This window comes from Ursus arctos, unplaced genomic scaffold, assembly GCF_023065955.2.
Source record: "Ursus arctos isolate Adak ecotype North America unplaced genomic scaffold, UrsArc2.0 scaffold_2, whole genome shotgun sequence".
NCBI classification, from domain to species: Eukaryota; Metazoa; Chordata; class Mammalia; order Carnivora; family Ursidae; genus Ursus; species Ursus arctos.
The window spans coordinates 41,738,694-42,892,126 of record NW_026622874.1 but is presented as its reverse complement, the minus strand read 5'-3'; the positions used below and the strand labels follow the sequence as shown (position 1 = coordinate 42,892,126).

The following is a 1,153,433-nucleotide window of genomic DNA, read 5'->3' as shown; positions in this document are numbered from 1 at the left end:
ACTCACACTTCTGCAAGTAATACCCGATTGTTATATAGGATGTGCGTTGGAAGATCTTTTCTGAAGGGTGTTCTGACGTCAGCATAGAGCAGGTTCCTTATGATTTCATACACACTTCGAAACACAGCCCTCTTCATGCAGGTAGATTGGACCTGGAAGGCTGTCTCTAGACAGTGCTCTTTCTCCGTGTTACGCGTATGCCACGTCTCCTGTCATTAAACGCATGTATTTTAGAACGCTGCTCCCTCCATGAATCACGATACCAGAAGTAGCATTTTCTGTACAGAATCTTGGTTTTCAGAATTTCGTGTCATAGTTCCACGTCTCCTCACCCTCGAGCATAGGCTTCCAGCTTCATGAGAGACGGTGAGAGTTTCAGATCGTTTTCCAGGGAGTTCTTTCAGAACGTTAAGCGTGCGTTCATTTCCTTATGCTGATAAACACACTTTTGAGCCTGCTTCCCAACTTCATGAAAGATGGAGTCGGTAGGGCTCTTTCTTAAACACAAGTCTCTGTCACTTTCCTGATGCTTTCAACACAACTTTGCAAAAGTCACTGCCTTCGTGACAGAAGTTTTGAGTTGTGAGATGCCCTCTGTCCAGTGTTCTTACCCGCTGCTATGTTTATGGCGCTTTCCTTAAAGTACAACAAAGGAAGAAAACCCTGGTAACTGTCATGCAGCACGATGTGCGTTGCGACTGCAGTCTACCTACGCAGACTGGGGTCTCTGAATTCAGTGCATGGCACTTCCTTCGCTCCCTCACACCCACTGCTTCAAATGCTTCCCTCTTCACGACAGACGAAGGGAGCTGAGAGACGGTTTCTATGCAGTGTTCGGACATCCTGTTAAGCACGGGGCACTATCTTCCTGCTTTCACGCACACTTCTGAAACGCTTCCGTGATCACAAAAGAAGGTGTGCACTGCAAGACGCTTTCCACAGAGTGTTCCTTCTTTCAGTTAAGTAGACGGCACCGCTCTCATTAGGTTTTCTTACACGGTTCTGCAAATGCTTCCATCTTCAAGGCGGACGATGTGAGTTGGAAGATGGCTTGGACACAATGTTCTTCCTTAAGGATTGGTTAGTGGCCCTTTCCTTCTGCTTTCATTCACACTCCGAGACATGCTTCCTTCATCATGACAGACGATGTGAATTGGAAGACCCTTTCTCCGTATACCCTCTTCTTACTGAGAGGGACGTCTATGGCCGTTTCCTTCAGGTTCTACACACGCACCGGGTAACCCTTGTATCTTCACTGGCTAATGTTGCCGTCTCTCTACCACACAACGTCGCGTCGCTGAATGGAATGATGGCACTGGCTTTTCGTATTCACCCAAGATTTTCGAACGGCCTCCCTCTTCGTGAGAGGTGTGAGTGGAGAGATGCTGTCTCTGTGGTGTTCTTACGTAGTTAAACGAAGGGCATGAACTTGATGCGTGCAGCCACGGTTTTGCCTAAAGCTCCCGGTTCCTGGCACCACGTGTGAGGTGCAAGATGCTTCATTCAGAGTGCTCTCCTAGCGTCAAGTCGGTGACGCGATCGATAGGCATTCATAGACACTCTTTTGAAACATTTGCCATCTTCGCAACAGAAGATGTGAACTGGAAGGTGGTGTCTATTCGGTGTTCTTTCTGCGACTTGTGTATATGGCACCTTCATTAACGGACAGCACATGTATTGGAAAACGCGTGGGTACACAACGGGTCACGGTGTGAGTTCGCTGGGGCCTTCTAGCAACACGGACTACGTCCTCACCACTAAGTAGAGAGACACTCTCCTCCTCCACTTACACTTCTGCAAGTAATTCCAAATTGTTACATAAGATGTGCGTTGGAAGATCTTTTCTGAAGGGTGTTCTGACGTCAGCATAGAGCAGGTTCCTTATGATTTCATACACACTTCAGAAACACAGCCCTCTTCATGGAGGTAGATTGGACCTGGAAGGCTGTCTCTAGACAGTGCTCTTTCTCCGTGTTACGCGTATGGCACGTCTCCTGTCATTAAACGCATGTATTTTAGAACGCTGCTCCCTCCATGAATCACGATACCAGAAGTAGCATTTTCTGTACAGAATCTTGGTTCTCAGAGTTTCGTAAGTGTCATAGCTTTCCACGTCTCCTCACCCTCGAGCATAGGCTTCCAGCTTCATGAGAGACGGTGAGAGTTTCAGATCGTTTTCCAGGGAGTTCTTTCAGAACGTTAAGCGTGCGTTCATTTCCTTATGCTGATAAACACACTTTTGAGCCTGCTTCCCAACTTCATGAAAGATGGAGTCGGTAGGGCTCTTTCTTAAACACAAGTCTCTGTCACTTTCCTGATGCTTTCAACACAACTTTGCAAAAGTCACTGCCTTCGTGACAGAAGTTTTGAATTGTGAGATGCCCTCTGTCCAGTGTTCTTACCCGCTGCTATGTTTATGGCGCTTTCCTTAAAGTACAACAAACAAGGAAGAAAACCCTGGTAACTGTCATGCAGCAGGATGTGCCTTGCGACTGCAGTCTACCTACGCAGACTGGGGTCTCTGAATTCAGTGCATGGCACTTCCTTCGCTCCCTCACACCCACTGCTTCAAATGCTTCCCTCTTCACGACAGACGAAAGGAGCTGAGAGACGGTTTCTATGCAGTGTTCGGACATTGCGTTAAGCTCGGGGCACTATCTTCCTGCTTTCACGCACACTTCTGAAACGCTTCCGTGATCACAAAAGAAGGTTTGCACTGCAAGACGCTTTCCACAGAGTGTTCCTTCTTTCAGTTAAGTAGACGGCACCGCTCTCATTAGGTTTTCTTACACGGTTCTGCAAATGCTTCCATCTTCAAGGCGGACGATGTGAGTTGGAAGATGGCTTGGACACAATGTTCTTCCTTAAGGATTGGTTAGTGGCCCTTTCCTTGTGCTTTCATTCACACTCCGAGACATGCTTCCTTCATCATGACAGACGATGTGAATTGGAAGACCCTTTCTCCGTATACCCTCTTCTTACTGAGAGGGACGTCTATGGCCGTTTCCCTCAGGTTCTACACACGCACCGGGTAACCCTTGTATCTTCACTGGCTAATGTTGCCGTCTCTCTACCACACAACGTGGCGTCGCTGAATGGAATGATGGCACTGGCTTTTCATATTCACAAAAGCTTTTCGAAAAGCCGCCCTCTTCGTGAGAGGTGTGAGTGGAGAGATGCTGTCTCTGTGGTGTTCTTACGTAGTTAAACGAAGGGCATGAACTTGATGCGTGCAGCCACGGTTTTGCCTAATGCTCCCGGTTCCTGGCACCACGTGTGAGGTGCAAGATGCTTCATTCAGAGTGCTCTCCTAGCGTCAAGTCGGTGACGCGATCGATAGGCATTCATAGACACTCTTTTGAAACACTTGCCATCGTCGCAACAGAAGATGTGAACTGGAAGGTGGTGTCTATTCGGTGTTCTTTCTGCGACTTGTGTATATGGCACCTTCATTAAGGGTCAGCACATGTATTGGAAAACGCGTGGGTACACAATGGGTCACGGTGTGAGTTCGCTGGGGCCTTCTAGCAACACGGACTTGGTCCTCACCACTAAGTAGAGAGACCCTCTCCTCCTCCACTCACACTTCTGCAAGTAATTCCAGATTGTTAGAAAGGATGTGCGTTGGAAGATCTTTTCTGAAGGGTGTTCTGACGTCAGCATAGAGCAGGTTCCTTATGATTTCATACACACTTCAGAAACACAGCCCTCTTCATGGAGGTAGATTGGATCTGGAAGGCTGTCTCTAGACAGTGCTCTTTCTCCGTGTTACGCGTATGGCACGTCTCCTGTCATTAAACTCAGGTATTTTAGAACGCTGCTCCCTCCATGAATCACGATATCAGAAGTAGCATTTTCTGTACAGAAGCTTGGTTCTCAGAGTTTCGTAAGTGTCATAGCTTTCCACGTCTCCTCACCCTCGATCATAGGCTTCCAGCTTCATGAGAGACGGTGAGAGTTTCAGATCGTTTTCCAGGGAGTTCTTTCAGAACGTTAAGCGTGCGTTCATTTCCTTATGCTGATAAACACACTTTTGAGCCTGCTTCCCAACTTCATGAAAGATGGAGTCGGTAGGGCTCTTTCTTAAACACAAATCTCTGTCACTTTCCTGATGCTTTCAACACAACTTTGCAAAAGTCACTGCCTTCGTGACAGAAGTTTTGAGTTGTGAGATGCCCTCTGTCCAGTGTTCTTACCCGCTGCTATGTTTATGGCGCTTTCCTTAAAGTACAAGAAACAAGGAAGAAAACCCTGGTAACTGTCATGCAGCACGATGTGCCTTGCGACTGCAGTCTACCTACGCAGACTGGGGTCTCTGAATTCAGTGCATGGCACTTCCTTCGCTCCCTCACACCCACTGCTTCAAATGCTTCCCTCTTCACGACAGACGAAGGGAGCTGAGAGACGGTTTCTATGCAGTGTTCGGACATCCTGTTAAGCACGGGGCACTATCTTCCTGCTTTCACGCACACTTCTGAAACGCTTCCGTGATCACAAAAGAAGGTGTGCACTGCAAGACGCTTTCCACAGAGTGTTCCTTCTTTCAGTTAAGTAGACGGCACCGCTCTCATTAGGTTTTCTTACACGGTTCTGCAAATGCTTCCATCTTCAAGGCGGACGATGTGAGTTGGAAGATGGCTTGGACACAATGTTCTTCCTTAAGGATTGGTTAGTGGCCCTTTCCTTGTGCTTTCATTCACACTCCGAGACATGCTTCCTTCATCATGACAGACGATGTGAATTGGAAGACCCTTTCTCCGTATACCCTCTTCTTACTGAGAGGGACGTCTATGGCCGTTTCCTTCAGGTTCTACACACGCACCGGGTAACCCTTGTATCTTCACTGGCTAATGTTGCCGTCTCTCTACCACACAACGTCGCGTCGCTGAATGGAATGATGGCACTGGCTTTTCGTATTCACACAAGATTTTCGAACGGCCTCCCTCTTCGTGACAGGTGTGAGTGGAGAAAGGCTGTCTCTGTGGTGTTCTTACGTAGTTAAACGAAGGGCATGAACTTGATGCGTGCAGCCACGGTTTTGCCTAATGCTCCCGGTTCCTGGCACCACGTGTGAGGTGCAAGATGCTTAATTCAGAGTGCTCTCCTAGCGTCAAGTCGGTGACGCGATCGATAGGCATTCATAGACACTCTTTTCAAACACTTGCCATCGTCGCAACAGAAGATGTGAACTGGAAGGTGGTGTCTATTCGGTGTTCTTTCTGCGACTTGTGTATATGGCACCTTCATTAAGGGTCAGCACATGTATTGGAAAACGCGTGGGTACACAATGGGTCACGGTGTGAGTTCGCTGGGGCCTTCTAGCAACACGGACTTGGTCCTTACCACTAAGTAGTGAGACCCTCTCCTCCTCCACTCACACTTCTGCAAGTAATACCCGATTGTTATATAGGATGTGCGTTGGAAGATCTTTTCTGAAGGGTGTTCTGACGTCAGCATAGAGCAGGTTCCTTATGATTTCATACACACTTCAGAAACACAGCCCTCTTCATGCAGGTAGATTGGACCTGGAAGGCTGTCTCTAGACAGTGCTCTTTCTCCGTGTTACGCGTATGCCACGTCTCCTGTCATTAAACGCATGTATTTTAGAACGCTGCTCCCTCCATGAATCACGATACCAGAAGTAGCATTTTCTGTACAGAATCTTGGTTCTCAGAATTTCGTGTCATAGTTCCACGTCTCCTCACCCTCGAGCATAGGCTTCCAGCTTCATGAGAGACGGTGAGAGTTTCAGATCGTTTTCCAGGGAGTTCTTTCAGAACGTTAAGCGTGCGTTCATTTCCTTATGCTGATAAACACACTTTTGAGCCTGCTTCCCAACTTCATGAAAGATGGAGTCGGTAGGGCTCTTTCTTAAACACAAGTCTCTGTCACTTTCCTGATGCTTTCAACACAACTTTGCAAAAGTCACTGCCTTCGTGACAGAAGTTTTGAGTTGTGAGATGCCCTCTGTCCAGTGTTCTTACCCGCTGCTATGTTTATGGCGCTTTCCTTAAAGTACAAGAAACAAGGAAGAAAACCCTGGTAACTGTCATGCAGCAGGATGTGCCTTGCGACTGCAGTCTACCTACGCAGACTGGGGTCTCTGAATTCAGTGCATGGCACTTCCTTCGCTCCCTCACACCCACTGCTTCAAATGCTTCCCTCTTCACGACAGACGACGGGAGCTGAGAGACGGTTTCTATGCAGTGTTCGGACATCGCGTTAAGCTCGGGGCACTATCTTCCTGCTTTCACGCACACTTCTGAAACGCTTCCGTGATCACAAAAGAAGGTGTGCACTGCAAGACGCTTTCCACAGAGTGTTCCTTCTTTCAGTTAAGTAGACGGCACCGCTCTCATTAGGTTTTCTTACACGGTTCTGCAAATGCTTCCATCTTCAAGGCGGACGATGTGAGTTGGAAGATGGCTTGGACACAATGTTCTTCCTTAAGGATTGGTTAGTGGCCCTTTCCTTCTGCTTTCATTCACACTCCGAGACATGCTTCCTTCATCATGACAGTCGATGTGAATTGGAAGACCCTTTCTCCGTATACCCTCTTCTTACTGAGAGGGACGTCTATGGCCGTTTCCTTCAGGTTCTACACACGCACCGGGTAACCCTTGTATCTTCACTGGCTAATGTTGCCGTCTCTCTACCACACAACGTCGCGTCGCTGAATGGAATGATGGCACTGGCTTTTCGTATTCACACAAGCTTTTCGAACGGCCTCCCTCTTCGTGACAGGTGTGAGTGGAGAGATGCTGTCTCTGTGGTGTTCTTACGTAGTTAAACGAAGGGCATGAACTTGATGCGTGCAGCCACGGTTTTGCCTAATGCTCCCGGTTCCTGGCACCACGTGTGAGGTGCAAGATGCTTAATTCAGAGTGCTCTCCTAGCGTCAAGTCGGTGACGCGATCGATAGGCATTCATAGACACTCTTTTCAAACACTTGCCATCGTCGCAACAGAAGATGTGAACTGGAAGGTGGTGTCTATTCGGTGTTCTTTCTGCGACTTGTGTATATGGCACCTTCATTAAGGGACAGCACATGTATTGGAAAACGCGTGGGTACACAACGGGTCACGGTGTGAGTTCGCTGGGGCCTTCTAGCAACACGGACTACGTCCTCACCACTAAGTAGAGAGACCCTTTCCTCCTCCACTCACACTTCTGCAAGTAATACCCGATTGTTATATAGGATGTGCGTTGGAAGATTTTTTCTGAAGGGTGTTCTGACGTCAGCATAGGGCAGGTTCCTTATGATTTCATACACACTTCAGAAACACAGCCCTCTTCATGCAGGTAGATTGGACCTGGAAGGCTGTCTCTAGACAGTGCTCTTTCTCCGTGTTATGCGTATGCCACGTCTCCTGTCATTAAACGCATGTATTTTAGAACGCTGGTCCCTCCATGAATCACGATACCAGAAGTAGCATTTTCTGTACAGAAGCTTGGTTCTCAGAGTTTCGTAAGTGTCATAGCTTTCCACGTCTCCTCACCCTCGATCATAGGCTTCCAGCTTCATGAGAGACGGTGAGAGTTTCAGATCGTTTTCCAGGGAGTTCTTTCAGAACGTTAATCGTACGTTCATTTCCTTATGCTGATAAACACACTTTTGAGTCTGCTTCCCAACTTCATGAAAAATGGAGTCGGTAGGACTCTTTCTTAAAGATATGTCTCTGTCACTTTCCTGATGCTTTCAACACAACCTTGCAAAAGTCTCTGCCTTCGTGACAGAAGTTGTGAGATGTGAGATGCCCTCTGTCCAGTATTCTTACCCGCTGCTATGTTTATGGCACTTTCCTTAAAGTTCAACAGACAGGGAAGAAAACCCTGGTAACTGTCATGCAGCAGGATGTGCGTTGCGACTGCAGTCTTCCTACCCAGACAGGGTTCTCTGTATCAGTGCATGGCACTTCCTTCGCTCTTTCACACCCACTGCTGCAAATGCTTCCCTCTTCACGACAGACGAAGGGAGCTCAGAGATGGTTTCTATGCAGTGTTCGGACATTGCGTTAAGCTCGGGGGCACTATCTTCCTGCTTTCACGCACACTTCTGAAACGCTTCCGTGATCAAAAAAGAAGGGGTGCTCTGCAAGACGCTTTTCACAGAGTGTTCCTTCTTTCAGTTAAGTAGACGGCACAGGCTCATTAGGTTTTCTTGCACGGTTCTGCAAATGCTTCCATCTTCAAGGCGGACGATGTGAGTTGAAAGATGGCTTCGACACAATATTCTTCCTTAAGGATTGGTTAGTGGCCCTTTCCTTGTGCTTTCATTCACACTCCGAGACATGCTTCCTTCATCATGACAGACGATGTGAATTGGAAGACCCTTTCTCCGTATACCCTCTTCTTACTGAGAGGGACGTCTATGGCCGTTTCCTTCAGGTTCTACACACGCACCGGGTAACCCTTGTATCTTCACTGGCTAATGTTGCCGTCTCTCTACCACACAACGTCGCGTCGCCGAATGGAATGATGGCACTGGCTTTTCGTATTCACCCAAGATTTTCGAACGGCCTCCCTCTTCGTGAGAGGTGTGAGTGGAGAGATGCTGTCTCTGTGGTGTTCTTACGTAGTTAAACGAAGGGCATGAACTTGATGCGTGCAGCCACGGTTTTGCCTAAAGCTCCCGGTTCCTGGCACCACGTGTGAGGTGCAAGATGTTTCATTCAGAGTGCTCTCCTAGCGTCAAGTCGGTGACGCGATCGATAGGCATTCATAGACACTCTTTTGAAACACTTGCCATCGTCGCAACAGAAGATGTGAACTGGAAGGTGGTGTCTATTCGGTGTTCTTTCTGCGACTTGTGTATATGGCACCTTCATTAAGGGTCAGCACATGTATTGGAAAACGCGTGGGTACACAATGGGTCACGGTGTGAGTTCGCTGGGGCCTTCTAGCAACACGGACTTGGTCCTTACCACTAAGTAGTGAGACCCTCTCCTCCTCCACTCACACTTCTGCAAGTAATACCCGATTGTTATATAGGATGTGCGTTGGAAGATCTTTTCTGAAGGGTGTTCTGACGTCAGCATAGAGCAGGTTCCTTATGATTTCATACACACTTCAGAAACACAGCCCTCTTCATGCAGGTAGATTGGACCTGGAAGGCTGTCTCTAGACAGTGCTCTTTCTCCGTGTTACGCGTATGCCACGTCTCCTGTCATTAAACGCATGTATTTTAGAACGCTGCTCCCTCCATGAATCACGATACCAGAAGTAGCATTTTCTGTACAGAATCTTGGTTCTCAGAATTTCGTGTCATAGTTCCACGTCTCCTCACCCTCGAGCATAGGCTTCCAGCTTCATGAGAGACGGTGAGAGTTTCAGATCGTTTTCCAGGGAGTTCTTTCAGAACGTTAAGCGTGCGTTCATTTCCTTATGCTGATAAACACACTTTTGAGCCTGCTTCCCAACTTCATGAAAGATGGAGTCGGTAGGGCTCTTTCTTAAACACAAGTCTCTGTCACTTTCCTGATGCTTTCAACACAACTTTGCAAAAGTCACTGCCTTCGTGACAGAAGTTTTGAGTTGTGAGATGCCCTCTGTCCAGTGTTCTTACCCGCTGCTATGTTTATGGCGCTTTCCTTAAAGTACAAGAAACAAGGAAGAAAACCGTGGTAACTGTCATGCAGCAGGATGTGCCTTGCGACTGCAGTCTACCTACGCAGACTGGGGTCTCTGAATTCAGTGCATGGCACTTCCTTCGCTCCCTCACACCCACTGCTTCAAATGCTTCCCTCTTCACGACAGACGAAGGGAGCTGAGAGACGGTTTCTATGCAGTGTTCGGACATCCTGTTAAGCACGGGGCACTATCTTCCTGCTTTCACGCACACTTCTGAAACGCTTCCGTGATCACAAAAGAAGGTGTGCACTGCAAGACGCTTTCCACAGAGTGTTCCTTCTTTCAGTTAAGTAGACGGCACCGCTCTCATTAGGTTTTCTTACACGGTTCTGCAAATGCTTCCATCTTCAAGGCGGACGATGTGAGTTGGAAGATGGCTTGGACACAATGTTCTTCCTTAAGGATTGGTTAGTGGCCCTTTCCTTGTGCTTTCATTCACACTCCGAGACATGCTTCCTTCATCATGACAGACGATGTGAATTGGAAGACCCTTTCTCCGTATACCCTCTTCTTACTGAGAGGGACGTCTATGGCCGTTTCCTTCAGGTTCTACACACGCACCGGGTAACCCTTGTATCTTCACTGGCTAATGTTGCCGTCTCTCTACCACAGAACGTCGCGTCGCTGAATGGAATGATGGCACTGGCTTTTCATATTCACACAAGCTTTTCGAAAAGCCTCCCTCTTCGTGAGAGGTGTGAGTGGAGAGATGCTGTCTCTGTGGTGTTCTTACGTAGTTAAACGAAGGGCATGAACTTGATGCGTGCAGCCACGGTTTTGCCTAATGCTCCCGGTTCCTGGCACCACGTGTGAGGTGCAAGATGCTTCATTCAGAGTGCTCTCCTAGCGTCAAGTCGGTGACGCGATCGATAGGCATTCATAGACACTCTTTTGAAACACTTGCCATCGTCGCAACAGAAGATGTGAACTGGAAGGTGGTGTCTATTCGGTGTTCTTTCTGCGACTTGTGTATATGGCACCTTCATTAAGGGTCAGCACATGTATTGGAAAACGCGTGGGTACACAATGGGTCACGGTGTGAGTTCGCTGGGGCCTTCTAGCAACACGGACTTGGTCCTCACCACTAAGTAGAGAGACCCTCTCCTCCTCCACTCACACTTCTGCAAGTAATTCCAGATTGTTAGAAAGGATGTGCGTTGGAAGATCTTTTCTGAAGGGTGTTCTGACGTCAGCATAGAGCAGGTTCCTTATGATTTCATACACACTTCAGAAACACAGCCCTCTTCATGGAGGTAGATTGGATCTGGAAGGCTGTCTCTAGACAGTGCTCTTTCTCCGTGTTACGCGTATGGCACGTCTCCTGTCATTAAACTCAGGTATTTTAGAACGCTGCTCCCTCCATGAATCACGATATCAGAAGTAGCATTTTCTGTACAGAAGCTTGGTTCTCAGAGTTTCGTAAGTGTCATAGCTTTCCACGTCTCCTCACCCTCGATCATAGGCTTCCAGCTTCATGAGAGACGGTGAGAGTTTCAGATCGTTTTCCAGGGAGTTCTTTCAGAACGTTAATCGTACGTTCATTGCCTTATGCTGATAAACACACTTTTGAGTCTGCTTCCCAACTTCATGAAAAATGGAGTCGGTAGGACTCTTTCTTAAAGATATGTCTCTGTCACTTTCCTGATGCTTTCAACACAACCTTGCAAAAGTCTCTGCCTTCGTGACAGAAGTTGTGAGATGTGACATGCCCTCTGTCCAGTATTCTTACCCGCTGCTATGTTTATGGCACTTTCCTTAAAGTTCAACAGACAGGGAAGAAAACCCTGGTAACTGTCATGCAGCAGGATGTGCGTTGCGACTGCAGTCTTCCTACCCAGACAGGGTTCTCTGTATCAGTGCATGGCACTTCCTTCGCTCTTTCACACCCACTGCTGCAAATGCTTCCCTCTTCACGACAGACGAAGGGAGCTCAGAGATGGTTTCTATGCAGTGTTCGGACATTGCGTTAAGCTCGGGGGCACTATCTTCCTGCTTTCACGCACACTTCTGAAACGCTTCCGTGATCAAAAAAGAAGGGGTGCTCTGCAAGACGCTTTTCACAGAGTGTTCCTTCTTTCAGTTAAGTAGACGGCACAGGCTCATTAGGTTTTCTTGCACGGTTCTGCAAATGCTTCCATCTTCAAGGCGGACGATGTGAGTTGAAAGATGGCTTCGACACAATATTCTTCCTTAAGGATTGGCTAGTGGCCCTTTCCTTGTGCTTTCAGTCACACTCCGAAACGTTTCCTTCATCATGACAGACGATGTGAATTGGAAGACCCTTTCTCCGTATACCCTCTTCTTACTGAGAGGGACGTCTATGGCCGTTTCCTTCAGGTTCTACACACGCACCAGGTAACCCTTGTATCTTCACTGGCTAATGTTGCCGTCTCTCTACCACACAACGTCGCGTCGCTGAATGGAATGATGGCACTGGCTTTTCGTATTCACACAAGCTTTTTGAACGGCCTCCCTCTTCGTGACAGGTGTGAGTGGAGAAAGGCTGTCTCTGTGGTGTTCTTACGTAGTTAAACGTAGGGCATGAACTCGATGCGTGCAGCCACGGTTTTTCCTAATGCTCCCGGTTCCTGGCACCATGTGTGAGGTGCAAGATGCTTAATTCAGAGTGCTCTCCTAGAGTCAAGTCGGTGACGCGATCGATAGGCATTCATAGACACTCTTTTGAAACACTTGCCATCTTCGCAACAGAAGATGTGAACTGGAAGGTGGTGTCTATTCGGTGTTCTTTCTGCGACTTGTGTATATGGCACCTTCATTAAGGGTCAGCACATGTATTGGAAAACGCGTGGGTACACAATGGGTCACGGTGTGAGTTCGCTGGGGCCTTCTAGCAACACGGACTTGGTCCTTACCACTAAGTAGTGAGACCCTCTCCTCCTCCACTCACACTTCTGCAAGTAATACCCGATTGTTATATAGGATGTGCGTTGGAAGATCTTTTCTGAAGGGTGTTCTGACGTCAGCATAGAGCAGGTTCCTTATGATTTCATACACACTTCGAAACACAGCCCTCTTCATGCAGGTAGATTGGACCTGGAAGGCTGTCTCTAGACAGTGCTCTTTCTCCGTGTTATGCGTATGCCACGTCTCCTGTCATTAAACGCATGTATTTTAGAACGCTGCTCCCTCCATGAATCATGATACCAGAAGTAGCATTTTCTGTACAGAATCTTGGTTTTCAGAATTTCGTGTCATAGTTCCACGTCTCCTCACCCTCGAGCATAGGCTTCCAGCTTCATGAGAGACGGTGAGAGTTTCAGATCGTTTTCCAGGGAGTTCTTTCAGAACGTTAAGCGTGCGTTCATTTCCTTATGCTGATAAACACACTTTTGAGCCTGCTTCCCAACTTCATGAAAGATGGAGTCGGTAGGGCTCTTTCTTAAACACAAGTCTCTGTCACTTTCCTGATGCTTTCAACACAACTTTGCAAAAGTCACTGCCTTCGTGACAGAAGTTTTGAGTTGTGAGATGCCCTCTGTCCAGTGTTCTTACCCGCTGCTATGTTTATGGCGCTTTCCTTAAAGTACAAGAAACAAGGAAGAAAACCGTGGTAACTGTCATGCAGCAGGATGTGCCTTGCGACTGCAGTCTACCTACGCAGACTGGGGTCTCTGAATTCAGTGCATGGCACTTCCTTCGCTCCCTCACACCCACTGCTTCAAATGCTTCCCTCTTCACGACAGACGAAGGGAGCTGAGAGACGGTTTCTATGCAGTGTTCGGACATCCTGTTAAGCACGGGGCACTATCTTCCTGCTTTCACGCACACTTCTGAAACGCTTCCGTGATCACAAAAGAAGGTGTGCACTGCAAGACGCTTTCCACAGAGTGTTCCTTCTTTCAGTTAAGTAGACGGCACCGCTCTCATTAGGTTTTCTTACACGGTTCTGCAAATGCTTCCATCTTCAAGGCGGACGATGTGAGTTGGAAGATGGCTTGGACACAATGTTCTTCCTTAAGGATTGGTTAGTGGCCCTTTCCTTCTGCTTTCATTCACACTCCGAGACATGCTTCCTTCATCATGACAGACGATGTGAATTGGAAGACCCTTTCTCCGTATACCCTCTTCTTACTGAGAGGGACGTCTATGGCCGTTTCCTTCAGGTTCTACACACGCACCGGGTAACCCTTGTATCTTCACTGGCTAATGTTGCCGTCTCTCTACCACACAACGTCGCGTCGCTGAATGGAATGATGGCACTGGCTTTTCGTATTCACCCAAGATTTTCGAACGGCCTCCCTCTTCGTGAGAGGTGTGAGTGGAGAGATGCTGTCTCTGTGGTGTTCTTACGTAGTTAAACGAAGGGCATGAACTTGATGCGTGCAGCCACGGTTTTGCCTAAAGCTCCCGGTTCCTGGCACCACGTGTGAGGTGCAAGATGCTTCATTCAGAGTGCTCTCCTAGCGTCAAGTCGGTGACGCGATCGATAGGCATTCATAGACACTCTTTTGAAACATTTGCCATCTTCGCAACAGAAGATGTGAACTGGAAGGTGGTGTCTATTCGGTGTTCTTTCTGCGACTTGTGTATATGGCACCTTCATTAACGGACAGCACATGTATTGGAAAACGCGTGGGTACACAACGGGTCACGGTGTGAGTTCGCTGGGGCCTTCTAGCAACACGGACTACGTCCTCACCACTAAGTAGAGAGACACTCTCCTCCTCCACTTACACTTCTGCAAGTAATTCCAAATTGTTACATAAGATGTGCGTTGGAAGATCTTTTCTGAAGGGTGTTCTGACGTCAGCATAGAGCAGGTTCCTTATGATTTCATACACACTTCAGAAACACAGCCCTCTTCATGGAGGTAGATTGGACCTGGAAGGCTGTCTCTAGACAGTGCTCTTTCTCCGTGTTACGCGTATGGCACGTCTCCTGTCATTAAACGCATGTATTTTAGAACGCTGCTCCCTCCATGAATCACGATACCAGAAGTAGCATTTTCTGTACAGAATCTTGGTTCTCAGAGTTTCGTAAGTGTCATAGCTTTCCACGTCTCCTCACCCTCGAGCATAGGCTTCCAGCTTCATGAGAGACGGTGAGAGTTTCAGATCGTTTTCCAGGGAGTTCTTTCAGAACGTTAAGCGTGCGTTCATTTCCTTATGCTGATAAACACACTTTTGAGCCTGCTTCCCAACTTCATGAAAGATGGAGTCGGTAGGGCTCTTTCTTAAACACAAGTCTCTGTCACTTTCCTGATGCTTTCAACACAACTTTGCAAAAGTCACTGCCTTCGTGACAGAAGTTTTGAATTGTGAGATGCCCTCTGTCCAGTGTTCTTACCCGCTGCTATGTTTATGGCGCTTTCCTTAAAGTACAACAAACAAGGAAGAAAACCCTGGTAACTGTCATGCAGCAGGATGTGCCTTGCGACTGCAGTCTACCTACGCAGACTGGGGTCTCTGAATTCAGTGCATGGCACTTCCTTCGCTCCCTCACACCCACTGCTTCAAATGCTTCCCTCTTCACGACAGACGAAAGGAGCTGAGAGACGGTTTCTATGCAGTGTTCGGACATTGCGTTAAGCTCGGGGCACTATCTTCCTGCTTTCACGCACACTTCTGAAACGCTTCCGTGATCACAAAAGAAGGTTTGCACTGCAAGACGCTTTCCACAGAGTGTTCCTTCTTTCAGTTAAGTAGACGGCACCGCTCTCATTAGGTTTTCTTACACGGTTCTGCAAATGCTTCCATCTTCAAGGCGGACGATGTGAGTTGGAAGATGGCTTGGACACAATGTTCTTCCTTAAGGATTGGTTAGTGGCCCTTTCCTTGTGCTTTCATTCACACTCCGAGACATGCTTCCTTCATCATGACAGACGATGTGAATTGGAAGACCCTTTCTCCGTATACCCTCTTCTTACTGAGAGGGACGTCTATGGCCGTTTCCCTCAGGTTCTACACACGCACCGGGTAACCCTTGTATCTTCACTGGCTAATGTTGCCGTCTCTCTACCACACAACGTGGCGTCGCTGAATGGAATGATGGCACTGGCTTTTCATATTCACAAAAGCTTTTCGAAAAGCCGCCCTCTTCGTGAGAGGTGTGAGTGGAGAGATGCTGTCTCTGTGGTGTTCTTACGTAGTTAAACGAAGGGCATGAACTTGATGCGTGCAGCCACGGTTTTGCCTAATGCTCCCGGTTCCTGGCACCACGTGTGAGGTGCAAGATGCTTCATTCAGAGTGCTCTCCTAGCGTCAAGTCGGTGACGCGATCGATAGGCATTCATAGACACTCTTTTGAAACACTTGCCATCGTCGCAACAGAAGATGTGAACTGGAAGGTGGTGTCTATTCGGTGTTCTTTCTGCGACTTGTGTATATGGCACCTTCATTAAGGGTCAGCACATGTATTGGAAAACGCGTGGGTACACAATGGGTCACGGTGTGAGTTCGCTGGGGCCTTCTAGCAACACGGACTTGGTCCTCACCACTAAGTAGAGAGACCCTCTCCTCCTCCACTCACACTTCTGCAAGTAATTCCAGATTGTTAGAAAGGATGTGCGTTGGAAGATCTTTTCTGAAGGGTGTTCTGACGTCAGCATAGAGCAGGTTCCTTATGATTTCATACACACTTCAGAAACACAGCCCTCTTCATGGAGGTAGATTGGATCTGGAAGGCTGTCTCTAGACAGTGCTCTTTCTCCGTGTTACGCGTATGGCACGTCTCCTGTCATTAAACTCAGGTATTTTAGAACGCTGCTCCCTCCATGAATCACGATATCAGAAGTAGCATTTTCTGTACAGAAGCTTGGTTCTCAGAGTTTCGTAAGTGTCATAGCTTTCCACGTCTCCTCACCCTCGATCATAGGCTTCCAGCTTCATGAGAGACGGTGAGAGTTTCAGATCGTTTTCCAGGGAGTTCTTTCAGAACGTTAAGCGTGCGTTCATTTCCTTATGCTGATAAACACACTTTTGAGCCTGCTTCCCAACTTCATGAAAGATGGAGTCGGTAGGGCTCTTTCTTAAACACAAATCTCTGTCACTTTCCTGATGCTTTCAACACAACTTTGCAAAAGTCACTGCCTTCGTGACAGAAGTTTTGAGTTGTGAGATGCCCTCTGTCCAGTGTTCTTACCCGCTGCTATGTTTATGGCGCTTTCCTTAAAGTACAAGAAACAAGGAAGAAAACCCTGGTAACTGTCATGCAGCACGATGTGCCTTGCGACTGCAGTCTACCTACGCAGACTGGGGTCTCTGAATTCAGTGCATGGCACTTCCTTCGCTCCCTCACACCCACTGCTTCAAATGCTTCCCTCTTCACGACAGACGAAGGGAGCTGAGAGACGGTTTCTATGCAGTGTTCGGACATCCTGTTAAGCACGGGGCACTATCTTCCTGCTTTCACGCACACTTCTGAAACGCTTCCGTGATCACAAAAGAAGGTGTGCACTGCAAGACGCTTTCCACAGAGTGTTCCTTCTTTCAGTTAAGTAGACGGCACCGCTCTCATTAGGTTTTCTTACACGGTTCTGCAAATGCTTCCATCTTCAAGGCGGACGATGTGAGTTGGAAGATGGCTTGGACACAATGTTCTTCCTTAAGGATTGGTTAGTGGCCCTTTCCTTGTGCTTTCATTCACACTCCGAGACATGCTTCCTTCATCATGACAGACGATGTGAATTGGAAGACCCTTTCTCCGTATACCCTCTTCTTACTGAGAGGGACGTCTATGGCCGTTTCCTTCAGGTTCTACACACGCACCGGGTAACCCTTGTATCTTCACTGGCTAATGTTGCCGTCTCTCTACCACACAACGTCGCGTCGCTGAATGGAATGATGGCACTGGCTTTTCGTATTCACACAAGATTTTCGAACGGCCTCCCTCTTCGTGACAGGTGTGAGTGGAGAAAGGCTGTCTCTGTGGTGTTCTTACGTAGTTAAACGAAGGGCATGAACTTGATGCGTGCAGCCACGGTTTTGCCTAATGCTCCCGGTTCCTGGCACCACGTGTGAGGTGCAAGATGCTTAATTCAGAGTGCTCTCCTAGCGTCAAGTCGGTGACGCGATCGATAGGCATTCATAGACACTCTTTTCAAACACTTGCCATCGTCGCAACAGAAGATGTGAACTGGAAGGTGGTGTCTATTCGGTGTTCTTTCTGCGACTTGTGTATATGGCACCTTCATTAAGGGTCAGCACATGTATTGGAAAACGCGTGGGTACACAATGGGTCACGGTGTGAGTTCGCTGGGGCCTTCTAGCAACACGGACTTGGTCCTTACCACTAAGTAGTGAGACCCTCTCCTCCTCCACTCACACTTCTGCAAGTAATACCCGATTGTTATATAGGATGTGCGTTGGAAGATCTTTTCTGAAGGGTGTTCTGACGTCAGCATAGAGCAGGTTCCTTATGATTTCATACACACTTCAGAAACACAGCCCTCTTCATGCAGGTAGATTGGACCTGGAAGGCTGTCTCTAGACAGTGCTCTTTCTCCGTGTTACGCGTATGCCACGTCTCCTGTCATTAAACGCATGTATTTTAGAACGCTGCTCCCTCCATGAATCACGATACCAGAAGTAGCATTTTCTGTACAGAATCTTGGTTCTCAGAATTTCGTGTCATAGTTCCACGTCTCCTCACCCTCGAGCATAGGCTTCCAGCTTCATGAGAGACGGTGAGAGTTTCAGATCGTTTTCCAGGGAGTTCTTTCAGAACGTTAAGCGTGCGTTCATTTCCTTATGCTGATAAACACACTTTTGAGCCTGCTTCCCAACTTCATGAAAGATGGAGTCGGTAGGGCTCTTTCTTAAACACAAGTCTCTGTCACTTTCCTGATGCTTTCAACACAACTTTGCAAAAGTCACTGCCTTCGTGACAGAAGTTTTGAGTTGTGAGATGCCCTCTGTCCAGTGTTCTTACCCGCTGCTATGTTTATGGCGCTTTCCTTAAAGTACAAGAAACAAGGAAGAAAACCCTGGTAACTGTCATGCAGCAGGATGTGCCTTGCGACTGCAGTCTACCTACGCAGACTGGGGTCTCTGAATTCAGTGCATGGCACTTCCTTCGCTCCCTCACACCCACTGCTTCAAATGCTTCCCTCTTCACGACAGACGACGGGAGCTGAGAGACGGTTTCTATGCAGTGTTCGGACATCGCGTTAAGCTCGGGGCACTATCTTCCTGCTTTCACGCACACTTCTGAAACGCTTCCGTGATCACAAAAGAAGGTGTGCACTGCAAGACGCTTTCCACAGAGTGTTCCTTCTTTCAGTTAAGTAGACGGCACCGCTCTCATTAGGTTTTCTTACACGGTTCTGCAAATGCTTCCATCTTCAAGGCGGACGATGTGAGTTGGAAGATGGCTTGGACACAATGTTCTTCCTTAAGGATTGGTTAGTGGCCCTTTCCTTCTGCTTTCATTCACACTCCGAGACATGCTTCCTTCATCATGACAGTCGATGTGAATTGGAAGACCCTTTCTCCGTATACCCTCTTCTTACTGAGAGGGACGTCTATGGCCGTTTCCTTCAGGTTCTACACACGCACCGGGTAACCCTTGTATCTTCACTGGCTAATGTTGCCGTCTCTCTACCACACAACGTCGCGTCGCTGAATGGAATGATGGCACTGGCTTTTCGTATTCACACAAGCTTTTCGAACGGCCTCCCTCTTCGTGACAGGTGTGAGTGGAGAGATGCTGTCTCTGTGGTGTTCTTACGTAGTTAAACGAAGGGCATGAACTTGATGCGTGCAGCCACGGTTTTGCCTAATGCTCCCGGTTCCTGGCACCACGTGTGAGGTGCAAGATGCTTAATTCAGAGTGCTCTCCTAGCGTCAAGTCGGTGACGCGATCGATAGGCATTCATAGACACTCTTTTCAAACACTTGCCATCGTCGCAACAGAAGATGTGAACTGGAAGGTGGTGTCTATTCGGTGTTCTTTCTGCGACTTGTGTATATGGCACCTTCATTAAGGGACAGCACATGTATTGGAAAACGCGTGGGTACACAACGGGTCACGGTGTGAGTTCGCTGGGGCCTTCTAGCAACACGGACTACGTCCTCACCACTAAGTAGAGAGACCCTTTCCTCCTCCACTCACACTTCTGCAAGTAATACCCGATTGTTATATAGGATGTGCGTTGGAAGATTTTTTCTGAAGGGTGTTCTGACGTCAGCATAGGGCAGGTTCCTTATGATTTCATACACACTTCAGAAACACAGCCCTCTTCATGCAGGTAGATTGGACCTGGAAGGCTGTCTCTAGACAGTGCTCTTTCTCCGTGTTATGCGTATGCCACGTCTCCTGTCATTAAACGCATGTATTTTAGAACGCTGGTCCCTCCATGAATCACGATACCAGAAGTAGCATTTTCTGTACAGAAGCTTGGTTCTCAGAGTTTCGTAAGTGTCATAGCTTTCCACGTCTCCTCACCCTCGATCATAGGCTTCCAGCTTCATGAGAGACGGTGAGAGTTTCAGATCGTTTTCCAGGGAGTTCTTTCAGAACGTTAATCGTACGTTCATTTCCTTATGCTGATAAACACACTTTTGAGTCTGCTTCCCAACTTCATGAAAAATGGAGTCGGTAGGACTCTTTCTTAAAGATATGTCTCTGTCACTTTCCTGATGCTTTCAACACAACCTTGCAAAAGTCTCTGCCTTCGTGACAGAAGTTGTGAGATGTGAGATGCCCTCTGTCCAGTATTCTTACCCGCTGCTATGTTTATGGCACTTTCCTTAAAGTTCAACAGACAGGGAAGAAAACCCTGGTAACTGTCATGCAGCAGGATGTGCGTTGCGACTGCAGTCTTCCTACCCAGACAGGGTTCTCTGTATCAGTGCATGGCACTTCCTTCGCTCTTTCACACCCACTGCTGCAAATGCTTCCCTCTTCACGACAGACGAAGGGAGCTCAGAGATGGTTTCTATGCAGTGTTCGGACATTGCGTTAAGCTCGGGGGCACTATCTTCCTGCTTTCACGCACACTTCTGAAACGCTTCCGTGATCAAAAAAGAAGGGGTGCTCTGCAAGACGCTTTTCACAGAGTGTTCCTTCTTTCAGTTAAGTAGACGGCACAGGCTCATTAGGTTTTCTTGCACGGTTCTGCAAATGCTTCCATCTTCAAGGCGGACGATGTGAGTTGAAAGATGGCTTCGACACAATATTCTTCCTTAAGGATTGGTTAGTGGCCCTTTCCTTGTGCTTTCATTCACACTCCGAGACATGCTTCCTTCATCATGACAGACGATGTGAATTGGAAGACCCTTTCTCCGTATACCCTCTTCTTACTGAGAGGGACGTCTATGGCCGTTTCCTTCAGGTTCTACACACGCACCGGGTAACCCTTGTATCTTCACTGGCTAATGTTGCCGTCTCTCTACCACACAACGTCGCGTCGCCGAATGGAATGATGGCACTGGCTTTTCGTATTCACCCAAGATTTTCGAACGGCCTCCCTCTTCGTGAGAGGTGTGAGTGGAGAGATGCTGTCTCTGTGGTGTTCTTACGTAGTTAAACGAAGGGCATGAACTTGATGCGTGCAGCCACGGTTTTGCCTAAAGCTCCCGGTTCCTGGCACCACGTGTGAGGTGCAAGATGTTTCATTCAGAGTGCTCTCCTAGCGTCAAGTCGGTGACGCGATCGATAGGCATTCATAGACACTCTTTTGAAACACTTGCCATCGTCGCAACAGAAGATGTGAACTGGAAGGTGGTGTCTATTCGGTGTTCTTTCTGCGACTTGTGTATATGGCACCTTCATTAAGGGTCAGCACATGTATTGGAAAACGCGTGGGTACACAATGGGTCACGGTGTGAGTTCGCTGGGGCCTTCTAGCAACACGGACTTGGTCCTTACCACTAAGTAGTGAGACCCTCTCCTCCTCCACTCACACTTCTGCAAGTAATACCCGATTGTTATATAGGATGTGCGTTGGAAGATCTTTTCTGAAGGGTGTTCTGACGTCAGCATAGAGCAGGTTCCTTATGATTTCATACACACTTCAGAAACACAGCCCTCTTCATGCAGGTAGATTGGACCTGGAAGGCTGTCTCTAGACAGTGCTCTTTCTCCGTGTTACGCGTATGCCACGTCTCCTGTCATTAAACGCATGTATTTTAGAACGCTGCTCCCTCCATGAATCACGATACCAGAAGTAGCATTTTCTGTACAGAATCTTGGTTCTCAGAATTTCGTGTCATAGTTCCACGTCTCCTCACCCTCGAGCATAGGCTTCCAGCTTCATGAGAGACGGTGAGAGTTTCAGATCGTTTTCCAGGGAGTTCTTTCAGAACGTTAAGCGTGCGTTCATTTCCTTATGCTGATAAACACACTTTTGAGCCTGCTTCCCAACTTCATGAAAGATGGAGTCGGTAGGGCTCTTTCTTAAACACAAGTCTCTGTCACTTTCCTGATGCTTTCAACACAACTTTGCAAAAGTCTCTGCCTTCGTGACAGAAGTTTTGAGTTGTGACATGCCCTCTGTCCAGTATTCTTACCCGCTGCTATGTTTATGGCACTTTCCTTAAAGTTCAACAGACAGGGAAGAAAACCCTGGTAACTGTCATGCAGCAGGATGTGCGTTGCGACTGCAGTCTTCCTACCCAGACAGGGTTCTCTGTATCAGTGCATGGCACTTCCTTCGCTCTTTCACACCCACTGCTGCAAATGCTTCCCTCTTCACGACAGACGAAGGGAGCTCAGAGATGGTTTCTATGCAGTGTTCGGACATTGCGTTAAGCTCGGGGGCACTATCTTCCTGCTTTCACGCACACTTCTGAAACGCTTCCGTGATCAAAAAAGAAGGGGTGCTCTGCAAGACGCTTTTCACAGAGTGTTCCTTCTTTCAGTTAAGTAGACGGCACAGGCTCATTAGGTTTTCTTGCACGGTTCTGCAAATGCTTCCATCTTCAAGGCGGACGATGTGAGTTGAAAGATGGCTTCGACACAATATTCTTCCTTAAGGATTGGCTAGTGGCCCTTTCCTTGTGCTTTCAGTCACACTCCGAAACGTTTCCTTCATCATGACAGACGATGTGAATTGGAAGACCCTTTCTCCGTATACCCTCTTCTTACTGAGAGGGACGTCTATGGCCGTTTCCTTCAGGTTCTACACACGCACCAGGTAACCCTTGTATCTTCACTGGCTAATGTTGCCGTCTCTCTACCACACAACGTCGCGTCGCTGAATGGAATGATGGCACTGGCTTTTCGTATTCACACAAGCTTTTTGAACGGCCTCCCTCTTCGTGACAGGTGTGAGTGGAGAAAGGCTGTCTCTGTGGTGTTCTTACGTAGTTAAACGTAGGGCATGAACTCGATGCGTGCAGCCACGGTTTTTCCTAATGCTCCCGGTTCCTGGCACCATGTGTGAGGTGCAAGATGCTTAATTCAGAGTGCTCTCCTAGAGTCAAGTCGGTGACGCGATCGATAGGCATTCATAGACACTCTTTTGAAACACTTGCCATCTTCGCAACAGAAGATGTGAACTGGAAGGTGGTGTCTATTCGGTGTTCTTTCTGCGACTTGTGTATATGGCACCTTCATTAAGGGTCAGCACATGTATTGGAAAACGCGTGGGTACACAATGGGTCACGGTGTGAGTTCGCTGGGGCCTTCTAGCAACACGGACTTGGTCCTTACCACTAAGTAGTGAGACCCTCTCCTCCTCCACTCACACTTCTGCAAGTAATACCCGATTGTTATATAGGATGTGCGTTGGAAGATCTTTTCTGAAGGGTGTTCTGACGTCAGCATAGAGCAGGTTCCTTATGATTTCATACACACTTCGAAACACAGCCCTCTTCATGCAGGTAGATTGGACCTGGAAGGCTGTCTCTAGACAGTGCTCTTTCTCCGTGTTATGCGTATGCCACGTCTCCTGTCATTAAACGCATGTATTTTAGAACGCTGCTCCCTCCATGAATCACGATACCAGAAGTAGCATTTTCTGTACAGAATCTTGGTTTTCAGAATTTCGTGTCATAGTTCCACGTCTCCTCACCCTCGAGCATAGGCTTCCAGCTTCATGAGAGACGGTGAGAGTTTCAGATCGTTTTCCAGGGAGTTCTTTCAGAACGTTAAGCGTGCGTTCATTTCCTTATGCTGATAAACACACTTTTGAGCCTGCTTCCCAACTTCATGAAAGATGGAGTCGGTAGGGCTCTTTCTTAAACACAAGTCTCTGTCACTTTCCTGATGCTTTCAACACAACTTTGCAAAAGTCACTGCCTTCGTGACAGAAGTTTTGAGTTGTGAGATGCCCTCTGTCCAGTGTTCTTACCCGCTGCTATGTTTATGGCGCTTTCCTTAAAGTACAACAAAGGAAGAAAACCCTGGTAACTGTCATGCAGCACGATGTGCGTTGCGACTGCAGTCTACCTACGCAGACTGGGGTCTCTGAATTCAGTGCATGGCACTTCCTTCGCTCCCTCACACCCACTGCTTCAAATGCTTCCCTCTTCACGACAGACGAAGGGAGCTGAGAGACGGTTTCTATGCAGTGTTCGGACATCCTGTTAAGCACGGGGCACTATCTTCCTGCTTTCACGCACACTTCTGAAACGCTTCCGTGATCACAAAAGAAGGTGTGCACTGCAAGACGCTTTCCACAGAGTGTTCCTTCTTTCAGTTAAGTAGACGGCACCGCTCTCATTAGGTTTTCTTACACGGTTCTGCAAATGCTTCCATCTTCAAGGCGGACGATGTGAGTTGGAAGATGGCTTGGACACAATGTTCTTCCTTAAGGATTGGTTAGTGGCCCTTTCCTTCTGCTTTCATTCACACTCCGAGACATGCTTCCTTCATCATAGACCATGTGAATTGGAAGACCCTTTCTCCGTATACCCTCTTCTTACTGAGAGGGACGTCTATGGCCGTTTCCTTCAGGTTCTACACACGCACCGGGTAACCCTTGTATCTTCACTGGCTAATGTTGCCGTCTCTCTACCACACAACGTCGCGTCGCTGAATGGAATGATGGCACTGGCTTTTCGTATTCACCCAAGATTTTCGAACGGCCTCCCTCTTCGTGAGAGGTGTGAGTGGAGAGATGCTGTCTCTGTGGTGTTCTTACGTAGTTAAACGAAGGGCATGAACTTGATGCGTGCAGCCACGGTTTTGCCTAAAGCTCCCGGTTCCTGGCACCACGTGTGAGGTGCAAGATGCTTCATTCAGAGTGCTCTCCTAGCGTCAAGTCGGTGACGCGATCGATAGGCATTCATAGACACTCTTTTGAAACATTTGCCATCGTCGCAACAGAAGATGTGAACTGGAAGGTGGTGTCTATTCGGTGTTCTTTCTGCGACTTGTGTATATGGCACCTTCATTAACGGACAGCACATGTATTGGAAAACGCGTGGGTACACAACGGGTCACGTTGTGAGTTCGCTGGGGCCTTCTAGCAACACGGACTACGTCCTCACCACTAAGTAGAGAGACACTCTCCTCCTCCACTTACACTTCTGCAAGTAATTCCAAATTGTTACATAAGATGTGCGTTGGAAGATCTTTTCTGAAGGGTGTTCTGACGTCAGCATAGAGCAGGTTCCTTATGATTTCATACACACTTCAGAAACACAGCCCTCTTCATGGAGGTAGATTGGACCTGGAAGGCTGTCTCTAGACAGTGCTCTTTCTCCGTGTTACGCGTATGGCACGTCTCCTGTCATTAAACGCATGTATTTTAGAACGCTGCTCCCTCCATGAATCACGATACCAGAAGTAGCATTTTCTGTACAGAATCTTGGTTCTCAGAGTTTCGTAAGTGTCATAGCTTTCCACGTCTCCTCACCCTCGAGCATAGGCTTCCAGCTTCATGAGAGACGGTGAGAGTTTCAGATCGTTTTCCAGGGAGTTCTTTCAGAACGTTAAGCGTGCGTTCATTTCCTTATGCTGATAAACACACTTTTGAGCCTGCTTCCCAACTTCATGAAAGATGGAGTCGGTAGGGCTCTTTCTTAAACACAAGTCTCTGTCACTTTCCTGATGCTTTCAACACAACTTTGCAAAAGTCACTGCCTTCGTGACAGAAGTTTTGAGTTGGAGATGCCCTCTGTCCAGTGTTCTTACCCGCTGCTATGTTTATGGCGCTTTCCTTAAAGTACAAGAAACAAGGAAGAAAACCCTGGTAACTGTCATGCAGCAGGATGTGCCTTGCGACTGCAGTCTACCTACGCAGACTGGGGTCTCTGAATTCAGTGCATGGCACTTCCTTCGCTCCCTCACACCCACTGCTTCAAATGCTTCCCTCTTCACGACAGACGAAGGGAGCTGAGAGACGGTTTCTATGCAGTGTTCGGACATCCTGTTAAGCACGGGGCACTATCTTCCTGCTTTCACGCACACTTCTGAAACGCTTCCGTGATCACAAAAGAAGGTGTGCACTGCAAGACGCTTTCCACAGAGTGTTCCTTCTTTCAGTTAAGTAGACGGCACCGCTCTCATTAGGTTTTCTTACACGGTTCTGCAAATGCTTCCATCTTCAAGGCGGACGATGTGAGTTGGAAGATGGCTTGGACACAATGTTCTTCCTTAAGGATTGGTTAGTGGCCCTTTCCTTCTGCTTTCATTCACACTCCGAGACATGCTTCCTTCATCATGACAGACGATGTGAATTGGAAGACCCTTTCTCCGTATACCCTCTTCTTACTGAGAGGGACGTCTATGGCCGTTTCCTTCAGGTTCTACACACGCACCGGGTAACCCTTGTATCTTCACTGGCTAATGTTGCCGTCTCTCTACCACACAACGTCGCGTCGCTGAATGGAATGATGGCACTGGCTTTTCGTATTCACACAAGATTTTCGAACGGCCTCCATCTTCGTGAGAGGTGTGAGTGGAGAGATGCTGTCTCTGTGGTGTTCTTACGTAGTTAAACGAAGGGCATGAACTTGATGCGTGCAGCCACGGTTTTGCCTAATGCTCCCGGTTCCTGGCACCACGTGTGAGGTGCAAGATGCTTAATTCAGAGTGCTCTCCTAGGGTCAAGTCGGTGACGCGATCGATAGGCATTCATAGACACTCTTTTGAAACACTTGCCATCGTCGCAACAGAAGATGTGAACTGGAAGGTGGTGTCTATTCGGTGTTCTTTCTGCGACTTGTGTATATGGCACCTTCATTAAGGGTCAGCACATGTATTGGAAAACGCGTGGGTACACAATGGGTCACGGTGTGAGTTCGCTGGGGCCTTCTACCAACACGGACATGGTCCTTACCACTAAGTAGTGAGACCCTCTTCTCCTCCACTCACACTTCTGCAAGTAATACCCGATTGTTATATAGGATGTGCGTTGGAAGATTTTTTCTGAAGGGTGTTCTGACGTCAGCATAGGGCAGGTTCCTTATGATTTCATACACACTTCAGAAACACAGCCCTCTTCATGCAGGTAGATTGGACCTGGAAGGCTGTCTCTAGACAGTGCTCTTTCTCCGTGTTACGCGTATGCCACGTCTCCTGTCATTAAACGCATGTATTTTAGAACGCTGCTCCCTCCATGAATCACGATACCAGAAGTAGCATTTTCTGTACAGAATCTTGGTTCTCAGAATTTCGTGTCATAGTTCCACGTCTCCTCACCCTCGAGCATAGGCTTCCATCTTCATGAGAGACGGTGATAGTTTCAGATCGTTTTCCAGGGAGTTCTTTCAGCACGTTAAGCGTGCGTTCATTTCCTTATGCTGATAAACACACTTTTGAGCCTGCTTCCCAACTTCATGAAAGATGGAGTCGGTAGGGCTCTTTCTTAAACACAAGTCTCTGTCACTTTCCTGATGCTTTCAACACAACTTTGCAAAAGTCACTGCCTTCGTGACAGAAGTTTTGAATTGTGAGATGCCCTCTGTCCAGTGTTCTTACCCGCTGCTATGTTTATGGCGCTTTCCTTAAAGTACAAGAAACAAGGAAGAAAACCCTGGTAACTGTCATGCAGCACGATGTGCCTTGCGACTGCAGTCTACCTACGCAGACTGGGGTCTCTGAATTCAGTGCATGGCACTTCCTTCGCTCCCTCACACCCACTGCTTCAAATGCTTCCCTCTTCACGACAGACGAAAGGAGCTGAGAGACGGTTTCTATGCAGTGTTCGGACATTGCGTTAAGCTCGGGGCACTATCTTCCTGCTTTCACGCACACTTCTGAAACGCTTCCGTGATCACAAAAGAAGGTTTGCACTGCAAGACGCTTTCCACAGAGTGTTCCTTCTTTCAGTTAAGTAGACGGCACCGCTCTCATTAGGTTTTCTTACACGGTTCTGCAAATACTTCCATCTTCAAGGAGGACGATGTGAGTTGGAAGATGGCTTGGACACAATGTTCTTCCTTAAGGATTGGTTAGTGGCCCTTTCCTTGTGCTTTCATTCACACTCCGAGACATGCTTCCTTCATCATGACAGACGATGTGAATTGGAAGACCCTTTCTCCGTATACCCTCTTCTTACTGAGAGGGACGTCTATGGCCGTTTCCTTCAGGTTCTACACACGCACCGGGTAACCCTTGTATCTTCACTGGCTAATGTTGCCGTCTCTCTACCACACAACGTCGCGTCGCTGAATGGAATGATGGCACTGGCTTTTCATATTCACACAAGCTTTTCGAAAAGCCTCCCTCTTCGTGAGAGGTGTGAGTGGAGAGATGCTGTCTCTGTGGTGTTCTTACGTAGTTAAACGAAGGGCATGAACTTGATGCGTGCAGCCACGGTTTTGCCTAATGCTCCCGGTTCCTGGCACCACGTGTGAGGTGCAAGATGCTTCATTCAGAGTGCTCTCCTAGCGTCAAGTCGGTGACGCGATCGATAGGCATTCATAGACACTCTTTTGAAACACTTGCCATCGTCGCAACAGAAGATGTGAACTGGAAGGTGGTGTCTATTCGGTGTTCTTTCTGCGACTTGTGTATATGGCACCTTCATTAAGGGTCAGCACATGTATTGGAAAACGCGTGGGTACACAATGGGTCACGGTGTGAGTTCGCTGGGGCCTTCTAGCAACACGGACTTGGTCCTCACCACTAAGTAGAGAGACCCTCTCCTCCTCCACTCACACTTCTGCAAGTAATTCCAGATTGTTAGAAAGGATGTGCGTTGGAAGATCTTTTCTGAAGGGTGTTCTGACGTCAGCATAGAGCAGGTTCCTTATGATTTCATACACACTTCAGAAACACAGCCCTCTTCATGGAGGTAGATTGGATCTGGAAGGCTGTCTCTAGACAGTGCTCTTTCTCCGTGTTACGCGTATGGCACGTCTCCTGTCATTAAACTCAGGTATTTTAGAACGCTGCTCCCTCCATGAATCACGATATCAGAAGTAGCATTTTCTGTACAGAAGCTTGGTTCTCAGAGTTTCGTAAGTGTCATAGCTTTCCACGTCTCCTCACCCTCGATCATAGGCTTCCAGCTTCATGAGAGACGGTGAGAGTTTCAGATCGTTTTCCAGGGAGTTCTTTCAGAACGTTAATCGTACGTTCATTTCCTTATGCTGATAAACACACTTTTGAGTCTGCTTCCCAACTTCATGAAAAATGGAGTCGGTAGGACTCTTTCTTAAAGATATGTCTCTGTCACTTTCCTGATGCTTTCAACACAACCTTGCAAAAGTCTCTGCCTTCGTGACAGAAGTTGTGAGATGTGAGATGCCCTCTGTCCAGTATTCTTACCCGCTGCTATGTTTATGGCACTTTCCTTAAAGTTCAACAGACAGGGAAGAAAACCCTGGTAACTGTCATGCAGCAGGATGTGCGTTGCGACTGCAGTCTTCCTACCCAGACAGGGTTCTCTGTATCAGTGCATGGCACTTCCTTCGCTCTTTCACACCCACTGCTGCAAATGCTTCCCTCTTCACGACAGACGAAGGGAGCTCAGAGATGGTTTCTATGCAGTGTTCGGACATTGCGTTAAGCTCGGGGGCACTATCTTCCTGCTTTCACGCACACTTCTGAAACGCTTCCGTGATCAAAAAAGAAGGGGTGCTCTGCAAGACGCTTTTCACAGAGTGTTCCTTCTTTCAGTTAAGTAGACGGCACAGGCTCATTAGGTTTTCTTGCACGGTTCTGCAAATGCTTCCATCTTCAAGGCGGACGATGTGAGTTGAAAGATGGCTTCGACACAATATTCTTCCTTAAGGATTGGCTAGTGGCCCTTTCCTTGTGCTTTCAGTCACACTCCGAAACATGTTTCCTTCATCATGACAGACGATGTGAATTGGAAGACCCTTTCTCCGTATACCCTCTTCTTACTGAGAGGGACGTCTATGGCCGTTTCCTTCAGGTTCTACACACGCACCAGGTAACCCTTGTATCTTCACTGGCTAATGTTGCCGTCTCTCTACCACACAACGTCGCGTCGCTGAATGGAATGATGGCACTGGCTTTTCGTATTCACACAAGCTTTTTGAACGGCCTCCCTCTTCGTGACAGGTGTGAGTGGAGAAAGGCTGTCTCTGTGGTGTTCTTATGTAGTTAAACGTAGGGCATGAACTCGATGCGTGCAGCCACGGTTTTTCCTAATGCTCCCGGTTCCTGGCACCATGTGTGAGGTGCAAGATGCTTAATTCAGAGTGCTCTCCTAGAGTCAAGTCGGTGACGCGATCGATAGGCATTCATAGACACTCTTTTGAAACACTTGCCATCGTCGCAACAGAAGATGTGAACTGGAAGGTGGTGTCTATTCGGTGTTCTTTCTGCGACTTGTGTATATGGCACCTTCATTAAGGGTCAGCACATGTATTGGAAAACGCGTGGGTACACAATGGGTCACGGTGTGAGTTCGCTGGGGCCTTCTAGCAACACGGACTTGGTCCTTACCACTAAGTAGTGAGACCCTCTCCTCCTCCACTCACACTTCTGCAAGTAATACCCGATTGTTATATAGGATGTGCGTTGGAAGATCTTTTCTGAAGGGTGTTCTGACGTCAGCATAGAGCAGGTTCCTTATGATTTCATACACACTTCGAAACACAGCCCTCTTCATGCAGGTAGATTGGACCTGGAAGGCTGTCTCTAGACAGTGCTCTTTCTCCGTGTTACGCGTATGCCACGTCTCCTGTCATTAAACGCATGTATTTTAGAACGCTGCTCCCTCCATGAATCACGATACCAGAAGTAGCATTTTCTGTACAGAATCTTGGTTTTCAGAATTTCGTGTCATAGTTCCACGTCTCCTCACCCTCGAGCATAGGCTTCCAGCTTCATGAGAGACGGTGAGAGTTTCAGATCGTTTTCCAGGGAGTTCTTTCAGAACGTTAAGCGTGCGTTCATTTCCTTATGCTGATAAACACACTTTTGAGCCTGCTTCCCAACTTCATGAAAGATGGAGTCGGTAGGGCTCTTTCTTAAACACAAGTCTCTGTCACTTTCCTGATGCTTTCAACACAACTTTGCAAAAGTCACTGCCTTCGTGACAGAAGTTTTGAGTTGTGAGATGCCCTCTGTCCAGTGTTCTTACCCGCTGCTATGTTTATGGCGCTTTCCTTAAAGTACAACAAACAAGGAAGAAAACCCTGGTAACTGTCATGCAGCACGATGTGCGTTGCGACTGCAGTCTACCTACGCAGACTGGGGTCTCTGAATTCAGTGCATGGCACTTCCTTCGCTCCCTCACACCCACTGCTTCAAATGCTTCCCTCTTCACGACAGACGAAGGGAGCTGAGAGACGGTTTCTATGCAGTGTTCGGACATCCTGTTAAGCACGGGGCACTATCTTCCTGCTTTCACGCACACTTCTGAAACGCTTCCGTGATCACAAAAGAAGGTGTGCACTGCAAGACGCTTTCCACAGAGTGTTCCTTCTTTCAGTTAAGTAGACGGCACCGCTCTCATTAGGTTTTCTTACACGGTTCTGCAAATGCTTCCATCTTCAAGGCGGACGATGTGAGTTGGAAGATGGCTTGGACACAATGTTCTTCCTTAAGGATTGGTTAGTGGCCCTTTCCTTCTGCTTTCATTCACACTCCGAGACATGCTTCCTTCATCATGACAGACGATGTGAATTGGAAGACCCTTTCTCCGTATACCCTCTTCTTACTGAGAGGGACGTCTATGGCCGTTTCCTTCAGGTTCTACACACGCACCGGGTAACCCTTGTATCTTCACTGGCTAATGTTGCCGTCTCTCTACCACACAACGTCGCGTCGCTGAATGGAATGATGGCACTGGCTTTTCGTATTCACACAAGATTTTCGAACGGCCTCCATCTTCGTGAGAGGTGTGAGTGGAGAGATGCTGTCTCTGTGGTGTTCTTACGTAGTTAAACGAAGGGCATGAACTTGATGCGTGCAGCCACGGTTTTGCCTAATGCTCCCGGTTCCTGGCACCACGTGTGAGGTGCAAGATGCTTAATTCAGAGTGCTCTCCTAGGGTCAAGTCGGTGACGCGATCGATAGGCATTCATAGACACTCTTTTGAAACACTTGCCATCGTCGCAACAGAAGATGTGAACTGGAAGGTGGTGTCTATTCGGTGTTCTTTCTGCGACTTGTGTATATGGCACCTTCATTAAGGGTCAGCACATGTATTGGAAAACGCGTGGGTACACAATGGGTCACGGTGTGAGTTCGCTGGGGCCTTCTACCAACACGGACATGGTCCTTACCACTAAGTAGTGAGACCCTCTTCTCCTCCACTCACACTTCTGCAAGTAATACCCGATTGTTATATAGGATGTGCGTTGGAAGATTTTTTCTGAAGGGTGTTCTGACGTCAGCATAGGGCAGGTTCCTTATGATTTCATACACACTTCAGAAACACAGCCCTCTTCATGCAGGTAGATTGGACCTGGAAGGCTGTCTCTAGACAGTGCTCTTTCTCCGTGTTACGCGTATGCCACGTCTCCTGTCATTAAACACATGTATTTTAGAACGCTGCTCCCTCCATGAATCACGATACCAGAAGTAGCATTTTCTGTACAGAATCTTGGTTCTCAGAATTTCGTGTCATAGTTCCACGTCTCCTCACCCTCGAGCATAGGCTTCCATCTTCATGAGAGACGGTGATAGTTTCAGATCGTTTTCCAGGGAGTTCTTTCAGCACGTTAAGCGTGCGTTCATTTCCTTATGCTGATAAACACACTTTTGAGCCTGCTTCCCAACTTCATGAAAGATGGAGTCGGTAGGGCTCTTTCTTAAACACAAGTCTCTGTCACTTTCCTGATGCTTTCAACACAACTTTGCAAAAGTCACTGCCTTCGTGACAGAAGTTTTGAATTGTGAGATGCCCTCTGTCCAGTGTTCTTACCCGCTGCTATGTTTATGGCGCTTTCCTTAAAGTACAAGAAACAAGGAAGAAAACCCTGGTAACTGTCATGCAGCACGATGTGCCTTGCGACTGCAGTCTACCTACGCAGACTGGGGTCTCTGAATTCAGTGCATGGCACTTCCTTCGCTCCCTCACACCCACTGCTTCAAATGCTTCCCTCTTCACGACAGACGAAAGGAGCTGAGAGACGGTTTCTATGCAGTGTTCGGACATTGCGTTAAGCTCGGGGCACTATCTTCCTGCTTTCACGCACACTTCTGAAACGCTTCCGTGATCACAAAAGAAGGTTTGCACTGCAAGACGCTTTCCACAGAGTGTTCCTTCTTTCAGTTAAGTAGACGGCACCGCTCTCATTAGGTTTTCTTACACGGTTCTGCAAATACTTCCATCTTCAAGGAGGACGATGTGAGTTGGAAGATGGCTTGGACACAATGTTCTTCCTTAAGGATTGGTTAGTGGCCCTTTCCTTGTGCTTTCATTCACACTCCGAGACATGCTTCCTTCATCATGACAGACGATGTGAATTGGAAGACCCTTTCTCCGTATACCCTCTTCTTACTGAGAGGGACGTCTATGGCCGTTTCCTTCAGGTTCTACACACGCACCGGGTAACCCTTGTATCTTCACTGGCTAATGTTGCCGTCTCTCTACCACACAACGTCGCGTCGCTGAATGGAATGATGGCACTGGCTTTTCGTATTCACCCAAGATTTTCGAACGGCCTCCCTCTTCGTGAGAGGTGTGAGTGGAGAGATGCTGTCTCTGTGGTGTTCTTACGTAGTTAAACGAAGGGCATGAACTTGATGCGTGCAGCCACGGTTTTGCCTAAAGCTCCCGGTTCCTGGCACCACGTGTGAGGTGCAAGATGCTTCATTCAGAGTGCTCTCCTAGCGTCAAGTCGGTGACGCGATCGATAGGCATTCATAGACACTCTTTTGAAACATTTGCCATCGTCGCAACAGAAGATGTGAACTGGAAGGTGGTGTCTATTCGGTGTTCTTTCTGCGACTTGTGTATATGGCACCTTCATTAACGGACAGCACATGTATTGGAAAACGCGTGGGTACACAACGGGTCACGGTGTGAGTTCGCTGGGGCCTTCTAGCAACACGGACTACGTCCTCACCACTAAGTAGAGAGACACTCTCCTCCTCCACTTACACTTCTGCAAGTAATTCCAAATTGTTACATAAGATGTGCGTTGGAAGATCTTTTCTGAAGGGTGTTCTGACGTCAGCATAGAGCAGGTTCCTTATGATTTCATACACACTTCAGAAACACAGCCCTCTTCATGGAGGTAGATTGGACCTGGAAGGCTGTCTCTAGACAGTGCTCTTTCTCCGTGTTACGCGTATGGCACGTCTCCTGTCATTAAACGCATGTATTTTAGAACGCTGTTCCTCCATGAATCACGATACCAGAAGTAGCATTTTCTGTACAGAATCTTGGTTCTCAGAGTTTCGTAAGTGTCATAGCTTTCCACGTCTCCTCACCCTCGAGCATAGGCTTCCAGCTTCATGAGAGACGGTGAGAGTTTCAGATCGTTTTCCAGGGAGTTCTTTCAGAACGTTAAGCGTGCGTTCATTTCCTTATGCTGATAAACACACTTTTGAGCCTGCTTCCCAACTTCATGAAAGATGGAGTCGGTAGGGCTCTTTCTTAAACACAAGTCTCTGTCACTTTCCTGATGCTTTCAACACAACTTTGCAAAAGTCACTGCCTTCGTGACAGAAGTTTTGAGTTGTGAGATGCCCTCTGTCCAGTGTTCTTACCCGCTGCTATGTTTATGGCGCTTTCCTTAAAGTACAACAAACAAGGAAGAAAACCCTGGTAACTGTCATGCAGCAGGATGTGCCTTGCGACTGCAGTCTACCTAGGCAGACTGGGGTCTCTGAATTCAGTGCATGGCACTTCCTTCGCTCCCTCACACCCACTGCTTCAAATGCTTCCCTCTTCACGACAGACGAAGGGAGCTGAGAGACGGTTTCTATGCAGTGTTCGGACATCCTGTTAAGCACGGGGCACTATCTTCCTGCTTTCACGCACACTTCTGAAACGCTTCCGTGATCACAAAAGAAGGTGTGCACTGCAAGACGCTTTCCACAGAGTGTTCCTTCTTTCAGTTAAGTAGACGGCACCGCTCTCATTAGGTTTTCTTACACGGTTCTGCAAATGCTTCCATCTTCAAGGCGGACGATGTGAGTTGGAAGATGGCTTGGACACAATGTTCTTCCTTAAGGATTGGTTAGTGGCCCTTTCCTTCTGCTTTCATTCACACTCCGAGACATGCTTCCTTCATCATGACAGACGATGTGAATTGGAAGACCCTTTCTCCGTATACCCTCTTCTTACTGAGAGGGACGTCTATGGCCGTTTCCTTCAGGTTCTACACACGCACCGGGTAACCCTTGTATCTTCACTGGCTAATGTTGCCGTCTCTCTACCACACAACGTCGCGTCGCTGAATGGAATGATGGCACTGGCTTTTCATATTCACACAAGCTTTTTGAAAAGCCTCCCTCTTCGTGAGAGGTGTGAGTGGAGAGATGCTGTCTCTGTGGTGTTCTTACGTAGTTAAACGAAGGGCATGAACTTGATGCGTGCAGCCACGGTTTTGCCTAATGCTCCCGGTTCCTGGCACCACGTGTGAGGTGCAAGATGCTTAATTCAGAGTGCTCTCCTAGGGTCAAGTCGGTGACGCGATCGATAGGCATTCATAGACACTCTTTTGAAACACTTGCCATCGTCGCAACAGAAGATGTGAACTGGAAGGTGGTGTCTATTCGGTGTTCTTTCTGCGACTTGTGTATATGGCACCTTCATTAAGGGTCAGCACATGTATTGGAAAACGCGTGGGTACACAATGGGTCACGGTGTGAGTTCGCTGGGGCCTTCTACCAACACGGACATGGTCCTTACCACTAAGTAGTGAGACCCTCTTCTCCTCCACTCACACTTCTGCAAGTAATACCCGATTGTTATATAGGATGTGCGTTGGAAGATTTTTTCTGAAGGGTGTTCTGACGTCAGCATAGGGCAGGTTCCTTATGATTTCATACACACTTCAGAAACACAGCCCTCTTCATGCAGGTAGATTGGACCTGGAAGGCTGTCTCTAGACAGTGCTCTTTCTCCGTGTTACGCGTATGCCACGTCTCCTGTCATTAAACACATGTATTTTAGAACGCTGCTCCCTCCATGAATCACGATACCAGAAGTAGCATTTTCTGTACAGAATCTTGGTTCTCAGAATTTCGTGTCATAGTTCCACGTCTCCTCACCCTCGAGCATAGGCTTCCATCTTCATGAGAGACGGTGATAGTTTCAGATCGTTTTCCAGGGAGTTCTTTCAGCACGTTAAGCGTGCGTTCATTTCCTTATGCTGATAAACACACTTTTGAGCCTGCTTCCCAACTTCATGAAAGATGGAGTCGGTAGGGCTCTTTCTTAAACACAAGTCTCTGTCACTTTCCTGATGCTTTCAACACAACTTTGCAAAAGTCACTGCCTTCGTGACAGAAGTTTTGAATTGTGAGATGCCCTCTGTCCAGTGTTCTTACCCGCTGCTATGTTTATGGCGCTTTCCTTAAAGTACAAGAAACAAGGAAGAAAACCCTGGTAACTGTCATGCAGCACGATGTGCCTTGCGACTGCAGTCTACCTACGCAGACTGGGGTCTCTGAATTCAGTGCATGGCACTTCCTTCGCTCCCTCACACCCACTGCTTCAAATGCTTCCCTCTTCACGACAGACGAAAGGAGCTGAGAGACGGTTTCTATGCAGTGTTCGGACATTGCGTTAAGCTCGGGGCACTATCTTCCTGCTTTCACGCACACTTCTGAAACGCTTCCGTGATCACAAAAGAAGGTTTGCACTGCAAGACGCTTTCCACAGAGTGTTCCTTCTTTCAGTTAAGTAGACGGCACCGCTCTCATTAGGTTTTCTTACACGGTTCTGCAAATACTTCCATCTTCAAGGAGGACGATGTGAGTTGGAAGATGGCTTGGACACAATGTTCTTCCTTAAGGATTGGTTAGTGGCCCTTTCCTTGTGCTTTCATTCACACTCCGAGACATGCTTCCTTCATCATGACAGACGATGTGAATTGGAAGACCCTTTCTCCGTATACCCTCTTCTTACTGAGAGGGACGTCTATGGCCGTTTCCTTCAGGTTCTACACACGCACCGGGTAACCCTTGTATCTTCACTGGCTAATGTTGCCGTCTCTCTACCACACAACGTCGCGTCGCTGAATGGAATGATGGCACTGGCTTTTCATATTCACACAAGCTTTTCGAAAAGCCTCCCTCTTCGTGAGAGGTGTGAGTGGAGAGATGCTGTCTCTGTGGTGTTCTTACGTAGTTAAACGAAGGGCATGAACTTGATGCGTGCAGCCACGGTTTTGCCTAATGCTCCCGGTTCCTGGCACCACGTGTGAGGTGCAAGATGCTTCATTCAGAGTGCTCTCCTAGCGTCAAGTCGGTGACGCGATCGATAGGCATTCATAGACACTCTTTTGAAACACTTGCCATCGTCGCAACAGAAGATGTGAACTGGAAGGTGGTGTCTATTCGGTGTTCTTTCTGCGACTTGTGTATATGGCACCTTCATTAAGGGTCAGCACATGTATTGGAAAACGCGTGGGTACACAATGGGTCACGGTGTGAGTTCGCTGGGGCCTTCTAGCAACACGGACTTGGTCCTCACCACTAAGTAGAGAGACCCTCTCCTCCTCCACTCACACTTCTGCAAGTAATTCCAGATTGTTAGAAAGGATGTGCGTTGGAAGATCTTTTCTGAAGGGTGTTCTGACGTCAGCATAGAGCAGGTTCCTTATGATTTCATACACACTTCAGAAACACAGCCCTCTTCATGGAGGTAGATTGGATCTGGAAGGCTGTCTCTAGACAGTGCTCTTTCTCCGTGTTACGCGTATGGCACGTCTCCTGTCATTAAACTCAGGTATTTTAGAACGCTGCTCCCTCCATGAATCACGATATCAGAAGTAGCATTTTCTGTACAGAAGCTTGGTTCTCAGAGTTTCGTAAGTGTCATAGCTTTCCACGTCTCCTCACCCTCGATCATAGGCTTCCAGCTTCATGAGAGACGGTGAGAGTTTCAGATCGTTTTCCAGGGAGTTCTTTCAGAACGTTAATCGTACGTTCATTTCCTTATGCTGATAAACACACTTTTGAGTCTGCTTCCCAACTTCATGAAAAATGGAGTCGGTAGGACTCTTTCTTAAAGATATGTCTCTGTCACTTTCCTGATGCTTTCAACACAACCTTGCAAAAGTCTCTGCCTTCGTGACAGAAGTTGTGAGATGTGAGATGCCCTCTGTCCAGTATTCTTACCCGCTGCTATGTTTATGGCACTTTCCTTAAAGTTCAACAGACAGGGAAGAAAACCCTGGTAACTGTCATGCAGCAGGATGTGCGTTGCGACTGCAGTCTTCCTACCCAGACAGGGTTCTCTGTATCAGTGCATGGCACTTCCTTCGCTCTTTCACACCCACTGCTGCAAATGCTTCCCTCTTCACGACAGACGAAGGGAGCTCAGAGATGGTTTCTATGCAGTGTTCGGACATTGCGTTAAGCTCGGGGGCACTATCTTCCTGCTTTCACGCACACTTCTGAAACGCTTCCGTGATCAAAAAAGAAGGGGTGCTCTGCAAGACGCTTTTCACAGAGTGTTCCTTCTTTCAGTTAAGTAGACGGCACAGGCTCATTAGGTTTTCTTGCACGGTTCTGCAAATGCTTCCATCTTCAAGGCGGACGATGTGAGTTGAAAGATGGCTTCGACACAATATTCTTCCTTAAGGATTGGCTAGTGGCCCTTTCCTTGTGCTTTCAGTCACACTCCGAAACATGTTTCCTTCATCATGACAGACGATGTGAATTGGAAGACCCTTTCTCCGTATACCCTCTTCTTACTGAGAGGGACGTCTATGGCCGTTTCCTTCAGGTTCTACACACGCACCAGGTAACCCTTGTATCTTCACTGGCTAATGTTGCCGTCTCTCTACCACACAACGTCGCGTCGCTGAATGGAATGATGGCACTGGCTTTTCGTATTCACACAAGCTTTTTGAACGGCCTCCCTCTTCGTGACAGGTGTGAGTGGAGAAAGGCTGTCTCTGTGGTGTTCTTATGTAGTTAAACGTAGGGCATGAACTCGATGCGTGCAGCCACGGTTTTTCCTAATGCTCCCGGTTCCTGGCACCATGTGTGAGGTGCAAGATGCTTAATTCAGAGTGCTCTCCTAGAGTCAAGTCGGTGACGCGATCGATAGGCATTCATAGACACTCTTTTGAAACATTTGCCATCGTCGCAACAGAAGATGTGAACTGGAAGGTGGTGTCTATTCGGTGTTCTTTCTGCGACTTGTGTATATGGCACCTTCATTAAGGGTCAGCACATGTATTGGAAAACGCGTGGGTACACAATGGGTCACGGTGTGAGTTCGCTGGGGCCTTCTAGCAACACGGACTTGGTCCTTACCACTAAGTAGTGAGACCCTCTCCTCCTCCACTCACACTTCTGCAAGTAATACCCGATTGTTATATAGGATGTGCGTTGGAAGATCTTTTCTGAAGGGTGTTCTGACGTCAGCATAGAGCAGGTTCCTTATGATTTCATACACACTTCGAAACACAGCCCTCTTCATGCAGGTAGATTGGACCTGGAAGGCTGTCTCTAGACAGTGCTCTTTCTCCGTGTTACGCGTATGCCACGTCTCCTGTCATTAAACGCATGTATTTTAGAACGCTGCTCCCTCCATGAATCACGATACCAGAAGTAGCATTTTCTGTACAGAATCTTGGTTTTCAGAATTTCGTGTCATAGTTCCACGTCTCCTCACCCTCGAGCATAGGCTTCCAGCTTCATGAGAGACGGTGAGAGTTTCAGATCGTTTTCCAGGGAGTTCTTTCAGAACGTTAAGCGTGCGTTCATTTCCTTATGCTGATAAACACACTTTTGAGCCTGCTTCCCAACTTCATGAAAGATGGAGTCGGTAGGGCTCTTTCTTAAACACAAGTCTCTGTCACTTTCCTGATGCTTTCAACACAACTTTGCAAAAGTCACTGCCTTCGTGACAGAAGTTTTGAGTTGTGAGATGCCCTCTGTCCAGTGTTCTTACCCGCTGCTATGTTTATGGCGCTTTCCTTAAAGTACAACAAACAAGGAAGAAAACCCTGGTAACTGTCATGCAGCACGATGTGCGTTGCGACTGCAGTCTACCTACGCAGACTGGGGTCTCTGAATTCAGTGCATGGCACTTCCTTCGCTCCCTCACACCCACTGCTTCAAATGCTTCCCTCTTCACGACAGACGAAGGGAGCTGAGAGACGGTTTCTATGCAGTGTTCGGACATCCTGTTAAGCACGGGGCACTATCTTCCTGCTTTCACGCACACTTCTGAAACGCTTCCGTGATCACAAAAGAAGGTGTGCACTGCAAGACGCTTTCCACAGAGTGTTCCTTCTTTCAGTTAAGTAGACGGCACCGCTCTCATTAGGTTTTCTTACACGGTTCTGCAAATGCTTCCATCTTCAAGGCGGACGATGTGAGTTGGAAGATGGCTTGGACACAATGTTCTTCCTTAAGGATTGGTTAGTGGCCCTTTCCTTCTGCTTTCATTCACACTCCGAGACATGCTTCCTTCATCATAGACCATGTGAATTGGAAGACCCTTTCTCCGTATACCCTCTTCTTACTGAGAGGGACGTCTATGGCCGTTTCCTTCAGGTTCTACACACGCACCGGGTAACCCTTGTATCTTCACTGGCTAATGTTGCCGTCTCTCTACCACACAACGTCGCGTCGCTGAATGGAATGATGGCACTGGCTTTTCGTATTCACCCAAGATTTTCGAACGGCCTCCCTCTTCGTGAGAGGTGTGAGTGGAGAGATGCTGTCTCTGTGGTGTTCTTACGTAGTTAAACGAAGGGCATGAACTTGATGCGTGCAGCCACGGTTTTGCCTAAAGCTCCCGGTTCCTGGCACCACGTGTGAGGTGCAAGATGCTTCATTCAGAGTGCTCTCCTAGCGTCAAGTCGGTGACGCGATCGATAGGCATTCATAGACACTCTTTTGAAACATTTGCCATCGTCGCAACAGAAGATGTGAACTGGAAGGTGGTGTCTATTCGGTGTTCTTTCTGCGACTTGTGTATATGGCACCTTCATTAACGGACAGCACATGTATTGGAAAACGCGTGGGTACACAACGGGTCACGGTGTGAGTTCGCTGGGGCCTTCTAGCAACACGGACTACGTCCTCACCACTAAGTAGAGAGACACTCTCCTCCTCCACTTACACTTCTGCAAGTAATTCCAAATTGTTACATAAGATGTGCGTTGGAAGATCTTTTCTGAAGGGTGTTCTGACGTCAGCATAGAGCAGGTTCCTTATGATTTCATACACACTTCAGAAACACAGCCCTCTTCATGGAGGTAGATTGGACCTGGAAGGCTGTCTCTAGACAGTGCTCTTTCTCCGTGTTACGCGTATGGCACGTCTCCTGTCATTAAACGCATGTATTTTAGAACGCTGTTCCTCCATGAATCACGATACCAGAAGTAGCATTTTCTGTACAGAATCTTGGTTCTCAGAGTTTCGTAAGTGTCATAGCTTTCCACGTCTCCTCACCCTCGAGCATAGGCTTCCAGCTTCATGAGAGACGGTGAGAGTTTCAGATCGTTTTCCAGGGAGTTCTTTCAGAACGTTAAGCGTGCGTTCATTTCCTTATGCTGATAAACACACTTTTGAGCCTGCTTCCCAACTTCATGAAAGATGGAGTCGGTAGGGCTCTTTCTTAAACACAAGTCTCTGTCACTTTCCTGATGCTTTCAACACAACTTTGCAAAAGTCACTGCCTTCGTGACAGAAGTTTTGAGTTGTGAGATGCCCTCTGTCCAGTGTTCTTACCCGCTGCTATGTTTATGGCGCTTTCCTTAAAGTACAACAAACAAGGAAGAAAACCCTGGTAACTGTCATGCAGCAGGATGTGCCTTGCGACTGCAGTCTACCTAGGCAGACTGGGGTCTCTGAATTCAGTGCATGGCACTTCCTTCGCTCCCTCACACCCACTGCTTCAAATGCTTCCCTCTTCACGACAGACGAAGGGAGCTGAGAGACGGTTTCTATGCAGTGTTCGGACATCCTGTTAAGCACGGGGCACTATCTTCCTGCTTTCACGCACACTTCTGAAACGCTTCCGTGATCACAAAAGAAGGTGTGCACTGCAAGACGCTTTCCACAGAGTGTTCCTTCTTTCAGTTAAGTAGACGGCACCGCTCTCATTAGGTTTTCTTACACGGTTCTGCAAATGCTTCCATCTTCAAGGCGGACGATGTGAGTTGGAAGATGGCTTGGACACAATGTTCTTCCTTAAGGATTGGTTAGTGGCCCTTTCCTTCTGCTTTCATTCACACTCCGAGACATGCTTCCTTCATCATGACAGACGATGTGAATTGGAAGACCCTTTCTCCGTATACCCTCTTCTTACTGAGAGGGACGTCTATGGCCGTTTCCTTCAGGTTCTACACACGCACCGGGTAACCCTTGTATCTTCACTGGCTAATGTTGCCGTCTCTCTACCACACAACGTCGCGTCGCTGAATGGAATGATGGCACTGGCTTTTCATATTCACACAAGCTTTTTGAAAAGCCTCCCTCTTCGTGAGAGGTGTGAGTGGAGAGATGCTGTCTCTGTGGTGTTCTTACGTAGTTAAACGAAGGGCATGAACTTGATGCGTGCAGCCACGGTTTTGCCTAATGCTCCCGGTTCCTGGCACCACGTGTGAGGTGCAAGATGCTTCATTCAGAGTGCTCTCCTAGCGTCAAGTCGGTGACGCGATCGATAGGCATTCATAGACACTCTTTTGAAACACTTGCCATCGTCGCAACAGAAGATGTGAACTGGAAGGTGGTGTCTATTCGGTGTTCTTTCTGCGACTTGTGTATATGGCACCTTCATTAAGGGTCAGCACATGTATTGGAAAACGCGTGGGTACACAATGGGTCACGGTGTGAGTTCGCTGGGGCCTTCTAGCAACACGGACTACGTCCTCACCACTAAGTAGAGAGACCCTCTCCTCCTCCACTCACACTTCTGCAAGTAATTCCAGATTGTTAGAAAGGATGTGCGTTGGAAGATCTTTTCTGAAGGGTGTTCTGACGTCAGCATAGAGCAGGTTCCTTATGATTTCATACACACTTCAGAAACACAGCCCTCTTCATGGAGGTAGATTGGATCTGGAAGGCTGTCTCTAGACAGTGCTCTTTCTCCGTGTTACGCGTATGGCACGTCTCCTGAAATTAAACTCAGGTATTTTAGAACGCTGCTCCCTCCATGAATCACGATATCAGAAGTAGCATTTTCTGTACAGAAGCTTGGTTCTCAGAGTTTCGTAAGTGTCATAGCTTTCCACGTCTCCTCACCCTCGATCATAGGCTTCCAGCTTCATGAGAGACGGTGAGAGTTTCAGATCGTTTTCCAGGGAGTTCTTTCAGAACGTTAATCGTACGTTCATTTCCTTATGCTGATAAACACACTTTTGAGTCTGCTTCCCAACTTCATGAAAAATGGAGTCGGTAGGACTCTTTCTTAAAGATATGTCTCTGTCACTTTCCTGATGCTTTCAACACAACCTTGCAAAAGTCTCTGCCTTCGTGACAGAAGTTGTGAGATGTGAGATGCCCTCTGTCCAGTATTCTTACCCGCTGCTATGTTTATGGCACTTTCCTTAAAGTTCAACAGACAGGGAAGAAAACCCTGGTAACTGTCATGCAGCAGGATGTGCGTTGCGACTGCAGTCTTCCTACCCAGACAGGGTTCTCTGTATCAGTGCATGGCACTTCCTTCGCTCTTTCACACCCACTGCTGCAAATGCTTCCCTCTTCACGACAGACGAAGGGAGCTCAGAGATGGTTTCTATGCAGTGTTCGGACATTGCGTTAAGCTCGGGGGCACTATCTTCCTGCTTTCACGCACACTTCTGAAACGCTTCCGTGATCAAAAAAGAAGGGGTGCTCTGCAAGACGCTTTTCACAGAGTGTTCCTTCTTTCAGTTAAGTAGACGGCACAGGCTCATTAGGTTTTCTTGCACGGTTCTGCAAATGCTTCCATCTTCAAGGCGGACGATGTGAGTTGAAAGATGGCTTCGACACAATATTCTTCCTTAAGGATTGGCTAGTGGCCCTTTCCTTGTGCTTTCAGTCACACTCCGAAACATGTTTCCTTCATCATGACAGACGATGTGAATTGGAAGACCCTTTCTCCGTATACCCTCTTCTTACTGAGAGGGACGTCTATGGCCGTTTCCTTCAGGTTCTACACACGTACCAGGTAACCCTTGTATCTTCACTGGCTAATGTTGCCGTCTCTCTACCACACAACGTCGCGTCGCTGAATGGAATGATGGCACTGCCTTTTCGTATTCACACAAGCTTTTTGAACGGCCTCCCTCTTCGTGACAGGTGTGAGTGGAGAAAGGCTGTCTCTGTGGTGTTCTTACGTAGTTAAACGTAGGGCATGAACTCGATGCGTGCAGCCACGGTTTTTCCTAATGCTCCCGGTTCCTGGCACCATGTGTGAGGTGCAAGATGCTTAATTCAGAGTGCTCTCCTAGAGTCAAGTCGGTGACGCGATCGATAGGCATTCATAGACACTCTTTTGAAACACTTGCCATCGTCGCAACAGAAGATGTGAACTGGAATGTGGTGTCTATTCGGTGTTCTTTCTGCGACTTGTGTATATGGCACCTTCATTAAGGGTCAGCACATGTATTGGAAAACGCGTGGGTACACAATGGGTCACGGTGTGAGTTCGCTGGGGCCTTCTAGCAACACGGACTTGGTCCTTACCACTAAGTAGTGAGACCCTCTCCTCCTCCACTCACACTTCTGCAAGTAATACCCGATTGTTATATAGGATGTGCGTTGGAAGATCTTTTCTGAAGGGTGTTCTGACGTCAGCATAGAGCAGGTTCCTTATGATTTCATACACACTTCGAAACACAGCCCTCTTCATGCAGGTAGATTGGACCTGGAAGGCTGTCTCTAGACAGTGCTCTTTCTCCGTGTTACGCGTATGCCACGTCTCCTGTCATTAAACGCATGTATTTTAGAACGCTGCTCCCTCCATGAATCACGATACCAGAAGTAGCATTTTCTGTACAGAATCTTGGTTTTCAGAATTTCGTGTCATAGTTCCACGTCTCCTCACCCTCGAGCATAGGCTTCCAGCTTCATGAGAGACGGTGAGAGTTTCAGATCGTTTTCCAGGGAGTTCTTTCAGAACGTTAAGCGTGCGTTCATTTCCTTATGCTGATAAACACACTTTTGAGCCTGCTTCCCAACTTCATGAAAGATGGAGTCGGTAGGGCTCTTTCTTAAACACAAGTCTCTGTCACTTTCCTGATGCTTTCAACACAACTTTGCAAAAGTCACTGCCTTCGTGACAGAAGTTTTGAGTTGTGAGATGCCCTCTGTCCAGTGTTCTTACCCGCTGCTATGTTTATGGCGCTTTCCTTAAAGTACAAGAAACAAGGAAGAAAACCCTGGTAACTGTCATGCAGCACGATGTGCGTTGCGACTGCAGTCTACCTACGCAGACTGGGGTCTCTGAATTCAGTGCATGGCACTTCCTTCGCTCCCTCACACCCACTGCTTCAAATGCTTCCCTCTTCACGACAGACGAAGGGAGCTGAGAGACGGTTTCTATGCAGTGTTCGGACATCCTGTTAAGCACGAGGCACTATCTTCCTGCTTTCACGCACACTTCTGAAACGCTTCCGTGATCACAAAAGAAGGTGTGCACTGCAAGACGCTTTCCACAGAGTGTTCCTTCTTTCAGTTAAGTAGACGGCACCGCTCTCATTAGGTTTTCTTACACGGTTCTGCAAATGCTTCCATCTTCAAGGCGGACGATGTGAGTTGGAAGATGGCTTGGACACAATGTTCTTCCTTAAGGATTGGTTAGTGGCCCTTTCCTTGTGCTTTCATTCACACTCCGAGACATGCTTCCTTCATCATGACAGACGATGTGAATTGGAAGACCCTTTCTCCGTATACCCTCTTCTTACTGAGAGGGACATCTATGGCCGTTTCCTTCAGGTTCTACACACGCACCGGGTAACCCTTGTATCTTCACTGGCTAATGTTGCCGTCTCTCTACCACACAACGTCGCGTCGCTGAATGGAATGATGGCACTGGCTTTTCGTATTCACACAAGCTTTTCAAAAAGCCTCCCTCTTCGTGAGAGGTGTGAGTGGAGAGATGCTGTCTCTGTGGTGTTCTTACGTAGTTAAACGAAGGGCATGAACTTGATGCGTGCAGCCACGGTTTTGCCTAATGCTCCCGGTTCCTGGCACCACGTGTGAGGTGCAAGATGCTTAATTCAGAGTGCTCTCCTAGCGTTAAGTCGGTGACGCGTTCGTCAGGCATTCATAGACACTCTTTTGAAACACTTGCCATCTTCGCAACAGAAGATGTGAACTGGAAGGTGCTGTTTATTCGGTGTTCTTTCTGCGACTTGTGTATATGGCACCTTCATTAAAGGACAGCACATGTATTGGAAAACGCGTGGGTACACAATGGGTCATGGTGTGAGTTCGCTGGGGCCTTCTAGCAACACGGACTACGTCCTCACCACTAAGTAGAGAGACCCTTTCCTCCTCCACTCACACTTCTGCAAGTAATTCCAGATTGTTACATAGGATGTGCGTTGGAAGATCTTTTCTGAAGGGTGTTCTGACGTCAGCATAGAGCAGGTTCCTTATGATTTCATACACACTTCAGAAACACAGCCCTCTTCATGGAGGTAGATTGGATCTGGAAGGCTGTCTCTAGACAGTGCTCTTTCTCCGTGTTACGCGTATGGCACATCTCCTGTAATTAAACACAGGTATTTTAGAACGCTGCTCCCTCCATGAATCACGATATCAGAAGTAGCATTTTCTGTACAGAAGCTTGGTTCTCAGAATTTCGTGTCATAGTTCCACGTCTCCTCACCCTCGAGCATAGGCTTCCAGCTTCATGAGAGACGGTGAGAGTTTCAGATCGTTTTCCAGGGAGTTCTTTCAGAACGTTAAGCGTGCGTTCATTTCCTTATGCTGATAAACACACTTTTGAGCCTGCTTCCCAACTTCATGAAAGATGGAGTCGGTAGGGCTCTTTCTTAAACACAAATCTCTGTCACTTTCCGGATGCTTTCAACACAACTTTGCAAAAGTCTCTGCCTTCGTGACAGAAGTTGTGAGTTGTGAGATGCCCTCTGTCCGGTGTTCTTACCGGCTGCTAAGTTTTTGGCCCTTCCTTAAGGTTCAACACACAGGGAAGAAAACCCTGGTAACTGTCATGCAGCAGGATGTGCGTTGGGACTGCAGTCTACCTACCCAGACTGGGTTCTCTGAATTCAGTGCATGGCACTTCCTTCGCTCCCTCACACCCACTGCTGCAAATGCTTCCCTCTTCACGACAGACGACGGGAGCTGAGAGACGGTTTCTATGCAGTGTTTGGACATCGCGTTAAGCTCGGAGCACTATCTTCCTGCTTTCACGCACACTTCTGAAACGCTTCCGTGATCACAAAAGAAGGTGTGCACTGCAAGACGCTTTCCACAGAGTGTTCCTTCTTTCAGTTAAGTAGACGGCACCACTCTCCTTAGGTTATCGTACAGGGTTCTGCAAATGCTTCCATCTTCAAGGCGGACGATGTGAGTTGGAACATGGCTTGGACACAATGTTCTTCCTTAAGGATTGGTTAGTGGCCCTTTCCTTGTGCTTTCATTCACACTCCGAAACATGCTTCCTTCATCATGACAGACGATGTGAATTGGAAGACCCTTTCTCCGTATACCCTCTTCTTACTGAGAGGGACGTCTATGGCCGTTTCCTTCAGGTTCTACACACGCACCGGGTAACCCTTGTATCTTCACTGGCTAATGTTGCCGTCTCTCTACCACACAACGTCGCGTCGCTGAATGGAATGATGGCACTGGCTTTTCGTATTCACACAAGCTTTTCGAAAAGCCTCCCTCTTCGTGAGAGGTGTGAGTGGAGAGATGCTGTCTCTGTGGTGTTCTTACGTAGTTAAACGAAGGGCATGAACCTGATGCGTGCAGCCACGGTTTTGCCTAATGCTCTCGGTTCCTGGCACCACGTGTGAGGTGCAAGATGCTTAATTCAGAGTGCTCTCCTAGCGTCAAGTCGGTGACGCGTTCGTCAGGCATTCATAGACACTCCTTTGAAGCATGTGCCATCTTCGCAACAGAAGATGTGAACTGGAAGGTGGTGTCTATTCGGTGTTCTTTCTGCGACTTGTGTATATGGCACCTTCATTAAGGGACAGCACATGTATTTTTAAAAACGCGTGGGTACACAACGGGTCACGGTGTGAGTTCGCTGGGGCCTTCTAGCAACACGGACTACGTCCTCACCACTAAGTAGAGAGACCCTTTCCTCCTCCACTCACACTTCTGCAAGTAATTCCAAATTGTTACATAGGATGTGCGTTGGAAGATCTTTTCTGAAGGGTGTTCTGACGTCAACATAGAGCAGGTTCCTTATGATTTCATACACACTTCAGAAACACAGCCCTCTTCATGGAGGTAGATTGGATCTGGAAGGCTGTCTCTAGACAGTGCTCTTTCTCCGTGTTACGCGTATGGCACGTCTCCTGTCATTAAACACAGGTATTTTAGAACGCTGCTCCCTCCATGAATCACGATATCAGAAGTAGCATTTTCTGTACAGAAGCTTGGTTCTCAGAGTTTCGTAAGTGTCATAGTTCCACGTCTCCTCACCCTCGAGCATAGGCTTCCAGCTTCATGAGAGACGGTGAGAGTTTCAGATCGTTTTCCAGGGAGTTCTTTCAGCACGTTAAGCGTGCGTTCATTTCCTTATGCTGATAAACACACTTTTGAGCCTGCTTCCCAACTTCATGAAAGATGGAGTCGGTAGGGCTCTTTCTTAAACACAAGTCTCTGTCACTTTCCTGATGCTTTCAACACAACTTTGCAAAAGTCTCCTCCTTCGTGACAGAAGTTGTGAGTTGTGAGATGCCCTCTGTCCGGTGTTCTTACCGGCTGCTATGTTTATGGCGCTTTCCTTAAAGTACAACAAACAAGGAAGAAAACCCTGGTAACTGTCATGCAGCAGGATGTGCCTTGCGACTGCAGTCTACCTACGCAGACTGGGGTCTCTGAATTCAGTGCATGGCACTTCCTTCGCTCCCTCACACCCACTGCTTCAAATGCTTCCCTCTTCACGACAGACGAAGGGAGCTGAGAGACGGTTTCTATGCAGTGTTCGGACATCCTGTTAAGCACGGGGCACTATCTTCCTGCTTTCACGCACACTTCTGAAACGCTTCCGTGATCACAAAAGATGTGTGCGCTGCAAGACGCTTTCCACAGAGTGTTCCTTCTTTCAGTTAAGTAGATGGCACCGTTTTCCTTAGGTTTTCCTTTTTTTTTAAGATTTTATTTATTTATTTGACAGAGACAGCCAGCGAGAGAGGAAACACCAGCAGGGGGAGTGGGAGAGGAAGAAGCAGGCTCATAGCAGAGGAGCCTGATGTGCGGCTTGATCTCAGAACGCTGGGATCAAGCCCTGAGCAGTAGACAGACGCTTAACCGCTGTGCCACCCAGGCGCCCCATGCCACCCAGGGGCCCCTCCTTAGGTTTTCTAACACGGTTCTGCAAATGCTTCCATCTTCAAGGCGGACGATGTGAGTTGAAAGACGGCTTCGGCACAATGTTCTTCCTTAAGGATTGGCTAGTGGGCCTTTCCTTGTGCTTTCATTCACACTCCAAAACATGCTTCCTTCATCATGACAGACGATGTGAACTGGAAGACCCTTTCTCCGTATACCCTCTTCTTACTGAGAGGGACGTCTATGGCCGTTTCCTTCAGGTTCTACACACGCACCGGGTTACCCTTGTATCTTCACTGGATAATGTTGCACTCTCTCTACCACACAACGTCGGGTCGCTGAATGGAATGATGGCATTGGCTTTTCGTATTCACACAAGCTTTTCGAGCGGCCTCCCTCTTCGTGACAGGTGTGAGTGGAGAGATGCTTTCACTGTGGTGTTCTTACGTAGTTAAACGAAGGGCATGAACTTGATGCGTGCAGCCACTTTTTTGCCTAATGCTCCCGGTTCCTGGCACCACGTGTGAGGTGCACGATGCTTAATTCAGAGTGCTCACCTTAGCATCAAGTCAGTGACGCGTTCGTCAGGCATTCATAGACACTCTTTTGAAACACTTGCCATCTTCGCAACAGAAGATGTGAACTGGAAGGTGGTGTCTATTCGGTGTTCTTTCTGCGACTTGTGTATATGGCACCTTTATTAAGGGTCAGCACATGTATTGGAAAACGCGTGGGTACACAATGGGTCACGGTGTGAGTTCGCTGGGGCCTTCTAGCAACACAGGCTTGGTCCTCACCGCTAAGTAGAGAGACCCTCTCCTCCTCCACTCACACTTCTGCAAGTAATTCCTATTGTTACATAGGATGTCCATTGGAAGATCTTTTCTGAAGGGTGTTCTGACGTCAGCATAGAGCAGGTTCCTTATGATTTCATACACACTTCAGAAACACAGCCCTCTTCATGGAGGTAGATTGGATCTGGAAGGCTGTCTCTAGACAATGCTCTTTCTCCGTGTTACGTGTAGGGCTCGTCTCCTGTCATTAAACACAGGTATTTTAGAACGCTGCTCCCTCCATGAATCACGATATCAGAAGTAGCATTTTCTGTACAGAAGCTTGGTTCTCAGAGTTTCGTAAGTGTCATAGCTTTCCACGTCTCCTCACCCTCGAGCATAGGCTTCCAGCTTCATGAGAGACGGTGAGAGTTTCAGATCGTTTTCCAGGGAGTTCTTTCAGAACGTTAAGCGTGCGTTCATTTCCTTATGCTGATAAACACACTTTTGAGCCTGCTTCCCAACTTCATGAAAGATGGAGTCGGTAGGGCTCTTTCTTAAACACAAGTCTCTGTCACTTTCCTGATGCTTTCAACACAACTTTGCAAAAGTCACTGCCTTCGTGACAGAAGTTTTGAGTTGTGAGATGCCCTCTGTCCAGTGTTCTTACCCGCTGCTATGTTTATGGCGCTTTCCTTAAAGTACAACAAAGGAAGAAAACCCTGGTAACTGTCATGCAGCACGATGTGCCTTGCGACTGCAGTCTACCTACGCAGACTGGGGTCTCTGAATTCAGTGCATGGCACTTCCTTCGCTCCCTCACACCCACTGCTTCAAATGCTTCCCTCTTCACGACAGACGAAGGGAGCTGAGAGACGGTTTCTATGCAGTGTTCGGACATCCTGTTAAGCACGGGGCACTATCTTCCTGCTTTCACGCACACTTCTGAAACGCTTCCGTGATCACAAAAGAAGGTGTGCACTGCAAGACGCTTTCCACAGAGTGTTCCTTCTTTCAGTTAAGTAGACGGCACCGCTCTCATTAGGTTTTCTTACACGGTTCTGCAAATGCTTCCATCTTCAAGGCGGACGATGTGAGTTGGAAGATGGCTTGGACACAATGTTCTTCCTTAAGGATTGGTTAGTGGCCCTTTCCTTGTGCTTTCATTCACACTCCGAGACATGCTTCCTTCATCATGACAGACGATGTGAATTGGAAGACCCTTTCTCCGTATACCCTCTTCTTACTGAGAGGGACATCTATGGCCGTTTCCTTCAGGTTCTACACACGCACCGGGTAACCCTTGTATCTTCACTGGCTAATGTTGCCGTCTCTCTACCACACAACGTCGCGTCGCTGAATGGAATGATGGCACTGGCTTTTCGTATTCACACAAGCTTTTCAAAAAGCCTCCCTCTTCGTGAGAGGTGTGAGTGGAGAGATGCTGTCTCTGTGGTGTTCTTACGTAGTTAAACGAAGGGCATGAACTTGATGCGTGCAGCCACGGTTTTGCCTAATGCTCCCGGTTCCTGGCACCACGTGTGAGGTGCAAGATGCTTAATTCAGAGTGCTCTCCTAGCGTCAAGTCGGTGACGCGTTCGTCAGGCATTCATAGACACTCTTTTGAAACACTTGCCATCGTCGCAACAGAAGATGTGAACTGGAAGGTGGTGTCTATTCGGTGTTCTTTCTGCGACTTGTGTATATGGCACCTTGATTAAAGGACAGCACATGTATTGGAAAACGCGTGGGTACACAATGGGTCATGGTGTGAGTTCGCTGGGGCCTTCTAGCAACACGGACTACGTCCTCACCACTAAGTAGAGAGACCCTTTCCTCCTCCACTCACACTTCTGCAAGTAATTCCAGATTGTTACATAGGATGTGCGTTGGAAGATCTTTTCTGAAGGGTGTTCTGACGTCAGCATAGAGCAGGTTCCTTATGATTTCATACACACTTCAGAAACACAGCCCTCTTCATGGAGGTAGATTGGATCTGGAAGGCTGTCTCTAGACAGTGCTCTTTCTCCGTGTTACGCGTATGGCACGTCTCCTGTCATTAAACACAGGTATTTTAGAACGCTGCTCCCTCCATGAATCACGATATCAGAAGTAGCATTTTCTGTACAGAAGCTTGGTTCTCAGAATTTCGTGTCATAGTTCCACGTCTCCTCACCCTCGAGCATAGGCTTCCAGCTTCATGAGAGACGGTGAGAGTTTCAGATCGTTTTCCAGGGAGTTCTTTCAGAACGTTAAGCGTGCGTTCATTTCCTTATGCTGATAAACACACTTTTGAGCCTGCTTCCCAACTTCATGAAAGATGGAGTCGGTAGGGCTCTTTCTTAAACACAAATCTCTGTCACTTTCCGGATGCTTTCAACACAACTTTGCAAAAGTCTCTGCCTTCGTGACAGAAGTTGTGAGTTGTGAGATGCCCTCTGTCCGGTGTTCTTACCGGCTGCTAAGTTTTTGGCCCTTCCTTAAGGTTCAACACACAGGGAAGAAAACCCTGGTAACTGTCATGCAGCAGGATGTGCGTTGGGACTGCAGTCTACCTACCCAGACTGGGTTCTCTGAATTCAGTGCATGGCACTTCCTTCGCTCCCTCACACCCACTGCTGCAAATGCTTCCCTCTTCACGACAGACGACGGGAGCTGAGAGACGGTTTCTATGCAGTGTTCGGACATCGCGTTAAGCTCGGAGCACTATCTTCCTGCTTTCACGCACACTTCTGAAACGCTTCCGTGATCACAAAAGAAGGTGTGCACTGCAAGACGCTTTCCACAGAGTGTTCCTTCTTTCAGTTAAGTAGACGGCACCACTCTCCTTAGGTTATCGTACAGGGTTCTGCAAATGCTTCCATCTTCAAGGCGGACGATGTGAGTTGGAACATGGCTTGGACACAATGTTCTTCCTTAAGGATTGGTTAGTGGCCCTTTCCTTGTGCTTTCATTCACACTCCGAAACATGCTTCCTTCATCATGACAGACGATGTGAATTGGAAGACCCTTTCTCCGTATACCCTCTTCTTACTGAGAGGGACGTCTATGGCCGTTTCCTTCAGGTTCTACACACGCACCGGGTAACCCTTGTATCTTCACTGGCTAATGTTGCCGTCTCTCTACCACACAACGTCGCGTCGCTGAATGGAATGATGGCACTGGCTTTTCGTATTCACACAAGCTTTTCGAAAAGCCTCCCTCTTCGTGAGAGGTGTGAGTGGAGAGATGCTGTCTCTGTGGTGTTCTTACGTAGTTAAACGAAGGGCATGAACCTGATGCGTGCAGCCACGGTTTTGCCTAATGCTCTCGGTTCCTGGCACCACGTGTGAGGTGCAAGATGCTTAATTCAGAGTGCTCTCCTAGCGTCAAGTCGGTGACGCGTTCGTCAGGCATTCATAGACACTCCTTTGAAGCATGTGCCATCTTCGCAACAGAAGATGTGAACTGGAAGGTGGTGTCTATTCGGTGTTCTTTCTGCGACTTGTGTATATGGCACCTTCATTAAGGGACAGCACATGTATTTTTAAAAACGCGTGGGTACACAACGGGTCACGGTGTGAGTTCGCTGGGGCCTTCTAGCAACACGGACTACGTCCTCACCACTAAGTAGAGAGACCCTTTCCTCCTCCACTCACACTTCTGCAAGTAATTCCAAATTGTTACATAGGATGTGCGTTGGAAGATCTTTTCTGAAGGGTGTTCTGACGTCAACATAGAGCAGGTTCCTTATGATTTCATACACACTTCAGAAACACAGCCCTCTTCATGGAGGTAGATTGGATCTGGAAGGCTGTCTCTAGACAGTGCTCTTTCTCCGTGTTACGCGTATGGCACGTCTCCTGTCATTAAACACAGGTATTTTAGAACGCTGCTCCCTCCATGAATCACGATATCAGAAGTAGCATTTTCTGTACAGAAGCTTGGTTCTCAGAGTTTCGTAAGTGTCATAGTTCCACGTCTCCTCACCCTCGAGCATAGGCTTCCAGCTTCATGAGAGACGGTGAGAGTTTCAGATCGTTTTCCAGGGAGTTCTTTCAGCACGTTAAGCGTGCGTTCATTTCCTTATGCTGATAAACACACTTTTGAGCCTGCTTCCCAACTTCATGAAAGATGGAGTCGGTAGGGCTCTTTCTTAAACACAAGTCTCTGTCACTTTCCTGATGCTTTCAACACAACTTTGCAAAAGTCTCCTCCTTCGTGACAGAAGTTGTGAGTTGTGAGATGCCCTCTGTCCGGTGTTCTTACCGGCTGCTATGTTTATGGCGCTTTCCTTAAAGTACAACAAACAAGGAAGAAAACCCTGGTAACTGTCATGCAGCAGGATGTGCCTTGCGACTGCAGTCTACCTACGCAGACTGGGGTCTCTGAATTCAGTGCATGGCACTTCCTTCGCTCCCTCACACCCACTGCTTCAAATGCTTCCCTCTTCACGACAGACGAAGGGAGCTGAGAGACGGTTTCTATGCAGTGTTCGGACATCCTGTTAAGCACGGGGCACTATCTTCCTGCTTTCACGCACACTTCTGAAACGCTTCCGTGATCACAAAAGATGTGTGCGCTGCAAGACGCTTTCCACAGAGTGTTCCTTCTTTCAGTTAAGTAGATGGCACCGTTTTCCTTAGGTTTTCCTTTTTTTTTAAGATTTTATTTATTTATTTGACAGAGACAGCCAGCGAGAGAGGAAACACCAGCAGGGGGAGTGGGAGAGGAAGAAGCAGGCTCATAGCAGAGGAGCCTGATGTGCGGCTTGATCTCAGAACGCTGGGATCAAGCCCTGAGCAGTAGACAGACGCTTAACCGCTGTGCCACCCAGGCGCCCCATGCCACCCAGGGGCCCCTCCTTAGGTTTTCTAACACGGTTCTGCAAATGCTTCCATCTTCAAGGCGGACGATGTGAGTTGAAAGACGGCTTCGGCACAATGTTCTTCCTTAAGGATTGGCTAGTGGGCCTTTCCTTGTGCTTTCATTCACACTCCAAAACATGCTTCCTTCATCATGACAGACGATGTGAACTGGAAGACCCTTTCTCCGTATACCCTCTTCTTACTGAGAGGGACGTCTATGGCCGTTTCCTTCAGGTTCTACACACGCACCGGGTTACCCTTGTATCTTCACTGGATAATGTTGCAATCTCTCTACCACACAACGTCGGGTCGCTGAATGGAATGATGGCATTGGCTTTTCGTATTCACACAAGCTTTTCGAGCGGCCTCCCTCTTCGTGACAGGTGTGAGTGGAGAGATGCTTTCACTGTGGTGTTCTTACGTAGTTAAACGAAGGGCATGAACTTGATGCGTGCAGCCACTTTTTTGCCTAATGCTCCCGGTTCCTGGCACCACGTGTGAGGTGCACGATGCTTAATTCAGAGTGCTCACCTTAGCATCAAGTCAGTGACGCGTTCGTCAGGCATTCATAGACACTCTTTTGAAACACTTGCCATCTTCGCAACAGAAGATGTGAACTGGAAGGTGGTGTCTATTCGGTGTTCTTTCTGCGACTTGTGTATATGGCACCTTTATTAAGGGTCAGCACATGTATTGGAAAACGCGTGGGTACACAATGGGTCACGGTGTGAGTTCGCTGGGGCCTTCTAGCAACACAGGCTTGGTCCTCACCGCTAAGTAGAGAGACCCTCTCCTCCTCCACTCACACTTCTGCAAGTAATTCCTATTGTTACATAGGATGTCCATTGGAAGATCTTTTCTGAAGGGTGTTCTGACGTCAGCATAGAGCAGGTTCCTTATGATTTCATACACACTTCAGAAACACAGCCCTCTTCATGGAGGTAGATTGGATCTGGAAGGCTGTCTCTAGACAATGCTCTTTCTCCGTGTTACGCGTAGGGCTCGTCTCCTGTCATTAAACACAGGTATTTTAGAACGCTGCTCCCTCCATGAATCACGATATCAGAAGTAGCATTTTCTGTACAGAAGCTTGGTTCTCAGAGTTTCGTAAGTGTCATAGCTTTCCACGTCTCCTCACCCTCGAGCATAGGCTTCCAGCTTCATGAGAGACGGTGAGAGTTTCAGATCGTTTTCCAGGGAGTTCTTTCAGAACGTTAAGCGTGCGTTCATTTCCTTATGCTGATAAACACACTTTTGAGCCTGCTTCCCAACTTCATGAAAGATGGAGTCGGTAGGGCTCTTTCTTAAACACAAGTCTCTGTCACTTTCCTGATGCTTTCAACACAACTTTGCAAAAGTCACTGCCTTCGTGACAGAAGTTTTGAGTTGTGAGATGCCCTCTGTCCAGTGTTCTTACCCGCTGCTATGTTTATGGCGCTTTCCTTAAAGTACAAGAAACAAGGAAGAAAACCCTGGTAACTGTCATGCAGCAGGATGTGCCTTGCGACTGCAGTCTACCTAGGCAGACTGGGGTCTCTGAATTCAGTGCATGGCACTTCCTTCGCTCCCTCACACCCACTGCTTCAAATGCTTCCCTCTTCACGACAGACGAAGGGAGCTGAGAGACGGTTTCTATGCAGTGTTCGGACATCCTGTTAAGCACGGGGCACTATCTTCCTGCTTTCACGCACACTTCTGAAACGCTTCCGTGATCACAAAAGAAGGTGTGCACTGCAAGACGCTTTCCACAGAGTGTTCCTTCTTTCAGTTAAGTAGACGGCACCGCTCTCATTAGGTTTTCTTACACGGTTCTGCAAATGCTTCCATCTTCAAGGCGGACGATGTGAGTTGGAAGATGGCTTGGACACAATGTTCTTCCTTAAGGATTGGTTAGTGGCCCTTTCCTTGTGCTTTCATTCACACTCCGAGACATGCTTCCTTCATCATGACAGACGATGTGAATTGGAAGACCCTTTCTCCGTATACCCTCTTCTTACTGAGAGGGACATCTATGGCCGTTTCCTTCAGGTTCTACACACGCACCGGGTAACCCTTGTATCTTCACTGGCTAATGTTGCCGTCTCTCTACCACACAACGTCGCGTCGCTGAATGGAATGATGGCACTGGCTTTTCGTATTCACACAAGCTTTTCGAAAAGCCTCCCTCTTCGTGAGAGGTGTGAGTGGAGAGATGCTGTCTCTGTGGTGTTCTTACGTAGTTAAACGAAGGGCATGAACTTGATGCGTGCAGCCACGGTTTTGCCTAATGCTCCCGGTTCCTGGCACCACGTGTGAGGTGCAAGATGCTTCATTCAGAGTGCTCTCCTAGCGTCAAGTCGGTGACGCGTTCGTCAGGCATTCATAGACACTCTTTTGAAACACTTGCCATCTTCGCAACAGAAGATGTGAACTGGAAGGTGGTGTCTATTCGGTGTTCTTTCTGCGACTTGTGTATATGGCACCTTGATTAAAGGACAGCACATGTATTGGAAAACGCGTGGGTACACAATGGGTCATGGTGTGAGTTCGCTGGGGCCTTCTAGCAACACGGACTACGTCCTCACCACTAAGTAGAGAGACCCTTTCCTCCTCCACTCACACTTCTGCAAGTAATTCCAGATTGTTACATAGGATGTGCGTTGGAAGATCTTTTCTGAAGGGTGTTCTGACGGCAGCATAGAGCAGGTTCCTTATGATTTCATACACACTTCAGAAACACAGCCCTCTTCATGGAGGTAGATTGGATCTGGAAGGCTGTCTCTAGACAGTGCTCTTTCTCCGTGTTACGCATATGGCACGTCTCCTGTCATTAAACACAGGTATTTTAGAACGCTGCTCCCTCCATGAATCACGATATCAGAAGTAGCATTTTCTGTACAGAAGCTTGGTTCTCAGAATTTCGTGTCATAGTTCCACGTCTCCTCACCCTCGAGCATAGGCTTCCAGCTTCATGAGAGACGGTGAGAGTTTCAGATCATTTTCCAGGGAGTTCTTTCAGAACGTTAAGCGTGCGTTCATTTCCTTATGCTGATAAACACACTTTTGAGCCTGCTTCCCAACTTCATGAAAGATGGAGTCGGTAGGGCTCTTTCTTAAACACAAATCTCTGTCACTTTCCGGATGCTTTCAACACAACTTTGCAAAAGTCTCTGCCTTCGTGACAGAAGTTGTGAGTTGTGAGATGCCCTCTGTCCGGTGTTCTTACCGGCTGCTAAGTTTTTGGCCCTTCCTTAAGGTTCAACACACAGGGAAGAAAACCCTGGTAAATGTCATGCAGCAGGATGTGCGTTGGGACTGCAGTCTACCTACCCAGACTGGGTTCTCTGAATTCAGTGCATGGCACTTCCTTCGCTCCCTCACACCCACTGCTGCAAATGCTTCCCTCTTCACGACAGACGACGGGAGCTGAGAGACGGTTTCTATGCAGTGTTCGGACATCGCGTTAAGCTCGGAGCACTATCTTCCTGCTTTCACGCACACTTCTGAAACGCTTCCGTGATCACAAAAGAAGGTGTGCACTGCAAGACGCTTTCCACAGAGTGTTCCTTCTTTCAGTTAAGTAGACGGCACCACTCTCCTTAGGTTATCGTACAGGGTTCTGCAAATGCTTCCATCTTCAAGGCGGACGATGTGAGTTGGAACATGGCTTGGACACAATGTTCTTCCTTAAGGATTGGTTAGTGGCCCTTTCCTTGTGCTTTCATTCACACTCCGAAACATGCTTCCTTCATCATGACAGACGATGTGAATTGGAAGACCCTTTCTCCGTATACCCTCTTCTTACTGAGAGGGACGTCTCTGGCCGTTTCCTTCAGGTTCTACACACGCACCGGGTTACCCTTGTATCTTCACTGGCTAATGTTGCCGTCTCTCTACCACACAACGTCGCGTCGCTGAATGGAATGATGGCACTGGCTTTTCGTATTCACACAAGCTTTTCGAAAAGCCTCCCTCTTCGTGAGAGGTGTGAGTGGAGAGATGCTGTCTCTGTGGTGTTCTTACGTAGTTAAACGAAGGGCATGAACCTGATGCGTGCAGCCACGGTTTTGCCTAATGCTCTCGGTTCCTGGCACCACGTGTGAGGTGCAAGATGCTTAATTCAGAGTGCTCTCCTAGCGTCAAGTCGGTGACGCGTTCGTCAGGCATTCATAGACACTCCTTTGAAGCATGTGCCATCTTCGCAACAGAAGATGTGAACTGGAAGGTGGTGTCTATTCGGTGTTCTTTCTGCGACTTGTGTATATGGCTCCTTCATTAAGGGACAGCACATGTATTTTTAAAAACGCGTGGGTACACAACGGGTCACGGTGTGAGTTCGCTGGGGCCTTCTAGCAACACGGACTACGTCCTCACCACTAAGTAGAGAGACCCTTTCCTCCTCCACTCACACTTCTGCAAGTAATTCCAAATTGTTACATAGGATGTGCGTTGGAAGATCTTTTCTGAAGGGTGTTCTGACGTCAACATAGAGCAGGTTCCTTATGATTTCATACACACTTCAGAAACACAGCCCTCTTCATGGAGGTAGATTGGATCTGGAAGGCTGTCTCTAGACAGTGCTCTTTCTCCGTGTTACGCGTATGGCACGTCTCCTGTCATTAAACACAGGTATTTTAGAACGCTGCTCCCTCCATGAATCACGATATGAGAAGTAGCATTTTCTGTACAGAAGCTTGGTTCTCAGAGTTTCGTAAGTGTCATAGTTCCACGTCTCCTCACCCTCGAGCATAGGCTTCCAGCTTCATGAGAGACGGTGAGAGTTTCAGATCGTTTTCCAGGGAGTTCTTTCAGCACGTTAAGCGTGCGTTCATTTCCTTATGCTGATAAACACACTTTTGAGCCTGCTTCCCAACTTCATGAAAGATGGAGTCGGTAGGGCTCTTTCTTAAACACAAGTCTCTGTCACTTTCCTGATGCTTTCAACACAACTTTGCAAAAGTCTCCTCCTTCGTGACAGAAGTTGTGAGTTGTGAGATGCCCTCTGTCCGGTGTTCTTACCGGCTGCTATGTTTATGGCGCTTTCCTTAAAGTACAACAAACAAGGAAGAAAACCCTGGTAACTGTCATGCAGCAGGATGTGCCTTGCGACTGCAGTCTACCTACGCAGACTGGGGTCTCTGAATTCAGTGCATGGCACTTCCTTCGCTCCCTCACACCCACTGCTTCAAATGCTTCCCTCTTCACGACAGACGAAGGGAGCTGAGAGACGGTTTCTATGCAGTGTTCGGACATCCTGTTAAGCACGGGGCACTATCTTCCTGCTTTCACGCACACTTCTGAAACGCTTCCGTGATCACAAAAGATGTGTGCGCTGCAAGACGCTTTCCACAGAGTGTTCCTTCTTTCAGTTAAGTAGATGGCACCGTTTTCCTTAGGTTTTCCTTTTTTTTTAAGATTTTATTTATTTATTTGACAGAGACAGCCAGCGAGAGAGGAAACACCAGCAGGGGGAGTGGGAGAGGAAGAAGCAGGCTCATAGCAGAGGAGCCTGATGTGCGGCTTGATCTCAGAACGCTGGGATCAAGCCCTGAGCAGTAGACAGACGCTTAACCGCTGTGCCACCCAGGCGCCCCATGCCACCCAGGGGCCCCTCCTTAGGTTTTCTAACACGGTTCTGCAAATGCTTCCATCTTCAAGGCGGACGATGTGAGTTGAAAGACGGCTTCGGCACAATGTTCTTCCTTAAGGATTGGCTAGTGGGCCTTTCCTTGTGCTTTCATTCACACTCCAAAACATGCTTCCTTCATCATGACAGACGATGTGAACTGGAAGACCCTTTCTCCGTATACCCTCTTCTTACTGAGAGGGACGTCTATGGCCGTTTCCTTCAGGTTCTACACACGCACCGGGTTACCCTTGTATCTTCACTGGATAATGTTGCACTCTCTCTACCACACAACGTCGGGTCGCTGAATGGAATGATGGCATTGGCTTTTCGTATTCACACAAGCTTTTCGAGCGGCCTCCCTCTTCGTGACAGGTGTGAGTGGAGAGATGCTTTCACTGTGGTGTTCTTACGTAGTTAAACGAAGGGCATGAACTTGATGCGTGCAGCCACTTTTTTGCCGAATGCTCCCGGTTCCTGGCACCACGTGTGAGGTGCACGATGCTTAATTCAGAGTGCTCACCTTAGCATCAAGTCAGTGACGCGTTCGTCAGGCATTCATAGACACTCTTTTGAAACACTTGCCATCTTCGCAACAGAAGATGTGAACTGGAAGGTGGTGTCTATTCGGTGTTCTTTCTGCGACTTGTGTATATGGCACCTTTAAGGGTCAGCACATGTATTGGAAAACGCGTGGGTACACAATGGGTCACGGTGTGAGTTCGCTGGGGCCTTCTAGCAACACAGGCTTGGTCCTCACCGCTAAGTAGAGAGACCCTCTCCTCCTCCACTCACACTTCTGCAAGTAATTCCTATTGTTACATAGGATGTCCATTGGAAGATCTTTTCTGAAGGGTGTTCTGACGTCAGCATAGAGCAGGTTCCTTATGATTTCATACACACTTCAGAAACACAGCCCTCTTCATGGAGGTAGATTGGATCTGGAAGGCTGTCTCTAGACAATGCTCTTTCTCCGTGTTACGCGTAGGGCTCGTCTCCTGTCATTAAACACAGGTATTTTAGAACGCTGCTCCCTCCATGAATCACGATATCAGAAGTAGCATTTTCTGTACAGAAGCTTGGTTCTCAGAGTTTCGTAAGTGTCATAGCTTTCCACGTCTCCTCACCCTCGAGCATAGGCTTCCAGCTTCATGAGAGACGGTGAGAGTTTCAGATCGTTTTCCAGGGAGTTCTTTCAGAACGTTAAGCGTACTTTCTTTCCTTATGCTGATAAACACACTTTTGAGCCTGCTTCCCAACTTCATGAAAGATGGAGTCGGTAGGGCTCTTTCTTAAAGACAAGTCTCTGTCACTTTCCTGATGCTTTCAACACAACTTTGCAAAAGTCTCTGCCTTCGTGACAGAAGTTGTGAGATGTGAGATGCCCTCTGTCCAGTGTTCTTACCCGCTGCTATGTTTATGGCGCTTTCCTTAAGGTTCAACACACAGGGAAGAAAACCATGGTAACTGTCATGCAGCAGGATGTGCGTTGCGACTGCAATCTACCTACCCAGACTGGGTTCTCTGAATTCAGTGCATGGCACTTCCTTTGCTCTCTCACACCCACTGCTGCAAATGCTTCCCTCTTCACAACAGACGATGGGAGCTGAGAGACGGTTTCTATGCAGTGTTCGGACATCGTGTTAAGCACGGGGCACTATCTTCCTGCTTTCACGCACACTTCTGAAACGCTTCCGTGATCTCAAAAGACCTGTGCGGTGCAAGACGCTTTCCACAGAGTGTTCCTTCTTTCAGTTAAGTAGATGGCACCGTTTTCCTTAGGTTTTCTTTTTTTTTTAAGATTTTATTTATTTATTTGACAGAGACAGCCAGCGAGAGAGGGAACACAAGCAGGGGGAGTGGGAGAGGAAGAAGCAGGCTCATAACGGAGGAGCCTGATGTTCGGCTCGATCTCAGAAAGCTGGGATCACGCCCTGAGCAGAAGGCAGACGCTTAACGGCTGTGCCTTCCAGGCGGCCCATGCCACCCAGGGGCCCCTCCTTAGGTTTTCTTACACGGTTCTGCAAATGCTTCCATCTTCAAGGCGGACGATGTGAGTTGGAAGACGGCTTGGACACAATGTTCTTCCTTAAGGATTGGTTAGTGGCCCTTTCCTTGTGCTTTCATTCACACTCCGAGACATGCTTCCTTCATCATGACAGACGATGTGAATTGGAAGACCCTTTCTCCGTATACCCTCTTCTTACTGAGAGGGACATCTATGGCCGTTTCCTTCAGGTTCTACACACGCACCGGGTAACCCTTGTATCTTCACTGGCTAATGTTGCCGTCTCTCTACCACACAACGTCGCGTCGCTGAATGGAATGATGGCACTGGCTTTTCGTATTCACACAAGCTTTTCCAAAAGCCTCCCTCTTCGTGAGAGGTGTGAGTGGAGAGATGCTGTCTCTGTGGTGTTCTTACGTAGTTAAACGAAGGGCATGAACTTGATGCGTGCAGCCACGGTTTTGCCTAATGCTCCCGGTTCCTGGCACCACGTGTGAGGTGCAAGATGCTTAATTCAGAGTGCTCTCCTAGCGTCAAGTCGGTGACGCGTTCGTCAGGCATTCATAGACACTCTTTTGAAACACTTGCCATCTTCGCAACAGAAGATGTGAACTGGAAGGTGGTGTCTATTCGGTGTTCTTTCTGCGACTTGTGTATATGGCACCTTCATTAAAGGACAGCACATGTATTGGAAAACGCGTGGGTACACAATGGGTCATGGTTTGAGTTCGCTGGGGCCTTCTAGCAACACGGACTACGTCCTCACCACTAAGTAGAGAGACCCTTTCCTCCTCCACTCACACTTCTGCAAGTAATTCCAGATTGTTACATAGGATGTGCGTTGGAAGATCTTTTCTGAAGGGTGTTCTGACGGCAGCATAGAGCAGGTTCCTTATGATTTCATACACACTTCAGAAACACAGCCCTCTTCATGGAGGTAGATTGGATCTGGAAGGCTGTCTCTAGACAGTGCTCTTTCTCCGTGTTACGCGTATGGCACGTCTCCTGTCATTAAACACAGGTATTTTAGAACGCTGCTCCCCCATGAATCACGATATCAGAAGTAGCATTTTCTGTACAGAAGCTTGGTTCTCAGAATTTCGTGTCATAGTTCCACGTCTCCTCACCCTCGAGCATAGGCTTCCAGCTTCATGAGAGACGGTGAGAGTTTCAGATCGTTTTCCAGGGAGTTCTTTCAGAACGTTAAGCGTGCGTTCATTTCCTTATGCTGATAAACACACTTTTGAGCCTGCTTCCCAACTTCATGAAAGATGGAGTCGGTAGGGCTCTTTCTTAAACACAAATCTCTGTCACTTTCCGGATGCTTTCAACACAACTTTGCAAAAGTCTCTGCCTTCGTGACAGAAGTTGTGAGTTGTGAGATGCCCTCTGTCCGGTGTTCTTACCGGCTGCTAAGTTTTTGGCCCTTCCTTAAGGTTCAACACACAGGGAAGAAAACCCTGGTAACTGTCATGCAGCAGGATGTGCGTTGGGACTGCAGTCTACCTACCCAGACTGGGTTCTCTGAATTCAGTGCATGGCACTTCCTTCGCTCCCTCACACCCACTGCTGCAAATGCTTCCCTCTTCACGACAGACGACGGGAGCTGAGAGACGGTTTCTATGCAGTGTTCGGACATCGCGTTAAGCTCGGAGCACTATCTTCCTGCTTTCACGCACACTTCTGAAACGCTTCCGTGATCACAAAAGAAGGTGTGCACTGCAAGACGCTTTCCACAGAGTGTTCCTTCTTTCAGTTAAGTAGACGGCACCACTCTCCTTAGGTTATCGTACAGGGTTCTGCAAATGCTTCCATCTTCAAGGCGGACGATGTGAGTTGGAACATGGCTTGGACACAATGTTCTTCCTTAAGGATTGGTTAGTGGCCCTTTCCTTGTGCTTTCATTCACACTCCGAAACATGCTTCCTTCATCATGACAGACGATGTGAATTGGAAGACCCTTTCTCCGTATACCCTCTTCTTACTGAGAGGGACGTCTCTGGCCGTTTCCTTCAGGTTCTACACACGCACCGGGTTACCCTTGTATCTTCACTGGCTAATGTTGCCGTCTCTCTACCACACAACGTCGCGTCGCTGAATGGAATGATGGCACTGGCTTTTCGTATTCACACAAGCTTTTCGAAAAGCCTCCCTCTTCGTGAGAGGTGTGAGTGGAGAGATGCTGTCTCTGTGGTGTTCTTACGTAGTTAAACGAAGGGCATGAACCTGATGCGTGCAGCCACGGTTTTGCCTAATGCTCTCGGTTCCTGGCACCACGTGTGAGGTGCAAGATGCTTAATTCAGAGTGCTCTCCTAGCGTCAAGTCGGTGACGCGTTCGTCAGGCATTCATAGACACTCCTTTGAAGCATGTGCCATCTTCGCAACAGAAGATGTGAACTGGAAGGTGGTGTCTATTCGGTGTTCTTTCTGCGACTTGTGTATATGGCACCTTCATTAAGGGACAGCACATGTATTTTTAAAAACGCGTGGGTACACAACGGGTCACGGTGTGAGTTCGCTGGGGCCTTCTAGCAACACGGACTACGTCCTCACCACTAAGTAGAGAGACCCTTTCCTCCTCCACTCACACTTCTGCAAGTAATTCCAAATTGTTACATAGGATGTGCGTTGGAAGATCTTTTCTGAAGGGTGTTCTGACGTCAACATAGAGCAGGTTCCTTATGATTTCATACACACTTCAGAAACACAGCCCTCTTCATGGAGGTAGATTGGATCTGGAAGGCTGTCTCTAGACAGTGCTCTTTCTCCGTGTTACGCGTATGGCACGTCTCCTGTCATTAAACACAGGTATTTTAGAACGCTGCTCCCTCCATGAATCACGATATCAGAAGTAGCATTTTCTGTACAGAAGCTTGGTTCTCAGAGTTTCGTAAGTGTCATAGTTCCACGTCTCCTCACCCTCGAGCATAGGCTTCCAGCTTCATGAGAGACGGTGAGAGTTTCAGATCGTTTTCCAGGGAGTTCTTTCAGCACGTTAAGCGTGCGTTCATTTCCTTATGCTGATAAACACACTTTTGAGCCTGCTTCCCAACTTCATGAAAGATGGAGTCGGTAGGGCTCTTTCTTAAACACAAGTCTCTGTCACTTTCCTGATGCTTTCAACACAACTTTGCAAAAGTCTCCTCCTTCGTGACAGAAGTTGTGAGTTGTGAGATGCCCTCTGTCCGGTGTTCTTACCGGCTGCTATGTTTATGGCGCTTTCCTTAAAGTACAACAAACAAGGAAGAAAACCCTGGTAACTGTCATGCAGCAGGATGTGCCTTGCGACTGCAGTCTACCTACGCAGACTGGGGTCTCTGAATTCAGTGCATGGCACTTCCTTCGCTCCCTCACACCCACTGCTTCAAATGCTTCCCTCTTCACGACAGACGAAGGGAGCTGAGAGACGGTTTCTATGCAGTGTTCGGACATCCTGTTAAGCACGGGGCACTATCTTCCTGCTTTCACGCACACTTCTGAAACGCTTCCGTGATCACAAAAGATGTGTGCGCTGCAAGACGCTTTCCACAGAGTGTTCCTTCTTTCAGTTAAGTAGATGGCACCGTTTTCCTTAGGTTTTCCTTTTTTTTTAAGATTTTATTTATTTATTTGACAGAGACAGCCAGCGAGAGAGGAAACACCAGCAGGGGGAGTGGGAGAGGAAGAAGCAGGCTCATAGCAGAGGAGCCTGATGTGCGGCTTGATCTCAGAACGCTGGGATCAAGCCCTGAGCAGTAGACAGACGCTTAACCGCTGTGCCACCCAGGCGCCCCATGCCACCCAGGGGCCCCTCCTTAGGTTTTCTAACACGGTTCTGCAAATGCTTCCATCTTCAAGGCGGACGATGTGAGTTGAAAGACGGCTTCGGCACAATGTTCTTCCTTAAGGATTGGCTAGTGGGCCTTTCCTTGTGCTTTCATTCACACTCCAAAACATGCTTCCTTCATCATGACAGACGATGTGAACTGGAAGACCCTTTCTCCGTATACCCTCTTCTTACTGAGAGGGACGTCTATGGCCGTTTCCTTCAGGTTCTACACACGCACCGGGTTACCCTTGTATCTTCACTGGATAATGTTGCACTCTCTCTACCACACAACGTCGGGTCGCTGAATGGAATGATGGCATTGGCTTTTCGTATTCACACAAGCTTTTCGAGCGGCCTCCCTCTTCGTGACAGGTGTGAGTGGAGAGATGCTTTCACTGTGGTGTTCTTACGTAGTTAAACGAAGGGCATGAACTTGATGCGTGCAGCCACTTTTTTGCCTAATGCTCCCGGTTCCTGGCACCACGTGTGAGGTGCACGATGCTTAATTCAGAGTGCTCACCTTAGCATCAAGTCAGTGACGCGTTCGTCAGGCATTCATAGACACTCTTTTGAAACACTTGCCATCTTCGCAACAGAAGATGTGAACTGGAAGGTGGTGTCTATTCGGTGTTCTTTCTGCGACTTGTGTATATGGCACCTTTAAGGGTCAGCACATGTATTGGAAAACGCGCGGGTACACAATGGGTCACGGTGTGAGTTCGCTGGGGCCTTCTAGCAACACAGGCTTGGTCCTCACCGCTAAGTAGAGAGACCCTCTCCTCCTCCACTCACACTTCTGCAAGTAATTCCTATTGTTACATAGGATGTCCATTGGAAGATCTTTTCTGAAGGGTGTTCTGACGTCAGCATAGAGCAGGTTCCTTATGATTTCATACACACTTCAGAAACACAGCCCTCTTCATGGAGGTAGATTGGATCTGGAAGGCTGTCTCTAGACAATGCTCTTTCTCCGTGTTACGCGTAGGGCTCGTCTCCTGTCATTAAACACAGGTATTTTAGAACGCTGCTCCCTCCATGAATCACGATATCAGAAGTAGCATTTTCTGTACAGAAGCTTGGTTCTCAGAGTTTCGTAAGTGTCATAGCTTTCCACGTCTCCTCACCCTCGAGCATAGGCTTCCAGCTTCATGAGAGACGGTGAGAGTTTCAGATCGTTTTCCAGGGAGTTCTTTCAGAACGTTAAGCGTACTTTCTTTCCTTATGCTGATAAACACACTTTTGAGCCTGCTTCCCAACTTCATGAAAGATGGAGTCGGTAGGGCTCTTTCTTAAAGACAAGTCTCTGTCACTTTGCTGATGCTTTCAACACAACTTTGCAAAAGTCTCTGCCTTCGTGACAGAAGTTGTGAGATGTGAGATGCCCTCTGTCCAGTGTTCTTACCCGCTGCTATGTTTATGGCGCTTTCCTTAAGGTTCAACACACAGGGAAGAAAACCATGGTAACTGTCATGCAGCAGGATGTGCGTTGCGACTGCAATCTACCTACCCAGACTGGGTTCTCTGAATTCAGTGCATGGCACTTCCTTTGCTCTCTCACACCCACTGCTGCAAATGCTTCCCTCTTCACAACAGACGATGGGAGCTGAGAGACGGTTTCTATGCAGTGTTCGGACATCGTGTTAAGCACGGGGCACTATCTTCCTGCTTTCACGCACACTTCTGAAACGCTTCCGTGATCTCAAAAGACCTGTGCGGTGCAAGACGCTTTCCACAGAGTGTTCCTTCTTTCAGTTAAGTAGATGGCACCGTTTTCCTTAGGTTTTCTTTTTTTTTTAAGATTTTATTTATTTATTTGACAGAGACAGCCAGCGAGAGAGGGAACACAAGCAGGGGGAGTGGGAGAGGAAGAAGCAGGCTCATAACGGAGGAGCCTGATGTTCGGCTCGATCTCAGAAAGCTGGGATCACGCCCTGAGCAGAAGGCAGACGCTTAACGGCTGTGCCTTCCAGGCGGCCCATGCCACCCAGGGGCCCCTCCTTAGGTTTTCTTACACGGTTCTGCAAATGCTTCCATCTTCAAGGCGGACGATGTGAGTTGGAAGACGGCTTGGACACAATGTTCTTCCTTAAGGATTGGTTAGTGGCCCTTTCCTTGTGCTTTCATTCACACTCCGAGACATGCTTCCTTCATCATGACAGACGATGTGAATTGGAAGACCCTTTCTCCGTATACCCTCTTCTTACTGAGAGGGACATCTATGGCCGTTTCCTTCAGGTTCTACACACGCACCGGGTAACCCTTGTATCTTCACTGGCTAATGTTGCCGTCTCTCTACCACACAACGTCGCGTCGCTGAATGGAATGATGGCACTGGCTTTTCGTATTCACACAAGCTTTTCCAAAAGCCTCCCTCTTCGTGAGAGGTGTGAGTGGAGAGATGCTGTCTCTGTGGTGTTCTTACGTAGTTAAACGAAGGGCATGAACTTGATGCGTGCAGCCACGGTTTTGCCTAATGCTCCCGGTTCCTGGCACCACGTGTGAGGTGCAAGATGCTTAATTCAGAGTGCTCTCCTAGCGTCAAGTCGGTGACGCGTTCGTCAGGCATTCATAGACACTCTTTTGAAACACTTGCCATCTTCGCAACAGAAGATGTGAACTGGAAGGTGGTGTCTATTCGGTGTTCTTTCTGCGACTTGTGTATATGGCACCTTCATTAAAGGACAGCACATGTATTGGAAAACGCGTGGGTACACAATGGGTCATGGTTTGAGTTCGCTGGGGCCTTCTAGCAACACGGACTACGTCCTCACCACTAAGTAGAGAGACCCTTTCCTCCTCCACTCACACTTCTGCAAGTAATTCCAGATTGTTACATAGGATGTGCGTTGGAAGATCTTTTCTGAAGGGTGTTCTGACGGCAGCATAGAGCAGGTTCCTTATGATTTCATACACACTTCAGAAACACAGCCCTCTTCATGGAGGTAGATTGGATCTGGAAGGCTGTCTCTAGACAGTGCTCTTTCTCCGTGTTACGCGTATGGCACGTCTCCTGTCATTAAACACAGGTATTTTAGAACGCTGCTCCCCCATGAATCACGATATCAGAAGTAGCATTTTCTGTACAGAAGCTTGGTTCTCAGAATTTCGTGTCATAGTTCCACGTCTCCTCACCCTCGAGCATAGGCTTCCAGCTTCATGAGAGACGGTGAGAGTTTCAGATCGTTTTCCAGGGAGTTCTTTCAGAACGTTAAGCGTGCGTTCATTTCCTTATGCTGATAAACACACTTTTGAGCCTGCTTCCCAACTTCATGAAAGATGGAGTCGGTAGGGCTCTTTCTTAAACACAAATCTCTGTCACTTTCCGGATGCTTTCAACACAACTTTGCAAAAGTCTCTGCCTTCGTGACAGAAGTTGTGAGTTGTGAGATGCCCTCTGTCCGGTGTTCTTACCGGCTGCTAAGTTTTTGGCCCTTCCTTAAGGTTCAACACACAGGGAAGAAAACCCTGGTAACTGTCATGCAGCAGGATGTGCGTTGGGACTGCAGTCTACCTACCCAGACTGGGTTCTCTGAATTCAGTGCATGGCACTTCCTTCGCTCCCTCACACCCACTGCTGCAAATGCTTCCCTCTTCACGACAGACGACGGGAGCTGAGAGACGGTTTCTATGCAGTGTTCGGACATCGCGTTAAGCTCGGAGCACTATCTTCCTGCTTTCACGCACACTTCTGAAACGCTTCCGTGATCACAAAAGAAGGTGTGCACTGCAAGACGCTTTCCACAGAGTGTTCCTTCTTTCAGTTAAGTAGACGGCACCACTCTCCTTAGGTTATCGTACAGGGTTCTGCAAATGCTTCCATCTTCAAGGCGGACGATGTGAGTTGGAACATGGCTTGGACACAATGTTCTTCCTTAAGGATTGGTTAGTGGCCCTTTCCTTGTGCTTTCATTCACACTCCGAAACATGCTTCCTTCATCATGACAGACGATGTGAATTGGAAGACCCTTTCTCCGTATACCCTCTTCTTACTGAGAGGGACGTCTCTGGCCGTTTCCTTCAGGTTCTACACACGCACCGGGTTACCCTTGTATCTTCACTGGCTAATGTTGCCGTCTCTCTACCACACAACGTCGCGTCGCTGAATGGAATGATGGCACTGGCTTTTCGTATTCACACAAGCTTTTCGAAAAGCCTCCCTCTTCGTGAGAAGTGTGAGTGGAGAGATGCTGTCTCTGTGGTGTTCTTACGTAGTTAAACGAAGGGCATGAACCTGATGCGTGCAGCCACGGTTTTGCCTAATGCTCTCGGTTCCTGGCACCACGTGTGAGGTGCAAGATGCTTAATTCAGAGTGCTCTCCTAGCGTCAAGTCGGTGACGCGTTCGTCAGGCATTCATAGACACTCCTTTGAAGCATGTGCCATCTTCGCAACAGAAGATGTGAACTGGAAGGTGGTGTCTATTCGGTGTTCTTTCTGCGACTTGTGTATATGGCACCTTCATTAAGGGACAGCACATGTATTTTTAAAAACGCGTGGGTACACAACGGGTCACGGTGTGAGTTCGCTGGGGCCTTCTAGCAACACGGACTACGTCCTCACCACTAAGTAGAGAGACCCTTTCCTCCTCCACTCACACTTCTGCAAGTAATTCCAAATTGTTACATAGGATGTGCGTTGGAAGATCTTTTCTGAAGGGTGTTCTGACGTCAACATAGAGCAGGTTCCTTATGATTTCATACACACTTCAGAAACACAGCCCTCTTCATGGAGGTAGATTGGATCTGGAAGGCTGTCTCTAGACAGTGCTCTTTCTCCGTGTTACGCGTATGGCACGTCTCCTGTCATTAAACACAGGTATTTTAGAACGCTGCTCCCTCCATGAATCACGATATCAGAAGTAGCATTTTCTGTACAGAAGCTTGGTTCTCAGAGTTTCGTAAGTGTCATAGTTCCACGTCTCCTCACCCTCGAGCATAGGCTTCCAGCTTCATGAGAGACGGTGAGAGTTTCAGATCGTTTTCCAGGGAGTTCTTTCAGCACGTTAAGCGTGCGTTCATTTCCTTATGCTGATAAACACACTTTTGAGCCTGCTTCCCAACTTCATGAAAGATGGAGTCGGTAGGGCTCTTTCTTAAACACAAGTCTCTGTCACTTTCCTGATGCTTTCAACACAACTTTGCAAAAGTCTCCTCCTTCGTGACAGAAGTTGTGAGTTGTGAGATGCCCTCTGTCCGGTGTTCTTACCGGCTGCTATGTTTATGGCGCTTTCCTTAAAGTACAACAAACAAGGAAGAAAACCCTGGTAACTGTCATGCAGCAGGATGTGCCTTGCGACTGCAGTCTACCTACGCAGACTGGGGTCTCTGAATTCAGTGCATGGCACTTCCTTCGCTCCCTCACACCCACTGCTTCAAATGCTTCCCTCTTCACGACAGACGAAGGGAGCTGAGAGACGGTTTCTATGCAGTGTTCGGACATCCTGTTAAGCACGGGGCACTATCTTCCTGCTTTCACGCACACTTCTGAAACGCTTCCGTGATCACAAAAGATGTGTGCGCTGCAAGACGCTTTCCACAGAGTGTTCCTTCTTTCAGTTAAGTAGATGGCACCGTTTTCCTTAGGTTTTCCTTTTTTTTTAAGATTTTATTTATTTATTTGACAGAGACAGCCAGCGAGAGAGGAAACACCAGCAGGGGGAGTGGGAGAGGAAGAAGCAGGCTCATAGCAGAGGAGCCTGATGTGCGGCTTGATCTCAGAACGCTGGGATCAAGCCCTGAGCAGTAGACAGACGCTTAACCGCTGTGCCACCCAGGCGCCCCATGCCACCCAGGGGCCCCTCCTTAGGTTTTCTAACACGGTTCTGCAAATGCTTCCATCTTCAAGGCGGACGATGTGAGTTGAAAGACGGCTTCGGCACAATGTTCTTCCTTAAGGATTGGCTAGTGGGCCTTTCCTTGTGCTTTCATTCACACTCCAAAACATGCTTCCTTCATCATGACAGACGATGTGAACTGGAAGACCCTTTCTCCGTATACCCTCTTCTTACTGAGAGGGACGTCTATGGCCGTTTCCTTCAGGTTCTACACACGCACCGGGTTACCCTTGTATCTTCACTGGATAATGTTGCACTCTCTCTACCACACAACGTCGGGTCGCTGAATGGAATGATGGCATTGGCTTTTCGTATTCACACAAGCTTTTCGAGCGGCCTCCCTTTTCGTGACAGGTGTGAGTGGAGAGATGCTTTCGCTGTGGTGTTCTTACGTAGTTAAACGAAGGGCATGAACTTGATGCGTGCAGCCACGGTTTTGCCTAAGGCTCCCGGTTCCTGGCACCACGTGTGAGGTGCACGATGCTTAATTCAGAGTGCTCACCTTAGCATCAAGTCAGTGACGCGTTCGTCAGGCATTCATAGACACTCTTTTGAAACACTTGCCATCTTCGCAACAGAAGATGTGAACTGGAAGGTGGTGTCTATTCGGTGTTCTTTCTGCGACTTGTGTATATGGCACCTTCATTAAGGGACAGCACATGTATTGGAAAACGCGTGGGTACACAATGGGTCACGGTGTGAGTTCGCTGGGGTCTTCTAGCAACACGGACTTGGTCCTCACCGCTAAGTAGAGAGACCCTCTCCTCCTCCACTCACACTTCTGCAAGTAATTCCTATTGTTACATCGGATGTCCGTTGGAAGATCTTTTCTGAAGGGTGTTCTGACGTCAGCATAGAGCAGGTTCCTTATGATTTCATACACATTTCAGAAACACAGCCCTCTTCATGGAGGTAGATTGGATCTGGAAGGCTGTCTCTAGACAATGCTCTTTCTCCGTGTTACGGGTATGGCTCCTCTCCTGTCATTAAACACAGGTATTTTAGAACGCTGCTCCCTCCATGAATCACGATATCAGAAGTAGCATTTTCTGTACAGAAGCTTGGTTCTCAGAGTTTCGTAAGTGTCATAGCTTTCCACGTCTCCTCACCCTCGAACATAGGCTTCCAGCTTCATGAGAGACGGTAAGAGTTTCAGATCGTTTTCCAGGGAGTTCTTTCAGAACGTTAAGAGTACGTTCATTTCCTTATGCGGATAAACACACTTTTGAGCCTGCTTCCCAACTTCATGAAAGATGGAGTCGGTAGGGCTCTTTCTTAAAGACAAGTCTCTGTCACTTTCCTGATGCTTTCAACACAACTTTGCAAAAGTCTCTGCCTTCGTGACAGAAGTTGTGAGATGTGAGATGCCCTCTGTCCAGTGTTCTTACCCGCTGCTATGTTTATGGCGCTTTCCTTAAGGTTCAACACACAGAGAAGAAAACCATGGTAACTGTCATGGACCAGGATGTGCGTTTCGACTGCAGTCTACCTACCCAGACCGGGTTCTCTGAATTCAGTGCATGGCACTTCCTTCGCTCTCTCACACCCACTGCTGCAAATGCTTCCCTCTTCACGACAGATGAAGGGAGCTGAGAGACGGTTTCTATGCAGTGTTTGGACACCGCGTTAAGCACGGGGCACTATCTTCCTGCTTTCACGCACACTTCTGAAACGCTTCCGTGATCTCAAAAGACGTGTGTGCTGCAAGACGCTTTCCACAGAGTGTTCCTTCTTTCAGTTAAGTAGACGGCACCGTTTTCCTTAGGTTTTCTTTTTTTTTAAAAGATTTTATTTATTTGACAGAGACAGTCAGCGAGAGATGGAACACAAGCAGGGGGAGTGGGAGAGGAAGAAGTAGGCTCATAGCGGAGGAGCCTGATGTGCGGCTGGATCTTAGAACGCTGGGATCGCGGCCTGAGCAGAAGGCAGACGCTTAACGGCTGTGCCACCCAGGCGCCCCATGCCACCCAGGGGCCCCTCCTTAGATTTTATTACACGGTTCTGCAAATGCTTCCATCTTCAAGGCGGACGATGTGAGTTGAAAGACGGCTTCGACACAATGTTCTTCCTTAAGGATTGGCTAGTGGCCCTTTCCTTGTGCTTTCATTCACACTCCAAAACATGCTTCCTTCTTCATGACAGACGATGTGAATTGGAAGACCCTTTTCCGTATACCCTCTTCTTACTGAGAGGGACGTCTATGGCCGTTTCCTTCAGGTTCTACACACGCACCGGGTAACTCTTGTATCTTCACTGGATAAGGTTGCAATCTCTCTACCACACAACGTCGGGTCGCTGAGTGGAATGATGTCACTGTCTTTCGTATTCACACAAGCTTTTCGAACGGCCTCCCTCTTCGTGACAGGTGTGTGTGGAGAGATGCTTTCTCTGTGGTGTTCTTACGTAGTAAAACGAAGGGCATGAACTTGATGCGTGCAGAGACCGTTTTGTCTAATGCTCCCGGCACGTGGCAGCACGTGTGAGGTGCAAGATGCTTTATTCAGAGTGCTCTCCTAGCGTCAAGTCCGTGATGCGTTCGTCAGGCATTCATAGACACTCCTTTGAAGCATGTGCCATCTTCACAACAGAAGATGTGAACTGGAAGGTAGTGTCTATTTGGTGTTCTTTCTGCGACTTGTGTACATGGCCCTTTCCTTAGGGTTCAACCCATGTATTGGGAAACGCGTGGGTACACAATGGGTCGCGTTGTGAGTTCGCTGGGGCCATCTAGCAACACGGCCTTGGGGCTCACCACTAAGTATTGAGACCCTCTCCTTCTTCAACCACACTTCTGAAATTACTTCCAGATTCTTACATACGATGTGCATTGGAAGATCTTTCTGAAGGGTGTTCTGACTTCAGCATAGAGCAGGTTCCTTATGATTTCATGCACACTTCAGAAACACAGCCCTCTTCATGGAGGTAGATTGGATTTGGAAGGCTGTTTCTTGACAGTGCTCTTTCTCCGTGTTACTCGTATGGCACGTCTCCTCTCATTAAACACACGTATTTTATAAAGTTGCTCCCTCCATGAATCACGTTATCAGAAGTAGCATTTTCTGTACAGAAGCTTGGTTCTCAGAGTTTCATGTCATAGCTTTACATGTCTCCTCACCCTCGAGCATAGGCTTCCAGCTTCATGAGAGACGTTGAGTGTTTCAGATCGTTTTCCAGGGAGTTTTTTCAGAACGTTAAGAGTACGTTCATTTCCTTATGCTGATAAACACACTTTTGAGCCTGCTTCCCAACTTCATGAAAGATGGAGTCGGTAGGGCTCTTTCTTAAACACAAGTCTCTGTCACTTTCCTGATGCTTTCAACACAACTTTGCGAACGTCTCCGACTTCGTGACAGAAGTTGTGGGTTGTGAGATGCCTTCTGTCCATTGTTCTTAACCGCTGCTACTTTTATGGTGCTTTCCTTAAGGTTCAACACACAGGGAAGTAAACCCTGGTAACTGTCATGCAGCAGGATGTGCGTTTGCGACTGCAGTCTACCTAGGCAGACTGGGTTCTCTGAATTCAGTGCATGGCACTTCCTTCGCTCTCTCACACCCACTGCTGCAAATGCTTCCCTCTTCATGACAGACGAAGGGAGCTGAGAGACGGTTTCTATGCAGTGTTCGGACATCGCGTTAAGCACGGGGCACTATCTTCCTGCTTTCACGCACACTTCTGAAACGCTTCCGTGATCACAAAAGTGGTGTGCGCTGCAAGACGCTATCCACAGAGTGTTCCTTCTTTCAGTTAAGTAGACGGCACCGTTTTCCTTAGGTTTTCCTTTTTTTTTTTAAAGATTTTATTTATTTATTTGACAGAGACAGCCAGCGAGAGAGGGAACACAAGCAGGGGGAGTGGGAGAGGAAGAAGCAGGCTCATAGCGGAGGAGCCTGATGTGCGGCTCGATCTCAGAAAGCTGGGATCACGCCCTGAGCAGAAGGCAGACGCTTAACCGCTGTGCCACCCAGGCGCCCCATGCCTACCAGGGACCCCTCCTTAGGTTTTCTTACACGGTTCTGCAAATGCTTCCATCTTCAAGGCGGACGATGTGAGTTGAAAGATGGCTTCGACACAATGTTCTTCCTTAAGGATTGGCTAGTGGCCCTTTCCTTGTGCTTTCAGTCACACTCCGAAACATGCTTCCTTCATCATGACAGACGATGTGAACTGGAAGACCCTTTCTCCGTATACCCTCTTCTTACTGAGAGGGACGTCTATGGCCGTTTCCTTCAGGTTCTACACATGCAACGGGTAACCCTTGAATCTTCACTGGCTAATGTTGCCGTCTCTCTACCACACAACGTCGCGTCGCTGAATGGAATGATGGCACTGGCTTTTCGTATTCACACAAGCTTTTCGAATGGCCTCCCTCTTCGTGACAGGTGTGAGTGGAGAGATGCTTTCTCTGTGGTGTTCTTACGTAGTCAAATGAAGGGGATGAACTTGATGCGTGCAGCCACGGTTTCACCTAATGCTCCCGGTTCCTGGCACCTCGTGTGAGGTGCAAGATGCTTAATTCAGAGTGCTCTCCTTAGCATCAAGTCAGTGACGCGTTCGTCAGGCATTCATAGACACTCTTTTGAAACACTTGCAATCTTCACAACAGAAGATGTGAACTGGAAGGTGGTGTGTATTCGGTGTTCTTTCTGCGACTTGTGTATATGGCACCTTCATTAAGGGTCAGCACATGTATTGGAAAACGCGTGGGTACACAATGGGTCACGGTGTGAGTTCGCTGGGGCCTTCTAGCAACACGGACTTGGTCCTCACCACTAAGTAGAGAGACCCTCTCCTCCTCCACTCACAGTTCTGCAAGTAATTCCAGATTGTTACATAGGAAGTGCGTTGGAAGATCTTTTCTGAAGGGTGTTCTGACGTCAGCAGAGAGCAGGTTCCTTATGATTTCATACACACTTCAGAAACACAGCCCTCTTCATGGAGGTAGATTGGATCTGGAAGGCTGTCTCTAGACAATGCTCTTTCTCCGTGTTACGCGTATGGCTCGTCTCCTGTCATTAAACACAGGTATTTTAGAACGCTGCTCCCTCCATGAATCACGATATCAGAAGTAGCATTTTCTGTACAGAAGCTTGGTTCTCAGAGTTTCGTAAGTGTCATAGCTTTCCACGTCTCCTCACCCTCGAGCATAGGCTTCCAGCTTCATGAGAGACGGTGAGAGTTTCAGATCGTTTTCCAGGGAGTTCTTTCAGAACGTTAAGCGTACTTTCTTTCCTTATGCTGATAAACACACTTTTGAGCCTGCTTCCCAACTTCATGAAAGATGGAGTCGGTAGGGCTCTTTCTTAAAGACAAGTCTCTGTCACTTTCCTGATGCTTTCAACACAACTTTGCAAAAGTCTCTGCCTTCGTGACAGAAGTTGTGAGATGTGAGATGCCCTCTGTCCAGTGTTCTTACCCGCTGCTATGTTTATGGCGCTTTCCTTAAGGTTCAACACACAGGGAAGAAAACCCTGGTAACTGTCATGCAGCAGGATGTGCGTTGCGACTGCACTCTACCTACCCAGACTGGGGTCTCTGAATTCAGTGCATGGCACTTCCTTCGCTCTCTCACACCCACTGCTGCAAATGCTTCCCTCTTCACGACAGACGAAGGGAGCTGAGAGACGGTTTCTATGCAGTGTTCGGACATCACGTTAAGCACGGGGCACTATCTTCCTGCTTTCACGCACACTTCTGAAACGCTTCCGTTATCTCAAAAGAGGTGTACGCTGCAAGACGCTTTCCACAGAGTGTTCCTTCTTTCAGTTAAGTAGACGGCACCGTTATCTTTAGGTTTTCCTTTTTTTTTTTAAGATTTTATTTATTTATTTGACAGAGACAGCCAGCGAGAGAGGGAACACCAGCAGGGGGAGTGGGAGAGGAAGAAGCAGGCTCATAGCAGAGGAGCCTGATGTGCGGCTCGATCTCAGAACGCTGGGATCACGGCCTGAGCAGAAGGCAGACGCTTAACCGCTGTGCCACCCAGGCGCCCTATGCCACCCAGGGGCCCCTCCTTAGGTTTTCTTACACGGTTCTGCAAATGCTTCCATCTTCAAGGCGGACGATGGGAGTTCGAAGATGGCTTGGACACAATGTTCTTCCTTAAGGATTGGCTAGTGGCCCTTTCCTTGTGCTTTCATTCACACTCCAAAACATGCTTCCTTCATAATGACAAACGATGTGAACTGGAAGACCCTTTCTCCGTATACCCTCTTCTTACTGAGAGGGACGTCTATGGCCGTTTCCTTCAGGTTCTACACACGCACCGGGTTACCCTTGTATCTTCACTGGATAATGTTGCAATCTCTCTACCACACAACGTCGGGTCGCTGAATGGAATGATGGCATTGGCTTTTCGTATTCACACAAGCTTTTCGAGCGGCCTCCCTCTTCGTGACAGGTGTGAGTGGAGAGATGCTTTCACTGTGGTGTTCTTACGTAGTTAAACGAAGGGCATGAACTTGATGCGTGCAGCCACTTTTTTGCCTAATGCTCCCGGTTCCTGGCACCACGTGTGAGGTGCACGATGCTTAATTCAGAGTGCTCACCTTAGCATCAAGTCAGTGACGCGTTCGTCAGGCATTCATAGACACTCTTTTGAAACACTTGCCATCTTCGCAACAGAAGATGTGAACTGGAAGGTGGTGTCTATTCGGTGTTCTTTCTGCGACTTGTGTATATGGCACCTTTATTAAGGGTCAGCACAGGTATTGGGAAACGCGTGGGTACACAATGGGTCACGGTGTGAGTTCGCTGGGGCCTTCTAGCAACACAGGCTTGGTCCTCACCGCTAAGTAGAGAGACCCTCTCCTCCTCCACTCACACTTCTGCAAGTAATTCCTATTGTTACATAGGATGTCCATTGGAAGATCTTTTCTGAAGGGTGTTCTGACGTCAGCATAGAGCAGGTTCCTTATGATTTCATACACACTTCAGAAACACAGCCCTCTTCATGGAGGTAGATTGGATCTGGAAGGCTGTCTCTAGACAATGCTCTTTCTCCGTGTTACGCGTATGGCTCCTCTCCTGTCATTAAACACAGGTATTTTAGAACGCTGCTCCCTCCATGAATCACGATATCAGAAGTAGCATTTTCTGTACAGAAGCTTGGTTCTCAGAGTTTCGTAAGTGTCATAGCTTTCCACGTCTCCTCACCCTCGAGCATAGGCTTCCAGCTTCATGAGAGACGGTGAGAGTTTCAGATCGTTTTCCAGGGAGTTCTTTCAGAATGTTAAGCGTACGTTCATTTCCTTATGCGGATAAACACACTTTTGAGCCTGCTTCCCAACTTCATGAAAGATGGAGTCGGTAGGGCTCTTTCTTAAAGACAAGTCTCTGTCACTTTCCTGATGCTTTCAACACAACTTTGCAAAAGTCTCTGCCTTCGTGACAGAAGTTGTGAGATGTGAGATGCCCTCTGTCCAGTGTTCTTACCCGCTGCTATGTTTATGGCGCTTTCCTTAAGGTTCAACACACAGGGAAGAAAACCCTGGTAACTGTCATGCAGCAGGATGTGCGTTGCGACTGCACTCTACCTACCCAGACTGGGTTCTCTGAATTCAGTGCATGGCACTTCCTTTGCTCTCTCACACCCACTGCTGCAAATGCTTCCCTCTTCACAACAGACGATGGGAGCTGAGAGACGGTTTCTATGCAGTGTTCGGACATCGTGTTAAGCACGGGGCACTATCTTCCTGCTTTCACGCACACTTCTGAAACGCTTCCGTGATCTCAAAAGACCTGTGCGGTGCAAGACGCTTTCCACAGAGTGTTCCTTCTTTCAGTTAAGTAGATGGCACCGTTTTCCTTAGGTTTTCTTTTTTTTTTAAGATTTTATTTATTTATTTGACAGAGACAGCCAGCGAGAGAGGGAACACAAGCAGGGGGAGTGGGAGAGGAAGAAGCAGGCTCATAACGGAGGAGCCTGATGTTCGGCTCGATCTCAGAAAGCTGGGATCACGCCCTGAGCAGAAGGCAGACGCTTAACGGCTGTGCCTTCCAGGCGGCCCATGCCACCCAGGGGCCCCTCCTTAGGTTTTCTTACACGGTTCTGCAAATGCTTCCATCTTCAAGGCGGACGATGTGAGTTGAAAGATGGCTTGGACACAATGTTCTTCCTTAAGGATTGGCTAGTGGCCCTTTCCTTGTGCTTTCATTCACACTCCAAAACATGCTTCCTTCATCATGACAGACGATGTGAATTGGAAGACCCTTTCTCCGTATACCCTCTTCTTACTGAGAGGGACGTCTATGGCCGTTTCCTTCAGGTTCTACACACGCACCGGGTAACCCTTGTATCTTCACTGGCTAATGTTGCCGTCTCTCTACCACACAACGTCGCGTCGCTGAATGGAATGATGGCACTGGCTTTTCGTATTCACACAAGCTTTTCGAACGACCTCCCTCTTCGTGACAGGTGTGAGTGGAGAGATGCTGTCTCTGTGGTGTTCTTACGTAGTTAAACGAAGGGCATGAACCTGATGCGTGAAGCCACGGTTTTGCCTAATGCTCCTGGTTCCTGGCACCACGTGTGAGGTGCAAGATGCTTAATTCAGAGTGCTCTCCTTAGCGTCAAGTCCGTGACGTGTTCGTCAGGCATTCATAGACACTCCTTTGAAGCATGTGCCATCTTCGCAACAGAAGATGTGAACTGGAAGGTGGTGTCTATTCGGTGTTCTTTCTGCGACTTGTGTACATGGCCCTTTTCTTAGGGTTCAACCCATGTATTGGGAAACGCGTGGGTACACAATGGGTCACGTTGTGAGTTCGCTGGGGCCTTCTAGCAACACGGCCTTGGGCCTCACCACTAAGTATTGAGACCCTCTCCTTAGTCAACCACACTTCTGAAAGTACTTCCAGATTCTTACATACGATGTGCATTGGAAGATCTTTCTGAAGGGTGTTCTGACTTCAGCATAGAGCAGGTTCCTTATGATTTCATGCACACTTCAGAAACACAGCCCTCTTTATGTAGGTAGATTGGATTTGGAAGGCTGTTTCTTGACAGTGCTCTTTCTCCGTGTTACTCGTATGGCACGTCTCCTCTCATTAAACACACGTATTTTATAAAGTTGCTCCCTCCATGAATCACGTTATCAGAAGTAGCATTTTCTGTACAGAAGCTTGGTTCTCAGAGTTTCATGTCATAGCTTTACATGTCTCCTCACCCTCGAGCATAGGCTTCCAGCTTCATGAGAGACGTTGAGTGTTTCAGATCGTTTTCCAGGGAGTTTTTTCAGAACGTTAAGAGTACGTTCATTTCCTTATGCTGATAAACACACTTTTGAGCCTGCTTCCCAACTTCATGAAAGATGGAGTCGGTAGGGCTCTTTCTTAAACACAAGTCTCTGTCACTTTCCTGATGCTTTCAACACAACTTTGCGAACGTCTCCGACTTCGTGACAGAAGTTGTGGGTTGTGAGATGCCTTCTGTCCATTGTTCTTAACCGCTGCTACTTTTATGGTGCTTTCCTTAAGGTTCAACACACAGGGAAGTAAACCCTGGTAACTGTCATGCAGCAGGATGTGCGTTTGCGACTGCAGTCTACCTAGGCAGACTGGGTTCTCTGAATTCAGTGCATGGCACTTCCTTCGCTCTCTCACACCCACTGCTGCAAATGCTTCCCTCTTCATGACAGATGAAGGGAGCTGAGAGACGGTTTCTATGCAGTGTTCGGACATCGCGTTAAGCACGGGGCACTATCTTCCTGCTTTCACGCACACTTCTGAAACGCTTCCGTGATCTCAAAAGTGGTGTGCGCTGCAAGACGCTTTCCACAGAGTGTTCCTTCTTTCAGTTAAGTAGACGGCACCGTTTTCCTTAGGTTTTCCTTTTTTTTTTTAAGATTTTATTTATTTATTTGACAGAGACAGCCAGCGAGAGAGGGAACACAAGCAGGGGGAGTGGGAGAGGAAGAAGCAGGCTCATAGCGGAGGAGCCTGATGTGCGGCTCGATCTCAGAAAGCTGGGATCACGCCCTGAGCAGAAGGCAGACGCTTAACGGCTGTGCCACCCAGGCGCCCCATGCCTACCAGGGACCCCTCCTTAGGTTTTCTTACACGGTTCTGCAAATGCTTCCATCTTCAAGGCGGACGATGTGAGTTGAAAGATGGCTTCGACACAATGTTCTTCCTTAAGGATTGGCTAGTGGCCCTTTCCTTGTGCTTTCAGTCACACTCCGAAACATGCTTCCTTCATCATGACAGACGATGTGAACTGGAAGACCCTTTCTCCGTATACCCTCTTCTTACTGAGAGGGACGTCTATGGCCGTTTCCTTCAGGTTCTACACATGCAACGGGTAACCCTTGAATCTTCACTGGCTAATGTTGCCGTCTCTCTACCACACAACGTCGCTTCGCCAAATGGAATGATGGCACTGGCTTTTCGTATTCACACAAGCTTTTCGAATGGCCTCCCTCTTCGTGACAGGTGTGAGTGGAGAGATGCTTTCTCTGTGGTGTTCTTACGTAGTTAAATGAAGGGGATGAACTTGATGCGTGCAGCCACGGTTTCACCTAATGCTCCCGGTTCCTGGCACCTCGTGTGAGGTGCAAGATGCTTAATTCAGAGTGCTCTCCTTAGCATCAAGTCAGTGACGCGTTCGTCAGGCATTCATAGACACTCTTTTGAAACACTTGCAATCTTCACAACAGAAGATGTGAACTGGAAGGTGGTGTGTATTCGGTGTTCTTTCTGCGACTTGTGTATATGGCACCTTCATTAAGGGTCAGCACATGTATTGGAAAACGCGTGGGTACACAATGGGTCACGGTGTGAGTTCGCTGGGGCCTTCTAGCAACACGGACTTGGTCCTCACCACTAAGTAGAGAGACCCTCTCCTCCTCCACTCACAGTTCTGCAAGTAATTCCAGATTGTTACATAGGAAGTGCGTTGGAAGATCTTTTCTGAAGGGTGTTCTGACGTCAGCAGAGAGCAGGTTCCTTATGATTTCATACACACTTCAGAAACACAGCCCTCTTCATGGAGGTAGATTGGATCTGGAAGGCTGTCTCTAGACAATGCTCTTTCTCCGTGTTACGCGTATGGCTCCTCTCCTGTCATTAAACACAGGTATTTTAGAACGCTGCTCCCTCCATGAATCACGATATCAGAAGTAGCATTTTCTGTACAGAAGCTTGGTTCTCAGAGTTTCGTAAGTGTCATAGCTTTCCACGTCTCCTCACCCTCGAGCATAGGCTTCCAGCTTCATGAGAGACGGTGAGAGTTTCAGATCGTTTTCCAGGGAGTTCTTTCAGAACGTTAAGCGTACTTTCTTTCCTTATGCTGATAAACACACTTTTGAGCCTGCTTCCCAACTTCATGAAAGATGGAGTCGGTAGGGCTCTTTCTTAAAGACAAGTCTCTGTCACTTTCCTGATGCTTTCAACACAACTTTGCAAAAGTCTCTGCCTTCGTGACAGAAGTTGTGAGATGTGAGATGCCCTCTGTCCAGTGTTCTTACCCGCTGCTATGTTTATGGCGCTTTCCTTAAGGTTCAACACACAGGGAAGAAAACCCTGGTAACTGTCATGCAGCAGGATGTGCGTTGCGACTGCAGTCTACCTACCCAGACTGGGGTCTCTGAATTCAGTGCATGGCACTTCCTTCGCTCTCTCACACCCACTGCTGCAAATGCTTCCCTCTTCACGACAGACGAAGGGAGCTGAGAGACGGTTTCTATGCAGTGTTCGGACATCACGTTAAGCACGGGGCACTATCTTCCTGCTTTCACGCACACTTCTGAAACGCTTCCGTTATCTCAAAAGAGGTGTATGCTGCAAGACGCTTTCCACAGAGTGTTCCTTCTTTCAGTTAAGTAGACGGCACCGTTTTCTTTAGGTTTTCCTTTTTTTTTTTAAGATTTTATTTATTTATTTGACAGAGACAGCCAGCGAGAGAGGGAACACCAGCAGGGGGAGTGGGAGAGGAAGAAGCAGGCTCATAGCAGAGGAGCCTGATGTGCGGCTCGATCTCAGAACGCTGGGATCACGGCCTGAGCAGAAGGCAGACGCTTAACCGCTGTGCCACCCAGGCGCCCCATGCCACCCAGGGGCCCCTCCTTAGGTTTTCTTACACGGTTCTGCAAATGCTTCCATCTTCAAGGCGGACGATGGGAGTTCGAAGATGGCTTGGACACAATGTTCTTCCTTAAGGATTGGCTAGTGGCCCTTTCCTTGTGCTTTCATTCACACTCCAAAACATGCTTCCTTCATAATGACAAACGATGTGAACTGGAAGACCCTTTCTCCGTATACCCTCTTCTTACTGAGAGGGACGTCTATGGCCGTTTCCTTCAGGTTCTACACACGCACCGGGTTACCCTTGTATCTTCACTGGATAATGTTGCAATCTCTCTACCACACAACGTCGGGTCGCTGAATGGAATGATGGCATTGGCTTTTCGTATTCACACAAGCTTTTCGAGCGGCCTCCCTCTTCGTGACAGGTGTGAGTGGAGAGATGCTTTCACTGTGGTGTTCTTACGTAGTTAAACGAAGGGCATGAACTTGATGCGTGCAGCCACTTTTTTGCCTAATGCTCCCGGTTCCTGGCACCACGTGTGAGGTGCACGATGCTTAATTCAGAGTGCTCACCTTAGCATCAAGTCAGTGACGCGTTCGTCAGGCATTCATAGACACTCTTTTGAAACACTTGCCATCTTCGCAACAGAAGATGTGAACTGGAAGGTGGTGTCTATTCGGTGTTCTTTCTGCGACTTGTGTATATGGCACCTTCATTAAGGGTCAGCACATGTATTGGAAAACGCGTGGGTACACAATGGGTCACGGTGTGAGTTCGCTGGGGCCTTCTAGCAACACAGGGTTGGTCCTCACCGCTAAGTAGAGAGACCCTCTCCTCCTCCACTCACACTTCTGCAAGTAATTCCTATTGTTACATAGGATGTCCATTGGAAGATCTTTTCTGAAGGGTGTTCTGACGTCAGCATAGAGCAGGTTCCTTATGATTTCATACACACTTCAGAAACACAGCCCTCTTCATGGAGGTAGATTGGATCTGGAAGGCTGTCTCTAGACAATGCTCTTTCTCCGTGTTACGCGTATGGCTCGTCTCCTGTCATTAAACACAGGTATTTTAGAACGCTGGTCCCTCCATGAATCACGATATCAGAAGTAGCATTTTCTGTACAGAAGCTTGGTTCTCAGAGTTTCGTAAGTGTCATAGCTTTCCACGTCTCCTCACCCTCGAGCATAGGCTTCCAGCTTCATGAGAGACGGTAAGAGTTTCAGATCGTTTTCCAGGGAGTTCTTTCAGAATGTTAAGCGTACGTTCATTTCCTTATGCGGATAAACACACTTTTGAGCCTGCTTCCCAACTTCATGAAAGATGGAGTCGGTAGGGCTCTTTCTTAAAGACAAGTCTCTGTCACTTTCCTGATGCTTTCAACACAACTTTGCAAAAGTCACTGCCTTCGTGACAGAAGTTGTGAGATGTGAGATGCCCTCTGTCCAGTGTTCTTACCCGCTGCTATGTTTATGGCGCTTTCCTTAAGGTTCAACACACAGGGAAGAAAACCATGGTAACTGTCATGCAGCAGGATGTGCGTTGCGACTGCAATCTACCTACCCAGACTGGGTTCTCTGAATTCAGTGCATGGCACTTCCTTTGCTCTCTCACACCCACTGCTGCAAATGCTTCCCTCTTCACAACAGACGATGGGAGCTGAGAGACGGTTTCTATGCAGTGTTCGGACATCGTGTAAAGGACGGGGCACTATCTTCCTGCTTTCACGCACACTTCTGAAACGCTTCCGTGATCTCAAAAGACGTGTGCGGTGCAAGACGCTTTCCACAGAGTGTTCCTTCTTTCAGTTAAGTATATGGCACCGTTTTCTTTAGGTTTTCTTTTTTTTTTAAAGATTTTATTTATTTATTTGACAGAGACAGCCAGCGAGAGAGGGAACACAAGCAGGGGGAGTGGGAGAGGAAGAAGCAGGCTCATAACGGAGGAGCCTGATATTCGGCTCGATCTCAGAAAGCTGGGATCACGCCCTGAGCAGAAGGCAGACGCTTAACGGCTGTGCCATCCAGGCGGCCCATGCCACCCAGGGGCCCCTCCTTAGGTTTTCTTACACGGTTCTGCAAATGCTTCCATCTTCAAGGCGGATGATGTGAGTTGAAAGATGGCTTGGACACAATGGTGTTCCTTAAGGATTGGCTAGTGGCCCTTTCCTTGTGCTTTCATTCACACTCCAAAACATGCTTCCTTCATCATGACAGACGATGTGAATTGGAAGACCCTTTCTCCGTATACCCTCTTCTTACTGAGAGGGACGTCTATGGCCGTTTCCTTCAGGTTCTACACACGCACCGGGTAACCCTTGTATCTTCACTGGCTAATGTTGCCGTCTCTCTACCACACAACGTCGCGTCGCTGAATGGAATGATGGCACTGCTTTTTTCGTATTCACACAAGCTTTTCGAAAAGCCTCCCTCTTCGTGAGAGGTGTGAGTGGAGAGATGCTGTCTCTGTGGTGTTCTTACGTAGTTAAACGAAGGGCATGAACCTGATGCGTGCAGCCACGGTTTTGCCTAATGCTCCTGGTTCCTGGCACCACGTGTGAGGTGCAAGATGCTTAATTCAGAGTGCTCTCCTTAGCGTCAAGTCCGTGACGCGTTCGTCAGGCATTCATAGACACTCCTTTGAAGCATGTGCCATCTTCGCAACAGAAGATGTGAACTGGAAGGTGGTGTCTATTCGGTGTTCTTTCTGCGACTTGTGTACATGGCCCTTTTCTTAGGGTTCAACCCATGTATTGGGAAACGCGTGGGTACACAATGGGTCACGGTGTGAGTTCGCTGGGGCCTTCTAGCAACACGCCTTGGGCCTCACCACTAAGTATTGAGACCCTCTCCTTAGACAACCACACTTCTGAAAGTACTTCCAGATTCTTTCATACGATGTGCATTGGAAGATCTTTCTGAAGGGTGTTCTGACTTCTGCATAGAGCAGGTTCCTTATGATTTCATGCACACTTCAGAAACACAGCCCTCTTTATGTAGGTAGATTGGATTTGGAAGGCTGTTTCTTGACAGTGCTCTTTCTCCGTGTTACTCGTATGGCACGTCTCCTCTCATTAAACACACGTATTTTATAAAGTTGCTCCCTCCATGAATCACGTTATCAGAAGTAGCATTTTCTGTACAGAAGCTTGGTTCTCAGAGTTTCATGTCATAGCTTTACATGTCTCCTCACCCTCGAGCATAGGCTTCCAGCTTCATGAGAGACGTTGAGTGTTTCAGATCGTTTTCCAGGGAGTTTTTTCAGAACGTTAAGAGTACGTTCATTTCCTTATGCTGATAAACACACTTTTGAGCCTGCTTCCCAACTTCATGAAAGATGGAGTCGGTAGGGCTCTTTCTTAAACACAAGTCTCTGTCACTTTCCTGATGCTTTCAACACAACTTTGCAAACGTCTCCGACTTCGTGACAGAAGTTGTGGGTTGTGAGATGCCTTCTGTCCATTGTTCTTAACCGCTGCTACTTTTATGGTGCTTTCCTTAAGGTTCAACACACAGGGAAGTAAACCCTGGTAACTGTCATGCAGCAGGATGTGCGTTTGCGACTGCAGTCTACCTAGGCAGACTGGGTTCTCTGAATTCAGTGCATGGCACTTCCTTCGCTCCCTCACACCCACTGTGCAAATGCTTCCCTCTTCACGACAGACGAAGGGAGCTGAGAGACGGTTTCTATGCAGTGTTCGGACATCGCTTTAAGCACGGGGCACTATCTTCCTGCTTTCACGCACACTTCTGAAACGCTTCCGTTATCTCAAAAGAGGTGTACGCTGCAAGACGCTTTCCACAGAGTGTTCCTTCTTTCAGTTAAGTAGACGGCACCGTTTTCCTTAGGTTTTCCTTTTTTTTTTTTTAAGATTTTATTTATTTATTTGACAGAGACAGCCAGCGAGAGAGGGAACACCAGCAGGGGGAGTGGGAGAGGAAGAAGCAGGCTCATAGCAGAGGAGCCTGATGTGCGGCTCGATCTCAGAACGCTGGGATCACGGCCTGAGCAGAAGGCAGACGCTTAACCGCTGTGCCACCCAGGCGCCCCATGCCACCCAGGGGCCCCTCCTTATTTTTTCTTACACGGTTCTGCAAATGCTTCCATCTTCAAGGCGGACGATGTGAGTTGGAAGATGGCTTGGACACAATGTTCTTCCTTAAGGATTGGCTAGTGGCCCTTTCCTTGTGCTTTCATTCACACTCCAAAACATGCTTCCTTCATAATGACAAACGATGTGAACTGGAAGACCCTTTCTCCGTATACCCTCTTCTTACTGAGAGGGACGTCTAGGGCCGTTTCCTTCAGGTTCTACACACGCACCCGGGTTACCCTTGTATCTTCACTGGATAATGTTGCAATCTCTCTACCACACAACGTCGGGTCGCTGAATGGAATGATGGCATTGGCTTTTCGTATTCACACAAGCTTTTCGAGCGGCCTCCCTCTTCGTGACAGGTGTGAGTGGAGAGATGCTTTCACTGTGGTGTTCTTACGTAGTTAAACGAAGGGCATGAACTTGATGCGTGCAGCCACTTTTTTGCCTAAGGCTCCCGGTTCCTGGCACCACGTGTGAGGTGCACGATGCTTAATTCGGAGTGCTCACCTTAGCATCAAGTCAGTGACGCGTTCGTCAGGCATTCATAGACACTCTTTTGAAACACTTGCCATCTTCGAAAGAGAAGATGTGAACTGGAAGGTGGTGTCTATTCGGTGTTCTTTCTGCGACTTGTGTATATGGCACCTTTATTAAGGGTCAGCACATGTATTGGAAAACGCGTGGGTACACAATGGATCACGGTGTGAGTTCGCTGGGGCCTTCTAGCAACACGGACTTGGTCCTCACCGCTAAGTAGAGAGACCCTCTCCTCCTCCACTCACACTTCTGCAAGTAATTCCTATTGTTACATAGGATGTCCATTGGAAGATCTTTTCTGAAGGGTGTTCTGACGTCAGCATAGAGCAGGTTCCTTATGATTTCATACACACTTCAGAAACACAGCCCTCTTCATGGAGGTAGATTGGATCTGGAAGGCTGTCTCTAGACAATGCTCTTTCTCCGTGTTACGCGTATGGCTCGTCTCCTGTCATTAAACACAGGTATTTTAGAACGCTGGTCCCTCCATGAATCACGATATCAGAAGTAGCATTTTCTGTACAGAAGCTTGGTTCTCAGAGTTTCGTAAGTGTCATAGCTTTCCACGTCTCCTCACCCTCGAGCATAGGCTTCCAGCTTCATGAGAGACGGTAAGAGTTTCAGATCGTTTTCCAGGGAGTTCTTTCAGAATGTTAAGCGTACGTTCATTTCCTTATGCGGATAAACACACTTTTGAGCCTGCTTCCCAACTTCATGAAAGATGGAGTCGGTAGGGCTCTTTCTTAAACACAAATCTCTGTCACTTTCCTGATGCTTTCAACACAACTTTGCAAAAGTCTCTGCCTTCGTGACAGAAGTTGTGAGATGTGAGATGCCCTCTGTCCAGTGTTCTTACCCGCTGCTATGTTTATGGCGCTTTCCTTAAGGTTCAACACACAGGGAAGAAAACCATGGTAACTGTCATGCAGCAGGATGTGCGTTGCGACTGCACTCTACCTACCCAGACTGGGTTCTCTGAATTCAGTGCATGGCACTTCCTTTGCTCTCTCACACCCACTGCTGCAAATGCTTCCCTCTTCACAACAGACGATGGGAGCTGAGAGACGGTTTCTATGCAGTGTTCGGACATCGAGTTAAGCACGGGGCACTATCTTCCTGCTTTCACGCACACTTCTGAAACGCTTCCGTGATCTCAAAAGACGTGTGTGGTGCAAGACGCTTTCCACAGAGTGTTCCTTCTTTCAGTTAAGTAGATGGCACCGTTTTCCTTAGGTTTTCTTTTTTTTTTAAGATTTTATTTATTTATTTGACAGAGACAGCCAGCGAGAGAGGGAACACAAGCAGGGGGAGTGGGAGAGGAAGAAGCAGGCTCATAACGGAGGAGCCTGATATTCGGCTCGATCTCAGAAAGCTGGGATCACGCCCTGAGCAGAAGGCAGACGCTTAACGGCTGTGCCATCCAGGCGGCCCATGCCACCCAGGGGCCCCTCCTTAGGTTTTCTTACACGGTTCTGCAAATGCTTCCATCTTCAAGGCGGATGATGTGAGTTGAAAGATGGCTTGGACACAATGGTGTTCCTTAAGGATTGGCTAGTGGCCCTTTCCTTGTGCTTTCATTCACACTCCAAAACATGCTTCCTTCATCATGACAGACGATGTGAATTGGAAGACCCTTTCTCCGTATACCCTCTTCTTACTGAGAGGGACGTCTATGGCCGTTTCCTTCAGGTTCTACACACGCACCGGGTAACCCTTGTATCTTCACTGGCTAATGTTGCCGTCTCTCTACCACACAACGTCGCGTCGCTGAATGGAATGATGGCACTGGCTTTTCGTATTCACACAAGCTTTTCGAACGACCTCCCTCTTCGTGACAGGTGTGAGTGGAGAGATGCTGTCTCTGTGGTGTTCTTACGTAGTTAAACGAAGGGCATGAACCTGATGCGTGCAGCCACGGTTTTGCCTAATGCTCCTGGTTCCTGGCACCACGTGTGAGGTGCAAGATGCTTAATTCAGAGTGCTCTCCTTAGCGTCAAGTCCGTGACGCGTTCGTCAGGCATTCATAGACACTCCTTTGAAGCATGTGCCATCTTCGCAACAGAAGATGTGAACTGGAAGGTGGTGTCTATTCGGTGTTCTTTCTGCGACTTGTGTACATGGCCCTTTTCTTAGGGTTCAACCCATGTATTGGGAAACGCGTGGGTACACAATGGGTCACGGTGTGAGTTCGCTGGGGCCTTCTAGCAACACGGCCTTGGGCCTCACCACTAAGTATTGAGACCCTCTCCTTAGACAACCACACTTCTGAAAGTACTTCCAGATTCTTTCATACGATGTGCATTGGAAGATCTTTCTGAAGGGTGTTCTGACTTCTGCATAGAGCAGGTTCCTTATGATTTCATGCACACTTCAGAAACACAGCCCTCTTTATGTAGGTAGATTGGATTTGGAAGGCTGTTTCTTGACAGTGCTCTTTCTCCGTGTTACTCGTATGGCACGTCTCCTCTCATTAAACACACGTATTTTATAAAGTTGCTCCCTCCATGAATCACGTTATCAGAAGTAGCATTTTCTGTACAGAAGCTTGGTTCTCAGAGTTTCATGTCATAGCTTTACATGTCTCCTCACCCTCGAGCATAGGCTTCCAGCTTCATGAGAGACGTTGAGTGTTTCAGATCGTTTTCCAGGGAGTTTTTTCAGAACGTTAAGAGTACGTTCATTTCCTTATGCTGATAAACACACTTTTGAGCCTGCTTCCCAACTTCATGAAAGATGGAGTCGGTAGGGCTCTTTCTTAAACACAAGTCTCTGTCACTTTCCTGATGCTTTCAACACAACTTTGCAAACGTCTCCGACTTCGTGACAGAAGTTGTGGGTTGTGAGATGCCTTCTGTCCATTGTTCTTAACCGCTGCTACTTTTATGGTGCTTTCCTTAAGGTTCAACACACAGGGAAGTAAACCCTGGTAACTGTCATGCAGCAGGATGTGCGTTTGCGACTGCAGTCTACCTAGGCAGACTGGGTTCTCTGAATTCAGTGCATGGCACTTCCTTCGCTCCCTCACACCCACTGCTGCAAATGCTTCCCTCTTCACGACAGACGAAGGGAGCTGAGAGACGGTTTCTATGCAGTGTTCGGACATCGCTTTAAGCACGGGGCACTATCTTCCTGCTTTCACGCACACTTCTGAAACGCTTCCGTTATCTCAAAAGAGGTGTACGCTGCAAGACGCTTTCCACAGAGTGTTCCTTCTTTCAGTTAAGTAGACGGCACCGTTTTCCTTAGGTTTTCCTTTTTTTTTTTTTAAGATTTTATTTATTTATTTGACAGAGACAGCCAGCGAGAGAGGGAACACCAGCAGGGGGAGTGGGAGAGGAAGAAGCAGGCTCATAGCAGAGGAGCCTGATGTGCGGCTCGATCTCAGAACGCTGGGATCACGGCCTGAGCAGAAGGCAGACGCTTAACCGCTGTGCCACCCAGGCGCCCCATGCCACCCAGGGGCCCCTCCTTATTTTTTCTTACACGGTTCTGCAAATGCTTCCATCTTCAAGGCGGACGATGTGAGTTGGAAGATGGCTTGGACACAATGTTCTTCCTTAAGGATTGGCTAGTGGCCCTTTCCTTGTGCTTTCATTCACACTCCAAAACATGCTTCCTTCATAATGACAAACGATGTGAACTGGAAGACCCTTTCTCCGTATACCCTCTTCTTACTGAGAGGGACGTCTAGGGCCGTTTCCTTCAGGTTCTACACACGCACCGGGTTACCCTTGTATCTTCACTGGATAATGTTGCAATCTCTCTACCACACAACGTCGGGTCGCTGAATGGAATGATGGCATTGGCTTTTCGTATTCACACAAGCTTTTCGAGCGGCCTCCCTCTTCGTGACAGGTGTGAGTGGAGAGATGCTTTCACTGTGGTGTTCTTACGTAGTTAAACGAAGGGCATGAACTTGATGCGTGCAGCCACTTTTTTGCCTAAGGCTCCCGGTTCCTGGCACCACGTGTGAGGTGCACGATGCTTAATTCGGAGTGCTCACCTTAGCATCAAGTCAGTGACGCGTTCGTCAGGCATTCATAGACACTCTTTTGAAACACTTGCCATCTTCGAAAGAGAAGATGTGAACTGGAAGGTGGTGTCTATTCGGTGTTCTTTCTGCGACTTGTGTATATGGCACCTTTATTAAGGGTCAGCACATGTATTGGAAAACGCGTGGGTACACAATGGATCACGGTGTGAGTTCGCTGGGGCCTTCTAGCAACACGGACTTGGTCCTCACCGCTAAGTAGAGAGACCCTCTCCTCCTCCACTCACACTTCTGCAAGTAATTCCTATTGTTACATAGGATGTCCATTGGAAGATCTTTTCTGAAGGGTGTTCTGACGTCAGCATAGAGCAGGTTCCTTATGATTTCATACACACTTCAGAAACACAGCCCTCTTCATGGAGGTAGATTGGATCTGGAAGGCTGTCTCTAGACAATGCTCTTTCTCCGTGTTACGCGTATGGCTCGTCTCCTGTCATTAAACACAGGTATTTTAGAACGCTGGTCCCTCCATGAATCACGATATCAGAAGTAGCATTTTCTGTACAGAAGCTTGGTTCTCAGAGTTTCGTAAGTGTCATAGCTTTCCACGTCTCCTCACCCTCGAGCATAGGCTTCCAGCTTCATGAGAGACGGTAAGAGTTTCAGATCGTTTTCCAGGGAGTTCTTTCAGAATGTTAAGCGTACGTTCATTTCCTTATGCGGATAAACACACTTTTGAGCCTGCTTCCCAACTTCATGAAAGATGGAGTCGGTAGGGCTCTTTCTTAAACACAAATCTCTGTCACTTTCCTGATGCTTTCAACACAACTTTGCAAAAGTCTCTGCCTTCGTGACAGAAGTTGTGAGATGTGAGATGCCCTCTGTCCAGTGTTCTTACCCGCTGCTATGTTTATGGCGCTTTCCTTAAGGTTCAACACACAGGGAAGAAAACCATGGTAACTGTCATGCAGCAGGATGTGCGTTGCGACTGCACTCTACCTACCCAGACTGGGTTCTCTGAATTCAGTGCATGGCACTTCCTTTGCTCTCTCACACCCACTGCTGCAAATGCTTCCCTCTTCACAACAGACGATGGGAGCTGAGAGACGGTTTCTATGCAGTGTTCGGACATCGAGTTAAGCACGGGGCACTATCTTCCTGCTTTCACGCACACTTCTGAAACGCTTCCGTGATCTCAAAAGACGTGTGTGGTGCAAGACGCTTTCCACAGAGTGTTCCTTCTTTCAGTTAAGTAGATGGCACCGTTTTCCTTAGGTTTTCTTTTTTTTTTAAGATTTTATTTATTTATTTGACAGAGACAGCCAGCGAGAGAGGGAACACAAGCAGGGGGAGTGGGAGAGGAAGAAGCAGGCTCATAACGGAGGAGCCTGATATTCGGCTCGATCTCAGAAAGCTGGGATCACGCCCTGAGCAGAAGGCAGACGCTTAACGGCTGTGCCATCCAGGCGGCCCATGCCACCCAGGGGCCCCTCCTTAGGTTTTCTTACACGGTTCTGCAAATGCTTCCATCTTCAAGGCGGATGATGTGAGTTGAAAGATGGCTTGGACACAATGGTGTTCCTTAAGGATTGGCTAGTGGCCCTTTCCTTGTGCTTTCATTCACACTCCAAAACATGCTTCCTTCATCATGACAGACGATGTGAATTGGAAGACCCTTTCTCCGTATACCCTCTTCTTACTGAGAGGGACGTCTATGGCCGTTTCCTTCAGGTTCTACACACGCACCGGGTAACCCTTGTATCTTCACTGGCTAATGTTGCCGTCTCTCTACCACACAACGTCGCGTCGCTGAATGGAATGATGGCACTGGCTTTTCGTATTCACACAAGCTTTTCGAACGACCTCCCTCTTCGTGACAGGTGTGAGTGGAGAGATGCTGTCTCTGTGGTGTTCTTACGTAGTTAAACGAAGGGCATGAACCTGATGCGTGCAGCCACGGTTTTGCCTAATGCTCCTGGTTCCTGGCACCACGTGTGAGGTGCAAGATGCTTAATTCAGAGTGCTCTCCTTAGCGTCAAGTCTGTGACGCGTTCGTCAGGCATTCATAGACACTCCTTTGAAGCATGTGCCATCTTCGCAACAGAAGATGTGAACTGGAAGGTGGTGTCTATTCGGTGTTCTTTCTGCGACTTGTGTACATGGCCCTTTTCTTAGGGTTCAACCCATGTATTGGGAAACGCGTGGGTACACAATGGGTCACGGTGTGAGTTCGCTGGGGCCTTCTAGCAACACGGCCTTGGGCCTCACCACTAAGTATTGAGACCCTCTCCTTAGACAACCACACTTCTGAAAGTACTTCCAGATTCTTTCATACGATGTGCATTGGAAGATCTTTCTGAAGGGTGTTCTGACTTCTGCATAGAGCAGGTTCCTTATGATTTCATGCACACTTCAGAAACACAGCCCTCTTTATGTAGGTAGATTGGATTTGGAAGGCTGTTTCTTGACAGTGCTCTTTCTCCGTGTTACTCGTATGGCACGTCTCCTCTCATTAAACACACGTATTTTATAAAGTTGCTCCCTCCATGAATCACGTTATCAGAAGTAGCATTTTCTGTACAGAAGCTTGGTTCTCAGAGTTTCATGTCATAGCTTTACATGTCTCCTCACCCTCGAGCATAGGCTTCCAGCTTCATGAGAGACGTTGAGTGTTTCAGATCGTTTTCCAGGGAGTTTTTTCAGAACGTTAAGAGTACGTTCATTTCCTTATGCTGATAAACACACTTTTGAGCCTGCTTCCCAACTTCATGAAAGATGGAGTCGGTAGGGCTCTTTCTTAAACACAAGTCTCTGTCACTTTCCTGATGCTTTCAACACAACTTTGCAAACGTCTCCGACTTCGTGACAGAAGTTGTGGGTTGTGAGATGCCTTCTGTCCATTGTTCTTAACCGCTGCTACTTTTATGGTGCTTTCCTTAAGGTTCAACACACAGGGAAGTAAACCCTGGTAACTGTCATGCAGCAGGATGTGCGTTTGCGACTGCAGTCTACCTAGGCAGACTGGGTTCTCTGAATTCAGTGCATGGCACTTCCTTCGCTCCCTCACACCCACTGCTGCAAATGCTTCCCTCTTCACGACAGACGAAGGGAGCTGAGAGACGGTTTCTATGCAGTGTTCGGACATCGCTTTAAGCACGGGGCACTATCTTCCTGCTTTCACGCACACTTCTGAAACGCTTCCGTTATCTCAAAAGAGGTGTACGCTGCAAGACGCTTTCCACAGAGTGTTCCTTCTTTCAGTTAAGTAGACGGCACCGTTTTCCTTAGGTTTTCCTTTTTTTTTTTTTAAGATTTTATTTATTTATTTGACAGAGACAGCCAGCGAGAGAGGGAACACCAGCAGGGGGAGTGGGAGAGGAAGAAGCAGGCTCATAGCAGAGGAGCCTGATGTGCGGCTCGATCTCAGAACGCTGGGATCACGGCCTGAGCAGAAGGCAGACGCTTAACCGCTGTGCCACCCAGGCGCCCCATGCCACCCAGGGGCCCCTCCTTATTTTTTCTTACACGGTTCTGCAAATGCTTCCATCTTCAAGGCGGACGATGTGAGTTGGAAGATGGCTTGGACACAATGTTCTTCCTTAAGGATTGGCTAGTGGCCCTTTCCTTGTGCTTTCATTCACACTCCAAAACATGCTTCCTTCATAATGACAAACGATGTGAACTGGAAGACCCTTTCTCCGTATACCCTCTTCTTACTGAGAGGGACGTCTAGGGCCGTTTCCTTCAGGTTCTACACACGCACCGGGTTACCCTTGTATCTTCACTGGATAATGTTGCAATCTCTCTACCACACAACGTCGGGTCGCTGAATGGAATGATGGCATTGGCTTTTCGTATTCACACAAGCTTTTCGAGCGGCCTCCCTCTTCGTGACAGGTGTGAGTGGAGAGATGCTTTCACTGTGGTGTTCTTACGTAGTTAAACGAAGGGCATGAACTTGATGCGTGCAGCCACTTTTTTGCCTAAGGCTCCCGGTTCCTGGCACCACGTGTGAGGTGCACGATGCTTAATTCGGAGTGCTCACCTTAGCATCAAGTCAGTGACGCGTTCGTCAGGCATTCATAGACACTCTTTTGAAACACTTGCCATCTTCGAAAGAGAAGATGTGAACTGGAAGGTGGTGTCTATTCGGTGTTCTTTCTGCGACTTGTGTATATGGCACCTTTATTAAGGGTCAGCACATGTATTGGAAAACGCGTGGGTACACAATGGATCACGGTGTGAGTTCGCTGGGGCCTTCTAGCAACACGGACTTGGTCCTCACCGCTAAGTAGAGAGACCCTCTCCTCCTCCACTCACACTTCTGCAAGTAATTCCTATTGTTACATAGGATGTCCATTGGAAGATCTTTTCTGAAGGGTGTTCTGACGTCAGCATAGAGCAGGTTCCTTATGATTTCATACACACTTCAGAAACACAGCCCTCTTCATGGAGGTAGATTGGATCTGGAAGGCTGTCTCTAGACAATGCTCTTTCTCCGTGTTACGCGTATGGCTCGTCTCCTGTCATTAAACACAGGTATTTTAGAACGCTGGTCCCTCCATGAATCACGATATCAGAAGTAGCATTTTCTGTACAGAAGCTTGGTTCTCAGAGTTTCGTAAGTGTCATAGCTTTCCACGTCTCCTCACCCTCGAGCATAGGCTTCCAGCTTCATGAGAGACGGTAAGAGTTTCAGATCGTTTTCCAGGGAGTTCTTTCAGAATGTTAAGCGTACGTTCATTTCCTTATGCGGATAAACACACTTTTGAGCCTGCTTCCCAACTTCATGAAAGATGGAGTCGGTAGGGCTCTTTCTTAAACACAAATCTCTGTCACTTTCCTGATGCTTTCAACACAACTTTGCAAAAGTCTCTGCCTTCGTGACAGAAGTTGTGAGATGTGAGATGCCCTCTGTCCAGTGTTCTTACCCGCTGCTATGTTTATGGCGCTTTCCTTAAGGTTCAACACACAGGGAAGAAAACCATGGTAACTGTCATGCAGCAGGATGTGCGTTGCGACTGCACTCTACCTACCCAGACTGGGTTCTCTGAATTCAGTGCATGGCACTTCCTTTGCTCTCTCACACCCACTGCTGCAAATGCTTCCCTCTTCACAACAGACGATGGGAGCTGAGAGACGGTTTCTATGCAGTGTTCGGACATCGAGTTAAGCACGGGGCACTATCTTCCTGCTTTCACGCACACTTCTGAAACGCTTCCGTGATCTCAAAAGACGTGTGTGGTGCAAGACGCTTTCCACAGAGTGTTCCTTCTTTCAGTTAAGTAGATGGCACCGTTTTCCTTAGGTTTTCTTTTTTTTTTAAGATTTTATTTATTTATTTGACAGAGACAGCCAGCGAGAGAGGGAACACAAGCAGGGGGAGTGGGAGAGGAAGAAGCAGGCTCATAACGGAGGAGCCTGATATTCGGCTCGATCTCAGAAAGCTGGGATCACGCCCTGAGCAGAAGGCAGACGCTTAACGGCTGTGCCATCCAGGCGGCCCATGCCACCCAGGGGCCCCTCCTTAGGTTTTCTTACACGGTTCTGCAAATGCTTCCATCTTCAAGGCGGATGATGTGAGTTGAAAGATGGCTTGGACACAATGGTGTTCCTTAAGGATTGGCTAGTGGCCCTTTCCTTGTGCTTTCATTCACACTCCAAAACATGCTTCCTTCATCATGACAGACGATGTGAATTGGAAGACCCTTTCTCCGTATACCCTCTTCTTACTGAGAGGGACGTCTATGGCCGTTTCCTTCAGGTTCTACACACGCACCGGGTAACCCTTGTATCTTCACTGGCTAATGTTGCCGTCTCTCTACCACACAACGTCGCGTCGCTGAATGGAATGATGGCACTGGCTTTTCGTATTCACACAAGCTTTTCGAACGACCTCCCTCTTCGTGACAGGTGTGAGTGGAGAGATGCTGTCTCTGTGGTGTTCTTACGTAGTTAAACGAAGGGCATGAACCTGATGCGTGCAGCCACGGTTTTGCCTAATGCTCCTGGTTCCTGGCACCACGTGTGAGGTGCAAGATGCTTAATTCAGAGTGCTCTCCTTAGCGTCAAGTCTGTGACGCGTTCGTCAGGCATTCATAGACACTCCTTTGAAGCATGTGCCATCTTCGCAACAGAAGATGTGAACTGGAAGGTGGTGTCTATTCGGTGTTCTTTCTGCGACTTGTGTACATGGCCCTTTTCTTAGGGTTCAACCCATGTATTGGGAAACGCGTGGGTACACAATGGGTCACGGTGTGAGTTCGCTGGGGCCTTCTAGCAACACGGCCTTGGGCCTCACCACTAAGTATTGAGACCCTCTCCTTAGACAACCACACTTCTGAAAGTACTTCCAGATTCTTTCATACGATGTGCATTGGAAGATCTTTCTGAAGGGTGTTCTGACTTCTGCATAGAGCAGGTTCCTTATGATTTCATGCACACTTCAGAAACACAGCCCTCTTTATGTAGGTAGATTGGATTTGGAAGGCTGTTTCTTGACAGTGCTCTTTCTCCGTGTTACTCGTATGGCACGTCTCCTCTCATTAAACACACGTATTTTATAAAGTTGCTCCCTCCATGAATCACGTTATCAGAAGTAGCATTTTCTGTACAGAAGCTTGGTTCTCAGAGTTTCATGTCATAGCTTTACATGTCTCCTCACCCTCGAGCATAGGCTTCCAGCTTCATGAGAGACGTTGAGTGTTTCAGATCGTTTTCCAGGGAGTTTTTTCAGAACGTTAAGAGTACGTTCATTTCCTTATGCTGATAAACACACTTTTGAGCCTGCTTCCCAACTTCATGAAAGATGGAGTCGGTAGGGCTCTTTCTTAAACACAAGTCTCTGTCACTTTCCTGATGCTTTCAACACAACTTTGCAAACGTCTCCGACTTCGTGACAGAAGTTGTGGGTTGTGAGATGCCTTCTGTCCATTGTTCTTAACCGCTGCTACTTTTATGGTGCTTTCCTTAAGGTTCAACACACAGGGAAGTAAACCCTGGTAACTGTCATGCAGCAGGATGTGCGTTTGCGACTGCAGTCTACCTAGGCAGACTGGGTTCTCTGAATTCAGTGCATGGCACTTCCTTCGCTCCCTCACACCCACTGCTGCAAATGCTTCCCTCTTCACGACAGACGAAGGGAGCTGAGAGACGGTTTCTATGCAGTGTTCGGACATCGCTTTAAGCACGGGGCACTATCTTCCTGCTTTCACGCACACTTCTGAAACGCTTCCGTTATCTCAAAAGAGGTGTACGCTGCAAGACGCTTTCCACAGAGTGTTCCTTCTTTCAGTTAAGTAGACGGCACCGTTTTCCTTAGGTTTTCCTTTTTTTTTTTTTAAGATTTTATTTATTTATTTGACAGAGACAGCCAGCGAGAGAGGGAACACCAGCAGGGGGAGTGGGAGAGGAAGAAGCAGGCTCATAGCAGAGGAGCCTGATGTGCGGCTCGATCTCAGAACGCTGGGATCACGGCCTGAGCAGAAGGCAGACGCTTAACCGCTGTGCCACCCAGGCGCCCCATGCCACCCAGGGGCCCCTCCTTATTTTTTCTTACACGGTTCTGCAAATGCTTCCATCTTCAAGGCGGACGATGTGAGTTGGAAGATGGCTTGGACACAATGTTCTTCCTTAAGGATTGGCTAGTGGCCCTTTCCTTGTGCTTTCATTCACACTCCAAAACATGCTTCCTTCATAATGACAAACGATGTGAACTGGAAGACCCTTTCTCCGTATACCCTCTTCTTACTGAGAGGGACGTCTAGGGCCGTTTCCTTCAGGTTCTACACACGCACCGGGTTACCCTTGTATCTTCACTGGATAATGTTGCAATCTCTCTACCACACAACGTCGGGTCGCTGAATGGAATGATGGCATTGGCTTTTCGTATTCACACAAGCTTTTCGAGCGGCCTCCCTCTTCGTGACAGGTGTGAGTGGAGAGATGCTTTCACTGTGGTGTTCTTACGTAGTTAAACGAAGGGCATGAACTTGATGCGTGCAGCCACTTTTTTGCCTAAGGCTCCCGGTTCCTGGCACCACGTGTGAGGTGCACGATGCTTAATTCAGAGTGCTCACCTTAGCATCAAGTCAGTGACGCGTTCGTCAGGCATTCATAGACACTCTTTTGAAACACTTGCCATCTTCGAAAGAGAAGATGTGAACTGGAAGGTGGTGTCTATTCGGTGTTCTTTCTGCGACTTGTGTATATGGCACCTTTATTAAGGGTCAGCACATGTATTGGAAAACGCGTGGGTACACAATGGATCACGGTGTGAGTTCGCTGGGGCCTTCTAGCAACACGGACTTGGTCCTCACCGCTAAGTAGAGAGACCCTCTCCTCCTCCACTCACACTTCTGCAAGTAATTCCTATTGTTACATAGGATGTCCATTGGAAGATCTTTTCTGAAGGGTGTTCTGACGTCAGCATAGAGCAGGTTCCTTATGATTTCATACACACTTCAGAAACACAGCCCTCTTCATGGAGGTAGATTGGATCTGGAAGGCTGTCTCTAGACAATGCTCTTTCTCCGTGTTACGCGTATGGCTCGTCTCCTGTCATTAAACACAGGTATTTTAGAACGCTGGTCCCTCCATGAATCACGATATCAGAAGTAGCATTTTCTGTACAGAAGCTTGGTTCTCAGAGTTTCGTAAGTGTCATAGCTTTCCACGTCTCCTCACCCTCGAGCATAGGCTTCCAGCTTCATGAGAGACGGTAAGAGTTTCAGATCGTTTTCCAGGGAGTTCTTTCAGAATGTTAAGCGTACGTTCATTTCCTTATGCGGATAAACACACTTTTGAGCCTGCTTCCCAACTTCATGAAAGATGGAGTCGGTAGGGCTCTTTCTTAAACACAAATCTCTGTCACTTTCCTGATGCTTTCAACACAACTTTGCAAAAGTCTCTGCCTTCGTGACAGAAGTTGTGAGATGTGAGATGCCCTCTGTCCAGTGTTCTTACCCGCTGCTATGTTTATGGCGCTTTCCTTAAGGTTCAACACACAGGGAAGAAAACCATGGTAACTGTCATGCAGCAGGATGTGCGTTGCGACTGCACTCTACCTACCCAGACTGGGTTCTCTGAATTCAGTGCATGGCACTTCCTTTGCTCTCTCACACCCACTGCTGCAAATGCTTCCCTCTTCACAACAGACGATGGGAGCTGAGAGACGGTTTCTATGCAGTGTTCGGACATCGAGTTAAGCACGGGGCACTATCTTCCTGCTTTCACGCACACTTCTGAAACGCTTCCGTGATCTCAAAAGACGTGTGTGGTGCAAGACGCTTTCCACAGAGTGTTCCTTCTTTCAGTTAAGTAGATGGCACCGTTTTCCTTAGGTTTTCTTTTTTTTTTAAGATTTTATTTATTTATTTGACAGAGACAGCCAGCGAGAGAGGGAACACAAGCAGGGGGAGTGGGAGAGGAAGAAGCAGGCTCATAACGGAGGAGCCTGATATTCGGCTCGATCTCAGAAAGCTGGGATCACGCCCTGAGCAGAAGGCAGACGCTTAACGGCTGTGCCATCCAGGCGGCCCATGCCACCCAGGGGCCCCTCCTTAGGTTTTCTTACACGGTTCTGCAAATGCTTCCATCTTCAAGGCGGATGATGTGAGTTGAAAGATGGCTTGGACACAATGGTGTTCCTTAAGGATTGGCTAGTGGCCCTTTCCTTGTGCTTTCATTCACACTCCAAAACATGCTTCCTTCATCATGACAGACGATGTGAATTGGAAGACCCTTTCTCCGTATACCCTCTTCTTACTGAGAGGGACGTCTATGGCCGTTTCCTTCAGGTTCTACACACGCACCGGGTAACCCTTGTATCTTCACTGGCTAATGTTGCCGTCTCTCTACCACACAACGTCGCGTCGCTGAATGGAATGATGGCACTGGCTTTTCGTATTCACACAAGCTTTTCGAACGACCTCCCTCTTCGTGACAGGTGTGAGTGGAGAGATGCTGTCTCTGTGGTGTTCTTACGTAGTTAAACGAAGGGCATGAACCTGATGCGTGCAGCCACGGTTTTGCCTAATGCTCCTGGTTCCTGGCACCACGTGTGAGGTGCAAGATGCTTAATTCAGAGTGCTCTCCTTAGCGTCAAGTCTGTGACGCGTTCGTCAGGCATTCATAGACACTCCTTTGAAGCATGTGCCATCTTCGCAACAGAAGATGTGAACTGGAAGGTGGTGTCTATTCGGTGTTCTTTCTGCGACTTGTGTACATGGCCCTTTTCTTAGGGTTCAACCCATGTATTGGGAAACGCGTGGGTACACAATGGGTCACGGTGTGAGTTCGCTGGGGCCTTCTAGCAACACGGCCTTGGGCCTCACCACTAAGTATTGAGACCCTCTCCTTAGACAACCACACTTCTGAAAGTACTTCCAGATTCTTTCATACGATGTGCATTGGAAGATCTTTCTGAAGGGTGTTCTGACTTCTGCATAGAGCAGGTTCCTTATGATTTCATGCACACTTCAGAAACACAGCCCTCTTTATGTAGGTAGATTGGATTTGGAAGGCTGTTTCTTGACAGTGCTCTTTCTCCGTGTTACTCGTATGGCACGTCTCCTCTCATTAAACACACGTATTTTATAAAGTTGCTCCCTCCATGAATCACGTTATCAGAAGTAGCATTTTCTGTACAGAAGCTTGGTTCTCAGAGTTTCATGTCATAGCTTTACATGTCTCCTCACCCTCGAGCATAGGCTTCCAGCTTCATGAGAGACGTTGAGTGTTTCAGATCGTTTTCCAGGGAGTTTTTTCAGAACGTTAAGAGTACGTTCATTTCCTTATGCTGATAAACACACTTTTGAGCCTGCTTCCCAACTTCATGAAAGATGGAGTCGGTAGGGCTCTTTCTTAAACACAAGTCTCTGTCACTTTCCTGATGCTTTCAACACAACTTTGCAAACGTCTCCGACTTCGTGACAGAAGTTGTGGGTTGTGAGATGCCTTCTGTCCATTGTTCTTAACCGCTGCTACTTTTATGGTGCTTTCCTTAAGGTTCAACACACAGGGAAGTAAACCCTGGTAACTGTCATGCAGCAGGATGTGCGTTTGCGACTGCAGTCTACCTAGGCAGACTGGGTTCTCTGAATTCAGTGCATGGCACTTCCTTCGCTCCCTCACACCCACTGCTGCAAATGCTTCCCTCTTCACGACAGACGAAGGGAGCTGAGAGACGGTTTCTATGCAGTGTTCGGACATCGCTTTAAGCACGGGGCACTATCTTCCTGCTTTCACGCACACTTCTGAAACGCTTCCGTTATCTCAAAAGAGGTGTACGCTGCAAGACGCTTTCCACAGAGTGTTCCTTCTTTCAGTTAAGTAGACGGCACCGTTTTCCTTAGGTTTTCCTTTTTTTTTTTTAAGATTTTATTTATTTATTTGACAGAGACAGCCAGCGAGAGAGGGAACACCAGCAGGGGGAGTGGGAGAGGAAGAAGCAGGCTCATAGCAGAGGAGCCTGATGTGCGGCTCGATCTCAGAACGCTGGGATCACGGCCTGAGCAGAAGGCAGACGCTTAACCGCTGTGCCACCCAGGCGCCCCATGCCACCCAGGGGCCCCTCCTTATTTTTTCTTACACGGTTCTGCAAATGCTTCCATCTTCAAGGCGGACGATGTGAGTTGGAAGATGGCTTGGACACAATGTTCTTCCTTAAGGATTGGCTAGTGGCCCTTTCCTTGTGCTTTCATTCACACTCCAAAACATGCTTCCTTCATAATGACAAACGATGTGAACTGGAAGACCCTTTCTCCGTATACCCTCTTCTTACTGAGAGGGACGTCTAGGGCCGTTTCCTTCAGGTTCTACACACGCACCGGGTTACCCTTGTATCTTCACTGGATAATGTTGCAATCTCTCTACCACACAACGTCGGGTCGCTGAATGGAATGATGGCATTGGCTTTTCGTATTCACACAAGCTTTTCGAGCGGCCTCCCTCTTCGTGACAGGTGTGAGTGGAGAGATGCTTTCACTGTGGTGTTCTTACGTAGTTAAACGAAGGGCATGAACTTGATGCGTGCAGCCACTTTTTTGCCTAAGGCTCCCGGTTCCTGGCACCACGTGTGAGGTGCACGATGCTTAATTCAGAGTGCTCACCTTAGCATCAAGTCAGTGACGCGTTCGTCAGGCATTCATAGACACTCTTTTGAAACACTTGCCATCTTCGAAAGAGAAGATGTGAACTGGAAGGTGGTGTCTATTCGGTGTTCTTTCTGCGACTTGTGTATATGGCACCTTTATTAAGGGTCAGCACATGTATTGGAAAACGCGTGGGTACACAATGGATCACGGTGTGAGTTCGCTGGGGCCTTCTAGCAACACAGGCTTGGTCCTCACCGCTAAGTAGAGAGACCCTCTCCTCCTCCACTCACACTTCTGCAAGTAATTCCTATTGTTACATAGGATGTCCATTGGAAGATCTTTTCTGAAGGGTGTTCTGACGTCAGCATAGAGCAGGTTCCTTATGATTTCATACACACTTCAGAAACACAGCCCTCTTCATGGAGGTAGATTGGATCTGGAAGGCTGTCTCTAGACAATGCTCTTTCTCCGTGTTACGCGTATGGCTCGTCTCCTGTCATTAAACACAGGTATTTTAGAACGCTGGTCCCTCCATGAATCACGATATCAGAAGTAGCATTTTCTGTACAGAAGCTTGGTTCTCAGAGTTTCGTAAGTGTCATAGCTTTCCACGTCTCCTCACCCTCGAGCATAGGCTTCCAGCTTCATGAGAGACGGTAAGAGTTTCAGATCGTTTTCCAGGGAGTTCTTTCAGAATGTTAAGCGTACGTTCATTTCCTTATGCGGATAAACACACTTTTGAGCCTGCTTCCCAACTTCATGAAAGATGGAGTCGGTAGGGCTCTTTCTTAAAGACAAGTCTCTGTCACTTTCCTGATGCTTTCAACACAACTTTGCAAAAGTCTCTGCCTTCGTGACAGAAGTTGTGAGATGTGAGATGCCCTCTGTCCAGTGTTCTTACCCGCTGCTATGTTTATGGCGCTTTCCTTAAGGTTCAACACACAGGGAAGAAAACCATGGTAACTGTCATGCAGCAGGATGTGCGTTGCGACTGCACTCTACCTACCCAGACTGGGTTCTCTGAATTCAGTGCATGGCACTTCCTTTGCTCTCTCACACCCACTGCTGCAAATGCTTCCCTCTTCACAACAGACGATGGGAGCTGAGAGACGGTTTCTATGCAGTGTTCGGACATCGAGTTAAGCACGGGGCACTATCTTCCTGCTTTCACGCACACTTCTGAAACGCTTCCGTGATCTCAAAAGACGTGTGTGGTGCAAGACGCTTTCCACAGAGTGTTCCTTCTTTCAGTTAAGTAGATGGCACCGTTTTCCTTAGGTTTTCTTTTTTTTTTAAGATTTTATTTATTTATTTGACAGAGACAGCCAGCGAGAGAGGGAACACAAGCAGGGGGAGTGGGAGAGGAAGAAGCAGGCTCATAACGGAGGAGCCTGATGTTCGGCTCGATCTCAGAAAGCTGGGATCACGCCCTGAGCAGAAGGCAGACGCTTAACGGCTGTGCCATCCAGGCGGCCCATGCCACCCAGGGGCCCCTCCTTAGGTTTTCTTACACGGTTCTGCAAATGCTTCCATCTTCAAGGCGGACGATGTGAGTTGAAAGATGGCTTGGACACAATGTTCTTCCTTAAGGATTGGCTAGTGGCCCTTTCCTTGTGCTTTCATTCACACTCCAAAACATGCTTCCTTCATCATGACAGACGATGTGAATTGGAAGACCCTTTCTCCGTATACCCTCTTCTTACTGGGAGGGACGTCTATGGCCGTTTCCTTCAGGTTCTACACACGCACCGGGTTACCCTTGTATCTTCACTGGCTAATGTTGCCGTCTCTCTACCACACAACGTCGCGTCGCTGAATGGAATGATGGCACTGGCTTTTCGTATTCACACAAGCTTTTCGAACGGCCTCCCTGTTCGTGACAGGTGTGAGTGGAGAGATGCTGTCTCTGTGGTGTTCTTACGTAGTTAAACGAAGGGCATGAACCTGATGCGTGCAGCCACGGTTTTGCCTAATGCTCCTGGTTCCTGGCACCACGTGTGAGGTGCAAGATGCTTCATTCAGAGTGCTCTCCTAGCGTCAAGTCGGTGACGCGATCGATAGGCATTCATAGACACTCTTTTGAAACACGTGCCATCTTCGCAACAGAAGATGTGAACTGGAAGGTGGTGTCTATTCGGTGTTCTTTCTGCGACTTGTGTATATGGCACCTTCATTAAGGGTCAGCACATGTATTGGAAAACGCGTAGGTACACAATGGGTCACGGTGTGAGTTCGCTGGGGCCTTCTAGCAACACGGACTTGGTCCTCACCGCTAAGTAGAGAGACCCTCTCCTCCTCCACTCACACTTCTGCAAGTAATTCCTATTGTTACATAGGATGTGCGTTGGAAGATCTTTTCTGAAGGGTGTTCTGACGTCAGCATAGAGCAGGTTCCTTATGATTTCATACACACTTCAGAAACACAGCCCTCTTCATGGAGGTAGATTGGATCTGGAAGGCTGTCTCTAGACAATGCTCTTTCTCCGTGTTACGCGTATGGCTCGTCTCCTGTCATTAAACACACGTATTTTATAAAGTTGCTCCCTCCATGAATCACGTTATCAGAAGTAGCATTTTCTGTACAGAAGCTTGGTTCTCAGAGTTTTGTGTCATAGCTTTACATGTCTCCTCACCCCCGAGCATAGGCTTCCAGCTTCATGAGAGACGTTGAGTGTTTCAGATCGTTTTCCAGGGAGTTGTTTCAGAACGTTAAGCGTACGTTCATTTCCTTATGCTGATAAACACACTTTTGAGCCTGCTTCCCAACTTCATGAAAGATGGAGTCGGTAGGGCTCTTTTTTAAAGACAAGTCTCTGTCACTTTCCTGATGCTTTCAATCTAACTTTGCAAACGTCTCCGACTTCGTGACAGAAGTTGTGGGTTGTGAGATGCATTCTGTCCATTGTTCTTAACCGCTGCTACGTTTATGATGCTTTCCTTAAGGTTCAACACACAGGGAAGAAAACCCTGGTAACTGTCATGCAGCAGGATGTGCGTTTGCGACTGCGGTGTATCTACCCAGACTGGGTTCTCTGAATTCAGTGCATGGCACTTCCTTCGCTCTCTCACACCCACTGCTGCAAATGCTTCCCTCTTCACGACAGACTTCGGGAGCCAGAGAAGATTTCTATGCAGTGTTCAGACATCGCGTTAAGCACGGGGCACTATCTTCCTGCTTTTACGCACACTTCTGAAACGCTTCCGTGATCACAAAAGAAGGTGTGCGTTGGAAGACGCTTTCCACAGAGTCTTCCTTCTTTCAGTTAAGTAGACGGCACCGCTTTCCTTAGGTTTTCGTACACGGTTCTGCAAATGCTTCCATCTTCAAGGCACCGGGTAACCCTTGTATCTTCACTGGCTAATGTTGCCCTCTTTCTACCACACAACGTTGGGTCACTGAATGGAATTATGGCACTGGCTTTTCGTATTCACACAAGCTTTTCGTAAGGCCTCCCTCTTTGTGACAGATGTGCGTGGATAGATGCTTTCTCTGTGGTGTTCTTACGTAGTTAAACGAAGGGCATGAACTTGATGCGTGCGGACACCATTTGTCTAATGCTCCCGATTCGTGGTAGCACATGTCTGGTGGAAATGCTTTATTCAGAGTGTTCTCTCCTAGCATCAAGTAGGTGACACTTTCCTCCGGCATTCATAGACACTTTTTTTCAATGATTTTATATTATATTATATTAGTCATCATACAGTACATCTCCAGTTTCCGATGTAAGACTCGATGTTTCATTAGTTGCGTATAACACCCAGTGCATCATGCATTACATTCCGTCCTTACTACCCATCACCAGCTTATCCCATTCCCCTACTCCCGTCCCGTCTGAGGCCCTCAGTTTGTTTCTCATAGTCCATAGTCTCTCATGGTTCATTCCCCCCTTCTGATTACCCCCCCTTTCTTTATCCCTTTTTTCCCCTACTGATCATCCTAGTTCTTATGTTTCATAGATGAGAGGAATCATATGATAGTTGTCTTTCTCTGCTTGGCTTATTTCACTTAGCATTATCTCCTCCAGTGTCGTCCATTTTGCAGCAAATGTTGAGAACTCGTTCTTTCTGATATCTGAGTAATATTCCATTGTATATATGGCCCACAACTTCTTAATCCAGTCGTCTGTTGAAGGGCATCTCGGCTCCTTCCACGATTTAGCTATTGTGGACATTGGTGCTATGAACATTGGGGTGCATATGGCCCTTCTCTTTATTACGTCTGTATCTTTCGTGTAAACACCCAGTAGTGCAATGGCTGGATCATAGGGTAGCTCAATTTTTAACATAATAAGGGACCTCCACACTGTTTTCCAGAGTGGCTGTACCAACTTGCATTCCCATTAACAATGTAGGAGGGATCCCCTTTCTCCACATCCTCTCAAGGAATTGTTGTTTCTTGCCTTGTCTATTTTTGCCATTCTAACTGTCGAGAGGTGGTATCTCAGTGTCGTTTTGATTTGAATTTCCCTGATGGGTAATGAATTTGAACATTTTTTCATGTGTCTGTTAGCCATTTGTATGTCTTCATTGGAAAAGTGTCTGTTCATATCTTCTGCCCATTTTAGGATTTGTTTATTTGTTTGTTGAGTATTGAGTTTGAGAAGTCTTTGTAGATCTTGGATACCAGTCCTTTATTTGTAGTGTCATTTGCAAATATCTTCTCCCATTCCGTGGGCTGCCTCTTAGTTTTTTTGATTGTTTTCTTGGTTCTGCAGAAGCTTTTAATCTTGATGAAGTCCCATAAGTTCATTCTATCTTTTGTTTCTCTTGCCTTTGGGGATGTGTCATTAAAAAGTTTGCTTTGGCCAATGTCGTAGAGGTTGCTGCCTATGTTCTTCTCTAGAATTTTGATGGATTCCTGCCTCACATCGACGTCTTTCATCCATTTGGAGTTTATTTTTGTGTATGGTGTGAGATAGTGGTCAAGTTTCATTCTTTTGTGTGTAGCTGTCCAATTTTCCCAGCACCATTTATTGAAGAGACTGTCTTTTTTCCACTGGATGTTTTTTCCTGCTTTATCAAAGATTTGTTGCCCAAAGAGCTGAGGGTCCATTTCTGGGCCCTCTATTCTGTTCCATTGGTCTATGTGTCTGTTTTTGTGCCAGTACCATGCTGTCTTTGTGATCACAGCTTTGTAGTACAGCTTGAAATCTGGCATTGTGATGCCCCCAGCTTTGTTTGTCCTTTTCAACAGTTCTTTGGAGATTCGGGGCCTTTTCTGTTTCCATACAAATTTAAGGAGTATTTGTTCTAGTTTTTTGAAAAATGTCCTCGGTATTTTGATCGGGATAGCATTGAAAGTGTAGATTGCTCTGGGTAGCATGGACATTTTAATGATGTTAATTCTTCCGATCCATGAGCATGGCATATCTTTCCATCTTTTTATGTCTTCCTCAATGTCTTTCAAGAGTGATTTATAGTTTCTAGAATATAGGTTCTTTACGTCTCTGGTTAAGTTAATTCCAAGGTAACGTATGGGTTTTGGTGCTATTGTAAATGGGATGGATTCCCTAATTTCTCTTTTTTCGGTCTCGTCATTCGTGTACAGAAATGCAACTGATTTCTGAGCATTGATTTTGTATCCTGCCACATTACTGAATTGCTCTATAACTTCTCATAGTTTAGGAGTGGCTTCTTTTGGGTTTTCATATAGAGTATCATGTCATCTGCGAAGAGAGGCATTTTGACTTCTTCTTTGCCGATTTGGATACCTTTGATCCCTTTTTGTCGTCTGATTGCTGTTGCAAGGACTTCTAGTACTATGTTGAATAATAGCGGCGAGAGTGGGCATCCTTGTCGTGTTCCTGATCTTAAGGGAAAGGCTTCCAGCTTTTCCCCATTGAGAATAATATTTGCAGTAGGCTTTTCATAGATGGCTTTTATGAGATTGAGAAATGTACCCTCTATTCCTACACTCTGAAGGGTTTTAATCAGGAAAGGATGCTGTATTTTGTCAAATGCTTTTTCGGCATCAGTTGAGAGGATCATATGGTTCCTGGGTCTTTTCTTGTTGATATGATGTATCACGCTGATTGATTTGCAAATATTGGACTACACTTGCATCCCTGGTATGAATCCCACTTGATCATGATGGATAATCTTTTTAATGTACTGATGGATTCTATTAGCAAGTATCTTGTTGAGGATTTTGGCCTCCATATTCATTAGGGAGATCGGTCTGTAATTCTCCTTTTTGAGGGGGTCTTTGCCTGGTTTGGGGATCAAGGTAATATTGGCCTCATAGAATGAGTTTGGTAGCTTTCCTTGTGTTTCTATTTTTTGAAATAGCTTTAGGAGAATAGGTATTATTTCTTCTTTGAATATTTGGTAGAATTCCCCAGGGAAACCATCCGGGCCTGGAGTTTTGTTATTTGGAAGGTTGTTTATCACTGACTCAATGTCTTCATAATTAATTGGCCTGTTTAATAAATCATTTCTTCTTTTTTCAATCTTTGTAGTTTATAGGTTTCCAGGAAGGATTCCATCTCTTCTAGATTGTTTAGTTTATTGGCATATAGCTGTTGATAAAAATTTCTAGTATTCCTTCCAATTTCAATGTTGTTGGTCGTGACCTCTCCTTTTTCATTCATAATTTTAATAATTTGGGTCCTTTCTCTTTTCCTTTGGATAAGTCTTGCCAGTGGTCTGTCAATTTTATTGATTCTCTCAAAGAACCAGCTTCTAGTCCTGTTGATCTGCTCTACTGTACTTCTGGTTTCTGCTTGATTGATTTCTGCTCTAATTTTGGTCATCTGCTTCCTCGTGAGTTGATTAGGCCTGGTCCTGTGTTGCTGTTCCAGCTTCTTGAGGTGAGAATATAAAAACTGCATTTTAGATTTTTCTATTCTTTTGAGTGAGGCTTGGATGGCTATATTTCCCCCTTAGGACTGCCTTTGCAGTATCCCATAGGTTTTGGACTGTTGTATTTTCATTCTCATTGGTCTCCATAAATTGTTTAATTTGATTTTTGATTTCCTGGTTTATCGAGTCATTCCTGAGCAGGATGGTTCTTAGTGTCCAAGTGTTTGAATTTCTTCCAAATTTTTCCTTGTGGTTGAGTTCCAATTTCAGAGTGTTGTGGTCTGAGAATATGCAGGGGATAATTTCAATCTTTTGGTATCGGTTCAGACCTGTTTTGTGACCCAGAACATGGTCTATTCTTGAGAATGTTGCATGGGCATTAGAATAGAATGAGTATCCTTTGATCTGGGGTGTAGTGTTCTATATATATCTATGAGGTCCAAATCGTTGAGTATGGCATACAAAGCCTTTGATTCTTTGCTTAGTTTTTGCCAGGGTGTTCTGTCTATTTCTGATAGTGGAGTGTTGAGGTCCCCTACTATTAATGTATTTTTATGTATATGTGTCTTTATTCTGGTTAAGAGTTGGCTTGTGTATCTTCCTGCTCCCCTGGTGGGGGCATATATATTTATAATTGTCATATCCACTTGTTGGATACTTCCTTTAAGTATAATATAGTGGCCTTCTGTATCTCTAACTATAGTCTCTAGTTTAAAATCCAATCTGTCTGATATGAGAATTGCTACCCCAGCTTTCTTTTGAGGTCCATTTGTGTGAAAGATGGTACTCCATCCCCTTACTCTCAGTCTGAATGCATCTTTGGGTTTGAAATGAGTCTCTTGTAGACAGCAAATGGATGGGTCATTTCTTTTTATCCAATCTGCAACCCTGTGGTGTTTATGGGACCATTTAAGCCATTCACATTGAGACTGCATACTGAGAGATATGATTTTAATGACGTCACGTTGCCAGTAAAGTCTTTGATTGTATTGGCTGTGACTTTCTGCTCTGTATCACTCTTGGGGCCTTTTTACCTTTATAGAACCCCCCTTAATATGTCCTGTAGTGCTGGTTTCATGTTTACGAAATTGGTTAGTGACTGGCGATTCTGAAATGTCTTTATTTCTCCATCAATTCTGAATGACAGCCTTGCTGGATAAAGGATCCTTGGCTGCATGTTTTTCTCTGAAAGAGCTTTAAAAATACTCCCCCAACCCTTTCTCTCATTTCAGGTCTGTGTAGACAGGTCTGACATAATTCTGATGCCTTTGCCTTGGTATGTGAGAAATTTCTTTGCCCTGGCTGCTTTCAATACTGTATCCTTGGATCTAATTGCGAAATGCACTAAGACGTGACGTGGCGTAGGTTTGTCGTGGTTGAGCTTGGGAGGGGTCCTCTCTGCCTCTTGGACACGAATGTTTGTTTCCCTCGCTAGATTAGGGAAGTTTTCAGCTACAGTTTGTTCAAATATCTCTTCTAGACCTCTGTTTTTCTCCACCCCCTCGGGGATGTCGATGATTCTAACATTGGATCGTTTCATTGAGTCAGTAATCTCCCATAACCTATATTCGTGGGCGTGGATTTTTTTAAGACCATCTTCTACTTTCATTTTTTCCTCTATAAACCCATCCTCCACTTCACTAACACGTTCCTCTGCTTCGGTGACCCTGGCCGTTAGAGCCTCTAGTTTTGCCTGCATTTGCCTCATAGAATTTTTAATTTCTGTCAGATTCGCTCTCATTTCTGTCCTTAGGGATTCTATATTCTCAGTAACCTTTTCGTTAATAGTTTTTTCAATTCTACTCATCATTTTGACCATCGTTACTCTGAATTCCATTTCTGATACTTTGGTTACATCCATATCCATTATTTCTGTGGCAGAGGCCACAGACTCACTGTTTTTTCTTTGATGGGGGGGCTTCTCCTTCTTGTCATTCTGATGAGGAGAGGTTGCGGGGTTGTCCAGTGCCCAAATTATTGACTGGGTCCCAGGCCGTGCCCCTTGTTTTATAGGGATCTTAGCGATGTGGGCTTCTTCCTCAATGATTTTATTTATTTATTTATCTGAGAGAGAGAGACAGTCAGCAAGAATGGGATCAGAGGCAGGGGAGTGGGAGAGGAAGAAGCAGGCTCCCAGCGGAGGAGCCCGATGAGGGACTCTTTTCCGGATCGCCGGGATCACACCCTAAGCCGAAGACAGGCGCTCAATGACTGCACCACCCAGGCGCCCCGGGTTGTGGGCTTCTTGATTTTTCAGCCTGCCTTCTGTGTTCTGGGAGAGGGGCCTGCTGCGCCGATACTCAAGCAACACTGTTTGGGTTGAGTCTCCGTGTCCCCTGCGAGGGGGATGGGGATGGGCACTCTGTGAGCCGCTATTTCCAGGCTTTTGTTCTCTGGCGGCTTTCCCTGGCGGTTTACTGTGCCTCTTCTGAGAGTCAGAGCAGCAGTAGCGAATCCCAGCCTCTGTCTCAGAACAGAGGGATTGCGGCCCATTCTCCACTGATGTTCTGGCCACTTTAACTCCGTTACTGTTAGTGCTGCTCAATCCTGAAGCGTCCCGGGATGTGCACCCCACACTTGGCGTCCCTGCCCTCACTTCCAGGGCCGGCGCGTCTCTGTCCTTTGTTTTTCTTTTTTTTTTCTTTTTTTTTTTTTTTTTAAAGATTTTATTTATTTATTTGACAGAGATAGAGACAGCCAGCGAGAGAGGGAACACAAGCAAGGGGAGTGGGAGAGGAAGAAGCAGGCTCCCAGCGGAGGAGCCTGATGTGGGGCTCGATCCCATAACACCGGGATCACGCCCTGAGCCGAAGGCAGACGCTTAACCGCTGTGCCACCCAGGCGCCCCCTGTCCTTTGTTTTTCTAATGCCACCAGCCGCCAGCCACCCCCATGCACTCCCGCATCTCCGGGTCTCAGTCTATTTCTGGTGAGCACACCGGGATTCCGGAGTTCCATGAGAAGCCTTGTGGCGCACGCACCCGGTTCAGGGTCTCAGTCTGCTGTTTCGCGGGTGCCAACCGCGAGTCCGCCTGCTCCCCCGTGCAGGTGGCTACTGCTTCCTGGCTCCTGAACATGGCGGCTCCCTCCCCCTTCCTTTTATCTTCTGACATCTGTGTGCGGTTTCACAGCTCCCCGCTTCGTAGTTCAATATTCAGCGCTGGAGATGTTCATTTGTAGAGATCCAGGTGTATCTTCCTGTGTCTCGGGCTGATTCCGTGGTTGTTTAGTCTGGTATGGTACCTATCCAGCTCGACTCAGGGGACCGGCTGAAAAAGGGGTCCCCTACTCCTCCGCCATCTTAACTCTCCCCTCCATAGACACTTTTTTGAAACACTTGCCATCTTCGCAACAGAAGATGTGAACTGGAAGGTGGTGTCTATTCAGTGTTCTTTCTGTGACTTGTGTATATGGCCCTTTCCTTAACGTTCAACATATGTATTGGAAAATGCGTGGGTACACATGGGTCACGTTGTGAGTTCGATGGTGCCTTCTGTCCACATGGACTTGGTTCTCATCACTAACTAGAGAGAACCTCTCCGTCTCCTTCACTCACACTTCTGCAGTACTTCCAGATTCTTACGTAAGATGTGCGTTGGAAGATCTTTTCTGAAGGGTGTTCTGACTTCAGCATAGAGCAGGTTCCTTATGATTTCATGCACACTTCAAAAAAACAGCCCTCTTCATGGAGGTAGATTTGATTTGGAAGGCTGTTTCTAGTCGTTGCTCTTTCTTAGTGTTAATAACTTCTCTTGCCGTTCAACACAGGTATTTGAAAAAGCTGCTCTCTTCATGAATCAGGATATCTGAAGTTGCATTTTCTATACAGAGGCTTGGTTCTCAGAGTTTAGTAAATGGCATTTCTTGACATGTGCCCTCACCCTTAAGCATATGCTTCCAGCTCATGAGAGACGGTGCGAGTTTCAGATGGTCTTCTAGGGAGTTCTTTCAGGAAGTGAAGCGTACGATCATTTCCTTATGTTGAGAAACACACTTCTGAGAATGCTTGCAAATTCATGAAAGAAGACGTGACTTGAAGGATGGATTCGGTACGGTCCTTTCTTGAAGCTAAGTCTTTGCCAGTTTCCTTATGCTTTCAACACAACATTGCAATAGTTTCCGTCTTCATGACAGATGTTGTGAGTTGTAAGATGCTATCTATCCAGTGTGTTCACCTACTATTAAGTTTATGGCACTTTCCTTAAGATTCAACACACAGGAAAGAAAACCCTGGTATAAATCATCGTCAGGAGGTGAGTTCGATATTGTATTCTATCTACCTAGACTTGGTTCTCAGAATTAAGTAGACGGCACTTCCTTCACCCTCTCACACCCACTTTTGTAAATCTTCCCTCTTCATGACAGATGATGGGAGCTGAGGGATGATTTCTATACAGTGTTCTTAAACAGTGTTAAGCACGGGGCACTAGCTTTAGGGTTTCATACATACTTTTGAATTGCTTCAATGATTAGGAAAGAGGGTGTGAGATCTAAGATACTTTCTACAGTGTTCTTTTTTTCAGTTAATTATACGGCACCACCCTCCTTTTGTTTTCTTACTTACCTTTGCAAATGCTTCCATCTTCAAGGCAGGTGATGTGAGCTGAATGATGGATTTGATACAAGGTTCTTTTCTTAAAGGCAAGTGTACGACCCTTTCCTGATGCTTTCATACGCATTCTTGAAAATGCTTCATGACAGGAGATGTGAGTTGTAAAATGGTTTCTGCAGGGTGTCCTTGCCGAGAGTTATGTATGTCGCCCTTTCCTGAAGGTTCAACACACATACTGGAAAACGCGTGTCTGTCTTTATGAGTCACGATGTTAGTTCGATGTTGCATTCTAGCTACGAAGACTTGGTGCTCAGAATTAAGTGGCTGGATCTCTTCTTAATGATTTCACTCACACTTTTTCAAAGGTTGCCATCTTCAGGACAGATGTGAGTTTGAAGATGGTTTCCCAAAAGTGTTGTTACTTAAAGTGAAACATACGGATCGTTCCTCAATGCTTTCATGCACACTTTTGCACATGCATCCATCTTCATGAAATTGGGGTTTGGAGCATATAGAAATATGCTCTACAGACGATCTATATTTTTTATTCGTGTTACGTATATGGCGCTTTCCTTATCATTCAACACGGGTGACATGAGCTGAAAGTTGAATTCGATACAGTGTTCTGTCCTCCAAGTAAGTGTATGGCCCTTTCCTTATGCTTTCATACACACTTTTGAAAAGGCTTGCATCTTCATGAGAGAAGATGTGAGTGGGAAGACTTTGTCTAGCTAACATTCTGACTCAGTGCTAAGGATACGGTGCTTTAATTAAGGTTCAACACACATGTTGGATGGCAGAAGATACGAGTTGGATGGTGGTTTCCATAGGGTGTTCTTACTTGAAACTGAAGTATGCAGTACGTTTGTTAAGCTTTCATGCACATTTTGCACAGGCTTCCACCTTCAGGACACAAGATTGGAAGACCTTTTCTCTATGGTGTTCTCCCTGAGAGTTATGTAGATGGCAGTTTCCTGAAGGTTCAACACACATATTGGAAAATGCTTCTCTATTCATGAATCAGTATGCTAATTCTAGGTTGCATTCTCTCTACACAGCCTTGGTTCTCAGAACGATTAAGTAGATGGCACTTTGGGCTTTCACACGGGCTTTTTGAAAGGTTTCCATTTTCATGACAGAGATGTGAGGTGAGAGATGGTTTCTATATGGCATTCTTACATAGAGTTAAGTAAAGGGCATTAGCTTTATGCTTTCGTGCACACTTCTGCAGAAGCTCCCATCTTCATGAGAGAAGATCCATGAGATGCAAGGTGCTTTCTATACTGCAGTCCTCCTTAGCATCAGGCACATGGCCTTTTATTTATTTTTTTATTATTATTTTTAATAATATTTTTTTGTTATGTTAGTCACCATACAGTACATCCCCGGTTTCTGATATAAAGTTTGATGGGTCCTTAGTTGCGTATAACACCCAGTGCACCATGCAATACGTGCCCTCCTTACTACCCATCACCAGCCTATCCCATTCCCCCACCCCCCACCCCTCTGAAGCCCTCAGTTTGTTTCTCAGAGTCCATAGTCTCTCACGCTTCATTCCCCCTTCTGATTACCCCCCTTTCTTTATCCCTTTCTTCTGCTACCGATTTTCCTACTTATGTTCCATAGATGAGTGAAACCATACAACAATTGTCTTTCTCTGCTTGACTTATTTCACTTAGCATTATTTCCTCCAGTGCCGTCCATGTTGCAGCAAATGTTGAGAACTCGTTCTTTTTGATAGCTGAGTAGTATTCCATTGTATATATGGACCACAACTTCTTAATCCAGTCATCTGTTGAAGGGCATCTCGGCTCCTTCCATGATTTAGCTATTGTGGACAATGCTGTTATGAACATCGGGGTGCATATGGCCCTTCTCTTCACTACGTCTGTACCTTTGGGGTAAATACCCAGGAGTGCAATGGCTGGGTCATAGGGTAGCTCAATTTTTAACTTTTTAAGGGACCTCCACACTGTTTTCCACAGTGGTTGTACCAACTTGCATCACCACCAACAATGTAGGAGGGATCCCCTTTCTCCACATCCTCTCCAACAATTGTTTCTTGCCTTGTCAATTTTTGCCATTTTAACTGGTGTAAAGTTGTTTCTCACTGTGGTTATGATTTGAATTTCCCTAATGGCTAATGATTTTGAACATTTTTTCACGTGTCTGTTAGCCATTTGTATGTCATCATTGGAAAAGTGTCTGTTCATATCTTCTGCCCATTTTATGATTTGTTCATTTGTTTCTCATGTATTGAGTTTGAGAAGTTCTTTGTAGATCTTGGATACCAGTCTTTTTTCTGTAGTGTCATTTGCAAATATCTTCTCCCATTCGGTGGGCTGCCTCTTAATTTTTTTTACTGTTTCCTTGGCCGTGCAGAAGATTTTTATCTTGACGAAGTCTCACAATTTCATTTTATCTTTTGTTTCTCTTGCCTTTGGTGATGTGTTATGAAAAAGGTTGCTTTGGCCGATGTCATAGAGGTTGCTGCCTATGCTCTCCTGTAGGATTTTGATGGATTCTTGGCTCACATCGAGGTCTCTCATCCATTTGGAGTTTATCTTTGTGTATGGTGTGAGAGAGTGGTCAAGTTTCATTCTTTTGCATGTAGCTGTCCAATTTTCCCAGCACCATTTATTGAAGAGACTGTCTTTATTCCACTGGATGTTTTTTCCTGAATTATCAAAGACTAGCTGCCCAAAGAGCCGAGGGTCCATTTCTGGGTTCTCTATTCTGTTCCACTGGTCTTTGTGTCTGTTTTTGTGCCAGTACCATGCTGTCTTTGTGATCACAGATTTGTAGTACAGCTTGAAATCCTGCATTGTGATGCCCCCTGCTTTGTTTTTCCTTTTCAACAATTCCTTTGCAATTCGGGGCCTCTTCTGGTTCCATAATAATTTAAGGGCTGTTTGTTCCAGTTCTTTGAAAAGTGTCATTGGTATTTTGATCGGAAGAGCATTGAAAGTGTAGCTTCTCTGGGTAGCAAGGACATTTTAACTATGTTAATTCTTCCGATCCATGAGCATGGAGTATTTTTCCATTTTTTTGTGTCTTCCTCAATGTCTTTCAAGAGTGATTGTAGTTCCTAGAATATAGATTGTTTACGTCGCTGGTTAAGTTAATTCCGAGATAACGTATGATTTTTGGTGCTATTGTACATGGAATGGATGCCCTAATTTCTCTTTCTTCAGTCTCATTGTTCGTGTATAGAAATGCAACTGATTTCTGAGCATTGATTTTGTATCCCACCACATTACTGAATTACTCTATAACTTCTAGTAGTTTGGGGGTGGATTCTTTTGGGTTTTCCATATAGACTATCATGTCATCTGCGAAGAGAGACAGTTTGACTTCTTCTTTGCTGATTTGGATACCTTTTATCCTTTTTTGTTGTCTGATTGCTGTTGCAAGGACTTCTAGTACTATGTTAAATAATAATAATGGTCAGAGTGGGCATCCTTGTCGTGTTCCTAATCTTAAGGGAAAGGCTTCAGCTTTTCCCCATTGAGAATGATATTTGCTGTAGGCTTTTCATAGGTTGTTTCTATGAGATTGAGGAATGTACCCTCTATCCCTACACTCTGAAAGGTTTTAATCAGGAAAGGATGGTGTATTTTATCAAATGCTTTTTCTGCATCTCTTAGAGGATCATATGATTTTTGGCTTTTTTCTTGTTGATATAATCTATCACACTGATCAATTTGTGAATATTGAACCACCCTTGCATCCCAGGGATGAATCCCACTTGGTCATGATGGATAATCTTTTTAATGTACTGTTGGATCCTATTAGCTAGGATCTTGTTGAGAATTTGACACCCATATTCATCAGGGATATCGATCTGTAATTCTCCTTTTTGATGGGGTCTTTGATATAGTCCTTTCCTTATGCTTTCATACACACTTCTGAAAAAACCTTCCATGTTCATGGGCAGAAGAAGAGTTGGGAGATGCTATCTTTCTACTGTTCTGATTCTGTGTGTTAAGAATATGGCCCTTTCCCTGTGCTTTCATACACACTCTTAAAAATCCTTCCATCTTCATGATAGAAGATATGAGGCAGAGGAAGAATTCTATATGATGTTCCTACTGAGAGTTACGTGTGTGGCACTTCCCTTAAGATTCAACACACAGACTGGGGAAACGCGTGTATCTTCAGGAGTCACGGTGTTAGTTAGATGTTGCATTCTATCTACACCACCTTGGCTCATAGCATTAATTAGATAGAACTCTCCACATGCTTTCACCGACACTTGTGCAAATGCCTCCATCTTCATGACAGAAGGTGTGAGTTGGAAGCGGGTTTTGATGTGGTTTTCTTACTTAAGAAGTAAGAGAGCTTAAAGTTGAAATTTTAAATAAAAAGGAATCAAAAAGCAAATAGAACTACAAAAACAAAACAGCAAAACTTAGAACTATAAGAAAACAATACTCATTTTAAAAAGTGTGACCATGAATCCAGTACCTGAATCAAGAGAGGACATAGAGTTGTTGCTATTGTTTTCCCAGATGGTAGAGACTGAACATACTCTTATGCTGATTTTGGTTGAAGATCTAGATGAATAAAGATAAATTTGATAATATAAATTACAGAAGAGGAAAAAAGCAGATGGAATTTAGCTCATGGGGAATGAGGTAGGTCTTTGAAAGGAGAAAGAATATTCCTTTTCAATTAGCAAGGACGAAGAAAACTGATGTTACAGGAATGAAGAGTGGTGTATGGATTTTGATCTAGAAAAGAAACAGAAAAGTGATAGGCTATTTTGAAATATTTGTAGGAGAAAGTACATTTTTCCTTTTGTTGTATAATTTATACATAAACAGCAGCATGTTTTTATAGATACCATAATTGATGGCCCACAGCTAATATTCACTAACAGAAATGTTGTTTATGCCTGAATGAAATAAAAGAAGCCCAAATAAAAACCTGGACTTATGTGTTGTTTTGAAAAATTGCAAGTATTCTTTTGGTTATTCTAAAAGTCCCACAGTAACAATATTTTTGAAAATTACAATCCTAAGACAACTTAAGTTGTTTAATTTTCTTTGGCTAGATCCATTATAAGAAATCTACAGCCCTGTATGGACTACTCCAATCTCTGCTACGTACCACTGCCTTCTACTCTTTAAAATCTTTGACTCCTACCCATAATGTTCATCCATAAAGTACATGGGAAACTCTGAGGTAGGGAAAGAAAAGTGCCTGTTGGTGAGGCAGGGAGGGAATAGCAGTGCTCTCTTCTCATCTCAAGAAATCAAACACCAATGTGTGAGAGTTCGGAGGAAGGAAAAATTACCTACAGTGTTCTTTGATAAGGCCCTTATAGCTCAACACTATAAAACAGAAATAGCTATCATCTCCTGTGAACTCTGTGGGTAGTCAGACTGAAATTTGTAAGGCTGAAGGGTACATTAGCAATAATGGTCATTTGTAGCCCCATGATCATAATACTGTAACAGTGGACTTAAGTTCTAAACCCTGAAAAATTAATGTTAGACTTATTTTCCCATATAGTGACATATTTTCCCTTTTGTTATGGTTTCAATAATATTTTAATGGGTATTTAGAGAGGAGTAGGTCACCAATCAATATGTCAAACTAATGCCATTTTAACCTGAGTATTGACAGTACGACTCCTACCATTTTACCCATTTTTTTTCCTTCTAGGCACTCCATACCCTGTATCTCTCTTCATAGAATACATGTCTAAAGATAAGGCACAGAGAGAAAGAAATGAGGAGGGAAAGAGGAATGGGGGAGAGGGAGAAAGGGAGAGAGAAGTGGGAATGGATTCTTGAAACTCATCATTTAAGAATGAACTTATTACCCTCAGATGATGGATTTGAAAAACAAAGAAACGCAATATTTGCAACAAGAAAACTTCTTCCCCCCCACATACTACTCTTGCTGCAGGCAGGAAAGAGGAATTCTGAGTGGAAGCAATGAAGGAAGGAGGCTGTAGGCTCAGAAGAGTGGGATAGGACTATCAGGGTCTTTGTGGACAGAAATGGAAAGACTATCATCAGATGCCCCAGTTGTTACGTCTGTGAGTCCATCACTACGCCTGAGAGCTCACACGGTTCCCACAGAATCTCCTTATTCATGGTAACACTTAACACTGCCTGAATTTGAGAAGCTACCTGGATTGTCTTACCAACTAGCTGGCTCCAGCTCCAAAGCTGATCATCCATCAACTGCTAAAGTCTAAGATACACACCATGCCCCAGGACCTGAGTCCGTTTCTACCTCCTCCATGTATTAAAGTTTTTCCATCACTGAGGAGATTCATAAGTCCTCGAGAAAAAGAATGGACTCCTAAACATCTACTCTTACACTCAGAATAGTGTCTCTAATTCTCAAGCAGTAATTAAGTCCTCCAAACTCTGTGATATGGAAGGAGAATCCCTGCTGGCATCCCTACTTCCCAAACCAGTATTTGATCAAATTAATTGGCACTAGCCAGAGATCTTTCCCTGAACTAGCACAGGGATAAACTATATTCTTTTTATACAAGTTGAGGAAAATGGATATAATTCTGAGAGCAATTGGCAGCACTTGCTGTATTTCAAACAGGACAGAGAAGCAGGTTTTTTTTTTTTTTAATTTTAGGAATATCACTCTGACTACTGCAGTGTGGAAAATAGAAATGGTAAGTGAGGTTAGGAGACAGTCGAAGTAGTAGAAGGACCTGGGGGAACGTCTCTGTAATTACAATGACAGTATGTAAACTTGAACAAGCTTCTTACCTTCTTGAAAGTTTATTTAACAAATGAAAATAATAATCGACACATAATTATGTTGTGAGATTTCAATTACATTGTTCCTATGACCACCTGACATTGTGCTAGCTGAATATAAGCTTCTGCCATCAAAGTGTTAGTTCCCTAAGGGGAGCATGCACAACTATTTTTTAATATAGATGTCTTCCTTTACATTCATAATAAGTACTTAAATGCTTCTTCAGTCAAGGATGACTACCTATGTGTGTAATATTTATCAATGTATAAATAATACTGTTTAATATAGGCTTAATTACTGTGAGCTTCTAAAGTTTTAAAAATATATTTTGTTTTATGTAATGGCTTTTCGTAAGAACGCACCACCTAGAGTACATACCTGTGTTTATAATTAATAAAATATGTGAGGATGGTATATTTTTAGAAATAGTTTTGGATGCATAAATGTATGACATGTACAGGTCTAAGATCAATGGGAAGATATGTAAATGGAAAACATTGATTCATGAATATATGTAATGCCCAGATATCACAATGCACTGAAGGTTATAATTGTTTAATTCTAATATATAACCATTAATCAAATTTCCCTTATGACATTATTTTTAATACACTTACATAATTAATGGCTTTAGTATCATCCCCTAAACTTCCTTGTTGTAATGCTTAATATTCCAAGCTTAGATGAAAACTTTTGGAAGGAAAAGAAAAAAACTTTTAATTTGAAACTTTGGGAGTATTATTCATTATTGTCTATCATTTGAATAAGTAATTTGTTTAAAAGTATATTTTTAAATAGATTTTAAATAAAGTATTGATGCACCTGCAAAAGAAACTCAATGAATTGCATTGACAATTTAATCCAAAATTCTTTTTTTGCGGAAGGACCAGGCAAACAATAATCATAAATTTAGAAATAGGAGTTAGCTATCAAGATCTATGATGGTTTATTAAAACAAATTTCCCATATATAACATTAGGTTAACTTCTAAGTATAGAAATTTCTTAAGTCTTGGGACACCTGGGTGGCTCGGTTGGTTAAGCATCTGACTCTGGATCTCAGTTCAGGTCTTGATCTCAGGGTTGTGAGTTCAAGCAAGAAATCTTTTAAGGCTAAACTATAGGTGCCTTTTTAAAAACAGTATGGTTTCAATTTAATAAAATAAATTTGTGTACTAGTGGTGTGAAAGAGTATTTTATTCCATACAAGTAAACTATTGTTTCTAATACCAAACAAACCTCATGTATTGTTAATAGAAGGGTTTGAAATATTCATTCTTTAGTTATCATTTGTATGTTTTCTATCTAATAAGAAGGAGTCAACACAGCGGTTTAGAGTAGAATCAAACTGTCCAATTCCACACCTAGCTGAGGGATCCAGGGGAACGAAGAATATCTGTGCCTCAATTTGCTCATTTCTAGGAAGATAATAAAGACACTTATTTCATAAAACTGTTGGAAAGATAAAATAAGTTCATATATATAAAGCCCTTAGAACTGTATCACTCACACACACACACACACACACACACACACAGAACTTTATATTAATAACCTATGATTATTTTTAATGGTCCATGTAATATAGTTAATGATACCACAAAGAGTCTCACAAATCTAGCAATCAAGCTAGAGAAGAGCACATGAAAACAATTTATTTTCACGTCATGTGCCATGAAAATTAAGCAGACATCCTATGGCATACACATGCTAATTATTATCAACATTACTCATTAAACCATCAATATTTTAGCTAATTCACTGTGAAAGGAAAAAAGTTCAGAAGTTTGATCCCATAACACATTTTGACTCCCACAGTGTCAGATGATGGTTTTCAGCTCCAGCTGTGGCATAGCTACTAAGTTGTTTGGCATAAAGTAATTTATGAAGATTTTTAATGGGAAAACAGTAGATTATTGCATGGTTTTTTACCCAATCCAACTAAACTTGCATCTTTTTCATTTTGCACTAATGCACAATCAGATAATCACTCTACTGACCAAAATGACACTGGTAATTATGCAGATTAAACATTTTATTGAAATAGTATTCACTCATACATCCTGAATGTTATACATTACTGTTTTGAAATTAAAACTTTTGGCTCAGGACACAAGAAAAATCCTTTCAAACTGGCTTTCACTAAATAGAAATTCAGAGCCAAGGTGTCTTCAGAGCTGGTTATCTCAGTAGTACAATGATGGCATCAAGGACCCAGATTATTTCTCCTTCTGTTTTGGTATCAGGGTCCCAGCGTTGCCCTCAGTCTGGCTCCTTTCATAGACAAGGTAATTACGGAGATTACATCAAGACATACTAATTACCTGAGGCAGAATAGGAATTAGTTTTCTTAGGTCTCTCCTTAAACAAGAGAAGAAAATCTGACCAGTAATACTGGCAGACTTGTCTAGATAGCTCATTGGCCAGAAGTGGATCCCGTGCTAACCCCTAAACCAATCACTGGCAAAGGGAAGAGGAACATCCTTGCCTTAGAATCAACCACGCTTTACATCTGAACAAAAAGTAGGTGTCATCTTTCCCTCAGACACTTGGTAGAAGGATGAATGAATTATTAAAAAGAGGATTATAGTGCTAAAAGTAAAAGCGAATGAACATTGGTTAGGCAATAGTGCCTGCTTGAATAATCAGGAACATCTTTCTCTTCAAAAGTTATGCACTACCTTGTACACAAACTGCATATATACAGATGAATACTGTTAGGCTTTGCTAAAGCCATTTGTAGTATAATCTATCAAATTGATATAAAAGAATTAGTAAATTTCAGAGAAATGCATAATTTCTTTAATTCATTCTCCATCTTTTTTAACTTGACACAGAAGTGGGTAATTTAGTATATACCAGACCTGAGTCTGGTGATATACCCAAATAAATAAAACACATATGGTAGACATATGATGCTAATAAGCTTAAAGCCATAGGTTGAACATTAAATAAATATACATATAAAGATATAATTGGAGTTAAGATAAATGAAGGATAATGACCAGATACTATCAGAGAGAATATTGTTTGGGGTGGGAAGGGGTGGGAAAGAGATACGTTGGATTGTGTGATCTGGAGGATCTTGAGGGGGTCTAACTGAGAAAATGATACCTGAGTCCTGAAAGATGAGTAGGGATTGACATACATTCTCTTCTTGGCCAAACTCTATAGTCAGGCTCCCCTGAACTTTTCAACAAGGTCTACTTTCATGCTCTTCCAATTTTAGCCAGACTTTTGATAAGTCAGTTTAACCAAAAGCCCCACCTTCAAAATCTGATCAGTTTCCACAGTTTTCACCATCCCTCAGGTGATATCTCATTACTCCTGTCTGCTTTCTGCAAGTCACCCTTAGCCCAGTTTCGCTAGAATCCTCCCTTACCTCTTATGTTTCTTCTTAGTGATTCCACTTAGTAATTCTCCATCAACTGAACCCTGTCTTGCTCCTTGCCTATACATTGCTATTTGCCCATGCTGTGTTTATTCAGAGTTAAACCTGATCTCTCCTACTGCAAAATTCCATTGCAGTGGTCTTTATACCTATCATGACAGCTCTCCCCTTGAATAATATCTGTCTTACTGTGCCCTAATAATGCTGTGGAATACATTTAAAAAATTTTTTAATTTATTTTTTTAATTATAATAATATTTTTTTATTATATTATGTTAGTCACCATACAGTACATCCTCGGTTTTTGATGTAAAGTTCCATGATTCATTAGTTGCGTATAACACCCAGTGCACCATGCAATACATATTTTTTTAACAGTATTCACCATGTAAAAAATGGCAGGCAGCATCCCTACAAGAGACCACTCTCTACAATGACTCATAAGGAAGAATGAACTTATATGTATACAGAGCAAGTAATTAAAAAGAGAAAATTTTACAGTTATCAGAAATCATAGTTTAGAGTTCTTTAGTAAGCTCCTTTTAAATTTTAAATGATTAAATCTTTTGTTTGTTATAAATACATTTATTTGTAACATAATACTATTAAAATATATATAGCTATTTTTTCCTTTTAGCTAGAGAAGCATCAAACTCATGAAAAAGACAAAATTTACAAATAGAAAATATTTGAAGTCTTGTGATTTCAGCAAAATTATGCATGTTGATTATTAGCATTTGAAGAATGCTTTTATATTCAGATTAATATAGCACAATGAAATCTTTCTAAAATTATCAACTGAATGGGATTTACAATGACACTACTTTGAATATTATTCATCTTCGAAAGGCATTCACAGTGATTGCTACTTTTCGTAGAAACCATATATATTCGCCTCAATGCTTACACTGTTTTATCATTTCACAAAAGGAAAAATTAATATGGAGTAGTTAATAACATGCATAATTTTACATTTTATATTTGTGACAGATCAGAAAATGTTACATTGTGACAGACCCAGGACTCCTGATTATTATAACCATGAAAAAAAATTCTTTAATTCTATGATTCATGATGTTTGTCCTAGAAACAACAACAACAAAAATAATACAAGGGAAAAAGAATTCTTTTAACACTCTGTGACTAGAGGTCCATTGGATTAGAATTTCCGCAGTTCTGCTTCTATCTTTTCTGTGACCCTAGGAAAAGTTTGAATTACCAAAAGCCTTGATTTACTCACCATCTTTCTAAAATATAAGCTGTAGATGGACAGGAATGTTCACTTTACTCACTGATATATCCCAAGCACCTAGAGTCCAGCCAGCCCTTTTTAAGATCTCAATACTAAGAAAGTGAAACTCTTTTAAGTTTAAGAAAATGAAACTCTTTTGAGTTTCTATGACTATTAAATAATATTGTGCATTTAAGTGCTTTTGAAAAGTGCTGATAGTAGGTGCTTACTAAATATGGTTTTATCAAATAACACTTCCAAATGTGAAATATCTAGACATTAGCCTTTAGAATTAGAATATGTATTATTATAAATAAATATAGTTTTCCCCCCAGATTAGTAAGGATAGCAATTTTACTCAAAATACTTTAGCATGTATTCACTTCAAAATAGTTTTCAAAGAGAAAAAAAAATGTTCATACAAGAAAAAAATCAGCCATGTGTTTTGCAAACATTAATAACCATGGTAGGCTAGTTTAAGTAACTGAGTCATACATTTTGTTTATTCATAAGGTCATAATCCATCTATTGATAACATTTCCTGAAAACAAAAGGGGTTAAAAGATTCAAGCACAGTCATGAATAATTAAGCTACTGTAATTTAGAGTAAGAAAAGAGATACTATAGGTTGATTCATTGGGGTAAACATGTTGAAGAAAATTAAAACAATGTTAAATGAAGAGCTATCAGTGAAACTAGGGATGGTTATTTTGAACAAAATTTTAAAATGATTCTTGTACCCAATTTCCATGTGTGGGGGATTTCCCCACAATGCCCCACCACCAACAAACAATTCTCTGACACCAGCTGGGTATCCTGTAATTCGACTCAATTCTGACTATCCATCCAGAGATAGCATCAGATCCCACAAGTTAAGGGTTCAGTCTCACAAGACTGTTTCCCCCTTACACACACTTCAGATGCCAGTCACAAGTCTAGGTTGTGACCTGTGCTTCTGAGTGACCGGAGACAAAATTGGAGATTCCAACAATCCCCTTCTCTCTGGTATGATTAATTAATTTACAGAAACACTTCACTTACTAGATTACCAGGTTATAAAATGATATAATTCAGGAATAGCCAAATGGAAGAGAGGCATAGGGCAAGGTATGGGGAAAGGGCATGGAGCTTCCAAGCTCTCATCGGGTGTACCACTTCCCCACAAATCTCCAGGTGTTCACCAAACAACAAGCTCTCCAAACCCAGTCCTCTTGGGTTCTTGATGGAGCCTTCATTACATAGGCATGATTGATTAAATCATTGGCCATTGGTGATTGACTCAAACCCCCTCCCTTGATAATTGCTCTCAGCAAGTTACAGCCTTTTAAGCATCAGTAAACTTCAAGAAAAAAATATATCTTTTTTAGTTTTAAACTCCAGAAAATCATATAGACAGACCATGAGGGGTCATACATAAAATGAGATACATTTCCCCAACACTATCCCCCCCCTTTTTTTGCACACTGCTTCTTCACATCAATCCTTCTGAACATCCTTTGTTCCTTTCCATCTTCTAAGGAAAGACCTCTAAGTCTTGGGATAACTCAAGACTCAGTCTGAGAACCTCTCTTCTTCTCCATTTATTATTACCCCCCAGGTAATCTGACACAAGCTTTAATACCTTCTTGAATAGGTCACCTCTACTGTTATACCCCTACGTTTCCCATAAATTCCAAAATCCCTATTTGTCATCTTCACCTGGATTTCTAACAGACATTTAAAAGCAAGTATACCAAAAACCCTAGATTTTTGCCTCCAAACTGACTTTTCTATTGAAGCTCCTATGAGTTATATCACAATTCCCAAAACTTGGTATTATCCGATTGGTTTCTTTCACATGGACTCCAAAAAAGTCAGCCAAGAAATGCTGGCTACCCTCTCAAGAATTTCACCACTATTAACTGCAGACCAAGCTACTATTATCTCTCATCTTGAACTGGCTTTCTTGTTTCCTTTCTTGCAAGGCAAGTTAATTTCTACTTGGCAGTAGGAATGATACTTTATAGTGTAAGCTGCACCACAATTATGGTCAAAGCTATTATTTATTTCCATAAAAAGTCTCAAAAGTCTTGCCTATGGTCTATGAGTCCCTCCATGATGAACTTCTATCAGATTTCTGACCTTATCTTCTCTGTCCCTCACCCTCTTTCCCTCCCTCTCCCCTTCTATTTGTTCTATATTTTTGGCCTCTTGGCTTTTTACTCAAACAGAGAAAGCATGCTTCCTACTCAAGATTTTTGCAACTGATGTTCTCTCTTCCTTAAAACCTCTTCTTCCAACTATGTCATAAAGAAAAGTGAAATTTTATAAAACAGATAAAAAGGAGTTACTGTTATTTTAGACAGAGTGGTCAAGAGAAAATTAACTGGTTAGTTGAATTTTTAAAGAGACACATTTGAGTGATATTATGTCTATAAATATATCTTTTATATTTACATTGAAAACTTCATCACAGTGCTCATCTAGCTGGCTTCATTTTCATATTTTAAGTTCCCCTTTTTGAAAGTGAGAAACTTTACTCCCATTGTTGTTAATATAAAGTTACTTTTTCTAAAATCAGTCCTACTCTATACAACCAATCCCCTATGCCCATGCAGTTACCTTCTTCACTACACTATGCTCCAACTGTTTACCCTTCCATCTCCATCTCCAGATTACCTGCTTGGGTTCTGACACCCCTGACGGACTTCCTCCCTCCATAATACCCCACTTCACCTTGTATGTACCCATCAGCCCTTTTATCAAGGCTTTCTGGGCTTGCTGAAGCTCCAACACCTGCTCAGGTCTGCCTACCACCGTTCCTCATCCACTATCCTCATGTGGATATTATTTTGCTTGCCTTCTCATTAATGATTTTAATGAGAAGTAGATTTTAAATGCTATCATGCAGAGATGAGAATAATCACCAAATCTGTTAGGGTCAGAACTCTCCTCATTTAAAAAGAGGAATTGCAAATAAAAAACACCATTATAGAACCAGTGAAAGCAGTTTGAAACATGAAGTAATAGAGAATTTTTTACTCAAGATGTAATGAGAAGGATATGGATTATAAACTAGAGATAGCCAAATATAATTTTATTATACTTTTGCACTGTGTTCCCCTAAAAATCTCTTTTTTTAATGTACTTTATGAAATAAGCTGATATGAAAGATAACTGAGACAGATGAAATGAACCAGAAGAGAAATAAAACAAATAAAGAGAATGCTGATTGAAATGGAAAGGATGTAATGAACCTAAAAATCCAATGTTAAAAAAAATCTAACAACTGAAACTCCCCAAATTGAATCAATAAGTGTATTAGGAAAAATTCCTTTTGAGAAAACACCCTCAACCTTGTCAATACCTCTGATGAAGTTGTGAATTTTATTCTCTTACGTGTCTACCACAACATCCCCCCTTCCCATTACTCCAAGGTGGCGAGCATGTGACAGGACTAGTCAATCATAATGCCCTACTCTGACAAAAACCGAATACTATAAGTCATGCAAATATCATCCCATCAGGGGCAATTAAAGGTCTTCTGTGGAATTCTTACTTGGAAGCTTAGGGAAAAAAATTCAACTGCATTTGGAAAGCAAAAAAGCTTATGGTTCTATTGATAGTCATACAAAGGTTCCTCTGCTCTGAGAATAACAATCAAGAATGCATAAGATATAAAAGATGAATTGAAAGAGAGAGTATGTAGTATGTCTTTGTTCCAGCTCCTGAATCCCTGGGTGCTCAGTTACTTTGGGTCTGTTACGCAGCCAATATATGCTGTCCATTGCATACTTCCTCCTCTTTTCCATTCCTCCCCAAAAGCTTTTCTTATTTACTTCTCAGAGTTTATTCCTCACAATGGAGGTTGAAAATGCTAAGTATCTTCTCAGCCTCAATTCAGCTACAAATATGGGCAGAATCCTGGTGTATGGCCCAAGGAGAAATCTGATAAAATAAGAGAAATTTCAAAAGCTCTGCCCTGTTTTAACATGGTTTGAATATTGTCTAAGAATGATTGGATACCGGAAAGAGTGATGAAGAGATCAAAAGAATTATAGAAAAACTAACTCAGCCTTGACATCTTCGAACTCCTGAATACCTCTGAGACCTACAAATCTGGAAATTGTGTTTGGTATAAGAAAATGAAGCCTATATTATTTAAGCACTGCTAAAGAGATATTCTATTACATACAGCCAATTGACTACCAAATGATATGCCAGTTCATTTATTTTAGGCTAAAAACAGAATCCTACCGAAGGGGAGCAGAATTTGTCACCCTAAAATATGACTTTTTGGCATAAGGATTATTATAGGCTGGTTATTTTTAAAAAACAGCAGCATGAGAGAAGCTCTGAAAAGCAAGTTAAAGTTATCAAATTGTAAAAACAACCTTTTAGATTCTTTGGCTGGTCCAATAATTATGTTGATACAAAAACAATAGGAGAAGAACAAATAAAAGTTTAGTAATATGTATACCTCCTGTATTCATTGGAAAACCGAAGAAAATAACTCCCTGAAAGGGCTCGAGCCACCACCTTAAATATCATCTCCAGCTGAAGACAAAAGACATTGGTGGGGACTGAAGGAGGCCGGTCATGGGAGGTGAGGGGGGACCATATTTTGCCACACCAAGATATGCCTGTTTGGCATATGATTAATTTAAACTGGCTGTTTTTAGAGAACTTCTGAAAACTGAGTAGAAGTTACCCTTGGTACTGGTACAAAAACAGACACATAGACCAATGGAACAGAATAGAGAAGCCAGAATAGACCCTCGGCTCTTTGGGCAACTAATCTTTGATAAAGCAGGAAAAAACATCCGGTGCAAAAAGACAGTCTCTTCAATAAAAGGGTGCTGGGAAAATTGGACAGCTACATGCAAAAGAATGAAACTTGACCACTCTCTCACACTATACACAAAGATAAACTCCAAATGGATGAAAGACCTTGATGTGAGACAGGAATCCATCAAAATCCTACAGGAGAACATAGGCAGCAACCTCTATGACACCGGCCAAAGCAACCTTTTTCATGACACATCTCCAAAGGCAAGAGAAACAAAAGATAAAATGAACTTGTGGGACTTCATCAAGATAAAAAGCTTCTGCACAGACAAGGAAACAGTCAAAAAAAAACTTAAGAGGCAGCCCATGGAATGGGAGAAGATATTTGCAAATGATGCTACAGATAAAAGACTGGTATCCAAGATCTACAAAGAACTTCTCAAACTCAATACACAAGAAACAAATAAATCCTAAAATGGGCAGAAGATATGAACAGACACTTTTCCAATAATGACATACAAATGGCTAACAGACACATGAAAAAGTGTTCAAAGTCATTAGCCATCAGGGAAATTCAAATCAAAACCACACTGAGATACCACCTTACACCAGTTAGAATGGCAAAAATTGGCAAGGCAAGAAACAACAATTGCTGGAGAGGATGTGGAGAAAGGGGATCCCTCCTACATTGTTGGTGGGAATGCAAGTTGGTACAGCCACTCTGGAAAACAGTGTGGAGGTCCCTTAAAATGTTAAAAATTGAGCTACCCTATGATCCAGCCATTGCACTCCTGGGTATTTACCCCAAAGATATAGACGTAGTGAAGAGAAGGGCCATATGCACCCCAATGTTCATAGCAGCACTGTCCACAATAGCTAAATCATGGAAGGAACTGAGATGCCCTTCAACAGATGACTGGATTAAGAAGTTGTGGTCCATATATACAATGGAATATTACTCAGCTATCAAAAAGAACGAGTTTTCAACATTTGCTGCAACATGGATGGCACTGGAGGAGATAATGCTAAGTGAAATAAGTCAAGCAGAGAAAGACAATTATCATATGGTTTCTCTCATCTATGGAACATAAAAACTAGGAAGATCGGTAGGGGAAGAAAGGGATAAAGAAAGGGGGGGTAATCAGAAGGGGGAATGAAGCATGAGAGACTATGGACTCTGAGAAACAAACTGAGGGCTTCAGAGGGGAGGGGGGTGGGGGAATGGGATAGGCTGGTGATGGGTAGTAAGGAGGGCACGTATTGCATGGTGCACTGGGTGTTATATGCAACTAATGAATCATCGAACTTTACATCAAAAACCAGGGATGTACTGTATGGTGACTAACATAATATAATAAAAAAAAAAAAGAAAAAAAAAAGAAACAGACATTTAGATTTATAAGGGTACATGAGTACCCAGGACACAGTCTCAGGCTGCATACCTATCAGATATGTGTGCCACTGACACACTTGAGGGCACAGGCACACAATGTCAACTCTCCTTTTCTTAAGAGTTACGCCCCTGTTGGGCGGAGAGTAATGGCAGAATGCAGGCCTTCACATGTTAGCAAAACCCAGGTCATCACCCTGGGATCAGGGCATCGGTATTCTCTGAGCCCCCAGATGAAGGAGGAAGCCAGCTCATGCCCACGGGGACTAGGGCAGGGAGAACGTATCCCTAGAAAAAGAAGGCAGATAGAGGGAATGTGCTTGAGCTTTGTCTCTAAGACCCTAGCACACGCCTCCTTGTCCCATCAAACTTCAACTGGAAAAGATAAACTTATTAAGAAATGTAAGGAAGGCCTTCTGAGTGTGCAGTCAGTGCGACTATGGAGTTCTCATGCCCAGGAGGCCAGTTCTGCCCAGAAGCCAAACTGAACAAACTCCCAGCTGTCAAAGCTGGAACAACTTGAGCAACAAAATAAATATTAAAATACTGGAATATAACACAAAGAATAAAATAAACATTTATGATTCCATGTTGATTTAAATAAGTAAATAGGAACAGAGGACTAATCATCCTTATAGAAAAATCACAAATAATGTATGTAGAGACATTTTCTCCAACCCATCCCCAGGGAGAGTTTAATTCACTTCCCCTTGAGTGTGGGCTGGATTTAGTGACTCAACTTCAAAAAAGAGAGTATGATAAGAAAAAATAGCAAATTTAAAGAGAAATCTGACCATAAAAACAAAAACAAAACAAAAAAACCCCCACAGTAACACTCTAAGCAAGTGATACATGTTAATATCGCTAACAGTAAGTAGAAGGAAAGATAAGTGAATGTATCTTACAGACCAAACGTGAGAAAGAGCTTATTCATGCTAATCTTGAGAAGTACCCTATCGAGTGACTTTTTACAAAGGCAAAGAATATATAAAATTCTCTGTAAGAATAGTAAAGGGAGCATCTCATCTGTGACAGGATCCTCCCTCATTGTAGGTATTTTATCCTACAGAACTTGTTGTGATAAGGCAGAATTCCAAGGTGGTACCCTAAAATCCCAGCTTTTTGTGTTCACATACCTTCTTTTAGTTACTCAATAAAAAATGTATCAAAGTATTGCTGTAAAGGGATTTTGCAGATGTAAAAAATATCCACAATTAGTTGACATTAAAATAGGGAGATGGGCCAGACCTAGTCACATGAACCCTTTAAAAGTAGAAAGTTTTCTACAACCAGTCAGGGAAGAGTAAATGAGAGAGGTGTGTCTAGCAGAAAGTAAACATTCATATTTGAACTGCCTATGGGAGCCACAGGCCAAAGAACTATAGGCAGCCTCTAGTTGCTGAGAAGTGTCTCTGAACAGCAGCTAACCTCAATTCTATAACTACATGCAAATACATTCTTCCAATAACCAGTGAGCCCAGAAGACCATGAGTCCCAGATAGGAACTGCATCCCATCCAACACCCTGAGCAGATCCAGCTACTCCATGCTTGGACTTCTGACCTGCTGAAAAGGTAGGAAAATAAATGTGGGCTGCTTTAAGATAAAGCTTTTAGGAATTTCTTAGACAGCAGTAAAAAAACTAATGTACTCTCTATCCCCTAGGTAAACTTAGGGGAACCCATAAATTCTACACAGGATTGGGATCATGTTATATAATAGTCCACTTTATGTAGTAATCTCCATAGCTTTTAAATCTTTTCTATTAAAAATGTGTAATTTCTATCTTAGAGTTTTTTCGGTTAACTGCATCAGACTGCTATTGGGAAAATTATACAAATAGCAAAGAAAAAGCATCATAAACTATGAATAAAAGGAAAATTTTACAATATGACAAGGAATATTTGTCTCACAATGGAAGCCAAAATCATACCAAAAACTGACAGTAGGAAAACAAGACATTGTGATGGCAAAAATTACCACTTTTGTTTAAAACAGCTTTTATGTTCCAACAATTCAGCTGTAAAGAAAAACAAACACCATATAAATATTGAAAATGAAAACGAGTAACAAAATGGTGATGGCTTGTTCAAAGTAGCTTTGATATTTCAAAAACAATTCAGTTACAGAAGAAAATAATCTTACAAATATTGAAAATAAGAACACGTTATATTTTCTACTGAAGAAATATTTACTTGCCTATAAAATCCAAGAGAATGACATGAAAACTCTTAGAATTAATAAAATAATTCATATACATTTGATTAAAAAATCCTTAAGGACAGAATAAGTTATTTTCTATATATGGCATATTTGACAAGTTAGAAATATAATGGACATAAATCCTATTCATAATAGCAATAAAAATATAAAGTACCTAGGGAAAAAACTTAACATTGCAAGGTTATATGGATAAAGTTATATTGTTATGCAGACAAAAAGAAGGCAAGCATAGGAATGAATACATATTCCTAAATTTCTATAGTAAAGATTTTGATACTTTTTAAATTATTTAGTTTATATGTATGTTTTTTATTTTATTAATTTTTTTTACTTCAGCTATGTCAATTTATCATTGTGAATAGTTTCAGGGCAGGCCACCCAGAATATGCCACTTGAACGTGGGCATTATTTTGACCTAAAGACAATCAAAGCCCTATAGACTCAAGAAGAGCTTTTTACCTCCCCCTTAACTGCCTGAAAGAAATTGGATAGGGGGCTGTTGCAAACATGCTATATAAAGGCACACCCATGAGTTGTGTATTTCCACAAATCTCAGCTTTATTCAATCATAAAACAAAGCATAATTGTAAGGCAGGTTCAGGATTCCAAACTCAATGCCATTTCACTGTGCATCTAACTTGGCTTCATAAAAAAGTCCCACAAAGCAAAGCACAATGCAAATTTACACCCACAAACAAGATATGGAAAGGTAAGAAGTTAAAGAATCAAACATGAAGGCAGTCCATGAGTGCTCTGTTGCTATAAGGCCTCCATCCAGTCCTGGTCAGCTCTTGGTGAGTGCTGCTTATTATGTTCAAGCAGTGGAGCCTCTCTGTTATGTTCGAGATCAGTGGGACAGAGCCTTCAGTAGTAGCTACCTTTTTGATGTGGTCAGATGTGAAAAGGGTCAACAGCTGGAGACTGACAGTTTGCTGCAAAAGTCCTCCGCTTTTAAAGGGTCTCCTGGTTATCAGTTCTGGGCGTTGTCAGTTTGTTCTGGTTTTGGTAATATCTGGTCTTTGCTGCAATGCTCTTGGCTGCTTGACAAGAGTGATTCCATCTTGCTCTCTACAAGTGCTGTACCAGGAAGAGAGCTATTGCCAGGAAAACTTGTATGTATGGCATAGCAAACATTTGTTTACTGAGCATTTGTTCTTCCCATCTTCTGGTGAATTATTTTCCTCTCCTTTGAAGACCCAGACCCCTACATCCTTCTCCTTAGCTAAGAATGGCATGTAAGCCTCAATTGCTTGACTATTTGAGAACCTCTCAGGCCTTATGGGGCTCTGTGTGAACCAGACTAACACCTTCGTGGACAAATCAGCCATGATGACCTCTCTGTGACCTGAAGTCTTCTTAAGCACAGCCTTCTACTTCTCTTTCTTTTTGTTTAACCATACCCTTTGGCATATCCTCAGGGCATAACATCCTTGATCTGCTCTGTTGCTGTGACTGACACACACCTATTCTCAAACATTCTCCCCCAGGTAATCTCCAAGCCCGTGATTTCCAGCCTCAGGGGCTATAACAGCAGGTCTTACTGGAGGTGGGGTTGTGGAGATCTCAACTTGTAGCCAGCCAAGATAGGCATCTATAAATCTCCTTAATAAACTCTTTCCTGTCAAGCTGTACTAGTCATCCTTTTTCTTTGGTCTTATGACTCCTTTGGCCTTTGGAGGTCAATCTGTACATTCCTGTCAGTTCTCCTATAACAATAGACCACCATTATTTTGTGTTAATTATATATGTTTTTATTTATGTATGTTCTAACAAAATGTGTACTTTTATTTTATGGGAACATATTTAATTCTGTTTGTTTTATTTGATTATAGTGGACACACAATGTTACATTAGTTTCAGATATATGACATAGTAATTCAACTTCCGTATACATTATGCTATGCTCACCACGAATGTATCTACTACCTGTCACCATACAGCACTATTACAATACCATTAACTATATTCCCTATGTTGTACCTTTCATCCCTGTGATTTATTTATTCCATACCTGGAAGCCTGTATCTCCCACTCCCTTCGTTTCCTGTTTTTGTTATTCTTTCTCACCTATTTTTTTCCCATAAACACAACTCTATTGCTATGTATACATCTAATTCATTGCTTCTAATTGCTGAATAATAGTTCATGGTACAACCACTATGCTTTATCTATCCATTCTCTGATGATGGAAAGTCATATTGTCTCCAAATCCCTGTGCTGCAAATAATGTTGAATGATCGTACTTTTACATATCCCCTTTGGAACTTTGGGGAATTTTTTTGGGACATACACCCTGTAACAGTATTGCTATATTATAAATATGTCTATACTTAATTTGCCCAAGTATTGGTAGATTGATTTCCAGAATAGCTGTTCTCTACACTCTGGCAAGATAGCAGCACATCAGGCTCTCAATTCCCAGTATCCACCAACGATTAAAGTTTTTACCTTCTAATTTTTACCTGTCTAATATACATTAATGATATCATTTTATTTCAATTTGCAGGTCTGAATATTAATTATTTTGAACAGGTACTTGATTGTTACTATTTAAGGGTTTCCTTTTAAAAATGGCCTATCTTTACCATTTGCCTATTTTCCTCTTGAGTCTTTGTCCTCTTGTTAATTTGCAGAAGTCTTTGTACATTCTAGATATTAACCGTGTTTCAATTTAAACATTGCAAGTATCTTCTTAAATTTGTTATCTTTATATTAACCTTGTGATATGCTTTATTAAATAGAAATATTTTATTTTATTATAACCTTATTAATATTTTGCATTATGTTTTGCCTTTGAAATTTCCTATTTTAAACTGTATTTTACTGCGGTTAGAACACTTAATATGAGATCTGCTCTTTTAACAAATTATTAAGTATATAATACAGTATTGCTATCAGCATAACGTTATTCAGAAGATCTATAAACTTATTCATCTTTCTTAACTGAAATTTTGTGCCTTTGGTTAGTAATTTCTTTTTCCTCTCTCCTCAGCTTCTGGCAACCACCATTCCACAATTCGATTCTATGAACTAATTTGTATACCTCATAGAAGTGGAATCATGCAGTATTTGTCTGTAATTGGCTTATTTCACTGAATTTTTATTTAAGAAATCCTTCCTCACCCTACGTCACTAAGATGTTCTATATTTGTACATATGCACAGAATGTCCAAGTAGGCCAAAGTTCAGTCCAATTAAACAGCTTCACACATAGGAAAGACTTAATACACATTGTTAACATTGTGGAAATGACCACTGTTCAAACAAGTTTTTTAACGATTTCATGCTTGAAAGAATATAAATTTTAGGAATATAGACTGTGTGTAAAAAGTAAGTAAATAAATAAATGTTTTAAAAGGGTAGTTTATATTTCCTATTGCAATATACCAAAAATATTTACATTAAACATAAATCTTTTTCCAAGGCTCCAAGAAGTTTCATGAAGAAGCTATAAATGCTCAAAGCTTGAACTATTATAAACTGTACAGAATACAGAATTTTAATCTGCTAAAATCTATGTTGGGACCCAATGTCTATCTTTACAAACATATACTTTTATAGACATCATATATAAAGTTCCTGAAGTGTATCAGGTGGAAGCATCTATCTCCTCTCTCTGCCTGTCACCCAAGTACAGGACATTATCCACCCCTATAATTCTTCTGAACAAGAGATTCTGTAACCAGTTGCTGCACCAATGCTTATGAAAGAACTGGGAGAATGTCTGTAGCCAGTTCATGTTTAATTTCTGTGTAATAAATGTGGGTAACTAAATCTAAACATTAAAGCTACTAAAGACAGCGTGATGAGACCAAAAGGTTATTTTATATACAAGAAAAAATACTTCTTTATGCATCGTTTAGGGTATTTGATTTTCTCTGTTTCAGGAGGAGTGGACCTTTTTTAATGCATCCCTAGTCTCTTTTAATAAATATATTCCTGAGCAACTTTTGGATGAAATAGTCACTCTTCTGAATTGCATTTTTACGGTTTCAATTTTCTAAAAATCTTCTTCTTTAGGGTAAATGACCATCTAGCAGAACATTAATAACAAAGAATGTCACATGTCACTCTCTTCATTGACTTGCAAATGCAATCATTCATGTTCTTTTTTGAGTGTAAAGCAATACAGTGCATTGCATTACAGACTGCAATTCTCATCAAGCAGTTGTGTGAAGAGCTAGTGCTTTTTCTAATTCATATCTACTATTGAAGACTACTGTTGAAAAATACCATATTTCATAAGCAAGGTTAATCCTATCCTTCAACCAGAAAAAAATAAACTATCTTCCTAACTGAGGTGTAAGTAATAGAAGTAAAGTCAATCACAGAGTCAATATCAGAAAAAGAAGAAAATCTGAATCCAACAGCCAAAGTATGAAAAATCAAATGACTTAAAACAGAGATACACATGAATTTAAAAACAATGGAGAAAGGAAATAGAATTATTTCTAGGTTTTCAAAAAAGATTTAAACACCTTATGATTTTATATATTACTCAGAGGACTACCTCCTCGACAGGATATATTAAGCTGGGAATACATCTGTACATGTGTATCCTAATTTTGTGACATATTTTTCAACTTTTTTGACCATGACTTATCTTAAAAATGAAATAGATCTATTAATAAAAGATAATGGTCAAAATTATAGGAAACAACCAAAATTTTTAGAAAAGAAAAAAATTTGGAGCATTGGACCAAAGCAGTCCAATTCTGGACCAATTAAAGCCCTTTTTCATTGCATAACAGAGAATCAGAAAAACAGGAGATAAAAATGATGAAAGTTATATGTCCAGGACAAGTGATTTTATTATTGCTTGTTGTCATGATTTTTTAGATAAAATCTAGTGCTACTCAACCATCAGTTAAGACCATGGCTATCGCTAATGAAACATGCCCTGCTGGAGAAATAGTTAAAACAATATCATTTCAAAGGTGGCTCCAACTTTTGAGAAAGCTTTAGAGGAAAATAGAAAGGAATTAGAGAATTAAGATTCAAAGAACCAAAGTCTATCAATACAGATTTACCAGTGGGTGTTTTTCCTTCCCAGACATTGCAGGGAAAAATTTCTTTGGTTGAGTGATGATAAAGGATTATTGAAAAGAAATGAGGATGTTTCTGTTTTTGTGCTGGTTTTATGAACTTCTTCTGTCATTTGCTCAATTTGCCACCTCCAAAGGCTTCAAATGATGTCTTAAATTTTAATTTATGAGATGCTGAATTTAGGATTTGGTTGCACTTTTTACTGAGGGATATTTAAGTTTCCAATTTCAACTACTCTTTAGAAAACTCACCTGAAAGAGACGGAGAAACAGTAGTCACAAAATTATACTTTTTTACATAACAGTTCCGTGGCTGGAATTTTGCTGTGAAAAATTCCCATCTCATAATGTCTGCTGGTATTTATGTATCTTCTTTTGTGGCTTGTTTTCTGAACCAGTAAGTGTTACAATTATGTTTTATTTAGGTGTAGCTCTGCAGGAAATAATATCACTTTTAGTATTTAAAATATACATTTTAATAAAAAGCCTTAGCACAGTTGAAATTTTTGAATTAAGCAGCCAGTGTTCCTGATGCTAAATTTGCTTTCTTGAAAGATTAGGAACATTTAGAAGTGCCAGTATTTGTTCAGGTCACAAAGATACCATAAATCTCTTCTAAAGTGTGGCTTAGTACTCTGAAAAAAGCATATATTCTCAAAGCCCAATACTTACTCTCCCAATGAAATTTATATTCTGGTGAGAGCAGAGCTAGTAAGCTTCTCAATTCTTTTTACTGTGCTAAAAAAATAGAAAATGTGACCAAAAGAAAGAATAAACAAAACAGCCTTATGTTCAAGGTACAGATCAGTGAGGTAGAGGTGATGCCTGTCATATAAATAATCTGGCTCCCTGTCCAGGCAGGGCCTTAGCGTTGCAGACTGAGATATGGTTAAATTTGCAGTATTTGCACATGCTTGAAAGAGTGTGACCCTGGTGGGAACAGCTCACAGCCAGATTTACAGGAAACTGACATGTTGACCAAATGACAAATCATTAATATATAAAGAAAAATCTAAAATGACAAATCATTAATGTATGAAGAGAAATGTAATGCTCAAGGAGAGTGTTAAATTCATTTCCCTTAATCTTATCCAGAGACACAGTAAGCAAAGCTTATTTTCAAGATTGTATATACCAAAATAAAGAACATACAGGAATGTTGTTTACTAAAATTTAAATTAGGCACTAGAGGAAACTTTGATAAATAATTTCCAAATTAAGAGAAGGCCTCAAACTTAAACTAAAAAATAGCAAGGTAGCATAAATTGTTAATTGACATTACCAAATAGAAGTAATTTTCATGTCACAAAGAAGCGGAAACAATTTTAAGAAGCTAATTAATGTTTCAATTGCTCCCGATTCAGGACTCTGAAGATATGTTTTGTTTTGGGTGATTTTATATATTTGTTTTGTTTTGTTTTGCACTATCAAAAAAGTTTGTGGTAATTATGCTACTAGAGATGTTATTCTTTAAAAAAATCTTGTTTTATATCCTGTGACCAACTGATAGTTTCCTATTAAAGAAAAATAATTTGGAATTGATTCCACTTCTTCCGAAATAGAATCTCTAAGATTTATTTTTGCCCTGATAAGATAAGATAAGTTCTAATTCAAAGTCTGAAGATTTAATAGCAACTTCTACAACTTTCATGGTTTAAAAAATTTATAAGATATGTTTTTAAAATACATTCCAGTATAATCTATAAATATTCAATACATTTGAGAGGAATGACAACAACATGCTGGACTTGAGAAGACACCCCTAGATTTCTAGTTTCTGTTTAGTATATAGAAAGCTAAAAAGGGCATTGGTCCTACCAATCAAGGAAAAACTCATAATCTGTAAAAGCCATACTTTTCTGGAGCCCATTCAAAAGCTAAGGTCACTCAGCCCGATAAAGACACACTAAAATATCCCTAGCAAGCAAGACACTTAATGGTGGAAGACTGAATGTTTTCCCCTGATACCAATGAGAAGTCAAGTATATTCACTCCCATCACTCTCCTTCAGTATTTTCACTGCAGTTTTAACCAGTGCAATAAGGCAAGAGATTAAAGGATCTCTGAAAAATATCCAACACTATACATCCATCTTGGGTTGGATCTCTAAGGGGAAGGTGGAAAATAAACATTACAGGAAGGTCTAAAGAATTCCAGAGTGGAAGGAATAGTTGCTTGACTTCCGGCGTAGCATAGAAACTATCACTCTTGAAAGAAACCTGAGTTGTACATGACATGTGAGGAGTAGAACCCTAATGGATGAGAACTGTGTCTAAACAGGTGTATTTGTGGGCAGCCTTAGATGACCAGCAAAGCAGTAACTGTTAAGGAATCAAACAAGGTGAGGTACCTCAGAGCTGAGGACAGGGAGGAAAAAAGCACAAGTGGTTATCAATACTGCTGGACTCTTGAGTATTCCAATTCTCCCTTTAGGTTTAGAGTAAGACTGTAGTTCCTCACTACTTGTACCCTGGTGGGGCATGCGACTACTTCTGGCCAATGACTTATGAATGAAAAGGATATGTTCCATGTGTAGAATGAGCACTTAGTTGCCAGTGTGAAGTTTTCCAGAATACTTGTTTTCCCTCTGCCATGGCTAACAACAACATTTGAGAGAGTGACTTCTCTCTTACCCTGGGTACCAGAGAAAGGATAATGACAATGTGAGGCAGAATTATAAGTAGTATAACTATATATAAATATATATTATAAGTATATATAAATATATATTACAGATATATTTATGTAGTATAAACAGAAGTGACACCATTTAGATTGTGAGGGTGTGTGTCACTCCTAGTATCCTGAGTAATCTTGACCCAGATAGCTGCAAAAGCACTAATTTCAGGACAACATGTACTACTACACCTATAATTCATACCTGGGATGTAATAATAGAAAAATCATTCCCAAATTCTGAGTTTAAATGAGAGGAGACTACATTGTTTGGCAGGATGTCACTAAAGTTGTTAGACTTTAGAAATCAAGTACAAGTTTATTTATGAATGTATACTAATTAAAAATAATGAATATAATGAATTAAAAATACCAATTTTGTTATATCAGAAATGACAATGAGTACGTATATATCCTTAGGTCTTAACAAAAAACCGGTTTGGAGTGTGGAGGTCTCTTAAAAAGTTAAAAATTGAACTACCTATGACCCAGCCATTGCACTACTGGGTATTTACCCCAAAGATACAGACATAGTGAAGAGAAGGGCCATATGCACCCCAATGTTCATAGCAGCATTGTCCACAATAGCTAAATCATGAAAGGAACCGAGATGCCCTTCAACAGATGACTGGATTAAGAAGTTGTGATCCATATATACAATGGAATATTACTCAGCTATCAGAAAGAACGAGTTCTCAACATTTGCTGCAACATGGACGGCACTGGAGGAGATAATGCTAAGTGAAATAAGTCAAGCAGTAAAGACAATTATCATATGATTTCTCTCCTTTATGGAACATAAGAACTAGGAAAATCGGTAGGGGAAGAAAGGGATAAAGAAAGGGGGGTAATCCAAAGGGCGAATGAAGCATGAGAGACTATGGACTCTGAGAAACAAACTGAGGGCTTCAGAGGGGAGGGGGGTGGGGGAATGGGATAGGCTGGTGATGGGTAGTAAGGAGGGCACGTATTGCATGGTGCACTGGGTGTTATACGCAACTAATGAATCATCGAACTTTACATAAAAAAAACTAGTTTGGGACAATTCTGAGACTAATATTGGTTGTGTTTATTCTTAACACTCTTATGATACTTCTTGTGACTCTCATACATAGTATCTGAAATCATGTTTACCAAATGCTAATATTCTTGACAGTGAGATTTATTTATTTTTAAAGCTTTATTTATTCATTTTAGAGAGAGAGAGAAAGAGAGAGAGAGAGAGAGAATGGTGGGGGGAGGGGCAGCAGGAGAGGGAAAGAGAATCCAAAGCAGACTCCAAGCTGAGTGCAGAGCCCAATGTGGCATTTAGTCTCACAACCCTGAGATCACGACCTGAGTGGAAACCATGAATTGGAAGCTTAACCAACTGCACCAACCTAGGCACCCCAAGAGTGAGATTTAAAATGATGCTTCATTCTTTGCATTTTTGTCCATCATATGAGTTTATTTTTACCTTTGAAATAAGCATTTATCATTAGTATAAAAATTCTAACATTATAATTAAAAAATGTTACTCATAATCCAATATGAAGAGTGTTTTCCTCTAATAGAAGATTGAATGTCCTTATCCAAAATCCATAATCAGAAAGATCAAGCAAAATTAGTAATTTCATTTGTATTTACAAGATGTTAAACAATTACTCACAAGTAAGGTAATTTTAGCATCTTTGTACATGTTGAGATTAATCCCTTTCTTAAACGTGTTGTGTAGATTGTCAGCTGATTGTGTGATTGAACACTTTAATCACTTCTTATTCGTTATCGAAGGAAGAGCTGGAAATGAGCTTTTGAGAAGTCTAAATTTAGTTTAGAGACTCTAAGTTTTATCTGTAACATCAGAATTTTTCAATTTAAATCATCATACCCCTCTGCACCAAAAACAAGGAGTTTATGTTAATGGACTGAATAAAGCCAAATTAAAACTAACCTATTATCTTCAAAGATGCTAAGAAACTAGATCTCAATTGTTCTTGCCACAAAAAAGACATGTTATTGCATGAGGTGTTAGCTAATCCTGCTATGGTTATGCAAGACATAAATGTATTTAAATGTATTAAATCAACAAGTGGCACGTCTTAAATTTACATGACACTATATGTCAATTATATCTCAATTAGAAAGACCCAGGAAAGGAAGCACACACACACACACAAACACATAGTCCACAATGCTGTTCAGCTTCTAAATAGTTCCAAAACATTGCCATCATGCCAAAATAAAGCCTCATACCCATTAAATAGTTCCCTATTTACCCCTCTCCCTAGTCCCTGACACCATCCATCTGCTTTCTGTCTGTATGTATTTACACATTCTGGATATTTCATATAAATGGAATCTCACAATATGTGACTTTTTTGTCTTGCCTCTTTGACTTCGCATAATGTTTTCTAAGTTCACCTATGTTTTAGCATGAAGCAGTATTTAATTCCTTTTATGACTGAATAATATTCCATTCTATATCCATCCATTCATTGACACATGGGTTGTTTCCACATTGACATTTTGGCTTGTAAATAGTGCTGCCATGAGCATCAATGTACAAGCATTTCTTTGAGCCCTTTTCAGTGCTTTGGGCTGTATTGCTAGGAGTAGATTTTCTGGAATCATATGGTAATTCTATGTTTAACTTTTTGAGGAATCGCAAAACTATTTTTGGTAGCAGCAGAACTACTTTTCCTTCCTGCTAGCAGTGCACAGGGATTCCTATTTTCCTGCACACTTGCCAACACCTGTTATTTTCCATTCTTGTGATTATAACCAACTTAGTGGGTATTTCACCTGAAAATTTCACTTTACAATCTCATCTTTTGTCTCTTATTTTATAAATTCCATCTTTTTTTGAGAGCAAAATGTAGCCACCATGCAAAATCATGTTTCCTATGGTAGTTTTGTTCAAAGTATTTTCTTCCTCTTAGCGTTGTTTAGAATCTTCCTTAAAGTTATTGTTTCCACAGATACTTCTTAAGATGTTTCCAATCACTGATTTATACTCAAGCATAGCATCTGCTGGGGGAAAAAGTCCTGCTTTGTGGACAACTATTGTATTTTTTTTTTTTGAGATATAGTTAATTCCAGAGTTAGCAAATGCAAATTATTTATTCAGGAAATTAATAGGCTGAGGAAACTAGGGAGAGGATATTTGCTATTGGCTGTCCCAGAGGGGCAATTCATACATACATAATTTAGTCAGTGTAGTGAAGCTGACATTTCAAGAATTATCTTCATATATCAATATTTTTTTTCCTTCTGATCAGCCCACTCTAAGGGTATGCAATGACATTGGTATTCACTGCTGAATGCCACATTAGGCATGTGGGAGACTCAGTATCTAGAATAAGCCAGGTCCCTAGAGGCTACCTGGTTTCTGTATTTGCAGTTGCTCTTGTACTCTTTGCATAACTAGTTATGAATGCTTTGGATCTGCAACAGCAGAAGGCAGCCCATGTGCTTCTGTCCCCATTCTTTGATCTATTCTTTGCATTCTTTTTTTTTAAATTTAAATTCCAGTATTGCTAACATACAGTGTTATATTAGTTTCAGGTGTGTGATATAGTGATTCAACACTTCCATACTTTACTCAGTGCTCATCATGATAAGTGTACACTTAATCCCCTTCACCCATTTATTTACAACCCTGCCCTTCCACTTCCCCTCTGGTAACCATCCGTTTGTTCTCTGTAGTTAAGAGTCTGTTTTTGGTTTGTGTGTGTGTGTGTGTGTGTGTGTGTGTGTGTGTTTTGGCTTGTTCATTTGTTTTGTTTCTTAAATTCCACATAGGAGTGAAATCATACGTTTTTGTCTTTTTCTGAGTTATTTTACTTAGCACTATATCCTCTGGATGATCTAGATTGTTGCAAATAGCACGATTTCATTCTTTTTTATAGCTGAATAATGTTCTATTATACATGTATACCACTCTTTATCCATTAACCTTTCAACGAACACTTGGATTACTTCCATTATTTGGCTATTGTAAATAATGCTGCAATAAATGTAAGGGTACATATATCTTTTCAAATTAGTGTTTCTATATTCTTTGGGTAAATACCCAGTAATAGAATTACTGGCTCATATGGTAACTTTATTTTTAATTTTTTGAGGAACCTCCATACTGTTTTGCACAGTGGCTACACCAGGTTGTATTCCCACCAACAGTGCACTGGTATTCCTTTTTCTCCACATACTCACTAACATTTGTTGTTTCTTGTGTTTCTGATTTTAGTCTTTCGGACAGTTGTGAGGTGCTATCTTATTGTGTTTTGGATTTGCATTTCTCTGATGATGAGGAATGTAGACCATCTTGTCATGTGCCTGGTGGCAATCTATGTCTTCTTTGGAGAAATGTCTTTTCATGTCTCCTGCCCATTTTTTAGTTGGATTATTTGGTTTGGGGATGTTGAGCTGTATAAGTTCTTTATATATTTTGGATAGTAACCCTTGATCACATTTGTTCTAATGACTATTAAATATATAACTATTCAAGTATTTGTATGAGAATTGAGGGAGCATAATGTATGTGCAATATTTAGTACAGTATCTAGCACATTATACATACTAAAATAATATTAGTAATAATACTAATGCTCATAATCACTACAGTGCTATAAAATAACTAACCTATAGTTAACATTATCTATATTCCACACTTAAAACATAGCACACGGATTATCACCATAGATGGCTTTAACAATTAGTACAGTACAACATTGTATTCACAAATGTGTGTGTGTCTGTGTGTGTGTCTTGGTGTCTTGCCCACCATGACAGTGATAGAAGGTGTAGAGCACTAAATGGCCTTTAGTTTCCAGATTCCCCTGTTGAATCACAACTTGTTTTCCCAAAATCATATTCAGATAGCTTAGAGCTGTGAAAGTTTTTAAAAAGCTGACAGGTGAGAGGACTGTGAGGGTTTGCAGTTTTATAGTTTTACAAAATGTACTTCACTGATCTATTGGGAACAGTTGCAGCAAGAAGGTGATGAGAGTGGTTGGAATTTGCTTAGGAAGGCTGTATGCATGTTAGGGACAAGAGCACTAGGTTGGTAATCAGGAGGCTCTGGAATGAATCACAAATCTGTCACTTTATAAATCTCAAATTTTGGCAATTATCAGCATCTTAAGCTCCAACTTTCTCACTTTGACTAAAGGGGAAAAAATGCTTGCTTTACAACATTGTTTAACAAAAAGAAAATTAAAAATATGAGACATTTATAAGGAGACACATGATTTTGGTAGTCTACAAATGCCGACTCCATTTTTTAATATCAAAATAGGTCAGAAATTACTGGCTCATATGGTAATTTTATTTTTAATTTTTTGAAGAACCTCCATACTGTTTTCCACAGTGGCTACACCAGGTTGTATTCCTGATAAAATCAGGAACCTGATTTTAGTAGTTGGGTTTCCTTTTTTGCTTCAATTGTTATAAACAATACCTATAACAAATCATTCTTCTTTAAAGATCAATGCCAGTTACTTATAATTACATAAAACACCTACCCCTAAAAAAAATCTATTTCCCCCCTGCTTTTTCTAATATTACCCAGTAATTTAGATAGAGGTTTTTGATTTCTTTTTTGGTCTTTAAATGAGGTATCAGCTTATTTTTTTAATTTTTAAATTTTTTATAATAATATTTTTTATTGTATTATGTTAGCCATCATACAGTACATCCCTGGTTTTTGATGTAAAGTTCGATGATTCATTAGTTGCGTATAACACCCAGTACACCATACAATACGTGCCCTCCTTACTACCCATCACCAGCCTATCCCATTGCCCCACCCCTCTCCCCTCTGAAGCCCTCGGTTTGTTTCTCAGAGTCCATAGTCTCTCATGCTTCATTCCCCCTTCTGATTACCCCCCTTTCTCTATCCCTTTCTTCTCCTACTGATCTTCCTAGTTCTCATATTCCATGGATGAGAGAAACCATATGATAATTGTCTTTCTCTGCTTGACTTATTTCACTTAGCATTATCTCCTCCAGTGCCATCCATGTTGCAGCAAATGTTGAGAACTCGTTCTTTTTGATAGCTGAGTAATATTCCACTGTATGTATGGACCACATCTTCTTAATCTAGTCATCTGTTGAAGGGCATCTCAGCTCCTTCCACAATTTAGCTATTGTGGACAATGCTGCTATGAACATTGGGGTGCATATGGACCTTCTCTTCACTACGTCTGTATCTTTGGGGTAAATACCCAGTAGTGCAATGGCTGGGTCATAGGGTAGCTCAATTTTTAACTTTTTAAGGGACCTCCACACTGTTTTCCAGAGTGGCTGTACCAACTTGCATTCCCACCAATAGGAATGTAGGATGGATCCCCTTTCTCCACATCCTCTCCAGCAATTGCTGTTTCCTGCCTTGTTAATTTTTGCCATTCTAACTGGCATAAGGTGGTATCGTAGTGTGGTTTTGATTTGAATTTCCCTGGTGGCTAATGAATTTGAACATTTTTTCATGTGTCTGTTAGCCATTTGTATGTCTTCATTGGAAAAGTGTCTGTTCATATCTTCTGCCCATTTTAGGATTTGTTTATTTGTTTCTTGTGTATTGAGTTTGAGAAGTTCTTTGTAGATCTTGTATACCAGTCCTTTATCTGTAGTGTCATTTGCAAATATCTTCTCCCATTCCGTGGGCTGCCTCTTAGTTTTTTTGATTGTTTCCTTGGCTCTGCAGAAGCTTTTAATCTTGATGAAGTCCCATAAGTTCATTTTATCTTTTGTTTCTCTTGCCTTTGGAGATGTGTCATTAAAAAGGTTGCTTTGGCCAATGTCGTAGAGGTTGTTGCCTATGTTCTCCTCTAGGATTCTGATGGATTCCTGTCTCACATCGAGGTCTTTCATCCATTGGAGTTTATCTTTGTGTATGGTGTGACAGAGTGGTCAAGTTTCATTCTTTTGCATGTAGCTGTCCAATTTTCCCAGCACCATTTATTGAAGAGACTGTCTTTTTTCCACTGGAAGTTTTTTCCTGCTTTGTCAAATATTAGTTGCCCAAAGAGCCGAGGGTCCATTTCTGGGTTCTCTATTCTGTTCCACTGGTCTATGTGTCTGTTTTTGTACCAATACCATGCTGTCTTTGTGATCACAGCTTTGTAGTACAGTTTGAAATCTGGCATTGTGATGCCCCCAGCTTTGTTTTTCCTTTTCATCAGTTCCTTAGTGATTCGGGGTGTTTTCTGGTTCCATACAAATTTAAGGACTATTTGTTCCAGTTCCTTGAAAAATGTCATTGGTATTTTGATCGGGATAGCATTGAAAGTGTAGATTGTTCTGGGTAGCATGGACATTTTAACTATGTTAATTCTTCCGATCCATGAGCATGGAATATTTTTCCATCTTTTTGTGTCTTCCTCAGTGTCTTTCAAAAATGATTTATAGTGTCTAGAATATAGATCCTTTACGTCTCTGGTTAAGTTAATTCCAAGGAAACGTATGATTTTTGGTGCTATTGTAAATGGGATGGATTTCCTAATTTCTCTTTCTTCAGTCTCATTCTTCGTGTATAGAAATGCAATTGATTTCTGAGCATTGATTTTGTATCCCGCCACATTACTGAATTGCTCTATAACTTCTAATAGTTTGGAGTGGATTCTTTTGGGTTTTCCATAGAGTATCATGTCATCTGCGAAGAGAGGCAGTTTGACTTCTTCTTTGCCAATTTGGATACCTTTTATACTTTTTTGTTATCTGATTGCTGTTGCGAGGACTTCTAGTAATATGTTGAATACTAGTGGTGAGAGTGGGCATCCTTGTCGTGTTCCTGATCTTAAGGGAAAGGCTTTCAGCTTTTCCCCATTGAGAATAATATTTGCTGTAGGTTTTTCATAGATGGCTTTTATGATCTTGAGAAATGTACCATCTATTCCTACACTCTGAAGGGTTTTAATCAGGAAAGGGTGCTGTATTTTGTCAAATGCTTTTTCTGCATCTAATGAGAGCATCATATGATTTCTGAATTTTTGTTTCTGGATAAAATCTAAGACACTGAAAAAATTGTGAATGTTGTACCACCCCTGAATCCCAGGGATCAATCCCACTTGTTCATGATGGATAATCCTTTTAATGTACTGTTGGATTCTATTAGCCAGGATCTTGTTGAGGATTTTGGCGTCCATATTCATTAGGGAAATTGGTCTATAATTCTCCTTTTTGTTGGGGTCTTTGCCTGGTTTGGGGATCAAGGTACTATTGGCCTCATAGAATGAATTTGGTAGCTTTCCTTCTGTTTCTTTTTTTTGAAATAGCTTTAGGAGGATAGGTATTATTTTTTCTGTTTGGTAGAATTCCCCGGGAAACCCATCATTTTGTTTTTTGGAAGGTTTTTAATCTGTTTCAATCTCTTCATAATTAACTGGTCTGTTTAAGAAATCAATTTCTTCCTGTTTCAGTCTTGGTAGTTTATAGGTTTCCAGGAAGGCCTCCATCTCTTCCAGATTGCTTAATTTATTGGCATAAAGTTGTTGATAAAAGTTTCTAGTAATCCTTCCTATTTCATTGGTGTTGGTTGTGACCTCTCCCTTTTCATTCATAATTTTATTAATTTGGGTCCTTTCTCTGTTCTTTTGGATAAGTCTTGCCAGTGGTTTGTCAATTTTATTTATTCTTTCAAAGAAACAGCTTCTAGATCTGTTGATCTGCTCTAGTGTGCTCCTGGTTTCTAATTCATTGATATCTGCTCTAATCTTGATCAACTGCTTTCTCATGCATGGATTAGGCCTGTTCCTCTGTTGCTGTTCCAGCTTCTTGAGGTGAGAATATAAAAACTGTATTTTAGATTTTTCTATTCTTTTGAGTGAGGCTTGGATGGCTATGTATTTTCCCCTTAGGACTGCCTTTGCAGTATCCGATAGGTTTTGGACCATTGTGTTTTCATTCTCATTGGTCTCCATAAATTGTTTAATTTGATTTTTGATTTCCTGGTTTATCGACTCATTCTTGAGCAAGATGGTTCTTAGTCTCCAAGTGTTTGAGTTTCTTCCAAATTTTTCCTTGTGGTTGAGTTCCAATTTCAAAGCATTGTGGTCTGAGAATATGCAGGGAATAATTTCAGTCTTTTGGCATCGGTTGAGACCTGTTTTGTGACCCAGAACATGGTCTATTCTTGAGAATGTTGCATGGGTATTAGAATAGAATGAGTATTCTTTGGTTCTGGGGTGTAGTGTTCTATATATATCTATGAGGTCCAACTCATCTAGCATGGCATCCAAAGCTCTTGTTTCTTTGTCGATTTTCTGCTTACGTGATCTGTCTATTGCTGAGAGTGGAGTGTTGATGTCCCCTGCTATTAACGTATTTTTATCTATATGTCTCTTTATTCTGGTTAAGAGTTGGCTTGTGTGAGAGAGGAGTTAAGATGGCGGAGGAGTAGGGGACCCCTTTTTCAGCCGGTCCCCTGAGTTGAGCTGGATAGGTAACAGACCAGCCTAAATAACCACGGAATCAGCCTGAGATGCAGGAAGATACATCTGGATCTCTACAAATGAACATCTCCAGTGCTGAGTATTGAGGTACCAAGAGGGGAGCCGTAAAACCGCGCACAGATATCGGAAGATAAACGGAAGGGGGAGGGAGCCGCCACATTTGGGTGCCGGGAAGCGGCAGCCACCTGCACGTGGGAGTGGGTGGACTCACGGAGGGCACCCGCAAGAGAGCGGACTGAGACCGTTGAGCCGTGATCGCGCGCCACCAGGCATCTCCCGGAACACCGGAATCCTGGTGTGCTCACGGGATCCAGACTGAGACCGGGAGATCCCGGAGCGTGCGCGGGGTGGCTTGCGGCTGGCGGACCACCTGCACAGGGTAGCGGGCGGACTCGTGGTTGGCACCCGTGAAACAGCAGACTGAGACCCTGAACCGGGTGCGCGCACCACCAGGCTTCTCACGGAATTCCGGAATCGTGGTGTGCTCACCGGGCATAGACTGAGACCGGGAGACACGGGAGTGCGCGGGGCGGCCGGTGGCTGGTGGCATTAGAAACACAAAGGACAGAGATGCGCCGGCCTTGGAAGTGAGGGCAGGGACGCCCGGTGGGGGGCGCACATCCCGGGACGCTGCAGGGTTGAGCATCACCAACAGTAACAGAGTTAAAGTGGCCAGAACATCAATGGAGAACGGGCCGCAATCGCTCTGTTCTGTGACAATGCAGCCTCTGCTGCTCTGATTCTCAGAAGAGGCACAGCAAACCGCCAGGGAAAGCCGCCAGAGAACAAAAGCCTGGAAATACCGGCTCAGAGAGTGCCCATCCCCATCCCCCCTTGCAGGGGACACAGAGACTCTACCCAAACAGGGTTGCCTGAGTATCGGTGCGGCAGGCCCCTCCCCCAGAACACAGAAGGCAGGCTGAAAAATCAAGAAGCCCACAACCTGGGGCGCCTGGGTGGCGCAGTCATTGAGCGCCTGTCTTCGGCTTAGGGCATGATCCCAGCATTCCGGAAAGGAGTCCCTCATCGGGCTCCTCTGATGGGAGCCTGCTTCTTCCTCTCTCACTCCCCTACTTCTGTTCCCGTTCTTGCTGTCTGTCTCCCTCTCTCAGATAAATAAATAAATAAATAAATAAATAAATAAATAAAATCTTTAAAGAAGCAGCCCACATCTCTAAGATCCCTATAAAACAAGGGGCACAGCCTGTGACCAAGTCAATAATTTGGGCTCTGGACAACCCCGCAACCTCTCCTCATCAGAGTGACAAGAAGGAGAAGCCCCCCCCAGCAAAGAAAAGACAGTGAGTCTGTGGCCTCTGCCACAGAAATAACGGATATGGATGTAACCAAATTATCAGAAATGGAATTCAGAGTAACAATGGTCAAGATGATGAGTAGACTTGAAAAAAGTATTAAGGAAAATGTTACTGAGAATATAGAATCCCTAAGGGCGGAAATGAGAGTGAATTTGACAGAAATGAAAAATTCTATGAGCCAAATGCAGGCAAAACTAGAGGTTCTGACTGCCAGGGTCACCGAAGCAGAGGAAAGGGTTAGTGAATTGGAGGATGGGTTAATAGAGGAAAAAATGAAAATAGAAGATGCTTTTAAAAAAATCCACGCCCACAAATGTTGGCTATGGGAGATTACTGACTCAACGAAATGATCCAATGTTAGAATCATCGGCATCCCCGAGGGGGTGGAGAAAAACAGAGGTCTAGAAGAGATATTTGAACAAATTGTAGCTGAAAACTTCCCTAATCTAGCAAGGGAAACAAACATTCGTGTCCAAGAGGCAGAGAGGACCCCTCCCAAGCTCAACCACGACAAACCTATGCCACGTCACGTCATAGTGCAATTCACAAATATTAGATCCAAGCATACAGTATTGAAAGCGGCCAGGGCAAAGAAATTTCTCACGTACCAAGGCAGAGGCATCAGAATTACGCCAGACCTGTCTACACAGACCTGGAATGAGAGAAAGGGTTGGGGGGGGGCATTTTTAAAGCTCTTTCAGAGAAAAACATGCAGCCAAGGATCCTTTATCCAGCAAGGCTGTCATTCAGAATTGATGGAGAAATAAAGACATTTCAGAATCGCCAGTCGCTAACCAATTTCCTTACCAAGAAACCAGCCCTACAGGAGGTATTACAGGGGGTTCTATAAAAGTAAAAAGGTCCCAAGAGTGATACAGAACAGAAAGTCACAGCCAATACAAACAAAGACTTTACTGACAACATGGCATCATTAAAGCATATCTCTCAGTACTCAGTCTTAATATTAATGGCTTAAATTCTTCCTTATATGCCACAGGGTTGCAGATTGGATAAAAAGAAATGACCCATCCATTTGCTGTCTACAAGAGACTCATTTCGAACCCAGAGATGCATTCAGACCGAGAGTAAGGGGATGGAGTACCATCTTTCATGCCAATGGACCTCAAAAGAAAGCTGGGGTAGCAATTCTCATATCAGATAAACTGGATTTTAAACTACAGACTATAGTTAGAGAGGCAGAAGGGCACTATATTATTCTTAAGGGAAGAATTCAACAAGTGGATATGACAATTATAGATATATATGCCCCCAACAGGGGAGCAGCAAGATACACAAGCCAACTCTTAACCAGAATAAAGAGACATATAAATAAAAGTACATTAATAGCAGGGGACCTCAACACTCCACTATCAGAAATAGACAGAACAGGGGCGCCTGGGTGGCACAGCAGTTAAGCGTCTGCCTTCGGCTCAGGGCGTGATCCCGGCGTTATGGGATCGAGCCCCACATCAGGCTCCTCCGCTATGAGCCTGCTTCTTCCTCTCCCACTCCCCCTGCTTGTGTTCCCTCTCTCGCTGGCTGTCTCTGTCTCTGTTGAATAAATAAATAAAAAATCTTTAAAAAAAAAAAAAAGAAAGAAATAGAACACCCTGGCAAAAACTAAGCAAAGAATCGAAGGCTTTGAATGCCATACTCGACGAGTTGGACCTCATAGATATATATAGAACACTACACCCCAGAACCAAAGAGTACTCATTCTATTCTAATGCCCATGGAACATTCTCAAGAATAGACCATGTTCTGGGACACAAAACAGGTCTCAGCCGATACCAAAAGATTGAAATTATCCCCTGCATATTCTCAGACCACAACGCTCTGAAATTGGAACTCAACCACAAGGAAAAATTTGGAAGAAACTCAAACACTTGGAGACTAAGAACCATCCTGCTCAGGAATGACTCGATAAACCAGGAAATCAAAAAACAAATTAAACAATTTATGGAGACCAATAAGAATGAAAATACAACAGTCCAAAACCTATGGGATACTGCAAAGGCAGTCCTAAGGAGGAAATACATAGCCATCCAAGCCTCACTCAAAAGAATAGAAAAATCTAAAATGCAGTTTTTATATTCTCACCTCAAGAAGCTGGAACAGCAAGAGAGGGACAGGCCTAATCCACGCACGAGGAAGCAGTTGACCAAAATTAGAGCTGAAATCAATCAAGCAGAAACCAGAAGTACAGTAGAGCAGATCAACAGGACTAGAAGCTGGTTCTTTGAGAGAATCAATAAAATTGACAGACCACTGGCAAGACTTATCCAAAAGAAAAGAGAAAGGACTCAGATTATTAAAATTATGAATGAAAAAGGAGAGGTCATGACGAACACCATTGAAATTGGAAGGATTATTAGAAATTTTTATCAACAGCTATATGCCAATAAACTAAGCAATCTGGAAGAGATGGAATCCTTCCTGGAAACCTATAAACTACCAAGATTGAAACAGGAAGAAATTGATTTCTTATACAGGCCAATTAATTATGAAGAAATTGAGTCAGTGATAAACAACCTTCCAAATATCAAAACTCCAGGCCTGGATGGTTTTCCTTGGGAATTTTACCAAACATTCAAAGAAGAAATAATACCTATTCTCCTAAAGCTATTTCAAAAAATAGAAACAGAAGGAAAGCTACCAAACTCATTCTATGAGGCCAATATTACCTTGATCCCCAAACCAGGCAAAGACCCCCTCAAAAAGGAGAATTACAGACCAATTTCCCTAATGAATATGGAGGCCAAAATCCTCAACAAGATACTTGCTAATAGAATCCAACAGTTCATTAAAAGGATTATCCACCACGATCAAGTGGGATTCATACCTGGGATGCAAGTGTGGTTCAATATTCGCAAATCAATCAGCGTGATACATCATATCAACAAGAAAAGACTCAGGAACCATATGATCCTCTCAATCGATGCCGAAAAAGCATTTGACAAAATACAGCATCCTTTCCTGATTAAAACCCTTCAGAGTGTAGGAATAGAGGGTACATTTCTCAATCTCATAAAAGCCATCTATGAAAAGCCTACTGCAAATATTATTCTCAATGGGGAAAAGCTGGAAGCCTTTCCCTTAAGATCAGGAACTCAACAAGGATGCCCAATCTCGCCACTATTATTCAACGTAGTACTAGAAGTCCTTGCAACAGCAATCAGACGACAAAAAGGGATCAAAAGTATTCAAATCGGCAAAGAAGAAGTCAAAATGCCTCTCTTCGCAGATGACATGATACCCTATATGGAAAACCCAAAAGAAGCCACTCCCAAACTATTAGAAGTTATAGAGCAATTCAGTAATGTGGCAGGATACAAAATCAATGCTCAGAAATCAGTTGCATTTCTGTACACGAATAATGAGACCGAAGAAAGAGAAATTAGGGAATCCATCCCATTTACAATAGCACCAAAAACCATACTTTACCTTGGAATTAACTTAAACAGAGACGTAAAGGACCTATATTCTAGAAACTATAAATCACTCTTAAAAAACATTGAAGAACACATAAAAAGATGGAAAGATATTCCATGCTCATGGATCGGAAGAATTAACATAGTTAAAATGTCCATGCTACCCAGAGCAATCTACACTTTCAATGCTATCCCGATCAAAATACCGAGGACATTTTTCAAAGAACTGGAACAAATAGTCCTTAAATTTGTATGGAACCAGAAAAGGCCCTGAATCTCCAAAGAACTGTTGAAAAGGATAAACAAAGCTGGGGGCATCACAATGCCAGATTTCGAGCTGTACTACAAAGCTGTGATCACAAAGACAGCATGGTACTGGCACAAAAACAGACACATAGACCAATGGAACAGAATAGAGAGCCCAGAAATGGACCCTCAGCTCTTTGGGCAACAAATCTTTGATAAAGCAGGAAAAAAACATCCGTTGGAAAAAGACAGTCTCTTCAATAAATGGTGCTGGGAAAATTGGACAGCTACATGCAAAAGAATGAAACTTGACCACTCTCTCACACCATACACAAAAATAAACTCCAAATGGATGAAAGACCTCGATGTGAGACAGGAATCCATCAAAATCCTAGAGGAGAACATAGGCAACAACCTCTACGACATCGGGCAAAGCAACCTTTTTCATGATATATCCACAAAGGCAAGAGAAACAAAAGATAAAATGAATTTATGGGACTTCATCAAGATTAAAAGTTGCTGCACAGCCAAGGAACCAGTCAGAAAAACTAAGAGGCAGGCCATGGAATGGGAGAATATATTTGCAAATGACACTACAGATAAAGGACTGGTATCCAAGATCTACAAAGAACTTCTCAAACTCAATACACGAGATACAAATAAATCAAAAATGGGCAGAAGATATGAGCAGACACTTTTCCAATGAAGACATACAAATGGCTAACAGACACATGAAAAAATGTTCAAAATCATTAGCCATCAAGGAAATTCAAATCAAAACCACACTGAGATACCACCTTATGCCAGTCAGAATGGCAAAAATAGACAAGGCAAGAAACAACAATTGTTGGAGAGGATATGGAGAAAGGGGATCCCTCCTACATTGTTGGTGGGAATGCAAGTTGGTACAGCCACTCTGGAAAACAGTGTGGAGGTCCCTTAAAATATTAAAAATTGAGGTACCCTATGATCCAGCCATTGCACTAGTGGGTGTTTACTCCAAAGATACAGACGTAGTAAAGAGAACGGCCATATGCACACCAATGTTTATAGCAGCAATGTCCACAATAGCTAAATCGTGGAAGGAGCCGAGATGCCCTTCAACAGATGACTGGATTAAGAAGTTGTGGCCCATATATACAATGGAATATTACTCAGCTATCAGAAAGAACGAGTTCTCAACATTTGCTACAACATGGAGGGCACTGGAGGAGATAATGCTAAGTGAAATAAGTCAAGCAGAGAAAGACAACTATCATATGATTTCTCTCATCTATGGAACGTAAGAACTAGAATGATCAGTAGGGGAAGAAAGGGATAATGAAAGGGGGGGTAATCAGAAGGGGGAATGAAGCATGAGAGACTATGGACTATGAGAAACAAACTGAGGGCTACAGAGGGGAGAGGGGTGGGGGAATGGGATAGGCCGGTGATGGGTAGTAAGGAGGGCACATATTGCATGGTGCACTGGGTGTTATATGCAACTAATGAATCATCGAGCCTTACATCGGAAACTGGGATGTACTGTATGGTGACATAATATAATAAAAAATCATAATAAAAAAAAAGTTGGCTTGTTTATCTTGCTGCTCCCCTGTTGGGGACATATATATTTATAATTGACATATCCACTTGTTGGATACACCTCTTAAGAATAATATAGTGCCCTTCTGTATCTCTAACTATAGTCTTTAGTTTAAAATATAATCTGTCTGATATGAGAATTGCTACCCCAGCTTTCTTTTGAGGTCCATTGGCATGAAAGATGGCATTTCATCCCTTTACTTTCAGTCTGAACGTATCTTTATGTTCAAAATGAGTCTCTTATAGACAGCAAATGGATGGGTCATGTCTTTTTATCCAATCTGCAATCCTGTGGCGCTTTATGGGAGCATTTAGGCCATTTACATTGAGACTGATTATTGAGAGATATGATTTTAATGATGCCATGTTGCCTGTAAAGTCTTTGTTTCTATAGATTGTGACTTTCTGTTCTGTATCACTCTTGGGGCCTTTTTACTTTTATAGAACCCCCCTTAATATCTCCTGTAGGGCTGTTTTTGTGGTTACGAAATTGGTCAGTGACTGGCGAATCTGGAAGGTCTTTATCTCTCCATGCATTCTGAATGACAGCCTTGCTGGATAAAAGATCCTTGGCTGCATGTTTTTCTCTGAAAGAGCTTTAAAAATGCCCCCCCAATCCTTTCTCTAATTCCAGGTCTGTGTAGAGAGGTTTGACGTAATTCTGATAACTTTACCTTGGTACATGAGAAATTTCTTTGCTCTGGCCTCTTTCAATATTGTATCCTTGGATCTAATATTTGCAAAATGCACTATGACGTGACGTGGCATAGGTTTGTCATGGTTGAGCTTGGGTTGGGTCCTCTCTGCCTCTTGGACATGAATGCTTGTTTCCTTTGCTAGATTAGGGAAGTTTTCAGCTACAATTTGTTCAAATATCTCTTCTAGACCTCTGTTTTTCTCCACTCCTCGGGAATGCTGATGGTTTTGACATTGGAATGTTTCCTTGAGTCAGTAATCTCCCGTAACCTACATTTTTGAGAGTGGATTTTTTTGAGCCAAGTTTCTATTTTAGCTTTCTCTTCTGCTAACCCATCCTCCAATTTGCCGAGACATTCTTCTGCCTCATTCACCCTGGCCATCAGAGCATCTAGTTTTGACTGCATTTGGCTCATAGAATTTTTAATTTCTGCCAGATTCATTCTATTTCCGCCCTTAGAGTTTCTATATTCTCATTAATATGTTTGTTAATATTTTTTTCAAATCTACACATCATCTGGACCATTGTTACTCTGAACTCCATTTCTGATAATTTGGTTATATTCATATCCATTAGTTCTGTGGCAGAGGCCACAGACTCATTGTCTTTTCTTTGCTGGGGAGGATTTCTCCTTCTCATCATTCTGATGAGGAGAGGTTGCAGGGTTGTCCAGAGCCCAGATTATTGACCAGGACCCAGGCAAATCCATAGGGATCTTAGGGATGTGGGCTTCTTGATTTTTCAGCCTACCTTCTGCGGGAGGGGCCTGCCACACTTCTACTCAGGCAACCCTGTTTGGGTAGAGCCTCCCTGTCCCCTGTGAGGGGGGATGGGGATGGGCACACTGTGAGCCGGTCTTTCCAGGCTTTTGTTCTCTGGCAGCTTTCCCTGGAGGTTTCCTGGGCCTCTTCTGAGAGTCAGAGCAGCAGTAGCTGAATCCAGCCTCTGTCGCAGAACAGAGGGATCGTAGACCGCTCTCCACTGGTGTTCTGGCCACTTTAACTCTGTTTCTGTTGGTGCTGTTAAATCCTACAGCATCCCGGGATATGCGCCCAACAGCCAGCATCCCAGCCCTCACTTCCAGGGCTGGCATGTCTGTGTTCTTTGTGTTTCTAACACCGCCAGCTGCCCCTGCGCGCTCTGGAGGTCTGTTTTAGTGTGGTTCGTGTGCACTTCGGAGCTCTGGTTTTCAGACTGGTCACGCATGTTCCCCAGCTCACAGTCTCAGTCTGCTCTCTCGTGGGAGCCGGTCTGTGAGTCTGCCCTCTCCCCAGTGCAGGTGGCTACTGCTTCTCGGTGCCCAAACGTGGTGGCTCCCTCCCCCTTCCGTTTATCTTCTGGCATCTGTGTGGGGCTTCACGGCTCCCTGCTTCATACCTCAATACTCATCACTGGAGATGTTCATTTGTAGAGATCCAGATGTATCTTCCTGCATCTCAGGCTGATTCCGTGGGTGTTCAGGATGGTCTGGTACATATCCAGCTTGACTCAGGGGACCAGTTGAAAAAGGGGACCCGTACTCCTCCGCCATCTTAACTCCTCCCCCCAGATTCCAGATTTTAATGTTAATACTTGAAATTCTAAAACTTCTAGAAGATATCACCAGGAAAGTTTCTTGACACTGGCCATTACAATGATTTCTTTTATATGATGTCAAAAGCACAAGCTATGATAGTAAAAATAGACAAATGGGACTACTCTAAACTGAAAACTTTTGCACAGTAAATGGAACAAGCATCAGAATGAGAAGATAACCCACATAATGGGAGAAAAGATTTGCAAACCATTTATCTGATATGAGCTTAATACTTATATAAGAAACTGCTACAAGGCATTGGCAAAACAAAAACAAAACAAAAATAAAACCCAAAAAACCTAATAAAACATGGGCAAAAGACCTGGATAGATATTAAAAAAAAAAAAGACATACAAATATTTGGCTGCCAAGTATATGAAAAGATGCTCAACATCACTCAGGGACATGCAAATCAAAGCCACAATGAAATATCATCTTACACCTGTTTGAATGGCAATTATAAAAAATCAAAATATAATAAATGTTAGTGAGGATATAGAGAAATTTGAATACTTGTACATTGTTGATGAGAATGTAAAATGGTGCAGTTATTATGGAAAGTATTGTGGAGGTTCCTCAGAAAATTAAAGCTAGAACTGCCATATGACCCAGCAATCCCACTTCTAGGTATTTACTCAAGAGAATTGAAATCAGGATTTCAAAATGGTATCTGCACTCCCTTACTCATTGCAACATTGTTCACAACAACCAAGATGTGGAAACAACCTAAACATCCAATCACAGATGAATGGGCAAAGAAAATGTGATATATACATACAGTTGTCCTGAAAAAAAGGAAAATTCTTTCATTTAAGAAACATGGATGAATTTGGAGGATGTTAAGTGAAACAAGCCTGTCTCAGGAGGACAAATACTGCATGATTTCACTTTTATGAGCTATCTCGTATAGTCACATTGATAAAATTAGAGAATAGAATGGTGGTTGCCAGAGATTGGGGCAGGGGGAGATGGGGAGTTGTGCTCATGGGTAAAGTTTCAGTTATGCAATAAGAATCAGTTCTAGAGATCTGTTGTAGGACATGTGCCTACAGCTAACAACAGTGTTGTGCACTTAAAAAGGAAAGACTACAGATCCCCTGTTAAGTGCTTTTATCTCAAACACACACACAGAAGCGACACAAGGAAATCTTTAGAGATAGATAGCTGGAGGTGATAAACATGTTTCTTACCTTGATTATGGTGATGATTTCATGGATGTATGTAAATGTCCAAATTCATCAAACTTTATTCTTTAAACATGTGCCAGTGTTTTTGTCTTTTTGTTTGTTTGATTGTTGTTGTTGTTGTTTATATATCAATTATCCCTCAATAAAAGTATTTTACAAATCTGAACAAATGGAACTTTGGTGACCAGATAAAATCACAAGTTTAAATCCTTTCAATTTTGTATATAGCACCCAAAAAACCAGGTAAGACCAATTCACTTGCAGTGAAACAGACACATTATATTATACTATATTATATATTATTATATATTATACTACTATACTTTAAGAAAAAAATATAAAATTTAACAGCATAAACAGTGGTTACAGTTTTATGTTTGTAACATTGCTCTCATTTTTTATACTTTAGGTTGCAAGCAAAGAACAAAGAAAATGCTAACTTGTGTGGGAAAAAAAACATATCATGCCAAGGGATGATTATTTTAAGAAAGAGGGATATCATTATTATAGCTTGCATTCTAAACCTCAAACAGTGTTAGAGATCTACAAATCTTTAAGGATCTTGAAGCCAAACCTCACAAAAAGCATCATTTTTAAACAAAAATTGAGGCCTAGGAAGTTGTCTTTACAACTTCAGCAACTACTTAGAAGCAAATTTTGACCACTAATCCAGTGTTTCAGGTTCTATTTCCAGTTCCACAGATTGTATTATCAGCCACCAGAATATACTGAATCCAATAACACTATATTTGTTAATGGTAAAGGAATGTGATCTCTTTACCAAATCAAGAGATTGTAGTACATTGATACCTGTTCCTTTGGTCAAAAAATACCTCTATTAAAAAACCAATTTATAATAGAAACTTATGCAATAACTATTATTTCAATTTATTATTGAGAGCATAAACGCTTCTCATTATTTTGATGTTATTTCTTAGATTTCTGCAACACAGAATGTAATAAAGCATGCAGTGGATTAGCAACATAAAAGCACATGAGGATAGATGTTCATTAGTTTTAATTTTGATGCCATTCCTAAATTTTAATAAGTGCACATTACTGAAATAGCCAGTAGGTAGATTAATTATTCAGAATAACATAATTCCAGATTGTCCCTAAAATAAATCAATCCACCTATGCAAATGTAAAGCTCTATTTTCTGTTTCTTTGAAAAAAATAAAGAAATAGAGGTCTTTCCCCACAGTTATTTGTGATCTACTTGAGAAGATAAATTCATATATGTATAAAACACTTTGAAGCGGGGGCGCCTGGGTAGCGCAGTCATTAAAGCATCTGCCTTCAGCTCAGGGCATGGTCCCGGCGTGCCGGGATCGAGTCCCACATCGGGCTCCTCCGCTATGAGCCTGCTTCTTCCTCTCCCACTCCCCCTGCTGTGTTCCCTCTCTCACTGGCTGTCTCTCTGTCACATAAATAAAAAAAAAAAAACCACTTTGAAGCGGATACAAAGCACTCCAATGAATATACAAAGCATTCCAAGTGTTAGTTAGCATTAAAGAAATAGTGGCTTTTGTTACTATAAAATACAAATACTGAAACTGAATAATATCCGAGGTTTTAATTTCAATCACAATCATTGAGCTCTATCATAGATATTTCTATTGAAAACCATTCGACATTTTATATTAGCGATTAAATTGCCTTAATGTTGTTCAATTTACTCAGAACATGAAATCCCACACTTTAACAAGTATTGAGATGATGTAGAGTGCATGGTACATTTCTTGTTCTCTTTTGATTTTAGCAGAGATAACCAGAATACATAATTGCTGAATAACAGCTCAGTACCCTTTCAGGTACAAAACTACATGTCCAAATTGATGGTGTTTAGGCTACTATTTTGTTTTAGAATAACACCCAATAGCATAAAACTATACATTGTCCATGACAGCCAAATGCGAAAACACACACACATTGTATGCACACACAGTACCTCACAAAACTATCTGACCCATCAGTGGGGAAATGATTTTTTCATATCAAAACAAAATAATAAATAAAAATCTTCAGGTTTATTTGGATTGCCATTTTATCAAAAGTAAATTGTAACCGAGGTCAACAGTAACCAAGGTCTTCCAGAGCAAGATATATATATATATATATATATATATATATATATATATATATATATATATATATATATATATATATATAACTATACTGTTCTAGTACTATATGTATATTACTGTATATTACTGAAATGTAGAGAGGAACTGCATTGTAGTTAATAAATCAAAAGTTGTTCAAAAGTTGTTTACTTTTAAAAGAATGTCAAAAGATAAAAAATTAAATAAAAAAATTAAAAATGTGCCAAAATATTCTGAAGTCAGTGTTCAAGCTCAGAAGAATAAAACGGTAAATTTTTTTTTAAATCTGTAAAATGTAACCTGTCACCATTCTAGTTTTAATTTCATTACAGAATGATAAAGATTTTTTTAAAAAGATTTTATTTATTTATTTATTTGACAGGGAGAGAGACAGCCAGCGAGAGAGGGAACACAAGCAGGGGGAGTGGGAGAGGAAGAAGCAGTCTTCCAGCAGAGGAGCCTGATGTGGGGCTCAATCCCATAACGCCGGGATCATGCCCTGAGCCGAAGGCAGATGCTTAACGACTGAGCCCCCCAGGTGCCCCAGAATGATAAGGATTTTTGGTCAGATGATAGCTCATAGTGTCTAAATGGTCAGGGCACAAAAGGAATTAAACTTCTAATAAATAAGTAAATAAGTACTAAATTCTGAATAGAAAAAACTTTAAGGAATGGAGGTGTAAATTTTAATACATTAATTATCTAGTCTCTCCTGTAGATTTGTGTTAATTTAAAAATGTGAGATTCAATGAAGCTATTATTATATATTTTCTACATTATAAATTTAATTTTTGTTTTATTATACTTGATTGTAAAGGAAAGGTTAGCTTTCAAATGTGTAGACAATCAAATATATAATTTGCCTATAATTTTGCAGAATATGAAATTGTTTTAGTGTGCTGAATTTTTACATAAGCACGGTTAACATAGGATTATTTCATTTCATTTGCTATTCCATGCTTATCAGTACATAAACATGTTTTCATAAATAAATACAAATCTTTTTTTTTAATTCTAAAGATCATATACTCAGGTGAGTATGCCTTTAGAATCTAAATTTGTACATGAATTCCAGGAGAAAGAATTTTCCTGTTATCTCCTTCCTTCCTTTTATAATTATTTTTATTTTTTAAAGATATTTATTTATTTGAGAGAGAGAGACAGCAAGATAGCATAAGCAGGGGAAGTGGCAGAAGGAGAGGGAGAAGCCGGCTCCCCGCTAAGCAGGGAACCCCACATGCGGCTCACCCCAGGATCACGACCTGAGCTAATGGCAGATGCTCAGTTGACTGAGCCACCCGGGAGCTCCTCCTTTTATAATTATTATAAATTCTAAGCTTTTGTCACTCTGGACAAGAAATGAAAACAGTATTAATTGTTCAGATCAGTTGGAAAGCATATAATATTTAGATGGGAAATTAAAAACCTATATTGCATATCTAAAGCAAATATACCTCAAAAATGAATTACACTCTAAAAATGACAGAAGAGCAACTGAAGTAAAATAATTGATATGAAAAACAAAAGATGCTTTCTATATTTACTTTAAATATATTGAGATTTTTTACTTTTTTACCAAAAAATTAGACATGGCTAAAGTTTTTTAATATTATTGAGGTATATATCTCACTTCCTAAATACCTACTCTTTCTTAGAAAACTAATGCATGAAAAATTTAGGGTGTCCATGTCAATCGTCATCGTCATCATCATCATCATCATCATCATCATCATCATCAACAACCATCTATTATAAGCAATGAAGTTGTCTACAGGAAGATGTTGGCAAGTATTTATAGGTAATTTTCTACAAAGCATAAAATAAGTATTTGGATAAATGGGTTGAAATAGAGGAATTCAAAGCAAATGAAAATATTCTTAGTGTTTAATAATTATATATAATCTTCTTTACATGTCAACAATGTAAGTAATTTATAAAGCATAATAATGAAACAAAAACTCATAAGTTCATCAGCAGTTTAAGTAGTAGATCATGATTGAATTACCTATGTGCTTCCTCCTGACCCATCTTCCTGAAACACCTCAAAACTATCACATACATGAATGGTAATGTGTTTATCAGCTTTACGTCTTCTTAGGCTAGTTCTCTACACATGCCTACACACCTAAATTATATTAGTGGTGTTCTAATTGGCTTTTGGATTGTTTTTTATTTAGTTTCTGATTGTTTAGGATATCCGAAGTGATATCCTAAAATGTAATCATCTTTATGTGAGTGTTTATACCTTTCTCAGCTATGTCCCAGGTTGTCACTTACAATGTAGTTCAATACCTTTTCACTCTTGCAGATTATCCTGCTGGTTGACTATTCTAAAATTAATTAATTAATAAATTTGTTCGCTTTTATGAAAACTGCTGCCATCAGCTCTCTTGCACATGTCACCTGCTACATATAAACAGGAGGTTCTTCAGGGTATGCACTTAGGGGAGGAATTGTTAGCTCATGGTAGGTATATTTAAATATAATCACAAATTGTTTTGCAAGATAGTCATCTGATTTATATTCCACAAGCAAGGTATGTATTTATGTTACTCCACAACCTACCAAAATTAATATTGTCTGAATGAGTGTAAAATGCCATCACATTTTGGTGTTAATTTACAGATCTTTGATTATTCATCCTCCATTTAACAGGAAAAATAGTCAACACCATTTACTAATTAGATTCAACAAACATCTTAAATTATCTTTAAAAATATTTTTAAATGATTTTATAAGAAACAAACAACTTTATTAGAATTTTTCATAGAAATTAAAAACAAAACCAGATTTTTGATCTATGTTTTCCTGTTTTTAAAAGCCAACTTCATACAAATGCAGCTAAAATTGCTGTGAATGATTAATCCAATGTTTTTAAATTTCTACACCATCTATTTCCTTTCAATAATCTTTTTGTATTGTTATTCCTAACCTCCTAACTTCAACAGTTGTCTACTTACAAACTGCACCAAGTAAATCATAATCATAAAAAATAAAAGTATCTCATATCTTCAGTAAAATGGGATGATCTAAGTTCTTGTCACAAAAGTTAGGTGGTATAGTCCTTGCTGTTTAGTGACTAACTGTATGAGACACCTTATTTCCCTTTGTCTTTATAAATATTTGTTTACTGGTTAATTCTTGTTTATTTTAATAATATCCAATTAGGTTATCATCAACTGAAGAATCTTATCTACAAAGTCAAATTCAACATCATCATTAGCACCCAGACTGCTACTGTGGGTCTCTTTTCACTCATCTTCTGCTTCATTTCATAATTTTAAAACTTCTTTTAATTTTCTTATTGTCAATATGGGATGAAAATGGAGAAAAAATAAAAATTCCAAAGAGTGTCCCATGAAAGCTAAAATTAAATAAATAACTAAAAAGCTACAAACATAAACTCTGGATTTTTCTCTCAAAATGATGTAATACAGTGAACAACACAATAAGAAAAATGAAAGATGATGTAATAGCAATGATCAGTTTCACTCCTATACATCTGCTTGGTGTTTCCATCATTCTTCCATTTGCTGTTTTTAAAGTCTCTAATAGTGTAAGTTGGGAATAATGATGAGTAGTGAAATAATTTCCAGGTTGATGAAAAAACGAAATGTTTCAAATTACAGAAAAATGAAATCTGAATCTACAGATCAATTTCCAGAAGACTAATATTTTTATTATAATGAGTTTTCCTGATGATAGTTTGTCTCTGATTGGTTATGTTTTCTTAATACTGTTCAATGAAGTTTTATAAACTTCTCTATAAAAGTCTTACATATGTAGTGTTATATTCATCCTTAGGTAAATCATTTTGTAATATTTTCATTATAGTTGTATCAACTATAATTGACGTCTCTTTACAAAGCCATGTTTTTAAATATTTGTGGTTACTGTATAAATATTTAATTTTTAAAATTGCTCTTAATACAAATATACCTAATTAAGCCCTTCTACTTTTTCTAAGCATCCTTATGTGTATTGTATTGGTTTTCATATCTTCTACTTGCTATGTTTTGGTTTTTATATTTTCAATCTGTACATTTCCAATACAATATTATGTAATACATGTGGGTATCAAAAAGAAAGCTATTAATGAGTCAACATTACCAGCACAACATTGGCTAGAGACTTATGATACATAAGGAAATTCCCCACTCTCTCTAGTTGTTAAATACTTCTATCATTATTTAAGGTTTGCTTTTCCTTATATCACTCTTTTCATAATCACTTGAGTTGATCATACTGTTTTTACACCTAGTTTTATTTATGTATTTGTTAATTGTTAACTGACCAGCATTGTTGTCATAAACATAATGTTGTTATGATATATATTTTTTCTTCCTTTGGATCTAGTTTTCCAGTAGGCAATGATTACAGAATCATTCTAAAGCTTTCCCATTCTTCTGCATTTGAGTCTCTGACAAAATGCAAGTGATGGTGGCTTACTCCCTTGCTACAGCAAGGTCTGAATAAATAACCCTTGCTTGTTCTCATTTGGTGGGTCTTCATCTATTTTTCACAAATTACACATTTCCCTTTAAAAATCACTTTCATTGATCCTCACATTTTGATAGGAAGTGTTTTCATTAAAATTCAGCTTTAACTTCATTATTTTTGTTATGATTTCTTCTTTAACACCTGAGGTACTTATATGAGTGTATCTTAAATTTCCAAATTTGTAGGTATTTTTAATCCAGTTGGTTTTTGATATTTATTGCCATTTAAGGCTTCTTACAAATAGTTGCGGAAATACAATTAAAAACAAAATTTCCTCCCAACCCAGGAAATCTCTTTACAAAGGTAGAAGAGAAAAAAAATCAGTTATTAGTGAATAAGCATTTAACAACTGTGATGTGCATCATAAAAAGTCATTAAGAGAATGCAAAGACAGAAAGCAATCTGACCCTTTTATAAGCCAAGCAGACATAACCCATTACATACATGTTCTCAAAGTAAATAACTAGTCCCCAAGTCAGAGAACTTGAGAGCACCAGTTGTCACACATGATTCATCCTAGATTTATCTGGTAACTGGAGAGACCACCTGTATTCATTGATGGACTTTATCCAAAGGAAAAATAAATCTCTCATCTCTTTATGACAGGAGGTAGTTTGGAATAAGGTCTAAGTTAGGCTCCTACCCTCCCACAGACACTGAGAGATAGAGTCACTTTCTTCCTGGATAAATACATCTCAAACAGATAGTTCCCAGCTCCTTGAGAAAGACCTTCCTAGCTCTTAAAGCTGAAAAGAGGCTTATTTAGCCTTGAAGAAGACTTTACATACACAATTAAAATTAAAAAAAAAATAAATGTTCTAAGAAAAGGGAAGGGGGCGGTCTCTTCCCTCATTTTCAACAGGGAGAATTAAGTCTTTTGTTTTTACCTTGTATTTGCCCTTACAACATCAACAATTGAGAAGAGTTTATAGAAACCTCTTACAGTATTGTCATTTTCCATTTATTTTTTCATGGTAAGGTCTATTTATATATATTTTATTTGTGATTTTTTTCTTATGTTCACATCATCTTGGGGTTGTTATATCTTACTGGTGCGTTAAATATTTTGTAAAATGTGCGGTAATAATCTTTGTCACTAAGAAGGTGTTGTTTTTGAAAGCCTATTTTATATGATATATCTATTCCAACTTTTTTATTATAATTTGCAATCTTTATATTTTCCCAACATTATCACTTCAAACCTTACACATTTTTATGTATTGGAGTATATCTTGAAGGAAAACTATGTAACTGAATTTTTTTTTAATGTAGAGATTTTAGTACCATTAATTTGGGATCACTAATATAACTGGACTTGAACTTGTTTCTATTTCTGCCTTCTATGTGTTCTATCTTTGAAATCTTTATTGCAAGATTTAAAAACACGCACAAAAATGAATATCACATAAATATGAAGTATAATCAATCACTATTAATGAGAACATGTGCAACATTAAGTCAAGAAATAGAATATTACCAACACTCCGAAAGCCCCATCCTCACCCCCTAGTTCCATGTTTCCTCTTCAGTCACAGACCTCTCCTTCAAGGCTACAGGACACTTGTATCCTGAGTTTTGTGGTAATCATTTCTTTGCTTGCTTTGCTTTATAATTTTACTTAATAAACATGCATCCCTAAAAGCAGTTTCCTTCATCTTTTTTGAACTTTATACAAATGGAATCAAACCCGTGTATTCTTTTGCATTTGACCATTTTAAAAGATCTTAATTTAAATACCTATTTTTAAAATTTTTTATTATGTTAAGTTAATCACCATACAGTACATCATTAGCTTTTTTTATAATAATATTTTTTTATTATATTATGTTAGTCACCATACAGTACATCCCTGGTTTTTTGATGTAAAGTTCGATGATTCATTAGTTGCATATAACACCCAGTGCACCATGCAATACGTGCCCTCCTTACTACCCATCACCAGCCTATCCCATTCCCCCACCCCCACCCCTCTGAAGCCCTCAGTTTGTTTCTCAGAGTCCATAGTCTCTCATGTTTCATTCCCCCTTCTGATTACCCCCCTTTCTTTATCTCTTTCTTCTCCTGCTGATCTTCCTAGTTCATATGTTCCATAGATGAGAGAAACCGTATGATAATTGTCTTTCTCTGCTTGACTTATTTCACTTAGCATTATCTCCTCCAGTGCTGTCCATGTTACAGGAAATGTTGAGAACTCGTTCTTTTTGATAGCTGAGTAATATTCCATTGTATATATGGACCACAACTTCTTAATCCAGTTATCTGTTGAAGGGCATCTCGGTTCCTCCAACGATTTAGCTATTGTGGACAATGCTGCTATGAACATTGGGGTGCATATGGCCCTTCTCTTCACTACGTCTGTATCTTTGGGGTAAACACCCAGTAGTGCAATGGCTGGATCATAGGGTACCTCAATTTTTAACTTTTTAAGGGACCTCCACACTGTTTTCCAGAGTGGCTGTACCAACTTGCATTCCCACCAACAATGTAGGAGGGATCCCCTTTCTCCACATCCTCTCCAACAATTGTTGTTTCTTGCCTTGTCAATTTTTGCCATTCTAACTGACGAAAGGTGGTATCTCAGTGTGGTTTTGATTTGATTTCCCTGGTAGTTAATGATTTTGAACATTTTTTCACGTGTCTGTTAGCCATTTGTATGTCTTCATTAGAAAAGTGTCTGTTCATATCTTCTGCCCATTTTATGATTTGTTTATTTGTTTCTCGTGTATTGAGTTCGAGAAGTTCTTTGTAGATCATGGATACCAGTTTTTTTTTTAAAGATTTTGTTATTTATTTATTCGACAGAGATAGAGATACCCAGCGAGAGAGGGAACACAAGCAGGGGGAGTGTGAGAGGAAGAAGCAGGCTCATAGTGGAGGAGCCTGATGTGGGGCTTGATCCCATAATGCCAGGATCACGCCCTGAGCTGAAGGCAGACGCTCAACCGCTGTGCCACCCAGGCACCCCAGATACCAGTTTTTTATCTGTAGTGTCATTTGCAAATATATTCTCCCATTCTGTGGGCTGCCTCTTAGTTTTTTTGACTATTTCCTTGGCTGTGCAGAAGATTTTATCTTGATGAAGTCCCACAAGTTCATTTTATCTTTTGTTTCTTTTGCCTTTGGAGATGTGTCATGAAAAAGGTTGTTGTGGCTGATGTCGTAGAGGTTGCTGCCTATGTTCTCCTCTAGGATTTTGATAGATTCCTGTCTCACATTGAGGTCTTTCATCCACTTAGAGTTTATCTTTGTGTATGGTGTGAGAGAGTGGTCAAGTTTCATTCTTTTGCATGTAGCTGTCCAATTTTCCCAGCACCATTTATTGAAGAGGCTGTCTTTATTCCACTGGATGTTTTTTCCTGCTTTATCAAAGATTAGTTGCCCAAAAAGCCAAGGGTCCATTTCTGGGTTCCATCATTAGCTTTTGATGTAGTGTTCCATGATTCATTGTAAATACCTATTTTACCGAGAGATTTTCCTAAACATCAGAACTTGAATGGATACTTATGTGTTCCTGTAACACCTTATTCTTACCTATATCATACACTATACATGACCCAATATATCTTTAATACCACTGTATCCCCAGGCACATATTCAGCATTCAATAAATACCTGTCAACTGAATAAATGAATGAGTTTTTGGTTTGAAATGTTAGAATATCCTACAGAATTATTCATTAACTTTTGCGGCACTCATGGGGTTAGGGAATCACTACGTGAATAATCTGCTGGGGTTTTTTTCTTTCGACATATCTGCATTTCTTTATTTTTCAACCTGACAAATTTTATTAATCATTAAGGACTCCTCCAATAAACCTTACCCAATGCTCCCAAACATATTTTGTCCCTCTTTTATCTCCCCAAAGCGCTTTGCTAAAACTGAGAGCATGAACATCTTACTCTGTGCTCAACACTAAACCAGAAACTGAGGACAAAAGCCTGACAATATTTTCCCTGTAGGAATTTGTAAGTGCATCTCACAAGTGCTTGTTATAGTGGAATTTTGTACCTTTTACAGATTTTGTCACAGTAAGTATTAAACAGCTCCAGAATAATATTTTTCATCTTTGTGATCTATGTATACCTTATTATGTACATGCTTTCAGCATGGTACTTGACATAAACTCCTAGATGAGTTATTTTCCTCAATGGTATATATTTTTATTCAATATTAAAAAAAATTTAATCTTAGTAACAACCTACCTCTCTAAAATAAACCATTTAAAACTTATTTTAACATTTAAATATGTGAGACAGAGTGTTACAAAAAATAGGCTTTGTAGGAATGAAATTATGAAGATAACAGATATGTAGAATTTTGTCTGGAATTTTAGAATGGAAGCAAGCAAAAACCTGAGTAGCCTTATGGAGTGATAAAATGGCTTTAATGGATTTAATTAACTTACCCTATAAGAAATGAAAATTAAGGAATCATTCTTGTCTGAACTGAGCTATTAACATAGTTTTAACTGCATTCTTTATGGCCAAAAAGTCTTAGAGCAGATGGTAAATTTATAGTCCCTTTTCCCCTATGGAGAAGGAAGAAGGAGAAAATGTAGTGCAGGAATTCTATGAGTTTCATGAATAAACTCAGAATGTAAGTGGTTGCAACCATTTCTAAATGGTGTATGAAAGTTACCATCGTTTATTCTAAAGCTATATAAACAACATGTATTTTTATGCTATGATAAACTTTTCCACAAACAAAAGAAAGAAACTTCTCTCAAATACTAGCAATGGTTTAACTGGAATGACTGAAAAAAAGAAATGAATGTGCAACCTTGCTTTCTAACTAATTTAAAAAACATAAGCATTAATGAATATATAAGCATTTTGTGCCTAAGCATGAAATATATTTTCCTGAACTATTATTTCACCACATCCAAATTGAGAACTGTATTTGACTTTATATGTGTCAAGATATTTTCTAAAAGCCATGTATATATATATAATTTGATACTTGGACATTTAAAATTTATATATAACTATATATACATGTTTTCCATATATTACATAAATACTGTATACTACATATATACATATAAATGTACATACAATTGATAACTTATATAAAAATCATGTGTAATGCAACCTATAATATTACCTTTTATGGTTATGTTTATTTTTGAGGCATTAAAAGGATAATATTTTAAGATATTGTAAGTAAACCTAAAGTAGATCAAACAACTATTATTTAATAATTAGAACAAATTCTTATGTGAAATTCTTAATGGTAACTATTAACTTTTTTCTAATAACATTGCTGTTTCATGTTTTCAACATGTCACATAGCTACGAGTTACCTTAGAAATAAAATATGTCAATAACTTATTTAGATATAACCCTGCAAGATAAAATGTGCTTTGATTGTGTTATATAACAGAGACATATGAATACCCTATTTACTACTCCTTGTACATTTTATAATTTCAAGTTCAGGGTTTGGTTGACTATCTTAATATCACATCTGACAAATGAATCATATGGATATAATAATAATAGCTATCAGTAATTTACTATTTACAATGTATCAGCATTTAAAACACTTTTTCTTATTTTCTTATACCATGACCACTAGAACAAAACCAAAATAGGCTAAAATCATAGGGCAATATAATGGTGGGAAAACAGAAACAGAAACAACATTACATATGGTGCTCAAAACGCAATGCATGAACGTAGCAGGTCATATTAAAATTTCTTTTAACATCTCAAGTTTTTATTTAATTTCTAGTCAGTTAACATATAGTGTAATATTAGCTTCAGGAGTAAAATTCAGTGATTCATTACTTACGTATGACACCCAGTGTTCTTCACAACAAAAATTTTAAATAGTACATGGTAGGTCTGTAAAAAGTACTGGCTAAAGGTGGGGGAAGCAAAGCATGGAAAATTCTGTGTGAAAGAGTCTTTATTTTTTTTTCATATTTATAAATGGTTGTACAAGCCACAAGTTGGGGGACTTATTGTTTGCCAGTAACTTACTGCACACTAATCTTTCAAAGTTGATCAATAAAATATAGATTAGTTTACAAGTGAAGTCATAGAGGTCTAAAGAAAGTAGATAACATGACTAGTACATTTCAAAACAAGGATTCAAGTCTCTGTCTCTCAACTCCAAACATTACATTTTTATTTCTAACAAATTAAGCTGTATCACATGAAGCTTAGAAACATTCCATTCTAGCAATTTATGCATGATGATACCCAGAGAATTTTACTTTCTTTCAAAAATGCATTGAAAAATTTCTATATGTAAAATATCATATTGAGATAGATTGAAAGGCAGGGAGGAAAATACAAATTTAATACTATGGTATGTACAAAGCTGGCTACTCTCTTGAATCTATTTCTTTCAGTGTATTGTTTTCCTCCTTTAATTAAGTGCATAATTGAGATAGATGTTATCTATGTATGGAGTATGTCACCTTTAGTCTTTTTATTAAGGATGTTAACCAAGACTCTTTTCACTTAGTTTCAATTTACCACGCTAAATGTGAAAGTTTAAACTCCTTAATATTTCTTGGTTAGTAAACATTAAAGCAATTCAGAACTCCAGGAGGGCAACAGGAAACAAAAGATCCTTGCTCTGATTAAAGAAATGGTTGAGGCCAGCAATTTAATGACCACGAATTACCTTTTAAAAGCTCTATCTGGTCAGTGTGTAAGGTAAACCATTTCTGGAACTTAACATAGACTACCCAGGACTGCATAAGTTGGTTTCTCCAATAGTTTCAGTTGTACCTATATGGTAAAGACCTATAGGATTGGGCCACAAGCCAAGATGACCTGGTACACCCTTATAGATTTGGTTAACACTTATAGAGAGGACAGTTATAGAGATCCTTATGATCTAACTTTTTCTCGATATTAGAAATATCAGAATCTACACACACTGGGACCTTTGGTAGAAATTGGTGGGTGTTTCCGTGTTTTGAACTGGATATTTAGCTGTCTATTGTAGTCTACTTATAAGACAATTTCTTGCTTGTTCCTACTGTACTTTGATACAAACCATCCCTGAAGGACATGATTTTTAAGCTAGGAATTCTGATCCTATCTTAGTGGTGTCAGAGAGACTTTTAAATAGGAAGAGGGTTTTATAACAAGGTTGAATTATAAAATGGAAGGGACATATTCAGGAGTACTCTCCAAGAAGGTTCAGGAGCATCTATATTATTTGTTCATAGTGTCAATAATAGAGGCCTTATAAGACCTTCCTGCACTGATAGCTGTATGGCCTAAACCACTGAATCTCTCCCAGCCACAGCAAAGCAGGCTATGTGATCCATTGATGGGATTTCCTGGATTGAGGGCTGCATTGCTCTTTGGAAACCAGCAAGAATATGCTTTTAATATAGTTAATTCTTGATGGGAAAAGGCAAGGCAAGAGATGAAAGTTGTATATTTTGCCATGGAATTGGAGCTTCTACCCTCTAGGAAATATTTGGATCCTCACATTCTTGATCTGTAGCCCATAGCTTTGCTATGTAGTCAGATAAATTGGCTCTATAGGCCTGGACAATAAAAAAATACCCTTGAATGGATCACTCTGTTATGGTAAAGGATATCCTTTCTCAGAACACTCACTTATGGTTAAAAAGCAAGAACCAAAAAATCCAAACCCAACAATGTATGCAACATTCAGCTATGGAAATATTTTGGGGAATTTAGAGAAGGAATTAAAGTTTATTGTATAGATGTCCACGAAAAGGGAAAAATAAATAGGAGAAGGAGAAGGAGGAGCAGGAGAAAGTAAAGAAGGAGAGAAGTTGCTTCCTCCAGGTGCCAGCTTAGATGGGGACTGAAATCCTATGGTGTAAGCTTCTCTCTACAGTCAGTTTCCTGAGTTCATAAAATGAGCAGGCATGTAAGCATCCAGGTCATGCATCAAAGAGTGATGAAGGATGAAATGACTAACATGACAAAAAATTTCGCCCAGTGACAATGAGAAATAAATGCTATGAAAGCGGTGGTGGAGAAAAATTCTCTGGGGACAAACACTGGAGCGGACCTAGGAAGGGAATTAATTTGACTACCTATAGCCTTAGAACTATCAACTGGGTTTGATTCTTATTCTACTCCAGTGTCACTTACTTCAGTAACAGAAGTAACCTATGAAGGTTTAGAATTCTCTAGCAATTGGACCCACCTCAAAATATGAATTTCACTGTCACAGTGTATAGCAATTGGCAAGGAAAAATAGCGTTACCTACTGATGCCATATTCCTTATCACCCTTGGATCAACGGTCTCATTTAAAATTGAAATAGGCAAGCAAAAAACTTGTTACTCAAAATAAGTGTTAAACAAGGTTTTAAGGTTAAAGAAATGCATCATAACTGAATTCAAGAGGAACTAAGGCAGGAACTTGGCTGGTAAACTCCTAAAGTAGGAAAGTGGAAATTAAGGTTTGGAAGAGGACGCATTACAACTGCTGTATATGTCCTTCCCACTTCAACTACTTTTCTTTCATTTTGTCTAATCCAGTGGTCAGGCCAGGGTTTAAAATTACTTTTATCCAGGAAGATGGTATAGAAGACTCAGTGCTAAGCAAACAAAATATATTAATTCATGAACTACTTTTGAGGGAAAAGATATTTAGCTCTATTTTAGAAGGGCTGTTGAGGATGTCACTGGTTGTTTTACGACACAGATTATTTGCATTACAAAGTCATGGTATGCATCCCACATTATTGTTTTTACAGGAGGAGGAAAAATATTCTCTCCTGAGAGAACAATAATATTAATATGAACCATTTTCTTCTGTTCTACATTCTAGCAAGAGCAGTAATTATTAAGAAGTAGTTCTTTTTTTTTCAGAAGAAACATAAATTTCTTGAATTCTACAAAACACATGATGACCTTAGCATCTGTGCGCGTATCTCTGTGTGTGCGTATCTGTGTGTGTGTGCATGTGCACACATGAGTGCAAATAAGTATATTTTAACATGTATTTTTTATGCACCCTTTGTACCAAGCACTGGGACATCTACTCAGAGACCTCAGATACAAAGTGGGTTCTATACAAAGTGGATAAATCTTTGACCTTGTGGATTCTATAATCTCATGGGGGAAAGCATATATTAAACAAAGAATTAGAGGGAAATCCCTGGGTGCCCTGGGAGCACTCATGCCATTTCAGGCATAGTTATGGTCAAATACAGTAGGTGTTTGGTGGTAGAATGCTTTCAAAAAAGTGGACTTTTTTCTTTCTGAATACCTCAAAGTAAGCATAACTATTGCTTGGAGGAGATGGAAGTGAAAATAAGTTCTTTTTTATTTTCTACCAACATAATGCTCATCTCTCAGTTATCTCTACTAATGGGGAGGTGCAGTAGTGTGGAACATCCAGAATGCCTGATAATCATAAAGTCATGAATGCTTGCAAACAATTTATATGCTATATATTTTAGTAGCTTCACCTTCCTGGTAATATTTTGCTTCAGTGCACATTAAAATTAGTTTGCATTCTCTGTGTACACACTATCTAGATGATAAGAAAGATGTCCAGGAAGTATGCAGTATGGTTAGCAATAGCCCTTTCAATAGATAATACACAGAGCAGACAATTTGTATATACTTAACACACAATTGGCAGTACATGAATCTGTTGATATGATTGCAGGGCTCCAAGAATGTTGTTTCTATTAGTATGGCCTGTATTTTATCTTCCCTTAACCACATTTAAGAGAACCCAAAGCAACTTACATCTGAAAGCATATGGCAAAACTTTATATTTATTGCCAAACAGAAACAAAAAGCATCTACAGACTGATACCAGTCACTAGAGATGAACAGATTACAAAATTAGGTAACTGACTTTTCTCTAAGTTTTCTGGTAGCTGAGGAAAAACAAAAGCAACTTTCACTAAATTTTGGTTAACGCAGTCTACTACTTTTATTGCTGAAGTTAAAAATAATGACTATTTATATTAGAAAATTTCAAAATCCTAATTTAAAAAAAATACAAAAATTAACAGTAACTTCATCAACCAGAGGACAGTGCTGTTAATATCGCATAGACTTTCTTCAAGTCTTAACTATTTTCTTTTATAACAGATTTGGTCATACTGAACATTATGTTTTTCTAATCTAGTTTCACTTTTTCTTTTCTTATATATCCTATTTGAATATATGATTTTTAAATCAGCTGATCTGTTTGGCTAGGCTAGTTAAATATTTTATTTAGGGGCCCCTGGGTGGCTCGGTCAGTTAAGTGTCTGACTTCAGCAAAGGTCATGAACTCAGGGTCCTGGGATAGAGACGCACCTGGGGCTTTGCTGGGAGTCCGTCCCTCTCCTCTGCCCCTCCTCCTGCTCATGCTCTGTCTCCCTCCTCTCTCTCAAATAAATAAAATATTTAAATATATATATATATATATAATGTCATAAAGTGGATTTTTTTGGTAATCAATTGATATAATCAAATAGCTTTATCCTGATATATTTATTTTACAAAGTCATTACTTCAGTAAATATTTGTTATGAACTTACTATGGTTAAAGGCAATAATATATGTGTGATAAGAATATTAACAGTGGATAAAAGTTTAAAAATCCCTGGCCTTATGTTGCTTATATTCTAGGGGAGAGATTTTAGCAATAAGTAAGTCGAATGATAGTAGGTCATATGATACTAAATGCTGTGCAGAAAAAAATAAAAAGAGGAGAGAATTGAAAGTGCTGGGAGTGGTATGTGCTTCATTGTTTTATTTATTTATTTATTTATTTATTTATTTATTTATTTAAAGATTTTATTTATTTATGTGACAGAGAGACAGCCAGCGAGAGAGGGAACACAGCAGGGGGAGTGGGAGAGGAAGAAGCAGGCTCACAGCGGAGGAGCCCGACGTGGGACTCGATCCCGGCAGGCCGGGATCACGCCCTGAGCCGAAGACAGAAGCTTTAACGACTGCGCTACCCAGGCGCCCCTGCTTCATTGTTTTAAACAGAGTGGACAGAGAGACTATGACTGAGAAGGAAATATTTACATGAAGAGGTGCAATAACTGGAAAAGTTGTGTCTCAGGTAGAGACAGTACAGTAGGAAAGGACCTAGTTCATTCTAGAGGCAACTGGGAAGAGTGAAAGGTGAAGTCAAAGGCAATACTTAAGATGGGTGTGGGGGCAAAGTGAGGGGGAAGATTATCAAGTAGGGCCCATTTAAGAAGCTGTATGATTCAAAATCATTGATAGGATTTTGTTTAAAGGAGGGCATTACTTGCATTGTATTTTTAAAAGGTTGCTTGGAAGGAGATGAAAGCGAGGCAAAGGCAAAAGCCATTGGAATGATCCAAGGAAGAGACGATGAGGACTTGGTTGTGGTGGTGGAGTTAGAGATGTTGAGAAGTGGTTAGGATAGAAATACTTTTTTTTTTTTTTGTAAATACAACTGACAGAATTTGCTAAGAGATTGTACTTGTTGCACAAAAGAAAAAAAAGAGAGGAAGTCAAAGAAAACTCTTAAGCTTTTGGCATGAGCAACTAGATAGGATACAGTTGATATTTACATAATAGAAAAAAGGAGGAAGAAAAAGCAAGTTTGTCACAGGTGGGGATCAGTTCAGCTCTAAACAAGTAAGTTTGAGAAACTTCTCATCTAAATGGAGGTGCACAGTGGGCAGCCAGATACAGCTCAAAGAAGAGGACTGAGCAGGAGATTTAAATATGAGAGTCATTACCATATAGACAGTGTTTAAATTTGAAGACATCATCATGGTAGCAGTGTAGGTAGATAAGAGTGATGAATGTTGAAAGAATCTTGTAGGATGTGACAGCCATCTGACTGGGATATCCCTCACCTAACTGATTGCCGAGGTTGATTCAGCTGATCTGTTTGGCTAGGCAGGTGTCCTCTTACTCTCTCATCACTCCATGTGTGTCCCTCCCAAACTTGTGCATTCAGTGGAAGAAGATGGCCTTCCTCCATAGAGGAGGACCATTCTTTGATCAAAGGTGGACAAGAAGCTGTCTTACCCTACTCAAGCATCCAAACAAGCTGGGAAGGTCCATTTGTAGGAAAAGGTAGAAGAGTCAAGCTTCTCAGACTCCAGACACACCCAAATGAGGCCCTGCATGAGGCAGTCTGCCTTTATTTTTTTAAAAAAAAGTCTCCTGGAGGGATAAGCGTGTTTCCTACAAGGCAAGTAGACGTGGTGTTTCAATGAACAGGGACGAATTGTGGCAATTGCAGCAGGTAAGATAAATAAAAATAGGACTGAGAAATGACCATTGGATTTAACAACATGGAAGTTGTTGGTGACCTTTCTCTCTCTCTCTCTCTCTCACACACACACACACACACACACACAGACACACACACACACACACACACACACACACACAGACACACACACACAACTGCTCCCCACCCTTCACTCCCCATAGTGAAGCTAAATGGAGGACAGGAATTAGATACAAGAAGGTACAAACACTGTTAAGAAGTTTTTTGTCAATAGGAGCAGAGCAATGGTGTGTTACCTGAAGACTGTCGTGAGGTAAAGGGAAGAGTATTTGTGTTTATGAGATGGAAGAAATTAATGTCATTTGTCATGCTGTTGTGCATGATCCTTATGGATAGTTCTTACAAAGAGAAAAACTGAATGACCCGGGACAGGGACAGAGACAGTGAACTTTCTGAAGCAACAGCCATGAGCAAAGGGGAGAGATGGAATCTGGAGCACACATGAAAAGTTTTGCCTTTGATCAAAATATAAATAGTTCATCCATAGTAACAGGAGGATAAGAAGGATTAGGGGGACCAGATCATAGTGTCTGGGGGATGTTGGAATAAGCTGGAAGAAATTCTCCTTGGATTGCCTATATTTTTTTCTGTGGCGAATGAGGAAATGAGAAACTATGTCAGATTTAAGGGAAGAGCAGAAATTGTAAAATAATAATGCAGGAGATTGGGAGAGTAGATTGGTAAATGTGGTAGGATTTACCAGTAAGGGTAAGAATAAATTTAAGCCTATTGGTCATGGATTTGATCTGATTTCATGTAGATTTCCCCCAGGAGAGGTAGATTCAATCAGGTTTGCGATTTTTAAGTGAAAGGGGAGTAAGGGAGCTGAAGACAAACATAAGTGAATACTTAGAACAATGGACTGTGGATTCTTCACTGATGAAGTAACATGTAAGCACATAAGTGAGTTGTGGTAAGACTGGTAGGTTGTCAGTTCTGTTTACTTCATTTATTAGTTGGAGTCATTGTGCCGTAACTAGAATACAGCTGGAAATTCAGGAGTTTGGTGTCAGAAACTGGGCTGTTTTACACTGATATTGTTGGAAGCTTGCCTCTGACATGACAAAGGGTGAGTCACTAAGATAATTTAACAAACTGGGGGGGGGGGCAGAGAGACAGGTGGAAGCAAATCTCTCTAGTACTTTGAACTTAAAGCCATTTAATACAGAGAAGACTAAACTTACATCGTGATACGACAGATTGGGGAAGGAAGCATCAAGAAATCAAAAAAGTCAGGAATCGCAGACAATCCTTCCAATGTTCTCAGTCATCTGCAGTATGAAAGTGGGTGTTTTTCAGGAAAATAGCTGGGAGCCACTGGCAAAACCTCACATCCTACAAAATCCACCCATCTGCCTGCTGCAGCCGGAAGCTACGATTGCTTCTGCTTCTCTTCCACGTTCAAATTCCCACGTGATTTCCTTAAATTGGCAGAATGTAGTTCTCAGGCTTCCAGATCTAGCAATAGACAAGAAAGCATAAAGACTAAATGGTGCTAAGTTGCCAACAGAAAAATAGGTGCAGTTTACCCCTTTGGCGATGCTTCCATCATAGCCTTGAACACATATTTAAATGGAAACAACCGCACCAGCAACAGCATGTGTGGGGCACATGGAGCCCTGTTACTCGGGTCCCCTCCACTTCAAAGTCGAACTTTGTTGTTCTGATGTTGTGAATGCCACGAAGCCTTTCAGGGATCACCTCTGCGACAGAGAGTCGTTTCACTCAATATTCTGTCCCCCCGGGGGCAGTGCACACCCAGGGGCTTATCATGGAGAAAGGCCAGGTAATTGTGGGCCAACACCTGACGGTTCTGCTAAGCCATTCCGATCCAGAGCTCACCCTGGGAACTGACCTCTGACCAGTGCAACTCAACTTTTCCCTCTGACTCATCTTGTTTCTTCCCTTTCTCTTCCACAGGGGTTGATCCAAAAAGTATTTCCTAATAAATATCCAGAATACTAAACTTTATAATACTCACCTATACCCAGACTGCAGAATCACGCTTCCACATGGTGGGAATACAGTTATGTTTGCTAAAACAAATCCCTTCACACAGAATAAAAGGAAGAAAAGAATTCCATATATTTAAAAAAAATCCATTTATAACTATTTCTATCTGAGTTATGATTACTCTTCAGGCACAATTAATTTTTTTAATGTTGTATAATTTAAGACAACTGTATGATTGTTCACAAGCAACGTCTTTTATATGAAACAGTTATAATAGGAGAAGAGGAAAATAAATAGACAATTGTGTACAAGTTGATTTCTTATTTGCTAATGAAATAAGAAAAGTAAATATACATAATTACTGCAGTATTCGTAGCTGCAACTGGCCACAGATTGCTGTTGAATTTGATGACTTTATTCTTCTACTGTTCATTCACTCTCTCTTTTGCCTTCAGGACCACAGCTGATTATGTTTTTAAATCACACCACATGTTCATGAAACTTCTGACACATTCTTTACTGGTCCTGTATGTGTTGGGTTGCTATAGGATCTGATTAATAATGAGCACTTGCTATGAAGTAATATTCTGGGCTGAAAACCCTGTTTACCCATATTGTATAAGGGACAATCTGGATAATCATCTCAGCCAGTTCAGTATTACTCTTTTTGGTCTATTTGTTCAGAGGAATGAGAACCATACAACATCCCTATGAAAGCTGGACTTTCCCTCAAATGGAACCATGATGTCCCCAGAGGGAATTATCTTTCTCTCATCGCCCCAAAATATAAACTAGTAGAAAGCAATATTGCAAAATTGGAACACAAAACTTTGTGACCTATTAGTGTAATGGTGAGGGAGCTGCTACTATTCTACCTGTTGGCTTCTAGATCCATAGTCGCGGAAGCAGGAACCTTCTCTGCAGTGTCAGGCAGATACTAGAGCACATCTCACAGGCTAGCCTTCAGTCTGTTTACTCACAACACTTCTGACACCAAACGGGTGTGTTTTTCTCTCACATGAACCAATTCTCCAGTTATCCAGACACCAATTCAGTGTCTAACAATTCCATTTAATTCTGACACTAACTACCCAGAATTAATGCAGACCCTACATAGAAGGGTCTCAGTAAAAGGCTCAGTCTCCCACTTCAGACACCACTCACAACTCTTGAACCTCCTGTACTTCTGAGGGACAGTCTATAAGTTGGGGTTCCCATGATGCCATCTTCCAGTTTGATAATTTGCTAGAATGGAGCACAGGTTTCAGGAACACGCTTTGCTTAGATTTACCAGTGTATTATAAAGGATACAATTCAGGAATGTTATTTATTTCCTGTTAGTTCTCTTGTGTAATGAGAAATTTCAGCCCACCCACAAGTTCTATGGTCATTTCCACAGCAATATTGCATTGCAGAACCCATTGCTCTCCAAAATCCTTGCCTTTAATGACACTTTATTCTGGGTAAATATATCCAATAATTTAATGAGCTATTTTCCCATAACATGTCATGGATTATCAATATTCATTCCTGTCTGATAGTGAGATCATTATTACCTTCAAATATGAATAAGTCAGATGCCTTCTCAAATTGTATTTTATAATCTTTTAGCAAAGATTGCTTCAGGGACAAATAACAGTCAAGAGTGTAACAACGACAAAAAAAACACAAAAAAACAAAACAAACCCCCATCAATCGCTCTGGATATTTTAGGCTGGAAGTGACTTACTACAGAGATTAAGGGGCATACAAAACCATTGGAAAAGCTACACCATTTTAGAAGCCCAGAAGTGCTAGAATCACAGGAAATTTTTACCAAAAACCTCAGTGGTTGCAGCCCTGAAGCAGAGTCACTCCTAAAAACAAAATTTTATGTCTGCCGCTTTCTAAAAGCCTGGCATCTTGTCACCATTGCCAATGGAGTAATAATGGCTCCCGCTTCTTTGCCCCTCAACCTTGCATTTCATTGGCAGAGATGTAGTTACCAGTCTTTTTAGTTCTTGTGATAAAAGAATAGAAGGGGCTATCTTAATTCCCAGAAGACAATTTAACACAGATATTAAAACCCTCCAGTCATGTGAGAAGTCATGTTGGAAAGAGGTACAATGAGCAAAAGGTAAACCTTTAAGGAGTAAATGAGACACAGCAAGCTAGATTAAGTTTTTAGTTTAAAAAATTTTTTCTTAAAGCTTATGCCACTTCTCTTTCCATACGAAATGTTATTTGTTATTTTTCTCTTGTTATGCTCTATCACTGTCACATTTGCTGACTTTATGAAAATCAATTAGAAATTCTCACTTGTCTTATTTGTTTTGATAGAATTTCAACTACAAGTAAATTAACTGTACCTTGAATGTTCAAACCTTGAATATTTTAAAGAAAATTGTTAAAACTAAATCTGCTTAGAGGATTTTTAAGTATAAAGCCGACAGCTTTTTTATTTTCTAGTCTTGCCATACTGTCTTTCTGCCTCTTTTTAAACAATTAGCCATTTCTATTCTATATTCTATACGCAGGTTCTATTTCTATATTCTAGACATATTCTAAAAATCATGAATTTTGGTAATTCATGAAATGAATTAATAATGGAATTTTGTACATTTCTCTATTTGTTAGTGTGGATTTACATGATATGTTTTTAGAGCAATACGGCATAGTTATTGACCCTTTGGCCTCAGGGTGAAAGGGCCCAAATACAAGCATCAGCCCCCACTTGTACTGGTCACGGGCTCTGAGTTTCACTTAATGACTGTGTTTTCTCATTTTTCTCACGTCACCTGAGAATACTCTCAGTAGTTACAGAGTTTACCGTGATGAAAAATCAAACAGTTCCTAGTACATAGTACACGATAAGATCAAAGTTGGCAATTGTTATAATTACTATTCATAACAATAAGCTATGCTGTCTTTGCTCTTAGCTCTAGAGACAGGATTTTAAGATCTACCTTTTAACCCTTTATAAAGAGAAAAAAATGCCCCCCTTTTTTCTCTATTTTTCACCACTTTACAGCTCTTTCTTTTTGTTGGTTTCCTTTGGAGGCTTCTCTTGTTGAGTAACTTGCAAGACAATGAAGTCATACACTATACACCACACCTGCTTGTGCCCAACCTCGTCCTTGGCCTCCAGAAATGAATAAGTGAATCACAAAGCATGTAATGGTGGCAGGATCTGGAATCTCCTAGGAGGCTAACTGATAATCCTGAGACTACATAGCTTTTAAAAAATCTTTTCAGAAAACTATAGATGTGGGAACAAAATATGAAGGTGGCTGGGTTCGACCTTAAGTGTGTATGCAATACATCCTGACCTTCACTTCCAATCTCTTACTCGGACTCTTACTAAAATAGATATGAACATATTAATAATATTAATAACAATTTGCCTACACCTATGTTCTCTTCTTTACCAATTTTTAAGTAACATTGCATCTGTATTGGTAGGGCTTTCTTTGTATTTTAATATTAACTAGTAGGAGTCTATCAACTTCCATACATTCAGCATTTCATAAAGTAAATTAAATCAGATAGACATCTGTTGAGTGATTTCTCTGGTCTCCAGACATGCAACAATATAAGGTTATCTATCCTGCCTTGAAGAAACAGGAAAAAAAAAAGTCATTTATTATGTAACATGTCAACTGCTACAATTTAGGGTAATTTAAAATGTTATGGGCCTGGAAGAAACACAGGAGTGTGGCATAAACATGTGGAAAAAAAAGATTTTAACAAAGTATATGAGCCTGAAGCAAACACTTAGTCTCAAGATTAAAACCTAAAATGGGAGAAAGAAAGATGCTAGCAAAAATGAAGTCCCCCAACAATCTTCCGGCTTATTTTTCCAATGTAACACACAGATGGGCCCATCTTAGCATATCCTAACTGATATCAACTTTAACAACTTTTCCATTAAAGCCAAACAGGACTAGTGCAGTCAATAATGGACTGTCTGTATGCTGTATATCATTGTACACTTATGACTTGCGTACTTATGTCACTGCAAGACTGTGTAATGCCTGAAATTGAGAACAGGAGCAGAAGTATCATAGCCTCTAAGGGCTGCCATGGAACTAGATTTAAACTAGTACCGTGCAGGGGCAAAGGGACGTGTGCAGTTGAAAGGTTGGCACAGAGGGTAACTCAGCACAAGTGTTGCATTGTGGCCACAAGAGCAGGCCCTTAGGTGAAGGATCTGGAATATCCCTGGAGTCCCTATCATGTACATTTCTTCTTCTTTTTTTTTAATAATAATATTTTTTATTATATTTTGTTAGTCACCATACAGTACATCCCTGGTTTTTGATGTAAAGTTCGATGATTCATTAGTTGCGTATAACACCCAGTGCACCATGCAATACGTGCCCTCCTTACTACCCATCACCAGTCTATCCCATTCCCCCACCCCCTTCCCCTCTGAAGCCCTGTTTGTTTCTCAGAGTCCATAGTCTCTCATGCTTTATTCCCCCTTCTGATTACCCCCCCTTTCTTTATCCCTTTCTTCTCCTACCGATCTTCCTAGTTCTTATGTTCCATAGATGAGAGAAACCATATGATAATTGTCTTTCTCTGCTTGACTTATTTCACTTAGCATTATTTCCTCCAGTGCCGTCCATGTTGCAGCAAATGTTGAGAATATCATGTACATTTCTAAACACAGGAACAACATCAAGCAAATGCCAAATGAGAATAGAGCCCCTCTGTTCCAATTCTTCCAAGATAAAGTTGTCTGGCTTCCTTTGGCTGAATTTCTCTTTTACTAGTTCATTCAACATGCTGTAGTGTGAATTATCATTCCAGTCACCCATTTGCTCTGTTATGAGCTAATTGAGTATGGTTAAGTTCACTCACTTTTTGATGCTGTTCTGAAAGGATATTTTGTCTCGTTTGAAATTTTATTGCATCATTTTATAAATCAGATGCTCTGATGATTACTCATATAATCTGACAATCTTTGTTTTCTATTAACCTACTCCACAAATATTTATTCAGTCCATACTATGTACTTAATAAGATATGGTCCTGCCCTCAAGATACTCATTATGTTGGGGAGAGAAGTATGTAAATGAAGAAATACAAGACTCAGGGGAAGGTGATAGATATATAAAGAAGGGAAGAATGATATCTTTCTACTTGATGGGGATGGAGAGGGAGGAAAGGCCAGAGGTGGCAATGTTTGAATTAATGTTTAAAAACGAGTAGGTACTTGGCCAGTAAATGAGGCATAAAAGATGAAGCATAAGAAGCTGTCTGAACAAAGGCACGGAGACATGAGTGTTTCATGGAATAAATGTGCTTGTTCTGTTCAGATAGCCACCAGAAGGTTTTTATGACTAGAAGATAGAAGATAACAGGGGAAAGCAGTCTGTACCCATATCTTAGATTCCAGAGGCAAGAGGGGGGAGGGATGCTAGTATGTACTTGATCTTGAGATCCTTAGGAAGTAATTAAAATCATAAGCAGAGTGGATAAAATGATCAGATTAGAATTTTTAAACATGTAGTAGAAGAATAGACAAATAGATTTCCAAAACAGAATAGAAATTCTATAAACAAACCTATGTATTTATGGTGAATTGGTAAATTACGGAGATGGTATTTTAAATATGTAATACGTGGGAAGAGGAAATTGTATTAGAAGGCTGAATAGTCTACAGTCTGTCCTCAAGGGTTAGAATTCTGAATCTGTCAATTAATATCTATATCAGTTGGTCAAAAACAAGGCCAATAAAGTGGGATTAAATTGCAAAGTAAATGGCACAACTGTTGTTCAGTAAATATCAAAGGCTCATTATACTATTATAATGGTAACTTGGTTACTTATCTAAAAATTATTTAGATTTGTATTTTTCACCATTCATGAGAATATATTTCAAGTGGATCAATAACCTAAACTTTTTTAAAATTCTGTAAGTATTAGGAAAAAACATAGGAAATGTGTTTCTTTTAGACAGAGAGAGCTTTCTTAAATAAGAAGCAGAATGCAAAAACATAAAATAAAAGATTTGTAAGTTTGAAAATGCTACAATTATGGATTTCTGTGCAATGCACCCCACCCAAATGAAGACAAATGAGTGACTAGAAGATTATCCTGTATATAGAACAAGTAATGGCAAGGGTGTGGGGAAACAGGTATTCAGGTGGTGCTCATAGAAGTGCAAACAGATGTAACCATTTTAGACCACAGCTTGGCAGGATCCATTAAAATAAAAATGACAGAAGTTCTTTGAACTCATTTCTGTTTCTCGGTTATATGAAGGCATCCTACAGGTTACTTACTTTAAAATACTTCAGCATGAAGAATGTGTTGCAAATGTGTAAAGAAGCAGTCACACCTATGCACAAGGAAGCATATGGAAGGATGTTTATTGTGCTGCCATTTATAATACAAAAAAATTCAAAACAACCTACATATCCATCAAAAGGGTTTGAACTATGCTATGTCTATACTATGGCATATCATAAGCATTTAAAAAGAATGAGATACAACTATATTATTTACATGAGAATCACTCCAGGAGATATTGTTAGGAGAAAGAAAAATTATAAATTTATAAAAACAGATATAAAACTATATAACTGTTTATCTAGGAATATGCATATATTAATGGTAGAAGAAGTTTTGAAAATGATGCCTTCCTTTTTCTAGTAACAGAATTTCTCCCAGGGAAAATCAATGTCATAGGACTGGATTATGGGTCACTCCTCCCCAACCAATACTGTGGATGGACATATGCTCCTGGTTGGACCAATTAGGATGTGCTTATTCCCTTTGCCATGGTCATTAGTTTTAAGCTTGGTGGTTGAACTCAAGACAATTAATCTTAACCAGAGATTTTACTGGACAGTTGTATTTTCCTGTGGGAGAACTGAGGTAAAATAAGCTTTAAAATTGAGTGACCACATTGGCAAAGTCCACAAGGATTTTGCTTTAATTGTGCAGTCAAACCTAATCCTTACTAATATGGGATGTAAATCTCCTGAACCAACAGAGGAGAAGTGGAAAAGAGAAGTCTAAGTTTTTTTTTTTTTTTTGTTTTGTTTTGTTTTTAAAGCAGAATTTGTCAAAACACACTAAGTTGCAACCAGAGATCTTGGAGATCTGTATATTTCGCTGTATGCAATTATATTTTTAAATTTAAGGAAAAGAAATGCAGCATGGGAGAGGGGAGAGGAAATGACGGTAAACAAAAAACACAAAATAAGATGGTAGGAATAAGCTTAAACACAGTAGTCTCAAGGAATTTGACTAAGTTAAATTCTCTTGTTAAAAGGCAAGTGCTCAGATTTGACATTTTAAAAGTCATGTTGCTCAATAGTATTTATAAGACACACCTAAAACAGAATGGTATAGGATAGTTGGAAGTAAAGAGAAGGAAAACTGAACTCACCATAAGACCAACAATTCCACTCCTAGCTATCTACTCAAAAGAAATGAGGGCATATGTCCACAAAAAGACTACACAAATGCAATGATCTTTATTCATAATAAACAAAATGGATTTGTAAATGGATAAAGATTTGTAAATGGTAAAAAATTGTGGTACATTCATACAATGGAATACTACTTAGCAATAAAAGAAATGAACCACTGATAAGACAACATAGTTGAATTTCAAAGCCATTAAGCTGAGCAAAAAAAGCCAGATGCAAAAGAACACATATGTTTCCATTTACATGAAAGTCTAGAAAAGATAAAGTTAATCTCTATGAAAGAAAATAAGTCAGTGATTGCCTGAGATGGGGTTGAGGGATTACCTGGGTACAGCTATAAGGGAATTTGGTGGGGGGTAATGGAAATGTTCTGTATTTAGTAATTGTGATGGTGACTTGAGTATATTGATTTTTCAAAACTCATGCAAATAGGTGCACTTTATTGTATATAAATCATACCTCAGTAAAAGCAAAATGAAAAGGGGAAAAAATAGGAGGAGCACAAAAGAGGAATACTAGTTCATTTGGTTTTAGAGGCTGAGAGTAGGTTTTTCTGTGCAGAGGAATCAGAGGTTGGTTGGTTGGTTGGTTTTACTTGAGATCTGAAAATAGAAAGGCTGTACAAAGTGGAGCAAGAAAGACGAGTGTTCCAGACAGAGAAAACAATAAGCACAACTCAAAGAAACAGATGAGAAAGACTGTGGCTTGTCAGGGGAAGGAGGGGAGTACAACAGTGCCCAAAAGAGCAGGTGTAACAGAAGACGAATCAAGTGAGCGTCCTTGTTCTATACCTTGCATAAACGAAACTATCTTTGCTTTGCTCTTGAACATGAATGGTATTTTGTTTGGTTAAACAATTCTTGGCTCAGTCTTTTCCCCATTAATATTCTGCAGTTTTGCTTATTGCTTATTATCAGTGGGCACTTAGTGCTTTTGAGAGGTTTGAGGTTGCCTGGTGGCTGTTACCCTGCAGGTAAATAACATTTTGTTCCTCATGGACTATATGTCATCTTTGGTTCTTGTCTCTCTAATATAATTTCTTTCTTGATAGTCAATGAATTGTTTCCTTTTGGCAATCTTATCACCCATACATTGGAACTCCTAGGTCCATCCTCCATGTTTCATCTTTTCTAATAACTTCATAACCTCCATTTCCATTTCTAATGAGTTTTGAGGAAAACTTTAATGCCTGTTCTTCCACCTATTTGATTTTTTGTCCTATTAATAACTCAGTGGTTTTCTTCCTTCATTATTGTTTCATTTTTTTTAAGATTTATTCATTTATTTGAGAGAGAGAGGCAGGGAAGGGGCAGAGGGAGAGGGAGAGAGAGAATGTTGAGCAGACTTCCTGCTGAGTGTGGAGCCTGACACGGGACTCAATCTTACGACCCTGAGAGCATGAGGTGAGCTGAAATCAACAGTCGGACACTCAACCCACTGAGCCACCCAGGCGCACCATTCATTATTGTTTTAAATTCAGAAATTTTTTTGGCCAGCAGGTAGTTTTACCCATTTCATTATTACCAGCTCTCATTTCATAAACACAATGTCTTCTTAAGTTTTATAATTGAATTAATATAAATTTATATTATATATCAGTCAGGGTTCTTCACGGAAACAAACAATGCAACGAGATAATTAGAGAGAGAGGGAGAGATTTTAAGGAATTGCTCACACAACTGTAGGGATAGGCAAGTATGAAATCTATAAGGCAGGCTGGTAGCTGGGAACTCAGGCAGGATTTCTATGTTACGGTCTTAAGTCAGAATTCCTTTTTCTCTGGGAAACCTCAGTTTTTGCTCTAAATGCCTTCAAATTATTGGATAAGGCCCATCTGTATTACTGAGGGGAAGATTCTTAAGGTCAACTGATTGTAAATGTTAATCACATCTACAAAACATTTTCACAGCAACTCTAGACTTGTTTTGACCAGACAACTCAGACCAAAGTCTAACCAATGTGACACATAGAATGAACCATCCCATGTTGTAATTTACATCAGTTACTTTCATACAAAATACTGCCTTTGCTTAGGATATGATGAGTAATCTGGTTTCTTGCACTATTCTACTCTGTATAAAAGCAATTGTTCTGATTCCTCCATATAGTTGCCTTTTATGAAATGCACCATCGTTTCACCTGCCCAAATTTGGTTTGTATTTTGTTTAGTTGTTTAATCAATACAAGAATTTGTGGTGAATGTCCAGATTTGGAGGTTGAAATGAATTCTATCAGATCAGAACATGTTAGATTATCTCAGAGTTTCAATTTACAACCTCTTATAAGTAGTAAAAAGAATCCTTTTAGTGAAAGAAATTTGTTTGTAATAACCCTTTTTTGGGATCTGTCTGGCTGAAACTCATTTCAAGTTAAAAGCGGTAACATTTGGGGAAAATGTTCATACCCTTATTCAGAACCGTTCTATAAAATAAAGGCAAAAAGGCCGTCATAACAGGCAATCAAAATGATTTATTTGGTAAGATAGATATAAGCAATTTTGGAATTTTGTTAAACATAAACTATCAGATACCTTTTAATAAGAGTAAAGGGAGTGGTCAATGGTTATTAATAAAACAAATACTGCCATCTACTGACTTTGCAATTATATTATGAAAGCTGCCATAAACATCAATGTTATACCACATAATTTTCCAATGTGATAGTGCTAGTCATTCATTTGATATTTTGAATTTTCTAAGAATTTGTATTCATTTAAAATGATTACATTTAAATCTCCAGTTCTGCTAACTGAGGTGGAATTTACATGTGCTTAAATCAAATGACTGCTACTTTGCAAAATCCCTGTTATCAGGAAGCAATTTTTTTAGGTGTCCCTTTGTGCTAGAAGCTGCATGATGTAAAAGAAATATGCCTATATTCCTGTCACACACACACACACACACGACTCAGTAAGACTTGCCGAGATCGCAGAAATGTATAATTAGACCCCCACCACACCCAAAAAACCCTACTCAAATGATTAAAGAAATGCACACATCGATGTAAATTATTAACAAAGGAGAAACTGAAGCACATTTCATAATAAATATAGTAAGGAGGATTAGAGTTACCTCCTACCACCTTTTAATTTAGATTTAAATGATTTTATAGAGGAAGTAACATTTAGTTTTAAGGACAATCAAAATAACACAGTAATTGAAGAATAATATGCTAAACTATATTTAAATGGTATGACATACCACATTTAAAATTTAAAAGTGCAGAGAAAAAAATTCTTCCTGTGGCCCACTAGCCACGGGAAGTTTCTGGAAAGCAGAGCAGAAATGGTAGGCCTGTGCTCACAGTGCAAAGTTGCAAAGTATAGAAAAATAATGGCTCCAGAGTCAGGGACATGGAGCCAGAGAGCTTAAACTCCAGGAGACACCTTTCAAGGCTTTTGATGGCCTCAGGATCCCAGGCAGGGTTTGGTGACCACATTACCCTATACCATATATATCTTGTATCTATACACAGGTACCATGTCAAGGCATAAGACTAAAGATCCCACCAAAGTACAAAACGCTAATCTCTTCTGGTAGTAACTCTAAATTCTTGATTCTCTCCCTGAATAATCAAGCTTTTCCTGGAACATTACTAAGCTCTCTTGACAAGAGAGGAATCCTGTGAAAGTCTAATATAAAAATAGCATTAGCAGTACATTCTAAGTTTATTCCTTTGTTCATTCATTTCAGGAGTACTTCAAAGCAGGATGGTTTTGCATAACACATTCATCTGTATAACACTGTATTTATTTGAGTTAGAATAATTTTTGCTTAAAAATGAGTAAATGAAATAACACCATAGGCTCATCAGGAAGGACATGTAGTGCATAGGGTGTAAACCCCAGGATGTCAGCCTTTTAAACCCAAGGCCAACAAAATGTAGTAAAATCTTAAATTCTTCAGTGGGTATGACTCTGGATAAAAAAAATTAAATTGTAGGAGTTTACAAAAACAAGATTGGTTAAATTCATAACTACCAGTTGTATCTATTGAAAGGTTTCCAATAATAACTTGTACTTCACATGCATTTTTTTTTTGCCGGGAAGAGGAGGATTAGAAATAATGGTAATTTGAGATCCTATAAAGCAAAACTTCTCTCTCCATGAATCAGGTTTTTATTAGAACATTATTTAACCCCTTCTATAAGGCAGCAATGCCATGAGATCAACCAAACAAAATTACTGGAAAGTTTGTAGACTGATAGTATCTACCTTAAGGCAAGTAGAATTTCAGATTAGTTGCAACAAAGTAATCTCAATACATTTTTTGGTGAAATTTAGGTTAATTATCTTCTTTTTAAAATTGCATTGATACCCTAAATCCCTAACTCCTTGCGGTAGGCTAAATGATGGCCCCTAAAGATAACAGGCCCTAATGTGTGCAACTTGTAAATGCTACCCTATGTGGATAAAGGATCTTCCAGATGTGATTTAATTGAGGAGTTTGGGAGGAGGGATTGTTCTGGATTATCTGGGTAAGTACAAGAGGGAGGCAGAGGGAGATTTGACACACAGAAAGGAAAAGGCCATGTGAAGACAGATAAGAGAGTTTGGCAGATGGTGGCTTGGAAGACAGGACGGATGCGGCCACAAGCCAATGAATGCCAGCAGCCACAGAAACTGAAAGAGGTTATCTGCTGATTTCAGCCCAGGGACACTGATTCAGGTTTTGGCCAACAGAACGTGAGAAAATAAATTTCTGTTGTTTTAAGCAACCAATCCTATAGTAATTTGTTGTAATAGCCATAGACAACTGGTATACTCTCTATCATCTAACATTTTCGTTCATAATAATGGGTATCATTTAAATACCTTTGGTATCATTAGCACCATGCTAAGCCTTCTGCAAAAAACGTCCCTAATTCTTATATCTCTTTTCTCCCCAATCATACTGCTCTCCTCCCTGCTTATTCTGCTATAGCCATACTGGATCCCTTAATATACAAGACTTCAGGCCTGTGCACCAGCTGTATCCTCTGATTGGACTATTTTTTCTCAGACATCATAATGATAAACTCTTGTCCTCTTCAAGTCTTAGATCAATTTTACCTTCTCATGGGGTCTAGTCTATTCAACATTGCAACCTCCCTTCTCAGCCAGCATAACGGAAGAATTGTACCTTGTTTTCTTTTATTATTTTAATCTCATTTCAATCTCTAAAATGTTATATAGTTTTCTTAATTGTTATGTTTATTTTATATCATCTTCCTACTCCCTCTAGTTATGTGAGCTTCATGAGTAAATGATTTTATCTCTTTTGCTCACTAATGTATTCCCAATGCATAGAACAATATCTAGCATATAATTGGCATTCAGTAATCTTTTCTTGAATGAATAATTAAAGGAAAACATTTTAAAGTCTATTGCAATAAGTTAGAGATGCTGATAGAGATCTTACCAAAGCAAAGTTCAGCTTTTAGTTCAAGGTGATATGTTGTCAAATAATCTTGTGTTTTTATTTTCAGTTTCTGTTCTGTGCCAACTAAAGGCTCAAACTTCATTAATAAGACCACAGAATGGGCAATAACTTACATATATGTGCTGCTGTATCCTGGTTATCAGGCAGGCTGATAGCTTTCAATTTACATAAGTTCTCAATGAGTCTCCACAAAAAACTATCCCTTGGGCAAAGGCAGAAATGCCAGGGACTGAATTTCTACAAGAAGGTTGGATCTTAAAAACTATGCTGGAGTTAAGATGGCGGAGGAGTAGGAGACACTTTTTTCAGCCGGTCCCCGGAGTCGAGCTAGATAGGTACCAGACCAGCCTAAACAACCACGAAACCAGCCTGAGATGCAGGAAGATGCATCTGGATCTCTACAAATGAACATCTCCAGCGCTGAGTATTGAGGTACGAAGTGGGGAGCCATGAAACCATGCACAGATACCGGAAGATAAACGGAAGGGAGAGGGAGCCGCCGCGTTCGGGCGCCGGGAAGTGGTAGCCACTTGCACGGGAGAGCGGGCGGGGCTCGCGGGTTCGCAAACGGCACCCACAAAACAGCAGACTGAGACCGTGAGCCGGGTGCGCGCGCCACCAGGCATCTCGCGGAACACCGGAATCCCGGTGCGCTCACTGGATTCAGACTGAGACCGGGAGCTTCCGGAGTGGGCGCGGGGCGGCTGGCAGCTGGCGGCGTTAGAAACACAAAGGACAGAGACACGCCGGCCCTGGAAGTGAGGGCTGGGACGCGGGGTGTGGGGCGCACATCCTGGGATGCTGCAGGGTTGAGTAGCACCAACAGTAACGGAGTTAAAGTGGCCAGAATATTAGTAGAGAATGGGCCGCAATCCCTCTGTTCTGTGACAGAGGCTGAAATTCGGCCGCTGCGGCTCTGAATCTCAGAAGAGGCACAGCAAACTGCCAGGGAAAACCGCCAGAGAACAAAAGCCTGGAAATACCGGCTCACAGCGTGCCCATCCCCATCCCCCCCTCGCAGGGGACACGGAGACTCTACCCAAACAGGGTTGCCTGAGTATAGGCACGGCAGGCCCCTCCCCCAGAAGGCAGGCTGAAAAATCAAGAAGCCCTCAACCTGGGCGCCTGGGTGGTGCAGTCATTGGGCGCCTGTCTTTGGCTTAGGGCGTGATCCCGGCGGTCCAGAAAGGAGTCCCTCATCGGGCTCTTCTGCTGGGAGCCTGCTTCTTCCTCTCCCACTCCCTGCTTCTGTTCCCTCTCTCGCTGGTTGGCTGCCACATAAATAAATAAATAAAATCTTTAAAGAAGAAGCCCACATCCCTAAGATCCCTATAAAACAAGGGGCACGGCCTGGGACCCAGTCAATAATTTGGGCTCTGGACAACCCCACAACCTCTCCTCATCAGAATGACAAGAAAGAGAAGCCCCCCCCCCACAGCAAAGAAAAGACAGTGAGTCTGTTGCCTCTGCCACAGAAATAATGGATATGGATGTAACCAAAGTATCAGAAATGGAATTCAGAGTAACGATGGTCAAAATGATGAGTAGAATGGAAAAAACTATTAACAAAAAGGTTACTGAGAATATAGAATCCCTAAGGACAGAAATGAGAGTGAATCTGACAGAAATTAAAAATTCTATGAGCCAAATGCAGGCAAAACTAGAGGCTCTGATGGCCAGGGTCACCGAAGCAGAGGAACGGGTTAGTGAATTGGAGGATGGGTTAATAGAGGAAAAAATGAAAATAGAAGATGGTCTTAAAAAAATCCATGCCCATGAATGTAGGTTACGGGAGATTACTGACTCAATGAAATGATCCAATGTCAGAATCATCGGCATCCCCGAGGGGGTGGAGAAAAACAGAGGTCTAGAAGAGATATTTGAACAAATTGTAGCTGAAAACTTCCCTAATCTAGCGAGGGAAACAAACATTCGTGTCCAAGAGGCAGAGAGGACCCCTCCCAAGCTCAACCACGACAAACCTACGCCACGTCACGTCATAGTGCAATTCACAAATATTAGATCCAAGGATACAGTATTGAAAGCGGCCAGGGCAAAGAAATTTCTCACGTACCAAGGCAAAGGCATCAGAATTACGTCAGAACTGTCTACACAGACCTGGAATGAGAGAAAGGGTTGGGGGATCATATTTAAAGCTCTTTCAGAGAAAAACATGCAGCCAAGGATCCTTTATCCAGCAAGGCTGTCATTCAGAATTGATGGAGAAATAAAGACATTTCAGAATCACCAGTCACTAACCAATTTTGTAACCAAGAAACCAGCACTACAGGAGATATTACGGGGCGTTCTATAAAAGTAAAAAGGCCCCAAGAGTGATACAGAACGGAAAGTCACAGTCAATACAAACAAAGACTTTACTGGCAACATGGCATCATTAAAATCATATCTCTCAGTACTCAGTCTTAATGTGAATGGCTTAAATGGTCCCATAAGTGCCACAGGGATGCAGATTGGATAAAAAGAAATGACCCATCCATTTGCTGTCTACAAGAGACTCATTTCGAACCCAAAGATGCATTCAGACTGAGAGCAAGGGGATGGAGTACCATCTTTCAGGCAAATGGACCTCAAACGAAAGCTGTGGTAGCAATTCTCATATCAGATAAATTGGATTTTAAACTACAGACTATAGTTAGAGACGCAGAAGGGCACTCTATTATTCTTAAGGGAAGTATTCAACAAGTGGATATGACAATTATAAATATATATGCCCCCAACAGGGGAGCACCAAGATACACAAGCCAACTCTTAACCAGAATAAAGAGACATATAAATAAAAATACTTTAATAGTAGGGGACCTCAACACTCCACTATCAGAAATAGACAGAACACCCTGGCAAAAACTAAGCAAAGAATCAAAGGCTTTGAATGCCATACTCGACGAGTTGGACCTCATAGATATATATAGAACACTACACCCCAGAACCAAAGAATACTCATTCTATTCTAATGCCCATGGAACATTCTCAAGAATAGACCATGTTCTGGGACACAAAACAGATCTCAAACAATACCAAAAGATTGAAATTATCCAGTGCATATTCTCAGACCACAGCGCTCTGAAATTGGAACTCAACCACAAGGAAAAATTTGGAAGAAACTCAAACACTTGGAGACTAAGAACCATCCTGCTCAGGAATGACTCGATAAACCAGGAAATCAAAAATCAAATTAAACAATTTATGGAGATAAATGAGAATGAAAATACAACAGTCCAAAACCTATGGGATACTGCAAAGGCAGTCCTAAGGGGGAAATACATAGCCATCCAAGCCTCACTCAAAAGAACAGAAAAATCTAAAATGCAGTTTTTATATTCTCACCTCAAGAAGCTGGAACAGCAAGAGAGGGACAGGCCTAATCCACACACGAGGAAGCAGTTGACCAAAATTAGAGCTGAAATCAATCAAGCAGAAACCAGAAGTACAGTAGAGCAGATCAACAGGATTAGAAGCTGGTTCTTTGAGAGAATCAATAAAATTGACAGACCACTGGCAAGACTTATCCAAAAGAAAAGAGAAAGGACCCAGATTATTAAAATTATGAATGAAAAGGGAGAGGTCACGACGAACAACATTGAAATTGGAAGGACTACTAGAAATTTTTATCAACAGCTATATGCCAATAAACTAAGCAATCTGGAAGAGATGGAATTCTTCCTGGAAACCTATAAACTACCAAGATTGAAACAGGAAGAAATTGATTCCTTAAACAGGCCAATTAATTATGAAGAAATTGAGTCAGTGATAAACAACCTTCCAAATAACAAAACTCCAGGCCCGGACGGTTTTCCTGGGGAATTCTACCAAACATTCAAAGAAGAAATAATACCTATTCTCCTAAAGCTATTTCAAAAAATAGAAACACAAGGAAAGCTACCAAACTCATTCTATGTGGCCAATATTACCTTGATCCCCAAACCAGGCAAAGACCCCCTCAAAAAGGAGAATTACAGACCAATTGCCCTAACGAATATGGACGCCAAAATCCTCAACAAGATACTTGCTAATAGAATCCAACAGTACATTAAAAGGATTATCCATCACGATCAAGTGGGATTCATACCTGGGATGCAAGTGTGGCTCAATATTCGCAAATCAATCAGCGTGATACATCATATCAACAAGAAAAGACTCAGGAACCATATGATCCTCTCAATTGATGCCGAAAAAGCATTTGACAAAATACAGCATCCTTTCCTGATTAAAACCCTTCAGAGCGTAGGAATAGAAGGTACATTTCTCAATCTCATAAAAGCCATCTATGAAAAGCCTACTGCAAATATTATTCTCAATGGGGAAAAGCTGGAAGCCTTTCCCTTAAGATCAGGAACTCGACAAGGATGCCCACTCTTGCCACTATTATTCAACATAGTACTAGAAGTTCTTGCAACAGCAATCAGACGACAAAAATGAATCAAAGGTATTCAAATCGGCTAAGAAGAAGTCAAAATGTCTCTCTTCGCAGATGACATGATACTCTATATGGAAAACCCAAAAGAAGCCACTCCCAAACTATTAGAAGTTATAGAGCAATTCAGTAATGTGGCGGGATACAAAATCAATGCTCAGAAATCAGTTGCATTTCTATACACGAATAACGAACCTGAAGAAAGAGAAATCAGGGAATCTATCCCATTTACAATAGCACCAAAAACCATATGTTACCTTGGAATTAACTTAACCAGAGACGTAAAGGATCTATATTCTAGAAACTATAAATCACTCTTGAAAGACATTGAGGAAGACATAAAAAGATGGAAAGATATTCCATGCTTATGGATCGGAAGAATTAGCATAGTTAAAATGTCCATGCTACCCAGAGCAATCTACACTTTCAATGCTATCCCGATCAAAATACCGAGGATATTTTTCAAAGAACTGGAACAAATAGTCCTTAAATTTGTATGGAACCAGAAAAGGCCCTGAATCTCCAAGGAACTGCTGAAAAGGAAAATCAAAGCTGGGGGCATCACAATGCCGGATTTCGAGCTGTACCTCAAAGCTGTGATCACAAAGACAGCATGGTACTGGCACAAAAACAGACACATAGACCAATGGAACAGAATAGAGGCCCAGAAATGGACCCTCGGCTCTTTGGGCAACTAATATTTGATAAAGCAGGAAAAAACATCCAGTGGGAAAAAGACAGTCTCTTCAATAAATGGTGCTGGGAAAATTGGACAGCTACATGCAAAAGAATGAAACTTGACCACTCTCTCACACCATACACAAAAATAAACTCCAAATGGATGAAAGACCTTGATGTGAGACAGGAATCCATCAAAATCCTAGAGGAGAACATAGGCAGCAACCTCTACGACATCGGCCAAAGCAACCTTTTTCATGACACATCCCCAAAGGCAAGAGAAACAAAAGATAAAATGAACTTGTGGGACTTCATCAAGATAAAAAGCTTCTGTACAGCCAAGGAAACAGCCAGAAAAACTATGAGGCAGCCCACGGAATGGGAGAATATATTTGCAAATGACACTACAGATAAAGGACTGGTATCCAAGATCTACAAAGAACTTCTCAAACTCAATACACGAGAAACAAATAAACAAATCAAAAAATGGGCAGAAGATATGAACAGACACTTTTCCAATGAAGACATACAAATGGCTAACAGACACATGAAAAAATGTTCAAAATCATTAGCCATCAAGGAAATTCAAATCAAAACCACACTGAGATACCACCTTACGCCAGTCAGAATGGCAAAAATAGACAAGGCAAGAAACAACAATTGTTGGAGAGGACGTGGAGAAAGGGGATCCTTCCTACATTGTTGGTGGGAATGCAAGTTGGTACAACCACTCTGCAAAACAGTGTGGAGGTCCCTTAAAAAGTTAAAAATTGAGGTACCCTATGATCCAGCCATTGCACTACTGGGTGTTTACCCCAAAGATACAGACGTAGTGAAGAGAAGGGCCATATGCACCCCAATGTTCATAGCAGCAATGTCCACAATAGCTAAATCGTGGAAGGAGCCGAGATGCCCTTCAACAGATGACTGGATAAGGAAGTTGTGGTCCATATATACAATGGAATATTACTCAGCTATCAGAAAGAACGAGTTCTCAACATTTGCTACAACATGGACGGCACTGGAGGAGATAATGCTAAGTGAAATAAGTCAAGCAGAGAATGACAACTATCATATGATTTCTCTCATCTATGGAACATAAGAACTAGGATGATCGGTAGGGGAAGAAAGGGATAAAGAAAGGGGGGGTAATCAGAAGGGGGAATGAAACATGAGAGACTATGGACTATGAGAAACAAACTGAGGCTCAGAGGGGAGGGGGGTGGGGGAATGGGATAGACCAGTGATGGGTATTAAGGAGGGCATGTATTGCATGATGCACTGGGTGTTATACACAACTAATGAATCATCGAGCCTTTCATCGGAAACCGGGGATGTACTGTATGGTGACTAACATAATATAATAAAAAATCATTAAAAAAAAAAACTATGCTGAACCTGTCGGGTAATTTCCTAAATAGTCAGAAACTCACATTGAATGGATATAATGGAAAACTGAGCATTTTCCAGATAAACTGGATAACAGGTCGAGAGGCAAAATTCTTTAAGAGACCACTTAGTTAAAATCTTTCCCAATCTATTAACAAGAGAAATCAAGAGGAACTCCCCATTTCGTGATGGAAAGGGGATGTAATACTGAAATAGTGAGTCACTTTTGATAGTTAGAAAATGATGTGCAGTATGCTAAGAAATTGTAAAGCTGTGTTCTGCAAAAGAAGTTCAGGAAGGGCCACGAAGGTCGGTGCTCTAAAACGGAGGGTGGGAGCAGCATCAATTAGCGTCAAGAGAACAGGAATCAACACGGTATGCAGAGGATACAGGACTTCAGTGAGTGACACAGAGAACATGCCAGGGAAAGAAAATGTGCACTGCCATGAGGTCCTAGACATACAAATACTGAAGGCAGACACGTGCCACTTTAAATACCATTTTAGTTAATATCCATATTTCCTTGGTTATACTTTCCAGGGTTTTTGAAAAACTGACATTTACATTTGATTACATACTGCTTTGGTTTGCTTATCTTTTCTTATTTTTTCACTTTTGTTCTTTAGAAACTCATTTCAACAATAATCAGATCCAATTAAAGGGAATTTGTGTTTTACTTTTTATAAAGGATGATGTAATAATTCACATTGGAAATTAACATCATGTTAACAGGTTTTGAATATTATTTTAGGAGGAAGTTAAATGTGTATCACCTTACTCTAGTTCAAAAAAGTGTTTTAACTTACATATTTGGAATTTAATGGTTAGAGAAGATTCCCTCAGAAAAAGTTATGGGTCATAGAGCCCTAGGACTAGTAAATTGAAGAACTTTGGTATAAAAAATAAAAAAGACAAAATATGAAAAGCCTTTAGTTGCAACTAAATCTGAAAAATTTAAATAACCAAACACAAAAAAAGTTCTTGGAGAGTCTACAATAGTGTGATATCCAAATAATCAGGTAACAGTGAAGATTAGTAAAATGGCAAGATGCCATAATCATGGTGGAAATGTCTATTTGAACCAAATTATTTTAAGTATGGTTATTCAGAATATTCATTTTGCAAAGCATAATTATCAGGTCATTGATACAATCTAGGATTTGGGAATAAAAGAAAATTTTTGTTTCAGAGAAGATGTTAATAAATCTGATTGATTTGATGCATTTGTTCTTAAAACTAATGAATAATAAGAGTTTTTCTAAATACTATATGCTAAAATGCATTCATTCGGGAATTCAGTCTTTGGGTGAGGACTCGCAAATATAAGCACAGGTGAAAAACAGTCCCTGTCCTCAGCTGCTCAGAGTTTCATAGAACAAAGATACATAAATAACATCAGAATAAAATTCAAATTATAAAAATGATGTTGGCATATTGTTTTTGTCTCAGCCTTTTTATACAGTCATAATAATTCTATCTCTCGAGTTTTTCTTTCTTTCTTTTTAACTGCCTTTCTTTTCAAAAAGTACTATCCCATAAGGGTGAGCGTTCTGTTAAAAGGGAACATTCCAGGGTAGGGATCAATGTGCAAAGTCAGGTAAACTAGAGAAGCATAGGTGGACATAGGGTACATACAGGAAGCAGAGATTACACTAGTCCAGGAAGGAGCTCATGAGAACACAAACATATGTACTAGGTGTATATCAATATGTAGAAGCAATGAATATAATAGAAGTATTAAAGGATCACCCTGGTGTATGTCTGGGCAGGGTCTCTTTTGGTTCCAAGTACTGTGTTTGTGTGCTACAGGATTTGTTTGATTGGGATAGGGGAGAAGGGTTGAATATTAAACAAAACCTGCATCCTCCCAGGGTAAAATATGCACATGGTGGAGCTGCAGTCAGTAAATGACCAGTTAGAGATGTGGAGCACAATATCCCCAGGATCCAGGAGTAAGTATTACTAGATTGCCCACCATGCAATATGTAGTCAATAAAATGGAGATTCAGTAAGGATTTACAGCTATGCAATCTATCAGACCTGTGAAATACAATGATAAAGAATCTTGAAATATTGAATATATAAACATTCAGAGTCAGCTGATAAAAATGTTATAATAAGGAATTACGTAGAAAAAAGAATTAATCATATTGAACTACATTCATAAAATTAAGGATTGCCACTACTTTTCAGAAAGAATGAAAAGAATAAGCCAGGGACTTGGTCACTGAAGGGTAAATCAAGGACCTACTTGACAGAATTTGAATATCAGATCTGGACCTGGTCATAGGAATAATGTAGACTTTTCCCACCTTGGTCAAAGACTGTCAAAGGACTTTGCCTAATGATAAATGAAAATGGATATTAGTCATTGAATTATTATATTTCCACAGACCAGATGTACAGTTAGTCTCTATATTTTGTCAGGAGATATCTTGACTAACTTATTGGAGCAGTTGTTTTACATTTTCATTATGCATAGGTATCACCAGAGGTGTTCATTCAGAATTCAGAGTCCTGGCTCCTTTCTTCAGAGCTATAATTCAGTACATTTGGAGTTGGCTCCAGGAAACATCATTGTGGACAAAATAAAAATCCCTGATGATTCTGATAAATATTACCCATGGACCATATTTTGAGAAAAAACAACTAGACAAAATGGGTTGAAGAAAAAAGCTACTATTGAATTGTCTTTATTTCCAGAACTGGATAAGTCACAAGAGTGCACAACTTGAGAATATGCAATATATTGGTGACCAGCATCTTCTGATAGGCTTTCTTCTCACAGTTACCAGGCTCGGGTGGCTTATGTGGTTCATTCATCCCATTTCCCATCCTGGACTCACTATACTCTTTCTCATTGAGCCCAGATGTTATCTCAAACATGAACTGTGTAGTCCCCATATGTCGTTATCAGCAGCTAAATTGTTGTTATTCTAATACGAGATAATAAAATGGATCTCAACTCTGTAGGTAGGGGAAATAATGAACTGAACTGAATCACTACTTAATTTTTGAATAATTGTTTTGTTAAAATGTTTTGAAACTGCTTGACACACAGATAAATGACATATGACCAATAACCATGTCATACTCTTTGCAAGATAATCTTTGCTGATCTACCAAGTCAAGGAGCCATAACTGTTGTGGAATTTTATGTTTAGGGAACATACGAAAGAATACTATATTCTTAGTAAGTCATTTGATAGATGAATTGCATTTTTGGTATTTCAGATTTCTGAAAAAATCCTCAAGTGACCCTAAAAAATAAAAATAGTAATTATGATAGTCCACTATAGTTGTGCTTGAAAAATAATATACAACTGAAAAATTATATACACAATTAGAAATCTAGGTAAATACATAAAACACAAAGAAAACTTCATATTTTAAGAGATCATTTTGCACATGACAATTTGGCTTTAAGAAGCACAGCTTTATGATTTCTCTCATCTATGGAACATAAGAACTAGAATGATCAGTAGGGGAAGAAAGGGATAAAGAAAGGGGGGGTAATCAGAAGGGGGAATGAAACATGAGAGACTATGGACTACGAGAAACAAACTGAGGGCTACAGAGGGGAGGGGGGTGGGGGAATGGGATAGACCGGTGATGGGTAGTAAGGAGGGCACATATTGCATGGTGCACTGGGTGTTATACACAACTAATGAATCATCGAGCCTTACATCGAAAACCGGGGATGTACTGTATGGTGACTAACATAATATAATAAAAAATCATTATTAATAAAAAAAAAAGAAGCACAGCTTTAATATCAGTGATATTTTTAAATACAAATCATATGTAAGTACTTTAAAGCTCATTTTTCTTGAAGCATCATCTGCAAAGTAAGCATGTGAAATATATGACAAGAGAAAGAATACGAAATCAACATATAATTTGTACCCAAGACAATGAAGAAAATAAAATCAAGTAATGAGTCATACTTCAGAATAAGTATTCTTTTCAGTACAATTACCCTTGAGCTCTTTTAGAGGATTAAATATGAGATTTGCATTCAATGTTTCTTTAGGGCTGCATACAAATGGATTTCATCAGTAAGGATTAGTACAATACACAGTTAAATGTTTCTGCCAATCCAAAATTCTACTATCCTCATATTTTAAAATGCAACTACAATTCAAACCCAGATTGGCCCATGTAGGACAAATTTCTTTCTTGTGTTTTTTATTGTTTGTGTCTGTGTGTGAGTCTATGTAAGGTTTAAAAAGGATATATTGAATCTGAATTTACCAATAACATATTTACTTACAGACCTGTTCCTGGCATAGGATTTTTTTTTTCATGTAATCATGCTTTATGTAGGATGTGTATCTAATTTCTTTTTGGATTTTTTTCACCAAAAAAAAAGACAGAATCTTGTCATTCTAATTAGTTTCATTTCCACATTTCAGGCACATAAGAAATATAATAATATTGAAATCTATAAGTCAGATGCTGTCTAAAGAAGCAAAGTTACAATTCACCTGATAAGGAATAAATGCTTTCTGAAAGATTGATATCGCTTTAATGGAACTTAAATTATCCTTCTTTTAAAAACATGAATTTTTACAATGTTATTTAGCAGTTACGTTTTATTTATTTAAAGAATATTTAGGCCTCTTATAAAAATCGGAATTAAGTTGGGACCTTGTCAGGCTGACATCAATCACAATCAGTTTGGGGTCAGTTATGTATAGTTATAGCTTTAAAAACAGTAGCTGGATAGATGGCCCTAATGAAAAAAAAAAGAGAATACAATTAGGTAAAATGTGATTCGAAAGTCAACAAAGATCACACTCAAAGTATTTTGCCCAAAAATGGTTATTGCATAATTACTTCGGCTAATCAAACCTGAAAACCATACAAGTTTCACCCAATGTGCTAAGAAAAACCATGGCATCTGGCTGAGTGTTATGTAATGGAGATTAAATTACCATGGATTAGTTTATCAAGTTAAGTCATAAAGCCATAAAGGAATCTGTGAGTATGCTGTGTTGCTTACAGAGAATATATTAAGAACACTTTAGAGCACTGAGAAGCTACATAACAGAAAAATCCTTGCTCAATCACAAATTTCCCTTTGGAAAAATTGTGGTATACATGGATTTGCCTATGCATACCTTTCTAGAATTTCACTGATGAAAGGAACTTTAAATCATCTAAGTCATTTTTATCACTTTGTATAAATTTAATTCATTTTGTAAATCTTAAAATTTTGGTACGAGAAGCAAATGTATGTCTTATAAAGAGTTCTTAAGTTACATAATATTCAAAACTTCATTCAATGAATACTTTTTAAGAGCCCACTAAAAACAGTCTCTAACAAATGAGAAAGAAAATAAATGTGAAATTATAGCTCTGCTATGAATTTGGGAATGATTTCCAAGTTCTGGGGAGGTGAAAAAAGCTTGGTACCTCGGTGGCTGGACTAAAGAAAGATATGGAAACAAGAAATGCAAGTTCTTCATGTGAGACCAAATTGTTCTCCTAAGGTTGAAGAACAGATAGGATTTAAAGACTTTTCTTGGGAAACAGGTCCAACATTTACATTGCATACATACAGCTTTATACTCTATTGGATATCAAACATGGGTACAGAAAGGTTTTTTTATTACTTGTAATAATTTGCAAAAGGCAAACAAAAAATTTGAGACTGCTGGTGGTTTCTAAAAATGAAATTACAATGAGTGAGAAACAATTATTTGCTTTCCTTCTTTTTTCTGCATTTAAAATAATAAACAGGTTATATTAAAAATCTGTTTCAAGAATCCTAAGGTGACCACTGTTCCATAAAAAACATACTTTGAGTCATTGTCACACACTAGTTGGAAAGGGGATGGATTTTACATATTGACCTAACCAATATATCTGGATTTATAAGATTTAAACATATATATCTAAGAAAAATCGTCAGTACACATTCTCACAGTAGATTACTTTAAATATTTAAGAAGATTAAAGAAGCTTTGTGGATCATTGTTAGAACACGTACTGTTTTCATCCCTTCTCCTTTCGTTAAATCATTTTCCTTTCTAATAAACAATCTGAATAGACCATGGATCACCTTCTCCAATATTTATGCACAGCGAAATCTAAATCCAATCAGCTTAAAAATAAATGTGTAACCGTATTATAAATGTATTTAAACTGGGCAGTGCTTGACTTTACACAGTACATCCAACCAAAAGTATTATGAACAATCTATACAGATATCTACTCACTAGCCTGCCTTATCAGTTCCCCAATCTATGTCATTGGATAAAAAATATCACACTTCTAAGTTTATTCTCTAAGTTGCTTTTTCGTGCCAAGCTATTGTAGCATGCAATCCCATGGCTTCTGAAAAATATTCTAAACTTTCCTACAAAAAGATATTTTAGATTTTGCTTTGAAGTAAAACACAAAAACAAAAAAATTGAAAAACCCGGTTAATTTTTGAAGGAAAACTATTCTCTAAGGCTCCAATCATGACATCCTCAAGAGATTTGACATTACTGTATGAACCCAAAGCATGTGCCTAAAGAGTATTTCTGCAGGGGATTGCCTATATAAAGGTTAGCAAAGGTCAATGGGAGGAAACTCAGTTACTTTAGTGGGAAAAATTAACCTTCAGAAATGTTATCAGCATGAATATATTTTTAAGCACACTGTGTTTTATCCTCATCTAATTGAATAAAATGGGATAATTAGATAAAATATTAGATTACTGTTTTGTGGAAGGTGGGTGCTTTCATTCTAATGCAAATAAACTTTGATAGACATTTAGATTCATTGGTCAGAGAACTGAATATCATTTGTATTGGACTATGTTGTCTGTTGCTTCTAGAAAAGCTTCAAAGTTTAAAGGTAAAAATAAACATGAGCAAAAAAGTAACTCCCTTTAAACTCATGATTTATTTCACTATGTGTCTTGAAACAAATCGAAGTCATTATATTGCACACCTAAGGCAAATAATAATAATCTGTTCCTTGGATTTCATTGTAGCAAATCTCAATGATTTATATCCAATCTTTCTAATGGTGATATGCAGTTCATTATTGGGAACATACAATTCTGAGTGAACATACAGAGCTATTTGTAATTGATCTCTTTATCAAGATTTAATATTCCTCATGGTTGAATAATGACTTTCTTTGGAGAATATATAAAGTTTTCACCTTACTTTTCCAGTGTTTTTTTCATCAATCATAGAGCTGCAAATAATTAGAGTGTCTTTTTGAGAACAGAGAGAATGGGAAAAAGTATAATTGTTAATTATTTGTAAGAGTTTTCATTTTAATTTTAGAACTTTTATTTCACATTAAATTATATTTCAGGGAAAGCATTAAAAGTTCCTAGTTTGAAACTCAATATTTCAATGTATCTGTCTTATATTTCTGAATGTTGTATATCTAAGAAATTATTACCTCTGATGGAAATCAATTCAGCTCAAAAGATTCAGCATTTGAAAACATCCAGCCAGTCTCTTAGATTTCAATGATGTTAAATTATTTAACAAATATTTTATATTTTTGTGTTTCCAAGATGCAGTTGAACCAGTTGAAAAAGATATGTTTTATATAAATATGCTGAAGAAAAGCTGACTTCAATGAAATTATAAATGCCTGCTCCCATCGGTTAAGTAAACAGATTAAGAATAACAAAGAACTTCACAACCATGTTGAAGAAGATACTTTTTTGAGACTAAGCTTGTCTTTGAGACTCCACCTTACTGAGATGGTAGCTAAAACCTTTTTCATTTACACTTTTATTTGTAAAATCAGTTTTTAATGTTTAGTTTACAATCTAATTTTTTTGTCATCCAAATTCTGAGTAATTTTAAATGTGATTAGTTCTGCTGTACTGCAAATGACTTACATGTACAAAAAGTGGGAAAATAAACTTGACTCAATGATCTACAGACGACCTTGAGTATATTAAGTAAATGGGTGTTCAAATACACAAAATATTGTGTTATTTTTTAAGCTTTCCTTTTGTATAACATCTGCTTATGCATTTTTACAACTTTATTTAACATATTTGTCCATAAAAACACTCTAGATTGCTGTATTCAGCAACTCATCACTGAAATATTGCCTTCGATCATATATGGCTACAGAAACTGCAAATTGTCTAATTAACTGCTCTTGGTTTACTATCCCCAAGGTTGAGAAGAGCAGACAGGGTGATGGCAGACATTAAATGTTAGAATATGGTAGTGAAGTCACCTATTGTCATCTAGTTTTCCTGGGACAGGCTCAGTTTATGCCTGCTGACAAGTGGAATTATTAATAATGCCTCTTTCCACTCTTAAAAGTGTCCCGCTTTTGATGATAGATTAAATTGTCAATTCTTAAAAAGGAAAATAGCATATCTTTGTATTAGACATTAAACAAAATCCTATTGACTTAATAGAAATCAATTATTTAGAAAGACCATAGTTTGCATTTTATGTTAACATACAGTCCACCTTTTGGACAAAACATCTGTATGTCTAAACTACACAGAATTACACTTATTCTTACACACACACGCACACACACACACACACATGCACGTATGAAATCCTTACCAGTGAAATTAAAAGTTAGAAATAGAAACATCTAACCATTATTTGTTGTTTCAATTGTAACTGTGTATTAAGTACATTAATGGAATAAAACTACAGCAGACAAAAGAGAATTTTCAAAAGATAAGTATACCAAAGTCTCCACCTTGAGATGGTAAGGTAAAGTTGAGAAAGACAATAAATACACACATATATGGGAGAATCAATATAAAAAAAGAAAAAGAAAAAGTAAAAGTGTGTGATGTTGAAAGTTCATATAGCCTAGAAAGATATTCAATAGAATAGAATAACCCTCATGCAATTTATTCTAAACAGGTGTAGAGAAAAATACAGACATATCTACAGCTATAGTACAACTACAGATAGACATATAGAGTATTATATTTTATGATTATTTTATTTATATAATCCATCACAAAGGGATGGAAAAGTAAGAAATATACTGGGACGTTTATTATTTGAGACAAATTCTCTCATATCATATACCAAGTAAAATCCAGAAAGAATAAATCTAAAATAAAAGAAATTATAAATAAAATGCTTAAACAATCTTTTAATTAAAAAATAATTATAATTATTATAGTTAATTGTAATAAATAATAATTAAGAATCAATTAGGAGTTAATTAGGAATAAATTTCAAATCACAAGTGAAATAAAATTTTCACAAAAGATAAATTTGACTTTTAAGTATTAAAACCTTGGAACTTAAAAAAGAAATCACAAAAATTTTAAAACAAATCCCCAAACAGGATATATCTGCGGCAAGAATGACGTTTATAAAATTACCAGGCATAACTGAAATGTATTTACAAATCATTTAAAAATATCATAAATCCAGTAGAAATAGTGTCAAAGAATATAAACAAAAAATCGTAGACTAGAAACAAAAGCCCACATTAATAAAAAATGTAAATTGTATTTGAAAATAAGTAGATAAAAATAAAAATAAAATCTATCAGGATCAAATTAACAATTTTAAAATCTAATAATATTCACATTTTGTTAGTTTTGTTGAGACCAAAAAAAAAAAAAAAAAAAACACTGCCAGCGGAAGCACAAATTATTTCTCACTTTCTGAAAGACTTTAGCTATATCCAGAAAAAGTCATATTCTTTAAATTGTTAATTTTCCTTTAGGAAATAAGTTAAAAGTAATTACTGGTGTATAAGAAATTTAATATTTTCAAGAATGTTACTCAAACTATAGTGTTAATATAATAAGCTTTTATAGTCTAAAGGTTGGAGGCTAAGTAAATATAAATGCGATTAAAATAATTATATTAGTATGGACTTGGGAAACTGACAGAGTTGTAATACTAAAAGAATAAAAGAAGACAGAAACCCATAAACGACATAATTGCAACCATGTGAAAGTGTATCAGTGCAAAGAAAAAAAATGTTTAGAGGAAAATGCTCTGAATTATTAAATTAATTATTCATCAAAGGTGAGAGTGATTTTTATGTTTTATTTTTAATTTTTAATGCATCAACACTTAACGGTGTTGAATGTATGCAAAGTTGAATTCAGTGGAAATAATTTTTCTATACCCTAAGACCTATCTGAAAATAATGGCTGACTTTCTATTCATTCAACAAGTAATCAATAATATATGCAAATTAATTATTGAGATAAAATTCATATGACAAAATTAACCGCTTTAAAGTTTACAATTCAATGGTATTTAATACATTCACAGTGTCATCCAACCATTATTATACTTTTTAAATATATTAATATAAATTATACTTTTAAAATATATGTATGGCATTCATGTATATCACTAAACACTGAATAGTGTTCAATTCAGAAATAATTGTTTTCCTTCTGTCAATTTTTATGACTCCAGTTTGTCACATGGTTATATGTTGACTTTGTAAGCAGAAATATTTAGGGGTCTCCAGAAAAAGGAGATACAGCTTTTGTGACACAAAAGTCATTTTAGGTCCCTAGCTGCCCTCCCTGCCACCTCTGCGGTACTTGCCCAAGCACACTTCCTGTAGAATTTCCTATGGGGTGTGAGAACTACAAAGAAATGCAAAAACCTCACTAGTTAAGGATTTTAAGGACACAAAGGGAATGCAAAAACTAACAGTCTCTATCCTAATCACATCAGAGACAATAAATCAATGGTAAAAACTCCCAGGGCTGTTTAAAAAGTAAGCAAAGCCTTCCATTCCTTACCTGAGATAAAGAGCCCAAGACCCTATTTGATTAATATTGGCTCAGGAAGCAGCCCATAGGCCATTCTCTTGTCGGACAGTTACCTCTGCCTCATTATAATGTTAGAGTGTCCACCCTAGGAGGACCACGAGGATCATTAACATATTAATATAGGATACGTGTATAGGTTCTAAGTACACCTCATGCCCACTTGTATAGGGGATGACAAAGGTGCCCTTTCTGAATATTCATCCTAACCCTAAAGAAAAGGAACACACTCATCCTTGCTCAGAAAGTCAAGGCTTTGGAAGTTATTTCCTGTGATCCCTTTATTTGCTGCAAATAATGTTTCCTTTGTGTGACCACACCACCTGGTGTAGTCTCTATTTGTAACTCACCAAAGAGCCCACTTAACTTTAGTTAGGTTACAACTTAAGGTGTCTCCTAAATTAATGAAGGCAGGTCTTCCTTTATGTCTTAAGGCAAAATAAAGAACTCAGTTTTGCTTGTTTTTTAAATTCATTTAAAGTTTTTCATAGGGGTTGGTGATTCCCTGGAATGTATCTAGATGCCTTCAGGGGTCAGCATGCGCCCTTTGGAAGGACATTGCTAAAATCAGCTGAACACTGAAGTTTTGTGTGATCATGTAATTTTCCATTATAAATCAAATGCCAACTTGAGCACAGGCATTGTGTAGTAGCAGTGTTCTCTAATAGTAACATAATCTTCCAGGTAGTCTGAATATACATCTGTGGGGAATACATTAGTCACTAAATTAAAAAGAGATAAACTTTTACGAGCCACTTTATTTTGCACTTTTTTGGAAGCAAGGACATTTTGAAGCTCATGAGAAATAATTACTATACACTTTACACAAGAACATTATACATATATATCATTTTACACCAAACAGCATAAAGGTTAAGTACCTGTGAACTGGAGTCAAGCTTACTGGACTCGAATCATAGCTTCATACTTAAAAGCTTCAAGGCCTTGGAGAGATTCCTGAACCTATAAAAATACAGTAAAATGGGAAACATAATAAAATACATATGCCATAGACCAATTATGAGAACTGATTGAGTAACTCTATTTATTTATTTATTTAGTTAGTTATATTTTATTTATTTATTTATTATTTATTTATTTATTTATTTATTTATTTATTTAAGGGACTGCTGTTTTATTTTATTTATTTATTTTTATAATAATATTTTATTATTACATTATGTTAGTCACCATAGAGTACATCCCTGGTTTTTGATGTAAAGTTCGATGATTCATTAGTTGCGTATAACACCCAGTGCACTATGCAATACGTCCCCTCCTTACTACCCATCACCAGCCTATCCCATTCCCCCACCCCGCCTCCCCTCTGAAGCCCTCAGTTTGTTTCTCAGAGTCCATAGTCTCTCGTGCTTCATTCCCCTTTCTGATAACCCCCCTTTCTTTATTCTTTTCTTCTCCTACTGATCTTTCTACTTCCTATGTTCCATAGATGAGAGAAATCATATGATAATTGTCTTTCTCTGTTTGACTTATTTCACTTAGCATTATTTCCTCCAGTGCCATCCATGTTGCAGCAATGTTGAGAAATCGTCTTTTTGATAGCTGAGTAATATTCCATTGTATATATGGACCATCACTTCTTTTTTTTAAATTTTAATGTTTTTTTTTAAATTATATTATGTTAGTCACCATAGAGTACATCCCTGGTTTCTGATGTAAAGTTCGATGATTCATTAGTTGCATATAACACCCAGTGCACCATGCAATACGTGCCCTCCTTACTACCCATCACCAGCCTATCCCATTCCCCCACCCCCCTCTCCTCTGAAGCCCTGTTTGTTTCTCAGAGTCCATAGTCTCTCATGCTTCATTCCCCCTTCTGATTACTCCCCCTTTCTTTATCCCTTTCTTCTCCTACCGATCTTCCTGGTTCTTATGTACCATAGATGAGAGAAATCATATGATAATTGTCTTTCTCTGCTTGACTTATTTCACTTAGCATTATCTCCTCCAGTGCCCTCCATGTTGCAGCAAATGTTGAGAACTCGTTCTTTTTGATAGCTGAGTAATATTCTATTGTATATGTGGACCACAACTGCTTAATCCAGTCATCTGTTGAAGGGCATCTCAGCTCCTTCCATGATTTGGCTATTGTGGACAATGCTGCATTGAACATTGGGGTGCATATGGCCCTTCTCTTCACTACGTCTGTATCTTTGGGGTAAATACCCAGTAGTGCAATGGCTGGAACATAGGGTAGCTCAATTTTTAACTTTTTAAGGGACCTCCACACTGTTTTCCAGAGTGGCTGTACCAACTTGCATTCCCACCAACAATGTAGGAGGGATCCCCTTTCTCCACATCCTCTCGAACAATTGTTGTTTCTTGCCTTGTCAATTTTTGCCATTCTAACTGGCATAGGTGGTATCTCAGTGTGGTTTTGATTTGAATTTCCCTGGTGGCTAATGATTTTGAACATTTTTTCATGTGTCTGTTAGCCATTTGTATGTCTTAACTGGAAAAGTGTCTGTTCATATCTTCTGCCCATTTTTTTGATTTGTTTATTTGTTTCTCATGTATTGAGTTTGAGAAGTTCTTTGTAGATCTTGGATACCAGTCTTTTATCTGTAGCATCATTTGCAAGTATATTCTCCCATTCCGTGGGCTGCCTCTTAGTTTTTTTGACTGTTTCCTTGGCTGTGCAGAAGCTTTTTATCTTGATGAAGTCCCACAAGTTCATTTTATCTTTTGTTTGTCTTGCCTTTGGGGATGTGTCATGAAAAAGGTTGCTTTGGCCAATGTCGTAGAGGTTGCTGCCTATGTTCCTCTAGAATTTTGATGGATTCCTCTCTCACATTGAGGTCTTTCATCCATTTGGAGTTTATCTTTGTGTATAGTGTGAGAGAGTGGTCAAGTTTCATTCTTTTGCATGTAGCTGTCCAATTTTCCCAGCACCATTTATTGAAGAGACTGTCTTTATTCCACTGGATTTTTTTCCCCCTGCTTTATCAAAGATTAGTTGCCCAAAGAGCCGAGGGTCCATTTCTGGGTTCTCTATTCTGTTCCATTGGTCTATGTGTCTGTTTTTGTGCCAGTACCATGCTGTCTTTGTGATCACAGCTTTGTAGTACAGCTCGAAATCCGGCATTCTGATGCCTGCAGCTTTCTTTTTCCTTTTCAACAGTTCCTTGGAGATTCAGGGCCTTTTCTGGTTCCATACAAGTTTAAGGACTATTTGTTCCAGTTCTTTGAAAAATGTCATTGTTATTTTGGTCGGGATAACATTAAAAGTGTAGATTGCCCTTGGTAGCATGGACATTTTAACTATGTTAATTCCTCCGATCCATGAGCATGGAATATTTTTCCATCTTTTTGTGTCTTCCTCAATGTCTTTCAAGAGTGATTTATAGTGTCTAGAATAATGATCCTTTACGTGTCTGGTTAAGTTAATTCCAAGGTAATGTATGGTTTTTGGTGGTATTGTAAATGGGATGGATTCCCTAATTTCACTTCTTCAGTCTCATTATTCGTGTATAGAAATGCAACTGGGGTTGGAGTTAAGATGGTGGAGGATTAGGGGACCCATTTTTCAGCCGGTCCCCTGAGTCGAGCTGGATAGGTACCAAGCCAGCCTGAACATCCACAGAATCAGCCTGAGACGCAGGAAGATAAATCTGGATCTCTACAAATGAACACTCCAGTGCTGAGTATTGAGGTACGAAGCGGGGAGCCATGAAACCGCGCACAGATATCGGAAGATAAACGGAAGGGGGAGGGAGCCGCCGGGTTTGGATGCCGGGAATCAGTAACCACCTGCATGGGTGAGTGGGAGGACTCGCGGACTGGCACCTGTGAGAGAGCAGACTGACCATGAGTGGGGAGCACGCACTACCAGACTGAAATGGAGCCCCGGTGCGCTCACTGGAACCAGACTGAGACCAGGAGCTTCAAAGTGCGTGGGAGCGGCTGGTGGCTGGCAGTGTTAGAAACACAAAGGACAGAGACGCGCCAGCCCTGGAAGTGAGGGCTGGGCGCTGGGTGTGGGGCGCACATCTCGGGATGCTGCAGGGTTGAGCAGCACCAACAGAAACAGAGTTAAAGTGGCCAAAACATCAGTGGAGAATGGTCTACGATCCCTCTGTTCTGAGACAGAGGCTGAGATTTGGCCACTGCTGCTCTGACTCTCAGAAGAGGCTCAGCAAACCACCAGGGAAGGCTGCCAGAGAACAAATGCCTAATAATACCGGCTCACAGTGTGCCCATCCCCATCCCCCCTCACAGGGGACACAGAGACTTTACCCAAACAGGGTTGCCTGAGTATCGGAGCAGCAGGCCCCTCCCTCAGAAGGCAGGCTGAAAAATCAAGAAGCCCACATCCCTAAGATCCCTATAAAACAAGGGCACACGGCCTGGGTCCCGGTCAATAATTTGGAATCTGGACAACAACACAACCTCTCCTCATCTGAATGAGGAGAAGGAGAAGTCCCCCCCAGCAAAGAAAAGACAATGAGTCTGTGGCCTCTGCCACAGAACTAATGGATATGGATATAACCAAATTATCAGAAATGGAATTCAGAGTAACAATGGTCAAGATGATGTGTGGACTTGAAAAAAGTATTAACGAAAATGTTAATGAGAATATAGAAGCTCTAAGGGCAGAAATGAGAGCAAATCTGGCAGAAATTAAAAATTCTATGAGCCAAATGCAGTCAAAACTAGAGGCTATGACAGCCAGAGTGAATGAGGCAGAAGAACAAATCAGCGAATTGCAGGATGGGTTAGTAGAAGAAAAAACTAAAAGAGAATCTGAACTCAAAAAAATCCACACACAGGAATGTAGGTTATGGGATATTACTGACTCAATGAAACGTTCCAATGTCAGAATCATCAGCATCCCCGAAGGGGTGGAGAAAAACAGAGGTCTAGAAGAGATAGTTGAACGAATTGTAGCTGAAAACGTCCCTAATTTAGCAAAGGAAACAAACATTCATGTCCAAGAGGCAGAGAGGACCCCTCCCAAGCTCAACCACGAGAAACCTACACCACGTCACATCATAGCGCAATTCGCAAATATTAGATCCAAGGATACAGTATTGAAAGTGGTCAGGGCAACGAAATTTCTCACGTACCAAGGCAAAGGCATCAGAATTACGTCAGAACTGTCTACACAGACCTGGAATGAGAGAAAGGGTTGGGGTGGGGGCATTTTTAAAGCTCTTTCAGAGAAAAACATGCAGCCAAGGATCTTTTATCCAGCAAGGCTGTCATTCAGAATGCATGGAGACATAAAGAACTCCCAGAATCACCAGTCACTGACCAATTTCGTAATCATGAAACCAGCCCTACAGGAGGTATTACGGGGGGTTCTATAAAAGTAAAAAGGCCCCTAGAGGGATACAGAACAGAAAGTCACAATCTATAGAAACAAAGACTTTACTGGCAACATGGCATCATTAAAATCATATCTCTCAATAATCGGTCTCAATGTAAATGGCCTAAATGCTCCCATATATGCCACAGGGTTGCAGATTGGATAAAAAGACATGACCCATCCATTTGCTGTCTACAAGAGACTCATTTTGAACCTAAAGATACATTCAGACTGTATGATGTATCACGCTAATCGATTTGTGAATGTTGAACCATGCTTGCATCCCAGGGATGAATCCCACTTGGTCATGATGGATAATCCTTTTAATGTACTGTTGGATTCTATTAGCAAGGATCTTGTTGATGATTTTGGCGTCCATATTCATTAGGGAAATCGGTCTGTAATTCTCCTTTTTGAGGGGGTCTTTGCCTGGTTTGGGGATCAAGGTAACATTGGCCTCATAGAATGAGTTTGGTAGCTTTCCTTCTGTTTCTATTTTTTGAAATAGCTTTAGGAGAATAGGTATTATTTCTTCTTTGAATGTTTGGTAGAATTCCCCAAGAAAACCATCCGGGCCTGGAGTTTTGTTTTTTGGAAGGTTGTTTATCACTGACTCAATCTCTTCATAATTAATTGGCCTGTTCAAAAAATCAATTTCTTCCTGTTTCATTCTTGGTAGTTTATAGGTTTCCAAGAAGGCCTCCATCTCTTCCAGATTGCTTAACTTATTGGCATATAGCTGTTGATAAAAGTTTCTAATAATCCTTCCAATTTCATTGGTGTTGGTCGTGACCTCTCCATTTTCTTTCTTTTTTTTTTTTTTAAAGATTTTATTTATTCATTCGACAGAGAGAGAGAGACAACCAGCAAGAGAGGGAACACAAGCAGGGGGAGTGGGAGAGGAAGAAGCAGGCTCACAGCGGAAGAGCCTGACGTGGGGCTCGATCCCATAACGCCGGGATCACGCCCTGAGCCGAATGCAGACGCCTAACCGCTGTGCCACCCAGGCGCCCCTGTGACCTCTCCATTTTCATTCATAATTTTATTAATGTGGGTCCTTTCTCTATTCTTTTGGATAAGTCTTGCCAGTGGTCTGTCAATTTTATTGATTCTCTCAAAGAACAAGCTTCTAGTTCTGTTGATCTGCTCTATTGTCCTTCTGGTTTCTATTTCATTGATTTCTGCTCTAATCTTGGTCAACTGCTTCCTCGTGAGTGGATTAGGCCTGTCCCTCTCTTGCTGTTCCAGCTTCTTGAGGTGCGAATATAAAAACCACATTTTAGATTTTTCTATTCGTTTGAGTGAGGCTGAATGGCTATGTATTTCCCCCTTAGGGCTGCCTTTGCAGTATCTCATAGGTTTTGGACTGTTGTGTTTTCATTCTCATTGGTCTCCACAAATTGTTTAAATTGATTTTTGATTTCCTGGTTTATTGAGTCATTCCTGAGCAGGATGGTTCTTAGTCTCCAAGTGTATGAGTTTCTTCCAAATTTTTCCTTGTGGTTGAGTTCCAATTTCAGAGCGTTGTGGTCTGAGAATATGCAGGGGATAATTTCAGTCTTTTGGTATCGGTTGAGACCTGTTTTGTGTCCCAGAACATGGTCTATTTTTGAGAATGTTGCATGGGCATTAGAATAGAATGAGTATCCTTTGGTTATGGGGTGTAGTGTTCTATATATATCTATGAGGTCCAACTTGTCGAGTATGGCATTCAAAACTCTTGTTTCTTTGCTGATTTCTTGCTTAGGTGATCTGTCTATTGCTGATAGTGGAGTGTTGAGGTCTCCTCCTATTAGTGTATTTTTATCTATATGTGTCTTTATTCTGGTTAAGAATTGGCTTGTGTATCTTGCTGCTCTACTGTTGGAGGCATATATATTTATAATTGTCATATCCACTTGTTGGATACATCCTTTAAGAATAATATAGTGCCCTTCTGTGTCTCTAACTGTAGTCTTTGGTTTAAAACCCATTCTGTCTGATAAGAGAATTGCTACCCCAGCTTTCTTTTGAGGTCCATTGGTGTGAAAGATAGTATTCCATCCCTTTACTTTCAGTCTGAATGTATCTTCAGGTTCAAAATGAGTCTCTTGTAGACAGCAAATGGATGGGTCATGTCTTTTTATCCAATCTGCAACCCTGTGGCATATATGGGAGCATTTAGGCCATTTACATTGAGACCGATTATTGAGAGATATGATTTTAATGATGCCATGTTGCCAGTAAAGTCTTTGTTTCTATAGATTGTGACTTTCTGTTCTGTATCCCTCTAGGGGCCTTTTTACTTTTATAGAACCCCCCGTAATATCTCCTGTAGGGCTGGTTTCGTGGTTACGAAATTGGTCAGTGACTGGTGATTCTGGGAGTTCATTATCTCTCCATGCATTCTGAATGACAGCCTTGCTGGATAAAGGATCCTTGGCTGCATGTTTTTCTCTGAAAGAGCTTTATAAATCCCCCCCCCAACCCTTTCTCTCATTCCAGGTCTATGTAGACAGTTCTGACATAATTCTGATGCCTTTGCCTTGGTACGTGGGAAATTTCTTTGCCCTGGCCGCTTTCAATACTGTATCTTTGGATCTAATATTTGCGAAATGCACTATGACGTGACGTGGCGTAGGTTTGTCATGGTTGTGCTTGGGAGGGGTCCTCTCTGCCTCTTGGACATGAATGTTTGTTTCCCTTGCTAGATTAGGGAAGTTTTCAGCTACAATTTGTTCAAATATCTCTTCTAGACCTCTGTTTTTCTCCACACCCTTGGGGATGTCGATGATTCTGACATTGGAACGTTTCATTGAGTCAGTAATCTCCTGTAACCTCCATTCTTGAGATTGGATTTTTTTTGAGCCAAGTTTCTGTCTTAGCTTTCTCTTCTACTAACCCCTCCTCCAATTCGCCGATGTGTTCTTTGTCCTCATTCACCCTGGCCGTCAGAGCCTCTAGTTTTGACTGCATTTGGCTCATAGAATTTTTAATTTCTGCCAGATTTGCTCTCATTTCTGCCCTTAGAGATTCTATATTCTCATTAACATTTTCGTTAATACTTTTTTCAAGTCTACACATCATCTTGACCATTGTTACTCTGAATTCCATTTCTGATAATTTGGTTATATCCATATCCATTAGTTCTGTGGCAGAGGCCACAGACTCATTGTCTTTTCTTTGCTGGGGGGGGACTTCTCCTTCTCCTCATTCGGATGAGAAGAGGTTGCGGGGTTGTCCAGAGCCCAAATTATTGACCGGGACCCAGGCCGTGTGCCCTTGTTTTAAAACGATCTTAGGGATATGGGCTTCTTGATTTTTCAGCCTCTTGCCCTCACTTCCAGGGCCGGCACGCCTCTGTCCTTTGTGTTTCTAACACCGCCAGCCACCAGCTGCCCCCGTGTGGTCCCGAGCTCCATTTCAGCGTGGTTCCTGTACTCCGGAGCGCCGGCCGTCAGACTGGTTGCGAGCGTTCCACGACTCACGGTTTCAGTCTGCTCTCTCGTGGGTGCCGGTCGGAGAACCCCCTCCCCCCGCTCCCCCCGTGCTGGTGGCTACCACTTCCTGGCGCCTGAACGTGGCGGCTCCCTCCCACTTCCATTTTTCTTCCATTATCTGTGCAAGGATTCACAGCTCCCTGCTTTGTACCTCAATACTCAGCGCTGGAGATGTTCATTTGTAGAGATCCAGATGTATCTTCCTGCATCTCAGGCTGATTCCGTGGGTGTTCAGGATGGTCTGGTACCTATCCAGCTTGACTCAGGGGACCAACTGAAAAAGGGAACCCCTACTCCTCCTCCATCTTAACTCCTCTAGGCCAATGACTCTATTTAAAGTTGAGAGATGTTACATATTTAAATCCTAAAATCTTCATTTGTTGAAAGTCAGACCTTTTTTATTAATCTCATCACAACTCTATGGAAATACATTAACGATTCTTTTAAAAATAAGGAAGGAAGGTTCAAGGACAATGCTTTGAAGTCCAAACTATGGAGAACTATTATATATTTATAACCTAGAAAGTTGTATAAGAAAAGGGGCTTAAGATAAATATTCCAGAATGAAAACGAAGTAATAAAATTTTAAAAACTTAAAAAAAAGTCTAGATTCAAAATGCTAGGGAAAAATCACCAGCAATTTTAGGATTTGTCTATTCTGATTCAGATAAATTAGTATAAAAGCTTCAGATAAATGCTTCTTTCTTATTTTCTATTCTAACCAAAAAATGTGACATACTCTTTTAAATTAAAAATATAATGTGAAGGATCATTTTTATTAGATTTAAATGAATTAGACACTACTATAATATTTAACAGTACTGCAGAAAAATGCAACATTAAGCTGGCTTTGATTCATTTATGGGATATGCCTAGCAGTGTGACTCTAACAAGGATCTTAGGGAAGGGAAGAAAATAAAGATTGCTTTTTTTCTCAGTTCACCTTCCTTCAGGGGAAGATATTGATGCAGTTTTCAAAAATGAAGGCCCATGTCATATATTACATTAGTGAAATAAACAACATTTAAAGGTGGAAAGACTCTCCTATTATCAGATGTACTGACAGGTATTAGAATAATATAGTAAAAGCCATTCAGTTGGAGAAGAAGTATACTGTAAATAGTCTGTCTTTGCCTTCAGCGTTAGTTAGATCAAGCTAGAATAATGTCTTAGAAAATTTAAAATCTTTTAATGCATAGAAATGACCACAGAGGAACTATTTTTCTTGCCATGAAAGCTAAGCTGTCTGTTGCCTTGAGGAAAAGAAAATAATGAATTTGGAAAGTGACATTCATATTTTAAATATTGCCAGGCTTAGTGATTTGTTTTTTATTTGCTATGTTCTAGTGTAACTTGGAAGAAACTGGAAATGAATACTGATTAGAAATTTAATCAAAGAGTAATGAATGGTTTTTTGCCCTTTTTAAACCAATATTATTACATTTCTTTCATGATTCATGCTTCCTAATAAAAACTAATGAAATTAGGACAATAATGTAAATTCACAAATGGCCACTGATTTGCAAATGTGCCTAAAATGTGCCAAGAGACTGTGATGAGAATACTTCTTAAAATAATTTTAAATTGTAAAATAGCTTACAATCCAGAAGATTCAAAAATGAGCAAAAGTCAATGATATAATTCTAAAAATGGTTAAAAAACAGAAATTGAATATGGTAAATTTAGAAGATCTAATTGGCTTTATTTATCAATTCATAAATTGGGAAGCATCCCATCCAGTAAATAGAAGGGAGCCCCCAAGAGCTACAGAAAAGGAAAGGTTTTTAAAGTCAGAGAGGGAATAGAAAAAAGAAAATTATTAGCAAAGAGTTCGTTATTTTAGGCAAGATTGCCCTCCCAGGGTGAACGAAAGGGCCCATCAGTAAAGTCCCTAATGCTGTCCAGAAAATTCCCACATTGACAGGTTATGTTTCTGGGGGGTTGACTGCAGTTAGGTTAGGTATTAAGTCTTGGTTTACTGACTTGAGGCCTTAAATGATGACATTTTGGACAACAGACCTAATGATTGAATTTACAGTTTTCTATCTCTTTAACCAGACAAAACATTAAAAAGGGACATCTCGTTCATTCAACATTAATTCAACAAACATGTATTGAGCCTAGTGCTATAACAGCTGCTTATCAGGTGATGGGATTATAGGGATTAACATGACAGACGCAGGTCCTACCCTTGTTGGGATTTAGTCTGAGGGCAGACAGACTACAGACTAATCACAGTGGTTTGTGTATTGACTATGATAGGAATGTTTAGGATGTTATGAGAGCAAATATGATGAACACTGAACCAACGGTTATGCATTCGGCAGAATTTTCCTAGAAAAAAATAATACTTATGCCAAAATCTTACTTCTTACCTTTACTTCTTCCCCAAAGGAGCCAGTAGTTATTTAACTCTTTCTAATGTATGATCACATTCATGAAAATGAAACTTTGGTATATCAGGGCCTTAATATGCATTTGGTGATGACTTGACTTAGTGCTTTTTTCTTCCAACAAATCTCAACATATTTTATGCTATTTTTAAAAATTGCTTCTATCAAAATAAGACATATGCATGATTTTTAAATGAATATAATTTTGCCAAATTTATGGTGAAAACTCCATCTTATATCCAAATAACACTTCTGGAAGCAATCACCTTAATTATTTTAGCCATTTCTTTATTTACCTACCTATAAATACTCAATATTACTCATTTTCTTCTCTCTCTTGATTTTTCAATTTGCAGCACTATTGTCTCTCCTGTATGGAAGATGACATTTGAACACTTAACAGCTCTCTTCACCAAGAAGATTCACATAGAGACAGAACACTCTCTCACACACAATCATACATGTTCACAAAAGTATTTTCTTCCTTTATTTTCTTACTATAGTTATAATACAAGTTTGGCACTATTTATATTATAAAACCAGAGATAAATTCTACACTAAAATTGCATTATTTTATTATTATTTGTTATGCAGAATTAACAATCACTTATTTAGATTTGAATATTAATTAATATACTCATTATGATTTCTTCCCAAACCAAAAATTATGTAGAGCCTCTCTCAATGTCAACACACACTTCAGGTAATCTATCAGTTTTTTATTTGTTTGTTTTTGTCTTGGAGATATGGCTTGCAGAGACCCATGACCTGACTTCTGATTTTTGTACCGTCTGTTCTACCATCATCCTAGACATTCCTCCAGCTCTCTCTTGAGTTGAATACCTCTTGATTTATCCTACTGCTTAGATCTCATTTTCCAGGAGCTTCTTGAGAAAGGATGGATAACACTTAAGTGTGTTGACAATTTACATTGTCTCTATTCTATACCCAACTAGAGAGAGAGTATAAAATTCAAAGTTGGCAAGTTTTGTTTTGTTTTGTTTACTTCCAGATTGTGAAGGCAGCTCTCTGTCTTCTACAATCCAATGTAGCTGCATAGAAGTCGGTAGGGGAAGAAAGGGATAAAGAAAGGGGGGGTAATCAGAAGGGGGAATAAAGCATGAGAGACTAAGGACTATGAGAAACAAACTGAGGGCTTCAGAGGGGAGGGGGGTGGGGGAATGGGATAGACTGGTGATGGGTAGTAAGGAGGGCACGTATTGCATGGTGCACTGGGTGTTATATGCAACTAATGAATCATCGAACTTTACATCGGAAACCGGGGATGTACTGTACGGTGACTAACATAGTATAATAAAAAATCATTAAAAAAAAAGAAATTAAAAGAAAAAGTCCAATGTCATTCTGATTTCTAATCACTAGTATGTGACTAGCTTTTTCACTCTGAAAAACTTCTGAAGTAGCATATTCTTGGATTGTTTCTTTTTGTAACATCATGTCCCTATTTATGGAGGTAACATTTTCTCTTGTCTCTGAAGGATACTAATTTTAGTTCATTTCAGTGATTCTCCTACTCCCTTCCTTATTTGTCCCATCTAAATTGCTGTCCTCTCCCCTTTATGTTAGTATTCTCTTTCGTGTCGAAGACTTTGCTTAAAAAAATATGGTGATTTCTGGCTTTCAGAAATTTCAGAGTAGTGAAAAGGATGCTTTGTATTTACGGGCAGGCAATATAGAGCCTTGGGTTTGAGAATAAAGTGATCCAGCAAGGATCAAACCTGTAGTGTTAACTCTGCAGCAAATGCTGCCTCACTCACCTGTACGGGCATCAAAAGACCATAGTGTGTAAGGCAGTAGCCTGGCTCTCAGATTCCTGAGATTTGTGTAGAAGAAAGAGGCCGTAACTCTTCCCAGTTTTAAATAAATCCTGTTCTCAAGTGTGTTCAACACCTGGAGTCCCTCTGTCAATTTTTGTCCAAGATTAACCTTTTGTCTCCCTACTGAGATGAGTAGCAGATCTGGGGTGATGGAAGAGCAGGGTCTGATTCTAAATGTCTTTAAGCAATCTGTTTCAGCAAGTTCTCAGTCCTACTCCTAACTTCTTGTATTTCTGACCTTTACAGTTTTCTACAATATGAATTAACTTACTTTTTGTTGATTCACTCATCTTTAAGGAGTTATGTTTTAGCTTTTACTGTTGTGATAATTGTTCATACCAATTTTTTTATATTTCTCTTCCCCTGTTGCCTTCCCTCCATTCCTATGCCTCCTTTAGATTAGATTTTCTCAACTTTTTTACTTTCATTTTTCTTAGAAATCAGGAAAGTGTGGAGATACACGCAAGTATTCAGTTCACCATGTTTAACCAGAAATCTGCAATTACCTGTTTATATAATATTTAATTTACATACATACATATAACATACATATATACATTTGGTGATGGATTTCTTTGTGTCTTTACAATGTTGAGTCAGTCTTAAGTTATTACATTATTAACTACCACAAGTCAGCGATAATATTGTCCTTTCACCAGCACACTGATGGATAATCTTGTGCACGTTGGGGCCTGTCTTTCTTGGTCACTAGTATTTCCCCAGGGCTTGATTTAAAGTATATATGAAATATAGGTGCCACCAAGAAGTCTCAAGTCATTGTACCATATAGCTTATATCTTTATAAATATTATGGTGTGATTATTTTTTAATAGAACAGGATTGCTACAGACCAACTCAGTGAAGCCTGCTGAAAGACAGACTTTCTCTTGATGTTGCCAGTATTTACTTTGTAATTTTGTCATTACCTGTTGTTATATGACAAGCATTGTTCTAGACACCGTGCTCTACTGTTAAGTCCAGGTGATGAAGGCTGTACATAGACAAGAAAGTTTCATTACCATCAGCAGAGTTGGCACACGATTAGTTTGAAAACTTGATTATATGAAGAGACTCCGTACCAGTCTTTAGACTTTCTGGAACATTGTTTACCAAGTCCTGTCTGACATTTCATCCCACATATCCCTGGCCTATTGCTGAGAACTGCACTGTCCAGGTTGTTATGATTCTCATGACTTCAACCACTTTAAGGCTAGATTTGAGCTTGTCATAATCTACTACTGTGACCTCAACTGAATTGCTTTGCCAATTCCAGTCCTAGCTTCCATCTTATTCCTGCACCCCAGTAAAAAAGGTAATGTCCTTCAAGTCGTTCCCATATATGGATATGGGAATATCCATATTTATTTATCCATTTATTTATTTATTAATATGCCTGCTCAGTATAAAATAGAATAGTGCTTCATCTAGAATAATTGTAAATCATTCCTTGTGGTGCTTTGCATTTGACATATAACTGCATTACTTTTTAAATTCTGCTTTGTTTATCCTGAATATATGCCTTAAATAGTAACAGTCATCTTTAGTCAGATTTGTTTACCTAGACTGTTGTGTAGATGACAGAGATATGTAGTGAGTATAATTTTGTCTTCCTAACAAAATAATTACTCTTTTTTACAGGAAGTACTAAAACTTTGATAGGAAATATCAAATTTATATATTTATTTTTCTTTTAACTACAAATTCTGATTTTTCCTGAAGAAAGAGTGTCAGCTCTTAATTTAGCCTGAGAGACAGTATAATATAATGGTAAAGGAAATGGAATCTGGAGCCAGCCTGATTATGATAGAATCTTGATTCTGCCTCTCATGCATGGTATGACCTTGGTCAGTTTATTCATATTCCATGAACTTCCATTTACCCATCTATAAAATAGATATGATCATAGTTACTCTTAGATTTTTTTCATGATATCTAATGATATCTACATATATAATGTATTAATATATATAGTAATGTATAAGTTGTCCAACACATAGTACACATTATAGAAGTATTTGCCATCCTTATTATTTGGGGTCACTGCAATACAGTGAGATCAATTTTATTAATATATAGAATTTTTAATTGATTATCTAAAATATATCATTTAGCAAGGGACGGAACCAACTTGTATAAAGTTAAAAGTTAATTTAGTTGCATCTCCAATGAATGAACATTTACCCAACTCTTCAAACATGGCACAGGACATTCAATTTTATCTAACTCCTACTAAATTATTGCAGTTTGATTTGTTTGAAAATTCTCTTATGCTTAGAAATGTTTATTTCATTGTAATTTCCCTTCAATAATTGTTAATGTTGTATAATTAGAGATTGAGGGAGAGAGTTTACTCATTGCCTCCCAGTCACTGGTGTCCACATTGGATACAAAGTATCTTTCAATTAGCTGAATTTGGTTCCTGCAGTTGGCAACAACAACAAAAAAGGCTTAACAAACATAATATTGATTCTTTTTTTTTTTTTAAAGATTTTATTTATTTATTTGACAGAGATAGAGACAGCCAGCGAGAGAGGGAACACAAGCAGGGGGAGTGGGAGAGGAAGAAGCAGGCTCATAGCGGAGGAGCCTGATGTGGGGCTCGAACCCAGAATGCTGGGATCACACCCTGAGCCGAAGGCAGACGCTTAACCGCTGTGCCACCCAGGTGCCCCCATAATATTGATTCTTAAACCAGCATTCTTTATGTATATTTTTTGACCTACCTAAAAAATTCTCTGAGTATTATGCAATCCATGTTTCACCATTTTAATTCACAGGGAGCTGTGGTCAAAGGTCCTGCTAAAATTAAATTATCAGCCTTATTTTTAAACTCCCTCAATCTGTCAGTCCAATGCCCCCGTCAAAGAGTGATCAATAGGCATAGCCATATTTAAAATCAAGTTCTGAATCTGTAAATCCATATGTCACTTCGAGGACAGTCTCAAGCAAAACATCACACATGATCATACAAGTAAAAAGCCCTTTTGTAGTATGAGAATTTAGCCAAAACCAGGCCCTTTATTACCTCAAAAAGGCCATCTCATTTTACATCTGATAAGGTCAGCATAAACAGGATTGTCATGATTTAAATGCAAAGAAAATCATTACTAAATGAGAGTAAAGAGTTTCTTATTACCAGAACATAATGCTTCAATTTAAGTGTATCTTAACACCACACTTCTGAGAGGAAAGCTAATTGCTTTTGATTAAGTGACTCTTGCACCACTGATAACATTGAGGGCTTGTTTTATATTATTGTTGCTCACGACTTTCTTTTCGTAGATAAAGATGATTTAAAGGGCCCCAAAAGGCTTACAACTGAAAGTCAAATCACATTTCATTTTGTTTTATAATTAGAAATTCAAAAACCATACAGTTCTAATTAAAACTGATAAACAATAAATACAAAAATTGTCAAGCTCATTATTGCAACTATCATTTACTTATTACATTGTATAAATCAGTTCTATTAAAAACTTGTTCATCTCAGGAGATTATAAATAAACTAAGGATTTTTTGCAGTATACACATTTATGTTTTACAAGGTCATAGCTCTGGCACCACCCAAAAATATTTGGACATTATCTGGTTAGTAATTTCTAACCTCCTACATGGTAATATAATGAGCATTTGAGTTATTTTATTTAGGAGTTTTTAACTGTAAAGTCTTAATCAAGGCTAATCTGAATGCATCTAATTTTGAAAATTAGTATGACATTATTCTTTCGTAGCACCCAATCCAAGAGCTATTTGGTATTTTAACTCCTCCAAGATTCTTCATAGGAGAATTAATCTGTTCAGCTGTGTTTTAGCAAAAGCCTACATGTAATACCAGGAACACTACCTTAATTCAGATTGAACACTTCTACTGCTTGCATAGATAAGCCATAACAAATATCATTTTCAGTTCCCATGTTGCACCTATTTCCCCCATACTTCATTCATCTTTTGTCAGTATAAATTGTTCCTGAGTGAGTTACAGGAACCCAAAGAAAAAGAGAACATCATCAGTGTGAAGACTAGGTAGTTAGAGAAAAGAGTTACTATGTCTGGGAAATCATTGCTTAGAGAGAGCATGCTTATATGATGTTATAAAAATTTAGATGTTATGAGCATAATTAAAAAAATGAAAAAATTTTTAAAGGTTTCATGGAAGTAGTACAAAATAACATTTGGACCTAAGGGGCTTTATTAAAGAAATATATTTCTTAGGCTATATTTTTCATTGGCATTTTGTAGAGATTATCCACTTTTTCTCCCTTTTTTACAGTTTTTCTTCTTGCATGTCTATGAGTGTGTTAACATATTTTATGGCCATGTTTTGTGAGCGCATTACTGTTAACTCTCCTGAAATTATTATTGATAAATCAATGAGTGTTATTACGCAAAACTAAAGCATACAATACTTATTTTTTACTAGAAAGTATTTTTCAAACTCCTGTATCTTAAGTAAAATTTTCTATATAATTAGCTGCCATTGGTTTCTGCCCTGAGATGTTTATAAATACCATATTTCCAGGATTTCCTGGGTTAGCTATGAGTAAGTATTACTTGGTGGATTTTGTTTTTTCAAAATAGTATCTATTTTTTTAGATATGCAATGTTCTTTTGAAAAGATATCAGTTGAACTTTGTGATACAGGACATAACTATACATATATATCTATATCTATGTATATGTATATATGTTTTAAGATATATATATGTATGTATATGTACACTTGTTTTAAGATCCAAATTATGCTGTGAAAGTGATATATTAACCATATCAATGTTAATAAAAATATAAATAAAATTAATTTTTCATGAGTATTCTTGGGTAGATCTCTGGGTCTTTTGAAAGTCCGAAGCTCACAATGAAGATATATATATATATATATATATATATATATATATATATATATATATATATATATCTCAATACACACACACACACATACAGTTAGGTATACACACACACACAAAAATTGATAATTTTTTGAAATTACCCAACTTCAAATGCAAAGCACAGAGAGATACCATTCTGTTAGTTCCAGCAGCAGAGACAGTGATAACCAGATTCACAATTCATTTTCACTCAACTGGTTTATGAACAGGAAGCTTGAACAACACGTCAACAGGAGCAGAATACAAGAAAGAATATGCTCTTGAATATATTGTAAAAATATATTATTCCAAAATACTTTTAATATTTAAAATATTAAATATTTAAATATTAAAATCTCAGGTAACATATTCTACTGTGTTGATTGAAGCTTTCTAGGCAAGTTTTCATATTATCTTCCTCTTGAAACCCTTTCTACCTTCAGGCAAATTCAAAATAAGATATTGTAAGAATGGTCTGAAAGTTGCAATGTAACTATAGTAAGTTTTTCTGCTGGGAAATCCAGTCCATATTCTGTAAATAAGAGAATAGAGCATATAGGACAGCTAATGAGAAGGTGATTGATTCTGGTGGAGGACCTGGCATTGATTTAAATGGAAGAGGTCAAGGAGAGCAACTCTAAGCTCATATGCCATTGCACAAAGGGAACATTGTGCTTTCCTCAAGAACTTTTACTGCTGGGTATTCCAAGTTGTGTGAAGGACTGAGGAACCTCACCACCTGCCTATTCGGCATGCAACGTAATTATTAATGTGCATTTAAATTTTGAAAAACAGTCTAGCAACATTGTATTTTGATATTTGGAGATATAATTGATTTGCAATTGGAATAGAAATGCTCTTTGTCTCTGGGGACATCAGGAATTAGGATAGCTGGTTTTTAAGCCTTGGACAAAATAAGGGGCAGTGGAATGTACGTGCTACTCTAGGTGTGTTACCTACCATTGTGTCCACCCAGGTAGTGTTTTTGAAAAGCCTGGCTTGATTATCTAAAGGGCTACTGAAAGCTTTTTTCAAGGAGCTCCTCCAAAGCCCAGATTCTGTATACAAATCTTGGAGGGTCAAGCCAGAGATTGGCCCAAATAAGAACGCTGAGGAGTCCACAATACAGAATGCCCTCGTACTTCCTATGCCAGCTTACTCTCACTTTCTGTCATGGCACCACATCCTTTGCTTACACCGATATATTACGCAGAGACTGGTGAGTCTGCCTCAGGAGAATGTCTTTTGCAATATTTGTATTTTGGTATATTTTTCAATACTGGCATGAGACCTAATGTTTTAGTCTCTTTTAAAACCCTGAAACACGAATGCCTTTTAAACACTGTACCTAGCTCTTCCCAACATGGACATTGTTTTTCCTTTGTACAGTCGTCCCATGGAAGTTCTCCATTTGACCCAGACAAGTATCACGTTGAGGCGAAAGCACACAGACGCTGAGTCGGCCTTGGAGCATCCTACCCATCATGCTATTTCCCCAGTCAGCCCGGCCCAGGTGGGAAATGGCCCAGGTGGATTTGTTCTGAATTCATGATTTAGAAGAAGATACGCAGCCCCCATGTGGTCATGAGAAAAACATCAGACCAATTCTATTGTGGACATTCTAGAAAATCGTTGATGTACTCTTCAAACTGTCAAGGTCTCAAAAAAAATAAGAAAAGTCTGAGGAACAGTCAAGGCCAGAGGAGCTTAAGGAGCCTAAGACTAAGGGACTACACAATGTAATGTTGTACGTGGATAGAATCCTGGAACAGAAAAATGACACTAGATAAAAACTCAGGAAATCTGAACTGAGTATAGACTTTAATGAATAATACTGTACCAGTATTGGCTCATTAATGATGATGAATGTACTGCCCGAACATAAGATGTCAATGGGAAAACTAGGTGTGGAATATAGGAGAAATCGCTAATAGCTTCACAATTTTTATGTAAATCAAAAATTATTCTAAAATAAAAAGTTTAAAAAGGCACTCAAGTGTAGTATTTTCTTTTTATATGTTGTTTTATCTTTAATAACACTTCTGTGGTATAGAAAACAAAACATATTTAATTCACACTTAAACCTGTTTCAAGACAATAAGTGATAATAGCCATATAATTTACTGTAGACATTTAAGAACAAAGTAGCAACCGTGCAAAATCAATATTTTCAAGAGCACCCTGAGTCAATATTTGTGAATATTAAATAAGACCTTTTAAATATAAAGCATAGCAAAAATTAGATTGAGTCTAATTTCTCTCTACCACTGGTCAAGTGCAATGTTTTTCACATGTGTACCCACAATTAGATATTTTTATGACCTAAAGAGAAATATCTGTCACAATGGAAATACTATGAGAAATTCTTCAGTGAGAAAGATTTTTATTAGAGTTTTTATTTCTATGTATTAATAAATAAACAATTGGAATCCCTCTACAACAAGATAAATATATGTATACAATTTGTTCTTTGCACTAGATAGACATTTTTCACACTTGGGATTGGGTTGTATGACATAAAGTTTACTTGTGGGAAGCATAAAAATGAAATATGAAAATCAAATTTATTTATGGAAATAAATCACATGGAAAATATTTAGTTATATTATAAATTAAGTAGTTGAAACATAGTCTGTAAGAACAAAATATTTTATGTATACTAAAGACATATAAGCAATAAAGTGGAAATAAAAACAGTAAAGAGGGCACGTGATGTAATGAGCACTGAGTGTTATATACAACAGATGAATAACTGGACTCTCTCTACCTCTGAAACTAATGATACACTATATGTTAACTAACTGAATTTAAATATAATAAAAATTTTTTGAAAAGTAATATAGTAAGCTAACAAAATAGGACTCAAACAAACACTTGTCACAAGAATGATAGTCATTCTTTTTAGTCATAATAAACATTTTTAAAATGTAATTACATTTTACTTATTCTTAGGGTCATTTTCTAGGATAGTGATGATTTACAATATTCTTGAATTGAATCTTTGATATTTCAACATGATTTTTTAAATTAGTTTAGACTTAATTTGCATGAAAATAAAATATTTGCAGGTTGGTTGTTCAGCAAATACAGCAATTCATGATCATCTATAATTTTATAATCCAGAAACAGCCACCAAATATCAAACTCTTAAATTGCAATAAGAACAAAATTATTTTAAATTATTTTCTTACTGTACGGTGACTAACATAATATAATAAAAAATATTATTATAAAAAAAGTATTTTCTTAGGATAGAATTGAGTCAAAGGGTCAGAGCATTTTAAAAGATTTTTAATAAAATTTTTCATTCAAATAGTGCATAGATTTATAACCCAGCCAAGAAATATATGGATTACTCCATCATCACCAGTATTTTATATAATTTTATATCACTAATCGGGTAAAAAAAAACATCATTTAATTTGCTAGGCGCCTGGGTGGCACAGTCAGTTGAGTGTCCAAGTCTTGGTTTTGGGTCCTGATCTCAAGTCATGGGATGAAGCCCCATGTCAGGCTCAGCACAGAGTCTGCTTGGGATTCTCTCTCCATCTCCTTCTACCCCTCCTGCTCGTGCTCTCTCTCTCTCTAAAATAAATAAATAAATCTTAAAAAAAAAAGAATTATTTAGTTTGCAATTCTGGATTAACACTGAGGTTAATATTTTGGATCATGTATGGAAAAGTGCACATGTAACCTCTATCTCATACCATATACAAATACCAATTCCAGGGGAATATATATATAGATCAAGCTTAGAAGTTTAATAACGAACCTTCCATAAGACAATGTAAGGGAACATTTTCATGACCTTGGGGTAAAGAAAGGCTTCTTTAAGATGATACAATCAAATTAGCAATAAATTAATTTTGATTATTAAAATTATTAAAGTATTGATTACTGTTTTAAAATTAAGAATTTACATTTATCAAACAAAATATTGCATTAATAAAATGCAAGCCATAAAATGGAAGAAGGTATTTGCAGCATATTTAGCTGACAAAAGGCTTTTATTTGGACAATAGAAAGAACTACTTTCTCTAAAACAATAAGAAAAAGCTACGTTGATAAAAAAGAATGAACATGAAAATCAAATACAGATTTCTAAAACAAGGTATCCAAATGCCCAATAAACACATGAAAATGTTAAAATTTATTAGTCAGTCATCAGGGAAATACAAATTAATACTGTAGTGAGATACTACTATAAATTCACCAGAACCACTAAATTTAAAAAAGTAATAAAAAAATATTCCTGAGATGTGAAGCCCATTTCCTTACTATTGCCAGTGAGAGTGTAAATTTATGCAGCCACTTTAGAAAACCATGAAATTATCTAATTAATTTAAACATACACATCTTCTGTGATCTAGCAATCCACTCATAGATTCTTGCAGAAGAGAAATGTACACATGAACAACAAATTATATGTATTATATGATTTTCATGTTGTTTATAATATTATTTCATATTATTTTTAATAGCCCAAAGTAGAAAACAACCTAAATGTCTATCAACACTAATGTAAATAAACGAATGGGATTATATTAATAAAACAAAATACCATAGTAATGCACAAGAACAAGGATAGATTTCAAACACATAATTTGGAACAAAAGTCAGGCACAGAAGAGTACATATTTTAATATTTGATTTATATAAATTTCAAAGACAGGAATACTATAGAGGGTTAAAATTCAGAACAATGTTTACTTTTGGAAATAAGTGATAACCTCATGATTTGAAGGGGGCAATGGAAACTGCTTCTGAAGTTCTGGGAAGATTCTATGACTTGACCTGGTGGTAGTCACATGGTTATGTTTATTGTGTAGTTACATGGTTATGTTTATTGTGTACATTGTTTAACTGTACATCCATGATTCATGCACTTTTCTGTACATTAAATTTGATGAAATACTTTTTTTTAAATGAATGCAGTCTAGGTATGGTTTTGAGAAATAATACATCTTAAGTTTCCAGAAAGCAATTGTATGAAGTTCTAACTCAATGAAAAAAAAACTTAAATTTTTCTAACCTTTTAAATTGTTTTGTATCTCACAGAATTATCATACGTTTATGCTTTACACATAGTTCATTAGAGACTTCTATGTTCAGGGGCATCTGGGTGGCTCAGTTGGTTGTTTCCGATTCCTTGGTTCTGCTCAGGTCACAATCTTAGGGTCATGAGATTGCAGCCCAGCATGAAGCCTGCTTAAGATTCTCTCTCTCTCAACAAACTGAGGGCCACAGAGGGGAGGGGGGTGGGGGAATGGGCTAGGCCGGTGATGGGTAGTAAGGAGGGCATGTATTGCATGGTGCACTGGGTGTTATACACAACTAATGAATCATCCAGCCTTACATCAGAAACCGGGGATGTACTGTATGGTGACTAACATAATATAATAAAAAATCATTATTAAAAAAAAAAAAAGATTCTCTCTCTTTCTCCCTCTGCCCTGCCCTCCCCATTCATGCATGTACACTCTCTCTCTCAAAATAAAATAAAATAAAATAAAATAAAAATAAATTAAATTAAAATTAGAAAAGAAACTTCTATGTTCAGTATGAGTGAACAGGAAGTGTACAATATCACTTTATTTGTGTAATACCACTGAGTGGCTAGCTCTAGCGCATCTCACATGATATAATCATATTTTGTATTTTGGGAAGGATACAGAAGAGTTCAGATAGATAACAGAAATGGTTTCCCAATGAATACCTGACTCACTGTAACCATTATTCTATTCCAGAATGTGGTATTGAATGTCACATTAAGTTGTAAGTTATTATTCCTATAAAACTCTACATTGCTAGTGGTGCCAAACTGCTGGTGAGTAACTGATCAGGATATAAAAGTAACTTATTTACAAATTTAAAAATATTTTCTATGTTGTCACGCCTGCTGATACAGCATGTTCCATCTTCGCAAACTATTTTGTAAAACATCTTCTAACGATCTGAAATAAATTCTAAACATTATTATTTTTTAAAAAAGGAAATAGCAAAATATGAACTGAGCTTTAAAAAGAATCAAATTTAACATTAGGAAAATATTTATAAGTTCTACTTAAATTTTATCTCAAAGCAGTTTGTTATAACTCTGGATGCAATTTTGAAATACAGATGAAATGTCCTGGTCATTGAATACAATGCCATAGGCCATGTGTGGGAAGCAGCAGGGAAACAAGACGATGAGCCTGAGGTCATATTCTGACTCTGTCGTTTACCAGATGTGTTGCCTTGAGATCAGTTAGTCTTCCAATTAAAAAAAAAAAAAAAAGAAAGAGAAAAAGAAAGAAAAAAAGTGAAATAATATATATACCTCCAAGGTGTTTAATTAGCGTGGTTTAAATTGTTACTTTCTTTTCCTCTGGCACTGCCACAAACAGATAAAAATCTCTGTGGCTTTGACTAAAGTTCCCTAATAAATGTTTTAAAAATGTTTCCCCGTTTTCATTGATTAACAGATTAAAATATGGTTATGTGCCTAATTCCTCAGTTATAATAAAAAATGCTTTAAAAATTTTTTAATTACAACAATGGCACAGCATTGTTCTATGCAAATAATACATGTTACATGCAAATGACACATTTATTTCATTTATTTACTTCTCTGATCTTCATCTTATTACTTTGGTTTAAGGGTATGTTGTCCAAATATATCTCTCCACATAAATGATAATTTTTATGATCCAATTATAGTTCTTAATTATGATGACTGGTATGAAATTTATTCATCCATAGAGACCTATTTTACTACAAGTACATTAATCAGTATAATGAATGCAGGTGAATAAAATTGTAAACATGCTAGAGAAAATAGAAGGAAGATGCATAAGTAATTATCACATTATACAGCATTAAATATTTTATCTTTTTTATGTGTTAACCAAGAATAACAATTAAGTGAAAGCCTTCTGGAAGGCAACATGAATTTAGCTACATTTATCCCTTCAGTAAAACATACTTAGTGAACACCTACTTTGTGTGAGTTACTACAGTCTACAAACTAGGAATACAAAAGAAACAAGACATAGAAATCTCTGTTTTAACAGAACTTAACCTTTGTGTGAAAGACAGAGATAGGTGATAAATGAGTAAGCAGATGAACACATAATCCATGTTCAGATATTGATAAGTGTCATCAAGGAAATGAAACTGATGTGAAAGATTAGGAAATTGATGGGCAGAGAATGTAAGCAAGTGTGTTCAGATGGCTAGGCACCGTCCTCCCCATCCGCTCCCTGCTCACAGACCTCATTCCAGATAGGGTGGGCTAGCCTAGGTCTCCAACACCAGTGCCAATTTGGGGGTTAGAGAAAACAATGATTTGAATTCAGTTGAGTTTACTGTCAAAAACGGGCAGACCAGAAATTCAGGGCAGCAGGAGCCAAAGATTCTGCCAAATCAGAGGTACCTATGCCCATGGACTTTCTTGTCTTTCATGTTGTTTTAGGACAATTTATTTAAAGATCCCTCTGAGGATCAGGAGAAAAACAAGGTGGCTAACCATAGTTACGTCTGTTTCTTGTTTCACTGTTAGCCTTACTAAAACTTTCTGTGGTAGTCCTGGCCATGCCCAGGCAAACTCTAAGTTGAACCCTAAATGAGAACTGAGACACAGAGGTGTGAGGATTTGGAGAAAGAGAACAAAAGAATCCAGGCATATATTTGAGTAAGAAGCCAAATATAGGTGGTATTTTGACAACTATGGAAAAGCGTGTATATTTTTTCTTCAAGTGCAGTGAGAAGTCAATGAGGATTTTTTAAGCAAGAGAACTTTATGATCTAATTTGAATTTGGACACTTTTGGATTATCACATTGGCTATTAAAGGGGAAACGTACTATAGGGACGCATGTGAAGCATGGAGTCCAACTAGGAAATTATTACTTGCACTAGAATACTGTCACTGGAAATGGACAAAATATTCAAAATCCAGTTTTATTTTGGAGAGAAAGTGATAAGATTTCCTAATGCAATAGGCGTGAGTATTAGGAAAATGAAAATAATTAATGATGCTTCTGAGGCTCAGGATAAAGTAACAGCACAGGATGATAACATTCATTAGAATGGAGGTGATTGAGGAGGAACACCTTGAGGGGAAACAGGTTATACGAAGAATACAAGACTTACTAAGTTTCTGATAATATGTGTGGAGGGCATATTAAATTTAAGATACTGATGTCATATGCATGTGCCTGGAACTCAGGATACAGGGTGTCCTGTAGATAAGAATTTAGAAGTTTTCATAAGATGGATGGTATTAAAGTTTAAGAAGCTAGAGGAGATCACCAAACAATAGCATATTAAGAACAAAGCATAGGGGAGCCAGAAACAAGCTCTGTGAATTACTACATGAAAAGTAAGGGAAAGAAGGAGCCAACAAAGTGAGCCCTGATGGCAAATAAGAAAAGTATTCTGTCTCTGGAACCAAGGGAAGTTTGTGTTTCAAGACAGGAACTGTATTAAATGCTAGGATCAAGAAACATTTAATGTGACCTCTGCTTTGACTAAACCAGAGCAGTCCCAGTGGAACATAGAGGTGGAAGTCCAGTAGGAGTGAACAGACTACACATCTGGTGGGGATGAAGTTAAAGTCTGTTTATATAGAATATAATTTCTAAAATGTTCACTGTGAAAGGGAAAGAAAAATAGGGTGATAAATAGGAGCAGAGGTGGAATCAAGAATTTTTGTTTGTTTACCTTCTTTTGTTTGTTTCGATTTAAGAATGGATATTCCTTTTGTTTTTATGCTAATGGAAATGATCTAGTGCATTAGGAGAAATTTAGGATTCTGGGTGAAGATCATTTCCGGAATGAATTCTTTAAGAAGCCTAGGAAATATGGGAATTAGAGAAAATTTTGAGGATTTGGACAAGCCTTTGATGGGAGCAGGAAATGCAGTTTTCCATCTAAGAAAATCGAAGGCAGGAAATATAAGTAGAGGGGCAGGTAATGTAGTATTGCAAATATAAAGCATTTTAGGAGTCTTGCTTGTATCAATTTTCTTAGTGAATTGTGAGGCAAATCTCAGGGTAGGAGCAGAAGATTGAATTATCTCAAGTCTAAGGAAAGAAATTAGGAACTAATTTTATTAGGTAGGAACATAAATTTCGGAAAAATGTAGTACTGAGAGATAGTATTATGTTCTATTTACTTGATTTATTTATTTGATCCAGTATTTGAAATGTTTTACAAGCATTCATGACTTCTGGAATTCTTAGAAATCAAATAAATACTTTTACAGGTAAAAGAACAACTGGCCTAAAATATTGAAATGGATTTACTTCTTGACTGTAGATATAAAGACACAGATTGAATTTGTCTAACACAGTTATAGTTAAAGTGAGATGTTTACAAGTCCTTTAAAAATAAATAATTACAAACATGTTTTAATTCAATAACTCTCTCAGTGAATGGGTGATATTGATTCTGACTGGACTAGCTTCATGCCTGAGCATGTTGGGACCATTCCTTTAGTCCCACTGTATCTGTCTCCATCCCTAGACAGTCATGTGTCCCTAGAGATTTTGTATACTTTAATCTAATGTCTTATGTCTTCTGAGTATACATTAATTTTGAAAATACGTACATTGATCTATTATTAAACTTCCTCTTTCCCTGTTTCAACACCCTCTACTCTATTTTGCTAAAACCCAATGCACCTAATACAAAATATATTCTATACTTTACTCACAACGATGTTAATCACATAATTATCTTTAATAACAGTCAGTTGGAAATAGGCTAAATGAACTAAACTAGTAAATGATTATGTGAATCATGGAGAAATGTAACCTTGTGAAGTCACTGAAGTAAGACAATGTTTATGAACCTTTTCAATAACACAAGAGATTTTTGTTATAATGCCAAGTAAAAAAAACATAACACAAATTACATATGAACTATTTTTTAACACATCCTACTTGGTTCCAAAAAAATGTTCAGATAGCTTGCAAAATCCCATACTTCTAACATGGCAAAAATACATAAATTTGGGAAATGATTTAAGAGGGAAAAATTATTAGGGAGAATAAAGTGAAAACCTATTACATTTTTCCCCCATATTTGCCAAAAGATGCTACATTTGGACAGAAATTTTACTCTAAGCATCCTCAAAACCGGGTTTCCCTAAATGAAAAACCAAGATCGGTTATATAATTTAGAGCATCTGCTAGAGAAAGTAAACCAGCTGCTCCAGGAAAAGCCAACTAAACCTGACTTGGATACCTGCTAGACTTTTCTGTGCTATCTCAGACTCCTTAGCACGTGTTGGGCAAATTGAGTTCTCTTCAGCAGGAAAGGAGAGAAGTGGTAGAGGAACATGTAACCAGTTTTCCTAAAAAAATATTGTCATAAATATACAATTAAGAAGAAGTGAATTACTCTCTGATTCATCAAGAGACAATCCCAAAGATCCCAATTCATGTATTTGCATTAAAGTGAGAATTACCACTGTTACTGCTGCTTCTGCTGATGATCATTATTGTTTCTACCACATTTTAAAAGTAGAATAAGTCACTAATACTGTTGGCCTATAATCATATTGTCTCACTAAATGTACTATAATGATAGTAACATGGGAGGATTGCAGGTACTCGCACCATTCCATGACCCCAAACCCTTGAGACCAAATGTATTTTCTAATGTATTAAAAAATTTTTTTTGACAAGTAATACAAAACATCGACTGCAGACTATGTTACACCTCATAAACAAACCTATTAATATTTCTGCAGGGGAGCAAGTGGATATTTTCACTTGGATGAAAAAAGACCAGCATTGCAGTTCGAAGCATGATTTGCCACCAAATGAATTTATAATAAAGCAAACTTTTAACTTTACTGTTTTGTTTTTATTTGAGAACAGTGAATATGAGACCTCGGCCTGAGCATTCCACGCAGGTTGTGGTAAAGGTGAAGTGTGGAGATGTAAATCATTTGTCCGATGCATGTAAAGTGCTCATAAACACTACCTACTTGTCTGACTTCCTGAAAGGCTCGGGGTCCCATCCAGCACGCTGTTTTTATAGACCCTTGTTATTGTGCAAACATGGAATGTAGAACATCTTGACATAGGTTTATGTGGAACTTTTGGGCTAAAGTAATGCATGTTTGACATAGTATGACAAACACCATGCTCTTAAGATGTGTACTTTAAAATGCCAAAAACGTCAAGCATTACCTTGCTGGAACAATATGAGGATGAAAATTATTAACCCTGTTATTAAAGGCAAAAATTGGGGTGTCTGGGTGGGTTTCAGCTCAGGTCGATGATCTCAGGGTTGTGAAATGATCCCCTCACTGGGCACCATGCACAGTGTGGAGTCTGCTTGAGTTTCTCTCTCCCTGTGCACCTTCCCCACTCCGTGCTCGCATGTGCTCTCTCACTCAAATAAATAAACAAACCTTTTTAAAGAAAGGCAAACATTGAAACACTGAAATCTTATTTCTTAACTTAATATATTTCAAGGGAGGGCGGGCATCAAATACCTTATTACAGCCTGGTCACCAAACAGTAGATCCGTATTCTCAGATCTAGTGGTAGTTTGTCAAAAGATCCAAAGTTCTTCAGAGAAGAACTTTAAAATTTAAAATATTTTAGCTCTGTGTAATGCCTGGCCAATATGATTTTACTCTTACCAGCCGGCCCAGCTATTTAGAGGCTCTTTCTTACTACCTTGGGTCTGATAACATGGGAAATGGAATCTTGACCACGGGAGCAGGATCGATGAATTAGCAGGTCATGTAGAGAAAAGTTTACAGGCCCATTTTTGTTTGTCCTAATTTTATTCAGAAAAGCAGTTATTTCAATCATCAGTTATTTCCCATCGAATGCAGAGACCCTCTCTCCAGTTGTTCATGCCAGGCAGATCTCCTTGGATTGGGCTTTAATAAGATTTTCATAATTAAAAATGGAAACAGGATAGGGCTGATAAAATGAGAACTTTGAATAATTCACTCTTAATATTTGGCTTTCATTTGATTTTTCAGTACAAAAGTAAGACAGGGGTGTGATGTGAAATCCTGAGACCAGAGATATTATTTTTATTCATTCAATTATTATTCATTCAATAGGATTTTACAAAGTGCACAGTACATCATAAATGTCCATGACACCCCAATTTGCCTTCCATTGAAGGGGTGGAATATGAATCCCGTGACAAAATTGTGCACTGGACTGGCCCCATGAACCAGGTGTAGTGTGTTATTTTTATTTAAGACTTATTTTTGTAGCCTAACTGACATGAATATCGTTAACCCTAGTTCTTTATATGATATAAAAATACCATTTAAATCTTTCTCTTGAAATTTAAGTTTTTGTCAAATGTCATCATTTTTTGATATAAATCACTGATAAAACAATACTTATAAAAAATGATTCCCTTCCTCTCCACATCACAAAATGTTCTTCGTTTTGATAAGTCCCAAAATAATTTTAACACATTATAAGATACCTTAAAATTTAAGATTTAAAACAAATAAACAGATGCTTATTCCACATGGAACTGACTCTTTCCTGTGCTTGTTCCTTTCCTTTTCAGCATCTTTTTTTTTCAATCACAAGATAACTCCAATCTGACTAGAACACCTGAAACCATCATTCTTTCTTAATTGGTGCAAAATAAAAGGAGGGAAGGGAATCATTAAAAATATCTTCAACTTTGCTTGTTTGGAAATTACTGAAAATATGTATCTATTAACTTAAAATGAACACACACACTCACACACACACACACACACACACACATGCATATCCACCAGCTTCTCTCTCTTTTTCTTTCTTTCTTTCTTCTTTCTTTCTTTCTTTCTTTCTTTCTTTCTTTCTTTCTTTCTTTTTTTCTTCTATTTATCATCATTTATCGATCGACTAACTACATACACACATAAAATACAAGCACTAGATATCCATACTTAGTCTCTTTTTCTCTCTGTCTTTCCACATGTTTTATGTATTTTTAGAAAGTTTCCTTCAGAATAAAAACTGTTGATAATCTGTTTGCAACAGATTGTTAGATTTCTCCACTCCCTATGGTACTTATTACTTACTATTTTGACTTGATAACCAAAGAATTCTGATTGATTCACCAAAAAAATGCAACAATAAAACTTTAAATAGTTAACATTTTCAACCTCAACTACTGCTCCTTATTACTTTTATTAGAGATTATTTATGTAATTATACACATCAATTATTTACTCACTGTTGAATTTTTGTTCTGTTTGTGTTGAGAAATCTGATTGCATGTGTTTCTGCAGAGCTTAAATCATTATTATTCTCTGTGAATCCACAAAAGCATGTATTGAGGTAGATTTGCCAAGGAATAATGAGAGTTTTTTGCTATAATAAGACCCACTCCATTAAAGAAAATGTTCATTAGCAACATATTTGTTTGTGCCTTGAGTGAGGATTACATTAAGAATCATTATTTCATTTTGGAGCAGATGATGTATGAAAAACTCCAAGAAAACTTCACACCATCATCATTTGGGCTGATCCAAGTGATCCCAAAAGCATTGTAACATCTCAAGTTTATATGTAATGGACCAAGAAGAGAGACATCTTGTTCCTTATTTGTAAACCTGCTGTGATCAGCTCCCTACAGTCACCAGAACTGAGGAAAATTGGCCAAAAACACCCTTTTGAAGGTAGTGAACTGAGGTTGGCTGTCATGAAGGTCATTACCTCATAGAGAGCAATTATTATGGATGGCTGTTTCAAAATTGAGTCCTGATGTTGCTAGCATAGACAGAACTCTAGACTGAATAGATAATTTGTTTAGTGTGCTGGTTCTTACAAAGTTTTAGAAAGTAAACGTATCTGAAACATGATAAAAAGAATACATTTTCACTAAATATCATTAAAAATCATTTTTAAATTATTTTATAAGAGTAACACTAATTTATTTTCTATTTTCTATGTAGTTATTTTACTCACCTAACTTCACAGCAACCTCAGGAAGCAGGTGCAATTTATATCACTGTTTTACTATCAAGAAAAGAGGGGTAGAAAGATTAAATACCCTGCTCAACCTCTCAAGACAGGATTCAAATTCTAAAGGTCAGGATCATAACACTAAACAATAAATATACTTATTCTTTTCAAAAATAAAATCAGAGTTGAAAGTATTGAGCAGATCTAAAGCCAGAGACACCTGTTGATATTAGGGCACAAGGCTGGAAGTGTAAAATGGAGATCAAATCAGTGTTTGAAAATGGATCAGTAAACCAAATTATTGTCTTATTTTAATTTTAGTTCAGCAGGTAGGTAATACCGTATATATTACCTAATTTTTATTATTATTATTTTTTATATTCTCTACTCTTTTCAAAGCTAATTGGGAGGGGAAAAAAAAGAGAAAAAAAAAACCAGTGCCTGGATATGTATTGAAAAAGGTGGAGAGGAATAAGTAAGTGTTATGTTAAATTATAAAATTATCTAGGTCAGCTTCCACTTCCAGCATATGGACTAACAGAACAGATTCAACTTCCCATCTGAATGAACCAAGAAAAAAAAGAAAAAAATATATGAACCAACAATTTTCAAGACACTGGATAACAGGCAATGAAGGACAGTGATCTCTGAAAAGTGGGAAACAAATGAGGTGAGCCCTACAATTACCCCTGATTATTTTGAGGGAATTTCCAGGTTACAGCACAGAAAGGGTGAACTAGGGCAGAAATCAACAGATTCCTTAGCATGAGGATATGGAGCTGAAATGTCTAGGGATGTCTTGGCAAATAGCATATGCAAGATAGGAAGGAGAAAGCTGAACGGGGGAATATTTTAGAGAACTACACATGGTCTTTGTTATCGGCCTAATACTAATAGGTAAAAAAAAGCAGAAAATATAGGAACAAAGATCAGTTGGGAAAAATAGCAAGATGATAGATTAAACATAATCATATTACTAATCACATAAAATGCAGTGGCTGTAGCCCACCAACTAAAAGGAAGAGATTGTCAGATTGGTTGAAAAGCAACATCCAACTATATGCTCCTTTTAGAAAAAACATTTTACATATAAAGATATCCATAGGTTAAAATTAAATGATGGGAAAATATATACTGTGGTAATAGTAGTCAAAGACAGCTGGACTTTATGTAAAAACATCAATTTCAGAACAAATAATTTTACCAGGGAAAGTAATAGATCATTTTATAATGGTAAAAGGGTTGCTTCTTCAAGGGGACTTAACAATTTTGAACATGCATGAACTTAATAACAGAGTTCCAATATCTATGAGGCAAAATTTCTGCAAGGAGAAATAGCAAATTGACAATTATAAACAATTCACAACTATAATCAAACATGTCAATGCACTTCTCTCAATAATTGATAGAATAAATAGGCATAAAGTCAATAAAGTCAACAAGGATATAAAAAATCTGAACTCCACTACCAAACAGCTTGATCTAATTTATATTTTTGAAACACTGACTCCAACAAACAATGGTAGAATATACATCATTTTCAAATATACCCAAAACATTTACCAAGATATACTATATTCTGGGGTATAAAAGAAGTCTCAATAAATATATAAGTATTATCTAAGTACACCATAATTTAAGTCGAAATGAATACCAGAAAAACATAGAAAAATCTTTGGGGCACCTGGGTGGCTCAGTTGGTTAAGTGTCTGACTGTTGATTTTGGCTCAGGTCATGATCTCAGAATCCTGAGATTGAAACCTGCATTGGGCTCTGCCCTGCGGGTGGATCCTGCTTAAGATTCTTTCCCTCCCTCTGCCCCTCCCTCACCAGCCCCACCCCACGCACTCTCCAAAACAAAACAAACGAACAGCAATAACAAAAGACCTTCAAATGTTGTAAAACTAAATGGCATAATCCTAAAAATGACATGTATCAGAGAATAAAACGAATAGTGAATAGAAATTATTTTGAACTGAATGAAAATGAAAATACAGCATATCAAAATGTGTGCGATGGTGTTAAAGAAGTAACCAAGAGGAAATTTAGGGTCCTAACTGATATTTCACTTAGAAAGAAAAAGAGAGTGCATGTTTTTATAATTCCGTTTTATAAATCTCTAAAAATTGCAAACTAGTCTATAGTCCTAGAAAACCAATAAGTAGTTGTCTGGGGGTGCAAAGAGGCCAAGGAGGGGGAGAAATAAGTTTCAAAGGGGCATGAGGAAATTTTACAGGTGATGGTACATCCACTAGCTTGACTGTGTGGAAGCTTTCCATGGGTATAAACAGCTCAAGCCTTATTAAATAGTACATTTCAAATATTGAAGTTTATTATATGCCAATTCTAATAGAGCTGTTTAAAAAAATGTGTCTGTCAATGGGAGAGCATTAAAAAGGAGAGTTAGGGATACATGAAGAGTAGAACATCTCTAATTAATTGAAATAGAACTTTACATGCACTGGCACTGAGTTTCTTAGTAAAGACATATGCTTAGCTCTTTTAACAATGGAATTAATAATTCTGAAACAATTTATTGGGGCCAGCTTCTTTCTTGGTTAGACATATGTTGCTGAAAATGTCATTATCAAATTTATAACATTCAAAAATATGTATATAGTGCTTATCAGCTTTTGTATTGCTTATTAATAAGTTTTGACTTCATGGGCTTATTGAAATCTTGTGTTTTATCGAAAGAAAAATAAAGCAGAGTCATTTAAGGGCAATAGAGTGGAAAATCAGGTAATGAGTTTTCAATTTAAAAAGTTGACTATGAGAAACAAACTGAGGACTTCAGAGGGGAGGGGGGTGGGGGAATGGGATAGACCGGTGATGGGTAGTAAGGAGGGCACGTATTGCATGGTGCACTGGGTGTTATACACAACTAATGAATCATCGAGCCTTACATCGGAAACCGGGGATGTACTATATGGTGACTAACATAATATAATAAAAAATCATCAAAAAAAAAAAAAATAAAAAAATAAAAAGTTGACTATGATATCAAAGTGAAATCTAACCTAGAAAGAAAGAAGACTAGGGACAGGAAGATTAGATGCAAGTTCTTTGAAATAATCCAGGTTAGAGGGAAGAATGGCAAAGGGAAAATTAAAGAAATGCACATGATTGGGGGAAAAAAAAAGTACTTACTGATGATTTAACCTAGAACAGAGAGTATTGGAAATACTTATATATCTTATTGGAAATATCAAGCGGATTTCTGATTCTAGAGTAAAAGAGAAAAGGCAGAACCTAATATGTAAATTTAGAGGTTGTCTGTCTATATCTGGCATGTGATATATTGAAAGTGGATGAGATCACTAAGAGGTTATGAGTAGATAGGAAAAAGTAAGTGGTGTAACATTGAAGTGCTAAAATTCAGAAATGAGAAAAAAAATCTGCAAAGAGTGTTGTCCTGGAAGACAAGCATATTTACAGGTGGGAAGGATGAACTGTGCCAGATGCTACAGATATGACATATAGATATGTCAATTACAGCATAAGTAGCGAAGTGGATTTAGCCAGGGTTGGGATTTTGCCAACATAGTGAAACAAAGTAAAGAGAGTTAAGAGAATTGCTAGTATTTGGCAGCCATGGATTTCTATGATCAGATCTTCCTTAAAGAAAATTATCTGCATGGAATATTGACTGATAGCCTCTAGCTGCCATACTTTGGATCCACAGCAGTGTATATACCAAGCGATGCTTCTCCTGGCTGTTCTCAGCCAATGACTGAGCATGGTGGGTATACTATAACTGGACTATTCCTGATTGATACAGGTTCACTTTATGAGCTACTTTTGCTTGGAGGCTTCCCTATTGCATTGAGCAGAAATTTCTTAGATGGAGAAGTCATCTGAGACTCTTCCTGTCCAATCTTTTCTTCCCTTTCCTTTCAAATGTCCGAACTGCACCATAATGTAAAGAGTATTCTTGTCTACTCCTGCTCCGCATTACTTCACCCTTCAAAGGAATTTTACCCAAAAATCTTCTGAATATCTAATATCTTCTTCTCATCTGCTTCTTGGAGGACCTGAACTGATACAGATGTGTGCAAACATATGATCAAAATAATGGAAAATGGAATCAAAGCTAAGTATGAGAAAAACAAATCTATGATGTGACAGTAATAAACAATGTAAATTTAGTAGTAGTAATGATTTTAGGCTCTTGGAGAATCAAAGGACTACTGAGATTAGGATATTAGGGAAACTGGAAAAGGGATATCAGAAAGGGAAAAGGAGGTGCTAATTGAAGAGTGAGGCTTTTAAAGTTTAATTATTGAGAAGGTGTAATTTGTCACTAATGCAATGATATCTAAGGTGTAATCATGGGAGTGAATAGCTAGGGTGGAATGAAGAGGGAATTGAAAAATCTGAGTTTTGAAATTTTCATCTACATGGATACTGAAATCATCAAGAATTATCAAAGGGGAAATTTTGAGAATTAGACATTTAATCAAGGGTTTTATCCTCATAGAATGAGGAGGCCAACTTCAGTGTCTGAAAATGTCTGCAATGTGGAGAAACATTGGATAGGTTTACTCTGATATCAGATTCAACAGTATGATTTGAGAAAGAATAGAAGATTCTAAAAGTAGCACTGATGCTACTACTAGCAATTTAAAATCAATGGAGTACACAGACAAGTCCTAAGGGTATGAATAGGGCACTGCAGCATGTGGGGACAGAGTCAATGAATTTTAGTGCATTTTTGCAGAAAATGTCTCATTGTATTGACATAATTGAAGATTCTAGTTGAGTTATTCTGTTCTAAACTGTCTTCTCTTAGAATCTATCCACTCAAAATTTACTCTCAGATTATGCCTACTACTCTTATTTTGAGAAAAACAAAATTTAACCCTATTGTTATGAAAAATGATTTTTTCAATATAGAAAATTAACACAACCCCAGGTAATAGTGTATTAATGTGTTAATTACTAATACCCATGGAGAATTCATATTAGATTAGACTTAACATCTGCATTAAAGTGTAGTTACCCAGAAGCAATAGTATTTATTACTATACTGAAAGGTACTGATCTATAGTTCACTGCCATATTGTAAGGACTGTAAATAAAAAGAAGACAAAGAAGAAAATTAAGTAAAAGATCAAACATCACCTATTTAATAATATAAATGATTATATATTTTTGTCATTGTGTGTATAGGGCATAAATGTAAATAAGACCAAAATGAAATTAAAGCATTAGTTGGGCTAGAACAAGAAAAATGAGCACCACAGATAGAAAATGAAAAACAAAAAAATATGAAAACAATGATTGATCCTCGATATTTGAAATTTCTACCAGTAACTACCCCAAGTTGCACATATATAAATAAATGCTACTCTTATGTATAATCAACAACATCATAACATTGTATAATAAAAGGATAAATATTTGTCTTATTGTGTCTGTATCAGAATATTGAATGCGTGTCAGGTAACTCTCTCCTCCTAACCATGAACACTCCACGATGCCTTCCCACCTCACCTTTGTACATGTTGCCTCTTAGACCTTTCTCTATATTACTTTTATAACTCCCCAGCATGCCATCTTATTTTTTAAATTTTTACTGCAATATCAATTTTCCTTAGAATGAATGTCAAAATTTAACTTTCCCTAGCATGTGCTGTGTAGTTGCTTGTTAGCACTTTTAGTTGGAAGTCTACTGACTTTTATTATAGTAATGCACACAGTGACTGTTTCCTTCTATAAGATGCACACTTCAGCTGGAAAAATATCACAAGCATGCTGATGTAGGGAAGGAAAAAAATAAATTTCCCTCTACACTTCTAGGTTCTTGGCAGAGATGCTTCCTGTAATAAAAGAGTGATTGATGGGAGAAAAACAAATTTAATTTTATTTCATACATATGGGGGTCTGAAATATATGAGACCCAAAGAAGTGACCAAAGTAGACAGCGTTTATACTCTTCTGACAAGGAAACAATAAATTTGTGAAGAATTGACAAGACAAAGAGGTTTGAGCTTGGGGTGGTAAATTAGAGAGAAAGTAACAACAAACAGGTTTTTTTTTTAAAATAATATTTTTTATTATATTATGTTAGTCACCATACAGTACATCCCTAGTTTTTGATGTAAAGTTCCATGATTCATTACTTGCGTATAACACCCAGTGCACCATGCAATACGTGCCCTCCTTAATACCCATCACCAGCCTATCCCATTCCCCCAACCTCCCTCCCCTCTGAAGCCCTCAGTTTGTTTCTCAGAGTCCATAGTCTCTCATGGTTCATTCCCCCTTCTGTTTACCCCCCCTTTCTTCTTCCCTTTCTTCTCCTACCGATCTTCCTACTTCTTATGTTCCATAAATGAGTGAAACCATATGATAATTGTCTTTCTCTGCTTGACTTATTTTACTTGTTTACATAGTCTTATCAGCTCCAAATTCTCTCTTTCCCTCCTTGGAGGATGTCACCTTCCCTTTCATGCAGGTAGGACCCCTTTCACATTGAAGATTTACTTCCTTCATTCCAGGAGAAAAAGGCGGGCCAGAATGTCCTTGCATGGGCTATTTATTATGTAACTTTAACTCAAAATAATCACATTGCCAGAGTGTCATATTTTGGGGTGGCCTTCTTTGAAACCCATCATTTATATATTCCAAACTAGAACAACATCTGACATATAATGGATGATTAATACTTGTTAAAAGGAATACTTAATTTTGCCTTTCTCTTTTTTGTTTGTGAGACCAAGGGATATTACAAACAAAGTGAAATTCTCTTCTAGCATGATAAAATAGTTTTCACCTCAGGGATTTCATCTAGAATGTTTTTTCCCAGTCTTCTTGTATGGCTAGCTCCTAATCTTTCACTCTAGCTTTGCATCTATTACCTTAGAACAAGTTCAGAGACAAATACTAATCATATGAATTACAGAGAGTATTTAGGCTATGTAATAAATTTCATCATCAAACACGAGGTTTCAACTTGATTCTTAAATTATAAGCAATGAGGGTGTTTCTTCTTCATAATTGCACTTTCTGTCACAAAGTGCAGCAATACCTATATTATAGGTTTCCCCTGGGTCTAAGTGATAATGATCTTATAGTCCTAGATGGTCTACTTCATGGATTCTTTTGGCACCATTTTAATTCTATGCAGATTTTCCTCTCTAATCTAGCAGCAATATGAACTTCTGCTAACATTCCTTTCATTATTGTTTGTCAAGGAATTTTCTGATGAATTATAAAATAATTTTATTATTAGCCTGAGAAAAACTTGATTAAAAACATAAGCCAATGTCATAAGTAAACCAAACATTTTACCAAGTCAATTTTCAATAAAATATCTATTTTCTTGTTTCTTATTCTTTATTTCCTATTTCTAACAAGTCAATTTAGGGAATAGTTCTAACAGTTAACTCTACAATGAGCCAGGATTACAAGTTTTCCAACAGTGAAGTATAAGATTGGAAAATATGTACCAATGTTCATTTGACTTAATAGAGATTTTTCTGCGGAATTACATGTTTCTGATTGTTGTTTATTTATTAAATATAAATGAAGAAATAATTTATTTAAATTCAGGTAAATGAGTTTTAAAAACAGGAAAATGTTGATTTTTCTTCAACTTGTACTAATGTGCTTTACGTATGAATTCAGAGTATTTAAATAATTTTTATGTGATAAGCATTGTCTGGATTATTTTTTGTAATGATGAAAAAGTTATATAAGAATAACTATAGCAAGGAAATTAACAAAGGGAAATTTTGACAAGATACTATCACAGAGGACGAATGGACACATGTACTTATATATGTCAACAAGATCATGAAAAATCAGGCTCTGCTCACTCATATCATACAGCTTATAACTTAATGGCCTCATTGTTAATAATATTCTTTTTCATGTTTGAGTTTTTCACATTAACTTAATACAAAGTAAGAGCATAATAAATAAAATTTTCTTATTCTTTTGATAAGAAGAATCAAATGGCCTGTGCTACTATTAAAATCCTGCTGTTAATTTTGTTACTATCTGGGTATGTTACTTTTCCTTCATTATCTGTATGAACTATTTACATTTCCAGATTCCTTGCTTTTGTAAATCTCTCTCCTATCACTTTTGAGATGAAGATGCTCTCTATCTCAGAGAAACTGTCTTGAAGTTTGCATATTTAAAAAACACAATCATAATAACTAATATATTATAAAGTTTGTTCTTGTGATTTATTCATACTGGTTTAACAGAAGAGGGCTTTTCTTACTGTAATAGGATTTAATCCTTAAGAATAGTATACTTCAGTAACTATGAAAAACATGAACATTCAAAATAAGTACTATTGAAAACATATGTGCTATTTAGGGGAAATGAAACATTTTTGAAAGTATAATTATAGAGAGTGATTTATTCCTTTTATATTTTAGTTTTCTTCCGCTTGTTTTGCCTTGAGTTAAAAAAAAATGCTTTTGATCGTATTCCTTTTGTAGGGTTTTGGAAGCCTTTGGAGAGAAAGAGTGTTTTCTTGTTGAAACCATTTATAGGGAAACTAGTATGTGAATCAAAATAGTGCTGCACCAGTTCCCATTTTATTTTTCTGGCCAGTGTTCCTGAATTCAGTAATATGCAATTATAGTAACTGCCAAAATGAACACTAACTCAATAGAAATAAGAAAACCGGCCACTGCTTCTGAGAAGTAATTACATAGCTGCATCAAGAAAATAAGATTCATCATGTAAAAAATACTAAAGCTAAGCTAAAGAGTCATACTGGAAAATTTTATGGCAGGACATAAAGGCTATTTGGATTGTTATGTGTAAAATAAGTCAACAAAAAACTGTTCAACATAATATCTGTAGATGTCTCTGAATTGCTCTTTTCACACTGTCATATGTAGGCTTTCTTAGAAGGACAATTTTGGCCTGACATGAACAGATAGAGGAAATATTTTTAAAAGGGTTCTTTAGTTTAGAAACCCTACTTCACCTTCATTACCTGCATAACCTAATGTTAAGATTATGGTTACTACTTACACAAAATTAGTCTTCTCCCTTGTGTTGGCAACCTGGGGAGTTTTGCAGTTTCCCAGTGCATATCCAGGTCCTTCTAGCATGGACGTTAAGAAAAAAAAAATTATCCTAGGTTTCCCCAGGGATAATCTTATGGGAAAGAACAAGCTCTTACTCTAGCAACTCGTGAGTGATGAACAGCCTGTGTTTTTATGATGTCCCACCTCAGAGGATCACACATACTCCCCAATGTGTTTCTTGTTCTCCCTGAAGAAGGACAGCCCTCAGAACTATCCATTCAAGAAGTAAGACCAGTATGATAGATGAAATTATTATTTACTCTTTAAAACAATTTTAAGTGTTTACAAAAGTAATTTACTTGAAAAGTTAAAGAAAAACATGAATGTAAATATTTTTCATCCTTTTATAAACTATTCCAAACAACGCAGTGGAAAAAACACCTTGTTTGGGAATTAGACCCAGATTATAATCCATCATGTTCCTTGTTCTGGGTCATGACTAGCTAGTGTAGCTTTAGAGGTGGATAAAACACCATAAAACCCATTTGCTTAATATTCTTTTAGGGCACTGTGGAGACATACAGAACCACTTTAGAAGCATGTAAACATTACCAGATGCTGATTCCCTTCCACAAATCTGAAGTGCCTCCTAAAAGCTTTGGAATCAGACCCTTACCACATTAGAACCACTGCCTATTAGAGCCTAGCGGTTTTTAAAATGACTCAGTTGATTATACCTTTAGAAAGAAAATTTTTTAAACTGTAATTTTATTTTTGTGTTAATTGTTGTCCCATTCTAGTTATATAACTTAAACTGGGGAAAGTTCCAATATTCTTTATATTCCTTTCCAGAAATGTTTGATAGCACTCACCAGTAATATCATCAAAGACTAGTATCTATTTAAGAAAATGGTTTTTGTCTGCCTTGTAAATTACTTATAAGGATTGCTCTATAGATTATTTTTTCTTTAGAAAACAATTCACCTAAATATTTTAATAGGCATAAATTTATTACAATATGCTCTCACAATGTTATCTATTTACTCTATCCGAATTTATTTTCCTCTTTTTTGTTTTCTAAAGTTGTGTGTGTATAGCAATAAAACTTGCCAGTAGTTCTTTCATTTTTTTCTAAAATATTAACAGTGGGTTTTACTAAACAAAGCTAAAATTTTCTATTCTATTTAAAAGTATTTTCTTTTGCCTTGAGTTTTTGTTAAAATGATTCTCCTAAAATAAATCTCTTGTTAGCTTAGACAAATACTAACTTTACATATTTTCTTTTTTTAATGTACACATTTTCTTGAGTTAATCATATCACATATGTAATATATCTATCATTAAATAGTAGTATGAATTTTGATTCTCTTCTTGTCCAAGAGTTATTTTGAATAGTGTATTTTGATTTAATGGTGAAATAAAACTTTAGCTAACAATTCACATTTTGAAAAAGTATCCAGTAGAGGTAGGCTTTTTCTTTTTAAATTATCCAAGACTTCTTTTAAGATTTAACACATGAAGCTGTTCATTTAATGTTTAAATGTAATGTAAATGTAATTGTTTAAAAACAATGCAAATGCTGGGCTTGTGGATGTATGATTCCACATACATCTATTAGATCAAGATTTTCAATTGTGTACTCAAATACTCTTCATTCGATTCTTTTGTTGCAGTTGTTTATTCAATTTATTTTTCCTGAAAGAAGCAGGTTTAATTTCTTCATTTTTATAAAAGCTTTTATTGCTATATTTCATATCTGTGTACTTGCATGTAGGTCCATGAATATTATGATCATTCTATTACCCATCCCATCCACAAAGGCTTTTACTTTTACTATAATAATTTATTATAATCTTCAAGATTTTTCTTTTAACGCTGTCCTTGTTTCATGAATATGACTTTCTCAAATTTCTCTTGTACCCCAAAATATTTTTTGCATTTCCTTTTTCTTGATCTTTTAGAGATATGTGGTTTCCAGCTGTTTCCAAGCTTGGTTCTCCAGTTCCTGTCTGTTCCTGAGTTCCCATTTCATCTTTCCTTCGTTGTGTAATCAAAATCTGGTTAGAACACTAGTTTAGTTTTATAATTCTGTAATGGTCACAGCACATCAGGAGTAGACATGGGGACCACAGATGTTACAAGTGTAATTAAGGAGGATTAGACATGTTTTACTCAAAAAGAGTCTACGTCATTTTGAAAAACTATATATATATATATATATATATATATATATATATATATATACACACAGAGAGAGAGTCATGTATTTGGGACACAGTACAGATAAGAATTTACCAAAATATGTTTTATTTATTTAACATTCAAGCATTGCTAAAAGTCACCATTTTATTGTGGTTTTCCATGACCTCTTGTTTTTTAAAATTGCAAACTAACATATACAGCAAGCATACATTTTCAGAAATTTTGTTTTCTGCTTTTCATCTAGTTCCTGGAAAAGTGCCTAGTAAATAGTAAGAGTAAAAATAAAAATTAAAAGAGTAAAAATTAATAAATAAATTAAGACGTTTAAAAATACTAGAGAATGGGGAAAAAGTTTAGGTAGTCTCTAAGTACAGAGAAAATTTCATAATAATGTTATCCCTATCTGAACTGCTTAACTTCTTTGAAGTGTATTTAATGTGATAATTACAAATTAAATTACATTAATGTTACTCTACTATTTTCTCTATGTTTATCTTATAGACTAAGAAAAACAAAATTATCTGAAGAAAATTGACTTAATGTGTGCCCTCTGCTGCTTTTTCCTATTACAAAAGACTTTTCCCCGACAAAAAGAAAAGTTAAAAATGATGAAAAATTAATATCCTTTTGACAATGACAGTATATTTTTATTTCTATCATGTCCTTAAATGTCTTGATAAACTATAGCTTCCATAATATTGTGAGAGCTGAGTGCCTCTTTAAACACACCATAAATTTTTTAGTACATAAGAACTATAATAATGTTTTTCCTGAGCTTCCTATTTTTAGAATTTTAAAATAGAACGTATAATCCTAAAGTTACAACTGGTCTGATTTAATACTATTTGTCTTGATTTATATAACTAAACTCAATATGATGTTGAAGTATAGATTTTTTTTAAAGTGCTCTACTGTGTTTTGCTTCAAAGTGTTCTTCTGTTCTCTCTGTACTAAGGCTTTCAGCTTAATGTTAAAGATCTTATTCCCTCTTGGACCCAATTTAATCAGAATTTTACCTGCACTACCCCAAGAGAACTCTTTGCCAAGGTCACCGTTGGTTTCCATATTATTAAATCCAACCACCAGTTCTCAGTTCTTATCTTACTGTCAATAGAATTTGACATAGGAAATCAGTCCTTCTATTTTTCTCCTGGCCTAAAGAACGTTTTTTTTTTTTTCTTGAATTAACCCCTACTTTCACTGCCCACTTCTTTTAGTCTTAGTCTCCTTACTTCTTCCTCTTCTACTCAACTTCCTAATGTTGGCAGGGTCCAAGGTTAGGTATTGATTTCTCATCTCTTCTCAGTCTATACTCACTGCCTTGGTGATCTCAACCAGTCTAATTACAAAGGACCTTCTTCATTTTTATCTCTAGCATGAACTCACCCCACAATTCAGTCTAATATATCCAACTATATACTTAGTATCTAATGTTTTATATCTAAAAGATATCTCATGTGTAGCATGTCAAAACTAAACTGATCTTCCTCAAACTTACCCATTTGCAGTTGTAACTATCATGATTAATGGCAATGTTGTCATTTCATATGCTCAAGTCAAGAACTTTAGAATCTTTTTTGATCAGTCTTTTTGTCATATCATCCATGCAATCTATTAGAAATTTACATTGGAAACCAGGGATGTACTGTATGGTGACTAACATAATATAATAAAAAAACATTAAAATAAGAAAAAAAGAAATTTCTGATAGCTGTATCTTCCAAACATACCCATAATTCAACCACTTTATTCTACCTACCCCAATTGTTGCCATTATGGTCCAAACCATCATGATACATCATCTGGATAACTAAAAGAGCCCCATTATAGAACACTGATGTGTGTTCACCCATGCACTCTTATTGTCTCTGTTCTATAACTAGACTGATTGCTTCAAAAATCTAAATATAGTTATGCAACTCCTTTCCTAAAAACCCTGGATGTTGGAAAATCCTTACAATGGCCTAAGAAGCCTTATATGTTCTGGCCCCCTTGTTACCTCTCTAATTAGCCATTATTCACTCAACTCCAGTCACACTTGCCTCTTGACTGATCTTGAAAACATGTCTAGGGTATTCACATTAGTTATGCTTTTTGCCAGTAGGTTCTTTCCTCAGACATCTTTATGACTCAAAGATTACCTTCCCAGCATTCTCAAAACAAGACCCTCTATTCAAAATCACAAATCATCCCCCTTTCCAATACTCCTAATGCTCCTATGACACTTATTTACTTCCCTGTATTTATCTTATAAAAATTTTAAAATGTGGTCTGCAGCACTCAGGGAGTCCTTTAGAACTTTATAGGTCATCTGGAATACCAAACTATTTTCATAGTAATATGATGATATTATTTGCCTTTTTCACTGTGTTATCATTTGCATTAATGATTCAAGAGCCACAGTGGGTAAAACCACAGGCATCTTGTCACAGATAAAGGGATGACACTGCACTGTACTAGTAGACTAGAAGGCCACATGTACTGGTAGTCGTTGTATTGTTCACCACCATGCACCCTTAAGTTTTTAAAGCTACTTTCATTTAAGAATGCTCTTGACAAAATGATAGGAATTATTAATTTTACTGTATCTGAATCCCAAAATACACATCATTTAATAGTCTATATGATGATATGGGAAATGTCCTTAAAGCACTTCTGTACAAAGTATATTTCAACTAAAAGCACTTTAGCAATTATTTGTGATGCAAGCTGAACTAGGCACTTTTTAATGAATATTTATTTTTACTAGAAAGGACAAGTGACAGACAAACTATGGTTATTCAGACTTGGATATTTCCAGATATTTCTTTAAAATGAAGTACGTAACTCTATCACTTAAAGGAAAACACCTGACAGAATTTCTTGCCTATTGTATGGATCTGAGCCTATGAATAGCGATGTTCTTAGCTAGGAATGCCCAAGGCATTTACCTGGGCCTGTATTTACTCACAGAGAGCTCCACAAGTACTCTCCACCACCCACCACCAGGGTCCATGTGGTTAGACCAACGTTTATGACTGCAGGACACACCTCAGCAAAATCATCAGGGAATTTTGAAGAACAAGATTTATTATTCACCAGTGCTGGAGGGTACGGTACACCTGAGGGCCACACAGTGAAGTTGCAGGACTGAAAGGGAGGGAACACAGACCTGGATTCTGCCTTCCTGCCTTTATTAGGGCTGAATGGTGAGATACCTAGGATTAAATGGATTCGCTTTTTATTGGAAAACAGAAACCATAAGATTGGGAATGAGGGTGTGAGAAGGGAAAAGTGGGGTCACTCAAGCAGTCAGTTATCTAGTTACCCAAGACTTTATAAAAAGGGAACTTCATGATGGAGCACCATGATTCCTTATCAGTTGTTTTGCTATTGCCTGTTATACAGCAGGCAATATATTTATTTGAGATGAATGTCTTTGAAACAGACGCTTTGACAATTAAAAGTTTAATGTCATACACTTATAATTAAAAAGCCTAATACTAGGCATTAACAATGCATTGCCAATAATACAATTAAAAATTTTTAAAAAAGATTTTCTTTCTTTCTTTCTTTCTTTCTTTCTTTCTTTCTTTCTTTCTTTCTTTCTTTCTTTTAGAAAGAGAGAGTGCATGCAAGTGGGGGAGGGGAAGGTGGTGGGAAGGAGAGGGAAAGAATCTCAAGCAGACTCTGTACTGAGCACAGACCCTAAAGCAGGGCTCCATTTCACAACCCTGAGATCATGACCCGAGCCAAAACCAAGAGTAGGATGCTTAACTGACTGAGCCACCCAGATGCCCCAATATGATTGAAATTTTAAACAAAAATTGGAATTTTGGAAAACTTTTATCAGTGTCTTAGTATTTAATGGCTTTTCTGATGAAATTGGCAGTGTTTCTTTATATTGTATAATGAAATGTGTCAAAATAAGAAATAATCTCTATTTTCTTGATGGCCAGGACATGAAGTTACAAAATCATGCATTCAAAGCACAAGATCCATTCAAACTGCAAGAACCACCAGTGGATTTTAATGTAAGAGAAAATGAGAATTCATTGATGGGATTTCAGATTCCTCACTGCAAGCCAGCACTAAGAAACTAATAGTTAAGAAGTGTTGGCATCATATCAAAAAATATATCCACAGTCATCTGAAAAGGTTGTTAAAATGCCCCTCTCTTCCAACTACACAGCTTCATGAAGTAAACTTTTCTTCATTTTCTTCAAGGAAAATTGCATATCACAATAGATTGAATGAAAGACCAGATATATAAATCTAGTTATCATTTAATCAGTCAGAAAAGTAGTCAGAGTTGCAAAAATCTGAAAATGCCACTCTTCTCATTGTTTTTATATTTTGTATTTGGAAAAAATAGGGTTTTTTCCCATGAAAGTATAGTTAACCTGTAATAGGTTATTTATGGCTACTTTTAAACAAATGCATAGTCTAAAAGTCTGTCCTATTATCTAATATGTTAAATATCAATAGATATCATCAAAAGACAAAAGTTTTTCATGATCTGTAATTATTCATGAGTGTACAAAAAATATGAAACTAAAATATTTGAGAATAACTCTTCTGATCTATCATTATTCATTTGTATATTATGCTTATTGTATCCTCACCTATATAAATTATTTATTGCTGTATAACAAACCACTCAAAATCTTAGGGGCTTAATCAACAACTCTTTAGACTGAATCAGCAGGGTATTTCTGCTGGGTGATCTGAGCTCGGCCACTCATGTATACAGAGCTGTGCTTTGAGGGTTAGCTGGCATTAAAAATAAATTTAAAAAGGAAAGAAATTTTTAACATCTTTGTTTGCCAATGTATCTCCATTGCATAAGAGAATGCCTTTCTTGTATTAGATGATCAATACATATTTGTAAAACAACAAATAAAATACAAGAGGTGTTTATCTGATAAAAATTAAGTGTCATATCATTGTTTTCTTGGACGTTGAAATGCATTATCATTTGCTGGATAAAAATTCTTAATATAGGGGCGCCTGGGTGGCGCAGTCGTTAAAGCGTCTGCCTTCAGCTCAGGGCGTGATCCTGGCGTTCCGGGATCGAGTCCCACATCGGGCTCCTCCGCTGGGAGCCTGATTCTTCCTCTCTCACTCGCCTGCTGTGTTCCCTCTCTCACTGACTGTCTCTCTGTCACATAAATAAATAAAATCTTAAAAAAAAAAATTCTTAATATAATTTAAGCTCTTGGACAATCAAACGAAACTTGGCACCTCCTAAGCCCTCAATAAATATTTTTTGTATTAATAAAGAGATCTCATCAATGAATGAAAATAAAAATATTTAAAGAAATAGGAAAATTATTGTGAGATTTAAATAATTAATTACTTATTTTTATGCCTATCTGACCTTAGTTAATACTTCTGAGAAGGGTGATTACATAGACAAATATCTTACACAGGAAAAAATAAAACTAATTATGGATTATATAGAACAAAAACAGGAATATGAAAAGAAAGATTCATGTTAATGCTTACTTAACCTTTCTATCTTGTTCTTTTATATGCTCAGTTTGCTCTTTTATTCCCTATCATTTTATACAAACCAAAGAGATAGTAGTGATGCTGAGGATTCTCAAAGAAAAATTAAATCATGAATTTTTAATTGCACCATTATTCATAATTTTAGATAATGCAAACAACAAAAATCTTTGCAGAACAAAATCAGTTAGTCAAATGATGTTAATAATTATGAAATTAAATTGTAATACTTTAAAAAATAGAGTACAAAATATCCAATTGAAATTATGTGAAATGTACAAAAATAAATTTCTGATCAGATATATTATTGTCACTCCTGAATGTGCATTGGCTTTTGCAGCTCTTCTTTTCTCAACTGCTGACTGAAAATAATATTTATAACAGAGATTTTCATCTTCACCTAAAAAAAAAGGTATGCTTAATAATTCTAGGTGTAGCAGGGAAAGTATATGCTCCCTTTATTATAGAAAATCCCTGTAAACAATATTCTCTAACCATCATGCATGCCCCAGGACCAGTAGAAACACAGACACAATTTTTTAAAGATCAGAATTACAAAACATTCTTCTTGCCTAAGGTTTCACAGTGGGCAATGATAAAATATGCTTGGTCTAGTAGCCCCTAGGTTAGATCTTGCCACTTGTCTGATGCAGACAAAATCTTCAGAGATCCACAAATGGTGTGGATTTTTAAAAAAGTATTCTCAGCTGAAATATAATGGTTATAACTACATTCAGTTCTTCAGTTTGACTAAAATATCTGTCATAGAGAAGAGCAATGAAATTGACCTTTCTGGGGTTTTTGGGTAGGTTCGGTATTAAAAAAAAACATATAGTTCAGGCCTTAAATTTATGGTTAAAAGCTTGAAAATGTGTAGGTTAACTCAAAACAATTATAATTTTCATTCATAAACAGAGCTACTCAAACAAATAGGTAATATTAGCATGTTCCAATCAATATGGATAAAATGCAAAATTAAAAATTGGACATAGTCTTTAGATCAGAAAGTCATCTCGGTCATAATTGTGTTCTTTTGATAACCTGCTACTTGCCTAACATGAGCAATTTTGTGCAATATTATAGGAAAAGAATCAGAAGATTATTGAATCTCCTAGAGAGAAGCAGCAGGAATCTTATCTAAGCTATTCTTGATTGTTCCATTTTCTTGAAATTTTGCTCTTGCAGGAAAAGAATACTTTTCCGATCTTACATTAATTTTTTTGCAAACCATTTTAGAACTAATAAGCATAGACAATTTTTATATATTATTTTTCAGGCTACATTACTTTATACTGCTATTACCAGAACCATGGAAAATAAAATAGCATGTGATTATTGTCGTGTTTACTTATAGGATGCTTCTGAACACAGAAAATTAAAAAAAATACCTTGCTATGCGAAAAGAACTTTAAAGTAATAAAAAGAGAATATATAAACTAGGCAGAAAGTTATTTGTAATTTTTAGAAATAAGTAAGTTAAGATAAAGGAAAAATATTTTAAATGTGGTTTTTATGTTTTAATAAATGTGTATGGTCCTAGAATATTATTTATTTGTAGGTGTATCTGTATACACAACATGCATATGCACACATGCATGTGTACACACACACACACACACACACACACACACACACTACATATTCTTCTCTGGAACATAGAAGTTATAAAGCTAAATATGACCCAGCCATTGCACTACTGGGTATTTACCCCAAAGATACAGACGTAGTGAAGAGAAGGGCCATATGCACCCCAATGTTCATAGCAGCATTGTCCACAATAGCTAAATCGTGGAAGGAACCGAGATGCCCTTCAACAGATGACTGGATTAAGAAGTTGTGGTCCATATATACAATGGAATATTACTCAGCTATCAGAAAGAACGAGTTCTCAACATTTGCTGCAACATGGACAGCACTGGAGGAAATAATGCTAAGTGAAATAAGTGAAGCAGAGAAAGACAATTATCATATGGTTTCTCTCATCTATGGAACATAAGAACTAGGAAGATCGGTAGGAGAAGAAAGGGATAAAGAAAGGGGGGGTAATCAGAAGGGGGAATGAAGCATGAGAGACTATGGACTATGAGAAACAAACTGAGGGCTTCAGAGGGGAGAGGGGTGGGGGAATGGGATAGGCTGGTGATGGGTAGTAAGGAGGGCACGTATTGCATGGTGCACTGGGTGTTATACGCAACTAATGAATCATCGAACTTTACATCAAAAATCAGGGATGTACTGTATGGTGACTAACATAATATAATAAAAAAACATTAAAAAATAAAGCTAAATATTAAACTCAGCAATTTAATAATTGCAATAGAAAAATAAATTGAAAAATAAAATGTGTGATTTTATATCTTCCTTGTATTTCATGATGTTTCTTTATATTATAACAGTAAATAGAGGAAGTTCATATAATGTCAAAATTTCATAGGCCCAAAAAAATGTCTTCTGATTTTTTTTTTTAAAACTTTGCTTTTGGTCATGCTTTTGGCTCACCCATCCTACATACCACGATTTTATCTCCTTGAAGCCTTCTTGACCAACCTAAAGAACAGTAATCTCTTCCATCAATGGGCAACTATTAGACTTCTAGTCACCCTCAATTATTTCTATGTATACTACTGATATGACACTTTGGTATATTTGTATTGCTTTTGTGTTCACTTATTCAGTCATTTGATAATGCCTACCATATTCTGGGTCCTGTTGTAGACACTGAGGATACAGCTTGAACCAAGCAAAGATCTATACTCAAGGACTTTTCTTTGTACTTTAGACAAACTATATGGGGCGCCTGGGTGGCGCAGTCGTTAAGCATCTGCCTTCTGCTCAGGGCGTGATCCCGGCATTCTGGTATGGAGCCCCACATCAGGCTCCTCCGCTGGGAGCCTGCTTCTTCCTCTCCCACTCCCCCTGTCTGGGTTCCCTCTCTTGCTGGCTGTCTCTTTCTGTCAAATAAATAAATAAATAATTAAAATAAAAAAAAAGACAAACTATAAAAGAGCAAGCATTTGTGTCAACCTGTAACAAGAGAGCAAGTAATGTGTAAGTGAGTAAGGATGCTATTTTTTAAAAATTTTTTATTATGTTATGTTAGTCACCATACAGTACATTCTTAGTTTTTGATGTAGTGTTCCGTGATTCGTTGTTTGCGCATAACACCCAGTGCTCCATGCAATATGTGCCCTTCTTAATACCCATCACTGACCTATTCCAATCCCCCCACCCCTGAAGCCCTCAGTTTGTTTCCCAGGGTCCATAGTCTCTCGTGGCTCATTCCCCCTTCTCTTTAACCCCCTTCACGTTTCCTTCCTTCTCCTACCGATCTCCCTGCTATTTCTTTTTTTCTTACCCCCCCTTTCTTTATCCCTTTCTTCTCCTACCGATCTTCCTAGTTCTTATGTTCTATAGATGAGAGAAACCATATGATAATTGTCTTTCTCTGCTTGACTTATTTCACTTAGCATTATTCTCCTCCTGTGCCATCCATGTTGTAGCAAATGCTGAGAACTCGTTCTTTCTGATAGCTGAGTAATAGTCCATTGTATATATGGACGACATCTTCTTTTTTTTTTTTTAATGATTTTTTATTATATTATGTTAGTCACCATACAGTACATCCCCGGTTTCCGATGTAAGGCTCGATGATTCATTAGTTGCATATAACACCCAGTGCACCATGCAATACGTCCCCTCCTTACTACCTATCACTGGTCTATCCCATTCCCCCACGCCCCTCCCCTCTGAGGCCCTCAGTTTGTTTCTCATAGTCCATAGTCTCTCATGTTTCATTCCCCCTTCTATTACCCCCCCTTTCTTTATCCCTTTCTTCCCCTACCGATCATCCTAGTTCTTATGTTCCATAGATGAGAGAAATCATATGATAGTTGTTTTTCTCTGCTTGACTTATTTCACTTAGCATTATCTCCTCCAGTGCCATCCATGTTGTAGCAAATGTTAGGAACTCATTCTTTCTGATAGCTGGTAAAATTCCATTGTATATATGGACCACAACTTCTTAATCCAGTCATCTGTTGAAGGGCATCTCGGCTCCTTCCATGATTTAGCTATTGTGGACAATGCTGCTATGAACATTGGGGTGCATATGGCCCTTCTCTTCACTACGTCTGTATCTTTGGGGTAAACACCCAGTAGTGCAATGGCTGGAACATAGGGTAGCTCAATTTTTAACTTTTTAAGGGACCTCCACACTGTTTTCCAGAGTGGCTGTACTAACTTGCATTCCCACCAACAATGTAGGAGGGATCCCCTTTCTCCACATCCTCTCCAACAATTGTTGTTTCTTGCCTTGTCTATTTTTGCCATTCTAACTGGCGTTAGGTGGTATCTCAGTGTGGTTTTGATTTGAATTTCCTTGATGGCTAATGATTTTGAACATTTTTGCATGTGTCTGTTAGCCATTTGTATGTCTTAATTGGAAAAGTGTCTGTTCATATCTTCTGCCCATTTTTTGATTTGTTTATTTGTTTCTCGTGTATTGAGTTTGAGAAGTTCTTTGTAGATCTTGGATACCAGTCCTTTATCTGCTGTGTCATTTGCAAATATATTCTCCCATTCCGTGGGCTTCCTCTTAGTTTTTCTGACTGTTTCCTTGGCTGTGCAGAAGCTTTTTATCTCGATGAAGTCCCACAAGTTCATTTTATCTTTTGTTTCTCTTGCCTTTGGGGATATGTCATGAAAAAGGTTACTTTGGCCGATGTCGTAGAGGTTGTTGCCTATGTTCTCCTCTAGAATTTTGATGGATTCCTGTCTCACATCGAGGTCTTTCATCCATTTGGAGTTTATTTTTGTGTATGGTGTGAGAGAGTGGTCAAGTTTCATTCTTTTGCATGTAGCTGTCCAATTTTCCCAGCACCATTTATTGAAGAGACTGTCTTTTTCCCACCGGATGTTTTTTCCTGTTTTATCAAATATTAGTTGCCCAAAGAGCTGAGGGTCCATTTCTGGGCTCTTTATTCTGTTCCGTTGGTTATGTGTCTGCTTTTGTGCCAGTACCATGCGTCTTTGTGATCACAGCTTTGTAGTACAGCTCGAAATCCAGCATTGTGATGCCCCCAGCTTTGTTTTTCCTTTTCAACAGTTCCTTGGAGATTCGGGGCCTTTTCTGTTTCCATACAAATTTAAGGACTGTTTGTTCCAGTTCTTTGAAAAATGTCCTCAGTATTTTGATCGGGATAGCATTGAAAGTGTAGATTGCTCTGGGTAGCATGGACATTTTAACGATGTTAATTCTTCCAATCCATGAGCATGGAATATCTTTCCATATTTTTATGTTTTCCTCAATGTCTTTCAAGAGTGATTTATAGTTTCTAGAATATAGGTCCTTTACGTCTCTGGTTAAGTTAATTCCAAGGTAACGTATGGTTTTGGTGCTATTGTAAATGGGATGGATTCCCTAATTTCTCTTTCTTCGGTCTCGTTATTCGTGTATAGAAATGCAACTGATTTCTGAGCATTGATTTTGTATCCCGCCACATTACTGAATTGCTCTATAACTTCTAATAGTTTGGGAGTGGCTTCTTTTGGGTTTTCCATATAGAGTATCATGTCATCTGCGAAGAGAGACATTTTGACTTCTTCTTTGCCGATTTGAATACCTTTGATCCCTTTTTGTCGTCTGATTGCTGTTGCAAGGACTTCTAGTACTATGTTGAATAATAGCGGCGAGAGTGGGCATCCTTGTCGAGTTCCTGATCTTAAGAAAGACTTCCAGTTTTTCCCCATTGAGAATAATATTTGCAGTAGGCTTTTCATAGATGGCTTTTATGAGATTGAGAAATGTACCTTCTATTCCTACACTCTGAAGGGTTTTAATCAGGAAAGGATGCTGTATTTTGTCAAATGCTTTTTCAGCATCAATTGAGAGGATCATATGGTTCCTGAGTCTTTTTTGTTGATATGATGTATCACGCTGATTGATTTGTGAATATTGAACCACGCTTACATCCCAGGTATGAATCCCACTTGATCGTGATGGATAATCCTTTTAATGTACTTTTGGATTCTATTAGCAAGTATCTTGTTGAGGATTTTGGCATCCATATTCATTAGGGAAATCGGTCTGTAATTCTCCTTTTTGAGGGGGTCTTTGACTGGTTTGGGGAATCAAGGTAATATTGGCCTCATAGAATGAGTTTGGTAGCTTTCCTTCTGTTTCTATTTTTTGAAATAGCTTTAGGAGAATAGGTATTATTTCTTCTTTGAATGTTTGGTAGAATTCCCCAGGAAAACCATCCGGGCCTGGCGTTTTGTTGTTTGGAAGGTTGTTTATCACTGACTCAATTTCTTCATAATTAATTGGCCTGTTTAAGGAATCAATAACTTCCGGTTTCAATCTTGGTAGTTTATAGGTTTCCAGGAAGGATTCCATCTCTTCCAGATTGCTTAGTTTATTGGCATATAGCTGTTGATAAAAATTTCTAATAATCCTTCCAATTTCAATGGTATTCGTCATGACCTCTCCTTTTTCATTCATAATTTTAATAATCTGGGTCCTTTCTCTTTTCTTTTGGATAAGTCTTGCCAGTGGTCTGTCAATTTTATTGATTCTCTCAAAGAACCAGCTTCTAGTCCTGTTGATCTGCTCTACTGTACTTCTGGTTTCTGCTTGATTGATTTCAGCTCTAATTTTGGTCAACTGCTTCCTCGTGCGTGGATTAGGCCTGTCCCTCTCTTGCTGTTCCAGCTTCTTGAGGTGAGAATATAAAAACTGCATTTTAGATTTTTCTATTCTTTTGAGTGAGGCTTGGATGGCTATGTATTTCCCCCTTAGGACTGCCTTTGCAGTATCCCATAGGTTTTGGACTGTTGTATTTTCATTCTCATTGGTCTCCATAAATTGTTTAATTTGATTTTTGATTTCCTGGTTTATCAAGTCATTCCTGAGCAGGATGGTTCTTAGTCTCCAAGTGTTTGAGTTTCTTCCAAATTTTTCCTTGTGGTTGAGTTCCAATTTCAGAGCGTTGTGGTCTGAGAATATGCAGGGGATAATTTCAATCTTTTGGTATCGGTTGAGACCTGTTTTGTGTCCCAGAACATGGTCTATTCTTGAGAATGTTCCATGGGCATTAGAATAGAATGAGTACTCTTTGGTTCTAGGGTGTAGTGTTCTATATATATCTATGAGGTCCAACTCGTGGAGTATGGCATTCAAAGCCTTTGATTCTTTGCTTAGTTTTTGCCAGGGTGTTCTGTCTATTTCTGATAGTGGAGTGTTGAGGTCCCCTACTATTAATGTATTTTTATTTATATGTCTCTTTATTCTGGTTAAGAGTTGGCTTGTGTATCTTGCTGCTCCCCTGTTGGGGGCATATATATTTATAATTGTCATATCCACTTGTTGAATACTTCCCTTAAGAATAATATAGTGCCCTTCTGCGTCTCTAACTATAGTCTGTAGTTTAAAATCCAATTTATCTGATATGAGAATTGCTACCCCAGCTTTCTTTTGAGGTCCATTTGCCTGAAAGATGGTACTCCATCCCCTTGCTCTCAGTCTGAATGCATCTTTGGGTTCGAAATGAGTCTCTTGTAGACAGCAAATGGATGGGTCATTTCTTTTTATCCAATCTGCAACCCTGTGGCATATATGCGACCATTTAAGCCATTCACATTAAGACTGAGTACTGAGAGATATGATTTTAATGATGCCATGTTGCCAGTAAAGTCTTTGTTTGTATTGGCTGTGACTTTCTGTTCCCTATCACTCTTGGGGCCTTTTTACTTTTATCAAACCCCCCGTAATATCTCCTGTATGGCTGGTTTCGTGGTTACGAAATTGGTTAGTGACTGGCGATTCTGAAATGTCTTTATTTCTCCATCAATTCTGAATTACAGCCTTGCTGGATAAAGGATCCTTGGATGCATGTTTTCTCTGAAAGATCTTTAAAAATGCCCCCCCCCCCCAACCCTTTCTCTCATTCCAGGTCTGTGTAGACAGGTCTGACATAATTCTGATGCCTTTGCCTTGGTACGTGAGAAATTTCTTTGCCCTGGCCGCTTTCAATACTGTATCCTTGGATCTAATGTTTGTGATATGCACTAGGACGTGACGTGGTGTAGGTTTGTCGTGGTTGAGCTTGGGAGGGGTCCTCTCTGCCTCTTGGACACGAGTGTTTGTTTCCCTCGCTAGATTAGGGAAGTTTTCAGCTACAATTTGTTCAAATATCTCTTCTAGACCTCTGTTTTTCTCCACCCCCTCGGGGATGCCGATGATTCTGACATTGGATCGTTTCATTGATTCAGTAATCCCACGTAACCTACATTCGTGGGTGTGGATTTTTTTAAGACCATCTTCTATTTTCATTTTTTCCTCTATTAACCCATCCTCCAATTCACTAACCTGTTCCTCTGCTTCTGCGACCCTGGCCGTTAGAGCCTCTAGTTTTGCCTGCATTTGGCTCATAGAATTTTTAATTTCTGTCAGATTCGCTCTCATTTCTGTCCTTAGGGATTCTATATTCTCAGTAACCTTTTCGTTAATAGTTTTTTCAATTCTACTCATCATTTTGACCATCGTTACTCTGAATTCCATTTCTGATACTTTGGTTACATCCATATCCATTATTTCTGTGGCAGAGGCCACAGACTCACTGTCTTTTCTTTGCTGGGGGGGGGGCTTCTCTTTCTTGTCATTCTGATGAGGAGAGGTTGCGGGGTTGTCCAGAGCCCAAATTATTGACTGGGTCCCAGGCCGTGCCCCTTGTTTTATAGGGATCTTAGGGATGTGGGCTTCTTCTTTAAAGATTTTTTTTATTTATTTATGTGGCAGCCAACCAGTGAGAGAGGGAACAGAAGCAGGGAGTGGGAGAGGAAGAAGCAGGCTCCCAGCGGAGGAGCCCGATGAGGGACTCCTTTCTGGACCGCCGGGATCACGCCCTAAGCCGAAGACAGGCGCTCAATGACTGCGCCACCCAGGCACCCGGGTTATGGGCTTCTTGATTTTTCTGCCTGCCTTCTGTGTTCTGGGGGAGGGGCCTGCCGCGCCGATACTCAGGCAACCCTGTTTGGGTAGAGTCTCCGTGTCCCCTGCGAGGGGGGATGGGGATGGGCACTCTCTGAGCCGGTATTTCCAGGCTTTTGTTCTCTGGCGGCTTTCCCTGGCGGTTTGCTGTGCCTCTTCTGAGAGTCAGAGCAGCAGCGGCCGAATTTCAGCCTCTGTCACAGAACAGAGGGAATGCGGCCCGTTCTCTACTAATATTCTGGCCACTTTAACTCTGTTACTGTTGGTGCTTCTCAACCCTGCAGCGTCCCGGGATGTGCGCCCCACACCCCGCATCCCTGCCCTCACTTCCAGGGCTGGCGGGTCTCTGTCCTTTGTGTTTCTAACGCCGCCAGCCGCCAGCCTCCCCGCGCGCTCTCTTGAAGCTCCCGGTCTCAGTCTGAATCCAGTGAGCGCACCGGGATTCCGGTGATCCGCGAGATGCCTCGTGGCGCGCGCACCCGGCTCACGGTCTCAGTCTGCTGTTTTGCGGGTGCCGACCTCGAGCCCGCCCACTCCCCCGTGCAAGTGGCTACCGCTCCCTGGTGCCCGAACGCGGAGGCTCCCTCCCCCTTCCGTTTATCTTCCGGTATCTGTGCATCGTTTCATGGCTCCCTGCTTCGTACCTCAATACTCAGCGCTGGAGATGTTCATTTGTAGAGATCCAGATGCATCTTCCTGCGTCTCAGGCTGGTTCCGTGGTTGTTTAGGCTGGTCTGGTACCTATCCAGCTCGACTCGGGGGACAGGCTGAAAAACGTGTCTCCTACTCCTCCGCTATCTTAACTCCTCCCTGGACCACATCTTCTTAATCTAGTCATCTGTTGAAGGGCATCTCAGCTCCTTCCACGATTTAGCTATTGTGTACATTGCTGCTATGAACACTGGGGTGCATATGGCTCTTCTCCTCACTATGTCTGTATCTTTGGGATAAATAACCAGTAGTACAATGGCTGGGTCATAGGGTAGCTCAATTTTTAACTTTTTAAGGGACCTCCACACTGTTTTCCAGAGTGGCTGTACCAACTTGCATTCCTACCAACAATGTAGGAGGGATCCCCTTTCTCCACATCCTCTCCAACAATTGTTGTTTCTTCCCTTGTCACTTATTGCCAATCTAACTGGTGTAAGGTGGTATCTCAGTGTGGTTTTGATTTGAATTTCCCTGATGACTAATGATTTTGAACATCTTTTCATGTGTCTGTTAGCCATTTGTATGTCTTCATTGGAAAAGTGTTCATATCTTCTGCCCATTTTAGGATGTGTTTATTTGTTTCTCCTCTATTGAGTTTGAGAAGTTCTTTGTAGATCTTGGATACCAGTCTTTTTTTTTTTTTAAAAGATTTTATTTATTTATTCGACAGAGATAGAGACAGCCAGCGAGAGAGGGAACACAAGCAGGGGGAGTGGGAGAGGAAGAAGCAGGCTCACAGCAGAAGAGCCTGACGTGGGGCTCGATCCCGTAACGCCGGGACCACGCCCTGAGCCGAAGGCAGATGCTTAACTGCTGTGCCACCCAGGTGCCCCTGGATACCAGTCTTTTATCTGTAGTGTCATTTGCAATATCTTCTCTCATTCCGTGGGCTGCCTCTTAGTTTTTTTGACTGTTTCCTTGGCTGTGCAGAAGCTTTTTATCTTGATGAAGTCCCACAAGTTCATTTTATCTTTTGTTTCTCTTGCCTATGGAGATGTGTCATGAAAGAGGTTGCTGTGGCCGATGTCATAGAAATTGCTGCCTATGATCTCCTCTAGGATTTTGATGGATTCCTGTCTCACATCAAGGTCTTTCATCCATTTCGAGTTTATCTTTGTGTATGGTGTGAGAGAGTGGTCAAGTTTCATTCTTTTGCATGTAGCTGTCCAATTTTCCCAGCACCATTTATTGAAGAGACTGTCTTTTTTCCACTGGATGTTTTTTCCTGCTTTGTCAAAAATTAGTTGCCCAAAGAGCTGAGGGTCCATTTCTGGGTTCTCTATTCTGTTCCATTGGTCTATGTGTCTGTTTTTGTGCCAGTACCATGCTTTCTGATTGCAGCTTTGTAGTTCAGCTTGATATCCGGCATTGTGTTGTCCTTAGCTTTGTTTTTCCTTTTCAACAATTCCTTGGTGATTCAGGGCATTTTCTGGTTCCGTACAAATTTAAGGGCTATTTGTTCCAGTTCTTTGAAAAATGTCATTGGTATTTTGATTGGGATAGCATTGAAAGTGTAGATTGCTCTGGGTAGCATGGACATTTTAACTATGTTAATTCTTCTGATCCATGAGCATGGAATATTTTTAGATCTTTTTAGTCTTCTTAAATGTCTTTCAAGAGTGATTTGTAGTTTCTAGAATATAGATCCTTTACGTGTCTGGTTAAGTTAATTCCAAGGTAGCGTATGGTTTTTGGTGCTATCGGAAATGGGATGGATTCCCTAATTTCACTTTCTTCAGTCTCATTATTCGTGTATAGAAATGCAACTGATTTCTGAGCATTGATTTTGTATCCCGCCACATTAATGAATTGCTCCATAACTTCTAATAGTTTGGGAGTGGATTCGTTTGGGTTTTCCATATAGAGTATCATGTCATCTGCAAAGAGAGACAGTTTGACTTCTTCTTTGTCAATTTGGATACCTTTAATCCCTTTTTGTTGTCTGATTGCTATTGCAAGGACTTCTAGTACTATGTTGAATAATAAGAACCATCCTGCTAAGGAATGATTCAATAAACCAGGAAATCAAAAATCAATTTAAACTATTTATGGAGACCAATGAGAATGAAAACACAATGGTCCAAAATCTATGGGATACAGCATAGGAAGTCCTAAGGGGAAAATACATAGCCATCCAAGCCTCACATAAAAGAATAGAAAATCTAAAATGCAGTTTATATATTCTCAACTCAAGAAGCTGGAACAACAACGGAGGGACAGGCCTAATCCACGCATGAGAAAGCAGTTGATCAAGATTAGAGCAGAAATCAATGAATTAGAAACCAGGAGCACAGTAGAGCAGATCAACAGAACTAGAAGTTGGTTCTTTGAAAGAATAAATAAAATTGACAGACCACTGGCAAGACTTATCCAAAAGCATAGAGAAAGGACCCAAATTCATAAAATTATGAATGAAAAGGGAGAGATCACAACCAACACCAATGAAATTGGAAGGATTATTAGAAACTTTTATCAATAGCTTTATGCTGGTAAATTAAGCAATCTGGAAGAGATGGAGGCCTACCTGGTAACCTATAAACTACCAAGACTGAAACAGGAAGAAATTTATTTTTTAAACAGTCTAATTAATTATGAAGAGATTGAAACAGTGATAAACACCCTTCCAAAAAACAAAACTCCAGGCCCGGACGGTTTTCCTGGGGAATTCTATCAAACATTCAAAGAAGAAATAATACCTATTCTCCTAAAGCTATTTCAAAAAATAGAAACTGAAGTAAAGCTACCAAACTCATTCTATGAGGCCAATATTACCTTGATCCCCAAACCAGGCAAAGACCCCATCAAAAAGGAGAATTACAGATCGATATCCCTAATGAATATGGAAGCCAAAATTCTCAGCAAGATCGTGGCTAATAGAACCCAACAGTACATTAAAAGGATTATCCATCATGACCAAGTGGGATTCATCCCTGGGATGCAAGGGTGGTTCAACATTCACAAAACTATCTGTCATAAATTTTATCAGCAAGAAAAAAGCCAAAAATCATACGATCCTCTCAATCGATGCCAAAAAAGCATTTGACAAAATACAGCATCCTTTCCTGATTAAAACCCTTCAGAGTGTAGGGATAGAGGGTACATTCCTCAATATCATAAAAACCATCTATGAAAAGCCTACAGCAAATATCATTCTCAATGGGGAAAAACTGGAAGCCTTTCCCTTAAGATCAGGAACACGACAAGGATGCCTACTCTCCCTGCTATTTCTTATGTTCCATAAATGAGTGAAACCATATGATAATTGTCTTTCTCTGTTTGACTTATTTCACTTAGCATAATTTCCTCCAGTCCCATCCATGTTGCTGCAAATGTTGTGTAATCGTTCTTTCTGATGGCTGAGTAATATTCCATTGTATAAATGGACCACATCTTCTTAGTCCGTTCATCCATTGAAGGGCATCTTGGCTCCTTCCACAATTTAGCTATTGTGGACAATGCTGCTATGAACACTGGGGTGCATATGGTCTTTCTCTTCACACTGTCTGTATCTTTGGGGGTTAATACCCAGTAGTGCAATTGTTGGATCATAGGGTAGTTCTATTTTTAACTTTTTGAGGGACCTCCACACTGTTTTCCAAAGTGGCTATACCAACTTGCATTCCCACCACAGTGTAAGAGGGTTCCCCTTTCTCCACATCCTCTCCAACATTTGTTTTTTCTTGCCTTGTCAATTTTTGCCATTCTAACTGGCATAAGATGGTATCTCAAGGTGGTTTTGATTTGAATTTCCCTGATTGCTAATGATTTTGAACATTTTTTATGTGTCTGTTAGCCATTTGTATGTCTTCATTGGAAAAGTGCCTGTTCATATCTTCTGCCCATTTTAGGATTTGATTATCTGTTTCTTGTGTATTGAGTTTGAGTTCTTTGTAGATCTTGGATACCAGTCTTTTATCTGTAGCATCATTTGCAAATATCTTCTCCCATTCCATGGGCTACCTCTTCGTTTTTTTGACTGTTTCCTTGGCTGTGCAGAAGCTTTTTTTCTTGATGAAGTCCCACAAGTTCATTTTATCTTTTGTTTCTCTTGCTTTTGGAGATGTGTCATGAAAAAGGTTGTTGTGGCTGATGTCATAGAAATTGCTGCCTATGTTCTCCTCTAGGATTTTGATGGATTCCTGTCTCACATCGAGGTCTTTCATCCATTTGGAGTTTATTTTTGTGTACGGTATGAGAGAGTGGTCAAGTTTCATTCTTTTGCATGTAGCTGTCCAATTTTCCCAGCACCATTTATTGAAGAGACTGTCTTTTTTCCACTGGATGTTTTTTCCTGCTTTGTCAAAGATTAGTTGACCATAGAGCCGAGCGTCCATTTCTGGGTTCTCTATTCTTTTCCGTTCGTCTATGTGTCTGTTTTGTGCGAGTACCATGCCGTCTTTTTGATGATAGCTTTGTAGTATAGCTTGAAATCAGGCAATATGATGCCCCAGCTTTGTTTTTCCTTTTCAACAATTCCTTGGTGATTTGGGGCCTTTTCTGGTTCCACACAAATTTAAGGGCTGTTTGTTCCAGCTCTTTGAAAAATACCGTTGTTATTTTGATCAGGATGGCATTGAAAGTGTAGATTGCTCTGGGTAGCTTAGACATTTTAACTACATTTATTCTTCCGATCCATGAGCATGGAATGTTTTTCCATCTTTTTGTGTCTTCCTCAATGTCTTTCAAGAGTGATCTGTAGTTTCTAGATTATAGATCCTTTACGTCTCTGGTTAAGTTAATTCCGAGATAACATATGATTTTTGGTGCTATTGTAAATGGGATGGATTCCCTAATTTCTCTTTCTTCAGTCTCATTGTTAGTGTATAGAAATGCAACTGATTTCTGAGCATTGATTTTGTATCCTGCCACATTACTGAATTGCTCTATAGGTTCTAGTAATTTGGTGGTGGAGTCTTTTGGGTTTTCATATAGAGTATCATGTCATCGGCAAAGAGAGACAGTTTGACTTCTTCTTTGTCTATTTCAATATCTTTTATCCCTTTTTGTTATCTGATTGCTGTTGCAAGGACTTCTGGTACTATGTTCAATAATAATGGCAGGAGTGGGCATCCTTGTCATATTCCTGATCTTAAGGGAAAGGCTTTCAGATTTTCCCCATTGAGAATAATATTCACTATAGGCTTTTCATAGATGGTTTTTGTGAAAATGAGCAATGTACCCTCTATCCCTACACTCTGAAGGGTTTTAATCAGGAAAGGATGCTGTATTTTGTCAAATGCTTTTTCTGCATTAATTGTGAGGGTCGTATGGTTCTTGACTCTCTTCCTGTTGATGTGATCTATCACACTGATCAATTTGCAAATGTTGAACCACCCTTGCAACCCAGGATGAATCCCACTTGGTCATGGTGGATAATCCTTTTAATGTACTGTTGGATCCCATTAGCTAGGATCTTGTTGAGAATTTTGGTGTCCATATTCATCAGGGATATCAATCTGTAATTCTCCATTTTGATGGGGTCTTTGCCTGGTTTGGGGATCAAGGTAATACTGGCCTTATAGAATGAGTTTGGTAGATTTCCTTCTGTTTCTATTTTTTGAAAGAGCTTCAGGAGAATAGGTATTATTTCTTCTTTGAATGTTTGGTAGAATTCCCCAGGGAATCTGTCAGGCCCTGGACTCTTGTTTTTGGGGAGGTTTTTGATCACTGCTTCAATCTCTTCATAATTAATCGGTCTGTTTAACTAATCAATTTCTTTCTGTTTCAGTTTTGGTAGTTTATAGGTTTCCAGGAAGTCATCCATTTCTTCCAGGTTGTTTTATTATTGGCGTATAGTTGTTGATAATAGTTTCTAATGATCCTTCCTATTTCTTTGGTGTTGGTCATGATCTCTCCCCTTTCATTCATAATTTTATTAATTTGGGCCCTTTCTCTATTTTTTTGAGTTAGTCTGGACAGTGGCTTATTGATCTTATTTATTCTTTCAAAGAAACAGCTTCTATTTTTGTTGATCTGCTCTACTGTGCTCCTGGTTTCTAATTCATTGATCTCTGCTCTAATCTTGATCAACTGCCTTCTCATGCGTGGATTAGGCCTGTTCTTCTGTTCCAGCTCCAGCTTCTTGAGGTGAGAATATAAAAACTGCATTTTAGATTTTTCTATTCTTTTGAATGAGGCTTGGATGGCTATGTATTTTCCCCTTAGGACTGCCTTTGCAGGGTCCCATAGGTTTTGGACTGATGTGTTTTCATTATCATTGGTTTCTATAAATTGCTTAAGCTAATTTTTAATTCCCTGGTTTACCCAATCATTCTTAAGCAGGATGGTTCTTAGTTTCCAAGTGTTTGAGTTTCTTCCAAAAATTTCCTTGTGTTTGAGTTCCAGTTTCAAAGCATTGTGGTCTGAGAATATGCAGGGAATAATCTCAGTCTCTTGGTATCAGTTGAGACCTGTTTTGTGACCCAGTATATGGTCTATTCTGGAGAAAGTTCCATGTGCATTCGAGAAGAATGAGTATTCTGCTGTTCTGGGTTGTAGTGTTCTGTATGTATCTATGACATCCATCTGGTTCAGTATGTCATTCAAAGATCTTGTTTCTTTGTTGATTTTCTGCTTAGGTGATCTGTCTATTGCTGAGAGCAGAGTGTTGAGGTCCCCTACTATTAACATTTTATTATCTATATGTCTCTTTATTCTATTTTCTATTGGATAGCCTGGGAAGGCCTTTCCAATTAGATGCCTATTTCATCTGCTTTATGGAATTGTCACATACTTGTCACATTGTTTCTGTGACTTGTATTTCTTTATACAAACGCTAGACTTCCTAAGAATTACTGAAAATGCTTAGATCCATTGATACCCATTTAAAACAATTTCCTTCCATTAAAAGGAAACAGCACTTCTGGTCTCTCTTCATTCCTTACTCAACCTCCCATACTGGCATATATTCATTTTAGGATCATGATCCTTCTCAAGCTTAGCTTTATCTTTTCCTCTCCTCTTTTTCTTGGGAACCACTTCTACAAAGAACATGTACTCTATTATTCTCAGCAATGTGGTGAAGACCTAATCCCTATGAGAGAAGACTCAGAATGATTCTACATTGTTATGGACTGACAGGCTCTGTCTGTATTAGGGGTTTGTCATTAGGAAGACCAGTAGCAAAGGTATAAGTCACCATCTTAGATGACTACTTCATCATTCATAAATGCTATATTTTGCTCCCAACTGCTTAACACACTTCTTTTATTTTTCAGTTCATTTGGAATCCAAGGAAGAATAAGGAGGTTATTCAAAGCACCACATGTAGGAATTATGTAGAAAGAACAAGTCTAGAAAAAAAGTCTAGAGAAAAAGAAACAAATCAGAAATCCAAGAGTGTATCTTCTCAAGGAAGCAAGACAACAATAGTTCATTTGACAAAGGGAGAATCAGGCACTGGATTTAATCTCTCTGAAAGATTGAGTAAAGTGAAGAGATAAAAAAAGTATGTACCTTTGGATGCAGTAACATGGAACTCTTCTATAACAATGGAAATGATCATCTCAGTGGTATGGAGAAAGGGGAAGCTATCTTAGAGTGAGATGAAGAGTGAAGGGGTAGGGAGCAAATGCCAACCACATGTGAGGATGGGTGTGTGGTGGTGGTGTAGATGCTGAAGACTTTTGTGAAAATAAGGAAGAATTTTCCTTTAAAAGAAACTTTTAGATTCATTGTATGCTAAAGAGATTAAAGAGAATGACCTCAATGATACATGAGAAAAGAGATCAAAGAGGAATTGGTATTTGCTGGAAGACAGTTTATCCATGGAAGAAGATGGTTTCAGTCACACATTGGAAAGATGAAAAAGTTCCTCTCTATCTAATCTAATATCATAAAGTGTGAATTGAGGCTATGAGTTGGAAGGAAGAGTAAAGGGGGAGAGTTGGAATTAGAAATTTGGGCATATTAGGAGATGTGTGTAATACCCTCTGTTGAAAATGGGGAAACAAGCTTCAAAGAGCTGATCAGAAAAAATGGAATTACTGGGTATTGTGAAGGACCTACTTGAGTTTGCTGTGCATTTAATGTAACACTATTCTCAGCTCTGTGATTTATGCCATTTGCGATGAAGCCAACTTAACAGCCTGTCTTTCTGGACTTGTATCCTCTGCGTTTTGTTTCCCCCCTTCTTCCTTAGTGTCTCATCTAATCCTACCTCTTCTCTATATTATCCTTTATTCAATCATTTCTTATAGAAATGGCCTTACTACCAATGACATCATTAATTTAGCTACTATATGTGAAAATATTTAGCAGTGTTTCCAACAAACAATAGTGTAATTCCAGTTAAAGTTAGGGTTTTTTTTCTAGAGATCTAATTTCCTTTAGGTGATATTCACCTAATCAAGAGTGAATTCTTAATCAAATGCTACACTAATTCTTAATATTACATGGAGACAGCTGCTAATCAATTACATAGAAATTTATTTAGACAGACACCTGCCATATTTCAAGAAAAGCTAAGCACTTAATTAAAGCTATGTGATGTTTTAGTAAATGCTTTCTTTAAAATTCTAAGCCACTGAATCAGAAGCCTTTTACTGAATTAATAATAGCTCATTGAATACAAAGTAAGACTCCATAAAATCTTTTAGCATAGTGTTAAGATTGAGAGATGAAACAACTAACATTAGAGGGAAGGGAAAAGCAAACACACTTACACTGTCACTTCATTTCTTCAGGAAATTTTGCTAAATGAAAATTAACTGTAAATGAATGCTGTCCCCACAATCCATATTCAACTTTAATTAAACAAATATACTTGCAGACTTAATGTGTGAAAAGTTGTGGCAGAAAATGCTACATTTTCACCACTATTAATTATTTTCTTCTTCCACTTAAAATAGTATCCGCCAAATTTAATCTGAGCATATAGCTACAGAGAAGACATTTCTTTTCCTGGATGCTGCAGCTCAAGTTGGTATATGATTAACATTTTAGGTCAGTAAGAAGTGAGAGGGAATGAAAGATGAAACGCCTCCTTTACAACTTTAAAAAGAAAACTCCATTCCAGATGGCATAAACTTTGTAGCTCTTCAATGAACATATTTCCTTTTCTTCCTAATGTACAGCTAGATTATACTTCCCATCCCCCCTTTCAGTCAAGTGTTCCGTGTGCTGCATTTTAAGAGAATAGAATGTTCTGTAAATGATCTGTGCCCCTTCCACTTCTCCCTGAATAGTTCCCAAATTGTTACTTCATGGTCTTTCCTCCTCCACCAGCTAGAAGAAGACAAGCATGACAAAACTGGAATTCACTTGTTGACAATAATGAAATCACAAGAAACAGGCCTAGATCCTTGAAGCATCTCTTCAGGGTCAAGAGATCCACCCACTGTTTAGGACTTCGTGTGAATAAGAAATAAACCTCAAATTTACCATTTCACTGAGATCTTGGGATTTTGGAGATGTAAACAGTATCTTCACTAACAGTTCAATGGCTTCCCTTTCTCACTTCCTTGGGCTGAAACACATGTGAATACTGGTGAGCCAGCCTCCAATACCTTTAGAATGACAGCTACTGGGTCCCTAGGACAGAGTCACCTGTAACTATGACACATGGAATGATAAGAAGTACCCTCCTACATCTGCACACTTATTTGAAGGAAAAACAAATATCTATTGTCTTTGAGCCACTGTATTATGGTAGCTCTTTGTACTAAATTTTTACTCTACACCATAAATCAGCAGTTCTTATGACTTGGCTTGCATCAGCATCACCTGTAGGGCTTCTTAAAACAGATTGCTGTTAAACAGATGTCAACACTCATGATGAAGCAACAGATACAAAAATAGCATTGTAGAATATAGAAATTGTTTGTGTGACATTATTTTATCTTAATTATTAAAGTGTATTCATGCATAAGAAATGAGGTATAAAAAAGTTTAAAAGCTAAACCTTAAAATACGGTTGTGACACTGTGGATGTTACACTTAAGTTACTCTGATGAAACAGGGCTGTGCCCTATTGTTGAAATGCACTCTACCCTCAAAGTAGCATGCCTTCCCTTTACCAATTGTTTGAGTATAAAACCGTGAGCTTTTGAGTATAAATAAATTTCATTAGATATGATAATGATATGAGAATCATGGCTTCTTAATATTTGAATGTAATTATCTTCATTTCATTCTTTGAGCACCTTTATTTGCTTTAAAGCAGCTTGGATTTTAAGGAAGTCTGAGAGGCCAAGTATACAAGCCTATTCATCTCAATGAAAACAAAGCCAAGTACATGACCTACTGAAAATAGGTGTAGACGAATATATGGAATAGAAAAAGTGTTGAACTAGAACAAAAAGAGCCAGGGCCTTATTCTTGACCCTGGCATTAGTGGAAAAGTCAGTTCCATATAAAATGTAATAAAATTGTATAAAATGACAATATTATTTCATATCATGACGATCTCACTAAGTTTGCATTAAGTAGGTAGGAATGTCTTCTAAAGTGCTATGCAAAGGTGTTTATTTGGATGACCATGTTCATAATTTAAATATAGGTTAAGTCAAATAAGCACATGCTTCCTTTTATTAGGTGTACTCTTGCCATTAGTTTATTTTTGAACATTATCTATTTACTTAGAATAAGAAGCAAGCTAATTAGAAGTTACTTAATGTGTATTTGTATGTATGCACATTGACTCTCTTATTATACTTTTCTTTGCCCATAAAGTAAGGAAAATACTGTTTGTAAACATGACAAATCTAAGTATCCAAATGAAAACACTTACTCCAAAGGGAATTTTTGCTTTATAGACAAATTAAAAACCAGCTGTGCTAGACTTTATAGAAAACATTATACAGCAACTGATTTGCCCACAAATGAATCATTTCAATGAATGCAACACAAAATGCTGCAGGTGGCATTTATTTTGACAAACTAGCTTTATTAAGGTGGTTGAATTTTTAAAAAATGAAACTTCCTCTGTAAAAGAATTTAGAATTTCTCTAAAACGCTATCTTTTCAAGTTTGAAAGGAAGAGTTCTTCCTACTGTAATTTAGTTTCCTAGATTTTCTATTGCATTAAAACAGAGATACCACAGAGATAATACAGAATAATGCATGGTAATTTAGAGAAGAGTTCTACAATATAAAGTGGAAAATCCACAAATAGGAGTCCTATTGGCAACAAGCTATTCTTATGAAGATAGATAATTGATAGATAGAGAGGTAGATAGATAAACACTCAACAGTATTCATTGAGCCCCAATGGTGAGGAAGGCACTCTTAAAACTGCTAAAAAGTTCAGTACTAAATAATTCAGAAAAATCATTAATCCATTGAGTTTACAATCTAATAATAGAAAAACAGATATTAAACAACAAATTGTGCTATTGATATTTAATTATAATTTTAATAATTTCAATTATATATTTCTCAAGGTAGTCGAAATTAGTGTATTGCAATTTGATTCGACTTAAAAGTGCATATTTTTAACTGTGTGTCATACATGACTATAGAAGTTTTGAGATATAGCAGTAAATTTAAAAAATTAAATCTCTTGTCTAAGAGAATTCAAATTCTCATGAGAGACAGACAGCACTGAATAGAATATTACTAGGTGATCAGTGCTGTGAAAGAAAATAAATCAGGTAGGAGAATAAGGGTGCTGTAATTTTCAATGTAGAGTTAAGGAATTACTTTCTAGGATGTGCCAAATATTGAAGGACTTGAGGGAGTGGACTGTGGAAGGATATACTTCTAGGCAGTGAGATCAAGAACTATGAAAGGCCATGAGGCAGAAATACATTCAATGAACACCAACATTATTAAGATGCAGAGGAATAATCAAGGGGAAGTTGAATAGAAGGTAAAGGTAGGTATCTGTTATGGACTGAATGTCTGTGTTCCTTCCAAATCCATATATTGAAGTCCTAATCCGCAATGTGATGGTATTTGCAGATGGGGTCTTTAGGAAGTAATTAGTGTTAGATGAGGTCATGAGTATGGTACAATCAGGAGTCCAGCATCAGACATACTAATTCTAGATGATAGACATCTAATTTGAAATTTCTTATTAAGCAATTTGATAGGCAAGTCTGTAACTCAGGGGGAAATTATTTCCTGGAATGATACATTTGGATTCATCAGTGTGATGGTTTGGCAAGGAAGTGAGCTTAGAGGAGGGAACCAAGAAGTGATCCAGCCTTCCAATATTTAGAAGCTAGGAAAATGGAAAGGCAAAAAAGAAGAAGAAGAAGAAGAAGAAGAAGAAAGAAGAAGAAGAAAGAAGAAGAAGAAGAAGAAGAAGAAGAAGAAGAAGAAGAAGAAGAAGAAGAAGGAGAGGAAGAGGAAGAAAGAAGAAGAGGAAGACAGAAGGAGGAGGAGGGGGAGGGGGAAGAAGAAAAAGAATGGCCAATGAGTTAGGAAGAATAACATGGTATCCTGTAAGTCAATTAAGAAGGATTTTTTTTCAATTGCTTATTATTACTTTTCCCCATAAGATGAGAGTAACCCAATTCTTTAAATGCTGCTGACAAGTAAAATAAAATGAGAATCAAAAATTGACTGACAATTTGTTTTAGCAATTTGGGTATCATTATTGATCTTCATCAGAGCAAGTTTTGAAGTGCAATAGAGGAATAAGACTGATTAGATTTGGATCAGAAGGAAATGTTAGGAGGGTTCTAATTCTAGCATGACAGCCTGAGAAATCCTATGGATCCACTCCCTAGGGAGGCTGGTAACAACAGTGAAAACACTTTTTAAAAAACCATAGTCTCTGAGAAACAAACTGAGGCCTTCAGAGGGAAGGGGTGGGGGTGGGGGAATGAGATAGACTGGTGATGGGTAGTAAGGAGGGCACGTATTGCATGGTGCACTGGGTGTTATACGCAACTCTTGAATCATCGAACTTTACATCAAAAAATAAAAATAAAAAAAAAGAAACCACACACACACACACAAAAACCCAAAACCATTTGAACTCTGTGGTAGGCATTTTGTTCCTGTGATGTCAGAGTCCTGGGGGTTATCAGTACCCAGACTTGTTGCAGTATATATCAAAAATGACCAATTTCCAATAAAAACTTGAGGCATGTGAAAAAACAACAACAACAACAACAACAACAACAACAACAACAACAACAACAGTGAACTATGACACATACATAGGGGGAACTTTCTATGAAAACAAACAGATGTCAAGTTAAACAAAGACTTCAAATTAACCATTATAAATATGCTCAAAGAACTAATGGGAACCATGATTAAAAAAAAAAGTAAATTAAGGGATGATGATAATGTCATATCAAATAGGAATAACAATAAAGAGAAATTATTTTTTTAAAAGAACAAAATGGAAATTCTGACTTGAAAAGTACAATAATTGAAAGGAGAAACTCACTAGTTGGGCTCAACAGTAGATCTGAGCTTTCAGAAGAAAGAGTTGGTAAATTTGAACATGTATAGATAGACAATATATGAATCAAAGAATGGAGAGAAAAAGAATAAAGAAAACATGAACAGAGACTCAAGATTTGTGACTCTCCAATATATGTGTAGTGAGAGTACCAGAAGGAAAGGAGAGGAAAGACCAGATAAGAAAATTCAAAGAAATAATGGCTTGAAACTTCCCAAATCCAGCAAAAAACATGAATCTTCACATCCGGGAATTTTGATGAACTCTGAGTGAAACAAACACGAAGAGATCTGAGGCATCAGAGTCCAGTTCAGGAATCCATTGCATTCAAAGAAATAAGGCTGAAGTATCCAAGGTACTAGAAAGGTCCATGTGTAGAGAAAGGTCCATTTGTAGTATTCAGCAGCATAGCAATTGGATGTTTATCTGCAGGGTCACCTGAGGGGGATATACCCAGCAGTTGGCTAAATTTGGTGTGATGGCAACTACCTGGTATAGGCATACCAAAGAATTTGTTAAGGTGGAAGTCACACAGGCTACTCTATGAGACAGAGAGAAGACCAGTTTGATTCCCATTATGTTCCTCTCCCATATTCAGGCTCAAAGGTTGGAAAATGCTCAAGTTCTATCAGTGGCAGGAACTTTTCTTAATCGATCGTAATGTGGACAGTCTGTCCTTAAACATGAGAAAACTATAAAACATTTAGAATAAAACTTAGGGACAAATTTCTGTGACCTTAGATTTGGCAATTGATTCTTAAAAATAATACCAAAAGTATGAGCAATAAAAGAAAAAAATTAAAAACTGGACTTCATCAAAATGAAATCACTTACATTCCTGAAGAAATTATTAAGCAAAATAAAAAGGCAAAGAATAGAATGAGCAAAAATATTTGAAAATTATATCTCTGAGAAGGTACTTCAGTCTGGAATATATAGAGAGTCCTTCCAGCTCAATGGTAAAAAGACAACCCAATTTAGAAATGGAGGATTGGTATAGACATTTCTTTAAAAAAAAAAAAAGATATGCGAATGGCCAATAAGCACATGAAAAATGCTTAATATCATTAGTCATTGGGGTCATTATTTCTTTATGGAGCTGGAATTTTTTGGTCCTAAATGAGTTCCCATTCTTTTTTACAACCTGGGATTTGGTTATTTTTATTTCGGTTATTTTTATAAATTTTGATTAGTCTTTTGGGTCCCCAGTTTGAAAACTGAGTAAAATTGTATAAATTCTGAAATATATACATACATATATAATAAAATCTTTAATATTCATATATAATATATCCGTATGTATAATACCCATAATATGTATCCATATCTATATATATATGTTATGTATACTACTCTACTATATATGTATATACATAAATATTCTATATATAACACAATGATTCTATAGTTGTGCTTGTTGTTGTTATTATAGCTATTTCACTTTGGTGTAGCATAGGTTTAGAGTTTAAATCATAATTCCAGTTTTTCTGCTGCAATAATCTTATTTAAATTACTTCATTCCCTCTACTCTCATTTTCCACAACTATTCTTACCTATAAGAACATTAACATGGGTCCTGATTTTCTGTAACAATATTAAATAAAAATGATATGTAGAGAGCACCTCCCCTGCATTTAAGATACTGTACAGTTTGGTTCACTTTATGTCACCCTTAGAGGTTAATAGCACATGAAAATTTTCTCGGTACATGTATGCTCAGTAATTTCAGCCAAAATCAAAAATTATGTGATAAAAATGCACTAGTCTAGATATGGTAACCTCCCTTTTAAATCAAAGTATAGCTTTGAACTTAACAATGGAGAAAAAACAAAGGAGCTCATTATCCATTCTATGAGTTATTCAATATTTTGGAATATTACCTTTGGTTGAGTAAGAAAACTTTAAGAAAGTCATTTTTCATTTCCTGAGAGGTGTAATTATTTAACTCATTAATAGGAGTCAGGCTGCTAACTTTTTGTTTGATTCATACCAAGTAACTAAAATTTGAATATTTTTCTAGTATTCCTTCACAATGCCAACTTTGAAAGCTGAGAAATGATGCAGGACAATAAGTTTGTAACACTAATGGATGTTCTTTTTTAATGCAAAAAGGGTAACCTAAAACACTTCTTATTAAAGAAACTCAATTCATCATAGCAAATTTAAAAACCTGGTGCAATCTGAGTTTTACAAAAAAGCTAATATTAAAGCTCTCATTAATCTCTCATCTAAGATGATAGAAATCCAAAAGTCCTTGAAATATGTTATTGCTTTTCAAAGTATTACTTATAAAGCTACTCCTTTTTCCAAAACGTACTTCATGCATCCAAAGTCATACTAAACACTCAGCTTTCTTTTTCTGCTTCTCCTTTGTGCCATATCTTAAGGCTAACTAAAAATAGAGATAGAGCAACTGTGTGTTAAGACAAAATACTGATTGTTGTGCACAATAAAGACAATTAGTTGATAAATAATTAAGACATACTTTTGTTTACACATGTAGGAAAACATTAGCTGTTCACCTTTACTTTAGATCTCTCTTTTAGCCTACAAGAATGTGTATCCTCTATGCACAGTCTCATTTGTATACGTATTGTGTCATTTTTAGTGACTCTAAAATGCAGTTTTCCACATTATCACCTTTCTGATATTGTATTACTTCTTATAATCAGAGGAGCCTTATAATTGTAGCTTGGTGGGTAGGAATAGTAATGTAGCTGTCATTGCCTGGCAGTTGACTTTATTTTCTTCTTTGCTTATCCACCAAAGTGATATAAATATTTAATAAAAGTCTATGTAACAAGACTACGTTGTACTGTAGTTTAATTGGCAAAAGATTTTTTTCTTTCTTAATAGTACATAGGATAATGGTGATTTAGATTCAGTCAATTGTACCTTGGCTTTAGTACTATGCATGATAAACACATGGATACAGCTGACTTTGAATTCATTTCCAAGCATATGTACTCTCCCCATAATTTCAGTAAAAGTGTTTATACTCACACTCTCCATTTCCTCCTCGCCCATTCACTGTTCAATTTGTCTGGCTTCTGTTCCCAGCATTTGATAAAACTTTTGGGGAAAATGTGTATATACTGCATCTTCTTTATCCATTTATCTGTCAATGGACATCTGGGCTCTTTCTGTATTGTGGACACTGCTGCTATTAACATTGGGGTGCATGTGCCCCAATCAAATCACTCTATTTATATCCTTTGGGGTAAACATCTAGTAGTGCAATTGCTGGTTCATAGGGTAGCTCTATTTTTAACTTTGTGAGGAGCCTCCATACTGTTTTCCAGAGTGGCTGTACCAGTTTGCATTCCCACCAACAGTGTTAGAGGGTTCCCTTTTCACCACATCCCCACCAACATCTGTTTTCTGACGTGTTAATTTTAGCCATTCCGACTGGTGTGAGGTGGTATCTCATTGCCGTTTTGGTTTGTATTTCCCTGATGCTGAGTGAGGTTGAGCATTTTTTCATGTGTCTGTTGGCCATTTGTATGTCTTCTTTGGAGAAATGTCTATTCATTTCTTCTGCCCATTTCTTAACTGGATTTTTTGGCTTTTTGTTTCTAAAGATATTTCCAATCCTTTCCCCCCTCTTCAGTTCTACTGTCACTCTCTTGATTTAGATCTTCCATAGATAATTACATATAGTGGATTATTAGTTTCAGAAGTAGAATTCTGTGATTCATCAGTTGCATATAACACTCAGTGTTCATTACATCACGTACCCTCCTTAATGCCCATCACCCAGTTACTCCATCCCCGCCCCTCCAGCAACCCTCAGTTTTTTTCTTATAGTTCAGAGTCTCTTATGGTTTGTTTCCCTCTCTGATTTCATGTGAGTATTTTTGATAACTCACCTGTTTATGCTAGTGCAGAGATTTTCCCCTGTAAATCTAAGAGCAACAACCCAGAAGGTAGTTACAGTAAATGAAGGTCCATATCTAATCACCCTAGTACCTTTGTGAAAATACAGATGCACAGGAATTATGAGTCTACTGAATGAGAACATTGGTGGTGTGATAAGGCATATGAATTCTAGTACACTTTCCTAGATGACACTGAATGTGACAAGTTTGGTTAGATTTAAACTTTTAAGATGTCAAGAGATGGAGGAGTCAACTTCAGTAATTAAATACAAGCACATTAAAAAAATAATGGGTTCTATTTTTTATTTCCAAATTTTTTTAGTTTTTAAAGATAACATACATCGTTTTAGTGAGTGCATGGGGGATATGATTTTTATCAATGGTGATGCGAGGTGAACAATTACTGTACAAGATATTATGGCATTATACATCAAAATGCTTAAATATTTATATAGCTTTGACTTACTAATTTTACTTTGACAAATATATTACAAGGATATAATCATGGTGCAATGCCAAATCACTTTTCAGTAATAACACAATGGTGTTTAAAGTCTCCATGTTTTGATCAAGGCAATTATCTTTCCTAGAATATCCCTAATTCCCTTCCATTATAGAAATAAGAGCAGATATTTTCTTATTTATCTTTTTAATCATTTTATAATTCCTTGGAACACGTATTTCCTTAGTGAATGAAAATAAAAGCTGCATCTGATTCTTTGGATCAAGAACGTTATATGTCATATTGGTCTACATATTTTCCTCCACAGACGTTTATCATGTACAGTTTGTTTTTTAATTAAAAAATAGATCTGTTGTTTTTAAAAATAGCCCAGTAGTTTATATAATGTTTGAAATAGCCCAGGAGTTTACATTTCCTTTCTTGCTTCTATTACTTGCACAAAATTGATCCTGAGAATAAATTCTCATGGAAGCTCGAATGCATCATATGCTAAGGATGTGTTACTCTCCAAGCAATCACTGAATTGAGCCAACTTTTCTGTTTGATTATTTGTTTTTTAATTAGTGTGGTTGATATACTGTCAACAACCTCCTGCCTCTCTGAAATGGCTTAGTGAGCTCATGTGGGTTTTATCTCAGAAGTTAAATTTTCCAAAATTACTTAGGGATTAATTAGTTTTTTTTTCTTTCTAATTAGAAAATTGCTGTTGATTTCTGGGATAGTGTAGGAAAGTTCCTAGCTGCCTGAGGCCACATCCAGAATGATGATGGAATCACATGTGCCCAAAGGAGGGCAAGTTGGGTATGTATGTGTCTTCTTGATGGTTTGTGAGTTTATGAGCAATGAGACAAAAAAAGATGGGAATAAAGTCGCTCTGCCAAATTTCCTGTTTTAATTATTTTTCGTATTCAGTCTAAATGTGTATTTGAATAATGTTTCTTGATATTTTCAAGTGAATGTACAAATATATAATTCAACAAGGAGTTTCGAATTCTTACACTGTACTGAGGTAAGAAATAATACTTAAACACACACACTCACACAAAAGATCCCCTCAAATTGTTGAGGGCTGACTGACATGTTGCCTAAGACTGAATGTCATTTTTGTAGCTACTTTAAGCAGAAATAAATCAATGTGTAAAATTTCAAGCAGATAGTTTTCATCTCTCTGAAAAAGAAATGTCCCAACATGCAAAGCTGCAGAGAAAGGAAATGTGCATTATTATTAAGTGGCAATTTCTGATTGGAAGTTATGGCTAATTAAATTCTAAATTTATGTACAGTAAAATTCATTCTTTGTGGTGCATGGCTGTTTGTTTCAACAAACATGGTATTGCCATTTTTGTCAGTTTTTAGCCATTGGAATCCATGTGCAGTGGTTATGACACTGCAGTTAGACTACGCATACCTTTTATGACTAATGAAGGTAAGAACTTCTTTATTCTTTTTTGCCATTCATATATCTTCTTTAGTGGAATTTGTATTCAAATATTTTGCCCACTTCTTTATTATGTTGTTCGTTTTCATACTGTTGAGTTTTGAGAGTTATTTTAGTATTCTGGATACAAGTCCTTTCTCAGATACATAATTTACAAACATTTTCTCCTGGTCTATTGCTTGTTTCTTTCATTTTCTTTAGAATCTATTTCAATAGAACCAAAGTTTTCATTTTTTTTAAGTATAATTTATTAATATTTTCTTTTCATGAACCGTTTTTATTGACGTATCTAAGACTTCTTTGCCTATTCCAGAGTCACAAAGGTTTATGAAAACTTTTGTAAAAAGTTTTATATTTAGGTCTCTAGTCCAATTTTACTTAATATTTTAATAAATTTGAGTCTATGTTTTAGCATGTAGACATTCCATTTTTACAGCACCGTTTTTTTAAAAAAGATTTCTTATTCTATTGATTTGTCTTTAGATCTTGTCAAAAATCAGCTGACTGTGTTTCTGTAGGTCTATTTCTGGACTCTCTATTCTGTGCCATTGATATATAAGTGTATCCTTTGACAATCCTTCACTGTCTTGAGTGTCTTGATAACCTCATCTTCCGAATAGGTCTTAAATCAGGTAGTATGAACTTTCAACTTTTATTTTTGAAAAAATTATCTTGAACATTCTTGTTCCTTTGTCTTTCCCTGTAAATTTTAGAATTAACTTGTGGTCTGCAGAAAAAATCTGCTATATTTTATTAGAATTGCATTGAATCTATAAATTTAAGAAAAATTGACATCATATTTATAACATCTTTCAAAGCATAAAGACACATACATACCCAAATTTCCCACCTTTGGACACTTGTAATTTCTCCATTACATAGTTTTAAAAATTTCATTAATGTTTTATAGTTTTCAGTGTACCAATCCTACACATATTTTACTCAATTTGTATGCACTTACTTCTTTTGGTGCTATCATAAATAATACAATTTCTTTAATGTCAAATTATAAATGTTCACTGCCAGTGTATAGAAATGTGATTGGATTTTATATCTTGCAAATATACGAATTCACTTATTCTAGAAGTTTCTCTGTTGATTCTCATGTATTTTTTACGTAAATATTCATGTCAACTGAAAATATGCACTTTATCAAGTTAAGGAATTTCCTTCTACCCCTAGTTTGTTGTGAATATTTATTATGAAGTGGTATTGAATTTTGTCAAATATGTTTTCTGCATCTATTGAAATGGTTTATTGAACAGTTGTAATAATGAACACTATAACCAAAGAAGGAAAAAAAAGTTTTTAAATAAGAAGATAGGGAAAGAACAACCAGAAAAAACACCCCAGTTTTATCACTTCTTAAATTTTAATTAGTTTTTTAGTCCATATGTCCTCTGAGTCTATATATAAGATCATGCTACCTGCTCTCATAGACACCTACTCTCATAGCAAACACATGTGCATACACATACATCCCTAAAATATATAATATTTGAAATACAATAGGCATTTACTTCACTTGCTTATAAAATTGCAAGCCTTATTTCTTATTAGTAGTCATATCTCTCCTAGTTGGTGGTACAATACCTTAGTCTTCAACATATTCAATATTTGGTTTCTAGAGTTACTATGCCTTTTGGTGGCATGATGGCAAAAGGGAAATAGCATGGATGATCACATGTGAAAGGTTTTTATGGAACAAGCCTGGGAGTGGGATTCTGCCCTTTATATATCATTGGATGGCACTTAGTCACATGACTATGCCTTACTGCAAATTAAGCTGGGCTGTGTGATTTAATTGTATGCCCAGGAAGAACAGAGCAGAAGTTGAATAGCTCGGTATTCTCTCTCATAACCACCCATGATTTTGTGGTTGATTTTGAATAATAATATTCTAATAACTAAATTTTCAAATACATGACTTGAAAATGTGTGGGTTTTCTTTTTTTAAAAAAACAGCATCCTATAAACACATAATTAATAGTGTTAAAATAAATATAATGTTTCCATTCTTTCATGAAATCCTGTATGATATTTGAAGCAATATTAACTTATATTTATGAATTATATACTTATGATTGGCTTTTCTTATAAGAACATGCTTAAATTTTTCTTCATAGTAGCATAGTTTTAAAAACTAGCATAGAATGATTACCTCCTTCATTAAAACATTTAAACATTTGTTTTCTCAGATGTAAGGTTATAAAACATACATACACATTTGGTATTTTCTTGGATGTGCCATATATGTGAATATAGTAGTACATATAAAATATGTGCATGCATGATAATTTTTACTGTGTTTTAATTTTCGGAAATAAATTTTGAAAGGTAGTATAATTTATCGTAAAATATAATTTTGAAATTTTTACTTCATTTTTATATAATGTTGATCAATAAGCTGATGATAACCTATTCACATCTATCCACATACCATTTTCAAAATTTTGACCATTAGCATGAATTCAGTTCCTTAAGGTTAAGTAACACAGAAAATGCTTCCCAAGTTTTCTTCAAAGTATTATGGGTCCTTCACCCCTATTGTCATACTAAGAAAGAACTAAAGAAAGTACTAAAGATATGTATAAATGGAAATACAGCTTAGTGATGAAATTTAGTATATTAGAAAAATTGAGCTTCAAAGATTTGAGTATTAAAATATTGTGAGTAATTGAGATATTGCTGATATTACTAGAATATAAATAAAATTACAGAAACTTACACTTAGTGGAACCAAGGGAGTCTTTTGTAAATTATAACTGCAAATAAAATATTTGGCATCTAAGATGAGCCTAACATATTTGTATGCAGTGCTCCTAGGGAAAAAAAAAATAGAATAGCATCATACTCAAATTATATATTATGTAAGACTGGATTTTAGTGTGTTTCAGAATACCTCAACAATGATACCAAGCACAACACTGGTACAGCAAAAATGTTATCCTAACAAGTATCCTATTTGTGCTTCATAATAAAATAATATTTACACTTAAATTTGGATTTTATTACATTGGTGTTTTATTTACACTTTGAGGTATAACATTAATAAAACTAGGCTAAATCAAGTTTAGCCCAATATCATTTTTCACAAACTTTGCTTTTATGCATATTTGCATAATTTCTAGCAAACAGTAATCACAGTAATTCAGGTATCTATAACCTCCTCTAACCATGTCATTCATAATTGCAGAAAATAGAAATTAACCTTTCTAATAGCTCAATAGCATAATATTGTTTGCTGTTATGGAAAAGGTAGCAGGTGTGGCATTGGGCAGCAGTCATTTGTCAACTTAAGTAAACCATAATGGTGGCATCAAGGAGAAAATTATGCTAATATACAAGTAATGTTTCTCAGTGCTATTATTAGCATTCTGTACCAGCAGAATGATAATGAGAACTAAATCATTTCTGAATTTCCAAATTTATTTATCTTTCTTTTGGTAGAGTGTTTTTTAGATTCTTTTTTAGATTCTGAGTCCAGAATTAGACACATGGAAGGCGCTTAATAAATTGTAAATTAGTTGCCTGTAACCTAAAGATTAGTCATAATTAGCTAACGTGGTATTCTCTCATGCGATGAATGTATTAATTTTTTATAAGTGTAACAGTTTTCAGTATTTATGTTACTTAGATGTTTAATAACACATTAGGATTCCTTCTCACCTTTACATGTGTTTAAGGTTGTTAGTAAACAACATGTCAAAAATATTCTGCTCTTTCTTGTGACTCAAACTTACAACTTGAGTTTGAGACCTGAATTTGCTCTGGTTATGTGAGCTTTAAAAAGGAAATTAATTTCTCTTGACTTTTAATTTATCTGTTAAAAAAAGGAAATTGTCATCATTTTATTTATTTTAAATTGTCATTGTAAGGGTTGATGATATATGTGTATAAAATCACTTAGTGAATTTCAAAGCACAATGTTATTAAAATATAGTTGTTACTTAATATTGCTTGCCAAAAATTAGATTCCACTAAATTAAGTCAGTGTTGAGAGAAAATATGCAATTATTTGAAGAATCCAAATATTAAAGTCTAACTCGTTTTGTATTTTTTATGTCCAAAACCTCATAAATCAAACGATATCAAATGGCATAATAAAATGATTAAATGCAGAATCCTCTCTACCCCTTCTACTTGGCAAAAGATTAGGTGAAGGATAAACAGTATCATATTTAATAAAAATAAAAGATTTAAGGTAGGCATATGAGCCCCATGATGAGAAAGCTGAAGAACAGAGAAATGTCTTCCTCAGTTGTAGAGCTAATAATAATGCCAAGAGCTGGGATTGTCACACTGACTACTTTAATGCCAAAGACCATATTCATAATTTCTAAGCCATAACTTCTCAGCATTTATGAATCAATTAAATTATATTCAGCAAAACTTCTGTGGTAAAATAAAGATGGCCACAAAGACTTTTCTGTTCTTCCCATTGGAAAGTGGATTTTAATTCCCCTCCCATTGAATCTGAGCTGACTTTGTGGACCTACATGACCAACCGAATGTAGTAGAAGTGACATTGTGAAACTAGCAAGGTCACGTCATAAGACACCTGATAGCTTCCACCTGAGCCTCTTGGAACACTCCTTCTTGGAAATCTGAGCTGCCATGTAAAAGATTGACTATCCTGCTGAACATGCTACATGGAGAGGACCTGAGACTACCTGGAAAGTATGAGTCCATCCGAACCCAGTTTTTCAGCTATCCCTTTCAAGGTGCCAGAATGATCATATTAGAAACTCCAGACCACCTAGCTGCTAGCTGAATAATACCGGGTGACCCACGTCAATATCAGGTAAAATAGAAGAATGGCCCAGTTGATCTTTGCCTGAATTTCTGAACCACAAAATCACAAAATATAATAAAATAGTTATTTCTTTATGCCACAGAGTTTTAGGGCAGTTTTAAAGCAGAACACATGGAGACTACAGATTTTAGGATAACTAAGAAAAGATTCTCTACCACTTTTAAAATAAAAGAAAACGTGTTAATAATAACAATAATAGTTACATACAGATGAGAGGGAGAATATTACAGATAATTTTGATTATGTGAATTAATCCTAGACCAAGAAATTTGGAGGGATTTTTCACTGAAGTTTACTTTCATTTGAATATCAATGCCAACCGCCTCTCAGTTGAAGATTTGTAGCAAGTTGGGGCGCCTGGGTGGCTCAGTCCTTAAGCGTCTGCCTTCGGCTCAGGGCGTAAGCCCCACGTCAGGCTCTTCCACTGGGAGCCTCTTCTTCCTCTCCCACTCCCCCTGCTTATATTCCCTCTCTCACTGGCTCTCTCTCTGTCAAATAAATAAATAAAAAATCTTAAAAAAAAAAAAAAAGATTTGTAGCAACTGATTTTAATCTATCCTGAAAAAGAATGTTTTATGTTCGGCTGGGTCATTTTATGTGGGTTTTATGCTTCATAATTCTATATTAATTTCTTTATGTGATGAGTGAAAAATGAATTCAACAGCTATGAAAAAAGGAGCATATAATCAAACCATTGGTCAAACCAGTCATGGGAAACTTTCATATTTTTTCCTCAACTTTAAAAATAATATTTTGTTCTTAATCTGGTAGGTTTAGTCTGTGCTTCTATAAAATAGGCATACTCAACACTTCTTATAAAAATCATGCAAATAATATTTTGAAAAACATTATGTCTCTAAAAATTCATAGGTAGGAATATCTCTGACAAGTACAAGTAGCAGAGATTCAAAATGGAAACCCTAGCACATAAATCAACAGTACTGTTTTTAGTACTCAGGATTCCACAGTAACTAAAATATGAAAGTTGACTAAGATTCCTTCCAACCAACTGCTTCTAAAAGAAATTTGATCTCGTTTTGATATAGAGAGAGGACATGACTACAGACTTCATAAAGACATATTTTTTTCTTAAAATAAAAAAGGTATTTTTTTTAAAAAAATTAATCATAGAATTCTCACCTTAATATAGTCAAAATTATAGGGGCACCTGGTTTGCTCAATCAGTTAAGCATCCAACTCTTGATTTCAAGTAAGGTCATGATCTCAGGGTTGTGGGATCAAGCCCTGTGTCTGTCTGGCTCCTTACTGAGCATGGCGTCGGCTTGAGATTCTCTCTCTCTCCCTCTGCCCCTCCACCCATTCGTGTGTGTGTGTGTGTGTGTGTGTGTGTGTGTGTGTGTTTGTGTGCTTTCTCTTTCTCGCTCTCAAATAAATAAATAAATAAAATCTTTAAAATATATATTGTACTCAAAATTATATTAAATACAGACACAAAATTCCCTTGGAAAAAAACAATATGATAATCTCAAATATCCAAGTTAACACTGAGCAAAACATCTTTCCCCACGGTATCATTTCATATAGGCTGAAGAGGGCAATCACCATGCACAATAGGAGGAACTGCCACATTTTCAAACAAAAATAGCTTCTCTGCTTCACTTTGAGATGAGGTAAAGTACCCATTTTGGGTGTCATGATACGGTGCTATAAAAAAAAAAAAACAAACCCACAGAGTCCTTAACTTCATCTCCTAAAGATGAAAGAAAAATGACAAATTATCATTATTCAAAAATATAACTAAATACACGAGAACTTGTATTTTCCTCAAGTGAATAGCATCTATATCTTTACCAATGTGATTAGCAATTTAAGAAAATTTAAGAATTGCCTCCACATTTGTGTTCCAAAAAATAGAAAATTAATAAATACAATTGAAAGGCACCTTATTCAATATAAAATAACAAAAATTGTTGCTCTACCTCCCCAAGTAGAATAAGCTTATTAACACAACAAAGGGAAAGGTTATTATTAAGGTTTTTATGCAACAGGTTCTATAATAACTTATTTTAAAACTGGAAATATACTTAGAAACAAACATTCTGCTTCAGATATTCTGTCACAAGGTGTTTCATCACCTGCCCGGCTTTTTCTGGAACACTCTGGAGAGCATGTGGTTGTAGAAACTAGTGAAATTCCTCCAACATATACAGTCATTGTTAGTCATAAAATCCCAGGAATTCAGAAATAATCCAATTGGCAGGATAGTTAACCTGTTTCTCAGCAAATGAAGATCTGCCTTTGTTACTTCTATTTTTGAAAAAATAAATAAAACTTAATTAGTCTTCAAACCACAATTTGTCTGAACACATGGATCTTGGTGGCCTTTCTAACATCCACAGTTCTTTTCTGTAAGATTAGTCTGAAGAACAGGAGTCAAGTCTTGCAGCAAGACCCATACGACAGCATTTTCTATTCACATAATATTGCTGAGGGCATTCTCAAGTATTAAAATTTTTTTTAAAAAAGGAGAAATGCATAAAAAGAGGATTCATTTTTGAGTTGGTTTAATTTTTACCCAGTGATGTCTATGAAAAATTAATTTCTCCAACCTGGAGAATATCCTATTTCCAAACAAGGATTAGGCCCCCGCGGCCACGTAAATGTAGCAACGTATGAATATTTATGCTTCATTTCCTGTCAAAATTATGAAAATAGATTAGTATAAATATCATGACTTAGAATATTTACATGGTGGTGTGATGGTACCTGCACAGATATTAGCACAGAGATTTGTATTCGTAGTGTCTAATCTGGCCAGCATCGCCTCTCAGCAGTCAGTGCATAAGAGTGTATAAACTTTAAAAGTTGTCTAAGAATGCATTCCTGTTCACCTAAGTGATGTCAAAAGAAATTTCATCTCTTTTTGACAGAAACTGTGGTTTTACTGGCCTTCTTAAAAAGGGAATTCTTAGAATTTGACCCAGCTAAGAAAAGTAGAAACAAAATAATAATGAATTTTTAAAAAAGATAGACTTTGATTCCTCTCCACATGAGAGAAGTTTGACAGCTGACAGTCAAAATGTTGATATGAGGGAACCAGGCTTCTTCCAGCTTTCTCCTCGTGCAATCTTAGTGTGCAGCTATTGTTCACAATTCCATCATGGCTACTCTGGCTCCAGCCACGAGGTCTACTTTACGAGTAAAACAGAAAGAGAGGAAGAAGTGTTTGTCTCCTCTTCATTAAAGAGACTTCCTAGAGTCACATCAGCCTCTTCCACTTATGCCTCACTGACCAATACATGACCATAAGTAGCTGCAAGGAAAGCTGGGAAATTTAGTATTTAGCTAGGTAATATATACAGTAAAAAACTGGGATTCCACTTGAGGGAAAAGGCAAGAAGGGATATTTGGTAAAGAGCTGGAGTTTCTAGTACAACCAACATAATATCAATTAGTTTCATAATCATATGCAGTTGACATTTATGATAACCACAGGGGAGGAGAGTGGCTTCTATGTGTTAATAAAATTAGTTGGCTCAGATAAGCAAGCCACTGTAAAGCATAGAAATTGTTTTTACCAATTTATAAGTGTTGTGATGATACATTTTTTTCATTCAAAACCTTAATTCGCAACCCAACCTCCAATGAGAAACATACTATGAAAACATTTCCCTATTTATCATTCAAAACTTTCATATACATCCTGCCCTTCAATAGTAAACATACTATTGAATATACTTCGGGAAAAAAAATGGTTGTTTATCTCTTGTCAGGTTTTATTTTGTCCACAACACACCAAAAAAATATTCAGTGGCTGCAATTTGATTGTATTCACATTTTTTTCTATTTTCTTCAACGCTGGAACAGAAGGTATAATATTAACTGACAATTGCTGTCTGAATAAAGCATAGTAAGGATCACACTCAGAAACTGCAATTCACATCTTTTTATTGTGGTAAATATACATAGTATAAAATCTACCATATTAACCATTTTTCAATGTACAGTTCTGCAGCATTAAGTACACTTTGATTAGTTTGCAACCGTTATCACCACCAGTTACAGAACTTTTCATCTTCCTCAACTGAAATCCGATACCCATTAAACACTGCCTCTCCATTCCTTCCCTCAGCCCCTGGAAACCACTATTCTACTTTATGAGTCTATGAATTTGATTATTTTAGTTACCTTATATAAATTTTCTCTAAAAAGTGTCAGATAATAAATATTTTCTGCCTTGTGGGTTATGCAATGTCTGTTGCTCAGTAGTTACTCAGTTTTGCTATTGAAACCAACTTTGGCAAATACTTAAACAAAATGTGTGGCTGTGTTCCAATAAAACTTTATCTATGGACACTGAAATTTGAATTTCACGAGTTGTCAGTATCATGAAATATTCTTCTTTTGACTTTTTTCCTTATTAAAAAATAAAAAACTGAGTGGTTCTTTATCCTATAGCACACTTCACTGACATCCTTAGAGAATCCCAGCTAGTACTTCACATTTTTCAAGTGGCCACTAAGAAACTCTGACTTTCTTAATTATTTCAGGAACATACATTAATGCAATATTGTGGTTTATATATAATCCTTGTCCATAGACATCGAAGAAATAACCATAGTATTTCCTAAGTTGCAAGCGTTTTGTTTTATTCCTGTTTATAGTACCCATTTTTAAGGTGATGTATAAATCCAGTCATTTGTACGTCTACTAAGATACAATAATCCTCAGATTCCTAGAGGGTAAAAAATCTTACACGATATTCTGTGTTTAAGCCTCTGATTCTTGGTTTTGGCTCAGGTTGTGATCTTAGGGTCCTGGGATCAAGCCCCGTGCTGGGTTCCAGGTTCAATGTAGAGTCTGGTTAAGACTTTCTCTCCCTCTATTCCTACCTTACACGCATGCAGGCTCTTTCTCCCTAAAATAAATAAATAAATCTTTAAAATTGGGGCCCCTGGGTGGCTCAGTTGGTTAAATGTCTGCCTTTGGCTCAGGCCATGATCCCAGGGTCCTGGGATCGATCCCCACATCTGACTCCCTGCTCAGTGGGGAGCCTGCTTCTTCCTCTCCCATTGCCCCGGCTTGTGCTCTCTCTCTCTCTCTGTGTCAAATACATAAATAAAGTCTTTAAAAATAAATAAATAAAATAAAATAAATAAATGTACATTCTTCTCATTAGAAGCTTAAGAGTGTTTGTCATCACTTTTGTTGTTGGTGGTGTGTGGTTTTTTTGTTTGTTTGTTTGTTTTTTGCTTATTTCTCATCATTTGGTACATTCTAAATAGTAAAGTGTGCAGGGTTCAATTTATGAGTCTTGAAGTTTTAGACCTGAATGTCATCTCTTTGAATAATTGACCATAGCAGTCTCCTAGCATTTTTTATCACTGGCTGCAAACATATCTGGAAAAAAAACCCAAACATATATGGTTTATCCTTTTACTATCAATCATTGTTTAAGAAAAAAATGTCAGACTGGAGTGACTGGGAACAGCAATCAATATGATGGGTCTCATTCTTTCTGCCACCATTTCTCTCTTCTCCAAAAGGAAACCAGGTTGGTGTATACTCTTGCTTCTGTTAAAGGAGGTTTCGAATGATCCTCTTCCTCCACACTTTTTAAATAACTTGCAAGGAATATACAGCCAAACCTACCCTTGAATGTGTATACAGCCAAACCGAGCCTTTCACCTTTCAAGCTTTACACATGTATTAGGTGAGTATAAGGCCCAGAAGTCCAACAGCCAGAACTGTAGAGCTTCCTTTGCTATTTTTAAAAGACTCCAGTCAGTGTGGATGCTTACAAATCTGTAAGAATGTTAGATTCTTGAGGACCTGTAGAGCCACCTGTTCATTACATTTTTGAATTTCAAACGATGTTTGCCACTACTCTTTCCCATTAATAAAAAACTTTTCCTGTAATCTGGTATATCTTACATGTGATCCTGGCTTAGCTGAGTGCTCGGCTAGGGGTCTCTCAAGGTTGTAACTGAATGTTAATAAGACTGTGTTTTCATCTAGAACCTTGACTGGAGAAGAATGTTATTTTCAAACACACTCAGATTGTTGGCAGAATTTGTTTCCTCATGGTTGGCGGACAGAAGGCTCAGCTTCTTTCTAGCTTTCTGCTGGAGGCCACCCTCAGCTACTAGAGGTTGCCCAAAGTTCCTTGCAGTATGGACTTTCTCGCCGTGGCTACTTACTTCACTAAGCCAGCCAGGAGAGTCTCTAGAGCGAATCTGTTAGCATGATGGAGTTTTACATAAGGTAACATAATCAAGGATGTGACATTGCATCACCTTTGCTATATTCTGTTGCTTGAAAGCAAGTCACAGATTCTACCCACACTCAGACAAGGAGATTATACAAGGTCACAAACTCCCCAGAACCTATTTTATTTATTTATTTGAGAGAGAGAGAGACTGAGATAGCGAGAGAGAGCACTGAGCAGGGAGGAGAGGGAGAAGAAGGTTCCCTGCTGAGTAGGGAGCCTGAAATGGCGTTAGATCTCAGGACCCTGGGATCATGACCTGAGCTGAATGCAGACGCTTAGCCAACTGAGCCACCAAGGCGTCCCTGCCACAGGTCACTTGTAACACAGGAGAAGTGAATTGATACAAACAAGCAGGTAAGAGGCAGTTACTTTAACAAAGACCTTATGATGTTATGATTAAACTGACCGAGTTTACATCCCAGGTCAGCCACTTCGCTGTGTGCCATTGGCAATTCATCTAACTTTATTGTTAACTACATAAACGATTGCTATTTAAATAATGTGTGTAGATTTTTTTTATCTACGGGAATCCTTATTAATAACAACAAACAAGTCACAATCGTACTGACAACTTCTGCTCTTATCATAAAAAGAAAAGGAAAATTGAAATAAGATGTTGTATGTCTATCACAACTTTGTACCCAAACAACTTACTGGTAAGGAACATTTTTAAAAAAGTATCCGTGAGCGTCAGCACTGTAAAAAACAACAGGATGCAAAGGACCGCTGCTGCCGCAGGCACTTCTCAGTGACATAAATATTGAAGCCATTGAGACATTAAACTATAATTTGGGATTCGTGCTGCAGTGATTTTACTCTATTGCACAGTCTGCTAGGATTTCCCACTTGTTTTTCTATAAAACAGAAAGTAGGAAACCATTGAAATTCAAGTAGGTTTTTACTTTAATTTGTTTCTTATTGGAAACATCTAAAAAGGCGGGAGGTAACAGCTAAAAGAGTGAATATTCTGATGCTAACAAAGTGATTTTTAAAAATCTTTATTCTTCTGTTTAACTTGCCAAGGATTATCTATAAATGCTCTCGCATTGTACATATTATTTACACATCTGATTTCTAATATACATTACCAAGATGATTTGTATGTCACATTGCAATTTAGGCTGAGTGTTGAGTTGTATACATTAAAGTAACATAAAAATGAAGCATTATTACTTTATTCCTATGTTTTTATTTTAGACATTTGAGTAATTCAAGAGTATGTTAAAATAAGCTTGACATTCCGGACTTTCGAAGGATAGTTCACCCATTACGTATGAACAAAAATTGTGAAGCCTAACTATATCATTTTAATTTATTACTGGCAAGTTGGGAGCATCATGGTTTGAGAAATTCTTGATGCCCTGCTAATAATTGTATATGGAATTAATATATACTTCTTGATCTTTTCTAAAGCTAAATCTATTTTTTCACATTGTAGTATGCTCCTTGATGATACACAGAAATCACTGAGTATTCATTACCCTACACTCTTTCAATGGTTCATTATCATTACTTAAAAATATGTATTAATGAAAAAATGTTCTCTAATGAATATCTAAAGTTTAAGTCTTTTTTTTTAATTTGAGAAAAAAAGCTTTCTTATTACTGAGCAACTACTCATTCTCTAAGACATTTGGGTCGCTGCAAACTTGTGAGTTGGAAAAGTAACTTGTAGAATCATTAGGATGCTAAGATGTAAGAAAGAGAGGAGGAAAAGCACTAAGTATTAAGCATAATGATCTGCACCTGGTTTCAATCACGACTTTCTTCCTAAGCATCAATCATTCTGGAATACAAATTTCAGCGCTTGCACAGCTGGAATACAATGCTACTTTCCAGATAGTGGTAAGTCATTAAGAGTACATAAATAGACCAAAATATGATTTTGTAAGACTGAACTATGAAATTTACTGAGGGGTAGGATTGTTTAAAATGTGTGCAGTTTGTTCAGAACTACTTTTTTTAAAATAGCCTAAAAGTAAATACAGAGAAGATCATTTCATTGCCTGTCTGGGATTGATTTACAAGGAGCCTATAAATAAAAGAGTGATTACCATCTAATGTGGGAGCTATAGCTGCTGTCCGAAAAAAAGCTTCCCTGTATGGCTCCAAAGGGTAAAAATTCTGCTACCAAGGGAACAGACTTGATTTTCCACTTATCTTTTAATGACTTCCTGCAGGCAAAAACCTGGAGCCAAAATCCTACTGACATCTGTTTGTTGGTATGGGTCTTATTTAGAACCCCAGTGCTAGATAATTATTCATTATTTGTTGGCTGTAGGATTGTGCAGCTCACAATGTTTTGCAACATTTAAGCTATAATAAAAAAAGGAATAAGCAAAACTATTCTCCTCAATACTCATTTATATAGAGCATCAGCAAAACAAATGGGAGAGCTTATAACAATTTATTGCTAGATAGTCACTGCTTAAAGTTCACATTTATCATTAACAAATGCAAGGAAGGAAAACTGTCAGCTTTTTCATCTTAAATCAAGTGTGACATTTTAATGATTAAGGACACTTTGTGTTGTAATTTATGCTGTTATGTAAGTCAGCCTGATGAGTATTTTATTTTATCCTTAATATTTACTTTTAAGGCACTCTGATTTCACTGAAGAATAATGGGGTTTGAGTTTGAAAAAAAACTTGGATTCTAGTCTAGACTTGACCTTAGGGATATTAGGAAAAATCACTTAACCTCCCTAAACCTCTTTACCCATGTATTATTTGGTGATAATATTTATCTCAAAAGGTCGTAGTGGAGAATAAGTTAATAGGCAGGATATATGACATCACTATCTTAATAATGTTTTATTTTCTCCCTAAAGTCTTCTGTTACTTGCTTTGAAGTGTTTGGTTTGAAGCATAAGTCTGTGCTGACCAAGTGATGTTTAGCACTGAAAGAAAACCCAAGTCAATTCAATTTAAATATAGGTATGTGGGTCAACTACATGACAGAAATAGTTAGGCACTTGTAATGTGAGAATGATCCAAATATGGACCATGTCTACGGTAGATTTAAAAATGTCCCACAAGATATCAGGACCTAATTCTCAGAACCTATGAATATTACCTTATGTGACCAAAAAAATGTGATTATTTTTAAGAATTTTGAGATGAGGACATTATCCTGGATTAGGCAAGTGGGTCCTGAATGCAGTCACATGCGCTCTTATAAGAAAGAAGCAGAGGCAGTGTTAAAACAGAGAGAAGAGGAGACACACAGAGGTGATGATGTGTCCTTGGTGGCTGATGTTAGAGTAATCAGGTGTAAGTCAAAGAAAGATGGTGGCCACCATGGAAGAAGCATGACACAGCATGAAACATGATTCCCCCCTAGATCCTCCAGAGGGAATATTGTCCTGCTGACACCTTGATTTTGAACTTCTGGCACCCAGACTGTGAGAGAGTATATTACTTTGGTTTTACATCATCAAGCTTGTAGTAACTCGTTATAGCAGTGTCCAATACGAATACGGAGTTCTTTATTATTTATAGCTAAATAGCATTGACTAACAAATCATCCATGACATTGTAGGGGGTAAACACTAGAAGTTTGATCCAATTGCTAGAGGACCATGAGGCAGTCACTATGTGGTCATAAATCATCATAAATGTAATAGTTGGGTGGGCACTGAAGGTTATATAGACGTCACAGGAAAACAAAGAATGGAAGAAGGACATTCCAAATGTATTACATACATGAAGGCAAAAAAGAAGGTTAAAAAGTTAAATAAGCACAAGTTAGTGGTTGTTTTTGTTTCTGCTTGCTTGTTGATTTTTTAATGTAAGTTTCTTTCACCAAAATGGAGGAACTGGGTGGAGGAAATTTCATTTTGAGACCCAGTAGTAAAAAGACTTATAATGTAAAGTCCCGGGACCTGGATTGAGGTACTTGTGTGGATCAGCATGTGAGCAAAATGGAAAATATTCTTTAATCTCTGAACCTCAGACACTGCTGAGGTGCCTTCTCTTCACATAATATATCTTCCCTAAAAAAGGACAGCAACATGTCTAGTCTAGGGTACACTGTAAGGTACAGAGTGAAGTGGATTTTAGGCTGGAAAAAGTGTACAGGGTGCGCAAGTATAATGGATAATGGGCACTTTAAAAGAAAACAAAGCAGTTATGTTAAAGAGAGAGCAAGATATGGTTAAGATTTCCAACCACTCACTCATGTAAAGAAACTGAAGAAGCGTCAAAATCACTTATTTATAGGTATATGTTAATGATAGATTTGTTGATGGTATTGTTATGCAGGGAGTATGAATGGGTTCATCATATTAAATTAACTGTTTAGTAAATTACATTTATTTTATTATCTGTGTATGGTTCATGTATCCGAAGGGAACATTTGTGTTGTTTTCCCATGAGTTAAAATAACTATTCAGGTATTTTCAGGAAGAACAGTATCTCTAAGGGCATAGGGCAGGAAAAAAAACCAGCCCATGTTTTGCATGCCTGCATATGCGATTAAGTAGGTACTATATTACCATTTTAATAAAAATGTCTCAACTACTTTTATTTCTTTCTAATTTTGAAGGAGCTTACTCATACAGAAGCAAGGATATCTGCAAATGTATTGAGGCATGAAGAGGCACAGCCTCTTAAGAAAAGTAGAAAGAGATACCAGTGTTAGAAGAGAGGGTGAGTGACCAGGATAGCAATAGAAAAGACTCAATAGTCATTTGCAGCAATGGTGAGAAGATCTTAGACAGCAAGCTGAAGGGTTTAGAGGTGGTGCATATAGGATGAATTAGAGAAAAAGTGGAGCAGAGTAACCATGACAGGCAAAGAAAACTAAAACTAGTAAATAATTTTAGACAAGAGAAAATGCAGCCTGAACTATAATAATAGCCATGCCACAAAAAGGATATCTAGTATGTAGTATATATGGCTCATTTGGAGGGCCCTGTGGAATGACGAAATGAGGCAGCAAATTCATATCCTTCTTTTCCCCCTCAATATACTTTCTGGTCTGATTAATAATTGTACTTAGAACTCCAGGTTTGACTATGTCAAGTATTCACAAAACCATTGAATTTATACCTAATATTTAATATACAGTAATATACAAGTGAATGGAATTCTGAATGATAATCTAGACAAAGAAACAAAAACTGAAAGCTTTCATTTTTCTCATCAAATTATATAGGGTTGTCTAAAATAAAATTTCAAGTTTTTCAGATCATATTGTCCCCTACAGTAGTTGGCAGAGACAGCAAAACTGGCATTTCATGATAAGCCAATCCAGGCCAAAATGAAAACCCTATCACTTAAGAAAAAATTAATCATACTGATAAACATGTAAGTGGAAAAAGTTAAGTTTTTGTAACTATTAACTCATCATCAGGGAATAGAATTTTGTGCAAAGAAAAATATTGGAAATAAATTTTATTGATCTGGAACAATAATAACAACAAACGTGAGAGTTATTTTTTTCTGAAATAGCCGTGTTTTACAGCATGCAATTCTTTTCTGATTTTTAAAACATTCTATTGATTTAAATATATGGCACATGCAGTATTTAGATAAAAGCACATTAAAATTAAATGAGACTGCTACCAATTACAGTAATTGTCAGAAAAGCAATTGGCTTTGGGAAGTTAAAATTATTGTCTAGAAGCTATTCTGAATAACTATTGAGACAAAAGAATTTTAAATTAATTTTTCATTTACCATGAAAGGTCTAGATAGAAGAGATTATGTTTATTGGTTTTGGCTAATAATAAATTGTTTTACCCTTATGGGAAAATATTTTAAATGCTTCAGCCACTAAGAAAGTTTGGAGTTGATTTTTCAGTTTAAAACATAGATATAACTCTGAAACTATATTTTTATGCCAGCTTTAAAAATAATATTTTGAAATTAGATTTGTAGCGTTCATATTAGAGATGTTTTATACTTTTAAAAATATGATAGTGGGGCACTGGGTGGCTTAACCGGTTAAGCATCTGACTCTTGATTTTGGCTCAGGTCATGATCTCAGGGTCATGGGATCAAGCCCCACATCCTGCTCCTCACTCAGTGGAGAGTCTGCTGGAGATTCTCTCTCACTTTCTGCCCCTTCCCCTCAATAAATAAATAAATCTTTAAAAAAAATAAATATGGATATGGTAGTTAGTTTCAAATATCATTATCCTACGATGATATTAAAATACAAGAGTGTCCATGAAGTAGATCAAGGATAAATTAGGATTAGAAGCTATTTTCAGTTTTAACTGTCCAAGAAGCTGTTATAAACAACTTTCTGGTGGCAGTGAAAATTGCATTAGTGGTTTTAATAATGTACTTTAAATATAAATATTAGAGGATAATGTCAAATACCAGAGATGGAGATTTCACAATTGAAACAGATTCGTGGCAGAGAAATAATTAATCTCTAAAGCCCATTTGAGAGAAGTTTCTATATACAGTGTACCCTTGAAGCCAACAACTGTCTATTCTTCTGTGTACTCTCAGAATTTGGCATTTTGGCTATTATGTAACACTAATATTGTCCATTACATCAAATCTGTTCAGTAAATATTTAGAAAAGGAATAACTGAGCTGCATGAAGTTATTTGCCAAACACTCTTCCCCAGCAAAGAACTCTTTCCCACGGAATTTCTGTCCTAGTGAAAAAGGAAGGAAGAGGAGCCTCGGGATTGGCATAGTCTGCCAAGCAATAATACATTTCATAATTATAGATGAGTCAGCTAATGATAGCATGGAGTGGAAAAATTCTGGTCACCACATCTCCTACCTACTTTTTTTTCTTCCAAGCATTGTCAGTAAATTAGAGGAAAAGGCGTGAGTGCTCCGGAGGTTTAAAAAGGTTCATGTTGCTATAGGAATTCATTATAATTTGCAGTATCAATCTGAGTTGATATTACTGTAAGGTATAGTTGACCTTTGCTTTTTTTCTAAACACTTGTGTTTGCTTTCATCTGCAGATTTTTGAAAATACTATTAGAGAGGTTGCTTAAACCTTTAACCTTATGTTAATCAAAGTAAGAATTTATGTACCAAAGATAATTAGAAGATGAGAAAATGAACTTCCAGCTAGCACATTAGCACTTTTGTTTAACACGTAGCTTCTTTTCTTATATTTTGACTCGAAATAATTTTCACATTTGCTCTTTGGCATCATAACAGCCAATTGTTTGGCTTATTTAGAATAATGACCCTATTACATTATAAATGGCATTGAAGGTGAATATTTATATTACATTATCTGAATCACTTTTTTTTTTTTTAACAAATATGCATCATTCAGCTATACCTTGACTCTTGGAATCTGAATTCCTGGAGGTGAGACTTAGAAATTACATTTTAATTGACTGGCTAGGATTCAGAATACTGCTATTAGAGCCGTTCAGGCACAAGTCACTCCCCAACCCCTAAGTGTGGCACCATTATTTCGAGGTAGAAGGAAACCTTGAACGTGATTCAGTCAGTCTCAAGTTATTTCTCATAATGGAGTTTATGGTAGAGAGAATGCACAAAAAAATAGGAAGCAAAAGACATTTTTCCAGAATTACAGATGCAAGCTTTACCAGTAACCTCAGTTCAGGTATCAACTTGGCATTCCTGTTCCAGTGACCCTCTATCTTAATCCCCCAGCTCTCCTCTCTCTCTCTCTCTCTCCCCCTACACTCAGTAGTTATTCTACTGCTTCTGTTTCTGTGCTTTCTTTCTGATTATAACATTCAAAACTCCCAAACCAAGAGGATGTGATTGAACTGCTTTGTCACTATCACATCAAGATCATCCCCATTGGGTGTGTGTCCTTGTTGGTTTTTTGCCTTTCCTTTTAACAAGTCATGCTCTTGAATCCAGTCTAAGATTGCCTTTTGTTTAAGATGTGATTCCTGCTTCAGTTACTCGTGGAATCACAGTCAAATGTGAAATCAAAGGAATGGGAGTGTGTTATTTAGAGTTTCAAAGTCTGTTTAGTACTCTAGACATATTTAGTCATAAGCATGGAAGAAATACATTATTTTGATATTTTTCAATTAAATAAGTAGTGCTTATGAAGAATCTAACAATAACTTACAAATTCTTACCTGACGGAAAACAGCATCTTCTTCTACTAATTGTTACTTCTGTGGCCCTCTCAGGAAGCATTAGCAATGCAAATGCATGTTATCTAGATGTATTCTTTCACTTAAAAAAATATGTTTAAGTGTTTCTTTGGGAACTTGTTCTCTTTTTCATTTTTTTCATCTTACCAGCTTTAATAAAAAAATTTAAAAAGGTACTAACATCGATTTGGTGGAATGTTTACCAGTCACAGCTTGTATTTATTTACAATAATGCTATAGCTGTAATAAACCAACTATTTTGCAATAAACATAAGCATTTATCGATTGGCACTTACATAAAAGTAAATGTTAATTTGTTAGAATTTTTACAAAGGCGGATACAGAAAATGAATTTGTCAAATAAATATACCCCAATATCAACATTTTCATACTGATTTTATGATGATTATAATTCTTGACACATGGTTGTCTTTACTCCTGAAAGAAAAGGGAAAACTTAGCAGATGGAGTAGCAGCTGACCGAGCCTAGGAAGACCAGGTAAGTAGGAGTCTCTCAGATCCCCCTCCACCTAAGTAGCCCATATGTTATTTCCATGCTACAGTGGGCATTTCACAGAGAGGGGAGGACTTCTTCCACGTTGACATTAACACTAATTCAGCACAGGCCCCACTGCTCTGGAAATCCCAAACAAATCTAATGGGCTTTACTGACTCTCTAAGAAGAGCTTAAACCCCAAGACAGGGTAAGGCACAGACAGAAGTCTTTTGCAGCACGTAGCTATGACTACAGAAGGAGTCCCACTAAATAGTGCCAAACCTGCCGCTTGCAATCCAGGACAGATTATAGACCATTTCTAGGTTCACTAGATCATTTTTAGTCCTCCCGGCTCTTGAGCTCAGCAAATATTTTTATTTTCGAAAAAGGCAGACTTCTGCATAAAACGATAGCTCGCAAGACTAACTCTTCACTATGGACCTGCAAAAAGTCTAATTTGAAATTCAAAAATGATCTGATCTTTTTTTGGCCTATTTTGTATCTCTTTGCCCGGAGGCAACAATCGCTATAGCTTTTGTAAATCACAGGGATGGGGACTGTCTAAAAAATTCACAAAGAAACATTTTTGTTAAATAGTTTCCTGTGTTATTTTGTTTCACTAGTCTCAGTAGTCGTAAATCCCAAAAGGTAGGAATACAAGGTACTCAGAAATAATGTACAGTAAAAAGTAAAAATATGACAGACTTAAATAAGAGTTTGGTCCAACAATGTTGTGACCTTACTGTGAAACAACCGCATTATTTTATTTTGCATACATTTTGTATAAATTGAAAGCAAAAACCTGGAATGCTGCCTGCCGAACTAGAATGTTAATTCAGTCTATGTCTAGAATTGAAATTCAAGATTTTTATTAGAAGGGAACAAATCTAACGGCTATAAAAAAATATATTGTGCTCAGCACTATGCTTAAAGAGACGACACTCTTGAAAGGTAAATAAGGCAAGCGCATGGAATAAGCATAAGAAAACATAAAGAGTTGAAATAATTGTAAAAGTTAATAAAAAGAACCATATCATTGTAGCGAAAGGAGTAGTGGATACAATGGGGCTCTTTCTAAACCAGACTCTAATACAGGATATGTCATTTTGATAAACTGGCTGCTTCTCTAAATATCTTCAGAAAATTTCCTTAACTTCCCCGTGAAGAAGGGGATTTTATGCAGTATGTAGGGTAGCCAATCCCATGCCTGCCCGGTGATGAGAATTATTAGAATTTTTTGACATGACGTTTTAAGGTAATCTTTGATATACTTTGAGTTAAGAATTCCTCGGATTTACTTGCTTTCAAAATCCTGAAGGGAGTCCTTGAGCATTTATTATGTAACAAAGTATCCTTCATCTGAGACTATCCCGTGGGAAAGTCTGAGTCATGGAATTCCCCTGAGAGAATCTGCATATTACAACAATAGGAAAAGTATATAATCGCACTCAATCTTGACACTTTATACTATGTAAACAAACTTTTAGCACTCCTGATGTTTTATAAAGTCAGAGCATACAAGAAATTCCTGTTACAACCCCAAATGAGAAATGTTACCTTATAATTGATACTGACACTGTCAATCGTCCTGGGTGTACGGGGGAACATATCATTTCAGGCAGAAAAATAACGAGTTGTATCCATAGAGGTGGTTCATTAACCAAGCCCTTCCCCCCACCTCCTGCTAAGATGGCGGGTGGCACTGCGGGTTCCCTAGTTCTGCCTAGACCTTTCACATACATGCAGAGAAACAGGTCTCACCAACAGAAGGCTAAGAAAACTCATGTTTTAAAATGTCTTTGCACAGGGGAGCCTGGGCGGGTCAGCTGGTTAAGCGGCTGCCTTCAGCTCAGTTCATGATCCCAGAGTCCCCAGGATCAAGCGCCGCTTCAGGCTTCCCTGCTTAGCGGGGAGTCTGCTTCTCTCTCTCCCTCTGCCCCTCCCCTTGCTCCTTTTTTCTCTCTAACTCTCTCTGTCTGTCTCAAGTAAATGAATAAAATCTAAAAAAAAAAAAAAAAAAAAAAAAAAAGTCTCTGCACAATGGAATGATTTTTAAACAAGGAAAAATATCAAGTATACAGAGCCAGCACTAGCACAGGACATACTCCATATTTCGAAAAGTGTTACACATATCTATTGTTAAAGTTACATCGTTGAATCTTAATTTATTCTCCACCCTACTGAGCTTCCTGAAGGAAAAGAGCAGTCCTCTATCTAACCCCTTTGTCTAACAGCCCGTAACATCATCTCCATCATGGAGGTTTTCCATATGCTAAGAAACCTCAAGAACCTATAAAAACTTGTTTAATTTATAATTATGAAACTTGGCATTCTCAGCCACAAACTACCAAAAATTAATGTAGCAAAAGCAGTAGTTAAAACAAGAAACAAAAGAAAAATAAAATGAAATAATTTAAAAATAAATCTCTGTTTGCTAGTGCTTAACTATTTGTTAGAAAATGATATAAACAAATACAATTTATATGATAATTTGAATTGGTATTTTCATTGTATATAAGACTATTATTGATTAATAAGAATGACTTTATAATACGTAAGCTTATTCTAGAGTTTAGATTTTTCCAGATTTTTGTGCTGTTGGTATATCATTGGCAATCCTAAACAATTTTGGTTAGGATTAAGAAAACATTGTGCTTTTATTTTAAGGATAGACAGAAAAGTATAAAGGCTAAAGGGGTCACAATTTAATTAAGGCATGGTACACCTGTTACTTTTCTAAATCACTTTAAGGGAACTGAAGCAATTTAGACGGAACAAAGGACTATTGTAGATGACACATTTCCTCGGCTCAGACGTCTTTTAGTCCTCGCTTGTAATGGAAACCATCATAGATACTAATTAGAGTAAAACAGACACCAGGGCAGAACACCCGAGATTAGAGGTGGCTAATAACATTCCTGATAACAAGGCTCCTAGTGGAGGTGATTTTTTTTCAGATGTCCCCTGCAAAAGAGTGCATATTACCTGACACCTTTTAGCGTTCAGTATTTCAAAAATAACAAAGTATCTTTTAAAATTTTGAGTAATTTGTATATATTCTAGATTGTATCTCATGCCTTTCATTTAAACTTTAATTTTGTTCCATTAGTTAAAAATCACTGCCTAGGAAATAAGCCTCATGTTGGCAGGGAGATTTTTGCCTTGTACAGCAGAGTGTATCCAGTACCTACACAATTTATAACACATAATAATCCACAGTTCACCAATGATTATTTTCTAATATACAAAAATTAGAGAATGGGTCATTTAAGATTCCTAAAGTTTTGAAAAAAATATTAGGTCAACAGTCTTGTAAAAATATGGTTTATAATTTTTACATTAAATAACATGCCTTAAAAATGTGCTAAAATAATATATTCTAATATACTAATCAATATTAATTATCTTTCATGGTCTATATCCTATAAGTAATATATATTAATGATTATGTATTTTTGCCAGGAATTTGTTCTAAACTGTACTCTGAATAAAAACCTAGCTTCAAAGAATAGTGGTTAGTCAAGTAACTTCTAAAAGTCCTGAAGATTTCAACTTGTATTTTGCCTTATTTTAAGTAGGTAAATATAGATAGACAATCAGAACACAACGTAGAAAAAAATAAGTTTTTTATATATAAAATCAGCGAATGAGTCTAAAGTAGTTCATTTCATCTGCTACAAATTGAAGAAAACCAAACTGGCATAAACAGTAATTAAACTTCAGGCAATGTTCTGCAATGTCCATTCAGCTTCTCAAGAGTAAGCAGCTGGTTGTAAACGGTGGCAATCTCTTCCTCTTAAAAGAGGAACAGAAAACCTCTTGAAAAACAGAGAACCACATGAAGGGAACACTTTAAAGAAAAAATCTATGGATAAATAATAAACATTTATTTGAACAAGCAGAAAAATGTGATACAGCCTTCTGCGTGAATATTATAGAATGTTAGTATTTCCCTTAATTTTGTCTTATAAATTGTCAAGGTGTGCACACATCATTCAACTATTTTAGAAACTGTAAACTCTATATTTTATGCTATCTGGCACAAAATGTAATCTCAGAGTACACAATATTCAATATCAAATCAAAAGCCATCTCTAACACAGCTCAATGGGTAATGCTCACAGGTATTTAAACTTATTTTCAGATTAAATCTGCTGCAATGGTTTTCAAATAAAGTACCATATCTGAAATCTTAGCACATCTTTTATTTGAGCTCAAACTACTTTAAACTGAGTCACTTTTCTCTGATTAAAGCCTTGGCAGCCACCACTGAGAGCTTGCTTTTAACATGTCAATTCACAGACTACAAGAATTCTACTTTTTATAAAGTTCACTCAAGGTTTGACAAATAATTTTCAGATCTCGATTCAGGGGAGGGATTGGAACCAAGAAGACCTATTTAAGGATGGTCACCTTTTTTCAAATTTTTTACATCTGTTGGAAAATTGGCAAAGAGACAATAATGACAAAGACGGGTTTATCAAACTGGATTTGACTAACCCATCTAGTCTTCTGCTAGCAAGATAAAATCCAGATGCCACCACAACCGTAGCTCTTCTCCAGCACAGCATATGCTTCTAATAGTTTCTAGTGTTTTCCCTTTTGCAGAAACTACACCAACTTCCACCACCATCTTAAAATGCAGCTAACAGAGTAGGGTGAGGAAAGAAGAGCTCTAAAATTGCTTAAAATTCAGCATGCAAACCTAAACACTTGACTCAGGAGGATTCCTTATGATGGTTATTCAAAATGTATTTACTTGTTATTTATACACCATGAATAACTGATTTCTTGTAGAGCAGAAAACACACGCAAATTTAAATAAGGTGTTTTATAAGATCAGAAATGCCAACCCTAAGGATAAAAATGAATAAATACAGTTTTTCCATGGTAACACAGTCAGATCAAAATGATAGCTTATCTCAAAAAGTGTCAATTCTGCTTAGTAGACTTTATATAAGAAAACAAAGAGGTATGCATTAAATGATTTAGGAATATTTCCAAAAATGTCTAATTTTTAGATTGTTATCAATGGGAAATAGATGTATTTTTTAAAAAGCAGTAGACAAAAATGCTACTTTATCCTTAAAACTGCTTTTTAAATGAGGACTGATTCCCTGTGGAAGATTTCTTATTGGAAAAGATTGGTTTCTTAAGTAGCCTACCAGACACTTAGGGGGTGAAGAGAATTGCATCAGTGCATTTGAACCAGACTTAGAAGAAAAACTAATATCAACAAATGTTACTCCCTTAGGTAAGCAATTTAGTCATTAGTCAATGATAAATTGGGTGGATTTCTACCCACTTTGTGGAAACACTTAACCCCAGAAATAATTTCCTATAAAATATCTATCTTTTGGGTAATTGAGTATTTATATAAAGAAATGAAATTCAAACAAGTGTAATTCAAATTGTGATTAAGTTACCCAATATATTTTCTAGTTTAAATAGATTTGGTCATAATATAAAAAGAAAAAAAAAATCCCTTCTTCCCACTTCCTATCTCCACCTGCCATTCCAACTTCTACTCCCCAGTTTGGTTCTGGAATAAGCTATCATCACAGTAGCAAGTTGAACAAAGCAAATTGATGAATATATAAATTCAGAACATACCTTTATACCACTATGCTAGAGATTTAACTTTTAAGCACTTTGTGGGTAAATTTAAGAATAAGTGAATTTCAAAAGTTTTTTAACCCAGGAAAGGATAATCAATGACCCAGCACTTTAGTTCATTATATTTGCTCTATCACAAAATATTTTTTGCTCTTAAAAATGTCTGATACAGGGAGTGCCTGGGTGGCTCAGTCAGTTAAGGGTTGAGCATTTGGCTTCTCAGGTCATGATCCCAAGGTCCTGGGATTGAGCCCCACAAAGGCTTCCTGCTCAGCAGGGAGCCTGCTTCTCCCTCTGCCTCTGCCCCTTCTAGTGCTCTCTCTTGCTCTGCTCTCTCTCTTTCTCAAATAAATAAATAAATTAAAAAAAAAGTCTGATGCAGGAAATAAAGTACTGTCCTTTCCCTCTCCAAAAGCATTACAAAATCTTTAGTCAAGATACTTTGGTGAGTGACTTGTACCCAGAATAAATAAAAGTGAGAACCAGTTATTGGCAAGTACCTAAAAGTATTTTTTTTGTTTCTTTCATTTCTTTTTGTTTAAAGTTTTTATCTGAATTCTAGTTAGTTAACATATAGTGTGATATTGGTCTCAGGAGTAGAATTTAGTGAATCATCACTTACATATAATGCCCAGTGCTCTCTTTCATTTCTTGTGGAAATGTGACTGGTGAAAGAACGATGAGAAGAACAAAGACCTAACCAATAATCTCCATAAATTTCTGAGTCATATTATTTATACTTTTTGGAGGAAAAAATCCACCTCTTATACACGGCTAACACTTTAAAATACAGGACTATCAGAGCTGATAGTCTCACAATCTCCTGATAAGTCATATTATCAAGGTTATTCACTGTTGTGGGGTGTATTTTCTGTTTATCAAAAGAATATTTGTAGCTATATGTTCTTAAATTTTCTCTGGAAGCAAATGCTCCAAGTGAGATGATTATTCTTTGTACATATTGAGGAAAAGAAGATTCTGCATTGCTTTAAAAATCCAGTGAAACCTAAGTAACAATAACTTAAGAAAAACACATTCTAAAGTGAAAATAGCTTTTGACCTTCTACAGCATTGTCAGATCTTCAGTATCAGGAAGAGTCATTATTCTCAGCATGGTGCTGGATATATTGCAAAAGTGCAGTGTCTAAAGAATTTTTTGTAGAAAGCAATTTTGTCATACTATGTGCTTACAAAATTATCCCTTTGGGATGAAAAATCTTTGGTTTGTGAGTTAACTCTTGGTTCACTTGGATTCTAAATCAAAACTGAATGTAAAAAACAATGAAAAATAATATAACCCTAAAAAGCAGTGAAGCTCAAATGAGTTTTCTGTGTGTGGAAAAGTGTCTTAAAAAGTAGCATTTTAAAGGAGCGCCTGAGTGATGTAGTCCATTAAGCATCTGATTTTGGCTCTTGGTTTTGGCTCAGGTCAAATGATCTCAAGATCATGAGATCCAGCCCAGTGTAAAGCCCCACGCTCAGTGTGGAGTTGGCTTGAGACTCTCTCTCCTTTTCCCTGCCATTCCCACTTGTGCTTTCTCTCTCTCTTCCCTCCCCGCCAAAATAAATAAATAAATCTCTTTTAAAAAAATAGCATTATAAAAAGGATTCAATTTATAGTAATAACAATCATCAAAACAGTCTACTTCAAGATTTTAATATTGCAAGACAATACAATTTTTCAGAAATTTAGGAGTTACAAGATTATCTGAAAGTATCTAGATGTGCAACATGAAAAATTCACTTCACTACAGCTGTCATGCAATGATCAGATGCCCCAAACTGGCAATGTAAATTAAATAAAATTTAATACAAAATAAAGATAACAAGATATATATCAAGTAAGATAACATAACTTCCAAGGCTTTTTGCATATTGCAGTAATACAAGCAATTAAAAATTTAGGGAAAATGTATATCTAAAAATTATATAGAAAAAAACAAAAGGGTTCACTGCAATTTTGTATTTAAACTCTGATGGTGTTAATAACATAATATTCTAATTTGCCTAGACTACAGAGGCTCTTAAGAATAAACTTTTGTCCTTATACCTTAGGCATGAATTAGAATTCATGGTCTCTTTGATCTTGCAAACATTCTTATGTATTAAGTGCATATTGATTTCAACCTAATCAGTTTTCTTTTTTAATGTGTTTGATAACATACATATTTGTGTAGTAGGCAGCCTCTAAGATGCTCCCAATGATCCCAGTCTCCTAGTATTTATTTGAGCCCTTTCGTAATGCCCTCCCCTTAGTATGGGCTAAATATGTTGACTTGCTTCTGAAGAACAGAGTATGGCAGGAAAGATGAGATGTCATTTCGGACATTAATAAAAAAAAAAACTATGGCTTCTGTCTTAGGTGCTCTCTCTCATACCCTTGCTTGCTTGCTCTGAAGGAAGGCAGCTGCCAGGCCATGGGTTTGCTCTGCAGTAGAGTGGGCTGCTGTAAGGAGTTTGAAGATTTAAGTGTTGATCAAGATGGAGCTGAAAAGACAGGACCACAAGATGGCAGCGTTACGTAACAAGTCTTTAGAGCCAGTGCCTAGACAGAGTTGCAGGGTAAGGGGATGTCTCTCTCAACAGGAGACCTTCCAGAAAGAGAGGTGGGGTCACAGCCCAGAAGAAGAGGAGGGCAAGAGAACTCCAGGAGGAACTCCAGGAAATCAGAAAGGGTTCTTAGGGATCTAGGTGAGGTCACTCAGCAGCAAAGTGGGGAGACTGGATCAGAAAGCTCCAAAGGCCGGAAGTGGTTTAGGGTCTTTTATAGCCAGAGGATTTGTCTTAAGTATGGCTAGCAGACATTGGGTACAATTTTCATTAGGTATGCAAAAGAGGAAGTCTCTAAATTGCTAATAAAAACAATCAAACAAAAAATGAAAACAAAAACCAAAACCCAAAACAGACTTATTTGAGTTATATTTATGGAAATTGGATGTGTATGAATTTTAGTTTGGTGCCAGTGGATTTTGAGCTGATGGTCATAGCTTTCTGTGAAGAAGTAAACAACACTGGGCCAATATATAAGCTTTGGCATGTTTATTTAACATCCACTTGATATGAAACTGAGTTTTTCAGCCAACAGCCAGAGGGTACTTGAGGCCTGCCAACAGCCACCTGGCTGAGATTGGAAGCAGATCTATTGCCCATACAAACCTTGAGATAACATTAGTCCTGGTGAGCAATGTGGTTATGGTGTGAGACCTTGAGTCAAAGACACTCAAGTGAGCCATGCCCCAGTGCCAGGCCCACAGAAACTGTAAGATATTAAATGATGATGTTTGAGACCACTAAGTTTTGTTTCCCAAACTATTATTAAGAGGATAACCTTATGCTTTCTTCACCTAAAGCACTTTGAGATGTGTAAAGCTGATTTAGCAAACAAACAAACAAACAAAAGCAACTTTTGTTGCTACCACTTTTCTGAGTTGGAATAGATCATCACTGAACAGATTTACTAAGACGAATACTCATTATTGATAATGCAATTGTATATTTTCAGTAAAATGAACGGAAAACTAAATCCTTATTATGCTATATATATTAGAACAATAAGCTCAAAATACATAATAGATCCATTAAGATACAAATATTTCTTGTCTAATAGACTTCAAAGTCACTATCTTAAGTGGTGGGTGGGCTTTCCTGTAAACAGAAAAGTAGGGACCAGCCTCCTTTTATCTCTGCTACTTTCCATAAATTTTTAAAAGTCACCATCCCCATCTCAATCAAGTTTGCATAAGGTGGGAAAAATGGAGGGGAAAAAAAAAGTGGAGAACTATTTCTTAATCACTTGGCTTAAAAATGCTATATATCACTTCAGCTCTTATTCAGTTGAGAAGCTCTGTCAGATCTGAATAAAAATGTAGGTCTGGCAAATACAGTCCTCGGCTAAGCATCCATTTTCCAAACCAAAAGTCATTCAAAAAGGATCATAGATCTAAATGTAAAATGTAAAGCTATAAAGATTATGGAACAAAACAGGAGAAAATACACATGACCTTGGGTTTGGTGATTAGTTGTTTTTTTTTTTTAAATACAATAAGAAAAGTATAATCCATGAGAGAAATTAATGACAAATAGGGTGATGAAATTTTAAACTTTTGCTTTGCAAAAGACACTGTCAAAAGGATGAAAAGATAAGATGTACACCGAGAAAAATATTTGCAAATCACATATCTGACAAAGGACACATCCACAATAAAGTAAGAACTTCCAAACTCAACAATAAGAACACGAAATTTTTTTTTTTTTAAATAAGCAAAATGGTTGAACACGCACTTCACCGACAAACATATATGGATGACAAATAACATTCCCCCCCCGGGAGCTCATTTTTCATCAGGGAACTTAAAATTAAAATCATAATGAAATATTGTTAGAATTGCTGATATTCAAAAGCCTGATAATATCAAATATGTTGAAGAGATGCAGAGCAACAGAAACTTTCATTAATTGCTAGTGGAAATGCAAAATTGTACAGTCACATTGGAAGGTAGTTTATTAGTTTCTTATAAAGTTAAAAATACACTTATCACTTGGCCTGGAAACTTCACTTCTAGTTATTAATCCCAGTGAATCGAAAATTTGTTTCATGCAACTCTCGGCATGAATGCTTAGAGCGGCACTATTCATTATCACCAAAAAAGAAAGCAACTTAGAGGGGAACATCCTCACCATAACAACAACAAAAACCTTTCTTTTTTTTTTAAATAATAATATTTTTTATTATATTATGTTAGTCACCATACAGTACATCCCTAGTTTTTGATGTAAAGTTCGATGATTCATTAGTTGCGTATAACACCCAGTGCACCATGCAATATGTCCCCTCCTTAATACCCATCACCAGCCTATCCCATTCCCCCCCCCCCAAAGCCCTCAGTTTGTTTCCCAGAGTCCATAGTCGAAATAAGTCAAGCAGAGAAAGACAATTATCATATGGTTTCACTCATTTATGGAAAATAAGAAGTAGGAAGATCGGTAGGAGAAGAAAGGGAAGAAGAAAGGGGGGGGCAAACAGAAGGGGGAATGAACCATGAGAGACTATGGACTCTGGGAAACAACAAAAACCTTTCTAAAACAAATGATTGTTACAGCAAGTTTACAGAATACAAGGTTAACATACAAAAGTTAATTGCTTTCTTATAAACCATCAATGAATACTTGGAATTTGAAATTAAAAACAGTATCATTTATATTAGTAGCCTCTTCAAATGAAATATGTAGGTATAAATTTAACATGATATACACAGACTGTATGAGAAGAAACTACAAAATTCTAAAGAAAGAAATCAAAGAACATCTAAGTAAATGGAGAAATATTCCATGCACAATGGATAAGAAGACTCAATATTGTTAAGACATCAGTTCTAACTTGATCTCAGATTCAGTGCAATCCCTGTCAAAATCCCAGAAAGCTGGTTTGTAGATATTGACAAAGTGATTCTAAAGTTTATATGGAAAGACAAAAGACCCAGATATCTAACACAATATTGAAGAAAAACAAAACGTCAGAACTGATACTATCTAGCTTTAAGACTAAATGTAAAGCTTCTGCAATCAAGAGAGTGGGGCATTGTTGAAAGAGTAGACAAATAGAACAATGGACCAGAATAGAGAGACTCACATAAATATAGTCAACTGATATTTGACAAAAAACAAAGGCAATTCAATGAAGAAAGATAATCTTTTCAAGAAATAGTCTTGGAACAACTGGACATCAACATGCAAAAAAAAAAAAAAAAGCATCTAGAAAAAAGCATTAACTAAAAGTGTATCACACCTAAATGTTAACTGCAAAGCTATAAAACTCCTAAAAGAAAATCTACATGACCTTGGGTTCTATGAGGAGTTTTTAGATAGAACACCAAAATCACAATACATGAAAGAAAAATAGTAAGTTTGACTTCATTAAAGTTAAAAACTTCTCCTCTGCAGTTAATTACATTTAATTACTTAAAAGTAAAATCTTCTCACTGTTAAGGAAACTAAAAGACAAGCCACAGACTGGTAAAATATCTATCAGTAGATAGATATAGATATAGATATAGATATAGATATAGATATTTGCTCATCACCTGTAACATACCAAAAGGACAGAGGAACCAACCTTAAAGAGCTCAAATGGCCAAAACAGGAGCAATTTGAGCAATGAAAGAAACAACTGGATTATAACCAGGTAAAAAGAAAAAACAACCCCCAATGGAGTCATTTCCCTCACCCCCCCACCCATGGCAGCATACCAAGATTTCAGTACAGTTTCCCCCTATCCCAAGAATGTGACCCTTCAAAAGTCAATCTGAAATTTTCTGATCAACCCTGATGAGGTAATCTGCAGGAATGATAAAAAACTTGTGTTTCCTTCCACCTAAAAAGAAGATGTCCTGGCCAGAAACAATCCTCTTCTTTTCTTTTACCACTAACTCCTTGCCCCACCCTCCTGCTTCCATTTTGTGTAACTCCTCAGAGTATTTCTGGACTACCTAAACTGCGTGCTGCCCAATCCATACATCACTTAATAGAATCAATTAGATATTCAAATTTACTTGGTTGACTTTTGTTGAGCAGATTAGAAGATTAAACTAAATGTGCACAAGTCCCTACAGGCATAAATTCATATTTGAATAAATAAATAGGGGGAAATGGATAAATCTTCCATTTTTCAAAGAATAAAAGTAGATATTTTTAGATATTTATTTAGTAGGACATAATCCTCTCTCTTTATGTATTGGCTGAACTTAGTGGCTCATATCCAAAAAATAGAATATGGAAAAAGGAAAGTAGATTTATGGTCGATAAACATGACAGACACTGCCTTGACCAAGTGACCAAAGTAAACATTGTCAATGAAAATACATGTTGATATCATGCATCCACTGATGTAAGGAACAAGGTACTTTGATTCTGTGGTATTCCCCACCAAAACCTGTAAAACTGACTGAGACAATCAAAAGTATCAGGGTCATAAAAAAGCTGAGAAACTGTCAGAGATTTGAGGAGTCCAAGGAGACACCATGACTAAATATAATGTGGTTTCCTAGATCTGATACTGGAACAGAAAAAGGGCATTAGTGGAAAAACTGGTGAAATCCAAAGGAAGTATGGAGTGTGGTTTATAATAATATGCCAATGTCCATCTTTCAATTTTAACAAATGTACCATAGATACGAGTAAAATTAACATGTAGGGAAATTGGGTAAAATGTAAATATGAATATCATATTATCTTTGATACTTCCCTCTAAATCTAAAATTATTCCAAAATAAAAATTTTATTTACCAAAAAAAAATAAAAATAAAAAAATAAAACCAGCCAGAAACAAAACATGCATTACCTTTGAAAATTAATTAGGGTTTTTTTTTTTTAGTTTTCAATAGAAACAATTAAATTTTTTGCCGAGTTTTCAACAGACACAACAGACACAATGGACGACAAAGACAATGTAATTACATTTTAAAACTCTGTGCAAAAGAAAAAAAATCTACCGATCTAGAAATCTACAACCAATTTAAAAAAATCCTTCAAAACTGAAAGTGAAATAATGACATTTTCAGGCCAAAAAAAGAACTACGCAGAAATATTAGAGAGAGTTCTTCAGGCTGAAAAAAAAAAAAAAAAAAGCCAGATGGAAGCACAGAATTGCTAGAAGAAGTGAGCACAGAAAAGGATTAAAATGAGAATAAATATAAGAGAATATGAACTGTTTAATGCAATAATAATACAAATATTTAAAAGTAAAATATGATAAAAAAGTAGCACAGAGTGTAGAATGAGAGGAATAAACCAAATTAAACTGTTAAATTGTTTTAAATCTTGCTGATTAGAGAAGTCATAAATGCACCATTGTGGTGTATACTGTAATAAATTGATGATGCTTATTTCAATTGACAGTAACTTAAGTGAAAAAATAAATATATAGTAACATATGAAACAGGAAAATAGGTAATTCCTTTCAAAATGTACTTGAGAACTTCCACTTTTCACCATACAGAGTAAATATACCTTGCTTGAACTCCCATCATAAACACAAAGAGAACAGAACAAAATATATGATACTAACTTTTTTTTTTGAAACTGGCCAATAAACAGTGTCTGACCATAAAGACTGGGGGGAAAGGACACATGAAGCAAGATTGGTAATGTCCCTCAGATTTCTGCCTGAAGACATTGTCTGTACCGTAGCACAAGCATGGTGAACCCATGCAGAGGTGGCAGTCATATTGAGTTATGAAGATAGAAATTGCAATCTTGGGAGATTGAGGCAGCTGGAATCTGTAGTGTAGAATAATAAAGAGGGTGGAGTTATGCAGAGAAAATTTTCAAGAAGAAATCTTCATAGGCTACTCCTTAAGAAATTTGCCGATTACTAAACCATAAATCTGAGAGAGAAACTCCACGAGACGAGGCAAAAAAACAGTTGTCAGCTACACAATTCCCAGAACTCAAAAGTTGACCGAGTACTGGCCAGTAAGCAGAGAGTTGTCTTATTGAGCATTGAACCTACCAGTAGTAATAGGAGAAGAAGGACTAAAATATTCATAGATTAAAAGCTATTCTAGACCTGTCTTGACAAAGCTTAAAATCAAATTGAAAGTGACCAAACTGATTTGAAAGTAACTTAATTGCTTGCCATTAAAAAAAAAAAATCAACATTCTATCTAGAAACCCATAATGTAACATTCATGGTGTGCAATATTCTTTCAAAAGTTGCTAGATGCAAAGTAACAGAAAAGTGTAACCCACAAGCAAGAGAAAAATGAGTCAATAGAATCAGACCTAAACAAAAGAGATAATAGAAATGGAAGACAAACATGTCAAACATCTTAAATAAAAGTATTTGAAGAAAAATATAAACTTAATGAGGGGAAAAAAGAACTTCTAAAGCTGTAAAACTCAGTATCTGAAATAAAAAATTTACCAGAAGTGCTCAATCCCAGGTTAGAGAATGAGTAAGAAAAATTTAGTGAACTTGAAAATATCTCTTCCCCAACTCCAGACAGTTGAAGCAGGGAAACAAAAATTAAAAAGAGGGAAAGAAAGAAAGGATGAAAAAGAAAGAGAGAGAGAGAGAGGAAAAGGAAAGCAGGCAGGAAGGAAGAAATGCAGGAAGACAGGAAGAAAAGAAAGAATGAGGGAAGGAAGGAAGGAGAAAGGAAGGAAGGAAGGAAGGAAGGAAGGAAGGAAGGAAGGAAGGAAAGAAGGAAGGAAGGAAGGAAAGAAGGGAGGAAGGGAGGGAGGGAGGAAGAAGGGAGGGAAGAAAGGGACAGACATTTTTTGTGGGGTAATATCACATGAAATACCACATGTATTGGAATCCAGGAAAAAAAAGGAGGGGATAAAAAATATTTAAATAAGATGTGAAGGAATAGTAGCTAAATAATAAAAATTGATGAACATTATAAACCCACAGATCCGAGAAATTGGTAGGAAAATAAACTAAGCCTTTTAGAAATATAGTGTCCCTGTGTCCTGGGAAGAGAAGAGAGTATATGTGTCTTAGGAAAAGGAGAAAGAATGAATGATGTTTTCAGTCTTAGAGCATCTACCACATTGCACAAAAAGATATCCTTACATTTCTTTAATAAAAGATCCTACTAACTCCCATATATTCATCAATGGAAAGTAAGGAATCAAAAAGAAAAAAAGATCATGGGGACCCTGTGTGGCCTAGTCGGTGAAGCATCTGACTCTTGGTTTCGGTTCAGGTGGTGATCTCAGGGTTGTGAGATGAGCCCCACCATCCAGCTCCATGGTCGGCACCGAGTCTGCTTAAGATTCTCTCTCCTGGGGCACTTGGGGGGCTCAGTCATTAAGCGTCTGCCTTCAGCTCAGGGCGTGATCCCAGCCTTCTGGGATCGAGCCCCACATCAGGCTCCTCTGCTGGGAGCCTGCTTCTTCCTCTCCCACTCCCCCTGCTTGTATTCCTCTCTTGCTGGCTCTCTCTCTGTCAAATAAATAAACAAGATCTTTAAAAAAAAAGAAAAAAAGATTCTCTTTCCTTCTGCCCCACCCCCACCCCTTTTTCTCTCTCACTAAGAATTAAATAAATAAATAAATAAATAAATAAATAAATATTCTCTCTCTTCCTCTCCCTCTGCTCTTCCCCCACCCTGTTTGCTCTCTATTTCTCTCTTTAAGAAAAAAAAAAAAAAAAGATCAGAATCAATTCATAAAAACAAAAAGAAACAAAAATGCTTTTAAAAAACAAAGAAAAATATTCAATCCCTTGTAAATTGAAACAAGTAAAAAATTTTGACCACAAAATGGACATAGTTTGATTTTGTTGTTTTGGTAGTTATGTGAATGATGATATTCAATCTTACCTAATTTTTTGGAATAAAGGTACAGTTACATAGGATTTGTGAACATAAATTTATAGTTATCATAAGATGCTACGGAAATCTAAGGACAAATTGATACAAATCATTTACAGTCAATGAAAAATAATTATGTTATTATGTATGTGCCAGAGATGGTTAAGAGTAGTCTTTTTAGGGGCGCCTGGGTGTCTCAGTTGTTAAGAGTCTGCCTTCAGCTCAGGGCCTGATCCAGGGAGTTATGGGATCGAGCCCCACATCAGGCTCCTCTGCTATGAGCCTGCTTCTTCCTCTCCCACTCCTCCTGCTTGTGTTCCCTTTCTCGCTGGCTGTCTCTCTCTCTGTCAAATAAATAAATAAAGTCATTAAAACAAAATAAAGAGTAGTCTTTTTATCCGCCTTCTTGCTGGCCACAAAATAAAAATATCGTCTACATTAGACGTTTGTCATCCCCTCATGATCCAATATATACAACTTGTATTTAGATTTTCTTCTAAACCTTGATATTAGGGTATTTATAAAAGGCTATATTGAGATTTAGCATTTATAAAAGGCTCTATAAATATCTTCTGTATGGACAATGGCATATCCATTAACACACTATTTCATTTTGACTTATGCATTTTTCAAATGCTTTGCTCTTTTGAACCAGGTCCCAGAAGTGTCAGGGTCAGACTGCTTCCTTCTGAATATTATGTTATATAATATAGATAAGATATTGCATATAACATGAAGTTAGAAATAGAGAACATTTGCCCAATTAATGCTCATTAAATGTCAGCTACTTACCAGTTTTAAGAGAATATAACTGTCCTTAGTTAAATTTATTCTATGTCTCTGAGAGATTAGTTCATGAAATACTCTTCCATGGGGATTGCTACATTTTAGTTAGAACTGTGATAACTGATCTTAGTCTTGGGATAAATCTGTTTTAACTTCACCTATTTTTAAATTGCTTCCACAGGCAGAAGCTCACGTCATCTTAAAAGTACCTTGTTATATCAGCAGCGAATGTCTTAATAAGCCCATTTAAAATATACTGAAACTGAGGTCAATAGATTAATATGAAATAAATCTGGGATGTTCATCCTCTTAATTCAGTATTCTTTCCACTTATGGCAATGATTTATGAATTGTCTTCATCACAGCCTAGGGTTATGGATGGAGTACAAAAACACTAACAAGCATATTTTGTATCTCTGAATACCACTGATTATAATATAGATGTGTTGTGAAACTTTGTTTTTAGATGACTGCTTGATTTCAGAACGACTAGGAGTGGAAGAATGTCTTTAATGTTCTACTGAAATTTAAAATAAATGCTTGCAGGTTTAATAAGCTGTCAGCTACAGGATTGGAACTAGAAGTATATTTATTCATGTTTCATCTCATTCTTTACACTTCACTGCCTTTAAAATGTAGGGAATCATAGAGTTGAATTGCCCTGATAAGCTTATACTAATTTCCCAATAGCAAATTAGTTATGTATATGTATGCAAACAGAATGGTGTTTGATGGTTTAACTATAATTAACAGTGGGCTATTATACCAAATGGTATATAAATAAAGAAAATATGCCAAATATTATAATGTTCTAATATATTAAATAACCCTTATATGCATTCAGGATAAAAAATATATCCCCAATATATGTATATATCCATATATATTATATAAAATATGTAAAATTTACAATTGATATTAATAAATACTGATTAATTGATTGATTTATAGATTTGTATAACAAAAAATAAATTTTTATAAAGTATGTATTCTTATATTCATTACTTTTTAATTAATTTCACACATTTTTCTTTCATGTTCTGAAGGGAACAAAAAAATATAAAAATCTAAAGATCTTCATTTCATTTTGCATTTTCATTTCACTTGCTTTGCTTCCATATGATCTTATCCAAGAAAATATCACAGATAAAAAATAACCAATGATTTCACGATCATAAGTATTCTAATGAAAAAGGAATGTAAATAAGGCTCATTGATACTGAATAGTGAATAGATTCAGAAGAACAAAAATATCGAATAGGTCATGAGGAGTAACTTGAAACCTAATCTACACATAGTATCCACTCCTAATTACTGCATCTCTGAAAAAAATGTGTGCATGAAATGTTCAGGTTTGGACAGAGACCGCTTTATCGCTCATAATTCAAGGATTTAGAATTGTGTTGGGAATTCCCTGTACAGAATGCCTTTGATGTGCATAGTGGTTGAAGTAGTTTTGAAAAAGGTACATGGAACAGAAAATAACAAAGAAGTTAAAGAATATTTTTAAAAATATTTGAGGCATATCATTTCATTTCAGATTTTCAAATTAGAGAGTATAATTAGGATAAAACTGAAATCCCCAGTAACTAAAGTGATACCGAAAAAAAAAAAAAAGTCAAGAAAGTGTGTTTTGACCAATAAATCAACAGTTTTTATTGCATTTTAGAGAATAACTGATGCATAATTGGTCAATTTTCAAAAATAGGCAGGTTTTTTGGTTGTTGTTTTAAAGTTTGGATTCATAGTACTGAGACATTCCAAATGAATCGACCAGTCAGTTAGGAACTATAAGGATTGGCATGAAAGCATTATGTACTTCTTGTGCAAATATAGTTCAGAAACTTGAACTAGACAGATTCGGAGGGAAATAAAATAATTACCCTTCTTTATGGTACTACCGATGATGATATAAAGCTTTATAGTCTCATTCCTAGTTTGCGAAAGCCTAAACCATTATAATTGCTAAAATAATTTCAAGAAAAATAAGTATTCTAAATTTTCTAAATTTCAAGATATATAAGTTCTCTAAGAGTGAAAGGCAGTGTGGTGGAATAAAACAAATAGAGAAAGAGAGAGAGTGTGTGTGTGCATGTGTGTGTGTGTGTGTGTGTGTGTAAATTTGAGCCTGATGCAGAATTTGACTTTCATCTCCAGCACTCATTTACGTTACTTAATTTCTTTGGAGGACAGTTTTCTTCTCCCTAAAATGGATTGATAATACATACCTTGCATTAGCAGATGCAAAGTCCTTTGCTCAATGTTGGCACAATAAATGCTATTGATTATTTTCAACACAGCAAGTTACTTGGAAAAATTAGTAAAATTATTCAGTTCTTAAAAACTCAGAATTATGCAATCATTTACATTTAGTAAAATTCTGTTTATCATTGATCGATCTCATTAATATATGAAAAGCAATTTAGAAAGTCATAGGTATCATTCTTTTATTAAATATTTTCTGAATGTTTTATATGTTTTGTATCCATAGGAAATACAAATGCTAAAGCAACACAATATTCAAGAGATAGCACATAGCAAATTGCCTGTAGTAAGTATCTATTCTTAGATACTCAAATTCCACAATAATTTAGAATTTTTGAAGGTGGTTTCACAATATGAGCTGTACAGTTCTGATTATGTTTCTGGTCTATTCTTCTGCTCTCTCCCCCACATATACTCTGTTCCAGCCATTACAAATTATTTCCATTTCTCCTAATAACTTGTGCCTTTAATTATGCAGCTCTTTGGCTGGGAATGCCTTTCTTTACTATAGACTGTAAGTTACTAAGAGGCAGGAATCATTCTCTGCCTTTTAAGGGCTCTATGCTCACTGTATGTCAAGTACATAATAATATCTGTAGAAAGAATAAATTTCCATCAGAATTCCTCCTTATTTCCCAAGACTTGCGTAAAAACAAGTTCAAAATTCTTCCTTGGTGAGTCATGTTGAACATTTTACAGCCATCTGCAGAATTATATACCTCATCCTTTGAGCTTCCAAAACATCCCATGTTTGCAGCTAGTTAAAGTTTAAGATCAACAGTCTTTTCAAAAATGAGTAGAGAAAAGGGAGAAATGACATTAACCTCTTTGAACTCTATCTAAAATAATATTTTAATAATATACATAGTAATGATCAGATTCACCATTCCATAGCCCTGAAGATGTTAGTACAATATTGGTGATGTGATCTATAATAAATCATGATACTTCTTGAAGTCAAACTCATCTTACATAAATTATGAAAACCTGCCATAATGCTTCTATGTAGATTTGTATGAAACCATGGTTTTATGATACATTGTAAAATTCAGATAGACCAGTAACTGTAGAGTTCAAACAATAAAAACCAAGTCATATCTATGGATTTTGAACAGATTTCCAGGCATCACCCTTTTTGTAAGCTTTTTAAAAAAGAAAACAAATAACCAATTAATGATAGCAAGTTACTAGAAGGAAAAAGAAAAACCAAAGATTATAGAAATACAGCAAGTGGAAGGAAAATAGCAAAATAAGAAAATAAACTAAATGATTATCTAATAACAAAGCTGTTTAAGATTTATTTTAAGCAGAATTTAAAACAGAACACAGCAGATCTTGAGTTTCCTGCTTTTCTAGGAGTGTAATAATAAACAAACATAATGATGCTTTTCTAGGTATAGAAGGGGCACCAAAACAGTTGTTTTTAAATTTATGTGCATTGCATATTTTGCAAAAAAATGTCCTATTACCAATTTTAGATGAGAAATGGGAAGTAAAATATCCCTGGTGCTTAAAATCCTCTATTCTCTTTGTTTTGCTCTTGACTGCATTAGAAACATGTCCCAATTTATTATCATCAGCTTCTATTTTTAAAAAATGTTGTCCAGAGTCTGTCATCGTTGGACTTAGGGTTTTCCAGAATGATTTATATCACATTTGTTTCCCTTCTGTGAGCTTTATGGTTGTCTCCCTCGTTCACTGTGATTTTTTTTGGTAGTATAGAGCAAACAGCCTCAAAATAACCTGAGATGTTGTAGCTGTAGAGGATTAGTAGATCATTTTAGCCTATGTTTTCTTTCTGTAGCCTGCAATTGTATTTTTAACCATAAATTTGTTTATATGGTGATAGGGAAGAAGTGATAGAAGAGCCAATTATTTATCAAACATTTTTTTGTAGTAGTTATGAGGGAGCCTCCCTTAATTTTCCACGTGAAAATAGCTTTCCTGAAACAAAAGTGAATTACAGTGTGGAAATTGTCGCAAATTCCAGAACTGTTTAATTCAATAAAGTCCTAAACCTGGCTCTTCCTAAATAATTTGCTATTTAGTTCACTAGTCCAAAAACTTTATGCCTAACACTACACTTTAACTCTCTGCTAGTGTCTCGACCTTATAGATTTTCTATAACTGATGGCTCCTGCTGTAAGCATTAAAATGTAGTCAGCTAATTAAATAAGAGTGTTAAAATTAATTTAGCATTTCTTTTTTTTACCTCAACTTTTTTTTTTTTTTTTACTTTTTTTCCTATCTTGAATTTTCTATTTGTTTTTGCTTTGTTTTGTTTGCAGTGAGTATTATAGCTTTGAGGCTAATAGATAAAACTGGAATGGGCTTGAAATTGATAAGTGGAAATTATTTTATGCAAGTCCTAAATTATTATACAACTGTCATTAGCAAGAGTATATACCCAAATCATGTATACATTCATTTATTGGTCCATCCATTCATTGAATAAACATGTCTTGAGTAATTTTTCCAGTCACTGTGTTTTGAATAATGGACTGAAAGGAATTTTATTTCACCTCATCAACCCTGCCTTAAATGTAATATTTTAATGTGCAAATTTTAGAATAGTAATTTCCTATATTTATATGACATGTTGAAATATTTAGAGTTGCATTAAGGGCATATTTCAATACATGATATGCACTCCCAGCTTACATCAGTTTCATGTTGCCACAATAGTAATCCAATAATCTAGACATTTTTAAGATCATTAAACTTGAATTAAGTCACCAAAAACTGGCTATTTCCTATTTGCACTCATAGCTCATATTCAGCAGGGTTCGGCACTTTATATTAATTAGTCTAATTTCTCTTTAATTATATTTTTACTCTTGATATTTTTGTTCTAAAATTTTCTTACAAATATAGATGTTTGACAAGACAAGAAACCAGAAGAAAATTATACATGTACAATCCCATTGACTGCATGTAAAACACATTGTTACTATGACATTTGCTCACAAAAATGTATTCCATCAGGCAAAACAGTGAGCATTTAGATGCATAGCTTTATGCAAATTTCATTATTCAAAGTGAACATTTTTTTTTTTAATTACCATTCTCGGGGAGGAGTTAACATGGTGGAGGAGTAGGGGTCCCCTTTTTCAGCTGGACCCCTGAGTCGAGCTAGATAGGTACCAGACCATCCTGAACATCCATGGAATCAGCCTGAGATGCAGGAAGATACATCTGGATCTCTACAAATGAACATTTCCAGCACTGAGTATTGAGGGACGAAGCAGGGAGCCGTGAAACCACGCACAGATATCGGAAGATAAACGGAAGAGGGAGGGAGCCACTGCGTTCGGGCGCCAGGAAGCGGTAGCCACCTGCACGGGGGAGCAGGCGGACTCGCAGATGGCACCGTGAGAGAGCAGACTGAGACCGTGAGCCGGGAGTGCGCGCGACCAGACTGAAAACCGGAGCTCCGGCGTGCTCACTGGAACCAGACTGAGACCAGGAGCTCTGGAGCGCAGGGGGGCAGCTGGAGGCTGGCGGCTGGCAGTGCTAGAAACACAAAGGACACAGATGTGCCAGCCCTGGAAGTGAGAGCTGGGACGCCGGCTGTGGGGCCCACAACCCGGGACGCTGCAGGGTTGAGCAGCACCAACAGAAACAGAGTTAAAGTGGCCAGAACACCAGTGGAGAATGGTCTGCAATCCTGTTCTAAGACAGAGGCTGGGATTCAGCTACTGCTGCTCTCTCAGAAGAGGCACAGCAAACCACCAAGGAAAGCCGCCAGAGAACAAAAGCCTGGAAATACCGGCTCACAGGGTGCCCATCCCCTTCCACCCTCCCAGGGGACACGGAGACTCTACCCAAACAGGGTTGCCTGAGTATTGGCGCGGCAGGCCCCTTCCCCAGAAGGCAGGTTGAAAAATCAAGAGTTCCACATCCCTAAGGTCCCTATAAAGTGCACACTGCCTCGGTCCTGGTCAATAATTTGGGCTCCGGACAACCCCACAATCTCTCCTCATCAGAATGATGAGAAGGAGAAATCCCCCCCCCAGCAAAGAAAAGACAATGAGTCTGTGGCCTATGCCACAGAACTAATGGATATGGATATAACCAAATTATCTGAAAGGGAGTTCAGAGTAACAATGGTCAAGATGATGTGTAGACTTGAAAAAAGTATTAACGAAAATGTTAATGAGAATATAGAATCTCTAAGGGCAGAAATGAGAGCAAATCTGGCAGAAATTAAAAATTCTATGAATCAAATGCAGTCTATGAGTCAAAACCAGATGCTCTGATGGCCAGGGTGAATGAGGCAGAACGTATCAGCGAATGGGAGTATGGGTTAGTAGAAGAGAAAGCTAAAATAGAAACTTGGCTCAAAAAAATCCAATCTCAAGAATATAGGTTACGGGAGATTACTGACTCAATGAAACGATCCAATGTTAGAATCATCGGCATCCCTGAGGGGGTGGAGAAAAACAGAGGTCTAGAAGAGATATTTGAACAAATTGTAGCTGAAAACTTCCCTAATCTAGCGAGGGAAACAAACATTCGTGTCCAAGAGGCAGAGAGGACCCCTCCCAAGCTCAACCATGACAACCTACACCACGTCACGTCATGGTGCAATTCACAAATATTAGATCCTAGGATACAGTATTGAAAGCAGCCAGGGCAAAGAAATTTCTCACATACCAAGGCAAAGGTATCAGAATTACGTCAGACCTGTCTACACAGACCTGGAATGAGAGAAAGGGTTGGGGGGGGGGGGCATTTTTAAAGCTCTTTCAGAGAAAAACATGCAGCCAAGGATCCTTTATCCAGCAAGGCTGTCATTCAGAATTGATGGAGAAATAAAGACCTTCCAGAATCGCCAGTCACTGACCAATTTCATAGCCACGAAACCGCCCTACAGGAGATATTAAGGGGGGTTCTATAAAGTAAAAAGGCCCCAAGAGTGATACAGAACAGAAAGTCACAATCTATAGAAACAAAGACTTTACAGGCAACATGGCATCATTAAAATCATATCTCTCAATAATCAGTCTTAATGTGAATGGCTTTAATGGTCCCATAAAACGCCACACGGTTGCAGATTGGATAAAAAGACAAGACCCATCCATTTGCTGTCTACAAGAGACTCATTTTGAACCTAAAGGTACATCCAGACTGAAAGTAAAGGGATGGAATACAATCTTGCATGCCAATGGACCTCTAAAGAAAGCTGGGGTAGCAATTCTCATATCAGACAGATTGGATTTTAAACTAAAGACTGTAGTTAGAGATACAGAAGGGCACTATATTATTCTTAAAGGATGTATCCAACAAGTGGATATGACAATTATAAATATCTATGCCCCCAACAGGGGAGCAGCAAGACACACAAGCCAACTCTTAACCAGAATAAAGAGACATATAGATAAAAACACGCTAATAGTACGAGACATCAACACTCCACTATCAGCAATAGACAGATCACCTAAACAGAAAACCAACAAAGAAACAAGAGCTTTGGAGGCCATACTAGACGAGTTGGACCTCATAGATATATATAGAACACTACACCCCAGAATCAAAGAATACTCATTCTATTCTAATGCCAATGGAACACTCTCAAGAATGGACCATGTTCTGAGACACAAAACAGGTCTCAAGTGATACCAAAAGACTGAAATTATTCCCCGTATATTCTCAGACCACAATGCTATGACATTGGAACTCAACCACAAGGAAAAATTTGGAAGAAACTCAAACACTTAGAGACTAAGAACCATCCTGCTCAAGAATGATTCGATAAACCAGGAAATCAAAAATCAAATTAAACAATTATGGAGGCCAAGAAGAATGAAGACACAACGGTCCAAAACCTATGGGATACTGCAAAGGCACTCCTAAGGGGAAAATACATAGCCATCCAAGCCTCACTCAAAAGAATAGAAATATCTAAAATGCAGTTTTTATACTCTCAACTCAAGAAGCTGGAGCAGCAACAGAGGAACATGCCTAATCCATGCACAAGAAAGCATTTGATCAAGATTAGAGCAGCGATCAATAAATTAGAAACCAGGAGCACAGTAGAGCAGATCAACAGAACTAGAAGCTGGTTCTTTGAAAGAATAAATGAAATTGACAGAGCACTGGCAAGACTTATCCAAAAGAATAGAGAAAGGACCCAAATTAATAAAATTATGAATGAAAAAGGAGAGGTCACAACCAACACCAATGAAATTGGAAGGATTATTAGAAACTTTTATCAACAGCTTTATGCCAATAAATTAAGCAATCTGGAAGAGATGGAGGCCTTCCTGGAAACCTATAAACTACCAAGACTGAAACAGGAAGAAATTGATTTTTTAAACAGGCCAATTAATTATGAAGAAATTGAAACAGTGATAAAAAACCTTCCAAAAAACAAAATGCCAGGGCCTGATGGTTTTCCCAGGGAATTCTACCAAACATTCAAAGAAGAAATAATACCTATTCTCCTAAAGCATTTCAAAAATAGAACAGAAGGAAAGCTACCAAACTCATTCTACGAGGCAAATATTACCCTGATTCCCAAACCAGGCAAATACCCCATCAAAAAGGAGAATTAGAGACTGATTTCCCTAATGAATATGGACGCCAAAATTCTCAACAAGATCCTTGCTAATAGAATCCAACAGTACATTAAAAGGATTATCCGTCATGACCAAGTGGGATTCATCCCTGGGATGCAAGGGTGGTTCTACATTTGCAAATCTATCAGTGTCATAGATTTTATCAACAAGAAAAAAGCCAAAAATGATATGACCCTCTCAATAGATGCAGAAAAAGCATTTGACAAAATACAGCATTCTTTCCTGATTAAAACCCTTCAGAGTATAGGGATAGAGGGTACATTCCACAACCCCATAAAAACCATCTATAAAAAGCCTAAAGCAAATATCATTCTGAATGGGGAAAAGCTAGAAGCCTTTCCCTTAAGATGAGAAACACAAGGATGCCCACTCTCACCATTATTATTCACATAGTATTAGAAGTCCTTGCAACAGCAATCAGACAACAAAAAGGGATAAAAGGTATCCAAATCAGCAAAGAAGAAGTCAAACTGTCTCTCTTCGCAGATGACATGATACTCTATATGGAAAATCCAAAAGAATCCACCCCCAAACTTCTAGAAGTTATAGAGCAATTCAGTAATGTGGTGGAATACAAAATCAATGCTCAGATATCAGTTGCATTTCTATACACGAATAATGAGACTGAAGAAAGAGAAATTATGGAATCCATCCCATTTACAATGGCACCAAAAACCATACGTTACCTTGGAATTAACTTAACCAGAGACGTAAAGGACCTATATTCTAGAAACTACAAATCACCCTTGAAAGACTATGAAGAAGACAAGAAAGATGGAAAAATATTCCATGCTCATGGATCAGAAGAATTAACATAGTTAAAATGTCCATGCTACCCAGAGCAATCTACACTTTCAATGCTATCCCAATCAAAATACCAATGACATTTTTCAAAGAACTGGAACAAACAACCCTTAAATTTGTGTGAAACCAGAAAAGGCCCCAAATCGCCAAGGAATTGTTGAAAAGGAAAAACTAAGCTGGGGGCATAACAATGCCGGATTTCAAGCTGTACTACAAAGCTGTGATCACAAAGACAGCATGGTACTGGCACAAAAACAGACACATATACCAATGGAACAGAATAGAGAACCCAGAAATGGACCCTCGGTTCCTTGGACAACTAATCTTTGATAAAGCAGGAAAAAACATCCAGTGGAAAAAAGACAGTCTCTTCAATAAATAATGCTGGGAAAATTAGTCAGCTACATGCAAAAGAATGAAACTTGACCACTCTCTCACACCATACACAAAGATAAACTCTAAATGGATGAAAGACCTCGATGTGAGACAGGAATTCATCAAAATCCTAGAGGAGAACACAGGCAGCAACCTCTATGACATTGGCCAAAGCAACCTTTTTCATGACACATCTCCAAAGGCAAGAGAAAAAAAAGATAAAATGAACTTGTGGGACTTCGTCAAGATAAAAAGCTTCTGCACAGCCAAGGAAACAGTCAAAAAAACTAAGAGGCAGCCCACGGAATGGGAGAATATATTTGCAAATGATGCTACAGATAAAAGACTGGTATCCAAGATCTACAAAGAACTTCTGAAACTCAATACACGAGAAACAAATAAACAAATCATAAAATGGGCAGAAGATATGAACACTTTTCCAATGAAGACATACAAATGGCTAACAAACACATGAAAAAATGTTCGAAATCATTAACCATCAGGGAAATTCAAATCAAAACCACACTGAGATACCACCTGACGCCAGTTAGAATGGCAAAAATTGACAAGGCAAGAAACAACAATTGTTGGAGAGGATGTGGAGAAAGGGGATCCCTCCTACATTGTTGGTGGGAATGCAAGTTGGTGCAGCCACTCTGGAAAACAGTGTGGAGGTCCCTTAAAAAGTTAAAAATTGAGCTCCCCTATGACCCAGCCATTGCACTCCGGGGTATTTACCCCAAAGATACAGACGTAGTGAAGAGAAGGGCCATAGGCACCCCAATGTTCATGGCAGCAATGTCCACAATAGCTAAATCGTGGATGGAGCCGAGATGCCCTTCCACAGATGACTGGATTAAGAAGTTGTGGTCCATATATACAATGGAATATTACTCAGTTATCAGAAAGAACAATTTCTCAACATTTGCTGCAACATGGACGGCACTGGAGGAGATAATGCTAAGTGAAATAAGTCAAGCAGAGAAAGACAATTATCATATGGTTTCTCTCATCTATGGAACATACGAAGTAGGAAGATCGGTAGGAGAAGAAAGGGATAAAGCAGGGGGTAATCAGAAGGGGGAATGAAGCATGAGAGACTATGGACTCTGAGAAACATACTGAGGGCTTCAGAGGGAAACGGAGTGGGGAATGGGATAGGCTGGTGATGGGTAGTAAGGTGCACTGGGTGTTATACGCAACTAATGAATCATCGAACTTTACATCAGAAACCGGGGATGTACTGTATGGTGACTAACATAATATAATAAAAAAATATTATCTTAATAAAAAAATTACCATTCTCTTACATGTAAATAATCTGTTGTCTACCTCTTAATATTAACATTATAATTGTGAACACTTTCCAATCTTACCTTATATTTCTTGAAAACACATAGGCCCAACCAATGAATCATGGAACATTGCCTCAAAAACTGGGGATGTACTGTATGGTGACTAATATAAAAAAATAAAAATTATAAAAAAAAAAGGAAACACATCAGCATCACCACATATTGGTGTGTACACTCTATGGTCTAAGATATCTAAGTACATGTTCTCAAATTTTATTATAATTGTTATATTAAAATTATTTGTACCTATCTTTTCCACAGTTCTGATTATATCCTTATTTCGTGTAAGAAAGTATGCTGAATTAAATAGGTCACTTTAAAGACTTTGGTAGGTATTTGTAAAAATAATTTAAAGTTATGCCTATTGTATGCACCTCATCAAGCATTGCTTCTTTTCTCACGTTTTCTGTTTCCCGCATATATCTTGCAATCATTTGTCCCTGGTTGTATGCCTAGATATGTTTTATTCAGTAGTTAAAATTTAGTTCAAGAATTACTTCATAAAGCTTTACTTAATCTCCCAAGGCTGGATGAGATGCCCTTTGTTGTGCCCTCATAATAGCCCATAATAGCATGTCAGAATAAGACAGGCATAACTGTGCATATTTCTGTGTCTCAATCAAGTATGATTGTCATACTTCTCTGTGTAGCCCCTGTGACCGGCACAATGACTAGCACATGGTAGACACCAAATAATTTCTCTTTGCATTAATTATCAAATTGATATATTATCCAATCACAAATTTGATCCTCACCATAAACTTTCTGCATGGGAAATATTATTTTCCACATCGTTTTGAGTAAACTGAGCAAAAAACAGATTACTTGCCTGGAGTTATATAATTTGAAAATGATTCCAGGGTTTTTCAGGTATCAGATATAGACCTTATGAATCCTATTATTAATCTCTCAAGTCATCAAATTTGACACAGGACATCTATGATGGAAATGTCCAAACAATTTGGAAAATAGGTTTGGAGCTTAGGAAGTATTTGGTTAAAATAAATATCATTATCTTGGCCTATATGATACAAATAGTGGGTTTCTATTATCTTTTCCATTACATTTATTTCTACATTTTTAATTTCTTCATAATTAAAAAATAATACGAATGGGCTGACATTATATAATGCATGATATGATAAATCTTTTTAAAATAATTATTCATGTATGACCTATAGAGAGAGAATATGAGAAACATTTTTTTTTTATTTTAATGTTTTTTTATTATATTATGTTAGTCACCATACAGTACATCCCTGGTTTCTGATGTAAAGTTTGATGATTCATTAGTTGCATATAACACCCAGTGCACCATGCAATACGTGCCCTCCTTACTACCCATCACCAGTCTATCCCATTCCCCCACACCCTTCCCCTCTGAAGCCCTCAGTTTGTTTCTCAGAGTCCATGGTCTCATGCTTCATTCCCCCTTCTGATTACCCCCCCTTTCTTTATCCCTTTCTTCCCCTACTGATCATCCTAGTTCTTATGTTCCATAGATGAGAGAAATCATATGATAATTGTCTTTCTCTGCTTGACTTATTTCACTTAGCATTATCTCCTCCAGTGCTGTCCATGTTGCAGCAAATGTTGAGAACTCGTTCTTTCTGATAACTGAGTAATATTCCATTGTATATATGGACCACAACTTCTTAATCCAGTCATCTGTTGAAGGGCATCTCGGCTCCTTCCACGATTTAGCTATTGTGGACATTGCTGCCATGAACATTGGGGTGCCTATGGCCCTTCTCTTCACTACGTCTGTATCTTTGGGGTAAATACCCAGGAGTGCAATGGCTGGGTCATAGGGGAGCTCAATTTTTAACTTTTTAAGGGACCTCCACACTGTTTTCCAGAGTGGCTGTACCAACTTGCATTCCCACCAACAATGTAGGAGGGATCCCCTTTCTCCACATCCTCTCCAACAATTGTTGTTTCTTGCCTTGTCAATTTTTGCCATTCTAACTGGCGTCAGGTGGTATCTCAGTGTGGTTTTGATTTGAATTTCCCTGATGGCTAATGATTTTGAACATTTTTTCATGTGTTTGTTAGCCATTTGTATGTCTTCATTGGAAAAGTGTCTGTTCATATCTTCTGCCCATTTTTTGATTTGTTTATTTGTTTCTCGTGTGTTGAGTTTGAGAAGTACTTTGTAGATCTTGGATACCAGTCTTTTATCTGTAGCGTCATTTGCAAATATATTCTCCCATTCCGTGGGCTGCCTCTTAGTTTTTTTTGACTGTTTCCTTGGCTGTGCAGAAGCTTTTTATCTTGACGAAGTCCCACAAGTTCATTTTATCTTTTTTTTCTCTTGCCTTTGGAGATGTGTCATGAAAAAGGTTGCTTTGGTCGATGTAGTAGAGGTTGCTGCGTATGCTCTCCTCTAGGATTTTGATGGATTCCTGTCTCACATCGAGGTCTTTCATCCATTTGGAGTTTATTTTTGTGTATGGTGTGACAGAGTGGTCAAGTTTCATTCTTTTGCATGTAGCTGTCCAATTTTCCCAGCACTATTTATTGAAGAGACTATCTTTTTTCCACTGGATGTTTTTTCCTGCTTTATCAAAGATTTGTTGCCCAAAGAGCCGAGGATCCATTTCTGGGTTCTCTTTTCTGTTCCATTGGTCTATGTGTCTGTTTTTGTGCCAGTACCATGCTGTCTTTGTGATCACAGCTTTGTAGTTCAGCTTGAAATCCGGCATTGTGATGCCCCCAGCTTTGTTTTTCCTTTTCAACAATTCCTTGGTGATTTGGGGCCTTGCAACATGGATGTCACTGGAGGAGATAATGCTAAGTGAAGTAAGTCAAGCAGAGAGGGACAATTATCATTTGGTTTCTCTCATCTATGGAGCATGGGAACTGGGAATATCGGTAGGAGAAGAGACGGATAAAGAAAGGGGTGGTAATCAGAGGGGGGAATGAAGCGTGAGAGACTATGGACTCTGGGAAACAAACTGAGGGCTTCAGAGAGGAGGGGGGTGGAGGAGTGGGATGGACTGGTGATGGGTGGTAGGAAGGGCACGTATTGCATGGTGCACTGGGTGTTATATGCAACTAATGAGTCATCGAACTCTATAAAAAAATAAAAATTAAAAAATTTTAAAAAAGGGAGATCCAATGGGTGCCAGCATGTGAGCTAATGTTCAGATGCATGAAAATTCCCACTACACATGTTTTGTTGAGAGACAAACTTTTCAGATACTTAATTTCTTAGCACCTGCTAAGTGCTAACTTAGGCTCAGTTCATCAGATATCGCTGCCCTGGATATTATATCCAAATATCTAAAAAGTTTTAAACTAATGATGCAGAGACAGAGTAGACATTTCACTTTGGAGCACAGTATGAGCAGCAACTTCTAGTTTCCAGGTAAACAGATGTAGTAATGACTCCCCAGTTTCTTCCTAAATTGTGACAGTTTTAGAAAACAAGTATCAAAAAATTTCTCTTGAACAAGTTCAATGAACAGTGATTTTACTAGCATTCTACTACTATTATGACTACAAGCATATCAGTTTCTAAAACATAACAACTATAAACTCTTGACAAGATTTTTAAAAAATTACCTGAGGACACCAAAGAGAAGGCAGATACTTGAAGGGAGTAAAAACATGGAGAGAGGGATGACTCTGAGTAAGTTTCCCATTTTTATGGCTTGTAGCATGATAGCAGTCTGTACTAAATGGGGTGGCCAAACTCCGATAGAAAATCCACATTTTGGGGACACTTGGGTGGCTCTCTTGGTTCCACATCTGGCTCCTTGCTCAGCAGGGAGGCTGCTTCTCCCTTTGCCTGCCGCTCCCCCTGCTTGTATTCCCACTCTTTCTCTCTCTTGCACTCTCTCTCTGGCAAATAAATAAATAGAATCTTTAAAAAAAAAAAAAAAAGAAAAAAAGAAAGAAAGAAAAAGAAAATCCACATTGTTTCTGGCCGGAAGAACTAGAGGACAGAGTTTAGGGTAGTCATAGCTATGCTAGTGAAGGGTAGAAACTCTGGAAAGCAAAGAGGACAAGATGGTAAGACCTAAAATATGTCAAACTCAGGAGGAAATAGATTTCCCAGTGTCAAAAGGAAATTCAGAAAGCTTTACCTGAAAAGAATATTTTATTGAGCAAGAAACAAAGTTTCTAGGAATAGAGAGACTTCAAAACTTCAAGTGGTAAGAAGCTGCGGTCTCAGTAGGTTACAGCTCAGTTTATAAAGAAGGAATGAGGAAGTGTATTGTTGTCAATTGTGACTGGTTACTAAACACATTCCTTTGAGGTAGTAGCTCTGATTGAGCTCATTTATGTGTAGCTGATTGGCAAGAAAGCCACAAAATTGCACTGACACGAAGAAAGTTTAAATTTTAGGGGGTGCCTGTGTGGTTTGGTCAGTTAAGAGTCTGCCTTCTCCCAAGATAGAGGGCTGCGTAGGGCTCTTTGCTCAGCAGGAGTCTGCAGTCTGCTTCTCCCTTCCCTCTGCCCGCCACCGTCCCCCCCCCCCCGCCCCCCGTGCCCTCTCTGTCTCTTGCTCACTCTCTCAAATCAATAAATGAATAAATGAATAAAAATTTTTTAAAGCTTAAGTTCTGTTTAAATTCAGAGTTAGATTTAGGGGAAATCTGAATAGTTTAACTTTTGGTTATGTGGCTATAGGTGTTTGTACCAGTGTATACCCAAACTGTGACCCCCATTTTGGTTTAATGCCAACGGTAATAGTTTTCAACCGTAATAAGAACTTCAATTTTGTATTATTTTAGAGTTTACCAAGTATTACATACTTTGCTAGCCCTTATTAGAAATTATAAAATACACATATGAATAGAGAAGGAGATTGTGAATATTCAATTAAGTTTCCTAAAACCAGAGAAAGTGATGTAAATGAGTGCCAACATCCAAAAGCTGGCTTTAACTTTTTGTCTTCTTTCTCCTTGATCCAGGAAGTCTGATTACGTGCATCTGGATGGGGCCCAGGCATTTCTACTCTAAACATACGTCCAGGTGGTTCTGATGCCTGTGGTTCTTGGATAAGGAATCTGCTGAGGAGAAAATAGGTAGGAGTCACTGAGGAAAGCAGCTACTGTGAGGACCACCTGAGTCCTGGCAAAGACTGCAAGCTTTAATTTTCCCATTTTCTTGGCAAATCCAAAGCACAGTCTGCATTTTAAGCTCTTAGAATGTGCAGACCTCATATCAAGAATTTTCATACCCTTCATCTATTTTTAGTACCCAGAACAATGTCAGGTAGGTATCCCAAACTCCATGGTATAAATTAATAATCTGTACTACAGAGTGATCAGTCACCTGATCAAGGAATGCAGACAGAATGTATATTAAATTCAAGTCTATTTGATTTTCTCTAGGATGTCATATGTTATCCTAAGCCATTCCTGACAATTGAGTTATTCCCATGCAGGAAAATACAGAAGAGAAGTATGCAAAGAAAAAGATATATTTTTTTTTTTCCTGCCTGGATCTTCTTTCAAAATACTCACTGTAAAAGGGTAGGAAAGAATCTAGCCTACTGTTGGGGCACTTGGGTGGTTCAGTTGGTTAAGTGCCTGCCTTCGGCTTGGGTCATGATCCCAGAGTCCTGTGTAGGGCTCCCTGCTCAGCGGGAGTCTGCTTCTGCTCCTGCCCCTGATTCTTTTCTCTCTCTCTGTCTCTCTCACTCACTCTTTCTCAAATAAATAAATAAAATCTTTAAAAAAATTTTTTTTAAGTAAATCTAATCTCTACTGTTTCAGGAGAAATTTTTCTCAACATTTGATTATACTAAACATCCTAATATTAGCAGATCAGTTCCTGTAAAGTAATTTCAGATACTTATTAAAGAAAAGAATTCATTTACTATTGCAAATTTTACTTAAGAATAGGTTACCAAAGATTAGAATTATTTAAATGTGACTGTAATTACTGAGTTAAAGTCTTTAATTTCAAAAGAAGAGCACAGATGATTGGAATATTTCCATAGCTAATTTTTGCATTTTTAATTTTCTTTTCTTCCCCATGAATGGCAACGTTTACACTTTCTTTTTCACTGAACTCCCTGCCTCACCTGTTAGCAGCCACTCTCTCTGCCCTACCTCTTCTTCTGCAATTAAAATTTGGCCTAAAAATGTCTGGGTTCTTTGTTAATGTAAAATCAACTCTACTGAAATTTCCTCTTTAATATGAAGTAAATGCAATTTGGTAGAAAATATCCTGGATTTAGATTTTCTTTTTCTTCACACTGAGTTGCATAACACTGGTAGGATGCCTTGCTATTCAAATTTTATTCCACTGTAAAATGAGAATTAAAATACCATTCCACATGTTTACTGTGAGAAATAGTAAATATATATATCAAATGTTTTTGTACAATGAAACAACCGTAGCCTACAACAGACTCTTATTTACCACTGTGATGTTTGATTTTAAATGATTTTGCTTATTCGAGTAGATAGTAGATGTTTATTTTAACACTTGGGTAATAATCACTGGGCTGAAATGTTGCGTTTTCCTATTTAGGAATAAACGTTGCAGAAGCACGCTGATTTATCAGGATTAAACTCACAAGGTCCACGTGCCTTAGATTTTTAAAATTGCAGTCTTTTAGCCATACCGAACCCCAAATATGAAAAGTTCTTATCTCAATTATTTAGGTCTCTGAAGAGATTTTATGTCAGTTCTTGGTATTATTAAATATTTGTAAAAGAAAAGAACAGACTATCTGAAATGAATCATTCATCTCCATCTATGTCTTTATGAATAGGTTAAATCTTCATTTTTAACCTTTTTAAAGATATCTTTGCCTCCCATTTTTTTAATATTAAGTAACAGTAAAAGATGTAAGATGTTTCATTCCTCAAATTTTAGCATGATTACAGTTTCCAAATGAAAATAATTCTCTAGTCTATAAACATGATTACACTGTGAAAACACTCGCTTAATATTTCTGTAGTTACATTCCGAAAGTTAGCTTTATATATTTTTTGCTTCATTCCTCATAATTATTATAATGAATATTGTTTGACGAATATATAGCTCCTAGAAGGTAACTTCAGGCGGCAGTATTAACTGACCTAATAGCATCTGAATTTGTCACTTGAGTTGTCATATATTATTCTACCTCTGGTGAAATCACATTTCTAAGTATGTATTCACTGCTCCTAAACAAATAGGTCATTATTACAAGTATGTTTACTGGTGAACGGGATTTTGTTCCTACTGTTTTGAGTAGACCCCCTGTGATTAATGACTCCACATAGGCATTAATCATACCCTCTAGTAGCCTCATGATGCTAAGGAGGTGGTATCATTATGGGGCTAAATTATATTTTGCCTGATGGGATGAAATGCTCTTTTAACAATTATTAAAAAGATGGGTAATAAGAACAAGAAAATGACATATTGAAAATTATAACTTTAATTTTAATTTAGAGAAAACATTATTTGCAAAAAGCAAGCTTTCCTTTTTGTGTCTTTTCCTTGAGTTCTTGTCAAGGTATAACATCGTCTATGGTTCCCAGTTCACAGTTCGGTTTGGAAATGAGAAATGTGTTTTCAAGGTACGTGGGAGTATTATACTTTCCTCATCCTAGAATCACTTGTAGAACTTCACTGGATCATATTCTAATAGCAAAGGCAGATTTGACTGGTTTTATGTGTGTGAAAATGATTTCAGAACTACAAAGCTCTGCATAAACCGACGGGCGTTATTGTCACTTTTAAATTTTACCTCACAACTAATTAAGGCCTATTAAAAAAATCACCAAGAAAAATGAACTAATTAAAATGGAGAGACTTCAGAAGAATGCTATTCAGAAGAGGATGAATATTGCAGATTAAGATTTCTGGGGGATAATTATAATTGGAAATTAGCAATAGTTTGTCTTTGCTTTAAAGTGAAGGAAGAGAAAACTTCCAATTTTAAAATCAAATTAATGATGGAAGGATAGTACTTATCCTTGATGCCTTCCTTTTCTTATCTTCTACATCAAATATACAATCACTCACCCTCTCGTGTTGATCTTGCCTCCTTCACGTTCTGCAAACTACCTAGATGGTCTCTTGATCAAAACAAGAGCAATACAGTTTATCACCATCATCTCTGGTCTTCAGCCGCGTCCTCCTCCTAGTGACATTCGTCCCATCTTCCTATATGCTTTTTCTTCCCTATGTTTGTCCCCAAAGTTAACTTTTGGAACACAAAACTCATCTTGTCTCTCTCCTGATTGAAAATTCAGTGTCTCCTGTAGTGGTTAATTTGTATGTCAACTTGGCTAGGCTATAGTGCTCTGTTGTTTGATAAGATAGTTCTCTGGATGTTGCTGTAAAGATTTTTTTTAAAAATGTGATTAACATTCAAATTAGTAGACTTTGAGTGCAGCACTCTAGCCTAGTAGTTGTGTGGGTTTCATCCAATCAGCTGAAGGCCTTAAAAGCAAAGACAGATTTTGTGAAGAAAAAACAATTCTCTTCAAGACTTAACACATAGAAACCCTGCCTGCCTGAGTTGTTATCTCTCTCTCTATTTTGATACATGATAGCTAGCTAGATAATTGATAGGTGATAGATAGGTAGGTAGATATAACAGATATGGTTACTCTGGAGAATCCTAAGACATCCATCTCCGCAAACCTTCTGATACAGTGTATGCTTAATACCAGGCTCTCTATGGCTGCCTTGTATGCTCCGCCCCATCTCTCTCCAATCACTCAGCACCCCTGTCATGTTGAATTTGTGGGATCTTTTTCTCATCTTCTGGACCGCATACTTACGTGGCCATGGTATATTTTGCCCTATTTAATACCTGCCTACGGTCCTTCAGAACTCAACCCATGCATCAACTTGAAATTTTCCTCTTTTATCCCCCATGACTGCAAAACTGCATTAGGAAGTTTCCACTCCTAGAACGTCTTTTGGGTACTGTTACAATACCACTTTTCACAGGGTAGTGATGGAATTGATATCTAGCTCACCACTGTACTTTTCTAAAGGGCAAAATGCACATATTTTTCTATGTATCCCCGAAGTCTATTGCAGTTCTAAACACATATTAATTGTTGAATGAATCAATCTGTAACAAATTCATTGGATCATGTAATTCCACCAAGTGAAGTTTACTAGATAGATTACTTATTCTCTTTCCTGTTCATATTATTCATTGAAAAATATACTTAAATATATATATATATGGTTTTATTTTTTTGAAGGGGATCTGAGCCATTATGGAATTCAGAAGGAGAAAGAGGAGTGATAACAAAATGTTTTATTCTATCAAATGGAACTCTCTGTCAAATGCTCAGACTAAAGCAGCAAGCAAACTTCAATGATAAGAGTTCTTAATGTGTGTCAAGCTCTGGTCTAAATGCTTCATGAACTTAAGTATGAGAACCCTATGAAGAACATAATGTTCTTACCTACAGATAAAATGCAGATGGATTTTATAGAAGAAAACCAAGACACAGAGAGTTTGGGCAATTTGTCACAAGTCCCATAGATAGAAAGGGACCCAGGTAAGAAGATGACCCATAAAGTTTAAATCTAGCATCTATATGCTTAATCACTCTACAATACCTCAATTTCTGAGGTACCACATACTCATTTGGGGAACAATAAATATGAGTAACTAGCTACCCTTCTATTCCTTCTAGTTCCGCCATTTGTGCAATAGCCATTTTTAAATTTAACCAATTTGAATGGTCAAATACTAGTTATTTGTAATTAATGACTATAACTTCTGGCTATTCTCTTTCTTATGTTTATTTATTTTTAATATGTACTTGGTCTGGACTTCTAAAGTCATGTCAAATATATTGTAGGCAGAGGCAGGTTTTTAAAAAGCAAACAAAACAAAGCCGAGAAAAATAAAAACAAACATATAAAAATAAAATTTTATCATGGCAGTAGCTTGCTAAATATGATTACATGGCCTAATTTGGGTGTTAAATGCCAGAAAAGAAGAGGTGATAGTTAAAAAAAAAAAGTTTCTTCTACACTTTGGAATTTGTATTTGATAACGGTGATACAATATAGTTATCTAGTTTCACTTGAGCAGTAGAAAGGACATGTTTCTTAGACATTTTTAGAACTGAGTACAAGCAGATAAGAATCTGCATTTAGGTCGCCTTGGTGGCTAAGCGTCTGCCTTCAGCTCAGGTCGTGATCTTGGAGTCCCAGGATTGAGTACCACATCGGGCTCCCTGCTCAGCAGAGAGTCTGCTTTTCCCTTTGACCCTCCCCGCTCTCATATTTTCTCTCTCTCTCAAATAAATAAATAATCTTTTTAAAAAATCTCCAATTAATGTCAATAATAATCTATGTATAGTAACTTAAGTATTAGCTTCTATAAGAATCCATTTCCAGTTACCAAGGGACAGATATGAGCAATTTGTTTGCAGATTCCTTAAAATGAACAACCTTAGGGTTGTAAGAGATGTGATTATTGAACTCTCTCTGTCATAGATAAAGATACACCAATAATAATAATTAAGGAAGGGAGGGGCTTTAATTCGTTTTGGTAATATTCTTTAAGGATTAATCTGAGGCATCTTTTATTTATTAAAGAAAATAGCCAATTGAATTGCTTCACGTACTACTACGTTGTATTCTTAAAATAGAATATATATATTTGATTATTATAAAAATGATATAGGGGGTGCCTGGGTGGCTCAGTCGTTAAGCGTCTGCCTTTGGCTCAGTGTGTGATCCCGGCGTTCTGGGATCGAGCCCCGCATTGGGCTCCTCTGCTGGGAGCCTACTTATTCCTCTCCCACTCCCCTTGCTTGTGTTCCGTCTCTCACTGGCTGTCTCTCTCTGTCAAATAAATATATAAAATCTTAAAAAAAAAACAAAACAAAACGATATAGGATACCGGGCAGGTCCAAGTTTCAAGTCTCAGCAGTGCCCTTTGATGGCTACCAGTCTTGGCCACCCAACTTGACTTACTGTGTCTACCTATCTGATATGAAAACTAAGTAAGGTACAGAGGGAAACACTAAATTTTTGTTTGTTGTTTCTACTTTTTGTAGCATAACCATTTCTAGGCTGACATTTTTTTATATTGATTGCCAGAGAGGACCCACTTTGTTCTCACACTGTGTAACCAGCAATAGAAATAATGATGCCAACTGTTTTTGCTTCATAAAATTTCTATTTTATCCCTACAATTCTTCATTGAGAGACTATTTCTTGATCTTCATGGTGGGTATTTTTGTATTTCAGGCCATTTCTCTCTCTATTATTGAAGAGCCAGCTTTACCTATGTCCTAAGTGATCAGTCTTTCAATACAGGTGACTGAACAATTGGAACCCAGTTAGTTTAAGGAAAGTTTATGCCCTGGAAATCTGTTTATTAAATTTCCTTTTTAAATGTTTTAAAACCTTTAAGAGTCATGGATCAAAAATCAAAGATCGTACAGAAGGAATCATAGTGTTGAACTTAAAGTAAAACAGCCAGTTGTTTTACCAGAAAATTGGGTTTATTTGGGAATTAGAATTCAGGACATGCAAACCATGGTAAACCATAGGCAAGTCCGAAGAAACAGAGGAAAGGTCAGCTTTCATTAGGTTTCAGGAGGAAACTGAGGAAAGACATTCGAGCAAAATTTTATCAGAGAACAAGATGTCCAGGTGGTGGCTGCTTCTCGTTGGCTACAAGAGGTGGTTAAGTGCGTTGTTGTTGGGGCAGGGAGGGATCTTCCCCCTTTTCTTTAAAGGCAGGAAATAAATTTCCTGTGTGAAAAATGACCTTCCTTGTCAAAACAATTCTTATCTTTCTTCTTTCTGCTAGTTATTCAGGTTATAAGCAACGGTAGGTACATGAGAGCGCCACCTTCAGGATTTCCAGAGCCCATTTTCTTTTTATTTTAATGTTTTTTTATTATGTTAGTCACCATACAGTACATCCCTGGTTTCTGATGTAAAGTTCGATGATTCATTAGTTGCGTATAACACCCAGTGCACCATGCAATATGTGCCCTCCTTACTACCCATCACCAGCCTATCCCATTCCTCCACCCCCCTCCCCTCTGAAGCCCTCAGTTTGTTTCCCAGAGTCCATAGTCTCTCATGCTTCATTCCCCCTTCTGATTACCTCCCTTTCTTTATCCCTTTCTTCTCCTACCGATCTTCCTAGTTCTTATGTTCCATAGATGAGAGAATCATATGATAATTGTCTTTCTCTGCTTGACTTATTTCACTTAGCATTATCTCCTCCAGTGCTGTCCATGTTGCAGCAAATGTTGAGAACTCGTTCTTTCTGATAGTTGAGTAATATTCCATTGTATATATGGACCACAACTTCTTAATCCAGTCCATTTTTAATGAGGTTTCCTTTACTCATATGCAACTAATGAATTATTGAACTTACATCAAAAACCAGGGATGTACTGTATGGTGACTAACATAAAATAATAAAAAATCATTTAAAAAATAGCTTTTTTTAAAAAAAAGAACTTATCCAATTTCTCAAATCTTATTTTAAATGACAAAAGAACCACATGCTAGTTGTAATAATTCTAAAAAAATTTACATACATACATATATATATATACAATATATACATACACACACACACATACATATATATAAATACCACTCCTCCCAACCCTTCCCCCATCTCCTGCACCAAAGTAATCCATGGTAGTACTTTGTTCTGAAGTTTTGTATATCTTTCCCATGGTACATTTTTAATTGGCGGTTTGTGATTGGACGATAATTTCCAGATCATTTGCTAAGTTCTCATAGCAATTAGTACTTGCAGAACTATTACTTTTAGATTTTTTTTTTTATTTGAGAGAAGAGAGAGAATGAGAGAGAGAGAGCACAAGCTGTGGGGAGGGGCAGAGTGTGAGGGAGAGTGAGCAGCAGACTCCCCACTGAGTAGGAAGCCTGACACAGACTCCTGGGCTCGGTCCCAGGACCCTGGGCTCATGACCTGAGCCGAAGGCAGATGCTTAACTGACTGAGGCACTCTGGCCCCCCAGAATTATTACTTTTAGAATAGTATTCATGATAGCCAAAATATTTCTCAGATGATAATTTCGTAAGAAGATGGTGTTGTTTTTACAAATGCAAGCCAAATGCAGCATAGTTGAGGAAAGTATCACCAAATGTAAACTTACGATATTTAAGCTTATTAATAATGTCCACAATAAAATAAATATTTCTCTGTTGCATGAGCCACCTGAGTCACTTCAAGGACTAAAAATGTTGTTGAAACAGTTGAAACACACATGTGCCAGCAGTTTTTGAACCTTCAGTGGAAAGATGGACTGACGTTGAAGGTTCACTGGTGACATGGCATCCAATAGCATCAAGCCGATTTTCTGAAACTGCCATTCCATAAGCTAGTTTCTCAACTGGGTAAGTGGTTGAGGATATCTTTAAATTTTCAGTTTGTCTTACATAAAGAGCTGCTACAACTCACAGCACCTTATACATTTTTAAAGAGCTTCCCTTCATCAGCAACCCCTTGGACGCCCATGATGGTCATCCTCAGACAATTCCGGCAACAGGCTAGTGTGCACGCTGCTTAGACATGAACAGGAGAACTAGTCAGAACAAAAGGGAAAAGCAAAAATTTTCAGTCCTTCAATATGAGATTATACCAACCATTTAGTTTTTCACTCTGTGTTTCAATGGCACTGTTATTAAAATTACCACTATTTCTATAATATTTACAAAGCATATTTTATGTTTTAATTTTCTGCATTTACTCTTTTTTATGCTCTGTTCATTTTCATGGCTATTGGCTATTTAGGTTTTATAGTTTTATCTTCTCAGACATAAGGCTTTGTATGATGGTTTTGCAAACCCTGAAATATTGTTACAGCCTGTTATCAATGATCTTAACAATTGATTCCTTACTGCAAACTCTTTGAAACTTCAGTAACATTTAGTGATTCTAAGATTATGCCTATTTAAGTGAAGATTAGGAATTAACTTTATTAGTCATTCTCCACTAAAATAAAATATGTTTATTTCAAAAGAATCATACAACACAGCTTGAAAATAGCAACAAGAAAATAATCACCTGGACAGGATTCCTGATATTCTTGCTTTTAGAGTCGTATCAGTGGTGTAAGGAATCCAGTTCTCTAGTCAAGTAAGAAAATGTCTATGTTTCTTGGGAAAGAGGACGTATTGATTTGCTAATATTTGGTAGCAGTGTTTTGGTAATACATGAAATCAAAGTGACTTATTTGATCATCTAGATGGTACTGGAAACTAGCACATACAGCAAAAAACATTCAACAGATAAGTTTAGATTGTGGCTTTCAGCACTGTGATAAATTGAGTAATGGCCCCTTGAGCCACATCCTAATCATCCAAACTGTGACTGTTGCCTTAAATGGCAAAAGAGACTTCACAATCATGATTAAAGTACGGATCTGAAGATGGGGAGATTATCCTGGATTATCTGAGTGGGCACTAAGTGAAATCACAAGTGGTTAATAAAAAGAATGTGGAGGACATTTGACACAAAAGAAACAGCCAGTGTGAGGACAAAAGCTAGATGCTATAAGGCTGGCATCCAAGGTTAAGGAAGGGTCCCACAAGCCAAGAAATGCAGCTCTAGATGCTAGAAAATGCAAGGAAATGGATTCTCCTCTAGAGCCTCCAGTGGGAGCACAGCTCTGCCAAAACTTGTCTTGGACCTGCGGAACTAATTTCAGACTCCTGATCTTCAGAACTGTAAGAAAATAATCTGTGTTCTTTAAACAACCAGGTTTGGGGTAGTTTTAATTGCAGCAGCTGTGGGAAACTATTTAATACAAGGACTGGTAAGCCTTTATTGTTTGGTTTGCTTTTTTTGCTAGGCATTCACACTGTGATTTGAATGAAGGCCCAGTAGTTAGAAAACCTTGTTCTTCCATGAATTACACTTTGTAGGTATTCAAGAAGTGTCCACTATATTGATGTTAGCAATAATAGTAAAAATCATGTAAATGGCAAAATGAAAAAGATGGAATAAAAATGCCTCACCAGGTTGGGGAAATAATTTAGGATCTCACAAAATAAGCATTCCATTTTATATAAGTCTGAAGTACTACATAATTTTAAATGTTGTAATACAAATTCAATCCTAAACTCATCAGCAAAATGGATCTAATAATATCTAACTCACAAATGCGATGAAAAAATTAAGGAACACAAAATCTCCTGATACAGTCCTAGTACTTAATAGATAAAAAATAAGTCTTAATTTGTTCCCCTCTTCAAATCTGCAGTCAAACAGCATACTGGTTTCAAATACACATGGTTGGAAGAAGCAGAGCATTTAAATTTTAACCTTGATAGGTAGATGCAGGTACAATTATTGTTGAAGGCAGGGGTCCCAATGCATATGAGAACAAAGTGGTTAACATCTTGACTATTACAAGACAAAACATGCACTTCTACCCCAGGTATACCATAAAGTACTCCTAGAAGTTCTCAGTTGTTTATTTATCAATGTATAGTATACCTAAATCTAGGCTTTAAGTTGTAGCAATAATCACAGGTCCATGGGACCTACGGAGCAGACATTTTACAATGGCGATATGAATCATCTAAGATTGTACCTAAGTACATCAGGTGGTACCTCGATGCAACTGGAAACGAAACAACCAAGTGATCCAGAAGAATACTTAGAATCTTTCCTGTGCATTAAATGACAACTTTCGAAAAAGCCATGTCATTCTCTTCTAAAATGGAGTGATAGAATTTTTTAAAAATTAACTTAAAAAAATGCTTTGGACTGTTAATACACTATCGATTGAGCCAGGTGATTTTTGAAGTTTTATCACAAATGAGAAGATTCAGATTATCAGAGAAATCAAAAGTGAGATTTGGAATATATACACATTAGATACTCAGTAAATGAATTCTGATATAGTGAATACATGAATCTGTGTCAGTAATGAGTAAGGATGTCATCCAACAGCCCATCAAAGTCAAATCTATTTTGAAGGTACAAACAACAAATGCATACCAGCTGGAAAAGGAAAAAGGATCAGCGATGGGAGCAAGAGGGGAAATGCATTAGTTAGGTTTTAGTTTCATTATTTATATCAAAGCATTATTACTGTTTTAAATGTTTACCAAGTATATTAATTTCTTAGGGCCATGATCCTTTTGAAGGCTCTACTCTAAGGAAAATCTGCCTGATGCCTCTTCCTAGTTCTGGAAGTTGCTGGCAATTCTTGGCACCCCTCACTGTGTCACTTCAACCTCTGCCACCACTTTGCCTGTGTCTGTGTCTTTGTGTCCAATTTTTTTCTTCTTGTAAGGACACCAGTCACTTAACTAGTTAATCTTAAGTAACTCTATCTGCAAAGAGCCTATTTCCAAATAAGGTCACTTTCACAGGTACTGAGTAGACATGAATATGGTGTGGGAGGCACACCAAGTAACCCAGTACCCCAGGTCTTTCCTGGAAATAACAATGGTTCCCAACCAGACACTCTTACCAAAGATCCTTTTAGGAGTGTTTTGTTGGTGGTAGAGTTTCTTCACAACATAAACTAGGTATGTTTTTAAATTGTTGAAGTTGTTTCTCTGTTTCTTATGGTTAAATGCTTTCTTCTCTTAATTCAAATAAAGTTTATTAATCACACATAAATTGAAGATATATGACTTGTTAATTTTCAAGTTACTCATTATAAAAGGCTTTTATATAGTTTTTCTGGCATCTTTATGCTGACTGTTAGACAATAACTAATTTCTTCCCTCTTTGGTTAATGTATAATTTTGTTCAAACTGCAACCTCATTTTCCCCCAAAGCTTTTTAATACTACAGCACTTTCAAATGATGTATTTTTTTCTTTTGCATTGATCCATCTCTAAAATTATGGTACTTTCAGAGTGCTACACATCATGCCTCCTACCTCAGTCCTGCATTTTCTTTGGCTGATAATGGTTGTGCAATTGGAAATGACTTTTTATTTTTTAACATTTGAAGCTATCATCTCTTATTATTATTGCTTTTTTCTCATTCTATTTCTAGAGAGAGGGAGCTGAAACGTAGTAACCTTCCAAGCACAAAATTATTTTTACTGATTTTAGTAAAATGATAGAAGGCAGACTTAGAAAAACTCATATTCTGTCTGTGGCATTTTTAATGAAATGTTCAGTAGGAATATACTAAATTCTTCAGAAAAATGTAAAGGCTTTTGAAACTATAAATGATCTTAAGCTAAAATTCTAATTCATTACTATCTTACGAGAATAAAACACATATTTTTATTTTAGGTATATTTCTATACACTTAGGAGTTATTTCAATTTTAAAAAAGTGTCTTATAATAGTTTAAATATAAAACTGAGTAGGAAGGGAGCTTATTTGCATGTGTTTTAATATGTATGTATATAACAGGATGACTGTATCTTCAGATTATATAGTACAACTATATAAAGTAAAAGAAAAATTGAAATCATCGTTTGAAATCAAGATTTGTTTTTTTTTTTCAATTTCATCTTACAAAAATATCTTTAAAGTGGAACTTGTGGTTCACTGAGTTTAAGATACCCTTGATGTTGAAAGTCATCTCAGTCACAGGAAAGGGTTGCTGAGATATCGAAATAGAGCCCTTTGGTTTTCCCCATCTCCATGGTTATGTCTCTAGGCCTCCTGGTCCCTGAGTGCTCTGCTGGTATCTGATAATAGAATTTGCAATTAATGAGCTAGGTCTGCCCTCTGAGCTCTGGCAGTACTCAACTGGCATTATGGCTTGAATTTTGGCTATAACCCTCATTAGGGCTCTGACTCACAGTGTTACAGGTCTATCTGTCCTCTCTCTGTAGTGACCCAATCAGGCACATTTACCAGCCAGAACCTTTAGGTCACTAATACATCACTCTTCAAGCTATGCATGAACTTCTGTATGTAGTCCAGAGCACAAAGTTCTCTTGGGAGCTAAATTCCAGACCTCTGCCAACCACTGTTGTGTCAAATAGTATACTTTGACCAGATCAACTCATGAGGCCTTCTCTTTACAGAGTTTACATGGGAAAGGTCTGTCTTAGGTCTCTTTCATACTTGTCTGTTTATCAAGCCACAACCTAGGCTGTCATGAGAGGAACCTGGAAAATGCTGGAGCCTTAACACTTGTCAACAAGCCTTCATTACAAATGCTTAGGGCCAGATGTGTTCCAGAATTCAGAATTTGGGTGTTTTAGAAAGGTAATCATGTACATATACTATACATTTCATTATACCTTCAATGGGATCTGAGACAGTACTCCCAATGAAACACATTCTTTCTCTGTGGGTGTGCATGTGTATTTGTACACACATATACACATCATAATAAGTGTGAAAAAACAAAGATATAGCCTCCCATCAATTCAAGTCAGTTTCTGCCCTACCGTAGAAATGAGAATGAATAACCTAGACCACCAGACTAGGCCCTAATAGGCTAAGAATACCAAACATATGCCTGCCTCCTGGGAGGCAAAACACATTTGGAAAGCCCCTCTCTTCACAATTCTCAACTTCCATACATTTCCTTACTCAAAAAAACCCAAAACCTACTCCTTATTGTCTTGAGTCACTAAGTATCCCCATTCAAACTTGGATGGGGCAGACTGTAAAGAAACATAATGTAACAGGGCGATTAAACATCAGTATTTTAATATTCATAAATTCTCATCGAGACTACAGTAAGTCAGGGTGAGGCCAAGATTCATGCTCCTGTTTCTCTAGCTACAGAGCCCACACTCAATCCCTGTATCATTGTCTCTCATCCACCTCTATGCTCACTGTGTGCATGACACCTGTTAAAAAATCTTTACAATTGTTAAATAACTTAATCTCACAATAACTTTGGAAAGTGTATTCTTCATATGCCACAAAATAGAACATTAACTTGACCAAGTTCACAATAAGTAAAAGAATTAGGATTTGAATTCAGGTACCCAACAACCTCTTTCTACCATTTCTCATAAAGAGAATCAAGACTATAGATACAATTCATTTAGAAAGGATTCTACCCAAAAAAATGACTCATGGATTGAAAACTTCTCATTTGCTGTATGCCAAATAGAAACCACTAATTTTTTTTAACGGTCGTTGTGTTGTTTTTGTCTACATTTTAAGGAAAATGTATTCTTTAGTGATATCACACAAAAAAGTTCCTGTCTACCTTTGTCACCATACCAGGGGATGAGTTTAAGGAAGTTAATGAAGAACTAAAGAATTAAACAAAATGCACTAAGGGCTCAGTGCCAAAGGAAATGAGATAAGATGCTGAGATCTCTTCACTTCAGATGATCACTCCTGGTGTTAAAGAAACTCTCTGAAATCTTTCTTGGCCTAGATATTGTTAGATACTGTCCAAACATGACCCTGTGTCTCAAAAAGAGAACCATACAGGAAAAACCAAAGCTGGTTTCTAGCATCAATTTCATCATTTATTAACTCTGTGCATTTATACAAAATGTTCTTAAATCTCTAAAATGGGTATAAACTTATAAAATTCATGAGGTGCTTATGAAAATTAAAAAAGGCAATGATAAATTACATCGAAAAATACAACACATATATATTTAATATATTATATAATTATATGTATATAATAATATGTTCATATATAAAGAATTTATTTAACTAGTTCATAAGTACCAAATTTAAATTTAATATAGGCAAAAAACATCATTGGATGCTAAAACCCTTGCATTAGTGAGGACACAAGATATTCATTCCACTGATTACTTAAAAACAGCTTGGGGCGCCTGGGTGGCTCAGTCGTTAAGCATCTGCCTTTGGCTCAGGGCATGATCCCAGAGTCCTGGTATCGAGCCCCACCCACATCAGGCTCCTCCGCTGGGAGCCTGCTTCTTCCTCTCCCACTACCTCTGCCTGTGTTCCCTCTCTCGCTGGCTGTCTCTCTCTGTCAAATAAATAAATAAAATCTTAAAAAAAAAAAAAACAGCAAAGGGCAAAAAAAAACCTTTACAAAGGAGAAATCTGGTACATGCCACCCTTACAAATGTTATCAAAAACAGCATTACCATTAATGAAACAAATTGATTTTTTGCTGAGCAGGACACAATATCATCTATGCAATACTATTGGGGAAAAATTATTCTAATTAGAAAGAAACAATCAGACAATTTCAAATAAAGATAAGCCTACAAACCAAACTATCCAGGCCTCTTAATATAAGGAAAAAAACCTATAAAATGACTCGAGGAAGCTAAAGAGACTTAATAAACATAGTGTGATTTTTTTTAAAAAAATTATTTATTTATTTATCTGAGAGAGAGAGAGAGCACACGGGGGAGGGGGGAGCAGGGGAAGGTCAGAGGGAGAGGGAGAGAGAAACTCCAAGCACACTTCATGCTGAGCGTGGAGCCTGAGATGGGGCTCAATCCCACAACCCCGAAATTATGGCTGAACAGAAACCAAGAGTCGGTTGCTCAACCAACTGCACCATCCAGTCACACCCAAACATATGGGTGATTTTTGACTGGCTTCTGGATTTAGAAAAAGTAAAGACATCATTGGGCCATGGGGAGAAATAGAAATGTAGACTGTATGTTAGATTATATTATGATAGCAAATTTTGATTTCCTGAACCTGATAAAGGTATACTAGTAATGCAGGAGTATACCTTTGTTCTTAAGAGATACATGACGCAAGAGCTAGGTTGAATGGTTAAGTTAAAAAAAAAGCTCTGTGTGTGTGTGTGTGTGTGTGAGAGAGAGAGAGTGTGTAAAAGAGAGAGTAAAAGGGGAGAGGGAGAGAAAGAGAGAAAAGAGAGAAATAAAGAGAAAAAGGCAAAGAAGGCAAATGTTAACAATTGGTAATTCTAGTTGAAGGAGGAATATATGGTTGTTTATTAACCTATTTTTTAAGACTTTATTTTTTTTAGAGCAGTTGTGAGTTCACAGCAAAAATTAAATAGAAGGATGGAGATTTTCCATATGCAAATGATTTTTTCCCCAACACATGCATAACCTCCTCCATTTTCAGCATCCCCCACTCCCAAAAGAGTGGTTCACTGCTACAATTAGTGACCTTACACACTGACACATCACAATCACTCCAAGTCCATGCTACACATTACCATTCACTCTTGGTGTTGCACGTTCTATGAGTTTGGACAAATGTATAACAACACGTATCCATCATTACATTATCATACAGAATATTTTCAATGCCTTAAATGCCCTCTGTGCCCTGCCAATTCATTCTTCCTTTCCCCAAGCCCTGGCAACCATTGATCTTTTTACTATTCCCATAGATTTGCCTTTTCAGAATGTCATAGCTGGACGTGTAACAGTATGTAGCCTTCTCTGATTGGCTTCTTTCAGTTAGTAATATGCATTTCAGCTTCCTCCATGTCTTTTTATGGCTTTATAGTTCATTTCTTTTTAGCACTGAATAATATTGCATTGTCTGGATAGACCACAGTTTATGCATCCATTCACCTACTGAAGGCCATCTTGGTTGCTTTCAATCTTTAGCAATTATGAATAAAATTAATAAAAATCTGTGTGTAGGTTTTTATGTGGACATATTTTTTCAACTACTTTGGGTAAATACTAAAGAGCACAATTGATGGATCATACAGTAAGAGTATGTTTAGTTTTAAAAGACAATATAATTTGGGAGAAATTTTCAATTTTAATGAAGTCCAGCCTATCAGTCTTTTTTTTTTTTTTTTTTTTTTTTTTTTTTTTTTTTTGTGATTTGTGCCTCTGGTGTTGTATCTAAAAGTCATTGCCATACCCAAGGTCATCCAGGTTTTCTCCAATGTTATAATCTGGAAATTTTATAGTTTTGCATTTCATATTTAGGTCTATGATTCACATTGGGTTAGTTTTTGTGAAGGGTGTAAGTTCTGTGTCTAGATTTATGTTTTATTTGTTTTGCTTATGGATATCCAGTTATTGTAGCATCATATGTTAAAAAATATACTGTTCTTTTGGGTGAATGAAATTTGTTCCAGATATAAATGTAATAGTAAGCAATCAATTTTTATCTGTGGTTTACTTGTGATTTGGTGGAAAGATTTCTGTCAAACAGGAAACAGATGCTGCTCTGCTACTAATGGTGTAAACTTGCTGTTTAAAGTCCCTTTCAATTTCTGTACTGGTAATGGATTAGATAATCTGCAGACTTTTTTATCTGTAGGATTATGTGAACATGAGGGGCACCTGGATGGCTCAGTTGGTTGTGTCCAATGTGTCCAACTCTTGATTTCAGCTCAGGTCATGATCTCAGGGTCATGAAATCGAGCCCTGTCTCAGGCTCCATGCTCAACTTCTCTCTCCATTTCCCTCTGCCCCTACCCACTGCTCTCTTCCCCCCTCTCTCTCTCACATAAATAAATAAATCTTTAAAAAATAAAATTCTGTGAACACGAAATATTAGGTTTTAATTGACTCATACAAGTACTAGGAGAAGAGTCAGCTAAGGGAAACTTAAAATGTTTAGCATGGTATCTTAGAGTCAATGAAACACATTTTAGGGAAAAGTGAAGGAAAAACCTTTGGTATAAAGATGAGTCACTTTCCCTCTACTCCTGCCTATGTCCAGCATTTTCTTATTGTATTTCAGTGTATTCCCCTTTCTTAATATTCTAATTAAAAAAATTATCTGAACAATGGCATTTTCACAAAACATTTTTTTCAATACAGAGCTGTTCACTTAGCACAAACATGAAATAGAAATCACCAGTGTTTTTATTGCTTACAAGAGAGAAGTTGGACAACAATTTGGTATGTCTATGCAAAGTATTCAGGTAATTAACATAGAATTTTGAGAATCATAAAAAAATCACTACACCAAACAGACCTTCATGACACCACATAATAGATTGATTTTTAATGTAGTGTAGTGATTAGTCTCAGTGAGTAAAGATTACTGACTGTAATTAGTTTTGGTGACTTAGAAAAAATATTAGCTATGGTGATTGATGATACTCTAGTTATGTATGTGAGAGTCAATAATTAAATTACATTCAAGGCATAGAGGAATTTTATGCTATTTTATTTCTGCATCATACATTTATTGTTCTTTTCCCAGAATGCTACAGTGATGTTTTGGTTACTCTAATTTTATTCCCATGGATTTATGTAAAATTTTTACTAGCTATTAATTAGTTGGGATATTTCAAATCTGATGTGTAATGCTGCTCTAGAGATACATTTCTGATAGAATATTTCCATACAATTATTCTGATTAAACAATATTTTACAAAATATTTCTACTGTAAACAATCTTTTTTTTCCCTGAGACTGTGATTATGTCAATGCTAATTGAATAAACTAATGACTAGATCAGTCTAATTAATTGCCTTGATTCATGTAATAGAAGCCTCTGCCCAATATAGAAAAGCATACAATTTATTATCTTGTCAAATCTACATTCCAGAGGCTGAAATAATAAGCCTACTGTGTTATATTTCCAAATTTATATGTAAACAGTTTGTATAATCTTCCTTCATTAAAGAATCTATACTCAGGATACAATGATTCAATTATAATTTTCCAAAATATAGACATGATCCTGTCTTCTTTTCAGATTTCTTTTCCTATGTCTTCCCTTCAATTCTAAGAGAAGAGTATCATGCAATTTTTAGATGACATTATAGCCCTCACTGACCTCACCCCACCAATGCTTCCATCTAATCCTAGAATACACGTGAAGCTCACCTCACACTAGACCATCATCATTCTCCAATCATCTGTGCACTTTCATGTTCTATGCCTTCACTTATGCTTAATTTGGTAGTCATAAGGGTCAACAGGGTCATAAGTGTTCTACTTCACCTTCTTTTCCAAGAAAATGGTAACTGTATTTTTCTCCTTTCTTTGAAGAAAGATGTGGACATATGACATACTTGGCCAGTTAAACATGAGCAGAAGTCTGTCAATTTCAGGAGGAGAGGTAAAGAGCTAGTGAATTAATCACTATCCGCTCTTTTTCTTCCATGAGGATCACAGAAGCATGTGTTGAGACAAGTCTCCGTCAGCCTAGGCTCCCTGGTGTCTACAATGGGCAGAGCTTCTGTATTAGTCAGGCTTCTAGCAGGACAGAGTTCAACTCACTTGGTCTGAATGGAGATAATTTAATAAAAGTACTACTTAGAGAAGTGGATAAAGTGAAGGGACATCACAATAAATGTTGGGGCCCCCAGAAGTGAAGGTAGGGTAGAGAGCATTCCAGGTAGAGGAAGTAGCACATTCAAATGCAGGAGTGAGGTTAAGCATGAGTTTTTCAGCAACTTAAACAATGTATGCCTAAACTACAGATATTAAGAGGGAGATAATTATGAAATGATAACAAAAAAGTAGTATTAATACTATGGTAAATTGATGTCTAGTTGAGTGAAAGACATTGCTCAAAGTACCTTATGTGTGTTAGCTTATTCCCTTTTTAAAACAATTATATGAAGTCGGTACTACTAATGACTCATCTGAGAACTGAGGCTCAGCGAATAAAACATCGTGCCTGTTCCTACAGCTAAAGTATGAAAGAGATTAAATTTGAACCCAGGGAGTGTGGCTCCACAGCTCTTGTCTATAACTATGCTAGCCATGCTTAGACGGATTTTCTCTTTCTCCTAAGAGAAATAAGAATCCATTAAAGGGTTTTAAAGGGCAAATAAAACAGATGAGATTTCTAAAAAGGCTACCCTTTTTGTAGTGTGGAGAACTGATTGGAAGATAGAAAGTACATATTAGTAAGACTAAGTAGAAGAGATCTGCATTTGTACAAACAAGAAACGATGGTGTTCAGCGTAGAGTGATAGTGGTATTGATGTAGAAAAATATTAATGACTTTGAGAGCTATTTAGGAACTGAACTTGTAAAATGTCAATTATGAATTGTATATGGGAGGGAGAGGGTGGAAGCATTAAGGATAACTGTCTTATACAACCAGATTCCACCATGGGGTCATTCATTAAAATGCGAATAGTGAAGGAGAAAAACCAAAAGAGAGATGATAGGTTTGGTATAAGACTGGTTGACTTCGAGTTGACTTTCATTTATCCACATGTAGATACTGATTAAACAATTGGTGGTGATGTCTGACTCTCACTAGAGTTATGGATTCAGAGACTATTTTTAGGGATGGAATTTAAAGCAATGGGCGTGGATCAGATTATCAGGAGAGAGAATGTAGCATGGAAAAAATGTGGTCTAGGACCCATTCTTAATTGTTCTGACATTTAACAGCTAAGGAGAAGAGGTAAGGATTTAGCAAAGAAGAAGTAAATCCCCAGTGAAGAAAAATATGAGAAAAAGACTATAAGTAGTATAAAGAAGAGTACAAAGATAAACATAACCAGATACTTAGAATGGAAAGGAGAATAGAGAGCTCCTAGTGAAACAAAGATTTTGTAAAGATATGCCACAGTGTTGAAAATTGTTAATAGTTCAAACATTTGCTGCAACATGGATGGCACTGGAGGAGATTATGCTAAGTGAAATAAGTCAAGCAGAGAAAGACAATTATCATATGGTTTCTCTCATTTACGGAACATAAAAAGTAGGAAGATCGGTAGGAGAAGAAAGGGATCAAGAAAGGGGTGGTAAACAGAAGGGGGAATGAAGCATGAAAGAATATGGACTCTGGGAAACAAACTGAGGGCTTCAGAGGGGAGGGGGGTGGGGGAATGGGATAGGCTGGTGATGGGTAGTAAGGAGGGCATGTATTGCATGGTGCACTGGGTGTTATACGCAACTAATGAATCATGGAACTTTTCATCAAAAGCTAGGGATGTACTGTATGGTGACTAACATAATATAATAAAAAATATTATTATTTAAAAAAATAGTTCAAGCAGTTTGAAAAATAAATTAAGTGTTCTTGGTGTCAGACAGTACCCCAGAAAGCAGCTATTCCAAATTTATTGTTATTAGTATGGGAAATGGAGGTCCAAAGAAATTGAGGGATGTGACATGTCTTTTATACAATGGTATGCTTAGTATCCATCATTATTTTCTCATTTAATTATCTAGAATAGTTAAAGTGCTTTATATATTCCAATAAAGAGAAATATGCTGTCATTTATCAGAGAAATTTATCCAACAAATGTAGAGAAGACAAAGGAGATGTGGTATGTCCTTTCAACATCATGCAGAGGCATTGTTTAAAACAATCATGCAAAGATTATTTAATTCTCTAGGAGAATGTACCTGAATTAGACTTTGCTCTTCATATTTGATTAGTACCTGGACACTCTAAAATCACATCTTAGCTTACACGTTTCTCACTAGTAAAAAAAGATAAACCCAAATTTCATGGTTTCATTGACAAATAGGATATTAACCAGTGTCAAATTCAACATGGTATTTTTAATATTTCTTATTCTACTATTTAAAAATGCCTATAATAGTTCTTCAAATGTTCTTTGAAGTAGCTTTAGTATCTCTCTGGTCTCCTTAACAATGAAATAATTTTTTACATACATTTATTTTGTGTTTATAAGAGTAACTTAATTATTTCCAGTTATACTTTGGCATAATCAATTGGTTCACTAGATTAAATCACTCTTTTACTATAGTAAATGGTCCAGTGGTAGCAATTGGTTCACTACAGATTATGTGATAAAATATAAAACTACTACCTTACCGGAATATATTCTTCTTTAGCAGTTATATTTTATTATACATAGTATGGTATCAAAATTGAACTATCTCAGTTCTCAATTTCCATCTCAGTTTACGCTGAGACTTGAACACAATGGATGCAAACTGTTTCCATATTCCAAATTGAATTATGAGCCCACTATCTAAAATGGAATAGAAAGCAAAGTTGTTTTGCTGTGGTTGTTGTTTGTTTGTTTTTAAACTTAAGCTTTTTGACTACATGAAGACAAAAAAACTTTTAGAGAGAGTTTTTTATGTGCTGTGATTCCCAATTACAATCCCAAAGGGAAGAGTGGGAGGTACTTCCCTCTTCATATAATGTGAAAAGATAGAGGGTCTACAAAGACCACTCAGATAACTTAATATGGCTCCCCTCCCTTGAGCTTGAAGAGCACAGTATATCATAGTCTGACTCATCTCCTCCTAAAGAATGAAAGACTGGATCACTAGCTGTTATTAGGGCAAATCAAGGATATAGAGATGCCTTAGTTGAAATTCGCTATCTGTTGAGAATTGACAATACCCAATTTCTTCACACTTGTCACTTTTAAGACCAGAGGCTTCAAATGATTAGAGGTACATGAACACTGTAAGTATTCTCTCTGAAAGTCTCACAACCAAGTGATATGTTACAATGAAAGCAAGGCTTACACTAAATTCTACCACACTCCAAAAAAGCCATTTACAAACAGACTCCAGACAGTCATGTCACCTATTACTGTAGCAATATTCAGTTCTATATCTAGTACATTCTCATTTTGTAAGACAACAGATTCCCTCATAACAGGGTGGTCATCGGACTGAATACAGACCTAGATCAAGACCTCTACTTAGGAAGATGTTAGTCTGTGAGCTCCCTAGAGCTGCCCAAGGCCAAATGCCTGTACAACTTTACTAGTCAATAAACGTATCTCGATAACTACTCATTCAACATTCAACAACTATATATTTTTCTAACTTCCCTTATGCTGATTTATGAATCCTCTAATACAGATGGAGATAATGATAGTTCAATAGTTTTTAATTGAAGTCTACCTCTGGCTTAAAATTCTATGGATTCCTTATTTCTCTCAGTAGAAATAGAAAAAAGCTCTTAATTTTCAAATGCTAACACACCACCCATGGAGTACTCCCGATTAAAATATTTCAAGTGTTGATCAACTACCTACAGGGTATAATACAAATACAAATTACATAAATTCACACCCAGGATACCAAATTACTTTTAAATAAATAACTCACAATATAAAACTGAAGTTCTATATGTATTCCTGACAACAGAATGGACACACCATTTGCATAGGACAAGATGTAAGCAATGGCCCAAAGTAACCAGCCAGAATAAAGATGCTCTTGGTCCTCCTCAAGAGAACCTCAGGTGAGAAATTCCTCACACACCATGAGAAAACGTGTCAGCTTTAAACATCCACCAGGCATGTACCACATAATCAATCAAGTATGAACTTTCATGCCATACTACAACACTCTGTGAATCAAAACTTATGGGGAGTGATATCTCAACATTAAATGAAGTTCATAATGTTTGCATTAATACACTGGATTGAACAAAATAATTACGAAGCTGAGACAGTGTGTGGAAAACTGGGAGTTACTTGAGGATTTTCATTATCTAAGAATGACCAGGGCAGGCGTGGGATATGCCCTACTTTTACCCAAGAGACGCAAAGGCAAAATGAATCTCACAGCAAGGGGTGGGATGGACAGTGGAGGATAAAAATAAGGTTCCTTTGTATTTGCACTCAATGAGTCCCATTCTTTCAAGATGATTCCTGTTCCAAATGTCTACAGACAAATAGCATGAGGAGCTCAGGAGCAGAGTTAAATGCTTAAGCTCCATATGCCGGCCCCACAAAAAGTCCCTCTCAGCATTCTAATCCCTTTTCATTGGAATGTGCAAAAATTCATATAGGCCACAATTAAGAGAGAAGAAGGGTCAAATACCTTGTGATCCCATCCTATCACCCAAATGGCTAAGGAGAAAGGATTGCCTTAAATACAACATATCCAGGGCAGAGCTGTGGCCCGAGCGGGTGCTTCTGAACTGTCAGCTCTCTGCATCCAAGACAGAGGGTGGTGGCAGTGGTGACCCATGTCTAGCAGGAAACAAACTGTGGTGACAAAGCACCGCCTGAACCTATGAGTCACCTTAGATGTCATGTCTAGAAAACAGTCATTGTGTTTACGTCCCAGTTGCTACCAGAAGTTTTGAAGGGAGTTTTCCCCCAGCACAGTTCCCCATGAGGGAAAGGACTGTCCTAGCGTCTCACTCAGTTGAAAGGATGCCACATCATGCTGGACCTTAGTCGTGGAAGCCACATATCTCGCTTGCCCTTTAGTCCACAGAGTCAGCTTCACATGCATGTCTGGGGCTCATGTTTGTTCCTCAGCTGTCTTTACGTTTTTCCCTCCTGCCATGACACCAGCAGCAAGACTTCGTCTTAGCAGAATGCTGCAGGGTGGGGCCCCAGAGATGGTCGTCCCTGGCTCAGTTCTGGCCAGAACAGAAGAGAAAATACTTTAAAAACCTCCATAGAAATAACTGCTTCATTCAGATTATTCAGAGTGGAGCATCTTTGAAACAAACTTTTATTTTTTTATTACTCAGTCTTAGCATAACTACTGAGTTAAAGCCTTTTTCAGTAGGAGTAAGAAAAGGAAAGATAAAGTAAATGAGGGAAACGGCAGATACCATGCTGCTTCATATGTTTTAGGACACTGTATATGTAGTTGTTCAAAACTTCAGAGTTTAAATAATGTATCAACTGATTGGCTAAATAATGTCAATCAATATGCCTGCCACTAGCTATCTGCTACATATGGGTTTTCTCTGGGCTGTAGCTCTTCTCTAACAATTTCTAAGTGCTTTTGGCTTAAAGGAACACATTCCAGAAAAAGTGTAACTGAAGAAAAGATTGTAGATTGGGCAGAAGTTTGACCAATGTTAAAATTTCTATACATTATTAATTACGTTTTCTGCTCGCAGCAGCTCTAAACTTTTACTGTTTAACATTACTATGTTCATTTATCATGTATATTTCTCCAAGAAATTTTCAAATGTGCCAATATATTTATAGAAATTTTTTTGTCAACTAATTTTGGAATAAATAAATCATTCATGAAATATGATACTTAGATGTACGATCCTTGATAAATTAAAATTTGTTTTTACTGTCCTCAGTGATACTTCTGTTCACATACATAGAACTGCTGAGGGTGACTTGAATCCACCATGGAGCTAAGAACTGCCCCTGCATTCTAGAGGAGGAATGCGTGGTTGTGAAGAGTCAGGGGCAACCAGCTATGAAGCGAAGGTGTTCACACTACTTCCCAAGAGCTGAAGAACTCTGTGCCGGAAGTAACATGTCAGTGCTGTCAAATGCCAACCTGACATTGTCATAAACCAATGTCATCACTGTATCATTTAAAAAATCCCCACTGTTCTCTATAAATTAACGGAGTTGCACTGTACTTTCCCACTTTGATATTGGTGATTAACCTGTGACAATTCTGAAACTCCACAATCAGTGGAAAAGCGTATTTTTGGTTAGGTGAACCAAGTTATAACTAGAGCTAAATGGACTGCATGGTGCTGTTGTCAGGATAGCTATCAGTAATAAATGAACTATAAATGCACACAGTTTACTTAGAGATCAATTCAAGGAGGAAATGAAACATGTAAATAATTAGACAAAAGTCAATATAGTGTCCAAACATTGCATCTCCAATTAAAATTAATATAGTGCAGAGCTTCCCTTCAGAATAAAGGGTTAATTAAGTTTCCTTAGAAGAGACTGCATGTTAACAAAAGTAAAAAAATAAACAAGAATTGAGAACAGAACTGGAATAGCTTTTCCATGAATTTGTAAGATATAAAGTGTGTGTGTGTGTGTGTGTGTGTGTGTGTGAATGTATGTATAGTTAAAATATGTTGAAGAAAGAAGAAAGACCAGTGACCTCCCTGTTTTTCTTTCTGAAAGAAAAAATAGGACGTTCTGAAGGTTCTGAATTTAAGAAATACATTGAGAGAATGAACTAATAAAACTCCCAGCTATAGGAAATGTAATTTTTAGAAATTGCTCAACAGGAAAATAACACACAGGTAAATACTTGCAAAAAATAGAGTCCATCTTGAGGATTAGTAATCATGAGATTTTTTCCATGAAGACTTTGAGCTGCTGATAGGAGGTTTGTATTGGCCATAAAGTAAAACAAGTGAGTACTTGTACTAAAACTTGAGAGAAAAATCACTTTTTCTTATAGCCTAGTAAATTGCAATCAATACTCTGCTTGCCTCGTAGTCAAGATATTTTTATCAATTTATCTGCAATTACCAAAGAAATATCATGCAGAGGTAATTATGTGCTGTTCCCACTTTTTGAAAAGTAGTGTTTTACCAAATAGTGCTTGGATCTATCTATTGGCCCTGCACAAATTCACAGGAAATCTGGCGAACTGCAGAGGGAAATATGTCCTACTTTACAATTTCATTTCCAAGTTCTGTAGAGTTAAGCACCTAACTGCTGGTTATAAAACAGTTATGTGCATCCATTGGTCTGACTTTTATTATTTTATCAATATCTCTGTGTAGAGGCCTATATTTAAAAGATACACTATTTTACTATTATTGACTAAAATCTTTCCTCTTTTTTTTGTTAATTATAAATCTTGTCCTTTAGATCCATATGTTTTTGTAGTGTATTAGCGAGCCCGAAGATAGTATTATAATGGGTAACATTTTTTGAGCATTTACCATATGCCAGGCACTATTTGAAGGACTTTACATGAATTAGCTTATTTAAGCTGCACAACAAATATCAGAAGTAGATTTTTTTTTATCAGCTCAGTTTTACCAATGGGAAAAACCAAGGCACAAAGATGTTGAGGCATGCCATTGGCTGCAGTATGGGCGAGGAAAGAGCCAGGCTTTAAAGTTCGTAATTATCTCTGAAGCCTAATGCCTGACCACAATGCCATATTCCCTCTGTTATAAAATACTCAGCCAAATAAAAGAAGAAAAATGTTTCCTGTAAACATCCAGCCTTTCAGGAAAAACCACCAGCAGCTTACAAAGGGTGATATTATTTAACATAAATAAGTAAAAATTACAATGTTTTAAGTAGCTTGGGAAGAAAAATAAAAGGATGGGTGTACAAAGTGTTTGTACATGTAAAATATGCCAAGATAATGCCCAAACCTCACTTATGGTGTGCACATAAAGTATTACTTTAAAACATAATACATCAAAAACTTAACATGTGAGGGCGTTATTATTCCTTTGACATGATGGCTCAAGGGGAGGGGGCGGATGACTTTATCACAAGCAAACTGTTGCTTTTTAAGGATTGCAGAATTATTTGTTTTCATGCTATGGTGTATAACGATTTTAAACAAAAATGCCCTATGTTTAACATTATGTTTGAAAATTTTTTGCACAATCTTTTAGAACTACAGTGGTTTGCAAATATTGGAGAACCAAGTGTGAGAGTGCCTCTCTGTGGTGGGAAATTATTACAATTTTAAAGAGAAAAACTGACGTGTCCTAGTCATCGCTGACTTTTTCAAAAGCTAACATTTTTTTTTTTTTTGGTGTGGATTTTCTGAGCGTTTTTTTTTTTTCTCCTGACTCCCAAATTTTATCCCTTTTTTCCCCCCCTATTAATTATTACTGGCAGAGAAAGAGAAGCAATATTTAGGGCCTTATGTAACTTTTGACTTTCAGAGAAAAAAGCATGATGTAATTCTGGATCTTGAGGAAAATTAAGGATAAATTAGTGCCACCATATTTGTTTCTTCCATATATTTTTTTAAAGATTTTATTTATTTATTCGACGGAGATAGAGACAGCCAGCGAGAGAGGGAACACAAGCAGGGGGAGTGGGAGAGGAAGAAGCAGGCTCATAGCAGAGGAGCCTGATGTGGGGCTCGATCCCATAACACCGGGATCACGCCCTGAGCGGAAGGCAGACGCTTAACCGCTGTGCCACCCAGGCGCCCCTGTTTCTTCCATATTTCTAAGAAGAAAGTATTCATTTCCAGAATACAACGGAAATATTTCAGTGTAAGTTCAACCAATGGGCAGAATCACTAAGAGATTATATGCCGTATTCCCACCCTGACTGCCTGTTTTGTGGACTAGACTCTAAGCTCCAATATCAGACATAAAACAACAGCCTTACCCAGACAATCCCATAAAGTCAAATCCCTAGGATTTGATGCTGGAGCTTGGAGGTTACAAAGTAGGCAGAGAGGGAAAGAAGATGTATATAAAGTACAGCGACAACAATCAGGAACCCATAAACAAAAGGTGGAGGCCACAAGAACAGTCTAACCCTGTATCAATTCCTAGTGCCTCTGACCTTGGTTGTGTGGTTGTCCTACAGAAGCTAAAGCCTTTTATCATGGAACTAAAAACCCTCATCGGTCCAGAGTAGAAGTTGAAGGAAGATCCAGTGGAAGCTGCAGCAGCTGGAGACCTGGCCACTGCCTCTCACCGATGGGATGAGCCAGCAGATGAATGACAACACGTGTGAGCTACAGAAGGGCTGCTGTTTCGTTTCCCCCCTCCAATCTCCCATAAGACATTCTGTTGTGCCTCACCCTAACCAGAAACATATAGAAAGTTCTGGAAAATGTAGTTAAGTCTATCCAAGTGGACACATCACAAGGCCACCACAGTTCACCCCTTGTCAACGCAGTACCCATACATATCTCTCAAACTATACTGATCTCCAAAATTGAAACTGGCAAGATCATGCTTCCACCTAATGTGCTACAACTATCCCTAATACGACTAAAAGCAGATTAACCCTTTCCACAAGAAAGATACAAAGTCCCTTTTTTGTCTCTGGGTGATATCGTTTTTCTAGTTGTTTACTCATCTGCCCTCACCGATATCCTGTAACTTAAATAGGGAGATGTAAAATTAGCTACTGTTAATGCATCTTATTTTATATTATTAGAGGATGAGGAAGGGGAGAAAAACAACAAAAACTGTGTGATGTGTGTATGTATACATAAAAACATAATCATATCAAAATGAGGAAAAAACACTCCTAACTATTACAGTCCATGATTCTCCAACTGATCCCATGGTCTTTGTTGGTATGTATTACAAGCTTCTTCCACTAATATTCCATACAGGCACTTCTGTTGTCATAGTTTCTTGCGTGGTGAAGTTACCCAAAACTTCATGGGGCGCCTGGGTGGCTCAGTCGTTAAGCGTCTGCCTTCGGCTCAGGTCATGATCCCAGGGTCCTGGGACCGAGGCCCGCATTGGGCTCCCTGCTCAGGGGGAAGCCAGCTTCTCCCTCTCCCTCTGCTCGTGTTCCCTCTCCCTTTGCTTGTGTTTCCTCCCTCGCTGTGTCTCTGTCAAATAAATAAAATCTTGAAAAAAAGAAGTTACCCAAAACTTCATTCCTGAAGGATCCGGGCGGGCCATTAGAAGTCCAGCCTGAACTGGGTTAGGATAGTCTTCCACTGACTTGAATGACAGGACCTGAGAGTATTAGGGGGCACACTGGGGGATTTCCTGCCTTCTATGCATACCCTCTATTGTCCACATTGTTGAATCAACCCAATTTCACCTTGATAGAAAAATCACTCCAATGAGTGCAGAAACCTTATTCTTTTTCTGTTAATTCAGGAGACTAATCTGGCCAGGTAGAAGTCTCCACATGCAGTTCAATCCTATCATTGTCACATTCCTTGTCAAAGCATGACTCTCTTTGGAACTAAGATCTTGAGACTCACAAGACTCAAAGTCATCAAAATGAGAAGCAACATTTTGTTCGTGCATTACTTGTGATAATGATGGAGAAGCCTCCTCTGTTTCCCTCCCTTGATTTCCTCACCTGTGAACTCTGACTATGGGAGAAATCACACTACACATGAATGCTGAGTATATAAAGCGTCCTGGAGATATTACCACAACCCTGAAAGGTATTGCTGGCACCACAACTAAGGCTTCATAAGGCCATTCCACCATTTTCTCAGTTGCTCTATAAGGAAAATCATGGTTACACTAGTTAACTCCTTGAGAACGGACCCATTGTCACATTTCATTTGCTCTGAAATAAATCCCTTGGTCTAGAATGATGCTGTGGGGAACAGCATGATGATAGATAAGGCGTTCTGTGCTACACAGAATATAGTCTTGTTGGCAGATTGGACACTCAGCAGTGCCTGCAGCCAGTACGCCTTGGTGACTGGAAATTCATATGGCTGAGCCCATGCAACCCTACATCTTTCTCATCATGATCACTTGTTCCTAAGCCCATTGGTCAATGACAGGAGTGGTTGGGAAAGAGGTTGACTGGTGTCCATAGCACACATCATCCTATCCAGGTGAGTATTAAAATCTTCTTTTACTGAGGTCACCCTTTGATGAGCCTTTGCTTGAGACACAAATATGTGTAGAATGCATTTCTGTTCGAGGAGGTATCTCCCCATGATTCCACATGTCACCACTTTTTCAGTCTCATTCCTTTTAAGACCTTGATCATCCAAACAAACTACGGGCCATAGCCCATGTATCAGTATAGACCTAGACCTCTGGCTATTTCTCTTTCCAAGCAAAACAAACACCAGATGCGCTTTTCAAGTTCTGCACCTGAGAAGATGCACTTCACTGTCCTGCAGGGCTATCCCAAAATGGGGATGAAGTGCTGAACTGTCCTCTTTTGAGAGGTACCTGAATATTGTGCAGGACCATGAATTAACTAAACCCGAGGGTTTTTGTTGTTGTTGTTGTTTTCATTCAACTGACTGAAGGGAACTTCCTATGAGATGCTAGGTATGCACTGAAAACGAGAAGCTAACACAGCGAGGGTAGGGACCATGCATGGGCACTTGGGCCATTTCCTTGTGCATGTTACTTGTGCTTTCAGGGCCTGTTAAGCCCGATGTCATATAGACCACATCCATTTGATGATGGAGCGACTCCGTGCGTGACCAATTTTGTGGCTTAGTGGGTCAGACAATGCCCAATTCATGATGGGCAGTTCATATTGCATGGTAACTTGGTGGTTCATGGTCAGCTTTTCAGTCTCTACTAAAGCCCAGTAGCAGGCCAAGAGTTGCTTCTCAAAAGACTAGTTATCCACAGGGCATTGCTCCAAAATTCTAATGGTTTGTATAGTGACTGTATTGGTCTGTGCAAGGTTTCAATCAGCATCTCTACCTGCCCCCAACACTTCATGCACCAACAGATGTGCTGGGCCACGTGGTCTGGGGTCAGAGAAGATTATTACATAGCAGCCTGGAGCTGTTGCAGAAACTCCTTTTATTTGGGGCCTGACTCAAAACTGCAGCTTTTTGATTCACTTGGTATATGGGTTGGAGTAGAACATCAAAATTCTGTGAATTCCTAAAGTCTTTGGGGGTAGTTGAAATGATTTCCTGGAGACATACAAATTTAATATCATAAGTATACTCTGACTCCTCCATAATAATCAGAAGTTCAAATCAGATTTGGAGGCATTTATAAAGATACATTATCAGGGAATTTCAAAGTGTTCATATGTCACTCTTTAAAGATTCCATTGTTTCCTAATAAAAAATATCATGTATTTCCATCCATGCTTCCATTTGTGGTTCATGCGGTAACATATGCCTATGCTTCGATTTATGTGATCAGTTCTTTGGTTAAAAATATGTGGAAGATATTGATGTAGTAAGTTCATTAATTTTGGTAAAATTAATTTATGCTGATTTCCAGAGGTGAAATATTAAGATGAAACAAAAAAAGCTGTAAATGAGAATCCATAAAATGTGGTTCTGCTTTTGAAATATAAATGATGGAGAAAATTGAAAGGAATATTAATGATTTATGATGATAATAAAAAAGAACGCTGCTCAAAAGACTATGTTTTGAAAAGGATGTAAAAATTCCTTTTCCAGTGAATTTAAAAGAAAGAAAAGAGTGAAGAGAAGAAGAGAAGACAAAAAAGAAAAGGCAGGAAGGGAGGGAGGAAGGAATAAATTAATTTGGAAGAAAAGGAAGAAAGAAAAGATTAGATTCTCAGCACTGGAAGTATACCATACAGAACAGAAATGACAAAAGAGAGAGATGTATTGAGATTTCATTTAGTGTTATTTTTATAATTCATGTTTATAATTCAGAAATCATACATGCTTATATTTATCACTAATATTGAATAGTAAGATAAAGCCTGAATTTTGAGTAAACAGATGATTTCTACTATAGAAAATAAAATATATGTGCTCTGCTCCACTTCTTGTTTGCCTACATCTGTTTCCAACCTGGATAATTTGGCTTCCTTCTCTGCCTCAAGTACACAAATGAAACAGGTTTATTCAACATGCTATTTATTCAAGTTAACACCTTGTTAAGATACAGCAAATTCGCTCATTTATTTGCTATATTTAAGACTAATACCTTATCGTACAGCAGGCTTTATTCCATGTTTTTGAAAGAAATGCTGATGCAAACCTCTGAGCTACCAACATAACTGTTAAAAACTCCTCCTCCTTTTGTTAAAGTGCCAATTCCCATTTCTCCCCTCTGTGACTTCTACTGCTTTTTTTTTACGTGGAGGCTGCGCAGTGCCTTATCCTGCAGGAAGCCCTCCTGAGCGGGCTCCTTGTAGGAGTACAGATAATTGACTGCAGGTCCTCCCGCTGTTCTCAGTCAGCAACCCGCTCTCTAACTGGTTCGAACAGATGTTTCTCTTTTAGAGCTTTAAGAACTATAATTGGGTGGAAAAATAGCATGTTTCACTTAATTCAATTTACTACTTGCATTCATTTGTTAGAGAATTCATTTAGAATCCACATAAATATGTCGTTTTGAATAAATGAAGGGACTGAGCTATATGATTCTGCCTCTATGCCAATGAATTGTATTGTAATTGTTGATACTAATACTCAGAGAATTCTATCTGAACTAATGCCCCACTCATTTGGTGACAAAGGTCTTGATCGAGTCTAAAGTTCTCTGAGGCCAGGTAACTTGTCTTTTTTATTCTTTATTTTTTAAGATTTTATTTATTTGAGACAGAGAGAGATAGTGAGTGAGATAGAGCACGGGGTGGGGGGCAGTCAGAGGGAGAGGGAGAAGCAGGCTCCCTGCTGAGCAGGGAGCCCAAAGTGGAGCTGGATCCCCGGATCCCAGCATCATGACCTGAGCCCAAGGCAGACTCTTAACTGATTGAGCCACCCAGGTGTCCAGTCAGGTAACTTGTCTATCTGGATTACTGTTATACCTCTATTTTGTGACCTATAACATTAAACGTCCAAAAATTTTAAGTAAATATTTATTTAAATGTATGTTGTATGTATTTATAAATATTAAATATATTATAATATTTATTTAGTTATATGATGTGATATACAAGAGAGTAATTAAAAGTATAAAAATATAATTGCATGATTATTTCTTATGTATACAGTACCTTTGTTAGATGCAAATATCAGTAAGTTCTAATTTACTTTGTGTTTTAGTGGGCACTAAAACCAATATAAAGGGATATATAGGAAAAACCCAGCATATTTTAAGTACTTGTTAATTTATGTGAGAGGACCCAAAGAAATTATAAGCTTGTGCATAATTTGCAAATGTGATATGCAATTTTGAAATTTTTATTGACAGACTGGTTGAACAAAATGTGTCTCCATTCAGTTGATCACTTAGCATTTTATATTTGTTGCTTGTTACATAATATTTTAACATCTGTCTGAATCTGAACCAATATGGCACATTAATTTATCAGAATACTATTTAATTGTACTTACGGGTTAAATGATCATTTTGAATAAAGGCCCAACAAGAATTTCTTCTGGATACTTCTTTTGTTAGACACATATTATTCAAGATCACTTATTGTGGTTTATATACTTTTTTTTTTAAGATTTTATTTATTTATTTGACAGAGACAGAGACAGCCAGCGAGAGAGGGAACACAAGCAGGGGGAGTGGGAGAGGAAGAAGCAGGCTCATAGCAGAGGAGCCTGATGTGGGGCTCGATCCCATAACGCCAGGATCACGCCCTGAGCCGAAGGCAGACGCTTAACCGCTGTGCCACCCAGGTGCCCCTGTGGTTTATATACTTTTAATATGGAGTGGAAGACTGTATTACAATATGGATTTTGTTTTAGAACATGTTAAGAAATACGGAGCCATAATTTGGGAGTTGGGCCTGGAGCTAACATCCAATGCTTAAATAGTTTAATAATTTACTATTAGGGTTTTACTGTCTATAGTTGTTATGCTTCTAAACATTTTCTCTGCAGTATTTCTGGGATAATTTACACTACAATTAGTTTTTAAAAAGCTCATAAAATATAAGACTTAACTATAAATGCAGGGAATCACTCAATTATAATTTGCTTCACCATTGCCTGGTACATATCAACAAAGTCATCTTTCTTACTGAATGAAGAATATCTGTATATGTGGCACATAATTTTCTTTTTTAATAAACAACTTATCACATAAATGAGGCAGTTTGTAGGGCATACTAACGAGTTCAGAACACCTGGGAAGGCTATTTTCTATCTCTTAATAAAGTCATTAAAAGATCTTTCGTTGGACCAGTGGAAGCCAGATTAATGACAACCTAAATAGTTATAAATATTAATCTTCAGGCAAGACACATCACCTTCCCAATTTAGCAAGGAGGGGAGGGCATTCCTAAAAGACTTAGTCAGAAAGGTGGCACACAAATTTTTTTCATTGAAAAATATTATGAAGCCCACCAACAAGACACTAAAAAATAACATTAGTTTTTTTCAAAGTAAATAATTTGTCAGAATCATAATCTGTGTCATATTTCTGGTCCTCTACAAATTATAGTCATCATTTTGTCATTGTATCTCGGGTACATAGAATCTGGTTCCATAAGTTTCAAAAACATCCTCAGTCCTGTTATGGACAGGTTTTCTTCTATTCATACCTTCCTTTTCATCTCTCAATGTATCTTCCGTTTCTCAAATTTATTATAGTGTCTTGGGCCATCTACCTATAGCCTCTATAAACTCTCTACATTATCCAGGAATTCTGACAGTTTTTGGAAGTCAAATCACTCTGTTAATTTCCTCTCTTATTGATAAAAACTGTCATCTGGAAGCAAATTATATCTCCTTTCCCCCTTTTATTAGCCCAACACTTACTCCATATGCATTCAGTTTAAAGGATAAAAGAAAATCTTTAGGGAAAAGAAAATTCACAGCATAACAACATAAAAGCCAACCTAGATTCTTAGAATAGAAACGATTCTTTCCCCTAATGCAGAAAGCCCCTATGCAATATTCCAGAGACGTGGTTAATAGTCTTTGCTTGAGCAAGTCTAGCAGTGGAGATTGCAAGTGGAGATTGGGGCAAGACCTGTAATGATCCCCAACTGTCATCAGCTGAGGAAATTCTGGTGTTTGAGTTTTCCAGACAGGACAAATCACTAGAAGGTCTCTAGCAGTTAAGGATAGCAGTTGGTGTCTTGGTTGGAAGATACTTGGGATAGCACAAATACAGTTTAATTTTAAACATTTTCATATATACACCATCCTTGTATACCTTCCAGTCAAAACATCAACTACCATCTTGAAGTATCTGAATTTATATAAACTAAGTGTATAAAACTAAAACAAAACAAAAAATTACTTTAAGTCACAGAGGCTGAGACTTTCATCTGAAGTATCACAAGAGTATCAGTCCAGGATCTTTGTTTATGTTTGTATTTGTAAGGACTGACTGTTTTTTAGCTGCATATAATACAAATTACCACTTTGTCTATAGTCTATAATATGTTCAGAAAATCCAAAGACATTAAAAATTAGAACTACTGTAAAGGTACAATATTTCTAAGGATAGGTTTTATATAATATTACTCAAAAAGACCACAATATAATAAGAATAAAATCAATGAATGAATACTTGACACAAAACTAAGTTAAATTGATATGTGACACTAGGTTGTAGTAGATATTTTTAAGATTTATTTATTTATTTCTAGAGAGGGGGGAGGGGCCATGGGAGAGGGAGGGAGCACATCTTCAGCAGACTCCCCACCAAAACCAGGGCTCTTTCCCACAACCCAGGAGATCACGACCTGAGCCCAAACCAAGAGCTGGACGCTCAACTGACTGAGCCACCCAGGTGCCCCTAGGTTGTAGCAGTTTTGAGACAAAACTACGTTTGACACAAAACTGAACAGAATGTACATTCAAGGAATTGTTTAGACCTTCTTACAATGGTTTCAAATGCATAAGATGACTTTCTTCTTTTTCCCAGGTGAAGGGTGTTGATCTCATCCTTATTTGTTATAGAGAAATCTTTCCAAACAATTCTGCGACCGAGTATGAAAAATAGGGACTGGAGTCTCTGAAATGATAAAAGGAAATTCTCGATAGTAGCTATGTCTTTGAAAAGAAGACTTATATTAAAGATTAAGAAGTAGAAAAATTAGCATTCAAGTATTGTCTTCAATTCAGAGCGAAGTTTCACTAAATGAGTAATAAACATATGGAACATGTCACCAAGGAGACCAATTAAAAATGTGGTAAATCAAAAGTACTGTCATCTTTTCTAGTGGAACAGAAGTAAAGGGAATAAGACAAGAGAACACAGTAAATGTTTTCTTTCATGGACAAGCTCAGCCATTATTATTTTTCTTAATATGGAATACACAAATTAGTCTCTCTCTTGGGAAGAATTCCTAGCAGCAATCTCACCCTGGCATGTACAGTTTTTAAATTAACATTTTCACATCAGAATTCTATTCTAAAATACACAGTCCTAAAATTGCCACCTTTTCCTTTTTTTAATAATGAAGCTGAACTTCAAAGAAGTTAGGTAATATTTCCATTATTGTGTAGATAGTAAAGAGCATAACGTGGTTGGAAACCTCCTCCTTCCTTTTACCTAAGTTTGAGAGAAAGTATATGTTCTCCTTGGACCAAATTTAATCCACAGCTGGTGCCACCCGTAACTTTCTCCATAATTAGCCATTGGGGAAGTAAACAGAAGAGAGTTTGAAGAAAATGATGTCAATAGTTTGGTTTCTTAATTCCCAGCCTTTTTCCTTACCTCTACCAATGACCCTATTCTTTTTTTTTTTCTTTATTAATGATTTTTTATTATATTATGTTAGTCACCATACAGTACATCCCCGGTTTCCGATGTAAGGCTCGATGATTCATTAGTTGCGTGTAACACCCAGTGAACCATGCAATACATGCCCTCCTTACTACCCATCACCAGGCTATCCCATTCCACCAACCCCCTCCCCTCTGAGGCCCTCAGTTTGTTTCTCATAGTCCATAGTCTCTCATGTTTCATTCCCCCTTCTGATTACCCCCCCTTTCTTTATCCCTTTCTTCCCCTACCAATCTTCCTAGTTCTTATGTTCCATAGATGAGAGAAACCATATGAGTTGTCTTTCTCTGCTTGACTTATTTCACTTAGCATTATCTCCTCCAGTGCCGTCCATGTTGTAGCAAATGTTGAGAATTCGTTCTCTGATAGCTGAGTAATATTCCATTGTATATATGGACCACAACTTCTTAATCCAGTCATCTGTTGAAGGGCATCTCGGCTCCTTCCACGATTTAGCTATTGTGGACAATGCTGCTATGAACAATGGGGTGCCTATGGCCCTTCTCTTCACTACGTCTGTATCTTTGGGGATTGCACCCAGGAGTGCAATGGCTGGATCATAGGGTAGCTCAATTTTTAACTTTTTAAGGGACCTCCACACTGTTTTCCAGAGTGGCTGTACCAACTTGTACTCCCACCAACAATGTAGGAGGGATCCCCTTTCTCCACATCCTCTCCAACAATTGTTGTTTCTTGCCTTGTCTATTTTTGCCATTCTAACTGACCTAAGGTGGTATCTCAGTGTGGTTTTGATTTGAATTTCCCTGATGGCTAATGATTTTGAACATTTTTTCATGTGTCTGTTAGCCATTTGTATGTCTTCATTGGAAAACTGTTCATATCTTCTGCCCATTTTTTGATTTGTTTATTTGTTTCTCGTGTATTGAGTTTGAGAAGTTCTTTGTAAATCTTAGATACCAGTCCTTTAACTGTAGTGTCATTTGCAAATATATTCTCCCATTCCGTGGGCTTCCTCTTAGTTTTTCTGTTTCCATGGCTGTGCAGAAACTTTTTATCTTGATGAAGTCTGATAAATTCATTTTATCTTTTGTTTCTCTTGCCTTTGGGGATGTGTCATGAAAAAGGTTGCTTTGGCCGGTGTCATAGACGTTGCTGCCTATGTTCTCCTCTAGAATTTTGATGGATTCCTGTCTCACATCGAGGTCTTTCATCCATTTGGAGTTTATTTTTGTGTATGGTGTGACAGAGTGGTCAAGTTTCATTCTTTTGCATGTAGCTGTCCAATTTTCCCAGCACCATTTATTGAAGAGACTGTCTTTTTCCCACCCGATGTTTTTTCCTGCTTTATCAAATATTAGTTGCCCAAAGAGCCGAGGGTCCATTTCTGGGTTCTCTATTCTGTTCCATTGGTCTATGTGTCTGTTTTTGTGCCAGTACCATGCTGTCTTTGTGATCACAGCTTTGTAGTACAGCTCGAAATCCGGCATTGTGATGCCCCCAGCTTTGTTTTTCCTTTTCAACAGTTCCTTGGAGATTCGGGGCCTTTTCTGGTTCCATACAAATAAAAGGACTATTTGTTCCAGTTCTTTGAAAAATGTCCTCGGTATTTTGATCGGGATAGCATTGAAAGTGTAGATTGCTCTGGGTAGCATGGACATTTTAACGATGTTAATTCTTCCGATCCATGAGCATGGAATATCTTTCCATCTTTTTATGTCTTCCTCAATGTCTTTCAAGAATGATTTATAGTTTCTAGAATATTGGTCCTTTACGTCTCTGGTTAAGTTAATTCCAAGGTAACGTATGGTTTTTGGTGCTATTGTAAATGGGATGGATTCCTTAATTTCTCTTTCTTCGGTCTCGTTATTCGTGTATAGAAATGCAACTGATTTCTGAGCATTGATTTTGTATCCCGCCACATTACTGAATTGCTCTATAACTTCTAATAGTTTGGGAGTGGCTTCTTTTGGGTTTTCCATATAGAGTATCATGTCATCTGCGAAGAGAGACATTTTGACTTCTTCTCTGCCAATTTGGATACCTTTGATCCCTTTTTGTCATCTGATTGCTGTTGCAAGGTCTTCTAGTACTATGTTGAATAATAGTGGCGAGAGTGGGCATCCTTGTCGAGTTCCTGATCTTAAGGGAAAGGCTTCCAGCTTTTCCCCATTGAGAATAATATTTGCAGTAGGCTTTTCATAGATGGCTTTTATGAGATTGAGAAATGTACCTTCTATTCCTACACTCTGAAGGGATTTAATCAGGAAAGGATGCTGTATTTTGTCAAATGCTTTTTCGGCATCAATTGAGAGGATCATATGGTTCCTGAGTCTTTTCTTGTTGATATGATGTATCATGCTGATTGATTTGCGAATGTTGAACCACGCTTGCATCCCAGGTATGAATCCCACTTGGTCATGATGGATTATCCTTTTAATGTACTGTTGGATTCTATTAGCCGGGATCTTGTTGAGGATTTTGGCGTCCATATTCATTAGGGAAATGGGTCTGTAATTCTCCTTTTTGAGGGGGTCTTTGCCTGGTTTGGGGATCAAGGTAATATTGGCCTCATCGAATGAGTTTGGTAGCTTTCCTTCTGTTTCTATTTTTTGAAATAGCTTTAGGAGAATAGGTATTATTTCTTCTTTGAATGTTTGGTAGAATTCCCCAGGAAAACCATCCGGGCCTGGAGTTTTGTTATTTGGAAGGTTGTTTATCACTGACTCAATCTCTTCATAATTAATTGGCCTGTTTAAGAAATCAATTTCTTCCTGTTTCAGTCTTGGTAGTTTATAGGTTTCCAGGAAGGCCTCCATCTTTTCCAGATTACTCAGTTTTTTGGCATATAGCTGTTGATAATAGTTTCTAATAATCCTTCCAATTTCATTGGTGTTGGTCATGACCTCTCCTTTTTCATTCATAATTTAATAATTTGGGTCCTTTCTCTTTTCTCTTGGATATGTCTTGCCAGTTGTCTGTCAATTTTATTGATTCTCTCAAAGAACCAGCTTCTAGTCCTGTTGATTTGCTCTACTGTGCTTCTGGTTTCTAATTCATTGATTTCTGCTCTCATCTTGGTCAACTGCTTCCTCGTGAGTGGATTAGGCCTGTCCCTCTGTTGCTGTTCCAGCTTCTTGAGGTGAGAATATAAAAACTGCATTTTAGATTTTTCTATTCTTTTGAGTGAGGCTTGGATGGCTATGTATTTCCCCCTTAGGACTGCCTTTGCAGTATCCCATAGGTTTTGGACCATTGTGTTTTCATTCTCTTTGGTCTCCATAAATTGTTTAAGTTGATTTTTGATTTCCTGGTTTATCGAGTCAATCCTGAGCAAGATGGTTCTTAGTCTCCAAGTGTTTGAGTTTCTTCCAAATTTTTCCTTGTGGTTGAGTTCCAATTTCAGAGCGTTGTGGTCTGAGGATATGCAGGGGATAATTTCAATCTTTTGGTATCAGTTGAGACCTGTTTTGTGTCCCAGAACATGGTCTATTCTTGAGAATGTTCCATGGGCATTAGAATAGAATGAGTATTCTTTGGTTCTGGGGTGTAGTGTTCTATATATATCTATGAGGTCCAACTCGTCGAGTATGGCATTCAAAGCCTTTGATTCTTTGCTTAGTCTTTGCCAGGGTGTTCTGTCTATTTCTGATAGTGGAGTGTTGAGGTCCCCTACTATTAATGTATTTTTATCTATATGTCTCTTTATTCTGGTTAAGAGTTGGCTTGTGTATCTTGCTGCTCCCCTGTTGGAGGCATATATATTTATAATTGTCATATCCACTTGTTGAATACTTCCCTTAAGAATAATATAGTGTCCTGCTGCGTCTCTAACTATAGTCTCTAATTTAAAATCCAATTTATCTGATATGAGAATTGCTACCCCAGCTTTCTTTTGAGGTCCATTTGTGTGAAAGATGGTACTCCATCCCCTTGCTCTCAGTCTGAATGCATCTTTGTGTTCGAAATGAGTCTCTTGTAGACAGCAAATGGATGGGTCATTTCTTTTTATCCATTCTGCAACCCTGTGGCGTATATGCGACCATTTAAGCCTTTCACATTAAGACTGAGTACTGAGAGATATGATTTTAATGATGCCATGGTGCCAGTAAAGTCTTTGTTTGTATTGGCTGTGACTTTCTGCTCTGTATCACTCTTGGGGCCTTTTTACCTTTATAGAACCCTCCTTAATATCTCCTGTAGGGCTGGTTTCGTGGTTATGAAATTGGTTAATGACTGGCGATTCTGAAATGTCTTTATTTCTCCATCAATTCTGAATGACAGCCTTGCTGGGTAAAGGATCCTTGGCTGCATGTTTTTCTCTGAAAGAGCTTTAAAAATGCCCCACCCCCCCAACCTTTTTGATCATTCCAGGTCTGTGTAGACAGGTCTGACGTAATTCTGTTGCCTATGCCTTGGTACGTGAGCATTTTCTTTGCCCTGGCCGCTTTCAATACTGTGTCCTTGGATCTAAATATTTGCGAATTGCACTATGACGTGACATGGCGTAGGTTTGTCGTGGTTGAGCTTGGGAGGGGTCCTCTCTGCCTCTTGGACACGGATGTTTGTTTCCCTCGCTAGATTAGGGAAGTTTTCAGCTACAATTTGTTCAAATATGTCTTCTAGACCTCCGTTTTTCTCCACCCCCTCGGGGATGCTGATGATTCTGACATTGGATCTTTTCATTGTGTTAGTAATCTCCCGTAACCTACATTCATGGGTGTGGATTTTTTAAAGACCAGCTTCTATTTTCATTTTTTCCTCTATTAACCCATCCTCCAATTCACTAACCCGTTCCTCTGCTTCGGTGACCCTGGCCATCAGAGCCTCTAGTTTTGCCTGCATTTGGCTCAGAGAATTTTTAATTTCTGTCAGATTCGCTCTCATTTCTGTCCTTAGGGATTCTATATTCTCAGTAACCTTTTCGTTAGTTTTTTCAATTCTACTCATTATTTTGACCATCGTTACTCTGAATTCCATTTCTGATACTTTGGTTACATCCATATCCATTACTTCTGTGGCAGAGGCCACAGACTCACTGTCTTTTCTTTGCTGGGGGGGGGGGCTTCTCCTTCTTGTCATTCTGATGAGGAGAGGTTGCGGGGTTGCCCAAATTATTGACTGGGTCCCAGGCTGTGCCCCTTGTTTTATAGGGATCTTAGGGATGTTGTCTTCTTCTTTAAAGATTTTATTTATTTATTTATTTATTTATTTATGTGGCAGCCAACCAGCGAGAGAGGGAATAGAAGCAGGGGAGTGGGAGAGGAAGAAGCAGGCTCCCAGCGGAGGAGCCCGACAAGGGACTCCTTTCCGGAACGCCGGGATCACACCCTAAGCCGAAGACAGGCGCCCAATGACTGTGCCACCCAGGCACCCGGGTTGTGGGCTTCTTGATTTTTCAGCCTGCCTTCTGGGGGAGGGGCCTGCAGCGCTGATACTCAGGCAACCCTGTTTGGGTAGAGTCTCCGTGTCCCCTGCGAGGGGGATGGGGATGGGCACTCTCTGAGCCGGTATTTCCAGGCTTTTGTTCTCTGGTGGCTTTCCCTGGCGGTTTGCTGTGCCTCTTCTGAGAGTCAGAGCAGCAGTGGCCGAATTTCAGCCTCTGTCTCAGAACAGAGGGATCGCGGCCCGTTCTCTACTAATGTTCTGGCCACTTTAACTCTGTTTCTGTTGGTGCTGCTCAACCCTGCAGCGTCCCGGGATGTGCGCCCCACACCCGGCGTCCCAGCCCTCACTTCCAGGGCCGGCGCGTCTCTGTCCTTTGTGTTTCTATAGCCGCCAGCCACCAGCCGCCAGCCGCCCCGCGTGCTCTCCCGGAGCTCCCGGTCTCAGTCTATTTCTGGTGAGCACACCAGGTCCGGAGTTCCGTGAGAAGCCTGGTGGCGTGCGCTCCAGGCTCACGGTCTCAGTCTGCTGTTTTGCGGGTGCCGTCCATGTGCCCGCCTGCTCCCCCATGCAGGTGGCTACCGCTTCCTGGCGCCCGAACGCGGCGGGTCCCTCTCCCTTCCGTTTATCTTCCGACATCTGTGCGCGGTTTCATGGCTCCCCGCTTTGTACCTCAATACTCAGCGCTGGAGATGTTCATTTGTAGAGATCTAGATGCATCCTCCTGTGTCTCAGGCTGGTTCCGTGGTTGTTTAGGCTGGTCTGGTGTCTATCCAGCTCAACTCGGGGGATAGGCTGAAAAAGGTGTCTCCTACTCCTCCACCATCTTAACTCCTCCCAACGACCCTATTCTACCACACTCTACTCTCTAATCGTATTTAAATTGCTTGAGTTGGCTTCCATTATCTTGGGCACTCCTGGACCTCCAAGCTTTCCAGAGAGGTCTTTCCTTCTGCACTCCTCATCACCACACGCTCTCATTCCTCACACCTGACTTCTACTTCTTCTTTATATATGGCTTCAGTTTATGCATTGCTTAATTGATGTTACATAATTGATACTCAATAAACCTGTGTTAATCAGTAACTCCCACATTCTTGTTCATAGTCAAGAAAAACCGTCTTCTTCACCGATTTTTCTAAACTCTGTGGCAATTCTTTTGTTCTTTTATTTGTTCAGCTCTTAACGGCAAGTGAAACCCAGAATTTTCTCCATAGTCATCTTTCCTCACCCTAACCCCTTTCTTTGGGAAATTTATTCTACATACAACACACAAAAATATGCTAATTTATTTCAAATCAATCAATAGCCTATTCTCAGGCTTTTTTTTTATTTGTCTCAAATATTCAGCTTCAACTTACACTTGAGTGTTTCATACACATCCTGTATAAAAATAACCATATTTTCCCCATAATAAACTTGTCCTCTACCCTCTGCCCTTAAAAGGCACCCATAATTACCTAGTTTCTTAAGTTAGAAGCTCAGAGGTATACCAAATAGCTCTTCTTTTTTACTTAATTTATTTTTCTACACCAAAACATAATATATTTTTCCCTTCTTGTCATCTTTGCAACTACTGCATTAGGTTAGTACTTTATCATCTAATAATGATCTCTAATTGAGAAGTCTCCATTTTCACAATGCATCATAAGTGAATTTTCAAAAGTACAATTTTGAATCTATAGTGTTAATATTTAAAATTCTTTACTAGTTCCCATTATCATCTTCAGAACAAAAATTCAAATTCCTCTGTATTTTAAAATGCCCTTCATGTTCTGGATAAAAATACAACACTTACTTCCCCAAATTCTTCTCCTACTATATCTATACCCTTCCTATAAATTCTAAACATTCTGAATGAATTGATTTTCTAAAAATGAAACATTCTATTTTTCCCCTGGCTAACAATATGGGTCTCAAGATTTGTTTCAAGGAGCACTTCCTATGAGGTATTTTTTTCCATGACCTCAAGAAAATGTCCCCAAGCTGTGGCAATGTAGCATTATTTGCAAAACTCTATCATAGAATGTATCACATGCTATTGTCATTATTGGGTTACTTCTCCGTCTCCCCTCATTATACATTGGCTCATTGAGAGCAGGAAACCAAGGTTTTACTCTTGGAGCTCTAGAAACTAACAAAATGCCTGGCACTAAGTTTCTTTGTTGTTCTTTTTCTTTTTTTAACTTCCTAGTAGGAACTAAATCTCTACCAATAGAATTATAAGCACCAGAGAAAGGCCATTTGAGGATATAGGTTAAACGTGCTCTTAATAAATCATTTTTGACTAAGGCTTGCATATTTCAATTTGTTTTTATATTAATTTTAAAACTTTGTGAAAGATAGTATCTATTCTCATTTTACAGATCATTCTCATTTTACAAATAAGACAATTTTTTCCTAAGAGATGGAATCGTCCATTATCATGATGTCATCACATCTTCATCACATTACGAAGGGTGTCTTCCCAAACCCACCCCCACTCCAGAGGCAACTGTTGTGGCCCCATTACATTTCTTTCGCACCCTCAGAACCTTTCATCACAGTCTTTGGAGGAACTAGTATTTGAAACATCTGAGATAGAAATTGAATAACAATAATTCTAAATACAGTTGAAATTTAATAAGCAGGTCAGTATGGCCACTAGAAATTGTGATTGAGGAAACATGCCAATGCTGTGTAACAGGTATTTAGGTGTATATGTATAGATGGAGAGATAGACATACACACATGTACATATATATAAATACACATGAGTTTATATGTGCTTTATATGTGTATGTATACATACATTGACACACTATATAAACATGTGTGTACATATGCATATATAATATAAATTCATTGCACATACCTGAATTTAGAAGTACTAATAGTTAAGTTCTCTGTATCTGTATCTCATTCTACATAACAAATCATACATCTTATTTCTTTTAGAGAAAAAGCCAATAATAATTTTATGATACTTATATTAGTATTTAATTTTATTATTTAATTTTAATATTTAATTTACTACTTTCACTGTTTTGGAAGTCATACTTAACTATGTTATTTTCAACACTTTATACATAAACAATTACATAGTTTGTAGTATAATCAGATTGATGTTCTAAGTAATGTTATAATAATACTATATGTAAATCATAGGCAATCTTTATTTTTAAAAATCATACATTTCTTATGATTGTATTTATATGAAAAATTCCTTTTGTTCTTTTCCCTTCTGATAGGAAAAGGGATTCTGAAATTACACTTTATAGTTCTACATTGATGCCCTCATCTTTTTTTTAAGATTAATTTTTTTATTCCAGAGAGAGAGAATGTAAGTGGGGAGAGGAGCAGAGAGAGAGGGAGACAAGCAGACTCCCCACTGAGTGGGGAGCCCAACAGGGAGCTCCCAGGACCCTGAGATCATGACCTAGGCTAAAACCAAGAGTCAGACACTTAACCAACTCAGCCACCAAGGTGCCTTTCATCTGTTCTTTACCATAGTTTCAATAATGACTTCTTGTCATTATTTAGACTTGTTTAGATTCCTTACCTACAAGTATTAGCTACCAGAGAAATTTCACTCTAAATATGGTTTCAGTTCCTAAGGAAGTCATGAGGCAAAAAATCAGAGAAGAGAAAAAAATGTTAAAGGATTAACTTCTCTACCAAGTTAGCTATGGTATGATATACTATACATTACTATACTATATTGAGAAGGAAAATATTTTCTCTATCCTCCAAGATTTTCCTAGGTAGTCTAAGAATTAAATTGACCCAAGACAGATTAACAGGAGAAAATCAAATTTAATTATATATGAATGGGGAATCCACATAAACACGAGAGGTTCCAAAGATAGTCAGGCAAAATGGGGTATATGTGTCATTCTGGATAAGGAGAAGTTGGTTAGGGGTCTTCAGCTTCAAGGGGAAAGAAGGAAATTCACAGAAAGAATGGAAAGAATAGATGTTTGGTAAACAATTGTTTGCTGTGCCATACAGAAGCAATGCAACACAGAGAGGAATTTGAACAGACTTTGCTAGATTCCTTCCAGATACTGTAGTTATCTATGGTGATAGCTCCTTCCTGAAACAAGTCCTCATTTTTTTTTTTTTTTAAGATTTTGTTTATTTATTTGACAGAGAGAGACAGCCAGGGAGAGAGGGAACACAAGCAGGGGGAGTGGGAGAGGAAGAAGCAGGCTCCCAGCAGAAGAGCCTGATGTAGGGCCCGATCCCAGAATGCTGGGATCACACCCTGGGCTGAAGGCAGACACCCAATGACTGAGCCACCCAGGCGCCCCTGAAACAAGTCCTCTAACTAAATTTTTTAAAACAGTTATCAGCGAGGCAAAAAAAAAAACAAAAACAAAAACAAAAAAAAACTTCTTGAGTCTTCTGTTTTTAAAAATAATCAGCCTAAAATAATCCACATGCCAAAGAGACACAATTTGGGGTGGCAAATTTTGCTCCCCTACAACTACAATCACCAAAAAAATATTATGTACAGAATGCCATTATCATCATCAAACAATAGTCACAGATAACTATCCTTTGGTTGACACTACAACATATCTTTCCATTACCCCTGCCTTTAATCACTGGCATCTGAACCTTGCCCTTGTGGTAGGCCTTTTATTGTTGTGTTAAAAAGCCAAAAGCATGGGAGTGCCTGTGTGGCTCAGTCAGTTAAGCCTCTGACTCTTGGTTTCAGCTTGGGTCCTGATCTGAGGGTCATGAGATGCAGCCCTGAGTCAGGCTCCCCACTCAGTGGGGAGTCTGCTTGAGATTCTCTACCTCTCCCTCTGCTTCCCCCCCACTCCCACTCGCGCTCTCTCTCAAATCAATAAATAAACATTTTTTAAAAAGTAAGAAGCATCAATATAATCTCTGAATAAGTAAATTAGTCTTTATATCTATATCGATATCTAAACCCATGTCATGTCCAAATCTAGATGTTTCAAATACATACTGACTATGATATTTATAACAAATGAAATTAGTATATATTCTGATGGATTTCATATCAACATGATGTTCTCAACTAGCAAATATCAGTTTCCCGTAAGTTCCAAACTATTATGTTCACATTAATGTAATTATATATATTATAGTACATCTAGAAATACATACCTTTAAAATAAGGGCCTTTGGTAGACAGGATTTGGAGAATAGGGACAACTGCAATAATACATATCCCCATGCCAAATGCATCATTAACTTTATGCTATATTTTCTTTAAAAAATTAAGGTATCTTCCATATTATCTTTTGCAGAGATAATGACATACAAGTTTTTTAACTTTATTCATAGTCAAATAAACAATATAAAATCTTTGTTAACCAAATTGAATAGTTGCTTTTTTTTGTGCACTTGAGTGTTATTATAGCAAAAGCAAAATATAAGTCACTTCTTTTTCTCTCAATTAGTACATTTATTAAATTCAGACATCTTATGTAGCTGAGAATTTTCTGTTTTTCTGTTCTGTTACTCAAAGCTGCACAGCTAAGATTGCAACTGAACAGTTCAATTTCAGAAATATTACGAATGTCATTTAGAAGTAGGGTCTGTTCTGGTTACTCTGTTAGAATCCCTTTCCCTGAAGACATGGTTTTTATTATATTTCTTTATATCATAACAAATTGCTAGCATCCTGTAGACAAAAAGTCAAAAGTCAGTTTTAAAACTGATGTTAAATTGATTTATCATCTTTAGCAGAAACATGTGGAAATAAGGAAATTAAAAATCTTATTATCTCCTGCTATGATATTTTCTATTCACTCAGAAAAAAAAAGTGATGGCATTGGATAATTTCTTTAAAAGTAATTTACTTTAAGATAAAGAGTATAGGACTATTTAATCCAGCAATGTTGAATTTTTTTACTCTCGTTGTTTAATTTTAATTCTAATTTATTACAATTTGAAGAATGAACCACAATACATCTGAAGAAAAAAATAATCTGAAACACAAATTGAAGGGGCGAGAGTGACCTAGAAGGTGGTGATGCCATACAAAACCTGTGTGCTGGTGGATAGCAAATTTTGTGTGAGATGATAATAGACATCCAAAAGGCCAATTATTCCCTGTGCTTAGTATCAAATTACATTATGCTGCCAAGCAGTGAGATTATGGTCACCATATATTAAAATAAAAGCAGCACATGATAACCTACCGGCTTCTGGTGGGCTATTATGTCATGGAATATATACGAAACTGGTGAGTAAAAATTAATTTAGCACATGTTTCTGGATGTTAGTAATATTGTCTTTTATATCAGACTGTCACAGGACTGGGAGAGCGGGTGATAATGCCAAGCTATTTACCATCAAAGTAGAGCTCTGCTGTGAACTGAGGACAATTGGATTTCAAATCTGCTTTTCTGTGAAATTCTTTGCTCTTCACTTTCTTCTCCACAGGACCCATGTGCCATCAGTACCAGCTCAGCCTCGCTTTATCAACACCAGTGCATGTTGTCCTAATAATTAGTTCTCATATCCTACTTTTTTTTTTTGGCTGTAGAGATATTGATTAATCCTGAATTTGTGATTATAACTCTATTCTCATTTATATCTCTTTAATTTCAAGAATATGTAATAATGTGGGAAAAACCATATACAGTATTTGGAGCCCAAAAAAATTACTGTTTCATCTTGCTAAATCACTTATTACCAGTTTGATTTAGACAGATCATTTAATTCATGAGACTTAAATCTTTTGTCTATAAAATAGAAATAATACAATCTTGCTTATCATATTATTATGAGTCTTAAAAAGAAGCGTTTATGAAAACTATTGGGAACTCTTTAAATGTTTGTTCTCTTTCACTTTAAGATAAATGATATTTAGTTAGAAAAAACATTCTGTGAATGAGCAACATGAACTTCATCTGGCATTTTATCCTCTATAAACTTTGTGTTATTAGAGTGAAAACTGTATTCACATTATCTGATACAGTTTGATTAATTAAAGCAATATTTTTATAGTGCACATCATGATCTTCTCTAAAATTAATGAGATTAAAAGTTTCATTTCTTATCCAATATTTACTATTATGCTAGTAATAAGATTGGATTCCTGTTTCATCACTTGGCTCAGGACTAAAGTGCAAGACTTAAAATCATGTCCATGGCTTCTTATGTGAATCCTCTTGAAAAGATATTAACATCACTATGTGGCAGAATGCTGATAAATTTCCACAGACCATTGAATCAACAACCTCATATTGAACTATCCTACATGATTCTACTATGAATGATATAAAAGATAATCAAAATTGATCCCTAACTTCAAGTACTTTTTTTTTTCTTTTTGAAGGAACAGCTCTTCTTTTCTTATTTTTTTTCCATTTATGAAAAAGATAAGAGTGGGAAGTGAAAGTACAATGGATTAATTTTTTTAAAAAAAGACACAATACATATTCACTGAAATGTATAAAGTCTACTTTTGGTTTAAGACTTCTACTGCTGTGTGATGGTCCCTGGGAATCAAATATGAATTTCCATTATATATGAGGAATCGGCATCATTTCAAAAATAGAAGTTTGGTAAAGTTTCATTTTGTTTTAAAATCAAGTGTCCATCTGATTCAACTTGGTCATTTTAATTTAGAAATTAAATATTAACCTTAACTTTATAGTGCAAAAACCTGGAAGTTAGTATTTTACGTTATGCTCCATTGTTACAAAAGTGAAAAAAATATGTTTTTTTATATAGAGCTATCAAAGAAAAGAAAAAAAAGTAGGGAAACACCATGTGCAGAAAACAAGCATCTTGTGGGCACACATAACCATTCTGGCAAGCCGTTGGGCAGGGTCATTTCAGGATGGGTATAACCAGCTTGAGTTCAGAGTACCCCTTTGACCATGGGTTCACTCTCCTTGCACCCATATTTATGCAAGAGCAGCTTGCTTCCATAGTAGCCTTCACGCCTACCTATAATAGCAGGAGAACTCCAGTTATCTTCTCAATTTTGACTCTTTTATGCAAGTTGGGCACCAGACTTTCACCTTTCAAACTCTCAGAGATACATGGCAATGCTCTAAAAGTCCTTCAATCTCATGTGACCCCATGATAGCACTGACCGTCTAATGGTCTTGGCTTTGGCATGGAGGAATTAACATCCTTCTTCTCTCTCTTAGGGGAAGGAACACACCACAGTATTCTCTACTATACAAACAGCTGTTTTCAAATAAATCCTGACTTTGATGAATCTCCTTCATGGGCTCGCGGTTTTCTCCTACACAGACGCTGGAAGGAGAGGATGGGCTGGGAGTTCAAGACATGTTTGGTCACTTTTTAGAGAATCCTGCCAGGAGGTGTCCAACACCTTTCTTCTGAATGTGTGGGTAATTAACACCCATTGTCATTAGCAAAAGGGCATCAAAACTCTGACACCACAGAAAAAAGGCAGTTTGACATCTTCCTAAACAAATACCATTAAATCCTCACAACTACTTGTCTATGCAGGCAGTATTTTGTTCTATAAGAAAACACTCTAAGGAGGGACACCTGGGTGGCTCAGTTGGTTAAGCATCTAACTCTTGATTTCACCTCAGGTCTTGATCTCAGGGCTGTGAGTTCAAGCCCCACCCTGGGGCTAGGTATGTTCTTAAAAAGGGGACTTCTTAAAAAGAAAAAAAAAAAGCAGATGCCATTGGGGCTTTTAAGATAGCATTTTAAAAAGAGGGACTCAGCTTGTAAGGACCTCTTCTTTTTTGGTTTTTAGCTTTTGTTTTTTTGGGGTTTTTTGGTTTTTACTTTTTTCTTTACTCCTGCCTGGAATCAATCTTTCTTTTTCTTTCTTTCTTTTCTTTCTTTCTTTCTTTCTTTCTTTCTTTCTTTCTTTCTTTCTTTCTTTTCTTTTCTTTCTTTCTTTAAGATTTTATTTATTTATTTATTTGACAGAGAAAGAGAGAGAAAAGGAGGCAGAGCAGCAAGCAGAGGTAGAGGGAGAAGCAGACTCCCCGCAGAGCAGGGAGCCCAATGTGGGGCTTGATCCCAGGACTCTGGGATCATGACCTGGGCCGAAGGCAGACGCTTACCTGACTGAGTCATGCAGGAGCCCCATCCTGTCTGGAATCTTAAGGCAATGCTCAGAATCTCCCTCATCCTGAAGCATGTGGCTTAAAGCTACACAATGAACGTATGAACAGAATGTTAGGATCTTTGCATTCTCAGTAGCATCATGGAGCAGCTACAGAAGCCCTCGACTGCTAAATTGAGGCTCCTTAATCCTGGGAATAATCAATTTGTTATTTCTTAAGCTTTTATTTAGCAGCCTTTCCTAACCGGCAGTGCCTCTCTAAGCCTCTCTAAGCAAGGCACACTTAGTGTCCACATATTAATGAACACTGGTATCTTTAAACATCCGAAAATGAAAGTTATGAGCTTGAAAGTGTACGTGTATAAATTATTCTCTCCAAAAGCAAATACTTGTTTTTAAAATATTGACAGAATAAACCTTTCTTTTAAAAAATATATTTATTTTAGAGAAAGAACGTGTGTGCACAAGCAGAGGAAGGGGCAGAGGGAAAGGGAGAGAGGGAATCCTCAAGCAGACTCACGTGGAGGAGGGAGCCTGTCCCAGGGCTTGATCCCTGGACTCTGAGATCATGACCTGAGCAGACACCAGGAGTTAGCCACTTAACCAACTGAGCCACTCAGGCACCCCCAGAATAAAACTTTTTTAAACTTAAAAGCCCCACTCTTTGCTTTGAACTTCTCATATTTTGCTTTCTAAATTTTCCTTATTGTTGTAGTGATCATACATACCAGATCATACAGCACTAGATACCCTTTTAGGACCTTATTTCAAATTCTCTACGTAAAAGGGAATGTATTGACAATACATATAAGTTTTAGCAGTCTTCTTTCAATATACTATAAACATTGGGATTCAGAATAAATCACAATAAATGTGTCCCTGGCAAAGATATCAATAATTTTTATAGACAATATATAAATTGTATACTCCTATTAAATAAAAAGAAAACATTCTCTAAACAAGTATGTCATATTGATTTCTGTAAGTTAAAAGTGCTAAAATATATTCTCAATACTTTTTATTAATTATGCAGTTAATTAGGACATTAGGGAAACTTACACTGAAAAACTGCCTAGTGTCTTGAAAGCACTGATTTTAAAAACAAATTATTTGTAGAAGGAATTGTGTGGTATGTTTGTATTAGACATCTAGTCCCAGGGGCATTATAAATATCAACAATACAATTTTTGTCACGCTAGCGTTACTTTTCACTATAGTTGAGACATCTGACAAGCAGAGTCTCCATGCTACAATACACAAAGTCCCTTGACACCTTAGGCTTTTTCAACAGTCTTAATCCAGCTTGTTGGATTTCAAGAGTTTCAATAAATCAGAAAAACCAGGGGGGTTCTTTTCTCTATACACACTGCACAAACAAGAACCATAGTATTGTAAAGTTGAAGAGGATTAGCGATGATGCCATCTGCCTTCTTTGTTTGTGTAGGAACATCATTTTTATTCTCCAATGAAATAAGTTTGGGAATTCTTTTTTTTTTTTTTAAAGATTTTATTTATTTATTCGACAGAGATAGAGACAGCCAGCGAGAGAGGGAACACAAGCAGGGGGAGTGGGAGAGAAAGAAGCAGGCTCATAGCGGAGGAGCCTGATGTGGGGCTCGATCCCATGACGCCGGGATCACGCCCTGAGCCGAAGGCAGACGCTTAACCGCTGTGCCACCCAGGCGCCCCAAGTTTGGGAATTCTTAACTCATGTGAAAGTTGGACCATATCACAACAGCAATAAATCAGCTTTTCACTTGTTTTGATTAAATGCACATAACAATATTCTAGAAAAGGTGTGATTTGGTTACACCAGAAGTTAAAGCTGAGACTTTTTCCTCGACATGACTTACAGAGTAATAGAAATTTGAATAAGTTTTATAAAATTCTCTATCATCTTTCAGTGGACACGTTGTTATCAATATCCTAATCCATGTTAGTATCACCTTTTCTTGGATTTACAAAACAGCCTTATCATCAGTCTTCCCACAAGAAGTATTTCATCCATAGGTACCATTCTAGAATGCAGAGCTGATCATGTCATTTCTTGAAACTGATAGCTTCCCATTCTGTCACCCAGATTCTTGAAATCCTTCCTTCTGATCTATAGCAACAGCTATCAAAGCCCTCTTTTTTGTTGTTAGAATTACACTTATTTCCAATGTGAACCTTCATGCAGCACATCTTATTATTTTCTTTGCTTAGACAAAGATGTGCTCTCATTCACCCAACATAACTTTCTACTTGTTCTTTAAAACTTCAATTTAATAATCCCAAAATCAAGCAAGTCTTTCCTCATCTCTGAGACAGTAATTCTCCTATTTTATGATCTCACACTAACCAATATTTCCTTTTGCAACTATTGTAAACCAATAACTAATTGTATATTTAGTTTCTTGATGTCTGTCATCCTTCCTAGAATTTAATTTCTATTAGCCAGTTCTGTTTTCTTCAACACTGGAGCATCATCATCCTGAAGAGAAAAAACTCAATAGATATTTCTTGAATATAGAAATTAATACTGTTTGCCAACTCAAAACACAGCCATAGCAATGACAGAAAATAAAGTACTAAACTAATTTGTAATTACCATTATAATATACCTAAAGAGCTCTGTCATACAGAAGTTAGGTGTATAGTCTATAATGTATGACTACTAGTGTGCAAGCTATATGACTTACACTTCATGACCATCTAAAAAAAGATATTGGATAAAATGAGCAAAAGTAATGTCAATAGAGGAACAACCTGAATCCTCTCTAATTCTGCAAGGTTAAACATTTAAAATAATCAGTTCCTTGGTATTAGTTATAAGTAACTTGCAACACATCTCATATGATTGAGGACCAGCAAAATAGGCTATAAATGCTATGAAATAACTTAGAGGTTAAATACAAGTTCCTTTTTCAAAGTATTCAATGAAAATTATTTCAGACTCTTCTAAAATATTTAAATTTTGCCCTGAATTTTTTTTCTTTTCCTTTTATTTTAAGTTGTATGTAGGATTTAGTGATTCAACACTTCCATACAACACCCATTGCTCATCACAACAAGGGGACTCCTTAATCCCCATCACCCATTTAGCCCATCCTCCACCCACCTCCCCTTTGGTAATCATCAGTTTGTTTTCCATAATTAAGAGTCTGTTTCTTTCTTTTATTTTTTTTTTAAGATTTTATTTATTTATTTGGGAGAGAAAGAGGAAGAGAGTGAGGGAGAGAAGGAGCAGGGGGTGAGGCAGAGGGACAGAGAGAATTCTTGAGCAGACTCCCCACTGAGTGAGGAGCCTGATGTGGGCCTCAATCCCAGGACCTGGGATCATGACCTGAGCCGAAGTCAGATGTTTAACCAACTGAGTCACCCAGATATCCCAAGAGTCTGTTTCATAGTTCGCCTTTTTTCCTCCCCCCATCCCCAGTTTGTTTGTTTTGTTTCTTAAATTCCACATACGAGTGAAATCATAAAGTATTTGTCTTTCTCAGACGGACTTATTTCACTTAGCATTACACTTTCTAGCTCCATCCAAATCCTTGCAAATTTGCCCTGAATTCTTAACTGCTATTGGATAAGAATAGTAAATCAAGATGGCAGTATTGCAATTAACCCATAAGTTACTTCAATTGAATTTTGTCTTTAATTTTATGGGATGGGGAATGATATTTGCCTTTTCTAGGCCACTGCTTTTGAATCCAATGATGCATAAAAGAAGAGGTAAGAGGAAAGAAAGCTAAAAGTAATGAAAAGCTTCCTCTTACAAAATTGTTGGAATTTGAAGGTATCTTGGAACAAATCCCATCAGCATAAAGAACTAACTAATCAAAGTCATCTGTGAGGTTGTCCTGAAGGCATGAGTTTATGAACACAACAATGTGTCTGCCCTTTAAGAATTAGGGAACATGAATAAATATGCCACTGCTGCTGCATAGGCACCAGAACTACCTTTGGACACAGGGAGGCCAGAGACGGACAGTAGAACACTGCTGCAGAAAAAAACTCCAATTTCCACAATTTTGCTTCTTAGCAGGAAGGACAAAAAAGGAACAAAGATGATCTTCATCTTTTTTCTGCCTTCTTAACTGCAAACAAGAGCATCTAAATAGGACGACCTGATTTGCTTCTTGAACCCTAAGCATACATCACAGCTGTAAAGGTTGGAATAGGTACATATGGTTTTAAGTCCACTGAATGGAAAAAAATAGTTAACCTGCAAAACTCACTTCAAATATTGCCAAGGCAACCTTTTATAGGACATTTTATGAAGATAACCAGATGACTATGATTTTTACACTGAGAGCACTGTTATTCTTTGTGAACCCCTTAGTTCCTAACCTTAGAGAGAGTGTGTGTGAGTGTGTGTGTGTATTGAGTGAGGGAAGAGTAGATCCTACAAATTATATCCACTAATGATCTGACATTTATCTTATTTTTTTCATGTCATTACTATCAATGTTAATTTCTTACTGAAAGCAGTACTAGTAAGAAAAGCCTACTATTTCCACCATTTGCAAAGGTGTATTCTGTCAGTATACACACACACAAATATACAAATACATGCATGTTATTTTAATTAATGTCCAATTTTATTTATACCATACACCAAATGGTAATTATTAATTTTTTATAAGACATGAGGAATCAGAAACATCAAGAGATAAATAATTTTCCCTATGTCTATTGTAACATTATTTACAATAGCCAAATGATGGAAGCAGCCCAAGTGTCCATCAATAGATGAATGGATAAAGAAGATGTGATGTATATATACAATGGACTATTATTCAGCCATAAAAGGAATGAAGTCTTGCCATTTGCAACAACATGCATGGAGCTAGAGAGTATTATGCTAAGCAAAATAAGTCAATCAGAGAAAGACAAATACCATACGATTTCACTCATATGTGGAGTTTAAGAAACAAAACAAATGAACAAAGGAAAACGAGAGACAGAGAGACAAACCAGATTAATGACAGAGACAAACTGATGGTTACTGGAGGGGATGTGGATCGCAGGTTGGGTGAAATTAACGATGGGGATTGAAGAGTACACTCGTCATGATGACACTGAGTAATGTATGGAATTGTTGAATCTCTATAGTGTACAGTTGAAACTAATATAACACTACATGTTAACTATACTGGAATTTAAAAACTTAATTAAAAAAAAGATAAAATAGGGGAGCCTGGGTAGTGCAGTTGGTTAAGTGACCCACTCTTGCTTTTGGTTCCAGCCATGATCTCAGGGTAGTGGGATGAAGCCATGCGTCCAGGTCCACGCTCAGCCTGAGTCTGCCTGAGATTCCTTCTCCCTCTCCCTCTGCCTCTTGTCCTCTCTTTCTCTCTCTCAAATAAAGACATAAATCTTAATAAAATAATAATAATAATTTTCTAATGGCATGCAGCAGAAAAGAAATAAAAAGAAAAAATAATACAGGAAACACATGGAGATCCAAATCTGGGTCAATATTCCCTAAACTATCAAATCCTTAATACTCAAAGTAGAGTGGCATCTAATAATACTCTTGTTATTACCCTAATATTACTAAATATAACATAAGATGAAATTTCAATCACTTTAAAGCAAATTGAAAACAGTGATTATTTTGGACCCTTTGTATGTATGGATGTTATAATATCTAACCACTAAATTTTTCTAAAAATTTTCTCAAAGCTGACACAAAAAAGAAAGCTTGTTAGGCTCATAAAATTAACTGTCATCTCCAGACTGACAGACAGGCTGCAGAACTAAAATTTCTTTTTTGAGAAGGCAAAGCTGGAATGAAATGTGAAATATGGCATAAATAATATCTAAAATGAGTAATGGACAAGTAAAGAGCTCCATATTGTAAGTTTTATTTAAAATATAATCTTTGTGTGCAATTTAAATTGAAAAATATATTGAACTTTGTAAAAATGTTTATTATAAAGTTTAAGAAAGAAGAAGAAAACAATAAATGTAGGAAATAGTCCAATTTTTTTCACTTAAAAAATATTTATTAGTATATACAGTGTTCCAGACATTATTTTGAGCACTGGGAGATTAAAAGACGGGCAAAAGTTGATATTCACTGAATTTTATATTAGTAAGAGATTCAGGTGTTAGTCAAATTAATACAAAATAAATGGAAAATTATAGTTCTGAATAATATATTAAGGGAGGGTACATGTGATGTGAAGTCACATTACAATGACACTTGATTTTGTCTGTGGATTTTGGAACGGTTTATCTGAGAATAATATTTACACAAGAATTGACTCAGTGAAGATTTGCGCAACAGAAAATGAATAACAGGTAAAGGAAATAAGAATGGATTCAAAAACATAAAATTTCTAAAGCCAGTTTAACAATATAATGAACAATTTGTCTTTCTTTGTGTGATATGGAAAGTTTCTCAGTTGCAGAATGAAGGATTTTCATACACACACACACTCACAACTACATGATACACATATAGATAACACACACATATATATGTGTGTGTTTATATATGAAAGCTCAAATGGAATTATTCAGGAAGTTTGGAGGGAAAGAAAAATACATAAACTCAGCCTCACAGTCTTAGTAGAGAATAGCCCCGACTAGCCAAAAAGATTTTAGCTATTTTCTTTCTTTTTTGGTTTGTTTGTTTTCATTTTCTGCTCTTTTTTCACTTTTTAGAAATAATTTATTGATCAGCACACCTTGGTGTCTCAGTCAGTGAAGCATCTAACTCTTGGTTTTGGCTCAAGTCATGATTTCAGGGTTGTGAGATCAAGCCCCTGGAGTAGGGCTCAGCACTGAGCTCCAAGTCTGCTTGAAAGTCTCTCCCACTCCCTCCTTCTTCTGCACCTCCCCTCATTCAAGCTCCTGCTCGAGCGTGCTCTCTCTCTCTCAAATAAATAAGTAAAACCTCTTTTTTAAAAAGAAATAATCTACTGATCAATTGGTTGTATAGTTTAAAGTTAATGTAATTAATTGATAAATGCATTCATGGCTAAATATTTTTAAATATCCATTTTACCGAAAAATTTCTTGAGTTATGTTTACAGTACTACATTTGGTTACATATTAAATGTTGATTACTTAATGCTTAATGAAATTTTTATGGGGCAGATGAAGTAATAAAGTTTTAACTTATTAATGTCAAATTAGTGATCATTTCATTAATATTTTATATGTTTCTGTAAAGTTCTGTCTCTCCTTCCCCCCAGTTCTGTTCACAACCCAGGTTTAATTAAAGAATTCAAGACTTGCTTCCAGGGTTATACAATTTCCAGTTTCATAAAATCCTAATAGTCCAATGAACATTTGCTACAGAAAAACAATATAATATAGACTTTGCAACCCAAGAGACACATTCATAATTTCTGACCACTTGATTTTGCATGAGTAAATCATTTAATTTATCTCAGCCCCAGTTTTGTACCTGAAAAATAGACATTATAAAATTAAACTTCTGAGTTGTTTTGAGGATAAAGATAATGTTTTAAATTACCTGCCACCCTTGATGCACTTACTAAATTTGCCACAATAAATGCAATATGGTGGAAAGGAAATTAGGCCAGGGATAATATGATTTGGGTTTAAGTCATGGCAAAAGCAATTAGCTATATGACACTTAACACCTGAAGGTCTGTTTTCTTATATATAAAATAGAGAGAATAAAACCTGCCCTGATTTCTATGGACATCAAATGAAATAGTATAGGGAAAAAAATAGCAAAACTAAACTGATACTATAGATGCTTTTCATATAGGACCTAGGAAAGTTCTTCCCATGGTATTTGTGTAAGTGGTATTGCTTGGCCAAGGAAATAGCCAAAAAAAACCAAAAACAAAAACCCCAAAAACAAAAGTAGGTAGGCTGGGGCTTCTCAATGGCATTCCAAATACCTAGGAAAAAAACAAAACAATACACTTCCACTAACTCCTATTTTTGTCATTCACCCCACCAAACCCCAGAATTTCATCCTTGCTTAAATTACACCCCTTGTAGGAAGGAGAAAACAAGTGGCATCCAAAGGGACCAAGAGTCAAACGCGCTGAACCAACAGAACCACCCAGGTGCCTTTCTTTGCTCCATCTTATTTAACACTACTACTTTAACACATACACCCTTGTACATCCACATACATATCACACACAGTATCAAGTATTACCATCAGCACTGCATATAACAAAACTTACTGGAAAAACTGCTCTATCTAAAATTGCATTTTTAAAGAAATTATATAGCCTTTGCTTTTCATTTTCTGAGGATTATGATGTTGCTAGAACTGTGCTGGCAATTTCAATTTCGTATAAAAAACATACTTGTGAAGAAAAGAAGAGGAAAAGAAATAAATTTGGAAGGCAAGGAATTTAACTGGAAAACAATGAACTTCTCTCTGGGACCACATCATATTTGCTAAAAATCTCTGTTGTGCATACTTTAGACACTGAGGCTTATTAATATTCAGAAGCCCAAATGAAAGTAGATATGCATACTCAAATTAAAAATAGAAGATTTATGAAAGGAAAATCCTCCTGTGACTTGACACAAGTTCAAATTTTGCCTTTGACCAAAATGGATGAATATCAGTTTGCTTGAGCACTATAATCAATTAATTCTGAATCAATTGCAGCAAGATGCATTTCAGATGGCATAAAGATAATTATTAGAGAAGTGTCCTTTCAGATTAATGGTTTATGCTATCCATTACCCTATGTTTTGCTAGTATGACTTTTTACAATATTATTTTATTGAAGATTAGGGGACAAAAAAAGACTAAGAAACTGAGCTAAGGGTTTGAAATAAATTTCACATCTGTCATAGCTAACACATGAGAAACCAAGTAATATATGTTTACACTGCTGTAGAATTCCAAACAAATTGCATTAACTATCTGTTTTGTATTATTCATACGTACCCTTGTGAATCTGATTTCTTTCCAAAGAATTTCAAGTCTCATTTTTGGAGCTGCAGTTAAAATGCTGTGCCTGATTCCTGTTGGATGTTATATATCCTTTTCTAATAATATCTTATTGGTGTCTATGGAATCATTTTAAAATTTAATTGAATAAAAAGATAAATATTATATTATAATAATAAATCCCAAATCTTCATAAATTATTAATCTATTAAACATCATAAAATTAGAGGAATCCACATATATTTCCTCAGCATTTTTTGTGGCTTTGGGGATTCTTGGTTCTTAGGATTACAAAAACAAGCAAAATAGCCTCAATGATTTCATAATTCATTAAAAGACATAAACTCTCTCTTATGTGTAACTATCAAAGTAATCAGATCTATGAATTCAGCATTATAAACTATGATGCAGCATTATGAAGAACATTCTCTGCAGCAATGAAGTATACAAAGTATACAAGAAAGTGTATTTTTTGTGGAAAGTGAGATGAGGGTGTTACCAAGGGAAATGTTGAGGAAAAGCTTTATGGGAACCTGAATGTTCTACAAAAATGAGAATAGGCTATGATGTCAGAAATATATGTAAACTAACGATAACATTGTGACTTCTTTGAGTTTAGTTCACTTATTCTTAGGTAACTAATGCACCCCTGAAGTCAATAATGTCATTTTTACAGATATCAAGTATCAAATTTGGAATTGTATGCAAACAACCTGGTATGTATAGCAATTCAGCCATTTCTAGCCATTTACATCATGTTCACAAAGAAAGCAATATTCAAACTCATCCTACAAAATGACTACCATTCCTCCAGATGGAGTATGAAGAATATTAATTTCAACTGGGGAGAAAACATAAGCAATAGATAGAAATGGAAATGTAGCACATGTACATGGAATATCAAATATTCTATTATGACTAGAAGCTATATATAGAGAGTGTGTGTGGCAGGGGACTAAGTCATGAAAAATAGACTGGATCCTGATAGAAAAAAGTGTAAATGCCTTGCTCATTAGTGTGGATTAGAGTGTGTAGACAATGGGAATCCAGAATGAGTGATGGAGGGCTTAAATGGACAATAATAAGTTATCTGTAAGTAACATTTATTTTATTAGTCAGTGATATAGGACTGATATTATCACATGATAATCTACCTATTTGTCTATACTATACATTGAATAAAGATCCAAAACAGTTTAGCCAGTGCCCTGCTACTTTCAGTGATACATTCACTCTTGGTATTTTTTCCTTTTCTTAAAACACTATAAAATATTACAATGCACAAACAACAGAGAAAGTAAATAACTGAACTTCATGTGAGAATCAAGTTTAAATAAATGTAAACATGTTGTCATCTTAAATTAGAACGGTCAGAGATAGACTTTGGGCATGATAGCATAAGATGTTCCCGTGAACTGCTCCCCAGGGAAACTGGTGAAAATTATCAAAACACACACACAACTATTTAAAGCCTCTGCAAATGGTCCTAAGAACAACAAACAAATGAAAAAAAAATCTTTCAAGAAAATCTACAATTCCTAAGAAAGGGGAGATATGTGGTTTGAGCGTAGACCATTCCCTTCCTCTCCACCCTCCTTCTCAGGAAGACAGAAACTCCTCTACTCCAGAATACAGCAGCCCCAAAACACAAGACTCCACTTCTTAGCTCAGTTAGAGTGTTTGTTGTTTCTGAGAGAAGCAGGACTTTAGAGTTTCTCATCCTACCCCAGCGACATATTGCTGAGGCTAAATCTCATGGTATAAAACTGAAGTGGCTTTACTAATACCAGACAAAATAAACTTTAAAAAAATGTTACTAGAGTTAAAGAATATAATGATAAAAGGGTCAATTCATCAGAAAGATGCACCAACATCAAAGGACCTAACCATAGAAAGCAAACACTGACAGATCAAAAGGAAGAAATAGATATCAATACAAGAAGAGTGGGAGACCTTAGTACCCCGCTCTCAAAAATGAACAGATTGTCAGCCAGAAAACTAATAAAAAACCCACAAAACTAAACAGTGCTATCTACCAAATGGAACTCACAGACATATATAATATAGAACATTCCACCCACGAGCAGCAAAATACACATTCTTCTTAAGTGCACATGCAATGTTCTCCAGAATAGATCACATGCTAGATCATGAAACAAATCTTAACAAATTTAAGAAGATTGAAGTTATTTCATATCTCTTTTCTGATCCCAACACAAGGAAACTAGAAATCAATAAAGAAAGAAAATTAGAAAATCTACAAATACATGAATATTAAAACACTCTTAAGTAATCATAGGGTTGGTCAAAAGAGAAATCAAAAAAGGAAATTAGAAAAAATCTCAAGACAAATGAATATAAAAATACAAAATATCAAAATTCATGGCATGCAGCAAAAAATAGTACTGAGGGAATTTTATACCAATAAATGCTTATGATAAAAAAGAAAAATGATCTCAAAAACAAACCTAACTTTACACCATTAAAAAAAAAACAGAAAAGAGAAAAAATGACACCCAAAATTAGCAGAAAAGAGAAAATAATTAAAATTAAGGCAGAAACAAATGAAATGCATATTAGGAAAACAACAGAAAAAATCAATGAAACTAAGAGTTGGGTTTTTGAAGAGAACAATAAAAACAGCAAACTCTTAGCTAGACTAAAGAAAAAAGAAAACTCAAATAAATAAAATCAGCAATAAAAAGGAGACATTACAACTGACACCACAGAAATAAAAAGAATCGTAAGATCTATTACAAATGATTACACACCAACAAAGTGGACAACCTGCAATGAATGGATAAAAACCCACAAACTGTTGGTGGGAATTTAAACTGGTACAGCTACTATGGACACAGTACGGAGGTTCCTCAAAACTTAAAAATAGAATTACCTTTGAATCCAGCAGTACTACTGATGTGCATACATCCAAAGGAATTGAAGTCAGGGTGTTGAGAAGATATGTGTATTCCCTGTGTTCATTGTAGATTCATTCGCAATAGCCAAAGTATGGAAACAACCTAAATGTCCATCAATAGAGTAATGCATAAAGAAAATGTAGTCTATACATACAGTGGGATATTACCCAGCCTTCAGAAAAAAGGAATCCCTGCCACTTGTGACAACATAGAGGGACCTGGAGGACATTATGCTAAGTGAAATAAGCCAGACACAAAAGGGCAGATACTGTATGATCCACTTTTATGAGTAATCTAAAAGTAGAATAATGGTTACCAGGGGCTGGGGGAGAGGGAAACGGGGAGGTAGTGGTCAAAGTTTCAGTAATGTAAATGAGTAAGTCTAGAGATCTACAGTACAACACAAAGGCTACAGTTAACAACACTATATTCGATATTTAAAAACTTGCTAAGAGGGTAGATCTTATATTAAGTGCTCTTACCACAAAAGAAGATCCAATCCAAAAAGGGTGGGGTGAGGGGAGGAGACTTTTGGAAATAATAATGTATAAACTTATTATAGGCTAGGTTGTGGTAATGGTTCCACGTGTGTATACTGATCTCCAAACTCATCAAGTTGTATGCATTGAATATCTATAGATTTTTGTATGTCAATTATACCTCAACAAAGTGATATTAAAAAACTGTTTTATGTATTTGTAAAGCGTATAGGGGTAAAGAGGAATGGATTACAAAGATTTACTAGGAAACTTTTGGTTGTGATGGTTACATTCATTATCCTGATTGTGGTGATGATTTTACAGGTGTATACGTATGTCAAATTGTATCAAATTGTGTATTTTAAATGTCAAGTACTCCCCAATAAAAAAAAGAAAAGAAAAATTTTAAATCATTCATCCAAAGGCAACTGAGGAAGACGCACTCTACACATGTCTGTTTCTATAACAACATGAAGGAGGAAAATTGATAATTAAAAAATAAATTTATTCTATGTCCTAGCTTGAAGACCAAATTGTTGCTAGAGCTGTGACCTTTGAAATCTTCAATTACTTATTAGTAAGTAAATTTTACCTCTGAGTTTCTTTACAGAGCTTGCCCCAAAATTCATATCAATCTCAGCAAAAGGTCAGAGTGTTCTCCCATGTAATATGGGTTTTCATTATTTCCTTATAAACTATGACATTTTCAAAATGTCAGCATCAGAGAAAACTTGAATGTTTTTTATTCTTTCTTTTTGATATACAGTATGAGATATATTACATGGAATACATATGAAATAATTATCTCTCTAATATAATATATGTATATATATATAATATATATGAAAATGTGCATCAGAAGACACAGAAAAAGAAAGCTCTGACTAGGTTTTCAGTAAGTTCTAGTCCTCATCTTACTGTTTTTCTTTTTTATTTTTTCTTTATTTAATATTTCTAATATTATATTATGTTAGTCACCATACAGTACATCCCCGGTTTCCGATGTAAGGCTTGATGATTCATTAGTTGCATATAACACCCAGTGCACCATGCAATACGTGCCCTCCTTACTACCCATCACCGGTCTGTCCTATTCCCCCACACCTCTCCCCTCTGAGGCTCTCAGTTTGTTTCTCAGAGTCCATAGTCTCTCATGTTTCATTCCCCCTTCTGATTACCCCTCCTTTCTTTATCCCATTCTTCCCCTACCGATCTTCCTAGTTCTTATGTTCCATAGATGAAAGAAATCATATGATAGTTGTCTTTCTCTGCTTGACTTATTTCACTTAGCATTATCTCCTCCAGTGCCGTCCATGTTGCAGCAAATGTTGAGAACTCGTTCTTTTTGATAGCTGAGTAATATTCCATTGTATATATGGACCACAACTTCTTAATCCAGTCATCTGTTGAAGGGCATCTCGGCTCCTTCCACGATTTAGCTATTGTGGACAATGCTGCTATGAACAATGGGGTGCCTATGGCCCTTCTCTTCACTACGTCTGTATCTTTGGGGATTGCACCCAGGAGTGCAATGGCTGGATCATAGGGTACCTCAATTTTTAACTTTTTAAGGGACCTCCACACTGTTTTCCAGAGTGGCTGTACCAACTTGCATTCCCACCAACAATGTAGGAGGGATCCCCTTTCTCCACATCCTCTCCAAAAATTGTTGTTTCTTGCCTTGTCTATTTTTGCCATTCTAACTGACGTAAGGTGGTATCTCAGTGTGGTTTTGATTTGAATTTCCCTGATGGCTAATGATTTTGAACATTTTTTCATGTGTCTGTTAGCCATTTGTATGTCTTAATTGGAACAGTGTCTGTTCATATCTTCTACCCATTTTTTGATTTGTTTATTTGTTTCTTGTGTATTGAGTTTGAGAAGTTTTTTGTAGATCTTGGATACCAGTCCTTTATCTGCTGTGTCATTTGCAAATATATTCTCCCATTCCGTGGGCTGCCTCATAGTTTTTTTGACTGTTTCATTGGCTGTGCAGAAGCTTTTAATCTTGATGAAGTCTGATAAATTCATTTTATCTTTTGTTTCTCTTGCCTTTGGGGATGTGTCATGAAAAAGGTTGCTTTGGCCGGTATCATAGAGGTTGCTGCCTATGTTCTCCTCTAGAATTTTGATGGATTCCTGTCTCACATCGAGGTCTTTCATCCATTTGGAGTTTATTTTTGTGTATGGTGTGAGAGAGTGGTCAAGTTTCATTCTTTTGCATGTAGCTGTCCAATTTTCCCAGCACCATTTATTGAAGAGACTTTTTCCCACCCAAAGTTTTTTCCTGCTTTTTCAAATATTAGTTGCCCAAAGAGCCGAGGGTCCATTACTGGGTTCTCTATTCTGTTCCATTGGTCTATGTGTCTGTTTTTATGCCAGTACCATGCTGTCTTTGTGATCACAGCTCTGTAGTACAGCTCGAAATCTGGCATTGTGATGCCCCCAGCTTTGTTTTTCCTTTTCAACAGTTCCTTGGAGATTCGGGGCCTTTTCTGGTTCCATACAAATTTAAGGGCTATTTGTTTCAGTCTTTGAAAAATGTCCTCGGTATTTTGATCGGGATAGCATTGAAAGTGTAGATTGCTCTGGGTAGCATGGACATTTTAACGATGTTAATTCTTCCGATCCATGAGCATGGAATATCTTTCCATCTTTTTATGTCTTCCTCAATGTCTTTCAAGAGTGATTTATAGTTTCTAGAATATAGGTCCTTTACGTCTCTGGTTAAGTTAATTCCAAGGTAACGTATGGTTTTTGGTGCTATTGTAAATGGGATGGATTCCCTAATTTCTCTTTCTTCGGTATCATTATTCGTGTATAGAAATGCAACTGATTTCTGAGCATTGATTTTGTATCCCGCCACATTACTGAATTGCTCTATAACTTCTAATAGTTCGGGAGTGGCTTCTTTTGGTTTTTCCATATAGAGTATCATGTCATCTGTGAAGAGAGACATTTTGACTTCTTCTCTGCCTATTTGGATACCTTTGATCCCTTTTTGTCGTCTGATTGCTATTGCAAGGACTTCTAATACTATGTTGAATAATAGTGGGCATCCTTGTCGTGTTCCTGATCTTAAGGGAAAGGCTTCCAGCTTTTCTCCATTGAGAATAATATTTGCAGTAGGCTTTTCATAGATGGCTTTTATGAGATTGAGAAATGTACCCTCTATTCCTACACTCTGAAGGGTTTTAATCAGGAAAGGATGCTGTATTTTGTCAAATGCTTTTTCGGCATCAATTGAGAGGATCATATGGTTCCTGAGTCTTTTCTTGTTGATATGATGTATCACGCTGATTGATTTGTGAATATTGAACCACGCTTGCATCCCAGGTAAGAATCCCACTTGATCGTGATGGATAATCTTTTTAATGTACTGTTGGATTCTATTAGCCGGGATCTTGTTGAGGATTTTGGCGTCCATATTCATTAGGGAAATCGGTCTGTAATTCTCCTTTTTGAGGGGGTCTTTGCTTGGTTTGGGGATCAAGGTAATATTGGCCTCATAGAATGAGTTTGGTAGCTTTCCTTCTGTTTCTATTTTTTGAAATAGCTTTAGGAGAATAGGTATTATTTCTTCTTTGAATGTTTGGTAGAATTCCCCAGGAAAACCATCCGGGCCTGGAGTTTTGTTATTTGGAAGGTTGTTTATCACTGACTCAATTTCTTCATAATTAATTGGCCTGTTTAAGAAATCAATTTCTTCCGGTTTCAATCTTGGTAGTTTATAGGTTTCCAGGAAGGATTCCCTCTCTTCCAGATTGCTTAGTTTATTGGCATATAGCTGTTGATAAAAATTTCTAATAATCCTTCCAATTTCAATGGTGTTCGTTGTGACCTCTCCCTTTTCATTCATAATTTTAATAATCTGGGTCCTTTCTCTTTTCTTTTGGATAAGTCTTGCCAGTGGTCTGTCAATTTTATTGATTCTCTCAAAGAACCAGCTTCTAGTCCTGTTGATCTGCTCTAATGTACTTCTGGTTTCTGCTTGATTGATTTCTGCTCTAATTTTGGTCAACTGCTTCCTCATGCGTGGATTAGGCCTGTCCCTCTATTCTTTTCCAGCTTCTTGAAGTGAGAATATAAAAATTGCATTTTAGATTTTTCTACTCTTTTGAGTGAGGCTTGGATGGCTATGTATTTCCCCCTTAGGACTGCCTTTGCAGTATCCCATAGGTTTTGGACTGTTGTGTTTTCATTCTCGTTGGTCTCCATAAATTGTTTAATTTGATTTTTGCTTTCCTGGCTTATTGACTCATTCCTGGGCAGGATGGTTCTTAGTCTCCAAGTGTTTGAGTTTCTTCCAAATTTTTCCTTGTGGTTGAGTTCCAATTTCAGAGCGTTGTGGTCTGAGAATATGCAGGGGATAATTTCAATCTTTTGGTATTGGTTGAGACCTGTTTTGTGACCCAGAACATGGTCTATTCTTGAGAATGTTCCATGGGCATTAGAATAGAATGAGTATTCTTTGGTTCTGGGGTGTAGTGTTCTATATATATCTATGAGGTCCAACTCATCGAGTATGGCATTCAAAGCTTTTGATTCTTTGCTTAGTTTTTGCCAGGGTGTTCTGTCTATTTCTGACAGTGGAGTGTTGAGGTCCCCTACTATTCATGTATTTTTATCTATATGTCTCTTTATTCTGCTTAAGAGTTGGCTTGTGTATCTTGGTGCTCCCCTGTTGGGGGCATAGATATTTATAATTGTCATATCCACTTGTTGAATACTTCCTTTAAGAATAATATAGTGCACTTCTGCATCTCTAACTATTGTCTCTAGTTTAAAATCCAATCTATCTGATATGAGAATTGCTACCCCAGCTTTCTTTTGCGGTCCATTTGTGTGAAAGATGGTACTCCATCCCCTTACTCTCAGTCTGAATGCATCTTTGGGTTCGAAATGAGTCTCTTGTAGACAGCAAATGGATGGGTCATTTCTTTATATCCAATCTGCAACCCTGTGGTGTTTTATGGGAAGGTTCAAACCATTCACATTGAGACTGAGTACTGAGAGATATGATTTTAATGATGCCATGTTGCCAGTAAAGTCTTTGTTTGTATTGGTCGTGACTTTCTTTTGTGCATCACTCTTGGGGCCTTTTTACCTTTATAGAACCCTCCTTAATATCTCCTGTAGGACTTGTTTCGTGGTTACGAAATTGGTTAATGACTGGCGATTCTGAAATGTCTTTATTTCTCCATCAATTCTGAATGACAGCCTTGCTGGATAAAGGATCCTTGGCTGCATGTTTTTCTCTGAAAGAGCTTTAAATATGCTCCCCCAACCCTTTCGATCATTCCAGGTCTGTGTAGACAGGTCTGAAGTAATTCTGATGCCTTTGCCTTGGTATGTGAGAAATTTCTTTGCCCTGGCCACTTTCTTTTTTTTTTTTTTTTTAAAGATTTTATTTATTTATTCGACAGAGATAAAGACAGCCTGTGAGAGAGGGAACACAAGCAGGGGAGTGGGAGGGGAAGAAGCAGGCTCATAGCGAAGGAGCCTGATGTGGGGCTCGTTCTCATAACGCCGGGATCACGCTCTGAGCCGAAGGGAGACACTTAACCGCTGTGCCACCCTGGCGCCCCTGCCCGGGACACTTTCAATACTGTATCCTTGGATCTAATATTTGCGAAATGCACTATGACGTGACGTGGCATAGGTTTGTCGTGGTTGAGCTTGGGAGGGGTCCTCTCTGCCTCTTGGACACGGATGTTTGTTTCCCTCGCTAGATTAGGGAAGTTTTCAGCTACAATTTGTTCAAATATGTCTTCTAGACCTCCGTTTTTCTCCACCCCCTCGGGGATGCTGATGATTCTGACATTGGATCTTTTCATTGTGTTAGTAATCTCCCGTAACCTACATTCGTGGGTGTGGATTTTTTTAAGACCAGCTTCTATTTTTGTTTTTTCCTCTATTAACCCATCCTCCAATTCACTAATACGTTCCTCTGTTTCGGTGACCCTGGCCATCAGAGCCTCTAGTTTTGCCTGCATTTGGCTCATAGAATTTTTAATTTCTGTCAGATTCGCTCTCATTTCTGTCCTTAGGGATTCTATATTCTCAGTAACCTTTTCGTTAATAGTTTTTTCAATTCTACTCATCATTTTGACCATCGTTACTCTGAATTCCATTTCTGATACTTTGGTTACATCCATATCCATTATTTCTGTGGCAGAGGCCACAGACTCACTGTCTTTTCTTTGCTGGGGGGGCTTCTCCTTCTTGTAATTCTGATGAGGAGAGGTTGCGGGGTTGCCCAAATTATTGACTGGGTCCCATGCTGTGCCCCTTGTTTTATAGGGATCTTGGGGATTTGGGCTTCTTCTTTAAAGATTTTATTTATTTATATGTGACAGGAGCCAACTAGCGAGAGAGGGAACACAAGCAGGGGAGTGGGAGAGGAAGAAGCAGGCTCCTCTCGGAGGAGCTCGATGAGGGACTCCTTTCCGGAACGTTGGGATCACGCCCTAAGCTGAAGATAGTTGCTCAATGACTGCGCCACTCAGGCGCCCCGGGTTGTGGGCTTCTTGTTTTTTAATCCTGCCTTCTGCCGCGCCAATACTCAGGCAACCCTGTTTGGGTAGAGTCTCCGTGTCCCCTGTGAGGGGGGACGCTGTGAGCCAGTATTTCCAGGCTTTTGTTCTCTGACGACTTTCCCTGGAGGTTTGCTGTGCCTCTTCTGAGAGTCAGAGCAGCAGCGGCCGAATTTCAGCCTCTGTCACAGAATAGAGGGAATGCGGCCCGTTCTCCACTGATGTTCTGGCCACTTTAACTCGGTTACTGTTGGTGCTGCTCAATCCTGCAGCATCCTGGGATGTGTGCCCCACACCCGGCATCCTACCCTCACTTCAGGCCAGCGCGTCTCTCTCCTTTGTGTTTCTAACGCCGCCAGCCGCCAGCCGCCCCCGTGAGCTCCCGGATCTCCGGGTCTCAGTCTATTTCCGGTGAGCACACCGGGATTCCGGTGTTCCGCGAGATGTCTGGTGGCGCGTGCTCCAGGCTCACGGTCTCAGTCGGCTGTTTCGCGGATGCCGTCCGCGAGTCCTCCCGCTCCCCCGTGCAGGTGGCTACCGCTTCCCGGCACCCGAACGTGACGGCTCCCTACCCCTTCCGTTTATCTTCCGATATCTGTGCGCGGTTTCACGGCTCCCCACTTGGTACCTCAATACTCAGCGCTGGAGATGATCATTTGTAGAGATCCAGATGCATCTTCCTGCGTCTCAGGCTGGTTCTGTGGTTGTTTAGGCTGGTCTGGTACCTATCCAGCTCGACTCGGGGGACCGGCTGAAAAACGGGTCCCCTACTCCTCCGCCATCTTAACTCCTCCCTTACTGTTTTTCTTTTATTTCATAATAACTAATTGAGATAGTGGCCGTGAGTAAGTGTCTACTGAGTAAGTAGCATCTGAAAGATGAATTAGTATTGCTTAATATTATTACTCTAAAAGTGAGACGGGGTAATTACCATTAAAATATGAATCATAAGTCTTATAATTAGATACAAAATTAGCAGCATGACACTGCATTGTATCCATACAACAATAATACATGCACTATATGATATTAAAAAATATTACAAAACATGAGTATAGGACTTCCGGTTAAGATGGCGTAGGAGTAGGAAACACCTTTTTCAGCCGGTCCCCCAAGTCGAGCTGGATAGGTACCAGACCAGCCTAAACAACCACGGAACCAGCCTGAGATGCAGGAAGATGCATCTGGATCTCTACAAATGAACATCTCCAGCGCTGAGTATTGAGGTACGAAGCAGGGAGCCATGAAACCATGCACAGATACCGGAAGATAAACGGAAGGGAGGGGGAGCCGCTGCGTTCGGGCACCAGGAAGCGGTAGCCACTTGCACGGGAGAACGGGCGGGGCTCGTGGTCGGCACCCGCAAAACAGCAGACTGAGACCGTGAGCCGGGTGCGCGCGCCACCAGGCATCTCGCGGAACTCCGGAATCCCGGTGCGCTCATTGGATCCAGACTGAGACCGGGAGGTTCCGGAGCGCGCGCGGGGCGGCTGGTGGCTGGCAGTGTTAGAAACACAAAGGACAGAGACGCGCCGGCCCTGGAAGTGAGGGCTGGGACGCTGGGTGTGGGGCGCACATCCCAGGATGCTGCAGGGTTGAGCAGCACCAACAGTAACAGAGTTAAAGTGGCCTGAACATTAGTAGAGAACGGGCCGCAATCCCTCTGTTCTGTGACAGAGGCTGAAATTCGGCCGCTGCTGCTCTGACTCTCAGAAGAGGCACAGCAGACCGCCAGGGAAAGCCACCAGAGAACAAAAGCCTGGAAATACCGGCTCAGAGAGTGCCCATCACCATACCTCCTCGCAGGGGACACGGAGACTCTACCCAAACAGGGTTGCCTGAGTATCAGCGCTGCAGGCCCCTCCCCCAGAAGGCAGGCTGAAAAATCAAGAAGCCCACAACCCGGGCGCCTGGGTGGCGCAGTCATTGAGCGCCTGTCTTCGGCTTAGGGCGTGATCCCGGCGTTACAGAAAGGAGTCCCTCATCGGGTTCCTCCGCAAGGAGCCTGCTTCTTCCTCTCCCAATCCCCTGCTTCTGTTCCCTCTCTCACTGGTTGGTTGCCACATAAATAAATGAATAAATAAAATCTTTAAAGAAGAAGCCCACATCCCTAAGATCCCTATAAAACAAGGGGCACGGCCTGGGACCCAGTCAATAATTTGGGCTCTGGACAACCCCACAGCCTCTCCTCATCAATGACAAGAAGGGAAAGCCCCCCCCCCCAGCAAAGACAAGACAGTGAGTCTGTGGCCTCTGCCACAGAAATAATGGATATGGATGTAACCAAAGTATCAGAAATGGAATTCAGAGTAACGATAGTCAAAATGATGAGTAGAATTGAAAAAACTATTAACGAAAAGGTTACTGAGAATACAGAATCCCTAACGACAGAAATGAGAGCGAATCTGACAGAAATTAAAAATTCTATGAGCCAAATGCAGGCAAAACTAGAGGCTCTGACGGCCAGGGTCACAGAAGCAGAGGAACGTCTTAGTGAATTGGAGGATGGGTTAATAGAGGAAAAAATGAAAATAGAAGCTGGTCTTAAAAAAATCCATGTCCACGAATGTAGGTTACGGGAAATTACTGACTCAATGAAATGATCCAATGTTAGAATCATAGGAATCCCCGAGGGGGTGGAGAAAAACAGAGGTCTAGAAGAGATATTTGAACAAATTGTAGCTGAAAACTTCCCTAATCTAGCGAGGGAAACAAACATTCGTGTCCAAGAGGCAGAGAGGACCCCTCCCAAGCTCAACCACGACAAACCTACGCCACATCACGTCATAGTGCATTTCGCAAATATTAGATCCAAGGATACAGTATTGAAAGCGGCCAGGGCAAAGAAATTTCTCACGTACCAAGGCAAAGGCATCAGAATTACGTCAGACCTGTCTACACAGACCTGGAATGAGAGAAAGGGTTGGGGGAGCATTTTTAAAGCTCTTTCACAGAAAAACATGCAGCCAAGGATCCTTTATCCAGCAAGGCTGTCATTTAGAATTGATGAAGAAATAAGACATTTCAGAATCGCCAGTCACTAACCAATTTCGTAACCACGAAACCAGCCCTACAGGAGATATTACGGGGGGTTCTATAAAAGTAAAAAGGCCCCAAGAGGGATACAGAACAGAAAGTCACAGCCAATACAAAGACTTTACTGGCAACATGGCATCATTAAAATCATATCTCTCAGTAATCAGTCTTAATGTGAATGGTTTGAACCATCCCATAACGCCACAGGGTTGCAGATTGGATAAAAAGAAATGACCCATCCATTTGCTGTCTACAAGAGACTCATTTCGAACCCAAAGATGCATTCAGACTGAGAGTAAGGGGATGGAGTACCATCTTTCACGCAAATGGACCTCAAAAGAAAGCTGGGGTAGCAATACTCAGATAAATTGGATTTTAAACTACAGACTATAGTTAGAGACGCAGAAGGGCACTATATTATTCTTAAAGGAAGTATTCAACAAGTGGATATGACAAGTATAAATATATATGCCCCCAACAGGGGAGCAGCAAGATACACAAGCCAACTCTTAACCAGAATAAAGAGACATATAAATAAAAATACATTAATAGTAGGGGACCTCAACACTCCACTATCAGAAATAGACAGAACACCCTGGCAAAAACTAAGCAAAGAATCAAAGGCTTTGAATGCCATACTCAACGAGTTGGACCTCATAGATATATATAGAACACTACACCCCAGAACCAAAGAATACTCATTCTATTCTAATGCCCATGGAACATTCTCAAGAATAGACCATGTTCTGGGTCACAAAACAGGTCTCAACCAATACCAAAAGATTGAAATTATCCCCTGCATATTCTCAGACCACAATGCTCTGAAATTGGAACTCAACCACAAGGAAAAATTTGGAAGAAACTCAAACACTTGGAGACTAAGAACCATCCTGCTCAGGAATGACTCGATAAACCAGGAAATCAAAAAACAAATTAAACAATTTATGGAGACCAATGAGAATGAAAATACAACAGTCCAAAACCTATGGGATACTGCAAAGGCAGTCCTAAGGGGGAAATACATAGCCATCCAAGCCTCACTCAAAAGAATAGAAAAATCTAAAATGCAGTTTTTATATTCTCACCTCAAGAAGCTGGAACAGCAACAGAGGGACAGGCCTAATCCACACACGAGGAAGCAGTTGACCAAAATTAGAGCTGAAATCAATCAAGCAGAAACCAGAAGTACATTAGAGCAGATCAACAGGACTAGAAGCTGGTTCTTTGAGAGAATCAATAAAATTGACAGACCACTGGCAAGACTTATCCAAAAGAAAAGAGAAAGGACCCAGATTATTAAAATTATGAATGAAAAGGGAGAGGTCATGACGAACACCATTGAAATTGGAAGGATTATTAGAAATTTTTATCAACAGCTATATGCCAATAAACTAAGCAATCTGGAAGAGAGGGAATCCTTCCTGGAAACCTATAAACTACCAAGATTGAAACCGGAAGAAATTGATTTCTTAAACAGGCCAATTAATTATGAAGAAATTGAGTCAGTGATAAACAACCTTCCAAACAACAAAATGCCAGGCCCGGATGGTTTTCCTGGGGAATTCTACCAAACATTCAAAGAAGAAATAATACCTATTCTCCTAAAGCTATTTCAAAAAATAGAAACAGAAGGAAAGCTACCAAACTCATTCTATGAGGCCAATATTACCTTGATCCCCAAACCAGGCAAAGACCCCTCAAAAAGGAGAATTACAGACCGATTTCCCTAATGAATATGGATGCAACAATCCTCAATAAGATACTTGCTAATAGAATCCAACAGTACATTAAAAGGATTATCCATCACGATCAAGTGGGATTCATACCTGGGATGCAAGCATGGTTCAACATCGCAAATCAATCAGCGTGATACATCATATCAACAAGAAAAGACTCAGGAACCATATGATCCTCTCAATCGATGCCGAAAAAGCGTTTGACAAAATACAGCATCCTTTCCTGATTAAAACCCTTCAGAGTGTAGGAATAGAAGGTACATTTCTCAATCTCATAAAAGCCATCTATGAAAAGCCTACTGCAAATATTATTCTCAATGGGGAAAAACTGGAAGCCTTTCCCTTAAGATCAGGAACTCGACAAGGATGCCCACTTTCGCCACTATTATTCAACATAGTACTAGAAGTCCTTGCAACAGCAATCAGACAACAAAAAGGGATCAAAGGTATTCAAATCAGCAAAGAAGAAGTCAAAATGTCTCTCTTCACAGATGACATTATACTCTATATGGAAAACCCAAAAGAATCCACTCCCAAACTATTAGAAGTTATAGAGCAATTCAGTAACGTGGCGGGATACAAAATCAATGCTCAGAAATCAGTTGCATTTCTATACACAAATAACGAGACCAAAGAAAGAGAAATTAGGGAATCCATCTCATTTACAATAGCACCAAAAACCATACGTTACCTTGGAATTAACTTAACCAGAGACGTAAAGGACCTATATTCTAGAAACTATAAATCACTCTTGAAAGACATTGAGGAAGACATAAAAAGATGGAAAGATATTCCATGCTCATGGATTGGAAGAATTAACATTGTTAAAATGTCCATGCTACCCAGAGCAATCTACACTTTCAATGCTATCCCGATCAAAATACCACGGACATCTTTCAAAGAACTGGAACAAATAGTCCTTAAATTTGTATGGAACCAGAAAAGGCCCCGAATCTCCGAGGAACTGTTGAAAAGGAAAAACAAAGCTGGGGGCATCACAATGCCGGATTTCGAGCCGTACTACAGAGCTGTGATCACAAAGACAGCATGGTACTGGCACAAAAACAGACACATAGACCAATGGAACAGAATAGAAAGCCCAGAAATGGACCCTCGGCTCTTTGGGCAACTAATATTTGATAAAACAGGAAAAAACATCCGGTGGGAAAAAGACAGTCTCTTCAATAAATGGTGCTGGGAAAATTGGACAGCTACATGCAAAGGAATGAAACTTGACCACTCTCTCACACCATACACAAAAATAAACTCCAAATGGATGAAAGACCTTGATGTGAGACAGGAATCCATCAAAATCCTAGAGGAGAACATAGGCAGCAACCTCTACTACATCGGCCAAAGCAACCTTTTTCATGACACATCCCCAAAGGCAAGAGAAACAAAAGATAAAATGAATTTATGGGACTTCATCAAGATTAAAAGTTTCTGCACAGCCAAGGAAACAGTCAGAAAAACTAAGAGGCAGCCCACGGAATGGGAGAATATATTTGCAAATGACACAGCAGATAAAGGACTGGTATCCAAGATATACAAAGAACTTCTCAAACTCAATACACGAGAAACAAATAAACAAATCAAAAAATGGGCAGAAGATATGAACAGACACTTTTCCAATGAAGACATACAAATGGCTAACAGACACATGAAAAAATGTTCAAAATCATTAGCCATCAAGGAAATTCAAATTAAAACCACACTGAGATACCACCTAACACCAGTTAGAATGGCAAAAATAGACAAGGCAAGAAACAATTGTTGGAGAGGATGTGGAGAAAGGGGATCCCTCCTACATTGTTGGTGGGAATGCAAGTTGGTACAGCCACTCTGGAAAACAGTGTGGAGGTCCCTTAAAAAGTTAAAAATTGAGGTACCCTATGATCCAGCCATTGCACTCCTGGGTGCAATCCCCAAAGATACAGACGTAGTGAAGAGAAGGGCCATAGGCACCCCATTGTTCATAGCAGCATTGTCCACAATAGCTAAATCGTGGAAAGAGCCGAGATGCCCTTCAACAGATGACTGGATTAAGAAGTTGTGGTCCATATATACAATGGAATATTACTCAGCTATCAGAAAGAACGAGTTCTCAACATTTGCTGCAACATGGACGGCACTGGAGGAGATAATGCTAAGTGAAATAAGTCAAGCAGAGAAAGACAACTATCATATGATTTCTCTCATCTATGGAACATAAGAACTAGGATGATCGGTAGGGGAAGAAAGGGATAAAGAAAGGAGGGGTAATCAGAAGGGGGAATGAAACATGAGAGACTATGGACTATGAGAAACGAACTGAGGGCCTCAGAGGGGAGGGGGGTGCGGGAATGGGATAGGCTGGTGATGGGTAGTAAGGAGGGCATGTATTGCATGGTGCACTGGGTGTTACACACAACTAATGAATCATTGAGCCTTACATCAGAAACTGGGGATGTACTGTATGGTGACTAACATAATATAATAAAAAAAAAAAAGTGCAAAAAAAAAACCCATGATTATAAAAGAAACAAACTTTGGCATGTATTAATCACTGATCACCAGAGGTGATTCAGCTGGAATTCCTCATTCCTACCATAACGGAGAAACTGGTATAAGACATGCCCTCTGCTGTACGCAACTATGAAATCAGAAAATTTTGATTCCAATGCAGAAATACAATTCCTGAAAGAGTAAAAACACACATAATTTTAGACCCATGTTTACACTGGATTCCTGCCTGGGAGCGCTTTTTACTGCATAGTGGAGGGAAGTTGAGTCCAAACAAAACACAGTAGTTTCATTACATTAGGATGCCAAATCAAGTCTGGAGAGGAGGTAGGATTCTCAGAGTCTAGAGGAGACAGGGCTGTGCAAAGGAAGGGCATCAGATACTTGCATAGGGATCCTTCGTGGTTCCTGATTTAAGTGTTGGGCTGCAATGCTCAAGGCAAGAAAGACTCCGTGAGGACCACCTGAAAATGGCTGCCTTGAGTTTGAAAGCCAAGAAAGGGTACCAGAGATCACTCAGTCCAGGGATAGGTCAGCATTCAGGTTCAGCCAGGACTGGGAGATTCTTCTGAACTCAAGAGACCAAAGTTTAGGAATAAAATAAAATTTGTTCCTTATTACTGAGAACAAAACCAAAATAGATTTTCCCTAGAAAAGAATGAAATTAAGCCTGACAGGATCAAGAGGATTCTCCACTAACCCAACCACCTGCCCCAACAAAGTACAACAGTAAAACATCAGTAAGTGTACAGATCTGAGCAACACCAATGAGCTAATTGATATCTACAAAATTTTATACCCAACAAGATAGAAGATAACTGATAATTCCATATCTGTTTTTTAAAAAAATAATTTGTATGTGAAAACCTTGAAAAAAAACAAAACAAAACCTCAAGACCCAGGTAATTTCACTGGTAATTTATATCAAATTGTATCAAATATTTAAGGAATTATATTAGACATTTAAGAAAGACATAGTATCAGTAATACAGGTGTGATTCAGCTAATCTGTCCTGCTCTCTCTCTCTTCCCATTCAATTCCATATATATTCCTTCCTGGTTTCTTTTTGTTTTTTTTTTAAAGATTTTATTTATTTATTTGACAGAGATAGAGACAGCCAGCGAGAGAGGGAACACAAGCAGGGGGAGTGGGAGAGGAAGAAGCAGGCTCATAGCAGAGGAGCCTGATGTGGGGCTCGATCCCATAACGCCAGGATCATGCCCTGAGCTGAAGGCAGATGCTTAACCGCTGTGCCACCCAGACGCCCCCCTGGTTTCTTTTTGATGTAGAAGAATATAAAAAATATTAAAACAAGTATGAAGACACACTCTGTGGCAGAAACTAACTAGTTATTTGTGAACATTCTTTTTTTTTCTTTTTACTTTTTTTTTAAAATTAGTTTCAGAAGAATTTAACACTTCATCAGTTGCATTTAACACCCAGTGCTCATTACATCAAGTGCCCTCCTTAATTAACTGCCCATCACCCAATTATCCCTTCCCTCCACTCACCTCCCCTCCAGCAACCTTCAGTCTGTTTCCTAGAGTTCAGCATCTCTTATGGTTTGCCTCCCTCTCAATTTGCATCTTATTTTATTTTTCCTTCCCTTCCCCATGTTCATCTGTTTTGTTAAATTTTTTAAATTCCACATATGAGTGAAACCATATGGTATTTGTCTTTCTCTGACTGACTTATTTTGCTTAGCATAATAACTTCTAGCTCCATCCATGTCATTGCAAATGGCAAGATTTCATTCCCTTGATGGCTGCATAATATTCCATTGTGTGTGTGTGTGTGTGTGTGTGTGTGTGTATAAATATATCATATCTTCTTTGTCCATTCATCTGCTGAGGGACATCTGGGCTCTTGACACTGTTAGATCTTATTGCCTAGGTTCCTTACAAAATCAGACATGGTTGTTTTCAGCAACAGAACAAGAACAGAATTGGCATCTGTCGCCTCTGTCCAACGTAGTCAAGAGCATGTGTACCGTCAAAATAGTCTGAATGGTACTTGCCTGCTAGCCAGACTAACAGAATTCAGTCCTTAAAACATAGAAGAGCCACTCCTTGTGGAGCCTGACCTCCTGACGCCTGCATAGAGCAGCCCTAGTTAGAACACCTTTATTCCAATGATTAATTTGCATATTGGTCTGCAATGTGAATGAGAAATAAATCTTAATTATGGTAAGCCACCAATATTTTAGGTTTGTTTTTATAGTGGTTGATCCACCCTAACTAAAAACACTTCCACGCTTTACCTCCTCATGCTAAACACTATAGCTAAACATATACTTAAAAATATAATCTTCTATAATTTTCAAAACATTCTAAGTTTTCTCCTTCAGTGCAATCCTCACCTACTTAGATACACTTTTGACTAAGCCTCTTTTAATTCTACTGGTTGCATTTTACTCAGAGATAATTATCTTGCCTATTACTGGAAAATTCACAGAAATTCTCCTTTTACTATTCAGAGGCCATCTTATAGCTATTCAAGTGTCATTAATATCTTCCCTTTCATGTAGATTTAAATGTTTCTATGCGCACAGTGAACCTCCATTGAATCCTGTGCAGATATATCATCTTACAACTATTGCCCTCAGAAAAGGAAGGTTGTTTCTAAATACTACTGGTTTGGTACTAGTTGAAAGTACATAATCCTAAAATAATAGTAGAGATACATTAATCAGTAGATTTTCATTCATTAAAAGATAGATGAATAAGCTGGGGGTGGTATAATGTAGTAGGAAAAGACAACTTCCCACAGATTCTAGGAGTTGACTCAATTCAAGCTCTGCTATTGCAAGTATTTTCTTAGGCAAGTGTCCCTAATATAGGAGTCTAAATGTCCTCACTGATACATGATAACAGCTAGTAGATAACATTTATTGAGATTCACTGCTGTGTAACAAAAGATACAGACATAGTGAAGAGAAGGGCCATAGGCACCCCAACGTTCATAGCAGCATTGTCCACAATAGCTAAATCGTGGAAGGAGCTGAGATGTCCTTCAACAGATGACTGGATTAAGAAGTTGTGGTCCATATATACAATGGAATATTACTCAGCCATCAGAAAGAACGATTACACCACATTTGTAGCAACATGGATGGGACTGGAGGAGATTATGCTAAGTGAAATAAGTTAAGCAGAGAAAGACAATTATTATATGGTTTCACTCATTTATGGAACATAAGAAATAGGAAGATCAATAGGAGAAGGAAGGGAAGAATGAAGGGGGTAAACAGAAGGGGGAATGAATCATGAGAGACTGTGGACTCTGGGAAACAAACTGAGGGCTTCAGAGGGGAGGGGGGGTGGGGGATTGGGCTAGGCTGGTGATGGGTATTAAGGAGGGCACATATTGCATGATGCACTGGGTGTTATATGCAAATAATGAATCATGGAACATTACATCAAAACCTGGGGATGTACGGTATGGTGACTAATATAACAAAATAAAAATTATTTTTAAAAAATGACCCCAAAACTTAGAGCTTAAAACAACAAACATTAATCATCTCCCAGTATCCATAGAACTGGAGCCCAGGCTTCATGGTGCAAGCGTGGTGGAGAAGAGCAGCAGCTGTCATGTGAAAAGAGCCCTTCCTAGATCCTTCTTCCCTATCTTTTCTACAGATCAAAGACTTCAGCTGCTGGGGATAAGACAACAAACACCATCTCCCTTAAGCCATTAGTGAAAACCCATTACTAGGGAAATGGAAGAGTTAAAAAAAGAATTAACTCCTGGAGCTGAGACAGAAATCTATCCTGGGTAAAGACCTATTGTCAGGCATGAAACACTATCACAGAGAAGGTTTCACCTCTAATATTAAAGCTTAATCAGAACAACAGAAAATGCCCTATGTCCAGCACCTCCAGATATGAAATACAGAGAGAGTGGCAAGAATGTGGAAGAGATCCTCTCTGAGATGCAGCATAAAAAAAAAAACAAAAACTTTAATTTGAGGGTGGAATAGATATTGAGAGAAACCTACTGGCAAACCAATCCCAACACTAAAAAGGTAATACTAGAGATATTTGAAGTCTATGGTACACCAAGGATAACAATAGAAACACACCCTGAACCTAGCTCAACTCCTAACTAGCTTGACTCAAAAACCCATTTTAAGGGCCTTCCAGAATAAAAGGCAGGCCCATTACCAGATGTAAGACTATTTATCTCAGTGCTCACTATCCTGCATAACATGTCCAGGTTTCAACAACAAAATACTATAAAGAGACAAAGCAATCAATAAGACAGTACCCACAGATGATTCAGATATTACAATATCAGCAAATTTTTTTAAAATTACGATTGTTGTGTTGAAGGCTCTAGAGAAAAGTATGCATGATGAGAATACTAATTTTAGCAGGGATGAAAACTATAAGAAAGAATGAAATAGAATTACTCAAAATAAAAAGAAATCTGATAGTAAGTAATAAAAAATGCTTTGACAAGCTCATCATCGACTCAACAAGGACAAGAAAAAAATCAGTGAAGTTGAAGTTATATTGAAGATATATGAAGATAGATCAACAGAAATTATTCAAACTGAAACACAAAGAGAAAAAGGAGATTTGAGGGAGGGTCTTTCAAGGTGAAAAGTGGAAGCTGCTAAGAGGCACAGCTTACTCTGACCTATTCTATTGGCCAAGATAGGCACGATTTCTGCCCACATTCAAGAGGGCAGACAAAAGCACTCTACCTCTTGGATAGCCAGTGTTCCATCTCATAAGAGCATGTGGGATGGGAGTTATCAATTGCAGCAATCTTTGTAAAATAGAGTCTGTCACATTAATACTTATTCACTTTCCAGCTGTGAAATTGCTAGATGTTTTAAGATTAGTAGCCCCTATATCACCTACCCATATGGAGTGCAGAGTTTGGCAACAAGAATTCAAATCATATAATAGAAGGTAGAAAATGTCAAATAGTATAAGCAAAGAACAGAGTTTCAAAGGAAATAATCAACATTCGTGTGAGAAGAAATTTAAAAATAATGCATGCAAGAGATGGACCCTTGCATGGACCACTTGAAGGGACAGATATGATTTTTACATGTGAGAAAACAGGAAGAGACATAACATCTAGGGAATATTCTTGTTTGTGGAAACAAGGAAGCAAACAAAACAAAACAACCCCCCCCCTCAAACACACACACACACACACACACACACACACACACACACACACACACACACGATGGGAAACTTTTCTGGAATCTTTGTAGGAAACAAGAAAGAATAGTGTTTATAAATGAGCACTGGAAGTTTAAAAAGCAGATGAGTGTGTGGATGTTACAAGGCAAAAGGAAGGAAGCATTAATTGAGTACTAGCAATGTTTCAGCAAGTGTTCTGTGGACTTTATGTTACTTAACTCATTTTATCTTCATAGCCACCTGGGGGTTTTAGGACAAACAAAGGAAGTGGGCCTCATTTCAAAAATTTGCCCAAGACACAATAGGGAGTCAATTCATGTCCAGTTCCAGAGCCCCTACTTTATTGATTTCACCATGTGCCTCTCCCTGAAGGAACCTGAATTCATACTTTGTGGAAATTCCTCGAGGAGTGTGGACAGGGAGGTAAAATAATTTTAATTATGCTTTAGAAAGATTTGAATGGCTTGAAAAGAGAACCCAAGGAAGGCAGGGGGACCAGTCAGGAGACCACTACATTTCATTACAAGAAATGTGAGACCTTAAATTACAGCCAGGCAGAGAAAATAGAAAATTGCAGAGTTTTAAAGAGACTTGCAGACTCAGCATAAGATTTACCAACCAATTGTACCTGGGTCTATGAGATACAAGGAGAGCAATGGGTCAACAGTTAAAACAGAATAGGAAGATGATCAGTACAGATTTAGTCAGAGAATACACTAGAAGATGCATTTGGCTTGGAGATACTGATGAATTTCTTTTTAAATGATCAATTGCAAAAATAACAACCAACAACAATAAAGTACCAAAAGAGAGATATAATGGCAACACAGAAAAGACACTAGCAATAGCCCTGAATATTGAGAGGATAAAAATTCTCTGAAAGCTCTGTAGGCTTAGCTACCAAAAATATATGAGAAGCAGGTGGAGTTTATGATTGACCTGGCATGCAGTTTTATTACCTGCAGAGTTCTGAGTATTTATAAATGAGCCAGCTATAAAACTTACAGCAATATCTTACTGTTTCTCACCCAGTAGAGGCCCTTCATAACTGAAATATTAAAAAGTGAACCGATGTCACAATTCCAAAGTTTTACTAGTCTATTTCTCTCAAAGAGTGATCCAATATTTTTATGGTAGGCAGATGGTCATTTTTCAGGAAAACACGCACCTCCACTTACTGAGAAACAAAATGAATGGGGCAACATTTCTTCCAGATTTTTCAGCATGTTTGCTTCTGTTGTGAACTATTGATTCATAAAGTAATACTGTGTTTCTAAAGTAATTTTAATTATAGTCAATATTATATATTAGCTTAATTTTATTCTTACAGCTCCCCTGAGAGGAGGTAAATTATGATATCGTATTCTATTATCTCCATTAAATAATTGTGGAAAGTGCTACTTAGAAGAAATAATTATCTTTTATCTGTTGTGTCGTTTGCAAATATCTTCTCCCATTCCGTGGGCTGCCCCTTAGTTTTTTTGACTATTTCCTTGGCTGTGCAGAAGCTTTTTATCTTGATGAAGTCCCACAAGTCCATTTTTTCTTTTGTTTCTCTTGCCTTTGGAGATGTCATGAAAAAAGTTGCTGTGGCCGATGGTGTAGAGGTTGCTGCCTATGTTCTCCTCTAGGATTTTGATGGATTCCATTCTCACATCGAGGTCTTTCATCCATTTCGAGTTTATCTTTGTGTATGGTGTGAGAGAGTGGTCAAGTTTCATTCTTTTGCATGTAGCTGTCCAATTTTCCCAGCACCATTTATTGAAGAGACTGTCTTTATTCCACTGGATATTTTTTCCTGCTTTGTCAAAAATTAGTTGCCCAAAGAGCCGAGGGTCCATTTCCGGATTCTCTATTCTGTTCCATTGGTCTATGTATGGTGACTAACATAATATAATAAAAGAATATTATTATAAAAAAAGAAGAAATAATTGTCTTACACAAAGTCTTAATGTGTTGGTAAAATCAGCACAAATATTAAAACTCAAGACTCCCAATGTCCAAAATTGATACTTTCCCTTAAGCTGAAATAGTTTTGTGTCATTAATAAAAAATAAAATATCATATTTACCTAAATAATATTTTATTCCATGCCTATGCCCAACATATTCATAAGTCTGAAAATTATTTGCCCCATGAAATACACACTAAAATATAAATTTATATATGCTAACTTATTCATATATATTCACCATATATTTATATTTATATACCATATTTTTTTTACTTAATGATTTTTTATTATATTATGTTACACAGTACAGTACATCCCTGGTTTCCGATGTAAGGCTCGATGATTCATTAGTTGAGTCTAACACCCAGTGCACCATGCAATACATGCCCTCCTTACTACCCATCACCGGTCTATCCCATTCCCCCACACCCCTCCACTCTGAGGCCCTCAGTTTGTTTCTCATAGTCCATAGTCTCTCAAGTTTCATTCCCCCTTCTGATTACCCCCCCTTTCTTTATCCCTTTCTTCCCCTACTGATCATCCTAGTTCTTATGTTCCATAGAAGAGAGAAATCATATGATAGTTGTCTTTCTCTGCTTGACTTATTTCACTTAGCATTATCTCCTCCAGTGCCGTCCATGTTGCAGCAAATGTTGAGAACTCATTCTTTCTGATAGCTGAGTAATATTCCATTGTATATATGGACCACAACTTCTTAATCCAGTCATCTGTTGAAGGGTATCTCGGCGCCTTCCACGATTTAGTTATTGTGGACACTGCTGCTATGAACATTGGGGTGCATATGGCCCTTCTCTTTACTACGTCTGTATCTTTGGGGATTGCACCCAGGAGTGCAATGGCTGGATCATAGGGTAGCTCAATTTTTAACTTTTTAAGGGACCTCCACACTGTTTTCCAGAGTGGCTGTACCAACTTGCATTCCCACCAACAATGTAGGAGGGATCCCCTTTCTCCACATCCTCTCCAACAATTGTTGTTTCTTGCCTTGTCTATTTTTGCCATTCTAACTGACGTAAGGTGGTATCTCAGTGTGGTTTTGATTTGAATTTCCCTGATGGCTAATGATTTTGAACATTTTTGCATGTGTCTGTTAGCCATTTGTATGTCTTCATTGGAACAGTGTCTGTTAATATCTTCTGCCCATTTTTTGATTTGTTTATTTGTTTCTCGTGTACTGAGTTTGAGAAGTTCTTTGTAGATCTTGGATACCAGTCCTTTATCTGCTGTGTCATTTGCAAATATATTCTCCCATTCCGTGGGCTGCCTCTTAGTTTTTCTGTTTCCATGGCTGTGCAGAAACTTTTAATCTTGATGAAGTCCCATAAATTCATTTTATTTTTTGTTTCTCTTGCCTTTGGGGATGTATCCTGAAAAAGGTTGCTTTGGCCGATGTCGTAGAGGTTGCTGCCTATGTTCTCCTCTAGAATTTTGATGGATTCCTGTCTCACATCGAGATCTTTCATCCATTTGGAGTTTATTTTTGTGTATGGTGTGAGAGAGTGGTCAAGTTTCATTCTTTTGCATGTAGCTGTCCAATTTTCCCAGCACCATTTATTGAAGAGACTGTCTTTTTCCCACCGGATGGTTTTTCCTGCTTCATCAAATATTAGTTGCCCAAAGAACCGAGGGTCCATTTCTGGGTTCTCTATTCTGTTCCATTGGTCTATGTGTCTGTTTTTGTGCCAGTACCATGCTGTCTTTGTGATCACAGCTTTGTAGTACAGCTCGAAATCCGGCATTGTGATGCCCCCAGCTTTGTTTTTCCTTTTCAACAGTTCCTTGGAGATTCGGGGCCTTTTCTGGTTCCATACAAATAAAAGGACTATTTGTTCCAGTTCTTTGAAAAATGTCCTCGGTATTTTGATCGGGATAGCATTGAAAGTGTAGATTGCTCTGGGTAGCATGGACATTTTAACGATGTTAATTCTTCCGATCCATGAGCATGGAATATCTTTCCATCTTTTTATGTCTTCCTCAATGTCTTTCAAGAGTGATTTATAGTTTCTAGAATATAGGTCCTTTACGTCTCTGGTTAAGTTAATTCCAAGGTAATGTATGGTTTTTGGTGCTATTGTAAATGGATGGATTCCCTAATTTCTCTTTCTTTGGTATCGTTATTCGTGTATAGAAATGCAGCTGATTTCTGAGCATTGATTTTGTATCCCGCCACATTACTGAATTGCTCTATAACTTCTAATTGTTCGGGAGTGGCTTCTTTTGGCTTTTCCATATAGAGTATCATGTCATCTGCGAAGAGAGACATTTTGACTTCTTCTTTGCCGATTTGGATACCTTTGATCCCTTTTTGTCGTCTGATTGCTGTTGCAAGGACTTCTAGTACTATGTTGAATAATAGTGGGCATCCTTGTCGTGTTCCTGATCTTAAGGGAAAGGCTTCCAGCTTTTCCCCATTGAGAATAATATTTGAAGTAGGCTTTTCATAGATGGCTTTTATGAGATTGAGAAATGTACCCTCTATTCCTACACTCTGAAGGGTTTTAATCAGGAAAGGATGCTGTATTTTGTCAAATGCTTTTTCGGCATCAATTGAGAGGATCATATGGTTCCTGAGTCTTTTCTTGTTGATATGATGTATCACGCTGATTGATTTGCGAATATTGAACCACGCTTGCATCCCAGGTAAGAATCCCACTTGATCGTGATGGATAATCCTTTTAATGTACTGTTGGATTCTATTAGCCGGGATCTTGTTGAGGATTTTGGCGTCCATATTCATTAGGGAAATCGGTCTGTAATTCTCCTTTTTGAGGGGGTCTTTGCTTGGTTTGGGGATCAAGGTAATATTGGCCTCATAGAATGAGTTTGGTAGCTTTCCTTCTGTTTCTATTTTTTGAAATAGCTTTAGGAGAATAGGTATTATTTCTTCTTTGAATGTTTGGTAGAATTCCCCAGGAAAACCATCCGGGCCTGGAGTTTTGTTATTTGGAAGGTTGTTTATCACTGACTCAATTTCTTCATAATTAATTGGCCTGTTTAAGAAATCAATTTCTTCCGGTTTCAATCTTGGTAGTTTATAGGTTTCCAGGAAGGATTCCATCTCTTCCAGATTGCTTAGTTTATTGGCATATAGCTGTTGATAAAAATTTCTAATAATCCTTCCAATTTCAATGGTGTTCATTGTGACCTCTCCTTTTTCATTCATAATTTTAATAATCTGGGTCCTTTCTCTTTTCTTTTGGATAAGTCTTGCCAGTGGTCTGTCAATTTTATTGATTCTCTCAAAGAACCAGCTTCTAGTCCTGTTGATCTGCTCTAATGTACTTCTGGTTTCTACTTGATTGATTTCAGCTCTAATTTTGGTCAACTGCTTCCTCCTGCGTGGATTAGGCCTGTCCCTCTGTTCTTTTCCAGCTTCTTGAAGTGAGAATATAAAATCTGCATTTTAGATTTTTCTATTCTTTTGAGTGAGGCTTGGATGGCTATGTATTTCCCCCTTAGGACTGCCTTTGCAGTATCCCATAGGTTTTGGACTGTTGTATTTTCGTTCTCATTGGTCTCCATAAATTGTTTAATTTGATTTTTGCTTTCCTGGTTTATCGAGTCATTCCTGGGCAGGATGGTTCTTAGTCTCCAAGTGTTTGAGTTTCTTCCAAATTTTTCCTTGTGGTTGAGTTCCAATTTCAGAGAGTTGTGGTCTGAGAATATGCAGGGAATAATTTCAATCTTTTGGTATCAGTTGAGACCTGTTTTGTGACCCAGAACATGGTCTATTCTTGAGAATGTTCCATGGGCATTAGAATAGAATGAGTATTCTTTGGTTCTGGGGTGTAGTGTTCTATATATATCTATGAGGTCCAACTTGTCAAGTATGGCATTCAAAGCCTTTGATTCTTTGCTTAGTTTTTGCCAGGGTGTTCTGTCTATTTCTGATAGTGGAATGTTGAGGTCCCCTACTATTAATGTATTTTTATCTATATGTCTCTTTATTCTGCTTAAGAGTTGGCTTGTGTATCTTGCTGCTCCCCTGTTGGGGGCATATATATCTATAATTGTCATATCCACTTGTTGAATACTTCCTTTAAGAATAATATAGTGCACTTCTGCATCTCTAACTATAGTCTCTGGTTTAAAATCCAATTTATCTGATATGAGAATTGCTACCCCAGCTTTCTTTTGTGGTCCATTTGTGTGAAAGATGGTATTCCACCTCTTACTCTCAGTCTGAATGCATCTTTGGGTTCGAAATGAGTCTCTTGTAGACAGCAAATGGATGGGTCATTTCTTTTTATCCAATCTGCAACCCTGTGGTGTTTTATGGGAAGGTTCAAACCATTCACATTAGCACTAAGAACTGAGAGATATGATTTTAATGATGCCATGGTGCCAGTAAAGTCTTTGTTTGTATTGGTTGTGACTTTCTTTTGTGTATCACTCTTGGGGCCTTTTTACCTGTATAGAACCCCCCGTAATATCTCCTGTAGGGCTGGTTTCATGGTTACAAAATTGGTTAATGACTGGCGATTCTGAAATGTCTTTATTTCTCCATCAATTCTGAATGACAGCCTTGCTGGATAAAGGATCCTTGGCTGCATGTTTTTCTGTGAAAGAGCTTTAAAAATGCTCCCCCAACCCTTTCTCTCATTCCAGGTCTGTTAGACAGGTCTGACGTAATTCTGATACCTTTGCCTTGGTACGTGACAAATTTCTTTGCCCTGGCCGCTTTCAATACTGTGTCCTTGGATCTAATATTTGCGAATTGCACTGTGACGTGACGTGGCGTAGGTTTGTCGTGGTTGAGCTTGGGAGGGGTCTTCTCTGCCGTTTGAACACGAATGTTTGTTTCCCTCGCTAGATTAGGGAAGTTTTCAGCTACAATTTGTTCAAATATCTCTTCTAGACCTCCGTTTTTCTCCACCCCCTCGGGAATGCCGATGATTCTAACATTGGATCGTTTCATTGAGTTAGTAATCTCCCGTAACCTACATTCCTGGGCGTGAATTTTTTTAAGAGCAGCTTCTATCTTCGTTTTTTCCTCTATTAACCCATCCTCCAATTCACTAACGCTTTCCTCTGCTTCTGTGACCCTGGCCATCAGAGCCTCTAGTTTTGACTGTATTTGGCTCATAGAATTTTTAATTTCTGTCAGATTCGCTCTCATTTCTGTCCTTAGGGATTCTATATTGTGGGTAACCTTTTCATTAATACTTTTTTAAATTCTACTCATCATTTTGACCATCGTTACTCTGAATTCCATTTCTGATACTTTGGTTACATCCATATCCATTATTTCTGTGGCAGAGGCCACAGACTCACTGTCTTTTGTTTGCTGGGGGGGGGGGGGCTTCTCCTTCTTGTCATTCTGATGAGGAGAGGTTGCGTGGTTTTCCAGAGCCCAAATTATTGACTGGGTCCCAGGCCGTGCTTCTTGTTTTATAGGGATCTTAGGGATGTGGGCTTCTTCTTTAAAGATTTTATTTATTTATTTATCTGAGAGAGAGAGACAGACAGTCAGCAAGAATGGGAACAGAAGCAGGGGAGTGGGAGAGGAAGAAGCAGGCTCCCAGCGGAGAAGCCCGATGAGGGACTCCTTTCCAGAATGCCGGGATCACGCCCTAAGCCGGAGACAGGCGCTCAATGACTGCGCCACCCAGGCGCCCCGGGTTGTGGGCTTCTTGATTTTTCTGCCTGCCTTCTGTGTTCTGGGGGAGGGGCCTGCCGCACCGATACTCAGGCAACCCTGTTTGGGTAGAGTCTCTGTGTCCCCTGCAAGGGGGGATGGGGATGGGCACTCTGTGAGCTGCTATTTCCAGGCTTTTGTTCTCTGGCGGCTTTCCCTGGAGGTCTGCTATGCCTCTTCTGAGAGTCAGAGCAGCAGAGGCTGAATTGTCACAAAACAGAGGGATTGCGGCCCATTCTCCACTGATGTTCTGGCCACTTTAACTCTGTTACTGTTGGTGCTGCTCAACCCTGCAGCGTCTGGGATGTGCGCCCCACACCTGGCGTCCCTGCCCTCACTTCCAGGGCTGGCGCGTCTCTGTCCTTTGTGTTTCTAATGCCGCCAGCCGCCAGCCGCCCCTGCACGCTCCTGGATCTCCGGGTCTCAGTCTATGCCCGGTGAGCACACCGGGATTCTGGAGTTCCGGAGTTCCGTGAGCAGCCTGGTGGCGCGCAGCCAGTTCAGAGTCTCAGTCTGCTGTTTCGCGGGTGCCAACCACGAGTTCCCCCCCTCCCCCGTGCAGGTGGCCCGCTAGCCGGCAGCCGCCCCGTGCGCGCTCCGGGAGTTTCTGGTCTCAGTCTGGATCCAGTGAGCACAGTGGGATTCCGGAGTTCCATGAGATGCCTGGTGTCCCATGCTCCCGGCTCGCCGGTCTCAGTCAGCTCTCTCGCGGGTGCCGTCAGTGAGTCTGCCCACTCCCCCCATGTAGGTGGCTGCTGCTTCCGGCGCCCGAACACGGCAGCTCCCTCCCCCTTCCGTTTATCTTCCGATATCTGTGCGCGGTTTCACGGCTCTCCGCTTGGTACCTCAATACTCAGCACTGGAGATGTTCATTTGTAGAGATCCAGATGTATCTTCCTGCATCTCAGGCTGATTCCGTGGTTATTTAGGCTGGTCTGGTACCTATCCCGCTCGACTCAGGGGACCGGCTGAAAAAGGGGTCCCCTACTCCTCCGCCATCTTAACTCCCCCCTGCTGGGGCACGAGGTGCAGAAACAGTACCGATCACGGACCACTTTATATACCATATTTATGTTTAGTATCTATATACAATGAATTATGTGTATATGTAACAGATACTAATTATTTCTGAATATGACCTTAAGGAAACCAAATGAAAATTAAACATTCAGTGTCAAATCAAAATTAAGATTATGTTGTTATTAGATTCTTGATACATACTACTGTAATCTATTGTCCTGTTTTTGCAGGGGAGAGGACGTGTTGATCTACCCATAATGCCCATAAGTGAGCACGAGTTCTGACTGACATCGGGGGTGTCCTGTCATGATTCATTGACAGAAACACAGGATCCCTTTGAGGAGAGTCCTACCAAAATTGTATCACATTAATCGAATCATGAGGAAACACCAGAAAATGCAAATAAAGTGACTTTTTACAGAATGGCCTGTGATTTTTCAGAAAAGCTATGAAAGCCAGGGGAGCCTGGTTGTCTCAGTTGGTTGAGTGCCTGACTCTTGATTTTGGCTCATGATCTCAGGGTCCTGGGCTTGAACCTCTCATTGGGTTCCATGCTCAGTGGGGAGTCAACTTGAGGATTTCTCTCCCTCTCCTTCTCTTTCTGTGCACATGGGCTTGGTCTCTCTCTCTTCTTCAAATAAATAAGAGAATCTTAAAAAAAAAAAAAAAAGACATGAAAGCCAAAGACTCATGACCTGTTCTAGAGTAGAGACTAGAGAGAATCACAATTAAATGTAATCCTGCTTTGAATTGGATCCTGAATCATTGAGATTTTTTCTCTTTATAAAATAGTTAATGGAACAGTTACAAAATTAGAGTAGCTATAGCTTAGTGATTAATATTGTGTCAATATTGTTTTTCTAATTTTAAAAATTGAATTAAAGTTATAGAAAAGAATTCTTGCTTTTGAAAAATACATGTGAAATTATTTAGAGATAAGGCATCGATTCTGCAACTACTCTCAGATATAGATAAAAGCACACATACATATACACATGGAGAGAAGAAAGAAAGAATTATAAAGCAGATAAGGTAAAATGTGAATTTGAGGGGAATCTCAGCAAATTATATGGAGAGTCTTTGTATTATTTTTGCAACTTTTCAGTAAATGTGAAATTTTTCAAAATAATGTTTTTGAAAAGATTATAAATTCTTGTTCATTTTTCTTTTGCTCAAGTTTGAATTTTCTGAAGCCAAGAAATGCGAAATAACATAAATTTAAAAAGGGAGAGAACTGCGTAAATGCTACCTAGGATCATAAATTACAAAAATGTACCTCCCAAAAAATGAATGTTCAGTGGCTCACATTTAGTCTTTAAATACCACCTTATAAGATTTGTTAATATTAATGAATATGTAGGAATGGATGGTAAATTGCAATGAGACTATTTCAAGTTTGATAAATTCTGCAAATTGCCACGTACCTGCTAGCTACCCCATAGTCTTGAATGAACATAAGGGTATCACTCTAAGACTTTTTTTTTTCTATCACTGTAAGATTTTATTGATCATATTTTTTTGCCCTCAGGAAAAAAGCCATACTGAAATATTTAGTATCTTTTTGTTTACGATTCTTTTTGTAGATAGGAGTAATTCCTTCTTTGAACTTCTTATTCAAACTAGTTACCCTTATAAGTGAATAATAATAATGTAAGTGGTATATATAGTAACAAAGTTGGAGGGGGTGGGGTTCCTTAGTAGCTCTATCTCAGTGCCACTCAAACTCTAGGCCAGTGTATTATCCCTAGAAAAATCACTTCCCCTCCACTTCAATTCTGAATCATCCTTTCTTTGTACTCCACAATTGTTCATACTTCTAGTATAGGCCATCTCATCTCAGTATGAATAATCAGTCTCTTTTCTGGATTGTAATGTCTTAAAGGACATTTCATCTTTTGCTTTGAATTCCAGCAGTTAGCCTGTCACGTAGTAGACACTCATTAGAGATGCAGTGAGCCACTGAGAAACAGGGGGACTTTGGTGGTAGGCACGCTGTGTGTACTTAAGCAAATTATTTAACCTCTTTTGAGATTCAGTTTTCTTAGGTGTCAAGTGGAAAGAACAATTTCTACCTCACAGAGTAATATTAAAGGTAAATCCAGTTAATGAATTTAAAAACTAGCTTATTCTCAGTGTCAATGAATGTTAAAGAAAAAACTTTGTAGAAATAAAACTGAATTCCATGAATCTTAAGAAGTTAATACAGTACCTAAAATAGAAAAAACAATATGGACAAATACAATGAAAACCAAACTATGAACATAAGTAATCTCTCTCTCTCCATAAGTAATCTGTACTTTTTATTTTAAAGATTTTATTTATTTATTTATTTATTTATTTATTTATTTGAGAGAGAGCGAGTGTGCGTGAGCACGAGCTGGGCGGGGGGCAGGGGTGGAGCAGAGGGAGAGAGCGAATCTCAAGCAGAACATGGAGCCTGACATGGGGCTTAATCTCAGGACCCTGAGATAATGACATGAAGCAAAATCAAGAGTCAGATGCTAACCAACTGAGACACCCAGACACCCCACGTAATCTGTATTTTTTACTATGGAATGATTATGCTAAATTATTTCCACATTCCTTTCAGAGGGATAACAATTAATGTCGTGCAGAAAGTAGCAGGGCATCAAGAGGGGGAGAGCTATTGTTTTAGAATTCTTACTCCAAAAAGATGTTCAGTTCCTACACATTTCCCTAGTGCTATGCCAGTTACCAGGAAAGTATTTATTGAGTGGATTATTATTATCCAGTTGTGAATACATGAGTAAAAAGCCATTATCTCTTTCTTCCCACTGTAACTCCCTCAATTGCTACGTGGGCATAAACTGCTGCCTACAGTAAAGACTGCCTTTCCCAGCTCAAGGGGATATCATAAGACTTCACAGGGAAAGTCCCCTAAAACATGAACTCACAAATATATATTTTTAAATTGCAAAACATATGAAGAAACAAGACAACATGGGCAAAGGCAGAAGTCATGAACAGTTGAACCAAATCATAAAGGTATCATGTATTATAATTATTGTATATTTATTAAATGTTGTATACTCAAACAGAATTTTGGAAAATATAAAAACGAATAATTACTAAAAAATAATAAAGCATATTTGAAAAAGGACTGAAGAGAACTTCTAAAAATTGAAAATATAACGGTCAAAACAAATAATTAAAATGTGATACCTATTTCACACGGAAGTAGTGGGAGCTATGGAAGCTTCAATAGCAAGGCAATAATGCACAGCAGTCCCCCCTTATCCATGTGGGATACATTCCAAGACCCTTAGTGGATGGCTGAAAACACTGCTAGTACCAAACCCCACATACTATGTTTTTCCTATATGTGCGTACCTATGCTAAGGTTTAATGTATACACTAGGCACAGTACGACATTAACAATAAGAGTTACTAATGAAATAGAACAATTATAACAATAGATGTAATAAATGTTATGTGAATGTGGTCTTTTTCTGAAAATCTCCTACTGTCTCTATTCACCCTTCTTGTGATGATGTGAGATGATAAAATGCCTACGTGGTGAGACAAAGTGCGGCGATGATGAAGATGCTGTGATCTAGTGTTGAAGTTGCTATTGACTTTTGCTGATAAATCAGGAGGATCATCTACTTCTGGACCATGGTTGACCTCAGATAACTGAAGCCTGAAGAAGCACAGCCTGAGACAAGGTGGGTTACTGAGTGTGTTAGTTCATTGTCTTTTCTATTTATAGTAACACAACATTGGAAACAAGATAAAGTTAAAAGATTAAATTAGTGCAACACATGAATAGAATATTTTGTTAGAATTAACATGTTTTCAAATGCAGTTTGTGACATTAAAATACAATGTGTCCATTGGCCTCATGCATTTGACACCCAGAGTAGATTATTTATTAGCACTGCCCCATCGAACAAAATTATTTTCGGTAATACTCATGCAATAATCAGTAAAAATAATTCATTTTTCAATTTTATTTTAAAACAAAAAAATTTTAAACAATAAATGTCAAATTTAAAGACATTACTCAAGGGGCGCTTGGGTGGCTCAATCGGTTGAGCGTCTGCCTTCCGTGTAGGTCATGATCCTGGAATCCTGGGATTCAGCCCCGCCTCAGGCTCCCTGCTCAGTGGGAAGCCTGCTTCTCCCTCCCCCTCTGCACCTCTCCACCTCTGCCTCTCTTCCATTCTACCCTTCCCTGCCCACTCGTTCTCACCCTCAAATAAATAAATAAAATCTTTAAAAAAAATACATTACTCAAATTGAATAAAATGTTTCATGTGTTTATTCAAATGTGCACCAAGCAAAATATTTTATTTCCTATCTCACCCTGTTCCACTGTTTTAACTTTAATTTTATTAAATTTGATTAATTACATTAAGTATAATTTAATTTTAAATATATACCCCAAAAATCTCCAAATGCACAGATGGAATGATAGAATTGAAGTAAATCAAGTTTTGTTTCTTCACCTTTGTAATCATGATGCTATCATCTTTAAATTTCAACAACTAGGGTTTCTCAACCAGAGTTCCATGAAACCTGCTTTCAGCAAGAAGTCACTAGGGTCTCTGTGAAAGAATATGATTAAGCAAAAACAGGGTTGTTGTTTTCTTTTCTTAACTTTACATGACGGACAGTAGATGGCCCCTTTACCAATTGTATTGGGGACATTTAGGCCCAGTTGACAGTGTACAGAAGAACTATATTCCTTTGGCTGAGTCCAGGCTCAGTGACATGAGAAAGGCTATTGATAATTGGTGAGTATTTTATTGCTCAGAGGGGCCAACAGCTGAGTCTTTCATTCTATCCCCTCTTCAATTAGTTCCCCCAAGTTCCCCTTACATACAGCTGACTTGCTTGAAATAAAGAACATGCTTTACTCCAATGATTTAAAATCACAGGGAAATTTTATTTTTGTAAAGATTTTATTTTTTTATTTGAGAGAGAGAGGGAGAGGGATCACATGAGCAGGGGAAGAGGGAGAAGCCAACTCCTAGCTAAGCTGGGAGCCTGACGTGGGGCACGATCCCAGGACCCTGGGATCATGACCTGAGCCAAAGGCAGATGCTTCACAGGTGAGACAACCAGGTGCCCCAATCACAGGCAGATTTTACTCATAAAGAAGGAATTTTTACATATTGTGACCCAGCCACTCCTGCCACTCTGCTGTTGTAAATGCTACGAAACATGGCTTATGTAGATTAGAAGTAAATTGTACTGTGAAGTTCTCATGTTTTTAATCTTCTCATTTATTATGTCCTGTTTTATATTTTATTAGTTTTACATTTTACAAACATGTCTGATAATTTAATGCGTGTGTGTGTGTTTAAGTCGACATATGACCTAGAAGAGAAGGATTCTAAGATCTAGAACTACGAATAATTTTTATAGTGTTAGTGATAAAGAATTACAATCCTCAAATCCCTTCACTACACTAGGGCAACAGAGGACACAAAATAAATCCTTTGTTATGATGAAAACTGCTCACCACTGGGTCCTTCACAGGCTGCTGATCCAAGTTGCCCCATCTTATTGTATGTGGCAAACAAGTTAGATATGTTACAATGTCTCCAGCTAGGTTGTAAAGCAGTTTAATGAAACATCACAGCATCTGAGAAGTGAAGGTACTGATTACTTTAAACAGGTACTGGAATTTCAAACTGTAACTTTTTTTTTTATAGTCAGTGAAAAGCTTCAAGAAGCAAGTCATTCAGAAGTTATCGCTCAGAAAAGCAAAATCACATAGTTGGTGAGAATCTATTAATGCCAGCATATAAAATTACAGGAATAGTGCTAGGTCAAGATGTAGTATGAAAAATTGAAAAGATTCCACCCTCATAAAGTGTAATAAGTTGATATATTGATAATATGTCACACGATGCTGAAGAGGCTTTGTGTAGTAAACTGATAAACAATTTCTTCTATGTACAAGTTGATGAGTCAACAAATTTTACCAATAATTGTCACATGGCAGCCTTTTAAAGATTTGTAAATGATAGGGAACTTTAAGAAAACTTTTCTGTTGCAAAGAGCTACTTAAAACAAGGAAAGGTCAAGAGAGATTTCATGTTTTGTCTTCATATCTGGAAACAAAGGCTCTGTCTTAGAGAGACATGGTATCTTACCTGAAGTTTTCCCATGGTTAGACCTACTTGGAGACCAACTTATAGATGGTCAAAACTGACTTTTAAAAATACAAATTCTCCATAAAATGCTGGGAGATAAATGAATACCTTTTATAAGAAAGACATTCAGCAAAATACTTGTAAGAAAAAGTCAATTTAGACATAGTGCCTGGCTTCACAGAGCTGAGAAACTGATCTAGGAAGCAGCACACACATACACATAAGTGTTTTTCTAGATGGTGGTATAATTACTTGGGAAAAAACAATAAGCCCTATAATTTCTGTGATGATCAATGCTGACAAAGACAGTCAGCAAAGTGAGATAAAAGTTGATTTTGGTCTCTAAGAACATATATTAATTAGGTCAAGGAGAGTGTATAGAATTTCCTGACATAGGAAATTATATAGGCAAGTGTAGAGATGTGTATGTCATTGACACATTGGACACCAAATGAGTAAATATTTTACAATTTCACTCAATGGTCAATGAATGTATATTGAGCTCTTACTATGCTCCCCATATTGCAGTAGGGATTGTTGGATCCAAGAGAACAGAACAGATGTAACAGGTTTGTGGAAGCAAGTATTGGCTGGTCAGAAGGGAAGTAGCTAGGATTCAAATTCTATTCTTCACCAACACAAGCTCATTAGAATACCATTATGGGGGGGGGGAAGATATTGGATAATTGACTCACAATTCCAAAATGTTAGCTTTCCTTGGAAAAAAGGGACAACTGAATAGCCTTCATAATAAAAATATTCTTTTCCTAGACTTATAAATTATGAAGAGTGTTGATATAATTGGAGTTTATACTAATAGTATTAGCAAAATGTCAGGAATGCTGAAAGTATTCAGGATACACTTTCCATTCCACTTCCTGAACATGTGTTCTAGACATTAGCCAATATGTGTGCACATTAAAGTAAACATAGCTGAATCTTTTGTTTGCATTTTTCTCCAAAGTCCAGACATTATTATTTGAGTCAGGCACACAGTCAAGAATACTAATGAAAGATTCATCGACTGCTTTCTCTACTCAGGACTAATGACCATGGCAGATGGAATTCATAATCTCTGACTATTCATATCACTTCTTGAATTTAGTTTTAAAAGGGGAATAGAATGTTTTGCCTATACCGTGGGTTAGTTTATATAGAACAAGTTCAGGTATGTTTTGATTGTTCAGTTATCTCCAGGGTTATTTATAACAATTTTTTAAATCATTATTTCCTTAATAATCATGTCATACAAAGTAATGTATTTTATATTTATTGAAAAATAAAGTATTTAGGGGGTGTCTGGGTGACTCAGTTGGTTAAGCATCTGACTTTGGCTCAGGTCATGATCTCAGGGTTCTGGGATCGAGCCCCACATAGGGCTCCCTGCTCAGCAGGGAGTTTGTTTGTCTCTCTCCCTCTCTCTCTAACCCTCCCCCAGCTCCTACTGTCTCTGTCTCTCACTCAAATAAATAAATAAAAATTTTTAATAAATAAAATAATAAAATGTTAAGGTGTCCCTTGTGAAGTAGGAATGTGTGGAATAATGGACAACAATTGAAAATGCCAAATTTGTTTTTCTTTCTTTTTTTCCAATTTTTTCATTACCTAGAAAGATAATTCATGTTGTAGCAAGTGCACAAAAGTAGGCACATATACTCATTTAAATATAAGTTGAAACTTTCTGAATGCAAAAATATCTAATTATTACTATTTTGTGCTGTATAAATATAATCCATCATTACTAAATTATAATAAAATCGACTATATTCTTATACATACATTCAAAGTTTTCAATTAAAATCACAATAAAAAACATAACTTTGTATAGTGAAAAATAGACTCCTAATTTACAGTTTGAGGAGTATCATATTTCAAGGGTTACACAGTTATTCTTTCTCTCTACATCATAGTGTGGGACCTGAACTGTGCCTCAACTGTGACCCAGCCTCCCAGCCACAGTTGTTCATTTCAGGGGTAGACACTGATCCAAATTGTACTAATAAGCTCCTTTACTGAGAAATTTAGATCAGCAAATTAGAGAGGAAACCATTTTCTCCTCAGTGCTAGATGTGCTATTATGTTTTACTAGGAGGTTGTCAGAAGCTATTTTTCTTGCCATATTGAGAAAGTTAAACTGGAGGAACAAACAAGAAAGTATGAGAATGAACAGAATAAAGCAGAGACAACAGGACAGAGGAGCTAACTGGCCAGCACAAGAGCCGCTCTTCCCATTTCTAGCCCAGCTTCACCCTTGCTCTTGGATCTATAGAGATATTACAGACATTTTCTCACTTAACCCTCACCACTCTAGGAGGTAGCTTTTAAAATACCAATTTAGGGGCACCTGGGTGGCTCAGATGGTTAAGTGTCTGCCTTTGGTTCAGGTCATGATCTCAGGTCCTGGGATGGAGCCCAGTGTCAGGTTCCCTGCTGAGTGGGTTGTCTGCTTCTCCCTCTCCCTCCACTCCCCCACCCCTTCTCATGCTGTCTCTCTCCAATAGATAAACAAAATCTCTAAAAATAAAATAAAATACCAATGTAGAGCAGAATGATGTCAGGAGATGGCAGAATAGGAAAACCTAGACTCTTCTTCCCCCACAGAGACACAGATTTAACAACAAATTGGAAAACAAAACAAAAACAAAAACAACCTCTATAAGGAATCCAGAACCACTTAAAAGATTCCTGAATCCCAGGCGAACATGAAGCCAACCACACTGAAGCCAGCAGGGAATTTGTGTCAGAGGCCCCCCCTTAACCCCCTTCTTCTTCACTGCTCAGAACATTTGGGAATAAAAAGGAAGAACTCAGTCTTGCACCTTCTGTGTAGGGAAAACCTAGTTCTATCCCACTGTGTCTTTCTTTCCTGTGAGTCTCCTTCACTACTCACACAGAACACTTCACTTCTAGTACTTCTGCTCACCAAGTGTGGAAGTTTTTTTCCCACATAAAGCAACTCTCTGTGACACCAATGGGGTGACCTACAATTTAACTCAATTCTGACACTATCTACCCAGAGATAGCATCAGATCCCACAAGTGAAGGGCTCAGTGCCATAAGACTGTCCCTATCCCATTTCTGATGCCCCCACAAGTAGTTGGTCCCCACATTACCCACAACTTCTATCTGACTTGGCTCCAAATTGGAGGTTCCCACAACCCCCTCCTTGGGTTTGATGAATTTGCTATAGTAGCTCACAGAACTCAAGGAAACATTTACTTATGTTTATCAGTTTATTAAAAGATATGATAAAGGATACAGTTAAGAGATACAGAGGGTAAGGTCTGGGAGGGTCCTGAGTACATGAGCTTCTGTTCCATGAAGTTGGGTGCATCACCCTCGCAGTGTAGATGTGTTTGCCAATCTGGGAGCTCTCTGATTCCCCTACTATTGGTCTTTCATAAGACCAATATATATTTTTCTATTATCTCACAGGGAGCAGATCCCCAACTCTCATATTATCCCTAAGAAGAGAAAGGACTTATCTATCCAACTGACAGACTCTAGAAGGACTGATGTCTTTCTTGCCTGTATCCAAGCACTGACAGATTGGAGATATTTGAGAATGAAGACATAAACCATGCACCAGAATTTGCACCACCAGTTAAAAATCCTAAAGATTCTAGGGGGAAAAAGAACTATTAAAACTAATAATAAAATTTTGCAGGATGCAAACCAACTCTCAAAATCAGTTGTATTTCTATATACTAACAATGACCAATTCCAAAAGGAAACTTGGAAAACTTCCCATTTACTAAAAGCATCAAAAAGGATAAAATACTTGGGAATAAACCTTAACCAAGGAGAGGAAAATTTATACACTAAAAACTATAAAACACTGTTAAAAGAAATCAAAGAAGATACAAGTAAATAAAAATACAGCCACATGAACAATGCTGTTAAAATGTTCATACTACGTGAAGGTAAAAAAGTATAAACAACATGAGTCATTATTATAACCAACCTACTAATTCTTAAACTATAAAAAGGGTGGCATATTTTATACAATGTTCTGTACCTCCCTTTTAATGCATTAATTAACATGTAGATCATTTTCCATGGATTCATAAAGATCTTTTTAATTATATTTTGTCACTGTCTAATAGCCTATGGCGTATCATAATTCATTTTATTCTTTACCATTTTTTTAAGAAACAGTGTTGTCTAGGGCACTTGGATGGCTCAGTCAGTTAAATGTCCAACTCTTGATTTCAGCTCAGGTCATGATTTCAGGGTTGTGAGATCGAGTCCCACATCAGGCTCTGTGCTCAGTGGGGAGTCTGCTTGAGATTCTCTCTCTCCTTCTCTGCCCCCCCTTCTAAAATAAATAAATAAATAAATCCTAAAAAAAAAAACCAATGCTGTCTATAGTCTTATATATTAGTGAATTTGTCATTTTACACCTGAAATACTATACCTATAGAATAAATTTCTGGAAGTTGAATAACTTAGTAAAAAGAGTATGTGCATTTGTAATTTTTATAGGTATTGCAAAATTTTATTGGAAATGTTGCACCAATTTATACACCTAGCAAAAATGTATTAATGTATTGGTTACCCACACGCTTGGTCTACAACATTTAATCTAACTTTCCAAACTTGGCCAGTATGATAAGTAAAAAGTAATATTTTCATGTGGCTTAAATAAATAAATGTGACTGAAAACCTCTTCATGTGGTTAATAGCTAGCTATCTGTACTTTGATTCATAGCCTTGGATGATTCCTTATTTGTTACAGTATGTCAGTGATTTAACTTGAATTTTTATAGATGAAAATGTGCGCTCTTCTCAGCTCTGAAAATTCCTATGAAGGTGTTGGCCCTGATTCTTAAGGATGTGTTTGATTTAGCCTAATTTATACACTTGATTTACTCATTCTTCATCTTTTTGGCATTATTTATTAGTATTTATCAGTCTTCTTATTAGCCCCTGGACACTAGAGTTGTACATTTGAATGAGACATTTACCCATAAAGGAATCATAGTTTTGTGGGAAGACAATTAAAACAGAATGATAAATCAGATAATAGTCCTGCATAATAGTACATAGGAGCATGTGGGGAATTGCCTAATCCAGAACCAGGGATACAAGAAGTGTTACTGAGGGTGAAACCTGAGAGTAAAACAAAACTTAAGGGGTCCCTGGGTGGCTGTCGTTAAGCGTCTGCCTTCGGTTCAGGGCGTGATCTCAGGACCCTGGGATGGAGCCCCACATCAGACTCCCTGCTGGGAGCCTGCTTCTTCCTCTCCCACTCCCCCTGCTTGTGTTCCCTCTCTCGCTGGCTGTCTCTCTCTCTGTCAAATAAATAAATAAATAAATAAATAAATAAATAAATAAATAAAATCTTTAAAAAAAAAAAGCTGGAAAAAATGGAGAGAAGACCTTCATTAAAGTGGAGGGAACATTTGTTATGGCCTGAAGTCAAAAACATACATACCTTTAATTTAAGAAATGTAAATCAAAAATATTCTTTTTAACTTCAGGAGCTTAAGTAATCTTGGAACTAGAGTTCCACATCAAACATGAAGGTAGGTTTTGTGAGATATGAGGCTGGAGAGGGAAATGAATGTTGAGGAGGCTGGAGTTTACAGTGAAGATCCCCTAAAAGATTGCATGCATCTAAGTGTCAGGAAGAAGTGAGCATTTTAGGAAGAAGACATTGATTCGGTGAAAGACTAGAGAATGAATTGGAGCAGTAATAATGGCGGCAGTAACAATGCAGGCAGGAAACCATGCAAGACTGAATGTGAGGAGTCAACAAAAGGTCAGTGGATGACCAAGAAAACCAGGCAGCATTTATCTGCAACGCCTGATGCTAAATGCCAGGAATTACCTGGACGTGGCTTTTAGAAATAGGGAGAATGTCCCAACCAGAAGGCACGTGGGATACATAGTTAGACATAACAGTACATAGGAGCACACCGGAAGCTACGTGATCTAGAACTGGGGATACAGGGCAGTATCTAAACTGCAGTGCTGGACCCTGAACACCTTCAATTTAGAGATTTGCAATGAAGTGGCATCTTTGGGGATGGAACTAATTTTTTTTAAGGTGAACGATTATAGTGAACATTCTGCAGACTGATTAAGTATACATTCTGCGTATCATTCAGTGAACTTTGCAGAGGTCACAGTCAAAAGTCTGTAGAAAGTCAAGCAAAATGAGAAGTTTTATCTTGAGGAAAGGATCACAAAGGGTGAAACCTTTGGATGAAAATGAAGGAAAAAGATAGGTGACCTGAAGGGGTAACATAATGGGCCAACAGCAAAAATGGCAAGAAGGTGAATAACGCAAGGTCGATTAGCCTCGAGTGTTCAGATAAAATTCAACATAAAATTGCTAATGGAGGTGTAAGCTGAGGCCTCAAGTAGAGGTTAGAAGCTTGGCAGAGCTAGCAACAAATCTGAGCTTGATTTTGTATGTTTATTTCCAAGTAGTACTTGGGTACTAATGCAGACCACCTTCAGCTAGAAACTTCTGTTTCATTGGTAATTTCTTTTTCTATCATTATTAATAAAATAGTTAGACCACCTCAGATAACAGTTGGACTTCAAGAAAAATTTTATTTTCTATATATGCAATAATAGAACTGCATTTTCCCACCTGCTATTGAACTAATATGCTATGAAATTTCTGAGTTTTCTGCATAACACCTGTATTGGCATTGAGTCAGGAGGGAGAAATTACACTGGTTATTGTAACAGAAAGAAACTGAAATGTTTAACAATATACTAACTTGCTGTAAAGTTATTAACTTGACCAAAAGAGAAGTTAGCAGAGAAGAAGCAATTGAAGGAAGCAGTTACAACCCTACACCTGCACAGGAAAATGTAGGAGACTAGTTATTCAAGTTGGAGGCTGGGGAAGAGGCCCTGGGGAGTGGAGGTGCAGACCTTGGAGAAGGGCACACAGCTTGGCTGGGGCTGGTGTCTGGCTTTGCAGAGGCACCCAGGGGACTCAGACCCACACCTCTGAGTGGAGGTGTCAGGAGGCTGCATCAGACTGTTCCTGCTTGTGATAGAAAAACTGTAAGCTAGATTCAGAGAAGGCGCTGCTGCTGCTGCTGCTGCTGCTGCTGTGAGATAGAGTTCCTTGGATGGTTCCCAAAGCAACAGGAAGCCGACAAGAAATGATGTAGAAGGAATGAGTCCCCAACCTCCCAGTCTCCCTCTAGTAGCTTCTGTTGGTGGAGTGTAACAGGGAGACAGTGGGCAAAGCAGAAATGTGGTTTGCAGACTTGCAGTCCCAAGATCACAAAGCTGAGTGTAAAGGATGGAGTTAGATCTGAGACAAAAGCTTAATAACCAGCACCAGGACATTATTTACAGCGTGTAAATATGCCTGAATATTTGACCGGAAAAACTCCTTACATATAGTTATCTGGCTGTGCATGTGTGTATGTGTGCATGGGTGGTGTGTAACATATGTATAGTGCCCATCTGAACATATAATATATATACATAGAATAAAATATATTTACTATAAAGATTCCTCCTATGGTGTAATTAAAAAGCCTTTGTCCTTTAACCATCTCTGATATCAACTTTTTAAAAAAATGTTGTACTATGGATTTATTTTAATTTTGTTTTTTCTAGCACTGTTTCTTTACCTTTAGTAATCTAATTCAATATTTGAATAAATTGTCTGCTGTCTAACAGCAGCTAGTAACATTACCCATGGCAGCAATAAAACCTTCTTGGCCTCAGTAAATGAAAAACGCGTTAATATCTGGCTTGCCACTCTCTCTGAGCACCCTGCTTCATTATGAGAGAAGGAATCAGCAAATCTGCCATCTGTCAGCATTTCCCCAATATGGACTCTTCTTTCTCCTGCTACTTCACCTGTGAGCTGAATCCTCACGAACACAGCTTTCCAGGATGGTGGTGGTATTACTTGGCTCCTCTGGCACCAGTGTTTGGAAATCCATTGGTCTTGCTATCTTAAATCATGCAAATAATTTTTTTAATCTTTTGTGTACTTTTTATCAAGCTTACATGGACATCCTTTTTTGTTTAAATTATATTTTCATTCACTAAAATAGAAATAAAATACAAATATTTGTGTGCATATAATAAAGCCATCAGTACAGCTGCAGAAGGAAAATGAATATACATTTAAGTAATTTGAACACTGTTCTTTCACAGAAGCCTATGCTTTTATAGGCAAAAAGGAATCCAAATTCTCATGACAATTTGCTCAAGGAAAGGAAAAAAAACAACAAAAGCTTTAAAGAAATAAATCATTAGAAAGATAACGATATCTTTTAAAAAATAAATTTCTATTTTTATGAACTAAATTACTCCTACAGCATAAGTTGCTCATTAAGTCTTCCTATGAAAAAACTGACCAACAGAAAAGGATAAAATTAAAAGATGCATATTTCATTGTTTCACCAAAGTCATTAGCAAATATTTGTCCTAACAACATTTCAGAACACAAATATGTATTAGTACACATCATTTTAATTTTTTAATGCTGGTGGTGTTACAAGATTGAAGGCTCATATTCACATAACCCAAATGGTTTATTATTCTTTACTGAGGTCATGAGGCTGTGTAGCTGCATAAAAAATCCAAAGTCGTGAGTTGAGTTTAGTTTTGTGACAGGTGGGTAGTGCATTCAAAGTACTAGAAGCACAATGATAACATTGAATGATAATGTTTTAGAAAATAAGTTTATTGTGTTATTTAAACTAAAAGATTATAATTTGATTTTGTTCAGTTGGAAAAGAAAACCTGGTTGTGAGTGGGGAGAGAAACTCGTCTGTCTAAATGGAACCTCACAGTCTAATAACTGTTTTTAGAATGTGAGTTCCTGAGTACTATTTAAGAAATATGAGATGTGCTAATGCTACAATGAAGAAAATCAATTTAAATTAGAAAAACTGGACCTTTTCAACTGGTGAGTCTCAATTATATTACAAAGAGCCAATATAAATTGATCCTATTTTTCTCCCAAAGAATTGAGGCATACAGTAGCATTATTGATTGACAGATCTATTCTTTTATTTTTTTCAATATTACAGTGAGGATTTTAAAAGGACTCTAACCTTATATGTTGTGGTAGTCAGCCTTCAAAATGACCCCCATTGACTTTGATCTCTTGGCATTCATTCATTCTGGAATCCCCTCCCATATTGAATACATCTGTCCTATGTAAGTAATTGGATATTGCAGAAATGATGAGTGTCACTTTTAAGGATAGGTCATAAAAGACATTGTGTTTCTGATTCTGCACTCCCTTAAACCACTGCTCTGGGGAACAGGTTGCTATGTCATGAGGATACTCAAGAAGACTTATGGAGGGGCCCTAGTGATGAGGAACTGAGACCTCCCATCCATAGCTGGGAAGAAACTCAGGCCTCCTACAAACAGCCATGTGAGTGGGCCATCTTAGAAGTGGTACCCACAGTCCCAATCAAGTATTGTTAACTGTAGCTGTGGCCAACGTCTTGACTGTCACCTCATGAGACACTCTGAACCACCCACTTAAACTGCTCTTAGAATCCTAATTCTAATCTACAAAAACAATGGAAGGTAATAAGTGGTTTCTGTTGTTTTAGGTCATTATGTTTTAATTTGTTGAGCATCTGTAGGTAACCAATACAAATGTGTTTACTTTTAACCTTGAATCCAATGTTAGAGTAACTTTTTAGGCATCAATTGGTAAATTATATATATATATATATATATATATATATATATATATATATATATATATATTTATATATTCAATATTAACCTTGAATCTTAGGATTTCATGTGGGAAGAAACTCAGAATTCTACTTAAAATTACTCCAAATCTGTCACAAAAATTTCTTATGTCTTTGAAGACTAGATCAGAGGTTATTATAAAGCTGTTCAGTGATTGCTCATTTAAAAATGGGGCTGAACTTGGGAAACTTTCTTTCTAACCAAAGAGCCTGTGCGTGCAGAGTACCAAAGGTGAAAGGGGGTAGCTGCATAGATGTAATGATTAGGGTAATCACAGGTAATCACCAAAGATATCAGATGTAGCAGCAAGATTACACTGAGTCCAGTAAGTCAATGTGAATAAAACTAGTTGCAGTCATGTTCTTGAACACATTTAAGAATGAGAATTTCCTTGAGAGGGAAGCTGGTAAAATGTCATACGCACTGGATGTGATTAGTCATTTGAGAAACCAAACCTAAAGAATGACTCTATACCAATGACCAAAGAGTTTGGGGAGATACACAACTTAAATCAAGATGACTTGAGGATTACCTCAAAGAAAAGAACAACTGTAATGTGATTGTACAATGCACAGAAACCTGACTGTTTAATTTGTCCTAGTTTGTAGTAAAAATAATACATTCAATGCAATTTCAGTAAAAAATACCCTAAGACTTTTTAGAGAATTTGATGGGTTGACACAAAATTTCATAGAAAAAATAAGAAGCTAAAAATAGCCCATAAAATGATTAAGAGTGAATGTGGGGAGAAACTCATCTCACCAAATATTATTTTAAATTTGGTGGGAATAGATAGGACAATGGATAGTTGATTTTTAAAAGACAACATATAAATTCATCTATAACAGAAGGGTGTTACAAATGAGGGAGGAAAAGATGGAGGTGTCTATATATATATATATATATATATATATATATATGTATGTATGCATATGCACACATTTATCTACTTATTTAAATGCACAATTAAATGTGTACGTGTATATATAGTATATATAATTTATATATATTATTTCTATATTTACATATATGTATATAAATGTTCTATATGTTCTAAATGTTCTATATTTCTATATTTACATATGTATGTATGTTCTATATGTAAATATAGAAATAATATATAAATTATAACTATCCATGTGGAGAAAGCTAAATGATAACCCTACTTCAAATCAAATACAAAAACAAAGTGAAGGTGGTAAAGATCAAATGTGAAAAACCAAACTGTAAGAGTAAGCATGGAGACTATCTTTGAGACATTAAAATCAAACAAAACTTCTTAAATGTGATCTGACCAAAAACCCCGCCCACGGTGCAGTGACCCACAATCAGGTTACCCCCCAGGGCATCGCACAGACAAGCAGACTTAAACATACCCCCAAGTCTTTCTGTGAAAAAGACCCATTGACTTGTTCTGGAGTTTGAGGAACAGATTTCAGATTTACCACACATCTAGAGGCTACTGAGGTGCTCTCAGGGAACACAGGCCGCGGAGGTCATCTCTGTGTTCTCCCTCGGCCTCATTACAGCTTACCAGTACGTCCCAGAAAAGAGCTTATATACTCATATGAAGCCCCAGTTTTTGCAACTGTGACCCAGGGACACGTCTAGATCACCTGGTCTGTTGGCCAGCATAACTTTGCAAGAAATAATGAGAGTGGCCATATGTTCAATACAAAGGTAATCCTGCAACTCTTCGAGGCAAATCAATTGCATCAAACCACTCAGAGACATTTGTCTTAACTTCTTCAATTCATTGGCAGACTTATTCAAGAATTTGCAAATTTGAGGCTTCAGAGGGGAGAGGGGTGGGGGAATGGGATAGGCCGGTGATGGGTAGTAAGGAGGGCACGTATTGCATGGTGCACTGGGTGTTATACGCAACTAATGATTCATCGAACTTTACATCAAAAACCAGGGATGTACTGTATGGTGACTAACATAATATAATAAAAAAACATTTAAAAAAAGAATTTGCAACTTTGAATTCAAAACAGACTAAAACACATCCTGAAGACTTTATAGTAAAACAAATCAGAAACCTTGAACCCTTTCCCTCAACAATACATCTAGCCAGTTGCTATCCTAAATATCATCCTTATTTAGCATCTCGCAAATGAGCCAGATGCTATGGTGGGTTTGGGGAAAGTTGAAACAAGAAGCTTAGCCATCATTAACTTATGTTTATGCTATCGCAACAGTGGTCCTTCTACCACCTTTATCCTATTCTTTAAAGTTATTTTTGTTCTGAGAACACAGATTTAATAACACCATAATCTTCATAATCACATCATAAAACGTTCGTTGGCCTTACTGTGTCTCAAAGATGAAGTCCAAACTCTTCAGCACAGGCTAAAAGGCCTTTAGGTCTGGACTTGACCTGGCATCCAGACTTGGTTTCCAGCTATCTTTCCCAATCTTGCTTATGTTCTAGCACAATGGTTCTCAACTCCGGCTACCGACTGGGCTCACCTGGGGAGCAAAAATGCCAGTGACTGTGTCCCGTCCCAGAAAAATTAATTGAGTCACTATGAGCACAGGCAAGTCAACAATATTTACTAAAACTTCTCTGGATGGTTCTAACGTGCAAGTGGCTGAAAAGTGGTTAAAAATTACCGCAACAGCATATTGTTCTTTCTGTTAGCAAGTTAGCCTAATTTTAATGTGTACAGATTCAAAATCAAATAAAAGGGGGGGATAAAAGTAATACATCGGGCTTCTTAATATTTCTCAAACATACGTAGGTTTTTACGTTCCCAGGTGCTTTCAGTCTGCTTGGAGAAATCTTACCCACTTTCTCCACCTGGAGGCCTTCTATTTATACTTCAAAATGTAGCTTTGATGCCACTCCTTAAAAGTATCCTCAGGACAGTTAGTAAATTCTAGTTCTAAACCACAGCACTCTGAATCGATCTGTCTTTAAACATCGTGGAGAGATACTCACTCAGCAGCCTACCTCCTGCATAAGTAAATATCACACACTTAAGGACAAAGAACCAGATATTTTTTATCTGCTTATCTGGCCTGTTCCTCTTGAGAATGTAACCAGTAAGGTAGGAGAAAAATCGGTGTGTGGAGTCCCAGAAGCCAGTGGAAGACAAATTTTGGGGGGGTGGGGATCAATTTTTTAAATGTTGTTGATAATCAGTTTAAAAAGATGAGGACCAGGAAACAGTAAAAAAAACTAAGAGGCAGCCCACGGAATGGGAGAATATATTTGCAAATGACACTACAGATAAAAGACTGGTATCCAAGATCTACAAAGAACTTCTCAAACTCAATACATGAGAAACAAATAAACAAATCAAAAATGGGCAAAAGATATGAACAGACACTTTTCCAATGAAGACATACAAATGGCTAACAGACACATGAAAAAATGTTCAAAATCATTAGCCATCAGGGAAATTCAAATCAAAACCACACTGAGATACCACCTAACGCCAGTTAGAATGGCAAAAATAGAGAAGGCAAGAAACAACAATTGTTGGAGAGGATGTGGAGAAAGGGGATCCCTCCTACATTGTTGGTGGGAATGCAAGTTGGTACAGCCACTCTGGAAAAGAGTGTGGAGGTCCCTTAAAAAGTTAAAAATTGAGCTACCCTATGACCCAGCCATTGCACTCTTGGGTATTTACCCCAAAGATACAGACGTAGTGAAGAGAAGGGCCATATGCACCCCAATGTTCATAGCAGCATTGTCCACAATAGCTAAATTGTGGAAGGCGCCGAGATGCCCTTCAACAGATGACTGGATTAAGAAGTTGTGGTCCATATATACAATGGAATATTACTCAGCTATCAAAAAGAACGAGTTCTCAACATTTGCTGCAACATGGACGGCACTGGAGGAGATAATGCTAAGTGAAATAAGTCAAGCAGAGAAAGACAAATATCATTTGATTTCTTTCATCTATGGAACATAAGAAAGGATGATCGGTAGGGGAAGAAAGGGATAAAGAAGGGGGGGTAATCAGAAGGGGGAATGAAACATGAGAGACTATGGACTCTGAGAAACAAACTGAGGGCTTTGGAGGGGAGGGGTTTGGGGGAATGGGATAGACTGGTGATGGGTAGTAAGGAGGGCACGTATTGCATTGTGCACTGGGTGTTATATGCAACTAATGAATCATTGAACTTTATATCAGAAACTGGGGATGCACTGTATGGTGACTAACATAATATAATAAAAAATCATTTAAAAAAGATGAGGACCAATGATTGATAATTTTATGTATAATATGGATGTTATTTTTGAGTTAGAGAAATAATATAGTGTAGGGGCTAAAAAGATGGACTTCAGAAGCATCTGCCTGGGTTTTTATCCCAATGCCACATTTCACCTGCTACTTTGCAGTTTGCTGTGAGGTTTAGATTAGCTACCAAATGGTTTTACAAACTTCTTGGAACAGAGTAAGTGTTATATTACTGTGAGCTATATTACTAAAATATTAGTAATATTTTTACATAGCCATTTCACTAGAGTGTGGAGAATAAAACCCTATTTGGAATAAGTGTAAGAGAGACTTGGAAGGGGTCTGTGTATTCTTTAGAGGAAAATTACTGTAAAAGAAAGCAGAGAAATGAGGGTAGAGCTAGAGGGTAATATTAAACCAAGAGAGAATTTTTATTTTTAAGAGAAGAGAAATAATAAGATGTTTGTATGCTAATGGGAATGTTTCAGTAGGGAGAAAGAAAATTTTTCAGGGCAGGAGAAAGTTAGGATTACTGAAGTGATGTCCTTGAGGAGGTTAAAAAGGGGAGGGAAGAAATCTGTACAAGTGGAAAGATTGGATCTGGAAGTACAGTCTATCTGTGATAAAAGAAGGCAAAGAAGAGATGATGATTCCTGAAACTCTAGGCCTAGGAATGATAGGTGGATAGCCCTGGCAGAGGAAGATTGTGGAAGTTCTTTTCTATTTTTTTTTATTTGCACAGTGAGAAGGCAGAATGATCGGCTGATGAGCAAGGAGCTGGTGGAGATTCGGGGAGAGCTAGAGATGTGAGGTAGTTGCCTCAGAGAGAAATGGGATTGGGGCCTGCGTTAGGATTGCCAGGGGGCATTACAAGCCACTTAAGATTTAAGGTTCTAGATTTAAAGGGAGATTGTCAGGATATGTGTATGTTTTTCTCCTGCCTTGTTCAGCAGCATAACTACAAGCACTGAGATGTCATAGAGTTGTAATAAAACAGTGTGTTACGGATTTGACAAAAGTGTAGAAGAGAAATAAAGGAGTTGTGTGGATGCAAAAGAGTGGTTATAATAGTGAACCATTGATTTAAGATGGGTTATATAGTCAGTGATTTTAAGAAGGACATGAGGGACTAAAAACGGAGTAGGAACAGTGGATTCTAGGTCCAGGTGGAGTCTAAAGCCAGCTAGACATGTGAGTTTAGGCGGTTGAATTCACATGCTTCTCTCCCTTGCACCACATTCAAATTAAATTAACTGACCATTTATCCTTCAACTCTGCCCTCCTCCAGGAAATCTTCCCAAGCCCCACAGATTAGGTTGAGTGCTTCTCCAGGATGCTCCTAGACCACTCTATGCTTATTAATCATGATCCATGAAAGTAGTTGAATTAGTCAGCAGACTTGTCATGAAAGGCTTGACCAAAGATTAACTCAAAGGCAAAATCGGTGGTTTTTATGAGGCAAAGTACCTGACAAAGTAAGCATTCCAGAAACATTTTGATAGGCACATGAAAATATGTGTGACAGAATCAATAATCAAAACAAAACAAAACAAAACAAACCCCAAAGAATCAATAATCAAGTCCCTCGGTGTGGTAGACAGAATAATGACTTCCAAAGAAGTCCACAATCTGATTCCCACATGCAGGGACTACGTAACCTTGTATGGCAAAAGGGACCTTGCAAATCTGATTAAATTTGAGATAGAAGGACTATCCTGGATCATCTGTTGGGTTCTCTGTAATGATAAGAGTCCTCCTAAAAAGGTACGAGGAGCCGTGAGGATGGAAGCAGAGGTCGGAGTGACGCGCTTGATTGTGAAGGAGAAGGCGGTGAGCTAGAAAGTGCAGTCAGCGTCCACCACTAGAAGCGAGGACATGGATTGTCCCCTGCAGCCTCAAGTAGGAGCACACAGCTTGAATTTAGCCTCTTGCGACTCATTTGGACTTCTGACTTGCAGCACTGTGAGATAACAAATTAGTGTTGTGGGTTTTTTTAAAAAGATTTTATTGGGGCCCCTGGGTAGTGCAGTCGTTAAGCGTCTGCCTTCGGCTCAGGGCCTGATTCCAGCGTTCCGGGGATCGAGTTCCACATCGGGCTCCTCCGCTGGGAGCCTGCTTCTTCCTCTCCCACTCCCCTGCTGTGTTCCCTCTGTCGCTGGCTATCTCTCTGTCAAATAAATAAATAAAATCTTTAAAAATAAATAAATAAAAATAAAAAAGATTTTATTTATTTATTTGACAGAGAGAGAGACAGCGAGAGAGGGAACACAAGCAGGTGGAGTGCTAGAGGGAAAAGCAGGCTCCCCGATGAGCAGGGATCCCGGCATGGGGCTCGATCCCCAGGACCCTGGGACCATGACCTAAGCCCAAGGCAGACGCTTAACAACTGAGCCCCCCAGGCGCCCCCCCAAAGTTATGTAGTTTGAGGTCAGTAAGCTTGTGGTAATTTGTTACAGCACCAGTAGGAAAGTAATAGACGTAACAATTACACTGATGATGCCCTGGGACTGTAAACAGTACGCTCTCTATCTCCTTCAAGGCATCGGAACATCCCTAGCAGATATCACTGTCCTAAGGGCTGAATATCTATCTCACTCCCACATAAACACAGATCGTTTTCCTCTGCCTTTGATTACCCCATCATTTGATCTTCAAGATGGAGAATTAAATGAATCTTATTATGATGACAGATAAGTGTGACACAGTTCTATCTTCTTGCCCCGTGTGGTTATAAGATGATCACAAAAGCCCCAGCCTTATAGACATGTTTCATTTCAGTTGGAAGTTAACATTAGATGTACTCCCATTCTTATACACATTATAGCAATCCCTTATGTGATTTAGTCTCAGAAACAGTTTGGCAAATGACATGCAGGTGAATTCAAATTTGAGAAAATATTGGCAACCAGCTAATAACTTTTTGCACAGTCAGTTGTGAAAGTGACTTACAGTGACAAAATATATTATACACACTAAAATATGTAAGCTCTCTGGACATATCATGAATTATAAGGCGATGGGTATTTTATTTTTGATGCAGCTAAATGCATCTGCAGTTTGATGGCCCTCATAAGTAATAATCTGAATTGCCTATCAGAGGAAAGAAAGCTAGAGTTATTTACAAAGGAAAAACTAACCCAATAACCCAAGGTGTCACTATTTTATGTGGAAATAAAGTGAATCTGGCAGCAAGAATAGTGAAATGAGATAAGCCATACACTTGAAATCTTATATCTCACGTAAAAAAAAAAGCCTCATAAAAACTATTTATAGACATCTATAGGTTTACTGAAATAGAATTCGTATAAATTGCATAGATGATCAGCCACAGAGCTGACTCTAAAAATCCTTGCAACGACTCCAGTCACCAGAGTTTCAATGCCTATGTCTTCCAGCTATCGCGCCTCGGGCTGACAACCTCTCAGTTCCCCCCTCTCCTCAATGCCTCCAAAACAGAGCCGGTTTATTCCACCGCATGCAGTTTATGTCTATTGCTTAATTGAATCGCCCACCTCGGAAAACGTTCTCCATATAAACCTTAATTTCGTTCAGGAGAGACCAACATTTTTGTTAATATGCAGATTGAACAAAATTTGGTTTTCCTTACATTTAACCTATGACCCCTATTTATTTGTAACTTCCTAACAACAGACTTTTTTCAAGTCATTTCATTTTCCAATTTGTACTATGTTCACAACTACTCTTCATTTTCCCATAATTCCCAATTTTTGCTGTATTTTGTAATTATTGCTTAAGGGGAAAATATAAATATTATAGAAAGAACAGACCCTTGGGAAACAATTGCCGGTATAACTTTGTTGTGCATGCCAAGTAAAGTTATTTACCATCTTGAACTTCATTATCTTCCTTTGTAAAACCTGATATTAATAATTTCTGTGAGGAGGAAAAACAATTCAGAATATTTAGGTAAAAAGGTAAAGTGAAAGTGTCAAATACCCAAGTCGGCTCTTTTGGCATATGATGTGTTTTCTCTTCTTTCAGTGTTGAAGCATGTTGGTAATCTCAAACAGGGCAAGCTGTGGCCAAGAGTGAGGAACACCATATTTACCTTTGTCAGTGTCTTATCCAGTAACAACAGCAGCAGCGGCAGCTACAACCATCCATTCCAACCAATCAATTGTTTTAGCGCTACAGTTCTCAAAGTGTGGTTCAGGAACACCTGGAAGTCCTTTGCAGGTGGCCCGTGAAGTCAAAAACATTTTCAAAATAACACTAGGGCCATATTAGTCTTTTGCACTCTCATTCTCTTCCTGCTGTTCAGTAGACTTTTCCAGAAGCGGCATGATGCAACAGAGTAAAGGAAGGAGCAAATGTGAAAATCTAGCTGTCTTCTATCAAGCCAATAGTCAAGAGGTTTGCAAAAACATAAAATAATGCCACTCTTCTCATTCTATCTTTGAAAATACAGTTATTGAACACAAAATGTTATTTATGTTAAAATGTAATGGGCATATTATTAATTTTAAGTAAATTATTTAATATATTTAAATGTCTTAGCTTTAATTTCTAATGCAGTAATCAAGATAATCTGCAAATACTAAACCTTTGGAGAGTCCACAATAATTTTTGGTCATGTCAAGAGGTCCCTAGAAGACGATTTGGAACTACTCCTTTAGTTTCTTCTCTTGGTGGATCACTCATTGTCACCCCATTCCATTTGTGCCATTTTATTCCTCCACTGCTTTTTACTCTAACTGATACTGCTGTGATTACCTGTGAGTATTAATTCATCTTACAGTAATCCCCCTTATCCATGGTTTCAGTTACATGTGGCCAATGGCAGTCCCAGAAGGAAATGATCCTTGTTCTGCCATGTGGTCAGAAAGTCAGTAGTAGCCTCATGCTCTGTCACAATGCCTGCCTCATTCCGCTCCCCTCATCTCACCACGGAGGCCTTTTATCACCTCACATCATCACAAGAAGCAGGGTGAGTACAGTACAATAAGACATTTTGAGAGGCATAGATCATATTCACATAACTTTTAAGGCAGCATATTGTTACAATTGTTCTATTTTATCATTAGTTATTATTGCTAATCTCTTACTATGCCCAATGTATAAATGAAACTTTTATCATAGTTATGTATGTGCAGGGAAAAGCACAATGTGTGAATAGCATTTGGTATTATCTGTGGTTTCAGGCATCCACTGGGGGTCTTGAGATGTATCCCTTGCAGATAAGGAGGGACTACTGTGCTACCCTTTGGGCTTGAATATGTTTACCTATGACATACACATGCAAAGTCCTGCCTTACTAGAAGAGTTCAAATACTCTGATCTATATTTGCTAATCCCATGAAGGAAGACTGTTTAGAACAGGGGAGATAAGGTCTTCTCAGTTTTACTGGATATAGAGGCACTCTTCCTTAATACTCAGTCTGAAACCTGTACCATTCATCTCCCTACATGTGTTTGGATCCTTTCTCCTTTTTCCAACAAGGCAGAAACTCTGGACACAGAGGTCTGCTTCTCTGCACAGATGTTGCACCACACTTCTTTCTGACATTCGGAGCATGGATTCCAACCTAGCATCTTTCTTTAGAATCCTGGCATATAGTAACTTCTTCCTATCAAACTAACTTATCCCTAGGGAAAGGCTAATTGTCTTATGCCAATGGACTGATAGTCTCCAAAAGAGCATTGATTGTAAAGATCACTGTGCCTGACCCTGTTAACTAGGCCAGAAGTGAAAATTTTGGGTTATCACATTTTAGAATATCTAAATTTTAAAAATATCATACTGTTAACAAAGGATTTGGTTTTGTTGTTATTGTTGTTGTTGTTAAGGGTTTGGTTTTTGTTATTGTTTTTCATTTGTTTCTTTGGGATAGTAGTATTTCCAGTGCATGCAAATTCCCGTATTCTATAGCTACACTATCCGATATGGCTAGTGACCACTTGAATTGAGATGTGTTGTAAGTGTAAAATACACTTTGGGTATGGAAGACTTAGTACAAGAGGAGGTAGTCTATCCCTCTTTTTTTTTTTTTCAAAGATTTTTTGTTTATTCATTTAAGAGAGAGAGAGTGTGTGTGAGCAAGAACACACGCAGGGGGAGACACAGGGGGAGACGTGGGGCAGATGCAGGGGACAAAACAGACTCCCCCCTGAATGGGGAGCCTGATGTGGGGCTCAGTCCCAGAACCTTGGGATCATGACCTGTGCCAAAGGCAGATGTTTAACCAACTGAGACACCCAGGTACCCAAATCTCTTTACTTTCAATTACTATGTTCTGTTCTTCCTACTTTCACACTTCTGTCCCAACAATCTATTTTCCACCTAGCAACCAGAATGGAAACCATAAATCATCCCTCAAAGACTGTCAAGGTCGTGAAAAACAAAAAACTAACAGACCAAAGGAAACTAAAGACACATGACCACTAAACCAGGGGAGACTAAAGAACATGACAACTAAATGCAAGGAAAATTTGGCAAAATCCAATTAAATCTGAAGTTTAGTTAATAATAAGGTACAAATGCTACTTCCTTAGTTTGACAATGTACCGTGGGAATATAGGATGTTAACAATGAGGAAGCTGGGTGAGACGTACACAGAGACTTTCTACACTATCTTTGCAACTTTCCTGTGAATCTAAGATTATTAAAAAATAAAAAGGAAAAGTTATAAAAAATTAAATCAGACCACGTTATCCCTTTCCTCTGGTCCTTTCCATGTCTTCCTACTTTTCGCACAGAGAAACTAAGGTCCTCTCATAGCTCACAAAGCCCCATCCACCTGTTTGTTCCCAGCTCTAACATCCCCCCTGCCTTTCTTACCATCTAGCCACTTGGACCTTCATTCTTCTCCTGGAATATGTCAAGGTGATTCCCACCTGAGGATCTTTGTATTTATTGTTCCTTCTTTTTAGAACCTTAAAGATATTCCATGGCTAGCTACTTTCATCATTAATATCTCAGTTTAATTATCTCTTCAGAAAATTTGGTCATAATCTCATATCTTAAGTCACCATTCTCCCCTTGAGGTACTCAGTGTCGCATTACCTTGTGGTACACATTACCTTTATGTATGTATGTATATATGTATGTATTATTTTACAGAACTTATTTTTAAAATTAAAACTTTTCTGCTTATTATTATATTTTTTCTGTTTCTCACAACTCACTTATAAGGAGAATTTTGTCTATTTTATTCATTGTTATAAATCCAGCACTGAGAAAAATACTGGTATATAGTAGGAATGTTCTGGTTATTGCTGTATAACATTCCAAAAGTTAGTGGCATAAAATAATTCCATGATTTTTGTGGTTTAGCAATTCAAATAGGGCATAGCAGGGATGGTCTGTTCTATTCCCTAATGTTTGGAGGTTCAGTTAGAATGGAGCACACAGCTAGGCTGGAAAACTCAGTATGTCTCCTTCTATCACACAATAGTCCAGAAACTTCAGTTGAAGGCCTCATGTGGTTCTCCATGTGGTTCTCTCCACGACTCCCTCACAGCATGGCATCTGAGTTTTAAGAGAAGGCAACTAGAGACTGTCAGTACAGCAAAGAACTATACCCAGAACTTTCTTCTACCTTATTATATTGGTCAAAACAGTGATAGGTCAAAGTCAAGGGAATAGAAAGGAAAAACATAAAAAAGACTTCACCTCTTGTTGGAGCAGTGGCAAGGTCACAATGTTGAGGACCATGTGGATAAGAGAAATCTCTGACCACAATGAATCACATGCAAAAATATATTCACACCAAACCTAATTCCCAAAGCATTCAATTAAGAATCAGATCAAAATCTGCCATATGATCCCTGAAGCTTTAGCCAGGACAACTCCAACAGCTGGGGGTGAAGTATGAAAAATGGCTGCTTCATCTCCAGTAACATGGTGGGCTGTCACTAACCAGCTGCTACTGGCTGTCAGGTGGGAGGTCAGCTGGGGCTGCCAGCTGGGAGCTGGGATTTTGGTCCATTTGGGCCTCCCTAGGGCTCCTTAAAGGTTGGCTTCTTAAAGGAATAAAGGAATAATGGTTTCCATAAGTCTTGTGTTTGTATTTAATCAGTCAAAAAAGTCATAGGGCCACCCAAGTCAAAGGGTAGAGAAATCATGTACAATAGTATGATGTTTCAAGCTATGACCTTTCCTGGCAGACTGCCTGAATGTGCTCTCTGGTTCCACTGAATAGCATTCTGTGACTTTGAACAATGTGCTTAAGTCACTAAGACTCAGTCCCCTTGTTTGTAAAACGAGGTAATAATAAGAAGCTTACTGTGTCATTTAAGTGAGTTAATTCAAATAAAATATTAAAAGCAGTCTCCAACAAAGAGTAATCAATCAATTTTTATTATCTCTGCATTTTCCTTCACTCCAATTTTTTGGGTTCCTATTCTTATGTTTTCATCCTTCCAAGGATTATAGATTTTTCTGAGAGCTAGCTTATGGCCTTTCCCCACTTTTATCTCCTCTCTTGTTTGCTACTGAGCTCATATTATGTTTTTTATTTCTTAATTTATTATACATTATGAAAGATAAGAAAATGTAAGATTAGCTCTCTGGATGAATAAGAGAAAATCTGAATGCAACAAAAGAGTATTATTCTATCAGGAAACTAACGTTGTTAGAATTTTGCCACACTGTTTCCTTTTTTTCCCCTTGATATAAGATGTGCCAAACATCAGTGACATGTGTAAAATAATTGTGTAAAGTAACCCCACTCCCTTAGGAATGTCACAAATTATCTAGAATGTCATCCATAATATTATTTTAACAGTCCAAGAGGTATAGCATATGACAACGCAAACAAGTTCACTCTTTAAAACAACAAAAAAAGAAGCCCCATTGACTGAACCAAATTTATTGTATTCCTAACAATGGTGATATCATTATAAATTCCTACTTAAATATAATCAATTTTACTAGAAAAAATTTGCATGTGGCTCTTTTACAAATTCAAAAGCTAGAATAATACAAATGGCATTTTTCTACATAGAAGTTAAGATATTAAGAATTTTTTAACTGCATTTATTTGTAATCCAAATGGCTATATAAATAAGGATTTTGCAAAATGTACACACTGTTTCCATCAAAAAATATTAATTGGAAGTAACAGAAACTAAGTATGACTCATTTAAGCAGGAAATGCTTAAATGGATATTTAATAATTAATAGATTTCAGTAGCTCACAGAATCTCCAGAAATACTGCACACGAGGAAGACCACACCACAAAGTCATGAAGACTGAATTCTGTTATGCCAGGACTGGACCATCATTGCTCACTTGCTCTTCACAAGACACCATTAATCATTTTCTCTGCTTCACCTGAAGACCTGGTCATGCTGGAGCTGCTGGCCTCACCCAACAGAATGGAATTTCCCATAACCCCTGCTGCTTTCTGTCCCTAGATCCAGGTTCAGTATCATGGACCGGTATACCAGATTGGCCTATGGGATATACTCCAGCTCAAGGGATGCTGCAAAAGCAAGTATTTGATATTTCAAAGGGCTATTCCTTCTACCCAGATATATAAGCTGTGAGATCCCGAGTATAGAGATGACATTCAAAGCACACACACACACACAAAAAAAAGGAAAAAAAATTTAATGCCCATTTCAGGAACATGAGTATTCTAAAATTTACTGGAAAATAGTAGTGTAAGTTAACCAGAAATTGATTTTACAGTTTTAAAACATGTACTGATTTGCACTGACATATTGCAGCATTCATTTTAAGGTCAGAAGAAATGTTTTCATTTTTCTAATTACAAATTATGCCTTTAGAGCTGTGGTGTGGTAATAACTTGGAAATCCATTTTTGTTCCATGTGCGAGGTTTAAAATCAACATGTTTGTTGTATTATTGTAAATATATTATAATTTATCTAAATTAGCTACTATGTTAGTAAAAGTCAACTAAGAAAAATTTCTTGATACCGTATCTGCAAAATCCGTGTATGTTTCTATGTCTCTGTTTCAAACTTTGTTGTTTCAATCAGTGATCTTTCTATATAGATTGAAATCAAACTAAAATTTCTAACAGCATGCTCAAGCTGCTTGCTGATGCCCAGTCTAAAATGCATCCTGTTTTATCTCCAGTACAACTTATAAAACACACATGAAATTCAAAAAAACAAAACCTCAAAACTGAAACTAATGAGCTCTGGATCCAAGCATCATACAATAAGTTAAGTGTTGGGAAAGGATAAAATATTCTGCTCATAATGTGCATATTTTGAATTTGAATTTCTTTGAAAGAGTTTTAATGAGGAAACCTAAAGGAAAAATCTCTTTCTAGTCATCTTAATTCTTTATAAAACATCGACTATTTGGCATTAGTGAAATAGATCTTAAATTATGAGCAAAAGGTTACAAAGAAAGGGAGAAAAAAATGAGCATGAATTTTAAGAGATGGTGATGAAGGGTACACAGTTAACATTAAATTATGATGCTATTTGGCTGGGGAACAAATAAGTGTTCTCCCCTGCAAGTTCTTCAAAATGCCTGAGAGAAATTTATGCACAGAGAATGGAGCAAAGAAAGGAACACTTTGTCATAATTGGGAATTTAGCATCACATCCCCAAAGCAGAAATCTAGCGAGTTAATCAGCTCCCAACTATTTTATATGTTCTAAGCACTCTAGTCAATGCGAGGGACAACAAAATAAGCGCTCAACATGGTACCTGTCCTCCTGGAGCTTAAAGTTGATTGGGAAACGTACAGATCAGACAGATCACCTCAGACAATCGTTCAAACTGCACCAAGCTGCAGACAGGGTAGGGGGAGTGTCAGATAAGGACGTGATTCATGGTAGAGAGCTGAGAAGGGGGTTTCAATTAAGTTGAGACTCGAAGGGTAGGTAAAGGTTAGCCAGGTGGAGAGAGGAATATAGAGGAACCATATGTTCCAAGGCCAGGAGGTGAGAAAAAAGCACGAGAAATTTGAATTTACATAAATCCAGCTTAAAGAGTGAGGGGAGAGTGGCATAAGGAAAGTCTTCAGAGGTGGGCAAGGGTGAAATCATTCTGACCTTGCAAAGCCCTTTGTGGTTTTTGGCTTTGTCTAATGGTGACAGGGATCTATTGCCTTAGGGAATAGTATGATAAAATTTGCATTTTATAGATAGCTTCCTTGCTCTAATGAGGAGAATAGGTTGGTTGGAAAAAATGCATGGAAGAGAGGAGAATAGATGGGCACCCACTTCAGTGGTCTGGGTAGATGGCTGACCCTAAAATGCCCTACCTACACTAATGGGCCTAGAAGCAAAGAAAACCAATGGTCAACCTTTCCTGTCACCATTAAGCCTAAACCCAAAGCAAGTTCACGTGGAAGCCAGTAGTTGCAAATCATGAGAATGTCTTTGCCCGTGTTGTTTAAATTGTCCTCTGCTTTGTATTCCATGAAATATGTTTAGCCACATTCAAGGACCAGTTTGAATTGGCATGAAATAAAATGCAAGTAGCCTGTTACTGCCTGAAACATCAAAAATCGAACATCTGACTATGATATTAGTATCATAGTGTACCCTGCAATGGAATCTTCCCCCTAAAATTACACAACTTTGGGGTTTTTCGTGAAAATAATTAGCATATTTTATAAAGCTTTTCTATTTTCAACAACTATTTTATATCTTTTCACTAAGGAGGACATTACCCAGTCATATTAAATAAACCCCAAATTTTGGAGGAAGTGTGTGTGTGTGTGTGTGTGTGTGTGTGTGTGTGTGTGTGTGTTGTGGGTGAGAGGGTGGGCAGGGCTTATGATAGAGTATTTTCCCACCTTAGAGCCTAACCGTCAAATTAAAAAAAAAAATGACATAGAGGTCGTGAATGCATTGACTGAATTGCATGTTGTTTTTAAACATGTAAGTCTGAGCGTGATATCCTCCTCTATCCTCCTGCATAGTGAATGACTATGAGGTTAATGAGTTCCCTGCCTCAGTCAAGCTATGTGTTGAACTACTCGAGCCTTGCCAATAAAATACCAGGACTGAAGGAGTTCCGAAATGCCCCTCCACTCAGATGGCAGCTTCTGAAACCTTAAAATCTCTGGTAAGAACGTTGGGATCAAAAGATTGGCATCCCGAGTGAGGCACCCAGCGCTGCTCGTAGCTCTGCCATGAGAGCCCCTGGGCCCAACTTCCTGGTTTATCCTTTAAACAACAACCCTTGCTTGGTTTATTTAAGTGGTATCCGGACGCTATTTCCATCAGTATGAACAAACTGCTGACATGATGATGGTGCACTTCCCCGGCAGACGCCTGACTACTCGGGTCCTGAAAGAATCATAGCCCACTTGTCCATGCACTCTTGGGGTCTGTACACCGTGAAGACATAAAAAGTGTCTTTTTGCACTGGGGGGGGGGGGGGAGCCGCAGCAGACACTGACTGAGATTCAAAAAGACTCAAGTCCAGGGGGAAGAGTTAAGATGGCGGAGGAGTAGGGGACCCCTTTTTCAGCTCGTCCCCTGAGTCGAGCTGGATAGGTACCAGACCATCCTGAACATCCACGGAATCAGCCTGAGACGCAGGAAGATTCATCTGAATCTCTACAAATGAACATCTCCAGCGATGAGTACTGAGGTACGATGCGGGGAGCCATGAAACCGCACACAGATATCAGAAGATAGATGGAAGGGGGAGGGAGCTGCCGCATTCGGGCGCCGGGAAGTGGTAGCCACCTGCACGGGGAGCGGGCGGACTCCCAGACCGGCACCGCGAGAGACAGCAGACTGAGACAGTGAGCCAGGAGCGCGCCACCAGTCTGAGGGCCGGAGCTTCAGAGCTTGCGTGAACGACACTGAGACGGAGCTCCAGAGCTCCGGAGTGCGTGGGGGGGAGGGGGGCACATCCCGGGACACTGCAGGGTTGAGCAGCACCAACAGAAACAGAGTTAAAGTGGCCAGAACATCAGTGGAGAGCGGTATGCGATCCCTCTGTTCTGAGACAGAGGCTGAGATTCGGCCACTGCTGCTCTGACTCTCAGAAGAGGCACAGCAAACCGCCAGGGAAAACCACCAGAGAACAAAAGCCTGGAAATACCGGCTCACAGTGTGCCCATCCCCATCCCCCCTTGCAGGGGACATGGAGACTCTACCCAAACAGGGTTGCCTGAGTGTCGGCGCGGCAGGCCCCTCCCCCAGAAGGCAGGTTGAAAAATCAAGAAGCCCACATCCCTAAGGTCCCTATAAAACAAGTGCGCACTGCCTGGGTCCTTGCCAATAATTTGGGCTCTGGACAACCCCACAACCTCTCCTCATCAGACTGACGAGAAAGAAAAATGCCCCCCAGCAAAGAAAAGACAATTAGTCTGTGGCCTCTGCCACAGAACTAATGGATATGGATATAACCAAATTATCAGAAATGGAGTTCAGAGTAACAATGGTCAAGATGATGTGTAGACTTGAAAAAAGTATTAACGAAAATGTTAATGAGAATATAGAATCTCTAAGGGCAGAAATGAGAGTGAATCTGGCAGAAATTAAAAATTCTATGAATCAAATGCAGTCAAAACTAGATGCTCTGAGGCCGGGGTGAATGAGGCAGAAGAACATATCGGCGAATTGGAGGGTGGGTTAGTAGAAGAGAAAGCTAAAATAGAAACTTGACTCAAAGAAATCCAATCTCAAGAATGTAGGTTATGGGAGATTACTGACTCAATGAAACTATCTAATGTCAGAATCATCAGCATCCCCAAGGGGGTGGAGAAAAACAGAGGTCTAGAAGAGATATTTGAACAAATTGTAGCTGAAAACTTTCCTAATCTAGCAAAGGAAACAAGCTTTCATGTCCAAGAGGCAGAGAGGACCCCTCCCAAGTTCAACCACGACAAACCTACACCACGTCATATCATAGTGCAGTTCGCAAATATTAGATCCAAGGATATGGTATTGATTGTGATCAGGGCAAAGAAATTTCTCACGTACCAAGGCAAAGGTATCAGAATTACGTCAGACCTGTCTACACAGACCTGGAATGAGAGAAAGGGTTGGGGGGGGGCATTTTTAAATCTCTTTCAGAGAAAAACATGCAGCCAAGGATCCTTTATCCAGCAAGGCTGTCATTCAGAATTGATGGAGAGATAAAGACCTTCCAGAATCGCCAGTCACTGACCAATTTCGTAACCATGAAACCAGCCCTACAGGAGATATTAAGGGGGGTTCTATAAAAGTAAAAAGGCCCCAAGAGGGATACAGAACAGAAAATCACAATCTATAGAAACAAAGACTTTACAGGCAACATGGCATCATTAAAATCATATCTCTCAATAATCAGTCTCAATGTAAATGGCCTAAATGCTCCCATAAAGCGCCACAGGGTTGCAGATTGAATAAAAAGACACGACCCATCCATTTGCTGTCTACAAGAGACTCATTTTGAACCTAAAATTACATCCAGACTGAAAGTAAAGGGATGGAATACCATCTTTCACGCCAATGGACCTCAAAAGAAAGCTGGGGTAGCAATTCTCATATCAGACAGATTGGATTTTAAACAAGACTATAGGACGCCTGGGTAGCACAGCGGTTAAGCGACTGCCTTCGGCTCAGGGCGTGATCCCGGCGTATGGGATCGAGCTCCATATCGGGCTCTTCTGCTATGAGCCTGCTTCTTCCTCTCCCACTCCCCCTGCTTGTGTTCCCTCTCTTGCTGGCTGTGTCTATCTCTGTTGAATAAATAAATAAAATCTTTAAAAAAAATAAATAAACTAAAGACTATAGTTAGAGATACAGAAGGGCACTATATTATCTTAAAGGACATATCCAACAAGTGGATATGACAATTATAAATATCTATGCCCCTAACAGGGGAGCAGCAAGATACACAAGCCAACTCTTAAGCAGAATAAAGACACATATAGATAAAAATACATTAATAGTAGGGGACATCAACACTCCACTATCAGAAATAGACAGAGCACCACACTAACCAATTTCGTAACCACGAAACCAGCCCTACAGGAGATATTACGGGGGGTTCTATAAAAGTAAAAAGGCCCCAAGAGTGATACAGAACAGAAAGTCACAGCCAATACAAACAAAGACTTTACTGGCAACATGGCAACATTAAAATCATATCTCTCAGTAATCAGTCTTAATGTAAATGGTTTGAACCATCCCATAAAACGCCACAGGGTTGCAGATTGGATAAAAAGAAATGACCCATCCATTTGCTGTCTACAAGAGACTCATTTCAAACCCAAAGATGCATTCAGACTGAGAGTAAGGGGATGGAGTACCATCTTTCACGCAAATGGACCTCAAAAGAAAGCTGGGGTAGCAATTCTCATATCAGATAAATTGGATTTTAAACTACAGACTATAGTTAGAGATGCAGAAGGGCACTATATTATTCTTAAGGGAAGTATTCAACAAGTGGATATGACAATTATAAATATATATGCCCCCAACAGGGGAGCAGCAAGATACACAAGCCAACTCTTAACCAGAATAAAGAGACATATAAATAAAAATACATTAATAGTAGGGGACCTCAACACTCCACTATCAGAAATAGACAGAACACCCTGGCAAAAACTAAGCAAAGAATCAAAGGCTTTGAATGCCATACTCGACGAGTTGGACCTCATAGATATATATAGAACACTACACCCCAGAACCAAAGAATACTCGTTCTATTCTAATGCCCATGGAACATTCTCAAGAATAGACCATGTTCTGGGACACAAAACAGGTCTCAACCGATACCAAAAGATTGAAATTATCCCCTGCATATTCTCAGACCACAACGCTCTGAAATTGGAACTCAACCACAAGGAAAAATTTGGAAGAAACTCAAACACTTGGAGACTAAGAACCATCCTGCTCAGGAATGACTCGATAAACCAGGAAATCAAAAATCAAATTAAACAATTTATGGAGACCAATGAGAATGAAAATACAACAGTCCAAAACCTATGGGATACTGCAAAGGCAGTCCTAAGGGGGAAATACATAGCCATCCAAGCCTCACTCAAAAGAATAGAAAAATCTAAAATGCAGTTTTTATATTCTCACCTCAAGAAGCTGGAACAGCAACAGAGGGACAGGCCTAATCCACGCACGATGAAGCAGCTGACCAAAATTAGAGCTGAAATCAATCAAGCAGAAACCAGAAGTACAGTAGAGCAGATCAACAGGACTAGAAGCTGGTTCTTTGAGAGAATCAATAAAATTGACAGACCCCTGGCAAGACTTATCCAAAAGAAAAGAGAAAGGACCCAGATTATTAAAATTATGAACGAAAAAGGAGAGGTCACGACGAGCACCATTGAAATTGGAAGGATTATTAGAAATTTTTATCAACAGCTATATGCCAATAAACTAAGCAATCTGGAAGAGATGGAATCCTTCCTGGAAACCTATAAACTACCAAGATTGAAACCAGAAGAAATTGATTCCTTAAACAGGCCAATTAATTATGAAGAAATTGAGTCAGTGATAAACAACCTTCCAAATAACAAAACTCCAGGCCCAGACGGTTTTCCTGGGGAATTCTATCAAACATTCAAAGAAGAAATAATACCTATTCTCCTAAAGCTATTTCAAAAAATAGAAACAGAAGGAAAGCTACCAAACTCATTTTATGAGGCCAATATTACCTTGATCCCAAAACCAGGCAAAGACCCCATCAAAAAGGAGAATTACAGACCGATTTCCCTAATGAATATGGACGCCAAAATCCTCAACAAGATCCCGGCTAATAGAATCCAACAGTACATTAAAAGGATTATCCATCACGATCAAGTGGGATTCATACCTGGGATGCAAGCGTGGTTCAATATTCGCAAATCAATCAGCGTGATACATCATATCAACAAGAAAAGACTCAGGAACCATATGATCCTCTCAATCGATGCCGAAAAAGCATTTGACAAAATACAGCATCCTTTCCTGATTAAAACCCTTCAGAGTGTAGGAATAGAAGGTACATTTCTCAATCTCATAAAAGCCATCTATGAAAAGCCTACTGCAAATATTATTCTCAATGGGGAAAAGCTGGAAGCCTTTCCCTTAAGATCAGGAACTCAACAAGGATGCCCACTCTCGCCACTATTATTCAACATAGTACTAGAAGTCCTTGCAACAGCAATCAGACGACAAAAAGGGATCAAAGGTATTCAAATCAGCAAAGAAGAAGTCAAAATGTCTCTCTTTGCAGATGACATGATACTCTATATGGAAAACCCAAAAGAAGCCACTCCCAAACTATTAGAAGTTATAGAGCAATTCAGTAACGTGGCAGGATACAAAATAAATGCTCAGAAATCAGTTGCATTTCTATACACGAATAACGAGACCGAAGAAAGAGAAATTAGGGAATCCATCCCATTTACAATAGCACCAAAAACCATACGTTACCTTGGAATTAACTTAACCAGAGACGTAAAGGACCTATATTCTAGAAACTATAAATCACTCTTAAAAGACATTGAGGAAGACATAAAAAGATGGAAAGATATTCCATGCTCATGGATTGGAAGAATTAACATAGTTAAAATGTCCATGCTACCCAGAGCAATCTACACTTTCAATGCTATCCCGATCAAAATACCAAGGACATTTTTCAAAGAACTGGAACAAACAGTCCTTAAATTTGTATGGAAACAGAAAAGGCCCCGAATCTCCAAGGAACTGTTGAAAAGGAAAAACAAAGCTGGGGGCATCACAATGCCAGATTTCGAGCTGTACTACAAAGCTGTGATCACAAAGACAGCATGGTACTGGCACAAAAACAGACACATAGACCAATGGAACAGAATAGAGAGCCCAGAAATGGACCCTCGGCTCTTTGGGCAACTAATATTTGATAAAGCAGGAAAAAACATCCGGTGGGAAAAAGACAGTCTCTTCAATAAATGGTGCTGGGAAAATTGGACAGCTACATGCAAGAGAATGAAACTTGACCACTATCTCACACCATACACAAAAATAAACTCCAAATGGATGAAAGACCTCGATGTGAGACAGGAATCCATCAAAATTCTAGAGGAGAACATAGGCAACAACCTCTACGACATCGGCCAAAGCAACCTTTTTCATGACACATCCCCAAAGGCAAGAGAAACAAAAGATAAAATGAATTTATGGGACTTCATCAAGATTAAAAGTTTCTGCACATCCAAGGAAACAGTCAGAAAAACTAAGAGGCAGCCCACGGAATGGGAGAATATATTTGCAAATGACACTACAGATAAAGGACTGGTATCCAAGATCTACAAAGAACTTCTCAAACTCAATACACGAGAAACAAATAAACAAATCAAAAAATGGGCAGAAGATATGAACAGACACTTTTCCAATGAAGACATACAAATGGCTAACAGACACATGAAAAAATGTTCAAAATCATTAGCCATCAAGGAAATTCAAATCAAAACCACACTGAGATACCACCTTACGCCAGTTAGAATGGCAAAAATAGACAAGGCAAGAAACAACAATTGTTGGAGAGGATGTGGAGAAAGGGGATCCCTCCTACATTGTTGGTGGGAATGCAAGTTGGTACAGCCACTCTGGAAAACAGTGTGGAGGTCCCTTAAAAAGTTAAAAATTGAGCTACCCTATGATCCAGCCATTGCACTACTGGGTGTTTACCCCAAAGATACAGACGTAGTGAAGAGAAGGGCCATATGCACCCCAATGTTCATAGCAGCAATGTCCACAATAGCTAAATCGTGGAAGGAGCCGAGATGCCCTTCAACAGATGACTGGATTAAGAAGTTGTGGTCCATATATACAATGGAATATTACTCAGCTATCAGAAAGAACGAGTTCGCAACATTTGCTACAACATGGACAGCACTGGAGGAGATAATGCTAAGTGAAATAAGTCAAGCAGAGAAAGACAACTATCATATGATTTCTCTCATCTATGGAACATAAGAACTAGGTTGATCGGTAGGGGAAGAAAGGGATAAAGAAAGGGGGGGTAATCAGAAGGGGGAATGAAACATGAGAGACTATGGACTATGAGAAACAAACTGAGGACTTCAGAGGGGAGGGGGGTGGGGGAATGGGATAGACCGGTGATGGGTAGTAAGGAGGGCACGTATTGCATGGTGCACTGGGTGTTATACACAACTAATGAATCATCAAGCCTTACATCGGAAACCGGGGATGTACTGTATGGTGACTAACATAATATAATAAAAAATCATTTAAAAAAAAAAAAAAAAAAAAAAGAAATAGACAGAGCACCAAAGCAGAAATTCGACAAAGAAACAAGAGCTTTGAATGCCATACTTGACAAGTTGGACCTCATAGATATATATAGAACACTACACCCCAGAACCAAAGAATACTCATTCTATTCTAATGCCCATGGAACATTCTCAAGAATAGACCATGTTCTGGGTCACAAAACAGGTCTCAACCAATACCAAAAGACTGAAATTATTCCCTGCATGTTCTCAGACCACAACACTTTGAAATTGGAACTCAGAACACGGAAAAATTTGGAAGAAACTCAAACACTTGGAGACTAAGAACCATCCTGCTCAAGAATGATTCGATAAACCAGGAAATCAAAAACAATTTAAACAATTTATGGAGACCAACGAGAATGAAAACACAATGGTCCAAAAGTGGGATACTGCAAAGACAGTCTTAAGGGGGAAATACATAGCCATCCAAGCCTCACTCAAAAGAATAGAAATATCTAAAATGCACTTTTTATATTCTTACCTCAAGAAGATGGAACAGCAACAGAGGAACAGGCCTAATCCATGCACGAGAAAGCAGTTGATCAAGATTAGAGCAGAAATCAATGAATTAGAAACCAGGAGCACAGTAGAGCAGATCAACAGAACTAGAAGCTGGTTCTTTGAAAGAGTAAATAAAATTGACAGACCACTGGCAAGACTTTTCCAAAAGAAGAGAAAGGACGCAAATTAATAAAATTATGAATGAAAAGGGAAAGGTCATAACCAACACCAATGAAATTGGAAGGATTATTAGAAACTTTTATCAATAGCTTTATGCCAATAAATTAAGCAATCTGGAAGAGATGGAGGACTTCCTGGAAACCTATAAACTACCAAGACTGAAACAGGAAGAAATTTTTTTTTTAAACAGACCAATTAATTATGAAGAGATTGAAACAGTGATAAAAAACCTTCTAAAAAACAAAACTCCAGGACCGGATAGTTTTCCCGGGGAATTCTACCAAACATTCAAAGAAGAAATAATACCTATTCTTCTAAAGCTATTTCAAAAAATAGAACAGAAGGAAAGCTACCAAACTCATTCTATGAGGCCAATATTACCTTGATCCCCAAACCAAGCAAAGACCCCCTCAAAAAGGAGAATTACAGACCGATTTCCCTAATGAATATGGATGCCAAAATTCTCAACAAGATCCTGGCTAATAGAATCCAACAGTACATTAAAAAGATTATCCATCATGACCAAGTGGGATTCATCCCTGGGATGCAAGGGTGGTTCAACATTCGCAAATCTATCAGTGTCATAGACTTTATAAGCAAGAAAAAAGCCAAAAATCATATGATTCTCTCAATGCAGAAAAAGCGTTTGACAAAATACAGCATCCTTTCCTGATTAAAACCCTTCAGAGTGTAGGGATAGAGGGTACATTCCTCAATCTCATAAAAACCATCTATGCAAAGCCTACTGCAAATATCATTCTCAATGGGGAAAAGCCAGAATCCTTTCCCTTAAGATGAGGAACACGACAAGGATGCCCACTCTTGCCATTATTATTCAACATAGTACTAGAAGTCCTTGCAACAGCAATCAGATGACAAAAAGGGATAAAAGGTATCCAAATCGGCAATGAAGAAGTCAAACTGCCTCTCTTCGCTGATGACATGATACTGTATATGGAAAACCCAAAAGAATCCACTCCCAAACTACTAGAAGTTATAGAGCAATTCAGTAATGTGGTGAGATCCAAAATCAATGCTCAGAAATCAGTTGCATTTCTATACACAAATAATGAGACTGAAGAAAGAGAAATTAGGGAATCCATCCCATTTACAATAGCACCAAAAACCATACGTTACCTTGGAATTAACTTAACCAGAGACGTAAAGGACCTATATTCTAGAAACTACAAATCACTCTTGAAAGACATTGAAGAAGACACAAAAAGATGGAAAAATATTCCATGCTCATGGATCAGAAGAATTAACATAGCTAAAATGTCCATGCTACCCAGAGCAATCTACACTTTCAATGCTATCCCGATCAAAATACCGAGGACATTTTTCAAAGAACTAGAACAAATAGCCCTTAAATTTGTATGGAACCAGAAAAGGCCCCGAATCTCCAAGGAACTGTTGAAAAGGAAAAACAAAGCTGGGGGCATCACAATGCTGGATTTCGAGCTGTACTACAAAGCTGTGATCACAAAGACAGCATGGTACTGGCACAAAAACAGACACATAGACCAATGGAACAGAAAAGAGAACCCAGAAATGGACCCTCGGCTCTTTGGGCAACTAATATTTGATAAAGCAAGAAAAAACATCCAGTGGAAAAAAGACAGTCTCTTCAATAAATGGTGCTGGGAAAATTGGACAGCTACATGCAAAAGAATGAAACTTGACCACTCTTTCACACCATACACAAAGATAAACTCTAAAAGGATGAAGACCTCAATGTGAGACAGGAATCCATCAAAATCCTAGAGGAGATCATACGCAGCAACCTCTACGACATCAGCCACAGCAACCTTTTTCATGACACATCTCCAAAGGCAAGAAAAACAAAAGAAAAAATGGACTTGTGGGACTTCATCAAGATAAAAACCTTCTGCACATCCAAGGAAACAGTCAAAAAAACTAAGATGCAGCCCATGGAATGGGAGAATATATTTGCAAATGACACTACAGATAAAAGACTGGTATCCAAGATCTACAAAGAACTTCTCAAACTCAATACATGAGAAACAAATAAACAAATCATAAAATGGGTAGAAGATATGAACAGACACTTTTCCAATGAAGACATACAAATGGCTAACAGACACACGAAAAAATGTTCAAAATCATTAGCCATCAGGGAAATTCAAATCAAAACCACACTAAGATACCACCTTACACCAGTTAGAATGGCAAAAATTGACAAGGCAAGAAACAACAATTGTTGGAGAGGATGTGGAGAAAGAGGATACCCCCTACATTGTTGGTGGAAATGCAAGTTGGTACAGCCACTCTGGAAAACAGTGTGAAGGTCCCTTAAAAAGTTAAAAATTGAGCTACTTTATGACCCAGCCATTGCACTACTGGGTGTTTACCCCAAAGATACAGACGTAGTGAAGAGAAGGGCCATAGACACCCCAATGTTCATAGCAGCATTGTCCACAATAGCTAAATCGTGGAAGGAGCCGAGATGCCCTTCAACAGATGACTGGATTAAGAAGTTGTGGTCCATATATACAATGGAATATTATTCAGCTATCAGAAAGAACGATTTCTCAACATTTGCTGCAACATGGACGGCACTTAATGCTAAGTGAAATAAGTCAAGCAGAGAAAGACAAATATCATATGATTTCTCTCATCTATGGAACATAAGAACTAGGAAGATCGGTAGGAGAAGAAAGGGATAAAGATGGGGGTGGTAATCAGAGGGGGGAGTGAAGCACGAGAGACTATGGACTCTGAGAAACAAACTGAGGGCTTTGGAGGGGAAGGGGGTGGGGCAATTCAATAGGTGATGATGGGTAGTAAGGAGGGCACGTATTGCATGTTGCGCTGGGTGTTATACGCAACTATGAATCATTGAACTATACATCAAAAACCAGGGCTGTACTGTAAGGTGACTAACATTATATAATACAAAAAATAAATAAATAAATAAAAATGAAAATTTAAAAAAAAAAGAGAGAGAGAGAGAGAGAAAAAGTCTCAAGTCCAGGCAGCTCCCAGGTTACGTTGCCAGCACCTGCTGCTCTGATGTGGCCGACAGGGCTACGGCGCCCAGGACAAGTGCAGCCTCTGGCAGAAGGCAGGCGCCCCTGCGGCCCTCACTGGCCCCCTGTACTAGATGGCTTTTAGATGCAGCTGCTCACTCCCCAGCCTCCTATTGCGCAGCATTTATGAGCCTCCTATTCAGCTAGATATGTGCTAGAGCCCAAATAATTCTGAGACCAGAGTTTCTTTTTTTTTTCTTTTTTTAAAGATTTTATTTGTTAATTTGACATAGAGAGACAGCCAGCGAGAGAGGGAACACAAGCAGGGGGAGTGGGAGAGGAAGAAGCAGGCTCCTAGCGGAGGAGCCTGATGTGGGGCTCGATCCCAGAATGCCGGGATCACGCCCTGAGCCGAAGGCAGACGCTTAACCGCTGTGCCACCCAGGTGCCCCTGAGACCAGAGTTTCTGATGTCTATTACATGTATGGAAAACTTTTCAATATGGAAGGAGCGGGTTTTTAAAAATTCGCTGATTTAATGATAGTAATAAGAAGTCCACCTCTGTGGAGAGAGACAGCACTTGCAGGCAGAAAGAGCCTCCAAGCATTGGCTTACCTGGGACAGATGCTACTGATGGGTGACATAGGTCGGACGCAGATCAAGCTAGAAGCCTGTAAGTGATTGCGAAAGACTGAGTGTGGGCTATGGTGACCATGTGACACCCTGGTGGCTGCAGATGCCTGGGGATTTACAGTCTTTTGTAGGCTTTTCCTCCAACAACATTACAGGCTATCCACAGGAAACTTTAGGAGGATCCTGGAAAAGGCTTACCTGTGTGGTTGCCTGGGAGATGTGAACAGCAGTCGCTGCCCCAACTCTCCAGTAACCCATCTCCTCTGTGTCCTCGATGGAAAGCTTTCATGTGCATGTGGAAGAACCACAAAAATTTCAGTCTGGAGCATGGTAGAAATCTAGAGTACCTAGGGTGTGAAGTCAGGGGAAAAATATTTACCCCTGGAGAAGGGGAAAAGATGCACATTAGGCTCAAAACTCTATTTGCAGGGTAGGCAGGAAGACTGGTGAGAGTCATGTGCCAAAGCCCAGGTCCCCGTGCCTGCCTGACATGGGAGCTGATGGAGAACGGCAGAGAACACCACCGTGCTCCGCTCCATCCGCCGCAAGTGTGCAATAAAAACGGATGTGGGTTACACTTGCAGGCAGTAATAGGCAGACTTTCTGGAGGAAGTAGCGCAAAGGAAAGGCCCAAAGACAGGGCAAAGACACTCAGGGATAAAACCCTGGCAATTACCTCGCCATAGACACAAGATTTCACAAGAGTAATTTGAAATCTCTTGTGCAGTGATGGTAACCAATGCGACACAAAAAACTTTAACCTCAGTTCAACTCTTAAAGAGATTAACATGAATCCCTACACTAAAGACCTATCAGAAGGAAAGGAGGACTCACCTACAAGCAAAAAGGATATTTACCTTAGTCTCCAATGTGTTATAGATGTCTGTATACACACACACACAGACATGCATAATAAACAGAAAAGTGATTGGTATGTGAAAGTTACAAAAGGAAAATGTAGAGATTGTCCAAGATAAGGTAAATATATTCCTCAGAAAGATGAAAACTATAAGAGAATAAAATGGAAATTGGTGACCTGCAAGATAGATCAGTAAAAGTTCCCAAAAACTTGAAATGGAAAGAGTGGGTGAATAAAACAAAGCAAAACAAATTGAGCTGAGTCTCTAAGAGCTATAGAACAATACCAGATTGTCTAATGAATGTGTGATTGGAGGGGCGCCTGGTGGCTCAGTTGGTTACGTGTCTGCCTTGGGCTCAGGTCATGATCCCAGGGTCCTAGGATGAAGCCCCCAGTTGGGCACCCCGCTCAGTGAGTCTACTTCTCTCTCTCCCTCTGACCCTCCTCCTGACTCATGCTGTTTCTCTCTCTCTCAAATAAATAATTTTTAAAATTATTTTTTAAAAGATTGCATAATTATAATTTTAAAAGGAGAAGATGAAATGGCTAGAAAAAAATATTTGAAGCAATAATGGCAGGGAGAGAGACACAAACCCACAGATCCAAGAAGCTGAGAGAACAACAAGAGACATGCATAATAACTTTAAAAACTTTAACACATCATATTCAAACTGGTAAAACAAACAAAAAAGGAAAAGAGACAATCTTGAGGGCAAAGAAAAAAAAAGACACATTAACAGAGTAGGAAAAGAATAAGATTTCAGCAGATGTTTTGGTCACAATCCATGCAAGCAAGAAGATCCTTAAAGTGACAAATGAAAAAACCAAACTATCAACCCAGAATTCTATACATGGAGAAAATATCCTACAAAAGAGATGGAAAATTGAGACTATGTTTCAATAGAATAAATAGTTGAAGGAATTTGACAGCAGACTGTAAAAAGTGATAGAGAAAGTTCTTTGGTAAGAAAGAGTGTAATATAGGTCAGAAATTTGGATCTATATAAAAAAGTAAGTTTTCAGAAATGAAATGAATTAAGGTAAAATATGATATTTTTGCTTTTTATCTCTATGCTAAAAGATAACTGACTGCTTTAAAGGAAACTAGTTACAATATATGTGTGTTAATAGCAAACATGACAGTGAAATGTATAACAAAGTGACACAAAAGATGGGATGGAGAAGTTGGGAATATATGGTTATAAGGTCCTCAGACTACTGGGAAGGTAATATATTATTATCTGAATATAGGCTCAGATTACTTATTTTTTGTTTGTTTTTTTTTAGGTTCAGATTACTTAAAATGATTATGATAAAGCCTAGAAAACTACCAACTTAGTCAAGAAGAAGCATAAATAATAAGTCAATAAAAGAGAGAAAATAGAATCCTAAAAAAGATGTAAACTCAGAGAAGGCAGGCAATGCAGAGAAAAAAACAAATGGAAAAATTGAAAATATCTAGCAGATCTCAGAGTATTTGAATCACATTAATAATATCTTCCAATGTGATTGGTTTAAACACATCAGTTAATGACAGATGTTGTCAAATCAGGATTTAAAAAGCTAGAACTAACCCACTCTATGCTATCTACAAGAAAAAGTGCTTTGGAAAAGGTGCTTCACTTTTGACGTCTGAATTTCCTTCTTGGGAAGCTGAAGGAATTGCATGAATGATAGTTAAATTATCTTTCAGATTAAAGACTCTGGGTTCTGTTTCTTCTCATCAAACTTGGTACCTATAGGCTGAGAGGTTTCATCTCTAATGTAATAAGCTCATAATCTAAATTACATAGTCACAGGAAATACATTCTAGAAAAAAAATTGAAATGAGGCCATATTCCTTGCAACCAGGACCATGATCAATATTAGAAATTTTGCATTATGGAGAAAAATTGACTTTGGATTTAGAATGTTGAGAAAGGGTAAGAATTAGGCACCATGAGAGGGTTCCTAAGAAAAAAGAAATGGATTGAAATGGTCCCTCATTCCAGCATAAAGAGTGGATACAGGAATCCTAAATTCATGCTCAGTATTAACACTTAATATGAGTAACACAAATTTTGATGGCCTTTTTCCTATTGCATGTTTTACACTTCTGACACATTTCCTATAAGATAAAGATTGCTCTCTTTAACTTGCAAGTCCTTGCTTTCTGAAGTATTTTTAAAGTTTAATGATTATATACTTTTGCCAACTTTTTCTAGAATGTTTAAAAAGTAGGTTCATTGGTGGAAACATTTCTTATTTTTAAGGAAGTTCATATATGTAACACATGATACATTTTTTATTGAAATATAACTTTGTTTTTTTAATGTATTAAATACTTTTTAATATATTAAGTTAGCCTTGAAGTACGGTATATTAGGTTCTTTCTTAAAAATCTATATAATGATAACTTTTTTGAATGTTAACTAACACAAAGCCAGTGCTTAGAATTACAGTAAAATCAACAAAAAAAGAGACAGTGTTGTGTAAGTCTTATATGGTAGATTATTCATAAGAAGCTTTATATTGAAATAACCCAATTTCCAATGGAAAACTATTTTCCATTTGGCCACAAGATGGTGATATCACTAAGCAATTCCAAAGATAAACCAACTATGTGTTTCTAAGCAGAGCCTTTAAATGTAACAATTCTCATCGGTCAGTGTCTTCTCCAACTTATTTTGTATTTCCAGGTCTGTCCCATGTCCTCGTTTTTGGGCTTTTTCATCCCTTATACCCACTGTAGATTGACTATCCCTCAAAGGAGATTGATTAAGTCTGTTTTCTTGAAAACTGTATGCAATGTGTGTAAAATAATATGTCAAAAATAAGAAACAATCTACTTCTATTTGTATTTGTTATTGCTATTTATTTATTTATTTATTTATTTATTTATTGTTATATAACAGAAAAGGTATTTCCTTTTCCTGGCCTTCCAGTGTCAATTAGTGGAACAGTCACAAACAGAGCAAGCACTTGGGAAAATAGCAAGCTCAGAAAGAAGCTGAAAGAGTATTTTCATTAATTTGGTCAGGTGCTTCTCTTTCCTCACCATCTGGATTTCCATGTGTTGAAAGGTCTGCCTCTCCAGCAGAGGCAACAAACAATTAAGGACCTTCTCCAAGATACACAGATATTGAGAGGAATCTTGAAACATTATTCACAGACGATTTGACATCCTTCATGCTGTATTCTGTGGCTTGCATCAAAAGGGTGTGGTTACCAGCTATTATTGTTTTATGAGGCTCACAAAATTCAGGATTGTAATGGTGCAACTCTAGAATCTAAGTGCAATATCTGAAGGTCCTAGAGACCCTCAGTGTGTCATTTAGAGGATAGCAATTTGAGGGTTTGTTGAAGCAGAGAATAAATTGTACTAGAAATTGCAGAGGCTAATGGTCCAAAGATAAAAAATGAGACAGTCTACGCACTATAAAGATAACTCAATTGTACCTCTAGAGAGAAAACTTAAATTTCTCCAAGTATTTTTGGAAAATCATCTCTGCCATACTTGTTAACAAAGAGCACATTCAGGAGACCTCTTCTAGATGAGGAGTGGGCAGATTTTTTCTGTTGAAATGACTCTGCCATTGTAGCAAAAGCAGTCACAGAAAACAGGTGAGCCAATGAGTATGTTTGTTTTTTGGCAAAGTTTAGCTACAAAATAGGTGGAATTAAATACTTAGGAATGCATTACACAAAAGAAATGCAAGCCTTGTACACTGAAAACTACAAAGTGTTGCTCAAAGAAATTAAAGACCTAAATAAATGGAAAGGTGTCACACACAGGTCCATGGATCAAAAAACTTAATATGAAGATGATAATACTCCCCAAATTAACCGATAATTCAATGGAATGCCAATTAAAAGCCCAGCTAACTGTTTTTAGTGATAGACAAGTTAATCCTAAAATTTATATGCATCAGAGCAGCAAAAACAATCTTAAAAAGAAGAAGGAAGGTGGCAGACTCATCACTCCTGATTTCAAACATAATATAAAGGAACAGTTACCTAAGACTGTGGTACTGGCATAAGGATAGACATAGGGATTCTCTGGGGAGATAAAACTGAATGAAACAGAATCACAATTCTCTGGAACTCAGAGCAGATTTGCGTCTCTAATTCCACATTAATGTTATTGAAATTCATTCCTTGGTATAAAAAATGAGTGTGCAATTATGTGCCAGGCACTTTACGAGCACAGGTTTAAATAGGCAAGATTCTTGCCCTTATAGACCTCGCAGTTTCTTAGGAGAAGCAGGTGAAATTCACACCAACAAATGCATAATTTCAATGAATGAGTTCTGTTTAAAGTTTTGAATATAATCACATAGTCGTGTATGTGTGTGTGTGAGAGAGATTTTAGTTAGCATTTCTAAATATTTCGTTGTTCAACAAAATCCCCTACAACAAAATACTTAGAAATGCTAACTAAATGCTAAGATATCACACACACACACACGCACACCCACACACACACACACAAACACACACGTCATGGGATCATATTTCAGAAGATAGTAGAATGAAAAGTATTTCCCCATATTTGATTTCTAATATTCTTGATATTTGAAGTGCAATGAAACTTTGTATTGCAATCTACAAGTAGTTTCAAAAATTAAATTCACCAAATTTACATAATCTTGGTCAAAACATTTATCTTATAGTTGTAAAATGACATGTTGGAAAACAATATTTAATTCCAAATAATTAGATTCCACTTATCTGGAGTCCCTCACTCTCTCATTCATCATTGACCTATTCACTAATTTAACAAAGATTTAGTAGGCAGCAACTGTGGGCCAATTTCTATTATAGGCGCTAAAGATAAAATGTTGAGCAAGCAGACATAAACTCTGCTGTCAGGGAGTTTAAGCTGGCAGGGGCTGAAAGATAATCATCAAATTCAATAAATGTACAATTACACCTGAGATACATGATATTTTTTTTTAAAAAGATGCTTGGTGCTATGAAAACTTACCCTTGCCAATAAATAATATCTATGAGAAATGCCTTACAAATTTTCACACCTTATAATTCATCTCCATGTTTCCAGTCTTTACTCAAACTGATACATCTTAAACACTGCTGCCAGATGAATTTTATCCTCAAGCAAACATTTGGTAATGCCAATCCTCCGTTCATTTTTAACTGCCCCCTCCACCCCAAAAGGAGGAAAGTTCTCATTGTCATATTACAAATCTCCATCTATTTTATCTCAACCTGGTTTTATTCCCCTCTCTCTTATCCCCACCCATGTATGCTTATTTTTTCTATAAAACATCAGGTTTCTTATTTGTTCCATGGGCTCTAATGCTTTCTGCCCCAGTTATGCCTTTGTTCGTATTATTTTGCCTACTTGAATATTCTTATGACTTGTCAGTATACATTCGGGGAACTTTCTTGGACCCTTTCAGGGTTAGCACAATGTTTTCACATTATGCGTATGTGGGGATTGCTGTTAATTACCTGATTGATTTTCTCATACCCCTGTTGAATAATAGATGTTGAAACTGGTCTCCTGCGGCAAGATCTCACAAACAACACTGTAGCCGAGCACATGTATAACTTTGAAATATAAAGATTGGTCATTTCTACTTAATAATAACAATATTGAGAGCATATTAAAGGTATTAACTTATGCAAAGGTCACAACAATCATATGAAGTACGTAGCTTTATGCTCTTGTCATTATGGTGAAACTGGGACACCCAGTTATGGAACTTGCCCAGTGGTCAAATAATAGTAAATTGGGGGTCAGGATACATATCCAGGCAGTCTGATTTCAGAGCCCACACTCTGAATCACTTTACCATAATGTCAGCGTAGTCCTATAAGACAAAATCAATTGTACTGCATCAAGGCAAAATACATTCATAGCACCCACATAGAAATGCAGGTTTGTTGAAGCTGATTCTTAGAATAGTTCCATTAGAAATTACACTTTTATTAATGGGAGAATTCAACTTCCTACACCGCAAATTTCTGTTCTTTTGTTTTCTAGCTATTGTTGCTGTAGGCAAATTGCTTACCTTTGCTAAGATGTTTCCTCAGTCTGAAGGACAGATAATAAAACCTGCCTCGTATGACCATTAGAAGTGTTGACTGATAGAAAGAATGCAACAGTGCCCAGTACAGAACTAGACAACTTACATACTGTGTAACAATTTGCCTCAAAATACGGTGGGTTGAAACAAAAAGCTTTTTTTTTTTTTCTCTCCAGTTTCTGTGGGTCATCTGGGGGTCAGCCGATCTAGCTTGAGCAGGGCTGGGCTTGGCTCCATGCTGCACGCTGAGTCTAAGTCTGTCTTCCTCTGGTCCTCCTTGGATCAGAGGGCTAGTTGGGCGCACTCTTCTTATCTCAATGAGAGATGAGCAAGAAAGCAAGTCAAGCCCACCTTAAGCCTCAGTTTGCACTGTGTCTGCTCACATGCCAGGGGCCAGAGAAGGTGACATGGTTAAACATCAAGTCAGGGGGCAGGAACTGCACCCTGCTTCTGTTGGAGGGATCTGCAAATTCACAAGGCAAAGAGTATGGAGAGGGGAAGGTGGAAATAGACCAATCTTCACTCTCTAATTCACAGAGACTCTATGCACATCATGTCAAGCAAACTATTGTCTATAGAAGCCAAAATGATAGTGACAGTTATTTCAACTGGCCTTCGTATAGTTAATGCCATAGTAGATTTATATAAGGTATGTCCTATGTAATATATATTGCTTCAAGTCTACACAACTATCTCCCTTCCTTCCTTCCTTCCTTCCTTCCTTCCTTCCTTCCTTCCTTCCTTCCTCTCTCTCATTTTCTTTTTCTTTCTTTCTTTCTTGTTTCTTTCTTTCTTTCTTTCTTTCTTTCTTTCTTTCTTTCTTTCTTTCTCTTTCTTTCTTTCTTCTTTCTTTCTCTTCCTTCCTTCCTTCCCTCCCTCCTTCCTTCTTTCCCTCCTTCCTCCCTGTCTCCCTCCCACCGGCCCTTCTTTCCTACCTCCCTCCCACCTTTCCTTCCTTCCTTCCCTCCTTCCTTCCTTTTTTCTAAACTTTGACTAGAAGAACAGGAGTCAAAGTTCAAATCATAATTTTGCTCTCAATCATATCTCAAATGTGTTACTGACAATGATTATTACCCAAATTTGTCTCTTTCCTCAACATCTGGGATAATAAGCTATAGGATTTTAAGTAATGATTTAAAATACTAAACAAATTATATATAATTCCATCTCTGTGTTTACTCTTATTAACTTATCTTGATTTTAACATATTTTCTTTCAGCCTCCTACTGATCTTTTTAACTTTAAGGAGATAATTTCTTGTCCTTTTTTAGCTTTATTTTTGTTCTTGTTTTACAGAATCAGTTTATTTTCCTAATTTCTCTAAGACAGTAAAGTCTTCACAAAGTTTTCTGTTGTTTCTGGAATTATCTCTGTTTCTTCTGGTATAATCATTCCCTATTTGTAAATCTTGGTGTTTTCATTTCTTGTTTTAGCTTTGTATCTTTTTTTGCTGCTGTTGTTGCTCATGGATATCTAACAATGAGGCAACAGGAAAGCTTCCTGAAGACATGATGACTGAAAGATTTCTTAGAAATATATCCTGAACTTCAGCTCTACATACTAACATCTTATAGTAAAGAAATTATTCTTTTTAATTCATAGGTTCTACATAAGTTTGAAATCATTGCAAACCAATAATTATTCATAAATGGATACATAGAAAAAAAAGAAAAGTAGTAAGAAAGGATCTATCTTGTCTAAATGTCCCATATGATCATTAAAAACCAGAGCCTTTTATTTTTGATATGAAGCATTGTTTTAAAAAATGTTTTTCACTAAACAGTGTTCCAGAAAATATTGATAAGTATGTCATGAAAATGGATTATAAAGTTAAGCAATGTTGGGAATCTACTACTTACTATAATCTCTCTGCTGGAGATTTCCAAACTTCGTTAGAATAATAAATACCAGAGTCCTAAAAAGACATTTCTTTTACTTTCTTTGCCAAATTTATCAAATTGAGCGAAGAGCCCTTGCTTGGTATTGGTGATAAAAACTGTACTTTTTAATTACAAATAAATAAAAATAATCTACTCATAATTCATTAGCTTCCATTCATCAACCAGGCACAGAAATAAAAATTGATTTCACTCTATTTCCCATCAGGGAAGCAACAGATGTGCTGCTTCTCATCTCTTCTCGAATCTTCTTTCTGCAGCCTAACTGCTGTCTAGTACGCACACCCCCTGCTCAATTGTGTGCCTCATGCGAGCTGGAGGATTTTAGCTTGCTTCCTCTGTGCTACCAAAGGGCTTTCTCTGCCCACCCCAGACAAAGCTATAAGGTCCACCCTGTTACAGGTGATACTAGAGGCTTGGCTTCTATTGGGGCTTCTCTAGAGAAAATGGAACTGAGAGTCTATCTTCTCACAGATCCACAGATATAAATGGAGATCCCCAGGCTTTACCCCTAACCCAGGATTTAGTTCCAAGGGAATCAGAGATCTCTTTTTTCATCTCAAGAATCTTGGCAGTTCTCACCACATAGAGAATTTTCTTTTGTCTAGAAGGAGGGTGAAAAGTCATTTTGTCTCACAACAGAATGATGCTTTTAGAATTCTGGAGCAAATTATCGGGCAAAGTTATTCTTTACAGAGGACAGCCTCTAAAGCACTGAATAGTTTTCTTTTCAGCTGTCAAAGGGGGGAGTGGTCAGGTCGAATATGTAGGCAGGGAAAAGCAGATCACTTAATACCCTGTGCATCACCCTCACACATATTACCTTCTTGAATAGATTAGAAATGAGCAAAGCCACTCTGTGTTGTGCTTTTTGAAAGACGAAAAATTAATATTAAACTCAAAGACAGTCTTTATAAAATTGAAACTAAAATTCTCTTGAGTGAGGATAATCTTTTCTCCAGAAATGATTTTTTTTTTTTTTTTGCCTATGAAGTATTTGCATGAAATTCTAATAAGGATGATATTTTTCAAAGCTTAAACATTCTTCTGGTAAAATTCAGTCAATTAGAATCTGTCATGCTTATGTGTATTTTTATTATGTATTCTAATGGAAAAAATTATCCTTAATATTCCTTTACCCTTTTTGAAGGTTATTTTTGTCATGTTTAAATTTCACTTGTTAAATACAGGAAGCAGAAAACAGTAAAACATAATGTCACTATTAGTATGTTTAATTTTTTAAAAAGTAATAATGCTGTCAGCTTATTAAACTATCTTCATCATAAGACATGATATTTATGTCACTGGATAATTTTCTATTATTTTTTCCTCTAATATAGAAACACAAAATTTAAATTTTATTTCAGGTAAATATGTGTATCTAGCTATAGACAAAATAATGAAAGAAGCATTAAGGCAGATTTCAGTTACATTTAATTAAACTACCAAATTGAAAAGAGTTCCTCTGACCTCTGATATAAACTGAAGCATTGTAAGGTTTAATTCATTCTAAATTTTCTTGTTCATTGATAGATGGTTAGCAAAATATTTTTGTCCACAATTTAAATTCCTAAAAAGAAAAATATTTTAATTATATAATTTTAAAATTAGTCATACCTTATACAAAGCAGCATACTGTTAGTGATATTTCCTTTAATAAACTGAATTATAAAAACATACCATTTATTTTGGTAAGTAAACTAAGAAATAAGGAATATGAACCTATGAAAAACCAAAGGTTCCACTTTTAAGTTTTAGATCTAAATGCATTCACTATCTTTCTGAATAATCCAAAGAGAATATGCAAAGTCCAAGTTTTCTTAGTTTGAACCATGATAATAATTCACTGTCTTTAATCCACTAAAGAGCATTTTCATATCATTCAGTTTAAGAAATAGAATAAAATTTACCACCTGGTATAACCTAAGCTAAAAGCATTGAGTCAGAATAAAATTTGTCAATGATTTTGTGAATGGTTCTTTATCTTATATATTTATTGTAAGAAGGATATTTCAAAAAATAGTTCGGAATTATGATCTCTGAGTGGTGAAGTATAACTTAAGTAAGGGACAGACACATTGTTACTGGCCATTTCCCTCTATAAAAGATAATATATTTACACAGCACTTTTTCATATACAAAATAATTTGATGTGCCTAATCTCATCTGTTCCTCAAATGGACCTGATGATGTAGGTGGGAAACATGTAACAGTCATTCTGCCAATAAGGAAATTGAAATTTAGCAGAGTTGAGAGGATGGACAAGGATTATGATAACAGCAAGTGATGGAGCCTGAAGCTGCAATATCAGATCTCCCCTCTTTCAGAAGAGTGGCTGTCCACGGAAGCCACTGTTTTTCAAAGAAGTCTGTATTTTGTACGTACAGTTCATTGTGCAGCCATCTCCCAAGCGTTTTGGAACTTTTAACACTTCTGGCCCCCACCCACTAAATGCCAGGTCTACCTACTGACATTTACTGGGCAACCAAAAATCACCCACTATTTCCAAATGTTCTCCTTTGGTGCAGCATTTCAGTTGCAGATGATAACCACTGCTAAATTGTACGGCAACGTGTCCCAAACCAATGAAGTTCAAGTCACTGAACAGAAAAAAAGAATAGTGTGTGTATGGCATATGCGAGCAAACTGAAGGGAAGCTGGAGGGATCTATGTTGGGTTTGATGAAAAAAATAGTTTCTTTTCATTGTGCATTTTTTATAAGTATAGATAAAATACATAGTACCAAAGAAAATATTAAATATAAAATTGGCATTAAACTTATATATCACAGTTTTTCAAATTATTTAATGGAATCTTGAGCTTGCTTTCATGAGCATATTTTATACCCAAATAGGCTTGAAATAACTATGCACAATTTGGAACACATAGTTTTCCTGATTTACTCTAAATTTTTGGTAATCAACACCAGTGAAGACTTTGTAAGTCATAGCACATGGCAATACAGTATTTATCACTTTTTCTCCAATTGACAGATTCTCCTTTCTAACATTAGATGGAATTTAGTGCAATTTTACTTCAGCTATGGATCATTTATCCAAATTGACAGATCTTCCTTTTCTTTCATTCCACAAGCAAAACGTTGAAAATGTTGTGATATAGTGAGTGAAAGGCTTCTGAACTCCACATTTTTCTCATTGAGAATCTCAAAATAATGAAAAAGCGTTTCACCAACACACACAGAAATAACTCTACTATGATTAAAGTTATAACAAGCATAAAAATTACCAGTAAACAATTTTAACTTCTTCATTTTCAAAATGAAATGGTTGTTCTAATTTCAGAATTCTTTGTCAATAAAAAATAATATATTTTCTAGTGGTTCTTTACTGTAACCTTAATTTCCTGTGTACAGAGATCTCAAATAAGAAACATATTTTTAAAATATCTCTTTTAGGGGCACCTGGGTGGCTCAGTCATTTAAGCATCTGCCTTAGACTCAGATCATGATTCCAAGATCCTGGGATCAATCCCAGTGTCTGTCTCCCTGCTGACCGGGGAGCCTGCTTTTCCCTCTCCTCCCTGCCCATGCTCGCTCTCTCTCTGTCTCTCTCTCTCAAATAAATAAATAAATAAAATCTTTAAAAAAATTTTTATTTTACATACAGAGAAACCCATACAACATATACGTAAAACTTAACATGTAACTATAAAGTGAGTATCTATGTAAGCCCAGTCAGGTCAGGAACCAGCACGGCCCTCTCCGAGAGGCAGAGCGCTCCCTCCCTCCTGCTGTAGTGTGATCATCACTTGTCCTTGTGGTTTCACTGCCCTTGAATGAATACTTCCTAAACTAAAAATTAGTCAGATCAGTCTCTCTCTCTCCATATCTCTGTCTCTATCTGTGTGTTGAGGGGGTGGGAGTGGGGAGAATAGTTTCACTTTCAACTCAGATTTTTCATCCATTCAATATTTAAAAATTAATTTAAGACATTAATCTTTCTGATATTCAAGTTTTTTTCTAAATTGTCCAGTGGAAGCCTCAAGCTGACTTCTATGTTCTTTTGATAAGCCTCCATCAGTCTTGGAGCAATACTATTTTAATAGTTTTTTAAAGCCAGAAACTATTCTTCAATAAATATGTGAGATTAACCATTTGCACATATTAGTCCCTTCTAATGGCTAAATTCTGTAAAACCTTTCCTCTGAGGGGTGCCTGGGTGGCACAGTTGGTTAAGCGCTGGCCTCTTGGTTTAGGCTTCACATGATCTCAGGGTCATGAGACTGAGCCCCGCACAGGGCTCCATGCTCAGTGTGGAGTCAGCTTAAGACTCCCTCTCCCTCTCCTTCTGCCCCTCCCCAACTCTAAAATCAATCAATCAATCAATCTTAAAAAAAAAAAACAAAACACGAAACTTTTCCTTTGGCGTCTAATAGTCACTCTTCAGGCATCAGATCCTATGTCCCATTTCTTGGGGTAAGAAATTAGAGAAGCTTGGATGGCTACAGCTTGGATTGTTTTACATTAACAATTACATCATTTAAAATGGAATTCAGACCTAGAAGCCCACTCTGATAAGTAAGCTTCCCTTCCATGCCGGGTATGAATTTATTGCCTCACAGTCCCAAATCCATTCTTCAACAGCCCTGCCCATTTAACTATTTCTCCTTTTCCAGCTGCCAAGATGTTTAGATTTGTCCATAGAAGGCACTGGAGGGATGCCGGACAAGGACAAGTTTGTTTTTGGTTTTGTTTCTCTTCTCTTCCTGGTTCCCGTGTGCTCCCCCCACCAGGCTGCTCCGGGAAGCATTTCTCTAACTTTGGATTCCCCAGTGAATGGCTTGCCTACCTTCTGCTCCTGCAGTGACTGGCTTCTCCAGTAACAGGCTCCTGGGGTGTCCTCCGGAGGCTTCACAGCACAACGCTGTATGCAAGGCACCCCCCAGAGAAGTTTCTCAGGCCTCTCTCTTTTGACTTTCTAGCAAGATCTGAAGCATAGCGCCTTTCTGAGGGCAGCTTTCCCCGGGTACCCCAGAAGCCAGATTTATAGCAAGTTCTGCCAGTGAAGTACCACGAAAAGTTCTCTGTCATCAGTGAGCCACAGCTGTTGCCTTTTCCAACAGGGTCTGTCTCTTCGTCTTGACTTGGTGTGGGGTTGGGGGGGGATGGTTCTTTAGGTGCCCTATCTCAACCCTAGGGATGATGACTGCTCCTTCACCCATATTCTTCTGTCTTTGTTTATTCACTAACCAATTGCTCATTACTTCAATCTTCTGTTACCATTAAAAATTCTTTATATTAAATTTTCCCTATTCAAACTACCATGTGGTTTCTCTTCCCTGAGTAGACCCAGGCTGATGCAGAATTGACACCAGGAGTGGTTCCAGGAGCTAGAACTGCCAAGATGGGATCTTGCCATGGGTCTGGTCCTGTCCCTGGGCTTGAGTACAGTTCTGACATCCTTGCCAATAACAAAGCAGATGGAAGTAATTCACAGCCTGCAGTAGTATCACAATTAATTAGCGATCCCCTGTGATTAGGTGTGATGAAGCCCTAACTAAAGCACTCTGCCTTGGGAGTCAAAGGAAATCTGAGGATTAGCGCAGCAACGATGACCATGGTGCAAGAAGAATTCTTCCGAGAACAACTGAGAATTAGAGTAAGAAAATGACAAGCTTGGGTCCTCTGAACTCTCCGCTCAAGTCACATCCTGATAACCAGAGAGTTTCTATGACAGCCTTAAAAAAATCTCTTAATTTTTTAGCCACATGGCTTAGGTTGTCAAAAATCAAATGCAAAATTGTAGGCTGCTGGATTACAACAATGGAATTCACAGTCTCACCAAGTTTTACGTGTAAAAATTAGTCATTGAAGCCTATGATAGGCAGATGGCTTGAAAGCCTGGATGGTTAGTTTTGTGTCAACTTGGAGGGTGTTTCTGGATGAGATTTACATTTAAATTCATAGATTTTGAGTAGAGCAGATTGTCCTCCATGATTTGGGTGGGCTTCATCTAATCATTTGAAGGGCTCTCCTGAGCAAAATGGAATTCTGCAGGAGATGGCCTTTGGTCTTGAATTGCTCCCTCAGCTCCTCCCTGGGTCACCAGCCTGCTGGCTCAACCTGTAGATTTGACTTGCCAGCCTCCACGATCATGAATCAATTCCTTAAAATAAATTCCTTTGTTAAATGTAAATATAAGTAATATAATATAGGTACAGATATATTATAGATGGATAGAGATACAGATCCGTATCTTACTGTTCTGCTTTTTTTAGGGAATCCTGACACAAGTGAATACTCAATTTCCTTGAGACCCATCACAGTCACTTCTTGTTTCTGCTAAACCCATAACAGGTGTCAAATTTCAGCATGCTCCAAGAAGACAGGTACATAGTATGCTTTTGGCAGAAATAACTTAGACACTATAAAAAAATTGCAAGATTTATTTGCAATATATATTGACAGAAGCCTGGGGAACATGTGTGGGGGTGAGCTCTAAGGGGGTTAGACCAAAGGGTGAGAAACGTTGCAGTAGTTCATGGCAAATTATTTGATGTAGGTGAACTTACAGAAATTCCAGGTTTAATGTTATAGCTTGTAGCTAACTTGTTTGGCTGACAGAAATATGGACTCAATGGTATCTTGTATTTAATGAGGCTGAGGTGCCTGAGCTTTCCAAGCATAATGTGGAGGAATGAATAAAACAATCCCTTTATTAAATCTTAGCTTTTTAGAACTAACTTTTCATTTAAAGCCTCTACATCTTTTGTTATTACAGCCACATAGTCAATACACAAACTTACGGAGTGCTTCCTTATTACCTAATTTGTTTCAAGTATTCATTTCCACTTTGAATAATCCTTCCCTAGGTGCTTGTTTTGGTATTTCTTTGCAAAACACAGAATGTTCTTCCATATCTCTGAGGAATTTTAACTGTTCTATTAACTGAGCACGTTTATCGATGTCTGAAGATTCATTGATCTGCAATGAAGAATTTATCAACTTCTGAATTAGTGTCAACTTTACATCATTTGTAATGTAATGCGTTTTATAATAATATTATTCTGAAGTGACATCTTTTTATTTGATTTATAGTCCAGAACATGGTGCTGAAAATTTCCTTGCTATATGATGCAATGGGAAATGCTCTCCTTTTGTCAGGCATCTTGGTTTTAACTATTTTTTTTTTAAAGATTTTATTTATTTATTCGACAGAGATAGAGACAGCCAGCAAGAGAGGGAACACAAGCAGGGGGAGTGGGAGAGGAAGAAGCAGGCTCATAGTGGAGGAGCCTGATGTGGGGCTCGATCCCATAATGCTGGGATCACGCCCTGAGCCGAAGGCAGACGCTTAACCGCTGCGCCACCCAGCGCCCCTGGTTTTAACTATTAATATCACTTTTTAACTTTAACTTTTAACTTTTAAGCTCTGATACTTTTTGCTAACAGAGCTTAAGAAAAATCTCTGTATGTTCCCTACTTTTTATTTATAAATGCTTTAAAGTGTTTAATTCTTTCCTTGCATAAAATGATTTATTTGTGGTAAGGTGGTATCAGAGTTTGCTGTGTACCATTCCTTTATTTAAAAACGTTTCCAGTTTGTTTCTCATAACAAACTGAGGGCCTCAGAGGGGAGGGGGGTGGGGGAATGGGATAGACCGGTGATGGGTAGTAAGGAGGGCACGTACTGCATGGTGCACTGGGTGTTATACACAACTAATGAATCATCGAGCCTTACATCGGAAACCAGGGATGTACTGTATGGTGACTAACATAATATAATAAAAAATCATTAAAAAAAAAAACAGGGATGTACTGTATGGTGACTAATATAATAAAAAAATATTATTATAAAAAAATAAAAAAATAAAAAATAAAAAAAATAAAAACGTTTCCAGGGGCGCCTGGGTGGCGCAGTCGTTAAGCATTTGCCTTCGGCTCAGGGCGTGATCCCGGCGTTCCGGGATCGAGTCCCACATCAGGCTCCTCCGCTAGGAGGCTGCTTCTTCCTCTCCCACTCCCCCTGCTGTGTTCCCTCTCTCTCTGGCTGTCTTTCTGTCACATAAATAAATAAAATCTTAAAAAAAAAATAAAAACGTTTCCAGCTAAATCATTTGGGCTAAGAGAGCAAAGAATAATAGGGCATACAAATCCAATTTGAATAATTCATAGTAGTTGCTTAATTTGTAACAGCATTTTGGGAAGGAACACTATGCCTGCCTTGCAAATCTGATGACTTTTCATATCTAAATTAAAAAATTTGACAATTAACAAGACAAACTAAAGTATATGTGAGAGGAAAATATTGGTTAAATGTTAAATACTTAAGGAGAATGTAGACTTTATTGCTTTAGAAATAGTTTCAAAAATAGGTCACCTGTGTTCTTAAAAATACTTTAAAAAATTATATCAAAATTATGTGTACAGCAAAAAGAATCATGTTATTCAATATGAATTTCATTAATACGATAAAGTCCAAACATTCATAAACTATAAATAAAGTGTATACTAATGTATGATAAAACAGTAAAAAGTATTTTCTAGAGCCAAAAGCACTTTCCTGAAATTAATGAATTTCATTAAGTAATATTTAATAAAATGTTTTTTATTTCTAATGCAAATTTTTATAAAGTTTGATTAAAAACCATGAATTAGCTAATTATTAAGTTTTAGGTAATTAAGAAAATGAACTATGTTTTCATTAGAATTATTTAATACTAGATAATAATAACTATGAAATAAAATAAGAACAACATATCTTTTATTCATAGGATAAAAAATGGAAAGTAATAATTTTAAAGAAAATAAAAACTGAAAAATTGCTGTCTGCCTACAACACAAAAGACTTCCATAATGATAAATTGAGAATCAATGAGTATTCAGGCTATCATTCAGATGTTTCAACAGGAAGGTCAGGGGATGGGTTAACAATCTGTTAGTAGCTGACATGTAGAAAATATTAAATATTTAAAAATCTGACCTTTAAAAAACTTACTAGATATAATTAACATATAACATTATTTTAGGTTCAGATGTACAACATAATGAGTCAATGTATGTGTATATTGAGATATGATAACCACAATAAGTTTATAACATCCATCACCATACATAGTTACAATTATTTTTCTTGTGGTAAGAACCCTAAAGATCTTAGCAGTGAAAAATCTGAACACAGTATTCTTCTAATGTCTTTGCATCTTAGACCTTAACAACTGTCATGTGAACTTGACATTGTTGAAAAGACTTTTTTCCCTGAAATCGTACTCAGTGCAAATAACTTACCCCAGTTCATGCCTTGTAATACCACTAATAACTATGATGTGTCAACAGTCATATGGACAGCTCTGATAGCCAAACGTGAAAATAGATACAGTAAATTTTGAAAAAGTCCAGAGATGGCAGTTATTATGTGCTGAACATCTCTGTTCCTCAAAATTCATATGTCAGATCCCTAGTGTGGTGTGATGGTATTTGAGATGGGACCTTGAGGAAGTTAGAGCTAGATGAAACTATGCGGGTGGGCTCTCACGATTGGTTTAGGGTCTTTATAAGAAAAGACATCAGGGAAGGTTCCATTTTCCTTGTGTGGGGGCTAGATTAAGGACTCATTTTTCACAAACTGAACAATGAAGACTGATGGTATGTGATTCTAAAAGTAAAAGATAAAGGACAAGTGGTTTCTCCAGTGGTCTCTCTCTGTTAGATCGTTCACTCTAGTGTAAGCAATTATATGAAGAGAGTCATAGTCACAGAGGTAAAGCAAACTAGAAGATTCTTATTTGCCCTTGAATCTAGGAAAACAAGTATTTCCAGAGAGAGGATGCACCAAAATTGCTCTATCAAGGTCACCAGGGACTTCCACATCGCTAAATCTAATAATCAATTCATGGTCCTCATCTTATGTAACTTATCAGTGGTAGTTGACATAGTTGATAATTTGATTTTCCATCCAAGAGGCTTCTGCAGTTGCATGGGAAAAGGGTAGACTTAAGGTGGTAAAGTAAACCTGGGTAGGTGCCTCATAGAAGGCATTTTTTGTCTGTTCATTCTTTAGTGAAAAAGGGGACAGAATCTAGGCACAGCAACCAAGGCTACGTAAGAACTCAGTTAAATTCCTGTTCTTCCCACGTCCTCAGGACGCATGAATAATAACAGCCCATAAACATTATATATAGGTATAAATCTATCATGGTTTTTTTAGTTGGGGAGAGAGTCACAAAGAATTCACCCACTGTATCAAAACAAAGAGAAAGTTTCAACAACTTGCCCACAGTAAGTATGAGCATGAAAATAAATGGAATGGCCACTGTGCAAACATAAAGTGGAAGAGAAAAGAAATAGAAGACATAGAATGAGGACAAAGAAGATGAAATAAAAGCAAAAGGAAGATGTGCAGAAGGAAGAACTAAAAAGACTCATGTGTAGGCACTAATGAGCATGAGTAAGGAAAAAAAGGTGGTATTTACAAACAATACTGTCTTATAAACATCAAACTTGCTGAGAGACTAATTCTTCACATGACAAAAAAAATTATGTGATATGATGGAGGTGTTAACTAATGCTACAATGGCAATGTATTGCAATATATAAATGTATCACATCAACATATTGGACACCTTAAGCCTACACAATTTTACATGTCAAGTATATCTCAATTAAAAAAAAGGTGGGAGAGAGGAACTGAATAGTCTGCAAAAGACTAAAATAGTCAAATAATCTAATCTCATAGGAAACAAAAGAGAAGAAAGACTTACTTGAAAGGGTTCATTATAAGAAAGAATTTTAATGGCGACATGGTTCCGTGAGATGAGATTTCTTTAAAAAATCAGTTCCTAAAAGCATCAGATGAAAACTGAGACTGCAATAGAAGGAGATTAATTAGGAACCAAAAGAAATCACAAATAATAGTTGTAGAAAAGAGAGAAAAATGGAGACAAAATTAAAGACTAAATTAGTAAGCTAGAAGAAAGTCTAAGAAAATCATTTTGAATGAAGAGGAAAACTGTAAAGAAGTTAACCTTTTAAGAGAGAGTAGAAGGTAAAATACATGACAGAAAAGATGCTTACATAAGAATAATGTCATTCCTTAAAAGAAGAGAATAGAACAAATGAAAATTATAAAAATAGAACAGGTAGAAGTATTCATTAGGTAATACAATGTTTTCTCTAAAGGAAAGGAAAGAAAAAACAAATGTGCCGATTAACAGAGCAGAAAAGAAAAAGAAATTGACAGAAAAAGAAATACCCGGACATATGCTAATGAAGTTACTGAACTCCAAAGATAAAGGATTTTTTTTTAAAATATCCCAGCAGAAATATCATGTGCCTTGCAAATAAAGATTAAAAATTTTATCAGGGTGGCCCCAGGCTTCCAGATATTTTCCATTAACACATCTAATGCCAGAATGCCAGAGAGCAATTTCCACATAGTCCAGAGGAAAATAAAGAGCAATGCAAGAATGTTTATTATAAAATCTACCAAAGCTGTCATTCAAATCTAAAACCAATAGTAGACATTCTCATACATGTAAGAGTACCAATGAGACCCATTGAAAGATGTGGGCAGACAGGTCAATATACATACATATATATATATATATATATATATATATATATATATATATATATATATGTATTTGAAAGGTCAATATATATATATATATTTGAAAAATCAAGTGCTGATTAGAAAAACCATGGTAAAGGGATTTTACTCAAGGCAATACGGATTTACTTCCAAGATGAGATTAAACAACTGCAGGAAGATAAATGCTATAAATGCTAACAAATTTCAAAATAAAAATTTAAGAGAGTAAAGAGAGTAAATGGGAAAATACGTATATGCATTCATTTCTATGTCTTTATTAATGAGGAATCTTCAGTCTTTATCAATGGGGATCAAAAGTCTTGAATTTTTACATTAAGAAATGAAACTTTTTATATATTACTTAAAGTTTTACTAAAGAACCAAGAGAATACTTACAAGTAATATCATAACTAACATACCTGGAGGTAAAGGAGAAAAAATTTTTGTGTTCTGTCAGCTTTTGACTTCCCAAAACGTCCACCAGAAATTCTGATTTGATGTTCAATAAGCAAACTTATATGTAGTGTAATAAAGGAGAATACTGTTTTGTCAGAACTTGAGAAGTGTCTCAGAAGGAGAAAGTCAAGTTTTAAGGCCTAGGCTGGATGCTATAAGATGGTTTTGCAAGGCAGAGAACTGACTGGGATTCTGTAAAGTTCATGACATAGAACTTGCATTGTGGGGCATAGAAAGAATCTGAAAGTGAGTAATGATGAATAAGCAGCTAATTATGATCATTGTTTTGTGGGTTCATAATCTTATCTTCAAGAAACTAACACTTTCTGGAGCAAGAATCTAATAATTTTTGCCTAAGGCCAATGTTTTTTGACACACAAAAAGGAAAGCATGCTATGTGCTGGAGTTATTTAGCACAGAGATGGGAAAGTATCTTGGGGCCAGAATTTCTTAGCACAGGGGCGCCTGGGTGGCGCAGTCATTAAGCGTCTGCCTTCTTCGGCTCAGGGCATGATCGTGGTGTTCTGGGATCGGGCCCTGCATCAGGCTCCTCCGCTAGGAGCCTGCTTCTTCCTCTCCCACTCCCCCTGCTTGTGTTCCCTCTCTCGCTGGCTGTCTCTCTTTCTCTGTCGAAGGAATAAATAAAATCTTAAAAAAAAAAAAAAAAGAATTTCTTAGCACAGGAATGGAAAAATAGACTGCTTTCGTTTCTCAATCTCCTCTTTGGTTATTCTTTAGTCTAGAAGGGAAGATGAAGCATTATCATCTGGGGACATGATCAGTCCAGATCTGTGTTAGTGTTTAACACGTCACGGTCAAGTGTAGAGTTTCTGATGACAAGTGTTCCACCTCTAAGGGTCATGTCAGATTTTTTTTACTTTTCTTTCTCTTTTTTTCTTTCTCTTTCTTTCCTTCTTTCTTTCTTTTTCTTTCTTTCTTTCTCTTTCTTTCTTTCTTTCTTTCTTTCTCTTCTTTCTTTCTTTCTTTCTTTCTTTCTTTCTTTCTTTCTTTCTTTCTTTCTTTCTTTCTTTCTTTTTTCTTCCTTCCTTCCTTCCTTCCTTCCTTCCTTCCTTCCTTCCCTGCTTTTCCTTCCTTCCTTCCTTGCTTTTCCTTCCTTCCTTCCTTCCTTCCTTCCTTCCTTCCTTCCTTCCTTCCTTTTCCTTCCTTCCTTTCTTTTTCTTCTTCTTCTTCCTCCCCCTTTTCAGTACATTTATTGGATCATTTTATGGAACAGCAACTGTACAGTTGCCCTTAAAACTTTGGAGATCACACATTTGAGCAGCATAACTGAGATAAATACTGAGAACAACTATGATCACAGCTTCTAGTTTGTTTCTAGCCCAGTAGCCAAGAGAGCCCAAATTAAGCCACTCTTACTACTGATTTTTGGGTTTGGGTGGGGAAACCTGTCTTTATAACTAACAAAATACAACAGCAAAAACAAAACAAAACAAACAAACAAACAAAAAGACTATTTCCATAACAAGAACCTGCAGACCTAGGTACAGAAGTATAAGGCTAATTATTAATTCCATGATTTCATTATTTGTTTTCCAGACCTTTTTAGCAATATTAAAGATTCCACACAAGTCTATAATTTTTAAGTCCAGCACTGTTCTCATAAGGCAGTTCATGTTTAACTTTGATAGGACTGCATTATGTCTAAAGTGACTCTATTTTAAACCACAATCAAATGGTTTCAAAAGTTGAGGGTGATGGGACATGGGTACTAATATTCAGAGTCAGATGTAGATTATGATGTAGAAATGAAGGATTGGCCTGGGCTTCCTGTGGTGACAGAGAGAAACAAGAATAAAGGACACATGAGATGAATTGTGGTGTCTGGCTAATTTCTGAACAGGCACCCGAGTAAAGCACATACCAGTGAACATCTGTTTCCCAAAAACAAAAATTAATTTTCAGAGTCAGTAGCAGTTTAAATCTGTATTTAGAAAGCAAAAAAATGCTGGCTAGCCATTAGAATGGCTGAAAGATCTTTTAAAAATGTACAAAGCCAAGATTCTATCCCCCAAGATTTTGATTTAATTCATTTGGAAATTCATTCACTGATATTTTTTTTAAAGCTCCTCAACTAATTCTAACTTGCAACAGGGATGAGAACCACTGGCATGCACTTATAACTTGCAAAGAGAGCCTTTAATATCTAAATCTTATTGTCCTTTATTAATGTTCTCTTTGTATCTAGAATGTGGCTGAGAAGAACTACAAACTCAGTGACCTCAGCAGGGAAAGGAGGAATCCCACAGTGGCAAGACTAAGCACCAGCTCTGAACCCTTCAAGTAACATTACTATGATTATCTCCCAATGCAGCAGGTCTGATGTCGTGAACTGATTTCTGAAGCAATCTCACTGGCAGTGGTGAAATGAATCCTGGGTTCCTGTGAATGAAACTGGTAGGCAATCCACCAAAGTTTTATTTGATTTGCAGAACCTGAGTCAAGTAACCCATGAGAGTCTTCGACTTTGACTCCACTTTCATAACTGAAGAAGATGATAGAATCACCAGTCCTTTGAATAAAGGAGAGGCCCAGTTCACCTGCCACCTGACATTGTCTACTCCTAGGCCATTCATGTTGTTTCCATAGAAGCTTCTCTTTTAGACAAACAGGCCCAATAGCGCATTCTTAAGCAAAAGATACATTTTCTCGATGAGAGGGATTTTGCAACCAGATTTTATTTTATTTTATTTTCTGCACAGTTTTTAGAATTGGGTTTCCTCCCTAGAGATCAATATTGGATGGTAATACTACTAATAATATCATAAATATAAATGGGGGCAAGCGGTGTGAAGAAGAACAGAATACTATGAGAGGGTACAAAGGGAATCTTCGCTAGTTTCTTATTAACTATTAGCAGTGATATTGTGAGACCCTCTTTAAAGAAGTACTTTTTATGATTTATTTCAAAGATACGTCTCAATAAATATTTTTTATAATTGAATGATTAGATGGATTCGGTAGGAATTAGATAGCCAAAGGTAGGAGGAATATAATCCGAGGCAGAAGAAACGTATTTGTATCTTCATTAGAGAAAACGCATGTAGCATATTTGAAAAACCGAAACATAGTGAATGAGAAGTGAGATGAAAGAGGTAAAGACATGGGTCAGGTCATACCTATTAGGTCTGCTAATTTGGGTCTCTATTCTAAGACTAATGAGAAGCCTCTGGATGATTTTAACTAATAATCAATTTAAATTTTTGAAGAATATTTCTGATCATAATTTGGAGAAAAGAACGGAGGAGGGCCAGATGGGGTTTGGCACATTCTCTGGAGTAGCCCAGGTATAGGCTAGTGTCTGACAACGCTGGTGTGGGAAACAATTGGTGAGGATATAGAATATGAGAGTTGTTTAAGAGGAAGAAATAACAGAACTCAGAAATTAACTGATGGGAAGGAGTAATGAAGGAGAAGAGGAAAATCAAAGATGGGCCTCAGGTTTGCCATTGAGCATTTGAGGATTTCTTTTTTGTACTAGTATGAAAGAATAGCGTAGTGTTTGTATTCTGGAGCTAATGGCAGTCTGATTGGTGTATTAAACAACGGGCATGTCAGCCAAATGTATTTTCAATAATTTTCAACAGAGATTTATTTCTGAACTTCTAAAGTCTTCATGTCGATCATTTTTCAGTTCATAACAACATAAAATTGCTACATAATAATTTTAAGATGTCCAAATCTATAGCAATTTTCTCCTACAAAAAATCATTCCCAATTTCATCACTCAGCTACCAAGGTCAGTAGTTTCCTGCTCCTCAAAGCCTCTGACAGAGCCAGTTGGAATGAGTACTGTCTCCATGAGCAAACTCAACTCTTACTCCCTTCAGCAGAGCCTTCTGTGACTTTAAGCAATCCTCCCTTTCAACAGATTGATAAGAAATGGACACAGATCCTGCCATGTTAGAAGATCAGGGAGTTGATGCTGGGTGAGCAACCACCTTTTTAGGTCAAAATGCCCCACCATTCAGCTTCTGCATGCCCCAGGGCAAGATAGCTCTGCCCATGAAAGTAGATACAGTGAATCATAAAAGGATACAAGATGTGTCAATTACAACACAGATAAGTCTACGGAGTGGTCAATATCATATACACAAAACAAATGACCTACCCTTGATCATCATCTGCATCCTGCGGTTTATTCTGTGATGATATCGGGAGAGTTACAAAGAAAGAATGGTATTTTGGACTCAGATGAAAATCATCTTCTATCTGTGATACAAAAAGATGTTAAATTACTACACTAAGTTTTGTCAAAGACGAATTTTGTAATTGCTTTGGTGGCTATTTTATATAAAGAGGTAAACAAAAGGAATAAGTGATATTGAAAGATGCCAGGGAAGTTTGATTCTTTTAATATTGAAAAATTGCTCTGAGACCAAATAATTATAAGGCAGGCAGATCTTGTCAATATCTCTTAATAGTCGTTAAGAAAGACTTTACAAATAGTACAGAAACTATTTTGAAATACTAAGCTTTTGCTCTTACAGATTCGTAATCACTTTTAATGGTTTGTTGCTTGCAGTACACGGATATCAATATTTCAACAAACAAGAAAAAATGATAGCATGACCCCAAAAGGACTTAATGAAATAAAATCATTTTATTTAATGATTATAAAGCGATTTTAACTTTAGTACCATCTGATAAATACCATAAGCATATTAGTAAATAGGTTTAAAAAAAAGTTTTAACAGATTTCTTGTTTTAAAAATATGTGCCCTGGAAATGGCTAACAGACACATGAAAAAATGTTCAAAATCATTAGCCATCAGGGAAATTCAAATCAAAACCACACTAAGATACCACCTTACGCCAGTTAGAATGGCAAAAATTGACAAGGCAAGAAACAACAATTGTTGGAGAGGATGTGGAGAAAGGGGATACCCCCTACATTGTTGGTGGGAATGCAAGTTGGTACAGCCACTCTGGAAAACAGTGTGAAGGTCCCTTAAAAAGTTAAAAATTGAGCTACCCTATGATCCAGCCATTGCACTACTGGGTATCTACCCCAAAGATACAGATGTAGTGAATAGAAGGGCCATATACACCCCAATGTTCATAGCAGCGTTGTCCACAATAGCTAAATCATGGAAGGAGCCGAGATGCCCTTCAACAGATGACTGGATTAAGAAGTTGTGGTCCATATATACAATGGAATATTACTCAGCTATCAGAAAGAACGAGTTCTCAACATTTGCTGCAACATGGATGGCTTGGAGGAGATAATGCTAAGTGAAATAAGTCAAGCAGAGAAAGACAATTATCATATGGTTTCTCTCATCTATGGAACATAAGAAATAGGAAGATCGGTAGAAGACGACAGGGATAAAGAAAGGTAATCAGAGGGGGGAGTGAAGCACAAGAGACTATGGACTCTGAGAAACAAACTGAAGGCTTTGGAGGGGAGGGGGGTGAGGGAATGGGATAGGCTGGTGATGGGTAGTAAGGAGGGCACGTATTGCATGTTGCACTGGGTGTTATACGCAACTAATGAATCATCGAACTTTACATAAAAAACCAGGGATGTACCGTATGGTGACTAACATAATATAATAAAAAATATTATTTAAAAATAAAAAAATAAATAAAAATAAAAATATGTGCCCTGGAATATTTACATATTAAAGTGATCAAAGAACCATCTTTTCTCCTGCTCATTTAGGCTTTTCCCTTTATAACAATGACTCAGAGGTAACTGATTACTCTTCCTCTTGCTTCAAATTGGATTGCAACTTGTTTCCTAGTCAAGGATAAATCTTAATTTCACTAAAGTGAGAAATGAGGATTGCCCACACTAAGTTGGAGGACTTTGAGTAATTCAAAATAAAGAACTTTCGCTCCTTTAGTTAGAGATAATAAATCAAGCACAACTACTTATTTCTAGCAACATGTTTTCCAGTGGAAATTTCAGTCATTTCATAGGCATTTCACAGCATGCTTTTTGCCACAAACATTAAAAATCAATTAGTTTTCATTAAAAAGTGATCATAAGATATTCTACTTCCAAAATCAAATCATTTGTAGCTTAGTTGGTGCAAAACATCAAAAGCTAAAGTATTTTTCAAGATTATTACTGTTTTCTCAACTTTTTCTGTCCAAGTTTGAATTCTTAGTTAAGGTAATAACCATTTCTGTTATGTCTATGTTGCTTTAATGAGCTGGGAATTTATATTTTTAATGAATATATATTTATAAAATCTCTAACCTAAAACTTAAGGTCATTTTCTTCATTGGGCATTATTCTAGATTAAAATAATCTTTTATTATATTAAACCCTGAGATTATGGTGTTTATGCATTACTGCAGTATAGCCCAACGTGTCCTGCCAAATATATATCACAAAATGCCAGTTTCCTTGTGAGATCTTATGACAATTATAGACTCAATGTTTGCGACTCCCTCAAATCTGCATTTTGAAATCATACCCTCCAGTGTGATGATACTAGGTGCCTTTGGGAGATAATTAAGGTTAGATGAAGTCATGAAGGTGAAGCCTTAAGAATGGGATTAAAGCCCTTAAAAGAGTTTGAGAGAGCTTGCTTCTCTCTACTCTCTGTCATGGAGTGTACACCAAGGAGACAGCCACCTGCAGACCAGGCAGTGGGCTCTCGTCAAAGACCAAACAAATCTGCCTTGATCTTGGACTTCCCAGCCTCCAGAACTGTGAGAAATAAATCGCTGCTGTTTAAAGCTCCCAGTCTATTGTATTTTATTAAAACAGCCCAAGCAGACTAATACAGTAAGTGAATAAATTGTACTTTGGGTTTCACCCATATATGATTTAGATAGTATTTAGATGAGATTTTGGACTTTAGAGTTGATGCTGAAACACGTTGAGAGTTTTGGAACTGTTGGGACGCAATGAATGTATTTTGCATGTGAGAAAAACTGAATTTGGGGGATAAGGACAGGGACAGAATGTTATAGACTGAATGTTTATATCGCCCCACCCTGCAAATTCATATGCTGAAGCCCTAGCCCCCAGTGTGATGACGTTAGAGCTGGAGTCTTTAGAAGGAACTTAAGATTTGATGAGATGGCAGAATTCTCATAAATAGGATTCAGGCCATTATAAGAGTCCCCAGAGAGCTTGCTTCTCTCTACTTTCTGCCATGTGGGGCTCCAAGAAGAAAGCCATTTATAAACCAGGAAGCAAGTCCTCACCAAATGTTAAATCTGCTGATGTCTTGATCTTAGACTTCCCAACCTCCAGTACTGTGAAAAAGAAATGTTTGTTAAGCCTCCCAGTCTATGGTATTTTTGTTCTTGCTGCCCAAATGGACTAAGACTGATAGACAGATTTTTTTGTGGGTTTCGTTCTATGGTCTCCACCCAAATTTAGAATCCAAAACATTTGATGCATACTGATACAATTTTTGACATTTGACAATCAACAATATTAAAAAATATTTACAAGTTAAAAATAATACTTCAGCATTATATAATTTATTTATACCCTATATGACTAAGCACTATATTTACAAACCTCAACTTCAATACTTACCGCAGGTCTAGTAATAAGGACATCTCACAGCCCGGTCTTTTGCAAGCTGAGAGTTTTCAGAGAAGAAAATAAATGCTCATTTTCCAAGGCCATCTCAAGCTTTCTTATTCTATATGAATATTAATAACATACAGGTCAGGAAATGATATTAGGTAAATTTAGGAATGTTTCCTTTCAGAATTGTATTTAATTTTCAAATGCAAAGACATCTAGCCTGGTATCACATGAAATGAAACATATTTTGTATATGGTAGAAACAGGGGAAATATAAATCTGTGTTGAACTATAAATTTCATCAGAGTGAGACTAAATTGCAGTACAATTTGTTAAAGATCTCTGCTATATTTCTACTTAGGAAGACAGTCATTATTTTGTTTCTATTGAAACATTTCTAGATATAAATAATATAATTCTATTGTGTAGTAAGATAGAACACAGACTTTAATTATAAGCCAAATAACTACACTTTTAGGACCATTTGGTATAATATTACATTGATCCACAATAATTAAAGCTGACATGTCCCTCCAAATAGCCTGGAGAGCAGTCTTATTTAAAAAACAAAACAAAACAAAAACAAGCAGAGAAGAGCAAAATGACATTAAGTGGTCTAATACTTCACAGGATGAGCATGGGCTGTCTTTTTTTTTTTTTAATATTTTATTTATTAGGCAGAGAGAGAGAGAGCGCTTGCGCACAAGTGTGGGGGAGGGTCAGAAGAAGGGAGAGCTGTAGGCTCCCAGCTGAAGGAGAGCCCCGATGCAGGGCTCAGTTCCAAGACGCTGGGATCATGACCCGAGCTGAAGGCAGAGGCTTAACCAACTGAGCCACCCAGGCGCCCCACGCATGGTCTGTCTTAAAAGTTTCCCAGCAGGGGCTACTTAATTGTTGAATGTTCCCAAAAATCTGTCCTTTAAATTGCAGCCCTTGAAATTTGGTATCAACATTATCACAGATTTAATCAGATTGAAGAACTCCTGATTTGTGCATCTTGTCTCAGCCAGGATTCAATCTGGAGAAAGAAACCACACAGTGATTTAGACAAAGTTTAATGTAGAGAATTATTAGCTGTAGCAAAGCTTTGGAGTAATGACAGATGGGTCAGTAATAAGTAAAGAGAACTTGAAAATAATATGGCAACAGTGGCTATTAGGGGCGTGATTCGTCATCAGGGCTGAGACAGAGTGCCCCACGAAGAGACCCCAGGACTGAAATCAAGACTGTCAGAGATGGCACAGCTGTGGCTCACAGAATCGCAGAAAAGTCACTGTGGTACTTGCACTGGTAGAACCTGCTGGAAATCTGGGGAGAGTCGTTCATGGGGAACGGTCTCACTGGAGGCACTCAAGGACAACAGCATCTGGGAGGACAGGCACGTCAGAAGTCTGTGCTGGAAGCTGCACCCGCGGCAGGAGTCAGTCCCTTGCAAGGAGAGAGCAGATTATTTCTGGGACTTTTTGTCGTGCGCATGGGTATTTCCCAATATGCAGAGCAGGCTACATAGGAGGCAACAAAACAACTCCGGGAATTCACCACCGTGCTGTTCCGCAAGACCCAGTTCCCTGGTCTGTCTTCCTTCTTCTTTTCACTTTTCAGTCTTCTGATGCTTGTTTGATAAATAATATCTAGAGTTTGTATCTGTACTTAGCAGGAGGAATAGGCTCCATTTTTTGGAGCCAAAGTCTACGTTTGCATTTAGAATGATTATTTTTTTCTCTAACCAGTGCTTTTCTGGTCTTTAAATTAGTGTATTGGGATAGTATTCCCTGGTTCGTAAAAAATATTTCTCTTCTAGCACCTACATTCGTTCTTCTCCACCTTCCTTTTCTTTTCTGCTTTTCTCTCCCTTCCCTTTGTTCACTTCTCTACCTCCATCCTCCCTGACCCTTCCTTCCTCCCTCCTCTTTTCCTACCGCATAGTTATTCAGAAACTATTACATTAGGAAGTAATTCAACAGATTTTTTATGGCTATCTTTTTCAATGAGATGACCTTCATGTTCATGTTGGTGTTTCTTCCTGTTTATATTACTTTATATAGAAGTGACAGAAGGAATTTTATAGTTTCAAAACATAATTGGTTAAACAATTGAAGTTTTGGCAAACAGCACCAAAGGGTTTTCACCGTCAGAAATAATTTTTATTATTCATTTTAAGCGATTCAACGTAACTGGTAGCAAAATGGTACATACACAATAAACAGAACGGATTCCCATAGGATTACAAGGACTATTACTGATTTTATGTTTTATTTTTGTGTGCAAGTATTTTAAAAAGGCAACGGTTTGTTAAAAGGCTTTTATAAGCATTTTTTATGCTTTAAGTAACAGAAAAACTAAAACGATCATTATTATAGCAAGCTGTTATGAATTGCGTCAATTATTAAATTTGGACTAATGTTCATAATCAAAAATAATTATTGTAAAATTTATGAAACAAAACTTTTAGTTTTATAGGAAATATAGTCATGTCCTAGCTTAGAGTCCTAGTCTTGACAACGGTCAAAATGCAAAAATACTAAACTTGAGATCTCGTGGGGAAATAGAATATTCATAAAATCTTACATTTATTCCTAAAAATAACCGTAATGGAGTAATGAAATGGCAACTCAAATATCACATTTGATTATTGATGTGCAAGTATAAAATAAGTTAATTAAACTTATTGTTCTCCATTACATATATTAGTTCAATTCTGCCTTTAGTTTGAATAATTTACAAGTGAATATATGTTTGCCAAATATATTTCACGTGTCTACAACATACATGCATGAAAATGCATACAATCTTTGTTTTAAGGTTCGCTTCCAATTTTAAGTAACTTGTTATAAATTCTCTACTTCCCTGTCTGATTAAAGGAAGTTGAAGATAGGCTTTCCCTGTTTCAGGGGAAATTCTTGGTGTTTTTGCTATTCTAAAATGAGAGTAATGGAAAATACTAAAAAAAACAACAATAATAAATAGACATTTCATTCTCCCTAAGCCAAATTATACAATGGCTATCAGCTATAATTTCACATGTTAGGTTTTACATTTTCGTTTCCATAGAATTATTTGGGGGAATTTTAGGCTTTCTTTATCTATGTTGGTGTTTTATTGTTTTTTTTTTTTAATTCTTCTACTGTCTTTCCAAATTATCCACTTCTTTGTGAAAAGAAAGAAGAAAATGTCTCTTTCTAGTCTTATATGCCCAATTTTTTGTGGAATTAAAGTTCAATGTCAAGGTCAGAAATTTTTTTAAATACAAAATTAGAGGAAAAATATCTTTTTAAATTTACCAACGTCTCTCTCATGGGAATACCTTCACACATACCAACTACCTGGCAAACTCTGCTCTTGTGCTTTTCAGTCTATTTCTGAAGGGGAATAAAGCAATAACACCAAGGATCAATTTGTATTTAATTTCTTGCTGTAAAATTCTTCATGATTTATATTAAATTTCAATGACAAAAACTACCTATCTTCACTACATGTTTTTTTTTCACAATGTTAAAACCTATGTCCTACAGATGATTTTTCAAAATTAAACCAAAATTTTTAACATACCATTGTTTTGCATGTAAGTATTTCAATACTAGAGCAGAGAGGAGGACTTTTAATGTTTTGAAATGTCCTTGCATTCCATAAAAGGTATAATTTTGCCTGTTTGAATTTTAAAGTATTTTTAAATGAAATATACCATATAGATTATGAAAATGTTAAAGCTCAAAAGCCTAATGAAAACCAATACTGCATGTTTAGTTAATGTTTCAATTCTTGGCTTCAATTTAAGTCAACATGTTTGTTTTCAGTCTTTTCTCTGTTAGGCATTCTTTTAGGAGAATAATAAATATTTGCTTTTTAACGCTTTTCTTGGCATACAATGTGTCAGACGTAAAGTTAGCAAAAAGTTCAGGTACTTGATATTTTTTGCTTGTTTTGGTTTCCTCAATGTTATAAAACATGCTGTGAACATCTCAAGTTCTAAAATGAATATGATATCATATGAAAAGGCAACGAAAAATGTTAAAATGATTTAAAGATTTATACTCTAAAGCAAACTATGAGTCTTACACAAAAGTCAGCCACACAAGTTTGTTGGTTAATCTCTGTGTAGATGCTAGACATTTAGGATGAGCTCAATTTTATAAAACGGCAAGTTTAAAGAATATAATATGACTATTTAATTTTTAAGAGGAGCCACAATCTTCTCTGTCCATTGTGATGCACCAAATATAGTTGGATTTTTTGTTTACTTTCATAAACTTTAATACTTTTAAAAATTAGCTTCCTACGGTTTGGAATATTGTCAAACAAATATCCGATTTAAATTTTGTGTTTTCATTTAGGTTTTTAAAACCCATTCTACTGATGTCTTTCAGATATTAATAGGAGGAGTCCCAATAAGCAATACTTTAAATTTCAAAATAATCTATACTTCTAAGAGAATAGATTGCCTTTAATATGAGAGAACCAAGTATATTCTGATCGAGTTTCTTTCATGCCAGCAGCACTTCTTTTTCCCCTAAGATTTAGAGTTGTTTCAAGCAAGATTCTTGTAGGGAAAAAAGGTCTTTTATTTTCCTTTTATCAAAGCTGAGTTTCCTCCCGAGAGTCTTGACCCATGGCATTGCAGACGCTGTTTTTTCGACTGGGTTCGCTGTTTGGAAGGTATGCCAGTGGATCTGGTCGGATTAAGTATCTAGGAAAAGAAAACAAAGCAAATGACTGTAATAGTAAATAAAGGCAAAACTAATTCACACTTACACTTTGGACTCCTGCTTCAAATGTATTTAGCTTTTAGGTCATTGAACCTGTGTTTATGCACAGCATGGGTAGAAGGACTCACTTTTTAGCTGGCCGATGCAATTTGGCAGGACTTGCATCGTTTCCATACCTAAGCAGATTATGACAATGTGTGCTGATGAATCAAGAATTATTATTTTTTAGTTATGGCCCATTTCACCACCTTTACCTTATCAAAACTTTGTTTTATTTTAGTATTTGGTTGATTTATCATCCCTTTCTTTGGTTAGTTCTCTAACAAGGAGACCTAAATCTTAGCCATGATCCTTCTATTACTTAGGGGCTCTTAGTCTTTTATCATTCATAAATAAATTTGATCTAAATAATTTCTAGAGTCTTTTAATTTAAATATTTCAGGATTCTAAAAAAGTACTCATTTGAAACATGCTCTGCAGAATATTATATGGAGATAATCTTTTAATCATCTAAAAATTCATCTAAAAGTCAGGTTATGCCATGGTGAGCAATTATACAAAAGAATAAAAAATTATTCTTAATTCATTCTACTGGTAAATGGGAAAAAGTTCATCCGCCAAAGTCATACATTTCAATAATGTTAGAATTTGTTTTAAGAGAGATGTTTTACTTCAGACTCTCATATGGCACGAGTTTCCACTTCTGCACACCAGTGGAATGCTGCATTGGGAAATGGGAATTAAAAAGTCGCAAACCCTAACCCCTGTCCTGCATGAGATTAGTAGAGTTTAATTTATAAAGCAGTTATAAACAAGAAAAATAAGTTCCAAACATCACAGAAAGAGAGAGAGAGAAAAAAAGCGACAGTGAGAATTAGGGAATACTTGATTGGGAAGGCTGGGTTGAGCATCTCTCTCTAGGCTTGCTCCTGATCTCTTTAGAAAACGAGTCTGACTTCAGGAGAATGGTTAAACCAGGAAGCAGTGGAAGGTAAATTCAGGAAGAAAAGTAGAAAACAGCTAGCGAAGGACTTCACGTTTCAGGATAAAGTAGTTTCGATTTCTGTTCCAAAGGCAGTGGAAAGCCACTGACAGTTTGCAGAGAGAGAAGGAAAGTAAATACGTGTAATGCAGCATTCGAACGAAGTCTTGATTCAGATGCAAATGGAACTAGGAATTCATAGTTCTATAATAATTTGGGAGATACAGAAAAATGATCAAAAAACCTAATTTAAAGGGAGAACTGTAATGAAGATTGTACTTTTCCTCTTAAAAACTAAAGGAAAAATATTCATAAATTATGTTCCTTAATGAAAATGAGAAAAGACAATTTAAAGCACTACAGTCTATTTTCTCCAATCAAATAAAACTTGGAATTAATGTCCCTGAATCCATTAACTGGATATTGTTGTCTATGCACACTGCTTTATAATTACTTTAAATGTCACTAGCATTGTAGATTGTAGATTGATGAAGAAAACTAAGCCCTTTTTTATTTGATAAATTGAACATGTTCCAATTTGTAAATTGAAGATGTACAACATGTTACTTTGATATATTTATACATTTTAATATGATGCCATTGAAGCAATATTCATCATATTACATCATTATAGTGCATTTTTATTAACTATATTCATTATACTGTGCATTACATCTCTATCTTTATTTCTTGTTACAAGCTTGGAACCTTACACACCATCAATCTTAATCCCCCACCTCCCCAACCCCTGGTAACCACTTACTTTTTACGGGTTTGACTTTTTTTGTGATTCCACATATAAGTGATATCACTTAGTACTTATCTTTCTCTCACACCTCACTTAGCATAATGTGCTCAAGGTCCATCTATGTTGCTGCAAATGGCAGGATTATCTTCCTTACTTTTGGCTGAATAATATCCACTATGTATAATACCACATCTTATTCATTCATCCATTGGTGGGCATTTGGGTTACTTCTGCATCCATTACTGTGAATAATGCTGCCATATACATGAGCGTGCATATGTCTCAACAAAATCCCGTTTTCATTTCCTTTGGATAATATACCCAGAAGTGGAATTGCTGGATCATATGATAGATTTATTTTTAATTTTTTGAGGAACTTCCATATTGTTTTCCATAGTCATTGGACAAATTTAAATTCCCACCAACAGTGTATATAAGGGTTCTTTTTTAAAACATTCTCACCAACACATGTTGTCTCTTGTCTTTTTGATGATAGCCATCCCAACAGGTGTGAGGTGATATCTTGTTGTGATTTTTATTTGCATTTCCCTGATGATTAGTAATGCTGAGCATCTTTCTATGGCATTGGCCATTTTCATGTCCTCTGGAAACTAGTTTCTGCCCATTTTTAAATCTGATTGTTTCTTTGTTAATAAGTTCTGTTAGTTCTTTATATATTTTGGATATTAACCCCTTATCCGAGATACGCCTTGCAAAAATTTTCTCCCATTCTGTAAGCTGTTGTTTCATTTTGTTGATTGTTTCTTTGGTTGTGCAGAAGCTTTTGAGTTTAATGTAGTCCCATTTGTTGATTTTTACTTAGTTTTTGCTTTTGGCATTATGACCAAAATATCATTGCCAAGACCAGTATCAGTGAGTTTCTTCCCTGTTTTCTTCTAGAAGTTTTATGATATCAGGTCTTATACATAAATCTTGGATCCATTTTGAGGGTCTTTTTTTTTTTTAAGTGGTATGAAATAGAAATCTAATTTCATTGTTCTGTATGTGCTTCTCCAGTTTCCCCAGCATCAATTTTTGAAGAGACTTTCCTTCCCCCATTGGTTGTTCCTAGCTCTTCTGTCAAATATTAGTTGACCATAAATACTAGGATTTAATTCTGGACTCTCTATTCTGTTCCACTGGTCTATGTGTCTATTTCTGTTCCAGTACCATACTGTTTATTACTATGGCTTTGTAGTATAGTTTGAAATCAGGAAGTGTGATATCTTTGGGTAGTCAAGATTTTTTGTGGTTCCACATGAATTCTAGGATTGTTTCTTCTAATTCTGTGAGGAATACCTTTGATGTTTTGATAGGAACTTTGTTGAGTCTGTATATGGCTTTGGGTAGTATGGCCATTTTACCACTATTTATCCTTTTAATCCATGAGCACAGGAAGTCTTTCCATTTCTTTGTGTCTTGTTTGACTTCTTTCAGCAAAGTTTTGTAGTTTTCATGTACAGATCTTTCACTCCTTTGGTTAAATTTATTCCTAAGTATTTTATTGTTTTGGATGCTGTTGTGAACAGGATAGTTTTATTTCTTTTTTTGATGCTGCATCATTAGTGTAAAGGAATGCCACTGATTCCTGTAAGTTGATTTTGTAATCTGCCACATTACTGAAATCATTAATTTAAACAGATTTTTGGTTGACTCTTTGGAATTTTCTTTATATAAGATCATATCTTCAGCAAATGGTGACAATTTTACTTCTTCCTTCTGATTTGGATGCTTTTTTTTTCTTTGTCTTGTCTAAATACTCTAGGTAGGACTTCCAGTACTATACTGAATAGGAAAATTGTGAGGGGGCAACCTTGTCTTGTACCTGATATTGGAGGAAATTCTTTCAATTTTTTTCTCACTTATTATAATGTTAACAATGAGTTTTTTGTATATGGCTTTTATTATATTGAGGTATGTTCCTTATATACCCAATCTGTTAAGGGTTATTATCATGAAAGGATGTCATATTTTGTCAAATGCCTCTTCTGCTTCTATTGAAATGATCATGTGATTTTTATCTTTCATTTTATTAATGTGATGAATTACATTCACTGGTTTGCATACCTCATCCTGGCAACCTAAGGATAAATTCTACTTGGTCATGGTGCATAATCCTTATATGTTCTTGAATTTGGTTTGCATCTATATTCACCAGGGGTATTGATCTATAGTTTTCTTTTCTTGTGATATCTTTATCTGGTTTTGGTATCCAGGTAACACTGGCTTTATAGAATAAGTTTGGAAGTGTTCTCTCTTCTTTGATATTTTGGAAGAGTCTGAGGAAGATTAGTATTAATTCTTCATTAAATATTTGGTAGAATTCACCAGTAAGGCCATCTGGCTGTGGAGTTTTCTGCATTACAATTTTTTTTTAATTGACTCAATCTCTTAACTCATTACTGGTCTGTTCAGATTTTCTATTTCTTCCTCATTCAGACTTGGTAAGTTGTGTGTTTCTAGAAATGTATGTATGTATGTATGTATGTATGTATCTATCTATCTATCTATCTATTTAAAACCATCCAGGTTATATAATTTGGAGGCATATAATTGTTCATAATAGTATAATTCTCAGAATTTCTATAGTATTGGTGGTTGTGTTTCCTCCTTGATTTCTAATTTTGTCATCTCTTTTTTTCTTAGTCTACTTAAAAGTTGGTCAGTTTTGTTTGTCTTTTCAAAAAACTAGCTTTTAGTTTCATTGATCCTTTCTATTATTTTTCTAGTCTCCATTTCATTTATTCTCATTCTGACTCTTAAAGATTTATTTATTTAAAAGAGAGAGAGAGTGGGGGGAGGGGCCGAGGGAGAGAGTCTTAAGTAGACTCCACACTGAGTGAGGAGCCCCAGGTAGAGCTTGATATCACGACCCTGAGATCATGACCTGAGCCGAAACCAAGAGTTGGTGACTTAACCAACTATGCCACCCAGGAACCCCTCATTCTGACTTTTATTATTTCTTTCTTTCTGTTAACTTTGGGCATTGTTTGTTCTTCTTGTCCTAGTTCCTTTAGGTGTAAAGTTAGGTTGTTTATTTGAGATCTTTTTAATTTCTTAATATATGTATTTATTGCTATAAACTTTAGAGCTGTTTTTGTTGTGTCCCACAAAATTTGATATTTTGTATTTTCATTTTCATTTCTTTCAAGAATGTTAAGCTGTTTAACATCAATTACCTAGTTATTTATTATTCTTTGAATCAAATTAAAGTTGGCCCTTTATTTAAAATTAACTTTTGAAAGCAATTTTTTAGAAAACCAAAAGGTATGATATAATCCATTATCCCCAAATTCATTGATAGAGCTGCAAAAGTTGCTTTCTTTATTATTATCACTACTAAACCTATGAGTCTAATAAAATTAATTCCTTAAATATGTTTTTATGTTTGGTATGTCATGGTAGGCTTTTTTTTTTCCATATTTGTCATTGCTCTAGTTATAGTAAAACTTAATTATTTCAATGGCCACAAATACAGGTCATTGCAAAAAAAAAAAGGTTTTTTATAGCACTCAAGCTAATGTTTTAGCTTTAAACAAATAAAATATTAGAGTATCCACAAGGCAGAAAATGTCATGTTTATTTTACCTGTAAAATTCATATTGTAACACACATATTTTATTTGTAAATTTAACTTTGGGGGGAATTATTTCAAATTATAAACATCTTTTCAATGAAAGGACATGTTTATAGACTCAAAAGGTTAATGATATCTTTCTATTCCTTCAAAAATAATCATTGGAAATAATTATATTAACTTCAAAAGTTTATAATTTATTATGAAATATGAATAAGGTAAGCATAACCCCCTAAAAAACACTATGAATTGGGGTGCCTGGGTGGATCAGCTGGTTGGGTGTCCAACTCTTGGTTTTGGCTCAGGTCATGATCTCATGGGTTATGGGATCGAGCCCTGCATTGGGCTCCATGTTCAGCAGGGAGTCTGTTGGAGATTCTCTCCCTCTGCCCCTCCTTCCACATGCTCTCTCTCTCTAAAATAAATAAATACATCTTTTTAAAAAACCCACCATATAGTCAACATAATTATTACTACTTTAAAAAGAGGCATAAAAAGGCTGGGATTATAGAGAAGATGGAAAATTAATAAAAACTGCGTGATTTTATGGGTTTAAAAGAAGGAAGACATGTATAAATATGGATGCAAGAAGAACAGAACAGTTTTGTTTTATTATAGTAATATACCAAGTGAAGTCTCCAGAATGGGCAGTTAAATGCCAAGTGCATCATAAATAAGATATTTTCGTGTAACTTAAAGTCCTCCATAAATTCAACATCACCACTGGACACAATTTTTGACAGCTGTCTTAAGCATTCAAGCAGGTGAAATTATCATGAATCTCATTCCCTGAAGCTCTGATATTCTAACCAGAACCATCAGATGGCAATATAAAGCATTATGCTAGTTAGTTATATCTAGGGTGCATTATAAATTGTTTTCACACTGATTTTGGGGTAAAGTTATTTCTGCTGAAGTATTTTCCTAAGAAGTTTTTGAAACTTACTTATCTTTCTACCCCAAAATCATTTTTTTTTTTTTAGTTTTTTCATCTGGAAGATGAAAAATCAGTATTTTCTAGACACTTCCATGAAGTACATTGAATGATGTATCTAAACTCGAGCTCATCATCTTTTTTTTTTTTTTGGATGTTCATATCAGATTTATTCATAATAGAAAACTCATCATTTCTTTTTTTTCCCCACAGACAGCAATTCCCCTTTTCCTTCCTAGGAAACTGCTTCCTTCTTCTGACTTGCTTCAGTGAACCAGCATTTATTTATTTATTTGGCATCACATAGAATTGAATTTTTTTTAAATTTTGTTAGTTAATATACAGGGTAATATTGGTTTTCTGGAGTAGAATTCACTGATTCATCATTTACATACAACACCCAGTGCTCATCACAATAATGCCCTCTTTAATGCCCATCACCTATCTAGCTCATCCTCCCACACCTCCCTCCATCAACCCTCAGTTTGTTTTCTTTTCTTTTTTTTTTTTTTAAAGATTTTATTTATTTATTCAACAGAATAGAGACAGCCAGTGAGAGAGGGAACACAAGCAGGGGGAGTGAGAGAGGAAGAAGCAGGCTCATAGCGGAGGAGCCTGATGTGGGGCTTGATCCCATAACGCCGGGATCACGCCCTGAGCCGAAGGCAGATGCTAAAAGTCACTAATGGCTTGTTTCCCTCTCTCCTTTTTTTCTTTCCCCCCTTCCTGCATGTTCATCTGTTTTCTTTCTTAAATTCCACATATGAGTGAGTCATATGGTATTTGTCTTTCTCTGGCTGACTTATTTCACTCAGCATAATACACTCTAGCTCCATCCACACCATTGCAAATGGCAAGATTTCATTCTTTTTGGTGACTAATTTCCATTTTATATATATAATATATATATGTGTGTGTGTATATATATATATATATATACATACCACCTCTTCTTTATCCATATATATATCTTTATCCATATATATATAAAATTATATATATATATATATATATATATATATATATATATACACACACACACACACACACACACACACACACACACATACCACCTCTTCTTTATCCATTCATCAGTCGATGGACATTTAGGCTCTCTCCATACTTTGGCTATTGTTGATAATACTGCTATAAACATCAGGATGCATGTACCCCTTCAAATTTGTATTTTTGTATCCTTTGGGTAAATATCTAGTAGTGCAATTGCTGGAGCATAGGGTAGTTCCACTTTTAACTTTTTGAGGACCCTCCATACTGTTCTCCAGAGTGGTTGCACCAGCTTACATTCCCACCAACAGTGCAAGAGGTTCCCCTTTCTTCACATCCTTGCAAACACCTGTTGTTTCTTGTGTTGTTAATTTTAGCCCTTCTGACAGGTGTGAGGTGGTATCCCATCATGGTTTGATTTATATTTCTCTGATGACGAGTGATTTTGAGCATCTTTTCTTGTATCTGTTAGCTATCTGGATGTCTTTTTTGGAAAAGCATTTATTCATGTTTTCTCTGCACATTTGTTAACTGGATTATTTATTTTTTGTGTGTTGAGTTTGGTAAGTTCTTTATAGATTTTGGAGCCCTTTATCAGATATGCCATTTGCAAATATCTTCTCCCATTGCCACTTTTAGTTTTGTTGATTGTTTCCTTCGCTTTGCAGAAGCTTTTTATCTTGATGAAGTCCCAATAGTTAATTTTTGCTTTTGTTTCTCTTGCCTCTGGTGACACGTCTAATAAGAAGTTGCTATGGGCCGAGGTCAAAGTTGCTATGGGCCGAGGCCTGTGTTCTCCTCTAGGATTTTGATGGTTTCCTGTCTCACATTTAGGTCTTTCATCCATTTTGAATTTATTTTTGTGTATGGTGTAAGAAAGTGGTCCAGTTTCATTCTTCTGCATGTTGCTGTCCAGTTTTCCCAAAAACAATTTGTTGAAGAGACTCCCTTTTTTTTCCATCAGATATTCTTTCCTGTTTTGTCAAAGATTAGTTGACCATATAGTTGTGGGTCCATTTCTGGGTTCTCTATAGTATTGAAATCTTAAAGACATGTTAGACTCCTTCTTTTCCAATTCCCACACCAATGATAAGTCTTGCTCTTTGCCTTCATAAGTGTATCTACATAGAAACCTTCCTTTACAATCCATTATCGTAATGCTGTGAGAGATTCTTATCTTCCTCCCACTTGCCTAATAGCAGTTTAACTGGTTTCCCTATTTTTGTGCCTATTTCAACCTTAATCCATCCTGCCAATCAATTCTACTGCTTCTTGCAATGCTCTTTTAAAAAATATATATCCTTTTCATCCCAGTGAAAATCTCCCACAAAATATATAAAGGTAGCCTTCTAATTCTTGGCATATTACATAGCTTTAGTTCTAAACCACTTGCATGGATCCATCTTATGCTCTGCATCACAGAATATTCTCAGTCCTCCTAATCTCTGACTTTATTACTGATTTTCCTGATTATAGTTACAAACACATCCTGTTGACCTCACACCCACCAAGACTTTGGATCTTTCAGATTTGTATTATGTCAGTAATGCAATCTGGGATTAGCCACCTTAGCTCAGCAGCTCTTGATCTTGCTCAGCCTTAGGACCATGGACCTCAAGGGCAAATCTATATTAGATATTTCTCCCCTAGGCTTACACCGTTAACTGTCAAAATGCTTTTTCTAAAATCTTGCTACTTTCTTGTTCATATATCTAAGTACTTCCCATTGCCTATAAGGTTTAAACTGAGTTTAAACTCTATTTCGTTACCTAAAGTCATTCCAGAGTCAGGTTTAATATACGTTTCTAATATTATGTTTAGTGAACAACAAAGATGCTAGCAATATAAACCTTTTTACTCTGGTCAAACTGGACTCTGTAGTGTTGTCAAATGAAGCGCCTTATGCAATCCCCACATAGTGCATTTTCTCTAGCCATTTCCCTGCTCTGGAATGTCCTGTGCCCTCTACCTACATAAATCTCATCTACCTTTCAAAGTCTAATTCAAATCCTCATATCTTATAACTCACAATAATGTCCTCCTCTTTGAAATTGGAAAAGCACTGTTTTACTTAGTTGATGCTTAATTCATTAGTAACAAAGTCATATTATATATTTCTATTAAATTTTTAATGTTTAAATTGTAGTTTGTTAATCAGAGTGTAAAAGACTTTGAAATCAGGAAAAATGTTTTATCTCTTGTTCATGCATGGCACAGAGTTTTTGATTAATCAAGTTACTACCATAGACATTTTCCTAGTAAGTGTTTTGACTTATTTTACTTAGAGCTTTAGGGAACTCTAAGGTTTTTAGAACTAGATAATGTGGACTATTCCAGGTTTTCCTCCGAGCTGTTCTCTTATTGTTTCTCTCTCTTATTATTTCTCTCTGCATATTCTCTCTTATTTCTCCAGATGTATATGGGCTCACAGAATACAGAATTCCTGCTGCTATTTCCTTCTTTTATACCTCTACAATTCTGCAATACTTTTTTTATAGTATTACACAAAGAAATCCATTAAATGCATTTGTTTATTGAGCATAAAAATTAGACCTGGAGTTTCTAAGCATTTATGACACAAGAAATAAGGGTCTGTAATGGTGGAAACAAAAATATAAGATTAATTAAATTATGGGCTTTCTAAAAATAAATGCCTTATGTGAGATAGGAGATCAACTTACACAACGTCGTTCAGCTCTAGTCTGGTATCTGGAGACGGGTTAATCAGGATGTAGGAGAGGGTACTTTGATGATCATTCATTTCATCTAGAAGATAAATAAATGCCAAGTTTGTTATACTACTTACAGAAAATTACAGGAATTACTGTAGCGCATCTAGTCTTCAAACCATATAGCTGTCACTGAGAACTTGCTATAGTTTTGCCCACAGCATGATTGTGTACATAACTTCGACTATTTTCAAATTACTGTCATTGGAAATATGTGACAGGTACTCATTTTTTGTTCCAACAGATGATAAAAATAAAGTATCTAATTCTGTTCAGAACAACTACAGTTATATTCTATGCTTGAAGCTATTACACTGAAAAAGTATTTCTATTAAAGAAATATCTAGACAAGATGTTTATTTATTATGCCTTCTTAATTATAAAAAATAATTGTGGCTATAGATGGTCATCCCAGATATGTATATTCATATGGGAAATTCTGTGAAAAATCATCTGATGACATTGTTTAAAAAACACAACAGAAATGTATCTAAAAAGATTGAAGGCTCTAAATATGTTTCACATTGTTATAGGATACACCTGATATAAGCCATAATGTTTTTGCAAAATACAAAGAATCCTGTAGAACAGAATTAACTAAGTTTCAGGGGAGGTGTACTACTAAATAATTTGTTGTTCCTCTAAAATAATATGTGTTTTTAAGATAAAAGGCTTTTTCTTTTTAATTTTTTCAATTCACTCCAAAGACATTGTTAATCAAGTTTGGAGAGCTAACTTGGTATTATATAGGACACTGAAAAATAAAACAGCTTTGAGATCTAAATTTTTTAGCTGCCAAGGCTATGATAAGATGTAAATGTAAAGCCATGTGGCCACATATTTCAATAAACATTAATCCTCCCAAGGGTGACATGTTTAGGCTGTGAGGGTACTGTTCAAAATCCTGCTCTTGAGCCATTTGTAGTATCCTTCTAGCCACTTCAGTAGCAGATAAGCTTGGTTCTTAAAACAGGGTACTAAATTTTGCAGTTTGATCCAAAATCCAAGAATATATTTCATACCAATGGAGTTAACATCAATACTCAAATGTATAAAGTTAAAGGAAAAGTCTTTTTTAGGCCAACACAGTTGACTCTGATAATTTCCTGTACTGGAAAATATGTATCATTTTTATTAAATAATGTCTACCACTGTGTTCATCTAACTAGAAACTTATCACTTGAATGTGTAAAATTTAACATTTCAGTTATGATAGTTTAAGTTGCTATGCAGATGTGTCCTATTTTTAAAGTCTATAAATGAAAATCCTTATCTTACAAGGAAGATAAACTGCAGTGTAATCAAACTTACCATAAGTTTTGCAAGTAAAACTATTATAATCATAAGATCATCAAATTTATATTTAAAAGAAGGAACATATTTGGTTGCATATCTCTAGGGTGGACACAAGGAATTGTATCCTGGCAGAAGATAGGCTTGTCAGGCCAAATAGAGAATGCCTGGTGAAATCTGAATTTCAGATAAAAACTAACAATTTTTCTGGTATAAATATGTCCCAAATACTGTTTATGGCATACTTATACTGAGACATTTATATGTTGTTAATCTGAAATTCAAATTTAACTGAGAATCCTGTATTCTTACTTGTATCCTATATTTTAAACCTGTCCATTATACCTAGGGTAGATGGCTAACTCAATCAGCTGGAGCTCAGAATTCCAATGACTGTAAAATGATGAGCTTACTTCAAATAAGGTAAAATTCCAACTCAAAACATACTGTAATGGCAGGAGATGATCAAGATCCTTTTTCTATATAAAAAGCAATTTTGATTTATTCCCTTATGTGAATTTCCACAAGTGTTGTACAAAGGAACAGATCGATAGTACATTCTAGAGACCTAAGCAGGGTACTCTAAAATGTAACAGGTCTACTAGAAAATCTCCATCTCATTTGGCTATGTGTAACTCAATTTCTTATATAAACAGTGGCATTATTGAAATTTCTCGTATAAACAGCAAACATTATTAAACAATGGCATTAAAGAAAAAACAATTGAACAAGTAACTTCTCAGTCAATATCAATACCCAACCTCTCTCCTTGATTATTAACATAATGTTGTACTCATTTGCTTCTGGCATGAAGTCAAGATACATCAGTGACTCGGTTTGCCTGTTACAAGTATAAAAACTGGAGAGATAACTGAGAACTTTACAGCAGTAGTTATAACTATTGTGTTGATTTTTTTTCTGCTCAAGTAGTCTGTTTTATTTATCATTCTGAAGATTTTCATGTTTCCACGCATTCCAGAAATTGAAGGAAATGTTTTGCTAATGTGCTCAATTCAATGATCCCATATAATTTATATCAAGACCTGGGTAACACAATCAGAGCTCATCACTCCTGGTATCTTTTCCCAACCCCACCCCTGCCCCTCGCTGACTTCTCAGTGTTAGGTTAAAAGAAATTAAAAGGAATTGCTGAGTTCAAAGTCATTCTCTCTCTCTTTCATGTCTGCCCTGCTGTAGAGTTAATTCTAGTCTACTTTTTCTCTGTCATGCTGCTTTGTAGGGAAGTCCTGTGGTTCATTTTCCTCTTTGTGACTCTGTGGTTAAGAATTATGAAGCACGTTTTTAAAAGCCTAATGTGGTCACATATCAAAATCACATTCAACAATCTAGTTTTATCAGCAGCAAGTCTGGTATTATTGTCTCTATCAGCCAGTCCCTAATATTTATTTTTTTGTTATTTCTGAATTCTGGAAGGGAAACTGTGGTAGGTTTCCTACCGTAATCATCATCATCATCATCATCAATCATCATCATTGGTGGTGGCAAAGTCACAATGGATTAAATAAGGCTCTTTACCAAAACTACAACATATTTAGTGAATAAAATAAAATTGCTTGGAAAAATTAGGTTCATTAACCAGAATCAATATTCTGTTTCCTATCAGGAAAATATGTGCTAAGAAAATCTGTTGTGAGCATATTCGATGTGTTCTGGACAAGTAATCTCTGACCTTGGCAAAATAAAAATCATTATATATTTATATTGTTCTACTGAAATTATTTCATCATTGATATAATTATCTTAGATGAAGCTATTCTTATGAAATATTAAAATAAATGTACCAGAATATTAAAAACTTTAAAGAAAATTGTATAGAGTCAAATTAAAAAATTTCTAGTAGTTTTTACCAAGAAATTTATTTTGCTATATTAATTAACATATACAATTATTCAATCGGGATCTCCACAGGGCAAATATTCTGCTTAGAATGTTTCATGTATGGATTTATACTCCTACTGTTCTTACAAAATATTTCCTGTTGAATTTTAAAAGTACTTTTAAATAAGGAGAATAAATTTGGTCAGAAAGAAATTTAAATTTTACATATACTGGTGTAGGTTTCCCCAAATATTTCTAAAAACATGTCCATTATGTGTTATGTAATTAAAGAGATATTTAAATAATACAAAGGTATCAATAAGAGGCTCAGTTAGGAAAAGATTCTGAAACCAGAGTGCCCGCATTGAAATCCAGCTTTCTCAGTTACTCATGCTGAGGCCTTAGGCAAATTACTTAATTTCTTTTAACCTCTTGTGCTCAGTTTTAATTTCTTGTGCTTTAAAATGGGGGGGAACAATAGTGCTATCTCATAGGTTATTGTTCAAATTAAATTATAAATGAATAATAAATACAATTTAAAAGTAGCAATATAAATATATGGTTCTTAGAATCAGTGTCTCATTTATATAAGGTTATATAAGCTATATAATGTTTCCTATTATTATTGTAGCAGGCAAAATCAATCCATAACTTGTAAATAATAATCGTATAGGTACTACAATATGAAGGTGTTAGCATGCAAAGACAGGAAAGAAAAGCGTTCGAAGAGAAGAGCAATGGGAAAGCTGAGATGGTTGAGTTAAAATTGCAGAAAGCAGGCCCTTGTGGATGGACTAAAGTTGAACAATGGAAAGATGGACGATGTTGAAAAGTTAAGCCAGGACCAGATCTTTAAGGCTTTATAGACCTTGATCAGAAACTCAAATTTTCTTCTAAAAGCAACGGGAAGCCATGGGAGGGTTACAGGGTGGGAGACTGAGTGGTATGATCTAATTTCCTATTGAATATATTACATTCCTTGGCTGCTCTGTGGGAAATGGATGTTAGGGGCTCAAATCTGGGTTCAGGAAGAATAGATGAACAGTACAGAAACCCAGGTGAAAGATGATGGTGGCTTGGGAGCAATGAAAATGGAGGAAATTGGGAAGGAGATAACTAGAGAACCTGAGAGAGTGGAGGTGGAGCGAGACAGGGAGGGAGGAAGGGAGGAACAAGGGAGGGAGGAAAGGAGAGACTGAGGTTGTTTTAGAAGGGAAATACAACAGCATATATGGCTGCTGATGAAAAAGCAAATAAAGATGAAGAAATTGATGCTGTACTAGACTGACAGTATATTTTTCTTCAGTCACTATAAGAAATACCTTACTGAGGAAAATACTCCCAGTCGCATAACTGCTTACTTCTTCTACACAGTCCAATAATCTAAATAAACAGTAATAGCATAACCCAGAGATGATTTCATTTTTCCCTCTTCTGAACTTCTAAACACTTTATGTGTTATCCAGCTATAAAACTAGCTAGTTTTATAGTGCTCACCTAATTTGCTCATGTATTTCAGTTTAGTACCAAGCCATGCTTATGAATACAACTATTTTGTCAATTTTACTGAACTTACCAGTCTATTTTAGGGGGGAAAAGGTGGTTACAGATAAGGATAAAAGAATTATTTTATGTAATGACCCCTATTTAAAATAATTTTCATTACCTTCCAATAATTTAGAACTATTCTATGATACACAAGATAAAAATCAGGACTCTCAATCTCCCTTCATATAAACCATTATGGAATTAAGGTTAGAATTAGAAAAATTCAGAATTGTTTCAAATTATTGAAACAAGTAGCATGATATAAAGCCAAGCTTCAGAAATTGTTCAGTTTCAACTCTGCCAGAGCTACTCCATATTTATTAGCTTCATACACAAAACTAGTTCTTTTAGGCCCAGTTTTCCTTTTAAAATACAGTATTCAATATTTCCTAACCTTGAAAAATCTACTACCTTTTATAAATATTAAAAGACCAAACCCCCTTGAAGTTTTTTTTGACAGAGTATTCAAAAACAAAAATAATAGAAGTAAAAGTTAATAATGTCTAAGAACATATTTTTTCAATGGTGTAAAGTCCAGTTTTGTTTTGTTAAAATGCTTTCTCCACTGTGTGCACCCCTCCCTGCCCCACCAAGTACTGACTTTCAGAGTTATTGTGTATCCCATTGAATGGAGTTGCTCAATAAATGCTATTTTCTTTCAAAATATTATGATGACAGATATTCTCTATTAAGTGATGTGGGCCAAAATGATATAGATTGTCAAGTAAGGGATATAGGCACACTTATTTTTAAATAGAACATTAATTACATTTTTCAAATGTGTTCTGTATGTTTTCAGGTGAAGTGCTTCTAAATTTAAAACTATGACTCTAGTTGATAATCTGAAGAAGTAGAATAAATATACTACGGAAAGTCTAAAAGATTTTGGAAAGATCATATTTATTTATTTTATTTTTTCATTTTAACAACTGAACACACTGCTTTAAATTTAAAGATACGTCACCTGAAATAATATCTAAGATTGAGGAAAAATATATTGAACATATTACCTGCACAATTTAAAAATAACATGTTTTCCAATTTTATAGCTCTCCTGTAGTATTTCCACATGACTTACAGGAGGCATTTTTATGATAATTGATAATCATAATTTGTCACACATGTATTATTTTGTTCTTCAGTTTAGTCAGTTAATAATGTTAACTGGACATGATTAGAGTCACAGACAATTCTAAATCTGGGGACACAGCAATGAAAAGCTAGGCAAAGTCCTTGTCTTCATAGACCTTTTAAACAATTTTCTTGAGAGGTAGTATAATACACAGATACAACCTTCACAATAAGGGTAAGGCACCTGTAATTATAGGTTTACCTATAAATTAACTGCAAACTTCCTATATGATTTTAAGCATATCATTTAAATTATCTTAGGATAATCATCACTGTTCTGTTTATTTCATAGGCTTGCTGGTAAAAAAAAAGAAATTCACTAATTTTAAGTGCACAGATTCTAGATAAATGCATACAGTAATGCAAATTATATACCAGAATTATGCTAGAGAACATTTCCATAATGACAAAAAGTTCCCTTCTGCCCTTTTATTGCCAATTGGTCCTCTCACTCCCAACCCTTAGTGATTACTGATTTCTAGGAACAATGACTTTTCTAGAAGTATGCAGTGTGTTTCTGTGTGGATTTTTTCTCTTCGCATAATGTTTATTAAGCATCCATGTTACAGCATGAATCTACTTTAATATTTATATAGCCCCTGTTTTCTTTGGATTTATGATTGCATGAAATATATATTTTTACGCTTTTACTCTTAACCTATTTCTTTAAATTTTTGGTGGGTTTATAGACAATAAGTGTTGAGTCTTGCATCTTTTAATCCAATATGATGACTTCTGTCTTTTAATTGAAATGTTTACTCCATTTATATTTAATATAAACATCAATATAGTTGGGTTTAAATCTACCTTCTTGCTAGTTGTGTTTTTTTTTTTTTTAATTCCATTTGGTTTTTTGTTCCTCTCTTCTCCCCTCTCCACCTTGCTTGGAGTCACTGAAATTTTAAAAATGTCTTCTTATAATCATTCCAATGTATTTGCATTGTTGGTTAATAGTTATATCTCTTTGATTTAGTTATTTGTAGTTTCTTTTGGTCATCATTTGGCAAATGTTTTTCTGTAAAGGGCTAGGTAGTAAATACTTCAGGCTTTTGGGCCATATGATCTCTGTTGTATTTATTAGATTGTTTATATTATAAAGTGAAAGTAGCCATGGAAAATACATAAACAAGCAAGGATGGCTGCTTTTTTTTTTTTTAAACAAAAATGAATATGCTATTCTTTGTTGCCCTTGCTCTAGGGTTTACAATATACAGCCTTAACTTTTCAGTGGCTATGCTTAAATAACATGCCACTTCATGTTATTTCCATGAATAACATGACAAGCTTACTATATTATATTTCCATTTCTACCTTCCTATTATTGGAGTTATTATTTTCATGCAGTTTTGCTTCTATATATTCTACAAATCTTTTTATCTTTTTTTTTTTTTGTAATCTCTACACCCAACATGGGGCCAGAACCCATGACCCCAAGATCAAGAGTCACATGCTCTTCTCACTGAGCCAGCCAGATGCCCCTACCTACTATTTCTTTTTAGATCTAAATTTCTACCTGGCATCAATTTCCTTCTGTCTTAAGAACTTCCTTTAACATTTTTTTCATAGTGCAGATCTGTTGTTGACAAATTCTCTCAGCTCTTGTTTGTCCAAAACAGCCTTTATTTGTTTTTATTTTAGAAATATATTTTTACTGTATATAAAGTTTTAGGTAAACTATTTTTTTCAGTACTCCAAAGATGTTCCTTTATGGTGTTTTAGTTTGCAAAACTTCTGTCAAGAAGTCTGCTGTCATCCTTGTACAGCTGACCCTTAAACAATGCAGCAAAAATTAGGGTTGCCAGCCTCCAGTGCAGTAGGAAATCTGCTTGTAATATGTGACTCCCCCAGACTTAACTACTGATAGCCTACTATTGACTAAAAGCCTTACCAATAAATAGTCACTTAACATATATTTGTATGTTATATGTATTATACACTGTGCTCTTACAATAAAGTAAGCCAGAGAAAAAATGTTTTAAAGAAAATTATAAGGGAGAGAAAATACATTTAATGTATTGTATGTATATTTATTGAAAACAATCCATGTATAAGTGGACCTGCACAGTTCAAATCTGTGTTGTTCAAGAGTCAAGTGCATTTGTTTTTCATTCATAAAGTGTCTTTTTCCTCTGGCTCCTTTTGAAGTCTTTCAGCAATTTTGTATACTGTGTCTTGGCATTATTTCATTTGTTATACTGCTTGAGTTTCATTGAGCTTCTAAGATCTTGAACAGAGTTCCCATCAAATTTGGAAAAAATTTGATAATTATTTCTTCAAATACCCATTCTCTTCTTTCCTTCTGGGACACCAATTACATGACTACTTCATACTGTCAAACCAGTAAGAAACATTATTTTTTCAAGGATTTCTTTTACCTCCCTCTATTCTGCATTTTGGATAGCCTATTGCTATGGCTTTATGGTCATTGATATTTCCTTCTGCAGTAGTTATCCTGATGTTAATGTCAACCAGCACACATTTCATTTTGAATACTTTATCATAAATTCTGACCTCTCAGAAGTTCCGTATGGTCTCTTTTATATCTTCAGCTTTTCTTATCATGTTCTGTTTTCCTCTACATCTTGAACATATAAACAATACTGTAATAACTACTTTAATATTCACATTTTTCTGGATCTGTTTCTGTTGATTGATTTTTCTACTGGAAAAGCTCATATATATGTATATACATATTTTATTTTGGGTCCATCTCCTTGACTTCTAGTCTGCATAAGGCTTAATTTGTTTGATTCCCTTTCCTCAAGTAACAAAGTTATATGCTTGCTTTTGTCCAGAGTCTGCACACTACTGATCTTTATTTTTTCTAGTTATTTAAATTTAGAACATAAATGGTCATCATAACTGGAAGTTTCTTTTTGTTATTTTAATGCTTTTAGGAAGTCATTCTCTGCTCTCTCAAAAACTATTGAGTAAAAAGTTCATTCAACCAATAAACTATTTTTCTCAATGGTAAAAAATATTTCATTTTATTCAAATTGGCCACATTTTTCTTACACACATGCTAAAACACATTTGAACGTCCAGTCATAATGATAAAAGATATGTATATTTAAGTGCAATTGACTGCAGTGTTAAATTATGTAAAAATATTGATATCATTGAAAAATTAATGTTCTGGGAAGGGCATGTTAAAACTCTATGAAACAGAACTATACAGTTTTAATTTAGGGATATATGAAAAATTCATTGCCCAAATATTTCCATTTATCAGAAATCATTATCAGCTTAACAATTACCCCCTTTGAAAGCTTCATTAGTTTATCTATTGAGATAGATACAAACAAACCATTGAGTTTGGTTTTTTCTATTAATATTCTATACACAGAATGAGATTAACATAAAACAAGCCCATCTATGTATCTTCCTGTTTCTGACTGCCTCCTCATGAGAATCATCAGTTCTGGAAATACAGAGTAACATAAAATCATCCTTATTCTGGGAATCTTTATTGGGAGTATATTGATTTTGCATATCAATATTATTATACTCATTTATATTGGAAAAAGGTAAACAGTACATTTCAAAAACAATAAAAATTAAATATCAATTTCTTTTGAAATACTAAATTGTTGATGAAGTTGTTATAGTGACCTCAGATACTTATATTATTCTTCCTAAGTACTACATTTTGCAAAACATTCTAGAATATCTAGCTATGGTACCTTTTCCCTCTTTGGTAATTTGTTTTAGGAAAATTTATAAATAATTTTGTACTAGAAAAGGTACCTGATTTATTGACTAAGATTTGGGGAAATTTTTTTAAAAACATATAGAAAAATGATAATTGATTTATAAAAGAGTATGAGAAGTTGATGATTGCTACTATTACTATTACTACTACTACTACTATTACTATTGCTACTACTGCTACTACCACTACCTTATCTATCATAACTTTGGGTTGGAATAACAATCCTTTTTGTTAATTTTGCCTATTTCTTTCCCATAAAAAAGAGAATGAAAGAATTAAGTCTCCATATTATCTTAAAAAATAAAACAGTACTTGTTTAATTTGTCCATTATTTCAGGCAATTATAAATTTACTTTAGAAAAAAACTAAGATCTGATAGATGTAATGAAAGCCAGGGTCTAACCAGTAGTTATCTCTTTGTCACTTAAAAGGATGTGGCTTTTTCTACCTTGGCATTTCATCTTTTAGTAACAGTATGAAACTTACAACAATCCATGTCAAAATTGGCTAGCACCTCTAGGATCAGTCACACTAGGAAGACTTACTTGCCAATTTATACTTACTACTGTGTGCCATTCTGTGAGCTAATCATTAAGAATCTGTCAATAGTCAGAAAGAATAATTTTTTTGTGAATGTGAGAGCTATTCTAAATAGACCGTTGAGGAATAATGCCAGTTATGAACATAAAGAAAAGTATAAATATTCATATTTGCAGTTTAGATTATAGATTGACAAATCTTTTTTACATACTTTTTATTATTTTACACTACAGCCCTAGAGGAAGGCTTTATTATCCTTGTTGGATGGTTAAGGAACATGAATTTCAGGGCGATAGTGACTTGCCCCAAAAACACATGGCCAGTTTGTATACAAGGCCATGAACTTTGAGGGGAAGTTTAAAAAATGATCTTGAAGAAATTTCCCCCCAAAATTCAATGGAAAGCAAGCAGAATTTGTATATTTTCACTTTAGCTATTTTACCTCAAATTCATTCTCCCAAACCCTTGGAGCCAGATGTGTTCCAGAATTGAATTTTTAGATTTAGAAAATAATATTGGCCATATCACATATATTATGTAATATCACATGAAATGTTACTTACCTTCCTGTCAAAATACCTACAAGTTTACTGCATTTAAAACATGCATTTTTCCTCATATCCAATTATCTAAGCAAAAGGTTCCAACTATGATCTTTTCCCAATATTTTCAACTTCTTTGAAATTAATGGCTCAGTCTTAATAAACATGCTCATATCTCTCTGATCTTCAAAACAAACAGTTTCTCTTCCTTCTCCACTATCCCATCCAGTTAGCTCCATATTCTCACCTCTCCTTCAAAAAAACTTCTTAAAAAAATATCTGCCATGACAGACAAATGGTTGCCTCTCAATAGAGTCATTCTTCTTGTCTTCTTTAAAATTAGATTTGGGCTACCAAAAATAAGACATATTCCTTGCCAATGGGACATAGCAGAAATGGTGAGTGCAATTACTTGATAGTATGTTTATTGAAGAGACCTTTCCTTCTCTGGTATCTCCCTCCTTCCTGCTTGATGGAATGTGGACAAAATACTTGGAGTTCCCACATCTATCTTGTACCGTGACGTGATTTTGTTTTTTTTTTTTTTTTAAATGATTTTTTATTATATTATGTTAGTCACCATACAGTACATCCCCGGTTTCCGATGTAAGGCTCGATGATTCATTAGTTGTGTATAACACCCAGTGCACCATGCAATACGTGCCCTCCTTACTACCCATCACCGGTCTATCCCATTCCCCCACCCCCCTCCCCTCTGAAGTCCTCAGTTTGTTTCTCATAGTCCATAGTCTCTCATGTTTCATTCCCCCGTCTGATTACCCCCCCTTTCTTTATCCCTTTCTTCCCCTACCGATCATCCTAGTTCTTATGTTCCATAGATGAGAGAAATCATATGATAGTTGTCTTTCTCTGCTTGACTTATTTCACTTAGCATTATCTCCTCCAGTGCTGCGTGACGTGATTTTGGCAACAGAAACAATAAATGGTGGAGCATTAAATTTCCAATACCTTGGGGTTTCTAATATATTTAAATCCACTATATTCAAATCCTTACCTCACATCATTCCTCAAACTCCTCAAATTTGGCTTGCACACATACCATTTAACTGATACTACTTTCACTAAGGTCCATCAATAATCTATCACTATACTCAACAACACTTTTGGCATTATTAATCATTGCCCCCTATGTCTCAGTCCAATACTTTCCACCTTTTTTTCACATCATAGAACACATAAGAAATGATATTTGTACTCACATTGGAGTAATAGACAAAACTGCTTATGGCTGGAAGTAACCAGCCTGAGGAGTGCCTCTGACCACCCCAGGCCCCACATGGCCTTCTGAAAGTATAAAGAATCAATGTCATGATAAAACATGTAACCAATCGATGGCATACTATCATAATATGGCATATCTTTGGGGTAATCAGTTGTAGACATTTCAGTCTCTTGTTTTTAAAAAATATTTCTTCCCTTAACATTCTTGAAATGTTTTCCAAAGTTCTCTTATAGTCCTTCACCAGGGGCTATTTCATCTGCTCCTATGATTTTAATTAAAATCTATATGCTCTATCAACAAATAGAGTCTCAAGTCTATATAACATCTCATTTCTTTTTCTTGAGAACCAGATAGCAGATATCCAGCTTCTTTTACAACATAACCTGAGTTAAATTTATTATCTTTACCCCAACATACTTGTCTTCTTTTTCTAAGCTCAGTGAATGTCACCACCATACACTTAATTGTTCAAACAAAAGCCCTCAAAAGTCATCTTTTGATTCTTGCCTTTCCCTCTCCTTTACGTGTCATATCCAAGAGGTCAAAAGTAATCTATTCATTCTTTTGGAGAATGCCAAACCTCACTCAGAAAAAAGCAGATTATGACTTGTGGTTAAATCAATCATCATGCATTTTTAATGTATGTAAAAACATTTTTCAACTATAAATCACTATAAAATATTGATGATATGTACAAAGAACATGTGGTATAGTGGAAGCGTAAAGAGACATAGAGTCAAAAGTCATAAGTTAAAGTACTGACTTGAGTGTCTAGTAGGCTAAAAATCATTTATATTTGAGACCCTGTTTTCTCACCTGTAAGCACTCCATTTGTTCACACATTCAATGTGCAGTTACTGGGTTCCTATGTGTCAGGAAATGTGTAATATGTTGGGGATACAAAGATGAAAAGATAAGTAAGACATTCCCTTTCTCTCAAGGAAGGAAGGCAAACATGCAAAATAAATTGTTTTAAAGCATGCATCCTCAGTGGATGCAATATTGCCCTCAAGGGTGCAAAATTTTTGTTTGGTTTGGTTTGGTTGAGGTGGGCAAAGAAAAAACCTACTCTTTTTATGTATAAAGCACCGATGTACATACAGTTGTACTTAAATTGATATATAGAAGATTTGTGGTATTAACTGAATGCCAGTTCTGGGCTCAGCACATTATTATTCATTATCCCATTGTCCCTCGCAAGAAACTTTCAGACAGACATTATTACTTCCATTTCACAGTGATAAAAAGAGGCTTGGAGTTTAAATAATTCAATGCATTTACTGGCTGATACTAGAATATAAGTCCCATAAATGCAGAGGTCCTATGTGAATAGGTCATTATTCTATTCCCAGTGTGGCCCAATAGTATCTGTTGTATGGATGAATTATTGTGAGTTAGGAGCACATGGAGAAGTCTAGAAGCTTATGATGTGTTAAATCCCAATCCTGTTTTCATAATCTTTATGTTATTAAAGGTGGTTAGTACATGGCCTTAGAATGGATTGATGGACCTATGGATGAATAAATGATTAGAATGGGAGAGAGAGGGGAAGAAAGAAAGAGGAAAAGAGAGAGAAAAAAAGAAGGTGGACAATATCCATTCTTCCTTTCTGTAAGAGTTAGTGTGAGAATTAAATTAACAAATTGATAAAAAAAAAAACCCACAATGCAGAGAATAACTAAATGCAAGGTACCTGATAGAAGTTTCATTAGCAAAAACATAATATGTTCCCTGATGATTCTCCCATGCAGCCAGTTCATGCATTTTTGTGTCTCTTAGAGTCAAACTGTTATCTGCCACACTGCTTACAGGACCAGCCTTGAATTATTATGTTCATGAAACACAGCTGGAACTTGGATGAACAATCATTTAGTAGAACTTTCCAAAAAAAGAAAGAGTAGCTGAATAATAACTAACAAAAGTACACATAAATATAGGACTATAGTTCTATAAGAAATACAATCATACTGTCATCAAATTAGCAAAGAGCTATTAATAGAGTTTTTAAAAGGAAGATCAATTTTTCTTTGAATTTACTCTTTAATGTAAGACCTTGTGTAATTATATTAAAATTATTGGTAATAGATGAGTCTGTACTACATTTAAGTAAGTAATAAATAATTATTTCAATTACATATGGAATCTTAACTCCAACACATTTCAACTGTATGCCCTTGAGCACGGTCTTTAAGCTCTAAGCTTCAAATTCTTAGGGTAAAGTGGGACACCTATCCACTCAGGATTATGAGGAGTAATGAAAAAATACACATAAAGCACCTAGCATAGTTCTAAACGGTTAACTTCTTTTAAACTCTATCTAATTCAATAATTAAATTTCTCCCTATATACACTGTTTCAAGTTGAGACTTTAATAACAAAGATGAGATGGGACAAATATAGAATGCATTCCATTTTATCCTTAATCTGCATGATATTTATAATACCTTAGCTTCTGGATTACCCAAGTTATATACATAAAACAAAAACCACTTCGTTTATCATCTGGCTTTACTCTAAGTTGACTAAATTTATTTTTTAAATAAAATTCATAGGGTAGTAAACAATATATTTTAAAATTATCTTTGCATTATTTATTTAAGCTGTGCTTTTTGGTCTATATGGCAATCACAGATCAACACAGGAACTTAATAATTATTGATGCAGATCTACACTGTATGAAATCAAGTACTATTTGAGCTTCAAATTAAAGCTTTTGGAGACTTTTGTTTCTGGACCACAAGAAACTAAACACACTTTATGGAAACATTTTGATTCATTTGTGGCTGGTACATTTTGTTACTTGCCCATGCTTCAAATTCATTTTACCCCAGTTCCTAGAGTAAGACGTGATGTGTGTGTGTGTGTGTGTGTGTGTGTGTGTGTGTGTGAAAGAGAGAGAGAGAGAGTGTGTGTGTGTGTAAGAGCATGACAGAACGGGATATAAATCTCAGCCACGCTGTTAAAAAGCTAATTAGCAAGTTATTGACTAAGTTTCCTTATCTCTAAAATGGAAGACTTTTGGAGAAAATTGAAATTAAAATAATTCATATAATAAGTTCAGCAGAGTGCCTAAAGAACTAAGCAAATACTTAACATTTTCAGCATTTACTTTTACTGTCATCATTATAATTTTTTGTATTAGATATGTGTCAGTAATTCCTTCAAACTGGCCTGTGAAACAAAAATGTGATTCTTAACTTACTAAATTTGAACCAACTACAAAGACTATGGCAAGAATCACAAGTCCATAGCATACAATACTTTTAAAGAGCATACCATATCCCACTGTAGAAAGACCCAAGTGTTTCATTCTATTTTTCACAAGTTCAGCAAGCTCTTGTCTTTCTGACCTCCTGTAGAGGTTCAGTCGCTGCTGGGTTATTTTCTCAGCTGTTTTACCAGAGTGTTTTGGACCTTTTCTGCTCAGTCTTCGGGCCCACTGCATGCTCTTTCTCCGCAGTAAGGGATGATCTGACTGGTCACTGGATGTTGAGTTGCGGTGGTTGCTTCGGTGATGACTTTGTTCTTTGGAGTCTTTGGTGTCTTCCCACTCTTCTACGCTGATGGATATCTGAGACTTTAAAGGAAATGGATGTCGATAATTAGATATTTTAGGAACAATTGACATCTGGAGATGGGCTAATAATTTTTGCTAATAACTTGGTATCATTATATATTTCACAAGAGTTTTCACAGAAAGAACAAAATCATAATCATTGATTCACTTTGTTGTTACTACAAATATTACTTGAAAATACATTGTTTTGAAATTATATATGAAGCAGATAAAATAGCTTTGCATCTCTAATATAAGTTTTTATGAAAGGATTTAATTTTTCATTCATCCATCATCACATGACTAGCTAGCATAGCGTTGTATGGAACCACAAACAAAAAAATAATTTAAATTTTCAAATAAAGTCAATGTAATGGACTTTTCTAAATCTAGGTATTTATATGAAATTTAAATAAAGATTATGACAATTGTTTTACTTTTGGAATTAATATTTGAGAAGGTTTTTAAATTATTTCTCTTTCTAAAGGTGGCATTGGAATGAACTTTGTAAAATGTGAATTTTTTTTAATTCACTCATCTGACCCAGAAGAAAACAAAAAGCACTTTTTATTTAATTCATACATTAATTATTCACCATAAAACCTTTTTTTGATTAAAATATTAAAACTACTTCAGGAACTGTTCTCAGTATTCTGTGAAAAATGTTGTAAATATTAATATTTCACAAATGTATTCTAGAATCACAAATAAAACTTAAATCAGGCTATTCTCCAGAGGAAGGAAAAACAATGAACAAACTCAGAAAGTCTATTTTAATTTACTTTTTTACTACTAAATCTGATTTTAAAGCAAGAAGCTTTCCTTTGGTTGTAGGCTCTTAATAAATAAGAGCTTCCTGTTTCAAAATGTTGCTTTTCATACCAGGATGTAAAATGAAATGCAACACAGATCAAAGCAGGAAGTCTTACTTACTAAAAGTATGCAAATGCAAATGAACAGTTTGCTGAATTATACTGTGAATAACAGCAACATTCATGAATCTGCCCACTGTGTTTCCCTTGTATCGACTGAAGTTTGAACTCCAGCTCTAACATGCATGTTTTGCTGGCTTTTAAAGTAATAGAGTTTAAATTACCAATTTAAGTAAGGTCAGAGGTAGATCTAATAAAATCCTTTAAAAGTGAATATAAATTATGGAGTCTCAGTTGATGACTTGTGTGGCAAGCTATGAAACTATATCACACTTAAATTCAATGAAAAATTTAAATATTTGTCCATATTTCTGTTTCAAAACAGTGAGCAATATTAAAAATAGTTTGTTTTAACTTTCAAGTCTCCACAATAAGAAAATATTTTATTAAAATATTTTTAGAAAACTTATTTGAGATATAGAATTTAAGTTGGAAGTATTAAGATGTAGAAGGTTGCATAGTTTTGCAATAGTGGATACCATTATAAGTCTTAACTTCCTCTAGTCTCACCTACTTGATAATATACTGAAAATCCTCTTCTGTGGAAGTAAAATACTTAAACCCTTGAGTAATATCTACCATCAGTAAAGAATATCAATCTTTGTTCGGTAGTTTCAGTTTAATGTATTCTGTAGCAAAAATGAAAACATTCATATTTAGACATTTGCCTTGCAGAGTTTTGTTAATCACAGTCTTACATTTATTTGTAGTCATAAGTCCCAAGGAGTAATAGTTTGATTTCCTACGAATATGTGGAAATAGTAGCCTTGCCAGTCCCATAATTCAAGTACAGGATGAAACATTATCTGTCTTTGTGAATGCTTTTTCTTAGCTACATATACCAGGAATTGTATCAAGTAAACATCTAAAACATAAACTGAAGCCTATGTATGTATTAGTTAAACATTATGGAATACCCTATTCATCATTGTTTTAAACTTTCCTACGAAAAGAATAGCATGATTTATACATAAAACCCATAGGGACCGAGAGGGTTTTTTTGGTCAATTATTCAATAAAATAAGTATCATTTCTTTGTACATTTCACTTTACGTACAGAAAAAAGTAATTTGAAGGATTTGAGGGTTAATTTTAAGAAATCAAAACTGACAACACATAGGTCGTTCTCTATGTGTTTGGAATTTGCAGGTCTTTCTCTCATCCTCCCATATGACATAATGAAATGGACACTGAATTTTATATATAAGATTACGAATTTGAATATTTTGGATACTTCTAGCTTTGTTCCTACAACAAAACTGCTTAATCATTATGTAAAATGAGAATAACAATAATACCCATCTTCTATCTCATAGAAATGTTGTACAAATTCCTATAATACATTAATGTATAAAGAAAACATGTACCAATTATAAATTTCCACGTATAATAATAATGTTAATATATCCTAGTTAAAATGATTATGGACAATAACAATTTTAATGGAAATAAACATTAGTTATTCTATTCCTGGGTACAGAATATGTATGTATATGCCTGTGTATTTTTAAAAAAGGTCCATTTATAATTATACTTTCTTGCCGTCATTTCATCACCTGATTTGACTCTATTGTGTTTTCAATGTGACATGCCATGATCTTGTGGAAATAGTGTGCTGGGAGACACAGAAGTGCCTTGATCATAGGACCTTTTCCTGAATTAGAGTCAGAGTGATAGAACGCTTAAAAGCAAGTGTGCTGGCCATCAGATAGGCCTGGGTTTAAAATCATGTTTCACCAGTTACCAGCTCTGTGTTCCTGGTTACATAAACTGTTTAAGATTATCCCCATTTCCCTATCTGAAAAATGGTAATTATATTTTTACTTTGCCCACAGTGCTTTTTGAGAAGGTCTAAGAGACAATACTTGAAAGAGGCATAATACAGTGCCTGTCACAGCAAATGCTCACTAAATATTAGTTAATATTATGGTTCACGATTGGTATGAAAAGACAGTAAAAGAGAGAAAGAAGAAGAAATAATTCTGAGGGATGATGTAAAAGTGAGAAATGGGTATGAAAAAGACAAGGAATGACTCATATTTGTGATGCAGTTTTCTCTATCAGTGACCATATTTCATAAGAAATCAAGGTGCTAGAAACAAACCCTTGGGGTTAAAGATTCCTTGGTTAAAGTTTCACGAATCTGAAGAAGAGAACAATATTTAAGTGAAAGTGGAAATTTATTGCCCTGCCCTGATTCTATAAATTATTCTTCACTATTTCTATGAATAATAAGGTTTGATGTTTTTGTACTTTAATTATCAGAAGACTGATATAATTACTAACATGAAAAATCGAGATTTAATACTGATGCTTATGAGAATGAAAAAAAATATTTTCGTATTGCTATGGTATGATCTGAGTGTTGTGCCCCTCAAAATTTGTTTTTTAAAATCTTAACCCACAAAAGTGATGGTGTTAGTAGGTGGGGTCTTTAGAAGATGATTAGGCCATAGATGTGGAGTCCTCATGAATGGGATTAGTGCCCTTAGAAAAAAGACCCCAGAGAGATCCCTAGTTCCTTCTGCCTTTGATTATACAATGAGAAATCTGCGATCAGATGGGGGCCCTCACCTGACCATGTTGCCACCCTTATCTCCCACTTCCAGCCCCCAGAACCAGAGCAATCAATTTCTATTGTTTATAATAAGCTATCTAACCTATGGTAATTTGTTATAGCAACTTGCATGGACTAAGACATATTTTATATGAAATGCTTCTGGGAGTGTATTTATACAGTTCAATAAGGAAATGAAAAATTCATGTGTCTAATCAACAACTTTCTTATAAATTTAAGGCATTATTATTTTTTAAAGTTATATTATTCTCCAAATATTTATCAAACTTAACATGGTTTTTAAAAAGGCTACAAGTATTTCTTCACAAGAACAGGAATTAATAGCTTTATAAATGAGAAAATGTTTCTTATGCACAAAAGAGCTTAATTACTTTCATTGTTTTCAGAAAGGCAAAAAGTGTCAGGATCACAATAAATATCAAACATTCTTTTCCACACTCTACACACACACATGCATACACCCACACACCCCAAAATGACCTAATTCAACTTCCTCTCAATTTTTTTTATTGAAGTTATTCATGTCATAAGGTTATTGAGCAATCTGTGGATTTAAGCTGTATTTTAAAATAAATCAATTCACCCAGTCGTTTGAAAGTGAGTGTTTGTCATCTGGATTCATGGCTCCCTTAAGAATAGTTTTATAGGCTTTAAAATAGCCTTAAACTGTGCTGATTTATGACTGAAGACATTCTGAATTGTTGCTAAAGAAAACAGAGGAAAATGAAACCACTGAAGGTATGTTAAACATTTCATTTATTTATTTTTTATTTCAAGTTTTCATTTAAATTCTAGTTGGTTAAGATATATGGTAAAATTGGTTTCAGGTGTAGAATCTAGTAATCAGTTACATACAACACGCAGTGCTCATCACAACTAGTGCCCTCTTTAACGCCCATCACCCATTTATCCCATCCCCCACCCACCTCTCCTCCAGCAGCCCTCAGTTTGATCCCTATAGTTAAAAGAGTCTCTTACGGTTTGCCTCTCTCTCTCTCTCTCTCTCTTTCTCCCCTTAGTTTAACATTTATAAAAGAATTCGTATCTAATGTTTTCCATTAAAGGAAGGCTAAATTACAAGAATACTTGAGACATCATCTAAATTTAAATCCATATGCACTTTGGCTAGTGACCTGGGTCCCATTGAAATTTCTTTGTATTAAAAAAAAATTCACACAAAGATGTTTCTGCACTTTCTATAAAGGCTCAGTTCATAAGTTCACTTAGTCTGTGATCTAAGTAGAGATAGACTAGTTACATTGTATTTAGGTATATTGTCTGTTTCTTTGTTTCTATTTATTTAATTATAGCAAGAGAGCACAGGAACAGGAGAAGGCCAGAGGGAGAGGGAGAGACAATCCCAAGCAGACTCCCCACCCAGCATAGAGCTGCTTGAAAGGCTGGATTCCAGGACCCTGAGATCACCCCCCAAGTAGAAATCAAGAGTCGAATGCTCAACCGACTGGGCCACCCAGGTGTCCTGTATTTAGATGTATTTTCAACATATTTTCAGAATCATAGAGATAATTAGGGAATAAACAACGCTATAGTCTAAAAAATGCTGAATCTGGAATAAAATTCTAGGTTGTATTTACAATCCCATCCAGCCAATACCTCATGTCTTCGAACAAATCAATTGAACTTCTTGAAATATAGTGACAATCTTCACAGTTCTCATGAAAAAAATAAACAAACCTTAAGAGAATCTGTAGTAATACAGTAACGTAAATTCTAAAGCCAAATAATTGCTCAAGATTTTTGGTTCAAATAATAGCTTTTCTCTTTAAAGCTAATCACTTGGTGCAATAACAAAAATTATTTCAATCTCTTGACTTTATTTTCCATATCTAAAAGTCAGATATTTCATCTACATATTCTCCTAGGTAGCTTTCTAGTTCGTCTATTATTCTGTGAATATAAGGTTTACTCATAGTAGAACCTCCATTAACTCGCCATTCCAATCCCATAATTTTGAAAGTCAAAATTTAATTTTATGTCCAAATGAAAAAAATTCCACGTTCTCTATTTAGAGATAATGCTAAATAATTCACAAATTTATGCTAGTTTTCTACTACTGTTGAACAGAATACATCTCCCTCTCTTCTCTTTTTCTCTCCTCTCTTTCTCTTTCCCCCTTCCCCCACCCCATAAACAGCTCCCATTGTTCTGTTATTATCCCTAAAAAAAACCAAACCTAGTCAATTACTTTTATATTCATGAGTTCAATCTCTTTATTTATTGTTTGTTCTAAATTTACACATTAAGTTGCATATTCACACATCTTGACAATCTGGTTTTGTGTATGTGTGTGTGCATGTATGTGTGTATGTGTATTTAATTAAATCTTCGCTTTCTTTGGTCTCTGAGGAAGTTGAAACCTAGCTAATTTATTGTCTTGGTATTATTTCTTACATTGGTGGTTAATTTTTTCCCTTGAGCCTTCAAAACTGTCATTCAGAAACAACTAATGCACAGAGATTTCAACTGCCTACTGCCTTTCCTAGTGCTTTAAACCCAGAAACTAGTACTTTTTTCTTCCTTTTTAAGATCTTAAATAATGCTAACTAAATGGTGGCTGTCTTCCCTTAGAATTTAAATAATTAATTTAAATAATTTAAATAACTCATTTGTGTTAACAAGAACAAGTTGAGAAGGGAATGTCATCCTTACTTTAACTGGTTGTATTATTATGTTAGGAGTCCTAAAAAAGTGATTCATAAATATGTAGATAATAGATAGATGGCATATATGTTACTTATTTTATTTTTCACCACATGTTCAGGACGTTATACTCCAAAAGAACTACTTGAGTTCTCGAATTTATACAGACCATATCTGGGGAACAGGTGTGGAAATAGATATTAAGGATGCAAGATAATGGTGGAAGAATCATAAAGTTGAATGAGGCAGAATTTACTGATATGGACTCATTAAGCAGAGATTCTGCACTGGAGATTGCAGCTTGGGGAGTTAGAAAGGGTTCTAATAGTTCATTTGTTTGGTTGACTGTAACATGTACCAAAAGGTGGTCCATAGCAAGCAAGTTGGACATGCAGGACCTAACTTGGTTTAATATAAAGCAAGAGATTATAAGGCCTTGAGATTAGAATGTAAGAGTAGATTTGTCATTTAAGATCTATTTACCCATAACGAGAGGGTCTAGAAGGCATTCCTTTTACCACAACTGTGAGAAATAAATTTGTGAGCAGAGCCCCAGTATCCTTGAAGAGTTCAATGATCACTCTTCTCTCTAAGGCCAGAACTTAGAGTGGTAATTGCAGTCACTCAATTGGGAAATCTAAATGAAATGAAAGTAGTTCAGTCCCAGGGAGGCAGGGGCCAAGTCAAGGTGAGTGAACATGGTTGCTATAATAGACAGGAGAGTCAAAGCTGCAATCAGAATAGTCTGACTTGCACAGACCCATGGCACTGGCTAATTGATCATTGTGTTCCTATTGGTAAAACAGATAGGAAAGCTACTAAATTTTTACCTAATCTACATAAGCATAAAATGTCTAGATCAAGTGAACAAAACTCTAACCTGAATCATAAAAATAGATAGTAACAACCTTTCAAACAATCCCCAAATTTGAGCCAGTTTACAGAACCAAAACCCTTCAATGAAGGAGAGGCTTATTCCTTTTGTGGAAGGACCCAGTACACTGCCAAAAATATATACCATTAATCTTTTTCCCAGCCTTCCCCAAAGGGACATATGACCTTTCACCAGGGTAACTGTGGTTATTTCCCCAGTTCCAGTCCCACATTGGCTCCCTGACCATACTGACCTACTATGATGGGAAAGGCCAAGTAGAAGCCATTAGAATTACTTCTACCTAAGAAAATATTAAACTGAAACCAATACTGAATTCCTATAGGGATTTCAGAAATTAGTGCCATCACCAAGGACTTGAAATATGCAAGTGTAGTGATTTCTACCACATCCCCACTCAAGTCACCTATTTGGCCAGTGCAGAAGACAGATGGAGCTTGGAGAATGACAGTTTATGCTAAATTTATGCTAAATTTAACCAGGTGGTAACTCCACCTGCAGCTGCTGCACCAGATGTGGTTTCATTGCTTGAACAAATTAACACATCCCCTAGTACCTAGTATGCAACTATTGATCTGGTAAATGTCTTTTTATCCATCCCCATCAATAAGGAACACCGAATCATTCTGTGCTCAGCTGCCAAGGCCAGCAATATATCTCCACTGTCCTACCTCACTGGTACATCAACTCTCCAGCTCTATGCCAAAAGTTAGTTTGCGGGGACCTTGACAACCTTCCCCTTCTACAAGATATCATGGAGTCCATTACACTGTTGACATTATGCTGATTGGACCTTGTAAGCAAGAAGTAGCAACTATCCAAAACTTACTGATAAGACTTTTGCATGTCAGAGGATAGAAAAGAGATCTGGCAAAAATATAGGGGACTCTTACCTCAGTGAAATTTCGAGGGGTCCACTGGTGTGGAGCATGGCAAGATATCCCTTCCAAGGTAAAGAATAAGTTGTTGCATCTAACCCCGCCTACAACCAGAAAAGAAGCACAATATCTAGTGGGCCTCTTTGGATTTTAGAGGCAACATATTCCTCATTTGGGTGTGTTACTCTGGCCCATTTACTGAGTGACCCAAAACCCTGCCAATTTTTAGCAGAGTCCAGACAAAAGAAGGCTCTGTAAGAGGTTCAGGCTGCTATGCTAGCTGTTCTGCCACTTGGGCTATGTGATCTACTAAAACCAATGGTGCGTGCAATGTCACTGGCAGATAGGGATGCTGTTTGGAGCCTTTGGCAGGCCCTAATAAATGGATTGCAGTTCAGGCCCTTAGAATTTTGGAGCAAAGCCCTGCCATCTTCTGTGAATGGCTAATCTTCTTTGAGAACAAAGGAGCTCCTTTAGGGCTCTCTTAATATTATCATATGCTGTGATTTAGGTCAATGGAAAACTGCAAGAACCCAATCCAGATAGAACTACTAATGGCCCAGACCATTTGTATCAGTTTGGGGCTTTTGTTAAAGTGGCCCTCTGCCATATGTCTCTGACCTATCTGTGTGTTTCATAATGAATTGTATGTATAGAAATCAGTAAGAAGCAGGACAGACACTCAGTTCAGGGAATGAGTCTTATCCTATGACCATTGTTTGTATGCCTCAGCCAGGCATCAATCTCCATTCCACAGAGCATTCTGGGGAAGAACTGATATTCTGTGTATTATACAGGTCTATTACGTGGTTGCCTGTGTGAAGGAAGAGCAATGGCCATGCTGAGGTCCACACTCATGAAAACAGCTCACTAAGATGCTACAAAATCCTACTTCTGCTGCTATGCCCCTGTAACAACAAAGATCCTGATCCCCACAGTTAGAAGGAAAAGTACCCATGGGTCTGTGTGGCATAACTAAGGGGCTAATTCAAAACTGAGTGAAGGCTTAGGTTCTAAATAAATAAATAAATAATAAATAAATAAATCCAATAAAGCAACCATTGCCATCAGGGAGACCCATAGCACTAATGAAACTCACTTGAGACTTTCTGGAAGACGAGACATAAACATGAGCAGGGTAGAAAGGATCTCCCCAAGGGTCTACCAACCAAAGACAGCAATAACTGGGGACTCAAAGGGAAGGAAAAAACAAATAAAAAATTGGATATCTGGGAGGAAACAATTGAAACAAAAAGTCCACAGTTTGTTCAACTTGAAAATTCTCAGTTTACTAAAAGAATTTTTAAGACAAAAAGATAAAAGGAAGCTGATTGGCTTTGTGCTTCTGCAACATAAGTTCCAAGTTTTAATATCTCCTGAACTGTACCAATTGGCAAACCTTCAGGGATTTTTTTTTTTTTAAATTTGGTTGGGGTTCACATTATAGTTATGACTGGAGAGTCCAATAAACTTAAAGTACCATAAATATGAAGATTACACTAAAATTACACTTAAAGTACACATAAATATGAAGATTACACTCTCTATACACTTAGGGGGGATTATCAGATATAAAATAGAAACACATAGGTATACCTCATCTTAACCATCAGATCTATCACCTTGCCTAAATCCGTCATGGTCATAACACCCATTGTCCTACATTATTCCCTAGTAGACACTGCGCACTCTAATCCAATGAGTAATAAATTAAAATTAAATGAAATAAAATCTTTGCCACTTACAACTGGTTTGACAAAATGGGGCCATATGAACCTTCTGTATATCCATTCTAAATAGTTAATAAGGCCTTCAAGGATTGAACAGGGTTTTCAAGGATTGAAACCAATTATAAGAACTATTCAGAGAACAGATGATAATCACCACTGCTTCTCCATTTAACAGTCCATTTGACCTGTTCTTAAACCTGGAAAGAATGAATGGAACCCCACAGTAGAGTATCCCACACTTAATGCCATGTCGTCACATATTAAGGTGCAATACTCAAAATTACTGAAGTCACTGGCTCCATTCAATCAGCAACTCTTAAATACTTTGCATTCATAGACTTGACTACATGTTCTGTTTCATGCCTGTTTTGACAGCCTCTCAGCCAATTTCACCTTTGAAAGAACACAAAAACTTCTTTATCTGGCTATACACAGGATACCTCAACAGCCCTGCAAATGCATTCAATCTTTCTGGGCAAAATCTTTACTGCGTTCAACTTTCTCTGGAAACAGAGGTATGACATTACATTGATGATCTCTCTTGCAAGGGAATTTATCTGACCCACTCATTCAGGACATACAAAAATTCACAAAGGAGAACACAAAAAGGGATGGGCCATTGTCTTACACAAAATGCAAGGTTCCTTCAACTTAGTAAAATTTCTGGGCATTATTTGGTCAGTTAAGGGATGTTCCATCTCTGATACTGTCAAGAAATAGTTATTGATCTATCAGTCCCAATAATATTAAGACAAATCTAATATCTTTTGGATTCTGGAGGCAACATATTCCTCATTTACAATTTTTTAAAGCCCGTTTATGCTGCTACTTGCAAATTGACCCACACAGAATGAGTTACAACAAAAGGTTCCGAATTCTCTCCAGATAGCAATACAACAGGCAATTACATTAGTTTCCCCTTTCTCTCCTCTGTCCTCTCTACCCCCAGATTCCTTTACTGTAGTCCCTCCTCTAGTATTCCTGGAAACTCTCAACTACTCACAAAGACCAAATTGCCCATGGGCTTTCAATGCAAGAAACTGTCCACCTTGGTCATATGCTGTACAGTATGAGAGCAGCAATTACAAGGCAGATGTCCTTAAACATTTACTTCAAAATTAAGAGTAAAATAATAATTAAGCACCAAAATTAGTGACAGAGGAGGTACAAATAAAACTGTATAAGTTTGAGCAGATTTGAAAGCATTGCTCTATGTTAAGGAGGATACCTATGACTTAGTTCAGTAAACATACTGAGCACTTGTGTGAAGCACTGTTCAAGGCACATGGGATACGATAATGAAAAGATAGATGTGGTTTAGAGATAATTCCCTAATTTTAACTTTTATACCTCAATATCATTAGTTGGGAAAGTAGAAGAGAAATGAGAAATTAAGACTATGAGAATGTATAGAAAAATTGACTTGTGGAGGCCAAGAAAGAAGTATTTTTCATGGAATAAGATGGGTGATGAATAACATCAAATAGTTCTTACTACAGCTTTTTGCCCTCTAATATACATATCATAAATAATATCTGTTGTTATAAAGACACCAAGGAAGAGGAAGAGAAGTAATAAAAGGCCTTAGCTTATTTAGGACCATAACATTACTGATCATTGGGAGATTTTATTTTTAAGACTTATTTATTTACTTGAGAGAGAGAGACAGAGAGACAGAGAGAGTGAGTGGTGGGGGAGGGACAGAGGCAGAGGGAGAGAGAAAATCTTCCAATCATATGTATATTATAGAGGTTATTGGTAATCCTGAGAAATGACTTTTCTAAATAGCATTTTGTAATATTTAAGGGTTAACATTTCTCTAAAGCATACATAACTCTTTTGAGTTGTAGTATTCAGAAATATATTTAAAGTATTTAACGAAATTGCCTTAATTATGTTGTTTCTATGACAATGCTACTAAACAATGCCACCAACACCATTTTTTTTCATTGTTTTTCTTATGAAGTCAGGCGGTATCCACCTTCTTTCACTGTGTGGTAGTGAAATGTTTTTATCTTCTCTGAAGGTATAGCATCGTTTCTTCTCCTCAAAATAATGCTTATGTCTTTTTTTTAAGGTGGAGTGATAATATTATCAGCATCAGAATTGTTATTATTGTACATTTTGCAACTACATTTTTTGTAGGTCTCAAGACACTTCTTCACTCTTCTAATTGTTGTTTAATTTTAACTGTTGTGCTCCATACATTGATGTGTGTCCAAAAGATCAGAATCAAAGTCTGGCCCAAATTTAGACTGATTTCTTCATCATTAATTTTTGGTGTATAAGGAAAATAAACCTTAATCAAGGTTTTCCTTAATCAAGTCATTCACTTTATGTCTAGAAACACTTACATATAAGAACATATTTGTTCTCTACATAAAAACATCCTTTTGTGGGTTCTATGTTTAGATTTTCATATATTATACATACTTATATATGTGAGTATAGAGAATAGCTTATACACCTGAATAGCTTTAAACTCTAAACCTGACTTACAACAAACAAATAATCAACAAATAGACAAGCATTGAAAAAGCACACAGGTTTTACATGCCCATAAAGGTATTCTAATGGTTTACATTATTAGAATCATACTTTCATTGCCAGCTTTGTCCCCTTCACAGTTCAATTTTCTCATTATTTTCCAGAATTACAGGAATACACAGCTTAAGGCAATGGCTTCAACCATGGGTATATGTGTGTGAGGCAGATCCTCCACACAGTAGGGTAAGTCAGGGAGGATATCATATCACCTCCAGTATTTTACAGTCCAGAAAAAAAGGACCTTAGCATATGAATTTATGAAAAACTATTACAGTGATTCTAATAGGCAGCTAGTACCAATTCTGCCATGCCCCAAACATTTTAAACACACAGACACACACACACGCACACACTCCTCTTTTCTTTCATTTGAGAACCACTGCCCTAAAGCATATGCAGTTATGGATAAATGAGCCTGTGGAAAGAAAATTTCTATGATATATGTAATGACTTAATTAAAGAACAGACAATGATATAAGACCTGGAAGATATAAATATTCACATTCTTACAAAAAGAATCTACACAAAACAGTATTATTGATCTAAGTCTACTGTTGCTTACAGATCACCATTCCCTTATGAAGACCTAGGTGACCCAGATCAACCTTATAATTTTCCCTTTGGTTCTGATTATTTTATAGACTCCAACAGCCATTCAACAAGGAACTGTGACTAAAGGCTTAATTTACTTCCTATGGCAGTGCAAAGTGAAAGAAATCATTCCATGCAGTTAAAGATGTTAAGTGGACAGAAAGCCATGACTATGTAGTTAAATTAAATCAAACAGATTGGATGCATTTAAACAGCTTCTTGCTAATAAGTATGCCATTGAGATTCTTATTGAGTTAGAGTAAGTAAATAATGTAAGTAAGAAATGTTTTCCTGGGGATGGAAATGCACAAGATAAGAATCAGAGCCAGAAAATATTTTAAAAGAATTGTAAACTAAGGTAAGAAAAAGATCCAAGAGTAAGAAAGTGAAAGAAAATGACAGATGAGCTCAGCCTTATGGAGTGTGTGTGTATGTGTGTGTAAATTAGAGTGCATTTGAGGTTAGTGAATATATCTATGTTTGACTAATATTACAAGGTATTTATCCAAATTACAAGAATACTTACTATTATATTATTTATGAATGTAAGTGCATTGAAACAAATGCTAAGGGAATGCCATCCACTCAAAATTATGTAGCAGAGAAAATTGATGACATAAGATCTATGTTACTCTATGTACTTTGCTCCAGCATTGTTTGCCATTAGCTATGAATGATTAACACATATCTGCCCTTTTTTATAATATGTGAAATGATAGTCATATACTCCCTACTTTGTCTTCATTGCTATGTGTTGAGAATAGACCATTTCACACACAGCTAGTAAAAGGAAGAACCAACATTTAAACCCAGATCATCTGGTACCAAGTCCATTGCTCATTTGGTCAGGCAGAATAACTCAATAAATGATTTGTACCAGGAACAGGGACAGGAGGAGTATCAATAAAGAACGGCCAGAATATAGAGTAGTTTAAAATCCAGCAACAAGAAATTTGACTTGATATAGTAGGCATCAAACATCCACTATATGCATCATGCATCATGTGAGAAAAGTAAGGAATATGGTCATTAATCTGTATGTTCTATGTAAGATATTGAAGGGAAGAGAATTTAGATATAGTAAATCCACCAAGAAGTAATTAAATTCAAGAACAGGTATGAAATTTTCATGTTAGCTTTCTGAGAAATCTTTCTTATATGTTTACTGGTACATTCCAAGCATCTAGGTGGGGGCATCTGGTGCCTAGTGGTGCTCAGTAAATATTTGTAGTTCTGGCAGATAATAAAGTAAAGAGGATCTGGCAGAAAATGAGTCTGGTCTTCATTTTTAGAAATTAGAAGGACAGAAAACACAAACTTGCTATCCATCAACATAGAGGTAATAATTGAAACCACAAGACATAACAAGTGTTCTGAGATCAAGCGTAGAAAAAGACCGAAAGACTATAAAACATAACTATAGTAAATGCCTGATGACTGTTCAAGTGTCATTTCCCATGTTGATTCCCAACCAAAGCATTTGAGGACCTCAAAACAGATGGTGGAAGAGAGATGTAGTTCAAAAATCAGTAGAGGCTGCTACAGTGTGACCTAGTGATTAAAAGAAGCTCTGGCGTCAGATAGTGATAAATTCTAAAAACCAGGTCTGCTGCTTCCAAAGTTTTTGATATTGGTCAAGTTAACTTGTTTACATCTCTGCTTGTTTAAAAATAAGAATAACATTGTCTGCCATATTGGCTTCTGGTGAGGATTAAATAAAATAATAAAGTGCATAGCATTGTGCAAGGATCAAGATTAAGGCTCTGGGTGAGACTAATTGCAATGAAGCTCAGCCTACCTTCAGGTGGTTAACGGAGTACTTTCTGGAAACTAAAGACGAAGTCCAGTCCTAGAAGGGAGACAAAGGCAGATTGCTGCAGCTACTTGGAGTCCTGAGCTCCAGAGCCAATCCCAGGGACAATGGGTTAGGGAGAAGCCTTCAGATGAAGATCACATTGGCAGCATCTAAAATGAGCTGTTATAGGCAGAAACTGAACAGTAGAAAGAAGGGGAAAAGTTTAAGAAATAAACCAATAAAAACAGGTAAAACAGGTAAAGAAAGTAACTCATATTATGAAAACTGAGGATACAAGAATTTTAAGATGTAGGAGGTAATGAACGCTGCTAAAGATTATATGATGTTTAAACAAATAAAAACTAATTTAAAATGCCAAGAATTTTGGCTTAAAGATTTCTATTGATTCAAGAACAGGACAAATAGAGTCGTGGGGGAAAAAACTGTGGAAGACGTCAATAAGGAACAGAATAGACAGCATATATGAACTTTTCTCAGAGTTTAACAAGAGTAAGATAAGAAAAAAATTGAATAATAGGGCGCCTGTCTGGCTTAGTCAGTAGAGCATGCAAATCGTGATCGTGGGGTCACGAGTGCAAGCTCCACATTAAGTGTAGCAATTACTTAAAAATAAAAAAATCTTTAAAAAAGAAAAAATCGGATAAAAGGGAAAAATTTTCTTGAGAACTGGGGAAACTTGTATATATTTGAAGATAAAGGGAGAGTTGATGGAGAGGGAAAAAAAACCAAAAACAAAAACTAGAGCTGGAAAGAATGGAAATTGTTGTAGAAACTACTGGAATTACAAAGATAAATGTCTTCATATCCAAAGTACAATTAGAGCTTTTTTCCTTCATAAAAAGGATTGTAAGAAAGATACTTATATTGGAAAACTCAAACTTCCCAGTAAATTAGAGGGAAGGCACTTTGCTTACATAGGGAACTGACTGAAGGATGTCGAGACCTAAAATAATAACTACAAGAAAGAAAGCAATTAGTAGGAAAAAGTTCCAAGAGTCAACTTGCAATTGGCTGCCATGATTCAGAAATGAGCCAAACCTTTGCCTTCCTTGCATCTGAAATGGTAAGTTAGAGAAAAGAGGTGATAGGGATGTGTAACATCTGAAAAAAAAGTGCAGAACTTTTGTGTTTTGTTTTTTGTGGTTTTCTTTTTATTTTGTTATATTAGTCACCATACAGTACATCCCCAGTTTTTGATGCAATGTTCTATGATTCACTATTTGCGTATAACACCCAGTGCACCATGCAATATGTGCCCTCCTTAATACCCATCACCAGCCTATCCCAATCCCCCACCCCCACCCCTCTGAAGCCCTCAGTTTGAATCAACACATAGTAATATTCCATTGTATATACGGACCACAACTTCTTAATCCAGTCATCTGTTGCAGGGCATCTCGGCTCCTTCCACGATTTAGCTATTGTGGACATTGCTGCTATGAACATTGGGGTGCATATGGCCCTTCTCTTCACTACTGCAACATAGCCAAAACCTACATCTAAAAGTTTCACTCCACTTCCAAACGTAAAGCTATAAAGTTTTTAACCAAATGAAAATTCTGTTCTTTCTGGGACATAGAGTGAACCCCGGCAAGTGTTTCCACCACTGTGAACCAAGTCTGGACTTAAATACCTGAGAATACCTTTGGGAAAGACAAGCTGAAGCAACTCACTTGTGACGTGTTACTAAAATATTTCATGAAATAATGCATGTGAATTCAATACCCTTGAGATTTTATTTGTGCAGCTGGTCAGGTCAAATACTGGTATAAATTAAAAATTTAGGAATATATGTTGATCTCATTATAAAACATGTTCCAAAAAAGCAACAATAAAACTTTAAAATGAGTTCCCCGAACCCAGAATATGCCAGGGATATGTTTTGCTTTGATCTAAAATTTTAATTTGCTCAACCTGCGGGCAGCCATGGTAGCTGAAAACCCTAAGCAGTTTCATGCCAAACAAACGTTACATTTTCAATGTGGACCATGATGTAAAAAAGGTCGGAAAGCCCTCCTCTAAAACATTATTCATGCAACCCAAAGGGAAGTTTCCTTGGAGAATATTTAGTAAATTCTGAAGGACTGAATATATAATAAAACAAAATAAGAATATTGAAAAATACAGTAGAAGGATATCTCATAAAACCATAAATAAATAATTTAAGATGTTTAAAATAATTTAATGAACAAAATTTGCATTTATTATATGGATTCAAATCTATGATGTAGGCAACAGTCATTACACCAAAAATGTGGACATTATGAATATAGAACTTGTCTCCAAAATCAACAAGCTCAAAAATAGACTTGTACTTTTATTTTTCTTTTTTCTTTTTTTTTAATTTTATTTTTCTTAAATCGACGTGTACTTTTAGATGGCAACTTAGACACACAAGCTTTACACTTAATGGGCTGAATTCTACCATTGCTTGGACATTCAAAATGCAATTTTTAAAGTGGAAAATATTTATATTTGTAATGGTTTCATTAATTATATTTATGCTTGGGAGTCTGCATTAAGTGCTAAGAACATAATGACAATTATTTATCATAGTTTATATGAAGAAAATGGAAAATAAAATTAAAAATACAAATCCTATGAAGAGAATATCAAGGTTTTAGGAATATAAATGAGTGTATACATACATAATATATTGTTAAGAATTTTATTTGTATTATAACAATTCAATTATTAGCCCGGATCAATGTTATCAAACACTAAACTTATGGCTTCTTCGTGACAATAAATTAAAATTATTAAAGAATAAATGCAATGTTAAAAAGTGTGCTAAAGAAAGCCATCCCAGGTCCTACTGTTCCTCTACCCCTTTCTAGGTGGATCAGCCTACATAGGAAGCATAGGAAAAGATATATTTCATATCACATGATCGCCAACCCTTTCCAGTCTCAGTTGATTGCATTGAAGGTGGGTACCTCACTCAAGGACAGACAGACAATACACAACCAGTAAGCAACTAGCAGGTAATGATACCACACAGTAAAATGTATGATTGGATTAATATACAAACATAATTTGAAGACAAACAGGTAAAATGAACTTGCAATATTATTAGGGAAATATAGACACACTAACTTGAAAATAGAACATTTTTAACACTTCAGCTTAATTAATTTGTTTTATTTTAACATCTTAAATACTGAATTCAATTGTCAATACTCTTTCCCTTTAAAAGCTCTGAATTCACATATTAAACTATTTGAGGAAAGGGAGACAAAATACTTACTTGTGATGCTATTTCTCGAGACTGACACAAAGGGAGGAAAAAAGAAACACACGAAATACAGTTTAGCAATGACTAAACAATACATACATGAAACAGCAAGAAGGACAAAATATGACAAGCCCCCACTTAACACTTAAGCAATTATGTGTTTCATTATGTATTACAGGGCTTCTGATTAAATTAGGTAAGGAATAAGTTATTTTAAAAGTCTAGCAGAAAGTTCCTGTTAGATTATTTTTTGTCTGTTTGTTTAGTAAAATTCTCTCTCTAAGGTTTTGATAGAAAGAAAAAATGGTACTGGTAGAGAAAATAAAACAACTGACAGGAGCTTATAAAGTTCATGAGAGAATACTTGGCATAATTATTGGCATTCAGTAACAATTATTGGCACTAATATCTGTACTGTATTAAAATTCAGATCTCATATAAAATTGTTTTTTAAAATTTAATACTTTTAGATATTGTCATAAGATTGCCTTTCCCTGATGTATAAATTTAATTAGTTTATAGAAATATTCTGAACTTTCACATTGGCTATGAAGTCTAAAATTTGACCCTCCCACTCACCATATAACCCTTTACTATTGAGGGGCAATACAAGTCAGGCTTAGTCTTCAATTTTAAGGAATAATATTCTATTCATTTTTCGATAGGTAGAAATAAAATTTTCAATTATATTCTTTGGTGTAACATAACTCAAGTCTAACAAATTATCTAGCTTTCTAACTGTTGATACAAATATAAAAAAAGCATAATAAACATTTGATTATAGGCTCCTTAAAACTGTTTATCCCACTATCGTATCTGAATCCTTATTAAAATAATTTTATTAATGTGATTTTGTAAAAGATAAGCTTATTTCAATGAAATTTTATTGAAATTTTGTTTCAATAAAATACTATGTTGCGGGGCGCCTGGGTAGCGCAGTCGCTAGGCGGCTGCCTTCGGCTCAGGACGTGATCCCGGCGTTCCTGGATCGAGTCCCACATCAGGCTCCTCCGCTGGGAGCCTGCTTCTTCCTCTCCCACTCCCCTGCTGTGTTCCCTCTCTCACTGGCTGTCTCTCTGTCACATAAATAAATAAAATCTTTAAAAAAATTAAAAAAAATAAAATACTATGTTCCAGTTTAATACTAAAGAGTTAATGATTGGTAGATGGGACAGTCAATGATTATTCCATTATATTACATGCTTTAAAGTTATAGGATTTACTATTATGAAAGTGACCTAACATCAGAGTAACATATTCCACAAATTTATTGTGTATATTGAAAAGATGCTGGTATTTTAATATATTTTTTAATGATCTCTAATTTCTAATAAAAATTTCAGTGGTTATAGTACAATGTAGTACAATTCAAGCAAATGTAACTTTCAATACACTAGAAAATTGGAAGTAGATACAGTTCCACATTTTCTTACCAAAAAACCATAGGAACAAATATGTTTATTAGTTTAGAATTTATCAGATTTTGGAAAGATAGTACTATACCATTTACTGTATGGTAGGAAATGTTCCTAGTGGGTCTTGGGTAGCATTTATAATAAAAAATAATAATATATCTGCAATGAAAAGTTAAGAATATTCACTTTAAGTGGAATAATATTAAAATTTCACAAATAAAGTGAGGTAAAATAAATTTACTGAGCTTTTTGGATTTCAGAATTATGGATAAAGGATTATGAACAGAGAAGTATAGTTCCTCTTTGTCACCAAAAGTAGCATGAGTCCTTGTGCTTCTATGTTTTTGAACCAGGAGATGCTGATGTTTATAAAGATTCCCTTAAACAGACATATATAGATGGTGGTAGAAGCTCCAGTAAGGTGATATACAACCAGGTAAAAAGGGGCAGGATCCAGCTGCACCCTACTATCCAGCTGTATCCATGGACTGATTCATGAGTCATTGTATGTCCCTCCACTTTATTCTTTGTGTTTGTATGAATTTTCCTTCCACCAATATTCAGCCCACTAAAAAACTGAGACTGTATTCCATGTCTTTTGCACATTTTATAATTTTAATTATAAATATTCCTTTTCATCATTGGTCTTCTCAAAGATATCTGCTCAAAGTATTTAATGTTTCTCCTGTTCCCACAGACAAAGCAAAATAGCCTTTCTTCTATACGTAGAACATGAGAAGATACTGAAGACAGACTAGAAAATGATGCAGCATGAAATCCTGCAACGGCCTTTAAATTGTATTTTTTTAAACGCCATGAAATAAGGAAGCAAGGGCTAGTTTTTACCTGTGTTTATTCCTACCATGTTCTGATATGAAATGTTGGCACTTAATAAAAAATTATCCATAGAATAGGACAGAATTTAATACTTGAAAGTATAATCTGAAAAAATGATCAATGTCTAATGCAACCACCATATGACTATAAAGCTATTAGTTGTTTTTATTAGTTATAATACATAGTGTTGTCAGAAAATGCTATGATTTGTTTTGAAAAATAGAAGCTTCCACCATAATCATTTTTATTTCCCTAAGACGCATCTACTTTTATCTCTTTTAGCTGGATATGCAGGTCTTTTTTTTTTTTTTTAAGATTTTTTATTTATTTATTTATTTGTTTGACAGATAGAGACAGCCAGCGTGAGAGAGAACACAAGCAGGAGGAGTGGGAGAGGAAGAAGCAGGCTCATAGCGGAGGAGCCTGATGTGGGGTTGATCCCATAACGCCAGGATCACGCCCTGAGCCGAAGGCAGACGCTTAACCGCTGTGCCACCCAGGCGCCCCAGGATATGCAGGTCTTTATCTCGGTTTCTCTATAACATGCTTCACTTAATTTTTTTTCAGTTTCTGCTTTTATCTATTCACTTCACACTCTGGAAAAAAAGAAATTAATCTTTTCCACCTATTCCAGTACTTTTGCCATCTCTCATCATTTCAAATTTGTTCAAGTGTAATTCTGGTTAGATTGAAATTGAGGGCATATTACAACTAAGTGCTATTTACAGATGAGCTATAAGGAAACATGGTTATTATGCATTTCCTGCATAAATTTTTTTGTTGTTGGTGGTGATAATATATTCCTAAAGTCAATAACAACTTATTTTTATAATTGCTTAATTATATATGTACTTAACTCATCCTGAGATCTCTGGCAAATGTCTAATCTTTCTTTAAGACTTTGAGATATGCAAGATATTCTATAGATTTCACCTTCCTGAAGAAATCTCTCTGAAACCTTCTAAACCATTCCAGGTTACCCTTATGTCTAATGGTCTTTATACTGCCATCCTGGGGATTTCCTTGGCTTCATATTTATTGTCTGGATTCCATAAAATGTCTGGTTTCCTCCATATCATGATTCTTTTCTCAGTGTATTCATTCCTTTCAGTGGGGGTAATTTCCTTAGAAAGCAGGCATGGTGGAATGTTTTTGGAGACAATGCTGAAATATGATTTATCCTACTCTTACACAAGTTTGATAGGTTTGGCTGAATATAGAATTCTAGTTTGGAAATATTCCCTCAACGTCTTGAGGGCATTGTTCCATTGTCTTTTGGCTTACAGTGTTGCTGTTGAAAAATCCCAAATATATTTTGCACGTGACCTATCCCTTGCTCTCCTCCTGCATCTTCAACTTTCCTTCAATATTCTGAAATATTATGATGCTGTGTCTTGATGTGAATCTATTTTAATTCATTATAGTGAGCACTTGGTGACCCTTCCCATTTGGTAATTAACACACTACTATTCTGGGATTATTCTTAAATTATTACACTGATATTTTGCTGCATTCCTTCTGTATGGAAGTTTTATCATTCAGATCTTAGACCTCCTGGACCAGTTCTCTAATCTTGTCTTTTCTTTACTGTTTCTATGCTTGAATTCTTGCTCTAGTTTCTTGGTGATTTCCTCAACTTTATGTTATGAACTTTTTTCTTTTTTTTTACCTCTGCTATCATATTTTCAATTCCTAAGATTTCTTTTTTCCTAAATGTTCTTTTAAAAATTTAGTTTCCTGGGGCACCTGAGTGGCTCAGTCAGTTAAGCATCTGACTTGATTTCAGCTCAGGTCATTGGGCACAGAGCCTGCTTGGGATTCTCTCTCCCCCTTTCCCTCTGACCCTTCCATCTCCTCCCTCTCTTTTAAAAAAAATTAAAAAAAGATAAAAGATAAAAATTCAGTTTCCTGTTCATCTTTCATCCTTGCAATATCCTATTTTTCTAATAATATTAATTGTAGCTTTTCAATATATAACTTTACTAATACATATTTGACATATATAATTTTCAAATATAAAATTCAGAGATATTTAGTAAACTTACCAAGTTGTATAATCATCACCATAAATCAGTTTTAGAATATTTCCAACACCCCAATAAACTCCATCATGTTCATTAACTGGTTCCCCATTTCCTCCACCTCCTCCTGACTTAGGCAATCACTAATCTGCTTCCTGTCTGCATACATTTACTTTTTATGGCATTTCGTAAACATGAAATCATACAATATGTGGTCTTTTGTGTCTGCCTTCTTTCATTGAACTTAATATTTTTGAGGTTCATGCAAGTAACAGCACATATAAGTAGTTTCCTTCTATGGATAAACAGTATTCCATTGTATGGATATACCACATTTTGCTTATCTATTTACTAGTTGATGGACATTTAGGTTTTTTTCAAATTTTGGCTATGATGAACAATGCTGCTAAGAACATTTGTATGCAAATCTTTGGTGGATATATTTTTATTTCTCTAGGATAAATATTTTATTTTGTGTTTTGAAATTGTCTTCTTCCTCAATAATCTGTCCTCCTTCCATGTTTTCTCCTTCCTGTTTATTTTGTGCCTTTGTGGTTCATTCATTCATGTGGGAATTTTTAGTTGTATTCTCCTACTTAAGAGTAGGGGACTAATAAAATTTATTGAAAACTCTGGGTGAGATTCTTTTCATTGAGTTTCATGGGGCATGAAACTGGATCACTGGATTACTGAATGTCTCATGTCTACATCTTCAGGCATTTCACTTGGATTGGTTGGATTCCCTAGGGAAGATCTCTAATCTGCTGCTGAATGTACCTTTCACTTAGTTCTCTGAATTTAGTGTGGTATTATTGCCCTCAACTGTCCTCTCAATCCACAGAGTATCTGTGTACTCTCACCACAGAAACAAACCTTCAATCTTTGCCCGTGTGGAGTGAGGGTCAGTACTACAGCTGGGTGAACTGTCAGGGGGAATGGGAATCTGACAGCTATTTATGCAAGAATATGTTAGACTCTTCAATTCTAATTATTAGATGAAGTTTCTACGTCCTTAAATCTGGTGTCTTTCTTTAATTAAAGTAAGAGAAAATTAGCATTTGGGGCAAAGATAAATCATCTGAGTTCTAACGCTTGACTTTTCTTGAACCTTCTGATATTTGAGAAAGACGGTGGAATGTTATGAGCCAATCTTACATCTCATGAGACACTAAGGTTTTATTCTTTGTTTTTATATGATCAGGAAAAAAAGTTTTCCTCTTCATACAAAATCCAATGTCCTTAAGTTATTATTTAATTGATGTCTTTTTTTTTAAAAAGATTAACTTTAAGAATATTCACTTTAATGGGACTTTTGTATCTTGTAAAACTATGACTGAATATAGATACTGTTCTTCATGTTATCTAAAACCTTTCAAATAAGAAAGCCTATAATATAATGTGTTCTTGTAATAACAAATCTTTCTCAAGATTAACTTTTATCCTTTCATGTATCAGACTATAATTACTACATAATTTAACAGTTCTATTTTTGCCTTACTTACCAGGAAAGTAAAAGTAGAATTCTGGCTCAACTGTAGCACTCAGTTCATTTTAGATGTACGATAACATTAATTTCTCTGCCTCTATTAATATATTTTGTTGTAAAAAACCTTGATGGTTTTATTTTTATCTTTAATTATTTAGGTTGCCTCAATTTTTATATAATAGGCAGAATATAAAATTTAAGTAAACATATATGTGCCAAAAGATGAATTGAATTCAATATAGGAAGACAGGAGGTACCATCTTTATTTAACCCAGTTCCCTTTTATCTTCTCAAGGATGTGTGTTTTTCATATAAGCTAGAGTTTTGGGGATTTATAAACATTTTACTGAAGGATCTTTTTTTGTGATGGGAAGAACTGACCAAAATATAATGTTAAATGCTCCATGATGGCAATACAAACACTAAATTATCCTTACCCTAACTATAATGTAAATAGTACACAACAAAGTCCCTTAATAATATAAAATGATGACATGAATATGAACTTGACCAAGGGTAGAAATTACTGTTCAAATTCACAAAGCCTATACATAAGATAAGAGCATGATAATACTCTGGTGAATGGAAACTTTCTTTATACTCAACAAGCTCAAATAAGAAATGGTTAATTGCTTAGGTGTGAAAGCATTTGTCTTCTCTTAACCTTTAATAAAATAATAATTTTTTAGATACAGTATTCTTAAATTTTAGGCATATCTGGCCAAACTATTTTATGAAGTAGCAGAGATGGCAATAAAGTTCTTTTTAGCACACTTGATCTACAGTGAAACTGCTAGAAACACCTCAGAAAAACTGAACAATTTCCTGCTGTCTTCAGTATTACTTACTTAAATGTCAAATCATACATTTTAGCAAGTAAACAAAAATCCACTCCTTTGCTCATATGCTTTTTTTCTATATATGGATTCAGTGATTTTAACACAAACCAGTTTAATGGCTACATGGATTACCAAAATACAAATAACAGATCTGAGCCCCTTAGTTGAGTTAATTTTGCATAAGACCAAAAATAGACAAGGCTAACCAAAATTTTGAATAACTTCGAGATATTTGAGAAGAAAAATATTTCAAGAATATAAACCATAATTTATATTAAACAATTTTATAAATATTGGTAGAATAGTGTATTTATCCAAAATTTTTATTTCCTAAAAGAATCTAATTTAAAAGGTGATGTTTTACCAAGGATATAAAAACTATTTAGAACCACAATAATGTGGCCAGATCAGTGTGGATATGTTTTTAGCTGTATGAAGCCACTGGAAATTTTGTTCCATATTAATAGATTCTAGTTTGCTTTTAAAAATACTGAGCTTTCCTCTGGGAAGGTCCGGTGCTACTCCTGGAGTTTTATCTTGGCTTCAGAGTAGTCTTTAATCTAGAGTTTGAGAAATGTGAATTTCAAAGCTTAGTAACTTTGTTTTACTTCCTCCCAAATGTGTATATGTGAAATGAGTATATTAGAAAGCTATATGGCTAGCCCTGAAAACTGCTTTTATGTGTCAGAAGTTACTTAAAATTAATTTGCTTCCTGAAAATCTAGACATGCAAAATCCTAGACCCACAAGAGGCTTTCAGAGCTCAAAGTTCACAAACTCTAGAATAGTCCCTTAGCCAACAACATTTTGAGGAATTCAGATGTAGTTTACTTCAACAAATGATTAAGTTTTTTGCCTCTGAGAACTGACACTGTGTGTTCAGAGAGCATTCTTTTTTACTTTCTTTTTTTTTAGAAATCCATTTCCAAGATTAGGAATGGCTATATTCAATCAGATTAATCATTAAAACTGGAATATTTTGGCATTTCCAAACCTCAGATGTAGTAAGTTTCTGAGATTCAGTCCTGTAGATCCCAATGGGAACGTCTCCGGTAGAAGAGCACAGCTTCTGGTAAAGTCTGGCATAAGTTCTGATCCACAGGTCATCCTCAGTGATTTTCATCTATAAAATATGTGTTATTAAAAAAATAAAAACTCAGGGGTTACTTTTCATTTTTAAAGGCTACATATATTAATATTTTGAAATCTCAAAGTGACATTTCGTAAGTGCTTAAGCATATACTGAACTTATCTATGGTACTCCACCTTAGCTTATCCCCAGGGTTCCACAAACTTAAGAAGACCAACTACTCAATTTGTGGCAGCACGACATTGTATTAGTTCAATATCGTAGACAGTAGTCACTAGTAATTGACTGGGAGATGTTGGAAAAGAGGTGTAGACTTTTTTGAATGTTGCAATGACTACAGGCTGCTACTGGAAATTAGCAGACAGGCTCTGCCGATGCTACAAATCTTCAAATGCAAAAGACACTCCAGCACAAAAAGAAATTGTCCATCTAAAGTCCTAATAATGCTCATATTGAGAAAGGGATATAACAAAATGATAGGGCTCCCAGACAGAGGTGTAAGTACTAGTCCCCTCTTTGCTTATCATAAACCTGAATTGTTGGCAAGTCGCTTCACTGAATACACTTGGATAAAGTATATTCATTTATAAAACAAAAAGAGGGGGGTTAAACTTAATGGTTTTCCTCAACAGTACGGCGTCCTATGTCAGAAACCATCAGTCTCAAATGCCAGCTAGAAAAACACACTTGTTCTGAATTTTATATAGAATGGCTATATTCATGATTAATTTAAAATAATGTTTTCCCTGTAAAATTTTTAAAGAATTAAAAAACTATGAAGATATTCTTTGAGCACATATTAGCCACAGTACATTCTAGATGGATTTCAGAAACTTTGTTAGAACAGTCTTCTATTCCAGCAAATATTAACTTACAGAACAAAGAAACCCTGATCCTGGAGTAGTGTCCAATCCCAACAGAAGTCTGGTGATAGAAATCATATAATCCTTTACAAATGACTGCAATATAAACAACATATGTGTTTATTATGTGTATGAAATGTACAGAATAGCTCAGTGAGAACATCTTACCATTTCTAAAAGGTTACTTCTCATAACACATCATTAAGCCCCCACAAAAAAGGAAGTAAAAATCTATCCTGTCAGTGTCTTAAATACACAGGCATAGGTAAGCTGTCCACGAGGGAATACAGGGAATTCACTAGAATATCCTGACATGCTTAAGTTTTATGTACTATTAGACATGATAAAACAGATTTTAACTAGATTTTTTAATAACGAAAAACTATGAGCTAAAACAGAGAATATAAAAAAACCTTGAAAACTGAAATTTGCAAGGAGATGTTCCAAAAGGTTTTTTAGGATTTAGCTCTTTGCTAGTAGAATAAATTTCTAATATTTCAGTAAATCTAAATATTAATGAATTAATAATTTAGTATTAAATATCATCAGACTATTTGATGTGCTAGCATATATGTTTTGATATATGGCTAGAACACTGCTCAACAGAGTATTAAGTTAACAATGCTTTCAATTTCTTGAATTTATTCTTAGTTCTGAGTGAAAAGAAAAACTTGCAGCAGATACAAGCACATTTCACCATGACATGTAATAATTATTCCATAGATTGTATGAAATGACTGTCTTGAATTAAATCTTCAAGTGTTAAAAAAATGAAAAATTTAAATACTCATCTAGTTATTTTGCATAACAAAGATTTTTTAAAAAGTTATAATACCTTTTCAATACATTTATTAGGGTACTTTGTTCATTACTATTTTACCAACAGCTAGCATCAGAACACTAAGCCCTGTCATCTAAACAAGAACAAAGGAAAGACATCCATTCCCTTTTCTCAGGCCAAAGAAATGGCAGTTTGGTTTTGAGGTGTGTTAGTGTCCTTGTGGTTATAACATCAACTAACTGGAGGCCACCAAGAGCAATGGTGACAGGCACCTTTCAACTTCACTTGTAACTCAGTGTGTGCTAAAGAAGAGGACTGTTTAAGCACATTCTCAAGCACTTAAAACTATTTCCCAAAATGAAAAATTGAAAGTACTCATGAGGGAAAAAAGGCAACTGCAGATTTGGCAAATGACTATTATAGATTTTTTTTGAGTTGGATGTGGTTATGCAGCTGATTTGTCTACTGCATTTGCCATTGATGCATCCCTTGTCCAGAGGTCATTTGTCCTGTAACTTCATTAGGGCAAAGACAAGGGGTAGGAGTGAGCCAAAAAGACAGGGACAGCCCCACCTGCTATTACAAAATCCGTGCACTCAACCTCATGGAATTCGATCACAGATGAATCTTTCTCAGTTTCCCTTAGTATCTATTTAATTTAATTTAATTTAATTTAATTTAATTTAATTTTCAAGATTTTATTTATTTGAAAGATAGAGAGAGAGAGAGAACGAGCAGGGGAGGAGCAGAGGGAGAGAGAGAAGCAGGCTCCCAGCTGAGCAGGGAGCCGGATGCGGGGCTCAATCCCAGGACCCTGAGATCATGACCTGAGCCAAAGGCAGACGCTTAACTGACTGAGCCACCCAGGTGCCCCTATTTAATTGTATTTGAAATAATATTTTTTCTCTCCCCCTCCTCAGATTATACTTAATTTTTAATCATTGGCTTTCCAGCTCCACAAAGATGAAAATTAAGAAAATTACTAAAAATATAAAAGTGATCTGTGTTTCAAGTGGGAAGGAGAAAAGGGACTATTGACAAGATATTAATAAAGAAAAAAAACCTTCTGGTAAGTTAAAAAAAAAAAAAAGAAGCACCATAAGAAACTCAAACATTATACAAATGTGGAATTATTTACCACAGGGATAGAGTTGTGAGTAATCGAATGAGATGTGCACAGCCTGAAGATGAGGGTTCACACTAACTACTGGATAGTTGGTCTTTCTGAGATCTTGTGTCTATTCTATATATTGTGATTGATAACACTGCCTACATCATCGGTTTCTTTGAGGAAGCAACTGATATGATGTCTAGGATAGAATTACATTAATAGTAAATCACTGTACAATTGTAGACATTAATAATAGTTCTTTTTAAAAAAATATATAATATAAACATTTATCCTCAAGAAGATGGGTTTGAATCACTAACCAAAAAAATTAGATGGCATTTAGTATATTTTAAGAGTATACGCATACTTATTATATAAATTAAGGAATTATATATCTAATTTCTAATATTTATTTTTAATCAATAAATGAGTACTCTTTATCTGAAAAATGAACCATAACGTTTCTTGCCTGACATCAGACAAAACTAAATAGGCAGTTACTAGTTTGAAAATTGTTGTTTTGCTTCACCCTTTCCGCGGTGGCTTCAGATAAGGCATAACTCCCTGTATGTGTATTTACAAGAAAAAACATAAGGTAAAAATGCCCAGAAAGAAATAACTATTGCTTTCCACTTCTGTAGAACAATTTCCCTTCTATTTAGTCTATTAGACTTTCTCATGAGATTTTATTTAAACATAAGATACCAGGGCTAAAAAATCTGAAAACCACTGGTGCATAATGACATCAAGCATTTGACTGCTATTGACATAGACCCTTCAGGTTCAGCATTGTTCTTCAACAAGCCCTCCCTTCCAATCCCCTCACGAAGAGATCGGAAGTATGCCTGTGTAATGGCACGTGGAGTGGAGGCCCCTCTCTTGGGTGCCCAGATAATGTGCCTGGAAACTTCAGGGTGAACAGGAGTGCTTAGTCTCCTCTGCTGCGTTTGTCCCTGCACTCATCTGGCATAAGCACATGGGTTGTGACAGTGCTAGAGGCACATGCATGGGCATAATCAGCCCAAAGGCCAGTTGAAGAGCTTTAACGATCTTCAGATCAGTTTATTCAGTCAAGCATTGCAGAAGAGGGTACATAAAATACATACATCAAAAAGAAAATAGCATGACAAAATGATTGAATGCTTAATTTGAGATTGAAGTTATCAAATAATTTAAACCTCCATGAATATGTATTTCCCCTTAATAGAAATATTTATAAATTGTCTGATTACCTGAATCAAAGAATATGAAATATTAGTGCTGCTCAGTATCTATTTTTTCTAAAGTAGGCAGTAATTAGTGGATATTTAAAATATCCTTGGTTTATCAGTTCATTGACATCATTTTGGTGTCCTATTTTTGAAAATGTGCATTATGAAGGTTGTCTTTTTGTTTTAATATAATCATTTTGTTCTTACCTTCTTTTTTTACTCTGGTAGCATGCTTATAGGAATAAGCAAAATGTATTAAAATGTCACCCAATACACTGTAGGACACTGATGTTAAAGAATGACTAAAAATTATTTCATAAATTATTCTGAAAAATAATGTTTTCCTTACACAATGTTTCATAGGCACATTTGTCATTAAATACACAAAATAAAACACTGAATTACTTCCAGGGCCCATTATAAGTTAACAGCTCCGTGAGAAACACTAGATGTATTATTCATTTAATAAAATTTAAATAAAATTAGAATAAACATTTTAGAGAGAAAAAAAGAAACACTGCATACCTGATAGAGAAGAGTGTCCAACATACTGATGCTGAACACCCTCCCGGCAGCAAAAGGCAGTCGAAACATAAAGGCTAAATTAGAACCTTTCTCTCGTTCTTTCTGTTCAGAAATTTGAAATAGAAAAATTTGTGAGAATTCTATATTTTATGCTTTTCTGCTTAAGTTTTCCTGACATATGTGAAGAAGATATTTTCATTATACAGTTGTTAGCTATGAATGTGCATACTTCACACATTACAGTAAGTGTATATAGCTGTAGTTTTAATATGTCCCTTTAATTTTTATACCCAAGTTTTCTTAATCAATGAAAATACCTAAGGAAGGTTAATCTTCTCATACACTAAACATGTGTTAACTCTTTTTTTTTTTAATTTTAAGATTTTATTTATTTGTCAGAGAGAAAGAGAGCACAAGCAGGGGGAGAGGCAGGCAGAGGAAGAAGCAGGCTCCCCTCTGAGCAAGGAGCCAGATGCGGGAATCCATCCGAGGCTGTTGGGATCATGACCTGAGCAGAAGGAAGACGCTTAACTGACTGAGCCACCCAGGTTTCCCTCTATTTACTCTTTGTTAAAAAGTTTTTATTTAAATTCCAGTTAGTGAACATACAGTGCAATATTAGTTTCAAGTGTAGAATTTAGTGATTCCGCACCTCCATACAACACCCGGTGCTCATCACAAGGGCCCTCCTCAATCCCCATCACCTACTTAACCATTCCCCACCCACCTCCCCTCTGGGAACCACCAATTAGTTCTCCATCGTTAAGAGTATTTACTCTTCATAAATGTTTCTGCAAAGGACTTGAGGTAATATAATAAAAGGAACAAACACAATAAAAGCATTTAATAATATGCAAAAAAACCGAACCAAACCAAAACAAAACCCTAAAGCCACATAATCTATTATAACACCTGGAAGTTTTGCTTTTGAATATTCTCATATGTGAGGACACAAAAATAGGCAGGTAGGAGCCATCACATCCAGTGGTTTCCAACTTTCTGTCATCTGAGTTTTCATTTCCCTAAATGCCTCTAAGTTGTGCAGCCACAGCAAGCTGCAAGTGCAAGTAAACGCTGTAAATGCCAAAAAAGAAAAAGAATAAAGAAGAAAAGAAAAGAAGAAAGAAAAACAAGAGAAAACGAAAAGAAACAGTGTGTGTGTGTGTGTGTGTGTGTACTGCATTGTGTGTTTCTTCTGAAAAATTATATTGCTATTATCTTCCCTTAATAAATGAAGACACAAGAGCAAATGTTTGTATAAAATCGTAAGGAGTTTCTTAAGAATCCAAGTTAACTTGTACTTAGCAAAGAGTAGTCTCAAAAATGCTGGTGTTATTTGTTGCCAACCTTACTTGGAAAGATAGATACAGCTAAGCAAATAAAAAAAAAAAAATCAGCCCTTGCCCCTTGTGGCAAGGGAAGGAAGCTCTGGTTTCTAATGCAGCAAATTTGGAGGCTCCTCAAGGGAAGGAGAGCCTCCCATACCCAGATTTTAAAACTGTGTGCCAAAGAGTATTATTCAAGGGATGAAAGAGGGCTACTGTGTTGCTTGTTGTGAAGGCACGAGGCTGACTGGACCCCCAGGCATCCTCTGGACAAACTGGTTGGGACAAAGACTCAGCCCTTCCAAGCAGCAAGAGGAGTTATTCCAGCACATCCATCACATCGATCTGCTTGAGAAGACTGTCTAGACTATAAGAGTATCCTCACTTGAGATTGTAGGGAGAGGATAAAAGGTAAAATCAGCAAGTGGTGCCCCAATTTTTGTCTGCTTCCATTACATCATAGTATCTTCTCTAATTTAGGAGTCTAGGTGTCAAGAATGCTTAGTTTGAACAGTACACATAGGTCGTTTGTAGATGACTTCTCTGTTCTTCCCAGCATGGACTCTGTTGAGTCAGACTGATTGTCTGGTGAAATCCTAAAATTCTTTCCCCAGATTCAGGTTCCACATCTGCATGGATAGCATTCTCATCTTCAAGAATTCACTGTTCTTAATATCAGTTCTGCAAGACCTCCTCATGCTCTAAATGTTTTTAGTATGCCTCACATCCTCAGAAAACCCTTTCATACCCAGGGATGCTGCTCTTCTGCTTGTGTGAATAATTCTGCATTTGTGATTTACTCTCCCTTTTATTATAAACTTTCCTTACAGTACAGAAAAAAACACCAAAGATCTTACAACACTATTTTTAAGACTTACCAGTTTTAAGTTACATTGAAAAGTATGAGCTCAAGTAACTCACTCTATCCTGATGAGAATACATTCCACAATTTCTTTACTTCTAGATGATGAAGTTGGATTAATTTCTTAAACTGCACTTTATAAGCCATTTTTATATATGGGAAAAAGAAGAACTAGAGACGACTAATACTTAGTCTAACCATCCGTTCCAATGTGATATTGTGACAAAATCATTTATCTACCTCTCTGTACAAAAGCAACATACAAGCTAGAAGTTTTACACATTGGCAGTGGCTAGTCCAGATTCGTAACTATAGAGGAATTTCATTTGGCCTGCAAACATTTACTGAGGTCTAATAAGTTCCAACATTTAACATAAAAGTCTAAATTTCTGATTCCTTTTAAATTTGGAAAATCTGATATCATATGTCATGTCAACAACTAGCCAGAGTTGAAAGCATCTGCTTCCTATGCGATTCATTCTTTCTTACATATGATTCACTTTATTTATCTGTGTCACCTAATTGCATGGTCAGGCTCTTGATTTCCACTTTGGAAGATAAGATACTTAGTTGGAAATGAGTCAAGGGATCTGTTAGTTCACTTCTTGTTTAAACAGTAACTTATATCAGAAATAACACAGTAAACTAAAAACACATTTACAATGTGTGTTAAATTAAAAAAATGGAAGAAAGCTTTGGCTACAGAATATTCCCACGGCTTCAGAAAAAATGAAGCTGGGTAATCAAGAAACACTTATCCATTAACTGTTATGTATCAGGCACTGAACCAGGTTGGTAGGATGGAGAGGTAATTAACAGAAGATTCCAGTTTTGCAGGTATTCAGTTTTACTTAGAAGAAAGAATTAAAATCAAATATCTACAAAGCCATGTGATGTGAGCTTGCAGAAGTCCAAGTATTAAGGAAGCCTAAGGAGGATGCAGATGGTGTCATAGATGAAATGACATCATAATTGAGCCTTAAAAGACAGGTTTGCCAAATAGGAAGCAATCATTCATTCCATGTGCATGATCTTATTATTTTTGCTTTTTTATAGAATAAGAGATTTAGAATATTTACACTTTTATTAGCTTCAGTTTGGAGAAAAGCAACCACACTATTCTTTTTTGTACTTTTATCAAACTATAAAATAAACTATGTGTATTTACTTTTCAAAAATAAAGGTAAGTTCTGTACTATTTAATGATGTTCAAAAAGTTGTAACTCATAAAACACAATTATAATTTAAAAAATTACTAAAACAGGCTAAATCATCAACAGTACCCGTGATGAAGGAAGGCCTGAAAAACAAAAGTGCTTGTGAACTGCTGGTATCTTGCTGAAAGGAGATAAAGAATTAGAACCAACTAAACTGTCTGCAGAAACAGTTGGCAGTCCCCACTGGGGGGAGTTTTGCAACAGAAAAGGTTAGAAAATAACCTTGACATAACAATGAAAGGAGAAAATCCACACGTTAGACTAGGTTATCAGTGTCGATGTGATGTTTTGAGGGGTACTTGAAAAAAGAGTTTGCTTTACCTTCATTAAGAATAAAGGCACCATTCCAGAGACTAGTTTTAAGTAAGGAAGGCTATGAATTTAAAGGTAATATCTAAATATATCCCAGTCCTTGGAAGATAAACAAAGGGTGCATATATTTTTTGTGGACGTTTTATGACATGAAGGGCTGTCGATGAAAATTATGTCATGATTCTGAAAAACTAACAGGAGTTCGAATGAATGACTGATTGCTGAGTCTAGACTATTTTTTGGTTTTCAGGCTACTTCCAAAGGATTGTTGCATATGTTATGCTCCTAAAAAACTGATTAAAGGGGTGCCTGGGTGGCTCAGTCAGTTAAGCATCTGACTCTTGATTTCAGCTCAGGTCATGATCTCAGAGTTGTGAGATCGAGCCCTACACTGGTTCATAGACAGCCATCTCCTCCCTGTGTCCTCACATGGTGGAGGAGTTCTCTGGGGTCTCTTATGAAAGCACTAATCCCACTCATGAGGGCTCCACCCTCATGACCTACTCACCTCCCAAAGGCCCCTCTTCCTAACACCATCACATCAGGGCTTAGGTTTCAACATATGAATTTTGGGGAGGGACACAAACATTCAGCCTATGGCAACTTTGGACATACTGTATGAAATCTTAATACTATGCACATTCTTAACAGATAAATTTACATATTAAAATAATTATCCACATAAATAACATTTTTTCACTCCTCTAGAATGGATCAGGTAATGCTTTTTCACATTTAAAAGAAACAGAAACTAATATCAATATTCTCTTCAAATTCTTTCTGGACAGCCATGGGAAAAGGTAAGTATTTTCTTAAAAACAGGATAAAAAAATTTCCTAATGAATCAAATCCAGTGTAGGCAGATAGCACCAAACTTCCATTCAGCCATTCTAATACTTTGATTATGAATAAAAAGTAGTCCAACTTGTTTGGACAGGAAAAAAAAAAAAGGAAGGCCATGTGTTTTTGTTTGTTCCTATATATCTATGCCTCCCATCAAATTATAAATTCCATGTATTTATTCCGTTGGTAACCTCTAGCATTGAGCAAGGTATTTGGCTCTTAACAGGTGCTCAGTAAATATTACTGGTTTGCATTTAAATTGAAAATATATAAAATTTGCCATTTGCTTACACAGTGAATATATTAAAAAATAAATTTGATAGTCTCACTTATTTCTCCCAGATTCAATCTTCAATTTTTATCATTTTGCTCTATCATTGACTACAAAGTGATATGATTTACAGACATGACTCTTTGCATTCTGACACCAATTCTTTGACACCAACTAGATGTCCCTACAATTCAATTCAGTTATGACACTACCCAGAGTTGGCTCAGACCCCGCAGGTTAAGGGGCTCAGTCCCACAAGACTACTCCCATTTCAGACACCAGCCGCAAGTCTCAGATGTCTCCAAGACAACTGTGTCCAGCCTGCTACAAATTTGGAGCTTCTCACAAGCCCCTCAGTTTTGATAATTGGCTAGAATGTTCACAGAACTCATGAAAATGTTATACTTAATGATGATTATTTTATTATAAAGAATGAGAATAAATGGCTAATAAAAAGGTACACAGGGGAAGGGAGCTCTCCAAGTCCTGTTTTTCAGAGTATTTATCAGTTTCATTATGGAGACACGATTAATTAACTCACTGGCCACATGATTAAACTCAACGTCCAGCCCCTCTGATGTCCCCGGAGGTTTGAAAGGTGATGAAGATGTGTCATTGATACTTCCTCTAACAAAGTAAGTGTAGCAGGCATCAGAAACACAGTATAAGAATTAAGTGGACATGGGGGGCAGCTGGGTGGCACAGCGCTTAAGCGTCTGCCTTCAGCTCAGGGCGTGATCCCAGCGTTGCGGGATCGAGCCCCATGTCAGGCTCCTTCACTGTGAGCCTGCTTCTTCCTCTCCCACTCCCCCTGCTTGTGTTCCCTCTCTTGCTGGCTGTCTCTATCTCTGTCAAATAAATAAATAAAATCTTTAAAAAAAAAAAAGAATTAAGTGGACATGGAAAATGAGACATGAAATAAAAAATAGAGAAGGGGAGGACATCAATAGGAAAAAAAGAACTTTTCATCTCATTTCCCTATAAAGACTTACTTCATCTCCTGTTTTGATGCATTTTATAAAAAAAGCCTTTTATTCATGCTTATAGCTCAATTTGCTTTAAGACTGCTTTCTTTAAAATTGCTTTTGAACTGTCACCATTCCCCAATAATGATCATAATTACAGTTGAGCTATCCTATGGTAATTACACAGTGATGTAAGAAGCAAAGTAATGAAAATGTGAGATGAATAGTGTGAAATAAAAATATAAATATTTGGTTTTTGTCCCTGGTTCCTGACATAGAGCTTCAAAAGCGCCTAGAATTTATGAGTAATTGGAGTGTTTTTTGTTGTTCATATCTTTCAACCATACCTGATTTTATGCTAAGGAGGCAACTCATGGAGGATCCCCTAGATAGCTTCAGGATGAGATCCAGAAAAAGTAACCACATGATTAGTATACTGAAACTTTCAACATCTTCGTCACCTTTCAAACCTCCAGGGACAGCAGAGGGGCTGGACGTTGCCCTATTCTTCGTAGGCATATGACTGGACTGCATTTCCTAGTCCCTCCTGAAGTTAGGTGTGGCCATATGATTGAGTTCTAGCCAATGGCATATGAGTGGAAGTCTACGTGTCACTCCCAGACCTGACCCATCTGTTTAATATTGGTGTGTATATACTGTCATTTGCTGCCTTTAGTTGTACATTGCAAGAAAGACAAGTAGCTCAAGCAAGAATTAGTTTCAAGTAGAGACTAAAAATAAACAGGGAACTCAGAAATTAGGAGCCTCTAATATTTAAAAACTGTGCACTTCTAAATGCCCACAGGAGAGAAAACTGAAACAAGGCATTAACAGCAAAGTCCAACCCAGCACTACTGTCTCAATAACCTCAAGGTAGCTTCCCAAGAGATAGAGAGAAGCACGGGTTGAGAAGGCAAAGAAATAAAGAACTTAAAAATTATATTTAAGAAGGAACATTGGGGATCATCTGGTCATAAAAATTTATGGAAGTAAGTATACCAGAATTTTATCAAGTTTTTGAAAGAAATTAGCAGACTCATCTAAGAAATCTTTAGACTTTAAAAGTTTAGGGGAAAAATGCTTTCATAAGCTTAAAAATCCTTAGATTTTTTTCAAACTTCCATAAGCAATAAGCAGGATAAAAATTCACATAGGCTGCAAGAAGTATGTATTCCCAAGGTGACGTGGATAAAAGTAGCTCAGAAAGAAGCTTGAGGTGAGACAAGTGTCACATAAAAAAACAGACAAGGGAATTCCTCAAGAGAGCAAATCTAAAACAATAATCAAGGAATTTCCTTTTCACAAGAACAGATGGGGGTCCTCAACAATCATTCATTGCTCACATCATTGTCACAGACCAGTGATCCTTTGTGCTCTCAGTTCTCTCCTTTTCCTAATGGAAGTTTTTATTCTTTTATATCCTCTTATATTCTTTTATATTCTTCAGTGAGTGGCCTCTTCCAGAGAATTCTTACAGATTATCACTTCCATTACCAGTGACAACCAGTGTTCTAGAAGAATTCAAGGTCTACTAGGAAACCACCCAAACGTAATCATCACACAAGTAAAACAGCCAGGGTCAATGCAATCTAATCTCCCACACTCATTCTAACAAATTCTAGCACTTCTCAAGTTTAAATGAAAACCACTTAGGGTCAAAAAAGTGTGTCAAGCAGCCAAGCTGTTGTTTGTTTCTAATTCAAAACCTTGATTATGTTTCTAAAGGTGAAAGCTTTATCTATGAAGGTGAAAATGCATCTAATTATAGATAGAATAAAAGGATATTCATAAATATGTTTGAAAGATTAAAAATCTACCTATTCCTCAGCTAATAATAACTCTGGACTATTATTCAATATTAGAAACAAAGATCAATTTCCCTAGCCTAAAAATATCTCCTTGTATCCAGACTACAATGTAGAAAGATAATTACTAAGTTAGCTGTATTTATACCAGATAAAAAGCATTGGCTGGAAATGAACAGTTACTATATCACTGACGGCACATATGTTAGTTTACTAGGGCTGCCATAAAAAAGCACCACAGACTGGGTAGCTTGAACAACAGAAATTTACTGTGTCAGAGTTCTGGAAGCTGGAAATCTGAAATCAAGGTGTCAGCAGTATCGGTTGCTTCTGAGGGCTGTAAGTGAACGATTTGTTCCAGGCTGCTTTCCTTGCCTTGTGGATGGCCGTCTTTTCCCTGTTTCTCTTCAAACTATCTTTCTTCTCTTTATGTATGTCTGTTTCTGTATCCAAATTTACCCTTTCTATAAGGATGCCAGGTGTACTGGATCAAGGCCCACCGCAATAGCCTTCTTTAATCCATTACCTCCATAAAAACCCTATCTTCAAATAAGATCACATTCAGAGGTAGTAGAGGCTAGGACTCCCAGCACATCTTTTTTTGAGGGGGAGGAACACAATTTAAGTCATAATAGCACTAAAGCCTAAAAAGTTTCTATGTGACAAAATCTCTATATCAACAGATAAAATGGTAATAACTGAATTGAAAAGAATTTTCTATGGCTTTAAAACCTCCAAACCAACTGGTTTCAATTCCAATTCCCCAAGCCCCACTACTCCTTAATAATTAGGGAATATACTGAATTCCTTTACTCTTTTTGGGAAATATCTAGTATATGTAGGGGTAAATACAAATCTAAAAAATAAATGAATTTCTCTGATGCCAAAAGAGAAGAAAACTCCATCCTTCCCCCTCTTTTCCCCATAGCGTTTCCTTTAGAAAACTCACGATTGTAAATCCTTTCTCTGTCGCTTTCAGAGAGTTGCAAACCTTTTGAAAACCTGAATAATCTCTAGCCAGTTTTGTATCTCAGAGAAGTCTCTCTTGGAAGCTTTGGAACTATCTTTCTGAAATGCGAACATAAAGCATCCTCTCTCTCTGTCTCTTTGGGAAGTTAGTCTAGGTATCTGGCTGGAAGTTGTAACTGCTTGCTTGTTGCAAAGATACAAGAAGTTTTATTTTTCCTTTATATTAAGACAATTGACATGTTTGCAGGTGATTGTATTTGCCTAGCCATATAAAAGAGTGAGATGCCTCTCTATTTTTGCAATCTTTTTAGTGGATTTCTTGAGATGTATATCACAGTCTGATTTAATGCTTATTCAAGTAAAACTTCCCTACATTTGAGAAGAGGATTTCTATATTAGTGGAAGACTTTGTTTTTAATTAATTCCCCAACAAATATCAAAATGTCATATTGTTCTTCTTTTTCCCTAATGCAGTAGACACACAATAATATAAACACAAACACTCAACACTATTGAAAACATCTTCCACAATTATGACCTTGAAACATCCACTCACTTAGCATAAAACTGAATACAATGGAATATTTATAAGTGAAATCCACAATAATTTATAATTATGTTTGTAGTACCATTTATTTGAATACTGATTGTATGCCAAAACTGGGCTAAATGTTTTGGATAGATCATCTGGTGTAATCTTTGCAATGACCCTATTATTTAGCTATTACCACTATTTCTAGAGAAGAATCCCAAAGCTATCAATGTGCAAATAATTTAACCAAGTTCCATTCCTAGAAAGTGGTAGAGAAATGGACCAATGTGACTCCAGAGCTGTACTCTTCATCAGTAGGTAATCCTAGTGTGTCAAGAGGGAGACCATCAAACAGCACGTCAGCACTGATTCCAGCTGGATTCCGGATAACCGGCTTTGCTTGCGGGTGCTGAGCCAATTTAGCCATGCTTGCCAACCTTTCCATGTTGTTAAAGCAGTGTGGCATAATGGTAGTTTTCTGTCCTGAACATTCATGTCTTTAAGATTCCCTTCTTGCACTGACTTGATAGCTATATAATCTTGGAAAAGTTATTTTACCTGTCTTACACTCAGTTTCCTCTTCTGAAGGGAGCACCTAACAGCAACTTGAGTATGACTGCAAAGGAACAATGGAAAGGCTCTACTAACATAACATATGTGACCAGCTCTGAAGATGGAAATCAACAGATCAGAGTGCAGTAATGGCCTTACTCAGCAGTATGTCTCCTAGGAATTAGGACAGTGTTTGGCATAACAGGTAATCAAAACCAAATGAAAAAAATGAACTAACCAAACAACAGCAACAACAAACATAAGGCATCATTATCTGTACCTCTTATATTGTCACAAACAATGAAGAGGGCATAGATTTAGCACATTTCACATGAATAAAATTGAATCATATTGTTTTGTCTTACATCAGATTCTTCCAGTATACTAGTATCAAGTAAATGCTGGATGCAAAATCCATTGATAGCCACACTCAGGCTAAACATTAAGAATGGAAACCACACTTCTCTATCCACATAACATGACTTCACAATCCTACTTTGTCCATTCACAGTACTCTGATCCTTTCCCAAAATTAATCAAACCCCCATTCCAGAACCTCATTAAATAAGGCCCTCATTAAATAAGACCCTCATTAAATAAGATTTCCTATACTGAAGAAACTTTAACCTTGCTTCCCCAGTTCTGAAGCATTGCCAAAGCTCTCCTGAGGTGAGGGTCTCCCTTACCTAAGCAAGCAAATAAACTCAGCTTTGTCTCAGATTGTGTTGGTGACATTTGGGAAGCTAACTTTCAACAAAGCCTACAACTTTTCTAAGGCCTGAAGGATTATTTTATACTGCAAAGCCCTCTATAAACAGAGATTTCTTGATATAGCACTCATGATATTAACAATATAACTGACATTATAACTGAGTATATGCATTCTTGCTGCATTTAACTCTTTCATGGATCATGCTTTCAATTTATAATAAATGAGAGAACAAGATATCTTCATTATGTTCACTTGTGATACAAAAGGTTCAAATCCATCAATTCACATTAAAAAATTGTAAATTAAGATTTTAGCTCCAAAATAAGGATTCAAACAGCATTTTTATTTTTACTACCTCACTGTATTTCTTTCTATATATAGGAATTTCAGAGTTACTCTTTCAGGAAAAAATAGGTATATGCAACTTCCTTAATATGAAGTCTTACCTTTTCCAGTTTTGAAAGAGCAAGAGAGTAACAGTCTTTGGCTCTGAATTGCATGAATCTCATGTTGGCTGGGTGAGTAAGTTCTGTGATAATACTGAGACTGGAAAACAACCTACATTAAAAAAACACACACACACAAAAGAACATTTGCATTACACTAACAATCCAATACGGTATTTTTTATAACACCATATTTATGAGTGAGTGATTCCTAGCCTCAGGCATAAAACAACATGCAATTACAGCAGCAGGCATTGTTACATAAACTGTCTATACGATGCGAGAAAAATGGAGCACTATTTTCCGAAGAATATTTTAGCAAACATTTTAGCACTACAAGAAGAATAAATTTAGTAATTTGGCTTTTATTAGACATTTCTCTCTACAATTATGAAATGGCATAGAAGAGAAACTCATGAAGCTGATTTAAGAAGTTACAAGGTGACTTTGTGGATAATGTTGAAATTGAAATTTATAAGATGAATATGCTGATTGACAAAGATTTCACGGGATGAGCTTCTTGTTCATATTATGAGTTCTTTGATCTTCTAAGATTCCCTATTCTCATAGTATGAAATTTTAAATGTCAAATCTTGCTACAGTGAATTTCTGAGAAAATATTTTAGCTGAAATAACATTTTATTACAATGAATTGAGGCCAAGGCTCAATTGGTAGTGTTATTTTAAGAGGATCCTGAGTTTTCACATGTCCCATAGCTTTGCATTAGCTTTCTTCCTATTCACTTTCTTCCCCCAACACACACACACACACACACACACACACACACACACACGCACACACGTGCACGCACACACACACGATAGTAGTTGTCAGATCATTGCTTCGTTATTGTTATTTTTATTTACTGACGGCAATACTTAATCTCTAGGTTAACAAGTAATTATAAAGTGTGTTTGTTATTGGACAGGTCTGGTCTCGAGGACATAAAAAGAAGTATAAAGTGAATTTTTTGCCTTTAAATTAGACCTACTACCTAGAGGAAACTATAAAAAATTTTAAATTATAAGGCTGTACATATTTTTCTAGGGGTGATAAATATGGATGACTGAGTCTTCACAGATTATGTAGCATTAAAACACCAGCGAAAGGAGAGCTTATGAGAAGCATCTAGGACAGTGCTTAGATATAAGGCCAGAAAGTAATTTGTGAGAAAAACATAGCTGCAAACCAATGAAAATTTATTTCATCTTTGGGGAAATTTTCATTTTCTCTGAGAAATATAGCTTTTATCTTTCATAGATATTATTATTCTAACTTTGGATACATTTATGATTACTTGGATGATACAATCCTTTGCTAACACATTACATCAAATGTATATAGCTATATATATTTGAAGTCTGAGTGAGTGGTAATATGACTGAGTGACTGGTCATTGTACTTAAGTGACTTGTAGAGTGAAAATTAGATAGAACCAAAAAATGTATATGATGTACCACTTCTGTTCTACATAAATGAACCCACACCTTTGTTATTTTAAACTACAAAAGTGAATACATTATCCAAGTCTGCCACCTAGTGAAAATCTATAACTAAGTAAGACTTAAATAATGAAATGTTTTATTGCATTGCCTTTTATATCTACAAAGTACTACTCATGTTCAATTATAATACATTTATAAATTTGGTTCTGGAATAGATTTAATTATGTATCTTTAAAATACTAATCTACAAATCTATTTCTGGGACTTAATATGGCCTAAAACACATTCTGAATATAAGACATTTTAGAAATAAAATGACATAAAAAGTCTATCTTCCCCTAGGTCAGAGGATCATAATAAAACAATATTACAATTGAAAAATAATGTTTTTTTCTATTTAAAACTTTTCTACAATTAATTTATGTTCTGATTGAGTGATGTAAGTATCATTGTGGAAATGTGCAAAATCTCTATGGAATATTCTCTGCCTGAATTAATTTATTCAAAACGTATTTTTGAAAGACAGGCCCAGTTATGCTAACCCATACAGAGATGAAAATCCCACCATATACCCTATTTCCCAGACCACTGGGAGAACTCTGAGACTAGCTGCAATTATATAGTCAAGCAAAACAAACATAAGGACACACAAATCTGGAAAATGTTTCCCATATTAAAAAAAAAAAAAAAAAACTAAGCCAATGTGCTGCACTATAAATTTTGATCTGTTGTGGTGACTGGGAATGATGTTTCAGAGTAACAGGGAGTATACCTTAATCTATAGGTACACACATACACTTAGATACATGAAATTCTAGTTTTAGACTACAGTTGACTATCAACACTAAAATAAATAAGAATATACTTTTTTACAAATACTTTTTAAACACTTGAGGTCTGAGTCCGAGTTAGTAATAAATGAGACTATAATAAATATCAGATACCTCTTGCATTTAAATTTATCCATGTAAACCGATCAAAATAATAAAAAATATTTTTGTACTATATAAAGGAATCATTTTCATATTTATATATATTCATTATCAATATTTTCAATTATGTCATTTTCCATGTGTACAGGTGTGTTATTTCCTCAACGAGACTATGACTACTTGTAGCAGGCTGAAGACAATATTCCTTTTTTATTTTTAATTTTTTTAGCTTGCCATTTATGCTCTTAGTGTCCTGGGGATGAAAGTCTTCTAACTGAGCAGCTCTCCCTGCTCTTACTTCCCCCCAGCCCCTCCCCCCACCCCCCTACAAACCACTTTTCACATTGTAGCTAAAGGAATATTTTAAAACTGTTTCAGTGATTTCCTTCCTGTTATTCCTGTAATGAAGATCACTTGTAACAAAGCTCTGCAAAGCCGGCCCCTCAGAGCCTTTGGCTATGCTGCCCCCATGTGGAATGCTCTCCTCCTCTCTTTGCCGCTGAGTCTATCTTGCAAGCAAAAGATCTTCAATTTCTCAGGGAGGTGTTCCTTGATTCACTGGACTAGACCATATATTCTTGTCTGGATCTATATAACATTCTCCTTTTTTTTTCAGTAGTTGCCACACTTACCATTCTCCAGTTCAATTTTTTAAATGACTTGTTTAATATGTTCCCAGCTAGACCATCAGCAACCCAAGGCCAGGAAGCCTTAATCACTACTGATCCCCGTGTCTGCCTTTGGCACCACGGCAGCAATAGACAGCATCCTGCATACTCCCCAAACTTACTAGATGCTCAATAATACCACGTGAATAAATCACAACCGCAGGTGTTTGTAGAGGTCCTCCTGACCTATACGGGGTTAATGCGGGCATTTCTCTGTTCCAAACAGATCACAGATCCATGACTTGACTGAATGTTTCCACTGACAGAGCACTGGTTTTCTTAGTAGTTTGATCAACTAATTTTTAGGGGGAAAAACGCAAAAACAAAAATATCTTCATATTAAAAAAGAATCTGAACTAAGTCACTCCTAGGCTTTTGCAATGCAGATAAATCAATGCTAAATCAATTAAATAAAGAGACCATTAGACTGAGAAGGTCCTAATAGTTCAGCAGGCTACTTAAGCAAACCAACACCTCAGAGAATAAATGCCCGAGGCTAAGAAATCAAAACCAAAGGACAACCAATCATAGTCTGCTAGGCTTTCTCAAATAAGACAACCGCTTAAGCTGTAGCCAAATAATTCCCTTGCTTTGATTCCCTCTTCTCTGTAAGTCCCTCACTCTTGTCCTTGAAGTGTTTCTAACCACTTCCTATCTGGCGCTGCCAAATTTGAACTGATTTTTGCTCAGATAAACTCTTAAAATGTTTAATATGCCTTAGCCTATCTTTTCACATTAACAAGTATTTAGTTTGTACCCATTCTGTATTCAACTAATGTTTAACTATCCTGTGTGCTCTCTAGAAAAACCTCTGCTTCTCAACTTCTAGATGAAGTTTTCTCATCTTTCCTTCTCCTGATAGACTCAGGCAGTTGGTTTGAATCAGCCATTTTTTTCCTCTAGAGGATAGGATGAGCCAGTAAGTTGCCTTCAATGTTGCTGTTTTCCCCCAGTTAAATGAGAATAATGATAGACGCCATTGACATGCCAAACATTCCCAAGTGAAGCATTATGATAGTCAGTCTGACGTAGCCATTTTGAAGCCATTGTTTTTAATTCAAGGCACATTTTGGCATGCTTGTTTAAATTTAGTTTAGATATTAACACTTGTTCATAAAAATGTAAAAACAGGAAATATTTTCAAATATACCAAGTGCTTCTTAGGTAAAACTTTAGCAAGAGAAACTAAATTTTGAAGTACAGACGTGCTTTTCTTTCAATTTGGAAAATTGCACAAACTTCAGGAGTGCTCATCAAATATTTGAGTGTTGAAACTTTGTATGCCAAGCTCTAGACTCATTTCTGGAAAATGAAATACTTCCTGAGTAGGTTCTCCGGAAGAAACATGCAGGGGCCAAGCCAGCAAATCCATAATTGCCACACTGGATAAAAACACACTGAACTGTGTAGTCCAGTTTTCAATTACGAAAGTACATTTAAGTTAGAAATGCAATTCTGGATGAAAAGGAATTCCCCCCATGCCCCCAACTCTCCTCTAATTCTTTCTAAACCACCCCCACCCCCAAGTATACTGCTAGTGAATTAATGAGATTCTCCTATTTTTGCCTTTGGTCTTTTGGGACTGAGTAACTCTGAAAGGTCCTTGGACAATCTGGAAAGAAAAGAGGCCTGCCAAGCGAAGCTATATGTCCTAGTAAGGCAGGGGTTCAAGTGAACAATATGAGCCTCTGAATAAGAACAAATTTAACCTTATTCCAGACTGGCAAAACAGATAATACCAGTTACATCAATAACTTGTGAATTAGAGCACTGTTACTTTCATTTCAGACTTGAATTCCATCTCATTCTTATCTACTGGGCTCTAATACGAGCACAGATTGAAGATTTTTCTAACATATTCCTTAAGTCGTTTTAAAAGCTGAAAATGTAAAAGTCAAAATGCCCCCACATCAAAATGGAATGTCAAAATAATCAAGTTAAAATGGCATGGGCCCAAATAGCTACACAGTCATTTACAAACGCTAAAATAAAATGTAGCATCGCCCCATACAGAGCAACAGCATAAGGTAATCTTAATTTGCTTAATACATACAGAGGCCGAGCAGCTTAGAATTTGGTTCTCATTCAAGGAAATTAATGATGTTCATGAAGATATAAGGACTGGTGCAGATATTTTAGAGATACTATTATTTAAATAAATTTCTAGGCCCAAGACAGGGCTTCTCCTGCTGGGTTGCCATGTCAGCAAACTAAAATTTAGATAACTTTTGTATGTCTGTGATAAAATTAATTTGCATATCTAGACCCACAAAATGGAGACTGCCTCAGTGGCCCAGCCCACGTCACAAATCTAAACTTAGAAGTCACACGTACTTAAAGTAAATACCTATTAAGGTAACCTAATATACACCAATCTCAATCCTCCAAATCAGCTTTAGCTAACTCAGCTTATCCTAGAAAACAGGACCTACTAGCCTGACCAGGAAATGTCACGCCCTGTTTCCATGATGCCTCTTCTAACATTCTATGAATCTTGCTCTTGCCGAAAAATCTCTCCAGAAAAGTGTTCCACTGCTTGTGAGGCACTGTACTTCTCCAATCCACAGGCTGTTTCCCTTGAATAAAGGCTATTAAACTTGTTACTCAGTTGTTTTAGTTTTGTCATTTGATACCCGTAAATGCTCCACTTGACCAGAAACACGGTATACCCAGTCAGCCAATCCCCAAATGCCAAGCAAACCTGGGCTCTACACTTATTTCTTTGTTCCTTGTTCCTTATTCATTTTCTGTTTTTCTCTTTCTTCTTCCTTGTTCTTTATCCTATAAGAGCTTCCTGCCTCCCACCCTCTCTGGACCCTTAGGAATGGAGACTGCCCACTTCATGAAGTGTTAAAGAAAGTCTATTTGAATCACCTAAGTTGTCTTTAATCATTTTTAACACTATGCACTCTTGTAAACTCCCTTAGACAAGGAGTTTCCCAAGGAGATGTTCCCTTAGACATGGAGCCTTACGCTTTAATCCTAAATAGCCTGGTATCCAGCCGCTGTAACTAGATTTCTGGTTGTCTATTGCTCACTTATGAGGATAACTGGATTCTCCCTCTGGAATTTGTCATCTCTCTCTAAGCAATTTCATGCAAGGTAGTGGGCAGAGAACCTCAAAGAAAACTGGGAGTGGAGGAAGAGAGAATGAGAAAGAGAGTTGAGATCGGTATTAATCACAGCACATAATCAGTAATCATCTGTTTAGGGTTTTAGCACAGGAGTGATTATAATGACTGATCTTGGAACTTAATCTGGTAAGGAGGGAAGGAAAGTTCTCAGGTGACTAAGCACAGTGAAAAGCTATTTGAACCAGTGGATAGTATATTTCAGTGGAGACACAGGACTGTTAAGAATTGGGGGGGGGGGGTCTTAGAAGAAATGAAGTAGAAAATAAGCAGTAGTACTCACAGACCTGAATGAAATTGAGAAGATGGAGGGAAACATTATTGGTACTTCAAGGGAAAGGCTATGACCAGGAGAACAGGTGGCTAAGGTAAGATACTGAAAGGATTATCTACACAGAATTGTTGAAATCATCAAGAATGATGGTAGAAACAGTGTTGTCAAGAGTCACAGTGAAATCAGGAACCAAAATCTTCAAGGAATGTGGAAAAGTGACCTCAAAAGTGGTAAATGACTGCACCTATAAAATGAAACTACCAAATCTGCATGACTTTTGTCATTTGTCTATATAAATAACATTCTGTACATTGGGGATCTATCAGTGTCTTACTTTTGTATTTTATTATGTAAGACTAACCTAGTTTAGCATGCATTGACCGCCAGCTTAAGGACTACTCCATTAAAAAGTTTCCTAGAATTTTTTTTTTTCCTGAAAAATTGTTACGTACTTAGTGAAATAATGATAATACCACCACACATGTGTCTACTCTTAGTTATTCTGGTCAGTTTTAAAAGATTAGAGCCTTTGCCCCTTTGAGTAAGGTGGGGATTTATTTATTTATTTATTTATTTATTTATTTATTTATTTATTATTATCTTGAAATCAGAATAACTAATTCATAGACTATATAATAAAAGCCAAGTCAAATCAATAGAAACTTTACCATAATAAAAAATAAACCATAATAGAAATGAATTCATGATAAGTTGAAAATTAAAATGGTATGTTTACTCAAACAGACCCGAGATCCTCTACTGTTAAAAATGTAACTAGCTTTTCTCATGCATGGAACCAAAAACTATGATTTCACTTTGTTCACTGGCTGTAAATCTCATCCCGCTGAATTAATTTTCCAGTTGTAATTTTTTTCATTCTCTAGAGAAAAAAATTACTTACGTGTCTGTCATATTTTAAACATGTGCTATGCGACCCTGAAATGTACTATTTCATTTAGCTCAGTAACTAGTTAGCTATACTCTAAATGAACCGCCAAATTACAGTAACTTTAGAGGGTACATTTTTCTCCTTCTGGAACAACAGGTTCTTATGCAAGTTAGAGTAAATCTTCCAGATGTGTTCTTCACCTACCTAATTTCTGGTCCTTACTTTAACACTGCAAGAAGGGTTAATTATTTTCCACATGCATTTTATAGATGAGGGAAACTGAATTTCTATGAGGTTAAGAAATATACTTGTCACACAGTGTCTGCTGGAACCTCGGGAATAGAGGTGCCAGATGAGGTTTGTTGCTTCCCTGTTCCAAAGTCTGTGGCTTTTCTACTCTGTCACATGAAGGTGATCACGACAGTGCTAATAATTACAGTCACTAACATTCACTGAGAAACTGAAAACTACCAGCCATGTGCTACATGTGCGACACAGCATTATGTATTTTTAAATCCCAAACAACCTTGTGATTAAGACACTGAGGTTTAGAGAAGAAAAGTCATTTGCCTAAGATCATGTAATAAATAGTCAACTTAAGTGGGACTCACAATTAGGCTCTCTCTTCTGAATTCTGAACTCAAACAATAAACCGATAATTACCCTCAATATATGAAGGTATAAAGGTGGAGCAAGGGGAGATGATGATGGAGTTCAGATTGTTTTATTTACTTCCATAATTTAGTAGTTCAGGTTTCCTTTAGACTTCTGCAGAACTCACGAAACTAAAATAATGATCTTTTAGATAGTTACATTTTAAAATGATTTCAGAAAGAACCATTTCAAGTGACAGAGATGTCTTCGTTTATAGGTAATTTTGACTTTGCTTATAGCACGGGACTTTTCTCTGGTTTTCATTCTTACCCAAAGATAAGCATAATGGAAATTCCTATCTGGGTAAGTTTAATTGATGAAAGACAGGAAAATAGTGAGGATAAGGTTATGACTTGGCTCTTAACATGGGTAAATTGCCTGTTCACATCCTTAAAATATTTCATTTTTAGTAATCCAGATTGTCAATGCATACTTTTGGCCACTGCCAGGCATAAAAGCAAAATTAGACCATGCATGGTCTGTCATAAATCTGACTGCAAGTGCACAGGATTTAGAATTTGCTCTTGTTAAACGATACCAGAAAACAGATTTGTTATTCCATTTATTTTTAAAAGAATGACCCTGAGTTAAAAATTAGACATACGGTGCCAGTCATACATCGGAGGCTAAAAAAGTACTTGTTTTAGGACCAAATGAATGAACATAACTTCAGTGAAAGTAACTTACATTCATTCCTTTTATACAAGTCAGAGTCAAATATTTCAACAATATTTAACAGTAAGTAAGCCACAGGGCCGCGTTACTGAGACATTTACCTGAAAAGGGTCTGCACATTTACAATCGTTTTGGCGTCTGCCATGTAGTCTTCCTCCGCACTCATGGTACTCTCTTTGTCCACAACCACCATGTTGGCAGCAAAAGTCACTCCACACCTGAGTAAATCATCTAGGCTTTGATAAAATCAACAGAGAAGAATGGACTTTCAATAAATCACCGTACTAGGATCAGGGCTTGCTCACCCACTCTGCACCTGTATAGGCTGCCCTTAGAGATGGCTTTCACATAGTTTGCCCTGGTAGATAGATGTTGATGTGAATTAAAATATAGTATTCTCTGCTGATATGAAATAGTTTGTATCTTTGAGCTGTTTATGTTTCATTAGATCTCAACTATTTCAAAGCATTATGCGTTAAAAATTTTTTAATATTTATTAATTATGTAACTAAAACAAAAACACCCACTTTGCAATCAAATAGAGATAAAACATGTTAGAACTGTTTTTATGGTTAGCACACTATTTCAAAGACATGACATATATATATATATATATATTTAATCTCTATGGTACTTTTGGTAAGAGTAGAAATGAATACTTATGTTAATTTAGATGGTCTAGCCCAACAAAGAAATATTAAACTGTGAAGTGTCTATTTTTAAATGTGTATTATTTCTTTGTGTAAAGCTATGTGTTAAAGATTGGTCTTACACAGCCATGAGCATGGAAAATATACAAATATCAGTTGTATTCAAATTTATCATTCAGCCAGACTAAAGTTTTTGAGCCAGTGATTTAATAATCTGATTTGATTGCATGAAATAACTGCTAAGCCAGGATAGAAGTTCCCATGAACTTCAGTCTTCTCCCCATCACTGATAAAAACTAGCATTCTCCCACTGAATTAGAAGAAAATGTTGCCATTGAAGCTGAAACAAAGAAACCACTATCTCCCTGCCTCTGCTTCACACCAACTAGAAAAATACAACTGAATCAGATAAAGGAGACTAAACTTGAAGGAGTGTAAGAACGTTTTAGGTGCAAAGTTGATTGAAGACAGAAAAATTGGGCGAATTGATGCTCACATCTGATTTAAAATAGGAAGTGGAGAACTTAAAGAACAGTAGTTCCTTTTAGATTGTTAAACTGCCAGTCAGTTCCCTGAGAATCTTTCTCCAAGTGTGTGATTCGTTGAACTAGCCACATCAAGTGAAGGAGTATTAACAAAGCTCTGAGTCCAAGATCCCCCGGAGTAGTCCAGAAAACATTATTTTTCTTGAATCAGAAACAACTTCTGTGGCAGAGATTTTATGGCTAAAACTGTGGAAACAGAATTTATTCCAAATAAATTTCCTACAGTGAGAGGGGCCAGGGCCCTCATTTCCGATCAATACGATGATCAATGTTTAATCCCTGGAAATACTTTATTTGGATGTTTCTTTTAACTTAGAAATTCATAATTGTTCTTATATCTATTAAAATACATTTTTTTTAAAAAAAAGAAAGAAGTAGGTGAAAATTAATGTGATATGGGCCATAAAATGATGCTCAAGTCATGTGCTTTCAATCCACCTTGCTATAATTTTAAATCACTTTCTATTTTAGCTCTTATGATCTTCCCCCCAATAAAAAATAATCTCTCCATTATAATTATCTATATAAGAAAAGGGAAAGATAAGGTGGTAGAAGGTAAGATTGATTTGTAAAAGATATATAGATACAAGTTATGATGATAAAAAATGAATATTTCATCAGTAATAAATCAATGAAGTTGAAACTTAAAAAATTTTATTATGCGTACCTGTGTTAAATAGCTAATAGCTACGTAAACCTATATGTATCAGTTAATTCTATACTCAAAATATTGGCTGTTGTAGTTTACATATAACCTTGGCAAGTGATTTTAGTAATAATGATTAAATATGAGTTTAAATCTATAGACAGTACATACAACTGGAATGACATTTCAGAACCATGTAGAAACATTTTGTTCTTCAATTTTTAACTTTAAATTATTTATTTTTATATCCATTTAACATTACATTTTACTCTTTTCCCTTTTTTATCCAGCTACCAATTTATTCTTATAACGCCACATCTGTCATGATTTTCCACACTATCCTATTTGCGAAGCCACTGCCTATTTTTTTATTCAATAGCAAGGTTGCTTTACACAGTTTGGCCACCAGATGGCTGCCTAAGAAAAACAGTCAATATTCACGAAAAAAGAGATAATCTAAATGGCAACAACTTCCTTTTTATTGTTTTATTGTTTTCTAAGCCTTCCTTTTCAAGGAGAACTATAATGTGAATGTATGAATATATGGGACTGTTTGTAAGTGTTTTAATTCATTCGAAGGTGTTTTTGCTTTTTTAGCGGAAGTTTCAAACACTAGCAGAAGAGAAGAACACGGTGAACCTCCATATTCCACTCAACCCAGCTTCAATAATGATCAACTTGTAGCCAATCCTGTGTCATCTCTAATCATAGGAAGTTGATCCTCTCGGTTCTTCTTTTCTTCACCATAAACACTTTACAGAGAAGGAATTCATTTCATAGTTTACATCAGCAAAGACAGAAGGGAGGTGTATTTATTTTTTAACTATTCTGTTTTTCTAATGAATTTCAATAGAATACTATCATTTCAAAGTAACATTACTAGCGATAAAATACAGGTTAATTCCACATTCATGAATTTAATTAATAGTAATTTTAGTACATCTAACTACATCTTAGTTGATTAGTATTAAGATAACTGATAATGCAAATTATATTAATGTAGAATAGAGGTTAAATAAATGTTAGTCAGTTTTCTCTTTAATGTATCCACAGCCAATAAACACTTTCAAAATTATAAAACTTTTTTTCAATCTACAGGACAAAATGTAAGCATGAGAGTTCTTAATTAGTAACTTCAGCATTTTGTTTTGAAGGCTCTGGCTGACATTTTTTTAATGGAAAACTAGCACATTTTATAAGCATTTTAGTTTTATATTTCTTATAATATCATGTTCATCCATATAAAAGAATTTGTATTTTAATACTAACACATTGCACACATTTGACTTTTTAATTAACACAATTTTAGAAATTATAGACTGGTATATGTTACTAGAATAAAGTAAGCTCTTAAGGGAATGCTCCAGTTTATAAATCTGGCTTAAAAGGAGCATCTCTAAATTATTTGAAGATTTCCAAAAGTTACAACGATGATATCAATGCATCACAACATCGAACCTTTAGATTTTCTCTACCCCTAGGCCCATAGTAATAACGTTATTGCTAGAGACAGCACAAAACTGAAATAGTTTTAGAAACTAAACAAAAGTGACAAAATTCACATGCAGCAAGATTTGTTTTAATTCAACAACAGATTACTGCTTAGGAAGTTTGAATACAAGATGTATAACACGAGAACATAAGCTCTGCATGCAAAATACACCATATTTGCAATACTGAAATGGCAAATTACACTCATCATGCAACACGGAGGCACAGCACATGACAAACCACAGGACACCACACTAGTTAGTGTGCCAAAGATTTTGTCACCTACTTGTCAATAGAGCCCACCATGTAGTAAACCATTGGAAACCAACAGATTGCATCCAGAAAATGCATATCTGGCCTAAGTAGCAGATGGGTTACAAAATGAAACACAATGTCACAACAGTGGCAGCGCTTCTAGGGAAAGGAAGTAAGTTGACTTAGTTTGCATTTCCAAAACTAAACACTGTTGACAAGATTAATTTTAAGTGACTTTTTTTTCTTAACATTAATTAGGAAATATCATTTGTACTTGTTAAGAATATACAATGTACTCAGAATTATAAAAACTTGTATTTCTGCTTTCTAAATCAGAAACATTATGGCATTATTCTACAAAAATACTGAATTGATATTCTTAATTATAATTAAAGGGTCTTATCAATGAGTTTAAAAATTATTCATGCAGAGGAAGAACTGTAAAGTGAGAAATTAATCATTTTTTCTTAGATGGCCCAAAGCATACGGAACTAAATAGTATGCTTATTAAGAACACCTTTCTCTAAGGATTATACACAATTAAACATGACCCTTAATATATCAGTATAACAATCAATAAATATATGCACCCATGTAATAAATGTATTAAAGAAAATTAAAATGAAAATAATTTACCTTTTAAATAATTGACTTACTCCATATATATTGTTGAGCAAATACTTACTGAAATCTTTACTTATATGCATATTTGAGGAAAGCATCATAAACCTGGATGCTTCCTTAAAAATCACCTGATCTATTGTACTCATTTTATAATGTGATAAATTCTTTCATGCATCTATTCACTCAGCGTATATGTATCCAAAACATTTCATATAATAGACATTTCAGTACACTAAGGTATATGTAAAAAAGAATATCGAGTTACCTTGTACTATAAGAAATACAGTTTTTGATATACAGGGATAAGAGCACACAATCACAGTATATGTTTTAATCAGAAAAAATAAACAGTAGGTTGCACTCAGAAGGCAGAATTAGAGGTCATTTCACAAAGATTATGTTTAATCTGGATGTCTGCCAGTAAAAGACAAGGGGAGGGAAATTCTAGGAAAAGAGAAGTGTAGCATCTACATATCCCAGCTAGATGAAGTCTTTTCCTCCCTGACTTACTTTCTTCCTGTTGTTCATCCTCTTATCCCTTTACACTCTAAAGAAAAAGACTGCACAATACAGTGAAGTGAAAAAAGATGATCTTCCAAAGAATACCACTATTGTAATGTTGCTCAATTCCTCCCATCATTAAATTTCTTTGTAGTCATTTTAAAAGGCCCCATATTATAACATATTATAAATGTACCACAATTAATTTTAAAAATCCTCATTATTCAGTTTGTAAGTTATTTTTGCTACTGAAGTTATGTTATTTCCAATATCTTGGTATTATAAATAATACAGGTATGAACACCTTTGAATGACATTCTTCTAGTATTAGTTTTTTAATCATGTACTCCAAAATATTCAGAGAAGGGCTATTAGTGATTCACAGAATATAGATATCTTTAAAGCTCATGATGTATATTCTTTTCAACAAATAGTAATAGTCCCAGTAGCGATATTTTTATAGTGTCTTCTAGTTCTCTGTCTGAGCACTGCTCTGCTTCTTAAAAATAGAAGTGTCCTTCTCACTGCTGATTCAAGACCCTCACGTCTCTCTTGCCCTACCTCGTGATTATAGAAGCACAGACGAGGATGCCAAGTGCCGCAAGCCTGGGGCAGTATGGGATTTTGTGATGATCTGAGAAATCATTTTGCCTGTGTCTTTTTTTGGTTGTTATTTTGTTTCATCTCTCTTTCCTCCCATATAGTTTTAGTCATATAAATTGAGTAGCTCAGTAACTTAGGCGGCAGACATGGATCCATAATCCTTCGTTATTAATTGCAGATATATATATATATATATCTTGGCTGGAATAACTACACTTTTAATCTGGCTCATTCTTTTAAATTCAGATCATTTCAGTTTTTTATGCTATCTTCTCTATTCTAAAGCCTAGCAAAGCAAAAGTAAATAAGTTATTGAATAATTCAACGTAATAAAGATACTGAAAATCTGTGTCATGAATTGTACTGGGGTCATTGAGGACAAAATTAAGTCCTTACTTTATGCCAACCCTTCTGTTAGAGTTAAAACTGAAAATATGGCCTTTGTATTTTGTTGTTTTGTCCTGCATGAATCATTAAAGTTATTAGACATCAAAGTTATTGCCTTGTTTGAGGAAACTCATGAATTTTACCCACATGCAATTCTGCCACAAATGTATATTTACACTGTACAAGCACTCTTCCACATCCTCATAAATTACTTCAGGATTTTCATTGCGTAGCATGGCTCATCCTTACATGGATACGGCTGTGTTACAAGGTAAAACAAGCCCTTGAAACCTGGTAAATATATAATCTTGATGAAGCACATCTAATGTAGGGAGTCTAATGTGCCATACATTTGCAAAATGTAACTTATATAGCAAATAGATTTATCTACTAATTTAATCAACAAAGATAGTTTATAATGAAACTTGAAATATCAAGAATACAGCAATCATACACTTACATGTATTATGTTGGCTCATTTAAATAAATTGGCAACAGTGTTCATGTCACTAAACGGCTTAGTAGCTAATGAGTAACATAAATGATATCATAGACTCCTAATAGACTAATCTTTCTAATTATTGAAAGTTAATTGGCAAGCATAACCTTTACATGGAAAAACACTGAGCAAAAACATAAAACATTAATAGAAATAGGAAATGTCCCTTTCTTATGTTATACCCCCAAAGTACAGATGAAGAATGGAATGTAGAAAAATAAAACCATTAATGCAATAGAATAAAATGTATGTATTTTTTAATCTGAATGCTAAATAGAGAAGATCTATGTTAGAAATTACATTATGGGAAAATAGTAAAAATAATTGCCTATTTAATGGTAAAGCTCATCACAAAATTTTAACATATAAGAAACAAACATTTAAAAATGTGTTACTTATACGATGTTTACAGATCATATTTGCTTAGTATTTAAAAAGTATTTCAAATCAATAAAAGATAAACCTAACAGGAAAATAGATCTAGCACAAAATAAATATACACAGACCAAAATGAAACATGCTGAATCTAACTAGTAATAAAAGAAATAAAAATTCAACAAGCACAAAAATTTATTTTAGTAAACAGAAAAAATTGAGCACATCATTAATCACCACCCTAACTGTAACTGTATTAAGAAAGATGACTGCTTATGAGTCTAAAACAACATATTCTTACAAAAGCTTTCATTATAAAAATTACCATTATATTCAAATGTTAAATTAGCTAGTCTTTGTTAGGAAGTGAAAAGGTTTGTGGATTTGCATGGATTTGCAAAGTTGAAAATCATTTCCCACTTAACTAATAACTATAATGGACTTAATTGCCAATTTTTAAATGCAAGAAATGAATGGAGTGAGATAGTTTATTTTGTTAGCATTTCATAATTCTATGCTTAAGTAGTTTATTTCTTTCTTAAAAATATGTAAGGAGTTTAATTTCAACTGCTTAAAATAAATCTCCCTTTTTTGTTAACTGGGGTTTCACCCAAATCCACTCATTAGTTTGAATAATGACAATGTCACTTTCTTGATTGGTGGAAGGGGGTAAACTGACATTTCCTGACTGCCTTTTCTAAGTGAGATATTATAGTAGTGCCTCATATACACTGTCTTACAGAGTCTCAACATTACTCCTTAAGATAAATGTTCTACTCACTTTACACATGAGAAAATTGAGGCTTAGAGAAATTTGATAATAAAAAGGCTTTTTACCAAGACGGTAAGTAAGCTTAGACCTTATCTCAGATCTGTATGAGTTCAAAGTTTGAATGTCTTTAATAAAGGACTGTGATATGTCAGACAATTTATCATTGCTTTTGAAATAAGCTGAAGTTTACTTAACACTATATATGAAAAGAAGATTGATGTAATAAAAGGATTGTGTAAATAAGATGTAAAAAATAGGAACATAAGCCTGGATCTTGCACTTCAACTTTGTGTAGCTTTAGGTAATATATTCCAAAGCTTTTGACTTTTGTTTCCATCTCTTATATGAAATGATATTATCAGATGACTAGATGACCTTTAAGGTTAAGGTGGTAATCAAAATATTTAAGATCAGTATGGCACAACAACAGACCAAACTAAACAGATGGCCGGCCATCCAATCAGAACTGAGACCACCTCTTATGAGCCAGTATCAAGTGCAAAATGTTTTCTATTGTGACTGGGTTCCAGTTAGTAACCAACTGAGATCTAGAAGGCTTTCTATTTGGAAACATTATAAACACTTATTTTGGCACATTATGTTTGTGAATATTATCAATTTAATTTGCATTTTTAAATCTGTACTTATGACATCTGTTATTATTTATTTGTTATATTGAATTGGTCTTTCAACTAAATTTCCTGAATAGCCATGTACTGAATATTATTTTCAGCAATGCTCATGTAAATTTAAAACAAAGTCAAAACCCACTAAACTAATAATTTTAGAAGTGTGTATAATCTTTAGTGTATAAATTTTTTTTAACACAAATATTTTGAAGAAGAAATTTAGGTACAATGCAAAATACTAGTCATGGCAGGGCAGTAGGAACCCCATTTTTTAAAAAATGATTGCATAAAACTTCCTGGAATGTATTTGTTACTGTTTACTTTTTATTTCCTCATTCTTGACCGAAAGAGCAGAGGACAACAAATAAAAATGTTAGATACCGCTTTTGGGAAGTCATCAGGAAGCTAATAAACTTTACAACATGTACTTTCATCCTAACCCTTTGAAAGAAAAGTGAAACCCCACAAAAATCATCTAACAAACAACATCATGGAAATAGTTGGAGTCCAAAACGTAAGGCATTAGGAAAGCAAGAAAATTTGTAATGCAAAATAATCCAAAGCTAAAATATATTGTTACTAAAAAGAATTAACAATGTGTTTTTTTACAGATATCAAAAACCTGTAAGTTAAGCAAGATCATATAGTTGAAAGAGCATTGCATTATGAATTATGTAGAAGGTTCTAATCCTAGAATTGACCTTGGAAATAGTCATTTAATTTCTTTGATCTGTTTTTCCTTGTCTATAAAATAAGAGTACTATAACAAAGCAACACAAACTGGTTTATTTAAATGTTATCATTGTAACTTGTAAACTTTGAGATCTTGAGCTACATGCTACATCTCTCTGAGGATAAATCGTCACTATATGATGTGGATATATTTCTAAGGAGAATAAAATGTAAAATAAAGATAAAGTGTCTAGTATGATGACTGACGTAGTAAATGTTCAACAATTATTACTATTAAAACAGAGGGTAGAAGTAAAGAATATTAATTTTATTAAATGATCTCTATGGTGTTATTCCAACAAAATACTCCCTGATAAAAGCTACATCTAGATTTATACAGAAACACTGACCAATTTGCCAGTAATTAAGAGAAACAGAATTTTCAGGTTTTTCTATGATTGACCAGATTCAGGAATTAAGACTACAAAAACAACTACTTGATTTGATAATTCTAAATTACAAATCAATCAATCAACCAATCCCTCAGTAATTGGGCATTTTGGCAACCTGTTTATTCAGAACCAAGCCTAAGGGGACTGATTTAGTTACAACCATTCAAAAATCTACATAAGGTACACATGTTAAGGAACTCTAGCCCCAGCTGCTTACTCAATGGGATAATAAGGTGGACAAAGGGGGATTAGTGATGCTGAGATGGGATTACTTAATAAGACTAGATATTATTATTATTATTATTATTATTATTATTATTTTAAGATTTTATTTATTTATTTATTTGACAGAGATAGGAACAGCCAGCGAGAGAGGGAACACAAGCAGGGGGAGTGGGAGAGGAAGAAGCAGGCTCATAGTGGAGGAGCCTGATGTGGGGCTCGATCCCATAACGCCGGGATCTTGCCCTGAGCCGAAGGCAGACGCTTAACCGCTGTGCCACCCAGGCGCCCCAAGACTAGATATTAAAAAAGATAAAAAAGAGAAGAGCCTATCTCCATTCCATGGAGTGAACACCACTCCAAAATTTGGAGAGATGGATTCTTTTGGATTTATAAGAAATCAATATTTGGACATTCAGATCATTCATGGTTCTTCGATCATAGCTCCCAAAATGCTTGAAATTTCCTGAGGATAAGAGCAATGGGAGCATCTTTTGTCAAAATATTTGTTCTCTTGTCCTCAGTTCCTGATAGCACTTCAGAGTCATAAAAGTGAAATGGGTGTCTTGTTATTCATAACAAGGCCCTTTCCACCACAACTGGATTGATATTAGTGAGGTGACTTTTGAAAAGCAACCCTTTGGGGGGCTTGTTGCCAGGGGAACCAACCATGAATAAAGGGTTGGAACTTTTAGTCCCATTCCCTGATTTCTGAGGAGGGGCAAGGGATTGGAGTTTGAGTTCAACCAACAACGGTCAATGAATTAACCAATTATGTCTATGTAATGACCCCCTCTATAAAAACCGAAAGGAAGGAATTTGAGGAGCTTCTGAGTTGGTGAACACATGGAGATTTGGAAATAGTGGTGCCCTCAGAGAGAGCATGAAAACCCCATGCCCTTTCCCCATAGCTTGCCTCATGTACCTCCTCCATCTGGCTGTTCCTGAGTTCCATCCTTTTAAACAAACCAGAAATCTGGTAAGTAAAATGTTTCTCTGAGTTCTGTGAGCCGTTCTAGCAAGTTAATGGAACTTGAATAGGGAAATCTGCAATGTGGACTTGTGAGTAGCATCTGAAGTCCAAGGAGGGGGCCACTAGAACCTCCAATCTATAGCTGGTCAGTTAGAAACACAGGTGATGTAAGCTAAAGCTTGTGATTGGCTCCTGAAGGGAAGGGGGCAATCTTGTAGGACTGAACCCTTAAACTGTGGAACCCTTAACCTAGACAATAGTACTATCAGAATCAACTTGAATTGTAGGACTCCCAATTGGTGTCTCGAGTGTTGCTTGTTGGGGATGTGGGAAACCATCCACCAACACATACACACATTGAAACTGGGTCCAGGAACCCAATTAGATTCACACATTAGAACAAGAAATTTTACCTTGAAATAATGTAAAGCAGGGAAAGGTCAGTTTTTATCCTTTGCTTTACCACAGGGATGCTATAAGCACAGTTCTACTTTTTCAAGCCTCTTCCTATCTTCCTCTCTGTATTCTGGGGCCTCAGAGGATCCACTCTGATCCAAGACAACAAGATGGGGATGCTTTACGACAATCAACTTGTAAATGCCCCTGCCTTAAATTCTATCTTAAGGGAACAGACACACCATTAGCAAAAAGAGCCAAAACCTAATGTGTTAGAATTCACAGGGTCAATTGAGCATTTTTGCTGTGCCAGTTTAGCCAGTCCCTTAGAGCTTCCTGCCAGAAAGGTTCTAGAACTAGGGATACATTCAAAGGCCTTGGAGGTATTTCATAACGACTGCCATAGCCATCCGGCAACCCAACTTTCATCCTCCTGAGATTTGTTTCATTAAGCTTTTATTTCTTCTGATAACGGGTCCAAGTTTCTCTTCCTCATACCTGCCTTAAATTTACCAGACCTCTCCTTGGACACCAAAGTGGTATCAGGAAAGTCACTGAGTCATCATATCTGAAATTGCTTCAACTGAAACCTCTAGAGTGTTCTCGGTTTTTAGAGTTGATTATCATTGTGATAATGATGCTAGAAAAGATGCATCAATGAATGTCTTGATATTGGTATAATGTAGTGGGAAGATATTTTTGTTTCCAAGAACTTCTTTTGATAAATTTTTAAAGGCAGAGACAAGGCAACAGATTTTGGCCTCATTTAGTTTATCCTGAAATTTTGCATCACTTTGGAATTTAAGAGGAGAGTTGGAGGATCCTAAAATACGGTATTGATCTAAGGACCATCTGCTAACAATTTTGAGTCACAGAGAGGAATATCATAATTTTAGGATACAATGGGTTTGACCACTGCATTCATGACCTACATTTATATTTGCATAAGGATTTTTGAAGGCTTAAGTAGTCTTATTCCACAAGAGTATATCAATCCAACATTTTCAAAATAAATGAGCACAATAAAGCATTAATTATTCATGTTATGTTATAGAATATATGTTTTAACTGTGGAAGAATCACAATAAGTTATGATGATGTATCGTAGTATAACATAAGAATGGATCATAATATGCTTGGCTGATAATTAATGGTTCTTTAGAAAGACCAAAAAAAAATTATCCAGTTTGGCAGAAATTTTCCAGGCTAGTTGATTAATTTAAGGAAAATAACTGTAATTATTTCAATGGCATGTTTCCCATTGGTATTGAGTGATGACCACTTGCAAAATAGTTTTAAATAAAAAGCTCAGAGTGTTCCAGTGATGTTTTAAGTAGTATTTGTGAAACAACCATATTCCAATGATTGTTTCATACCATAGCACAAAATATATCTCTCAATGAATCATGTGCCATAATGTATCTGATTTAAAATATTCTAAGCAAATTAGAATAAATTATTTTTGATATAATATTAAAAACTCTTTGTCTTGTTTGGGTATTTTAAAATATACTTACGGGTTGTCCAATAGCAGTACTATGGGATTAAGTTCTTTCTTTGGTCTATAATATGCCCTGAGAGGAACAATAAAATTATACAATCCATTTCCAGCTGTTTCAGCTGCAACTATAATTAGCTTATTTTTGAATCCATAGGCTTTTGCGTCCTCATAGTAGTTATGCTGGCAACTCTAGAGAAGAAAAATTATACAAAGAAATGCCATTTTTACACTCCACTAAAATTTGCTGAAAAAATTTAGGATATATGGAAAAGTAAAATTAATCTAACCTAGCAAATCCTTTATTTTATAACAAATTTGAAAATAGTTAGTTACATTTTTCTATGCCCAGTTCTCCAGCCTGCCTCAGGAAATGAAGGTGTATGTGGACAAGACAAATGAATTGCAAGCGTGTAGCTTAATACGAGGGAAGGAAAAAGTCAGAAATATCTGTGTGCACGTGTTCTACTGTAAGCTGAAACATATTGCTAGATGACATCTGGGTATGTATATTTAAAAATTACCATAATGTATAGGTATATCAAAGCATCATGTTATATATTTTAAATATATACAATTTTTATTTGTCAATCATACCCCAAGAAAGCTGGAAAAATCTACCTCTCACTTTCATTTCCAGAAATATAATAATATTATAATTAAACGAGCTTGGAACATTCCAAGTACTGAACATCTAAAGGGATGGATACTGAGGAAGACCTTCTTTGTTGTTAAAAAACAAAAAAGAAAACCCTTGATTGTCTAAACGTATACCTGTGCTGGCAAGATAATAATAGAAATACACAAAAGTAAAATACCAATACTACTAATAACAACAAAACAGTAACAATACATTATCAAAACTCATTGTTATCCTGAGGGTATTTTGCTATTTTCTAGAGAGCTAGTACTTACTGGACTTAGCATTATTAAACCAAGATTCTTTTAAAGTAAATTATCTGCATGGAGAACCACTTTAGTGTTTGGCTTTCTATCTTTCTATGTCTCTACATGGGTTTCTTTTTATTTGGGTTGAGATTAGTTGATCCTCTGTGGATTCATCACCAATTCTGGATTATTCTCTACTTTTATTCTTTAATAAAAAATTACAAAATGCTGTTGGGAACAAGGCACCATGAGTCAGCAGAAACAATAAACAATAGAATTAGACTCACAAAGACTACAAATTTTGTTGTTATTAGATTCGGAACAGAAAAATGAACGTGTTTACTATGTTTAAAGAAATAAAAGAGAACATTTAAAGTAAGACCAAAGAACAATAGGCTACTTAAAATATTCAGGTAGATGTTAAAAGAAATACATATATTACCTTTTAGAACTAAAAAGTATAACAATTAAAAATAAAAACTAAAACAATGGGTTAGATTGCACATTTGATTCATGTGAAGGGGTCAACTGCAGGGCAGAGTTGACATAATTACTCAGAATGTGAGAAGAAAAGAGATATGAAGTAGTATGGAAAAATTAAGACACTTGAAAGATAGTATGACAATGTTTAACAAATATTTAAACAGAATACCTGAAAATGAGATGAGAGTATCAGAAAGAAGCCCTATTCAAGCATATATTAACTAAGGATTTTCTATAATTAATGAAATACTCAAATCCTCAGGTTCTGGAACTCCAGTGAATCCTAATTCAAATAAATAAATAAAAATCCAGTTTTATACGCATGATAATAAAAGTGCAAAACAACCAATCAGATCTTAAAAAGAGCCAGACAAAAAAGAGAGATCACCCACAGAGAATACACACTAGAATGATGGCCAACTGTTCATTAACATGGAACCCATAAAGCAGTAAATAAAATTCTAATGTGCTGAAAGAAAAAGAAAACCACTTGGAATTGGACACCCAGCAAAACTGTCTTTCAAGAACAAGGACATTTCTAGGGAAACTGAAATTGACAGAATTTAACACAGGACTTTAGTAAGAGAATTTCGAAAGCTGTAATCAGGAGGAAAATGAATCCAGAAGGCTTAAGACATAAAAAAGAATGAAGAAAAGGGGAAATGATTTTTTATAAAGGGGACAATAAGTGTGGAAGTATGATTGGAGATTTACTAATATAAGTAGGATCTGCAACCACATGAAGGAATGAATAAGGTCACTCACAAAGAGGTCATGGAAGGAGAAGAGTGACAAGTGATGTTGAGATTATTAAGAACTTCAATATTTATGAGATAAAATGAGGAAAAGAATTAATTTAGGAGATTCAGAAGTAGCTCAATTAGAAGAAAAAAAAGGAGAAAACAGGGAATTTAGTGTTACAAGCCTTGATCAGGAACCAGCTTGTTGATAACTTGTAGAATGAACTGGGCATTTCCAACTCACACACTTCACAGATGAAGTAGGATTGACTGCACTATCCCATATCCTGATTGCAAAGTAGGCATTCATTTACATAACGGACCACCACCTCCAGCCAGCCTAATGCCAAATAAATAAAGGATAATACCAGATGTCATCAGCCAGTCAACAGCATTCAGAAATTTTGCCTTCTTAATATGGTAAAAAGATAGTTCAGAGTCTTTGGCTTTAAAAGACCCTCTATTGTTTCTTTGACAATCCTTATCTCTGAAAGTTTAGCTTTTCAATTGTATCGGGTTCCCTGCTTGGAGATAAATTATTTCCACTCTTAGATATCCCAGTACGTTTTTTTTCTTTTTTTTCTTTTTTTTTTAAAGAGACATTTCAGCAGATTTTTTTTAAGATTTTTTATTTATTTATTTGACAGAGATAGAGACAGCCAGCGAGAGAGGGAACACAAGCAGAGGGAGTGGGAGAGGAAGAAGCAGGCTCCCAGCGGAGGAGCCTGATGTGGGGCTCGATCCCATAACGCCCGGATCACGCCCTGAGCCGAAGGCAGACTCTCAACCGCTGTGCCACCCAGGCGCCCCTTTTTCTCTTGAACTATGTGTTAAAAAGTAAAATGCGGGGACACCTGGGTCGCTCATTCAGTTAAGTGGCTGCCTTTGGCTTCAGGTCATGATCCCAGGGTCCCCGGATTGAGTCCCCTATTTGGCTCCTTGCTCAGCAGGGAGGATGCTTCTCCCTCTGCCCTTCCCTCTACTCCTGCTCTCTCTCTCTGTCTCCCCCATAAATTAAAAAAAAAAAAAAAATGCTACCAGAAGTGAATCCAGGTTTTGTGGCGCCTAAAACTTATGTTACTTGGGGAATCCTCTTTAAGGAAAATAACACAAATATTATAAATTTTAAAAATTAATCACAGGTTCTTAGAAGGGGCCAATCCAGGTTCTGAAGCTTAAGATTTATTAATATTATCAAAAATACACAGCTAGTCAGCAGGTATCAAATACTGCAGACAGTAACTTAAAACAAGGTCCAAAAAAAAAAAAAAAAGGCATTGAGAATTGGAACTGTCCATCTTAATGGACACAGAGGAATATTTGGGAGCAATGGCAAAGATTTTCTAATGTTCCACTACTCTTCCTCAAGAGTGACAGTAACAGCCAAGCTTCATGATGCTTATTTTATAAAAAAGTAATAGTAGCAAGAATACTAACAGAATGTATTAGGTGCTTACTCATTTATTAACTTCCTGGCATTTTGCTTGAGCTAATTTATAGAACTCTCATGATAACCTGATGAGGCTCATATTAAAATTACAACCATTTTACAAATATGGAAACTGAAATGTAATAGCAAGTTATTTGCCCAAATTGCAAAGCCTGTAAGCAGAGAGCTGGGATTTTAACTCTCATTAACGCCAAAATTTAGAGGAAAAGAATAAATTCCTGGTTAGAATTAGCAGCACATTTTATTTCTGGGAGGGTTTGGGAATCTCCTTTTTATCTGCTTTCTTATTCATCAAGAGAACAAGCTCTTATACAGGTCACGCCTAATGGCACTCTTGGGAAAGAGATTCAAAAATGCTTGCATTCTTGTAATCTCTCTGTTTTGCATGGCTTCTTTAGAACATCCAAGCAAGGGTGCCTGTGTGGCTCAGTTGGTTAAGCGTCTGCCTTACGCTCAGGTAATGATCCCAGGGTCCTGGGTCCCAAGTCCCACTGAGCAGGGAGCTTGCTTCTCCCTCTGCACCTCCTCCCACTTGTGGGTGCTCTTTCTCTCTCTCTCTCTCAAAAATAAATAAATAAAATTAAAAAAAAAAATAGTACATCCAAGCAAGAATCAAGACCTACAATAAAATCTTCAGGAAAAGAAATAATAACCGCAACACTAATACTAGCTTTCAGTCTAGTCAATAATGAATCTTTGTGGCTAACACAGAGGCAAGCTAATTTCACCATGCCAAGCAATTCCACATTAAGTTTTGAGGCAAAAATGCCTGGCAAAATAAATAGTGCGCATTTTGCCAAGTAATTTTGACAGACTCTGGGTGTTAAGAGTTCATAGGTTTGAGATTCTGGCACCTTTGTTTTCCTCTTTAAAAATACAACTGACTGACTCATCGGGTACTTTAGTAGAAGGGTAAAGCATTTGGGTAATCTTTAGTACAGTTAAGAAAGTACAATTCACCATTTTATGTATTGCATTTACATTTGAAAAGATAATGCTCTTTAAACATATTTTAGTCAACAGACTATACAAAATTATTTAAATATATGTAGTTACAAAATGCCATAATTTCAGTTTTGGAGAAAATAGCAACAATTGCTTACCTTGTCTAGTCTTAAGCAGCAAAATGGCACTTTTTCATGAAGGAGATGACAAAAAGTGGGTGAACTTCCTATATATGGAGAGTAAGGTGGGTAGCCTTTAGCATATCTGTAAAACAATATGAAATATTTGAACTGCCTTGAGTAAAACAAAGTTGGACAATTAAGTTATAGCCATGTGTCTCTATTTTGATAAAGTTAGGGATAACTCTTTATGTTGCAATTACACTTTGATAAAGAAATAGTTAAGAATAGGGTTAAGCAAACTAGGACCCATGGACCAAATCTGGCCTATCAGCTGGTTTTGTGAATTAAAGGTGTTTGTTTTGTTTTTAATTTTAAATGTTTTGGGAAAATATTTTTTAAGTAAATTGTTGGGGAAAAAAAGAACATTTCATGTCACATAAAATTACATGAAATTTGGGGCACCTGGGTGGCTCAGTAGGTTAAGCATCTGCCTTCGGCTCAGGTCATGATCCTGGGGTGTTGGGATTGAGCCCCGCAGTGGGCTCCCTGCTCAGTGGGGAAGCCTACTTCTCCCTCTCCCTCTATGCTCTCTCTCTCAAGTGAATACATTTTAAAAAATTACATGAAATTAAAATGAAAACATCCATAAGAAAAGTTTTCTTAGAACACAACCATGCTCATTCATTTTATGTATTGTCTGTGGGTGTTTCAAAAATAGTTGGATAGGTGTAGCAAAGATTATATGTTCCGTAAAGTCTAAAATATTTATTAGTTGGTTTCTTCCAGAAAAAGTTTGCCATTCCTTGTTTCAAAAGATTTAGATAGATTTTTTTAAATAACAATATTAATTTTTATAAAACACATTTAAAGCAAAATGACTTATTATGATTTACTCCATTAATATTCATTAGTCATGAATGCATAACCACAAAGGAGTAAACAGTTGAGCTAATTATTCAAACACCCATCAAAAACAGAATATTATTGGAATCATGCCTAAAATATTATCAAAGATAAGCATTTGCTGACTTTATGAAAGTGGCCACCTGCATGCACATCACAGCTATATTAATTTTCAGAATAAAACTATCAAAAAGTAGCAGCATAAATGAATATTAAGAAATAAAGCAAAATTTAGTAGAGGCAAAATGCCTTTATCTAATATGAAAACTGTTTTCTCGGTAAAAATTTACCTTCTAAACCAAGAAATTTCAAAGCTAGTTAAACTGTTTTCCAGATGCTATTAGCGAGGAGGGTAAAATGGTGCACATTTAGCAAATGTAGAAGTTGATAATCTCCACTATTATCTCAACATCTTTTTCAGTTTGCTTAAAAAAAAAATCCACCTCTCAATCTTCTCAGAAGGACATGTAAAGAAAAAATTTCAATCACACCACACAACATCATTTCTAGAAATATACTGGCAGTCAAACCTCTCCTTGTTCCCATCAAATATTTCATAAATATATTTGAGTACTATTGATTTCTTGGACAGTGGATTGTGTTCTGTGGGAACATCAAAATTCCTTGTAACAATTTTTTTTAAGTGCGAAGGATTAAAAGAAGGGTTTTTAAAGTTTTAATTGTATTTCAGTTCATTTTAGTTTAATTCAACATTAACTGAACATCTATTTTATGAAAGATATTTGGAGAAGTATTTAAATGGTGTTACCACTGCCACTACTACTACTACTACTACTACTACACTTCCTAGTAATTATTACTCGTTGAATGCTTACTCAGCACAAAGCAGTTTCCTAAGCACTTCTCCATTTTCTCAATGTCCATCTGAACATTATGAGGCAGTAATTATACTCATTTTACAGACATAGACACTGGTTCATATTGTTTAATCAGTCACTTGCACATAACCAGTACAGGGTGAAACTGACATGGGAAACAAACTCTTTCAGACTCCATTGTCAATGATGAGGGAATAGAAGGCTGGCTGAAGACAAAGCAGAAGCTGACACCCTGCAACCCCCGCCCCCGCCCCATGTATGCAACATTCCTTGGCACTCCTGGCTGCCCTAAAACTAAGGAAAGGACCTGCAGCTCATTGATAGGGACACAGTGATAGTGTAAACAGCCTTGGCTTGACAATAGTGGGGCCTCCAATATCCTGTGAGTCTTCTTTGACATATGAAAGTACTGCAGCCCGGGGCGCCTGGGTGGCTCAGTCGTTAAGTGGCTGCCTTCGGCTCAGGGCGCGATCCTGGCATTATAGGATCGAGCCCCACGTCAGGCTCCTCTGCTATGAGCCTGCTTCTTCCTCTCCCACTCCCCCTGCTTGTGTTCCCTCTCTCGCTGGCTGTCTCTATCTCTGTCAAATAAATAAATAAAAGCTTTAAAAAAAAGAAAAAGAAAGTACTGCAGCTCACTGATAAGGACACAGTGATAGTGTGGACAGCCTTGGCTTGACAGTGGTTGGGCCTCCAGCGTCCTGTGAGTCTTCTTTGACATATGAAAGTGCTTTCTCAGCCTCCTTTTTTCTCACCTCCCCCAACGCCATGGTATATAATCAGCCACCTCTCACAACCCGGGGCAGCAGCTCTTTCTGCCCACGGGTCCTGTCCCCGTGCTTTAATAAACCACCAATTTTGCACCAAAGATGCCTCAAGAATTCTTTCTTGGTCGTTGGCTCCAGACTCCACCCCACTGAACCTCACCTAGATTCTACGACTTCATCAGTCAAGACTGCTAACCACTGTGCTTTCTTCAAAAAATAGCAATATAGTATGTGACTAGGACATGTAAACAAACCCTCCTGAAGATTAAAATGTGATTAAAAGCATGTACACTGGCACTATGTATTATGGAAGCATAGTAAAGAGAACTAGTACTTCATGTATTCAATCATTCAAAATATTATTGATGCATAACATATGAAAAATAGCTCTGAAAGCTAAGATAAGGAAGGGAAGCTTAATGGAGGAAACTTGCACTATATGTCATTGAATAATTGACCAAACTTCAGTATGGACATGGAAGGAAATAAATTAAAAGTAGAAAGTATAATGAATAAAAACACACAATCATGAAAATGCATCCTATATCATGAAAATACTGGTTTATGTATTTTCTTCTTTAAGAATAAAAGATAATTTAGAGAAAACTGATCCTGGAAATCTATGTTGAAGCCAGAAATCTTAAAATACTTTATAAGTAATGAAGATACTGGCTAACAGGAAGGGTGTTTTGGTAGAAGTATGTGGAATTGATTCTAGGATATAAAATGTAAGGACATTAGTGTCCCATAGTAACACAAATCCCAGTAAATCTTACAACTGTTCTAGAATATCTAAACATACTCTAAGTTTGAGGAAATTTCTTCATCTGGTGTAGTTTCATCTTCTGATTGATCACTTAGAAGATCACATGTTTGAATTGATGATGTATCTGCAACCTCTAAAACGGGAGCAATGCTAGGTCTTCTGATTTCTTTGCTTCCCTCTGTAGGAAGAGACAGGGTGGGGCCACTTGTTGATCTACAGCTTGTGTCTTGCAAGTCTATAGCCACAGTACCTGCAACAAGGAAACATAAAATTCCATCAAAGTATTTGCCACTTAGATGATAATCAACCATTTAATGATCAAAATGAAATACAACCAGTATAACTGGGAAATATATTATTGTTTACCCTTTAATCTTAAAGGTTATTTCTTTCCCATGTGGACATTTTTGCCTACACAGATTTTAAAAATTCTGCATTTGTGCAAAGTGTATTTGCTGAGTCTAGCTCTATCGCACAAAACATAAGATTTGTGAAACCCCGAAATACCTAGGAATTTAAAGTGAAAAAAATTACCTTGTTTCAATTTACGTTTATTTAAAATTAACAAATGAAATTTTGGCCTTTTCAATAGAGTGGATTTCTTATTATATCTTTTCCCCCCATTTTGTTATTATTCTCTTGCTGATTTGTAACCACTTTTTTTATATTAGAACCATTAATATTTTATATTGATTCAACAAATATCTATTGAGTACCTAGTCCACGGCAAACACTATCCTAGGCAGTTGGGATATGCAGGGAATAAGATAATGCTTCTACACATAAGGATTTATCTTTAAAATAACCAAGTAGACAAGTAAATGAAAATGTCATTTTAGATAATGATAAATACCATGCAGAAAATAAAACAAAATGATGTGATAAAGAACAGTGGGGATTGGGAACAGGAGGAAGAATTAATTTTCACCAGGTGGTCAGGAAGGCTACTCTGAGTCATGACCTTTGATTTTTTACTCAAAAGACAATAGTGAGTACTCAAGATGTGGAAATACCTGGAGGCAATGGCAACAGCAAACCTAAATAGCTTAAGGATTTTGACTACTGGGGGGTTGTCAATAGTAAACAGAAGAAACAAATTCCTTTGTGATTTTTTAAAATGGAATTTCAGAATTAATTTAAACATCAATTTATGGAAAGCTGATATCTCACCCCTTCTGAAGAAAATAAAACAGTCTAACCGATGAGTGCCATCATATTTCTCTACCACTCACTTCATTTACGCACAATACCTGGTCATCCTTCTGAAACCACTTAGACCTCACTTTGTCCCATTCGAAGCAACTATTAAAACACTTCCCTCAAACCTCTGACCTTGTCACCTCCTTTACCATTATAGCAGAAGATTTTAAAGGGGGAATAAAACTAAGGGATTTTAACATCTCTTTCCTTGTACCATGGAAAGAGAGGTCAGCAACTGATTTCTATTTTATTTATTTATTTAAAGATTTATTTATTTGACAGAGATAGACAGCCAGCGAGAGAGGGAACACAAGCAGGGGAGTGGGAGACGAAGAAGCAGGCTCCCAGCGGAGTAGCCTGATTTGGGACTCGATCCTGGAACGCCAGGATCACGCCCTGAGCCGAAGGCAGACGACTGCGCTACCCAGGTGCCCCAGCAACTGATTTCTAAAACCTCGGAGGCAATTACAAGTCTTCATAGTAGGAGGGATAAACAGGAAATGTTTTTGAGGGTGAGAGTTGGTAGCACAAGTCTGGTGAGAATATCTGAGTATTCCTCAAAACTGAAATAAATTTTGGGGGTTAAGTTTCAGAGACTTGTACCTCTTCATATACACAAAACTCAGATTAGCGGGAGGGGAAGACTAGTGTGTCTGTAGTTTCTGTAGTTCGTGGGGAAGCCTTCATGTGACGGGCATATATGAACATTGCCAGAACTGCTGTTTCTGAGAAAAAGATGTGGGGACCAACACTCAGCAATTCCAATATCAGAACAATGGTAAAGATTGTTGCCATCAGAAACTCTACGCTCATCGAATTTTTTACCACCATAAATAAGGATTAATCTATAATTAATTCTATCTTTGGGCAAGGGTTGAATGGGGATCCTAGAGAAAATAAGATTAAATTTTCTATTTAGTAGGTATGTGGAATTGATTAAAAATTAAATTTCATAAATTTGATTTACAAAAATAAAGAAAAGCCATGATTTACGGCCTAAGGTTTTAAGTTAAAATCCATATGTATAATATTTATCCTCTGCAGATGACCATATTGTTGAGTTCAGAGAGAAAACAGAACTTATCATAGAAGAAATCCTTCAATTCCCTGACTTCAAACAAACATGAGAGTTTCACCAAACTTTTGTTCCTTTATTTCTGCTTAGAAGGAAACAGAAATACTTCCATTTATGTGAAGTTAATCCCTACTCATATTTTGGGAATTAAATCCCCTCCTGCTTCCTAAGAAATCGTGATCTTTTAACTCTAGTCCCCAAATATATGTGACTCCACATCACCCCCAGCTACCTCTTTAGCATTTTCCTGCCCAACACAGGGAAATTTGGTCACTTCCCAATTATATTGCCAACACAGATACCTGGCCCCAAGCTGGGCATGGGGGATATGATTGTGAGAAAGAATCTAGCAAGGAAGACACAATTCAAAAAGTAGTTACAATTACAGAAACAAGCTCTTCTTTGAACACTACCTTTCATTAGCAAAAACTGACATCTTCCCCTCAAACCCTTTAAAAAGGTGGTGGGTAAATACCCTCAGTGTTGTGACTGACTCTTTCAGACTCTTTTCCTTTTATTCTTTCTAAAATCCCAGCTTTGTATCCCATATCTTCAGATTCTATCAACACCATCTTTCACTGCTTTGTTTGGTGACTAATCCTATGTCACTCTACTTTTTTCTTAATGTTTCTAGTCAGTTTCTCCGGTGCTATTTGGATTAGTTTGTCAGGACTGTCATAACAAAGTACTACAGACCAGGTGGCTTCAACAACAGAAATTTATTGCCTCACAGTTTTAGAGGCTGGAAGTCTAAAATCCAAGTGTTGGCAGGTTTGGTTTCTTCTGAAGGCTGTGAGGGAAGGGTCTGTTCCAGGCCTCACTCCTAGGCTGATAGATGGTCATCTTCTGCCTATGTCTCCTCTCATTATCTTCCTTGGATGTGTCTCTGTGTCCTAATTTCCTCTTCCTATAAGGAAACCCAGCCTAGTGGATTAGAGCCCCCCCTAATGACCTCATTTTAATTTGGTCACCTCTGTAAAGACCTTAGCTCCAATAAAGGTCACATTCTGAGGTACTGGGGGTTGGATTTCAACATAGGAATTTTGGTGGACACAATTCAATTGGTAACACTATTCCTGCCTCATTCAGTGTGTTAAAAACACAAATAGGTAAACCTTCCCACACCCAAGATCTCACTTACTTGAACTCACTAAAGGATTCATTTTCATCTGAGGACCCCTCACTTTGGCACTTTTTAGACCTTGTTATAACCAGTAACAGCCTTGCTGCATTTACTCATTTCACACATTCATTGTCTGACCACTAATATTTCCTATCTTTTCAGGTCATTCTCATTTATGTCTCAACTTCAGCTAAGGTTTTACTCTTCTAAAACTTCTAGTCATGATACCAAGTTTGAATAATCTCCCTCACTCCCTTCATGTTCTGTCTTCTCTTCTTACCCATCTTAAACTCCACTTTTAAGCATTATGATTGTTTGCTTGTGTATACTCTTGGCTCCCTTGCCACATTTTTGCTCTCTTACATTCTTGGCAAAAGCAAACCCTGTTTAAATTCAACTCATACCTACATCAATGCGAATGAATATGCCTGGGTTGCTTAGCAAATGCATTAGTCCCTCCAGTACAATCTCTGTCCTTACTCTTGGCAATTTCTTTATATATGTAGATGTATATTTCATTATACATGTATATGGTCCTTCCAATACTCCAGACTTAGTTCCTTGTCCTTTCTTCCACTAATAGCTTTTTATTCCACCATTCTTTAGCCATTCATTCTCACAGTCTACCTTAGATTTTGTAGTTACTGTTTACTACACATAAGCTCTATTTCTGTCATTGCATTCTCTGATACATACTTTGCCTCTTCTCCTTCCAACTCTCTCCTTTTTAATTTCCATTGGAATTATAATCTGTGAATCCACTACCTTTTTTGTTTACTTCAACCAAAGATGATTTTTCACTTTGTCACCTAAAGGTAGGGTCCATTTTTATATTCATTCTCTTAAATGTATTCCCAATTGCCTTGCCCTTCTCACTTCCTTGTACATCCACCATGACCACGAAGTCCTTCCTATGCATCCCTTTGCAGCAAAACTTTTTGAGAGACATCAGACCTAGTGTCTCTAATTTGTCTTTACCATTTTGTCATAAACCCCTCTAATCTGACATTTTCTACCACCCCTCCAATGAAAGAGTGATGGTCACTGTTTTGTTAAATTCAATTGCCAGTTTTTAATTCTCATGTTATTTGAGCTATTAGTGGCAGTAGATGTAGCTGATCACTCCATTATCTGGATACACTGGATTCCAGGACGCCACACTCACCAGGTTTTCCTACTTCCTTGCCATGGCTCCTTCTTGGTCTCTTTTGCTGGTTTCTTCTCATCTCCCTGATATTTAATGTTGATTTAGTCTTTTGTCTTTATCCCTTTTCTGTCCATACTCATTTCATCAATGATCTTGTTCAGTCTCATAGCTTTAAATATAATACATAAGCTCAGGAACCCCAAATCTACTTTTTCAGTGTATACCTCTTTCCTGAACTCTAGACTTTAATATCTAACTTCCTGTTTTCCATCTTCCTCTCAATGTCTAACAAACATTTGAAGTTCAGTGTGTCTCAAACTGAACTTTTTACCCCCCTTTCCCACCAAATCTGCTTTCCCTATCTCAATGGATGGCCATTCCCTTTTTCCAGTTGCTTAAACCAAAAACCTTGGGGTTCTTCACCCTTTTCTTTTTCTCATAGTTTACTTTCAATCATCAGTGAATCCTGGTACTCGATATTCAAAGTATACCCAGAATTTTCTCCTTCCTACCACCTCCACTTGAAAATACTCTGGGTCCTTGGACCAAAACAAGGACCTCAATAGCAGCCAAAGTGATTACATTAAAACATAGGTTAGCATAGGTGAGATCATGCCATTGCTCTGCTTAAAACTTGCAATGACTTTTCTTTCATTCAGAGTAGAAACAATAATCCTTACTTTGAGTTTAAAAGCCTGAACACAATCTGTCTTGTTTTACCACTTCCACCTCATGTCCTATAACCGATCATTGCTCACTGTGTTTGAACCACAAGAACTTTTTTACTGTTCCTGGAACACCAAATCAGGCTTCCCATAAAGCCTTTGTAGTAGCTATTATCTGTCAGCAATGCTCTTCCTCCAGACATCCACAGGGCTAATTCTTACATTTTTTTCAAGTATTTTCTCAAGTATTACCTTTTCAATGAGGCTTGCTAACCACCTCATTTAAAAATTCAGTCTCTCCAGAATTCATAAACGCTTTTACTAGCTCAGTTGCCTTCTTTCTTTTTTCTTATTACTTATCACCTTCTAACACCCTAATATATCTCCTTATTTTTTTAATGTGTTGTTTATTGCCAGTCTTCCCTATGATAGAACATTAGATCTGTGAGCTAGGGATCTTCATCTATTTGTTCACTAATTTATCACAAATACTGATAAGAGTGTCTGGCACATATTAGGTGCTCAGTAAGTAATGGTCAATAATGGAAAAAATGAGTAGGACTTCTATAAAAAAAATAATACGCTATGTCAATGACAAACAGGGTTACCTAACACAGTCCAAGCAGGGCCATGGAATATGCCTCAAAAAGAATGATACTGAGACTGAGATACAAAGGATTAGAAGTAGTTACCAGGTAAAGTTGGGGGCTGGGGGATAGATCTTGTCAGAAGAAACTTCATGTGTTAAGGTCCACTGGTGAAAAACCATTAGTGAAAGTTGAGAGGAATTTAGTACTAATGGAACTTAGGAATGTGACTGAAGGGATAGTAAAATACAGGACTAGAAAATTAAGGTAGAATTATTTAAAAAAAAGAAAATAAAACTTTAAAGTGACCTTGTGATTTATCTTCTAAAGTAGGATACTCTTGAGAGTCAACGGGGGCAGTCTTCAATAACGACACCAGGACAATGTATATAAACTGGGACTGTCCTGGGACAACTGGGAATGCCTTGTGCAAACAAGAAATTTTGGCCATCCAAATAATAAGCCATGTAATATTATAAAATTTAGATTTTTTTCCCTTGGATAATAAGAAGCAATTCAAATTATTTTTTTAAAGATTTATTTATTTTAAAGACAAAAAGAGAGAGCACACACATGCGGGGACAGGACAGAGAGAGAGGAAGAGACTCTCAAGCAGACTCCCCACTAAGCACAGAACCCAATGTGGGACTTGATCTCACAATCCTGAGATCATGACCTGAGCTGAAATCAAGAGTCTGATACTTAACCAACTGAGCCACCCAGGCGCCCCAGCAATTCAAATGATTAATGCAGGAGAATGACACCATCAAAATTATATAAAAATTATAATTCTGGTTGCAAGGTGGAGAAGAGTACTTCAGCATGGAAGCATGGAGAGAAGCTTGGTGGGAGGGGGTGATGCTGCAGCTGAGGGGAAGGATGATGGACATTCAGACCATGATCACACAGACAGTGGGCAGAAAGAAGGGAATGACTTTTAGGGCTACTTGATAATCTGATTTAATAGAATTGGGTGAATTTTGAGGTATGAGAGGAGAGTAACAGTGAAAAGTCAGAATTGTGACTTTACAAATTATAATGTGTCATCTGTTTTTTAGACAAAAAATGGAGCAGGAAGTAGTTCTGAATGAAGGCAGAAAGATTAGTTCAATTTGAATGTGCAGTGTTGGTTTTTCCTGTAAGGCATCCAGAGAGAAAAAAATAACCAGTATATTGTTGTGAAGAGAAGTTTAAGTTAATGATTTACATAAGAAAAGCATCAATTTTTGGAGGGCAAGTCAATCTGTGGGAGCAGAAGAACATGGTCAATACCATCCTATGCTGTGAAGATGTCCACTGGATTTAGTGACAGAGTGGTGGCTTTGCCAGAGTGGTGATAGAATGACTACAGATTTCAGACTAAACTGGGCAGAGGCATGAGGGGACAATAAGATTTCAAGCTAGCAACTGAAGACAACTATTTCAAGGAATATACCTGTGAAGATGTCAAGCCAAGAGGTCCAGGTGTGTGTGTGTGTGTGTGTGTGTGTGTGTCTGTGTGCATGTGTGTGTGTGTGTAGATACAAAGAAAGAGACACATAGAGACAGAGACAGAGAGACAAAGTAGGAGAAATGAGCTGATGATTTTGAAAAAAAAAAATAAAGTTAGGTAATAAGGATGAAATTAAAATAAAAAGTGAGGTCCCAGAGGAGGTAGTAAGTGAAGTCATTACTATTAAAATGTTAAAAGGTGGGGCACCTGGGTGTCTCAGTCGGTTAAGTGTCCACATCTTGGTTTTGGCTCAGGTAATGATCTCAGCATTGTGAGATCGAGCCCTATGTCAGGCTCTATACCCAGCTTGAGATTCTTTCCCCCTCCCTCTTCTTCCTCCTTTGCTCCTTCCCCCTCTTGCTTGCTCTCTTTTTAAAACAAACAAATAAATAAAATCTTTAAAAAATATTAAAAGTTAAAAGAAAGGACACATTATCTTTGGGACAAAAACTAATGTTTGTAGGTTCGTACTTCTATGTCATAAAAGCCAAGTCCAATGGTGAGAATGAGATGGAGGATGGAAGAAGAGTTTTGAGAAAAACAGAATATTTGAAATAGCCTCTGTTGATAACTGCATAGAGAACTTACAAAAGAACTATAAAAGTGTCATGTGCTTATATTCTGATCAGAAATATGAACTAATTGTTGACAATTTTGAATTAACTTAATTTCTTTTTTTTTTAAGATTTTATTTATTTATTTGTCAGAGAGACAGAGAGAGAGAGAGAGAGTGAGAGAAAGACAACACAAGCAGGGGGAGTGGCAGGCAGAGGGAGAAGAAGGAAGGGAGGGACTTGCTTCCAAGACCCTGGGATCATGACCTGAGCCAAAAGAAGATGCTAAACGGACTGAGCTACTCAGGCATCCCAAATTAGTTTTATTTCTTCCAATTTAACAGCTTAGAAACTTTGTTCTGTATATTTAGTTACACCAAGTTACACCAATTAGTTTCTAAGTTTGATTTTGATATTTTAACAAACATTGAAGGATATTTATTATGCCTTTTAAAGAAAGAAACTAGGGCACTTGGGTGGCTCAGTCAGTTAAGCGTCTGCTTTTGGCTCAGGTCATGATCTCAGGGTCATGCACATATATATGCATAGGGCTCTCCATTCAGCAGGGTGTCTGCTTTTCCCTCTCCCTCTGTGATCTCTCTCGCTCTCTCTCAAATAAATAAAATCTTTAAAAAAGAAAGAAAGAGAAAGAGAGAAAGAAAGAAAGAAAGAAAGAAAGAAAGAAAGAAAGAAAGAGAGAAAGAATGAGAGAAAGAAAGAAAGAGAGAAACTAGTGATATTTTCAAATTTATTTATACTTACCCATGCTGGCAATTATGCTATGTACAGGTAATCGAGAAGGTCCATGATAAAATGACCTTGGTACATTGCTTCTTTTCTGCTGGTCTTGGTTTTTAAATGCTGAATTCTCTTCTTTGGTAATATTAATATAAAAACATATATCTGTGGCATTCATAATATATCGAGGACCTGGATTCAGCAAAATGTTTTTATTATCCTCCCTCCGAACACCAATCAAGCAGACGCCAAACCTTAATTTAAAAAAATAAATAAAAGTTTAAGAATTGTAATTCAGCAAAGCTCTTACATTTTTTGTTTGTTTTTAAGTTTGCATATGTAAGAAAATTAGTAAACTATTATAAGGCAGAGGAAAATTAAAACCCCAAATTGGAGCATTTTAAAGCTTGAAAAGATCCTGAAAGTTCAAGACTCAAGACTCTCAAGACCAAAAAAAAAAAAAAAAAAAAAAAAAGACTCTTGAGACCTTGAGACTCTCAAAACTTTACTGTTTTTCCAGGAAAAGAAACTATGTCCTTAGTGTGTAGTGAAATCAATTTAGTTGATTATGACATATGTACTTTTTTAAAATAAAGAATAGAAAAAAAGATAATGGAAAACATCAGGATGTGTATCATTAGTAAGGGTAAGAATTTATAATAAATTTTGTGTGTGTGCATATTTTGAGTCTCACCAGAAATGTATATTTTCACTTGGTCAAAAAATATAAAAGCGTATTACTTTAGTCAAAAATGCTTAAAAGTCATTGGCCTAAAGAAAAAGAAACTTACTCAGGGTCACATGAGAAAAAAATCAGGGTCCCTAAATTTCTTTTAGTTCTGTTTCTACCATATTTGGTTTACTCTGAATTTTAGAAAAAAAAATTAATAGTCTGAATAGGTGCATAGCTTAATTGGGAGAAACATCAATCACTAAATGTAATAGATATCAAAAATTTCCTTTATACTATTTCAGGTTATGTTCCAAACACAAAATGTCCTGAATGTTTTTACTTCAATATGTCTTACAGTGTTACAAATGAATCGAGCTTAAAAATATTTTTTAAACATCAAAAGTATACGTATGGATAGAATCATATTGAGAATTATAGTGGAATACATTAAATATTACATTAGGGGAATATCCTAGATATATATACAAACCTTAAAAATGTTATATCAATAATTATAAAACTGATAATTTTCCACTTTCATTATAAACATACATTTTTATTTCTTTAGTCAATTATTTTTCCCAAAAGGAAAATTATTATGTTCCATGTTTGAATTAGAAGGTACTGTTGTTTACTTTTTAATTTATTTCTCTGCCCAAAGCAAGTTTTTTTAAACGTCTAGATTTTACAAATGTTATTATGACTTTGTTGATTTTTAATCAGCACTTTAAAATTAGATCTCTAAAGAAGATTCATTTTCATATATTTTTGAATTCTTAATGGATTATAATATTTTAAAGATGACTTAAAAGTTACTAAAGTCAATATTCCTACTAAATTATACTTTAACCTAACACTCTTAACGTGTAAAGACCCTACAGAGGTTCAGAGTTCAAATGTCTCAATAATTATGTTAAAAATTCCAGAATACTTGCAGCTTGTGAGCACCAATATGGGCTGTAGTTTAGAAAACTGTGTTTAAAGGGGATGATTGATTTATATTTTAAGTCCACTCTGGAAGCAGAAACATACTTTTTGTGTGCATGAAAAGAAGCATATGTAAAACTCTTTCCTTCATATTCAGCAAAAAATGTACTTTCTTCCAAAACAATGTGATACACTTCATTGCCAGAGCATCGACCGTACATCTTCTGCCACTGTTCTGGCGACTGCTGGCCTTCTCTGCAACAAAAGCACACACACATACACACACACAAAGAGGAAAACGGGCAGTGAATGCAGTTAAAAAGGCAGTTTTCATACGTAATCTGGTTTCCCTACAGGAAGAATCGGTGAGCACAGTTCAAAGAAGTCTATGTGTGGGGCTCTAAATAATGATATTATTTACAAATACTTACAAAGAATTACTACAGAAATTTTGAAACGAACACCATATATGAATTTGAAAGACGGCAGATCCCTAGGAAGTAGTTCTTCATAATCCAGTTAACGAAAGCATGTATCCTGACTGTGAACCAATAAGATAAAGCATTTCATTTTAATTTCTGTTTATGTATGTCCTGTCATGCACGTCCTATATAGTACACTTGTTTTATAGTCTAAATAAATAAATAAATAGTGTGGCCCACTTCATCTCATTTAGGATACTTGTTTGGTCCTGGTAGGTGACTGATTTGGCTTTGTATTTATAATTATAAATACACACATGTCAACTTATCAATTTGATTTCACAGAAAATATACTCTTAATTTCTGTCCATATCATAGCAATGGTTTTCTTCCACTTGTGTAGCAGTTAAGAAAAAATACCTCTTCACGATAAAACGGTCTTCAAAGAGATCCCCAGAAGTATTTTTTAAAAGAATGTAAGTTTATCACAGAAAGTAGAGTTTGTATTTTCTGCAATGTTCTGCTTGGTGGCCTTAGAAATAAATAAATAAATAAATAAATAAATAGATAGATAGATAAATAAAATAAAAAAGTCAACCTATGAAAAATGAATTGTGAATATATTCTTTCCCATTTTTTATAGTAAATTTAACTTTTTCTGAATAAAGCTTATGGAGTCTATAAATACAAGAAATGCATTTTAAAAAGGAAAGTGATATATAAATATCAAAATATTTCATCATAATGTCTGTAGATTCTGAATGGATAAAAGCAGATAACAAATCATATCTATCATACTTAGGGTTTAAAAAACCATTTTAGGGGTGCCTGGGTGGCACAGTCGTTAAGCGTCTGCCTTCGGCTCAGGGCCTGATCCCAGCGTTCTGGGATCGAGCCCCACGTCAGGCTCCTCCACTGGGAGCCTGCTTCTTCCTCTCCCACTCCCCCTGCTTGCATTCCCTCTCTCACTGGCTGTCTCTCTCTGTCAAATAAATAAATAAAATCTTTAAAAAAAATAAAAATAAAAAAAACATTTTAAAATATGAGTTTTATCTAAAGGATTATTAAAGATAATACATTTATTAATATTTTCAAAGAGTCAATAAATTTTTAAAATCACATATTTTCCAGGTATGCTTAACTTTACTTCATTCTTTCTTAATTGTGGTTAAGAGTCAATTAAGAGTCAAAAGCACATGGGGTGCCTGGGTGGCTTAGTTGGTTGAACTTTGAACACTAGACTCTTGATTTCGGCTCAGGTCATGATCTCAGGGTCATGATCTTGAGCCCTACCTTGAGCCCTGCTTCCAGCTCTGTGCTGGGGTATGGGGGGTGGTGCTTGAGATTGTCTCCCTTCCCCTCCCCCTCCCCCACTCATGCATGTGTGCATGCGTGCGCTCTCTCTCTCTAAAATAAATAAAGAAAACCTTAAAAAAAAAAAAGAGTCAAGGGCTTGGACCCTGAAGTCTGATCACCTGATCTGAATCTTAATTCTGCAACCTCGAGTTGTTAAGTAACTTCTGAGTGATTCTCTACCTCTTCTGTGAAAAATAGCACCAGCCTCACTGGGTTAGATAAAATGAAGTAATACAAACAAGTCACTCAGCAGTTGTTGGGACCATAGTAATCACTCAGTAAATGTTAGCTTCCACTATTTTACTTTACACCTTCCTCATTGATAAATTTTGGAGCCAATTTCAACATGTCTAGTCAACCTACACTAACACTCCTAAAACCTTTACTCATTTTTCTTTAATGTTAATATGTTTTTGGAAATAGGAAAATAAAATAAAACAGACCACTTCTGACTATTGACTGTGTCTGGAGATACCTAACTACTACTTCCCAAGAATAATTTTTCCTGGTGGAGAAAACATTCCCTTTGGCAAACAAAAATAAAATTGTCTTTGTTATGCTCTATAGTCTTCTTGGCAAGATGATACTTGGCATAGATAGATTCCTTTTAAAGGGCTGGAAATGTAAGAGAAGATGACAATAATTCATCAGGGTTTGTTTGAGATCCAAAAGGTAGCATGGAGTGAAATCACTGTCACACAGGGGTACTAAAAGCTATTCAAGAGAATCATAAATCTAAGTCCAGGGGCTGAAATGGGCATACAATGATGTAACTTGGAAGCGAACAGAAAAGGAGGATTAGACAAGGACATTTCAGGTGGATTTCCCTAAATCATTTGCTTGTTCTCATACTATTTTATGCTTCCACCTCCAGAAGACCTCTTTATGTTCTTCAAATATCCCGAATAGGTAACCAAGAATCTTTAAATTCTGCTGATTGTAAATACACAAAATTTTCTCCTTTTAGCTCGTGTTAATTGTTTGAGAAATGTAGGAAATTAGTAATGTCATTTAATACTAATGGCTATGTCCAGTTCCCACTTATTAATCCCTACATGAAATATTCATCGAGCACTCATGCTGTGTCAGGGAGAGCTCCAGATTCAAAAAGTTATGGCAGTTAACAAACAAGACAAAAATGTTTTCTTGTTTGGAGGCTCTAGTGAAGGAAGACTGACAATAAAAGAAGCAAACTGTGTTATGTGTTAGGAGTGAGAAGTGATAGAAAAATCAAAGAGGGAAATAATTTTGGGGAGTGAACTGGAATGTAAATGGTATAGTTGAGGAAGGCATCACTGAGAGGTTGACATTTGAGTAAAAGTTTTCAAGAGTTGTAGAGGCAACCACATGGGTACCCAGGATAATATTGGTCCAGCAGAAGTAGCCACGAGTACTTTCCTGAGGCAGAGGAATAACTGACATGGCTAAGGAAAAGCAAGGAGGCCAGTTTAGCTGGAGTTGAGGGAGGAGAAAAAAATGAGGCCAGAAAGGTAACAGGGAAGGGAGAGGGGTCACATAGAGATTTATAAAAGTCTACAATGACTTGGACCTGTACTTGGGATGATTTGGCAGCCACTGGAGGATTTCAAAGATGGGTGCAAAAGATTCTGACTTAAAGTTTACAAAAATGCCCCTAGGTTATGGTGCTGAGAAGAGATTAAAGAAGAGTTAATGACCAATGAGGAGGTTACTGCAAAGATCCACGAGATGATAATAGTTTGGACCAGACTAGACTTGGTCCTGAATGTAGACCAGAAAGGATTTGCTAATGGAAGAGGATAAAAATCGTAAGTATCCATGTCCATCAGAAATATGGATGGATAGATAAATAAATGAATAAATAAACAAATAAATAAATAAGTCAATGAAATCCATACAGGTAAGAGTGAAAATGTAAGCACTACTGCTTATAAAACATCATGGAGAAATCTCATAAAAGAAGTGATTTTGGATGTGTCATTTAGCTAACTAGGTCCTAGAAAGAAAAAAGTCAATCAGAGATAGTATATGTAGGCTTCAGAAACATTTGGAATGTTTATGTTTTAAATCTGAAATGCTAGGTACATGAATGTTCATGATAATATCCTTATAACGTGCTAATGTATGAAATATTTCTAATTGCATCACAAAAAAGAAAAACAGGTCTAACTCAAAAAGAAATTTGTAACTCATGTTCATTGCAGCACTGTTTACCTTAGGCAAGACAGGGAAACAACTGAAGTATTTGTAGATGGATGAATGAATAAAGAAAATGTGGAGTAAATATATATAATGAATTACCATCTAGGTATAAAAAGGAAATCCTGCCATTTGTGACAACGTGGATGGACCCTGAAGATAATAGCTCAGTGAAATAAGTCAGACCAAGAAACATCATACGATTTCATTTATATGTAGAATTAAAAAAAACAGAAACAAAAAATGAACTCAGAGATTTAGAGAACAGCCTAGTGGTTGCCAGAGGGGGGAGGTGAGGAGGTGGGTGAAATGGGTGAAAATGAGCAAAAAGTCCAAACTTTTAGTTGTAAAATAAGTAAGTCCTGGGAATATAATGCACAGCATAGTAACTATAGTTAATAATACTGTGTTATATATTTGAAAGCTACTAACAGAGTAAATCTTAAAAGTTCTGCTTACAAGGAAAAAAATTATAAGTATGTGTGATGATGGATGGACTTATTGTCATGATGCTTTTTCTTTCTCTCTCTCTTTCTCTAAATATATACATATATGTATATATACACATAATTCTATATAGAATTACTATAGTGTACACCTGAAACTAATGTAATGTTACATGCCAACTATTTCTGAATTTTTAAAAAGGGCGTTTTATGGCCTATAGATGTGTAAAAAAGACTTGTCTTCAACTTACTATTCTACCTAAATTTTCTCTTGGTCTTATCTTACTTTATGTTTCTAGGCAGAATTAATTCAAGATTATTTTTGAATGGAGGAAAACAATCACATAAATAAAAAGATATTTCCAAACGTCTTATATAAGAGAATTCTTTAATTCCACCATCTAAGTGGCTCTGAAACTCACCACTTGTCTCTTTCTCCATCAATTCTTACACTCTTAAAATAGTCCTAACCCATCTTCTTGCCTCCTTGCCTCCAGTATTGGCCATTACAAATCAATTTATGGTGCTGTCATAAGAGTAAATTTCAAAATCTCAAATCAGTTCATGTTATTTTTCTGTTGAAAATGTTTAAAGGACTTCCTCCTTCCATTTTAAAATGGTGAACCTCCTTATCATCATTACAAAGCCCTCCTGATCTATGCTGTGCCTGTCTTTCTAATTTCTTTTGTTACTTCTGTCTTCTTTCTCTTGTGTGCTCCAGCCATGAGCATTCCTTAATTTACCCTGAACAAGAAACTCTTTCTTATCCTTTGGCCTTTTCACAATGTTGTTCCTTCTATCTCCTACACTCTACTCATTCTTTGACCTACAGCTTACTCATTTCTTTCTCAGCTTTGCAGGGCTGTACTTTTTTCATGATACTATAACCCTAAATTGTATTAATTACTCCTTAATGTCTTGCTTACCCTGTGAAATAAGCCACATGAGGAAACGGATCATGTCTTGTTTACCGCTGTATTTTTGAGACCCTGACATCCATTCTGACACAGAGTAAGTGCTTAATAAATGTTTGGTTAAATGAGCAAAGAATAATCTAACAATGTTCTTCATGCTTAATTACTAAATGTTCAGCTTTCCTAACTATATAATACCTGTCTCCTTCACCAGAATCATTCTTCAGGTCTAACCAACTACTTTTCCTATGATGAATTTCTCATTAGAACTAGAAAAAAAAATCACTGAGTTCCTCAATCGCTAATGGACATGAAATAAATTTAACCTCAGCAACAGTAAAAACACAAAAGATATTAGGGACAAAAAGAACAGAATGGAAAGCTTAGTGAAAATTACAAAAAGCCATTTAATGAAGATTTAAGATGTGTTTACATTAATCAAATGAACTTTTGGAGAAAATAACTGGCTTGTGCATTTATTGTCAACCTCAAAGTATACTCCAACCTGTAAAATAGTACAGTCTAATTTATTTCATACCCTTTTAAGGCTGCTCTACCATTTTCACTGAAAACTCAATGGTAATCTGTCCTTCTTAGGCAGGTTTATGTCTATCTTCATTTTCAAAATAATTGACAGCTCCAGCTGCTTATAAAGGTATTAGCAGAAAAAGAAAGAAAACAATAATAAGAATATGAAAATTACATGGATTATGGAATATCAGTATATGCTTGATACTTGAAAGAACTCTTTGAGATGTCTATTCCCCTAAATAAAGGGACATGCTATAGAATTCATGCACCCAAAACCATAGACATGACAGCCTTGGAAAAACTTTGATGAGGCAACTTATAAGGACACAAAGCTTGTGTCTGAATTTCAAACACTACACAAATGTCTAAGTGAGAAAAAAATTTTTTATAAACGGAAGTGGAAGGAAAGATGATTGCTTAAGAGAAAGGGAAAAAAAATGTCTAGTCAAATAAATTACAAACCCCACATCAAAGTCTTCAAGAGCTTGTAGCCTGCAATCATGTCCTGTCAATTCCCCCATTTCTGTGACATAATAATGTCTTGGGTGAGTACCTTTCTTTCAAATAATGTTCAGTTATTAAAAAGCTCAGTTCCACCCAATCTGAAACTCCAGTCTTACCATCTCAGGCTTATTCTCCCTGGGATATTGCTACTCTTCAAAGTAACTCTACCTGGTCATCACCATCCTCTATGAAGGGTTCTTATAGGCACACGTGAATACCCTTTATGGGGAGTGTGGAGTGAGCCTCGGTATATGATCACTGGTAAGCAAGAAACTCTCTTCCACTTTCCCTCATCTTATTTCCCGGTGGTACATCTTGAGTTTTCTTACATTGTGGCCAACACACTTAGATGGGGTACCAGAAATATGGCTCAAATCTTTTTAAGCTATCAATTGTGCTGTGGAAAACCCATGTGTGGGACTGAAGGATGCTGTCTAGCTCTATCATTTTTCTCTAATTCTTTATTCCTCATGTTCAAATAATCACAGGAAACTATATAAGCAAATGTCTAACTAGGGAGCAAGATGCTAGTTCCCACTTCCTGCAGAAATTCCTATTCTCCATGAGTGATAGGTAATTCTTTTGTACTTTCGCTCACGTGGCTGGGGGTAGGTGCAAGAGTACTGTGCTACTCTATCCATTCCCCTCTCTGATCTTATCTATGGAAAGGTGAGGAGAATTGACAACTGGATACTCGACTATTCTTTGTCCTCAATTTTGAGTTATAGTTACCAATTCTGAGACATGAAAAGTCCCTCTCAATATAATAAGTATTAGTTTAAAAAAAGTATGTTTGTTCTATTCTGTTTATTTTTCCCAAGTTATAAATATCATTTGGTCCAGTTAACTTCCTGATGGTGCATAAATCAATTTTGACAACTGAACTTATTTTTCTTTTAAATGCAAGTATCACATTCCTCATTAATCTATGATTACACCTTCAAGGAAAATGGGTATTTATTGCCAGAAAGCAAATTAACTCACATACCAACCTGCTGTGCTTCAACACGACCAACAGAGTGGATGGAGGACTAGTGAGTAAGTACTTGGGTCTGCTCTTTGTAGAAATGTATTTTAATACAGGCCTCTGAATACAGTAAAAGAAACTTTTGTAATTTTGCTTTTTAAAAGTTTCCCCACATCAAATTTTCACAAAAGAAAGGAAAAAAAAGGATTTAACTGGAATTTCTTGTTCCAGATACAATAAGTTGAAATTGTGTTATTGAATTGTATTATGGTACTCTGCTCAGTAATATAGCTGGCATTAAAAAAACGAAAGAAGGGGAGCCTGGGTGGCTCAGTTGGTTGAGCTGCCAACTTGCTTTTGGCTCAGGTCAAGGTAAGAATGAGCTCCATGTTGGGCTCCATGCTCAGCAGGGAGCCTGCTTGATATTCTCTCCCTCTGCCTCTCCGCCCCCCCCCCCCCCCCCCGTGCACGCAGGCGTGCACTCTCTCACTCTCAAATAAATAAATAAATAAATAAATAAATAAATAAATCTTCAAAAAAGTGTTCTGAAAATAAAACAAAACAACACCAACAACCAAATACAAACAAAAGCAGCATAAAACCTTATTCTACTGGCAAATTCCTATTTTTTTTTAAAGATTTTATTTATTTATTTGACAGAGATAGAGACAGCCAGCGAGAGAGGGAACACAAGCAGGGGGAGTGGGAGAGGAAGAAGCAGGCTCATAGTGGAGGAGCCTGACGTGGGGCTCGATCCCGGAACGCCGGGATCACGCCCTGAGCCGAAGGCAGATGCTTAACCGCTGTGCCACCCAGGCGCCCCAAATTCCTATTTTTTATAAAGATGTATGGCATTTTGTTTTTTGGGATTTTTTCTGAAAACTTATACTAGTCACTTCTAGAAAATAAAATTTGATTTTACTTTTTTTTTTTTTTAAAGATTTTATTTATTTATTTGACAGAGAGAGACAGCCAGCGAGAGAGGGAACACAAGCAGGGGGAGTGGGAGAGGAAGAAGCAGGCTCATAGTGGAGGAGACTGATGTGGGGCTCGATCCCGGAATGCCGGGATCACGCCCTGAGCCGAAGGCAGATGCTTAACTGCTGTGCCACCCAGGCGCCCCAAATTCCTATTTTTTATAAAGATGTATGGCATTTTGTTTTTTGGGATTTTTTCTGAAAACTTATACTAGTCACTTCTAGAAAATAAAATTTGATTTTACTTTTATATTGTCTCTATGCATACGAGGATACCACCAAACTATAGGTAAACTCAAGAATAAGCATGGTATTATTAAGTACTACCTTCAAGGTTATAAAATGTAATTATTAGTAGGAAACCACCTCTTTCACAATATTATGTTTGTTGTCTTAAACACCTCTGCATTTTAATCATTGGATTTAGTTTTGCTGGTATATTTTGTTCTCTTCAATCCTGAATAATGTAGCTAAATATACAGTAAATGATCAGTTTCAGATTCACCAAAATTGACACAGATCACCAAATTAGTTATTTTTATACACTTATTTTGGTTATCAAACTAAATTATTTTCACATCAGTGAGAATAAAGAGCACCTTGTCACAGGGATTTTTGATATAAAATCCATTCTTTGCTATGTAATAAAAGACTTTACATATATCTAGGTGGAAATTTTTGCCTTAGGAAAAGAATGTCATTTAGATTCATACTTGAAATGTTAAATAAAATAAAATTTCCTTATTGATGCTTCATTTTAAAGATTAGGTTTTGTTTTTCTTTTTTAAGATTTTATTTATTTGACAGAGAGAGACATAGTGAGAGAGGGAACACAAGCAGGGGAAGTGGGAGAAGGAGAAGCAGGCTTCCCGCTGAGTAGGGAGCCTGATGAGGGGCTCGATTCCAGGACCCTGGGATCACACCCTGAGCAGAAGGCAGACGCTTAACAAATGAACCACTCAGGCGCCCCAAGATTAGGTATTTACTACTTCATTATATTGATTAAAAGTAGATTTAAAACTCAAAGTCTTAAATCTAATTAAAATTAATACACTTTATTTAATTCTATACACTTGTATTTCCCCAATTTAATATCTGCTTGGTTGCACATAGTTGTTTATATTCTTTACATGGTGCTTTTCTGCAAACACACATGAACTGCATTAATTCATAATGGTCCCGAACTGTTACATTACTTAAATATCAAATTATTTAAATGATATTACAATCTTGCCTTTACTATTAATGTCAGGAATCTACAGTTAACACTGTAGGCCAAAGAAAAGATTTTGACAAATTGTAGGCTGTGTCACTGGAAACATAATCGTAATTCATGGGTGGAGAGGGTATATTAGAGTATACAGAAGCTTGCAAAACAGGGGAGTTTCAAAAGAAACAGCTAACACACAACTCTGATGAACATTTATTCTTGCTAGTCTGCAGACAGAACTGACATACAAGTATGGGTATCTTATCTAAGAAGGAAAGTATTCAAGATCTCTAAATAGAAAAAGTAATAAAACACAAGATTATGATGCCTCAGTCTACTAGGAAGAGGCTTATGTATTCCTACTCACCATACATCAAAACAGAAATCTGAGTTCTAAGATTAAATCAAGATAGTGTTTGCTAATCAATTTTCTACCGCTAGATGGAACTGGAAAGCTATTTGCCATTCTCAGGACAGGAAAAAATTGTTGTGGTGGTGGAGAAAACAGAAAAATACCATATAGCTTTCAAACATTATTAATAGTGAACTTAAACAAGGAACACTCTTTTGAAAGGAATCTATGTCATGAAGAAATGAAATAGAGCTCAACTGTTAAATTTGAAAGATTGTATATACTTGAAGGTGGCCAAAATTATCTTTGAAGTTAGTCTTTTAAAAACTCCAATGTAATTTTCCAAAGTGCTCACTTAATTCAAGAACCTGCCTAATTATCACACACCAAAAAACTGTAAAGATTTTTAATCTACTTTTTTTTTTTAAAGATTTATTTATTTGCGAGTGAGAGTGAGACAGAGATGGGGGGGGTGGGAGGGGGGTGGTAAAAGGGCAGCAGGAGAGGGAGAGAGAGTCTCAAGCAGATTCTGTGCTCAGTGTGGAGCCTGATGCAGGGGTTTGATCCCACAGCCCCATGACCCTGGGATCATGACCTGAGCTGAAACCTAGAGTGGGATGCTTAACGAACTGCATCTCCCAGGTGACCCAATATTTTTCATCTGCTTTTCAAACTGTCAGGTGAAAAAGTAAATTCCTCTGTCATCATAAGCATCATTCTCAGCTCTTTAACTCCACTATCAAGTAAATCATAGCCTGCTGATTTTAAACTGTTCTCCTTCAGCATTAATAAAAATTCATAACTAAAATGTAGTCACCCCTTTCTCTCTTTCTCAGAACACAGCCGGTTTGCTTAGTGAAGACCATACGCTTAGCTTTGGGTCAAGTGCTTTGTGCCCTTGTACATTTATATAGCACCACTATATCCATCCCTTTAGTTTAGAACACCACTGTGAATTTCCCAGGAGAGTTATATACCATAAATATTAATATTTTGGAATATAGGAGCTTTAGAAGCTCCTATTTTGTTATTTACATTTTATCATTTGAGTATTTTTTTGTCCATTTAAAATTATTTGTAACTAGATTTGTTTACTGTCTCTCCATGTTGTCATTCAATTTATTCTCAAGGTATGCAAGCTAATCTTACCATAGACAAAAGGTATTTAACTAATAAATCTACTAGGTGAAATTTACAGTATGTTTACATATTCTTTTCTTTTTGGTAATAGTCATTGTAACAGGTGTGAGGTGGTAATCTCGTGGTTTATTTTTTTTTTCCTTGATGATTAGTGATGGTGAGCACCCTTTCATACCTGTTGACCACCTATATGTCTTCTTTGAAAAATATCTATTCAGATCCTCTGCTAATATTTTAATCAGGTTTCTTTTTTCTTTTCTTTTCTTTTCTTTTCTTTTCTTTTCTTTCTTTCTTTCTTTCTTTCTTTCTTTCTTTCTTTCTGTTGTTGAGTTGTAGGAAGTTACAGAATTTTATTAAATTTTAATTTCAGCACCCTGTCAATTTCAAAAGGTCTTTTTTACTTTCTATTTCTCCACCATAACTCCTGTTCTTCCTAAATCTAGAATAATAATTATAATAATTTAAGCTATTCTAGATTTGTGTATTTATTTATTATGGCTTTTTTATTATTATTAAGGAGAAGATAAGATCCTCCAGAAATATAATCAACAGAATCTAAGTAAAAATTCTGAAAATTTAAAATTCTACAAATAAAAAAATTTCAGCATTTTATTCCTTTGAACAGCCATCATCACCCTTTTATAATTCTTCAATGTTCTTCTATACTATTATTTATACCTATTTATCAAAAATACATTAAAAATATTTACTCATTTACTTAGGCTCTCCTTGCTTCAAAAAATATATTTAATTCTATTTTCAAATGTGATTTTTTTTTTTACTAGTGAGTAAAAAACCAACCCTCCCTATAGATCCAAAAAAATTCCAGTGAGAATAGGGATAGTTGTTTCCATCTGGCTGGATTTATTTCCCTCATTTCATGCTGCATACTGATAGTCAGCAAATGGCAAAAGCCATATTTCAAAATTCTGAGTATGAGATATAAGGATATTAAAGGGATTCCTTTGTCTGTAAATGTTTTGTTAAGTGGCAGGTTACACCGGTGAGTAAGAAGGGATCACATTATTTTGTCTGGAGCCACCAAATGCCCAATTACAGAATTTTGAACCCCAACTTCAAACTATCTACTAGCATACAATTCAGACATTTTCTTCTAATTTGTTTAGGAAAAATCTGATTTTTCCCAGTAGTAAATGTCTGACTAAACTTAACTGCAGGGGGATGGTACTGTGGTAGATGGAACAGGGTTAACTTGTTTAGTATTCAGAAATTCAATTAAAATTTGACTCCTTTTTCTAGAAATCTTGCACCCCAGAACTTCACTGGGGGATGCCATTTTGTCCTGCTGCATCACCCTCTAGACATCCTGTGGCGGGAGGGTGGGTGGGGTGTCAACAGAAAACACTCCTTTTTCCATCTCTCAGAAATTGATTGAAATCTCTTATGCCTTTCACTTCTTCTTTACTAATGAAATCTTATCATTTTTTATTTCTCTGTCATCATTTCAACAGTCTCATGAGAGAGAGAGAGCAGATGAAGACATATGGTTCATAAACTAGTTTGAGGCAAGGGCTTCAGTGAATCATCTTTAGTGCCTTCTTTACTTCATTTATTTAACTAATATTTATTGAGCAACCATGCTGTTAAGGTATGAGTACAACATGTTTTCTACCTTGAATGAAATTATAGCTTACTGCAGGAAAAAATAAATACATTAAAAACAAAACAAGACATAGGGGCGCCTGGGTGGCTCAGTTTGTAAAACATCCAACTCTTGGATTCAGCTCAGGTCATGATCTTGGGGTTGTGAGATTGAGCCCCATGTTGGGGCTGAGCATGGAGTCTGCCTCAGATTCTCTCTTCCTCTCTCTCCTCCCACTCCTCCCCCCACTTGAACACACACTCTCTCTCTAAAATAAATAAATAAAATCTTTAAAACAATACATACTCTGGCAGAATATATTAAAATTCTATACAAGTTCATAGAAATGAAAAATCACATTAAATTGGGGAGTTTAAAAATATTCATGAGGAGCTAGAATTTTTAATTTAGCAAAATCCTCTGGAAAGCCAGAAGAAATGAATTCAAGGCAATGGGAACAACATTTTTAAAAAGATGTAGAAAGTGGAAACCACAAAGTATATTTAGGATCATGTTATTTGGAGGACATGATATATATAAGAGAATCATGGGAGATGAGGACATAAAAATAAATTACGGCTAGAGTGTAGAGGGCCCTAAATTAAACGGACATATTTGAATCTAATTTGATAATGAATGATGAGCTATTTAAGGCTTTTCAAACAGAGGATTGCCAGACGAGAGCAATATCCAGATTTCTCAAACTGTGTTTAATAAAATACTATTCCAATTGATCTTTTAATAGGTGTGCTTAGGAAAACATTTCTCAGGTTTTAGATACACCAAATAAAATGCACTTCCATGGAGATTTTCAGTACACGTAACTTATATAAAAGAAAAATAAAAGTAACCTTTGGAGGTGCATCATTTACCTCTCTTGTGATTACCTCCATTCAGACCTCCAGTCTTGTAGTCCTTTTCAAAAATGCTTTGTCATGGGAGAAATGGAAAAAGCACCATTGGGGTATACAGACAACACCATCTTTCTATATTTCCAAGGTCAAAGAAGAGGCTTCTTTGGCCAGCAGAACTGCTTGATAGTGGAAACTATATTAACTTATAGATGTGTTCCAATAAAACCCATGGTGTCCCCCAACTCCACAGCCATTATGGATGAATTTTTCTCACCCCCTAAATCATATGGTGAAGTCCTAACCCCTAGCACTTCAGAATGTGACTATATTTGGAGACAGAGACTTTAAAAAAGTGATAAAGTTGGGGGCATCTGGGTGGCTCAGTTGGGGGAACATCTGACTCTTGGTTTTGGCTCAGGTCATGATCTCAGGATTGTGAGATCAAGCCCCACATTGGGTTCCATGCTCAGCACGGAGTCTGCTCCTCCTGATTCTCTTTCCCTCCACCTCCACCCTCCCTTCCTTCTCTCTCTCAAATAAATAAATGAATCTTTAAAAAAAAAGTGAAGTTGAAAAAAGGCTGTTAGTGTGAGCCCTAGGGCAATTTTTTGTCTTCATAAGAGACAGGAGATACATAGGAAAGATCTTGGGAGGACACAAGGAGAAGATGGCCATCTGCAAGCTAGACAAAGGCCTCAGGAGAAACCAAACCTGCCAGTACCTTGACACTGGACTTCCAACCCCCAGGACTGTAAGAAATTAAATTACTGTTATTTAAGCCACCCAGTTTCTTTGTTATGGCAGCCCTAGCAAACTAATCTAATGGCCAGGAAAAGCCAAGCACATTAAAGCAGGGTAGTTTGATGTGGGAGATTTTAGAAGAAAAAGTGAGAATTATTGTGTAGTTTATTGATGCAGTGAAATTCATACTCCGTAGTGGAAAAGCAGAGAAGGATATGGGGAGGAAATATGTCAAAGCCTTTTCTATGACCTTCCTTTTTTTTTCTGGAAGTCTGAGCAGCAGTCAGTTACCAGGTTGCTAATGGTATGAGGCATTAGGGATGGGAAAGAGATTTGAGGTATGGTGGTGGTGGGGGGCGGGGGGAAGCCTGTTAATATTCTCTCTTGAAAGCACTGAAAAGCATATACATCTATTAATGGAAATAGAGGCTAAGATTTAAGAAAGTTTTATCAAATAAAGTTCAAGATTTATACTCCAAGTGATAATTACTTGAAATGGAGAAATCAAGCATTAGAACTGAAAAAAAAAAAAAAGTTTTACTCTAAAGGAAAACCAAGTGCCTCTCATCTTCGTGGACACTCAATTTTTACTTTACATTCCTATGGGAAGACAGTGACTGGATTAGACCTGCCAGATGACAAAATGTAATCTTCTGTCACAGTTTTGGAATGGGAAACTTCCAAGAGAACTTAATGGTAATTCACTTGAGCTTGCCCTGCAATCCCACACATATTTTTTCCCCATTTTCCTTTCTTTCAAGGGGGTAATTATGATCTGTTACATATTTTTTAGAGAGAGCGCACAAGTTCAAAGGGGAGAGGGAGACTCTGCCCTGAGCATAGAGCCCCACACGGGGCTCCATCTCATGACCCTGACATCATGACTTGAGCTGAAACCAAGAGCCCAGCTCTTAACCCACTGCACCACCCAGGTGCCCCTAATCTCTGTTACTTTTAAGAAACTTTCTCCTTTCTCAAGGAAACTGATTCCCTGGGTCCTGTGTGACCAGCTCAGTATTATAAAGGAAAAAAAACTCTCCAACCCTTCTCATCTCTACCTCTGCCCCTGCTTCCCTCCCTCGTTTCGGTCCTTTTTCTGGAGATGCTAAAAGATATTCGATTTTCCTTCTTCCTCATCACAGTGTTTAAAATAGGGACTCCCCAGTATAATAGACAAGGGAAGTCTCATGGTTAATTTTCATCTGAGGTCAGAGAAACAATGAAGGCTTCAGCACGGTCTAGCGCAGATCCCTGTAGCTCTGCATAGATTCAAAGGTACCACAAAATGAGGGCGCCTGGCTGGCTCAGGCGGTAGAGCATGTGGCTCTTGATCTTAGGGTCGTGAGTTCCAGCCCCACACCCTGGGGTGTAGAACTTACTTCAAAAAAAAAAAAAAAAAGATATAACAAAATACTGCCCTACCTTGCTCTTTGTTTTCTCCAGATATACTTTTTTCCAGACGATTTTGTTTGGAGAATTCCTCCAGTCAAAATACTATTTAAAATACTTCAATCACTCCCAAATAAAGCTGACTGAAATGTTTAAAAATAAATATTTAATTCCTCAGGCTTTCCTTGTCTTTCACTACCTTGGCATCTGGAAGAGTGCTGGTCAGTTATTTTGTAGGATGTTCTCAATATTGGTATGTCTAGGTATTCCCTCATAATCAGAAAATATTGGCAAGAATACCAAAGAAATTATGTCATGTACTTCTTTTTTTTTTTTTTGTCATGTACTTATTGGCACATCATAGGGATTACATGATGTTGACATCTCTTTTTATTGGTGATGTTTACCTTGGTCTCTTGATTAAGATCTGTGTCTGTCAGGTTACTTCACTAGAAAATTATAATTTTTCTTTCATAGTTATTAAATAGCACGGACAGATATGTTGAGACCACACAATGATCCTGGCTCTCCTTAAACATTCACCATCTAATACTAGCACCCCTTGGAGGATCGTGTCTACAACAATTGTTTGCCTAAGGATGACTTCCTATTTCTCTCTTTCCTTCCACATTTATTAGTTGGAATTCTTTGGTAAGAAAGAGCTATTCTTCTTCCCCACTTATTTATTTATTCATTGTTTACTTACATTAGTGTATTTACTGGATTTTACGGGTTAAAATTGAATGTTATCATTACTTATTTTGTTTCTAAAATTGTCCCATCTTAGCTTGTTAGGAACTCCTTCAGGTTATTTCTTGTGTCATTTTAACAAACCCCCACACTCTTCTGAGCAACTCCTTACATTCTGGCAGCACCAGACTTTTCCAGACTTTTCTTATATATTTCCTGCCTGCATCCTGGATTCACCCAGTACCCCAAAAAGCCCTGGATGTTTTTATTAGGGAACATGTTTAGTAACCAAGACGTGAGCGTTAACTGTGCTACGTGCTACGGAGCTGTCATTGCTCTCTCAGTAAACAGAGCTAGGAATTATATTTGTATATACTCACAGGCCCATACAGACACGGGTCTAAATTTCCGTGTCTATCTTTGATACATGTGCATTAGAAGTCATGAGTTTATACTGATTTCCAATCTTACCCACAGGAACTGCCACCGATTGGAGGTGGCTTAGGAGAAATAACAACTAAATGCAATGCAGGATCTTGGAGAAGATCCTGGAACAGAAAAGGGATGTTAATGGTAAAACTGGTGAAATTCATTTAGGTCAATAATTTAGTCAATTATATTGTACTAATGTTAATTTGTCATTTTGATAACTGCACTATAATACTGTAAGATATAAGTATTAAGGGAAGTTTATATGGGAAGGGTACGTAGGAGCTCTCTGTATTATTTTTGTAACTTTTCTGTGAGTCTAAATCTGGTTCAAATAAAAAGACTAAAAAATAAGCTATTAAAAATGTAACGTGTTATCCAGCATTTCCCAATCTTACTTGAGTACATAATTTTACTTCTCAGGAAAATTATGAACTTCCATCCAAAAGCATTATTAATTGTGCCTTGGAACACAAATTTGGCCATGATATGAAGTAACAGAACCACTATTTATATACCACACACAAAAATTAATTACAGTGCATTTTGGCTTAATGTGTTTCTACTATGATTGAAGATTTCCCAAAACTATTAAGCAATCTCTAGTGAAATAGTTATTTGAGAAAGCCTAAATTTCACTTAAATTTAAATGTACACAATTACAATGCTCTTAGAAATTTGATAGAAATTTGATAGAAATTTGAACAAGACTATCTCTCTACAATTTTACAAACATTTTGCATGTGGTTAGAGGTATGATAAAATTTTGCAAGCTAAGGAAATAACCACAAATGAAGGTGTTCTTCTATTTTAAAAGAGATCAATTACATTGAAAAAAACAGACAAAACTTAATAGTGTTTAATTTTCGTTTTACAAAAAGCATTGCAGCAATACCCAAATCTGCAGTTTCCAGATCTCATTGATGAAAATAACACACTCGCCCTGGTAACTTAATGAAGGGCTTCTTATGAAATAACCACCCCTAAGGAACATATCTACAAAATTGCAACTTTTTGAAATTGATTTTACTAAAATAGGAAAGCATCTTTGCTTCCCCCTTACTTCTAATATGTATTTATGTAATGTAGCATTGGAATTCTTACATCTTTTCACCCATTCAAAATACTTAATATATATATTTATATAATATACGAATTGATTTCTATTTGAAGCCTCCTTTTTTGTGGCCATGTAAATCAAAAGAAAATTACTGCAATATATTGCAATAATGTATTATGAAATCTGAATCTTCCAGCAACTGTTATCTGCTTACATTTATTAACCATTTTCTCTGATATCTGTCTTTTTTATCTTTATGTCTTCTGCTACACTTTAAAGTAATTTAACTGCATTTAATAATTTGCTTGTTTAAATTATTTTTTATAATGCATTTCTTCCAAACAAACTTTGAAAAGGTCACTAAAAACTTATGTCTTTTTTTTTTTTTAAGATTTCGTTTATTTATTTGTCAGAGAGAGAGAGAGAGAGCTTGAGCACAAGCAGGGGGAGCGGCAGGCAGAGGGAGAAGCAGGCTCCCCGCTGAGCAAGGAGCCCGATGTGGGACTTGATTCCAGGACCCTGAGATCATGACCTGAGCCGAAGGTAGACACTCAACCAACTGAACCACCCAGGCATCCTCAAACTTGTACCTTTTAAGAAGACAAAATAGTTTCATACCTCCTATAACTCTACTTGGCTTTCTTATATGAAATCTTCCATGACTGAATAATATATTGCTTGAGAGTAAAATCCCTGACATTTACATACTTGAGTCATCTTTTTCAAAATATATTTAATCCTAATCTCTGTAATACTTAAAACAGTGATTTGAAAGATTGGCCATAGTAAGAAATATACTTTCACTGTTTATTGCTTAGAAGCATTCTGATATATATTTGTTCATTCATGTCATTCTTTGTTCCAAAAAATATCCAAATAAAGTTACGAACATATTCTAACTTAAATATAAAACACATGTGCGTGGCCTGAGTCTTTTTCTCCTCCGTCACAAATACATATATGGTTCTGGGTGTCCTGCTTTGTCTTTAAAGCATCTCTCCTGCTACCCTCAAACTGTCTCTAACACAACATTTAAAAAATGATTTTTGATGCAAATAAAATCTGACTCACTTGATACACATAAATAGAGCCAATGAGAGAACTAAAGAGTACCTACTTACTATGGTCTGGCATGGCTGTACATAATCCTCAAAACAATCCTGCGAAGTGATTTCATCCAGTTTCATGGTTTAAGTGTCCATATACTGATTACAGCCAAATTTCTATCATCAGTGTAGGTGAGCTCCAGACTGTATATTAAACACAATTTTGGGAGTCTAACAAGTACCTTAAATTATGTCTAAAATAAAAATCCTGATCTTCCCTGGTCTTATTCATTGTGGTAAATCACAATTATATTCTTCTGGTTGCTCAGTCTAAAAATTTGCAGTCATGCTAGACTCTTCTTCTGTTCCACCCCACATCTAATCAACAATTCCTGACAAGACCTTCAAAATACATCTAGAATCTAAGCACTTTTTAAAAAAATTTTCATTTATTTATTTGAGAGACAGTGAGAAAGAGCACAAACAGTATGAAGGGCAGAAGGAGAAGCAGACTCCCTGCTGAGCAGGAATCCTGAGGCAGGCCTAGATCCTGGCACCCTGGGACCATGACCTGAGCCAAAGGTAGACGCTCAACCAACTGAGCCACTCAGGCATCCAAATCTTAGCACTTCTAATCACTTCCATACTTGTGCCCTTGACAATACAAGGTTTGACTTCTCTGGTTTAAATTAGTCCCATAATCTCTTAATTGCTTTTGCTCAACCAAGAAGCCAATGTGTCTGTTTCTCTTATTCAAATTTTATCACTCTTCTGTTCAGAATCTTTTTTCATTTGAGAGTGATGGGCACCACCCTTATCATGACCTAGGAGACCATTGTTTCCCTGTCAGATCTCAGCTTTTACTACCTTTCTCATCCCTCCCTTCTAGCTACACTGGCCCACTTGCTGTTTCTCAGATCATCAGATATGCGTCTATCTGAGATATATTTTACTTATTTATTTTTGATCTGTCTCCCCAGTTGGAATAAAAGCTTCATGACAGCTGGAATTTTTCTATTGGTTTCCTTCTTGAAACCACAACACCTGGAATGGTTCTGTCACGGAGTAAGCGTTCGATAAATAATTGTCAAATAAATGAATAAAGTAATGGATGAGAAAATTATTATTTCAAATTTTCCATATAAAATGATTGAGAATGAAATGGAGTATGTAATTGGCTCAGTGTTAGTTAACTTTGCCAGTTAGTGAGTTAAATCATTTCAAGCTGCCAGAACGGGTGATCCTCTATCTCTGTCATATTTCCTCCCTAAATTTATGAGCCCCATTTACAGCATGAACACTACGAAACAGGGAATTTTAGTTGTGATGAGGATATGCAGTTCCCAGAAAGTCCAACTTCAGCTGCTACTTTAATGAGAGAAGTTTCTGAATCACATATTTTATAATAATAATGTGCGTGGTTTTGGCTCACTGATACATAATATGTTAAAATTCAGGTAAAGGGCCAACTATCAAAAAGTAATAAAAAGTAACAACTACACTACAGAGATACTTAATAATATTTTTTAATAGTGCCAAATTTGCAATTACCAGATTTGAGGTCTCTCTCTAATAAGAAGCAATGACTTTTCTATTTCACATATAAATCTTAGGCTTTCACAATTATTTGCATGATTTACTATACCCCCAGATGAGATCCTTTGATTTATCTTTTATTTTTATGATATGTAACCTAATTATTTTAAAAGAGTAAATATATAATTTTAAGTAAATATGTGTGTATATATGTATATATACATAAACTGTGTATACAATTTTTTAAATTTAAAATTATTTACATTGCTAACAGCCATAACTAGAATCAAGCTTATATTCTAATATGCAAAATATAACTGTATCTTAAGAAGTTAAAAGGCCATGGTTAGACTTCAGGGAAAGCTTTAAATAGTCCCAGTTGGCAATACTTTGCCCCTTTGTCATTCCCCTTCTTCCTACTTAGAAGGAGAAGAGCCTAAAGCAAAGCAGACGTTTTGTGATTAGAAGGAGAGAATCTTGAGGATTAAGTCCTACAGCTAAAAATGTTAGAATTTTTAAAAAAAATGGAACAAACTAGGTGCACTGTTGAGTCAGACATGCTGCTCTAGATGTTGTTCCCCAGACTTTTGCTTTATAAAATGGAGTGATGAAAAGATTCAGGAGTTAGATAGTGGAGATGTTTTCACAAGTCTGTGAATATGCCAAAAAGCATTAAACCGTACACTATGGATGGGTGATTTGTATGGTAAGTGAATTATGGCTCAATAAAGTTGCTATGAAGAAAGTTATTCCGGTGGATCATAGCATTTATTGTGACACTCAGTTGTGAGATAATTTTTCTGGTTAATCTTATTCATGGAAAATCCTTAATTATGTGCTAACAATGTCTTCAACAACATTACTTTCTTTTTTTAATAAGGCAAAATTCATTAAAGTATATTGGGAAAAGTCATGTTTTAAGGATCCCTGAAATGCTTTTTTAACTTATATCAAGTACAATTTGTTCATTAGGGCAATGCTGCATGTCAATAAATAGTATTTACTAGGATTTAAACCAGTCTATAATTAATGATATATGTTAGTGTTGATGAGCCTCATTTTTATCATTTCTACAACAATAAAATGAGACTAGATATTCAGTTATAAAGTTGTGTGTCTGTGACAAAGAGGGCATGGCTAAATAATGAACTCTTGTGATGAGTTCTCTGAATGTCCCATTAATTGGTGTTAAAGTCATTTTCAGTGTTTTATTTAATTTCATCAAAATACTACATACTTTCTTCAAACAAAAACAATTTATTCATAGTCCTGTTATATCTTTCCCATTGCACAAATTAAAGGTTTGTAAATGCATAGAACAGAAATATTTTCATTCAGAACTTTAAGAAAATTGCTCCTTGGAAAATCTTAACTATCTCAATAGAGCAGAGACATAGAGAGTAAAAGCTACCTGAAAATACTGCAGGTATTTGCTATTTTCCAATTAGCAACCTACTCTATTTAGTATTAAATCCCAAAAAATAAAAAAAAATAAAATAAAAAAATAAATCCCCAATAGAATTTTATTTCTTCTTGATTTATTTGATTTGGCATTTCACTTAAATAACTATCAATTAACTTACTAAATTTAAATAATCATATCCACAAGCACCACAGTAAAATTTATTTAGAAAATCAACATTTTGTCTAAAATACCAAATAAGGAAGAGGAAAAGGTATGAAATGCAATGTAACGTTTTTCTCTTCAAATAAGAGTGGGGACTGTGTTCCCTGATTATATTTTCCTTGATCATCCAAGTCAAATACAAACTCTCTCATAGAACAAAATAGTCTGATGATATAACTTGCCCTCATCTACCTTGAAATGCATATAAAAAAGTGATTTCTTTTATACTAAGTTTGCTAATGTTTTCAAATACTTTTTATTCCATAATAATTGTAAAATTTTAATTTTGAGGTCTATAATGTACATATAGCTTTGAAATAAAAACTTACCTCAGGAATAGAAAAAAAATGGCTTCAAGATCTCATATTAATGATTGTCATCATCCTATTTTTTCAAGTTTTTTTGCTAAGTATCTTGAAAATAGAAACAGTGCCCTAATCCTAGACCTAACAAATGATGTAGACACTTAGAATTTAGATTGAAACAAATTATCTCAAGATTAATTAGAAAAGACAGAAAGTAACTGCCAATTTTTAATATGTCTTAGACTCATTCCCCCCCACCCCCCGGCCGCAGCCCCTTAACAGGTCTGTATTTGTCTGTCTGTCAGATGAAGATAACTCACACAAATACAAGTACATATCAAGCTGTATACCTTGTATTACTGTACTTCTAAATCATATAACTGCACTTATATTATTTTTTTAAATAATTTAAAATGTATTATCTTAAAGAAAACATATACTTACTGCCCTCTAGAGGTATGAACCAGTAGTGTAATAAGTGTAGATGTTGCCGGGCATATACAGTTTAAAGCTAACATGGCGTATTTAAACTCTTCTTCACAAACAACATGATCTGTTTGAAATAAAATAGGTAGATTATTCTTGGGAGAGTAGTATTTTAAAATAATATGAAAAATAAAACAGCAAATAAAATTACAGAAGTTTCCACATAAACACACTTGTCTTCGAGATGTTTTTACATGTGCAATTTTCCCCAGGAAAAATGTTTCATAAGAGACAGTACTAGATTATGAGTTAAGTGACCAAGAGGGAAGGGGATTCTGGCCCCAGTTCTGTCTTTAATGAAATCGGCAGCCTTTGGCAAATTAATTTTCTTATGCTTCATCTGTACAAGGAGGTGAGAGGGAGACAGTTTGGAGTTGGAATCTGGAAAATAAATCAGAGACTGTATAAAGTCTCCTTTAATTCTGATAATTCTATGGTATGAAATGCTGTAGTATTGATTTAAAGCATTATTGATTTATCAAATTCATAGTCACACAGCACACAGACTTAGAATTATTAAAAGACATGGTAGACAACATTTACATAACAGTAATAGATTTTGTACAATCAAAACAACTATGATATCAGGCAATAAAAACTAATGGTAAAATACATTTAAATTTAAATTGTACTTTGACCTCAAGACCTACAGTCATAAACAGAAAAGATGATAGGATTCAATCAGGCAAGATAATAAATGGCAATTGAAGTCAGTGACATAAAAACAATAGAGTGCTAAAGATAATGGCACACAAGAGGTTGAAGGCCACATGAAAGGGGGGTGATGCGACTCAGCCCACGATCATTACTTTCATACAGCCATGAGGGCACACATGCCAGATATCCAATTCTTCACAGAAGTCATATTTTAGAAAAGCGATCAAGATATTATTTACTTTAGGGGGAAAAAAAAAACCCCTTCCCTTCCCAAGTAAACAATGACAGCTGGTATTAGAAATAAAGACAATGTGTAAAGTTCCAAGAAAATAAATATTCCCAGAAAATAGTTTTAGCTACATTAAGAAACTGAAGGTTGAATTTGTAGGTGAGTCGGATATCTACAGAATGAACACATAGGGCACCTGGGTGGCAGAGTCAGTTAAATGACCAACTCTTGGTTTCAGCTCAGGTCCTGATCTCAGGGTCTTGAGACAGAGCCCCGCATCGGGCTCCCTGCACTCAGCACAGAGTTTGCTTGAGAGTCTATCTCCCTCTTCCTCTTCCCCTCCCCACCCCTCAACTAAATTAATTAATTAAAAAAAATAAGAACGCATACCCAACATCATTTACGAAGAAACAAAAGATTACTTGGGAAATGGTGCAGCAGACACTCCAGATAGATAAATAATAAACGTACTTCTAGTTTTATAAGTTAGCATGTGAAAGAACCCATTACTTTTTCTCTTTCTTTCATTTCCTTATTTATTTATTTATTTATTTCCTTTACATGTTATGGAAGAAATTGCTACAGTTACACCTCAGGATTTACTCAAAACAAACAAACAAACAAAATCAAGGATCTGCTAACAATGTCTGTCTCTCTTTTCTTTATTGTTTTTGCAGTGTCTATTAGCCCGTCAGCAAAGTATACAGTATACTGGAGGCAATATTACATATAAATACAAAATATGTTTTTCACTGTTATTATACAGTTGACCTTGAACAGCACAGGTTTGAACTGCATGGGTCCACTACACAGACTTTTTTCAGTAAATACAGTACAGTACTATAGATATATTTTTTCTTAACTTACGACTTTCTTAATAACATTTTCTTTTCTCTAGCTTACTGGATTATAAGAATATAGTATATAATACACATAACAAAAATATGCATTAATCAACTATTGATGTTATTGGTAAGGCTATTGATGTTATTGGTAAGGCTTCTGGGCAATAGTAGGCTACTAAAGTTTTGGAGGAATCAAAAGTTGTAGCAGATTTTTGACTATGTGGGGTGGAGCAGGTGGGGGGGGGTTGGTGCCCCCATTCCTGTGTTGTTCAAGAGCCAAAAATGTACACTAAATTACCTAGTAACATAACTACTGTGTAAATTAAAAGAAAATTTATTTTATTCTGTTTAGCATTGTATGTCAGTCATTTATACAAATTTAGGATGTTTGATTATTAATATTATCAATGTCAGTAGCTGGCACATAGTTATTGGTGCAAGTGTCTGTCTTTTCCATTGTGTTTTTCTATGTATTTATACCTGACCATTTACATATTGAAATACATATTCCCCTCCCTTTCTCCTTTAAATTACAATTAAAATATTTATTATTTTAAATGTATTTATATAGTTATATTTACTCTAATTTCATTCCAGGATAGTAAAAGAAGTGTTACAAATATTTACTGTAAAAAGTACGGATTGGATCAGATCGGTTGAAAATCACTGCCTTAGATACATGACTTAATATGTAATTATCATGGGATTCCTTATTAGATAAAAAAAAATCAGTTTTCTTTCTTTTCCTAAAAAAGAAATTGATTTAGTCAACATAGGTGATTGACACAGGAAAAGGAATATGATAGAATATTCAACTAGATAATAATCTTCATTTGCATAAATTACGGAGAATTTTGTACAAGTTTGCACAAAATTGAAACCCACTCTGTAAAATAGAATTGAATATATCTTTATACCTCTCCTCTTAAGTGCAAATCTATGACTCCTCCTGGGACATTTTTAAAATACTAATCACTATCCCCTAACCTGAATTGAAAACCATTCTTTCCTGCTACTTTGCCCCTTGTTTCTCAATGTCATATGACAGCCAAGGTTTATTGATCATACCACTAACGCCTTCTCTGTCTTTCCCACCTTCTCCACCTCCATTCCACTGTCTCTACTTGCTACGGGCTTCCAATCCTTATCCATAATTTTTAAGGGCCAGATATCAGTTTTTAGAATTGATTTTTTTTTTTTTTTAGATTTTAGAAAGGCAATGTGCTTCATCTACCAGACCCTATGTAATACATCTAGGGAGGAACCTATGCTTTAACATACTATTATTTCTGCAGCTAAATGTGTGAATATTTATAGTAAGTGGAAAAAAGAAAAATTCAGTGTGGGAACTGCCGCAGGTCAGATTTCACCACCAACAGAAGTATTTCTTTTCCTTTCTTTCTTTCTTTCTTTCTTTCTTTCTTTCTTTCTTTCTTTTTTTTCTTTCTTCTCTCTTTTTTTTTGGAATTTTCTGGATTTTGGAATTACGGCTAAAGGATTGTGAATCTTTATTCAAGCTATGACTGTCTCTCACCTAGACAAATGTTACAGCTTCTTACTTGCTCTTCATGTCTTCCAACTCTTCAGCATTCTACCTATTACCCTTCCAATATTGTGCTATCCAATTAGAGTTGCCCTGCCATTTACGGCAGGGCATATAAATTAATTAATTAATATATAAATGATAAATTAATTAAAAATATAAATTAATAAATTGCATTTACATATAAAATAATTAAAATAAAATACAAATAAAAGTTCATATAAATTTACATATAAATTAATTAAAATAAAATACAAGTAAAAGTTCAGTTCCTTCATCTTACTAGCCATTTTTTAATAGCAATAAAGTACTCAATAACATTTGTGGTAACTGCCTACAGTATCAGACAATGCAAATACGGAATATTTCCATTATCACCAATAACTGGCCAGTGCTATTTGATTAGCCAAATGGATTAATGACCTTCCATAAATCCTAAAGCTTATAGGATATATTTCAAATTCCTTAAAATCTCATTCATACACTGGCAGAATTTGGGTAACCTTACTAACATCCTATACCACCTTTTCATGACTTTGCTTAGCCACATTGCTGATAAAATTGCTCATCTATAGTAACAGGAGAGGAGGTAGAACATATGGGTGTACATGCAGGTTGGTAGGTAGATGTGTAGGTAGAAGTTTATGAAAATTTTGTCTGTCTTTCTGTGGTTCTGTTTTCTTTGTGAAATTGTGGGAAATGATGATTAAAGAAGAGGTTAGAAATAAGAGGAGAAAATACGGCATAGTTGCCTAAGAGACTGAAAGAGGAAACAAAACAGAGAAACACAGAATGATGTTTGGCAGCTCATGAACCCGGAGAAATCAAGGATCATGAATTTAAAGTGGGAATTGTAGGCAGGTTGTCTTTTGTTATTTTGTTTCTTCGGGCCATATTCAAATGCATGGAAGTAAACACCATCTTCTGTCAAGAAGACAGAGCATTCACCACCAGCGACTTCTGAGAAACAAGTTTAACTAATGGATAGAAGGCCAATGAACAGAGGATGAATTAAAATAATGGCTTATAATGGTGTGTTATGGAATTCGAACAGGTTAAGAAGAGAAGACAGGATCTGCAGTTGACAATAATGGTAAACGTTTGGTAGAATCAATGAATTTTAAGTCCCATGTAGTCAAAAGATAGTTGGGGTTCCATACTAGAGGATGTGAACTGAAGTGATAAGAGGCAGCGGTCAGAAACAGGGTCTCCAGGAACAGAGATTATGGAGGGGTCACATTAACAAGTAACAACATGATCTGCGGAGTGCCCCTCTAGAAGTGGGTGCTGAGATAGGATGGTGAGCAAGAACATTCAAAATAGGAAAATTACAGGTATTACGAGGTCTCTGCCATTCATGTCTGACAGGATTTCATCATTGCTATGGACCCATGACTGCTGTGTGTCTCCACTTCTTCCTTTTTCCAAACACCAGTGTTTTATTACAATTCTCTTGTTTCACTATTTTATATTCATATGCAATGGGGGTAGAGGTAGTTAACTAATTTATTAGTGTGTGTGCTGCCAGACCATGAGAAACTACATCTAGAACTGTCTTTGCATTTTCCAGATATCCTGGACTATAAGTTGGATGTAATAATCGATACAGATCTGTGGAGTATTTTTCATAATAATGAATGAGTCTCTCAATATATAGGGAAAATATTGTACATGAACCCTTAGGTGGATAAGGATTTAAACTGTGGCTGAAACTACTATCACCCATATTCATTTTCTCCTTCTTCCTTTCAGTAATAGAAGCTCTTATTTCCTCTCACCCATCCCCAAATTCTAGCTGGGTGCATGGCTGCCCAGGTAGAAATTACATTTTCCAGCTTCCTCTTAGTTAGATATGGTCACCTGCCGAGGTTTGTCCAGCTTCTGTATTATTTTTTTGTGTACAAAACCACTTTCCCTAAACTCTTTCCTTCTTGTTGGTGAGACCACATAATGGCAAATGCTCAGTTTTGATTATGCAGACGGAGATAACTCCTTAGCAATGATAAAATCGGTCCATTTTTTTCCTTTATAGTTTCTAATTTCCCTCCCTTGTTGAAGAAAGCATTTCCTCTTTCAAAATTATGTACATCTCAGATCTTCTTCTCATCCTTTTAAAGTTTCTGTGTATTTGTTTTGATTTAGATCCTTCTTGTTTGCGGCTTGCTGTTAAAGCATCAACACAGGAGATCAAGTTATGTCACCACTGAGTGTGCCAAGCCATGGGCAAATATTGATCCCTCTGAGCCTAATTTGCCTTATTTTTAAAATGTGAATAATAACAGTATGTGCCTCATAGGATTTTCTGAGAAGAAAAGTAGGCAATGAGTATGAAATGCTGATCAGAATTCTAAGCAAGTATATATCCTCACAGTCATGATTATTAAAAACAAAGACTTCATAAAGTATCTTGAAATAATGCCAATAATACATTTAAAAAATATACGCAGCAAAACAATATAACATAAATTTATCATTCTGGAATTAAAACACGATCCAGTTTTATAAAAATGCTGATTTCTTCACGTATGATCATATGCTCACATGTATGTCTGAATAAGCACAAAAAATTCTAACAGCAGGTATCAAACTATTAACGCTAACTACCTCAAGGAGTGAGCAAATTTTCAAAAACAATGACTTTTAAAATAGTAGGACTCTGTGAGATTCTTGGTTTCTTTTTTATTGTTATGTTTATTATTTTTAATGTAAAGGCTTTTATGATAAGCTATTATAATAAAGATACAAGTTTATAGATATGTATGAGGTTTTCAAGTTCCTTTTACTTTATAGAAAATAAAATTAATTACATTTTAACAAGTCAGAGCCTTTTTTTAAAGTCTGCTTCAGTATTTTCTGAGCTCTTGTATATGATTGAAAATACTAGAAGCTTCTTCCATGCAGTTGCTAGGTAACAGGTCTTTGGAAAGCAGTAACAACAGAGGAGAGTGCACTAAACCAATGTACGGTTGTGATTTACAGAAATCAAATATCCTTTGGAAAAGAGCTTTTAAACAGAAACAAAAAACAGGATAAATTTTTAAAATTGAATGTTATTTGTTTTTATTTTATGGGGATAAGTTTATTACATTGACTGACTGAAAAAATTGTGTTATAAAATCTCTCACATATTCTTCGCTTATTAGACTGTTTATAAGCATGAGTGGGTCGATTGCTACGAAAATTGCTTTTTTTTCTTAGAGGAGAATGGATAATCTCTAACAATTGAGCTTTATTTTGACCCTGTCACTTTAATCAATAGAATAACCAATTGGTGCGTGTGTGTGTGTGTGTGTGTGTGTGTGCTGCATGTGTATGTGCATGCACACACATGCATGATCACACAACAGAGACTTTTGCCAACTCCAGGATAGTGAGCCGTTCAACCGTGAAATGTCTAAGAATAGGTTTAAGTAAACCTTTAAAAGTCATTTAGTTTCACAGGATCTAAATATAAGAATGCTTATTAAATATACAGAATTCAGGTCCATTTGAGATTGGCAATATCCTATAAAACAGATTTATTGCACCTCAATAATACAAAGTATAAAAAGCTTGCTTGATTTTCTAATTGCTTGAATCCTTGAATTATTTTAATGCTGCAATTTTTTAATGTATCCTATTAATTAAATGCTCAGGAGAATCAAGTTTCCTGTATTCCAGAGCAAAACAGTTTAATTCTGTTAACCTCTCTTTCTTTGAAACATGTCAGAAAAACAGCAGTCTTAATATTTTTTGAAAAATTATTATCCTCAGGACTCTGATTTCTTTAGGTTCTAACTAAAAGTATTCTCTCCTCACTAGCTCATGATAGTTATTGATATCATTAGAGCTAAGAATACAGTTATTGAATCATCTTAATAGTAATAATACCAAACAATATTTTAGCTTTTATGCTAAGTGATTCATATGTATATGTGTATATACACACATTATTAAACCTCACAAAAGCTTGATGATGTATTTTCAGATAACAAATCAGATGTTCAGAGGTAAAATAACTTGCCTAAATCCATTACTAATTTAAATTCAGACTGCCGAGAGAACTCTATAAAAATTATACAACTTAAAAATTGATTAACCAAACGCATTAAAATAAGTGATCCATTTAGTGGTTTTCCCCTCTCCTGAACCCATTTTAAGGATTACTGCTTGCTACCAGATGGACAAATGACTGAAATAGCCACTAAATTAAACTGATTACTGAAAAAATACAACCACGATGTTCCCCGAACACCCATCATTTAAGGAGGCAGTTTGGAAGGAATGAAGTCAAACTTGACCTTGAAATCAATTTCGTTACTTTGCAATCACACACACACAAATTGCAGCTAAACTAAATTGATTTGTGTCAAAGGGATTTGGAAAGATCTCTAGATTCATCAGTAGCAAATATACTGTTATACTGTGATAAATGTTACAAAAAATAAATAAATGCAGGTACTATAAGGGGATACAAAAGGACACCTTTCCTGCCCCGGAGTAAATTAAAAAAAAGCATCTCCAAGGAAGTGATGTTTAAACTAAGATTTTAAGGATAATTAAGAATAAGTTATTTGAATGGTGAAGAAAGTAGACAGAAATAATTTTCTTAAAATAAAATCAGAGAGGGGCGCCTGGTTGGCTCAGTCATTAAGCGTCTGCGGCTCAGAGCATGATTACAGCGTTCTGGGATCAAGCCCCACATTGGGCTCCTCTGCTGGGAGGAGCTTCTTCCTCTCCCACTCCCCCTGCTTGTGCTCCCTCTCTCGCTGGCTGCCTCTCTCTCTAATAAATAAAATCTTTAAAAATAAATAAATAAATAAAATCAGAGAGGTAGAAGGATATTTAAATTTTTATGGAAATTAACAACTAAAAAAAGGTCTAAATAGTAAGGAGAGAAAATATTACAAAGTTGCTAACAGAGCACAAAGCACTGGGATCCAGCATAGAGATGAGAAGAAAATTGTATCATAATAGAAGGAAAGCAGGAAGTGCTAAGTGAAAATGAATCAACATTTGGAAAATATGATAGCCAAAAATTTGAGGAAATTTTCATTTATTGGCTTCAGAGAATTAAGAAAAATGAGATAATGTTTGAAATTGTAACTGCAAGAGCAGAGAGTATTTTGATAAGAAAATATTCCACACTGTTAAGTGCCTCTCAGCTGCCCAAGTGAGTTTGTGGTAACATGAATCTGACCCACTAAGCGATTTTTTTTTTCCCAGCAGTGCCCAGCCAAGGAGCAGGAAAAGAGGATCCATTTATGTAGGATTTTGTTTGTGTATGTTTCTTTCCAATTTGGAGCCATAAAAAAATAAAAACAAAGGAAATTAGTATAGTAATATGAGTTTGGTTGAAATGACAGCCCATAGAGTTCAGGTTGTCTAAAAAGGGCAGAAGAGAAGAAAGGAAGGCAAGGCCCAGGGAGAAGCCACACTGATGATGCTTTAGAGCAATGCTCCTCAGCTATTTGTGATGAAGAACCAGTGTTTTTTTCTTTTTCTTAATTTCCAACCCATTGCAGACACATACGTAGTTCTATTGTGCATGACTGGTATAGAATTCACGCCATGCATGACTCACCTATGATTTTGATATGAGTCTACTTGTTTTCCAAAGAGACAACACGCTGATTATGCACTTGGATGTTACAGTGACGTTAAATTGCTATCAAAGTTGCTAACAGCTTAATCTGAACTGCTGTACTTATCTTGCAGCCTAGCAAAAGTCTGTAGATTGAAACTGGTCTTTGAACAACACTTCGAATAGCACTGCATTAAAAGTCTTCATGAAGCAGAAGGAGCGTGTTTACGTGGTAATGGAGGGCTGAATAAGTAAATAGAAACAAGGAAGATTGAGTTTGGATACTGTGAGGTTTGAAGAGTATAAATAACACTGGAAGTATCTGGGATTATGTCAAGGTCCAGGTATATACTCTATTACATTTTTTTTCATTCTAAATCTCAGAGGATTCTTGTCAATTGGAAAATGGGTCTTCTGAATCAAGCATTCTATGAAGTTTACAATATAATATCTTAGCACTTGTAAAAATGCAAGATAAAGTAGGAAAATGTTGCAAATGTTGTCCTGTGCTTGATTTAAAGGATGCTTAGAATTAGAGTCACAAGATATGGGTCTGAATCCCATGTCTTTAAGCATGTAGTCTTTAGGGAACTGTGCTTAGTATCACATTAGACAAAAACATATAGCTATGTACATCTGTCTTATAAAAATATAAACTTCAGACTAAAATAACTCAGGGCAGCATGCAGTAAACTACAGAGTTTCATACCAAGTAAATATTTTTGTTTTATAAAAATAAAGAGTAAGTGGAAATAGGAGCTTATATGAGTGCACACCTTTCCCTTACCAATTAGGGAAGATGCTACAATTTACCTGATCCTCCCAGACATATGACAACCCATAGCCATATTTATAGCTGTTATGTCTGTGACAGCTGTTTTTCAGCAGTGTCATTACTCTGGACAAAATTGCAAAGGAAGCTCTCACCTCATCACTTACGTTACACATTTAGTACATACTTACTAGCAACTGCTTGCCTTTTGACAGTTTACCATAGTAACCAAATCTTTCCCTTTCCTTCCAAACTGTTCTTACCAAATCATACATGATAGATAGATAGATAGATAGATAGATAGATAGATAGATAAATGCTACTGTCAACTAGATGCTCATCTAACAATCTGAACAAAGTAAAAATAAAGTACAAAAGAAGAGTTAAATTCCAGTTTTTCCAGGAGACATATGTAACTTAAAAGGAATTCCTCAACGCAAAGGGAGTTTGATTGAATGGGTAATTGAGCCAAATGTTACGTCTAAATGAGTCCTTGCCTACTTGGATGTTCTTCCTTAATATCACCAACTTTCCACCAAACAACCCCCACAATTCTTCAACATAATATTCATAGCAACAGATTCCAAGAAATAAAGTTGGTTGGACATTTCAGTCATTCACTATTCACACACTATTTTTGACCTTAAGGGATAATTCCCTTACAAATGCTACATTAAAGAAAGTAACTTTTGGAATAGTAAACTGATTTGAAGCATTAAAAGATTAATCCACGGATAATCTAGAAGCAAAAAGCACAAAAGTACAAAAAAAGAGATAAAACTTTTGTTAGTTAAAAGCACCATAAATGCAATCCAAAGACAACTTGCAAACTGAAAAAAAAATGCAATTTTTAAAATGTCAGAATGTTCATAATTTTAGAATATGAAAAACCTCTATAATTCACTAAGAGAAAAATAGTCATCTCTGTAGAAAATAAGAGTACAGGGATGTATTTTATATATGAATGAACACACAAATGGGCAATAGATACATGAAAATGTGCAATTCTGTTAGTAATCAAAAACTGAAAATTAAAATGAACTGCTAGTGACAAAACCACGTATCTCTTAAAAGCACACATTTTGGAGACAGAGAACACAGATTAAAGGCCTGGTTCCACCACTTAGTACGGCATCACCAACATTTCACTTAATATCTTTGTGTCTCCGTTTCCTCATCCTCAAAATGAGAATACTGTTGACCCTTGAACAACACAGCGGTTAGGGATGCCAATCTTATGCATAGATGGCAAATGCACATAGAACATTTGACTGCCCTAAAACTTAGCCACCAGTAGTCTACCATTAACCGGAAGCCTTGCCAATAGCACAAACAGTCGATTAACACATGTATTGTATATTACATATATTATATACTGTATTCTTATAACAAAGTAAGCTAGAGAAAAGAAAATGTTATTAAGAAAATGATAAGGAAAATACAATTACAGTACTATACTGTATTTATTGTGGAAAAAATGCACATATAAATGGACTCCTGCAGCTCAAAGGCATGCTAGTCAAGAGTCAACTATACTAATAAAATCTATCTATGGTAGGAAGCCTCCTGGAGCATGAATGGTTCTCATATCCTGGTATTCACAGAATAGGGTTGATCTGTGTAACGAAGAGGATATTGTGGAAGTTACAGGGTGGGACAGCCAGGGCTATGTCACAAAAGACATTGTGGCTTCTGCCTTGCTCTCTTCTGCCTTGCTCTCTTGTCAATGTTTTCTGGGGGAAGCCAACTGCACATCATAAGGACACTCAAGTAGCCCTAAGGAAAAGTCCAAGAGGTAAAGAACCATGTGAGTAAAGAGTGAGCCACACCGGGAGCAGATCTTCCAGCCCAAGTCAAGCCCTCAGGTAACCGTAGTCCCAATGGACGTCTTCACTGCAGCATCATAAATATCCTGATATTACTTCTCTCAAATTCTTGACCCACAGAAACTGTGAGATAATAAATGTTTATTGTTTGCACCACAAAGATTTGGGGTTGTTACACAGCAATAGACAACTAACACATTACTTTATAAGGTTGTGATGAAAAGTAATTGAGCTAATCTACAAAAAGCGCTTTAGAACAGTAGTCCGGGGCACCTAAGTAGCTCAGTCAGTTAAGTGTCTGACTCTCGATTTTGACTCAAGTCATGATATCAGGATTGTGAAACCAGGCGTGGAAACTGCTTAAGATTCTTTCTCTCTCTCTCTTAAAAAAAAAAAAAAAAGTAGTCCTTGCACATAGTAAGTGCTTTATAAATGTTAACTGCCACTATTAGTATAACTATAATAATAATAATAATAATAAATATAGTTCTTAATATTATTTTTCATTTGCCCAAGGGGCAAGAGTTAAAGGAATATTGCCCGTTTTTGCAAAAGTAAGTTATACATTTCTGAAGAGCAAATTGGCATTGTGTACTGAAAATCAGAAAACTTAAACTAGTGATGTACTATATGCTGACTAACTGAACATAATAATAAAAAAAAGATTACTAAAAAAAAAAAATCAGAAAAGGACACATACTATTTAACCTAGACATTACACTAGGTAATCATTTAAAGCTTACGACAAGTTCAAGAAAACCTCTTTTATAATACTGAGTTTTATTTATTTATTTATTTATTTATTTATTTATTTATTTATTTATTTATTTCAGTCCTGGACAAAACTCAGTCAGAGTGAGCTGAAAAACAAAAAATACTGAATACACAACCCAAGGAGGAACTGATTTCATCAAAATTACTAATCTATGATTTCAGAATATTACAAATTTCTTTCCCTTATTTTCAAACACATATACTTCGAAAATTTGTTGGAAAGAACTTAGCTCAGCTCATTACATTCACCTTGGTGATTTTTAAAAATAGCTATCACTTTTTAAATTTGCCTTATTTTTCATTCTTCATTGGAAGCTGAGTTAACATTCAAGAAGGAAGTAGCCACTGACTGATCATCAGTTTTAGTCTCTGTGAATATAGGGATACAGCATAGCTGATGGCTTAAATGAGGACGTGGCACCAATGAATAACACCAGTTACTGTTATATTAAAAGATTAAATGGCATTTGTCATGGGTTATAAAATAAAACAATATGCCAATTGCACAATTTCATAAATTCATATACACTATCTTTTACCAACCTAATGATATTTTAGTGCACATAAACAAATTATTATAGTCTATACAAACATAACTCCTAGTCATAATTAAGTGAGTAACACATTCCCTGCTTAGATATCATCATTCACTAATGTTTTCATGGCATTAATTACACTTGATAATTTGGACCTTGTGGGAAAAAAATGTAAACATTTAAATCTATAAATAAATTTAAAAACAACCATTATCAGAAAATCACCGTCTAGCTAGTATTATGCTTCTATATAAAAATGAAATATAATTCAGTATACATGAATTTTTATTAATAAAATTGTTACCCTACTTTAAGGAATTCCATATATTACTTATTCCATTTGTATTGACCTTCATTTTGATATAATTTCTAGTAAGGACTCTGGTTGGATAATACATATACACAGCATATCTATGTATCTCATGTATCTAGTCTCATACAGCTAGACATTTTGCTTCTTTCTACATTTATTATAATAATAAATAAAACTGCAATAAATGTCCTTTTACTTAAATGTTGTGTGCAGCTCATATTATTTCCTCATGAAACCTTCATGTAATTGTGTAAACAGATGTTAGTGCCTACATGACTAGTGAAGGAGACAGACAAGGGAGAAGCACAGTAGGAAAGAACTGGGTTTTCCCTACACAGGCAGAAAAACTGTAGATTTTTTTTTCCTTTTTCATTATATCATATATTGTTGCACATTTATATTTTACTGAGTTATAGTAATACTTCTGAACATTGTTACTGGATCTTTTAAATTTTTAAAACTTATACTATAGCCTGTATACTTTTAGTAATAAGATACTATGAATCTATGTTTTGAGGCAATGTTAGATAAACATCCCATGATAATGTTCTAGCATTAGGATACTATAATATCCTTGTATTAGGATCTCATTCTTTCAGGGTTAAAAATCATATTTTAAGAGACTTTCAATACAAAAGTAATTACTCCGGGGATAAAGATATTATATTAAATCATGAAAACTTTACCTAAATAGGTCTATCAGATTGACTAAATTCATCAATCAAAATCTGATGAGACTAGCGCATAATTGAAATCATGAGTTTTGATATATATGGAGGGTGGCAAGGGCAGGGGAGGAGGATCATAAGGTCATAGCTGAAGCTCTACACGGAAAGAACAGGCTCTGTTAGAGTGGAATTCTTGGGCAGAATGTAAAAGTACACTGGCTCACTGGTTAAAAAAAGGGTGAGGTAAAGAAAATGAGAAAATCTGCCATTAGAACAGACAGCTAGTCCATCTGATTTATCATTATACCACTGGAATCTAGACTAACAAATTGTTCACAGTAGGACTCAATAAAAATGTTTTGAATGAGTAAATGAGAGTGAAAGAGGATAAATCTATTCTTCCTTATAAATCATTGTTATCAAGAAACTACGTTAGACCGAAAATCATAGACCTAGGATATGATAGAATATGCCTGGCACTTTCCAAAGACAGAAGAAGAAATATGCTACTCTGGCTTTCAGAACCATGAAATTGAGTCTTGGGGAAATACAAGAATATAAGAAAATTAATAGAGAAAAACATAAAGATGCTTTGAGTTAATTAAATTTTAAGTGGTCCACAAGAAAATGGTTTGAAATACCTAATATTCAATGGCAATTTAATCAAGTGTCAAAGAGAACAAACTGGAAAGCTGGTTTGGCAATTTAATAGACACATATTAAAATTTTAAAAGCTACAAAAAAAGTAAAGCAAATAAGTTACCAATTTTTATTTATTAGGAAGAATGAAAGAAAAGAAAATATTTCACTTAAAAAATAATTCACACCAATGTTACTTTTTTAGTTTTGATTAAATGAATCATGGTTATATAAGAAGTTAACATCCTGGGAAGCTGTGCGATGTGAAGGGTATATGGGAATGCTCAGTCCTGTCTATACTAATCTTCTATCTAAATTATTTCAATAAAAAATGAAAAAGCAAATGCAATGGAAAATGAAATATTGATTTTTTAATTATTTTTTTAAATTTTTTAAAGCTTTATTTATTTGAGAGAGAGAGAGGGAGTGAGAGAGAAAGAGAGCAAGAGCGCATGACCAAGGGGAGGGGCAAAGGGAATGGGAGAAGCTGACTCTCTGCTGAGCAGGGAGCCTGACTTGGGCTCCCTCCCAGGACCCTGACATCATGACTTGAGCAGAAGCCTTAACCAACTTAACCAACTGAGCCATCCAGGTGCCCCCAAAATATTGATTTAATACTGAATTGTAAAAATACAATTAAAAAAGACATTTTGGGACAATTGCCAACATTTAAATATGAACCAGAACCATGAAATTATTTAACACTCTTAAGGATGAAAATGTTATGCTGGGTATATAGTAGAATGTCATTCTTTGGAAAAGCATGCTGAAGTTAAAAGTGTGTGTGTGTGTGTGCACGCGCATATGGAGAGAAGATTAAGCAAATGTGGGAAACTGTTAATTGCTGAATGCAAATGGAGGGAATACAAGTTTTCATTGTATAATTTTTAAGCTGCATGTTTCATTTTTTTGTAAAGTAAAAAATAATGAAGAAAGAAAAAAACTTAAAGACTCCAAATTGTGCTGGTCTTGAACATGGCCTTAGGTTAAGTGGTTTCTCATGATTTCAACAATAACACAAAAATCAAAGAGAATATTTTCATCTGAAAATGGAGAATTTTCAAAGTTGGGTATTTCATCTTTTGAAAATATAGGAATTCAAAGCATTATGTTCTTAAGTAGGTTGTAAGAATGAAATTTAAACTGATATCTATGTGGGTGTTATATGGGAAATGAAGAAATTATTCAGCATGAAAAACTCACACCTTACCATTTGGTTAAAGTCAAGCATTGCACATACATATGTTATTTAAAAACAGCTAACATAATTTCCAATATTTATATTACTTGGAAATATTTTTCCACTCTCTTTTCTGGGTAGAAAAAAGTGAAGCATTGGGATATCTTGTGTTTTAGCAAAAAAATTAATAGTGAATAAACTGAGACAAGACCTTCATTTTTTAGTCAAATCATTTCTCCAGGATTTGTGTGTGTGTGCACATGAACACACACATATGTGTGTGTATTTTAAACAATATTGTTTTTATAATGGTAGTCATGACTACCTACTATAAGAAATATGTTTATAGAATATTGTCATGATATTGTTAAAAATACTTTCGTCTATACTTTTAACTTGTATTGCAATTGAAATCTTTTTTATTTTTTTTTTAATTCCCAGAACTCCTACTGTTCTAGTATAATGAATCATTCTTCTAGGCATGTTTTAGTTGTGAAGTAGAGAGAATTTCATTCAGTCAAACACTTTACTATTGAGGTATGATTCTTCCTTTCATTCATGAACTTTAATTCAAATTCTGTTATTCATGAAATATCATAGTCAAAGCATGGAAAATAAAATTCATAGAAAATTCACAATTTACAGATTGATTTTTACATTCTTTGACTTTTACATTTTCTACTCATAGAAATTTATTTATAAATTAATTATTAACATTCTTTTCTGCCACCTGTGGGTGAAAATTTACCAATTTGATTTTTATGTCTTCTTATATCTGTTAAAATGAGGTAGAAAATTTTCAAGGACCCAGTATTTTGAAAGAAAATTAGTTGACAAATCAAAGGCAATTGAATATTCACTCACAGATGATATAACCCTTTATCTGGGAGGTAAAGATAGAGTGGCAACCTAAATTTAGCAATTGATTTACTCATATAGCAGGGCCTTATCTCCCACTGATTTTCTGAGTAACTTCATCTGATGAGACAAATAGCAAACTTCTTTTAGATTCATCTAATTGGAGAGCTCAGTTTATTCTTTAAGTTCATTCAAGGCCTTCCAGTAAAAGAGTTCTTTTCCTAATAAAGTACATTTTTTTCCTGATGTTTCTTTTGTTTTGTGTTTTGTTTCTCTTTTTAACAATTTCTGGACTATAGAGTAAGGAAAGAGATAAGGGTTTGGTTTTATTCTGATTAAAATTTTCTCTATAGAAACATGTCTGAAAGCTGAACTGTTATAATGTTTTGCTTTTTTTATCCTGGTTTTGCCACTAACAGGAGAATATCTGTGAAGGGTTCAACAATGTGGATCTCTTTTGTCTAGGTGATTTCAGATCAGATATATGACCTTGGAGAGACTTTACTAGAATTGCTAGTCCCGCAAGAGGCTGCCAAAGAATTCAAGATGTTACAAAACCACATTTTTATATTAGTCATAGCTATGGAACACTGCCATTACTTCTTCCTATGTTTCAGTACCAACTGTCACTTCTTAAAAAAGAAGTGTATTGATAAAAAATATTTCTCACTGGAAAAGAGATTTAACATAACCAAAGCTATAGTACCATTTGACTTTTGTTCTACAGAGGTTGACAAAAAAATAATCCACCAGAAAGAATCTTTTAAAATAATGATATGGTAAAAAGAATGCTGGCATCGATATACTGGAAAGAGGAAACTAGTGAGTTCAGGCTGACACTGGAGGCACGAAGTTGTATCAGCCTACTATACCACACAAATGGTCATCACTACTGTAAATGTGCTGGGGAACAGGAAGACTAGCCATAAGCATATAGGCAGAACTCAAGGATACCCAGGAAAGAAGGAAAGGGGAGTGTTTTCACACAGTCATGATCATGGCATGAACTAGGGTTGTGTCAGTGGGTAAGCTTGGGATACTCAAGGAGTCTAACCTATAGGACTTGATGGATTGAATGCAAATGACTGAAGAATGATTCATAGTTTTTTGGCTTGAGTTCTAAGTAGATGGTGTTGAGAAGAATGGACAAAAACAGATTTTAAGTTGGGAAAATCAATAAATATTTCTAGATATCTTAATTTTGAGACAGCTGTTAGAAACCTAATAAGAGATATTGGCTATAAAGTTAGAGATACAAGACTGAAGCTCATAGTGAATACTGAGGGAGAGATTTAATTTTGGAAATCATAGAAATGAATGAGATACCCTAAGGAAAAAGTATGTAGGGAATACTGTAGAAAATCTTATGTAAATAATATGGCAATTTTATATCTCAATTTTCATTGCTTACCCCTTTCATTTATTTTTGTAGTCTTACTGCACTCCTTAGGATTTCCAGGAAAATGCTAAGTAAAAGTGGTTTTGGTAAGCATCCCTGTTTGTACCTAATCTTAAAGGCAGACTTTCAATACGTGGTCATTAAATATTCTTTTTTCCTCTAGGTTATTGTGTAGATAATTTTCCTTAGGCTAAGGAATGTTTTCCTTGTAGCTTTCTAACACTTTATCTTTCTTTATTTTTCTTTTTTGCAAATTGTAAATGGATACTGAATTCTCTCTCAAAAACTTTTTTTGTATCCATTGAAATGATACTATTTTCTCCTTTGACATCATGATCTATTTCTGAAATAATTTCAATTTGGTGATGATATATTATTTTTTAAATACATTACTTTGTTGTTTCACTAATATATTTTATATAATTTTTCAACTATGTTAATCAATTAAATTGGTCTCTAATCATTTCAAATGTTATCGTCAATAAGTTTTGCATCATGGCTAGGTCAGCCTTATAAAACGAGTTAGGAAGAGATCTTTCTTTTCCTACTCTCTGGAAAATATGTGAAAGCTAACTAAATGCTTTTTGAATATCTATAATAAGCTGTTTGTAAAACATCACGAGCAACCCTCACTTTTCCTGGAAATAAAGATAATATAGATTTGTTAGGAGAATGAGAAATAGGTACTCAAGATTCATGATAATCATCAATTTGATAGGTACCTATTACTAGTGGCTCATGTTCTTTTGAGTATCTTTTTAATTCTAACAACCCTATGAGATAGTTTCTTTTTACTATCCACACTTTATATATCAAGGAACTCAAGTTGAGAGAAATTTAGAAGCCAGAGGTCATGTACTTACTATATAGTAGAATGGAAATTCGACTGATGATGGTCTCATTCCAGAATTTGCACTAACGATCTCTTAGACAAATTTATTGTAAAAAGGAAAATTGCTGAAAGTAAATTTTCCTATCAGCCAGTTTGAGTTTATTTTCTTTTTAGGAAATTTGTGGTGATTAAAATAATCAAACTATCTATGAAGTATATTTTTATGTTATTGAATCTCATTAAAATTTGCAGTGGTTTATATTCGGAAATTCTGTATCATAGTTATTATTCTACTGAGGATATTTTCTATCTCCAGACTTACTATTTTTACTTTCCTCTCTTGGTGAAATGAGTAAGAATATATCTTTTCTGCTGCTGAAATCATGCCCATATAGACTTTTTTCTTGTAACTCTCATCAAAGTGTAGAAGATTATTTTAATTATAATTAGTAATATAACAATTCATTCAAGTGATATTGTAAGAATTCAATAGTTTAATGAAGTTGTCATTTTGTTCAGAAGAAAAGGATACATATATGAAATGACTGGTAGATGTGCATAAAGTAATAGTTGCTAGGTTGCTATATTGTTTTTCTTTTTAATATTTTAAAATTTAATATTTTACATACTCAAATTTTGAAGTTTCTTCTTTTCATCTTGAAAAACATGGATTTACTTCTAAAAAAATATGTAAATTATAGTCGTGGTAGTAGTTCCACAATTTAGGGTGTACTGAAGAGGCTATTTAAATAAACAGAAATAAAGTAATATCATTTTATATCCTGTATAATTGGAATTGTGCTATTTAATGCTCATGAAAACACAAAGACAAAAAATATAATGAATATTATCAAATGAATATTGGTTTCATATTAAAGCAATTATTATTTTATTACAAATCATATCAGTTATCTATTACCAAATAATAAATGGCTACAAATCTCAATAACTTTAAGCAACCAATACTTAATTTCTCAAAATTCTGTATGTCAGCATGGCTCTTTGGGTTGACTGTGGATAACGTGGAATCTAGAGAGGTGGGGGGCCTGGGATGGATAAGCGTCACTTTCCATGTGATTTTTCAACCTTAGGGAGGCTAAATTGAGATTCTTTACATGCAGTTCTCTGGGTAGTTTTCCAGTGAAGCGAAAGCAGACTTTGAAGACTTAGCCTCTGAAGTCATACAATGTAACTTTTGTCACATTCTATAGGTGAAAGCACGTCATAAGACCAGCCTGTATTCAAGTGGTAGAGAACTACATTTCACCTCTTCAAGGAATAAGCTGCAAGATCCCATCAACACTGGACAAACACAGGGAACATGGTTCATCGAAGACCATTATTTTAACAATCTACCACACAAACTAAGTGCCAGCTTAATACACTGTCTTTTGAAAGGTAGAGTCTATAATCTTTTAACCTCATGCTGAGATGTGAAATATATTATATTGGTTTAAGAGCCTCATACATCACCCCAAACTGTTTTATGACATTTTAATGAAACTAGGATGCTTTTATCTTTTTATAATATAAAAAAAGAGTTCCTCTGAGATGTAATCTCAGCCTAAAAGAATACAGACATCATTAAAAGGAATTTCAGCAGGTGCCATAAATAAGAAATATTGTTTTAAACTATCAGGATAGAACTTTTAACTATCCCACTCATTTCAATGGGTTTATCAAAAAAATGGTAAGATAAGAATATGAAGAGAATCAATGCAAATAGTCTTTGTAATTTTTTATTTGTAAAGGTGGACTGTTTTAGTGAGTTCGATCTATCTGTTGTAAACCTATTGAGGGCCTGTTAAGAAGGAGAAAGAACTAAAGTCTATTCTGAACTTCAGTTATAACACATTCAAAATTACAAATTGTCTTCCTAAATACATACTGTTTTAGGGTCCACATTTGATATCCATTTATTGAGCACCTAATATGTTCCAGATATTATTTAATACTTACTGCTAATCCTAATCAATGAAATAGAGACATCACATATATTATACATAAATTAACAGAAGAGAAAAATGGGGCTCAGAATACTAACTTGGCTACCTAAATCTTAAGTGGTTAAATTCACATTTTTAGGGCTTATGTCATTACTGCCTTCCTAAAAATTATATCATAATAAGTCATTATCAGGTATAAAATTTTTACAAAAATATTCCTTTTACTAAATAATAATAAAAAGAAGGCAGCTTAGTTGCAAAGGTTTTTTAGATAAACAACTCGTATTGCTTCAATGCTAATTACATATGTAACAGGGAGTACACGGAGAATTTGCACATATTTTCCATTAAATTTCACAAAGACATTTACAAAGCAGGTGCTCTTATTTTTAATTTTCAGTTTAGAGAACAGGTTTTTTTAAAAAAAAACAAAAACCATAGCACCATCATCACAAACCATTTAAATCAGTATTAGTACTTAAAACAAATTTCCAAACAAATACTAAAATGCAGCCACAGTTAAGAGCCATCGCTTTGTTTGCTATACATTTTTAGAGAAAACTGATGCCATTAGAAGCAAGAGTGAAAAGATAAAAAACAGCGAACTGGGTTGCAATAATTTCATGGTTTTCTTGATATTATTTAGAAATTTCTTAGTGTTTATAATTTTTCATTTAAATATCATATGCAATAGGTAAGCATTTTAAGATATGTAAACACAGATGAATACATTTTGCTAACACTTAGTTAAAATGATTTACATTTTAATGATGTTTGCAACTTTAAATTATTAAGGTGAAATGTTAAAAAAAACAAGGATGTTATTTCTTTTAAACGTACATAAATTACTGGGTGGATCAAAATTAGTTCCTACAGAAACATTTTAGAAAAAAATAACGTATCATCTTACCGTTCAATTTCCTAACAGTTTAAAGTATAATCTCATATGAAATTACTTTAAAAGCAGTGTCTCTACGAAAAACTCACATGTATGTTTTTCTTGAAATGTTTTCAGAATCTATCTTATCTCCAAATAAATCTCCAAATAAATTTATTATCTCCAAAAAAATCAATCTTAATACACTTGAATATATTTTAATATTACTCTAATGCATGGTAAGCTTACATATATATTAAGTAATCTATAACAAAGCACTATCTATGTGTAAACATAAGTATAAATTAATAGCTGCAGCATTCAAAACCTGTGTTTATACTATGCATAAAACCGTAAGTGCTAATCTATTTGTAGTCTTGCCAAGGTATCCAGTAAATTCAGTTGCTTAAATCACCAAATTATATAAAAAAGTAAAAATTCACTCCCAAAACATTACCTTGCCACTTTTTGAAGTGAATAGATTCTCTCATAAGATGATAAAAAGAAATCCATCTATTCTATGCAATCATGAATGTATTAAGTTGCCACTAATTTCAGAGACATAACTTACTACACCACAGTTTGAGGAAATTCAAAGTATCTCAGTTGAGACTAAACTTACCAGCAAATTTGATATGGAATTTATTTTCAGGCTTTAATATCTGGACATACAAAGGGCAATTTGGAGCAAAATCTTTTACAGCCCATGCTCTCAAAATTGTTTGGTGGTCCTGCAATGATAAATATCAAAAGATCATGAAATAAATTTAAAAATTTGTAATATATAAAGTAAAAATCTTCAATTGGTATGTTATATGGTCACATCCACAGTTTAAAATTAAACATACAAAATACTGAATTGCAAGGACTTATTTTTAAAGGTTCTTATATTTCTATAAAGGAGAGTAACAATACCTAATTCAATCAGTGCTAATTACCAGCACTTAGAAAATTAGCAGAGATTAGGAGGAAAGTTTCTTGACAAACTTAAAAGTAATTTTCTTAGAATACAATTGAGGGTCAGAGGCTTCAGAAATACAGCACAACTAATAGTTTGTAATAACAGTTTCCATGGAAAAAATACGGATTTATAACAATTTTGATATGTTTAGAAAGACTGGCAAAAGGGGAATGACTAGAGTGACCATGCATGTATAACAATAAAAGTAAAAGGATTTTTGACTCTATGGGTGTGTATGTGTGTTGGAAAAGATCAGGAACTTTCAGATACTAAAAAAAAAAAAAAAATCAAAACAGTTAAAAAAAAAGTTTCTAAGGGGCGCCTGGGTGGCACAGCGGTTAAGCGTCTGCCTTTGGCTCAGGGCATGATCCCGGTGTTGTGGGATCGAGCCCCACATCAGGCTCCTCTGCTATGAGCCTGCTTCTTCCTCTCCCACTCCCCCTGCTTGTGTTCCCTCTCTCGCTGGCTGTCTCTATCTCTGTCAAATAAATAAATAAAATCTTTAAAAAAAAAAGTTTCTAAGACTGAGAAAAGGAATAAAAAGCATGCTTAACATTAAATCTTACACGTGGTATGACCCCACAAATTATTATTTAATTAACTAAGTAGATGAAAGCAAATTATCAGAGAAATGTGCCAATTAGCTAATACATTTTGAAAAAGGAAACAAAATTATGTTTGAGTGTACACTGTCCATACAGTAGTCATTAGCCACAGGGAGCTGTCTAAATTTAAATTAACTAAAATTAAGAATTTCATTTCCCTACCACACTAGCCACATTTCCAGTGTTCAAAGCCGTCTGTGGCTAATTCAAAGCTATATGGAACTGTGCAGATATAAGCATCGGCACCATCATAGAAAGTTCTGTTTGACATGACAGACTATGGACTCTAGGAAACAAACTGAGGGCTTCAGAGGGGAGGGCGGTGGGGGAATGGGATAGGCTGGTGATGGGTATTAAGGAGGGCACGTATTGCACGGCGCGCTGGGTGTTATACGCAAGTAATGAATCATGGAACTTTACATCAAAAACTGGGGATGTACTGTATGGTGACTAACATAATAAAAAATATTATTATTTAAAAAAAGAACAAAGGGGAAAAGAAAAACCTAAAAAAATAAAATAAAATAAAATGTGAGTGTATTAAAAAAAAGAAAGTTCTGTTTGACAATGTTGTTAGGGAAAGAAAAGGATAATTAAAAACACAGGTAGATATGAGGGATTGTTTACAGAAGTGCAGAAAGAAGCTGCTATCTGTGGTTAGTAACTAAGTTGCATGAAAGTTGATGAAGTGAACTCAGAATTCCTTAAGTAGATAAGTGGACAATGTGTGTCTTCCAGGCAAACATTCAAAACATGCTAATGAACCTGATACGGTGTGACAGTTAATTTTATGTGCGGACTTGGCTGGACCATGAGGTGCCCAGGTATTTGGTTAAACATTATTCTGGATGAGTGGGAAGTCCCAGAAAAGGGAGGGGCAAAGAAGAGAAGCCACAAATTCAGTGCGTAAATTTATACGACATTGGCTAACCTCTAAACCACACATACATGGGACAGAATATGAGCAATCTCAGCTGAGATTTGAATCACTGCCAACTACTAGGGTGATAGAGTTTGCATTCAAGTGAATCAAATTAACTTCCTGCTGAAACAAGAATATCCACACTCTTTGGAGGAATATATGGGATACAAAGGCTCCACAACATAATATAATACCCAGAATACGTTGCAAAATTATTCAATATATGAAGTGCCAGAAAAACATGACCCATTTGTTAATTTCATGGGAAGCAAACAAAACTAAGTCCAATAAACATTAGCCTTTATGACCTAGATGTTTGAGTTATCAGACTAGGGCTTAAAGCAGCTAATAAAAGTATCATCACTGAGGTAAAGAAAATATGCTCATGATAAAGAGAAAAAAAACTCAGTAAAGAAAGGGAAAATATTTTTAAAATGAAACAGAAAGCTCAAATATCTGAAACATATTCACTGGATGGGCTGAGAAGTAGAATGGAGATGACATAGGAGAGTCAGTGAACTTGATCATAGATCAACAGAATTTATCGAATTTGAAAAACAAAGAGAAGAGGGATGGAAAAGGAACAGAGTTCAGGGACTTGTGCAACAATGTAAAAATGTCTTATATAATGTAATCCGTTTTCCAGGAAGAACACAAAAGAGAAAATAGAACAGAAAATGATTTGAAGAAATAGTGGCTGGAAACTTCCCAATTTTGTTAAAGTCATAATTTTCCAGGTTCAAGGAGTTCAGAGAATCCCAAACCATGTAAACAAAAAAGTTACCACACCTAAGCGCCCTGTAGTCTAATGTTTGAATACCAAAGGTAAAGATAATATTTTGAAAGCAGCCAAAGAAATAGAGTTGTATGACCAAGGACTCTCATCAGAAACCATGGAGAAACCAGGAGACAGTGAAACAATATCCTAAACGCCAGAATGAAAAGGGGAAAAAACTATTAAGTCATCATTTTACAGAGAAAAATCCTTCAAAGAGATGAAATAAAGGACTTTTTCAACTAATGCTAAGAAAATGTGTTGTCCTCAGAATCATACTACAAGAAAATTGTAAGAAACTTCTTTATGCTGAAGGGAAATGAATCCAGAGGGAAAGACAGAACTTCAGATATCAAAGAAGAGTACCAGAAATGGGTAATATCTGAGTGAACAAAGATACATTTTTTCTTTAAAATATGTGTATCTTTACAAAAAAAATTTATAGTATCATCTTATAGAATTAGAAATTTATAAAAATAACAGAAGAATAAGTGCAAAGTTTCTAACTTCAATGAGTTGTGCAATATTAAAAAATAAGTAAATTGTGCAGTATTAACATGAAGCGGACTATGAAGAGTTAAGCCTGTGTATTGTAGTCCCTAGAGTAGTCACTAAAAAAATTTCAAAAGATAATTTCTAAAAAGCCAATAGGCTTATCAAACTTGAACTCCTCAAAGAAAAAAAATCAAATAATAAAAAAAGTAGAAAAGAGAAAACAGAGGAACATGAATTGATAGGGAGAAACAGAAAACAATTTAGTTAGACCTACATTCAACCATATAAATGATGGTACTAAATGTTGATGAACTGAACACATTAAAACATAAAGAATATTAGAAAAACAAAACTAAGACCCAACCATAAGCAATTTAGGAGAGAGGGTACCTGGTCGGCTCAGTTGGTTAAGCATTCAATTCCCGATTTCAGCTCAGGTCATGATTTTAGGGTTGTGGAAACAAGCCCTGTGTCGGGCTTCACACTCAGTGGGGAGTCTGCCTGAGGTTCTCTCTCCCTCTCCCTTTACCCCTCTCCCTGCTCTTTCTCAAATAAATAAATAAAATCTTAAATAAATAAAGTTACTGGTAAAAGAAGTGATAATAAAAATAAAACCCTTAATTAGAAAATAAGCAAAAGATCTGAACAGACACCTCACCAAAGAAGATACACAAGTGACAAAGCACATAAAAAGATGCTTAACACCATACGTCATTAGAAAATTGCAAACTAAAACAATAATGAAATACCACCACACAATTATTGGAATGACTAAAATCCCAAACACTGACAACACCAAATACTAGTGAGGATGTGAGACAGTAGAAAGTCTCGTTCATTGCTGGTGGGAATGCAAAATCATTCAGCAACTTTGGAAGACAGTCTACAGTTTCTTATAAAACTAAACATACCCTTACCATATAATCCAGCAATCATGCTCCTTGGTATTTACCCAAATGATTTATCCACCCAAACCCTGGACTTGAATGCTTATAGCAACTTTCTTCATAATTGCAAGACCTTGGAAATAACCAAGATGTCCTTCAATAGGTGAATGGATAAAACAAACGGGTATACCCAGACAATAGAATATTATTCAGCAGGAAAGAGAAATGAGCTGTCCAGCCATGAAAAGACATAGAGGAAACTCAAATGCATATTGCTAAATGAAAGAGGCCTGACTTAAAAGGCTGCACACTGGGGCGCCTGGGTGGTACAGTTGGTTAAGCATCTGACTCTTAGTTTCAACTCAGGTCGTGATTTCAGGGTCAAGAGATGGAGCCCTGTGTGAGTCTCTGCACTCAGCACTGAGTCTGCTTAAGGCTGTCTTTCCCCCTGCCACTCCCCCAGCACGCACACACACTCTCTCTCTCTCAAATAAATAAATAAAATCGTAGGGAAAAAAAGACTGAATATTATGGAAAGTGTAAAAAGATCAGTGGTTGCTAAGGGGCTTGTCAGTGGGGGAGGGTGACGAAGTGATGGATAGGTGGAGTACAGGGGCTTTTTAGAGCACTGAAAGTATTCTGTAGGATATTGTAATGATGCATAGATTTCATTTACATTGGTCAAAACCCATAGAATGTACAAAGCAAAAGTGAACCCTAATGTAAACTATGGACTTTAATTAAGAATGTATCAGTATTTGCTAATCAATTGTCACAAATGTACAAAACTAATGCCAGATGCTAATAACAGTAGAAACTGGGGAGAAGGGATTGTGGCAATTCTCTATATTTTTTGCTCAATTCTTCTGTAAACCCAAAACTGCTCAAAAAAACAGTGTATTAAAAAAACAGTAAGCCCGCAATGTGTGAACTTTAAAGTCACAAATTTTGGGCTCCAATTTCACTCTAGAATTTACAAACTGCATGAGTTTAAGTTACTAAACAAATCTGATTCTCAGCATAAAAGGTTCGATTATTTTATAAAGTGGATGTAGACAGCTTGCTTTTCTCATTTCACTTGACCTCTGGCAACATGTGACATGTAGACCATCGGCTCCCTAAAATTTTCTCCCTAGGCTTCCGTGACACCAATGCCCCTGATTGTAGCCTATTTGGCTACCAACATATCTGCAGTGACTTTCTTTGCTCTTAGCATCAAGTCCAAATTCTTAACAAGGTTTGCAAGACCCCTTTATTAAACTGTCCCCAAACAACTTCCCCAGCCTTGGTACTCTTTACTCCATTGCATTCTCCACTAATGAGCCTCCAGGACTTCTGATGTGGAACAGGACTTCTATCACTTATTCTGGGAGACCCTCTTCTTCTGACTGAAGTCCATGCCAGCTGCTCCCAATGCATTCTGTGTTTGCCCATCATAATGTTAACCCCCCCTGTCTTTTTAAGTGGACCCCCACTAAACTGTAAGCTCTAAGAAGAGAAGAGCCATGTTTTTATACTTCTTTCATCCAAAGCTCATCTTAGCTAGTACTTAGCCTTCACTTGCTTTTCAAAGATGAGTAGGAAAAACCATATTGACTTCACAGGGATATTGTGAGCATTAAATGAGATAAGGTAAAGAACCATCAGGCACACAGAAAGCATTTAGTAAATATGTCAAGTCAGTGGATAAATAGTTGGATGAAGTACTAAAAGCCCATAAATCTTCCTTGCTTTATTCGTGCATTGTGCCCTACCAACAAGAATCTATGATCCTGTCAGTGGAGCATTAAGTAAGGAAAAAGGAAACAAGGTAAGTGTACAATGGCATAAATGTCGCATGAGGGATAGAAAATAAGTATTTGCTAATACACATTATAAAACTGGCACAGAAACATGATTTTTAATTCATTCTTCTAAAAACAGAGAATGATATTGATCTTTTTTTTCCCTTGCTGACAAAATTCAGCCTGAAATAAGATACTCCAAATTTAATTGTAACTGAAAAGTAAAAGTATCGACCATGACAACTTCAGAATAAACAGTCTAAATAATAAAGGAAGGTAACATAGGGTATTACTGAATCATCGTAGGTGTCTATTGCTACTGTGAAAGCAGAACATTTCCTTTAAAGTCAGCTTATCTAAAAATTAATTGGCTAAAATCATCTTATAAATTTAACTTTTATAACTTGAAATATCTAAAAATTATTTGTTGGCATTCTAAGGATCTAAAATACATCACGTTACCTATGACAAAAATCTTCTTTCCTAAACTCCAAATGACCCATAAGAGACTCATTTTAGATGAAATTTTATACACGAGTTATTTCCCACCCCTCCATGAGAATCTGTAATTTTCATTAGATTTTCAAATATAGTCTATGACTCAGAAAATGGAAAGACATTAGTCTGCTCAAAGATCACATTCAAGCCAATTTTTGATTTATAAAATATATCTGTAGCACTTAACAAATGATAGATTTATTTTTTATATTTTGAGTATATTTTGCTAACTTATCTATGGAACACATTTTTTAGGCTCAAGTAAAACTGAATTCTGAAACTTAAAATAATATATGTAAATAATATATGTAAATTTGACCCCAATTTATAGACAGCAAAGCAACATAGACACAACATTTATATAAGAGTAAAACATCTTGCACCAACTGGAAAACAAATCTTTCCTAAACACAACTCAAATGTATTGTTTTATAAACAACTCCTGCAAAATATATTCATTGCCCAGAGAATAATATATTCCCAGAAGTTCCTCTAAAGGCTTTGCATTAGACTCAAAAGCACCTTGAGTGTAAGGGCCTATTTTGTTCACAATTATATTGTCTGGGTCTAAGGTAAATTGATAAGTTATAAGCTTATATCTATCTATCCATATATTGCATATATAGACAGATAGATATGTAATAATATAAAAAATTGAATGTAATTCTGATACAAAGAATCTGTAATAAATATCCTCTATAATTAATTATTTGACTTTTTTTATAATAATATTTTTTTATTATATTATGTTAGTCACCATACAGTACATCCCTGGTTTTTGTTGTAAAGTTCGATGATTCCTTAGTTGCGTATAACACCCAGTGCACCATGCAATACGTGCTCTCCTTACGACCCATCACCAGCCTATCCCATTCCCCCACCCCACCCTCTGAAGCCCTCAATTTGTTTCTCAGAGTCCATAGTCTCTCATGCTTCATTCCCCCTTCTGATTACCCCCCCTTTCTTTATCCCTTTCTTCTCCTACCGATCTTTCTAGTTCTTATGTTCCATAGATGAGAAACCATATGATAATTGTCTTTCTCTGCTTGACTTATTTCACTTAGCATTATCTCCTCCAGTGCCATCCATGTTGCAGCAAATGTTGAGAAATCGTTCTTTTTGATAGCTGAGTAATATTCCATTGTATATATGGACCACATCTTCTTAATCCAGTCATCTGTTGAAGGGCATCTCGGCTCCTTCCACGATTTAGCTATTGTGGACAATGCTGCTATGAACATTGGGATGCATATGGTCCTTCTCTCCACTACGTCTGTATCTTTGGGGTAAATACCCAATACTGCAATGGCTAGTTCATAGGGTAGCTCAATTTTTAACTTTTTAAGGGACCTTCACACTGTTTTCCAGAGTGGCTGTACCAGCTTGCATTCCCACCAACAATGTAGGAGGGATCCCCTTTCTCCACATCCTCTCCAACGATTGTTGTTTCTTGCCTTGTCAATTTTTGCCATTCTAACTCGCATAAGGTCGTATCTTAGTGTGGTTTTGATTTGAATTTCCCTGATGGCTAGTGATTTTGAACATTTTTTCATGTGTCTGTTAGCCATTTGTATGTCTTCATTGGAAAAGTGTCTGTTCATATCTTCTGCCCATTTTATGATTTATTTGTTTCTCGTGTATTGAGTTTGAGAAGTTCTTTGTAGATCTTGGATACCAGTTTTTTATCTGTAGTGTCATTTGCAAATATCTTCTCCCATTCCGTGGGCTGCCTCTTAGTTTTTTTGACTGTTTCCTTGGCTGTGCAGAAGCTTTTTATCTTGATGAAGTCCCACAAGTTCATTTTATCTTTTGTTTCTCTTGCCTTTGGAGATGTGTCATGAAAAAGGTTGCTGTGGCCGATGTCGTAGAGGTTGCTGCCTATTCTCTCCTCTAGGATTTTGATGGATTCCTGTCTCACATTGAGGTCTTTCAACCATTTAGAGTTTATCTTTGTGTATGGTGTGAGAGAGTGGTCAAGTTTCATTCTTTTGCATGTAGCTGTCCAATTTTCCCAGCACCATTTATTGAAGAGACTGTCTTTTTCCCACCGGATGTTTTTTTCCTGCTTTATCAAATATTAGTTGCCCAAAGAGCCGAGGGTCCATTTCTGGGTTCTCTATTCTGTTCCATTGGTCTATGTGTCTGTTTTTGTGCCAGTACCATGCTGTCTTTGTGATCACAGCTTTGTAGTACAGCTCGAAATCCGGCATTGTGATGCCCCCAGCTTTGTTTTTCCTTTTCAACACTTCCTTGGCAATTCATGGCCTTTTCTGGTTCCACACAAATTTAAGGGCTGTTTGTTCCAGTTCTTTGAAAAATGTCATTGGTATTTTGATCGGGATAGCATTGAAAGTGTAGATTGCTCTGGGTAGCATGGACATTTTAACTATGTTAATTCTTCCGATCCATGAGCATGGAATATTTTTCCATCTTTCTTGTCTTCTTCAATGTCTTTCAAGAGTGATTTGTAGTCTCTAGAATATAGATCCTTTATGTCTCTGGTTAAGTTAATTCCAAGATATGACTTTATGACTGAATTAAGGAAACTACATAGTTCATTTGTAATGAACTTTAATTGGTGTCTTTGGAGAATCAGGTTTCAAATTTGATATATATTTATTATTAAGTACAAAAGTAACTCAGGATGTTCTTAAATAAAATACTTAAAAATGAAGTATATAACCAAAAACCCTAATAAATATAAAACATTAAAATATTGGGGCACATGGGTGACTCAGTCACTTAAGCAACCAACTCTTAATTTCAGCTCAGGTCATTATCTCAGGGTTGTGGGATTGAGCCCTGTGTTGGGCTCCACACTCAGCATGGAGTGTCCTTGAGATTCTTTCTCTCCATCTCCCTCTGCCCATCACACTCTTGCTGTCTCTCTCTCTCTCTCAAATAAATGAATTTTTAAAATCTAAAAAAAAAAAAAAAAGAAAAAGAAAGAAAGAAAGAAAGAGAGAAAGAAAGAAAGAAAGAAAGGAAGGAAGGAAGGAAGGAAGGAAGGAAGGAAGAAAGAAGGAAAGAAAGAAAAAACTTCAGGGCACCTGGATGGCTTAGTTGGTTAAGCACCTGCCCTTGGCTCTGGTCATGACCCCAGGGTTCTGCGATTGAGCCCTACACTGGGCTCCCTGCTCAGCTGGGGAGCTTCTTTCTCCCTCTCCTTCCCGCTCATGCTCTCTTTCACTGTCTCTGTCTCTCTCTTAAATAAGTACATAAAATCTTTAAAAAAAAAAAAAAAAAAAAAACCTCATAGGGTTGCTAGTATAATTTCTTCTTTCTGCCAAGTTAAACAGAAGGGATCTGACATTATGTCTGAGACAGAAACATTATCTTGGATTTCAGTTTTAAGATTGTATTTCCTGCTCTCTCCAATGATTTCTCAGGGATTGTTAATCCTACTTTCGATTCCCATTCTTATATCTGAAAGTGTACTACTCCTTACAGATACATCATGGCAAAAACCTGATTGCCTGTCTGAAATTTCAGATATGACATATTCCTAGAATCTTCTTACCAGTAATTTTGGCACTGTGTAGCAAGTCAACTTTATGGTCAGTTAAATAACACGTCTACTTTCTGCCTTTGCTTGTCAAGAACCAAAACCTATTTTGTGCTCTGCTTCTCAACTGAAATCCTGTATTGTTTCTTAGTGCTTGTTGGCCTAAGGTCCAGTAATTTGCCCAGAGCCTTACATCCCTTAAATAGTATCTTTTGCATACTTATGTCCTCTCCCAGATTCTTTAGGAATCACCATCAACACCAAATCTAACTCCAGATCGTGATCCTCTCCAGTCTTACCTAATTTATTCTTTTAACAAAGTTGTGACCATAGTGTCTCACAAAGCTCATTGACAAGTGTCAAGTGAATAATAATTAAAGGGTTCATAAAGAGACTAGGCTATCTTGAAAGCATGTAACTTAAGTTCAGTGACGATCATCTGTCAAGAATTTACCAAAAGATATTTCTGTGCAGGTTAAAAAATGAGTTATATTAGTGATTCCAGGGTGTCTTAGCAAGTTTAAAATTCACAGTTTGAAATTCTGTGTCTTTATGAATTGGAAAGGAAGATGCTTTTGAGAACAGATTATTAACCACTGGGGTGAATAACAAGTAAAAGGGTTTGGAAAACCTTTCTGAAGAATTATTGTACCTTGTATTGCATAATGAAACAATAGAAACAATTATGTGTTAAAGTGTTGCAATGCTCAAAATGGATCTGTTTAAGACAAAACAATATTCTTTTTTAAAAAGCTTAAATTGTGAAGGGTAGCAGAATATGCCTTTTTAGCATAAAGACTATTTTGATCTGATTATTTTTGAGAAAAAGCATCCATGGGAAAGGCTCTTAAACCAAAGTAGAATCTACCCTTTAAGGGGCGCCTGGGTGGCTCAGTCGTTAAGCGTCTGACTTCGGCTCAGGGCATGATCCTGGTGTTTCAGGATGGAGCCCCATGTCAGGCTCTTCTGCTGGGAGCCTGCTTCTTCCTCTCCCACTCCCCCGCTTGTGTTCCCTCTCTCACTGGTTGTCTCTCTCTCTGTCGAATGAATAAATAAAATATTTAAAAAAAAAAAAGAATCTACCCTTTAAATCTACATTCATGAGGGAAATCTCCATTTGTAAGGGTGACTCTCTCTCTCTGTACCAAGAAGAGAGGGTTGACTCTAAACCACCACTCTTTATCAGTACAGAAGGCACCAGACTTAAATCTGCCTAACAACCTAACTGTACTTTTCTTGATAACCTCTCAGAACTAGTCTCCCCACTCCCAGAATCTTTCTTTTGTCATTAGCTGAAGACAGTATTAAGGTGATGCCTTGGACCATTTGGGGGAGTTTTACAGCTTTCCTGGGTATCTCCCATGTATACATGAGGTATACACATTAAATTTCTAACCGTTTTCTTTTGTTACTTTGTCTTTTATTATGAGGCAGGAGGGGAGAACACCCACAGAACCTGGAATATAGAGGAAAATAATTTTTCCTCCTCTACAATTGCAAACATTTTATTTCAGCTCTTTCCTCATGCTGTCTGAAGAGGGTCACATAGGGAATTTGCTGTCTGCATGTTTGATGATTGTTTGCCTTCTACTCTAAGGTTCCATATGTTCAAAAATGCATGTAATTATCAGGAAAAAATGAACATCTTTGACATTTCAGAGGGAAGATAACACCATAGTATAAAATAAAATTTTTTCTTAAAGTTCCAACTTAAAGTCTTTGGAATCAGATGATCAAGAAGGCTTTAAAGTTTCCCTCAGTTTGATTTCCTGTCAGGTTTCTTCCTGGCTATAGACCCCTGAACACCCTTATCTTTCTTTCTTCCTTTCTTTCTTTCTTTCTTTCTTTCTTTCTTTCTTTCTTTCTTTCTTTCTCTTTCTTTCTTTTTAAGATTTTATTTATTTATTTGTCAGAGAGAGAGAGCACAAGCAGGAGGAGCAGCAGGCAGAGGAGAAGCAGGATCCCCACCAAGCAAGGGACCGATGTAGGACTCCATCCCAGAAGCCTGAGATCATGACCTGAGCCAAAGGCAGATGCTTAACCAATTGAGTCACCCAGGCATCCCTGAACACCCTTTTCTTAGAACATTTATTTTAGAAAAGATCCAATTATAAATCCTTTTTTTGCCCCTTTGAGAATTAAATCTTCACGCAGACTCTCAACAGTTTCACAACCCAGAAATGTCTTTCTCAAGAACCTGAGGGCCATCATTCTGAAATGTAATCAACAAAGGAGCTAGAGCCCCTACCTCCCAGTCCCTGTGGGAAGGCAGGACCCTATCTTTCATAAGAGACAATTAGCAAATGATGACATAATCGCATGGACCAATCTCCTCCCTCCAGTACTTTTCCATCTCGTTCATCCCAGAACTTTAATTTAAAAATTGGAGCTAGTAATAACTTCCTCGTAGTATTGTTGTGAAAAATACAACACATAGATAATTGTATAAATACATATATAAATAATCTCTAGCCTGCAATTGATATTTAGTGATGGCTAATAAATGAGAGGTGTTATTATGTATTTTTCTTCTTCTTTTTTTTTTTTAGTTCCAAGAAGCAAGAAGTTTAAAAATCAGTTGTGCCAAGAAAGCTAAAAGAGCAAAGCAAACACTACAGGTTTTTTTCAGAAGTAGGCCATTTATGTAAAAATCCATATGCCCAGTTCAGCTCAGAAAATTAAATTCTTTCACCACTGCAAAGAAAATCCACCCAGAGGGTAAATCTATGCTGCATACATTATAATGACTCAGTGGAGACTTAACTTCGAACAAATCTTTTTGAGCATACCTAATGACAGACTGAGAGAACAAGATATTGAAAAGGAAAGTGTGTGAACCTTTTAAAACATATCACAATATAAGACATCCTTCCTTCTGACTATTCACCACCTCTTAACGTTCAGCTCAGAATGTCTGACATCCTCAGCAACTTCAATCTCTCTGCACCATCATTCACTGTTACCTCTATACCCACGTTCTCATTTCCCTGCTTACCTGCTTGTATCAAATGTTTCACCAAATAAGCAGACCCTTGCATAAGCAATCATTTTGCTTGCCTCTCTCAATCAGGTCTACTCTACAGGCAAAACTACGACCTTGCTAAATCCAACTCTCTTTCTACTACAGATAACAGATGGTTGGCAAACACACACATATATGCTAAACAGGCCTTACTTCAAATTGAGAGTCCATGATATCACATAGGAGATGAACGTTGCTCAGCAACTCCACATTCCTCCAGGCCATTCACTTTCCTGCTGTTCTAGAGAACTATTTCATAATGGTTCCTCAAACCTCTACCCACTCTTCCCGCTTTTCTGATGATCTCAACTACTATGAGAAATAGAAATAATAAGAAAATTTCCATAGCGCTCTCCATCACATCTGACTACATACTTGCCTCTTGTTAAAATGAGTGAGCATTTTAAACACTTAGCAAAGGGAAACCTTCTGCCTATATACTGGATCATATTCTGTCTTGTACATCCTATGACTTTATTCTTTGAATTTTCCACTTTCCTGTATCATTCATTTTACCTTCTCTGCTGGATCATTTCCTTTAGTATATACACTTGCTAAAACTTTTCCACTAAAAAAAGAAAGAAAAAAAGAAAAAAGAAAGTTTTCCTTTACCACACATTAGTGTCAGGTATTGTGGCATTTCTCTGCTTCCATCTACAGAAACCACTATTTAATTATAAATTTTCATTTCTAATTCAAGAACGTAAAGCTATGAATCTTTTTTTGCTATGTCCCCTCAATTTCGATATGTGCATTTTCATCACAATTCAATTAAAATAATTCTAATCTTCCCTGTTATTTTGTATTTTCCTCATGGCTTATTGAGAAATGTGCTAATTTCCAAATATTTGGGTATTGTCCTGCATCAGAGAATATACTCTGCATGTTTTCATTCTTTTAACTTTTCTGCCATTTCTTCTATTGTCCAGCATCTGATCTTTCTCTGTGAATGTCCCATATGCACTTAGAAAAAAATGTGTATTCTGCAGTTGTTGAATGTAATGTTCTATACGTCAATTAGATCTAGTTGGCGAAAATGAGCTCAAGTTTTGTTTTGTTTTATAACTCTACTGCTTTTCTTTCTACTTGTTCTGTTAGTAATTTAGAGAGCAATACTGAAATTTCTGACAATCGTAGCTTTTTACACCTCCTTCCAGTTCTGCCATTTTGTGTATGGACTTTGAGGTTTCACAACAAGTTGTGCATACACTGAAGGGTGTTATGTCTCCTTGATGCACTGATCCCTTAATTAACACAAAATACTTTTTAGAGAAGATTCTTTAAAAGAAAATGAGAAATAGTGGCTGAAGTATTAAGAAAGAATTCTACGAAGACTGAGAGCGCAAAGGCAAGTGGAGAAGGGAATAGCATGAAGGGAAGAAAAAAGGTACCAAGGCTAATTGAACAAAATAGGGAAAACAAGCAAGAAAACAATGCAAAATGTTCTCTATTAGGGGACATTTGGTGTTCTTAGAGGGAAAAGCTTCAGGTATATGGAGGGAGTATAAATTGGAATGAAGGATCTAAGAACATCATAAGTTTGAAATAGTGAGTGTTGTTTTTATCAAGAGGTTAGACCTAAAGAGGAGGAAGAATTATAAGATTTCCCACCTATAAGAATACAAGTAGTCTGAAGTAATAGGTACCATAAAAACAGTCTAATGAAATAAGTAACGTGGTGTTGCTTTATGTGTTCCTGTGTTAATAATTAATGAGCCTTATGATTATATTTTAAGTTAAGCTTTCAAAATTTTAAATTAATGATCCAATCTAAAAGGTCAACCTCCTCTAACATTTTATATGCCTCTTCCCCAGTGTTCACTCCTTAACACTCATCACCAGCTAACATCCTATGCATTTATTTAATCAGTATATTGATGGTCATTTCTACTAGTAGGCCAGCTTCATGAGAACTGAGATTTTTTTCACTGTTATGTTCATAAATATATCTTCAGTTGGTACATCAATGCTTGGAAGATAAACCAATCAATAAATATTTGTTCAAGGAATGAAAGGTTAAAAATGGTGATAGTGTTACCCTATAACACTTTTACCTATGCTGTGCTCTGGTCTAGGAAGTGGGTCTAAGAAGAATACAGATAATTATGTCAACTGGCCCCAGGTAAATTTGAAGCTAAGTAGACTGAGACATGTAAACCTTACATGAAAATGTAAATAATGAATTAGGATAGGATAGTAAGTGCAGATAGGAAATCTGCAATTAACAGCAATGAAAAAATAATGAATGTTAACAAATACCTATAATATACAGCAGATTTTTAAAATTTAGGGTATGGCAGGAAATAATACAAAAAAGGAAATATGTAATCAAAGTGACCACTGGGTCTTCAGTGAACAGTGTGAACATAGTCACAAAATTCTAAATGTTTATTGCATCCAACATTTAGACTTTATCAATAAACAATGGCAGAAGACTTAGTTTCGATCACAGAACAAAAGGTAAATGATATCAGTCTTCAATTGCAAAAATGGAAGTACCACAGTCCAAAATTGGATCATGGAAAATTGGGAATGAAACCTGAAGGAAAGAAGGAAATAAATGCCATATTCTTACAAAGCAGAGATACAAAATATAATATCAGCACTTTAATGGATTTAAAGCAAATACCTTCTTTCAGGAAACAGACTAAAAATGGGAAGTAGAACAGACAACTGATGCCTGAAATCATATATATATATATATGTTTTTTTCCCCCTGATTAAACTTTAAAACTGTGGAACCACTTTTATGTACAAATGTGTGACCCGTTCGAACAGTAAGCTATTATCACCATGGGAAGCAGTTTGGTACAAAAAAGGAGTGTTAAAGTTGACCTGACCTGGGTAGAGCCCAGACTCGGCCACTCTGGGAAATCTAATTAACAACCCTGAGCCACAATTGTGGTGAGCATGAAATGACATAATGTGCACAAAATGCCTGACCACATGAAAGCTACTCGTGAAATGTCAAATTTGTTTGGTTCCTTTCTGCTTGTTTGCTTTATTAAGTGGACTCGAAAAAAATGAGCTAAAATACATATACCAAGAGTAGCAACATGGACTAGAATTCCCGTTCTATGTAAACATGCAAAATTTTTATAGAAAATTAGCATTACAATATTAGATATTTTAAAAATGTTATCATTCTTCATGTAAGTTATGTAGAAAAATACATATTTGAAAGCCTGTCATCTTTAAAATAAAAATAAATAAAATAAAAATATTATCATCTTAAGAAAAAAATGGGCATTTTCTTTAAAAATGCAGATATCATGTGCTCCATTCTTTTTTTAAGATTTATTTTTTTAGTAATCTCTACATCCAATGTGGGGCTCAAACCTACAACCCCAAGATCAAGAGTCACATGCTCCACTGACTGAGCCAGCTAGGCACCCTTGAGCTTCATCCATTCTTTTGAAATAAAGTTGATCTAGAATCATCAAAAAGGATTTTTGACTTTAATGAAACTACACTTAATGATTTTTGTGATTCAAAAAAATTAACTAAGGATGGTGCTATAGCACTTTCAGGTTCACGAGTACCCTATGATATCTGAATAAAGAATATAAAACTTTATATAGGAATACATTTATTTTTATGAAATAATTAATTCCAAAACAGAATCCTTTGGAATATTTATTAATTTTTCATTTTGATATTCCCAACTCTGCTGCTCCCAATTAGAATATACACAAACCAATACTAGAGTTGGCAGTATTCTGCTAGTTTAAAAAATGTTATTAGAACAATAGGAGATGGGGTACCTGGGTGGCTCAGTCAGTTAAACATCTGCCTTCGGCTCCGGTTGTGATCTCAGAGTCCTGGAATCAAAACCCATATGGGGGAGGGGGGCTGCCCAGCGGGGAGTCTGTTTTTCCCTTTCCCTTTGCCCCCCTCCCCGCTTGTGGGCACTCCCTCTCTCAAAAAAAAAGTAAAATCTTTTGAAAAAAGTAAAAATTAAAAAAAACCAAAACAACACAACTCGTTCATGCAATTTTGCAACTCAGCAATAATAAATGCATGTGCATCTATCAGAAATAGTGTGCAATCAACATTTTTCAAAGGTGTAACTGTATCAAAGAAAATAATATAAAAGAACACTTTCGTAACAGAATGATTAAAAAAAGATTTCTGCGTATAGATGACAATGTTACATTCGTTTCAGGTGCATAACATAGTGATTCAACATCTCTATACCTTATGCTGTGTTCACCACAAGTGTAGATACCATCTGTCACCATACTTCACTATTACCATATCATTGATTATATTTCCTATGTTGTGCCTTTTATTCCCATGACTTACTCATTGCATAACTGGAAGCCTCTACATTCCACTCCCTTTCATCTGTTTTGTCCAACCCCCCACTCTCTACCTCTCTGGCAACCATCAGTTTGTTCTATATATTTATAGGTTCAAATTCTGCTTTTCATTTGTTTATTCATTTGTTTTTTTAGATTCCACATATGAATGAATTCATATGTTGTCTTTCTCTGTCTGACTTATTTCACTTAGCATAATACCCTCTGGGTTTATCTATGTTGTCACAAATGGCATGCTCTCATCCTTTTTTATGGCTGCATAATATTCCATCACATGTGTGTGTGTGCCGCATCTTCCTTATCCATTTGTCTATCAATGAATACTGAAGTTGCTTCCATATCTTGGCTATTGCAAATACTGCTATAGTAACATAGGGATGCATATATCTTTTTGAATTAGTGTTTCCATTTTCTTTTGGTAAATACTTAGTAGTGGAATTACTGGATCACATGGTATTTCTATTTTTAATTCTTGGGGGACGCTCTATACTATTTTTCACAGTGAGTGCTCCAGTTTACATTTCTACAAACAGTGCACAAGCGTTCCCTTTTCTCCACATCCTTGCCAACTCTTGTTGTTTCTTCTCTTTTTAATTTTAGCCATTCTGACAGTTGTAAGGTGTAGCTCATTGTGGTTTTGATTTGCATTTCCCTGATGATTACCAACATTATCTTTTCATGTGTCTATTGGGCCATCATATCAAAATTATTCTGACCACATTTAGAAAAATTTCTTTGAAAGTATGCCTGTATCAAAAATTCAGCTCTATAAGTTTTAAAAATTTATTTTCTCCACATAACAGATAATCCTAACTCAGGTGTGCATAAATACAGCATGAAAATATTGGAAGGTAAATCTAATCTATTAAAAACAATTACTGGAAAGGTTCATTTTAGGAACTAATATGTAAAAAATTAGTCTAGAGGTGCCTGGGTCTCTCAGTTGGTAGAGCGTCTGCTTTCGGCTCAGGTCATGACCTCGGGGTCCTGGTGTCGAGCCCCACGTCGAGCTTCCTGCTTGTAGGGACCCTGCTTCTCCCTCTCTTCCCTGCTCATACTCTCTTTCACTGTCTCTCTTTCTCAAATAAATAAAATCTTTTTAAAAATTAGCTTAAATTACTTCCTAAGAAATCATAAACATTTCACTAATTAATTTCACATGCATATATTTGGAATTAAAATTAAGGAAGAAAAAAAGTTGCCTAATCTTATTTATTTAACAAATATTTCTCCAAAAAAGGTTCAATGTAATCGACCTTTACCAAAATAGAACTTTTTACTTTGTTCTGTAACTGTGTCAGTAAAATATAAATCTACATGTTTCTTCTCACAGTCCAATAGTTTCAACACTATTTCTCAGGCCCTGCTGCAGAGTATGCAAAGTAGGAGTGACGGATTGCTATCCCTTGCAAGATAGATAAGGAAATTCCTGAGAATCTCCTAAAACTTTCCCATGTGATTCAATTGTCTAACAAGAGTGAGCTTGATTAAAATTAGAGAAACCAGATAGTTCTTAGTCAAGTGGAGCATACTTCCATCATGTAGGAACATATCATGATTCCAGAGCTTCTGGCCCTCCCAAGACACTCACTTACTTTCGCACCCCAAAGCAAGTATAAATGACAGTGCTAGTGACCTGACCGTATTAAGTGTAAAATTCTAGAGTTCCTTTTCCTCTAAATGAAGATACAAGAAAGGTTTAATGAATGTGAAATGATTCAGTTGTAGCAGGACTGGATAATCATAAAGGAGGACTTACATATTCTCTTCCTCCACCCACTTCCCAAAAGGAACAACCTACCTGGGGAGAGGCAACTAAAATAGTTTGTCTGGGCCAAACCCTCATATATACAAAAGGAGTACAAGTCAAAACAAGATGACCTAGATTCTTTTGCCAAAAATTATGTATTTATTAACCTTTGGGGAATCAAAGAGCAGAATTTCAACTCTCCTGATAGGATTTAAACCAAACACTGGGGTCAGAGAGGCAGGTGGACTAGAAGTTGTTGAACCAACTTCTCTGTAGGAAACAACGTAGAATTATTTGCAGCAGCAACTATGACAGGCCCGTCCTAAGACAATAGCTAATATGGGATTATGTTCATTATCAAGCAATATGGTGTCTTCCATACTAACACATAGTTATTTAGCATAGCCCAACATTTTTCTGGGTTCCTATATTTTTTTCTAATAAATCTTTAATTGGATCATTGTTCCCACATTTGTAAAAATGATTTTAAAAAGAGATGAATGGTAGCCTACTGGTGTGTCCAGAGCGGAGCATACTAGGAATAGACTGCTATCCATTTTATAATCAAGTCTTGAAAGTCTGTTTCTTTACAGACCATAGACACTTCTATAAGACCCTGTACACACAAACACAAAACAGTTGAGAGACTTTCCAATCTTTGCAAAGGAGCAGAAATATCATATACTTACTAACAATCATGGATATTGGTTTTTCTTCTTTGCCATCTGTCAAGACCTAAAACTCTATTCAGTTACAGGACCCAGGTCTTTCTCCTTGACCTTCTGTTCAAGGTGCCCTAAACTCTGACACTGACTTCCCTTCTGTATTATTTTCCATCACTTTAAATATTTTACTACATTCTCTTTTTGCTTGCATGGTTTCTGAAGATAAGTCCGATGAAATTCTTATCTTTGCTCCTCTGTAGTGAGGGCGCTCCCCCCCTCCCCAGCTTCTTTTAGGAGTTTATCTTTGATGTTCTGTAATTTGAAAATGATATGTCTAGGTGTATTTTTTTTTTTTTAACATCTTTTCTGCTTGGTGTACTCTGAGCTTTCTGGATCTGTGGCTTGGTGTCTGGTATTAATTTGGGGAAATCATCAGTTATTATGCTTTCCAGTATTTCTTCTATTTCTTTCTTTTCTTTTCTTTTCTTTTCTTTTCTTTTCTTTTCTTTTCTTTTTTCTTTCTTTTCTCCTTCTGATATTCCCATTACACGTATGTTACACCTCAGTTGTCCCAGAGGCCTTGGATATTCTATTTTGGTTATGGGGTTTTGTTGTTGTTGTTGTTGTTTTACAATCTTTGTTCTCTTCCCTTTTCAGTTTTGTAGGTTTCTGTTGAATTATTCTCAGTTTTAGGATTATTTCCTTAGCCATATCCAGTCTACTAATAAGCCCATCAGAGGCATTCTTCATTTCCATTACATTTTTTTAAAAATCTCTAGCATTTCTTTTTGGTTCTTTCTTAAGGTTTCTATCTCTCTGCTTACACTACCCGTCTGTTCTTACATGCTGTCTCTTTTATCCATGAGAGCCCACAGCATATTAATCAGTTATTTAAAATGATTGGCCAGGTAAGTTCAACATCCCTGCCATGTCTGTTCTGATACTTGCTCTGTCTCTACAAACTGCTTTTTTTTTTTCCTTAGGCCTTTTGGTATGCCCTGTAGTTTTTTCTTCATAGCCAGTCATAATATACAAACTTAAAGGAAGTGCTCTAAATAGATCTTTAGACACATGGGAGTGATCTGTGGGGTAAGGGGAAGCATTCTATAGTCCCTTGATTTGGTGTCAGTCTTTTACTGAGCCAATACCGCTGGAATGGGACCTTCACAAATGTTTTTTCAGTGTCTCAGACCCCTTAATTGAAAAAGGATGGCCAGAGTGGTCTGGAATTGGGTATTACCCTTGCCCCAGATCAGTTAAGCTCTGATAACTAGTTTCCAGCAAGTTAAACTCTGGTTAACTAGTTTCCCTGAGGGCAAGGCCTGTTAAGAGGAACAGAATGCTCTGGTGTATTTCAAAATGGTTCCTTTTCCTTGCCCCTTGCTGAAATCCCAAAAGGATTTTTCTCTCATATTTACTGTGAGAACCTGGTCAAGCTCCTGGAAGTAAATGTCACAAAATTATGGTATCCCTTCCCCATAACTACATTTCCCAGGGGTTTTTTTAATTCTCAAAGTTGTCTGCACTGAACCTCCAGCAATTCATCAATTATAGTTGAGGTTTTCCTGCCCCCACATTGGTTCCCAGGTTGATTTCCACTCGTGAGTCTTTGCTGGGGTAAATTAGTATTCTCCATATTTGCGTGTCAGTCTCTCCAATCTTGGGGATAGTACTTTGCCCTGTTTCCTCACCTCTCTTGCTTTTCTCCTAAACCTTTTATACAATTTTTCATGTGTTATCCTATTATTAATTTCTAGGAGCTATTTTTGGTTCACTAAATGTTTCTTGTTTTGTCTTCAATTGTTTTGTTCTACAGCCTACTATTCTTGTTTTATATATGTACACCCTCCTTAATTCATATTATTCTGAGGATATTTGTTATATATTTTAAAATCTATTTCTTCTCCCAAAATTGTATAGTTTTGTTTGTTTCCTCTGAGTTCTTCTTTTCTATATACTTTTTATGTTTGTTCATCCATTCTTTCTTTTCCTTGTCAGGAATTTCCTTAAATGTTGATCTCTGTTATCTGAACATATGTAGAAATTAAACATTCAAAACCTTTTGGGACTTCATTGAATGTGGGAATCTTATTTTCACATAGACCTTACTGTAGGGTGATTAATCTGTGATACTGCAATAGGGAACTCCAGACTTTATATATTTACATACACACTATATATGTGTGTGTGTATATATATATGTATATATGTGTATGTATATATACACATATGTATATATGTATAAAATATATATACATATATGGCATTCTCTCTTGCGATGAACCATTTCCCCCAAAGAAAATTCCTCAAATCTCATGCCAATGGAGGTGTGGACCTAGCTATTATGTTTCTGAGTCATTTGGGAGAAGCACCTCACATTCCGTGGAGAAACTTACTCTTTAATATCTTTGAATTTACCCCGACTTTCAGCTGCACCTACTGGTTCTGAGTGAAAGGTATCCCTGGATCAAATTTTGCCAACAGTAAACCCGTTCCCAGGGTGGGGAAAGGGATCAGCAATGGATTCCTGGAATCTAATTGCTTCTTTTACAAACTTTTAATCACTATTCATGTGTTTAGTCCTGCATATAACCCTACTTTCAGAAGCATCTGGTGCCTCTATTTCCTGAGACTTTTGAGGTTCCATTGCAAAAAGCAGCCTGCTTCTGACTTGTTTCCTCTCTCAACTTAAATTTTAACTTCCTTCTGTCGAAGTTGGTTACCACTCATCCATCTGCTTTCTAGCTTCCAAACTTGGGTTAGTGCAGTCTCATCTACCATCTCCTTTGTCCTATCAGTGAAATTTTTTGTTCATTTCCTGTCAATTTAGCAGAGTGTCAGGAAGAAATGGAACACATTTGTTTAACTGAATGATCTCAAATTCACAATTTAAAGGTACTTTAAAAGATATTATGTATTTATTAATGCTTATGCTTCTCCTTGTTACTCAAAACATTATTGATACTGGAGGACTGTAAGTACTTTAAAACCAAGTGACCGCTTAAGGGGCACAAGATTCACAATTATGTAAGTTAAGTAATTATGGAAACATACTGTAGATTATGATCAGTTCAAATTCATTTTTTCCATAAATACATTTGGAGCACCTAATGTGCCAAACCAATTAAGAAACTCCTGAAATAGTACTTCAGTGAACTGAGGAGGGTGTGGTCTGAATTAAGATAGCAACCATGGAGAAGAAGGGGAACAGATGAATTTTTAGAAATATATATTGTAAAGAGAAATATTTTACAAATTTTTCCTAACTATATTTGTTCTATAATTTTGTATTAGTTTGTCAGGCTACAGTAATGAAGTAGAACAAACTAGGTGGCTTAAATAGCTGAAATTTATTATTTCCCAGTCCTGGAGGCCAGAAATCTAAAATCAAAGTGTTGGCAGGGTCGATTCCTTCTGAGGGCAAGAAGGGAAGGATCTGTTTCAGGCCACTCCCCTTGGCTTATTGATGGATGTCTTCATGTTCACATGGCATTCTCCCTGATGACTGACTGTATCCAAATTTCCTTTTTTTACAAGGACACCAGTCATATTGGATGAAGGTCCATCCTAATGAGTGCATTATAACTTGATTATCTCTATCAAGACTTTATCTCCAAATAAGTTCACATTATAAGGTACTGAGGTTGGACTTCAATATATGAGTTTTCGGGGACACAATACAAGCCCTAACAACCCTCTTCAAATAAAGGATAAGAAAATTAGTTTAAAACTGAATAAGAACTTTAGGTAAATTAGAGTGAGCTCAACAGGAGAACATAGAGCCTGCCACATTCAGGACTCACAATCTAAATTAATATAACAGAGTGTCCTATTAAATGCTCCAGAAAAAAAGCTAATCATGCCCCCGAAAGACCCATGAATAGATTGCCTTTTCCCCAGTCACTACAGAAGCCACCAAGGCTTTGTCTCTGCACCACAGATAGGGTTAGAGATATACTCACTGGCTTAAAAACACAGAAGTTAACAGTACCTGCTCAATATAAAATAATACATCACTTTTTAAAAACAATAAAATTAGAATGCATGCTTAAAAATACAAGTTATAATTTGGTAAATTATACCATTTAATTTAATTATGAGTTTATGTAACTTTAGGCCAAAAATGGATCCTAGAGATCATATAAGCCAAAGGGTGTCTAGTTGAGATGTGCTTCCCAATCACCTCAAGATCTTTTAAAAATACACAGATTCCAGACCCCCACTTCATATACCCTGAATAGAATTTGCATGAATGCATACTTTTTTAGAAGCTCTCCAACTGATTCTAATGCAGACTCCGTGATCCATCTGCTTTGTTTTGAGTTGAGGAAATTGAGACCATTTTAACAAAATTACATAGCAAAGGATATATTTAATAAAAATATGACTTATTTCATTTCAATCAACAGAAAACCCAAGGACTAAGAGAAACTACTTCAGAAACAGTTTTGTTGACACAGTCCATAATGCAGCTATTCTTTTATTATGGCAAAGACAGTTTAGAGATATTTGCTTCCCTTTAGTAATATTTTAAAGTTACCTATATTTAACATAGGCAGATTTAAAAAAAATTTTTTTTAAATCTTCTAAGGTGAGAAGAACAATTATGAAAGAGATTTTAGAAACTTACAGATGATGTCCTATCCACTTCACAACGGCTACTCAGAATAAAACAGGCCTCAGCATCATCCATCCTAAATATAGACAAAAAAAACAAAGTAATCATACACTGAAATATCTTTGTAGTGTCTGAAAAATAGAATTCCAATGCTTAGTCCAATGTACACAAAGTGCAAATAAACTATGAGTATCCTTAGGCTTAAATAAAAGTTAGATTTCTAGCAGATGATGACTGTACATGACTGTAAACAAAGCAATTGTTGAATTGGCTATATAACTCAATAGTTCATCATGACAAAAATAAAAAAAAACTCAAATTTTATTCTCTTTCATGATTATATATTTTTTCATATATGTGCTTTGTTTAAATTAAGGGAGTTGTATTGGCCTTTATTTTATGATTAGTTACATTTTAACTGCAAAGTTACTCAATTAACTAAGAGAGAAGGAACAGAGCTACTTAAGTATTCTTATATCAAACTCTACTGTACATTTACATTTCTTGAAGATGATTCATCATCTTGTTCCAAACTCCTGTCCCTTATACTAAAGTTCTACGTTTCTTAAACTTGGTGATAAACAGTAGGTTTCAGTGCTTGATAAATAATGTTCTAAAAACATAAAAATGTTGGAGGGCCTGGCTGGTTCAGTGAGTAGAACATGCGACTCTTGATCTCGGAATTATAAATTCAACCTCCCCACTGGGTGTAGAGATTACTTAAAAATAAAAAATCTTAAAAAAAAATAAAAACATAAAAAATGTTAACTTCAAAATAAGGAATGTTTTATCTTTCTGATTCATTATACTAAAATAAACCTTCCCTCCCCCCCAAAAATTTTTTTTCTATGCAGAGGAAAGATAAAAGTCCATGAAATTAGATCAAACCAAACAGTTTTGGAAAAATATTGAGACATGGTTACAAGATAATAAGTATCGCATAACATTTTCTAAACATCATCTTCAACAAAGCGATTCAAAAGTCATGCAACTGACCTTTGGAACTGGTTTGGAGAATCCTACTCCTTGTTTCTTGCATGGGAAATTGTGTTGAAGAATGTATTAGTTAACATAAATCCCAAATCTTTATATGACATTAGGATAAGAAATGAACATAAAATGAATACTTCTTTCTTAACCCAGATTTTTTAGTATTACCAGCCTGATACCTCTCTCATCCTCATTCTCATCCTTTGTATATTCCAATGAATGAATGCTTCTTGTAAATGTGATTGATTTTGCTGAGAAATCATTTTAATAATATTAATAATCAATGAATTGCTAATCCTAAATAAATCATGTAATTAATAAAAAGATAAATCGTTTTCCCTTTACCCTTTTAGGTTCTTGGCTGAGACTCCTCTGTAATAAAAAGACAGATTAACAGAAGAAAAACAAACACGTTTAATAACACGTGGGAGACACCCAGGAAAACTGATTAACTCCTCTCCCATGAAGCCACCACCTTAAACACCATCTTCAGCTAAAGACAAAAGATGTTTGGCTAACAGTGGAGCCAGTTATGGGAACCTATCAAGAAAAAACACAGTAAACCTGGGTAAGGTTGTTACACAGATTTAGGTCCTTGCCTTCTCCAATTCAGAGATTGAGTCATCCTCTTCCAGGTACAGAGAGAGAGACACCCTTATGGATGGAGATTTCCCTTATAAACATAAATGTCCCCTACAAAAGGGTTACCTTCTAAGGTTTTCAGTTTTTCCTGTGTCTGCTGTTTCTTAAAAATGACCAGCTCACGATAATCCTTATGCCATGAGGCATATTTTGTGCAAATTCTACTCCCTTCTATCAAGCTCAAATACTAACAGCTAATACTAATAGCTTAGATTAATTTATTAGGTAATAAAAAGGCTTTAATTATCACATAAATTCATAGTGAACATAATATGGGGAATTATTCTTATGTGAAGAACTTAATGTATATAGTAAATTAAGCATATTGATTATCTACGCAGATGAATATAAAGATTCAAATGTTAGTGTCTAAGCAACTATTTCTTAAGAGCTCCCAAATAACGTGTACAGATAGCAAATAGCAAACATGTAAAGCCATCTATTGCTTTAGGTACTGGGAGAATCTGACTTAACTCTTGTGTGTACACTGACAACATCTATGAAGTATTTAATCCACCAGAAATACTAATACATTCTCAAAGAAGCTAAATTTCCTAATTATGTACCATTCGTTATATCCTGATGGTTTCTACCAACTTTTTCGTTTCAGAAGTTATTAAATCATTGAAAAACCTCACTTAAATTGCCCTATTGTATATAAATCAAAGGTAATGTCAAAGTTCCAGTTACAAAATATCTAGTCATCATTTTGCAGAATTAAGCAGCAAAAAGGAGTTTGGGAGTTTTCTTCTGTTATTTTCCACTATCCACCTACACACACATACAACATGCATAAACACACCCATCCTCACTCACACACACATACTCAAGCCATTCAGAAAAAACAAAACAAAATAAAAACCACTTATGCTCTCAAATTCGGTGAGGAGACTTGTATTTAAAAGAGCACAGAAGACAGCTCAGGGATAAATACGGAGATGTAGGATCCAAGGCCACTGCAAGATAGGCCACATTAGCACGAAGATTACTGTGAGCTAAACAGCAATCAAAGCCTAACGGATTCAGGGAAGCTCTTGACCTCCCTCCTCAACTGCCTGAAAAGAATTTAGATAGAAAATCCGCTCCAGGAAGGGAGCTATCACCATAGATAACTACATTATGATAGAAACTAGGTAGGGCAGGCAGGGAGGAACGTAGCAAGGTCTGTTTGATCAAAGTCCTCCATGTCCCATTGTTTCTGAGTGGCCCAGCAAACATTTGTTTACCAAACAATTACTCTTTTTTTCTTTAATATTAACATATAATGTACTATTTGTTTCAGGGGTACAGGTCTGTGATTCATCAGTCTTACACAATACACAGCACTCTTCTTCCTCTTCCCTTGGTAGTCCCAGACCTCCATCCCTTCTCCTTAGCTCAGAATGAAGTATTTTGCCTGTTTTTGGGAGGTCCATGTCTGTATGGATTCACTGTACATACACTATTAAATTTGATTTTCTCCTGTTAATCTGTCTCATGTCAATTTGATTCTTAGTCCAGCTAGAAGGACCTAGAAGGGGACAGGACATTCTTCCTCCCCAACAAAGACATGTCTAAAACTATAAAAGCAACAGAAAACATGGAGCAAAACCACCTCTGCTGAAGATTTCTTCTGGCTTCTGAAACTATGGGTGTTGTTTGCAGAGGCCCTGACTCCCTGGTGTCCATGCTCTGCCCAACCATGTTTTCACTCTGTTCATGTGGAACAACCCCATGACCTGTGACAAAGGTATATGCCTATGTCACCTTCAAGCCAGGGTGGCTAGCACATGTGCTACAGGAAAAGAACAACTAAGACCCAGTTACCTTCTGATTCCTCCAGCCCCCAGGGACATCTCCGACACCAGGCAACACAAGTGTCATCTGCCTGGTACATAATACAAACTCTAGAATTTAAACCCTGACTCAAACTGCCTTGGCATTTCACATAATGGTTAGCCCAAGATTTTTGTTTGTGGAATAAAAACAGTATTCCAGGATTTGGAGACTAACAGTGAGTCGGGATAACTCAGCTCCTCTCTGACAGCTTGAGATAATTACACCATGCCACACTCCTCATTGTGTTGTGTGGACACGGTCTGCTGAACATCCTTACACTGAGAAAGGGAGCAAATACACTGATTTTATATTTTTAACCTTTCAAATTGACCAGCAGTGGGACTATGGCAAGACTCCATATTCACAAATACTTAAACACATCTTGCAAGACTGAAAATCGCTAAAATTTGGAGGAGAGAAAAGATATAAAAGTATTGCAAGATGGAAAACAGATAGGGATACCTACTTTGCTCTCAACAGATCCTGATCTTTAAGGGCTGAGCCTTGAAGGTAGATAACTCGTTGTGACCACATTGGAATCTGCAGTACCCTTCGAACTTGCACATCCATTTCAGTAGGACACAAAATCACCACATAATAATCCTATTTAAAACAAAGTGAGCAATGGGGCAAAATCAATAATGCTGTGTTTTATTTTATGTAAGTAAACAGAATGTCTAAGAATATTTAGAAATATGATGATATAGAAATAAACTCCTGTGACTAAGTAAAAATTTGCATTCAAAACCTGGACATACATTAATTAAGATGATACTATAATAAACATAACTGAGATATATAAAATCTCATAAAACAATATAAGGTCATCCTGACCTTTTGCAATCTTATTAGTACCTTGAAGAGAAGGTAATCAGTGAATACTCATTAGACATTTCCGACCTATAAAGTTTCCAGTTATAACTTCAGGCTGATTCTAAAATATATAATACATACAGGGCAGAAGTGCTTAAAAAATCCATTCATACTTCAAATTTTTACTTTTAGAATAGAAACTCCGATGGTGATTTACATCATTTGGTAATATTATGAACTGATAATACTGAAAAATCTCTGATGAATATCTGAAAGGATAAGGATTCATAAAAATATTGATAATACAAAGTAAATTTAAAGCTTTGAGATTACATATTTCAAAATAATGATCCTTTGGAGAAAATACAAAAGTACTCTGAGTGATAAAATAGTTTAATACACTGATTATAGGAATTACAATTCTCTGGGAAACTGTCACCATTTTATCATCTAAAATAGATCTAGTGGAAATTTGGGGAGTTTTGAGAATTCTCCACATTGATGTCAGTCAAAATAAATTACTAGGTATCAAAACTTGGGGCATCAAATTTTCCCCAAAATAGGTTTTCTTTATGGATTATAATGAGCAAAACTGCAATTATTTAATATGAATAATAATAAAAACAACAAATAATATGGTTTCTTTAAAAATGCAAATTAACATATGAAAACAAAAGAATGTATGATGTAAATTAAGTATCACTTACTTATAAATTATATTTTTAAAAATATTTTTTAATAGTATTTTAAAAGATCTCCAATATAGTCATGAAAAAAAAATCTATTTAAGGGAGATCTAAATAGATACACTCAGTACTGTTTTGATCTCGGGATTGTCCAACCTCTTGACACAAATTTATTGAGGAAATACAAGACATTCAAGTAGCTCTTTACTGCTTGGACTGAACTAAGTGCACTGAGCAGGAAAAGGAGATTACCTAAATCTACACTGGCCCAGTACCACACAGAAGTATCTGAGGATTTTATCTGTGCAGACAGATGAAGAGATTTTTTTCTGAATTATTGTTCTCAATTCAGCTAGTTCTTGTACAATTTTGGGTCATTCATTGCTAGTATAAATAAGACCTAGGTACACTCTGGGAAACAAAAGGAAAAATGGAACTTTCAGACTTCCACATTTCTACCAGCAACACTCGATAAAGCTTTTGATAATTTCAAGTGAGTAGATGATATTGTGAAATGACTTTTTCATTGTTTGATATGTTATGTTAAATTCCACTGTTTCATAAAAATGTCATTTGTGCATTACCCAAGGGAGAAAAAAATCCTTTTAATTCAAAGAAAACCTTTCTTTGTAGCATTAACATAATTCCATCTGTCTTTTAGTGTAGATACAGAAGGAAACTTAAAATACTGTGTATTCCTTAAGCATTTTTTCTATGTTCCTGGTTATATTTGTAGTTCTTCATTTACTCTTTCTAAATTTGAGTGTATAAATAAAAATCCTCCAGAATGCAGGCTGCACCACCAGTTAATTGACTTTGACAATATGTTAGTTATGATCCAGTAAAAGGCATAACATAATTTTAATGTACCTGAAGTCTTGGGTGAGCATAGAATTCATTTAAAAAGTCCATAAGTAAATCAATCTTCAGTGAACTGACACACAGAACAACATGCTTCTCAGTTTGAGCTCTATGTCGACTATAGTTTCCACCTGACTTTTGTCTCTCCATCCACAAATAGGCCAGCTGTTCAAACTGCAATGCATTTTCCACATATGAACAAAAACACTGGACATGAAAGTAAAAACCAATGCAATACATCCATTGTTTATTAGATACACTCAATTTCTTAGATGGAACTCGTTGCGATTCAAATTATCTGTATTCCCTTCAATAACAGACTTTTTATGTGATTGCTATACAGGTTACTAATGCTTCCCAGGGGCTTCAGGTCTCTACAGAAACATATTAACATGATTTTCCTATTATATCATAATGGCACTAAAAGGTTTGTGCTTCTGCTTTATGTCCAGTAAATCAGGCAGCCATGATGTGTCATGCACTGCTTCCAAGAGAAAAACCTCAAAGGCATTTCTTCTACCTTCTTCTACCAAGTTCGGCACACATCTCATGCAATGAGAGATACCCAACACACAAAGTCACATTCTAGTTGTATAGCTGTACTTGGTATGTAAGGAAAGTGGAGGGAATAGAGGAGGGATGTCAGGAAGGAACACAGGCATGACTGGATAGAAGTGGGAAGATCATTTTCATACCTTCATAAAGTATATTTAGATACACTGTGACCAAAGGTTTGTAATGGAAGATACATGCTTGATTTGTATTTGCCATATCCTGTTTCTGACCTGCTCACCCATGGGCACCCAAGAGCTCACTGTAGGAAAGAGTTGGAGATTGTGTCTACTTATCTTTAGTCTTCTTTTATATCTCTGTGCCTTTGCAACCACCTTATCCACTCCCAGAATGGTACATAATAGGTACATATCATCTTCAGATTTTGCTTTAGTTGACCAACATATGTGATCAGTTTTTATTTATTGCAATGTTCAGCTTTTATATTGTTTCAAGAACCAAAAGAAATCAAACCTTCATAACTTTATTTCCTTGGCCTATCATTCTGTAATTAAAACTATATTATCCTATGATCTTTTAATTAATATAGTTAAATACCCTGTATTTCAAAGAAACATCTTCAAGAATTGAAATGAGATGTGAGCTACATCAGTTGTGAATGGAGGGGAAAAAAGTCAGTTTTAATATAATGTGAAAAAGCAGTTCCTGAGACCATTTTAATTTACTGACTAGAAACAATAATAACATGTGTCAATATAATACATTAATAAACCACCCTGCATTTCTTATGAAGTATGGAAGATTTGATTTTATAAGATTTGCACATTTCTATAAAATGTATCCTGGCTCTCTTTACCTGTATGGGTAGAACCACAAGAGCAACACAGATCATGGCAACGACAAAAAGCTTGGAGGACCATGTTTCAGGGGTGACATCCCCAAAGCCCACAGTAGAAAATGTCACAATGCAGAAGTAAAGGGAGTCGAAGAGATTCAGCTTCTTTCCTATTCGTTCCAGATGTTGGATTCCACAAATGCTAAAGAAACAAACATGCATTAAAATTAGAACTTTCAAATTGGGCACATTATTTCTCATTACTCTTTTGAAAGTCAAAGCACATTTCATAAAGCCATGTAGTAAGTTGGACTCTTATATTGTACAATATTTTTTTCCTCAGGAAAATATGATTTTTTAAGTTTTTACCTACATTAATCAAATATAGTATTATTTTGATTGATAACCAAAAATTGTAGTCAAAATATCACAGAGTATACCTGAGTAGCATGTAAAAGGAATAGACTGAATTTCATGGGTGACTTACACAGACATTTTGAATGCATGCCAGGAAACACAGAGACAGAAATTGCTAAATTTATTCCCTGTCAAAAGAGTGATAGTCTTTTTTTTTTCCAGGAAGCCATCTTATTGTATAATATGTGTGTGTTTCATATATATATATATATCAAAGGTTTGAGGAGTTAACAATTGCCAAGTCATTCTCAAGAGATCAACCATCTGTACAAAGCTACTAATGGTATAAAAGTAAGAGAGCAGCATAGAAATTGTTACAAGATGTCCCCAAAGTAGATTGTTAAAATAGCTCTTAAAATAGCACTACTACTGGCAAGGAAAAAAGAAAAAAGAGAAAAGAAAAAAGAAAAAAAAGGAAAGGTGAGACTTGGAGGGAGATATGAGATTTGCACATTAATCACTGTATAATGGCATACACTTATGCAAGAAGAAAAAAACAGGTATTGATGCATGCTTTAATATGGATAAATCACAAAAATATGTTGAATGAAAGAAGACAGATGTAGAAAACTACAGACTATATGATACTATTTATATGAAATGTCCAGAAAAGAGACAGAAAGCAGACTAGTGGCTGGATGGGACCTGATGGTGGGAATAGGGTGATAGAAAATGGTCTAAAACCAGAATGTGGTGATGATTGCAGAACTCCGTAAATGCATTTAAAATGATTGACATTTACACTTAAAATGAGTGCACTGTATGGTATGTAATTTATCCCCTTACAAAGCTGTCCAAAAAAATCAGTGTTTACTTTTGGATACTCATTCCAACCCCTATGCACAGCAAGCAAACATAGCTCAATTTTGATGACCATGAAGAGGTAATATTCAGTGTTTAAATTTGAGAAATTCTTTTTCTATCCTTTTAAGGTAATCTTCCTATTTGTTTGGTTACATATCAAAAATATTGAATTATCTTAATTTTTTTTTTAAGGCAGAGTCTGTCTAAGCCAGCGGATAAGTAGGTAGGTGGGCAAACACACAGGTAGATAAACCAAGGGACAAAAGAGAAGTAGTAGGGTACTTGTCATCATTTTACTGCTGAGGGAGAGACTGTTGTGGTTTTTGTTTGTTTGTTTGTTTGTTTGTTTGTTTGTTTTTCTTTTCTTTTTCTTTCTTACCTCCAAGTTTCCAGAATGGTTCAGCAAAATTGCCCTTGTTCTATGCTTAGGAATTTTGTGTGAGCTGCCAGGTCATATGAGTTGATTCGTATCAGTTTATTTGCTCTGCTGTCCCTATGCAATATAATAGCCGAACTAATTATAAGACTATTCAGATGGAGGCTTACTATGACCAAAGAGAATAACTGTTTGATAACAAATATTTCTGTGAAGTAGGTTATATTTGAAAATGTAAGCAATTTATGCTTAACTTTTACACTACAGTAGAAAATAAAATAAGAAGGAAGATAAATTACATAGCTTTAGGGATTCAAATGTTAAAGGCTTACTATATATTGCATAACTATAAAAGTCAGTCCTTGTTCATAGATAAAATGTCCATTTTTAATGCAGATAAACATTATCTTCACCTAAACCAGTAAAAAAGTCTCCTACTCTGCTTCCTTGTCTTCAGTTTGTTCTTTTTTTAATATAACCTGTTCATAATGGCCATATTCACATTCTTTAAACAAAGCTTAGAGAGGCGCCTGGATGGTTCAGCTGGTTAAGCATCCAATTTTTGATTTGGGCTCAGGTCATGATCTCAGGGTTTTGAGTTCAAGCCCTGCCTTGGAGCTTAAGATTCTCTCCCTCCCTCTCCCACTCCCCTTCTCCTCCCCCGTGGGTGTGTGCATTCGCTCTCGCTAAAAAAAAAATTAAAATAAAGTAATTAATTAATTTTAAAAAGCTTAGATATGTCAATCACAGGTTAAAAAAAGGCATTGGATCCTTACAGTTTAAGACCACTTCTAATTCATGGTGTGATACATTATATAATAGCTGCCAATAAATCAAGCCTTCCTATGCTCACGCCTGTTTGCAACATGATATTGCTGCACTTCCCATCAAAAGTGAAATCTAGTTCTCCATGTCCTTGCATTTGAACAGCCTAATAACTTATTTGGACCAATAGAATATTGTAGAAATGATGATGTGTGGATCACAGAGCATGGATCTTACAACACCCTGAAGTTCTTGTTCTTTCTGTCTTAGAAGTCTGAGGTTACCATGCTGTAAAGCAGCCTGGTATAATCTACTGAAGGATGAGAGGCTTGTGGAAAAAAACAAAAAAACAAAAAAACCCCAAAATGTCCCAACTGCCAGCCAGCACCAACTGCCAGACATGACAGTAGGCCATCTTGGATGCTCCAATTCCTGTCAGGCCATCACATGACTGAAGCCAAGAATAACTGCAAGTGAGACCAGCAGGAGAACTATCCTGGTTACCAACCACAGAACTGTGAGAAACAACAAATTGTGCTGTTTTAAGCCACTACCTTTTAGGTCGCTTGTTATTTGGCAATAGATATGTGGTACATACAGAATTAATGAGACTCTAGCATCTGGATCTAATCTGGTTTTTCTCAAATTTTGCTCTCACTTTATCTCCCCTTCACTTACTATTTGGATGGTTTACCTATCATAGTATATAATCCTTACCCTCTGTACCGACTTTTGCCCAATCTATTCCCTACAACGGAAGCCCTCTCTCCACAATACCTACTGTGATTCCCATTTTTTGAACCCTAGCTCAAAAATGACTCCCTCATAAAGACTTCATTGAATCTCAAGTTCAAGGAATTCCTAGATGTTCCTGCTGAATTCCTAGAGCACATATGAGTTTATGTCTCACATAGGTAAACTTTTACAACAATACCTATTTTTAGAGTTTAATATTTATTACCCCAACTCAACTATTACTTACCCTACTGACACTGTTTACACTTATATTTTTATTTCCTAGAGCACTTAGCACAAAGTGTTTAGTAGTCACTCATTAACTAACTGCTAAAAGAACAAAAGAACACCTGTTACATCATACTCAAATAGTAAATGCAAACAACTCCAGAAAGCAGTTCATTCATGTGTTTCTGTTTTCATTACTACATAACAAACTCCCCAAAACTCAGTGGCTTAAAACCATAACAATTTCTCATTTCACATGATTCCATGTGATAGGTGGGAAGTATCTTTGGTTTTCTTGGGCTCACTCACGTGGCTTCATTGAGCTAGAAGTCTGGCTAGAGTGAAAGGTCCAAGATGGCCTCACTCCTGTGCCAAATGGCCAGTGTTCATTGCTGTCTGTGTGCCTTGCTTAGTTATTCTCCATGTGACCACTCATCCTCCAACAGAGTAAACCTGCTTCCTTACTGTCTCAGGGAGGGCAATGATAGCAGCTGAAAGTCCTCTGCAGACCAAGTTTTATCTGCCCCATTCAATTTGCCAAAGCAAGTCGCTAGATCAGCCCAGATTGGAGGGGTGGGTGTGGAAATAGACTCTGTCTCCTGATGAGAGGAGCTACAAATTTTGTGATCTCATGTTTTTCAATCCACCAAACTGTATAAGTGAGAATATTTATCACAACCTATATAAATCTTAATAAATAGTATTGAATAAATCATGTTAAAGTGCCGTGGCTCCGCGGACGGTCCAAGATATTTAATTGCCTTGATGTAACTGTAGTTAAATTCATGCTTGCAATCATTTTTTATAATCCTTATGTAAAATGCCATTTTACTTGACCTAGAAAAGTCATGTGACCCTTTCACATACTTATCAATATCACACTTAAGATCCAAGACTTGATATACCTTAATACTCACTAAATCAATATGAAAATGAAGATGCCCATAGAAGCTGTTACATGCTTGGTATTATTATATAAAAATAAAAATTAACTTTTTTTTAAAGATTTTATCTATTTATTTGACAGAGAGAGAGAGGGAGAGAGCGAGCACAAATAGGCAGAGTGGCAGGCAGAGGGAGAAGCAGGCTCTCTGCTGAGCAGGGAGCCTGACACAGGCCTCAATCCCAGGACCCTGAGATCATGACCTGAGCCAAAGGCAGACGCTTAACCAACTGAGCCACTCAGGTGCCCTCCAAAATTAATGTTTTTAAGGACTAATAAGGGTCAATATACTGAATTACTTTTAGAGTTTTTCTCTGATTTTGAATAGGCCTGTTAACCAGTTTCATTTAGGTCTCATTTAATGGGCCACTGCTAATGTTTGTGGATAACGATGTCATCACATTTCAAAAATACTGATGTTAACATATCTTCTAAGGCAATAAATATTTTTGTAATAAATAAATTAACTTAGCTCCTTCTTCCCAAGAGAAAATAGGACAGAGAATATTTAAATATCTACCCAAAAAAAGAGTACTCCTTTTCAGGTATATATCAAATCTTGTTCCCTCTGTGTTCGTAAGTCTAAATGCCTTTTATCATATTCAGAACAAAATCCAAAAGCCCCTGGCTCTTCTTGGTCCTTATCTTCTAAGACCATCCCCTAATCACTGCCCTCCAGCCACACCAGCCTCACTGCTATCCCTGAAATGTGCCAAGTGTCACCCAAATTTTCTTTCAACTTTCTCCCCTTATTTCTAATATTTCCAATGTCCAAACAGAATCCTAAACTTCCTCTCTAAATTTGCTCCGCCCAAATTCTTCAAATCAAATGGTGGTAAATACAACTTTCTTGTTGATCAGGTCACAATACTAGAGTCAACCTTGACTTCTCTCTTTCACAACCCACATCCAAATCCTTAGCAAATTTCACTGTTTCTAGCTTCAAAACATAACCAGAATTCACTATCACTACTCACCACTGCTACTGCAATGATCCTTGCCATCATGTTCCCTGCCTTGCACTGCAATAAACACTCTCATCCTTCTCCCAGCAGCCTATCACCACCATGCCAGAGTTTTCCTATGAAAACACAGGTCAGTCCACGCTATTCCCCTACTTAAAACTCTAAGAGGGCTCCCTATTTCACTTGACTAAAAGCTAATATTCTTTCACTTGCTATAGCATAATACCCAATCTGACCCTTCCCTACCAGGCCTTTCGGACTAATTTTCTACTCTTCTCTGTGGTTCACTCTGCCCCAGCTACACTGGCATCCTTGCTTTCTGACCAACGTGAGAGTCATGTTCCTTGTCACAGAACATTCTCTGGCTAGAACCTATTGCCTCAGATTTTGTCATCACTAACTCCTTGCATCTTCCCAGTTTTACTTCTATATTGACCATCATATATATTTTTAATCTTCCTTATCCTGCTTAATTAAAAAAAAGTTTTAGTCATGTGTTGGATTTGGTGTCCATTGTCTATAACCCTCTATATGAATGGAGGTCTATTAGGACAGAGAATCAAGTGCTTTCTTCATCCATTAAGAGCCCCTAAAATAGTGCCAAGCACAGAATAATGTTCATAGATCTCTACTGCCATATTTATATCACCAAGCCATTTAGACTGTTTAGATATAAACTAAATACAATTTACTAATTTAAAAAAAGCACCCAAAATGTTTATCTGACCACTGTCTTAACTGTGGAATCTAATATAAGTAAGTGGCAAGACTACAAAAAAAAAAAAAAGTGGCAAGACTAAATACTTCTTTAGGGAGACAGGAGAGGCAGGGGGAATCAAGGGAGGCAGATCCAATATTCTATAAATCTATTGGCTTTCCCACCACATTTTAATCAATATCACTTGAAATATTCAAATACTATAAATAAGCAAGTTGGGTTTTACTTGCTCTAGTAATTAGTATTTGTAACTCCAACATCTGTTTCAGTTAGTACTACTTAAATAATATAATAAATTAAAAATTTAGAATTTGGAAATGCATTGACTAACTTATTGAAATTCACTCTGCTTGTGTAATATGCAACATGTGGAGAATGTTAAGAGTATCTGCCAACTTATTACATATATTTTGGTTATAGCAACACATCTAGCAATGTTTTGAAGTTAAGAAATATAAAAATGTGTATTACTGCTCTATGTCATTAACTAAAAAATAATTTTAGATTGTTCATATAAGCTATCTTTCCAAATAATTCAGCTACTTTTATGAAGAATGGAAAAAGTATTACCTTCAGTGTCAACTATACTTCAATTTAAAAAAGTGTATCTGCAGGGGTGCCTGGGTGGCTCACTTGGTTAAGCATTTGCTTTTGGCTTAGGTCATGATCTCAGGGTTCTGGGATCGAGCCCCATGTTGGGTTCCCTGCTCATCAGGGAGTCTGCTTCTCCCTCTCTCTCTCTCTGCCCCTTCCCCCTGCTTGTGTTCTCTCACTCTCTCTCTCAAATAAATAAATAAAATCTTTTAAAAAAAGTGTATCCTCAGGATAGGTAGATACACAGATAGTGTATTGTACTTTATTATTTAATTCTTAAGGCTAAGACAGTTTTAACATTGAAATACTCTTAATTTGCATTATGCATAAACATTAATATTTCACTTATATGTTAGCTATTTTTCCACGAACTATGAATGTTACAACATGCTATATAAGGATTTGAAGCTATTCATGATTATAATCCATTTTAATATAGATTGTTATCTTATTTCATTCACAGATGTCTTTGGAGCCACTATTGAACAAAAACTGCCTCTTCTCCCTGATCATAACTGATGAATTTCAGTTAATTATTATTTTGTGTCTGTACCCAGAAGTGATTTTAATGATGGGTACAGATTTTCTGATAAACTAAATCCAAGAATGTGCTCAAATAGACCACACTCATAATCAAAATATCCTATTTTGCCTTATCATAAGAGATACATCTTTTCAGTTGTCAAAGACTAAGTTAAACTATTTAAATTATATCCTGAATTGAAAGTAGTGGGAAAATTTAATAATGCAGAACTTAAAAATACATAATCATAGCTGGTAGATAGTAGTAAACACTCTTATCTTTAAATTTTATACTTAATCAAATTTAATATTGTTTTGTGACTGGGCAGTAATATTAAAAACAAAAAAGTCTTGCTTAAAATGCTTGGTTTTAGTGGGTATCTAATCATAACAAAATTTGTTAAAAGATTTTATTTATTTATTTATTTATTTATTTATTTATTTATTTATCTGAGAGAGAGAGAGAGAGAGAGCATGAGCAGGGGGAGGAACAGAGGAAGAGGGACAAGCTGACTTGGCGCTGAGTGTGCAGCCTGACTTGGGGCTCGATCTCATGACTCTGAGATCATGACCTGAGCCGAAACCAAGAGACAGATGCTTAACCAACTAAGCCCCCAAGGCACCCCTAATTGTAACAAAATTTTTGTTTATTATCCTGTATTGTCTGCCTAAATATTTGAAATTAAATAATTTACTCCAATTTAAGACAGAAAAAATAAACCAGTGTAACACCAAGTTCTATTTATATTTTTGTTTAGTTAATTTGCATAAAAGTTAATCAGATTCATTTATAGTGGTTGACTTTGAAGTGGAAAGTTACAAATTAATGTAATTGCCTTATAATTTCTCTATTATAAAAATACTTGTAAATTTTAAATAAGAAAAAAACTGATTTATATAAAACCAATAGGTGTTATAAAACTTAAATGTTTTATAATGGAAAATGGGTAACCTAACATCATAAAGGTAGATCATGTTTATTCCTCTAAATACATTTATTGATGGTTTACTAGTGTCAAGCATGCACTGTATGATAGAGATGCAGATATGAATACACCATAGTCTGCTTAAAAGAGCTTCTAAAATCTAAAGTGAATGATTTTGACCACAACTTTATAATACTACTACTAGTAGTACCATAAATTAATAATCAAACATTTAACTTATAACTTGATTAATGCTAACTTAGGTAAATTACTTAAGCATTTTAAATTTTATCCTTCTCAATTGGAAAGTAAATGCAATATTAACTTTTTCATATAGTTATTATGAGAATAAAATGAACTAATAATGCTCAGTGAAATGCCTGACACATAATGTTCAATGAATTCAGTAGTAATTTTGTTATTTAAATTTCAGCCCCAGCATAAAAGAAATAAAAGCACAAAAATGAGTCAAATATAAGAATGAACTATCTACACAAAATAGATATAAAGCCTTTCTTCTGCACTTGACAAAAAAATTAAGGTACTATTAACAATATATTCAGGGACTATGGAGAAAGAAAGCGGGGATGACAAAGTAGCAGGTCTGTTCCTCTTTGCTATGGATTTGGTAAGAAAGTTATTAGCAGCAGAAAATCATCCATGAATTAATGAGAGTAGCTATATAATATCCAATCTTTTCTCAATCTTGCAACTCTCAACTGCTTTGGAAGTGGAAAGATGGGCAAGTTAGGAGGGCTTCAAAAAGAAAAGTTAGGCAATTTGCAAGATAAACTCATAATCTTTAAATATGTACAAAGAACACATTCATGCTGATATTAGCTGACCTTTGGAGGGTTCACTATTATCATTTATGGAAACTGACAACTAATTCTCGGTAATGCAGTCATGGAAAGAAAAATAAGATTAAGCCCTTTTTCTAAGCCACAATGTCAATAATAGGCTAGTGACATGTTTTAAAAAGGACTACTTAGCCCTGAGATTGCTTGAGTGAAAGAATTTTTATATAATTATGTAAAAGACTGCATATATGTACATAATATGTGTATATATTTATATAGTTCACTGACCTGGGTAACTACTAAGTACATCATCATACGGTAACATTCATGATTTAAATGTTAAAATACCAGTATTTGGTGGGGGGGGGGGATACTAACAAAATTTTCTCTTTTTCTATTATTTTACACATACACTCGTATTTACTGTTATTTAAATAGATAACTAATTTTATATAACATGGGTTTTCCGTTTTATGAAGATTAATTAAATATACCTATTTTTAAAACTATGTATTTTGGGAAGCAGAAAATTCTTGCCATGCATGTGTTTATGTTTTTGCAGAATAGTGATTGATGTTCACAATAGTCAGCTTAAACTGGACTTTCAAAACTATTTCACAGAGCCATTTCTGCCTTATACTGTAGTTTAGTTTTATGAATACCCATTTGTGATGATGTCTGTTTTAAAAATCACTGATATGGAATAAAAATCTTTTAGGAATTTTATGGCATGGTACTTTTGCAAGATTTTCTAAGTCAATGTGGACAAGCACCTCAACTACACAGACTAGAGGACAAATATGTGCTTAAATACCTATTCAGAACTTGACCACAAAAGAAATATAAATATAAAAAAAATGCCCTTGGGAATTACATATCATCTAGTACTTTCACAATCAATAAGGATAAAAGATTGACTATATGACTAGAGCCATGTGAAACAAATATAGTTTTTGAAAAGTATAATGTTTGATTTGATTTGGTTTTCTTGCTTTTTGTTTTTAAGATTTTATTTATTTATTTATTTATTTAGTGTGCAAGTGGACAGAGGGACAGAGGAAGGGGGAAAGAGAATCTCAAGCAGACTCTGTGCTGAGCACAGAGCCCCACACAGAGCTTGCTCACTACCTTGAAATCAGTGGAAATCAAGAGTCAGATGCTTAACAGACTGAGCCACCCAGGTGCCCCTGGCTTTCAACCAATATTTGTAAATTTTCCAGTATGACCTAATGACATCAGGAGATAAAGGCAACGGATATCATGATATAAGGTAAAGAATATTAGGGAAAATTTTGTAGGTAGAGAGGGGTGAAAACTATTTCATTTTTGAAGACGTTGAATTTATCATTCCAGTAGGATATACATGTCCAATCCACTGCAATAATGTATTTTATTTATACCTATAATAAGCCATTTTTACACTCCTTTGGTAAACCCTACTTGATAATTTTTTTTACAGTTCCAGTATTTTCAGTTCTAAAAAATACTAATTTGCTAATACAAGCAAATAATATAGATATAAATAATAAATTATTAATATTATTCCACTCCTATTATCCTTAATGTAATTAATATTTAGTAAGTGCCCTTTGCCTGTTAAATATTTCATTTTGTATTGCTTTAGTTTTTACTATAAACTTTTGGATTTAGTCTGGCAATTTACTACTATCGGATTTTTATATCCAACTCTTCAAAGTGACCTTATTCTATGGTTCTGTATATCAATATATGTTCCTTGAAACACCAATCTGCCACTGTATATGGTTAGCCAATTAACTAACTGGTCTGTGTTGCATGGCTGTATCCCTGGATTATAAAGTCTCTGTAGCCATCTGTGTAAAGAACAATGTATCATTAAACCTGTATTTATCAGAAAAAAAATGGCAACTCTAGGTTAAACATTTATTTATTTAGTGAAAGAATTTTCAGATCGTTTTGATGAGTTAATAGTTATTGTGGATCTCTGAGAATGGAATAATTTTTAAAGGATTAAACAAACATACCTGCCAAAATTTTTAGTTTTGGTAGAGTATCTCAGAGGATCAGGATTTTATGAACTAAACTATGAGAACATTAGCTCATAGTTTGGGCTTTGTCTGAGTCTTTCAGAATCACAGTTTAGCTTAATCATTAAATGGCTGGGGTAACTTTTTATCTTTATTGTGCCCTGAATTACACGGCCTTGGATTAACTGTTCAATGAAAAAATTTAACAGTGGAACTGTCAAGCCTTGAAGTTTTTTCTTTTTTTAATTTTCTTTAATGGAAATCAAAACATATAATTTTAAAAGTGCTTCATCTCTACCTTAATCTCAATTTAATACTGATTATAAATTTCTAAATATGCATTTTGGAATGACCTACAGACCCACAAGAATAAATAAGCCTCAATCATCAATCTTGGTCTTTACTGACTTCTTACAAATCTAAACATTGAACATATCTGGCAAAGTTTATAAATACAGGCCCACAGCAGTCATACTGAGTACTGAATAAGCAGAGACAAAGCTTCTTTTCTCTGCTGACAAAGAAACGAAGAGGACAAATTTTTTCATAAGCACTGTGATTATTTGAAATGCGGATCACCAAATCGAGCATGCCATATGGAAAGGAGAACTCCAAATTGTATCTCATTAAAAAGAATTTAAAATTCTACTTTTTTTCTTAACTAGAATACTGTTAAACTTCACTAAGGATAAATTTAGTTAAAGAAACTATTCAAACACTTCTGTAAAAACCATAACCACATTAATAAAAAAAAAAGGACTGGGCCCCATTTTGCACTAACTACATAGAGCAACGATATATATCATATCAAGCATTAAATTTATAATTGCCCTTAGAAATAAAAACCTAACACAAAATATTAACTTCCTAAATTTCACTTTAACTAAGTAGTCCTCCATTAGGAAAAGCCAACATCTTAATTTATACATTTTTTAATGTTTTTTTTTCTGACTCACCTAGTAAAAGAAAGATCACCAGGGTGTGAGATAGAAATTATCTAAGGCTACACCAACCATAAAAAAGTGGTAAGTCTTCTTTCTTCTCTTAAACACTTCAGTTAAAGGGAATCCACATTGTCCATTACCATTCTTATTCAATATATTTCTTTTAACAAAATTACATTAAATTGTAGTTTATTTCATTTTCTCTCCTTTCATCATTAGTGATTTAAACAAAATAAAAGCATCTGCTGAACAGTCTTTGTAAATTACTCATAGGCTCATCGGCCTATGGGCCATTACTATGATAATGCGTGCAGATGGAGGCAGGTTTTTTTGTTCATAGTAGGAAAGATGGAACTATAATCATGTAGTGTTTTGTTCTGTGTTCCTCGGGTTATATGCTGCACTGAGCATGTATTCATATTCATCCACAATCATTCAATAAGAAATGTGTACTGGGTCTCAGTGTAAAATGTATTTTCTACTATGAATTGTGAAGTAAGTAGACAAAGAAATAAGGCAGTGGGATACAAGAGATGACTAAAACAAATTAAACTAGGTGAAAATAAAGAGACAAATTATTACAGTCAAAAATAATAACATGGTATAGGCAGGAATCAAGTAAAATCATGATCATGTTCTTGTAACTCTCATTTTCGGAAGCTCTAATTTTAAAAAAATGAAACCCTTAAAGAGGAAAAACGGAAACCTGTATCACCAGCAGAAAGCTATTCTATTTTCAAATTTTTAGAACAATATAACATGGATAAGACAGTAAATAAAGACAATGTGGTATTTAATCGCCTTACATTTCTGTTAATAGGTAAAAATATCTTTTATTTGTTACTTCTTGCTTCCTTAAAAACAGGATTTTTCCTCTCCTGAATCTCCAACAAAGTGCTTGTAATTTTATTTTTGCTCTTTTGTAGATCATTTGCATTTGACAAAGTTTTACATTTATTTGTTCACCTATTTATTGAGTGTTACTACATGGTATGCACAGAATTAGGTACTAGGGGAGACAATGGTATGGAAAAGCTGGCATGACTGCTTCCTTGATGGGAATTAGAGTCCAGTGAAAGAGACAGAAAATGATGACTAATATAAATATACATAAATTTACAAAGGAGAGCATCCCCTCCTCCTCAATGGCTACACTTTCTTGTAATTGTGAATTTGACCTTCAGGTGGATCGGCCTTCAATGACAAAGTGATGTTTACATTAACATAAAAAAATGAGTCATATTTTACTCTGGAGAGAAAAGAGGTAGAGCATTCTAGACAGGAGGGAGGTTAGTGTGATGAGAGCAGCAGAGGGGAAAATAATAGGACCACAGAGAAGAGAAAAAATTAAGAATGTGAGATGAAAATGAAAAGATGGGGAGAATTTTGATCATACAGGAAATTTAGGAAATACTAAGAAGTTCTGTGTTCATCCCAAGACACAAGGAAAATTTTAACAAGCATTAGCAAGTGGTTAACACAATTATATTTACATTTCACAAAGGTCACTCTGTTTGCCATGAGATGAATGGTTTAGAATGGAACCAGAGTGGACCTAGGTAAACCAGTGATACAGCAGTTGTCATAAAGAGGTTACAATAGTTTCAATGAGTGAGGTGATGCCTGAGAGGGACAGAGTTTACTTTAGGAAGTAAAATCTTTTGGATTTTCTGATTGTGTATTTTGTCACAGAATAGGAGGCATTAAAAATGACTCCATTCTTTGGAATTACCCCCAAGGAATGGGAATGGACGGTAGTTACTATTTCAGAGATTTGGACAATTTGGGGGAAAAAAAAGCATAACTCTGCCTTTGGACATACTTACGTTGAGGAAACTAAGAGGGTATGTCACAGCAACAGTTGAATATAAAAGATTTAATTAAAGCCATAAAAACTGGCCTAAGAAAATTTGCTCACAATTATCAGATTCTTTATGGTGCACATTTTTATAACCTCTGATGTAAGGAGGAAAATTGGAGGCATCAGACCTTTCTCCCCAACAGCCTTGCGACCAAACATTATGCACAGAAAGCAAGTCATAAAGCAAATTCTGCCATATAAAACACATTCATTCCTGTTCAGTAAGATCAAAGAGGTTTCTGTTCTTTCTGTGAATAACAAAAAACACATTGAAAGAAAGATTCATACCAAAGAAATGTGAAACTATACTAAGGGTAGGTTCAGTTAACAGGCTGGCAGAATCAGACAACACTATCCTCTGTTAAGTAAGAACAAGTTTAAAAGGGTCTCAAGACCCATGTCACCACTCCCTGAAAGATTAAGCTTGGTTATTCTTATAATCCAATAATGCAAGGGCAGATAGAACCAAGGAATACTTTCTGACCAACCATACAACTTGAAAAATATTTTTAATTCCACTTTTGTTAATTCGTAGGGATTCTGACACAAAAATTGATGCCTGAAACTGATGATAGCCTGAGAGTGTGTTCTTGATGAGTCTTTCACATGCTTATTATTATCTCTTAATTTGTATGGACAAAATATAACATGCTACCTTGAAATATCTGTGGGATTACAGAAACTATAGCTAAAATATATAACGTATTCTTAGTGGAGCAATATAAAATGAAAAGAAAATTGCTAAGGTCTGATCATTGACAAAATACATCTCTTAATGAAATGTTGTAGAAGAGGATGAGGGACACAAACAGTATGTATATCAGGGAGGAGTTAAGATGGCAGAGGAGTAGAGGAACCCTAAGTTTGTCTCCTGCCTTGACTACAACTAAACAGTTATCAAAACATTCTGAACACCTGAGAAATCAATCAGAGTTCTGAGAAAACAAATACTGCAAGTCGACGAGTAGAAAAGCAACTACCTTTTGAAGGTAGGATGTTGAAGGACTTGAATTCCGTGTGATACAGCTGTGTATAATATGGTGGCAGGGAGAAAGCCTGCTTAAGGAGACTACCACAAAGCATATATAAGCAGCAGAGTGCAAAATAATAAAGGGATAAGAACCATATGATCCTCTCAACAAATACAGAAAAAACATTTGACAAAATACAGCTTCCTTTCTTGATAAAAATCCCAAAGAAAGTAAAGATAAAGGGAACATACCTCAATATCATAAAGGCCATATATGAAAGATGCACAGCTAATATCATCCTCGAAGGGAGAAAACGGAGAACTTTTCCCCTAAGGTCAGGAACACAACAGGGATGCCCACTCTCACCACTGTTGTTCAACACAGTACTGTAAGTCCTAGCCTCAGCAATCAGACAACAAAAAGTAATAAAAGGCAACCAAATCGACAAGGAAGAAGTCAAACTTTCACTTGTCACAGATGACATGATGCTCTATATAGAAAACCCAAAAGACTCCACCAAAAGATGGCTAGAACTAATTCAGGAATTTGGTGAAGTTGCAGGGTATACAATCAATGCACAGAGGTCTGTTACATTTCTATACACCAATAATGAAGCGGCAGAAAGAGAAATCAAGGAATCGATCCCAAATACAATTGCACCAAAAACCATAAGATACCATGAATAAATCTAACCAGAGAGGTAAAGGATCAGTACTCTGAAAAGTATAGAACGCTTATGAAAGAAATTGAGGAAGACATAAAGAAATGGAGAAACATTCCATGCTCATGTACTGGAGGAACAAACATTGTTAAAATGTCCATGCTACCCAAAGCAATCTACATATCCAATGCAATCCCTATCAAAATAACTCCAGCATTTTTCACAGAGCTAGAACAAACAATTCTAAAATTTGTATGGAACCAGAAAGGACCCAAAACACCCAAAGTAATGTTGAAAAAGAAAAGCAAAGCTGGAGGTATCACAATTTCAGACTTCATGCTGTTATTAGAAAGCTGTAGTCATCAAGACAGTATGGTACTGGCACAAAAATAGACACATAGATCAATGGAACAGAAAAGAAAACCCAGAAATGGACCCTCAACTCTATGATCGACTAATCTTTGACAACACAGGAAAGAAGATCCAATGGAAAAAAGACAGTCTCTTCAACAGATGGTGTTGGGAAAACTGGACAGCCACATGCAAAAGAATGAAACTGGACCACTTTCTTACACCATACACAAAAATAAATTCAAAATGGATGAAAGACCCAAACATGATCAGGAAACCATCAAAATCCTAAAGGAGAACATAGGCTGCAACCTGTTCGACCTTGGCTGCAGCAACTTCTTGCTAGACACATCTACAAAGTCAAGGGACACAAAAGCAAAAAGAAACTATTGGGATTTCAGGATAAGTTTTTGCACAGGAAGGAAAGAATCAACAAAACTAAAAGGCAACTTACAGAATGGGAGAAGATATTCACAAATGACATATCAGATAAAGGGCTAGTATCCAAAATCTATAAGGAACTTATCAAACCCAACACCCAACAAAAAATCCAGCCAAGAATTGGGCAGAAAACATAGAGACATTTCTCCAAAGAAGACATATAAATGCCTGACACATGAAAAAATGCTCAATATCACTCAGCATCAGGGAAATAAAAATCAAAACCACAATGCAATATCACCTCACACTGGTCAGAATGGCTAAAATGAACAACTCAGAATACAACAGATGTTGGCAAGGAATCAGAGAAAGGAGAACCCTCCCACATTGCTGGTAGGAATGCAAGCTGGTGCAGCAACTGTGGAAAAAGTACAGAGGTTCCTCAAAAACTTAAAAATAGAACTACCGTACAACCCAGCAATTGCACTACTAGGCACTTATTCAAAGGATACAAAAATTGTGATTCGAAGGGGCAAATGCACTCCAATGTTTATATGAGCAATGTCCACAATTACCAAAACATGTAAAGAGCCCAATGTCCATGGACAGATGAATGTGTGTATTTATATATAATGGAATATGATGTGGATGAACTAGAGGGTATTGTGCTAAGTGAAGTAAGTCAGTCAGAGAAAGACAAATACCATATGATTTCACTCATATGTGGAATTAAAGACACAAGACTGATGAACATAGGGGAAGGGAAGAAAAAATAAAATAAGATAAAAAGAGAGAGGGAGGCAAACCATGAGATTTTAAACAATAGGGAACAAACTGAGGGTTGCTGGAGGTGAGGTGGGTGGGGAATGAGGTAATTGGGTGATAGGCATTAAGGGGGGGCATGTGATAGAATGAGCACTGGGTATTATATGCAGCTGATGAATCACTAAATTCTACCCCTGAAACTAATAATATACTATATGTTAACCAAACTGAAATTAAATTAAAATTTTTAAAAAGTGTGTATATCTGCATTTGTGTGTGCATGCACCTAGTAGTGCCTCACATGCCCACACACATGCTCATAACCTCCATACACATGTAAATGATTCTTCATGTAAATTGTTCTGACTTTAATATTGGGAAATATTAAATCATATTTAATATTGGATTATTGGAAATATTAAAGCCAGTGACTTACACTGGCTTTCTGAGCCCCACCATGACATAAGATATCCTTTCTAAACGTATCTCTACTTCATTCCCAGTAATATAATGTCATTTGTTTCATAAGTCATATTTCTTTTTTCCTCCTTTTTTAAGATTTAATTTTCAAAAAACAATCAAAAAAAGCACAGTTATCTATTTTGCTTTCCTCTTTGTTTGCACCTCTTCCTAAGCATTAGTCTACTTAAAATTAAAAGGTATTCTCAATAGAAAAAGCTTTGTAATCAAGATATGAACAGTTCAAAGTAAGTTCTACTGGTTGCAAAGAATTTTGCATAAAAAAACCCAGCTGTGAAAGCATTACTTTAGTGCCATATGGCTAAAGTATAGCCTTTAAAGTAAGACAAATAAGGGGAGATGAGGCCAGTGAAGTCGGCAGGGACAGATTATAAATCACTTTATATACAACACCAAGGAGTTTATATTATCCTGTAGACACAAACGAAAAACTTTAGGCAAGAGAATGAATGATGTGATCAAATTGAGTAGTGTTGAGCTCATTAATAAAAGTCTGCTGATACCCTGAATGGTTACTCCTGCTCCAAGCAGCAACTATATTTACGCTAGACTCTTAGTCTCCAGGCTGACAAATCACCTTAAGACACTATCCATGCAAATCATCTAAGTGAAGTTACAGCTGTGAACAGAGACCATAATGGATGTAAAAGAGCTACAAAATCCAGTCCTCAAGTATTTTCCAAGTTGTGAGCTCTTCACTCTCCGCAATTTACTCTTTTTTGCTTGAACTTTTTTCATCTGATTCAGTTCATAAAAGTGAAGTACCCAGTCAGTAAAATATTAGCTTTACACACCATTAATTCCCATTATATAAAGATAATACATATTTAGAGTTGATAAAAATAAAACATGTATATATCTGAATTCTCTCCAGAAAAGGCTTGATTTAGCAATATATTTCTACATTACTTTTTTTTTTTTATCAAGAAATTAGTAAAATGAAGGGGCGCCTGGGTGGCACAGCGGTTAAGCGTCTGCCTTCGGCTCAGGGTGTGATCCCGGGGATCTGGGATCGAGCCCCACGTCAGGCTCTTCTGCTATGAGCCTGCTTCTCCCTCTCCCACTCCCCCTGCTTGTGTTCCTCTCTCGCTGGCCGTCTCTATCTCTGTTGAATAAATAAATAAATAAATCTTTAAAAAAAAAGAAATTAGTAAGACGAAGAGTGTAGGGGCCAAAATGAACCACTTTGGCACATGTACTACTTTGTGGCTCAAGAGAAATGGCCCCTCCCTTAACTACATAGAAAAATCTAAGTTGGGCGTCTTTCCCAAAATAAGGGTTTACTAGAGATAAGTTTCATCTGACTAAGCCATCTCTATGGAAAGACAAATATTTGTTTACCAAACATTCACTCTTTTTCTTCTTCCTGTGAAATGCATCCCTTCCCTTTGAAGTTCCAGACCCCTACCCCCTTCTCCTTAGTTCAGAATGACATATATACCTCATTTGCGTGTCTTTGGAATTGCCGTGTCTATGTGGATTCCCCGTACCTACAAAATTAAATTTGATTTTCTCCTGCTAATCTAGCTCATGTCAATTTGATTCTTAGTTCAGCTAGAAGGACCAAGAAGGGGACAGGACTTTTTAGCCAAACCTCCCCCCCGGCAACACTTAACTATATATCCCTGTTCATGTGAAATATGAAATGGCACCAAATAAATATCAGCTAATTTAAGCTGAGTTACACTCATTTAACATGTTCCCCATAGGCATGTCTTGCTAGTTGCTACTACATAACAAAAACAATATTTGGTCCTAATATTTGGTCTCTAGTCAACAGTTTCTGAAAATCAAATAAGGCATGAAATAAAGCTTTATGTTATTCTACCTGAAATGGTCCAAATTTAATTAGCCACTAAAATAAAAGAGAACATACAGCTTACCATCTTACTTCACATTGTAAGGAGTGGAAATTATTCTCATAGCAAAAGTGACTCATTTTTATATAATAATTTACTTTACCAGCTTTTAAAATGTAATACTAACATGTCATGTTCATTAACAGACAAATTTTGCAATTATGATAGCACTTTCACTTTTATAATATTTAATCACTGTTTAAAATCCATTGAAAAATTTCCTCTAAGAGATGGCTAAATGAATATATGCCTATTTCATAGAGTATAATATTCAGATAATTCTGTAATATACAAATATAACCATATGTGACTAAGAACACTCTTGAGAAGTATCTGATCAATTCTTTTGGTTATTCGACTAACATTTTCACTGACGTTGCATTTAATTGCTCATAAGCTAATGTCAAATAGACCAGTATCTATGTAGACTGGTCTCCTAGGTAAATAATCACCCTTCTTTTCCACTGGAAATTACAACTGTTTTCCTGATCAATGATATTTGTTCAAAGAGCAGTTTCAGGAGGTCAATGACACATTCTAAACTAAAGAAATTTACCGGAAAACATGATTTGTGTTGACATTTACTTAATACACATTTTGCTCCTATGGCTTCGGTTTAAAAAAAAAAAATCTGTTAAGAGCTTTACCATGTCAGATTATTTATACTGAAAGAAATTAAGCTTGGAATTAAAATTGTAATTAAGGTACTACCATTCAAGGAGATCTTTAATCTTGTATTTTTACATCAGAAAAAAAATTAAGATAGATTTTTAAAATCAACATATGCAACAAGTATGCTATTTCCTTTATTTTTTTCCTCATCATGAGACCCATTCAGCTCAAAATTTCATTAACAGATAGTATCTCAATAGCACTTTTCTTTATTCTTAACAATTATGAATGTGAAACACTAAGCCAATAAGCAGGAAACAAATGCTATTTTTGCATTTAAAAATTTTTATAAGAAATAATATACAGTGTGCTTCTATACTTATATAAAATGTCTGCAATTCTGCCTATAGAATAAGATTCTTGAGTTCTGCAGGAGAGAGAAGAGATTAATTACATTGAGAAATAAGTGTGCTTTCTTCTTTCTCATAATGAGAGCTAAGTACAGTTACATTTCTCCCTCCACCTCAGCTGCCTTAAAGCTTAATATGAAACTTATAATTCATTCTATGTTGATGTGTTGTTTCTTCTATTCCTAATATAATGACCCAATTTCATGTCTGTTTTTAAAACTGCCTCAAGTCTTTTCTTGAGGTTTGTACAATTTTTCTTTATTTGACAAATTAATAAATTAAGGCTCAGAGAAACTATCACACAGCAAGAAGGTGACACAACCAAGATATGTTTTTACCCAAGGTCCCCCCAGAGAGTTGCATATAAACATAGGCCCCTGTGAGAAATAAAGCCTAAGAAGAACAAGTTTTGCACTAAGCTACAAATCATTCCTCTAAATTATAGCAATAAAAAATACATTCTATTTAAATAGCACTTTATAGCTTACAAAATACTTTTATATAATTTTTATAGTTTTTTTTATAACTACAAAGATAGTTTGATCTTTGTAGTTATTCAGCACTGGGCCCTGTTTGAATTTATAATTATAAAATAAGAAGATTTAGTAAAAGACAAACAAACCAAGAAATCTTGGGGAGAAAACTTAAAGTCTTCAGGAGATATTTGGCTTGAAGAAAAGACAACTGGGTGCTTCAATTGTTAATATAAAAGATAATTATAAAGCAGGGGATTGAAAGTGGTTTTTCACCTTGCAGTAGATACACTAGAGGGAACAAACTCGTATGAAATTCAAATGAGATCTTCAGAACATCCTAAAATCAGTTTGTTAGCAAACCAGGAACCTAAAAAGAAATACCAAAAACTTTAATAAAGAAATATAACAAGGGTCAATAATAAACATAACTCAATGGGCTAATAGATAGGAGCTTAAAAAAAGAATATTAAATAGTCAAATGAACGTGGATTATTAGGGATACTCAAAAATAGTCTGTATAACATTTGCATGGCTTTGGTGAAAGTTAATATAACCCTGGAGTAGGAGATACATCAGTATAAGCAACGAATCTAGAGAAAGGAGACCATGCTAAAAGGAGTATCTCAACACCCTGAATCAAAATACTTTAAAATACGTTAGCAAAGATTATGGGCAAGAAAGAGGGTAACGCATAATACGATGAAATTAATTTACAGAATCTACTGATAGGAAATTATGAGAACAGCAACGATGCGTGATCCCAAATATAAGCATTCTAAAATTCAGTTGAAATGCAAAACTATCTAAGGAATTTAAAGAGCTAGGTAACAGAACAGGAATTAATAAGAAGGAAAAGGCAGGCTGAAAAAGTGAGGAATTTTAAAAGAGAAAAAAATAAAGTTGGTGGTGTTTTAAAAGGATGTATGAATTCTGCACAGATTTGACTGCCTGACAGTAAGAAAATGGTTTTATTATAATGAGAATGTACTATAAAAGCTCTGACGTTGACTGTGGTTTAAAATAGACAACCATCTGGGTTGGATGGCATAGGAAGGGCTATGTTTGGAGAAGTGAAAATAAAAAGAATTCTTGGATCTATTTTAGTGATATGATTCTTTATTAAAACCTTCTGCTACAATTACATTCTTATCAAGTTCTCTTTGCATTTCACTAGTTTTTCCTTTTTATGTTAACTGCCACCTTTTTTGGACACAGAGGTGAATGAAGATTCTGTCCCTATAAATTGTGCCATTTGTCCTTACACAATGTCTCCTACTATTCTGTTATGGCTTTATTTTGCTTTGTTTTTAATCAGAAATTCCACTTGGTTCATTCCCTAGGTGCTCTTTTCTAATGACCTCCCTACATGATTACCCATACGCTGCTGATATTACCCACTCTATGGAGTCCCACCCCTCTTCTTAGCTCCGGGCTCCTACAGACAAATGGCTATTCAACACCTCAATAAGGTTTCTAAAAAGCAGCTCAACTATAATGGACTCTTTCTTTTGCTTCCTCTTTATGTTTCCTTCCAGGTTTCTTCATCCTCATACATGGCACTATCATTCAGTTTCCCAAAATGCAAATCTCAAAATCATTCTTTGATTTTCTTTCTCCTACACCTGATATCCAGTTTGTCATTATAACTGTGTCACTTCTATTTTTTTTTTTAATTTACTGCAGTAGGAACACTTAACATGAGATCAATCCCTCTGCACAAATGGATATGTACACAGTAAGGGAAATGAAGATAGTCATGGAACTAGTTCATGTGAAAGTCATAGTATGAACCCAGGATTATATCGTTCCACTTTAAGATTTTTATCATTCATACCAGAGCAAGCACATCTTAGAGCTTACCGAAGAAAGTGACTACAGTCACTCTGGTGTAACAAGAGATATCAGTAAGATGGAAATTGAAGAAGTTCATACTAAGTGACAGAAAATAGGATAACTGTGTGAAGAACAACCTGAGTGAAATGCACATGGTGAATGAAAAAGTTTAAGCACAGCCTGAACCAGAATGGAGAATCTTTTTAACTGATTGTAAAACTAACGCTTTTTTGTCAAGGTTTCTCACACATCATTCCTAAGAAAGAGCCAGAAAGTAACATGACTCAGTATATAGCTTGTCCTGACTGAGAGGAAAATGCACTCACTGACTACTTGCGAGTTCCCAGGTAATTCTTGGCCTTACAGTGCACCATTCACAGCAATGACCATGGACCTGGGCTCTTAGCACAAATAAGAACTCAAGTAAGATGTGACCCTGGGCAGTTGGAGGGCTTATGGAGTTGTTCATGACAAAGATCCCAGTGCAGGTATGGTAAGAGCTAAACAGATTAGTGTGAGACTCACTACCTTGTTCAGCACCAACCTGCAACTGGGTCAAACCTACCGTATTGCAGTGTCATATGTATTTTTGCTAATAGACGGCTGCTTCATAAGAAAAACAATATTAAAAACCAGAAAAGTAAGATAGGCACTGAAAATTTTTACTAGATAAGTATACATTTCAAATATTAAAAGAATTTAAATGAATTAAATATAGTTTGTTTAAAAGCTTCAATGTTAGCTTTAGGATTTTTTTTTCTCTTAGAAAAAGTTTATTTTTTAAATGTTTTGTGAAGAATGCTGGATTTGAGAGTCTACTGGAAGATTTGTTTCTTTAAAAACCATTCTTCAATGTTATCTTTGACACAGATCCATAAAAAATAATTTCAGTGTTATGCAATTCTAAAACAAAATCTGAATATTTTACCTTCTTTAAAAAAACTGAAAAATCGTAATTGATTTGCTTAAATAGACCCTACATATAATAACAACGGCATCTTAATTACTAATCGCTTGTAATTAGTGCTCTTTAAAATTCGCCTCTTTTAAAATATTAACTATACATCTGGTTTTATAGTTGTCCCTTCTTATATATGGTTCTGCTTTCTGGAGTTTCAGGTACCTGCAGTGGGGGCAGGTAGTCCTTCTTCTGTTATAGCATCAGGTCAATAGTAGCCTAAGCTATGTCACACAGCCTACGTCATTCCCCTCACTTCATCTTATCACATAGGCATTTTATCATCTCACATCATCACAAGAAGGGTGAGTACAGTACAATAAGATATTTTGAGATAGACCACATTCACATAACTTTTATTATAGTATATTGTTATAATTATTCTTTCCATTATTAGTTGTTAATCTTTACTGTGCCTAATTTATAAATTGAATTTGATCATAAGTGTATATAATACACAGTACCTTCCCCAGTTTTAGGCATCCAGTGGGGATCTTGGAATGTATCCTCTGTGGATTAGGGGGAACTACTGTACAAGCTCTCAAGCTTTGGCAAGGTTTATAAGGAAAACATTAATTTGAATGAAAGGAAATACTGAGACTGTAAACTCTCTCACCACCTGGTAAATGTCAATTTGTACAATAAAATGTTTTCAGAGAAAAAAAGTCACATGGCAGAAATAAATAACCTTAAATATCCATGCACTCCCTATGAATCCTATCGCTGTGCACAGTTACTTGAAAAACTTAATTAGCAATGGCATTCTGTGCTAAAAGCATCTAACACTTTGATTTCATGCTTGTAGTTCAGACATTAGTATTCAAATCAGCCCACGACTTGCACTTTGGTATTTCCTGGATGAATACCAATTAAATTGTTCCAAATAATCATTTTCATTTCCTATGGAGTATCTCCTAAAAACCTAATAGTGTCGTGGAATTTAAGATATCTGAGATGTTGGGAGTTTTACGTTTTCTAGGGAGAAATTTTGTGTTTAAAGTAATAATAAATCTAGTTTTTCTATTGTTGCAAGAAAGTTCTTAAACTCCTGGGCATTGCCTTTGAGTCTATGCAAAAAAGGTTACTGAATCATTCCATACACATTAATCTGAAGTCAACATATACTGTAATTTAGTAATTCATGAAAAGTGACCACACCTCACCCTAATGCACAAACATGCATTTTCATTATTTCAAAATAAATGGATGATGAACACTTTTCAGAAGAAGCTCAGGATTTAGATCAGATGGGAGAAGCAAAAGTGAGCTTGAACAACAACAACAACAACAAAAAAAAAAAACCCAAAAAACAAAGAAAGAAGTAGAAGAAAAAACAAAAATTCTGAAAGATGATGGGAAGCAAAAAGCCTGATAGCATGTGTACTACAATGCTCTCTAGCATTTAATCAATTTGTTTCTGAGATCAATATAGGAGATGATAGTTTCGGCAATTTTATTAAATTGTTCTGTTCTCACAAATTCTAACATTAAAGGAAGAAACATTCTCAAGACATAAATTTGGAAGTTACAGGCAGACAAAATTAATAGCCAAAACTTGATTTATCTGGAAGTTCTTATTTATGAGGTATGTGTATGCAATTTATAAAAATTATTTCAAAGAGTATTTCTCTCCAATTAAATTTGTAGAAGTTTGACTACCCAGTTAGATTTCCTTGGCAGAAACAACAATCCTAGAATGTCTTCATACATTACACTGAGAGTGTATAACCTCACACCAAGTTAACTGTGAAAAGAAGGTATTTAAAGGAACATTCTCAAAATACATGTTTTGAGTATACTTAATTTACAATATATTTAAGTACCTCCAGTTGATAAGATATCATTTGGGAATTCTGACCCCCAAATATTACTGTGCATCAACTACAAACATTTGTGAAGCATCTTATATACCCAACCAAGAGATGCAGGGCATAAAATGGTAAGGAAGGAAAATTGACTCTTTGTTCTTATATGTTATGAAAACCTACCAAGAAACCCTGATAATTAAAGAAACATTGTACATTTATAATTTTTTCCAACTACTGAGAAACATAAAGCTTGGACGTCTCCCATAATTCAGATAGCCTTCAAGAAAACTTCAGGGCAAAACTTCAATTTAAAAGCTGTAACTCAAAAAAGAGTTGGGACTCAAAGAGTAAGTAGGAGATAAAGGTGGAAAATTTGGATTTATAAAAAACTTAATGTGAGAATCACTTTATTAAGGAAAGAAATTAATTAGGCAAATCATTTTGAATATGATCTCTACATTTGACATTTTGTGTTAAATTTTGTTGTCTCTTTTTACATTCCTTAATTTTTGTGACTGTTTTGTTTGTCTTCAAAAGTATACATATTCATTCTGAATATTTAAACCATAGCAGAAAGTATGCGGAAAACGACTGAAAACATGATACATAATTCTATATTCATATATAATCACTTGAATATATTCCCATCTCTACAGATATACAGAAAGAGAGATTGATGAACAGGTAAATGGAAGTAATTTAAACAGATTATAATCATGTATATGTCATGACTTTATTTAAATGTGTTGTATATGTGTTTGCTAAAATTAAAGAGAAACAAGGATTAGAAACTTGCTGAATTTGAGGCAACTAATTATTTACACAAAAGAGACAGCAAGGGCTTAAGTATTCTTCCATCCTTAATCAAAAATATCTAAAAAGTTTGTCATCCTAATGTCTTACTAAACTATAATTCAACTTCAAACAATAATTTAAAAATTCAAAATACAAATGAGAAAATTAACATAATTCTTTTATGTTTTAGTTTATTATTTTTGTTAATGACTTCTAGAACATCATACAAATAATATTACAGTGGTTAAGCAAGTGGGCTCTGGCACCAATTTGCCACCCAGACCTGAGCTCTGCTTCTTACTAGTTGCAGACCTATGATAACCTAAGGTTTATCTTTTTGTTTGACCTTTCTGTGCCTCTGTTTCTTACCTGTAACATGAGAATTACTGTGGCATGAACACTTTGGCTTTCTCTCACCCCTTCACCCCACCTTCTAGTAGAAAACCTCCCTTGGCTACGTACCTATGTCATAGAAATTAAAAATGGTGTCTCTGCCTCTGCCTTGATAAGCCTTCAACTGCACTTCTGATAAAACTCAGTGTGAAAAATAGGGTTTCCTGGAGAAAGATCCAAGGTGTTGCTGCTGCATATACCACAGATTCTCATAAGCTATATATTTTTCCTTTTCCTTTATCCTTTTTTTAATTATTCCTGTAGTACATACTTAATAATACGTAGGTAGCATACTTTCTAAGTTCTTGTATGTCTGGAAATAACTATACATTTCCCTCATAACTCAATGATGGTTTAAATTCTAACTGCCTAACATTTGGATGCCCACCTTTGCAAAATTTAGTTGGGACAAAGAGTTTTCTATTTGTTCTAGTTAATACAAACCTGGGGGCTGTCAGTTTCCAGATCTTCAGACAAACACACTTTCTGTCATTCATTTGTAATAAAGCAAAACAAATGTGACCAAACAAAACTAGTAACCAAATACCATGATGGCGATAACACCATTAGATCATGGTTTAATACTTTCTCCAAATTTCAGTTCTTATTTTTTCACTGTCCACTTCCTGTCACACGGCTATTTGCCTTAAGAGTTAAATCAGTAAACAGAGTTCAAGAAGTTCAGCATCAAGCATTAAAATAAGTGTTAATTATAGACGCACAAGAAAATCCCAAACACTTTTTGAATTAAACATGTTAATAATTTTAACAGTGTCATGTTTTTAAACAATAAATGGATTTATTTTCCCCTGAAATGAGACTAGGAGGTAAACTGTATTTCTTACATTGGACTAAAACACGAAATATCCATCAACATAATACATTTCTTGATGTTATATCTCTATGAAATAACATGAAATTATCTAAACATACATATTCAAATAAAAAATTAAAGTTTGAAACAAAGTAAATGCAAAATAAGCCTACTAGTGTAAAATTAGAAACACCAAATGCATTACAAATCAGAGTACTTATTATTGGTTAGAATATGTTGATAATTAAGCTAAAGTCATGCGCTTAATTCCCGATGTACCAGTTTCCTCTGCTTTGTTATAGAGACACAGGCTGAATCACAATTCCCAGCTGTCTTGGAAGTGTGCATTATTGATCAAGATGGGTACACAGCGGACGTGGGGAAAGATTAGTCCAAATTCCATTACAATGACAGGAAAAACAATTCTGAGCACATTCCCTACAGAGAGTGGGTCAGCAGCTTAATTTTATTTCAGTTTGGCATGTGTCTCTTGTAGACAGATGCTTAATGATAGTTCTTTGTAATGTTAATAACGATGAAGAAAAGACACATTTTAAAACCATATAGCAGCTTTCCAAAACAGGTAATTTTAAAATTGTGAGATTCATGAACAACACATCCAGTTCATCAAATATTAGCTCCTGAATCTTTGGGGGCTTAAATTGTATGTATTAAAAATTCTGATTTGGAGAAGTACTGACAGTCTTGCTCTGTGACATAATGTAACTGCAATTAATTAAGACTACTCTCACCACAATGTAAAAAAAATTATATATGTTTGTGTATTTGTATAGTATAAAGTATTAAAGGTACTCAGAAAGAGGGAGATGTTACCATTGCTTTTAACTTAGTGAAGCTGACTAGAAGAAACAAATATTAGAAATATGTTGCAAGTATAGAAAACCTGAATACATTACAATGGAGGAAAATGTTTTCTCATATTTCCCATTAAATATATTTTTAGGCATCTCGGTTCAGTTTTGTATTATTATTAATAAATTACTCTGCTTAGATATTTTAGAGCAAATTAGTTTTTGTGCAGTCACATAATTTAATCATCTTATATACAGTGGATATTTGTGGTGGAAAAAAATGAAATTTTTGGAGTGTTCATACCAAATGTCATATCCTCTGATAGTCATTGTATAAACATACCTAATTTAGTCTTCATTTAAAAAAAGTACAAGAGAAATTTTATAGGGTGATTAATATTATCTCATTTAATAATGTGGCAAATAAACCTAGGTAAATTCAGTAAGTTGCCCACAGGTTCCAAACTAGCATAGCCCTGAGTTTTAAACAAATGATATACATATGGACTTTTATGACTTATCAGGGCCAGAGATTGCTTATTGTTCCACAGTACCCAGTTTTTCTTTTTTCCATGATAGTACAATGTTCAGCTGGGTATATTGTTGCCCAGCTACATATTTCTGTAGACTCTCTTTGAGCTAGGTGTGGATATATGACCCAATTCAGGCCTACATTATGCGTGTCATTTCTGGGTTGTGCCTTATCTTCTTCCTTCCTACAGGCTGGAGTTAGGATATAACAGCAGGAGTAGAGTAGCCATCTTGAGCCACGTTATGGAAACTGTGTTTTGGGAATGGCAGAAAACAAGTTATAAGCAAATTTAGTCTCCAGCAATATTAAGCTGATAAAACCTTCTTAGACAGACTACTTAAGCATTTCCATTTGTGTAAATTGCTGAACCTTTGTGTATATTTGTATTTTAGTGTGTGTGGTGTAACTCTTTGTTAAAACAGCCTGTGTGGGGGTGCCTGGGTGGCTCAGCCGTTAAGAGTCTGCCTTCGGCTCAGGTCATGATCCCAGGGTCCTGGGATCGAGCCCTGCATCGGGCTCCCTGCTCGGCAGGAGGCCTGCTTTTCCCTCTCACACTCCCCTTGCTTGTGTTCCCTGTCTTGCTGTCTGTCTCTGTCAAATAAATAAATACAACCTTTAAAAAAAAATAAAGAAATAAATCCTAAAAAAAAAAAAAAAAAAAAACAGCCTGTGTGTTATAACTAATATAACATTGTTTATATTTTTCTTGTAGATAACTATACTTTTGATGGTGAATTAAAAAAAAGATTTAGTCTACCATAATTTGATGGTCATGACTTATGAAGACATTTTGCTTGGATGCTAGAGATGAATACACAAAGAAATCAAACTTCAGTTTCTGCATTCTAGATATTATAATTTAAAAGCATATTAATGTAAATGTATTGATGAAAATGTATTGATGTACACATGATTAAAAACAATAATGTACATTTATAAGGTATGTGGTTAAAACTAATAACACACAAGAACAACAACAACAAAAGCAACTCTAACTGCAAATAAAATAAAAAGTGAAACACAAATAATTTAAATGTTAAATTACATAATGTTAATTTCATATACATTATGAAAACCCATTATCTAGCACTGCTGTATCCTTTGGCATAAGAAAGTGGCAAAATTTGTTTAGTTGCTACTTTTGAAAATAGAAACTACTCAAGAAATACACAAATAGGAAGAAAGTAAGAGAAAACAGAGAGCCCACCCTACATGATTCACTGTGATGAGGATGCCTTCAAAACAAAAGTGCTGAACTGTTATCATATAAAAATAACTTGTCCTTATTTCAGCATTAATATTTCTTTTTCTTAAAAAGATTTTATTTATGTGAGAGACACAGCATGAGCAGGGAGAGGGGCAGAGGGAGAAGCAAGGACTCCCTGCTGAGCAGGGAGCCCAACGAGAGCTCCGATCCCAGGACCCCAGGATCATGACCTGAGTTGAAGGCAGATGCTCAACTGACTGAGCCACCTGAGTGCTCCTCAGCTTTAGTATTTCAATTACCTCTTTACTAAATTTACTTTAACAGACTCTAATAATATGTTAAAAAACATTAATTTCACTTTTTGTAATTTTTCCAGCGTTTGAAATATTAGCAAGTACATAGGTATATAAAATTTTTAATTGGGAGTACTATTCCATAAATAAAATGAAAAAGCTACTAAACTATTCATTTAATGTCATTATCTTAAAATTAAGAATTTTTAGTGACTTTAGAAGGGAAGTCATTACTTTCAATATTTCATATTTCTGCAGCTAGGTGTTTACTAGGTGAACAATAAAAGCAATTTGTGAGCAGTAAAAAAGATTTAAATGATAAGACTGCTTTGTGTCAATTTTAGAGAGATATTTTATATTTAAAGATATTTAATATCTTAAAATATATTTATTTTTAAGATATAAAGTATGTAATAAAACCCACTTTAAATCCAGTTAATAGTGATGTTAACTACAGACTATTGATACAAAGTAGTTGCTATGCCTACATATGTCAACCCATGTTTACATATATCTATCTATAGCTCCATTTATATCTGATTCAGTTGTACTAGTATATGAGGGCACTCTTCCTATTTTGTACTTCCTAATTAACTTTTTCTCTTTCTCGATAGGTCACATCTAGGACAGAGCACAATTACACATAATATCTAAGACTCCTTCAAAACAGATATATTATTCTACCTCATTTTTTCATTTTCCACATTTTTTTCTCCTCTTAAGGATCTACATGAATCCATATGTACGGCACATATTTCCCACTGGATTACTTTATAACCATCAAAGTGAGACTTTCCAGGAGAAGAAATAACTGTTTTCTATAATAAAGCAAAGTACCAGGTCCTGCGTTGCTTTGTCAGGAGATGTGCCCTTGCTTTCTGCCTGACTGCACACTGAAACATCATGGAGAGAAAGCACGGGCAGAGACAGTGATGGGCAACGACAGTTTTCTCAACAGTGTTTCTGCTTTGAACACTGTAGAAAGATAAGGGCATCTCTATGTCAGCAGTTTGAAAGAAAATTTCTTGTTTGACAACTGTGGCATGCAGTACAAATTCTTGTGATTTGGTTGTTTACAACATTTGGGAAAATGTCAAAGTTGCAGTAAATATCAATACCAAGCAATAGATGCACCTTGTTTTTTCTGTAAGACTGAAGGAGGGATTTCACTTTTATTTCTATGGGTGAGCCTTTACATTTATATTGAATATTTCTCTATTTATTTTAATTAACTCAATTAAAATGATGTATATTTAGAAAATATAATTAAACAAAACAATAAAAATAATGGAATGTATACTCTTACCAGGTGAAGATAAGGCATAGTAATGTAGATATTAAAATCAGAACTTGATTAAACATTGCGGACTGTGTACGCTGAATGGCTCTGTGAAGATCATTCTAAAATAAAACCAAAAAAGCATCTCTCAATTTTGAAAATACTATCTATCCATAAGTTGCACTACATTTATTACTGTGTATTGTATTTCAACTATTTTGTGCACATACAGTGCATATACTTTGAAGGTAGCAGCATATTTCCATTTTTGCCTAGGTCTAAATATACTTCACCTTAGCATTCTTATACAGATAATACTATGGGGGACCACCAAAGCCCCAAATTTCAGTTTACTCCCTTTATTAACATCTCTAGAGATGTTGCACTGACTCCTAAAAAGCCCTCCATGGTATGCAATGTTTCTAATGGAAAATTCTAATTTTAAGAGTAATAGCTAGGTCAAGCTACAATCACATCTCATTCTCTGAATCAGGAAAAATGACATGAAATATGCCAGGCAATCTATCATGAAAAGAAAAAGCTAAACAGCCAATGAACAAAATTTTTTAAGTTTAATTCCATTAACATAAAGATAAAGGTGAATTAAAGATATTCTTTTTATCTTTCCAATTGAAAAACATTAAAAAATAATAATGCCCAGTGTTTTTTAAAATGCAAAAAATGAGTACTCGCAAATGATTAATATTACCCGTGTAATTTGTTATAAAATTTCTTGAAGGTGATTTGGTAACACAGTTCACAGCCATGCCCTTTTTATGTTATGTCATGCATTTATTAATTAACTTAATGAGTATTTACCCACAACATAATTTCTAAAAACTGACCACATGAAAATCATCAGAGATAAAAATTAATATTTATGTTCATATTTATTACAAAATTATAATAATAAAATAATGAATGTTCATTACTACTAAAATATGCAATATAAAATGGTTAAATAAAGTGATCAAAACTATAATAGATTTAGATGCAGCTATTAAAAATGATTTGAAGACATGAAATTGAGCACTACAAAGACAGAATTCAAATTATAAAACTGAACATACAATATAATTTCATATATGATGTGTGCATTTTTTTCATAGAAAATATTAGAAGGATATAAGTTATTACTAGTATTTAGTCTGTGGTAGATTTATAGGTTTTCATAATTTATAGTTTTCTGCTCATCTCAAAAATTTTATAATAAACTTTTAACTGTCTTAAAGTCAGTGTTGCATGAAATAAATCACTTCACCAATATAAAATCTCAACAAGCCACTATTTTATCTGCCTCTAGCACATATTTAACTAGAACTGTTAAAAAAATCAAGTTGATAGAAGTTCACCTCTCATCCCTTTCTTTTTGACAGAGTTGTTAATGAGCAGAAAAATAAATAAAAATTTCTCCAATCAGTGAAAGAAGAAGCAAAATATAGAAACACAATGGAAAATGAATCCTAAATTAATATTGCAAAGCATTACTTTCACTTTTAGTGATTGACTAATGATTCCTCCCTCGGTTAGCTTCTTTTTTTCCACCAACTAATAACACAAATTAGTGTAAAGAGGTTTATTTTTTCCTGGTGTATTTCTTTTTTTTAGCAATTTAGGCAATATATAATTAGTAAAATAGTACTTTTAGGGGAGAGGGAAGGATAGTGAAGACCGCCCAACATTTCTCCAAACCATGCCACAGGTCATACTCCCCTATCATTTGGACACGTATTTTCATGAGATTCCAGTGGTTATTTAATATAAATGTTTAGAAACATTCATTTGGTTGTGAATACTCAAATGCTACCCAAATATTCCTTTGGTTAAAGTTTTTGTGTACCATTTCTGTTCAAAAACATTTAAAAGGAAAACAAATTTGCTTCCAAACAAATTTTATTTCAGTGTAGTAAAATTAATAGGATTGAGCCCTTACTATATTTATGACAGACACAATATTTTATACACACACACATCTATATGCTTATACATATGTAATTTCATTTAATTCTTACAGCAAGTCTGTAAGGTAACTACATTTGTTCTCTTCTGAAGACAAATAACCAAAGTTATTGGTGGCTCTGGTTTGGTGATATTTAGAAAATCTGAACCATTTTTGTTTACCAGATAATAGGGCCTTACAAAGGTGGTAATTTGGCAATATGGGCCAAGTTAAGATAGCCCCAAAAGTTTTCATTCTGAATTAGAATACAAGCAGACTTAAGATCTATTAGCATCAATATTAATATAACATATCATTTTATTTGACAGTATTTTACCAAAATTCTTTCATTTTTATAAATATTTAAATGAAACTATTTACTGGGATACTAAATTAATTTAAAAGAAATTTATTAATTTAAAATAAAATAAATTTATTTCTTTTAAAAATGAACCATTTAGAAATTTAATGATACCTAAATAAATCATAATAGTATGAGTTTGTATTTCAGAAAAATGAGGAAGTACAAGACTAAGACCGCAAGTCATCTTCTCTTTCTGTTTAATATGAGCACTGAAAGTATGTAACAAATAATGAAAGGCTGAAAATATTTTTGTATTTGCACTGCACTTCCATACTTACGATCATATTTTCCAAGGCATGTTTGGCAAGCCAACAGTTTAGAAAGACAGGGACAAATAGATTCCTTAAAGAAGGCCAGAAGATCTGAAAAACAAACCAAAACTAAACTTTTATCTCAAAGCAAAAATCATACCCAGCAGATTAAAATGTAAAACAAAAAAAAAGTTAATAAAGACAATATAATTTTTTAATACATGTGACAAATAATTTAAATTCATTAATGAAATGCAAGGAGAAGATCCAATCTTTTCATTCATTGGTCTAAGTCTCACTTAGGGAAAAATTCTTTGGGAAATCATTGTAGAGCAGAAAGGAAAAAATGAATGTCAGCTATAACTATGGTAATTCTCTCATTCAATCTTTCAGTGTGACAGTTTATAATAGACCTCACCTCTTTCTTCCCTACAACATCAGGGAGAAAGTAGGAATAAGGAGAGAAGGCTTTCCCTTTTCATAACATTACCACTTACTCTCTTCAAACATTTTAAGTGACATTGGGAACCATATTCAATTGTATTATATTTAGTCAGCCTGTCATTTAATCTAGTTCCAGTTGTTCCCCTAGATAAATCACTCAAATTAAAATAATTAAAGTAAGCAACCACTTGAGATAATATTTGCTTATTTTCATAATTTTCCAAATAAAATTCAAATGAAGTGTTAGAAAGCATATCCCCAACAGACATTATCATAACTCTATGAAATAGAGATTAAAACCTAATTTTGCAATGGGAAAGTGCTTGTTATATATTTATGGGGCTGCAACTGAGCAGGATCATGATAGAATTGGTATTCCACAGTACTTTAATAAAGAAACAAATTGCTAGTTATCTGGCTGTTGGCAACTTTCTTATTAATGGGAGAATTAGAGTTAGTAAATACTGTGTTTAAGCTAGAAATAAATATATGCTCAGTGTGAGAAACTTTTATCAATACGTGATATCTATTTTTTTTTCATTTGAGTCTAAGTGATATACAATGTTACATGAATTTCAGGTGTACAACTTAGTGCTTTCATATGTTTATACATTATGCAATCTATGTTCACCACAAGGGTAGCTACCATCTGTCCTATGATATCACTAGTACAATATCACTGATTGTATTCCTTATGCTATGCCTTTTATTCCCACGACATGCATTCCATAACTGGGAAGCCTGTATTACACTCCCTTTGAACCAATCTTCCCAGCCCCCTTCCCCCTCCCCTTTGACAACCATCAGTTCTCTCTATTTTTAGGTCTGATTCTGCTTTTTGTTAGTTTCTATTTTTAAAAAAATTTCATAATGTACACAAGAAATGGAGTGATTAATTTATTCTCTGTCTAGATAATATCAACACTTCTCCAAATGGCACATCTAGAGCATATATGTCTAAAAAAGTATTTTATTTTGCTATTGCACTAGATCTTATTAGTTTTCATTTCATTTGATAATCCAGTTATCCAACTGATTTTACTATTTATTTTTAAAACCATAATCCTTACCAAAGCCTAAAATCATTTATCGGAGCTAATATATTATTTATTAGTATTTAGATTTAAAGACTTAAGTCTAATGACAAAATTATTTATTTTAAAGATGCTTTTAGGACTTACTGAGATAATGAAGGGAACCGCATTAATTATTTCCAAGATGAAGGGTATTCGTAAAATCTGTTCCCAGATGTTTCCCTTCCAAGAAAGAATAAATAAAAATGAAAGTCAATTATACTGAATCCCATTAAAGGGGGGAAAAGACAGCACTCAGAATTTCTCTAGCAAGGATGCTTACATTAACAGAATACCAAATCATTATATAAAAACGTAGCAATGACTTTTAAAGAGTATTTACGTAAATGTAATTGTACTCTCTCAATTTTTTGGTAAGTTTAAGAAGTAAAACAAACATTTATAGTAAGTCTTGAATACTGCACACAACACATTTTCATCATACAATACTTCATGGAAGAAAAGTTACTAGTAAAAATACACATTAAATACAGAATCAGTAAAAAGTGATTCAATCTTAATTTTTTTACTATATGAGGTATATTCACAAACTGTAAAGCATATTAAAAAGCTTGTAAATACATACACTTGTTAATGTTCATTAGTATTAACATGGGTTTTATGTTAAAATGTAAAGGAAGGGCTTTTTCCATCATCTAGATTCTAATCTCCCAACCCACATAGTACAACAGTATTCATCAAAACCGGTGACATAATTTGTGAGTCCCAGTGCAAAATCAAAATTCAGGGCTTCTTATTAACAAATTATTAACAATTTCCAGAAGGCAACAGAAGAATATTAAAATAAGCACAGGCCCTTCTAAATGTATAGCCCTGTGCAAATGCATACTACACACCCACGAAGCTAACCCTGATATAAACAGGTTAATCACTGGCACTTCTTAAATGGTGTCCAATGGGGAAAAAAACAAAAACAAAACAAAAAACAAAAAACCAAAAAAACTCAGAACTTCCTAAAGCAGCTTATTCTTCTATGAAGAGGCCTCCATATTAGGCAATTTGAAATCTGGGTCCCTGTATTTTCCAATTATAACACTGGCTTCAAAGTTAGGAGCCTTTCTTAATTTTCCCTGAGGTCCCAAAGGCTTAAAACAATAAACAGTGATGTAAGATACCACCACATCACAAAGCAAGGTTCTAGATTGGCTAATGACCATGTACTCAAATATTAGGTAACAAGTTTTGCTATATTTCATTCATCACCATCTCCAGGCTATACAGAAAGTGGTAGGGGGAGCAGGTGGGGGGAAAAAGCAACGAGAAAGCCTCTGTATAGAGATGTTAGTGGTGTTTTGGCGCTTCTCTCATCACTTCACCTCACTCCGTGTGCCCCGTCAGCCCCAGAGGGACCAGAGTCAACAGCATCAAATAAAAGAGGATGTGGGAACAACAGATAACCTCACAATGACTCCCTGTCCCACATGGGTCTGAGCCAAGGATAAGCTAAAGCCTTAGAATGGATGAAAATTTTAAATGTTTATATATAAACATAATTTATATATTGAGCATAATTTCTTAAATACTAAACTGAAATTTGCCTTGTAATTGGAGAGACTATAAAAGCTCTGGGACCTTTATAAGATATCATCTGATCAGCATGGATCAGGAGGATGTGTGGATTTGGAAAAGCGTCTGGGGAGAGGTCTGGAAAAGACCTCTCCTACTTGCACAGAGTCAAGTTTGTTCAAAAAAGCAGTTATAACTGATTGCGTGTGTGTGTGTGTGTGTGTGTGTGTGTGTGCATATGTGTGTGCATGTTAATATTACTGTTTCATTCACCAGTGGTTTTTTTTACTGGCTCAGTTTCCAGAATGCTTAACATTTGGCTTATTCTGTCCTTGGTATGTTTTTACTGGTGATTGTACCTCTCTCTTTGGTGTCAATGACTGTTCCTGGGGAGAGAGAGATTGAGGTGACCAGCAAGAGAAGGAAGGGTGTGGGAACAGTTACCACTGGTGATATGGCAGGATATCTCTATTAATGCACAGCAAGATTAATATTGGTTTTCTTAGCTGTGATACACTGGACATATTTAGTTCATAATAAACAAAAACATTGTGTATCTCAGATGATGCTCTTCATTTCCATTTGTAATACATCAATTTTATTTCACAATTTTTTTCTCAAAAAATTAAAAGAGTTTCATAACTGAAATCTGACTTAATTTGATTAATTTCTGATTTATCTTCTATATTAAAGCCAAAAGATTCTTTCTAAAATGCCATTGCCAACATAATCACATCCAAACTATTCCTCAGATTATATGAAGTTTCATAATCTGGACTCTGCTTACTGGTCTGGTTTGTACCTACTATACTTCTATTTATATCTTGAATTCAGCCACAGATTCATCCATACTGAATTCTACACAGATTCATCCATACTGAATTCTACACAGTTCTCTGAACAAGCTAGGCTATTTCATACTTTTATAACTTTGCTCACACTTCTCCCACTGCTTGGAATGCCCCACTCCCCATGCCTTCACCCCTAATCTCCTGGACAAGTGTTTATAACGTTTTATAGAGTTACTTGTTTCTATGCCTGTTAGGACTCAAGAAGTATGTTAATGAGTAAATGCCTGGGTGGCTCAGTCTGTTAAGGATCTGCCTTCAGCTCAGGTCATGATCCCAGGGTCCTGGGATTGCCCCGCATCCGGCTTCCTGCTGAGCAGGGAGCCTGCTTCTCCCTCTCCCTTTTCCAGCCACTCCCCCTACTTGTGCACACGTGTGCACGCTCTCTCTCTCTCTCTCTCTCTGTCGAACAAATAAATAAAACCTCAAAAAAAATGAGTAAATTAAACTTCCAAATATTTTATACACACTTTCCCCCTTCTTGGTATAATTATTTTGTGTTTTGAACTTATTTATATTTCTTTCTATTGAATCAAAATGGAAACACTTAAAATTATTTTATTGTCTTAAGCCTATCTGATTATAGTTATATATAAGTTGTTTCACTTGTAACCACAGAGTTCAAGTAGAAAGTTTCTTCAGGAAAGCATTTTAAGAGTACTTGGCTACATACCCATCTCAGGTAATTTCATCTATGTTTCAACTTCAATTTATTATCAATAATAAACCAATGACTTCCAAAGCTGTATCTCTAGTCCAGATCAATATTGCTTCTCTGAGATTCTGTTTCATCTCCATTACCTAATGCATTGCTTCACGCAAATGCCTGAAAGGCACCATGTGTGGAATATGTCGAAAAGGAAAATTTATGATTTTTGCCCTGGTTGGTTTCTTAGTAACACAAACCAAAAATCCTGGAGAAACTATTTACATCTTCCTTCTACCAGCTACCTAAGGATAACTGGTCAATAAGATCTAATTCATGGGACGCCTGGGTGGCTCAGTCAGTTAAGCATCTGCCTTCGGCTCAGGTCATGGTCCCCAGATCCTGGGATGAAGCCCTGCACTGGGCTCCCTGCTCAGTGGGGAGTTTGCTTGTTCCTCTCCCTCCTCCTCCCCTAACTTGTGCACGCTGGCATGCGCTCTCTCTCTTTCTCTCTCTTTTACTCTTTCTCTTTCAAATAAATAAGATTTTTTTAAAAAAGAAAAAGATCTCCTGATTCATAAATAGATCTTGAGTTTCCCTCCTTCTCATTCTACCTCATTCCTACTCTTTGACCAGTGGAGGCTCCCAGTTGGTCTCCTTCCCTTCATTCTTGCCCCATTCCAATTCACCTACCATTATCACCTGGATTTTTTTTTTCTAAAGGTACACCTAATGTGCTAATCCCCTGAAAATGAATAAACTTCCCACTGAGGGCTAATTTTCCTGATCTAAAATTATACAATGAGGGAATATACTCATTACTAAAAACAAATGAATGTCTTCTTATGGTATTCATTACATTTGATTCTAAGATCTCCGGTTGTCTCCTGAACTTAAAGATACATTAATAAATATTTCCCCTAAAATTAGCTAATGAAAAATAAACATAGAAAGTAGTCATAAGTTTCACTGAGTGTTAGGGAGTAACTATGGGCCTCCATTATATAAATCAGCATGCATTATATAAACAGTATGTATCCACAGAATGCATTATAAAGAAGCATAAAATAAATTCTAAAATGCCCTTCAAAATTATGTTAAATACTTACTTCATTTCATCTTATCTTCACAAAGGAAATAAAAGGCATGGCTTTTTTCCAAAAGGTTGGTTATTTTATTTATTTATTTATTTATTTATTTATTTATTTATTTATTTATTTTTCATTAAGCTCCATGCCCAAAGTGGGGCTTGAATTCATGATCCTGAGATTAAGAGATGGCATATTCTATCAACTGAGTCAGACAGGCAGCCCCCCAACAGGTAACTTCCTGAAGAAAAAGAAATTTCTGTGGTGGTGGCTCAGTGGGTGGTTCAGTTGGTTGGGCATCTGCCTTTGGCTCAGGTCATGATCTCAGGGTCCTGGGATCAAGCTCCACATCAGACTCCCTGCTCAGAGTGGAGCCTGCTTCTCCCTCTCCCTCTGCTGTTCCCCCTGCTTGTGCTCTCTTGCTCTCTCTGTCATATAAATAAATAAAATCTTAAAAAAAAAAAAAGAAATTTCTTAGGTAGCTTTATCTGTTCTAAGTGTATAGAACTACATTTCTCTTACAGAATTCAATAAAGTATAAATAAACATTAATCCAACCATTTACAACATTTGGTATGAACATAACTTTCCTTAATCAATAAAAATGCAGGAAAATAGGTAACTTTGTAAAATGTATCAGGCTTTTATTTTTATCATAAAGGAAAACAGAAGTTTGTAACTATTATCTATGTACCTCCAAAATGCACTTAAAAAATTATAAGATGTATGGTAATATTGTTGTTAGACCAAGATGTACCCAGGGACTTTTTAAAAACACGTTAATCTTCAATATTAAAAATACCTGTATGTAAATACATAACTAAAAAAGCTGATAACTTATCTTCTTTTAGTGAATTTAAAACAGTGTAGTAACCCTCAGGCAGTCTTATTTTGTATCTCTAAATGTAAACTGAACAATAATTAGATTCACCATTTCCATGGCATCATAAGTAGAATCACCAGTATTGGGGCACCTGGGTGGCTCAGTCCATTAAGTGACCAACTCTTGATTTCCGCTGGCTCGGGTCATGACCTCAGGGTCCTGAGGCTCCATAGGGAGTCTGCTTCTCCCTCCCCCTCCCCCTCTGCCCTTAGTCTCACTCTCACATTCTCGCTCTCTCCCTCTCTCTAAATAAAATCTCAGGAAAAAAAAGTCACCAGTATCTAGGAGTGCCTAGGAGTCCTAGTCAAATCCTTTGTTCTTTGCCAGAAAGAAGCCCATCATGGTGTTCAAATTTCAAAACTGTTGCTTTTTATAAAGTGGTTATAGAAAAAAGAACTGTAGATTTAACAGAAGCCTTCTAGGTATGTTGGATTTTTGTTTGCAGAATTTTGGAAATTATGCTGGAGTTTGTTTTCGTTTCCTTTTGATTTAATGAATGTGTGTGTATAAATAGAGTTCTATTTTGAAAGCAGTTGATAAAGACATAGAGAGTATTTATGGTAACAGAAGAATAAGAACTTTACTGCTGGGCGAGCCCATGGTTGTTCTGCCAAGTAGCTATAAACATGAATGGAATGATGATTTAAGTACAGACCTGCACTTTTGTAGGATAGAGGATAAAATAAGTTGATGTCAGGGATTTTTAATCATTATCTGCTAACCTCAACACGCACTTTACAGAGTTTTTGCTTATTTAGCTTTTATTCATCAGTCTTTATTTTTCAAAACCTGCAGTCTCCACGATAGTTTAAGCTGTTTCGTTAAGGATTAAGTCATCATGCTTATTTTAGAACGTTTAATTTTAAGAATTATAAAGTGCTTACAGAAAGAATACTGTATTAAATTTGTTTTTAAATATTGTATATCTCTGTATATAATATATACAAATATGCACATTATCTGTATATATATGTAAACAAATATAAAAAAATTAATATTGATTTGCTATGAATGTTGATAGCTCAGAACTTAACGTATCAAAGAACCATATTAGGAATATATATAGTTGTTAATGCAATATCCATTTCTGCATACCTCTCTATAATTTTTCTTAAAAATCTAATTTGAAAAAAAAATCTGATTTGAGAGAAGGAGCTCATTTGAGTTTCTGCTATCCAAATTTGCCTTAATTATAGGCCATAAATAGTTACCAACTACTTAATTTATTCATTCCAAATATTTTATCGAACAGTCTATTGGAGGGGTCAAAAGAGTCCATGAGTTTGACTGAATTTATGAGAGAAAAGAAAGCAATTAACAGCAACCTATCCTTCCAATGTCACATAACTCCTTTTTATCCTTTCTTTTGAAACACACAAAACTCAACTCATCTACCTCTCCTCCCTCTAAGCCATTAATGTTTATGAAGGTCAGAATGGAAAGATTATATATCATCTAGCACTTACAATGCTACTAGGTCTCATAATGCTTTGCCCTCGTTTTATAAATGGCAGGAAGTAATTAATTACAAATCTCAACATCACATGGTTATGATGGAAAATTATCTTGAATCTGTTTGTGTTTTTTAAATGATTTTTAAATTAGGGCTAAGAGTTCCATTAACCACCAAAGTTAATTTCATATTACTTTTTGGCTAGAATTTAAAGCAAATACATTCACAAATGCAGATTAATATTCTGACCACTTATATATCTATACACACTCTTGCACTAGTGAAAGAGATTTAATTATTTACCAAAAATACCACGTGCTTAATTTTTAGCATGTTATTTTGTTTTTATTAGTTTCAACTTTCATCATCTACTTGAATACTAACTTAGAAGATAAAATCTTGGATATTAATTTACTTGATTTTTATTTTGTTCTTATAGGTATCTAGATTTGTCAATCAATATACATTTATAAAGCACCTATTTCAACAAAGAGATATACTCAAACCATTAAAAGATCTTCTTCAACATTTTAGTTTATGCTGTTCATCATTGTGTGAGTACTTTCCAGGTAATTTAGGGATGAGTGACTACCTACATGTAAGGTCTTTCAGCTTCTCTTCTCTAGCTTCAAAATATTTCATGCACCATTTTCCATCTTCTGTGCTCTCAGAAAAGAATGGAATGTAGCAAAAGCAAATCAGTGGACCTCAGGTTCCTATTCCAGCTTATTCTTACTTTGTATAAAACTTGCTTCATCTATCTTTTTTTTTTTTTAGTCCCCTCTACTTACTTTCTCTAAAGGATGCATATTTTTTCCATCACTGGGCAATCTTCTCTGACTCATTTGACCACTTCTAGGGTAGTGACTCTACCCCAGTCAATCAACATTCTTTATTTAACACTTTCTACTCCCAGTTGTAAGCCACTGAACTTGGTTTCTTACAGATGAATAGCAAATAATTTCCTAAACTGTAAATTCAATGGCCTCTTCTCAAAGTCCTTACTAAACTTGCAGTTCCAATGCTCTCAGCCTTTCAGATAACACTTTTCTTCCTTAGAATTTCTAACATCCTATTTTTTCTCACAAATATTAAATCAACCCGTCTATATCTTTTGGAAAGCCCACATTCTTTTCTTTCTATACTTTCTAATTCATCAATCTCACCTCCTTAGATATTAGCATTATTTTCTTCAGATGGAGTTAAGGAGAGTTTTTTAAAATAAAGTCAGAGGAAAAGGTGAGTTTGTAAAGATTTCTTGCTCTAAATTTAGGATTAAAAGTAGTCTAAGAATGTTATTTTCAAAACCGTATGTCTTAAAAAGTGAGAAAGAAGTTGATATGCTAGATAAGAGTTCCCCAAAAACATAACTTTGAGTACACTAGTTGATATAGTACATGCCGACAATGTGAACTGAAAGTTAGTGATGAATATGACAGCCATACCAAAATCTTCCTACCCTTTTCTATGTCTCTATCTTTCCTGATGACTCTGTCCTTCTTCCAACAACTACAGTATAAGCATCTCCCTCAAATGAGCCTTAGCTTTTCCCATGGTTATTATCCCATACTTAATAGACTTGCATGCTTCCTCCACCATATCTGTGAAAATGACCTCACATCTTAAATCTCTCTTCCCTGCATGTTCCAGATTCTCATTTTTAGTTGTCCACATGTCATGTCTACCAATCAATCCATAAGCACCTCAAATTCATTATTTCCAAAACCATTTTCAATATTCCATCTATCTTGACCCCAATCTGATTTTTTCTTGATGTAATTTTTCATAGTTTTACTGCCATGTTCCCAGTCATTTGAATTTAGAAAATGTTAAAGTGATATTTGACTTTGCCTTTTCCTCAACTTTCTCAACCAGTTGATGATTTCTTTAGTTTCTACCTTTTTATTTCATCTTGCATCAACTGTCTATTCCATTCACCCAGCCAAAAACTCACTCCCAATTTTCCTTTCTGCAATTGTGTCTTAATTTAGCACATGGCTAATGTCTCTCTGACCTGTGCTGCACAGATGTTCTGAACTAATACTCCTAAAACTTAATTACAATTACAGAACTCTCATGTTCAACATCCTCCAAAAATTCCCATTATATGTTGCTATACAAGGCCCTCACAATATTGTGCCAAATTTTCCCAACCAATATTTTCCCAAATGCCCCCCAAAATTCTGCCCAAACTTACATATTTATTAGTCTTCCAATTTTATAAGCACATTACTTCTTTTATGACTTTGCTAATTCTATAAATCCTTAGTGTCTTGTATTTTCATCTTTCCTTATTGAAATCACTGATTCAAAGACTCTGCTCTGCTTAAATCAGTCAAGCATTTTCTTTTTATCCTATAATAGAACATATCTGTAGCCCCATGGGACTTTATTTGCACCTCAGTGGAAATACTTACTGTTCTGTTTTTATTATTGTTATCTGAATAATTTTCTTCTGCCTATTCCCCTTTCTAGATGGAAACTCACTGAGAAAAGAACAATGCACAATATGGAGCTCTTCATCAAATATGGACTCAATAAATATTTGTTAAGTTGTGTTAGCCAGACAAAGCCTCACCAAAAATTAAGGAATTCATTAAAATAATTCTTAACAGACATGTTTTTTGCTCCCTCAATGTTTTTTGTACAGATCAGAAAAAGAGGTTAAGAACAATTAAAAGCAAGACCATTCTATTTGCTTGCCTCACATAAGCATGTATATAATAGGTAAGTTAACCCACAGGTGTTAGTGAAATATTTTTAAGCCACCAAGGAAAACATTACTATATAACTACAATCACATACCACAGAGTCCCAAAATAATTAAAGAGGTTTAAGAATAACTTGCTTTACCCCAGAGTATAAATTATAAATTGAGGAATACTAGGTTAATGCTGGTAATGTGTTCTATCAGCCGAAAACGTCTAATTAAAACAACTTACCTTATAACTGAGATAACCAAGTAGTATTGTTTCAAATAGACTTATCAATGCCACTGAAACCTAAAAAAAAAGTTGTACCTTAATGAGAAAATGCAAGAGAAATTTAAAAATATATTCATGATTATAATACTATTAACTTTATAAATATGTACATATATGTGTGTATGTATGTATGTATTTGTATAATATACAGATATAGATATAAGGAGGTACCATGTGGCACTACAGCTTCTCTACACAGGTGGCAGGTTGCAAGCCATACCCAGCACTTCAGCTTAGTTTTATATTTCTAATACTCCTTAATAAATATTTTTTATTATCTCAAATATAAATGTGGGATTAGAATAGTCAGACTGGCTAGAGTTTACATGATATGTAGAGAATAGGTTCTTTTGCATATGTTCCTAATATGTACAATCATACACAACTGCCCCACCACAAATAACTACCCTATCCCAGCAATACCTCCACCACCTTTGGAACATCTACCAAAGACAGCAGTTCCTTTCAGAAAATAAAAGAATGTAAGTTTCGAGTTGAGAGATATTCTCTACTGTCACCCACCTCAAACAAAATGAAATAGCAACATCCTTGAACACTAAACAAAATAGTCCACATCAACACTTCAAGAGACTTTCAGATTCTATTTGAATGGACTTCATAACTAATTCCTCTTTCACAGCTGGAAGAGCATGTCCTAGACAAGCTTCCATCTTTCTCTACATTCACTATCACATATACAATTTCTGCTGCTGAACTACCAAAAAGCTATGCTTGCAACAGAAAAGGTAACTAGAAAAGATAGCCAAATTATTTTGTATTAAGTACTCTCAGCACTTTGGGGTAGATGAATAGAAACAAAATAAGCAAGCATAAGCAAGAAATGACTCAGGTAACAAATACACGTGTTTACAGATTTTGAGATTTAAGACAATCTGCATAAAAAAGACAGATACCCTGGAGTTTTAAATTTTAACTCCTGTTGGAATGAAAAGTTTTACTTAAGTAAATATTAAAACAGAAGGACAATAAAAAAGCATATGAGTGCATGGCAATATAAGAAAAATATGTTGAGAAGAACATACGGAAGCCAGGCATTGTTCTGATGTAAAATGCACACCTCCTAGACGTTCTGCCACAAGTCCTTTAACTCATAATCATCCATGCTTTTTTTTCTATAAGTAGTGTTAGAGGGTCTCTACAACATTTGTAGCATGGATTACTCAAAATCCTATTTGAAAATGAGCATTATTATTATTATTGTAAAATATCGTTAACAGATAAAAGCAATTTGAAGAGATCAAAATGTATTTCAAGGTCATATATGACTATTCTTAAAAATGTGTATCTTTAAATGTGTATCTCACATAAAGGAATCAAGCTAGAGATTAAAAGACTGCATTTTTAGTGAACACTTAAGTATTTGTAATTAATTACACTGTAATGCAAATCAGTACAAAAATAATAAAATGCAACTTGACTTCAAAAAAGTATGAAATATCCAGAGTAAAAACTTGATTTCATTGTTATGATCACAATGCACATAATTAAAATAATCTTTTATACCATTTAAAATGTACAGACTTCACAATCCTCATGACTTCAAAATACAAACCAAACATTTGATTTTAAAATATTTTAAAGCTGTTTATAAACAGTGAGTTTTAGAGTCTTTCCATTATTTCCAAGATTCAACTGTCTTCCAATCTGTAATTTTTGACCTTTTTATCTTAGTGACTGTATTCTTTAAATAACTTTTACCTTTGAAAAATAACAGAAAATAAAAATATCTGTAGGAGAGAGACAAGAGTAGAGATGGGAACATGCAAAAAGTTTGCTGGGCATAAAATTCAACAGAAAAAAGGAACAAAGAAGAGCTATAGAGGACTCTAGGGAACACCCCAACAATATAATTCAGACATGTTCCCTCTCATATTTTCTTACTCTTTCGTCAGGACTCCTTCTCTGCCAGAACATACTTTTGTTTTATTAACAAAATTATCTGTTTAGGGACCAAGCTCTTGCTATTGGTACTATGAGTCGTTCATTCACTTGTTTATGCATTTAATAATTATTTATTGAGATTCTACCTTGTTCCAGACACTGCAGATATAAAGTAAAAGAGCAAACATGGTTATGGGCTTTTGATTAATTTTTCAAGGATTACAGAAGATGAATACCTAGAGTCATTTGGGGAACTTGTGTTGCCTCAACACACTGGTTTACTCTGTTTTTCTCCACACCCTCAAAAGCTTTCTGAAGTCTAATCCTGATCCGAAGGAAATTCTCAAAAGGTAGATTGCAGGGCTGAGGCAAACATGAAGATAAGGGGGAAAAAAAGTTTGTCTAAAACGTGCATCAGGATTAATTAGGCAATAAAACAAACTCATTTTTAATATCAACAGTTTTCTCTCCAATAGTATTTCTCTGTGAAATATGAATAAATCCAGAATTAGAAGGATAAAACAAAATTGTACATAACCTGTAAGCCCCATAAAGGTAGACTTCTGTTCACCCAAAAGATATGAGACCTATAAAAAAAGATAAGGTATTAGTTTTAAAAACATGAAAACCGCATTCATTTTAAATTTTGATTGAAGTTGGAAATATTTAAATAATGCTGCATTAAAAGGCAATAAAATATCAAAATTAAAATTAGAAAAACTTTATATTGTTTCAGTTTTCTTTTTGATAATATTCGCTTCTATTCCAGGAATAGAAAATGGTTTATTTCCAAACCCTTTCTAATTTCGTTTTTATTCTCATGTTAATAAGGAAAGAAAAGATAACGGGCCCTTATCTAAAGAGTGATTATGGCAAGGCAGAAAAACTTCAAACCCTTTACTAGTCAATTCTTCATTGAAAAGTCACTTAAAGGTCTTCTATAAACTCAAAGATTTTGTTATTTTTAACACTGTTAATATTTTGGCAATACAAAGTCAACAGTATAAATAATCGGAATACAGTGAGTAGCTCATAGAAGACATTAATATTTCAGATTTGGGTTTGTATAAAACATTATACTACCAAGAAAATCTGTGACTAAGGTTAGTATAAAACATTAGGCAGGACAAAGAGTGACTGTCCTTAAATATCTCCTAAAAATCTTATCATCCCTGATGTTAAAAATTCTTTATACTTTGCAAAAAACACCATACATTTCCAATGTAGGCACTTGTTACAATTTTTTTTAAGTACGCTCCATGCCAACGTGGGGTTAAACTTACTACCCCAAGGTCAAGTCACATGCTATCCTGACTGCCCCCATTAGTTTTAATTTTTAACTCTTTATACCGTACCATTGCCTACATTATTTTGTGCATAGCTGATTCAAATGAGAGGTCATTCACAGCAATATAAGATGAGAATAGTATATCATGATGCCCAAAAAATGCAAACAAACAAACAAAAATACAAGACAGAACAAAGCCTTGTCACTCTTTATCGTAATGAAGTATGAGAAGAATCCCATAAATATCAAGTGTATTTTTAGATCTTTAAGTTATTTCCTTTTGGCAGTACATTAAATAATAACAAAGAGCAATAAACTTTCTAAAATTCTAGTTTTAAAAAGAATTGTAAACTTTAAAATAATATTCAAAGAATACTACCTACTATCTTAAACTGAAGTACTGTGTAATTCCAGAATGTCACAACTACCTAGACAACTGATCTCTTCAATTGCTCCAAACCAAACCTCTGACCTTTCTTTCAAAAACTGGTCCTTTCTATTTTGCACCTCTCAGCAAATGGCACCAAATCCCACCATGTCTGGTTACCCAAAAACTTAGGCATCATCTTAGATTCTTTCCTCTCCTGTATTTGCAAATACTTAATGCATTAGTCATCAAACCTTTTCAATTCTTTCAACCAAATAACTGTGGACTGCATCTACCTCTCTTTGTCCCTAAAACCACACAACCTACCTCAACTAAACTACCATTTTTTGCAAATGGGATTCTTGTAAAAGCCTACCAACTAGGAAACTACTTTTTGCCTTCTACATTTTTCCTCCAAATTACAACTACAGAGATTCTTTCTAAATGTGATTTAAATCACATCCCCCCACTGTGTATTGACACTACACTTTCGTTAGGATAGGCATTCTTAAACTTACTCAGTTGTGACATGATCCTTCCTATCTCAGCCTTTTCTACATGATCTCTTCCCTTATCATAGAGCTCTCAGCTCAACTCTCTTTCTAGGAAACCTTCATTGAAGCTGCCACTTGATCAATGGAGTCAACTAATCTCTTAGGCGCACTCACCACACCTTTTCTGCAGTTTATGTCAGTTATAACTTTACATTTATTTGCATATGTATTTCTGTAATAGTTGTCTTATCATTAAACTGCAAGTTTCCCTAAGATGAAACAGTATGTCTAGTTTACTCACCATTATAGTCCCAATGTCTTTGTGAGTACAAACCTATAGTAAGTTAGGCATTCAATATAAACAAACGGATGGTGCCATGAAGGCAAAAATATGGCTGATGAGTTCAGCAACACTGTCCTTTCCAAAATACATCTCTTATATTCTCAGCGACAAGATATGTAAGAATGAAGAGAGATATGGACATTTTTCATAGATAAAAACGATGTGCTACAAAAACTACTAAATAAGTAAATAGCAATATCTGGAAAATTATAAAATAGTGAATCAGAAGTTTAATAGCATTTTCAAAGAGAAATTATACTTAACATGGAGGTGCTAAAGCTAGTTATCAAACAAATAGCATTTTCTTTGAACTGGGATGTTATTTTACTTTGATAGGTCTTGAAATACTAAGTGTTTAAATTTAAATAAGACTTTGAAGAAAAGCCTTTTCTTAGACAAGGCTATGTCATCTGAAACAGTTTCGTAATCCTTAAAAAACATTTCTGCAAAACTCTAAAATATAAATTGCAGCGTGAAGTTAGCTCTCCAATGGAAAGTCATATTTTCCACCAATTGACTAAGTACTAAATTGGATAAATACATAGAAGAATAACGTATAAATTTTAGTAAAATGCTAGTGCCCAAACACTTCTTCATAAAATGAACTTGTCATGAAAAGAGAATGTAGGATCTGATCTGCACATTTCTAGATCATCTCCAAAACAAATGAAAGGGAAAACAGAAACTGGCACCAGACCATAATTCCAAATGCAGTTTCAATCCCACTGACAAAAAAGCATTAAGAGGAAAGGAATATCGATACAGGAATATTTACTATAGCAGGAAAGGAAGTGGAAGAGAATTAAAGTAGCCTCATCATCAACAATAGAAATAATATGAAAATGAGAAAAAAAATCATTGAAAAGACAATGCTTATAATATTGACCTAACTACATCAGTATGAGCATGTTATGTACATTTATTTACACAGAGAGAATTTAAAAAAGATTGGTCATCAAAATACTGAAAGTACTTATTTCCAGATGTTGATATTTTAGGTAATTTTTACTTCTTTTCCTTGCATAGGTATTTATATAGTAATAATCATAAACCAACTCTAAAATACTGGAAAATAAGTTTCACTATTGTTCATTATAAAAATAAAACAACAAAAGCAAACATAAAAACAAAATGTATGGGATTTGATTTTTCAGACTGAACTAGGTTTATAGATGAAATCCATCTTTGAGGCATCATTATGAAAACTGGAAGAACCATATCAAATCATGGAAGTTATGGCGAAAGTTAAATATAGAAAGTTAGTGACCTGTAGCTTCAGCCACTTTTCACAGCATGCTTATTTATGGCTTCTCCAAAAGGTAAGAACATAGCTGCTAAAAAATGTCCGAGAGCTTTAGCAACTGAGGCAGAAGTCCAAGGGTGAATATGTTAACCAGAAGAATAAAGCATTTGTTAAATACATGAAAGTCATAAGGTCAATATGTGGGAATTAATTCATATGAAAGGACCTGTGACTCACAAATTCGAGATGAATGCAGATCGGTAGCTCTCCAAGAAAACAAATGCAGCTTGTATTGTATTAACAAAAGTATAATACTCTAAACCATGGTGGAATTGATAAAACTCTCCTAACCATAACAAATACTGAGAACTGAGTACTAGGTATGGTACAAGGCCCACAGCTCAAAGACATATAAAATTTAATGTGTGTCCAATGGGGCATCTGGGTGGCTCAGTGGGTTAAGCATCTGCCTTTGGATCAGGGCATGATCCCAGGGTCCTGGGATCAAGCCCCGTCGGGCTCCCCGCTGAGCAGGAATCTGCTTCTCCCTCTCCCTCTGCCCCTCCACTCCGCTCATACTCTCTCTCTCTTTCCCTGTCTCAAATAAATAAAATCTTAAAAAAAAAAATTAGTGTGTGTCTGAAACCAAAAAGACCATGGTACTGACACATAGTAGAGTCTTGACAGTATATTAGGAAAATTTTTCAGTAACTGATTCCTTTCAAAAGACTAGCTATGCTTCATACCAGGTTAGACAGCCAACTGTGAGAGGTACTGCAGGAAGGAGTAAATGCTGACTCTGAGAGACTGGACTTTAAGAGTCTTTCCATCACATGTGCACTGGCTGAAGCTTTCTATCAACACTCCTCTCCCCTCTCCATGGTATAGAGTTGAGTACAAAAAGGCACTCTTCAGCCAAAGGCTACATTTCTCAGCCTTTCTGTGAAAGTATGGTGATATGACTGATTCTCACATGAGATCTGAGAATAAAATGCAAGTAAAAGTGATGCTTGTCATTTGTTGCCAATAATTTCAAGAAGTATATATATATACCTTCTCCATGATCTCTTTACCTTTCCCAAAGCTGTTTGCACAGGATGCTTAGGTCTTAGCACAGACACACAAAATAAAAGTGGTTTTCATACATAATAATGTGCTTACCATGTTACAGAGTGTGTGCGTGCATGTACATGTAAACCATCAAATAAAGAAAAGATCTACAGGAAGAACACCAGCATTAGACTCTAGTAAACAAAAAAAATTCTTTTGAATTTTTGATATTATATGTTAGAGCACATGGTACTACTTTAATCTATACTACAGCCAATATATGTGAAAAAAAGGTCTACATTATAACATTCCTTCCGATTGGTCATCAAATATTGAAAAGATATTGTGGGGGCGCCTGTGTGGCTGAGTCAGTTAAGCGTCTGACTTCCATTCAGGTCATGATCTCGGGATCCCAGAGTCAGTGGAGCCCCAGGTCCCTTGGGCTCTGTGCTCAGCAGGGAGTCTGCTTCTCCCTCCCCCCACTTGTGCATGCATGCACGCTCTCTCCCTGAAAGAAAGAAAAAAAAGAAAGGAAGAAAGAAAGAAAGAAAGAAAGAAAGAAAGAAAGAAAGAAAGAAAGGAAGAAAGAGAATCTTTAAAAATATATATATACATAAATAAAAGATATTGTCAAAATTAATTTCTTCTTTTAATAGCTATTACCTAAAGAAGAAATAATCTTTAAAATGTGAATGTTACCTGAACATATTTGTTGCTCTATTAGGCACTGATTTTCAATGTAAATCCAAATACCATACAATATAAGCACATTTGTGTGCTTCTTACCTTGCCTCTATCACTTGATGTTAAAAACTAATAATCACTTCCGCAATTTTTAAAGTGCAAGGGGATACATTCGTTTTGACACACAGTGAAGCACCGGCAAGCAATGAGTCAATGCTGATGGCTCATCTCTCAATGAAATTCATAAGCAAAATGCCAGAGGTGTGTTTCCTTTGCTAATTCCTTTAAATCATTTACTACAAACTGTGTGTTCATCAGAGTTTGTCATTTGTGCAATTTCATACATTAACAGTAATATTATTTTCGTATCCTCGGTTTGTCCATACTTGCAACATTTTCCTATCAGTTTTGACTTTAAAGGGACTTAAAAATAAAGCAAAGCAGCACAAAATATCCACAGCTTTATTATTTCAGAAGCTCTAATTAAATAAATCTCTTTGCTGAATTAGCCTCGTTATTTTAAAATAGAGCCTGTGCCCATAAAGGCCACTTCTGTGTTTCATTAACCAATACTGCATTGACAATGGGAACGGAACAGAACATTGTATTCAAAATGGAGCCATAAGTTATGTTGTTATGCTTTTTAATTGCAGTAATCTGGTTTTTCAAATGTATATCCTCTATAATTATGGCTAAATATTCTCAGTAATATGACATAGAAGTTAATTGTAGGAAAATTTATTCCTCTTAATGTTTTTCAAATAATATAATTTTACTCTGCCATCATCCCCCAATGCCCTTTCACCCTTAGAGAAACTCTATCATGTCTCATTTTATGATTTTCAGGTCTCTCCAATGTATGTTTTATTTATAAATCACCAAGTTTTAATAACCATTCTCGTATGTGTTTAGAAAGAAGTGTAGCATGAACCATTTTTAATAATACATAGACAGAAAAATGTAATAAATGTAATATGCACTGGCATCTCTTGCCAGTGGTCTTCAATCATCTTGATTGTGCAACACTATCAATAAATATAATTTCGTTAATTCAATAGCATTCCCTGACCCACCAAGTCCTACCCGACGTATGAGAGCTACAGAGGCAAATAGAACATGGTCCGTGCCCTCCATAAGCATATACAGAGAACAGAGAAGTAAATAGTAAAATCAAGGGCAATGTGTTCAGTGTTGGGACAGAAGTATGCAGGGGAGGCTCAGAAATTAGGCTATAATCATGATGTCAGGTAAGAATTTCAGATAAGTTATTATCCAAGAAATTGTTACCCTGAAAGTCTAGAAGTCCTGAGGCAAGTTAAAAAAGGAGTGGGTAGTGAGGAACAAGAATGGAAAACAGAGATCCAAGAAGACAGAACAGACTATTCCAAGGCCCAGAGACAATGGAGAGCAGAATATGTGTAAGTGGCTTCTGGTAGGTCGCAATGCCTGGACGGCAGGTTGGTGAGGTGAAGTACGCAGAGGTCAGATTGTAAAGGACCTCATTTATTCAGTTATTCACTCACTCATTTAATAAAGTAGTACTGAGTACTGAATTTGTGCCAGGCTCTGAGGATTCAGACAACGTGTGCCCTCATAGGATAGCCACTGCAATCGCCACGGAATACACAGAAAACAAAACAAACAAGTAAAGTATGTACAATATACAAAAGAGATAAAAGCAATGGAGAAAAGTTAAAAGGGAAAAGAAAAAAGTATTCAGAGTCTTGTGAGGAGAATACAATTTTAAACAGGATATTTAGGTAAAGCTTCACTGAAAATACAATTTTGAGTAAGATCTGAGGAAGTGTGCCTTATGTTATCTGATGGAAGAGAATTCCAGACAGAGGGAACAGCAGGTATGAAGGCCCTGAGCCAGGATTGTGGCTGATATATTCCAGAAACAGAGAAGAGGCCAATGTGGCTGGAGCAAAATGGGTAGGGGATGAAGAGGAGGAGGTGAAGTTACAGAGAAAAAGGACTTCTCACAGGCCATGGCAAGCACTACAGCATTCAGAGCACAGTCATGTGAAGATCTGACTTAGACTTTAAAAGAATACTGGCTGCTATATTAAGAATAAACCAAAGGGGAGCAAAGGCAGAATTAGCAGGACTAATTAGGAGGGCTACTGCAGTACCCAGGTGACAGAAGGTGGCTTGTGCCAGGATGGCAGCATTGAGAAGTTGTTGTATGCTGGATATATCTTGAAAGTAGAAATGACAGAATTTTCTAAGGGGTTTGCATATGCTGCAGAGTGTGAGACCAAAAGAGAAGTTAAGAATAACTCTAAAGCATTTGGCCTGAGCAACTGTTAGGTTGGAATTTGGTTCAGCTGAAATGTGGAAAGCTGAGAGTAGAGCAGGGTTGGGGGAAGGACAGAGTTGTCGCATGTTGAGACGTGGAAGAGCACAGAAGAAGCAGAGTGGAACATGGCAAGTTTGAAATGCCTATTAAACATCCCAGTAGAGAGGATGAATATGCAGTTCAAATGGGGGAAATGGGAAGGTGCCGTCTTCCTGTGGTCAATGACTTAAACAGGGATGAAAGGCGCATAAAGATTAGAGCTGGGGTGCCTGGGTGGCTTACTTGGTTAAACAGCCGACTCTTGGTTTTGGCTCAGGTCATGATCTCAGGGTCCTGGGATTCCCACGTCTGACTCCGCTCTCAGCAAGGAGTCTGCTGGAGATTCTCTCTCTCTCCCACTCCCTCTGCCCCTCCCGCTGCTCGTGCTTGCTCTCTCTCAAATAAATACATAAATAAATCTTTTTTTAAAAAAAAGATTAGTGCTGAAGGCCTCAGAGCAAAGGGCAAATATGAAAAAATTCTGCTTCTCTATATGTAAGGTACGAATAATAAAATTAAGTGCCTACTGAAGAAAATAGCATAAATAAAACAACTAGTCCAATGCCAGAAAATAGCAAGAGCTCCAAAATATTCAACCTTTCACAGGCTGAACATTCCCTGAGGGTAGTGAATGTTCCTTTTCCTAGTTATATCTTGACTCATAGCAATATAAATACATGCCAAGTATTCACTAAAGATATAGCAAAATAGCCAAAATTATATTTCATTAAGTGAATTAAAACTTTATAAAGAATTATCACATAAATTATTACACAACAAAATTTCACTTTTTAACCTTTAACCCTTTAATAAATACAGAATAATTTTCACTGTCTAAACAAGCTGAAGAGTAACCAATTCATTTAAATGTATATTATGCCATCACTTTCCATTTTACTTTGATCTTTTTTATTTCTTAATTTTCTTAGGGCAAACCTCCACATGCAAAAATAACTACAAAAGTTAGCCATCAAATTTGTCTTCTGCTTTGAAAATTATTTTAAATTTAGTAGGCTGGGCAGGACCCCAAGTTAGTGATGAGTTAAAAATTATTACACAGCCAGTTTCATTACCAATTACTTCCACCAAAAGATAGAACCTAAAATGGCAAGTGTATAAATGAACAGAAATGCAATTTAATAAAAGGAACATGATAATGAATGTAAAAATAAGTTAAAATAAGTCAATAAGTCATTTAACTCAAATAAGATAAAGAGCTAAACAAGCTAAATCTGAGACTTAAGATAGTCGTGCATCCCAATAAATGCTGGAGTATTTCAAGAGAACAACTAGATTTTTGTTGTTGTTGTTTTGCTTTGGGTTTTGATTTTTGGTTATTTTTAGATTCCACATATCATTTTCTAACTTATTTCACTAGCAAAATGCCTTCAAGGAATCTTTAAAAAAAAGAAAAAAGAAAAAAAAGATAACATCCAGTATACCTGGAAATACTTAAAAAGGTGGTATACAAAAGAGTAAACCTTTTTGGAGTATATGCAAATCAAGAACAGAAAGGTATGTGGGTCTTTAATGAGATCAACCCCATATTAAACAATTACTTAGAGTACTTTGCTTGGGAATAAAAATTATATGGGTTGGTGTTCAGTATAAGCATTTGATAAAGTAGATAATAAAAGAAGAGATGTTTATTTTTTTTAAAGAGGACTATTTTTCCTTTTTTTTTAAAGTTTATTTATTTATTTAAATATTCTCTATACACAGCATGGGCCTCAAACTCATGACCCCGAGATCAACAGTTGCATGCTCTTCTGACTTAGCCACCCAGATACCACAAGGAGAGATGTTTAAAAAAGAACTTAACAAGGATTAAGTTCATTTATTAACTCAAAGCCAGATCAATTTAATTGTGACGAACTCCTAAAACATTTTTAAGAAAGTGAATTCCATAGACCATCCCTTAAAATTATAATACAAAGGGCAGGAGTTAAGACAGTGGAGAAGTAGAGGGACCCAGGCTTTCCTCCTTCCTTGACCACAGGTATATTGATGTCAGATCACTTGGAACACCCAGGAAATCCATCCTAGGAGTGAGAGAAGTTGGTCACAGTTAAAGGGAGACACAATTGGTCACAGTTGGAGGGAGACAGTGTGCCAAGTGCAAGGTGCGTGCAAGTGAATTGGGTGAGAGAAAAACTGCAGTGCCACAGAGGGGAGGGAACCCTTTCTGCGGAGAGAGAAAAGAGAGAGAAACAGAGAGGGATTGAGAGTGCAACATTGAGTCTGCTAAGACGAAAACCTCTCTGGACCATAGACTGGAAGCGGGGGTACTGAGTGTCACAGCTTTTTTGTAAACAGCATGTGGAGCTCAAACTCAGGTTGTGGAAGTGCACGACTTATGCTAGAGTGAAGCTGTGGAGTGCACTTCTGGGAAAAGGAGGGCACTGGCCCAAGAGCACACAACATGGTGTAGGGATTTCCTGGGTCCCACTGGGAGATAACATTCCCCTTCCTGGAGTACATTTGGAAGAAGGTATGTTGCCTTTCCAAGGTCAAAACACCCTGCAGGCACCAGCAAACAGCCTTTCATAGGCAGGGGACAGAGCGCATGCAGATGGTGGATAATCTGGTATCTGCTTTTCCCTGTGCTACACCAGAGATTCTGCATAATGTGGGACTGTTTTTCTGGGACAACGGACGCCAGACACAGCATGACAAGTTTCTACACTGGAGGTGGGGGGGTGGGTCCCCACAACACCAGGTCCTTTAAGATTTGAAGTTTTGAATCCAGCCATGAACCAAAGACAAAATGCAGGAGAGCTGTGGAATTAGGCACAGACCTCACTACTCTGTGAGCGCTTTCTGAACAGCAGGGAGTGTGGGATCCCTTGTCTGGGACAAGAGAGTTACATGGCACCACTATCCCCCTCACCACCAACAAGTGGAACTATAGAGAGCAACACAATGGCCCCCAGTGGAGGCGGGACATGCTTATACCAAACCCTGCCCCCCTGTGCCTGACAAATGCATATTTCCTGGGGTAGGTCTGACTCTGAGCCAGTGCAGCAGACCTCTCCCCAAGAATACCACCCACCACAGGCAGCACCCCACATACACCAAGTCTACTGATCATAGAGTGCTTCAAAGCATCACCTGTTCTGGTGGAATTAGGGCCAGGCCTTACTTTTTTTTTCCCCCCTTTGGAATCATGCTTATAGTTTTTTGTTCATTTGTTAGTAGTTTTTTTTTTTTTAATTTCCTTTTCTCTTTTTTCCCCCCAGGCATTTTTTCTTTTTTTCTTTTTTCCAGATTTATGTTAACAAATCAAAGCACATCTAGCTAAATGTCCGAACACTATTCACAGCGAGCAAGGAGGAACTCCGCAGAGGACTGACCAGTGGGAAAGAGCAGACAAACCACAATAGCAGAGTGCACATGCATACACCAGAAACACTTCCTGAAGTGCCAGGCTGTGGACAGTGTATGACCCCTTTTTAATGTAGCATTGCAGTCAGGTGCAGGAAACATAACAAGCTTTCAAAACACACAAAAGATAGAAACTTAGCCAAAATGACAAGATGGAGGAATTCTCCCCAAAAGAAATGCCAAGAAGAAGTCACAGCCAGGGACTTGCTCAAAACAGATAGAAGCAATATATCTGAACATGTCACAACTTGTTACAAACAATAGTCACAAATTACTAGCTGGGCTTGAAAAAAAGCATAGAAGATACCAGAGAAATCCTTACTGCAGAGATAATAGACCTAAAAAACACTCAGACTGAAATAAAAAATGCTGTAACTGAAATGCAGAACTGACTGAATATAATCACAATGAGGAAGGAAGAAGCATTGGAGAGAATAGGTGATACAGAAGATAAAACTATGGAAAATAATGAAGTTGAGGGGTGCCTGGGTGGCTCAGTCAGTTAAGTGCCTGTGTCCCAGTTAAGATCCCAGTGTCCCAGGATCAAGTCCCACATCAGACTCCTTGCTCAGTGGGGAGCCTGCTTCTTCCCCTGCCTGTTCTGCATGCTGCTCCCCCTGCTTGTGCTTTCTCTTTGACAAATAAATAAATAAAATCTTAAAAAAAAAAAAAATCTGAAAAGAAGGAAAGAAAACTATTAGATCATGAAGGTATACTTAGGGAACTGAGATTCCATTAAGTGAAATAACATCCATATCATAGGAGCCCCAAAAGAAGAGCAAGAAAAGGGGGCAGAAGATTTACTTGAACAAATTATACCTGAGAACTTCCTTAATCTGGGGAAGGAAACAGGCATTCAAGTCCAAGATGCAGAGAGAACTCTCCTCAAAATAACAAAAACAGGTCAACATCATGGATATCATAGTGAAACTTGCAAAATACAAAGATAAAGAGAGAATTCTGAAAGAAGCTAGGGACAAAAGGTCCTTATCCTACAAAGGAAGACACATAAAGTTAGCAGAAGACTTGTCCACTGAAACTTGACAGGCCAGAAGAAAGTGGCAGGAAATTTTCAACGTACTAAATGGGAAAAATATGCAACCAAGAATACTTTATCCAGCAAGGCTGTCATTCAGAATAGAAGGAGAGATAAAGAGTTTCCAAGACAAGCAAAAAACTAAAGGAGTTCGTGAACACTAAACTAGCTCTGCAAGAAATATTAAAGGGGACACTTTGAGTGGGAAAGAGAGTCCAAAAGCAACAAAGAATAGAAAGGAATAGAGACAATCTACAGGAACACTGACTTTACAGGTAACACAATGGCATTAAATTCATATCTTTCAATAATTACTCTGACTGTAAATGGACTAAAAGCTCTAATCAAAAGGCATACGGTATCAGAATGCATAAAAAATAAAATAAGACCCATCAATACGCTGCTTAAAAGAGACTCATTTTAGACCAAAGATACTTCCAGATTGAAAGTGAGGGGATGGAGAAATATTTATCATGCCAATGGACATCAAAAGAAAGCTGTAGTAGCCGTACTTATGCCAGAAAAAACTAGGTTTTAAACCAAAGACTAATAAGAGATGAAGATGGACACTATATCATGAAAAGGGGGTCTATCCAACAAGATCTAAGAATTGTAAATATTTATGCCCCTAAATTGGGAGTAGCCAAATAAATAGTCAATTAATATCAAACTTAAAGAAACTCATTGATAATAATACCGTAATAGTAGAGGATTTTAACACCTCACTCACAGCAATGGACAGATCATCTAAGCAGAAGATCAACAAAAAAACAATGACACACTGGACCAGATGGACTTAACAGATATATTTGGAGCATTTCATTGTAAAGCAGCAGAATACACATTCTTTTCTAATGCATGGAACATTCTCTAGAACAGATCACATACTAGGTCACAAATCAGGCCTTAACCACTACAAAAAGACTGAGATCATACCATGCATGTTTTCAGACCACCTGGCTATGAAACTTGAAGTCAACCATAAGAAAAAATTTGGAAAGACCACAAATACATGGAGGTTAAAGAACATCCTACTAAATAATGAATGTGTCAACCAGGAAATTAAAGAAAAATTTTAAAAAATACATGTAAGCCAATGAAAATGAAAACATTACAGTTCAAAACATTGGGATGCAGCAAAGGCAGTCCTAAGAGGTAAGTATAAAACAATACATGCCTTCCTCAAGAAACAAGAAAATTCTCAATTACGCAACCCAAACTTTTATCTAAAGGAGCTGGGAAAACAATAGCAAATAAAGTCTAAATCCAGCAGAAGAAGAGAAATAATAAAGATTAATAATATAGAAATCAAAAAAACAGTAGAATAGATCAACAAAACTAGGAGCTGGTTCTTTAAAAGAACTAACAAAAGATAAACGCCATAGGGCGCCTGGGTAGCACAGTCGTTAAGCGTCTGCCTTTGGCTAGGGGCGTGACCCGGAGTCCAGGGATCGAGTCCCACATCGGGCTCCTCCGCTGGGAGCCTACTTCTCCCTCTCCCACTCCCCTGCTGTGTTCCCTCTCTCGCTGGCTGTCTCTCTGTCACATAAATAAAAATAAAATAAAATAAAATAAAAAAGATAAACGCCAAGGCAGATTTAACAAAAAGAAAAGAGAAAGGACCCAAATAAATAAAATAATGAATGAAAGAGGAGATATCACAACCAACACCTCAGAAATACAATTATAACAGAATATTAGGAACAATTATACACCAACAAATCAGGCAATCTGGAAGAAAAGGATAGATTCCTAGAAACATATAAACTATCAAAACAGAATCAGAAAGAAAGAAAATCTGAACAGACCCATAACCAGCAAATAAATTGAATTAGTAATCAAAAATCTCCCAACAAACAAGAGTCCAGGACAGGATGCCTTCCCAGGGGAATTCTACCAAACATTTAAAGGAAACTTAATTCCTATTCTTCTGTTCCAAAACTGTTCCAAAAAATAGAAATGGAAGGACAACTTCCAAACTCAATCTATGAGGCCAGCATTACCTTGATTCCAAAACCAGCACTAAAAAGGATAATTACAGATCAATATTCTTGATGAACATGGATGCAAAAATTCTCAACAAGATACTAGCTAATCGAATCCCATTGTACATTAAAAACATTAATCACCACGACCTGGTGGAATTTATTCCTGGGCTGCAAGGGTGGTTCAATATCCACAAATCAATCAAGGTGATACATCACATTAATAAAAGAAAGGATAAGAGCCATATGATCTTCTCAATAGATGCAGAAAAAGCATTTGACAAAATACAACATCCTTTCTTGATAAAAATCCTCAAGAAAGTAAGGATAGAAGGAACATACCTCAAGGTCATAAAGGCCATATATGAAAGAACTCACAGCTAACACCATCCACAATGGGGGAAAATGGAGAACTTTACCTCTAAGGTCAGGAACAAAACAGGGATGTCCACTCTCACCACTGTTGTTCAACATAGTACTAGAACTTCTAACCTCAGCAATCAGACAACAAAAAGTAATAAAATGCATCCAAATTGGCAAGGAATAGGTCGAACTTTCACTCATCACACACAACATACCTTATGTAGAAAACCCAAAAGACTCCAACAAAAAATTTCTAGAACTAATAAAGGAATTCGGCAAAGTTGTAGGATATAAAATACCAACATGGAAATCTGTTACATTTCTATGCACCAATAATGAAACAGCAGAGAGAGAAATCAAGGAATCAATCTCATTTATAATTGCACCAAAAACCATAAGAAACCTAGATACCATAATAAACCTAACCAAAGAGGTAAAAGATCTGTACTCTAAAACTATAGAACACTTATGAAAGAAATTGAGGAAGACACAAGAAATGGAAAAACATTCCATGCTCATGGATTAGAAGAACAAACATTGTTAAAATGTTCATGCTACCCAAAGCAACCTACACATTCAACAATTCCTATCAAAGTAACACCAACATTTTTCACAGAGCTACAACAAACAATTCTAAAATTTGTATGGAACCGATAAAGACCCAAAACAGCCAAAGTAATGTTGAAAAAGAGAAGCAACTCTGAAGGGATCACAATACTGCACTTCAAGCAATATTACAAAGCTGTAGTCATCAAGACAGTATGGTACTGGCACAAAAACAGACACAGAGATCAATGGAACAGAATAGAGAACCCAGAAATGAACTCACAACTATATGGTCAACTAATCTTTGACAAACCAGCAAAGAATATCCAATGGAAAAAAGACAGCCTCTTCAACAAATGTTGTTGGGAAATTGGTCAGCCACATGCAGAGGAATGAAACTGACCACCTTCTTAAACCATACACAAAAATAAATTGAAAATGAATGAAAAACCTAAATGTGAGACAGGAAACCATCAAAATCCTAGAGGAGAACACAGACAGCAAGTTCTTTGACCTTGGCCACAGCAACTTCTTGCTAGACACATCTTCAAAGGCAAGGGTAACAAAAGCAAAAATGAACTACTGGGATTTCATCAAGATAGAAAGCTCCTGCACAGCAAAGGAAACAATCAACAAAACTAAAAGGCAACAATGGGAGAAGATACTCACAAATAACATATCAGATAAAGGGGTAGTATTCAAAATCTATAAAGAACTCATCAAACTCAACACCCCAAAAACAAAAAATCCAGTCAAGAAATGGGAAGAAGACATGAACACACATTTCTCCAAAGAAGACATACAAATGACTAACAGACACATGAAAAAATGCTCAACATCACTCAGCATCAGGGAAATACAAATCAAAACCACAGTGAGATGAGCAATTGCACTACTAGGTATTTATCCAAACGATATACAAATAATGATTTAAAAGGGCTCATGCAACCAATGTTTATAGCAGCACTCTCCACAATAGCCAAAATACGGAAATAGCCCAGCTGTCCATTGACTAATGAACAGATAAATATATATATATATATATTCCACAATGGAATATTACACAGTTATCAAAAATAATGAAATCTTGTCATTTGCAATGATGTGGATGGAACTAGAGTATATTATGCTAAGTAAAGTAAGAGAAAGACTCATATGTGGAATTTAAGAAACAAAAGAGATGAACATAGGTGAAGGAAAAGAAAAATTAGATAAAAATAGAGAAAGAGGGGCACGTGGGTAGCTCAGTCCTTTAACCATCTGAGTCTTGGTTTTGGTTCAGGTTATGATCTCAGGGTCATGAGATCAAGCCCCAGGATGGGCTCTGCACTCAGTGTAGGGTCTGCCTGAGACTCTCTCTCTGTCTCTCTGTGCCCCTCCCTTCACTCTCTAAATAAATAAACTATTTAAAAAAAAAGAGAGAGAGAGGAAGGCAAACTATAAAAGACTCTTAACTATAGGGAACAAACTAAAGGTTGCTGGAGGGAGGGCAGGTTGGGGGATGGGGTAAATGGGTGATGGGCATTTAGGAGGGCACTTGTAATGAGCACTAGGTGTTGTATCAAGTGATGAATCACTAATACTACACTATATGTTAACTACCTTTAATTTAAATAAAATCTTGAAATAAAAATAAAAATAAATTAAATCAAATTATAATACAATTCAAAGTAATCAAAAGAATATTGTTGAAGTTTGGACAAAGACACCTTACCATTCATTTCCTTGTGAAGGGTTTTCTAGTAGCACTCGGATTATGTATAATAAGCAGCTTAATAATTTGAGAGAAAAATTGAATAGACGAATTCTTAGACCTTTAAACAAACAACAAAAATTTAATTTTTATTTGAACTTAGTTCATGAAGGACCAAAAAAATTGCTAAAAATAACAACTTTAAGTACAGAACTTAAATTGTTTTTAGAAACTACAATATCATAACTGTCTAAACTCTTAAATTTTAGGTAGATGAATTTTAATTAGCTAAATATTTAAACAAAAATTGACACTGACAGATTGTATGCACTAAAATGGCAGTGAATATTATACCCAAGAATAAATCTAGGTTTGAGCATTCAGAAGCCACAAAAATCATTTCCAATCAAGATTCAAATATGCTTAGAAGTATAAGCAATTTTTATATCCATGAATTTTGGAATAAATTTTAGCTAGCTAGAAAATCTAGCCACTTACAAATTCATCAGATAGTTTATAAATCTTTTACTTTCAGAACACCTTGTGGATTTGATTATAGAGAAATTATAATCATGTATATAATTATATATATATACACTCAACTAGTAATTATATAATTGTAGAAGAGTCATAATAGCATTTGCTGGAAAATACATGCATACACACACACTTTTTAGTTCGACCAGTTGAAACTTACTTTTTACTTTAGGCTGAACACCAATGAATTCTTAGATATTTGGGGGGTATTAAGACTGCCATGTATGTATCTATAAAACTGTGTAGGTCACAGTTATGCAGCCTATAATACTTGATGATGAAGAAGAGCAATTAACATTAAGCAAAATATGCCTAAAATCTGATTAATAGAAGCATTACCTTTCCTGTAATTATCAGGTGGTATTGGGTTCATGCATTATGAATAAAATTTTGAGAAAGGTCTTCTTATAATTATTATTTAATAAAATCTGGAAATGAAGTGTCATTTTTTTTACTCTGCTATATATGAGTGTACTTGAGGTAACATTTCTTAACAGTAAAAGGTTAATGCTTATTAATTGTGTAATTTTCCCTAAGTTTCCTTATTAAAATGCTAGGTACATTTTATGGGTTAGCTTCTTTATAAATCTTTTAAACTGTTAATGAAATTGCCCTGGTTTTATAGAACTGGTCTCCTCAAATGACTATTTAATCAAAGTTGGCTGCTGGTGAAGTATTCAAATAATACATCTATCTTTTCTGGCCTGGAAAGATAGCATTGTTAGTATTAAAATCAAGGAAACCTATTCAGATGATGTGGCCCCTTTAGGTAATACTTCTTGGTGGGACTTCCTTGGAAATTCTGAACAACCAGGTTGGAAAGGCATTAGCTATTATTGGCCTTAACTCTGCAGCTAACTTGCCATTAAGAATCTCTAACCAATGTGCCTTACATACTGAAACAGTCCCTATACTCAGTATTTGGATAAATTCCCACAACTCAGGCTTTTTTCTTTGAAACCTATAGAGATACAACTTAATCTAGACCACCCCAAGAAGATTCCAGTGTCAAAATTTAAAAAGAACAAAGTCTACATCAATCAGTATAGACCTCTCCATTGTTTGTTGACATTTTAAGCAATGATCATATGAAAAATTGCATATTGACTCATTATATATGGCTTTTAAAAAATATGTGGTATTAGTTTTTGACTGTTTCCTTGGCTGTGCAGATGCAACATGGACGGGACTAGAGGAGATAATGCTAAGAGAAATAAGTCAAGCAGAGAAAGACAATTATCATATGGTTTCACTCATTTATGGAATGTAAGAAGTAGGAAAATCGGTAGGAGAAGAAAGGGAAGAAGAAGGGGGTGTAAACAGAAGGGGGAATGAACCATGAGAGACTATGGACTCTGAGAAACAAACTGAGGGCTTCAGAGGGGAGGGCGTTGGGGGAATGGGATAGGCTGGTGATGGGTATTAAGGAGGGCACGTATTGCATGGCGCACTGGGCATTATACACAAGTAATGAATCATGGAACTTTACATCAAAAACTAGGGATGTACTATATGGTGACTAACATAATATAATAAAAAAATATTATTATTAAAAAAAATATGTGGTATTATAGGGAGGCAACAAACATCACTGACACATCAGCCTTGCATGGTCAAGTCAGTGACTATACCAATTTCATGTCTTCTTGAAGTTGAAATGTTTCCCAAATTTATCTGATGAGAAAAATCAGTGGAGTGTGAAACTCAGCTGAGGCCTACACTTCCTGATTCAAAATCTCCAGAGAAGGATGCTAGTCATCTCTACATTTCAGAAAACCCTAGATGTTTCTTGCTATCAGGCGTGACTGGGAAACATTAAACTCTTCCTCAATAAATCAGACAATTATTCCCATTTGGTCAGAGCCTTCTCAGTATCCCTTAAAATAAGGCGACCCAGCATTTAAATTATTTTCCTCAATGTCTCAACAAATCCAGATGGTCCTCTCACAAGTCTACTTACTGATGTGGAATTTGGGGAACTATAGGTATTCAAAAATCCTACCACCACCACATGTAACATCTAGAGCTTTCTAAACTTTTACTGCCTGGCAGACAAGATTATCATATTCATTCTACATAAAAGATATTTTGCAAAAGGATTGCATGGCTGAATTTTTTTAGGCAAATATGTACAAACATATAGACAGGAGAATAAAATGAATGACTTACTTGATCTCTGGTTTTTGATAAAAAATAACTTTAATCTCTCTTTAAATGTATTTTCATTCATATAGAATTCAACTTGTACCCTGCAAGCAAAAGATAAAAATACAATTAATCTAAAAAAATTTATTTAATGTATTATATACTTTGAGCAAATCCCCACTACCAAAAATGAAAATTGAGTAAAAATACTGAATTTTTTGGAGAGAAGCAGTTACTTTCTAATTCTAAACAGAGATTAAGTTCAAATATCATATATATTTAATTCTATTATTTGTATTAGTGGATATAATGAGTGGTAGAGATAATTCAAAACAGCTATATGCATCTTTGGAATAATTTTGCATCAGTGTTTTCCCAAGTTTTTTCTCTGTCATTAGAATCAATTGGGTGTTGGAAGAATCCAGTTTGAACACCACCACCTGATAAGCTGCATCAGAATCTTAAGGGACCAGGCCTGAAAACCTATTTTTAAAAAGTCTTTCCCTCCATCATGAGCCTATTTGAGATACTGCATTATGGGACACTTTACCTATTTATTTATTTATTTAGGCTCATATTAAAATATATGTGGATCAACAAAGGAGTATTAATGACAAGTAGAATGTTAAAGTAAACATAGATAGGTTATAAACCAGACAAAACAATTAAGGAGCTGCATATTATATATTTAATCTACAATACAATAATACCAACAGTCTAAAAAATAGTAGCATACTAATAAATACATTTGCTTTCTCCCTAAATTCCAGCAAATTTCTCTCATGTGATGACATAATTAATATTTTCAAAATACTGATTGAAAAGAAATATGTTCATGATGATTTGTTAATAATCATCATTTGAAAATTTATTTTTTATTTGAAATTTTCTTAATTAAATGGTCTCTAATACACTTATTTTAAGTTATGATTCCAGAACAGCTAAGAAAGCACTTTAATGTTTATACAAACAACAGACTTAATTTCATTTTTCCTATATCACAAAATTTTGATAATGTGATCTTTATAAACTAGAAACGTTATTTTGTAACTGGTATTTTGTAACTCTTAATCCCCTTCACCTATTTTGCACCTCCCGACACCCATTCCCTCTGGCAAGTACCATTTTGTTACCCATATCTCTGAGTTTTGTTCCATTTTGTTTGTTCATTTGTTTTGTTTTTGGCTTACAAATCTAAGTGGAATTCTAGTTTTAAAATAAGTCATGGGGATGTAATGTACAGCAAGGTGACTATAGTCAATAATATTGTATTGCAAATTTGGAAGTTGATAGGAAAGTAAATTTTAGAAGTTTTCATTATAAGAAAAATTCTTTGTAAGTCTGTATGGTGATAAATGGAAACTAGATTTATTGTGGTGATCATTTCACAATGTATACAAATGTCAAATCATTATGCTTATACCTGAAACTAATATAATGTTATATGTCAATTATACTTCAATTAAAAAATTGCAATATTCTCTAACAAAACACTTACATATGCATGCCTATGTGCATGCACATACTCCTACACATATATACACAAACTTACACACTTACACATGATACAAAAGCGCATGCATGCACAGAGAAACAGAACTCCAGTAGTATCTTAGAAATCCATCACTGAGTCTGTTTCCCTTGTTTTATGGTTTTTTTTTTTAAGATTTTATTTATTTATTTGACAGAGAGAGAGAGACAGCAAGAGAGGGAACACAAGCAAGGGGAGTGGGCAGGGAGAAGCAGGCTTTCTGCTGAGCAGGGAGCCTGATGCGCACGGTTCAATCCTAGGACCCTGGGATCATGACCTGAGCCGAAGGCAGATGCTTAATATCTGAGCCACCCAGGAGCCCCTCCCTTGTTTTTTGACTGAAAAGGCAGTTCATTTAAATAAAGTAACTGCAACATTGATATCAAGCTAAATTATTTCAAATCTGCTATGGATACAAAAGCAAATTTGAAAGGACATATGGCTATTGTGCAAGTAATTCAGCAAAAGGCCATGCAGATTTGCTCTGGAGTTATCAAATTTATAAGACTATGAGTCCGTTCTTCTGATAATATCTGAAGTTCAGTACTGGGTATATATCAGAGGTTTAACTAAAATTAGGTCATTTAAAGCCTTAAGCAAAATAATGAGGAATCTGGAAAGCGTCTCATATGAGGACAAGTTTAAAGAACTGGAAATGTTTTAGCCTAAATATGAAGAGTTAGCAGTAACAGAATAGCTGTCTTTAAATATTGAAGTGGACATCATTATTAAAATGAGATGACTCATAATATGATGCTCTATTGTATATGATTAATCATAGAGAAATAAGAGAATTAGGAATGAGATCACCCAATTTTGAAATGGCCATCATTGTGAAGTGAAGAGCTCTCCAATATATATAAATATACCAAAGACCGGATAACAGCTTGAAATGCTGGGGGTTTTTTTCCCCTGAGGTAAAGACAATTTTGCATGAGATAAATTCTCTCACTTCCAGATTCCCTCCTCATTATAATATTATGTGAAGTAAAACTATTAATTAATCTCGTGATCTCTGAGTCAATATGATCACCAAGGAACATAAGATAATAAAGCGTAAGTTTATACAAAGGTTTTTTTAAAGCTAAAGCTAACATACAAAAAAACCAAAACACGTTAGGATCCATGTCTTCTCTCAGGTAGAGAAAAATGACCTTTAAGTTAACTACTCATAATACTGAGTACAGCTTTATTTTTTTAATAACAACTTTTCCCAGAATCAAAGCCAATTAGTGTTAATATATTCTTGGAGGAACCTCTTAGCCCATACAGTTCTCTAATACTCAGGGACTTAGGACAGAGTTTAATGTTTAGGCTTTCTAATTTTTTCATGATTTTAATTTATTTTAAATATCCTCTTCATATTTCCTTTTCCATATTTAAACGTGCTTTCCCTTTTTTCCTTCCTCCCTTCCTTCCTTCCTTCCTTCCTTCCTTCCTTCCTTCCTTCCTTCCTTCCTTCCTTCCTTCCTTCCTTCTTCCTTCCTTCCTTCCTTCCTTCCTTCCTTCCTTCCTTCCTTCCTTCCTTCCTTCCTTTCTTTCCTTCCTTCCTATCCTCCCTTCCTTCCTTTCCATTCTTCTGAACTCTCTCCTCCCATCTAACTTTATCTGAATTTACCTCCATCCAAATAGGTCAATTTAGTGCACTCTTTCTGGACCTTCCCCAGAACCCCAGTTTTAGTCACATTTCCCCTAATGTAACAGTGGAATTATAATTGTATTTAATAAAGAAATAAATTACAATTACTAGGTAGTATCTTCTCCTATTGACATGTTTTCATTGTGTAATAATATTAGCTTTATATTGGTCAACAATATTTTATTGTTTGATTTGCATAGACCCTACATATTCTTTGTGACATTTATTTCTGGATATTTTATCATTTTGGTCGCTATTTTTAAAGTGTTTTGTTCTAACCTTCAACTTTTGGTTTTGGTATTGTAAATAGCTACCATGTTGAATTCCTTCATATGCAGTAATACTTTTTTTTCAGGTTTATTGCTTGGGTTTTCTAGACAAACAATCATGTCATCTAAAAATCTCCAATATTTTGATTTACATTTAATTGTTATTATGTTGACTAGCACTTATTGAGGAAAAAGTATCAACTGTGGTATGCATTCTTAGAAGGCCTCTTGTGCCTTAGCAATAATTATATTGTTGACCCTGGAATTGCAATAAACATTTATATCTTACTAAAAATCCTATCAGGAGTGGATGGATATTGATTGCTATCAAAAGCGTATCTTGATTCTATCAAATTGATGGTAACTTTTGGGGATTTTTTTGACATTGATTTGATTAATTGTTTTAATAGTTTTTCTATTATGCAATAATTTTTTTCAATTCTGGACTAGTTTTGTTAGTCATGAATTATTCAGGTAATTTACTGGTGGATTCATTTTCTTATATTTTTAGGAGTTTTTCTTCTATAGTCATAACCAACTAGCACATTGATGTGCTTTCATCTTTAGATTATTCTGATATCTTCAAATATGAATTGAAAAAATACACGAATTGAAAAACTCTCCAGATTTTTTTACAGACTAACCATTTTCATTACTACAAAGACATTTTGTGTAACCATTGTCAATTTGCCTTAATATTGACTTTAATTTGTTACTTTTTTTTTCTTTTCTTTTCTTTCTGTTGCTCTGGTTACTCGAATTTAGTATAAGAATCACAAAGGATCTTGTTAAAAGCCAATTCCCTTGTTTCACTCTTAAAATTCTTCTTTACTAACTCTAACATAGGCTTCACCATTTTAACCACACAAAAAGTAATTCTGATCCAGGCTGTCCACACTCTGCTCTTTCAGAAACACTATTTCACTTTTTTCAAGTGCTAATAATACCTTGGGCTCTGTAGGACATCAAACCTTTGCAGATATTCTCTTTGGAACATGTAGCAGATTACTACCAAAAGAAGATTCTCTATTTCTACTTGGTGCTGTCCCTTCCTGCCTCCCTCTGAGTCTGCAATATTGGTCACAGAGTCCATGCATGAGTTTTCATGACTATCCTCATCTCAAGGCAATACCTGCCTGGACTTTCTGGTCTCAGCAGACAGATTCAGTGGATACATTTTAGTCTCTCTATGTATTTGTTGCTGGGTATTATTCCTTGGAAAATTCACATCTGGGTATCAAGTGAATGTACATAGCTTAATTGCAATTCCCATGTCTAAGAAATTTTCACATGGTATCATTTTTGTGCTTTTACATTGGTGAATCCTTCGAACTCTATGTTTGGTGCTCTGACTCCAAAGAGTAAGGAAAAAAATTTAAATCTCTCTGTATACTACTGCCAGGTTTCTCTCACTCTATTCCCACCACTACTGAAACTTAAAATGGGGTTTATATTTATGAGAATTGCACCTTTCTAAATATACAACATTACTGTAAGTGTACACTTATTTTTTCTAAAGTCATTGCTATGCATTGAACTATGTCCCCTAAAAAGATAATGTTGAAGTCCTGACTCCAGTATCTCTTAATGTGACCATATCTAGGAATGAGTCATTGCAGACATAATTAGTTAAATTAGGATGAGGCCATACTGGAGTAGAATGGGTCTGTAATCCAATACCACTGGTGTCTCTGTTAGAGGAAAATCTGGACACTGACACAGAAGAAAGATGGCCATGTGAAGACAGAGACAGAGACTGGAGTTTTGTGGACACAATCTCAGGAACACCTAGGGCTACCACAGGCTGAAGAGGCAAGTGAGGATTCTCCCCTAGAGATGTAGGAGACAGCATAACACCACCAACAACTTGATTTCAAACCTCTATAATCCAGAGCTTAGAGTTAATAAACCTCTGTTGTTTTTAAGCACCTAGTTTCTGGTTCTTTGTTGAGGCAATCCTTCAAAACTAATACAGTAATATTCTATGATGATGACAGTAGCATTTCCCAGTTACATGAAGTAAGTCCATTAGAATGAATGTAAGCTCCACAAAGGCCAGGACCATATTTGTTTTGTTAATGATTATATCTTTAGCATGTCACATATTACTTGAGACCTATTAGGCATTAACTATGACTGACTGAAGCCCTGAACAAAGGGATAGGGTAGTTTCCAGTTTTTTTTGGTACAAACCTGAAGGACCCTGAGTGGATAGTCAGTAGGAAGATGAAAAGCATCTTCTTTCCTTCCTTAGATTATAACTATTTGAGGATGCAAAATCTGGGTTTGTAGTGAGGTCAATCCTTATTAGCTCCTTTTTATTCAAATTTGATCTACCTTAAGATTAATGATAATTCCCTGCAGATTTTTAAATTTTTTTCAATTTTATTAATTTAGATTTATTTATTTGCCCTATCTCCCCATGACTTGATAAATATTTAGGAAAAAATACACTACATTATTTAATTTGTACAATGTTGCTATGACTTGGGTAAGACTGCCATCAACTTTATTTTATAGAAAAAGAGACTTTAATTCAAATAATTTTAGTGAATTGCCTAGATGCATAGCTAGTATGGGAACAGAACTGGGATATTGTTCTTTCCATTACTTCTTTTTGCCTCCTGCTTCCTCATCAGTTGACTCTTCATTATTAGGAGATTTCTAGGTCATTTGTAAAATATTAACAAAAAAGTATTGCAAACACCAGACCCACAGAGAGATAAAGACAAGTGTTTGTTTAGTTCTTCCCTTTGATTATTGACTCTAAACCAGGTTCCTATCCATTTACAAATATTCACTCCTTACTTCTGGTAACTAAAGTATTTTACAGAACAACGATTCAAATGGAGCCTTGTTAAAAAAAACAAAACAAAACTGAATAAGCCTACCATCAATTTTTAATCTTGAAAAATTAGTTTCACCAGTTCATGCTCAAGTGCTTCCAAAGGGTTTCTACCTGGCTTCCAACTGTTACTACATGCACAAAACTAAGTTCACTTTAAATGCTCTGAAGTCCCTGCTCCTACTTCCCAACCTCTTTTTGCTCATCCGATCCTCTTCATAATTACTCAAGCCTAACTTTTTCACCTTCTTTAGTCGGTAACAACTCATGAGGAGGCAGAGATTAATTCTGATGACTTTTGATAGCATTCTCTTATTTTTAAAATGAAACTTAGAACAATGTCATTGGGGGGCGCCTGGAGGACGCAGTCAGTTAAAACGGCTGACTCTTGGTTTCAGCTCAGGACATAGATCCCAGGTCTTGGGATCAAGTGTCCTGCCTTGGGCTCTGTGCTCAGCATAGAGTCTGCTTGTCCCTCTCCCTCTCCCTCTGCCCTTCCCCAGCTCGCCCAGGCTCGCTCTCTCTCTCTCAAATAAATAAATACCAAACAAAAATCTTTAAAATAAATAAATAAATAAAACAATGTCATTTTGGAAAGGGAACCCTACTAGTATAGATACATACTCACACTACCTACACACATACATACACACATGTATGAGTGTGTTTGAATGTATACATGTAGTGATGTGTTGGTAATGAGGAAAGAATCTGGAGTGCTAATCACTCAACAATTTTCTTTCATTATGGATAATGATGATAGTCCCTCAATAATTCCATTTATGCTCCTGTCATTCCCTAATAATTGAGGCTTGCAGGTAGCTGGAAATACACAAGCTTGTGGTTTCCATGATGAAACACATTACAAGCCCACCCAAGAGTACTTTTGTATTCAAGTCTCTATTCAGTTAGAAAACTCATGAACACATGTGCAGTGTTCATTTGCAGGGCCAACTCTTGTACTCCCTCATTTTATTTAAAAGAATTAAAGGTAAACAACCCCATTTAACTTAACTTTGCATAGGAAGCAAAAGATAAAGAAAGCTAAGTGTAAAGGTACATTTTTTTCATCCTTGAAGAGATTTGCCTTTTCATACCCCCACGCAACTGCATGAGTGGGGGGGAGGTGTAGTTCAAGCCATTAAGAAAAAGAAAAGAAAAGAGAACAGAAGAGAAGAGAAAAGAAAAAAAAGAACTGCAAACAGAACATTTATTCATTTTTATTCTAAGTATATAATAAAAAGTAGCAAAAATACACAGCATTTAGGCTTATAGTAAACTGTTTGATATGTATTATATATCTTTACCACCACTACCTCAAGAAAAATTACAGATGATTCAAGACCATGTCTATTTCTTTTCTCTCAGCTCAACTTTACTTCTTCCCATTACACACACACACACACACACACACACGCAGAAGCCCCCAAGATAAAATGCATAATGCATGTGTACACATACACACATAAACGTACATACATGCATGTAAACATACGCATATACATGCTAGAAGTATAGAGCTCTTTGTCCCAGAAAGGCTTATAAATTCACATAATATGACTACAGGCAGCACACCCCCACCACAAACCTAATAGCCTCCCAATCAAAACTCATAACAACTACAACCTATAAGTCCTCTTTTCTTTTTCTCTCTACTTTAAGAATAGAATACAAAATACCATGTAATCTCGAACTCCGATTGGAATACTGCACCCAGTCATTTTAAAACCTTGAAGGAAAATATAACAAGGCTCACACATTCCAGGATTGCTAAGAATGGCATGGTTAAATATCAAAGCCCAGTTTGGGGAGAAAGAAATGTGTGTTTTCAAAGAGGAACCCACTGGGTCTCAAATAGTCAGGTCATGTTCAATACATGCTAGTTCTTGGTATGAATCCAGAAATTACATGAAGATACTCATGTACCGTGAAAGAAGCACCTTTGAATTTCATATAATTATTTTCACCAATAACATAAGACTTTAAATCAACACTCCAAGCAGCCTCTTTCATTTTGCACTCGTAGGGAGAAGTCATATTTCAATAATGGGCACCGCTCACTAAGACATATATATTTCTTTAGGATATTTTAGTACTCAGTATTCTTAATTCAAGTAAAAATAACATATATAACTTGGAATAGGTAAACCATATTGGGCTGAATACATTTAAGGACAAAGTGACACAATTTGGAGGAAGAAGTGAAAACAGTCACAAATAGAATTTCATTCCATAAATTGCGACATTAAAACTAATGGGTTTTCTAGGGAAACCAACTTTTTTCCCACATTAGATTCTTCATTTGTTTATTGCATAGTGTAGTATAGGAACTAAGAGGGATAACTTTGGAATCAGATTATATGCACAGGATTATCAAATTTGCTAACTTTTATTTCCTGTACAATTCAATTATTCCTTCTATTAACCAGGCTGTTTAATGAAAATTAAAGAAAATACCTTATATTTGAGAACAAAAAACTGACAACTCATAACTTTTTTCTGATGTGTTGGTAATAAAGAAAAAAGTCACTAGAATAAATATTTACAATTGGGAGAACAAAAACTGTGGATTACTTAAGTCAATTCGATATAGTTGAGTCCTCCAAGAAACATTTACTTGAGAAAAATAAAGGTATAAGACAATAAATAAATTCACTGTTTACTTCAGAAAATTCCTACATATTAATTTATTAGAGACTACTGTCTGTTCACCTAGGCAAACACATCACTTATCTACAAAGCCTACTCATTAAGATTTGCATTATCTTTGTACTCATTATTCATTAAGGCTTCAAAACCCTCACTTTGCTATGTCCACAAATTCCAAATGATTTATCATGAAAGTTGACCATTCCAAATCCTTTCTTACCTTGAAAGATCCCCCTTACACCACTTGAGCCTTCATTCAAAAAGCCAGATAAATACCTGACTTCTAACATCATCTTCTGAAACACTGCTAATGCTTACTAACTTCAGGGAGTTTAAATAAATTTAGTTTTGCTTCATTAACAAATATCTGGTGACAGTTCAATTTAAACAACAGTATAAAGGGAATCATACTACACCTGCTACTCTGGAACTTAATCATGTTTACTTAAACATAGAAGATGCAGGCCTAGATCATAATTTTTAATTACTGCATGTAATACTTCTGTATATTCCTCTATATTAATAATACACTATTTTTTCACAAATCCCTTACATATACAAATGAATCTTCAGGTTTTGTTTACTATAAAGAAAAAAAATCATCTACATTATCTATAAACATAAATAATAAATACATTTTCTACATTTTTCACCAAATAACCTGAAAGCTAAATATCAAATTATTTTTAAATATATGTATAGGACAAAGAGTATAGTAGTAATCTAAAAATCTTGTTATCATCTCACCATTTTAATAGTCAAATAACTTTCCCATGGAACTTTCCCAATACATTTTTCCCAAACTGTCTGAGAAGGCAGATAATTAATGATACAGTCAAAATGTGTAAATATTATACTAGAAAAAAAAAACTGTTGTCAGTTTTGTCAGAAAAATTATCCAAAATTTAGAAATAAGCAATAGAGATTACTAGATGTTCTTTCAGTGAAATGCAACTTCGACTTTCTATTTTCTGTGCAATTTTACAACTGTGAAGGAGCAGACATTAGTGCAAAGAGTTTTGTATAATAGATATGCAAAGAATTGCCACCCAATAAAAAAGGTAACTCAAAAGGTTAAAGCTGATGGCCTTGTAGGGTTTTTGGAAGAGGGGTACTAACTTAGCAATCTTATTCTAACATTGAGTAGTTATACCTAGCTTCTTAAGTGCTTTGTGGACCAGTTTTAAAGTGTTACTGTTTTGCTCATTAATTAATGAGTTGAATATAATTTTTTATATTTGTATAAAGGACATGTTTTTCAAACTTTTGAAAATTATGTTTTAATATCTCCTCCTCAAATTAATTTCTTATTAATTATCAGTATAATTTAAATTGGTGCAATCAATTTGGAAAACAATTTGGTATTTATATTATAAAATAATCCATAGATTCTATAAAATCCTAATCAAAATCAAATAGGGAATTTTGTGGAGCTTGATAAACTGATTCTATAGAGGTAAAAGATCAAACTAAACAAGAAGAATAAAGAGTAGATATTTGCCTTACCTGAAATCAAGACATTATTATGCTACTGCAATTAGGCATTATAAAAGTGGCACAGAGAAAGACCAATTGATTAGTGAAATAAAACAGCTGGGAAATTGACTTATGTATATATTGAATATTAATATGTAACAAAGGCAGTATGACAGATAAATAAGGAAAACAAAGTATTCAATAAATGGATTTTTAAATGGTTTTCCTAAAAGGCAAAAAAAAAAAAAAAAGAAAGAAAAGAAGAAAGAAAGAAAAGGAGAAAGAAAGAAAGAAAGAAAGAGAAAAAGAAATAAAAGAAAATGAAAAAAGTGTAAAAAAAGACAAAAAATTACATTGGACCCCTATCTCATACCATATGTGTTAAATTATGTCCATACAGGTTAAGGAAAATTTTGAATTCCTACGAAAAAAATAATAGCGAATACTTTTTTGACCTTTGAATAGTCAGAGTCCTTAAGATACAAAAAGTAACAATATCATAAAATATGTATAAAATATTTACCTGGAAAAGTAAGAGTGTAAATCAATAAATAACTTCCCTGATGGGCTCTGAACATTCATTTGGCTCAATTAATAAAGTTTAAATTTTAATTTTAAAGAGAATGAAAAACAAATTCACAAGTAGGAAAAGATATTTGGGTACAAAACCAATAAATGCTAAAAATCAAGAACATATGAAGAATCCTTAATAAATCAATTATTAAGAAAATAAAAAACATGTAGCCAGAAATTATGAAATGGGATTTTACAGAAAAGGAACTCTACTGGCTAGTAAACTTAGAAAGAAATTTTCAACCTCATTAGTACTCAAGAAAATGCAAATAAGACTGCAGTGACATAATATTTTATAGCCATTTGATTGGAAAAATCAACAATATTATATAATAATTCCAATTGTTGAAAAGAACATGAATCAAAGGATTTCTTAATTTGGTGAAGTGTAAGTTGGTGAGATCACTTTGGTAAACAATTTGACATTATCTAGTAAAATTGAATATTCATATTTTGGCAGTTCAGCCACTCCACTCCTAGGTAAATGCCATAAAGAAACTTACACACATGCACTAAGATATATGTACAAGAATGACCAAAAAAGCACTATTTGTGAGAGCACAGAGAAATAACAAAAGTAATTCAAATATCCATTTACAGGGAAATGGGTAAATTGTAGCATATTTATGCAATGAAATATTGCAGTAAAAGTTAATGAACTATGGCTATATGCAACAATATGAATGGATCTTAGTAACAGAATGCTGAAAAAGATGCAAGTCTAAAAAGACTATAATATGTGCAGCACAGTAGCCACTTTTAAGTTCAAAATATCTAAAACCAAACAATAACTTGTTTAGAGATACTCATACATCCGTTAAACAATACTTCTTAAGAGCAAGAATTCAAAAATACTGATTCAAAGGGGTACATGCACCCCAATGTTTACAGTAGCATTATCAACAATAGCCAAACTATAGAACGAGCTCAAATGACCATCAACTGATGATGGATAAAGAAGATGTATAGAAGAAGAAGATTATATATATATACACACATATATATATATACACACACATATATATAATATATACATATATATATTATTATTATTATATATTATATATTATATACATATTATATATATATCCATCCATTTTGGATCTATATGTCTATTTCCATACATATATAATATTCCATTTTGTGTGGAATATTATTCAGCCATTAAAAAGATGAAATTTTGCCATTTGCAATGACATGAATGGAGCTAGAGTGTGTTATGCTGAGAGAAATAAGTCAATCAGAGAAAGACAAATACCACATGATTTCACTCATGTGGAATTTAAGAAACAACAGATGAACATATGGAAAAGGAAAAAAAAAAAGAACGAGAGGAAAGCAAATCATCAGAGACTCTTAACCACAGAGAACAAACTGAGGGTTGCTATAGGGGAGGTAGATAGGGAATGGGCATTAAGGAGGGCACTTGTGTTGAGCACTGGGTGTTGTATGTAAGTGATGAATCACTAAATTCTACTCCTGAAACCAATTTTACCATATGTGTTAACTAACTAGAATTTAAATAGAAAATTGAAATGAAAGACAAACAAACAACAAATAAGTAAAAGCAAGAAAATGAAAAGACAAAGAAAGTTATGTCTTCTGGGAGGGAGGCAAGGAAGAGAGTGAAGGAATCCACAGTTGCTGTAAGTTATTTATAAAGTATTAGTTTTTTGACCATCCAGAGGTGTCTATACATTATCAGTAAATCATTAATAAATTAAGGAATAAGGGAATGAAATGATAGTGTGCCACAAACTAAGAATTACAACTAAACTAATGCTGAGCCTCTGGGGATACAAAAAAATTCTTAAATACCTTATATTTATAAAAAACAGAGGTGAGAGGGACTTTAGGGTACTATGTGAGACAAAATCTCCATATTATACCAAGTAAGTGTATGAATCAAATCTTTAGCCCAGGGAGGAATTGGTAGAGAGCCATAGAGAACAAGATTAGCAAGCTTGGATGGTAGCAGAGGCAGGTGGAAAGCCTTTTCTGATGTAAGAAATAGCAGGGGGAAAGGGAAAAATTGTGTGAGAAAAAGTATAGTACTTTTCAAAGAAGTTAAAATGGCTAAAGTATTAGGTAATGCAATATGTAAAAACAGAAAGATAGAAAAGAAGCCAGACAACCAAAAGAACTTGAATAGAGGCCAAGATATGTATTAATAAACAGTGACAATAGCATTATCAGGAGGAACCACTTATTGAAAATGCCCAGACACTACACTGAGCACACAGATGTATTACCACACCTAATTCTCAACGCAGACTTTTACCAGGTACTATTAACATCTCCGTTTTACACATTAGGAGACAAAGGCATTTGTCCAAAGTCACACAAATAGTAACTGGTAGACCTGGTTTCACAGCCAGGCAGTCTAACTCCAGAACCCACAGACTTAACCCTCATTATATATGAGTTTAATCAAGAAAGAAAAATTATATGAATCAAATTTACCTTTTTTGTTATTTTTTATTGAGATATAACTGACCTATGACATTATGTTATTTTCAGGTATTCAATATAATGATTTGATATCTGTATATATTGTGAAATAACCATCACAATAAGGCTAGATAACATCCATTATCATACACAGTTATGAAATTTTTTTCTTTTGAGGAGAATTTTTAGGATCTACTCTCTTGGCAACTTTCAAACATGCTATATATTCATATGTAGATAAGCTATAATAAATATGCTACACAATATTATTAAGTATAGTCACCATGGTGTACATTACATCCTCATGACATTTATTTTATAGCTGGAAATTGGTACTTTTTTGATCACCTTCACCACAAATTCACTTTTTATTTCTTAATTTGTTCTTTTTCTGATTATATGGTATGCAAAACATATTATAAAATATACTACCAAAGCTGACAGACATTTTAGGAATTTTTGGATAAATTTATTTACACATGCAAAAAAATGCTTAACAATTTCAGTTTCAACTACTTTAATAAATAAATATTATTCTCTAAGACCATATCATGTTAAGTACCATATAACTGGATATGGTAGACATGGAAATGTGGCACCCCAGCCTCCATCCATCAATAATTCCTGATAATTTCCAGCTCTCAGCTGCTTCAGGGTCTGTCTCAGGGGCAATGAGACACCCTACCTGGGGTCACATCTTTCTCAGGGCAGCCCAAAACCCAAACTCCCTATCAGGATCTGCCTCTAGAGAATTTAACCAGAGACACTGACAATTACTTTATTCAGATTGTTTATGAGTGTAATGATTCCTCAACTTGATCCAAAAGCAACTGATTATGATTAAATCAGCAACATTATCGATAACATCAAATTGCTTTATCATAGAAAGATTTCAAAGTAATCAAGGATTTTGCTTCTGACAATGTGGTAGAAGATGAAATACACACAGACACATAGATACATACACACACAGATCACCACCACCACTACCTCACACCACCCCACACCACTTTTTAATATGTGTAGCTTAACTAGTAAGAAAGTAAGGGAAATCCTTAGAAGCCAGAAAAGACAAGAAAATAAGAATCCAGCAAAGTAAGCTAGCATTAAAGCTACTGCTCACCCTGCTGCTTTGATGGTATAGAGTTTGTATTTTGACAGGCAAGAAACCTGTCGAAGAAATCCCCCACAAAGAGCTCCACAGAAATCTCCATAAAAAAACAGAATTCCTGAAAGACAGCATCATGAGTGCATGAACTAAGAAAAAAATCCCTTACAGCAAAAGATGGTGAATACACTTGACCACCTTGGCCGTGGTTCTGATTGGCATTGAAAGGAAGAAAGACACACTGAGACTTGCTGTATTAATATCCTAGAGTTGCCATAACAAAACATCACGGACTGGGTGACTTAAAACAACAGGAATTTATTTTTTCATGGTTCTGGAGTCTGGAAATCCAAGATCAAGGTGCCAGCAGGGTTAATTTCTCCTAGGGCCTTTCTCCTTGGGTGGCAGATGATACCTTCTGGTTGTGTCCTCACAAGGTCTTTCCTCAAGCATCCCAGCTGTGTTCAGGTTTCCTTTTGTACAAAGACACCAGTCAGATTGGATAAGGACCCATTCTAATGGCCTCATTTTAACTTAATTACCCCTTTAAAGGTCTTTTCTCCAAATACAGCAACATTCTGAAGTACTGAGCTAGATGGGCTTCAACATGAATTTTGCAGGACACAATTCAGCCCGCAACACTTATTAACAATAAGCCTGATTCTAATTCCTCACCTCTTGTTCTTTCTTGAACCTATTCCACCTCATCACCAAATCTGCAATTATCAAGGTCACCAGTGATATCTATATGGCACAATACAGAAATCAGGTATCAGTCCTCATGTCACGTACCCTACCAGCATTCAGTGTAGCTGAACATTTCTCACCCTTGAATCACTTTCTTCACTTGCCTTCCAATGTACCAGTCCTTTGGTTTTCCTCCTACCTTACAGTTTACCCCTTCTGCGTCTCCTTGGGTGGTTCATTCTCTTCTATTCTTAAAAATCATCCTCTTTTATAACTATGCTCAAAGTGCAATCCATCTTTATGCCCAAATTGTCAAATTTATATATCCAGGCTAGCACCTCTCCCAAATTCATACATTCGACTGCCTACTCAACCTTTCTACTTGGATCTCTCTAGTGGACATCTCCAACTTGGCATGATCAAACCAAGCTTCCTAACTTCCCTCCCTAAAATCTCCCAATCTGAGCTAATGTCAAATCCATCCTTCTGTTGGTCAAGACAAAAGTGATATAACAATATATGGATTCTCTTTTCACTTGAGCACATATTAGTATTGTTCTCTAGAGTTCTTTGAGTAGTAAAAAAAAATCTTTTAGCCTAAGAAAGAAAACAAAACAAAAAATATGCTTGTAATGAACATTTTCAGTCAACCCTAGCTTGTACGAATGGACGTACAGATATTTAAGCTTGCTTTCAGGTTAAAATCCATTTTCTAAGGCAAGTCATGGAAAAACAAAGCAAAACAAAACTTTCAGTGATAAATAGAAATATTGAACCCAAATGGAAGTTCCATTCATGTATCAATCTACAAAAATAGCTACAAAATATTTCACACCATTGAAAGCACTGTTATATGCAAAGTCTTCTATTCTAAGGCATGACCTTTAATTAGATATGACTGCAAAAACTGCCAGATTGGATCCCTAGTGTGAGTGATGTATAGTGACACAGAAGGAAGTATTGTAAATGAAATTACCACCCACTTTCTTCTTCCCATCATCTTGTGTCTGAGAAAAAAGGTACTCTGATCTACCTGCTAATTTTCCCAATGCCTTTCCTCTCCCTTCCCCAATTCATTCCAATTATGGCATCCGGGGTTCTATAAAAATTCAGAATTGGTTTAAGGGAGAATAAAGTTTGTCCTCGCACAGTTTCTTAAAGCCACATTAAACCTCAAGCTCCTCTAAAGTGATATTAATCAGTTTTTGCTTATAATTGTTTGCCCACTGCCTAGGATATAATGGATGTTCACTAATATACATGGAATTAAATATTACTCGGCAGTAGTTGCTTCTAACACCCCGTTAGCATCCAAAGTTGACAACTATCAGCATGCAGGGGCTGGCAATCTGTGGCTACTGCCATCTGGCATCTATGCTGGGAAACAGAAACTCCCGAATAACCCCGCTCCAAAAGGAAGAACACATTTGTTAATCTGAAAATGCATGCTTCTGATTTGCTATGGATGATATGAATAATCTGGAATACCATAATTCCTCATTATTTCCTCAACCAGACTTAATTATCATACAAGTTATTGGGCTTTTAAATCTGTGAGTCACTATTTTTCAATAAAAATATTCAGCTGGACCTTATGAAAAACGAACAACCCTTAGATTAACTAAGCTTTCTTTTGCCTTCCTTTCTATTTCTAAGCCTTGCCCTGCCTCCTTCAGGTCTCATTTGGCGTCTAAAATGATGCCACCTGAACTTTGTTTCTCACCCAAGACTTTGCTAAGTGACACACATGTATTTTTGCTTAGTGCACTCTATTCCTTTTACCATAGACTTATTAGTGTATGAGGTTTGCCTTTTTAAGTGTTTCTGTCTTTCAAATGGAACTTAGAAATTAAATAAGTGGTTCTATGCTATAGCACACAGAACACAGATGCGTAAAAGGAAGAAAAAGATGACTTTAAAAAATATATCATTGCAAATTTGATACATTCACATTTTGAAAGTGTATACCCTCCTTGAGCAAAGTAGAAACAGCTTATTTTATGACTTTGCAGGAATAATGAGCAAAAATAGACTGAATTAGACAGGAAGCTACCAAGAGCCAGATGGAATGCATCACTAATAACATCGAACTAGAAGGCTCATCAAGAGTTGATTTGAGGGCATGTTTCTTGCTCTCTGTCCCTCCAAAGCTGCTAGTAATAGTTTTGTTTGGCTCTAAAATTGTGAAGACAGGAACTGTATCTGTTTTGTTCAGTTTGATTGTGTTTTCAGAACCTAACACAATGTCATATACACACATTAAGTACGCAATATATTTGCTGAGTATTGAATGAATTTTGCTATATAAAAGTTGGCTTTTGATCTTGTTACTGACATTCTTATCTGTCAAAATCACATTGTCAATTTTAAATCTCTCCTGAAGATTTTTCTAATTTTCCATCATCCCTTCTTCATACATTCTGATGTTGTGATTTACTTGGAACTCCCACCTAGGAATCTCCTTCAACGTCTCCTTCATAGTCCACCAAAGGAGGTAGTAATAGATTATTATTTTCTTCTGTGTGGAAGAAAAGTACTATTGAAAAACTATTTTTTTCCTTAGTGATACTTTCAGAATAACTAATGCACTTCACATAAATTACTGGTAAAATAAGGCTAAAAATGTGTACTGTGAACATTTACTTAAATATTTACTTACATATTTTTATTTAAAAATAAGTACATGTATAATATGTAGTTTACATATTTAAACAACTAGTCAACTGCTTCTCTATATCTATATTAAATTTAAAATAATTTATTTCCATTTATGTAATTGTTGGATTTTTTTCTTTTACATTGTAATATTATCATTAAATTCCAAAAACTATCATTTTAATAATACTGCTAAAACATGCCTTTTAGAATCATGAAACTATCTGCCCCTGAAATGAAACATGTGGGGCGCCTGGGTGGCACAGCGGTTAAGCGTCTGCCTTTGGCTCAGGGCGTGATCCCGGCGATCTGGGATCGAGCCCCACATCAGGCTCCTCTGCTGTGAGCCTGCTTCTTCCTCTCCCACTCCCCCTGCTTGTGTTCCCTCTCTCGCTGGCTGTCTCTATTTCTGTCGAATAAATAAATAAAAATCTTTAAAAAAAAATGAAATGAAACATGTAAGATATCTCTTAGATCAAATAAGTCCCGAATTTCAATCATCCGTTTGTAAGAGGGAAACAAAAATGAATATAACTCATCTCAAAGAACAAAGGAAACAAAGCCATAGTAGATAACTTAGTCTATTCTAGAGATTCAGCCTCTTGTCATACTCATATCTCTGCTTTAGGAAAACTGAAAAATATGGGTTTGGGTTTTTGTTTTTTTTTAAAGATTTTATCTATTTATTTATTTGGGAGAGAGAGCACAAGCAAGGGGAGCTGCAGGCAGAAGGAGAGGGAGGGCAGGCTCCCTGCTGAGCAAGGAGCCCAATGTGGGGCTTGAACCCAGGACCCTGGAATCATGACCTGAGCCAAGGCAGACACTTAACCGACTGAGCCACCCAAGCGCCCCAAAAAATATGTTTTAAAATACTACAAGAACGTGAGGAAAATTCCAGGTCCTGGCACACCATCACTGCCCATATTCATGGAAAGAAACTATGAAAAGTCTGTTGTAAAGCCTTTATAGCATTTTTTAGATGAAGACAACTTTACTAGCAATCACAGCTATAGGAATAACTACAGCACGGTCCTTCCAAATGATCCTGAGGCTTGTCAGCAGAACTCTGAAGGCTGTCATCTCACCTTCTAACCCCTATTAAGAGGCCTTCTAAATGTAAAGCTGTTAGGTTTTTGTTAACAGTCATTCCACATTATAAAATAGCTGATAAAGTCAAGAATACTAACAGCTTGCAAACTTGCCTAAAACTCTAGTACTTCTGAAAATATGCATAGTTCCTTCTTGCATTCGTAAAAATTGAGCGAGCATTAATTTCCCACTAACAAGAAAGGTGTTCCCTATAAATAGAAAGAAGCTGATGTGAAATCAAATCTGACTATAGATATACCTTGTGAAAATAACTGAGAATCAATTATAATGGAATTTTTTCTTTAATGATAGAATCACATTGTCCCTCATTTAAAGAGAAAAAAAAAAGAAATGCCAACAATACTTGTAGTTTTGTCCAACAATATACCACAGAATAAAAATGTCTTTATTAATTATATTTAACCAATATGTTCATGCAGAAAGAATCTATACTTGGCAATTCCATTTCAAACCAGGCTTCGCTTTCTTCATGCGTATTTGAAAACTCTACATTTTTCTCTCATTCACCTGTTTGTAAATTTAGTTCATGTCAATCCATGTTAACAAAAATTAAAAATTAATTTAAGTGAAAAAAATGAATTTAATTATCCATAATTGAGTTATAGATCTATTACATATAAAAGCTGAAAGATCATACATATACAGAAAGTATTATTATTAAACATACCAGCAGTTTCTGATATACTTATACCAAAACAATGTTATAATACATGAGGAACCAGTAAGATCTGCAGAGTCATGAACTTACTAAATCTTACATATTTATGCTTTGACTCTTAAAATTGCAGATGCCTGAACTGACTATATTATTTATTTGTTATGTTATATCACTTAGGACTCTTTGGTTTGCAATTGAGAAAAAGAATCTACTCAAAGGTTCATGTTAAGTCTGGAAAGAAAAAGCAGGAAATTTTTACCAGAATTTCAAAGAAAGCTTCTCCTGAGTCTCAGTGGACCTGATGGTGTCATATATCCACCTCCAAATTAAACACTTAAGTCAGGGAATGAATTCTCTGGCTTAGTCTTGGTCATATTCTACAATCTCAGATTCAGGGCTTGGATTACAGGTCGGGTAGAGGAGGACACTGAAGCCCACATACTGAGAATGAGGAACAGGTAGTTTTCCAGTAAGAAATAAGCAAATGGATGCCAGCAGTATAAAATAACTGATATCCACTAAAAAGGAAATATGATGAATGATATGATATAAAATATATGATGTACATATGTCATCATATAAAATAATGAAGTTCATATTAAAGCCATATATATTATTTTCAGGGTTAAGCAAGATCTTCATGTTCCTGTATCTTAAATATCTTTATCATAAATAATACTGAAAATGACATTAAAATTACATTTCTATACTGACACCGTTAAATTTAGTATTTTGAGTATCAATCTATTGAGGGAGGTCCTATTACCAAACTTTCATTTTACATATGTCTCCAGCTATAGGTAGGGTGGACAAGCAAATTAGATCTAATTTTGTGTTAAATAAACTGTCTCCCAGCTTAGAAAAAATTAATTTAAATCAAATGCCAAGTTTCAACTTTTATAAATGAGTGTTTTATTATACAATCTTCAGTTTTTCATCTGTTCTATATTGTTATGGTTGGAGTGCAAAAAGTGAAAAAGGGTGATCAAGAAAAGGTAGCACAGTTTTATAAGCCACATTAAGGAGTTTGAACTTGGACTTTAAACTAAAGGTAATGGACAGCCATTTAAATAGAGAATTATTTGTTATGTCTGTGGTTTTCAATAGTTTATATCAGCATAGAGATTGCACAAAAAGGGTCGAGATTAAATGTGAGAAAACTCCACTAGTTCGGGGAGGGGGAATGATGTTAAAAATGAACAAAGAAACACTTAGGAATTGAAAGAAGTCAATTTGGTAATTTGGTCCCTGTGAAGAGCAAGAAGTCCTATCTGACTACCGGATTCCTCGCTCGAGCATCTGATTCAATGGGAGTGTTATTTAACAGGAAGGCAAATATCAGAAAAGGATCAGTGATTCAGTGGTTTTTGATTGTTGGAGAAGAGTGAGTAGACAGATAGAAAATGACCAAATCAATCCTCATGGCATTTTCATGATCATTTGTGGATTTTTGTAAAGCAGCAAACAATCTGAGTCTTCTGTAGGGCAACTCTCCAACTAACTGTAAGGTTGAACGAGGTGACACTCTGCCTTCTTGTTTCAGCTCCTATACTTTAAACAAATGTCTTTTCCTTGGTTTCTTTAGTGTCTTGTTTGCGGTTTTGTGTGCTTTTTTGTTGGTGATTTCACTGTTTAAAAGAACCCTTAAGCAGTAATGCTAAGGTGCTGTCTAGTGCTCCCAAATGCAAGGAGATTCTGATACACCTTACAGAGAAAATAATTTAGATAAGCTTTCTTCAGAAATGAGTTATAGCATTATCACTTGTGAGTTCAGTGTTCATGCAGAAAAAGGACGAAGAAATCTGTATATGAGCCTGCTCTGGAAAATGTTAAATTGACATCTACAGTGCATGATGAAGCTGTGGAAAAGATGAAAAACTGGTTAAATTTTTGGATTCATAAGGTGGTGGTTAATAAAAAGAAAAGTGTAATGGACAAGACTGTACTAAGGCTAAAAGCCAAAGAAATGATTATGTTATCCAGGATCAAGAAAATACAAAACCTTTCTCCATTAGTGTTTTATTATTAAAGAATATTGTATATATTTAATTATTTGGAATATACATATTATTAAGTATATATATATATTATTAGGCATATATATATTATTAGGTTCATATATAACAAAATATATATAAGCCTAATATATATATATATATATATATATATATATATATATTAGGTACTCTAAACAGAAACACACATAAAACAAAGTTATGTGTTGATCAACTGATGAAAATATGACCAGAGGCTGCAGGAACCTATATCCACTTAGGAAAAACAGCTCCATATTCACTAATTCAGTGTTTGCAGAGGATTGACAGCCCCTAACTAGTGCAAATAACCAGAACTGACTTTACGTATTTGTGTGTGCAAATTTATATAAATGAGAACAAATCAAACATTCACACACATATATGTATATCTATTACATAAATACAGATATTATATGAAGTAATACTGTTCTGACCAACCTGTCTTGTAAGTCTGCTTGGATGATCTAGTGTATTCTTGACCATGCTTCAAATGTTACCAATACAAAGGCACCGACTGTCTTGCACTTTCTGGTATCCCCCTCACTGTGTTGATTCTACAGTATATTCCTCAAAAGTTCTTGTTAAAGAAACAAAAGATCCTTTGAAATGTCAAATTATCTCATTCATTTTAATGGAGAAAAGTGGACATCATAGCATTTATGAGAGCTGTTTATTACCACAAAGGCTTAAAGTGCACACATAGAAATGCATCATACCACCATGAAGTTGGGTAAAATTACCTGAAATGTGTTCATAATTATTCACATGTAAATAATGATACTTTACTAGCAAAACAGGGTGACATTAAATCAATGATATTAATAACCTAACAAATTTCCTGGAAGTGAGGCCATTATCTTTACAATTTCAAGTACTTTAAAAGCTGCTTGAATTTCTTTTATGGGGAAGAATATTAATAGGGAGCCATTATTCCACTTGTAAGTCAGCATGTGCTCTTTGAGAGTAGCATATATTTCTAGCATATGACAGATATATGTTTAATTACTCAGAAACTTTCATTTAAATAAAAAATATAAAGTTACAATTTGAAAAGTTCCAATTAGTTTAAATAATTTAATGTGACGTAAAGTTGCTGGTACACAATTCATATCAAGAATTATATAAAGCATAAAGTTGGATTAATTTTTCACTGTAACCTGCATATGTTAAAACTATTTCCTAATTTGTTTAGTTCAGCAGCTGGCATGAAAACATCCAATTTGGGGGTCAAGAAATATTCAAGGAATCTCTTTTCCACTTGTGCATCTTCAACAGTTACTTGGCTCAATCATTCTATCCTTATTATGTGCAAGTCATGTAGTAGGAAATTGACAAACACGGGTAAAAATTAAATAAAAAGAAAAAACAATGCCCAATGACTAACATGAACGTGACCCAAAAATATTTTCAACACCAATGAAAATTTTCATTTCCAAAATGAACTTGTATTGTATTACTCAATCATACCATTTTAATTTATGCCTGCTATATGCTAGGCATGTATTTTTTAAAATTTAATATTACAAAAGTTATTTGAGCTAAGAATTATTATCCTCATTATACAGATGAGATTGGTGAGGCTCAGAAAGCTCAGTATGTTGTCCAAGATCACACTGCTAGTAAGTCATGAAGTTAGGATCTAACGAAAGTGCAATGTTACCATGAAAATAAAATGCATTTCGAAGACTTACTCTCCAATTTCTTATAATTTGTCTTGTACAGACACTCGACATAAAGGGTCATAACTCCTTCTACACAAGAAATTCTTTAGATATAAATTTTATTTGTAGGTAAAAAACTGAAACCCAATGTAGATAAACAATTTGAGCTGAGGTACACCTCCTCCACACTCAGTGACAGAGCAAGACCTAAGCATAAGCCTGGTTCTTAGATCATGGATCTTGATAACATATCAAGTTTCTCCTGCCATTCCTCCCTTACTTTTAACTTACTGACTTTTTTAGCCTCAAGTGGATTTTGATTAACCAACTGTAATAACCATTTCTGAAAAGAAACCATAGGATAATAACCAACAACGGCATGACAGCTGTCCTGTCACTAGTCTAATGATCCCCGTAATCAATTTTATAGGAGAATGGCCACTTCCGGATAAAAAATTATAAGTCTTATGCTTTTTATGTCAGAATATCCTGTTTCATTTTCAAACAATTTTTTCAATTTGTTTAGTACATCAGTGCTGTGATCATTGTAAATCCACAGAGAGACAAATCCTTTGGATTTTGCATAAAATAATATTCTCTGGAGAGTGAGAGTAAGATGTGGAATTACTCTGAACACACATTTTACACCCAATATTACAATCCTGTGTAGACCCAAGTATTTACAAAGGCTGCAAAATGGTCTGTAGATACCACTAATTTTATTACCCTTTGTCTTCCCCCGAGCACAAGAGAAAATTCTAAGCTGCCATTATAATTGCAAAAACAAATTATGTGTAAGCCTTTCCTCACATCTCTCAGAGTAATCATCTTTCTGTTCAATCCAGGATCAAACAGAAATGGCATACATTGACTTCTAACTTTCCTAATGATATCCAAGCCAAAGAAAGTGTTATTGACTAAAGGGCCAATAGGAAATGTAATAAATCTTTACTCATTATGGGTTATTACCCAAACACTTACTTTACCATAGTCCATTTAAGGAAAAAGCATTTTAGTTTTAAGTGTTGATCATAAAAAATATAATCATTAATGGAGTAGAGATTTATCTTCTGTGGGAGTTTCCTTCTTGCTAGCTCATGACTGCTTGTCAGTAATAAAAATTGGCTAGCACTTCCCTTGCTCATTAGGTAGAATTATTCCCTTGACTGGTGACATCAATGTATTTGTAACAACCCCATTTGCAAGGCTGGCAGCCCAGCCTTAAATGTACTGATAAAAGGAGCAGGAGTAGATGTAGGCATTTTGACAGAAAGCTATTGTAGTTAGTCAAAAACAGAAAACATCAGGCATGATATAATTGTGCATTAGATTACCCCATACCTTTCATGTTTACAATTATGCTGTACAAAAATATCTTAGTCTTGAACATGTATCTTAAAGAATGTGACTGAATGGCTTATTTTTAGAACAAATGTTGGGTACAACACATTCAAAATACCTTCCATGTAAGTAATAATGTTAGAGAAAAAATATTATGTTGAATTAGAGCACTTTGATAATGATATAAAGAGGGAGTATACTCAATTATATGTACTCATATTATTCTAAGGTATATATTCAATTGTTCTAAAGTATCTCAAAAATAAATTGCTGAATTAAATACTACTAATGCTAAAGAGAATTCCTGGAAATGTTTATCTCCGATTGAACACTAAAGTAAATATATTTAAAAGATGCAATATTTAAGTTCATTGAAACTATGGGTTATTAAAAATACTCTATTTTGGATGAATAAATTAGCAAAGAGCAAATAATGATAGTTTTATGCCAACAAAAGCATTCATTGTTTTCATTATTTCAACCCCTTGATACTATATCCTACCCTACAGTACCTTTTTCTTGAATCCGATATTGATGGCTGAAGTCGTGGAAAAGGCACAAATGTGGACCCGCAAGGAACTAGCTGTGGAGACATTATGATCTTCTGCTCGGGTATTTGTTCAAGAGAAAAAAAATTGTCTACAGCCACAAACTCCTTTCATCCAGTTGCATGATCAAAGAAATTGAGTCTTGTTTTTACCATTACTTTGGAAAGATTTTATAGGATGTAAACATTTCAGCTCCAGCAGCTGATTCTAATTTCTTTAATGCTATCTTTGATTCAGCACTGCTTGACAGACTATTAAGGAAATGTTGATGATACAGGAAGACCAGTGTACTGGTTAACATGATTATTTTGCAGAGCACTGTGCATTCATTAATAGCAAATAAGTTGTTACAATATTCCTCTCTGCTTCTTTCTAAAAATCTTTTATTTATCTTTATTTAGTCTCAGGATGTTTGGTGTTCAAAATATAGAGCCCATCACTTGTTTCAGAAAATATAACCCATAACCTTTTCTCTGGTAAACAAAATCAAATGTTAAATTTAAGAAAAGTCCATGATACTGAGACCATGTCTCCCAAACACACAAGCCTTACAACTCAGAGTGATCATAATTCAAGCAGCAAGGGCTTTCTACAATAAAAAAAAAAAAAGTATACAATCTAAATGTTAAACCTGAGAGGACACTGTTGTTTAACCCTAAGAAATGGGTGACATATTGAGGAACACAGTAAGTGTGGAGAAGTTTCTTACAGGAATAACAGGAATGGCAGACCACACAAAAGAAAGAAAATACATATATGTATGAACTAATAAAAATGTAGAAATATATGAAATATACAAGTCTCAAGAAAGGGCAAAGAAAATGTTAGGAGGATATTAGCAATTTTTATAATAACAATGGTACACAGCAGTATATAAACTTCCTTTGTAGCCTTATCATGATAAACAATTTTTGTAGCCTTATTCATGATCTTGTTCTGACTGTGAAAAATCAAAGCAATGTAACTGCCTAATAATAGAGAGTCAGATAAATATTTTTTGATGCATCAGTAGTATGGAAGAGTATGCAACCACAAATGATGGAAAGCTATTCATGATATGCTGTTAAGTGGAAAAACAGCAAGTAAATAAACCAAAAAACAGGTTACCAAAAACTATTGTGGTTTGACCCTATTTGGGTAAAGCCCATGCATTTAAATATAGGAGAGGAATCTCAAGTTTTACATATCAAATAATTAGCATTTGTGAAATTATAGGGGTTTTTTTTGAAGTTATTGTGAATCAGTATTTTCTAACTTTCCCATAGTGACCATGTATTACTTATGTAATAAAAATAAAACTAACAAAATAAGTATGCTGTTTGTACCAAGTACTATCACTACCACAAGGTTTAACCATCATTTTATTCCCTAAAAGGCTATCCCTTCAAAATCACTTTCTGAATGTCATTTACAAAGATCTAAATAGCTGCTCTCTGGTGACATGAAGTCATTTCAAAATACATCATGCTAGAAATCACATCATACGCCAGAGTCAGAAGTGAGAGACTCTTGTCCTAACTGCAACTTGCTAATTAGTTCAGCCAATTAGACTTCAGCCTCCTGCCTCTTTCCCAGAGTTATTTGTGAAGTTTGACAAGAACTTTGACAGGCCAAATATTTACTGTAAATAAAGATTTTATGGAACATAAGCTTTTGACCTTATCACCACCCAGGGATCAAAAACCATATCATCTAATATCCTCATAACTTTTATTCCTCTGCAGAGTCTGTGGGGGTTGCTCCTTCCATTCCTTCAAATGCAATCTGTGGGCTTTGGTGTTTACAGCTTGAGAGGCATTTTCTTTAACTAAGCTAAGCTGGGCCCATTCTTTTTTACAGCCTCATCAGGGAAAACAGACCCTTGGAGTGCTCAGAACAGAATCCCCAAGCACACTTCCAGAAGGACAAATCGCCCTCTGAAGATTATAATGTTAAAGAACACGTACAAACTTCACAGCCACACAACTTGCATTCAAATCCAGCTCTAAGACTGCCTGGTTGTGGGACTATAAAAGCACCCAGGGTATTTCACTGTACTGAGACTCACAATTTCCTCTAGGTGGAAAAATGGGAATGGCAATTCCAACTTCCTAAAATGAATGACAATGAAATTAGAATGCACGGGAAATACTAGTATAGAAACTGACATGGAGAGCCTTTCAATTAACGTTTTCTTTCTCACACATTTAGTAACCTGGTATTCTTATGATAACCATTATTATCACACGAGTGTGATAAAATTTCACCCCAAAGCAAACAGACATTTTAGTAAGCTTCACACTATTATCACTGATAAATGTGGATTTGTGATAAGTTTATTGAAATAACAAAAACAGCTCAAGAGCTCGGTGATTATTTCAGCAGGATCTCTAGTCGGTCTGGTCTGTACTAGAGTCTCTCTCCATGAAGTAATCAGAGATGTCTTTATTTCAGAATTTAATATAATTAGACTAAAATGGCTGCTGGTAGAAGTGAGAAAAATGAAGGCTGAAGGAGTATTTTCCAGCATTTGGAAGTTCCATATATTGATGACTGGGAATACCTGGATAAGCTTATCTGTGCATTAACTTTCTTGCTCTGATTACGCAGAGCTGTGAAGAAACTCAAATTTGTAACAAAATACAAAATCAACGTACAGAAATGTGTTGTATTTCTATATACCAATAATGAAGCAGCAGAAAGAGAAATCAAGGAATCAATCTCATTCACAATTGCACCAAAAACCATAAACCAAAGAGGTAAAAGATCTGTACTCTGAAAACTATAGAACTCTGATGAAAGAAATTGAAGATACACAAAGAAATGGAAAAACATTCCATGCTCATGGATTGGAAGAACAAATATTAAAATGTCTATACTACCCAAAGCAAACTACATATTCAATGCAATCCCTATCAAAATACCACCAGCAATTTTCACAGAGCTAGAACAAATAATTCTGCAATTTGTATGGAACCACAAAAGAACTCAAATAGCCAAAGTAACGTTGTAAAAGAAAAGCAAAGCTGGAGGCATCACAATTCCAAACTTCAAGTTATATTACAAAGCTGTAGTCATCAGGATAGTATAGTACTGGTACAAAAACAGACACAGATCAATGGAACAGAATAGAAAACCCAGAAATAAACCCACAACCATATGGTCAACTAATCTTTGACAAAGCAAGAAAGAATATTCAATGGAAAAAAGACAGCCTCTTCAACAAATGGTGTTGGGAAAACTGGACAGCAATGAGCAAAAAAATGAAGCTGGACCACTTTCTTACACCATACACAAAAATAAATCCAAAATGGATGAAAGACCTAAATGTGAGACAAGAAACCATCAAAATCCTAGAGAACACAGGATTGTTCCATTTCAATTGACATTGGCGATAGCAACTTCTTACTAGATATGTCTCCTGAGGTAAGGGAAACAAAAGTAAAAATAAACTATTGGGACTTCATCAAAATAAAAAGCTTCTGCACGGTGAAGGAAAAAATCAACAAAACCAAAAGGCAACCTACAGAAAGGAAGAAGATATTTGCAAATGACATATCTGGTAAAAGGTCAGTATCCAAAATCCATAAAGAACTTATCAAACTCAACACCCAAAAAACAAATAATCCAGTTGAAAAATGGGCAGAAGACATGAATAGACATTTTTCCAAAGAAGACATCCAGATGGCTAACAGACACATGAAAAGATGCTCAATATCACTCATCATCAGGGAAATACAAACCAAAACTAAAATGAGATATCACCCCACACCTGTCAGAATGGCTAATATCAACAACACGAGAAATAACAAGTGTTGATGAGGATGTAGAGAAAGAGGAACCCACTTACACTGTTGGTGGGAATGGAAACTGGGGCAGCCACTCTGGAAAACAGTATGGAGGTTTCTCAAAAGGTTAAAATAGAACTACCCTACGATCCAGCAATTGCACTACTAGGTATTTCCCTACAAAAATAGTGATCTGAAGGGGCACATCACCCTATGTTTATAGAAGCATTATCAACAACTACCAAAGTATGGAAAGAGCCCAAATGTACATTAACTTATAAACAGATAAAGATGTGCCATTTATATATATATATATATATATATATACACACACACACAATGGAATATTACTCAGCCATAAAAAAAGAATGAAAGCTTGCCATTTGTAAGGACGTTGATGGAGCTAGAGAGTATTATGCTAAGCAAAATAAGTCAGTCAGAGAAAAACAAATACCATATGATTTCACTCATATGTGGAATTTGTAAGAAACAAAACAGATGAGCACAAGGGAATAAAAAAAAAGAGAGGTAAACCAGGAAAGAGACTCTTAACCATGGAGAACAAAATGAGGGCTCCTGGAGAGGAGGCAGGGAGGGGGATGGGTTAAATAGGTGATGGGTATGAAGGAGGGCACTTGTGATGAGCACAGGGTGTTGTTCTATGAAAGTGATGAATCACTAAATTCAATACCTGAAAATAATATTACACTGTATGTTAACTAACTGGAATTTAAATAAAAACTTGAAAAAATAAAAATAAGAAAATTAAAAATTAAAAAAAAAGAAACTCAAATTTGTGGCTCAGCTTCCTTTGCTCAACACTACACAGTAAAGTGAGTTTTTTTAGTAAACATGTCTTCATTAGTCTTTTCTCCCCTCTTGGGAAAGGGATGTCCTATCACGTGTTGGCATTTATTTATCTCACAGTGATAGCAAATGAAGATCATCAGAAATAATATTCTGATCTAAAACTTCAGTCCATAAAACATCTTTTTAAAACATCAGAGTTTGGGCTAACAGTACATGCTGCCAGGAACAACTCATTCTGACTCTGAATAGTATCATAAACACCAGCAGTAGCCAAGCAAAAAACCGGGATAAGTAGGTGATTCGTACAGTTTCCATGTAATGTATTTGGACATCATTTGAGTTCCCAGGACTAACATCAACAGAACCATTCAACAGCTAAGTTCATTTTTAAACTTAACATCCTGGAACTCTTTAACATTTCCAAGCACAATCTTGGAACATGAGTCGTATTAACCAGAAAAGAGGAAACTGTTGAAATAAACAAGAGAGAAGACATGTATAATCTTTGAGACCATATGTTTTTTTATATCATCATTGAATTTTCATCATACCTAGCAGAATTCAATGTGCATAATATTTATTAAATGAAATAAAAAGAAAGTAAAGTAGAAAAATTGTGACTATACTGCAATCCCCAATAATTTATCAACAAGAACATACTTCTTAATGAATCTAACGATTCCCTATAGCCAAAGTCAGTTACTTCTACTCTCTATCTGAACTTTTACATGATAAAGGAACATTTATAGGATAATCTTCCACTTTATTAATGTGCTTTGATGAATAATCAAATTATTGAACTCTTCTTGTAAACCAAGGTTTAAAACCATATGACTTATAACAAAAAGCATTGCAATGAACTAAAGGGGCTCAGACAGCTTACTCTTCCATTTGATCCCAGAAACACTGTTTCCTCCCAAGTACATTTTGGTCATTCAAAATTTACCCCTTTTCAAGTAGCAATTCAAAAAAAAAAAAGGAAATTCTCAAGTAACCGACACACACAGAGACTTCTGACAGATCACACTATATTTCCATTCTTTCTCTGGGCAAACCAAGGATTATATAAATGATATAATGAATAGAATGTGTATTGTCAAGTTAACGACAAAGTAGTTCATCAAGGATTATCACAATCCAACTTGGGTATTGCCTAACACCTGGTAATATGACTTCTAAAGCACACAGTTTTCATTCTGATGATAACAGAATAGTATGAGAAAAGCCACTGATGTAATGAAGCTCTCTTTAAATGTTTAACAATTATTGGCCTTCTCAGGACTCTATGTATAACAAGAAAATTATCCCTCAATTACAAAAAGAGATCATGATCCTTATTTCTCTGGAGATGTCTTCATATCTTCATGTCTCATAACTATAAGAATCATTTAAAAAGAGAAATATGATGATCCAGAAAGAAATGAGTACAAATAGGAGCCAACTGTACTAACATTAATTGATAGCACTCTTGGGGACCAAAATACATTTGGAAACTTTTCAGGTTCTTCCATCTTTAGGGATGCTTTAATCTCCTCACCTATAAAAAGAGATTTGAAAACTTTCCTCCCTGGTCAGAAATCTAGCATTTCTTTAAATCTATTCGTGTGGAAAGAAGAATCTCAGCTTGGTTACATGAAACATTTATTCATTCATTCAATAATTTTTATGCCTTCTATTGTGCTTGGTATCATGTATAAAGCAGTGAACAAAAGAAAAAATAGCCTCTGTTCTCACCAAGCTTATATTATAGCCAGAAGAATAAAAAAAAATGAAAAAAATAACAATAAATGTTCAATTGCAAATTGGAATAAATTGTTATGAATATGAAGGCCAAGACACTGCAAGAGTGGATAGATTAAGGTGGGAGGCAGCAAAGGCCTCTCCACTTGTACCATATTGCCTGGGCCAAGGGACTTGTCTTCTTATAGGCAGTCAGCCCAAAAATAATTTTATTAATTGAAAGTGGGCTTTCATTTGCAGTTTGAGATAATGCATGATATCTGTCATTAAGCTCCAGTATTCTTGTACTCTGGACAAAAGCTTGGAATATGGTGGATGGGAGAAAAAAAGGAGAGAACTGTTTCACATAAGATATGTGAGTCACAGGGCACCTGGGTGGCTCAGTCGGTTAAGCATCCAACTCTTGATTTCAGCTCACATCATGATTTCAGGATCTCAGGGTCCTGGGATCAAGCCAGGGCAATGGGCTCCATGCTCAGCTGGGAGTCTTCTTCTTCCTCTCCCTCCACCCCTCCCCCAGCTTGCACGTGCATGCTGTCTCTCTCTCTCTCTCTCTCTCTCTCAAATAAATAAATAAATAAATCTTAAAAAAAAGATATGTAATTCACTATCTCAGAAAACCACAATTTGCAAAGATTGCTTCCCACAGTCAGTGAGTGTCTGTACTTCAATGTTGAATGCCTTTGATAGATAACCATTTTCAGTACATTCATACTTTGAGAGAAAATCATAAACAGAGGTATTGTTCCATGGAGTAAACGGATTTCCTACATGACTATCAGGGAAATTGTCTCTGCATTCAAAGTACACAACTGGCTAGGTACGTTACTTTAAACTTTCTCATTTTGAAATCCTGCTCCAGGCAATAAACATGTGCAAGCCACAGAATTATTATTAATATGTATTTGCTAGACTTGGGAGACTAATTATTTGAGCTGATACAGAAACGTCTATGTCCTGAGATTATTCTCAGATGAAGAATAAGAAGTAAATGGGGAAACCAAGAAAACTACTGAGAACTAAATTAACATTAAGTAGGAAATAAACATTAAAAGAAAGCCTCCATCTTAGCCTTCAGAATTTCTTAAGGAAAAAAAAATGGTGCCTACTTCTTAGGCATTTGATGAAAAGGTAAAACCTGGAGATGAAGCAAATTCAAAATCCACAAAAAAAAAAGTTTATACATTTTTATCAATGTATAATAAATAGATCTTAAAGTCCACTGCAAGAAAAAGCAAACTACTTTATAGAAAGGACACAACTTCGCTGATTTCTCTATGCTGAATCACCTCAATGGAAGGGATGAATTGTCACCCTTCCCAATATGGAGGAAAATTCTATAATTCTCCTACTGGAGATTAGCTACAACATGGACTACACACCACAGACTATTCTAAATCACACACTTGCCTTTTCTCTATTTCTGAGTCCATGTTATCAAAGTATAATTCTAATTTCCCTTTCCACGCATATGATTTTAATGTGAACAAAGTCATTACCCTAACATTATGGTTTCTATCTCAACCATACTTTTGTTTGCTAAACAAGAAGCTGTTGATTTGAAATTGCAGAGTTCTGGATGCCTCACAAAATCAGAAGCATTCTAGGATGAGTCTGAGAAACTACACCATGGGCCTCATCTAGGTAAGGCCACTATGATGTGTTCCCCACATGGCCAACCACTAACTCAATTTTCTTTAGATTGGCTTTATTTTTTTTAAGATATTATTTATTTATTTATTATAGAGAGAGAGAACAAACAGGGGGAAGGGCAAAGGGAGAAGCAGACTCCCCCCTAAGCAGAGAGCTCAACACAGGGGTCAACGGGGTCAACACCAGGACCCTGAGATCATGACTTGAGCCAAAGGCAACCGCTTAACCAACTGAGCCACCGAGGCGCCCCTAGATTGGCTTTATATTTGAAATTTCAAAGGATAAAATTCCAAATTTTCAATTGTTATCTATTTGTAAAAGTATTTGAATATTAACAATACTCATTTAAAGGTAGTATCTGTCACACATAGGAAACTGGAAAGCCAGAGAAGCCTAAATCAGTTAATGAAAATTCCAATTTAAAATGACAATTGAAAGCCACTCTAACAAATATTTGAGAGAACGTAATACAATTTACCTCAATTTGGGCTCGTAAAAAAAAGTCCCTCAGAAAATTGTTTTTGAATCATGCTCACTTTCTTTGTGTATTTTTATAACCTTGGTTCTGACATCATCACTACCTTATTAAACAAAGGTATTATATATAATACAAGTGATAAGTAATTATGTTCATAGGGGACCCTAATCTGAAGTATCAATGACTGTACATAATATCAAGCTATATTAAAATTAGGTTTTACTAAATTGTACGATCGAATTTTCAGTAGACCATTTGACTATACTGATTATTCTTTAAATTTTCTGACTTGTGCTTATTATCCTAGCACCAACCAGTTGGAAATTTAACTTGAAAATGTATTAAGAGGATTAGAGCTTGAGAAATGAAGTATGTACTTCCATGAAATGCTAACTCTATTTGAATGAAAAATAAATAAATGGATTTGTACCTCTTAATCCCCTTTATCCATTAAGAGGTATAAACTTCCAGTTGTAAAATAAGTCAAAGGGATGAAAAGTAGAGCACAGAAAATACAGTCAATAATATTGTAATAACTTTGTATGGTGACAGATGGTAACTATACTTATTGTGGTGAGCATATCATAATGTATATAATTGTTGAATAACTATGTTGTACAATTAAAACTAGTATAATGTATGTCAGTTATATTTCCATTAAAATTTTTAAAAATGGCTTTAACCTCTTCTTTGTGTCTTATGTTACACAGTTTTATATTTTGGGTAAGCAAGGACATTTCATAAATTCCACGCAAAGTATTATTAAATAGCTTCCTGAAGAGAAAAATCAAATGTAAATACAAATGAAAATTGAAAATAACTAATATATTTTAATAAAATTATCCATTATAAACTTTTTGGTTTTATACTCAGTTTCTTTGGTTATAAAAAGAAATAATAGCACTATTTCACTGAGGACTGGTATAAGAATATAAGAAAATAGTATTTTTCTTTAGGAAACAAAGTATACAGAAGATTGGTATCATTCATTAATTCAATAAATATTTGCATACCTCACATGTATTGGGCACTGAATGGGCTGCTGGGAATACAGTGACCTCATAGGGCTTTCTTCAATCATTATGGCATGTATATAAAGTGTAACTATTTATATATTGATATTTTTCAATAAGCTTATCATGTCCTAAATATAGATTTCTGATTTATGCCTATAAATCTCAAAATGTTAATATTTTGCAGTGTATACATTTTTTTAATTTAAGTACAACTAATGTTTTTAATGATATTAATGTCTCTAATTTAGGATATCATTAGTCTACATTCTTGCCAGCTGTTTTCAATTTAACCACATACAGTATTTAGTTTTTACTTTAAATAAACTAGGGGCATTTTGCCCCCTCATTTATCTTGGTAGTCATTAAGTAACTACTGCAACTCTTACCAATAAAACAAAATGCAATGACATGATCTCAGTATTAACTTCTGCTTTAAATTTTGGAGGCAGATACGAAATAAATAATTTTCTCTGACATCTACAGGTCATTCGGCTAATCTTCTAATGATTGGCCTTTAAACAATCATCAAAATTAAAGAAATAGTCTGATCTCTAAAATTCTATAATTTGGAACCAACAATTTAATTATTTAATTACAGAATGCTCCTGTAGACCAGAGATTAACCCACAAATCCCTAAAAGGCTTCCAAAATGTGTATTCCCCAGAGCTGAAGAGAAAATATTTTATAGCACAGCTGATGACTGTAGAAGGTCCCAACCACCTAATTAATTAACATATTTCAAATTATTAGTGCAAGATTTAAATAAACTTAAAATTTAACCTTTTCCAAACAAGTGATATTAGTTCCAATGGCATGCTATTTAGTTTTTGCTTTTAACAATCCTGTTGAAATACTTTAATGAATCCTTATGTATTTTGAAATAATCTCTATGAAATAAATCAGTATCAATGAAGGTATGTATAAATTTAAAGAAAAATAAAGTGAATTAAAATGTGTTTTTAGTGCTGAATACTATTTTGAAGGATAGCAAATTTTACTATCAACATTGTGACTGTAATTCGATATTGTTGTTGAATAAGAGGATCACTCTTAATTGTTTTTAAGTCCAGAAAAAGAATATGTACTTTAACATATTTTATAATCCCCATATAAAAGCACTTTATTCTTCCTCTAACCACTGTGAAAAACAATCTCCCAATATTGGTGTGTCATCAAATGTTCTGAACATCTGAGGATTCAAGAGGAAATGAACTGAAATTACAAAATTAAAAATTGAATTATACATATAACTGCAAGACAGGGACCATATTTGAAAAAAAAAAGATTACTCTGTATTTCAGACTCCATTTGCCTATTTTCCAATCCAGTTCCCCTTAACAGGAAGCTAGGTAGAGCAAAATCACTGAGGTGAAAATTATGTAATGGAAATAAATATGAATTCACTTTTCCTGTTTATACCTTTGAGAAAATAACAGCATTCAATATCAACCAACAAATAAAAAACAACAAAGCTGGAAACACCTAAACATAAGAATAGAACAGCATATTTATGTGGCTGAAGAATAGTTGTTCAATTCTATAAATACGGAATCTGATAAACCTCTGTTAAATACTACAGTCCACCTCTTAGCAAGTGTATAACTTTGCGAATGTTACTAATCCCTTTCTTCCTTGTTACTTTATCTATTAGATAGAAACAATATCTACTTGACAGACGTGGTGACTGGACTAACTGAGATAATGTACAAAAAAAGTGTCCAGCACTTAACCATCATGCAACAAGTGTAACATCTTCTTCCCTAACTAATATATTGAATTGGACATGTAAGACAAAAAAAATAATATATTTAATAAACAGTATTTTAAATATATTTAAGAAAAAATCAATTAGAAATGAAATTGTGTTAGAACCCAACATTATCTTGATCCACATCAGGAGTCAGCAAATAGCCGAGAAGCCAAATCCTGTCTACTGCCTGTTATTTTATAACCTGTGAACTAAGATCAATTTTATATTTTTAAATGGCTGGAAACAAACTCAAAGAAGAATAATATTTCATAACATGTGAAAATTTTAGGAAAACAAATTTCAATGTCCACCAATAAAGTTTTATTCAAGCTCAAACATGCTCATTCATCTACAAACTGTCTATGGATGCTTTTAAATTACGACAGCAGAGTTGAATAGCTGTAGAAGAGACTTTATGGACTCCAGGGCTTAAAATAATTGCTATCTGGTGCTTTACATAGGAGAAATTTGCCGATCGCTGCTCTAGTGAGGAAGACAGCCTATCTCATGCCATGACCTATTTTGCTATGTTTTAGCTGCACTAATTTTAAGAGACTCACTTTTTGGTTACAGAAAATTTATTTTAATTGTCTGATAATACACTCTACACTTTCAAACAAGCCATTTCTTATGGGATGAGATGATGTTATGAAACTAAGAATAATGCTTATTGATTGGGGGTACAGATGAAAACTGGCTTGAGGACAAGATTGAGAGACTTTTTACTACATTCTTGTATAGCTATCAATTATTAATATACGTAAATGTTACTTATTCAAATATTAAAGAAATATGTTTATTTTTTAAATATGAGGTGATCAAATGCTTTAAACAAATCATTTTCTCTGTCTAATTAAAAATTGTGTATACAGTTTAATTTACAAAAGGAAGATATATAAAAGAGCATTCATAATTTTACATCAAAATCATGATTTAAATGGTTTAACTAAGTCATTTACACTGAACCATAATTAACTTATTAAGAGAATATAGTTTCTAAACTGTACTTTCTGTTTAGTTAGAATTTCTTAATTACTTTCCATGAATTGACCCAAATATGCATTACTCTCCCACAGACAAAGCCACGAAATGACATCAAGTCTTTTCAAGACAAGAAAACAGAGGAACCTGATAGCACTTACAAATATAAAACTTCAGAAATCACTGATTTCTGTGTCAACTGATTTGACATAGACATTTTTATAGAACTCTGATTTGCCAAAAGATAGGATACCAGATGATGGAGCTGGAGCTATAATTATCAGTCTAAGATATCTGAAAGTGGTTGGAGGAAACCAAACCCAGGACAACTCTCTACAATACTCCCTTCTTATGTAATTTCCCTTTTGAGTTCATCAACTGTTCAAAGAAACAAGAGTTAAGAACAAATAACTCACTGGAGAAAGAACACTGAACATTTCCATGGAATTTAGAGGTTGGGGGGTATTTTTAAGTCCATTGTTTCATTCCCTCAACCATTCAACAAAAATATATACATTTATTCAGTGCCTACTGTGGGGAAAGCGCCAAGGTTGGCACTGGAGAAGCAGGAATAAAGAAAAAGCAATGGTCCTCCTCATGAGGACAAGAAACAAAAGGTTCTGTTAACGGATGAGGGCTGGAGAACTGCCAGTACAAGTTAATGAAACAAGAGTGAAGGAAACATATGGAAGGAGCATATAACCTGGCCCAGAGTTCAGCAGTGCTCACTTTGGCAGCAAGTACACTAAAACTGGAACAACACAGAGAAGGTTTGCATGGCCCCCATGGAAGAATGGCGGAAGTCAGTAGAGACTTCACTGAGAAAAATCACGAAGGAAGAGAGATCAGAGGGTAAGAGTCATTTAGAGAAAAAGTGAGTGGAACATCAAAAACAGAAAATGTTCAAGGCCAAGTGGAAAGCAAAAACACTGTGAGATATTTTACATGAAGTTATAAATAGATAATATAACTATTTAGCAAATACATAGGCAAAACACTCATTTTAAATATAGTTGTGGTGGTCTTGAAAGCTGTTGACTTACAATTCTTCAAGGGAATTCACTAGACTTAAGCTACATGCATAAGAAATTTAGTTCATGATTTAATTTGTAGCTTCCAAACAATTATATTTGATATGTAGATAATTATCCCATCTGTCTCTTGGCAATATCTTAGAGAATTAACATTTTAACATACTGCAATTGTGAGGATTCTAAAATCAGAAGACTAAAGTTTAATCTCGGTAAAATGCCTTGTGTACCTCTCATGAGGTATTATCAATCAGAAGTCTCTTCCAGTAGAACCACAGAATTATAAATTCTGTCAGACTGAAGAGCAAAAATAAAAATCACATTTATTGCCATCTTATTAACACTCACAAAGAAAAATCTGTGAAGGTTAAAAAAAATAAGGAAAAGAAAATTTGGGGAGATAAAAAGAGTCCAAAAAATATCAAACTTAATTTTTAAAATTGTACAGTATAATCTTTAACTTGTGATTTATCTTTGAAGAATCATCCCATGTTGGAAAAATAGATGTCCACTATAATTTTCTGTAATTTTCTGGATGGTTCTTACAAGTAAAGTTTGTAATATTTCATAATTTAAAAATTAGACCTCTTACATACCTGACAGAATGGTCAAAATAATAAGATTTCAACACCAAAGGCAATGGAACCAACACCAAAGGGTGTGGAAAACTGAATCGCTCACACGTTGCTGATGGGAATGGAAGTGGTACAGCTACTCTGGGAAAGTTTGGCTACTTCTTAAAAAACTAAACATGCAACTACTATGTAACCCAGCAATTGCACTCTTAGGCATTAATGTCAGAAAAATAAAAATTTATGTTCACAAAAAAACCTGCACACAAATGTTCAGAGCAGCTAATCTGTAATAGCTCAAAGCTGGAAACAACCCAGATGTCCTTCAATGAGTGAATGGTTAAATAAACTATGGTATGGCTATATCATGGAATACTACTCAGTAATAAAAAGAACAATTCATACATGGAACAACTCAGATGAACCTCTAAAGCAACCTAAATATCCAAGAAATGTCACTGTATCGAAAACTTATAGTATGCCCACCTAAGAGATCACACTGCAAATTTTAAAAATGGGAGAACCTGATGCCCTGTTGTGGAACTACCTTCAAGATTTCTTACAAAGTGAAAGAAGAAATGTACAATACAACTATATAGTCACTATCATTTGTATAAAGAAGAAAGATACATACCTCCATATATTTGCTTCCAAATTTATAGAATATTTCTTGAAGAACATGCAAGAAACAGAAAACGAGCTAAACTGATTGCTTTGGAAATGCAAACAGGGTGGAGGCAGATATAGGAGAGAATTTCACTCGATTCCTTCTATTCTTGTTTACATAAGTTTTAAAATTTGAAACCAAATAAATGTATTACCTATTAAAAAATAAATACATTTTTAAAATTTTATATATATACATACATATATATTCAGCCTCTAATAACTCTCTTCCAAAAGTAACAGAAGGGTTTTAATATAATTGTGATTGCAATTAGTAAGGTGAAAAGGGCAATGTGGGAAATTTTAGGTTTAAAAGTTGGAAATAAATTTGCCTAATATGTCTCTGGTCTGGAAGAGAATTGCTGGGTGTCAGAAATACTCCAATAGCTTGGACATTTTCTTTGATATGATTCCATATTTTCACTAAGCAGGCTTTTCATCCTAATTTGTTTTCAGACAGAGTTCACTGGAAAAAGAAAGCCCTGAGCAGCATTAAGGCACATTGGCAGGCTTGGCACTTTCCTGTCTCATTATACATGATCAAATTTGTTTTGTAATACAAATAATGTCTCCTGTGAGACTAAGCAGTGTGATTTTTCTCAGGATGTGAGCAGTTGAGAAAAAACTTTGGAATAATAACTGACTTCACAAAAATAAGAATATTGGGTTTAAAACTAGTTTATGAAATGCTTTTTGGACAAGAGAAAAAAAAATAATCCTCATTATTAGCAAAAGATTAAAAAAATAATAATAAGACCAGTGGACATCTCAAAAGCCATCAGGTTTGGAAAACATAATTTGGTTCAAATGCGCTTATACTTTATCCAGGCATGAAAGCTACTAGCAAAAGTTACCACTCCTTTAAATTATGAAATATTTCCCACAGCCCTACTTCCAAAAAACAACCATTAAAAAATTGTTCAAGTTTAGATTTTTACTTTCACAAGAGGTTTTTGGAATCAAAAGGGAAGGCCTTGGGAGGTAAGCAGGATATAATTATGCAGGATCTATAAAACTAAAAAGAGAATAAGAAAAGAATAAAACCACCTCTATTCACTTAGCTCCATCTTCACCACCACCATGAAATGAATCACCTGGCTTGAAGAGAGGGGGGGAACAGCATCAACGGGGATAAAGAAATGGTACAAGAGAGAGTGAGCAGAGGTTGTGACCTTGGGGAAACAAGGTCAGACTAGGGAGATGGCTAAGCGTCCACAATAAGAATGCATGATGAGTGACCAAAGATAAACCTGGAAGCAAGAATGCACTCCACTTGGCTTTTTTTTTTTATGACTTTATTGTCATATAATTCATATTGCATAAAAATTACCTATTTAAAGTATACAATTCAACAGTTTTTAGTGTATTAACAGAGCTATACAACCATCACCAAGCATATTTTTAGAACATTTTCAGCATTTCCAAAACACCCTGTATTCATTGACCCATTAGCAGTGGCTCTCCATCCCATCCACCCACCAGCCCTTGGCAACCACTAAACTACTGTGTTTTTATAGATTGCCTATTCTGAATACTTCATATGAACGGCATCATATTATATAAGATCTTTAGTGACTGGCTCCTTTTACTTAGCATAATGTTTTCAAGGTTCATCCATGTTATAGCTTGTATCAGTACTCAGTACCTTTTTATTTCTGAGTAATATTCCTTTGTATGGATATATCACATCTTATTTTTCCATTCATCCAATGATGCGTATATGGTTGCTTCTCTTTGGGGGCTATTATAAAGCTATCATAAACACCTATGTACAAGCTTTGCATGAACATATGTTCCCATTTCTCTTGAGTATATACCAAAGAGGGGGAACTGCTGGGTTATATGGTAAATCTATATTTAACCTTTTAAGAAATGAATTTGCCAGACTGTTTTCCAGAGCAGCTGGACCATTTTACATAGTCACTGGTAATATACAAGAGTTCTTCTACCTTCTCCACATCCTCACCAACACTTGTTACTATCTTTCTTTTTCAGCATAACCATTTTAGTAGGTGTAAAGTAAGTTGTCATTGTTTTGGTTTGCATTTCCCTGATGGCTAATGATGCAGAGCATCTTTTCTTGTGTTTATTGGCCAATTGTACATCTCCTGTAGAAAAACATCTATTCAGATCCTTTGCCCATTTTTTTTAACTGGGCTATTTGTCTTGTGATTATTGAGGTGTAAAAGTTGCATATATAATTTAGATACAAATATCTACACTATCTGATACATGATTCCAAATGTTTTCTTCCATTTTGTGGATTATCTTTTCACTTTATGGATGATGTCCTTTGAAGCACAAAGATTTTTAATTTTGATCAAGTAAATTTATCTATTTTTTTTCTCTTGTCACTTGTACTGTTGGTATCATACCATTTGTCTTTATCAGAGAGGAAACTATGTATCTTCCGAGAGAGGAAGCTTATGAGCTACATGTTGGCTTTAGGACATATGGACCTTCTAGGGATAGCAGCCAACAATTTGATATTTATATTATCAACAGATGGACACCTTCCCAATACTCTGTGTGTTTTCCAAGTCACCTCTGCCCTGTGGCCACAGTTCAGAATATTCATTAGCTTCTGGAAAAGAATGCTGGTTTTTAATTCCCAAAGGGTAGTGAGAGTATAGAAGACAAAACCTCTGCATCAAAATCTAGTGACTGATTAACTTACTTTTTACAAAATCTGTGTTATTATTACTAGTGGGTTGAAGCAGAAGAAAAACAAAGAACTCTGAGCACACAGAGAGACTTCCCTTTAAAAAGAACAAGTAAAATGAGAAAGAAAAAAAAATTAAAATTATTGAAGTAAACTGTACTGAAATAAAACTCAAATCTGCAGCAACTTATGGCACACTGTGAATGTTAAAAAACTGATAGCAAATAAGACATATTCTAGTAAAGTTACTAAACTTCATAGAAAAAGAGTTTTCCATACATTCAGAAAATTACAAGGTGGATAGGTGAATTGGAGTGATCTGGTATTTCTTAAAGCAAATAATATCTGAAAATAGTGATATCTACAATATTAAACAACAAAAGAATTATATATTCATGCAATTTGGCCTTTCAACAAAAAAATTAAATTAAATTAAAAAACATACCTTCTCAAGCAAGAAGTTATGGAAATCAAATACTTCTTAGACTTCCCCAGGGACAGACTGAAAATATTTAATGAAACATCTACATTTAAGAGATGAATCAAAATAGGGGCACCTGGGTGGTGCACTTGGTTTCTGCTCAGGTCATGATCTCAGGGTCATAAGATCAAGTCCCATATGGGCTCCCAGCTCAGCGTTGAGTCTGCTTAAGACTCTCCCTCTGCCTACCCCCCGCTCTCTCTCTCTCTCTCCCTAAAATAAATAAATGAATTAAAAAAAAAAAAGATGAACCACAATAAAAACTCAGGATGGGAGATGCTATGATAAGTACTATGAATAAGCACAACCCTAAATAAAGAAATAAGCTCAAACAACTATTGAAATTATGATTGTAGAATGAATATTACAAAAAATATTGTCTTTGAAGGAACAAATTGGGAGGTGGAAGTGTGAGGCAGTGCAATGATATTTACTTCCCCATCCTTCATTTGACAGATTGACAGATAACAGATGTCTACACTTGAAACACATCCATCCCATGACATCATCACATTTTACAAGACTCCTAAAATCTAGTATCTCTTCTTGTTAAAATACACACACACACAGACACACGCACATTGCTTCAGGTTTAGCAATACCTGTCACTTAAATTTCTTTGTTTTTAATCAATTCTGAATAATTCTGTTTAGAAAAATTAACTCAATAACTTAATTTTTAAATGTTTTACATGATCTCATTTCAGCAAAATTTTGTCTCATCCTTTCCCCATCCATGCATCCATCCATCCATGCATCCATCCATCCATCCATCCATCATCCTATCTACAGCTACCTCTGTATCTATATACAGAGATATCTGAATTATCTATGTTAATCATGTTATTTCTTTTTTCTTAATAACGTCATTTCTGAGTGGTTGACTGAGTTTCCTTATTTGTATTTCTCTATTATTTTTATATCTTAAATGGGCATGTAAAATTTGTACAAAAACAATACAATTATCTTTCAAACACCGTTATTAAAAAATCATTTCGGGGGCACCTGAGTGGCTCAGTCAGTTAAGCGACCGCCTTTGGCTTGGGTCATGATCCCAGGGTCCTGGGATAGAGTCCCACATCAGGCTCCCTGCTCGGCGGGAAGCCTGATTCTCCTCCACCATTTGTGCTCTCTTGTGCTCTCTCTCTCTCTCTTCCTCTCTCTCAAATAAATAAATAAAATCTTTTAAAAAAATCATCATTTTATAAAGTAACAGATTAGAAGTAAACTCCACTATGGTAGAACACAAGACAAAAGCATTTTAAGGTAGTGCTTCTCAAATTTTAAAACAAAGACAAATCAGCTAGGAATCTTATAAAATTGCAGGTTCTGTTTCAGTACGTCTGGTGTAGGTCTGGAGTCAGTCCAGAGTCCACATTTCTCATAAGTGCCCTGGGCCACTCATTGAGTAATAGGTTTTAAGGAATATCACAGAGTTGTTCATTAAAAAAGCAGAACGTTCATAGGACGTAAAAATGAGGATATGAGGGGAATTAGGGAAAACAATAGTAACTAATTAATAAAAAACAGTTAAAACCTATACTTTGCTTTGCTCTCCTATACTGAGTCATCTAAGGAAGATCTGTTTCTACAGTTTTTTGAAACATTCTTTTAGATTTTATGTTTTGATAAAGCAAAATTTATGTATTTTGTTATTCAATGAAATTTTGAAGTTCATTTTCTTCCATTTTTGTCTATTATAATTCCATTTTTTTACACACGAACTCTATTGCAAAGCAAACTACTATATGGGAAATCTCATAGGAGAAAAGTAACAATTATTTTGCAGGTAATAAGCCCCCACACTAGAGAGTGAGAACAACTTAAGGAGTAAAACCCATAAAAATTATGTATAATTCTATTATGTGATTTGAAGCATCAAATCACAAACCCTAAATACCCCATCTCTGGTCACTTATAATTTGAATTAAATCCTAAATCACTGGTAATATGCAAAATCTTACAGCAATGTTTCTCAACTAGTATCAGAATCTGTTGGGGAGTTTGTTAAAAATGGGTGTTAAAGGGCTCTGGGGACCAGGATCCAAATGTGGATTTTCAACAAGTAAAACATACTAAAATTTGAAAACCATGTAATTCTGTTATTTAGATACATTCAAGTATTTATTTTTTTAAGTTTTTATTTTATTTAAATTCCAGTTAATTAACATACAGTAATAACATTAGTTTCAGGTGTGTAATACAGTGATTCAACACTTCCATACAACACCCGGTGCCCATCACGAGTGCACTCCTTAATTCCCATCACCTATTCTACCCATCCCCTCACTCAGCTCCCTCTAGTAACCACCAATTTATTCTCTAGTTAAGAGTCTGTTTCTTGGGGGCGCCTGGGTGGCACAGTCGTTAAGCGTCTACCTTCGGCTCAGGGCGTGATCCCAGCGTTCCGGGATCGAGCCCCACATCAGGCTCCTCTGCTGGAAGCCTGCTTCTTCCTCTCCCACTCCCCTGCTTGTGTTCCCTCTCTCGCTGGCTGTCTCTATCTCTGTCAAATGAATAAATAAAATCTTTAAAAAAAAAAAAGAGTCTGTTTCATGGTTTGCATCCCTCTCTCTCTTTTTCGCCCCTTTGCTCATTTGTTATTTTTTTTTTAATTCCACATATGAGTGAATTCTTATGGTATTTGTCTTTTTCTGATTGACTTATTTCGCTTAGCATAATATTCTCTGGCTCCATTCACATTATTGCAAATGGCAAGATTTCATTTTTTATGGTGAGTAATATTCCATTGTGTGTGTATGTATGTGTGTGTGTGTGTGTGTATATATATGTATACATATATATATATAGACACTTGGCTGTTTCCGTAATCTGGCTATTGTAAATAATGCTGCTATAAACATTGAGGTGCATACATCTCTTTGAGTTATTCTTTAGGTAAATATCTAGTAGTGCAATTGGTAGATATGAGATTTGAAACCATAAAAATCCTAGAGGAAAACACAGGCAGTAGCCTCTTTGACACTGGCCAGAGCTACTTCTTTCTAGATATGTCTACTCAGGCAAGAGAAACAAAAGCAAAAATTATCGGTACTTCATCAAAATAAAAAGCTTCTGCACAGTGAAGGAAACAATTAACAAAATTGAAAGGCAACCTACAGAAAGGGAGAAGATATTTGCAGATGACATATCTGATAAAAGGTTAGTATCCAAAATCTATAAAGAACTTACCAAACTCAACACCCAAAAAAACAAATAATCCAATTTAAAAAGGAGCAGAAAACATGAATAGACATTTTTCCAAAGAAGACATCCAGAGGGCTAACAGACATGAAAAGATGCTCAACATCCCTCATCATCAGGGAAACACAAATCAAAAATACAATGAGGTATCACCTCGCATCTGTCAGAATGACTAAAATCAACAACACAAGAAACAGCAAGTGTTGGTGAGGTTGCGGAGAAAGGGAAACCCTCTTGCACTGTCGGTGGGAATACACACTGGGAAAGCCACTGTGGAAGACAGTCTGGAGGTTCCTCTTGCTAGCTGAGAGCAGAGTTTAATTGAATAGGACCTGGGTATTTTAACAGAGGTTAAACCAAACAGCATGTTATAAAAGATACAATAAATCTGGGCAAAATGACAAAAAGAAGAGAGTTTGGTAGGAAATCTCATGGGCCCTGAGACCTGAATGTCTTATGCAGAAAGAGGATGAGCAAGAGGGAGGGCACAGTGGCCACCAAATGGAAGCCAGAAAGCCCCAAACACAGACCTCATGAGTTTACAAATGTTCTAAGACACCCGTTCCTTTCTCTGGTCAGACTAACTAAGGCTAGAAATGGCTATTCTGGTTCAACCCTGTTGTTTTACAGAGAGAATGAGAACAAGCAAAGGTAAATAGCTGTGGGTACCCAGTATCATAAAGATACAAATGAGGTCTCTCGATTCCTTTTAGATATACCACTTGATTTCTCTGAAACCTGCTCTCTCAATACATACAGAATTTATAACTATGTCCTTTAAAATCAGTTCATATCTCTAATGTATGTTCTCTATATGTTCAAAGTCTTTCTTAGGGGTAGAGAAGGATATCTATCTAAATATATAAAATGATATATATGTTATTCCTAATGATATGGTTCTTAAAAATAACAAACCATAAGATAACAAAAGAATGGTGACATAATAGGTATAATAATGTTCTTGCTGCCATTTTGTAAATATCTGTATCCCTATCTGATTCTTAATTCTCTGCCTTGAAAACTGTAACTTTATAACTCTACAGACTAGGCAAAATAATCACAATCCCAATTATACCACAACCACACCTTTCTTCCTATAAGCCCCACATCAGGATGATTTTACATCAATTTACTGAATTTCTAATACATTTTTACCCTATCAGTGGAGAGTTAGTTAAAAAAATTTTTTGAGACCTTACATTTTTTTTGGGTGTTCAATAGAAATCAACAGCTTGTCTCAAATTCAATCCCACTCCCATATGCTTATTATCAGCTTAAAGGGGAAAAAAGCATTGCTCAAATAGACTAAATTTCAAAATGTATGCACTTTCTCAGCAGGAGTGAGAGAAAAAATTTAAGCCCAAAGATCCTGGCAAAATCATTTCGAAAATCAAACATTTGGATCGTCTAGATTCCTCTTAAGTGTTTTACTTCAAGTACCATGTGTAAGAAAAAACACAGAATGAAGATTGGTTATTTTAAACATGGCACATTCTGTGATCACTCTGTCAGAAAAACATGGATTTTTACATGGCATATAAATTATTTCTGTTAGACATACTCTTTTAATAAATTATCAAAATCAAGAAAATAATTTTAGCCTTGTATCTTTCTCCAGTAAGTTATGTATTGTGTTAACACATACAACACCATTTAAGATTTTAAACATACTGAAGCTAATATAACATTGTGGGTTAACTACATGGAATTAAAATTAAAAACTTAATGAAAAAAAGATTTTTAAATGTAAACCACACTTTCATTGTATCCATGTACACAGGCTTAAAAATAGGCATAAGATCACTTGTACAGGTTCTAAAATAAGTCAGCCAGCAAACACCAAATAACAGAACGTGTTCTGTTTCTTACTGCTATTCCCTGTCTACTCAGGTATCCTGGGAACCTCTGTTTCCTTCAGGTAGGTGTTTCTGTTCTCTGAACCAAAGGCCGTAGGGCAGTAAAAGGAAAAAAAAAACATGGTAGAAAGGAGAAAGATTGCTGAAGTAAATTCAGCTAAACTTCATTGAAAATTTGAAGGCAACATGGGAAGATTATGTTCCTAATGATGTATTTTTTTTTCAAAATATAAGAAATTCTTCACATTCATATATTTATGATTCATGATTTCAGATATTTGTAGAAGTTGTGCCAGACCATGTTGTCTCTGTTCACAGTGCATGATTTTATAGCACTGCCTCTCAGGGAGTCACTGAAGAAAGTGAGTAGGCACAGCTTAGCCTCCAGGAGGCAAGTGAAGCTCAGAGGTTCCTGGTTCTTGCCTCTTCCATGCCTGATTACTTAGAGACTGACGAGGATTAACTGATGCTCAGATACCCTCTGAGATGTTAAACCTATCTTAAATCCATAATCTCTGTTAAATTGCTTTCATCAGATTATAACATAAAAACACTGAGCAATAAGAACTGTTTTTGTTTTGGTGTTAAGAACAAAACAGAAATTCGATATTTGAAATTGTAGGCAGAGTACAGCTAGAGGGACTAGGAGAGCCAGTGCGTGGCATGTAGATGTGGGGATTTTGAGAGTGCTGAAGATGGAAGGACTGTTTTTAAATGGAGAGGGAATCTCAAGTGGAAAGAGGGGTTTATAAAAATAAACTTTGACTCCTTTGTTATTTCATTTAGATGGTGGTGACAGCAGTTTTTGTATGCGAAGGATCTATGAAGTAGGATCCTATAAAATTAAAATGTGAATGTTCCTTAAAATCTACTTTCTTCTATTCCTTAGAGAGACACTTTCTAAATCATCTAGAAAAGATGAATGTCCAGCCTTTGCAGTCAGCGTTAGTGATAGGGAACCCACTTTATTAGGATGAAGTCTGCTCCTAAATCTGGGACAGTTCTTCTACGTGCTTTCCTGTAGCTTCTTGCTATCTCCAAATCATGACAATACAAGTTTCCTTTCCCAATTACATTCATTTATGAAACATCCACTGTGGGCTACCTAGCCACTAAGCGCTAGGTAGAAAGTCTACCATATTGACTTAAATAAGCAAGGTGGTCACTTCCCTGAAGAACTTGAATATGTCCAGGCATTGGGACATATTTCTCTCACACTCTCCATCCTGACATTTTCCCTTCTCTTATAAGAACAATTCACTCTTCTATCTTCCCTGGTTGGTGTCCTTTTTTAATCGTTACACTGGTAACTAACCACGACATGTGAGACATATTTTGAGAAGTTCAGAATATAATAGGAATCTAGGCACTATATTAAAAGTAATGGGATTTTGTGATATGTCAGAAATATTTATAAACACAATGAACCTCGAACTCTTGACAATTCTGCTGTTCTTCCTATCCTTGTCTATCAGGTCATCAGAATGGTTGCCTGCCCAATTCTAGTCCCTATCTTGAACCCAAATAGAATAAGTAAAAAAAAAGAGAGAAAAAAGGAGAGAACAAATGAGTAAATAAATATTTTAATGTCAATGGAAAACAGAGACCATACTCTAATTCTAAAATGACACTCCCCAACTCTGTCAATAGCTGTGTTCATCCTTACATCATATTTGTTTTTAAAAAGAATTACTGATAGTTTTATTATTAAAATCATGAGTTTTTTCATTTTCCAGATGTCTCCATAATGGTTCATAAAGAGCTAAACCATTCCTGTTTTAGAAAGACAACAATGGCATAAAATCTTTTTTTCATAATTCTTATACTATTTGCATGTATCCTAATTTTCAGTAAGAATTAACCAAAAGCATAGCAAATATCATCCTATCCCATTTCTTGAGGAATATAATGATGTCGAGGAACATTTCCACTGAACTGTATCACCTATAGTAAGCAGCTTGGTGTTAATTAATAGTCAAGATGTACTTTTTCATGGCGCCTGTGGATATTCTCCTCTTACAAAGTTTATGACTCAACATAATCTTTGTACCAAAAAACAAAACAAAACAAAACAAAAATGGTGGGCTTATAAGAAAAATGACAATCTGGTCCAGTATGCAGAGAATTTATTAAATAACGGCAACCTAACTCAATTTTGCTTACCACAATTAGCCCCATCTAATATCAAAGTGATGAGAAGAATGCAAAAAGAAAAAAAAGGGAGAAAATTATAAGATCACTAAAAAGGGGAGGTAAAAAAAATTTCATATTTTTGAAGACTTATTTGTTAACAAGAGCAGGTAATTTACTTGATGAAGCAGGTTAATAAATCAGTTTTCCAGTTATCTACATTCCTTTAAATGAACACATGTATTTACTATTTTAAGATGCATCTTTTGTTCCCAAGGAAATCAAACTTCTTTGTCAAAAAACAACTTCCAGAATTATTAAGAAAAAGCAAGATGATCTAATTACTGTTATGTGGTGAGATGTGAGAGGTTGCACCATCCTGACAAAAAGACTGCAATATTTTATCTCACTGTTGTCACCAAAATGTTACAAATCAGCCTCCTGGCAAAGTGAATGATGTCTAATACTTTCCATTCTTTCACTGCAATCTGCTGTTATAATACAGTGAGTGATTGATTTTTCTTTCTAATTAGAAAATAACATGGTACAACGAGACCAAAGAATGCTCTCCAGTAGCCACAGTCCCATATCCTAACCACTGCTGGAGAAATTACAAATGCAACTCCCATACCATATGAAGAGGTGCATGTGGAAATCACAGACACCAAATAGAATCAAGTAGTTAAATGTATTAAAATCTACCTCAAGTTATCAATTAACAAAAAAGACCATAAAGTAAGGACGTTATATCTAATTTGTAATTGTATAATAATTTTGAAATCTGCCTTCACTTCTGTGGGGCTTTTTCTTTCTTTTTGTTTTGTTTTGTTTTGGCCTGCAGCTTTTGTAGGAAAATGGGAAAAATAATATTTCTACAACCAGTGTAACAAGCCAAGTAATGTGCAACTTACCAGAATGTCTAATGTCTTTGGGGACTTGGTCAATGATTTGCCAGGAAAACAGAACCAAAAACAAATAAGCTGTGAACTAATGGTAAGTAGAGAAAATGTTGAATTAAAGAAGCTCACAATTCTCTTACATCTGCCTTTTTTCCAAATATTTTTCTGATGGTTTCCTATTTACTCCCTTTTTTATATAGTGTAAATGCATTTTCTTTCAGAGTTGAACTTGTTTTTAATTATTTTGTGAAAATGCAATAAAATTGAAAAATATATACTGATTAATGGGCCAGTTTTTAAATATTTTTAGTATGTAAAAAAAATTAGTTATAAATCTCTAATTCCAACACACAGGTTTATATACAGTTTTATGAAAATATGACAACACATCAATTTTCATAAAGCAAGCAATATCTTGAGAGGCACATTTATTTGAAATACAAATGAGGTACACATAAACAAAAATAAGTAGGTAAACGATAGTTCTTTTACTCGGGGAAAAAACATTCACTGAATACTCTCCCTAAGTTGATCACACCTAAATAAGAGCTTTTTAAAGATCACCTAAGGTAAAATGTCTTTTATGTATAATCCACTTACTTTTAACATAGGTCACAGTAAAAAAAAAAATGTTATGCTGTTTTTGTTATTTAACATTGTATATGTATGCATGTATTATATATATGTATTATATATGTGTATTTATATGTATAGGTATTATACATATATGTATTATATGTGTGTGTTGTGTGTTAAACCTGGCAGTAAAAAAAAAAAAATTTCCATGTTGTTAAAAACTACCCAAAAAGATCATATTTTGTGCCTGCAGAGAAATGCATTCCATAAACACACATATTCATAAATTAGTAAACCATTCCTCCAATTTTGAATATTTACATTGTTTCTAGCATTACACTGTTAAAAACGAATTGTGAAGAATAATTTACGTCCAAAATGCTTGGTGCATTCCACAGTAGATTCCCAGAAGTAGATTCCTTGTTCAAAAAGTATGGACATTTCAAGAATCTTGATAAATATTGCCAAATCATTTTGCAAAGTGTTGTACAAATTTACATTCCCAGTCACCATGTACGAAAGTTCCTATTTTACTGTATCCCCTTCTATATTAAACAGTATGATTGTAAAAAGCACTGCTAAATATGGCATCTCATTTTAATGTGCATTTCTCAGTTATTGGCAATGTATTTCTTCTGTGGTTAGCATTTATTTAGATTTCATCTTTTCTGGGTTTTTCACTTAATTCTTTGCAAAATATCCTCTGGAAAAAATTTAATATAGCAATTAATCTATTGCTGTATTTTTCCAAAGCTTTTTTCCCATCTGCCTTTTGATTTATATGTATGAGTGTGTGTGTGTGTGTGTGTGTACAGATGGAAAATTTAAATCAAATTTATCATTCTTTTTCTTAAAGAAACTGGTCCTACAGTCTTTTTTTTTTTTTTTAATCTTAGGAAGCTTTCCTCCATTCATATATTTGATAGATATTCAATTACATTCTCTTTTACTTTTTTACTAATTTAGTTTTTTCATGTTATTCTTTCATTCATTCCTCAAAAAATATTAGTAGGGTGCTTACCCTGCATCAAGAAAACATACTTTAAACTTGACATAAACCAAAGTGAGCAAAACCTGATCCAGCCCCTGTGCTCATGTGGCTTAAAATCTAGAGCACGAAACAGCCATTAATGAAAGGAATGCTTGAACAGCGATGTAGAAGATCTGACCAAGTCAGTCTGAAGGGTGAAGGGGGTGGTGAAGCAGAAAAATAATCATGTGCTAAAGCAGTGTGCTGTGCATTCTGATAAGAACAATGGAGCTGAAAGCGTGTGAGGGGAGAGCATGGAAAGATAAAGCTGGAGAGATAAGTAGGCAGCACTATATAACCAGGCAGCACTATAAGCCTCTTAAGTTTCTGGTCCTTATCCTAAGAAGAATGGAAAGCATTAAAAGGTTTTCAGTGTTGTAAAGACAAATACAAATTAAAAATAAGAGGCTTAATTCTCCCAGTTGAAAATAGGGGAAGAGATTTCTCCACCCTCCCTTTTCTTTGAATATTTACTTTAGAAAATGTGTGTTTGTAAGTACTTTCGTCCTCTAAAATGATATAAATCCTTTTGAAAACTAGGTAAGCCTCTTGTGAGTTTATAGACAGACCCAGGACTGTCTTTGTTAAGCTGGGGGTCATCTCTTTGAAATACAAACATCAAGGGAGATAGCATCCTATCTCAGCTTCTGTAGTAGGATAGCAGCCTAACTTCAGTGTTCCAAGTTGCAAAACTACTACCTGTAATAAAGAGCGGGGAAATTCGTTTTTTCTCTGGATAAAGCCAATTAGTTCATACAGATAATCACCCAAGCTACCAGGTAAAGTTGGAATGAACTGTGTATGACAAATGGTGCTGTCAAGTCCTCTTACTTGAGGACTAGTTACTGTTTAACTTGAGAACATGCATGAATCAGGTTGTATATGCTTGGCTAGATTAGAGGGTGATATCTGTTCTTGCAATGTCTTACTGGATTGTGATGTATCACAGTGTGGTTTAATGTTTATTCAGTGATAAAAGTTGCATCTTTTTCTCCTACCTTTGTGGAGAGAATTTCTGGACTGGAAGAAGATTCGAGGGTTTTTGTTGTTACTGTGGTTTTGGTGGTGGTGGTTGTTGTTGTTGTTGTTGTTGTTGTTTAATTCAAGTGTTAACAGCATACAGTGTAAGAAGATTTTGCTTTTAATTATTTTTCCTCAACAATGTGAAGGAGGGGACATAAGTTTAGTTTCCTATTTCAAAATGATCTCTAACTGTAAAGGAGAAAATGGATGAGAGGAATGGAATAGTTTCATCCAATTAATCAAAGGTCCAGGTGAAAAATGGGAGAAGCTTGGAAGAAGATGGGAGTGATAGAGAAGTGGATGTATTCATGGATATTTCATGAATAAGAGCAACAAGGCCTGGCAATGAATAGGCTATTACGGTAATTTGGGTAAGAATAACTCATAAGGTATTTTATAAAAGATAGATAATCCAAGAAATAAAAACATAGAGCGGGGAGCAAGTTTGCTTGGTTGGGAAATACTAACTTTGAGGTGACTGAAAAAATCAAATGAAAACAGTAAGTTGGCCATTGGGTCATTTAACTTGAATTTTATTCTGGTGAGTCTGAAGCAAGGTTCTAATTTCTTTTTTCCTTCTTTCTTTCTTTCTTTCTTTCTTTCTTTCTTTCTTTCTTTCTTTCTTTTTCTGAATAGCTAATCACTTCCAGGGCAAATTCTATTTTAGCTTGGTGGTTTTGACAAAGTCCTCTCTTGCCAAATACAAACAAATTGAACAAAACCAGAAAAACTCACAACCAAATGAAAATACTCCCTTCACAGCAGATATTTTCCTTTTTAACTAGATTCCACCATTAAATCTTTGCTTCAAACTCATGTGTGATCTGCACCTGCTTTCTGTATAGAGGATTAATATAAAGGAGCAGGAATTCAGAGATTTAAGTATCTTTAATTTCTTTAGAGGCTAATCCCAGTATTTGAGCTTTCCTACCTCTAGGACTTGGGCTTCAAAATATTATTTTATGCTTTCAGCTTTGGGTCTTTCTTAACAATTGCCAAGAATTCTAGGGTCCTTAACCTAGATCCTATTCCTTAGCCCTCCCAATTATCTAGGAAAGTCAAGCCACATTAGGAATATGAGGAGAAGAGAAAGCATTTTTTTGTTGTTTTAATTCTCTCAAAAAGGAACAATTTTCCATCCAATCCCTCCCACCCGGCCACGGCCATTCCTTTTCCAAACACGGGTTATGAAGAATTATGATGACTGGCTTAATATAATTGTCCCTGGATGTTGAAGAGTTACTGTGTTACTGAAATCCTCTTTGTGCGTTGCTACACAGAAATGCAATCATTTCAAGACAACGGGCCTTGTTGTTATTGTTCATGCCAATAACTGAAAAAATGCCCCCCCCATTAAGAACTCAGTGAATATTTAGTGAGCTAAATAAAACAGAAATAAGCAGGCAGTGAAGGAAAAGATAATTCAGGGCAGGAGGTCACTAAGGATACTTTATTGACAAGAGAAGTAGGACCATTATCTCTAGGTCAAATTCCATCAAGTTAAAACAGTGAAGAAAAATGAACTTCCAGAAAAGGAAAAGTAATAAAACAGGAAAGGACACAGTTTCCGGAGTAGAGCAGCTCAAGTAATTCCATAGGTAGTTTTGTATCAAAATTGGTGATCCTTCAATGTTAAGTTGCAGAATTTCAACTGTGTCCTTTGGACCACAGAGAAGACAGGGAGATACAAAATAAAGGCTATTTCAGTGAGAAATGATGTGATCAAAGTCATTTTTATGAATAGGAGTTTGGCAACTATGTGCAAAATTAGTCAAATGCAATGGAACAAAACAACCCAGGTCTTAAGAGACCATTTCAAGGCCAGATGTGAAGCAATCAAAAGATAGACTCAGGGGTGGGAGTAAGAATGGAAAAAAAGAAAACTTTACGAACTCTAAATGGAAACTTACCTATAGTTTCACAATGGATAAACTATTTTTATAGTTTCATCATGCTGGGGCCAACTGACAAATAGCTATCTAAAGGACACTTCCTTAGAGATAAGAAGGAAATTGCACATCATTACTATAGCTAAATGTGGTAGATGAATGGCTTATACAGATGTCAACTTAATATGGGTACCTGCTATGAGAAAAGTATAGGATGTACATAAATAGATTATGAGAGCTAGCACTTTGTTCTGTTAAAATATATTTTTAAAAGCGAGATAAAAATATTGCTAGATTTTGAGTATATACTTAAATTGTTTGAGACAGTATTTTGCAAAATCAATGAATAAATACACATAAGGTCCATAGACAAAAATATGTACTAAAAATGCATAAACACATAAATAAGTAATACATAAAAAAGCAAGGTTTATGTAACATCTAATTGAGAAAGATAGTTATTAATATAGCCCTTAATCAAAGACTTTACTAGTTGAATATTAATTCTAAAATTAAATATGAATTCCTCCATTTAGAATAGGTACATCATAAAACAGTTCAGTCTATCCAGTCATATCACACAATCTTCTTCTATTTGAACATCAATGTTTGAACTAAACCACACTACACTAAGGGCCATTTCTTTTGCATGCCCTCTTCCATCCACCTAGAATGCTTTGGCAGTGTAACCTCTTAAAAATGTCTTTATCTGTCAAGAGCAAACCTCAAATATCCCCTTTCCCCCCAAGTCTAATCTTGTGATAACATTGCTTCTAAATCTCTGCATAATGAGATTGAATCTCAAATATTATTGGCATAAATCTAGGACTTTCTAATGGTCTCCTCCAATTTTTACAAATAAGATTGATAATTGATGCCTGAGATTCATCAGGAAGTGAGAGAAGACAGGGTCCAGAAGAAGTATGTTGTTCACTACCTGGAAGGATGCCTCTTACTTGTGTCATAAGCAGGTAGTGTAGGAGGGTGCTCATTTAGGTCTAGTTATGGGAACTTGAGAAAACCCTCCTGTGTGGTGGCTTCTCTCTTATTCCTAAAGTGCACAGTGAGATCTTCTGCTAAGAAAAAGATGAAGGTAGTGAAGAAGGACTACTGAGGAGAGTGGACAGCTTTTCAAAGAGCCTAGTGAGAAATGGAATATCATGGAATGGCACGAGAACTGCTGAGCCGCACTGCCAACTTCAACCCTCCCTGAGTATTCACACCTTCCTTCATCCAGGACTTTGATTTCATTTATCATAACTCTATGCCCTTACCCTTGGGTTCCAATTTATGCGACTGTGGTTTTCTTCACAATTCTCAGCAGCTCTAATTCACACATAGAAGGAATCGGCTCTCAAAAAACCCTGAAACTTGCTCCCCTCTCTGATTAAAATAAAGCAACTTTTCCCCAAAACAAAGAATCATAGGAGAAGAGAGGAAAAAATAAAACAAGACGAAATCAGAGAGGGAGACAAACCATAAGAGACTCTTAATCATAGGACACAAACTGAGGGTTGCTGGAGGGGAGGGGGGGTGGGAGGATGGGGTAAGTAGGTGATAGACATTAAGGAGAGCATGTGATGTAATGAGCACTGGGTATTATCTAAGACTGATGAATCACTAACCTCTACCTCTGAAACTAATAATACATTATATGTTAATTAATTGAATTTAAGTTTTAAAAAAAGATGAAAAGATAATGCAAAAAAATAAAAAATAAATTTAAAAAATTTTTAGAAAAAGAAGTATCTTTTCTCTGTTCTTAGTACCCAATACTAATCTATATCTGCAGTCACCACAAATTAAAATGTTTTTGTTATGTTATATAATAGGACTTTTTTTTTTTCTCTCCAGAGTCTGACACAATTGAAGCAAAGAGTAAATTGAAGGTATGGCAGAAAGCTACTATGATAGGAATATGGAGATAAGACATAGCTCTAAACTCAAACAACTCTCAGCAGATAGTCAAATCTACTGATGTGTTTCTTGTGATAATTTTCTATCCCTTTAAAGAAATGATAATCCAGGACAATGGATGGGGGAGGAATCACTGAGGTAGCGGCTCACTCTATTACAATTTTAATCCTAGTAAGTTTCCATCCTGCCATTGATATCCTAAAATTAATATCTACTTCCTCCTAATTCTTTTAAGCTTTGTTTTGTTTAGCTTCCTAATCTATTGAAACACTTGTAAACTTATTTGACTTTTACAGTTATATTTCTAAATTTGTTTCTCTAAAAGATAATTATTTCTAATAACATTAAATTCTGATATTAATTTCAGGACTATCTACACTATTTCATTGACCTCTAAAGCTATTTTTAAATAAAAGGACAAGATGTCCTTTTAAAATATACCTTAATATTTGGTAGTGCTTGTCTATTTTTCAAAATAACCTCTTGTAGTCTCAACATTTATTCTTCAAATTAATTTAATAGTGATATGTTGATTTTTCAACAAAAGTAATACTTAAACTTGTATTGGAACTGTAATAAAGTAATAAATTTATCTGACATTTGGTGACTTCATCAGGATAAAGCTATACTTCTACATTTGTTTAAGTCTCTATTTTACATATCCCAATTAAATTTTATAGATTTCTTTAGGATCATTTGGAACAATTTACTGCTATAGCTATTTATGGCAAAACATTACTGAAGGAGTTCAGACTTGTAGAGAGACCCAGAGAGCCCCTGAACTCTTGAAGAAGTTAATTCAAAAGAATAACAACAGGGAAGTAATATTGGCCACCCACAGGAAAGGAAGAGAATAGCAGACCTGGGGCTACAGATCCCTATTCTAACTTAAGCAACTGGAGTTCATGTTCACCCAAATTGGCCAGACTGGGGAGAAAATTAAAAGACTGCTATTTCTTACACTGCTAGAAACTTCTATTAAAAATAAATTCATGCTTTTGTTTTGATTACAGGGCAGATGGACAATTTTGGGAGGTGCCGAGAGGGGTGGAGACTGAAGGAAAGCTACAATCAAGTTAATCACCTCCAAAGTCACTCAAGGACTACAGGGGTCTTCTGCTTATGTAAGAAGTTCTCACTAACGAGTTTCCAGGGCCCAGGGAGCCTCAGCTGGAATAGCAAAAGCCCTTTGTATAAATCGGTTTCATATAATGGGGGGGCTAAGAAATGCAAAACAACACTTCCATTTAAATCCACTAAAAATAACAAAAAGAAACAAAAAAATTTTCAAAAAGCAAGGATAATCTGTTGTTAGGATAAAATGCAGTAACTGTGGGAAGAAAAGTCTCATTTTGAGAAATTGCTGGAATTTGATAGTTCTTATTACTAAAAGCCTATTAAATATTGGTGTTGGCAGATTTTTACAATGCGTTTTTATTACTTCATTTCGACTGAGCCTGAATAAACCTGACTTTAGAACAATCAAATAACTTTTTCATAATATAATGAAAGGAATCTGCAGATTTACTGAGTTCTATTTATTAGTGGGACCCTCATCCCAACAGTTTATATCACATAATGGTGTTACGCTCTGACTCAATACCAAGTAGACTAAAAAGTTTTGAGTTTTGAGTACAGAATAATACTTTGGGTATTCTCAAAGCAAGAAAATACTTTACACATCTTATAAGTTGACAGATGTAATGGTACACTAATTGCAGCAGATTAGGGTGCTATCATAGGATGTGTGACAAGCTCTCATAAGGAAGGACAAAACAAGAATGCCTAGGATTCTGAAGCAAGAATAAGTCCTCCTTGGTTAAGTACAACTATCATTCTCTTCAGAAACAGTAAGATTCTGGCTTTCTACTGGACCTTGGTAAAGACTAAATGTCCAACTATTGAATACCACAGGGTTCATCTTGAAGGTGCCTGATAAATAACTGATTGCATCTGATTCATGCAGCCATAAAATCAAGCATTCATCATTTCCTCTGAGGGAAGTTCTCAGAAGGCAAAAAGTAAGTTACATGAGCATACAGTTCACTCTCGTACCCTACTCTTGTCACACTGTTCTGATGTGGGCACATATGACAAACTACCTGTATTAATTTGCCTTGCCCTCTTCTTCCCCTGCCCCATGAGGGCAGACATGTTTGCCTATTTTATTCACCTGTATGACCTCAACACTTTGAATACTGTCCTACATAGGAGATGCTCAACACATATTTGTTCAAATAATTAATGCTTTGAAGTTAGATAAAATATCTAAGAAAAAGACAGGATGTTGCTATGAAACAGAAAGGAGGGAAATAAATTCACTTGTACAAAATGCTTATGGATCCATTTACAGTATCTGTTGGAAGAGCTTGAACAGCATGGGAAAAGACCTGAAGAATTCCCCAGACTCACCGTGCTCAAGATATTAAATTTGGAGAAGAAAAAATGAAAGGTAATATGACTATCCTCAAGGAACATCCCAGAATACAGTAGCATTTGGCCTCAGTTGTGACCAAGCTGAAAAAAAAGTAAAAATAAATAAAACCCTTGATGTAGAATTTTTGGTACCCAAGAGATTTGTTAAGATAGTTTTTCAAAACAACTAAAAAGTGTCCTCTAAATAGATCTGCGTTCCTGGTTATTAAACATGCTATTAATCTGCCTCCATTGTGGACTCCTTATCTAAACAAGCTAGTTGTGATCAGTAGGTCAATCAGGACCTAATGCCTAGCAAAGCAGAGTCCCAATAGTGCAATCCAGAAGGCGGCACAGGACTACAGAGACCCACATTTCCAGAGATCCTGTAAATTCTGTTATTGCCCAAGAGATGAAGAAATCTCTTTCCATAGAAAGGATCCAGATCAGCTTGGAATGAGGTGTGTTTATGGAGAGGTAATGTGTGCTCTTGGAACTACAAAGCAGAAATGTCAATTCTTTTGTTTTAGTAGTTAGAAATAGCATATATCTTTGGTAATGTATATTCACACAAAAAATCTGACCCTAATTGTGCAGATGTTAAAAGTTGCCTCAAGGAGATATTTTTAATGAGAAGTAGGGCCTGAGAGTGATATATTCTGACACCATGAATGAAAAGGTCCAAGTGACACCACTGTCCTCTTGCCTTACATAATGTTTAGAGCCTGCTGACAAGGCTAATGGGCTTATAAGGTACTCACCTTTTAACCTCTTTCTCTAGTGGACTAGAAAACCACAACAAATCTTAACTGTAAAAGAGAATATGGTAGTGACATATTCTGAGAGTTTACTTACCCTGCAATTTCAAGTTTTGTATCTGAATAGACACCCTAGGGATTTGGAACATCTCCCAGTTCAGGGAAAACTGCTTAACACAGGATCCTCCAAATCCAGAGTAGCCTAAGTTTGGGTGGTAGAAGTTGGTGTAATGACCTAGTGACGGGGACAAGTGAATGAGGATCTGTCCTAGAATCTAGGAAAGAAGGCAGATCTAGATAACAACACACAAAATGGATCTTAGGTTTCTTAATATTGGCTTTCTAGCAGGTAAAAAAGAGTGAGAGAGTGCCATGAAGTGAATCAGAGAAGTCTGAGGAAGAAGCATCCACACGAGAAACATAAAGATGTTTTGCCACCTTATCAGCAAATCTCAATCAGCATTAGCACTTTTGGTAGGATACTTTGTAAGGCATCATTGTTATAGGATGCAAATGATTGATTGATTTTTTGGGGGGAGAGAGAGAAAGCATGAGCGGGGGGAGGGGCTGAGGGAGGGGGAGAGAGAGAATCTCAAGCGGGCTCCACTCCACACTGAGCGCAGAGCCCGACACAGGGGTCGATCTCATAACACCGAGATCATGACCTGAGCCGAAATCAAGAGTCTGGCACTTAACCAACTGAGCCATCCAGGTGTCCTTTTTTTATTTTATTATAATTTTTTTTTAACAGAGAGAGAGAGAGCACATGAGTGGGGGAAGAGGGAGAGGAAGAGAGGAATGCAAATTATTATTTTTTAAAGATTTTATTTATGCGAGAGCCAGAGTACAAGCAGGGGGAGCAGCAGAGGGAGAGGGAGAAGCAGGCTCCCTACTGAGCAGGGAGCCTGACGCAGGGCTTGATCCCAGGACCCCAGGATTATGACCTGAGCCGAAGGCAGACACGTAACCAACTGAGTCACCCAAGCGCCCAGCAAATGATTTCTAATAAGAGTGGATATTATTAATAAAAAGCTATTTTATTTTATTGAACACCAAGATGCATTTTGATAGGCAAATGTAGGCTTTCAAGAAAGGCTGATGGAAAAGGAGAAAAGAATTTACAAATGATAGAAGGCCAAGCACTTTGTAGAATGAGTAACATGTTTACCACCAAAAGAGTTGCTAGAGAGAGGCTTTAGGAACAAGAATGTCTAATGCATGATTTTCAATTATTTCATGATGCATGCTGACTCTTGCTTCTTAGAAAACTTTAAGCATAATTTCTATTCCATATAAATGGGGATATAAATGGTAAGAGAATCTAGTGTCCCAGGTTTAGATGGATGCTAGGATAAAAGAGAAGAACACATGTAAATGAGAAGATAAAAATCACCAGGAACTGTATATCTGAGCTTGTGTTAACCATGGAAGGTCTTGTCTTTATAGAATTTTGAAAAATTTGAGTGTTGGTTTTTAATTTTCAGAAGGCACATATAATAGGTAGTTGACTAAATCTTATCAAATGTGAGGGGTAGGAAACAACTGTTTCCTTCACACAGAGATTTGGACCATCGAATTTAATTTCAAAGAATGACCTTAATGATCTTCATAGAAAAATATGAAAGTTATAATTAATTTTAAGTTTTAAGATTAAAATACATACCAAAAAGAGAGAAAGAATCCTGAGAGATACATTTAAAATTCTACAAATGTACAGAATTATTATTGTTAAACGTGTGTGTGTGTGTGTGTGTGTGTGTGTGTGTGTGTGTTCATTTCATGGCTTATTTAGATCTAAAATCAGCTGCACTTTTCGTGTTGGGAATTAGCAGAAACAGTGCTTTGGCTTTGGTTATACGCCCAGCATTACATCTAATTGCTTAATTATGTTTTTAGAAAATTACTGAGGGAGGGGCGCCAGGGTGGCTCAGTCAGTTAAGCATCTGTCTTTGGATCAGGTCATGATCTTGAGGTCCTGGGACAGAGTCCCACATCAGGCTCCCTGCTCAGCGAATTATCTGTTTCTCCCTCTCTCTCTGCCCCTCTGCCTGTTTGTGCATTCTCTCTCTCTCTCTCAAATAAATAAACAAAATTTTAAAACAAAATTACTGAGGGATAGTGTTAATTTTAATCAGACAGGTGAAAATGATCTTAACAATTTAAATTGATGAATTACTGTATAGAACTCAAAGCTATATTGAAGATTTGACACATGGTATTGATATTTTTCTTCTAGCTATTTATACAGGATCATTCAAAGTGTTTTGAACACAATATTATTGATGACTAAAAGAAGGAAAAAAAGAAGAGAGAGAGGAAGCGAGGGAGGGAGGAGCATCTGAATGTGCTACCTCACAGAAAACTGGCTGAAATATTCATAAGATTCAGTAATTTTACTTCTAACAATTTGCAGTGCTTAATGGAGGAGATATGAAAACATATCCCCCAGGAGGCATTTATTTTGTTTATTTTGTTTACAGCTTACTTTTTTTCAATCTCTTATGTTGAAATGATTATAAATTCACAGGAAGGACAAAGAAATATTCCTGATGTCCTGCGTACCCTTCACCCAGCCTCCCCTAAAGCTAGCATCTGATCTAACCATAGTACAATACTAAAACCAGAAAAAATGAAATTGATACAATCCAAAGAGCTTATTCTGATTTCACCAGTTACAAATACACTTGTTGGTGTGTGTGTATGGTGTGTGTATATAGCCCTATGCAACTTTACCACACTTGTAGCTTCATGTCACTACTGCCACAATCAAGATACTTAACTGTATCATCACGAGGTTCCCGAGAGGTATCTGCTTGTAGCCACACTCACCACCGCATCCCTAATACTTCCCAACCACTAGTCTGTTCTCCATTCCCATAATCACGCTATTTCAGTAATGCTAAATAAATGCCTACAGTGTATATTCTTTTGAGATTCACTTCTTTCCTCTCAGTATAATTCCTGAAGTTCATCTAAGTTGTTGAGTGTATAGTTTTTCCTTTTTATTTTTATTGCTGACTAGTATTCCCTAGTATAGATCAACCACAGCTTATTTAACCAGGGGTTGGCTGCTATGAACATTTGTATACAAGTGTCTGTGTGAAAGTCAGCTTTCATTCCTCTGGGATATATGCTTAGGTGTGGAATTTCTGGGTCATATGGTAAATCCATTTTCAGTTTTTAAAAGGAACGGCCAAACAATTTTCAAGAGTAGCTGTTCCATTTCACATTCCCACCAGCGATGTCTGAGTGATCAAGTTTCTCCACATTCTTTTTTTTTTTAAAGATTTTATTTATTTATTCGACAGAGAGAGACAGCCAGCGAGAGAGGGAACACAAGCAGGGGGAGTGGGACAGGAAGAAGCAGGCTCATAGCGGAAGAGCCTGATGTGGGGCTTGATCCCATAACGCCGGGATCACACCCTGAGCTGAAGGCAGACGCTTAACCACTGTGCCACCCAGGCGCCCCAAGTTTCTCCACATTCTTGCCAGCATTAGAAGGAATTGCTATTTTATTTTATTTTTACTTTTTTTTTTACTTCTAGCCATTCTGAGAAAAGTGTAGCAATTATCCTCTTGAGGTCTTAATATGCATTTCTCTAATGGCTAATGATATGAACACCTTTTATTTGTTTGCCATCTATATATGCTCTTTGGTGAAATGTCTGTACGTGTCTTTTGCTTATTTTCTAACTGGGTTGTTTTGTTTCTTTTTAAATGCTGAATTTTAATAGTTCTTCATATGTTGTAGGTACAAGTCCATTATTGAAATATGGTTTGCAAATATTTTCTGTTCATAATTTGTCTTTTCATCCTCTTTAAGCACTGAATTTTGATGAAGTGCATTTTTTTTTCTTTTAGGAATTGTGCTTTGGTGTCTAGTCTGAGTACTATGTGCCTATTGTAAGTCCCAAAGATTTTCTCCTGTTTTTTTCTCCTAGAACTTGCATTGTTTTGTGCTTTACATTTAGCTCTATGATCCATTTGATTTGTTTTATGTAAAATGTGAGATTTACATCGAGGTGCATTTTTTAAGCTATGGATGCCCAAACGCTCCAGCAGAATTTATTGAAAAGGCTATTCCTCCCATTGGACAGCTTTTGCTCCTTTGTTAAAATTTAATTAGACATATTTATTTGGGTATACTTCTGGAATTTTTATTCAGTTCCACTGAGCTATGTGTCTATCCCTCCTCTAGGACCACACTGTCTTGAATACTATAGCTACATAGTAAGCCTTAACACTGAGAACACAGATTCCTCCCACATTATTTTTCCTCCCACAAAATTGTTTTGGCTATTCTAGAGACTTTTCCTTTTCATATAAATTTTGGGATAAACTTGCTTATGTCTAAAAAAAAAAAAAAGCCCTCGCTGAAATAATGATAGAAACTATAGTAGCCCAATAGATAAATTTTAGACAATTGATATCTTTACTATGTTGAGTCTTCTGATCCATGATCGTGAAAACGGTTTCTTGAACCCCACTATTTCCAAATTCGCTTTTTCACAGAATGTTGACACCTCCGTGAGACACTAAGGGGAAGGTGTCATGTTTGAGTATTACAGAATTAGGACAGTCAAGAGTGGCCCTTGGTGATTTTTGTTATTTACTCCAATTTAATATATTTTTTAAAGATTTATTTTAGAAAGAGAGAACGAGAGAGCACGTGCAAGTGGGGGGAGAGAGAGAATCTTAAGCAGACTCCCCACTGACAGCAGAGCCCAAAACAGAGCTCAATCTCATGACCTCAGGATATTTAACTGACTGAGCCACCCAGGTGCCCCATCAAATTTAATATTTTGACAAGCTTATTCTAATCTGGATAACTTCTTTTATGTGCAAATTTTATCACATTTCTTATAACTCTTTATAGTTGCTGAAATACATTTTAGTCCCACTTGAGAGGGCTAGGGACTGTAACTTTCATCACTGTATCCCAAGTCCTTAGTTGAGTGCATTCTACACAGTGAAAATTCAACAAATGTTCACTGAATAAGTGAAATCATTCCTTAATTCATGAAGGATTAAACCAATTATTGACCATGTTCTTAAATTCCCCTTCTAAATTTAGAATTTTTGGAACTAGCATGATTCAACTGGGTAATTTTCTGTTTCACCAATGGTATCTACATTAGGTTTTTTTTTTTTTCTTTCACTCAACATCTCTTTTCTGAGATGATGCACATAATAATATACTACAGTTTTGTGGTAAATGAGTCATAAGTAAAATGTTCACATGTCCATTGACTATAGCAGAGCTGTGAGTGCTCTAACCTCTAGCCAAGAAACATTTCAAGCATTATTCAGATTAGGAAAAGTTTGTCAGTTGAGTTAACTTTAATTTGGACATTTATAGCACAAACCTACAGATAACTTGGCTATAAGGTTACATCCTATAGCCTATATAACTACCACAGATATAACATTACCCTTTAATGTGCATATTGTTCTTAATATTTCCCAGATGTTTCTAACCTAAGATGCACTGTCCCAACTATCTTGTTAGCTCTTGCTGGGGCAGGTATGGTAACTAACATTTGGTGAATATCTGTGAAGTGCCAGCCAGTGTTTTAAGTTCTTTATATACATGTCTTCAAAGAATCCTAACATCAGCAATGCAAATGGATATGGTTACACTCATTTTACAGTGGGATGAATTGAAGCTCCCAAGATTAATTAACTCCAGGCTAGTAGATATAAAAAGCAGTATAAACACAGATATATCTGGTTCAAAAGCTAGTGTTCTTGGCTTTATTACCATTTTATAAAGAGAAAACTGAGATCCAGAGTATTAAACTAATTGTCCAAGGAGACACACACAAGCAGTGATATCACAGGAATTTAAGTGGTTTTTCTATATCAATCTACTGTCTCCTAAAGGACCTATACTATATAGAAAAACATTCCAAGCAAAACTCATTAGGAACCAGCTAGTAGCATACTTCAAAGTAAAATAGATATTGTCATACACATGATTATGGTAAAAGTTTACATATAATCCTTAGTGTACAATTCTGAAAACATCTGTAAGGTCTCATAGGCAAAGTGTGAATAAACATGTATACTTGAAAATTATAAAGTAAATGAAAAATACTGTTACTATGCCCTCAACTTCCTGTGTTATTTTTTTTTTCATATATATATATATATATATAGACCTGCCCTTTAAAATAAAAAAAATACCTTTGGCTACATCTAAATATACATGTTTATATTATAAAGTTAATTAAACCTTTTTAAATCACTAAGCATTGTTGGTTATGAAGTTCATTTTTAGACAGCTAAATGTGAATTCACAGAGCAACCAATCCAATCAGTGATGCTTCCCCTTCCTTCTTGCTTATATTTTCTTAAGTGATAAAGTCAGAGAAGTTAATTAAACTCATCTTTCCCATCAAGCATTTTCTTGGAAAAGTGATCAGCTTTTTTTCTTTGCAAAAACAATTTCTAAGTAGATATTCATGTGAGGACATCTGGTGACATATTGAATAGAAAAAAAAAATTACCTCTTGGAGGAGTTTTGATATTTTTTACTCAATTATGCCAACAGCTTACTCTTAAGTTTACCAACTGCTTGAAAAAAATATGGACTTCTTATAAGAATGTACAATAAGAATCAGCTAAAAATCAACATCTACTCTGTAGCTTCTACTTCTGGCCCACATGGGGTAACAAGCACCAGATTTACCCTCTCCCCGGAACAGCCAAAAAACTGATGACATATCCACACACAAAATTTCAAGGCCACAAACCTCAGGCAACAAAGGACCATACTCCCTGAAAGATGAGAAACAAATGAGGTGAGCCCCACTGTTGCCTTGGTTTACTCTGCTTTAAGACAGTTTGCCATACGGAGGGAAAAATCCAAGTAGAGCCTGGTAGACACTAAAGTGAGAAGACAGAGCCAGAGTATGGAAAAACCAAAGCAGCTGGAAATCACAGGATAGAGGACCAGAGAAGCAAGAACTACACAAAGAAAAAGCTCCAGAGATCAATGGATATGCCCCCTCAAGTACGCATCTGACTACTGATTAACACACTCACATGTAAGGAAACAAAGTTTGGGGGGAAACCCGGCAGGAACAGTGCCCAGCACTCACACAGGGCCAGGAATTTTGCCTGTTAATATCAGTGAGCTTGGAAAACCTCAGGATTCCCAGGCTGGAGTCCTCAGAAGGGTCTTGCCTCAGCAGTGGGTAATAATAAACCCTAATTCACGCACTGCTCTTCCACAGCTGCCTGACAAATCTTAAAAGCAAGACCCAGAAAGGTCAAACAGTTTCCAAATAACAACATTACAAAACACATTTAGAATATTCATAGAAATACAGGATATCTGCCCCAAAATGTAGAATTCATAATGTCTGGAATCCAATAAAAAAAATCCCTGGGAATACAAAAAAGCCAAAAAAAATATAATCCATTGAGGTTTTAAGTTATTTCCTTCTCAAGTATGCTATTTTAAAATCTGTGGGTACTTTTCTCATTAGGAAAAAAGAACAATGAGCATGACAAATGTAAACTGCACTGTCTCTAGCACGTTGTGGGATTTTACTTAATGCTTATTTACTGTCTATTGTCCTAGGTCTCTGATATAGTATAGTGCTCAAAACACAGTAATTGATATTAGACAAAGTTTTCAATTGTAATCAAAATTTGGAACAAATAGTCATTACATATACCATAGTTAAGAGAAAAACCAATCTTTTAAAACTGATCCAGAATTGATACAGATGTTAGATAATAAAGGACAACAGGAAGCCCCTGGAAAGATGCTGGGGGGACCCTAGGGAGGAGAGGAAGGACTAGCGAGAGAACAGAATGGGTGCAAGCTCTGTTAGTACCTATATCCCCTTCTCTACCACATGCAACTGGGCAAATATCACTCTGTGACCCCCAGAACACAGGAATGAGTAGTTGCAGGCAGGGTGGACCAGGAAGAAAAGAAAGGGGGATGGGAGACTGCACTGTCCAAAAACAGGGGTTTATGCTAAATTAATGTATAAAGGACTCCTTTTTCACTCAAATCTGGAGAAACTGACCCAAGGGACAAGAACTACAAACTCTGGCATCTGGCACAGCTGGATGGGGAGCAAAAATGACAAAGAAACAATCAGCCCCTCTGTGTACCAACCACAGTAAAGTTCACAGGCAAGAAATCCCCTTGATTCACAGAGCCTTCAGGTACTTTTTGTAATTCACTACTAAATTAATGGGAGAGGGGGAAAGACCTACACCAAAGTACATCATGAAACATCAGAAGAGTGGAGACTGAAGTTTTCATTAACTAGGAACAAATTTCACTGAAATGTTCATGATCTTCCCAACAGCAAGACAGGAAGATAACAGACAATAGAGCAATTCCATCCAAATTGTGAGAGGAAATAGTTTTCCAAATAAAATTGCATATTTAGTCACATGGAAAGGTAAAATAAAAACATTTTTAAACAAGCATAAGCTCAAAATTTTCCCTCCTAAAAACTCTTTCTCAGGAAGCTTCTGGAAGATGTTCTCCATCAACACGAATGAAGAAACAAATTTAGGAAAAGGAGACCTAAATAAACGAAAATGAAGAGCAACCCCATGAGGATGGAATAATGATGAATGGAAGTCCCAGCTCAACAGAGAGAAAGAAATGAACAAGCATAAAGAGTTCTGATTCCAGAACAAAGGTTAATTCAGAGGGAGGAGAAGGAGTTCCTGAGTAACTCCATAGAGAACCACTAAACATTTGAGGCTGTTTCTGACCATTCGATAACCTGAACCATCCTGACTGATGCACTACCTGATGGGTTTGGCTATACTGAGAAAGACTGTATAATTCTTTTTTTTTTTAAGATTTTATTTATTTATTTATTTGACAGAGAGGCAGCGAGAGAGGGAACACAAGCAGGGGGAGTAGGAGAGGGAGAAGCAGGCTTCCTGCTGAGCAGGGAGCCCAATGCAGGGCTTGATCCCAGAACGCTGGGATCATGACCTGAGCTGAAGGCAGATGCTTAATGATTGCACCACCCAGACGCCCCAAGACCGTATAATTCTGCTTGAGTGTTCAGGGAAGCACTATCAATAGGTAACTAGAAAATCAAGAAAACAAAAAAATTTAAAAGATCAAATTCTTAAGAAACAGAATTTGAATAAGAAAACTATAATCATAATATACTGCATTACTAAGCTTCGAACAATATTTAAATAGTCATATAACATACATACTTGGTATTCCTTAAGCAAAAATCAGGAGTATATATGGTGGATAGGGCATGGAAGGTATGTGTTGTGGTGGTGTAGTTAGACTGTAACTTCACCTTCCATAGAAGGAAGTCGATGGAAGAAACATACTATAGAGAGTTAAAAACTGGAAAAACCAGTTAAAAGACTTAAAAGTAGTTCTGTCTGAAAGGCAGATCATGGAAAAGCTGATAAGATGGAGGCAGGGGCCAGATGTTTTTATTGTTTTGTTGTTCTTGTTTCCCTGTTGTAAGCTTTCTGGCTTCTTGAACTATCTACACACATTATTCTGATAGAAACCCTTTTTTTTTTTTTTTCAAATTGGGTCATTTATTCTTAAGGAACTATAGCTACTACAGCTATTTATAAAACATACAAATGTTTAGAACAGATTAAACATGTAAACATTACTATATATGCAATTAGTCATTCTTTTGGCATTTTTAGTTTTTTATATCGCATAGAATAAGATCACATAAATGCCAATCTGTGCCAAGAAAATGTTGATTTAGGCTGCAGTGCTTCACCTTTTTTTATTGTAATAGAAATATTATTTTTACATGATATTTAGGGAATGGGAAGCAGAAAATATTTCTCCTAAGTATTTCATTTTTGTAAGTTCCCAAATCTATATGCCTACAAATATCTAGATTTGGACCAGTTTAGTAAAAGTTTTATTTTATCTATATGTTAAAAACTAAAACAAACAAACAAAAACATTAAATTTAATAATGTGAAGGTTTTTGAGTTTTGACTGCTTCCCTGAAAATGAAATACTGACTCATTTTTTTTCCTCATTTCCTTTTCCCTAAGGCTACTCCAGAATATGAGTCTGATGAAGTTAATGTAATCCAAAATTTCTTGGCAGCCTGACTCATTCTACAGGCACTCCATAAGTACCCTAAGAAGAAGAAGGCTGGGGGTGCACAGGGGAGAGTATTACTGAAGAAGAGGTTAGCTTTCATGCATTTACAACAATTTTCTGACAGAGAGAGTCCTAGTCAAATACAACTTATCTTCAACTAATCTAAAAAGTATTTGCTAAAAGTAGTGTCTTATAAAAACACCCAATTTATCTTTCCTCCATTATATCTTATTATATTTAGAAAAAAATTCTTCCATTTTGTTGGTCTTAAATTATACTAAATGTGTACGTGAACAGATATAAGAGTTGAATTATGGGCATTACAAATGTCTAAATTTTCACACTTTAGAAAAATTGAAACGCTCTCATAAGAAGACTCTGTGGGAGAACCACTACTGCCAGTCCTTCAGGAAAGCTTCCCTTAAAAAGATGTATTATAGGGACACCTGGGTGGCTCAGTCAGCTAGGTGTCTGACTTCGGCTCAGGTCGTGGTCTCGGGATCCTGGGATCAAGCCCCACATCAGGCTCTGCACTCAGCCGGGAGTCTTCTATTCCCTTGCCCTCTCACTCTGCCCCTCCCCCTACTCATGCTCACTTGCTCTCTCTCTCTAATAAATAAATAAAATCTCTTTTAAAAAAGATTTATTATATATTTCTAAATCAACATGTATTTATTTAACACCTATTATCTATTTAACAACACTAGATTTTAGAAAAATAAACCAAAGGCAGTCCCCCTATTCCTATCTTCCCTTCCTAATCTTCCTAACTTCTTCCAGCACAACCTAATGGTCAAGAAGAATAAGGTTTGAGTTCCTGGCTCTGCCGTTTTCTAGTTTTATAACTATCACTCAGTCGCTTAATCTCTCTATGACTAAGTTTCTTCATCTATAAAATGGAGATAATATTATACTTCCTCACGGGGCATGTAAAGCACTTAGAGAAGAATGCCTGGTAAAGAGTAATGTTGTATAATGGTGTATTAAGGAGCTAAAGTCCGTGAATAGATTCCAATCCCTATAACTTAGAGCAGGAGGAAGTACCCCAGAAGTAGCTGTACAGATCTAAAAACATCCAGCTTCCTTGATTCTAGGCTCTGCATCCTTTTATCTATTTATTACCTTAAATTTCTATGTTATCTTAAACTTAAAAAAAAAGTAGGGGGAAGAAAATCTGGTGGGGAAAAAAACAAAGGAAAGGCACATCACTCTATTTGACATGTTGTGTTCTCTGTTTAGATTCTGTATGGTAAGAAATAAATTGTAACCTCTGGTAGTATATAAGTAAAGACATGGGTCAAAAATGCAATGTCTAATGTGGGGACCTTTGGTATTCAACAAAGAGTTATCTTCTTTCTTATGCAAACAAGTAAAATGAATTTGCTAAGTGGAGCTAAGGTTTGGTGAGGTTTAGGGGTTAGGCAGGATGATGGAGGGCAAGTTATGCAAGCTGCCTTACCAAGGAAGGTCAAGTTGCCATTTCTTCAGTCCTGGCCACTATACCTTAGTGCCTCCAGCAAACACTCAAGATAGGACGGCTTGGACTGGGCTTGGTTCAAAGGCTCAGCACCTTGAATTGTTTTCTCACCACCACACCATTTACACAGCAATGATGCATCAGGCCAGGGTACAGATGAACCATGTCAGCTGCTTCAGCTTATCCAAACTAGATAAAGTAGAATAAACAAAGTATGATGGTTTGGAAAGAGTAAAATATAGAAGAGAGAATAGAGATCTACAGAAAAAAAAAAAAGTCTTCCTAAAAATGCTGAGATAAAGATAAGTGATAGCTGGTCAAAAATATGGGTGGCTATGTAGTGGCAGAATTGGGGTGAAGTGGGATGTCTCCAAAAGTGGTTACTCTTTCAAACGAAGGAATTCTCAGGCAGGAGCCTGAGATGGAAAACCTGAGGCAGAAAAATTAAGACACTTCTCAATAATCCAGATGAGAATAACAACTACATCAATTATAAGAGTAAGAACTAAAATATAAACATAAAGACATTTATAGGAGCCATCTATGAGTTGAATCAATGAAACTTGTAGTAAACTAAGCTTTAGGTAGAATTTAATTCTACCTTCGTTCGGGTGGCTGGTTGTGTGTTGCTACCACTCCCCAAAAGAGAAAATACAAGAGAAAAGGTAGTTTTAAGATGATAAAATAGATGGGGCACCTCGGTGTCTCAGCAGGTTAAGCATCTGCCTTCACCTCAGGTCCTGATCCCAGGGTGCTGGGATCGAGCCCCATATTGGAGTCCCTGCTCAGTGGGGAGTCTGCTTCTGCCACTCTCTTTCTCTTTCTTTCTTTCTCTCTCTCTCTCTCTTTCTCTCTCAAATAATTTTTTAAAAAGACGATAAAATTGATTTTGGACATTCCGGATTAAGGAGTCTGTTGGACAATTGTGCAAAGACATTCAGTGGAAAAGAGTGTGTATAATTTTAGAGCTATGAATAGAGGAGTAAGACAAATATAAAGATCTGGAAATCATCAATATATTGTTAAAGTTACTGAAATTTAAATGAAGCAAACTAGAAAGAGATAAGAAGTGAAAAGAACAAAACACCAAGGGATAATTCTTGGTAAAACCCAATCTTAAAAGTAGGTAGAAGAAGGGACACCTATAAAGGAAAACTAAGAAAGAATAGGCAGGACGTAAACTAAAGGAGAGTGACATACAAATTAAGATAAGGAAATTTCGAGAAAGAACAAGAGGAGAATCAGAGAAAACTGTTCGTTGGATTTGGCATCAGGAACTTCAAGAAGAGTGTCAGTGGAGCAGTAAGACAAAAGAAAGTGTGAAAGATAGAAGAGTAAATAAGAGGCAGAAAAGAAAAACAGATGCTACAAAGGAATGGAAGAGAAGTATGGAAGCAGAAAGGACCGAAGATCTTCATGATATGTAAGACTGAATCAGGTTAATGTTCATAAGGAAGCGTATGGGCCAGAAGTACAATCAGTGAGACAGCGGGATGTTACAGTGTAAGTTACCAGAAGTAAAGTAATTATGTTATGCTAGGGTCCAGCCTGACAAGAGAATACTGAAGAAAACTAGACATGAAAGTCGTCGAGCTAAAAAAACTATTAAGACAGGGTCCTGAACTGGTTGTTCACTAAGGTAAAGAACATAACAATATAGCAGAATCTATAGCAGAATCTGGGAGAATCTGAGAGAAGTAGTAATAGTAGAATCTGGGAGAAACAGAGAAGTAATGGCAGAATCTGGGAGAAGAAGAAAGAATGGAAGTCTGCCCCCATACCCCCCAGGAGTACAGAGTAATCACCAAAAGGTTGACAGAACACAGTAACGAGGAAAAAACAAAGGTCGTAATATAAATGCATACATCTCAAAGATAAGGAGATGCAACGGTCTATAATGTGTGAGAACAGAAACTCAGTCCCAGACACGGGGGAACAGAAGGAAAAGATTCTAATGTTACAGTTTAGTTCCTATTAAAATAAGCAAATGGAGTGAACTCTCTTTGAAAAATACTTAGAGTGTAGAGAAATTTATTTATGATTGTGTGGGAATTCCAGAAGGCTCAAAAGAAAAAAGCATTAGCTAAGGACAGTACCTGGACAGTTAACTCAGCAGAGTATGAGGATGAGACAGAGTACAGATGAATGAACATATTCTCAGAAAATTAGATAGCGAAACATTTTAGTGATAGAGATACTGTCCAAAAAAATCCTCTCAATTTTTTCTAATCAAATTTTATTTTAATAATAAATTGATAGGCTTTGCTAGACCAGGAACCTTGGGACTGAGAGTAAAATTAATTGGCTTCAAGATTCCAGATGGAACTCTGGGTATGTTTTACCCTAGTATAAGTAAAGTGTGTGATTTATCACCCAATCGAGTATTCAGGAGACTTTGCTTAGGGGCCAAACAAAACAAACACTGTTTTTTGAGGGGGGAGGGGAGAAGGGTATTTTGCAAAAATGAATTCTGGGTAAAGAAGATGCTTCCATTAGACCTGGCCCCATGGAGAAGGCTCACCATACCTGTGTTGTTCAGTCTAAAGATCATTCCCAGGTAGAAGAGACTGACCTCTCAGTATTTGTTGACTTTGTTATTTCCAAGTATGAGTAGAGTAAGATGTAAAAGGAACCTGGGGTCAACTGGAGGGAATAGGGAGATATATAAAAAATGACAACTCAAGGGAGTCAATGTAAAAATGAAGTATATCCAAAGAAAGGAAGAAGAGGAATAAAGTTCAAAGGGAATAGGAAAAATCAGAAAGGTAAGAGAATTAACAGTTCTGTGTCAAATACTTTACACAAATTATTTCTTCCAGGAATAGATGGGACTAGCACACCAAGCAACAGGTAGTGAGTAAATAAATTGTGAAGGGAGCACAAGAAACATAAAGGTCTTTACAGATTTCCTATACATGATGTGATCTATATTCTGATTATTCAGACTAGGCACATTTACTTGAACAATGAATACCAATGAATTCCCTTTGTCATTCTGCCTACCCCAATAAGCAAATTGTCCAAACGAATGGAATTGATTGGCCAATTTAGTGGAAATGACTGAACTATTTATTATGGCCAAGAGAAAGCTAACTAATTCAAAGTAATGCTCATTATAAAGATCACAAATGAATTTGTAACTTATGAACAACAGAGCAACAAAGGAAATGAAATTATTTTAGAAAAATTTTCTTTTTTAATGAAAAAAAATCTTTCATTCATCCATCTATTAGATTTATCAATTCAACTCCTTGAACATAGTCTTAGGAATTCATACAATGGGAATGGAGTAGCTCATCTAAAGGTCCAAGACTTAAAACTTTAGATACACTTCATACTTGCAACTACTTTACTGTGTATATCCCATGAACAATATTTTTATAAAAATAATAAACATTGATGATGCTCAATTTTTTTTAGTTCTAGGTAATGGAACATTTTTTGCAGTATTTTAAATACATACATGCATTTTCACATCTTTAGTATATTCAGAATAACATCATCTTTTGGAAAATATTTAAATACTTATAAATCCAAAGATAAACACTTATTTTAAATGCACATAAATCTCAACTCTATTAAGTTCTTAATAATATAATGAGTGCACTAATCAATCCCTTCACTTCTCTTCTTGCTACTAAACTTCCCATTTTGTAGGCTTGTTTAAAAACTTACAGGATTTTGGGGCACCTGGGTGGCTCAGTCAGTTAAGCATCTATCTTTGGCTCAGGTCATGATCTCAGGATTCTGGGACTGAGCCCCATGTCAGGCTCCCTGCTCAGCGTGGAGCCTGCTTCTCCCTCTCCCTCCGCTGCTCCCCCTGCTTGTGCTCTCTCTCTCTCTCTGTGTGTCAAATAAATAAATAAATAAATAAATAAATAAATAAATAAAATCTTTTTTTAAAAAAACCTTATGGGATTTTTAGACTGTTGATTTAAAGTTTTAAAACTATTAGTGATATTAAGAATTTGATCATTTGGGGGCTTAAATTACTTTGATAATAGTTGATTGACTTCTTTCGTTGCCAGAAGAATAACATTTCTTTTACACATTAGTATTCTTTTCTATTACCATTAAGGACAGTAACCGATTTGATACTGAGTCACCTTCTTATCTTATTAGTAGAACCAATAGCCAGTCACCTTTTCTCTTGTGAAACATGAGTTTTCAGGAAGACAAGAGAAATATATAGCCAGGGAGAAATAGCTTAGACAGCTACTAAAATTAAAATTGAGAAAACATTTTTAAAACCGTAAATGGTACAATTCACAATTTCTTCCACTATATCCTATTATTACAAACTATTTTTCATGGGCTCTCTGCCTGATCTTTTAAGTGTATTTAATAAGTGCTCATATGAGAACAAAACTCTTGTTGTCTATAAGTAATGAAAGAATTCTTTATCTTGGAGCTTGACTCCCCAAAGCACAATTACCATAATAATTGTTAAAACACACTCAGAGCTTATGAAACATGAAATAGCAATTAACTTTTGCTATCAAGAATCAAGATTTCACTTTTCTGACAGCTATGTAATGAAATGTAAGATATATTCTATATGTAGAAAAGTGCAAATAAAGCTTTAACAGAACCACTTCATATATTTAAAATGCTTTTTTCACAAATCAGTGTTTTCAAAAATAATTTTTCTAAATCATAACAAAAAATCAATAACATATTGATGACTTCGAAAGCCTGACTAGGTATCCTAAAAATTCTAACATACTGCTAATAAATTAACAAAAAACAACAACATTTATTTAACAGTAATTATTACCTTAGTGAGCTAAGGACTTTTCCTGGATTATCTCACCTCCCAAAGACAATAAGATTTTAATCCTCATCTTGTAGATGAAGACACTGATAACTACAAAGATTAACTAATTGCCCAAAGCTACACAGTCACTAAATGCTAGAGGACAGACGCAAGCCCAGCAGTAAGAGCTGTTTAAGAGATTATGCTCTCAACAGCTATACTACAGTGACATTAAAAGTACATGACCTTTCCCTTTTAATTAAGTTGCATACCATAATACCACAATTCATGAAGTATTATCATTTATTAACATTCTCTATCATTATTCACATTGCTAAGTATCATGTTTTCATTCCAGAGTCCTAATTTAGGTGGATGCTTATAACATTTATCTCCTCAGGCTTTAATTATAATAATTTATAGACACATGTTTATATAAGTATTCAATACAGAAAAATTATTTATTTTAACTTTTCATTTAAATTCTAACTACTATTTTAATGAAAAGAAGTGCCACAAATAACCCATAGCACATGTAATACCAACTCTTTGATACTTGCTTTTAGAATTAAATGGTCTATCCAGTGGTCTAGGTAAGTGTAACATGATAAAAAATAAAATAAAATAAAGGTCCACCACAAAGCTAAGACAGCTTAAATTACCCTGTTTTGACATACTGACATGTTCCACTGCTCCTATTTAATTCATTCCAGAGAAAAATGAATTCATCTTTTCAAAAGCAGTAGAGCTCTCTGGCCCAATGCCTGGCTGACTCTTGCCTTGATAAGATAGTGCGGAAAAATTACTATCATCATAATCATCATCATCATAATCAATACTTGAAACAACTTTTCCTGTGAGCTGAGTCAGGGTGGGGGCAAATTCTCTTATTATTAAACTAAACTGCCATTTCAAGCGAGAGTAGCTTTGAATATCAGCTTTTGCAGCTCAAATTCTGCAGGGATAGTATTTGAACATGGGTTAAAGAGGTAGAAAAAAAACCCAGAAAACAAATAAAACATTTAAAGTAAAAGCTATTGCCCTATTGTCTCAGGTACAGTATGCCACAAATGTGATGATTTACTTGAAATAATAAAACCTGAATATTATTCATGTATATCATCAGCTTTTCCTACAGGGTAAGGTCTAAGTGTGATTTGTTCATCTTTTTCCTTTTTTTTCTTATCAGCACACAGCAAAAATAGAGATTTTTTTAGCAAACAAAAACATTGTAAGCACTTTTGAGACTTTTAAAAAGCAGTAACTTTTATTGCTGTTCCTAATGCATGCACTGATATGTCAATTTCCTTGTTTTTATTTTATTTTTTTTTCATTTGGCCAATGATACAAATATAAAATAAAACAAGGAAAATACACAAAGAAAGTAAATATATAATGAGACAAGGATGATTCACAAGGAAAGGAAAAAGGACTAATATAGAGCTCGCTAGTCAACCATGTTGCAATGATCTAGATTCTGTATAGTTGTGGGCACCATTAATTTTTATCAAATAATAATACATGAAATAATTATTAGACATAGAAACTGAAATATATTTCTGTAGTGCAATATAGATATATTCACTAAAAGCCATATAAAATGTTCCTATTCGTTGACAGGGTAATCTCACACCTAAAAATTAATTTTAAGAAAATCATCAGTAGGTCCTTAGAGATGCCTATAAGCACTTAAAGGAAAAACTATAGCAGCATGAAAGCAACCTAAATGCCTAACAACAATAACACCTAATTAAATAAATATAATACATTCATATTATGGTATACTATACAATCATAAGTAATCTTGTTTCAGAATCTAAAGATACATTTCACTTAACAGATTTAAGTAGATGTACTTAACAATATGTTCAGTGAAAGCAGTTAATAAAACTGTATCTTCTCTAGTATAATTCTATTCATGTAAACATAACCCTTAAGGTCAATTTATACAAAATAAATATGTATATACATATTTATATGAGTTAACAAGTCAAAGATTTTATGTGTTCCTTAAAATGTCCCAACTGTATTAAAAAGTGTTCTCAAAGTAACTATTTAGCATAGTACTTGTACTCCACAAGTAGTAAAGGTCCAAACTTGATTTTTAAAATAAAAGAATAAAATTATTTCAAAAATTTATTAGCAACTGAATTTTCAAATAAGTTTAAACATAACATGTTGCCTTATTTTTCTGTTATAAAACTAATACTTGCTATCTTCGAGGTGTCTACCCAACCGAGCACCAACCCTTCTGAGACGACCCCATCATCCTCAATCTTAGAAGTTGCCCCTTCCCCATAAAAGTATGCACTATGAATATAGGTGTTTGTGACATTTATTATACTCATTAATACTTATTATATTTGACTACTCATGCATATCTTTTATATTCTTGGATCTCTAGAGGTGTTTTGAATAGATCTAACGGTCCCTTTCATTCACTGTATTGGTCATTGAATTTATAATCTACCATACTCATCCCATTTCATCAAAAGAGCTCTTTACTACAATTATCATATGATTTCTCTCATCTATGGAACATAAGAACTAGGAAGATCGGTAGGGGAAGAAAGAGATAAAGAAAGGGGGGTAATCAGAAGGGGGAATGAAGCATGAGAGAGTATGGACTCTGAGAAGCAAACTGAGGGCTTCAGAGGGGAGGGGGGTGAGGGAATGGGATAGGCTGGTGATGGGTAGTAAGGAGGGCACGTATTGCATGGTGCATTGGGTGTTATACGCAACTAATGAATCATCGAACTTTACATCAGAAACCAGGGATGTACTGTATGGTGACTAACATAATAAAAAAACATTAAAATAAAAAAAAAAAGACAGATAGGTGGTTGGTAGATGATAAATTGTTCCTTAAATAATTGATGCTGGATGATTAATTATATATAATTTCTGTACATAGAAAAGCCATGCTTTCTGATCTTCCACATGTTAGCAGTAAACATTTGGTTGGGGAAAAATGACCATAATAATAAATTTTCATTGAAAAATAAAAGAGCTCTTTACTTTAGGCATTTAAATACTTAAATCAGTTTTTACTAAGCATCACCAGGATGTGCTCCTATAAACCTTCTAAAAGCTATTTTTTTAATAAAATAACTCTGACTTTCCTTCTGCTTTCTTCATTTCAATCCCAAAGAACACAGTTTTAGAGCTATTGTTGTTTTAAAAACAGTATGGCTCTCTAGACTTAGGGAAATCACCAAAATGTTGAAATAGAAATTAAAAGGAATAAAGCTAAGTATATGTTACTTGTCCAGCTTTACCTCTCCCCACACTTGATTAGTTATAGCCTTTCACATAATCAATTTTAAATATGCCAAATCAGCAAAAATATAAAAGGACAGCAGGGAGAGGGGAGGAGGGGAGATTATATAAAAATCCTACAGTCTGCCATAAGTGATCAACAAATGCCTGCTACTGCCAGATAATATATTTATTAATGAGCAGGACAAATTAGAATTGTCAGATGATTGATTACAAGAAAGAGATATAGTGCCATAGTCACTGAGATGCAGGCTAGGTTTTAGAAGATGGCCCCGAGCCCACCCTCTACCCCCTCTTCTAGAACCTGGCCCTCCTGCTATCCCCTGAAACTGGGAGGACCATCAGTATCTACTTGCATGGTCTTCTGATAATGTGGGATATGCTCTTCCAGGTGAAGAATGACTTTTCAGTTAGGGGGCTGGTGTGGGCAAGTGTTCCATTACTCATAACCCTGATGGTTGGTCTACTTGAAAATTTTAGGCAAAACAAAGTTGCTGCTTCTAAATTAGTATTTTAAGGTTACTTGCCAGTAAGGAAGATTTCACCTCAGCTACAGCTTATATATATATTCCCTTCCTATCATCTACTACCCAGCACTGAAAATACCAAAACTTCCTCAATACATATATAAACTCTGATTTTGTTAAAAGATTTGCATTCGCAAGGCTCATTAATCAACATGCCACAGGGGCAATTTAGAGTGACATACAATTTTCCAAAGGACCCAGTGACAAGCTCATGTAGTGTTTATTAACATTATGATTTCCATAAGGGAATTTGAGAACACTCACATGTTGAGCCATTCTGCTTATCAAGAGACTTAGAATACCTACCGAAATTATAATTTCCTCTGAGAGCTGCTCAGAAGTGAAGGAAAACAATCAAATGGTTTAAAAAGTATACTTTAAGTTGAAATTATACTTGGAACTGGAACTGAATTCCCTACCTCATGATAGCCACCATCTTTTGCCCGATCTGCATCCCTCCTCACTTACACACACACACACAAACACACACACACACACACACACACACACACAGAGAGAGAGAGAGAGAGAGACTTCTTCCAAAAACAAATCTGATTTTGTTCATATATCTCAAAGTGGCAAAGTTATTTCAAGGAGGCTGGGTTCATCTTCAGTCCCAGAGGCTGAATGGAACTATTGTAAGGTATTCACCATGGTCTTGTTACCCTTACCAAAGTTTCATTTGGGCATGGCACAAAACCAATTCTATTCAATAGCACATGAGAGTAAATCTGTTGGGATGCCTCTGGCAAGAATTTTTTCACTTTAAATAAGGGCATAAGACAAGGACAGGTCAATGCTTTTCTCCACCTCTGGACTTTGTCATTGTATGCCAAACCTGGAACTGGAACAGCCATTCAGGAACCAAGGGGGACCAGTGTCATAGATAGACAAATAATACCTGTCAAGAGATGCCAAGGGAAAAATGGAAATATCCTGGGCTCTAAAGTCAACCCTGAAACTACTCTGGTTCCAGAATTCTTGTTTTGTTGAATGTATTAATTATTGAGGTTATCTTAGAGTGCTTTTTATAATTTGCAGCTAAAAGAATCAATAGAGAATTTCTGCTATTTGTGTCAGGCATTAAAGTTCTTTTTAGTTGAGTTTCTACCTATAAAGTGCACATGGGATTGCTTTACCTTTCCACTCATGTTATGAAGAATACAAAAACAATAAATTTTAAAATGTCAAATTACAATTTAGTAGTTTTTGTGTGTACATATTATTTGTACACAATATCATCACATAATTGTTTTTCCTCTGTGGTAGTTTCATAGTTTATACTTATATTATTTTTCTATAGTATGCTATATAATAATTACTTGTTTATTTGACCTTCTTCCCTTTCTGAGATAAGTGAAAGGCTGGGAATATCTGATTCTTTGTTTTCAGAGATATGAGCACATAACACAATTCATGGTCAGGCCTTAACTATTGTTTGTTGGACCGAATTACATTTGATCAATGAAAGTGAGCATACAAAATCTCACCTTTCCTGGACATTATGCAAGGCATAATTAGATACTACATATTGGAAATGTTGCCTCCTAGAATTTATAATCCAAGTAAAGAATATCAAGCTGCATTGAACAAACATGGCAAATACTTTTTTCATATTTCCTCTCATTTCAAAACACGGATATCCTTCACCCTAATCCATTCTCAAATTTGTTGATGACACTTCCAAAGTTTTCTAATGTATTTTTTTTTTGCCATCTTCATTCTCCCTGCTCTACCTTTTTAGCCTATTAAAGTAGCTCAATCTCCCCACTTTTCTTTTCTCCAAACCCTTCCACATAGTTCCAAAAGAATAATTCCACTGGAACTACAACCTTGACCATGCCACTTCCTTATTCAATACCTTTCAACAATTCCCCTGTCTACAAAAACAAAAACAAAAAAAAACTTGAACTCTTTCACTTGCCAATAAAAGTCTCCTACAGTTTTCCCCCAAAACTATTAATACCTGTTATTTATCCTCATGTGTCCTATATTGTTTCCAATTTAGTCTGCTTATTGACCGTTTTCCTACATATGTCCTGCGGAAGATCCACTGTATTTTTGTGTTAGACACTACTACTTTATTTCTAATGAATGAATTCTAATATATAAAATTAACTTTCTCCCTAGAACTCTCCAAGAAGCTTTTTTTTAAAATTCTGTTTATTTATTTGAGAGAGAGAGAGAAAGAGAGAGAGAACAAGCAAGAGCAGGGGGGAGGGGCAGAGGGAGAGGGAGAAGCATGCTTCCTCCTGAGCAAGGAGTCCAATGCGGGGCTCAATCCCAGGACCCGTGGATCACGACCCAAGCTGAAGGCAGACACTTAACCGACTGAGCCAACCAGGTGCCCCTCCAAGAAGCTTTTCCAGTACTCCCATAGTACTGTCCCTTGTACCATGTTCTAGTTTATATAGTAGTTATCTCGTATGTCTTATCTTTCCAAGACAACACAAGCTCAAGGATTGTGTGAGTGTGGGATCACATCTTTCAAGTACTTTTCATACATCATCACACCTCTATTGGAACACAATTTGGGATGCACAGAGGAGCCTCCCCTTACTTCATTATGTGAGTTTACTAAAAGGAAACATTACTTGCAACATGTTGCAGGGGGAATAGAATCAGCAAGTCAGAACAATTTTATAATGAACATCTTAATTAGTCTTTTTTTAAGCAAACATTTAATTATATAATTCCATAAGTGATTAGAATTTCTCTCTCCTACTTTCCATGTGGTAATAAAGCTACAAGTATAAAGAGATATAGACAAGCCTCTTTCTAGTACTGAAAAGGAATGAAGTTAAATCAAAAGTGGTCATGCCACCATTATAAGTAGGTAATGATCTGATTTAGGAAACAGAATAATAATAGGAATATACATGTTTTAGAATAATGTGCCTTCTATTCAAAGACTCAGAACATGTTTAGATAACTATCACCGATACATTTCACATAGGTTTTTTATTCCTCAAGAAAATCATTCTATTCATATTAACATGGCAAAATTAAACACACTGTAAACTATTGTCAACACCGTTCTTCAATAAGAAAAAAATATTTTACAAGATTTAAGACAAAAAAACAACCCTCCTTCTGTTCATTCTAATTATGTAAGTATTGCTACCACTACCTTACTGAGCATGAGATGAAGTTGATCTTTCACACCTCCACAAGCCCCTTGGACGATGGCACCACTGGCTGTCAAACAGATTGATGGCTTTCACTGAGCTGCTCCCGATGCAAATTTCAGAATTCACTTTAACAGTCATTTGAACTGTCATCTTATGAATTATGGACTGAAGCACATTCAGCTTCGCCATTTCCAAAGGAAAGCTCCTTGTGAATATCAAACTAGATGTGGGAAAGGCATTTCAAGTCAAATGATTTAAACTACCATACCTGGTTTTAGAATGAGCTTTTAAAAAAGCTCATGTTTCCATGAGGAAATGTAATCTCAAATTTAAATGACCTCCATTTTTACTATAATAATGTATATATGTATATAAGCAACGCACATATATATTCACAGCTTTAACTTTTTTGTTCCTTTTAAAAGTGCCTTTCTTATATTACAGAACTGAAATTCTAGAAGTCTTTGTGTAAACTGCTTCGTTTAATAAATAAGAGGATCCAAAATGAACTGAAGACATGGCTTTTCTCCAAAAGGTTACATGTTGTACATAAAATAAAATGAGAGTAATTGCAAAACAACATTAAAATAAGTAAACTATATTAAATAGCCTGATTTGGAAAATGTCTTTAGTAACTCTGGCTCTGTGTCCACCTAGAGGTCCACTCATGAAAAAGGGGATGACATGGACAGGAAGAGATGCAAGACAGCCTAAATTCATGGGATGATACAAGCAAGAAGCAGCAGGTATCAGCATGTGAGGTGAGGGGTGATTTCGGTGAATAACTGCAGTGATTAAATTTGAAAAAACAGTTTAGGAAGAATTAATCAAGTAATCAATTAATGAAAATCTTGAATATTAAACTCAGTGGCTTAAATTTCATATAATAAGCATTAGCTTTAAAACATGAATACATGTTAAAATCACATTTAAGAAGATTATGGTGAAGTTGCAAGAATTAAATGAGGATTGAGCTGGCGATGGGAGATTAGAGGTGGGATGCATAGAACAGACTTGGAACCATGAAGCATGCTGACAAGTGTTCTATTCGTTTCAATAAAAGAGAGTGAAAGCCTATCAAAAAAGAATACATGGAGATCAAGAACGTAGGAAAGCAAACAAAAAAACAGCACAAAACCACTGCAAACTTTTGAAATGGAGAATTCAGAAAGACTACAGTGAAACTGGTGGTGAGAGGTAAGTTGAAAAAATATTGTAGTTTGGGGTTACTTTTTTTTTTTTTTTGGACAGAGATAGAGAGAGCCAGCGAGAGAGGGAACACAAGCAGGGGGAGTGGGAGAGGAAGAAGCAGGCTCATAGCGGAGGAGCCTGATGTGGCTCGATCCCATAACGCCAGGATCACGCCCTGAGCCGAAGGCAGACGTTTAACCGCTGTGCCACCCAGGCGCCCCTAGTTTGGGGTTACTTTTATCAATTACTTACCAACCAGAAGTCTGCTATATAATTATGTCCTTAACATATATCTCTATGTATGTATATGTAAATATATAAAGCTACATAAATAAATACTTACAAAGTCTTAGTGGAACGTTAAATTCAATGATATTTACTTTAGGCATTTGTGTGAAAAGAAAATAAATGAATTAATCCAATGTGAGGAGGTGAGAATGACCACAATTCGGTCTTGTTTTTTGGTTAGAATCTTTGTACACTTTCCATAAAGCAATGCCCATTCCAGCCTCTACTGACAATCTTTACACCTCAAGTGTGCAATGAAGAATATAATTCTTTGCTTTTCTTAATTATTAATCAAAGCCATTTATATTTTTTAAGTTTTGGGGGGGTATTTTTAGTTTAACTAAATTTAGTTTTGTGAATGCATTCATGTTTTTAAAACTATCATGAAATAGGCCACGTTTGGTTTTGATGCTCTCCCCATTTCCTTTATGTGAATCTTTTAATTGAAATTTAGTTGATGTACAATGTCATACTAGTTTCAGGTGTACAACATAGTGATTCATCAATTTTATATGTTATGCAACGCTCATCATGATAAGTGTAGTTACCATCTTACCATACAACATTATTACAGTATTATTGACTATATTCCGTATGCTGTACTTTTCTTCCCTGTGATTTAATTTTATAACTGGAAGTTTGTACCTCTTAACCCCCTTCACCTATTTCACCTGCCTTCCCAAACGCCTGCAGCAAAAGCCAGGTTGCCCTCTGTATTGATGAGTCTGTTTCTGTTTTTGTTTGTTCATTCATTTAGTTTTTTTAGATGCCACATATAAGTGAAATCATATGGTATTTGTCTTTCTCTGTCTGATTTTTTTCACTTAGCATAATACCCTCTAGGTCCATTCATGTTGTCACTAATGGCAAGATTTCATTCTCTTTTATGGCTAAGTAATGTTACAGTGTGTGAGTGTGTGTGTGTGTGTGTGTGTGTGTGTGTGTGTGTGTGTGGTGTGTGTGTAAATTTTTATCCATTTATCTACTGATGGACACTTAGGTTGCTTCTATATCTTGGCTATTGTAAATGATGCTGCAATAAACACAGGGGAGCACATATCTTTTCTAATTAGTGTTTTGTTTTCTTTGGGCAAATACCCAGTAGTGGAATTACTGGATTAAAAGGCATTTCTAATTATTTGAGGAAGCTCCGTTTTCCACAGTGGCTACACCAATTTACATTCCCACCAACAGTGCACGAGTGTTCCCCTTTTTCCGCATCCTGGCCAACATTTGTCATTTCTTGTCATTTTGATACTATTCATTCTGACTGATGTGAGGTGATATCTCATTGTGGTTCTGATTTGCATTTCCCCGATGATGAGTGATGTTGAGCATCTTGTCATGTGTCTGTTGGTCACCTGCATGTTTTCTGTGGCAAAAAGTCTATTCAGGCCCCCTGTTCATTTTTATTTGGATTATTTTGGTTTCTTTGGTATTTGACTTGTATGAGTTCTTTATATATTTTGGATATCAACCCCTTATTGGATATACCATTTGCAAATATCTTCTCTCATTCAGTAGGCTGCCTTTTCATCTTCTTGATGGTTTCCTTCACTGCGCAAAAGCTTTTCAGTTTGATGTAGTCTATTTTTGCTTTTTTTTCCCTTGTCTTAGGAGACATATTCAGAAAAATGTTGCTAAGGTCAATGTCTAAGTGATTACTGCCTATTTTTTTTAGGGGTTTTATGGTTTCAGGTCTTACATTTAGGTCTTCCATCCATTTCCAGTTAATTATTGTATATAGTGTAAGAGAGTGGCCCGGTTTCATTCTTTTGCATGTAGCTGTCCAGTCTTCCCAATATTTATTGAAGAGACTGTCTTTTCCCTGTTTCACATCTTTGCCTCCTCTGTAGTAGATGAACTGATCGCATACATGCGGGTTTATTTCTGGGCCTTCTATCCTGTTCCATTGATCTATGTGTCTATTTTTGTGACAGTATCATACTGTTTTGACTACTATGGCTTTGTAGTATGTCTTGAAATCTGGAATTGTGATACCTCCAGCTTTGGTTATGCAAGGTCTTTTGTGGTTTCATTTAAATTTTAGGATTATTGGTTCTAGTTCTGTGAAAAACACTATTGGTATATTGACAGGGAGTGCACTGAATCTATAGATTGCCTTGAGTAGTATAGACCAATAAAAAAGGTTTTAACAAAGATACATGAAAGGCTCATAATCCAGCAGTAATCTCAAGTGTTTTCCGTTTTTGTCCTACAAGATATAACTGAAATACATTTATAAGTGTCCTGAAAAATCTACTTCAAGTGAGTAGTTCTTTCTAGTTATATCAGTACCTGTCAATGAGGATGTTACAAAAGCCTTATGAAACTTGCTATTCTTTTATGATAGGAGAGTGCATGAGGATACCATACAGTAACGGAAGATCCATGGGAGCAATGTCCTTTCAATCTGAACACCAAGGAAAGCTGTATTTCTCTTGAATTACTAGTATATTTCTCATCTTATGCAACTGATCATGTCTTCTTTGCTCTGGCTAATTTTGCGGCCCATTTCCAGGAACGATATAGGAACTCACAGAATTCACATTGTGTACCAACTCTACACCTGATTTGGATTTTTCCCCTTATTATCTTATCTCTCTGCTGTATTTTCTATTTATTTTAAGCTATTACATGTATTTATAGGAACCATTGCAAATTTTCTTTGGAATAGATGAAACTCATAGGTAGGGCTAAGTGTTAAGCTCACAGTCAATAACTTCACATTATCCCATTTAAACCTCATAGCATCTCCGCAAGAGAGTTTTCATTATCACCAGTAGAGTGGTTGAGAAAATTAATTTCACCCAGGTACAAATACCTTACAGAGTAGAAGTATAAGTAGGAAACTCAAAAGTTCTACCAAAGAACATCAAAAAAACAAACAAACAAAACACCATATCTAAAGAAAGTAATTATAGATTAACTAAAGTAGCAATGACTCTGGGAAATGGATGACCTTAGCCAAAGATTCCTAAGTGAATGCTTTAAGAGTATTGGTAAGTTAATTATATGATCTCATATGATGCCTTTCACATTCTGGTTTTGTTTAAACAAACAAATAAAATCTGTTTTAGTTGTTTTACTAATTTCCTATTTTAATCCACTCTCTCCAGACTGTCAAAAGAACAATGCTTTATATTTAAAGAAAAATTTTCTCCCAGAAAATATTACCATCTTTGAAAATTCCCTAGTTTTTCTTTTGAATTAATTATTGCAATATGGGCCCAGAGCAATATAGATGCTATATGATTTTTTTCTACATTTAAAAGCCTTTACATTTGTTTACATTTTGTCCTGTTAATTAGTAACATTAAATCACATCTGTTTACATTATAAACATAGTTGATGGGCATAATAATCAGATTCGGGTTCTACCTCTTGTGATTATGTAACTTGGAACAAGCTATGTATTTCTGTACCTCAGATAATTCATTATAAAAAGGGGAAAACAGAATTCCTCAGAGCTGGTGTGAAGATTAAATAAAATAACACATGTAACACATTTAGAACAATACGTGGCATGCATTCAGCTCTTGATAAATGTTCCCTGCCTTTATAAGTACTAATGCAGTATCATCCATTTTCACTTGATCTTCTGTATTTTCAGCAAAAATTGGTTAAATGCACATGAACCCTTGTGGAGAGATAGGCAAGAAAAAGAAACAAAATACTGAAAGCTTCCATTTATAATTTGCCAAAATAATCACCACATGTTATGGCAGTGACTAAAGTCATTGCCATCACTCCTAACTGGTACTTGTGCAGCTTACCAATCACCCTATCTGATTCCTAGGGGATCGAGTGGTATTTCAGTTTTTTGACAGGCCCAAGACAGCAGGCTGTCCATTATTAAACCACACATCTGGTCCTTGTTGTTAATAACTGGTTGTTTGCAATATGTGGACAATCTACAAGTTTTCCCACAGGGAGTCAAATGAGGTTGAAATGTGTTAATCCTCTTTTATCCTTGTTCACATAGTGATTTAAAAGATGGGCTAAGTGTGCCCCTGTATTAACAATTCATCTTTATGATTTGATGCAAAGTCCAGTGCAAGAAAGCCAAGAACAAGCAGTCTTTTATTTCTTAGATTCACTGTTTTTTGGCTTTGTATGCAAAATCCATTTCTTATACATATTTACATACTGTGAAAATTGGAAGTAATACAGCTCTGAGTTCAAGGAATTCATACACAGAGGGCATGATGTTCACTCTTTAAAGCCATGCCATAATTGCAGGAGTGCAGAGTACTAAAGCACAGTTCCAAAGAGAAGCCCAGTGAAAACTCGAAACAGGAAAGGGTCAAAGAGTGAAGGACTTGCTGCCAGCCACAGTCCCCTGCAGACCAGCCAAGCCTGACAGCCAGGGTTTCTGTTTCTGTTTACCTTTACTACTTCTATTTGTCAGAAAAAGATAAAGATAAATATGATTGATCCAAGAGAAAATTGTGGAAAGAAATCTCACTGTCCTCAGTCCCCCTCTTTTGAGGATCCTCTTTTCCCCCATACCCAGGAGCATTTCCTCCCTTTCCTTTCAGGCAACTAGGGCTTTTACAGCCTCTGATTCACTCCCCAGCTCCAAACCCATCTCTACTTCCCAGGCAAAGGAGACAAATAAATCTAATACCACTGGTGCACTGAATTAGTTTACATAAATGATTTATTTTTTCTCTTGAAATTATACTACATCTTAGATTCTCTTTAAGAGTCTGCTTGTTATAGTTATATCTAGTTACTGAGAAATCAAGTTCAGATATTTCTAATCCACTCTTATGCTTCCAAATGATCAGATGCAAAGAACCCAATGCCAATTTCACAGCGCTTTCTTTGCCTTCACAGAGCTGGGGTTTTTTATTTATCTGCCCCAAGCAAGCACATGGTCACTCTGCTATGAGATATATGCCAATCAGACATTTCTGGCCCTGCTGACCCGTATCTACTCTACCCCTCCAGGACATCACTTACATCTCACTTTCTACAACTCCACACAACCACTTCTGAATTTGTACTGAGGATGAGATGTTATCAGTGCCTTGTCTTCTCACTCTGTGCTCCAAATGACTTTCTCTCACATTGCAACTTTATTGCTATCTGATGATTAAGATCCTTGTGAAAGGAATTGGTTTTTTCATAATCTATTAAAAAAATAAAAATAGGGGCACCTGGGTGGCTCAGTCAGTTAAGCATCTACCTTCCGCTCAGGCCATGATCCTTGGGATCGAGCCCACATCAGGCTCCCTGCTCAGCGGGGAGCCTGGTTCTCCCTCTCACTCTGCCTGCGGCTTCCCCTGTTTGTGCATGCTCTCTCTCTCTCAAAATAAAATCTTTTAAAAAAATACAAATAAATACCCATATTGAGTCAAGGACTGTCAAAAAGTAGAATGGTCTTTCTGGATCATTATCTACTACTTTAATTTTAATTAGCAATTTAAATCTCATAAACGCATTAGCTCAAAAACATCTTGATCTAATGTATTAAATATTGCTCACATGGGGTGCCTGACTGGCTCAGGGGGAAAAGCATGCAACCCTTGATCTGGGGGTCATGAGTGTGAGCCCCATGCTGGGTGTAGAGATTACTTAAATAAATAAATAAACAAGCAAACAAACAAACTTCAAAAAAAAAAAATAAATATTGCTCAAGAGGTCAAACTAACTTAATTTCAAACTATAAATATATAAAGCCACTGGTTAGATTTCACTGAAAAAGTATTTCTTTTTGCTCCATTTTCTAAAGATAACTTAGATAAGGATGGTGTAAAAGTAAGACAACATTGGCAATACATAAATATGCTGATAAAAACAGATGAACGACCAAGGACAAAGCGATTTATGAACATGTAACACATTTTAATAAACAAGAACATGATTTGGAAAAGCCAATAAAAATACCACATCCACTATTAACAATAAGAAAATAAAAGCATGGCCTAAGCTACAGATACACATTATGACTAAATATACCGTTAGTTTAATTTTTATTTTGTACTAATAATGAAGAGGAAAGCTCTAAGTGTTTAGCCTTCATTTGTATTATTTCCTATACTACCTTTCAAATACATTTTTGCAGAAGTTGAGTTATGTTACTAACAGAGAAGGGCAAAAGTGTGTTAATAATTTTGGAAAAACAAGTTAGCTGAAATCATTTTCTTCATCATCCAAAAAGAAGTATGTTTTGCACCCATCCTCAAGACGAACTTGAAGCTGCCATTGAGAAACTATTTAGTAGAAAGTTTAATCTCCTTGGGGCACCTGGGTGGCTCAGTCAGTTAAGCATCTGACTCTTGATTTCGGCTTAGGTCATGATCTCAGGGTCATAAGATCGAGCCCCACATCAGGGTCCATGCCAAGCATGGAGACTGCTTAAGATTCTCTCTCTCCCTTTCCCTCTGCCCCAGTACCCCTCCCTCTCTAAAAAAAAAAAAGAAAGAAAGAAAGAAAGAAAGGAAGAAAGAAAGAAAGAAAGAAAGAAGAAAGAAAGAAAGAAAGGTTTGATCTCCTTAAAATGTCACATAACTTATACAGAAAATGAAATTTCTACATTCTAAACTTCCTTATTCAAGACTTCTTATATGTAAAAGTACTCTGAAAAGTTACAAGTGTAATACTCACTGAAGAGGTATTACTAACACATAAGCATATATAGAAAGTGGAGATATATATATATGAGAGTGGGTAAACGGTGCCAACTTTAAGAATAAATTCCATGTAAGTAAGTAAATAAAAAAAGTCTATGTAATCTGAAAAGCCACATTTCAATTATAAGATCAGGTCAAAAGAAAGAAGTCAAACACATTTTTACATAAAATATTAATGTCTGAATTCTTATAACTACTGATAAATGAAAATTATTAAAAATGTATATTTCTCTTCATTTTACGTATTACACTATATATATATCTCTAAAGTCATTTTTTGCACCATTACCTAATTCAGCAGTAGGCAATTTTTTTTTTAATTTCCTTATTCATGGAGCTTTCCCTTAATATAATAGACAGGGTTAAGAAATACAGCATTATCTAGATTCTCTGAACAGTAAATGCTTAAACCATTTTTATAGATATTGCATGTGCAAAGTTGATTCCACTATGTATTTAAACAGTAAAAATAATATTTGATTCGTTTTACTAACACAAAATACTTTAAAAGTGTATTTAAACCCGAACTTACAAGTTTAGAATAAGTACTTTACATCAAATGGCAACTTTTCAAAATAATATATACTTTTATTAAGGGAGATAAAATCGGTAGGTTATGTAAATGTGCCATTCCCAACCCATTCTTCCAATTTAACTTTATTATGTAAATTAATATATTTGCATTGTATGATATCTAAAATACTCCAAAAGCTACCCAAACATTTTCGCCATTTTATAAATACCTCTTAAACTATTAATTCATTGAATTGCACTCTTTGTTCAAATCCTTTTATGTTTTCAATTACTACTGCATTAGGTGACTTGCTTACATTACTTTTAAATGCCACCTATAAAATATGAAAGATAACACTTAAAATTACTGGAGTTGAAACAACTGCCTGGATATTTGAAAACTGAATGATGTTAATTAAATAAAAGCCCTACTCCTGTATGACTGCAACTAAGAATTATCCACTAACAGTAATTTATCAACAGTCATGACAATTTATCCACATCAAGTGCATTGTGTTCCAAATTTTAAAATTACTAAGTCATGATGAAGATGAGAAGGGCTTGTTCTAACTGTCTTAAGGCATTTAAAATTTGAAATTTACCAACACTTAACTGCAAGAGAACATTCTAAATCTCTATTGTTTTATGAATCATTGAAATATTAAAACAGAAAATAGATATGAACACTGGAACAATTCTACATATTACAGAATGGCTTCCATATAAACTAGTTAAATTCAGTGTCTAGTCATATTACTTTTAACCATAAAGTAACTCTAAAGATACTAAGTATCCTAAACATTAGATTCAAAATATATAGAATATTTTGAGCCATCCCTAATACAGTGACTTCAGCTACTTTATTTTCAAGCAACACTGACTATCCTACAAAGGGTGTATGATCTTCTTGACAGTCTCAAAATTGAAATTCTGCAAAAACATTATCATAGCATAAACAATACCGTCAATATTCAGGAGGGGAGCTTATCTCTAAACATATCTGTGAACACCTCCTGACCAAGCACTGCTTCACATTCTTACTTACATTCGTCTTAAAACCTAACTTAATAAGGCCCTGAGATGCAGCTTGTAGTCAAATATTAGCTGAATGGATAAATGACCATTAAGAAATATTTCATGAGCCACTTGAATTAGATTTTTGTGTTTTACTCAGGATGCCAAAGAAATAAATGTGAGTCATATGTGCAGCAGACATCTCTAGGAATTAGCAGTGTTCTCATTTAGCAACTCTCAAAGTTATTTCATGGCCTTAAAGAACTAATGTTATTCATGTGCTAAATGTGCAGTTCTCTGCAATGCTATGTCTAACTCTGTTCCTTTATGTCCTACTCAGAAAAGGTTATCAGAATGCAAATCAGGGAGAGGGAATTATGTAAAGATGACATTGATACATACGCACACACACGAAGTGTATACATATATGTGTCACATGTACATTACAAATGCACTTAAGCATGTGTTTTCCTACTAAAAGGTGATAAATTTAAGTGCACTATCCAAGGTTAGTTCACAGAAAATCTATGGTATAGAGACCACCAAAATTCTCTCTTTCACCACACTCCTTCACATCTATCATATGCTTTACTCATTTTCACATGACAGTCAATCATGCTCTATTAAGATTTAAAATTTTTTTTACTTTATTTTTTTAAAGATTTTATTTATTTATTTATTTATTTATTTATTTGTCAGAGAGAGAGAGAGCACAAGTGGGGTGAGGGGCAGAGGAAGAAGCAGGCTCTCCGCTGAGCAAAGAGCTCGATGTGGGACTTGATTCCAGGACCTTGGGGTCATGATCTGAGCCGAAGGCAGATGCTTACCAACTAAGCCACCCAGGTGTCCCTTAACTTAAAATTCTTAACATGAAGAGCAAGGTAAAAGTGTCTACTTTCCCATCAGCTGATTCCTCCATCATTTCTAGGATGTGACTCTAGATGGAGAAGATACCCAATCCTGGTTCAGATTCCCCCAGAAGCATACCTTGAGATAAGGATTGGAGCATAAGTAGTTTATTTGGGAACTGATCCCAGAAAATACCAGTAGGGGAAGGAGGGAAGAAAGCCAATAAAGCTTGTAATATCAAACCAATTACAGGCAACTGGAGCTAGTCCCATTGGACACAGTGTAGAACATGTTTCAGAATTATCCCAACCAAGGAGTTAGAAAGCTAACGCATCTATCTAACAATTCCTTATTTACTCATTTACTCAGTGGCTCTTTGAGCTTGTTCTCCAAGACCTGGGGAGCCCCTGAGACTGGGCCGGGGGGGGGGGGGGTACAAAACAAAAAATAAAAACTTCAGGCAGAGAATATTCATAGAAAATGCCTAGAGAATATGGACAAAGCTCTAAATGCATCTGTTGGTATAAACCATCCACCTATTCTTCTATGAAAGAATGTTTTCTTTTCAGCTCCAAGGAACTGAGTCCATGATAACTGAGTCGAATAAGAAGGCTACTCAGACTCAGTTGCAAAGAGGAACAATAAAGACAAAAGAGATGACTTTACTTACTGCAGATTAATTTAGAATTCTGAAGAAAAATAAGGAAAAGAATTGAAAACTGCTAATTAGAAGTGAAGAAGGGAACTAACATTTAATGAGCACCTAAACTGTGCTAGATGCTGCAAAATTATTCTTACAAATTCAAACAAATTAATTGGAAAGAATTTAGGAGCTTCTTAAGGAATCTGAGTCACAAAGAACAAAACTGAAGTGTCATATTTGCACTTATAAGATATATTACCAGGATAAGCATTTAATTTCCCAGAAACTTAGTTACTGGTTCCTAAAATACACACATACACACATAAACCCTTACAGACACACACACACAGACACACACACACACATACATACATACACACACACCATTAGCATAATTAACATATTAGACTAGCCAGTGCTTAGTGCCAACTAAGCGTTAATTTTCTACTTTACAGAAATAAGATTATTGAATTTCACTGTGGTCGAATGACTTGCCCAAGGAGACTCAAATAATGAGAAAATAAGCAAAGGATCGAAGGCTGAGTCACCATTAACCCAAGGATCTTGTCGTCAAAGAAGGACAACAAATGGAACCAAAACTAAATATTGAGATTTCATGAAGCCACAAAATCAGTCAATTGGATGAACAATTTTTTTAATGTCTAATACCTCATTTTAATAGTAAAGATGGCCCAGATTTTAAGTTAAACTTAGGCTAGCATAAACTTCTATTATAATAGATATTTTAACTAAATGTATAAAACTTCTTTTAATATAGCAGTGACTTACTTGAGTAGTACTCAACTAACCAAGATTCCTAATTACTGAATATATCTTCAGCACCCTTAGAAAAATGAAGGGAACCTCATGAACAATTAACATCTTGGATACAATATTAAAAAACAAACAATATTATCACTACCAAGTCCAAAATATATCCTCTGTGAATTCGGTCCATCTCACACTTTCTAAAGTGAGGATTTCTATTCTACATAATGATCCTAAGGTCCTGAAGTAATAAATATAGATGTCATCCCTATAATCATGATGGTGCATTTGATAAGCCATTTAACCAGGCTAATACAGTTTATCTAAATGTCAACTAGCTTTGTGATTTGTTTAAATATTCATTTCCTTATCTTCAGTCACCCAGAACACCTTACTTTCCAAGCACACTGGTAAACCGGCATTTGTTCTTTTAATTCTGAGTCATGTGTTTTGTCTTAAAAAAAGAGGTCGCATTGAAATATTATCCTCTGAGAAACATCCATATCCCTTTAAATTACTAATATGAGACCAAAGAAGTGCAAAATTGATGCCCAAGATAAAAGCCTCTGTATGCAGAGACAGCAGTTGGTACTGGGAGTTGAAATGGTGAGGAAGAGAAGGAGAGTATTTGCCCAGTGCTGAATGGGGATGAGATTTTTGAATAGGACTAATAACGGATCTTTTATGTAATTAAAATAGAACATTAATACCAAACTGAACTTCAAGGATATATTTCAATTGAGTTAAGAGCCTAGTTAGTATGCATAGATCATTTAAAAACAAAAATATATGGCATGTGATACATGAAATTATTATTCCAGAAAATACTAAATTCAATGAAACATGAAACGTGCCTTTTAAATAATGAATCAGATAGCCAGAGGAATTTCAGAAGTTCGACTAGGCAAAGCAGTGATGCTATAGATAAAACACATGAGCAATATTTTGCTAGTAATAAACATTCTAGTTTTGGAAACTTAGTTTTAATCTTGTAACATACATACTAGTTTGGTTAAAAATATATTAACTACAAAAAGGTTGGCTCATGCTATACAAACACCATTACTAATCACAGTCACAGTTACCTGTTCAACGTGAGCATTTTCAATTGACAACGTCATTTTCCCTAACTACCTGTTACATATTGAAACCAATTGCCTATCTATAACTCCAAATGTTTAAAGAGCATAAAATTCCCAGTAGCAGGTGAACACCTTAACAAGACAACACTGACAAGGAATAAGTAAATAGGTGCAAGAGATTTTAAGTTTCTTATGTGCTTTTCAATCAACTTGGATACATTTTCAAATTTAAGGGAAAAAATAAAAATTATGAGGCACTGACACTGCGTGCCATTTGGATGTATTGTACCTCTCCTAGCAGCCTTATACACACCCTAGGAAAGCGCAGATAGACAAAAGAGTAAGCACCCAATAAATGCAATAAATGCCTTGCAAGAATAAGAAAGTGAAAAGGAAGAGCTCCTTATCTATGGCAACTGATCTATACAGTCAAAATGGAGAGACAAATCAGAGTCCCTCTCACTCCCTCCCCCAGTCTCCCTTTTCCTTCTCCCCTTTCCCCCCTTCAGCCTCCCCACCTCTGTCTCCTTTTCAGCCATACAGCCAGAGCAAGACTGCACCGCACCACTCACCTGTCGTCGTTTTGCCATCCTTGGTCCCCTAGCAGCAAATCCCGAAACCTGTACCTGGGAGGCAAAGGGGGCACTTCGCTCTCCAAATCAACCATCCTTCCTCAAAGAGTGGGAAACATAAAACAACGAATGGAGGAGAGGAGGGAGAGAGAAAGAAAATTCTGCGGAGTGGAGGGAGAAGACTAACAAGATCCGGGGGGCCACAGAGGGATAGGGAAGGGGAAGGGGCCTGGGAGGGGGAGGGGTCGGCTCCGTGCCGGAAGCTGAGGCTGAAAGGGGGCTGGCTCCTCTCTCCGGAGGGTGTGATGGGGATGATGCAAACCGAGCCCAGGAGCAAAAGTCTGGCTCTGACAAGAATCTACGCTGCCAAGGAACCGCCCCCAGGCTCGGCACCGCCTCTGGTCCCCAGGACTCGGGGGAGGCGGGAATGCAAAAGTTACTTCGCGGAAAAAAAAAAAAAAAAAAGCCGAACACGCGCGGTGCCTAGAAAGAGGGGAGGGGGCGTGCGCGCCGCGCGCTGGGAGGCACTTTCCTAAAAGGCAGGTCGAGGAGCCTCCTCCTTAGGGCAATCCCGGCAGCGGGTCCCCGCGCGGGCATGCACGCGGCACAGCCCCGAGCGGGCGCGAGGGGGACCGTGGGTTTGGTCCCAGCTGCGGCCAAGCCGACTCACCCCGCCGGAGCCTTCGCGGCTGCCGCCGGGGGCCGAGCCAATGAGACTCCCCCTCATTAGCATAATACCATGACGGCATGGAGGTGCCTTGGGGACAACCAATGGGGGCGAGCGTAATTAGCGGATTCCCGGGCTCCAGACCCTTCTCCCAAAGGCGGGGACCACTGGGTGTCGGGAGTGTTCCCAGGTGCCCCACGCGCCTTCGCTGTGCTCGCCTTCAGCTCGGGTAAGCCGGGTGGAAAGTGCACGTTCGTGGAGAGGGAATCCCCGCTCCGAGCCCCAGGAAAGCCCCCCCCCCTTTTTTTTCCTTTTTTTCTCAGAGTCTGAAGAAAGGAGGTGTTTCCCGGATTCTGGATAAGAATGAAGGGGGCACTTTAGGCCGCTGAAAAGAAACATTTAGACGATGGCTGGGAGGCTGGGAAAGCACATCGAAACGCTTGGAGGATTATGTGCTCCAGTGTCAATTAAATTACGGTTGCTGTTACTAGTAGCGCTGTGGGCTTCCAGGTTGGACGGCCTTAGCCTTTGGAATGCCCCGCTTAGTGGCCCACCCAGTCAGAGGAAGAAGTGAATTCAAGAGTCCAGAGTTGGTTTTTCAGGATCAGCCGCTGCTTATAAGAACCTTGCGGCATAAGCCCTAGTTCTGTTTGCGCGGATTGTCTTCCGCCGACCACTGAATTCATCAGGGTATACGCAGACACTCAGTACTTACCCACCTGAGAGGCACTGGGCCTGAAGACACAGAGACTTTACTACCCATCCCCCATGCTCTCAGGAATCTCATACTTTGCTTGGAGGAATAAGCTTAGAACCAAGTGATACCTAATATGAGGTACAGTAATCAAACATCAGATAAAAAGATTTGGAAGTCCCAGTGAGATAACACACTTAATTCATGGAGGGGTCAAGGAAGACGTTGAAAGTGAACCAAACCTTCTATGTTCGTGTGCAACCTATGTAAGGTAAGGGAGGAAAGCAGTGAAGCTTTTGCCCCTAGTAAGAGTAGGGGCAAAGTGATTTGGAAAAAATGGTTCATTCAGGAGACAGGGATTAATTTGGTATGGTTAATTCTCAGTGAGGTCACTTAGTGGAGGGTTTAGACACCAAGTTGGAAATGCAAGAAGAAATCAGCAAAAAGATAATACCAGATAAAATAGGATGAGTGCCTAAACTTGAAGAATCAGAGTAGAAATAAAGTAGTCATACCCTATGTCTCTATCTTCCAAATCCTACCCATCTCAAATGACATATCCTTCATTAGATTTCCTGATTCTTCCAGCTAATGATGATGCCTTTCTTCCTTTGAACACTTCATACCCCTGTGAGTATTTTGCTTTTAGTACTTATTATGTTCTGGTCTCCTCCCCTCCCTGTGGCTTATCTTTCTAGCGCAGTACCTTCAAAATAGCAAAATCTCAGCAAATCTGTGTTGAGATGCATTAAAAGCTTTAAACCTAGAAAATTAGTATTTTTTTTCACATTTACCGTAGCTCCAGAATTATGTATTTGTTTATGTTTCTTTCGCATGAACTTTGGCATTCACTTTGCCAAATGAGAAAGTTATATCACTACATGGTTAGTTTGGGGGTGGGGGGAGAAAATAACTGGTTTATATTTTGGAGCTTATCATCTGCCATTAGAATAACTCTATGAAGTCTATTTTTTTAATATTCCAGGTTAATATTTTTATTTTAATAGTCTGCCTTTAGACATTTGGCATAAAACTAAAATATTTAATACCAGTAACAGACTCAAAAAAAAAAAGTCACTAAAAAAGAAAAAATTAGCTATTGGGCGTTAGACTCCTGAGAAGCTGGAGGTTAGAGAGTAAAGCAATAACATTTTACTTAAAAAAAAAAAAACTGTGCACCCTTATTTTATGGTCACAGACTTAATTATTTGGCTTCCAAGTGCCCAGATAACATTTTAGGAGGAAGCAAATGCATAAGAAAGAAAGAAAGAAAGAAAGAAAGAAAGAAAGAAAGAAAAAGAAAGAAAGAGAGAAAGGAACCTGCTCAGCTAATAGTGCAATAGCCGAGCTGTTAAGGATACAAATGGTACAAATTCTCCTGATGTGCCAAGGCAAACCAGTTGGAGACCACTGCAGTAATGATACACTGATGTTCTGTGTCCTTTCACATTGTCAAAGTGCAGAATCTTACACTTCTAAATTTAAGAAAATTCTAAAAATAATGCAATATAAAAAATACTATCCTGACATTCTTAACGCAATATTTGGGCACTGAAACTTAAATTTATAACTGAAAGATCCTTTTGCTCCCCTTTATATTTTCATTTTTCTTTAAGCAGACTTTTAATTTTTCTGTCTTTAATTTTTTAGTTCTCCCACCTCTTTCTACACTTTTATTCTGTTTTTTTTTTCATGTCATCTCATGTCATTTTCTGCTGTTAAAATGTATTTTCCTCTCTCACTCTTTTTATCTTGGTTTCCTTTTTCAACTGTGCTCTTTTAATATCCCATTTCATAGACTCTTTTTCTCTCTGTGTGTATGAAAGCTTTCATTCTACCGTAACATGACATTTGATTTTTAGAAACAATTTTAAACGTGGTTCTGTACATCACAGTTTTGTACCTTACTCAATGGTTTTCTTAAGCCCCTTAGTTAACATCTAGTGTAGATCAGAGCAATAGACTAGTCTGGTCCCACACTAACAAAAGAGTACTCACCAAAAATCTGATTTATTGTGCTAAAGGAATAGAAAGTATCAAGAATGAGGATTAGGAAGAAGAATGAGTCTCTAGATTTAATTTTTTTTCTAAAGAATACTTTTGAGAATATCTTCTAGTTTCTTCCCTTTTTTTCAATAGGAAAAAATTCTTTTCTTAAATTTTTGATTTCTGTACTTTGATGATTATGTTAATATTTAAATATAAAAAGAAAAGGTTCATTCCCATGAGTGAAGAATGATTTTATTAATAAAAATAATATATTAATAATTATCTTGTGAATAATGAACAGGGTTGGAATCATAGAATACGATGAAGTTGTTTGTTTATTTTTTTTACCTAAAATTAAAATGTATGGGCATATAACGTATATCATTTTTTGACAAAATTCTCAGTGATTATGTCTACTCACCCTGTAAGAGCTATTTGAAAATGAATTTTAAAAAGAAAAAAGCAGCTTTCTATCGTTAGGCTACCCAATTCATAGATGCCTCATCTATGGAGGCAGAAAAAGTCAGCATATTCCACACCTATTCTGATAGCATCATTTAGCTACATAACATCTCAGTGTAAAGAAGACATGTTTCAATTATTTTTTAACAAATATTTATTAAGTAGTTACTATGATTTGAACTTGTCATTGTCTAAAGGGTGAGAGGAGGAAGAGTAGATGGGGACATTCCATCCAATAGCCACACTAGAATGTGATAGGTCACACTAGCAATTAGCACTCCCTGCTCTGTTGCTAAGGAGTACATAGAACCATCTGATTCTGGTTTTGGAAAATCAAGGAAGACTCTCTGGAGGAGCTGACATCTATACTGAAGGATGAAAAAAATGAGTGAGTAAGTGAGTAAGGTGGAGACAGAAGCAGCAGCAAATATACAGGTACAAATAATTAACATAAGAAAGCAATGGCAGGGGTGGGGCGCCTGGCTGTCTCTGTCAGAAGAGCATGTGATTCTTGATCTCCCGGGGTCATGAGTTCAAGCCTCAGGTTGGGTGTAGAGATTACTTAAAAATAAACAAACAAACAAACTTAAAAAAGAAAGAAAGAAAGAAAGAAAGAAAGAAAGAAAGAAAGAAAGAAAGGGCAGATTCTAGCAAGTGCAAAAGTATCATGTAGTTCAACTCAAGGTGGGTGCCCACACGAGGAGGGAACAGAATTGGAGGGAGAAAAATTAGCAGGAAGACTAGAGCTATTAACTAAGAACCACATATGGAGGGGCCTTTCATACCATGCCAACAAAGTTTGGTTTTTAACTGAACACAATGATGAATCTTTTGAGTATTTTAAGTAGGTAAGTGACAAGGATCACGTGGTAGCTGTGTATATAATTGATTGGTGAGGAGGACAAGAATGGAAGAAGGGAGACCATTTATGAGCTATACAGTATTTCAGATGAGCTTTGCCAGTTGTCTAAAATGAGGCAGTGGTTACAGTGCAGATGGAAAGTATAGGACAGATCTACAGGAAATTAAGAACACAGTACTGACAGGACTTGATAATTGAGAGACTGTGAAAGTTAATGGAGAGCAAAGAATCAATGATACTCTCCAGGCTCCGAAGATGAGTACATAGATGACAAGTAGTACTGCTGGGCAAGATGGAAATACAGAAATAGGCTTGAGTGAGCAAATCATTACACATAGAGCCATTAGCAAAAGGTCAAATGGAGAAGTCAAGAAAGTTTGGATATGTGAGTCTTAATACCAGGAGCAAATTTTTGTCCAGAGATACCAAATTAGGGACCATCAATATAGAGGAGGCTGTCGCAACAGAGGAAAGATAAACACACCTGACCCTTAGTACTGTGAGCAGAGTCGTGCGGAGATGGAGCCCACAAAGGCGCCCAGGAAGAAGGCATGGATTAGTGAGGTGGACACAAAGCCAGAGGGAATTCAGTTTCTACCACCAGAATATAGAAACATTTGTTTCTCTATTTTCTTGATTAGTTTTATTCTGTGACCCTTGATTCAAGCTCAAATAGATTCTGTCTGCAGGAAGAAAAATGTAACAAAGCCTGTCCTATATTCTAAGCATGTCCAGCTACATGAGCAGAATCATTTTTATTTCAGTAACATTAAAGAAGAAGCAGTAGAGAGAAAATAAAAAGGCAGAATACCATACTCGATTCACAAATTCCACCTGAAAAAAAGCACAGGTAAGTAGTATAGGGGAATGCCATTTGGAGACTTCATAAGAAGCTATGCCAATACTTAACATTATTTACCCAACACTTCTTGTGTTTTTTGTCATTCTAAAAGTAAAATTTGGCTGAGAGGTAAAATGTGTATGCAAAACTTACAATGGAAACCTGTCAGGAGACAGTGACATTCTATTATATTAATAGTAATATCTTCTGTGATCTTCCTTCTGGCTTTCTTCCCTCTTCTCATAGCTCCGTCTAAATGCACATCTTACTCAGCATCATTCTTAACAATAATACATATTTCCATTTATCTGCTTCTAAACCCTCTTTACTTGACCGAATTTTTTTGGAGGGAGAATATAGAGGCAGAGGGAGAACTATAACTTTGAAGCATGTTCTTCTACAGTAATCCAGGAATAACACCCACATTATTCCTCTACATACGAAATATATATATATTTAGTGAGGAAAAACCTCCAGCAGGTTGGGAAAACTCCAGTTTTTATCTTGGATCCTTTTGTTGGTAGGGTCCCAAATCCTGCTTATTGATCGAGGAGGCACCTCGTTCATGATCATCTCTCAGCCCTGACCCTCGTCATCTCCTAGCCTGCTAAAGCAAGGAATGACAACTACCACTTTGCCTTTTTCACAGTAGTTGTCAGTCACTGGATGACTATCTAGTAAGGGAATGAGAAGATACATGTATGAATGGATGAGGTCATACCTTTGTCAAGCATCAGAGCTTGAAATATTTGCAAATGAATAGCTACTACTATGTGTCATATATTGGGTCAGGACCTTTGCAACAATTCTGAAAATTAAATGGAATTGTCCAAATTTAAAAGAATGGAAAACAGGCTGAGATGTTTTCACCCAGCTACAAGGTGCCAGACTAAGATTCAAACGGTTGATTTTGTGACTTTCAAGTGCATACTCTTCCCAATATAGCTGAGAGAGAAGGTTTATGGTCAATACCAGTAGATACTTATGTTTACCAATTGGTAATCTAAATTATGAAATAGAATTATAAAATTGCCCTATTAATTCCTTACTGATCCACTTTGCTCCAGCCTCAGTTACCTTCTTTTCTATCTGAGGGACTTCCCATCACTTGTTTGTGCTGATCTTCTTCCCCTCTTCCCACAACTGCCTCATAATTTCTTTATCACTTCATCATAGAAAACTTCCCTACTCACCCAAACAAAGATGCCACCTAGTCACTTTCTGTTATATCAAACTACTCTATCACCAATTTCAAATATTTCTTTAAAACATTAACAGTATCTAACTTTATTGTGTTTATTTCTTTGCTTTACTTTTTCCTTGCTCCTCCATTCCCAACACTATGTAAGCTCCATAAGGGTAAGGACCTTGTTGGTCTTGCCAGCATGAGTAGTGCTTAGTGTAATAGTATGGACGTGAAAACAAAGTTTGCTGAGTGATAAAAATCAAGAAAGGAAAGTAAGGAAGGATAAAAAAAGGGGGGGACTATATTTGTTCAAGTAATTGCCTAGATTTTTTCCATTCCAATCTGGGAAAATTGCATTATGCATTTAGACATTGTTTTTAAATGATTGTATATGTATGCATGTGCACGTGTCATACAAAACTAAGTAAGGCATGAAGATTTAAAAAGCATTTGTCGGAGTCTTATATTGAGATGTAATAGATTCTTTCTCATGCAGGTTTGATTTGAGAAATACAGTAATGCTTTCATGAAGAAAAAAGCATATAAGGTATGGTCATAGTAACTGAAATGTTTTTTCTTGCATTGAAATATTGTCATTAGACTTTATTGATTCTTCTGATTTAGAAATTTAATTTGTAAGAAGGAAAACTTGAGGTGATTTCTGTATTATTTCTATAATATATCAACAACTTATAAAATTACTATCTGTTCATTCCTAAATACTATCAGTATTTAAAATGACCCCAGAGTCTTCTGTTTAAAATGTATAATAATTTGACAGCATTTTATATTAATAGACTAGGTCGATATTCTTCTCATTTTGAAGATGATTAAACAGAGGCAAAAAAAAAAAAAAGAAGAAGAAGAAGAAGCTAAAATAAGTCACTCAGGAGCCGTTTCAGTATAAGTGATACAGAAGTCCAGTTTTCCTGATTATCATGCAATGTCCCTAAGCCACAAGCTAACAGTAGTTTTCATTGCAAATAACGTGATGGTGTAAACACTGTACATAACAACAAGTCAGAAAAGATTAGAAAACTTCCACGGTTTTTTAATTCACAACGGCATTAGATACACTGAGGTTACTGGTATATACGAATACATAAGATCCTTGACATTCACATATTTTATTTACCTTTATATGTTGTAAATGTTAATTCTATTACCTTTATATACCAAATTTGGATTTTTATATATTTTCATATAGCTCCACTTCAAAATATTAAATGGTGGCTCTGTGTTCATTACCATCTTGATTTGTACAGTTTTTATAAAAAAATATGAGCATTTACTATACATTTTTCTATTAAGCAAAAATAAGAATGAAATTTTTAAAAGTGCAAATACTGATACTAATGACAAGATGTTGGATATTCATACTTAGAGATTGAAAAAAGAGTGGAAATCGAGAGGCGTGGCCATAAGCAGCAGCTGTTTAGCTCACTTGAGCTTTCTATTTTAAGTCTTCAGGAAAAGAACAAAATTATAGAATATGAGATATATCATTGAAGCTAAAGATATATCATGGAAGAGGTTGACACGTAAATGTTGATACATTATTCATGATTTCACCTTTTTTTTTTTTTAGCTCTCTGAGATTGGACTACTTCATTTGACATGTCGCATATATCATTGGAAAGTAGTGAGCTAATATGTATCTCATTTTCAGTGAAAATGCTACCTTTTCACCCTTAGATCACTCTAACCTGAAGGGTACAAGAGTTGTATCCTACCCTTTATCCACACACACACACACACATACACACACACAAATTCGTAGCAAATCCTTTGCTGCAATTAGGCTCTGAATTCCAGCTGTGGGTAGAGCTTGACCCATAACCTAGCCTTACACTTTGCCTCCCCTTATACCTGGCCCCACTGCTTCCCAATCCATCCATCCATCCATCCAACTACCTGGAAAGCAGTATTCTTTGTGATCAAATATATAAGTTCTGAGTCTAGACTGCTTGGATTTAGATCCTGACACTGGCATTTATTTGGTACTTGACCTTGAGCAATTTATTCACTGTGCTTCAGTTTCCCCTTCTACATAATGGAATAATTAGAGTGCTTATTTTTGGAAGATCAAGTCCATTAATACATCTAAATATTTTAGAATGGTGTTCACCACATAATTTGTCATTTTTATTACATGTGTTTTTCAAAATGTAGGCATCCACACATTTAGAAGTCTTTTTCTTAATATAAATTCATCTTTGCTGTTTAGCAACTAATGAATTTAATTATGCTTTTCAAATTTCACACAACTGGTTGAACAGCTTTGATTACCTTTTAAGAGATAAAGTATGTATCCTCAGAACAATTGAAACAACATAAATGTACTAAAGTTACGAAGAAAAAAATCTGACTGTTCAGTGATTCTTCTGAACTCCCATGGAAATAATAAATGTGGATAATCAGAAAAGTACCTTAAATATTCTCTAGTTAGAAGCCAGATCATGTAGGCATTTAAAATTAAAACAAGCATCTTGAATTATATTCACATGCAAAGCAGAAAAAAATATGCACCATATTGAGTTCAGATGCAACAAGCTGAACATGTGCTACAGAGCTAAATGAGTAATGCAATTTTTACACTGGGTCCACGCAAACTTTACAGTTGCAGAAAATAAGGATATGGCAAAAAGCAATCTGGAAATGTCATCGCCAAATCAATAATGAAGAGGAAAGTTCATCACCTCCTACTCAAATATCAATACAAATTATATTTAAATACTGGTAAGTATGCAGAAATGCAATATATATTTAAGACCATTAGGACTAACATTTTTAACAAGGCATTTACTCAGATTTAGGAAACATAAATAAGAAACAACTCTAATTTGTCCTCTGGTCTTTTTGCCTACAAGCCTATGAGCTTCACTTGGACTAGCCCTGGGAAAGTCACCAAGTTGCACACTGTGGTACAGAAAAGCTGAATGCATCAGATGTTAATGACCAGACAGCCAAAAGTGAGTTTTTCAACTAATTTCCTACATCATTAATAGATTATTTGCCTAGGAGTTAACTACTAAATTGTGTAAGGCCATGATTTCTCTATGACTTCTCTGTTTTACCCAAGCAACACTTCAAAAATAATTTATCCATAGTTTAATATACTAGAACATGGGTCAAATGGGATCAAGATCGTGAAAATAATAAATTCAAAAAGCTTTGTTTTTTATTTTTCCCACCAATTGTTCCTTCTTTCCTATTATTCTTCAATGTTTAAAACTCTTGCTGAGGATCAGCTCCCAGATAAAACCAATCACAGGACTGATGCCAAGTTTCTAGGTGAAGCTCAGTCAGAGCAAACTAGAAGGTAGGTCATTTATTTATGCTGGAGTCATGTGAGAGCTAATAAGTAGGAATGAACCAAGTAGGAGAGAAAATACAAATGCCCTAATCCTCACTAAATAGTAATAAAGAGATCCATGTTAGAGATACTACAAAAGCTGGATTGGACCCTGAAGGAAAAACTAAGCCAACAAGTCAAGTCAAAAGTGAAATGTGGATATCCTATACAGGGGGAAGATTCTAGAAACAGCAAAAAGCATTATAGGAAGAACATTAAAGTGAATATGTTATGTCCAGATTAGTAGATTTTTAATTCTCAGAAAAGGAGATTTTGACACTATTAATGAAGCTTAAAGCCCAAAATGTCCTGCTATATTACCATGTTTTTGATTATTAATAACAGAATAACTGATCTACAATGCCTTTTAAAAACTAAAAAAATCTATTATCTCACATAATGAGAAAATCAGAGGAAGAGCCACTTTAGCCAAGACTGGATATAGTGATCTAATGATGTCACAAAAGACTCAGTTCCTCTACATTTAATTGCCCTGCCTTCTGTGTTTCTCCCTGTGATTTAAGATGATTGCAGAAGCTCTGGGGCCTACTTCATTCACTTCCACCAGAAATGAGAGCATCTTTAAACCTAGGATTCCCTACAAAACTTGGAGCTACCAGGGTAAATATACCCTGAGTCATTGGTTTTTCAATCTGCAACTAAAGAATAACGATCACTGAAATAGACCTGTCTTATGGTTTCTTCTTTCCCTCCCAAAACAAAACAGAATAGACTTCAGTGACTCTGCACATACTTTGATCATGGTGGGATTCTACCACCCATTCTCACCTGCCTGCATGGACATGATCCAAGTTGGGTCAAGCAGTATGGACAATAGGAAAGAGGAATCTTTCATGTATGGATATTGGGAGCAAGAAATTCTCTTTCTGCTGGGGTTTCTAACTAGGAACAATGTGTGTTCTTCATATGAATGACTTGAAAATAACCAGCATTTTGCAACAACACGAGACAAAGGAAGCACCACTCCTAGAATACCCAGTCATAGGAATCAATAAATTCTCTTTTTACTTAAGATAGTTTCAACTGAATTTCTATCACTTGTACCTGAAAAAATTCCTAACTAATAAATATATTTATATCACATATGGCAACCTCCTCAATGGTCTTATGAATAATTACTAGTTGTTTTTGGCTCAATACCAGAATGATTTCCCAATAAAATGAAGTGATATAACAACTTTACATTTTGTTTTTCAGCAAATTCCACTGCTGTTTGGATGTTAATTTTCGAATTCTTGGCATGCACCAATATTCCATGTTCAGGTCCCAAATTTTGCATTCTGCAGTAATTACACACTCACCACAAAGCATCAGACCACCTGATCCCATAGAAAAATGTAAAACATTTCATAATAATAACAAGCTTTGAAAGATAAGCAATTAAAAATACTTTTATTGACCGGTTTTATCCAACTTCAGTAAACTAAACATTCTTCCCTTCTGTAATTTTACCAATTTTCTTCTGAATTGCAACTGAAACAACAACCAAATATAAAAAATGGGGCTGCTGTATCTTCAATGGGACTTGGAGACAGTCACAGCCCAAATCACAATCTCCAAATAGAAACAAACAAACAAAAAAAAATTATTGGGACCAAAATGGCAGAAGGTGTCACGAGCAAGTACAAAGTTCTAGAGATACTTTAAAAGTACAGAGTTCCCTCAGATTAGATGATACACCTCTGAAAGGATCCAGGAAACCTTATTTGGAAGGTGTGAGTGGAATACAGGTGCTCTAAAGCAAGGCTGATGAGTGAAGAGAGGCTGAATAAGCTACATAGATATGTCATCTTTTCAGAAAGCGGGCCGAAGAGAGTCATCTTCATGATAGCTAATCAAAGCAGGCAAAAATAAATAGCTGCTGAATACACCATAGACACCTGGAGCACAGGGCTGTCCTGTGAAAACTGAAGGGCTTCTGCTCAAGACATGGGAAAGGTAAATAATGAGAGAAGACTTCCCTTGAGGAGATGACGAAACAGAGGTGGCAAAAGTGTGTCCTAAACTTCTGGCACTTCAGCTTTCACCTCTCACCCATAATTAATTTCATCAAATAGCTGAACCAGGTATACATGCCCTATTTAAAATTAGTAAAAATCAGAAAGAAATGACATACACATAGATAAAAAATTAAATGAGTAGGAAAAAAGCAATGCAAGAAGAGAAAAGCTTATAAAGCAAATACCACTAGAAGAAAGTTACCATGAATCAGAAGATAGTTTCTAATTAATCAAGTCTTCTTGAGTTCAAATGAATTAAAGAAAACATAAAGAAAAAATTAGTAAGACTTGAAATGTGAAATAAGATCACAGACTCAGAAAAACAAGTGAAATAAAACAGTTATAGAAATCAAATCAACATTAGAAGCAATGTATACATATATACTTACACATTTGTATTCTATATTTTGGGACAGAAGAACAAACTTAAGAGAATCAAATACAAGTTGAATAAAGAAAGACTAAGTAAAACAGAGATCAAATCATAGATATTGAAAAGAAAGGAAATAACAATATATGCACAATTGTTGCTACTAAATATGAGAACAGAGCATATATTCAGTAATACCAATTATAAGAACAGAATACAGTAATACATGAACAAAGAACACATATTTAAAAATCCAAAGCTTTTTCCATAAGCATACTTTCCTTAAAAGAAGAAAATGGTTTATTTATAGATTAAAAGGGCATATTTGTATTCTGGGAAAAGTTGGTCAAGAACAATAAAACTAAGAAAAATACTGGAAAAAGCTGAATCAATAGACAAGTTATTAACATTGATAAAAGAATTCATCAACATCACTTGTAAAATAAACTTACAAAATCTTTTCTAAATGAAGGACACCCAGTTAAAATTAACAGACCAATCACATTGGGAAAAAGCTGACATTACAATATCTAAAACCATGAGGATTAACTTAGAATATATAAATTATGTATAAGAAATGTCTTCATATCAACAACAAAAGGTATGACTTCTCAAGAAAACAAAAACGGCCAATAAGTATATGAAGTATAAGAAGAAATGCACATTAAAACAATAGTGAGAGAAGGATGTAGGCAACTTCATGTACTGTGTGGGAATATAGACTGATGTAGCTGTTCTAGACAGCATCTTTTAGTATGAATTATATTTGGCATACATACGCTTTTTGGGCCAGCAGCATAGCTCCAGAAGTTTTCACAATAACTCGTAAGAAGACAGTACAAACAAGTATAGTATGTCCACAATGGGGCAGCAAGAAGCTGGAGCAATATGGGTGGTGACCGTCACTGAGGGAACAGACACGTTACCTGTGATAGGTGCACATTATGGAAAACTGTGCAGCAATACATATACAAACTTAGACCCTGCAATATAATGCTGAGTAAAAAGAACTAAGAACTAGTGTGAGATTTACAGGGAAAAACGTATACAAAAAATGTGAAATAAATATTTTGAAAGAAAATGCCCAAATAAATGTTTACCCATCAAATATTTAACATATTTGGCAATTGGGAAGAGGGAAGGAGAAATAGGAGGAAGGTAAGTAAAGAAATTGAAATAAGGAAGGCGACTTTGAGCTAGTGAGTACGATTATCTCCACTGCTTGTGAAGCTATATTACTACAAAATATACGTTAAAAATAATGATTAATTAACAAAGAAGAAAAAAGCTTTTGAAAATATTGAATTTCAAAGGCAGATGAAGAATTCTACAAAGATATTGTTCTGTTAAGCAGGGATAATTTCGTTCAGTAGTAGTTCTTCATATATATGTTGTAAGTAACAATGTGTGTCAAATGTTGAATAAAAAGTTAGAGGAGAATGGAAAAAATCAATATATCTTTGTATATGAATATAGGAAAAAAGCTGTTGAATAGTATAAAGCTGTTAAATGATTTCTCTCAAACTCCATTGCATTATCAGTACAAACCCACTAAAAATTACTAAAATGAAGACATCAGAAAACATTGAGTACTGAGAAGGATGTGGAGAATCCAGAACTCTCATTTATTGCTGATAGGAATGGACATTGGTATCACTTCTTTAGATAACTCTTTAAAAGAATCTACTAAATCTAAACACATGCAAACCCTACAATTTAACAATTCCATTCCTAGCTCTATACTCAAAATATTTATATACATGTGCACCAGAAGACATGTGATGTATAATAATGCCCGTAGCAACGCTATTTGTAATGGTCCAAAGAAAAAAAAACCTAAATACCAATTAATGGTTGAGTGGATAAATAAACTGTGGTTTAGTCACCCAGTAAAATAGGAGACAGTAGTGAAAAAGAGCAAAGTACAACTAGCCACAACAATGAGGATGAATCTCACAAATTTAAATTTCAGCGAAAGAGGCCACAAAAGAATAGTGTATGATACCATTTATATACTCTACAAGAACACGCTGATAGTAGAAGTCAGGAGAGTGATGAGGGACTTCAGGGATGCTGGTAGTTTTTTGTTTAAAGGTTTCGTGGGTCCTCTGTGATTATGATTCATGTTCGTTTGGATGTAATACTTCAATTAAAAGTTTTTTAAAGACACCTTGCTAAATAGGCTTACCACCACCAACCTAAGGCTAAAAAAAAAAAAAAGTATTGTTAAAATATGAGAATGAGTCAAAATTTAACCATCGTTTTCACAGAAGTACAATTATGGATACATTCAGGCATGGAAAATTTGTCTACTTTCAAATTGCTCACAAAATTCATTCAAATGTGATTGTTGAAAATATACATGCCTCTTTTTGCTTGTTATTACACTGTCTGTGAACAACTGCTTTTATTGATAAAAACTATATAAACTTTATGTTACCTTCCATCTTTCTTTGTGTATGTGAAATTTTATTTACCAAAGAACTTCTGTGTTTTGTTTTTTTAAAAAATAGGCAATACTTTTTACCTGTGAGAAGTCGGGAAAATGGTCACTTCCTGGGGAAGGAAAAGCTGGCATGGAGCATGAGGGGACCACCAGAAAGCTGGTATTGTGCTGTTTTTTATCCATATATTGTTCACATTGGGGTATCCACATTTATAAAATTAATTCGCTTTGGACATATATTCACATTTTTTCCATCTGTGTTAAAATTCAATAAATATTTAGATTTTTAAAAAAAGAATAGAAAAACAAGCCCAGAAGATGAGATTGATGGAAGATGTAAAGCTATTGGATTTTCCATATCTCTGAGCAATATGACTTATTAAAACAGCAGATTTTTTTAACTTCAAAAGGTAATAAAATTAGATATAAATTTGTTTAAAAAGTTAAACGCATCTTGGGGCACCTGGGTGGTTCAGTCAGCTAAACGTCTGCCTTTGGCTCAGGTCATGATCCCTGGGTCCTGGGATCCAGCCCAGCATCAGGCTCCTAGGGAGCCTGCTTCCCCTCTCCCTCTGCCTGCACCTCCGCCTGCTTGTGTTCTCCCTCTCACTATCTCTCTCTCAAATAAATAAATAAAATCTTTAAAAAAAAATTAAAAGCATCTTATGGGCATCCAGGGGGGAAATCATGTAAAAAAAGAAAAATATGAATGACATTAGGCATTTGCACAGAATCCTATGTTAAAAATGAGTGAAATATTTATGAAGTACGTATGAAAAAGAAGCGTGACTCAAGACTTTTTATATTCAGTTAAGTTGACATTTTAGTATAAAAGAAATAAATTCATGAATATGCAAGAAACCACAGAATAGAGTCCAAAAGCCTGTCTTAAAATTTTGATTATGAAATGCAAAGGAAAAAAAAGATGAATCAAAATTAAGATCTCAGTAACTGAGAAGCCACAGTTGGAAAGCAGTGTTGGTAAAAAAAGAAATCCACTTAGATATAAAATGAAGATTTGAAGAAAATGGAAAAATTAGTTATGAAATTCCACATAAATCTTAGAACCATAGAATAAGTGTTAAACCTAACAAAATCAGAAAGTAATAAAAGGAGGATGTGGGAAGCACACTTCAGTTTTTTGTATGAAATACATGCATGGAACCTGCTTTGGACAATGAAATAAGAATTGAAGTGATTTGTGTGATCTATAGGCAGAAGCTTTCAGAAATTATATACAATTAGCTAGATAGCTTTCCCTCTGTCCTGGTGACTAGCAGCATTCCAGATGGCCTAGATCTTGAGGTAAGAACAGACATACTATAGTCAGTCCATGGGTTGCCCATTAAAAACAAACAGCATGAGTGAGAAATAGTATAGACAAATATAATACAGTTATATAAACATATTATAAAACAAAATTTAATTCTTTTGTATTTTTGTACATTTTAAATACAAATATGATATTTTGTATGCCTGTATTTTGCATATCTGTATTTTTATATATATAAACAATTAGAAACACCATTGTAAGCCATTAAAATTCAAGGTTTATTTTTTACCACCACTTTATCTAACTACTGGGGCACTTGAAACTATCTGAAACTTTCCATGGCATAGTATTGACTTCTGGAACTTGGCAGAATTAAATGAAAATATTCTCTCTCTTACAAAAAAACAAAAACAAAAACCAAAAAAAACCCAAATAGACCATCGGTATTCTCACATATCAAGAAAACATCAGTTGAGGAATGCCTGGGTGGCTCAGTTGGTTAAGCCTCTGCCTTCAGCTCAGGTCATAATCCCAGGATCCTGGGATCAAGTCCCACGTTGGGCTCCTTGCTTAGTGGGGAGCCTGCTTCTCCCTCTGCCTGCTGCTCCCTCTGCTTGTGCTTTCTCCCTCTCTTTCTGACAAATAAATAAATAAATAAATAAATAAATAAATAAAATCTTTAAAAAAAAAGAAAATATCAGTTGACAATCAAAGATCATCAAACACACACAGAATCTTGCTTTCAGAATAAGAGTGAGCAAAAACGAAAACCAAAAAATTGATAATTATATAGACTTTAGATATTGAAATTATCAGTTACAAAATATAAAATAAATATGTAAGTCTGAATAACCTATAATGCAGCACATATACAAGAGAAATAGAGTATATATGGAGAAGGCATCATATATCTCTACCTGAGTCCCAGAAAGAGAACATATAAAAAGAAAAAGGACATTTGAAAAGATCAAGACTGAGAACTTTTCAGAACAAATAGAAAACAGATAGGAAGCAGGGAATGCAGAAGAGATGTAAATAAGTAAATAAAAATCCACACGTAGACATATATTAATAAAACATAAGAACACCAAAGACAAAAAGAAAATCTTAAGGCAGACAGAGATAAAGGACAAATCACCAATAAAACTACTAGACTGTAAGAAGCCTTTTAAGCAAAGATAGAAACTAAGATAAAGGAATACTCTCTTTACATTGCTAAGACAAAATAAAAGTCAACCTCTAATTGAGTACTCAGGAATACTATTTTTGAAGAAAAATTATGAAAAAAACTATTTTCATATAAAAAGCTGAAAGTAGACCAATTCTAATGATAATCTCACCCAGAAACACCCACACAAACATACCCAGAAATAATGTTTAGCCAAATATGTGGGCATCCTGTAACCCAGTCAAGATGACACATAAAATTATCCAAACATGCCTCTATAAAATAATAACAAAGGATTAAGGTGCAATTAAATTGGTAAATCTATAGGTAAATTTAAATAAACATTGCTTAAAAATTAATAATTTTTAATTAGTGGTGTTTAAAAAAAGGACAGAATGAAAATGTTGCCCAGGGGTGCCTGAGTGGCTCAGTTATTAAGCATCTGCCTTCGGCTCAGGGCATGATCCCGGCGTTCTGGGATCAAGCCCCGTGTCAGGCTCCTCCACTGGGAGCCTGCTTCTTCCTCTCCCACTCCCCCTGCTTGTGTTCCTTCTCTCACTGGCTGTCTCTCTCTCTCTGTCAAATAAATAAATAAAATCTTAAGAAAGAAAGAAAGAAAGAAAGAAAGAAAGAAAGAAAGAAAGAAAGAAAGAAGGAAGGAAGGAAGGAAGGAAGGAAAGAAAGAGAAAGAAAGAAAGAAAGAAAGAAAGAAAGAAAGAGAAAGAAGAAAGAAAGAAAGAAAGAAAGAAAGAAAGAAAGAAAGAAAGAAAGAAAGAAAGAAAGAAAATGTTGCCCAATAATAGCACATAAATTGGGAAAGGCATAAAGGATTTATTAAGTATTAAAATGTTCCATATTTTGTGAGGATGACTAAAATATCAATTACCTTTATCTTTATAAAACTAAATTTGTATGATAAAATTTAAAAATAACCATTAAGGAATAAAAACAGAAGTAGGAAAATTAATAAGAAAATGAAACTGAAGAAAAAATAAACAACAAGTTCAAGAAAGGAGAAAATAAGAAAGTGTACAAATAGGAAATAATCATGAGATGCTGGGAAAATAATGAAAACAATTGATAATCACAATCATACGAACTGGGCTAAACTTCACAGTGAAAAGACAGAGTTGTTAAATTGAACTGAAACAAAACTCCATTACATTGCAAAACATTAGCAGAGTTAAAAAGCATCAGTGCATAATGGCAAAATATTCATTTAACAATATCTTGTAAGTTTTAAATTGTGTCTACCTAACAACAGAAGAGGGAGGGAGAAAGGAAAGGAAGAGGCAGATAAGAGAGAGAGAAGAAAGTGAAATAACAGATCTGCAAGGCGAGATTGACAAATGTATTGCCATTGTGTTATGTCATCATAGTTCTCAGTAGTTCATGAAATAAACATTTTTAAAATAGCAAGCAATTTGAAGAGTTTGATCAGCACCATTACCAAATTAGAACTAATGTATAGAATATTGTACCATAACAGTTGAAGAATACACATTATTCATGCATGTATAAAATATTTATGAAAAGTGATGATGTGCCATGTCATAAAAGTAATTTTTAAAACTTACAAATTGGGATGCCTGGGTGGCACAGTTAGTTAAGCATCTGCTTTCAGCTCAGCTCGTGAGCCAAGGGTCCTCCATCAGGCTCCTTGTTCAGCAGGGAGCCTGCTTCTCCCTCTACCTGCCACTCTCCCTGCTTGTGCTCTCTGTCTCTCTCTGACAATTAAATACATAAAATCTTAAGAAAAAAATAATAAAATAAAAAATCAAACTTACAAATACTTGCTATCATAGAGACTTCAATGTCTTATGACAGTGTCTTAAGGAAGATAACAATAACCAAAGATGACTAAAATAAAACTGCATTTGGAAATACAAAAACAAACACAAAACAACCCTTGGATCATAGAATAAATCACCATTGAAAACTAGGCAATACATAGAAATATAGAAAAATGGAAATACTAGATATCATAACTCAGAGTGTTGAGTTGAATCAAAACAGAGGCAAATGGACAGCCTAAAATTCTTACATTAAAAAAATAGTGTAAAAGTTAATGAGATAAAATTCATTAGATATCTGTCTTATAGAATTAGAAGTAAAAGAATAATAAATCCAACAAAAATAAGGGGAAATAAAAAAGATAACAGAAGATAATGAAGTTGGAAAAACAGAGATGAATAAGGTTAAAAGTCAATTTCTTTGAAATTACTAATAAAATGAATAAACCTCTGATAATATTAATTGGAATTAAAAGAGAACAGCAGAATTAATATTAAGAATCAAGAAGTGCATCTAAATAATGCTATGACTTCTGAATTTGAGACAGAAATAATGTAGTCCATGATGCCATCTCTTTGAATTATAGTCTAAATTGTTCCCAACATTGTAACTTGGGTGGTACCTTGGACTTTGACTTCATTCAAGGTCAACCTGTGTTATTCAGTTGCACTAGAATGGCTCATGATGTGATATAAACCATTTTCTCAGAAGAGTCATTTTTAAAAAGTCATCATTGGTACAGAATCTGAACATCCCCTGAGAGTTAATATTGTTCTAAGATTTCTCCAACCTGTTGGAGATTTGTCATTAGCATGACTTGGTTTTCTCTTCAGAGTCACTCTTATGTCAGCATGGGAACAATAATGGCCACTTTCTTATGTAAGCCTCTGTGGCTTGAAGTGGCTTCCATTGCCTGGCCAGGGCTGTTAAAGTTTAAATAACCAAAGATAGTGTGTCTGCTTGCATTAATTCTCCTGTGAGAACACCTAATACTGTTTCCTCTAGTCTGGTGTCAGTTTTACAAGCTAGGCAAGCATCCCTTAGTACATTTCCTCTAAACATGGTGTCAGTTTTACAAGCTAGGCAAGCATCCCTTAGTACATGGCCATTCTTAGTCACTATTCCTCTGACTTTTTATAAGCCAGGGACAGGGGTCACCAATAATTATATCCAAATAAAATGCCCATACATTTGAGCAGTTGAAATATTCATATCAATAATATAAATAGAGAACTCTCAGCTTCAACAAGTCATAACTTCTACCTTTACAAGAAGAAAAAGTGAGGCAAATTGGAAATCAATGAATTCCTGAACCAAACAAAGAACTGGGCTTGCAGTTCTGGTGAGGGCTAAATCTAGACAGGCATGGCCCAGATCTACTTATCCAGACCAGAGTTCACCAGAGCCATAACTGGTTAGACGTAAATGATAATTTTGACAAGTTGCTAAAGACTAAGTATGGCCTAGAGTGAGAATGAGAAACTCCTGGCATTGCAGTCCTGTATGGAACCCCTGTGTTTTTGTGGGCTTTACTTTGAGGAACACCAAATTCTCACAATGAAGAGCCAAGAAAGATTTCCCTTCTGGATCTACAGAAGGAGAGGGAGAGCAATGCTTGTGAAATATGCCCAGAGCCTTTTCTATAACAAAGACCCACTCTCCAGAGAAAAGACTACCAGAGCTTTGTCCCAGAGTCTTGGCGAAAAAGACATTCTTCTCACTCTAGCCCCATCTACCCTTCCTGCTCACCTTGAGGGGGAAGATTTTTAAAAACAAACAAACAAAACCTCCTGTGCAGGTTACAGGCCCAAAGCCTAGGCCCACTATAAGAATGAAATTTAATTGGAAGACTATAGAATGCTCCCTTCCTCCTCCATACCATACCACCATACCAACAGGGCTCCTGCTGATTACAGATGAAAAAGCACAGATTTTTTTCTGAGGAAGAGTATGTAGGGAAGCTCAAAGTCCAGAAAGGAGACAAAAGTAAGGGCACTAGAGAAATTTTAATTCTCTGGCAACTTTAGCTTCAGCAAACATGAAACAAAGCCCAGCTCCTAATCAGATCACATATATCCTCACAGTGGACAACTATTTACCTCAGTGTCTATCATCTAATATAACCTGTGTGGCATTCAACAAAAAATTACCAGATATACGAAAAGACAACAAAAAACACAGTCTGAAGAAACAGAGTAAACATCAGCTATGACATAGTTGTTGGAATTATCAGACAGAATATTTAAAATAACTATGATTGATAGAGGGAGGAGTTAAGATGGCAGAGGAGTAGGGGTCCCCTTTTTCAGCTAGTCTCCTGAGTCAAGCTGGATAGGTACCAGACCATCCTGAGCATCCACGGAATCAGCCTGAGATGCAGGAAGATACATCTGGATCTCTACAATGAACATCTCCAGTGCTGAGTATTGAGGTACTAAGCGGGGAGCCGTAAATCCGCGCACAGATATCAGAAGATAAACGGAAGGGGGAGGGCCCCCTGCATTCGGGCGCCGGGAAGCGGTAGCCACCTGCACGGGGGAGCGGGCGGACTCACGGACCGGACCGGCACCCTCAAGAGAGCAGACTGAGACTGTGAGGCGGGGAACGCACACAACCAGTCTTAAAACCAGAGCTCCAGAGTGCGCGAACCACACTGAAACGGAGCTCTGGAGCGCGTGAGGGCAGCTGGTGGCTGGCGGTGTTAGAAACACAAAGGACAGAGACCTGCCAGCCCTGGAAGTGAGGGCTGGGATGCTGGGCGTGGGGCGCACATCCAGGGACGCTGCAGGGTTGAGCAGCACCAACAGAAACAGAGTTAAAGTGGCCAGAACATCAGTGGAGAATGGTCTGCGATCCCTCTGTTCTGAGACAGAGGCTGGGATTTGGCTACTGCTACTCTGACTCTCAGAAGAGGCCCAGCAAACCACCAGGGAAAGCCGCCAGAGAACAAAAGCCTGGAAATACCGGCTCACAGTGTGCCCATCCCCATCCCCGCTTGCAGGGGACATGGAGACTCTACCCAAACAGGGTTGCCTGAGTATCAGTGCGGCAGGCCCCTCCCTCAGAAGGCTGGCTGAAAAATCAAGAAGCCCACATCCCTAAGATCCCTATAAAACAAGTGCGCACTTCCTGGGTCCTGGTCAATAATTTGGGCTCTGGGCAACCCCTCAACCTCTCCTCACAAGAATGACGAGGAGAAATCCCCCCCAGCAAAGAAAAGACAATGAGTCTGTGGCCTCTGCCACAGAACTAATGGATGTGGATATAACCAAATTATCAGCAATGGAGTTCAGAGTAATATTGGTCAAGATGATGTGTAGACTTGAAAGAAATATTAAAGAAAATATTAACGAGAATATAGAATCTCTAAGGGCAGAAATGAGAGCAAATCTGGCAGAAATTAAAAATACTATGAATCAAATGTAGTCAAAACTAGACGCTCTAATGGCCAGGGTGAATGAGGCAGAAGAACGAATTGGCGAACTGGAGGATGGGTTGGTAGAAGAGAAAGCTAAGACAGAAACTTGGATCAAAAAAATCCAACCTCAAGAATGTAGGTTATGGGAGATTACTGACTCAATGAAATGTTCCAATGTCAGAATCATCGGCATCCCTCAGTGGGTGGAGAAAAACAGAGGTCTAGAAGAGATAATTGAAAAACTGTAGCTGAAAACATCCCTAATCTAGCAAAGGAAACAAGCATTCGTGTCCAAGAGGCAGAGAGGACCCCTCCCAAGCTCAACCATGACAAACCTACGCCACGTCACATCATAGTGCAATTCGCAAATATTAGATCCAAGGATACAGTATTGAAAGTGGCCAGGGCAAAGAAATTTCTCACGTACCAAGGCAAAGTTATCAGAATTACCTCAGACCTGTCTACACAGACCTGGAATGAGAGAAAGGGTTGGGGGGGGGGCATTTTTAAAGCTCTTTCAGAGAAAAACATGCAGCCAAGGATCCTTTATCCAGCAAGGTTGTCATTCAGAATTGATGGAGAGATAAAGACCTTCCAAAATCGCCAGTCACTGACCAATTTCGTAACCATGAAACCAGCCCTACAGGAGACATTAAGGGGGGTTCTATAAAAGTAAAAAGGCCCAAGAGGGAAAAAGAACAGAAAGTCACAACCTATAGAAACAAAGACTTTACAGGCAACATGGCATCATTAAAATCATCTCTCTCAATAATCACTTTCAATGTAAATGGCCTAAACGCTCCCATAAAGCGCCACAGGGTTGCAGATTGGATAAAAGACATGACCCATCCATTTGCTGTCTACAAGAGACTCATTTTGAACCTAAAGATACATCCAGACTGAAAGTAAAGGGGTAGAATATCATCTTTCATGCCAATGGACCTCAAAAGAAAGCTGGGGTAGCAATTCTCATATCAGACAGATTGGATTTTAAACTAAAGACTATAGAGATACAGAAGGGCACTATATTATTCTTAAAGGATGTCTTCAACAAGTGGATATGACAATTATAAATTTATATGCCCCCAACAGGGGAGCAGCAAGATACACAAGCAAACTCTTAACCAGAATAAAGAGACATATAGATACCAATACGTTAATAGTAGGGGACCTCAACACTCCAATATCAGCAATAGATAGATCACCTAAGCAGAAAATCAACAAAGAAACAAGAGCTTTGAATGCCATACTCGATGAGTTGGACCTCATAGATATATATATAGAACACTACACCCCAGAACCAAAGAATACTTATTCTATTCTAATGCCCATGGAACATTCTCAAGAATACACCATGTTCTGGGTCACAAAACAGGTCTCAACCGATACCAAAAGACTGAAATTATTCCCTGCATGTTCTCAGACCACAACGCTTTGATTGGAACTAAACCATAAGGAAAAATTTTGAAGAAACTCAAACACTTGGAGACTAAGAACCATCCTGCTCAAGAATGATTCGATAAACCAGGAAATCAAAAATCAATTTAAACAATTTATGGAGACCAATGAGAATGAAAACACAATGGTCCAAAACCTATGGGACACTGCAAAGGCAGTCCTAAGGGGAAAATACATAGCCTTCCAAGCCTCACTCAAAAGAATAGAAAAATCTAAAATGCAGTTTTTATATTCTCACCTCAAGAAGCTGGAACAGCAACAGACGGACAGGCCTAATCCACGCATGAGGAAGCAGTTAATCAAGATTAGAGCAGAGATCAATGAATTAGAAACCAGGAACACAGTAGAGCAGATCAACAGAGCTAGAAGCTGGTTCTTTGAAAGAGTTAACAAAATAGAAAAACCACAGGCAACACTTATCCAAAAGAATAGAGAAAGGACCCAAATTCATAAAATTATGAAAGAAAAAGGAGAGGTCACAACCAACACCATTGAAATAGGAAGGATTATTAGAAACTTTTATCAACAGCTTTATGCCAATAATATAAGCAATCTGGAAGAGATGGAGGACTTCCTGGAAACCTATAAACTACCAAGACTGAAAAGGGAAGAATTTGATTTTTTAAACAGACCAATTAATTATGAAGAGATTGAAACACTGATTAAAAACCTTCCAAAAAACAAAACTCCAGGGCCTGACGGATTCCCCGGGGAATTCTAGCAAACAGTCAAAGAAGAAATAATAGCTATTCTCCTAAGGCTATTTCAAAAAGTAGAAACAGAAGGAAAGCTACCAAACTCATTCTATGAGGCCAGTATTACCTTGATCCCCAAAGCAGGCAAAGACCCCATCAAAAAGGAGAATTACAGACCGATTTCCCTAATGAATATGGACGCCAAAATTCTCAACAAGATCCTTGCTAATAGGATCCAACAGTACATTAAAATGATTATCCATCATGACCAAGTGGGATTCATCCCTGGGATGCAAGGGTGGTTCAGCATTTGCAAGTTGATCAGTGCGATAGATTATATCAACAAGAAAAAAGCCAAAAATCATATGATTCTCTCAATAGATGCAGAAAATCATTTGACAAAATACAGCGTTGTTTCCTGATTAAAACCCTTCAGAGTGTAGGGATAAAGGGTACATTCCTCAATCCCATAAAAACCATCTCTGAAAAGCCTTTAGTGAATATCATTCTCAATGGGGAAAAGCTGGAAGCCTTTCCCTTAAGATCAGGAACACGACAAGGATGCCCACTCTCACCATTATTATTCAACATAGTACTAGAAGTCCTTGCAACAGCAATCAGACAACAGAAGTGGATAAAAGGTATCCAAATTGGCAAAGAAGAAGTCAAACTGTCTCTCTTCACAGATGACATGATACTCTATATGGAAAACCCAAAAGAATCCACCCCCAAACTACTAGAAGTTATAGAGCAATTCAGTAATGTGGCGGGGTACAGAATCAATGCTCAGAAATCAGTTGCATTTCTATACACGAAGAATGTGACTGAAGAAAGAGAAATTAGGGAATCCATCCCATTTACAACAGCACCAAAAATCATACGTTACCTTGGAATTAACTTAACCAGAGACGTAAAGGACCTATATTCTAGAAACTACAAATCACTCTTGAAAGACATTGAGGAAGACACAAAAAGATGGAAAGATATTCCATGCTCATGGATTTGAAGAATTAACATAGTTAAAATGTCCATGCTACCCAGAGCAATCTACACTTTCAATGCTATCCCGATCAAAATACCGAGGACATTTTTCAAAGAACTGGAACAAATAGCCCTTAAATTTATACGGAAACAGAAAAGGCCCCGAATCACCAAGGAATTGTTGAAAAGGAAAAACAAAGCTGGGGGCATCACAATGCCGGATTTCAAGTTGTACTACAAAGCTGTGATCACAAAGACAGCATGGTACCAACACAAAAACAGACACATAGACCAATGGAACAGAATAGAGAACCCAGAAATGGACCCTCGGGACGCCTGGGTGGCTTAGTCGTTAAGCATCTGCCTTCAGCTCAGGGCGTGATCCCAGCGTTATGGGATCGAGCCCCGCATCAAGCTCCTCTGCTGGGAGCCTGCTTCTTCCTCTCCTACTCCCCCTGCTTGTGTTCCTTCTCTTTCTGACTGTCTCTCTATGTCAAATAAATAAATTTAAAAAAGAAAGAAAGAAAGAAAAGAAATGGACCCTTGGCTCTTTGGGCAACTAATCTTTGACAAAGCAGGAAAAAACCTCCAGTGGAAATAAGACAGTCTCTTCAATAAATGGTTATGGGAAAATTGGACAGCTAAATGCAAAAGAATGAAATTTGACCACTCTCTCACACCATACACAAAGATAAACTCTAAATGGTTGAAAGACCTCTATGTGAGACAGGAATCCATCAAAATCCTAGAGAAGAGCATACGCAGCAACCTCTATGACTTCGGCCACAGCAGCCTTTTTCATGACACATCTCCAAAGGCAAGAGAAACAAGAGATAAAATGAACTTGTGGGACTTCATCAAGATAAAAAGCTTCCGCACAGCCAAGGAAACAGTCAAAAAAACTAAGAGGCAGCCCACGGAATGGGAGAAGATATTTGCAAATGACACTACAGATAAAAGACTGGTATCCAAGATCTACAAAGATCTTCTCAAACTCAATACACAAGAAACATAAACAAATCATAAAATGGGCAGAAGATATGAATAGACACTTTTCCAATGAAGACATACAAATGGCTAACAGACACGTGAAAAAATGTTCAAAATCATTAGCCATCAGGGAAATTCAAATCAAAACCACACTGAGATACCACCTTATGCCAGTTAGAATGGCAAAAATTGACAAGGCAAGAAACAACAATTGTTGGAGAGGATGTGGAGAAAGGGGATCCCTCCTACATTGTTGGTGGGAATGCAAGTTGGTACAGCCACTCTGGAAAACAGTGTGGAGGTCCCTTCAAAAGTTAAAAATTGAGCTACCCTATGATCCAACCATTGCACTACTGGGTATCAACCCCAAAGATACAGACATAGTGAAGAGAAAGGCCATATGCACCCCAATGTTCATAGCAGCATTGTCCACAATAGCTAAATCGTGGAAGGAGCCGAGATGCCCTTCAATAGATGACTGGATTAAGAAGATGTGGTCCATATATACAATGGAATATTACTCAGCTATCAGAAAGAATTATTTCTCAATATTTGCTGTAACATGAATGGCACTGGAGGAGATAATGCTAAGTGAAATAAGTCAAGCAGAGAAAGACAATTATCATATGGTTTCTCTCATCTATGGAACATAAGAACTAGGAAGATCAGTAGGGGAAGAAAGGGATAAAGAAAGGGGGGGTAATCAGAATGGGGAATGAAGCATGAGAGACTATGGACTCTGAGAAACAAACTGAGGGCTTCTGAGGCAACAGAGGTGGGGGAATGGGGTAGGCTGGTGATGGGTAGCAAGGAGGGCACATATTGCCTGGTGCACTGGGTGTTATACACAACTAATGAATCATCGAACTTTACATAAAAAACCAGGGATGTACTGTATGGTGACTAACATAATATAATTAAAAAATTATTATAAAAAATTTTTAAAAAATAAATAAATGTTCTTAAAATCTAGAAGTGAATGCAGCATCAGCTTATTATTGGGCATTTAGACAAGAAAGCCAAGCTAGCAATATAGCAGGAAAATAATCAGAGAAAGAATACACTCTTCCGGCATGCCAGAGATAGGGCATAGACAGAAACATGGCCTGGAAACAAAATTACTACAGCCACAGTTGCACAACATTAATAGGGCACACTGGTGTCAGAGAGAATGCGGTTGCCTCCATTAATGTCCTATGCACTCCCAAGGAATACAAATAAAGACACATGCGTGTAGCTCTCCCTTACCTCCAACAGAGGCCTGGCACTACCGTGGACAGACAGAATATGTGTCACCTTGTTCTTGCTCCATTGCTCTGCATCTCTGGCATCTGCCATAGAAGAAAGAAGATGGCCATTTTATTCTTCTCTGCAAATGAATTATTTGTAAAGTTGAGCCAGGAAAAAATACAAAATGCCTTGCATATTTCTTTCTTGAAACTTCGTAATTGACCATACCCAGAATAATCTACACCTAGGGAATTTAGGACTATTGCTTTAATGTATTTTGCAGATAACTAACTTTATTTCTGATGATCAGATTTTTTTGATACAAAGTGGTCACATAAAACTTGAAGTCTATTTAGATTAATAAACATTGTAACCATGATTGTTGCTGTTTAAAGAATGTGAACCTATGAGGTCATTTTGTAGTAATCATTTGTTATTAATGATTAATAATCTAAGTTAAAATCACATACAAAAGACCCACTTACTATATACCCTGAGGTCAAAGGCAGGGATGGGTTTAAACACAGATTAGACTGTGGTTTATAACATCTACAATTTACTGCAGGGCAAAAGTAAAAATGGAACATTTTCTGAAAATCCCAAACAGAATAAGGTATCAGTTAGCTATTTAATTTTCTGCATATGAAACTAGGAGACACCAAAATTTACATTCCCTGCTAATGCTCCTATCTAATGCTGTGTGAGAAAGACTGAGTAAAATCCTCAAGTTGAAACCCTTCTGCTAATCTACAAAACAGGGGTCCAGCAGGAAAAGGCTCCCCCCATGCCCATGCTCTGAGCTGGGACAAGCTTTTTTAAATGATATAGGGTAAAACAGACTGAGTCAAATATTTTTTTATCATGTTTCTGGAGAATATTAGTGACATGGGAAAATGCTTAGGATAAAATGCTAAGCAGGGTGTAAAAGCAGGTATCAAATTAGAAATACAATACGAACTCAATTTGTAAAAACATAATAAAGACAAACATACAGGGGAAAACCTGCTATAGGGAATTAGCTCCAACAGTGATAATCTTGAAAAGATGGAATTACAAGTTTTTTAAAAAAAATTTAAATAGTTTTTTGGTATATTCAACACAAGAGGTTCTGAAAGTTTAACGTCCGGGTCTATGGCAAGGATGAGGAATCTGCAGTTGGTTTTTTGTTTTCTTTTTAAGATGTATGTATGTATGTATGTATGTATGTATGTATGTATGTATTTGGAGGGGGTGGGCAGAGGAAGAGAAGCAGACTCTCTGCTGACACAGAGCTTGATGATGCTGGGCTAGATCTCATGACCCTGAGAGGAATCTGCAGTTTTAAGAAGCCTTGATGATCATGAAGAGACTGAAAAACTTTCCTAAATGTTCTGCAATAAACTTGTACCACTTTAAAGTCAGGGAAAAAAAGTCTTTAAAAGTAATATTAAAATGTTGGTTTTAAAAAAAATAAAAATAAAAAAATAAGATAAAATAACTATGATTAATATGTTAAAGATTTGTCAACAATACCTTCAAACATTTTTTTTAATGTTTTAAATGTTAAGAGCTTCCATGGGAAAAAAAATAGGCAACTTGCAAAAATAGATGGGAGAAAGGAAATAAAGATTCTGAGAAAGAATCTAAAGGAAATGTTAGAAATCAGAAACATAGTAAGGGAAATGAAAAAAATGCCTTTGGTGTTCTCCACACTAGACTGAACATAGCCAAGGAAAGAAACAGTGAGTAGTAAATAGGTCAACAGAAACTTTTCAAACTAAAATTCAAAGAGAAAATAATAATAACAATAAAACAGAACAGAACCTCTAGGAGCTCTAGGAAAATTTCGAAAGGAGTCAAATATGTGTAATTAGAATATCAGAAGGAGAAGAAACATAGAAAGGAACAGAAGAAATACTTGAAACAATAATGGCCAAGAATTTTCAAAAATTAATGATAGACTCCAAACCACAGATCCAGGAAGATTAGATAATACCAAGCAGAATAAATTCCAAAAAATACTCCTAAGCTTGTCACATTCAAACTTCAGAAAACCAAAAACACAACAAATATAAAATCTTAAAGAATATCTAGAGAAAATTATCTTGTATTTTAGAGGAACAAGGATAAGAATTATGGCCAACTTTTCATCAGAAACTACAAAAGCAAGAAGAGAGTAGAATGAAATAAAGTATTGAAAGAACAATCTACTGACCTAGAATTCTATATCCAGCAAAATCAACTTTCAAGAGTGAAAAGGAAATAATTTTCCCAAACAAACAAAAACTGAGGGCATTCATTACCGATAGACCTGCCTTAAAAGAAATGTTAAAAGATTTTCCTTAGACAAAAGAAAAATAATATAGATCAGAAGCTAGAATCTACATAAATAAAGGAAAAAACTTCAGAGTAAGAAATGAAGGTAAAATAAAATCTGTTTTTCTCATCTAGTTAATCAACTATACAGGCTGGCAAAAAAATCAGGAAGTACGATTGAGACACGAAATCCAATGTAATAACCACGTCAAATCTGGTATCTGGGGCACCTGGGTGGTTCAGTTGGTTAAGTGCCTGACTTTGGCTCAGGTCATGATCCCTGAGGTCCTGGGATTGAGCCCCACATCAGGTTCTCTGCACAGCGAGGAGTCTGCTTTTCCCTCTCCCTCTGCCTGCTGCTCACTCTGCTTGTGCTCTCACTCTCTCTGTCAATATAAATAAAATCTTTAAAAAAAAAAAAAAAAAGAAATACCAATCCTGAAACTTTCAGGAGGTAAATTAAAAAAAAATCTGGTATCTGCAAATTCAAGAATGTTTGGAGTCTTCCCCTGGGAGGCAAGTAGGGGATCAGGTCCTGTAACTGGTTCTTATTCCCACTTATACCCTCTTTAATTTTTTGAGGGTCAGTCTAGGTTTTGGCATCAACCTATCTGCTTGGCTGCTATAGATCCACTTGTCTCTTATTTCATCAATTTCTTGGCCTTCAGCCATAGAACAGTAACCTTTTGACAGCCTTTCTCCAGATCCCTAATGGCCTGGACTCATCTTTGGCTGCCAGCCATCTTAAAGTTGGGGTTTTCTTTTTTTACAAATCCAGCTCTTTTTCAGATGACCTGTTTGCTTTGGGAATTTTAGAGGCTAACAAACTCTTCTGCTCTTTTCCATTCTCCCTAGGGCCTGCATCAGGCAATTCTGAGGTCTTGCTAGGTGCCTAGTTAGTGAACCCAATGACTGTCCTGTCCCCTCCTAAGCTCTGAATTGAATTCTCAGCAATTTCTCTGAAAGACCAGGGTTGGTGGACACCCTGCCAAGTCTTGATTACTGGCTACCTAGTAACTGGTCTTCCCAGTGACCTTTCATTACTTTAATTTAGTCCAATTAAACTCCTGCTTCCAAAAGCACATGGCACCAGGACAAGTGAAGTATGCCCCATGTTAAGAGGCAACTATCAAGCAAGGGAGTCACAAACAAATACAATTAGTGCCTTACAGTATATATATATAGCATGGGATTTTTTGGAGGTTGGGAATAGATTTGCAAGCAGAGAAGTAGTAGGTCACAAGCTGTATCCCGAATTTTCATTGCTTCACAACATAGGTTGAGCATAGACTCCAAAAGAGAGAGGACTGCTCAGTTGAGATTCCTTGAGAAAAAACAAACCCTACTCCCACTGCATGTTCCATATTTGTAGGTTAGCCTAAGAGAGGCTAAAGATCATCTTTTTTCTCTAAATAAAAAAATGTGTCAAAGAATCTCAGAACCCAGGAGAAACACTAATGGTGTGTACCTGGAGGACCATAGTCCACACACCGAAAGCCCTGGAACAGCACGAAAATACCAAGAAGCCAAAAGCTTTGTTTCTCCACAGAATGGCTTGGCCCAGCTGAGTCAGCTCTCTGCTTTGTGATCTCAGTGGGGAAGCAGATGAACCTTTAAGATCAGCCAGACTAGTTTCTCATCAAAAATGAACCTTGACAAGTTAAATCTATAAGGCCTATGAAAGAGTACATTCCCAGGAATTCATCGAGGTGACTTAACCTACCAGGATATGACTAAGGCAGTGTGGTTCTATTATTTTCTCTATTTTATTTTTATTATTTATTTATTTATTTATTTATTCACACAGGAATGAAAAATTGGCCACTGGAACAGAAGTAACAGCTTAAAGAGAGACCTATACATGTTTGTAAACCTGTGGATACAAGAAAGTGCGCTTATGTTACAAAAAGCTCCTTTCTATAAATAGTGCTGGTCCCTTTATCCTTAAGGAAGATAATCAACTGAGATTTCACCCCCATGGAGCTGAAATACACACACACACACACACAGACAATTGGTGGTGGTGACTGGTCTAACTTTGAATTCACAACCACAAACTTCAACTGAGTCCTTAATGCTGCCCTAAAATCATATGTTTCCGTAGTACACATATATTTCCACACTTTCAGACAACTATTTCAAAGTTCCTCTTTTTCTTTCAAATGTCCAATTCCTTCTGCCTTATCTTTAATCTGAGTTAGGGACCATGCTTCTATTTCATTGAAAAAATCGAAGCAACAAACAAAAATGTCCACATTCCCGCCATTACATCTACGTTATCTAGCCATTAGCACCCTTAACACCTGCTCTCTTCCTTCTCTCCTTTGACTATAAACTGCCTCTGCTCCTACCTAGAGCCAATCCTTCTCATTCTAGACTCAATTCCATCAGGTCTTTCCTTCAAGAACATCACTTTTATTTGACTATGTTCTACGATATACTGGTCATCCCTACCAGCACGTATTTTATCACCTCAATCTTATGAAAAGAAGAAAAAAACCCAAAACTTTAACTTCATGTCTCCCTACCTCAACTTTTACCTAGTTATTTATGTCTTATTTATAGCAAAAGTCATGGACGATATTCAATGTCATCATTTCATTTTTTAACCATACTCCAGGAAGATTTTAATCTTTCCATACCACCAAAAATTGTTTTGGTCAAGGTCATCAATGATTCCAGTTTGCTAAATCCAATGGTTATTTTCTTTTTAAGGATAAATCCAATTTTTCAGTTTTTTACGCTCCCCCCCAAAAAAACTATAGAGCATTTTTGAGTCCTATTTCCCAATTACACGCTATAGCTGTTTTACCAGGAATTTGAGCTATGCTTACCTTAAAATTATATCAAGAATCCTACCACTTCTCATGACTTCTAGTGCTAGCATTCTGGTCTGATCTACCATTAGCACTTAGTTTAATGTTTTCTCTACTTCTTTCTTTGATCTGCCATCGCCTGTTCTCAACACAACTACCAGAGAAATCCATAAAAATATAAGTACTATAATGCCATTCTTTTCCATTGTTTAAGATGCTGCAATAAATCTCCAATTACTCAAAATAAAAGTCAATGTTATTATTAAGGACTTTGCAGCCCCAGAGGATATTTTCCCTCCCTGAATGTATGTCTTACTACTGTCTTCTTCCCCAATCCTGCTTCAGGGTACACCCTGTTTTTTCTGCCCAGACACATAAATGAATTTTTCTCCCTCCTTCAAAGCTAGATCAATATTATTTTTTCAGTGAGGTTTACTCTGAAAAACCTGTTTAAAACTTGAACTTATACCCCGACCGATAATATCAAAAACTGGTGAGGATGTAGATCGGCTAGTACTTTCATAACTGTGCAGCCATTTTGGAAAACAATTTAGCAGATTCTGATAAACTTCATCAAACACTTATGATAGGACCCAGCAATTCCACCCCTAGGTATTTACCCAAGAAAAAGAGATTCTTATGTCCATACAAAGACCTGTATACAAATTATTATAACAGCTTTATTAATAATCTCCAGAAACAGGAAATACCCTAAGTGTTTGTCGACTGGGAAGTGAAAAACACATTGTGATACATCCATACACCTGAATGCTACTCAGCAATAAAAACAAATGCACCACTGGTTTATGCAACGTAGTTACTAAAACTCAAGCTCTGCTGTTCACCTCTGAAAAGTCAATACTCAAGGGACAAGTGTTGGTTGGAAAGGAAAGGTGGCTTTACTCAGGGGGCCAGCAACCTGGGGAAACAGCTGAAGGATGTCCAAAGATCACCTCTGAAATTCTGGGTTAAGGAGCAGGGCTTTAAAAAGGGAAATTCAGGGTAGGAGATTACATACATGTTGATGAAAAGGGCAGGAAAAATTAGGACTCATAATGAGGGAAGATAGAGCATGTGCACTGAGCAAACATAGATGTAACATACATCTCACATTCGTTTTCAGATGGAGACTTAACACCAGAAGGAGGCAAAATTTGGCCCCTGACATCAGGAGGTTATCATGGGACAAGGAGAACTTACTATAGGCCTGCTCTGAGAGCAGGTATAAATTGGATGGAGTCAGACTCATTATCTTGGATAAGGAATGCAAGACCTTGCTTGTTTATAGGCTGGAATCCTGTCAGGTGACCCTGATTCCAGGCTTCTGTAGAGATAGTCAATTTGTTAGTGGGGCCTGAAAAAACTCAATAGCTGATTAGGGTAAAACAGTTTTCTGAAAAATAAGCTTTAAACTTCCTGCTAGTTTTAACCACTTTAATCCTATAGGGCATGATTTCAACACCATAGATGAATCACAAAATCACTTTTCTAAATTAAAAAAAGTGAGACAAATGACTACATACATTATAATTCTATTTATAGGAAATTTAGGCAGAAGGAAAGCTGTAAGGGCAGTAATCAAATTACTATTTGAGAAGGAATGGAAATGAAAGGATAGTGAACATGAAAGGACACTAAGGAACACTTTTGGTGATGGAAATATTCTATCTTGATTGTAGTGGTAATTATATGACACCATTTCCCAAAATTCATTGAACTGTATACTAAAGTAGCATGAAATTTACTGCCTGCAAATTATACTGAAATAAACATCAGTCTTAAAAGACAAAGTTGGTTTTTGGCAAAAATTAGTGTTAATTAACAACCTTCTGACAATATTGATCAAATAAAAAGAGAGCACACATATGCAATGTTGAGAATGAAAAGAAGGGACATAACTACAGTTGCAGCTATAACTGACATGATGACAGTAATATATAAACATTTCTGACAGAAAGTTTACAAAAATAAACAAAATTGATAAAACTGAATCAGAATCGAGAGGGAGCGACAGTGGTCCAATATCTATTAAGATACATGAATCTGCAGTTAAAACTTAACCAATATAGAAAAACAAGGTCCAGATGATTTTAGAGAAAATTATAGCCCACTTTCAAGGAATAGATAATTCTAATTTTATAGAAAGTTACCCGGAGAATACAAAAAAAGGGACGATTCCAATATTCACTTTGAAAAGCCAGTGTAACTTATTATCTAAATTAGGTTTGGGTACTATAAGAAAGAGATATTATAGGCTGATATCAATTGTGAAAACAAATGCAAAAAAAAAAAAAAAGTAAACCAGCTCAGCAATATAAATAAATATAATTTAACATAACATGAGTAATTTGAATTTATTCCAGCAATATAAGGTTGTGCTAATATTATACAATTTTTTAAATTTATAAATATGTACCAGCTTAAAGGGAGGAAACTGTGTAATAAACTCAATAAATGAAGAAAAAGTGAAAAAAGGTAACATCCATTAATGGTACAAAAAGTCATAAAAAACAAGAAATATATGAAAGCTTCCTCAACGTAGGAGAGTAGCAAACATTCTAAATGAAAACATACTGATATCATTCTCCTTACCATCAGAAAAAAGAAAAAAGAATATCTCTACTCAGCTTTTATCAATGTTGTTCTAAAAATCTGTGCCAATGCAGCAGGCAGATTTAGAAAATGTAATTTTAGAAATTACATAAATTAGCAATGCATAAATATAAGAAAAGTGGCTGAAGACCTACATAGATAAAATGATTAAATTTTATTGGAAGCATTTAAAGAAAGCCGAAAGGGGGTTATACCATATTTGTGGAAATGAAAAAAGTGTAAATTGTTCTATATGTTAAGGGTAGTTTTACTAAATTTCCTAACAACTGACTTAAACAAATCAAATTATTGGAGGAGCAAAGATTCTAGAATATTCTGGAATAAAGTGGGGAAAATGTTTTATCTAATATCAAGATCTATCAGAAAGTTGTGATAACTCAATAAGTATGGTAAGGCCAGTGGGAAGAGAAAAATTGATCACTGGACCTTTGAACACTACATCAAAAACTAATGATGTACTATATGTTGGCTAACTGAACATAATAAAAAAATAATAAAAAAATTAAAATAAAATAAAAATCAGTGTCCTGCATGTGACCACTTATGTATGCAAATATGATATAATATAAGGTGACGTTGTCCATCAGTGTGAGAAGAAATATCTTGTACATAAATGATGTTAGGAAAATTGGCCATCTATATTGGAAAAAATTATATTGGATTTTATTTCACAGTATCTACAAAAACTCAGTCCTAGATAGACATAAACATGAAAGGAGTATTTTGAAACTTTTATAAGAAAAGAATTACTGTACCTTTAGTGCTAGAAATTACGTCTTGAAATAGTTGTAATATTCTTGTAATTACCTCTTGTAATTGTAATAATCTTGTAATTCTTGTAATTACTTTCTTGTAAACCAGAAGGTTTCAACTAGGTTAAAATTAAAAGTTCTATTGAGCAAAGGACTCCAAAAACATGAAATACTAAAAAACACACTGGTAGAAGAAATTAGTAACATGTTATCATCTTATAAAGAATTCCTACAAATCAATAATAGAAGAGACATACAACTTATTTTTTTTAATGGGCAAATAATGAATACGTATTATAGAAAAGAGGCACCAAAACTGACCAATGAATATACCAATAAATATACTAGAGATTTATGTATGTAAACATATATAAGCTATGGAGGAAAATGAAGGAGCTTAAAGGGATAGGTGAAAGGGGCTGGATTGGGGGTATATTTTGAGGACAGGATAAACATGTCTTATGATGCATCAGCTGTGGTATAAGAAAGAAAATGAGAAATTGAAGATGACCCCTTGATTTTGGCCTTGAGCAACTGATTAATATTCAGTAAGATGGGAAGACTATGGGTAGAGTACGGTTTTTTTGGGAACAGAGTGATGAATTAAGAACCTTGTTTTATGTATGTTAGGATCTAGATGCCTATTAGTGTTAACCAGTTATTGACGCCTCAATTTGGGGAGTCACTTCACATAACTATAGTAATAAATCAGAAGAAAAAAACCTATCTGATATTGCCATATATCATAAAAAGATATTTGGCATAATTTACAGTCATTTGTCTTATTTAAGAAACTGAATTAAATAGGAATAGATGAAAATTTGATCTTTAATTGTGAAACATTGAAAGAATTTCTGTTGATATCAGGATATGACACTTTAGCCACAATTAAATTAATGTTGTGACAAACAAAATTATTTAAGATAAATAAATAATGTATATGAAATGTGGATACAGGAGCAAGTTTATTTTCACCATGTGAAATGCTAGAGAAATCTGTTTCATTGAAAAAGCCCACGGAGGCATTAAGAAATGTACAAGATGATCCTGAGTCACCTTGTAGAGTTAGAAAATAAGGAAGTGCTAAAAAACCAAAATTATAGGGACATGCCAAAAGTACACAGGAGTCACATGAAAGGTCTCAAAATGGCCAAAGGTGGGCCAATTTAAGAAACAAATAATACAGTATTCATGAACATAAAACATAAGTAGAGCCATTTTAAAATGGAGCCAGAACAGCCATGTCAGAGGAAATGCCTTGCATGTCCAATTTTCTGAAACTTCAATTGGGCTAAATTGACAGCATTCCAAGAAGTCAGCAGGAAAGCAAATACCCTGTTTGAGAAGACTGATAAGTGAACTTTGGCCTAGTGATCACTTCCCCTGGCCAATCGAGGAGGTACAAATATAGCCCTGCTTCTCAGCACCAATCAACTCTTTTCAAAACAACTTACCTAATCTTCCTCCTTTTTCCTGTAAAAATCCTAAGTCCACCTTCTGTAATCAGTACACTATTTGAGTTTCTACCTAAATCTGTGTGCCCCAAATTGCAATTCTTTGACCCACATAAAAGCTTTACTTCTTGAACTGGTTTCTTGTTTTTAGGTTGGCGTACAGGATTATCACTTGAAGTATACACTAAACATACAGAAATCCATACTGATGCTCATAAAGGATTGAATAAATAAATAGGAGTAAAGAAACGTATTTTCACACTGAAGAATTCTAAGTAATTGATGTAAATACTTCCCATAAGGAGGTGGAGCTTAATTCTTAATACTGGCAAACACCACTTCATCTAGGTAATTCAGGTTAACATCATCAATGATGTCACGTTGATAATATGCAGCTTTGATATGCTGTGATGAGAATGACGCTTCCTTTCTGTGATCCTCCTCCAAAAACGCATACCCTCAATAAAATGATGAAAAATAATTTAGGCAAATTCCAACTGAGGGATGTTCTTCATAATTGCTGATCAAAATCATCAAGGAAACAAGGAACATCTAAGAAACTATCATGGTCTAGAGAAGCCTAATAAGACAAAATGACTAAATGTAATGTGATGTTCTGGATGGGATTTTGTTAAAGAAAAGAAACATTAAATAAAAACTAAGGGAATCTGAGTAAAGCATGGAACTTAGTTAACTACAATGTATCACTATTGGTTCATTACCCATGACAAATATAGCATAGTAAAGTAAAATGCTAGCCATAGGGGAAACTTAATAGAAGTGTTCAGGGATACTATGCACTATATTTGCAATGTTTCCTTGAATTGAAAACTATTCTTAAAAAAGTTTATTAAATGTTAGCACAAGGAGAAACATGATCTATTTTTAAAATGTACTTCATAATTAAAACCTTTCCACCAAGAAAAGAGAAGTGGAGTAGAAATTCACAAAAACTAACTTGTTCAACACTTGCTCATTTTTTCAAAATCAGTTAGAGTATCTTCTCTATTTTTTTTTGATACTCAGAACATTTTTACTAATAGAATACAATCAAAAACTTTCAGAGTATCTTCTCTATTTTGAAGGCTTTCTTATTGCATGATTTATGTGCCTTTTCTACTCAGTGTTACACTTACTGGTATGTTTACCTGTGTCCGTTTTACCATAAGTTCCCAAGTAGGAGCTATGATTATTTTTCTGTTTATACTCAGTGTCCAGCTAACGTAAGTACATATAGTTACCTGTATGTGCTAATTAAATGCATAGGAGATTGAGACTATGGAAGAGAAAGAACTAAAGACAAAGATACAGAAATGCCATATGGAAACAACCAGAAAATGAAACAATCGACAAGACATAACTGAAAAAAGCTGGAGAAAATTAAGAACAAGGAAAATCCAGGATCATGAAAGATAAGAAGGGGAAGTTTCAAAGAAAAAAGATCAATAATGTCAAAGGCATCAAAGAGGGTATGGGGAATTTTTAATAAGGTTGAGTACGGTTGGTTGAATTATGTCCCCCAAAATAGTATGTTTAAGTCCTACCTCCCATAACTAGGAATGTGACTTTATTTGGAAATAGGACCTTTGTAGATATAATTGAGGTAAGATTAGGTCATACTAGATTAGAGCCCATAATCAATGATTGGTGTTCTTATAAAAGAAAGAGGGAGATTTAGACACAGAAACATGGAGACAGCACAGGAGGAGGAAGGCCACATGACAATGGAGGCAGAGATTGGAGTGATGCCACTGCAAAGCAAGGAACTACAAGGATGACAAGACCACCAGAAGCTAGGGAGAGCATAGAAAGATACTCCCTAGTATCTCTGGAGACTGCATGGCCCTGCCAACACCTTCACTTCAGACTTCTGGCCTCCAGAACTGTGAGGAAACAAATTCCTGTTCTAAACCACCCAGTTTGTGGTAATTTATTGCAGTAGCCCTAAAACACCAATACACTGAAAAGGACTAAATACATGATTAGGAAGCTCATGGGGAGCATTCCAAGAGAACTGTTTTAGGTGGGAGACAAACCAAAATTACAAATACCTGGGAAGTGCATGAGTGGTAAAGAAATTAATTTCATAATCAAAAACCATCATTTCAAAATTTTTGAAGTCATCAAAACAAAAATAAATTATGCTTTTTCACTTATAATAATAATAATTTAACATTTTTTATATTAAGCAATTTTACAAGGTTAGCAAAATCTCTAACAGCGTATTTTTATGTGCTATTGGGGAATTGGGAATGAGGATGACAATCTTGGACAACAATTTGAAATGGTTTTAACATAAAAATTCATAGCATCTGTAACATCACAAGTTTATTATCATTTTGGAAATTTCCTTCCTAATTTTATTTTCGACAATACTACAAAATCGATTTTCACACTTCAGCTCATAATGAAGTAAGAGGTATCTCTTTCTTTTTCTCTCTTTCTTTCTTTTCTTTCCCTGCTGTGCAATCAGATTCAGGTTTTCTTTGCAGCCAGCTCTATGTGCAAAGAATCAGAATACCATTTCATTTCCTGTGACTAAGGTCAATATGTAGTTCAATCTTAAAATAGCATAAGGAATAAAAGAATACTTGTATTTGGCTCCTCTAGCCGCGAATCCTGTACTGTGTTTGCCATCAGATAGGCACTGCTAGTAGAGAGATTATATCAAAAACTAGCAGCAGCCATTTTTTTTCATTAGGGATAGACTTCAACTAACTTTGACCATTGTTTTTAGGAACAAAAGAAAGTCATTGATTACTTAATCTTTTTTTTCAAGTTTTTATTTAAATTCAAGTTAGTTAACCTAAGTGTAGCATTGGTTTCAGGAATAAAATTTAGTGATTCATCACTTACTTAGACAACCCAGTGGTGGTCACAGCAAGTGCCCTCCTTAATGCTCATCACCCAATTAGCCCATCGCCCCGCCCACCACCCCTCCATCAAATCTTATCATAAGGTTGTCTGGGTATACCCAGGTTCCCCCACTATTAATGCCTTTTTAAAACTAAATGCAGTAACCATTTCAACATGTCAGTATCAGAATAGTCATTCTTAACCCTCATGGCCCATGATATAGATCCTTGCAGTAAGCCTTAGTTTACACCACGACAGAAGATAGCAGGACTAAAGATAACAAATGAGACAAGCACAGTTGACTATTTTATTCAGCAGTTCAACTGTTTTACATATATAAGACCCCAGAGTTGCACCCTTCAGGAAATGATAATTTTAATCTGTGAACAATTTAAAAATAGATTTATATATGCAATCTAATGAAATCTCCATAACCTTGGCATTCAGATTTATTTCAAATCTTTTCTTGACAGAGAAAAATAAAAATTGGGATACCATTAAAAAGGATTCTGAGGAATGTAAAGTATGTTCCATCTTTTCATTTATTGAAACTGTGCTATGGGTTGGCTTTTAAATTATAGTATTTCAATAAAATTAAATTTTGGAGATGATTACTTTAAAATTATCTTTTGAGAAATACTTGGTGAATGGAATTTTGTTCTCCCAGAAAACCTAAAAGAAAAAAAATCTCTGTTTTATAATCAATTGTTGTTGATTTTATAATCAATTTTTATTGATTGATTAATGACATTAGGAATATTATTAATAGCATCATGTTTAATTACTAATTAACAGGATTTCTTAATAGAATATACATTTTAACAATGGAACTAGCAGCAACCACATTTTTTATGATATAAATAGAATCTTATATCTAGTCTAATAAAACTCAGTCATGTACCCAGCCAGACTTTTGCATATGTTTTATTCCCTTTGATTGTTAAAAACATGTCAAACTTGAATCAAACAGAAGTTCTCAGGTGTCACTTTATGTTTGAATTTCATTTAAAAGATGATATATAAGCTGACCTAACTGGTTATATTAACTGGGCTATTAACCGTTTACTTTCAACTAACTACACATCTTAGGAAAGACTTATTTTATTTTCCCCAAGACGTGATCACTTCTATCTTGCAGTACATAATTTAATAGATATTTCTAGAAGGATAACTTATAAAAAGAAACTATATTCTACCAAATACAGCTTAGTATCATTACACAAAATATTACATTGTGTTCCTATTATTCTTCATTAGAGACTTGAAAGGGATTAATTCTAAAAGTTTACTCAGTCCAGAGCAAAAATTGTTAACAATGTTGGGGAATAAGGTAGCCCCACTTATCTGCAGGGGATACATTCCAAGATTCCCAGTGGATGCCTGAAATCACAGATAGTATTGGACCCTATACATATGATGTATTTCCCTATACATACATACATACATACATAACTATGATAAAGTTTAATTTAAAAATTAGGTACAATAAGAGATTGACAACAATAACTAACCATAAAATGGAATAATTATAACACTATATTGTGATAAAAATTATGTGAATGTGGTCTCTCTCTCTCTCAAATCATCTTATAGAACTGTACTCACCATTCTTCTTGTGATGCTGTGAGATGATAAAATGCCTACATGGTGAGACGAAGTGAGGTGAATGATGCAGGCATTGTGACATGACATTAGGCTACTGTTGACCTTCTGACCACATGACAGAAGGAGGGTCACCTGCTTCTGGACCGGAGATGACCATGGGTAACTGAAACTATGGCTAAAAGGGGACTACTGTGTATACACTTGGAGTCAGAAAAATGGTTAACCTAGTGTTAAATGTTCAAATCTGGAACCAGACAGCCTGGCTTCTAATCTACTTGAGTAATCTAATTAATCCTCTCTGAAATTCAGCTTCCCTTACATGCAAAAAGGGAATGATAGAACTATCTTACAAGGTTTATAAGGGAATGAAAGCAGATAATTCATTTAATACAGCACCTGACATGTAAAAATTAATCATTAGTCAGCAATTATCATTACATCAGTAGAGCTTGGATAGTTGAAACAATGTCACTGCAAGGCCAAACAAGAAACTTTGCTCATAGATTTTTTTTTATTATGTTCAATTAGCCACCATATTTAGTTTTTGATGTAGTGTTCAATGATCCATTAGTTGCATATAACACCCAGTGCTTATCACATCATGTGCCCTCCCTAATGCCCATCACCCAGTTACCCCATCTCCCACTCCCTCTCTTCTGCAACCCTCAATTTGTTTCCTGGAGTCCAGAGTCTCTCATGGTTTGTCACCCTCTCTGATTTCTTACCATTCAGTTTTCTCTCCTTTCACCTACGGTCCTCTGCACTATTCCTTATATTCCACATATGAGTGAATCCATATGATAATTGTCTCTCTCTGATTGACTTATTTCACTTAGCATAATACCCTCCAGTTCCCCCCATGTCAATATAAATGGTAGGTATTCATCCTTTCTAATGGCTGAGTAATATTCCAATGTATATAAGAGTCACATTTTCCTTATCTGTACACCCGTGGAAGGACATCTTGGTTCCTTCTACAGTTTGGTCTTTGTGGACATTGCTGCTAAGAACATTGGGGTGTATGTGCCCCTTCTTTTCACTACATCTGTACTTTTGGGGTAAATACCCAGTAGTCCAATTCCTGGGTCATAGGGTAGCTCTACTTTCACGTCTTGAGGAAACTCCATACTGTGTTCCAGACTGGCTCTACCAGCTTTTGGTATCAGCTGAGATGTGATTTGTGACGCAGTATGTGATCTATTCTGTAGAAAGCTCCAAGTGCACTTGAGAAAAATGAGTATTCTGTTGTTTTAGGATGGTATGTTCCGTATATATCTGTGAAGTCCTTCTGGTCCAGTGTGTCATTCAAAGCCCTAGTTTCTTTGTTGATCTTCTGCTTAGATGATCTGTCAATTGTTGTATGTGGGGTGTTGAAGTCCTCTACTATTAATGTGTTATTATCATTATGTTTCTTTACTTTGGATATTAACTGGTTTATATAATTGGCTGCTCCCATGTTGGAGGGTATAGATATTTACAATTGTTAGATCTTCTTGCTGGATAGACCCTTTGAGTATGATATAGTGTCCCTCTACATCTTTTACTACAGTCTTTGGTTTAAAATCTTATTTGTCTGATATGAGGATTGCTACCCCAGCTTCCTTTTGAGGTCCACTAGCATGATAAATGGTACTCCATCCCCTCACTTTCAATCTGGAAATGTCTTTAGGTTCAAAATGAATCTCTTCTAGTCAGCATATGGATGGGTCCTGCTTTTTCATCCAATCTGATACCCTGTGTCTTTTGATGGGAGCATTCAGCCCATTTACATTCACAGTAACTATTGAAACATATGAATTCAGTGCCATTGTATTGCCTACAAAGTCCCTATTTCTGTAGATTGTCTCTGTTACTTTCTGGTCTATGTGACTCTTGGGGTCTCTCCTCACTTACAGTATCCCCCTTAATATTTCTTGCAGGGCTGGGTTGGTGGTCATATATTCTTTCAGTTTCTATCTGTCCTGGAAACTCTTTATGTCTCCTTCCATTCTGGATGACAGTCTTGCTGGATAAAGTATTCTTGGCTGCATGTTCTTCTCATTTAGTACCCTGAATATATCCTACCAGCCCTTTCTGGCCTGCCAGGATTCTGTGGATAGGTCTGAAGTTATTCTGATGTTCCTCCCTCCATATGTAAGGAATCTCCTCCCCCTAGCTGCTCTCAGGATAGCTTCTTTGGCTCTAAGATTTTCAAGCTTCACTATTATATGTCTGAGTGTTGATCTGTTTTTATTGATTTGGGGAGGGGTCCTCTCTGCCTCTTGGACATGAATGCTTCTTTCCTTCCCCAGTTTAGGGAAGTTCTCAGCCATGATTCCCTCAAATATATCTTCTAGCCTTCCTTCTCTCTTTCCACCCCCTCTTGGATCCTCATGATTCTGACATTAGCTCTTTTCAATGCATCATTAAATTCTCAAAGTCTTTCTTCATGAGCTATTAGTTGTTTTGCTCTCTTTTCCTCAACTTCCTTCCTTTCCATCAGCCTGTCCTCTAGGTTATTATTCTCATTTCCACCTCATTGACCCTAGCTTTTAGAGCATCCACTTTAGACTGCATCTCCTTCATAGCATTTTTAATTTCAGGCAGATTAGATCACAATTATGCCCTTAGAGATTCTGTATTGTTGTTTATGCTTTTTTCAACCTTAGCTATTAACTTTATAACTGTTATCCTGAATTCCATAGCTGATATTTTGCTTATATCCATGTGGATTAGCTCTGTAGTAGGGAATATTGCCTCTGGTTCTTTCCTTTGGTGTGTTTTCCTCCCTCTAGTCATTCTGCCCAAGGAAGGGTGGTTGAGTGAATGAACAGCGTCCAAAATATCAACCATGACCCAAGCAAAATGCACCTTAGAAAAAAATCCAAAGTGGTCTGAAGCCACCACAGAAAAGCAGATAATGCCAAAATGAACCAAAACAATATAAAATGAGGTGGGAGAGAGAGACTGTGATCTCACAGGGTGTACAGAGCAGGGTGGCTCCTGAATGAATTTTGGTCTGTGTGTTAGAGGACATCATATCCCAAAATTGCAAGGAAAGCAAAGTTCATATATGTATATATATATATATATATATATATATATATATATATATATATATATATATATTATATATAATTGGATAGAGTGAAAAAAGGATTAGAATGAGGCATAAATGTATATAACGTAGATGTGAGGAAAAAACGTTAAAAAGCGACTTACAAACATAAGTCGGTAAAATAAGAATCTAGTTGAAATGGGAAAAGGTTAAAAAAAAAGAAAAGAGGGGCGCCTGGGTGACACAGCGGTTAAGCGTCTGCCTTCGGCTCAGGGCGTGATCCTGGCGTTATGGGATCGAGCCCCACATCAGGCTCTTCTGCTATGAGCCTGCTCTTCCTCTCCCACTCCCCCTGCTTGTGTTCCCTCTCTCGCTGGCTGTCTCTATCTCTGTCGAATAAATAAATAAAATCTTAAAAAAAAATGTAAAATTTTAGACTGAAGGATAAACAAGTTGTGCAGAAACACCTGTAGCTCAATATATAATTTTCCCCTGGCACTGGTGTTTTACAGTCCTGTGGGATTTATACACTTGTCATTCACCTGTTCTTCCAATCTGTCTTCTGGGGGAGGGGCCTGCTGTTTTGCTTCTCAGGTGTCTTTGCCTGGGCAGAGTTGCCCTACCCCTTGTCAGGGAGAATGGCTCAAGGTGAACTCTGTGGCTCTGTGTGGCTTCTGTTCCCTGGTGGCTTTCTGACCCTTTTGAGAGGGTCAGAGCAAAAATTGCTGTGCCAGTTCTTCAGCTAAGAGCCACTAGATCATGGTCCCCCTTCTTCAATAAACTCCCTAGGTCAAACCGTCTCCACTTCTGTGTGCCCCAAACCTGCATACACCCCTGGTTTGCCCCACATCAGTTCTCCTGGGGGGAATCACTGGAGCCATGAGCAACACTTCACTTTTGTGTTTTTGAGACCGCAAGTGATTGTGGGCTCACGCACACACCTTGCTCCACTGCTCCCAGGTCATGGCTGGGTGCCATCCTACTATCCTTTCCTGGACCACCGCCGCCCTGAGAGCTATTGCCTAGTCGTGGGCACAGCCATTTCATCTCTCACAGGCGATATTAAATGGCCCTCACATTCCAGTCTTTTTCAGGGTGCTCAGGTAAAGAGCGATCTCCCTACCTGCCCAGCTCTAGGTTTATGGTGACCAGAGCTGAGAGTCTCTTCTAGGCTCAATGACCGTAACCAGGTTCTCTGCTCTACTTCTTGGGCACTCTATTGGATGAGACACCCCCATTCTTTCTGTGTCTTCTGAGATCTTGAGGCCATAGTGACCCACCTAGGATTCTGCTTTCATTGCCTGTGCCCCTTTCAGAGAGCAATGTCTTTCACTGGAGCAGATTCCTAAGGGTTCCAATTTTGAGATCCAATGTTATATCACTTTCCAGTAACCAGCTTATGGAGGCTCCCTCCCCACTCTGTTTATCTTCTGATATTTCTCAAAGATTCATGATTCTGCACCTCCTATCTTGAATAAGCAGTTGTTTTTCTGCTTGTGAAGTTCCAGGTATATTTTCTTACATGTTAGATTGAATTCATGTGTCTTCAGAATGGTTTCATAGCTATCCAGCTAATTTCAAGGGACCAGATGACACAAGGTCCCCTACTCTGCAACCATCTTCTAGAATGCAGCTTTCAACTAAACTGCTCAGATTTTTAATATAATCTAGAAGAGACTTAGAAATGTGTAAGTATGGTGCACTTGGGTGGCACAGTTAGTTAAGAGTCCAACTTTTGTCTTCAGTTCAGGTCGTGCTCTCAGGGTTGTGAGATCAAGCCTGAAGTTGGGCTCTGCACTCAATGTGGAGTCTGTTTATGTTTCTCTCTCCCTCTCCCTTTATCCATCCTCCCTGTGCACTCTCTCTCTTTCTCTCTAAAATCAATAAATAAATCTAAAGAAAGAAAGAATGAAAGAAAGAGAAAAGGGGAAGGGGAAGGGGAAAGTGAAAGGGAAGGGAAAGGAAGGGAAGGGAAGGGAAGGGAAGGGAAGGGAAGGGAAGGAAAGGAAAGGAAAGGAAAGGAAAGGAAAGGAAAGGAAAGGAAAGGAAAGGAAAGGAAAGGAAAGGAAAGGAAGTTATGTTGTAAGTTCTTCCCTAGGTTGAATGGCTGGGAACCTAGGAAAGTGGATATTAGAAGTCACAGCTGCTACAGTTAATGGAGAACCAATTTTCTCTTAAGGTTTTTAAAGCTTTCTGCATGTGCTCCAGTATGACCAAGGAAGTTGTCAAAGAGATAGTAGTTGTTTTTTCTTTTTTTTTCTTTTCCCTCTAAAGGGTTGATTATTTGAAGAGCTTGCAATCTAGTTTTAGAAATGTGCCTAAGAAAATAAGCGCAATAAATAAGAATGGAGACACTTGTGTGTTTTCACTTCCCCACAGCTAGAATTAAAGAAAATCCAGAGTCAGTGTTCTTCACCTCTATGCGAATTGTTAAACTGGATTATACTAGCCATGTGCCCTTGGAAAGAAGTTAAGGTACTATTCTCCTCAGGAGTAGGAAAGGGAATTTGAGAATGTTTGGGCTTCTCTGTGTAAGTGAGGAAACATTCTGAAATAAATATGAAGAATGATCCTTACCTTAGTCCATGCTTGCATAGGATAATTTATATATCATTTTTCATGTCTTCTATGAGGAGAGATAAGGAGGAAATTTGTGAGGATGTTTTAAGCTCTTTCTATCAGATACGGAAAGAAGGGGAGGAAAATTTGACCTCATAGGAAAATTATCTGAGTCGGTAAGGGAGGAAAATTTGACCTCAAATCAAGAACAGTGACCAAAAATGACAATCTGCTCCTGATTTGAATTAATTAGAAAAATAATAATGGACTCTTTACAAGTTTTCTTCTGCTTTTTGCAACTTTAGTTTGTATTTTGCATTAGTGGTGGTGCTCTCTATCAAAGTAGTGGTGGTTTTGGGAGGTTACAAATAGAAAAGCCCCAACTGCTACAACTGAAAAATAAATATCACACATTGAGTAAAAGATGCCTGAATTTTCCTCTGTAAATTATCCTACTTATATCTGTCATTATTAAAAATCGATTATATTGGTTTACCTACCTAATGTACCTACTAAGTTGCATTATTAAGACTTTATGATGCTGTTTCACATCGTCTCGTTTCAAATATATATCAGGATCAGCCTATGGAAAATGCTGCCTTCTTTTCTGAGCTTAAATGGGCCCTGACTTTGGATCACCATATCATTTAGACAGCACTATCCAGGAGAAATTTCTGTGATGAGAGGCTCCTGGCTGGCTCAATCAGACTCTTCATCTCAGGGTGTGGGTTCGTGACCCACATTGGGTGTAGAGATTACTTAAATAAATAAATAAATAAATAAATAAATAAATCTTAAAAAAAGAAAGAAATTTCTGTGATGATGGAAATGCTGTGTATGTGTGCTGTTCAATAACACAGCCATTATCCACATGGCTATTGAGTACCTGAAATGTGACTGTGAGACTCAAAACCTAATTAAAAAAAAAAGGTTATTGAGGAATTATTTACATACAATAAACAAAATAGCCACAATTTCCATTTCCTGTACTCTCTATTCCTTTGCGTAAATTCATATTTTCATGTAGTATCATTTTTTTTTTCTGCCTGAATTTTTCCTGTAACATTTCTTGTAGTGTGGGTCTGCTGGTGATGAATTCTTTCAGGTTTTGTGTATCTGAATAGTCTTCTGCTTAGCTTCATTTTTATAGATTTTTTTTTGTTTTGACTAAATATTGAACTCTAGGTTGACAGTGTTTTCTTTTCAGTACTTAAAAATATACTTTAAAAAATACTCCACTGTCTTCTCACTGGAATTATCTCCAAGAAGAAATCTCTTTTTTCCCCATCATCCTTATCCTCTGTAATGTAGTGTAACATTTTCTGTTTATCACTGATGTGGAGCCATTTGACTATGATGCAAATTGGTCTAGTTTTCTTCAGGTTTCTCGTGCTTGGTGTTCATCAAGCTTCATGGAACTGTGAGTTTGTCCTATTTGGAAAATTTTTAGCCATTATATATTTTTGCAAAATATAAAAATTTTGAAAAATTTTTCTGTCCCTCCTTTTCAAGTTTGAACATGATGTTTTGTTTCTTCTTCTTTTTTTAAATTCTCTTTTATTTCTGTGTTCCTTTTGGGTAGTTTCTATTGCTACTTCTTAAAGGCCACTAATATTTTCTTCTGCAATGTCTAATCAGTCTTTAATCCCATCTAGTATAATTTTCATTTGCCCATTGGTTTTTTTATATCTTCCATGTTTCCGTTTAACTTTTTGAACATATAGAATGTAGTTACAATAATTGGCATAATGTCCTCATCTTTTAATTCTAACATTGATGTCTGTTCTGAGTCAGTTTCACTTTACTAATGTTTTTCTGCTTTTTTGCATGCCCAGTGATTCTTTCTCAGCTACTGGATATTTTGAATTTTAAATTGTAGGCTTCTGGGTTTAAAAAAAATCCTATAAATATTCTTAAGCTTTGTTCTGGAATGCAGTTAGGTTACTTGCAAGTAGTTTGATCCTTTGGTTCTAGTTTTAATATTTACTGGGTGAGAGTGGAAGAGTGCTCAGCTTAGAGCTAACTACACCCAGCTACTGAAACGAAACCCTTCAGTACCCTCTATCTGCTCAGGCTGCTTGTGGGGTCAAGGAACATACTCAGCTCTGTGCCAGAATCAGGGAGTGTTACTGCTAGTTTTTCCAGGTGGTAATTTTTTTTTGAGGGGGGCTGCTTTAAATAGTTTTCTCAAATGCATACAATCATTAGTCAGTACTAACCAAATAGGAATTCTTGAGGGAATAATCTGCATGTCTCTGGATTTCTGTCTCTGTGCTGTTGCCTCTTCTCTAGTACCTGTCCTGCAAACTTGAGCTGCCTTGCTATTTCCAGCTCCATCTCCTCAACTGAGGAAGTCTGTCTGACTCTACATGGGTTTCTCCACACTAGATATTCTCTCAAGGAAATAAATTGGAGCAGTTATGGGGTTCACCTCCATCTCAGAGATCCATTTTTTATGGTTTAGTGTCCATTATCTTGAAAGCTGTTTTTCATACATTTTGTCAGTTTTTTGGTAGTGTTTAGTTGCTTAGGTGGAAGTATAAATCCAGTCCCTATGTTCTATCTTGATCAGAAATGGAGGTCAAGAGATGGATTTAATTTTATTTAAATTTAAATTTAAATACTAATAAGTTGTTCAAGCTGCCATTATGAGAAGCCATAGCTCTCGACTGCCCATACCACACCAATAACAAAACTTGTTATGCGTAATTAGTTTCAGTAGACATCAAATGTACGAAGCATCATCCCTTTAAAATATATCTTTAGGGGATGCCAGGGTTACTCAGTCAGTTTAGTATCTGCTTTCAGCTCAGGTTACAATCTGGGGTCCTGGGATTGAGCCCAGCATCAGGCTGCCTGCTCAGCGGGGAGTCTGCTTCCCCTCTGACCGCCCCCCCCCCAACTCATGCTCGCTTTCTCTCTCTCAAGTAAATAAATAAAATCTTTAAATAAATAAATACATAAGTAAATACATAAATAAATAAAAATATGTCTTTAGGACTGCATAAGGGACCTTAAAATGTTGTAGATTTCATAGTATATATTGACCTTAGATGTTAACTGTTACTTTTAATATTATACGGTAATCAGGAAAGACCGAGTTTTTAAAAAAAATTTTTTTAATATAGTTGACAAACAATGCTACATTAGTTTCAGGTATACAGCGTAGTGATTCAGCTTCTTTATATGTTAAGCTATGCTCAGCACAAGTGTAGCTACCATATGTCACCACAGTGCCATTACAATATCATTAAGTATATCCCCTATGCTGTGACGTGTATTCACATAACTTACATTGCATGACTGGAACCCCGTATCTGCCATTCCTTTTCACCATTTTGTTCACCACCCGATTCTCCCTCCCCTCTGGCAACCATCTCTGTTTGTATACATGGAAAGACCCATTTTTTTTAATGCAACATGCAATTTGAATGGACTTCCCTAAGAGAAAGACCACGAGCTGAAAACAAAAATTAGGTTTAAAAGTATTTGTTTAAAATTAGAAAGAAAATTAAAATTAGAAATGAATTATTACAAATTATAAAGTTAAAAAAGTTGACAATACCACAGACATCATAAAAACCAGAAAGTTAGCAAAATACGTATATTAATTTTCTTAGCATTATACTCTAGCTTCATCCATGTCATTGCAACTGGCAAGATTTCATTCTCAGCCAACTCGCCAATAACTCAGTAATATTCCATTTGATATATACACCACCTTTTCTTTATCCATTCATCAATCAATGGACATTTGGTCTGTTTGCATAATTTGGCTATTGTTGATAATGTTGCTATAAAAATTGGGGCATATGTAACCCTTTGAAGTAGTAGTTTTGCATTCTTCAGGTAAATACCTAGTAGTACAGTTGCTGGATCATAGGGTAGCTCTATTAACTTTTTGAGGAACTTCCACACTGTTTTCCAGAGTGGCTGCACCACTTTGTATTCCCACCAACAGTGCAAGAGCATTCCCCTTTCTCTGCATCCTTGTCGATACCAGTTTCTTGTCATTCTGACAGGTGTGAGGTGATATCTCATTGTAGTTTTGATTGGTATTTCCCTGATGATAAGTGATGTTGAGCATCTTTTCATGTGTCTGTTGGCCATCTACATGTCTTCCTCAGAAAAATGTCTATTCATGCCTTCTGCCCATTCTTTAATTGAATTATTCCTTTCTGGGGTGTTGAGTTTCGTAAGTTCTTTATATATATTGGATACTAATCTCATCAAATTTTCAAAGAATAGAATTATTGAGAGTACATCTTCAGATCACAATAAAATTAAACAAGAAAACAACTTTTTTGAAATTTTTTCTTCCAACTTTTTATATAATAATAGTTAACATACAGTGTAATATTAGTTTCAGGTGTAGGATTTAGTGATTCATCACTTACATACAACACCCAGTGCTCATTACAAGTGCCTTCCTTCATACCCATCACCTATTTAATCCACCTGTCCAAAACCCCTCCAGCCACCCTCAGTTTTTTCTCTATAGTTATGAGTCTGTTTTACAGTTTTCCTCTCTGTTTTCTTCCCCTGGTTCATCTGTTATGTTTCTTAAATTCCTCATATAAGTGAAGTCATATGGCATTTGTCTTTATAAGATATCAATTTGAAAGATACATAGAAAAACCCCAAGTTCCCAGAAATTGACACTTCCTCAGAATTATTTTAAAAATTAAAGTTGGACTTGTAGCTATTGCAGTGTGAATTCACCAAGCTCAGCGAAGAGATTAGGAAATGGACTCACATATCCAGTTGCCTGATTTATGACGAAAGTCAGAGTGAAGCAGTGCGGTAGGAAAGAGATGATATTTTCAGTAAACAGTGCCAGACAGCTGGCTCACCATATTTTAAAAATGTATCTGTTGCCCTTCATTATACCATACACAAAAGTCAATGCAGTCTTCCATGTGAAAAAGAAAACACAGCAGAGGAGGGAGATCGATGTGGGGACCCCGGGATCATGCCTGAGCCGAAGGCAGACACTTAATGACTGAGCCACCCAGGCGCCCCTCAAAATTTGATCTATTTTAAAATTTAAAAAATGTCTTTTCTTCTTAAGCTCCAAACATTTTCTTTCTTTCCATTGCGGTTGTTATATCCTGTGACATTTACAAGGCCGGGTTCTGCTGTACTAGAGCAATGAACATGCGAGGGGACTTAGTGACCCAGATTCTTTTCTGCTTAAACATGTCAGTGAATTCAGCATGAATTTATGATTCGAATTCTCTGAAAAAGTGTCTGGCTTCAAAAGCAGGCCACCAACTTCAAAAGCAGGCTACATTTGTCAGTTGGACTCTTCAAGAGTATGTCTGAAAAAATGAGAGTCAAGCATAATTATGTAAACAAAACATTTAATTGTTCAATTTAAAATGCAGAAATTCTGCTCATTAAAAAACATTGAGCAAAATGGCAACCCATGGACTGAAAGAAGATACTTATAATAAATATGTCCAAGAATGTCTAAAGAATATAAAAAGAATTCCTACATTGAGGTAAGTAGTAGACAGATAACTCAATAGAAAATATGTATATATGCAAAAGGCTGGAATGGACAGTTCACCAAAGAGGATATCTAAATGACCAGTTGCTACATGAACTTCATTTGTCCTCAGGAAAATGCATATTAAAACCCCAGAGAGGGGCGCCCGGGTGGCTCAGTCGTTGAGCAGCTGCCTTCCGCTCATGGTGTGATCCCAGGGCCCTGGGATGGCACCCCGCCTCAGGCTCCCTCCTCTGCTGGGAGCGAGCTTCTCCCTTTCTCACTCCCCCTGCTTGTGCTCCCTCTCTCCCTCACTGTCTCTCTCTCTCTCTGCCAAATAAATAAATAAAATCTTTTAAAATTTAATTAAATTAAAACCCCAGAGAATTATTGCTCTATGTTCACCAGAATGGCTAAAATTACACAGATTGAAAACATCAAGTGTGTTGAGGATTTGGAGCCATTTATATACTGCTGATGGGAACACCAATTAGCATAATGCTTTCAGAAAACTCTGATGCTACCTGTTACACCTAAGTGTATTCATCCCTTATGTCCCACTAATGAGGGCAATGTCTTTGTCAAAAACCACATAACAGCAGCCCTATTTCTATTAGCTCCAAACTAGAATCTACTCAAATGCCCACTAACAGGCACACAAATAAAATGTGGTATATTCAAATAATTGGCTATCACTCAGCAATAAGAATTAGTAATCTGTAATTAAACCCAACAGTGCGGTTGCATAAATATATAATTTTTAGTGTAAAGCTCTACACACTAAAAAATAAATATCTTTCAATTTATGTAGAGTACAAAACAGGCAAATGGATTCCATGCTCTTAGAGATCAGCATAGTGGTCCCCATGTGTGTGGTGAGGGAGAGGTTGAGAGGGGCTGACTGCCTGGGGAGCTAGGGCTGTTCAATGTCCTGAGCTTGGCCCCTGCTGCATACCTGTCCCTACCTTCTCTATAGTCATCAAACCATTTGTTTATATGCCCTTTATGCGTATTATGTTTCAATATAAAGTTTAAAAACCCAGCATTCAAATTTCTTGATTTTTGAATTCTTAAACGCATTTATGACCAAGGCGGGTGATCCTGCGGCTTCACACAGGGATATAGCAAGCCCTCAAAGGAATAATTTCCTGGATTGTGGGAAAAGCAGGCCAGCACTACATTCCTGGCAAAGCTTACTTACATTGTCTGGGTCTTGTTTGTGAAAGCATTGACTCACTTCAAGCTCTGTAAATGATTTTTAGAAGAGCTTCTACTATTTTATCGTTGGAGGGTTTATGAAATCCAGAGGATCCAAGAACTTGAACGTGCTCCAGCGGAGAACACGCGTGGGTTTATAAAAGCAAATCAAAAGCAGGTCACAGCATTAACATTCAGTGGGAACGCAGGGAGAATCAGAGTCAAACTCTGGCAATGCTGGGGCTTGAGGCTGATTTTTTACTTTTACTTTGCAAGTTTCTGGTGGGCGGGGCATCCAGTGCTCCCTTTAATTCCCCAGCTGTGTTTCCGTTTCCTTTGAGCAAGTGCTTTCCTGCGCTAATCACATTTCTTAGAGCAAGAGAACTTGACATAGTGTGAGCACTGTCAGCTATTAAATGTACTCCTAAAAGATCCTCAAAATGAGATTTCCAAGGGAGATCGTTTGGCTTATACTGTGGACTGTTTGTGTTGCAGAAGGTAAGAGTAAAAAAAAGGAAGACTTTTTTCTATATTCTAAAACATTTGCTGATATGCTTTTCGCAGTAATAGGAATTTAGTCTAGAAAATGTGATTTAATTACTGTTCTGTAGCTTGGTGTGTGAGTGGCTTTTGACATTGTTAAGTTTTTAAAAATGAAAGTAGTTTATTTATTTATTTATTTATTTATTTTTTAATAATGATTTTTTATTATATTGAAAGTAGTTTATTTAAATGATGTGACGATTTATCATGATTTTATTTAATGTAAAATTTCAAAAAATGATTTTTTTCTAAAGATTTTATTTATTACTTTAAGAGAGAAAGAGAAACAGAGAGAGCACAAGCAGGGGGAGAGGCAGAGGGATAGGGAGAAGCAGACTCCCCACTGAGCTGGAACCCTCCCCACCCCACCCTCATGGGGCTCCATCCCCAGACCTAGATCTCATGACCTGAGCCAAAGGCAGACACTTAACCATCCGAGCCACCTAGGTGCCCCTCAAAAAATGTTTTAATAAGTATTTTAAGAACTATAATATGTCATAATAAATTCACCTGAAATATTCATAATTTTTTTTTTGCTTAGAATTTTCACCAAAATGTTTTGTGTGAAAGTATTAAGAAACATGTGAACATATATAGAAGCAGAACAGAAATTAGACAATAGAAGCCTTCAAATCATCTAATGTTTGGATTTATTTCAGATATAGATGTTAACTCTCTCTAAAGAAAATTCCATTTATCATTTACAATTGACATGGCCACAGCCTTAGAAGTCTTGGAGACAAGGAAGCATTACTTGTATCATTAGAATGAAAATATCACACAAATTTGAAAAAAATGAACATGCAATGTTTGTAACATCTAAGTTATTCAAAAGGGTTTTTTCCTGTGGTGTATTTGAGACATATTCTAGAAGAGCAGTCTTTAGGAGTAGCGAATATGAATGGAGAAGTTTTCTTTCTGGTATCAGTAAGACAATTACTAGATGTATATTAAATGTAATTCTAACACTACTGCTCAATAGATTAAAAAGTTTCTTTGGAGGAAATGTGGTTTCCAATTCATAATAGGTAACTGGTTATGTAATAATATTTGACTGACATTTTTAAACCAAATCAGTTACCTATCATTCATAAATTTCCAAACTTTTCACTAAGTCAACAAGTTTTGATTGAGTGCTTACTTCATGTCAGCCTCTAAGCATTGAGGAATGTTAGCAAAGAACACAAAATCTCTCTCCTTGAGCGTCTTTCAATCCAGAAAATAAAGGTAGATATCTCTTTCATTATATCCTTTAATCATTTTTGTAAGGTTTATTCAAATGTGTTCAATTATTTTCTAGGATAGAGCCTTTTTCCAGTTTTGCATTCTAATATGCTACTTCTTGATTTTTAGCTTGGAAACCTTATATCCAGCCACCTTTTAAACTAGGTATTCCGTCATTTCCCTGCACGCAAAAATATTCTACTTAGTATTCAAAAGTAAAATATTATCATATTGGCAGAGTTCCAGAACCCTGTTAATGTTACCAATAGCAGCAAACATCTTTTTCTTTTGTTGTTAAGATTTTATTTATTCATTTGACAAACAGAGAGGAAGAGAGAGCATAAGCAGGGGGACAGGCAAAGGGAGAGGGAGAAGCAGGCTCCCGGCTAAGCAGGGAGCCCAATGTGGGACTTGATCCCAGGACTCTGGGATCATGACCTGAGCTAAAGGCAGATACTTAACCCACTGAGCCACCCAGGCACCCCGCAAACATCTTTTTCCTTACATAGTGTTTTTGTCATTTCTTTAACGGGAGTATTTTCAGTGTCCAGTATTTACTTACTTTTGCTGAGGCTTTATGTGGATATCATTTGTCACGTAAGGAAGATTTGTTTTATTTCTAGTTCATGTTTCAAACTCAAGAATTGAGGCCAAGTTTAATTAAACTGTTTAAGAGATTACAAAGTGGATTTAAAATATTAAAATTGGGTGCTACAAAATATGTAATAAAAATTAAATCATAGCGATTTAAACTCCTTACATAATTGATTCCAGCTGACTCATTCCATCTGTATTTTGTATTTCATCAAAATGTGTTTAAATGTGATATCGGTTTCTGCCGGTGGAACACTGGTTTGAATACTATCACAATTGGCTTTATTCAACCAGGCTTGACGTTTTAACAGCATTTCATAAATGGCCTCTGCTCTGTGTAAAGTGACCATTCCTCAAAAAATGCTACTCACCAATAAAGAAGAATAACAGCCGATAGGAAAAATTTATTGGCCCAAGTTTCTCAGAGACCAGCTAGTACCTTTTTATTATTTTTATATTTATTTTTAAAATTTATTATTATATTATGTTAGTCACCATATAGTATATCCTTAGTTTTTGATGTAATGTTCCATGATTCATTATTTGCATATAACACCCAGTGCACCATGCAATATGTGCCCTCCTTAATACCCATCACCAGCCTAGCCCAATCCCCCACCCCCCTCCCCTCTGAAACCCTCAGTTTGTTTCCCAGAGGCCACAGTCTCTCGTGGTTCATTCCCCCTTTTGTTTACCCCCCCTTCATTCTTCCCTTCCTTCTCCTACCGATCTCCCTGCTATTCCTCATGTTCCACAAGTGAGTGAAACCATATGATAATTGTCTTTCTCTGCTTGACTTATTTCACTTAGCATAATCTCCTCCAATCCCCTCCATGTTGCTGCAAATATTGGATAATCATGCTTTCTGATGCCTGAGTAATATTCCATTGTATCTATGGACCACATCTTCTTTATCCATTCGTCTGTTGAAGGGCCTCTCGGCTATTGCGGACAATGCTGCTATGAACATTGGGGTACGTATGGCCCTTCTCTTCACTAAAACTAGTACCTTTTTAATGCAATAGGCTCTCTGCATTCCCATTGCCATTGTATAGAAACATGAGTTGCTGCCTTATAAAACATTGTGTTTGCAGGAGTCCTCACAGGCTGCTAAGAATCTGGTCAGAGTTACAGGACAAAGTTGAGAATAACAGTCCCTCAGACATACCACATACTCTTTGAAATTAGCCACAGCCCAGCAATTCCTGGCTGATAAATGTGAATAAATTAAAACCTACTGAAACATGTCCAAGTACACACTGGCTATTTTGTGTGGAGAGATATATGTGTTATCTAATTCTAGATGTTTGAAGGACAAAAAAGTTCTTTCAGGACTTAAAATATATTATAGATCAAAGCTAGTTTCTCTTCTATCAGAAATACAAGATGGTTTCAAATTTGAATTAACCTTAAAATGGAAAAAATAACGGATATTAAAAATCATAAGAATTAATTATAAAATATCTTCTTCTCTGAGGATATACGAGAATGTAATACACAGCAATCTAATCCAGAAAACTTGAGGTAGTGGGTTTTAATCCAAAATTCTGTTTCAATCCCAATATCATAAATAAGTTCTCCTTCTCCTTTCACCAAAACCCCACATTTTCAGAGATAGTTGTGTGCTGTTTACCTTTATGGTGTGACTTAAAGTTGTGCAATGACCCAACTTGCCTTCAGTATCCCCTCTTCTTCAAAAATGTTTTACACGTTGATACCACCAGATTCAACAAACCTGAAGTTTATGTGGAATGACAAACACTCTGAATAAATAGTTTAGAAGAGTTAAAGCTAGTATTATTCACTCAGTTCACTGTGAATTATTCTAAGTTGATAGCTTCTCCGTAGCAATTTTAGTGAGGAAAGGTAGAAAGGGTGATGAGGGTGAAGAGCTGGACTCAGCATGTCTGGGACGTGGGGGGTTCCTGGGGAGGGGAGTTCCGGTGGGGAAGTGCACCCTTAAGCCCATGAGAAGGGTCAGAGCAGCTGGCCTGGATGTCATGAGAGGGAGAGCTGTGCCAAAGCAGGCCTTGTATTTAAAGTGCAGGCGTAGCCGGAGAGTGCACATGCTACTCTTCCGCCTGCACGTAACGTTCAACTAGAACTGAATTACTAAGTGTTGCTGAAATTATTCTTAGCTAGAAGTAAGTTCCCACATGACACACAAATTAGTAGAGTCTTCATCTTTGGCCTTTGATTGCTAGGGCCTGAGCCAAAGTCTAAATCGATCCACTTTTCTTTGCTCAATCCCTGATTGTTCACCAGCCTTTGCACTTTTCCTTCTTCCCAGCCATGCCCCCCCTGCTCACCCCACACACCAGCCCCCACCTGCCCAGGCCTGTGAGATTCTTGCCAACCAATCTCTCCTGTGCTCACTTTACCTGTTTAACAACTTTAACTAGTTTCAGAATATGATGCATAAAAAGGACATGAAGTCATTGGGGGGGGGTGTTACAATTCAGCTTAAAATTATAAGGAAACCTTACAAAAATGGCTCAGAGAAATTAAAGTAATGGAACAGAAAAAAATCACAAAAATAACAGAAGGGAAGGGGTAAAAAGATTTGACAGAGCACTTTTATTTGTTTTGACATTTTAACTGGCAGCAAGTTTCTCAAACCTTGTTGACCAAAAATGTAACAGAAAAGTGGTTACCGAAACCTTCACTTTTAGACTCCAAAGTTTTTATTTTTTGAACTAGACTAAAATGATTCCTGACTTCAAAATTATAACATAAATTCAAACTTAGGACACATGGACAAGACGTACAGATATCAGTTTCTTGAGTTCATGCAACAGAGCTTTAAGATCACTAACCATTTGTTCCCAAGTCTTATCTTTTACATTTGTTACCATCCATGTGCTCTTTCCAGAGGTTGCCTATAATCTGCAGAGGTAATGGAAAGGCTCCAAGAGAGTTCCCTATTCATCCATTCATTTTTTCTTTCGTTTCTTTGTTCATCCAATGATTTTTTTTTTAAAGATTTTATTTGTTTATTTGTCAGAGAGACATAGAGAAAGCACAAGCAGGGGGAGCAGCAGGCAGAGGGAGAAGCAGGCTGGCTCCCTGCTGATAGCAGGGATCCCGACCCAGGGCTGGATCTCAGGACCCTGGGATCATGACCGGAGCCCAAGGCAGACATTTAATCGACTGAGCCACCCAGGCGTCCCCCAATGACCATTTCTTTAGTGACTGTTAAGTGCCAGGCCCTATGACTAGCATTTTCCAAAAGTCTGTTTAGTGGGAAAAACAAAAGGAATGATTATTATAGTTTATTAACATACTGTATTTTATCATATAAAGTATTGTGATGGAGATAAGCAAAAGAGAGATTATCAAATCATTTAGAAGAGGCAAGAAACCCGAATGGGAATGAGAGGATGGAGTGGGATAGGGTTGAGGAGTTGATTTGTAAGAGGTGGAATGAAGAGAGGGAAATAGGTCAGGGTCGGGATGGCATCTTGGGTAGGCTTTGAAGGTTGAATAGGAGTTAACCAGGTAAGGATGACAGGGAGGAGGACATTTAAGACTGAGGAAACACCAGTCGGTACACAAAGACTAACAGTAGATCTGTAAAAATGGAGGCTTGAAATCAGCTCCCACATTTCTTAATCTTCCATCAATGGCATTTCCACAAGTGCTACATGTGAAATTGGGTATAGTGTGTGTTGTTTTTCTTCTTTTTTTTTTTTTTAATACTTACCCTCAAGATTGTCCTGAATATTATTCAGATGCTAAATCATTCCTACTACAGAGTTTTTAAAGGTCCTCAATTAATGTCGCCCTCTGACTCAGCTCCTTTTTACAGCAACCAGTTGGTATATATGAACAATTTATTTTAAGAAGCTACCATAGGTAGCTTGGCACTAGGTATTAGCGACCCAAACACTATACATTCCAAGAAACTTGATCTCAGTGATGTATTCAAACTGTATCCTGACAGTAACTTGTTTCAAGCCTAATTATGGCATCTTTATATTCGCCTGACTTCTTATAGCTATTACTAGTTCTCCCGTTTGCTTTTTGTAATCCTGGAATTCTCTCCATGGTCTTTACCCTGTTAAAATTGCAAGAAGAAATTGCATAATCATACCTTTAAATTTCAAAAATACAATTTTATTTCTTCAAATTCTTTAATAATGCAATATAATCTCTATCTGTTTTTTCTAGAGCTATTTTTTCAAACTTTATTTGTGGGCACCTGAGTGGTTCAGTTGGTTAAGCAACCACCTCTTGACTTCAGCTCAGGTCACGATCTCAGGGTCAGGGGATCAAGCCCTGAAGAGTGCTCCACAGTAAGCACAGAGGGCTGGAGATTCTCTCCTCCCTCTGCCCCTCCTGCCTGCTCACATGTGCATACATGTGTGCTCTCTCACTCTCTTTCTCTCAAAATAAATAAATTAAATCTTTTTTAAAAATTAAAATAGGGGCGCCTGGGTAGCGCAGTCATTAGGCGTCTGCCTTCGGCTCAGGGCGTGATCCCGGCGTTCTGGAATGGGATCGAGTCCCACATTGGGCTCCTCCACTGGGAGCCTGCTTCCTCCTCTCCCATCCCCCCTGCCGTGTTCCCTGTCTCACTGGCTGTCTATCTTTGTCAAGTAAATAAATAAAAAATCTAAAAAAAAAATTAAAATAAAAACTTCAATGCAACTGGTATTTTCTTTATACGGGTATATATATTATTTGCCTAATATCTTTAATTATTCCCATGTTTTTGTAAAATACTCTGAACATGTTTTATTTTGAAAAGCTAATTGGATCATATATATTGGCAATATAACTAATATGCATATATGCCAATAAGAAGCTAGGAAAGAAATTTAACAAAATATATCTACTTTTGCTATTTTCATTTTGTCCGTAGGATTTATTTTTTCTAAATTGATTTTTAGTTTTGTTTTATAATATATTCTACTATCTACTAAATTTAAAATTAGGCTAGCTAAAAAGTAGTATCTCCTGTTCTTTTTTTTCCAAAATAATTTTAGAAAAATAGAGTAATTGTACAAAAAGACCAACCTCAATCTACAAAAGCAATCTGGTACACATTTGATTAAGGTTTTCTTAAATATATAATTTTATCATGATTTATTTCATTTGGTTAAGAATACTTTTCAAATAACAGTTTATAGATACACTGACTTTAAAAAACAAGTAATTAGCTCTCTCTCTCATATGTTAATAATACCCTTTTAAAATTTGAAATTGAAAAAATTAAGTAAATGGTTACTAAATCATCAAGGATATTTGTTTTTAACTTTAACCTTTAATTTTGTACTTATGTCCCTCAAATAAAAGCAAAATGAATCCTATTCCTATCCAATAGCCAAATCCATTCATACTCTTATTTATGGACATAATAACTTTAAATTACAAAATTAGGGCAGGAGAATAAAAAGGTCACCCAAGTAATGTTTTACAAAAAAAATTTTTTTTAATTTAACTGGCGTTTAAATGACTACATAAACACATAAGATGAAATATTTGTTGTTTAAACCTAAATAATATGTAAGATATAAGAATGTTTAGTTCACTCATTAACTTAGAACTTCTAAAGAGAGATGCTATTGAAAAAAGAATAGAATCATAAGCTAAGTCTTCCCTTAAAATATTAGTATGCTTTTGAAATGTTTATGTTACCTAATTAATAAGCCCTCTGCCCGTTTCTTCAACAGCTACGAATTTAATTCAAGCGAATGTGGTTGCTGTACATTCGTGCCAACAGTTTGACTACATGGGCTGAAATAACTCTTTATGTCTACTTAAAAAATTTTTTTGAGAATGCGGTTTAACAAAACTTGACTCTTTTTTGGTCAATTCAGACAAACACAAGTCACGTTTTGTAGATATGCCTAATTCGTGTTAGAACACAAGATAGTGAATCATTTAAATATTTTGTTATGACATGAGCTGGTAATGCTCCACGTCTTGAAGATTAGAACAAAAGTAGACAGGAGGTGAAGTTGAGGTTAGAGGATCTGAGTGTTAATGAAAATCGCTCCATTCTGTAAAACAGGATGGGGATGGTCGTTATTCTCCAGGAGCTTACATTTTGATGGCAGGATGGATGAAATCCTTGTAACCATAAAAATAATTATGAATCGTGAACTGTGTTGGGAAGGAAGTAAAGTAGGGGCTGAGGGAAAATAACAGAGATGGGGTAGTGGGGTACAGAGCCTTTAGCTGGGCTGGTCTCAAGTGGGTCACTTTGAGGAAATAATATTTAAGCAGAACCTGAAAGATGAGGCAAAGGCAACCACCAAAAGTCTCCAGTGCAAGTGTTCCAGGAGAGAAAACAACCAAAAGACCTCACGGAAAAAAATGCATTTGAGATGCTCGACAAAATATGAACAAGCCAGGGAGGCTTTGGTGCAATGAGTAGGTGGTAGAGGTGACAAGATGGTATCTGAGAGAATGGCAAGAGCCAGATAGGGGGTTCCCAGGGCAAGGTAAGGAGTTTGGGATGCCTTACAAGTTAAGGGGAAAGTCACCAAAGAATTTTAAACACAGGAGGGCATGGCCAATTTTGCAAAATCTCCTGGGTAGCCCTGTGGGGGGTACAGGCTTGGAGACTAGTTAGCAGGCTGTTTCCTTGTCAAGGTGGCAAATGATAAAAATAAGAACGAAGATTTTGGAGATGGCAGTAGAGAGATGGACAAATGGAGTAGCGGGTGGTGATACCATTTCCTTCAGCCAAGAGATGCCTTTTAAAGTTCATGGAAAAAGCACCAGAATCTTAAGAATCACCTGAAGTAAGAAGGGTGATCAGCATGAGAACTACAGTAAACATGCATGCACAGTACATATTGTGAGAAGGTGGGAGGAAGATGATGTCAAAAAGAGCTATCCTGTCTTTCCTATCGATGGTTGTTAAAAGCAATTAACTAAATTTGGGAAATCAAGAATTATCTTGAAATATAGCCCAGAAGAAATGCATTTGCCTCAGGCTCACTACTGGGCTGAACCTGTGTGTGTGTGTGTGTGTGTGTGTGTGTGTGTGTGTGTGTTGACTAATGTTTTCTGGATGGACTACTCTTTTCGTAGATGTGTTACTTTTGCCAAAATAATTTAGGGGCACCTGGGTGGCGCAGGGGTTATGAGACTTAGTCTTGGTTTGGGCTCAGGTCATGACCTCAGGGTCCTGAGATCAAGCCTCTGTGGGGTTTGGAGCTCAGTGCAGAGTCAGTTTAAAACTCTCTTCCTCTTCCCTAGTCCCTCCACTTCCCTCCATCTCTCCCTTCCCCACCCCATGCCAGGGTGCTGTGTTCTCTCTCTCATATAAATAAATCCTTTAAAAAATAATAATAATTTAAATTGAATAAATTAATTGATTTAAAAAAACTTTATTACTCTTCCCTTGCATTAACTTAATAGGATAGGAACTAATTCTATTAAAATGTTAATACACTAGTGAAAAATATTTCTGTATTCACAGTATGGCATCTACTTCTGAAATTTATTTTTTCAGTAATCTGAATGCTATAAAGTGGATCTGAATTTCTAAACTGAAAAACACACATATTAGCCTGTAATTAAGCATAAAATTTTCATATGAGAACATGAACACTAAATTTAAAAACTAACTGCAAAAAAAATCTGGCATTTGGGGGCCTGAAATACGGGGAGATAGGAGTTGTGTTGTTATATGATAGGGCATTGGCACCATCTAGTGGACAGAAAGTATGTTTGCTTAAATTCCAAAAATCACACCTATACTGTAGAATTATTTATTAAAAGTTTCCTAACATAAATGTGCTAAAATTTTGCTAAAACTTCAAAGAAAAATAACTGTGATGAAAACTCACACAGGTGTTTTTTACTACAGAAAAATACAGTTTTAATGGAGCTTCTACGAAATGTAAAACATTTTCATAATGAATATGTTCCATGATGGAATTTAGCTCAGTTATTTGCCCCTTGCCTTTTAAAAAGAAATTCTAAAATGGAATGTTAAACCATTGTAATAAAACCAAGTGATGAAAAGAGTTTAGCAATAAAAATAAATATGTATGGTGATAAGTATCTTAGAATTTGCCATTATTTTTTTTTAATTTAAATTCAATTAGCCAACATATAGTACATCATTAGTTTCAGATGTAGTGTTCAGTGATTCATCAGTTGCATGTAACAGCCAGTGCTCATCACATCACGTGCCCTCCTTAATGCCCATCACCCAGTTACACCACTCCCCCACCTACCTCCCCTTCTGTAACCCTCAATTGTTTCCCAGAGTCCAGAGTCTCTCATGGTTTGTCTCCCTCTCTGGGTCCTTCCCATTCAGTTTTCCCTCCCTTCCCCTATCATCCTCTGTGATATTCCTTATATTCCACATATTAGTGAAACCATATGATAATTGTCTTTCTCTCATTGATGTATTTCACTTAGTGTAATACCCTCCAGTTCCATCCAGGTCTATGTAAATGGTAGGTATTCATCCTTTCTGATGGCTGAGTAATGTTCCATTGTATATATAAACCACATCTTCTTTATCCATTCATCTGTTGAAGGACATCTCAGTTCCTTCCACAGTTTGGCCATCGTGGACATTGCTGCTATGAACACTGGAGTGCAAGTGCCCCTTCATTTCACTACATCTGTATTCTTGGGGTAATACTCAGTATTGCAATTGCTGGGTTGTAGGGTAGCTCTATTTTTAACCTTTTGAGGAACCGTACTGTGTTCCACAGTGGCTGCATCAGTTTCCATTCCCACCAAGAGTGTAAGAGGGTTCCCCTTTCTCTACATCCTCACTAACACCTGCTGTTTCCTGTGTTGTTAATTTTAGCCATTCTGACAGGTGTGAGGTGATAGCTTATTGTGGTTTTGATTTGTATTTCCCTGACAATGAGTGATTTTGAGCATCTTTTTAGGTGTCTGGTAGCCATCTGTATGTCTTCTTCGGCAAAATGTCTATTCATATCTTCTGCCCATTTCTTAACTGGATTATTTGTTCTTTGGGTGTTGAGTTTGATAAGTTCTTTATATATTTTGGATGCTAACCCTTTTATCAGATATGTTATTTGCAAATATCTTTTCCCATTCTGAAGTGTTGCCTTTTAGTTCTGTTCATTGTTTTCTTCACTGTGCAGAAGCTTTTTATCTTGATAAAGTCCCAATAGTTATTTTTTCTTTTGTTTCCCCTGCCTCCAGAGATGTGACTAGTAAGAAGTTGCTAGGTTAAAGAGGTCGAAGAGGTTGCTGCCCGGGTTCTCCACTAGGATTTTGGGGGTTTCCTGTCCCACATTTAGGTCTTTCATCCATTTTGAATTTATTTTTGTGTGTGGTGTAAGAAAGTGGTCCAGTTTTATTCTTCTGCATGTGGCTGTCCAGATTTCCCAACACCATTTGTTGAAGAGACTGTCTTGTTTTCTATTGGATGTTCTTTTCTGCTTTGTCGAAGATTAGCTGACCGTATAGTTGTGGGTCCATCTCTGGGTTTTCTGTTTTGTTCCATTGATTGATCTATGTCTCTGTTTTTGTACCAGTACTAAACTGTAAGGATGACTACAGCTTTGTAATATAGCTTGATGACCGGAATCATGATGTCTCCAGCTTTGCTTTTCTTTTTCAACATTCCTTTGACTTTTTGGGGTCTTTTGTGGTTCATACAAATCTTAGGATAGGTTGTTCTAGCTCTGTGAAAAATGCTTGTGGCATTTTGATAGGGATTGCATTAAATGTGTAGATTGCTTTGGGTAGTATAGACATCTTAACAATATTTGTTTTCCCAATCCATGAGCATGGAATGTTTCTCCATTTTTTTGTTTCATCTTCAGGTCCTTCATCAGCATTCTATAGTTTTCAGAGTATAGATCTTTTAACTCTTTGGTTAGGTTTATTTTTAGGTATCAGATGGGTTTGGTGCAATTATAAATGGGATCGATTCTTTGATTTCTCTTTCTGCTACTTCATCATTGGTGTATTGAAATCCAAGAGATTTCTGTATGTTGATTATGTATCCTGCAATTTTGCTGAATCGTGTATCATTTCTAGCAATTTTTTAGTGGAGTCTTGAGGGTTTCTACATAGAGTATCATGTCATCTACAAATAGTAAAGGTTTGACTTTTTCCTTCCCAATTTGAATGCATTTTATTTCTTTTTGTTGTCTGATTGCTGAGGCTAGGACTTCTACTATTATGTTGAATAACTATGGTGAATGTGGACATCCCTGTCTTGTTCCTGATGATAGAGGAAAAGCTCTCAGTTTTTCCCCATTGAGAATTATATTAACTGTGGGTCTTTCATATTTGGCCTTTATGATGTTGAGATACATTCTCTCTATCCCTACATTGTTGAGGTTTTTTTATCCAGAATGTGTACTGTACTTTGTCAAATGCTTATTCTGTATCTATGGAGAGGATCATATGATTCTTATTCTTTATTTTATTAATGTGGTGTATCCTGTTGTTTGATTTGCCAATATTGAACCATCCTTGCAGCCCAAAAATAAACCCCACTTGATCTTAAGGAATGATTCCTTTTTTTAAATTTAAATTCAATTAATTAACTTCTAGTGTATAATTAGTTTCAGAGGTAGAGTTCAGTGATTCATCAGTTGCATATAGCCCCCAGTGCTCATTACATGAAGGGCCTTCCTTAATGCCCATCACCCAGTTATCCCATTATCCCACCCACTTCCCTTCCAACAAATCTGTTTGTTTCCTAGTGTTAAGAGTCTCCTATGGTTTGTCTCCCTCTGTGATTTTGTCTTATTTTATTTTCCCTCCCTACCCCTATGATCTCTGTTTTGTTTCATAAATTTCACATATGAGTGAAATTATATAATTGTCTCTCTCTGATTGGCTTGTTTTGCTTAACATAATACCCTGTATTTCCATCCAGGTGTTTGCAAATTGTAAGATTTCATTTTTTGATGGTTGAGTAATATTCCATTGTGTGTGTGTATATATATATATATATCACATCATTATTCATTCACCTGTTGATGGACATCTGAGCTTTTTCCATATTTGGGCTATTGTGGACATTGCTGCTATAAACATTGGGGTGTGAATGATTCTTTTAATGTACTGTTGGATTCAATTTGCCAGTATTTTGTTGAGAACACTACATCAAAAACTAAGGATGGTGACTAACATAACATAATAAAAAATTACTATTAAAAAATAAAGTAGTTATTGATAGATGTGTACTTATTGCCATTTTGTTATTTGTTTTCCCACTGTTTTGTACTTCCTCCAGTCCTTTCTTCTTGTTTTGTTTTATTCCTTCGTGATTCAGTATTTTCTTTAGTAGCATGCTTAGATTCATTTGTCTTTAACTTCTGTGCATCTACCAAAGATTTTTGCTTTGTGGTTACCACAAGACATACATAACTTATATTTATAACAGTCTACTTTAACTTGAAAAAGAACTTAACTTTGACTGTGATCTAAAGCTCTAGCGTTTTATTCCCCCATGTTTATATTTTTGATGTCACAATGTACATGTTTTCTATATCCTTTAATAAATTATCATAGTTATGTTTATTTTTACTTCTTTTGTCTCTTTAACCTCCTTACTAACTTTATAAGTGATCAGCCCTTACAACATAGAGTATTCTGAATTTTACCATATATTTGTCTTTACCAATGAGATTTATACATTTATATGTTTTCCTGTTAATAATTAGCACCCTTTTACCTCAACTTAAAGAATTCCCTTTAACAGTTCTTATAATGCTGGTCTAGTGGTGATTAACTTCTTTAGATTTTTCTTGTCTGGGAAACATTTTAATCTATCTGTGTAGCAAGTTGTTTTTTTCTTGCTGCCTTTGAGATTCTCTCCCTGTCTTTAACTTTTGACAGTTTAACCACAATGTGCATTGGTGTGGGTTTCTTTGAGTTCATCTTATTTGCAACTCTGTAGGTTTCCTGGATCTGTATGTCTATTTCCTTCCCCAGATTAGGGAAACGTTCAGTCCCTATTTTCAACGTAAGTGGATCCAACATTGGAACTCCTAAATATATAAAGCAAATATTGACAGATCTAAAGAGGAGAAATTGACAGCAGGACAATAATATCAGGAGACTTCAATACCCCACTTTGAATAATGGCTAGAACACCCAGACAGAAATTCAAGAAAGAAGCTCTAGATTTGAACAACAGTATAAACAAAAGGGACCTAATAGATAGATATGGAATTTTCCACCCAACAGTGGAAGAGTACATTCTCCTCAACTGCACATGAAAGATTCTATACAGTATCTTTTTCAAGCACAATGGAGTAAAACTAGAAATCAGTAGCAGCAAAAAGAATGGGAAAAATCACAAATACATGGAAAGAAAACAGCACACTCTCAAACAACAACTGGGTCAAAGAAGAAAGTGCAAGAGAATTTTTAAAAATATCTTGAGACAAATGAAAACAAAAACACAATGTAACAAAATTTACAGATGCTGCAAAAGCAGTGGGAAGAGGGAAGTTTTTAGTGACAAATGCCTACATTAAAATAGAAGATCCTATATAAACAACCTAAATTTATGCCTCAAGGAACTAGAAAAACCAAGCCCAAAGTTAGAAGGGGGGAAGTAATAAAGGTTAGAGCAGAAAGAAATCAAATAGAGAATAATAAAAAACCCTATTCCACCATCTCCCTAACAACAGTCTGTTTTTCAAATTTATGCACATGTTGGGTTTTCTTTGCCTTTTTTTTTCTAACTTCTGAAAGCAGAAACAATGAGTCGATATGCAGTCTATTCTTTTCTATTTTATCTATACAACCGTAAGATTTCCCTCTCAGCACTACTTTAGTATCATCTCACAAAATTTTATTTAAAATGTTTTTCTTATCATTCAATTCAAAAGACTTAATGTCTATTTATTCATTCATTCATTCATTCATTTATTAAATAGGATCGATGCCTAGCATGGAAACCAAGATGGGGCTTGAATTCACAGCCCTGAGATCAAGACCTGAGCTGAGAACAAGAATCAGATGCTCAATCGACTGAGCCATCCAGGTGCCACTTTAATGTCTTTTTCTAAAAAAGATTAAAGTAACTCCATCTCCTCAGTGTTTAATATTCCAAGTATCCCATGTCTAGTCTACTAGGTGCCCCAAGTGAAGGAATAAAATTGAGAAATAAAATTATGAAATAAAATAAAATTATGAAAAATATATGCTTCATGATTTCTCCTTTGATGTCTTCTTTATCCACGGGTTAGTCAATAAATAAAGCTGAATTTTGTGAAGAGACCTGGCAACTGACAGAAGTCTTCTTTTATTGTCTCAAGTTAAGTTGTACATAATTTGAGTATCATCATTTTGGTCTTAGAAGATGAATGAACGTACAAATGGCTAACAGACACATGAAAAAATGTTCAAAATCATTAGCCATCAGGGAAATTCAAATCAAAACCACACTAAGATACCACCTTACGCCAGTTAGAATGGCAAAAATTGACAAGGCAAGAAACAACAATTGTTGGAGAGGATGTGGAGAAAGGGGATCCCTCCTACATTGTTGGTGGGAATGCAAGTTGGTACAGCCACTCTGGAAAACAGTGTGGAGGTCCCTTAAAAAGTTAAAAATTGAGCTACCCTATGACCCAGCCATTGCACTACTGGGTATTTACCCCAAAGATACAGACGTAGTGAAGAGAAAGGCCATATGCACCCCAATGTTCATAGCAGCATTGTCCACAATAGCCAAAGCATGGAAGGAGCCGAGATGCCCTTCAACAGATGACTGGATTAAGAAGATGTGGTCCGTATATACAATGGAATATTACTCAGCTATCAGAAAGAACAAATTCTCAACATTTGCTGCAACATGGACGGCACTGGAGGAGATAATGCTAAATGAAATAAGTCAAGCAGAGAAAGACAATTATCATATGATTTCTCTCATCTACGGAACATAAGAACTAGGAAGATCGGTTAGGGAAGAAAGGGATAAAGAAAGGGGAATGAAGCATGAGAGACTATGGACTATGAGAAACAAACTGAGGGCCTCAGATGGGAGGGGGGTGGGGGAATGGGATAGACTGGTGATGGGTAGTAAAGAGGGCAAGTATTGCATAATGCACTGGGTGTTATACGCAACTAATGAATCATCGAACTTTTTTTGGAAACCAGGGATGTACTGTATGGTGACTAACATAATAAAATAAAATAAAATAAAATAAAATAAAATAAAATAAAATAAAATAAAATAAAATAAAATAAAATAAAAAAACATTAAAAAAAAAGAAGATGAATGAATGTAATGTGTTGATCTGTGTCATATTCATTGAACTCATGTATCCACACGGTTTTAAGCATCCAGTTATGATGACAAACATTTCAAATTCTCAAAGTTGTAGTAGCTATGGTGGCAGATGGTCTGAGATCATCACCTGATCTGAGATACCCCAATTAGTTAACTGAATGTTGGTGTTGCTAAAGAGATCCTACGTATGCAATATTTAAAACAGGTGCCTGGAAAAGATCCTTTGCCAGTAGAGTTCTGGCATGCTGTAGGATTCCAGATCCATTAGACAAACAAATTTCTAGTAATTTCCTAGAAGGGATTCTGAGTATTCTATATATTCCTTCCTCATTCCAAAAAATTTTAAAGAACTATCTTGATTTAATATCTTCGGAAACACATAGCTTATTTTCTCTGTCACAAGAATTTGGTTGATTTGGATTTTTCTGGGTTTTCATTTATAAATGACTCCTTATTTTTTATATTGTTATATTATTTGAGTCTGTAAAAAAATGTTTATTTATATGCTTATCTTTTTTATATGCTTATCTTTTCCTTATACTTTCTCCCTTTCAGAAAGATGTTTAAAATCAGAGACAACAATTGAAAATGGATTTTTTTCCGAATATGAATTTGCATATCCCTTGAATAAACAAACACAATATCAGTGTAAATCAGGATATGTAACACCAAATGGTAAAACTTCAGGATCAATTACGTGTCTGGAAAGTGGATGGTCACCTCAACCCACCTGTATTAGTGAGTAATTCTATGTTCATATTCATTATCCTGATGATCGTTGTGCACGAGTTTACTTTAACTTATTCTTCTCTGGAGGGAGGGGCTGATGTGGTTCCCATTTGAAGAGATAAATGAAAAAATATATAATATTTTTACTACTAAGATTAATAACTTGTAGGCTGGAATATCAGTCCATCTTTCAGTTCAAGTTTTCTTCCACTTCAAAACAACCTGTGATTAAATGAATGAATAAATAAATAAAATAAATAAAATAAAATAATAAAATAAAATAAAATTAAATTAAATTAAATTAAATTAAAAAGCCTGTGATTTGGAAACTAGATAAGGAGCCTTATGTGTATTCTCCTATAAACTCATTTATTTTTGGTTGACATCTTTGTGCATATTGGACCTGCTTTTAGGTGATTAAACGTTTGTGTCAGAGTCTTTGTTCCTAGACATAAAAGTTATGTTTTTAAGTGAAGATCTGGGTCCATAGTGCATAATTTTAATTTAACCTGTAAAATTTACATGTTTGCTAATCCAGGGTAGGTCCACTTCTATAAAATCCTCTCCCTTGGGAAATCTTCATAAACATCTAGTTAGTGGAGACAGAAATGCTTCTAGGTAGTACCAAATGCAGCTGTGTTGAAAGATTTCCTATCCTTAGATATTTATGAAGATTTTCTAAGAACAGTTTGTTCCTTTATCTTATACTCCAAAGCTACACAGTGATATTTTGAACTGATATTTAGCAAATTCACTTTAAATAAAGTGGATATTTGAATATCAAATTCTACTGAATTCATTTCCTTATTTTTTTTTTTTATTTCATACTTACTACAGGCACTAGCCATGGAAAAAAATGATAACAGTTGTTCCCACATCAAATTCACTTTACACTAAATTGTAATCAGTTATCCATTAAAACACTCTTATTATGGAAGAGAACATCTCTCTCTCTCTCTCTCTCTCTCTCTTTTTTTTTTTTTTTTTTTTTTTTTTGCTAGTAGAGTCTTACTTTGTTGTTTAAAGCTTTAAGGTAGCTGGCTACATACCACAGTATAACATATGACATGAATTATTTCAACCTTTATTAACATCCTTCTAGTATTGTGTTAGCAAAAATTGAGACTTTTAACACTTTACTTCCTTATAACAAATTATAAACAATAGAATTATCTCTCTATTCAATATTAGTAAGTTTAAAAGAATACACAGGCATTAGGAATATATTTGAGAAAGAAAATCAGCATATCAGCTTTAGAAATTATTATGTTGTAGAGTTTTATAGAATATTTAAAAATTTACTTGCATTGTTGAAAACTAATCTTATTCAACAAATCTGGAATATTTGTCACACTGCTAATGAGTTTGGCATGTTAATTCACAAGATGCTATTCAGCTTTGCTAGAAAAAGTATGATACACCTGTAATGGCCTATTTTATTACAAGCATGGGATAAACACATAAGTATCATTGAGAAACGTGTTCTGAGAATAAAGTTTTCATTTTTGCTCTGTAGATATGCATCTTTAATTTAAAAGGTGACTTCAAACAATATGTAATATGGTATTAGGATGTAATAAGCTTTGCTTTTATAGTTCAGTTAAAACAGAATTTTGCTTTGTTGTTGTCATGCATCGTCTTAATTTTCAACTTCTACAAGTTGTCTTGCTTTGCAAAAAACTTAAATGTTTGGGGGCGCCTGGGTGGCTCAGTCGTTAAGCGTCTGGCTTCGGCTCAGGGCGTGATCCTGGCGCTCCGGGATTGAGCCCCACATCAGGCTCCTCTGCTGGAAGCCTGCTTCTTCCTCTCCCACTCCCCCTACTTGTGTTCCCTCTCTCATTGGCTGTCTCTCTCTCTGTCAAATAAATTAAAAATCTTTAAAAAACAAAACAAAACCAAAAAAACCTTTAATGTTTGGCTGCATTGCTCATATTTGTAAAAATAAGTCACTTCAAGGTTGTGCTGATGCATAGATAGGTTGTAGTGACCTTAGTAGTGATGGAAAGGGAGGGTACTTAATATACAAACTGTGAACTGCAATGACATCCTTACTTTTGGATGATGTGTATTCTTATTTTTCTTTTCAGCATTTTAATGAAGATTGCTTTGAAGCTTTTATGCAGTAGCATATTTTCTATAAAATTTAGTTTAGCACAGTGAACAAAAGTAGTTAAATTAATAACTTAAAATCAGTCTCTAATTTATACATCTCAAGTCTAGCATTCCTGTATGCACACAGTAAATAATGCATAGCCTGGGCTCTGTGTTGCTTTCAGATATTTTTATCCAAGTTATGAGCTTCTTATTGCTGTGGTGTTGTGCTAAACTTTGAACCTTATTTCTTCTGTTAAAAATCAGTATACCTACTATAATTTAGTAAGACACTGGCCATAATGTTCCATTGTTATAACTTTGATCTTTCACTCTGGATTTACAGTGGCTGGTTTGTATAAAGTAATTTACACAAAGATGACAATGTTAATACCTGTTGCACATAAATGAACGTGCCCATTCTCAGTAGCTGACATAGTAACATAATCAGTTTATCTATGCATTGCTAGGACCTTGATATAAGATGGATCTAAGAGGTAAACAGTGTTTCTTATCTAAAGTTTTGATTATCAGCAAGTTGAATGGACACTTTAGTTATTTAAATAAAGATTTTTGACCACAAGCCAGAAAATGATATGAGAGAAAAATAAATTCCAGCTAGTTTAAGAGATTTTTTAAATGTCAATCTGAGTTTAGCCTCTTAGAGAGCACTAACTAGCTGGCAACATTTATTTTTAATTCCTTATTAAAATGAGGCAATAATTTGCAAGATTTTTGTACATATATATGTAAATTCCTAATATATTTTTAGATCTAATTCAGTATTTTCTGACTGCTTCCACCATGTATAATACCATTTTTGTGCATGCTTGATGTGACATCCATAAATTGTACCACTATGACTTTATCTATATAAAATAGCTATTTATTGAATTTTCTTTTGAATGCTGGGTTTACTGGGGGATTTTTTTACCTCCGGTTAAGCATCTTAACAGAGAATTTGTTACTGTTTATTAGAAGAATTGCATTTGAGAGTATGAAAATTACTGATTTGCAATTTTATGAAAAAACAATAATACCTTTATTATCAAACAGTAAGCACAATTCTTATGACGAACTGTGATAAATGTTTTTTTCTTTTGCTGCATTATTTTCTCATGAACAAACCAAAAATCCATGGTGAATTGTTGCATTGTTGGCTGGTGTATCTTTCATGTACAGGGAATTTGAAGAGTACAGTAGATTCATTTAGAAGTGTAACTGGTGCTGTGATTATAGCAATACTTAACTTTTGTTAGTCGTACTACATCTTTTCCATGGTCGCTTTTTAAATGTTCAGTTTTCCTCTTGTCATGGTCAACTGCTGAATTTACTTGAAGGACGTAGAGTACTGTTTAAACAATACTAAAGTGCGTACAATTGGGTCAAAGAATTGTGCACTTGTTTCCTTTTTAATTTTTAGAATGGAGGGTCATAAATATTTGAGAATGTCAGATCTAATAGAGCATAGTGGTATTATTTAATTTAACCAAAATCTCTAGTGAATATTTCAACTTTGAATGTAAACTAATGAATTAACCTGATCACCAAGGAGACTGTTTGCCCAGAGTTTCAAAGCACATTGTCTACAAATGGAATTTGAAATAATTTATAAAAATATTGACATTACTATGTTTTTTAAAAAGTTCTTAATTTTTTCACTAAAAGGAGGAAACTATTAGTTTTATTGTTAAATACAGTAGATATTAAAACTCCTCTTAGATGAACAGTAATTACAATTGCCCCAGTTTGAAATAAGTACCCTGTATGAGATTAATTAGTGATAATCACAACACATTTTAGTGTCACATGTTCAAGAGGAAGTTGCTATTGTTGCATTGATTTTAATATTTGTACCTAAACACTGATTTTTTTTAGCATTATCTTGTATTTGTTGTACTTTAATACCTGGTGTACAGTTCCAGAAATAATAATCTGGAAATCGTAAAAAAAAAGAACAGATTTTTCAGTGTTTACATGATAAGAAAAATGCTATGTAGCAATATATTTTTTTCATTTTTAGTAACTTTTTCAAGACAATGATTTATCATTGGTATTCTTAGATTCTTTCAATATGATACTAATTTCTTAGCGCATACTAATTGATAAAGCTTTTTTTACCTCCTTGGGATGAGACATAATTACATTCTCCACTAAATAATATTACAAATGAAACCTTCGATTCTATTTTGCATTAGAATCTTGTGACATTCCCGTATTGGAGAATGCCAGAATCAAAAGTAATGGCACATGGTTTAACCTCAATGACAAGTTGGACTATGAATGCCTTGAAGGATTTGAAAGCAAAGATGGCCGCACAGGTTCCATAGTGTGTGGTGAGGACGGTTGGTCTCATCAACCAGAATGTTACAATAAGTGCTATTTTTTCAGGTATTCTTTTTTTCAGGATTAACAAAATTAACAAAATGTGTTTAAAATGTACCTCTTCGAACAAATTTGCATTATTTAAAGTCATTTTTAAGAAATAATGACTAAAATCAGGTGTCTCCTGATTTAATGCAAACTGGGAGAACCGGGTGTTTTAAAGCCCAAAGACAATAATCTATCTTTAACACAGTTCGTTAATGTTTCCTATGGGCCACACACATGATAGATTTGTAAGTAAAGTACAATTGTGCTTGTTACTCTAAATGCAGGCTTTCATATTATTTAAAACGGGGTTCTTTTAGTGTACGGTGTAAGAAAACCAAAATTATAGCTTCTTACAATTTCCTCACCCATTTTGCTCCTGAGTTTCTGCTTTTACACCTACCTTGGGTGTTAATTTCTTCAGGTCCCAAAAGATCTTTCTTTTCTGACTTTGACAAGTTCTGTGGACTATTATTACGTGAATCTTTTTCGCATTTGCTCATTCACTATTTTCCAGGAGTAGGAGTAGGACTTGAATCTGAGGGAAACTTGAATGGATTTAGAGTGTTCTACACCAAGGGAACAGTATGTACAAAACTTTGACAACAAAACAATATTTGCAAAATATCAGGGTGAGCAGATTCTACTCAAGATGTGGGAGAATTTTATGAACTGAGGCTGGATAAGAGGCAAAGAAAGCATTATTCAGCTTATTTTCAAGGCATGTCAGCCTTTAGATTAAGTTTATGATTGATAAAAAGCCATAAAGAAGTCTTAAGGAAAGAAAAAATATTTATTTATATTTTTTGAAAAGTTTTTTTTTTTCCATAAGTTGTGCTTGTGGCGGGGAAAAGATTCAGCAGTTTATGTAGGGCGAGTAAGTGTGGGGATTGGGATAGGGTGATAGCCAATGAGATGCAGAACACATTCGCGATCTAGTTCGTTGGTAGAAAACACAACTGGATGCAAGAGGGAGTAATAATCAAGGGATTCACATGCTTGTTTTAAATTTTTTTCAAAGCAAGCAGGTAAGTGGCAATGCCTTTTTGTAAGGTGGTGTTGACAGAACAAAGAGCACTTTGGGAGGAACATCACAACTTTTGACTTGAGCACATTATGGTTGAGCTGCCCGTGGACAATCAAAGTTGCTTATGTGAACTACAGAGTTAAATATATATGTCTAGCTAAGAGATACATATTTGGAATTATCACCCAAATAAATGATGATATCAAACTGGAAAAGAATACAGAATAAAAAGAGAAGAGAGCTCAAGACTGAGCTCTGAAGCATTCCAACGTTTAGATGTTGGGCAGAAGAAGAGTAAGTGGCAAAGTAGATGGAAAAAATGAGGACCCAGAGAACCAGAAGAAGAAAACATTTTGGAATGACTGTTCTCATAGACGTGGAGAGAAGAAAATGATGAAAGGATAAGGAAGTATAAGTGAATCCTGTGGAGTCAGCCTGGTCAATTCCAATTCCATCATTTACTAAATTTCATCATTGACTAAACATGTATCTTAGGGCAACAGCCAAGCTTATTTGAAGCTTGTTCACTCTTCCTCATCTGCAAAATGTTTTAATAATTACAAATGCTCTAATATGTCAAAGGATTGTTTTTCTTTTTAGTATGATTCTAATACTTAAATTCCAGTTTGTAATTTTATAAATTAATTAGCAAGATAGGAGGGTTCCAAATAAGAAAAATGCATTTTTTATAATATTTAGGAATGTGACGAATGTCACAAATGTCACAAACTTGGCAAATTTGCAGGGATAATTTTACATATTCCTAATTTGAATCAGAATGATCAACAATTTATTAATAGATGGTATAAATTTTAGATTTAATAAGAATAGATAGTTGTATATTATATAAATATTCAGGACACCTAGAATATGCCTAGTTATGTGGCCTTGAACATGTTTCTTTATTTTGTTTCATGTTTCATTTTATGATTCAGTTTGATTTCTTTACTAATATAATTAATATGATATAAATTAAGCAATTTTGATAGTTTCTTTAAACCACATTAGAAATGCCTTGTGTGTGTTCTGGTTCTCCAATTATATTTACATTAAACGAAAATACCAATTCTTATTTGAGTGCAATTTTAAAATTGTAGCAACACTTTTTTTAATGTGAGAGAATATTTTTATGTTTTGAGAGTACAAAACAATATCACATTATATTTATAAACAAATGTCACTTATAAAATCAGATCCAGTATAAGCAAGTTGACCTTACAAACACATTTTCAGGATGCATATATTGCTATTCAATGCCTTAATATTTCTGAGTCCCCTGTGAATTTAGAAGGTGTATGAAACCTAATATGTAATATTTTTCAAGGAGGAGGATTCATCTCATGCCCCTCTGTATATGCAGTACCTAGCACCTCATTTTTACAATACACATATACAGTTTCCTTTGGTGATGATTAATTATATATACTCACTAAATTATTTGACCTTTTTTTATAGAAATAGAATGCAAGGTTCCAGAAGTAGAAGAATACTTAGTTCCTGAGCCCAGAAAGGACAAATATAATGTTGGAGACGTGTTGAAATTCTCCTGCAGACAAAGACTTAAGAGAGTTGGACCAGATTCAGTTCAGTGTTACCACTTCGGATGGTCTCCTAATCTTCCAACATGTAAAGGTGAATATCTATCTTACAATCACTAAAACAAGAATTAGGATTTGGGTATCAACCTTTCTTTTTCCCTCTTAATTTTCTGTTGGCTTTGAGCATGTCTATAATCTAGTGAATTAAGCCAGGGCATGTGTTGAGGGGTAGCTACATCAGACTTCCTTATTTAAGCAATTAATCTCCAATTGTTTCTTGAAATATGTAGTGGAAGTATCCATAGATATATATATGATGTCTCACACTTCTTTTGTTATTTCTCCTTTTGCCTACAGACCCACCGACAATATTGGACACTTTGTATAGCAGGGACATTACCTCAAGTTTCATTGAGTGTCTAAACAACATTCAAGCAACTTACAGTCAATTCAATGACATGGGTGGTTCAATCAAAGTCATAACATCTTGATCAAATGCTTGCCTCAAATGATGGCATTTTTTCAAACAGTTTTGATAAAATGTTTCCATGGAATATGAATATTGCTCTAATTTACACAACCACATATATTAATTGGTTTGCATACAATTTTAGAATATATAGATTATTAAACATATTTTCTGGGTTTAAGTATACTTCCAATACACTCATTCAGTGTAAGTAATAGAACTGGGAAATATGTTTCTGGTGTAAACACCATTGTTTAAGAAGGCTATAACAAATTATGTTATAAATTATATAAATTAATTTTTAAAACCTCTCTATTTTATGGATTTTTAAGTTGTAAAATAGATAATTTAACTGTAATTTACACAGTATTTCTCTTGTAGAGCAAACAAGACAGTGCACTCCACCTCCTCAACTCCTCAATGGGGAAATTAAAGGAACACATAAAGAAATCTATGAACACAATGATTTGGTGGAATATGTTTGCGATACTAGATTTCTGATGAAGGGTTTTAATAAAATTCAATGTGTTGATGGCCAATGGACAGACTTGCCTACGTGTATTGGTAATGTATATAAAATATTAATATGTAAACATAAATCAACACTATATTCATATAAACACATAAATTGCATTTTGTAAATAAACATATTTTCGTGAAATTTTCACAGAAGTGGAGAGTACATGTGGAAATATACCTGAACTTGATTATGGCTCTATTGTTGAGTCTTCCGCCCCTCCCTATCACCATGGAGATTCAGTACAGTTCAATTGCGAAGAAGAATTTACAATGATTGGACACAAGTCAATTACATGTATTAATGGAATGTGGACCCCACTTCCTCAGTGCATCGGTGAGAAGACACTTCTCAAATTGACAGTCAATGAAATTTAATATTTTTATTGTAAAAACTGTATTTGCAAACATATTTTTGAAATTTAGGTATACTCTTGAAAATGTCGGGTCTTAGGGGCACCTTGGTGGCTCAGTAAGTTAAGCATCTGCCTTCCGCTCAGGTCATGATCTCAGGGGGCGATTGAGCTCCCACATCAGACTCCCTGATCAGCAGGGAGTCTGCTTCTCCCTCTCCCTCTGACCTTCCCCCTGCTCATGCTCTCTCTCAAATAAGTAAATAAAACCTTTAAAAAAAAGAAAGAAAATATCAGTTCTTAAATTATAATGAAGGCAGACATTGCTTATAGCTCATTATGTGTCCACAAATTAGCAATAGAATTTTATCAAGCTTTCTGTCCCTGATATTAACACTGTTTATAAGTGTGAAGCTTAATTTTACTTCTAGTTATTCTTATGATTTAAATATGAGTACTAATTGCCAAAATAGAACTATATTTACATAAATACCACTTTTGATTTTATGTAGCACTCTTGATTTCAGGCCCTGGAAAACAAAAAAAGTTAATGCCTACTTGCTACATTCCTTTAGGAATCTTGCCTCCCTCAAAGTTTCTAACAATTTCCCAATCTGTTTCAAATGCAACAACAAGTTAATGTGCTGAAGGGTGGGTGGGCTGCAGGCCCTCTCAGTCGGTGGTAGAACTCAGTCAAAGGAGGCAGTCAGGGTTAGGCCAGGAAACAAATCTGATGGATGGACTTCACTCTGATTGATGTATGTGAATCATCCTGACCTTTGGATGACCAAGTCTTTTATGACTAACCGGAAAAATATTAGGGGCCTTTTTCATTTTTCCCTTAGAATGAGTTCCCTAGAGTTCTCCTAGGTCCTACATTCAAAGAGAGCCCTGGATGTCCAATCTTACTTATTCATCAGATTTCTAGGCATTAATTGTTCCAAGGAGAAGGTAGGGCTTAGGTGCACGCTCCGTGAGAGCAGAGATTTACCCTGTTTTGTTCATGATGTATTCCCAATACCCAAAAGACTGGTGGATGTACAGCAGACATTACCTAGGAGTTTGTTGAATGAATCCTAAGTTTTGTTGCTTATTAATCCTTACATTTTTGCTAAACACATTCCCATTAGAAGTATTGTCAGTCCTTCAAGATCAAACTTCATCTTTGTCTTCTTCGATCTCCACAAATGACCTCCCCTATTTCTTATGGGGGAAAAACCCAGTTATAACAGGCATGAAAACTCTCAACTTTTCACTCTTATTCTAAAATATCTGCTTCGATTATTACTCTTTTCTGACCTCAGAGTTTGCCTTCCAAAGGTTAATTTTCTACCTATATTCAACTCAACATAATCCCCATATAGTTGTCATAGGCCTTACTCCAATTTTCTCTGTTCAATATTTATTTTGTACCTCCAACCAGTCTAGGTGTTCACTCTTCTCTGAATGTTTCTTTTCTCCTAATAAACAAACAAATTCTTTCAGAAACCAATCAATCATAGGACAATGACAACAACCACCTCCACTCCTTTTGACTGTTGCTTGTCCTTCAGTTACCATCACCTGAACACGTTGTTTTGTCTCCCTCAACACTGTGGAAAGCCCTAAAAACAGGACTAATTCTCAGCCTCTAGCATGTTTTGAATTAGTCTCCTTTGTTTATTTTGTATTGTATTACAAAATCATTACTTCTTTGGCTAATCATTAACAAATCATTAACGAAGGCCTACATCAACTCATTATTTTATCAAATCCAGAGTACTTTAATCTTCATTGAATTTTTGAGATATGTAGCTGTATAAAAGGTTGTTATATTTAACTCAGAGTCAGTAAAAATTTACAACTATTGCATTATGATATTATTGAATTATAGGGTGATCTGGTATATAAAATAGTTCTTCAAAGATTGTGAGAGTATAAGCAGGAACAGGTTGTGGCTTTAAGCACCCAACTTCTTATTCCAAGAATCTGTTTCTATTTTTTAGTCATCGTGCAAAAGATCTAGTTAAGCATTCACGTTCTGTATAATACATCTTAGATGTACTTTTCTTATTTTATTACATAACCTCTAATGAAAAAAATATATTTAAACTAGCAAGTTCATATATTCTATTTCCACAGATAAATATGGGACCATATGTAGTCAGGTGATGAGTGTTCAGTCTGTAGATCATCCAAAACAGTGAGCCTCTTACACTTTCCTGTCCCCAAAGTGCAGAATGTATTTATGATGGACATTTTCTCTGAAGTTTCAAAGACTGGGCACAAGACTTATGTTCATAGGGGCGCCTGGGTGGCTCAGTCGTTAAGCGTCTGCCTTCTGCTCAGGGCGTGATCCCGGCGTTCTGGGATCGAGCCCTGCATCGGGGCTCCTCTGCAGAGAGCCTGCTTCTTCATCTCCCACTCCCCCTGCTTGTGTTGCCTCTCTCGCTGGCTGTCTCTCTCTCTGTCAAATAAATAAAATCTTAAAAAAAAAAAAGACTTAGGTTCATACATAAGAGCCCATCTCAACCAATAAATTGGTTGATGGGATTTATTGACTCAAATTCTAATTTCATTCTACTATTGACTCTAAACTATTTTTCTGTAGTAGTTGCTTTGATTCTTATAATTAGTCTTTTCAAGGGATTATTTTCATTTTATAGCAACAGATAAACTTAAGAAGTGTGAATACAGCTTGACCAGACAAGAGGCAAATCCATTAAGTAAGACTGTATTTGATCATAATGCCAGAATAAGTTATAAATGCAGAGGAACATTAAAGCAGAAATACTCAGTATGCATAAATGGACGATGGGATCCCAAAATAAGCTGCACAGGTAAGCTCTTGTTTATAATATTTTCAAAAACTTATTCTATTTCTTCCTAACTTGTAAAAGTAGTATCTTTGCATCTTTTAAAAAATTTTACCTATGTATTACTACTAATTTTCAAGGTAATTTAGAAAGTAACTAAAGCACTATTTCTGAATATTAATCGCATCAGTGCATTGGTCTGCTATAAAACAAAACACCCAGAAACTTGGTGGCCTAGAGTTAACATCTGGTCAGGTATCTTTAAGAATTAGTGTTTTGTTTTCTTTGAGGCTGAAGAGAGCACAAAGCTGGCATCCCCCTGGTTTCCGTCCATGAGAAGCACATCCAGGACAAGGAAATAGGCCTTTTTCACAGCAAGACCGGGTGGTGTGTTTCAGTCTGCTGTCTGTGTAGTGCGCTGGAGGTGGTAGCTTGCCAAGAATTACCTCTCCCATTGTTACAGTCCTGTGGGACCCAGAAAGGCAAGCCCCTCTGGCCACTAGAGCCAGGAGATCAAGGAGCGTCCCCTATGTGGACTGAGCATGCTTGCCAGCTATAGCAAGGCAGCAGGAGAAGGCAGGGTTGGGACACGCCCGCTGGCTTTTATTGGGGCCACAGGAGAGCACTGGGCTGGAGTGCCCCCGCAGGTGTTATCAAGGTGGAGAGAAAGTGTAAAAAAGGCACCTGCCATCACCTCCATCATGGAAAGAGTCCCAACAGACCTCTGCCCCTCAGGTAGATGCTTTAAGATTAGCAAATGAATCTCCTTCTCATACATCTAAGTGTTTCTCAAACTGTTCCTTTCACAATGGCCCCCGGGGGCAGTGAGTCTGGGTGCCAGCTCTTTAAGGAAAGTTTCTCAGGGTGGCTCAGTTGGTTAAGGGTCTGCCTTTGGCTCAGGTCAAGATCCCAGGGTCCTCAGATTGAGCCCCACATCAGGCTTTCTGCTGAACAGGGAGTCTGCTTCTCCCTCTCTCTCTGCCTGCTGCTCCCCTTGCTTGTGCTCTCTCTCTCTCTCTTTCTCTCTGTCAAATAAATAAATAAAATCTTTTTTTAAAAAAAGTATCTCCGTTCTCTACAGCCCATTGGGTCTCCTGGATGTGAGACCCGTTGGTTTTCAAAGCCAGATGTTTTGGGGGCTCATCTTTCTTCTGCAGGTCCCAGAGTTTGGGGTGCTGATCTGGGACACAATCCTCTCTCTCCTCAAGGAGAAGCTCTGGATTTGGGAGATCCCACATGATTGTGTGTAACCCTACCAGGGGTGGGATTTTGTCCATCCTGGGTCTCTGACTCTCCTACCCATCTCCATGTGGCCCTTTTACTGTTTGCTGTGAAGGAGCTATTCAGCTAAGTTTTCAGGTCTTTTTCAGAGGAAAGTGTTCCATATGTACCTGTGTGTCTCTGGGAGGAGATGAGGTCAATTTCTTCCTATACATTTGTCCTCACACTCGATTTGTGCACATTGATTTTATATTCTGACACTATACTAAGTTGCACTATCCGTTTTAGGTACCGTTTTGTAGATCTGTTGCAATTTTCTGTAAACAATTGTATCTGTGAAAATACAAGGTTTTATTTTTGCTGGTCCATTTTTATTTTTATTTTTTTAATCTTATCACACTGACCAGGAACTCCGGTAAACTGTTGAAAGGAAGTGATGAGAACATACATCTTTGTCCTATTCCTGATCATTGGGGGAGGGTATTCAACATTTTACCACAAGTATAATGTCAATCTAAAACTCCATTTTTCCTTCTAAGTACTGCTGTAGCAGTCTCAAAATTTTTATATACATTTCATTTTCATTTAAATCTACATGAATGTTTTCTAATATTCCTTGTGATTTCTTCTTTAACCTGTCAATTATTTAGAATTTCGTTGCTTAATTTCCAAATATTTATTTTTTCCTGAATAGATTCGTTCTCTTCTATCAGATTTTTTTTTGTGGTATGATTGCTATACAAAGAACAGCAAAAAAAAAATACAGAATAACTTTTAAGACATAGAAATAAAATACAAATAATATAAACACAATAAAGAAGTTTTTTTTAAAAAGCATTAACAGATGACTTGCAGAATAGTAATTCTGCCTTTTTAGGGAAATTTAGTTGCTAGACCAACCTCTGGCAAAATGTATCAGAGGAAGTATAAATTAAGATTATTAGGGCAAAAATGTTTAAACATCAGATACAGAGGAAACTCAATCCTTGTCAATGCACTGAAAAAAATATGCCAAGATATTTACAACAAATAAGAAATATTTTTTGATCAAATATAAAATACTTCTACACTTAGAAATCAAAAATATAAGAAATAGAATATATGAGATAGAAGTAGAAAATATTAGTAAGGATGAATTAATTGTATTCAGTGAAATATTTCTTTGAATTGACTACAAAATCTTGGGTAACTGAAAGGACTTATAAGACTTCCCAGCATACACTCACGTAAGGCCTCTAATGAAATAAAAACACGACAGGAGAAAGCATAATCAGGGAATCATAGAGAGGTCCAAAAGCCTCCAGGTAGAGCCATCCAGAGTCTTCCTCAGTTGAACAGGACACGCTTTGTTTTCAGATTATGAGCTGTCACGATACATGTGAGGTATCTCAGTTCTCCGTTAGCTCAAACACAAGTTTATAGGGAAATCTTGCATCCCTTGCTGGTCATGCAATGGCAGCCGGGCTGTCTAATCTGTTCAACAGGGTCCATTTCATTAGCCTATCTCTTAGCAGTGTAGGCAAGCTAGTAAACAGTACCTCCACAGAGTTTTGAACTTTAAACAACACACTATAAATCATTAGTGACCATATCTAATTACCTCAGCCAAGAGTCTGTATCAAATAATTGATCATTAACTACATGTAATTCTTCCTCTGGCTAATTAGCTCCCATTCCACATCTTGTGAGGGTTTTAATCCAATCACAATGCATTTGATTATAGATATCTGTCAACAAGATTCTGACATCAGTATTTATTTAGTGCCTCTTACTGAGTGGACAATTCAGTTAGAACATCCTAATGGTTAGAAATAATTAAAAATAAATTTTACATAGATTATGCAAGATTTGTCACAGGAAGATACTACAAGTAAGACGGTGAGTATATAAACCACATGTGATATATTAAAGTGCTCTACTGAAGAGTATAACATGTTTAAACATAGAACATGTTATTATTTGATCAATGATATATTATTATTGAGTTTTCTGTTTAATTGTCTTTTTAATATGTTTAACTTATGATTTTTAATCAAGAAATCTAATTTTAATATTTTTAGAAGTTAGAGCACAGTCATGCCCCCCTCCACCTCAGATTCCCAATGCTCAAAACATGACGACGACGGTGAATTATCAGGATGGAGAAAAAGTATCTGTTGTCTGTCAAGACAATTATATAATTCAGGATGGAAAAGAAATTGTGTGCAAAGATGGAAGATGGCAGTCAATACCACGCTGTGCTGGTCAGTAGCACATAACTTGCTTTACAACATTCTTTCAAATGAGGTTAATAGTCACCTGTGCTTTGTGTAAAGGAACAAAATGAAGACCTTTCTCTGTATCTTTTTCACTTTACCCTGGAACAGTAAATTACAAACTAAGTATACAGATCAGTCAGCATTCTTTCACTTCTACTGTGAAATGAACAGACAAAAACTTTGGATTATTGTGCAAATACCAAGAAAATTTCTGTTTACGCCTATTTTACTCCTCATGATGAACAGGACAAGAATGAAGGGGCATAGTGAAGAAGTAGATAACAGCACAGATTTTATGGAAACACATATGCTTGCAAATTTCAAATGTTTTTCCGTTTTTCAGTAATTCAATTTGTTCAAGGTATCCTTATTTTAAAATCCCAAGTGGTATTTGGTTGCATTTTTCAATCTAAACATTATCTGTACTTGACCCTTTGATCTTCTTCCTTAATACAGAAAAACTCCGGTGTCTTCAACCACCTCATATAGAACATGGAACCATTAAATCATCTGAATTTTCAGAAGTAGAAGAAACATTGAAACCTAAGCTTTACCCACATGGCAGCAAATTAAGTTACACTTGTGAGGAAGGTTTCAGGATATCTGAAAATGATGAGATAACGTGCCAGATGGGAAAGTGGAGTTCTCTACCCTGGTGTGTAGGTGAGGACAGTATGCAAACTAAAATTCTGGTTTCAATTTTCAATACAATCCATTAAACATAATTGTCATCAAAGTCATGAGGAAGAATCCTTTAGGTTTCTAAATATCTACAATCATTTATATCTAAATATCTAAAATCATTTATATAATTATGTACTTTACCAAACAATTTTCACATAATCAAATCTATCCCATTTTTGTTAATTTTATTGATTCATTATAGAATCACTTTTAATTCTGGCAGTTGTTTAATTAAACTAGATGTGTAGTGCAATTGAACCTACCTATTTATATAGGTATGCCTCTTCATAATCCTACCTATTTATATAAGTTGTACTGTTTGCTTTTCCACCAGGTTTTTAAAATTTTTGTTTGTTTTTCCTATGTCCTTCCTGATTTCTTACAATATATGGTACTTATCTTAAGTGATTCTCAATGTTCTTCTTTTTATTATTTATTATATTGGTTTAAGAAGCACTGATAGTCTTTTCATAACTATATTGACATTTTTATTTTTTAATTTTTATTATTTTTTATATTATATTTTTATTATATTAGTTTCAGGTGTACAATGTAGTGATTCATCACTTCCATACAACACCAGGTGCTCATCACAGCAAGTGCCCCCCTTAATCCCTTTCACCTATTTCACCCATTCTCCCACCCACCTCCCCTCTGGTAACCATCAATCTGTTCTCTCTGTTAAGAGTCTATTTCTTGATTTGCCTCTCTCTCTCTTTTTTTGCTCATTTGCTTTGTTTCTTGAATTCCACATGAGTGAGATCATGTAGCATTTGTCTTCCTCTGATTTATTTGCCTTAGCATTATACTCTCTAGCTCCGTCGTCATTGCAACTGGCAAGATTTCATTCCTTTTTTATGGCTGAGAATTGACTTACTACCTTTTCTTCATCCATTCAATGGACATTTGGGCTGCTTCCATATCTTGGCTATGGTAAATAATGCTGCTATAAACATCAGGGTACATGTATCCCTTTGAATTAGTATTTTTGTATGCTTTCAGTAAATACCCAGTGGTGCAATTGCTGGTTCATTAAGTTGCTCTACTTTTAACTTTTTGAGGAACCTCCATACTGTTCTTGAGAGTGTCTGTGCCAGTTTGCATTCCCACCAACAGTGCAAGAGGGTTCCCCTTTCTCTGCATACTTACCAGCACCTGTTTGTTTCTTGTGGGTTTCTTTTTTTTTTTTCTTTTTTTTTTTTAGCCATTCTGACAAGTGTGAGGTGGTATCTCATTGATGTTTTAATTTGTATTTCCCTAATGATGAGTGATGGGTATCTTTTCATGTTTGTTGGCCATCTGTAGTCTTCTTTGGAAAAATATCTATTCATGTTTTCTGCCCATTTTTAACTGGATTATTCATTTTTCGGGTGCTGAGTTTTACAAGTTCTTTGTATATTTTGGATACTAACCCTTTATCAGATATGTCATTTGCAAATATCTTCTCCCATTCCATAGGCTACCTTTTAGTTTTGTTGATTGTTTCCTTCTCTGTGTAGAAGCTTTTTATTTTGACGTAGCCCCAATAATTTATTTATGCTTTTGTTTCCCTTGCCTCAGGAGACATATCTAGAAGGAAGCTGCTACACCCGATAATATATTGAGATTTTTAGTTTCAAGTTTTTGCTCAGGTTGCCAGCTGGACACACATCAGAATGGTGGTTTTAGGAAGCATTTGTGCACCTTCTCTGTGTTATGATTGTAGCTCCTGTGTTATCATTTCTTTTCAAATAATACTGCCAAATATGGCAACCAATACATAAAAGTAAATTCAGAGTTAATGAAACATGGAGTCATGCTTTCATTTTTTTTTTTTTTTTTTAGGGCTCCCTTGCGCACCACCAGAATATGTGGTTCCACATAGTATTCCACCTCGCAAATCAGGCACTTACCAGTATGGAGAAGAAATAGTGTACGAATGTGCGGAAGGTTTTGGGATTAATGGATCTGCATCTATAAAATGTTTAGGAGGAAAATGGTCCCATCCACCAAAATGCATAAGTATAGTGTATTTAATTTTACCCTAAGGTTAATCAATATTCTTAATTTAGAGCATAAATGGTATAACTATGAAACTAGGCAGTAATTCTAGAATTTAACAAGGTATCTCTGGAAAGTTGTGGAGTCTGCTAGAGAATTAATAACCCTAGTAGTAATAAAGTGTGACAGCGGAAGCCAAATTATTTCACTTTCACGTTGCTTTGTGTGCACGTTGGACAACCTCTGATACATGTCCTCAGATGCCTCATCTCTGTTCCTGGATCACAGCTGGTCCCTGCTCAGCAATCTCATCATTACTCAATTTACTGTTAGTTTATCAGTTATCTCCCTATAAGTATATAGTTTTCTAAGATAGCTGACATAAATAAAAGTAACAGATTTTGACAGAAGCACAAAATACAAATACATACGTAATGTAGGTGGCTTGTATGGGAAAAAGAAATTGAACGGAAGAAGTGTGACATCAAGCAGTACATGTATCCCTATCTTTTCAGGTTTCCCACATAATCATCCCCATGTTTTACGTTCGACAAACACAGGACTTTTCAATATAATTAACCCAAAAGACTTCTAACACAGTTTTTCAACTTATAAGAAAAATTGAGTACAGTGCTCATTGGTTGATGGGTACCTGTTTCTACATTATAGTTATTGGTCATCATGTATTTTAAAAGATTTACCAAGCAAGTACGTATTCTTTTTCTTTCAGAAACGGACTGTGTTGGCTTACCTGACTTTGGTAATGCCATACCCATAGGCCTGATGAAGGAATCATATAGGTCAGAAGAAAAAGTGACTTATACATGTCCAAGATATTATGAATTGGATGGACCCAATTTTATACAGTGTATTAAGAGCCAATGGATAGGAAAGCCAATATGCAAAGGTACTTTGATAAAATTTTAGAATGTATTCATCAAAATGCCTTAAGTAATACAATACAGAATTCTCTCCAACATCATTTAAACAATGGACATAGATAATTTTGGGGGCCAGGTCAAAGAAGGTTTATGCTTTAACATAAAGGGATGAAATTGTGTACTCACTGGTTAATCTTAAAGCCCAGTGGTTCTCAAACTATGGTGTCTGGAATAGAAGCATCAGCGTCTTCTGGGAAATTGTTAGAAATGCAAATGCAAATTAACTGGCTCACTCAGACCTGTGGAGTCAAAAACTCTGGCGCTACTACCCTGAAAGTGTCTTAACAATTCCCAAGAGATTCGAGCTGTACTCCCATTTAGGAACCATAGCTATAGCCTATTATACTTTACATTCACCTGAATCTCACTGGTGAATTGTACATTACTCCTTGAAATGTCCTTAAGCATTTGCAAAATATATATATGCGTGTGTATGTGTGTGTATATATATCTATATATGTGTGTGTGTATGTACATATATAGATATATATACACATATTAAAGAGTGTTTTTATAAATTATACATTTATTTTTCTGTTATTTTTCCACATCTCCTGTTTGGATCCTCAGTTAATCATCTTTCCTTCAACTATAGTCTGTTTCAAAGCATGTTAACTCTTCATTTATTCTCTAAGGAAGTGCCTACTGTGTTTATTTCTCTAAGGGCCTAAAATTACATTCACAAACAGGATGATTGCAAGCCAATTTCTGACATCAAATAATCTTTTTATTATAATTTTCTTGTGGTTTATAAATTCATTTTGAATTTATGTAATTTGTAATGGTGATTTTACTAAAAAAGGGAAACATCCAGAAAAACTCTCATTTTCATAGAAGTGTAAATCTTATCAAAGATATTGCTTTATCTCCTTTTCTTCAATCTTATATGTAAATTTCTTAAAATTGGCACTCCTTCATGACAGGTTAACTGTTGATTTTAAATCCCCCTTGGGGTATATATGGAATCCCGTTCCTTGATTTGCTACTCAAAATGATCATTACATTATAGATGCTACTTTTTTCTTTCTACTCAGATAGTTCCTGTGAGAAGCCACCCAAAGTGAAAAATGCTATCATACTAAGTGAGAAGCTTAGTTATCTACCTGGTCAGACTGCACGTTATGAATGCAACAAACCTTTTGACTTGTTTGGGGAAGTAGAAGTGACATGTTTAAATGGGACCTGGACGGAACCACCTAAGTGTGCAGGTAAAGTATCTTATTTCCCCTCAAGTTTTAGAGAATATATTAGGGACTAAATATGTCAATACAAATATATACTGGTGTAGTTCTTATGGAATCTTTTTTTTATCTCAAATAAAATGATGGTGCTTAAAATCCAATTTTTTCTTCTTGTAGACTGCATAGTGATATTATATATTTACTTTGTGAAAGATTTGGCCAGATTAGGACAGTTGGAAACATGGAAAATTCTCTCTCTCTCATTTTTTTTTTTTAGAGAGAGAGAGGGAGAGCATGAGTGTAAGCAGTGCGGGGAGGAGCAGAGGGGAGGGAGAGAGAGAATCTTTAGCAGACTCCATGCTGAGCATGGAGGCCAACGTGGGGCTTGATCTCAGGACCCTGAGAGCATGACCTGAGCAGAAATCAAGAGTCGGATGCTTAATCAACTGAGCCACCCAGAAAATTCTCTATCTTAAGTATTAAGACACTCAGTTATTTCCTGAGGAATAAATGTATTAAAGATATGTTGGGGGTGGGGGCTGGGTGGCTCAGCCAGTTGAGCATCAGTCTCTTGATTTCAGGTCAGGTCATGATCTCAGGGTCCTGTTTTGGGTTCCACACTCATAAGGAGTCTGCTTGTCCTTCCTCTGGTCCTCCCCCCACTCTATCTCTCTCTCAAATAAATAAATCTTTTTTAAAAAAATGGTATGTTGAGGACATTTCACAGCCCTATGAAATTTCACTTTGAGACGCACAATGAGCAGCTGGGGCATGTTCATGGAACGTAATATAAATTTGGGCTTCTTCAGCATGTGGATTATATAAAGGGAAGTTACTAGCTGAGCTCAACCAGGGAATCAGTGTATATAGAAAAAAAGTCTGAGAACTTGGTCATAGGACACTCCAGTATTTAGTGTTTAAGAGAAGCCAAAAGAGGGGCGCCTGGGTGGCACAGCGGTTAAGCGTCTGCCTTCGGCTCAGGGCGTGATCCCGGCGTTATGGGATCGAGCCCCACATCAGGCTCTTCCACTGTGAGCCTGCTTCTTCCTCTCCCACTCCCCCTGCTTGTGTTCCCTCTCTCGCTGGCTGTCTCTATCTCTGTCAAATAAATAAATAAAATCTTTAAAAAAAAAAAAAAAAAAGAGAAGCCAAAAGAAGAGCTATTATAGCCACTTGTTTTTCAAATCAACTTTTGCCTGGCATAGGTATTTTCCAGTCTTTTACTTTCAGCCCATCTATGTCTTCATGTTGAAGTTAGTTTCTTTTAGTTGCCACATAGTCGGCTCTTGTTTATGTGTCCACTCTGTCATTTTCAGTCTTTTACTGAAGTATTTAAGCCATTTATACTTAAAGTAATTATTGATAGATTAGGGTCTGTGTCAGCCATTTGATTATTTGTCTTGCGTTGCTTTTTTTCCTCGTTTCTCACTCCAATTTTTTTTTTAATTTTGCCATTCCTGTGGATTTTTGGAACATTTCAAAATAATTTTATTTTTATATGTCTTTATTGTTTTGGAGTATATCTCTTTGTATAGCTTTATCCGTGCTTGCTCAAGGGACTAAAATGCACATGTATAGCTTGTCACTCCCTCCTCCCCACTCTGGTTTTGACATTTTACCACTTCAAGTGAAATGAGGAAACCTTACTTCCACGTAGGTCCGGTCACCCTCTCCACATTTTATTTTATTTTATTATTTTATTTTATTTTATTTTATTTTATTTTATTTTATTTTATTTTATTTATATACTGACAGTGAAAGGGGGGGAGTGGCAGATGGAGAGGGAAAAAAAAGATCTTAAGCAGACTCTATGCCAAGCTCAGAGCCTGACAGAGGGCTCAGATTCACAACCCTGAGATCATGACCTGAGCTAAAGTCAAGAGTGGACGCTTAACCAACTGACTGAGCCACCCAGGCACCCCTACCTTCCCCACATTTCAAACATAAATGTCTTAACTATTCCTTCTACATATATGGAGCACCATATCAAATGATACAATGTTGCACAAACATCAAACCTAACAAAGTCCTTAGGAAAAAGAGAGTCCATTATATTTACCCTTACTTTCCCAGTCCATTGTTTTTAATTCCTTCATGAAGTTTCAGTCCTCGTGCTGTTATCTTTTCCCTGATATTTGAAAAATTCCTTTAGCAATTCTTTAAAGACAGATCTGCTGGAGCTAAATGCTCTGCTTTCCTTTGTCTCAGAATATCTCTTTTCTCCCTTAAAACCCTAAAGGATAGAATCACGGGATATAACCCTCAGGGCTGACAGTTCTTGTCTTCTAGCACTTGAAAAATGTCACTTCTTTCTGGCTTGATAGTCACAGATGAGAAGCCCACTGACATTTGATTCCTTTTTCCCTTATAGGTTTGCATAATTTCTATGTAGCTGCTTTTGAGACTTTTTTTCTTTTTCTTTAGTTTTCCTCAGTTTGATTGTGACATATCTTGGCATGAATTTCTTTGGGTTTGTCCTGTTTGGCTTTTTCAATATGAATGTTTATGCTTTCTGCCCAATTTGTGAAATTTTCAGTCAGTATTTTTGGAAGTTTTTTTGGTTTAGTTTTCAGTCTATTTTCAAAGTGAGTAGTTTATATTCTATATTCAAGTTTATTTATCCTTCTGTATTCTGTAATCCATGATTGAGCCCAGGCAGTGAGGTTTTTTTTTAATTCCATTCTTAGATTTTTCAGTTCTATAATTCCCACTGGATTTTTAAAAACCATCGTCAAATAATTCCAATATCTGTGTCATCTCAGTGTTGTGATCTGTTGATTATCTTTTCTCTTTTGAGAGTTTCCTGGTCTTTGGTATGAAGAGTGATATTCAATTGTATTCTAGACATTTCAGGTGTTGTGTTTTAAGACTCTGGATTTTACTGAAATCTCTTATTTATCAGACCTCCATTACAGTAGAGTGCAAGTCCAGGCTTCCCACTTGGCCTCCACTGACGCCATGGAAACTGAAGAGGCGTCTTGTTCCCTCACTGTGGATAGAGTCTAGGCTCCTCACTTGACCTCTGTTGATCACTGTTGGTCTCTGATCAGCATGGGGAGAGTGTTGGTCAAGGTTTCTTCAATGACGTCTTTCAGGAGTAATTCAAGTATTGTAGAAAAATACATACATATTTCTGTCTTGCTAGAATACTCCTTTCTTGAGCCTTTGGCTAAAGAGAGCAGGCAATTCTTGGGACTTTTTTTTCCCCCTGAGATTGATATCATTTCTGGGTTCCAATCTTCTTCAGTGCCCAGTCCAGTATGCGTAGAAAGCAACATGAAAATCCAAACAACTCACTGCAGTATAATTCCTTGAAAATCAAGACCTCTGATCAGATCAATGTCTTCTCTACATCTTTCACAATCTCTTTTGTTGGTTTTTATAATATGTTCAGGATTTTTAGTGATATTGAGCAGAAGGAATAAGCAGAAAGGTTTCTACCTCATCATGTCCAGAACAGGAAGCCAGCAATTCCCTCTCCCATTACACAAATGCGTAATTCTTTGACTTTAAAGAAGTTGATGTTCCTTTTGTAATAAAAATGAAAATCAATAAATAATGATTAAAGATCCAATAGACACTGCAGTATGTTGTATGTAACAAGAAAGTTTCTTTGTTTCTATTAGCTATCCATCCATTCAGTATTTATTTGTCAGAGAGAGAGCACAATTAGGGGGAGATGCAGGCAGAGGGAGAAGCAGGCTCCCTGCTGAGCAAGGAGGCTGAAGTGGGTCTCGAGCCCAAGACCCTGGGATCACGACTCGAGCAGAAGGCAGATGCTTAACCGACTTAGCCACCCAGGCATCCCAAATAAAATCTTAAAAAAAAAATAAAATGAAATAAAATTTCTTCAAAGAACCATTTCTCTCAGCAGGAATCACAGGTCTTGATATTGCAAATTGTGCTATATTTTTAGTCGCTTTATTTCAACCTGTTTTTCTTTGGTCTTTCAATAAATCAAATAAATATTTTTTTTAGATTCTAAAGGAAAATGTGGGCCTCCTCCACCTATTGACAATGGAGACATTACCTCATTCCCATTACAAGTATATGCTCCAGGATCAACAGTAGAGTACAAATGCCAGGCCTTCTACGCACTTGAGGGACAAAGGACCATAACATGCAGAGATGGACAGTGGTCATCACCACCAAAATGCTTAGGTAAATATTTCAATATTCTCATGGATCTTGGGAAAATCAGTATAATAGATGTTTTGCTGTTATTAATAGAATTTTCATGGATTAACAAACACTTGTTGAATGCTGACTACCAAATACTAATATGTGAAGAAATAAAGTTGGAAAAAAAAACTCTTGTTCAAGCAAAAGATCCTTTAATGAAAGGACTCAATTTCTTCATATTAAAATTGACATTATGAATCTTTGATTATAACATTTAATTATCACACCTTAAACATAGTCCCTCATTTTACATGACTAATCATTTAAAGTGATTTAAATCGAGATGATGGATTTTCAATGAATTGGTTTGGAAAAGATTTTGAAAACAAAGCCCTGGATTGATGTTGAAGATTCTACTTGAAAGTCTGAAATCCTGTTTTCAATGTTTTATGTTCTTCTTTTTTTTTTATATTCAGAGGCCTGTACAGTATCAGAAGACATCATGAGAAGACATAACATACGATTTCGATGGTCTAACGAGAAAAAACTTTATTCTAGATCAGAGGATATCATTGAATTTGTTTGTACGTATGGATATCGTAAAAAGACCCCACAGCATACATTCCGAGTCACCTGTCGGGAAGGGAAACTGACCTATCCTGTTTGTGGATAAAACAATGGTAAAGATACAGTCCTAAAATTAAAATACGTACATTTACTCAGAACTTTTCATTATCAATTCAATTCTCAGTTTATTTTGTCAAGTATTGTGTAACTCATTTGTATTCATAAATCAGAATTTGTATTAAATATCATGTGGATGATGTAATTATAATCAGAGAGATGAATAAATCACTTCTTAAAAGCATCTCATTAAAACGTGGCAAACCAAAATGCTTTGTGTCCTACTTATAAAATACCTACGGCAAGAAATTAGATTCAATCCCTACAGTGCCTACTTGTATCCATCTTTCCCTCTGACTTTCTCAAAGCTCCTTCTGTAACTTCTGGGGCTGCCTGAGACTCTCCATTTCAGAGGAAATGGGAGAAATGCTTTTCTCCATCTTTAAGATAATTTTACTTCAAAAATACATAAAAACCTAACTCTGTCATACCTATGTTAGTAATAAGATGTAAGTAGTTATTATTTACTTTTGCTTATCTACTAAATGATGAAATGCAAGATCTTCGACAAGATGGCTATCTAGCACACATAAAAATTCAAACAAATCATAAAGAGAAATTAGAATCTAACTGGGTACATCACTGTCATAATATAACATGAAAAGTGACCAAAAAATCCGATATCAAGTATAAACACACACACACGCACACAATACACACACACACAGCATATGCTTTGATCACGGCATAAATGTTTATAGAACAGAGATTGTCAGGAAGTACAATGAAATATTTATAACTACAGTTGAATTTAGAGATGCTAGGGGTAAGAGTTGGTGGTTAAGTCCTTAATGCTCACCTCTATTTTCCATGTTTTCTATCTTTAATATGTGTCACCTTGGAACCACAATAAAGGTGGTTATATTAATGGGGTGCCTGGCTGGCTCAGCCAGTGGAGCGTGCTCACAATCTCCGGGTCATGAGTTCAAGCCCCACGTTGGGTGTAGAGATTACTTAAATATGTAAATAAACATTTTTAAAAATAAAATAAATAAAAAGATACATTAAAAGTAAGATGATATATGTTGAGAATTATGAGGGCCTCTTTGGTAATGATCTTCAAATCTAATGACATCATGATTTTGCTGCTATGGAGGGTTTTGGAAACATTCAACCATGAGACTCTGAAATATGATTTTTATGTTCATACATTTCAAACAACGTAATTAGTTTAAATCAGTTGACCATAAACATTTTTAACTTCTAGGAAAACTTGAAGATGAAAATAAAGATATAATTAAGGTAAAAATATTTTAAGGTGATACCTTATTACTTCATTTTGCATCAAATCAAGTGGCATTCTTCGAATGAGAAACCTGGCTGTCTCTAATGGAGTCAATTTAGCTAAATCTGAGTCACAGGTGACAGCCAGTTTTCTCACGTTTAAAGGACATTGTTATAATTGGCAAGTTATCTTTGCTGTTAATACTGGTATATATACTATTTTTCCAAAACCTTTCACCTAATGCTTGTGGAACCTATTTATGATACTTAACCTGTAATCAATATAGCTTATAACTAATCATTTTTATTGTTGGCGTAGTGATTTTTAAAACAAATTCTATTCTTTTTCTTCACTCGTTAATTGTCATTCTTGTGTGAAGATGAGTGTTGATGTGCCAACTCCTTAAAACTTTAACCAAAAAAGATTTGGTAAATCGTTATTTTTGCTTTTTAATTTCCAATTTTTGGAATAAGGATTTGATGATAGTGACCTGTGATGGCTTTAAAGATTTTTTTCTTTTTTCTTTTTTTTTTTTTAGCATTCTATCAGCATGGATTCATGAATTTTTATTTACTCAATTTGTCACAAGCAATATAGTCATTATTCTTTAAATCTCAAATTATCCCAAATTTGGCTAGTGAGTGCCTCTTGAAACTGGCTCCTGATTGCTTTGTATGCCCACCAGTCTTTGAGTGTTTCATTTCTTTTTAGCACAACACCATGCTCCAGGCCCGCTGAATACTTCCCTGACCAACGCCCATAATCATACAGCTTTCCAAAAAGGTCTGATCCTTTTTATCGGGCAATAGTATTCAGAACACAAGAATTGTGCTATTGGTACTAGATGGGAATGTTCGATATTGTTGAAATGTTGAAATTCTTAAATGTCTTTTTGCTTGTCAGAAATCTGAAATAGAAATGAAATTTAAAATTCATTGGCTCCTGTTGGATCTAACAGTTCAGTGTTATAAATAATACAAGGCTAAGAAACTTTTAAATACATTTTCTGTCTTTTCTCTTTATTCATATATTCTTAATTTCAATATTTTTAAAAATAATATTAAAAGTGTAATGTAAACATGACTATTAGCAGTTAAACTACTGAGTGAAGGTTAAAATGGCTTTGCATTTATTTTGTCCTGGGATGTTTGGCTCTGAGTGTAAATACTCTCTTCAAAAATGACTTGAAATAATCCTTACCTCTGATTGGCTCTCTTACCAAATTAATAGTTTTACACTTATTTGCATTAGTACTTTTTTTCAATTTAGATTTCGCTTCTTCCTCTTTTAAGCTAAACTTTTTTTAAAATATGAAAAACACCAAGATTTTTAAAAATATTTTATTTATTTATTTCAGAGAGAGAAAGAAAGAGAGAGAGGAGGGAGGGGCACAGGGAGAGAAAGTGAAACTCAAGCAGACTCAGCTGTGTCTGATCCCGATGTGGGGCTCGATCTGACCACTCTTTCATGACCTGAGCTGAAAACCAAGAGGGAGGCGTTTAACCAACTGAGCCACCCAGGTGCCCCAAAAGCCTACATGCTTCAAAAGTCAAAGAAATACGAGAAGTATGCAGAGTAGTCTTACTTCCACTGTAATTCTTCCCTCATTTAATAAAGTTATATTTTTATTAGTTTCTGACATCCTTCCAGTATTCATTAATCTCCTTTTTTTAATAGAGAAGGGAGATTATTTTACACATTTACCTGTACCTTGCTATTTTCGTATTTATTTATTATTTATTTAATTATGGTATCTATTTCTAATATTCCCTTGAATAACCTTCCTCAGCTCCCTGGGCAGAAGTGCCTCAGTAGCTGTGCTACAATCCACCTAGTCCACAACACAGTCTGGCATCGCAGCCCCCCCTCCCTAAGTGTCACTGGGGTCGGGGCCCAAAGGGAGAAGGTTCTGTGGCACTGTCCTCCTCTGGGCTCCTCTGACTTTGGCCTTGTGGCTACAGAATAAAGGTCTAGTGGGTCAGAAATGTAGGAGGAGCCCACCTTGGGGGGCGGGCGGCCCCTAGGTGGGTTTAGGAGCGTCTCCAAGAATTGTGGTAGTGAGCAGACACTGTCGAAGGCCTCATCTTTGGACAGCCAATGTGGAATTTTTCTTTGTGTAACTGTGTCATCCAATCAAACAATTAGGATTTTTTTTCTTGGTGGATAGACACTCTGACCTTAACTTTTCATATGCAAAATTTAATTTAGTAGGGGCCAGAACCCCAGGTGTGCACAGCAGTCCCTCTCAGGGAAACCCAATCTCTCACCCCTGTGAGAGAATTTTTAAATATATTACTGGAAATTTGCAATGCACTGCGTAGCATATCACATACATTATCCCAATCGTTTCTAATGGAAACTCCGTGAGGTAGGTATTACATCCGCATCTTTCAGAGAATGCAAGTTTCAGAAAGAATAAGCTGTTGCCACATGATCACAGTGACCGGGAGAAACCAACTCATAATTTGAACCTAATCTGTCTCACAGATTTTTTTTTATAAGCAAGGTTATTTCATTAGTTTTGGAAACAACCTCCCCTCCCAAAATAACACCTGAACGCAAAACGCAATAACGCTTTGAAGAATTTACCTAGAAGCGGCCAAAGTATTTTAAAATACATTTGAAGATCTTTTGTTTTCTCCTCATAACATGCGGGGCAAACCTGGGACAAGGGTGGATTCTCTGTTACTATTATTATCATTCCACGTAAAGTTAAAAACTAGGAGAAAATCCTGAGACCTCTAGCATACAATAAAAAGGAAAGACTTTAATAAAAGCCCTTAAGAAAATTATTTGAGAGGACTGCAAAAGTAATAAAACACAAGAGTTCAATTAGTTTTGTGGAAATTAAACTGAACTAAACTGAATGGAACACGAGCTGGCACAGTTCCCACCGAACAGAACCTAACACCGATGGAGTGGACATTAACGAAGTCAAGGTTGCCACTGCCTGGTCAACAGAGACCTGCACACGCCAGCAATTCGCGCAGGCGCAGAGCCGAGCAGAGGGAGCGCGACGGAGCGGGAATCCGCCCCGCCTTCCCCAGGCCCCGCCCACCCTGCTTCAGTCCCCGGCCTTGCCACTAGGGGCGGCCGCGGTCCCCACAGCGCCGGTAGCCGCGAAGCTGAGTGGCCCGGGTTTCCAGCCGGGCCCCTTTTCCAGCTGGGCCCCAGCATGGCTGCCCCCAGAGCTGCGGGTCGGGAAGTCGCCGCGTTCTCGTTTTCCTGACAGCCCCTGGCTTCTGTGCGCTCCTTCCCCTCCCCAGGCCAGTCCAGCAGACATGTTTGCCAAGACCTTTCGGGTCAAGTCCAACACGGCCATCAAGGGGTCGGACAGGTGAGGGAGTGAAGGGGCCTGCTCCGCCCACCCGGGCAGCCAGACATTTCTCCGTGCAGGCTGGCCCACAGCCCTCTCTGGGCTAGGTCAGCCGACCTGGGGTGGAGGCCGAGGGGACGTCCAGCCTGGGAAGGGACCCCGGGAGCAAGGGTGGGTCAGACACATTTTGAGGGCGAAGATGAAGAACAGGCCTGGTTTGTCTCCCAGGCTATCTTTTGAATATTCTCGTTAGTGCAAAGGAAAACGTCATTCAGTCAGCGCTTGCTGACTGCGGTCTATATAAGGTGTGGAGGGTGGAAACACGAAGGATTACAGGGTCCCCGCCCTCCAAAGACTTCGAGTCCCTTAGGAAAAATAAGATGGGGCACCGAGAACTAAAACTATAGGAGAAAAAGGATCTGGTGATTACTTCTCGCAGGAGAGCCAGATGGAGGGTGAGGTGGGAGAGAATTAGGGGACATGTTTTAAGAATTGTACTGTTATACAGTGTTGCAGATGCTGATACCACGTTGCGAATGTTGGGACCAGTAGTCCTCTAGTTGTCACTCTTGGTGCCCTCGTATAGCTTTTTAACCATAAGCTGACAGATTTGCCAAGCAGATACCAGGAAGGAGTGGGTCTGAGGGCTAGGCATGGAGTCTGGAAGGTAGGGCTGAGTTTCTGGCCAAGCTAACTTGGTTACTCACTGGGTCTCCGTTTTCCTCTTTCTTAGTAAAATGGAAAGACTTGCCCCCAGGAATATGTGAAAATAGATGAGACATTGGATGAGAAAGAGAATAGGTTGTTTTGGAAGAGTGTATGAGAATAGGGCATCATAAACTAGTTGTTCCTTGGCCCTTGTGATTTTATTTAGTAAGTCCTTTGGAGTTCTTCATATTTATTAAAATCCATCCAGGCAGGATTCATGCCGGGTATTGGTTTGCTTTCTGCAGGAGAAAGCTTCGGGCTGATGTGACGGCTGCTTTCCCCACTCTTGGAACAGATCAGGTCTCTGCGTTAGTACCTGGAAAGGAAGAGCTCAACATTTTGAAGTTGTATGCTCACAGAGGGGATGCAGTGACTGTGTATGTGTGTGGTGGTAACCCCATCCTGTTTGAACTGGAAAAGAATCTATATCCAACAGGTATGCCAGTAGGCTGGAGATGGCCGTTACTGTAATCCTTGCCTACCATCTGTTTCTCCTTCTTTCTTTCGTTAACCTGCCTTACTTGAAATGTGAAGTGCAAAATCTCCCAGCTTCCCTGAGGATCTTTTTGGACCCAGTATCCCTGGAATTGGGTCTTTCAAGATCAAAAGCTGCTGTAGGAGGGAGAATAAAAGGGCTCACACAGGAAGAGGGTAGTTGGCAAGTGATGTTCCGAGATGATGGACTAATAGTTCATAGTGGGTTAAGTAGGGATGGAGCAGAGGTCTTGAAAAGGGTGGAATTTCAGGACATGTACAAAATAGTCTTAAAACTATCACTAGGAGGATTTTCGTAAGAAACTGAAGAGATACAGTGATAGAAAGGAAGCTGGGTTAATTAAACTACATACCCAGCTGTCTTAGTGATGTACTTCAATGGAGAGATCTCACAGGGATTCTTTCTTAGGCTCTACCTGGCTCTTAGAATCCTTTACTTTCTCTCTTTGTCACAGATCTCAGACATTCAGTGTCCTTCTCTCTTTTCCAGAGCTGCCGACGCCTACTTTGTCACGCGGGGCAGTTCTTCCCCAAGCTTGGCTGCATGTGCACAATGCGTCTCCTTAGGTTACCTGTGCCCCCGCTGCACTTTGCGGCTGTACACACAGAGGCCCCTTTTGATCTAAGGTTTTACTGCTAATCACTGTGAACACAGAGGGAATAAAAATAATAAACATGGGGAAATTTCAGCATTTCCTACAGGCTGGCACCCTGTTCTTCGCTTACTTGCTTCTGAGGTCACAGATGGAAGCCTTGTTGGGTCTCTGTTCCCGCTTTTATCTACTCTGCCCATTGCTGCTGCTGCATCCAGGTGGAATCATAGGGGCCTCCCAGTCTCAAGTGACATCCAGTTTTTTAAGTATCTGCCTGCTTTAAGAATGAAACCTCTTTGGGCCTCACAGCCTCCTCTCTAGCTTTGAGTTGAGTTTCTTTTCTATTTCTTAGTTAAAGTGACCTTAGTGTTTGGCTTTGCCAGTTCCCCAGGGGATTGACCTTTTGGCAATGTCTTTCTGTGTCTCTTTTTGGGCAGTATACACCTTGTGGTCCTATCCTGACCTTCTCCCAACGTTCACAACATGGCCTCTGGTGCTCAAAAAACTGGTGGGGGGAGCAGGTAAGAGGATTTTCCTATCTTCTGGCTATTGGCCAAAACCTACTTAGTAATGGCCAACTACTTTAATAAATGCACCCATTTCCTGTGTTCGTACAATTGAAAAATGGAATTTTTCCCCCATGTGTGTTTCCTCCTTCACTTGGCTGCTTCCATAAGGCCCCTGGGCTGCTAGACCCTGTTGAAAGGCTTCAGTAAGCATTGTACTTTGTCCTTAAATCAGAAGGTACTTTGTGAACTACCACATGCTATACTTTAAATCAGTAAGCTAAATTTAGGAAAGCAGAATAAGAGATCATGGAACCTGACTCTCAGCCTGGTGCTTCAGTTTGACCACTGCCCACCCCTCCAAAGGGAAAAGGTCTGATACTCAGGTTGCATTTCTTCAATTTGAATAACCTAGTTGATACTTAATAAGTGTTTGTAGGTTGAGTGAATGAATAAATGATGAAATAAAACTTGGAATTGGTTAGAGGCAGAACGTGGGTTGTGATGCTTTTGTCCTGTTTGCAGCAGATTTGATGCTGCCAGGCCTAGTGGTGCCCCCTCCTGGTCTGCCTCAGGTACAGAAGGGTGACCTCTGTGCAATGGGCTTGGTGGGGAACAGGCACTGTGCCAGTCTGCCGTGCCTTTGGGAGAAAAACTTAGGTAAAACTGGGGAGGGGGTTGGGAAGGAACAACTTCCAAAGCTATGGATAAAGGATTAAAAGAAAAAAACAGATTCTTCTTCCAGAAGCAGAGAATGGGCCATGGGGGAATGACAGTGAGCCTGTGTGGGTGATTTCCTGGAGTTGGGGCATGAGAGAAATATGGAGAGTTTGGTCAAAGGATACAAACTTCCAGTTATAGGATAAATAAAGTTAGATAATGGGTAACAAGGTGATTATAGTTGGTAACACTATATTGTATAATTAAAATTTGCTCAAAGAGTAGAATTTACCTGTTCTTACCACTGACCCCCAGCCAAATAAGAGCACAAAAAACAAAAAGAATAAGTTTTGGAGAAGACGGTATATGTCTTTTTCACTATTTTAAAGTTACTTTCTAACACACTATGATAGTGAATAGTGACTATTCAGCAAATATTTGTTAAACAGATAAATGAATATTTATGCCTGATAGTTCTACTTTGATCTCAACGCAAGATGCTATGCCTTGTTTGTTCTGTTTATAAAAATTACTATTGTTTACTAAATACAAATTTGAATTCCAAATGATGTCCCAAATCTGTTGTTCCTTTTTGCTTGAAATGTAATTCATAAACTTCTTCTTGGAAAAAATTAGCATTTCTGATAAAATGTTTAAGCAATTTCAAGATAAACTTTTAATGGTATTCAGACTGATTCTGGGGAATCAATCTCCCACTCAGTTGTCAATCAAAAGAGTCTAATGATCCAAGTTTCTATTTTCCTGTTTTAATTTTGTATGGATATTCTGTGACTCTTCCCTCCCCAGCACCCCCCTCTAGATGTCTCTCACAAGCGTAAATCTTAACTTGCCCTTGTATCAAGATTAAAATAATACTTGCATATGTGGTCCTAAGCAAATATTTTGAAAATTTTATTTTGAACAATGATCTGTCTGGTAAGAAGTTAGTTATATCAGTCTCCACACTGTGGGAAAGATTAGACGATGAGATAGAGCTAGTAGAGCCCAGGAAGGAGACAGCAATGGGACAATCAAAAACAAGAGCCTTGCTGTGTGAAAACACAGATCAAAATGTAACTTATATTTTGTAACAGTTATAATGGTAAATTATAACATATATTAAATATACCATTTTTAGGGGCGCCTGGGTGGCTCAGTCAGTTAAACGTCTCCCTTCAGCTCAGGTCATGATCACAGGATCCTGGGATCAAGTCCCGCATCGGGCTCCATCTCTCTCTCTCTCTTTCTCTCAAATAAATAAATAAAATCTTTAAAAGTATATATATGTAATATTTATACAAAAATTATAATTTGAGTAATGCTTGAAAAACTGCCTTTGCAAATATCCTTTATAGAAAACTTTAAAAGCTAGACTTGGGCTCCCAATCCAGCCAAATTAAAAAAAGAATTGAAAGAAGAGAGAAAGGGGCGCCTGGGTGGCACAGCGGTTAAAGCGTCTGCCTTCGGCTCAGGGCGTGATCCCGGCGTTCCGGGATCGAGCCCCACGTCAGGCTCCTCTGCTATGAGCCTGCTTCTTCCTCTCCCACTCCCCCTGCTTGTGTTCCCTCTCTCGCTGGCTGTCTCTATCTCTGTCAAATAAATAAATAAAATCTTAAAAAAAAAAAAAAAAGAAAGAAAGAAAGAAAGAAGAGAGAAAAAAAGGAATGACCGAGTTACGCGACTAGAAAATTAATCTGCCGGTGAATAGAATCGCCCAAAAAGAACTGGCCGAAGGCACTACGGCTGATAACACTCGAATTTGACCTGGAATCAGTTTGGCCACAAGTACTTTCACTTCAGTTAAAATCAAAGGTGACATGGGAGAATGGGTTGTTCACTTCACCACAATCAAAGCTGCCCTATGGGACATTAAATCACCAGGAGATCCTAATCACAAATCCAATCATTTCTGATTTGGCTGGTTATCCGCTTCAGTGAATATTAATTTATTAAGAAAGTCTCAAACAAACCAGACTCCTGCCTGACTCCTGAGAATGAAGAAGCTCAACAGAACCTGAGGCTGCCCCATCCCATAAAATCAGACACGACCACTCAAATGAAGTGTCGGTAATTGTGTGAAAAGGCTTTGCGCTCCTCCACCCACCCATTCATCTACATGTCCATTCACATATGTATTAATCGCTTGCCTTCTGTGCCTTGACTTTGCTCGGTGCTAAGGATACACGGTGATAAACTAACCAGACAGAATCCCTGCCCTCATGAAGCTTACATTTTCTCAGGGGATATGAATATTAAACAAATACTATAAAATTAATATTTCTAGTAAAAATATCCATGCCACAAAGAGGACTATGAAAGAGAAAGAAATGGGAAGAAATTCAAAACTTAGGAGATGAAGGAAAGTTTCTTTGAAGAAATTTAGGTTGACCTTTGAAGAACAAAAGGAAAATAACTAGGAAAAGGATAAAATGCTATCCAATGAAAGACACATGAAGGCTCGTGGCCGGTGTATCTTGCAAACTCTACACACTAAAATAGCTTGTCAGAGAACCTGTGGGTATGATAAGAAAAGACAAGATAAAATAATTCAACACCTTTTGTTACTTAGTACATTGTGCCAAGTCAACTTTCTCATTTACAGAAATATTTGCATTATTGATAAATAAGAAATGTACATTTTTAAAGATTTTATCTTTAAGTAATCTCTACACCCAATGTGGAGATCAAGAGTCACACACTTCACTGACAGAACCAGGCAGGCACCCCAAGAAATACACATTTCAATGTTGACTATACTGAGATTGAAATATATTTTGTTGTTATGTTATTGCACTGGGAACTCCAGGGCAATACTTCAGTGTCACAGGGTAATCTCTAAAGAATTGTGAAAGAATAGCTTTTATCAACTATATAACAACACATCTTTTTTTTTTTTTAAGGATTCTGTTTATTTATTTGACAGAGAGCACAAGCTGGGAAAGCAGCAGGCAGAGGGAGAGGGAGAAGCAGGCTCCCTGCAGAGCAGGGAGCCCAATGCAGGGCTTGATCCCAGGACCCCGAGATCATGACCTGAGCCGAAGGCAGGCGCTTAACCGCCTGAGCCACCCAGGGGCCCAACAACAGCACATCATTTAAAATAAGTCTAATTAATGCTCAAATTTTCGTTTTTTAAAGCCAGAATTAATATCAAACTTTAAAGATGATCACAGAAACTATTTTATAAGACAATGTTAAAATTTTTTAGATTATCAAAGTTTTCCAAATTAATGTTAAATATACATTCTCTGACTGCCTGACAAAAACACCCCAATAAAAAGACAGCTTGTTTTCTAAAATGCTTTTAAATCAGCCACGTTAGCTTGCATAGATTTTTTGTAAAGTATGTGCTTGTGATTTTGAAAGGCATTTAACACCTTCTGTAACTAGCCTCCTTGAAAAACGTTTAGTCTAAGACAAGTTTTACGTGAATTATAAACTTACTGACCTGAATATTTGAAAAATTTTCTGATCTAAATTTCACTGTAATGCTTCACATTATTAAATTTGTTATGTTTTTATGACAGTGTTTGAATTAATAATTGACTAATCATCGCTAAAAAGGAACTTGACTAAATAGATATTTGGAACTTTGTGAATAATCTGATTTATTAAATATTTTTAACTCTCCCTAGAGTTTATGGCCAAAGATTCCTTGGCTTACTTAATTTCTACTGTTATCCTCCTCACTCTGCTAATATGCATGGCATGTCTTTGACCATCTTGGTGAATAGATTGGAACAGAATAAGGCGGAAGGAAATTCGGAAGATGATGCAAAAATGATTCCAAGCTCTTCCCATCCCTTCAACATTTTCACGACAGTGTAACTAACATATCTACACACACTGCGCACACACACACACACACACACACACACACACACTTGGCTAAGGTGATTCTTTGAAAATAAACCATCAATTAATCTAATCAAGAAAGAAAAAGAAAGCATAAGCAAGAAGGAAATAGCCATAGATGCAGAAGATGTTTTTCTAATTATGAGAGACCACTTTACACAACTCTGTACAAATAAAGTTAAAAACCTAAATAAAATGAATAATTTTCTAGAAAAATCTAATTTACCAAAACTGACTCTAGAGAATGATACAATTCTAAACAAACCATAAAGAAAGGAGAAAATTTCAGAGTGAAGGGGAACAACTCTGAAGATACACATGACAGTGGATTCAGAGGAAAATATCAAATACAGATCTTTTCTACATTCGTGCTTTTATAAAGCTCTCACAAAGCAAATTTGTGTTTAAAAATACCTGGGTTTACGGGGAACTAGGTTAGAGGATGCTGGGCGCAGAGAGAAAGGTGGCATGGCAGACCCAGGGCAGGGGTCTAGTTGGTGAGGCCTCTGTCTCTGGCACAGAACTGGACCAGCCACCGACCTGCCCAGCTGCACTAACCTGAGAGCAGCAATCAAGCATGGGGGTGGGGGGGATTGGGTGTCGGGGCCCAAGTCTTCAAGGCTTCCAGAGGGTTATGTGCCACTAAAGCATCACCACCTTGGAATAATGGCTGGGCGTGCCTGGTTCCCCACGTCAGGGATCTGCAGCAACTTAAACTTCAGCCCCTCACTTCCTCAAGACCCCATCCAGAGGGGTGAAATGTCACAGACTGGAGATGTGGCCGCTGTTCCCGTCACTGCTGGTTCTTCCCAGGTCTGTAACCAGGAATGTATTTAAGAACAGCCTGGAGTGGCAGAAGCACTTATCTGAGGCACAGAGGGAGGGTAAATAACTTCAGTCCTGGGGGGCTGAGAGAGGACACCCAGGAGTCCAGACCCAGAGGACACTCAGAAATCACCAAACTTGAGAGTCAGACACCATTTCATCCTGGTGTCTTGCACTCCGCCCACACTGCCTCTGCAGCCCCTCTGATCAAGTTCAATGAAGTGTCTTTTTCAGTGTGGGAAAGGCCGCTGCGTTCTCCAAGAGTCTCTCTGACAGCAAGTCCTACCTGGCTTACCAGGGTGCTCACTGACTGGAAGAGTGCACATCAGCTGGCTGGTTAGAAGCAGAAAGGGTAGCTTTGTGGTGTTCAAGCCACAGACCCATAGAGCTCAGGAAAGTTCTGGCTGTCACAAGATCAAGACCTGTACAGCTGGAAGGCAAACAAGAAAGTGTCTCTGGAACAAGAGGGGAACGCAGGCATCTGCATTAATGTAATTTCCCTTCAGCTGCTGTTTGTTTAGGGTTGTATACCCCAGATCCACAAAAAAGATAGTGCGTGAACTAACGTGACTGCTGCATTTTACTGTCATAATCCCCCTATTTTCTAATTGTTTATGAGGTAATTTCAGTTTCTAAAACATGAATTACCCTAAAACAAAATGTTGTAAAGAGCAGATAATTCGACCTGCCACTTAAACTACTCCAGAGAATATAATTCCATTAGAATATTTTTACATGAAGCAAGTATCAATCAATAGGAAAAAAAATGTATTGCACAAACACCATATAAATATTCCACAGACCCATCTCTGTTGTAATATCAATTAAAAATCTAAATAAAAAACTAGAAAATAAGTTTTAGGATCTCACTTTAAAGAATATTTTATTATGAGCAAGAGGAGTATTCTAAGAAGTCAGAGAGATACATAAAATATTAAGAAGTTTATTAAAATAACTCACAATATCAATATACCTGAGAAGAAAATTCTAATGATCTCTTTCTTGGACACTGAAAAGAAGTTTGTCAAAACTCAACATTAATTAATGGTTGTTTATTTTGGCTCGTCTTACTTCTCCAACTTCATGCCATTAACTGCTCCTGTATCCATTGCTTGAACGTGTTAAGCTGATTTCCACTTTAAGACTTCTACCAGCTTTTTTGACTGTCTACAAAACTAGCGTATATTTATGCAATGCACAGATGTTGGCTTCTCTATAAATTTAATTTTATTGCAGTTGAGAAGGTAATTGCATAGTGTCGTATTTAAAACCATGAATTCCTGGGGCGCCTGGGTGGCACAGCGGTTAAGCGTCTGCCTTTGGCTCAGGGCGTGATCCCGGTGTTATGGGATCAAGCCCCACATCAGGCTCTTCCGCTATGAGCCTGCTTCTTCCTCTCCCACTCCCCCTGCTTGTGTTCCCTCTCTCACTGGCTGTCTCTATCTCTGTCGAATAAATAAATAAAATCTTTAAAAAATAAAATAAAATAAAATAAAATAAAACCATGAATTCTGGAGCTGGATTACTAAGGTTTAAGCCCAAGCCTCACCACATACCACCTGCATGACTTTGTAAGTTACTATATCTCAACTTCCTTACACGTAGAATGAGAATAAAAATAAAACCTACCTTATGAGACTGTTATGGGTATAACCTATGTTAATATGCTATGCATATAACATTAATTACAGTAATGTAAGTCCTCAGACTGATGTCTGGCTCGTGATAAATGTTACAACATTTATTATTATTATTACCCAAGACTTATCTTCCCTTCTTCCTCCTTCTTCCTGCTCCTTCCTTACCGAAAGAAAACAGTTGATGTACTTAGCAGATAGCAACCTTCTCAATGGAAGAAGGCTTTTACCCAGTTTTAAAGGATGCATCTCAATTGAGCTAAATCCAACACAGGAATTTCCTTCCTGCTTGAAAGTTTTTGGTCTAGAAGTAAATATGTGATCCAGTTCTGGCCAAGGGGTCTTAATAATAAGTCCCCTGGCATCTCTCCAGTAAAGACTTGCATTGCCAGTAGGGAAAAAAAAGTTACAGGAAAAAAGGCTCTTTTTACATTGCTCTGTCCTTTCTACCTTGAACAGAACTGTGTGGAGACACAATTTTGGAGCTAAGGTAGCCCTCTTGCAACACCAGACCATCAGGAGGCAATTCTCCATGGTGTTTCTATTCCTACTATGACAGTTTTTGCTTTGGATTATTTTTTCAAGAATGTTTGCATGGCAAACAGTTTTGAAACTTAGAAACAATATTTCCCTTGGACAAGAGGGCGTATTTGTTTTCTGACTAGGATAATAAAGACAATGCCTTCCTCCAGTACAAAGTTTGGGCATCTTTGCTGGCAGCCTACTTACAAGATTTGGGATTTCCTACCTTGGGGTTACTCAGCTGTGACACAGCCTTGAGTGTGTGTGAAGCATCCATCAGAGCTGCTCCAATGAGGCCCTGAGGGTTCTCAGGACAAAGAGAACTGGTATGAACGTGAAGTTCATGCCACCTCCTATGCTAAGACTGATGAAGTCTTTTGTCTCTGATTTAGGAGTTCAGTGTTTTCTGCCAGCATCTGTGAAGCTATCGCAGGGTAACTACAGTTAACCCTTCAACAATGCAGGGGGTTGGGGCACTGACCCCCATGCATTCAAAAATCCACATATAACTTTTGACTCCCCCCAGAACTGAACTACTAATAGCCTACTGTTGGCCAAAAGCCTTACTGATGATATAAACAGAATTAACCCATATTTTGTATGTGATATGTATTATATATTGTAGTCTCACAATAAAGTTAGAGAAAAGAATGTTATTAAAAAATCATAAGGCAGAGAAAATACATTTGAAGTACTGTACTGTATTTACTGAAAAAAATCCATGCATAAGTGGACCCACACAGTTTAAACCCATGTTGTTCAAAGGTCAACTGTACTTATTTTGCAAGCAGGGTAAAGTTTCAGACCCTTCACAGTTCCTGACAAACACGTTTAAGTGCAAGAGCCAGCCTGCTGACAGCAGAGCAAAAGATCGGAACTTCTGACTGAGCCGCAGTACCAACCTTGGAGTATCTACCTCCAGACTGATTCCGTGATTAAAACACACCCACCCAAGGGGCGCCTGGGTGGCTCAGTTGGTTAAGTGTCCCATACTTGGTTTTGGCTCAGGTCATGATCTCAGGGTCATGATTTTGAGCCCTGTGTTGGGCTCTGTGCTCTGCACAGAATCTGCTTAAGACTCTCTCTCCCTCTCCCTCCCCACCTCCACCCCCCCAAAAAACAAAAACAAACACATACACAAACACAATAAAATATATTCAGCTGATGAACACATTGTATCTGAAGTTATGAAAAAAATTTTGTGAGATTCACTCATTTACATACTGAAAGCAAAGTCATCATTTGCTGATTTGAGTACCTAGAAAAAAAGTTTAGAATACGTATTTGAATTGATGCTTTTTTACTTACCATTCTCATACTTCCTGTAAAATCTATTATAACTCAAGTTCAACTCTTAAACAATCAGGAAATTAAAAAAAAAAATCCTGGTCAAATATATTTAGATACATCAAAAAGGGCTATTATGCTTGAGAATATTTTTGGTTCTTGAGAAGCAACTTCCTCATCTTGTCACCATGTCCTTTGATGCCAGCCACTTTGGACTTCTTGGAGGTACCACAACCCACCAGATGCTTGCCCACCTTTACAAAGAAAAAAACTCTGTTTTCTATTACTGTGATATTTTTCCTCCACCTTGCAATCCTGGAGAAGTTCTCTCTATTCTTTTGAGTCTCAGGTAAACCTATCATCTTTGTTTTGTCAAATTATTCCCAGCCCAAATTATCTGCTCCTTCTGCTCTTTTTCATTGTTATTTCACACACACTAGTGTTTTCATCCCATGTGTGTCACATTATAACTTGTTCATACACCTCTCTCCTCCATCACATTTTGCCTTGTTTCAGAATTTTGCCTGTGTCATATATATTTGTCTACTCCAACTCATCTCTTCATTAAACAAATAGTTATTGAGGAGCTACTATGTGCTAAGCCGCTGTTCCTGGCAAGGGGAATATAGCTGTACAAAAGTCACATGGAGACATTTCCTTTGTGGAAATTCCCTTCCTGAGAGAGAGGCAGAGTAAAAACAAATCAGTGGAGAAATACAAGAGCAAAATAAGCAGCTGGAGATAAGTGCTAAGAAGAAAAAATGCAAAATAATTTTGAAATAAAAAGTAATGAGAAAATCCAACCTGAATAGAGCAGCCAAGAAATGCTTTCCTGAGAAAGTTGCATTGCAGCACTGACTCGAAAGGTGAGAGTGAGGTGGCCATGAGAAAGGCCAAGAAACATACTCCAAAGGAGATAAATAGTGGAAAAGCTTGGGAAGGGTGCTTGGGGACAAGGTAGCTAGATGACAGTGAGAAGGTGAAGAATTCTATAAGAAAAGATGAGAGAGATGGAGAGAGCAGGTTCATGAGTCATGGGAAGGGGTTTAGAATTTGTTCCAAAAACAATGGAACAAAAATCACTGAATATTTTTATTCGAAGGATTGATGTAATCTAATTTATGTTGCTGAGAAATCTGGCTGGCTGCTGTGAGTGAATTGACTGAGACCTGCTGGATGATGGAACAATGGTTCAGAACAAATATTATGGTATCTTTGACTAAAGCTGAAGTATGGCGTGCAGGCAAGAGGATGGACTGGAAATTAAAAGTGTTAGTGGACTGAATGTGGTTAATGAGGGAAAAGGGGGTATTGGGAATAATCCATAGATTTTTAAATTGAACAAGTAACTGAGTGATGGTGAGGAAATGGGAGGAGGCTGAGTTTTGGAAGAATATCAAGAGCTCCATTTTCAACATACTGATTTTGAGATAGCCAGTTAATATCCAAAATAAGATGTCAAAGAAGTAGATGGGTATTAGAAACAAGATGGATTTCTGAAGAGAGATCTGGACTGAAGAAACAAATGTTACATATCTGTCTCAGTAAATATTTGTATTTAATACTATGGATGGGACTGAATGAAATTCCTCAGAAAGGTATTTCATTTTCAGAGGTAAAGATGTACCAGGACAGAAATTTGAGGCAAGGAAGCATTTAGATGAGGAGTATTAGATCATTTATGATCGACTAAAACATCTCCAATCCAAACCAAATCAAGAAGGAAACATACCAAGTAACATATACTTAAATCTAGATGTAGGGCGCGCTTCTGAGTTTGTGGATTCACCACACCAGAGATGGTGACAATCCTTAAAGAGAGTTGTTATGGTTTACCTACTTTACAGATAACAAAACTGATCATCATAGAGAAAAAACAGCTTGTGCATGGCTGCATAATTAATAAAGAAAATAGAGAAGTTGGGCATTAAAGTCTATTTCTATCACACCACTCTGTCACCAAAAAAATATTTAATCTTCCTCATTATGATACTACACACTCATGAAGTTAGGTTAAGTCCAGCTATCCCCATTTTCTTATCAATGAAAAATAGGAGCCTCAAAAATATTTGATAATTTGTTTGAGGTCACACTGGTAATTAGTAGAGTCATGGCTAGAGTTCAAGTCTCAACTCTTACACAAATACTCTCTTCCCCAGACCCCGTGATGTCACATTTCCTGTCTAGTCTTGGTCCCATTATAAAAAGAATCTTTCATTTCTTCTTTTACCTGCGTTTTTTTCTTAAATATTTATCTATTTATTTGAGAGAAAGAGCAAGTGTGAGTGGGGCTGGGGGGGCCAGAGAGGGAGGGAGAGAATCTCAAGCAGACTCTGTCCTGGGCACAGAGCCCTACATGGGGCTTGACCTCACGACCCTAAGATCATGTCCTGAGCCAAAATTAAGAATCGGACACTTAACTGACTGAGCCACCCAGGCGCTCCTACATTTATTATTTTAAAAACTCTAAGTATGTCAGTCCGAGTTCCTCATTTTGGCTATTCTTTGCTTTCTTGATTTTTTTCCTCCACCAAAAAGACACTGGTGATACAGATAAAGTTCTCAGTATCTGTGGCAGCACAGGCTTTCATGGGGCCCAAAGCACTGGCCTGGCTACTTACCATTATGTGCTGAGCCAGCCTTGAGCTTCAGGAGCAATACTCATATTGTTTTTATTATGACATATGACTACTTTACTTTTTTAAAGGGAAATAAAGTTGAAGGAGATATAAGCATGTATTTGTGTTTATCTCTATCTTCAGACTTTGATATCTTTAACTTTACAGAATCTTTATATCCCAATGACCTTCAGTTTTCCTTTTAGCCTAAATCATATAAAAATATTCATAAACTTCTACCAGAGATCCATTAATTATCAAATAATAATAATGCAAATGAATGGTTGTGAATAGCACATTTTTCATTAAATCTATCAGCAAATTCTCATTCATGTTCCAACCCAATTTCATTCACCGCACACTGATATCTTGTTGGTCTTAGGCATATGGATCAGTACTTATTTCCAAGATTATTTCTATTCTTTTCCTTTTCATAAAGATAATTTGTGGAATTAACTTCTTCAGATTTTATATGGTAATTTCCTTGTTAAAAAGTTTTATATTAAGCTTAACTCCTCTGCGTAAAGCTCATCATGTGTAAATTTTAAAGTAAAAAGGCACAAATAATGAGTAGTGCCAGAAAATTATATGTGCTCATACAAAATACAGATGTGCATATTGCATAAGGCCATTTATAGCACAGAACATGTGATAATTCTTTTTCTCTTTTGCTTTAAAATGTGATATTTTTGTGTATTTCAGGAAATCTAAAAATTTTCATTACTATGAACCTTTCAGTTCCATTTCACTGGTATATAATTCTAAAGAATCTTGATGGTTTTTTTAAATCCTCCTAACTTTTCCTAATTACTTCATACTTAGAAACCCTGTCACATCTTTCCTTACCTACACAACTGGGATTTACATTCTCCCTCTTAAAACACCATCACAAATGAAAACATTGTTTTTGGTTCCAACTGCATATTCAGTAGCTGCTGAGAAAATTAGAAATGTGTACTCATTTACTGAGTCTTACACTCAGACTTCAACTTAGAAGTGTAACAAATCAAAAAAAAAAAAAAACCCAAACTATAAAGTTCTACAAAAGATCACACTGAGCCAAGAATGAATTTATTTAGAGAAGAGGAGAGTGGGGCACTAATTGCTTAATCTTCCTGAGAAAAGGACAGTTTACGTTTAGCAAATACTGAAGCAAAGTACATATTTATTAAACTTTTTGTCCCTTCAGGTCATGCCGTTCAAAGTTGTCCTTTGTCTGACAATTCAAATGTCCTTCTAATGAATTTCACCTGCTCTCAAATATTAAAATTTCCCTTTCATTATAAATTTCCTTTCGTGAAATTACCGGCCACTGAATTGTCCAAAGTACAGTTCTAATAGCTCTGTTTACAGTGTGAGATCCAAATAAAAGTGCCTAGTTATGGACCTTGAGGTTCAAGCCATGTAGATGAGTTACCCCACCCAATCTGGGAAGAGCAGATGCTGCCGTCCTTTCAATCATTGCGGTCATGTAGACCCAGCCTCGTTCTAAATTTCCTCAAATGCTTTCATCACATGGGTTTGGCAAACTGACAACTCAGAATAGGTACAGTATTGATTTGTGTCTTCTCGGGTGCAGGTGGAGCAGGGATTTGAAAGGAGGCCCTTGGAATTAGCATATTGGCACTCATCCATTCCTGGATGTATTTTTGTGTTCTCTATTCATCTCAGGAAAATATCTAACCAGGTGCTTTGTATGAGGTCATTCACAAAGTAATTCTCCGGGTTTTTTAAACATTTTTAGTGGGCCATTAGATTCAGGAGAACGTAAATTTCTTGTTCTCATATTAAAATAAAAATAAGGGGTGCCTGGGTGGCTCAGTTGGTTAAGCATCTGCCTTCGGCTCAGGTCATGATCCTGGGGTCCTGGGATCGAGCCCCATGTCGGGCTCCCTGCTCAGCGGGGAGCCTGCTTCTCCTTCTGCTGCTCCCCCTGCTCATGCTCTCTCTCTGTGTCAAATAAAGAAATAAAATCTTAAAAAAAGAAAAAAGAATAGTCAAGATTTATTGTGAGCCCCTATAAGCCTCTCATCTGCCTTCCACCTGCCTCATCTTTTGCTGCTTCAACTTGAGGGCCTCAACCCTAATACAAGGTTCAACCTCTTTGTGATCCTCCGTATCCTGTGGCTTCAAAACCTGGCTATGATTGGGGCACCTGGGTGGCTCAGTCAGTTAATTATCCGACTCTTGATTTCACCTCAGGTCATGGTTTCAGGGTCCTGGGATTAAGCCCCTCGTGGGGCTCCATGCTGAGCATGGAGCCTGCTTGGGATTCTCTCTCTCCCTCACCCCTTCCCTCTAATTACGAGTTCCTTTGTGGTCAAAAGGGAAAATGAAAAACTGAGTGTTTTGACATCATTACATTTAGAAAGCTTAAAATTAATCTCAGAACTCTGAAACCAGTTTTTGAAAACAAAAATTCAGTTGTTTCATGCTCACCAGTTTCTTATTAAAGTAATAGAGTTAAGAAAACTAAATCCAGTATATTTCTTTTCATTATCTTTGTTCCACAAGGACAAAATGCAAAATCTATATGAATTTTAAGTGTAAATCATTGATCACTTATAAAAAATTCTGTTCAGTAATATTTATAATTGAGTTTGAAGACAAATAATGCAAGTATTTATCCCATTAGTATTCCATCTAAAATTCATTCTAAAAATATTTTACTGTAATAAATGGATACTTAAAACTATATATAGAAGTAGCTTTTGTCAAGTTTGGTATCTGACGCCAAGTGAACAAAGACGGCAAACCCTACTCTCTCCCCTAGTTTTTTATATATTTTCTTTGCATGGTTCCTAGTCTTAAAGATTATGTGTATACATACATTTACACACACACATACACACACACACACACACACACATTTTAGGTCCCTAAGAAACTGTAAAGAGAACAATGGTTATAAGAAAAAGAAAGTTAAAATAAGTTACTGGTATATCGGCCTTTGCCAACTATAAGAAAAAACATGCCCTATTTAGAAAAAAAAATTGCAGATCAATATGCAAATGTCATTTGAAAGCATTCTGTTTTTTAAAATAAGTTGTTTCTCTTGAGCAGTTTTACAAATATCAGCTGTGTTGGTATAATTTGTTTGCAAGCAAACCAAATTTGAGGACCAAAGTAGATTTTTAGAATAAATTTATAGAAGAATCTTAAATAAGATTCAATAAGCACACGGATGGGTCTGCAGGTGGTAATGTCTCAACAACTGAAGCTCTTCAAGAAGGAACACGTGTTAGTGTCTTGAAGTAACAATGGACACACACAACTGCTCTAATTCTCCAGTCCATTCAGTTGACATCTTCTGCCAATCATTTGGCCACCATTATGTCTCCTATTGTCTCAACATGTCACACTCTCTCAACAGTCCTTGTGTTACCGTCCCTGAACATACCTCCTGAACAGGTGTATATGACATGTGTGGAAAAGTTTGGAGATTGTCAGACTTAAAGGATCCAAAAAGAGAAAAGAAAACTCTATTAGTAAATGCAGTTAGATTAGACTTCCCACTTTCATCGTAAGAACAGAGTAAAATCAAATATTTAGCAATCAACCTATTTGTAACCCTGAATTAGCCAAATTCACCAATTCTTTAATTTCTAAAAAAATGTTTTATAGATACAAGTTACAGTCTCAGCACTAGACTATTTGTAATTAACCTATGAATTGTTCACATAACTTTAGTTAAGTGTTAGGTTTTGATAAATTTCAGTTTAGAAAAATGAGTTTAGCCCTCTGATTTTAGAAAATATCATCAAACCATCATCCCTGGCAAAAATCTTATTATTCTTTGAAAGTGAAACATCCCAAATCCTGTCACTTATTCAGGTAACACCAGCTATCTTGTTCAAAGATCCAGCAAACACAGCTGAGATTTTATAGATTGCTGAGTCTGAACGAGGAGGTGAGCAAAAGACCATGCTTCCAGTGAGATTTCGGCCCTTCCAACTATCTATAGGTTTCTGTTTTAGTTACCAGAGGTTAATTGAAACCTCTTGAGTGCAGAGGTGTTAGTCTCCTGCCCTTATGACTAGAGCAAATATTAGTTGCTCACTTAGTAGGAAAAGAATGACACAATATAATCTTGGCACTAGCTGTTCTATTGACAAGTGCACAGGCCTTTAACCTAACACTAATTGTAATTAGAAATAAAATTATTCATACCATAATCCAATAAATTGCTAATCGCTAGATTTTTTTATATGTATTCCTAATAATTGTCCTTTTTTAATTTTATTTTTTTAAGATTTTATTTATTTATTTGAGAGAGAGAGAGCACAAGCAGGGGGAGCAACAGGCACTGAGCAGGGAGCCTAATGTGGGGCTTGATCCCAGGACCTCAGGATTGTGACCTGAGCTGAAGGCAGACACTTAACCAACTGAGCCACTCAGGTGCCCCTGTACTTTTTTAAAAATCACAAATGTCTTATTTTGTGTGCTAGATGCAATTAAAATGTAGTAAGGACTAGCGGATTCATGACGAATAGTAGAAGGTACTTGAACAAGGTGTTTTTTTTCCTTACTGCTATTTCAAGTGGTATAAAAGGCAACTAGGCTTTTAGGGAAACCCTGCCTTTCGGGAGGCTCCTTAGTCTGTGACCCACGAACTACTGAAGATGTAATCTTTTAAAAAATGGTACTGAAGATGAATCTCTACATTATTTTATTCATTCTTATGTAGAAATGTATCTCTCTCTATAAGTCAGACTAAAGGGGATTCTCCAACCATGATAAAGCATGATCACGAGATACATTTTATGAAAAGTAATTCATTCCCTATGACATAAATCTTTGCTCCATTTCTTGAAATTGGTTATATACATGATTATGTACATAAATATCATTTTCATCTATTTAGACTCCACACAACATAAAGAGTATAGCATAATGATTAGGGTTTTAAGAAACCTGAAATCACTCTGTCCATAATCTGCAATCTATATAAAATTTTTTATCTCCAAACTTTCCAATATTCTCAACTGATCCTCACATAAAACTTTCTTCATACCCTTTATGATTCTCATAGCCTTTTCTGCACCATTTGATGTTTCCATACATTGTGCCATACGATGCTTTCATAATTTTTAAAATATGGTTGAGTAATTTTTTTAATTTTATTTTCAAAATTCTTATGAGAAATGAATAGAATTTTAATGTTTTCCTGATGTCATTCTTTTTTTTTTAACTTTTTTTATTATATGTTAGTCACCATACATTACATCCCTGGTTTCTGATGTAAAGTTCGATGATTCATTAGTTGCGTATAACACCCAGTGCACCATGCAATACGTGCCCTCCTTACTACCCATCACCAGCCTATCCCATCCCCCCACCCCCCTCCCCTTTGAAGCCCTCAGTTTGTTTCTCAGTTCTGATGTCATTCTTATAAAAATAATGGGTCGCAGTCATTGGAAAACAATTTATAATAATGATGCAGTTAGATAAATTTCTAAGCAGAATCTACATTTAGAATGAACATAAGACATGAGAGTCAAGCTTGGCTGGACCCAAAGGACAGGCTCTGTGGGAAACACACTTGAATAAATAACATAGACAAAATTATGTAAGCATTGGAGGTAAGGCTATAGTTTTACTTTTGATGGGTTACTGGATTAATAAAAGTAATTTTCAGGAAGTTTACTATGGGATTTCTATGAAGAACAGATTGGAGGTATAATATAATACTTCTTTGATTTCTATGGGATGCCTGGGTGGCTCAGTTGGTTAAGCATCTGCCTTGGCTCACCCAGGTCATGATCCCAGCATCAGGCTCCTTGCTCAGCAGGGAGCCTTCGCCCTCTGCCTGTTGCTCCCCCTGCTTTGCTGTCTCTCAGTCTCTCTCTCTGACAAATAAATAAATAAATACATCTTTTAAAAAAAAACTTCTTTGATTTCTACATGACCTTTTGATGAGTTTTTAAGCATCCACTTAGTTTTCAAACCCTGCCTCCAACACACAAATGCATACACACCTTATCCATCTTTCCTGCTGTGTTTTTTCTTCACAATACCTATCACCATACAGCACATGTACATACATATTCATTAGTTTAATATAGACCCTCAATTAGATTATAGTTTCCAGAAGGTAAGACATTTATGTCTTTGTTTTTTCCCATCGTGGTAATCCCAGAAACCAGAATGTTCTCTCGCAAACAGTAAAACACAATTAATAGTAGTCAAATAACAATGAGCATGAATTAATGACTGATTTAAGATAGAAATATTCAAATTTTTATTATAAAAGAAACTGTAATATCCCAAATATGATCTAAGGAAATATATAATTATATTTAAGAATATCAAAGTTTATAATAAGAGGGATTCTTTTTTTTATTGAGCAAAACACTAAAGTTCAGAAATTTATTTTTGTACAGCAAGTGGTTTGACAATCCATGGATTCATCTGTCATTTCTCTAATTCTGTGGTTGAGAGCATTTGAGATGTACATGTACAAAATTTCTTTTTTTTTTTTAATGATTTTTTATTATATTATGTTAGTCACCATACAGTACATCCCCGGTTTCCGATGTAAGGCTCAATGATTCATTACTTGCGTATAACACCCAGTGCACCATGCAATACGTGCCCTCCTTACTACCCATCACCGGTCTATCCCATTCCCCCCCCCCCCGAGGCCCTCAGTTTTTTGTCATAGTCCATAGTCTCTCATGCTTCATTCCCGCTTCTGATTACCCCCCCTTTCTTTATCCCTTTCTTCCCCTACTGATCATCCTAGTTCTTACGTTCCATATATGAGAGAAATCATATGATAGTTGTCTTTCTCTGCTTGACTTATTTCACTTAGCATTATCTCCTCCAGTGCCATCCATTTTGCAGCAAATGTTGAGAATTCGTTCTTTCTGATAGCTGAGTAATATTCCATTGTATATATGGACCACAACTTCTTAATCCAGTCATCCGTTGAAGGGCATCTCGGCTCCTTCCACGATTTAGCTATTGTGGACATTGCTGCTATGAACATTGGGGTGCATATGGCCCTTCTCTTCACTACGTCTGTATCTTTGGGGTAAACACCCAGTAGTGTAATGGCTGGATCATAGGGTAGCTCAATTTTTAACTTTTGAAGGGACCTCCACACTGTTTTCCAGAGTGGCTGTACCAACTTGCATTCCCACCAACAATGTAGGAGGGATCCCCTTTCTCCACATCCTCTCCAACAATTGTTGTTTCTTGCCTTGTCAATTTTTGCCATTCTAACTGGCATAAGGTGGTATCTTAGTGTGGTTTTGATTTGAATTTCCCTGATGGCTAATGATTTTGAACATTTTTTCATGTGTCTGTTAGCCATTTGTATGTCTTCATTGGAAAAGTGTCTGTTCATATCTTCTGCCCATTTTTTGATTTGTTTATTTGTTTCTCGTGTATTGAGTTTGAGAAGTTCTTTATAGATCTTGGATACCAGTCCATTATCTGTAGTGTCATTTGCAAATATATTCTCCCATTCCGTGGGCTGCCTCTTAGTTTTTTTGACTGTTTCCTTGGCTGTGCAGAAGCTTTTTATCTTGATGAAGTCCCATAAGTTCATTTTATCTTTTGTTTCTCTTGCCTTTGGAGATGTGTCATGAAAAAGGTTGCTTTGGCCGATGTCGTAGAGGTTGCTGCCTATGTTCTCCTCTAGAATTTTGATGGATTGCTGTCTCACATTGAGGTCTTTCATTCATTTGGAGTTTATTTTTGTGTATGGTGTGAGAGAGTGGTCAAGTTTCATTCTTTTGCATGTAGCTGTCCAATTTTCCCAGCACCATTTATTGAAGAGACTGTCTTTTTCCCACCGGATGTTTTTTCCTGCTTTATCAAATATTAGTTGCCCAAAGAGCTGAGGGTCCATTTCTGGGTTCTCTATTCTGTTCCATTGGTCTATGTGTCTGTTTTTGTGCCAGTACCATGCTGTCTTTGTGATCACAGCTTTGTAGTACAGCTCAAAATCTGGCATTGTGATGCCCCCAGCTTTGTTTTTCCTTTTCAACAGTTCCTTGGAGATTCGGGGTCTTTTCTGGTTCCGTACAAATTTAAGGATTATTTGTTCCAGTTCTTTGAAAAATGTCCTCGGTATTTTGATTGGGATAGCATTGAAAGTGTAGATTGCTCTGCGTAGCATGGACATTTTAACAATGTTAATTCTTCCGATCCATGAGCATGGAATATTTTTCCATCCTTTTATGTCTTCCTCAATGTCTTTCAAGAGTGATTTATAGTTTCTAGAATATAGGTCCTTTATATCTCTGGTTAAGTTAATTCCAAGGTAACGTATGGTTTTTGGTGCTATTGTAAATGGGATGGATTCCCTAATTTCTCTTTTTTCAGTCTCATTATTCGTGTATAGAAATGCAACTGATTTCTGAGCATTGATTTTGTATCCCGCCACGTTACTGAATTGCTCTATAACTTCTAATAGTTTGGGAGTGGCTTCTTTTGTTTTTCCATATAGAGTATCATGTCATCTGCGAAGAGAGACATTTTGACTTCTTCTTTGCCGATTCGAATATCTTTGATCCCTTTTTGTCATCTGATTGCTGTTGCAAGGACTTCTAGTACTATGTTGAATAATAGTGGCGAGAGTGGGCATCCTTGTCGAGTTCCTGATCTTAAGGGAAAGGCTTCCAGCTTTTCCCCATTGAGAATAATATTTGCAGTAGGCTTTTCATAGATGGCTTTTATGAGATTGAGAAATGTACCCTCTGTTCCTACACTCTGAAGGGTTTTAATCAGGAAAGAATGCTGTATTTTGTCAAATGCTTTTTCGGCATCTATTGAGAGGATCATATGGTTCCTGTGTCTTTTCTTGATATGATGTATCATGCTGATTGATTTGTGAATATTGAACCACGCTTGCATCCCAGGTATGAATCCCACTTGATCGTGATGGATAATCCTTTTAATGTACTGTTGGATTCTATTAGCAAGTATCTTGTTGAGGATTTTGGCGTCCATATTCATTAGGGAAATCGGTCTGTAATTCTCCTTTTTGAGGGGGTCTTTGCCTGGTTTGGGGATCAAGGTAATATTGGCCTCATAGAATGAGTTTGGTAGCTTTCCTTCTGTTTCTATTTTTTGAAATAGCTTTAGGAGAATAGGTATTATTTCTTCTTTGAATGTTTGGTAGAATTCCCCAGGAAAACCATCCGGGCCTGGAGTTTTGTTATTTGGAAGGTTGTTTATCACTGACTCAATCTCTTCATAATTAATTGGCCTGTTTAAGAAATCAGTTTCTTCCTGTTTCAATCTTGGTAGTTTATAGGTTTCCAGGAAGGATTCCATCTCTTCCAGATAGCTTAGTTTATTGGCATATAGCTGTTGATAAAAATTTCTAATAATCCTTCCAATTTCAATGATGTTCGTCATGACCTCTCCTTTTTCATTCATAATTTTAATAATTTGGGTCCTTTCTCTTTTCCTTTGGATAAGTCTTGCCAGTGGTCTGTCAATTTTATTGATTGTCTCAAAGAACCAGCTTCTAGTCCTGTTGATCTGCTCTACTGTACTTCTGGTTTCTGATTGATTGATTTCTGCTCTAATTTTGGTCAACTGCTTTCTCGTGCGTGGATTAGGCCTGTCCCTCTGTTGCTGTTCCAGCTTCCTGAGGTGAGAATATAAAAACTGCATTTTAGATTTTTCTATTCTTTTGAGTGAGGCTTGGATGGCTATGTATTTCCCCCTTAGGACTGCCTTTGTAGTATCCCATAGGTTTTGGACTGTTGTATTTTCGTTCTCATTGGTCTCCATAAATTGTTTAATTTGATTTTTGATTTCCTGGTTTATCGAGTCATTCCTGAGCAGGATGGTTCTTAGTCTCCAAGCGTTTGAGTTTCTTCCAAATTTTTCCTTGTGGTTGAGTTCCAATTTCAGAGCGTTGTGGTCTGAGAATATGCAGGGGATAATTTCAATCTTTTGGTATCGGTTGAGACCTGTTTTGTGTCCCAGAACATGGTCTATTCTTGAGAATGTTCCATGGGCATTAGAATAGAATGAGTATTCTTTGGTGCTGGGGTGTAGTGTTCTATATCTATATCTATGAGGTCCAACTCGTTGAGTATGGCATTCAAAGCCTTTGATTCTTTGCTTAGTTTTTGCCAGGGTGTTCTGTCTATTTCTGATAGTGGAGTGTAGAGGTCCCCTACTATTAATGTATTTTTATCTATATGTCTCTTTATTCTGGTTAAGAGTTGGCTTGTGTATCTTGCTGCTCCCCTGTTGGGGGCATATATATTTATAATTGTCATATCCACTTGTTGAATACTTCCTTTAAGAATAATATAGTGCCCTTCTGCATCTCTAACTATAGTCTCTAGTTTAAAATCCAATCGATCTGATATGAGAATTGCTACCCCAGCTTTCTTTTGAGGTCCATTTGCATGAAAGATGGTACTCCATCCCCTTACTCTCAGTCTGAATGCATCTTTGGGTTCGAAATGAGTCTCTTGTAGACAGCAAATGGATGGGTCATTTCTTTTTATCCAATCTGCAACCCTGTGTTGTCTTATGGGAAGGTTCATACCATTCACATTAGCACTAAGAACTGAGATATGATTTTAATGATGCCATGTTGCCAGTAAAGTCTTTGTTTGTATTGGTTGTGACTTTCTTTTCTGTATCATTCTTGGGGCCTTTTTACCTTTATAGAACCTCCCTTAATATCTCCTGTAGGGCTGGTTTCGTGGTTACGAAATTGGTTAATGACTGGCGATTCTGGAATGTCTTTATTTCTCCATCAATTCTGAATGACAGCCTTGCTGGATAAAGGATCCTTGGCTGCATGTTTTTCTCTGAAAGAGCTTTAAAAATGCCCCCCCAACCCTTTCTCTCATTCCAGGTCTGTGTAGACAGGTCTGACATAATTCTGATGCCTTTGCCTTAGTACGTGAGAAATTTCTTTGCCCTGGCCGCTTTCAATACTGTATGCTTGGATCTAATATCTAATGACGTGACGTGGCGTAGGTTTGTCGTGGTTGAGCTTGGGAGGGGTCCTCTCTGCCTCTTGGACATGAATGTTTGTTTCCCTCGCTAGATTAGGGAAGTTTTCAGCTACAATTTGTTCAAATATCTCTTCTAGACCTCTGTTTTTCTCCACCCCCTCGGGGATGCCGATGATTCTAACATTGGATCGTTTCGTTGAGTCAGTAATCTCCCGTAACCTACATTCGTGGGCATGGATTTTTTTAAGACCAGCTTCTATTTTCATTTTTTCCTCTATTAACCCATCCTCCAATTCACTAAGACGTTCCTCTGCTTCGGTGACCCTGGCCGTCAGAGCCTCTCGTTTTGCCTGCATTTGGCTCATAGAATTCTTAATTTCTGTCAGATTCGCTCTCATTTCTGTCCTTAGGGATTCTATATTCTCAGTAACCTTTTCGTTAATAGTTTTTTCAATTCTACTCATCATTTTGACTATCTTTACTCTGAATTCCATTTCTGATACTTTGGTTACATCCATATCCATTATTTCTGTGGCAGAGGCCACAGACTCACTGTCTTTCTTTGCTGGGGGGGGGCTTCTCCTTGTCATTCTGATGAGGAGAGGTTGCGGGGTTGTCCAGAGCCCAAATTATTGACTGGGTCCCAGGCCGTGCCCCTTGTTTTATAGGGATCTTAGGGATGTGGGCTTCTTCTTTAAAGATTTTACTTATTTATTTATCTCAATACTCAGCGCTGGAGATGTTCATTTGTAGAGATCCAGATGTATCTTCCTGCATCTCAGGCTGATTCCGTGGTTGTTTAGGCTGGTCTGGTACCTATCCAGCTCGACTCACGGGACTGGCTGAAAAAGGGGTCCCCTACTCCTCCGCCATCTTAACTCCTCCTCAATAAGAGGGATTTTTAACCGTTTGAGGGGTATATGTATTTATGTGTAGGGGCCATAGAATACATATTTATACTGAGTTAAACCTGAACTCTGAGCAGGAGGATATTCAATTTTATAAATAACTGTAAATGACAAAATAAAATTTAGTGTTTATATTGTTTTTATTCTTCTGTTGAGTAATAATACATGCTAATACTATTGGAATTTATGCAAGTATTAATACATAGGAAAATAATCCCACATTACCCCATAGATTAAAATAAACCACTCCTAACCATTTTGGCACATGCATTCAGTCCTTTAAAAATAATTTTGAAAATATAGTTGAAATCCAACAGCATTAACAATGTTATTATGTCTATGTTTTCATATATATATATATATAGCATTATATATCATTAGCATTTCAAAGATTATTAAAAAATCAGCATTTCATTTAATTATATTCTTTCTATTGTCCAAAAAATATTGTGGTTTCTTTTGAATGTTGGTAAGTTCCAAAGTTTTCAAAGTTTCTTCAAGTTACTCATTGAGTCAAAGTTGTGCAAAATATTTTTGGAACTCCTACTGTGTGTCAGACCCTCCCTCCGCTGTGGTGATAACTGTGTGAAAACAGCACAGGGCTTCCACAGAGAGCATGTTTTCTTACGAAAAGGGAGCAGACATTAAACAGTAAACAATGAAAGAACAGATTATAATTATTTCTATGAAGGGCAGATAGGTCCATGAGATTATAACTGGGAAACTATGTTACGTGTCCTTGTAAATATAGATTTTGTAATAAAGGTAAAGATGGGGCACCTGGGTGGCTCAGTCATTAAGCGTCTGCCTTCAGCTCAGGTCACAATCCCAGGGTCCTGGGATCAAGCCCAGCATTGGGCTCCCTGCTCAGCAGGAAGCCTGCTTCTCCCTCTCCCACTCCCCCTGCTTGTGTTCCCTCTCTCACTGTGTCTCTCTCTGTCAAATAAATAAAATCTAAATAATAATAATAATAATAAAGAAAGAAGCTTCCAATATACATATACACTTATTTATAGCTATTTATATATTTTATTATTTGCTGTTTAAGAACTTAAAGTATGGGCATGTGCCTATGTGAACATCATTTTAAGACCATTAATATGTATTAAAATATTATTAGATCTGATAATGCTAGGAAAAATGATTATTTATAATGAACATCATGAGCATTGTAAAGGAAAATTGTGCTTCAACAGAATTTTCTTAATGTGTAATCTGGTTATTTTTTCACACTCATATCTATTCTCTTGCCAAAGGTAACACTTTTTAGAATATTCACATACAATTTCTGCATGATAATATGATTCTAAGACTTACTTTTCAAAATGTGCACATTTTTATCATTTCGTCAAGTATAACACCTCAGAAACAACTTGTTCTTCATTTAAAGTAGTAAGGAAGTTTAATTGTGTCTACATACATTCCCTTCTGGAAGTTAGGTTACTGATAGCTTTGTTCTTGTAAACTGCTAAGACATTTGTAAACTGAGGGAGACTCAAGTCTTGCAAGATTGTGGTATCTATAGGTTAACTGTTTCTTTGTGCTTTAGGGCAGCCAAGAGTGCCTGAGGAATGTTGTATAGATCCCAGGGGGACGGGTTGCAGGGTGTCAGCTTCTGCTTTGTCCTCAGCTTGCCTTCTGTTCCCTCATCACACCTTCCCCAGATTCTTGCGAGTTGGTGAAGGCAGAGAGGAAATGATGGCCAGTAATATTTTAACACAGCCTGAGAAGTCAGTTAGCAAGTGTAAGTCCAACTAAGGCGGGGGGGGGGGGGGTTGGTTGTGAAGAAGGCGATTATGGTTTTATAAAACAGGCATACTAAAAAGCCATCATTTATTAGTCTTAGGTATAGCTCATTAAAAAAAAATAATAATAAATAAATAAATAAATAAATATAAAGGGGAGTTGATAAGAGTCAAGAACTCCCAAGTCTGTGCTCTCAGACAGAAAAGAGGTTTTGCTCCAGTTTGGCCTGAGGCAGGCTGGAAATGGAGCGGGAGGCACGGAGGCAGCCCCCCTGCGCTCCCCACGCTCTGGGGCTGCAAATGCCCACCCCAGCCCAGCGCGCCCCAGGGCTGAGTGCGGAGCCTGCGCCAGCCCGGCGGAGTGGGGGACCCAGTCCCTGCCCGCGCAGCCATCCCCACACCTAGCCCCGAGCCCAGGCAACCCGGCACCTAGTCATCCGCGCTCCCTTAGGCGTAGCCGGGAGCTGCGGAGAAACCTCCGGGCGCGGTCCCCTGTTGATAGCCCTCTGGTTATGCGTCCTTGGCCGCGGAGCCTCTGGGACGTTAACTGTCTCCTCGCAAGCTTGAGTTTCAGACTATCCTAGAACAAAGCTCACTTACCTAACACCGCACGTCTGGGCTGTACTGGAGTAGACTAGGTTAAGAAGAAAAGGTCTGACTGCCCTGAAAGTTGCGGGTTTTGGTTTTGTTTTTGGGTTTTGTGTGTTTGTTTTTGTTTTGGGGGTGTTTTTGTTTTTCTTTTTGTTTGTTTGTTTGTTTGTTTGTTCTAACCCCCCTCCTTCCACCCTTGCACAATAGCAGCAGTCCTCCAAAGAGGATATTTGAATTGGTGAATTATGCTAAGCCCTCATTTCTTCAACTAAAGTCACGGCGGCCGGCAGATGGCACTTGTCAGGCAGGACGACCAGACTAGGAAGGAGCCCAGGTAGAAACCAGTGACGGGTGAGGGGCGCCACGTGGTGCGGACCACAGTCAGCCCTGTTCTGATGGGCTGGCGGTGGGAGCCACGGGGGAAAGCCCTTGAATCCTGAGACTGGGGGATGGGGTGACGCTGCAGCTGGAGTACTTTTATATCTGGAAGCTAAATGGGCTTTTGAATTTAAAAAAGCATTACTTAGGTCGTCGTGTTAGCCATCAATGAGGACAGGGATAGTTTTTTCTGAGAAATTAGAAAAAGAGAGAGAAAGAGAGAGAAAAGAAAAAAGGAAAAAGAGAAAGGAAAATGAAGGAAGAAAAGACATTAAAAAAGGGGGGGTGGGGAAGCTTAAACAATAGGTTCTCACCTCCATCCATCCCAATAAAGAGAAATGTTGTAGAAACCAGGAACTTGTTCTGATGGGGGTGGAGGGGGGGTGTCACAGAGAAAACCTTAAAACGTTCCTATGCATTAGAGATTGCAATACACGAAGGCTTGACATTTAATTAATACCATGTCCTTGTCAATATGTTAAGTAAAAGCTAAGATGTAATGTTCCTCAACATACCTATACTTAAAGGGGAAGTGATAATCATAATTGTCAGGTAAGCCCACAACAAATCTTCATAAAAGCAAAAAATACTGACGTATTAAAATATTTATTAAAAATTGAGTCTGGGGTTGAACGAGTGTGAAGAGTGAGGCAATTTAATTTCTCATATTAAGTCTGTCCCTGGGGGCGCCTGGGTGGCGCAGTCGTTAAGCATCTGCCTTAGGCTCAGGGCATGATCCCAGCGTTTTGGGATCGAGCCCCACATCAGGCTCCTCTGCTGGAAGCCTGCTTCTTCCTCTCCCACTGCCCATGCTTTGTGCTCCCTCTCTCGCTGGCTGTCTCTATCTCTGTCAAATAAATAAATCAAATTTTTTTAAAAAAATAAAAAATAAAGTCTGTCCCTGATTTTCAATTTATTAGAACCAAGATAATCAGTGCTTTCTTCCGATAACTCTCTTCCTCTGAAATGAGCACTCTCTGTCCAATTAACTGTTCACCAGCTAAATTCATAAAATTAGAAATGTCCTAAATATGATGGCTGAATTAAAATACAGTGTCCAAAATGTGTGACTTGGGATATTGTAAGAAAAAAATGGTGCACTTAAAACTCCCACTCTCCTTCTTACCATAGAGTGGCTTTTAGTGCATAGTGCTTTGCTAAACCTATAAAAATACACTTTACAAAAGTCCTCCTTCAGTCATGTAATTGCTTGTAATGAGCAAATGCTGACCTGCACAACCTTCTGAAGATCAGAGACTAGTGAACTTGCCCAGATCCTGAAACTGTCAGAAGTTTTCTTTTAAGCTTACTCTCAGATAAACATAAAATTTGACCTTTCAAATGGCACAAGAATGTGTGCCGAGAAGCATTAATGGGAGGAGGGAGGATGGTTAATGTTTCCTATAACTTGTAATATAAATGAGGACAGAAATAAATAATGTAAAAAGTGATGGAACAATTCATTATGTAGGCTATATCTTAGTAGCACAGTTGCAACTGATTTACTAATTAATAAACAGTCACATAGGTCTTTGAGTTTGGAAATTAATAGAAATATCTTAAAACATGAGATATTGCTGAAACAAAGCTTATTAAAAATAACACTAGCAATAAGTTTCTAATAAAATATAAGGAGAATAACTTACCAGAGGACATTTCAGGAAGCAAGATGACTGTGAGAAAAATATATCCAGGATGCAAACAGATATTCCATGATCTTCCAAATCAAGGTAGTGATGAGCTGCAGGGTGGTGGAACTTTGAAAAAACCAGCAGTTCCTGGTGGCATGTAACCAACTACAAACCAGTTACACAGAAAGCCATGAACCCCCAAGGAAAAGAAACAAAATGTGAAAGAGGTGCCTTTTATTTTGGGGGGTGGGGGGGCTTATTTGTAATGATCCTTAGGCAGACAAAGTGAAATTTTACTGACTGTACATGTCCATACAGTGGGGGGAAATAGGGGCTGTGTAACCCCAGAGAACAGGAGGTGAAATACAGATAAATCTGCAAAGAGAAGTAAGGATGGGTTGAAGACAAGAGATAGAGAACTAGTGAGCAAGGCTGTAGTCGTCCTATAGATAGAGCAGCAAGAATGATTTAGGCCCCTGGGAAGGATCCAATGAGAATTCAAGAGGGCGCTGCTTCGGAAATCCTGCTCTGATCTCCCCACTCCCAGTCCTTTAAGAGTTACCTGCGTTGGGAGCATTATTATTAGGATTAATAGTATTCCATCAATGTATTTCACTAGGATTTCCCTTGAACTCTCTCACTCGCAGCAACTGAGGGAGGCGTAGTAAGGAAGCCTAAAACAACCAACTCCCCCAAATAAACCACTGTGGTCACTTTAGGATGACCAAATCATCAGCGATTTGCATGGGGGGGGGTAGGTGTCGAAGGGCTGAAGATGTGGATGAGGCCGAGTCGCCGGGCGCTATCGGGGGCGCTGTGCCGGAGGCTTGGGCAAGGGGGCCCGGAGCCGTGGTTACAAGCTGCAGCGGCGGCAGCAGAAGCCCTCCCAGGTCCTGTTTTCTTGGAGAATTCTGCAGCCCGCGACTCAAGGCAATTCACTTCCACCCGAAACCTCAGCTCCAAATGCCTTGTTTTAGAAGCTAGAACTTTGGAGGTTCTGAGAACGCTTTCTGGGTGAGAGGGTGACAGGCTGTGAGGCTCTCGCGTCCCCTCTGATTCCTGCAGTTACCGAGGAGGGAGAGTATGCTAGAAATGGCTTTGCTGCTGAATGCATTATCTTGCCATTTTCGTATCCCGATACGTCACACACGATCGCCTGATCGATCTGGTAGGATTAGCTTTATTCCTTCTCCTTTCCCCTCCATGATCGCATCCCTTCTCCAAACCCAAACCCGAAACCCAAATCCTAGGTTTTCTTTCTTTCTTTCTCTCTCTCTCTGTCTCTCTCTCATTCAATCGAAGAACTTCCCTTTCCTCTTTGAAACCTACTTCCCCCGGGGAATTGCTTGTGTGACTGAGGGGCTGGTAATTCTCTTTGTAGATGATTTATATTTTGGCTGTGAAATGATTCCCCCCTCGCCACCCTCGGTACCCTCCTTAGAGAAGATCCCTCCCTCCCCATGGGTTCACTCTCCGAGCTTGGATCTGGATGAAGAGCGCTGTGGGAGTCTTTTGCCCTCTGCTCTATCTTCCTCTGGATCCTGAAGCTTAAGCATTATCCACCCCCACCCCCCGGCTTTTTAGAAATAGGAGAGAAAGGTAGAGTGGAAATTGATTTCTTGCAGAGACTGAGGTGCCGAATGATAGAGGGAATAAACATTTGCCCTGATAAAAATGTCCTTGGTAAGTAATCTTATTTTCTGCAGTCTAAAAGGAGACACATTCCCTCTCACTGCCCCATCCCCCATTCCATTCATTTATTTGCTCTCTGTATGTAAATCAGGAGCTGGGTCACTGGAAATTTTCTTTTCCTCCTTCCTAGGAGAATAGGAGCATGTAAGGGTGAATTTGAAGTAGAGGGCTTTTAAGAAGGCAATATGAAGGCTTTAAGGCTCTTCATTTCTTACACTGAAAACCTACACACAGGTAAAGCTGATTTCTGCTTGCTTGCTGGAAGAGTATTTAAACACCTCCTTTATTTCTTACTGTCTTTTCTTTCTGAAAATAAAATAGTTTCGAGTAGTAGCCCCATCTCCAAGGTTTTCATATTCCTTGGCCATGTTCTAAGATTCCATTCCAGAAATCAGAATGTGTATTAAGTTAAAGCTTGATAAGTAAGCTTTAAGCTAAAGGTGAGTTAAAGCTATAGTGCCCCTTACTAATGTGTACATCATTGTTCCAATTCTTATACCAGATACAAATTATTAGCATCCAAGATATCTATTTGCATGTTGTGATGATCCCTATAAATTCAGAAAGCCCTCTGGTTTTCATGAGTCTATAGCACCCCCAGCTTGCATTTGCTTCTTAGGTGAAGAGTGTAAAAGTGGGAGGAAGCCAAACAGCCCTGAATTGTGCTTACATCATGTCACTAAGTGTGCAGAATAATACATCTTGCAAATTGTGTAAACTTGGTTTATCAAGTGTCAGCTGACCATTTTGGATGTGAAAAACTGAAGGAGACTTGCTCTAAGAGAACTTATTGCAGTTTTGAGTTACAGAATGTATCTTACTGGTGTAATATCTGTATTATTTTTTCCTCCATTGTTGCTATCTCTTATTCCCAAATTTTAATGATAAAGAATAAGCTAACTTGCACAAAATTTATTCCTGATACAAATAGGATGGCCTTAGCTTCATCCAAAATATCTGATATGAAAATTCCATTGATAAGAATAGAGTTCATTTCAGATCATCAATTTTCTAGAAATCTAGGAAATCTCAGAAAAGAGATAGCCAAGTGTCATATTTCAACAGCAAAGCAAACAGCATGTGCTCAATCAAGTATCTGTGGTCTTTATTACTATCAAAATTGTCCAGGGAGAAAATTTCATGTATGTATAACTTTTTTTTCCTTTCTCTCCTGAAGCTGTGTTTCAGCCCTAATAAGGACCTAGAGCAGAAGTTTTTTCATCAGTCATCTACTTTTACCCAGAAGATAACTTCTGTGTTATGTCTGTGTTTTACACAGGCTGACAAATGTTGGTAGGGGGATCTGAGGTCCACACAAGGAGGATGACTGTCCTGAATTATATTTGTTCCAAATTCAACCTTGTGATATAGAGAGAGCATACTTTTCATATACAATCTTCATATGCTGCCTAAACCTACTTACCTAAATTGTATTCAGAGAAATAGAGTCGTTTGTTTAAACCAATCTGACTTAAGTTAGAAAAAAAATTAGAATTTTTATTCTATATGTAAAATAAATGTAAGGTTTCTGTTCTTTTAAATATTTGGAGAATAAAAAGTACAGGATAAAAATATTAATTTGGTGACGCGTCTCAAAAGTCATACATTTTAATTTTATACTGAGCATGTCCTGTCCTGGATAATCTCAAGCACATCTACCATTGGTATCTTAGCACATTTTATCTCACTGGTATTGTTTTTGTTTGCTTTCCTGGCTTCTTCTTTGAAGTGTATAGGTACCACCTAATATTTTTCTTACTTATTAATCCACTAAAATATCTAGTCTAAAAGCCATGTTCAGGGTATATTTTATTAGAGAAATTGTGAATCAGTTTGCTCATGAATAAAAATGTCAATGTGCTATAGGTCATTTTAACCTTAAATCAAATTTATTACAAAAATGTAGTGATAGAAGTAAACTCAAACTCTTTCTTGCATACAAAAGAGTCAGTCATACATCACACACATGTGCATATATAATTTCCCTCAGTAGAATATTAAAATTTATTCATCTTAGTCTCTGCTATATGTTTATTTTGGTTTTAGATCTTTCTCTTTGAAAGTGTCTAAAGTTTCTTAAATACCTAAGTGTGAAAGCATTTTCACGTCTTACACGGTAAGATGAATATGCTGCTAAATAAACTGAGCCAATATATTCTAATCTCAAAATAATTACAACAGTCCCCTGCCTCATCCACAGAGGACATGTTCCAAGGCCCCCAGCAGACACCTGAACCACGGATAGTACAAACTCATATCATGTTTTTCCTACACATAAACATACTATGATAAAGTTTAACTTATATATTAGGCACGGTAAAAGTTTAACAATATTAATAAAACAGAACAATTATAAAAATATGCTGTAATAAAATTTATGTGAACATGTCTCTCTCAAAATACTTATTGTACCATATCACCTTTTTTCTTCTTGTGATGATGGAGATAATAAAATGCCTATGTGATGAGATGAAATGAGGGAATGACGTAGACATTGTGACATAGCGTTAGGTTACTACTGACTTTCAGACTACTAGTTAGAAGGGGATCATCAGTTTCCAGAAACTGAAGCTGCATGTAGGGTAACTGAAATTCAGGAAAGTGAAACCAGAGATAGAAGGGACTACTGTATGTTGGAACTTGGAGGGACTTTAATGCCATTGAGTCTAACTCCTTCATTATGATGAAGAAGTCGAGAACTGGAGAGGTTAAGCGATTAGTGTAATCATGTACTAACTGGTAATCCAAGGAACTTTAAATTTAGTCTTCCTAACTTCTTAGCCAGTATTCATTGTAAATCAATTAAATTCTATCACTAGCTGCTAAAGCAGGTTTTGTTTGAATTGGGATAAGGAATAGATGAAAGAGAAGGTGATACAAAGATGAATAAATTGCATCCTTCTTGGAGTTGATTTTGTTGACAACTAATATTCTCCATTGTAGAAAGGTTTTATTTCCCCATCATGTTTTACCCTCCCCAGTTCCCCACTGTCCCTGCCCTCGATGATTAGGGGACATTTCTTGGTGTAATTTTACTTTCTCAGGAAAGATTCTTAGTGTTTTTGTACTTCACTGGGTTGTTCCCTAGACTATTACATGACTCCCACCACCCTCCCCCACCCATACAACCTTCAAATATAGACAATCCCAGCCTCTGCAGTATCACACTCCATCATGTCACCTGCAGTCATAGTTCTTTTTCTGAAGATTTTATTTATTTTTTTATTTATTTATTTGAGAGTGAGAGAGAGACAGAGAGCACAAGGAGAGGGAGGGTCAGAGCTAGAAGAAGACTCCCCACTAAGGAGGTAGCCCTATGCGGGGCTCCATCCTGGCTTGATCCCGGGACTCCGGGATCATGACCTGATCCTAAGGCAGATGCTTAACCGACTCGGAGCCACCCAGGTGCCCCTGCAGTTCTACTTTTTAAATTCCCTAGAAATATAAAATGTGGAGGGAAGGTTACTTAGGAGATTTTATGGACCAGATCTACCAGTGGCCCACATCATTTCTATTCACGTTCCATTGACCAGAACACATTCTTATAACCACATCTAACTACAAAGGAAACTGTAAAATGAAATCAAGTTTTGTGTCTAGAAAGAAAAGAACATAGATAGCAATCTGCTGCACTAATATTCTCAAACCAAAGCATTCTTTGGTTGTCTATTCAATCCAGGACAGAGACTTTAACTTTGCTTATGGGGAGTAATTAGAGGAAGGAATTTGATGGGTGGTGTGGTGCTAGATAATAGAAGAAATTCCAGTCCTTGTCAGCATCTAGAATTGGCTCTGCAAATGGTTGATACTTAATAAATTTTTGTTAATGAATGAATACCTATGGCCTTGGATGTTCCCATACAATATTCCTGTGCCCAGACTTGGCACTCAATTGTATATCCACAGACCTTACACTTTGTACAAAAATAAACTCTAAATAGATCTCAGACCTAAATGTAAAATGCAGAACATGAAGCTCCTAGAAGATAACAGGAGGAAATCCAGGTGACCTTGAGTTTGGAAATGACTTTTTAGATAAAACATATTTCTTGAAATTAAAAAAATTGATAAGTTGACTTCATTATATTCAAAAACTTTTGCTCAGCAACAGACATTTGCTAAGAGAATGAAAATATAAGCCACAGACTGGGAGAAAATACTTCTAAAACACGTATCTGTTAAAGAATTGGTATCCAAAATATACAAAGAACTCTTAAAACTCAACAATAAGAAAAAAAAATTTTTAGTGGGTGTAAGATCTGAACAGAGACCTCACCAAAGAAGATATACAAATGGCATATAAGCATACAAAAAGATTTTCGACATTATGTGTCATTAGGGAAATGCAAATTACAACAAAATACCTACTAGTAATGGTTAAGATCCCCCCCAAAAAAATGGACAATAGCAAATTGTCAGAGGATGTGGAGCAAAAGGAACTCTTCTTCATCGCTGTGGTGATGCAAAATGTTACAGCCATTTTGGAAGAAAGTTTGGCAGTTACAAAGGTAAACATAGTCTTATCATATGATTCATCAACCGTACTTCTTATTTACCAAAATTAGTTAAAAATGTATGTCCACAGTAATACCTGCTGCTTTATTTTTAATTGTTCCAACTGGAAGTAACCAAATTATCCTTCAAAAGGTAAATGGAGAAACAAACCATTGTGCATACATCCAATACAATAGTATTCATTGATTTAAAAGGTGTACTACCTAAGCCACCAAGAAGACATAAATGAAGCTGAAATGCATATTATTTAGGGAAAGAAGCCAATCTGAAAAGTCTATGCACTGCAGAATTTCAACTATATGACATTCTGGAAAACGTAAAGCTATAGAGAGAATAAAAAGATTACTGGCTGATCAATGGTTGTGTTTTGTTGGTGGGGGTGAGAGGTAAAAAACAGGACGAATAGGTAGAATACAGGAGATGTCTAACCTAAGTCAGTGGTCAATTCTTGGTCTTCATCTTTGGCTAATCAACAGCCTTTTTCATTTTTCCCAATACTTCTCCTTGGAATAGTTTCTATATTTGCTTCCAGCACAAAACAGTAATTGATCTTCTTTCTACACCTCTGGTTGCTGCCTCTCAGTTACCTTTTCTAGTTTATCCCCATCATTATGAACTTTTGAAGTTCATATTCACTGTCCTTGAACTTTTTTATATCTACAGTCAATCTCCTGGAGAACTCATTCATTTCTATGATATCCAATATCATCTGTCTAGTGATTACTCCCAAATTCATATTTTCAGGATGATAATTCATTGTACACTTTAAAGTCTATAGAAATTACTATTTAGCGATTTCACTTGAAAGTGTAATAACCATTGTAATTTTAACATGTTCAAAAATCATCTGCTGTACCCCAGTGCTTCTCAAACCTGTTCCACCTACATTCTTCCTCAACTCAATTAACAACACTCCATCCTTGAATATAGTCAGGAAAAAAACTAAAAGGATCTTTAATTTTTCTCTTTTTCTCAGTGGTCATATACACATAATCAACAAATCATCTTGACCCTACCTTCAAAATACAACCAACAACTGACTATGCATCCCATTTACGCTAACATTCCAAGCTAAACCACCATAATCTCTAACCCAATTTACTGCAATAATATCTTCTTTACTCTGTTCTGACTTCCCCATTCCCTTTTTTTCTGTGTTTAACACAGCAAATATTATAATCCTGTTAAAATTAAAAATTCTTGGACTGCCTGGGTGGCTCAATCTGTTGGGCATCTGACTCTTGATTTCAGCTCAGGTCATGATCTCAGGGTCGTGGGATTGAGCCCCGTGTCAGGTTCTGTGCAGAGAGATTAGAGATTATCGTGGCCCCAGAGGATATTTTTCCCTCCCGGAATATAGGTATTACTACTGTCTTCCTCCACATTCCCGCTTCAGGGTGCACTCTGTTTTTTTCCCCCAGACATATACCTGAATTTTTCTCCCTCCTTCAAGCCTTGCTCAATGTTATTTTTTCACTGACGTTTACTTGACAAACCGGTTTAAAACTTTCACTTATGCCTGACTGATAATGTCAAAAACTGGTGAGGATGTAGATCGGCTAGTACTTTCATAACTGTGCAGCCATTTTGGAAAACAATTTAGCAGATTCTGATAAACTTCAGCAAATACTTATGATAGGACCCAGCAATTCCACCCCTAGGTATTTACCCAAGAAAAAGAGATTCTTATGTCCATACAAAGACCTGTATACAAATTATTATAACAGCTTTATTAATAATCTCCGGAAACAGGAAATACCCTAAGTGTTTGTCGACTGGGAAGTGAAAAACATACTGTGAAACATCCATACACCTGAATGCTACTCAGCAATAAAAACAAATGGACCACTGGTCTATGAACATCATTACTAAAACTCAAGCTCTGCTGTTCACCTCTGAAAAGTCAATACTCAAGAGACACGTGTTGGTTGGAAAGGAAAGGTGGCTTTACTCAGGGGGCCAGCAACCTGGGGAAACAGCTGAAGGATGTCCAAAGATCACCTCTGAAGTTCTGGGTTAAGGAGCAGGGCTTTAAAAAGGGAAACTCAGGATACGAGATTACATACATGTTGATGAAAAGGGCAGGGAAAATTAGGACTCATAATGAGGGAAGATAGAGCATGTGCACTGAGCAAACATAGATGTAACATACATCTTACGTTCATTCTCAGATGGAGACTTAACACCAGAAGGAGGCAAAATTTGGCCCCTGACATCAGGAGGTTATCATGGGACAAGGAGAACTTACTATAGGCCTGCTCTGAGAGCAGGTATAAATTGGATGGAGTCGGACTCATTATCTTGGATAAGGAATGCAAGACCTTGCTTGTTTATAGGCTGGAATCATAGCGGGTGACCCTGAATCCAGGCTTCTGCAGATATAGCTAGTGGATTTGTTAGTGGGGCCTGAAAAAATACAATAGCTGATTAGGGGAAAACAGTTTTCTGAAAAACAAGCTTTAAATTTCCTGCCAGTTTTAACCACCTTAACCCTATAGGGCATGATTTCAACACCATGGATGAATCACAAAATCACTTTTCTGAATAAAGAAAACTTGAGACAAATGACTACATATGTTATAATTCTATTTATAGGAAATTTAGGCAAAAGGAAAGCTATCAGGACAGTAATCAAAATACTATTTGAGAAGGAATGGAAATAAAAGGATACTGAACATGAAAGGACACTAAGGAACACTTTTGGTGATGGAAATAGTTATATGATAGCATTTCCCAAAATCCATTGAACTGTATACTAAAACAGCATGAATTTTACTGCCTACAAATTATACTGAAATAAACATCTGTCTTAAAAGACAAAGTTGTTTTTTGTCAAGGTTAGTGTTAATTAACAACCTTCTGACAATATTGATCAAAGAAAAAGAGAGCACACATATGCAATGTTGAGAATGAAAAGAAGGGACATAACTACAGTTGCAGCTATAACTGACATGATGACAGTAATATATAAACATATCTGACAGAAAATTTATGAAAATAAATAATATTGATAAAACTGAATCAAGAATCCAGAGGAACCCACAGTGGTCGCATATCTGTTAAGATACTTGAATCTGCAGTTAAAACTCAACCAATATAGAAAAACAAGGTCCAGATGATTTTAAAGCAAATTATAGCCCACTTTCAAGGAATAGGTAATTCTAATTTTATACGAAGTTACTCAGAGAATACAAAAAAAAGGGACAATTCCAGTATTCACTTTGAAAAGCCAATGTAACTTATTATCGAAATTAGGTTTGGGTACTTTAAGAAAGAGATATTATAGGCTGATATCAATTGTGAAAACAAATGCCAAAAAAAAAAAAAAAAGCAAACCAGTTCAGCAATATAAATAAATCAAATTTAACATAACATGAGTAATTTGAATTTATTCCAGCAATATAAGGTTGTGCTGATATTATAGAATTTTTTAGATTTATAAATATGTACCAGCTTAGAGGGAGGAAACGGTGTAATAAACTCAATAAGTGAAGAAAAAAGTGAAAAAAGGTAACACCCATTAATGGTAGAAAAAGTAAAAAAAAACAAGAAATATATGAAAGCTTTCTCAATGTAGGAGAGTAGCAAACCTTCTAAATGAAAACATACTGATATCATTCTCCTTACCATCAGAAAAAAAGAAAAAAGAATATCTCTACTCAGCTTTTATCAGTGTTCTAAAAACTGTGCCAATGCAGCAGGCAGATTTAGAAAGTGTAATTTTAGAAATTACGTAAATTAGCAATGCATAAATATAAGAAAAACGGCTGAAGGCCTATATAGATCAAATGATTAAATTTGATTGGAAGCATTTAACATAAGCCAAAAGGGGATTACGCCATATTTGTGGAAATGAAAAAAATGTAAATTGATCTATATGTTAAGTGTAGTTTCACTAAATTTCCTAACAACTGACTTAAGCAAATCAACTTATTGGAGGAGCAAAGATTCTAGAATATTCTGGAATAAAGTGGGGAAAATGTTTTATCTAATATCAAGATCTATCAGAAGTTGTGATAATTCAATAAGTATGGTAAGGCCAGTGGGAAGAGAAAAATTAATCACTGGACCTTTGAACACTACATCAAAAACTAATGATGTACTATATGTTGGTTAACTGAATATAATAAAAAAATTAAAATAAAATAAAATTCAGTGTCCTGCATGTGACCACTTATGTATGCAAATATGATATATTATAAGGTGACATTGTCCATCAGTGTGAGTAGGAATATCTTGTACATAAATGATGTTAGGAAAATTGGCCATCTATATTGGAAAAAATCTTATTGGATTTTATTTCACACTATCTACAAAAACTCAATCCTAGATAGACATAAACATGAAAGGAGTATTTTGAAACTTTTACAAGAAAAAAATCACCATGCCTTTAGTGTTAGAAATTACTTCTTGTAATAATTGTAATATTCTTGTAATTACCTCTTGTAATTGAAATAATCTTGTAATTCTTGTAATTACTTTCTTGTAAACAAAAAAGTTGCAACTACATTAAAATTAAAAGTTCTATTGAGCAAAGTACTACAAAAACATGAAATACTATAAAACACACAGGTAGAAAAAATTAGTAACATGCTATCATCTTACAAAGAATTCCTACAAATCAATAATAGAAGAGACATACAACTTATTTTTTTTAATGGGCAAACTAATGAATACGTATTACAGAGAAGAAGCACCAAAACTAGCCAATAAATATACCAATAAATATAGCAGAGATTTATGTATGTGAACATATCTGAGCTATGGAAGATAATGAAACAGCACAAAGGCATAGGTGAAAGGGGCTGGATTGGGGATATATTTTGGGGACAGGATAAACATGTTTTATGATGCATCAGCTGTGGTATAAGAAAGAAAATGAGAAATTGAAGATGACCCCTTGATTTGGGCCTTGAGCAACTGATTAACATTCATGAAGATGGGAAGACTAAGGGTAGAGTATGGGGTTTTTTGGGATAGTGTAATGAATTAAGAACCTTGTTTTATGTATGTTAGGTTCTAGATGCCTATTAGTGTTAACCAGTTATTGACGCCTAGTTGGGGAAGTCTCTTCACATAACTATAGTAATAAATCAAAGGAAAAAACCTATCTGATATTACCATATATCATAAAAAGATATTTGGCATAATTTACAGTCATTTGTCTTATTTAAGAAACTGAATTTAATAGGAATAGATGAAAATTTAATCTTTATTCATGAACATAAGACATAAGTAGAGCCATTTTAAAATGGAGCCAGAACAGCCATTTCAGAGGAAATGCCTTGCGTGTCCAATTTTCTGAAACTTTGAATTGGGCTGAATTGACAGCATTCCAAGAAGTCAGCAGGAAAGCAAATACCCTGTTTGAGAAGACTGATAAGTGAACTTTGGCCTGACCAATCGAGGAGGTACAAATATAGCCCTGCTTCTCAGCACCAATCAACTCTTTTCAAAACAACTTACCTAATCTTCCTCCTTTTTCCCGTAAAAATCCTAAGTCCACCTTCTGTAATCAGTACACTATTTGAGTTTCTACCTAAATCTGTGTGCCCCAAATTGCAATTCTTTGACCCAAATAAAAGCTTTACTTCTTGAACTGGTTTCTTGTTTTTAGGTTGGCGTACAGGATTATCACTTGAAGTATACACTAAACATTCAGAAATCCATACTGATGCTCATAAATGATTGAATAAATAAATGGGAGTAAAGAAACGTATTTTCACACTGGAGAATTCTAAATAATTTATGTAAATACTTCCCATAAGGAGGTGGAGCTTAATTCTTAATACTGGCAAACACCACTTCATCTAGGTAATTCAGGTTAACATCATCAATGATGTCACGTTGATAATATGTAGCTTTGATATGCTGTGATGAGAATGACGCTTCCTTTCTGTGATCCTCCTCCAAAAACGCATACCCTCAATAAAATGATGAAAAATAATTTAGGCAAATTCCAACTGAGGGATGTTCTTCATAATTGCTGATCAAAATCGTCAAGGAAACAAGGAACATCTAAGAAACTATCATGGTCTAAAGGAGCCTAAGAAGACATAATGCCTAAATGTAATGTGATGTTCTGGATGGGATTTTGGTAAAGAAAAGGGACATTAGATAAAAACTAAGGAAATCTGAGTAAAGCATGGAGCTTAGTTAACGACAATGTATCACTATTGGTTCATTACCCATGACAAATATACCATAGTAAAGTAAAATGCTAACCATAGGGGAAACTGAATAGAGGTATTCAGGGATTCTATGCACTATATTTGCAACATTTCTTTAAATTGAAAACTATTCTATGAAAAAAGTTATTATATGTTAGCACAAGGAGAAATGTGAATATTCTTATATCTATTTTAAAAACATACTTCATAATTAATACCTTTCCACCAAGAAAAGAAAAGTGGAGTGGAAATTCACAAAAACTTGCCTGTGAACACTTATTCATATTTTTTCAAACTTCGGTTAAAGTATCTTCTCTATTTTGAAGGCTTTCTTACTGCATGATTTATGTTCCTTTTCTACTCAGTATTACACTTACTGGTATGTTTACCTGTGTCCCTCTGTTTTACCTTAAGTTCCCAAGTAGGAGCTATGATTATTTTTCTGTTTATAGTCAGTGTCCAGCTAACATAAGTACATATAGTTACCAGTATGTGTTTATTAAATGCATGGAGATTGAGACTACAGAGGAGAAAGAACTAAAGACAAAGATACAGGAATGTCATATGGAAACAACAACCAGAAAATAAAACAATCAAGAAGACATAACTGAACAAGGTTAAAGATTAATAAGAAAAATCTGGTATCATGAAAGACAGGAAGGGGAAGTTTCAAAGAAAAAAGATAATAATGTCAAAGGCATCAAAGAGGGTATGGGGAATTTTTAATAAGGTTGAGTACTGTTGGTTGAATTATGTCCCCCAAAATAGTATGTTTAAGTCCTACCTCCCATAACTAGGAATGTGACTTTATTTGGAAATAGGACCTTTGTAGATATAATTGAGGTAAGATTAGGTCATACTAGATTAGAGCCCATAATCAATGATTGGTGTTCTTATAAAAGAAAGAGGGAGATTTAGACACAGAAACATGGAGACAGCACAGGAGGAGGAAGGCCACATGACAATGGAGGCAGAGATTGGAGTGATGCCACTGCAAAGCAAGGAACTACAAGGATGACAAGACCACCAGAAGCTAGGGAGAGCATAGAAAGATACTCCCTAGTATCTCTGGAGACTGCATGGCCCTGCCAACACCTTCACTTCAGACTTCTGGCCTCCAGAACTGTGAGGAAACAAATTCCTGTTCTAAACCACCCAGTTTGTGGTAATTTATTGCAGTAGCCCTAAAACACCAATACACTGAAAAGGACTAAATACATGATTAGGAAGCTCATGGGGAGCATTCCAAGAGAACTGTTTTAGGTGGGAGACAAACCAAAATTACAAATACCTGGGAAGTGCATGAGTGGTAAAGAAATTAATTTCATAATCAAAAACCATCATTTCAAAATTTTTGAAGTCATCAAAACAAAAATAAATTATGCTTTTCCACTTATAATAATAATTATTTAACATTTTTTATATTAAACAATTCTGCAAGGTTAGCAAAATCCCTAACAGCGTATTTTTATGTGCTATTGGGGAGTTGGGAATGAGGATGACAATCTTGGACAACAATTTGAAATGGTTTTAGCAAAAATTCATAGCATCTATAACGTCACAAGTTTATTATCATTTTGGAAATTTCCTTCCTAATTTTATTTTAGACAATACTACAAAATCGATTTTCACACTTCAGCTCATAATGAAGTAAGAGGTATCTCTTTCTTTTTCTCTCTTTCTTTCTTTTCTTTCCCTTCTGTGCAATCAGATTCAGGTTTTCTTTGCAGCCAGCTCTATGTGCAAAGAATCAGAATACCATTTCATTTCCTGTGACTGAGGTCAATATGTAGTTCAATCTTAAAATAGCATAAGGAATAAAAGAATACTTGTATTTGGCTCCTCTAACCGCAAATCCTGTACTGTGTTTGCCATCAGATAGGCACTGCTAGTAGAGAGATATATCAAAAACTAGCAGCAGCCATTTTTTTTTCATTAGGGATAGACTTCAACTAATTTTGACAATTGTTTTTAGGAACAAAAGAAAGTTATTGATTACTTAATCTTTTTTTTCAAGTTTTTATTTAAATTCAAGTTAGTTAACCTAAGTGTAGCATTGGTTTCAGGAATAAAATTTAGTGATTCATCACTTACTTAGACAACCCAGTGGTGGTCACAGCAAGTGCCCTCCTTAATGCTCATCACCCAATTAGCCCATCACCCCGCCCACCACCCCTCCATCAAATCTTATCATAAGGCTGTCTGGGTATACCGTTTCCCCCACTATTAATGCCTTTTTAAAACTAAATGCAGTAACCATTTCAACATGTCAGTATCAGAATAGTCATTCTTAACCCTCATGGCCCATGATATAGATCCTTGCAGTAAGCCTTAGTTTACACCACGACAGAAGATAGCAGGACTAAAGATAACAAATGAGACAAGTACAGTTGACTATTTTATTCAGCAGTTCAACTGTTTTACATATATAAGACCCCAGAGTTGCACCCTTCAGGAAATGATAATTTTAATCTGTGAACAATTTAAAAATAGATTTATATATGCAATCTAATGAAATCTCCATAACCTTGGCATTCAGATTTATTTCAAATCTTTTCTTGACAGAGAAAAATAAAAATTGGGATACCATTAAAAAGGATTCTGAGGAATGTAAAGTATGTTCCATCTTTTCATTTATTGAAACTGTGCTATGGGTTGGCTTTTAAATTATAGTATTTCAATAAAATTAAATTTTGGAGATGATTACTTTAAAATTATCTTTTGAGAAATACTTGGTGAATGGAATTTTGTTCTCCCAGAAAACCTAAAAGAAAAAAAATCTCTGTTTTATAATCAATTGTTGTTGATTTTATAATCAATTTTTATTGATTGATTAATGACATTAGGAATATTATTAATAGCATCATGTTTAATTACTAATTAACAGGATTTCTTAATAGAATATACATTTTAACAATGGAACTAGCAGCAACCACATTTTTTATGATATAAATAGAATCTTATATCTAGTCTAATAAAACTCAGTCATGTACCCAGCCAGACTTTTGCATATGTTTTATTCCCTTTGATTGTTAAAAACATGTCAAACTTGAATCAAACAGAAGTTCTCAGGTGTCACTTTATGTTTGAATTTCATTTAAAAGATGATATATAAGCTGACCTAACTGGTTATATTAACTGGGCTATTAACCGTTTACTTTCAACTAACTACACATCTTAGGAAAGACTTATTTTATTTTCCCCAAGACGTGATCACTTCTATCTTGCAGTACATAATTTAATAGATATTTCTAGAAGGATAACTTATAAAAAGAAACTATATTCTACCAAATACAGCTTAGTATCATTACACAAAATATTACATTGTGTTCCTATTATTCTTCATTAGAGACTTGAAAGGGATTAATTCTAAAAGTTTACTCAGTCCAGAGCAAAAATTGTTAACAATGTTGGGGAATAAGGTAGCCCCACTTATCTGCAGGGGATACATTCCAAGATTCCCAGTGGATGCCTGAAATCACAGATAGTATTGGACCCTATACATATGATGTATTTCCCTATACATACATACATACATACATACATAACTATGATAAAGTTTAATTTAAAAATTAGGTACAATAAGAGATTGACAACAATAACTAACCATAAAATGGAATAATTATAACACTATATTGTGATAAAAATTATGTGAATGTGGTCTCTCTCTCTCAAATCATCTTATAGAACTGTACTCACCATTCTTCTTGTGATGATGTGAGATGATAAAATGCCTACATGATGAGACGAAGTGAGGTGAATGATGCAGGCATTGTGACATGACATTAGGCTACTGTTGACCTTCTGACCACATGACAGAAGGAGGGTCACCTGCTTCTGGACCGGAGATGACCATGGGTAACTGAAACTATGGCTAAGAGGGAACTACTGTGTATACACTTGGAGTCAGAAAAATGGTTAGCCTAGTGTTAAATGTTCAAATCTGGAACCAGACAGCCTGGCTTCTAATCTACTTGAGTAATCTAATTAATCCTCTCTGAAATTCAGCTTCCCTTACATGCAAAAAGGGAATGATAGAACTATCTTACAAGGTTTATAAGGGAATGAAAGCAGATAATTCATTTAATACAGCACCTGACACGTAAAAATTAATCATTAGTCATCAATTATCATTACATCAGTAGAGCTTGGATAGTTGAAACAATGTCACTGCAAGGCCAAACAAGAAACTTTGCTCATAGATTTTTTTTATTATGTTCAATTAGCCACCATATTTAGTTTTTGATGTAGTGTTCAATGATCCATTAGTTGCATATAACACCCAGTGCTCATCACATCACGTGCCCTCCCTAATGCCCATCACCCAGTTACCCCATCTCCCACCCCCTCTCTTCTGCAACCCCCAATTTGTTTCCTGGAGTCCAGAGTCTCTCATGGCTTGTCACCCTCTCTGATTTCTTACCATTCAGTTTTCTCTCCTTTCACCTACGGTCCTCTGCACTATTCCTTATGTTCCACATATGAGTGAATCCATATGATAATTGTCTCTCTCTGATTGACTTATTTCACTTAGCATAATACCCTCCAGTTCCACCCATGTCAATGTAAATGGTAGGTATTCATCCTTTCTAATGGCTGAGTAATATTCCAATGTATATAAGAGTCACATTTTCCTTATCTGTACACCCGTGGAAGGACATCTTGGTTCCTTCTACAGTTTGGTCTTTGTGGACATTGCTGCTAAGAACATTGGGGTGTATGTGCCCCTTCTTTTCACTACATCTGTACTTTTGGGGTAAATACCCAGTAGTCCAATTCCTGGGTCATAGGGTAGCTCTACTTTCACATCTTGAAGAAACTCCATACTGTGTTCCAGACTGGCTCTACCAGCTTTTGGTATCAGCTGAGATGTGATTTGTGACGCAGTATGTGATCTATTCTGTAGAAAGCTCCAAGTGCACTTGAGAAAAATGAGTATTCTGTTGTTTTAGGATGGTATGTTCCGTATATATCTGTGAAGTCCTTCTGGTCCAGTGTGTCATTCAAAGCCCTAGTTTCTTTGTTGATCTTCTGCTTAGATGATCTGTCAATTGTTGTATGTGGGGTGTTGAAGTCCTCTACTATTAATGTATTATTATCATTATGTTTCTTTACTTTGCATATTAACTGGTTTATATAATTGGCTGCTCCCATGTTGGAGGGTATAGATATTTACAATTGTTAGATCTTCTTGCTGGATAGACCCTTTGAGTATGATATAGTGTCCCTCTACATCTTTTACTACAGTCTTTGGTTTAAAATCTTATTTGTCTGATATGAGGATTGCTACCCCAGCTTCCTTTTGAGGTCCACTAGCATGATAAATGGTACTCCATCCCCTCACTTTCAATCTGGAAATGTCTTTAGGTTCAAAATGAATCTCTTCTAGTCAGCATATGGATGGGTCCTGCTTTTTCATCCAATCTGATACCCTGTGTCTTTTTATGGAAGCATTCAGCCCATTTACATTCACAGTAACTATTGAAACATATGAATTCAGTGCCATTGTATTGCCTACAAAGTCCCTATTTCTGTAGATTGTCTCTGTTACTTTCTGGTCTATGTGACTCTTGGGGTCTCTCCTCACTTACAGTATCCCCCTTAATATTTCTTGCAGGGCTGGGTTGGTGGTCATATATTCTTTCAGTTTCTATCTGTCCTGGAAACTCTTTATGTCTCCTTCCATTCTGGATGACAGTCTTGCTGGATAAAGTATTCTTGGCTGCATGTTCTTCTCATTTAGTACCCTGAATATATCCTACCAGCCCTTTCTGGCCTGCCAGGATTCTGTGGATAGGTCTGAAGTTATTCTGATGTTCCTCCCTCCATATGTAAGGAATCTCCTCCCCCTAGCTGCTCTCAGGATAGCTTCTTTGGCTCTAAGATTTTCAAGCTTCACTATTATATGTCTGAGTGTTGATCTGTTTTTATTGATTTGGGGAGGGGTCCTCTCTGCCTCTTGGACATGAATGCTTCTTTCCTTCCCCAGTTTAGGGAAGTTCTCAGCCATGATTCCCTCAAATATATCTTCTAGCCTTCCTTCTCTCTTTCCACCCCCTCTTGGATCCTCATGATTCTGACATTAGCTCTTTTCAATGCATCATTAAATTCTCAAAGTCTTTCTTCATGAGCTATTAGTTGTTTTGCTCTCTTTTCCTCAACTTCCTTCCTTTCCATCAGCCTGTCCTCTAGGTTATTATTCTCATTTCCACCTCATTGACCCTAGCTTTTAGAGCATCCACTTTAGACTGCACCTCCTTCATAGCATTTTTAATTTCAGGCAGATTAGATCACAATTATGCCCTTAGAGATTCTGTATTGTTGTTTATGCTTTTTTCAACCTTAGCTATTAACTTTATAACTGTTATCCTGAATTCCATAGCTGATATTTTGCTTATATCCATGTGGATTAGCTCTGTAGTAGGGAATATTGCCTCTGGTTCTTTCCTTTGGTGTGTTTTCCTCCCTCTAGTCATTCTGCCCAAGGAAGGGTGGTTGAGTGAATGAACAGCGTCCAAAATATCAACCATGACCCAAGCAAAATGCACCTTAGAAAAAAATCCAAAGTGGTCTGAAGCCACCACAGAAAAGCAGATAATGCCAAAATGAACCAAAACAATATAAAATGAGGTGGGAGAGAGAGACTGTGATCTCACAGGGTGTACAGAGCAGGGTGGCTCCTGAATGAATTTTGGTCTGTGTGTTAGAGGACATCATATCCCAAAATTGCAAGGAAAGCAAAGTTCATATATATATATATATATATATATATATATATATATATATATATATATAAATTGGATAGAGTGAAAAAAGGATTAGAATGAGGCATAAATGTATATAACGTAGATGTGAGGAAAAAACGTTAAAAAGCGACTTACAAACATAAGTCGGTAAAATAAGAATCTAGTTGAAATGGGAAAAGGTTAAAAAAAAAAAAGAAAAGAAATGTAAAATTTTAGACTGAAAGATAAACAAGTTGTGCAGAAACACCTGTAGCTCAATATATAATTTTCCCCTGGCACTGGTGTTTTACAGTCCTGTGGGATTTATACACTTGTCATTCACCTGTTCTTCCAATCTGTCTTCTGGGGGAGGGGCCTGCTGTTTTGCTTCTCAGGTGTCTTTGCCTGGGCAGTTGCCCTACCCCTTGTCAGGGAGATGGGCTCAAGGTGAACTGGTCCTCTGTGAGGCTTCTGTTCCCTGGTGGCTTTCCAACCCTTTTCAGAGGGTCAGAGCAAAAAATTCCTGTGCCAGTTCTCCAGCTCAGAGCCACAAGATGGTGGTCCCCCTTCTTCAATAAACTCCCTAGGTCAAACCATCTCCACTTCTGTGTGCCCCAAACCTGCATACACCCGCGGTTCACCCCCACATCAATTCTCCTGGGGGGAGTCACTGGGGCCATGAACAACACTTCACTTTTGTGTCTTTGAGACCACAAGTGATTGTGGGCTCATGCACACACCTTGCTCCACTGCTCCCAGGTCATGGCTGGGTGCCATCCTACTATCCTTTCTGGGACCACTGCCACGCTGAGAAATGTTGTCATAGGCACAGCCATTTCATCTCTCACAGGCGATATTAAATGGCCCTCACATTCCAGTCCTTTTCAGGGTGCTCAGGCAAAGAGTGATCTCCCTACCAGCCCAGCTCAAGGTTTATGGTGACCAGAGCTGAGAGTCTCTTCTAGGCTCAATGACCGTAACCAGGTTCTCTGCTGTACTTCTTGGGCACTCTATTGGATGAGACACCCCCATTCTTTCTGTGTCTCCTGAGATCCTGAGGCCACAGTGACCCACCTAGGATTCTGCTCTTTCATTGCCTGTGACCCTTTCAGAGAGTGATGTTTCTCACTGGAGCAGATTCCTAAGGGTTCCAATTTTGAGATCCACGGTTATAACACTTTCCTAACTAACTGACCTGCTCACAGATTTTTAATATAGCCTAGAAGAGACTTAGAAATGTGTAAGTATGGGGCACCTGGGTGACACAGTTAGTTAAGCATCTAACTTCTGGTTTTGGTTCAGGTTGTGCTTTCAGAGTTGTGAGATCAAGTGTGAAGTTGGGCTCTGGACTAAATGTGGAGTCTGCTTTGGTTTGTCTCTCCCTCTGCCTTTGCCCATCCTCCCCGTGCACTGTCTCTCTCTATCTCTCTAAAATAAACAAATAAATCTTTAGGAAGAGAGAAAGAAAGAAAGAAAGAAAGAAAGAAGAAAGAAAGAAAGAAAGAAAGAAAGAAAGAAAGAAAGAAAGGGAAAGGAAAGGAGAGAAAGGAAAGGTGTGTTGTAAGTTCTACCCTAGGATGAATGGCTGGGAACCTAGGAAAGTGAACATTACAAGTCGAAGCTGCTACAGGGAAAGGAGAACCAATTTTCTCATAAGGCTTTTAAAGCTTTCTGTATGTACTCCAGTATGACCGAGGAAGTTTCCAAGGAGATAATATTTTTCTTTTTTTTTTCTTTTTCTTCTCAAGGGTTGATTATTTGAAGAGCTTGCAATCTAGTTTCAGAACGGCATATAGGAAAATAAGAGAAAATATTCTCTCAAGGAAATAAACTGGAGCAGTTATGGGGCTCACTTCCATCTCAAAGATCCATTTTTTTATGGTTTGGTGTCCATTATCTTGAAAGCTGTTTTTCATACATTTTGTCAGTTTTTTTATTGTGTTTAGTTGCTGAGCTGGAAGGGTAAATCCAGTCCCTATCTTGATCAGAAATGGAGGTCAAGATGGCGGAAGACTAGGGATCCCCTTTTTCAGCTGGTCCCCTGAGTCAAACTGGATAGGTACCAGACCATCCTGAACACCCACGGAATCAGCCTGAGACGCAGGAAGATACATCTGGATCTCTACAAATGAACATCTCCAGCACTGAGTATTGAGGTACGAAGTGGGGAGCTGTGAATCTGCGCACAGATACCGGAAGATAAACGGAAGGGGGAGGGAGGCTCTGCACTTGAGCACCGGGAGATGGTAGCTACCTGAACTGGGGAGCGGGCTGACTCACAGACCGGCACCCGCGAGAGAGCAGACTGAGACCGTGAGCCGGGGAATGCACACGACCAGACTGAAAACCAGTGCTCTGGAGTGTGCGTGAACCATACTGAAACGGAGCCCCGGAGTGCATGGGACACAAAAAGATGGAAAATATTCCATGCTCATGGATCAGAAGAATTAACGTAGTTAAAATTTCCATGCTACCCAGAGCAATCTACACTTTCAATGCTATCCCAATCAAAATACCAAGGACATTTTTCAAAGACCTGGAACAAACAGTCCTTAAATTTGTGTGGAACCAGAAAAGGCCACAAATCGCCAAGGAAGTGTTGAAAAGGAAAAACAAAGCTGGGTGCATCACAGTGCCTGATTTCAAGCTGTACTACAAAGCTGTGATCACAAAGACAGCATGGTACTGGCACAAAAACAGACATATAGACCAATGGAACAGAATAGAGAACCCAGAAATGGACCCTCAGCTCTTTGGGCAACTAATCTTTGACAAAACAGGAAAAAACATCCAGTGGAAAAAAGACAGTCTCTTCAATAAATGGTGCTGGGAAAACTGGACAGGTATATGCAAAAGAATGAAACTTGACCACTCTCTCACACCATACACAAAGATAAACTCTAAATGGATGAAAGACCTCGATGTGAGACAGGAATCCATCAAAATCCTAGAGGAGAGCATAGGCAGCAACCTCTACGACATCGGCCAAAGCAACCTTTTTCATGACACATCTCCAAAGGCAAGAGAAACAAAAGATAAAATGAACTTGTGGGACTTCATCAAGATAAAAAGCTTCTGCACAGCCAAGGAAACAGTCAAAAAAACTAAGAGGCAGCCCACGGAATGGGAGAATATATTTGCAAATGATGCTACAGATAAAAGACTGGTATCCAAGATCTACAAAGAGCTTCTCAAACTCAATACACAAGAAACAAATAAACAAATCATAAAATGGGCAGAAGATATGAACAGACACTTTTCCAATGAAGACATACAAATGGCTAACAGACATGAGAAAAAATGTTCAAAAGTATTAGCCATCAGGGAAATTCAAATCAAAACCACACTAAGATACCACCTTATGCCAGTTAGAATGGCAAAAATTGACAAGGCAAGAAACAACAATTGTTGGAGAGGATGTGGAGAAAGGGGATCCCTCCTACATTGCTGGTGGGAATGCAAGTTGGTACAGCCACTCTGGAAAACAGTGTGGAGGTCCCTTAAAAAGTTAAAAATTGAGCTACCCTATGATCCAGCCATTGCACTACTGGGTGTTTACCCCAAAGATACAGGCGTAGTGAAGAGAAGGGCCATATGCACCCCAATGTTCATAGCAGCATTGTCCACAATAGCTAAATCATGCAAGGAGCCGAGATGCCCTTCAACAGATGACTGGATTAAAAAGATGTGGTCTGTATATACAATGGAATATTACTCAGCCATCAAAAAGAACGATTTCTCAACATTTGCTGCAACATGGACAGGACTGGAGGAGATAATGCTAAGCGAAATAAGTCAAGCAGAGAAAGACAATTATCATATGATTTCACTCATTTATGGAACATAAGAAGTAGGAAGATCGGTAGGAGAAGAAAGGGAAGAAGAAAGGGAGGGTAAACAGAAGGGGGAATGAACCATGAGAGACTATGGACTCTGAGAAACAAACTGAGGGCTTTGGAGGGGAGGGGGTGGGGGAATGGGATAGGCTGGTGATGGGTAGTAAGGAGGGCAGTATTGCATGGTGCACTGGGTGTTATATGCAACTAATGAATCATCAAACTTTACATCAAAAACTAGGGATGTACTGTATGGTGACTAACATAATATAATAAAAAAATATGATTATAAAAAAAAGAAATGGAGGTCAAGAGATGGATTTAATTTTATTTAAATTTAAATAATAAGATGTTCTTCATAGCTGCCATTATGAGCAGTGGTTCAGAAGCCATAGCTCTCAACTGCCCATCCCAAACTGACAACAAAACTTGTTATGCATAATTAGTTTCAGCAGACATGAAGGTACAAAGCATCATCCCTTTAAAATTTGTCCTTAGGGGGTGCCTGGGTGGCTCAGTGAGTTAAGCATCTGCCTTCAGCTCAGGTCACAATCTCGGGGTCCTGGGACTGAGCCTGCGTCAGGCTGCCTGCTCAGTGGGGAGTCTGCTTCCCCTCTGACCGGCCTCTCCCCCCACTCGTGCTCGCTCTCTCTCTCTCTCAAGTAAATAACTCTAATCTATAAATAAATAAATAAATAAATAAATAAATAAATAAATAAATAATAAAAATTTGTCTTTAGGACTACATAAGGGGCCTTAAAATGTTGTAGATTTCATAGTATATACTGAGCTTAGTTGTTATCTGTCACTTTTAATACTATACTGTAGTCAGGAAAGACAGAGTTTTTTAAAAAAAGATTTTTTTTAATTTAGTTGAGAAACAATGCTACAATAGTTTCAGGTATACAGCATAGTGATTCAGCTTCTTTATACGTTAAGCTATGCTCACCACAAGTGCAGCTACCATCTGTGCTATTAAAATATCATTAAGTATATCCCCTATGCTGTGACTTTTAACTTATTCATTGCATAACTGGAACCCTGTATCTGCCACTCCTCTTCACCATTTTGCTCATCCCCCCATTCTCCCCTCCCCTCTGGCAACTATCTCTGTTTGTATACATGGAAAGACCCAGTTTTTTTAATGCAACATGCAATTTGGATGGACCTCCCTAAGAAAAGACCACAAGCTGAAAACAAGAACTAGGTTTAAAAGTAAATATTTGTTTAAAATTAGAAATAAAGGAAATTAAAATTAGAAATGAATTATTACAAATTATAAAGTTAAAAAAGTTGACAATACCACAGACATCATAAAAACCAGAACGTTAACATAATATGTATATTAATTTTCTTTTACAACTGTATGATACCTTTAATTTTTACATTTTTGACTGACTACTCTCTAGAGATAATATCCCTTCACATGACACGATTTTCTAATATTTTCAATATAGAGAAAGCAGAAAAATAATTCAGTCTTTCCTTTAGCATGTTTGATTTAAATTGTCACTTGTTAATGAAATATTAGAAAAGTTCTTTTGGGTTCACAACTCATGATTTGTAATGTTCTATAAAGTTTTAGGATTGTTGTCAAAATTTGGAAAAGCTTTGTCAAGTTTCCTTGATACAATGAACTACAAGATTTCAGGGCATTAAATGAGTTTTTGTGCTATAATTAATATTAAATACTAGTTGAAATGAGTGAGGTATTGTAAATTAGTTTGCTTTCAATGTCCTCATTGTAGAGACATATGTGTTATAGTATCTCTATTGATGTTAATAGATTATCATGTGTGGCAGAAGCAAAGTTGCATTCTCATTAGGCAGAAATGAGAATTGAATCATCTGTTTAAAATTTTACACATCCAATGATTGTCTCCACAGTTTTAAAAACGTTTCTCTTCAATACCTGTATCCTTCTGGTCCCAAGCATTATGCCACATATCCATCCATATGTGCTGTGTCTTCCATCCTGCATATTTGCATCATGATGCCAATCAATTTGGCACAGGGGTGATAGGAGTATTCCTAGAAGGCACTCTGACACTTAGATCGCCATCAGTGACTGAATTATATACAATTGTGGCTGCAGAATATATCTCACTGATATCAAATTAAATGTATTCTCTCCTTGACTTCTTGGTTGAGTCCTCCAAATGCCTGTGATTTTCTAATGTCAACTAACTCAGTGGAAGTATGGTGAAGGGGAAATCAGAATAGAAAAAGACAATAGTTTATTTCTTGCAATTAAGATATCTTTTCAATTTAAAAAAAAATGGCCACAGGAAAACATCACTAAGGTCTCATGTCCTTGATGGTGTTTGTTCAAATGAAAAAAGGCCTGAAGCTCAAACTTCATTGGCCTCAAAAGAAATCAAGCTCTGACTGTATTCTTCTGGTTTTTCACCCTGTTCTTCTTATTGGGCTTCCCTATAATTGTTGCTTAATATATTCATTCAGTAATCTGCTTAACTTGTAACCATCTTCTAAATCATTTTTTTTAAAGATTTTACTTATTTATTTGACAGAGATAGAGACAGCCAGCAAGAGAGGGAACACAAGCAGGGGGAGGGGGAGAGGAAGAAGCAGGCTCATAGCGGAGGAGCCTGATGTGGGGCTCGATCCCATAATGCCGGGATCACGCCCTGAGCTGAAGGCAGACACTTAACTGCTGTGCCACGCAGGTGCCCCAACTTGTAACCATCTACTAAGTCCTTTTGCCTCCATCCATTCTAATACAGCTGCCAAAGCAACATTACATTACTGCATATCCTACATTCCTTTTCCTTGATTAAATCTGTTAAAGATTACATATTGCCTGTAACATGATTTATAAGTCTTTTGTGTGAAATTCAATCCTCTTCTCATTCAAAGCTCCTCTTTCTTCTTCCATAACTTCCTTGTGCAAAACCACTGCTCCAGTGTTAGTCTTCTCATCAATTCTAGAACACTCTCTTCACTTTCCTTTACCTTAGAATCTTTGCTCAGGTGTACTTGTCCCCTAAACTACAATTTAATAACCCAATGTTCTTGAGACCATCCCAAATCAAGCCTTTTAGGAAAGTAATTTCTCCTTCCTCCTAACTCCTATGGTACGTATTGACCACACCAACCATTTTTCACTAAGCATAGATGTTACTTACTTCCAGTTTGAACAATATGGACTTTTCTCTAACACAAACTTATATCTCTCTTAATATTAATAGTTAACTATTTGTTGTCTGTAACTCCTAATGGTAATCTAATACTACATAACAACTTTATGTTATTAAATAATAACATATTGGTACATATCTTTCATTCTTCTAAATCTCTTTTAAATAAACATTTTGTTTTTTAAAGTATTGATGAAGAATAAAAAGGCAACAATTGCATTCAACTAATGCCTTATCTTTTTTTTTTTAAGATTTACTTATTTATTTTAGAGACAGAGCACAGGAGGCAGGGGGCAGAAGGAGAGGGAGAGAATCTTTTTTTTTTTTTTAAAGATTTTATTTATTTATTCGACAGAGATAGAGACAGCCAGCGAGAGAAGGAACACAAGCACGGGGAGCGGGAGAGGAAGAAGCAGGCTCATAGTGGAGGAGCCTGATGTGGGGCTCGATCCCATAACGCCGGGATCACGCCCTGAGCTGAAGGCAGACGCTTAACCGCTGTGCCACCCAGGTGCCCCGAGAGGGAGAGAATCTTAAGCAGACTCCTCTCTAAGCTCAGAGCCTGATGCTGGGCTCCATCCCACTACCCGATATCACAACCTGAACCAAAACCAAGTCAGACACTTAACCAACTGTACCACCCAGGGACCCCAACTAATGCCTTATCTTTTGATCTTTGAAATCACATAGAAGAGAAAAAAGCAGTGAAAATAATGTTTCTGAAAGATGTTGAAATTAATTCAATTATTTTCACTTCAATAATGGAGTGGCATCTGACATTCATCAATTTCACGTAAAATAAAAATTGTATAGTAAAATCACCCATAAGCACACTTTAAATTCTTCATAAATGTGTATATACATTAAAAATCTTTACAGTAATATGCATGTATAATTATAAAATACATAGGTAACTATGAAGCATACACTAGAACACATATGTAAATGTTTTATAGTATTTTTAATTATATAAAGGAGTTTTTTATTGACAGCTAAATTTATGTAAACTTAGTAGCATCAGAAACAAATCATTTGACAGGCAGATCTGCATAAGTTAAAAAGTAAGATTCAGGAGACCATCTCTGGGTTTGATACGTGGTCCTATCAATATCTCATGACTTTGACAAAGTTGCTTTAATGTTCTACAGCTCAGTTCGCTCATCTATACATTGGAGAGAGTAATAGTCTCTCCTATTTAATTACATTGTTGTAAGTACAGTGTTGCTAAATGTGCTTAGATATGTGATTGATATACAGTTGGCATTCACTAGTGTTAATCATGATAAAATTCTAGAGTACTCCCTAAGTGTTCAGTGTTGTTATTAGACTAGAACTACTATTAGAAATCTAAATAAGGCAAGATATTTGGATTCATACTCAGAACGATAAAACTAAGGAAAAAATAAAAAGGAAGTTTAAATCTTTGCTGTTAATTTGTGTCCCACCAGTTAAATGAAATTCAACTTCAGAATGATGGCTGAAAATTCACATTTGCTTGATTTTTCACATATACTGTTTTATTTCTTATTTTTCTCAAAACAAAAGACAAGTTTGGTTCTGTGTATCAAATTTTTTGGATACGTAAACAAAGAGAAAAGAAATAAAACATAAAAAAACATACTGGAAACAAAATTAAAAATAAGGATGGACATTTTATGATAAAATGATCAATGCAAAAGAAAGATATCACAATTCTAAATATGTATGCAAGCATCATCATAGCTTTAAAATATATTTAAAAAGATTGGTATAAACAGAAAAATAGACAAACCCACAATCACAATGGAATATTTAACACATCATACCAATATCTGCTAGAATAAACAGATTAAGACATAGTAAAAATGTAAAAGATTGGAACAATACAATCATAAATTTGACCAACTGACATGGGTAGAATATTGACCATATAATGGGCCATAAAGAAAATCTCATCACATTTTTTTCATTATTTTTAATTTTTATTTAAATCCCAGTTAGTGAGCATACCCTGTAATATTAGTTTCAAATGTAGAATATAGTGATTCAACTCTTCCATACAACACCCAGTGCTCATCCCAAGTGCACTTCTTAATCCCCATTACCTATTTAACCCATCCCCCCACCCACCTCCCCCTTGGTAAACATCAGTTCTTTATAGTTAAGTCTGTTTCTTGGTTTACTTCTCTCCCTCTTTTTCCCCCCATTGCTTGTTTGTTTTGTTTCTTAAATTCCACATATGAGTGAAATTATATAGTGTTTGTCTTCCTCTGACTGACATATTTCGCTTAGCATTATACTCTAGCTCCATCCATGTCATTGCAACTGGCAAGATTTCCTTCTCAGCCAGTTCACCAATAGCTGAATAATATCCCATTTGATATATACATCACCTTTTCTTTATCCATTCATCAATCAACGGACATTTGGTCTCTTTGCATAATTTGGCTATTGTTGATAATGCTGCTATAAAAATTGGGGCATATGTAACCCTTTGAAGTAGTAGTTTTGCATTCTTCAGGTAAATACCTAGTAGTACAGTTGCTGGATCATAGGGTAGCTCTATTAACTTTTTGAGGAAACTTCACACTGTTTTCCGGAGTGGCTGCACCACTTTGTATTCCCACCAACAGTGCAAGAGCGTTCCCCTTTCTCTGCATCCTTGTCGATACCAGCTTCTTGCCCTTCTGACAGGTGTGAGGTGATATCTCATTGTAGTTTTGATTGGTATTTCCCTGATGACGAGTGATGTTGAGCATCTTTTCATGTGTCTGTTGGCCATCTACATGTTTTCCTCAGAAAAATGTCTATTCATGCCTTCTGCCCATTCTTTAATTGAATTGTTCCTTTCTGGGGTGTTGAGTTTCGTAAGTTCTTTATATATTTTGGATACTAATCTCATCAAATCTTCAAAAATAGGATTATTGACAGTACATCTTCAGATCACAATAAAATTACAAGAAGAAAACTTTTTCGAAATTTTTTTCTTCCAACTGTTTATATAATGACAGTTAACATACAGTGTAATATTAGTTTCAGGTGTAGGATTTAGTGATTCATCACTTACATACAACACCCAGTGCTCATCACAAGTGCCTTCCTTCATACCCATCACCTATTTAATCTACCTGTCCAAAACCCCTCCAGCCACCCTCAGTTTGTTCTCTATAGTTACAAGTCCGTTTTATGGTTTTCCTCTCTCTTTTCTCCCCCTGTGTTCATCTGTTATGTTTCTTAAATTCCTCATATAAGTGAAGTCATATGGTATTTGTCTTTATAAGAAATCAATTTGAAAGATACCTAGAAAAACCCCAAGTTCCCAAAAATAGACACTTCCTAAGAAAGTTTATTTTAAAAATTAAAGTTGGACTTGTAGCTATTGCAGTGTGAATTCACTAAGCTCAGCGAAGAGATTAGGAAATGGACTCACATATCCAGTTGCCTGATTTATGATGAAAGTCAGAGTGAAGCAGTGCGGTAGGAAAGAGATGATATTTTCAGTAAACAGTGCCAGAACAGCTGGCTCACCATATTTTAAAAATGTATCTGTTGCCCTTCATTATACCATACACAAAAGTCAATGCAGTCTTCCATGTGAAAGAGAAAACAATGCTTTTAGAGGAAAGCGTCATTGTATCCTAGGAGTAGGCAAGGAATCCTTAAATAGGACACAAAATGCGTTAACCCAAATAGAAAAAAATTCAAAATTTGTTCTATTTCAAAATTTTAGAAATGTCTTTTCTTTTAAGCTCCAAACATTTTCTTTCTTTCCATTGCAGTTGTTATATCCTGTGACATTTACAAGGACGGGTTCTGCTGTACTAGAGCAATGAACATGCGAGGGGACTTAGTGACCCAGATTCTTTTCTGCTTAAACACGTCTGTGAATTCAGCATGAATTTGTGATTTGAATCCTCTGAAAAAGTGTCTGGCTTCAAAAGCAGGCTACCGTTGTCAGTTGGACTCTTCAAGAGTATGTTTCAAAAAATGAGAGTCAAGCATAATTATGTAAACAAAACATTTAATTGTTCGATTAAAATGCAGAAATTCAGCCCATTAAAAAACATTGAGCAAAATGACAACCCATGGACTGAAAGAAGATACTTATAATAAATATGTCCAAGAATGTCCAAAGAATATAAAAAGAATTCCTACAGTGAGGTAAGTAGAAGACAGAGAACTCAGTAGAAAATATGTATACACACAAAAGGCTGGAATGAACAGTTCACCAAAGAGGATATCTAAATGACCAGTCACTACATGAACTTCATTTGTCCTCAGGAAAATGCATATTAAAACCCCAGAGAATTATTGCTTTGTGTTCACCAGAATGGCTAAAATTACACAGATTGAAAACATCAAGTGTGTTGAGGATTTGGAGCCATTTATATACTGCTGATGGGAACGCCAATTAGCATAATGCTTTCAGAAAACTCTAATGCTACCTGTTACACCTAAGTGTATTCATCCCTTATGTCCCACTGTTCCACCCCTAGGTATGTACTCATCAGAAATGAGGGCAATGTCTTTGTCAAAAACCACATAACAGCAGCCCTATTTCTATTAGCTCCAAACTAGAATCTACTCAAATGCCCACTAACAGGCACACAAATAAAATGTGGTATATTCAAATAATTGGCTATCACTCAGCAATAAGAATTAGTAACCTGTAATTAAACCCAACAGTGCGGTTGCATAAATATATAATTTTTAGTGTAAAGCTCTACACACTAAAAAATAAATATCTTTCAATTTATGTAGAGTACAAAACAGGCAAATGGATTCCATGCTCTTAGAGATCAGCATAGTGGTCCCCATGTGTGTGGTGAGGGAGAGGTTGAGAGGGGCTGACCGCCTGGGGAGCTAGGGCTGTTCAATGTCCTGAGCTTGGCCCCTGCTGCATACCTGTCCCTACCTTCTCTATAGTCATCAAACCATTTGTTTATATGCCCTTTATGCGTATTATGTTTCAATATAAAGTTTAAAAACCCAGCATTCAAATTTCTTGATTTTTGAATTTTTTTTTTTAAGATTTTATTTATTTGACAGAGAGACAGCAAGAGAGGGAACACAAGCAGGGGGAGTGGGAGAGAGGAAGCAGGCCTCCTCCCCCACCCCAGCAGGGAGCCCCTTGCCTGGCAGGATCCCAGGACGCTGGGTTCATGACCTCAGCCTAAGGCAGAGGCTTAATGACTGAGCCACCCAGGCTTCCCTTGATTTTTGAATTCTTAAACGCATTTATGACCAAGGCGAGTGATCCTGCGGCTTCACACAGGGATATAGCAAGCCCTCAAAGGAATAATTTCCTGGATTGTGGGAAAAGCAGGCCAGCACTACATTCCTGGCAAAGCTTACTTACATTGTCTGGGTCTTGTTTGTGAAAGCATTGACTCACTTCAAGCTCTGTAAATGATTTTTAGAAGAGCTTCTACTATTTTATCGTTGGAGGGTTTATGAAATCCAGAGGATCCAAGAACTTGAACGTGCTCCAGCTGAGAACACGCGTGGGTTTATAAAAGCAAATCAAAAGCAGGTCACAGCATTAACATTCAGTGGGAACGCAGGGAGAATCAGTCAAACTCTGGCAATGCTGGGGCTTGAGGCTGATTTTTTACTTTTACTTCGCAAGTTTCTGATGGGCGGGGCATCCAGTGCTCCCTTTAATTCCCCAGCTGTGTTTCCGTTTCCTTTGAGCAAGTGCTTTCCTGCGCTAATCACATTTCTTAGAGCAAGAGAACTTGACATAGTGTCAGCACTGTCAGCTATTAAATGTACTCCTAAAAGATCCTCAAAATGAGATTTCCAAGGGAGATCGTTTGGCTTATACTGTGGACTGTTTGTGTTGCAGAAGGTAAGAGTAAAAAAAAGGAAGACTTTTTTCTATATTCTAAAACATTTGCTGATATGCTTTTCGCAGTAATAGGAATTTAGTCTAGAAAATGTGATTTAATTACTGTTCTGTAGCTTGGTGTGTGAGTGGCTTTTGACATTGTTAAATTTTTTAAAATGAAAGTAGTTTATTTAAATGATGTGACGATTTATCATGATTTTATCTAATGTAAAATTTCAAAAAATGATTTTTTTCTAAAGATTTTATTTATTACTTTAAGAGAGAAAGAGAAACAGAGAGAGCACAAGCAGGGGGAGAGGCAGAGGAAGAGGGAGAAGCAGACTCCCCGCTGAGCTGGAAACCCGCCCCCCCATCCCCACCCCCACCCCCACCCCCACCCTCACCCTCACCCTCACCCTCACCCTCACCCTCACCCTCACCCTCACCCTCATGGGGCTCCATCCCAGGACCTGGATCTCATGACCTGAGCCAAAAGCAGACACTTAACCATCTGAACCACCCAGGTGCCTCTCAAAAAATGTTTTAATAAGTATTTTGAAAACTATAATATATCATAATAAATTCCCTTGAATTTATCATAATTTTTTTAATTTTTTTCACCAAATGTTTTGGTGAAAGTATTAAGAAACATGTGAACATATATAGAAGCAGAACAGAAATTAGACAATAGAAGCCTTCAAATCATCTAATGTTTGGATTTATTTCAGATATAGATATTAACTCTCTCTAAAGAAAATTCCATTTATCATTTATAATTGACATGGCCACAGCCTTAGAAGTCTTGGAGACAAGGAAGCATTACTTGTATCATTAGAATGAAAATATCACACAAATTTGAAAAAAATGAACATTCAATGTTTGTAACATCTAAGTTATTCAAAAGGGATTTTTCCTGTGGTGTATTTGAGACATATTCTAGAAGAGCAGTCTTTAGGAGTAGCGAATATGAATGGAGAAGTTTTCTTTCTGGTATCAGTAAGACAATTACTAGATGTATATTAAATTTAATTCTAACACTACTTCTCAATAGAATAAAAGTTTCTTTGGAGGAAATGTGGTTTCTAATTCATGATAGGTAACTAGTTATGTGATATTATGTGACTGACATTTTTAAACCAAATCAATTCCCTATCATTCATAAATTTCCAAACTTTTCACTAAGTCAACAATTTTTGAATGAATGCTTACTTCATGTCAGCCTCTAAGCATTGAGGAATGTTAGCAAAGAATACAAAATCTCTCTCCTTGAGCGTCTTTCAATCTAGAAAATAAAGGTAGATAGCTCTTTAAATATATCCTTTAATCATTTTTGCAAGCTTTATTCAAGTATGTTTAAATCTTTTCTAGGATAGAGCCTCTTTTCAGTTTTGCATTCTAATATGCTACTGCTTGGCATATTAAGTATATACTACATACTTAATATGTATGGAAAACCTTATATCCAGCCACCTTTTAAACTAGGTATTCCGTCATTTCCCTGCACGCAAAAATATTCTACTTAGTATTCAAAAGTAAAATATTATCATATTGGCAGAGTTCCAGAACCCTGTTAATGTTACCAATAGCAGCAAACATCTTTTTCTTTTGTTGTTAAGATTTTATTTATTATTTGACAAACGGAGAGGAAGAGAGAGCATAAGCAGGGGGACAGGCAGAGGGAGAGGGAGAAGCAGGCTCCCGGCTAAGCAGGGAGCCCAATGTGGGACTCGATCCCAGCACTCTGGGATCATGACCTGAGCTGAAGGCAGATGCTTAACCCACTGAGCCACCCAGGGACCCTGCAAATATTTTTTTCTTTACAGAGTGTTTTTGTCATTTCTTTAACGGGAATACTTTCCGTGTCTCAATATTTACTTACTGTTTGCTGAGGCTTTATGTAGATAGATTTGTCATGTAAGGAAGATTTGTTTTATTTCTAGTTCATGTTTCAAACTCAAGAATTGAGGCCAAATTTAATTAAACTGTTTAAGTGATTACAAAGTGGAACTTAAAATATTAAAATTGGGTGCTACAAAATATGTAATAAAAATTAAATCATAGCGATTTAAACTCCTTACATAATTGATTCCAGCTGACTCATTCCATCTGTATTTTGTATTTCATCAAAACGTGTTTAAATGTGATATGGGGGGGGGGTGCCTGGGTGTCACAGCGGTTAAGCGTCTGCCTTAGGCTCAGGGCGTGATCCCGGCGTTGTGGGATCGAGCCCCACATCAGGCTCTTCCGCTATGGGCCTGCTTCTTCCTCTCCCACTCCCCCTGCTTGTGTTCCCTCTCTCGCTGGCTGTCTCTATCTCTGTCAAATAAATAAATAAAATCTTTAAAAAATAAATAAATAAATAAATAAATAAATAAATAAATAAATAAATGTGATATCGGTTTCTGCCAGTGGAACACTGGTTTGAATACTATCACAATCGGCTTTATTCAACCAGGCTTGACGTTTTAGCAGCATTTCATAAACGGCCTCTGCTCTGTTTAAAGTGACCATTCCTCAAAAAATGCTACTCACCACTAAAGAAGAATAACAGCTGATAGGAAAAATTTATCGGCCCAAGTTTCTCAGAGACCAGCTAGTACCTTTTTAATGCGATAGGCTCTCTGCATTCCCATTGCCATTGTATAGAAACATGAGTTGCTGCTTTATAAAACATTGTGTTTGCAGGAGTCCTCACAGGCTGCTAAGAATCTGGTCAGAGTTACAGGACAAAGTTGAGAATAACAGTCCCTCAGAAATACCACATACTCTTTGAAATTAGCCACAGCCCAGCAATTCCTGGCTGATAAATGTGAATAAATTAAAACCTACTGAAACATGTCCAAGTACACACTGGCTATTTTGTGTGGAGAGATATATGTGTTATCTAATTCTAGATGTTTGAAGGACAAAAAAGTTCTTTCAGGACTTAAAATATATTATAGATCAAAGCTAGTTTCTCTTCTATCAGAAATACAAGATGGTTTCAAATTTGAATTAACCTTAAAATGGAAAAAATAACGGATATTAAAAATCATAAGAATTAATTATAAAATATCTTCTTCTCTGAAGATATACGAGAATGTAATACACAGCAATCTAATCCAGAAAACTTGAGGTAGTGGTTTTTAATCCAAAATTCTATGTTTCAATCCCAATATCATAAATAAGAATTCTCCTTCTCCTTTCACCAAAACCCCACATTTTCAGAGATAGTTGTGTGCTGTTTACCTTTATGGTGTGACTTAAAGTTGTGCAATGACCCAACTTGCCTTCAGTATCCCCTCTTCTTCAAAAATGTTTTACACGTTGATACCACCAGATTCAACAAACCTGAAGTTTATGTGGAATGACAAACACTCTGAATAAATAGTTTAGAAGAGTTAAAGCTAGTATTATTCACTCAGTTCACTGTGAATTATTCTAAGTTGATAGCTTCTCCGTAGCAATTTTAGTGAGGAAAGGTAGAAAGGGTGATGAGGGTGAAGAGCTGGACTCAGCATGTCTGGGACGTGGGGGGTTCCTGGGGAGCCGAGTTCCGGTGGGGAAGTGTGCCCTTAAGCCCATGAGAAGGGTCAGAGCAGCTGGCCCGGATGTCATGAGAGGGAGAGCTGTGCCAAAGCAGGCCTTGTATTTAAAGTGCAGGCGTAGCCGGAGAGTGCACATGCTACTCTTCCGCCTGCACGTAACGTTCAACTAGAACTGAATTACTAAGTGTTGCTGAAATTATTCTTAGCTAGAAGTAAGTTCCCACATGACACACAAATTAGTAGAGTCTTCATCTTTGGCCTTTGATTGCTAGGGCCTGAGCCAAAGTCTAAATCGATCCACTTTTCTTTGCTCAATCCCTGATTGTTCACCAGCCTTTGCACTTTTCCTTCTTCCCAGCCATGCCCCCCCTGCTCACCCCACACACCAGCCCCCACCTGCCCAGGCCTGTGAGATTCTTGCCAACCAATCTCTCCTGTGCTCACTTTACCTGTTTAACAACTTTAACTAGTTTCAGAATATGATGCATAAAAAGGACATGAAGTCATTGGGGGGGGTGTTACAATTCAGCTTAAAATTATAAGGAAACCTTACAAAAATGGCTCAGAGAAATTAAAGTAATGGAACAGAAAAAAATCACAAAAATAACAGAAGGGAAGGGGTAAAAAGATTTGACAGAGCACTTTTATTTGTTTTGACATTTTAACTGGCAGCAAGTTTCTCAAACCTTGTTGACCAAAAATGTAACAGAAAAGTGGTTACCGAAACCTTCACTTTTAGACTCCAAAGTTTTTATTTTTTGAACTAGACTAAAATGATTCCTGACTTCAAAATTATAACATAAATTCAAACTTAGGACACATGGACAAGACGTACAGATATCAGTTTCTTGAGTTCATGCAACAGAGCTTTAAGATCACTAACCATTTGTTCCCAAGTCTTATCTTTTACATTTGTTACCATCCATGTGCTCTTTCCAGAGGTTGCCTATAATCTGCAGAGGTAATGGAAAGGCTCCAAGAGAGTTCCCTATTCATCCATTCATTTTTTCTTTCGTTTCTTTGTTCATCCAATGATTTTTTTTTTAAAGATTTTATTTGTTTATTTGTCAGAGAGACATAGAGAAAGCACAAGCAGGGGGAGCAGCAGGCTGAGGGAGAAGCAGGCTGGCTCCCTGCTGATAGCAGGGATCCCGACCCAGGGCTGGATCTCAGGACCCTGGGATCATGACCGGAGCCCAAGGCAGACATTTAATCGACTGAGCCACCCAGGCGTCCCCCAATGACCATTTCTTGAGTGACTGTTAAGTGCCAGGCCCTATGACTAGCATTTTCCAAAAGTCTGTTTAGTGGGAAAAACAAAAGGAATGATTATTATAGTTTATTAACATACTGTATTTATCATATAAAGTATTGTGATGGAGATAAGCAAAAGAGAAATTATCAAATCATTTAGAAGAGGCAAGAAACTCAAATAGGAATGAGAGGATGGAGTGGGATAGGGTTGAGGAGTTGATTTGTAAGAGGTGGAATGAAGAGAGGGAAATAGGTCAGGGTCGGGATGGCATCTTGGGTAGGCTTTGAAGGTTGAATAGGAGTTAACCAGGTAAGGATGACAGGGAGGAGGACATTTAAGACTGAGGAAACACCAGTCGGTACACAAAGACTAACAGTAGATCTGTAAAAATGGAGGCTTGAAATCAGCTCCCACATTTCTTAATCTTCCATCAATGGCATTTCCACAAGTGCTACATGTGAAATTGGGTATAGTGTGTGTTGTTTTTCTTCTTTTTTTTTTTTTAATACTTACCCTCAAGATTGTCCTGAATATTATTCAGATGCTAAATCATTCCTACTACAGAGTTTTTAAAGGTCCTCAATTAATGTCGCCCTCTGACTCAGCTCCTTTTTACAGCAACCAGTTGGTATATATGAACAATTTATTTTAAGAAGCTACCATAGGTAGCTTGGCACTAGGTATTAGCGACCCAAACACTACACATTCCAAGAAACTTGATCTCAGTGATGTATTCAAACTGTATCCTGACAGTAACTTGTTTCAAGCCTAATTATGGCATCTTTATATTCGCCTGACTTCTTATAGCTATTACTAGTTCTCCCGTTTGCTTTTTGTAATCCTGGAATTCTCTCCATGGTCTTTACCCTGTTAAAATTGCAAGAAGAAATTGCGTAATCATACCTTTAAATTTCAAAAATACAATTTTATTTCTTCAAATTCTTTAATAATGCAATATAATCTCTATCTGTTTTTTCTAGAGCTATTTTTTGAAACTTTATTTATGGGCACCTGAGTGGTTCAGTTGGTTAAGCAACCACCTCTTGACTTCAGCTCAGGTCACGATCTCAGGGTCAGGGGATCAAGCCCTGAAGAGTGCTCCGCAGTAAGCACAGAGGGCTGGAGATTCTCTCTTCCCTCTGCCCCTCCTGCCTGCTCACATGTGCATACATGTGTGCTCTCTCACTCTCTTTCTCTCAAAATAAATAAATTAAATCTTTTTTAAAAATTAAAATAGGGGCGCCTGGGTAGCGCAGTCATTAGGCGTCTGCCTTCGGCTCAGGGCGTGATCCCGGCGTTCTGGAATGGGATCGAGTCCCACATTGGGCTCTTCCACTGGGAGCCTGCTTCTTCCTCTCCCATCCCCCCTGCTTCTTCCTCTCCCATCCCCCCTGCCGTGTTCCCTGTCTCACTGGCTGTCTATCTTTGTCAAATAAATAAATAAAAAATCTAAAAAAAAAAATTAAAATCAAAACTTCATTGCAACTGGTATTTTCTTTATACGGGTATATATATTATTTGCCTGATATCTTTAATTATTCCCATGTTTTTGTAAAATACTCTGAACATGTTTTATTTTGAAAAGCTAATTGGATCATATATATTGGCAATATAACTAATATGCATATATGCCAATAAGAAGCTAGGAAAGAAATTTAACAAAATATATCTACTTTTGCTATTTTCATTTTGTCCGTAGGATTTATTTTTTCTAAATTGATTTTTAGTTTTGTTTTATAATATATTCTACTATCTACTAAATTTAAAATTAGGCTAGCTAAAAAGTAGTATCTCCTGTTCTTTTTTTTCCAAAATAATTTTAGAAAAATAGAGTAATTGTACAAAAAGACCAACCTCAATCTACAAAAGCAATCTGGTACACATTTGATTAAGGTTTTCTTAAATATATAATTTTATCATGATTTATTTCATTTGGTTAAGAATACTTTTCAAATAACAGTTTATAGATACACTGACTTTAAAAAACAAGTAATTAGCTCTCTCTCTCATATGTTAATAATACCCTTTTAAAATTTGAAATTGAAAAAATTAAGTAAATGATTATTAAATCATCAAGGATATTTGTTTTTAACTTTAACCTTTAATTTTGTACTTATGTCCCTCAAATAAAAGCAAAATGAATCCTATTCCTATCCAATAGCCAAATCCATTCATACTCTTATTTATGGACATAATAACTTTATTTTTTTTTATTTTTTATTTTTTTTAAAGATTTTATTTATTTATTTGACAGAGATAGAGACAGCCAGCGAGAGAGGGAACACAAGCAGGGGGAGTGGGAGAGGAAGAAGCAGGCCCATAGCGGAGGAGCCTGATGTGGGGCTCGATCCCAGAACGCCGGGATCACGCCCTGAGCCGAAGGCAGACGCTTAACCGCTGTGCCACCCAGGCGCCCCTGGACATAATAACTTTAAATTACAAAATCAGGCCAGGAGAATAAAAAGGTCACCCAAGTAATGTTTTACAAAAAAAATTTTTTTTAATTTAACTGGCATTTAAATGACTACATAAACACATAAGATGAAATATTTGTTGTTTAAACCTAAATAATATGTAAGATATAAGAATGTTTAGTTCACTCATTAACTTAGAACTTCTGAAGAGAGATGCTATTGAAAAAAAAATAGAATCATAAGCTAAGTCTTCCCTTAAAATATTAGTATGCTTTTGAAATGTTTATGTTACCTAATTAATAAGCCCTCTGCCCCGTTTCTTCAACAGCTACGAATTTAATTCAAGCGAATGTGGTTGCTGTACATTCGTGCCAACAGTTTGACTACATGGGCTGAAATAACTCTTTATGTCTACTTAAAAAATTTTTTTGAGAATGCGGTTTAACAAAACTTGACTCTTTTTTGGTCAATTCAGACAAACACAAGTCACGTTTTGTAGATATGCCTAATTCGTGTTAGAACACAAGATAGTGAATCATTTAAATATTTTGTTATGACATGAGCTGGTAATGCTCCACGTCTTGAAGATTAGAACAAAAGTAGACAGGAGGTGAAGTTGAGGTTAGAGGATCTGAGCGTTAATGAAAATCGCTCCATTCTGTAAAACAGGATGGGGATGGTCGTTATTCTCCAGGAGCTTACATTTTGATGGCAGGATGGATGAAATCCTTGTAACCATAAAAATAATTATGAATCGTGAACTGTGTTGGGAAGGAAGTAAAGTAGGGGCTGAGGGAAAATAACAGAGATGGGGTAGTGGGGTACAGAGCCTTTAGCTGGGCTGGTCTTAAGTGGGTCACTTTGAGGAAATAATATTTAAGCAGAACCTGAAAGATGAGGCAAAGGCAACCACCAAAAGTCTCCAGTGCAAGTGTTCCAGGAGAGAAAACAACCAAAAGACCTCACGGAAAAAAATGCATTTGAGATGCTCGACAAAATATGAACAAGCCAGGGAGGCTTTGGTGCAATGAGTAGGTGGTAGAGGTGACAAGATGGTATCTGAGAGAATGGCAAGAGCCAGATAGGGGGTTCCCAGGGCAAGGTAAGGAGTTTGGGATGCCTTACAAGTTAAAGGGAAAATCACCAAAGAACTTTAAACACAGGAGGGCATGGCCAATTTTGCAAAATCTCCTGGGTAGCCCTGTGGGGGGTACAGGCTTGGAGACTAGTTAGCAGGCTGTTTCCTTGTCAAGGTGGCAAATGATAACAATAAGAACGAAGATTTTGGAGATGGCAGTAGAGAGATGGACAAATGGAGTAGCGGGTGGTGATACCATTTCCTTCAGCCAAGAGATGCCTTTTAAAGTTCATGGAAAAAGCACCAGAATCTTAAGAATCACCTGAAGTAAGAAGGGTGATCAGCATGAGAACTACAGTAAACATGCATGCACAGTACATATTGTGAGAAGGTGGGAGGAAGATGATGTCAAAAAGAGCTATCCTGTCTTTCCTATCTGGTTGTTAAAAGCAATTAACTAAATTTGGGAAATCAAGAATTATCTTGAAATATAACCCAGAGGAAACACATTTGCCTCAGGCTCACTACTGGGCTGAACCTGTGTGTGTGTGTGTGTGTGTTGACTAATGTTTTCTGGATGGACTACTCTTTTCGTAGATGTGTTACTTTTGCCAAAATAATTTAGGGGCACCTGGGTGGCGCAGGGGTTATGAGACTTAGTCTTGGTTTGGGCTCAGGTCATGATCTCGGGGTCCTGAGATCAAGCCTCTGTAGGGTTTGGAGCTTAGTGCAGAGTCAGCTTAAAACTCTCTCTTCCTCTTCCCTGGTCCCCCCGCCTCCCCCCATCTCTCCCTTCCCCACCCCATGCCAGGGTGCTGTGCTCTCTCTCTCAAATAAATCCTTTAAAAAATAATAATAATTTAAATTGAGTAATTGATTAAAAAAACTTTATTACTCTTCCCTTGCATTAACTTAATAGGATAGGAGCTAATTCTATCAAAATGTTAATACGCTAATGAAAAATAGTTCTGTACTCACAATATGGCATCTACTTTTGAAATTTATTTAAGTAATCTGAATGCTATAAAGTGGATCTGAATTTCTAAACTGAAAAACACACATATTAGCCTGTAATTAAGCATAAAATTTTCATATGAGAACATGAACACTAAATTTAAAAACTAACAACTGCAAAAAAATCTGGCTTTTGGGGGGCGGAAATGCGGGGATCTAGGAGTTGTGTTGTTATATGACAGGCCATTGGCACCATCTAGTGGAGAGAAAGTATGTTTACTTAAATTCTAAAAATCAAAACTATTCTGTAGAATTATTAAAAGTTTCCTAACATAAATGTGCTAAAAATTTGCTAAAACTTCAAAGAAAAATAACTGTGTATGAAAACCCACACAGGTATTATTTACTACACAAAAATATAGCTTCTATGAAATGTAAAACGTTTTCATAATGAATATGTTCCATGATGGAATCCAGCTCAGTTACTTGCCCCTTGCCTTTTAAAAAGAAATTCTAGGGGCGCCTGGGTGGCACAGCGGTTGAGCGTCTGCCTTCAGCTCAGGGCGTGATCCCATCGTTATGGGATCGAGCCCCACATCAGGCTCCTCCGCTGTGAGCCTGCTTCTTCCTCTCCCACTCCCCCCTGCTTGTGTTCCCTCTCTCGCTGGCTGTCTCTATCTGTGTTAAATAAATAAATAAAATCTTTAAAAAATAAATAAAAATAAAAAGAAATTCTAAAATGGAATGTTAAACCATTGTCATAAAACCAAGTAAAGAAAGGAGTTTAGCAATAAGAGTAAAACTGATAAATATGTATGGTGATAAGTATCTGAATTTGCCATTTTAATTTTTTAAATTTAAATTCAATGAGCCAACATGTAGTACATCATTAGTTTCAGATGTAGTGCTCAGTGATTCATTAGTTGCGTATAACAGCCAGCGCTCATCACGTCACGTGCCCTCCGTAATGCCCATCACCCAGTTACCCCATTCCCCCATCCACCTCCCCTTCTGTAACTATTTGTTTCTCAGAGTCCAGAGTCTCTCATGGTTTGTCTCCCTCTCTGATTCTTTCCCATTCAGTTTCCCTCCCTTCTCGTATGGTCTGTGCTATTCCTCATATTCCACATATGAATGAAACCTTATGATAATTGTCTTTCTCTGATTGACTTATTTCACTCAGCATAATACCCTCCAGATTCATCCATGTCTGTGTAAATGATAGGTATCCATTCATTTGTTGAAGGACATCTCGGCTCCTTTCACAGTTTGACCATTGTGGACATTGCTGCTATGAACGTTGGGATGCCAGTGCCCCTTCATTTCACTACATCTGTAATTTGGAGGTAAATACCCAGTAGTGCAATTGCCGGGTTGTAGGGTAGCTCTATTTTTAACTTTTTGAGGAGCCTTCATACTGTTTTCCACAGTAGCTGCGCCAGTTTGTATTCCCACCAACAGTGTAAGAGGGTTCCCCTTTCTCCACATCCTCACCAACATTTATTGTTTCCTGTCTTGTTAATTTTAGCCATTTTAACTGGTGTAAAGTAGCATCTCATTGTGGTTTTGACTTGTATTTCCCTGATGACAAGTGATGTGGAACATTTTTTTCATGTGTCTGTTAGCCATTTGTATGTCTTCTGCCCATTTCTTGATTGAATTGTTTTTTGGGTGTTGAGTTTGATAAGTTCTTTATGGATCTTGGTTATCAGCCCTTTATTTGCTATGTCATTTGCAAGTATCTTCTCCCATTCCGTAGGTTGCCTTTTAGTTTTGTTGACTGTTTCCTTTGCTGTGCAGAAGCTTTTTATCTTGATGAAGTCCCAATAGTTATTTTTTCTTTTGTTTCCCTTGCCTCCAGAGATGTGACTAGTAAGAAGTTGCTAGGTTAAAGAGGTTGAAGAGGTTGCTGCCTGGGTTCTCCACTAGGATTTTGGGGGTTTCTTATCTCACACTTAGGTCTTTCATCCATTTTGAATTTATTTTTGTGTGTGGTGTAAGAAAGTGGTCCGGTTTTATTCTTCTGCATGTGGCTGTCCAGATTTCCCAACACCATTTGTTGAAGAGACTGTCTTGTTTTCTATTGGATGTTCTTTTCTGCTTTGTCGAAGATTAGCTGACCGTATAGTTGTGGGTCCATCTCTGGGTTTTCTGTTTTGTTCCATTGATTGATCTATGTCTCTGTTTTTGTACCAGTACTAAACTGTAAGGATGACTACAGCTTTGTAATATAGCTTGACGTCCGGAATCATGATGTCTCCAGCTTTGCTTTGCTTTTTCAACATTTCTTTGACTTTTTGGGGTCTTTTGTGGTTCATACAAATCTTAGGATAGGTTGTTCTAGCTCTGTGAAAAATGCTTGTGGCATTTTGATAGGGATTGCATTAAATGTGTAGATTGCTTTGGGTAGTATAGACATCTTAACAATTTCTTTTCCCAATCCATGAGCATGGAATGTTTTTCCATTTTTTGGGGTCATCTTCAGGCTCTTTCATCAGCGTTCTATAGTTTTCAGAGTATAGATCTTTTACCTCTTTGGTTAGGTTTATTCTTAGGTATCAGATGGGTTTGGTGCAATTATAAATGGGATCGATTCTTTGATTTCTCTTTCTGCTACTTCATGATTGGTGTATTGAAATCCAAGAGATTTCTGTATGTTGATTATGTATCCTGCAATTTTGCTGAATCGTGTATCATTTCTACCAATTTTTTAGTGGAGTCTGAAGGGTTTTCTACATAGAGTATCATATCATCTGCAAATAGTGAAAGTTTGACTTCCTCCTTCCCAATTTGAATGCATTTTATTTCTTTTTGTTGTCTGATTGCTGAGGCTAGGACTTCTAGTACTATGTTGAATAACAATGGTGAAAGTAGACATCCCTGTCTTGTTCCTGATGGTAGAGGAAAAACTCTCAGTTTTTCCCCATTGAGAATTATATTACCTGGGGTTTTTCATATACAGCATTTATGATGTTGAGATACATTCCCTCTATCCCTACTTTGTTGAGGGTTTTTATCAAGAATGGATACTGTACTTTGTCAAATGCTTATTCTTAGACAAAATGCCAAGACCAAGGAATTCATCCCAAAAGAAAGAACAAGAAAAGGTCACAGGGGAGGGAAATGGTGGCAACCCTCTCCCTTGTTCCTGGAAAGGGGAGTTTATGCCCACTGCTGTCTGGGAAGCCCTCGCAAAAGAGGGGAAAATCTCCCCACATGTGTTCCAGGTGTCCCTCAAATCCCTGCCTTCACCCGGACTGTGTCTGGACCATCTGCTTGCCCAGCAGCACAGTGTACCTGTGTTCCATCCCAGGCAGGCCAGCTGAGTTTCAAAACTCAAAACTTTAGGAACCTGGCATGGTGCAGACCCATGCTGGTCCTCTGCAGGAGGGCTAGCCATGCTGGGACTGACACAGGTTTGTGCAAGGGCATGGAGTTTGGAGCAAAGTGCACCAAAGAACCAGTGTTTGGCTTAGCTGCCCTCGGCAGATGTCTCTGGAAATGGTGCCTGTCAGCTCTTTCCCCTCCCCACCACAGAGGCAATGCCATCTCTCCCAGATGTGCTTCAAGAAGAGGCAACTGTCTCTCCCAGTACGTCCCAGGAGGTCCTCAAATTGCATCTTCTGCCCCCCGGCTATCTGCCCTCCTCCACAGGAATACTGCAGCGCCTTCAGGGCTCCACACTGTCCATGCTGCAGAATTCTGAAACTCTAGTCTTTGAGCCCACTGGCTTAAAAACTCACGAAAATTAGCCCCTCTCATTTTCCCAGTCAATGTCTTTGGGGAAGTGTTTTCCTTGTGCAATCCTCTGTGCACTCCTCTCTCTCTCATTCCCTCTGTCTTTCTCTTGCCTCTCTCCAGGACCAGGGCTCCCCTCCACAGCACCCGTGATCCATTTCTCCCCTAAATCACGTCTTCGCACCTCCTACCTTCCATGACGGGGCCCCTTCTCTCTCTCTAGTTATGCAGTTTGTTCTGTCAGTCCTCAGATCGATTTTGTGGCTGTTCAGAATGATTTGATATTTATCTAGCTATGTTTAAGGGATGAGGCAAGCCTAGGGTCTCCTACCACCCTGCCATCTTAGCTCCTCCTGCAGTCATTCTAATATCAACGGTATTTATACCTAAATTAAGCAGCAGGCAGTATTAAAAATATTAGCAGTTATAATTAGTAGGCATGAGCTTCATATTAACATCCTGTGATCTCTTTATAGGTCATTTAGTTAATTTTTTTGCAAAATAATCATACTGTATATGCAGATTCTGTTACTTTAATACATCTATTGTGAGATACATGTAAGAATGAATAAAATATGAATGGACTGTATTACAAATATAATAAATCACTCATGTCAACAAGTAAAACATTCACAGCATCCCAGAAAATTCCAGTGGGTTTCTACTATGTCAATACCCCTACCTTTCCTCTAGAAGAAAATGTTAACATAAGAAATATGTTAAATATTTCTGGTAATTAGATTTTTGCTCTTCTTTAATAGCTTCACAGGCTATGTACACATCCCTAATTATATGTTCATTCTTGAGTTTTATATAGCTGAAATCATCCTATAATATCAATGTACCTATGTGTCTTTTTACTTCATGTGATTATTATTTTATCTTTTCATGTCATTTTGTAGCATTGGTGTACTATTCCCTTGCACAATTATACCATAAATTTTTATCCAGTCAACTATTGATGGATATTATAAAGTTGTTTCCATTTTTGGCTCTTAAAAAATCATATGCTATAAATACTACCACACATGAAATCTGGTTCATATGTGTGTTAGTTTCCCAGTGACATAGTCCTAGGAGTAAAACTGCTAAGTCATAAGCAATGCTTATTTTCAACTTCACTACAAGTTGCTAAACTCTTTCCTATTGTGGTGGTTCCCATTTTCCTTTGTACCCGCAGTTCCTAATGTTCCACATTATTTCCAAATAGTGGGATTTTTAGACTTTATAAATGTTTGCTGATGTCATGTTATTTTATTCATGGTTTATTATGGTTTTCACTTTCATTTTCAGTTTGAGTAATTTTTTTTTAAATTTTTTGTTATGTTATGTTAGTCACCATACAGTACATCATTAGTTTTGATGCAGTGTTCCGTGATTCATTGTTTGCGTATAACACCCAGTGCTCCGTGCAATACGTACCCTCCTTCATACCCATCACTGCCCTAGCCCAATCCTCCACCCCCCTCCTCTCTGAAGCCCTCAGTTTGTTTCCCAGAGTCCATAGCCTCTCGTGGTTCATTCCCCCTTCTGTTTACCCCCCCCCTTCATTCTTCTCTTCCTTCTTCTACTGATCTCCCTATTTCTTATGTTCCATAAATGAGTGAAACCATATGATAATTGTCTTTCTCTGACTTATTTCACTTAGCATAATCTCCTCTAGTCCCGTCCATGTTGCTGCAAATGTTGGGTAATCATTCTTTCTGATGGCTGAGTAATATTCCATTGTATGTATGGACCACATCTTCTTTATCCATTCGTCTGTTGAAGGGCATCTCATCTTCTGCCCATTTTTTGATTTAATTATTTGTTTCTTGTGTACTGAGTTTGAGAAGTTCTTTATAGATCTTGGATACCAGCCTTTTATTTGTAGTTTCATTTGCAAATATCTTCTCCCATTCTGTGGGTTGCCTCTTTGTTTTGATGACTGTTTCCTTTGATGAAGTCCCACGAGTTCATTTTTTTGTTTGTTTGTTTCTCTTGCCTTTGGAGATGTGTCATGAAAGAAGTTGCCATGGCTGATGTCAAAGAGGTCACAGCCCATGTTCTCCTCTATGATTTTAATGGATTCCTGTTTCACATCGAGGTCTTTCATCCATTTGGAGTTTATCTTTGTGTATGGTGTGAGAGAGTGGTCAAGTTTCATTCTTTTGCATATACCTGTCCAGTTTTCCCAGCACCATTTATTGAAGAGACTGTCTTTTTTCCACTGGATATCTGTTCCTGTTTTCTCAAAGATTAGTTGACCATAGAGCCCAGGGTCCATTTCTGGAGTCTCTATTCTGATCCATTGGTTTATGTGTCTGTTTTTGTGCCAGTACCATGCTGTCTTGGTGATCACAGCTTTGTAGTATAGCTTGAAATCAGGCAACATGATGTCCCCAGCTTTGTTTTTCCTTTTCAACATTTGCTTGGTGATTCGGGGTCTTTCCTGGTTCCACACAAATTTTAGGCTTGCTTGTTCCAGCTCTTTGAAAAATGTCATTGAAAGTGTAGGTTGCTCTGGGTACCATAGACATTTTAACTATGTTTATTCTTCTGATCCATGAGCATGGAATGTTTTTCCATCTTTTTGTGTCTTCGTCAATGTCTTTCCTCAGTGTTCTGTAGTTTCTAGAATATAGATCCTTTACGTCTCTGGTTAAGTTAATTCCGAGATATCGTATGATTTTTGGTGCTATTGTAAATGGAATCGATTCCCAAATTTCTCTTTCTTCAGTCTCATTGTTCATGTATAGAAATGCAACTGATTTCTGAGCATTGGTTTTGTATCCTGCCACATTACTGAATTGTTCAATGAGTTCTAGTAATTTGGAGGTGGAGTCTTTTGGGTTTTCCATATTATGTCATCTGCGAAGAGAGTTTGACTTCTTCTTTGCCAATTTGAATACCTTTTATTCCTTTATGTTGTCTGATTGCTGTTGCAAGGACTTCTAGTACTATGTTGAATAATAATGGCAAGAGTGGGCATCCTTGTTGTGTTCCTGATCTTAAGGGAAAGGCTGCCAGCTTTTCCCCATTGAGAATGATATTTGCTGAAGGCTTTTCATAGATGGTTTTTATGAAATTGAGGGATGTACCCTCTATCCCTATACTCTGAAAGGTTTTAATCAGGAAAGAATGCTGTATTTTGTCAAATGCTTTTTCTGCATTGAATGAAAGGATCATATGGTTCTTGTCTCTTCTCTTATTGATGTGATCTATCACATTGATCCATTTACAAATGTTGAACCACCCTTGCATCCCAGGGATGAATCCACTTGGTCGTGTTGGGTAATCCTTTTAATATACTGTTGGATCCTATTAGCGAGGATCTTGCTGAGAATTTTGGCGTCCATATTCATCAGGGATATCAGTCTGTAATTCTCCTTTTTGATAGGGTCTTTGCCTGGTTTGGGGATCAAGGTAATGCCTCATAGAATGAGTTTGGTAGTTTTCCTTCTGTTTCTATTTTTTGAAACAGCTTCAGGAAAATAGGTATTATTTCTTCTTTGAATGTTTGGTAGAATTCCCCGGGGAATCTGTCAGGCCCTGGACTCTTGTTTTGGGGAAGGTTTTGATCACTGTTTCAATCTCTTCTTAATTAATTGGTCTGTTTAAATAATCAATTTCTTCCTGTTTCAGACTTGGTAGTTTTTAGGTTTCCAGGAAGGCATCCATTTCTTCCAGGTTGTTTAATTTATTGGCATATAGTTATTGATAATAGTTTCCAGTGATTGTTTCTATTTCCTTGGTGTTGGTCATGATCTCTCCCCTTTCATTCATAATTTTATTAATTTGGGTCCTTTCTCTATTCTTTTGAATAAGTCTGGCCAGTGGCTTATCGATCCTATTTATTCTTTCAAAGAACCAGCTTCTAGTTTTGTTGATCTGCTCTACTGTGCTTCTGGTTTCTAATTCATTGATCTCTGCCCTAATCTTGATCAACGGCCTTCTCGTGTGTGGGTTAAGCCTGTTCTTCTGTTCCAGCTCCAGCTTCTTAAGGTGAGAATATAAAGACTGTGTTTTAGACTTTTCTATTCCTTTGAGTGAGGCTCGGATGGCTATGTATTTTCCCCTTAGGACCACCTTTGCAGTGTCCCATAGGTTTTGGACCGATGTGTTTTCATTATCATTGGTTTCCATAAATTGCTTAAGTTCTTTAATTCTCTGGTTTACCTAATCATTCTTAAGCAGGATGGTTCTTAGTTTCCAAGTGTTTGAGTTTCTTCCAAATTTTTCCTTGTGATTGAGTTCCAGTTTCAAAGCATTGTGGTCTGAGAATATGCAAAGCATTATGGTCTGAGGATTTCAGTCTTTTGGTGTCGTTTGAGACCTGTTTTGTGACCCAGTATATGATCTATTCTGGAGAAAGTTCCATGTGCATTCGAAAAGAATGAGTATTCTGTTGTTCTAGGGTGTAGTGTTCTGTATATACCTATGAGGTCCACCTGGTCCAGTATATCATTCAAAGCTCTTGTTTCTTTGTTGATTTTCTGCTTAGATGATCTGTCTATTGCTGAGAATGGAGTGTTGAGGTCCCCTACTATTAACGTATTATTATCTATATGTCTTTTTATTCTGGTTAAGAGTTGGCTTGTGTATCTAGCTGCTCCCCTGTTGGGGGCATAGATATTTGTAATTGTTATATCCTCTTGCTGGATACTCCCTTTAAGAATTACATGGTGTCCTTCTCTATCTCTAACTACAGTCTAACTACAGTCTTTAGCTTAAAATCGAATCTGTTTGATATGAGAATTGCTACCCCAGCTTTCTTTTGAGGTCTGTTGTCATGAAAAATGGTTCTCCATCCCTTCACTTTCAGTCTGGATGTATCTTTAGCTTCAAAATGAGTCTCTTGTAGACAGCATATGGATGGGTCATGTCTTTTTATCCAATCTGCAACCCGGTGGCATTTTATGGGGGCATTTAGGCCACTCACATTGAGAGTGATTATTGAGAGATACTATTTTAATGATGTCATGCTGCCTGTGAAGTCTTTGTTTCTATAGATTATAAATTTCTGTTCTGTATCACTCTTGGGGTCTTTTTACTTTTATAGAACCCCCCTTAATATTTCTTGTAGGGCTGGCTTGGTGGTCACATATTCTTTCAGTTTCTGCCGGTCTTGGAAGGTCCTTGTCTCTCCATCAATTCTGAATGATAGCCTTTCTGGATAAAGGATCCTTGGCTGCATGTTCTTCTCACTTAGTGCTCTGAATATGTCTTGCTAGCTTTTTCTGGCTTGCCAGGTCTCTGTAGACAGGTCTGACCTTATTCTGATGTTCCTCCCTCTATAGGTGAGGATTCTCTTCCCCCTGGCCGCTTTCAAGATTTTATCCTTGGATCTAATATTTGCGAATTGTACTATTGCGTGACGTCGTGCTGGTCTATTCTCATTGATCTTGGGAGGGGTCCTCTCTGCCTCTTGGACACGAATGCTTGTTTCCTTTGCCAGATTAGGGAAGTTCTCAGCTACAATTTGTTCAAATATCTCTTATAGACCTCTCTCTTTCTCCACCCTCTCGGGGATGCCGATGATTCTGACATTGGAATGTTTCATCGAGTCAGTAATCTCCTGTATTCTACATTCTTGAAATTGGACTTTTTTAAAGCCAAGTTCCCACTTTTTCCTTCTTTTCTATCATCCCATCTTCCAACTCACTAATTCGTTCTTCTGCCTCACTTACCCTGGCCATCAGAGCATCCACTTTAGACTGCATTTGATTCATAGCATTCTTAATTTCTGCCAGATTCACTCGCATTTCCACCCTTAGAGATTCTATATTCTCATTAATATTTTTGTTAATATTTTTTTCAAGCCTACACATCATCTTGATCATTGTTACTCTGAACTCCATTTCTGACAATTTGGTCATATCCATATCCATCAGTTCTGTGGCAGAGGCCACAGTCTCTGTTTCTTTCCTTTGTTGGGGGTTCCTCCTCCTGTCATTCTGATGAGGAGAGGTTGCAGGGATGCACAGAGCCCAAATTATTGACCAGGACCCAGGCAATGTGCACTTGTTTTATAGGGACCTTAGGGATGTGGGCTTCTTGATTTTTCAGCCTGTCTTCTGGGGGAGGGTTCTGCCGCACTGATACTCAGGCAACCCTGTTTGGGTAGAGTTGCCCTGTCCCCTGCGAGGGGGGATGGGGATGGGCACAACGCAAACCAGTATTTCTGGGCTTTTGTTCTCTGGTGGCTTTCCCTGGTGGCTTTCTGTGACTCTTCTGAGAGTTAGAACAGCAATGGCCGTATCCTAGCCTCTGTCTCAGAACAGAGAGATCACAGTCCACTCTCCACTGAGCTCTCCTGGCCACTTTAACTCTGTTTCTATTGGTGCTGCTAACAACCCCACAGCATCTTGGGTTGTGCGCCCCACAGCCACTCCCCCAGTCCTCGCTTCCAGGGCCCACATATCTCTGCCCTTTGTGCTTCTAACACCGTCAGCCTCCCCTGGTTCCCATGCACACTTCCAAGCTCCCAGTTGCAGTGTGGTTCACACGCACTCCTGAGCTCCCTGTTTCAGTCTGGTTCGGGCGTGCTCCGGAGCTCCAGTTTTCAGTCTGGTTCGAGTGTGTGCTCCAGAGCTCTGGTTTTCAGTCTGCTTTCTCAGAGGCTACCAGTCCACGAGTCCAGCCCGCTCCCCCGTGCAGGTGGCTACCGCTTCCCAGCGCCCAAACGCGGCGGCTCCCTCCCTCTTCCGTTTATCTTCCGATATATGTGCGCAGATTCACAGCTCCCTGCTTTGTACCTCAGTACTCAGCGCTGGAGATGTTTGTTTGTAGAGATCCAGATGTATCTTCCTGCGTCTCAGGCTGATTCCGTGGGTGTTCAGGATGGTCTGGCAGCTATCCACCTCGATTCAGGGGATCAGCTGAAAAAGGGGTCCCCTACTCCTCTGCCATCTTTCCTCCTCCTCCTATTTTCTGTTTTGCTCCAGTCAGTGTTTATATTTTAGTTGGAGTGGTAAATCCATTTTCATTTATTGTAATTACTGACACAGTTAAGCTCAAGTCTAACATATTGCTATTTACTTTTTGTGTCATCTCTTCTTTGTTCTTCTATTCCTCCTTTCCTTTAAATATTAAATATTCTTTACTATCTACTATATCATTTCTATTAGTTATATATCTTCCAATATTAATGTTTTAGAAATAAGCATACTCAAATTATTACAGTCTACCCTTAATCAATACTTTCACTATATTCTAAACTATTAAACATTAAAACAGTTTAATCTCATTTGTTATCTCTTGACATTTTTGTTATTTTTATGTATTATACTCCTGAATTTTTTGCAAGCACTATAAGGCATTGTTATTGATTTTTTAAATAATATTTTTTATTATGTTAGTCACCATACAGTACATCCCTAGTTTTTGATGTAAAGTTCCATGATTCATTACTTGCGTATAACACCCAGTGCATCATGCAATACATGCCCTCCTTACTACCCATCACCAGCCTATCCATTCTCCCACTCCCCTCCCCTTTGAAGCCCTCAGTTTGTTTCCCAGAGTCCATAGTTTCTCATGGTTTATTCCCCCTTCTCTTTACCCCCCCTTTCTTCTTCCCTTTCTTCTCCTACCGATCTTCCTACTTCTTATGTTCCATAAATGAGTGAAACCATATGATAATTGTCTTTCTCTGCTTGACTTATTTCACTTAGCATTATCTCCTCCAGTCCTGTCCATGTTGCAGCAAATGTTGAGAAATCATTCTTTTTGATGGCTGAGTAATATTCCATTGTATATACGGACCACATCTTTTTAATCCAGTCATCTGTTGAAGGGCATCTCGGCTCCTTGCATGATTTAGCTATTGTGGACAATGCTGCTATGAACATTGGGGTGCAGATGGCCCTTCTCTTCACTACGTCTGTATCTTTGGGGTAAATACCCAGTAGTGCAATTGCTGGACCATAGGGTAGCTCAATTTTTAACTTTTTAAGGGACCTCCACACTGTTTTCCAAAGTGGCTGTACCAACTTGCATTCCCACCAGCAATGTAGGAGGGATCCCCTTTGTCCACATCCTCTCCAACAATTGTTGTTTCCTGCCTTGTCATTGTTACTGATTTTAAATCAATCCCTTTTAAAATTTTGTTAAAATATATGTAGCACGTTATTTATTATTTTCCAGTAGTCTTTTTATTAGCCTATATATTTATTTTCTTCAGGTCTGCTCATTTAATATTACCCTTTTTTGTTTATATACAGGATCATTTTTCTTCAGCCTTGAGAGCTTTAGTGGGGTTTTCGAAGTGTCAGACTGCCATTGTTGAATTCTCTCTGTTTTTGGTTTGTTTGAGAATGTGTTTCTATTCTCCTTCATTTTGCAATATGTTTTCCCTGGGTTCAGAGTTCTCTGTTGCCATTTACTTTTCAGCACTTTAGAAATGCCCTCACATTGTCTTCATGCTTCAGTTGTAACTATTACAAACATACTGTTATTTTCATTGTTCTCCTAAAAGAAATGTGTGTTCTTTTCTCTGTCTGCCTTTAAGATTTTGCCTTTATCTTTGGTTTTCAGCAAAGTATAGTTTTTCTTTGTATTTACCCTTTTAGTTTGTTGTAGTTTTTTTGTTTTTTGTTTTTCTTGTTTTGTTTTGTTTTGTTTTTTGAGCTTTTGAATCTGAGAGTTGATTTTTTGTCATCAATTTTGGAAACCTTTGAGCTATTCTTTCTTCAAATAATTCTGTCTTCTCTCTTCTCTAGTTTTGGAACTTTATTTAGACATACATATATATCACTTGGCTCTGCTCCACACATTTATAAATGTAGTCTCTTTTATTTGTTATGTTGTTTTCTACACTTTTATCTTCCTGTATTCATTTTGGATATTTCTACATCAATCTTCTTCAGATTTAATACGTTTGTGTTCTGCTATCTGCATTTGGCTCTTAACTCCACAACTCAATCATCCAGTGCATCTTTATTTTGGATATTTATTTTGTAATTTTAGCAAAACACATGATTATTTTTATAGCATCAATTTTCTTTTGAATATCTTTGTCTTTTTACTCATTTCATCTATTAGTTTCCTATATTTCCTTTAATGCACTTAAAACAGCTATTTTAAAGAAACTTGACACTAATTCCAACATCTGGATCTGAGTGTCTGCTTCTATGAGCCATTTATTTTTTGTTTCATTTCTTGATCACATTTTTTTTGCTTCTTTATGTGTCTTCCAGTTTTTTATCTAAAGCCATACATTTCATATGAAATAAATGTATGATAATGTTTATATGATTTACCTCCCATTGACAAGTGTTTGCTCTTTCTTGATCTAATCAAGAAACAAACTCAAATGGGTTTGAGTTGCACTTCTATTTTGAGTCAGTCCACTTCTGGTTTCAAAAGTCTCAAGGTAAAGACCTTCTTGGCTTTTTATCAAGTACCTGGTTGGTCTCTTCTTCCTCCATCCCAGAACACTCTGAGAGATTTATCGTGTTTTTCTGATGTTTTGACCTCTGCTCTTAAATCTCACCCCAAGTGACTTTTAAATATGTCAACTGTCTTGATGAGGATACAGTTGTGTATTTGAAGCAAGATCCTTTTCTTATTGGGACTTTTTCTAAGAGACTATAGGAACTTTAACTCCACTCTTAAGAAACTACTTAGGCTCCAGCAGAGCACCCTCATTCTGAAGGGATTCCAACCAAATTTTTCATGTTAGACATGCCTCCAAAAGTTGGTCCCATTTTTCTTTTCCTCATCACATTCCTCCACTCAGGCAAAGCCTGATCTTCAATCCATACCCAGAGTTGGCAAACACGACCAGATAAGAAATGGCCAAAAACTGTATGTTTGCATAAAACAGGCCCTTCCCACTTTGGTTTAGTTCATTTAATCCTTTTTCTCCTCACAATTTCCAGTTCCTTTCAATACACACACAGACACACACACACACACACACACACACATGCATGCACGCACAAGTTTGTTGTTTTTCCAATTTGCTGCAGGAATGTTCTGTTTATTGCATCGTATTTGGGATGTTCCCATTCAAGTTTGTGTCATCTTGCCATGCTTTATTTTTTTAAATAGAATGCATATCATACATTTATGTAATTACTTATTTAATGACTAACTTCCCTAGTAGAGCAGAAATACTTAAGACCAGGAACTTTGTCTCTTTTAAAATTTATTGTTTTTTCTACAGAACTTAGAATACTGCCTAGCAAGCATTTTCCAAATCAATGAGTGAATAGCAGAATGCAGTGCAGCAGTTAAGAATAATATGATATCTCCCCCATATTCCCTGGCTAAGAGGTCAGAGATAGCAACTGTTCCCTTAGTTCATTTTAAAACTTTCCATTTGTACATAAATTCCAGCTGGCAGATATTGTCAATTATCTCACCTTTGATGACTTTTGTGTGTGTTGTACTTGCATCCCCAAAGGATAAGTAACTTTCAGCTTTCTACAATGATGTCTCTGTTGTTCCATAATCTTCATGCAGTGACATGCACTTATGGCTTCCCAATTTATTCTTAGGTCTAATGTAGTGATAAAATAATAAACAGAATCAATATTTTGGCTAAAACATATAGTAAAGGAAAACTATTTCTATGGAAAGTTATTTTTACAAATTTATGTTGATTCAATTTCTGTAAGGTAAAAAATATATTTTATATATTTTAAGACATACTTTTGGATGGACCTGTAACAGCATAAGTATTTTTAAAAGCAAAAATAACCGAAACATATTGTTTTATATTTAAAAACAATTTAAATAAGCACTTTAAGGACTTACTTTGTTTTTATTGTTTATAGATTGCAAAGGACCCCCTCCAAGAAAACAAACTGAAATTTTGTCAGGTGCCTGGCCTGACCAAACATATCCAGAGGGCACTCGGGCTACATATAAATGCCGACCTGGATTTAGAACTCTTGGAGCTATTATAATGGAATGCAAGAATGGAGAATGGGAGTCTCTTAATCCATTGAGGATATGTCGGGGTAAATAATTCATACATTTGTGAAATTTGTGAAAACTTTAGCTATGAAAATACTGAATGTTTGATATTGTAACAATATTAGTTGAATTATAGCACAACTGTGATTTAAATACAAAATCATATGCCATCACTATTCTTTTTTTTAATGTAGAACTTCAATTTTTTTTTAAGATTTTATTTATTTATTTGACAGAGATAGAGACAGCCAGCTAGAGAGGGAACACAAGCAGGGGGAGTGGGAGAGGAAGAAGCAGGCTCATAGTGGAGGGGCCTGATGTGGGGCTCGATCCCATAACGCCGGGAGCACGCCCTGAGCCGAAAGCAGACGCTTAACGACTGTGCCACCCAGGCGCCCCCATCACTATTCTTAATAAGGAGTTGTAATCTAAAATTAAAAAAACCCAACCATACAGATAAATTTAATTTTAAAAGGATAATTGACATTTTTCACCTTTGCACATCTTCAGTTATGTCCTCTGATATAATATCGAATGTCATTTTCCTTGAACTCCTACATAAAATGTGTTTCCCTGTGTTACATAATAATATCATTCTTTTGCGTTTTAGAAAGGCCCTGTGGACATCCTGGAGATATTCGTTTTGGTTCTTTTCACCTTGAAAGAGGAAATGAGTTTGTGTATGGTGCAAAGGTTGTTTACACATGTGATGAGGGGTATGTAATATTAAAAGCGATTTATAATTGGGACAGTTATAATTTAGGTAGTAAATAGGAACTGTACTAATTAGTATTTTTAAGGTTGCTTTATTTTTCTATGAGCATTTTTATAAGTACGATACAAGTAGTCTGAAAAATTAAGCCATAATGGAAATGATGATATTTGAATACCAAATTATCCCCTCGACACTGAAAAATTGAAATGAATTATAATTACTCTGGTAGAGTGTAGTTATAGGAGGGCTGGGAAATAGTATACATATAAATAAAGGTTTATTCCAACAAGTCCTGATTACATTCTATTATGTGCAGAGTATATGGGAGTTCAGTATGTCAGGGACAGTGGGAATGGTAACAAAATCAGATTACCTATGGCACCTCCTTTAATAAAAGCTTATAAAATTTAGGAGAAGCAAATATTTTATACTGAAATAATAGTAACTACCATTTTTTAAGTTTCCGTGGTCTACAAATTATTCTTATCACGTGGACCAAAAATGCTACTACATTCATAATCATTGACTCTTCGTTCTCTAACCACATACTGGATTTTCATGGCTAATCTTAACACTATGATACCTCCTCAGTGTTCTTTATTTCTGTTATTCCCAGCCAAGTCAAAAAATTATTTCGAAGAAAGTTTCATATATGAGAAAACCAATGTCATTTCAATTTTATGCCACATAAATATAAATAGGATCAAGAAATTACAAACTGGGGGCTCCTGGGTGGCTTAGCCAGTTAAATGTCTGCCTGCTGCTCAGGTCATGATTGTAGGGTCCTGGGATGGAGCCCGGAGGGGGCTTCCTGCTCAACGGGGAGTCTGCTGCTCCTTTCCTCTCTGCAACCCCCCTCTCACTCTCTCTCAAATGAATAAATAATCTTTTTTTAAAAAAATAAATTACAAATTGATTCTTATTCTTGTCTCAATTATTTCTTTATTTGAGGCAACACAATGTAATTTAGAGATTTATGAAAGTTCTGTTTTCAAAATTATCTCTCTTGTGGTTATCAAAATGCTGCCCATTATTTTGTTTTTGAGAAAAAGCTTTTTACCTCTAGCCATTCACTGTAATATTAAGAAGGATGCTTTGCCTTGATCTAAAGCCTCTGGTAATGATTGCATATTTTGCATCTGTCCCAGGGAACTGTCATTCGAGTAGAGCATTTTAGATTTTAAGGATGGGCTTGATGGGTTATGACAGTTAGATAAATTTGACATTGAATGGGTTATATATGCAGACCTGACTCGATGAATGCACTCTGGAAAAATTAATTAATTAAAAATAATAAAAATTTAAAATAAAAAATTAACCTCATGCTAAGAAATTTGGGCTACTGCTATCCTTGATTATGTAAAAAGTCCAAAATGTTCCAAAAATATAATTGTGGAGGGCAGGAGTATGGAACAAGACTGGAGGAAGGGTAACATATTGTTAGCTCTTGATTATTACCATCTTTTTGGTTTGGGTTTGGGTTCAAGAAGGTTATAACATTGTTAAGTGTAACTAATTGACTGACTCAATGAAAAAATAAAAGGATATTGTGCACAAAATCATAATGAGTTTGTGTTGTGAACCAAGGATTACGGCTATTCCAAGTCCATGTGCCTGAGGACTTGAGGCTCTTTCCTAAGTAAGAAAGAAGCTTAAGAAAGAATGAAAAAAAATTTAAAAAACAGAGAAAGAAATTTAAGAAAAAGAAAGCAAGAAAGCAAGAAAGCAAGAAAGAAAAAGAAAGAAAGAAAAAGGAAAAGAAAGAGAAAAGGAGGGAGGGAGGGAAGATGGAAGGGAGGAAGGAGGGAGGGAAGGAAGGAGGGAAAGAAGGAAGGAGGGAGGGAAGGAAGGAAGGAAGGAAGGAAGGAAGGAAGGAAGGAAGGAAGGAAGGAAGGAAGGAAATGCATATGCTGTTAATTTTCTCTGAAATGGAGTTTCGAGACATTCGGAATGTTATCAAAATTGCATATAAATACATATTAGCTCACCACTCTGTTATTTTTGTTTTTCAGGTATCAATTGCTAGGTAGGATTAATTTCCGTGAGTGTGAACCAGATGGATGGACCAATGATATTCCTCTTTGTGAAGGTACATGTAAAATTGATTTACCAACATATTCAAATATTTAAAATATCAAGATTTTTTGAGATGTCTTACATCAAAGTTTCCTTAAAATTTGTAATTAAATATTTTTTACTTAAAGTATTTTTGTGGCTTCTAATATAGTACAGAATGGATATCTAGACTTTTTATTACTGCATTATTTTGTGTTTCATTAACCAAATATGAGTACAGGCTCATCTGATCTAATATTCAAAGTATTCAGAGTATTAGAACCCAGAAGGAAAGGGTTCTAACCACTAGAAAAAACACAAGTATCAGAATTTCAGCTTTATTAATGAAGATATTCTCACCGCATTATACGCAAATAATGAATCATGGAACATTACATCAAAAACTAAGGATATACTGTGTGGTGACTAACATAACATAATAAAAAGTTATTAAAAAAAAAAGAAGAAGAAATTCTCACCCAATAACCACCCAAGTGCAAGGATCTCCAGTAACAGCTGAAGTGAAGAACATGATTTAGACATTTCTGCCCTCTAGTGTGGCAAGGGAGATTTTCCTGTGGTCTTAGTCTCACTGAAAAGAGACAGGAAGTAAGGAAGAGCTCTGCTTTTTCTTACTGACCCATAAAGCAAAGAGTAAGAATGAGAAAATGTAGGCCCTGTTTCCAGATTTTGAGCTAGTAATCCCAATCTCTAGTCATCATGGAAATAAGAGAGATAAATCAGAATAGTCTTAGTTCCATGATGAGGAAAAAGTAGAGAGGGAGAGGGAAGGAGGAGTGACAGAGGAAGGGAGAGAGGGAGGAAGGAGGAGGAAGAGGAACAAGGTGGAAGAGGAGGAAGTAGAGGAGAAAAGAAGAAGAAGGAGGAGGTGGATGAGGAGGAAGAGAAGGAGGAGAAGAAGAGGAAGAAGGAGAAGAAGGAGGAGGAGGGGGAAGAGGAGGAAGTGAAGGAGGAGGGGAGAGGAAGCGGGACAGGAGGAAGGGGGAAGGAGGAGGAAGAAGAAATGTGATCACTCATTTTCTTTGTCCACTCTCATAGGAAAAGAATGAGAGATAAGCTTATTGGTTTTTTTTAACTTACTAGCCCTTATATCCAACAGTTTTATCAAATGTTTCTTTTAAAAAATTAATTTCCCCAATCTAACTTTGCTTATGATTTTATCCATATATGTGAATGTATACATACTTTCATAATAAAGTTGTCAAATTCTATTAGGAAAAGTTACATTTATTATTTTTTTTCAGTTGTTAAGTGTTTACCAGTGACAGAACCAGAGAATGGGAGACTTAGCAGTACTGCGTTGGAACTAGACCAAGACTATACTTTTGGACAAGTAGTACGTTTTCAGTGTAATTCAGGCTTCAAGCTTGATGGGCCTGCAGAAATCCATTGCTCAACAAATGGTGTTTGGAGTGGAGAAGCACCAAAATGTGTGGGTAAGATACACTTACTGTTCATGTGATTGGATGATTTTAGTTTTTCTCATGAAAATATGCATTTTCAAATACTGTGCCTCCTAAAGAATATGAATAATACTAATAACTAACATTTATCGAGCACTTACTATTTGCCAGTAATTGATCCAAGTTCTTTACATGCATCATTCCATTTTACCTTCAAAATGTTTGTGATTTATGCTCTATTTTCTGCTCTATTTTATAATCAAGGAAACTGTGGTGCAAAAAAAAGTTAAATCTCATGACCTAGATTATCATGGCATAAATGGTAGAGTTAAGATTCAGACCTCGGTGCCTGAAACCAAAGCCCATGGTCTTAACTGTAATTAAATTATGATTGGTTTTCATGGCTCAAATAGCATTTCTGCTGCAAGTTTTAATGTTGGCCTATAGAATAGGCTTTCTTTTAACTTGAAAAGTGAAAATTTCATTATTTATTTCCACTGATGAATCATGATGACCTTCTGTGCTTGAATAATACTTCTAGAAAAGGGTCCTGTTTTATATATACGCTGTGAGTTTAGATAAGTGTGTGGAACTGAATTGCATCCACTAAATAAATTTTTGCCTTTTAAAAAAAGTTCTATAGTAAACTGTAAGTCAAAATTTCTTTAGTTATAATGCTGCTAACCAGTACATCATGACCAGTCTGATTATTGGGGCTTTTGTAATGAAACATTATGGTCAATTTATTTAAAAGTGCCATACTTCATTTTACTGGACTTGTGCAACAGAAATTTCTGCCATATATATTTTTTAACATTATCTAAGATCTCTTGGTTATTTTCACTTTCTTCAGTCTAGTCTATCCAACAGTGAGATGCAGGGAAAAGCATTCCTCTTCTTAAAAACTCTTTTGAACAAATTTAGCTCCTCAAGTCAGTAATGGTAAACATATTTATTTCAGCACAACAAATACTGTATGTTCTAGAGGTTCACAGATGGGGTTTCCTTCTTAAGACTAAATTTCTGTGGTTAGTGAAACTTTCGTGGAATAACTAATGCATATTTTTCAAGTGAAGTTGAGGAGGGGAATAGTATACCAGTCACGGGAACACATGGAGAGGAAGGTACAAATACAAGGTCGCAACTCAGTGACAGATTGAAGATAGGCCAGTACAGAGTTCTAAGGTGCTACATGTCATGCTGAAGAATTTGGCTTTTATTCAGACTGAATTGGGAATCGCTGGAGGATTTTAAATGGAACAATGAAGGGACAAGAAAAAAAGGCCCTGAAGTTACAAACAGGAAAACAGATTAGAAAGATGGGAGAATTGGATTTGGGAAACTAATTATTGTTGCTGTAATCCCAGGGAGAAATGTTTGAGAGAAGATGGGGTCAAAGATGATGGCCAGTTTTTGTTTTGTTTTTTTTTTTAGACAGATAATTTGAATGGATAGTGATGCCGCAAAAACAAGTCAGTTCTTTTCAACGGTGTTAGAATTTTTGTTTGGTTGCCTGATTTACCTGATAGAAACAGAATTTGTGTCTTTAATATAACTATGTCTCAGAGAAGGCCCTCTAATATATAACATACATTTTGGAATTTAATCCCTTATATTTAGAAATTTCCTGCCAAGAGCCAGAAATTGTAAATGGACGTCCTACATCTCAGAAGCAAATTTACAAGGAAAATGAACGACTTCAATATCAATGTAACAAGGGTTATGAATACACTGATAGAGGAGATGCCGTATGTACTAAATTTGGATGGACTCCAACTCCTTCATGTAGAGGTAATGTTATATTTCTTTTCTATATATTTTGCTGTATATTTTATAAATTGTTTCATTCATATACTCCTTACAGTTAAGCAGTTTATTTTTTCTCACAATGGAGTATTAATGTTTACAAGAATCAACTATTATAAAGACAATATACTTAACATTTTGTGTGCAAGGCCCATTTTGAGATCAATTAGTATACTTCTCTCATTCTGAAGATAGACATAAAAGAACCAGAAGCATTCAATAGCTCATTAAACAGTTGGTCTGTGGTCAAAAACAAGTCTAGAGCAGAGCCAGTGTTGTAATAGGCTTCCTAATTCCCAGGTATCTACACTTCCCAGATTGCTCTTATATAGCATTTAGCTATAAAAAGTAAATTATATTAATCCCAGATGAGGAAACCTTCCATTGACAATGGAATTAAGTGGAAGTAACTGGAGATTTCATTAACCACAGACCTAAGACGAATCAACAGTGATGATGCTGGGGAAAAAAAACAAAACTCTTTTAGACTTCATAATGGAAGGATGTTGTACAGAGCTAGAATCCATCTTAACTGTGTTTGGTGCCCACCACAATTATGTCTGAAATATTGTGTTCTACTTAGAGAGATGTTTTCAAACTATCATGACCAAAAAGAGAGAATGTAGACAGTTGAGTTTAAGAAATCATATCATTAGAAGCATAACAAGAAGATACAGCTATAGCATGGTAATAACTGTGTTGAGATAATTGCAAACATTTGTGGAAAAGAGTGAATCAGCTTCTGTTGAGGGCAGTAGCAGTGAGTGAAACAAGTAACAAGGGCTAACATACATGAAATCAGAGGTCAAGTGCCTTTCTCAAAGGGTGAGTTTTACAGATATTGTCATACTGTGAGCCATGGTGGGTGGGGAGATGGTAAGAAGAGTTGAACTCTTAGAAGCCCTCTGAACTTTTAATATGTGATTCATAATTACATGTATAAACCTTGTTTAATGATCCTCTTTTACAATAACTAGAGTTAGCTTTTGAGTCGATTTTATTCTTTTAAAAAAAAATTTGGTTGACTTTTTTAAATTTTAAGTAAGCTCTACACCCAACATGGTGCTTGAACTCACAGCCCTGATATCTAGTGTCACATGCTCTACTGACTGAGCCAGCCAGGCACCCTCTCCTCTGCCAAAAAAAAAAAAAAAAAGTTTGAGTCCACAAATAGCTCCTTGGAAAATATATCCTCCTACAATTGAGTGACCTCCACTTTCAGACATTATTAAGAAAATATTTTAGAAAGAGGTTAATGAACACAGAACAATGATCACTCGCATTAGATCCATGTTCAGCTGATGACGTGTGAAGTCCAGCTGTTTGTCTTCATGGCATTCATGGTTCCTACATAACGTGGGTGCACAAGTCCTCTGGCATTAACTTCTGCCATATGTTTTACTTCCAGAACCCCACTTGAATATTTAGATAAAGTTATCCATCCAGTTATCAAAATATAACTTATAAACCACTTATTTTGTATCAGTCCCCTTGTCCTGTATAAACATTAGAATAAATCATCATTTCAGGTTTCAATGAAGTTACCTACTTCAAAGTAAGACTTTGGAATCTGAATTCAATTTTACTTTGACATAAGGTCAATTTTATTTCCTATTTATGCTCACTTCCAATGTAGGTCTGAAGGGACTCTGCTCATTATATTAACTGTAAGAATCAAGGGATAGAGACATCATCTTTCCATGGCTTTTCTTAATCACTGCAGCTATGGAGAAGAGAACATAAAAAATCACAAAATGGCTTTTAAAACTTCCTCCCTGAAGGGAAACATGTTACTTTACACTAATTTCATTGTCCTATGCAAATCATAGGGCTATGTCTACTTCAAATGGGTAGGGATATGCAATCTAAGTGTCTGGAAAGAAGAGACTTGGAATATTTGTAAACAGTCCCAATGAGAACCACAAATGCCAAGGAAGTTGAAGAATAGTTGGAAAGAATAGTTGAAGCAATATGTCATGAATTTATTGCCACATATGGAATATCATGATATATGCGATAGCCCTGGAGAAAGAGGATTCGAGTCCAGGGAGCACAAATATATCATATGAGAGATAATAGTGGTGGGACATGAATGATATGGTGGGAAGATATGAGACTATACTCATTTTAATCCCATTTTTGTGCTGTGATAGGGACAAAAAAATAATATCCAGTTCCTTTATTTTTATGTACTTGATTATTTTAATGGGTAGTGATTTCTACATTATCCACATGTCCTTTTTTTTTTTTTTCTTTTCAGAAGTAGCATGTGCTTCTCCTTATATTCCAAATGGTGACTACAGACCTAAAGCCGTCCAATACAGAACTGGAGATGAAATCACATATTACTGTAGAAATGACTATTATCCTGCAACCCATGTAAATACTGCAACATGTACTAGCAAAGGCTGGCAACCTCCTCCAAGATGTACTTGTAAGTTCCATTCATATCTTGACTTACTTCTTAATTCTGAAATTACTGTCTCTTAAACAAACAAGCTTTTCACTATTGAATATAAAGTTGGTGTGTGTTGGTCATATATAGGCTTTATACATTGGGATATGTTCCCTCTACACCCACTTTGTTAAGAGTTTCATCATAAAAGTTCTTGAATTTTATCAAATGCTTTTTGTGCATCTATTAAGATGATCATATGATTTTTATCCTTCGTTTTGTTAATGTGGTTTATCACATTGATTTGTGGGTGTTGAACCATCCTTGCATCCCTGAAATGAATCCACTTGATCAAAGTGTATTATCCTTTTAATGTATTGTTGAATTCAGTTTGCTAATATTTTGTTGAAGATTTTTACACCTATGTTTTTCAAGTATTGGCCTGTAATTTTCTTCTCTTGTGGTGTCTTTCTCTGGTTTTGGTATCAGGGTAACTCTGGCCACATGAAATGACTATGGAAGTGTTCCCTCCTCTTCTATATTTTTGAAGAGTTAGAAAAGGATTAACATTAATCCTTCCTTAAATGTTGGTATAATTCACCAGTGAAGCCATCTGGTCTTGGACTTTTGTTTGTTGGGAGGTTTTTGATTACTGATTTAATCTCCAGACTAGTAATTGGTCTTTCAGATTTTTTATTTCTTCACGATTCAGTCTTGGTAGGTTGTATATTTCTGGGAATTTATCTATCTATTCTATGTTGTCCAATTCATTGGTGTATAATTGTTCATAGTAGTCTCTTATGAGCCTTTATATTTCTCAGATATCAATTGTATGTCTCCTCTTTCACTTCTGATTATATATAGATATATAATCATTTCTGATTATATATAATTATATATAATCAGAAAAGATATTTGATGTGATTTCAATCTTCTTAATATTATTAAGACTTGTTTTTTGATATAACATATGTCTATCCTGAAGAATGTTCCATGTGTACTTGATAAGAGTTTGTATTCTGATAGTTCTAGATGGATGTTCTGTGTATGTCTGTTAAGTCCATTTGGTCTAACATGTCACTTCATGTCAGTATCTCCTGATTAATTTTCTGTCTGAATGATCTATTGATTGATGAAAGAGGGAGTAAGAATTATTGTATTGCTATTTCTCCCTTTATTTCTGTTAATATTTGCTTAACATTTTAAGTGCTCCTATGTTGACTGCTTAAAATTTACAAGTATTATAGCCTCTCGTGGGATGAGCTCCTCAATGTAATGACCATTTTTGTCTTTTATTACAGTCTTTGCTTTAAAGTCTATTTTGTCTGATATAAGTATAGCACACTAGTGTTTTCTTTTTTTTTCTTTTTATTTATTTATTTTTTTGTCTGGCTTTCATTTGCATGGACTATCTTTTTCTTTTTCCTTTCTTTTTTTTTTTTTTAAAGATCTTATTTATTCATTTGACAGAGACAGCCAGAGAGAGAGGGAACACAAGCAGGGGGAGTGGGAGAGGAAGAAGCAGGCTCCCAGCAGAGGAGCCTGATGTGGGGCTCGATCCCAGAACGCTGGGATCACACACTGAGCTGAAGACAGACGCTTAACGACTGCGCCACCCAGGCGCCCCATGGAATATCTTTTTTCTATCCCCTCACTTTCAGTCTGTGTGTCCTTACATCTGAACTGAGCCTCTTATAGGCAGCATACAGATGGGTCCTTTTTTTAAAAATCTATTCAGCCATGCTCTATCTTTTGATTAGAGTATTTAGTACATTTACATTTAAAGTAGTTATTTATAGGTGTGTGCTTATTACCATTTTGTTATTTGTTTTCCCACTGTTTTGTAATTCCTCCGGTCCTTTCTTCTTCTCATGCTTTATGCCTTTGTGATTTTATTATTTTCTGTAGTAGTATGCTTAGATTCATTTGTCTTAAACTTCTGCACACCTACCAAAGGTTTTCACTTTGTGATTACCACAAGACGTACATAAAACAACTTATATTTACAGTAGTCTACTTTAACTTGAAAAGAACTTAAGTTTGATTGTGTTCTAAAGCTCTAACATCTTCCTCCCCCATGTCTATATTTTTGATGTCACAATTTACATGTTTTGTGCATCCTTTAATAAATTATCATAGTTATTCTTATTTTTACTACTTTTGTCTCTTTACCTTCTTACTAACTTTGTAAGTGATCAACCCTTAGAACATTATTCTGAATTTTACCATATATTTGTCTTTACCAATGAGATTTATACATTTATATGTTTTCCTGTTAATAATTAGCACCCTTTTGCCTCAACCTAAAGAATTCCCTATAACAGTTCTTATAATGCTAATATAGTGGTGATTAACTACTTTAGCTTTGCTTGTCTGGGAAACTTTTTAATCTCTCTATGTAGCAAGTTGGTTTTCTCTTGTTGCTTTTGAGATTTTCTCCATGTCTTTAACTTTTGATAGTTTAACTATAATGTGTATTGGTGTGGGTTTCTTTGAGTTCATCTTATTTGCAACTCTGTAGGTTTCCTGGATCTGTATGTCTATTTCCTTCCCCAGATTAGGGAAATGTTCAGTCCCTATTTCTTCAAATAAGTTTTCTGTCCCTTTCTCTCTTCTTCTTCTGGGACTCTTATAGTGTGAATGTTGGTCTACTGATGTTGTCCCGTCAGTCCCCATCTTTACTCTTTTGTATTCCTTTTTCTTTTTGCTGCTTTGATTCGGGGGGTTCCACTATCTTCTCTTCCCTATCATTTCAGGAAGGATCAAAGTTGGCCTTCCACTACCCTGTTCCCGATCCTTTCTTCTGCTTCCTCTAGTCTGCTATTGAAACTTTTTACTGTATTTTTCAGTACAATTATTGTATTCCTCAGCTCTGTGATTTCTACTTGGTACTTTCTTATATGTTCTATCTCTTTGTTGAAATTCTCACTATATTTATCCACTCTTCTCCCAAGCTTAGTGAGCATCTTTATAACCATTATTTTGAAGTCTTTATCAGGTAAATCACTTATTTTCATTTTATGATAGGCTTTTTCTGAGGTTTTATCTTGTTCTTTCATTTTGAATATATTCCTCTGTTTCTTTATTTTCCTTGATTCTCTGTGTTGGTTTCTGTGCATTAGATAAAACAGCCACCACTCCTAATCTTGAAGGAATGACCTCACTTAGGAGATGACCATTATTGTTTAGCCCTGCCTTGGTTTTTGGTTATCTCTTAAGCCTTGTGATTGTCCAATCACTCTACTTTATTTTTAGTGGCTCCCAGTAGCTGAGAGTGGGTCAAGACCTGGCCAGTGTCCCAAAGGGGAGAATCTCAGTCAGCACCTACATTCAGGCTGATTGGAAGCCAGGTCCTCAGGCAACAATGTTTAATGTATGCAAATATACCTCTTTCAGGGAAAGACATGGAGATGGGCATTTCTGTCTGCTCCTTCTGAACTGAGCAATAGAATGATAGCCAGTTAAGAACTGTTTCTTTCTCTGCCACCATCTATTTGAGTTCATGAATACAAACCCTGCTGGCCACCAAGGGCAGGCAATCAAGGGCCAATATCTGGGCAGCAATCACAAAAGCCAGGGCACCAGATGCAAAAACTGGACACCAGATGTGTGTATGATCTCTCTTCTAGGAGGTACCAGCACTCTGGAGTGCAGCAAAGAGAGAACTGTGGTCTCTAGCAGTCTCTGGGAGGATTACAGTTGGCCCTTAGTTTAATTCGAAGCCTGCCTTTCAGGCCTCAGTTATGAAGATAGACCAATAGGAATCACTCAGCTAGTTTGGCAGGGGAAGGGCAGTTCAGTCAAAATTATTCCACATGTAACTGTAGATTCAGTGTGTTCAAGGGTAGAGGTGTGTTCAGGATCTCCTACATCTCCATCTTGAATCACTTCCATAAGAAAAATATTTAATCATGTTTATGGTTCACTTATGGAAATGGTAGATCCGTCCAACTATATCTGGACCTCAGCAAGGTTATTCCACAAGGGACCTTATGAAGTTCTTGTGGACAAGATGGGGAAATTGACCAGTTAGATGGTTTATGAGAGAGTTGGTAATTTCATTAAATAACCTTACCTAAGTGTCAGATTCAGGACTTTGTTCTTAGGCCTATTTCATTACTCATTTCTGTTGTCATGTAGTTTCATTGGATTAGGGGAAACAGTACAAATTCACAAGTGGAATTACTCGGGATAATGATAGTGAATCTGCATTAGTACAGATTCATTCTTCAAAAAGAATCTTATGGGCTAGGTTGAATCTAATACCATGACATTTAGTAGTGATAACTGTAAGATCCTGGACTTAGGTCAAAGGAATCAGCTGTACAAGTACAGACAGATTAGAAATATTTTTTTTTAATTAGTGAATATTTGGGGTGCCTGGGGGGCCTCATTTGGTTAAGCATCTGACTCTTGATTTCAGCTCAGGTTTGATTTCAGGGTCGTGAGTTCAAACCCCATGTTGGACCCTACGCTGGGTGTGGAGCCTACCTTTAAAAAAATTAGTAAATATTTTAATCAATTTTGAGATTAGTTTGAGTCAAAACTATGACAGAACCACCAGTAACAACCTACATTGATAGACGTGTAAGGTAGAATGATACTGTTCTAAATCTTCCCAATCTCAGTGCTGATCAGACTATAAGTGATATATTATATTTCCTTCAGAGATGATCTTGTTAGAGTATAAAAACATACCTAAATGTGCCCCGAAAACAGGAAGATAGTAAAGAGGTTCAAGCCTGTCATAATAATAATACCTACTTTTAATTTTATCCCCTTTGTATACCTTTTGAAAAGAAATCGTAGTAGGCTGTTTTCTTTCGTTGATATCCTTTGAAACACCATAATGGGTAGATAGCCATAGTTCTTCTGAAATCAGACCACCAGGATTCAAATCTCTCCTTTACAATTTCACAATTTAATTGAGTTGTTTAAGACTCGGTTCTTGCAAATCCAGAGACTGAAGCTTGTCTATGGTAGAATTATTGTTAAATGACACACAACTTGATGTATCATGATGAAATTCATTCAAGGGTAAGGAGAAAATAATTTGAATCTTAAAAATTAGTAGGAGAAAAAAAACCCTAGAAGGTTACTTACAAGAATAAGAGTAAATGAGCATTTTATTTTTTTTTTTTTTTTTTTTTAATTAATAATGATTTTTTATTATATTATGTTAGTCACCATACAGTACATCCCCGGTTTTCGATGTAAATGAGCATTTTAATCTCAACATTGGAAGCTTAAAGAAAGGGGGGGGGAATCTATCATTAAGAGCTATGAACTGTAGGCCAAGAATTTATACTTAGAGAAGGTATCATTTACAAATCTGTATTAAAGGGGCACCTCGATGGCTCAGTTGTTTAAGCATCTGACTTTGGCTTAGGTCATGATCCTGGGGTCCTGCTTAGCAGGGAGACTACTGTCTCTCTGTCCCTCCCACACCTTGTGTGCATGTTCTCTCTCTCAAATAAATATGTAAAATCTTTTTAAACAATCTTTATTAAGGAAAAACAGTATATGCAAGGATTCAAGTTGTATAATCCATATAACAAGTCTGCAGAAACTACTGGAAAATTTCTCTAATCAAACAAAAAGGAAAATGGATCAGCGAACTTAAATAAGATGAAGATGATAATGAATACTTGTGTGTGTGTGTTGGAACTTTTGTTCATGTGTTGCACAAGATTTCTTGCAATTGAATCATTTTATGAAAAAAACTCTAATATTAGTCTGGTATTAAAAGTACTAGATTTTCTCTAAATCATCCAACAGAAAGGGAAAGTTTTTCTAGAAAATATTATATATAAATGTGTTTAAACAACAGAACTCTTAAACATATATATCAAAAATATTCAATATATAAGAATAACTCAAAAAATATAATTACATTATACCTCAATAAAAATAGGACAGTTTGGTGTTTAAAAATAATCAAACTATGAAGGCATCAAATTTCACTTTTATTCTAAAATATACATGTTATGACTTATATGACATGTTTGAAAGCACTCCTATATATGATATATATGACATATTATGTAAATATGACATATTTTTAAACACCTCGTGTACATGATATATACATACTATGACATAAATGTCACATTATATATGATACATATATCATATGTGTCAAATATACAATATATAGTATGACATATTATGTATGACATTTAAAAATACTTCATATATATATGTCATATATATTATGGCATATGTATGACATATTTTTAAATATCTCATTCTCCAATTAAAATTAGTAATAACAATCAAATGTTTACCATAATCTTGATTAATTTGGATATTAAGAAATATTCTTAGTCCATTTCTCTGATTAAAAAGAGGAAAACTTGCCTGAATGACTGGTTTCAGGTGTTAATAAGAATATTATTTTTCTGTATAATGTGGTGAATGGAAAAATTTTTTGTTTCTCTATATTTCTCACACTATTTACAATAAATAGAAAAATAAATTAATGAATGTTATGCTACAAAAAATCCCACTATCTCCCTACATTGAGTTGGTTTGAGAAGAAAACCCAGGGCTCTGATTTCTGTTGAGAACAGAAAAGAAAGGAAAAGAACATAGATGATCTGAGCAATAAAATCATTACTTTCATCTCTCAACCAAGATGCTCATTTAATCAACCAGGGCTAGGATATACAAACTCAAGAAGACTTCATTAATAGGTCTGTGCACTTTTATTCCTCAAGAGTTTTTGTACAAGTTTATGTATCATGTGACCCACAAGATATAATTTTAACTTCATTAGCAATAATTTCATCACATATCCCTGTCATCTGAATTTTATAACTTTTCTTGTCCTAGAAACCCTGTTGCAATGAGCGAAATTATGCTAATAAGAGGATATAATCACCAATGAAACAATTCATTTCTAGTTTTATTTTTTTATTAAGGTAAAACATTATTTATACTGTTTTTGTTTCTTTGTTTGTATTGCAAGTGAAGCCTTGTGATTTTCCAGAAATAAAACATGGACGTTTGTACGATGAAAATAGATATAGACCATACTTTCCAGTAGCTATAGGGAAATATTATTACTATTCCTGTGATTCCAATTTTGTGACTCCTTCACGAAGTTACTGGCAGTACATTACTTGCACACACGAAGGATGGAACCCAAAAGTACCATGCCAGAGTAAGTAAATCTTTTTATAATTGTATATGTGTAAACATTTCAATTAGTGGGGGGAAAACACATGAGTACAATTAAGCCTTGTCTGACAAAAATAAGGCCAACAGATAATTTTTATGAGCAAAAAGACCAAAATAGGTTTTTCCTTTAGGAGGAGCTCTTCATAAAAATCACATTAGAGCTAAAGATAGAAGCTTTTCAAAAATACCTATAACATTCATACTATTTTAATTATAAAAACTGAAGATAAATAATATTGAATATTGATTTTTTTTGTACACATTCAGTAGTAGTTTTAGTTTTTCTTAAGTTACGTGTTATTTTTGGATACTTAAGCATTATAGTTTAAATAGTGTACAAATAGGTTTAATTTACATTTTGACTGAATTTATGGGTTTTTAAAATTTTTTGTTCATCATTTTTATGATTTTTAGGACGATGTATTTTCAATTATTTGAAAAATGGAGATTATCCGAGGCAAGGACAAACATATTTCCAAGGTGAATCTGTGCCAGTTAAATGCAATTCTGGTCACAGTCTTCAAAATGAGCAGACTGTAATGACATGTACAGAGAATGACTGGTTCCCTCCTCCCGAATGCATTCCTCTCAGTAAGTAAATGATCTGAGATCCCAGTATATTTATGGCTTTCTAACCCTCATCTATATTAACAGTAGCAAAATGTTAAATCAACTTTCTTATTTCTGCCAATGGATATACTTAGCTTTATTTTTCCCAGTATGTATGAGTGGATATACAAATTTCTTGATACATATATAGCAAAATAAATGTCTAGTGGTAGGTATTAGTCAAGAAAACAGTAAAAGAAACACAAAGAAGAAACCGAAATAAGACAGTTACACGGCAGTGAAGGGAAGAAGATGGCAGTGGAGTAGGAGGAACATTGGCTTGCCTCGTCCAATGAATACACCTAGATAACCATCAGATCATCCTAAATACCCCAGAAATTGACCTGAAGACTGGCAGAACAAATTCCACAACTAAAGGTTGAGAAGAGGCCACATCGAAGAAGTAAGATGTACAGAGACACAGTTTGAGAGAAAGAGATTGTGGCCACTAGGGTGGGGAGAGAGCCATGGTCACAGAGAAAGGCAAGAGACAGACTAACACAGAAGGGAGCACATGGGAAAAATGAATCACCATAACAATTGTCTTGGAAAGTGAGAGGGACCAAATTTCATAATTCTTACAACCAGTGGGGTTTAAAGCCTAGGGTTTTAAAGGTCAGTGTGCTTGCCTCTGTGACAGCTCAAATGGGCATTGGGGCTTGGAGAAAAGGCAGCCAAGCAGTCTGTGAACATACAGCTGGAAAGAGCAATCTGAAGAGAACCCAGGGCTCACACTGAGGAGTGTGTTGCAGAAAAGCAGTTTTCACAGAGAGATCCCTTTGGGAACAAAGGAACTGGCAGGTGCCATTTCCCTCCCCCATTCTTCAGCATAAACATGGAGCCACCTGTGGGAACCAGCACAGGGCCAGCACTCACTACCTAACTTTCTTGCACCAAGTCCCACCTCCCTGTGCTCCACCCTTCCCGGTCATGCTTGCCTAAGTCCCAGTGCAGCCAACTTCCTCCCCCAGGAGACCCCAAAACACAGTCCTCACATCTCCCACCCTGGGAGTTTTGGTGAGCTTTGATTCCAGCAGTGGTGGTAAGATGTCTCATTTCACAAACAGACCAGAGCACACCTAGGCAAAGAGGGCCTCTGCAGATGACTGGCCTGAAGGATAAAGCAGTCAGAACACAACATCAGTGTGCATACACCACACATTGGAGACACTCCCTGAAGTGTCAGGCCCTGGGGAACAGGGGTCACAACACTACAGAGCACTATAGAACCTCTTCTTCATAAGCCCATTACCCTCAAGAACAGGAGAAGTTGCTGACTTTCTGAACAAAGAAGCATGCACAAAAATTTAGATGAAATGAGAAAACAGAAGAATTTGTCCCAAATGAAAGAACAATACAAGGCCACAGCCAGAGATGTCAGTTAAATATATATTAGCAAGATGCCTGATAGATAATTTAAAGTAATGATTATAAAGATACTCACTGGACTGGAGAAAAAAGTCAAAACCATAAGTGAGAACTTTAACACAGAGATAAAGGGTAACATAGCAGAGATCAAGGGCTCAATAAACAAAATGAGAAACACACTTGATGGAATGAACAGCAGGCTGGAAGAAGCAGAGGAATGAATTAATGACTTATAAGACAGAGTAATGGAAAGTAATCATGCTGAACAAAAGCAAGAAAAAGGAATTAAGCAAAATGAGAATTGACATAGGGAACTCAGTGACTCCATCAAACACAACAACATTCATATTATAGAAGTCCCAGAAAAAAAAAAAAGAGGAACAGGGGGGCAGAAAAATTATTTGAAGATATAATAGCAGAAAACTTCCCTAATCTGGGGAAGGAAACAGATATCCAGATCCAGGAGGCATAGAGAACCCCAAAAAATCAACAAAAGCAGACCCATACCAAGGCATGTTATAATTAAATTGGCAAAACATAGTGATATAGAAAAAATTTTAAAAGCAGAAAGACAAAAACAAAACAAAACAAACAAACAAAAAACAAACAAAATTCCAGTAACGTATGTGGGAAAACCCATAAGGCTACCAAGGTATTTTCAGCAGAAATTTTCCAAGTTGAAGAGAGTGGTATGATAAATTCAAAGTACTGAATGGGAAAAATCTGCAGCTAAGAATATTCTATCCAGCAAGACGATTATTAAGAATAGAAGGAAAGATAAACAGTTTCTCAGAGAAACATTAATGGAGTTCATGACCACAAAAGCAGCCCTGCAAGAAATATTAAAGGGGACTATTAGTGAGAAAAAGAAGCCAAAAGTGACAGTATGAAGGTAGGAAACACAAAGCAGTAAAAATGAATATTTCTGTTTAAAAAAATCAGTCAAGGAATTCACAAAATAAAAGGATGTAAAATATGACACCATAGACCTGGGGAAGACAGGAGTAAAGAATGGGTTCAAACTTACATGACCATCAACTTAATATAGACTGCTATATGCAGAGGATGTTATGTACAAACCTAATGGTAACCACATATCAAAAACCACTAATAATATGCAAAGAATAAAGAGAAAGAAATCTAATATGTCCCTAAAGAAAACCAGCAAACCATAAAAGAGAGAAAGACAAGAAAGGATCAGAGAAAATCTTCAGAAACAACCTGTTTTGTTGCAATAAATACATATCTATCAATAATTTCTTTGAATGGAAATGGACTAAATGCTCCAATCAAAAGACATAAGTTGACAGAATGAATAAAACAAGACCCATCTATATGCTGCCTACAAAATTCATTTTGGAACAAAAGTCACCTGCAGATTGAAAGTTAGGGGATGGAGAACATTTATCATGCAAATGGATGTCAAAAGAATGCTGGGGTATCAATGCTTACATTGGACAAAACAGACGTTAAAACAAAGACTGTAACAAAAGACAAAGAAGGACAATGTTTAATAACTAAGGGGATAATCCAACAAGATGTAACAATGGTAAATATTTATCCACCCAACATGGGAGCTCCCAAATACATAAAACTGTTAATAACAAACATAAAGGATCCAATCAGTAATAATACAATAATAGTAGGGGACTTTAACACCCCACTTACATCAATGGACAGATCATCTAAACAGAAAATCAACAAGGAAACAATGGCTTTGAATGACACACTGAACCAGATGGATTTGACAGATATATTCAGAACATTCTACCCTAAAACAGCAGAATACGCACTCCTTTCAAGTGCACATAGACTATAACACATATTAGGCCACAAAATGAGACTAAACAGATTCAAAAAGATCAAGTTCATGCCATGCATCTTTTCTGACCACAATGCTATAAAACTAGAAGTCAACCACAAGAAAAAAATCTGAAAGACCACAAATACATGGAGGTTAAGTAATATGCCACTAAACACTGAATGGGTCATGAGAAAATAAAAAAAAGAAATTAAAAAGTACATGGAAACGATTGAAAATGAAAACACAACAGTTCAAAACCTTTGGGATGCAGCAAAACTGATTCCAAGGGGGAATTTTATAGCAATACAGGCCTAGCTCAAGAAGCAAGAAAAATGTCAAATAAACAACTTAACCTTACACCAAATGGAGCTACAAAATCGACAAGAAACAAAACCTAAAATCAGCAAAAGGAAGGAAATAATAAAGATGAGAGCAGAAATAAATGATACAGAAACTAGAAAAATAATAACAGATAAATGAAACCAGGAGCTGGTTCTCAGAAAAAAATTGATAAAATTGATAAACCCCTAGTCAGATTTATCAAAAAGAAAACGGAAACAAATAAATAAAATCACAAATGAGGGAGGAGAAATAACAACCAAAACCACAAAAACACAATTATAAGAGAATATTCTGAAAAACTGCATGCCAACAAATTGGACAACCTAGAAGAAATGGATAAATTCCTAGAAACATAAACCTACCAAAACTGAAACAGGAAGAAACAGAAAATTTGAACAGACCAATTACCAGAAAAAAAAAAAAAAAGAATCAGTAATCAAAAAACCCCAATAAACAAAAGTTGAAGATCAGATGGCTTCACAGGTGAACTCTACCAAACATTTTTTTAAAGATTTATTTATTTTGAGAGAGGGTGGGGATGAAGGGGCAGAGGGAGGGGCAGAGAGAGAATCCAAGGAGACTTCCTGCTGAGTGCAGAGCCTCACTTAGGGCTGGATCTCATGGCCCTGAGACCACGACCTGAACTGAAGTCAAGAGTCGATGCTTAACTGACTGAGCCACACAGGAACCCCTCTACCAAACATTTAAGGAAGTACCAATACCTATTCTTCTCAAACTATTCCAAAAAAAAAAAGAAAAGGAAGAAAAGCTTCCAAATCTATTTCATGAGGCCAGCATTATCCTGATACCAAAACCAGATAAAGACACCACAAAAAAGAGAATTACAGGTCAATATTTCTGATGACACAAAAGACACAAAAATGACACATAGACACAAAAATTCATAAAGATACTAACAAACTGAATCCAACAATATTTTAAAAATATATTCACCACAATCAAGTGGGATTTATTCCTGGGTTTCAAGGGTGGTTCAGTATTTACAAATCAATCAATAAATCAGTAAAAAGAAGGATAAGAACTATATGATCATTCCAACAGATGCTGAAAAAGCATTTGACAAAGTACAACATCCATTCATGATAAACATCCTCAAGAAAGTAGGTTTAGAGGGAACATACCTCAACATAATAAAGGCCACATATGAAAAACCCACAGCTAACATCATCCATAATGGGGAAAAACTGATTTCTTTTCCCCTAAGGTGAAGAACAACACAAGGATGTCTCACCACTTTTATTCAATATAGTACTGGAAGTCCTAGCCACAGCAATTAGACAACAAAAAGAAATGAATGAAAGACCTAAATGAAATCCTAGAAGAGAGCACAAGCAGTAACTTCTCTGACATCAACCACAGCACCTTTCTAGATAGATCCCTGAAACAAAGGAAACAAAAGCAAAAAACAAAAAACAAAAAAAAAAACCTATTGGGACCTCATTAAAATAAAAAGCTTCTGCACAGCAAGGGATACAATCTACAAAACTAAAAGTCAGCTTTTGGATTGGGAGAAGATTTTTCCAAATGACATGTCTAGTAAGGGGTTAGTATCCAAAATATATAACAAACTTCTAAAACTCAACACCTAAAAACAAAATAATCCAATTTAAAAATGGGCAAAAGACATGAACAGACATTTCTCCAAAGAAGACACATAGATGGCCAACAGACATATGAAAAGATACTCATCATCACTTATTATCAGGGAAATGGAAATCAAAACTACAATGAGATATCACTTTACACCTGTCAGAATGGCTAAAATCAATAACACAGGAAACAACAGGTGTTGACAAGGATGTGGAGAAAGGAGAACCCTCTTGCACTGTTGGTGGGAATGCAAACTGGTGCGCCCACTCTGGAAAACAGTATGGAGGTTCCTCAAAAAGTTAAAAATAGAATTTCCGTATGACCCAGCAATCATTCTACTGGGTATTTACTCAAAGAACAAAAACACTAATTCAAAGGGATCCAAGCACCCCTGTGTTTATAGAAGCATTATGTAGACTAGCAAAGATAGGGAAGCAGCCCAAGTGTCTGTCGATTGATGAATGGATAAAGAAGAGGTGGTATATATATATAATGGAATATTACTCAGCGATAAAAAAGAATAAAATCTTATCATTTGCAACAACATGGATGAAGATAGAGATTATAATTTAAATGAAATAAGTCAGAGAAAGATAAATACCATATGATCTCACTCATATGTAGAATTTAAGAAACCAAAAATGTGAGTAAAGGGGGGAAAAGTGAGAGAGAGAGATACGAACCAAAACCAAAAACAACAACAAAAACCAACTCTAACTGTAAAAACAATGTGATAGTTACCAGAGGGGGGAGAGGTGGCAGTGGGCAGGGGGGATGGGTGAAATAGGTGATGGGGATTAAGCATTGCGCTTGTCATGATAAGCACTGGGTGATGTATGGAATTGTGGAATCACTATATCATACACCTGAAACTAATATAACACCGTATGTTAACTAACTGGATTTAAAATAAAAACTTAAATACATACAGACATACATATATACATTCAATCTAGAAAAGAATAGAGTGACACCAGCAAGATGCCAGAATACAAGTTTCTATTCTTTCTGGCAAAGAACACCAGTTTTGACAATCACCCACAGACCAGAGCATCTTTGCGGAAGTCTGGGAATCTAGCAGAAGTTTTAGCACACCATTAGAGCAAAAAGATCCAAGAGTGGGTGCGTTGAAGTGGGTGAAAGGAACAGTTTCAATTATCTCAGTCACTCCTCCCCTAAAGTGGCACAATTCAATGCCAAGAGAGACCCACTCAGACTGCAACTTCTCCCCTGGGGGAAAGAATGTGTGAGTTAATATCTGGCTTCCTATGCTCTGACCAAAAGGCCCATTTCTTTCTCACCACATCCAGACTATGAGGTGATCTTCATAACTGGGGAAAGCTTGGAGCACAGCAATCAGGGCTCAGAATTCATCAAGGGACAAATATCCTATTAACCACGTTGCAAAGACAAAGAGAGAATTTCAAAAGCAACAAGAGAGAAGAAAATGCCTCATGTACAAAGGCAATTCTATGAGAGGTGTTTATAGTGATAAATGCCTACACTAAGAAAAAGAAATGATTTCAAATATACAACCAACTTTATACATTAAAACAAACTAGAAAAAGAAGAACAAACTAAGCCTAAAATTAGCAGAAGCAATGAAATAACAGAAATCAGAGAAGAAATATGTGAAATAAAGGCCCCCCAAATCAACAAAATTAATACTTACCTTTTGGAAAAGATAAACAAAATTGACAAACTTAGAGCTGATTAAGAAAAAAGAGAAAAGATCAAATAAAACAAAATGAGAAATGAAAGTGAAGACATTCAACTGATGCCACAGAAATACAAAAGTTCATAAGAGATAAGCATAAACAATTACACACCAGCAAATTGGATAACCTAGAAGAAATGGATAAATTCCTAGAAATACAAAACTTGCCAAAACAAAATCATTCAAGAAATAGAAAATCTGAACAAACCAATAACAAGCAACAAGACTGAGTCAATAATTTAAAATACCTCTGCAAAGAAAAGTCTGGGACCAGAAGTTTTCATAGTAATTTAAAGAAGAATTAATACCAATTCTTCTCAAACCATTCCAAAACTTTGAGGGCAGGGAGCACTTCCGAAACTACTTTGCAAGATCAGCATTACTTTAATACCAAAGCTAGACAAGGACACTATAAGAAAAAAAATTATAGGCCAGTATCACCGATAAACATAGATACAGAACTGCCCAACAAAATATTAGCAAACTAAATTCAACAGCATAGTAAAAGATTCATACGCCATAATGAAGTCGGGTTTATTGATGGGCCTCAAGATGCAAATCAGTACTGTGATAAACCCCATTAACAATACAAAGGGTAAAAATCATATAATCATCCCAGTAGAGAAAAAGCATTTGACACAATTCACAATCCATTTATGATAAAAACTCTCAGCAATTAGGTGTTGAGGAAATGTACCTCAACATAATAAAGGCCATAAAGATGAAGCCCATAGCCAACATCATATTTAATGGTGAAAAGCAGAAAGCTTTTCCTCAAGGATTGGGAAAAAGACAAGGATACATACTTTCCCCACTGCTGAACAAAGGGAAATAAAAGGTACCCAAATAAAAAATTAAGAAGTAAAATTATCTCTGTAGATGACACATATAGAGAAAACCCTAAAGACTCCACACAACACACACACACACACACACACACACACACACACACACACACACGCAAAAACCTGTTGGAATTAATAAATGAAGTGAGTAAAGTTGCAGGATACAAAATCAATACACAAAAATCTGTTATGTAATGAATAATGAACTATCAGAAAGAGAAATTTAAAACACAATACCATTTACAATAGCATGAAAAATAATAAAATACCTAGGAATAAATCTATCCAAGGAGATGAAAGACTTGTATTCTGAAAACAATAAGACAATGATAAAATAAAGAAGATATAAATAAATGGAAACATAATCTATGTTCATGGATTGGAAGAATTAATATTGTTAAAATGTGCATACTACCCAAAGTGATCAATAGATACAATTCTTGTCAAGATCCCACTGGCATTTTTCACAAAAGTAGAATAAACAATCCTAAAATTTACACAGAACCACAAAGACTCCCAAAGAGCCAAAGCAATCTTGAGAAAGAAGAGCAAAGCTGAAGGCATCATGCTTCCTGATTTCAAACTATATCATAAAGTGATTAAAATGAAAACAATATCATATCGGCAGATCAATGGAATAAAATTAGAAGCCAGAAATAAACTCATACATATATCCTTAATTAAAACTTGATAACAGTGCCAAGAATACACATGAGGAAAGTAGTGTCTTCAGTGACTAGTGTTGGAAAAGCTGGATATCCACAAGCAAAAAAAAAAGGAAACCACAATATTAAACCACTGATGAAAAGTAACTCTAGACAAATTAAAGATTTAAATATGACTTGAAACTATAGAAGTACTAGAAGATACATAGGGAAATATCTTCTTGACATTGGTCTTGGCAATGATATTTTTTGGATATGACATCAAAGCACAGACAGAAAAGCTGAAATAAAACTATATCAAATAAAAAAGCTTCTACTCAGCAAATCAACAAAGTGAAAAGGCAACCTATGGAATGGGAGAAAATATTTGCAAACCATAGATCTGAGGAGGGTGTGTGTGTGTGTGTGTGTGTGTGTGTGTGTGTATACACATATATATTGACAGCTCAATAGCAAAAAAAATCCAATCCAATTAAAAAATGAGCAAAGATCTGAATAGACATTTTTTCTGAAGAATACATGCAAATGGCCAATTTGTACTCAAAAATCACTAATCATCAGCATATGCAAATCAAAACCACAATGAACTATCACCTCATGCCTGTTAAAATGGCCTTTATTAAAAAGACAAGAGATAACAAGTGTTGGTGAGAATGTGGAGTAAAGGGAACACTTGTATACTTTGGGTGGGAATGTAATTTGTTATAGGCATATGGAAAACAGTATGGAAGTTCCTCAAGAAGTTAAAAAAAACTACCATATGATACAGCAATCCCATTTCTGGGTATATCTCTGAAGGAAATGAAATCAGTATCTTGAAGAAATATCTGCATCCTCATGTTCATTATAGCTTTATTCACAATAGCCAACATACAGAAACAGCCTAAGTGTCCATTGATGGATGAATGGATAAGGAAGATGTGATACATATATATATGTACAATGGAATATTATTCAACCATGAGAAAAAAGAAAATCTTGCTATTTACAACAACGTGCTCAAACCTAGAGGACATTATGTTAAACGTAATAAGCCAGAGGTAGACAAATACTTTGTGATTAAACTTGTATATAAGATCAAAAAAGAAAAAAAGAAAAGATCAAATTCATAAAAGCAGAGAGTAGAATGGTAATTATCAGGGGCTTGCAGATGAGGGGAATGAGAAGATGCTGGTCCAAGGCTGTAAGCCTTCAGTTATAAGATGAATAATTCTGAAGATCTAACTTACAGCATGATGACTATAGTTAGTAATAATGTATTGTTACATTATATTGTGTTATACAATACAATAATGTATTGTATAGCTGAAATTTGCTAAAAGAGTAGATATTAAGCATTCTAGCTAAAAAAAAAGTTGTGAGGTGATTAACATGATTTTGAAAATCATTTCCAAATGTATGTGTGCAACAAGTCATCTCACTGTACACTTTATATATATAATTTTGTCAATTATACTTCAATAAAGGAGGAAGAAAAACATAATAGACATACAAAATATAAGGAGATAAAAATCAAAGTAAATAACTATAAAACATAATCAAATAGCAAAGGAAGTCATCAAAAGTGGAAGAAATTGAAAAAACAATTGCAAAACAGAAGACAGTTAGCCAAATGTGACTAGTGAGTGTTCACCTATCAATAATTCCTTTAAATGTAAATGAATTAAACTTACCTATTAAAAGGAATACAGTAACTAAATAGGTAAAAACCAAGAACTCACCTTAGATTTAAAGACACAATAAGCTAAAAGTGAAGAAATGGAAAAAGATATTTCATGTGAATGGCAACGAAAGAATGCTGGAGTGACTATACTTCTATCAGAAAAAAAAATTGACTTTATGTCTAAAACTGTCTCTGGAGACAAAGAAGGTCATTATATAATAATAAAAGAGTCAATTTAACAGGAAGACGTAGCAATTTTCAACATAAGTGGACCCAACATTGGAACTCCTAAATATATAAAGCAAATATTGACAGATCTAAAGAGGAGAAATTGACAGCAGGACAATAATATCAGGAGACTTCAATACCCCACTTTGAATAATGGATAGAACACCCAGACAGAAATTTAAGAAAGAAGCTCTAAATCTGAACAACAGTATAAACAAAATGGACCTAATAGATAGATATGGAATTTTCCACCCAACAGTGGAAGAGTACATTCTCCTCAACTGCACATGAAAGATTCTATACAGTATCTTTTTCAAGCACAATGGAGTAAAACTAGAAATCATTAACAGCAAAAGGAATGGAAAAAATCACAAATACATGGAAAGAAAACAGCACACTCTCAAACAACAATTGGGTCAAGGAAGAAAGTGCTAGAGAATCTTTAAAAATATCTTGAGACAGGGGCGCCTGGGTGGCACAGCGGTTAAGCGTCTGCCTTCGGCTCAGGGCGTGATCCCGGCGTTACGGGATCGAGCCCCACATCAGGCTTTTCTGCTATGAGCCTGCTTCTTCCTCTCCCACTCCCCTGCTGTGTTCCCTCTCTCGCTGGCTGTCTCTATCTCTGTCGAATAAATAAATAAAATATTTAAAAAAAAAAATCTTGAGACAAATGAAAACAAAAACACAATGTAACAAAATTTACAGATGCTGCAAAAGCAGTGGGAAGAGGGAAGTTTTTAGTGACAAATGCCTACATTAAAATAGAAGATCCTATATAAACAACCTAAATTTATGCCTCAAGGAACTAGAAAAACAAACCAAGCCCAAAGTTAGAAGGGAGGAAGTAATAAAGATTAGAGCAGAAATAAATCAAATAGAGAATAATAAAACACCCTATTCCACCATCTCCCCAACAACAGTCTGTTTTTTTTTTTTTCAAATGTATGTGCATGTTGGATTTTCTTTGCTTTTCTTTTTCTGATTTCTTAAGGAGAAACAATGAGTCGATATGCAGTCTATACTTTTCTATTTTATCTATACAATCGTAAAATTTCCTTTTCAGCACTATTTTAGTATCATCTCACAAAGTTTTATTTAAAATGTTTTTCTTATCATTCAGTTCAAAAGACTTAATGTCTATTTATTTACTTTTTTATTTTTATTTATTTATTTATTTTTAAGTAGGCTCTATGCCCAGCATAGAGCCCAACACAGGGCTTGAACTCACAGCCCTGAGATCAAGACCTGAGCTGAGAACAAGAGTCAGATGCTCAACCCACTGAGCCACCCAGGGGCTGCTTTAATGTCTTTAAAAAAAAAGATTATATACTTTAATTCCATATCCTGAGTGTTTAATATTCCAAGTATCTCATGTCCAGTCTACTAGGTGCCCCAAGTGAAGGAATAAAATTACCAATTATGAAAAAATATATACTTCATGTTTTCTCCTTTGATGTCTTCTTTGTCCACGGGTTAGTCAATAAATAAAGCTGAATTTTGTGAAGAGACCTGGTAACTGACAGAAGTCTTCTTTTATTGTCTCAAGTTAAGTTATACATAATTTGAGGATCATCATTTTGGTCTTAGAAGATGAATGAATGTAATGTGTTGATCTGTGTCATATTCATTGAACTCATGTATCCACACGGTTTTAAGTACCCAGTTATGATGACAAACATTTCAAATTCTCAGAGTTGTAGTAGCTATGGTGGCAGATGCTCTGAGATCATCATCTGATCTGAGATACCCCAGTTACTTAACTGAATGCTAGTGTTGCGAAAGAGATCCTACGTATGCAATATTTAAAACAGGTGCCTGGAAAAGGTCCTTTGCCAGTAGAGTTCTGGCATGCTGTAGGATTCTGGATCCATTAGACAAACAAATTTCTAGTAATCTCCCAGAAGGGATTCTGAGTATTCAAAATATTGCCTCTTCATTCCAAAAAAAAAAAATTTAATGAACTATCCTGATTTAATATCTTTGGAAACTCACAACTTATTTTCTCTGTCACTAGAATTTGGGTGATTCAGATTTTCTGGGTTTTCATTTGTAAATGACTGCTGATTTTTTATATTCTTATGTTATTTGAGTCTTTATAAAAATGTTTATTTATATGCTTATCTTTTCCTTATACTTTCTCCCTTTCAGAAAGATGTTTAAAATCAGAGACAACAATTGAAAATGGATTTTTTTCTGAATATGAATTTGCATATCCCTTGAATAAACAAACACAATATCAGTGTAAATCAGGATATGTAACACCAAATGGTAAAACTTCAGGATCAATTACATGTCTGGAAAGTGGATGGTCACCTCAACCCACATGTATTAGTGAGTAATTTTATGTTCATATTCATTATCCTGATGATCGTTGTGCAAAAGTTTACTTCAACTTAATTCTTTTCTGGGGGGAGGGCCTGATGTGGTTCCCATTTGAAGATAAATTAAAAAATATATAATTTTTTTACTATTAAGATTAATCACTATTTAAACCTTTATTAACATCATTCTAGTATGATGTTAACAAAATTTGAGACTTTTAACATTTTACTTCCTTATAACAAATTACAGACAATAGAGTTATCTCTCTATTCAATCTTGGTAAGTTTAAAAGAATACACAGCCGCAGGAATATATTTGGAAAAGAAAATCAGCATGGGAGCTTTAGAAATTATTATGCTGTAGAGTTTTATAGAAAATTTAAAATTTTACTTGCATTGTTGAAAAGTCATTCAACTAATCTGGCATATTTGTAGAGTTTTATAGAAAATTTAAAAATTTACTTGCATTGTTGAAAAGTCATTCAACTAATCTGGCATATTTGTCACACTGCTAATGAGTTTGGCATCTTAATTCACAAAATGCTATTCTGCTTTGCTAGAAAAATATGATACATCTGTAATGGCCAATTTTATTACAAGCATGGGATAAACACATAAGTATAATTGATTGAGAAAAGTGTTCTTAGAATAAATATTTCACAGTGTTTAAGTGATAAGAAAACGCTGTGTAGAAACATTTTTTTTCATTTTGAGTAATTTTTTCAGGACAATGATTTAGCACTGGTATTCTTAGATTCTTTTAATATGATATTTAATTTGTTAGCTCATACTAATTGATAAAGCTATTTTTACCACCTTAAGATGACACTTGCTTATGTTGTCCATTAAGTAATATTAGAAATGAAACCTTAAATTCTATTATGCATTAGAATTTTGTGACAGGCCAGTATTGGAGAATGCCAGAATCAAAAGTAATGGCACATGGTTTAAGCTCAATGACAAGTTGGACTATGAATGCCTTGACAGATTTGAAAGCAAAGATGGCCGCACAGGTTCCATAGTGTGTGGTGAGGACGGTTGGTCTTATAAACCAGGATGTTATGGTAAGTGCTGTTTTTTCAGATGTGGGAAAATTTTATGAACTGACGCTGGATAGGAGGCAAAGAAAGGATTATTCAGCTTATTTTCAAGGCATGTCAGCCTTTAGATTAATTTCATGATTGAGAAAATCCTATAAGGCAGTCTTAAAGAAAGAAAGAATATAGGGGCGCCTGGGTGGCTCAGTTGTTAAGCATCTGCCTTTGGCTCAGGGCGTGATCCCTGCATTCTGGGATCGAGCCCCACATCAGGCTCCTCCGCTGGGAGCCTGCTTCTTCCTCTCCCATTCTCCCCGCTTGTGTTTCCTCTCTGGCTGTCTCTCTCTGTCAAATAAATAAATAAAATCTTTAAAAAAAAAAAGAATATAAGTTTATTTAGATTTTCTGAAAAGCTTTTCTTTTTTTTTCCATATGTTGTGCTTGTGGTGGGGAAAAGACTCAGGAGTTTATGCAGGGTGAGTAAGTGTGGGGATTGGGATAGGGTGATGGCCGACAAGATGCAAAGCAGACCACATTCGAGATCTAGTTTGTTGGTAGAAAATACAGCTGGTGTTTACTAAATATTGAATGCAAGAGGGAGTAATAATCAAGGGATTCACATGCTTGTTTTAAATTTTTTTCAAAGCAAGCAGGTAAGTGGCAATGCCTTTTTGTAAGGTGGTGTTGACAGAACAAAGAGCACTTTGGGAGGAACATCACAACTTTTGACTTGAGCACATTATGGTTGAGCTGCCCGTGGACAATCAAAGTTGCTTATGTGAACTACAGAGTTAAATATATATGTCTAGCTAAGAGATACATATTTGGAATTATCACCCAAATAAATGATGATATCAAACTGGAAAAGAATACAGAATAAAAAGAGAAGAGAGCTCAAGACTGAGCTCTGAAGCATTCCAACGTTTAGATGTTGGGCAGAAGAAGAGTAAGTGGCAAAGTAGATGGAAAAAATGAGGACCCAGAGAACCAGAAGAAGAAAACATTTTGGAATGACTGTTCTCATAGACGTGGAGAGAAGAAAATGATGAAAGGATAAGGAAGTATAAGTGAATCCTGTGGAGTCAGCCTGGTCAATTCCAATTCCATCATTTACTAAATTTCATCATTGACTAAACATGTATCTTAGGGCAACAGCCAAGCTTATTTGAAGCTTGTTCACTCTTCCTCATCTGCAAAATGTTTTAATAATTACAAATGCTCTAATATGTCAAAGGATTGTTTTTCTTTTTAGTATGATTCTAATACTTAAATTCCAGTTTGTAATTTTATAAATTAATTAGCAAGATAGGAGGGTTCCAAATAAGAAAAATGCATTTTTTATAATATTTAGGAATGTGACGAATGTCACAAATGTCACAAACTTGGCAAATTTGCAGGGATAATTTTACATATTCCTAATTTGAATCAGAATGATCAACAATTTATTAATAGATGGTATAAATTTTAGATTTAATAAGAATAGATAGTTGTATATTATATAAATATTCAGGACACCTAGAATATGCCTAGTTATGTGGCCTTGAACATGTTTCTTTATTTTGTTTCATGTTTCATTTTATGATTCAGTTTGATTTCTTTACTAATATAATTAATATGATATAAATTAAGCAATTTTGATAGTTTCTTTAAACCACATTAGAAATGCCTTGTGTGTGTTCTGGTTCTCCAATTATATTTACATTAAACGAAAATACCAATTCTTATTTGAGTGCAATTTTAAAATTGTAGCAACACTTTTTTTAATGTGAGAGAATATTTTTATGTTTTGAGAGTACAAAACAATATCACATTATATTTATAAACAAATGTCACTTATAAAATCAGATCCAGTATAAGCAAGTTGACCTTACAAACACATTTTCAGGATGCATATATTGCTATTCAATGCCTTAATATTTCTGAGTCCCCTGTGAATTTAGAAGGTGTATGAAACCTAATATGTAATATTTTTCAAGGAGGAGGATTCATCTCATGCCCCTCTGTATATGCAGTACCTAGCACCTCATTTTTACAATACACATATACAGTTTCCTTTGGTGATGATTAATTATATATACTCACTAAATTATTTGACCTTTTTTTATAGAAATAGAATGCAAGGTTCCAGAAGTAGAAGAATACTTAGTTCCTGAGCCCAGAAAGGACAAATATAATGTTGGAGACGTGTTGAAATTCTCCTGCAGACAAAGACTTAAGAGAGTTGGACCAGATTCAGTTCAGTGTTACCACTTCGGATGGTCTCCTAATCTTCCAACATGTAAAGGTGAATATCTATCTTACAATCACTAAAACAAGAATTAGGATTTGGGTATCAACCTTTCTTTTTCCCTCTTAATTTTCTGTTGGCTTTGAGCATGTCTATAATCTAGTGAATTAAGCCAGGGCATGTGTTGAGGGGTAGCTACATCAGACTTCCTTATTTAAGCAATTAATCTCCAATTGTTTCTTGAAATATGTAGTGGAAGTATCCATAGATATATATATGATGTCTCACACTTCTTTTGTTATTTCTCCTTTTGCCTACAGACCCACCGACAATATTGGACACTTTGTATAGCAGGGACATTACCTCAAGTTTCATTGAGTGTCTAAACAACATTCAAGCAACTTACAGTCAATTCAATGACATGGGTGGTTCAATCAAAGTCATAACATCTTGATCAAATGCTTGCCTCAAATGATGGCATTTTTTCAAACAGTTTTGATAAAATGTTTCCATGGAATATGAATATTGCTCTAATTTACACAACCACATATATTAATTGGTTTGCATACAATTTTAGAATATATAGATTATTAAACATATTTTCTGGGTTTAAGTATACTTCCAATACACTCATTCAGTGTAAGTAATAGAACTGGGAAATATGTTTCTGGTGTAAACACCATTGTTTAAGAAGGCTATAACAAATTATGTTATAAATTATATAAATTAATTTTTAAAACCTCTCTATTTTATGGATTTTTAAGTTGTAAAATAGATAATTTAACTGTAATTTACACAGTATTTCTCTTGTAGAGCAAACAAGACAGTGCACTCCACCTCCTCAACTCCTCAATGGGGAAATTAAAGGAACACATAAAGAAATCTATGAACACAATGATTTGGTGGAATATGTTTGCGATACTAGATTTCTGATGAAGGGTTTTAATAAAATTCAATGTGTTGATGGCCAATGGACAGACTTGCCTACGTGTATTGGTAATGTATATAAAATATTAATATGTAAACATAAATCAACACTATATTCATATAAACACATAAATTGCATTTTGTAAATAAACATATTTTCGTGAAATTTTCACAGAAGTGGAGAGTACATGTGGAAATATACCTGAACTTGATTATGGCTCTATTGTTGAGTCTTCCGCCCCTCCCTATCACCATGGAGATTCAGTACAGTTCAATTGCGAAGAAGAATTTACAATGATTGGACACAAGTCAATTACATGTATTAATGGAATGTGGACCCCACTTCCTCAGTGCATCGGTGAGAAGACACTTCTCAAATTGACAGTCAATGAAATTTAATATTTTTATTGTAAAAACTGTATTTGCAAACATATTTTTGAAATTTAGGTATACTCTTGAAAATGTCTGGTCTTAGCGGCACCTTGGTGGCTCAGTAAGTTAAGCATCTGCCTTCCGCTCAGGTCATGATCTCAGGGGGCGATTGAGCCCCCACATCAGACTCCCTGATCAGCAGGGAGTCTGCTTCTCCCTCTCCCTCTGACCTTCCCCCTGCTCATGCTCTCTCTCAAATAAGTAAATAAAACCTTTAAAAAAAAGAAAGAAAATATCAGTTCTTAAATTATAATGAAGGCAGACATTGCTTATAGCTCATTATGTGTCCACAAATTAGCAATAGAATTTTATCAAGCTTTCTGTCCCTGATATTTACACTGTTTATAAGTGTGAAGCTTAATTTTACTTCTAGTTATTCTTATGATTTAAATATGAGTACTAATTGCCAAAATAGAACTATATTTACATAAATACCACTTTTGATTTTATGTAGCACTCTTGATTTCAGGCCCTGGAAAACAAAAAAAGTTAATGCCTACTTGCTACATTCCTTTAGGAATCTTGCCTCCCTCAAAGTTTCTAACAATTTCCCAATCTGTTTCAAATGCAACAACAAGTTAATGTGCTGAAGGGTGGGTGGGCTGCAGGCCCTCTCAGTCGGTGGTAGAACTCAGTCAAAGGAGGCAGTCAGGGTTAGGCCAGGAAACAAATCTGATGGATGGACTTCACTCTGATTGATGTATGTGAATCATCCTGACCTTTGGATGACCAAGTCTTTTATGACTAACCGGAAAAATATTAGGGGCCTTTTTCATTTTTCCCTTAGAATGAGTTCCCTGGAGTTTTCCTAGGTCCTACATTCAAAGAGAGCCCTGGATGTCCAATCTTACTTATTCATCAGATTTCTAGGCATTAATTGTTCCAAGGAGAAGGTAGGGCTTAGGTGCACGCTCCGTGAGAGCAAAGATTTACCCTGTTTTGTTCATGATGTATTCCCAATACCCAAAAGACTGGTGGACGTACAGCAGACATTACCTAGGAGTTTGTTGAATGAATCCTAAGTTTTGTTGCTTATTAATCCTTACATTTTTGCTAAACACATTCCCATTAGAAGTATTGTCAGTCCTTCAAGACCAAACTTCATCTTTGTCTTCTTTGATCTCCACAAATGACCTCCCCTATTTCTTATGGGGGAAAAACCCAGTTATAACAGGCATGAAAACTCTCAACTTTTCACTCTTATTCTAAAATATCTGCTTCGATTATTACTCTTTTCTGACCTCAGAGTTTGCCTTCCAAAGGTTAATTTTCTACCTATATTCAACTCAACATAATCCCCATATAGTTGTCATAGGCCTTACTCCAATTTTCTCTGTTCAATATTTATTTTGTACCTCCAACCAGTCTAGGTGTTCACTCTTCTCTGAATGTTTCTTTTCTCCTAATAAACAAACAAATTCTTTCAGAAACCAATCAATCATAGGACAATGACAACAACCACCTCCACTCCTTTTGAGTGTTGCTTGTCCTTCAGTTACCATCACCTGAACACGTTGTTTTGTCTCCCTCAACACTGTGGAAAGCCCTAAAAACAGGACTAATTCTCAGCCTCTAGCATGTTTTGAATTAGTCTCCTTTGTTTATTTTGTATTGTATTACAAAATCATTACTTCTTTGGCTAATCATTAACAAATCATTAACGAAGGCCTACATCAACTCATTATTTTATCAAATCCAGAGTACTTTAATCTTCATTGAATTTTTGAGATATGTAGCTGTATAAAAGGTTGTTATATTTAACTCAGAGTCAGTAAAAATTTACAACTATTGCATTATGATATTATTGAATTATAGGGTGATCTGGTATATAAAATAGTTCTTCAAAGATTGTGAGAGTATAAGCAGGAACAGGTTGTGGCTTTAAGCACCCAACTTCTTATTCCAAGAATCTGTTTCTATTTTTTAGTCATCGTGCAAAAGATCTAGTTAAGCATTCACGTTCTGTATAATACATCTTAGATGTACTTTTCTTATTTTATTACATAACCTCTAATGAAAAAAATATATTTAAACTAGCAAGTTCATATATTCTATTTCCACAGATAAATATGGGACCATATGTAGTCAGGTGATGAGTGTTCAGTCTGTAGATCATCCAAAACAGTGAGCCTCTTACACTTTCCTGTCCCCAAAGTGCAGAATGTATTTATGATGGACATTTTCTCTGAAGTTTCAAAGACTGGACACAAGACTTATGTTCATAGGGGTGCCTGGGTGGCTCAGTCGTTAAGTGTCTGCCTTCGGCTCAGGGCGTGATCCCGGCGTTCTGGGATCGAGCCCTGCATCGGGGCTCCTCTGCAGAGAGCCTGCTTCTTCCTCTCCCACTCCCCCTGCTTGTGTTGCCTCTCTCGCTGGCTATCTCTCTCTCTGTCAAATAAATAAAATCTTAAAAAAAAAAAGACTTAGGCTCATACATAAGAGCCCATCTCAACCAATAAATTGGTTGATGGGATTTATTGACTCAAATTCTAATTTCATTCTACTATTGACTCTAAACTATTTTTCTGTAGTAGTTGCTTTGATTCCTATAATTAGTCTTTTCAAGGGAATATTTTCATTTTATAGCAACAGATAAACTTAAGAAGTGTGAATACAGCTTGACCAGACAAGAGGCAAATCCATTAAGTAAGACTGTATTTGATCATAATGACAGAATAAGTTATAAATGCAGAAGAACATTAAAGCAGAAATACTCAGTATGCATAAATGGACGATGGGATCCCAAACTAAGCTGCACAGGTAAGCTCTTGTTTATAATATTTTCAAAAACTTATTCTATTTCTTCCTAACTTGTAAAAGTAGTATCTTTGCATCTTTTAAAAAATTTTACCTATGTATTACTACTAATTTTCAAGGTAATTTAGAAAGTAACTAAAGCACTATTTCTGAATATTAATCGCATCAGTGCATTGGTCTGCTATAAAACAAAACACCCAGAAACTTGGTGGCCTAGAGTTAACATCTGGTCAGGTATCTTTAAGAATTAGTGTTTTGTTTTCTTTGAGGCTGAAGAGAGCACAAAGCTGGCATCCCCCTGGTTTCCGTCCATGAGAAGCACATCCAGGACAAGGAAATAGGCCTTTTTCACAGCAAGACCGGGTGGTGTGTTTCAGTCTGCTGTCTGTGTAGTGCGCTGGAGGTGGTAGCTTGCCAAGAATTACCTCTCCCATTGTTACAGTCCTGTGGGACCCAGAAAGGCAAGCCCCTCTGGTCACTAGAGCCAGGAGATCAAGGAGCGTCCCCTATGTGGACTGAGCATGCTTGCCAGCTATAGCAAGGCAGCAGGAGAAGGCAGGGTTGGGACACGCCCGCTGGCTTTTATTGGGGCCACAGGAGAGCACTGGGCTGGAGTGCCCCCGCAGGTGTTATCAAGGTGGAGAGAAAGTGTAAAAAAGGCACCTGCCATCACCTCCATCATGGAAAGAGTCCCAACAGACCTCTGCCCCTCAGGTAGATGCTTTAAGATTAGCAAATGAATCTCCTTCTCATACATCTAAGTGTTTCTCAAACTGTTCCTTTCACAATGGCCCCCGGGGGCAGTGAGTCTGGGTGCCAGCTCTTTAAGGAAAGTTTCTCAGGGTGGCTCAGTTGGTTAAGGGTCTGCCTTTGGCTCAGGTCAAGATCCCAGGGTCCTCAGATTGAGCCCCACATCAGGCTTTCTGCTGAACAGGGAGTCTGCTTCTCCCTCTCTCTCTGCCTGCTGCTCCCCTTGCTTGTGCTCTCTCTCTCTCTTTCTCTCTGTCAAATAAATAAATAAAATCTTTTTTAAAAAAAAGTATCTCCGTTCTCTACAGCCCATTGGGTCTCCTGGATGTGAGACCCGTTGGTTTTCAAAGCCAGATGTTTTGGGGGCTCATCTTTCTTCTGCAGGTCCCAGAGTTTGGGGTGCTGATCTGGGACACAATCCTCTCTCTCCTCAAGGAGAAGCTCTGGATTTGGGAGATCCCACATGATTGTGTGTAACCCTACCAGGGGTGGGATTTTGTCCATCCTGGGTCTCTGACTCTCCTACCCATCTCCATGTGGCCCTTTTACTGTTTGCTGTGAAGGAGCTATTCAGCTAAGTTTTCAGGTCTTTTTCAGAGGAAAGTGTTCCATATGTACCTGTGTGTCTCTGGGAGGAGATGAGGTCAATTTCTTCCTATACATTTGTCCTCACACTCAATTTGTGCACATTGATTTTATATTCTGACACTATACTAAGTTGCACTATCCGTTTTAGGTACCGTTTTGTAGATCTGTTGCAATTTTCTGTAAACAATTGTATCTGTGAAAATACAAGGTTTTATTTTTGCTGGTCCATTTTTATTTTTATTTTTTTAATCTTATCACACTGACTAGGAACTCCGGTAAACTGTTGAAAGGAAGTGATGAGAACATACATCTTTGTCCTATTCCTGATCATTGGGGGAGGGTATTCAACATTTTACCACAAGTATAATGTCAATCTAAAACTCCATTTTTCCTTCTAAGTACTGCTGTAGCAGTCTCAAAATTTTTATATACATTTCATTTTCATTTAAATCTACATGAATGTTTTCTAATATTCCTTGTGATTTCTTCTTTAACCTGTCAATTATTTAGAATTTTGTTGCTTAATTTCCAAATATTTATTTTTTCCTAAATAGATTCTTTCTCTTCTATCAGATTTTTTTGTGGTATGATTGCTATACAAAGAACAGCAAAAAAAAAATACAGAATAACTTTTAAGACATAGAAATAAAATACAAATAATATAAACACAATAAAGAAGCTTTTTTTAAAAAGCATTAACAGATGACTTGCAGAATAGTAATTCTGCCTTTTTAGGGAAATTTAGTTGCTAGACCAACCTCTGGCAAAGTGTATCAGAGGAAGTATAAATTAAGATTATTAGGGCAAAAATGTTTAAACATCAGATACAGAGGAAACTCAATCCTTGTCAATGCACTGAAAAAAATATGCCAAGATATTTACAACAGATAAGAAATATTTTTTGATCAAATATAAAATACTTCTACACTTAGAAATCAAAAATATGAGACATAGAATATATGAGATAGAAGTAGAAAATATTAGTAAGGATGAATTAATTGTATTCAGTGAAATATTTCTTTGAATTGACTACAAAATCTTGGGTAACTGAAAGGACTTATAAGACTTCCCAGCATACACTCACGTAAGGCCTCTAATGAAATAAAAGCACGACAGGAGAAAGCATAATCAGGGAATCATAGAGAGGTCCAAAAGCCTCCAGGTATAGCCATCCAGAGTCTTCCTCAGTTGAACAGGACACGCTTTGTTTTCAGATTATGAGCTGTCACGATACATGTGAGGTATCTCAGTTCTCCGGTAGCTCAAACACAAGTTTATAGGGAAATCTTGCATCCCTTGCTGGTCATGCAATGGCAGCCGGGCTGTCTAATCTGTTCAACAGGGTCCATTTCATTAGCCTATCTCTTAGCAGTGTAGGCAAGCTAGTAAACAGTACCTCCACAGAGTTTTGAACTTTAAACAACACACTATAAATCATTAGTGACCATATCTAATTACCTCAGCCAAGAGTCTGTATCAAATAATTGATCATTAACTACATGTAATTCTTCCTCTGGCTAATTAGCTCCCATTCCACATCTTGTGAGGGTTTTAATCCAATCACAATGCATTTGATTATAGATATCTGTCAACAAGATTCTGACATCAGTATTTATTTAGTGCCTCTTACTGAGTGGACAATTCAGTTAGAACATCCTAATGGTTAGAAATAATTAAAAATAAATTTTACATAGATTATGCAAGATTTGTCACAGGAAGATACTACAAGTAAGACGGTGAGTATATAAACCACATGTGATATATTAAAGTGCTCTACTGAAGAGTATAACATGTTTAAACATAGAACATGTTATTATTTGATCAATGATATATTATTATTGAGTTTTCTGTTTAATTGTCTTTTTAATATGTTTAACTTATGATTTTTAATCAAGAAATCTAATTTTAATATTTTTAGAAGTTAGAGCACAGTCATGCCCCCCTCCACCTCAGATTCCCAATGCTCAAAACATGACGACGACGGTGAATTATCAGGATGGAGAAAAAGTATCTGTTGTCTGTCAAGACAATTACATAATTCAGGATGGAAAAGAAATTGTGTGCAAAGATGGAAGATGGCAGTCAATACCACGCTGTGCTGGTCAGTAGCACATAACTTGCTTTATAACATTCTTTCAAATGAGGTTAATAGTCACCTGTGCTTTGTGTAAAGGAACAAAATGAAGACCTTTCTCTGTATCTTTTTCACTTTACCCTGGAACAGTAAATTACAAACTAAGTATACAGATCAGTCAGCATTCTTTCACTTCTACTGTGAAATGAACAGACAAAAACTTTGGATTATTGTGCAAATACCAAGAAAATTTCTGTTTACGCCTATTTTACTCCTCATGATGAACAGGACAAGAATGAAGGGGCATAGTGAAGAAGTAGATAACAGCACAGATTTTATGGAAACACATATGCTTGCAAATTTCAAATGTTTTTCCGTTTTTCAGTAATTCAATTTGTTCAAGGTATCCTTATTTTAAAATCCCAAGTGGTATTTGGTTGCATTTTTCAATCTAAACATTATCTGTACTTGACCCTTTGATCTTCTTCCTTAATACAGAAAAACTCCGGTGTCTTCAACCACCTCATATAGAACATGGAACCATTAAATCATCTGAATTTTCAGAAGTAGAAGAAACATTGAAACCTAAGCTTTACCCACATGGCAGCAAATTAAGTTACACTTGTGAGGAAGGTTTCAGGATATCTGAAAATGATGAGATAACGTGCCAGATGGGAAAGTGGAGTTCTCTACCCTGGTGTGTAGGTGAGGACAGTATGCAAACTAAAATTCTGGTTTCAATTTTCAATACAATCCATTAAACATAATTGTCATCAAAGTCATGAGGAAGAATCCTTTAGGTTTCTAAATATCTACAATCATTTATATTTAAATATCTAAAATCATTTATATAATTATGTACTTTACCAAACAATTTTCACATAATCAAATCTATCCCATTTTTGTTAATTTTATTGATTCATTATAGAATCACTTTTAATTCTGGCAGTTGTTTAATTAAACTAGATGTGTAGTGCAATTGAACCTACCTATTTATATAGGTATGCCTCTTCATAATCCTACCTATTTATATAAGTTGTACTGTTTGCTTTTCCACCAGGTTTTTAAAATTTTTGTTTGTTTTTCCTATAATGTCCTTCCTGATTTCTTATAATATATGGTACTTATCTTAAGTGATTCTCAATGTTCTTCTTTTTATTATTTCTTATATTGGTTTAAGAAGCACTGATAGTCTTTTCATAACTATATTGACATTTTTATTTTTTAATTTTTATTATTTTTTATATTATATTTTTATTATATTAGTTTCAGGTGTACAATGTAGTGATTCATCACTTCCATACAACACCAGGTGCTCATCACAGCAAGTGCCCCCCTTAATCCCTTTCACCTATTTCACCCATTCTCCCACCCACCTCCCCTCTGGTAACCATCAGTCTGTTCTCTCTGTTAAGAGTCTATTTCTTGATTTGCCTCTCTCTCTCTTTTTTTGCTCATTTGCTTTGTTTCTTGAATTCCACATGAGTGAGATCATGTAGCATTTGTCTTCCTCTGATTTATTTGCCTTAGCATTATACTCTCTAGCTCCGTCGTCATTGCAACTGGCAAGATTTCATTCCTTTTTTATGGCTGAGAATTGACTTACTACCTTTTCTTCATCCATTCAATGGACATTTGGGCTGCTTCCATATCTTGGCTATGGTAAATAATGCTGCTATAAACATCAGGGTACATGTATCCCTTTGAATTAGTATTTTTGTATGCTTTCAGTAAATACCCAGTGGTGCAATTGCTGGTTCATTAAGTTGCTCTACTTTTAACTTTTTGAGGAACCTCCATACTGTTCTTGAGAGTGTCTGTGCCAGTTTGCATTCCCACCAACAGTGCAAGAGGGTTCCCCTTTCTCTGCATACTTACCAGCACCTGTTTGTTTCTTGTGGGTTTCTTTTTTTTTTTTCTTTTTTTTTTTTAGCCATTCTGACAAGTGTGAGGTGGTATCTCATTGATGTTTTAATTTGTATTTCCCTAATGATGAGTGATGGGTATCTTTTCATGTTTGTTGGCCATCTGTAGTCTTCTTTGGAAAAATATCTATTCATGTTTTCTGCCCATTTTTAACTGGATTATTCATTTTTCGGGTGCTGAGTTTTACAAGTTCTTTGTATATTTTGGATACTAACCCTTTATCAGATATGTCATTTGCAAATATCTTCTCCCATTCCATAGGCTACCTTTTAGTTTTGTTGATTGTTTCCTTCTCTGTGTAGAAGCTTTTTATTTTGACGTAGCCCCAATAATTTATTTATGCTTTTGTTTCCCTTGCCTCAGGAGACATATCTAGAAGGAAGCTGCTACACCCGATAATATATTGAGATTTTTAGTTTCAAGTTTTTGCTCAGGTTGCCAGCTGGACACACATCAGAGTGGTGGTTTTAGGAAGCATTTATGCACCTTCTCTGTGTTATGATTGTAGCTCCTGTGTTATCATTTCTTTTCAAATAATACTGCCAAATATGGCAACCAATACATAAAAGTAAATTCAGAGTTAATGAAACATGGAGTCATGCTTTCATTTTTTTTTTTTAGGGCTCCCTTGCGCACCACCAGAATATGTGGTTCCACATAGTATTCCACCTCGCAAATCAGGCACTTACCAGTATGGAGAAGAAATAGTATACGAATGTGCGGAAGGTTTTGGGATTAATGGATCTGCATCTATAAAATGTTTAGGAGGAAAATGGTCCCATCCACCAAAATGCATAAGTATAGTGTATTTAATTTTACTCTAAGGTTAATCAATATTCTTAATTTAGAGCATAAATGGTATAACTATGAAACTAGGCAGTAATTCTAGAATTTAACAAGGTATCTCTGGAAAGTTGTGGAGTCTGCTAGAGAATTAATAACCCTAGTAGTAATAAAGTGTGACAGCGGAAGCCAAATTATTTCACTTTCACGTTGCTTTGTGTGCACGTTGGACAACCTCTGATACATGTCCTCAGATGCCTCATCTCTGTTCCTGGATCACAGCTGGTCCCTGCTCAGCAATCTCATCATTACTCAATTTACTGTTAGTTTATCAGTTATCTCCCTATAAGTATATAGTTTTCTAAGATAGCTGACATAAATAAAAGTAACAGATTTTGACAGAAGCACAAAATACAAATACATACGTAATGTAGGTGGCTTGTATGGGAAAAAGAAATTGAACGGAAGAAGTGTGACATCAAGCAGTACATGTATCCCTATCTTTTCAGGTTTCCCACATAATCATCCCCATGTTTTACGTTCGACAAACACAGGACTTTTCAATATAATTAACCCAAAAGACTTCTAACACAGTTTTTCAACTTATAAGAAAAATTGAGTACAGTGCTCATTGGTTGATGGGTACCTGTTTCTACATTATAGTTATTGGTCATCATGTATTTTAAAAGATTTACCAAGCAAGTACGTATTCTTTTTCTTTCAGAAACGGACTGTGTTGGCTTACCTGACTTTGGTAATGCCATACCCATAGGCCTGATGAAGGAATCATATAGGTCAGAAGAAAAAGTGACTTATACATGTCCAAGATATTATGAATTGGATGGACCCAATTTTATACAGTGTATTAAGAGCCAATGGATAGGAAAGCCAATATGCAAAGGTACTTCGATAAAATTTTAGAATGTATTCATCAAAATGCCTTAAGTAATACAATACAGAATTCTCTCCAACATCATTTAAACAATGGACATAGATAATTTTGGGGGCCAGGTCAAAGAAGGTTTATGCTTTAACATAAAGGGATGAAATTGTGTACTCACTGGTTAATCTTAAAGCCCAGTGGTTCTCAAACTATGGTGTCTGGAATAGAAGCATCAGCGTCTTCTGGGAAATTGTTAGAAATGCAAATGCAAATTAACTGGCTCACTCAGACCTGTGGAGTCAAAAACTCTGGCGCTACTACCCTGAAAGTGTCTTAACAATTCCCAAGAGATTCGAGCTGTACTCCCGTTTAGGAACCATAGCTATAGCCTATTATACTTTACATTCACCTGAATCTCACTGGTGAATTGTACATTACTCCTTGAAATGTCCTTAAGCATTTGCAAAATATATATATGTGTGTGTGTATGTGTATATATATATATGTATGTATGTACATATATAGATATATATACACATATTAAAGAGTGTTTTTATAAATTATACATTTATTTTTCTGTTATTTTTCCACATCTCCTGTTTGGATCCTCAGTTAATCATCTTTCCTTCAACTATAGTCTGTTTCAAAGCATGTTAACTCTTCATTTATTCTCTAAGGAAGTGCCTACTGTGTTTATTTCTCTAAGGGCCTAAAATTACATTCACAAACAGGATGATTGCAAGCCAATTTCTGACATCAAATAATCTTTTTATTATAATTTTCTTGTGGTTTATAAATTCATTTTGAATTTATGTAATTTGTAGTGGTGATTTTACTAAAAAAGGGAAACATCCAGAAAAACCCTCATTTTCATAGAAGCGTAAATCTTATCAAAGATATTGCTTTATCTCCTTTCTTCAATCTTATATGTAAATTTCTTAAAATTGGCACTCCTTCATGACAGGTTAACTGTTGATTTTAAATCCCCCTTCGGTTGTATTTGGAATCCCGTTCCTTGATTTGCTACTCAAAATGATCATTACATTACAGATGCTACTTTTTTCTTTCTACTCAGATAGTTCCTGTGAGAAGCCACCCAAAGTGAAAAATGCTATCATACTAAGTGAGAAGCTTAGTTATCTACCTGGTCAGACTGCACGTTATGAATGCAACAAACCTTTTGACTTGTTTGGGGAAGTAGAAGTGACATGTTTAAATGGGACCTGGACGGAACCACCTAAGTGTGCAGGTAAAGTATCTTATTTCCCCTCAAGTTTTAGAGAATATATTAGGGACTAAATATGTCAATATAAATATATACTGGTATAGTTCTTATGGAATCTTTTTTTTATCTCAAATAAAATGATGGTGCTTAAAATCCAATTTTTTCTTCTTGTGGACTGCATAGTGATATTATATATTTACTTTGTGAAAGATTTGGCCAGATTAGGACAGTTGGAAACATGGAAAATTCTCTCTCTCTCATTTTTTTTTTTTTAGAGAGAGAGAGGGAGAGCATGAGTGTAAGCAGTGCGGGGAGGAGCAGAGGGGAGGGAGAGAGAGAATCTTTAGCAGACTCCATGCTGAGCATGGAGGCCAACGTGGGGCTTGATTTCAGGACCCTGAGAGCATGACCTGAGCAGAAATCAAGAGTCGGATGCTTAATCAACTGAGCCACCCAGAAAATTCTCTATCTTAAGTATTAAGACACTCAGTTATTTCCTGAGGAATAAATGTATTAAAGATATGTTGGGGGTGGGGGCTGGGTGGCTCAGCCAGTTGAGCATCAGTCTCTTGATTTCGGGTCAGGTCATGATCTCAGGGTCCTGTTTTGGGTTCCACACTCATAAGGAGTCTGCTTGTCCTTCCTCTGGTCCTCCCCCCACTCTATCTCTCTCAAATAAATAAATCTTTTTTAAAAAATGGTATGTTGAGGACATTTCACAGCCCTATGAAATTTCACTTTGAGACGCACAATGAGCAGCTGGGGCATATTCATGGAACGTAATATAATTTGGGCTTCTTCAGCATGTGGATTACATAAAGGGAAGTTACTAGCTGAGCTCAACCAGGGAATCAGTGTATATAGAAAAAAAGTCTGAGAACTTGGTCATAGGACACTCCAGTATTTAGTGTTTAAGAGAAGCCAAAAGAAGAGCTATTATAGCCACTTGTTTTTCAAATCAACTTTTGCCTGGCATAGGTATTTTCCAGTCTTTTACTTTCAGCCCATCTATGTCTTCATGTTGAAGTTAGTTTCTTTTAGTTGCCACATAGTCGGCTCTTGTTTATGTGTCCACTCTGTCATTTTCAGTCTTTTACTGAAGTATTTAAGCCATTTATACTTAAAGTAATTATTGATAGATTAGGGTCTGTGTCAGCCATTTGATTATTTGTCTTGCGTTGCTTTTTTTCCTCGTTTCTCACTCCAATTTTTTTTTTAATTTTGCCATTCCTGTGGATTTTTGGAACATTTCAAAATAATTTTATTTTTATATGTCTTTATTGTTTTGGAGTATATCTCTTTGTATAGCTTTATCCGTGCTTGCTCAAGGGACTAAAATGCACATGTATAGCTTGTCACTCCCTCCTCCCCACCCTGGTTTTGACATTTTACCACTTCAAGTGAAATGAGGAAACCTTACTTCCACGTAGGTCCAGTCACCCTCTCCACATTTTATTTTATTTTATTTTATTATTTTATTTTATTTTATTTATATACTGACAGTGAAAGGGGGGGAGTGGCAGATGGAGAGGGAAAAAAAAGATCTTAAGCAGACTCTATGCCAAGCTCAGAGCCTGACAGAGGGCTCAGATTCACAACCCTGAGATCATGACCTGAGCTAAAGTCAAGAGTGGACGCTTAACCAACTGACTGAGCCACCCAGGCACCCCTACCTTCCCCACATTTCAAACATAAATGTCTTAACTATTCCTTCTACATATATGGAGCACCATATCAAATGATACAATGTTGCACAAACATCAAACCTAACAAAGTCCTTAGGAAAAAGAGAGTCCATTATATTTACCCTTACTTTCCCAGTCCATTGTTTTTAATTCCTTCATGAAGTTTCAGTCCTCGTGCTGTTATCTTTTCCCTGATATTTGAAAAATTCCTTTAGCAATTCTTTAAAGACAGATCTGCTGGAGCTAAATGCTCTGCTTTCCTTTGTCTCAGAATATCTCTTTTCTCCCTAAAACCCTAAAGGATAGAATCACGGGATATAACCCTCAGGGCTGACAGTTCTTGTCTTCTAGCACTTGAAAAATGTCACTTCTTTCTGGCTTGATAGTCACAGATGAGAAGCCCACTGACATTTGATTCCTTTTTCCCTTATAGGTTTGCATAATTTCTATGTAGCTGCTTTTGAGACTTTTTTTCTTTTTCTTTAGTTTTCCTCAGTTTGATTGTGACATATCTTGGCATGAATTTCTTTGGGTTTGTCCTGTTTGGTTTTTTCAATATGAATGTTTATGCTTTCTGCCCAATTTGTGAAATTTTCAGTCAGTATTTTGGGAAGTTTTTTTGGTTTAGTTTTCAGTCTATTTTCAAAGTGAGTAGTTTATATTCTATATTCAAGTTTATTTATCCTTCTGTATTCTGTAATCCATGATTGAGCCCAGCCAGTGAGGTTTTTTTTTTATTCCATTCTTAGATTTTTCAGTTCTATAATTCCCACTGGATTTTTAAAAACCATCGTCAAATAATTCCAATATCTGTGTCATCTCAGTGTTGTGATCTGTTGATTATCTTTTCTCTTTTGAGAGTTTCCTGGTCTTTGGTATGAAGAGTGATATTCAATTGTATTCTAGACATTTCAGGTGTTGTGTTTTAAGACTCTGGATTTTACTGAAATCTCTTATTTATCAGACCTCCATTACAGTAGAGTGCAAGTCCAGGCTTCCCACTTGGCCTTCACTGACGCCGTGGAAACTGAAGAGGCATCTTGTTCCCTCACTGTGGATAGAGTCTAGGCTCCTCACTTGACCTCTGTTGATCACTGTTGGTCTCTGATCAGCATGGGGAGAGTGTTGGTCAAGGTTTCTTCAATGACGTCTTCCAGGAGTAATTCAAGTATTGTAAAAAAATATATACATATTTCTGTCTTGCTAGAATACTCCTTTCTTGAGCCTTTGGCTAAAGAGAGCAGGCAATTCTTGGGACTTTTTTTTCCCCCTGAGATTGATATCATTTCTGGGTTCCAATCTTCTTCAGTGCCCAGTCCAGTATGCGTAGAAAGCAACATGAAAATCCAAACAACTCACTGCAGTATAATTCCTTGAAAACCAAGACCTCTGATCAGATCGATGTCTTCTCTACATCTTTCACAATCTCATTTGTTGGTTTTTATAATATGTTCAGGATTTTTAGTGATATTGAGCAGAAGGAATAAGCAGAAAGGTTTCTACCTCATCATGTCCAGAACAGGAAGCCAGCAATTCCCTTTCCCATTATACAAATGTGTAATTCTTTGACTTTAAAGAAGTTGATGTTCCTTTTGTAATAAAAATGAAAATCAATAAATAATGATTAAAGATCCAATAGACACTGCAGTATGTTGTATGTAACAAGAAAGTTTCTTTGTTTCTATTAGCTATCCATCCATTCAGTATTTATTTGTCAGAGAGAGAGCACAAGTAGGGGGAGATGCAGGCAGAGGGAGAAGCAGGCTCCCTGCTGAGCAAGGAGGCTGAAGTGGGTCTCGATCCCAGCACCCTGGGATCACGACCCGAGCAGAAGGCAGATGCTTAACCGACTTAGCCACCCAGGCATCCCAAATAAAATCTTAAAAAAAAAAATAAAATGAAATAAAATTTCTTCAAAGAACCATTTCTCTCAGCAGGAATCACAGGTCTTGATATTGCAAATTGTGCTATATTTTTAGTCGCTTTACTTCAACCTGTTTTTCTTTGGTCTTTCAATAAATCAAATAAATATTTTTTTTAGATTCTAAAGGAAAATGTGGGCCTCCTCCACCTATTGACAATGGAGACATTACCTCATTCCCATTACAAGTATATGCTCCAGGATCAACAGTAGAGTACAAATGCCAGGCCTTCTACGCACTTGAGGGACAAAGGACCATAACATGCAGAGATGGACAGTGGTCATCACCACCAAAATGCTTAGGTAAATATTTCAATATTCTCATGGATCTTGGGAAAATCAGTATAATAGATGTTTTGCTGTTATTAATAGAATTTTCATGGATTAACAAACACTTGTTGAATGCTGACTATCAAATACTAATATGTGAAGAAATAAAGTTGGAAAAAAAACTCTTGTTCAAGCAAAAGATCCTTTAATGAAAGGACTCAATTTCTTCATATTAAAATTGACATTATGAATCTTTGATTATAACATTTAATTATCACACCTTAAGCATAGTCCCTCATTTTACATGACTAATCATTTAAAGTGATTTAAATCGAGATGATGGATTTTCAATGAATTGGTTTGGAAAAGATTTTGAAAACAAAGCCCTGGATTGATGTTGAAGATTCTACTTGAAAGTCTGAAATCCTGTTTTCAATGTTTTATGTTCTTTTTTTTTATATTCAGAGGCCTGTACAGTATCAGAAGACATCATGAGAAGACATAACATACGATTTCGATGGTCTAATGAGAAAAAACTTTATTCTAGATCAGAGGATATCATTGAATTTGTTTGTACGTATGGATATCGTAAAAAGACCCCACAGCATACATTCCGAGTCACCTGTCGGGAAGGGAAACTGACCTATCCTGTTTGTGGATAAAACAATGGTAAAGATACAGTCCTAAAATTAAAATACGTACATTTACTCAGAACTTTTCATTATCAATTCAATTCTCAGTTTATTTTGTCAAGTATTGTGTAACTCATTTGTATTCATAAATCAGAATTTGTATTAAATATCATGTGGATGATGTAATTATAATCAGAGAGATGAATAAATCACTTCTTAAAAGCATCTCATTAAAACGTGGCAAACCAAAATGCTTTGTGTCCTACTTATAAAATACCTACGGCAAGAAATTAGATTCAATCCCTACAGTGCCTACTTGTATCCATCTTTCCCTCTGACTTTCTCAAAGCTCCTTCTGTAACTTCTGGGGCTGCCTGAGACTCTCCATTTCAGAGGAAATGGGAGAAATGCTTTTCTCCATCTTTAAGATAATTTTACTTCAAAAACACATAAAAACCTAACTCTGTCATACCTATGTTAGTAATAAGATGTAAGTAGTTATTATTTACTTTTGCTTATCTACTAAATGATGAAATGCAAGATCTTCGACAAGATGGCTATCTAGCACACATAAAAATTCAAACAAATCATAAAGAGAAATTAGAATCTAACTGGGTACATCACTGTCATAATATAACATGAAAAGTGACCAAAAAATCCGATATCAAGTATAAACACACACACACACGCACACAATACACACACACACAGCATATGCTTTGATCACGGCATAAATGTTTATAGAACAGAGATTGTCAGGAAGTACAATGAAATATTTATAACTACAGTTGAATTTAGAGATGCTAGGGGTAAGAGTTGGTGGTTAAGTCCTTAATGCTCACCTCTATTTTCCATGTTTTCTATCTTTAATATGTGTCACCTTGGAACCACAATAAAGGTGGTTATATTAATGGGGTACCTGGCTGGCTCAGCCAGTGGAGTGTGCTCACAATCTCCGGGTCATGAGTTCAAGCCCCACGTTGGGTGTAGAGATTACTTAAATATGTAAATAAACATTTTTTAAAATAAAATAAATAAAAAGATACATTAAAAGTAAGACGATATATGTTGAGAATTATGAGGGCCTCTTTGGTAATGATCTTCAAATCTAATGACATCATGATTTTGCTGCTATGGAGCGTTTTGGAAACATTCAACCATGAGACTCTGAAATATGATTTTTATGTTCATACATTTCAAACAACATAATTAGTTTAAATCAGTTGACCATAAACATTTTTAACTTCTATGAAAACTTGAAGATGAAAATAAAGATATAATTAAGGTAAAAATATTTTAAGGTGATACCTTATTACTTCATTTTGCATCAAATCAAGTGGCATTCTTCGAATGAGAAACCTGGCTGTCTCTAATGGAGTCAATTTAGCTAAATCTGAGTCACAGGTGACAGCCAGTTTTCTCACGTTTAAAGGACATTGTTATAATTGGCAAGTTATCTTTGCTGTTAATATTGGTATGTATACTATTTTTCCAAAATCTTTCACCATGCTTGTGGAACCTATTTATGATACTTAACCTGTAATCAATATAGCTTATAACTAATCATTTTTATTGTTGGCGTAGTGATTTTTAAAACAAATTCTATTCTTTTTCTGCACTCGTTAATTGTCATTCTTGTGTGAAGATGAGTGTTGATGTGCCAACTCCTTAAAACTTTAACCGAAAAAGATTTGGTAAATCGTTATTTTTGCTTTTTAATTTCCAATTTTTGGAATAAGGATTTGATGATAGTGACCTGTGATGGCTTTAAAGATTTTTTTCTTTTTTCTTTTTTTTTTTTTAGCATTCTATCAGCATGGATTCATGAATTTTTATTTACTCAATTTGTCACAAACAATATAGTCATTATTCTTTAAATCTCAAATTATCCCAAATTTGGCTAGTGAGTGCCTCTTGAAACTGGCTCCTGATTGCTTTGTATGCCCACCAGTCTTTGAGTGTTTCATTTCTTTTTAGCACAACACCATGCTCCAGGACCGCTGAATACTTCCCTGACCAACGCCCATCATCATACAGCTTTCCAAAAAGGTCTGATCCTTTTTATCGGGCAATAGTATTCAGAACACAAGAATTGTGCTATTGGTACTAGATGGGAATGTTCAATATTGTTGAAATGTTGAAATTCTTAAATGTCTTTTTGCTTGTCAGAAATCTGAAATAGAAATGAAATTTAAAATTCATTGGCTCCTATTGGATCTAACAGTTCAGCGTTATAAATAATACAAGGCTAAGAAACTTTTAAATACATTTTCTGTCTTTTCTCTTTATTCATATATTCTTAATTTCAATATTTTTAAAAATAATATTAAAAGTGTAATGTAAACATGACTATTAGCAGTTAAACTACTGAGTGAAGGTTAAAATGGCTTTGCATTTATTTTGTCCTGGGATGTTTGGCTCTGAGTGTAAATACTCTCTTCAAAAATGACTTGAAATAATCCTTACCTCTGATTGGCTCTCTTACCAAATTAATAGTTTTACACTTATTTGCATTAGTACTTTTTTTCAATTTAGATTTCGCTTCTTCCTCTTTTAAGCTAAACCTTTTTTAAAATATGAAAAACACCAAGATTTTTAAAAATATTTTATTTATTTATTTCAGAGAGAGAAAGAAAGAGAGAGAGGAGGGAGGGGCACAGGGAGAGAAAGTGAAACTCAAGCAGACTCAGCTGTGTCTGATCCCGATGTGGGGCTCGATCTGACCACTCTTTCATGACCTGAGCTGAAAACCAAGAGGGAGGCGTTTAACCAACTGAGCCACCCAGGTGCCCCAAAAGCCTACATGCTTCAAAAGTCAAAGAAATACGAGAAGTATGCAGAGTAGTCTTACTTCCACTGTAATTCTTCCCTCATTTAATAAAGTTATATTTTTATTAGTTTCTGACATCCTTCCAGTATTCATTAATCTCCTTTTTTTAATAGAGAAGGGAGATTATTTTACACATTTACCTGTACATTGCTATTTTCGTATTTATTTATTATTTATTTAATTATGGTATCTATTTCTAATATTCCCTTGAATAACCTTCCTCAGCTCCCTGGGCAGAAGTGCCTCAGTAGCTGTGCTACAATCCACCTAGTCCACAACACAGTCTGGCATCGCAGCCCCCCCTCCCTAAGTGTCACTGGGGTCAGGGCCCAAAGGGAGAAGGTTCTGTGGCACTGTCCTCCTCTGGGCTCCTCTGACTTTGGCCTTGTGGCTACAGAATAAAGGTCTAGTGGGTCAGAAATGTAGGAGGAGCCCACCTTGGGGGGCGGGCGGCCCCTAGGTGGGTTTAGGAGCGTCTCCAAGAATTGTGGTAGTGAGCAGACACTGTCGAAGGCCTCATCTTTGGACAGCCAATGTGGAATTTTTCTTTGTGTAACTGTGTCATCCAATCAAACAATTAGGACTTTTTTTCTTGGTGGATAGACACTCTGACCTTAACTTTTCATATGCAAAATTTAATTTAGTAGGGGCCAGAACCCCAGGTGTGCACAGCAGTCCCTCTCAGGGACACCCAATCTCTCACCCCTGTGAGAGAATTTTTAAATATATTACTGGAAATTTTCAATGCACTGCGTAGCATATCACATACATTATCCCAGTCGTTTCTAATGGAAACTCCGTGAGGTAGGTATTACATCCGCATCTTCCAGAGAATGCAAGTTTCAGAAAGAATAAGCTGCTGCCACACGATCACAGTAACCGGGAGAAGCCAAACCATAATTTGAACCTAATCTGTCTCACAGATTTTTTTTTTATAAGCAGGTTATTTCATTAGTTTTGGAAACAACCTCCCCTCCCAAAATAACACCTGAACGCAAAACGCAATAACGCTTTGAAGAATTTACCTAGAAGCGGCCAAAGTATTTTAAAATACATTTGAAGATCTTTTGTTTTCTCCTCATAACATGCGGGGCAAACCTGGGACAAGGGTGGATTCTCTGTTACTATTATTATCATTCCACGTAAAGTTAAAAACTAGGAGAAAATCCTGAGACCTCTAGCATACAATAAAAAGGAAAGACTTTAATAAAAGCCCTTAAGAAAATTATTTGAGAGGACTGCAAAAGTAATAAAACACAAGAGTTCAATTAGTTTTGTGGAAATTAAACTGAACTAAACTGAATGGAACACGAGCTGGCACAGTTCCCACCGAACAGAACATAACACCGATGGAGTGGACATTAACGAAGTCAAGGTTGCCACTGCCTGGTCAACAGAGACCTGCACGCGCCAGCAATTCGCGCAGGCGCAGAGCCGAGCAGAGGGAGCGCGACGGAGCGGGAATCCGCCCCGCCTTCCCCAGGCCCCGCCCACCCTGCTTCAGTCCCCGGCCTTGCCACTAGGGGCGGCCGCGGTCCCCACAGCGCCGGTAGCCGCGAAGCTGAGTGGCCCGGGTTTCCAGCCGGGCCCCTTTTCCAGCTGGGCCCCAGCATGGCTGCCCCCAGAGCTGCGGGTCGGGAAGTCGCCGCGTTCTCGTTTTCCTGACAGCCCCTGGCTTCTGTGCGCTCCTTCCCCTCCCCAGGCCAGTCCAGCAGACATGTTTGCCAAGACCTTTCGGGTCAAGTCCAACACGGCCATCAAGGGGTCGGACAGGTGAGGGAGTGAAGGGGCCTGCTCCGCCCACCCGGGCAGCCAGACATTTCTCCGTGCAGGCTGGCCCACAGCCCTCTCTGGGCTAGGTCAGCCGACCTGGGGTGGAGGCCGAGGGGACGTCCAGCCTGGGAAGGGACCCCGGGAGCAAGGGTGGGTCAGACACATTTTGAGGGCGAAGATGAAGAACAGGCCTGGTTTGTCTCCCAGGCTATCTTTTGAATATTCTCGTTAGTGCAAAGGAAAACGTCATTCAGTCAGCGCTTGCTGACTGCGGTCTATATAAGGTGTGGAGGGTGGAAACACGAAGGATTACAGGGTCCCCGCCCTCCAAAGACTTCGAGTCCCTTAGGAAAAATAAGATGGGGCACCGAGAACTAAAACTATAGGAGAAAAAGGATCTGGTGATTACTTCTCGCAGGAGAGCCAGATGGAGGGTGAGGTGGGAGAGAATTAGGGGACATGTTTTAAGAATTGTACTGTTATACAGTGTTGCAGATGCTGATACCACGTTGCGAATGTTGGGACCAGTAGTCCTCTAGTTGTCACTCTTGGTGCCCTCGTATAGCTTTTTAACCATAAGCTGACAGATTTGCCAAGCAGATACCAGGAAGGAGTGGGTCTGAGGGCTAGGCATGGAGTCTGGAAGGTAGGGCTGAGTTTCTGGCCAAGCTAACTTGGTTACTCACTGGGTCTCCGTTTTCCTCTTTCTTAGTAAAATGGAAAGACTTGCCCCCAGGAATATGTGAAAATAGATGAGACATTGGATGAGAAAGAGAATAGGTTGTTTTGGAAGAGTGTATGAGAATAGGGCATCATAAACTAGTTGTTCCTTGGCCCTTGTGATTTTATTTAGTAAGTCCTTTGGAGTTCTTCATATTTATTAAAATCCATCCAGGCAGGATTCATGCCGGGTATTGGTTTGCTTTCTGCAGGAGAAAGCTTCGGGCTGATGTGACGGCTGCTTTCCCCACTCTTGGAACAGATCAGGTCTCTGCGTTAGTACCTGGAAAGGAAGAGCTCAACATTTTGAAGTTGTATGCTCACAGAGGGGATGCAGTGACTGTGTATGTGTGTGGTGGTAACCCCATCCTGTTTGAACTGGAAAAGAATCTATATCCAACAGGTATGCCAGTAGGCTGGAGATGGCCGTTACTGTAATCCTTGCCTACCATCTGTTTCTCCTTCTTTCTTTCGTTAACCTGCCTTACTTGAAATGTGAAGTGCAAAATCTCCCAGCTTCCCTGAGGATCTTTTTGGACCCAGTATCCCTGGAATTGGGTCTTTCAAGATCAAAAGCTGCTGTAGGAGGGAGAATAAAAGGGCTCACACAGGAAGAGGGTAGTTGGCAAGTGATGTTCCGAGATGATGGACTAATAGTTCATAGTGGGTTAAGTAGGGATGGAGCAGAGGTCTTGAAAAGGGTGGAATTTCAGGACATGTACAAAATAGTCTTAAAACTATCACTAGGAGGATTTTCGTAAGAAACTGAAGAGATACAGTGATAGAAAGGAAGCTGGGTTAATTAAACTACATACCCAGCTGTCTTAGTGATGTACTTCAATGGAGAGATCTCACAGGGATTCTTTCTTAGGCTCTACCTGGCTCTTAGAATCCTTTACTTTCTCTCTTTGTCACAGATCTCAGACATTCAGTGTCCTTCTCTCTTTTCCAGAGCTGCCGACGCCTACTTTGTCACGCGGGGCAGTTCTTCCCCAAGCTTGGCTGCAGCCGCGCAATGCGTCTCCTTAGGTTACCTGTGCCCCCGCTGCACTTTGCGGCTGTACACACAGAGGCCCCTTTTGATCTAAGGTTTTACTGCTAATCACTGTGAACACAGAGGGAATAAAAATAATAAACATGGGGAAATTTCAGCATTTCCTACAGGCTGGCGCCCTGTTCTTCGCTTACTTGCTTCTGAGGTCACAGATGGAATCCTTGTTGGGTCTCTGTTCCTGCTTTTATCTACTGTGCCCATTGCTGCTGCTGCATCCAGGTGGAATCATAGGGGCCTCCCAGTCTCAAGTGACATCCAGTTTTTTAAGTATCTGCCTGCTTTAAGAATGAAACCTCTTTGGGCCTCACAGCTTCCTCTCTAGCTTTGAGTTGAGTTTCTTTTCTATTTCTTAGTTAAAGTGACCTTAGTGTTTGGCTTTGCCAGTTCCCCAGGGGATTGACCTTTTGGCAATGTCTTTCTGTGTCTCTTTTTGGGCAGTATACACCTTGTGGTCCTATCCTGACCTTCTCCCAACGTTCACAACATGGCCTCTGGTGCTCGAAAAACTGGTGGGGGGAGCAGGTAAGAGGATTTTCCTATCTTCTGGCTATTGGCCAAAACCTACTTAGTAATGGCCAACTACTTTAATAAATGCACCCATTTCCTGTGTTCGTACAATTGAAAAATGGAATTTTCCCCCCATGTGTGTTTCCTCCTTCACTTGGCTGCTTCCATAAGGCCCCTGGGCTGCTAGACCCTGTTGAAAGGCTTCAGTAAGCTTTGTACTTTGTCCTTAAATCAGAAGGTACTTTGTGAACTACCACATGCTATACTTTAAATCAGTAAGCTAAATTTAGGAAAGCAGAATAAGAGATCATGGAACCTGACTCTCAGCCTGGTGCTTCAGTTTGACCACTGCCCACCCCTCCAAAGGGAAAAGGTCTGATACTCAGGTTGCATTTCTTAATTTTCATTATGAATAACCTAGTTGATACTTAATAAGTGTTTGTAGGTTGAGTGAATGAATAAATGATGAAATAAAATTTGGAATTGGTTAGAGGCAGAATGTGGGTTGTGATGCTTTTGTCTTCTTTGCCACAGATTTGATGCTGCCAGGCCTAGTGGTGCCCCCTGCTGGTCTGCCTCAGGTACAGAAGGGTGATCTCTGTGCCATGGCCTTGGTGGGGAACAGGTACTGTGCCAGTCTGCCGTGCCTTTGGGGAAAACACTTAGGTAGAACTGGGGAGGGGGTGGGAAAGGACAACCTCCAAAGCTTATGGATAAAGGATTAAAAGAAAAAAACAGATTCTTCTTCCAGAAGCAGAGAGTGGGCCATGGGGGAATGGCAGTGAGCCTGTGGGGGTGGCTGCGTATCTCAAGCATATTTGCTGCTTCTGCTGCTCTTTTTCTTTTCTTTTCTTTCTTCCTTTCTCTTTCTTTCTTTCTTTTTCTTTCTTTTTTAATAATTTTACATTTACAGAAGAGCTGAAAAGTTAGTATAGAGTTCTTACCCAGCTTCCTGTAATGATAGTATTTTATATAACCATAGTACAGTTATCCAAACTAGGGAATCAACATTGGTACAATCCTATTAATACAATCATAGACTTTATTCATATTCCCCCAGTTTTTCCACGAAATGTGGACAGTTTTTTTCCACTCAAGGATCCAGTCTAGGATAGCACATTGCATTTAGTGGTTGTGTTTCTTAGTCTCTTGTGTGTGACATTTTCTTGGTCTTTCCTTGTTTTTCATGGTGTTAACACTTTTTTCTCCATCATCCACATCATCATCCTTTTTTTTTTTTTAAGGATTTTATTTATTTGAGAGAGAGAGAGAGAGCACGAGTGGGACGAAGGGCAGAAGGAGAAGCAGACTTCCTGCTGAGCAGGGAGCATGATGCGGGGCTCGATCCCGGGAATCCGGGATCATGACCTGAGCTGAAGGCAGACGCTTAACTGACTGAGCCACCCAGGCGCCCTTCATCATCCTTTTTTTAAAATTATTTTAATAGCTTTATTCAAATGTGGTTTACATCTTGCAAAAGTCACCTATTTCAAATGTATAGCTCATTGATTTGTAGTGTATTTACAGAGCTGTTCAACTGTCATCACACGGCTTCTTTTTTAAAATAAATTAGGAAGTAATCATATAAACGGTTCTGAAAAATCAAAGCCCCCTCACCCTACAGCCCTTTCCTCCTAGAAGTAACCCTTATCATCTGATACATTTTTCCTTGCCAGCCTCCTTGAATCCTTGTGTATGTGTGTGTATGAAAATGTACGATATGGGTATGCATGTTTAAAAATACAAATAAACAGAATTATACTTTATCTATATTGTTTTTTCACTTAAGATCAAGGGGACATTTTCCATGTCAGCAAGCTCAGTTATGCTGAGTCTTCTTACCTGCTACGTGGTGATGGAAGACCTCCTCTCCTAATGGACCTTGTGGTTGCCCACAGTTTGTCTTCAGCACGAACAGTCTCTTACTGATGCCTCTAGGGACACCTGTGCCAGTATCTTTCCAGAGTGGATACTAAGAAGCAGAATTGTTAGGCTAAAGATAGGTGTATTTTTCTGCTGCCCTACAAGAAAGCCGTATCCATTTTCACTCCCACCTACGGGGAATATGGAGCCTGTTTTCCTGCACGCCACCAGCACTGGATACCATGGGTTGTTTTCATTTGTGTCATCCTTTTTTTTTTTTAAGCTATTCTTTTTTTTTTTTTTTTTTTTTTAAGATTTTATTTATTTGACAGGGAGATACACAGCGAGAGAGGAAACACAAGCAGGGGGAATGGGAGAGGGAGAAGCAGGCTTCCCACTGAGCAGGGAGCCTGATGCGGGGCTCGATCCCAGGAGCCTGGGATCATGACCTAAGCCAAAGGCAGATGCTTAATGGCTGAGCCACCCAGGCACCCCTCATTTGTGTCATCCTGACCGAGAAATGATGTCTCATTATTTTGCTTGTTGCTGCTTAGAGAAAGAGACTGTAGGCACAGGAGAGGTCAGTGTTCAAAGATCTTACTGTTGCTACTCATGTTCTCCTGTTTTCCTTGAACCTTTTGGAACCAAGCATCTAGAAATGTTTCCTTCCTTGTCGAACTATGGCACAACTTGCCATTGAAAAGGTTGGTGGTATCATTGTGTTCCCCAGTATAAGAATACTGGGGAACAGAACAGGAGAAAACTACAGAAATGTATATTTTCCCTGCTCAGTTTGGCTTTTAGACTGTATTGGGGATGAAGCTTGAGAGTGGTTTATGGCCGAGAATAAGGGTACAAGGGGGTGACCCTGCCAGACTTATATGTCCCCCCACTGTTATCCAGTTGGTCATCCGTCCTTACGGGCAGTGTGTGGGCAATGCTTGAGTAACACTGGGCCAGAGGAAGTTTCTCATTTGGGCTTTGGAAGTTTTTGTAGTTACTGTAAATGTGATTGTTCCCAATCTTCTGGACGCACCCAGTTCTTAGATTGATCGTTACACAGAGCAAGGCCTGTTATAAAGAACCGAGTCAGAAGGAACCTCTCGAGTTAGTGCCACTGTTTATCTCTTCTCTGTGGCATCCCTCAGCCTCATTTATGGCCTACGAATGGCCTTCCTTTTGAACCTCTGTATAGGATGGCTAGGCCTTTAAGGTAGGGGAGGTAATTTTATATTTTTGAAATTAAATAAAGGGAACTTTAAATATCCTTGCTAGTCTTGCCTGGGTTTGATTCATAATAGGAATAAAACCAAACAGTGATAACATCAGCAGAGTTGTTACTTACACAGAAGGGGAATGTTTGGTCAAGGGATTTTTGAAAGTCCTATTTATAGGTAATCTGAGGAAAACTGAGCCTGGACTGAGTTTCGTTTTGTGGTACAGGCGGTTGCTTCAAATTTGCAAACGTGGTGCTTTTAACACGTGAGTGGAAAGGTTCCCCTGACGTGTGCCCTCCCGGAAGGCTTTCCGTGACCCACGTCTCCGGCTTGCTTCCTCCTCCTCAGAGCCCCTGTCGCCATCGGAGTTGCCGCCATGTCCACAGCTGAGATGCTGACTTCGGGCCTGAAGGGAAGGGGCTTCTCCGTGCTGCACACCTACCGGGACCACTTGTGGTGGGTCCTCTGTCTCTTCTGTTTTACACAGAGCTGGGTGGGCGGAGAGGGCACGGGGCTTGGATTCCCAAGTGAGAGTTTGGGTCCCCGCCATGTCCGTAGGCAAGTTGCCAATTCCAGACATTCATTTCTTCGCTAGATGTGGAGGGAGAAATGGATGGATGGATTGGTTGGTTGGTTGAAATTTTTTTTTCTTGTTTGGGGAAGAAATTACAGAGAACTTTGATTATTTTCTAAGTGAACTGTAGCATCCTAGGCCTAGAGAGGACCTGAGGGTCTGTCCACTCTGCCTCTCTGCACTGTGATATTCTTTATTTTTATAGCTCCGGTCGATGCGGCCTTATCTGCCACCCACATTTAGGCATCTTCTGCCCCGTGGCAAGTGCTCGGAAATTCTCACTTCTGAGTCCAAATCCAAGCAGAGTAGGTCCTCCGGCACCACGGTCATAACCTGATCACTTTTCTGTTGTTCAGGTTTCACATTTCAGATCTCCTCTCCATTAAGCAAGTCACGTTTTCTCACTGTAACAACTGCTTTCTAAAACCGTATACTAGTTTATTCTCTGGTTATTTTCTTGTCATTTTACCAAAACAGTAAATAGGGCTTTTCTTGAAAGCAGTATAGCTGGTCTTTTGGCCGAGTGTTGTGGCCTCTTGTTATAGATTCATCCTAACATTTCTAGCCCAGCCTCGGAGTCTGTCACGTTATCAGGACTGGCCGACTCCACTCTGCTGGAGGTACAGCCGCAGTCTGTGTCGCAGCAGACATTGGACGACTACTTACCGATGTTCTCCAGACACCTTGTTTTCTGTCCGTCTGCACAGTGGCTGTCAAGGTCATGTTGCCTAAATTGTGCTACCAGTGGCTGCTTCAGCTCCCCCTGCCCCCACCTTTTAAAAATATTTATGCACTTATCTCATCAGAATCACCTAAACACATAGTGTGGGCTCACTGTTCACGATACTGTTAAGACTTGCTGCAGCTGTTAGTGAAAACTCGGTTTAATTTCCATCATCTCGCGCCGTGTGCCCCGTATGCGGCTGTGCTTTTTTTTTTTCCTGGCTTCCTAAGGCTTAGTGGCATGAAAGCACGTCGTCACTGCTCTGCAGCTTAGACTGCCCCGATAGAACACAGAAGTGACTGACTTGCGTCCCCAAGCAGCCCAGGTGTTTGTACTTTGTCACGTACTCTGAGCCTCGGGCTTGGCCCTCCCCAAACTGGTCCTACAGATGCATTTGCCATCTTACTTTTGTTATTTAATTCAAAATGGTTTTATTTTTAATTCATGTGAAGGGGATCTTTTTGGGGGCTTCTCTTTAGCTGCTTTTTCTTTCATCTTTCTTTGTCCCCAGATGTGGCTGAGTGATACTATTATCCTTTAGGACGGGATAGGGAGGAGGCAAGAATTACTCTCCCCATTTCAGAGATGAGGAAGCTGAGGCATGGAATTTTTCTGGGCCCAGAATTGGAAATGGGGTTTAGATGAGAGCCCGGGCTCTCTGCCCTCTCCTGGACATACCTACCTGTGGCTCTCACTCTTGCCGGACTCCCAGCTGACCCTGACCAGGATTGGAGGATGTTGTGGCTGCTGCTTGGCGTTTCTGACATGCGATTTTTCCAGGCAATCTGGAGACAAGTCTTCTCCACCTTCCATGGCTCCACTGGCCCTGGATCCCCCAGATCTCAGTGAAGAGAAGGGGTCTGCCCAGGCGGCCCCCGCCCTGCAGGGAGACATGAGGCGCCTGACCCTGGCGGAAGAGAACCAGGAGAATGGGGAGGTCCAGCAGCAGATGTGTGGAGAGAAGTCCCTGCCAGAAGCCTCCAAAGACCCCAGCGTCAGGGGCCTGAACCCAGACCCCACAGACAGCAGGACCCTTCAAGGTATAGCTCTGGGAGTAGAAGGACCCATCTCCTCTCGATTTAGGAAACATGCTCTACTCTGCTTCTGACCAGAGTGGTGCCGAAGCTCGAGGACAATGGGAAAATCCTTATTTTTGGTGAGGGTGGCACAACAGCCCTTTGACATCTCACCAGGGAGTCTTTGCCACACACGTCCTGTGTCCCTGTATGCCAGTCTGCCCTGGCATTTGCTCCTGGCCGGGTGGGCCTTGGTGGCTGGGTGGGCCTAGGTGGCCGGATCTCTTCTCTGGGGTCAGCCCCCTCTAAAGGCTTAGTGCTCAAGAGAGTCTGTGAGCTTTGGGACCCAGGAATGGGTTCCTTACAGGGCGAAGGGGGTGAGGCAGGGGTGGAGCAGGGCGGGGAGCTTACTTGTGCTGCACCTGGCATTCTGTATCCTTCAGAAAAATATGCTTATCTTTTCCTTGCAGAGCAAATGGATGAACTTTTACAGCGATGCTTCTTGCACGCTTTAAAGTGCCAAGTCAAAAAAGCTGACCTCCCTTTACTCACCAGCACGTTCCTTGGCAGCCACATGTTCTCCTGCTGGTACGGAAGGCAGGGTGTGGGCCGCGGGCTTTCTCTGGTACCTTGGTGGTGTGTCAGGACAGGTGTGTGATGGAGGAATTGGTTGAGGGACATGCTGCGGAAAGAGTGGAGTGGAGGGTTGATCTGGCAAAAGAATCAGGTCCTGAGTTTTAAAAACGTAAAAAGGTTGTTGAAGAAATGAAGGTTAAAATTCCCAAGATTCTCTGAGCACTGCCTCTGCTGTGGTGATTCTGGGCTGGCTCATGAATCGGGCAGCACAGCCTGTCCAGGAAGCGTCCGTGGCAGCCTCTTTGTCAAGGTGGGCCACATTATGGTGTATCAGGAGGAAGAGGCAGTGTGAACCCCCTACGCCAAGCACAGGCCACCAGGAGAGACAGTATTACATGCAGATAGAACCTGGGCTTTGGAAACAGCCATCTGGACGCAAATGTCAGTTCCCCAGGGTTTTGGAGCAAGGTGAATTTGAACTTGTCACTGGGCTTCTCTGAACCCGAATTTCCAGCACTTGCAGGATTTTTGTCAAGATTCACTAGCCTCACGTTTAATAAGCACCCAGGAAAAATTCTATCAGAAGATTTGCTCCTTGATTTGTACGCCGCAACTCAACTTTTCTCTTTGAGAATTTTGTTCTGTTTTTTCAAAAGTGGTTTTGATGTAATTCTCCTCCTGTTTACCTGTGGGTGCCTTTAAGGCATCCTGTACAAGTGTGGGGTCTGGAGCACGCGGCGGGATACTTGGTAATTTGTCCCGACCTTGCTGGGTTATAAGTAACTGGGAAAGAGATCCTAGCATCTTCTCTATGATAGAGGTTCTTAGGCTTGGGCAGATTCTTGAAGGACCGTCTATGAATCCCACTGCTACTGCTTGTCACAATTTGAGAGAAGACAAAAGTTCTGAGAAGAGGGACTGATTCCGGCTTTCACAGGAACCTGCCCCCGAAGCCTAACAGCCGTAGGGCAGGCGTTCGCGAACTGTCCTCTGCAGAGCAGACAGTACATCTCGTAGGCTTTGCAGACCATGCAGTCTCTATCACACCTCCTCAGCCCTACCGTGTCAGCAGACAGTGGATGAACGGCTGTGACCAGATATGGCCTATGGGATGTAGTTTGCCGGTGCTGCCCTCGGCCCAGCTGCCCCAGAGAGCGTGGTGGAGGAAGGGTTCACCTTGAGGTGAAACTTTGGAGGCCACGGAAGGTGGTCCAGTTTGAGAGGACTCTAAAGCTATATCCGGTACAGTAGCCACTAGCCACATGTGGCTATTTAAATTTAAACTAATTACAATTAATAAAATTTATAATTTAGTTCCTTAGTCACAAGAGCTGTGTGTCAAGTACTTAATAGCCACATGTGGCTAGTGGCTACCATATTGGATGACAGATAGAGAACATTCCATATTTACAGAAAGGGCTGTTGGACAGCAATGCTCGAGAGTGTCCCAAAGTCAGTATCCCTCTCTGATGCCAGCACTGGGTAGAGGGTTCTGGAATAGCAGCTTCTCTCTGAACATGGAGGAGGAAGGCTGAGGAAAAATGCCCTCCTCTCAGAGGCAGGCAGGTCCCACCACTACTGCTTTGCTAGCTGAACTTGCTTTTCCATCTGCCACCAGCCCTGCAGGACAACAGCTGGACATAAAGAGGTCAAGCTACAAAAAGGTAAGCAGGTACTTGCTCGGCCTGCGCACACAGAGAGAGTTGTGTAGGGGCACACGTGCCGTGAGCTGGATGGACGCTGGGGAAGCCCCATCTGTAGGGCTAGAATTCAGCTTTTTGATTCCAAGTATGGGGGGCAGGGGGAGGGGACGAAAACGCTCCCAGGCCGAGGCAGTTGGGCGAGCACCCACTCTCTTCTCTCCCTTCCACTCCTTTATATCTGACCAGAGTTCTGAAAGACTTCCCCAGTTAGCCTGTCGCAGCTTCTCACTCCCTGAGCCGCAGGGTGGGGGGTCTCTCAGGTCCTGGTTTGATGAGGGCAGGGACTGTCATGCGTCCGTCCCCAGGACTGGCCTCGCTCGGTGTGTGGCACATCAGGTGCTCAGGATGGGCGTGGAATCCGTGCAGTCCCTACCCCTGCCCCTCTCTCCCTTAGCTCTCTAAGTTCCTGCAGCAAATGCAGCAGGAGCAGATTATACAGGTGGAGGAGCTGAGCAGAGGGGTGGAGAGCATTGTGGCTGTGGACTGGAAGCACCCGAGGTGAGTCAAGGGGCCTGCTCACCACAGCCCAGCCAGTCCCGGGGCACCTGGGCCCCAGACCGGGAACTGCCCAGATGCTAGTATCAAATGTGTTTTTTCTTTCCTTCTGCTGGGTTTTAGGATCACATCTTTCGTCATACCCGAGCCCTCCCCGACCTCCCAGACTATCCAGGAGGGTAGCAGGGAACAACCCTATCACCCTCCAGATATAAAACCCCTCTACTGTGTCCCAGCCAGCATGACCCTGCTCTTCCAGGAGTCTGGCCACAAGTGAGTTTTTGGAGAGCAGCCCTCCTCTGCCTGCTTGGTGTTCCGGCCTGTAGTTCCTCTCAAGCTGGGTAGCGCTCCTCTGTGACTGGCAGAGCCTGCTGCACCCCTGTGCTCCCTTTCTCCTAGACCCAGCTTCAAGCCTCTTTCCCCTGGAAAGTGTCTCTGACTAAATGAACGAGCGTAGGTGTCTCCCTTTTCTCCCTGTAATTATTCTTCATGAGGTCCTGCTCACCTCAGTCAGGAAAGGGAAGAACATAGAGCTCAAAAAGCCAAGGAAAGCAGCGTACCGAGCAGAGAGTGAGTCTTGGTATCTGCAGTTTGTCTCCTGGCACAGCACGAACTAACCCCCTCCCCCTACCCCGTCACTTCCGACCTAGGAAGGGGAGCGCTCTCGAGGGCGGTGAGGTCCGGACGATCATCGTCAGCTATGCCAAGAAGAATGACCTGGTCGATGCGGACAACAAAAAGTGAGTGTCCGGGGAGCCCTGCTGAAGATCAGTCCCTGACAGCACAGACTTGGACACACCCGTGGAGAACGTCTGGGACAGAGGGGCACATAGGAGATCACAGCCTTTTAGAAAGAATCAAGACCAGTGGTTTCTAAACCACGGGCTGTGGACACCCAGACTTGTCCAGGGTGCTCAGATCCCTATGTGGCATCAACACTGGCTGTAGCCTGAGTGCGTGGTAGCTCATAGACGTCCACCAGTGGTTTTCAAGTGCAGATGCCCTTGTGAAGAATAAAGCAGAGCTTAGAAAAATTTTACTGACGTCATTGTGGCTTTTTGGTATCCTCTATTTTCTCAGGATGTTGGTTCAAAAGGTAAACCCTTAAATGAAGAGCATTCCAGTTACCGTTTTTCTTTTTTACTTTCAAAAGACATCCCCAGGATCAAAAAGTTGGGAACTGCAGTCTAATCATGGTTCGTTAGCAGAACTGGGCCAAGAATCCTGGTCTGTGGATTTATCCCACTCTCCCCTCCACCATTGGCTGCTCTCTTGTCCTTAGGAAAACATACTGTTCCTCGCATCCACAGGGTACATCACTTCATGCACTCCGGTCCCTGAATTGGTTCTCATGGTCCTAAATGACTACAAAGGACATAGAAGAGGTGACTCCTGAGCCGGCCCTTGGGTCAGAAGGGGTGGGGCTGGCATTCCTTCATTGCCTCTTCTTTCCCTTTAGTCTCGTGAAATTGGATCCCATCCTGTGTGACTGCATCTTAGAGAAAAATGAACAGCATACAGTCACGACACTTCCATGGGACAGTCTCCTGAGCAGGTAACGGGGATGGGCAGTCCCTCTCCAACGTTTCTTTCCCCTCCCCATAATGTCTATCTTTCGAACTTTAGAATCATCACTGTCTCAGTCTTTGACTTTCTCTCCATAATTGAACTGATATTAGTCCACATAAACACAGTCTTGGTAATTTTGATGTGGACGATCCTTGGAATGATTTGAGCCAACACAATATAGGAGAACTTGAAAAGGTGAAGGAAAAAGAACAATTAATTAAAAGTAAGAACTTCAAAAAGATTAGAAGCAAAAGGAGGCTGGGAGGAATTGTCTTAAAGTCATCAAAGGAAAGACCCTATGTTCTTTCTTTTCCACAGAACAAAACTGAAAATAATTTATATGAGGAGTTTGCAGACTACAATCCACGGGCCAGATCTGGCCTGCTGCCTATTGTCAATAAGCCACGCACATTTGTTCATTGTCTGTGGGCCACTTTTGTGCTGCAGTGGCAGAGTTGGATGGTTGCATAGATGCTATGGCCCTCAAAGCCTGGGGTATTACTGTCTGGCCTTTGTAGAAAGTTTGTACAATCCCAGTATATGTGATACCAAGAGAAAACCTGGTTAGATGAAAGGTAGACATTCTTTGTGTAAAGGCTTTCTCTAGAAGATGAATCGGAACATGTCACCCATGTGGAGCAGCACTTTCCCAGGCTGGGTGCGTGTGCATCAGAGTCTTGAGACAGGAGGCAAGTTCCATAAGGCAGCCTGGGCCAGACCACTGGACGGTTTCCAGGGGCTTGAGTCACTGATGAGTCCCTTCCCTGAATCCACGGGCCTTGACTTTGGCCATACTTCGGGGATGGATAAAAATCATACATGCCTAATCGGAGCTTCTGATTTAATCGGTGTTGGGTGCAGCCCCCTAGGTGATGTCAGTGATTCTAAGTGCAGCCTGGGGCACTGGCTGAGGACTGGCTCACACCCAGCTGCCTGCCAGCAGTGGGGAATGAGGAGACAATTTCTGTGGGCTTTATCAGTCTGTAGCTCACGAACTCCTGTTTCAGATGTTTGGAAAGATTGCAGCCTGCCTATCAAGTGACCTTTCCAGGACAAGAGCCCATTGTGAAGAAAGGCAAAATCTGCCCAATTGACATCACCCTAGCGCAGAGAGCATCTAATAAAAAGGTAATTTTAAAAAGACACAATGTTGGGGGGCACCTGGGTGGCTCAGTTGGTTAAGTGTCTGCCTTTGGCTCAGGTCATGGTCCTGGGGTCCTGGGATGGAGCCCCGCACTGGGTTCCATGCTTAGCAGGGAGTCTGCCTCTTCCTCTTTTGGAAGAAGCCCCTCCCCCTACTCTGCTCGTGCTCTCTCTCTCTCTCTCTCTCAAATAAATAAATAAAATCTTAAAAAAAAAAAAAGACACAATGTTGGAAGTGTGGTTTAATATCCCTGCTAAGTTCTAGTCTCTCTAGTGTAATTGAAAGTATGTATGTATGTATTTACGTATTTATTTTTAAAGATTTTATTTATTAATTAGAGAACAAGAGAGAGAGAGCACAAGCAGAGGGACCTGCAGAGGGAGAAGGAGAAGCAGACTCCCAGCTGAGCGTGGAGCCCGACACGGGGCTCCATCCCAGGAGCCTGGGATCATGACCTGAGCCGAAGGCAGACACTTAACCAACTGAGCCGCCTAGGTGCCCCGTGATTGGAGGTTTTTAGATTTTGGCCTCAAACACCACAAAGACTGTTTACGAAAGAGCCATGTTTGTGTGAGTGGGCTGGGCCCTATATAAGACAGGCAGAGCTGGCCCTCTCACCCCCTACCCTCTAGGATTTTGTGCTAGGGCACTTGCTAGAGCCTAGTTCCAAAGGTAAACAAGATTTTATTTTTATTTTTTTCTTAAATCTGTTACAGGCTTTCAGCCCTTACTCATTCTGTTACCTCTTGGGCCTTGCCCAGGGCAAAACAGCTTATAGAGAATTGCTGAAGGAAGTGAGTGTGTGTAGCCTGGCAACACGGTCGTAGGGAACGAATTCTATCTGGCCTCAGTGTGTGAAAAGCTCTCCTTAGGGAAAAGAGTGCACTTAATGCTGAGATGCCTTGAGAAGACAAAAATAGGATTATTGGATGGAAATCCCAAGAAGCCAGACTTGGGTTCAAGATAAAGAACTTTCTAGTGTATGGGTTATGCAAATGGGCTTTGTCCTTAGAAATATGGGTTCAGATGTGACCTTTGCCTTGCCACTTGTCCTTGAGAAAGTGAATGTTTTTTGCCTGAGTTTTCTTAATGTGAAAAATGGAGATAATACCCACCGTATAAGGCACCGTGAGGGCCAAATGAAAGAAATACATGGGTGAAGCACTTAGAATAGTACTTGGTTTTTAAGCAGTCAGTAAATGAGAACCAGTAATGAGAACCTCAATAATAACTAGCAATAGCCACTAATTCTTGAGTGTGTAATTATGTGCCAGACTCTGTACTAAGCAATTTCTATATATACAGGTTTCCCCTGCTAGCCGAAAGTGGAGCATTCCTGTGAAACCTTTTGTAAGCTGAAATGGTGTAAAGCAAAGAACGAATTATCATGAATTTATGTGGAAAAAATTTTGAGCGTTCCCAGACCCCAAAAATAACTCTTTTAGGCTTTTCTGATACCTCAGGACACATCTTGCTAACGGATGTGTAGAATAAATGGAGACAAAGCACAGATACTCACAGACACAGTCCACAGCTCTGGCAGCCGGACGCTGAGGTGCTCAGTGTCGTTCCGGGGAAGGAGCTAAGTGGGCCCCTTCTTGCTGCTGTTCTGGGGTGTGCGCTGCCTCTGTGAGGGCCCCTGCAAAACTGGTGCTGAGCACTGTGTTCATTTTTCACCTTTTTTATAAAAGTGAAAACCCTCTGGATTTCTTTTAGTTAGCAAAAAGTCCTAACGTAGGTCTTTTCATAAGAGCGAAGTGGCATTCTGTGAACTTTGAAAAAGCAGGGGACAGTTGTATTAGCTTATTGAAACACTATTAATATTAATGGTAACAATTAAAATTGTCCAAAATTAAAACTGGTGCTTTCCAAAATAGGCAGTTACTGTCTGGAGGTCTACAAGCAAAGACTGGGTGACCACTTGTTAGGGGAAGATGTAGTCAAGGGTACATGCATCAGGTGGGGGGCTGGAATAGATGTGACCTCTAATGTCTTATCGATTCTGAGGTTCTCTGGGGCTGGAGTCCCTTGACAAGCCTGGGTTATTTGGAACCTATGACTTTATTGAAAGCAGCTCTTCCTAACCCACTCCTGATGGTAACATACTCTACCATCTCTAGTCATGAATGCAAGAGAACTTGTTTCTAAAAGGGAAGAATTGTGACTTTTTTTTAAGTATCAGTGTTTTTTTTTAAATCTTAAAATCACACATATGTCATTTGTGAAGTTGATAAATAATAGAAAAATATATGTGTTCCCAATGAGATGCTTGATATTTAGGAATTATTGTCCATTTATTTTTAGGTATGGTGGTGGTTTTGTCTTTATGTTGAAAGGAACGCTTACGTTTTAGAGATATGTACTAGAGCATTTGTAGATAAAACACTCTAATGTTTAGAAGGATTTGCTCTCAAGCAATATGGACAGGGTGTAGGTGACTTAAGTTTGGTCATGAGTCGCTAATTGTTGAAGCTGATGATGGGAACATAGGAGCACAGTATTCAGTTCTACTTTTATTTATGTTTTTAATTCTCCATAACAAAAAGGCTTTTTAAAAAGTATATGTTCCATGTTGGATAGAGAGTATTCCACTAAGTATATAACACGTATATTGGATGGGACAGAAAGAATCAGTAAGTATAAAAATAAATGATATGAATGAAAAGGGACCATGGTTGTAGGGATGGTGGACATGGGGGTGGGGGTGAAGAGGCTGGGGAGGCTCTGGCAGGCCCTGTGGGGGGAGGGCGTGTGGGTCCCCGTGCCATCAGTCTTCTGTCCCCCCAGGTGACTGTGGTACGGAACTTGGAGGCCTATGGTTTGGACCCGTGCTCAGTGGCTGCCATCCTCCAGCAGCGGTGCCAGGCCAGCACAACTGTCACTCCTGCCCCGGGGTCCAAGGACGGCCTGCAGGTCCAGATCCAGGGAAACCAGGTCCATCACCTCAGCCGGCTGTTGCTTGGTGAGTGTCCCCTCTGAAGAAGCAGAAGCGCGGGTCTAACTCGGCCCAAATCTTCCCACCCATCCAAGCCCCTCTGGTCATCATAGCCATAGTATATGTGTGTGGCCAGATCGTGTGTCGTGGCCAGTGAGAGACCGAGCTGATATTTGAGCCATATGCTTTGGCCCCCAGATTCAGTGCTCTCTGCACCGTCCTATCGGCGTCGTTCTCTTCCTGGTTTTCCCTTTGGTAAAGCATCTGTTGTGCGTCCCGGCCGTGCTGGGTACTTCACCGGGCATTTTGCAGGCACCGTCTCTCCTCCTCATAGCCACGCAGCAGAACTGTTTATGTTTTTCAGCTGAGGAAGCCGAGGCTCAGAGAGGCTCAGTCCCTTGCCCTCAGATACTCAGCTGTTCCATGCTGCAGTTGGGCTCCCGGCTTGGCTTTGTCAGACCCCAGAGCCTGAGTTCTTTCTCCCAGCTCTGGGTCACCCAGCCTCCGGCTTGTCCTTGATTCACGCCACCTCTGCCTGAGTCAGCTTCCCATCACTCTCCTTCTACACACCCCTTATGCTGGTCGGTGCCTTCAGAATAAGCCCTATGCTCAATAAGTAAGACCCTCCCGGTCCAACTCCCGTTCCCCTCGGGCTCTCTCCAGCAGCTCTCACACCCCCACCTCAGACCTTGGCCACGCTGCCGTCCTCGCTGCTCCCCCTGCACGCTCGGTGCTTGCATCCCTGTGCCCTCGCCCAGAGTGCCCTCCCACAGCCCACGTCTGCCCGACCGTAAGGCCTCATGGGCCCAGCCCAGGGGTCATGGGAAGCTTGTCTCAGAGCATGTCCCATTTTTTCTGTCCTTCAGTTAGCATTTAGAAAATTGCCAATGTAGCACTTTCTTCTTGTGTTTATTTTTCTGTTTTTTCAAATGTCTGAACCCCCTGCTAGACTGAGCAACTTCAGTCAGAAACCTTGCCTTCTTCATCCCTTTTGCACGCTCAGGGCCTGGCACATGGTAAATGCTCAATAAGCAAATGTATTTTCGGGCCTGAGGCAGCACCCTGTAGTGAGCTTTCAGAGCTGGCCCGTTGAAGTGAAGAACCCGATAGGAGGTGCTGAGAAGAAATAAAAGGAAAATAGACAAGCACGTGACTGCACGCAGACGCACACCTTCTCTCTCCTGAGAAAATTATGAATGCCTCAAGTATACCTAGAAAGTGGCTCTCGGTGTGCAAATTGCTAACATACACACGACAGCCACGAGGTGTAAAGATAAATGGCCCATATCGGACAACTGCCCAGAGGAGCTGGGTCCAAGCTGGGTGTAGAAGAGCAGGTCACGTGATGCAGTCGACTAAAGAGAAGTTGACACCAGGAATGTGCGCGCAGTGGAGCGAGGGGATGGGTGGCAGCCGTGCGGTTTGGGGCCCACGGGGATCAGGACCAAGGGGGGACGTTGGGACACAAAGTGTAGGGGGTGGCGGGGAGGGCAGGCTCACGCCCCACTGAGGAGGTTCTGCTTTTTGGATTGTAGAAGACTATCAGCTTCCTCGAAAATACATCCAAGGCCTAGAAAAGGCCCCCAAACCCAGCAGGAAGAAGTAACAGACTCCTGTTTCATGTGGTCAATCCGGTGGAAATCCAGGCTCTGGGCTGGTCATTTATACGAGCATTTTCAGCTTTTGCAAATGAAAAAATATAATTCTTTACCAAAATAAATTTTTATTCTAATCTAAATCTGATTTCCCTCTCGTTTCTTCCACTTAGCTAGAGGGTTGTACACATTCTCAAGTCGTACGTCAGTTTACAGCAACAGGAGAGGCGGTCATGGGGTGCCTTTTCTATTCATGTCATTTCAGTGCTTTTAGCGCCTTTCCTGCTTTCAGGGCCGGTGGTTCATCCAAAGCTCAGGCAGGGAGGGCCACCCTGTTTTGAAAGCCCCTCTAGCAAGTAGTCCACAGCCTCTCGCTCATCTGTTCCTACCACCTAATTAACCTCCTTGCCCCAGAAGAGTCCCCTCACATCTCTAAGGGGTTAGTCACACAGAAGCAGCACTCAGCTGTTCTCTGCCATCAAGCCAGGCCAAAGAAGAAGGGCTTGGCCGTAAATGGCAGCAACATTCAGCTGGACAGAAATGAGATCATGAAAGCATCTGAGTTTCCCGGACACAGCGCTTCCTCCCCAGCACTTACGCACACTGCCGCCAGCAGTGGCAAATTGTGATGTGGCTTCGAGACGGTGGCTTTGTTCCAGGAAAGAGTCTTACCCAACAAATGCTGTTAGGGGCTCATGGAAGAGGTCTTCAGTTGGTCTTCAGAGTCTGTGAACTCCTGAAATGGCACGCAGGACTTTGTATGCTCATTTTCCCAAGAGGTTCCCATGCTTTTGTCACATGGCCAGCGGGATCCCTTGCTGCCAAAAAGGTTGAGAACCACTGCTCTGGTCCCTGCTTAGTTCCTGGGAGTCACTTGTGTGACCAAAGCGCTCCTTGTACAAAAGGAAGGCGTGAGAACTGAGCTGAATTCTAGAAGTCTTTGGTTTTACCATCAAAAAACAATTAGAGTTTAATTTACTTTTTTTTTTCTTCTTTCTCATCCCTTTTTTTTTAAATCAAGATAAGAAAGACTTGGAAATATCCACAATAGTCACAAATTACCCATCTGGGGCTAGAAAGGAAGAAAGGGTTGGGTATGAAGGTGTGTGTATGACACTTCCTACCCTTCATTATTAGACCCAGAATAATAGTCCCTGTCACTTGTGACTCACTGTAAGTAAACTCCTTAGTTTTACTAATCCTCTCTCTGCCAGCATGACCTATGGAACTGAGGAAGGGATTTTTGGAAATTGACCCCAAACAAAATTCTATGACAACAGAACTTTTGGACAGACAGTTTGATCTGAGGAAGTATGGTGTGTGTAGTAGTAATGGAATATGGTCCCTATATGAACACAGATAACATATAGTACTCTGTAAGGTTGCTTCACAAACATGATTTATCTTGCACAATCTTGGCGGAATTGGAGGCTCAAAGAGGTTGTGTCTTGCCTCGTTGATCTCTGTTAAAGACACAAAGCCAGTAAACGGCGAGGGTAGGTCTAAAACGCACATCCACTCCTGACTGGTTTAACTCAGAGTTCTGCTATGCCCATGCTGTCAGGACCTGTGCTTTGAATGCTTTTTCCAGTAATGATGACCCATTTGCGCTGACTCACCTTCCCTCTCCTCCTCGGGAATACCATAGGCACGGGTAAGAAGGTGGGGGAGGGGGAGGTTAGGCTGTTGAATGGATTTGTTTTTTTCTCTCTGTGCTAAGCCCAACAGTCTCTTTCAAGGTCAAACTTGTAACTTTGAACTTAATCCCATGATGTTACCAAGTGAGTTGCAGTGAAAAGCAGAAACTGGTTCATGCCCAGGTTTTGGTGAAGTTACTGGAAGACCTACTTCTTGGAGGTCTAGGCGAACAGATGTTACAGACATGCCCCATTCTCGGGTAATTTTAGGAATGTCTATTGGATGGAGTGTTCTCTCTGCCAGGGAGGTAGGGAGTGAGCTGGCTGCGCTCTGACCAGCCTCTGCAGCCTGAGGGCCCACGTTCAATGCATTATGCGTGGTCCCTACCGGAAGGTGGGCAGCATTTCTTTGTAATAACCTTACCTGGTTATTTCCGTGATGACAGAGCCGTTCCTCTGATGGAAGTTAGAAAACGCTAATGTGAAAGGACTGTTTTACTCGCCTCATCTATCCTTCCTCCTCTAGGTGAAATGACCTTAAAATCTCAGAGATGCATCCTGTCTTATTTTTAAATAATTCCAGAAATAGAAGAATCATCGTCCACCTCCGTAGTGTGTCCTGATGCTTAATCATCCTTAGCTCCAGAAAGCCCCTCCTCTTTTCTCACTCAGGATCTCCTTCTAACGCACCCCTTCTCTTCTTCTGCTCTGTGGGGCGGCACCCTCCGGCCCCTGCGCCTGGACAGATTTCTCAAGATTCTTTGAACAGCAGCCTTCATTCCTCCATTCACTGGCAGAAGAAAATCTGACTCTGCCCAGAAGTGTGTGCTCTTCTCCGTTCCCACCCTATCCCCCGGCTCCCAATTTCCAGGAGATGGTGAAGGGCAAAGAAGATGTTTCTAGTCTGGGTTATTTTTGCAACAAGCTTTTATTACTTTTTTTAAAACCCATATAAGAAAGACATTTAGAAAGAAAATATCCTCAAAACAAACACGTACACATGGGGCAACACAAGGATAGAAGGCACTACCAGCAGTCATACCCACCTCTGGGGGGAAGGGATACTTTATACAGACTGTTCGCCGAGGCTCGGACCTCAGTGTGGGTCCTGGGTCTAACTGTGCTTTAGATAAAGTCAGAATTTTCCCATAATTTCCTTATTTCATAAACACCCCTATCTCTTTATATATAGCTATATGCCCTTATGTATATATGTACATGACTTTCTTTTCCTTCTCAAAAATAAAATAGCCACCCCCATCAGAGGGAGGTTCTCAGCAGCATTCACAGCGGCTGCAGCAGGAGCCGTGCCTTCCATTAATGTTAAAGACATGCAGCATGGAGGAAAAGGACTCTGTACCCGCTCCCTTTAACACAGGGCGGGAAAGAGATCTCTGTACCCGCTCCCTTTAACACAGGGCGGGAGAGAGATCTCTGTACCCGCTCCCTTTAATACACAGGGCGGGAGAGAGATCTCTGTACCCGCTCCCTTTAACACAGGGCGGGAAAGAGATCTCTGTACCCGCTCCCTTTAACACACAGGGCGGGAGAGAGATCTCTGTACCCGCTCCCTTTAATACACAGGGCGGGAGAGAGATCTCTGTACCCGCTCCCTTTAACACAGGGCGGGAGAGAGATCTCTGTACCCGCTCCCTTTAACACAGGGCGGGAGAGAGATCTCTGTACCCGCTCCCTTTAACACAGGGCGGGAGAGAGATCTCTGTACCCACTCCCTTTAATACACAGGGCGGGAGAGAGATCTCTGTACCCGCTCCCTTTAATACACAGGGCGGGAGAGAGATCTCTGTACCCGCTCCCTTTAACACAGGGCGGGAGAGAGATCTCTGTACCCGCTCCCTTTAATACACAGCAGGGAGAGAGATTTTTCTAAGGGAGGGAAGCAATAAGGCTGAGCATGAAATGGCACAAAACCAGGGTTCCTGGGGGCCTAAAGAATCTTTTTGAGCTGCTAGCTTGTCTTGCTTTTGCAGCTCAGAAGACTACACAGTTTGTATGACATGGGGTCAGCATTCCTTCTGGGATGGGGGCGGTGTGGACACAGCAAGAGTGGGGGAGGGGACTTCTGAGGCTACACAAAGAAGCTGAGGCTCAGCCCACCCCAAAAAGGACCTGGGAAGGCAGAGGACGACGAAGAAGTGACCTCTGAGGCTGGACTGGAAAGCCGGCCCCGCTTTGAACGTGAAAAGTCCTTCTCCCTCTGCGTTGGAGTGTCTTGGCAGCCCTGGCCACTTGCTTCAGTTGCTTGGCTAGTTTATTTTTCAGTTTGCACCTGAACAAGGAGCCAGTACAGGTGTAGGCTGGGGCTCTGACTCCCCCCCACTCCCGGTCCATGTGCTTTGACATCACTTACTGGGAGTCAAAGCGCAGGACCTTCGAGGGGAAGGTCTACGACTCTGGCTCCATTCTCAGAGGGAGGGCTCCCCTGGCATCGCCTCCCACACCACCACAGTCCCCTTCCTGGCAGGAGCAAGCCAGCAGCAAAGCGTCAATCAAGTGCACCCTGCTCCTGTCTCTCTATGAAAACAAAAAGGCACTGAGGTCAGCGGAGGCCAGCCCACAGGCTCGTGGAGCACAGCGCCACGGGCTGGCCCCGGCTGTGGAACACAAAGGACTCCAAGTTGGCTGAGTTGGGGGGTTCCCCATCTGTAATCAAGGCGGCTTCTGTGGCAGCACCTGGAGACCCCAGCGTCCTGGTGGGAGGAGAGAGGCAGTGCGGAAGGCCAAGCGGGAAAGCAGGGCAGCCAGGCCCTCCCCTGCTCTCTAGCTGGGGGAAGGCCGAGGACAAGTTGGACACCTTCCCCTGCAACGCTTTTTGGCTTTCTCTGACTGCCTGATTTCTGTACTCAGCAGGAGACCTTAAAAATGGTAAATGGCTGGTTTCCCTTTGGTGAAAACACCTGAGGATGATGGCAATATGAAACTTTGAAGTGGTAACTTAAAAACAAACACTTGTTGACAAAGATGTGACAAGGCATCTCCCACGTGCTTTGGGTTTCCATGTGTGCGGACTCTTGAACGATGAGGGCCCAGGCCGGCTGCAGCTGCTCTGGAAATCTCTGTGCCAGCCTCAGCTTTGGTGCTCCCCACCTGAGCATATGGAGCCAGTGGCTTTAGGGCCTTCCCTTGAGCATGAGCAATGGGCACCACGGGACACTGGGGGACAGTCCTCTTACAAGCATTATCCTGCTTTCGGGGGCTTAGACCAGACCTGCTCAAGGAATATGCTACAATTTCTGACTCATAAATAAAGGTTTATGTATGGGTGGCAAATAAGAAAGAAATCAAAGAAGAATAGAAGCCAGAGAAAGAACATGGAGCTCTAAAACCTTTCTTCTTCCCTTTGCCGGGTGGTGCGAACGGTTCCAGTCTGGTGATGAGAGAGGCAGCTGGTTGGCTTACGAAGGGCTCACAGATTGCCCACGTCCACGGCTCTTCTCTCCCCCTGTCCTGCTGCTGCTCGGCGGCACGTGGGGCCCGGCCCGCGAGCACACGTGTCCCTCAGAGGTTTCGAGCCACATCTGGAACAGCCGGGGGAGAGAGGGCACAGATGCACCCGCCACAGGTGTCCTGAGAAAAAGTGTCTGTTGCAAAATAATAATTAATAATAAAAATAAATCCGCGGGCACCAGGAGAAGAGGAAGCAGGACTGGTTAGCCAGGTTTGCCCTGGGACTCTCTTAAGGCCTCCTCCAGTTTCTGCCTAAACTTGTCATACTTCTTCTGCACTTGCTGGATTTTGTCCTGCTCCTCCTTTTCCAGGATCGTCAGGAAGTTCTGGAGCTCCGGGATGGAGAAGGCGTCCCACTGTGAGGCACAAGCCAGACGGGGGAGAGACGGAATAGGAGACAGGTCAGAAGCCGCATGACCTGAGGCCCCTGCCAACCCCCTCCCCCCACTGCCTCCAGCCACACACAGACAGCTCACACAGTGTTTGCTATCGAATAGAGCACTGCCACGGAGGAAGCTTGGGTTTCCCTTGTCATACCAGCAACCCAATTCCAAATCCTAACATCTCATGACCCCGAGTACCGGTCCACTATTGCTGTTTTATTTGGCTCATCAACCATCTTACATTTTCTCTGTGGCGGCTGAGGTCTGAACAGTGATGCCGGGGCCGCCCGGGGCCCCTGCTGGCCTGTCTGGCTGCCTGCTTTGGGGGTGCTGAGCGACAGGCTCTCAGTGTGCAGACCCTCAAGAGGCAGGTGGAGGAGAGCTGGGCTTGGCCTCCGGAGACGGGGTTTCAGCCCAACTCCACCACGTGACCTTGGGCTGCACCCTTCTGTCCTCTGGGCTCATCTGCCACAGAGTGAGGCTCCCGGCTGCTCTTGGCCGGCAGAGCAAATAAGGAGATCCCAGATCCTGTAAAGCTCTGGAGAACGGGGTTGGCCCAGGCCTGCCCCAGTGGGACCTGGCCTCTCCGGGCAGAAGGCGAGTCTGACCGCTTGCAGGCTAAGCTGGGAGCAGAGCCCCCCACCCCTCACCACCCTACCCTGTGCAGCCAGGGATTTTGACTCCTAAGCTCTTTTGACCACAAAAGAATATTAAGGTTTATCTGGTTTAATCTCCACATTGCATAACTGAGAAGACTGAAGTCCACAGAGGGGCGGCAGTATAACTATAGGTACAGAGCTTGCGGAAGCAGAAGGGGAATTAGGGCCTGGTCTCTAAACTCGCAGGACCGCGAGTTCTGTGCCGGGCCAACGGTGCCTGACACTTTCAGCAGAGCACCTTTTTTCAAACAAAATCTCCCGCACTCTAATGTATAAATCAGACGGAAGCAGAGCTGCCTGATTGAGCGGGGAGAAGGGACAGGGCCCTAACCTGCCTGGCTCCCCCAGATCTCCACGGTGACCCCTGAGACTGCTCCCTCAAAGCCCACCACTGACCGCAGTGGGACAAGCGACCTCCCTCGGGCGCTCGTCCGTTACTGCCAAGCATCCTAGGCCACGGAGAGCACCAGCCTGATTGCTCCCGACTCCGTGCCACCAGACTGGACTCTGATGAACTCGCCTTCCAGGAAGGAGGCCGGTTTTTAAGAACCAGGAAGAGACAAATGGCTCAAAAATCTCCATATCTGGTGGAGGCCAGAGATGGAGCTGGCCGGGCCCCGGGCCAGCCTGGAGCAGGAGCGACCTGGGCCCGGACACAGGTGCTTCTCAGTGCCCCCTCCACCCTGCGTTTTCAGAAGAAAAGCACACGAAATCCTTTCTTTCCACAGGCCTTGCCAGACACAGGCCCTGACTTGCTTCCCCAAGATGCTTACAATCCTGGCTTTAGATGCTGAACCTCCGCAGCCCAGCACTTCCCCGGGGCTCAACTTTCCCAGGCCATTTTCCCAGCAGCCTCCGCTGCTGCCGCCTGGCGCCCACCTCTGCTGGCGGAGAGGACAATGGCCACCTGCGCCTGGCCAGGCTGCCCTGAGGGCTGGGTTCACGCACCGAGCAAAGGGACCCAGACCTACCTCCACCTCTCCGGTTTCATTCTCCTTGAGCACGAAGCTGAGGACGTCATTGTCGGGCCCGGCGAGCAAGCGCAGGTAGAGAGGGCAATCAGCAACTGAGAGTTTCTGGAAGAGCACTGCAAACCAAGAGAGAGAGCTGGAGGCACATCTCGAAAAAGAGGGGCAGGGACCCAGCGTGGTGGGACAGACAGGGAAACGCAGACATGGGGTGGTCATAACCAGGAGTAGCCCTCCTTTCCACCTAACGAAATGAACCTGACATGAATAGGGAATGATGATGACCTTTTATCTTCGGTGTCTGCCCAGAGTTTGAAGCATGTTTCCATTCACATCACCTCCCCCAAAAGATTAGTGGGCGGTTTCTCTCCCATTCCACAGATTGGGAAGTGGGAGCCCAGGGTGGGGATTTCCCGCAGTCTCATGTAAAGTGAGGGGCACGCGGAGCAGGCATGAGCTTCCCGCCCAGCTCTCTGCCCAGAGTGTGGCCCTTCCACACAGCCGGACGGTGGCGCCCCGGGGAAGCCCAGTCCTCCCAGCCAAGTCTGGCAGGGGCCTAGCAGGAGAGGCGGTTTCTGATGGGGAGCTTGCCCTCGCACACCTTGCCCGTCCTTGTGTATCCGCTTAAAAAGGGCAAACTTCTGGGGATTGTCCACGACCATGAACTTCTTGAGCAGCCCCTGGATGACCTCGCTGACCGTGGTGGTGCTGCTGATGTGCAGCTGCTTGATGGCATCAAGCGGCAGGTAGAAGGACGTCCGCTTGTCCGTGGTGGCCGCCAGGTTCACTTCCTTGATGGCGTCATAGATGGACTGGGGCCGGATCCCAGCGGGCACCGTCACCGGCCGCCGCAGTTTCAGATGCACTTTGATGAAACCCGTGTAGGTGCCATCTTCACTCTGTGGAGCAGGGGGTGTCAGGTGAGTCAGCTCAGGTCTATCTTTCATGACCCCACCTGCCACTCCGAGCCACTGCCCCGGGTCAGGTCGCGGGGGTGGTTTGCAGAGGCCTTTCCTAATAGCAGTGCCATCCCAGTCAGCCCCCCCACACACACACACACATACCTGTCTCCCCGAGTTCCTTCCTGTCCTCTGTGGACCTGGGGGTGCTGGAGAGCAGAGACGATGTCCCCCCCGCCCGCCCCGCATTGAGCCAGGGGAAGGCTTGCAGTATCCAGCAGCCCAAGAGGACAGGAGGAGCTGCTCTGGCTTTCCCTCCCAGGGCCCAGGCTCCCTGCCCCAGTCCCCTGCCCCAGTCCCCTGCCCCAGTCCCCTGCTTCGGCGAGTCCCCGCCCCTAGGACGCGGGGTCTGGTGTGGCCTCTCTAGTTTGTCCCTCCAAACCAGGGAGGAGCAGGGAGGCTCTGTAATGAGGTCCTCGAAAAACCAGCCCACTGCGTCTCCTCCTGCATCTCTCTCCCAAACCAGGCAGCCTGCAAGACTGAGGTCCAGGACCACGGGAGACTGGATTTTCTAGCGCCCCGTCTGGCTGAAGCCCTAGAGAGCCAGGTGCTAGCAGCCACCAGCAGGGGGCAGGGTTCCTCTACCTTCTCCCCTTCCCACTGCAGGTGGCCTTTGCGAGCCTGGCAGAGTTGGTGCCTCCCCTCTCCGAGCTCTACAGTCTCACGAAGCTTCCCCAGACGCAGGCGGTGAAAGTGCCACAAGCAAGAAGGAGAGGACAGGAGCTGCGAATTCCCCTTGTGAAGCCTTCCTGGGGCCCGAGCAATACCAGCTATGGAGGTCTTTGTACGTTACTCAATTTACACAACAGCTCCGACAAATGGGCACGAATATCTCTATTTCACACCGAAGCTCAGGGAAGTTAAGAAGGTTTCCCAAAGCAAAAAAGGGGAAGAGCCAGCGATCGAGCTGGATCTTAGTCTAAAGCCCATTCTGTTTCCCCGCAGCAGGCGGGGTCCCAGATGGCCTCCACACCCCGAGGCCTCCGGAGAACTGAAGAAGGGGGAGGGGCCTCCGAGGGGCCGCCCCAGAATCCGGAGGGAGAGCGGAGGAACCCCAGTGGAGGGGGGAGGGGGGGCGCACGCACCAGCTTCATGCCCAGGCAGTTCTTCTCCCGGGTGTTGTAACTGTCAATCTTCTGCTTGATCTCCTGCAGTGTGGGCGGCCGCTGCGTCTCCTCGGCGGGTTTACAGACATTCTGGAACAGACGCAGAAGTGAGACGGTACGCAGTGGTTCTCAGGATGAGAAAGGAGAGAACCGCACCCTCCCAAAGACCTCGCTGACCGAGAGTAAGGGAGCGCCGGTCCCGCGCGGTGAAAACTAAGCTCAGGGGCGCAGGCTGAGAACAGAGATCAAATCCCAGTGGTGCCACTGGGTAGCCCGGCCAGCTCCGGGGAAGTCACTTGAATCTAAGTCTCCTCACCTGTGAAATGGGAGCAAGGCCTACCCCTCGGGCTTGCGGCGAGACTAATGCGAAAGCGCCCAGCACACGGGCGCCGGCGACGAAGGCGGTGCATCCGCGAACAGCACCGGCTTACGGAGGGTACTAGGGATAAGACTGAACTTAGACCGGGCGGGAGAGGCAGAGAAACGCAAGGCAGCGTCTCCCCAGGAAGTAACAAGAGCGGGGGAGACAGGAATGTACACAGAGACCCAGCCTACGCTGATGGGAACGACAGCAGTTCACCCAGACCCAGGGACCAAGGACACATGAACACCAGCCCAGGCCCCACATCACGGGCCCCAGTACTTTGCACATAAATAAGTTCAGCTGCTCCTTGAACAACACGGGTTTCAACGGCATGGATCCACTTAGGAACTCTTTTTTGATATAGTCCAGTGCTATAAATGTATTTTCTCTTTGGTAGGATTTTCTTTTTTAAAAAATTGATTTTATTTGTTTGTTTATCTGAGAGAGAGAGAGCTGGACCACAAGTGGGGGGAGGGGCAGGGGGAGAGAATCTTCCATCAGACTCTCAGCTGAGCATGAAGCCAGACTCAGGGCTCAATCCCATCAGCAGGAGATCCTGACCTGAGCCGAAGTCAAGAGTCCGACGCTCAACCGACTGAGCCACCCAGGCACCCCTCCTTATGATTTTCTTAATAACATTTTCTTTTCTCTAGCTCACTTTAGTGTAAGAACGCAGTGTATAATACATAGGACGTGCGAAATTGTGCTAATCAACTATTCATGTTATTGGTAAGGCTTCTAGGCTTTCTAGTCGACGAATCCTAGCCATATACATTTGTCAAATGAATGGGTGAACCAGAAGGGGACGGCGGGCTGTCCTTCTACAATAATTGAGAGAATCAGCCTCCTCTCCTGGAGCGTGGGGACAACCAACATCTAGTTAGCAGCTCCTCTGTGCCAAGAACTTGGCATGCACCGTCTCTTTTAATCCTCACAAACCAAAACTCTGTGAGATGGACATTACCTACATTTTCAGGTGAGACGACCAGGGCTCAGGGGAACTCAGTAACTTGCCTAAAGCCCTGAGTCAGTAGGTGCAGACCTACAAGGAAATTCCGGGCTGTTCACTGTGTTCTTCCCAGGGGTTCCCCTGTGCCCACCCCCGCGCCCAGGGAAGGGTAGGGAAGAACAAGGCTAAGGAAGGAGATGGAGGTGATCAGTCTTCACACTGCGGGGTGAATTCTGGGGTCTAAGCGACTCTGTCCTTCCATCGATTCCCTGCATTTCTCTCTGCTTCACCACCACCCACCTTCCCAATATCGTCTTCAAGCTGCCCGTGTGTGGCCCGGAGTACAGGAGCCACGGTTTGGGAAAACAAATGAGTTGGTAAAAACCTACCCAGAATTCACCTGATTCTAGAAATCGAGCAGAACCAGGGCAGGTCAGGATTCTCCTTTGGCAAATGAGGAAACTGAGGCCCAGAGAGGCAGGGTGCTCATGTTCTCCCAGCTGCCTCCCAGCCACCACCCCGCGCCCTCCTGCAGGGGTGTGGTTTGGCTGGCGGATTTCACAGCCGCCCTGTCACAGCAACGGCACCCAGGGGAACACAAGACGCCCCCCCCACCGGAGCCTGTCCCGGCGGTCCTCCCTCCAGCAAGCCAGCCTCGGAGATAGGACACGCTCAGCAGGATGCCTGAGCTTCCTCCTCCCACTTCCAACCCCACAGAGCTGATAACATGTCAGGCTCTGTGGCGGCCACGGGGAGCTGGTGTGGCCTCCCACTGCCCACCCCCCACCCCTCTGCATGGAGATGAGCCGACACCCCTTTACCACCCCTTCCCGTGGCCTGTCTGCTCCCCCCTGCCCTCTTCCTCAGGGATCCTGTGCTCTGTCGTTTCACATACCCTCTGTCACGTACCACCTACGTCACTCCCATTTCACAGAGGACAAAGCTGAGGCCTAGAGAGGTTAAGAAACACATTTGTGGTCCCACTGCTAGTAAGCATCTGAGTGGGGCTTGGAACAGAGTCCATCCAAATCTCAGTTCACGACATGGCCACACTAGGACGGCGCTTCTGCTGTTGCCGTAATGATCACGGAAATTCCATGCCATTCCATGAGGGCTGGGGTGTGCAGCTGCCAGACTGAGGCCCATTAATTATGGGACCTGTGAAACATTTGTCCAAGGTGTATCCAAGCAGTGGGCCAGGCCCCAGAGGACTCAGGACCCCGGGGCACCATGTCACCTGCAAAGGTGTCAAGGAGGGCCTTCTAATCTCCCAAGTGGGATGCCGCTGCCAGGAGCCACCCTTTTCCAACATGGCCACTCGGGCCCTGGAACTGGACCCTGATTCCATCCAAGAGCCACCAAGGGGAAGCACACCCCAGGGCATCTCCTGGTTGCCTGAGCTAAGCCACAACTAATGGGAACCTTAGAGAGTGTCTTCCTTCACTGGCAATTCCCCAATCCGGGGATCCTCGAATGGAGCTCCTCATTCCTCGTGCATTCCCACAGTTAGTTGCTGGAGACACACACCTTCCCGAAAACCCTCCCAACCCCCCCCCCCACAACTGGACCATCTCTCTGGGATCCAGTGGGCTTGGCCACGGCTTCACCCTGGGAACTGCCAGTCAGAAAGACCAGTTCTCTGGTTCCTACCCCGGGCTCCATTCTCTCCTCAGGAGCTGACAGCTTTCTCAGATTCTACAAAAAAAGAGTTACATGATGGAAAGGAGACTCGAGAAGCTCCCGGAAGTTCTCCTCTCATAGTTTCCAAGTGAGCGACAGCCATTTCCCTATAAGAAGGCAGCTGGGTCACAGCTTTCAAAAGTCAGTTATTCCAGGCCTGGGTTTGTACATAACAAGAGTCACAGCTGCTGTAACTAAAGGTTTCTTCTTCTTCCTGTTCCCCTTCCCTTCAGCAGATAACCCATCTATTCCCCCGCCTTGCCCACCACAAACCTGGGGAAGTGACGCAAGCATCTGAGGCCACCCCTTCCAGGACTGACGCAGAAGAAGGCCACCCTGGTTTTGCCATCCCATCTGGGAGAGCCAGGAGCCCTGCGTGGCCAACATGTGGAGTCCCCAGCCTGGAATGTCAGCCCCCAGGGCTGGTATGGCGGCTGCCCCCACCGCATCTGGCCAACAAGATCTGACCCATGGATTGAATGAGTCACCTGCCAAAGTAGGCCAGCCAATCAGCCAGCCAGCCACAGCCACGAGAGCCCACTAATCTTTTCCCCTCCCAGGGATGGTACAGAATCTAGGCCGGTGGTTCTTAAACTCGGCTACGCACGGAATCATGCAGGGGATCTCTAGAAACACTGCTTGGGCTCCGTCTTGGAGATTCTGATTTATGGTGTGGGGTACAGCCTAGGCATAGGGATTTTTTAAATCTCCCGGTAATTCTAATGGGCAATTCTAATCTAATGGGTAATTCTAAGTGTTTGAGGAGAACTGGTATAGACCCCTTGAGCAAGCAATTTCAGATGCCAAGGGTCCCCATCCAGCAGCACAATCAACGCTCTGGCACCCATAGATATTCACTGCCTCAAAGGTTTATCTAAAAGGCAAGTCTCTGCTGTGTGAACAAGATCGATAATACAGTAATCTTCAGAGGGTAAGGCAAAGACCTCAATTTGTAGCCACCTGTCAGATTTTCATGTCCTCAAAGTGAAAGATTTGTTTCCACCCACGGGTACAAAGCTAGAAACCAGGCAGATAGAGTTTGGTCTCCCGGGGGTGGCCCAAGATGCAGACAGAACTGGGAGCTCCCTCCGTCAGGATTTTGCAGATGCCGGCACTGGCCACGGAGCTGTCTCGCTGGGCACTCGTGCGTCTCAGTGCATCTGGCACGGAATGCACCTGCTCTGATTAAGCCCCTGGCATTGGTGGCAGATGGCGGAGCTGTTCCCAGTGCGGCCGGCCCATCCAGGGCGCTGGAGAAAAACAGGTTTGTGCTCCCATATCCTGAGCCATGGAAAGGGCTGTGCTGCCTCTCAGTGCTCAAGCGTGTTAGGGTACAGCAGCGTGAAGAGCCTGGGTGCTAGGAGCCCGAACAGATGCTCGCCTGACAGCGAACCCCAAACTTTTCCATTAAAAAAATCCTTGAGGCGCCTGGGTGGCTGAGTCGTTTAAGCATCCAATTCTTGATTTTGGCTCAAGTCTTGATCTCAGGGTCGTGGGATCGAGCCCCAAGTTGAGCCCCTGTGTCCAGCTCTGTGCTCAGCACAGAGATTCTCTCTCTCCCCCTGCCTCTTCCCCCTCCACACTCATATGCGCGTGTGCGCTCTCTCAGTCTCTCTCTCTCTAAATTAATTAATTAATTAATTTAAAAACTATACATCCTTAATGACAAAATTAAGAGGACCATCCCCTGTGCTCTGGGGCCTACCTCAGAGCAGATTCGCCCCAAGCTGAATTTTACTTTAAGAAGAAACCCAAACATTGGTAAATTCTGCGTTCTAACCAATGATACATCTCTTAATTTTGGTCGCTGGGGAAGAAGAGACTCTGAATGAGCCCTGTGGTTTCTAGTACCCCCGGGTGGACACAGGGCAGCCCGCGAAAGCCCCAGCAATGAAGGGGGCCCCAGGGTGAGGAGTAGGCTGAAGAGAATCAGACACACTCTGTCTGATACGTCAGATACCTTCGTGCCCATTTTCTTTCGAAGTGAATCACACAAACCTCACTTCTGCTAAAAATGTTTACTCTCCCTCTTCTTAAACTTCTCAGCCTCTTCTTCCTTCATGATGCTTTCATCGTATTGCTCCCGTCTGCCCACCTGAGGTCCTTCACTCTGGCCAGGCCCCTCTGGCCACTCCTGCCCTGCCTGATGGTGATGATGTCTGTAGCAGCTCATGTCATCCTCACCGCAAATCCACACGAAGGCCCATTTCACAGATGGGGAAACTGAGCTTCAGCAAGGTTAAAGCTAACCCACATCTAAAACCAGCACTATACTGTCTGGCACTTAAATGTGCATTTACTTATATTAACCTCCATGTGGACTATCTATCTTGAGTTGTCCTCCCAACTAGAGTGAATTTTCTTAATGACTTACACCATGCTTCTATTTCATCTCATGCCTGGTGGCACCAAGCGTGAAAGAGACAACAGATATCTGCTCAAGAACTTTCAAAGGCTCCCCATTGCCTATAAGGCGGTGGGTGGAGGGGTGGGGGGAGATCTTACCTTTTCCTAGGAATTGCAGTGCAGTGAGCCTCAGTGTAGACTGCGTTCTGTGCCTATCTTACCCGTTCCTTCTGGTCCCCACTACTAACTAAGCGATCTTGAGGAACTCTAATAACTTCTTGAAGCCTCTGTCTCTGTCCTCCGTTTCCTCTATCAATTTAAAATACAAATCCTTCATTGCCAAATAGGATTCATGCAAAGGTAAGACCCGATGAGATCATGGGTGCAAAACCATTGTGGAAATGATCAAACCCACGCAAAGGCACCTACAGTCACTACCCTCCCGGCCTGCAAAGCCTTACGCCTACGAGTGAACGCCACGTCTCACTTTCCTTGAGCACTGCCTGCATCAGGACCGGTCCCATGCCCTAGGGTGTGTCATTCCTCTGCCGACACAAGCGGCTGGCAAACGTTTTCTGTCAAGGGCCAGGGAGTACGTATGCGAGGCTCTGTGCTGCCCTACGCAACTCGGCCGCTGCAGCACAGTGTGGCCGCGCTTCAGTAAGACTTTGCCTATGCACCTGGCGCGTGAGCCGGACTTTGCCCACCTCTGCCTGACACCCTTGGCGGTTTCTCCTGCTCAGAATACAGAGCCCCCATGTCCCCTACGGCCGTGTCCTCGGCATCACGAATGACATTTCCCTGGCCCTGGGCAACCCCCTGGTTCTCTGCTCTCCTAATATAGGAGGTCCCTGCCGGTTTAATTTCTAGAGGGAGAAAGGTCTGGATAGGTGTGCACTGGGCACTGCCTTCCCCCTGACTGACCCCCTGCGGGGAGCCACGTATTCCCTGCTTGCCCTCCCACCCCAGCCCACCGGCCTGCTGTACTTCGCTCACTTCACAGGCACATTGGCCAAGTAGGCAAAGGCTTCATGGCTTCATGGGAGCTGGGCTTGCTCTCCTCCCGGCTCCCGTGAGGAGGCAACAAGCCCGGGGACACGGACTCCCAAACCCTAGCCCTGGGGCTCCCAACGCCTCAGATTCCTGTGGTGGCCAAGCTGCCACTTACACACGCCCAGGGCCTCTGCAACCGCGGGCCCGCACAGCCGCCTCTACGAGGACGGCGGAGGTGCCCTCGCAGCCCGTGTGGCTGCGTTTGGACCTAACCGCACGCTGCCTTTTATTGTTTAATTATTGTTTCACATGCGTCAGTCCCGTCTTCCCAATGACATGTTCCCCAGAGGGAGACAGACGTGATGGCTGATGACCGTGCTTCTTCGGTAGCCCCTGCGAGGTCCTGTGGAGCTCTCGGTGACCTCTAAGGAGGTGGCCAGGACAGGGCGGGGTAGCCTGGGTGGCACCCGGCCCCGAGCCCCACCATGGACAGCAGTCGGGTCCAGGAGCACCTCCCACTGACACGCACCCCAAGGGGATGAGGCTAAGGCACGGGCTGCACGGGCTGCACGGGCTGCCAGCTTTGGCTGGCCGCCAGCCTTGCTCGGCTCTTCGCAGTTTCCTGGTCAGAACGAAGCCAGAACCATCATGACCTGTGACCTCTGGCAAGTCACTTCCCCTCTGAGGGCCTCAGTTTCCTCCTTGGTGAAATCATGAAGTGAGACGCCTTTGCAGCTCTTCGAGTTTACCTCGAGGAGAGGGTGGTTTCTTTCATCACTGCTTCCTCTTCTGCTTCAGAGAATTGGGGGTGGGGTGGGGGTGGGGTCCCTCGGAGGCTGGCTGGGCTTGTCCGAATCGCAGGGGTAAGAGCTGGCCAGTAGAACAGTATCAGGACGTTTCTAACATCTACGGTGTGATTGGTCTCAGTGCCAGCCACTTGCTTTCTCTACTGGTCCTCGAGGTTCAAGGAGGTCTACACCTTCCTAACTCACACCACTCAAGAAAACAAAACAAAAACTACCCCGGAAGCCAGGCTCCAGGAGGCTTTGCCACATTTCCTCTTTCTCAGCTTTTAGCAAATCTGTCAGCCGCCATTCTTTTGCCCCTTGAGTGGAAAGCACCCCCAAGTCTGTGTCAGCAGGGAGAGCCTGAGGCTCCACTGCAGGAGAAGGACCGTCTGCAGACACCTACCACGATACCCCCTACCCTGGAGCGGCACGGCCCCAAACACCTGCTGTTCCTCTCATGCCTGTCCTCAATAGGAACCTCTGAAGGAAAGGGACAGGCACCCCTCTGTCTGGGCTGCGTTTGGAACGCCCTGCTCAACGCCCAGACCACGTTCAAGGTTCACTGGTCCCTTTGTGATGGCCTCAACCGATGGGAAAGAGGAAGCCCCATGGGGCCTCACCACAGGACTCCCTCCCAGGTCCTGAAGGGCCTGTGTTCTGCAGTGGTTGCCCCAGCCACACCCTGGACAGGGAAGGGGTTGATTCCCCCAGATTCCTCTCTGGCCCTGTCCAACGTTCCAGAAATAAAAGGTTGGAAACTCCTAAAGTGTGTTTTCCAGTAGGTTATTCCCAGCAGAGGAAGGGAGGAAGGGGCTTCAGCATGGAGTCATCCGTACAGGCATAACGGTGCGGGATTCACACTGCTCTGGGGGGAAGGGGGGTGGGAGGCACAGGAGCAGGGAATGAAAAGGGGGTGGGATTTGAGAAACTGGAAAGAGACTGAAGACAAAAACCTAGAGCAGATGGTCAATGTAGACAGGCAGTCAACAGTAACTGATTGAGTTGCCCACGGGGTGAGGGCTGTGAAAATCACCTTGGGACAGGAAACAGGAGGGCCGTGGTCCCATCTCTGGGAGCGCACAGGCCACCTGCCGAGGGAAGGCAGAGATGTGTGCCCTGTGAAGAAGCACCAGGCAGCACGGCGCGGTCCAGACGGAGCCTTGGCACGGTCTGGGCAGCCAGGTCAGCTCCGTGTGTAGGGATGTGATGAAGGCCGCGCCGGCAGGTTCCCCAGGTGGCCAGCGTGGCCTGGAGCCTGTGCACAGTGTCCTTCCCTTTCACAGGCCACCATCTCAGTCTACAGTCAGGGGCAGGTCAGCGGGGGTGAGTCAGGAGCAGAGAACACCAGCCACCTGCAGGAGGCCGGGAGAGCCCCGTGGCCTTGGAACTGCGGGGACCCAGGTTCCAGCCCTACAGAGCCTCATGGTCAAGATAAAAATTGCCCACAGGCCAGGGCCTCACAAGTCACAATCTTATTTAGTCCCTGAAATGATTCAGTGAGGATGGTATGTCATTACCCAGCGTCCCTGCTTCTCACCCCTGGACCTCACTGCCCTACACAGCTTCGTGCCCTCAGTCTGTGCATGTGGGCAAGCTGGTCTCCCTAAGACTCAGATTTGTCTCTGAAGCTCAGACAGCAAGGCTTTCTTTACACATTTGTCGCAGAGATGAAATGAGATCATACATCTGGAAGTGCTTAGCACACTGCATATACACAGCAGGCACTCAATAAACAGTAGCTAATGCACGTACACAGCAGGCACTCAATATAACAGTAGCTAGTGCCCGTATACAGCAGGCGCTCAATAAGCAGTAGCTAGTGCCCGTACGCAGCAGGCACTCAATAAGCAGCAGCTAGTGCACCATCACCGTGCCACCATCCACATCAGTAGTCAGCTCTCTGGCGGCGCAGAGGAAGGGCTGGTTGGTGGGGCTGACTCAACATGGGAGTCCTCCTGCCTCTCCTTGAGCTCTGACAAGATGATCTCTGCCAAGATCTCGCCAAGATCTCTGGCCCTACAGCCAGAACCACGCTATGACTCTACGCGCCCTAAGCACTTTTGTCTTCCAGGCCACAGGCCCCTCTTCCTCCATTTAAAAAAAAAAGAAAAAAGAAAAGACGGGAAATGTTATTTTATGATAGCATTGATATAAAGAAAAATATATTAATATCATGTAAGAAAGCACATTCTTCACCCAAGAAGTTCATTTTTTCCCTCCTGACTTTAAAAGAAATTAAAACATTTTTGTGGGCCCCTAAGGAGTTGTGGGCCCCTCTGACACCACATACCACTGTGCCTCGTGGGTAAGCCAGCAATGTTTTCAACTCCTGAGTCCCAGGTAGGGTGACCAGGGGCTGACAGTTTTCTTAGGATGCAGGACTTTCAGTGCTAGAATCAGGACGGTCCTGGGCTAACCAGCGTATTTGGTCACCCTAGCCCCAGGGATGCCCTTGCAGGCCTAGATGACTCCCTCCCTCTCTTTCCCCTGTGACTGGGGGCCCCAGCGACACTGCTTGCTCTTCGGCCCCCTGTAAAGCTGCACACGCACTCTGCCCTGGGGGCTTCCTGTCACTCCCCCTGGGTCCCCTTCCCCCACAGCCTGGCTGTGGCCTGGACACCGTGGGCCTGGCTGTCTCAGCCGATCAGCACATGTCACACACATGATCAGCTCCCCGAGGACAGGGGCTGCCCTGATCACCGACGCAGCTCCCAGAACAGTGCCTGGCAGACACGAGGGGCTCATTAAACATTTGCCTAATGAGTTGAATAAAACACAAAGAAGTAGTTAAGACATATGTACGTGCTCACACTTGTACACATGCACATGAGACCCCAAAACATATATAGGGAGATTAAGAGGTTCTACAATTGTATAAGGCTCTTATAGGGTTCCTGATCCATGGCACCTATCGACTTCTGAGACAACAACTGGACATCAGAGGAGACTCCTGTCCTGTTTCTGAGAGCAGATGATGCGAACCGCTTCCTTCTCTGCTCTCCCCTGCCCTGGGCCTCCTGGAAGCCCCCGCTCAGCTCAGAGGTGTCAAGTGGTGAATCCAGGCAGAACAGGGTGACACCCACCCGTTCTATTGCAACAGCCACGGGGCTTTTCCGTTGGGGCATTTTCTCATGCTCTGGAGATTTCTAGGGCATGCCAAGGTCTTTCTCCAGGCCAGTTCTCCTCACTGGATTTCCAACCAAGTCCCTGTCCCCTCACCCAGCCTCACCTGGGTCAGGCCCCTTTCCGTCTCCCTAACCCCTTACTTTGACTCCAAAACCAGGGATTGTACCTTTCCCATCTCTGTGTCCCCAGAGCACCTAGAACAGAGCACTGTGGAGTGAGTCAGGGATGACGGTGGGCAGGGTGACGGAGTGGGTCCCAAGACCCTGTCCCAGGCTCCAGTCTCTGAAGGCTGGATGCTGCTCTTTCAGAACGAATTTGAAGAGGATTCCACTGTAAATCATACGTCTGACAAAGGACCACTATCCAGAATATATAAAGAACCCCAGCAACCCAACGACAACAGCAAAAAGACCCAGTTTTAAAAGTGGACAAAAGACTGGAACAGACATTTCTCCAAAGATAAACACATGGCCAATAAGCACACAGAAAGAGGTTCAACATCACTCATCACTAGGGAAATGCAAATCAAAACCACAGTGAGATACCCCCTCATACTTTATTAGGATGGCCAGCACCAAAAACAAAAATAGCAGGCGTTAGCAAGATCGTGGAGAAAACTGGAACCCTGGGCATTGCTGGTGGGAACGTGAAATGGTGAAGCCACCTGTCCACGGACTGGCAAGACCTCGAAAGACTAAACAGAAAGAATCACCAGATTATCCAGCAAGGCTACGTCTGGGTTGATGTCTACAAGAAGTAAGAACGAAGACTCAAACAGGCATTTGCACACTCCTGTTGACAGCAGCATTCTTCCCAATAACCAATGGATGGATAGATAATCAAAGTGTGGTGTAGACAGGCGATGGAATATTATTTACCCATAAAAAAGAAGGAAATTGTGGCACATGTTACATGGATGAACCCTGAAGACATCACACTAACCGAAATAAGCCAGGCACAAAAGGACAGATACTGTATGATTCTAATTGTAGGAGGTTCCTCGAGGCGCCAAATTCCCAGGGGCAGGAAGTAAGATGGGCTGGCTGTGGGGAGAGGGCTATGGGGAGCTGCTGGCTAACGGGGACAGAGCTTCAGGCGGAGAAGATGGAAACATGCTGGAGATGGGGGTGCGACTGGCTGCACAACACTGTCAATGTACTTAAGCCACGGCACTCTACACTTCAAAATGGTTACAACGGTAAAGTTTATGTGATGTATATTTTATCACAATTAAAAAAAAAAAGAGGATTCCAAGGGCAGGAGCACCTGGATGCCTCATAGACTGTTAGTTTCATCTGGTTCCCATACAGTTGGGAGTGTGCCTTACTTTCTATCTTCCAAGCAAGTGAGCAGTCAATCCCACTTGCGAGCAAGGTGGCCCCCTCATCCTGGGGGGTCAGGCACCTTTCCTGGGCCCTGGCCACTCTCCTGCACACTCTAAGAAAGGCTCGAGGCTAGGACACTAGCTCTCTGGCGAGGTGAGGGTCTTAGAGCTCCCCAGGGGACTCTCCAGAGAGCGGCTCAGGCACACAGAAGCCTGGGCTCAGAGATCTAGAAGGGGCCTCGAGATGGACTGGCCCAGGCACCCCCATTCTGGAGCAACCGGAGTTGTGAGGTGACTCAAGGCATGGGGACTCCCCAGCCTGCCTCAGCTGCTCTCCCTCCAACGCGTCATGGCTGGCCACAGTCAAGGAGCTATGACTGGCTTTCCAACTTCATAAACCGCTAGGGAAATGGATGCGTCCGCAAAAGAAAGATCTGGGGAAACCTTTCTTTCTGTGTCTTTTTTCTTCTGTGGGCCCCAGAGCCATGGCCTACTCTCAAAGTCATCAAGCTGGGGGCTGGGAACAGGCTTGCTTTCATGGCCATCCATCCCCACCCCCAGACTGCGTCCTTCCTCTCACGCACTGGACCTCCCTGCACGAGAACACTCTGAGAAAGGCTTCCTCAGCTTCGCGGGCAATCCATGTGCTCCGAGAGCACAGAGTCAAAGCCAGCAACATCATGAGGCCACTGGGGGGGGAGGCTTTCGAAAGGCAGCTCATGTGTGTGCTCTAATTATAGGGCCTCTCCTGGGCTGCAGGTGACGTGGGTGCCCTGGCTGCGACAGCCCCCTCTCCCGCCACGAGCCGGCTTCATCTCGGCAGGAGCTCCCTGCAGCGTGGGGCACTCAGCGACGGGCGATTCAGATGATTCAGCCGTGGAGAGTGGCACGGGGGAGTCAGTACCCAGGGCCCAGCACAGCCGTGCTGCCCACCTTTGCTGGGACTTGTGCCAGCAGCCAGGACACCGGCCTGCGTTGCCCCGCGGGAAGGAGTGCAGTCCCTCTTGGCTCCCTCTGCCTGGAGACCCCACCTGTGCCCTCGGCTTCGCAAGCCGGGTGGTGCCCGGTGCTGGGGCCTCTTCACTAGCCCACACGTGTCCTCTTGTCACAGTGCTGCCTGCCCGGCGAACCCCACCCCACGCCACTGCCTGGGGACCAACTGGTGACACTGCAATATGTCTTGGTCAGTCATTACATAACTCTGAGTCTTCTCAAGTGTGTGTCCTCTCGCTGTGTCACAAAGGCTCCAGGGCGGGGACATTTGGTTTCCTCCTGCTCCTCAATGGCCTGGCAAAGTGTGCCATCCCCAGAGACGCCCAGATGGATGCTGCCGACATGGGGTTGCATCGGTGGGCTACCTTTGGGCCTCATGGCCGGGGCTTCAGCTAGGAAAATTCTGGAAAGAGCTTTCGGAGAAGCAGTATAGCTTAGGGGCTAGGAGTTCTGGCATCAGACTTGGGCCCAAATCCTGGATCTGCCCCTTCCTACTGCCTGACCCCCTTCCGAGCCTTAGTTTCCCCACTGTTAGATGGAAAGCACAAATGAGTCTGCACCTGTAAAGCTCTTAGAACAATGCCTGCCATACGTCAAGGCCCAATAATTCACTGCCGTTATTATTCATTCTAACCATTTCCAGCAGACCCCTAGCTCCAGACCTTTCTCTGTTTTGTGAACACAGCTTTATGCTTCCACGTACCCCAATCGTAAACCCCACCTCTCCACATCAAAATTCATCACCCATTTGCATTTCTCGAAATGGCCTTTATTATCCCAGAAGGAGAAAGTGAGGCCTGGAGCAGTGAGCCTGCTTCCTGAGGCACACACAGCGAAGGCTCGTGGCGTGGATTACCAGGCCCAGTAACGGACTTGCTTAAGGGCCTGGGTCCCCTGAGCAGCACGCCTCCTTCCCACACCACCTGGGCCAACAGAAGATGCTCAAACTACTGGGACCACCAAACCGGGTCTTCACTTGCTCAGAATTAAACTGGGAAATGAAGACAAACAAGAAGTGTGTTGGTTCCTCCCCCTCGACCCTCCCCTCTCCGTGGTGGAAAGGCAGCCAGAAGAAACCTGTCTCAGGAGGCTCTCCTGCCTCCTCACATGGGCCCCTCGGTATGAACCTCCTCTCCCCCTCTGCCGCCAGGCCCCCCTGGAGGAAGGACCAGACCAACTCCTGCCAGCAGGTGCCAGGGCCCGGTTGCTTAGTGACCCAGTCCTGCCTGCCCTCATCCTCCAGGGCAAACAGCTGAGCAATCACAGATGGGATGGAGGGAGCCGCTCTATGTTTGGAAAGTTGTCCTTGCATTTTCTGCTCACTCAGTGAGGTTTTTCTTTTCAGAGTTACTGGAAAAATCCATTGATTCCACACCCAGAATCTTAGCAAGCTTCCCTTTAGAACAGTCCGGAGATCAGCTTTCACATACCGCGTGGGCCCTGAGGAGCTTGGCCCTGCGCCCTCCGGGGCGCCCCCGCTGCCTCCTAGGGCTCTCTTTTTAGAAGGAACCTCAAGCCCACTCCTCCTTTATCACACATGCATCACGCACCTACCATGTACTGAGGACACAATGATGACCAAGATGTGGCCCCGCATCCAGAAAATGACAGCCCACCAAAATGAGGGATAAGAAAGATAGGCTGGCGTTTGGGGCGCACAGAGAAGTGAGTGCAAGTGGAAATGGTCTCCAGACACCCCAGATCCACCAGCTTCCAGCTCTCCTCATGAAGACACACATTCCCTGCCGTGTGTGAATGTGGAGATTAGCCACGCCTACTGCCTCTCCGCGTGTTCCTGCCAACAGAGGACCTGCCTCTAGCTCCCTGAGGCAAGGCCAGGGCCCTGCACACCCAGCTCCTGCCTGCCACCCACATCACGGTGGGGGGGCCATCCAACACCACTCTTCACACCAGGGGACAGCCAGGCCATGAGAAGGACGATGAGGGGCTCACAGCCTGGAGGCTGATGCCATGGTGATGGAGTCTGGTGCCCCGGATTTCCCCAGACCGAAGCAGGAAAAAGTGATCTGGATTTCAGCACCAGGGAACAGGCTGAATGAGAACCCCTGCTTCCCAGGGCAGCTCACCAGAGTTTGAGATGGGAGGCTGGAGCTCCTTTGGAGCTTTTCAAACTTCACTCTCACCCAAGGTGCCATGTGTGTAGTGGAAAGAACATGTGTTTCGGAGTTAGACAAATGTGGGGTGGGGGTCTCGCCCTTGGCTAACCCTCTTTCGCATATGACCTCATTGAATGTGCCAATCTTTTGGCTTGATGGCAACAGCGATTCTGCCTGTGGGGTCTGCCAGAAGCACTCGGTGCTGGGCTGCTGCCTCCCGATGTTTGCGGCGCCCCACGCCCCACGGAGCAGGGATCCAACCAGCCGGACTCCCGCGGCATTGCACCCCGGACAAGGAAGGACTGAAAACCGGGTTGCAGGAGGGTGGAGATAATGAATACAGCTTCCCCTCCCCTGCCTGGGATGGATCACACGCAGGCCCGCTTGGAAATAGGGAAACGGCTGCAATGACTCCTACAGTCTCCTCCAGCTCCGGGAGTCTACACCTTTTCGAGGTTGAGTTAATGTCTTGCACCCCTGCCGGTGTGGGCGGCAGCCCCGTCATTATCAGTCTGCTGCCAGCCTACCCCCAGCACGCCCATAGGCTATTCAGACCCAAACCCCTTGATTCTGGGAGCCAGTGCCTCCAGCTCCCTGTCTCAGGAGCTGCAGCCATGTCCTAACAAAAGCCATGTGGCTGCAGGACAGATGCAGCGTCTTCACCTGCATGGCCCTCTGCTGGGGCAGCCCAAATCCAAATACTTCAGGGATGGGCAGGGAAGCAACGAGGATCTGTTGCCCAATGCGGCTGGGGGCCGTAAGGTCTGTAAGCGCAGAGACGGAGTTTTATCTATCTGCCCTCCTCACCCCCCATGCTCAGTGCTATGAGAAAGTTAAGAACACATGGTCTGCTTGAGGCCAGGTACTGTAGGGTTTGGGATGCTAGATAAAGAACAGGAACCAAGGGTCGGCTTTGCTCTGGAAGCAGAGGGGAGGCTCTGAGAGCTTTGTGATACCAGAATGATAGGCCCCTGGCAGTCATAAGCAAAGTGCACAAAAGGGGAAGAAACAGGATGGAAGCCAGTTGGGTGACTTCCTAGAGTATACAGGTGAGAGGTGGTGAACACCCAACAGAGGGCAGGGCGGGAGTGGGGGGCAGAAAGGAGAACCTGGCATCTGCAGCACTGGAGACACAACCCACAGTGACAGGCTAGGGGAAGGGAGGAGGAGGAAAGCCCTGAGGCTTCAAAGGTGGGGGACTAGGAGGGTGGGGCAGAAGCACAGTGAGAAATCAGTTATGGGCAGAACTATGAGTTGGTTCTGGACATACTAAATTTTAGCCATCTGAGGGGCATGCGAAACCTCTAATAGGCTACAGAAAATTCTGTTCTAGAGCCAGGAAGAGAAGTAGAATGGGGGCCGTAGGCTGTGATGTGTTAAGCTAAGCTAAGCGGGGTGGGGGTGGGAGAAGAGAAGAGAGGGGATGTCAGGACAGCCCTGTGGATAGAAGTCACAGGCCCTGTGATTCAAGGTTTTCTGCCACTACAGCTCCCTTCTTCCTCTTGGCCCTAGAAATTCAGTGCTCCTGATTCTTGGCAAATTTATCTGGTCCCCTTGTCCCCAGGGAATATGCCAGGCCAGGCCTGGGTCCCCATGCTCTTCATGGGTAGACTGAGCCATCTAGAAGAGGAAACTGAGGCCCTGGAGGAGGACGGGTCTGCGTCCTCCATACAGAAGGATCCCAAAGCCAGAAAGTGCACAGGTGTGGATTACCTGGAGAGTTGGAAGTGGAAGAGAGAAGGGAACCCAGGCTCCTAGGCACCCAGGCTGAGCCCAGTGGGGCCACCCTTTTCAGCTTCCGGGCCAGGAGCTGGATCCAGAGTCTGACCTGACACTGTGAACTAAGAGCTGGACTTCAGGCTTTGCTTCTAGTGCAGGATCTTTCTTCCTTTCTCCTTAAACTGGTTGGGTGGATGGATATTGTATGTGCCCTAAACTGTAACTGGAATCGATCCATAGGGAAAAGCCAGCTAAGTCAGGATAAATGGTCTAACGTGGCGAAGCAGGAAGGGGTGGTCCAGACGGGAGGCATCTGGGACACAGAGGTGAGGACGTCTTGAGTAAGTTCCAAATAGTCCTAGAGGAGGGGACGCATGCCAGCCAGGCAGGTCCTCTTCCTGACCCCTCCCTGTGGAAGTCCTGACAGTTTAGAGCCCAGTAGGCAATACCTAAACTCCCTACCGGCTCCATGAAAAGGTGGTGAGAAGGATCTGCTCCCGTGCGGAGGAGGGACTCTCAGGGAAGAAAACAAAGACAGGATTAAAGGAGATTTGAGGGTCCTACCGCCAAAGGGTCAGGACCCAGTAAGTCTGAGGTGGGGTCCCTGAGTCTCCATTTTCAAAATGATCCAGAGAGTGAGTGCTTCTGAGGGAGGGGGCTGGACCCCCTTGGAAGGTCCCTGGAGGGTTCAGATGCTACAGAGGCACCGAGAAGTGCAGAGCAGGAGAGCATTTGTGCTCAAGGGGTTGCCAGTGTAGCGGGAGAAGACAGGACCTCATCCCAGGAACGGCATATCCTTGGTGACAGACGAAGGAGAGGCACAGAGTCACAGCCCGTCGCCAAGAAAGTATGAGCAGAGCTTCCAAAGGTGGAAGTTAGGCGGCGAAGGGGGGAGGCAGGCTGCGTGGCAGAGCCAGCTAAATGCTCTCACCGCAACCTGCTTCCTCCGCCACCTGGGCTCGCAGCTGTACTTCATCTCCCAACCTCCCCTGTGGTTAGGTGTGGCCACGTGACCCAGTTCTGGCCAATGGCGTGTGGGTGTAAAAAACACCATTTCCGGGCCTGGTCCACAAAAACCTCCCATGTGTTAACCGGAGCCCCCACCTGCCGATGTAACTTGACTGAAAGGGGAAAATAACTGGCTCTTATGTTCCATGAGTGAAAAACGGGGGCTGTTATAAGGTGTAGTCCATCCTGATGACATAGGATGCAAGAGAGAAGACATCACAACTAAACCCAACCAGCACTTGGACGGAAGTCTGCTTTGGAAACCAGTGCTTGGTGCCGCACTGCCGCACCTGAAGGGGATGCGAGCTGCGGTCTTCCAGGCTTACTGCACACAGAAAAGCCAACACCAGCGAGGGCCAGAGAAGGCAATGGGCGGTGAGCTCCACGGGAGGGGGATACAGCCTACAGCTTGAAAGGAAGGCTCTCCTGGGGTTGGGCCGGCATGAAACATCTTTTGAGGTTATTCTTGGTCTGTGCAGGCCCCTGAGATGGCACCTAAAAATGTTAAATAGTCCAACACGTCTGAAGAGTCTTATGTTATTTCTATTGTTCAAATTTGGAACCGATTTCTTTTTAGTATTCTTTTCTCTCATGCGGAGAAGGGCAGGGGCAGGGGCAGGGACCGTGCATGAGGCCTGGGTGTGCCTGCTGCTGGGGGAGAGACAGGTATTTCCCTGACGGGTCCCAGGGCCGTCAGGGTTGGCTGATGTCCCTGGCGTGCCACAGAGGCCCCGTCCAGGAAGCAGCTGACAGCCAGACAAGTGCAGGAACAGAAACAGAGTGGCTTCTACTCTGACCCCTGAGAGCCCCTTCCTCTTTGAATCTGCCTTGAATTTTTCAAGAATCAATGGTGTCAGCACAGACCAGAGAAAGCCCGAGGCAGGAGCTGGAGGGGGGATGGGAGCGTGTTCCACGTGGGCTAAAGGATATTTAACCACGGGTAGAGTCAACCTTCTGTTCTCCGTATCCACAGAGAAAGCACACGAGGAGGAATATCCAGCAAGCGGGGTTTGGGGATAGACACCAAAAAGAACTTTTAAATGATTAAAGTTGTAAGATTTTGGAACTGATGACAGGAACTCCCTGCTAGCTAAATGTAGAGTCAATGTCCCCTCAACTAGTGTGCCTTATGGAATGGGGCCTGAAGTTGTTTGGGTCTTTCCCATTCTGTAGAAAGCGCTGAGAGGACAAGGACCATAATTGGTCTGGGGTCACACACTGAGTGAAGAGGACCGAGAAGAGCACGTGACAAGAAGTCCAAGAAGGGTGTTAGTCCTGGCTCCGCCTGACCACACATGTGGTCTGGTGAAGCCTTCCCACCTCTCTGGGCCTCAGTTTCTCCATCTGTAAAGTGAGGAACTAGACCAGACGGATCCCTTTCAGCTCTGACGTTCTGCAAGAAGCAGGCGCCATGTGTTCTCAGGGGACCCACCCCGAAGCTCTGGGTAGCTCCACAGTCCTGGGCTCCTGGAGCCTGTCACACACGCAAGGAGAGCTCAGACGCCACATCCCAAACTGCCGCCACTGTGGGCACTGGGGAAACTGACGGGGCGGAAGTTGGCCCCACCCTGGTCAGACCCCAGACAGGAATAAAGAAGCGTTTGGCAGGGGGCGCCTGGGTGGCACAGCGGTTAAGCGTCTGCCTTCGGCTCAGGGCGTGATCTCGGCGTTGTGGGATCGAGTCCCACATCAGGCTCCTCCGCTATGAGCCTGCTGCTTCCTCTCCCACTCCCCCTGTTTGTGTTCCCTCTCTCACTGGCTGTCTCTGTCTCTGTCAAATAAATAAATAAAATCTTAAAAAAAAAAAAAAAGCAGCATTTGGCAGGGATGGCCAGAGGGCCTGGCTTCACGGTCACCAGCCCTGCAAATCGCCACATGCTGCCTTTTGTCGGACTCACGCAGGAGGGTCAAAAGGCAAGGGGAAGGGATGTACGTTCTAACCTGGCTCCACCCTAAACTTGCTGCGTGACCTTGGACAGCCCCCCGCCCCGCTGGGCTGCAGTATCTTGGACTGGGGTGGCGGGGCGCGCCTTGCTGAGAGCAGCTCCAGCGACTCCGCTGGGCACGCAGATCTGTTCTCCCCCACGCCGCCAGGAGCCCCATCTGGACATGGGAACCCCACAGAAACGTGATCTAAGTGTGCTCGGGCAAGGGGGAAGGCTCCTGCTAAGGCACCTGCCAGCACGGCCTCGGCCTCCTGAAGCCACCTGGTGTCCCTGCCGCCTCAGACGGGGCACAGCACCCCCACGGCTGCCACCTTCGGCAAGGGCCCAGGGCGTGGTCCCCCTTCTCTGCTGCCACCCCCACCTTCTGCAGCCTCCTTTCTGTGAATGGGGAGGCCTTTCTCACCTCCCAACCTCCCACTCAAGGGGCTGGAGAGGGGGACTCCTTGGAGGCGGGGCCAGTGACAGCTCCCAGGTGGTGGCACCGGGAAGAGCAGCTGGGTCCCCGCCCGGCACAGGCTGGCAGATACAGGTTGTTCCGACAAGGCTATTTATAGCCGCAGTCCTGACGTTGCTGGGATGGGGGCCCTAGTCTCTCAGCGACCAGGGAAACACACAAACGCCTTTCCTTGGAGACAGGAAAGAGGAATTCCCTTAGGAGCTCAGAAGTGATCTGTCTTCGGGTAGGCAAAAAGCATCATCGTTAGGGGTCAGAATGGGATGGTGATAGGGCAGCAGGTCTCTCTGGAACCCTCTTCCAGAAGTGGCTGTAAGGGAGAAGACGGAGCTGCAAATGTGATGAAAGGCGGAAGGGCACTTCGAAGGACGAAAGACAGAAACGATTGGATGAAGCTTCCCCAGCTCCCAAGTTGGTCACACTGCCCTTCACCCCCAGGCCTTGCTCCTCGGACAGGGCAGCGCTGAAAGCAAGTCTGGGCTGAGGAGCCCTGCCCTTTGGCCCAGATCTTCTCACCCAGGGGCTCGGCGGAAGCCAGGCTCAGAGGGGCCATGCCCACCATCCTTTCCCTTCAGGAGCATTCATCCTTATCACCCCGTGCAAGGTCCAGCAAATGAGTTTCTTAAAAGGAATTCCTGCCCCCTGACGGCTTCTGTGCTGGGGCAAAATGAGGTAGGGAGACAGGCAGAGGCCTCATGTTAGGGAAAGGATTCAAGAACTAGACAAAGTAAAGAAAGAGCTGATGTGGGCGCTGAACCAGTGGAGTATTTTCGGGAGTGGTGCTAAGAAGGAGCGTTGGGAAGCAGGGAGGGGGCAAAAGGCTGTCTGGGCCAAGGAACAAGTCATCCACCATCCCCGGCCCCACCCCAGCATATCTTCTTACGAGATATTTCTATCTCTCCCGAGAAATACCAGCACAGCTACCTTTTCATTCGCCAAGCAAAAGAAACCCCAGCTTTGCAGTGCCCTTTCGTCCACGCCATCCTGCCAACAGCCCACCTTCTGGGACCAAGGGCTCACAGCCTGCCTGGCAGTAAGCACAGCAGCTAAACTCCGTTTTCAAAACAGGAACCATTTCCTCCCCAGGCAGCAGCAAAACCCTACAGAGCAATGGTTTCACCTCAGCTGCATATCAGAATCGCCCGGGGAGCTTTTCAAAATCCTGATGCCCAGGCTGTACTCCAAGCCAATTAAGTTAAACTCTCTATTGGTGGGCGGGTACCCACATTTCCTAAAGCTCCCCAGCTAATTCCAGAGTGCAGCTAAGGTTGAGAACCACCCTTCTAAAGACCCCAGACAGCTGGAGTGCCTGTGGGGTGGGGCTTGGGGGACCATCCATACAATGAGGCAAGAACCCCAAGAGAGAGCAGGACACCTCCCCTCGGCAGCCATGCTGTTCTGCACGAGCCCTATCTACAGCCCTACCTACTCCTGCCCCCAGCCGCCCAGAACCGGCCCTGCTCCCCAGCCTCATGAGGGGGTGCCCACATGGCAGGTGTGGGTTCCAGGGGCCTGTTTTTGTCGGTTCCTTCAAACACTAATATCAAAACCTTTCCTTTGGTACTTAGGCATCCTTTCACAATTGAAAGGTCCGGTATTTGTGTGATGTCAGAACCCAGGAAATGCGGGGCCTACAGGCAAGATGAATTATTCACAAAGGAGGCCCCAGAGTCAGGCCTGGGGAAGTTTTTGGTTAATCTACCCATGTAGGACTGCTTAATTAATGACGAGCCTGCACACACCTGAGAAACTTCACAGCTCACTTCTGTCTACAAACAGTCCCTGTTAGGCAACCTCTCCAAGGACCTGGCTTGGAACCCTCTATCTAAATAATATAACAAATAAACAAACATACCTCTGCCACCACTCCCACCAAGGAGGTGGCAGATACGTGACCTGTAGCAATTGGGAGGGTGTGGCCAGGGGACTCAGCTGTTCAGGGTGTCCAGAGTTGTGGTAGGAAACACATACAACCCCCTTTAGGTTACCCCAACCAAATCTGTAAGTTAGAATGGTAGCAGGACAAGCACTTAGGAGAGAAGGTTTAGTTTGCTTCACCCTGCACTTCTGCAAAGTCACTAAAACTGTGTTTTAAGATGGTTTCCGGCCACTCACAATACGGAAGTTTCAATCTTTGCATGTTTATCCTACTGGGTGCCATCCGCTTTCCACCCAGAGCTTCAAAGCTCAGGTTTGGGGCGGAGGGGTAGTGACACAGAGCAGCTGCCCTGTCACCCTCCCAGGTACAGGTGAGCATGTCAACAGACCCTGAGCCAAGCGCTGTCCCCAAGTCATAGAGAGCCATTTTGAAAAGGTCCGGGGCCAGGAAATACTGAAAAGAGCATTAAAAAGAGAAGAGTGTTTGCTGGTGGTCCCGGAAGGGCTCCAGATCCAACCCTTGGTCCACTCAGCCGACCAGTTTGAGAGTGTCCCCAAGGCAACTGGCCACCTGCTCAGGTAACACATGGCCTTGCCCGTTAACCGAGGTGATCCCCCACCCCCACCCCCGCCGTGAAAGGCTCTTGCATTGGATCATGATGTTTACCTTCGAAGGATGTTTGCTCTGCACATTTCTGAAGAAGGTGGTCTTGGCAGTGAAGAAGCAATCCTCCAGTTCCTCCTCCAGGCTGCAGTACCCACTACTCATGCTGCTGTCCACCGTCATCTAGCCCGGGGCCCCGCGAGGCAGCGGGCGCGTGTGTGACCCGCCGGGCTCCCGCGGCGGCCAGGGGAAGGGAGAGGTGGGGGTGGGGGGTCCCCGCCCCGGGGCCCCCGCCGGCGCGAGCTCCCAACCCTGCGGCGCGCGGCGCGGTCACCGGGCCAGGCGCAGCCGGCGCCGGCCAACTGGGCTCTCAGGCTGGGCCCCGAGCGGCTCGGGCGGCGGGGTAACGTGCGCCCTGCCCAGCGCGCAGCCCGCGCTGCAAGCTCCTGGGTGGGACGTGGGCGCCCGCCTCGCACGCCGCGCTCGCCGGCTCACTCGGCATCTGCGGTTTCGTCCCCTCCGCCCCGCGCGCGGAACGCCATCTCGACACCTCCCCCGCCTGCCCGCGCCTTTCCTGCCCCTCGCCCTGCGCGCAGAGGAGTCGGAAGCCACTTCCTCTCGCAAGGTTCCCCAAAGCCCGGCTCGGCTGTCGCGGCGCCCCTCCCCCTCGCCTGCGCCTCCCCGCCTCCCGGGGTGGGAGGGGGGGCTGGATCCCAGGGACAGGTGGACCTGGGGCACTAGAGGTCGGGTTAGGGATGCGGGAAAGGAACAGACCAGGACGCATGCGAGGGCGAAAATTCCCTATGGCCTTTCTTCATCCCTCTGGAAACAGCTCCTTCTCATCACCCGTGATGGCTCATATTCACGGAGTAGAATTGTGCTCTAAGGTCGTCGGGCGTCTCTCCTCCCTTCCCCCCATCCACCTCCTCATCCACTCTCACATCCCCCATTCACGAGGAGCCCGGTCAATCAGAGTGGTTGGAGAAGGAACCGGAGAAGAAGAAAATCAATATCTGGTCTGCCTGGAGAAGCAGCAATATTTTAACTTGGAAATGCCAGAAGAAACTGCAGGGGCCCCACAAGCAGATGCAAATCATATGCAAAGTTATGGCAACCTGGAGCGCAAGCCTCGCCTTGCACCCACACAGGCACAGAACGTGGCCCTCAGGAAGGCTCGGGATACCAAAGGCGCCTGCACACCCCACCCAGGTTATTTGTACGTTTTTCTGACAGTCTGGCCAGGAGGGGGTCTTTGCCAGTTCTTATCATTCCCATCAAAGACGGCTCACGTCCATGTCCCCATCAGACTGGATGAAGGACCATCTTCCTTGACTAGGATTTAGCCCTCCAAGCAATTAGGGCGACACTCCCGTAACTTTTCAGACCATGTTTGTGCAGCAATAGCAGTTAGAGGTACCCCTGTTTGCATAACTCCCGTGCCCAGTCACTTAACTTGCCCAGTGGCCTTGACGTAGAGATTATTATTCCCATTTTATGGATGAGGAAACTGAAGCTCAGAGTCATACAAGGAGGATATGTGTGCTGGGCCTCAGACCCCGGCCGTACAACTCCAGGGCCCATGCTCTGAGCCACTGGGATCTACAGTCTCTCTGCAGAAGTGGGACTGTTCTAGTGTGCACTCTGTCATCTTTCACTACAGTGGGGCCTGGAGTCCCAGGAAAGGAAATTGAAGCCTTCAGAGCCTGGCAATGCCGGGGGCACCATGCTCACAGAGTCTGAGGGTCTCTGGCCCCCCGTGCACCCCAGAGAGTAGCCGAGAAGGGTTATCAGGACTCTATCCAGGTAAGTTTGCGAAGCTTTCTCTGCAGGTCTGAAACATTCCAGTCCCCGGGAAGCACAAGCTGGCCAGAGGGCTAGACTCAACCCCTGGATACCAAGCTGACAACTCCATTTTAAGCTCTCATTATTTTTTATGAGGAACCCCATTCCTTCCCTACCTTAGCCAAATCTGTCAGTGCTCGGGAGGGTTTCAAACTGCAGCCCAATTTGGCTCCACCCTCCCACACAGTCTTTTTCCCAAAAGCCTGTGGGTGCCTGGCAGGTACGAACATGAGGCAGTTGAGAGCTGCCACCCTAGCGGGCTGGCCGTCCTGGACTCAGGAGAGCGGTCCACACCAGCAGGGAGACAGGAAGTGCAAGTGAGCAGCTGGGGATGAGTGAGCTACCCAGGGAAGTCTGGGGGGAAGAGCTCACATTTTATAGGGTTGAAGAGCCTCTGACCTCGTCTGGAACACTCTTTTCTTGAAATGAGTATTTTAGAGGCTGATTCTTTGGGGGGGGGGGTGTCCCCAGAGACAGCGGTTCAGGCAAAGGAATCTGGTGTTAGCCCGCCAGTACATCCCAGTCCAATGCTGGAATGATGAACGCTGCAGAGAGAGGCTCTGTGTGATCCTTGGGCCATCAGTAGCCTATTGCTTTGTCCAGCCAGCACAGAAACACACTCTTCTTTATAAAAGGAACCTCCTGGCTCCGTGGGAATCCAATACTTAAAAAACCACAGGCCCCAGATTCTTTGTGGCCACACTGTGTCCTTGGTGTCACGCAGGGACCTCTCTCTGCAAAGCCGCTGCAATGCTACATTTTCAAACTGCTCAATCTTCAGAGACAGCAGGTAACAACCTCTTTGAACCCCAAGCCAAAGTATCCCAGGAGTCAGCATGTATCTCTCCTTCTGAGCAACATGCCAGCTGCCAGACCTGGTTAGGAAAAGTTCTAAGTGACACTGTGTTCTTTTAGGGTACTGCTCCACGCCATTCCAAATATGAAAAACTGGTGTCTGAATAGGGCTTCTGAAAGCCTTTTTTACCATTCACTCCTTAGGCGGCTCTAGAACCTTGAAAGCGGGTTGTTATACCCATTTTACAGATAGGAAAGTGAGGGAAGTAACACATTCCATCCCAGCTCATGCTTTCCACGCTTCTTCCCTCCTAGTTAGTGTCTTTCCCCACCCCGCTCCCCCTGCCAATGACTCCAGGCCTGCAAGGGAGCCACAAGTAAGAAGTCAGCAACACAGAGACTGTGTCCGTGAGGACCTTGGGACTAGAAGAAATGTGCAAAGATCAAATACAATACAATAAGTTGGCCAGCCTCCAGGAGGAAGTCCAGACTGAAGCTCCAGGGGCCCTAAGAGAGGAAGACTGGATTCCGTTCAGTGTCTGATGACCTCGTCAGCACCTCTTCCCTATGAATAATCACTGGCACTGACAACCTGGGAGAGGGGGAGAAGGGGCAGGGGACGCAGGAGCCTCAGCGATAGCCTTTGAGCCTCTGGCGGTGGGCACACAAAGAATAGGGGCTGAGCCCGGGAAGAGGTGTCCGGACCTCAGGCTGCAGCCTCCGGAGCCTTAAATGCAAGGCATCGTGCCGGGGTTCAGAAAGCCCCACTGAAATGGTGAAATGGGTGACTTTCTTGGCTCAAAATTTCAGATGATGAAAGACGCTATTTTCAGCTTTCTTCCTTTCTCAGATGTGATCCTGACATGTGCCCAGATGCCCTCGTTTGATCCACCGTGTGGTTCTGTGTGTTCCAGAAAAACTGTATCACAAGACTGGGAGTCAGGAGCTGCTGTTCTAGCCCAGCTCCGACTCCAGCTTGATACGGTATCTGGAGCAGCTTTGCACCCCAGGATTCCTCAGCTGTCCAGTGAAGGGTGGCGGGGTGGGGGTCAGACGTGGGGCCTTGTGACCTACCAACGTACTCAGAGGCTGAAAACCAGGGTGAGGGGTCACGCGCCCGCTGAAACAGAGTTTGAAATCATTCTTAGCCGGTATGCGCAGGCCCTGTACCGCGAGCTCTGTGTGCACCGTTTCATTTAATCCCCACAACGAACTGACCGAGGAAGCTACAGTTATTATCTCTGTTTTGCAGAGAGGAAAAGGAGGTTCAGGCAGGTTAAGCAATTTGCGCATAGTCCTACATGCGAGTTAATGGTGGTGCCCAATCAACCCTGCTGGTCTGACTCCAGAACCAAGTTCTGGAACATTCTGTAGTAGTACAGGTTATTTACCCCTGTGATTGCTCTCATAATACCTTCCTGCCTGAAATCAAAGGCCGTTACAGACCAGGCAGGAACTACTTTCCCAGTCTGCCTATGCCCCTGTGTTCCCTTTAGCCTGTTGGGATTTTCCAGGATCCACCATTGACTGTCTTCTTGTCCTGCCCCCTTCCCCTCCCCATTAGCCTAGTCTGACGTCTGCCAATGGTACCAACTGTACCTCACAGACTCATGCCTCAGAATTCTCTCCCTCCCGGGTGGCTCCAGATGGGTCCCTGCCCCAGCTCACCGAGTACTCAGCACTCCCCTTTGAAGCCTCGCTGGCAACAAGTCCAGAATTGAGCTCGTTATGCCCTGCCTCCCCCTCCACCTGCTGCTTCACCGTTAGTAGTTCCCAGCTCAATGAATACCATGAAGGTAGATTACTGCAAAGCCTTCTAGTAGTTTCCTTTGTTTCCATCTCAGCCTTCTCCAAACTCCCCGCCCCGTTGTTGCCAAAGTCACTCTTCTATACTAAGATCTAATCAGGGATGTTCTATCATAAAACCTTCTATTCGAATTTCAACTAACAGCTATTGAATAACTATTACTGTGTTGTATTATACTCATTACTCTGTGTCCAGCTCTTGTTGCTTATTCTTTCAGCCCTTCATTTAAGAAATATTTACCAGGCACCTTCTACGTGCAAGTACTAGACTAGGAGTTCAAATTCAGGCCTGAATAAGACGTAAGTCTCTGCCTCTCACCACGCACGTTCTAGTAGAACAGCATGAAATAAAAAGTTATGTAAGAGTTGCCAAGCTCGGGGCGCCTGGGTGGCTCAGTCGTTAAGCGTCTGCCTTCGGCCCAGGGTGTGATCCCACCATTCTGGGATCGAGCCCCACATCAGGCTCCTCCACTGGGAGCCTGCTTCTCCTCTCCCACTCCCCCTGCTTGTGTTCCCTTTCTCGCTGGCTGTCTCTATCTCTCTCAAATAAATAAATAAAATCTTTTAAAAAAAAAGTTGCCAAGCTCTTAGACTTTCCCAATCTCACTGGATCGGCACAACCCCGCAAGGAGGTTTTTTGCAGATGAGTAAACTGAGGCTCAGAATGGTTCATTTAACCAAGGTCATAGAGCAAGTACATGGTAGGATCTGATTTCAAACCCAGACCCCCCATGTCTGACAGCTTTCCATCGCAATTGTTGTCCTTCGTCCAACAACTCCTCCGTGCCTGCAGTGATGTTCCAAACTCCGGAGCAGGTCCTCAAGGCCCTTCAAGGCCCTTCCCAACCCGTGACGGCCAGCAGTTCATTCATACCCACCTCCAGCCACAAGGCAATCTCCCTCCTTCAGCTGCACAGAATTTGATTCATGTTCCCAGCAGCTGCCCTGCCCTCTTGTGGTTTGTTTTGCTGTTTTCTCCGCCTGTCAAAACCCCCAAGTCCTCCCCTCTTCCTGACACGTATTCACCGGACCACCCCCACCTTCCCCATGCTTTTCAGAGGCGACCTTTCCCAGATGTCCTTTCGGGGGAGTTGAACCTTAAGAATTCCATTCTCCATCCCCAGAGCAGCATTTTACAGCATTAAACCAGCTGTGCGGAGCCAAGGTCTCAATTTCTCGCCAGACGACTTCCTGTCATAAAAGGTAAGCGGCTACACACCACGTAGGTTAGACTCACAGGAGATTCACTTTCTCGCGGGTTCTAGCCCACACAGCACTTCTGTTGCTTGGCTGCTAGGCTAACAGCGCTTCCACTTAAAAACACTGAATGCAGTGAAATTAGCCCAGACCAAGAGGCAATGTCCTGAAGAGCTCCTGCCAGGTCTGACTCAGGCACAGGGAGTCTACCTTCTAACTGTCCTTTTCTCATCAGACTAGAGAATCACAACAGATGTTTCTGACCAACACCCCCCATCCCTCATCTGCCCCTCTCCAGGCAAGACCAGTTAGCCAGGGCAGTGTGAGGGTGAGACATGAACAATTCTCACGCTATGACACATAGAAAGAGACCTCACTGCCTCCTCAGAGGCTCAGGACTGACCTGGCCCAGCCAGAGGCCATCTCAAGCAGCCACTGTTTCTTGGGTAGAAGTAGGGAGTGGGGCTGGGGGGAACACCGGGGAAGGTCTCCAGTACTTAAGGAATTCTAGAGAAATAAGTACTAGAGCTCTATCCCTCCTCAGAGCCAGGATCCAGGTGCCTCCTGGTTGGGAAGCCTTTCTGCTCTGCCTGATCAGAAACAAGCTTCATGGGTTGACATGAGCTGGTCAGATAGGCCTTGGGGCAGCTCCTGTGAGAGGCGGCTGTCTAGCGGAGATGAATCACTGACAGCTTTGGCCAGCACTTCTGTCTTCTAGAGCGTGGAAGGAAGTCTGTGGAAGGTGGAGCGGCTGTCTCAAATGTAGCCAGAGTGGAGCAAGACAGCTGGGGACTGGCTCCTGCCTTTGGCACATGTGGGTGTGCTGGCAACAAATGAAATCAAATGGAATCATGAAATATATTCAATTAATCCAAAACAAGACAGAGGGGGAAAAAAAGGAACAAAGAACAGAAAGGCCAGACAGAAAAAAATAGAAAGATGATAGACTTAAAATCTAATTATATCAATAATCACATTAAATGCAAATGATCTAAATAATCCAGTTAAAGGGCAGAGATTATCCAATTGGATTTTAAAATAAACAAGATCCAACTATTTGCTGTCTACAGGAAATGACTTTTAAATATAAAGACACAAATAGCCTAAAAGTAAAAGGTTGGGTTGGTAAATATGCTCATGGTAATATAAAGAAAGCTGGAGTGGCTCGTATTAATATCAGACAGAGTAGATTGCAGAGCAAAGAATATTACCACGGAAAAAGAAGGTTACTTCATCATGAGAAGAGGTCAATTAATCAAGAGAACATAATAATCCTAAATGTTTATGTACTGAATAATGGAGCCTCAAGATTCAGCAAGATAAAACCATAAGGAGAAATGGCTAATTTGCAATTACAGTTGGACATTGCAATATTTTTCCCTCAATAACTGATAAAACAAGTAGAACACACGGTGTGCCTTAACAAATGTTAACCCCTGTTGTTATCAGTCACAATCCAATGTGATAAACCTTTGCCGAGCATTTCTGAGCAGACGCAGGACCCAGAATCCACGGAGAAGACTGCAGGTGTCCACAACAGGATGTGCTCCGGAGGCGCTCAGGGACAGACCCCGCCCCGGGACAGACCCCGCCCCCCAGGCTCCCCCGGCTTGCTTCTGGCTCCCCCGTGTGGTAGTTCTGGGTTCAGCACGGGGACTTTGGGCCCGCGGTTGGGGCAGGAGCGGCCAGGATTCTGGAAAGGCAGAGCCCTGGGTAGAGAGACGGTGGCGGGCCTGCGGGAGGGAGCACGGGGCCAGGAGCCAGGAAACTCAGCTCTCCACGCCAGCTGAATCACCACCGCACAGCGGCTGCAGGGGCTGACGGAGGTGATTCCAGCCGGGGCCCTGCTAAGGAGGGCTGGTGGGGGAGGGGGGGCGGGAGGGGAAGGGATGTGGCAGAAAGGCAGCAAGCCAGCACCCTGTGTGGCTGATCCACCCCGGAGCTTGGGAAGCCATCTGTCTGTCCCTTTGGTGGGTGGGGACAGGGTCTTGGTCTTTCCATCTATAGAGGGAGCAATACATAATTGGAAGTCTTGGAGCA

At 37.8% G+C, this 1,153,433-nt stretch overlaps 5 protein-coding genes, 2 long non-coding RNA genes and 1 pseudogene across 20 annotated transcripts in view; 5 read left to right on the top strand and 3 right to left on the bottom strand.

Annotated features, from left to right (window-relative positions):
- Positions 1 to 186,316: 186,316 nt before the first annotated feature.
- Positions 186,317 to 188,968, top strand: LOC113248383 (rRNA-processing protein FCF1 homolog; annotated as a pseudogene).
- A 322,140-nt stretch (positions 188,969 to 511,108) lies between these two features.
- On the bottom strand, positions 511,109 to 857,456 carry KCNT2 (potassium sodium-activated channel subfamily T member 2). Of its 3 annotated transcripts, XM_048225452.2 has the most exons (28): positions 856,797 to 857,456; positions 759,456 to 759,535; positions 756,771 to 756,870; positions 740,471 to 740,519; positions 737,989 to 738,048; positions 728,710 to 728,784; positions 727,112 to 727,195; positions 724,558 to 724,652; positions 693,258 to 693,438; positions 691,898 to 692,062; positions 689,995 to 690,131; positions 686,091 to 686,154; positions 661,892 to 662,000; positions 639,771 to 639,879; positions 617,155 to 617,304; positions 615,474 to 615,703; positions 606,905 to 607,118; positions 603,630 to 603,735; positions 598,985 to 599,157; positions 586,877 to 587,011; positions 578,107 to 578,218; positions 567,296 to 567,397; positions 563,680 to 563,763; positions 562,709 to 562,837; positions 555,129 to 555,149; positions 536,977 to 537,277; positions 521,805 to 521,889; positions 511,109 to 511,858 (listed from the first exon to the last, which is right to left on the bottom strand). In XM_048225452.2, exons 1-28 carry the CDS (start codon positions 856,889 to 856,891, stop codon positions 511,747 to 511,749), a joined length of 3,357 nt encoding a protein of 1,118 aa, XP_048081409.2. In that variant the 5' UTR covers positions 856,892 to 857,456; the 3' UTR covers positions 511,109 to 511,746. The 3 variants fall into 3 exon arrangements, with proteins under 3 accessions (XP_048081409.2, XP_026345571.3, XP_048081410.2); XM_026489786.4 differs by lacking the exon at positions 555,129 to 555,149; XM_048225453.2 differs by lacking the exons at positions 511,109 to 511,858; positions 521,805 to 521,889; positions 536,977 to 537,277; positions 555,129 to 555,149 and adding an exon at positions 557,711 to 557,964.
- A 132-nt stretch (positions 857,457 to 857,588) lies between these two features.
- LOC123000575 (uncharacterized) lies at positions 857,589 to 890,056 on the top strand. The gene is made up of 7 exons (XR_007191414.2): positions 857,589 to 857,692; positions 862,235 to 862,320; positions 863,994 to 864,044; positions 865,086 to 866,236; positions 866,368 to 866,469; positions 871,757 to 871,849; positions 888,799 to 890,056. It is a non-coding gene; the product is annotated as an uncharacterized LOC123000575 (long non-coding RNA).
- A 17,728-nt stretch (positions 890,057 to 907,784) lies between these two features.
- Positions 907,785 to 911,704, bottom strand: LOC130544298 (uncharacterized). The gene is made up of 2 exons (XR_008960473.1): positions 911,376 to 911,704; positions 907,785 to 910,004 (listed from the first exon to the last, which is right to left on the bottom strand). It is a non-coding gene; the product is annotated as an uncharacterized LOC130544298 (long non-coding RNA).
- On the top strand, positions 911,560 to 953,116 carry LOC125283496 (complement factor H-like). Of its 5 annotated transcripts, none has more exons than XM_048225456.2 (13): positions 911,560 to 911,869; positions 928,503 to 928,685; positions 935,620 to 935,796; positions 936,553 to 936,735; positions 936,842 to 937,024; positions 939,686 to 939,859; positions 943,117 to 943,299; positions 943,771 to 943,977; positions 945,823 to 945,999; positions 946,709 to 946,885; positions 947,954 to 948,127; positions 952,079 to 952,261; positions 952,699 to 953,116. In XM_048225456.2, the coding sequence occupies exons 1-13, from the start codon at positions 911,812 to 911,814 to the stop codon at positions 952,893 to 952,895; spliced, it is 2,256 nt and encodes a 751-aa protein (XP_048081413.1). In that variant the 5' UTR covers positions 911,560 to 911,811; the 3' UTR covers positions 952,896 to 953,116. The 5 variants fall into 5 exon arrangements, with proteins under 5 accessions (XP_048081413.1, XP_057171404.1, XP_048081412.1 ...); XM_048225455.2 differs by lacking the exon at positions 911,560 to 911,869 and adding an exon at positions 914,543 to 914,706; XM_048225457.2 differs by lacking the exons at positions 911,560 to 911,869; positions 952,699 to 953,116 and adding exons at positions 914,617 to 914,706; positions 926,590 to 926,696 and having other exon boundaries at positions 952,079 to 952,494.
- Positions 953,117 to 957,222: 4,106 nt separating this feature from the next.
- Positions 957,223 to 1,092,240, top strand: CFH (complement factor H). 5 transcript variants are annotated; one of them, XM_057315416.1, is made up of 24 exons: positions 957,223 to 957,468; positions 958,401 to 958,591; positions 959,681 to 959,764; positions 1,042,981 to 1,043,166; positions 1,043,733 to 1,043,838; positions 1,045,850 to 1,045,926; positions 1,047,158 to 1,047,349; positions 1,048,937 to 1,049,107; positions 1,051,383 to 1,051,556; positions 1,058,488 to 1,058,682; positions 1,059,114 to 1,059,290; positions 1,071,700 to 1,071,882; positions 1,072,763 to 1,072,936; positions 1,075,017 to 1,075,193; positions 1,075,950 to 1,076,132; positions 1,076,239 to 1,076,421; positions 1,079,082 to 1,079,255; positions 1,082,509 to 1,082,691; positions 1,083,163 to 1,083,369; positions 1,085,212 to 1,085,388; positions 1,086,098 to 1,086,274; positions 1,087,332 to 1,087,505; positions 1,091,208 to 1,091,390; positions 1,091,823 to 1,092,240. In XM_057315416.1, the coding sequence occupies exons 1-24, from the start codon at positions 957,413 to 957,415 to the stop codon at positions 1,092,017 to 1,092,019; spliced, it is 3,981 nt and encodes a 1,326-aa protein (XP_057171399.1). In that variant the 5' UTR covers positions 957,223 to 957,412; the 3' UTR covers positions 1,092,020 to 1,092,240. The 5 variants fall into 5 exon arrangements, with proteins under 5 accessions (XP_057171399.1, XP_057171400.1, XP_048081411.1 ...); XM_057315417.1 differs by lacking the exon at positions 959,681 to 959,764; XM_048225454.2 differs by lacking the exons at positions 957,223 to 957,468; positions 958,401 to 958,591; positions 959,681 to 959,764 and adding an exon at positions 1,018,941 to 1,019,272.
- Positions 1,092,241 to 1,096,327: 4,087 nt separating this feature from the next.
- EIF2D (eukaryotic translation initiation factor 2D) lies at positions 1,096,328 to 1,124,542 on the top strand. 3 transcript variants are annotated; one of them, XR_007191415.2, is made up of 18 exons: positions 1,096,358 to 1,096,592; positions 1,097,525 to 1,097,715; positions 1,098,805 to 1,098,888; positions 1,099,408 to 1,099,498; positions 1,102,302 to 1,102,409; positions 1,104,032 to 1,104,291; positions 1,104,738 to 1,104,855; positions 1,106,462 to 1,106,507; positions 1,106,941 to 1,107,044; positions 1,107,165 to 1,107,314; positions 1,107,692 to 1,107,781; positions 1,108,501 to 1,108,596; positions 1,109,618 to 1,109,738; positions 1,112,542 to 1,112,716; positions 1,119,701 to 1,119,790; positions 1,121,160 to 1,122,319; positions 1,122,965 to 1,123,142; positions 1,123,513 to 1,124,542. XR_007191415.2 is itself a non-coding variant. In XM_026480468.4 (15 exons), the coding sequence occupies exons 1-15, from the start codon at positions 1,096,537 to 1,096,539 to the stop codon at positions 1,114,293 to 1,114,295; spliced, it is 1,761 nt and encodes a 586-aa protein (XP_026336253.1). In that variant the 5' UTR covers positions 1,096,328 to 1,096,536; the 3' UTR covers positions 1,114,296 to 1,114,427. The 3 variants fall into 3 exon arrangements, 2 of the variants coding, with proteins under 2 accessions (XP_026336253.1, XP_048081416.1); XM_026480468.4 differs by lacking the exons at positions 1,119,701 to 1,119,790; positions 1,121,160 to 1,122,319; positions 1,122,965 to 1,123,142; positions 1,123,513 to 1,124,542 and adding an exon at positions 1,114,225 to 1,114,427 and having other exon boundaries at positions 1,096,328 to 1,096,592; XM_048225459.2 differs by lacking the exons at positions 1,107,165 to 1,107,314; positions 1,119,701 to 1,119,790; positions 1,121,160 to 1,122,319; positions 1,122,965 to 1,123,142; positions 1,123,513 to 1,124,542 and adding an exon at positions 1,114,225 to 1,114,427 and having other exon boundaries at positions 1,096,328 to 1,096,592.
- Positions 1,116,834 to 1,153,433, bottom strand: part of RASSF5 (Ras association domain family member 5) — a 65,787-nt gene continuing 29,187 nt past the window's right edge. The window contains exons 1-5 of one of the 2 annotated variants that reach the window (XM_026480472.4): positions 1,145,817 to 1,146,369; positions 1,123,444 to 1,123,554; positions 1,122,001 to 1,122,298; positions 1,121,403 to 1,121,518; positions 1,116,834 to 1,119,745 (exon numbers count right to left, since the gene is read on the bottom strand). In XM_026480472.4, coding sequence (XP_026336257.1) covers positions 1,119,593 to 1,119,745; positions 1,121,403 to 1,121,518; positions 1,122,001 to 1,122,298; positions 1,123,444 to 1,123,554; positions 1,145,817 to 1,145,936 — 798 coding nt within the window. In that variant the 5' untranslated portion in view covers positions 1,145,937 to 1,146,369 and the 3' untranslated portion in view covers positions 1,116,834 to 1,119,592. Of the gene's footprint in view, positions 1,119,746 to 1,121,402; positions 1,121,519 to 1,122,000; positions 1,122,299 to 1,123,443; positions 1,123,555 to 1,145,816; positions 1,146,370 to 1,153,433 lie in introns of those variants that run through there. The other variant, XM_026480470.4, reaches the window with a different exon arrangement.

Coding starts and splice junctions, on each gene's coding strand:
- LOC125283496 (XM_057315420.1), top strand. CDS start 914,628: ATGGACCACATCTTCTTTATCCATTCGTCTGTTGAAGGGCCTCTCGGC. Junction 943,978..945,822: donor TTCTCTACCCTGGTGTGTAG/GTGAGGACAGTA, acceptor TTTTTTTTTTAG/GGCTCCCTTGCGCACCACCA. Junction 948,128..952,078: donor GGAACCACCTAAGTGTGCAG/GTAAAGTATCTT, acceptor TATTTTTTTTAG/ATTCTAAAGGAAAATGTGGG.
- KCNT2 (XM_048225452.2), bottom strand. CDS start 856,891: ATGGTTGATTTGGAGAGCGAAGTGCCCCCTTTGCCTCCCAGGTACAGG. Junction 690,132..691,897: donor ATGCTCACCCAAGACTTCAG/GTACATTAAAAT, acceptor TGTTTTAAATAG/GATTATTATGTGGTGATTTT. Junction 639,880..661,891: donor ATTCCATATCAAATTTGCTG/GTAAGTTTAGTC, acceptor TATTTCAAACAG/ATCATGTTGTTTGTGAAGAA.
- CFH (XM_057315416.1), top strand. CDS start 957,413: ATGTTTGCCAAGACCTTTCGGGTCAAGTCCAACACGGCCATCAAGGGG. Junction 1,059,291..1,071,699: donor TCCCGAATGCATTCCTCTCA/GTAAGTAAATGA, acceptor TCTCCCTTTCAG/AAAGATGTTTAAAATCAGAG. Junction 1,076,422..1,079,081: donor CCCACTTCCTCAGTGCATCG/GTGAGAAGACAC, acceptor TTCATTTTATAG/CAACAGATAAACTTAAGAAG.
- EIF2D (XM_026480468.4), top strand. CDS start 1,096,537: ATGTTTGCCAAGACCTTTCGGGTCAAGTCCAACACGGCCATCAAGGGG. Junction 1,097,716..1,098,804: donor AAAGAATCTATATCCAACAG/GTATGCCAGTAG, acceptor CTTTTTGGGCAG/TATACACCTTGTGGTCCTAT. Junction 1,107,782..1,108,500: donor GTCGATGCGGACAACAAAAA/GTGAGTGTCCGG, acceptor CTTTCCCTTTAG/TCTCGTGAAATTGGATCCCA.